Source organism: Lepidochelys kempii, chromosome 6 (assembly GCF_965140285.1).
Source record: "Lepidochelys kempii isolate rLepKem1 chromosome 6, rLepKem1.hap1, whole genome shotgun sequence".
Taxonomy (NCBI): Eukaryota; Metazoa; Chordata; order Testudines; family Cheloniidae; genus Lepidochelys; species Lepidochelys kempii.
This window is the reverse complement of record NC_136385.1, coordinates 41,127,096-42,280,528: the sequence shown is the minus strand read 5'-3', so window position 1 is coordinate 42,280,528 and position 1,153,433 is coordinate 41,127,096. Positions and strand designations below refer to the sequence as shown.

Here is a 1,153,433-nt window from a genome sequence, read left to right as displayed (position 1 = left end):
TGCAACTTCCTGACAACCCCCAGCGGCCGGCTCTGCCCTCGCCTGTCACTCACTCGTCAACACCCGCAGCGACCTCCGGCTCCCCCGCCCCAGCGCAGCCCCGCCCCGCCCCGCCCCGCGGCAGCCGAGGCTCCCCCCCCGCCGGCCGGGCGTCCCTTCTCCCGGGCTCTGGCGCCAGGGCGCAGGCTGCCCGCGGTGCCCCCTGTGGCTGGCGGGCCGCCCGCCCGCCCGCCTCTGCTCCCCCGGCCCCCTCGCCAGCCGGGCTCCTGCCGCGCCCCCGCTGCCCCTCGCGGCGGCTCCGACCCGGCCGAAGGGGCCGCTCCGCTGGGTCCCGTCCGGCCAAAGGCGCCGCGGGGCCCGCGCCCGCCGCGGGGCGGAGCCTTGGGGCCGGCCCGGAAGTCGCGGAGCCGCCGCCCAGGGCCCCTGGAGAGTGAACGGGCCGAACCCGCACCCGGCCTAGGCACTCCGCGGCCCAGCGACCCCCCAGTCATCCCACCCCGCTGTCTCCTTGCACCTCCCTCCTTCCCTGTCAGCGCCGCCTGGCCGCCTCCCCCGCAGCGGCTCCCGCTCACTCCCTCGCTGCCCCCCACTTTACTCCTCTCCCCTCTACCTTTGGGAGTTAGAAGAGAGGGGGAGGAAAAAATCCCCCCTCCCCCCGTCTCTTCTGGGGAGGCAGGTGGCCTGAGATGGGGGAAGAGGGAGATACTTACCTCTACACTAGGCAAGGTTTGAAAGTACAGCCATACAGGTATAGCTTTTATCAGCAAACTCCCCTAGTGCAGATGCAGCCTCTACCAGCAAGAAAGAGCTTTTGCCATGAGGGTTGAACTGGTTTGGTGAGCAAAAAAAGGTACAACTGCAAAACCACTTTTATGCTAGAATAATTGCGCCCACACTGAAAGTTTTTTTGCCCCCTCAAAAAATCACACTTCTACCTGGCATTACTATACTGGCAAAAGTTTCTAAAGTAAACCTGGCCTTAGGCTGTAAGCTCTTTGAGACAAGGAGAATCTTTTTTGTTCTATGTTTGCATAATGCCTAATACAATGGGGTCCAGGTCCCTGACTAAGGCTACTAGGCACTACTATGATACAAATAACTGTCACTTCCAACACCCAAGAAGTGAAAATCTTCAGTGAAAGGGCCACTATGTCCGATAGCCTTGCCTTTCATAGGCAATGTTATAGAAGCTCCACTCTGGTATGGTGTAGGGTTCTCTGCTAGGGCATCCCTCCCCGCCCCCCCCCCCCCTTTCCATACAAGGGCAGCTGCCAAATATCTCTGCCATATACCCAGCCTTTTTTTTTTTTTGCCTGCTTGCCACTTTCCCTCCCTGCCCTCTGTCTGCCCTCTCTGAACACCTTCAACGCACATCACATCCTCCAACATGAGAGTATCCCTAGTTTTATTTTATGAAAATCTAGCCACCTCAAACATACCTTTGTATCTAGTCCAGATTTTATTAAAATGTTTCTAGTTTCATACCATTGTGTTAAAAACACTTCATTTTTACTTATGTACAAACAGAAACAAAATAAAAGTGATACTTCCAGTTCAATCCAAGACAAGGTTTCAGGAGTGGGTGTTCTGCTAACAGAAGAGAAGATCACTGCTTAGTAGATTCTTTACTGATCCCCTTTAGAAACATCACCAAATATCATTCTCAGGAGGATGCACCAACATGTCAGTTTTCAACAGGTGATACCAGATTTCAGCACAATACCAGCATCTCATAGCTTTCAACAGCTCTTGCTTCTGTTCTGTCACTTTCCTCTTTCCACTACAACTTTCCCACAAAATTCTTTCAATGTTGGCAACAAGACCAAAAAAAGTACTGAAATTTTGTTCATATGGTCACTTCCTCTAGTAATGGTGAATTTCTTTCAAAAATTGGATATCATAGGATGAAAGTGTAGCATGCCTAATTACTGAGACAAAAAACATTGAAGAACAGACATTATGCAAAAATAGAAATCTCCCAAAGACAATTAATGATAGAAATTGGTCATTGTTTTTTATAAATATGTGAATGTAGAAATCTTAAAATATATGGATTTGAAGAAACACTGGCAACCTGTGTAGGCCCCAGATTTGACCTAGCAGTATTTGAAAAATGTTATAGATCTAGGGAAGTATCCTTTCATTTCTACATATCATTTATTCTAAAATATATTCACTCTGTTGATACCAAGAATTATATATCTTTTTTCATGTAGTACCTAGCTTCACACTGTGTTTTGAGTTATGTTGTGGCATAGTTAGCAGGAATATGTTAGGGCATGTCTAAACGGCAAGTTAGTGCATGGCAAGGTCAGGTGTAAATCTACATGCACCAGTGCCACACTCTAACTGTCCATGTGGACCTTGCCACTGTGCACTGAGTGCCATACTGCACAGCTGGAAACTTTTAGTGTTCAGCAGTGTCCGTGCAGCTAGTGCACAGCATACATGAGCTCTGTAGATTTACACCGCAGCGTGCCGTGCACTAAATGTACACTCTAGACAAGCCCTTAGTAAATTCTATACACAGAATTGTCCTGACATCACTGATGATGCTATGAACTGGGACAACGTTGCGACAATTTGTAATATCTGGGAAGAAACCAACAATATCAGCTGACTGCAGACCAATTTAGCTAAAAGAGTGAACACAGCTTTTAATTCTGTGATTTTGTCTTACCACAAGGCCAACCATAAGAGCTGGCATACATTCTCAGATTTTTTCTTTACTATAGTCTGTAAACTAAGTTGTATCAGAGTGAAAGATTTATATGATATGAAGAGAAACCAGAGTATGTATCAGAGCATACATGGTTTGTGTGACAGGATTAAATCTGGGCAGGTTATTAAAGGGGTCTCTGGAGTGTAGTCATGAAAAGAGAGAGAATTCCAAAGGTAACCAAGTGCAGCCAATAGCTGAGTTGGAACAACTTAGTATAATTGCCAAGAGGAATATGGCTAACGCTCAAAAATGTTTAAAAAGCAGAAACATTATGATAAGAATAGAAAGGATGTTCATTTTCAAGCAGAAGATAAGATATGGATTAAAGTTCATTCTCAGAATAGTTTTTATGGCTAAACTAACCCCAAAATGGAAGATTCCACATTGAGTTCTTTGAATTATAGAATAAACTAATTGGATCATGGTGCTTATTGTGTACAAAGCATAACGTTACTGGGATGTAAATCCTGGATGTACTCATGTTTCTCTGGCCACTGCCAATCTTTGCAGGCCACAAAAATTAGAGATCTGGAAAAATTAGATTTCCCATTCTTTAAATGCTTTCATGTCATTTATTTTCTCCTAAAAAACACTGAATTCAGTCATTCCCCGGTATCGTTGTTCCTTACATGGATCCTACAGACTTTGGCTAACAAAAAGAAAATAGACTATTATAACTGACTTCAATTCAAATTTGAATTATTATTCCTACACCTAACACCTCCTTGTGTCTACATCTGGGGATCAGCTCTCACCTGGTAAGGCACCCCCTTCCATCGGTTACTCGGGCTGTGACCCCTCTCTCTCTTCATGACTCAGCCCTCCAGCCAGGTCATTATATAGACCTCCTCTTTCAGGGTAACAAAGTCCCTTTGGACGAGCTGTCCAGTTGGTATCTCAATCAGTCCAGTGCTACTTCCCAGTGGCTGGTAGGGGAACCTGGGCCCACTCTCTACACTGGTTTCCAGCCCAAGGACCCTGTAACAAGTGGTTAAGGTCTGCACAATCCTACTCTTTGTTACTGTTTCCCTTGTCTTCCTACCCAGCCATCTCAGGCTTTCTTTCCCATCCCCCACTGGTTCCTCTGGGGTTGATCCTTCTTCCACAGCTAGAATCCCAGAGCTTATTCTCCTGGTGGGTTTTTTTCCTCCCTTTCTCTCTACTCCCAGAGAGTGACTACAGCCTCCTTGTGCTCTCATCTTCCTGGCTGTATACTAAGCAGCCTGGTCCTGCCCAACTGGGTTTCATGTTCAGTTAAGCCTGGCTGTCCCTTCAAGTGCAGCCAGAGACCATAATTGGCTTCTCGGGCCCACATTAACCTCTTCAGGGCCTGTGTGAGGTGCACTCCCATAAGAGGGATGTGTACATATGCCTGGTCAGTTATCCCTGAAAAGGACTAGAAACCCTTCTTCTCCTTCTCCCACCTCCAGCTTCATGCCTTCTTCCATATTTCCTCTTACACTAGGAATAACTTCCCATCTGCAATGTGCCAAGTCTACTTCAGATCCTTCCTTAAAACCCACTTCCTTCATGTAGCTTACTTGCACCAATATCTTCATCAATGATGTCTCCATTCCTTCCCCATCTGAACTATGGTCCCATAAATCATATTTGTCTTAGATTGTCAGCTCTAAACATAAAGCATGTCCAGTACATTATAGCAATAATTCCTACTCTGTTACCACATGAATGATAAAGGGGGCTTGTATCAATTTCTGTTACATTTCGCAACAGGATGGAGAAGAACAAAATAATTCAAAGAGCACCACAGCAGCAGTCAGGGCTTGTCTATCTTACGCCACTGGAAACAAACATTTGTTCCTTCTCTGCACTACAGCTTACAATTGTGTTAGTTAACCCTAGGTTAAATACAACTAAGAACAAATGTTTGGTCATTATCTATAGTACAATTTACAATCATGTTAGTTAAAACATGATTTGAAACATTGGTAGAGAAAAGCTGCGACTTTCTTCTTGGTTCATACATGTGTGTTTAAAAAATAGGGATTAATTCTTGCTACATACAAAATTATAAGCCTCTAATAGTCAGTACTAAGAGATATGAATTGCTGAAAACTTGATGAGAAAGATCTCTGAACGGTTTTGAAAATTAATTTTATAAGGTCATTTTCAGTCAACAACTCTCTATTTCAGTTGTGAAGTTAAATGTTTTTTCCATGAAACTAATGCCAGAAGTTTGACTCACTGGAAATAAAACATTACTTTAAAGAGCCACTCATTATCATTTGTTTTACAGTAAAAAATAAATTTCATGAATTAAGATATAAACCATTTTGTCACATAACAACATGCTGGGAAAGACACTGAAGGTGACCTATATACAAATAGTTCTTCCATCATTGCCAAGTTCCCAACTACTGTTACACTTGCACAATTCGCATGAAAAGCCCTTAGCTTTTCACATGCTCAGACTTTGGATTTCTATAAAATTTCCCCATCTCCATAGTGGCAATAGTGACACTGTACTTAGTTACCTTACAGGAGTGTGGTGAGGATTCATTATAATTTGTCATTATATATATTATGTGCCTATGCATGTTGCAGAACAGAATTGCATCCCTGCCAAAAGACTCAGAGCACTCTTGCCTGGAATTAGCAAATTCAAATGATTATTTGTTATTATTATTTTATTAAGACAGACAATTTTCATAGCATTCTGAATTGAAATACTCTGTTAGCTATTCTAAACATCAAATGGTGAATTTTAAAAAAATCTTTAAAACCTAGATGAGACCCAAAAAAAGTAAAGAAAATTAATCTGATTGTAAACCACTATAGAATATAATGTAGGCAAAATATTGCAGATACGGTACAATACTCAAAATAAGCAAAAACAAGGGAAGCACTAGGCATTCTTATAGGTCATTGACCGGTGGGAGGAGATGTTGGCCTGAGCTGCAGTCAAGGATCATTAACCCCAAATGGATGCTCATTTCCCACAAAATGCCCACTATCAAGGTTGTCATTGCAGCATACATTCAGTAGGATATATTTAATAATATATTTTTGTTGCACATTTTATTTTTATTTTCCATTTTGGGATATAGCACAAGGTTTAGCTTGATTCTGCTCCCAGTTCCAGATTTACCTCTCTCGGAACTTTTTAAAACCCACAGGAGATGCTGTGGACCATAGAAAAGTCCCCTTTGGGCCTGTGGTTCCTGCTAACCTACTAAGATCTGTAACCGGTCCTTTGGATTTCAGAATACCTACTGAAAAGCAAAGGTGGGAGGCAGAGCATGAATCGAGGTCTGAAGCCTTTGTGAGTAGAGGGAGCTGTTCTGTGAAAGCTGGAAAGTCAAAGACTATACTGAGTTCCTAAATTCCTGAGGGTTCACAGCTCCTAGCCTCCCTGTAGTTATCAATGCCCTGAAAAGCGTTCTGTTCCCTGGCTTCTCCAGTCCCAGTATCCTGTGAAATTTAGGAGGTCCACAAAGTATTCAGCTTCCTCATACATGTCAAACATCTTGGGGCAGGGGGTTTAAGTCTCTGAAGAAATCCCTAATAAAAAACTTTGTTATGCTAAAGTTAAGACTAAGAGTACATATATGAACCTAAAATGTGTTTCTGCTGTGAAAACTGACTTCAGCCCAAAGTTTCAAAAGCAGCTAATGATTTTGGGAACCTGTGTTTGAACCACTTTGAAAGGGATCTGATTTTAAGAGGGCAGGCACAGCACTGTCTGAAAATCAGCCCCCTTTTGTAAGTGTCTCAAGTTGAATACCCAAAAACAGAAGCAATCATCACTTTGGAAAATTTGGGTCAAGAAAAATGCCATTGTGGGTTTTCATGTTTATTGCCTCTCAATGATTTCCATAGTAAAAGTGCTCAATTTACAAGTAGCAACCTGTTTTCTCTAACTCCCAGTACATGAGAGTCATATGTGGGCTCTTGCTCATCATCACAAGCAATTATGGTAGTATTAGTCCGTCACAGTTAGAACTCTGAAACTGCACTGTCTTCATTCTATGTTCTCAAGCTCCAATTCAGGACAGCACTTAAGCACATCCTTAGCTATAAGCAGTGCACAAATTAAACATATGTTTAAGTGCTTTCCTGATTAGGTATGCTTTCCTGAATTAAGGCATCTGGCTGAAACATTTCTGCTGATAATGCACAAGGAGGATTTGAATCCAGTTCATGCAATGCTAGCTGTGTTGGCTTTGCCAGGAATAAAAATGCAGAAAAAAATATTGTTCTAAATGGAGTTAGCCAATATGACTCTGAATACACAGAAACAGGCCTGTTGAGCAAGATGGTATCATTTTTACATCATCACTTTTCACAGTAGAACCACACTTTAAAGGTAAAAAATAATTGAGGAACCTAACAAGAATATTGTAATGATCAAACTCCAAACATTACTGAATCAGGAAATTTAATTCTAAGGATGAAATTTAGAAGAAGCCCACCTGGGGCTGATAGGGATTATAATGTTTTGTTATGTTACTTCTGATGTCATAATACCATGCACAACAATCAGCTAAGCAGATCATTGGCACAGAGGTACCAAGTATGGAGGACAGTTTAATTGATGAGGATGTAAGCAAGAGAGAGAGAGAGATCACTGCCTAGTGATCAGTCTACAGAGAGGACAGGAAATCTACTATTCTTGTCAGTAGGAAAGATCTCATTTAAGTTTTACAAGCTTTTGTTTTTTAATTGAAGAATGAGCTATCTAATCCAGATCCACAGTTTGGTGGATTATCTAATAATTGTGTCTGCAATCTACAGCACTTGGATTCATTACGGATTGGTTGGATTTGAACTCTGGGAAACTAGAGATACGTGAGAGTGTGATCATTTGCATTTTATTATAGTGGCTTTTCCACAGAGGAGATAAGGGTTCTGACTAGTAGTGTGAGCTGTGTTATGTCCTCTAATGGTAGAGACTTTGGCTAGTTTGAGTGCCATCGCTGTCACATTGCACCTGTATAGAGCCCAAATGCTCTGGCTTTACCAGGGTCGAGTGTATTTTGCTCACAAGGAATATTGTATTGACTGCATTATTCACTTCCATATTTAATTCAGTAAAAACTTCTGTTGTTAAATTTACATGAAGATGCTGCAGGATTGAGTCTGCTACAGAATCCAGGGGGTCTTTGTTCAGGGTTGCCACAGAGTATAGAGGGCCTTCTTGGAACCTAGTTTGCAATAGACTGATTTTATAAATATGTGTTTCAGAGAAGCAACTGTGTTAGTCTGTACCCACAAAAAGAAAAGGGCCTTTTCTTTTTATAAATGTGTGTTTATGTTTGTGTAGTTATATGTGTGAATTAAATATATAGTACATCAGAGAACCTAATTTAATTGCTGCAGACCCAGTTATCCTTTGTATTCATGAAAGCTTGAAAGCTTGTTATTATTTTTACATTCTATAATAAACACCAACTGATTCTAACAAACAACAGTATAATGATTAATAACTAAAAGAATCTGGCTTTTATTTTAGCAATAGCTTTTATTTGGGAAGTTTAACAAACCCACTCATCAGACAACTGAAATCTTAACTTCTCACTTTGTCAGGTCACCTACAAAGCACCGAAGATTTATGTGAGCAAGAAATGTTGTTGCTATTTTAGGTAGTGACTTTTTTCTATCTCTATTAGAAATTTAGTCTCATGGTGCGTACAAAGGGCTTTTGCTTTGAGAGTATTTGGTATGAACTGGGTCACAAGAGCAAGTAAAAGTTGTAAACCAGATGTATCATGTCTGTCCAATCCCTTTTATTTGTGTCAGAGGGTGAATCGTCACCTGGTGTGCACTGGTGCATTTTGTCATTCTAAACTGGAAGTGATGTAAACCAAAAAAAGCAACTCCCTCTGATTTTGTAATACTGGAATGGAAAAGATATTTATTAATATACATTCATCTTCTTGAATTGGATTTTCATATGTATCCATCAATATAATCAGTGAGTATCAATTCATTTATTTAAAGATATTATTTTACTTTAATTTGAGCAGGACTGGGCTGTAAATAGTTATTTTCTGCTTCCATGGATGATCAGTTTTAACAAGTAGGAATAAATGAACCATTTATGTGGATTACACACTAATAAACAACTCAACTCAATTATAATTCAGTTGCTTTTGGCAAATACCTAGTGCTGCAATATTTACTCTATTGTAATAATTTGGTGGGAGCTCTAACCCTCTTTTGAATCACACTTTCTATGCATAGTTCAAAAACTATAAACATATTGGAGTGAGGTTTTTGGATTCCATAGAAAGTTTGTTAGCTACTTTACCAACCTAGCCCACCTGCAACAGAGGAGAGTGAAGGTTCCCAAAATCCCACGTTTGCCCCAAATTTCTGCAATAGAAGTACTTAATTGTTACATAGCTAGCTACATAGAAGGGTCAGGATGTGGAACTATAAGCAGAGTTTTCTACAAGTAACCAGAGAGGGCTTCTTAGTAAAATAGCCCGCCTCTTTACAACCCAGGATTGGTGGCAGGGACTCTTGTTGCTCCTTGAATCTGCAAGGGGACTGGCAGCTGCAAGTGAAGGAGTGACTCTGTAGGGCCATATCTTCACTCCCATGTTCACATGTGGGGCTTCTTCCACATGTGAGTGATACAGTTATGGTTGTTTTATGCTGAAAAATGGCATATGTAATCTCTATGCAGGTTGCTTTCTTTGTACATCAACACACGTGCAGTGATATGGCTATGCTTTTACTTCACCCTGCTAGCATTTTTATCAGAGGAAACTTAGGTCATTGAAAGTTATTTATTTTCTCCTCTACTTTATTGGGTTATTTCCTGTTTTTCTTCCTATTCTCTCGCTGTGTCTGATTTGGCAGATTGATTGATTTTCTTCTTGCACTTTCCTCCCTTTCAGACTTATTCTCCCTGATCTACTCATATCTCTCTCTCACTCACTCACACACACTTTGAAATTTTCATGTTTTAGGTTAAAACTTTAAAAGCTGAGCTGGTCAAAATGTTCAAATATCATTTTGAGGTTTTTCAGCTCACTTCAATCTGTAAAAGTTTTGCAAAAATTAGGTGTAGTTTTTCAACCTGATCTATTAAAAAGTAATTTCGCCTATTTTTGCATATTTATTATTTAATATTTTCTTTAGATTGTGTTTCTCCAGCACCTGCACTACCCACTTCCTTATCTTTTTCCTGCTCCCACTGAACTCAATAAGAATAAGACTGGGCCCAGTCCAATGCCCATTTTATCTACCTGAGGAACCTATATGGACTTCATTATCATAGTATCTGAGTGCTTCACAATATTTATCCTCACAACACTGTGAGGCAAGGAAGTGCTATTTTCCCCATTTTATAGATGGGGAACACAGAGCCTAAGTAATTTGCCCAAGATCACAGTAAATCTGGGGTAGAGCAGGGAACTGAACCTTCATCTCCTGTATCCTTGGCTAGCAGCCTAACTGCTGGCTGGATCATCTTTTCTTTCTCCATCAATTTCAGTAAGCATGCCCTATGTGAATAACATTCATTTTCAGCTCAGCTGACACAAACTTCAGCTTTGATCTGTAGCTGGCTCCTCTTTGCTAGATGTTGCAGATTTTATAATGACGGTCAGAAGTGAAAACTGCTCATTATACTGAGGAAATGAGCCAGTTTTCTCCAATCAAAAGATGAGTTTCCCAACCTGCTCTCAATAAACCTTATTTCACCAGTTTCTAATAAAATGCAACATGTTTCAGGGAAATAGTCACTCAGAGCAGTAGTATCCCTTTGGATTGAGATACATTGAACAATGTCAGCTGTATCTACTCCATCACCTCAGGGGGAGAGACCATTAAGCTCAGCTCATAAAGGAAAAGCCCCAAAGTGCTTGATCCTAAAGTACTTATTCAGGCTAAGCACAGACTCTAAATCAGCACAGCAAAAAATCCTAAATTTGGCATACTCAGACTATTGTTTTGAATTCCCAAATGGCCCTCAGACGTACTGTTTTGGAACCCAGAAGCTATATATTCTGTGGTTAATCTCACTCATCAGCTATATTAATAAGTCTTCCAGGAAAGGGGGTGCATTACTTTACTGGGGTGTAGTGAAAAATAATCCAAGGACTTTTTATTTTAAAAAAATCAGGTACTGATTGTTCTAATTCTCACAATCAAAACAAAACAAAGTGATTTGGTTCTAATAATACAGAAACCAACAAGTACATGAAAGAGGCTTACCAAAACATTATCGCTCCAAACCCCAAACTGAGGAAAATCGATTTATTTTAAAAAAATATTTAGTACTAATTGTACTCAGTTCACCAAAACTGGAGAGGAAAACTCCTAACATACTGCGTTTTTAATCCATTTACAAACTTTATCTAAATTTCAACATTTATTCTAAGTAACTAAGCAAAAATTTAATACAGTTTGATAGGAAGAAATAGATTACAGAGACAAAAATATGCTGATACTAAAAGCAATGAAAAAAATATATTTTTCATGCCAAAAAAGAAAAAAAATCCTTGGAGTATGACCTGGAAGTTAGAACACTTGAAGAACAAGGGTTCAGCATATATTTATTTTTTTGGCACACTCTCTGCTCACTCCAATTTACTGCTCATGTGTTTGGACACAGACTTCAACTGTCTCTTGTATCCAAGGATAATGACCTAGCACTCCAGTGATTTAGTAAACCTCAACTCTGTGTAGCCACTCAATCAATGATGGGCTAATCCCTTAATGGCCATTCATGTCTCTCCAGTGCCTCTCAAAGAATTCTGCAACACTCCAAATTGTGCTACGTGGAATTACGTGCATGTCTTCCACCCTCGTTATCTTATCTGGTAGCTAATTCCCACAAATTATCATGCAGTTTCAAGTAAAAAATTAAATTGATGTTGAATCATAAATTTGTCACTCTTCAGACAGCTGCTAAATCAGTAAAATCTTGATCAAGTGGGGATTAGTCACTGGATTGAACAATTAAGACCTGTAAGTGTATTTGGCCTTCTGTCAAAGAAATGTTTATTAATGAAAAAAATAGTTTATGTAGAGGTTTAAAGTGTTATTAATTCTTAAGTGGGGCATAATCTTTTATCTGGTATATTGTGACACATAGCACGCTATCCCACTAAAGTCTAGTACAGCTCAGTGCCTGTTTAATCAGAATCTTTTGAAATAGCAATGTTTGAGTCTTTATAAATTACCAGAGTAAATGCAGAGATGTCATTTATTGAAATTGTTTGGTTCAGCTTTTAGTCTGTAAAGGAAAACCTGATTCCACATCATCATTTAGCTATGTTTCTTAATGCAGTTCTTGTACATATTGGGTGAAAGACTTCCTGCACAAAGAAAATGAGTTTTATACAGTAAACTCTCTCTCTCTCTCTTCCCCCCACCACCTCCCTCAGACCTATTTTAAAAATATGTTAGGGTACAAGGTGCTATTGAAACATCACTTTATAGTGATTTTTATATAATAGAAACAGCTAAAGGAGGTAACCCATTTCTTCAAATTAGCAATCCCTGCTCAAAGCTTTGCCTACCTAGAGATTTTTTGCCATTTTTATCATGTATCCATATTTAAACACAAAGTCCATTTTTCTTAATATATGTGTAGAAACTAGAGATTAGACCTTTAGATCCCAAAGCATGGGGTATTACTGTATCCGCTGCTGTAAGATGACTCTGGAAACCTTTCATAGCTGGATCATTAAGACTATAGTGCCTTAACTGAAGGTATATCTGAATGAGGGTATTAGTAAAAAGAAAAGGAGTACTTGTGGCACCTTAGAAACTAACAAATTTGTTAGTCTCTAAGGTGCCACAAGTACTCCTTTTCTTTTTGCGAATACAGACTAACACGTCTGCTACTCTGAAACCTGTTATATATTAGTGTAATTATTGAGGTTTTTGTGATGTGGATATTTGTATACTGAGAACAAACCTTAGACCACCAAGCGCATTTCACACCCACACACACCTCATGGCAACAACTTTTGATTACTATTGTCCTCGGCTGAATTTGAGCCAACAACCTAAAACTAAAATGATCTAGAGTACAGCCCAGTACCAAACCACAGCGCCATTCAAAGCTGTGTTTAAATAGCGCCTTAGTAGATTCATGCATGCCCATGTTCTTGAGAATGCTTTTTCCCCCCCTATTGTGGTTGGCATCAGCTGAATAATCAAACTCTTCCAGTACAACTGATACCTTTTTCTGGTTTGCATGGTGTAAGGAAAATAGCATGGTGTGATTATCTCTTTTGGGTTAATGTCTGGTTTAATCAATTTCTTGAAATGTCTGTGTAGTATTCAGTGGTTTTGAAAATGATTCTCTAGAACTACCTTAGAAATGTTATTTATATTATAGCCAAGTGTGTGGTCTTAATAAAAATAGTGTTGAAACAGCTCAAAAGCCACACTAATTTAACACCTAGCCCCCACATCAGATAAATGGCTTAGTATGTGCTAGAGAGGGAATTCACATCTGTTATATTAAGACATTAACAAAGTTTTCCCTCTTGGTTCTGTACAGCACCAAACACTCTGTCACATGCAATAAATAATAAAAATGTTTAGCCAATAAATCATCCACAGCACTTAGATGGAATTAAAGGCATGTATAATTTAGGCTGTTGGTAATTATGTAATGTATCTTTAAAATACTATCTGCCTGGGCATTTAGTATAGACCTTGTTTATGGCCGATGTAAGCTTGAAATTAAGGAAGAAGAGAAAAAGAGGAATGAAAATTTTTTAAAGGATTTATAATTCTGGAGAAATATTTTTAGTCTGACAAACACTTAAATATAATACAAATAAATAGTCCAGCAGCACTGTGAATGTGACAGAAAAATGCAGGCCCCAGCTCAAACATAATAACCCTCTTATATAAAGTACCTCTCAGTCCAAAAGATCCCAAGGCATGTGACAAACATAAGCCCTTCTTCTGAAACCTCTGCCTATGCAAGTAATCCTTGCACTTTAATTTCAGTGCGCCCACTCACATGAGTAAGGGTTGCAGAATTATGCCCTTAACAAATTAAGCTGTAGAATTTACAAAGGGCTCCGAAACTGAGATGGCAGCAGCGAGCCATTATTTTACATCCAGCAATGAGATACGGTCACCTCTCGGGTGAAATTCAGCAATTGTTTCGGATAGGTGGAAAGAAAGAATGCCATGCCCAACCAACTGAACCTACAAAGGTAGGCAGGTTCATCAGAATGAATTATTATTACTCTAGCAAAAAGATAGATTCTTCTGTTACCATTTCTGCACCAAGCAGGAATCCGCAGACCTTGTATATTTTTAATGCGCCAGATTGCAACTTAATCTCCTGCAAAACCTCCTCCTGTGTTCTTGTTCTCGTAACCCTAAATTTTGGGATCGATCCTCAGCTGGTGTAAGTCGGCTCGTATGGACCTATGCCAGTTTATACCAGCTAAATGGAGCTATACCAATTGACAGGAGCTGAGGATACAACCCTTTGTTTTGAGGTGCTCTGCTGGTAGCTCCATTTAGTCTAGCAACCTCTCCCTTCACCCACTGCTGGCTGTGACAGGTCCAAGAAATTGGATGATGTCTCTTTGCATGAGGCCATATTTAGGATATTTCTTAGAGCATGTCTGCAGGCAGAGTTCTCATAGTGTACGGCCACAGGCTCTATTCTTTTTTTTAGAATAATGCATGCTAAATGGCGTTCACTGAGGACAGTCTCCCCATATTATATTTCTTGATCTGAGTTTTTTATGATCACTGTTAAGAGCTGTATATAAAGAGTGATGCACAAGCAGCCGTCTGCAGTGTACAATAAGTTTTATTGGTCCAACAATATCAAGGAACAATGCTGTATGTTTTTGAGTGCCATCTACAGAAATGGTATCTATTAGCTAACTATTTACATCTCTTACAGAGCTCTGCTGTAACAGTTGTCAGCAGCTTTCTATTAAACTCAGGTCAGTCCCAGTCTTTTTTTACCTTTCTCCCTTTAATTTATATATCTTATATGGCCCCGATCACTGTAGTAGCCAACTAGTTGCCAACATGGGTGATTTTATTGCAAATCTCATGCTAGCTGGTATTTTTCTTCAAGCCATCAGCTCTTGGAATCTTCCGTTTTCAAGAGAATCATAGATTTGTTTTAAAAGTGAATTTCTAGTCCTTGTGCTTGTGGTGAAAAGCTTAAAAATGGAATCCACATGAACCAAAAAGCCTCAAAATCAACAGACAATAAAAAGAACCTAATATTTATTATTTCAAATTATCCTGATTCTTAAGCCAATATCATGATTTTGGGGGGCCTGACTGATGATTACTGACTTCTTGGGGCTGGTGATACTGAGGGTGTATGAGCGGATTTTAACATAATTTCTTTGGGCTAAAAATATTTCCTTGCAGGTCTCCAGTAGGACAAACACAAGTAGGTTTTACTGGGTTTTATCCATATCATATATACCCACTACAAATAGCAGTGGTTTTGTTGGTTTGTCTTAATAATAATAATTATATTTTAACTTTCTTTTGTAATTGTTTTGGTCTTTTGGACCCTCCGCATCAGATAACTACTGTTTCTTCTTCTGGCTACCTATGTTTCTTTTATACAAAAGGGGAAGACAATATAGCACAGCACAGTTGTTGCCACCCTCTGTCCAAATGGAAGAATTGTGTGGGTGTGGATGTGGGAGATAACTAGTCACACACACAGGTAGTTCACTATGGATTTCTTCACAAATCAGAATGAAAATGCCCTAGTCCAGCCATTGCTTCTCAGTGCTATTCAGATAACATCCAGAAGCATAATTTAGTAACTACTTAAAATGCTACATTAATGGGTCATGATAAAATTCCTGCTTGCCTTATCTACAACTGATTAATGCGAATTAAATTTCATGCTAATCAGCCCAAGCAGTTTGCATGCTGTACAGATAACCACTATTTTCACTAGAGTGAACAAATATTTTCACTGTTATTAATGGTGTCAAAAAGGTCAGAATATTAAGGGCACTGGTTTCAAAAAAAGAGGATGTGAAAAAAATGAAATCATGCTAACCCTATATCTGAAAATATGATTTAAAAAAATCTGCTGGGTTACTAATTAATTTTCCTAAGTTTAGTGTGTGTCTGAGCAACGATATTTAACAAGCATAAAAATAATTGAGCCTCATGAAGATGGGTTTTCTAGGAAAAAAAAGCCAGGAATGCAGTTAGCTATTTCCAGCAAATGGCCAAGTTAAAATGCCATGACAAAAGTTCCAGTCAATTAAAAAAAAAAGTGGTACATTTCATACTCATTCGAAGTGGAAAAAAAAGAGTCTTAGTTTTTTCTGTTGCCTGAATTTTTAGTAGCAACCAAAGTACTTAATGAAATATACTCAAGCATATATCAAAGGGAGTAGTATCCTTCTAAACTGAATGACTCATAGTCTATAGACACAATGTGAAACCACTTCCCTATTCCCAGTAACTCATCCACAAACTATTTTATGGTTCATCCTCTAAAGCTGGTACTAATCCACACCCTATGGGTCAAATCCTGCAAGTTCTTAGGCAAAATTCACATTGATTTTGGCTGCAGGGAAGTGGGGCGCTTTGCCCACTTCTCAGCAAAGGACTAATAGCACACAGATGTAGCTAGCAAGGCCTCTTACTAAAATTGTACTGTGTTTAAACTGTAATACAGTACATTTATTAACACATGATACCTCATCATAAATGGCTAAAATGACAATTCTCAAAATAAATTTACGTGGTTCATTCTGTAATGCGTAGTCTTTGCTTTTAATGTTTGTAACTCACAAAATTCACTGATTTGCAGTGATTCTCCCAATTACCATTAATACAAAGTTCCAGCAAATAATGTGCCCAAAGGTGTGTAGTTTTCTAACTCCCATTGATTTCAATGGGAGATAGGTACCTAAATACCTTTGAGGATCTGGGCTTATGTAGTCATTATGAAGGTCTATTGTATAGGTTGTAGGCCCTTATTAAATATAAATGATGCATTTCATGTTAATCATGTTTAAATTTTCAACCCAGTCAACTTTGAATTGGAGTATGGCACATTTCAGTTAAAATAATCATCACCGAGATACTAAATGTTTCAAGCTTTACATTATGACTATGAAGTATTTCACTATTAGGATCACGGAGTTTGAGTTAGCCTAGGCTAATAGTAAAAGAACTTTGGTACCATGTGATGGATCATCAGTGGTTTATGTGCAGTAAGTATTGTGGTTTCAATCCAACTCCTAGTGGACACATGCTCAACATACACCGCCACTACATCTGCAGATTGCACCTTGTTGGCAGCCTAAGCACAGAGGCCAAAGACTGGCCTACTATCTCACCCCCTAAAAATTAACTTTCCAGAACAGAGTTGAGGCATGAAACTTACACTGCTACTACCTGTTTCCTACTTGTGCTACGGATAAATAAAGGGTGCCACTCCTGAAGGCTGGCATCTTTCAAGAGTACTAATTTAACTCAAAACTTTTTCCATGTGTTTAGATTGCATAGAAAAAGTCCTCCTGTAGTTTATTCGGCTTTAGAAAACTGGAAATTTCAGAAAACATAACTATTAGAGAGCTCTGGCTCAAGTGAGAACCAAGAGGTTAACAAAACTCTAATCACGTGTTACCATCAAGCAGCAGAGAGTAGCAAATGTACTGGACATAAATAGGTGATAAAAGCTGATAAGAAAGATGACAACATTAAGAAAATAAAGAACACTGTTCTAAAGATTTATAGGTCAGCTAAAGCAGAGCAAAATAAATGATAAACACTGATAAAAAGAAACGGGGCATCAGCCATATAAACACACAGGAAACTTCAATGCTTCTGTATAGTACTATGACACTGGTTTGTTTACATCAGCATTGACCTTTTGCTCCCAGAGAAGTTTATTAACCATCTTGGCCTTCTTTTGTGTTGCTTTACTCATCAAGAGAAAGTTGTACAGGGTTGATTCTGATGAATGGCTTTTTCAGAAAGTCAAGTTATCCTTGACTAGATGCAGATGGCCCAGTAAAAAATGAATACTGCCAGCAGACATTGTCTTTATCAGTTGTAAAAGTTCAGCAGGGACTAGACTTCCTCATCTCTGGCCAGAGAAACATAGCCTTCTGTTTCAGCACCATATCACATATTGTCCTAATGAATTCTTGTAACACACTGCAGCCCAGATAAATATGCTTTTATTAATGTTTTTGGCAGTCTGGGGCATGGTACAGAATTGACACAAGTGTTTGGATTCTGCCTAAAGCAGACATCAGGAATTTATACAGCTTAGGAATATTAGACTGTTAGGTTGTTTGTCCTGTGTGATGACCCTCAGTATCATAAAATGTGGTTCATGCTCCCTGAACTGTCTTCATATAGGGGAACTCTGCATCACGCTTGTGCTGAACTCCCACAGCTCAATCACAAGAGGGTGAGAAATCAAATCCGTCACTAGGAGGTTCCATTCATTCCAAAGACAGCACAAAAGAATAGAGATGTTTTCAAAGAGGTACACAGGGATTTAATGGGTTGAATTCCATTTCAGTCAGTGCAAATCACAATGCCAAGCCACTCTGAGTGCTTTGAAATGGTCACATGACCCAATACCCCATATTGTTGCTTCTAACAGAAGCAACACTAATCTTCATCTCTTTCCATCTCAGAATAACTGAAGGATGGCAAGACATACTTAGAATGCAAACTCCTTGGGGAAGGGATCATTTTTTTGTTATATATGCATGCGGCATCTAGCACAATGGGGCCAACCAGATCCTTGCTTTGGGCCTCTCGACAACACCAGATATCAATAAACAACCAACATATTTAAAATTTGGTCAGTATAACTACCAAGTAAATTCCAATTTTTATAATATTTCATTATTAATGAATAATAATAAGCATTGAAGCTCAGGTTGCTGAATCACAGTTCAAAATGTGTTATACAATATAATGCAGCTCTGATTCTTCCATTGTAAGCGCTGGAACTTTCTGTTTCAAGTTAGTAAATTCCTCCATGTGTTAAGAGTTGGTTGTTTCTCCTGTATATACATTGTATTCCCAGTAATGTGTAATGGTTCATAAAGAGAATAAGTCATCTGGGGTGAGCCCTCTAGTAGCTAAAAGTTTTTATACATAAGTAAGAACATTTTAACCTTTTGCTAATCTAAAATTAGTTCTTTGCTGGGTCACTTACCTTTTGATGGAGTAAAATCCTCCATTTTTGCCTAATATGATATACAGCATATTTATATTTACAGCATATATTTAGCATGCAGCCAGGCCTATCATTTAATTTACAGACTTCAGTGATTTAAGAGAGACTTTCACAGGCAGAAATCCAATGAAACTTATACAATTATTATAGTACTAGTATTTGCCCAAGGGTATATGCAGTTTTTCCAAGGAGACTTGAGGCAGAGATTTTTGAGGAAGAGAAGTGCCATGCTTTTTAAAATGTTATATCTCAACATTGCATTCATATTGTGCACACTGAAAATAAAAGTCAATGAGAAATAGCCTGAACATTTTTTTAAAAGTTCTATCTATCCCATTTTAATCTTGGGTACTTCTTTGCCTCCATTATAACTGTATCTGATCACCTCACCATATTTAATGTATTTACCCTCACAATGGCTCCTGGAAGGTAGGGAAGTTCTTCTTTTCAATCCTCTAGTACCACATCAAGTGCTATTATGACCCAGGGGAATGACAGGCAGATTTGTATTAGATTTATCTGGAAACGGTTACTCTCTTAACACATTCTGTTTAGCCAGTGAAGTTAGTGAGTATTGTCTGTCTAGCACTCCTTCAGCGTGTAGCGTAGTGGGTACTGCTGTGCAAAACTTCAGTTAATCAAATGTCAACAACACGTTTCAGATGAAAAACAATGATGTTACAGCATTAAAATATTTGGCATTCTGTTACCAGGAATGAGAAACTTCTCTCTTTGAAGCTATATTTTTATTCAAGTATTTCAGTTCCTTAAAAAAAAACAAAACTTTGCATACCACAGTTAAAAAGGAATATTAGCTTACCTTTCCTTGAGAGTCAGTGAAGTCCAGCAGACTGAGTACAGAACTGGGGAGAGGGAGGGTCAGCTCTGCCACTGATTTGCTGTGTGACCTTTGTCTAGTCATTTAATCTCTCTGTGCTTCACTTTCATCACTGGTATAACAGGGAGAATACCTACCTTTATAAAGTCCTTTGAAAAATACAGAGAAGTAGTATATTTTTGTATATTCACCTTTGTTATTAAATTGCAACATTATTACACTTTTAGAAGATTTTCTCTATCTGTTTAAACAAATTGGCTGTGATAAACTCAGAATAGCTATGTTGCTGATATTTTGTAGCAACAGATTGATATCTATGATGTGAAAATTGGAACTGCAAATGATGAGAGAAAAGATGGGCTTTGAGATGATGGCACGGGACTGGAAATCAAGAGATATGGGTCCAATTCTGGATGCAGTAGCATTTCAGCAAGTCATTAAAGGCCAGATTTTCCAGTGGGATATTGAGCATTTTTAAAAGTTTGGCCATTAAACACTGTGAAAAATAAAAATAATCTTTTCATTCTCGAATGCTTTGTCTGTCTTGTTTATTTAGATTGTAAACCCTTAGGGACAAGGACTGTCTCTTACCAGATTTTTTTTGTACAGTGCTTACCTTGTGAAGCTTGTGAATGGGACCCTGATAGTAATTCTAGGTGAAACTGTAATACAAATAATAAATAAGTTCAAAATGAAATAGATGTCATGTTAAAACAGGTCCTGAGTACTCATGGTCATTTGAGATCGCTAGGCCTATTTTTTTCCCCCCTCTCTTTTTCTTTTTTGAATGAGTAAGTTACCATTTCTGTTTTGATCAAATTCCAATTCCAAATTCCACTACTGCATTCTACCTAACCGAATGTACTTACCCATATCAGCTGGATGTGCTATTCCCAATTTCCTGACCTAAACCATTTTAGAGTGCTGCTGTGTCTGTGAGACTGCTGCTGCCCTTAATGATCAGTCCATTAACACCAGGCTTAACCATGCCCCCACTTAAATCAATGGGAATTTTGCCACTGTTTCTAGTGGGAGCAGGTTCAGGCTCTGTTTACAATGTGGTTTGGGACCCTTTGGGTTGAATGATGTTATGAAGATGATAATCTAATATAAAGATGTATTTCCTTGTACTTTGAAACATGTAATGGGCATCTTCTAGTTTATAGTGCTTTTTCCTGTCCTACAGACATTCTTAGTCTTTTAAGAAAAGTTGATAGAAATACCCTTTTTTATTTTAGCATATCAGCTCCCCACATCATGGACTAAGAAGCTAACAGAGACCCAGTTGCATGGGTACAAATTCTTCACCACGTTTGTGCTTTCATGCTAATTTCTTGTAGTCATAAGCATCGTCATAAGCATCGCATTAATGAGGCTGCAGGCAGCAATAACAAGCAGGGCTGCTGATAGCTTACAAATTCCTGTCTGTCAGACTCATCTTCCCTTCAAACCATTCTGGCATTTTACCGTCAGTCTTCACATTTGTTGACATGTATGTGAGGCTCCTCCAGAGGTCTGATAGCCTTCTCAGCTACTTTACAGAACTCCTGCAACTCACAGGCGCACTCTGAATTATAGAGCCACTTGGCCCACCAAGCCTGTCCTCCGAGTTTATCTCAACTCTTCCCCCTCTCTTCCCCCTTTTGTCACCGTATCCTTCAATCCCCTCTCTCTCCATAAAAGTGTCTTGCTGTCTCTTAAACTCACTTTCCCATTTGCTTCTTTGACCTCACTTGGCAACTTATCCTTGTATTTATTATTTGGGGTGGAACAGTTCTGGCTGCATTTCTGGTTTTCCTATTAATTGTCTTGGTTGGGATTTTTCTTAATTTTATTATTTACTCATCACTATTGTGACCAGTTCCATATTATCAAACTTCTTCCCAGTTCTAACTTCTTTCACGTCTTCTATCTTGAAAAGTTCTTTTTTATAAAACTATATATATATTCATAGGGCCCGATTCTCTGACCCACTAATGCCATTTTGCATTGCATAAGCAGTGCAAAGTTGCCTTAACCCAGCAAGAGATGACCAGTGGAGAATTCCCACTGTGCAGGAGGTCTCCCGACAAGTAGAAAGCTGGTGGAGTCAGCTCCACCATGTCCTGAGCCAGCTGCTTCCCCCCTCTGCCCGATGACCCGTGACATAATGGGAAGAAGGCAGCATGCTGGGGCAGGCATGGGCAGGATAGGGAGGAGTGAACTACTCCCAGTCCTCCACTGGCAATTTCCCTGAGGGTTGTCCTTGTGCAGCCCTAATTTGTACCAGACTCAGGCAGCCCTGAATCTGGGAGCTGCAACCAGCTCCTGAGTGCCCCCTCTCTACCCTGGCCATGTGCAGCTTGACTAGCCTGTTGAACAAGGGTCTAATACGTTTGACCCAGCCTAGCAGCTCTCTTTGACATACTCACATGGTTCCTGTTTGAAAGGCAATATGCTGAATATAGTTGACAAATGAGGTTTAACCAGTGCCTATTCAGGAGGAAAAAACCTTTGTTCAAAGTACAAACCTATATCTCCAGGCCCCAGTTGTCTTTTTAAGGCTGGTTGGTAGAGGAATGAAGTCAGTTCTACTGACATCCTGAAATAGCTAGAGATGATTGTAGGGCCATCTAAAAACACACACACTTTGCCTGGCCTAAAGGGAGACATGCAAATAGTTATAAACTCATTCCTCACTACTGTCTCTTCTCAGATGGATGTAACTATGACTATAGGCTAGATTATTCAGAATAGTACTATAGTCCCAGCAAAATGAAAACTTCTTTTTACCTCATCTTGATTTACCATCGTCCATAGCCTGAAAGAATAAGATGCTACCCAAAAATATGATAGTGTGATTAAATACAGGACATTTTAAGTTACTTCTTGTCAAAAAAGAAAGGCACATTTAGCTGTACTCAGCTATCTTCAAAAAAGATTTTAGTGATCCCCCTGGATCTCAGCAAGTGAGAGAAGAAATAGGAGAGATTAGGCTGCTTACCACTACTACCTGTATAGATTTTTGCATCATAATGCAACCAAATAAATGGAATGGCAGTGAATTGCGAATCCATTTTACGTAAGGGAGATATTACCTCACCCACCTTGTCTCTCTCCAATATCCTGGGACCAACATGGCTACAACACTGCATACCTTATGTAAGTAACACGCTACTATATGGTGGATGGCTACTTTTTCTTCCAGGAGTTACTGAAGCTACAGAGCAGGAATGCTAAACTAAGCGCAGTAAAATATATAGAAAATGGTCAAAATAATACAACTCACTGTTTTCAGTTTAAGAACACAAGGCAGAGGGTTACAAGATTTGCTCAATTAATTGTTGCACTGATAACTTTCCCAGAGACCTCAGGCCACATATAACATGCCTAAAATATAGATTACAGCCTCCCTGCTGCCCATCTTCCCTATAGAGGGCTGAGCAACAGAAACTGAGCCCACTGAACAGTTTGTGTGTGGCTCAAAGCAAGCAGCGCTTCCTCTTAAGTAGTAGTGTTTGTGGACTACATTTGTATAATTCAATTAGTAAAGCACCTCAATAAAAGATTCCATGTCCGATATAATCTTTAGAACAAGAATGAGATAACAAGAGGAAAGGACATAAAAGTCCTCTTTTGACAAAGACTGTAAGAAGACTAGAAATAAAAAAAAACAGTAAAAAAATGTAAACACTGTTCTCATAGCAGTCTGAATGTTGCAGGTATGGTGAACATCATAGGTTACTGTACCAGGGGGCACTGTTGTAGAAAAAGTGGCTGGAGTCAAAACACAAAGGAACAGATGTTCAGCCCCCACCCCCACCCCCACCCCCAGCAACCCAGCCTTCATTTTTGGCTTGTGCAGTTGTGTATCCTTCTATTATTATTTGCCCTGCAATTCACTACAGGAGGAAAGCTGTGGACACCCCTATTTGCTGGACACTGAAAGTCTGGGCCATGTTGTCCTGTAGTTTTGGTTACATTTCAGGTACATAGTTTTATTTATGTTTGACTAATGCAGGCATAACTTGAGGTTGGATTTTTTTGTTTATAGTGTAAACACATCTGGCAGATCTCTCTTTTGGGTGCAGATTTTTGTAGTCAGAGAACGCTACTGGTAAATCAGAGAACATTCTTTCTAAAGCTAAATGTTGCCAGAGGACAAGGTGGGGCTGTTTTATTTGTTTAATACTGCATAGTTTCACACCCACCATTCGCTCCAAATATTTGATGTTTGCCACACGTTATGGGTTTCTCCAGAGAGATGCTGTCTTTTTGCAGCAAAAGATAAAAACTGACTGATATAAATGAGTCACAGTATCCCAACAGTAATTAACAATGATGCAATATCCATGTGAAAAAGAGAACTTAAAGAATTAACTGTTAAGTTTTCTTGAGGATGCAGCTGCCAAAAGCTTAACCTATCATAGCTGGAGTGCCTTTGTGTTGCATTACAGAGAAAGAAAAAATCTTGGAACGATTTAAAAATAGTTAATGAAAAGGGAATTAGGATACAATAATTTTGCAAGGTCAAAATCTGAGCCTGAGGGCACCAAATCAGGTTGTATTTATTTACAAAATAAAAATCACTCAGGATGACAAAGGAACCGTTATTTTTATCCTCATTTTCACACTTCACCTTCTAGAAAAGAATGAGTGTTTTTTAAACCTGCTCAACTGATTTAATGCACCACAGTTGTAATTTAAGTCTTACTTGGTATCCAGCCTATGACCTCCGAAGCTAAAAAGGTATTCATGCGAACTACAACATGTGATTCTATAGGTCAATATTTTCTGTTTCAAACATTTTTTACTAAGCTGTAGTGTTTTCACTCAAATTGTCTTTTAGTGGGTTAGACCAACACAAACTATTGTAAGAAAAAAAAGATTGAAGCAACTGTTTTATAACATAATATGAAACCTGATACTGTTTTCTGTTGCCAGTACAATTCCCCAGTGAGATGGATAAATTGTGGTCAAGACCTGGACAGGTTAACCAGTGGTCATCAATGCTGGTGGTACCTTTATATACAAAAAATGGGAACTATTGGACATGGCATGTGAAATCTAATACCAGCCATGAAACAAGACAGCTGTTGGACTCTCGTTTTTTTCTCTTTGAAGGGGCTTTAATTGAAAGCTTGGTGAAAAATGCAGGTTACATTCTTAGTGTTATCAATAATTTGTAACAGCAACAACATCAGAACAGTGATGCATCTAATATTTATACACTTTCTAATTTTAGTTGTCTAAGAGCAATACATTATCAGATATATTTATATATACACACACACAATTTCAAGCAATTAATAGGAAATAATAAACCCCTCCTTCCAAAACCCTGAAACAATATATTTCCTCACACTAATGTCTCTTTTCACATATACTTGACGAAGAGTCTTTTTAAGTTACTTATCTTAAGAGTAATCTGTCAATGGAGATCCTGGACCAGCCCCATTTAAGTTCAGTTTTAAGTTTATACAGCTTGCTAACCACATAACCAGTGTGGTTTACATTGTAAACAAATCCCAAATGTCTACAATGACTGGAATCCGTTTGGGGTAAGAAGGAGATCTGTGCATCTCATGATGGAATAAATTTAAACCAGTACAAAAAAAATGATTTAAACAGAGAAAATACAATTTTGTGGGATCAATGCTATAATGTTAAAAGCAAGTTAACTTAATTGTAAGATTCTCATTTTCTGCACAAAGTGGTATTGCTTCATCTAGCTTTAACTGCTCTAGAAACTGGGGGTTTTTTTAAGTTGATTTTTGAAATTCAAATCAGACCTTACATTTTAAAAAATTGCCCTCAGGCAGTAGAAGTACAAAGCTTACCAAAAATGTCTCAGGTGTTTTTTTTGAGTGTGTGGTTGTATTAGAATTTGGAAACCTAACAATATGCACATTTGCAGTAAGCACAAAGCTTACCTTAGCAGACATGCACACATGCCCTACACACAGTTTAACTGAATAAGGTGCAATGAATTTGCACCTGGAAAAGTTCAAGAAGAAATAAAAATTGAAAGCTTTTTAGAAAAAAAATCAAAAGTAACTATAGTTCATAGTGATATTTTAACTGTAACAGTATTTGTAATTCCATAACAATGTAACAAAATAAAACTACTTAACATTGAATGGGAAATTTTTTTTAAAGGCCAAATGGATGACAAAACTGACCAGAATCCTACGGTTTAGTTAACTTGTCTCAGCTGGGTAGTGAAGACAGCCGTAGCTTTCCTAAAGAGGTGGTCAAGGATGTTGGAAAAGTTTGCAGTAGTTCATAATGTCCCATCTGGTTTATTCATTTGTTTGAATTGTCTAAAGGGCCAACTGAAGTTTAGTCATGTTCCTCTGGTGCATGTTGTGATGACGGACTAATTCATCGGATCTGGCAAATTTTTTTTGACAGCTGGGCCATCTACAGCTGAATGGTTTTTCACCTGTTAACAAAAACACCCCATTGTTTAACTGGCATAGAGATGGACTGAAACATTTACCATTTATTTTGTTTCTTTATAACTCCTTTCAATAGGAAACTAATTATGGGCTCAGCTCTTTAAGGCACTGAATGCCCTCAACTCCCATTCACTTCAATGCTCAGTGCTTTGCAAGACCAGGCCCTAAATGAGAGCATTTCTCACTCAACCTATGTTTTAAAGATGCCCTTTTAAGATTAAGCTGAACATTTGCAAGAGCACATTCCTGAAGGAAGCACATGGGCCTGGCACACCAGTGGTTATTCTTTAAAGCCTGATCCAATGCCCAAGGAAGTCAGTCATTTCCAATGACTTCAATAGGCTCTATCAAGCCATCAATGCACAGTGAAGACTTATGGAGCTGGGTAAGAAGAGGTCTATGGAGCTTAGCCTCAGGCTTGGCGAGCTGATTCAGAAAGTTCCTCACTGCTCTCCAAGTGAAGCAGACCTCACATGTTCCACTGAGAAGAAAGAATGGGAAATTATTGGAGGCCCAGAATGCTCCATATTTTCCTAGCACTCCCCTAAGTAGATCAATAATCAAAAAATCAAACAGACCCCAAATAGAAAAATATCCTTTCTGCACTTTTAGCAATTCTTCAATTTACCACAGCATGCAAATGCAGTAGCAAGTCACATTTCTGACAGCGCAGGAATGCTGGAGGAATGTCCTCAACAGCTCAGAGCAGGGCATAGGTCAGAACGGAATCAGAAATTTTATTCTTCTAGATTTGTATCATTAGTGATATAAACTTGGATTTTCTATTTGTTTGTTTGTCTTTCTAAGTACGAACAGGTCTGTTTCTGGAGCCTGAAGTCATCTGTGCTGGCTAGAGGTCCAGCATTCCCCAATGCAATACACTCTGGGGTTGGAATGAGCTTTCCTAACTAACACTACCCCACCTGCCTCCTTGGCTCACTTTCTGTGCAGATCATTTCAAAAATTCCAGATTCACACTCGGGAAGTTTGAATTGTGGTGAAGTTTTTTTTGCAAAAAGCAGTGAAACAGATGCATAAAGTTTTGAAGTCTGATTCATTAGCTTAACAAATACTTTGACAAGCTCTGATTATTACAGAAAGGTATCAAATGGTTTAGAACAGAGATGAACTTGTCAGAATTACTAATAAAATCATAACACTTATATAAGTGAACATCACCCCATCAGTTCTCAGCAGCACTGACCAAATCATCCTCATTGATGTGAATTACTCATTACGGGCTAGACTGTAGCTTTGCCAGAACCCCTGAGTAAAAGTAGCATGTAATTATGCTGCCCCAGAGAAAAATCTGCTTCTCGCCTTGCTACAAGTCTATACTGGGTGCAGATTACTTTTCCTTCCATGCTGGATCAGCTACGCTATCCTGCACACTGGGGAGACAGTCAAAGCTCTGCCCACTCCTGCCTGCCTGCTCAGGAGGAGGACTAGCAGCCATGTGGGGAAATACAGGAAGAAAGGGGACACTTCCTTACTCCCCTATGGAAGTATTACAGGCTGTCTTCCCTGCCAAAACAGTTGTGCCTTTTAGAGTCAGATGACTAACTCACTCTAAAATCCCTGGGGAGACAAGGCACTGTAATTTCTGCCTTGATGTAGCTAGTCAATTTCAACTCCAAGTGGGGTGCTATAGTACTGACCTCAGCTAGCTACATGAAGGAATAAACTATCTGTGCACCTTAGCTCCGTTGATCCCCGTGGAGACATCTTGAGTTATCTATCTTGTTGTAAAAACACACCTTTTTTTGGCAGTGAAGACACAGGTCCAGCTCACATTGTGGCTATAAGATGGTAAAGCCCCAGGCTCTAGTCTTTGCTTGAGTCGTGTTAGTCCTCTCACTCAGGCACAGAACAGAGCTTGTGCCTTGTCTTCACTAGGGGGTAAAATGTGTTTTCATAACTAGAGTTAGCTAACATGAGGTAAAATCCTAGTGAAAATAGGCAGTTTGTAGTTGTCACATGTTAACAGGTTGAGGTAAAACCTATACTCCCCCATGACCTTTAACGCAATTTACTAATTTATGTGAAAACTACACACTGGCTTGCCTTCACTAGGAATTTACCTCATATTAAGTCATGTTAACTATGACCACACCTTTTTTCCTAGAGAAGATGCACCCTATTTCAGGCCAAGGTCACACTGTAACTGTGGGCATACACCAGAGGTTAAAACTGTACCCTTTACCATTTGCAGACCATAAAAGTGTAGACAATGAAATACACAGCACATTGTCTTATGCTTTCTTTTGGATGCAGCCTGGAAAGTGCCAGTATTCCACAGGCAAATAGTTCTGATTTATGTAAATTATGTTTTACATCTTAAATATGAAAATTTTGTGGGAGGGAAGGGAAGAGAAAAATTCCTTATCTTAGCTGGGAGAGTAGGACTTTTTACAAGTCCTTGTCTCGCAGTATGGAGGCATGTCTCAAAGCTTGAGACCATTATGAATAGCACTGAGGTATCTAATAATATTGAACTCTAGAAAGGCAGCTGTTTATTGGCAAGATATTCTGATTTTATAAGTAAATTAGTAGATCAAATTGTTCAGCTAAGAATGGTGCAAAAATAATTCTAAATTAGTCCCAGAACATGAGGTTTCAGTTAAAATGCTATGGAAAGGATCTATTGTAATTCCATCATTATGTTTCCTCAAATGTTCCTTGGACATTTTGGTGTGTTTTTACTTTAGATTTTGTGTGTGTGGCTGTTTACAGTTGGCAAAAGGTGCTGTCTTTATCCTCAGGAGAGATTACAGTGATGCCAGCTTCCCCAAGATACCTTACATTAGGCCTCAACCCTGACCTAGAGGGGCCATGAGTAGAGATGAGAAGATCCTTTACACAGCCCCTCTGCTGAGGCTGGCATTAAATGGCCTCTTTGTGAGCTGTTGTGGGGATGATAGTTTATGCACAGTGGATCTTTGTGGGCTGAGATCACTAAAGCCATTTCACAAAAGCTGACAAAATACATGATGCCAAACTGACATGTCCTAAAAGCATGAAGTAACCAGGAGTAACATTTTCAGAAGCATCTAAGTAACACAGGAGCCTAAGTCCTATTTTGATAAGTGATTTGAGCATCTAGGAGCCAAGTCTCACTGAAAGTCAATGGGACTCAGGCTCCTAAGTCACTTGGGCACTTTTGAAAATGTTAACCCAGGTTCGAAGACTCTCGCTAAACATTTAAATCACAATAAAATTTATTTAGTTTAAATAAATAATGAAATATAAATGTGAAGAAAAGTTTACGCACTTGTTTTACCTGTATGAGTCCTGGTATGAGTCTTCAGATGATCAGATCTGGAGAACTTTCTCTGACAGGTTTTACACTGGAAGGGTTTCACACCTAAATAGATAAAACAAATCTATTCCCGTACTCCAACAACTTTTGGGAAGGGTCAGGGAGATCAATTATTTCTGAATTATCAAAATACTGGCATTTTTTTTTAATAATTCCTGTAACTACTCCTCCCCAGCTGCCCGCCTACGTGTCTCAAAGATCATTAATCAGGCTGCTGTACAACTTAACCTTTCATAACCCTATCTTTCTCCTACAGACCAGTTAACACTTTCAGGTATAAAACATCCCAGCTGCAGCCAGTGTAAGCAAGCACTAATCATAGGATTCAAAAAGTCATGATCAAGAAAAGCTCCGCAAAGTTATTTTTTTGGTTCCTGTGGTTTGGTACCCCTGGCATTCCACCTCAAGCTTGGTGTATTTGGATTCAATTTGGTAAAACCAGATTGAAAAAAAATCCACCTGACAAGTTTTATTAAACAATATATATTGTACATGGGTTCTTAAGGATTTGTTCAACCCAGAAGACCTACCATGGGATCGTCAAAAATGTATATATTAGGGGGGAAAATTAAGTGATGCCACGTAACAGTCTCAAAAATGTCCCTCCTCACCCCAAAAGAGCCACCACTGGGGATTCTGATTTAAGGTTTGCAAAACCCAAAGAAAGTTTACATGAACTGCTAGTTTTCATGTTTAAACCGAAAGATTCCCATCGTTTCAGGTTTCATTATGGAAAGTTTCACACAGCTGAAGTCCATCATAATTCTCCTATTACCTCTTAAGGGCCAAACTGTCTTCCTTAGGATAAAAACTGAGCAAACAGACTTTGCATAAGGAACCTTGTAATATTCCACAATCCAGAATCAGGCCACAGAGCCATTCATAATTGCTACAACATTCTCCACCCTGTAGCCAAGGAGTGCTACATGTTTCCAGTGCAGAGTTTGTGGCCAGTGTAGCTACATGCTTAAAGTCAATAGGATTTAAGCCCATGCACATGCCTAAGTGCAGGATTGGGGTCTGGATGCAGAGCCGTGCTCTGTAGAATGCAGTGGGTGTGGTGTACACTTCATCATCTGCTTCTCCTTTCTGCACAGCAAACTCATGGTAGTTCCATTGCCTTTTGAGCCTCACTCATGGGTGAGTGCAGGTTTTCCCTTACATATTTAAATCATAAGCATTACTGCAGTATTAACTGCATTAATTGTTTTTAAATTATTACTTTTATCAGATTACTAGTAGATGGTTTTATTTTGTTTAATCATTCCTTGTTCAAAAGAGAGAATATTTCCCACCCCATGCACATCACCCCAGAGAGCAGAATGTTTCATTTGGAGAGTTTTGATACAAGTTTGCAGAATCCAAAAGCTCAATTACTGAGGCATAAATTTGTGATTCTGAAATGCTAGTAAAAAATCATCATCCCTGGAGTCTAACTAAGGATGAATCTTCCTGCTAAGAAGAACGTTAGAGAGGAGAGTTATAGCCAACAAACCTGTGTGTCGTCTTTGGTGTCGTTTGAGTTGGTCTGAACGAGAGAACCTTCGCTCACAGTCCTTAAAGTCGCATTGGTACGGTTTCTCACCTTAAGAGGGCAAAGGTTTCATTAGCAAGGTATTGCTGAATTCGGAAGCATGTCAGCTTCATGTTTAATGAGTCTCTTCGTTTATAAAATGTGTTATACTAAAAGGCTAGGGCTTCTTTTCACATTTTTTAAGAGTTAATGGGCCAGATTCTCAGCTGATTCAAATTGATATAGCTTGAAGTCAATGGAGCTATGCAGATTTATACCAGCTGGGGATTTAGCACAATTCATGTACCTTAGTTCAATTTAATCTTGAATCAGTTTGTTCTAAAAAGCGGTAAAAAATAAGATTACACAATCTGAACCCAAGTTGCATGAACATTTATTCTAACATTTGACATTATTCTAATATTTGACAATAAAAACAGCAATGTGTCTTTTCCCCTGAAGACCATATTCCAACCCCTTCTATAATTTTCACAAGGAAGTAATTTACACAGGTGAAAGATTTACAAACTGCTGAAAACTGGATTTGAAGGGAAAAAAATCAAACCCAAAACGTTCAGACTGGTAAATTTTTATCTGGGGTAAGTGTGTTAAAGAATTGGCAACATTTGATCCTGGAATAAAGCACATTTCTCCCCCAAAATGCCTATTCCTTCACTTCCCTTAAGCACCATGAAAAGCAGTATTTCACATGCAAACATCTCCCTCACCCAAGTCTATGAAATCTTTTAGAGCCTCATATACAAAAATTATGTAAACATTTCCTATGTGTTTTGTACATCTCTACTCAAAACCCTAGAACTCAGCCTGCCTGGGATCAAAGTGATATGCTGGCCTTAAATATAAAATAATAATAATATCTCATCACAAAGAGCTTGACAAAGCATCTAAGCATGCAAACGTAATAGAAATGCAGCCATTTCAGGAGAGGAGAGTGGAAACAAATTGGAATATAGCACACTGCGTAATAGTGGGGTGAATTAAAATTTTGACCAGCACAGAAGGGCTAACAATCTTACTGACACTGGATTTTTAAGGCCTGATTCTCATTTACACTAAGGCCTTTTTATACCACTCTGGCATGCTAGAAGGCATAAAATACATACATTATACTTACACCCACTATAAGGCCCTTTTACACTGCCAGAATGGAGCCCTTTAATGTGTATACAGAGCAGAAGGACACTGTTTTTTAAATACTTCATATGAAAGTTTTATACACAGTAAACTGCATGGAACTTTTTTTTTTCTGCTTTGGAAGGGTGAGGTGTACAACAAAGACCCAAAATGAAGGCATTAAAGAAAAAGGAGCTTGAAATGAAGTGGGGTGGATTTTTAAAAAATGTATTAAGTTCCCAAACACCTGAATTTCAAGATTCAGTGTCTGTGATTTATAATAATAGCAGAGAAATAGGTTTCTATTAGCCACATTTGAATCTAGAATGAGGGCTGTACATTATGAGGCACAGAGGAGGCATATGCTCAGATACTGTGTTTATGTTGCATGTGATCTACGAAAGTGAACTGACCCCTTTACAGAGTATATTTCATTGCAATTACAGTATTAGGAAAGTTAGAAATGGTCCATGATTTAAGGGGACATAGGAATTTCTACTTGAAAATATTTATCTTTATAGCTTATCCTTACTCATTTTAAAAATTACAAAATTAATACATCTCTATCATTTTTGTATTATGAAAATTATGATTTGGGCTTCTTGGATGAGTCACATTCTGATCTCAGCAAAACTTTTGCAAATGTTGAGTAACTTTGCTTATATTAACAACGAGGAGTCCAGTGGCACCTGAAAGACTAACAGATTTATTTGGATGTAAGCTTTCGTGGGTAAAAACCCATTTCTTCAGATGCACAAAAGCTTTTGCCCAAATAAATCTCTTAGTCTTTAAGTTACCACCGGACTCCTCATTGTTTTTGTGGATATAGACTAACACGGCTACCCCTCTGATATTTGTTTATATTAATGAAGATTTACACTGGTGTAGCAAAGATCAGAATTTTCACTGTACTTAACATCTGTATAAAAATCTTTATAACTTCCTGTGGCAGGTACCCAAAGGAGTTTATTGACTCTTAAACGTAGGCATAAACTATTCCATATCTGTTCAGTTTAATATATTTATGTAAATTATTACATTTGCCACAAGTGTTTAAAATGGTTCCTTATACTTTGACCACAAGAACTTCCGCAGAAATGCCTACTTCTAGGAAACCACTTATTTTCAAGAGATTCAGCCATTTGACAGATTTAAGAGACTGGATGTCAATGGAACAGAATGCAGTGTCAGGATGATTGTCTCCTAATTGCAATATAAACGCAGAAGATATTTAATTAGACATTTGAATAGAACATTGTAACAGGCTTGAAGGCCTCCACTTTGAAAACAAAAGGACCTTTATTTTTGTTTTACAAAATGATCTACTCGCCTGAGAACTCTGATGCCTTTTTCAGACTACCTTATCAGCAACCTTCTTCTGCTGGAGCCAGAGTTGCTCACTTGCATTCAGATTTGTTTGGTCAGAATTATTATGCAATTTAACCATTAGAAGCCAGTTTGTAGATTAAAGCCATTTTTTAAAAACCATTAATTAAAACATATTTTTGATTAGAATAAGGAAAAACGTCAACCAATGCACATATGGGGGTCAGCCAATCCAGCAAACTGACACAAAACAGTGTGTTGAAATTGAGTGTAGAAGGAAGGGGAGTGAGATATGGAGAGGATCCAGAATGTCTCTCTCTTCCATTTTTCTTGGGCTTCAGCAGGGCCTAATTAAACACCCACTGAAGTCAATGGAGATACATATTGACTTCAATAAGCATCAGAACAAGTATCCGATTAGGAAAACACTAAACACTCAGTGGATTCTCTCAACCAGCGGTTCTCAAGCTTTAGCAACCCAAGGACCCCCATTTTGATTTTAAAATTTTCACAGACCCTCTAAGCCCCCCACTCAGCCTCAGACCCCACCCCCATTTCCACCTCTGCCCCACCTCTTCCCGCCTCCTCTCTCCCCCTCCCTCCCAGCAGCTCCTGCACATCGCTGAACAGCTGTTCTCTGGTGTGCAGGAGGTGCTGGGAGGGAGGAGGAGGAGTTAAGGGAGGGAGGGGAAGGAATTAATCAACATGGCCCGCAGACCCCGTGGAGTGCCCTCATGGACCCCCAGGGGTCCGCAGACTCCAGTTTGAGAAACACTGCTCTAAACTGCGTCGCAAAAAGTTTGTTTGTGATTTATTCTTTCCCAGGGCTCATTAGGGCATCCTCAGTTAGAGCTAAAGCCTCCAGGTTTGAGGGACACTCAAACAATATTTCCAATATGACAAAAACAAAACAAAGGAGTTGAAGATCAAACTGCACCTGCCTTTGCCCTTTCCTTGCTCAGTTTTTCGCCATTACTTACATTTCGGTACTAACAAGAAGAACTGAAAGGCTGACCATAATGCAAGATAAAGCTTTGGACATGGAGGAACGGAAAGACAGCTCGGTATGAAACCATTTTTTCTTTAAAATTAAAAACTCAAATTGCACTTTAACTTTAGATTTAAAGCACAGCAAACATAAAACAAGTCTGAGCTGGCTTGGTTCTGGTTTGCTTTGTTTTTTTTCATTGGAGTCTTAAATATATGTCAGTGTATTTATTCAAAATGGGCCAAATTACACTAGTGTAAATGGAAGGCAACTTCTTTGAAACCAGTGCAGTTACTCCAGATTTACCCAAATATAAGCGAGAGCAGAATTTGGACCTACTTTCCTATAAGTGCACAATATTGGCTATAATATTTTCATTCAAGTATACTTTTGGTGGAGGAGTTCTGGAATGGGGAGGTGGGCAAGTGCTAAGACTAAAACATTAAGTGAGTAGTTGAAATTTTGCCTTTCGCTCAGAGGCAGCAAGTTTTACAGAGAAAGAATCTGAGGCAGATCTAATTAAATGGGTTTTTATACTGATTCCATTCAATTGGTGCAACCCCCTTCTGTGGGTGCAGTTCAATATCAATGCAAAAGTGTTTATACCATTATAACATGTTTCAGTAAATTTTTTGTACATATTTTTCTTTTGTCAGTAAGCTTTAAAGATAAAGTTTATGCATTTTCTTTGCACAAGAAACCAGATTGGGGTGGGGGGATAGATTTGTAACTGTTGGTGATAAAAGAAAAACCTTCTACACTGCACATTATCCTGTGAGAATGAATCTTACAAGGTCTGCCTTCAAGGAATATTAATAGAGGAAAGACAGTCTAGGGCACTGGCCTGGGACTCAGACATGGGTTTGATTCCCCGCTCAACCACAGACTTCACTTGTGACTTTAAACAAGTCACTTAATCTACCCTCAGTTCCCCATCTGTAGAATAGGGATAATATTTCTCTACCTCTCAATGATCTTGGAGGATAAAATCCATTAATATATTAATGGTTGCAAGGTGCCTAGATACTGTGGTGAGGAAGGTCATATAAGTAACTAGATAAAAGAAGGAGACACAGAAGGGATGTCAAGAAGACACACTCCATTCTGAATGGGTTTTGGTGGCAGTGTATAATTAATCAATAAGATAGAGTCATCTAGTACTGTAAAATTTAAGGTGTAGCAAACCCATGTGTGATACCCTGGCACCCCAGTATTCACCCCTGTCATGTAATTAGGATATGTTTTGTACAAAGCATGCCTTGTCAGGTATCATTCTAAAAGTCTTGATCTGGTAGACAGCAATATCTCGTTGGATTGTATGTGCTATTGCAGAGGTGGGCAAACTACGGCCAGCGGGACCGTCCTGCCTGGTCCCTGAGCTCCTGGCCAGGGAGGCTAGTCCCTAGCCCCTTCCCTGTTGTCCCCCCTCGCCAGGCTTTCCAATAAGCCTGTCCTGCCACCGGAACGGTGAGGGGGCCGGGGGAGAGAGGGGTTGGATAAGGGGCAGGAGGTCCCAGGAGGCAGTCAGGGGAGAAGGGGCGGTTGGATGGGGCAGAGGTTCGGGGAGGGCAGTCAGGAGACAGGGTGCAGGGGGGCTAGATAGGGAGTGGGGTGTCCTGGGGGGCAGTTAGGGGACAAGAAGTGTGGGGGGGATGGATGGGTCGGGGGTCCTGTCATGGGGTGGGGGTGTGGATAGGGGTCAGGGCAGTCAGGGGACAGGGAGCGGGGGGGGTTGGATAGGGGATGGGATCCCGGGGCTGTGGTTGGGGCAGGGGGTCCCGGGAGGGGGTGGTCAGGGGACAAGGAGCAGGGCGGGTTGGATGGGTCAGCGGTTCTGAGGGGGGCAGTCAGGAGGCGGGAAATGGGAGGGGAAGGGAGTAGGGGGTGGAGGCCAGGCTGTTTGTGAAGGCACAGCCTTCCCTACCTGGCCCTCCATACTGTTTCGTAATCCCAATGTGGCCCTGGGGCCAAAAAGTTTGCCCACCCCTTTGCTATCGTCATATGTGAAGTGATGAAGTTTGGCTATGTATGTGTTACTGAAACACGTTGTGAGGTTGAAAACACACACAAGCAGCCTTTCAGGTCAACAGTAAAAAGGCTAAACAACGTTAATGGCTTATTGAGGAAATGCACACAAGCACAAGGATTACCCCAGGAACTGTGTATAATAGAAACCTCTCAGAGATAGCACTACACAATGGGAACTGTTTGACCCAGGTCACAGCAAAAGAGCTTTCCAGAAAGTGGGAAGAAACTATAAAAAGGGGACAGTGACATCATGATGGGTCCTTGCTCTCCCTACAACACACCTGGAAATGCCTGAGGGGCAAGGACTGAACTGTGGGATGTAATGGTCCCAGGATAAAGGGATTTTTAGCCTATGTATGAAAACCTGGGAGAGCCAAGGCAACTTGTGCCTTAAGAATCTGCCAGCCTGTTTATCACTCATGGTGAGAATTTTTTAATTTATATCCTACCTATCTAGTGTGTTACGCTCAGTTTGAGGTTTTGTTTATTTATTAAGGTAATCTGCTTTGATCTGTTTGCTATCACTTACAATCACTTAAAATCTATCTTTTGTAGTTAATAAACTTGTTTTTGTTTTGTCTAAAAACAGGGAGTGGAAATTATAACTTGGGACAAAAAGCTGTTGCATATCTCTCCACATCGAGGGAGGGGGCGAATTTTATGAGCTTACGCTGTACAGTTCCCTGTGCAGCACAAGATAGTGTAATTTTGGGTTTACACTCCAGAGAGGGGTGCATGCTTTAGCAACTGGGAGGTGCCTTAGCTGAGCCTTCCCAGGCAGAGCTGATCTCAGCATCTGTGTGAAGCTACAGCTGGGTGTGTCCCTATACTGTGTGTATGCTGGCGAAAAAGCAAGCTTAGAGAGCTTGGTAACTTATCACAGCACCACAGTGTGAAAGGGAGCCAATGCTGGTGGGTCAGGCGGGCTCAGTGGTACCCCAGTTACAAGTGGCACCCCGGTGGGAACCCGTCACACCATGGCTATATACTTTCAAACATAACCTTGGACTTTCAACCCCACAAGCTGAAACCCCTAACATTTAAACCAAAAGGATCAACTCCACTAATTGCAGGCTCTCAGCCTTCACTGAGGCCAGCTACTAGACAGAATCACCACCACACACACTTACCCTGTATATTACAAAATCCTTAAAAAACAAATTTCTTGACAATTACTGCTCTCCCTCTGTCTTTTCTTCTTTTTTTTTTTAAATGACAGGTAGTTTTTAGGAGACAGAAGGTCCAAAAAGTTATTTTCTGTATAAATTGACCAGTTTCTACTCAAAGTGAATTCATAGCTTTATCAGGAATTGGAATAGCACCAGACAAAATCTGGAAAGAATTATGATGTTTCTGCCATAGATCCCATTCATGAAGGGGTAGGGGTGTGTGTGTGTGTGTGTAAGTAAAATATTATTTTATAGATACACACACGTATTTATGTATAACCAGTTTTCACAAAGCAATCTCTGAAGTCTACTCACCACATTATTTGCATTATTGTTTACAGTTTATATTTATTTATGCATTTCTTTAGGAGCCCAATCTACTACAGTGGAATATTCCGTGATAACAAGTACGCTTTTATGGTTATATGTGTTTCAATAATGGCATTGTTAACAGTGGATAAGCAATCTTCGAGGGTACAAAATGTAAATGTATTTTCTACAAGAACTTTGTTGAAACATTAGTAAAAACTGATTAGAGATTCCAATTTTGTGTTTCAGAGCTCTGCTTGATTTTGCAATATAGCAGTTGGTAACATTATCTGAAAGAAAAGGACATAAGTAGAGGAACTAATGAGTCAGTCATATATAAATATCTAGTAGGTGATGGGAAGCAAAACATCAAGGGCCAAAATTATTTTGTAACAGCACTAACAGCTAGTTTAAGTTTACATATTAATATTTCATCCTGTTTCAAGTCAAGTGTCCATTATTGCAAAACCTGATCTATTACTATATTAAGAAAGGTGGAAGGGCTTCTAACTGCATGTGTGTATTCTGATATCACATTACACCAGGAACAGTACAATTGTGTATTGGTTACAGAAAGAAAGGCCTGATACAGCCAAAAGTAACCTCTATAGTAGCTGGCCCCTGGAAGCTCTCCAGCACTTGTAACACCGACAGACCCTGGTCATCAGCAGGCAGGATCGAACCTGGGGCCTCTGGAGCTTAGTGCATCAGCCTCTACTGCAGTGGTTCTCAAACTTTTGTACTGGTGACTCCTTTCAGATAGCAAGCCTCTGAGTGCAACCCCCCTTTTAAATTAAAAACACTTCTTTACATATTTAACACCATTATAAATGCTGGAGGCAAAGTGGGGTTTGGGGTGGAGGCTGACAGCTCGCAACCCCCCATGTAATAACCTTGTGACCCCCTGAGGGGTCCCAACCCCCAGTTTGAGAACCCCTCCTCTACTGCATGAGCTAAAAGCCACGTGGCCTTTAGCTAAGGCTGTAGAGCAGACTCAGTCTTTCTCTAAGTGGTCTCGGTGCCACTAGATGGGACAGAGCACCACACCCAGTAGGTGTGCAGGTTACACAGTCAAAAGTAACTTCTAAAGTAGCTGGCCCCTGGAAGCTCTCCAGCTTTCCTGCAGCTATCCAGACTATGGTCTACACAAAGGTGTATGTGTTAGTGGAAGAAGAGGAGGAATACCCCTCTTTTTGTGAGTGCAGACCACCATGCTAGACATTCTACTGCCATTCCCTTTCTAGTTGTCTGATTCCACTCAGTCTAACTGGCATATTTAGCACGGAACCCTATGTTTACAATGCTCAGGTGTTGCTCAGCTGCTGGTTTAGTCTCAGATTAAGAAACAGTTTTAAAGGGCTGTGGCTTTACTTTATCAGGTGGTCCCTAGCTGGCAGCTCCATTATATTCAGACTGGCCTGATGATGGTCTTTTATAGATTTCTCTAAGACAATGCCTTGCACCTAAAAAAAGCAAGTGGGGTATGGAAGGAAAGGAGTAGTAAAGAAGCTATCACTCAGTAAGCACTGCTACCAGGAGGAGAGACACACCACAGCAGTGATTCTGAAAGGACAACTCCTCCATAAAAGAGAGATTGGTTTCCAAAACTTTCCACAAAATGGCTGCACAACCCCCATGCTAGGAAACAGGGGAAAGACAAAGATACAAAGAGACTAGAAATGGGACCCTCCATGAAGTTCACATCTGAATATTAGATACCACTAAAGTATGGATGTGTTCACATCTCGGGGGATGGACCTGCCCTTTTATAAAGCTAAGAGAAATTTGCAAAATTAAAAACTATTTCTAGATTTGAATTTAAAATATCTCAAAGTTCAGAGATGTACAGATCTAGGGCCACATCTGAAAGAGAGATCATTCTGGGGGAAAAGCCCATCCGGGTTTGTGAAGCATGGAAGGCAATGAACTCACTCGTGAGCATTTTTTATCTCCTCTCCCTGGCACCTCTACAACTCACTCTAGAGGAATAATGGCATTTATGCCCTTCAAAGGCAGTCAGATAACTCCCTCTGGAGAGGATAGCAAGCTACAGTCCCAGCATCTTCAGCTTCCTGGAACTTGTGTCTCCAAATGTTATAGAGCAGGCGCTAAATAGTGTGTGGTATAAAGCAGTACATAGAATCATAGAATATCAGGGTTGGAAGGGACCTCAGAGGTCATCTAGTCCAACCCCCTGCTCAAAGCAGGACCGATCCCCAATTAAATCATACCAGCCAGGGCTTTGTCAAGCCTGACCTTAAAAACTTCTAAGGAAGGAGATTCCACCACCTCCCTAGGTAACGCATTCCAGTGTTTCACCCCCCTCCTAGTGAAAAAGTTTTTTCCTAATATCCAACCTAAATCTCCCCCACTGCAACTTGAGACCATTACTCCTTGTTCTGTCATCTGCTACCACTGAGAACAGTCTAGAGCCATCCTCTTTGGAACCCCCTTTCAGGTAGTTGAAAGCAGCTATCAAATCCCCCCCATTCTTCTCTTCTGAAGACTAAACATCCCCAGTTCCCTCAGTCTCTCCTCATAACTCATGCGTTCCAGACCCCTAATCATTTTTGTTGCCCTCCGCTGGATGCTTTCCAATTTTTCCACATCCTTCTTGTAGTGTGGGGCCCAAAACTGGACACAGTACTCCAGATGAGGCCTCACCAGTGTCGAATAGAGGGGAACAATCACGTCCCTCAATCTGCTGGCAATGCCCCTACTTATACATCCCAAAATGCCATTGGCCTTCTTGGCAACAAGGGCACACTGTTGACTCAATGTTGACATCTTTATCTTGCAGTTAAAGAAAAAAAAAAAAGATTCAAGAGTAACCTTGTGAGGCATCCAGAAATAATATGGTGTAAATCAAGCATCTACATGTAATAAAATAAGAGCTGATAATTAATAATTTTCAGATTATGGAAAATCAAGATTTGGAGCAAATAAGTTTAGCGATTAAGGAAATCGGAGTGATTGTGAGGACAACTCAAAACTGTTTAGACATTTTCAAGCAAAATACCGGCATAGGCAGCTATTAGAGGCTCCCAGGTGCCTACAAAATTGTATTTTAAAACTGTTTATGGAGACCAGAGTAATGTTTGTGTACAGTTTGAGCTATGAAGCCTACATTTCAGTTGCAATCTAAAGTATCTTGAATTTGTAATCTGAGCAACACTGAAGATGTCCAGCTAAATATTCCATGTGTTGTGCAGTCCTGTGCATTATTAAATTAAAAATGCATTGCACTGGTTATCCTTAACATCTTTACAATTGCTGTGTGCAATTAACATTACCATAGTATTCAAAGTATTCCACAGGCCTCGGGTTTGCAAACTCTCTTTTATAGTGTGGGCCAATTTTAACAGAGATAGTGTATGATAGACCATGTGACTATTTACAATGTACCACCTCTCAACAGTCTATTTCATCCCTATGATGATGACAGCAATTGCTGATGTGGTAGAGCAATAGCAGGAAAATGTGTATCTTTAGCACAGTTGTGATCCTAAGAGCATCCCAACGCAAGAGGACAAGGGGCTCAGTGATAGCTCTTAATACATTTCAGATGGCTTGACCAATCCAGTGTACTCCAACTCACTAAGGTCATAAACCTGTAACTAAAAGGTGTCATGTAAGGTGTCAGTGGGAAGTTAACAACATACTGATCATTAATATGACTGTGTAATGTACATACAGAGCACAAATTCAAAGTTAAAATCTTATCAGAAATTATGTTATCAAAGCGTGTCTGCCAGGCAGTGCTGAAGTTACTATACCCTAGACAAAGGAATATGGTTCTGCCACCTTGAAGGTATTTCCAAAGTACATTAAAAGACAATGGGAATGCAATCTACATAGAAAGTAAAAAGACCGATCAAGCCAACAAGGGGAAGTATTAACGGAGCATCACAGCAGGGGGAGGAGATTGCAGGAAACAGATTAATTTGTATTTTAGCAAATACCAGTGGGGGAAGAAACCAGCATGGAATTTCCTTCACCACTAGACTCTATGTCTCCTTCCTCATAACTTGAATGAGCTTCACTTGGGGGGGGGACCTTCAGAAGAATCCATTTCAAAGGTTCACTGGAGTATATAAGAGAGGGGCAAAGAACCCCAAGTTATCTTTCACCTAGGAAGTGAGGACTTTGGACTCTGTGGGAAATCCTGACAAGAGGAGTGGTCAGCCATCTTGCTGGAAAGTAGATGGGTAAGGAAACTACCTTGGACAAGGGCTGTAGCTTGTTGTGTTAAGTCTTAGCCTCTAGAAAACATATTTCACTTTTATTTGCTTTTAGCCATTTCTAACTCTCTCCTTTATACTGGAACTCACTTAATATCCTATCTCCTTTTGTGAATAAACTTCTTTTACTTCTAATCTAAATCAGTCCAGTGCTGTGTTGGATTTAAAGTGAATGTTAACTCCAGTTAATGTGACAAGTTACTGAGTATGGTATCTTTAAAGGAACAAACAAACCTTAATATCTCTTTGGATGGTCCAGGAGAGGACACAGACACACAATCATCATCATATAGGTCTCCTCTGTACACGGAGCTATGGGTTGCCTCTTCTGCCCGATCTTGATTTTAAAACCACCCCCCTTTGTATGGCATCTTGTTTAGACAATGCAGGTACTTACCGGTGTGCTTTCTGCTGTGCATCTGTAAATGGGACAACTTAAAGTATCGTTTGTTACAGCCAGGATATGCACACATGAAGGGACGTTTTTCATTCGTCTCACTAGCTGATCGGACAATAGTTGGAGCTACTCCTGGCACTCGCCGAACATCCTACAATGGCAGAAACAGCAGTGTGCATAGCTCATGTGAGCACGTATAAACACAAGCCTGCTCCCATGTAATCAGTAGAAACACTCAAATAAACTTCAGCATGAGTATGATCCTCTGATATACCTACCATACTACAAATGACCATTTTTTATTCTATTAATAATGTAAAAGTGTTCCTTTACCTTTTCTATGTACAGCATTACAAATATGTGAAGGTAAATGCTACATGCTAAATTCCCTCTAATATTTATATCTTACAATAAATGGGCCAAGTTCCATACTAATTACCAACAGCATAAATGTGGAATAACCCCCTTTAGCATCAATGGATTAGCTTCATAATTACAACAGTGTAACAGATCAGAACCTGACCCAGAGTAATGTTTTTATACTTAATTTTACAAGCTAGAAATTAAGCTAGAGTCCAAGGAAGTCAGTGTAAGAAAAAATGTTACTGTTAGATACTGCTGTAGATTGTAACCTTGACTATACAATGGTACTGCCACGGTGTTCCAACCAAGATGGACTTTTTTCTGGGATAACTGAGTGTTAACTGCTCAGTTCTGTTCACTGCATGTAAAGTTTAATCATTTAACTTTTTTCTAAGAGCTGGTTCACTAAGTGATGAATTGTTAAACTATAAAAAAAGGACCAGGTACTATTAATATAATCTAAAGATCGTCCTATTGAGATACATTAACAACACTGAAGCAGTGCAGAAAAGACAGAATACATTTCAAATTTCTTAAAAAGCTTTGTGGCCGGTCCATTCAGTTTATAGAATGTATGCATTTATTGTGCTTTATGTCCAGGAACCTCAAGCATAATATACAGCATGGGATCCATTAGTATTAATTCTATAACCAGTTAGAAATGGATGGGAATCAACCATCCTGGATTTTATGGCCCTTTCAAGTGTTTAACTGGTGTGTTAGCCATTAGGATGTGATCACTTATTGTACTTGTGTCTTCAGGGAATGATGTTCAAATTGTTACAATTTCACAAATCCACACATTCAAAACTTCATCTGACACCTCATTTTTGCTCAACCTTATCTACAATCCCAGGTCTAATCTACTATAACTACATAAAAACTTATGCGGCCAAACTTACTGAATACCTAACTTTCAAGTTCGATGAGAGGCCTCCAATTTTTGGCAATCCTAAAGTTAGTGAATAATGCAGCTCCAAAGATATGTTTTAGAAGGAAAAATACTTTATTTTTTATACTACAACTGTGTCTAAAAGGTGATCTTATTTTGTTCTTCAGTGAAATAGCAGGTCAACTTATCTCAGCGATTTCTTAATGACACAGGGAGACCTAAAGTTAGCAAGAGAATTATGAATACCAATCAAATAATCAATAAGTAACTGGAACCCTATAAAAACAGTAATTCTTCTTCCCTATGTAGAATGTCCTAATATACTTACTTGTATTCCTCTAAAGACTCCATGGGTGTGTATTCTATATTGGGCCCCACAGCTGTATAACATAGGACCAGCGTGGTTGTCACTCTCATATCCTGTTGCATGGCTGCAGATAAAGAGGGGAACAATGCATAGAGTTAAATATTTTTTTAGTGCACAGCTCCAAGCAAGAGGATTTGTTTCTTAATATGGTGATAAATTGTTTAGGCTTTGATTTGGTAGTCAGGAGATCCATCCCCAAGTGCAAATTACTGGAGAAAGATTCTTCTTTCACTGCATGGGTCAGATCATGATTATCACTCCAGCACAATGCATTGACTCAATAATATAGTTGTATTTATTATTGCCCAATAAATACCGTCCAGAAAAAAGGAGTATTGTCAAGGTTTAAAGTGTGGTACATTACCACAAAGATGTTAAGAAAAAAAGACACATAGGAACATAAACTTATGTGCAAGTTATTTATCAGCTAAATGCCGAGCTGGCTATTGCTAATATCTTTGGAATGAGCAAAATGCCTCAAGTTTCACATTAAGTACAGTGGATTTTGTCAGCACCTCATGACTCAGATATTACCAGATAGTACTGAGAAAGTGATGACATTTATAAGAATAGCAGTCGTGTACTCATAAGTACAGATTACAAATCAGTGTCCTAACCATTTAACCCACATATCAGCTTGCAAGATGCACTGTAGTTTAATTCTTTGTAAAAATCAACTTAAGCTAAACACAAAGGGGATGATCCTCAGTTGGTGTAAATTATCAACATTCCCCAGGCAGCAGCATGGCAACATTTAAAATAAATGGTTTGTTCACAATTTTGTTTACCTAGTTAAGATGTATCCTGAAAAATGTTATGTTTTTATGTGTAGAAGGTAGGAACACTGATGGATTTTTCCACTTTAGTAACTGTGAGATGTTCAAGTGATACATGTACATTGCAATTTTTAGTTCTGAATTAATAGTCATATGTGTTAATAAATTAAGAGCCATAGGTGTCTATATTTCAGTATCATGAACATTCAAAAACTCCAGGAGTGGAGACCAGGGAGACACAATGGGGGAACAATGTAGATGGATGAAAAGTAGGATTCTGAAGCAACGCCTAGAATAACCAGGTTTATTGCCATCACAATTAGAGGCCACTGAGGCTCCAGACCTCTGACTGAAAAGGAAAGCAGGGCCCACTGAAAGAAAGCAGTCTATGTAAAGGTCCAGTCTTTCAAATGATTTACAAGAACAATGGAATTGTGGGCTGGAAAGAGTCTGAAAGTTTCATGAATTTGACCAAAAGGGAGAGAGCTTTTGTGACTATGTAATATTTGTAAAATATCTGTGTTTCTTCTTTAGCGAGCCCACATAGAGACTAGCAGTCTGCTTCTGACGCCTAACAGAGGTGTTCCTTTGGTTCATGTGGTACAGTTCTGTGGGGTCAAACACTGATAATGGCACCCTCTTCTACTAATTACACTAAACCCAAAGAAAGGCTTCCGGCACACATGCAAAACCTCTGCTGGGGTGACTGCCATCATCTACATGTTTATCTTCATATTCTGGAGGCTTCTCTCCCCAAAATTCATCCTGGGGTATCCCAATAACAGCTTTTTTTTATCCAACTCTTCAGGATGGTGCTGCACGACAGTGACCTGCCTAGAAGCCACAACTGGCTTTCTTGAAAGCCAGATTTTTAGTTCAATTTGTTTTTTTCAGAGCCAAATCTGAAAAGCTATGGCATCACATCCTTGGCTGGGCAAGTCAGTGGATCAAAAGTGACACAGCAAGCATGTGTTCCACTTCTTCACAAATTCTACGACAGCTGTGATTTTCCTGGTTTGGAAGGGTTCGTTTTTTTCAAGAACACCTAACCCTGGCAGAAGCAAAGAGTCAAAGACTAGACCTCACAGGAAAGTAGAGGCTTTTTTAAGTTCAGAATGAAACAGGCTAAAAGAGGATTGCAAGGTGAATAAAATATTTTAATAGTGGCATTACCATTAGTAATAGGGAGAGAACAATGCTGGCACCTGTTCAGGGCAGGAATCCTCTTTTACCTATGTATCAATGCCTACCAAAACGGGACTCCAATCCTGATTAAGGCCTCAGGTCCTACCAGAACACAAACAATAAGAAATCATTTTCTCAGCTACAGCATGCACCAATATCAGAGAGCCACAAATGACCCCATCAATGTTGAATTTTCCTCTTGATTCAAAGGACAGCAGCAATGAAATCTGGTACTTGTGTAAAAGCCTATCAAAGGGAAGAAGCATCTACCACATGGCAACATCTGTTTTAATCACAGAGGGGAAGGGTGTTAGCATGTTATAATAAGAGAGGCATCTGTTCAGTTCACAGCAGAAGAAGTTGCTGATCTGAAGTGCCATAGGAAAGCAAGGGTAAATGTAAACTATCATTATTAGTCACTGGTTTGAGTAGCCTAGTTTAGCTTTATAATCCTTCACCTATCAGATCCACATCCCCGATGGCAGCCTAGGCAGTTCAAGAGACAAGATAGTTTGTAGGAAGATACCCTAAAAATATGGTAAACTTTACCCTGGAAGAAACCTCTGAAGGTACAACAAGTTACAGTAGAAATCATGCTACAAAACACAGACTAACTTGCACTCTACACTGTCTGAAATACAGGAGACTTGCAAGGTTTTCATTTGTAGGTGCCAAGGATTTTCTGAAGGACTATTCAGTTCTGTAATGGAAAGTAGCCAGCAGAACCCACTTCTCCTAGGAATTAGAAATGGAAGAAAGCTGTATGAGATCCCTTGGAATGCTCCTCATAGTATTTTCTCCAGTCTACTTTTAAAATATCTCCATGGATGGGGCTTCTACCAAATCGCTCTGTATTCCCCAAGCTTAAATTTCACTGACAGGAAGTTTTCCCTAACATTCCTCATACATTTTTTTATTTCATCCCATTACTCCTGGTCATATGCCCTCTTTGCTTTGGTGAGCAGAACTGTAGTGAAAGGCTTGATCACATTAGAAATTGTTTTCAAAGCCACCTGACCACTCATATATTAACTAGTGAGCAAACTACCCATTTAACAGTTCCCCTGAAAAGGCACCTTAGTAAGAAGAAACCATAGTTCCAATTTCTTAAAACCCACCAGCATTGTCAGGGACTTATCATATTCGGCCCTGTTATACTAACTTTGGTCATGCCGAGTAAGACTTCTTGGGTAAGAAGGCACAACTCAATAATGAGTAAGGGTAGAGTAATCTGACCCTAAACAATTGTAATATTCTAACATTGGGAACAGTTACTGGAAGTCAAAGGGACTATTGGTACAGCAATGTAAGACTTTCACAAATTGGGCCTGTGGCTGCTGCTTTGAATTGAAATCTCACTCTACATTGATAGTGACTGCCACACAGCTTGTGAAATAAACTGGATTTCTCATGTCTCTCCCTCTCACTATCTCCCTTTTGGTAAGAGCAAACGTGATGCATGCCAAGCTATGTGAATTTTTTGATACACCCATAATTTATTTAGCATACGCACTAGAATGTGGAAGACTCAGTGGAAGAACTAGTGTAAGTCTGGCAGCTCCTCTACAGCTTTTCAGACTTTCCAAAAATTACAGAATCACAACCACTGGTTTCATTTTACACAGGAGATAGCAACCAGAGGAAAGTCCAACCTCTATGAGCAATACAAGTCATCAGTGAGTTCACGCATGCAGTACACTAAAATAATTACAAATACACATCTTTCAGCTGGAGATCTTAAACAAAGAAACAAACAAAAAAAAAAGAGTGGGAAATTCTTTGACTTTAAGCTCTTTGGAGTAGGGACTATATTTACCTGGGTGAGCAGGCAATGCCTAGTACATTGTGACCACTAATGGAAAGTAAAAATATGAATACATAATAAATAAATCAATGTATCCTGCTTGTTTACCAAGGGATCAACTGTCCTACATCTCTACAAATACATTGTAATCTATATAATTTTGCATCTGAGCTAAATAAGAAAAAACAAAGATTATGGTTTAAAATAAAGAAGTTGCAATTGAAGCCAGGGTTTTAATTGTCGAGTGGGAATTTGGAATCATCAAGAGGTCCAAGAAGAAAAAAAATGGGAGAAAAAACTGTTTCCTCTGTTTAATGTTTAAAGTCATATTTATGACTGATGGGGGAAAAAATGCTGAAAAGAGTCAAGGCTAAGCAAAGCCAGATGCAGTTAAACCTGGTGTCAGGACAGTACTATTTTAGTGATGCAGGCAAAACCCTACAGGAGTTCTTGATTGAATAAAAACTGCAGGATTGGCCCTTAAGGTCCCAATTCTGCCTTCATTGGTGAATACAGAATTCCCTTGGATTTCAATGGAAGTTGCACAGATCTATCCAAAGGCAGAACTGGACTTTAAATATTTAGAGTTCATCCAGTTGATTGCTGAGATGGCCCCATATATATATTGTTCTTTGGTTCTAGGCAGCCAGCTGCAGACCTGGAAAAAATGCATAAAATATAGCTCCACATTTCTGCAAAACAAAGATTGATACTTATGCAACATAAAATGCTAAGCAAGCGTTATATACTGTAGAGCATTTAGAAACATTTGCCTTTAGGCCAGAAAATCCTTAACACTTGGAGAGTAGCTCTTTTAAAACGATTAATCTCGACGCTGTACAGATTGTACAGAGATTAATAAAAATGAAGGTTTTACAGATGAGAATGTGTGATGAAAAACAGAGCAGCTTTAGAGAGTTGTACCAATCTAAGACTTCATAAAAAAAAATCTCATAAAAGATTACTTTCTAATCTGAATATATAAAAAAAACCTCACAACCTGCAATTTCTCTCTCACACCAACTTTACTTTGTTACACTAGAACTGTCTGATTAGTTTACAACTAGCCTCAACTTAAATCTGGAGGGCAAAGCTTGGTTTTTTTAATTATTATTTCATACGAATAAAAAAAAGGGAAGCTATAGGGCATATTGAGAAGAGTGAGCAAGTAGCAGCATGAAACAGGAATGCCCATTGACTCAAAATGGAAGAATTAAAAAATTCAGAAGGAAAGATTACACAAAACAGGCACCACATTAAGATGCAATTTACTAGTGTTTCAGTGCAGGAACTGGAATATCTGGTGTAGAAACAGAGCCAAAAATGAGACAGAACAAGGGTGCGGGCAGGCTGTGTGATAACAGTACAGAAGAGAAATAAAGCTAAATTTTCTTTGCTAAAATGTTTACCACCCAATATTACGGGAAATATATGCCACCATGGAGACAATAAAGAAGTCTGATTAATGATATAGATGATGTTTCCTCCTGTTATTGGTGGTAATGCAGTTAAGCAGAAGGGAAGCATAAAGTTGCTGCTTTATCTGCATTCTCCAAGGCAACTGCACATCAGAGAAATGATTTCACTGATTCGGGCTCAGTGTGCAATCATTATGGAAAAAGAAAAGGTGGGTGAGATTAAGGCACTGGACTAGTATTCAGAGACCTGGGCTCAGTTCACAGCTCTGCTTGGGTACTTCTTTGGGCAGCTCACAATCTCTCCGAGTGAAATCCTTGTCCCATTGAAGTCAATGGGAATTTTGCCATTGACTTCAATGGAACTAGGATATCACCCTCCGTGCCTCAATTCCCTATCTGTAAAACGGGGAGAGTACTTCCCTTCCTCACAGAGGAGAGGATAAATTCATGATTAGGCATTCTGATGTGAGAGAAAAGGGGGAAATATTTAACACCATGAAAAACATATAATTGCGTGCTCCCATTCACACTGGCTGCAGGTCTGAGCCAGCTAGGGACAATTTACATTCTCAGAACTTACTGATGGTGTTTTATAAGGCTATGATGAAGGTTTTCTTGTTAATCTATTACAGAAAGCCTAAACCTTAAGGGTCTTGTATTAGAATGCAATTGTAGTAGTGCTTTGCAAATGATCTCTCTATTGTTCTGTCCAGTGAGACCAAGCAAATGGCAATACACACTGGTGTGCCTGGGAGCCCAGCCGATTGATTACATAGCTCAAGAATAAAGAAAAAAGGCACTGAGCCAAACTCTGCCAGTTTACATATATGACCTCAGTGGAGGTCTACACGTTAACTTCAATTTCCAGATAGCATGGCCCTTATTTCTGCAATTTTCTATCTGTTTTGTGACAGAACTCCTTGTTTAGTGGCCTATTTAGCTAGTCACAGGTTCAGATACCACAACAGGGTTTAGGCTCCTGTCCAATATTGACAGGTCTGTGCAATACCAGTGGGATGCTGCAGTATCGTCTTTTTTCAGATCATGGCCGCAATTCTTGGGCCCACCCGAGACTGCCAGGGACTAGATCAGACAGCTGAATAGGTAGCTAGTCAATATTTCTCTTTATTCTCATTATTCAGTATGTGGCCATATTACTTATTTATCATATGCTATCCAAAACCTGTACTGAATAAAGAAATATTAATTTCCTCATGGGCCTTCCAAGATTCTCATCACCATAGTATGGAGGATTTAATAGTCCTTAATGAAAGTATCTTCACATCACCTCCTAAGAGGCCATATTATTTTCCCTATTTTACAGCTGTGAAACAAAGGCTCAGAGATTAAGGCCAAATTTATCAAAAGTGTCCACTAATTTTGAGTGTCCACCTTCAGATGTATAAAAGGCCTGATTTTTCAGAGTAATTAGCATCTTTATAGCACTTTATATTTTCAAAGCACAGTGCCCATTGTCTTCAGTTGCAGTTGTGAGCTCTCAGCACTAATACAAATCAGGCCCCAGCTGTCTCAACATGCACACCAGAAAATGAGGAACACAGTTAGTGAACACTTGTGAAAAGTTTGAAACGATAGAATCCTGTTCTTCTGAGTGACATTTGACTGCCTTAGCCATGGAACCACCTTTTCTCCTCCTGCAATCCTTTGCTTCATTCATTCCACACCTTCCACCGTTTGCAACAAATCAGGGAGGGGTGGGCAGAACAGTTCTACAGACAACAGTCTCATTCACTATGCAATCCAGATCCATTTCCTGACTCCTGTCTATCCTGTGCACTAAACAAGACAGGGGTCCTGTAGATAAAATAGCATGTATCACATAATCAAAGACTATATCATAATGCCTATGCGGGGGCAGGGGGGGGAGGGGAGGGCTGAGTAAGTTTACATAACGGAAAGTGCCAGGCAACCTTAACTTTAGGTGTCACTACCAACCCTGCCTAGAATATGTGGTAATGGTTTCATTTTAGTACATTAAACTTAAATTGAATATAAACCCAGGAATAGGGCTACTGAATGAAGCTCATGTAAAATGATAGGGTTTAGAGAGTGATATGTTGCATCACTAACATATAATTTTAAATTTCCCAATTTCTTGCAAACTTGCAATACTATTTCTTTATTCTTTATAATACAATACATAAAACAAAGTTCAGCTGAGTCATGTGGAAGTGGTGGGGGGAGGGGAATTTCTATATAAGGATTGTCATCTTTGGAGAGAAATTAAGCTCTCCGTTTCAACATAAAGATACCAATATTCATAAAATACAACTTCAAGATTGAGAAAAGTATCTGAAACAGTAAACGCCTGGGAATCACTTATGAACAGTTCATATATTTTAAAGATGTAAATCTTAGGAAGAGTACCTTATGTTCATGGCAACTGAGTTTGGAGGTACTGTGTTTTATAACTCCCAGCCAGAGAAGACAGATAACTATTTTGGCTCATATTACCAGTGATGAGGCCATGTCTAGCACTGATTTTCCACAGATTCTACAATCTTGGCCTATACCAAAACTTTCAGCTTTGTTTTACCATCAAGATCATTCATCTTGATTTCTTCTTTTTTCCTTTCAAGAATTCTAGGTCACAAACTTTATACTGCTCACAGTCTGCACTTTGAGACAAGTAAAACCATTTATTTTGTTCAGTACTCCTTTAATATTTCTATTGTGTCCCTTTTTTTTTCCCACTCAGTTCCCCAAAGAATAACCTCTTCCTTGTTTTAATAACTTGGACCTCGGTCAAGGTTGATGTGTTTCTCCTTTTTGCAGGATATTTTCTTCAGAAGAGACAAAACAGTGTCTAATATTGCAAAGAAGAGGTTTGGTTGTTTTGTTGTTTTTTTTTAATAAAGGGTGCAGTTTAAAGAGGAAATTACAAACAGTTATGAAAAAAGTAGGAAATAGCCTCAGCAGCAGAGCTGGTCAGCTTGATTTGTATACAATAGTTGGGTTTCAGGGGGAAGAGAAGGGGCTCCCCTTTCTTTCCAGTAAGGGAGCTGCCTGACAGATTCTAGGTGTACCACAGAAGACCACCACTTCAGACTCACGCTCATTTCACTAGTTTGCTCTGACACACGTGGTTTACTACACTACTATCTAGTGCCTCTAGACTTCAAGTACCATTCACTAATGAAGGTTAGAAGCAGATCAGCAGTACTTCATGCTATTGTGCAATACTGAAGCCAGCCTGCACAAATACCGTACCTGATAGATCTGGATAGAGTCAGTTTTCTACATATTAGTTTGGGAATCTCCCTTTTTAAAAATATATACATATATATTTACTCAGAAAAGGGTAAAGAGCTTATCTTACAAAGTCAGGCAAATGTTGGCTTTGTCTGGACAAGGATCAGAAGGAGGTTCTTGAGAACATGTTAACTAGCATGTTATTAAACTCTACTCTGTACCAAGCAAGTTATATGTTAGCAGAAGCTAGCTTCTTGAGTTGAAGTCTAGCCTTACACTGGACCAGGTAGCACTTGCTAAAGTACAACTTGCGTTGTCCACACTAGAGCTTTAGAATGGGTTAGTTACACTGTGCTACCAAAACATATTTTTAAAAATAAACCACCCTAGTCCAGACAAACCCTCTGATGTGCTCTATTCATTTCCTCCTAGCACATCCTCTTCCACAGTCCCAGAGTGCTATCCCATTTTGGAAGGGCAAGAGTGGTTAAATTTTACTGACAACCCCACAGGGGGATTGGGGAGACATCTCTGGAATCTCTCAATACAGTTACTATCCTGCCTACAGGAAGGGAGGAACAGAAGCCCTGGCCCTGTAAGCACCACACCCTATGTCTTTGCTACCCTACCAATGTCTCTGATCTGCAGCACCTCTGAGGCGGGCTTCCTGCTTGCCGAGTAACAGGAAACCCATATTGGACTAGCGGCAAATAGACTAGAGTCCATTCCCTGCAGGTGGGAGGGTGACAATGGTATGGAGGAAGGAAGCCAGAGAAGATGGAAAGGGCCAGGAAAGGCAGGGACAGAGGATGTGGAGCCTGGAGAAGGGAAAGATAATAAAAAGGAGGGAGAGAAGAGCTGGCATGAGGAGCAGAGTGAGGTTAGAACTAGAGAAAAAGGAGAAAGGAATGGAGGGAAGGAGACACAGAAGGTAGCAGCAATATTCTAAGCCTGGAGCGCTTTCATTTGTTCTTGTTCTCACTGTGTGGTAGGAGTGTGGAGAACACTTTACACCCTGCAGTCTGGGGTGGGCAAGTTTGAGGCTGATTATGGCAAGGGTGGGGAGAGCAGACCAGGGCCTGATCATCCCAGCATTGATACCCAGGTGGATGATCAGCCCCCACACACTCTGCACACCCAGAATGCTGTTCTCCCAGCTTTTTGTGGCCCTTTCCCCTTCTGCTTTCTTGCTCAGGCCACCCCTGCACTGTGTCTCACTCCCCAGGCCCTCTCTAACAGCCACCATTGTTATTTCAGTCACTGCACTGGTTACGCACTGCCTTTGCCTATGAGCTAGGCCCAGCAGCCCACTGGCAGGCCTTCCAGATGCCAAGCACGTACAAGTCCAGGGCTGAATTCAGCACAAGATCTATTGGGCAGCCACTGTTTACAGGTTACAGAAAACACATTTCTGAATTGCACTCTGACCCAACAGTAGTTACGATGGGTCAAGAAGACAATACCTTGCTGCAAGCAGGTCTGAACTAATCAGAAGACAGAATCTCCCCCCGCCCCCCCTCAAAAAAATTATATATATATACACACACACACATACTTTAAAAAAAAACAAAAACTTATATTAATGGAAGTGAACAGAACTGACAAGCTTCAAACTCAGCTTCACCATTCAATTGCAGAGGTTTTTCCACTGTTTCCCATCCTTCCTTCACGAGCTTATTTTGTTAGTGCTTTGGGGTAGAGATCTACCTTGTCTTCATACCCATTCATGCAGTCCCTCCTATCACATATTGGTGCTGTATATATGGAATAATATGGCTGCTTAGAACCATCTATAATATAATTATACAGGTTTTCACATTCATATTATCCCAACTTAAATTCAAATATTACTAGTCTATTACTGGAAAACACCTTGCTCACACAAATGGAAAGCTATTGCATTTACTTGGCATCTGAATTGTGTAACCTACAATGAAGACAGTTCGTTTAGACAATAAAATGGTTAAAAATCTACAACCAACATACTGTTCTCCAAGACATATTGGTTTAAGTCAAAAGACCAAAAAACAAAAACAGTTAAAGAAAATATTGCTAGTTTTTTCCCTGTTGACTAACCTTAGACTAAAAAGTCTAAGAGAAAACTGGACCATAAAATTCTTATTAACTGTGAACTGACTAGTAGAATAAAACTTAATAGTTCAATAGGGTTATTTTTTTAAACTCAACGTCTTAAATTACAGACAAATAAAGACCCATTTTTGGACAGGTTAGCATTTTTCGTGCCAGTAACCTTATTCCATTCATAAAATAAAAAATAAAACGAAGTTAACTACACTAATGCAAAAGATTACAAAATAATAAAACACCTTACCCCTTTAATGTAGATCCCAAGTTCATTTGATTCCATGTCATGCATTCAAGCTGTGAGGTCATTTGGTATAAATTGTCACTGTTATGAAAATATCTAGAATTAGAACTAAAATTACTTGACCAAATTCAAGTAATACTTAAAAAAGAAGCAATAATTTTCATTTTTCTTTTTTTAAAAGTGTTTTCAAAATACATATAGCAGTACCAAATAAATTTATTTTATTTCAACCCTTTTATCTGTTTGTGATTTTAAATTTTAAAAGAGAAGAAAGAATGATTATGTGGTACAAGACAAGATGTTCATTATGATCTAACTTGTAAATTTTAAATGGCTGAAAATTATACACAATAAAGCCCTTAAAGAAAAAAAATATACTGCAATTAAATTAATAGAACCAGTATATATACAGACTTGTGGGTTAGCAATAAAGCAGATCTCTTATTTTTATATATATATATAAGAGCAAGTGAATTAACTTTTAATAAAGAGTGTAGAGGATCACGTGGTTAATGGACTGAAACAGCTATCAGAACTGGTGACCAATGTTACTACATATAGTGACTTGCCAAGGAAAAATGGAGTGGCTGAACCATAAATTAAACTCACAACTGGAATACTAGTCTTTTTTGGTTGTATGTTTTGTTTTGTCTTTTTGTAAAAGCTTATAATCTTAGAACTCAGCAGCCAGCAATATTCTCAGAAACTGGTTGTCAGTTGCTTACTTTCTATTTTTAAAGAAAACACTTCAGTGTTTTTTTTATTTGAGATCAACTGTAACCAAAAGAAATGGAGCTCATAGGTCCACTGATATAATAATGCTCAACACTTATCACAAATAATTTAAACATACAAGTGAACAGGTATGTGCTTCGAGGAGAGGAAAAACTGCTGCGGAATTGCAACACCAAAGGCAGTCCGTTTCCCTAGGGCCGTAGGGGGAGAGTCACAAAACAGACAGGGCTGAGCAAGCTGCTTTCCATTTACACAGCATGGAAAACCGCCGTGTGTTCTTTCTGAATCTTGGTTCTCCTGGAAATCCAGGTTCCCATTGCTACACAAGATTGCTCCGATCTGCTGCAGAGAATCTTACTGAAACCACGCTTTGAGTCTCTAGACCTTTCGAATCGATTTTCTGATTGATGTGGGTGCCAGAGAAATAGCGATTCACAATCAACATACGACCCCTGGCTGATTAATAATAGCTAAACTCACTAGACTTATGTAGTGATTGTATATAATTGTGTTGCGAGAGTTTTTTCATGGCAGGTAGAAGTGAGCTTGAAAAGTCCGATTCCAGTGGGAAGCTTTTGCATATAAAAACAAGTTAAATGACTTCAATCTTAAAGTATGTGTAATATCATTTGTCAGTACCGCGGGACACTATTATTCATTCGAATGTCTGAACTGCTATTATGCTACTACAATGTCCTGCATATCAGCTCAGAAATTGTTAGACTCTCCTGCAGTTTCCCCATTTGCAGCAGCAGTTCGTGCTGGTCTGTGCCACTACGTTTTGCAATTCCACGAATTCTTCCTGTAATGCGGCTGTAATTAATTCCTCCAGGACCCGGATTTTTATTAGAAGTGCCCGCCCGATGCATTTACAGCAGGAGATTTCCCTTTAACTTTCTTTCCCTTGACAGTTCATTTATAAGAGCCTCCTCCACAATATTTCCCCCCTCCCTCCTTTGCTTTTTCATCAAGCAGTACACATTCATCTTGTCACTAACCAGCAGCCACTGTATTCCAGACTGGGTTTGGTGACAGTGCACAAAACAAATCGCTTAGGAACCAGGACAATGTTCAGAGACAGGCTGGAGGTAGTCCTGGGCTCCATTTCAGTACAGCTGGAAGCTGGAACTGTCATGCACTCCATTCAGTAGGAGGTTTACAACGGTGTGTCCCGGCTACAAAAGACAGCCTTGCTCGTGCAATCAAAGGGGAATTCTCCGCTTTAGGGATCGTGAGTTTACACTTGTCATCAAATAAACTCAAAGATGGTTTGTCCCTTGCAACACGGACAGGGGCAATTTCTGCTCGCCTAAAAACTCCCACAGACTTCGGCTCAAGCCCCTGGCCCTGGTCATTCCAATGAAGTTCCCGCGGTGTAATTTGGCCCAGAGAAGTGGCTTGAGGGAAGACAGACCCACTAACCACTTGTTAGATATTTGCTGAGAAAGAGGAGGAGACGATAGTAACACGGTGCCATCTGAGAGGCCACCCACTGGCAACCAAGGTACCCTGGGAGACCGTGGCTGGAGCTGCGGGGCGGGGAGCGATTTGTGCAGGTTAAAGCATGAAGCTCCAAACAGAAGGTGCAGCCCGACCCTGCTCCCACCGAAACGGGCAAAGTAACTGCTGCTTACTGCCAAGGGGGTACGGGGGGAGCGCTCACCTGGTCTGCGGAGCACATAGGGACAGGCCCATAGGGACAGGCCACCCACCCAGGAAACCCAAGCTTGACTAACCCAGAGACGCGCAGCCCAGCAGCCTGAGAGCAAAGCCCATCCGAGCGCCCCCCGGCCCCCCGCTCCAGGGCCCCTCTCCCTGCCTTTGACGGGACCCGGGATCACACGGTCCCGGCCGGGCCTTCTCTAGTTGATGATACTCGCCTCCTTCTCAGGGCGGCAGGTGGGCTCGTTGAAGCTCAGCGCCCAGGGGAAGGAAGAAAGGCCTTGGCTCTTCCTCGGGAGAGCCCTGCGGGGGGGGGGGGGCTCCCTGCGCTCTGGCCCTTGGCGGAAGGCACCTCGGCAGTTATTTCGGAGTCTCACTGTGAACGCCTCCAGAGCTGGAACTGGGTTTCCATTTCTACCGCAGCAGGGACTTCGGCCCAGTTCTCCCGACGGCACAGCTCCGCGGAAAGGCCCCTGCCCACCCTCAAGACGGATCAGCGCCCAGGTTAAGTCGGCTGAAAACCCGTCCCCAGGGTCCAGCCCTGCAGTGGGGGCTTAATACGCATCCAAAAGAGAAGCCAGATATACAGATGGCTCCCGATCTAAAAACAGACCTATGTTTAAGTCACCAGTATTTAATCACACCGGAAAAATAAGTGTTTAGATCCATCGGTTCCTAAAAACTTTGCGGACCACCATTGCCACTCAGGGCTGCTTACTGACCTCAGGTTTCAGAGTAGCAGCCGTGTTAGTCTGTATTCGCAAAAAGAAAAGGAGTACTTGTGGCACCTTAGAGACTAACCGATTTATGTGAGCATGAGCTTTGGTGAGCTACAGCTCACGGGATGCATCCGATGAAGTGAGCTGTAGCTCACGAAAGCTCATGCTCAAATAAATTGGTTAGTCTCTAAGGTGCCACAAGGCCTCCTTTTCTTTTTACTGACCTCAGCCATTCATAGAGATAACCCGCAGAGAGTGGTAAGAGTCGGGTTTGTGTATCTGTTTAAATTCAGGCTTGTGCGTGTTCTGGCTGGGGAAATCCCCCGTAGGCCTTACCAGCTACATACTGTACCTTTGACATAGCTCCTGTTAAATCAAACGATAAACATAAAGTGCCTGAGGCACGAGGCAATACTGTGCTTGAATACACAGTTTTGGGCTGGGAGGTTTTAAAGAGGGACTAGGTATCTAGGTGAGTGTGTGTGGCGGCTTGTATTGAATTTTCTCCTTATGTTATTCCGAGCCTCCTCGGTTGCTCTCAAGTAAGCGAGGCTCAATTGCCCTGACAAGCAAACACCATTTTGCTCCAGGTGTGTGCGGGGGGCCGAGGGGGAGAGTATTCATCATCCCCATCTAAGATCAGTTAGGACTGTAGACTCAGCGAATGATTCATAGGTGGTGGACATCAAGAGCCCAGTCCCGCTCCCATTGCAGTCAGCGGAGTTCTCTCAGTTACTTCAGTGGGATAATAGTAATGATGATGCAGCCGCCCCTATAGCTACCGATCACATCACAGCCTGGCTGGACGGGTTTGTGAGTCTCGGCTCCAGTGGAAACACTCTCCCCTTCCATGCTGCAAATAGGACCCAGAGCTGAAAGTTGCTGCTGCTGGGGAGAGACTCCAAACGCCAAAACACAGCGAGCTGGAAGGTAAGTACTGCCAACTCTGGGCTCCACGGCGGATCACCCCAGGCTGGAAGCAAGCGGGAGGCAGAAAACGGCAAGCTTGACCGAGTCTGCCAAGTGCACCATCGGACTTCCACAAAAAGAAGTAAGTATGGTGTCTCTAACAGAGGAAGTACAACAAGGTACCATGCATCCCTTTAAATCTAAAATGGGTTATTACTGCCAGTGCTACAGGATGGTCTCGGAGTCAATAGTTATGTTCAAATCCTAGCTTTAAATACGATTTGAATGATGAGAAGGAAAACTGGAGTCTCCGGGGATTTGCCTGCATTGATTCCGATTTGAATCACTAGTTCCCCCAAAGAAGACACTAAAAATAACTTATTTTCATTACAGAGATGTTTTTAAAATGAAGTGGGGGGGGGGGGACTTTTCTACAAGGAGGATTAATGTAAGTTGGAGTGAAATAAAAGGAAGTCAACCCTGAGCGAAAGAGGAACTTTAAAGGAAACCAGTAGTAGATCATATAGAGTTTGTTTTGGCCTGCACAGCAGTATTACTGAGTTCTTGACCTCTGCACAGAAAGAACTATAATCTGAACTGAAACTCCTCCACTCTTAAAGTCTTTGCAAGTGTGACTCACAGTAAATTTTCAACATTAAACATGTTTACTACATTAAACAGCATGAGGTAGAAAAGTTCACATCACCATTTTAATGGACTCACAAATACTGGCCTTTCAATGCACGCTTGCAGACTGCATAGCTTTGCCATCAATAACTAGCCATCAACAAGGGACACAGTATCTCTTGGCAGATGCGGTGCCTGTGTTATGAGAGAGAACAAGTAGTTGCCAGAAATGGAGATTTCAGAGATACTGTTGCTTCCATTATAAGAATTATGGGCTCTTGAATATTTATTTCAAGTTATCGCCTTTCTTACTGTCTCTTTTACCAGGGCAAAACAATGGAAAGGTCTTCAGTCTTAGACTTGCTTGCATATTTTCTCCTTACTGCCTTTCTTTCTTATGGACAAATTGGTTGCTACTAGCTAGCTAGACTTGGAAATCTTCTTAAGAGCAGTATTTGGTGAATTACTGCAGTGTATGTAGAACTCCGGAGTTCTGTAAATGTATTGTTAACCTGTTAAAGGCATCGTTATGAATTTTACACCAAATTTGTTATAGGATTCAGACACTGATCAGAGCAATAAGAAGCCTGAGTGACTGCTGGTGGCTGTGAAATGATGGTTGATGCCTCTCTGCTTTCAGAGATCAAAACAGTTTAAAGCCCTGCTTTCTTTTTACAAACACAACATTTACACTTGTCCCGTGGAACTCATTGCCACAAGGATACCTTTGTAGGGTTCTGAAAGGATTTGACATTTGTATGATAGTGAGAACAATAAAAAGTTACATTAAACAAGATACAAAAACAGCTAGAAGGGATATAAGCCCCTTTTCTGAAAGCATAGAGCCACCTTTAAGCTTATGGAGACCAGGAGGAAGCTTTTCCTTACGGGCAATTTATTGCATAAACGTCCTCTACAAGGTTTCTTACACCTTCCTATGAAGCATTTAGGACGGGCTACTGACGGAGACAGGATTCTGAGCTAGATGCACCCAGTATAACAGACCGACCGCTCCTATGCCTCTAGTGCCACCCATTGGCTGTTGCGCTCGATTCCCCCTCCTTCCTCCACTTTTAAACAAACAAAAGGAAACACTAATATGTATGCACACTGTGTGTTAAGCAACCTCTAAACGGACTGAGGAAAAGAAGAGGATTAATAGGGTTAGCCTGCTAATAAAGGGGGAGCATTACTGTACTGCTCGCCTTCCGGAATACTCTGTGGATCATCTCCTAAGGCAAAACAATGCCTTGTCTACACTGCAAAATTACGCGTGTTAACGAATGTCAACACCTCTATGAAACAGCAACACAAATACTGCCTGGCATCAACCGGCTGGGATTAATCCTAGTCCAGCATAGGGCTACCCAAGACCAGATGTTAAACACAGCAATCCTGGTCTAAATCAAGCACCACGTGGTGCTTAACACTGTGTTAATACTTGTTTTAACACAATGTAATTTTCCAGTGTAGACATCCTTTATGGAGATTTCATAAACACTCAGAGAGAGACTTTGTAGGAAATTCTCTCCTTTATCTCAGGATTTTGGTACCTTTTTGCCACTCTAGCTTGCCTGTTGTGCATAAGGAGGCTTTTCCTCCACGAACTACAGCTGTGTAGGAAGATGCACATGAACATCTGAAAACATCCAGAGACCGATCAAGTTAGGCATTTTCACCAAAATGAGTGGACCTAAAGTTAGGCACCTAAATACACACGGTCAAACCTAAATCCCTGGCCTGATTTTCTGCGGGGATGAAGTTGAAGTCTATGGAAGCTGGTTCCTCCAGTGGGACTCAGTGGTCAAATTCAGAGGTGATGTGTGTAAGGAAGGGACCATATTACTGACTGCAGGCTAAGTCCGTCTAAGCAGTCCAAGTTGGTGCAACATACAAATGGAGAAGGCCAGAAGAAGGTGTAAATTACACCAATTTGGACGCCCTTAGATTTTGTCCGTCTTGTTTTAGTTATGCATGGGGTGGAGTGAGAAGAAAAGGGATCGGCTCTCCGAACAGGAATGAAGACAATGGCTATCAAACTGTGGTCCATGGGTCACCAAGCGTCCCATAAGCCCTTCCTGGAGACGTGAAGGATTGAATATTTTGCAGAGCAGGTCCTAGTGGCCCACGAGAGGATCTCTCAAAGAGCGATCCACAGAATGCCAAGTTGGAGAACCCCTGGGCCAAGACTTAGTTAAATATGTTCCTTGCATCTGTACTAATCTCTACCATCTGTGTTCTCCCTAGCCGCTCCTCTACCATCTTCCGTGGAGGAACTAAGGAACTAACATGAAAAATACTCTTGTTTCTGAGATATGTTCTTCATAAATTCCAGTCCATGTTTCCTACCCTCTGTACTGCCTACAGGCCAACCGGCCTTCAAACAGGACACCAGTTTTCCTGTTTCTAGCACTCAGAGAAAAAGAGATTAGATGATCTGACACACTCACTGGGATGAACCTGGTGATCCAAGAGGATACTACCACCACATCAGCAAGTGAACTTTGGGTTTATTCTGATCACCACTGTATTGTAATTTTTCAGACAAGGGGTGTTCTGGAATGCGCATTAAAGCCAAAATTGAAGCTCAACTTTCTATCTCGGCTTCAAACAAACAACTTGTTTCCAAGTGTCGTTTATAATTGGTGCCTAAGTGGTGAGAGAATAGTCTCTACATATGCCTATTTACAGCAGATGGCTGCTAAGGACAAGAACTGTATCCAGGTGGATTATGTCAAACTGTGGTCTCATTAGGAGGTTTTATCGTTCCAAGTGCTGAAGGTACCGAAAGACGACTAGTATAGCATCCCATCCTCTATTTTAGGAGAGGCTCCCTATTATAATCAAATGTTGGAGAGCCGACGCTTTAAAGATCTGTCAGTATACCCACTACAAAGTGTTGAGAAACCGAAGTATTAACGTTTTTGTTCTGACGTGTGTAAACGTTCTGGTAGAGTTATACATACATATGATGCTAGCTCCAAAAGAGTTTAAGGGATTAATCCTTAGCCCACTGCAGTCAGTCAGTGTTACAACTTTCATTGGCTTCAATGGGAGCCGGATCAAGCCGCTAGTCAGGGAGAAATTGACTGCATGCTAGAATGCCGAGCGGTAATAGGGGGAGTTAAAGATTGAGTTTCAGCTACCCATGAATGTAAGGGTCTAATTCCAAAACTCACAGCAAGAGATTTTAAGTTACTGGCGATGCAGTGTTTGTGCCCTATTCTATTCATTAAGGAAAATGTCACCGAAGCTTATGAAAAATGCCTATTATACAGCCATCGTTGGGAAGGTGGAAGGTAGAGATTTAGAACAAGCAACAGTTCTTTACTTTCCTACTGGAATGCATATATCAAAGTGCTGGGCTTGCTTCATTAAGCATAATTAGTGCACTTGTAAAACTGAGTGCATCCGCCGTGGAATAAGTTAGTATCATTTAGATTGTGCTTGCTCACATCCCATCGCTAGAAGTAATGCTGAAGCTATACTCTGCAGCCAAGGGCGAGAGGGGCTTAAAACAGAAGCTTTGTATCTGTTGTTGCAAGGGTGAAGAAGGTTTCTTATTCAGTGAAGTAGCTTTATGGGTTAGGGTTTGTGTCAACATCTAGAATAATTTAGAGTGAGTCTCCAAAGAACAGACCTGCCAGGGTCACCATGGATTGGCTGGGGAGACCGACACACCATCTGTAAAGGAACCGATCGTTTCTAAAGAACTAGTCTAGCTATTGGGGTTCTGACGAGATAAAGTTTTATGGAGTTCTCCCGATTCATCAACAAAATTAAGTTTCTGTTAAAGTCTGGCCATTTGTTCATTTACCGTTATAGATACGAGTTCAAAATGGAACAGAGAACGAGAGGATTTCACCGAGCTGTCTGAAATCCAACTGCAAAATGCAAGGCGATCTTATAAGGCACCGAAACATGAATAAAACTGCTCAGAAAGAAAACACTTTATCTGTGCCTTGAGTTGCACGCGAATTATGCAGAGCCACACATTTTCCCCTTTTGAGGCCTCTCTACAAATCATATTTATAGATTTTCCTGAGAGATGACCCATCTTTGTCAGTTTCAGTGAAGGCATTCTCCCCGCCAATTATTCTACAACTAATCTATGTGGATAGGCTTCTTTCCTTCCTTCATTACCTCATTCCCTCTTTCCCTTGACGTCAACTCACGTTAATTGGAGAAGTGGCTTCTGGAAGTGACAGAATTTTGTTGTCCCATGTCCAGTGTTGATTAATCAAAGGCGATTAACCAGCCTATGAGAAGAGTCAGTTGCAACTTCCTTTGCAAAGGCACATTGTTTTGTGTGCTCGGGTTACTTAGCAACTCAGAGATATGGGACTGGCTCCAAGTTCACAAAAAGTTGAAGAATAAATTTTAGGTAACTTATTTTCTCACTCCTAAACACACTGTAAAATTGAAGGAGACACACTGACCCCCCCCATGCCAAACGAAGAAAATGGGAAATAGCTATTGAAAAGGGTCCATTGTAGATGTACGCCACTTAACACGATCAGAAAACGAGATCCATATTTTGGCGGCAAGCAACGCGGGTATTAATTTTCTGATTCTGCTTTTTAAGTGTATATTTAACTCATAACATTGGGAGTCACAAGAAGGGGGTTTAATTTGCGATACAAAGCCACTTCGTGGGGAAATTTTTAAATGAACTGGTTTCAGAGTTATGGATATTTACTTTCGTATGCATTGTACATTTCTGTCATTCCTAAATGACCTGCTAGTCTCCCCTCACACCCATACACATACCCCTTTTAAGAACAGGCCGAAACACAGCACCAGAGCCCACTGAAATGAAGTCGCTGAAAGCCTCCCGTTAATTTGCATGGGGGTTTTGGATCATAGTTTGGAGCGTCCCACCTGCAGTAGATAGTGGGCAGGCGGACTACTCCAGGGGTCAAAGAGACTATCGATTGCGGGATCAGGACCTGTAATGGTAAACTCACGTGAAAGGGGAAATGGAATTGATAGTGGTGTATTAAAGATAATCAACCCCCAGGAAATGCAGTTTTAGGGAAAGCAGCATCAACATTAATCTGGCCTGTTTTCGTTCTTACCAGCTTCGCACAGCTGGTAAGAAAAACTACCACAGAAGCACATTTATATAAATCCGTTTTGCAGCCTTCTTACAATGTTTGTGTCAGAAAATTCCAGGACAACATATGTTATACACCACACTCTCCACCCCCCCCTCAGTTTTCAAGCATTCATATTGTGTCCTGTGACTCTGGTCCCTCATAATCACTTCAATCTGATCAATCCTTTCTCCGGGCCTAACCCTACTCCCACTTAATTCAATGGCAAAAACTATCTCACTGAATTTCACTGGGAACAGAATCTGGCCCTCAGTTAAAACTGCCATCGAGTCACTGGTGGGTAGAGGGGGGCCCTTCATTTAAAAGAAGAAAGCCCTTAGCATGGCTCCTATGGTACGTACACCGGACAAGTAAATTCATTGTCAGGATCCACCTTGAGATTGCTAAACCGTTGCTTTCAAAGTGTCTCTTTGTAAGGCGATATGGTCCACAATATATAGTAGTATAGATCAGGAAGGAGAGCCAGGCTCAACACACTATGAGGGCTTCATTGTTGTTCCCGCTCTAGTGAGAAGCAATCCAAATAAAGCAAGTAGCTGGGACAGGCATGTTATCTACATCACAGAACCTTCAGAACCGAGGGAAACGTGTGCGCCAGACAACAGAAAATATCTCGTTAAAAAAAAAATTTAAAAAAAAATCAGTGATCAGGACAAAACCAGAAAAATGCATAAAAACATGAGGGAAGACCAAAAAGAAAAGAAAATTTATTTCCCCTATACAAGGAGTGGTCTGCCAGGGAGTAAAAACATCACACACACCAGCCAAAAATCTTGTCAGTGCAACAAGCAAGGTTAAATGCAATGGAAGAGGAAGCGAACAGTAAAGGCTTCCGCGTGGAGGTACCTGTTATAGGGGGTCCTCAGGAGCAGGGCCTGGCTGCCCGTGCAGCTGTCTGTGGGGGTGTGACAGCCGTACACTGGTGGAGGTACCGAGTACTGTTGATCGCCTGTAGACAAACCACAGAGAGTTAACCACGGCCATGCTCAGCCCTTTTACTGGAAATCTGGATGGGGAAGGGGAGCGCTACTTTGAAAGTTAAGAAAAGTTCCAATACAAGATACGTTGGCTGGTTGAATTCAGGATTAAGCAGCTATAGTCAGAATTCAAACACACGGGTGTTGGGCCTGCATAAAGCAAGTTTACTTGTGTGCACCGGCCAGATTCTGCTCTCCTTTGGCACCAGCGTAAATCCGGAGTAACTCCGCTACGAGTCACTGTGGATTTACAGCGAGATCCCCGCCAGCCATGTAACACCTTTAGCACCACTAACCAAGCGGCACTGGAGTTCATTACATCTCAAGTATCTCCCATCGATGTGGAGCCCGCAGGTTCAGGTAACCCGTGTAATCAGCTCGGTAGGCTGTGCAGCAGCCAAGAGTAAAACAATGCATTAATAATGGGACCCCTGGCCTCGGAGACGGAGAACCCGGGTAACGTGTAACTGCTGGGGCCATTCCCTAGAGAGGCTATTTTTTGCGCGGGAGGTGTTGGCTGTTTCTCCCTCCTTTTCGGCTACAGAAAGGTCTCTACCGTTACCTAGCGAGGTCTGTTGACTGATGGGATCCTCATGTTTGAAGGAGTGGTTTGTAAACTGCGCTGCGTGGTGAGAGGGAGTGTGGCCGTAACTTGGAGTCCCATCAAACGCCACTGCGCTGTAACCTTCCAAAAGAACAACAGAAGAATCAGGAGTTAGTTGCCTAGCCTTGAACTTTCTCGTGAGGCAGCTTCCTGCGAACTGTCTCCAAGCAGGCGTCGAAAACTGAAGCCTACGCTCTCCCAAGGGCTTGAGCTCCCAATGGCTCCCTTCTGCCAAGATAGCCATCAAAGTGAACTCCGATAACCCGAAGAGCGGGTTACCAAAATAGTTCGCTCTCTATTTATGGCCGTGGGTCTAGTTAAAGCCTCCCCCTTGGTGCTGTTTGCGTCTATTCTCCGATTGCTGCTCTACTCTGGTGCAGCCCCCTCTGCATTGAGCATCGGAAATGGTGGGGTTTTGCCCCATAACTCGCTCTCCCCATTGCAGCCTCACTCGTGCCATTTCACAGCAGCCTAGAAGAGAGAGGCATTGAGGCCAGGACAATACATTATCTGACCGGGAGAGTTCAGTTAAAAAAAAAATATCAAAGTCTTTGCTGAGAAGGTCACCTCTGGAGAGGTCCTGAAAGGGGGGAATGGGCCAAAGAGGGTGCTGTGCCCGGGCGGGAGGAATGCCCATTGGCACAGTGCAGCTCCGGGTCAGGAGCCAAGCCAGTCAGAGCACTATGAAGAATGGAAAATCGGAAGTCTCGTTCCTGTTTAAAGAGGACAGATCGGTTTCAGTCATAAAAAGGATGTTTTCATTAATTGTTGCTCATCTTAAAGAGGAAGATTCCCATCTGCTGTGTGTTCTCATCTGCCATTTCCAGTTTTAAAGTTACCCTTTAATCTTTTTTTTTTTTTTAAAGAACAGCTTTCCGAAGAGTCTGCAATAAAAAGGTGGAATGTTAAATGAAAAATAAACTCCTACTTTAAAGCGAAAATTGCTGGCCAAAATAATAAGCCTTATAGTTTTCACCGAGGAGATTCAGATGGAAAGGGATCACCTCTGCTGACCCGAGGCCGACACCCAATCGTAAATCAGGCGTTTGGACACCAACTTTCATTAATTACTTGGAGCCAGCTAAACAACTTCAGCTAAAAAAGTAATTACAAAGTAATATTATCTTTGAGGCTTCTCAGCTCATCAGCATTTACCTCAAAACCCAAAGATGTCAGCGCAGCTCTTTTGAGAGCAAATACAAACCTTAAATCTTCCTTGGACCGCGAGCTCAGCTTCTTTATAAAGATCACATTTTCTTCTAACCCTTATTAGTCTAGCTCGGACCTCCTTTGGGGAACCGTTTTGACGAAACACACAGTTGGACATTGGCCTCTACGAATCTCTTTATCACCATTCTTACATGTATATTCCATAACCCCCCCCCAGCAGCCCAAAACCTCACTCTGGCTTGGAACCCCCTTGTGCTAGGCGCTGTACAGGTACATCAGAAAACAATCCTTGCCCCGACAGTGCTGTGGTCACTTGTTACGACAGAGATTTTCCAATGAGGTTACACTGGCTTTATTTAAAGGAGCTCGGGAAGACATATCAGTGGGAGGCAGAAGATGGAGATTACAGAAAACACTGTGGCGCTGGAGTAACACTAGTCCCATGCCTCCATTTTATAATAAATTATCGGACTATGGAGTTCCGTCACGGAGATGAAAGGAGGAAGCTACAAAATAGCAAAGATCTGGATTATTCTGCCCTGGAAGTCGTTCTGAATCAGCCCTTTGGCCCGGGCTTCCATTAAACACCGAGCCGCATTTCTCCAGAACAACCCAGTCTTTGTATCCCACCCCCATGGCTCCCCATGGCTCCTTTCTCTTCCAGAGCATGCTGGACCCCTTTGGCAGCGATGACAGCACGGGTACCCCATGGACTTCCATGGTACAGCTGTTTCTCGCCCTCTTATCTCCTTCACAGACTCAAGGATTTTTTTCCTTCCCCCCTCCTTGTTTCTTTTCAGCGTTCTAAAACACTAACACTTTCTTAGTTACTTTTGGCCTGATGCAGACATTTGGTGGCCTTCGAAACTCTGCTCCGAGCAGAATGATGTTTTGGCCGCATTTTCCGGTGTTGCCTGACCCAAAGCTTCAGGAATGTGATAAGAGAGTTGAGTTCTGAACAAGCCTCCTGATAGCAAGGTCTCTTTAATTAGGACCTTATCAGAGGCAGGGCTGATTAAAATGTGCTGAAAATAATTGAAAGTTGCGCATCTGTTGGAGCATGCGATCTTCTGAAGGAATCCAATTGTTGGAGGAATCCAGCTGGATAAAAGGACAGGGGAAGCCAGAAGAGAAAATGGGCAGAAGTTTCAAAGCCTTATTTCCCCCCCAACACTTGGCAAAAAAGTGATTGCTGAGCCAAGGTAGCGTCTTTCCCACGGTCTGAAAAGGCAAAGTGCAACCTTGACTGATTCAAAGCAAGAACATTTTATCCAGCCCTAAAATACTGTTTGCGATCTTACCAAATTCCTTGAGGCCCAAAGGAAGCGTTGTGTGCTGTAAATATTTTTGCTTAGTGGAGAAGATGCTCGTACCCGTTACTATTTTGGGACTGTCACTGTACTGGGCGCTATATCGGGAGGTGTATCAAAATATGGCACAAGCATGTGTGTCTTGAAACCAAATATTTACGGCCTGGGCGCCCCACCGGGGAAATCTCTCCAACGGTTTAGAGATCAGAGTCGATCTTCAGAAAGCCTAAATTTAGCGAAAGTTGGCAGGTAGGCATTTTAATACGGAGAAAGAACAGGTAGGAGACATACAGAGGATTAGTAGACCATGGTAGTAGATACCACCCATTTCCCCCCAGCCCCTAAGACCTAGGTTAATAGGGCCATTCTGGAAGCTCTTTCAATTCAGTTTTTGATCAGTCCGAGTCTGGTCTTCTCCATTCTGAACAAAAGCAAGTGAGGGGGAGTGCGATGCGTTTGTAAATGTCAAAATATGTAGACAACCGATTGCGTGAAGCTCGATCGAAATGCTGGAGGTATCGCATACCTGCATGTGTCATAAAGTGATGGTTTTAGCTGATCCACTTACAGTGTGATTGGATCTGGTTCACCTCTAGTTTTGGACAATTTTGCTGTCTATTTATTAAAAGACAATTTGCTCCCAGAGCGAACTATATTTTCCCCTAGAGATAAGCTACCAGGTTTGCCTGCAGTAATACCCAGGTCCAGCCAAAGGAACAGGGAAGACTGTTCTTTGGGAAAGTTAAACCAATCTCTCTCATTTAAAGAATTCCTTATGCTAGTTTAAATCAAAATGGTGAGGAAAATAAGTTTATTTTGGCTAATATTCTCTAAGAATCGATTAGGGGGAATCGATCTGACCAATTGCATTCCTTTCACCACCGCCAGACACACATTAACATTTAAAATTATCTTAATGTCGGTGGAACCAAAATTTCCTTCCCATCTGACACTGTAGATCATCGTGGGGAGAACAGATACTTTTAAGTATACAGATAGAAAATCTAACCGAGAATGACTGAATGTGTAGTCGCAGAAAAATATAAAGGTAGCAGTATCTGGTGTTGAATTATTAAAAACGGAATTACTCTTATTCTGAGCAAAATGTAGACTGCAGCTCAGTTCTGATGGTCACTGCAAACTGATATTTAAAACATTTACTATATATGCTGCCCTTGTCTGTGTCTTGAAGCGGTCTGCTTCTCCTAATCCTCGCTGTTGTTTCTGATTGTTTAATTCTTGCTGGAAGGCCCCAGGAATACTGCACATATACATTTTAAGCGTTTAAGCAAACATAGAAGAACTTCTCCTGAGACATTAGGTTATTGAAAAACGGCTAACCATTAGAAATCCAACATCAGCCTAGGTGCACACAAACTGAAAAAAAAAAAAAAACCACAAAAAAACACAGAGCAGGTATTTGGAAAGGCGAATGCTCTTTAGTTTGCAATCGTGGAAGGCGTACGTTTTACCTAACATGTTGGAGAATGCAAGATATCCTGATACCCCCCAGCTACTCCACTGCCCAGAAATCTGTGTATTAAAATAATAAAAATAAATTTTAAAATATCAGTAAGACATCCTCCCGCGCTCACACACGCCCAAGTGTCAAATAAATCTGAAACATCTCCCCCTCCATACACAATTCTAATAGTTCTCCAAAAGTAATCGTTTTTCAATAATAAGGCGTTTGAACGACGTTTGGAACCAAGTAAATGAACGCTGCTTAGAGACACTTTACATCTACTACTGCCTTCGAATCAACGAGCATTTTGGTTTCAAGGACTGCATTGCTGAAGTAAATGCTACAGTAATTGAGTATTAAATCATGAAGCTCAAATACTTTATTTTTCCTACATATTCTTAGCTTTTTCTCCTCAATGCCTAGTCTACAACCCACGACGCAATTCAAATACTAATAAAAGCCCAGTTTCTTTATCGGGATGGCGAGTTATCAATATGCACTGCAATGAGGCACTTTAGAAGGTAACAGGAATAGCAGCCGTGTTAGTCTGTATTCGCAAAAAGAAAAGGAGGACTTGTGGCACCTTAGACTAACAAATTTATTTGAGCATGAGCTTTCATCCAGGGAAGTGAGCAGTAGCTCACGAAAGCTTATGCTCAAATAAATTTGTTAGTCTCTCAGATGCCACAAGTCCTCCTTTTCTTTTTTGGAAGGTAAGCAATTCAACTATGTGAATATTGCACTTATTCCACAGAAGAAACCATGCTCTTGAGGTTGTCATGTGTGTGTGTATATAGATATATATATACACATATATATATATATGCCCGAATTGCAACCGATCTGGTGTAAGGCACCCAGAACACCTTTGCGTAGAAAGGATTTGTTGCCCTCCTCTTAAAAAGAATAGAACATATCTTTGATAAAAGATAATGCAACCTGCCTGAAGGTCTCTTCCCGTCTGATTAAAAAAACCCCCGATCACCCTAATTTAATTTATTTTAAAATCTCATATTCAAGCAAGGGTTGGTCTCAATAGATCTATAATTATATTTTTCCAGTTTTAGGTTTAAGATAATTAAACCTTATATCTTAATGCATTTAAGATAATTAATTAGTAGCTGATTACATGAGGCATTTCTAAACAGCAAACCCTTAATCAAGGAGTCATTGCAAGCTTTCAGATGACCCAGGAAAGTGTTGCACATGGAATAAAAACGACGCACTTATTTCTTTCAAACGGGGTACAAACTGAACCTTAAACGCAGTGCTTCATTATATGCTGCTTGGTATTTTCCCCCTTCCCCGGTTACATCTGCAGATGTTTAAATTACAGCAAATGGAAGGAAAATGGTTAGATTATAACTACGTGTCCACATTTAGGGATTGCTTGGATTTATGCTAATGGATTTTCCTGGTAATTTAATGGGTGTAAATTTAATGGCTACTGAAATAGTAGTTTCTCTGTTATTCCCTTCCTGGGAAAATACATTCTAACACCAGATTCAGAGATTATCTAAATGTCATCCCATTGTTTGGTTAGCTCGGGTTTTGTTTTTTTAAATATCTTCCAATGGGAGATGCCACAATTACCTGTTTAGTGGAGAGGGAAAAGTGGGCGTGTTATTTCACTGCTTCAAAACGTTAGTTTAACAAACAGAGGGTTTCAGATTAAAAATATATTCTAACGGGAGTGATTTATTTACGATGATCCATTAACTATTAAAGATAATTCCCCACCTTATACTAGATATGTTGGAAGTAAACGCTCTAGATCACCTTGAGAGTAACCCCACCGACATTTGACTGTCTTGAAGCCAGTCCCACTTTGAAACAAAACTCTGCAAGGAGAAAGTTTCCTGGTCTCGCCAAACAACAGGAGTGAACCACCCACCTTCACTACAGAAGCTGAGTGAGAACTCAGTTTAAGAGCGAATAGAATAGCAATGCCAATTCGTACACTATTTTAAAGAAAGCCTGAGTGAGTGGCCATCCCAGTTTAACAGCGGCGTGCAATGGAAATCCCTGCAGAGATGTGGCTGCCAGAGCTGGGTCTAGAGACGTTGGTCCCAAAAGTCATTGGTCCAGTTTAAGAAGGGGGGGGGGCTGATCTTGGTTGTCTAGTGAGTTGCACGGGGAAGAGGACACGCTTGGGAAAGGGCTCGGGTGTTAGATTACCCAGCTGCTGTCTGGCGGGGAAGAAGCCAAGATACAGTTCTGTTTACAAGCCTGTCGGGATTGTTGCAAGAAGAGGGAGAGCCCCATAAACCATTCCCCGGGCGCAAGCTGGCCTTACCCTGGTTGCGGATGGCTTGCTGGCTCTCCAAGCAGTTGGGCAGATAGGCGCCGTTGGGGAACATCCGAGCCTGGCCGGAGGGCGCCTGGCTGGGCGGGGGGGCTCCGAAGGGTCCGTAGCGGCAGGCGCCGGCGGTGCCGGTGAACTGGCCGGAGAAGTGGACGGTGAAGGCGCTCAGGCACTGCTCCTCGTGGGGGTCCGAGGCGTTCCAGCTGGGCTCCTGCTTGATGAAGGAGTGCGGGGCCAGCGAGCCGTAGGACGCCCCCGGGGGGAAGTCCAGGACCGGCGCCCACTGTGCGGCGCTGCTCACCGGCATGGCGCAGTTGCTGTTGCCCGGCAGGGAGGACACGGGGGGGAGCAGGGCGTTGAGATCTCGCACGTCGGAGCCCATCTGGTCGCAAACTTTCCTCCTGCCGGGGAGCCAGTCCCCCCCCGGGCCGCACTTATTCCAGGCGACCTGCCCCCTGCCTGCCAAGCCAGAGCCCGGCTCCGGCTGCAGGCACCAGGCTGCCGAGCTCAGCCCCTTGGGGGAAGCTTGCTCCGGAACACAAGTCCCCGGGTCCAGCCCTGCGGGAGCCGGCAACAGCGCCAGGGCAAGGTTATTCTCCAGGTTCACCCCTTACTCCGACAGCACCGGGAGAGCGGCCCGCGGCGGGCTGGGGAGAGCAGCGGGGCGCGCGAGCCGCCTGGAACTCCCTACCTCGGATGCTGCCTGGCCGCCCTCAAGTTCCCAAAGCTCAAATAGCTGGGCTTGCACGGGAGGAGGAGCCAGGGGCTCTGATGCTCCATTCATCCAAGCTCAGCCTGCTCTGCTGAGCCAAGCCAGACCCAAAGCACTGGAGGGAGGGGGCTGGCGGGGCGCGAGGAGAATCTTTCTCTCCCTCCACGTTACTCCCACCCCTTGGTGCAAACGCCACTGACCCTAACAGCCCTCGGGCTTGCCTTTGCCTTGAGCGAGAGTCCGCAGCAGGCAGGTTATTAGATGGCTCCAGGTGGTCAGTAAGTACAAGCTAAACGATTTCAGATACGAGCGGCTTGCATGCGGAACAGTTATTGGCACAATTGGGATCGGGGAGGGGGATCTATTACAGGCAATCCGGGGAAGGGGGGAAAGAGCTTTTCCTGGCCAGAAGCATGAATGAAAGGCACCGTTTTAAAGAGGCGGAAAATGCGTCTTTTCATTGCAAATCTCTCGTTGCTAAAGGTCCCAAGAGGAATTAAATACTCCTTTTACGGGCACCTGTGGGCAAGTGGAAACGCTAAGGACGGGCAGGGGGAATTCACTCTAGTAAGTGAGATGAAGACATAAGAGTAATAAGATCATTCATTACCTGGCAGGGTAATGCCTAATTGGCCTGATCTTTTGTGGCCGTTTTGCGGAGCTGGGGGAGGAATTAATTGCCCGGACATTGGGGAGACATCAAGAGCTTCCCTCCTGCGGCAGCCAGTGTGACAGGGCTCCTTAGGGTACCAGAGTACCGAGATCTCTGTACGAATCTCTTCAAAGGCTCAAACTGGAGAGGACCAGAGGTATGGAAGAGAATCACAAGGAAGGCAAAGGGCAGAGTCACACAGGAAGGGACTTTAGTTGGCTGGCCAGTGATACGTTAGTGTGCTGAGATATAGGGGATTCAGTCTCTTTAAAAAGATGTCCCCAATTCTACGCAGCGAACTGGTATTTAAATGAAACACACAATCCCACCGAAAGGACTCAGCCAGGCAGGCTGCTGTAGAACCCTACACAATAAACAACAGGGGCTGATGGAATCTTTGCTTCCAAAGGCATCGCCGGGAACTTCCCCCCGCCTCACCAGCCCTTCTTCCACGCGCGGCTAGACCCTGTTTGCCCGGGAGACCAGCATCCTCTGCAAAGCAGGGCCTGGGGGCAGCTTCTATTGGCGCTGCCAAAGTGGCACCCGGGAAACCCCCATTAAAACTCAGCGCACCCGCCCTTCCCCTTGACATTGTCCCAGGGCTCGCAGAGAGGCGAGCCACGTTAGTGCACACTCTGGGCTAGCGCAAAGGCCCTGGCTGGGCGTCCGGCGCGCGGCTGAGGTTAGCACCTGCACTAGCCAGGTGTCCCCAGCCGCCTGCTCTGCTACCCTACGCTTTAGCTCCTGGTTAGATGCTCATCATGGCAATGAATCGTGCTGAATGGAATCCAAACAAACTGCAGGGCGATGAGCAATTAGGGCCTGATCCACAGCCCACTCCAATCAATGGGGAGCATCACCATTGTCTTCAAGGGGCTTTAGATCAGGTCCTTACAGTGGAGGGGGCTCATTAGAAAGCCTTGGCTGGAAACACCCACTGACTCTGGTCCGTGTGAAATTTCCTTCCAACCCTCTCCCTCTAGAGATCGAGCTCCCGGGACAAGCGACAGTTTCTCCCACGGGATGGGATTTTGCCTGCAGACAACGGACACTTACAGCAGGGAAAGACACCGATACAAACCCATCTTCAGCTCTCACAGCAGTTTGTCTCCTTGGCGTTCTCTGTCCTGCTCAGCCAATAAAGTTGGTTCGGTTTTTTAAAGCAATGACACTCTTTCCAAACACGAAATAGGGGCTCCTGTTCGGCTACCTCCTTTTTTCAAAGTTACTAATAAATCATCTGCTTCTGAAAGACGCTTCCAACGCCTCACATAAACAGGGTTCTGATAGTTCCTCGATGGTATATTTTGATATTACACGCCCTTTACATGTCTTTACATTTTGATATTGCATGCATATTCCACGAGAAGCGAAACATTCCAAATCACTCGGTCGGTGTACTTTGTATTTTTTCCCCACCAGGCATGATTCAACCTGCATAACATAAAATTATCTACGGGACATGTAGAATATTAAACAAAATGCAGCAGTCACACTCGAACCTCACCCTGAAACCTTCCGCTTTGGGTACGTAAAAATAAAAGATCTTTAAATCTCAACGAACTGTAACTAGCATTTTTCTGTAAAACCGAATTTGTCATAGTCTACATAGCAATTTTCACTGTAATCCTTTCCCCACACAGCATCAGAAGTTGTCACAAAGCATTATCAACTCCGATTTTATGTTTTAAAATAAGAAAAGAATCAATGCTAATCACCGTATTTAAGTATCAGGGTCTGAATTTGTTTTCTCCCTTAAATAATTAACACAGCTAAAAGTTGTGTAGTTAAGTGATTAAACTACATGATTTTGAGAAATAACGTTGAAGCAAATCACTGGTTGAATATGTAAATTGGTCTTACTACTCTAAAAGGAAACAGATTTTAACCCAAAGGCAATCAGAGAAATGTTGCTGTTGCAATAATCAAAGATCGCCCAGGTTTGCGGATTTATTGTTAAGTGAGGATGAAACTAAGGAGAACTCTGTTTGGTATTGCTTCCAGAAAATTGCTTATGAAATTAGAACCCATTCTTTCAAGGGAATCGAGGTGATTCAACCTTCGATTACATTGATTGGTTTGTATTTTTATTTCTGTTCCCTCTCCCACTTCCTAATGTGGTACAAATTAACCTAGTACTGACAAAGCTATAGTCATCTGTTTTTATTCCTATAGCTCGAGTCGCGTTTTTGAGCCACTGAAAGATAAATATTCTGCTGGCTACAGTTGTTATTGAATTTGTTTGTTTCAGCAGTTGATAAGTGCTTTATAATATAATTAACCTCTAGTACTGAACACTACAATATATACGTGGAAATGAACATCTTTGAACTGTTATACCAAGTATTTTAGGGATCTCTTAACACAAAGGCAAAGTCTTCTAAAAGTGGACTATCTTATTCTTTAGTAAATTGTTTGCTTTGTTTAAGTAACCAGAAGTATTACTGAACAGAAAAGGTAATTTCCTCATTAGGGAGGACTGTATTATTCAGACTGTCAGGAAGACTTAAGAAAGCACTTCCAAAGCTTCCCCTCTCTCAGCTGAACACAAAGTGGATAGAATCAAACAAACAGCAAACTTTAAACCAAAACAAGGAGCAAATAAATTCCAGCAGGTTCTGTCTTTATACCCAATACACCAGCTCCAGCTGAGAATAAGGACTGACGGGGTGAGGGAAGGGAAACAAGTCAATTTGTACCCCCAAAACCGAGTTTAATTTGTTAAAACTGTGTCTTATTACAGATAAATGTGGAGGTAGGTGAGATAGGTGTTGAAATGTTCCTTGCCCGTGTGTGATACGTGCTGTAACTGACACAGGTTACATACCGTCTTTACGAGAGTTTCACCTGACCCTAGCAGAAATGCTAAGCATACATAGACTGGCTATAGGCTAGGAGGACACATACATTCCTGAATCGATCAATCCATCGCTTTTAACAGGTTTCTTTAAAGAGCCAGATTCAGGGGCGTGCACTTCCCAACAGCGATGCCCAGCGACTGCCACCTGAGAAGATCCTACGGGGCAAAGCCACAAATAAATATAAAATTGGAGACTTCTATATTTGTCTATACTACTGGGTCGAGCAAAGAAATCAATAAAAGATTTGGTGGAACTCTATTTGCCGGTCAACTAGTCCGCCCTTGTCAATTATGAAGGGAAAAAGTCAGCAGGAAGATCACAGAGAGCCCTGGTAATTGGCCATCCCCACTTTTTGCATCCATTTCCTCACATTCAACAGGGCACCAGGTTAAAAATACCCCTGCAATAGAAGCACTTTATTGTTGGAGTTGTTTTCAAATAAGAGCTAAATGTCAAGGTCAGAAGCGTGGCCGATAACTCAGGAAGGGGTTAGTACATGCATCCAAATCCATTGAGCTCAGAGCCCTCTTCTTCCAGAGTTAAAGCGATTCCAGTGCGTATGTATGTGTGTTGAAGGAAACGAGCCCTTCCCAAGTTCATTTTCAGATCTAAGGAGCAAAGCCAGGGACCTACCCTATTTCAAAAAGAACCTTTAAATATAGCTGTATCTCCATCTGTCCCATTTTTAAAATATTGGACGGAGGCCCGATTCTAATCTCACACCAGTGTAAATCAGGAGGAACCCCACTTAAGTCACAGAGTTACCCAACATTTAACAGGTCAGAATTCTGGTCCCTGGGCCTCAAAACAAAAGACAGGAACATAGGAATTGCCAGACCAGATCAGATCTGCGGTCATCCAGTGTCAGGTCTCTCTGACGGTGGCCATGAGCAGATGCCTCAGAGGAAGGTGTGAGAGCCCCAACAGACAGATGTGGGATAATCTAAGTGCCCCCCCTCCCACTTTGGGTCTCATCCAGCCCTCCCATACTGAGAAATAGGTTTAACCCCCGAAGCAGGTTTAATATCTCTTCCAACTTTTTAATAATTAATTGCAAAAGTTCTTTAATAATATTCAGAAGCGTTTATTATCCCAGCACTCTGATGCAGAGATTCCCTCTAGATCCCTGGCAAAATGGGCTTTGGGAACCACCTTTACACACTGCTGCAGTGTTGACCCTTTCTACGTTTTTCCCTCTTATTTTTCTGCCTTCCATCCCACCAATTAATGGGCTGAGAATTCTTATTACGCTTTACTAAGCACCATAAATGATCCGCTCATGGCTTGGGGGTGGGGGAGAATGACTTAAACAGAGATAAATTCCCAACAATCCCGATCTTTGTTCACGCGGTTCAGTGCAAACAGAGGGATCTGTCTCCTTTCACTCAGGGAGCTGATCAGGGTTTGATTATTTAAGTGCCAAGAGCAGCAGAAACAAAGCTGTGAACCATCTCCAGGAGTCCAGGGTGCAGGGAGCAAAGAGGCTGAGAGAGGCAGAGAATTAATCACAGCGGGCCCGATCCTGCATTCCTCGTGAGCCTCAGTGTCGCGCTGAAGCCACGTTTATTTATTTGGAGTTTAAAATGCGCCTGCAGCGGAAGTTACAACAAAACAGTCACGCTTGCTATTTACAAATACACCAGCTACAAGGCTGGGATGCACTAGGAATGCAGGATCGGGCCCTCAGCCTCGAGGGAGAGGATCCGACAGTTACTGGGCGAAGAAGAGGATTCTCAGACAAATGTGGAGCGGGAAGGCAGATTTCAAATGTGAGCTTCTGCGTTTGGAGAGGAGCCTTCTCTGTAACATGTTCCTTCCTTGCAAACAAATAATCGGATTCGCTCTCGGCTGCGCAGTGGGAAACTCAGAGCTCCCAGCCCCCGCCAGCAGATTACTATTTTCTTCGTAGTTCATGGATCAATTTCACTGAAACCGGCGGGGAAACAGAGCCGGTTCCCTACCCTTGCCCCTTCCCTGTCAGCCTCTAGTCTCAGCTACATAGAACTATTAGGTCTAAAGGGAGCAGCAGGACGCATAGAGCTCCTGCCAGCCGGTCCCTCCGGGTAGGGCTCCTTATTCCATCCCCACCCGAGCACACGTTCCGCAAGCCGGACCCCTGGCCCAAGCGTACCATTCCTCTCAATGGAGAGCGCTGCTTACAACGAATGGCGCGCTCCGGCCCAAGAGCGGCTGGACCCAGCTCTTGTTCTGTCCACACGGGCAGTGCCTTCCCCGTGTGCTCCCCTTTGGATCCACGGGCAGCCGATTGATCTCAGAACGCGGACACCAGCCCTGCCCTGGCATGAGGGTTAGAGACCAGTGCTGGGAGCAGTTCTAATCGCCACAAAAGGTGCAGACCTAGGACACAGCCTGAAGCCTAACGGGAGGGTGTGTTAGTGTCGTTAGCTTGGGATCAGGAGAGCAGGGTTTTCAGTGCCGTGCAGAGGAGAGAACAGCTTCCTCAGCTGGAGATTCTGGAGAGGCGAAATCAGGGGCCGTTGCCACCCTGGGGTGGTGGACGAGAGCTCCCTGACCATCCAACTGAAAGGAAGCCTTAGGTTCACGCTGCGACCAGCGGCTAAGCAGGGAAGCTGGGGGGGAGGAAGAGCGACTTTGCGAGGGCAGGAAACAACCGTGTAAAGGAATGTTTGATAAAACGAATCTCCAGTACATATGATATGTATATATTATTGTGAGATCAAACGGAGTGTGCTCTGCGGGAAAGGGATTCCCTCTCCCCCCAAACTCCTTCTTTAAACTTTGGCATGCTGTCATCAACATCGAAGGAAAGTATGGCTGGATTCTGTTAGCTCATCGGCACCAGGGAATTAGAAGCACTTTCAGCCGGTCTCTACCCTGCTTCCTCTGTAACCTTACAAGCAATGTACAACTGTAAAAACAGACAAGGAACCAGCTATCTGTCAAGATTCGTGTACTCCTTAGTGAAGGAACTTAACCAAGTAATAAATAGTGCCCGTGACCTCCCTGTGGCCTCAAAGCAGGACCAAAGCATGCGTTATTAGATCCCAGAGCAGGCAGGCAATTGGACTGCGGAGCCTTTGGAATCCCAAGACGCTGGCCAATGAAAAATGAAACGGAACCAATAACGCTTAATTCATGCATGTGCCGCGCCCCAGGGGCAGAACCGGTGCAGCGCTCTGGTCTGTAAGAGCTGCATGTCTCGGGGTACAACGATAATCACTCTGCAGTCCCGGCGGGAGGAGAGGGAGCAACGCTACTCAGCCATACACTCTGGAACCTTCGGAGGCGTGTGATGGAGATTTTCAGCAGCGTGCACGGGATTTCCTTAAATCTTCTCTGCACGTTGCTTTGAAAATCTCAAACCGGTGCGCTTCCCGCGTTGGCCTCCTGCAAAGGCGGGTGCGGGAATTTACGGATTAACTAGTGTTTAAAATGCGTACCGCAAGCACACAATTCTTTTTACACACACACACACACACTCCAATCCTGAACAGTGTAAGGGAACCACACATCACCCCTGGTTTGTCAGATCTAGTGTCCCCGCGCTTGGGGGTGCCCGAGAGAGTCAGTTCTCTGGCTATTTATTCCATTAGAAGGAATGCCTGTCCTCATGACAGACCCGTCTGCATCGGCCCGATCCCAGTGCTACAGCCCGTTCCGCACCTTCCTTTCGACCGCAGAAATCCATTGCCTACTATTGCATTCGAATTTCCCTCTTGTTCGGTGGCGGGATTCTTCTGCCTTCTTGTTTTCTGTGCTGCTTGGTCTTGCTCGGGAGCCGATTCACAGCAAGGCGCTGACCTAGCCCCTCGTGAACTGCTAGGAGACCGGGTTGGACTTTATGGAAGGTTGCGTTCACCAGTATCAGCAACCGACAAGAAGTTTGCGGCAGCTCCATTTCTTCCCTCACTTGGTCCCGTGTCAGTGCTGTACAGCACTACAGTAAATATGCCACAGGAAAGTGTTCCCATGTTCTGTGGACGGCAAAATAAGACAGATTTGGGGAGTTTACGCTATTATTTTACCGTAAATCTTTGAAATTCTGGAACTAATTATATAGAGGATATGTCTCAATTTGTTCTGCATTAATGCCACATTGGGAATGGAGTCAGGGCCACAGCCAGAGCACATACTCCAGCACATGAAATTGATGAACTGAGACTTGCTGCTAGTCCCGAACACACCATCTGGAATTCCAGTCTGAGGTTACAATTAGAACTTCTGACCCCAAATTCAACTTTGTGGAGAAGGGAAAAAAAGTTACTTACTCTGCACCTGTAGGAAACACAGTGTTCAAGTCTCCCTCTTTTGAAAAAAAGTATTCTCAGTGTTTGATAAGACTTCTAGTTCATATAAATGCTTTTCAACCAGCCTGGGTTTATTTCATTGTCTTACATTTTCCCCTCCTAAATTTCTTGATTACTAACTTTAATTGTATCATCACTGAGAGAGTTCTTTCACTTTGTTGAGGCATCTGATAAAGGCTACAATAATGATCTAGCTCTATGCTTGAATTCTTGGTAGGAAAAACAACAACTAGTGTCTGTGCCTTTTAATAGTGTCATAAATAACTGGGCAGCTATCATTCCACTTTCTATAGTAACTCTTCTCCTACTATTTAGTCTCACCTTGCACCCCTCCTGGATGGAAATGGACTAAAATGAAGTACTAGGTAGTACACGGGTTCTGTTAAAATTTATTACCAGGCTGCTAAGACAAAACTGAATGTAAATCATCAAGCTGTATAAGGTCATAAAATATCCCTGTGCAGCTAGCCTTAGCCAAGATTCTGGTGAATAAAAGTTCATATAGAACTGGATATCAGTAACATCTTTCAGATCTGGTATATACGACATTTTAAAAGTCTCAGATGTACAGGGAGATATACTTAGAGTAGCTAAAAGAATTATATAGAAATTTTATTGGTATTTGGCACTTTAGTATATGCTTTTTGTTTTTACTTTAGGTAACATGTTGCAGTTTGATTTCATCCTTTTCACTCTGACATTTTAAATTAGTAAATTTATTTCATAGAGAAAGGATCTAAAAGTCACTGAATGAATCAGAAATGACTACTTTTAAATATGCTAACTGGGAGCCAAGGAATTAGTCTGATATATAGGTTCGTAGAATACATCTTAAAGCAGATCCATCTTTAAATATAAAATTGTAGATGAAAAAGTAGCAAGTCACCCCTGTCCCCTATAAAATTTATGAGAACTCTGAGCCATCTGGCATTTTGTCTGTGAATCCAGATACACATCTGGAATGCAGTGGAAGGATTTACACATTTAAAAGAGGTGGGAAAGGTCCAGCTAAAATAAGCACATTATGCCAAGTCACTAAAACAGAGCTCAGAATACTTATGACAACTTTGATGAGTAAGTGAAGCCTGTTTGTGACTGGCACCGACAGAGAAGATAACCCAAGGTCTCCCTAACCTTAGCAAAATAACAGGGCAGTATTGCCTTAAGGGTGAGTTGTTTTATAACAATTTCTCCAATGGATTAGGCATAAGCATGTTTTCCTACCATGTATGGCTTCATTTTTTATTTTTATTTCTCAAAAAGCATTTAAGAATGCAAGGGAAGTCCTAATTCCAGTTTATTCTTGAGCACCCCTTTGTAGTAACATAGGGCAAAGGTACACGATAGGCCAGATTCTCAACTGGTATAAATCAGTGTAACTCCATTGGAGTTCTGCCAATTTATTCCAGTTGAGAATCTGGTCCACTTCTCTAAAATCTTGTTCTGAACCCTTGGGTACAGAGGAAGTACTGTCAAGTGAGTGGCTGCATCCTTAGGCCTCAACAGTGTACTTTGGCACCTACCTAACTTAAGCACATGCTTAAAGTTAGGCACATGCTTAATACCTTAACTGGGACCTGGGTTCCATTTTGGGGGGAAATTCAGAGTCTCTTTTTTGTCCCACTGCATAACAATGACACCAGAACCCAAGAATATGAAGGCTGTAGCAGTGTGTTCAGTGATTAAAGCAGGGACTATTAATAGGACCCAGGAGTTTTAGTTCCATGTGCCTCTATTTATTTACATGTACAATGGAAATAATGATATACTTACCTATTTCACTTGGGATAAAGTGTGCTATATACATGCATATTGTTGTATTTTGTGCAGCATCAGTGCATCAGTTCTCTCCCAAAACTCTTTTCTATGGTATTTCTTGTCAGGCATTTCTGTATCTGACAAGCAGGAATACAAATACATTTTGAAATATGTAAAATATACCAACATTAAGGGTTGCACCATTCCATAATTCAAATTGAAAATGAAGGATGGAAGGAGCTTGTCCATACCTTAACTACAGAGTTACCAACCTTTGTGGGGACAGCAATGGTTGGTGGCATGTTTTGATATTCTTGCTGACAGCAGATCCACAGCAAAAATGATGGCCCAGTGCTGTGGAAGACTTGGCAGAACCACTGGAATCCCACTTCACGATGGGATCTCATGCTGCTAACCCATGCAGGTTGTCAAAGGTTTGTTTGTTCCTTTTTGTGCAGGAGGAGTGAGTGGATTTGCTTTTAGTGACCAACACATGCAATCTGCCAAGGGGAGAGTGCAGAAAATGCCAGGGCTACTGCAACCCTCACACTACTGTACCAGCCACAGAGTGTCCCCACTACTTCTTCACAGCGTCGGTAGAGGATTCCATGCCCTCAGGTCCTAAGGGCACAATCGGTTTACTTGATAGAAGTCAAGGGAATAGACCCTTTCAGTCAATCAAGGCTGATCATACTTAGAATTCAGATGCTCTCTGTGCTTATCAGACTACTTCATGCAGTGTTCCTATAGAAGCAAATGTTTATAATGCTCATAGACACATACTCTCTCTGCCCTATATAAATGGATCCACCTAGAACACGCATTCAAGTGTGTGGAAATGAAGTACCTATACTGAGGGCCAATACCTTAATTTATATATGGTTCTTGAAAAATAAATTGCTGGAAGCAATTAGCAATAAAAAGCAACTTCAAAAACTGACTTCTCCCAGCCCTTTAGTCTGCATCATTCCCCCCACCCCAAAAAAACCTACATAAGATTTGCTTCCTTCCTTCCCCTCCCCCATTAAATCCAACTCTTTCTTCATGTATACACTGTTGCATAGAACATCCAACCAATTTGCTGAGATGGTAGACAGTCAACCGTAACTTCCCTCAACTTCAACTCCTTCCTCAAACCCCTTCAAAGGTTTTTACTGTCAGTGTTCTGAGCAGGTTTTAACAATGGGTTCTCAAACAGTGCTGAATGCAGTCTGTCCTTCTACCTGTTTATTCTGGTATTTATATGCCCCCCACCACAGTAGTACTACAGCACCGATGTTTTCCTTGTTTACACTTGCAGATAAACTGAGCTCAGCAGCACACACTGGGTTTTTTTCTTTTCTTTTCTTTTCTTTTTTTTTTTTGGTAGTTTAGATAAACTTTGAGGCTGGGAAGAATTAGAACTGAAGTTAAAGGGGAGAGGAGGAAAAATCACTCGTTAAAGCAGAGTCTTAGGGCCATATTTATCTTTGGTGTAAGCATACTGGAGTTACATGAAGGATGAATTTGGCCCTAAAAACAAACAAACACAACCAATGCTTACATTCTGCTATTCAGTTGCAAAACGTTAGAACAGGAATTAAAGAGACACTGGAAGTCTGCTGTATCTAAACCAATCAGAACCGTTGTCTTTTTTTTCTCGTTGGTTTATTGTAGAGTTAAATGACGCGCAGATCAGAACTAAGACTACCTTGGTGATGCCTTACCTAATCTCTGTTCAAAATATTAAACGTATTGGTGGAAAAGAAACAGAAAAAGCAAGGGACAAAGAGACCCTGTCAGTTGTAATTTATGCTTTCTAAGAGAAACAATGAAAGGAACAACCAAATAAGTGCAACTCCTTTCTTTAGATTACAACACAAATGATTAATAGCTCTATGAATAGATTTGCAAGTAGCACCACCATGCTAATCAAGATATAAAAAAAGTTTATGAGCAGTTGCTTAGAAAAAACAAGATAAAGCCAATGGAAATTTAATACTGGTCAATAGTGCATTTATTCAAAATGTATTACTGACTTCAAGTCTCCATAAATTCTTTGTAAAAGAAACTTCCATTGTGATCACTGTTCCAGATCTAAGTGATTTATTTTTTCCCCTTTAGTAGTAATTAGATATATCTCACAAAGTCCAAGTTATATATCTATTGATATAGATTTAATCATGCCCTCATAAGATAATAAATATTAAATTCAAATAAGAAGATAATGCAAGGAAAGTATCTATAATAAATGGATATTTTGATTTATTCATAGATTAACTCACATGAAGAAACTCAAATTTCCATGTAACTTGTTTCCAAATTCAGAAGATTCACATTTCCAAACTGTTAGCTCTTGGGAACAGAGCAGATGGTTGGATTCTGTACAGTTTCAAAAAGGTTTCTTAGCAGTTATTTATTTCATTGCCTCACTCTAAGCAGCACATTTCTTTGCCCTCTCTATCCACGCTTGGCCATTAATTCTACTTGTTTTGATGATCTTCTTGCACAGATGTATATTTGTTGTATGTGCCTGCATTACACACAAGCAGTATACTTTGAATAGTTTATAAAAAAGTACACTCAGAAAAGACATATTGAAATACCTGGCTGTCAGTCCATTTTCTATCTCCAGGAATTTTGTTCCCCAGACCAAACATAGTATTTTGCAAAAAAACATCTCTTTTTGACCTTTATACAATTATTGCCTTCAGTGATTCGTAATGTCTTGTTTGGGATCATTCAAATCAAAATCATTTTTCAGTCTTACCAATTATTTACAGAAAATCCTGGACAGCAGTCCAAGTAAATGCAGCAAATGGTAAGTAGGTTTACTGTCAGCGAAAACTTGTGCAGAATTTTTAATCCAGTACTATTCTTTCAGATTAGCTGTTGGAACCGGTTTCAACCAAACACGGAATTAGCAGTGAAACAATGCAATTTATGAGTAGCAAAATGTCCAAATGTTGTTTTGATGAACAATGGGGAAACAGCAAGATCACCAATTCTCTGGTACCTAACATTTGCTTTGTTAGGGAATGAAAGTTCTTGAATCATTGTGGTAATTTACCATGTTTTATCAGTTTCTGTTTAAGACATCTACACACACTTCAATATTCTTGACACTTACTGCAACATTCCCTATAAGCAGTTTCCATACAGATGTGGTAAAGACTAGAGCCCAAAGTTTCAAAGCTGCACATACAAATGCATGTGGAATTGTGCACCTACTTTACACATTCAAATGTGCATGCAAATCAAGTAATTGTCTATGCATCTACATTTGAGTCTAACTGACCAGGTGCACATGCAAGTACCTGATTTATATGCATGGTCTGATCCTAAGTCCATTAAAGTCAATGGTAAAGCTCCCATTGATTTCAACAGCACAGGATCAGGCCCATATAGTCTGCACATGCACATTTGAAAATGTAAGCCTAACAGAGCAAGTTTATATCTGTCAGTGGCAACACAACATTAATGGAGAAGTATCATCCATTCAGAGGTTCTAAGAGTCAAGAATTACATTTCCCAAATCACAGGGCTTCTCTTGGAAGACTATTTCATAATCTAACAGATCTCATTGTCAGGAAGCTTTTCCTCATTCAGCCTCTTTTTCTTTGTTGGTCATTTAATCTATTACTCATTATACCCACTTGTAAGATCCTAGATAGTTCTTCTCCATTTTTCATGTTTACATGCATCACATATCTATAGGCTGATTTGATCCTCCACCACAATCATTCCTTTCCCAAGCTATATGCATTTAGTTCTTTTAATCTTTTCTCATAAGCCCTCTCTTTCTCCTATGAGCTCCACCCACCAACGTTTTCTGGTATGGAAGAGCTCAGAACCAAAGTAAAGTAAATACTCTGGGTATAGTGACATTTGGATATCCCAAAATGCAAGATTTTTGCCATCTGGATTTCAGAATCATCTTGAGCAACTGAGTGGCAGTCCAAATGAACACAAGATTGTCATATCAGCATAGGAAGCTTTGGGTGGCATTGCTAAATCATTTTTTTAGTGGACCCTTAGACAATATTTTCTCCAGACAATGCCCTAACTATATTAGTTCCATTGTACTTGTCACAAATTAATGTAATTAAATACATAATATTTATAGTGATTGTTATGTTCATAGTATTTTACAAACATTATCTAGCCTCAGCATTATGATATATTATTCCAATTTTTATATAGAGAAACTGAGGCAAATACAAGTTACTTGCCCAATGCCCACAAAAGGAGAAACGTTTGAGCTGGGACTAGAGTCCATGAATTCCTGTCAACCAGTCTCATGCTTAAACACTATAACACACTTGTCCCTTTGTGACATATGATGATAGGAGCAAAACAAAGTGTCACTATCTCTAGTGAAAGCCAGTGGAAACTGTTTTTAATGTTGGAATTGTGCGGTGCATTTCCATGAGTGAAATAAGATCATTCCACAAACTAGACCTTATTACACACTTAAATCTCACCTACAAAACTTACAATTTTATAAGCTCAGAGACTGACAGACTTCAAATATACATAACTAGGTTAGTTAAACTGCAGATACTGAAAACCCTGTTTTGGTCCTTCAGAACTTAGCAGTACCATGCATCTGAAGTTGGGTCCAAATCCAACTGGGAAATGTGCTTGCACAGAAAACACACCATATTTTTTAGGAAGCTCAACCATTTTTCTTCAAGGCATGCATCCCTCTTGTGAAATATGTCACTGCAGACAGACTCTGAAGATGGCATTTTTGGAAGATGACAGAACTGAAAGAGATCTAGGTCATCATAAATATACCATGTCACTGAGGAATACAACTCAAGAGTCTGGATCTTTCATTTGTAAGAAAAGGGCTAGGAAATGTCACTGGAATCCAAAATAACACAACCATCCGAGGAAAAGAAAACACAACAAATGTTCATGAAAGTTATTTCAATGTAGAATACATGGTGTTCAAAGGTGCAGTTGGCACACATAAAAGCAGCAGTAACTTCAAGTTTAAAACAAATCAACCAATCTCACATAAACTTCCATGATCTCTAGATTTAGGGCTAGCCCTGGCAGTTGTGCCCCCTGTATTATAGGTCTGAGCCTGACAGCTACAAAAACATAGTACATTTGGGGTTGGTCAAACACTTACCACCCTTTGGAAAGATGTTTTGTCAGAAGAATTTGGACATCTGGTAAGGGACTTGGTGCACTTTTCACTGTGTGAGCCAGAGTGGGCAGGGTCCCCAAGTTCACCTTTCAAAGTGGAATGGGAATCATAGTTGGCTTTCAAGTTTAGGAGAGGGCATACCCTCTACCTCCTCCACTTCAAACCCCATAATATGGGTCTCCACACAGCAGCAGCACACACATGGTATATGTTCTGAATCAGCCCTGACCATCCACTTAGGAATTATATTAAACTTGAATCTTACAGAATTGTTTGTCTTTTTTAAAAAAGACACACTCTCTCTCTCTGCTCTGATTTATGTGCCATTTTTTCTGTTTACTTTCTTTATAGAAGAGAAAAATATGCTTTGTCACTTTAAATTACTTTGATTCTTTTTGGCCCATCCTCCCCTTTTGGAGGAAACTGGAAGGATCTCCAAAACACATTTTCAAACCAGGTACATGAGCTTGCTTCATTTTAATACTCTTATTTTCAAGTAGTCCTAAAGCATGCAAGTGTCTTAGAGCCTTATGACCAGTAACAAAACTGCATGTACCATGTGGGCTATACTGGAAGCATGTTCCTAAAGACGCTGCTTGTGTTTATAAGGTCTTTTGAGGTGAGGGTTGCACAGTGGAAAAACATAACAGAAATTTAACAAAGGCCACACTAAAAAATGTGAAAACAAAACAAAAAAAGTAATTCTCCCACAGGAACCAAAAGGCATTTCATACATGTCCAGTGAGACATTAAAAATAATTATGTGGAAAAGTAATAGCTCCCTTGGTTGTTTTAATGTATTTTTGTCTACAACCAAGAAAACTGCTGTCTTGGCTTTGCTTGAAAGGTCTCTCAAACAAAAGCCCTTCAAGTGACCCTTGGATTATTAAACAGCAGTAACAATGAACATGGATCTCAGTTTAAAAAGTGTGCCAAACCAAAAAGACTGACAGTTTGGATCTCGGCAATAGATAGCTTTCAGTGAAACCGAGGAAAAATAATCCTGTACGTTTTCAATCTTCAGAGTCCCTTCTCTGAAAACAAAAATGCATAAGCAAAATCTATATCGTTCTCTTGTCTGAAGGGAATTCAGATAAAGTTACATTTTTATTTTTTCTCTCTCACTATATCTTTGTTTCTGGTTGCAACATATTTATTAGACATGGGTTCAATTCCAAAGGTTGGATTTGGTTCCTAATTTAAACTTCTCCAATGTTCACACAGAGGACAGTTTGGATCAGGAAGATTGTTTTCGGCTTTATCTCCCATATGATTTCCTCAGAAACGAGCTAGAGGTCATTAAATAGTATGGAAGAGATTTCAGGTGGACCAAAAAAAAAAAAAAAGAGACAAATAAAACCAAAACCAACCAAACACAAACTGCCAATAGTACCAAAACATGAAGCCAAAATCCCAGATACACAGGTGTTGAGATGTTCAGTAACATACACTCATGTAAATGGCATAGCAGGAGAAGCAAACACTGGAGCAGGGGAGTAGAGGGAGAGGGAATAGTTATGCTCAGTAGAATACTTTTGTTTAAAGCAATTTATCATTGAAATTGTCCTTATAATCAGATACTAATTCCAAAAACTGATTTCAAAAACCCTGTGTTTTCATTTTATGAGATGTCACAGACAGAATGTGCACTTCCATTGGCTGCTGGAGTCATTGGTGCTAAAAGGGACAAATGTGTTTGAGATCTGTGGGCAAAGTTTCCTAATAGCTGCCTGTGGACACATCCTCTGCTGCCAGTCAAGCATGCTTCTCTGACTACCAAAGGCTGTGTGGTGCCAGCCAATGTGGCCTTGTCTACAGTAGGAATAATGGAAACTATAGTTCCACATCAGTGGTAGCAATGGTGGAGGCTGCAGTGTAGACAGAACACAGGTGTTTTTAAACTACCTCTGAACAGGGTTAGATGATACATTAGTAAAATTATGTTCTCGTTACTAGGACTCCCACCACTGGCAGTCCAGGTTGAGCTGAGTCAGTGAAGAAAAATGCCTAAAATTTTTCCCAGTGTAGAGGTATCCTGTATGTGCCCACAAAGCTCTCAGACATATGAGCTGCTTGGAAATTATTTCTCCTAGACATGTTTTCCATGGTCACTTAGCACAGTCTCTCCTTTGTAACATTTCTGAGAATTAAACTAAAATGATGTCAGGTATTTGTAACAGTGAAAATATAGTGACAAATTTGTATCTTTACTAACAGGCCTCTTCAGTTTTGAAGCCAAAAATATCACTTTGCCATACATAAACAAAGGTAGGCCTTTTGAAAGACACTGAGTTAGCATCTTTGCAGGCCAAACTTTTCCATTTGCCCTCTGAACTAACTGTTGCAGTGTTGGTTGCAGCAATATAAGCTGCCTTGCCATTGTGCCCAACCCCGGGCTTGGAGGCATTGGCTCTAGGGGCAAAAGAGGGGTTCATTCTCTATAACCATGCCAACAAGGCTGACCATTACTGTCAAGTTTAGGGATTTATGTGACCTGGGATTATACTACCAACTCAGTTTACAATGACCACATAATAGCCATCAGACGATACTACCACCTGGGCTGGATTTGAATCAGCAATATAGTAATAGAGAAAGACACTATATCCCCATCCCACCAATGAACTCCCCTCCCTCACTCTGCCATATTTCAAGACATTCAAAATTCCCTCAGAATTAATGAACATCCATTTCTGGCCTTTTTAAAAACTAGAAAATACAACTGTAAGTCCTGATCTTGCAAAGCATATAGTTTACTGTATAAACTGATTTTTTCTACATGAAAGGGATATAAAAAGCAGGCAATAATATAGATAACATTCTGTAAACATTATTATTGATTATTATTCTTAGTAATGTTGATTTGTTCTCAGGTTTTTTTTAAAAAGAAAAAAATGTGAATTTTTGCTTGTAGAAAATCTTAGTCTTGGTGTTTCTAAAAACATTCTAAAATCTGGCACCAGAGACCATGGAACTATGGAGTTCTATACAAAACCTTTTTTAGGAGTTACTGTCACTTCATGCTAGCTGCATTGATTTCACAAACTGCATCACTCTTCTTGCTATAAACCTCGGCAGGTGAGGCTGGTGTTCATCAACTGCAGTACTTATATTTTTACTCCTGTGTTTTCAGTAGTAGAATAGTAATGAGCCCACTGGTCACAAAAGCCCTTTTGTTGTGTCTGCAAATACCGACATCATAAAATCATATTTAGAAGCTGCAGTACATTTCAATTGTTTCGTTGTAACGGTACAATGGGTCAGAAAAGGAATAAGACCTTCACTGTGAAGCAAAAACTGGACACTATCACTTAAACATGTACAGATTTAAGGATCTAGTTTTTTCTTGTTATGTATGCAACGCCTATTAATTGCAATGGGTGTTATGTATGCACACAGAGAGGGCAATTAGAGACTTATTATTAAATATTTGTATTGTAAAATCACCCAGAAGCCCCAGTCAGGATCAGACTCCCATTGTATTAGATATTTTACAAACAAGTTCATTGACCAAATGGGAACAATACATTTTATATATTAAATGTTGTTTCTTTGTGGTTTCACTGGTTCTGTTTTAGACATTCCTATATTTTGCAGCAAGAAAGAAGAGACTCAGTCATTCTGGAGACCTTATCTCCCATTAACAAACAACAACAAAAAAGACTGATATTTCTTGATATCAGCAACATAAGGGCATATTTTGGCAATTTTTTTATAAGTTTTGATTTTGTAATTACTTAAAGCTGCTTAAAATTTGAATATCTAGCACTACGCTAAGATAAGAAGACATATGTCTTGACTACCACCAAGACCTTCTAAAAATACCTTTTATCAAGGCAACAAGAGACTGCACTGAATTTGCCTGGGACAACTGTCATGAAATTGCCATGGTGAAATGACATGTCAACAATGTTTTGACTCAAGATGACAAATTTTGGGAAGCCCTACCTTGGAAATATGTAAAGCAGCTCCATGGGAGGCTGCTGTTAACATTATTGGCTTACCAAGTGAAAGACGTTCATTTATGGTAAGACAGATGGCCACACCTAACTAGGTTATAGTAAATGTCTATACATCAGGAGATAAGCATGAAGAGTGGAGTGTTTCTGACCTCAGATATGAAATAGCTAGAGATTTTCTTACAAAAGAAGACACAAATCAGGAAGATCTCGTTCCACTACTTTCCTTAAACCCACTTCTTTTCAAGTCTTTAGCAGTTTATTGATGAAAAGCTTCCTCAGAGAAAGGAGTATGCAGGATTAACACACTAGAATCCTGCATTGCTTTGATATTTTGATCTTCTTCTGGTTATTTTGCCTCCACCTCCATGAGACTGCCTTAGCAGGACCAGTGCAGTTCTCCTGCAGAAAAAACTAAATATGGGATGTCTGGAATATGGAAGGTAATGCAGCTCAAGCGGCAGGAAGCCCAATAGGACAGCACAAAAGGGGGTTGATAGGATTGCTACAATATGCTTTGGTTGTTAAATCTGCACAAGAAATAAAACCCGTTATTTTTTTGAAGTATGCACAGGTGCTTCAAACTTTTGCAAAAGTACCAAGATCTTTGGGTGTATAAGCAGGGGAATGCTGAGTAGACGTAGGGAGGTGATATTACTTTTCTATACAGAGTTAGTGAGGGCATTACTGTGTCCAGTTCTGGATTCCATACATCAGAAAGAATATTAACAAAATGAAAAAAAAAGGTAAAAATAATATTACAAGAATGATTCAAAGTCTGGAAAACCTGCATTACAGCAAAAGATTAAAGAAGCTCAATCTATTTAGTTTATCCAAGAAAAGGTTAAGAGATGACTAGATCACAATCTATATGTGAAGATTTCTGATTGTAGAGGATTTTTTAATTTAGTAGACAAGGCATTCATTACACGATTCAATGACTAGAAGCTGAATGTGGACAAATTCAGTCAGGAATAAAATATCCATTTTTAACAGTGAGGGTAGTTAGAGAATTCTTCTAAGTAAGTTGTTCCAATTGCTATCACTTGCAGTCTTTATCATCAAGTCTGGATGTCTTTCTAATGTAAGCAGGGTCTAAATGAGCTCTCCCACTCCCCAGCTAGCTGTTAGGGAGAGCTTACATCCTCCCCCTAGCCGAGATGTTGTTGTCCCGGCAAATCACACTCCATATTGTACCAACTACATGAGTTCTCCTCAAAGGGTCTGAGGAAACCCACCATATGGGTTACACTAAAATTACAGAAGTTATGAGCTTGACGCAAGAGTCACTTGATGAAATTTTATGACCTGTGTTATGTAGGAGAGCATGTTAGATGATCAGCATGGTACCTTTTGGCCTTAAAAATCATCAGTCACGTACAAAATTCCCATATTAGCATGAGTTTCCCCCATTTTGACCTACTATAGTATGTGTAAATTCTTAAGTGAGGTAATGGGGTGGTGAGGCACATGGAAGATCAAGCTGTTTCCACTGCCGTCAGCATGTGTGTCTAGGAAGGTGGGCAGTGTCATCAGGTATGCTCAGACTTTGGATACACTTAAACTTTTTAGTCCTTAGAGCTGATCTAAGAAGTCTGGATTTAGAGTGGGTTTTGCAAATCCTTTTTTGTGTCTCAGATCTGGCTTTCAAACTCCTGAAGCTTGTACAAGGCAGAGATTTGGATAAAATTTAAGCTTTGACCTATCCTCAGAAACTATCTGAGCTGAATCTCTGAATTGCAAGAAAAAAGTGTGTGTGTTCTCCACACTAATCCAGGAAGCGAGTGCAATAAATATCACTCTGCAGTAAATTCTTATATCTCCAGAGCTGCACTTGCATCCTTCCAAAGGGTTTTATTTTCTGTTTCTTTTCATCTGCACCATTGTCCCCTATAAACCAATTCTTTATTCTGCCTGGGAATAGTAGAATGTGTGAGTAAGGACAGAGTTTACTAAATGCTGAATTAGCTGGGATTGATTTAACCATGTAGGCATTTACTTGTTCTCAGAAAATCTTTTGTGAACTTTGAAGAAGTTGTTTGATGCCATTTTTTCTGGGCATGATGTAAAATGATTCTCTCTCATTTCCTATAAAGAGCCCTAATAAAAAGCTGTCCTGTGACACACACATGAAAAGGGCAGAATAAAGGCCCAGTTGACAGAAACCACTCCAGACTGACATATTTGTGAGCTATGTATTGTTTCCCTGCCCTGCCTAAAATTAATTAGATAATAAGGAAACAACTACTGGGTCTTGTACACAATGTACTCTAGATTACCAATGGCCTGCCATACTTCATAGTACTAGGAGATTAAAAAATTCAGTACCATCACTCACGTGGAATTCTTTCCATGTAGCAATACTTGTGAAATTCACTCCATCTCACTGCAGCTGTGTACCATTGCAAGCTTCATTTCTGAGAGCTATACGTGTTGAGTGTCATTAAAAAGGTATTGGTATCAATAAACAACCTCAGTTATGGTCCCAGAAGAGTAGGGAGCCAATATAGCAACACTTTCCATGGAGGACAAAAGCAATAGATAAGGACAACATTATTTGGTTTCAGTGTTAAAATATCAATGTTTGCGGTTTTACTTAGAATTGTTAGTACCTAATCCTAATAACTCCTTTAGAAAATGGTAAAGACCTTCCTAAAGCCTTTTTCTATTCCATATATTTTTGTTTAAATTAAGCAGTTCAACTCCTCCCAACAACATCCTTTACTTGCTAGATTGGCAGAGGTTGAGATTACTGAGGAGACAGCAAGCTCATCATTTGAGGGAAGGAGCACTTACAATTTCACTTCAGAGACTGGCCAACTAAAGGAATGGAATTGATGGACTCTGGGTCCAGTCTTCCCTGTCTGAAAGAACTTTGTATCGCTATGGTGCCTTTGTGGGAGAGGAAAAGCAGCAGGGTTTGAGCATGCAGCCATATTAGTTGAGAGGCCGATTAAGTGCATGGTGCAGTGACGTTGGCTGCCGTATCTGGGAGAGGCAGCAAAATACAAGGGTGGGAGAGCAGCAGCTTGAGGAGCTGGGTGAGCAGCTGTGAGGAGTAGCTAGCTCACTGGTATGCTTTTAGCAGAGACATCTACATGTGGTGGCCTTGGGAGAAGTTGTAGCTGCGTGCCAGCAAAGGAGTGATACAATGGCTAGCAGTAAAGGTGACAAGTGAAGAAACGGGGGAGGAAAGAGATAAAAGGTGGGGACCTAAAGAGAACTGGCTCTGTGACAAGAAAGGGCTGCAGTATCTCTGAGATACTCCCATTAGTGCTGCAGCAAGCAAAAAGGGTTAAAAATACAGGACTGGGGGTCTGTAGAAATAAACTAAATTTGAGGATCTATGGGTGCTTACTGGGTTGAGGTTCCCTGAATGAGAGAGTTTTGCTCTTCCTCAGCATGCTGATTCTTCCCCCGGAAAGATTAGCCCTTAAGAGCTAGCACCAGTGTTTTTCTAGGGTTTGCACAGCTGAGAAGGCCACCATTATTTTCTCCTGGCTCAGGCCTATACAGCATCTTTTTTCTTCCTTTGACTTTCTACTCTATAGCCGAGAGCTTTAAAATTGTTAATCAAATTCCATGGCCAGTGAATAATTAGTGCTCATATCATGGTCTTGGAAAAATGCCTTTGACTTCCCCCACTTTCAGAACAGAACAGTGACAGAATACAAGAACATCTGTGTAATCCAAACCATCTTCTGTCTTGGAAGCAAAGATTATAACTATACAGATGTCCACTTCACTAACAATTATTTTCTAATTCATCAAGATCTAGTATTGCATGCAATTAAAAAGAAAGGAAGGAATGCAGTTAAAAAGAGTTAGTCCAGGTGAATTTGGAAGCTTACCTTATTAGCTATATCAAGGTTTCTCCATTAAAAAGGCCTGTGTTTACTTTAACTGTGTGATCATGTAGGACATACAGAATTTGTGCTGTGTTTTAATTCTGAAAATTCTACAGCCAGAAAGTTTCCTTTCTTCCCTAGAGAGATGTAATCTAAGCACAGCATTTGGAGCCAGAAACTCCGAAATCTAATTCTGGCTCTTTCAGTGGGGCCCAGATCCTCAGAGGTATTTAGGTACCTAATTTCCCTTGATTTTAGTTTAAGGAGCTGGGCTCAAGTCCCTGTGTAGGCTCAGACAAGTCACTTACCCGCTCTGCCTCAGTTTCCCCATCTGTAAAATGGAAAATTGTGAGACTTAAGTGCTTTGAAGATGAAAATTGCTGTATAAGCACTCAGTGTTATGAGGACCCAATGTAGTCCACAGCAAGCCGGACCTAATTTCTACACCCAGGCTTACTTGAAATTCTGTGGTAATTTTTTTTTTTTTTTTTTAGGATTTATGCTTTTTATTGAATTTGAAGATGAAGAGAAGCTCTCATGGGTTTTTAGTATTAAACACTTACTTTTATTCTGCCCTCCCCCCAATTTTCATTGTGCTACAGAATGCACTGAACACAAATAAGTGCACTGGAGAGGTTGCCAGTGGAGGGAAGCCTTGGGTTTTATCAGCTGGACAGAGGACAGCTGAGGCTTTGGACTCCTGAGAAGGTGCGGGAGACAACTGGGGTTTGGAGCACTCATGGGTCAGCCAAAACTTTTGGCAATGAGACAGGAATGCATTTAATCTTTCACCCCTCTTTGTGGGCAGGGCAGAAATGACTGGATGGGATTTAGGAACCCTGGGTTCTGGTCTTAGCTATACCACTCACTAGTTATGTGACCCTGGGCAAGTCACTTCGCCTCTCTGGGCCTCAGTTCCCTCCCCCACCCCCATCTTTAAAATGGGGATGAGATGACCTGCGTAAGGTGATCAGATTTAAAAGTCAAAATCTGGGGATACTTTTAGGACAATATTTTTACAGCTATGAAAGTCAGACTAAAGAAAAAAACATGTTTAAAAGTGTTGCTACTGCCAGCTTCTGACTCCATAGTGACGCATACATGTTTCTCAGAACGGGGTGTTTTTTCCCCCAGTAACTTTGTGTCTAAATGTATTTATCACAAAACATTGAACGAGTGTCTTTAATTTTCACTTTGAGCAAAAGAACAGCTTTTACATACCAGTTTTTCTCTACACTCCAAACACTGAATGCTCCTTCCACCAGATTGTTTCTAAGCTCTTGGGGGCAGGACCATCTTTTTGTTCAGTGTTTGTATGGTGCCTAGCACAATTGGGTCTTGGGCTGTGACTTGGGATCCCAAGAGCTATTGCATTACAAATAATAATTAGAGCATATCTTGCCCACTACAGCAATAGATCTTGAATATTTTTTGTAGTCAATAAAAATGTTTTGATAGAAGGAATTAAAATACAGGACATATCCTGTGTCTTGAAAGAAGTTCCTGGGACAATAGAAAGCCATATGAAAAAACAAGACTGTCCCAATAAAACTAGGACATTTGGCCACTTTACACCTTCCTTTGTAAAGTTCTTGAAAAATCTATAAATGTAAAACACGGTATAAGAGCTAACTATTATTGTTGTTTCAGGTTACTTATACTAGTTTACACTTGCTTCAGGTTTCAGAAGTTTTCTTCACAATTATCTGCCATAGAGACATACTTTTTAAACAATGAACGCTTAGATTCTGAAGCATAATTCTGCAGCAAAGAGCAGGCGGGAGGGATGGAATTTTGCAGCAAACTCCATGCTGTGGCATCATCATGGAGTACGTGAGACCCCGAGTATTATCACTGACTCTATACATTAGTTTCACTCCATATAATTATTGTATTCCCTCTTTATGAACTGTGACTTGCTCCTTACCATAAGTCATGTTATTTATAGAGTTCCACAAATCCACCCACCAGCATCACTACTAAGGAGTCCAGGTTGCTGTACAGTTAACATTATAATAAACAATACTGTAAACATCATAAAACATTGTATAAGCCAAATGAAATCCTAAAACAAAATAAAGAGGAGGGGATGGGACACCTTTAATGGACACATTTAAAACAGAAAACATCCCCAGAGAAGTATTTTCTGTAAGATTAGCAACTGGACAGAGATGATCTGAGCTGAATGTCCAGGGGAGGGAGTTCCTTACTTAACAAAGCAGCACAGCAAACACTCTTGTCACTCACTGACCAAGGGGCTGCTGGGAATACCTTACCTTTCAAAAAAGCAGGTTCAGATTAGTAAATACATTTTATTTAAGGGTTTCCCTCCTTTTCAGGTTCAACAACATTTGAAAGCTTATTAAACCCATTTCCAAAAACCCTACTTACCTGTAAAGCGCAGGTGTAGATGAACTGATGATATCAATCTAGGTGCAAATTGGTCACAACAGCTCTAAGCAAAATAAAAGCAAAGCAATGTTTGTGCTGCCACTGACGCTAGGAAATACCTTCTTCCCCTGCTCCAAAGACCTGGCCTCCCAGCTCTCCTTGATGTGGTTATGTAATAGCAGAGTGAAAGTAAATGTGCAGCTTTTCAGCAGAACATCAACCAACAAGTGGAACCAAAATAGGCTTATCAAAGAAAATGGGACTGATTATCCCTAGAGCCAAACCAAAGAGTCTCTGATGGCAGCACCAGGTCTCCAAGAGGAAAACAAACCTAAAATACTTTTAAATAGCTAGGAAAAGGAATAATGGATTTTGCTGATGGTCATTAGCAAGTTAATAATTAGTTACAAATGTTAAGAGCCCTTGACTTGGCCTGAGTCCTTCATTCCTCAAAATGGTCATCATTATCTGCCAAGTAATGGCTTCGGTCAAAAGCCATAAATTATTGCTCATTTAAAGATCCAGCCCTGCAAGTTCCCTAAAGTGCTGTTTCTTTCAATGATCATGAATGAGAAAGTAAAATGAGGAAGCAGACTATTGTAGACTCAGGCCCATCCAATCTGCAGGGAAGACAAAAAGACTCTCATGGCAGAGTACCAATCTATGTGTTAACAGACACTTAAAAGGAGTACAAAGCTGATTAATAACATTCCTGATAACATGTGTGTGCTCTGTACATTCAGATGGATCAGAATTGGAGGATCTGCTTCCAAGCAGAATGCTTCCAGTCAAATCTTTAGACCAAGATTTTCAGACGGGACTAGTGATTATGGGGGCCCAGCCTGACGCACTTTAAAAGGGCCTGATTTTCAGAGGGTGCTGATCATCCACTCTGTGAAAATCAGCTGCTTTTCAGTTATTGAAAACTGAGCAGCCCCAAAAGAGGCACACAAAGCCACTAACTTTCATTTGTATGGAATCTGTTTAATTTGGAGGACAAACAACCTCCGCCCCCAAAATGCCAGTAAAACCCAACTCTAACATGACAATATGTGGCTGACACAGAGATTTATACTGAAGTGCGAACTGAAAGCCTGACTCCTAGGTTTAGAAATTAATGGAGGAAAATAAAACAATTTTGAAAATATCTTGTTAAAAGGAAGAGCTATCAGCTAACCCCACTTGTAGTGATCAGAGCAATCCCACACCCCCACAGTAGTGGTGTGGTTATATTTGGATGCCAGCTCTCCTTCTGTAGTGGTACTCCAACCACTAAGAAACCACTATGGCTGGTTGAAAATTCTCTGTCAGAACTGTTTTTCTACAGAAAATTGGGGTTTTGACTAAATGAAATCTTTTACAAAAAGTATCTCTTTCACATGAAAAATGTTAGATTTTTCATCAAAAAACTGAATGGGGCTAAGCTTCCCAGCCAGGCTTCATCTCCCATGATGCATCACCTCCTCTCACCAAAAAGGGAGGCTGTGGTGCATCTTTGGGGATGTAGTCCATCCTCAGAGGCCAATTTATAGAGGGGATTGGGACCATGAGGAGCTGTAGAGTCATTTCAGAATTGAAATATTTCAGGCTTTGGCCAAAATATTTTTATTTTCAATTATCTGTGCCAAACACTTGAAATTTTCCATGTGGGAAAAAAGATTCTGACATTCTCTAGAAACCACTGCTTTCTCTCCCAGCACAGTCACATCCTTCAAAAGGTGACTGGGCAAATATATAGCTAAAATTTAGGTTAGATATATGAACTGGGAGTTGGTATAAGCCTCCCAATTCAGCTTTTTTAAACCATAAAATTTAAAAGAAGAAAGAGGAGGCGAAAAATGAGAAAGGAAACAGGTAAAGTGGGCAGAATGAGAAAAAAACTGTATTTTTAAACAGCCCTCTCTTCTTATTGTGCAAAAAGTTGGTTTCCCTTTCAGCAGCAGTTTTTGATCCAGCAAACACATTTAACTCACTTTCTTCTGAAAAAGCTAAACTGGACTCCTATTATTCCCAGATAAAAATATATTAAGAGGAAGATAAGGTTGAGGATACATATCAGTAAATTAGCATAAAACACATTACATGAATGTCGCAGTTCTCCTAAAAACTCCTGCAAACCTACGAAATTCAGAATTAAGGTTAAACTTAAAAACAATCCAAATGTTAAGGTGTGGAAATGCCCAATTAATGCATCCTTAACAACCTTAATTCTGCCTTGGAGTGATGCCATGAAATAACCATTCAATTATGGTTAGTGCATAACAGCCCTTATAGTTCCAGATAAGATTAAATTTATTTTTAAAGACAAAGAAATATTTTTTCATTTTTCACTCATGATATAATTACAAGGAAGATAGTAGCCCTCAACAGCACAAGGAACCACTATTTTCCCAGAGGGCAATTTGCCTTTAATACCATTGGAAACAACAGGAGGCAGTGGCCATTTTGAAAGAGGGACCCACCATCTTTCCTGGGGGCAGCCTCTGGCCTCTGTCTCATTGAGAACAATTGGAAATTGTCAGTGCAGAAGCATTCCCTCCAGCATATTTTCTAGAGCTTTGTGGGGTCTTACCGTACTCTTGCTAAGGACCTGAATTCCAGATGTTGTCAGTACCAAGGAGTTACAACTGACATTAAGCCCCTTTGCTTCTGGTCCTCCCTGCAGTCAGTGTACTTGTGGCACAATGGGGCAAAACATTCCTGTGCAAGTTAGCACTTCAAAGAGACATCTCTGGTACAAAGGGCAGATTTTTGTCCAACATCTCTGATGCTAGTGGTCGATCTGTCTTTTAGCCAGTTGTCCTGGTACATGGAGCATCAGCAAAGTAGTTACATTTTGGTGCAAGTCTTTCTTTTTCCCAATAATCGTGAATTAAAGGTAGAGTTTGCACCTTTGAATTTCCTGGCTTTTCTTTTAATGCTGCTTTTCTTCTAAGGTCCCAATGTTAAGTGTAAGAACATGCAATGGCTTAAGTCAATTAAAGCAATGATGCCAGTTTTTATTTCTTTTTGTTTGGTTTATAAGGCCCGCTGAGCGACAAATCCTAGCCAGACCCTAAGGTGAAGTAGCCTGGAACAGGCATGGGTGAGAGACGTCTTCCCTCTGGATCACAGAATAGCAGAACTACTCCTATAATTTGTTATCTAAATAAAATAGATTCATTCTAAATAGATTAACAATTGTTCACAAACTTTTCCTAGGCTGTTAGGAGTTGAAGGTCAAGCCTGAGGGTGAAATCTTACTTCCATTGAAGTCAAAAGGAATTTACCATTGGCCTCAATGGGGTCAAGATTTCATTCTAAGGCAGCTGAAGGCCCTGCAACTGAGGGTAATAACCTGTGGATCTACATAGCCATGGCTTCACAAGCTCCACCTTTTCAGCCCTGTTTCAACCTCTTCTGCGTGCTAGTGCGTGAGAAACCCTGAATGCTGCTGCAATGTTAGAGGAGAACCATTTGTATGACATCTCCAAATCCTGTCCTCCTGTGCAGTGGACCCATACTGGTTCAGCTGTACCTTAGACTCCCTGTGGCTAGTATAGAAAAAACAGGATTTGGCTGGAAGTGTATAATATGAAAGATGATTAGAAATATACAACTGCCAATACAATATGGTGTGTCTTTTTGAAGAAATGATAAAAATAGCAAAGAAACAACACTTCTGTTCTTTCTATGACAGACTGGCATTCTTCCAGCAGACTTAAGTACTTTTTGTACTGGGGCGGGGGGAAATGATGGGATGTGATCCAAGATTAGTCATACAAACCTGAGAAATATGGAATAAGAGGCTGGGTTGAAGCAGCCAAAGTGGTACCACCAGCTGCAGGCCCATTAATTAATGTTCTGCGGTATGTAGCAGAAAGAATGACCCTGATACTTGCTGAATACAAGGAGATAACTTTTACAGAGCAGCTATGCTTTTCTTGCAGAGGTATATTTATCCAAGAAGAACCTTGCACATTTTCCCCCCATCTCACAAGGCAGTAAATTAGTTCTAATTGCAGAGATATGTAATAAAAGCTGCACCCAACCTTCTGCAGCATTTAAAGGTTTATTTTATAGTTTTCTTGGAGTGTCTAACTAAAAGAATGGAAGAAAAAAAGAACATGAGAGAAAATGTAGATTTTATGGATCTATAAAATCACCCTGCTTTAGATAAATGTATGTTCCAGTGCAACTTACACAGTATAACTTAACACTGAAGTTCCGTGGCTGGCAGTACGATGCACTGTATACACTATATTACATATCTTTCTCCATTTGCAGTTCTCCTCTTAACTTAGACATAATTAACACTGTTATCTCCTCAAAAGGGAAAATGTGTATTTACCCAGAGCTGAAGAGAATGTACTCTACTCCTAGCTTTATGAATCAATGTGAAAAAATAACAATAACCAATAGCAGACATAGGGCCAAATTCTGTATACAAATTCCATTGAGTTCAATGTGTATTTTTCTTGATTAAAGACAATACAAGTTAGATCAGAATGTGCTCTTCATCTACTCACACAACTCTATCTTACATTCTGGGTGCTTACAGAAGATCCATCCCTATCAATAGCCCAGATACATTTTTGCCCAACCTTTCCTCTGCAAAGGTTTTCATGCTCAACAGCTGTGAATTGGGTTTCTTGAATATATGTGATCTAAAAAGTTCTTTTAATAGGATTAATAATATTTGCAACCACTAAATTATCCAGCTACTACTGTACTTACATACTGCAGTGATGAGTGCTACAGAAGAAAACAAAAGATAGACTAAATTCTAAGGCAATGCAGTTTGTCTGTTGTCCTGTCCTTTCGAGCCATGTAAACAAAAACAAAACAAAGAGGGCCAAAAATAGGAAAAGGACATCCCATCCAATCCAGCAAAGCACTTAAGCATGTGTTTAACTTTAAGAATGTGAGTAGTTCTATTGACTTCAATGAGACTTGTCACATGCTTAAGTTAAGCACATGATCAAGTGCTTTGCTGGATCGGGTCCCAGTGTGATTGAGATAGACATATCTATACAAATACTCTGTGATGTAGAATGAGCATTGGGCAAAATGAGTAAAACCAAAAGGGGAGAGCACGTCCAGACTGCTTCCCCCATATAACCACTCTCTCATACTAGGAAAGTGGGAAAAATCCAGAATGCAAATATGGATTTAGCCTAGTTCAGTAACTTAACTATGGTTAAAGAAAGAACAATAAATACGTGGGCACCTTTCCAGCCTAGCAGTCCAAAAGAAGACAATACAAAAGTTAGGTCAGTTCTTCAAATATAATGAAAAAAATCCAGTCAACAAATTCAAGGCCAGACAAAAGAAAAAAAATTATTGTAGAAGATTTTGGACAGGCAAGTTTTGCTACAAATGCAGCTGTGCATTCTAACAAGCTGCAAGAAAGTAGATTTTTCCATTTAGGGCAATCATAAACTTTGTTGGATACTGCTATGAGTATTGCACCCTGTGGTCAGCTAGGTGCTGTCTCACCAGCTTAAAAGCTGGCTAATTGAAGTTCTGTGAAAAAATATTGAAATTAAAAACATGTTGTTTTCAAAGTTTACCTTCTGAGTTCCCTGGCCACATTCAGCACCATTGGGCTAGAAAATGACAGACAGAGCAGTACTGGGATGAGCATTCTCAGTCTTTTGGGGGAAAACCTCAGTACAGTAAAAGTTTTGTTATCTGGCATGTTGAGGGAATGGGGGGTGCCAGTAAGTAAAATATTCTGGTTAACTAAGAGGGAGGGAATTTGAGTGTGGGAGGGGGCTTGGGGCAGGGGTTGGGGCGTAGGAAGGGGTGCCGGATGCTAGATCCGGTCAGCACCCATCTTGGGCAGGTCCCCACAAGCAGTGACATATCCCTCCCGCTCCTAGGAGGAGGCACGGCTAGGTGGCTCTGCATGCTGCCCTGCCCCACCCTGAGCACTGGCTCTGCAGCTCCCATTGGCTGGGAACAGCAAACCACAGCCACTGGGAGCTGAGGGGCTTCATGCCTGCGGACTCTCCAGGTAAACAAAACATCCTGGCCCACCAGTGGCTTACCCTGACAGGCTGTGAGCCAAAGTTTGCCAACTCCTACTATATTTTAAAAGTTGGCATCACAAGAAACACTCAAAGGTTTTGCTAGAAGTATTATAATGTAATCAAATGAAAAACCTGTTGCTGTTATAATAACTGAACAAATATGTATTCACCTTCAGAATTATAGTCAATGTTTTAAATATCCATTTACTGATTTTAAAGTCTCATATTATTCTAAGGTTTCAGAGTAGCAGCCGTGTTAGTCTGTATTCGCAAAAAGGAGTACTTACGGCACCTTAGAGACTAACAAATTTATTTGAGCATAAGCTTTCGTGAGCTACAGCTCACTTCATCGGATGCATTCAGTTACTTATTTAAAAAATCTTAAAATCCTTCAAAGTCCGAATCTGTCTCCGATTCACCAAACAGTTCATTAAACTCGACTTCAGTCACAGCTGCACCTGCATTGTCATTGTAGATGTCAGTAGTGTTGTCTTCAGACTCAGATTCTTTCTCATCATCCACCTCTGTTGTGTCATCATCAAATATGGCATTGTCTTCTGACCCATTGAGCGCATTGTTGATACAGCATTTCCGAAATGATTTTTCTATAATTTCCAAGGGAATGGACTTCCACACATCCTTGACCTACTGGGTGTCCAGACTGATTTCAGACTTCATAAGATTCCCACTTTTTGTCAACTTCGCCATGCCTAAGCACATCCGTTCAGACCACATTTTGCATAGCCCGTCTTTAAAGGGTTTGTTGAGGCAGACATCAAGTGGTTGTAGAACAGAAGTTATGCCTCTAGGTATTACAGCCAAAGGAGTTTTAATTTTTTTGGCCACATTTTTCACCTCATCCATCTTGTGTGCCCTGAACATGTCCCAAACGATCATAGCAGGTTTCTTGAAAAGTGCTCCAGGTCTCTTCTTCCACACTTTTTCCAGCCATTCAATAGTCCCACTTTCATCTATTCTTCCCTTTTCGTGTGCGCATACGATGACACCAGCAGGAAATTTCATGTATTTAGGCAAGATTTTTCTTTTAAAAATAACAACAGGAGGGAGCTTTGATCCATTGGCCAAACATAATAAAACCACCGTAAAATGGATTTTTTCATGGCCAGTGGTTTTAATTAAAACTCTTTTTTCACCAACATCGGTTACCGTTCTGTTGCTCTGGAGATCGAATGTCATTGGTGTTTCGTCCATATTTCCTATTTGTGACAGCTCAAATGCATATTCCTTTCGATGTTTTATAATAAACCTTTGGAAAGGTTTGATTTTTAATTCCAGATCTCTTGGCAGCTTTTGCGCTATCTTTGTTCGCTGACAAAGACAGAGAACATGACGGTTCATGAAGTGAGTACACCAACCTGCTGATGCGACAAATATTGATGGCTTTACTGACTTGTATTTGTCGTCTTTTGACATTTGCAGAGCACGCAGACGAATTCCAGTTCTAGTGATGATGTACCCATTTTGTCAACATTCAGCAACCCAATCACTGAGATCCTTCTCCAGCTCAGGAAATGAAGCGCACCTCATTGGACGTTTTTTCTTGCTTCTTGGCATGTCTTTTAGTGTTATTTTATGTTTTCCCCATTCTCTTACTTGCTTCTCATTGATACAGAATTCACAAGCAGCGGCGCAATTATTGTTTGCTTCTGCATATTCAACAACTTTAAGTTTGAACGCTGCGTGATAAGCAGACGGTTTTCTTTTGATTTCACCGTTGTTCATTTTAAATACTAGTATGAAAATCTTAGAAAATAATAATTTAGTTATAGATTTTGTAGGTCTTTATATAAGAATGTCACCTGCTTTATCACTATCAAATTATTATTGTTCTTTGTTTATTTCAAACCAGTCCTGTAGATTGGCATATCTGTGGCGATAACAGGCTATTTACATTTTATTACAGATTCCATCAATTCTGCACATTATATTTTCAGATTGGCTCAAGACTTACGAGGGCCACTGGTAGAAATGCATGAAGAGATCAAATTACAAAGTAGCGGACTGACACTAGTACCATAGTACTATTGTTCATTATATTTTTCTGATTGGCTGGTAAGGTGTAGTATTTTGTGAAATGCATGGGTCAGATGTCATGCAGATCTGCAGCCCTGCTCTTTTAGCATTCATCTCAAGCCAATTTAGTTCACTAAACAAAGCCTTTGCAACTTTAAACGGCTGCAATATTGACATCAATAAATTATTTTATGATCAATATAAGTACATGCTATAAAAATAATTATAATATAGTCCTGTAGTAGAACAATACTAGGAAAAGCAAACAGCTAGTACTAGGAAAATTGAACTTTAGGGAAGCACATGTTTTTAAGTGCTTTGTTTACATGGACATGAACTGAGAAAAATTATATAATCGATAACCATACATTTTGTTTATATTAATACTTCTTTTATCTCAATTATAAAATAACAAATGTACAATTTTAAGTAAAAATAAAATTTTAGCTAATTTTTAAAGAAGTGAATCCAGAATTTCCATTATCAGCGATCTACAACAGGGGTCGGCAAACTTTTGCTTCCGGCTCATCAGGGTAAGCTTCTGGCTGGCTGGGACATTTTGTTAGGTAAACGTCCCAGCCCGCCAGTGGCTTACCCTGATGGGCTGCGGAGCCAAAGTTTGCCAACCCCTGAAATATAGGGTCGGCTCATGAAAGGGCCGTACAATTTTTGCCATTTTTACCTATCCATCTTGGGAGGTAGGCTTATAAATGAATGGGCTAATGAACGAGTATATTTGGTATTCGAGTCTTGCTTTTCTTTATACTGATTCACTAGACCAGCTAACTTTTCTTTCACTGCTTCTATAAGGCCATTGGTCATTACTATGCAGATCACAGCTTCTTGAATCCTTATATTATTTTATGTCTTTTCTAGAATTCAAAGAGCTGTTATGGTTGGGATTTTCAAAAATATTTATGGCTGAACTCTGTTTCCGCTGAAGTCAATGGCAGCAGAGTTAAACCAGTACAGTGCTTTGAAAAATCCACCCTAAGTTTCTTCCCAATTTTGACTAATGTGGATCTAATTACCATTAGCAGGTCTCCTAGTGCAGAAGATTCTTTGCTTTCCTGCTTATAGCCAGAGAGCATGTTGCTAAACCATATCTTGATGTTTCCCAAACCTATTGCATCCAAGATAGATCCTTCCAATAATTTTTGGACTGGCAGTGAAAAAAAAAAGAAAAGAAAAAGAGCCCTACTAATAAACAGCTTATAACAACAGATATGTGACAAAGTTCACTGGGACGAGGGAGCTGCATGCCAGTAATTTCTGTCCATCAGATGCAATATGTGTAAGACATTTATGTCACGGAGGTCATGGAAAGTCACAGAATCCGTGATGTCCAGAGACCTCCCTGACATTCTCTGCTTCAGTCCCAGGGGCTGCAGGCCTCTGGAGCTGACAGCCAGTGGGACCCTGGCAGGGTTCCAGTGACAGGTGACAGCAGCGACAAGCGACAGGGGGCCCCCTGCAAAATTCCAACGACAGGTGCCAGATTCCTGAGGGTGCCCTCTTCAGGGTTCCAGCGACAGGCAACAGCGTCACCCAAGGGGAGGAGGATGCCTCGGGCAAACTGGTGGTGTCCCATTTTCTCTTTGGGAAATATGGTCACCCTGTAGCTCCCAGCTGCCATGGGTGGAGGGGGAACCCCTCAGCTCCCAGGCACCACAGTGGTAGGGGAAACCATGGAACTGCAGCAGCAAAAGTCACAGACAGGTCACAGCTTCCATGGATTTTTGTTTATTGCCCGTGACCTGTCCATGACTTTTACTAAAAATAACCATGACAAAATCTTAGCCTTAATTATGTGATCTCCCATTCAATTTTTACATACTTCTTTTAAGAAAATGGTTATTATGAAAATCCCAAACCCATTAGGTTGTCCACTGCTACTCCCATCCTTCCTGCATGTATGATCAGCTTCAGGAAGTAGCCAAATTTTCCAACACCATTTAGATGTATCAGCAGATGGGTCCAATGACTTATGTTGCATCACTTGCTATAAGTTCCATTTACAAGCATTTGGACCAATTGCCTCTTTGCGGCAAAAGTGGATGATGGCTCCTCGCGCCCTTTAAACAGGAGTGTTTAGTTTAAAACAGAGCCCTACAACTGACTGAACTTTTTGGAGAAAAGACTGTCTTTCATCTTTCTTAAAGCCTGCAAAGTTCTAGGGGTTGGATCCAACTCCCAATGAAGTCAATGGAAGGGCTCCTGTTCACTTCAAGGGGAGTTGGATCAGGCCTTTGGAGAGTTTCAAAAATAACAAGCAACGTGAAAGAGAATAGGATATAAAAATAAAATTTATTGCCTATTCTGCCCTATTCTTTTTTTTTTTACCACTCAGTAGTAGTTATTTGTGTCTTCTGCATGTTTTAGCACCAGAAAAACATATAAACCATTTTTATTGCATAGAACAGGAATTTATCTGTGCATTTCAGCTTAGATCTGCAAGAATCCACTTATATTTTAGAACTGAAGTGAGAAAACAACATTAAATTCAGTTTTATCCTGTGTGCAGCAATTACTCCAGCTGTCAGCACAAGTCATTTTTACTGCCAGAGTTAAAGTGTGAAGAGTCAGATGGAGTTCCACAAGAAATAGTGTAAGTTCATATAAATTAGACCACACCTTCTACAAGGTCTGTTGTCTCTCATTTGACAACGCAAATACTTTAGGCCTAATAAGTACCATTCGCCACAAGCAACAGCAAACTACTAAGCAGAACTAAGAGGGGCACAAATACTATTTATTCAGGCAATAAAAACTAATTATCTCCTTTGCAAATGATTATCCAAATTCAATAACACTGATAGGTTTTCTTAAATTCTCCCAATCTTTGAAGATACAGAGTAAAATCCTGTACGTATTAAAGTCAAAGGGAGTTTAGTCATAGATGCCAATGGGCAGGATTTTATCTTTAGTATCTAACTTTAACTGCCATTTGCAGTGAAGTGAATGGGACCAGGATTTGGCTCTTGGTGATTTGTTTTCAATAATAAACAGAATTCAGATGTGTATTTTATATGGTTAGTTTCAGCACTGGAACCTGGTCCTGTGAGGGGCTTAGTACTCGCTACAAGACACCAAGTTTCCTTTGCTGCCACGGTCAATGCTAAATACTAGTGAATACTTGTCAAGTTCTAATCTTTTTTGGTTATAAATATAAGCATATTTCAGAGAATGCTGCACTTTAGATAACAAATTGTGACACATTTGTTTAATCCTGACAGATCTATGTGTCTGATTTTCTTTAAAACAAAATGCAAAGATAAGATCTGAAACCAAACTCTAAGGTACAACTGTCAAAGGTTTTACTAAATACTGTGTGCCAGATGCTGCTCTAAGTTACATTGGTGTAAATCCTGAGGAACTCTACTGAGTTCAGTGGGGTTACTCTGAATTTACACTAAGAAGAAAATTAGGCCTATATTTGCTATATGAAACTAGTATAGTTTGATTAGCACTGCTAGTTGCAAAAAAATGGTGTGTATACATACATATGAGAAATAGTTAATTTAATAAAAATATTATACTATATGACGAAAAATCAAATGTCTAACATGTGTGAGCCACAAAACCAGGATTTATAGTTAAAGCTCTTCAATTATAGAATCCATTTTATATGGAAAAGGATAATATATAAACAAACTGCTTTATCTGGGGTATGACCGACTAGAAGCTCTGAGATTGTAGTGTGCTTTAAGAGAACATTCCAAACCTATCCTTTTAAGTTTTCAGCCAAGAATTTGTTTTTATAATTTCTTTGCTGTTGGCAAAAACGAAACTTTTGTCCAGCCTGTGAAGCTCTCACTCACTGTTGCTACCACTCCCACATTTTTTTTTTTTTTTTGCCAAAAATGATACAAACATTTTGAAAGCCAAAACCTGGAAGGAATTGGCTTTAACTACTCTTTGTCACCATTGCTTTCTTTGTGTCCCCTTTATTATACTGAGCATGAGATGTTAGAAGATGGCCTATTAAAAATAACAACATTGTTTAATCTAAAAATATGCCTGGATCCTGCAAATTCTCTCACACACATCCCAGAGAATGCTGGCCTTTAGATGACAAACTGATCTAAAGAGCAGTGACACATTTAAATAGTCCTATGTATGTCAATGGGGCTACTCACATAACTAATGCCTCCTCCTGTCAGGGTTTGCAGGCTCAGGCATCACAACACTAAGAGTATATTTACACTTGGAAGCTACTTTGGATACAGGTAGGGTGTGAATTTAAACAATAGCTATTCTTGAATAACACTGTATGTGGACACTCTTGCTCCAGAATAACTCCATGTGCAGACAAACTCTAAAGGTGAGATTTTTCCAAAGTGCTCAGTGTTGGCCTAACTCTGCTCCTGTTGAAGTCAGTAGTAAAACACCTAGGGTGACATTCTGCGCTTTGACTGGTGGAAGGGAAACTAGGATAGTTTCAACCCACCTTTATGCTACTGGAGTCTGGTCTGCTTTGGGGTACAGTGCAGTCTCTGGAGTAATCTAGACAGCTCTAAGGCTGTCCTTCCACTCCCAGAATGCCCCCTATGCTGCAGCTTGCGCATGGTCATTAGAATTATCCAGGGTAGCTTTACACAGTTCCTGCTGTCCCACTACCAGGTACAGGGATTTCTTGTCACTTAACACAGCTAGAGCAGGACACTGGGCCTCAGCTGGGGCTTGGGGGACAGAGCTCCCTACTCCAGTGACTTCAATGGGATCAAAGTTAAGCCAATGTTGAGCACTTATAAAAATCTCATCCTAAAATAACTACAAATTATATCATGCCTATTTATGAATTGTAAAGGGGAAAAAAGCTGCCCTTGATTCATTCTCCCTTATCTTCACTGATAACTGCACTGGGCCAAATCCAATAGCTCTTACTTTGGCAACTCTCCCATTGACTTCAATAAATAACTGTAGAAAAAATTGCACAATGTGGCCCAATCCTAGGGCTAGGCAACATTTTTGTAGAGAAGTCTTTTGTTGTTGATATTTGCTTGGTTTTGAGCATGTATAAGATTTACAAAATTGAAACTATTTTACAAAAGCTCTAAACTCTGCATGGAAATTTCATGTAAAAATGTGACATAAATGATAAGAGGATGACTTGAAAAATTTGCAGCAAATTTTCAATTTCTTTTCTTTAGTTTTGAACTTTTTGAGAATGTGATTGAGATTGGTTGTATAATGCACATGGTATTTGTTCTGCTCTAGTGCCCTGATTGATCATACTTCATGTGCTGTTGACAATTAGCAGACACTGTTTTAATTCATTTTCTCAGAAGGAATCAGTGTATTTTGTGTGCCGTCTCTGGGCCAGTCAGAAAAATAAAACAAACAGCGCAGCTGGTACAGTTCTTTGTTAATCATCACCCAAGAGGACCATCCAAGATTTGAGGTGGGGAAGAGTAGCCTTGAATAACTATCCCCTGAAGACAGTGAAAGGGAGAACAGTCCATAGTCCAAAATTGCCCTAGAAGGCTCCCCACAACTTCTTCCCCACAAGAAGACAACACCAGGGATAGGGGCTGTAGGGCAGAGGGGAGTAAATTTGTTTGGGGACAGAAAGTTGCATGGCTTGATGGAGTCCTTTGTAGGTCCAGTTATTTCAGAGAAGCATTCAAAAATCTGAACCTTTGGAGATTTTCCCATTGCAAGTTTTATATCTGTGAAGAAGCTGGTGCTGAGCGTGTGTTTATATATAGTTTGGCTATCTGAGTGCTGGGACATGCATGTTTTATATTTTATTTCCTTTCTGTCACACTGTTTAAAGCAGTGCAACTAAGATCAGAATCTGGACAACAGTGTACAGATAACAGGAACTGCATTATTAGATTATTATTTTTATTATGTATACATTTCTGTGGTGTGCATGGTGCTTGACTGGTAAATATAATGACAGGTCCCTAAAGGCTCTTACAATCTCATTTAGAATTTGCACAGCAAAGGAAGTGACAATAACAAAGGGGTTTGGTAAGGTAGTATAGGAGGAAGAGTGTTACAACAGTGACCACTCACGAGATGTGGTTAATATTATGTACACATCTTGTTAGGTCCTTTAGATTAAAAAAAAAATATCCAAAAGTTTAACATATTAGGGTTTATGGAAGGTGTTCAGCATGAAAGCTGAGGTGTGTGTGTGTGTGGGGGGGTGAACAATGTAAAATGCTGCTGACAAAAAGGAGTCTGGAGGAGGGATCTGAAGGACAACAGTGTGGTGTTGTGGTGCACATGATCACAGGAGATATTTCAAGCACAGGGGGAGTCATGGGAGGGGGCACACAGCTGCTTACAGGAGAAGGAAATGAGCATAGTGTCAAGGAAAGATGCGCTGATAACATAGGTTGGGAGAAGGGAAAAGTATTAGAAGAGACGTAAGATAAAGCTAGGGGTGGATCTGAAAAGAGCCTTGAAAATGTGGATGAAGTGTTTGAATATGATATGGAAGTAAATCAGGAGCTAGGCCCCAATCCAGCAAAGCACTAAGCAGATGCTTAAAGTTAAGAGTGTGGGCAACCTCACTGGCTTCAATGGAATGACTTACATGCTTAAAGATATGCACATGATTAAGTGCATTCCGGCACAGGATCCTAATGCAGGGGACTCAAGCAAGGGGTTGCCATAGTGAGAGTGATAGGTACACAGCAGTGCTCTGAGCATACTGTAGGATCCTGATGGGAAGCAGAGATGACTTATAGGTTAATGCAAAATTTTCACACACACAGTTGCATGACCATTACAAAACCCTGAACATGTATACCACATTCTCTGCCTCAGAGCATGTTTTGATTTCCCCACACATTTCCAGTTTAGAAAATTAATTTACTTTTTCTTTTCTGTTTTGTTCGTGTGTGTGTATGTGTGTATGATTTGCATGATGACCTCACTGAGAGGATAAATGAATTTCTTTGCTTCCGACAGATGGTTTGTTTTAGGTCTTTATGCATTTAAGTTTAACTCTTTTAACTGGGGCTGTCATGCAACAGATTTTGCCACATAAAGTAATTAAAAAATCCAGATAACTTACAGTTCAGGTAGCATTTCCAAAGCAACCTAGTTAGGGAAAGTGTACTGATTAAATATTCCTTTAGCAGTTAGTGAAGATGTGATACATAGCACCTGTACTGGACCCTTAAATCAATATCAAGGTCTCAACGTCTTGCTTTATAGATTGAGCTGCACAAAGATGTAGCCCATAGATGACAGACCAATTGTTCAGCTAGACAAGGAGCTATCATCCTGATCCCAATATGTATGATGGGAACCTTGGGCCAAGGGAACAACTCAAAAATTAGACTTCAAAAGAGTTAACAAACTAAGTATTATGTAAATCTGGGTGCCACATTCCAGGAAAGATGTGGACAAATTGGTTAAAGTCCAGAGAAGAGTGACAAAAATGATTAAAGGTCTAGAAAAAATGACCTGTGACGGAAGACTGAAAAAACTGGGTTTGTTTAGTCTAAAGAAGAGAAGTCTGAGAGGGGACATGATAACAGTTATCAAGTACATAAATGGTGTTACAAGGAGGAGGGAGAAAAATTTTTCTCCTTAACCTCTGACGATAGGACAAGAAGCAATGGGCTTAAATTGCAGCAAGGATGTTTTTGGTTGGACATTAGGAAAAAATTCCTAACTGTCAGGGTGGTTAAGCACTGGACTAAATTGCCTAGGGAGGTTGTGAAATCTCCAATCACTGGAGATTTTTAAGAGCAGGTCAGACAAACACCTTTCAGGGATGGTCTAGATAATACTTAGTCCTGCCATGAGTGCAGGGGACTGGACTAGATGATTTCTCGAGGTCTCTTCCAGTCCTACAATTCTATGCTTATATGAAAAGGGAACTCATTAGCCCTAATGACTATAATCTCCAAGGTGACGGATGAGAGTCTGAGAATGAAATATTTTGCTTCTGGAACTAATAGCTGGCAAAATCAAGGTCAGACAAACAACTTGCTGGGAAAATATATAGCTTTTCACAGTGAATTTTTTTCTGTTTTTTGACCAGCACCTGCTGAAAACTTATTGTGCTGGTGCTCAGAACAGAAGTGTTTGGTCTACAGATCAGAACTTGAGAGGCAAAGACACAGCATTGTGTAAGACCAATACAAATATTTCTAGGGTATGAATTCTTCATATTTTTACAATTATTTAGAAAAGGATTTTAAAAGCAAATTAGCACACCTCTCTATTCAGAAAGCTGATCTAATGGCATTGTTTTGGAATCTCTATTACTCATTTATAATCCATAAAAGGCATCTTTTAATAGTATTGGCTTATTGGCAGGTACAAATTGTCAAATTAATCAAAGGAAATTTCTACGGCACTTCAGTTTTTAGACACATGAAAACTTAATTTAACCCTATCAACATCTCCATCTTCCCAACTTTCTACATTGTTGCTGCTGCTGCTGCTGGTTAAAGGCCAGGGTTACTGCCCTATGAGATCGATTCCTGTGATGTTTATTATTATCTTGACCATGCTTGATGAACCTGGTCCAGGGATGGAGCAGCAGAATGAGGATGCTGATTTTTTGGTACCTGCTAGTGGCCTGATTTTCAAAGACCTGAAAAGACAGCCATACCGTCATAGTTTTAATTTAAAAATCTGCTGTTTCAAGCCTGTTTGCTGTGAAGATAACCTTGACAATGTATAAATGGATAATACACTGTTGTCTTGTTGAGTCTACAATCTGAAAGAATGAAACATCATCATCAAACCAGGTATGATCCGTGCTTACTCAGGTGGGAACTATGAAGACAAATTAACAGTGGTTACCATAATAAATAGTAATAAAAACAATGTCCTATCACAGTGCCTTTCCCTGTAAGATTTCAAAGGTCCCTGTAATAACTAATTAATTAAGCTACACATGTGAAGTAGTGGAGTATTGGTATCTCCACACTCCTGCCTACTACAGTGGACTCTTGGGCCTCTCTGCCCTAGTGTGTGTTGAAGGGCCAGATGCAGCTCAGCTGGATCCAGAGGAATGCATAGGGTCACAGAGAAGAAGAAAAGAGTGGGCAGACTTGCCTGCCCCACTGATGATGCTGAGAGAAAGAATTTGGAGGGCGAGTGGGCTGCAGGCCACCCACAAGTAGAGGGCGGGAGAGAATGGGGTGGAAGAGAATACCACCATTCCCTTCCACCCTCCACCATATGACAATTCGAGCCCAAGACTGTTGGGGTGTCTTATAGGGATGGGTGAGAGTCATTGGGTCTGTATGAGGAAGGAAGGGTCGTGTGGCTTGAGAGATGTGAGGCTCTAAAAGGGACACTTAAGCATTCAAACTTTTCCATATATGAACTTTTAGGTGCCGAGGCTAACCAAGCCCATGTCTAAAACCTCCAAGCTGGACAGTTCCTGGACTAGCAGCAGCCGTGTGGGAAGGGGCTCAGGGCTAGGAGAAAGGGGTTGGAGGGTGCGGGGGGGGGTGCTTACCTCAGGGTGGGGAGCTCCCCGGCTCCTACTGGCATGGCCCTGCAGCTCCTAGACAGCGGAGGGGCTGGGGCTCCATGAATTTTTGTTTACTGCTGGTGACCTGTCCATGACTTTTACTAAAAATGCCCGTGACTAAAATGTAGCCTTAATTATTAGTAGTAAACGTAATAGTATTAGAACAGCACCTTTTGGTTAAACAAGTGGCATAGTGCTGCAGCAAATCAGATTTTTACAAACTAAAATAGATTGGGCTGGGTCAGCACTTGGACAGGAAGCCTATAAGGAAAATATAAAGTGCTTCAAGAAACTGTATTGGTGATTGGAGGATAGCTAGTGTGATACCAATTTTTAAAAAGGGCTCCAGAGGTGACCCCAGCAATTACATGCTGGTAAGCTTGACTTCAGTACCAGGCAAATGTGTTGAAACTATAGTAAAGAACAAAACTGTCAGACACATAGATGAACATAATTTGTTGGGGAGTAGTCAACATGGTTTTTGTAAAGGGAAATCATGCCTCACTAATCTACTAGAATTCTTTGAGGGGGGTCAACAAGCACGTGGACAAGGGGGATCCAGTGAATATAGTGTACTTAGATATTCAGAAAGCCTTTGAGAAGGTCCCTCAGCAAAGGGTCTTAAGCAAAGTAAGCAGTCATGGGATAAAAGGGAAGGTTCTCTCATGGATTGGTAACTGGTTAAAAGGTAGGAAACAAAGGGTAGGACTAAATGGTCAGTGTTCAGAATGGAGAGAGGTAAATAGTGGTGTCCCCCAGGGGCCTGTACTAGGACCAGTCCTATTTAACATATTCATAAATGATCTAGAAAAAGGGGTAAACAGTGAGGTGGCCAAATTTTCAGATGATACAAAACTACTCAAGATAGTTAAGTCCCAGGCAGACTGCGAAGAGCTACAAAAGGATCTCTCAAAACTGGGTGACTGGGCAACAAATTGGCAGACGAAATTCAATGTCGATAAATGCAAAGTAATGCACATTGCCAAACATAATCCCAACTATACATATAAAATGATGGGGTCTAAATTAGCTGTTACCACTCAAGAAAGAGATCTTGGCGTCATTGTTGATAGTTCTCTGAAAACATCCACTCAATGTGTAGCGGCAGTGTAGCAGGGTGAGCATCTGCTCCAGCCCTGAAGGGGTTAGAAAAGCCCTGCAGAGGGGTAGGGCTGGGGCTGGGGAAGGGAGCAAAACCCCAGCTGATTGGGGGAAGTGGCGGCAGCTGAGGGCCATGCCCAAAAAGGGCCCAGCTGGCTCTATAAATGCTTTGAGCCAGAAGTTCCCCTAGAAACTCTCTCTAGCTTGGAGAGAGAGGGACCTGCCTGCCTGGCTGAGAAAGTACCTAAATTGGGAGAAGGGCTGGGGAAGGCCAAGGGAGCTGGAAAGCTCAGGCCAAGGAAAGCGGAAGGCCCATTAGATACAGGGGTTGCAGGGGCAGCCATGGGTAGGCAGAGGCAGCAGGTCCAAACCCCCTCACCTGTGATGAGTGGCTTATACTGCAGTCTGCCCCAGGGAGCGGGGGCTAGTTGGTGACTGGCAGTAGCCTAAGACTGAGGTGAGATAGGGATAGTGGGTGGGTGTTCCCCTGGGAGGGGGAGACCCAGAACTGTGGGGGTTCTGCCAGGGGGCAGCACCCAAGACAAGGGTACTGGGGTCTGGGAGAGACATGGGGGGGTAGGGGTGGTGAGACACTGGCCTGAAGGAGGTGCTCTGAAGGCTGGATGCTAATTCCCCAAGATGACCAGCAGGAGTTGCTGCTGGGTGAGTCTGTGTCCTGTGACAAGCAGTCATAAAAGTGAACAGAAAGAAAGGGATAGATAATAAGACAGAAAATATCATATTGCCTCTATATAAATCCATGGTACACCCACATCTTGAATACTGTGTGCAGGTGTGGTCATACCATCTCAGAAGAGATATATTGGAAAAGTTCAGAAAAGGACAACAAAAATGATTAGGGGTATGGAATGGCTGCTGTATGAGGAGAGATTAATAAGGCTGGGACTTTTCAGCTTAGAAAAGAGATGATTAAGGGGGGATATGAGATAGAGGTCTATAAAATCATGACAGGTGTGGAGAAAGTAAATAAGGAAGTGTTGTTTACCCCTTCTCATAACACAAGAACTAGGGAACACCAAATGAAATTAACAGGCAGCAGGCTTAAAACAAACAAAAGGAAGTATTTTTTTCATGCAAAGCACAGTTAAACTGTGGAACTCCCTGCCAAAGGATGTTGTGAAGGCCAAGACTACAGTAGGGTTCAAAAAAGAACTAGATAAATTCATGGAGAATAGGTCTATCAATGGCTATCAGCCAGGATGGACAGGGATGGTGTCCTAGGTGTTGACTTCTGCTTGCGCCAGTGGGTGCTGGACCCCCTCTACCCCAGCTCTGCCTTGACTCCACCCCTGTCCTGCCACCTCCCCAAAGTCCTGCCCCAGCTCTGCCCCTATTACAACTCCTTCCCCAAATCCCTGCTGTGGCCCCCGCCTCCTCCCCTGAGTGTGCCACGTTCTGGCTCCTCCCCCTCCCTCCAACAGCTGTTTGGCAGTGGCAAGCGCTGGGAGGTAGGCAGAGTGGGGACACGGCGCACTCAGGGGAGTCGGTGCCTATGGATGGTGTCTCTAGCCTCTGTTTGCCAGAAGCTGGGAATGGGCGACAGAGAAGGGATCGCTTGATGATTACCTGTTCTGTTCATTCCCTCTGGGGCACCTGGCATTGACCACTGTCGGAAGTCAGGATACTGGGCCAGATGGATCTTGGTCTGACCCAGTATGGCCGTTCTTATTTAGTAAGTTACACTCTTCGGATTGAATTAGTGCTGAACCAGTGTTCTAGCCTGACACCAGAGCACACTGTGGTGCTAACTGTGCCATCTTTCGGATGAGAGATAAAACAGTCGACCTGTGATCAGTAAAGATCTCATGATGTCTAGAATATAGTGACTTCAATGGAAGTACGCTGATTTACACCAGCTGAGGCTCTGGCCCATAATGACTTAATACATGAACATACACCGATCAGAGAACACTCCAAAGGGGGTCAATAGGCATCATAGGAAAACCAATATTTCAACATCTGGGACTACTTCATTCTGTAATCTGTTTCTCTAAACCAGTTCCAACATGATAAATATGTTTAAAATATGGCTAGTTGATGTTAAGGGGGATAGCATGTACCTATTTTTCAGAAGCCAAGTATAATCATTGGCTAAAAATTTGAAATAGCTTTTTAAAAATTAAATTTAAACTTGTTACAAGACACTTCCTGGGTGCTATAACTGTTTCTTATTGACTTTAGCTATATCTTCTACAATCTATCATTCAACAAACATTTGTTAGGGCAGCTCTGCTTCCAGCTCCTCAACTTCTATAGGAGAAAACTAAACGTTTTAAGCCAAGGGTGTAAGAAGAGGTTACAGGGTCAACTTAATCTTGCAAATAATCTTTGCAATGTATAAGGAGATTGTCGAGCACCCTTATCTCTTGAGCTTAGAACAGTTATTTTAGTTAAAAGGCAGGATTACAGTTATCAGACCAGTATTTTTAGTTTTAGGAGATGGACTATTGATCATTACAGGCAGAAAGCTGACCTGGGTAAGCAGCACATAAAAGAAGATTTCCAGCCCAACCCATAATAAATTAAAGTGTCTTATTTTAGTTCAGAGGTTTTCTTGATTTCAAATGCACATTATCTGTTAGAAAGGAATAATATAAAAGTTATATGTAACCTACCAAAATGTCTATGGTTTAAATGGGATATATATCATTTACTCTACAGGTCCTATCAATGACCATGTTCATTGTGGTTTGCATGTTACAATATTAGAAAACATGTTGTTTGAAATAAATTATTTTAATCTGGGAAAGATAAGTTTAAAAAAAGAACACAGAATCAATATTACAGTAATAAAGAGCTAATAGTGTTTGCACATTAGGGCAATCTGAAATAATTTTATAGGGATAAGTCCCACAGATTCATTAAATATGCATAATTCTGTTTGTATAGAAATCACTGTTCATTTTGAATGTACATAGGGTTTTGTTGTTGTTTGGTTTGTTTTATAGTTATCTATCTGGGAATTTTGGAGAGGTTTTTGTCAATTCAAGTTACTAAACTATTTTACCTTTAGCTTTTTCCTAGCATGTTAACTTATGTGTAATTAAAAATTATATAATAAAACATTCAAATAGTCATTTGGTTCCCAATCCAGTGGCAGTTTTCCCTAAGTGGTCAAACTTTTTAATAGATTTTTTTTTTATTATTTTCAAAATCAAGAAAAGGGGCCTGATTCTCCACTGCATCACTGGAGTTACACTGGCATAAAACTGCAGTAATACAGTGGTGAATCAGGCCCAAGAATTATTTGGAAGCAAACTGTGTTCTTAACCAAAATGACATGTGTTTAACTAACCACCTCTCACCTATCCAGTCTTTATAAAGATCACCTTTCATATTTCCATTCTCTTATCACTGTACCTGGTGTACAGAAACAAAGGTGCTGGAAGATTTCACAAAGGAGAATTACAGATTCATAAAAGCAATAGAAAACAGAGTAACAATCTTACCAACCATTATTGATTTTTGACTCAATTAGTAGTTCTGCTCTTTTGCAATTCAGAATTGAGGGCCAAAATGGACTAAGGTTAGCAGGTCTGGCCTGAAAGACTAAAAGGTATCATTGACCAGATCTACTACTGAATCCTCCAAGTGAGGATACCTTTACGTAACTCCAATAGCATCTTTTTGCAGCTGTTCTGTACTGGGTAACACTACCATTAGTACTGAATTGAGCAAATCTGGTACCTTCATACAGTGAATAATTTGTATTATTTGACTATTGTATTTGGCTGTTATTCCTTTGTTTCCTGTACTGCACCTTAAAATTGCTAAGAACTCTGCTGTTTCCAGGTAGCCCTTATGCATTCAGTTCAGTGTAGACTGCCACAGAAGCAAGATACACACACTGTGCTCTTTCATGGAAACCTTACTTGCTTTGTTGTTCTAAACTAAAATAAAGGTAATTTTAACTGAAAATATCTGTTTGCTCATAATAGGAATAACAATAGTGGAAACAATTGGAGAAGGTGCAAATTAAGAAAAAATGTAATAGGAGAAAAAGTTAAATACTGAATTTTTCAACCCAATCTGTTTAACTCAGTTCACAGCTCATACGAATACAGTAGTTCTTTGTTGGTTGGTTTTATCACAAGAGCATTGCATAGATGGGATTTCAAGTGAAAAACAGAATGATTTGACTGCATTTGCGTATTTACACCGATTTCAAAATCTCTCCATTGACTAGACAATGTAGCTTTTTTTTAAGTGCTCAGTGGTACTGGTCCAACATTTCTTAAATACTTTTTAAAGTTTTTGTCCTTTTTCTTTCATCTGGAATTTTCTTTTAAGGAACATTTCATTCCTGGTTATACTGTAATATCTGTAGAAGGCAATATGCTTATAATATACCAGGATTTGTTGGGGTGGCTGAAAGGAGCTCTTATCTGCTATGCTCTGTGTTCCTCTGCTGGAAATACTGTACATAGCTCACATATCTTTGTCTTAGCTTGTAGTATTTAATGAATGTTTAGATGAGTAATTCTGTTTCACTGATAACTTATTGTTCCCTTTTTATTTTATTCACCGTTATTTGCAAATAGCCTCTCATGCAATGTATCAAAAAGCTATCTAAGCCATTTACAATTTGGAAATGCATGACAGCTAAGGAATAAGCGCTCACATGGTGTCTATAGAGAAATTAAGTTCTTATTCCTAAATGGGTATGCTGGGGACATGTGAAATGAGAACATGTTAAACTGCATTCTCAAATACCTGTACCTAACTTAGGGCCCAATCATGCAATCCTTATTCATGTGAATGACCCTTATGTGAGCAGTGCCTTTGAAGTCGACACAATTAGTCCATGGAGCTTTTTGCAAGGATAAAGATTACTCGCATGAGTATAGATTGCAGTATGAGACCCACTGAGTTCTTCTATATCAATGAAGTGCTAGTTTTTAATGAGGTGTTACCTACTCAGAATGCATGATGACTTTTATCCAGCATATTATATTCTAATGAAGGGCCTGAACCTGAAAACCTTGCCCACAATGTCACAACTGTTACCCTAACTCATCTGACAAAATCACAATCATTTAATTAAGAACAGAGTTGTGGTTCCCCAGGGGAAAAAAATTTATACAAAGAAATCTTATTCTGTATTGAGTGACTTCATGATCCAGGGAATTCAAACACTTTTCCTATAAATGTATATGGACTTATGTGAAATGTCATTGTCTTGAGCATAATTTACAAAGTTAAAGCCCAAACCTGCATCTCCTCCTCATTTAACTTATCCTTACTCTTGTGTGCAATTCCATTGTCTTCAAGACAACTACTCAACTGAGAGGGTTGTAGGAGAAGGTCCTTAGCTGATAAACTACTACTATCAGTTGGCTATTCCCTTACCCACATTACCCTAACTCGTTGGCCCACTATAAAGTATTTTCACTAAAGACAGCAGTAGCAACTTGTAAACCAGCCAGTACAGCAAATCAAAGGCCAACTACTACAAATTAAAATAATCTTTTGGCAATAATTTATCAAAACTCTGGCTTATTTCAGCTGACCATCTTTCCTTTATATCAGAGCATGCTCCTGTTTGCTTTAATCAATTTTGTAGAGAGGGCTTTAAAATTCACTCATTCTACTATTTTTTCCTGTCTAGTGAAAAGTAAACACAGATGCCTTCAAAAAGATGAGTGCTGATAAATTGCAGTTTCGATTTTTGGAGAATCTGAACATAAGCAGAGGCATCCTTTTCCGAAAATGCTCACAGATTTACAGCTTTAAAATAATGTATTTCAACTTGGGTTTCCCCCCATTACCCCACACCCTGACAAATTATCCCTCTGTTCCTTGATTGATAATCTCAGTTGCCTGCAATGACACCTACTGGATGTCAGAACTGATGAAGTGCAGACCCTGTTGCTGCTGAATTTAGCCAGCATCACTGCCAATTTAAGGCTCAATACTACAGTCAGTCAAAACTCCAGTTGACTATAACCTTTTTCTGGTTATTTAGATTTCAGTTACCCCATGAAGCAATTTTCTGTCTCTTTCAAACTCATTTCTCAACTCTCAGGTAACAAATTTTAAACATGATTACAGGCATGCTAGGATTAGTCCAGGCTCTCAGAAGCACTCTCATAATCTGAACTGCTCAGCTGCCAGCTGTTGTTTTACAGCTGTTATTTATAAACTGGAGACAAAATTCTTAGATATTTACCAAGCTACTATGCAAAATACAGAGATACAGTGTAACATGATATTTTCACTGGGACATTTCTGTTTGCTCATTCCTAACTGTGAGAAATTTGCACCTGTAGTTTGGATTTGATTTAGAAAGAATCTGAAACTTTGAAGTTCAACTCACAAAGTCATATTCAATCACAAAGTGAAGTCCACATATTTTATATTCTCCTGAAATGGAGACTGACCGAGGGAATTAATGCTCGTAGTGCTGCCTTTTGCAGTCTAAGGGACATCCTCTGCCCTAAATCTACATGCATGACTCCCATTTATGTCCCTAGCATAGACTCAGAGCAGAATATCAACTCAAAATCTAAGCCCGAACAACCAAGCAGCCTGAGCTTTTCCTGCCATTGATTAAAACAAGTCTGAATAACTTTGGACATTTTGCAAAGTTGATGGGGTCTGATTCTCTGCTCCTTTGCACCGCATGTAGCCACTTACAGAAGAACAAAGTAGGCACAAAATGCTACCAAATCAGCCCGTGGTCTTTTCCACTCACTTTGCAGTTGTATAAATAACTATAGTATGCAAGGATTGGTTTTTGGGGTTGGGGAGGTTCAATGAGATGGTGAGCCACTTTTGCACACCCATTTTGGATCCAGTGCTGAGAAAAAGTAGGAAATGAGTGGTTTCCAGAGTATCACAAGCAGAAGAACAGCCCCAGTGGGTGGAGATGTGCAGCAAACTAATCGAAGCCCCTCCTCCTATGTTGGTTCAATTAGGCTTCACCCCGTGAAAACAGACACTAAGAACCAGACCCCTTTCCGTCTCCTTCTGTGTAGCTGCAAGGGCGAATGTAACTCTTGACAGAGCCATGTTGCAGGGGAGACGGGAATCCAGCTTGATACTACAGAGGGCCAGGGCAGAATTTCTCCTCACTGAAGAGACTCCAGGGTCCAGAGCAGAATTTACTTTGTGGCTTCCTATGCTCCCTAGGTTTGGAAGGCCTCTTGCCCAATCTATGACTTTCCTCTCTTACTGAAACTACAGAAAAACCCGAGAGCCTCTGGATTAAGTTTAGAAGTGTGAGCAACAAGGGTGATGTCATGGTGGGAGTCTACTATAGACCACCAGACCAGAGGGATGAGGTGGACGAGGCTTTCTTCCGGCAACTCGCAGAAGTTACTAGATCGCAGGCCCTGGTTCTCATGGGAGACTTCAATCACCCTGATAATTGCTGGGAGAGCAATACAGCGGTGCACAGGCAATCCAGGAAGTTTTTGGAAAATGTAGGGGACAAGTGCAAGTGCTGGAGGAACCAACTAGGGGCAGAGCTCTTCTTGACCTGCTGCTCACAAACCGGGATAGTAGGGGAAGCAAAAGTGGATGGGAACCTGGGAGGCAGTGACCATGAAATGGTCGAGTTCAGGATCCTAACACAAGGAAGAAAGGAGAGCAGCAGAATACAGACCCTGGACTTCAGAAAAGCAGACTTTGACTCCCTCAGGGAACTGATGGGAAGATCCTCTGGGAGAATAACATGAGGGGGAAAGGAGTCCAGGAGAGCTGGCTGTATTTTAAAGAATCCTTATTGAGGTTACAGGGACAAACCATCCCTATGGTTAGAAAGAATAGTAAATATGGCAGGCGACCAGCTTGGCTTAACAGTGAAATCCTTGCTGCTCTTAAATACAAAAAAGAAGCTTACAAGAAGTGGAAGATTGGACAAATGACCAGGGATGAGTATAAAAATATTGCTCGGGCTTGCAGGAATGAAATCAGGAAGGCCAAATCACACCTGGAGTTGCAGCTAGCAAGAGATGTTAAGAGTAACAAGAAGGTATGTTATGTATGTTCTTCAGGTATGTTAGCAACAAGAAGAAAGTCAAGGAAAGTGTGGGCCCCTTACTGAATGAGGGAGGCAACCTCGTGACAGAGGATGTGGAAAAAGCTAATGTACTCAATGCTTTTTTTGCCTCTGTCTTCACGAACAAGGTCAGCTCCCAGACTACTGCACTGGGCAGCACAGCATGGGGAAGAGGTGACCAGCCCTCTTGGAGAAAGAAGTGGTTTGGGACTATTTAGAAAAGCTGGACGAGCACAAGTCCATGGGGCCAGATGCGTTGCATCCGAGAGTGCTAAAGGAGTTGGTGGATGTGATTGCAGAGCCATTGGCCATTATCTTTGAAAACTCATGGCGATCGGGGGAGTCCCAGATGACTGGAAAAAGGCTAATGTAGTGCCCATCTTTAAAAAAGGGAAGAAGGAGGATCCTGGGAACTACAGGCCAGTCAGCCTCACCTCAGTCCCTGGAAAAAATCATGGAGCAGGTCCTCAAGGAATCAATTCTGAAGCACTTAGAGGAGAGGAAAGTGATCAGGAACAGTCAGCATGGATTCACCAAGGGAAAGTCACGCCTGACTAATCTAATTGCCTTCTATGATGAGATAACTGGCTCTGTGGATGAAGGGAAAGCAGTGGACGTGTTGTTCCTTGACTTTAGCAAAGCTTTTGACACTGTCTCCCACAGTATTCTTGCCAGCAAGTTAAAGTAGTATGGGCTGGATGAATGGACTATAAGGTGGATAGAAAGCTGGCTAGATTGTCGGGCTCAACGGGTAGTGATCAATGGCTCCATGTCTAGTTGGCAGCCGGTATCAAGTGGAGTGCCCCAGGGGTCGTCCTGGGGCCGGTTTTGTTCAATATCTTCATAAATGATCTGGAGGATGGTGTGGATTGCACCCTCAACAAGTTTGCAGATTACACTAAACTGGGAGGAGTGGTACTAACGCTGGAGGGTAGGGATAGGATACAGAGGGACCTAGACAAATTGGAGGATTGGGCCAGAAGAAATCTGAGGTTCAACAAGGACAAGTGCAGAGTCCTGCACTTAGGATGGAAAAATCCAATGCATCGCTACAGACTAGGGACCGAATGGCTCGGCAGCAGTTCTGCAGAAAAGGACCTAGGGGTTACAGGGGACAAGAAGCTGGATATGAGTCAGTGTGCCCTTGTTGCCAAGAAGGCCAATGGCATTTTGGGATGTATAAGTAGGGGCATAGCCAGCAGATCGAGGGATGTGATCGTTCCCCTCTATTTGACATTGGTGAGGCCTCATCTGGAGTACTGTGTCCAGTTTTGGGCCCCACACTACAAGAAGGATGCGGAAAAATTGGAAAGAGTCCAGCGAAGGGCAACAAAAATGATTGGGGGACTGGAACACATGAGTTATGAGGAGAGGCTGAGAAAACTGGGGATGTTTAGTCTTCAGAGAAGAATGAGGGGGGATTTGATAGCTGCTTTCAACTACCTGAAAGGGGTTCCAAAGAGGATGGCTCTAGACTGTTCTCAGTGATAGCAGATAGAATCATAGAATCATAGAATATCAGGGTTGGAAGGGACCTCAGGAGGTCATCTAGTCCAACCCCCTGCTCAAAGCAGGACCGATCCCCAATTAAATCATTCCAGCCAGGGCTTTGTCAAGCCTGACCTTAAAAACCTCAAAGGAAGGAAATTCCACCATCTCCCTAGGTAACCCATTCCAGTGCTTCACCACCCTCCTAGTGAAAAAGTTTTTCCTAATATCCAACCTAAACCTCCCCCACTGCAACTTGAGACCATTACTCCTTGTTCTGTCATCTACTACCACTGAGAACAGTCTAGATCCATCCTCTTTGGAGCCCCCATTCAGGTAGGTGAAAGCAGTTACCAAATCCCCCCTCATTCTTCTCTTCTGCAGACTAAACAATTCCAGTTCCCTCAGCCTCTCCTCATAAATCATGTGTTCCAGTCCCCTAATCATTTTTGTTGCCCTCCACTGGATGCTTTCCAATTTTTCCACATCCTTCTTGTAGTGTGGGGCCCAAAACTGGACACAGTACTCCAGATGGGGCCTTACCAATGTCGAATAGAGGGGAAAGATCACGTCCCTCAATCTGCTGGCAATGCCCCTACATATACATCTCAAAATGCCGTTAGCCTTCTTGGCAACAAGGGCACACTGTTGACTCATATCCAGCTTCTCGTCCACTGTAACCCCTAGGTCCTTTTCTGCAGAACTGCTGCCTAGCTGCTCGGTCCCTAGTCTGTAGCGGTGCATTGGATTCTTCCGTCCTAAGTGCAGGACTCTGCACTTGTCCTTGTTGAACCTCATCAGATTTCTTTTGGCCCAGTCCTCCAATTTGTCTAGGTCACTCTGTATCCTATCCTACCCTCCAGCATATCTACCACTCCTCCCAGTTTAGTGTCAGATGACAGAACAAGGAGTAATGGTCTCAAGTTGCAGTGGGGGAGATTTAGGTTGGATATTAGGAAAAACTTTTTCACTACGAGGGTGGTGAAACACTGGAATGCGTTACCTAGGGAGGTGGTGGAATCTCCTTCCTTAGAAGTTTTTAAAGTCAGGCTTCACAAAGCCCTGACTCGGATGATTTAGTCGGGGATCGGCCCTGCTTTGAGCAGGGGGTTGGACTAGATGACCTCCTGAGGTCCCTTCCAACCCTGATATTTTATGAAAGCACTAGAAGGAAACTGTAAGATATAGCCTGTGCAGTTTCCTAGGCTCTCTGTGCCCCTCTGATTATTTTTTCTGTCAGAAGGTAAAATGTCTGAGTCAAGATGCAAAATCAAAGAAAATCCCCTGAATTTACTGGAAACTTAACTGACCTGCCTGATATGGAGTACATGACATACCAATGAAATACTAAGTCAGACACACATCATCTCAACATACAATAAAATGATATAGTTCCCAATCAGATTTTCCCTATTAACTATTTCATGGGTGTCACACATAACCCACACAGGCTAATCTTAAAAAGCCCAATCTCCATACCTTGGCAATTATGCAGGCTTGTCATCCAGATTGCAGAACCTGAGCCATACTACCAAACCAGTCAAAGGACCAGCATTTGTTTTTACAAATAGAACCAGCTTCCAGTAACTGAAGGGTGTGTGTGTGTGTGTGTGTATAATGCACACATTCAGGATAGAATCTGAATCTTTGTCATAAATCCATAGATTCCAAAGCCAGAAGGGACCACTGTGATCATCTACTCTGACCTTCTGCAATACGCAGGGCATAGAACTTCCCCAAAATAATTCCTTGAGCATATCTTTGAGAAAAACATCCAATCTTGATATAAAATAGTCAGTAATGGAGAATCCACCAATCCGATGATTAATTACCCTCACTGTCAAAAATGTACACCTTATTTCCAATGCCTTTGGATGTATTCTTTTCTACCATTTAGTAGAAAATTTATGGAAGCATGTGAACATTTGAATATTTCTTACAGATGCTTAGATCAACCCCTCTCCCTACCTTTTGGCTACGCTCTTGATGCTGGTTGGTGGAAAGGCTGAAGATTTGGAACAAATCTTATTTCACCACTTACTTTTTAAATGGAAATTGGTTTTGTACATGATTAATCACCCATCTCAGACACGGTCATAAGAACATAAGAATGGCCATACTGGGTCAGACCAAAGGTCCATCCAGCACAGTATCCTGTCTACTGACAGTGGGCAATGCCAGGTGCCCCAGAGGGAGTGAACCTAACAGGTAATGATCTAGTGATCTCTCTCCTGCCATCCATTTCCACCCTCTGACAAACAGAGGCTAGGGACACCATTCCTCACCCATCCTGGCTAATAGCCATTAATGGACTTAGCCTCCATGAATTTATCCAGTTCTCTTTTAAACCCTGTTATAGTCCTAGCCTTCACAACCTCCTCTGGCAAAGAGTTCCACAGGTTGAATGTGCGCTGAGTGAAGAACTTCCTTTTATTTGTTTTAAACCTGCTACCCATTAATTTCATTTGGTGGCCCCAGTTCATATATTATGGGAATAAGAAAGAAAGAGCATCCAAAATTTATGGATATCCTGCAATACTTTCTATGGAAGGCAAACTATTGATGTAATATAATAATCAAACCCTAGTGAAAGAAAGGCATAAATAAAGGGATGTATTTGTCAGGATAATGCCAGAGGAAAGTAATGTAACCGAGATGGGAAAAGGATGCTCTGACAAGGAACATAAACTTGTGAATCCTGCCTAGCACCAACAAGGACAACAAAAATATTCACATCTGGAAGACTGAGAATTCAATAGTCAAAAACAGTTTATTTATTAGAGCTCAGCTCTGCAAAGTACTCATGGGAAGCCAAAGAAAATAGCAAGGTTTTGTACAAGTTATGTTTAAAAAAAAGAGAGCACATACATTTGTAATCTCTGAAGGAAACCCCTGCACCCTCCACTTCCTTTGTCCTTCAGATGCCTCTGCATACACCTGCTGAAGATTTCTGTTCCATCCTGCACCCCACATTCCCCAGCATACATACACATCATTTCCCCTTCTCTCTTGTCCATTCCCATCCCTATTCTCAGTTCCTCTTCTTATCCTCTCTGTTGAGTAGATCTGAAGCAATGAACTGCTTTTGAAAATAAATGTTTAGGAGTAATGGTAATATTTTGACATTTTTCATAACTGGAAGTTTATTTGACAGCAGAGGCTAGTGTATAAAAATCTTCTTTTGAGAAACTCCTGAAGAATTGCATCTTTCAAAATAGCTGCCTTTTTCCATTATTCTCATTGGATCTGAAGTCACAGAGGTGTTCAACTAAGGTGCTCTCTTTCAAAATGGTCACCATCATCCATTGTTTGCCATGAGAGTGAAATCAACATCCATAAGAGCAGCTTATGGCTTCAATCTAATTGAGAACAATGGGAGATAGATGTCCTTCTCAAAGTGGCTACCTAGCCATGGGCAAATTCTGACCTCAGTCCCATTAAGAACAATGAGCGATGACAGCCATTTTGGAAGGGAACAGTTCTGTGTGGAATTCTTTGAAGTAGCATATTGTTTGTCGGCTCACAGATAAACCTTCTGTTATAAAGAATGGTGGCAAACAATGACCATTAATCCTAAAACTTGTCTTCAGATGTAGCACAGGCACACAATTTTAGTAAATTTTAACTATCTGAGAACTTTACTCCAAGAGTAAGTGTGATTATTTTGGGAAAGAAACGGTATTCTTGGACATGTAATAGTGACTGAATCTCTGCTTTAACTGCAGAATGCAGTGCAACCTTGCCTATGGAACGATGAGCAGCACTTCTATAATACAGTAAATATAAAATAATAAATTTAAACACATCCCAGTGACCGGACCATGAGAGAGCAAACTAGGCATAGTGCAGTCATTTGCAATTACAACATGATTAATTTCCTAAAGAGATTCAATGTACAAAAGTACAAGATAATGGGCCTAAACATAACAAATTTTAGTGAAAACTTGTGTTGTGTAAGGTTTTGTGTGTTTATAGCTGTTTTCACAAAGCATGTGTACCACGTAAGTTTCAGTTAAGCCCTGAAACTAGGGGACTTCAGTGGTGCACAGATCTTGCACTGGTTCTCTGCACAGAAGTGAATTTCTCCCTCTCTGGACATTTTACCACTTCTAACTTCCAGAGGTTAAGTGTAGTGTTGTTGTAGTTGTGTCAGACGATCTATTGGTAGGAAGTAGCTCAGGGAAGGGAACTCAAACTTACTATAAGGAATCAGTGTTGCTTCCTGCTGGGACTAGGGTTGCCACCTTTAGGATATTAGAGAAACATGGTAGGTGAGGTAATATCTTTTATTGGATCAACTTCAGCTGGTGAGAGAAAGGAGCTTTTGAGCTACACAGAGCTCTTCTTCAGGTTAAATAGGCATCTGCTTGCAGCATGAAGTATACACTTTGCCTGGAGAGAACACATCTAAAACTCAAAACCATTTTCTTTAATAGACCCTTTCCAGAGCTCTTAACAATGCCAGAAAACTTGAAAATATTTGGAAAGTTATTCTCTCATAATTTATCAAGATCTTTTCAACATCTAAACTCCAGAATGGTAGTTCTAACCGGTGGCTTGACCTGAAAACTCACAAGAACAGTGAAAAGTAGACAAAACCATGACCAGGCAGATGGAAGTTATATATCCGAGCAAGCATTGCACCAGCTTAGTTACCAAAATAAATTCCTTTGCATTTTAATCCAATACTCTATACTTTTTGCATGCTTTCTCTACAGTAAATCAGCAGCGATTAGCTGACATCTTTGTAAAACAACTCTCCAAAAATTATTAAAAATACATAATGAGGTAAAGAGGAATTAACTGCCATTTTGTTCTCTCTATCCAAAGTCAGCATAAAACATCTAAGAAACTTCAATCTGTGAAACAATAGAACTAGAACACTCCAGCCTGGATCACATGTAGCACCTAGGTCCCTGTCTGAAAGCTGAAATGGAGACCTTTTCTACAAAACTGTCATTTGGAATGGTCAGTCTGGCACAGCTATCCAAGTGGATTGTTGTTATTTAGTAGCAGTATATGGCAGCACCCAGTCAAAATCAAGGTCTCAAAGGGCCAGTCTCTTACCCCAGGTCCGTTGCACCTTACATCTCACACTAAAGGCTACACTTGTAGCCAATTCTATAATAAACTATATAAAGATTTATTAAGTAGAAGAAAGAAACCAGAGAGTTATTGACAAGGGTAAAGCGGGTTAACACATAAATAAGTTACAATCTTAAGTTTCAAAAAATAATAGAAGCTTCTGTAATAAACAAGCCATACACATCCTTTAGGGCTAACCCACCCTAAGCACAGAGGATCTCTTGGTTATGTCCAGTAAACCTTGACCCCAGAATCCAAGCAGCATAGAGAAACAGTTCCTTCTTGTTAGGGGGCTTTATCTCCCACAGATCTGCAAACCCAGCTGCTGAGAGGAATCCACTTGCATGACTTTTCTTCATGGGGGAAGGGCAAACAACAAACACCTTTTGTCCTCTTTATCATCCTACAATAGTCCATCTGCTGATGATAGACCTTTCCTGTTAGGCAGCACGTAATACCTTCAGTTGCAGATCAGCACTTCACACTAGTTAATGACTCACTCCTGTCTGATGATTTACAGTCAGACTTACAGTACAATCGCTCAAATATTACCTTACCGTATGGGATACAGGTACTATAAGTGAGATTAATGCATGCAACAACTCACAAGCATTAAATGTCTAAACATGAAACACATTCTTATCATTCTAATACCTGTTTTAACAATATTTACACACACATGAGCTAGACGGATTCCAACTATGCATTTGTCAGGGTTCCCTGAAGCAGGGGGACTTTGGCAAGAGCTGACACAAAGTCCTCCAGTGTCACAAATGCGATAAGAAAAACCAGAAAATTATGTACCACCCAAGTAGGATGTTTATTTTCCTGTACACCACTCCACCCTCAGAATAAACTAGGAGAGCCTGCTCAGGAAAACACTGAGACCATGGTGGTGTGTCCAGCCAAACTGAGGGTTATGTACAATAAATCAGTGACCCTGATTCAGCCACAGTGGAGAGTAGTGGCTACAGGGAGACAGTTGCCGTTCCTTGATTCTGAGTTGACCATCCCTAGCGTAAGTTGGGGCTGGGTTTTTACTTTACTAGGGGTATGTCTTCACTAGCAATGTTAAAGTGTGGCTGTGTAGTCGCAGCACAAGTAAAAAAAACACTCCCATGAGGGGAGTAGCTCCCAGCACTGGTGCACTGTCTACACTGCCACTTTAAAGTGCTGAAACTTGCAGCGTTCCCGGAGGTGTTTTTCATACCCCTGAGTGAGAAAGTTGCAGCACTGTAAAGTGCCAGTGTAGACAAGGCCTAAATCATAGATCCATTGGTTTCAAGCTCAGAAGAGGCCATTGTGGCCATCTAGTCTGACTGCCTGCATAACATAACCCAAAGAATTTCATCAAGTGATTCCTGCAGCAAGCCAAGAATTTCCGGAAACCAAGCCCATAAAAAGTGACATTGATCTTTACAATCTCTTTAACATTAGCACCACTGTTAATATTAAATCATTATCCATAATGGCTTCTCATTTTTGGTGAACTATAAAGACTCTTAGTGACACTTTGTGTCGTGCCTTTCAATTAGGGAGAATCAAGCTAATTTACAAACATCTAATTAATTAAACCTCACAATACCCCTGTCATTTTCAAGATGTGGAATCTGAGAAACACAGGGAGAAGGTCATGTCTAGTGAAACTCACCTCTGCACTGAAGTCCAGCAAAAGGCCTATGTATTACTTAAGTCCTCAATGTAGGGTTTAAGTGGGATTCAAGAGATGCATATGCCCACTGCACAGGGATGAATTTCACCCAAATCACAGCAGAGCCAGGAACAGAACCTAGAATTTCTGAGTCCCAAGAAAACTTACACAGGAAAACTATTGCTTATTATTATTATTATTATGAATGGCTACATTAATTTGATTTGTTACTCCTATAAAATAATACTATCATGAGAGGAGAGAGCCCAACATTTTCCTTCACTGAAAAGTTAACATAAAGTTAGAGTCTGAAAAATGTATGCTTCCAGAGAAAGCATTATATGTCTGTCTAATTCAGCCATATTTTTGAGGTTAAATGATGCAAAGATAAAAAGCTGACCTTGTAAAACAAAGGTAAATAGCAACTAAAGAGCTCTCATTCATATTCACAAGTTAAAACCATCAGCTTTGAGACCAACACATTTCACAGCTTATGAACTTGTAACAGTGATAAATTAACAGGTTAAGAGAGGACTAAGCATATCCCAGGGCACCCATAACCTTTGAAAATGTTTGCTTTATTTATGTCACAGCTAGGAAAAACCTTAACTGTTTTCTAAAGTTTTTAAAGGATATGAATCCATCCTCAAATCAATACTTTTATATTGCCTATGACATGAATTATTCTTTTTTGTAATGCATTTTATGACATGAAGAATTATTATTTGTATTGCCTCCAATCAAGATCCCAGCCACCTGGTGCTAGGTGCTGTGCAAACTCTAAAGCAAACATAGTCCCTGCTCCAGGGAACTGAACATTGAGCAAACTGTCTTTTCTGTGAGTTTACTTAACCCTTTGTTGGCAGCCTCAGCAGAAAGAATAAGAATTTAATAGGTAAAGGGACTCCCTTCTAAGGGGGGTAGTCCCTTTACCTTTAGGTTAGGTTTTAGGAATACTGGTGGGGAAGTTTGTACTGCTGCTGTACCTATTCTGTGGATATGTAAAACTCTTCAGTTTCCAGGGCTGTCAGTCCAGCATCTTTCACCAGCCCTAGCTTCACTTCAAAAAAGTTTTTTAAAAAGAAAAGAAAAACAAGTTGTATTTAGGAATGTTAAATTGCATTAGAAATATTTGTGACATCTGTTGGATTCATTCTAGTAAACTCAGAGTCAGTACAACTACAATAAATACAAAATTAATTTTTTAAGGTTAAGTTAAAATAATATTTGAGATCTGTCTTAATCTGGCAAGAGGCAGGAAACTAAGAGTTAAGATCACAAATTGTCCTTAATTCATTAGTGGCTGGAGTTTATAGGCAATGATAGGACAGGTGTTGGACTGTCCATAACTTTGTACATAGTACCATGTATATTAGAGGAGAGGAAGCATGGTTTCAGAGTTAAGCATGGAATTAGAAGTCAGGAGGTTGAGTTTTATTCCTGGCTTGGACCCAGATGTTCTGCGTGACTTCTGGCAAGTTACTAACCATCTCTGTCATCTGTTTCCCCATTTTACAAATGGGGACAATGTTACCTACCTCACAGAGATGTCAGGAGGCTTAATTCATGGATGTCTGTAAAATGCTTTGAGATTTTGGATGGACGTTCAATAGAAGGGCAAAAAATTGTGTAAACTAAGGTTTCAGAGTAACAGCCGTGTTAGTCTGTATTCACAAAAAGAAAAGGAGTACTTGTGGCACCTTAGAGATTAACCAATTTATTTGAGCATAAGCTTTCGTGAGCTACTGCTCACTTCATCGGATGCATACTGTGGAAAGTGTAGAAGATCTTTTTATATACACACAAAGCATGAAAAAATACCTCCTCCCACCCCACTCTCCTGCTGGTAATAGCTTATCTAAAGTGATCACTCTCCTTACAATGTGTATGATAATCAAGGTGGGCCATTTCCAGCACAAATCCAGGGTTTAACAAGAACGTCTGGGGGGGGGGGTAGGAAAAAACAAGGGGAAGTAGGTTACCTTGCATAATGACTTAGCCACTCCCAGTCTCTATTCAAGCCTAAGTTAATTGTATCCAATTTGCAAATGAATTCCAATTCAACAGTTTCTCGCTGGAGTCTGGATTTGAAGTTTTTTTGTTGTAATATAGCAACTTTCCTATAATGTAATGTAAGGTGTAATCGCGTGACCAGAGAGATTGAAGTGTTCTCCGACTGGTTTATGAATGTTATAATTCTTGACATCTGATTTGTGTCCATTTATTCTTTTACGTAGAGACTGTCCAGTTTGACCAATGTACATGGCAGAGGGGCATTGCTGGCCCATGATGGCATATATCACATTGGTGGATGTGCAGGTGAACGAGCCTCTGATAGTGTGGCTGATGTTATCAGGCCCTGTGATGGTGTCCCCTGAATAGATATGTGGGCTCAGTTGGCAACGGGCTTTGTTGCAAGGATAGGTTCCTGGGTTAGTGGTTCTGTTGTGTGGTATGTGGTTGCTGGTGAGTATTTGCTTCAGGCTGGGGGACTGTCTGTAGGCAAGGACTGGCCTGTCTCCCAGGATTTGTGAGAGTGTTGGGTCATCCTTCAGGATAGGTTGTAGATCCTTAATAATGCGTTGGAGGGGTTTTAGTTGGGGGCTGAAGGTGACGGCTAGTGGCATTCTGTTATTTTCTTTGTTAGGCCTGTCCTGTAGTAGGTGACTTCTGGGAACTTTTCTGGCTCTATCAATCTGTTTCTTTACTTCCGCAGGTGAGTATTGTAGTTGTAAGAATGCTTGATAGAGATCTTGTAGGTGTTTGTCTCTGTCTGAGGGGTTGGAGCAAATGCGGTTGTATCGCAGAGCTTGGCTGTAGATGATAGATCGTGTGGTGTGGTCAGGGTAAAAGCTGGAGGCATGTAGGTAGGAATAGCGGTCAGTAGGTTTCCGGTATAGGGTGGTGTTTATGTGACCATTGTTTATTAGCACTGTAGTGTCCAGGAAGTGGATCTCTTGTGTGGACTGGACCAGGCTGAGGTTGATGGTGGGTTGGAAATTGTTGAAATCATGGTGGAATTCCTCAAGGGCTTCTTTTCCAGGGGTCCAGATGATGAAGATGTCATCAATATAGAGTAGGGACGTTAGGGGACGAGAGCTGAGGAAGCGTTGTTCTAAGTCAGCCATAAAAATGTTGGCATACTGTGGGGCCATGCGGGTACCCATAGCAGTGCTGCTGATTTGAAGGTATACATTGTCCCCAAATGTAAAATAGTTATGGGTAAGGACAAAGTAACAAAGTTCAGCCACCAGGTTAGCCGTGACATTATCGGGGATAGTGTTCTTGATGGCTTGTAGTCCATCTTTGTGTGGAATGTTGGTGTAGAGGGCTTCTACATCCATAGTGGCCAGGATGGAGTTATCAGGAAGATCACCGATGGATTGTAGTTTCCTCAGGATGTCAGTGGTGTCTCGAAGGTAGCTGGGAGTGCTGGTAGCGTAGGGCCTGAGGCGGGAGTCTACATAGCCAGACAATCCTGCTGTCAGGGTGCCAATGCCTGAGATGAAGGGGCGCCCAGGATTTCCAGGTTTATGATTCTTGGGTAGTACATAGAATATCCCAGGTCGGGACACCATCACAGGGCCTAATAACATCAGCCACATTATCAGAGGCTTGTTCACCTGCACATCCACCAATGTGATATATGCCATCATGGGCCAGCAATGCCCCTCTGCCATGTACATTGGTCAAACTGGACAGTCTCTACGTAAAAGAATAAATGGACACAAATCAGATGTCAAGAATTATAACATTCATAAACCAGTCGGAGAACACTTCAATCTCTCTGGTCACGCGATTACAGACAGGAAAGTTGCTATATTACAACAAAAAAAACTTCAAATACAGACTCCAGCGAGAAACTGTTGAATTGGAATTCATTTGCAAATTGGATACAATTAACTTAGGCTTGAATAGAGACTGGGAGTGGCTAAGTCATTATGCAAGGTAACCTACTTCCCCTTGTTTTTTCCTACCCCCCCCCCCAGACGTTCTTGTTAAACCCTGGATTTGTGCTGGAAATGGCCCACCTTGATTATCATACACATTGTAAGGAGAGTGATCACTTTAGATAAGCTATTACCAGCAGGAGAGTGGGGTGGGAGGAGGTATTTTTTCATGCTTTGTGTGTATATAAAAAGATCTTCTACACTTTCCACAGTATGCATCCGATGAAGTGAGCAGTAGCTCACGAAAGCTTATGCTCAAATAAATTGGTTAATCTCTAAGGTGCCACAAGTACTCCTTTTCTTTTTGTGTAAACTAAACTACCTGTGCCTAATCAAAGAAATACAGCAGAGACTACTTTTGCCTGCTGATACTGGGGGGACACAATGTAAGGGGCGGGGACACGTGACCACCCCACATGTTGCCTCTGGGAGGAACTTCTGGCCCACCCCACTCCAGCTTGCTACGCACTAAATCTCCAAATAGACAAGCCTGTAGATTTAACTCTGAATTTCCTGGCTTCCCTCTATTCTCCCTTCTTTACAATTTTAATCAAGGCTCTTAATATTATTGTAATTCATTTCCTAGGAAGTTCTCCCCAACTGATCCTGTATACCTGTCTTTCCCATGTTTCCATTCATGATACCCCACTCAGAAGTCCCAAAGGACAGATCCCAATCTTTTGGTTCAGCGGAATGGACAAGATACCATTTGGAGCCAGTCAGAGCTGATCTATAACCAGCCAGAAGAATTGCTGTTGGATGACACTTTTCAAAAGCTTTTGCTCTTGACTGGTTTGCATTTTGTTTTTTCAAAATATCTTTACATCAAAATCATCACAAAGTCATTACATCAAAAGTCATTACACCAATGTCTTAGCCAAATTATATTGCTTTAATTTGTTTTGAATTTTACAAGATCAACTAATTTACAAATTCCTCAGATGAATTATTTTTAATTTGGAATGTACATCCAAGTACTGCATATAGCTTGATATACTGAAGCCAAAATACCATTGAGTCAATGGAACAGAACTGATCCACCACTGACTTCGGTGGAACCGAACTGAGTCCTACGTCTCTTAGCCAGATTTAAAGCGGCTAGACAGGTGAAATGCTTTCTTCTAAATTCAGATCTGAATCTTTTACTGATGAACACAGAATATGCTGTTATCTCAGTGCTAAATCCTGATGACAAGAAAGATGAATCAAGTTTGGGAATTTATTCAGCATTGCTAATTGAACTCATTCCTGGAGGCCTGGGAAGCACTAAACCACTGGAGTGTAACAGTGAAAATTAGTGATTTGAATAGAAGAATCATGAACTTTGGAAAAGAAAACATTACCCATCGGCGGCACTCACAGAATGACTCCTTACAGAAACTAAATAAGATTAATGAAGGTGAAGTCAAGACAAACAACAGCTTTTAAAGGCCTCTGTCTTATTTTCTAGAGTGTAGAAAGAAAAAAATGGAAAAGAAAAGAGTACCCATGGAAAAATAAATACATCATTATCTATGCATTAAATAAATAATACAATCTATCCAAAACACTCAGACTCCTCAAGTGCTTAAAAAGCACTGAAAATTTTGCACTTGAATCCACTCTAGGGACAACTGGCAGAAGGCATAAATATATACATAAATACATAATTAATAAATACATGACTGCACTCATAAATTAGGTAATTAGACAGGCAAGTGCAGCCATTTTGGACTCACAATTTTGTGTCTGCAATCAATTGTGTGTGCAAAATTGCAGATGCAAAATCAGAGGCCAGGCTGTGGCCATTTTAAAAATATGGGCCACACACAATGTAATTGTAAAATGGAGTTTGGTATATACTTTCATGTAAGGGATTTATAGAAGGAAACAAAGGTGGATCACAGCAGAGTTCCACCCATAATAACCCTGGTCACTGATGAGAAACATTATAAGGAATATCCTTTCCTTAACAGGTAATTATGCAACAGCTTCACTTTATAGAGCCCAATGTTATAATAAGCAAACACAACAACCAGAGAGGCACAACACTCTGCCCCAAAAAATTGATGCAATGACTCAATAGGAAATTTAAAAAAATAGTCGTATCAACAAGGTTTCTTCCTCAGCAGCAAATGTTTATTGTAACAAGAAAGTACAGAGAGAAAGTCCTATATTCCAGTTTGTGACAACACGGATCAGTCACACTGTACCATCATCTAAATTATTCCTTCTAAGCTCTCCAGGGCAGCCATTGTATTTATTTTTGCATTTTGTCAGCACTAAGTATGTTGCTAGTGCAGAATATTACTATTATCTTTGGTACTTCTATGACTTCCCATTACCACAGTATCTGAATGCCTCACGATCTTTAATTGTTTATCCTCACAACTATTTATCCTCACAGCTATTATGCCATTTTACAAATGGGGAACTGAGGTCCAGAGGGTATGTCTACACTGCAGCTGGGAGCATAGGCGGCAAGTTATATAGCCCCTTGGTGCCCGTGCTCCACCAATATTTAGGAAAGTTTGGGCTTACTGCACTTTGGGGGTCCCGTGCTTCAGGGGGACGTGGGGTCCAGGGGGGCCTGGAGGGTTAGTGGGGAGCCTGGTGCTGGCAGCAGCAAGCAACCTGGCCCGAGCTCACCCCACCCTGCCGGCCCCCGGCATTGCTTGGAGGAGGGGGTGGAAGCTGGAAAGAGGTGGGGTGGGGGAAGGGGTGTAATGGGGGCGGGGAGGGCGCGGAGCAAGGGCAGGCTGGGGCTGGGTTGCTCGCTGAAGTGCGGGGCCCCTGAAGACCCAGGGCGGTTACCCCAGTCTGTCCTCTGGACAGGACAACTCTGGGTCCAGGGCAGCCTGGGGGGCTAGCAGGGGGCCTGGGGCCAGCAGCAGCAAGCAACCTGGCCCCAGCTTGCCCCTGCTTTCCCCCGCCCCCCCCATTCCACCCTTCTCCCAAGCCCCTGCCCCTACCTCTTTCTGGCTTCTGCCCCCTCCCCTGAGTGATGCTGGGAGCCAGCAGAACGGGGCAGGCTGGGGCTAGGTCGCTCGCTGCTGCTGGCACCAGGCCCCCGCTAACACCCCAGGCCCTCACGTCCCCCTGAAGTGCGTTGCCTCGGCCCATCCTATGGACAGGACAGCTTTGCTTGGACTTATTCTGGGCACCACCAAAAATTATTCAAACCTGGTGCCCGTGGCTGGGAGTGAGCGTTCCAGCCTGAGCAGACAGGTGTGTGCTTGCAGGGTTTGAGCTAGTATGCTAAAAAGAGCAGAGTGGCGGCTGCAGTTCAGGCAGGAGCTTGTGTTCTCAAGCCTACGGGCTCAGGTGTGCTTGAGAACCCGAGCTCCAGCCGAAGCTGCAATGTCCACACTGCTATTTTCAGCATGCTAGCTCGAGCCCCACTGGCACGAGTCTGTCCCTCTGGGCTAGGAGACTTGCACCAAACTACAGTGAAGACATACCCAGAGAGACTAAATAACTTGCCCAAAGTCCTATCAGTCATGTCACACGCACATCAGTCACCACACGCACATGTCTAAAACAATTAGTCTGCACTTTGGTGGAACAAATTAATATACAAACCTAGAAATTCAGTATTTGGATACACCTCATCTCTAAGGTCAAAACTACTATTCTAAACTTTCAGGCTTATAAACCAGTGGGGCTCTCATTAACTGCAATGGATATCTCCCGCAACAAAGTTTTTTTTTTAGAAGGGTAACCACTTTATTTATCAATAGGACTTGGCTTTTAGGCTTAAGAAATGCACAATTTATCAACCCACAATATAAAACCCATCATCTTCATGACACGAATATTGTGGCAATAAAAGTTTGTCAGCTTTTGAAATCCTGTACTACTCCATTATCTGCTCCAGTGAGGTACTGCAGAGATCCATTACCTCTGGAGGCCAAGGTCTGAATTCAGCAGCAAACTCAGAAATGTGATCTCTGTCAGCCTTCACCTGACGCTTACAAAACTAACTCACACTGCCGCATAATTGACTGCTTTTGTTCAAAACCCATCAGATGACTGAACAAGCACAGCCATTTAATTACTCTTTAATCAGATGGCTTTCTCTGTGATTTGGAAATGTGGGAGAACTGAAAATAAAAACACCAACTATACCATTGGGGTTGCCAGTGCAAAATCCAGCTAAAAGCCCAGAGGACTGAAGACAATAAAAAATGGCTACTTCCATTACAACTCTCTTTAAAGTCTAAGATATTTTAACTAGTGATTCTCCCTCTCTAGCTCTGTAAATTTAGTTCTTTTGTTTTTCTATTCAAAGCTGCTTTTTAACTTATATTACTTCCTCCCACCACTTGATTTCCAATCAGAAATGTTTACTTTCCAGAATACTAGCTGAATACTGTGAGCATTGGATTCAAAGAGAGACCATGAAGTTGGAAGGAAGGATTTGAACTGACACAGAAGGATGCTCTGATATTCATCCAAAACAATGGTGAGGATTCTTCCTGCCAGAGGTAAGGCACATTGGCACACTAATGCAGAGATTGTTATTTGTATTACAGAAGCACCTAGAGGCTCCTGCTGAGACTGGGCCCTATTGAACAAACACAAAGTGAGAGAGTGCGCTGCCTTAAGAGCATACTGTCTAAACTGACAAAATATACAAAGGTTGTTGGGAATCAAATTAACAAAGAGTTGAAGTAACTTTCTTAAAAACAGTGACAGAAAAGAGAAGAGAACCCAGGTCTCCTAACCTCAATCTAGTGCTCTAACCACTGGACAGAGATGTTTTCACAGAACAGTTCTTATTGTTACTGTGCCTAGCCTATGACTACTGGATTTGAGTAAAATAGAGTCTTTTTTTCCACTGCTTCATTGGAAAGATGACCAAAATCTGAAAATATCCAGAGACATTCCCAAGTACCCAGTCTTACTACAATTAACTGCAAATGAATTAAAAGAGAAGGGTACATATATCTTTGCTAAAGAGATTCGTAGCTAAAACTGAATACAATTATTTCAGTCACTCAGTAAGGTGGAGAGTTGTGTTTGTTCTGTTAGTGTGTTAGTACACACATATCCAGGCACATTCTTATAAATCAAAAATATAAAGGATGTTCATACTCCACATCTGAACATTTAGATACCCATTTCAGCACTTAACTACTCATTACAGATGCCAAAATGTTAATATAAGGGCCCATTTCTGTGCTCAGATTTCAAATGTGAGATTTGACATCATACTAAGATGTCCACATTTAAAAACTGGGGCCCTATAAGCAAAAGATTCAATGGATCTTTCCCAGTAATATTGTACTGTTTCCAGTCCTAGTAGCATTGACTATGTTTCACACAGTCTTTATCACATGTAGTCTTAAAAACTGGATGCAGTGATGTCTTTCTGGACTCAAAAGAAAATAAAACTCATCAATAATAATATGAAAAGTGATTTTAGGGAAGTTTGCTGTGGCTGTATTAGAACCATACCATCCAGCAACAATAACTGTAATTATGAGGACTCTACTTCTCTCACTAAAGCACTTGGTATGCCATATACCACAGACTGCCAGCTATCCATCATCCCAGAAAAGTTACCCTCCTCCCACATGCTGCCTACTCCTGTTAATTTGATTAAGCTGGTGATACCTGCATTAAGTGTTTTGGCACAGAGCATTTTGCTTTGTAGCAGTCTAGTTTATACTTCGTTTCGCTGAGATTCTGTTGTAAAATTTGACCATGATGGTTTTAGAAAGGGTTTATTAAATTGGTGGTTACTGTAAATAGGGTCTCTAAGGTTATATTTAGTTTTTGTGCATGTGCTCTTTAGGAGGATTTTAGAAAGGAGGATTTTTTAATTTACTTTGAGAAGCATGGGGATCTCTCACTAGCTATCTTGGAATTCTTAATTTAGGATTTAAAGACTTAAAATACTATGTAATATTACTATGAAGTAATATAAGGCAATAAAGTACTATATTACTCTAAAGCTTATAGTATAAATACTGTCCAGATTCAACTTATTACACTGCTGTAAACATGCAGTATCTACATTGATATTAATGAAATTACTCCTGATTATACTTATGTACAGTAACTGAAAGCAAGATTTGGTCCATTACATGTAATGATTTACTGGATTCAAGTTAGACAGGCATAGGACAGGTAACAAAGGTGATTGCCACTATGTGTGGAGAGGGCATATTTAAAAGAATTTATGTAATGTTATTTACTAAAGGATGGTAGAGGGGAGTAAGAAGCTATTTGTTTTATTAAAATATAATGATGCATTGGCTGGTTTACTGAATCACAATGTGAGATTTTTTGGGGGTGAAGAATTATGTGTAATCTTTGCTCTTCCAGTGGAGTTTAGATCTTGCTAGAGATACCATGACAGTAGATAGGAACCTGGATTCAGTAGTAAACTTTGTGACAAAGTTCCTCCTCTGCCTTGGTGGGTCCAGTGCTTATTGGTGGATTTGCTCACCTCAGAGATTCACGGCAGCCCTCAGTTTGGCCACTTTTGCTAGTGGCTCAAACCTGCCGTTCACTCAGCTAACCTCATAGCTGGTCAGCATGGGGAAAAGGAAGGAGAACAATCCCCGCAGTCTCTGCTGATCCACCTAGTGGGTCAGGGGATAGGCCAGGGACCTTCCCCTTTGGTAGGACCCACAGTTCAGGTCAACTCCTCTTATATCCAATAGGGCGGAACCCAGGCCCGCCCTCTACTCCAGATTCCAGCCCAGGGCCCTGTGGATCACAGCTGTCTACTGTGTTTCTTGTAACAGCTGTGGGACAGCTACAACTCCCTGGACTACTTCCCCATGGCATCTTCCCAACACCTCCTTTATCCTCACCACAGGACCTTCCTGATGCCAGATAGCGTTTGTACTCCTCAGTCCTCCAGCAGTACGCCCTCTCACTCTCAGCTCCTTGCGTGCCCCTCACTGACTGAAGTGAGGTCCTTTTTAAACCAGGTGCCTTGATTAGCCTGCCTGTCTTAATTGATTCTAGCAGCTTCTTAATTGGCTCCACGTGTCCTAATTAGCCTGCCTGCCTTAACTGGTTCCAGCAAGTTCCTGATTGTTCTGGAACCTCCCCTTTTACCTTACCCAGGGAAAAGGGACCTGCTTAATCTGGGGCTAATATATCTGCCTTCTATCACTCTCCAGCAGCCATCTGACCAGACCCTGTCACAACTTTAACATACCAAGATTCCTGCTTGTTTCTATTCTGATGAAAAACAGCAGATAACTCTACATTGGGTCAGTGTTTTGATTATTTTATGGTAACAAATTTCTTTTCTAACCTTCCCTAGTTTTTCACTGACCTTTCACTGCTTTTGAAAAACAGAAAATACATAAGTGTTTCTTTTTGATCTTTTTGTTTTTGTTACAAAGCTAAGAGTATTTTAGCATGGGCATGAATTTAGCAGATGTACACTGAAGGATTCCTTCCAGCATCTTAGCTCTTCAAATGAAATGGATGTTGCAGCTTTTCTGAACTGTTGCATGCATGTGGCTTCATGAAGACATTTGTTAAGCAATATCACCAGGATCCATGATATTCAATAATAAGATGAGAAGAAATAACAGCAGTGGCAAACACCTGAGCTTTTGGATTATGGAAGCAATACACTGCTTAAAAAGAACTGGGATTTGCCACAAGAGGCTACTCCAAAGTAACAGAAGAAAAAAAGAGCTTAATCGTTAAAATATACAAAATAATAATACAGTTGGACTGTTAAGCAGTTTCTTAACCATTCTCTGAACAGCTCTACTATACTCCAGCTCAGAGAAGCTCTCAGGTTGAAGACATACTGGATTTTTTTTTTCAATGTTTGAGTACTTTTAAATAAAATATTTCTTACCTAGCAGCACATTTTTATGTCCTTGAGAACAGCAGCAAGACAAATGTATCAATTTTAGAGGTGCCACAAGTACTCCTGTTCTTTTTGCGGATACAGACTAACACAGCTGCTACTCTGAAAACTGTCTTGGCAGGATTCAAAAGAGCATTAGTCAGCTACACAGACAATCAGAACACTCATGGTTTCATTAGATAGGATACTATTTTTAAAAAGAAAGATAAACTCTTATGCTTCATGGCATAAGCCAAACAGTGATTGGTATGGAATTCGGAGGAAACTTCCCCCATGGGCCAATTATTCCATTACCGTTTGCTATGAAGTTCCTTGAATCTTCCTCCTAATCATCTGGTAAAGGCCACTGTTGGAGACAGCACACCAGACTAGATGAGTTTCTGGTTTGATTTGGTATGGCATCTCCTATATTTCTACGGTATCACACTGAGAGCTCTTCCAAATCAGTACCCACCTGTAGAACACTATTAATAGTTTTCTCTAATAGTTTCATTTTCAAATTTAGTAATTGTTTACTAAACTGTTTTTAATTGGGAAGGCAATGACTGTGGAACACGAAGGTCTAATCTGTGTGAAAAACATCACTGTAGATCAAGCATTTAACAAAGTTTCGGTAGGCTTTACGATGACCTGCAGGGGGGGGGAATGCTTCTAAAATATGTGCAGCCGTTTAGAATGGAAACTGCCATTTGTCACCTGAAACTTTGGGACTCTCTTCATATGGAAAATACATTAAATGATGAACAATTTATCAATCAAACAATGCTGTGGGATCAATATACTTTACCAACAAGAGGCCTCACATTCTTTTGGCTAATTTGGATTTATTTGATTTGAAGATCAGCCATTTATTTGACCCATCAACAAGAACTGCCATACAGTACAGTGCTGACAGCTACAGACAAAAAATGCTGAAATCCCATTAAAGGTTTTTGTGGGATTATTTGGAAGATCTGGTGGTGTACCTAAAGAATTCCCTAAACGTTTTGCAGAGTGCTTTGAGGGGAACATGAAGCAAACTCCTTCAAATTGCAGATGTTTGCAATACTTCTCAAATGCATTGGAAAAATTAAAAAGCACAACTTCTTAGTTCCCTGTTCCATACCATCAGCAATATTTTCTTTCAGGTCATCCCCAACAGAATAGTAAGTTTATTCTCCTTTCAGTCTACTCAGACAAGACAGATTTTGTTTTAGGGAGATGTTTAGTTTGTAATGTATAGTGCCCATTGAAAGTTGTTTATATCTCCTCTCCTATGTAAGGTTTTCCAGAGGCTTTAGTGGTGTCATGAGATATATTTCATAGCATGTAAGAATGAGCTGCTTAAATTACTATGCAAGTCCTTGTAACTGGAAGTTACAATGCAGCAAGGCTTGCATTCTTATAGTGGTTTCAGAGTAGCAGCCATGTTAGTCTGTATCCACAAAAAGAAAAGCAGTCTCTAAGGTGCCACAAGTACTAACACATTTATTTGGGCATAAGCTTTCGTGAGCTACAGCTCACTTCATCCGATGAAGTGAGCTGTAGCTCACGAAAGCTTATGCCCAAATAAATGTGTTAGTCTTTAAGATTCTTATAGTGCTCCATACCAAATACTGCTGTTCCATGCGTGACTTGGCTCTCCTTCCCCAAAAGTCACAACTTCTTTCTTTTAAACCTTTTTCCCTTGGGAGAGAAAACTGAGAGGTATAAAGAAACATTTAGATAGTATATGCTTTGATTGTAAGTCAACCTAACTTTTCAGTTCCTAAGGAAGTATGATGTGTATTTTTATGTGCAGTATCATAAAATAAATTGAAGACTTTACGCAAAAGTGGTTTCTAAGGGCATTCAAAAAACATATCAATTTCCTGAAAAACATTTACCAACTTTCAAACAATTCAGGAATTATAAGTATTTTATGTTTTATTCTGATGGGTGATTATATCAAATGTAACATAAGTCTTGTTAGATGCAAAGGTTGCTTTAGTAATTATTATTTTTATTAAGCTCTGTAATAAATACTAAAGTAAAATCCTCCTCAGGGATCAGATAAGAAATTCAAGAGACGACCACATAAACTGGTGGAATAATGCAGCAGGAATAAAGCACAGGTGGAGTCAGATTACTCAAAAATCAAATAAGTCAAACAAATAAAAAAAAAATCACAGAAAACTCTTCCAACTGAGGGTTCATCCCACACCAATGACCCAGATGGTTGGGACTGTACTGAGTTTGCCAGAGTAGTGGCTTAAGATCCAAGCATCAGGTCTCTCTTTGAAAACAAAAGTTCAATTTTCAACACACTCTCACCTTTTCCTTCTTTGGAGGTAGATACCACTAAAAATTATGTGAATTGTGTCCACCTTCAGACAAGACCTGAAAAAACAAACAAATTGTTTTTGCTCTGCAGTGACATTAGAGAACCTATGACACTTTTCAAAACAGTAGCAGATTACTCCCATGTCTTTGGCTTAAATTTCCATCCCTCGTTATTGTACAGTGTTTTGTGTGCCAGTTGTTCAGATGGCTGCCACTCTCCACCCTAGAAATGGATATATACTACTAGTGCTCTGAAAACACTACACCCCAGCATTACAATTCTTGCAATGTGGGTATACTTATGGCAGTAAAATTGAATTGACATAGAAATTGTCCTGCTGATGTAAGAGGTGCAAGGCTACTAAAGAGATAGAGAGAGAGAGAATGTAAGACAAAGCCAAAAGCAGGCTAAAACAAAAGGATTAAGAAGAAAGTTTGCAGAATAGCTGCAAATTACACAAAATTAATTCTAAAAAACTATTAACAAATGCAGATGTAATTATTTTCCTAGATTAGATACATATTTTAATTTACATATAAACGTCTATATTTGTTATAGAGAAAATATAAAATTAAAATTCTTGATAAATTACAAAAGTAAACGGATTACCACTTACTAAACACTAGCATGGTTTTTAGCACAGCAGTTTTTTAAAAAAAAAAAAGGTTGACTTAATCCTGATCTGCCCAAGAAAAGGGTACACAATTCTGACAGATCCCTTAGTACAGGCTGTGGGAGTAAAACATATCCATACTATAATCACATCCTTACAGAAATTGAAAACGTATGTGAAAGTCATGGTGGTCCTGCAAAAATATAAACTCATAAACGATTTTTTGATTCAGTGTCATCATTCATTTCTTTCATTTGAGAAATCAGAGTTTTAGCAGGACATACAAAGATTGATGGCTTTTTCATAAAAGGATATTTTATGAAACAGTGAAATGTAGCATATTTCTACCTGATAAATGTGGAGACCTGTAAACTTTGAACCCATATTGGCCTTTGTTGCTTGTGACCCTGCTTAAGTGATTTATTTTCTTATAACAACTGCAGTCTGCAGGAGGTTGAATATACTTTGTAGATGTTCAATTCTGTTGCAAATGAAACAGTTTAAACTCAGGATGGCTAACATCAGAAGCTCTAGTACTTAGAAGTCATATTATTCTCATTTCAGTATCCTCTTTAGGAGCAGTATTTACGATTTGAGAAAATATGTATTTTATAAAAAAACAGCCGGGCAGGCTGCTCCAAAGCTGTAGACCCTGGCAGTCCTGGCTCCTGAGGAGCTGGGCAGGCAAGCTGGCAGGAAACCAGGAAATCTGATGGAAACCTATCTGGTTTCCAGAGGAACTTTGTTGAAATTGAACCATCTCTGCAAAATGTTTCCATTTCAATCAATTGGCAAATTCTGATGAAAAAATGTTTTGTTGGAATTTTTCCAAACAGCTCTATCCACAAGGCCATCTTTACACTAAACCTCCTTACGGCGTCCCTTTTACTTATACTCTACCAGCGTGCAATGGAATCTAAAGTGGTAATTTACACACCGAGAAGAAGGAAAAACATGTAAACTGGTGTAAATTAGAGCAGTTCAACACCCTTTGACTTATATATTGTTCTGCCTCACAGATGCAGAGCTCGGAGCAAATCCAAGTATTTTCTCCACATAAAAACTAGAGATTTTCTCACAATGGAAGGGATTTGATTCAGCCACTGAGAAGAGACAACCAGACGAAGCAACTGTTTACCATCAGAAACAGTCTTCTTTGAGATTTTGCAGAGGCAATGATGGAGACCAAGAACCTTTGCCTTTTACAGTCACAAGTGATTTTTTTTTTAAATCCTATTAATGCAGTTAGTTTCAACATGAGACTTCCCACACTAGTGCTCTAGCCATCCTCCCTCTCACTTCATCTGTCCCAGGTCATCTGTAAGCCATGGTGACATGTAAGGACAAGAGAAGAGGCATTTTAGGGGATTACCATTTCTTTCAGATCTGATTCTCACTAGTGTGACTCTTGTCTTTGATGTCTCAAATTTAGACTACTGAAAGGTGCTCTTTAATAGGGCTATCCCTTAAAGCTATCTAGAAGCTTAAACTAGTGCAGAATGCATCTACCTGCCTATTAAGGGGAGTTTTCCCAAATAACATATTATACCACTGCTCTACTGTATCTGCACTGGCTGCCTGTTAGTTTTCACATGGAGTTTAACCTATAAATCCCTAACTGGAATAAAACTTGCTTACCCAAGAGTTTCTCTCTCTCCTCTTGCGATACTGCTGCAGTTGCAATCAGTGAAGGTATTCAAGCTGGAAACCCTTTGGTTTAAAAGGGAAGGGGTCTGGTGGCAGGGTGTTTAATGTGAAGGGCCCCTGACTTTGGAATTCTCTTTCCCGCCATTGGTCCTAAAGACCTTGAGTTTGCTGACCTTCAGGGTGCACTGGAAGGTCCATCTGTTCTCCTGGACATATGAGAAGGTTTGAGGTGTCTGGTGGGTGTGTTTTTGGGGACTGTTTTTTTTCGCATCTAATTGCTTGGTAGATATTTTGTGAGTAGGGAGTTGGATTAGGATGGATGCTATCTTAATTATATTGTATGTTTAATTTTTAGACTATGCTAAAGTGCCTAGAGTTCTAGGATATAAAGTAAAATGGATACACACAATAAAATAAAGAATACATCTGTTTTGCAAACATTTAAATTGTTCATATTTCTCAAAGACTGTAAGCTTCTTAGAGCAGGGGTATTGTCTATGTGTGTTTTGTAAAGCATCATCTGAGTGTATGGTGTGTATATATATATATATATATATATATATATATATATATATATATATATATATATATAAAATAAATGTTTAAAATTCCTGGCATTTTTATTCATGTATCTTTATGGATTGTCATTAGAAAATAAATCTTATGAAGCAGAGGAGTCCTACTATTGTAGAGTTAGTTTGTTCTTATTGAACCTCCTGATTTTGAAGCAAGACAAACAGCACTCACCATTGTTCTCAGTTTATAAGAAACTGTCTTTGATCAGCGTGGCCAACAACTGGCAAAATGATTTAGTAATTTTGATTTATTGAATATTATGAAATAGACATTTTAAATAAGAGAACTCCTTTTAAGTATTTATTAACGTTGAGTTCATGAAAGTAGGGCTAGATTGTGATACCCTTTCTTTTGTTGAGTAGCATCTCACTCCACAAAAGGTCCCATTGACATCAATGGGATTACTTATGGAGTAATATACTACTCAATGTGAGTAAGGATATTAGAATCTGGCCCTCAGAAATTTGGCAAAGCCCGCAAACGGTGACAATGGGGCTACTCCTCTGAGTAAAGTTACTTGTATATGTGATTCTTTGCTCCAAATTAATGGAACTTTTGGCTTCAGTAACTACTGCAGGATCAGGATCATGTTACTAAAGGCGTATAGTGTTCTTCCCTGACCTCCAGAAAAAATCATTTCCAAAGATGAATTTCCCATATTTAGACCCTAAACTAAAGATATTTAGTATGTTAATAATAATACTTAGTTCTTATGTTTGTGCAATAGTTTGAAACATTCAGTGCCCAACATATGTTGCTGTACAAAAGAGCTACAGATCTTCATTCTGATTGATAAGAAAATCACTGTTGAGGAAAAAGTTACAGGGCTCCATAAGGGCCTGTACAAATGGATCTGATTACAGGACCAAGGCCTTGTATTGTATTTGTCCAAATTACATTGAAAACTCCTCAGGGAATGGGAGTTTTTTGCGCTGCACATCACTGGTGCTATCTATCTATTAAGAGATAATAAGATTCCAGTCAACTCTTTTATTAGCCACACAGTAAAGAAATTGGCCTACTTAAGAATAGTGTTGACACTTAAAAATAAATAATAATAGAAGCAAACTAATTTCTGTGCTAATAACCCAAAATATCTCTTGCACTCTTTTTTCTAGGATCTATAATATTTCTTCTTAATATAGTTATAAATTATTCATCAGTATCTGTTTACAACAAATAATTTTATACAGTTAATTTGACCTTTTTTCTACAAATTGTCCAGGAGCAAATTGTGATTTTCTTTCTTTCATAAAACATTACTTGCCATATAATTTATGTAAATATTTTTAGGCTGTAGGCTGTGCACAAAATACAAGTGTGTTATTAAGTTTTGACTAGCTATGTAGGTCACATGGTATATTTCTGTTCCCTGATTGGGTGAGTATAATGCTTAGAATTATGTCCTCAGTATAAAAGCTTGGGTTTACTAAATCAATATTTGCTTTATGCAAACATATTCCATTATATCCTATAGATTTGCTGCTTCTGCAAAAATTCCCAACAGAAAACTCATATTTTGTAGATTAATGGAAAAACAAACATAGTCAAAGCAAATCTGTAAAAAGCCTCTGAAAAATTTTGCAGTATTTGCCCAGCTCTATTTGTAAATATATTAGTAAACAGACTGCTTCTTATCATTTAAAAATTTGGTTGGTTTTAAAAATTTGGTTTGGTTGGTTTAAAACTTGCCAGTGCTAAAGGTTTCTGTTATATTGTTTCCGAAGGTCAGAGTTGAAAATTTCAACTTGAGGTTCTATTGAGATATAGTCATTGTGCTTTAGTAAGTCATTCCATTATCCATGGTTATAATCTTCACTGACTTCAGAAGTAATTGCTTTACTAAACTAAAAGGAAGTCTGATTCTAATTTGCTATCTAGATCTACATTCTTATATTCTTTTTATAGATTTTTAAACAAGTTATCACTAGAATCTTCCTTCACTCAAACGTAAGTGAAAGTTTTATCTTTCTTCAGATATCACAAAAATAATTTATTACTAAGGAAACAAAACCTTTTGTCTCACAGTATATTTCTTCGCGACAGCTGTGGTATTTCAACGAAAGCACAAAAGCTGTGATGGTCTGGACTGCAATCAACCATTTTTAATAGGAAATTTTTACAGACTTTTAATAAGATCTTCTAACATAATTTATGAGGAGAGGTTTTGAAGTGAAGAGGCATTGTTTGGCAAAGTGTTCTTCCTCTAATCTCAGGAAATTTAAATAATAGACTGCTCATTTCCTCTAAACTTGGGATTTCTCCTAAAAATGGTTAAGAAAAACACCTGCTACACAAGCTCCAAAATAAGTGTGTCCATAGTCCAAATAAAATATATTTGTAAGGGCTTTTTGGAGACAAAAAGTTCCATGTCAGAGCCAACTATTATTAATAATGTAATACTGAATTTTACTTATTAAATTCAGAGCATATTTTATTTTTTACCTTTTTAATGTGGGTGACAGGTTAGTCTGAGCAAGGGCTGGTAGAAAAAAAATCTATGTTATTAGGATGGATTTGAAAGAAGCAGGGAGATGTTGATTATTTATGAACAATTTAAGATAAAAAACAATTGCAGATAAGCATGCAAAAATTCCCATATTTGCTGAAATGATTCAGACTTCCTAAGATTAGAAAAGCTGGTAGTATCACAAAATGGGCTTCCTAGTGAGATATTTAATATATCTTGCAAGAACAGGGTCTCAAAAGGTATTTTAGCACTTACCCTTCCTGTCCCAGCCAGAACCAGGAAATGCAGATGCACAGGAAAGGTAAAATTAATTTTTTATAATAAAGTCAAACTTTATAATAAAGTCCATACTTTTCTGGACAACAAATATATTTTGATTTGGGATTCGTTTGAGTTTTGGGTGAAGGTTTGGGTCAGTTCTTACTTTATCTGGACAAGTTACCATCCATAGTTCACATTTAAAGTAAAGGCTTTCCTACCTATGCTGTCTTAACTATAGCCAGATCTTCTCCTGCTGAGGAAAAAGAAGTGAGAGGAGTCTTAAAATGAAGAAATCTTTGCCAGGATTCCCCCTGCTCCAGAGCAGCATGGCTCCAAGCCACACTACCACAGTCTCCTTCTGGTCACCAGTGTGTCAAGGATCTCAGCTCTTAGCAGAAAAGACACAATAGTTGCAGAGCTGGAGGGGATGCCAGTTTCTCTCACCAGATTCCACAAGGTTGGGTCTATTTGCAATAATCCCTCCCACCCAAACCATCCCCAGCCAACTCAATTTTCATCTCTTCATCCAGATATCAGATTGCTTAGAAAGTCCTCCCAAGCTGGAAAAGGAAAAAGTGTCACCACAGCAGCTGTGCTTGTGCTCCTCTTTTGTATGGAAAGGTGGGTTGTGTGTGTGTGAAGGATCCCCTTCAAGGGAGGAGGATCTGGGCCTCAATAGCCCAACCCTAAAACCCACTGACTTAAAAGGCTACTTGGTTCCATAAAGCATTCTCATGTGAGTACGAGTTTGCAGGATATGGCCCTTAAAAGCTTAAGGAATTGTTTTCTTCATCACAGTGCCCAGAAAATGCAGGATAGGACACCCATTCTGCTCTATACTCCATCTCTTTTTTTCTGGCCCTGTCTACTGCAGCAAAATAATCTCTGGTTTACAACGGTGTCAATCACTCAACCCCTCTTCTCTCTGTTCTTCATACCATCCCTAAAGAGGCTGAAAATAAATTGGCCACTGATCTAGATATAGCTATATGCTAGGTCCTTCTGAAATCATGCTGGACTTTTCTGTGCTCTCTCTCTCTCTTCTGGTTCATACACTTTCTTGCAGTGGGTGGGGCCTGCACGCATTCCACCATGAAGATCTTCCTAATCCACTCACTCTTGTTAGTATTAGTAGACTGCTAACAGCCAGTTTGTCAGGTGGCTGCATTCCACTGCAATCCTCACTGTTTTTGCAGGGATGTCTGGCTGCTTGAAACCAGGTTTTAACCCCATCCATGCCAGAGCCAGCATGGGGTTCATGCACTAAATATTTAAATATTATAAATTGCAGACAGTGATCAACATCCCCCACAGTACATGTTTCGAGATCCATTGGTCCTACACATGCCTATCACAATATGTGGTGTACCTCATCCAGTGCACTAAATGCCCAATATCAATTATGTGGCTCAAACCAGACAATCCCTATGCTTTTGAATGAACTCACACAGGAAAAGGATAAAAGAGCGCCCATGGTAAACGCTTTTCACAATATGATCACTCTATATCTGAGCTATCAGTCTTCATCCTCAAAGGAAACCTGCACAACACTTCCAAAAGACGAGCCTGGAAGCTTAAATTCATAACTTTGCTAGACCCTAAAAATCACAGTCTTAATACAGACATTGGATGTATGGCTTATTACAACAATCTGTAACCCACTAACCCCCTCATTTTCTCCTACGACAACAGAAGTGTTAATTGGCCACTTCACCTTGACTGGTCCCTTAGTGAGCTGTAGCTCACGAAAGCTTATGCTCTAATAAATTTGTTAGTCTCTAGGGTGCCACAAGTACTCCTTTTCTTTTTAGAATATGTGCTAACTACTTATGCTAAACTATCTCTTTGATCTTGTATTTAGCTGTGACACTTAGGCCCTCTCTACACTGGCAAGTTTCTGCACAGTAAAGCAGCTTTTTGCATTGTAACTCCCGAGGTGTACAAACTACCAAGCCACTTAGTGCGCAGAAACTGCACAGTTTGAAGCCCTGTAAAAAACACACACCAACGAGAGGTGTACAGCTTTCTGCACCGGGGTACAGCACCCCGGTGCAAGTGTAGACAACCTGGTTCCAGCACTGCAAATGGCCTCTGGGAGGTGTCCCACAATGCCTGTTCTTGCCTCTCGGGTCATCGGTTTAAACTCTACTGCCCTGCCCTCAGGAGACCAACAGTTATCCCCACCCCGAAAATTCCTTTGGAATTTTGAAAGTCCCCTGTTTGCTCGGTGATGCGTGCAGTGGTCTTCAGTGCCTCTTTCCAGGTGGCCATGCCTGCTCCACCCACCAGGCGATGTCCTGCTTGGAGCAATGCCAAGCTGCTGGACCTCATCACATTTGGGGAGAGGAGGATGTTCAGTCCCAGCTGCACTCCAGCCATAGGAATTATGACACCTACGGACAGATTTCACGATGCATGACAGAAAGGGGCCATAACCGGGACACACTACAGTGCAGGGTCAAAGTGAAGGAGCTGCAGAATACTTACCATAAGGCGTGGGAGGCAAACTGCTACTCCAGTGCTGCGCCCACGCTTCTACAAAAGAGCTAGACATGATACTAGGTGGCGACTCCACCTCCACTGCGAAGTCCATTGTGGATATTTTGGTGCCTCGCGTGCCAGTTGAGAGTGGACTGAGCCAGGAGGAGGCAATCATGGATGAGAATATGGAGGGGGCAGGGGACCCAGAGGCAGAGGATGACTCAGAGGTCAGAGATGAATGCAGCCAGGAGCTCTTTTCTACCCCAGAGGAGGCTAACCAGTCACAGCTATCAGATCTTGGCAAAATGCAAACACTAGAGGAGGCCCCTGGTAAGTGAATTTGATTTGGGGAATCGCTGAAGTGAGTTATTGGAGGCAGGAGGGTTGCAGAAAGCAGGCTTGTGGCTGTATGATGCATGTACCACCACATACCTAGTCTGAGCAGTGGAAAAGACTATTGATTGACTCTCTCACTTCACGGGAATCTGCCTCAGAGATCTCCAGGAAACTCTCATGGAGATACTGGGCAATCTGCTGCAGCAGGTTCTTTGGCAGAGCTGCTTTGTTTCTTGCCCTATTAATGGTAACTTTCCCGCGTCACTCTGCAGTCATGGGGGGGGAGGGGAGGGACATTGCTGCACACAGGCGAGCTGCATAAGGGCCAGGGCGGAAGCCACAGTCTGGAGAAGACCCTCCCTTGATTCCCTGCTCACCCTCATCAGCGAGATATTTTCCATAATGAACACAGCCTGTGGAAAATGTGGGGACAGGAATGATTATCAGACTCCCCCTACAGTGCTGGCTCTCCCCAAGAGCCATGTTCCTAGTGTACAGTGGAGTCCAGGAACACTGATTTCCCCTGCCCCTGCAGCTATTCACCATTTTGGGCATCTTGTGGCTCATGGGTGCGTGCCTGGGATCAGCCAGTTAGTGACAGGTATGTGAATACTGGCTGTGTTTTAAATCACTGAATCAGTGTTCTGTGTGTTGTGTTTTGGCTTCACAGAGATGACCTTGGGAGCCCAGCCTCCCTCTTTGTTATCGCCAGCTGTATGGCTGCACAGAATTAGAAAGTGGCCACAAAGAACTAAGGAGGACTTTCTGAGTGATGTTATGTTGCACTCCACAGCCAAAAAGCAGGAATTGAAGGAGTGGCGGGACAGCAAGAAGCGGGACAGAAAGGTGAACGTGGCACGCCAGAATGAAGCCACAGAGCATCTCTTAAACATTGTGGAGTGCCAAGTGGACACGCTCCAGACAAAACTAGTATTGCAAACCGAGCTGCTCCGTGCCCGCCCTCCGCTACAGCCGCTGTCGTAAAACCTTTTTTTATGCGTCCCACACACACCACCAACACACTTTTATCAACCTCCTGGCTCCAGTCTGTACCCGCTGCATTCCACTCCTGTCCCATCACAGTCCAACCCTGCAGACTCCCAGTACCCATTGCACTCAACACCCGTCCCTCTGTAGTTTGGCCCTGCTGAAGTACAGTACCCACTGCACTGTACTCCAAAGGAGAAGGTTGGATATGATCCCTGGACATACACAAACCTTTAACTGTCCCGGGATCCCACCTCCTCCTGGGACTTTCCCTTCCCCCATTCCCCTCAGTGCTGATGTGTTTTTTTGTTTGACTCTCTCCTCTGGTTGTTGTTTTTTAATAAAAGAATTGTGTTGGTTTGAAAACAAAGCCCTGCAAAGCAACAGGCAATTTATCTTAAACCTTCATAGTGCATCGTCTACACCAATCACAATCACCTCCTAGCATTAAGCACTGCACTCCCAAGCATAACAACAAATATTAGTGGCTTTCAGCATCAAATTGCTTCCTCAAGGCATCCCTGATTCTTATGGCCCCGCACTGTGCCCCTCTAATAGCCCTGGTCTCTGGCTGTTCAAACTCAGTCTCCAGGTGCTCAGCCTCAGCGGTCCAGCCCTGAGTAAAGCTTTCACCCTTCCCTTCCCAAAAATTATGGAGTGTACAGCACGTGGCTATAAGCACAGGAATATTGTCATCGTCCCGGTCCAGCTTCCCATATAGGCAGCAAAAGCATGACTTTAAATGGCCAAAAACACACTCAACAGTCATTCTACACTTGCTCAGACTGTTGTTGAACCGCTCCTTGCTACTGTCAAGGTATCCCATATATGGCTTCATAAGCTACGGCATTAAAGGGTAGGCGGGGTCTCCCAGGATTGCAATGGGCATTTCGACTTCCCCTACACTGATCTTCTGGTCTGGGAAGAAAGTCCCTGCTTGCAGCTTCTTGAACAGGCCAGTGTTCCGAAAGATGTGTGCGTCATGCACATTTCTGGACCAGCCTGTGTCAATGTCTGTGAAATGCCCATGGTGGTCAACAAGTGCCTGGAGAACCATTGAGAAATACCCCTTTTGATTAATGTACTCGGTGGCTAGGTGGGCTGGTGCCAGAATTGGAATATGCATGCCATCTATTGCTGCTCAGCAGTTAGGGAAGCAGATTTGTGCAAAGCCATCCACAATGGCACGCACGTTGCCCAGAGTCATGGTCTTTTGGAGCAGGATGCAATTAATGGCCTTCCACACTTCCATTAACACGAATCCAACAGTTGACTTTCCCACTCCAAACTGGTTAGCGACCAATAGGTACCAGTCTGGAGTAGCCAGCTTCCACAATGCGATCGCCACGTGCTTCTCCAATGGTAGGGCAGCTCGTGTCCTTACGCCACAGGGCTGGGGCGAGCTCATCACACAATCCCATGAATGTGGCTTTCCTCATCTGAAAGTTCTGCAGTCACTGCTCGTCATCCCAAACGTGCATGACAATGCGATTCCACCACTCAGTGCTTGTTTCCCGAGCCCAAAAGTGGCGTTCCACTGTGGTCAGCACCTCCATTAATGCCACAAGCAATCTCATGTCGTAGCTAGCATGTGTGGCAAGATCAATGGCACTCTTCTTGCCTTTGTAATTTAAGGAATAACTCCACTACCACTTGTGACATGTTAATCAGAGTGAGCAGCATATTAGTCAACAGTGCGGGATCCATTCCTGCAGCCTGAAGAGGCAGAGTACGCACTACACAAACCGTTGAAAGATGGCATCAAGTGCGGACAGAAGCACAGGGATTGCTGGGATGCGAAGCAATGCATCACGGGGCATTGGGACAGGACCCAGGATGCCCCGCGACCCCCTCCACCTTCCCACAAGTCTTGGCGGCAGAAGAGGAAGAGATGCTCTGTGGGATGGCTGCCCAGAGTGCACCGCTCTGAATACCGCTGCAAGTGCCACAAACATGAACACGCTATTGTGCAGGCAGCTGACAGTGTGAACACACAACAGCGATTTCCCTTCAGCGCTCTCTGAGCGGCGCTGTAACTGCCGGCGCTGTAACTCTGCCGGTGTAGACATACCCTTAGTACTTTTCCCAAACCTGAAGAAGAGCTCTGTGCAAGATCGAAAGCTTGTCTCTCTCACGAACAGAAGTTGGTCCAATAATCACCTCACCCACCTTGTCTCTCTAATAAGTTGCAGATTCAGTTATATAAAACACAGTCTCATATATAGAGATGTTACATTTTCAGTGGTAACTAAAGCACATTCTTTTACTTAACTTCCCTAAGATCAGTAGCTTAAAAAAACCACATAAATTTTATATTAAAAAAACATTTCCTGGGATCTCAAATTCAAATGCCAACAGAGTCCTCTAACACCTTAATCCTTCTGGGAAAAATAAAGTAAGTACCGCGCAATATAATGTGTCGGAGTATTTCAGAGAAGACCTTAAAACTGCATGGTCAATAGTTATTTTAGTGTTTTATTTATTTAATAACGTACAATGAGCCTGCATCCGGGTTTACCACCACAGCAAAGAGCAGAAATTAAAGATCCCATGACAAATGAGGTTTGCATTAGTATTTTTAGCCAATATGTCCCTTCTCCCACCCATACCTGGGCAGCATGCTGTACACTGGTTGTCCAGTGCCTGTCTCTCCAGAGGTGGCTGGTCTTTTCAGTGGTGCTGGATAAAAGACATTTTTGAAGTGCTTTGGGATGAAAACAGTAGTGCCAAGATTTTCAAAGTACTAACCATCCATCCTCTAAAAAACTTCAAAATCCTTTTTAAAAATAAATATAGTTTTAGTTTCTCAAGTTGGACACCCAAAAGATGGAGGCATCCAAAATCATTAAAACATTTCTAAAATCTCCTCACCAGCAGGAGAGTGAATTTGTGTGGGGGGGTGGAGGGTGAGAAAACCTGGATTTGTGCTGGAAATGTCCCACCTGTTGATCACTTTAGATAAGCTATTACCAGCAGGACAGTGGGGTGGGAGGAGGTATTGTTTCATGATTTCTGTGTGTATATAAAGTCTGCTGCAGTTTCCACGGTAAACATCTGATGAAGTGAGCTGTAGCTCACGAAAGCTCATGCTCAAATAAATTGGTTAGTCTCTAAGGTGCCACAAGTACTCCTTTTCTTTTTGCGAATACAGACTAACACGGCTGTTCCTCTGAAACCTGTCATTTCTAAAATAGTTTATCTGTAAAGTATGTGGAATATACAACAATAAATGATAGTATGGCAAGACACAATATAAAGGTTTTAATGGTATGAGCTTGAAAATGATATATTTTCTTGTATGTGCACACATTTTACAAAGTACTTTAGAAATATTTCACAGTTTCTAAAAATTGTTATAGGTTGGGACATAGTGATCTGTTGAGAACATGTTCAGGGCAAGACCACGGTATCTGTGGTTACTGTGATCCAATCATCCAAAACTCCTGATAGGGGCATGATGGAGTTGCAGCCAGTATTCCAGCACACGGACTAGAGCAATGATTGCAGACCTCTGCTCTGCAGGCCCACAGTATTCCTACAGACTGGAGTTGTAGACTGCATTCCCCTCAGCTCGCACAGACTTCCCCATGCAAAGATAAATTAATCAGGTTTCCTGCAGGGGAGGTGGAACTTCAGCCCCGATTTATAAAGTGAAGTTGAAGCCAAGAAGTTGTATTTTAATGGGAATTGGGACATTTTCATAACAGGAAATTTCCAGAACTACAAGAATAACATCTGCCCTTGTTAAAGCACAATAATTACAGTGGCTTCCTTTAGTCAATGTATCTCTACCATTCATTGTAAATGACTACTTTTTCCTAACTACTGCATAGCATATCAACACAGGGATTAAGATTTTTTTCTCTCCTAAAGTCAAACACATTCTATTAATATTCAAGGAGCCATTGTTTTTAAAAGCTCTTTAAAATTAATTGTTAAAATTAATCCATCATGCACATGAATCCATTAACCTTTAATGATATTTTAATTAGTGCTCTTCTCGACTTTAAGGCTGAAGTTTTGTTTGTAACATAGAGGCTAGATATTCGTAAACACCATATGCTCTTTTTGCTCAACAAACAGCATTATCACTTCAAGAAGGCCCTCCTGGTGCTATGATGAGTAAAACAATATATATTTTTTTCATACTGCAGATTGTTTAAACTTTTGAAGCATGAAGCAAATCCAGTCATTATGGACTATACTGCACTTAAAAACCATAAGTTATTGACATCAGAATTAAGAGTCTACCAAGCATTAAATCAGCAAGATGATTCACACTTTCAAGTGTAAACAATACAAAACATAGGGTTGCAGTACCAACCTCAAAATGCCCATTAAAAAGTAATCACTTCAGCTCCCTTTTCCTGGTACTGCAAATTTTATTACTGTTTTTTTTTCCCCTCACAGAAATGTCTGTTTTGAATTAGTCTACGACTTAGAGTATGAAAAAGTTCTTTACTAACAGCTACTATTCCCAAGCAATAATAAGCCAGGACATCCTTCCTACAAAAGGTATTTGCTATTAAGCATAAGACACTGGAAAGATTTTAACCTAGTTATCAATCTTGGGGCCTTATAGTTGCCTATGCAGGCTACTCATCCTAGCACCAAAAGTACTTTCATACTGGGTACTTTGTTCCCTTCTGTCCCCTTGGCAGGATAGCTCCTGCCCAGGTCTCTCCTGTGGATGCTTCCCCCAGATCCTTTCCTCTTATGTTTTGGAGGGTTCCACAGCATGTAGATGTGATGGGGAAAATGAGGAGGAGAGCAGTTGTCCCACAGCCATACCCTCTCACACCTGTCAGAGCTTCTGGGGGACAGGGGGAGGGGTGTCAATGGAGGGGAAAATATGCCCCAGAAGCAGCATCCCTTCCTTTCATGGCCAATCCTGCCTAACTCTGCTGGATTTTTGCCCACTATGTAGGCAGAGAACATACTGGAATTTTAGGCATACTGTAACTTTTCTAATGTTGGTTATAATTCCCAGTGCAGCGAAGGCAAGGAAGTGGCTTACAGTACAGTGCTACTAATCTAGTGGAGGATTTTCAAAAGAAACGAAGTAATTTAGGAGTGCAAGACTTTCAGATGGACTTTGGCCTTAAATCGTGCAGGCATTTTTGATACTCCGACCCCTAGTGAATATGAATTATAAAAATGATTAGTAATAGGAGAAGGAAAGGAAAACTAGGTTTGGATGTTTCGTCCCTCCACCCATTTGGGGGCTTTTTTTTTTAACCTTGCAAATATGAGGACTATCAAGCCTTGTCTCCCTGGTATACTGGAGGTCTCCCCTGAACAATGGAGAGATACGGACTGGGAATTTTCTCAGCCCTTCGCTAAAGGGACACATGTTGAATACTTAACAAGAGAGCTTTACCTGCACTTAATAGGAATTTGAGTGATAAAGATACAAACTAAAAACAAACTAAAACTAAAAACTTCAATATTCCAAATAAAAATCCCCTCCCCTCACAGTTAATCAAGTTCTTTCCAAAGTACCTGTGATGTCATAAATCTACGAGTTCTCTAGCTGTTCATAGAGTTTTCCAAGAAAAACAGAGGAGGTACACCTTTAATTTGTAATGTAAAACATAGAAGGAAAAAAAACTTTTCTGGAAAAAAATGTAAAATGAATAATCTTTCAGACTGTTTTTATACATCATAAAAATGGGCAAAATATTAATAGTTATAAAATGCAAATATATATATGCATATCTATATGTATAATATATATAATCTTAAAATCTCAAAGTACTTTACAGAGTTAGTTAAATAATATCTTCATTTTACAGATGGGAAACTGAGGCACAAACAGATCAAGTGACTTGCAAAAGGTCACACAGGAAAGTCAGTAGCAAGGCTAGGATTAGAATTCAAGACACCTGACTTTCAGTTCAGAGTTCTAATCACCTTGCCTCACTATTTATTCTTCTGGGGTATTGAGTTTAATCATGCCTGTCATTTTCTTACCATATGAGAATCATCTCACAGGGGAAAAATATAGCAACTAACTTCTGTCAAGAAAAAATTAATTTTTGAACCAGCTTTCAATATAATGAATAAAGAGAATCAAAACCTTTATAGTGATCACCCCAATATTTAAAAAGTGTTCAAAGTCTGAGCTCAGATCCGGATCAGAATCTGAATTTTGCTAATCTTCCCCATCTTTATAATGGGGTGAACCAAAATCCCTGTAAGCCTCAGAATTCTGAGTGTTTTCAATCCATTTCTGGATCTGACTTTTGCATCTTCAGCTCAACTTTAAACGAATGATTAAAATATACAAATTTTTCTGAGAGTTAGCAAGTATTTTATATAAGATATTCTAAATAGGTTCTTATTTGACACTCATCAGTGTGGTATCAGGGCACCTTCCAGAAGTGCAGCTAGCAATGTGACTAACATCGGTCACATACCATTTGTTTTCTCATCCTTTCCCAAGTAGGAGAATTGTGTGTTCAGTGAAGTGTTTTGTTTTGGTAGAGTTTTTTGTTGTTGTTTTTGTTTTTAATGTAATGTTGCTTAGTTGTGTAGCTATTCAGTAGTGCCTACCAACAACAAATGAAATAAAAAAAACTAAACTGATAACAAGAACAAAGAAGGGAAGCATAAGAGGCTTATCAAGAGCTAAGATGAAATCCTGGCCCCACTGAAGACAATGGGAGTTTTGTCATTGACTTACTAGCCAGGATTTTAGCCCCAGGAAGGATTAAATTTCAGCAACTTACTGTACAGTTGGATTTCTTGTTTGTCATGACAAGTATCATGAAATCATCCTTCAGCTCTGTAGATAGTATCCCTCCTGGACTAGTTTTGCACCTATAAGCAGAAGAGTATTGTTTTATTAGTTATAAAAGATTACTAAACATTAAAACGAATTCTAAAACTAAAGGAGTCAAAAGATACATATACTTGAATATGATCAGTACAAAAGTGGTAACTATAATGGTGGCAAAAAGACAAGCAAGAAAAGAACAAAGGTTCAAAAGAGCAGAGGGCCAAGAACAGAACTGAAGATTGTGGCCCCTACAGAACAGTAGTCTTGTGAAAGATAGATAAAGAGCACTTAGGTAGGATTAGAATGATGGCAGAAGGAAATCAGAGACACTGGAATAGGTATGCACTTTGGCACAGATCCTCAAAGGTATTTACGTGCCCAACACCTACTGATTTCCTACATAACTTTGAGGATCTGGGTCTCTTGTCTTTCCAGTAAAGCAGGGATTTCAAACTCCTGGCCCGCAGGCCATTTGTGGCCTGAGAACCTCCCCAATGTGGCCCACGGGGCTCCAGCAATTTTGGGGCCGGGTCTCTCCCTTGGCCCCGACTGTTGCCCCCGGGCGATTTAAAATGGCCGGGGCCCCGCCCACCACCAGCAGCGCAGTGGAGCTGAGGGGCTTCCTGCGCGCTCGCTTCACGTGGCTGCCGCCCCAGGGAGGAGAGGGGCTGTGTCTCCGCATGCTGCCCCTGACCCAAGCGCCCCTGTGGCCAATGGGAAGCTGCAGGGGTGGTGCCTGGGGGCAGCAGCATGCGGAGGCCCTCGGCCCACCCCGCCTTGGAACCCCAGGTAAATGCCGCACCCCCTCCCCACACACCCCCTCCCACCTCCAAACTCCCTCCCAGAGCCTGCACCCCTTCCTCCTCCTCCTACACCCCCACCACCTGCTCCAGCACCCAAACTCCATCCCAGAGTCTCCACCCCACAGCTCCTCCCCCACGCAAACTCCGTCCCAGAGTCCAACCTTTCACCCCTTCTGCACCCAAACTCCCTCCCAGAGCCTGCACCCCACACCTCAATCCCCTACGCCAGACCTCCTCCTCCTCCACCCAAACTCCCTACCAGAGTAGGGTGACCAGATAGCAACTGTGAAAAACAGGTCGGGGGTGGGGGTAATAGACGCCTATATAAGAAAAAGTCCCAAAAAACGGGACTGTCCCTATAAAAATGGGAGAGCTGGTCACCCTATCCCAGAGCCTTAGGCAGGTGGGGTTGGAGTTTGGGGAGGCGGGTTCTGGGCAGTATGAGTAAAATTATTGGCCCGCTGGGAGGATTTGAGGATTGGCACTGGCCCTAAGGTAAATTGAGTTTGAGACCCCTGCAGTACAAGAATACTGTTTAACCAAGATTGGTTAATAGGAATAGTTTACACAGGCAGCAGTGAACTCTTTAACCTCCCCACCTAGAAATGGTCAGAGGGAAGAAGTTGGAAAAAAGAAGAAAAATTGAAAATGTCTGTAAAAAGAAAAGGAGTACTTGTGGCACCTTAGAGACTAACCAATTTATTTGAGCATGAGCTTTCGTGAGCTACAGCTCACTTCATCGGATGCATACCGTGGAAACTGCAGCAGACTTTATATATACACAGAGAATATGAAACAATACCTCCTCCCACCCCACTGTCCTGCTGGTAATAGCTTATCTAAAGTGATCATCAGGTTGGGCCATTTCCAGCACAAATCCAGGTTTTCTCACCCTCCACCTCCCCACACACAAATTCACTCTCCTGCTGGTGATAGCCCATCCAAAGTGACAACTCTTTACACAATGTGCATGATAATCAAGTTGGGCTATTTCCTGCACAAATCCAGGTTTTCTCACATCCCCCCCACCCCCATACACACACAAACTCACTCTCCTGCTGGTAATAGCTCATCCAAACTGACCACTCTCCAAGTTTAAATCCAAGTTAAACCAGAACATCTGGGGGGGGGGTATACTGGTTTAACTTGGATTTAAACTTGGAGAGTGGTCAGTTTGGATGAGCTATTACCAGCAGGAGAGTGAGTTTGTGTGTGTATGGGGGTGGGGGGGATGTGAGAAAACCTGGATTTGTGCAGGAAATAGCCCAACTTGATTATCATGCACATTGTGTAAAGACAGGTTTCAGAGGAACAGCCGTGTTAGTCTGTATTCGCAAAAAGAAAAGGAGGACTTGTGGCACCTTAGAGACTAACCAATTTATTTGAGCATGAGCTTTCGTGAGCTACAGCTCACTTCATCAGATGTTTACCGTGGAAACTGCAGCAGTTGTAAAGAGTTGTCACTTTGGATGGGCTATCACCAGCAGGAGAGTGAATTTGTGTGTGGGGAGGTGGAGGGTGAGAAAACCTGGATTTGTGCTGGAAATGGCCCAACCTGATGATCACTTTAGATAAGCTATTACCAGCAGGACAGTGGGGTGGGAGGAGGTATTGTTTCATATTCTCTGTGTATATATAAAGTCTGCTGCAGTTTCCACGGTATGCATCCGATGAAGTGAGCTGTAGCTCACGAAAGCTCATGCTCAAATAAATTGGTTAGTCTCTAAGGTGCCACAAGTACTCCTTCTCTTTTTGCGAATACAGACTAACACGGCTGTTACTCTGAAACCTGAAAATGTCTGTATTACTACAATTGAATGCATACAGAGCATGGATATTAGTGAAATGTTCATACAGCAAATACACCAAGCTCATTTACTGAGAGAGCTGTGATAGTTGTCAGTGCAACAGGAACAGCAAAAGTGGATTTTGTAAAGCAGTGACATTCCATCTCAGCAGTCTGTAATTTTATAGTGACTGGTTATGACCATCTGTACCACATTATCAGGCATCTTGAACCCTTAAATGATGTTGCAGGTGATCCTAAACTTTGTCATGCTATTGATTGTGAATTCTTTAAATACATTTTCATTTAAATAAACTAATTTGAAAACTGAATATCTCCTAAATTTGGGGTCTGTAATTTGGCAAGACTGAAGGAATGCTCTCTCTCCCACTTCATACTTTACCAAAAGACCACCTCTTTGGTCCTATTTGAAGTCTCAGAAGGATGGGCATAAGTCCACCAAAATGAAAGGCCCACCACCTCATAAGGGAGAGGAGCCACTGAACCCAGAAATCAACTAATTACGTGGGATTACAAATCTGAGAACGGAGACAGGGTGTCATGACTCATAAATACAAAATGAGGGAACTGGATGCCCACTGTGGACAATTCCCATTGTTCTGCAAAGGAGTCAGTGGATGCCCTGCAGAGGAACCAGGCCCAGATGCATGAATGATCCAAGGAAGGGAAGAAGTCGCCACAATCACTGAGAATCTCCTCATTGATCTGCTCCACGGATTATTGCCAGCTTGGCTAATGGCAGGAGGAGGCAGTCTGGTGACTTTGTGGGGCAACAGATGGGAAGTGCGGAGAGAAGAGGAACAAGGGTGCTTAGAAGTAGAGAGAGAACCGCCACAGGTGTTACCCTTTGAGGAGGGTTATACTGTCTTGCGGGGGGTAAGAGGATGCTTTGGCTTCTGGGAAGGTTAGTCTGGTGGTGGGCTCTGAGTGAGATGCACACATGCCTGCTGCCACCTCCCCGTGCCCAAAGAGCATCAGGCCCCAAAGGCTGTGCAATGCACACAAAGCCCCTTGGGCTGTCTACATTCTCCTTCTGCCTTTGGAGCCGCTAAGGGTCAAGTCTTCCCGCTTATCTCCGCTGCCCCGCGCGCAAGAACGGTTGAGGGAAGCGGGGGCTCTCACGGGACTCCCGCAGCTGGCGCTTTACACAACAACCGCAGAGCCGGGGCGAGTCTCCGCGGGTACCTGGCCCGACACAGGGGGTCGGCGGCTGCCTGGCAGGCTGGCGTCCGCCAGGCCCCACGGGGGAGGGGCAGAGCGGCCAGTACCCCGGAAGCAGACTGTGCGCGGTCCCGGAAGTGACGCACCACCACCTTTCCGGTGAGGGTGGCGTGCTCTCTCCGGGCCAGGCAGGGGAGCCGTCGCGGCCATGAGCGTCCCGGCCTTCATCGATATTACCGAGGAGGACCAGGTTAGGGGACTGGGGAAGCCGCGCTGGGTGTCCGCGGTTTGGGCGGTGCAGCCGCCTCTCCTCCGCCTGGACCCGGCTCCCTCCTGGGGCCTCCCAGTGCCGGCTCCGGCCCGCACCGCGTGTCCGGCTGCTTCCCAGCGTCCCGGGGCGCCGCTTCCCTGACTCAGACCCACCGAGTGTCAAGCCGAGGGGCCCGGGGAGGGGGAGCCAGTAGCCGCCCGGCTGTCGGGTGGGGGCAGCGAGCCCGCGGCGCGCCCGGGCTGAGTGACCCGGCTCCCTGACGGTTAACGGCCGGGGGAGGGACGCTCGGGAAGCCACCAGAACCGGCCGCCCCTGTCGCTTGTGCTGCGCGCCCACGCCCGATCCCGTGCGTGCCTTGGGGGCTGGGCTGCCTCAGGCCTGTCCCGGGACGGGGGCGGGGTTGGAAAGCGTCAACTGATCTTCCTGCCGGTGTCCCCGTAATCGGCTGGTCAGTTCCAGAGAGAGAGAAGGTGGGTGAGGTGATATCCCTTATCCAACCAGCTTCTGTGGGTGAGAAAGACAAGCCCCGAAGAAGAGCTCTGTGTCGCTCTGAGAAAGCTTGTCCCTCTCGCCAACTGTAGTTGGTCCAATGAAAGATATTTCCGCACCCACCTTGTCCTTAATATCCTGGGACGAACGGGGCTACAATAACACTGCCCATGTGGTCAGTTTCAGTCCATCCTAGAATGGCCCTGATAGCTAGAAGCTGTAACTGATCCTCAGTGCGCTGAGCGTGGGGTCTGGTGGATTTTTCGTACAAAGCCTTTCTAAAGTCAGAATTAATACCAGAGCTATATAACTCTTTATCCCAGATGATCCTACAGCACTTTGTACATGTCATTTCACCTGTTACTGAAATCTCTCTTAAGAGGAAACAAGGCGGTGTTTTAACAGTGCTCAGCAATATGAAACTCTTGAGGACACAAAGCATATATATAGTATTGAATGGAAGGTTCAGTTTTATATCATTTTGCTGATATTTAATCTACAAATATTATAGGGTGTTACATTCTTTGTTAAGGACTAAACAATATTTGCAAGACAAACCTAAAACATTTCCTGAGACTAGAAAACAAATAAGTGAAGCACTGATGAACATGTTGTATACCATTTTCTTTAAATGAATACTGGACTATATTACCCTTGTGCCTGCTGGAGCTCTGTAGACTGTGGGAATAGGAAATTGCAAAAGTTCCATCAAAATGCTTGGGAGCTCCATGAGGCCCTTTAAAATAAACTTCGCTGAAAGTTAGAACACTAAATTTAATGCATTTCTTGTGTCTTTGATTAGTTTAAATATTAATTATTTCATGTAATATTGTCTCTTAATCCCCTGCTCCCAAATCCCATGCCTCTAACATCTTTTATTTCTCCCTTCCTCCTTCATTCCTCCCCTCGAGTCCCACTTTGAGGAGAGAAAAAAAGAAAGTTAACTCAGATATCCGACATTACTTATTCTTTCAACCTTCTTGGTATTAAAATTGCCATTATGGTGTGCGCTGGCTCGTGTTTCTGAGCTTTTGCTCACTTTCTGAAGGCTTTTGAAAAAATATTTAAGTTCTGCAAAATAAACAAACATTGAAAATACTCTTAAACCACAGAGACTAGAAATTTGTGGCATGAACGTCTAGTAACAGGTCTTCAAACATTGAATCCAAAATCTCTTGTGGGGTTCTGAAATGTACTTTTCAGTTATTTCTTAAGTAATACCATGTTTATTTAATTTTGATCCTTGACATAAATTCTTTTGAAAACATTTTTATCTTTGTATTGCACTAGCACCTAAAAGTCACAATCAGATCAGGACCCTGTGGTGCTAGTCGCTGTACAAACGTATGACTTCAAAGAGCTTATACTCTTGTCATTTAGTAAAGTGTTGGATTGTAAAGTTAAGGTATAGGCCTTGTCACCAGGGAGGAGGTATGTTCTCAGATTGTTAGCTACTTTGAGGTAAAATCCTAGAGAAGGCAAGACATTTGTAGTTTTCACACAAGACTATGAGGGAACCAGCTAACTGTCTTGCTTTTTACTAGGATTTTACCTCAAGTTAGCTAATCTGAGTTAAAAGCACACCTTTTCATTCAAGTGAAGACCGCCAATAAGATGTTGCTAGTAGTATGTACATTTGTATTAGTTTCTTTATTTCTTTAAAAGGCTGCAGAACTTCGAGCTTATCTGAAATCTAAAGGAGCTGAGATCTCCGAAGAGAACTCTGAAGGTGGACTTCACAGTGACTTGGCTCAGATTATTGAAGTCTGTGATGTATGTCTAAAGGAGGATGATAAAGGTTTGTGTCTTTGAAAGTCTTGGTATGGATAGTCTTGATTAGCATATTCAGGAACTTTATGATGACTGAGCTTGTGAGTCACCTTAAGTTACATAGAGCACTTGCACGGCAGAGAGACCAATAGAGAGAGTACTCATAGGAAGGTCATTATGCATTAAGTAGGATTTTCAGAAGTGTTCAGTGTCGCGCCCATCTGAAATCAGTGGTAAAACGCCTGTTGAATTAAATGGGAACAGAACTAGGCCAGTGCTGGGAGTTTTTGAAAATCCCACCCTAAATTTTTAAAGGGACCAGCCTATACAAGAACATTAATTTTTGTCAGTAATAGAAGAATCCCAGCTGGGAACTTTGAAACTGCTATGTACTGAGGTTATTCACCTACAGTGAAAGTGATATGATACCATACTCACCCTGTCCTTGGCTGGTGTAAATTCACAAATAGACTTAGAGGCCATGTAAGGCAGTGTTTAGTCTCTGCGGCACATGGTGTAGTGGTCTGTGGGAGTTAAGCCATTCTTTGCCTCCTCTCTTTGAATCTGCATAATGCAGACACAAAAGAAGACAAAATAAATCATTTGCACAGACACCCTCTCAGATAACTGTTGGCAAGGTTTGGAAACCTGTTCCATGGCCTTCACTACATAAAGACTCATACATGAACAGACTGTATTCAGTAGAAGTGTCAACATTATTACAGTACAACAGGCTCTTGTTAACCCACAAAAGGGCAGAATTTCCCACAGTGGTGAAGAAATGTGTTTCCTTCAGTGTGGTAGTTCAAACAAGGCAAAATGTGTCTGTATTCAGTCCTGTCTCTTGATGACATGCAGTTCCTTTTGAAGAAATGGGAAATATAGTTTGGACCCGTATATAAATCCATGGTAAGCCCACATCTTGAATACTGCGTACAGATGTGGTCACCTCATCTCAAAAAGGATATACTGGCATTAGAAAAGGTTCAGAAAAGGGCAGCTAAAATGATTAGTTTCAGAGTAGCAGCCGGGTTAGTTTGTATTCGCAAAAAGAAAAAGAGTACTTGTGGCACTTTAGAGACTAACAGATTTATTTGATGCATCCGATGAAGTGAGCTGTAGCTCACGAAAGCTTATGCTCAAATAAATTTGTTAGTCTCTAAGGTGCCACAAATACTCCTTTTCTTAAAATGATTAGGGGTTTGGAATGGGTCCCATAAGAGGAGAGACTAAAGAGGCTAGAACTTTTCAGCTTGGAAAAGAGGAGACTAAGGGGGGATATGATAGAGGTATATAAAATCATGAGTGGTGTGGAGAAAGTGAATAAGGAAAAGTTATTGTTCCCATAATATAAGAACGAGAGGCCACCAAATGAAATTAATGGGTAGCAGGTTTAAAACAAATGAACGGAAGTTCCTCTTCACTCAGCACAAGTCAGCCTGCAGAACTCCTTGCCTGAGGAGGTTGTGAAGGCTAGGACTATACCAGGGTTTAAAAGAGAACTGGATAAATTCATGGAGGTTAAGTCCATTAATGGCTATTAGCCAGGATGGGTAAGGAATGGTGTCCCTAGCTTCTGTTTGTCCGAGGGTGGAGATGGATGGCAGGAAAGAGATCACTGGATCATTACCTGTTAGGTTCACTCCCTCTGGGACACCTGGCGTTGGCCACTGTCAGTAGACAGGATACTGTGCTGGATAGACCATTCTTATGTTCTTATGACTGTGTCTGAGATGGGTGATTAATCATGTACAAAACCAATTTCCATTTAAAAAATAAGTGGTGAAATAAGATTTGTTGCTGGTTAAGAGCAGGGAGAGCCATTCAAGTAAGTAGCAGCATAACTTTAAGAAGAATGAGGAAATTTGATGCAAGTAACTGTTAACGTTGAGGGTAAACTAAATCAGTTAACCCTGCCCTAGAAATGTAACGTTGTCTTCTGAGACCTTTCGACAGGATGCAGTACTAATTGCAATAAATGTTAAGTGTACTATGACTCTTACCTGAGTTTCTGTGCATCCTATATTCTAAATTATTCTTTGTATATGGCTATATCTTTTAGGTGTGACAAAATCGATAGCTGATATGCCTGTCTTATTTGAAAGGGTGAGGATTCATTTAGGGATGAATATTTATGAATATTGATCATTTAGCATCTTGCAGCAGACAAATGCACGTAAAATATATGGATAGACCCCATAATTCTATAGCCAGAATGACCATACTTTTTTAAACTGAAGTAGCCTTATTTGGAGAAGATTGTATTCATAATAGTCTGCCATGCTTGTCATGGGGAAGCTAATATTTTTTTTTACATTGCTTTTTGGGGTGTACAGTTAATCCCAGAAGATAAATATTGGGAACGCTCATCTCCATTTTGGCAGTCTAGTAAGTCTGGTGAATTGGAATATTATAGTGATCTTTTTATTGGACATCAGGGTATTTGAGATTAAAAATAGTTTGCGCAAGGACTGGGCGAACCAGGGGATTTACTACTCCGGTGTAGATAGTGATGGAAAGTTGTTGCAAACTCTTGGCTGCTCAGAAACCAAGGTGCTCTTGGGTCTGTGTTGTCATGAGCAGGTGTCCATAGCACAAACTGCAGCTATGGCTGCCGTTAATTGGCACCCTTGTTGGCAGTCTCAATGAGAATCATATTCTTTGTAGGTTCTTGTACAGCTCTTATCACTATTATTTGAGTGCCTTCCAGTTGTGCATTAAGCAATGTAATAAACATTTGTCACATGTAGTTAATTTTCCTCTTATCTTCTCCCGGGGGAGAGGGGGAGTGAAGGGGGGATTGTGTTTGCAGTGTAGTGTTTTGGTACGTTTTTAAAATATATATGGACATGTCACTGTATGTTTGTTAGAGCAGACAAGTCAAAGTGCACCTTGCACTTGCAGAGGAAATGAGCTTTATTGATGGTCCTTAGTTTCTGTGGGAGTTCGTTCTACGGTCTGGGACTGACTCCTGAAAAAGCTTTGTCTTTGGCAGATCAGCTTTACTCTTGTGATAAAGCACCATTGTGCCTGAGGTACAGAGTTGTTGATCATAGTCCTCATTCTTAAATTTTAGGCAATCTTTTAGATGTGCTGAACCCAAGCCATTGAGTGTTTTGAAGATAGGGATGGAGATCTTTTAATTTACATTGGCTTCCCATAAAATATCGAGATTGATGTCATGGAGACCAAATTCTCTTTCCACCCTAGAAGTGGAAAATAAATAGGGTTGAGATACGCTGGCAGGGGATTGCAGGTTAAACTGAGCTGCTGTCACACACATTATATTTGTCCAGTTTAATAACTGATTTTGTAAAAAGCCTATGAGGCTGGAATTGCCCTTTTCCAGTATGTCATGGGGAGACAAAATAAGCATTAGTGGCAGGAGCATTTCTAGCACTGATGAAGTAATTGTTGCCTGTAGCGTTAAGTTGATGCATGTTTTGTTTATGTATAGATGTTGAAAGTGTAATGAACAGTGTAGTATCTCTGCTTCTTATCCTGGAACCTGACAAACAAGAAGCTTTAATTGAAAGCCTGTGTGAGAAGTTGGTAAAATTTCGGGAAGGCGAGCGTCCATCTCTGAGGCTGCAGCTGTAAGTATCCCTTAGGGATCAGGGGAACTAAAATATTTTATAAAATATCCTTCCTTTCAGGAGGAGGGATAGTTGTGTGTGTGTGTTTTGGTTTGTTTTTTGTTTTTAAGTACAGGCCTAGGAATTGAAAACTGGCTTCTATTGAATCTTTGTACATGTGTGACCCTTGCATTTTTGTCACCTTTTTGCCTCTTTTCCCCCATTTGTGGGGATACCTACCTACCTCACTGGGATGTTCTGAGGCTAAATTTATTAATGTTTTTAGAGTGCGTTGAGATCTTCTGATGGAAGGTGCTATAAAACAGTAAGCCATTGTCATCTCTGTCCTAGCACTGAGATGATGGTGGTTAAAGCCCTGTGCTGATACAAAATTTATATCCGTGGCTATCCGCGGAGCTGCAGGGCTATAGCAACAACTAGCAAGAATAGCAGGCTCACTGGCAGCTGTCCCTGGTTACATCAGTATGCGCAAGCAACTCGCATATTCCTGGACTGCTGTGTGGAAGGGACTCTTGTCTGGTAGCATGCAAGCCGCTTGCACACACTAGTGCGACCAGGGACAGCTGCCAGTGAGCCTGGTGTCTGGCTCAATGGATGGGGCTGGGGACGGCCCAGCTGCCCGGGCTGGGTGCTGGCTCCTACAAGTGGTGGCCCAACCTGCTGCTGCTTTTGCTGCTGCAGTTCTTGACCCAGTTGCTGGCCATGGCCGCGCTGGTCTCGCTCGTTGTTGCTAGAGCCCATCAGCTCCGCGGATATCTGCTTTATATCCGTGGATATAAATTTTGTATCCACACAGGGCTCTAATGGTGGTTAGACAGATTTACATTTTATATACTAGTACACATGTCAGTGGACACATTGGTGTCTGCACATATTCACCTCATTAATTGCCAAACCTGCTAGGGTTAATTGATTTGTTCTTTGTGGTTTAGGCTGAGCAATCTCTTCCACGGTATGGATAAGAATACTCCTGTGAGATATACAGTCTACTGCAGCCTTATTAAAGTGGCCTCAGCATGTGGTGCCATTCAGTACATTCCAACTGAACTAGATCAGGTAATTGATGTGGTGTCACTAGTTATTTTCTATATTAACTGTATGCAGGTAGTCAGAGGTAATACATAGTGGCTATCACAATTAAAAATTATCAAGCTCAATTGGAATAAAAACCAAATTTTTCACTGTGGTTTTTGACCTTTTAAAAGAAGTTTTTGTCCCTATAATCAAAGTCAAACTGCTCTTCATAGCAAACTAGAAAGTAAACATCTCTCCCTGATGTTAAACACATCAGATCTGTCTGAGCTTTGTTTGAATATGCAGGGTGTGGGAAAAGTGCTGTAACCAGCTTTGGGACACTAGTTTGATGTCCCTCACTATGGAGGCAGAGATCTGTAAGCCCACTCTCCTCCTTTAGGAAGAGGGTGTGAGGTACTGATTTCTGGCCCTCCAGTGGTGCACTTTCCTGATTTTTGGACTGCGGAGTGAATACCCAGAAGAGCCAGACAGGGATCTCTGGGAAAGATCCTTTCCGTCATTCTTTTTCCTCTTCAGGAGAGCCTGGGTCATGTTTAAGTGGGCAGTGTTTGTAGTTCTAACGTTAACAGTCAGATTACTCTTCAGAAAACGTTTGCAACACTTTTTTAATTGTTTTCTATGAAGGTTCGAAAGTGGATTTCTGACTGGAATCTCAGCACAGAGAAAAAACATACTCTTCTGAGACTGCTGTATGATGCATTGGTGGACTGCAAGAAGAGGTATGTTGAGTTAAATAAGAGACTAGAGAATTTCAGTAGTTTTAAATTAGTATATAGTGTAAGATTTGGGGGGGAAATTGTTTTTCATTACACTATTCTTTACTGTAAATCTTTTAAATCTCATCGAATACATCTGGACGTACTTTTATTACGTCTTAAACTAGTATTTAAGAGCTCTTTTAAGTTAAACCATTTTTTCTTAGAAGATACTAAAGTTAATGGGTTGATTGAAAGCTATAAACTTACAAAAGTAAAACTTTTGCTTTCCTTCTCGAAATGATAGCATTATGCCAAGTTTATTGTTTAATTGAGCTTTGATGTTTTAAAATGTGTGTAGTGCCATCTCTATTGTTCAGTTGGTTGGGGGAGTGTCTATTAATCAAAGTTATCACAATCAGTCTGCTGTTATAAACATTACCTTCGAGACAAAGCTTTGCACTAGACATGGGAATTAATGTTAATATAATACCTACTGAATTGTTTTAAAAAATCATTGGGGATCATTATAGGAGTCTGATCTAATGAAGTAGGCTGACCAAAATAATTTGACATTTTATGTAATTCTGTACAGTCTACCTGCAAATTAATTTGTGTTAATAAATTGACAGCAGCTCTTGTTTGTACACGTCAGCATAACTCTTTACATTTACTGATAAGAAAGGATAAACAAGAGACACAAACCTTGCCTTCACAAAAGTAAACTTTTTTTCATTCAGATTTAAATAAAGAATTGTTACACAACAGTTTCAGGATTTTTGGTATGTTTTTAACACTCATTTCCTTTATGTAGATGGACAGCCCCCTCTTTATCTTTGTGGACAAGCAGGCATCTTATTTTACTAGGCTTATTATCACAGCACCTGAGAGTATTATGCACACACTTTCGGTATCCCTCTCCTTCGCTTACTTAAAAAGGACTTGAGGTTATTAAAATATTTGTAATTAAAGGTTTGAGGTTTTGGTCAGTTTTTTGGGAGGACAGCGTGATTGTGATGGTTTTTGCTACATGCCCTGCTGCAAGAAGAGGGCAAAAAATATTGTATTTAAATGAATCTTCGAGAGGAATGATTTTCAGTTTGTATAAACTGCTAGATTTCACATATGACAACCAGGGATCAACTACTCATGGGTTCCACTGGTCATGGATGTTGGGAAACTGCTATGTTGGCTGTCATTCAGGGGATCCTGCCCTAAATTGGGGTAAGGCTCCCAAGAGTGGCTAATCTGGTATCAGGGATGATTTACAGTGATATTGTGGTGTAAAATTGCCTTCAATGTAGCCAAGGATCTGAGCCGTAATCTTCATTCAACTTCTTATTCATTCAGCCATTTTCACTAGAATACTTTTTCAAGGATGAGACTATATAACAGTTCTCAGGTGGCCAAAATAATACTTACACATTCTTTGAGAGGTTAACCAAAGACCTTGTATGTAATGAAGAGTCTGGGCTTTATGTTTGGAAAGTACTGAGTTAATATACATTTCTACTCTGTAAAAACTGCTTATGCCAATGGAATTATAGAGCCCTATGTTTTTCTAAAGCAAAACGATAATTAGCTGACTGCAAACATTACAAATGTTATTAAAAATTAGCCAAGATATAAAGGATCATCCATTTAAGTCATCTAATTAAAAGAAAAGCTATTTGCAATCGAACTAGCTTGCTTTTCCATTATCATTTTCAAATTCCACCTGTAGATCTTTGAATTGAAGAGGAAGTTAACAAATTGGCTCCAATTGTCTTTTAAACAGTTAACTGTTTTCTAACTTGGCTAGTTATCAAATCTGTATATGAATTAATTTTCTTTAAATTGTCTTGGTTTTGGTAATGTATTCCACTTTACCACCAAAATCGTAAAAAATATCTGCACTATAGAGTTAAGCATTAAAATATCTTTCACAAACTCCTGCATGCATGGCACTACCATCTGGGTCAGTGCAGAGTTTGCAATCAATAGGGCAATTTTTCAGAGCACCTTATTCTTCTTAGGGGAAAGAAAATAAAGAGTGACCTTTGACCTAGATCATTCTCCTGGATCAATGGGCAGGCACTATCTGCAATACTCTGAGAAACTCAAAGCAGCATTCCAGCCTTAGCATTCAGGAATGTTGCTAGACCCAGCAGTATGAGAAGATAAATGGGAATGGAAAAATTAAGTGATAAAGTCATACTTCAATTACTTTGTCTGTTTTTAATCAAAGGAAATGGAGAAATAATTATTTAGAAGAATTGAAGTTTTTAACTTTCTGATGTCTCACCAGCTGTTGTAAGATGGATTGATATGTATAGCTAATGGATCTTCCATAGTGTATGACCATAGAGTGTACAGTTCCAGTAACTTCTGAAGGCTACTTTAAATATAGATGTTAAACATGCACACTTCTATCCCACAGTAATAAGTGAGACTCCTGCTACTTTCTGGTGGAAGTTTCCTATTTCTAGTGTTCAAGAATCATCGGGCGTCCTTGGAGTAAGAAAATAATATTAATTTTTCCACGGTGAACTGAGGAAAATTGGAAGATGGCAGGGGTTGCCTTATTGCTGAGATCTTTATTGGTAGCTGAATTTTGTTGGGGAGATGGTTTTTTCCCCCCTGCTCTTTGTGCCTCTTCCTGCAGAGATTCTCCAGTGGAGCTCTGTGCCTTAGCTGCTGCTGCACCTAGCGCTTACCCAGCTGTAGCAGAGTGAAACTGCTTGGCATAGCAGACTCTCCTCTCTTCCAGTCTTCTGGTGCTCCCAAGGAAGCACTCAGCAAAGATCTTGCAAGATCATTAGTTGTATCCTCCCACGGAATTTTTAAAATGTAGAGTGACTTGTGATTACCAAATCTTGTTTAAACCCCCCCTATATACTCTGTTCCCCTTCTCACCTCTGTTATTCCTGGTTTCAGCCACCTCCTTCCCATTGACTTTTTGTCTAATTATGCATCTAGATTGGCCAGTGCAGCTGAAAGTATTTGCCTGGGTCATCTTTCCAGAAGAATATCAAAAATACAAGTGTGCACAACACAGGAGATGTACAGCATTGTAGAGAGCTTTTGTAAAATGTTGACATGTATGTTGCCACGTTCAGCACCCAAATTTATATCCACGGTCCAAAATTGAACTGAATTAAATAGGGCAGAAATGTCTGCTGTACTTGTTCTATGGGAACGTAAAAGATTGGAGGGGAGGGAGTTTAATTTCTTGAAATTCTTAATTTTACATTTTCTGGAAGTACAAGTGAAAAATCTTTTGTTTTCTAAAAAGTGAGCGGCAAATATTTTCTCTAAAATGAGCTAAATGCCCTATAGCAAGGATAAGAGCAAGGCTCTATTGTTCCACAGCAAGCTGGTCCTAAATTCTGCAGCAGATCAGATCAATTCAAAATAGAGCTCTATGTTAAATATGAAAATATTACAACCAGAACAGTATTCTTCGTGAGTTTTAATTTTAGTTTAGTTTCTAATTTTTTCACTTTCAAAGTGCTGCAGAATTGAAAATAATTTATCGGTGGAAATCTTGGCAGGTGGGTGGAAAATGGCGCTTTTGGCAGCTGGGAAGTTGTAGGAGGCAGTTTGAGATAAGCACACTAGCTGGATGTATCTACTAAAATGATCAGCAATTAAATAGTTAACATTGTTGCCATTTGAGGCCTTGTTTTTGTTGCTAAAATAGATGCATGTATAGGGCTGACCTCAGCAAGTTTGCCTGATGTTAAAACTAAAGTATCTAGTCTTCATTGTGTAACTTGGGCTCTCTCAGGTGCTTTAGTAAAAACGTATGTTTTTTAGCAGTGAAGGCAAGGCCTAAATTTTCATAACTAGGTTTTATAGCTAGCAGCTTTCTGAGATGCGTGGGGCAGTTCATGCCTCTCGGCCATTATTTCAGGTTGTCTACATACAGTAAACCTCATCTTAAATTGATTCATTGTGTCTTCACTAGGTGTTTGTTTATGCTGGTTCACTGCGTTGATGTACCTTTGCCAGTGCAAAAATCTCTAATGTAGGCACTGCCTTAGGGCTAGTCTACATGCAAACAGGTAGTATGTTGGCCATAACAACTTAAACCACTTGTCTTCCAAAGTGACAATTTTCAATGCATGAAAATGCCTAGATAAGCTTTTAATTTATACCTTTTGTTAATTTGGTGCAAGTTTGTATGTAGACTAGCCCTTATGCAGACAGCACTTCATCAGTTGATTTTCCAAAGGTGAGCCACCTGTATTCACAACCAAAAAGGGCTAGAATCTTAATTTAAAAAAAAAAAAAAAAAGTAAGCTTTGATCATGGAATAAAATTCTGCAGCAATAGCAGTTCTGTGGCAAATTCCGCTGGGTATACAACACCTTGGGCAAAAGAGGTGTTCTCCCATTTCATCCATCGCCAGATTGAATCAGCTATCTCTTGCTTCTCATCATGCCAGAATTCTGTGAGAGCTTGAAGCCTCTTCTTATAGAGGATCCTAATAAGTGGCAGCTTTGCAAGGTGTCTTCTTGAATATTATTTTCCTTAATAATAACATAACGCAAAAAAGAGGAGTGCTATAAAAATACAAAAACACTTCTCACCTGAGCCCCCTGTGGGCTAGGCATATGTGGATGGTATCACAACACTGCCCGGGGTGATTACAATTCATCACTCAGTTTCTGCCCTTTCTGACTTGTTCAGAGTTCATGGTTAAAGGTAACTAGTTATATGCTGACTATACTGCTAAACCTTGCAATCTGAGGCTTTCCATTAATAAAAATCTGCAGATATTCTAATGTGTTCTTAAATGAAACAAGTAGATTTATCACAGAAGGAAATCCACAGTGCCTGGAATTGCTCTAAAGGAAATGTTCAGATTTTCATGTTACAAAAATACTCTGAGACTCTGAAGGTTAGAATAATCAGTTTGAGCTTCTTACTAACAGGCAAAATAGAGCAGATTGATAAGGGATCCCCAGTGTTATGTGTAGAGGGAAGGAAGGGAGAAGGAATCTTTTTCATGAATGTATTAGACACTTTTCAGAAAAGTGCATGAATTAGTATCCTCCTTACTGAGATTTGGTTCCAAATGTAGATTAGCCCCTTCAAAGCAAGTAGTAAGATAGTTTCAGGAGAGAGTTGTTAGTGATTTCATGGGTAGAAATCACAAAATTGGTTAAATTCTGTTATTGGTAATGTCCTCCAGGTCTCAGTGACTCATTCAGAAGGTTTGCGTCATTAAAGAAAAGGTCAAACCTTCTGTCCATGTGGAAAACCGCTTCTCTTATTTTATAGTGTAGTTATACCTTCTGAAAGGTGACTATAGAAATGGTATTATATCTGTCTATGCTGAAGCTTTCGTGAAACCTCCAGCAGTTGGTGGCTTCGCTACAGCTAGCAGTGGTGAAATCACCAGCATATACATCAGTCACTGGTGTGTTTACTACTCCATCATCTAATTAGGAACTGGTCTGCACTAGCATTTCCATTTTTTGATAGTGCTGGTAGGATGTTGTTTAAAAAAAAACAACAAAAAAAACCCCACCAAAACCTTCAGTGTAGACAAGACCACAGCTTTTCATCTCAAGTTTTATTCAGTTTACTAGTAAAGATTTTTTCTAAAGGTAAGCCTGGCAAACCAAAGCTGAGTTCTATCTGACTTCCACATCATGACCAATAATAAAAATTCTGCAATTGGAACTTAATTGTGTGAATGTGAGTGAGAGAACAATCTGGCTCACCCTCAGCTTTATTTGCTTTGCTAGATTTACAGGAGCAAAAAGTAGTAAAAACTTAATTTTGACACTAAAGTCAGTAGATGTCATTCTGAATGCTCACAGAACAGATCTGTTAAGTAAGAAGGTGCTGCTTTTACATAGTCACTTTTCTGACCATAAATGCTCTTTAAATATGCCATCTTGCATTTTGAAGTAAACTGTGCAGTACTACTTATTCTGCAGTGATTAGATCCAGATGTGTGTAAAAAGAGTGTTCTAGTGAATCACGTGAAGCGGTTCCCAGCTAGGAAAGCTTTCCATAACTAGCAGGTAATTTATCAGTTTAAGAGAATGAAATGAAGGGTGAAGATAAACATTTTGTAAAACCACAATTGAATGAATACATTTGGCTAATTTGTCCTCTTCACTGCAATTAATATTGATCACATCCTTTTAAATACAATTTCAGGTGAACTATAACTTCATAATGGCGTTATTTAAATATTTGAGTAGCTTGTAATTATTTTTCAGCATTCCAGAGGTAACACTTTTTTCTCTCCCCTCCCCCCATAGTGACACTGCAGCCAAAATAATGGTGGAACTGTTGGGAAGTTACACAGAGGATAATGCTTCCCAGGCTAGAGTTGATGCTCACAGGTAATATGAAACTCTTGGATTTCCTTGAAGGTCACTTGTAATGCAGTATTTGTATGGTTATGTGCTTAGTGCCCCAAATAATGAGAGCATTGAAAAGTCAGTTGCACAACTGACTTTTAAATGCCAAAGCTTTGTTAAACCCCACAGAGCATGTTCAGCTGATTCCTTTGCGAGTCTTCCTACCTTTCAATATTCTATTGGTCTCAAACCGCACGGGATTGCGCTAGCTTGTTGCTGGAGGGTTAGAGGTCAGGAAGTACTTGTCGGCAGCAGAGGGAACAGCATGTTTTTGTGAAGGATGAAATACTCTTTTAAAATTATCTACTTCTTATAAAAGGCCATTTTTCTGAGCTTTCACCACTCCCCAGAGGGTATGCTGGGAGGTCTCATGGAGTGCAAGACACCATTCCATGGCTTTGGATAACACAGAAAGAAGGTTATAAAGGTTATATTCAAAATATTGTGAAAAGTGTCATCCTTGCTATTGAGTTCATTCAGTGTAGTGTCTTATTGTTATGGGATACTCTTAAGAAGTACCTGCTGGTCACCTTCATTGCTCTCGCTGAGTAAATTACCATACATTGATTCTTATGCAATAAATTGAGGAAGTTAATTTTTTGTAGCGGATGCTGTAGTTCAATTTTGTTCATAAATCGATTTAATCCTAACATCTTCTGGAGATTGTGAGCAAATAGGGTCATACCATGCCCATTTTTCTGTGAGTACCCATAGATTTAAACATTTTGGTCACACATACATCAAAGCTAACAAAAACTTTTGATATATGTGATAACCTTATTACATTTGGGGAATGTAGCATTCCCTCAGATCTACTTAGTAAAGTTATTTAAATTCAGAATATTAACAGGAGCAGCTACATGGATCACCACACTATGGATCACTAGAAAATCCTTCACCTAGAATGTGATTAAAGGAGATGTGTAGCTAATCACAGCTCACAATCCTGAAACCAATTTGAGATGCAGAGGACATAGATCTCCAGGATCTCAGTCCAGTGCCTTAAACATAAGCAATCCTCTTTTCTCTTGCAGCTATCTGTTTCATTCTGTGCACAGGATGCTGTAGAACAAACAGCATGTGATCGTGTAATTAAAGACTTATTGTAGCACATGTGAGAGGGCTGAATTCTTGCAACAATTCTAACTCTTGAGTGCTTGACTTTTCAACTTTAATGTTTTTCAAAAGTAGCATTTTTATGTAATTTCCCCCTCTCTTAAAAAGCAAACTTTTAAAAAAGAAGTACGTCATCTGTTATCTTATTTGTAAAATGGGTGAATGTTGTCTGACTGCCTCCTAAATTAGAGATGAGAGGCCTTGCTCAGCAATAATGGTTGCAAAGTGCATAGAATTAATAACTACCAGTGGGAGAACCAGAACTAACTCATGGTCTCCTCCTGGTTTCCAGCCCAACCCATCTTGGTCTCTTCCTTCCAAAATGCTCAATGCGGGGGTTAGGAGCATGCTCAGTTTAGTTAGCATGTTTGGAGATTTTAGCACTAACAAGCTCTACTGAGCATGTGCAAATTGTGATTTTTTTTTCAGAGTCTTAAGTCTGCCAGATCTGTGTTAGTTTTCACAGGAAGAGTAGAAATGCACCTCTCTGACCATAAGATTCTCCCCTGCCATGTTTCAAGTTCTTGTTCCGAAGAATGGAAATATAGAGTTTTTCAGCAAAACAGCTGGGTTGGGGGGATAACGTTGTCAAAACTATCTGTTTTTCTTAATCTTGTTCTCTAAAATGGCTGAACTGTTTTCACTGAAATAGCGGGGCAGGGGAGGGATTCAGTCTGAGGAAGAGACCTGGCATGGGAATTTTCAGCCAATATGATTAAAGTTTGGCAAAATTAGAGCATCTGAAAATAAGTTTTCATAATAGAGAGTGTTAGGCAATCTTAACTATAGTCATTGATACCGGATCTGCTTATATTACTGAATTAACATTTGTATACTTACTAGCACCAAATACCCATATCTATGTACAAAAAACATACCCTAAAGACCAAACTATCATATCAAATACTTGTTTCTGCTTGTGTATTATAGTCTCGTGGCCAAGTACTTTTGTTCTTACCTGTTAGCAGTGTTGAGAAGAGAGGGGTGGCCTTGAGGTTAAGGCATTCAGATCTAGGATCAGTCCTGCCCTATCACAGACTTCCTGGGTGACCTTGGGCAAGTCACTTAATTTTTTCATGCCTCCCTTCTCTATCTGTAAAGTGAGATAATCCTAATACTTCTATGCTTCCACTTGTTTTATTTGTCTTGTTTTTTCAAACTCTGAGCTTTTCCAGGCGTGGTCTGTCTTTTACAGTAAATGAAAAGTGCCTGATGCAATGGGATCACAATCTCGGTTGGGACTTCTAAGCCCTAGTGTAATGCTAATATTATCCTAAAACTTGGTTGGTTACTTGTAAATATAATTACTAAACATGCAGTTCAACAAAAAGTGTTTTTTCAGGAGTTATAGAAACTTTATAGGACTGTTTAAAGTTTTTAGCTGCAACTAATAAATTATGGATCTTAATATGTTTAAGCTTCTTGGTGTTTGTTCTGCTTTGTGTCACATGTCTGAGTCTAATCCATCTTCACAAAGTGACTTGGTTCTATGAAGCTTATAGGTGATATTAAAGATAATTTACCCATATATAATAATTTAAGTTACGTAAGGGAATAAAAACCAAGTCCATAGCTAAAGCACAGGATAGGAAGATTTGATCTGGTTCCTTTTTTATGCTCTGACATAGATTTTCTTTATGATGTTGGACAAATCACTGTGACTTTGTTTTCCCCTTCTTTAAAATGGGGTTAAAAATACTTCCATATTCACAATGGTGATGCGAGCCTATTGTTTTTGAATAATTTGGTAAGCATTTTGAGATTCACTAGAAAGCACTGTGGAAGCGCACAATAAATATTCTAATTTAATTGGCAGTGCATTTATTTATTGTAGCCCATGTGTACTTTCCTTCCCTAATTAGATGTATTGTCCGAGCACTGAAGGACCCAAATACCTTTCTCTTTGACCATCTTCTTGCCTTAAAACCAGTGAAATTTTTGGAAGGAGAACTTATCCATGATGTAAGTAACTTTGTTTTTCAGAAAAGTTGTTTTGACATCTCCTGAGTGGGTTTTTTTTTCTTTGTTGATTTAATCTGTTTTGAAGTTGACTTACTTCAGCTGCATCCTATGCAGGAACAACAACCATTGGACTGCAAGAGATGCTTGAGCAAGGGGTTAATTAAAAAATGTGTTTGCGATTTGTTTTCTTAGACTAATTGTAAGAAAAGGGTACAAATCTAATTTAAGATGATGAATATGATCTTCACAGATAATCACTAAAGCAAGTGCACTTTGGGTAAGGAAATCTTGTCACTAAGATCCAGATTTTGCCATCAGATACATAGGTAGGCTTTGGGAAAACAAGCTCAAGACAAATTGTCCATTTTGAAGTTAGTGGGAGTGGTCATTATCTAGAGGCAGATGTTGGCCCTAAATGGTTAACTTCATTCTTTTTTTTTTCTGATGCCATTTGCATTTTGTAAGTACATTCAGAGAGATTCATTAAACTGCACCTGACCTTTTCATGTGCCTTCAGGGCAAATGCTCGTGAGGTACCTGTTCCGTTTGATTGTAATGACATTTAGTTAAACTGTTTTTATATTTGAGGTTTTCCTTCTTTTCTTTAGCTTTTGACCATTTTTGTAAGTGCTAAATTAGCATCCTATGTCAAGTTTTATCAGAACAACAAAGACTTCATTGACTCACTTGGTAAGTTTTAAATTATTACATTTCTGACTTTCTAGTACTCTTCCCATGGCTTTGGATGTGGACCTGTCAACGGCCTTCCCTGCTCAGTTGGTTCAAAGCTTAATCTTTTTTTAATTTTATTTTAAAAGTTGCCTGGCATCCCCTATTATGCTCAGTGCCTGTGCATTGACAACTGATGTGGAATTATAAATTGTGGCACGCTTCCATGTCCTGCCTATGCCCTACATTACAGCTTACTGGTTTATGTGTATAGAGAGTATAGTGATGTCCGCAAAGAGGCAGATGACTACTGAACCTAACAGGTACTAGGTTTTAATTATAGATATTTAGAAACTTTTTCTCAGTCACTTGGAGGTACATTTAATTGTGGCTTTTTCTTAGCTAGAATGAGTTAATATTACCTGTCTCCTTTCCTTATCCAGGTTTAAAGTTTGGGGCCTTTGCCACAAGTTCTTTATTCATTGAGGTTAAGACCTCTTAGCTAGCCATCCATCTTTGGACAAGACTACAGTTTGTCTTGAGCTCGTACATTCCTTTCTCTAACAGCAAATACTGTGTTTGTCAACTTCATGTATGAGCAATCCCATGTCAGACATCTTAATATGTTTTCCTGGTACTTGCTTTAATACATTTTTGTATATAGAAAGACAAGTGCCTGTAGATTTCTTTTATCTCTTATTCAGGTACTGTGTTTCATAGGTAGTGGTAATTGTAAGGGAGTCGTTAAAAAACCTGTTGGTAACACTTCAGTGTTGTACAAGAATTTGAAATTTGTGACATTCTAAACCAGGAGTAATCAATAGGCAGGCTGTGCCCCAAATCCAGACCACCAGATGCTTTTGAATGGACCCCGAAATCTTTTTATTTACTTATTATCATCATTTTTGATTTTTTATTTTCTTTGGAGTCTGGACCTTGACTATACCTTGACCAAGAAATTTGGACCTTGACAAAAAATAATTGACTACCTCTGCTCTAAACATTTGTTTACATACGATAGTGCTAAGCTGAATCAAAGCAAACTAAAATTTATGAAGTATCACTGTAATAATTAAATACCTGAATAGGGGGTCAGAAATTTGACTTGTTGCTGAGCATAAATAACGAATTGCCTGGTGTCTTTCAGAGGAGGAAAACTTATATTAGTTTTTTGATGGTCAAGTAGAGTCTTAGTATGATTTAAATGGATAGTTATCTCAATAATGACTATGAAGCTTCAAAGCAGTGTCATTTTTTCATATTCAGCTCAGGAACAGATGTTTTCAAGCAAACCAGTCGGTCTTGAGAATATAAATGGTTATGGAGAGAGCCAGATACATAAAAGGTTGTTTAAATTTGACATTTAAATCCACTTAATTTTTTTTATCGGTTTCAGAGTAACAGCCGTGTTAGTCTGTATCCGCAAAAAGAACAGGAGTACTAGTGGCACCTTAGAGACTAACCAATTTATTTGAGCATAAGCTTTCGTGAGCTACAGCTCACTTCATCCGATCCACGCATCAAAGCATACACTGTGTTCCACTCCCTTATAGTAGAAGATACATTGGGCTGAAATATTAGGATTCCAGTTTCTTACATGAGAATACTCATATTATATAAATGAGTACAAATGTAGGCAGGCACCCAAACAAATTAAAATGAAACAAATTTTAAAATCATAAACCAAATAGATTTTTTCACCACACAACTAATCTGTGGTACTCACTGCCACAAGAATGTGTCAAGTATTAGACATTTATCCACAAGAACATCTACAGTTTTAATAATAAATTCAAAGGGAAATGTAATCCCCATGTTGCGGGACATAAAACAGCTACCTGGGGTTAGGAATAAGCTACTTCATGGGCATGTTGCTGCGTAATTGTTGATTTTTTTTGGAGGGTTTACACCTTCTTCTGAAGCAGTTCATGCTGGTCATTGATGGAGATATGGTGCCAGATGAGATGCATCAATAACCTAATTGAGTATAGTAATTCCTGTATTCCATTTTTTAATGCATTGTGGCTTGTGGTTGGGTAATAAAGGGCTGACAGCTTCTGTTAAGAACGCATTTTAAAAATGGGTTAAAGAGCACAAAGAATTATTGCAGAAAGAAAAGGAGGACTTGTGGCACCTTAGAGACTAACCAATTTATTTGAGCATGAGCTTTCGTGAGCTAAGGTGCCACAAGTCCTTCTTTTCTTTTTGCGAATACAGACTAACACGGTTGTTACTCTGAAAAGAATTATTGAGTAGAGCTAACTCTTCTCTCGCTGCACTCTTCTGAATAGTTATACATTTACAAAATAATCCCACAGTTTTTACTGCATTACATTAGTGCACATGTAACTTCTCCCAATAACCTGGCAATGTCAGTTACACAATAATTACAATGAATAACAGCGGGGGGGCAGGGGAGAAGGTTACTGTGACACGTTACACATTTTATATTGTGGTAGTTGGACAATTAACTTGTCATAAGTTGTATGTCATAAGACTGAATGAGAGAGAGTTCTCTTACAGGCATCAGAAATTGAGCTTTAAAAGGATACATTTGTCCAGAAATCCAAAACAGTTAGGATAACAAACTATAAATTCACATTTGAGGTGCTGGAGTGAAGCCCTCATCTTGGCAAGACACCCCTGGAATGTGGTGCTTTTTGGGAACATGGGATACCGTAAGAAAATTCACCAGCTTATGCTGAACAGTGCTTTAGATGCATAATTTCAAAAAATGCATTAACTTTTAAATAATTTGATACAAAAGCATTTTTTCATATGCAGAACCAAAATTGTTTAGATTTAAATTTTAAATCACTGAGCACATCTTTTGTGTTTTCTCCAGTAAAACAATGCAAAACTTTTTATAAGACTTGATCTACTGTGACATTTAGGGTATCATCCAGACCAGTAGGGGATCCTCTGACCTCCTGCCTTATAACTATGGTTGCCTTAGTACAATGCTGTTATGGCTCAGAGCCTTGGTACCAGGGCTCAGTCTATAAGCATAAAGGTTTCATCCTGGCTTCTGAAGAGTGCTCTGTGTACAGAATTTTTAAAAATGCATTAATTTTTAAATAATTTGATACCAAAGCATTTTTTCATATACACATCTGAAATTGTTTAGATTTTTCAATCACTGAGCAGATCTTGTGTGTTCTGTATTTATGAACCCTGCAACACTTTTGATTCAGATAATAGTACAGCTTTGGTCTGTCCTAAAGTTTGGCCTGTATAACTGTTTTGATTAGGGAAGGTGATCTTTTTTTAACCAAAATAGTTATATCAGTAAAAGTCCTAATGCGGACACAATGTTACCTGAAAGGTGCATTATATACCGCTTCAGTTATAGCTATATCAGCTGGTATAAAGTACCTTTATAGTGGTAGAGCTGCAGCCACTTTAGGGAAGTGTACTGCTTTAACTATACTGGTATAGCAACTTTCTAGAGTAAACAAGCCTTAAGAGCGCATGTAGGGTTCGAAGTGACAGTGAGTTAGGGCTCAATGTTTCAGTCAGAGTTGGCCTCTCATCTTGTTTAAATCCAAGATGGCAAATAATTTAGTAGGCGTATTCCAGAATAAGGGTGCCTTTTCTGATTCAGTTTAATAGGAACAAGGCATTCTTATTCCAAAATAAGTGTCACACAAGGAGTTATATTCAGAAATAGCCATAAGAGTTTGAATTCACACAACACCTTACTCCAAATTAACTTTCAAGAGTAGACAGTCTCTTAGTCCCCATTTTCTAGATTCAGAGCTCACCAAGCTTTGGTGTGATTGACCCTTGTTCAGCTGACAAGATTCTGGTTTGTTGTGCAGGTCAGAATTAGGGAGTATTAACAAAACTGTGCGAGGAACCTTATATCGTATCTACCCACACCATACCTGGAAGAATCTATTGGTCCTGTACTTCCATGAGCACTTCATTATTCATAGCTCAAAAAAGAGGATTCCTCTGCCTTTACTTCTAAACTTCTATTGCTTAAATGATTTAACTCTACCACCTAGCAGTATAACAAGGGTGAAGTACAATAATATATAGAGATGCAAATGTTTGTGCATTGCTGATGCATTCGGCTTTGGCAAACCACATTCTGTCCCAGTTAATTTGTTTCATCACATGAAGCCATGCAATGGAATGTTAATGTCAGCACCCTCTTTATTTACACACTGTGGAAAAAAAGGAGTAGTAATTAACACTTTGACACTCCCCCATTGATGTGTAATTGACTGTTTCAAAGGAGCACTGGTTCATAAGCTATTGCATGCAGTAAAATTACGTTTTCTATATTGCAGCTTTTTAGGACAGGGGTCAGTGACAATGCAGAAATTGCTCAATGATGCAGATTTTTTTATTACTACATTAAGGTTTTGACATATTGGTAATGAATAAATGTTTCCATAAAAAATATTTTTTTTATAACTTTGATTTTGAAATGACACTTAAATGAAGACAGTACTGGTATTCAAGAAAAATGTTATAGTTTTGTAAAACAAAACATAGTTTAGTGCAACGTAACATGGGCATCGTTTGGTTTAATGGATTGTAGTATGTCTGAGAATAATTTTACTGAAAACTGTAAGGCACTGGTACTTTGTATTAAAATATAAAAGTATGACTAGAACCATCAATATGCACTTCCATTTTATGGACAAGAGAGAGCCTGCTGTTTGATGGCGCCACTTTGTGTATTGTAGATAGAGTAAAGCACAGCTACTGTTTGCATGAGTGTATTTGAAACATCAGAAAAGCATACAAATGACTATAGAGCTGTCTTAGTGCAAAAGAGACCGTTTGTAATACATTAAACTATTTTCATATATTTGAACCTCCATAAATAAGTTGCTTGTCTGTTCCTAGAAATAATTGCTGAAAATGCACTTTTGCTGATTTTTGAAATATACAATAAATGCTTTGCATCTGTTGTGTGTTATGGTCACCCACCAATATGGTCAGTACTATTCTTGCTTCCTTTCCTATATACAGGTTTAATCAGTAAATACCTTAAATCTGAAAATGTAGATATTTTCAGTATATTTAACATATGCTAATTCTTGTAAAACTTACAGTTTTCTAACTGAACATTATTTTTAAATGGTAAAAAGGTAATCTGTGTCCAATTTTAAGAGCTTTCTCACTTCCTGGTGTTTGTTTGAACTGTCAGAAAATTATGTAAGGAATCTCTTCATGTCTTGGCCAGGACTCGACACACACATAAAAGTAGTTTTGAATTACAATGCTAGCTACATTTTCTGGTCACATTTAATCTAAACCTTTTAAAAATCGTTCCGGGGATAGAAAAGATACAGAAATCTCTCAGGAAGATTTGGCTATAGTTTTATAAATAGCTTCATTTTAAACTTATTTTCCTGAATTTTTTTTAATTAGCTGTTTCCTCTTGATAGGCATGATGCTTTGAAACTATAAATATTAGTGTGAATAACAGAGTAAAATGAATTATAAGTAGTAAGTTTTGGCATCTAATAGAGTACTTGCTTCCGTTTTACTCTTGTTTTGGATTCAGTACGAATTAAAAATGAAATTAGTCTGTAAAAGCTGTTCAATAAAGGCTCCTACAGGTGGCATCAGTTTGTTACAATTTGTTGTTTTATTAATGCTGACAACTTAGGCCAATAGTAGCATTATCTTGTGTCAACTGAATCGCCCTAACATGTCCACGTCTAATCTGGTGTTATCAACAACCTTTCTTGCACCAAAAAGTTAATCAGCATCTCATTTGCATTTGTTAATTAGGGTTAATGTGCACTAATTGATTTTTTTGATGGTTGTAGATTTCCATTACACCCAGTTAGCTATAGTTGCTGGTGGCTCTCATTCATTCATTTGAGTTATGATGATCACATTTTTGTTGAATCTGTGCCAGATAGGGAGCCTGCATCATAATTATTGCTAATTAACACAACATGATGTCCTGTAATAATGTGCTTCCCTGATCTTTTATTGGCATACAGATGTTATAAATTTCAAACTTAAATATTTACTGAGCAGTGTGAATATCTATATTACACTGGATTAAAGTGACTAAAGTTAATTTTAATTAAACTTTATGCAGATTCTAGAATTTAGCTCCAAAAACTTGATTGGCTGAATCAGAATATCCAGATAAGGTGTGACAGTTGGGGAAGGGCCATATATAAGCCTTGCTTGAGGAAGGAAGGCTGGTTTAGTTCTTAAGGCTTGGTCTGGGATTCATGAGATCCTGGTTCAGTTCCCTGCTCTGCCAGACTTTGTGTGAAGGACCTTAGAAAGTCATGTAATCTCTGTGCCTGTGTCCCCATCCATAAGATGAGCACAGTAGCATTTTCCTACATCACAGGAGTGTTGTAAAAATAATACACTGACGACTGACGCCTCCTGTGCTATGGTGGTGAGGGCTATATAAGTACCAATATAGGTATGTTTCCATTTCCTTTACTATTTTTTCATTTCTGCATGTCTGGGAATATATTGCCACTAGGTGTCCTGTGTTGTTGTTGTTTGAAGTTTGAGAGGAGTCCCCTGTTAAGGCTAATATACTTTCTCAACAGGATATATTTCTCTTTAAAAAAATAAATAAAAATCTGAAGTTGCCTTCAAGGAGCCACCTTCCGTTTTAGTCTTAGCCACAGGGTATGTGAATCCTGGAAGAGGACCAAGGGGGATGAGAGTTCAGGATATTGTAGCAGTGGGAGGGGGCTTGGGCACCATTAGGGTCATTTGGGCATCCCTGTTCCACTGCGTTTCTCTTCTGTCTGGTGATGCACTTTGAACTAATTTTGTCTACCCCCCATCCTCTGACATTCTGCCCCCGTATTGGGAAACACTGCTGTAACTGATTTGGAATATCTAAATTCTGTTACATTTCAAGGAGATGTGAGCTGACTGTACACTAGTTGATCAAGACCCAAGATTTTGCTGTTTTTCTGCATTTTTCTGCACTTTCAGTGCCAATAACTGGGTCCAGAAGAACCTAAGAGCAAATTGGGTGTCTTTGTAAAGCACAAGGTAGATGCAGGAATGTTGATAAAGCCAGATAGGGAACATTTACTCAAATGATGTAAAGTGAATTTGAAATTATTCTGAGGCATATGTAGTAGAAAGAACGTGGAAAATAGTTAAACTTGTTTATCAAATTATAATTCATACCCATAAACTATTAACGCTCTGTTGTGCAGGCTTGTTGCATGAGCAGAATATGGCAAAAATGAGATTACTTACTTTTATGGGAATGGCAGTGGAAAACAAAGAAATCTCATTTGACACAATGCAGCAGGAACTTCAGATTGGAGCAGATGATGTAGAAGCATTTGTCATTGATGGTAAGAAGAGTTAGCGTGCTTATATTTTACACATTTTTTTCATGGGGACTATTTGTTTTTATTCTTAAACTAATTCCTTGTTTTGAGGATTTTTAGAACAGATGTGATTTGGGTCTTACATGAGTGGCAGTTGTTTAACACACAGAAGCTGGATAAATACACCATTCTTATAATACAGATACTTAGTTATCTTTAAGAGAACATTACATGCAGTTTGCCAAATTCCGTACACCGCTCTATGGAATATTATAACTTAAGCAATGAAAAGGTACTGCTTGTTTACATGTAGACTTGTCTGTCAAGCCACATGTGGTTTAAGCGCTCCCCCACCCTCCCATTTGTATTTCTAAATTTATGTAAAAATTCATGTATGAAACATCATATTTAAAGACTTAGCCAACTGTTGACTTTTGAGAAGTGTTTTCTTTTCAGTGACAGGAATTGTATTTCAAATAATCCTTTATAGAACTAATAAATTGTTTGCAGGTTTAATTTGTCATCTGTTTTTGCTTGCTGTCATTAAAACAGGATGTGTTTGTAGGGGAGAACAGTTCATAAAAACTGTACAGGATATTGCTTTAATAGATTGGCACCAAACCATAGGAATTCATGGATGACCTTGCTACGTCACTTTGCTTTTCTGCCTACCAGGTTGTTGTTTCGCTGTTGGCTGTAACATCCAGCAAGTTATTACTTGTATATATTTACATGAATTTGAGTTTAAAGATGCTTATACTATTTTATGTCCTTGCTATCTCTTGAAAGTATCACTCAAATCGTTTTACTGTTTTCAGCTGTAAAGACAAAGATGGTGAACTGCAAAATTGATCAGACACAGAGAAAAGTAGTTGTCAGGTAAGACTTAATTCTTTGCCGCATTTTGTAGAACAATTTAGTGTGTTCTAATTATTTCATTTAATATAGCTGTTTAATATTTTAACTAGAAGCAAGGTATTGTTCCTATCAGTTGCCTGTAGTTAAATAGTTGCTATTTATCATAATTTTATTAAAGCTCAGTTTGAATGTGATTAGCTTATTTAATAGGAGAGTCCTATTTTCCAGCACATTTCATTTAATGACCTAACAGTGGCAAGAATACTAATGACTTTTGCAGCTTTAAATACTTGGGGAAGGCTACGGCGTGGGTGTGGTGAAGCCTTTTATACAGAGACTAAAAATAGATGTTTCCATATTCAATTTGGAATTGGAGGATTAGATTTACCTTATTTCTAGCTAGAAATGTACACAAGTAAAACAGATGTATTCTAGAAGAGCATTGCATAGCAAAAATGCTGTGTCTTAATCCCTTTTTTCAATTTTGTTTTACTTCTACAGTAACAGCACACATCGGACTTTTGGAAAGCAGCAGTGGCAACAATTGTATGACACACTTAACTCCTGGAAACAAAATTTGAATCAAGTGAAAAACAGTCTCCTCAGTCTTTCTGATACCTGAATGTTGCGTTGTTTTTGTTTGCCTCAGAGCAGATTCCAAAACCATAGTAAAAACATTCAAAACTTCATTTTGACAACTTCAAAGTTTTTTTGTCTCCAAAATATGTGTAATTGGTTTTAAGAAATTAAAGACTCAACCATGAGCTACAAAAGCAATAAAAGTAAAATGGGAAAACACCTTGAGTTTATTAATGCATTTTTAACAATAATGAACAATGACCATATTGGCTATGCATTAATTCTTTTTGGTTCTCTCAATTTTAATCCTTTCTTTCTTTGAGGGGGAGGGAGGGTGGAAAGAAGCAGTAGGATGATGATTCAAGTAATTCTAAAGTGAGTGGAAATGGAAAAGAAGAGAAATGATTATCAGCTGGATAAAGAAAAATTAAATCTTTATGAAATTGCCACCTTATCTCTGTAAATGATACATTTGATGACTTACCTTTTAAGAGGCAATATTTATTTTAAAATTCAGATTGTATCTATTTCTACTTAGTACAATATTAAAAAAAAAATTAACTCCTCTTTAAGATCTGATACATGTAAACAGCAGACGTTCTTATTCCTGTGCCAGTTAGTGAGTCATAACGGTTTGAAGGAACCATTCCATTCTGAGACATCATTTGTCCCTTTTGTTAGATAGTTGTGCTAGTGCTCATTCTGGCAGAGAAACGAGAAAGTCCTGCAGCTACGATTTTTCAACATCTGAAGGAGGTACAGTTTTTAAATACATCACAAATTACACTTAACAGACATATACTTATAACACTTGTTTTAAATTTTTAACTTCTAGCAAAAATTTTGTAACAACTTGCAAGGACTTGAATTGCAGAAATGTAGGGAATCTATTTTCTTTTAATACAGTTACATCAAAATACTGGGGTGGGGGGAATCATTGTCGAGTTTGCAGTCTAGAGTTACCCACAGAATAAAATATGCACCTCTTTACTTCCAGTGGAAGAGTTCTACAAAGTTTTCTATGATATGCATATTCAGAGATTGAATTATTTTTCTGTTTTGTCCCCTGTCGCAGCTTTTTCTAGACTTTCTTCATATTTCCTTTTTCTAGACTGGTGGAACCTTTCTAAATTCAAAAACTTTTCAGTGTCATTGATTTGACTTTTTATAAAGAAGTTATGAGAATCACAATTCTGATCTTCCTTGCTGAGTAAACTTTCACTTGAGACTGGTGTGTCTGCATTGGAAGCCAGATGGAAAAGCTTCTGCTGGTGGCAAGATACAGAAACTCCTGCTTTGACCTAAGAGAATAAAATGTAGTATTATAAATGCATTAGACTCAGAATAACTTGATGTATCTAGAGATCCAGTGCAAATTACTGAATTTTGAAGATTAGCAAGTAAGGAGGAAACAGACATGATTAACAGTGAGGATAATGCATTGCAAAACTAATTTCATTTAATTTGACAAGCATAGTTTGGTTTTAATTTATTCTGCTTCATAATGTCTTAGTAAATGTACTGTATTCTATAAAAATAATGAAGTCTTAATTTGAGACTTAAATACAGAATATTCTCTGAGAATTGGGGAGAGACTGCCAATTTTGGATTAAGTATGCAGTTTAGCAAAGTATTTGCTAATGTACATTATGCCAGTTGGAGATATTTTTATGTAGTGGTCCCTGTCACAATTTAAAAATACTCTTCATTCTTCAGCTGACAGTCAGTGAGAAAAAATGGGCCTCATGTTGTTAAGAGCTCTTTTTGCTCTTCCTTTAGTTTTTTGGATGGTTGTGTTTACCATTTGGTAGAGACACAATCACATCTGATCGACTCAAGAATGTACAGTGTTTTCTGCATTCAGCACTGACAGATGATAAAGTAAGTGATCAAAGTTATATCTTCAGACAATGTAGGTATCTTTAATAAACCTTTTCACTTTCCCCTAAGAAAAAAAACCTGCAAGAATTTTTAAAATAAGTTATTTGCTCCCTTGAATTATGCACTCCATTCTGCCTTCTACCAAAACAAAACAATGGTAAACCCTAAGGGTACATTTAATAGAAGTAAAGCTGCACTATACATTTTTCTTTTAGATTTTAGCGTTTGTTTTCTCCCTTCCGAGGACTGCCACTCCTAATGGAGTAGGAAAGTGGAATCAGCCATTAGAAACTTGGCATTTTTCCCAATATACTACTTGTGTTCAAACTGCTTACTTTGTTTTAAAATAACATAGAATGGAAATAGTGTCCTAGTTACTGTGGTTGTGGATAATTACTAGAGTAAACCAACTCTTTGCACAGCACACATTAAGTGTTACAAACCTGTAGCTGGTTTGGTGTAGGGACATTTTATTGGTCCACAGCTCACCTTTCAGACAAAATATAATGAATTAACAAATCATTTAACTGCTTGCCAGATTATTACTGCGCCACACTGAGTGGTAGTTTGAAACTCCATTTCCAAGAACTGCAGTTCTGCTATGTGAGTCCTTGACATATGGGGTCTCAAGGAGTTGGCTTCATGCACATGTTGTCCATCTGACTGAAGGTGTATCTAGCACTTTTTGACTATATATTAGGGTGACTTTTCAGTTACAGGCAGAGGGAGTATCTCTTGAAGCTGTAAGGGCACTGACTCCACACCACTTGTTAAAATAATTATGAAAAATAAAAATACATATCTAAGGCCTAACCTCCTATAAGACCCATTATCTCTCATTCTTGTGTTTTTATAACCATTTTTGCATTTAAAAAGGAATATTGTGAGTATGTTTCAACTGTACACTAAAATAAGAGTAATTTATGTCAGAGTATGGAAAAATATAATAGTTATTTCTTTTATGGCCAAATGCTGCTCCACACTTCTATCTCTAGTAAGATCCAAAATGTAACAAAACTGTTGCAGTTTCACTATGTGGGCTGCCATGCAGAGAGACTGCGTTATATGTAAGACAATGAATGGTGGATCTGGCTCTTCTCCACAGGCCTGAAGGACTGTAGGCAAACTGTCCATTGCCAATGCTTCCACCAGCCAGAATTCCCATTTAGGTTGTGCATGGAACTATACCTGCACCTTCATGTTAGACTGGCAGGAGGAGAATTGTTTTTGCACTTGGCATTGCTAGTAAGGTTCCCATGTGCAAGGCCATTTACTAGGGTTTTAGTCCAAGAGGGACCAGCATTTGAGCCCTGGAAAATAAATTGCAGTAGGTAGTATGTGTAGAAGCTCATACATTTAATACAGATATGTTACAGTGTGTTTGAAATATTGGATGGCTGTGTGAATCCCATCCACTGGATTTAAAATTTGTATCATTTAGGTTTTTAAATGTTAAAGGATCAGAAATGCTTTAAAACTGCAGATTTCTGTACCTGGGTTGATTGATTCTAATGAGTGTCATGCATTGCTGTGTCAGTCTTAGTGACAAATAGAACAAATGCTATTAAGCTCAACAGGAACTTGTTATTGATAGAAGCTGTCATTAAGAGAATGTTAATGTTACGCATTTAAGCACTCAGGTCAGGAAATGAGTTAAGGATGCACATATGCACTCTGATTGCAAGCACAGTGTATGGATGCTTAATACATTGTTCTATACAATTCCTCGATTTTTCCCCCTTCCCCCCATAATCTTAGGTGCACTTGTGTAGTATCTTGTACTATTTTTGTCATTTGTATATATTTATTCTATTTTCCATGTTATGGTGGTCCAGGTCATCCTTGACTTAGACTTTTATATGGTACATTCTTGCTTGTCTTATCCAAATACATGGCTTATTTAGTCAGCAGCCATATCTTATACAGTTTTTTTCAACCACTACACATACATCCTTGCATATAATTCGTGAGGGTCAGGTAGTTATGAAATATATGTTAGCTATGAAATATCTCAAGTATCCCAGCAAATTTTCTCTATTGCTGTTGCACCTAATTTGCAGTATGCTTTGTGAAAATGGCACTATGATGTATCTACTTCTGATAGAAATGACTACTGTACTATGTCTGGTACACACAGTACTACAAGATACCACACGTATATCTAAGGCCTAGTCTACACTTGAAGCGCTATAGCGCATCTGAAGAATACGCTCTATGCCAATTGGAGAGATCTCTCCCATCAGCATAATAAAACCACCTCCGTGAGAGGCAGTAACTGTGTCGGCAGGAAAAGCTCTCCACTGACATAGCGCTGTGCACACCAGTGCTTCGGTTGGTGTAATTTATGTCATTTGCGGGGCGGCTTATTTACATGAGTGACATAAGTTATACCGACGTAAGTGGTAGCGTGTGTAAGCCCTAAAGTTGTAGAAAAGCTGTATGTATTGTATCTGAGAAAGTCTAATTAAATGATCATATATTATTATGATGCATAGGTACAAGGGCCAGAATTAAGGTTTTTACCTTGTAATTTCCTGGTTTATGACTGTTTATCCAACTTTAACAGCCTCTATTTTTTCTAGGTTTGCTTTATTTAAAAAAAAAAAATCTATATTGCAGAAATGACTTCACATCACCAGAGTGTCTGATCCCATGCACCTTAGGAGGTCTTCAGGAGAGAGCTCTTCTCCCTGTAAACCTTAGTTGTGCAGCTTTTTACCTGTCAAGATGCAGCGAATGAGACATGTCGCATAATTTATGAATTGGAGCAGGAAATGTTTCAGAATTAAAGGGCTCAACTAACAACAACAACAACAAAAAAAAAAAACCCTAGCTTTCCTTTTTTTTCCAGACTAATGTATTTAGTTTGTGCTAGAATACAATTTATTCAGCGTGCTGTAGCACATAATTAGTACAGTATGATATGATAACAGTATAAGTTGTTAGTGATCAAGACAACTCTTAACTATTTTTAATCCTCCAGCTCCCCTTCTTTATGCCCATAAAACTTTATGCCCATAAAAGTTAGTCTTGAGGAAATAACTTATTACAACTGTAATACCAAAACGAATGGGAAGAGGCAGAAGCAAAATCCCAGACTGGGGCTTTATAGATTCAACACTTTGAAATGCACCTGAAGTCATAAGTCAGCAAGATACACTAGTTATGTCTCACATATGTCTAATCCACAAAGGCAAGCGGCTACGTTCTCCCCCAGGTGAAGTCTTTGCTTGGCTTTCATGAATAGCCCTAGGTAGAGCACAGTTCAGTAGTGTAGACTGGAAGTGACAAAAGTGGGTATACATGCAGTCAGAAGTGTGTATATTAAAATAAAAACTGCAACCTCTTGTCTTGCTGTAGCTAAGACATGTTGGTCTACTATTTTAACTAAGGGCAGATATAGCATGTCCACTGTTTAAAAGGAGTGGATATAATCCCTGCCAATTTATCCAGGTACTTCTCCCTACCACGCAGCATTAACTTCAGCTCATCCTTATCCTTATTCCTATCTCTGTCACATGTGGAAAGAGCAAACACAGTGGAATCTGAGTTAGGCAAAAGAGTATCATGAGCATACTGATGGGCATGCAGCCCAAAACAACTCAACTTTCGCAGGTGGCCTCATCTTTGTTGAAAAAGAATACTGATAACATGGAAGTAGTGTTTTGGGCAGCTGAGTTGTTCAATACAACCCTTTGAGATTTATCCAAAAGGAAGTAATAGTGCTACCAGAGAACAAGTGAGCCAATGGTACTGAAATGGTGCTGAAATAGTATTGAATGTGATTCAATAAAATCAGTAGACCTCTAACCTTGGTGGTCTATCACATGAAGATGTCAGTATAATTATCTCTACATACCCAGGCCTGAAACCAGACCAATAGGATCCAGTTGACTGCCCACCATCTTCTCAGTAATCATTTCCAAAATGGAAGGTCCAAGATGGTTAATTCACAAGTTGTCACCAAAAAAAATCACCCTTTGAAGGTATGTTTAATATTGTGCCTTAGAACTTGTCTCTTTGAGACAGAAACCAGACTTAGCCCTTTTCTTCAGGGTTTTGCATAAAGTGTTACGTACCACAGAGATCTCCAAAATGCAACGTGAAGCATGGCTAGTTTCCTCTTATATGACAAATTGACCCTAGAGAATGACAGGTTTCCTCTTTTAATTCTCTGCTTATGCATACATTGATGTATACCAATGTGAATATTCTGCCTTATCAAACAAAGATGATAATGAACAAATTCAAAAGCAATGAGCAATATATATTTTATTGCAGCATAGAACAAACTAGCTAACAGCTATTGCAATTCATATATATTCTGAATTATTTTATTAGATAAGTAAACAAATAAAAGGAACATAATATGCTTGTCTTCCTATATTGTAGGTGATCATTTTTATTGAGGTACATAATGAACTACCTCACCCTCTCCTCCCAAAACAGACTGGCTAGCATCTGCTTGATTTATATGCTGTGACTTTTTCCTGCTGTTTTCTATCAACATTAATTGTGAAAAATGGTGCCATGTTGCCCTCTTGATATTATTTTGGAGATCGACTAGGTCTTAAAACATCCAGATGCATACAGTTCTACACATATCTGTGGAATTAGCTCACCGAGGTCTGCTCTGCAATATTTTTAATTGACTTACATGTTCTGTGGGAAAAGAAGAATCATAAAAAGTCTTTGCTATTGCATTCCATTCTTCACTGGGATCTCTCTTGGGACCTCGATGGATACTTGAGGTATTCAAAGTGTCAGCAACTCTGTTAATACTGGTAGAATCTGATTGACAAAAAGGAAATGGTAACAACTGCAATTCATTTTCTAGGTACTAATTTTAGAGTGACCAAACTTCTGGTTTATCTCTGATCTTAAGAACCACAAGTGTTTGTTTTAAATCACAGAATTTTTGTTTTGATTTTACCTCATTTATACTTTGTTGTTTTTCTACACTTTGATCTTACTGCCAGAAATTCTGTTTCAATAGCAGAGCAGCAAGAATTATTTTTTAAATAAAGTTTCCATTTTAATAAAAAGTACTGTTTACCATCATTTCTTTTATATAATGCATTACAAAGAGTCCCAGTATTAAAATTAAAAGGTATTTTTTGGTAAATAATTCCAAAGAGGAGGAAGTTATTCACCTTGTGGGGTAATGATATTTCATTGAGATGTGACCCCCTATAGGTGCTCCATGGCAGGTGCACTTGCATCCCTGCACTGCTGATAGGAGAACATTGGTGGCAGTGTTCATTCAGCCTGCATATGCGCTGTCACCTCCTCATGCTCTACCAGGAGGCCAACCAGCATGCCCAGGTGAATCCCGCTCGGTTCCTTCTCTACTGCAGAGTCCTTAACAAGAACTGCGAAGAGGGGAGGAGGGTGGGTCTTGGAGATCCCTGGGGACACAGATCTCAAAGAACCATCATTGCTCACAAGGTGAGTAACTTCCTCTTCTTTGAGTTGTGTCCCTATGGGTGCTTCACTGTAGATGACTCCTGAGAAGTATCCCTAATGGGAAGCTGGGACTTTGGCGCTGTTATGGATGACAATACTGCAGAGCCTAATATAGCATTGGAAGCGGACTCCTCAGTAATCACACAGTGTTCTGAGAAGGTATGCACAGACTCTCAGGTTGCTGCCCTGCAGATTTCTGATATGGGGACATTCTTGAGGAAGGTGACAGAGGAGGAAACAAACCTCGTGGAGTGTGCATGGATTCCGGACACTATGTTGTGAACCTGATAACAGTGTTTGATACAGTTCGAGACCCATTTGGAGAGTCTCTGGGTTGATATCGTTGTACCATTAGATCTTTCCGTAATGGAAAGGAAAAGATTAGATTTCCTAAAGGCCTTTGTCCTGGCCAGGTAAAAGGCCAGGGCTCTCCTAACATCTAGGGTGTGCAGTAAAGCCTCCCTGTTATCACAGTGAGGATTAGGGTAAAATTTTGGGAGGTGAATCAGTTGGTTTATGTGAAAAGATGAGGTCATCTTGGGGATGAACTTCAGGTGCAGTCTGAGAGTAACCTTGTGCCGAAATAATATAAGTGGGTGGGGGTGCCACTAGTGCTGCTATTTCCCCTATTCTCCTTGCTGAGGTGATCTCCACCAGGAACACTGTCTTAATAGGCAGGTATGTGAGCTAACAAGTGGCCATGGGTTCACAGGGTGGTCTAGTCGGGCTCTTTAGTACTAAGTTTAGGTCCCATATTGAGGTGGGGCATCTAGATTGGGGAAAAAGATTTGCTATATCCTTAAGGAATTGTTTTGTAGTTGGGTGAGAGCACTGAGAATCCCTCTATTTGTTCATAGAAGGCTGCTATGACTGCTAGGTGAACTTTGAACGAACTAAGAGACAGTCCTGATTTCTTGAGAGTCAGTATATGCTCCTGTACCATTGGGAGAGTAGCAGATGGGGAAATTTGCTTGGAATTACACCAAACCAGATATCTAGTCTGCTTTTGCAGGTAAGTAAACAGGGTAGCCCATTTCACACTATGTAGTAACACTCCCTGTACCTCTTGAGAGCTGGATCTTTATATGTGCTGGAACCATGAAGGAGCCACCCCTGAGTTGGAGTATCCGCAAGTTGGGGTTGAGAGTGTTTCCTTCGTTCTGCGAGAGAAGGTATGGAGAGAGACTAGCAGACATGTTGCCAGCTGTGACAGGTAAGGGTATCACGTCTGTCTCAGCTAGATGGGAGCAGTCAGTAAAACATTTGCTTTCTCTTTTTATTAGGACTTTCAGCGATAGAGGAAATGGGGGAAAGGCGTATAGAAGGCCCTTGTCCCATGAGAGAAAGAGAGCATCCCCTAAAGAGTGCTGACTGAGGCCTGCCCTGGAGAAGTAGCATGGGCATTACTTGTTCAGGTAAGGTAAACAAGTCTATTGTCGGTGTCCTTCAATGTCTGAATATGCCATAGAGTACTACTGAGTTATCTCCCATTCGTGGTTGTGTAGGAACTTGCGCCTGAGACGCTAAACTGTCGTGTTCTGCACTCCTGGTAGGTAGGCCGTTGATATCATAATGCACCAGTTCCATAGCATTAGTGCTTCCTCACAAAGGGAAAGCAATCTGGCGCCCATTGATGATTTATGTAGTACATACATGCTATGTTGTTTATCATGACCCTTGTGTGCGTACCTCTAATCAGCAGAAGGAAATAAGCACATGCATTCCTGACCGCTCTGAGTTCGAGGAGACTGATATGAAGAAATGCCTCCCTGGGTGACCACTTTCCCTGTGTTATGAGGTTGTTGAGATGTGCTCCCAATCCTATGAGGGATGTGTCAATGGTGAGGAGTAGTGCTGGAGGGGGACTGGGCTGTGTGAACGAGATCCCTGTGCAGATGTTTGCTGGGTCCTTCCACCACTTCAAGGACTGCTTGACCTCGGTGGGTAATGATAGGGGCTTGTCTAGGGTATCTCTGATTGGCCTGTAAACTGAGGTGAACCATGACTGGAGACACCTCATGCAAAGCCTGGCATAAGCTATCACAAATGTGCCTGCAGCCATGGGCCCCAACAGTTGAAGGCCGTGTCTGGCTGATATTTGAGGGCTGGTTTGCACTGTCTCCTCAATCTATTCCACTCTTATAAAATCTGTATTGTGGGAGGAGAGTGCTCACTCAGAGACAGTCGAGATTGGCTCCTATAAATTCTAATCTCTGTACTGAGGTTAACATCGATTTTTGGACATTGATTTGTAGGCCCAGGCTTCTGAATAAGTCCATAGTCATATGGGTAACCTGCAGAACTTGGTCGAAGGAACGAGCCCTGAGGAGGCAGTTGTCTAAATGGGGATAGATCATGATTCCCTAGAAATGAAGATGAGCTGCCACTACAATGAGGACCTTGGAGAATACTCTGGGAGCCGATGATAGCCCAAAGGGGAGTACCCTGTACTGGTAGTGGTCCTGTCCTGGGGTAAACATGAGGAACCATCTGTGGGATGGTAAGATTGAAATAAGCATTCTGAAAGTTGAGGGCCAAAAAAGTCTCACTGTTCCAAAGCTGGAATACTCGCTGTTAGAATGACCATCTTGAATTTTTGAGCCTTAATGAACTTGTTGAGTGCTCTGAGGTCCAGTATGGCTCTCCAACCCCACTTTTTCTTGATTATTAAGAAGTAACGAGAGTAAAAACCTTTGCCTCCTACTTGTTGAGGTACTGGTTCTCTGGCTCCTACACAGAGGAGTTGATCTATCTCTTGTCACAGTAGACTCTCATGAGGAGGGTCCCTGAAGAGGGATGGGGAAAGGTGTTGTGGGGGCAGGGGAAGGGAGGTGAAATGAATGGAATACCCATTAAGGATGATTTGTAGCACCAATTTGTGAGATGTTATCCGATCCCAGGTGCTATGGAACAGCCAGGTGGCATCCAAAGGGATGTGAAGAGTTGTTTAGCATCAGATGGTGTTGGAGGGAGTGGTCTGCCGGTGCCCCAACTAATCTATTAAAATTGATGTTCTGAAGTGGATGGTTGGGAAGAGGGAAGGCTGTGTGCCCAATAGTTTGCGCTTTGAGAATCTGGCCTTTTTCCTTTGTGGCTCATAAAAGCATTGAGTTTGATAGGGTGCTGTGCATGATTTAAGTGAGGGCTGAAGACTCTATTTTCTCTTCTGTGAGGTGTATAATCCCCAACGACCAAAGAGTAGCCCTGGAGTCTTTGAGTGTGTGGAGGGATGCGTCCGTCTTTTCTGCGAACAGTTTGGTGCCTTTGAAGGAAAGGTCCTCCATGGTTGTCTGTACTTTCTTCGGGAAGCCAGATAAATGTAGCCAAGAGGCTCGTTGCATCACAATTGCTGTGAAGATGGATCATGCTGCAGTATTGCCTACGTCAAGTGGTGATTGAAGTGCCATCTTGGCTACGAGTTATCCTTCGATAATGGCCCTAAACTTATCTCTGTGTGATTGATCAATAAACAAATTGAGTTTGGAGTAATTGAAGTAGTTATATTTTGCTATTAGCACTTGGTAATTTGCGATGTGGAATTGTAGTGTGGCAGAAGAATAAGCCTTTCTTCCAAAATGGTTGAGGCGTTTCTAATACCTATCATTAGAGGTGGACTTCACCTGGTGCTGACAACCTCTGGAGTTCACCACATCCACAACGATCAAATTAGGGGGTGGATGGGAGAAAAGAAACTGTGCCCTTGGTTGGGATGTAGTATTTCTTATCAGATCACTTACAAATTGGTGTGACCGATGTATGGGTCTGCCATATCAATTTGGCTGGATCCAAGAAAGCCTCATTGATGGGGAAGGCTTCTCTGGATAAAGAAGAGGAGTGTAAAATGTCTATCAGCTTATGATTCTTTTACCTCTAGAAGCAATTGTGGTGTGATTCTTTTACCTCTAGAGGCGATTGCAAAGTGTCTGCCACCCTCTTAGGTCTTGAAAGAATTTAAAGTCATTCGTAAGAGATGGCGGAGGGGGCATCTCTGCCTCATCTGGCAATGAGGACGAGATGTTGGTCAGTGGTGTGACCTATTTGTCAAGGTCGGCAGAGGCTGATGGAGGGCCCCTTGTTGATTCACGGTGACCCACACTAAATGTTCAGGAGGTGTCATATCTATATTCCTCCCATGGGTCCCAGTAAGGCCATTGGGATGGCAGGAAGTACATTGTCATCCATACCAGGGTGGTTGAGGGTCCAGAAGGCAGTACGGCTCCGGAGGCCCAGATTGGTAATGGGCACTATAAGGTGCATGGAAAGAGCAAAGACAACCTCTTCCTGCTCACTCTCGACTGGAGAATGGAGGGGCATGGCATGGTGCCAGTGGAAACTCTCGAGCTTGAGGTAAAGTCAGTACCGGAGCCCTGGTACCAAGTAGGGAAAACCCAGGTACATCAGATACCGTGAAGTCTTTCGAGTATCTGAACTCCTGTGGTGCCATGGAGATTGGTACTGGTGGTGGCTGCCGGTGCTGAGACGACAGTGCTGACGGGATTGGTGATGTAGACCAGGCTAAATGCTCTGAAGTTGTTTGGCATACCATTGCTGGTACCAGAGCCATTGCCCATACTGAGGGAGCCTTCCCCAAAGCATGGTCTCTGTCCTTATCTCTCACAGTTGGTACCTTTGCTTTGGTGCCTGTGCCCATCGGGTCTTCAGGCATATCAACGTGCTCCATTGGGATGGTACTGTGCAAGTTCTGGGTACTGCATTTGGATGGTTTCAGTACCATTCAGTACAATGATATATAACATGCTGGGGATCTTTTCTGGCTTGTTTGGGGTTCACTCTGGGGACTCGCAGCTCTCTTTTGAAGCTATATGTGAGTGTCTCATGGCTTTAGATTAATTGTCTGTGGATGTAGAGGGCTGTGGTGAAGATTCCCATCCTCTGGGTAAATTTTGACATGGGTCTGAAGGAGGCTGGAGAGCTGCCTCCATTAGAAGGAGTTTTAGTCTGAGCTGTCTGTCCTTTCGAGATCATGGCTTCAGCTGCTGACAAAAAAAATACTTCTGGGGCATGTGGTTTTCCCCAAGGCAAGGGACACAATAGGAATGTCCCTCCCTTACAAAGATGCTTCTTAACAGGAGAGGCACCTCTTTAAACCCAGGTGAACCGGAAAAAGGGGAAGAAGTAGATAAAGTGGGGGGGGTTGTTTGTTTTTTAAGAAAAAAAACAAAGGAAACTAAAATAACAAAGAAAGATTAGTAGATTGTTAACTGTACTGTTCGAACTTAACTATCTGATGAATGGACAGCTAATATCTCTGTCTCTAGCCAGGTGCTGTTGACAGCACGTGGAGGGGGACAGCGCATGTGTGGGCCAAACAGACACTGCTATCAAAGTTCTCCAATCAGCAGCACAGGGCTGCAAGCACACCTACAGTGAAGCATGCATAGGGACACTACTCAAAGAAGTATTTTTCCAATATTCATATAGTAGACAAGTTTTTATATCGTAAATCATAGCTTCTAGTTAAAACACTGATTCCTGAAATGAGTGTCTATGAATACCAGCTTCTGAGTAAGATGATAAAATATAATCAGTGCCATTCTGTCAAATTGTTGAATGGCTTATCATTAGGAACTGAATGCCATTTTAAATAACTAGCTAATCAGGAACTAGCTTTCTTATTACAGTTAGATATGTTTAAAACAATATTAGCCTGATTTTCAGAGGTGTTGAGCACCCACAGCAACCACTGATGTAACTGGAGTTGTGGTGCCCAGCATTTCTGAAAATTGGACCATAAGCATTTAATCAGGTGCTATATTTAAGCTGTACTATAGATTAGCTGCAGCACACAGTAAGGCCCAATGCTGCAAAGACTTTCCATGCCATGAATAGTGACATTAAGCACATACCTAAATCTTTGCAGGATCAGGGCTGAAGTCTATTTTCTAAACCAGTCAGCGTAGTCAGTTACTGTTATGAGTCAATGTTGATGCAGCAAAGTAACATAATCATTTGGTACAGTAGCAAAAGTTATCTTACTATGAATATACATATGTGCTTTGCCTTGGCATTAATTTTTGTAAATGCCTTCACATGTATGTAGCAGCAGGAGACCTTAGTCTAATTATAATGTTCTATTTCATTAGTTTTTTGTTGTTTGGTTTTGTTATTATTCTTCAGGAAGGTCTACTATTTCCCAGTTCATCCCAGTTCACCCTGGAGATCATGTGTTGTGGCTGCTCTCTGGAACCTATCAATGTCACTCCCTAATTCACTGGCAGAATTGTGATTGAGTGGGATAAGGAATTCCCTCACATAGGCTGTTAACTATTTCTGCAATGCACCAGTCTGAGAGCAATGCATTTGTATTGAGAATTGAAGTCAGGTATCCCACATGGCAACATAATCTTCTAATCTAACCAGATGTATAAATGTGTAAAAGTTTTGTAGTTACTTACCCTACTGTGCCTGTATTTCTTTGAGATCCATTGTCCACATGGATTACACCCTTGGTGTGACTGTCAAGCATTTGGTGAATACCCAGTGCTGCAGAAGGACCAAATGGCTGAAAAGAAGTTACTCAACTTGTGCAGTAACTATGGGTTTTCGAGATGTGTCCCCCTATGGGTACTCCACTGTGGGTGTGTTTGCGTCCCTGTGCTGCTGATTGGAGACTTCAGTAGCAGTGTCCATTAGGCCTGCACATGTGCTCTCTCTGCTCTGGCTGTACCATGAGGCTAGCCAGCACATAAAAGCTACCCCCACTCAGTTCCTTCTCTACAGAAGACTCATTGACAAGAACTCTGAAGTACAGGGGAGGAGCGTGGGTTGCAGAGCACCCACAGGGATACATATCTCAAAGAACCATCATTACTGCACAAGGTAACTTCTTTGAGTAGTGTCCCTATGGGTGCTCCACTGTAGGTGACTCCTGAGCAGTACCCCTTCTGGACGGCTGGGACTTCAGAGTCAGGTCAGTTACAGATGACAGCACTGTGGAGCTGAAGATGGCATTGGAGGCGGAGTCCCCAGTGATCACATAGTGTTCTGCAAAAGTGTGGACTGATGCCCATGTCGCTGCTCTACAGCTCTCTGAGATAAGGCTATTCTGGAAGAAGATGAGGAGATTGACCTTGTGGCGTGTGTATGAATAGAGTCTGGAAGGGTCATGTTGCGAGCTTGGTAATACTGTCTGATGCAATTTGAGACCTACTTGGAGAGCCTTTGGGCTGATGTTGCTGAACCCTGGGATCTTTCCACAATGGAGCGGAAAACCCTAGGGGACTTCCTGAAGACCTTTTACCTGTCCAGGAAGAAGACCAGGGCTCTCCTGACATCTAGTGTATGCAATACAGCCTCCCTGTTGGTGAGGCTTGGGGTAAAAAATTGGAAGGTGACTCAGTTGATTCATGTGAAACAGGGAGGTTGGATGTGTTCTGAGCAGAACCTGGCAAAAGAGGAATTCAGATTAATTGGTGGGGACATATTATTTTTTTGTCTGCCCACTGGCAGGTAGGCACTACCAACACTGGGGTTTGCTGTATGGTTCTTGCTGAGTCTAAGGTGGTTTAATAGGGAGGAGTGATCTTTGAGGAGGAGGTAGAATGGAATATGTCAAGTTAAGGAGTCAATGGTGAGTGTACTTCCAGTGGTATTTGGAGAGCGTCTGCAACTCTTTGCTAACTCCTGGAAGAGACTAGTCATCTTCCAGAGATGGTGGGGAAGGCATTACTGCTTCACCTGTGGAGAAGGAGAATATGGTCCTCAGTGTCAGTTCTTCCTCGGCACCACCCTCCTGTTCCTCTATAATGTCTTGTGGAGGCTCTGAAGCTCTGGATGCTGCGGCCGAGGGGGTGTGTCTTGAGGGTTGTCAGGTGAGGCTTGAAGCCTGAGAGGCATGCCAGTGATATGCTGCCCAAGGGTCCCAATAGGGCCAGTCGGGAGACATGGATCCTGGCGGTGGTGCCCATGAGTGGCTGAACCAGGATGGTGGTGGTGGGGCCCCCTGAAGGCATATTTTAGGGCTTTGTTGATTCTGAGCACCATATGGGGCCTGAGTGGAGTATTGTGATGCCACCTCCTCTGGTTCACTGTCTGAACCCTCACTAGAGAGTGGAGGAGCATGGCATGGCATATTCCCGTGCTAAGCACAGGCTCAGTACATAGGTCCCGGTACTGAGAAGCAGGGACTCCGGTACGTCCGATATGCGGAGGTCCCTGGAGAGGCAGGATTCCACTAGTATTGATTATCCTGGTGTCAGTGCTGGAGGGACAGGGATCTTGTCCATATTGGTTGCGCTGGTGCCGGATGAGGCATCTTGTAGCGCTTTCTGAACTCTTTCCAGTTTTTCAGCATCTTTATTGAAGTGTGAGCCCCAGAACTGGACACAGTATTGTCTCATGCCATATACAGAGGTAATACTAGCTCACTGCCTCAATATTTCCCCGATTATACCTAACTGGAGGCTCGTGTTCTGTTGCTTATCCAACATTACCCCTAAGTTCTTTTCAGTTTCATTGCATTCCAGGATACGAACTACCATCTTTAATTTGTGACCTACATTCCTTGTTCCTAGATATTTGACCTTGCATTTGGCTGTATTAAAACATTTTATTCAAATGAGCCCACTTTTTCAGGTGTTCTAACTTGGTCTTTATAACAGGCCTGTCATCATTATTTACTGCTCCATCAATGTATGTGTCATCTGTAATTTTTACAGTAGTTACGTTCTTCCACATAATTGATAAAGATATTGAATTGCATTGGGCCAAGAATAATGCTTGTGGGATCCCACTAGAAACACAATCATAGGATTTCAACAATTTCCACCCCACCATCAACCTCAGCCTGGACCAGTCCACACAAGGGGTCCACCTCCTAGACACTACAGTGCTAATAAGTGATGGTCACATAAACACCACCCTATACCGGAAACCTACTGACCATTATACTTACCTACATGCCTCCAGCTTTCATCCAGACCACATCACACGATCCATTGTCTACAGTCAAGCTCTAAGATACAACCGCATTTGCTCCGATCCCTCAGACAGAGACAAACACCTTCAGGATCTCTATCAAGCGTGCTTAAAACTACAATACCCACCTGGTGAATTGAAGAAACATATTGACAGAGCCAGAAGGCTACCCAGAAGTTACCTACCACAAGACAGGCCCAACAAAGAAAGTAACAGAAAACCCATAGCCGTCACCTTCAGCCCCCACCTACAGCCCCCAACTAAAACCTCTCCAGCGCATCATCTAGGATCTACAACCTATCCTGAAGGACGATCCTTCACTCTCGCAGACCTTGGGAGACAGGCCAGTCCTTGCTTACAGACAGCCCCCCAACCTAAAGCAAATACTCACTAGCAACTACACACCACACAACAAAAACACCAACTCAGGAATCAAACCCTGCAACAAACCTCGGTGCCAACTCTGTTCACATATCTATTGAAGGGACAACATCATAGGACCTAACCACATCAGCCACACCATCAGGGGCTCATTCACCTGCACATCTACCAATGTGATATATGCCATCATGTGCCAGCAATGCCCCTCTGCCATGTACATTGGCCAAACTGAGCAGTCTCTACGCAAAGGAATAAATGGACACAAATCTGACATCAGGAATTATAACATTCAAAAACCAGTAGGAGAACACGTCAGTCTCCCTGTTCACTCAATAACAGACCTAAAAGTGGCAATTCTTCAACAAAAAAACCTCAAAAACAGACTTCAACGTGAAACTGCAGAATTGGAATTAATTTGCAAACTGGACATCACCACATTAGGCCTGAATAACGACTGGGACTGGTTGGGTCATTACAAAACCTAAACCTAATTTCCCCCATACTAATTTCCCTCTACTGTTACTCACACCTTCTTGTCAATTGTTTGAAATAGGCCACTCTCATTATCACTACAAAAGTTATTTTTCCTCCCTTGGTATCCTACTGTTAATTGAATTGTCTCGTTAGACTGACCTCACATTTGGTAAGGCAACTCCCATCTTTTCATGTATTTATATCTGCTCATGTATTTTCCACTCCATGCATCTGCTGAAGTGGGTTCTAGCCCACAAAAGCTTATGCCCAAATAAATTTTAGTCTCTAAGGTGCCACAACGACTCCTCGTTGTTTTAACCATAGGATAATACCCCATTTCTAATTATTTTTTGAAGCCTACCAGTTAACCAGTTTTTAACCCTTTGAATATAGTACAATGATTTTGTATAGTTTTTGTTTAGTGTTAATTTTATCATCATGTGGGACTAAGTCAGATACCTGACAGACATGTAAGTATATTATGCCAACACAATGACCTTTATCAAACAAACATGATCACATTAAAAACAATATCACATTTGTCTGACAAGACCTATTTTCCATGCTTATTAGCATTAATCACACTGCCATACTTAATCCTTTACTGATTTTGTCCCATTTCTGCCTTTCCATGGTTTTGTCTGGGATCAGTGTCAGGATAACCAGCCTAAAGTTATCCAGTCATCCCATTTACCCTTTAAAATAGATACTCAACATCAACTTTTTTCCAGTCCTTGAACTTTAACAAATCTTGGAATAATGAGAATCATCATTAATTGTTGAGAGCAATCCTTAGACAATTCTTTTAATATTCATGGATGCAAGTTATCCAATCCTGTCCATTTAAAACAATTTAATGGTTGCTGTTTAACATACTTCCTTGTTACTGATGGCACAGAAAATATTTCCTTATCGTTTTAAGATATGAATACATCACCCTGCTTCTGTCCAAATACAGAACAGAAATATAAATTGAATAGTTACCCCTTTTCTGCTTCATGATTGACAATTTTATCATCCTTATCTACTCTGAGACCTGTATCAGTGTTTGGATTTCCTTTGTTCCTGCTATATTTCATGAATTTCTTCTGATTTTTCTTAACCCTACTGGCCATAAAATTTTCATTGATATTATTACCCTTTTTTGACTTTAGCAGTTGGCCAATATCCAGGGCGTTCTTCCTTAAGGAGGAAAAATTGATGAGTCAGGTGCTTTTTTATTGCAATACTAGTCACAGAGAACATACAAAAAGAAAAGGAGTGCTTGTGGCACTTTAGAGACTAACCAATTTATAATGCTCAAATAAATTGGTTAGTCTCTAAGGTGCCACAAGTACTCCTTTTCTTTTTGCAAATACAGACTAACACGGCTGTTACTCTAAAAAGAACATACATAAAACCCTGTTTCCCTAAACATAGTAGGCTGTTTCCTTGCTCAGAAATTGAAGTCTGCCTTTTCAGTGAGTATTGTGCCCAAAATAACCTCTGTCTTTGTGTTCCTCCCAGGGCCATGCTCACCAGCACTTCTCTCACATTGGGCTGACTTTCTGTGGCTTTCTACCCCCACACACAGGGACAAGCTGCAACCAGTCAATCCTCTATCTTCTGATTTTTTTTTTTTCCTTCAAACAGTCCCAAGAAAACCCCTCACTTAGCCTATGTGCCTTGGCTGTTGATTGGCCTTGCCATGCACCCATTGTCTTGGGCAGTGGCTTCCTACTGTTGAAAGGTACTTAGCACACACATCAACTTTAATGAGATCTGTGATGCTCTCTCACATATGGTATTTGCAGAGCAACATCCTATAGATGCAGTTGTAGGTCCATAAGCTATTTCTAGGTCTCCTCTGTGACACTGTGGATATCATCCAATTCACCTCTCAATCTATACCTGGGGCACTGCGTTATGATGTGTTTCATGGTTTAGATGTTCTCACCACAGTAGCGCAAAGGAAAGTCTTTCATTTTACACTTGTACATCAAGTAGCTGCATCTCCCATGGTTTGTTGGATGCAGTTCAGTGTGGTCCAAAGTCTGCGTGGCTGGTCAAAACTGGGAGGGTGGCTTGTCGGATCAGTAATAACCTGCTTGTTTGGAACGGTAGATGAGGTCCAGACATTTGCCGTTCCCTGACCAGATCTAGAAACATGAAGTGGTCCTTTGTTGTCTATAGTGGTTTTCGTGATTTCAGGCATTGTTGGGATATGTTAGCCATTATCTGCTGGATGAGAAGTTCAGGGTAGCCTTCGGTGAATTTAAATTCTCATGCTATGGCTATATCTTGATGGAAAGCAGGAGGTTTAATGTTGGCTAATACAGAAAGCCAGGGCAGAGGTGTTGATTTCTGTGACTGACTATAGATCAAAGACCCCTTTGATGGCAGCTATTAACACCTTCCATCACAATACATTTAGATTTCCATGTGAACTGTCTGCATTTAGAAAAAACACATCCCTGACTGACAAATTACACCGACAGAAGTACCAGTATGGACAGCGCTATGTGGGGGTGGATTAATTATGCTGGTGGGGGAGTTCTCTCCAATTGGCATAGAATGGCTACATGGGAGATCTTACAGTAGCACAACTGCATCAATGCTACTGTAAGGTCTCTAGTGTAGACATAGCCTTAGACGTCTGCAGCTGGCCTGTGACAGCTCACTCAGGCTTGCAAGGCTCAGGTAAGGGTCTGTTTAATTGTGGTGTAGACATTCGGACTTGGGCTGCAACCTCGGCTCTAGGACCCTCCCAGCTCGCAGCATCCAAAAGGCTAGGCTCCAGTCCAAGCCTGAATGTCTTCACTGCAATTAAACAGCCCCTTAGTCTGAGCCCTGTGAGCCTGAGTCAGCTGTCACAGGCAAGCCATGGGTTTTTAATTGCAGTGTAGATATATTCTAAGGCAGTGGCTCTCAACCTTTTCAGACTACTGTACCCCTTTCAGGAGTCTGATTTGTCTTGCATACCCCCAAGTTTCACCTCACTTAAACTACTTGCTTACAAAATCAGACATAAAAATACAAGTGTCACAGCACACTAGTACTGAAAAATTGCTTACTTTCTCATTTTTACCATATAATTATAAAATCAATTGCAATATAAATATTGTACTGACATTGCAGTGTATAGTATATAAAGCAGTATAAACAAGTCACTATGTGTATGAAATTTTAGTTTGGACTGACTTTGCTCATGGTTTTTAGGTAGCCTGTTATAAAACTAGGCAAATATCTAGATGAGTTGATGTATTCCCTGGAAGACCTCTGCATACCCCCAGCAGAGGCGCCGACTTTCTGAGTTCCCGAACGGTGCTCAAGCCACTCCCCCACTCCACTTCTTCCCCCTTCTGTCCCAGCCCTGGTGCACCCACAGAGTTGGCGCCTATGTCCTGAAGGGTTTGTGTACCCCTGGTTAAGAACCACTGTTCTAAGGCACATTTGTGTACCAATAAGTTCTGTACCAATATAAAGACAACCAATGAAATCTTGATCTTGCTCAGGGCCTCTGGAGGCTACCATAATATAAATATTACTTAGAATTTAGTTTTTAAGGGATCAGGCTGTGGCTTTGCAATGAGACAGAGGTCAAACCTTATGCCCATGAAGAGCTACTCACTTAAAGAACCTTCATTGCCCAGAGTCTCAGTAAAGTCAATGGGACTCTGCAATGGTCCATCCCTGTGGATTCATGGCTGTGGCCTACATTACGATGATCAGTTTTAATTTATGAGCTATCTTTTATTTAAAATTAAAGCTTCCTATTCTGTTTATTAATACAGTAATTTCTGTAATTGGGTTATTTGGTTGAAAATTTGTATTAACTCAGGCTCAGATAATTTCAGGGAGATTTGTTCAAACAAAAACATTGTACTCCTTTCTTGGGACCTTACTGAGGGCTGTTAGCAGAGCTGGAATCTATGCACAAGGAGCAGACAGGCTGAGGGATGGAGAGACTGGGTTTTATCATTCCCCACCCACCCACACTTCTGTAGATTATATCTGACGAAGTTGATACAGCATGAGGCTATATTAACTCTTCTACAGTCCCATCTGTGTAGGGGGAAATTCCCTTTAACAGGGACTTTAGGATAGTTTTGGCTTGACGGAGCCCTTCTAGCATAGCTTTATTGGTGCTCTGCTGCCAGGGTGCAGAGGAAGGGAGTTTTCCTGGGTCTCTAGAGCCCCAATGCAGATACATAATAGCCCCTAAGCAGAGGGCAATGGGATTTGAAGGTGGAATTGTGGCTCATTCCATAAAGAGGTGGTGGGTGTGTGTGTGTCAAAGAAAGATGGAAACCTGCCAGGGAATGACCATCTAGTTCTCCTCCTACTATAGCTCATGGATTCTTCTGTCGAAGGGCCATTCAGGCCTAATGATGTATTTACTGGAACCACTAATCTGTTACTCAATAATTAGAGGTATAGCTTATCAATACAAAAATATTACATGCACAAATCCAGACATACAGAGATATATCAGAAATCGCCAAGACATGTGCATAACAAACATATGTACCCACGTGACCTTATTTTTACAAATTTAGCTTTTCTTTTCCCCTATTTCCTTCATTGTTTGTTTGTTTTTTCTTGTTGTGTCTTGTTTGCTTTTTTAAAAACATAAATACTTTGGGGCAGTGACTAAGGATAACGTTTTCAAAAGTGCTGAGGTAAGTTTGCGAGGAAGTCACTGGGACTTAAGCACCTAAATCATTTAAGTGCATTTGAAAATTTTACCCTATAGGTCTTATTTTTTTTCTAAAACACCTAGCACAATTTTGGATGCTGTAAAAATAATATTTTTTTTTAACATAGAGAAACAAAAATTACCTCTAACTGCTATCTTGATAAAAGGTTATTTGGAGTTTAAAAGCAGCACTTCTCATTAAAGTAATCAAATCTAATTGGTAGATTTATTGCAAAATAAATTATATCTACAATATATGCTTTATTTCTTCACATTTTACTAGAGTAAGTTTACAAATGTTTATAACAAAGTTCATATTGTTATTCACCCAGCTTTTGTGTATGCATAATATTGTTCAGCAAATAATCACCAAATTGTCACAATAGAAGTTAAAGAAAAAAGCCGTGAAAACCTTCTAATGGGCACATCTGTTTTTCTCTGCCAAAAGCATCAAAGGATAGAATCTTCTCCTTTCTCATTTTTTGCCATGTTCTGTTTATTTTGTGTGCGTGAGTTTTATCTGGATTAATAACATACACTAATATAATCAAACAAGCTATTTATGGGCCCAATTCGAAGAGGCACAGAGCACCCTACAACTAACATTAATTTTTGTGAGAGCTGAGGGCAGTGAAAAATTTCCAAGAGGTACTCAGCACCTCCCATGATCACACTCTTATCCCCAAACTAGTACTGTGTTTAGCCTTTATAATTGGGCCCCTCTTGCATCAGAGTCCATTAGCATGGATGCAGCTATCCACATTAGGGGATCATGATGCAGGATTGAGGTCTAGGTCTCTGAGCAGTAATGATAATGATTGCTATAGAAATTCCTATGAGAATTACATTTAGTTATCCTGGCACTGATTTTGTTTTACAAAGGGAGGGAAGGGATAAAGTTTATTTAGTCAGATAATAGAATAAACACAGAATAGGTCACTTAGTTGCATCTATAATGTGGGTTAGTTGAGAAATCTCAACATCTTAGTAGGGCAAATCTAAGTTTCAAAGATAATAGCTAAAATTATCAAAAGGTTTACATTTTTCCTCTCTGATACTACTTTACATTGAACAGAGAACTTCCATATTTAATTTTTTCCTACATACATATTCACTATTATGACAGGTTTCAGAGTAGCAGCCGTGTTAGTCTGTATCCGCAAAAAGAAAAGGAGGACTTGTGGCACCTTAGAGACTAACAAATTTATTTGAGCATAAGCTTTTGTGAGCTACAGCTCACTTCAAATGCATCTAATGAAGTGAGCTGTAGCTCACGAAAGCTTATGCTCAAATAAATTTGTTAGTCTCTAAGGTGCCACAAGTCCTCATTTTCTAATCACTATTATGCTCCTCTTATACTTTAAAATGTAAATAATTATTTCTCTTACCTAGTCCTGTTTCTTTCATGACAGCATTTATGCTCAGATTTTGACACTGTGCTTTTGAAAGAATCTTTTTGTTTTCTGATATATGTAGTAGTTTCTCTTTCAAATGGAAAGGCTCTTCGGAAGTTGAAGCCCACGCTGTTTGACTTTCAACTTGATTTACTCTCAGCCAAGGACTGAGATCTGAAAAACTTAAGTATACTGGCGTTTTCTCAGTTTTTTTATCTGAAGTTGAAAGATCAAAGGATGACCTTCCACTTCGGTTTACTAAATCTCCAGATGTCCTTATGAGTAAAGAACATGATTCTTCCAGGCGACCTTCAGCAATTTTCTCTCCTGGAACTGTATTATTTAATGACTCTCTTTTCGCTCTTAACAATGTATTCTCTAGTGCATTATCATTAATCACAAGGGATTGTCCATCCTTCATTTTGGGTATCTGAAAATCATTTGTATGAACTTTTTCACAGGGTATTTGTTTATCGGTGGTAATTTTGTTTATAACCATTTTTTTATGAATAATAGTCTGAGAAGTACATATATTTTCTGTGTTCAGAGGCAAAACAACATCTGTGCATGCATATGTATTTGTATCAGTTTCTGTCTGTCTAGAAATGTCCAGGTTATTTTGGTTGCTGTGCAGATCATTCAGATTTGTCCATTTATCTGCTTTTTCAGTACTTAATTTGAAATTCTCTAACAGAGACATATTAGTGTTATTTTCTTTTGTATTGTCCGTGTTCACACTTGCATTATCACAGAAAGTAGTAGGCAGAACTGGAGCATCACAAGTACTGTTCAGTGCACAGTTTCCATTAGTTGTGCTTGCAGTGTCACTGTTGTGTTTTTCTTGAATATCTGTAAGAATCTGTTTAAATTGAAATATATCTGAGGATATGCCACTGGTGCTTCTATTTAACAGATGAAGTGGTTGTGTTTTGTCTTGTTTATTATCTAAGTAAATGTCATTAGACTCCTGTAAGTGGCATTTCTGAAACTTTGTATGACTACTTTCTGTAACCTGAGACGGGATGGCAAAATTAAATTCAGCCATGGTTTGGTGGTTGGCTGCAGTTCTTTCAGTTACAGGACTGTCTTCTATGCCAATAACCTGTCTGGATTCTTTGCTTGGTGCTTCATTTATAAAGACACCTTTGTCATCCTGTGTGGCATCTGCCTTATCATTTGTATTATAAACTAATTCATTTGAAGCATTGCCAAATGTATGCTTGCTGGAGTCTGTCTGTTGACCTGCATCCATACTGCAGACACCAAATTCCTCAGTATTGTCAAAGAGCATCTTTCTTGTGTTCTCTGGGAGTTTTGCCAATGAACAAGATCTGTCCTGTGGCTTTAGTTCTGAACTTGCATTGTTTTTCTCCAAGAACATTTTGTCTGTTTTTCCTATATTTGCTGTCTTTTTGCACTCAGCAATACGTTCTGCCGCGGTCTGTCCTTGAATAATTAAATCAATATCTGTGCAGAGGGTTTTGCCTGGAGAAGCCTCCCTTTGCTTTTCTTCACAGTGGCTAGCAACGTTAAAATCATCCTTATAGTTTTCAAGAAGTCGTAAATCTATTAGGATGAAAATATTAGTGACAAAAACATCTGAATGTTAAATGTTTTGGTTTTTGCATAATGCAATTCACCAAGATGTATTGATATTTTCATTAATGTTCATTTTCCTCATACGTGAAATAGTTACAATTTTTTCTAAATATCAGAAAGTTCTAAATATCAGAGACAAATATTGTATTCATGTACTTTACAAAATATAATATTCAAACAGAACAATATACTTACATTTTTGCCTGTTTTAAAAAAAATGAAACTTAAGTATTCTATGACTTGGTTGTAATACTATCCTATTTGGTATTTGCCAGACTAGCTGATAATAGTCTCTGCAATTAAATTGCTTATAGCCACATATTTAGATATTTAACTTAAACAATTTCTTCAGATTTTTTTCATTCTACATTTAGCTTAAATAAAGTCACTAGTTTACTAGTGTAATTTTTCTCTTAATCCTGCTGATCTATAACTCATCAACCCTATTTAAGGGACAGTGTTCATACCATAGGAACATGCCATCATTTTCGGGTGGCTAAACAATGAAGAAAAGCAAAGGCATCTGATACTTACAGAAGCTGTTCACTGTAAGTATACTCCAATGCTATGAACATTTCTATTAGATAGCAAGAAAAAAGAAGATTCAATAAACCACCATATAGTTATGAAGCTCTTAAAGTTTTGACTTTCCATTGTTGTCATTTTGGAGGTTGGGCTTAGGTAAGTACCATTTCATGGGCAGGTTTAAAAAACTAAAAAAAAAAAAAAAAAGTTTTAGAGAACTCTATGAAGCATAAGTGTTTGTGGATGTGGCCTGCATGGAATAGTAATTATACCATTACATATTGAGCTATTGCAACCCTATCTCCTGCAAGCGTGTACAGATAGAAGGGAAGAGTGTCTCCCTCCTAATGCTCCTATACTAGAGCTGGGGATAAGCAAGTTTATCCAAACCTATCCTCACATCGGCACAGAAAAAACACTGCACCACAAGGGATGATGGAGCATGCAAATCATACTTGAGTGAGGAAAGCAGCTCTAGGAAGGATTGTGCCTATACTCAGAGCTTTGTGTACTTTACACAAAGTGGCACCTACTGACACCAAGAATTTCATTAATTTATATGAGAATATTTGATTTTGGGCGCTGAATCTCTCTCATTATATCGTGTATTTGAGTATTTATACCTTTGGCAACAATGTGATATGTCGCTTCAGTGCATCCAGTTCCATTACTTTGTTCAGTCTGTACTTTATCAATGTCTGAAGAGCAGCCTACAATATTTTTTACTTCAATGTCATCGTCTTGTCCAGGACCAGAAATACTATCATTTTGGATTGTAGATTGTGTACACTCATTTTCTTTCAGACTAGTCTGTCATAAAATGGAAGATATAGTTTATTAATTAGAGATAAAATATATTCAGGTTACTTATTAAAGTTTCAGATTAGATTTAACAGGAAGGACCTGATTCACTTTTTTACTACACCGCTGTAAATCAGGAGTCATTCTTTTGAAATTAAATTAAATTTCTTTTCTTACATATAGCAGTGTATTGGGCCCACAAGCTATATTCAGCAGGCAAGTTATTTGACTACTGGACTTTTCAGATAGATAACTCTGCATGATGTAAATATTAGAAGAATTTTCAAAGGAAGAAGTGTGAATAAAATTTGCGGACTTGGTCACTAAAGAGGACAGAGCTTCATCAGACGATCCCAAATGACCTGTCCAATAATAAACAAAGGCAGAAAAAGACGACTGAAGAGAGCAGGCAATTGCTAATTACACAAACACTTTTTCTTCACAAACCATTTGCTTTCTTTGTAAGTCTCCTTTTGTCCCTGAAAAAGTGATAGACATTTCTATTTACTTTTTTCTATAGGCTAGAGCCACAACTCCATTGACTTTTTCCATCTCGGGGTCTGATATCTTGTGTTTGCTCCATTACTATGGATTTGTTTGACGTCTCCTCTCCTTCTTCGCACATTGCCTGTCTCTCCCTCTATTACTCCAGTTTGTTGCATCTTTTCCTCCCATTCCCAGTATAGCCAAACTCAAACATTCAGAAATCATGAGTCAGGCTCCAAAAGTCATGAAAAAGGCTTTAAAATCACAAGTTGGGGGAGGGGAGAACGGCATTGTATTCTTTTTATTTGCCTCTTGGTTTTGGAGACATTAGGGTGCACTTCTGTCACATTTTTAAACTTTTCTCATCAACCATGAGAGTGAGAAATACTTTCTTTTTAATGAAAGGGAAGGTTACTTCCACTGTGCAGTAACTAGAGTTCTTGGAGATGTGTGTCCGGGTGGGTGTTCCACTTCAGGTGTGCTCAGACCACATGTGCCTTTAATCAGAGATTTTTGGTAGTAATGCCGTTCAGCCTGCACCTGTGCCCCAGTCCAAGGCTATATAAGGCTGCATAGGTGAACAGCCCTTAATTCCTTTTCTACTTCATAGTCGCCAGAGACAACTCCAAAGCAAAGGAAAAGGAGGGCAGGCAGTGGGGCACCCTAAGAGGGACACATCTCAAAGAACTCCAGTTACTGCACAAGGTGAGTAACCGCCTCCTCTTCAAGTATATCTATGGGAGCTCCACTTCAGGTGACCTACTGAGCAGAACCCTCAGCTGGAGGGGAGGCTGCAGAGCCCAGTCCAAGACTGTGTTTCCAACAGCTGCCTCTGATCTAGAAGACTTGATCACTGCCTAATGTTTGGAAAAGATGTGTGTGGAGCATGGACGATGGGTATCATAGGCTGGAGAGGCTGTGCGTCCCCAAACAGCCAGGCGTAGCTCCGCCCACACGCTGTCCCTAGACCCCCACCCCTCCTGCTTCCGGCTCCGTGCAGCTGGAGTCCAGTTTCCCTGTGGGGTAATCCCAGCTTGGACCGTGCCACCCGGCTTCCCGTCACTCTGGGGCTGCGCCACCCGTCCTCCCCGTGCTGCAGGGAGGTAGCCTGGGGCAGGGGCCTGGCGGCTCTGGTGGTGGGGGCTCTGGTGTGGGGCATGGAAAGGAAGGGGCCTTGGGTGGAAGGTGCAGGGCTGGGAGCTAGCCTCCCTCACCCAGTGGTTCACATGCTACCTGTGGTGTGGAGGTCCAAGTGGTGCCTTAGAAATGTCCAGAATATGAACACTCTTGAGTAAAGCCATAGATATAGACAGAGATATCATAGAATGAGCCAACATCCCAGGAAGAATCTGTATGTCTGCAGATTTATAGCACAATATAATGCAATCAGAAATCTACCTGTAGAGTCTCTGGGTGGAAATCTATGAACGTTTAGACCTATCTGCAATGGACACAGTCTGGATAATTTTCTACATCATTTAGTTCTGTCCAAATAAAAATTTAAAGCTCTCCTAACATCTCTTCTGTAGACTGGTGTGGCTCTAGGAAAATAAATGGATAACTTGGTTGATGTAAAACTTGGACAACACCTTGGATGAAAATTTAGGGTGTGGACATAATGAAACTTTGTTCGTGAAAAATATTGTAAATGGATGCTCCACAATCAGAGCCTCTCTTTTCCCAACCCTTCAAGCAGAGGTGCTACCCGCCAGAAAGGCCATCTTCTAAGATCAATTAATGAGAAAAGAAGTAGCCATTGGCTCAAAAAGAGGGACACACAAAACATCTAAGTACTAAATTCAAATCTCAAATCAGAATACGCCCCTTAACTTGGGGGAAAAGGTTCCTCCAGTCCTCTGAGAAACCTCACAGTTGTGGGATGAGCAAAAACTGAGACTCTCAACCGGGAATGAAAAGCTGTTTTAGCTGCCAGGTGGACCCTGATAGAGCTCCATAGATAATGCTGTCTTTTTCAGCTCTAGGAGGTAATCTAGAACAACTGAGAGTGAAGAGTGAGCAGATGAAATACATGTCTGGATATGCCAAAGGCTGAACCTTTTCCACCTGCGGAGGTAAGTATATCTCATGGAATCTTTTCTACTGTTCAGTAACACCTGTTGTACCTTGTCAGAACAAGTACACTCTATTCCCATGAGCCATCAAGGGGTCAAGTTTTAAGACACAGAATCTTCAGGTTGGGGTGAAGAATCCAGTTGGATCTTGAGAAAGAAGATAAGGAATGGATGGAAGGCTAATTGCCTGACAAATGGCTAAGTGAATCATGTAAGGATACCATATATGTCTGGGCCACACTGGAACTATTAATAGGATCCTGGGTTTGTCCTGCTTGATTTTATTTATCATTTTCAGAAATGGGGGTTGGAGGAAGTACATATAGCAAGCCTCTTGTCCGTGGAACAAGGAATGTCTCGTAAAGAGAGAGGGCCTAAGACCCTCCTTAAGCAAAAGTGTTCGCATTTCAAGTTGTTGGTAACAGTATCAGAGGTCTATTTCTGGTACTCCTTAACTCAGAAAGATTTCACTGAGAATCTAAGAATCCAAATCCGAAACGTAGTCCTGGGAGAAGTGCCTGCTGAGATTGTTGGCTATTCTGTTTTGTATCCTTGGGAGGTAAACTGCTGAGATAAGGTTGAAATTGGCTGTGCACCAGTTCCAGAGCTTTTTTGCTTTGGCGCACATGGAAGAAGAGCTGACTCTTCCTTGTCAGCTGATACAGAACATGCATGTTCTGTTGTCCATCAGGACCTTTATGGACCTATTTCTGATTAAAGGCAAAAGGATACAGACATTCCTGACTGCCCACAACCCAAGTAGGTTGGTGTGTAGTCATGTCTCTTGGGCAGACCACTTGCTCTGAGTTGTGTGAGTCCCCAAATGCACCCCCCACTCATCAGAGATGCATGTGTCTTGGTGACAGAAGGGAGGAGGTAGAACAAATGGAATCCCCTCACAGACATTGTCATGGTCTTTCCACCGGTTGAGAGAATCTTGTACTTGAGGAGAGACTGACATGACACCAACTTGGTCAGGATGTGGTTTGTTTGTTGTTGTTTTTGTTTTGTTTTGTTTTTTGGAGTATAAACAGTCCCTGAGCTAGCTCTGGAAACATCGAAGGCAGAGCCTGTCATGTTGCATCACAAAGGTGCAAGTTGCCATGTGTCCGAGCAGTTGAAGACAATTTCTTATAGATGTCTGTGGACTGATTTGAATCTTTGAGGTGAGATTTGTTATCAAGAATTTGTTGGAGGGAAGATAAGCCCTGGCTGATATCACATCTAAGGAGGCTCCTATGAACTCTATTGTTTGTACCAGGCTTAAAGTTGATTTCTCGATATTGAGCTGCAAACCTAGCTTGTGGAACAGGAACCTTGACATCTTTGTGGTGGTGAAAACCTCATCGATCCTTGAGTAGCCAGTCATCAAGGTACAAGAAAATAATTGCCAAACATTAAAAGGTAAGCTGCAACCACTACCAATATTTTTGAGAACACTCTTGGGTCAGACAAAAGGCCAAAGGGAAGTGATCCTGACTTATGAAAAACCACAGGAATCGTTTGTGAGACAGGTGAATTGCAGTTTGAAAGTAGGCATCCTGAAGGTCAAGAGCCAAAATCCAACCCCCTAGTTCCAACGATGGAATATAGCTGCAAGAGTCAACATTCTGAATGTTTGTGATTTCACAAAATTGTTTAGGAGTCTTAAATCTAAGATCAGCCTCCATCCCATGTTCATCTTTGGGGCCAGAAAGCAACTGGAGTAAAAGCCCCTCCCTCTGTGCTGAACTGGAACTGATTCTATGCACAGAAGGTTGTCAATTTCCTGCCTTAAGCGGTCGGTACTCATGAGAGAGGTCCCTGAAGAAAGGGGGATGGGTAGCAGGCAGTGAAGTAAAATGGATGTAGTACCCCAATCTGATAACCTATAGCACCCATTTGTCTGAAGTAATTCTCTCCCATGTGGATTCAAAGTGAGAGAGATGGTTGCCATAGTGTGGGAGGTGGGTGGAATGGTGTAGATGCAACTCCATTTTGTGGGGTTCTTTTGGGCCCTCGACCAGCTCATCAAACCCAATGCTTAAAGGATGGTAGGAGCTCAGTAGTGGATACAGAAGGTGTAGATGCTTTCTTCCTCTGAATTCTTTATTTCTTCCTGGGCAATTCATAAAGTCTCTGGAATCCTGAGAATGGAATGGGGCAAGATCTTTATGCCATTTGGGATCTGCTGAACTTTCATTTGCTTGTAGGCATGCAAATCCCAAGGAATCTCAATGTATCCTTAAAGGTGTGCAACCATTCATCAGTGGCTTCAGCGAACGGTTTGAGACCATCGAAGAGAAGGTGCTCAGATGTCCCCTGGGAATTCAGCCAGCTGGAGCTGGACTGAGCAGCAGTGTAGGCCATGTCAAATGAGGCCTGCAAAGATGTTCTAGCTAATAGTTGGCTCTCATAGATAATAGCCTGAAACAGCTCTCACTGTTTAGCCAACTCAATAAAGGTGATAAATTTGGCATAATTTGAGCGATTGTGCTTTGTCTTGACAGCTTGATAATTTGTGATCCTAAATTGAAGAGTCAAGTAGGCCTTTCTGCCAAATAGATGGACATTTATGATAGGGCATGGCTTTCATGTGGTATTGTCTGTCATATTCATTGTCTCCACAACCAGGAAGTTTGGTGTTGGATGGGTGAACAAAAATCTGTAGTCCTTAACTGGGATGTAATATCACAGGGGTATGCCAGATGGATTTGGTGGGACTCAACAGGGCCTCACTGATAGGCAGGGCAACTCGGGTAGAGGGAATCCAGTGAAGGATATCCAGGAGCTTATGCTGCAACTCTGACCTCTTCCAAGGGAATCTTTAGGGAATTTGCAATGCATTTCATTACTTCAAACACTTCCAGTAGTTAATCAGCTGTAGAAGATGAAGAAATATTTATTTGCAGAGTAGCACCTTTATCTGCCCTGGCTCACTGGACTCTGGTGCCTGAGGTAGTGGAGGAGGGATAGGTGGAGTAGGAGAAAGTGGGGACTACAGAGGGAGACACAAGAGAGTAGGGGCATGGGAAATTTATCAATATGCAGCCCAAGGATCCCGGTATGGTTCCAAATATGGTTACTAGAGGCAATGTGAAAGGCACTGGTGCTCAAACCAGGCTGGGGGGGGGGGGGGCAGGCTTGTCTTTGATGGAACTTCCCCTTTTCTCTAAAGTGTCAGGAGGGAATTCCCCTATCTGATGAGTAGGGGAATCTTGGACTGATATGGATCCCATATGGACTAACCTGCTAGTTACCCAAACACACACACTTACTTAACTACTGGTCTGGACTGCCCCCTAGCTTGCTTTGGCCATCGGGAATTAAAGCACCGTATGAAGCCTGGAGAGGTTGGCATACTCCTTGAAGGGGGAAGGTCCACCCCCTAAAAATGGGAAGGGATGAAACCCATCTGAAACTAGTACCATTTCTGGACTGATCGGAAAGGCTGTGTAATGGGAAGCGAAAGTGTGGAGTGATCAAGTCACTGCTTTACAAATGTCTAGAATCGGCACTTGTGTCAGGAAAGCTGCAGAAGATGCCTGCGCTCTAGTAGAATGTTCCAACCCTCTACCTGGTAGGATGGTATTAGCTAGCTAGTGAATAAGTGAATGACCAAAGAGATCCAGGAAGAGATTCTCTGAGTGGAAACTGATTGGCCCTTAGCTCTCTAACCACTACAGACAGTTGCATAGAGGATCTGAAAGATTTAGTATGCTTCAGGTAGAACACTAAAGCCCTTCTGACAACTGACGAGTGAAGCTTTCCCTCATCCCTATGTGTATGGGGTTTCAGAAAAAAATGAATAGATTGCTTGGTTAACATAAAAATTGGAGACTACTTTTGTAAGAAATTTCAGTGAAGAGTGACTATAAACTTTATCTTTCTGGAAAACTGTATAGACAGGTTCTGACACCAGAGTTCTCAACTCACCTGCCCTTCTGGCTGAGGTAGCTGCCATTATAAAAATGCCACCTTCATAGAGAGGTGAAGAAGGGAGCAAGTTGGAAGGAGTCTGAAAGGATGTCCCATCAATTTTGCTAGGACTCAGTTCCAATCCCAAGGAGGGATTGGGTCTTATACTTGAGGCTACTATCTGGCCAAACCCTTTAGGAATTGGGCGATGACGGAGTTGGGGGAAAAAAAGGATCTATTATCCACCCATATGTGGAAGGCTGAAATAGCTGCCAGATGCACCCTTAGAGAGCTAATAGCCAAATGCTGTTTTAGATTTAGAGGAGTCTAGTATGAGGTCCAGGGTGCTCGTTCTGGAGATACACATTTCCTCCGAGATCAAATAGAGAAGTGCTTCCACTTAACTAGGTATTTCTAGTTGAGGGTTTTCTGCTATTCAGAAGCATGTTTTGAATGTCTTTGGAGCAGGACTTTTCTGTGGGCATCAACCATGAAGCATCCATACTGTTGGATGGAGAGTTTGGAGGTTGGGATGAAGCAGGCACCCTTGGTCCCAGGACATTGTCTGGGTCCAACAGGAGGGACAGAAGTAGCTTGACCAACAGGAAAAACCTACTATATGCTCAGTAAATTTCAGACTGTTCTTGGATCATTATGTTGGAGAAATGATTGAATAGAGCAAAACAAGTTTAAATTGTTTAGATTAAGTGGAATGCACAGCAGGACTGCAAACGTTGCCAAAGCATCTTTTCTTCACTGATATATTTACAAGAAATAAAAGGTTTTGCAACCATTAAATGCTCCTTATTTTTATCAGCAGATTTTCCTCTTGCTCAGTATGTTGATCTTTCTGAGGAAGGTGGCAGTCTTGGAGATGACCATAAGCTTCTTTAAGTGATACCAGCACATTTTTAATAGTATCCATTTCTCTTCTCAAGTCTTCCTCCTGTAATCATTGAAGGGTCACAGAACAAGTGAACATACCAATATTTTTGCATATGGAAACCCAAAAGATAATTTTTACAATCTATCAACAGTTTCTCAAATTAAGATAAACTATAATAAAAAAGTAAAACATCTGAAACCTCACAATAGAAGTAAATGACAAGACAGTGTCTCTGAATGCTATAACCCAAACCAGCCAATTTTCTTATCCCCTTCACTCAGGGTATGTCTACACTGGAATAAAAGACTCACAGCATGGTCATGGCTGGCCTAGGGCAGCTGATGCAGACTCATGGAGCTAGAAATTGCTTTTAGACATTTGGGATCGGGCTGGAGCCTGAGCACTGGGAGCCTCCCTCCCCCCCCACACACCCCCCGCCGATCACAAGGTCCCACAGCTCAGGGTCCAGCCCAAGCCCAGACATCCACACAGCCATTTTACTGCCTGAGTGCCCCACATGCCTGAGTCAGCTGACCCAGGTCAGCCCAGGTATTTAATTGCTGAGCAGACATACACTCAACACACAGATTTTAGACACATTTCCATCATCTCTTACCCTCTTCTTGCTCTAGCTTGGGTTTTGGTCACCATTTATTCCATTTTGTAAGACTCAAATGCATGGACAGTGGTAACTGTGTTTGTTAGGTTTCAGAGTGGTAGCCATGTTAGTCTGTATCAGCAAAAACAATGGAGTCATTGTGGCACCTTAGAGACTAACAAATTTATTTGGGCATAAGCTTTTGTGGGCTAAAACCCACTTCATCAGATGCATAGAGTGAAAAATACAGTAAGCAGAATATATATTCTAGCACATGAAAAGATGGGAGTTGCCTTACCAAGTGGGGGGTGCTAATGAGCCAATTCAATTAAGGTGGAAGTGGCCTATTCTGAACAGTTGGGGTGAATACCAAGGGAGGGAAAATTACTTGGTTAGAGTCTGTCTTTTATTCCACCCTAAAGTGGAATGGAGGTTACCTACATGTAAGAGTTCTTCAAGAAGGGCCATATGTATTGATCAAGGGAAAGCCAGGATAGAACTATAAAAAAGACTGTTGATGGTTTGCCATGTTTTCATAAATACCTTGAAAACATGAAAAGTTTATTATCTTACCCCAAATTATTTCTCTTCCTCATTTGTATGTATAATATCTCATATTATAATTGATTTGTTATTGCAAATTTACTGCAAAGTTGCTGTTACTGAGTTTTTTTAGAAGCCATTGAATATTTGATTAAAAATACATAAAGAAGTACCACTAAAAACAAATATGGAAGGTAGGTCAGTATTTAAACTGATTGATCTGGATAAAGTTTCATAATTTCAATTTATAGGGGGTTACACTAGACTTTTATAATTTCATGTATAATTTATAAATGATTTTTTTGATGCACAGGAATACAATCTAGAAAATGTAAATGGTATATTTTGTAATAGTTTAGGTACTAGGACAAGGTTTTGTAATAGAAATATAATTCAGCCAATGTAAATGCAAAATACATTAGTGCAGTGGTCCTCAACCAAGAGTCTGGTTGGGACCAGGGCCCCATGTCCTGCTACCCAGTGCTGAGGCCTAAGCAACTTAGCTTCGCGGGGTCCCCTGTGGCATAGGGCTCGGGCAATTGCCCTGCTTGCTACCCCCTAATGCTGGCCCTGGCTTTTATATACAGAAAAATAATTGTTGTGGCATAGGTGGGCCATGGAATTTTTATCGCATGTTGGGGAGGCCTCAAAAAGAAAAAGGTTGAGAACCCCTGGTATTCGTGCATGCTAAGCAGGAGTGGTTCTACCAATTTTGCCACCCCAAGCAGTCGCTGCCGAATTGCTGCTGCCATGGTGGGAAGAGTGGTGGAGCTGCTGCCAAATTGCTGCTGCATTCTGAATGCTGCCCCAAGCACCTGCTTGGAAAGCTGGTGCGTGGAGCTGGCCCTGATGCTAAGGAAACATCTGGATACCTCAGATGTAAGCAGTGATTGACAAAAGCATAAGTCTGGAACTACATCTAAGTGCTAAGGTTAAATTAAAAAACAAACAAAACAAAAGCCTCCATTTGGCCTGTGTGGTGTAGGCCCAAAAGAGATGGATGCCCAGCCTTCTAAAATGCAGAAGTCAAATGGAGTTTCTACTAAATCTACCTTTTAAAATATTTTTGACACAGATTTGCAGTGTCCAGGAAAGAAAATATTTTCTTTTTCATACATTATTTTTGCAAAATTTTCATGGGTTTTAGGAATTATTTGAAATGTCTGACTATTTCAAAACCCTTTTAATATACTGACAATTAATTTATTAAACTTACATCTTTTTTCCAAGTTCTTAGTGCTTTCTCATGCTCATTCTGAAGATTAAGGAACTTTTCTTCATTTTCTTTTGCCTTCTCCCTTTGCAGCTCATTATCTCTTTCAAGGGTCTGCAATAAAATTAATTATCCAAAAAATAATCAATATCACATTAATGAATTTTGATGTGTTTTATGTTGCTTGGACCTTTGCTTCTAACATGCTGAAAGTGCCATACAGATCAGTGATAATGTGCTCACTCAACAATAATTTTCATAAATTAACAGAAAGGTGCTTATAGTTTAGCTAACAGGAAACAGGGGGAGGTTATGAAAAAGAAATGGCTATAAAAGGGTATAAAAACACTTGCCATTATTCAGTTTCACTGCATAAGTTTTAATGTGCTGAAAAAGTAATATGAAGTGTAGAGCTGAGAAATATGAAATGTAGCACAATCAAATCCCAGTGTACTTAAAGAAAAAGCTACAATATAACCAAAGAAAATTTTTGTCTTTTGTTATCACAGCATATACTCAAACTTGCTTAATAACCTTTTCTATAATTTGCATGGTTTAATTTAAAATTGTAAAACACATCTGTTGGTATGTCAAATATTTAGTGTATGTCCGATTGCCCTTTAATTTATTTTTATTGGTTTACTGAAATTGAATAAAAGTGCTTTAAAAATAATAGGAATATGCTATTAAGTTTTTTTTATGCTGTCATAATTGTGCTTCTAATGTTTCTGGGCTTACTCAGTGTCAACTTTACTGTCATATTGATAAATTAAAAGCAAGCTCATGTAAATCAACAGTAACAGTTCACACATCTCTCTAGTACTGCTGGTATTTTATCCTATCATTTTTATAACAAAGTGCAGAAGATAAAAGACTTACAGTATCTATTACCTTCTATAAAGATGATACAAACACATTTTCAAATGTAAATACAGTTTTAATGCATGTAACTACATGATCAACTGTATTTATAAGATTTTGCTGTGATTCTTTGAAACCACTTCTGTAAAAGTCAGATATAAAACAGTCTTCAAAGGAATTCTTTTCTACTTCACTTATAACTACAAAAACATTACCTTTTGATTTACTTAATAATCTTAACATGCCTATACTCACTGTCTAGTTAATGTAGCCACACTATAAAATATTTGAAGAATGAATATAATATACAACATTTAAAAACCTACAGTAGCTCATTCCTACATGTATGGAGAAGCTTACTTCATGATCTGTGGGGGGGGAAATATACTAACTCCCACCTAATTAAATAAGAGAAAATAAGCAGTACATTGTGCTGAATAATGATGATATAATACAATCTTATATTTATAGAACACCTTTCATTCCATAGCACTATACAAAACTATAAGCCTGATCCAACATCCACTGAATTTGGTAGAAGGTTTTCCATTGACTTCAATAGGCGGTGGGTCAGACCCTATATACCTTGGGATCATATCATCAACAGCTGACATACAACCTCCTTTGGGGTGGATCACAAAATATCTTAGGACAAAGTGAAAAAAATATATAAATTTGAAACAGAGAGGATTTTTTTGGTGGGCAGTGTAGCGAAGCCTCATTGGCATGGCACCTCCTGCTGGTTGTCCTGGGAATTAACTCTTTTTCAGCCTTGGAGTGCCCTCTGATGGCTAGTGGCACACCTGCCTCAAGCCCCGTGTCCCTCCCAGTGCCCCTTTACCTCGGGGTTCTGCCCCCAGCAGTACCCCCTTACTCTGGGTTTCCCATCCCAGGGGAACATCCAACCCTCTAGGCCCACCTTGCCTCAGTGGCTACTGCCAGTCATCATCTAGCCCCCTTTCCCTGGGGCAGACTGCCGTCTCATCATTGGCAAGGGGTTAGGACCAGCTGCCTCTGCCTATTCCCAGGCTGCGCCGCTGTAGCCCTACTACCTTTGTAGGCCTTCTCCAAGGCCTGCAGCCTAGGGGTTTACCAGGCTGGAGCTCCCCTTGCGCTTCCCCAACACTGCTCTGTTTCAGGTACCTTCCTCTCAGGCAGCTAGCCCTTCCCACTCCAGGGCTAGAGTGTGACTCCCCAGCTCCTGGCCCCCAGCCTTCTTATCAGGGCCAGCTTGGCCCAGATTGAGCTGGCCACACCTGAGGTCAGCTACTCTCTGAGGTGCTCTCACTCCTTTTCCCAGCTGCAGCCCTCTCCAGGACTGCTTTTAACCCCTGTTCTGTTGGAGTGGGGCAGCTGCCCCACGACAGGCAGGATGTATGGTAATTATTCATATTGGAATTTGGCTAGGACACTGGCATTTTGAAGCATTTAGGTTTTCCTTGGAAGCTTCCATTCCTCCTGCAAACAAGGCCTTATCCTGCTTAACATATGAGATCATTTCTGAGGTGCTGCCAAATACTGGCATCCTTCAGTTCTGTAATGGACTTATCTTGCTAACACAGCAGTACTAATGTACTGCAAAACACACTACCTGAAGTAGCTTATTGCAATTAAATATAAAGTCTGCAGGACAGCAAAAAAATTACATCAACCGCTGAACAAGAATGTAACACACATTGTTAAACCCTGAAGTCCCATGGTTCAATAGGAAGCCTAAATATCATAACTATAAGTATATTTTTTCTTCTTTATCTGAGAAACACACAGCACCAACATCTTGATTTAATTATTATCTTGTTAAAAGAAGTGTTCTAGCATAGTGGCTCTCAATCTTTCCAAACTATTGTACCCCTTTCAGGAATCTGATTTCTCTTGCACACCCCCAAGTTTCACCTCACTTAAAAACTATTTGCTTACAAAATCAGACATAAGAATACGGAAGTGTCACAGCACACTTACTGAAAAATTGCTTACTTTCTTCTTTATCATATAATTATAAAATAAATCAATTGGAATATAAATATTGTACTGACATTTCAGTGTACAGTATATAGAGCAGTATAAACAAGTCATTGTCTGTATGAAATTTTAATTTGTACCAATTTTGAATTTGACTTTGCTAGTACTTTTTTTGTAGCCTGTTGTAAAATTAGCCAAATATCTAGATGAGTTGAGAGTGTACCTTTGGAAGACCTCTGCATACCCTGATTGAGAACCACTATTCTAGGATGCAGTCTTAAAAAAAGTCCTGTGGATGTAAAGAGTGTGGGGTGGAAAACTAAAGTCACCTCAGTCAGTTATTGAAGACTTAAATAAATTGAAATTTAATATTTCTTATTTTGAATATTTTAAATATTCCACTGTGGTTTATGAGCAATGTTGTCCATATATATTCCATTATTTGCCCTTTTCCCCTGCTACTATGGAGTCTTATAACGCCTAGATTCAGTATTGGCAAAAGGACTGAGGTTGGGTCGCCCCATCCTTTATGCCCTCAGATGGGAGGCACAAGGACATTTGGGGTGCGGATGCAGCCGCAATAGACACCACTGGCCTAAAGAATCTAAACTAAAGTGCATGTTCACCAAGAATAAAATATATGTGAACAACACATCTCAAAGAATCACAATTACTGTAAGGTAAATAATATTATATAAAAATAAATAATATTATATAAAAATAAATATTTTAAATATCCTAAACACTGGATATTGACATATCTACTATAACGAAGTGCTGGGTAAATATATGTACTGAACCCATGTTGCTGCCATACAAATTTTCCAAGATTTGAACACTTCTCAAAGAAGCTGCAGAAGCTGCTTGAACTACTGTGGAAAGAGGCATTTAATCCTCAATGGTGGCTCTAAACTAGCTATCTCATAGCATAACTTAATACAAGTAAAAATCCAGTTAGGTAGTCTCTTCACTGATATAGCCTGCCCTTTACCTTATACTTGGTTAAGATAGAAGTCAGAAACTTGGCAAAAACTTTTGGTGAGGCTTCAAAGTCACCCTGTCCTTGAAATACAGTGTATGGAGATCCCACCATGAGTGCTTGTATCTCTCCCACCCCTCTAGCAGATGGTATCACTAAGAGGATGGCTATTTTGATAGGTGGAAAATGGAATGTGTTGTGAGGAGCTCAAAATGTGGACCCATTAACCCAGTCAGCACTAGGTTGAGGTCTCAGGAAGGGGGAGGCTCCCTCATTGGAAGATGCACCCACATAACGCCTTTCAGGATTCTAGCTACTGTCAGGTGTCAGAATATTGAATGATTTGGAATAGAAGGCTGGTGAATTGAAATGGCTGTCAGTGTACCCTGAAAGAGATCACAGACAGTCTTGAATTCTTCCAGGACAAGAGGTAGTCTAGTATAGCAGGTATCTGAGTATCAGTTGGAGATAATTGATGTTGCTGGGCCCAGATAATAAATCTCTTCCATTTGCCTTTCTACTGTAGTTAAGTATAGTCTGGACCCATAAAGAGATGCTCCCTTCCACTGCTGTTGACCAGCCAGCATCCAAGCAGTGAGGTTCAGAAAGGTTGGCTCAAGATGGAGGATTTGCCCCTCTGTCTGGGAGATTACATCTGGCTGGAGAGGTAGTTGGACTGGAGGTTAATTGGAGAGATTCATCAAGTCTGAGACTCCGACCTGCCTTAGCAAAACCAGTGCCAGTATGATCATCGGGCTGATTCCTGTCTGAATTTCCTGATGATTCTTCCAACTAATGGGATTGGAGGGTACGCATATATTAGTCTAGAGCCCTGGGGATCAGCAAAACATCTGACAGAGAACCCTGGCCCTGACTCCTCCGGAGCAGAATCTCAGACATTTCTTGTTCTCTTTCATTGCAAACAGATCCCCCTATCTGGTGAAGATATCCTGTATGATGGTATCTTTTACTGATCACATGCAGTTACTTCCAGACTGCTTCCTCAGGTGGTTTTCCAGAACATTCTGCAAGCCTTGTAAGTGAAGGGCTTTTAGGGTAATTTAATGTCAAATGCAGAAATTCTATAGACGCACAGCTTCTTGACAAAGGGGGTGGATCTTGCTTCCCCTTGCCTGTTGATATAAAATATCTCCATGGTGGTGTCTGTCATAATCTGAATGGTTAACCTTTTCAGAAGTGGAAGGAATGCTGCGCAAGTCCAGCAAATGGCCCTGAGCGCTAAGCGTTGTTCTTTGAGATGTGTTGCACGTATCCATTCCACTTTAGGTCTGTGCACACCAGTTCACTAGCATCAGATTTTTCCCTTGGGGTACTCATAGGGGTGGCACATGCCTCCTCTGCTGTTGCATAATAGTATAAAGGGCTGATATACCCTCGACCCCTCTCAGTTCCCCCTTACTAGACAGACTCCAATATACAGAGGAGGGAGGGTGAGACATGGATTAGACGTGCAATGCAAATCGAAGAATAATAATTACAGGTTAGTAGCAGTTTTTCTTCTGCAAGTGATTGCCCATGTCCATTCCACTTCAGATGACTCTCAAGCACTTCAATCTGGAGGTAGGATCAGAGTCTACCTGAATGATTAAAGGACTACATTCCAAATCTGGCATCATGTCTAGACTGTTGAAAGATGGCATAATGAGAAACAACAGTATGCAAAATGAAGACCAAGTTGCAGGTCTACAAATGTCCAAAATAAGTACTTGAGCTAGAAAAGCTGCAGAAGTTGCATTTGCTCTGGTTAGAGTTGCTAACATCCTGTTCAATGGAGTTATATTGGCCATGTCATAGCACAATCGTATACAAGAGGAGATCCATGATGGAATTCTTTGAGAAGAGATTGGAGGGTCCTTCATCCTATCTGCAACTTCCATGAACAATTGTGAGGATGAGCTAAATGATTTACTCCTGTCAAGTAAAATGCTCTGCTAACATCCAACATATAGAGTCTCTCCTCATGCATATGAGCATGAAGCCTAGGAAGAAAATTCGTAAACATATTGCCTGACTGATGTGGAAGTGAGAAACCATTTTGGTGAAAAACTTTGGATGAGGGCATAGGCATACCTTGTCCTTGTAGAAGACTACATATGGTGTTTCAGATATCAGAGCACTCAATCCACCTACTTTTCTTGTTGAGGTAATTGCCACCAAAAAGGCTACCTTCATTGAAAGATGGAACAATGAACAAGTAGTCAGCAGTACAAAGGGAGAACCCATTAGTTTTGCTAGTACTAAGTTTAAATCACAAGGGGAATAGGATCCTCTACTTGGGGATATAACCGGTCCAGACCCTTCAAAATCCTGATAGATAATCGCTCTGTTTTCTCCAGTCCTATGTAAATCCAGGAGGTTGAAAGCCAAGTTAGCTGTTAGGTGAACCCTGGCAGAACTAATGTCAAGACTTTGCTGTTTCAGGTATAATAAATAGTCCAGCACTAGTCCATGTTGTATTGGAAAGCCCTTATTGTGGACCAGACAGAGACTCTCTTCCAATTCAACAGATCAAACTACCTACTCTAAGGCTTCCTACTATTCAAGATGATGTTTTGTAACTCCTTTGAACAGATTTCCTCCTGAGGTGTTAATCATGGAGCATCCAGGCTGTATAAAGGACCTCCTGGATGGAATGGAGATGACTGTGGTCTTGTGATATCAGCTCTGGGTCGTCTTGTAGTGTCAATGGAGCCCTAGTTGAGAGGCTCATCAGTGGAAAAGCAATACTATGTGTATCACTCAAGCATGGTTCTGCTTGATTTTAACAACACTCTGTGAAGGAGCGGAACCAGAGGATATGTGTACATGGTTTTGTATTTTCAGAGAAATAGGAAAGTGTCCATCAGAGACCGTGCTAAAGAACAAAATGGATTATGCGTCCTGTTGATGCAGGTTGCACACAGTTGGAAAAGGAATCTGACCATATCTGGGCAGAGACCACTCGCAGTGACTAGTGAAAAACCTGTTCAGTAGGTCTGCCAGATTGTTCTGGGCACCGAGAAGGTGGGAGGCTTTGAGATGGATTGAGTTGGTTTCACAGAAGTCCCAAAGCAGCATTGCCTCTTGGGAAAGAAGTGTTGATCTGGCCCCTCTCTGTTCAAACAGAACATATCTGCATGTTGACCATAAGTACTAGTAAATTCCTTCCCTTGATATAGGGAAGGAAAGTGTGGCAAGCTAGATGAATGACTTTCAACTCTTGCATTATATGGAGAGCTAAATCCTGGCTAGACCTGAGCCTTTGAATCTATTGAGATCTCAGGTGGGCCCCCCAAGCTAGTGCAGAAGCATCCATAACCAAACTCAAAGTCAGTTGATAGGGAGCAAACTGAACTCCCGTACACATACTGGATTGGTCTATCCACCAGTCCAAACAGTCTAAGAATGATGTTAGCCCTCAAACCACCATATCCAATGAATGACAAATCAAGGAGTACACCAAGCTCAGCCAGCCCTGCAGCTTTCTGAGTTGAAGCATAGGACTTGAGGAGAGTACAGGCAGGAAATGCTTGGCAGTGACCTGATAAGGTGTAAATGGATGAACTTGAGGATGGACTTAAGAACTTTACTTTGAATGTTTGTTAAATTTTAATATATTACAATCCAAGAGAGAGTGTGTGTCATAAATATAAAGGGAAGGGTAACAACCTTTATGTATGCAGTAATATAAAATTCCTTGTGGCCAGAGGTACAGAATCCCCTTACCTGTAAGGGGTTAATCAGCTCAATTAACCTAGTTGGCACCTGACCAGAAGGACCAATGGGGAAAGAAGATGCTTTCAAATGGCGGGGGGAAGGCTTTGCTTTTTGTGCTGTGTGTGTGTTCTCTCTGGAGACAAAGAGAGAGACCAAGCATGTAATCCAGCTCCTACTGAATGATACATCTAAATTTACAGAAATAGTAAGTAATAGCAAGGAAATGCGTAAGATTATCTATTGTTTTAGCTTGTGAATTTTCCCTATGCTTAGAGGGAGGTTTATCCCTGTTTTTTGTAACTTTAAAGTTTTGCCTAGAGGGGAATCTTCTGTGTTTTGAATCTGATTATCCTGTAAAATTACCTTCCATCCTGATTTTACAGAGGTGCTTCTTTTACTTTTTTTTCTTTATAATAAAGTTCTGGGTTTGTTTTTTTTTAAGAATCTGATTGGTTTTAGTTTCCTAAAAAAACAGGGATTTGGTCTGTGCTCATCTGTACCAATTGGTAAGGATATTATTCTCAAGCCTCCCTAGGAAAGGGGGTGAAGGGGCTTGGGGGGAATATTTTGGGGAATAGGAACTCAAAGTGGTTCTTTTCCTTGAATCTTTGTCTAACTCACTTGGTGGTGGCAGCGAATACCGTCCAAGGACAAGAAGGGATTTGTGCCTTGGGGAAGTTTTAACCTAAGCTGGTAGAAATAAACTTAGGGGGTCTTTCATTCGGGTCCCCACATCTGTACGTCAGAGTTCAGAGTAGGGAGGAAACCCTGACAGTGTGAATGGAGAAAAGGGTTGGTGAGTTACTGAAGAAGCCTGTGGAAGGAGGAAACTGAGGCAGGAGTCATTTGCAAGGCCATACTAAGGTCATAAGGGAGCGCTCAGTTAGAATCATAGAATATCAGGGTTGGAAGGGACCTTAGGAGGTCATCTAGTCCAACCCCCTGCTCACAGCAGGACCGATCCCGACTAAATCATCCCAGCCAGGGCTTTGTCAAGCCTGACCTTAAAAACTTCTAGGGAACTTCTCTGTATCCTATCCCTACCCTCCAGTGTATCTACCACTCCTCCCAGTTTAGTGTCATCTGCAAACTTGCTGAGGGTGCAATCCACACCATCCTCCAGATCATTTATGAAGATATTGAACAAAACCGGCCGCAGGACTGACCCCTGGGGCACTCCACTTGATACCGGCTGCCAACTAGACGTGGAGCCATTGATCACTACCCGTTGAGCCCAACAATCTAGCCAGCTTTCTATCCACCTTATAGTCCATTCATCCAGCCCATCCTTCTTTAATGCTGGCAAGAATACTGTGGGAGACCGTGTCAAAAGCTTTGCTAAAGTCAAGGAACAACACGTCCACTGCTTTCCCTTCATCCACAGAGCCAGTTATCTTGTCATAGAAGGCAATTAGATTAGTCAGGCATGACTTGCCCTTGGTGAATCCATGCTGACTGTTCCTGATCACTTTCCTCTCCTCTAAGTGCTTCAGAATTGATTCCTTGGGGACCTGCTCCATGATTTTTCCAGGGACTGAGGCTGACTGGCCTGTAGTTCCCAGGATCCTCCTCCTTCCCTTTTTTAAAGATGGGCACTACATTAGCCTTTTTCCAGTCATCTGGGACCTCCCCCGATCGCCATGAGTTTTCAAAGATAATGGCCAATGGCTCTGCAATCACATCCACCAACTCCTTTAGCACTCTCGGATGCAACGCATCTGGCCCCATGGACTTGTGCTCGTCCAGCTTTTCTAAATAGTCCCAAACCACTTCTTTCTCCAAGAGGGCTGGTCACCTCTTCCCCATGCTGTGCTGCCCAGTGCAGTAGTCTGGGAGCTGACCTTGTTCGTGAAGACAGAGGCAAAAAAAGCATTGAGTACGTTCGCTTTTTCCACATCCTCTGTCACGAGGTTGCCTCCCTCATTCAGTAAGGGGCCCACACTTTCCTTGACTTTCTTCTTGTTGCTAACATACCTGAAGAAACCCTTCTTGTTACTCTTAACATCACTTGATAGCTGCAACTCCAGGTGTGATTTGGCCTTCCTGATTTCACTCCTGCATGCCTGAGCAATATTTTTATACTCTTCCCTGGTCATTTGTCCAATCTTCCACTTCTTGTAAGCTTCTTTTTTGTATTTAAGAGCAGCAAGGATTTCACTGTTAAGCCAAGCTGGTCGCCTGCCATATTTACTATTCTTTCTACACATAGGGATGGTTTGTCCCTGTAACCTCAATAAGGATTCTTTAAAATACAGCCAGCTCTCCTGGACTCCTTTCCCCCTCATGTTATTCTCCCAGGGGATCTTGCCCATCAGTTCCCTGAGGGAGTCAAAGTCTGCTTTTCTGAAGTCCAGGGTCTGTATTCTGCTGCTCTCCTTTCTTCCTTGTGTTAGGATCCTGAACTTGACCATTTCATGGTCACTGCCTCCCAGGTTCCCATCCACTTTTGCTTCCCCTACTAATTCTTTCCGGTTTGTGAGCAGCAGGTCAAGAAGAGCTCTGCCCCTACTTGGTTCCTCCAGCACTTGCACCAGGAAATTGTCCCCTACATTTTCCAAAAACTTCCTGGATTGCCTGTGCTCCGCTCTATTGCTCTCCCAGCAGATATCAGGGTGATTGAAGTCTCCCATGAGAACCAGGGCCTGCGATCTAGTAATTTCTGCGAGTTGCCGGAAGAAAGCCTCGTCCACCTCATCCCCCTGGTCTGGTGGTCTATAGTAGACTCCCACCATGACATCACCCTTGTTGCTCACACTTCTAAACTTAATCCAGAGACACTCAGGTTTTTCTGCAGTTTCATACTTGAGCTCTGAGCAGTCATACTGCTCTCTTACATACAGTGCAATTCCCCCACCTTTTCTGCCCTTCCTGAACAGCTTATATCCATCCATGACAGTACTCCAGTCATGTGAGTTATCCCACCAAGTCTCTGTTATTCCAATCACATCATAATTCCTTGACTGTGCCAGGACTTCCAGTTCTCCCTGCTTGTTTCCCAGGCTTCCGTGCATTTGTATATAGGCACTTGTGGTAACCTGCTGATCGCGCCTCTTTCTCAGTATGAGGCAGGAGCCCTCCCCTCTCACGCTCTCCTGCTTGTGCCTCCTCCCGGTATCTCACTTCCCCACTTACCTCAGGGCTTTGGTCTCCTTCCCCCAGTGAACCTAGTTTAAAGCCCTCCTCACTAGGTTAGCCAGCCTGCTTGCGAAGATGCTCTTCCCTCTCTTCGTTAGGTGGAGCCCGTCTCTGCCTAGCACTCCTTCTTGGAACACCATCCCATGGTCAAAGAATCCAAAGCCTTCTCTCCGACACCACCTGTGTAGGAATTCGTTGACTTCCACGATTCGACGGTCTCTACTCAGGCCTTTTCCTTCCACGGGGAGGATGGACGAGAACACCACTTGCACCTCAAACTCCTTTATCCTTCTTCCCAGAGCCACGTAGTCCACAGTGATCCGCTCAAGGTCATTGTTAGCAGTATCATTGGTGCCCATGTGAAGAAGCAGAAAGGGGTAGCGATCTGAGGGCTTGATGAGTCTCGGCAGTCTCTCCGTCACATCGCGAATCTTAGCTCCTGGCAAGCAGCAGACTTCTTGGTTTTCCCGGTCGGGGCGGCAGATAGATGACTCAGTCCCCCTGAGGAGAGAGTCCCTGACCACCACCACCCGCCTCCTTCTCTTGGGAGCGGTGGTCGTGGAACCCCCAACCCTAGGACAGTGCATCTCATGTTTTCCAATCGGTGAAGTCTCCTTCTGCTCCCTTCCCTCAGACGTATCATCTGGTCCACTCTCTGCATTATTACCGGTGGCGAGAACATGAAAACGGTTACTTACCTGTATCTGCCCTGCTGGTACATGGATGTTCCCCTTTTTTCTTCTGGAGGTCACATGATGCCAAATTTCTTCACCATCCTTCTGTCCCCGATGTGCAGCCTGCTCTGAATCTTCAGAACCCTGTGCCCGTAGAAGCCTATCCTGACCTCCGTCCAGGACATCTTCAGTTTCTCTTATGCAACGCAGGGTTGATACCTGTTGCTCCAGACCTTGAACCTTCTCTTCCAGTATGGAGACCACCTTGCACTTTGTACAGACAAAGTCGCATCTGTCCTGTTGGTAGCCACACAATGACATTCTGCAACAGCTGTAACTGGCATAAAATAACCAGTGCTGCATCAGTGACAAATGGACCCTACCTATGCCCTGAGCTACCCTATTCTGTGGCAGAGCAAGAGGAATTCTGCCTCTTTGAGCTAGGACATGTTGATGGTGACCTGGATTTATGCCCCTTAGAGGATTGGTGCTCCTTTCTTTCCCTGACCTCAGAAGTTTTACCAGTTGAAGAAGAGACTTTCTTAGAGATGTGACCCTCAGAGCAATGAGCTACAGAGCTGACAGCAGTACATTTTGAAGAGGACTGCTAAGAGTTTTCATTCCCAGCCACTCCAGGACATGAAGAGGGATGTACAAATCTCTCCAGCAAAAATAAATTCAAGCAAGTCTCTCTTATGTTCTGTGTTCTGCCTGAGAAGGACTTGCACATTCCTGAGAGAGATGCCATTTGCCTCTCACCAAAGCACAATGAGCATCACTGCCTTACAAGATGGACAGTTATTAAACCCTGGAGACTTTTGTTCTACTCTAAGGGATTGACTTAGTAGCAGGAAATCTCACACAGAAAATAAGGATTTTGTGTGTTTTTTTTTTTTTAAAAAGGAAACATTATGGAAAACTGATGACTAAGGCCATGTCTACACTATCACTTATTTTGGCAAAACTTATGTTGCTGAGGGGTGTGAAAAAACACACCTCTGACCAACATAAATTCCGCTGGCATCAGTGGTAGTGTGCACAGGGTGAGGGGATATTTTAAGCTCCAGTCACTCCTTAGCCTCTTTGCTGAGACTTTCAAGTAGGATATCAATTAGTTCCAGTTTTGAAAGTTGTGGGGTTTTGTGTTTTTAGGAGATACATATACTGATTGGGAGCTAGATTCACTTTCACAGTTCAAACAGAAATGTATTATTATTTCTTCTTCTTCTTTCAGTGGTGTCCCTATGAGTGCTTCAATTCAGGTGTGTCTTTGATTTGAGATCTTCTTCTGCTACAAGTTGGAAATTAGGAAGTTAGGAATATCTGAGCTTTTTGTTCACTGTGCAATCCCCTTTATGTGTGTAAATGGTTCTAAATACCTTTAGATAGATAGATAGGCTATGTCAACACTAGAGACCTTACAACGGCACAGCTCCGCTGCTATAAGATCACTTGTGTAGCCGCTCTACGCTGATGGGAGAGAGCTCTCCTGTTGACACAGCTACCGCCACTCATTGAAGGTGGTTTAATTCTGTCAAATTCAGCATACCCTGATCTGCCCCTTCACCACTTTTAACATGCAGCCTATTGCCAAGGACAGTGAGGGAAGGTGGCACTATGCTTCGGATGTTGTTATGCCAGCTCTTTTGCCCTGCTGAAATTGAGGACAGGATCTTGAATTGAGGACAGGATCTTGCCCCTTTGATTTTCAGAGTTTCAACTTTCTAAGAAAAACCAGCACATCTTTAAAAAAAAAAAAAATCACTTAACTAAAACAACAGTCTTGAGGGTAACTAAGATTTGCTTTTTCCTCCAGAAACAAATTGGTGAAAATTGGCAGCCATCTTTTTTGTTGAGGAATTTAGGGAATAGGAACTATATGGTGTGTTTCAAGGTTCATACTGACAGTTAAGGAGCTGAGGGACCAGAGGATAGGAGGTCAAAAGCTCTGAAAAGCAATCTGATGTCTTTAACAGCCCTACACTCTTCAAAAGTATACAGCAGGTAGTAGTAGATTGTATAATCAAGAAAAATCTGACCTGATATTCTTCTTTCAGTGTATTCAATTCACTTTCCATCCTGACATTTGTTTGGGTCAGTCGCTGAAGCAGCTGCTGCATATGTTGTAGAGAACTGATAATCTCCTTATGAAAATAAACAAATCATGGTATATTAAATCTGTTTAGTTTGTGAAGTTTGAACATAAAGATAATAATGGATCTTTTACAAATACTTTATTTTTGATTAACAAATGTTCTTTCCTCAATTAATAAATTACATAATTTACATTAATATCACTATTTCTCTTTTTAAATTATTAGTATAATCAGTTTTGGGAGGGGGTTGATGAAAGACGGAAGAGCAACTTCACTCCTCTGTGCCCTTTTTCTGTGGAACAATATAATAATAATGTTCTTCTCGAGGTATTTTCTTATATGATACCACCTGATGAACAGTTCAGTAACAGTTTTGGGCCCATCTGAACAAGACATGTTTAAATGAGCCAAATTCATTGTGCCTCTTCAGTTTTGAGTTCAGCACATTTGGCAGAGTAATGTTACAGCAATATATCACACTGCCAGTTTGGAAGACCCCAGGGGAAACAGACAACCACTTTCACAAATGGATGACCCTGAAAACTGTTCTCCATCTTCTGAATGTAGAGTCTACTGGGCTGGAATTTACATACAGTAATGGTGTATTATGACATGAACATCAAAATGTTGTGATACAGTTCAGATTTATCAGACTTTGCAGCTAGAATCTGATCTTTCTAGGGTATATCCCCCCAGGATGGATATCTACACATCTACACCATAGTTAATGATGGGCCCATTGGAACTAAAAATAACACACACATTTCAAATTTTGAGATGAATTTAGGGCCAGATTTGAATCCCTTACTGACAGTGGTATGCAGTTACTCACACAAATATTCCATTGACTTCAGAGGAATTCCCAAGAATAACTACTCACCACTGTATAGGGTTCAAAGTGTGGCTCTTAAGGATTTAATATTCATGATGGTGAGGGACTAGCAGCTCTCACTTAAGTGCCATGTAATAGTGTGTAAATTTCTTCCCCAGCTTACTAATGCAAACTACAGTTCTGACTTGCAATATCCCTGCTGCTCTTCCAGTTTTGGGATTCTCCTAAGAATCTTATGCCCAATTTGTGGTGTTTTTGTGTCATGGTGAACAGAAGTTACAGCTACACTGCAATTAGACACCTGCGGCTGATCTCTGCCAGCTGCCTCAGGCTCACAGGGCTGTTTAATTACGGTGTAGACATCTGGGCTCATGAGCTCTGGGACCCTCCCACCTTGCAGGCTCCTAGAACCCATGCTACAGCCTGAACATCTACACCATAGTTAAACAAGATGAAACCACCAAATTAATTTCTTTTTGTGACAAAATTTTGAGCCCAGATCTCCATAGGTGAAAAGCCAGTACACTAACCCAGTACACTACCTTACTCCTGAAGGGCTCCTATTATACTACAATCCTAGAGTCTTAACATTTCTCCTGTCCTGCAGAGAGAGATTGTCTTATTAAGAAGAACTCAGTGTTATTGAATGGAATACACTCTAAACAGCAGGAAATGCTCTCCAGGACGATGGAATTTAAAGACCGCAGAACTGTATCTTTTGAAGGATGTCTGCATCTCAAGAAAAATAAGATCTGAAAAAGAGAACCACCCGAATAACGGGTTGATTAAGGTGTAAATCTGGGATCTGGAAGGATGTGGAAAAATTGGAAAGAGTCCAGCGGAGGACAAAAAAAATGATTAGGGGACTGGAACACATGACTTATGAGGAGAGGCTGAGGGAACTGGGGATGTTTCGTATATGGAAGAGAAGAATGAGGGGGGATTTGATAGCTGCTTTCAACTACCTGAAAGGGGGTTCCAAAGAGGATGGCTCTAGACTGTTTTCAGTGGTAGCAGATGACAGGACAAGGAGTAATGGTCTCAAGTTGCGGGGGGGAGATTTAGGTTGGATATTAGGAAAAACTTTTTCAGTAGGAGTGTGGTAAAACACTGGAATGCGTTACCTAGGGAGGTGGTGGAATCTCCTTCCTTAGAAGTTTTCAAGGTCAGGCTTGACAAAGCCCTGGCTGGGATGATTTAATTGGGGATCGGCCCTGCTTTGAGCAGGGGGTTGGACTAGATGACCTCCTGAGGTCCCTTCCAACCCTGATATTCTATGATTCTATGATCACCCTGAAGAATGTAGACTGATTTTAAAAAGACCACGGTATCTTCATAAAACACATAAAATGGTGACTCTGTTGACAAAGCCTGCTAACTAACTGAGAAATCTGATGTGATGGAGAAAATAAAAGCCACTTTACATGAAACAATATGTAAGACACATTTCTGAAGGTCCCAGGATAGAGAGAATGACCTAAACAAGCAATATATATACACACAAATCCCTACAGAACATGCTCCTAAACACTAGTAAATGATTTGCACAGATGCAATATGTGACATAACTGATTTTGGGATAGAAAATATTCTTAAATGTTGAATGGAATTGAAAAAGACCAAACTCCTACATTATTTTACCTCCAAATGGAAAGTTTTCTGACTTTCATATGCTGTAGGTAGTCTCTTTTTCCAGGCAAAATCAGGTAACTAAATGTTTAAGTACTAGCATCTGTACACATAAAATTAGAGACCAGGTGGAGGTCTGAAAGAAAATCAGATCCTACGCTACTTTAAAAAAAAAAGTTCTATTTGTAAATATAACACCTAGCTCTTACACAGAATTTTTCATCAATGGTTCTCAAAGTTCTTTAAAAGGAAGGTCAATATCATCTCCATTTTATAGATGGGGAAAATGAGGCACAGAGAGGTGACGTGAGTTACCCAAAGTCACCCAGCAGGCCAGTGGAAGAGTCAGGAGAAGCATCCAGGGCTCCTTAGTCCATTGCAGTGCTCTGTCAATTAGGCAACACTGCCTTTCCACTTATACAAAGTATAGTTTGTCATACAATCTAGATAATGCTTAATGTCTCATCCAGTGCTGACTGAAGTCAGCTCTGTATATATGAATACAATGAACAGGATTTCTAACACAAGTTCCTGGAGAAAGTGTGAAGTAAAACTATATACCTCATCCTGTGATCAAGAAAGATTTCTCCTACTTTTGAGATCTGTTCCAAAATAAGCAAAAACTAAACAAACAAAATAGCAATTCAAAACATAAGTAGCAAAAAGCAAAAACTGAAAATATTTTAACATTCCATAACAAGTGGGCACTGTCAAACATAAGAATGGCCATATGGGGTCAGACCAATGGTCCACCTTGCCAAGTATCCAGTCTTCCAACACTGGCGGGGTGCCACATGCTTCAGAGGGAGTGACTAGAACAGGACAATTTATTGAGTGATTCACCCTCTGTCAGCTAGGCCCAGCTTCTAGTGGTCAGAGGTTTAGAGACACCCAGAGCATCCCTGACCATCTTGGCTACCAGCCATCAATGGACCTAGTCATGAACTGATCTAACTCTTTTTTATAAAACCAGTTATACTTTCAGCCTTCACAACATCTCCTGGCAGAAGAAGTACTTCCTTATTTGTTTAAAACCTGCTGCCTAGTGATTTAATTGTGTGACGCCTGGTTCATGTGTTATGTGAAAAAGTAAATAACACTTTATTTACTTGCTCTACAGCATTCATGATTTCAAGACATCTATCATATTCTCCTTGGTTTTCTCTTCTCCAAGCTGAACAGACCCAGTCTTTTTTAATCTCTCCTCATATGGAAGTTGTTCCTTACCCATAATCATTTTTGTTGCCCTTCTTTGTCCCCTTTGCACATCTAATATATCTTTTTTGAGATGGGGCAACCAGAACTGCATGCAATATTCCAGGTGTGGACATACCATTATTTATATAGTGTCATTATGATATTTTCTGTCTTCTTATCCCTCCCTTTCCTAATGGTTCCTAACATTCTCTTAGCTTTTCTGTCTGCTGCTGCACATTGAACACGTTTTCAGAGAACTATTCACAATGAATCCAAGATCTCATTCTTGAGTGGTAACAGCTAATTTAGATTACATCATTTTGTATGTATATTTGGGATTATGTTTTTCAAGGTGTATTACCAACATTGAATTTCATCTGTCATTTTGTTGCCCGGTCATCCAGTTTTGTGAGATCTCTTTGGATCTAGTTTGAGTAGGTTAGTAACATGAGCAAACTTTGCCACCTCACTGTTTACACCTTTTTCCAGATCATTTATGAAAATGTTGAACAGCAATGGTCTCAGTACATATCCTTGAGGGTCCCTGCTATTTATCTCTCCACTGTGAAAACTGACCATTTATTCTTACTGTTTCCTGTCTTTTAACCAGTTACTGATCCATAAGAGGACCTTCCCTCTTATCCCATGACTGCTTAATTTGCTTAAGAGCCTTTGGTGAGGGACTTAGTCAAAGGCTTACTGAAAGTCCAATACACTATATGCACTAGATCATGTTTGTTGTCCACATGTTTGTTGACCCCCCTCACAGAGTTCTAACAGGTTGATGAGGCATGATTTCCTTTCACAACACGTTGACTCTTCCCCAGCATATCATGTCCATCTAAGTGTCTGATAATTCTGTTCTTTACTATAGTTTCAAGCAATTTGCCTGGTACTGAAGTTGGGTTTACCAGTTTGTAATTGCCAAGTTCACCTCTAGAACCTTTAAAAAAAAATCTGTGTCAAATTAGCTATTTTCCAATCTACTGGTACAGAGGCTGACTTAAGTGACTGGTTATATGCCATGGTTAGTAGTTCTGCAATTTCATATGAGAGTTCCTTCAGAACTCCTAGGTTAATACCATCTGGTCCTGGTTACTTATTACTGATTAATTCCTCAATTTGTTCCAAAACCTCCTCTAATGACACCTCAGTCTGGGAGAGTTCCTCAGATCTGTTACCTAAAAAGAATTGCTCAGATGTGGGAATCTCCCTCACATCCTCTGCAGTATAGACTGATGCACAGAATTCATTTAACTTCTCTGCAATGGCCTCGTCTTCTTTGAGTGCTCATTTAGCATGTTGATCATCCAGTGGTGCCACTGAGTTTGACAGGCTTCCTGCTTTTCATGTACTTGCAAAAAAATTTGTTGTTAGTTTGTCTTTTGCTAGGTGCTCTTCAAATCTTTTTTGCCCTGCCTAATTACAGTTTTGCTCTTGGCTCGCCAGAGTTGATTTTTATTTATCAGAGTAGGATTTGACTTCAAATTTTTAAAAAGATGTCTTTTTGTCTCTACCTGCTTCTTTTATGAGTTTTTAGCCATAGTGGCTTTTTTTGGATTGGAGGCAGGAGGCTGTTAGTGGATTTATTTTTTTAAATGGGAATACGTGACCATACTCTCAAATGATACAAACATACGCATACACCAGATTGAAAGCATCACTCTATGGCGTATTTTTAGCACAACTTAGGGCTGTGAGAATCATTAAGTTAAACTCTAATAAGCATCCATTACCTATGTTTTCTAGTTCTACTGTCAAGCATTCTTCAAAAACAAAGTCAAAATACAGTCTTCTGAAACTGTGATGGTACTGCTAGATCATCCTTTAATGGGTAAAGTGGTCAGTATTCTGTTCTTTCCCCTCCCTGAGAACAAGTACGTCACTTCTTTGACATGCCTGGTATTAATGACCTATGGGGAGGAAGTCTTTTATGACCTAAGAAAAGATCACTTTTACATGAGATATCCTGCAAAGCAGTGAAGTACACTGCTATTACAGTCAGTGTGTGTTTGAGTAGTTTATTTGGATGCTTGACACATGATCCCAATTTTCACTGGATGGACTACTAGTGAAATGCAAGTAATTTGTTGGGTACCAGTGTGCGGAAAGAGGGAACAAGTATTCTACAACCCTCACTGCATATCTTTATTGAATACATATGTAGAAGATTATTTTCATTGGCATGCTAGGTTTCTCTTGACTGAAAGTTAAATAAATAAATGAAGACTTGGAAATATAATGTGGAAAACAAAATTAATAAAAGAATTTTTGTCCTATTAATTGATCTGATATAAAAACAGTAAGATCCTGTTTTTATTATTAAAATCAACATTAAATTACTTCTGAAAAGTAAAATTCTGAACACTGTTAATTTTAAGAGTTTAGCACGTATTTCTTAAATAGCCAAATATTTTAGATCACAAGTATTATTAATCAACTTTAAACAGCAAATTTGCATTAACCACTCACCTGTTTCTCTTCTTTAATGTGTGCATTTTCTTCACTGAGCTTTTTATTAATCTCTGTTTCCTTAACAAAATATAAAATGAACACTAAGTAATGTATGAAAATATTATGCAACAATCTTTAATATTAATAATATTTTCTTTAATAAAATTACATTAAACTGATTTTTCATCCTTATCTAGAGCTATTTAATTAAATTTAGTGCTTGAAAGAAATTTGATCTTATAAATACTAAAATATCTTACATTTATAATTTAGTTAGTTTCCTAGAAAATGTAGTATTTAAAATCAAATAATTGTCACTAAATATATTCAGTTCACAAAACTGTATAGCAACATGTATGCATCACTTGGAAATCATTACAGATGTGTTCTTTAAATGAGCAATAGGAAACATTAGCCAACAAATGTTAAGAGCTTCTTGAATACCATTCTGATTTTTTGTTGTAGTTCTTGTAACTGCTGTTCCTTTGCTGTAAGATCGATGTTTTCTTCTCCCACCCTGTACTGACATGTGACCTTGGATCTTATCAAGTCTGTAGTTACTTTCTTCAGTTCCTTAACACAGGAAACATGCATAAATAGTTCATCCAGTATCAGCATTGCAACTCAAAACAGACAAATCTTTAGACTATCCTGACTTGTGCCCTTTCTTTTAAAAAGTACAGAAACACCAAAATAAATGAAATTAAGTAATATACATTAAATGAATAGTAATGACTGTTTATGTTTTTAACTATCAGTGAAAAAAAAAAAGAAAGCATCAAGTCATCTACCATGAGGGGTTGTATAAATATTGCTACTGCCTCTCCCTATTACAAAAGTACTAGAGTTACATTATAGTTGATATGGGTAGGGAACGCCTATGCTGAGCCATACAACAGGAGTAAAGTACCCATTAGTACACCAATGACAACGTCTGGGTACTTCTGGGAAATAGCAGAAAAAAAGGAAGAGCAGTGGATATCTGGCAAAAACAGGAACAGACCATAAATTTTTGGGATCTTTGCTTTCTCTGTAACATTAATTACTTAATCTCAAGAGAACACTAAATTAATTTAATATTAGAAACCTTTACAACATGATTTTCCATTTAAAATATGCCTTTGATTTTACAGCCTTTATAATCTTTTAAATATCCTGCACTTTTTAAAAAAAACATTATCTGTTTTCTAACTAGTTTATCCAAAGCGGCTAGTGCAGCAAATAAACAGCAAATGCTTTGATCTCATTAAATTACAACTTATAGTTCCTGGACTCATAAATATTATGCCCTTTTCTCCCCCACCCTCCCTTTCTGGTGCAAGGTAGTCTGTTTAATATCGCTCTCTCCTTGAGCACTCTGACGTTTACTCAGACAAACTGCAGAGGTTATGAATGCTGTTCACAGATAGTATCAAGAATTCTTCATGATGCCATAGTTGTGAACCAAGCATTCAGAATGGTAATAGTTTTATCTAGCAACTATGTTTGGTCTGTTTAACTTTTCTCTACAAAACTGGAATTCCATCTTATCACAGAAACAATGGTTTAACTGTTCTGGACAAAATCATATACCAGTGCAAAAGAAAAAAATGAAGATTATCTTGCATGTGAAATTCATGAAAATAGAGTTATATGAAAGAATATGTCTATAGCTATTACTTTCAATTAATTCATTTTTTATTATCTTTAATACTCTGTAGTCATAAGTGAATTTACAGTGCTCTTACATAGACAAAGTATAATTGTTTGTTTAATTTGAAGACAGGAAAGAGAATAGTATTACTTTAGAAATGTGATATTTTATAATCTGAAAATTATAGGATTAGGAAATTTTCAGTTTTTTCATACAAAAATTAGACAATACTCATTATGTTAGTTTTTACTGAAAGGGTCTATACAACAAGTAACAAAACATATTTTCAAAATTAAATGTGAGAGGTTTGACTTTGAGGAAGTGAGTACTATGTCAATTTTTTGGATGCACTATCTGTATAGGAGACAGTTGTTAGATTCTGTGTACTATAAAGCCCAATGGATAAGCAAGTGCAAATACTGTCTATGGCTCTGATACTGCATGCTTTCTAAAACTCAGGATTTACTGCCATGCACAAAAAGAATCCTACAAAGTAGTCAGTTTGGTCCTTACTTCATATCTTGCACTGTAAAAACAAAAAAGAAATCTATTATGCACATTTATATTGTGGCCATGGAGGTTAGGTAGAGGAGTGGGAGGTCTAACTGAGGAATATATATATTTATTTTCTTTTATACCAATACCGCAAATCTGGTATATCTGACCATGTAGATAGAGAAAATACTAATAGTCAGATCTAGAGACAAACCCACTCACCAATGGCAAGTAGAGAACTTTCTGTGGTGAGTGCAGGGGCCTAGGCCATCACTTTATGAAGAATTTTAAGTTTTGAAATAAAAATAATTACGTTTCTAGCCTTTATGGCTTCAAAGGTAATGTTCCAAATATGAACCAAATGTAAACAGATGCAGTGTTTTCATCCAAACAATCAGTTGTAAGCACCAGAGAATTACAGGTTGTAAGAAATAGCCAGCATGGGTTTATCAAGAATAAATCAGACCAAACCAACCCAATTTTCTTTTTGGATAGGCTTCCTGGCCTAGTAGATGAGGAGAAGCAGTAGATGTGATATATCTTGATTTTATTAAGGCTTTTCACACAGTACACAACTGGTTGAAAGACCATACTTAAAGAGTAGTTATCAAAGGTTTATTGTCAAATTGGGATGGTGTATCTAGTGGGATCCTGCAGGAGTCCATCCTGGGTCCAGGTCTATTCAATATTTTCATTAATGACTTGGATAATGGAGTGCAGAGTATGCTTATAAAATGTGCAGATGACACCAAGCTGGGAGAGGTTACAAGCACTTTGGGGAACAGGATTAGCATTCAAAACAACCTTGACAAATGGGAGAATTGGTCTGAAATCAACAAGATGAAATTCAATAAAGACTAGTGCAAAGTACTACCACTTAGGAAGGAAAAATCAAACACCCAACTACAAAATGGGAAATAACTGGCTAGGTGGTAGTAGATCTGGGTGTTATAATGGATCACAATTGAATGTGAATCAGCAGTGTGAAGCAGTTGTGAAAAAGGCTAATATTCTGGGGTGTATTACTAGGAATGGCGTATGTTAGACATGGGTGGCAAGTGTCCTTCTCTACTCAGTACTGCTGAGCCATCAGCTGGAGAACTATGTCCAAATCTGGGTGCTGCACTTTAAGGAAAAGATGTAAATAAATTGAAGACAGTCCAGAAAAGAGCAAACAAAAATGATAAGTTTAAATAAAACCCTCAGTATGAAGAAAGGTTAAAAAAAACTTGGTATGTTTAGCCTTGAGAAAAGAAGACTGAGGGAGAACCTGAGGACAGTCTTCGAATATATTAACGACTATTATAAAGAGGACAATGATCAATTGTTTTCCATGTCTACTAAAGTAGGACAAGAAGTAATTGGCTTAATCTGCAGCAAGGAAGATTTAGGTTAAATATTAGGAAAAATTTTCTAACTATAAGGGTACTTAAGTAAGGCTTCCAAAGGAGGTTGTGGAATCCTCATGAATGGAGATTTTTAAGCACAGGCTAAACAAACACCTGTCAGGAATGGTCTCAGTTTATTTGGTCCTGCTTCAGTGCAGGAGGCTGGACTGACATCTCAAAGTCTCTTCCAGCCCTACATTTCTATGATTCCTAAGTCTACTGTATCTGAGCTCTAGTGTTTCAGCTTTTTCTTCTAACTTTCTTAGAGGTTTCTACCATAACAAGACACTGGTTGGTTTCAGAACTGCTATTCAGAACCCTGTAACCAAAGTGAACCTGACAATGAATTATGTCAGTTTCATTCTATTGCTGCATGGGAAAGCTAAGAGATGCAGCTGAGATACTGGACCCTTTGAACTGGCTGGTGGCCCTGTCCCCAATCTTTTGTGTTGTCCTCTCTCCACTATCTTCTGTGGTGAATTCCTCAAGCTTTGTTCAGTATAATTTTTAAGGGTTTGTTTCTTTCAACTGTTATCTTTGCCAAGTTTCAATTTAAGCATTTCATAAATAATCATTACCAAATACTTGAAATGAAACCTGCCAAATGTAATAGCTAAAACCAAATATCCTAAAATACAAAATATTGAGAATGAAACCTATGCCACAGTCCTGTTAAGACAAGGCTGCAATTGAAAGGAGTTCAGGTCAGGAGAAGGCTATATCCTCCCACAAGTAGTAGAATGAGTCATTTTAAGAGAATCACAATGTCCCAAGGCCAGTTCTAAAAATTTTGGTAATCAAACAAACATACATAGTCTGTCTAAAAACCAATTAGATACACTTTGCTTGGGGCACATACACTTGCGCCAATCTAACTTAGGAGCCACCACAGTTGCATATTGGACAGCTCCAATCTAATGTCCTGGATCTGTATGTGCCATTCTCTTAATCTTGGAGGTGTAACTTACTTTTACGGCTACGAGTACAAGTTAAATTATATTCTCCAGCTTCAGACTCCTATCAGTAGCAACTCTATGAGAGCAATTACTCCTGATCTGGGGCTAAACTTCCTAATGGCTTTGAAAATGGCTGACAGCCCACTGAGAGTAGAGCACACAGAGTAGTAAATTTATTCCTGCTCCAGCACTGAGGCTGGTTCAGGGACTAAGGGGGATGGACAACTTGTATGCCTCAGATCCTGGAGCCGTCACAGGCAAGATCAGCCCAATGCTAGTTAGGTCAGCCATGTGAGTTGTACCCTGGATGTAAGAACCCTTTTGGGCCTTGTAGCTATTGGTAATAGCCAGGGTGCAGGATACACCCCTTCTTGATCCCAGCTTGTTCCAAATATGCTTTACTGTGATGGGGGTTCCCGTCTGCTTTGTGTTTTCTGCAGATGCACCCTACACTACAGTGGAGCTATTCTACAAAGGGGTTCACTTTGTGGTCACTTTGCACTGGCTAGGCTGGCACGAACTGACCATGAGCAAAATGAATCAGGCCCAGAACATTTATGATTTAGTCCTGACACCTCTCCCTTTTCACAAGACCCATATTTCCAGTCTGTAGTCAGAACTGAGAAGCCTCCCACACAGTTGTAAAGCAGCAATGCAGTGTAAACCACTGTATAACTTGCTTGCTCACCAGAAATGGTGGACAAGCAATCAAGCTGCTAAATGGCAGAGCCGATCAAATTTTGGATATAATTTTTGCAACATTTTTTATTGAAAATTCTTTTTTTTACTGAATTTCAACATTTTGATGAAATGTCAAAATTAGAAATTGTGATGAATTCTCCAAAATTGTCTAGAAACATAACAAATTATCAAGAAAACAGCCTCTTAAAGGTTTGGATAAAAAGCAGCAAACACCGAATAACTTACTGAGTTTTTTGGGATCAGGGAGGTTTTTTAAAAAGTAACAAAATAACTCAGGCATGAATTTCAGTATATTTTTCTCAGAACAGCAATTTCTTATATACACAGCTTTGACACACCACATTCTATGACTACTGTGAATTTTCCAAATCCTTTTTGTTTAGGAACTCAGCTTACTCTCAATTATTTTATATGATGTTTTCTACTTGTAAAACTGTTTAAAAAATGGGTAAACATCCTGCCTGTATTGTGGCATATGGCACTTCCATCACTATATGCAAGAAGGTGATGAGGCTCCTGCTTGAACAACAACAGGCAGAGGGTTAACTCGCAGTGTAGTTCTCTCACCAGTGCTAAATGTGGAGGAAGCATTTGAAGAGTGAAGGTCCAATTAGACGTTTACAAGAAAACCAAGACACTTTATAAAAGCATGTCATGGTAGTCAAAGGAGGAAAGGAGACTTTTTTTTTTGCTTATATAAAAATATTTTCTTTTCATTTATACCCCTAAAGCTCAAGAATAAATCCTGGAGGAAAAAAATCTTAGTGAAAGATTGTGTTGCTGGATACAGTGTACAATTTTCTTGCCCTCACCTATTAAAAAGTCCTAATAATTATTTCATAAAATTGTTCTGGGTTTTTCCTTTAACCAAAATAACTAATCCAATTTACTATTACGTTCACACATTTCTGGAATTTTGAGGTTTATCATGAAGCCTTAATCTGGACGTAGTGCAGGATCAGACCCCAGTTCCAGTGTATGCCTCTCAGTTATGCAAAAGCCAGTTTTCGTGGACTCCACACAATTTTTGATCCTGCCTGAGAATGTGAACCATTCTACATAGACTAAAATTCATTTCTCAAAGATTAAGACTTCTGTGGTCAAAATGCACCACATAGTTATATTTGTTCTGAAGAGGAACACACTGTTGAGATTAACCATTTTAAAACAAATCCCCCATTTTAGTTTTGTTTTTCAAAACCATTTACTTTTGGGGAGTGGATTTTTGGTATAATGCTATTATCATTTGAATAACGGATTTGGACTGAAGCCTTTTCTAAAAGCTATAAAACCGCTTCATAATTTGCACACCCTTTTGAGTAATTTCACAACGTTGTGCTTTATCATTAAGTTTCTAAGTATGATTTTAACAATAGACATAGCTCTGACCTTTTGGATCAAACAGTCATTTTGGAACTTGGTATTTTTGAATACTCAAGGTGTGCCTTATACTCTAGTATGCAACTAAAAATAAATTAGATTTAATTAGTGATTTATCTTTGCTGTTATTAAAACTGTGAGCACAAAATAAATGTCTGCAATAGGCAACAAGCTTGAGATTGAAAGAAACAGATGAAAAAGGGTCTTAATTAATTAAACTGTCTATCTCAGGGTATAATTGATTTCTGGACCAGATTTTGAAAGGCATCATACCCCAATGAACCTCAACAATGAGAAGCTGTGTATTCTATTAAAAACTGAAAAACAATACTAGGTGCAGGTAGAATTTTAAAGCATTGCTGTACTCATCAACCTCACTTTTCAGAAATGCAAGAGTCACAGTGAGTAAATGTCCAATTTTGATCAGCTTAAAACAAACTTAAATGGTAACTGAATCCCTCTCCTAAACAACTAATTTTCCCTCTTGCAAGTAGTAGTCTCAAGACTCCTGAACAGGTAGTTTCATGTAGCAACAGCGGGAGCAGGACCACAAAGTCATCTGTCTGAAGATATCAGTGCAACAGAAACCCAAAGGAGATTGGGAGTGGAGCAGTGAACTGGTTCTCTTCCAAGCTTTCTGGGAGCCTGATGATCAAGGGGAAAACATTGTTGGATCTCCCTTCAAATAAAAGGAAGTGGGGAGGAGGAGGCAAGAATAAGGTGGCATTATGGACAGAGATGAAATTAGATGAGCATTGCAGGGGTTGCCTTTGCTTTTCTCCTGTCTCCCTTTAATTGGCTGCTAGAAGCGAAGAGAGAACTGCCCCTCCTGACACACACATTGATCCTTTTAGCTTGCCTCACTCACCTGCTTAGGAGAAAGGGAAAATCCAAAGAGATGTCCGGCAACTACTATAGTTCTGCATGTGTGAGGGACAGGAGGGAGCTCAGTGGCGGGGTAGCCTCACTGTCCACATGTCTTGTGCCCCCCATTCACCATGGTTACACGTGTCCCAAAGCTCTCCATTTATTTTAGTGATGCTGCAATGTTTTTTTTTTCTCCCAGGCTACCAGACTTCTTTTATAGGCATAGGTGCTCTTTTGCCCATTCCCCATATGCCAGGGGTTCTCAACCTTTTTCTTTCTGAGGCCCCACCAACATGCTATAAAAACTCCATGGCCCACTTGTGCCCAAGAACTGGTTTTCTGCATATAAAAGCCAGGGCCAGCATAAGCAGGGCAATTGCCTGGGGCCCCAGTGACGCTATATTGCTCAGGCTTCAGCTGCAGCCCTAGGGGTTTCAGCCCCTTGCGGTGGGGCTTCAGCTCTCTACCCTAGGTCCAGCAAGTCTAATGCTGGCCCTGCTTGGTGGACCCCCTGAAATCTGCTCACGGCCCCCCCAGGGAGTCCCAGACTCCAGAGCAAGAACCACTGCCATACTCTATCTCAATGGTTTTCAACTGGGAAGGGAGGCCACAGAGTATGTCTAAGGGGTCTGCAAAAGGCTGTGGCTTTCAAAGTGGGATTTGCAGACTATGTAAGATTTCCATTTGAAACTTTTAGGGGTCCAAGAATGAAAAAAGGTTAAAAATCACTGTTTTATCTCCTTGTGGCTACTCTGAAAAGTACCATCTATTGCTTCTCTCTATGGGGTGGGAGAGGCAATGGCAACAGAGCAAAGGAGAAAGCCATCCTACCAGTTATTGGCAAGGAAGAAATTGGGATGAGTGAAGATCAATGACAGTTCCTATATGCCAGGAACTCCTCAGAGCTGCCCAACATTTGATGAGCTTTCCTCCCACATATTTTTTACACAGGAAGGGGAGCATATAACATAATACCTACCTTTTATATAGTGCTTTTCATCCACAGATTTCAAAGCACTTTATAAAGGAGGTCAGTAGCATTATCCCCATTTTACAGATGGGGAACTGAGACACAGAGAGGGATGTGACTACACAAGGTGACCCAGCAAAGTAGTGACAGAGCCAGGAACTGAACCCAGGTATCCTGAGAGCCAATCCTAGCCACTTAGCCATTATGAAGAATAGCGCTACAATTTGTATGTTATTATTCTTACTACTTCTACTGAAGGTCCTCAAAGAAACCCAACTAAACATATGGAAAATACATACTGAACTTACCTCCTTTAGATTATCTATTTCAGACTCTTGTCTTTTATTCACTGATGCCAGTTTCTTATTAAGTTGTAGTGCTTCCAGCACTTTAATGAAAAAGAAATCAAAAACATCCTCAAAACATGCCTTTAAATTAAAATTTCATGTGGTTATATACACTGTAATATATACATAACTTCATTAACAAACTCTGTGAAAAAAAGAGAAGGTTGCAAGTGTCTCAATTATTTAGTTTTACTGTAGTAATGCCTAAAATACTCAGTTAGGATTAGGCTGATTTATATTATCCTGGTACAGCTCAAACCTTTAGGTTTTTACAGAGGGGTAGAATTTTTGTAAGAAAAGTGTAATATAATTGTGGGTATTAGCTGGATTTTAATTAATTTTCAACCTTAACATTTTAACCAATGATGATGTTTGTGCTTTTCTGTTACTTTTTATTATCATCAAAAGTTTAAATCAGATTATCTATAAGGTGAGGAAGCAGGCTCTACATAATTTATGAGACCCATCAAAATGCGGCTTCCCTTCCACAGAGTTTAGCAAATCCATAGGATCTGTAGGGGCAATTATACCTAGATGGAATACGGAGGTAATGGACAGTAGTAAGGCAATAGAGGAGACATAAAATCTACTTTTATCTACATTGAAAACTTTGAGTGAAATCCTGGCCCTATTGAGGTCAATGAAAGTTTTGCCATTGATTTCAATGGAGCCAGAATTTCACTCTAAAAGTGTTTAAAATACTACATCTAGAAAACTGTACATGTTCCCCAGTCTCTGTATTTCTCAGTCTCCTCTATCCCTATCCATTCACCTTGATCTCCTGTACTTTCTCTTCATCCCTTATTCCATGCTCTTCCTGTCGTGCGCCCTCTTTTTACCTCTTCAAAACCTCCCATTCCAAAATTGGGTAGCACAGGTCTACGCCATCCAGTGCCTACTCCTTTTTAATCCCCCCACCTCCCTGCTCAGGCATTTACAGCTTGTCAATTTCAGGTGGAATATTTGAAAGTTGGGTTTATAATGTGATCAGGCTTATAATAGCCTCAGTAATAGTATTATGAGAGAGATTTTCAAATTAAATATGTGCATTACAAAATGTAACACGCTTCTTAAAATGTCCCAAGACAACTTTCCAATACATAAAATATCATAGGTGAAATTCTGTCCAACTGAAGTCTATGACAAAACTCCCACTGACTTCAGTGGAGCCAGGATTTCACCTTCATGGTTTTAAAGCCTGGTAGATTGAAACAAATAATAACAATAAATAAAGCCAGAGTTAAAAGTGCTGGATCCCATTAGAAAGAGGGGCATCTCTACTATACAACTACATGAAGCACCAATTTTTAACTTCAACATTTTCAAAGTCTACAAATTGTTTTCATAAACACAATTTTTAATCCCAGGAAAACAGTAGGTTAGAAATTAGAGGTTTATTTTATATATTGATTCCTGTGACTTTTCCATTCACTGTAGATTCATATTCAGAATTTACAAGTGATCTACATGCTTAATATGGCTGTTACATACCACAGTATAAAATTAATTTGTCTTCAGTAAGAGATACACTGTAGTTACTATGGTGAATAGCTCATGTTCTTGTTGAACAGAAGCACTTATATTGCTGTTATATTTAATCTTTTCCAGCGGTTTACTTTGCAAATACTTTGCATAATAAAATATATTTATACATATTCCAAATTATGTAAATACAGAAAGCTTATCTTATTTTTCCATAAAAATCACAAAAAAACATTTTCTGCATAGGACAAAGAGTAAACAGGACTTTTCCATGATAAATAAAAAGAAAGAACAGCAAATATTTCTTTTGTTTTATATATTAAGCACAACTGTATTTCAGAAGATATGAGCATGAGGAATAACTCCAGCCACTAAAATGCCAAGAATATTCACAGAACAGGCCACCAATTTATTCTTATCTAAATATAAAAAGCTAGTTAGTTTAAGGTTTTGAAAAATTAACCTCACTTAGACAAGCCTTTTTTGACATATAATGCTTGGATTTTTTCCTTTCTTTTTTACAACTAATATTTATTTAATATTTAATATTTATTTTTACAACTAATATTTATTTATATTCCATATGTGTATTTACATATACATATACAGACTGAATGTTCAAAGATCTGTGCACATGTTTGCATGCAGCCAAAAAGGATGTACAAAACACTAAATATATACATGCAAGTCAAGGTTGTGTCCATGAAATGGTGTGGTCACATATAAATTCATGACTTATATGCATATAACAGGGTTTTTTTTTTCTACAGAAGATCTGTGGGTGCAAAATTGCATGAACTTTTAAATATTTGAGCTATAGGTTTTAATTTTGGTATTATTTTATGGAAGAAAAACATATTTGGTGCAAAACTTATGCATCAGTAAGCACACATAAATACTTGGTGCAATTTTGTCATATACCAACAGATTCACAAATAGTTTTGTAGAATTTAAGCACAGATATGGGAATGAGTGTTTGGTACAGACTTGTTACACTTGAGTATCTATTTATGCAGTATTTAAAAAAAGAGAGTGCTAGATGATGTTGTTCATCTAGTTCTATTTATTTTTCCTGTTTTATTATTTTCTATTTCTGTACAATTGACAATGTATTTAATTTAAAACATGAATCAGAGTTGGAGACTGTCAATTGAGATTGTCGATGGCTGGAAGGTGGCAGCAAACCCCTCATCTCCTCAAGGAGGGAAAAAGTAGTCTGGCTTCCCAATTATTCTAAGGGCTAGATTCTGCGAGGTCCTGATGAGGTTTCCTGAAAGGTGCTGAATGGCTTCAACTCTCAGGGTGAAATCTTGACCCCACTGAAGTCAAAGGCAAAACCCTCACTGATTCCAGTGGAGCCCGGATTTCACCCTCAGTGATGTCAATCACAGGTAAGGGCACTCAGCACTCTGCAAGATACCTTTAAGCTCTTTGTAGGACTGACGTCTATGATCTTTGCTCACTGGGATACAGGAAGCACCCATGAAACAGATAACTAGAGGCACTGGACCTAGGTACAGGGTTCAGAAATTCTTCTCCCTCCTGTCCATCACAGAAACTCATCAGTTCCACCTAGGCATGGTCCTATAATGCCATGGAGAAGACAGGATTAACCTCTAAAATGTTAAAACACTCATTGAAGAAGGAAAAAACACTACAAAAATAACTACTGTAGGACTACATTTAAGAAAGATTTACCATTCTGCTCTAATTTCTCATGAGCCCCTTTTATCTTTCCAAATTGACATGTGATAGTAGCATAGCATTTCTCAACTTCATTCAGTTTCTTATGATGTTCCTCCTTTGCCATTATGTGCAATTGTAGTTTTTGATCCTGTTGGAAACAGGAATCAAGTATCAGTTTAATGAGCAATTCTAGCAATTATAAATGTGCTGGCCAAACTTTCAACTATTATCAGACAGATAAATCAAAGCATCATACTCAAACAACAATATTCTGAATCAAATGGAACTGCAAAGAGATTTAAAGAAGAATAGTATATTTTAATTATCTAAATAAAATAATTTCAATGTATTATTTGCTAAAAACAAAAGCTCACCATTTACTACTAAACAGTAGCTAGGGATTTTAAAAGTTTCTGTATTCTAAAGGAAGCATCTAAAATGTAAGTCACCTCTCAAAAACAAAAGTTAGGCTCAAACAGGTTAAAAATATTGGAACACAAATGCAAATCAGTATCAGATTCATGGACAATTATGGAATAAGTCATTCATAGGGGAAGTTTCTTCCTAACCACTGCCAATCAATGGTTGTTTTATGCCCAGAAAGATGAGGGATTATATCCCTTTTATTGAACCAACTTCTGTTTGTGAACAAGACAAGCTTTCGAGCTATACAGAGCTCTTCTTCACGTCTGGGAAAAGTACTCAGCATTTCACAGATAAATACAAGGTGGAAAAGACTGTTTGCATCAATAGTTAACACACTGAATGTAAGCTTCACAACTTTGCTAGCTGCTAAAAATCATGGTGTAAAGAAACTGTATTTATGGCTTTTTACAACATCTGTAACCCACTGGCCCCCTCTTTTTTAGACCTATGACTGCAGAGGTGTTAACAGCCCACTTCACCTTGAATGGACTCTTATAACACGTGTTAACTACTTAAGCTAAACAATCTGTTCCACCTTGTAGTTAGCTGTGACACTGAGTACCTTTGCTAGACCTGAAGAGCTCTGAGTAGCTCAAAAGCTTTACTCTTTTACCAACAGAAATTGGTCCAATAAAAGATATTACCCCACCCACCTTGCCTTTCTACTATCCTGGAACCAACACACCTACAACAATACTGAAAACATAATTTTTTCTGTGATATGGTGGCCAGAAATGAACAGTATTCTAGGTGACACATCACTCATTTATTGTAATGCAGATGTAAAACTACTTATTATCCCTTTCTTTACTTCAGATTTTAGTCTTTCTTCTGGTTTGTTCTGGTTTGTTTTGTTGTGGGTTTTATTTTTGTTTGTTTTGTTGTTGTTTTTTGTTAGTTTTTTTTTAAACTATTAAATGTGCTCAATTTTCCTCTTAATTTCCTTTAAAAATACAGAGGAAAATTCATCCCTGTGTAACTCCATTAATTTACTTGGACATACATTGCATTTGTTAAACTACTAGGGAATAACACAGAAATCAAACAGGTTGGGCCAAATTCATTCCTGTATGTAACTTCAGTGGAGCTACATAGGGATGAATTTTGCCCAACATGCTTGACTTCTGTGGTGTTCCCTTCCTGCAGGCTAACAAATTCAATATATGTCCAAGCATCAGAAGATGATGAAATTTGATGGTAATCAAAAGAAATGGCCAGCATAAGACTAGCAAAATAACATATATATAATACAAATTTTTCATGTTGTATAAGACAATAAAATTAAACTCAATACAGCAAATTGAAAGTTGTAATGGAAGCACAGATAAAGAAACAGCAACCACTTATAAAATCACTTCCAGCTATTCAACCTATGAATTTTCATATAATTCTTCTCTCTTTTCCAATCCTTTACTTATATCAGCACAGAAAAACCATCCAAATAACTGCATTTAGGTAATGCTAGGGATGTGAATGAAACCAACAAAAATAAGAAAAGAAAGTTAATGACGACACTTGATTATTACTTTTTCTTCTGACAGTGGTTCAGACATGTTTATTCTATTACTCTCACATGAAGTGCAAATTTTTCTTCTGCTCCAGGCAGATGATGGTAGAAGGAGCCTAGAAGCCTCTAAGGTAGGCAATCGTTGCTGATAATCCAACTATTTCCCTCTATCATGCTTTAGGTGATATGCCACCTCAGCTACACCAAGGTGGCTTGAAAGAAGTATACCACAGAGTAACGCTTCAATGCCAGACACACTATATTGGGCCATAACTGGAACATGGCAAATCAGTCCCAGGGATGGAACCACTTGTGGCCAGTTCAGGAACACCCATAGTGTCTTTCCATGGCATCAGACAGCTCAGAAATTTCAGTTAACGGTGGAGTTACCCACACCCATGAGGGATTTCCTGTCAAGGTTTAGGTTTGGTTCATTTGATTCAGTTACTTATTCAATAAACCCATGACCTGTATAACCACCAGATAATTTCCTGGTCTTTGTTTCTTTATTTGTGGCCTGGCATTAAGTAACCCATGCTTATCTTTTCGTCTTGCCTCTAGGTCTTGTGCTCTGAAGTAGCCAGGCACAGCGTGATAAGCTAAGAGCCATGTCAATTTAAATTGAATTTCTTTTCTGTAATCTCTGTGTGTGTCAAAACCTTAAATAGACCTATATATAAATGTATACATTGGTATGTTCTCCTCCCGATGCAGGTAATTTCCATTACTCTTAAAGATTTGATTAATTTTCATATTAAATGAGATACAATGTAGGGCAAATTGACCCTATAGTGCAGGAACTATTTTTAACCCCCGGCTTACTTTAGTAAAAATGCATTACAATAAATGCATCATATTTAAAATGTTACAAAACCGTGTGTGTATTAAGAATCCCAAGCTTTGACAATATCATACTTTGAAGAATTATGGCAAAATCTGAAGGAAATTTCTCCCAATCTTCTGGTTTTTTCCCCCCAAGATCTGCAAATTTTTTGAATTTTGTTTTTTAACTTGGCAATATTTTATCTTACTGTTTTGTCACCTTCTTTCCTCATGATAGGTCAACATGCCATCCCCCTATATCTTTCTCAGTGGGGAAATGGAATGTCATTGCCTTCACATATTCTGAACAGATGTTCGGCTAGGAAGAACGTGCTATTTTGCTATTTCCCCATGTTCTTGCCAAGGGAGAAAGAGACTGGCCTGCTGTCCCTCAAAGTCTGGCCCAAACATGAGTTCTGGTGGAAAAGCCACACTCCTGGCTTCATTCCCAGTAAAGGTAAGCAGACTGGTTTGCCACTTCCTTAACATCCTTCCCAGCAGGGATGTAAAACAGTCTTCCACTCAGGCCCTAACATCCCTCCCCTAAAATAATTGTTGGGAACAAAATAGAGGAAATCTGGAAGGAGTCTATAGGAGAGAGAGGGTCTGATCCTGGAGCTTTCACAGAAGTCTGTTCCTATTAGAGTGGGAAGCCATGGAATCTTACTTCTTCAGTCTGACACTCCATGTGGAAAGATGACTACAGTGCCCTTCACCTGAAATAAAGACAATCTGGGATGGGGAGTGGAATTGGTTGTGGCCATGTTGTTTGCTGAAACAGAGTGATTTTCTTGGTGGAATTAGTCCAGAGAAATGGCTCAGGGCCAGATAGCTTGCTGCAGGGAAGACACAAGATGAAGTGTTCACATCTGAGGGATATGCTGGGACTGGAGACACTAGTAGTCAGATATATGCAGTGAGGCTGTCAAGATTCCTCCCCCACTCTGAACTCTAGGGTACAGATGTGGGGACCTGCATGAAAAACCTCCTAAGCTTATCTTTACCAGCTTAGGTCAAAACTTCCCCAAGGTACAAAATATTCCACCCGTTGTCCTTGGACTGGCCGCTACCACCACCAAACTAATACTGGTTGTGGGGAAGAGCTGTTTGGACGCGTCCTTCCCCCCAAAATACTTCCCAAAACCTTGCACCCCACTTCCTGGACAAGGTTTGGTAAAAAGCCTCACCAATTTGCCTAGGTGACTACAGACCCAGACCCTTGGATCTTAAGAACAATGAAAAAGCATTCAGTTTCTTACAAGAAGACTTTTAATAAAAATAGAAGTAAATAGAAATGAAGAAATCCCCCCTGTAAAATCAGGATGGTAGATATCTTACAGGGTAATTAGATTCAAAAACATAGAGAACCCCTCTAGGCAAAACCTTAAGTTACAAAAAAGATACACAGACAGAAATAGTTATTCTATTCAGCACAATTCTTTTCTCAGCCATTTAAAGAAATCATAATCTAACACATACCTAGCTAGATTACTTACTAAAAGTTCTAAGACTCCATTCCTGGTCTATCCCCGACAAAGACAAACTATAGACAGACACTCAGACCCTTTGTTTCTCTCCCTCCTCCCAGCTTTTGAAAGTATCTTGTCTCCTCATTGGTCATTTTGGTCAGATGCCAGCGAGGTTACCTTTAGCTTCTTAACCCTTTACAGGTGAGAGGAGCTTTCCCCTGGCCAGGAGGAATTTCAAAGGGGTTTACCCTTCCCTTTATATTTATGACAGAGGCTGAAGGTGGTAATTGGGAATTGAGAGTACCAGGGAGACAGAGAAGTTATTACTGCAGGAGACTTGAGGCTCGATGATGTGGAAATTATGCACAGAGAGCTATCAAAATCTGTAAATCAAAGCAGGAAAATTTGGCACATCAAATATTTCTTACAAATTTTTTCCCCCTAAAGTCAATCTTTAAAAAAAAAATTAATGCAGTCCAGAACAAGTTTTATTGTTTTTCAGCCACGAACAGTTGTGGATGAATTACTAAAAATGTTGAGACTGCCAAGATAAAAATCATGTTCATATAAAAATTCCTTATGTGTCCCTAATATTTTAGATTATTAAGAATAAAACAGTTTATGAAATATAATTTATTTTTCGCAAATTAGAGTGTTTACTGTTTTCATAATGCTCAACTTAGAGAGAGTGAAACTAGACTGATTACTTTTCATATAATATCGCTCCTTGGTTCTCATGCATAGCATAACGTTTCAGATACTATTGGGAAAAGTTTGAGAGGGGGAAAAACCTAAAAACTTTAGCCCGATCCTCAGCTATATTTGAGGATAACACAGTGCAGGCTGGGGAGGAGTCAAAAAAATGATAAAAAGCTCACCCTGAGTCTATTCTGTGCCAATCCAGCATCAGAACACTCTAAGTTACATTAACTGCCAAGGGACTGATAATGGCTGCTAAGGATCAGCAGGGTTAAGGGGAAGATGTGGCCATGACCTCTTTCCTCAATCATGCCCTCTTGGATCTATGTCAGCTACAGGGAGAAGGCATGGCACAGAAGCCACTTTCACCAAGCCTACACTATCATCCCTTATACTGTCTTGATCCTCCCACGGACTAGAATCCACAGGTATAAAAACTAGGATACTACACTGGGAAATCGGGGCCTTTGTTTTCATTGAAACAGGAGGGAATGAAAAAGGATGACATTAAAATTTTCTATTAATATTTGTTTTTCTAAAATCTTTTTCAAATACAAAACCAAAAATTTTGCCCGGTTGGTTAAAAATTCTAATGTAATTTAGATGACAGTCTCATAAATGGATAACAACCCACAGCAACCTTGATTCCCACAGAAAACTTGATTGCACAACGTGATTATGTATGGTGTGGACAGAATGTGTGAAGATTGCTGTTTTACAGGTTAAAAGAGTGCACAAGCCCAAGACGGCACATCCAGTCCCCAGCAGAAGCAAATGTTGCTATCCTGGCTGGCAGGTTTTCTAAGGGTATGTCTACACTACGAAATTAGGTCGAATTTATAGAAGTCGGTTTTTTTGAAATCGGTTTTATATATTCGAGTGTGTGTGTCCCCACAGAAAATGCTCTAAGTGCATTAAGTGCATTAACTCGGCGGAGCGCTTCCACAGTACCGAGGCAAGCGTCGACTTCCGGAGCGTTGCACTGTGGGTAGCTATCCCACAGTTCCCGCAGTCTCCGCTGCCCATTGGAATTCTGGGTTGATATCCCAATGCCTGATGGGGCTAAAACATTGTCGCGGGTGGTTCTGGGTACATATCGTCAGGACCCCGTTCCCACCCTCCCTCCCCCCGTGAAAGCAAGGGCAGACAATCATTTCGCGCCTTTTTTCCTGAGTTACCTGTGCAGACGCCATACCACGGCAAGCATGGAGCCCACTCAGGTAACCGTCACCCTATGTCTCCTGGGTGCTGGCAGACGCGGTACGGCTTTGCTGCACAGTAGCAGCAACCCATTGCCTTCTGGCAGCAGACGGTGCAATACGACTGGTAGTCGTCCTCGTCGTGTCCGAGGTGCTCCTGGCCACGTCGGCTGGGAGCGCCTGGGCAGACATGGGCGCAGGGACTAAATTTGGAGTGACTTGACCAGGTCATTCTCTTTAGTCCTGCAGTCCTATTGAACCGTCTTATGGTGAGCGGGCAGGCGATACGGACTGCTAGCAGTCGTACTGTACCATCTTCTGCCAGGCAGGCAAGAGATGAGGATTGCTAGCAGTCGTATTGTACCATCTTATGCCAGGCAGGCAAGAGATGAAGATGGCTAGCAGTCGTACTGTACCATCTTCTGCCAAGCAGCCATGAGATGTGGATGGCATGCAGTCCTTCTGCACCGTCTGCTGCCAGCCAAAGATGTAAAGGATAGATGGAGTGGGTCAGAACAAGAAATAGACCAGATTTGTTTTGTACTCATTTTCCTCCTCCCCTGTCTAGATCACACTGCAGTCAGTCACAGAGAAGGCGCAGCGAGGTTAATCTAGCCATGTATCAATCAGAGGCCAGGCTAACCTCCTTGTTCCAATAACAACGATAACTTTGGTGCACCATTTCTTATTGGAACCCTCCGTGCAGTCCTGCCTGAAATACTCCTTGATGTACAGGCACACCCTTTGTTGATTTTAGCTCCCTAAAGCCAACCCTGTAAGCCGTGTCGTCAGTCGCCCCTCCCTCCGTCAGAGCAACGGCAGACAATCGTTCCGCGCCTTTTTTCTGTGCGGACGCCATACCAAGGCAAGCATGGAGGCCGCTGAGCTCATTTTGGCAATTAGGAGCACATCAACCACCACACGCATTATCCAGCAGTATATGCAGCACCAGAACATGGCAACGCGATACCGGGCGAGGAGGCGACGTCAGCGCGGTCCCGTGAGTGATCAGGACATGGACACAGATTTCTCTGAAAGCATGGGCCCTGCCAATGCATGCATCATGGTGCTAATGGGGCAGGTTCATGCTGTGGAACGCCGATTCTGGGCTCGGGAAACAAGCACAGACTGGTGGGACCGCATAGTGTTGCAGGTCTGGGACGATTCCCAGTGGCTGCGAAACTTTCGCATGCGTAAGGGCACTTTCATGGAACTTTGTGACTTGCTTTCCCCTGCCCTGAAGCGCATGAATACCAGGATGAGAGCAGCCCTCACAGTTGAGAAGCGAGTGGCGATAGCCCTGTGGAAGCTTGCAACGCCAGACAGCTACCGGTCAGTTGGGAATCAATTTGGAGTGGGCAAATCTACTGTGGGGGCTGCTGTGATGCAAGTAGCTCACGCAATCAAAGATCTGCTGATATCAAGGGTAGTGACCCTGGGAAATGTGCAGGTCATAGTGGATGGCTTTGCTGCAATGGGATTCCCTAACTGTGGTGGGGCTATAGACGGAACCCATATCCCTATCTTGGCACCGGAGCACCAAGCCGCCGAGTACATAAACCGCAAGGGGTACTTTTCGATAGTGCTGCAAGCTCTGGTGGATCACAAGGGACGTTTCACCAACATCAACGTGGGATGGCCGGGAAAGGTGCATGACGCTCGCATCTTCAGGAACTCTGGTCTGTTTCAAAAGCTGCAGGAAGGGACTTTATTCCCAGACCAGAAAATAACTGTTGGGGATGTTGAAATGCCTATATGTATCCTTGGGGACCCAGCCTACCCCTTAATGCCATGGCTCATGAAGCCGTACACAGGCAGCCTGGACAGTGGTCAGGAGCTGTTCAACTACAGGCTGAGCAAGTGCAGAATGGTGGTAGAATGTGCATTTGGACGTTTAAAGGCGCACTGGCGCAGTTTACTGACTCGCTTAGACCTCAGCGAAACCAATATTCCCACTGTTATTACTGCTTGCTGTGTGCTCCACAATATCTGTGAGAGTAAGGGGGAGACGTTTATGGCGGGGTGGGAGGCTGAGGCAAATCGCCTAGCTGCTGGTTACGCGCAGCCAGACACCAGGGCGGTTAGAAGAGCACAGGAGGGCGCGGTACGCATCAGAGAAGCTTTGAAAACCAGTTTCATGACTGGCCAGGCTACGCTGTGAAAGTTCTGTTTGTTTCTCCTTGATGAAACCCCCCGCCCCTTGGTTCACTCTACTTCCCTGTAAGCTAACCACCCTCCCCTCCTCCCTTTAATCACCGCTTGCAGAGGCAATAAAGTCATTGCTGCTTCACAGTCATGCATTCGTTATTCATTCATCACACAAATAGGGAGATGACTACCAAGGTATCCCAGGAGGGGTGGTGGAGGAGGGAAGGAAAATGCCACACAGCACTTTAAGCACAGCACTTTAAAAGTTTACAACTTTAAAATTTATTGAATGACAGCCTTCTTTTTTTTGGGCAATCCTCTGTGGTGGAATGGCTGGTTGGCCGGAGGCCCCCCCACCGCGTTCTTGGGCGTCTGGGTGTGGAGGCTATGGAACTTGGGGAGGAGGGCGGTTGGTTACAGAGGGGCAGCAGTGGCAGTCTGTGCTCCAGCTGCCTTTGCTGCAGCTCAACCATACACTGGAGCATTCTGGTTTGGTCCTCCAGCAGCCTCAGCATTGAATCCTGCCTCCTCTCATCACGCTGCCGCCACATTTGAGCTTCAGCCCTGTCTTCAGCCCGCCACTTACTCTCTTCAGCCCGCCACTTACTCTCTTCAGCCCTCCACCTCTCCTCCTGGTCATTTTGTGCTTTCCTGCACTCTGACATTATTTGCCTCCACGCATTCGTCTGTGCTCTGTCAGTGTGGGAGGACAGCATGAGCTCGGAGAACATTTCATCGCGAGTGTGTTTTTTTTTCTTTCTAAGCTTCACTAGGCTCTGGGAAGGAGAAGATCCTGTGATCATTGAAACACATGCAGCTGGTGGAGAAAAAAAAAGGGACAGCGGTATTTAAAAAGACACATTTTATAAAACAGTCGCTACACTCTTTCAGGGTAAACCTTGCTGTTAACATTACATACATAGCACATGTGCTTTCGTTACAAGGTCGCATTTTGCCTCCTCCCACCGCGTGACTACCCCCTCAACCTTCCCCCCTCCCTGTGGCTAACAGCGGCGAACATTTCTGTTCAGCCACAGGCAAACAGCCCAGCAGGAATGGGCTATACTGAGTGTCCCTGAAGAAAAGCACTCTATTTCAACCAGGTGACCATGAATTATATCTCACTCTCCTGAGGATAACACAGAGAGATAAAGAACGGATTTTGGTTGAATGCCAGCAAACATACACTGCAATGCTTTGTTCTACAGTGATTCCCGAGTATGTGTTACTGGCCTGGAGTGATAAAGTGTCCTACCATGAAGGACGAAATAAGGCTGCCCTCCCCAGAAACCTTTTGCAAAGGCTTTAGGACTACATCTAGGAGAACCGCAAATGCCAGGGCAAAGTAATCCTTTCACATGCTTGCTTTTAAACCATGTATAGCATTTTAAAAGGTACACTCACCAGAGGTCCCTTCTCCGCCTGCTGGGTCCAGGAGGCAGCCTTGGGTGGGTTCGGGGGGTACTGGCTCCAGGTCTAGGGTGAGAAACAGTTCCTGGCTGTCGGGAAAACCGGTTTCTCCGCTTGCTTGCTGTGAGCTATCTACAACCTCCTCCTCATCATCATCTTCTTCGTCCCCAAAACCTGCTTCCGTATTGCCTCCATCTCCATTGAAGGAGTCAAACAACACGGCTGGGGTAGTGGTGGCTGAACCCCCTAAAATGGCATGCAGCTCATCATAGAAGCGGCATGTTTGGGGCTCTGACCCAGAGCGGCTGTTCGCCTCTCTGGTTTTCTGGTAGGCTTGCCTCAGCTCCTTCAGTTTCACGCGGCACTGCTTCGGGTCCCTGTTATGGCCTCTGTCCTTCATGCCCTGGGAGATTTTCACAAAGGTTTTGGCATTTCGAAAACTGGAACGGAGTTCTGATAGCACGGATTCCTCTCCCCAAACAGCGATCAGATCCCGTACCTCCCGTTCGGTCCATGCTGGAGCTCTTTTGCGATTCTGGGACTCCATCATGGTCACCTCTGCTGATGAGCTCTGCATGGTCACCTGCAGCTTGCCACGCTGGCCAAACAGGAAATGAGATTCAAAAGTTCACAGTTCTTTTCCTGTCTACCTGGCCAGTGCATCTGAGTTGAGAGTGCTGTCCAGAGCGGTCAGAATGGAGCACTCTGGGATAGCTCCCGGAGGCCAATACCATCGAATTGTGTCCACAGTACCCCAAATTCGAGCTGGGAACGTCGATTTAAGCGCTAATCCACTTGTCAGGGGTGGAGTAAGGAAATCGATTTTAAGAGCCCTTTAAGTCGAAATAAAGGGCTTCACTGTGTGGACGGGTGCAGGTTTAAATCGATTTAACGTTGCTAAATTCGACCTAAAGTCCTAGTGTAGACCAGGGCTAAGGTACAGAATATGAATTAGGCATTGTTTCTGCTAATTTTCAATGCACTAGCCAGGGCAGAATTTGACCCTTCTTTAACAGAAATATAGAGAACAAAATAACCTGGCATATAAATTAGCATCAAATAACTAATGCCTTGGAATTTTTTTGTTTATCTATTTTCTACGTCACAATCTCAAAGTCCCTAGACTGGCCACTATCACTCACAATGGCTACAAATCTATCATCTTTATTCTCTCAGAATCTCTTTGATTTCAACAGGACTACTCAGGGAGTAAAGCTGTCAGAACTTGACCCAATCTAAAATGCATTATTGCATTGCTACACAGCTAGATAAGATAATGGAACTTCTATCTCCCTCCTTATCTGACCCCTATCAACATAGATTCTGAGCACCTATTATGAATAGAGCTAAGAGAATATGAATTACAGAAAGTAGGAACATGTCCAAAAAAGGGGTTTCTAACATGTTTTCCCACATATTTCTAGGAAATTATTAAGAGTACCTATTTATTCATCTAGGTTCTTACAGTGTATCAGCACTGTAGTGTTTGAGTGTTTCCAAGGCATCTGAAGACAATTATTTAATGATTATGAGTTTTAAATATATATATACACACACACACACACAAAATAAAATACAGGGATATATAAATAAGCAACATTTCATTAACAGGCGTATATACACCTCTAGTTTGCATACAAAAAGTGTTGTAATTTAAATATTATTCCCTTTCATGTGGAAGATGGAACATGGGAGCTCAGTAAAAGACAGTACTTGAAGGGATATAAATATAAATTCAGTAATGTTGTATATTTTAACATTTTTCAGATAACAAATACTTGTTTAACAACAAATGCAAGTTAAAAGTGAAATAAGACAAAACACACTTTATGTTGCCTTTGATCTTTAACTTGTAGCCTTATCTCCCAGGTCAAAGGACACATTATTCAATTTCATCACATTTTGTGTAAAACCACTGTAGCGTTGAAGATGACTTTCAGTACAAATGTCATGGTACTTAAAGCTAAACTGGACTCTAGTTTTTGAGCTTCTTAATTAAAATCACAGTTTATAATGGTCTGACAATATTATCTTTATTCTTTCCAGTTGAGCAGCAACAGAATTTTCACAGCTTCTATTCAATCAAGCTTAGCAATGTTTCTGCAGCTCGCTCTTTCACTTCCTAAAACACACAACAGGAGTCAGAGTGACTAAACTGTCACTCTATATGAATTTATATTCAATGTCAAAGGGAGTAAGTTGCCTCTCCTCTAATTTTTGTCTCCTTGGATCAAATCTAATTAATATTAAAAAATAACTCTAAAACCCCCGCAAATGTCATATCCTTTTTGCTAACATATTAACTTTTAGACATATCATTGTCCCTGACTATCCCATCCTAATGCAACCAACTCCAGGCCATGCCTTATAATTTTAAGGATAATGTAATATCGTTATTCTTTTTATGTTCTGTAAAAGGAATCTTCCCTGGCTCTAATAAGCAAAAGTTAACAAATCACATATCCTCTACAAACTAAGGAATATTTCAATTTTAGAAAAAATTTTCCCAATATTAAATTAAAGGTTTTTATAAACAATTCTGCAATTGTCAGAATATAGTAAGAAGAAGAGGAAAAAATTTGAAGTATTTTACGTATAACAAGATGATGTGACCTCTTTCTTTTAGTTAGGTCCTAACAAATAGTTACTTTTCATAGCTTATTTCTAAAATTCTGTCAGTATTTTCATTACAACCCTCCCTATCTGTCATCAATTTGTCACTGTAAAAATTCTTGGCCTCTTTCTTCTATAGTCACCTACAGCTTTTTCAGTTTCTTACCATTTCATTCAATTTCTTCTGTAAAGTGTATTTTGAAATCTGTAAAAATACAAAAAAGCTATACAGTTAATGTTACAGTATCATTTTTTTTTACCAATCTTTACTGAAGAATGCATACATATTAAATATTTTGTTTATATTTTCAATGTGTATTGAAGATTTTGTTCACCCCAATGAAGTAATACCTTTTTTTGGTTCCATTTTTGGTTCTTTTATTGTAAGACTAAGATTATAACATACACTTATTTAAATATCTAAAGAATGCAAAATAAATCAGTGAAATTCTGATGCAAACAAATTAATGTAAAAGAGCATAAATGTGTATTATGACATACATTTTATTTTAATAATGTTTAACATAATATAAATCAACACAATATTTTATTAGTAAATTTTTTTATATATTTATGAGAATTAAAGACCAGGTTTGGTGACCAAATGTGAAAATGTCAACTACTGGTGCCTGTGAAACTTTCTTTGGTTTGTAATTACTTTAATATAGTTGTTTTACACCACATTTTATTATAAATAAATTAGATCTCAGTCCAATTTTCAGCTAAGGCAATGGCAAAATTCCTATTGACTTCAAAAGAAGTAGGAGAAAATCTTTATGTATTACATTAAAATGAGGGGATCCAAGTTTAGGTGCTGCCCACCATACTTTATTCATAAGTCAACAGGTGGTAGGAGTGCTAAAAAGTGATATACATTTCTCCTCCACCATCCGCATAAACTTTGGAGGGAGCTATAACCAACTTTCACTAGAGGGAAGATCGCCTTCATGTAGGGCCTTTGCAAGAAACAGGGGAGAAAGAAGAAGTAGAAATTGGAGTAATCTCAGAGTCCTAGAGGAATTTAGAACCTGTTCTCTACTGAGAACAAATAGATAAATAGCTATTATCAATGCCTGAAAAATAAAGACATTTTAGTACAACTCTTGCATTTCTTATTAATGAAAAATTCCCATTTGAAGTCATTAATGTAATACTTTCCACTCCAGTAATATCCACTGCAGAGTACCAGTGTCAATGAGACTCTTGAGTCAAGTAATCCCTGAGTAAGATTAGAAACATTTGATCTCTTATCTTTTATCTCATAGAACATACAAATGTTAGTGATATTTTAATACCTTTAACTATAGCATTATTATACTGCCAGCACATATTATTATCATTTGCAGAAGTGATAAAATGTTTAGGTATATAGCCACTATCCTGGACCTTTGAATATATGAATGTACAATCCTAAAAATTAAATACTGTTTTTGGATATACAAAAACTTTGCAATAGTTGTGATTTACCAACTAACTTTAGACCCTGAAGATCTTGGAGACTTTAGATCTCAAAGATTACCATCCATAAAATCAATAACTGGAACTTTAGTTGCAATTCTTGAATCTTGTACACTTGTACATGTAATCCTTCAACATTGGTAAGCACAAACAGAGGCATTCATTAGTGTTTCTGTTGTTAAGAGACTGACATTGTTTCAATTTTTAATTCATATTATGAGAGATTTATCACTTGAATATAAAAACTTGCTTTGCACTAAAATTTTGCATTCAAGTTTCAGTTCAGCTGGTAGTGTTCTATAGTGCCTTGTCTATCTAGCTAACGTATTAATAAGACACCTATCACCTTGGTATTGATGAACCCAGACCAGCATGTGAAAGATCAGTGTTAAATTTCCAATATCTCCATCTGGTAATGTTGCAAAGGAAATGAGTTCAGCCCGTTGGGAAAGAAGTACCTAATTTCATTCAACAACAATCCTCAGAGCCAATTAAGTTTGCCATCATGGGCACAATTATGGTGGCTGGCCACAACATGCAGTCTCAAGTGATGGCTGCAAATAAGAGGTGACCCTCAAATACAATCAGGGATACAGAGAAGACTAAAGAAAAAATATAATAACGAAGAGTCTTGTTTATGTAGACCTTCTGGAAAAAACACATTTTTGCACAAGGAAGCCTAGAGAACAATTAATCAATTTAAGGTGCAATTCTGACAATTTAAGAAAGTGATTTAAAAACTAAGAGTGAAAAATTATAATCCTGAGCAGAAATTTTACTTTAAAGAAAAGAATGCAGACCTATAGTATTTAAGAATTCATACTGAGGATCCCACAGCTGACTTTGGAAATTCCTTCTCCATTCTTTCCCTTTTTCCTCTTGCTTTGTCTCTTTACTCTATCTTTCCCTAATTCTCTGGTTTATCCACTCTGTTCCTTCCCCCCCACACACACACACACCAGCTGTCTCCTTTGTTCTCCATCATCCTCCCACACTGCATTGTATCTTCCTGTCTTTCCCCTCTCTTTCTTTAATTCCTGAATCTGCCTGGGGGCAGCTGAGGCTGCTCTAACTCATGCCAGGAGCTGAAATGGGTCCCGGGTCAGGGCAACAAAAAGGTGGCTTACAGACACAGTTGTGACTTCCTGTTTCCTTAAGCCCTGCGCACTGCAGAACATGCCAAATACAGAGATTGAGCCCTATGCACTGTTATATCTAGGTATAATAGGCTGGGTTAAGGAGGTTCAACCTCAACTCTGAATATACTTGCGTTGATAAATTTAAATCAAATTCTTAACATCCTATGAAATATTTTTTATTTCAGTTTATCTTACTTAAGGAAAGCCACGAGAACCATTATTACACTTGCTGTCCATGTATCATGGTCAGCAGACCATGAGCTACACTATACACCACCGGTTGTACATGTATAATTACATGTAATTATTCTTCATGTTAAAAATGTATGCCTTATTTCCAGCCTGAATTTGCCTAGCTTCAACTTCCAACCATTACATCATGTTATACCTTTCTTTGCTAGATTGAAGAGTCCATTATTAAATATTTGTTCCTTATGTAGGTACTTATAAACTCTCATCAAGTCACCCCTTAACCTTCTCTTTGTTAAGATAAATAGATTGAGTTCTCTGAGTCTATCACTGTAAGGAATGTTTTCTAATCCTTTAGTTATTTTCATGGCTCTTCTCTGAACCCTCTCCAATTAATAAAAATGTTAAATAGCATAGGGCCAAGGACTGATCCCTCAAGACCCCACTAGAAAGACACCCTTTTGATGATGATTCACCATTTACAATTACATTTTGAGAGCTATCAGTTAGCCAGCTTTTAATCCATTTAATGTGTGCCATGTTAATTTTATATCATTCTAACTTTTTAATCAAAATGCCGTGCAGTACCAGGTAAAATGCCCTACAGAAGTCTAAGTATCAATACTATTACTTTTATCAGCCAAATTTGTAATCTCATCAAAAAAAGATATCAAATTAATTTGACAGGCTCTATTTTCCATAAACCCATGTTGATTGACATTAATTATATTATCCTCCTTTAATTCTTTATTAATCGAGTCCCAGAAAAAGTGAGAGCAAGAGCCTGATGCTAGCAGTACTGGAGTTCAAGTCATATTGCAGCTGACTTGTAACAATCACTTTCAGAAATGTCAAAATCCCAGGCTTCGCAGAAGGTATTCTAGCACAATTAGCAAGACAAATATCACCAGTCTTATTGAAAATTTTTCTTCCAGTTAATCTGAAATTGCAAAGTGAGCATCTGAAGTATAACTACCTTCTTGCCCAGAGCAGAATAAATGACTAGCCTACTCAGCCAAAAGTAGGAAAATAATTAGGAGCTGACAAAACTTGAAATTTGGCAACACATTCCACTGTCAGAAATTCTCTCCTTCCTTAAACTAAACATTCCCTACTCCTACTCTCTAAGTCAACCAATCTCAGAACGTATGTCATTTTCTTTGTCTTTAAGAACAAGGCTATCATGGGCTACCTTCCAATATAAATATTTTTTAAAAGCCTTGTCTACACTGGAGATTGCCCTCATGCCAGCCACCACCGTAGCTGCACCCATGCAATGCCCCATAAAGACAAAATAAAACGCTATAACTCACAGCTTGAAACGTGTAGCTTGATCTGATTTCAAACAGTGCAAATCAGTGACTTTGTCAGGCAGGGGTCAGAGTTTGAGTGAGACATGTTTGTTAGTTGTGGACTATGTGGAGAAGATGGTAAACTTGTGGCAAACCCAGGTGAAGGGCAAAAGTAGCAGTATGATCTTGAGGACCATTGTGGGCAGCTGTTTAGGGGTCCCTTGCCAAGGCTTCCAGAGAGTGGGGGAAAAAAACCCTTCACTTCTCTGTAGCCAGAGGAGAAGACTTCAAAGAAAGAGGATGGCTGTGTCCCAGAGAGAGCAAAGGACAGTGTTTTATACTTCATTAGGACTTTTTATTTCCCCAGAAGTCCTCCTAGAAGGGAAGCACTAAATTAAAAAGCCCTGAGAAATAAAGAAAGACTGTGGACAGGCGAGGGAAACTCAGGCAGCAGCTGACCTGGCTGCTCGGAGGTCAGGTGCACCTGTACAGTAAAAAAAGAAAGTAAGAGCTCCTAGAAGACCCCCTTTAAAAACAAAGAATAAAGAAAAGCTTTCCACTTAACAAAGAGCTATATGAGTACTGCATTTAACAATAAAGTTAATTTACCTGTGATGTTTTTAATGTTTTCTTCAGCCCATCAATTTCTTTTTCTTTTGTTTCTATAGCAAGCTGATATTTGCCCTTTAAATCAGAAGTCATACTTTAGCATTTAGAAAAATCAAACACATTATGACAAAAACTTGTCAACCACAATTGTAAAGAATATAAAGCACTACTCTACTGTGATAGATTCTTGACCATGTAGAACAATCTGCATGCAAAACAATCATGTAGCATTTAGCTAAGTCAATATCTGGAGTATTTAGAAATCTGTTAAAAAGAGATTAAAACAGAGAGCACAATGGTGATTTTTCCCTGCTTACAAGTAGTCCGGGAACTTTGGACTCCAAGTGGATTATTTCCTTTATGGCAGAGAAATGTGAGGCATAAACGCAGGATTAACGAATTATCTCAGTTTTAAACCAAGATATTAAATACCAAAACAGCACAATGTAGAGCCATTTACCTATGCATTGGACCAAGGTCTTCTCAGAAACAACTTTTTCTGTTTTCTCAATCAGCAAATATATTGTGTCAGATTCTGATCTCAATTACCCTGTGAAACTCTAAAACACTTCAGTGGAGTTGCTCCAGATTTGAGTGCAGAATCAAGCCAAAAGACGTTGGCCCAGATCAAAGGTATTTGGACTCCCAGCTTCCATTGAAATCAATTGTAATTAAGGGGCCAAACACCTTTGAGGATCTGGGCCTTTGTCCCTGGAACAACATGTTCAACTCTAGTCTGTTCTTTCTTTCAGTTTCCAGAATGCTATTGGTTAAATTATGTGCTGAATTATATCTCATGCAATCTCCCAAAATCAGCTGTATGAGTAAAATTACTTCAATTGAATGCATACAATATTAGTGCAGAATTTGTCCTTTGTGTTAAGAGAGGATGGGTCAATTTATCCATGCAATTACATTAGTACAAATCAAAGTGATTACTGATTTTGGTGGTGTTGAAAATGGTATAAATCAGTGCAAAATTTGACTCTTCACCAACAGCTGTCAAAGAAAATTGGAAAACACCAACCAAGATGATGCCTAGAAGTGTGTAGAGATGCTGCACAACCTAAAAAGAGCTCTCCTCTCCCTCAAGTGAATGCTGTTAACCATTAGGTTTGAAGGCACTCATTGCTTTACTCTCAACATATTTTTTAACTGATTTAGGTAAACTGGTGCAAGTTTATGTACAGACACTCTTGTTTCAGTTAAAGAATTTGTTACGATTTTGCTTAATCCTGTAAAAAAGGATGAAGCTAAACTGAAATAAAAATGCCTACACACAAATTTGTACTGGTTTAACTATCTTGGTTTTAAAACATACTATTAGTTAAACCAGTACAAATTTGTGTATAGATAAGTTCTCTGTTTACATGAGAAAGTTACTCCAGTTTAACTTAAATTGGTGTAAAAACCAATTTAAACAGACACTTATTTCAGTTTAAGAGTGTCAACTATATATTGTAAACTATACACTGTATAGGGGTCAACTATAAACAGTGTAAACTATATACTGTATAGGGATCAGTATTGATCATTAAAATTCAGCCACCTCTGGGGTCAAATTCAGCAACCATTTAAAAGAGTGCACATTAACAGTTATTTAAGATCAGAGATGAAAAATACTTTATCCAGTTGAAACAAGAGGATTTTAGGCAATTACAATTAAATCAAAATTTAACCAGGTCAACCTTATGAAAACCGTCAACATTTTTCATTCTATGCTTAATTTAATACTTATTTTGTGCAGTTAAACTAGTATACTTATATGCATTATGCAATATTAATATTTTCTTACTATATGTTAGTACAGCACCTAGCACATTGGGACCCTAATCTCAGATGGGCCCTCTAGGCACTACTGCTATAAAAATAATAATAGTTTATTATTATTACTACATGATCTTTTATAGTTTATACTCAAAACACATGTAATGTACATTTTAAATTTTTATAACACACCTGTCACATATTTTTCCATTGAACGATAAATTATAGTAATAATGCAATTACACACAGTACCTTTTCTTCTTCCATGGTAAATGTCCTTGCTTGTAACTTCATTGCCAATAGTGGATAAAATTAAAAATGGTATGTTAAAACAACATATACTATATTTTAGCCTCTGTAGGATTAATTTTATTCCTACACTTTGACAATAGAACATAGTAAGATTGATTTTATTATTAGAGCAGTAGGATTAATTTTATTCATATCCTCTGACAACAGAATATAGTTAATAGTACACAAAACAATGTAAATGCTTTACTTTTATCACAGTTCTACAACAGCAGCAAATGTATGAACTAAACCCAACTTTTCCACGTCAAGCTGGAAAGGAAAATTTTCTTCACTTGCTAATTTATTTTTTCTGAGCTAGCATGTTGGTTAACCCGATACTAGTGGATCGAATCCTTCAGAACCATGTGGAGGGGCAATCTCGAGCCCCATAATACTTATTCCAGACATTTTTTCAGTCCTTGTAGATGATCCACAATAGATAATCAACAAAAAATAACACAACTTTGATGAAAAAGCAAATTGCAGGTACAAAAAGAAACTCTTATTTCCTGTAACTGTGGTTCTTTGAGATGTGATGCAGATATACACACACCTAGTGCACTGGAGCCAGAGAATTTTGTGTAGGAGTATCTGTAGGTGGAGCGGCACTCATGCCTCGTAGCTGTAGCCCCTCCCTGGCTAGATGAGGTAGTGCCGCCATGACCCCCCTCAGTTCCTACACACCACATGTCAAAAGTATCGACTCCGATGCAGAGGGGATGGAGAGTGGGTTGTGGAATACATGTTTGTATCACAGCTCAAAGAGGAGGTTACTTACTGTAACTGGAGGCAGCATGTGTCCCTGTGGAGAGAACTGTAAGACCCCCAGCAGGGGGAAGTTTGATATCTTATAGCATTCAAGTATTTGAACAGTACGCAGCCAAGATCCACTTAGAGATCCTTTGTGAGGATATGGCGTGGCCCCTTGATCTCTCCACCATGGCAACAAAAAGAGTCTCAGGCCTGGTCTACACTATGGGCTTAAGTCAAATTTAGCTGCGTTAGGTCGATTTAAAAATTACTGCATCCATACAACCAACCCCATTCCATCGACCTAAAGGGCTCTTAAAATCGACTTCTGTACTCCTCCCTGACAAGGGGAGTAGCGCTAAAATTGACCTTGCTGGGTCGATTTGGGATAGTGTGGACGCAAATTGGCCTCCAGGAGCTATCCCAGAGTGCTCCATTGGGACCGCTCTGGACAGCACTTTGAACTCCAATGCACTAGCCAGGTACACAGGAAAAACCCCAGAAAATTTTGGATTTCATTTCCTGTTTGGTCAGTGTGGCGAACTCAGCAGCACTCAGCAGCACAGATGACCATGCAGTCCCCCCAGAATCATAGAGCATAGAATGTTTCTATGCTCCCCCTATCATCTCTGTCCCTGAGGTTATCGTAGATTAGAAGATGAAAAAAATGCACTCGCGATGACATATTTTCTGAGCTCATGCAGTCCTCCCGTACTGATAGGGCACAGCTTAATGCATGGAGGCATTCAGTGGCAGAGGCCAGGAAAGAATTAAGTGAGCACAAAGAGTGGAGGCAGGACGCAATGCTGAGGCTAATGGGGGAGTAAACGGACATGATGAAGCGTCTGTTGGAGCTACAGGAAAGCCAACAAGAGCACAGACCTCCACTGCATCCACTGTATAACCGCCTACCCTCCTCCCCATGTTCCCTAGCCTCCTCACCCAGAAGCCCAAGAACGCGGAGAGGAGGCTCTGGACACCCAGCCACTCCACTCCAGAGGATGGCCCAAGCAACAGAAGGCTGTCATTCAAACAGTGATTTTTAGTGTGGCTACAATAAGCAATATGGCCTTGTCCTTCCCTCCTCCCCCACCCCACCCGGGCTACCTTGTCCGTTATCTCATTTTTTTTTTAATTAATAAAGAAAGAATGCATGGTTTCAAAACAATAGTTACTTTATTTCAAAGGGAGGAGGGTGGTTGGCTTACAGGGAATTAAAATCAACAAAGTGGGTGGGTTTGCATCAAGGAGAAACACACACAACTGCCACACCGAAGCCTGGCCAGTCATGAAACTGGTTTTCAAAGCCTCTCTGATGTGCAGTGCGCCTTACTGGGCTCTTCTAATCACCCTGGTGTCTGGCTGCTCAAAATCGGATGCCAGGCGATTTGCCTCAACCTCCCACCCCACCATAAACATCTCTCCCTTACTCTCACAGATATTATAGAGCACACAGCAAGCAGCAATAACAATGGAAATGTTGGTTGTGCTGAGGTCTGACTAGTCAGCAAACAGCGCCAGCGAGCTTTTAAAGGTCCAAAGGCACATTCTACCATCATTCTGCACTTGCTCAGCCTGTAGTTAAACTGCTCCTTACTACTCTCCAGGCTTCATGAGCCATGGGAGCAAGAGGTAGTCTGGGGTAGGTGCGACTGTGCAGTGGTGCCAGCTGGGAGAGCAGCCTGAGGCAGAAGCCTCCAGCTTGCATGATATTCCAGGCAGGATTGAATCTTCATGAGACGAAACTTAAAGAAGAGAATGACCTGGCTCCCATTCGGTGCTCTAAGAGGAGGATAGCCATGTCTGTCCAGGCGCCCCGATCGACCTCACCAAGGTCTGCCAGGAGCACCCAGGAGAGGTACGACAGTTAAGAGTCCTACTGTACCATCTGCCGCGAAGACAAGGAGCTGCTGCTGTGTAGCAATGCAGTACTGTGTCTGCCAGCAGCACCCAGGAGACGTACGGTGACGGTGAGCTGAGCGGGCTCCGTGATATGGCGTCTGCATGGGTAACCCAGGAAAAAAGCCGTGAAACGATTGTCTGCCGTTGCTTTCATGGAGGGAGGAAGGAGGGAGGGACAGGGGCCTGACGACATGTACCCAAAACCACCCGCGACAATATTTTTGCCCCATCAAGCACTGGGAGCTTAACCAGAATTTCAATGGACAGCAGAGACTGCAGGAACTGTGGGATAGCTACCCACAGTGCACCACTCTGTAAGATGATGCTAGCCACGGTCGTGAGGATGCACTCCACTGGCTTAATGAGCTTAGTGTGGACATATGTAATCGACTATAAAATCAGTTTCTAAAAATCAACTTCTATACAATCAACCTAATTTTGTAGTGTTGACATACCCTCAGAAAGTTTCTAAAGGGCCTAGCTCTTTGTAGGTAGAATGCTAGGGCATGTCTGACATCCAGGAGAGGCATGTGGTTTTGGAAAGAATACAGGTAAGTGGATTGATTGACTGAGATGGAATTCAAACACAACCCTGGGGAGGAATTTGCAGTGCAACCTCTGTGAAATCTTCTCCTTGTGGAAAACCACTGCTGTCATAGTCATTAGCTGACTAGCCCACCTGGCCAAAGTGATGGCTAATAGGAATGCAACTTTTATGAAAGGTGGGTCATGGTACTGGTTGCCATAGGTTCGAAGGGTGGTTCTGTGAGAGCTGAGAGGACGAGGTTAAGATCCCACTGGAGCCTGTGTTTGACAACAGATGGGAAGGTTCTGACCAAGCCTTTCATAAAATATACTGCCTTTGGGTGCATGAAGATAGAGCATCCCTCCACTATGGGAAGGAAGGTACTAAATGTCACTAGGTGCACAAAGAGGGAGCTGAGGGCTAAGCCCAATGTTTTCAGGGTGAAGAAATACTCAAGGACAACCAGGATGGTCACCATGTCAAGAGAATGATGATGACAGTGCACCCACTTCAAGAAGAGGTGCCACTTTGTCTGGTAGCACATTCTGTTGGACTCTTTCCTACTCTGGTTAAGGATCCATTGGACTGAGGCTGAACATGCACGTTCTATGTTAGACACTGTCACGGGGTTCACTCCCCACTAGCAGCGTCTCCTGCTGTCTGTCCTGGAAATTTATCTCTGCCAGGTGTTGCACTCCCCCTCCGGTGGTGTCTTCACCCGTGCTGTCATGCCCTGCTGGCTCTCTCACTCCACGAACTGCAGTCTCCTCTTTGTGGCTTGGCCCTCCAGCCCGGTCATTAAGGTTCTCCCCTTCTGGGGAATTCAAAAGTCCTTCCAGACCCGCTGTCTGGCTGGCAACTCCAACGCCCTTGCCACTTCTCAGTGGCTAGTAGGGGAACCCAGGCCTGCCCACTGCACTTGGTTCCAGCCAAGGACCCTATAACAAGCAGCCAAGGTCTCTGCATGGTCCCACCCCTTGCTGCTGTTTCCCTGGCCTTCTTCCTACTTATCTAGCTTCCCCTCTCTCTAGGTTTGCCAGCCTCCCAACTCCCTCCACTCAAGGAGTGGCTGCAGCCTACTAACCTGAAACCCGGCATCTGTAGCCAGCTTCCGGCTTTATAGGCTCCATCTGTTCCTGCAAAAGTGAGCCTGTGTGCAATCAGTTAGTTTCCTGCTGCCTGGCTCCTTCTCCAGGTGCAGCCTGGGGAATTAATTGGCCAGCCAGGCCAACTTAACCCCTTCCAATCCTGTGTTAGGTGGACACCCCATCACAGATGCCCATCCAAACCCCAGGCCATGAGGTGAAGAGAGACTGAATTGGGATGCAAGCCTCCCTTGGTCCTGTTTGAGAAGATCCAGGAATGACTGGAGCCTGACCAGTGGAGTGCTTCAGGTGGTCTGTGAACCAGAACTCCCAGGGCCAGTAGAGTACTATGAGAATGATGATGGTCTGTCCTGGAAAACTTTCCGGAGAACTTGAGGCAGAAAGGGAATTGGAAGAAAGGTATATTGAAGGTCACCCATTCAGGGGAGCAGGAGAACATCACCCTGGGAGTATCTGCCTACAGCCTTCCTCAAGCAGCAGATGGGAAGCTTTTGATTAATTTGTGATGCAAAGAGGTCTCATCAGGGAGTACCACACCATGCAAAGAGATCAGTCAGGACTGTGTTGTGTAGTTTCCATTTGTGGTCTATGCAGAGAGTCCTGCTCAGTACGTCGGCCAGGGAATTCTAAGAACTTGGGAGGTACACACCCTGTATGGTCACCTGGTTTCTGACACACCAATTCCTCTGCCTCGGAGTAGAGAGGATAAGATCTCATCCTCCCCTGCTTGTTGACATAGACCACTATGGTAATGTTGTCAAATAGGATCTTCACATGGAGACAACTTCTTGCCACGACTGTCCCACTAAGAAGCCAGTTGTCCAGGTACAGGAATACCTTACAAGTCCCTGGCATCTCATTTGGGCTGCTATGACTACAAACACCTTAGTAAAGATCATTGGTGCTGTTGCTAGGCTGAAGGGAAGGATGTGAAACCGGTAATGTTGCTGCCCCACCTTGAATCTCAGGAACTTCCTGTGAGATGAGTGGATGTCCACATGGAAGTATGCATCTTTCTTCGCAAGAGCAATGAACCATGATTCCTCCTAGAGGGATGGAATTATCGATATCAGTGTGACTATCCAGAATTTCAGCTTTCTGATTAATATATTTAGCTGACAAAAATTCAGGATGAGCCTCTACCCTCCGCCTTTTTTGCGGATGAGGAAATATGGTGAGTAGAACCCTCTCCCCTGGTATTGAGGCAGGATGACCTCTATCGCACCCTTGAGAAGCAGGGAGTCTGAAGAATCAATTGGTGAGAGGGATCCCCAAAGGGAGTCAGGTGGGAGAGTGATGAGGCAGGAACAAAAGAAATTCTGTGGAGTATCTGTGGATAATGTCCAGTACCCAACTGTTCACGGGGATCTTGCCTCAACTATGGGCAAGATGGCCACCAAAGATAATGGGGAGTGAGGTAGGTGGCATCAAAGGTAGTTCACAGGTCTCAACCCATATCAAAAATGACTCTTGGACTGCAGCTGGGAAAGAATTGAGGAGGTGCCAAAGGCCGGGGCTGGGAAGTGGGCTATCTGGGACCTCTGTCATCTGGGGAAGATGGCTGTTGACAGTAGGATGGGTAGGCATTAGGTGACTGTGGTCTGAAGGGCTGCCTCTGGTGCTTTTTTCTGTGGGGCAGCGTGTAGATTCCCAGGAACCGCAGAGTGGAGCATGAGTGCTTCAAGGAATGCTGAGACTCATCCATCTTGTCATTAAAAAGATTGGCTTCATCGAAAGGGAGGTCCTCAATGATGTTCTGAACCTCTCTCAGGAAACCCAAAGACTGGAGCCAAGAGTCTCTGCGCATAACCTGTCTGGTGCCCAGGAACAGGATGCAGTGTCAGCTGCACCACTGCAGCCTGGAGGGCCACCTTTGCTATCAGTTTCCTCCCATCTACCAAGGCCTGGAACTGGGCCTGGTCATCTTCAGGGAGCTTGTCCTTAAGCTCTTCCATCCTGCTGTAGATACTGAAATCATACTTAGCAAACAGCACCTGGTAGTTGGCTATGCAAAACTGCAGCCCGCTGAGGAAAAGATCTTCCTGCCTAGGAGGTCCAACCTTTTTGACCCCTTGTCTGGTGGGCTGGACTTCTGTGGAGGTTTTGAGCCTGCTCCACAGCTGTTGTTGAACCCACTCCACAGTGAATTAGAGGCCAGGTGAATAAAAAGGAAATTGGTCCCTTTGCATGGCATGAAATAGCATCTCTTGGCTTTTTCGTGGGAGGAGGAGACATGATACAGGCATGTGCCAAACCATCCTGGCCGGTGCCAGTATGGTCGTCTTTATGGGTAGGGGCACCCTGGTTGGTCCCTGTGGTTGAAGAACATTCAGGAGACAATGTTGGGGATCCTGGACTTCCCCAGCAGAATTTGTAGATCACTAGCCACACTCTGTAGCAGTTCTTGGTATGGACGGGAGTCATCCATTAGAGAGTGTGGCAAAAGGATGTCTGCCTCATCCAGCGATGAGAAGGCTCCAATCAGAACTGGCAGTACCGATTCCATGTCTTCCTCCTCGTATACCAATGAAACCAGCTGGTAAGTGTGGGGGGGAACAATAAGACCCCCTGAGATGTTGCCAGACGTCTGTAATACGGGTCCCAGGGACTCCAGTAGGGCCAGAAGGAGGGGGTCCACTGGTCTCAGCAGACTCCATTGAAAGTGATACTAAGCTTCCTAGTGGCGGAGGGGCAGGCAGAGAAAGAGTCATAGCCAGGTGGATATGGTTGTCTTGACTGTCCATCCGGGTTCGTGCACTGTGGCAGAGACATTGGCAGGGCTATGTCCTGGGATTCCTCTAAGTCAGACAACAATTCCATTGGAAACAGCAAGACCATTGGTACCGGGGGGTCCCGATCTGATGGATGGGGGAGGGGCATCTCCTGCAACAGTTCATCCTCAGGCACAGGAATGTCCCAGAGAATGGACAGGCCAGACAGGAGTGGAGACAGTCTGCGTATTGATGAGGTGGCACCGATGGAACATCCAGGGCCACACTCGGAGTTGGGTGCTCCATGTGTCCCACCACCATGGTCACCGATGGTACCAAAGGATACTGCTTCTTCTTTACTTTACCCTTGGGAGCCAGTTCTGCAGGATCAGCCCATGATGTCTCACCCGACCTGGCACAGCTTGGAGAGGAAATGTGCCTCTTATGCACAATCTGCTGCAGGGATCTGTTCTTATGACCAAAAGAGCGTTTCTTATTCTTGTGGGGGGGCTTGTCCTGGGACTTTTGCTGCTGACGACTACGCATCATGGCTTGTGGTCAGAGGGGCACTACTGGTTGGTGGAGGCCACTGTATGAGGGTGTCTCCCTGGCCAGGATCAGAGTGAGTCTGGGGCCTCAAATCTTCTTTGATCAGGAACTTATGGAGTTGGAGCTCACAGGCCTCTCTAGTTCTTGGTGGAAAGGACTTACATATGTCGCACTTCATCCAGACACTAGAGGCACCATTGATGCTCATCACTAATGGAAAAGGAATGAGGGCAGGAGATGCAGTTCTTGAAGCCTGGGACCTGGGTGTAGCCCTTAGGTAGCAAAGGGTTCTTCTCCACAGTTGGGGTTCTATACGACACTGTACTATGCTAAACTATCTCAAACTAAGCTATAAAACTATTAAAAAAATATTTACACAGGTATATACAACAACTCTCTTAATGAAATAAAAGTAAAGGTGGAATAGGAGTTCCAATTTAGGCCATGTGGAGGTAAGAAGGAACTGTAGTGGTGTCAACCCCACCGTCCCTGATTCCTCATGTTTCCAACCAAGGGTAAGACACTGTGCTTGTGCAGGTCTATGGACTCTGATTGCAGAAAACTTCTGGACGCGGAAACATGGCATGCATGCACACCCACGTGTGGAATACACATAGGGACTATCACTCAAAGAAGTAGTAACTGTTTCTTCTTCTTTGAGTAGATGCAGCCGTGTAGGTGATTCACAAGCAGTACACACAAGAGGTGGGGGAGCCTACTTAAAGAAGGACTGCAGGACTGCTCTACCAAAGTACACATCTGTTCTTCATGCAACAGTAATGGCATAATAGTTGGTAAACATATGCACAGGTGATCAAATGGCAGCCCTGCAAATGTCCAATACTGAAACGTCACCTAAAAAGGCCATTGACATAGCCAGTGCCCTCAGAGTGAGCTTGCAGTTTTTGAGGAAGCATAGTTCACACTATTTTGTATGCAGTCTAGATGCAGGAAGTTATCCACCTGGAGACTGTCTGCAAAAAGAGGGCTTGTCCCTTCTTCCAGTCTGCATATGACAGACAAGGCAAAGCACAAAACTGTTTAGTCCTGTCCAAGTAAAAGGTGAGGCAGTGCCTGACCTTCAGTGAATGAATATGCTGCTTCTCCAGGGTTTGTCGGTCTGTGGCTTGGGACAGAACACTGGTAGATATGCTGCTTGAATTCAGGTGAAATTGAGTCATTACTTTACATAAAACTCTGTGTGGCTGCAAGGTCACTTTGTCCGTGGACAGCTGAGTATAAGGAGGCTCTACCATCACAGCCTGCAACTCATGGAGGTCATAGCCACCAGGAATGCAGTCTTTTGACACAGTAGTGGAAAAAATATGCCAAAGACTCAAACAGAGGTCCCATCAGAGCTGCTAAAACTATATTGAGGTCCCACAAACAAAATGGTTCTCTCACAGGTGGGTGCAGACGAAGGACTCCTTTCAAGAACCTTGCTACCATGGCATTCAAAAATAACAACCTCCCCTGGATGGAAGGGTGAAATGCCGAAATTGAAGCCACGTGGATCTTCAAACAGACTGAGTGCAAGATGTAACAAGTATACCAAGATGTCCTGAATTCCAGTCAACATTGGTTGAACCCTGAGGGCCGATGACCACATTGAAAAACGTTCCCATTTGGCCAAATAGGCCAATCTGGTGAAGGGCTTCCTACTATTAAGTAAAACCTGCCACACAGCCTCCAAACATTGTTCCTATTCTTCATTTAGCCATGGAGGAGCAACACAGTGAAATAGAGAGACACCTGAGTGCAACACGCAAGTTCTGACCATATTGCTGGTCCTGGGCAGTGGGAACCAAGAGAAGAGGACTGTTAGGATATAGATATTCAGGCCTGTCTGCAAAGGCCTGTACTTTAAGAATTTAGGTGTATTCTTATCACTTGGCTAGTTCCAGAGGTATAAAAGAAAGAATCAAAACCACTGTCTGCCAGTGTAAGGGCCTTCTCTTACTGTGACAGTTTGTGGCCCTGTGCTTAGGCTCAGGCCTTTGGCTAAGCAGCAGAGGCAGCCATAAGCTGGGAAGCGAACGGTCACATCCTCACATTCCAAACTAGTCACATTGAAATAAGGTGCTATTGGGCTGTTAGGCACTATCAGGACAGGATTGTATTCCTATCACCTCCAGAGAAAGGGAAGTGCCTAGAAAATGTAAAAGGAAACTTAGTTTGATAGCATCCTGTCTGGCAAGAATTCACTTATCAATACCTGGGATGTGAAATCCTCACTTCTGTGTTGTCTTGTCATTGTAGTTCCCACTTTGCTATTGTTTGTCTGTATAATCTCTGTCTGGTTCTGTGATTGTTCCTGTCTGCTGTATAATTAATTTTGCTGGGTGTAAACTAATTAAGGTGGTGGGATATAATTGGTTACATAATCATGTTACAATATGTTAGGATTGGTTAGTTAAATTTCAGGAAAATGATTGGTTAAGGTATAGCTAAGCAGAACTCAAGTTTTACTATATAATCTGTAGTCAATGAGGAAGTGACGGGGTGGGGGTGTGGGTGGGGGTGGGCATGTGGGTGTGTGAGATGGGAACAGGGAATGGGGGTAAGAAAATTGGAATCATGTTTTGCTAAAGGGGGAGATGGGAACAGGGAATGGGAGTAAGGAAGTTGGAATCATGTTTGGCTAAGGGCAGGAATGGGAACAGGGACACAGGTGTAAGGCTCTGTGGTGTCAGAGCTGGGAAGGAGGATACTAAGGAAGGAAACTGGAATCATGCTTGCTGGAAGTTCACCCCAATAAACATCGAATTGTTTGCACCTTTGGACTTCGGGTATTGTTGCTCTCTGTTCATGCGAGAAGGACCAGGGAAGTAAGTGGGTGAAGGAATAAGCCCCCTAACAAGGACACCCTGTCATACATTGTTCTGTCCTGTACACAACCATATATCCAATTGTCCTCAGCCACATTTGGAGAGGGCCAAGATGCAGCCTGACAAACTGGACTAACTGCGTGCATGCAGCCATGTGACCCAACAGTCTTAGGCACATTCAAACTGTAGTTGAAGGCTGAGAGTGCAGTTCCAGACACAGATGACCAATCACCTGAAAACAGATCTGCGCCAAGGCAACACCAGTGACAAGGAATGTATCATTCCTCAGTTCCAGACCTGGCACCAGTCTCAACTCTGCAGTCTGTGGCAGGGGAGATTAGGCTATGTTACCAACAGCCACTGAGGTTCTGCGACATATCCAGATGGTGCCAATGAGGTTGTGGATGTCATGAGTGGGGAATCTGGAACTGATAGGCAGAGTAGATCCACTGCCACCTGGTATGCCACTGGTGTGGAGAAAGCTGGTGTCAGCATAGATGTCATTGGTACAGACTCAACGGACGTTCCAGGATCGGAACCAGAGTACATGGTATGGGACCCTGCGTGTCTACACGGTACCAGGGAGTGATTTGAAGGAACTGTTCCATCCCACTTGCCAGCAGTAGCACGGCACCCATCTGTACTCTTCTTAGACCAAGAGGAGTCATCACGAGACTTATAGTGATCTCGATTGGTCTTATGAGACTTTTTCCTTGGCACCTTCAAGGAGGGGAACAGCTTCTCCATCTCTAGGGGGAATTGCCAGCCCCAGAACATGGAGCAGCATCCTACACCAAGTCTGAAGGTGCCCAATGATCCAACGTGGACCTCAGTACTGAAACAGGTCTCATGGCTTGCTCAAGGAGGTGCTGCTTTCAGGAAAAGGTCTCTAGCCACCTGAGTCTATTTAGTGAAGGATTTACAAATCAAACACTGCTCCTGGGCATGATCCTGGTCCAAATGGAGCAAGTACTTCATGTGAGGATCATTGCTGGGGATCACACACCCCCTCAGGGCAGACAGTGTTTGAACCATGGTGAAAGCATCACTCAGGGCAAATAACAATACTAACTTACTTTCTAACACTAAAGTAGTGTACTAATTAAACAACTACACAGAGAAAAACTCTCAGCACTGAGAAGGGATTGAGAGGTGAAACCACGAGAGGTCAGATTCCAGCCACAGGTGGTGAGAAGAAACTGAGGGTGGTCAGGGTGGTGCCATGTCATAGAGCCAGGAGAGGGGCTATGGCCACAAGGCATGAGAACTGCCCCCCATGAGTACTGCTAGGTGAAATTCTCCAGCTTCAATGCACCACACACGTGCACACCCAAGTGCAATACACGGCTGCATCTACTTGAAGAAGAATCTCATTTTCTTCAAAGAATTGTGTACCTGCCATTTGCTTTTTTTCTAAAAATGTATGTCTTGCATTGGCCCAGACCTTCACCTGTAGTGTTCTGTTAACTATTTTTCACTTATAGAAGTCCCCACAAACCAGGATCCACCAACCCAAACCAGCATCAGACCCTGTCAGAACAACAAATCCAAAATATGCAGATGTATCTCCACTGTTATAATGATCAATACCCCCTACAACACACCTTTCATCATCAATAGATCCTACATTTGCCTATCACAGCATGTGGTGTACCTCATTCAGTGCATTAAATACCCTAACAATTATTATGTGGGGGAACCCAGACAATCACTAGAGTCTCAAATGAACTCTCACAGAAAAATTATAAAAGACAAAAACATCCTATCACCCATGGATGAACACATTTCACAAAACAATGTCTCCATATCAGACCTCTCAGTCCTCATCCTGAAAAGAAACCTGCACAACACTGTCAAAAGATGAGCCTGGGTACTTAAATTCATAACTCTGCTGGACACTAAAAAACATGGACTCAGAGATGCTGGTTTTATGGCTCATTACAATAATTTGTAATTGTAACATACCTTGCTGCCTACTACTCTCCTTTGTCCCACTATTGCAGAGGTGTTGATTGTCCACGTCATTTTAAGTGGTATCCTACATGTGTGAACCCCATATGCTTAACAATCTGTCCAACTTTGTACTTAGGTTGGCCAGTCTGGTCTACCTTCCCCAGACCTCAGGAAGAGCTCTGTGAAGTTTGAAAGCTTGTCTCTTCCACCAACAGAAGTTGGTCCAATAAAAGAAATTAGCTCAGCCTCCTTGTCTCACTTATTTTGAGATACTTTATTCATTGAAATGGTGGCAATGAGGAAATAAACTTTAAAAGAAAATATAAGGATTGTATTTCATGGTTCAAAGGGAAGAAGAAAAAAATATTGGTGCATTATATTAAAATGCCACTTAGGTCAGGTCAATTCAATAAAGTACCTAAGCACGTACGAAATTTTAAGTGTCAGTAATCCCACTGTTCAAGTAACATAACTGTGCTTAAAGCTACCTTAAGGCAGCACCTGAAAATTTTCCTACTTTAGGGGACTCCTTAACAGCTGCTGTTCCTCTTGGTTGGGAGGTTGTCAGGGGCAGGGCTAGAACACAATGCACTTCAGCAATCCTAGCCAATGAAGCATCATTTATAGAGCAGTTATTCATTAGCACAAGTTAGAGAAGCTCTAACTTGTACCAGGAAGCAATTCAGCCACCAGCAGCCTCCAAAGGCAGATCAGGTGGGGACTCCCAGGTGTGTCAAGCAGTGCTCTGGAAAAGCTGAGGATCTGGCCCAAAGTATATTATACTTACACTTAATTAGATCCAAATAAATCCTATTTTTGCTTCTCTGGTTGCATTAATGTTTAAGGCTGGATGATATTTTGGAACATATTTTTGAAGGGGATATCTTTCTTCAGGTAGGAACTTGACCAGGTTGACTATTTCTTCCTGATCATCATAATTTTACCTTTGCCAAATTCTTAGCTTTGTGAGATTTCTGTGAAAAAAAAGATTCTCTCTCTCTCTCTCTCTGATATAGCTGTAGGAAGTATTAATTAAAACGTGTGTTTTGTGTGTCTGAAAGCAAAAAAGGACTTAATGTTTTCTAGTGGGGATGTATCATAATATTTTATACACAGCATTACAAGTTTTTAATACTACTGGATAATTTGGTTTTCTGACCACCATATGTAAAAGTATTATTATCAGAGTTAAAGAGTCTCAGTTTCCTACCTGTTTTTTAAAAGCTGCCATGGCTTCTTTGTGTTGTTTGTTTAAAGTTTCTGTCTCATGCTGCAGAGTTTCCTGTTCAATGAAAATACTTTAAATTAGGTCAAATTATAATGTGCTTTAAACATGACTCTTACTATACCCTTTCAGTAATAGAGAACTAATATTTTAAGAAAAAATATTGCCATTTTGATTCTTTCTTAAGTAGGTTCTAGAAAAAAATGAATAAAATAAATTACTTATGTAAAATTGAAGATCTTGAATGAGAAGTGTCTTTCCTGGTAATTTTCTTTCTGCTAACAGCTTCTCTCCTAATTCATAACAAATAGATAATGCCTCTCACCTGTGGAATTTTGAGACAGTCCAGAGTTGCTGCTGGAGCCTTACTCCTTACCGCAGGCCACCAGAAAAGTTCTTCCAAAGCTGTAAAAATACTCCAGCAACAAATTATTAGTATTAAGACAACAATTTGAAACTGTATTAGCTCATTTGAAGGGAATTTTATGTTTATGTCTCCCATTTAGAGAAAATTTTCAGTTTGTTACAAATTGTATTCTGATAATTTACCAGACTACCAGAGTGGATTAAACAAAGAGAGTAGTTATTAGCAGAGAGTACTATCAGGTAAAAAATTTCTCATTGTGCTGCACAGCTTGGGAAGTAAAGGGGAAAACATAATATTAACTTAAAATGTTGCCTATTACAATAGAATAATAGGCAGAAATGTAAGTTCTTCTACATAAAGTAAAAGCTTTGTAATTTAAGGGATTATCTGGGAGCCTACCCACTATTACCTTCCTACCAAAGGATTACATCAATGAATGACATTTCTATGTTGAGTTCTGTCTGAACACAAAATGAATAAAAAATAAAGTTGTAAAACAAATTAGTTGGGAGGAACAGAAGTGCCAACTTGCTCTCCCACCAGAGGAAGAATTTCTGGTAGCGCACGGTGAAGAGTGAGGCTTAGTCCTGAAGTCCCCAGCATCAACGACTCTAGGTCACCTCTGAATTCCACTGGTGAAAGGTATTACCCATTTGTTATGAATATGGAGAAAAACTATGTAGGAGAAAGGTAATATATTTTATTAGTCCACATATTTATTTGTTCATAATATGATAGATGAAAATTTGTAAATTCTAGGGCTATCTAAACTCTGATGCACAATACATACCACATAAAAGGATATTGAAAAAAATATACAGCCATTCATAAAACAAAAATCAGGAAAAGGAATTTGAACTCAACAAAAAGAATGATTCCTTAGCCTATGGTTATTTGAGATTTTGTAGTCAGAACCACACGCTTGTCAAAAGTTCATTTTGATATTGGAGTTTAAGGATTAAAATCAGTGAATGAGCAAGGATCGTATGAAGATCTTGACAGAAAAACCCTTGAAGAATTATGCTTACAGAGGGGGCTGACTTTTAGGAAAAAAGCCCCAGAGCAAGAACTGAAAAAATCTGTTATTGGTCAGTTTTCAGGAAGCAGACCCAGTGAAAATGCTTGCAGTGAAAAACCAGCAGCAACTTGAACATGAACAAAAGCTGATAGATCTTCGATTGCAGTAAAAGCAAAAGAAAGCTGATATGGAAAAAGAAGCCCATTTAAGGCATATGGAACAGCTGGCTACTGAGGAGAAGGCTCACCAGATGCAACAGGAATCTGCCAGACTCCAGCTCCAAGTCTTGGAAGAGCTACAACCTGGAAATCCACCCCCTTGTGACAACAAAAACTGAGAAAGAATTTGTCCCATTTACAAAAATACTGAAGACATAGAGGAATTTCTATCTACCTGTGAACAATTATGTGAAATTCACCATATCCCAAGGTATAGCATATGCCTGTCCTGCTGACCAGATTCACTAGGAAAGCTAGGGAGGTGTTCAATGAAATGAGTATGGATGAAGCTTTGAATTATGTAGTTATGAATTATGGAGTTCAAAGAAATTATAAATTCTGCTAACTAAAAAACTTCTAAGGAAGAAACAGTTTAAGCAAACAGGGCTTGAATAACTCCAAACACACTGTTGATATCTTTACACAGTTAAAACTAAAGATAGTGAAAAAGTTAAGTGAAAAAAAAGGATTAAGTTAAGGATTAGGTTTTCATAATTGTTTGTGCACAATTGCACAATGTACTGCATGTACGGTTACTACAACTGAACATTAAATCATTAAATTGTGTGTGCAAACTACCACTTTAATGTCTAACTATACATTTTTATGCATAATCAACAACTGCAGAAGTAAATTATGCATTTTTGCATACAGTTATGAAAAACTGGCTCTATGGTTCCAACAGAAACTTGACTGCATTGCTCTTTGTACTATCTTCTATTCCTTGTTTTTTATTGAATTCATACCCCACTGTTCTTATCACTAAATGCATACCATACACACAAAAATACTTTTTATTTCTGCCTCTACAATAAATTTATGATGGATTTTCAATATATCACATATTTCTTCTCTTGGTTGTTTCTAACAAATTATGTATTCTTTTTATGCAATGCAAGATTTAAACTATATTTTAATAGATTGTTACTGACTTAATTTAAATTATTTCATGTGCTAGAATAATATGATTTTCCACATCAGAGAAAAGTGTGTGCTTATGTAAACAGTAAAGGTGATGGTGTTTCTGTTACACAACAATAGCACAACTAACCAGGATGGATAGAAACTATCTCTGCAGTATTCTTAGCCCTCGACAGGTGAGAGAGGGACTGAGCTCAGGACCCAAACTAATAATCTTCACATCACAGTGCACAAGACCACACTGACTACCACCTTCTTATGCAATTTCTGTGACAAAGTTTTGTAAAGATGGTCCTTTTGGAAGCTAGGCTTCAGTGTGGGATTATTAACAGGAATTGTTAGATACTATAAGAACAATTGTGCCATAAATATCAAATAAAATTGTACATAAGTTGCTAACAACACATTTATCTTTCTTCCATTCCTATATCCAACTATGACCTTGATCATTCAATTGTGGAGGTAAAGAAATGTGGTAACTTAGAATATGAACAGTTGATTTTCTTTGTGAGGTGAAAAGAAGCTCATAAAACATAAGAACGGCCATAGTGGGTCAGACCAAAGGTCCATCTATCCCAGCATACTGTCTTCCAACAGTGACCAATGCCAGGTGCCTGAGAGGGGATGAACAGAACAGGTAATCATCAAGTGATCCAGCCCGTCACATCATTCCCAACTTCTGGCAAACAGAGGCTAGGGACACCATCCCTGAACAACATGATTTACTTGTAACCCTTGAAAAAGACTCACTCTTTTAAAATGATTCCAAAACGCATTCTTTGAATTTTATACATGGTCCTTAAGACAAGATGATGGAAAGGATAGAAAACCGCATACAGCTCAGCCATTTTGTCTAAATTCTGTGAGAGGCTCTCATACTCAGACTTTAAGGTCAGAAGGTACCATCGTGCTCATATAGTCTGACCTCCTGCATGCTGCAGGCCACAGAACCTCACCCACCCACTCCTAAAATAGACCCCCTAATCTCTGTCTGAGTTACAGAAGTCCTCAAATCATGGTTTAAAGACTTCAAGTTACAGAGAATTCACAATTTACACTAGTTTAAACCTGAAAGCGACCCATGCTACAGAGGAAGGTGAACCCTCTCCCCAGTCCCGCAATGTCTCTACCAATCTGACCCCAGGGAAAATTCCTTCCTGACCCCAAATTTGGAGATAAATATGACATATCTGAAGATATGAGACAGAAGAGGCCTCATTAAGGTGCTCACGGATTAAAGACTGTAAGTAACCTGTCAATACCTCCTTAATATAAAAAGGAGAAATATCTCTAAGTAGTAAAAGGACTGATCTACTACATGGGTGACTGATTAGTGATAGAGTTCTCAGCCCCAATTCTGTGTGGTAGAACTTATGGGACCCAGATCCTTGATATAACCTCATGAGTCCTAACCCTAAAAAGAATGTTAAACCCATTTTATTCAGGCTTCATCCTGGAAGTGTAAATGCTACCAAATCACTTCTGTACATGTATAAACATGTAACTTATTGCTGAAAATAAATTTCATTTGGATTTTCCCCCCAAAAAATATTGAGTGAATTTGTTGTTCCTGAAACCATGATAGTATTAGCACTTGCTAAAGCCAGGCATAGTGCAGACAGCTATTGTATTACCTCCCCTATATAGTTCTGTCAAGACACCTGATCTGTGAGATACAAAACCATTATTTCAAGTTCTACATCTCTCTTAGCAAAAACTTCCAAGCATACCAAATTTTGTGATATTTTAAACGAAATTTCACATTTTTAGAAACCTGAGGACAGCTACCATATTGCCAAAAATAGTATGAGCAGTATGGAAGATCGTTGTCAGATCCAGTTGCCCTCATGCTTTAATACTGATATGACTATAAGCTAAAAAAAATTAACATTCAATTGTATCTAATTCCGAACACCATTAACACCCCATTAAATGAAATGCTAACAACTAAATACTAAAACTACCAGGCTTATAGAAAAATTACTAACCTTCTGCCACTCAAGTTCCTGTTTCTCCATAATAATTTTATTAATTTGATCTTCATAATTAATTTCAGCATCCTAGTTTTAAAAAATAAAAAGGTAATTATCCATAATTTTAAACACATAAGAACCATAAGTAAAGACAAGTTACATACCAATACAATTAGTGTTGTTTTGCTCTTCTATTTTTCAGCTACAGTTCAATATGTAGAATAGTATGTTTCTATCCACCAAAAAGCAAGGAGGTCAAAATACCATTAAACCAAGACTATATACATACACATGGTACAAACAGTAAACATGTTCATTCTCTTCAGTCAGAAAAATCACAGCATGAATGAAATAAGTAAGGGTTGACAGGAAAAGATGCAAGATTGGGAATTAGGAAAACAATTAATTTAATTATCAGTAAGTAACATTTCCCTTATCATACCTATCCTCTTCATCATCCTACCACAAACCGAGAGAGAGAGTCAGAGTGAAATAGAGCAAGATAGGCTTGTCTTGAACTCATGCTTGAAAAACCTTTATGACTAAATACTCTGATGAGACCAACCCACAACACTGAGATGAGACTAAAACAACATCATGTAATGAATGTCTGACGAATCGATTTAGTAATGGTTAGCTACAGATAAACATGGTTAATGTCTCTGCCCATAAAGTGTTAAACTTCAGCTCCTTCAAGACGTCTTCCAAAATAAAATTGAAAGCTTCCTTCCAACAGTTATTTCTGTTATTGTGGCCATACTTGAACAATACTTTCTGAAAGTATCTTAGCTACAGGAAGAGATAATCAAAACAGAATCTTTGTTAGGATGCTGAGCAAAACCTTCGAAAGAAGGGTGGAATATTTATCAACATCTTGGACCAAGAAGCTTTTGTGCCAATCAAGTGAGAACAAAAAAGATAAAGAGAAGGCAATTAAGTGTACAAAGTAAATTTAGACATGCAGTCAGGAAGATTATCCTAAAGCAAGGCCTGGTAGCCACAGATATCTAGCCCAAAATGGAATTAACACATGATCTTTGCCTTTTCCTGCTTCATAGACTGGAAAAAATTCACAATAGATAGGCAGAGGTGGGAAGATATATGTCAATTCCCCAATTTTTACAAAAGCATCTGCCTAAGGATCAAACAACTACTGTGGTAGCAAAAGATACCTTTGCTGACAGTTTATTATGGTTGCCACCAAGTTATAGGAGATCTCCTGAAATATTTAATATTAAAGTGTATTTTTCCTAACTGAAATCAGCTCCCTTTTGCTAAGTCAATATGCACATGCGCTTCCCCTGCAAATATAAAGCTCAGAGAGAAGAAAAAAACCACAATTTTGTCTACTGGCAGAGGGTCATGATTTCCAGCAAGAACTGATCATTTACTGGTGACCTTGTATGTTGTGGTAGACTACTCATTACTGTCCTGGTATTGCACGTGACCAAGACATGAAGATGTTTAGAGATGCTTAAGGAGCTATGTTGAAATGTAGTTCTAAGCACCAAAAGGTTAATGGTAAGCCTTCTCTCTGCCATTGATCATTGTCTTAATGAGGAGAATACCATAAGATAAGATCCCCCTCTTAAAAGGATAGCTACACTTGTTATATTTGAGCCTCTGTGTGGGATACATTCTAGCAGTAGTCAAACTGAAAAAAGATAGAGGTGTTTTTCCAAGCTCTGCACACAAAATAAGCTCTCGCCACTGAGCCACTGCTCTTAGTAGATCGTGTAGATGTTCAGTATATAACTACATGCACTCTCTGAGCTTCTTGAGCTTGGCTGTTCCTTGGTTGGTTTTAGATGGCCTGCTAGGTTTCTTAGGCTTGGCTCCTTCCTGATTGGGGACAAAAACGTAAGCCATAATATTCTCCCAAGACCACGAATGAGGGATACCAAAATGAACTGTCATTTAGACTAAATTGTATAGATCTTCTTTTCTTTCTAGGAAGTGAAATAGTTAATAATGTTGGCAGTTAAACTATTATAATCAGGCATCTAAATTAACACCCACTGAGATGAATGGGGCAGTTCACACTTCAGAACTATTTCAGGATCTCTACAAACTTAGACATCAATGCATGTTTGCTCTTGGGCTTGTTTTCAAGGTTTTCTTCACAACTATAAAGGCTAGAGATTTACTTATTTTTATTAAATAAAGAGAATAAGAAGGCAGTTTGAGAGAGGTGAAAATACACCCTATCACTGAATACCAGAAAAATTTGAGATCTGCATTCTAACAAAATAAAGGTAGTCCTGTGATGGCCACAACCTAAATCAGCCCTAACAGTTGGGATAATAATGGGCATATCCTCCAGGGACAGCAGACTATGATAACTTCCAAGAGAAACATCTGTGGAGGCCTCTGGTGAAATCCTAAATTAAAGCAGGTCTAAAAATACATTACTTTCCTGAGATCAGTCTAGGTGAGGGTTTCTATTGACTTGCAATACCCTAGTAAAACCAGTAGTATTTTCCATGCAAATTGCCTTTGAATTAAACAATATATTTACAATAGTATATTAACATATCGAGGGTAGTATATATTGAATCCCTGCTGTTTTGGAAACAATGATATTTGATTAATGGCTGTTATCCCCCCCCCAAAAGAGTCTTTGAACTATTATTCTACTATTATTTCTCATAGATATACATACTCTTTGAGATCTTTTGATAGAAAATATATATGAGTTTAGCAGCAGTAGTATTTGTTGTTGTCTTGATAGATTCATAGATCTGAAATATCCTGTGAAGATTCATATGCTAGAGCAGTGGTTATCAACCAGGGGTATGTGTACTCCTGGAGATACGCAGAGGTCCTCCAGGGGTATATCAACTCATTAGATATTTGCCTAGTTTTACAACAGGCTACATAAAAAGTACTAGCAAAGTCTGTACAAACTAAAATTTCATACAGACAGAATGAAAATGTAAGCAATTTTTCAGTAATAGTGTACTGTGACACTTTTGTATTTTTATGCCTGATATTGTAATCTAGTAGTTTTTAAGTGAGGTGAAACTTGGAGTACACAAGACAAATCAGGTTCCTGAAAGGGGTACCGTAGTCTGGAAAGGTTGAGAACCACTGTGCTAGAGAAAACCTCCCATGCATGGTGTGACCCGGAGAGCTTGGGGTAGCCCTCACTGGAAATGCCAAGGTCAGGGCAGACTGCAAAAAGGAGAGAGATATTCCCAAGATTGGTAGGTAACACTGAAGTTAAACTCCCCAAACAATCACAAACTGTGCTTCTGATCCCCACACTGGTTATCAAGAAGCAAAAAAAGAAAATTGCACAGACACCCTTATTGCATTCCAGTTCTAGCTTTTTGCATTCCTGGGCAGCTTTTCTTCTCTCTTCAGCTTCTTTCTCCAGCCAGGCCAAGAACTGCTTCTCTTGCATTTGAAGTTCCACCATTTCTCTCTTATATTGTAGGTGCTGGCTCTCTCTCAGGGCTTCAGTTTTGATTATGGATCGCTCACTGTGACTAACTTTAACCTTTAACACACTCAGTATCAAAATTTCAAAGTTTGGAATAGCATGGGGTTCTGATCCAAACCCAAATGATCTGGTTCTGTGGATCCTGCCAACTATGCAATGTGACCCTGCGTAGCCCTCACTGGAAATGCCAAGGTCAGGCAGGCTGCAAAAAGGAGAGAGAGACTCCCAAGACTGGTACGTAATACTGGAGTTAAATTCTCCAGCCAGTCACAAACTGTTCTTCTGATCCCCACACTGGTTATCTAGAAGCAAAAAAAAAGTTCTCTGGCTTCCAATCAGCACCTAGGTCCAGTATAGTGAGAAGTTATTTTGAAACTCTGCTCACATATACAAAATGTTCTTCTGAGGGCCAGCCATGTTACCAGGTCAGTATAGACATGGATCTTACCCAAAATACCATGCTGCCAGCCAATCCTTTAGTGCCTAAAACTAAAGGTTTATTATAAAGAAAAAAGAAAGAACAAGAAGAAAGTTGTTAAATGATAAAGCAGCTACATACATACAAAGATTTCAAAGTCCATATATCAGGTTCTTAGCCATACTGGTGAGTTTGATGGCTTGAAAGTCCCTCTGGAACATATCCACAGATGGGTCATTCAGTCCTTTGTTCAGAGCTTCATTGTAGAAAAGTTACTCCAGAGGTAAGAAGCAGCAATAAAAAAAAAAAAATGGAGAAGATGCAGCTGCCTTTTATAGTCTTTTGCCATGCAGCTTGTATTTCCTTTGTTCCAAACACAATTTGCCCAGCCAGTGGTAGGTTTAGAGTTAGTGGGGCCCTGTGCTCAGCTTCATCTTTGGGGGCCCTCCTTGGGACTCAGCCAAGAAAAAGAACATTCTCTCCCCTGCCCCCGTTTTTCATTCTTTTTTTCTTCATCCTCCTCCTATAAGTAATAGCAAGTAAATGAAAATAAAGTGAGGTACCTTGATTGTTTTTGTAGTCTAACTCAGTGGTTCTCAAAGCCGGTCCGCTGCTTGATCAGGGAAAGCCCCTGGCAGGCCGGACTGGTATGTTTACCTGCCGTGTCCGCAGGTTCAGCTGATCGCAGCTCCCGGCCAATGGGGGCTGCAGGAAGTGGCGCGAGCCAAGGAACGTGCTGGCCACCCTTCCCGCAGCCCCCATTGGCCTGGAGCGGCGAACCGCAGCCAGTGGGAGCCGTGATCAGCCGAACCTGCAGACGCGGCAGGTAAACAAACCGGTCCGGCCCGCCAGGGGCTTTCCCTGAATGGGCGGCGGACCGGCTTTCAGAACCACTGGTCTAACTTATTTTTCCACAGACCACCTGAAAATCGCTGTGGGTCTTGGTGGATCACTTAATGATCTTTCCAAATATTGTTTGTACCGTTAGCTAACTATTGTAAAGCACTTTGGATAAGAATACTTTATAAAAAAAAATTTAAAAAAACATTGGGTCCAGGGTCTGGCCAGGACTTAGGGTGTGGGAGGGGGCTCAGGGCTGGGGGTGTAGGGTCTGGGAGGGAGTTAGGGTGCAGGCGCAGGCTGGGGGGTTGGGGTGCAGGATCTGGTCAGGAGTTTGGGTGAGGGAGGGGGGCTCAGGGCTGGGGCAGGAGGTTGGAATGTGGAGCGCTTACCTCTGGCAGCTCCTGTTTGGTGCGATGGGTGCAGGTGGGGATGTGGGGGTGGGGGTGCAGGAGTCAGGGAGGGCAAGGGGGCAGGGGGTTACAGGAGTTAGAGAGGGCAGGGGGCTTGGAGTGTGTGAGGGGGTGCAGGAGTCATGGCTAGGAGTGTGTGAGAGGGGTGCAGGAGTCAGGGCTGGGGCTGTGGGGGCGGGGATGCAGGAATCATGGAAGGCAGAGGATGTGTAAGGGTGTGCAGGAGTCATGGCTGGGGGCACAGGGTCTGGGAGGAAGTTAGGGTGCAGGAGTGGGCTGGGGGTTGGGGTGCAAATTCTGGCCAGGAGTTAGAGTGCAGGAGGGGGCTCAGGGCTGGGGTGTGGGAATGTGTGTGGGGGGTTGCAGGAACTCCCATTTGGTGCTCAGGGTGGGGCTGGGGATGTGGGGGGGTGCAGGAGTCAGGGCGGTGGTCGTGGGAGTGTGAGAGGTGGGTGCAGGAGTCAGGGCAGGGGGATGGGGGACTGGCCTGGGGTCATAGGAATTCTCCCAGCCCCCTGGCCCACACGAGCCCCCTGCCCTGAGTGGCTCACAGCAGGGGGCTGGGTGGGGTATGTGTAGGGGGAATGCGGGGCCCGCCTTTGCTCCGCCCTGCCCTGATTCCACCCCCTTCCCCAAGACCCCATTCCCACCTCTTCTCTGCCTCCTTCCCCGAGCTTGCTGCAGCCCCACTCCTCCCCCTCCCTCCAGGAGCGCTGGCAAACAGCCGTTTGGCAGCGGGTGAAGCACTGGGAGGGAGAGGGGCGGGAAGGCTGCACGCTCAGGGGAGGAGGCAGGGAAGAGGCAGGGGAGGGGGGAGCTTGACTGCTGGTGGGTGTGGGCGGAGCCTGCCCTGCAGCAGGAACCCCTGGAGCCGGCAGGACCAAGCTTCTGCCCCTGCAGCTGCCCGGCCTTGGGTCCTGTCATTGGGGGACCCCATGCCAGGGCACCCTGTGTTTCACTGTAAATCCGCCTCTGTGCCCAGCACACCTTGCTGAGTCATAAGGTGTAGCCCCTGATCCTTTCAATGGGTTCATTGTACAGTTGATGTCCCTTGATGGGCCATCAAGCAGGGTAGGCAGTGCTGATGCCAATCTGTCTCGGAGTGTCACCCAGATGCACAGCACAAGTTTGGAAAAACTTGACATACCATACATATCTATAACTTGCAATACAAAGGAAATATAAACATATAAACAAGATTATTATACTTGGCCAATTATAGCATTTTTGCAGATACCTTACACGGCATATCTGGCATAACTCATTGCAATTTTACAATATTGGTATTCATAATATACTAAAGTGTCCCACGGATTCCATACAGTATCACACATGGATGCTCCCTTCCTTTGCAGAGTGAGAGGATCAGACATTGCCATAACACTCTCTTCCTCATGTTTCCAGTCTCCAAAGAAGTATGCTGTAGTATATGAACTATATGAACCCTGTAGGAAATCTGCGGTAAATTTGATACATCCTAATAACCTTTTCTGGGAACCCCCTTCTAAAGAGGTTTTCAAGGGCAATAGCCACATAGTCAGGAAGCTATGGGATGGGATAGAAAACCCTGGAACTACTCCAGAAGCACAGATCCTCTGTGCACATGGCCATAACTTCCAACAGATCTCAGTGGCAAGCACAAAATTTAAAAAGATAATAAAATGGTTTCTCTGTACTCCCTGAGAGAGTGACACTTTCTAACTTCAACAAATTAGTTTTCTTATATTAATCTATACACAGTGAATTAGAAAGCATCCCATATCCTCCCCCATTGGTGGCAAAAGCCAATTATTTTGAATACCTGATAACTTCTTATAGAAGTCTCAAACAATTTATTTACAAATGCCCATTAGCATGTGCTACTACCAAACTATACATTAATGAAAAGAAAAAACCAGGATACATCATTAACAAAACTCTTGTAGAAAATACTAAGTAAAGATTTTGCAAGTAAAATGTCCTCTTGATCATTATGAATTTATTTATCATAATCCCTCAAATTTTAAGGATGCAATGGTAGCAACTGCTTCTTTAACATAGCATAATGATTGTTTTTAAATGAGCGTGAGATACAGAGAACAACAGTAGAAGACAGAAATCTGCAATTTATGAGCTCAGTCCTGCAAACACTCCCATAAGTAAGGTTTCAGAGTAGCAGCCGCATTAGTCTGTATCCATAAAAAAGAACAGGAGTACTTGTGGCACCTTAGAGACTAACAAATTTATCTGAGCATAAGCTTTCGTGGGCTAAAATCTTTTTTTTTAGATTTTATCGGATGCATGCAGTGGAAAATACAGTCGGAAGATATATATATATACACACACAGAGAACATGAAACAATGCGTGTTATCATACACACTATAATGAGAGTGATCAATTAAGGTGAGCTATTACCAGCAGGAGAGAGAAAAAACTATTACAACAAAAAAACTTCCAAAAACAGACTCCAGCGAGAGACTGCTGAATTGGAATTAATTTGCAAACCGGACATCATTAAATTAGGCTTGAATAAAGACTGGGAGTGGATGTGTGATTACACAAAGTAAAACTATTTCCCCATGTTTATTTCCCCCCCCTACTGTTCCTCACACGTTCTTGTAAACTGCTGGAAATGGCCCATCTTGATTATCACTACAAATTTTTTTTTTTCTTTCCTGCTGGTAATAGCTCACCTTAACTGATCACTCTTGTTATAGTGTGTATGATAACACCCATTGTTTCATGTTCTCTGTGTATATATATCTTCCTACTGTATTTTCCACAGTATGCATCCGATGAAGTGGGTTTTAGCCCATGAAAGCTTATGCTCAAATAAATTTGTTAGTCTCTAAGGTGCCACAAGTACTCCTGTTCTTTTTCACATAAGTAAGTAACTGTACTCACATAAGTGGTCACTCAAGTAGCAGTTTCTTGCCCCCATTTGGATTCTGACTACAGTGGGACTAAAGTGATTAAATTTTGCAAAGTCACTAAAGAGTTTACATGTTTGCAGGATTGAGCCCTAAAAATGCTTTTGTCTAGCCTTCACTACACTCCAGCTAATTTTTAAAAGTATATATTTAAAATATCCATTTTGATTGTTATACACTTTTTGTCTTTCCTTGGATGTTACTAGGCTTGGAAAGGATTAGATTTTTGTTGATAAATGTAAGTAAACATTGATCTCACTGTACACAGACAAACCGCCAAAAAAATAGTGTTTCCATCAACAGTAATCAAAATTTACAGATAGGCAAAGGAAGAAAAATGCTGTATGATAAGTTATTAGTTTGATTTAAGTATATTTACTTAGTATATTTTGACATGTGACATTGACAATTTGTGTTTTAATGGTTACAAAGCTTTACCTTTTTGTCTGACCTCTACCCCATACTTTCCCGCAACTGTGAAAATTTAAAATTGATAAAAATTGGAAAAAATGCTTCAAAATAAACATCAGTATTATCCATCCAAATTATATATATATAAAAAAGTTAAATTTCTCAAGTCTAGCTATTACAAAAACACAGTTGTGTCTAAACAAAAGCTTTTTTCTTTACGTCTTCTTCTTTTGATGCATTCAGTAAAGCCAAAATTCATAGTTCGTCATTATAAAACCATAGACAGTTGACTAACAAATAATTAAGACATGAGAAGGAGACTGATAAAAAGGGGGAAAACAGCTATTAATTCACACTGATTCTGGACCCACTGAAATCAATGATAAAACTAGCACTGATTTAAATGGCAATAAGGTTGGGCACCTATACAGTAGTTTCATAATTAGCTATGATGAAAAAGAAAATATAGGAAAAAGTACATAACATTTAAAAAGGGTTTGCATAAAGTACTATAAACCAGTCTCTCAAGTTCTCTGCCCATGAAAGTCCATTCCAGTTAACTGGATTTATGCTTCTAGAGCTCACTTGTTAACAATTGTCTGAATGTAGTCAATGAGCTTTAGTTTAAATTACAAGATAATTATTTTATAAAAAATATATTTTGCAGACTATTCTTAATCCAACACACACTCCATTTCAATTTGTTTAATTTCAAAATGTATATGTAACTAAAGAACTTTAAATGTGAATGAGGGCATGAGCAAACAATGGGAGCTACATTTCAGTATATATTTTGGTTTAAAATGTTAGAACTCAGAAAAATTTACTGTTACTAATGCTAGTTAAAAACCTTAATATTTAGCTATTATGTTAATATTAAGCATTTTAATTTTAACTAAACAAACACAGACCATTCAATACAGGTTTGAAAATTAGATTTCAAAACAAAACAAAACAGGCTTTAATAAATTCATGGCCTAAAAAAAAACACTGAACCAATAGGGCTTTTTAATTTCTTCCCAAACCTACACAAACTTTGTCTGGATTTCTGTCCTAGATATTACAAAAAATAATTTGGAAACAATCAGATATACCAGTGTATACAATGACAATGGTGTAAAGCTACCACCATATTAAATTGCCTGGGAGAGTAACAATTATCTGATAAAGACGTTCATATGTGAAATTGCCAACAATTAAAAACCTTAGCCAACATTAACTCTTTGACTTCCTCTGTCTTTTACTCATTGTGGATTGAAAGTTTTTAGAAGTTGCTCTCCCATTTAAAGAAGTTCCCGAAGCTGTTTAAAAAAACAACTTTGTTATATTAAGGAAGAAAATATTGTATATAACTTTAATAAGCTATCAAAGAACAAAAAACCTTTAAAGTGTTTATTTTTTATTAGATGCCTTAGGACTACAAGGATTTAAGTGTTTTTACAAAAACACTATCATAACAATAAAAGAGGAGTAATTTGATGGTTTATTTACTCGTTATAACCTTTAGAAAGTGTCAAGCCTATTTTAAAGTGTTTGCTTCAGGCTCTAGTTTTACAAGATGGACTCTGGATTGGTCAGGCCCCCTCAATTCTTGACCCTGAACAGATTTAGGAACAGAGGACAGCTGGCTGATGTCCAAGCAGCCAAAACTGCTGTTAGATACTTTTACTATCTTTTTCAAACTTATAATCCACCTCCTACGAAACTGCACATCCAATTTCTCAGGCTGCTCAGACAAATAGTTCTCACACTTTTCTTATTGTTTTCCGGTCTGATCAGGATTCCTTACATAAAAGTTTTACTTGGGTATTTAGTTCAACAGATTTCCTGTATATTTTTTTCAATTCATGTTCTCTGCCTTTAACATTTATTCGGAGGACTACAAGAGTTATAATAGTTTTACATTAATTTTACTGACAATTTCCAATATTTCTGAATAGGACCTTGTTGGAAATTTGATGATATGGATTTCTTAAAGCCCAGTAATAATCGGACATTGGGCTTTATTCCCTGTTCAGAAGCACACTGCAAATTAAATGTCTATATATACTTGGGATAAGTAACTCACTGACTGAAACAACAAGGAGTCCGGTGGCACCTTAAAGACTGGTTTCAGAGTAACAGCCGTGTTAGTCTGTATTCGCAAAAAGAAAAGGAGTACTTGTGGCACCTTAGAGACTAACCAATTTATTAGAGCATAAGCTTTCGTGAGCTACAGCTCACTTCATCAGATGCATATCGTGGAAACTGCAGCAGACTTTATATATACACAGAGAATATGAACCAATACCTCCTCCCACCCCACTGTCCTGCTGGTAATAGCTTATCTAAAGTGATCATCAGGTGGGCCATTTCCAGCACAAATCCAGGTTTTCTCACCCTCCACCCCCCCACACAAATTCACTCTCCTGCTGGTGATAGCCCATCCAAAGTGACAACTCTTTACACAATGTGCATGACAATCAAGTTGGGCTATTTCCTGCACAAATGCAGGTTTTCTCACATCCCCCCCACCCCCATACACACACAAACTCACTCTCCTGCTGGTAATAGCTCATCCAAACTGACCACTCTTCAAGTTTAAATCCAAGTTAAACCAGAACATCTGGGGGGGGGGGTAGGAAAAAACAAGAGGAAACAGGCTACCTTGCATAATGACTTAGCCACTCCAAGTCTCTATTTAAGCCTAAATTAGTAGTATCCAATTTGCAAATGAATTCCAATTCAGCAGTTTCTCGCTGGAGTCTGGATTTGAAGTTTTTTTGTTTTAAGATAGCGACCTTCATGTCTGTGATTGCGTGACCAGAGAGATTTGAAGTGATTGCAACGGGCTTTGTTGCAATTGTGCCCACATATCTATTCAGGGGACACCATCACAGGGCCTAATAACATCAGCCACACTATCAGAGGCTCGTTCACCTGCACATCCACCAATGTGATATATGCCATCATGTGCCAGCAATGCCCCTCTGCCATGTACATTGGTCAAACTGGACAGTCTCTACGTAAAAGAATAAATGGACACAAATCAGATGTCAAGAATTATAACATTCATAAACCAGTCGGAGAACACTTCAATCTCTCTGTGTATATATAAAGTCTGCTGCAGTTTCCACGATATGCATCTGATGAAGTGAGCTGTAGCTCACGAAAGCTTATGCTCTAATAAATTGGTTAGTCTCTAAGGTGCCACAAGTACTCCTTTTCTTTTTACCTTAAAGACTGTTATTTTTGTGGATACAGACTAACACAGCTACCCCCTGATACTTGACATCATCACTGACTGAACTACCTTTTCAACCACTTTCCCCTTTGAAAGCTTTTTTTTTTTTCATTCTCCTCGCCTTAATCCCAACATAGTCTTTGACTAGATTTGTTCTCTTAAAGCCTCTCTACCTGACCCTTCTCTGCCAATTACTTGTGCTGCTCTCTGCCTTTAACCAACCTATTCCCTGTCAAAACTCCCACTATTTTTCACACCAGCAGTTGTGGGCTCCCTAACACAGTGGCTAGTTTCTTAAAAGCATTATTGTATGTTATCTCAATATCTGTTAAGAGATCTGGAAACCTTATCAGATGCTCTACAGTTCCTTATATTCCACCTTCCTAACAGAGTCAGCAAGACTGGCTCATGGTTTGACTTCCACAAAGCAGTGGTCTCAACAACCCACATAAACCACTAAAATACCAACCCCCATCTTTATTGTGCCTTTATTGGCTACAAAATCTAATTTCTACTCTTCTTTTATTTCCCTGGTAATCTTTGTTCTTTCTTCTATACCAGGAACCTTCTTCTTCACCCACCCTTCAGATCTTTTTCTATCAGCCTTTCCCATACCAAATCTATGGAGCCTGCAGGCATCATTTTGTCAGTGTTTTCTATTTCCCACCATTTAGATAATAAGCATTTTATGGTAAGGACCATCTTTTTATTCTCTGTTTGTATAACACTTTGTACATAGTCCTGATACATGACTAGGGCTCCTAGGTGCTATGGTAATACTACTACTACTGCTACTATTAATATCTCCGACTCGAGACACTTCCCCATTGCTGCCTTCTCCTTTCTTGCTAATCCATCCCCTTATTCAACCCTGGATATTTCAGGCAAACTGCCTCCTGTAACTTCCTTTACACTCTTCCTTTACACTTTTACACACATGGCTCCTACTCTTTCTCACTACATTAAAACATTGTGAACAATTCTCATTCCCCTAGCATCTGCTCCAATTCTATAAAATCTGCCTCTCTACAATTTCTTAAAAAATCCTTGACTGTCTCACTAATACGGCCCATTCTTTAACTTTGCCTTTCTCAAAGTTCTTGGAAATATAGGCTTCTCATTTTTCCAATTCCATCTCAGATAATACCCATGACCTGTCTTCATATGTGTTTTACTCTGGATATAGCATGAAAACTGCTCTCCTCCTTATGGTTAACAACCTCCTTGTTTTTACTTCTCATTACACTTTCTCTGTCATATGGTTTGACATCACTGGTCACTGAATTGGCCACTGTGGACTATTCCTTCCTCCTGGATTACCTACATAGCTCAGCAGCAGGAAACCAGAGACACCTGCAAAGATTCTGCTCTCAATAATCTAACTGTACCACGTCAGAGGATGACTCTTTTTCTGCGTCAAGACCCTCCTGTACAGAGTCCAAAAAAGTTAATTTCTTGGACCACTACTTTTTTCTACCATCTTAGTCTTGTCTTTAACTATAATCACCACTTTTACGATAACAGTCATCTTCGTAGATATTTCAACATTGTTAATAATTCATGTCAGTTCTCCCTGTCTCTCTTGACAGAGTAAATTTGTGGCCCAGAATATATTTCCCCCCTGCATCTCCATATGTGTGTATATTAACCTACAACCATTGTCACAATATTGCCCAATTATATCACTGCATCTTCTCTACCTCTGCTGAAATCCACATCCATGCTTTATTTTCCTCTGGCCTTCACTGTTGATGCTCTAAAACCTCCCCAAGTCTTAACTCTCTAGACTACACTATGTTCAGAATACTTCTACCCATATTTTCACTGTAATAATGTGTGCAGGCCTTTAAAAAGAGGCTATCAGCCAGGCACAGCCTTCATTAACTTCAGCCCAGAACCAAGGAATCCTAGGAAGTGTAGTTCCCAAGAGGACCATAGGAATTGTAGTCTGGCCAGAAATACATTCTGATAAAGGGGGCTTGGAAATAAAAAAAGAACCTTGACGGTCAGTGAAGAAGCTATTAGTGAGGTAGCAAAATATGTAGTGGTTCTCCTTTTGAGAGAACCAACCAGTTCAGTCCCCAAAAAAGAGGTTATTCTCCATGTGCAGTAACTGAAGTTCTTTGAGATGTGGGCCCCTGTCAGTGCTCCACTTCAGGTGTGCATGCACTCCATACACCTTTGATCGGAGATTTTCAGTAGCAGTGCCCGTTCAACCCACGCATACACCCTACAACTCCTCATGCCCCGTATTGAGGATATATAGGGCTGTATGGGCGGATTACCAGGAGTTCTTTCTCTACTGCAAAGTCTCTTTAAGGAAACTCTGAAGCACAGGGGATGGAGGGCAGGTAGCATAGCACCCATAAGGACACACAATTTGAAGAACTCCAATTACTGCACATGGTGAATAACTTCTCCTTCAAGTAGGGTCCCTGTGAGTGCTCCACTTCAGGTGATTTCTAAGCAGTAGCCTCTGAAAGAAGAGGGGGCTTTGGAGCTGGACCCAACAACGAAAGACTGCTATGCCAACAGCATCATCTGATCTAGAAGCATATATCAGAGCATAGTGTTTGGGGAAAATGTTAACCGATGCCCATGTTTCTACTTTTAAAATTTCAGTAATGGGAACATTTATATTAAGTGTCATGAAAGCAGCTTGTGATCTTGTTGAATGGGCTATTATTCTTGAAGGGAGCTGAATATTAGAAGTCTGGTAACAAACAGGAATACAACTGGAAACTCACTTTGAAAGTCTTTGGATAAAAACTGATCTTTTGGATCTGTCTGCAACTGAAATGAATAGTCTGGAAAACTTTCTGAATGGTTTAGTTCTGTCCAAATAGAAAATAATGACTTGGATATTTTAGATATGAACTAGGGATATGGCATAACAATGTCTTATCTTAAAGGCAGGATCAGGCATTTAGTGCACCTAGTTCCCCAATCCTACAGGCAGAGGTGATAACCTAAACAGGTTGTTTTCATAGATCAATACATCAGAGAACACTTAGCTAATGGCTCAAAAGGAAGTTTCATAAGACCATTAAGGACCAAGTTAACTTCCCATACAAGAGTAGGCTGTCTAATTTGCAGAAAAAGTTTATCCAACCCCTTGATGAATCTTTCAGTTGTGGGATGAGCAAAGATTGACTATCCTTGCACAGGGGAATGAAATAGCTGCCTAATGAACTCTGACAGAACCCACAGAATGACTTGACTTCTTTAAAACCACCAGGTAATTAAGAACAGCAGAGAGGGAAGAATGAACTCGGACCTCCTTCAATGGGATCTGTAGTAAGTCAGCAATCCATTTATTTCATCAGGTCTTGACGCTGTTTAAAATCATCAGCATAAGAAGGTGGAGGAGACATCACAGCCTTATCTGGAGAAGATGAGGAGATGTTTGTTTTTGGTGTCACCTCCTTATCCACCCTAGCCTTTTTCTCTTCAAAAGACTACTCATGAAGTTGAGGCTGTTGAGGAGGGAGAGATGGGTCAGGAGAGTGCCTTTTGCAATGATTCCCAAGAGAGTAGCTACGAGCTCTTGAAAACTGTTGATGGTAGGCTGTCCATGAGTCCCAATATGGCAATTGAGGAAGGCTATAAGGTGAGGGGGAAGCATGAGTGTTGCTCATCTCAGCGGGAATGAGAATGTCTTGCTCTTGAAGTTTCTTTCTCAGTATAGGTATCTGGAAAGATGTCTCTATGGTGGTATGTAGGAGATACCTGTTCATAGATCTGAGAGTCTGAAGAAGAGACTTCGGCATAATTAAGAGAGGAAGCAGACATTGGAGGTAAGGATGGTTGTTCACCTGGTGCCAACGGTACCAGGGAACCATGAGAGCTAGAGAGGGATAAGGGTCTAGGCAATCTTGCAGACCTCAGTACTGACAGTCATGTGGTATCCATTAGTACTGGAGATGCTGGCTCATCAGATACAGACAAGTCTTTAAAGTATCTAAACTACTGTGGTACCAACTGAATCTATGACTATACCAGGTGGGGCTGCCTGGTAAGCAATGTCAGTGCTGAGGATGTTTAAGGAGGTACAAGTCTATACGATGATGCTGGTACTAAAGATGCTGGCTTGGGAGGTACCAATGTTGCAGTCTGGTTCACCAGTTTAGGTACTGGGGTTGGTAATGGAAAGTCTGGGGATGATTCAGCCTTTTTCAAGGCAGTGTGTTTTGGATCTTTGCTGGAACAGTCATAGAACTGGAAGAGACCTCACGAGGTCATCTAGTCCAGTCCCCTGCACTCATGGCAGGACTAAGTATGATCTATACCATCCCTGACAGATGTTTGTCTAAACTGCTCTTAAAAATATCCAACGATGGAGATTCTACAACCTCCCGAGGCAATTTATTTCAGTGCTTAACCACCCTGATAGTTAGGAAGTTTTTCCTAATGTCCAACCTAACCCTCCCTTGCTGTAATTTAAGCCCATTGCTTCTTGTCCTATCCTCAGAGGTTAAGAACAACAATTTTTCCCCTCCTCCTTGTCAACAACCTTTTATGAACTTGAAAACTGTTATGTCCCCTCTCAGTATTCTTTTCCAGACTAAACAAACCCATTTTTTTCAATCTTCCCTCATAGGTCATGTTTTCTAGACCTTTAATCGTTTTTGTTGCTCTTCTTTGGACTTTCTCCAATTTGTCCACATCTTTCCTGAAATGTGGCATCCAGAACTGGACACAATACTCCAGCTGAGACCTAATCAGCGCAGAGTAGATTGGAAGAATTACTTCTCGTGTCTTGCTTACCATACTCCTGCTAATACATCCCAGAATGATGTTCACTTTTTTTGTAACAGTGTTACTTTGTTGACTCATATTTAGCTTGTAGTCCACTATGACCCCCAGATCCCTTTTCGCAGTATTCCTTCCTAAGCACTCATTTCCCATTTTGTATGTGTGCAACTGAATGTTCCTTCCTAAATGGAGTACTTTGCATTTGTCCTTATTGAATTTCATCCTGTTTACTTCAGACCATTCCTCCAGTTTGTCCAGATCATTTTGAATTATAATCCTATCCTACAAAGCACTTGCAACCCCTCCCAGCTCGGTATTGGCCTCAAACTTTGTGCTCTCTATGCCATTATCTAAATCACTGATGAAGATATAGAATAGAACCAGACCCAGAACTGATCCCTGAAGGACCCCACTCGTTATGCCCTTCCAGCATGACTGTGAACAACTGATAACTACTCTCTGGGAATGGTTTTCCAACCAGTGATGCACCCACCTTACAGTAGCTTCCTCTAGGTTGCATTTCCCTAGTTTGTTTATGAGAAGGTCATGCAGGACAGTATCAAAAGCTTTACTAAAAGTCAAGATATACCATGTCTACTGCTTCTCCCCTATCCACAAGGCTTGTTACCCTAACAAAGAAAGCTATCAAGTTGGTCTGACACGATTTGTTCTTGAAAAATACATGCTGACTGTTATTTATCACCTTATTAGCTTCTAGGTGTTTCCAAATTGATTGCTTAATTATTTGCTCCATTATCTTTCCAGGCACAGAAGTTAAGCTGACTGGTCTGTAATTCTCTAGGTTGTCCTTATTTCCCTTTTTATAGATGGGCACTATTTTTTCCCCTTTTCAGTCCTCTGTAATCTCTCCCGTCTTCCATGACTTTTCAGAGATAATCGCTAATGGCTCAGATATCTCCTCAGTCAGCAACTTGAGTATTCTAGGATGCATTTCATTAGACCCTGGTGACTGAAGACATCTAATTTGTCTAAGTAATTTTTAGCTTGTCCTTTCCTTATTTTAGCCTCTGATCCTACCTCATTTTCACTGGCATTCACTATGTTAGGCGTCCAATTGCCACCAACCTTCTTGGTGAAAAGCGAAACAAAGAAATCATTAAGCACTTCTGCCATTTCCACATTTTCTGTTATTGTTTTCCCCCCTCATTGAGTAACCAGCTGTCAAAGTTCCTCCCCCACTCTGAACTCTAGGGTACAGATGTGGGGACCTGCACGAAAACCTCCTAAGCTTACTTTCACCAGCTTAGGTTAAAACTTCCCCAAGGTACAAATTAATTTTATCCTTTGTCCCTGGATCTCCACTGCCACCACCAAACTCTAACTGGGTTTACTGGGAAATGTAGTTTGGACACGTCTTTCCCCCCAAAATCCTCCCAACCCTTGCACCCCACTTCCTGGGGAAGGTTTGGTAAAAATCCTCACCAATTTGCATAGGTGACCACAGACCCAAACCCCTGGATCTGAGAACAATGAAAAAGCATTCAGTTTCTTACAAGAAGACTTTTAATAGAAGTAAAGAAATCACCTCTGTAAAATCAGGACGGTAGATACCTTACAGGGTAATTAGATCAAAACACAGAGAATCCCAGTAGGCAAAACCTTAAGTTACAAAAAAGACACACAGACAGGAATAGTCATTCTATTCAGCACAGTTCTTTTCTCAGCCATTTAAAGAAATCATAATCTAACACATACCTAGCTAGATTACTTACTAAAGTTCTAAGACTCCATTCCTGGTCTATCCCCAGCAAAAGCAGCATACAGACAGACACAGACCCTTTGTTTCTCTCCCTCCTCCCAGCTTTTGAAAGTATCTTGTCTCCTCATGGTCATTTTGGTCAGGTGCCAGCGAGGTTACCTTTAGCTTCTTAACCCTTTACAGGTGAGAGGAGTTTTCCTCTGTCCCGGAGGGATTTTAAAGGGGTTTACCCTTCCCTTTATATTTATGACACCAGCCTACCCTGTCCTTGGTCTTCCTCTTGCTTCTAATGTATTTGTAGAATGTTTTCTTGTTACCCTTTATGTCTCTGGCTAGTTTGATCTCATTTTGTGCCTTGGCCTTTCTAATTTTGTCCCTACATACTTGTGTTATTTGTTTATATTCATCCTTTCTAATTTGACCTAGTTTCCACTTTTTGTGGGACTCTTTTTTTTTTATTTTTAGATCATTGAAGATCTCCTGGTTAAGCCAGGGTGGTCTCTTGCCATACTTCCTATCTTTCCTACGCAGTGGGATAGTTTGCTCTTGTGCCCTTAATAATGTCTCTTTGAAAAACTGCCAACAGTCTTCAACTGTTTTTCCCCTTAGACTTATTTCCCATGGGATTGTACCTACCAACTCCCTGAGTTTGTGAAAATCTACTTTCTTGAAATCCATTGTGTTTATTTTGCTGTTCTCCCTCCTACCATTCCTTAGAATCATGAACTTTACCATTTCATGATCACTTTCACCCAAGCTGCCTTCCATTTGGAAATTCTCAACCAGTTCTCTCAATCAGTTGAGAGGTATCTTGTCCCTCAACCACAAGCCTTGTGTCCTCAGGTCCCCTAAGTGTGCGCCCCAGCCCAGATCTGACTCAATGTCAGAGAAGGTTGGGGCTTGGCAAAGGGGACCCCTGCACAGACCACTGGTTGGTCCAGCCACCAGCCCAGGATTGTCACAGCAAGGTCCAGGGGGTCTCTGTATGGACAGTAAGACAGTGCGAGCCACATTTGTAAGGGTCAGAGTCTCAGTTGGGCATGCTTGACCATGATATGAAAGTATGCGTCCTTCCTGTCGAGGGCAGCGTACCAATCCCCCGAATCCAAAAGGAAATAATAGTGCTCAGGGAGACCATGCAGAACCAGAGCTTGACCATAAATTTGTTGAGTCCACGAAGGTCTAAAATGGGTCCAAGGCCCCCGCCCTTTGCCTTGGAGATTAGAAAGTAACAGCAGTAAATCCCCTTTCCCCTTAGGTGCGGTGGAGGCAGTTCCGCAGGAGCTATCTCGAGGAGCGAACGAACCTCCTGCAGAAGGAGTTGCTCATGAGAGGGGTCCCTGAAAAGGGACGGGGAAGGTGGGTGGGAGGGAGGGGAGGAGGAAAACTAGAGAGAGCATCCCACCTGTACTGTGCATAGGACCCGTCGGTCCGATGTTATATGGGACCACGCATGGTAGAAGTGGGATAATCAGTTTAAAAACCATGGATATGGATCTGGGAACTGGGTTGGTACTCTGTCCTCGGGCACGCCTTCAAAACCCTTGCTTGTTTCTGGCTTGGGGCTTATTCTGGCCCTGGTTAGGCACGTTGTTCTGTCTGCGCCTGATATTTCTGCCCCACCTGCGATATGACTCCTTCCTGGGTCAGGGTTGACACCGCCTCTGCTGCGGAGGCTGAGGCCTGAAGGGCTTTCTCTGGGTTGCCGGCGTATGCATCCCTAGCGACTTCAGGGTGGTCCTAGAATCCTTAAGGCCGTGCAGCCTGGAGTCTGTTTGCACTGAGAAAAGGCCTGAACCCTCAAAAGGAAGGTCTTGGAGGGTATTCTGGACCTCTGGAGGGAGGCCGATGCCTGGAGCCATGCTGAGCGTCGCATGACTACCCCCAAGGCAATGGTTCTGGCCGCAGAGTCCGCTAAATCAATGGAGGCTTGTAAGGAAGTCTTAGCCACTGCCTTCCCGTCATCGATTAAAGCCGCAAATTCAGAATGTGAGTCCTGGGGCAGGTTTCAGAGTAGCAGCCGTGTTAGTCTGTATTCGCAAAAAGAAAAGGAGTACTTGTGGCACCTTAGAGACTAACCAATTTATTTGAGCATAAGTCCTGGGGCAGGTGATCCTTAAACTTGGACACTACTGTCCAAGAGTTGAAGTTGTATCTATTGAGGATCGCCTGCTGGTTGGCTATACGTAGCTGGAGGCCCCCGGAGTAGACCTTTCTACTGAAGAGGTCCAAACGCTTAGCTTCCTTGGCCTTTGGGGCTCAGGCTTGTTGGCCGTGTCATTCCCTTTCATTGACAGCTGAAACAACTAGGGAACAGAGAGTCGGATGGCAGAACAGGAACTCGTAGCCCTTGGAAGGGGTGAAGTATTTCCTCTCTACCCCCTGGCCGTCGGTGTGATGGAGACCGGGGTCTGCCATATAGTGTTGTAATTCGACTGTATGGTCTTTATGAGAGGGAGAGCGGCTCTGGAGGGACCCTCGGGAGCCAGGATGTCCACCATCGGATCCTTCTGCTCGACTGTTTCTTCTGCCTGAAGGTCCATACTGAGAGCTATTCTGCAGAGCAGCTCCTGGTGAACCCTGTGGTCTATTGGTGGCGGTTCTGAGACTGACATACCCACCACAGTCTCATCTGGGGAAGAGGAGGAAGTGAGGTGCTGCTGGTTGTCCTCATCTAGACCCTCCTGCGTGTCCCCATAGACCTGGGTCACTTCAGGACCCTGAGGGGCTGACACCTCTTGAGGTGTCACAGAGCTTGGCACCGCCTCAGGTACTGGGCTGGGGGTGTCAGTTGCTGTTGTGGATCTGGGGGTGGCCTAGAGAGAGTGGCCTCCCTTGTCCTTGATGGGTGCCTGTGTGGTGACCTGGAATGGCGTTGCATAGACTGTCCAGACCTAGAGGCTCTGGAGAAGATGCCCTGTTGCTGGTGGTAGGCCCATGGGGTCTAGAAGGGCCACTGACCCGGAGGGGGCCATTGTGGCTGCCAGGCTGTTTGGGATTCTCTGCTAGCTATTGTTCTATGTCTACTATAGCTAGAGTGACCGAAGTCGGCCTCGGATCCGGAGAATGCTGACTGAGAGGACCAGGGCGATGCCGAACGTTGAGCAGTCGCAGGGTGCCTGGCTGACCGGGACCGTGAACGGTACCAGGAGTCTCGGGACCAGGATCGGTGTCTCGCACTCGGTGCTAGTGACATCGGTGCCGTACTCTGGTGCCAGGCGACCGATGGAGTCGGGGACTGGCGTGGATTTGCCGTGGGCACCGCTGGCTGGTTCGCCTCTGGTGCCATAACCTCACGCTGGGTCGTGGGCTCCGGGGAATAAAAGGAAGCCAAACTTGACTGTGAGCGGTGCCAAGACTGCGACCTCGAGCGGCGCACCATTGCCAGCTTCCCTCTGGACGGCATCATTCTAGGTGGTGCCAGAGGCTTCTCCCTGCACTTCCTGCACTGCCTCCCTCCCTTCTTCCTTTTCCCTTCTCCCTCCCTGACAACTCAATGAGGTCTTTTGCTGCCTCAAAAGCGTCGGGTGTGGAGGGGTGTTCGAGGACTTCCTCCAGCCCTTCATTGGCACTGAATCCGCTGGGTACTGGAATCAACGGGACCTGTAGTGCCGTAGTCGACAGAGCCAATTCTTGGCTTGGGCCCACAATGTGTCTTTGCGTGTCAGGAGTGTTTTTGAGTGGCTTAGTAGCTCTATGGGGAGAGCGCCCTCTTTCCCCTTGCTTGTGCCGCTTAGTTGGTGCCGGAGAAGCGGACCAGTGCTGAAGTTGGTTGTCCCATCTTGGTGCCGATGATTTACAATACCTGGGTGGTGCTGGGTCACACACAGACGCCAGGGCACTTCGCACTGAGGAAGCCAGGGCCGGTGCCAGTTGGTCAGAGGCTGGTGGTTGTAACGCGGCCTCCATGAGCAACTGCTTATGGCGAAAGTCTCTTTCTTTCTTGGTGCACAGCTTAAAGGCATTGCAGATCTTGCAGCGCTCTGCCTGATGAGACTCTCCCAGTCACCAGAGACAGGAGTCGTGGGGATTGCTGTTGGGCATAGACTTGCGGCATGTGGCGCAAGCTTTGAAACCCTGGGCTTCCGGCATGCCCTGCAGCCCAAGGCTGGTGCTGGAACTAGCTTCCAGACACCTGAAACAATGGATTTCTAACTAACTGATAACTATCTATGAAAAGCTAAGGGATCAGTCGCAAGCAAGAGAGAGAGAGAAACGTTCCAACGTCACCACAGATGGTAAGAAAGAATTGAAGGGGGGTTGGACTGGCAGGGTAATATATACATCGCCATGAGGGTGTCACTCTAGGGGCTCCCCTGCCATCCTGACGTGAGCTGCTAAGGGGAAAAGTTTCCGATGTCCATGCATGGGGTGCGCGCACACCTAATTGGAATGGACATGAACAATCACTCGAAGAAGAATAGCTGACTGAAGGGCTTGTTTGAACTTTTCCATTTGACTTTTATTTACCTTGAAAGGAATAGCATTTCCTAATTTAGCCAGGAGCCTAAATTAAACTACTGCATCAGCTGAGAGGAAAATTGAGGCACAGGCAGGTGAGGAAACTGAGGCAGCATCTCTCTCTCTCCTCAGGATAAGAGATATGTGACACTCTCGTATTACAAAGTACAATAGATCACCTTAATTCTCTAGTAATGCCACTTTCTCCAAAATCATTTCAGAATCTAATTCAAAACTGGTCTTGTTTTAAAACCTTATCTAATTTTAAATTCGTTCCAAGGACTTGTTCCAGCCAGTCTCACATATCTTGTCTCCCTCACTCGGTCCCTCCAGTCAGCTAGTATTGGCCTTTTCTCTGTTCTTCCCACCAATCTCATTACTATGATACAGAAAAAAGATTACACTTCAAGATGTTTGTCCCTAGGGGTGCTCCACTTCAGGTGCGCATGTGACCTTTGATCAGTGATTTTCTGTTACAGTCCATTTAGCCTGCACATGCGCCCTGTAGAACTTTGCGCCATGCTCAGAGGGTATATAGGGCTGCACAGGAGAACCACCCACAGCTCCTTCTCTACACGAACATTTAATAAGAACAGTCCAAAGCAAGAGGGTAAGGATGACGGGTAGTGGAGCACCCAAAGGGACACACATATTGAAGAACCACAGTAACCAAACAAGGTAAGTTTAACCTTTTCTTCTTCTTTGAGTAGTGTCCCTATGGTTGCTCCAGTTTAGCTGACTCCCAGGCAGTATCCTCACTGGAATGAGGGAGCTTGGGAATCAAGTCCAGGAGGTAAGACTGTGCAGCAGAACCAATTGCCACATCTTATCTGATGAAATGGACCATGGCATAGTGTTTAGAAAAGGTATGCACTGGTGCCCAGTGTAGCAGCTCTCAGACACTGGAATGTTTTTGAGAAATGCTGTGGAAGTTGCTTCGGATCTGGTAGAGTGTACTATAATCCTGTGGGGAGGAAAAGCACCAGCTGCATCATAGCAAGCAGTAATACACCCAGAAATCCATTTCAACATTCTCAGAGAAGAGGTTGTGAACTCCTTTGATCTTTCTGCAATGGAAACAAAGAGTTTAGGTGATTTCTGACATTGCTTAGTCCTATCCAGATAAAAGGCCAATGCCCATCATACATCTAATTTATGAAGGAAAGTCTCCCACTGAGATTTGTGTGGTTCAGGAAAAAAACAACAGTAGGTAAATAGACTGGTTAAGATGGAAATCCAACAGCATTTCAGATAAGAATTTTGGGTGGAGTCAGATGGAGACCTTGTCCTTGAAAAATATTGTAAATGGGGGTGGGGACAGTCTGCCATCAAGTCTCCAATTTCTCCAACCCTGCAGCCTGACATGGTAGCTACTAGAAAGGCCATCTTCGTAGATGAGTGAAGCAAGGACCAGGTCACCATAGGTTCAAATGGAGGTCCCATAAAGGTATCTAAGTTACAGGCTGAGATCCCAAGTCAGAGTAGGATCCTTAACCTAGGGGCAAAGATTCCCCAGACACTTTATAAATCTCAGGGATGTAGGGTGCACAAAAACAGAAATCCCCTAGAGTGGGGAATGAAAGGCGGATATTGCAGTGAGATGAACTTTAATAGAGCTAATTGAACCACCTTATTTTTTTAAATCCAGCAGATAATTCATGATGGCTGACGGTGAAGAAGATTCGGGCACAAGGCAGTGATGGTAATACCAGTGGTTGAACCTCTTCCATTTCTGAAGGTAAGTGATTCAAATTGACTACCTTCTACTATTTAGCAATACTTGCTGTACGCCTGTCAAGCAGGTAAATTCTAATCCTGAGAACCATCCAGGAGCCATGCTTGTAGATAGAGGACTCCTAGGTTAGGATGAAGCACACAACCTACGTCCTGGGAGAGGAGATGAGGGACAGTCAGATGCTTGAGCCAGTTGGACACACAGATGAAGCAGGTAAGAGCACCAAGCTTGCCTCGGCCAAGTTGGTACTATGCAGAGAAATTCTGGCAACTGACCCTCCTTAATCATGGCCTCAAAGTGTTCTCTGTGCTTCTGTGGAAGATGTTCAATAAAGAATGCAAACTTGTTGTAATTCATGTAATCATACTTGGCCATGACCACCTGATAGTTTGTGATCTAAAACTGGAGAGTTGCAGATGAGTAGGTTTTCCGTCCAAAAAGTTCTAACCGTTCCCGATTCTTGTCATAAGAGGTAGAACTTGAGCAATGCTGTCTACCCTGCTTGTTTATGGCATCCACAAACAGGAAATTAGGTGGGGGATGGGAAAACAAAAATTTTGAGTCCCTGGGCGGGGGTGGGAAATAGTATTTCTTATCTGCCTGTTTACAAGTTGGCAGTAGTTTCCACACACAGTCTTTGCTGGATCCAGGAGCCCATTATTAATGGGTCTTGTATTTGGTAACAGCAATCCAGGTTGCACTATATCCAGAAGCTTGTGATGCAAGTCCTCAGAGAGTGGACTTGCCCCCCCACCCTCCCCCAAGATTACAAGCCTCGGGGGCAGGCAGCCTGAGTGTGCAATGCAATGAGTTCTGCAGAGAAGACAGGAGATGTGCTGCTCCCAATTTGCGCCCCTGAGGCGGGGAGTCAGAATTTTGTTTATAAAACAGAGTGATTACCAGGTGATTTTAAAAGGGCTATTAGAATGTTTCCTAAAATTAAATGATCTGTTCCAAGCTTGGTCAACTGCAAAAAGTATGCAGCCTAAATGACAGAAAGTAATTGTAGATTTTTCTACAATTGTTTCAATTTTTGTATTCAAGAGGGGGTAAAATTACTAATATCTTTCTTTGAAAACATAACTGATTTTTTAGACAAAGGAAATGCTGTAGATCTAATCTACCTGGATGTCAGTAAGGCATTTGATACAGTTCCATGTGAGAAATTATTAGTTAAATTGGAGAAGATGGGGATTAATGTGAGAACTGAAAGGTAGATAAGGAACTGGTTAAAGAGAAGACTACAACAGGTCATACTGAAAGGTGAACTCTCAGACTAGAGGAAGGTTATTAGTGGAATTCCTCAGGGATCGGTCTTGGGACCAATCTTATTTAACATTTTTATTACTGACCATGGCACAAAAGGTGGGAGTGTGCTAATAAAATGTGCAAATGACACAAAGTTGGAAGGTATTGCCAATACGGAGGACTGGAATACCATACAAGAAAATCTGGATGACCTTGTAAACTGGAGTAATAGAAATGGGATGATATTTAATAGTGCAAAGTGCAAGGTCATGCATTCAGGGACTAGCAACAAGAATTTTTGCTGTACGCTGGGGATTTATCAGTTGGAAGTGACAGTAGAGGAGAAAGAGCTGGGGATATTGGTTGATCACATGATGACTGAGCACCGTCAATGTGATGTGGCAGTTTGCCAGAGGCTGGGGATGGGCAATACCTTTTACAGGAGTGAGTGGGTGAGGTTCTGTGGCCTGCAATGTACAGGTCAGACTAGATGATCATGATGGTCCCTTCTGACTTTATTAAGAGTATCTGAGTAAGAATACACATTACCATTTTAAACCTAACCAGTGTCCCATAAGTGACTTGCCACAAGATGTCAGAACTTGATAGTATTAGAGCTGAGTGGGTCTAATATTGATTTAATTTTCTTTTTTGATATAGCAATTAGAAATATCTGACAAAAGTATTGTATCTAAGTTATTATCTGCAAAAACACTAGTTTTCAGTTGCCTAAGTAGCCCCTTGAACCACGGTTAAAGTCCCTCCCCGAATCTGAAATAGCGTCCCTGTGGGCAGGCACAGAATTTGTCATCATCCCCTGCTCCCATGTGCAGCCCTGTTGGCCTGACTGGAGCCACCCCCCCAAATACAGAAGTCATCTATGGGGTCCCTGACTCGTCTAACACTGACAAGTCCCTGGAGTCATGGAATTCTGCGGTACTGAGTGGGTCGGTACCAACACAGCAGTTGATTTGGGCGGTACCATTGCTTTGAAGAGTGTAGGCGCCAGGGTCAAAGACACATGTTTGATTTTGTCGGTACTGACAGAGCTGAGTGGGAAGGCACTATTGGTAAGTCTGAAATAGATGGTGTTGATCTGGAGGCAGACGGTACTGGGGCCTTACTGGTGTCAGGTTTCTCTGAAATGCTTCAGGATCTCCCTGTTCTGCTAGGACTGAAGGAAGAGTCTTTCACCTCCAAGGTACTGAGTGGAGAGATCATGCCTTTCGACACCACAGACCTACCAGGAGATCAGAGCTTCTTGGGAGACCGAGCTCCTTTTCTTCTGAGCCTTCCCTGAGTTGTCCAAGATCTTCCCCTTCTTAAGTGAGACCTTAGCCAAAATCAAAGAGGTACTGGATCTATCTAATGAAAGGTGTATGGGAGGCAATTTCTTGACCTGACTCAGAAGCTGGGCAAAGGGAGAGTTCTATTAGCAACAGCTTCAGTTTGGTCTTCCAATTCTTCTGAGCTCTAGATTTTAGAGCCAGGAAAAAGTTACACTTTTGGGAAATATGGGATCTCCCAAGCAATGGACACAGTTAGAGTGGCCATCGGTGATTGTGATAGCCTCCCAACAAGAGAGCAGCACATGAAACCTGGTGAGCCAGGCATGACCAGCCAGGCCAAATAAGCTCCCCAGAAAAAAATGGGAAAGAAAAAAAGGGAAAGAGGAAAAACAAACTTCTCACATCTAACTAATTCTATAACAACTAACACTGAACAAATTAAAGAGTAACTACAAAACATGCTGAGGCATCCATGAGGTGGACATGCTAGAGCTCTGTCTCAGGCTGAGGCAACAGAGAAGGAACTGAAGACGGTTCACCCACACAGCCCTATATATTCTCAAAGAACAGCATGAAGTTGTATAGAGTGCGTGTGTGGGCAGAATGGACACTGCTAATGGAAAATCTCTGATCCAGGGCTCAAAAGGCACATGAGCACCTGAAGTGGAGCACCCATTGGGACACTACTTAAAGAACAGTATTTTCTGCAGCTATTACCATCTGGAATAGCTTTCTTGTATTTATCTGCCTCACTGAGGCTCCATCTCATTTTAAATCTCATTAATAACATTTTTCCTCTGCCTATACTTCTTAACTTCTTTCCTTCTGTTATTACAGTATGTAGCACTTTACAGTAGTTACAATCTGATGTAGAAGTTGTATACAATGTTAAAATAAGCTGTACTGATATTTAGGGCTTGTCTACATTACCTGCTGGATCGATGGGCAGCGATCGAGCCAGTGGGGGTCAATTTATCGCGTCTAGTCTAGACGCAATAAATCGACCACTGAGCACTCTCCCGTTGACTCCAGTACTCCACTGGAGCAAGAGGTGCAGGCGGAGTGGACTGGGGAGCGTCAGCAGTCGACTTACCACAGTGAAGACACCGCGGTGAGTAGACCAAAGTACATCTACTTCAGCTATATTATTCACGTAGCTGAAGTTGCATAACTTAGATCGATCCCCTCCCTAGTGTAGACCAAACCTTAGAGACTTAAGTGTATGAACATAGGACATTTTAGACATTTAGTTTGCCTGTCCCCTTCCCTTAAAATTTGAACTCACAGCATATTATCCTTTTAAATATTTGTTCAACTGTTTTTCAAAACTATTTACCAGAGCTCTTCTTCAGCTTGGTACAGCTCAAAATCTAGTCTCATTCACCAATAGAAGTTGATCCAATGAAAAGATGATACTTCACTTACCTGGTCTCTTGGATATTATAATTATTATTTGGGTCACATTTTCTGAGGGTCACATTTTCAAAGTGCTCCCATAAAATTTTCAAGAGTATCTGTTTTTCCAGGCACAAAACCCTGTATTTTTAATGCAGAACATTAATTACACATGCAAATGATAAACTGAATATGAAATTTATTATTCTGGCTGTGCATAATGGAAATGTTTCCTAATTTTTTGAGTACACTTAAGAAGGCACACAGAAGATTTCACCCTTGCTATCCATGAATTAACTAGCAACAGAGATCAGCTATAAACTTAAAGACTTACTAACAAGAAAGCTATATCCAGTTGCCTCTCCCTATCACTGATTCTAAAGAAATGATTAGGGTTCTTAAGATTCAGGAACCACATATTTATGCCAGTGTTCAATAAATCAAGTGCAAAGGTTAGGGATGATAGGAAGGGGAATCCAGCCTTTCTGACTTACTAATAAGGGTGAAAGTAAGTTAACAGAAGAAGTAAGGTATTTTTTTAAAATGGCAGCACAAAGGTGGAAGGAAGAAGTGGAGACTGAAACCATTATGCTATTCAGAAAATAATCACCAAAGCAACGTGAAAAGGGAATGATAGCAAAACATATACAGTGCAAATTATTATAGGCAAAGCTGGTAGCATCATCTGCAGTTAAGGTTGCCTAACACTCTCCATTGTAAGACCCTGATTTCATTTGTTTATAACTTTGCCAAAAACTTTAATTTTTCAAACTAAAACTTTACACATTTAATGTTGGCCTCGGTCTGATTTGATTTTTTTTTTAAAGTTTCAGCTAATTTTCACCATTTCAGCTAAGTTTCACAATTTCTGAGACCAATTTAAGGAAAAATACAGTTTGCACCTCCATGCCTTGGAGCGAGGGCTTGAAATTTGCACAGGGGACGACATACTGGTGACAGGGATGTGCCTTTTGCTGTTCATGTAAAAATTAACTGAAATTTGGCCAAGTTATAAGCCTCTTAAAAAAATCTCAATTTGCACACATTCAACACAGATATGTTAAAGCTTGGCAGCTAACTCTACTAAGATTTTGTCTGCTCCAAGCATGCTCCATATCAGAGCTCCACGGGCTGAGCAAGATTTTCCCTACAATTACTCTTCCCAGCAGCTGGGGGCTGCCACAGTATGGGCACAGGAAATGAAAGCAGGGAGATGGTTTCTCAATGCTCCTGCTGCTGGCAGTGCGTGCACTATACCAAACCTGGAGTAATAGTAAGAGGAAGCAGCCTGAGGCAGGGGTGGCTTTAGTGTGGGTTCATTTGCACTTACAGAAATCATGAAACCAAAGTGCCAAACTTGAGTGGGACTTTGACCACATGTTCCAAATCACAATGCTCAGAGTGGGGAGCCAGCCCCAACCCCATGGGACAGGAGTTGCTGCTCGGTCTCCAGACCCTCACCTCCTGGGCCTTTCTTCCGCACTGGATCTGGGTTAGGGTTGCAGTGCCATGGTGGAAGGTGCTGCTGTGGGTGGTTGGTGATCCCTTGACTACTACTCAAAATCATGTCCAAGAAGAGTTTAGTGTAGTGCACCCATTGAACTGGAAAGCTACGTCCACCACTGAGTGGAGGAGAAGGTAGAATGCTGCAGGAGCCAGAGGGTAGGAAGTAGCAAAAGAGAAGAGCCAAAGGATGGAGGGAAGCAGAAGGGGACAGAAGTAGGGGAGGAGAACAGGAGCCACTGGAGGAGTGGATAACAGCAAGAGGAGGAAGAGGGGCTAGGGGTCTATAGGTACAGGAGGAGGAGGAGGAGGAAAGGAGCTAGATCATTTGGGGGGGATGAATAGGAACAGAACAGAAGTGGGCAGGAGCTGGAAGTTGATCGGAGCAGCAGGGGGCAGAGACAGACTGGAGCAGTGGAGTCTATAACCGTTAGAACACACTCCCCTCCAGAATTTATAATTGATCCCAGGAGCCCTGTCTCTCTACATGCCTCGGATATCAGCACACAAGCTGTGAAATCCACCGGCAAAGTGTATAGCTCATCCCCCTCTAGTGTTTGCTACCAGTTATTCCATTACTTCAAGTGGTAGAGTTCTATTTTGTGGATATAAAGGTCAAAACCCTGTTGACCAAACCTGCAGGTTGATATGGTTCCACATGACAGAATTTGGTGGGGGGAGGGGGATTCTTTCAGTTTTGTTTTTATCCTTGGTATCAGGGAGAGGACCAGACTGAAAGGTGGCTTATGTTTTCCCCAAGAAACTAACATTCCTTCCCCCCTCTCCAATAAGATTTTTCTTTATTTTACACCCTGTTATTTTACTCCAAAATCTAGTTGCTAGTTTCAAAGAAAGAAAACATCCCTGACACAGGTTCCAACTACCATCCTTTTGGTTAATAGACAAAATGAGTTTGTCTTTTGCACCACAGAGACAAATTAGTATAGTGAACAAAATCAGCACTAAAATTCATCTTTTTGGTACTCAGCGAGACACCACTTCCATTGCTCCCACTGCTGACAAACAAAACTATCCTATATTCTCTACATCAAAGTACATCCCTATTCCAGTAAGCACTGAAGCACATGCTTAAGTGCTTTCCTGCATAAAGATGTTTTCCTAAATCAGGGCCATAGTTCTCACTGATTCAGTACACAATATACTAAAGTTCAAATGCTTCCTAGCCCTTCTAAATGTTATCTTAAACTTAACTTCAATTGTCAAATGGTGGTGGTAGTTATGGTTGCATTAGACTTCCATTGTGACAAACTGTATATGACTGTTTATCATTATACCTAAAGTTACACTTAAAACTATTACAGGTAAGACAATATTTTAGCCCCTGTGGAAGAAATTCCTCACATTACCCAACATAATGTCTCCAGCTGATTGCAGAACAGGACTGACAGACTTCAGAGGACATGGTAGAGTGGTAGGCAAAACTGGCAAAAAATAAGCGGACCCTCAATACTCTACCAAAATATAAAGAATCCCCTGGAAGAAAAACAAAACAGTAATTTCTACTGATTGCTTTTGCGGTTTCTGATTACATCATTAGGCATTATAGTCAATTCCCATTAAAAAGACAGATTCTCCTGACATCTTAAGAAATAAGGTAGTGGCATATGCATTTTGAAAATTTAGCCTGTCTATTCTAAGATAAGCATGCGCAGCTCCTATTGACCTCAATGGGAGTTTTGCATACATACGTGAGGGCTGATTTTGTCTCTTCTGTAGCTGGAAAGTTGCAGGGGCGGGCATTGCTTGTAATTATAAACTACTTTTAATTTGATGATTTAATAACTCCTACCTTATCAAAGAAAAAACATTAAAAACAAACTCTTACAATGTAATTAGAATGTATTTACTTAAATATAAATTGACTTAGAATGTTTCAATTTTTCTTTTAAAATAATTTTTATGGTCAATAGCTTTGTTTATATTTTTCTTTTTTATTGCCTTCAGCTTTTGCATTAACAATTTTTTTAAAAGCCTCTCAGACATTAATTGTTATTTCAGTATTTAATTATTTTGGGCTAGATTTTCATCACTGATCAGCTCTGCTCAAATTATGACTCCAGCTGCAAGAGGGGCAAGATTCATTTCTACAATTTAATATTTGTATTACAATACAGCCTGGATCACTCAAACCAACAGGGGCCACACTATGCTAGGTACGTACAAAAGCATAACATTCCCTGCCCCATAGGGCTTCCACTCTAAACAGGCAAAGCATGGGAGGGGAAACAGAAGCACAGTGAGGTAAAATGACTCATCTGAGATATCACAGCAGGTTATATGTAGAAGTGAGAGTAGAACTCAGGTCTCCTGAAACCCAGTTTAATGTCTTATCCACTTGACCACACTAACCCCCCTTGAGCTACCTGCCCAATCCTGTTCCTAGGGAACAACTCAGCAAGATGGGGGCAGAGATGGGTGGGAAATGGGACTCCCTCTTGGTCAATGGTCCTCAAACTTATTTGAATGTGTCCCCCTTCTTTGTGTGTGTAGTGGTTTATGCTCCTCCCTTGGGCATCCAACCAGCAGCCGCTGCTCTCTGGCCGCCCAGCTCTGAAGGTAGCACTGCCACCAGGTATGGTATTGCTGCCCTTACTTCTCCACTGTTGCTGGTGGCGGCGCTGCCATAAGAGCTGGGCACCTGGCCAGCAGCCGCCACTCTCTAGCCACCCAGCTCTAAATGTGCACAATATTTTTTCCCCCCTAAAGCTTCTCTCCCCACCCTGAATATATTCTGCACACCTCCCAGTTTGAGGACCTCTGCTCTGGCTCAGCCCCATCTCTCCTACTCACTGGTCAGGTGCACAGTGGGGAGTAAATTACTCCATGAAAAAGGTGAAGCAACTCACTCTTCTCTCAGAGCAAGGAAGGAACTGTGATTCTGAGCCATTATTCATTCTATAGCCTTTTTCTGATGTGGTACAACTGCATACTATCTTGTTCAGGGCAGATTGTAAATTTACAGTCTAGTATTATGTAAGTTATGACTTGTAATAAATGCATAACTAAAATCATGGGAGCATTTTGTGCCATTGATTTTGTAACAATTGATTTATATGCAGAGTTCTGCTTAAAAATCAACAGTAGTACATTGTGGCCCAAAATATTTTATAATCCTATTTCAAAATAGTTTCATTTTTCATCCTCGTTAAGCAGGTAATCTTGATTCATTGACAGATCAAGTAATACATACCTGCTCTTGTTACTAGCCTTCAAAAGTTTTTAACTTTTTCCCACTGCTGCGAATTTGATTAAGAACAAGATAGAAACATCTTCAGCATGAAGATGAAAATCTGTGTTTGGACATTTCAAGCCAAATCTTACTCACAGGATTTGGCTCTTGGCTGCAGGCATTTTGCAACTAAAAGTACATGTAGTGAAAAAAGATAAAAACTTACCTTCCAGAGACAATCAAATACAGTAGCTGTAGTCCTTGCTTTATTCTTTTTCTCTTGTACACGGGGGGAGGGGAAGGAGAAGAGAAGAGAAGAGAAGAGAAGAGAAGAGAATTTACAGCATTCTTTTGAAATTACAATATTTCCATTTTAGTGTTATATGACTCTAACCAAATGAAATAAAGAGGTTAAAACTTTGATAGTGTAAAGGGCAGCAAGCTACCACAAAATATATTATCTCTATGGGGAAAAATGGTGGTTTGCTATTCTGATCTATTATCTAAGTAAAAATTCTCCAGAGTCCCTTCATTACTGCAAACATGGCTGTACTGGGCTAAACTCCTTCTGTCCTAGACTAAACCCACAGTTCGTAGTGATTAGGGTGTGGTGAATTTATAACTACTGCAATTGCACCAAGGGCCTAGAGGCTTTTAGTTAAGATACTGTGCAGCAGTCATTACAGATGTAGTGTTATTTTTAAAAAGCGTTGTGCCATTTAACTTTTAAAATAGATCAAAACAAAGGTAAACATTTATCAATGCAAACATTTTTTGTAGAATGTCTACAATACACTTTTGTCAAACAGGTCAAAGGTATCAAATAACTAAAGTATAGTTCTTCTGTGAAAGGCAGAAAGAAAATCGTTCAGAAAATCTAAAAAGAAAAGCATTAGCAAATGTATACTAGAATCTTTTGCAATATAACTGAAAAACAAAATAGGTGTTACTATTGGCCTTTAATTATAAGGACATCATTGCAATACTTAAAAATGAATCTCCCATCTATTTCTTTATTTTAAATCAAGAAATACTCATATCTTAGAATGGCAGTGCTCATAATGTCTCTAAAGTACTGTAATAGTTTGACTTTGACCTTTATTGACTATGTTTACAACCAAGGAGATAGTTGAAAAAAAAATCTACTTGCGTATGTCAAAGATACTAACCATCTATTTGCTTTCTTTTTTAATTTAGTGAAAGCACCGGTATACTGACTGAAAAGCAGGTCAAAGCTACACCCCTCCTGGTAAATGGTAAATCAATCTGTTAAACAAAGACTGAGATAGATTCAGTTATGGATGTCTGCTTGCTTTCCACATCACGAGTCACTCTTGAAAAGGTTTTTGATACGGAAGGATATAATAAAATAAACACAATAGAAAATAAAAGTTGACTATAGAGAATTTCTGCCTTATTAATTTGGTAAACAATTGTATTTTTGATAGATAAATATGTGTCAGTTGCATTCATTGTCCCAATGTACCCATAAGAACTAAGTTGTCCAAGTCTAATATATGCCCCAAATACACACACTACAAACTTCCATGATATTTATGATACAAAATCCTGGCGGATAGATGTTCTTTTATATGAAAGTGGGTTATTTGCTTTTATAGATGAGTAGGAATTCTTACAATTAATAATGAACAGTTGTAAATAACACAAAGAATTGGGAGCTTAAAACAATGATAGCACACATACCCTTCTTACACGCAGTTCTTCTACTGCCTCTAGTAAACTTGTTTTAAAATCTAACAGATGAATAGAAAGCAATGTGTCTGAAGAACTTTGGAAAGTATAAGCAGGTGTCGTTGTCTTAAAGTCTCTATCCATATTTAAATTCTGTATCTGCAATATAAAAATTTATATCATCTTTTCAGATTTAGCCTTTAAAGTCTTTCACTTTCTGAAAACTTGCAAGTGTTGAAAACAATAGATATCATAATTTAGCTATTTAAACAACCATTTCTAAACTGTGAAATTAGGCAGTAATATTTAATTTGACAAAAAAATAAATCCATTGCTTATTGCTTACTTTAGAGTTTAAATATATTTAAATTGTGATTTCTTATTTATTCTTGTAGCAGGTACATGATATAACTTGAGATCTTGCTAGCTTCTGGTTTCTTTTATATTTTTTTCTAAAGATTTACCAAAAAAGTTAGAGATATACTGAATACTTTTTTCCAGAAAATATAAAACCATTAAATGATTACACATTAGTTATTATTACCATCTTTATTTTTAAAAGGATGTACAATGACGGTAGAGGACAAAAGATATTTTTATCACTATCTCGCCATATCCCATAATTTCTCTTATCTTTTGCTTTGAGTCTCAATAATAATATAAAATAAAATAAATAAAGACACTGGGTGTGAAATAGGGAAGGGACGTAGGATCCAGGTTTATGCAGATCTGGTAGCTCAAATAGCCTACAGCACTGACATGGGGAGGCTGCAGCTGCTATTTCAACCTATGAAACGGCAATTAAATTGCCAACCCCAAGAGTTCAAAAAATCATGACTCAAGCCTAAAAAATAATAATAATAATCTTTACATTGGCTTAAAAATCATAATTTTTTTTAAAAAAGATGTACATTGGAGCTTTTTTCCCCACAACCATGACTGCAATAAAAACTTACTTTTTAAAAATGAAAACTGAGATTTTCTAATGGTCACTTGACTACAGGAACTAGGGCTTTAAGTAAAACACTAAATATAAAATTCTCACTATAAAATTGCAAGATTTGGCAACATAGTCGCTGCAGGGGCTGACATGTAGCACTGCTCCTTATGCTGATTTGGCAGTGGATTTCATCTACTCTACTATTCCCCTCCCTTACCCTTGTTTGTAGTGCTGGTCTCACACACCAATACAGATTCATATTACTGCCACTATTGGGGCAGCCTGTTTGGAGTGGGGATGATAATGGTGAGTTATAGTACTTTTTTCAGATTACCCAGTATTTTGCCTTATTTATGGAACAGAAGTAATTGTAGATATAGTGGATGCACTTCTAAAAATTTCCTTCTTTTTCAAAAGGTATTTTTTATATCAGCAGCCCAAAATAGCCAGAATGCAGAGTGCTCTAGCAACACCTCCTCCATACTATACCAGTTAATCCCAGGACCACACTTAACACCTCCCTATGCTGGGGCTCCAAAGGTCATGGGGGGATGGAGGGGGAGAGAGTACAGCAACATGGAATCCTCCTTGGGGAATTCCCAATTTGTGTCATGAGGCCAAAACATGAGCCAGAATCAGTGCCACTGTTCCCTCTAAGCTGGGCGCGTGTGCACATGCACACAGATGCTAAACCCTGCGCACAGGGCGAAACACTGTGCGCACAAAAAATGAAATAGTACATCGGAGCCAGGCCAAAATACCATTTACGGGCGACTTTTGACATTGTTCTCCCGCCATCTATCAACGCAGCCAGATTCTACTAGCCGGCAAGGGAGGGGGGAAGGGAAAGGAGAGCAAAGAATCGTACGCCTCCCCGCCAGCATTTCGAACGTGGAAAGTTGATCACGTCGGGACGGTTGGGACCCACGCATCTCCTTGTAGTCTGTTCATTTGGCTGTGTTCAAACTCAAGTACATGCGAATAAGTCAAAATGCCTGGCCATAGTTGCTAAGGAACGTCAAAGATTTCCCAGAAATGAACAAAGGTAAGTGTTGTTTTCATGACTGAGATCTTTCAAAGGCATTGGACTTCATACATTTACTCGTGATGTTTTACGATTTTCCCACATTTTTTTGCCGCAGACGCATGGACGTGATTGGAGCTATGCACAAACTTCCAGTATCCTGATCTGAATGATCTCCCGTTTGCCCTTTTGTCGAGTCACGCTGTTAAGTGCATTGAAATAGTAGCCATATAATAAAAGTATTAATTTTAAAGAAACCAATCTGGTAAAAAAATCAATCCCAAAATGTCACTGTCTAGAGGTCTAAAGCGTAAAAGAACAGTGATTTCATTTAAATCTGGATGGCTGGATGAGACTATAGAGACTGTTACACCGAAGTCACATAGTGTAATGCTTGTTAAACTTCATGAAATATTCACATATGATGAGGACAACGGAGTGGTTTGTATATATTGTCAAGATGCCAGAGCTTCGGGAGAATTTTTAACAGGAATAATGTGGAACGATGTATGGAAGTTGGATTTCTTTAAGCGTCATCTGTCAAATAAGTCTCATATAAATGGTGTAACAAGACTTAGAAACAAAAACCCTTCCTTACAGAGTGGATTGCTTGGCAGGATTCTTGAAAGTCCAGCTGAAAAACAGAGGAGGCAAATTAATCTTGAACGCAAGCACTCAAACCCAGAAGAAATCAAGGTACTTATTGACAGTGTGTTGTTGGCTATTAAAATGAACAGCTCAATGTTTTCTGTTCAGGATATTAATGACCATTTGGAAAAATATGTGCACGTACCAGCAAGCTGGAGAAGTAAAAATTATGCTTTTGAATTTCTTGAAATTATCAACTGCATTGTCCAAAATGACCTCATGCATGAAATAGCATCGGCAATGTTTCATACTCTAGCTGTTGATGAAAACAATGATATATCCATTAACAGATACTTGATACTCTACTTTAAATATAGATCCATAAATTGTGCAGACTATAAAACTTCGTTTGGTGGACTATTACTATTGCAAGAATGTGATGCTGTTTCAATAGTGTCTGCAATCAAAGAGTTTTATAAAAAACACCAACTTGATCTAATGAAAATGGTGATGTTCACATCTGATGTTGCCTCCGTCATGTTGGGCAAACTCAACGGCGTGGCGGCTCAGCTGAAATGTGATATTCCACACTTAGTCCAGCAACATTGCATTGCACACCAGGAAGACTTGGGGATTTCCGATGCATGGAAAGAGGTCAAGCTGATAAGAGACATCGAAACCTTAATGAGAACTGTCTAAACGGTGTTCTGTCAGTCAACCAGGAGAAAATGCAAATTTTAGGAAATAGTGGATGCTTCTGAATGTGAGTCAGCGGCTTTCAGGCCACTCAATGAAGTGCGCTGGTTATCTAGGCACTTTGCACTTTGAGCAATTATTCGCAACTATAATCCTCTTCTGGAATATTTTGAGCAAGACAAAAGATACTGATCCAGTTTCTAAATACTGCCACAAAATGCTGAATACCATGGAATACTGAATAACATGAGAAGTTTTGAATGATGTTTTGTCGGAGCTGGCTTCACTATCCATGCTGCTCCAGAAACGGGGCCTTACACCTCCTAAAGCATTTCACCTTGCCAGAGGTAAACTAAACAAGATCAGAAGACAGTACCTTGGAGGTTCAGTCTTATGGAGTGACAAAGTTAAGGATCTTTTAGATATGAGCTCTCAAGAAAATAATGAAATTGATACCAGTTCCATAATAACTTTCATAAACATCTGGTGTGCACATTTGGCAGACAGGTTTCCAGAGGATGAAGTCCAGGAGTGGCCTGCTTTTGATTGTGCAGCAGAAGTTAAGTATGACTTCAATTTTGGAATTCATCAGGTCAAATCCCTAGGTTCAAAATACAAAGACTTTTTTGCTGAAGAGATTGTTATAGTCAGTCAGTACAATGACTTCAAATTTGCAGTAGCCGAAAGAATCAAAAGCCAATTGGTTTTAAGTTTCCCAGATGTGATGACATTTGCTCACCAGAATGAAGAGTTTCAGGATCTTGCAAAGTTGATGAATATTGGAGGAACATTCCTAGCACCAAGTGCAGACTGTGAGTGTGGCTTTAGCTTAATGAACACTCTAAAAAACAAACTACAGAATCATTTACAAGTAGATCATTTGAACATGCTGATGTGTATTAAGAGTTACCAGCTGGATGGAGGACTGATAGATCTGGACAGAGTTTATATTGAATGGGCAAATGAAAAAGATAGCAGGGAAAAACAGTAAGGTTAGTTTAGCAGTCTTTGACATTTTGACCAATAAGGAAATTAAAATGCATTTGTAATTACATATCTTATTCTTGGCTGATAATCATTTATTGATATTTTTTAGGAAAATTTTAAATTTAAAACACAAACTCTTGTTTTTCTTTTTTTACTTATGATGTCTCTATCTGAAAACCCATATACATTGACATAATAGCATACTTATTAAATTGCCTTTATTACATGTTTATCAAAATCTTTTCGGACAGGTGTATAGAATGAAAGGTGAAAGTGGATACCAACGGGCAGAAGCCTATGGACTGATAATGATCTTGGATTAATATGTGCTTGATATATGCTCATGATTGTCTATAAAAAAAAGATCATACAGCGTAATGCTTAAAACTAACTTCTGCTTCATGAAGAAAAGTTAAATTTCCTTTTTCTAAGTATTTAAAAATGACATTTATAAAATAACAAGGTGTAAACTATTATCATCACAAATTGCAAATTAAAACTTTTTAAATGTATAAGCATTTTACTCGCTTGGGTGCATTTGCCTCATGGTGCACAAATTTGAACTCTGCTTCAAAAATTTGCACAGAAGAAATTTTTTTGCACACACGGCCTGTCAAAAATTAGAGGGAACATTGATCAGTGCCTAAGGCCTTGTTAACTGATGGCTAAAACCATAATATAAACACACCCTGAGTTGCTTGGGGAAGGGATTGTAGGTGTGATTATTTTCTCAATTATACCACTGCAAATCAGGAGTAATTCTAATGAACTCACTGAAGTTACACAAGGGGGGGGGAGGGGAAAAGAGGAGAATCAGGCCCAGTATTGTCTTCTGTCTTATACAGCACCAATAATACTGTCAGCACTGGATAATAAATTATTAATAATAATTTTAAAAAGTACTTAAGTTTCCACACCTGTCATAAATATAAAGGGAAGGGTAAACCCCTTTGAAATCCCTCCTGGCTAGGGGAAAACTCCTCTCACCTGTAAAGGGTTAAGAAGCTAAAGGTAACCTCGCTGGCACCTGACCAAAATGACCAATGAGGAGACAAGATACTTTCAAAAGCTGGGAGGAGGGAGAGAAACAAAGGGTCTGTGTGTCTGTCTATATTCTGTCTTTGCTGGGGATAGACCAGGAATGGAGTCTTAGAACTTTTAGTAAGTAATCTAGCTAGGTACGTGTTAGATTATGATTTCTTTAAATGGCTGAGAAAAGAATAACTATTTCTGTCTGTATCTTTTTTTGTAACTTAAGGTTTTGCCTAGAGGGGTTCTCTATGTTTTGAATCTAATTACCCTGTAAGGTATCTACCATCCTGATTTTACAGGGGGGATTTCTTTATTTCTATTTACTTCTATTTTTATTAAAAGTCTTCTTGTAAGAAAACTGAATGCTTTTTCATTGTTCTCAGATCTAAGGGTTTGGGTCTGTGGTCACCTATGCAAATTGGTGAAGCTTTTTATCCAACATTTCCCAGGAAAGGGGGGGTGCAAGTGTTGGGAGGATTGTTCATTGTTCTTAAGATCCAAGGGTCTGGGTCTGTAGTCACCTAGGCAAATTGGTGAGGCTTTTTACCAAACCTTGTCCAGGAAGTGGGGTGCAAGGTTTTGGGAAGTATTTTTGGGAGAAAGACGTGTCCAAACAGCTCTTCCCCAGTAACCAGTATTAGTTTGGTGGTAGTAGCGGCCAATCCAAGGACAAAGGGTGGAATATTTTGTACCTTGGGGAAATTTTGACCTAAGCTGGTAAAGATAAGCTTAGGAGGTTTTTCATGCAGGTCCCCACATCTGTACCCTAGAGTTCAGAGTGGGGGAGGAACCTTGACAACTCCATTAACAAAATATATGTAGAATTAAAGGACCAAATTTTCAAGAGTAGAAGCTGAAATCTGCTGGCAAAATCCATGTGTAAAAAAATGTATCCATATTAAGCACCATCAAATGGCTGTTTGAATGTGCAAACAAATATTGTGCAAGTAACCAAACTCTGTACTTTAATTTACACAGTTACACATTCATTTTCGCACAGAGAATACAGGCTTAATTATTTTTAATTTACAAAACTGGCACTAGAATTCAGGACAGACAAATCCTTATTTAGCCAAAACTCCTACTGAATCCAAAACTGCACAATCAGCCCCCACCCCTCAATAATAAATGCAAATAATTTTTCTTTTCTTCATTACTTGAAATGACCCCAGATTTCAGAGGTACACTACAAATATATAAAGCAGTACAAGGAATACAACTTTCTAGACTATTTTACTGTTAGAGAGGTCATCAACAGTTACATAACTAAAAGACCCTACTCTCATGTCATAGTAGATATAAAACTATTGAGTCCATCTTTAATCATGTTATGTCCTGATTTAAGACAAAGATTTTGTGACTATAAAGTAAAATGAGGAGACCTGATACATGCTCCAGTTCCAATACCACAGTCACATAAGGCTCACTCTTTGGGCTAGATCCACAAAAGTACTTAGTTGCCTAACTACCTCTGTAGGCACCTAATGTCTAATGACTTTCCCAAAAACACTGCTTAGCTGCCACCTAACCCAGTAGATGCCTAAATATTCCCCATGAACATGTGCAAAGCCACTTAAATCCTGGCGCTACCCCCAGCTTAACAAGTTGCTTGGAAGTTGGAGCCCAAGCTCACATTTAAGTCCCTGCAGGATTTTTAAACTAGGCATTCCACCCATTGCCTACTGAATCAAGCCCTACTCAGGCATTCTCAAAGCATGCCTACTAAACCAGTTCTCCAAAGAGGGGAATTTTACATGTGTGTATCCCAGATTCAAACTCCTACTTTGCCTGATTTGACACAGGGACTTGATCCCAGGTTTCCCTATCTCCTAGAAGAGTACCCTAACCTCTTGGGAGGTGAAGACCTGTGTTCAGGTCTACTGGCTATTCTAGGGTGGGTCTCTCTCGATCTCTCCTGTTGAAGCTGTTCTACTTTGTATAAATAATTAAATATGCATTGGGCCAGATGGACAGACTGACTCTTACGGCCTGGTGGTTCAGACATTTCCTATTCCAATGAAGATTTAATCATTTATACAAAGTGGAACAACTCCACCAAAAATAAAGAGAGAGACTCACCCACAAAATACCCAACAGCCTGGTGGTTAGGGCATTCTCCTGGGAGGTGGGAGACCCATATTCCAATCGCTGCTCTGCCTGATTTTGAGCAGGGACTGGAACCCAGTCTCCCACCTCACAACAAAGTGCCTTAACTATTGGGCATAATGGAGGGGAAGGGGTCTCTCTCTCTGGTTTTCCCCAAAAAAGAGGTGAGGGAGAGGGTTCATGGCTCAGAGTCCCTAGGAGAGACAGGAGCATAAAAGCCCATATCAATGGAAGTTAGCCACCTAAGTATCTTTATGAATCTAAGCCCTAAGTCCCATTGCTTTCCTCTGCATTTTGCTCCTCGCTAGCTTAGATTGCTCCCCAAACAACTTGCTCCCCTCTGAGGGCACCTATCTTAGGCCCCTAACTGTCCTCCCAGGCATTATATTGGGAACCTGGGTACCTATCTCAGGCCTGAGGATTCCACTAGGCAGCAGGATGCCTAGGCACTGAAACGCTGAGTGTTACAACATCTAAGTCCCTTTGTAGACCTAGCCCTCTGAGCTTTGGAATTCCACCAGCTTCAGACATGAGGATGCTAATCCAAATAGGAGAATCTTGTGTGTGGTATGTTTAGAGAAAAATTAATTCCTGTGAAAAATTCTGTACACAAAGAAAGTGATGGACTAATTTAGGGCCCAATCCTGCAAAGGCTGATGCATGTAAATAACTTGAATCACGAAAGTAGCCTCACTTAAGTCAATGAGCAAAGTTATATGTTTCAGAGTAACAGCCGTGTTAGTCTGTATTCGCAAAAAGAAAAGGAGTACTTGTGGCACCCTAGAGACTAACCAATTTATTAGAGCATAAGCTTTCGTGAGCTACAGCTCACTTCATCTGATGCATCTGATGAAGTGAGCTGTAGCTCACGAAAGCTTATGCTCTAATAAATTGGTTAGTCTCTAAAGTTATATGTGTTAGTCTATGCAGGATAGAGTCCAATTCCTTGTTAATCAAAAAAGCAATTTTGGGAATAATTTTGTCAGTGATTTTTTTTTTAAAAATCAACTTTATCATTTTTAAGGGATGGAAGAAAATGGACCTGAGGCATCCACTGGCTTTCCCTCACCCAACTGATCCCAGCAAAGGCACTTGACAAGGAAAACTTCACATCCCGAAGGCAGCGAGTCAAGATAAAAGCTTTTCCAAGTGGAAGCTCAGAAATTTCACTCATCCCTCCATTGTGAGGTATCAATTTCTTATGTATAATCTGCACTCATTCTGCAACAGGGAGGTCAGGCAAGCCTCCTTTGAGACTGCCACAAAATGCTCTGTAAGAAACCACTGGAAACTGCAAAGGTATGATGCATATTATACCCTACTCCCTCTCCTCATTCTCCAGGCTGAGTGTGATACTTGTGTGACCCTCCCCACCAGTCAGAGGAATATGAGAACTTGACCATTTGCTCTATAATTTGTTGAATAGATGATGCACAGCAAAAAGAAAAGCAAGCAAATTACTGACAGAAAACATCTGATGAAGTTTAAAGTTAATAAATTCATATTATATTAAATTATTAAAACATGTTTTTAAAGATTGAAAATCATCAGATGTATACTGGAATGACAAATTAAATGTCTACTATAAACATCTCAAATTAATACAACTGTTTAAAGCCATAAAAACCACAAGATAAACAATACTGCGTGTCATTTGGTATGATAATACAGAAATTGTTTCTTGTGCAATAAAAAATGTCCCTAAAGAAATGTATTCTCCTTCTATTCTTGGCCACAAACATGCTTGTCACAGAGTTGGAGTAAAAAAAAAGCTTAAAAAGTTTACAATGTGCATCTTTAAGACAACATTATAAATATGAAAAAAATAAAAATGATAAAGAATGATTAAAATCCCCACTTTGAAGCATTCACTGCACTTGCTTTTCTATTATGTTTTTATGTTTAACAAATATAACATGATAAAATGACGTTTTTTAAAACACACATTATTAAATCTGTTTATTAAAACACACTTATAAAAACCTTTATGGCACTTAAATCTGAACATTTATTAAAAATTACATCTTAAATACCCTACACTAGAAAGTAAGTTATCCTATGAGCCTGGTAGGGGTCAGGGTAATAACACAGAATGGACAAATTACACTGTCATTCCACTTAAATTATTTAAGTTATTTAATTTGACCTGTAGATAGTCTCTTGTCTTCTCATCATGCCTGACTTTTAAGTGGGAGGTCTTCATTCATGATGATCCTTTAATGGAAGCAAAGCTTTCTCCATTTAACCCATAGTGTTATCAATCATGTACAGGGATAAATGAGCCTGTAAGATTTTGCCAGTATCACAAATGACACTGTGACCGGAGGCCAACATCTTTATTTGCTTCTCCAGTGATTCACTTCAGCAGATATTAAGCAATTTTATAATCCATGAAAGGCAAAATTAAAGGACACCATCCATAAAACAGAATAATTCCTATCAGCAACAAAGTGATGTCTGTATTATCTTATAAATTATATGGCCATACAGTGTGGTAATGTAATGAAGTAAAGATGGTAATAACCAAATGCCTAGGGCAAACGCTAATATGCATTTAATCACACAGCATGAAGCCATTTGTCACTACACTTGAATGCATGTGTACATAAAATACGAGTCACATCTTTATTGTTATAGTATAACAGCATTAATTTCACACTATCATTTTACCACAACTGGTAGGTTTTGATATTAGATAAAACTTCTGATCATTACAATTGATAAAAATATCTTTTAAAAGAAATAATGATTTAAAAGTATAAATTTTCTTTTTTTAAACTTAACAGATTTGTCTGAAAAACTTCTGCTTTTTTAAAATATTACAGTAACATTTTTATACAAGAAACTCAGATACCTTTAGTTATGCCCTGTATGGCTTTTCATGACACTTCTGTGCAAGCTGAATCAATTAAATAAGTAGTACCCCTTCATACATAATTATGCTTATTTATTTGGTTGCTGGTGAGTATAAGCTCACTGAGAAAAGCCATGTAAGGCATTTGCCCTAAGGAAACTGAATCTTTGTATGAAAAATGCTTGTAAATGTTATATCCCAGTGAAGTGTGCACAGGTTTAGCAACCAATCCTGCTTTAATTGAAATAAAGAAATACAGCTGTTAAGGGGGAAAGTTTTCCCAGATTTACCTGTTCCAAACTAATAGCTTCCAACCCCAGGGTTGCCCACAGGAACAAGGCTACCCCAATCCTGTGTTATAGCTACAACTGTGGAAAATATTGAGTCCATCACCAACGGGGGCACTTGGGGAATTAGCCCCCTGGGCAGGGTGAAACAGCAAGCAGGCTGCAGACCCTGGACAAGGCAAGGTAAGCAAAGAGTCTATAGGTCTTACTTCCCTCTGGGCTGGGACGTACAGCAGGCAGTAGCCTCCTCAGTGGGTGGTGGCTGGGCTTCCCCCATGGTCTCTGCAGTCAGTGAGTCGCCTGGAGCATAGTCAGGGACTTTGGGCTTTACTGCCAGGAGCATCACGGGTACCTCCGCAGGAACCGACGGTGTACATCCTTCCTCCTCTGTCACCCACCCTGATTGAGCTGACTGCCTCCTTTTATCTGGACCAGTGCAGGGTTGGTACACCCCATCATATTTTCTTATATTCTATTTTTAATTAAAATAGACACGGTGAGGTAGAGTGGCTATTTGCTTTCCAGTGGCCGGACCAGCAAGGGAGAGGGTGCCCCAAGTAAAAGACTGTATGTACACAGGGATAGTCCGAGAAACCTCCATAGAGATTGTAGAACTGATCAGTGTTTTTAATTGTTCACTTTATTAATATAACTTCATAAGCAAAGTTTTATAAATGAAACAACATTCATTCATAAAACCGGTTACCCCAATAACTGGCTAATCGAGTTTCACTTTCAATCCAATTGCTGCTTAAATCGCTGAAACTTACACTGTTTCAACATTGTAACTTCTGCTCACTGTCATTCCTTACACTTTTCCATATTGTAACTCAAACTCCATTTTAACTTGTCCCAAACTCCATTTTAAAACGCTCACTTCATTTTGTAAAAGCTTGCTGCAACCTTCATTTTTGCAAAACCCTGCTGTAATCTTATTAGTTTAGATGTGTGAATGAGGTATGTATGGATGATGGAATCTACCTCCAGCCCCAGCCTGTCCTGATGAAATAAAGTGTAAACACCCAACACAACAGCCCTGACAAAGTAAGGGGAGTCCACCCTCAAAAGAAAAGAACAAAAGTACAATTGAAGAAACGTCAAAGCCAGGTCCTAGGCTGAAAGTCATGTCTGCAATTGATGAGTGATCAATCACACCGGACCCAGAGGCAGCGTGACACAGCAAGACCTATAGACTCTGGATTCAAACTAAAGCCGATAAAAAGGATGGATGAGATGGAAGACTTTGAAGGGTAACATTCTGCTGCCAACATGGAAAGGCATCGGTGCATGCCCAACAGAGACCCAGCTCTTCCTTGTGCCCGGCTTTCTTGGCCAGTTAGCCGCCACAAGCTACGAACCCAAGCCACGAACTCAAGCTAGATTCAGGACTGGTAACTATACAGCAGCTGCAGAACCTGTGTGTGTGTATGCACGAACGTATGAATGAATGTGAAACTGGATGAAATGTTATAGCTATAACTGACTGCCTAATATGATTCTTTTTGTATTTACAATAAATGTGACATTTTGTCTTATCCCCTTTAGTAAGATCCTGCTGGTTTTTATTTTATTGGTATAACAAGATCTCTAGGAAACTTTCGTGGAGGTACTCTGCAATCTGTTGCAGAAGGTTTCTCGAGAGGGCTGCTTTATTTCTTCCACCGTGATAGGACACTTTCCCATGCTATTCCAGTATTAATTCGGCTGGCATCATCGCAGTACACAACATAGCAGAATAAGGACCCAGTCTGCACCCAGATGCTTGTGGCATCTGTTCCTTGCCGCCTCGGTTACCCTCAGGAGAGTGATATCAGCTAGGGTCACCTAGGGGAGGCAGTGGTAGTTTTCATTTCAACTGCTTGGACTGCAAACAATACTGCATGTACTCTCTCCCTTTGCGATTTTACGCCCCTTCACCCAGGGTTTCCAAAACATGGCCGTAGTTTGGATGGCAGGGGTTGGCATTGACCGTAGTAGTTTCAAGCCTCCGGCAACGGCTAGCAACAGCAGCACCAGGGAAAATATGGGAAAGGTGGGAAGAGAAATTTTATGGTGCTCACTCGCCATTGCAAGCACGCGCGCGCACACACACCTGACGGTCCAGCACTCATGCATCAGGGCCATACTCACCATGGCTGGGACAGCAAACTGGTTCAATAAATACCTTGTGTAAATCTGCCTTAAATGTCCACGAAATAAGGGGAGTTATTTTTATACAGCAACTCTGCACTAGACCCTAGGTCTGCACGGACAGTGGTTGCTTTGTGCTTTCCATGGCTTACAGCTGAAAGCGTAGCCTTTGGCTCTTCTTCCACACCAGTAGAGAGGCTCTCCCAGACAAGACAAAGGAGAAAGAGAATGCATGATGTTGTTTCATTCTGGCAACCAGGTCTTGCATTTCTTTGTTGCACTGTTTGCATGCATGCCTGTCTTACCCACAAGTAGAGGAACTTCATTAAAATATTCCCAAACTGGGTCTCTTTTACAGCCTGCTGCCATTATAGGTTTTCCCTTCTAGTGAGAGAATGGTATGGTAGATCTCAAACCAATGAAGCCTATACTCAGAAAGACCTAAAGACTTCTGGAATATGCTTCTCAAACAGTTTCACTTTTGTTTCTACTGCCTGTCCCTCTCTTCTCACATTTATCTCCAGACTTCTTCTGCTTGTCCAGATCTATTCCGCCTCCAACAATCTTCTATTTATTGAACTTTTTGAAACTTTGCCCTCTTAGAGAGAGGTAAGGGATTGACTCTGTGTACACAAATTTGCAGAGGGACAATTGGGTTGAGGTCTGTTATTTCTCAACTCTATATATTAATTTATTTAAAAACATTTTTGCTGTTAACAAGCATGTTATCTCTAGAGAGACAAATCCACAATTTGAGAACTGCAAAACTAAGCATCTCTGATGGTATCTTCTAGACTGAGCCCCATGGGGTAGATAGAAAGATTAACCTAAATAATCTATACAGAAGCCCCTGGAACCCCATAAAATTGGGTCCCTAATCCATGAACTATTAGAACTCATTTACAAAATGTTTCTTAAACATTACATGAATATATTGTCTCATACTATAGAAAGAGAATTGATAATCCCTATTCCATGATGAGATATCTTTGAGCTATAATGTATCTTTAGATAGGCTTTTTCCTCAAAAAGCATTTTATCAAAAAAAATCCAATTTAAATTTAAAAAATCTGATTTTTTTTTAAATCATTGATTTTTATCCACCCTGGACTTGAGGAGAAATAAACTAGGCTACCTATAGGTGACACTGTGCTTTTCTCTCTTGGAGATCCTGGAGAATAATTTGGAGTAAGGAGAGGTTATATATATGTACAGGAACAGGAGTTCTTCAGACGTTTTTTCTCTATGGGTGCTCCACATAAGGATACATGCACTTCTATGTGTTTTTGATTAGAGATTTTTGTCAGCAGAGCCTGCAGGTACATACCTGCACCATACAAATCCTCATGCTCTGGTACAAGAATATATAATGGCTTTCAACTGCCTACCTGAGAGACCACCTCTCTTCCTCTTCAAGAAGTTCCCTTTAATAGTTTGAGTTCTTATGAAATCTTTTGAAAACTAGTTAACCTAGAAATCCAGATCTTAATTAAAACTTTCTCATAATTTTTTCTATCACATAAGCAAATTTCATAGATCTACTGAACACTAAAATGTATTTACAATACCCTCAAAATAACTCCAGAAACACTAATTTTCCTTTAATATAGTGTAGTGTATCTAAAGGTCAAGAATATGGTAGGAACACAATTACAACTTGGGAAGGGCTTTTCAAGCATACATAAACAGGATTGTGAAAAATTTAATGAAATTATTTTAACCCATTCCAAAACAAAAAATAGAAATATAAAACTCTGTTTTATCAAATTTTTTAAATTGTATATGGGACCTATAACATATTGATGTGAGATGATTTAATCCTTTCCCCACCTATCAACCTCAATATTTTTTTAATTTATTTCAGTCTTTTGAGCTATTGAGAATAAGCGGAGCACTTCTACTCACATTTTATAGAACTAGAAATATCTACTAAGATCTTTTTACAGAAACCTGATCAAAATACATCTACTTGATTTTTATCAATAGAATGATACCAAAGCTTTCAGTGTTTGTTTTATACACTATACTGCCACCTAGCTGACACCATACTAAACAATGCTGCCTTCCTGTAGTTCTAATTAGGAACTCTGAGCCATATTATAAACCCTATCTGGAAATACTTTTTGGGAGACAACTATGGGGTCAGAAGCAATGCGAGGGTGACCTCACAGAACCTGTTTTCCCATCAGGGGAAGGAGATTTAGTGACACAAAAGTAGCACCAGGTGCAGACTTAGGGATATGAAGGGAATGACTGGAACCTCTGTTATTAGGGCAGGCTTGGGGCCTGATTTGCATCTTGTGCTGTCACTTACACCTGTGCTAAATGAGTGCATTTTGGATGTAAAATGATACTATTCTGATTTGATATTGTTTTACATCCACTTGGCACTCGTTTGCAGGCAAAGCTATAGATCATTGGTTCCCAAACTGTGGGGTGCACCCTCTGGGGGGCATGAAGAAATTCCAAGGGGGGTGCGAGGCTGCCTGGCCCTTAAGCTCCCGGCCAAGGAGGCTAGCCCCCGGCCCCTCCCCACCTGTCCACTCTCCCCTGCAGCTACACCGCCGCGTGTGCAGCATAGCTTGAGCCCACTCACCTCCCAGGCTTTCCATTAAGCCAGTCCTGCCGCTCTGAGCGGCCTGGTAAGGGGGCGGGGAGCAGAGCGTTGGATAAGAGGCAGGAGGTCCCAGGGGGGCAGTCAGGGGACAGGGAGCAGGGGGGTTGGGAGGAGGTTCGGGGGGGAGCAGTCAGAAGACAGGGAGCGGGGGGGTTGGATAGGAGTGGGAGTCCCAGGGGGCCTGTCAGGGGCTGGGGGTGTGGATGGGGTCAGGGCAGTCAGGCGACAGGGAGCAGGGGAGGTTGGATAGGGGGTGGGGTCCTTGAAGGGGGCGGTCAGGGGACAAGGATCGGGGAGGTTGGATGATGGTAAAGGAGAGGTGGGGGGTGTGAGGATTTATCGAAAATTAAAAAGAAGGCGTGATGCCGAAAAGTTTGGGAACCACTGCGATAGATGATGAGAGTAAAGCAGTGGCGAATCAGAGCTCCAGTTTCTATTTTCACTCAGAATCCAAAATTGTTAAATCCCCAAAACCCAATTTATACAAAATTTCCCCTCATGGCCAGCAGACTTCTTACCGCAACCTGTTTGCTGATGATTTTGCATCACTGGCCAATCCATATGCCTATGGCTCAGGCTTTCAGTGCTGTCTATCAAATATAATTTGGCCATTATGTTCCTATCAGTGGATGTTTTAGCCTCTACCACTACCTCCAGTTAGAAGCCAGCAAAGTTCTTCCACCCATGTTGTATGCAACCTTAAAAGATTGCTCCTTGGTGCAGCACAAAAAGCTAGAGGCTACTTCTGACTTAACCCTATGTAATACATGGGACTTTGAACAATGAATCACTATGATTCAGCCAGTAAACATCAGTGATCACAATCACCATATAATTAAGTTTAATATTCTCAACAAACGGCATCATACTGCAATCTAACACTGACATTAAACTTTGAAAAAAGGAACAACTCAAGAAGACCATAAAGTAAAAAATTAGATAATTAAAATCTTTAGATTCATCATGGAAGCCACTTATGTATACCGTAATATACCGGTTATAAAAAAAGCAGTATGGTTAAATGACAAAGTTCAAGAGGTTTTTCTAGCCAAACAGGTATTGTTCAAAAATGCAGATCCAGCCCAATTTAGGCAAAAAGGAATATAAACTATGGCAAGAAATCAACAAATTAAAATTAGGAAGACTTTTTTGAATTTTGAAAAGCAATTAGCCCAAAACATAGAAACAAATAAAGGAGCCAAGATTTTCAGATATGGGTACCTAATGTTAGGCTCCTATATGCATATTTAGGCACACGAATAAGTGGCTAATTTTCAAAAGTGCTGGTAACTTATCAGCTTCCATTGACTTGAGATCAATTGATACCTGCTCATAGCACTGAGGGAAGGAGAGAGGTGAACTGTAATGAACAGGTCACAGCTCCCAGATTCTAAGATTGCATCTATGCCACTCTGAGTCCTGACTCAAGTTAACAGTGTAAAAGAGCTGCTCTAAGTGACACAAACTGGCAGGAACGCAATTAGATTCTCAAGCCTAAAATAATAGAATCTGAACACTATGGAATCGTTCACACTGTTAGTAAATGTTCAAATCAGTGCACAGGTAGTTACACACACAGCTGAAGTTATTAAAAACTTATTTTGTGTATATAACCTTTTTGATACATCACTTAACATGTATCCTTAGTCTTATTAATCAGAGGAAGCATCATTTGTTACCAAAGCACCATTCTTTCTTAGCCTCTAATACAAATTATGATGTGCTCCAGAAAGAACTTCTTATATGCAAATCTCACTAAGGAATCAATACAGCCTAAATTTGCTCCTGCTACTAGCTACTACAGACTCAGTGAAATATTTTCTAAGAAATATCATGCTAAAGGTACAATATAATGCAAAACCCATTAACTAAGGCTTAAGAGAAAACACAAAAGAGGTGTAAGAAATTCAATAAGCAAGCATCTTAAAACTAATTCTCAATATAAATATATGTAAAGACTTTTAAAATTAGAACTATATTTTTACATTTTTGTTCTCAACACAAATAAGAGACAATATAAGAGGGACAAATAAGAAAAAAACCAAGATATTTCACTTTACAATAAATTGTTATTCTCTTACTAAACACGTCAGACATGTGCAATGCAATAATACAATTATTTGTGTGTCAATAATAGCTTTATTTTGTTGGAATCCACTGTTGTGTTAAAAGGCAACAATGTACATCATCCATTGATTGATGCAGTAGAGGGTAGATTTCCTATCTCACATCACCATAAACTTTACTACTGGCTACAGTCACTAGTTATTCTCCCAGCTGAAGCAATTATTAGTGTGGTCATTGTAATATATAATCAGTTTCAGGGATCACTATGGAAATGAAAAGCTAACACAAAAAAAGTCACTCAATTTGTTTGCCACGGTCCTTGAATCATAAAATGCTATAGTAGCGTGTTTCTAATATACAACAAACTAATATATGGCAAGGAAATTATTACAGTAGTACTCAGAGGATTAAGTGAAGGGATAGATAGAAGAATGAAATACAGGATCAAGAAAAGAAAGGGGCGGTAGAAAATGTCTCATTCTGCCAAGATCTATGTATGGGAGACTGATCTTGACCATAGAGCACAGACAGGAAGCAAAGGCATAAATGGACTTCTACATATTTATTGTTTGGGGCTCAATTATTGCTTTGTGCAGATGCTAAGAGGCTATTAGCACATTTTAGCAATGTAAATATTCTAAACTTTATGAATCCATTCAAAGTTAAAGACTATACCTTACAGGATGGATGGAAAAAACAACAAAAGGACACAGGAAACTGGAAACGTTGGATTGAATTGGGCGAAGTTGCTCTCTGAAGCTCTTTGAGAACAGTAATCTTGTCAAGTTCAGTTCCCTATTGCTTTACCCGGGTGGGAAGACTGAGGAGGCAATAACATATGCCTGTGTCATAAACAGGTTCTCAATCCCTGGCGACGGCGGGTTGGTTTGTTAAAGGCTGGAGGAATTTTAACAAAGCTGCAGCCCCCATTTGGCGAGCTGGAGTCTTTTCGTTGCTGGGGTGGCGTGGTGGGGAAGTTAAGTTTTACAACCTTCACAGGGGGGAGGTATTTAAACCCCTCGCTCTTGTCAGTGCCTGTTTAAAGAGCAGCCAGACCAATAAAGTATCGGGCTTCTATCTCCGCTTTGCCCAGCCACGGCCTGCAATCAGGGCACTCAAAACACCCGCGCGCCGGGCTGAGGCCGCCGGCCCGCCCGCCCGCCGGCCGATGAAGAGACCAGGCCGCAGCAACGCCAGTCAGTGAGAGCTGGCGGGTCGGGGCGGTCGGATGTCCCTGCTCATCCTACAGGCAACGAGCTCCACGAGCGGAGCCCCATAGCCCCCGCCTCCCCCGTCGTGTTTTTAAAAAAAATCAATCAATCAACGCGCTCGCATTGAAACCCTGAAGAAAAATAACCTCGCCCCGCCCCAGCGCGGCGTAACACGGGGGAGGCGGGGGGAGTAGCGGACAGAGGGGAGAGCCAAAGGAGAAGGGCGCCGGGTCATCGCCGCCCATTTACCCGCACGCTGAGCCGCCTCCTTCCCGCCAGTTCCAAGCGTCGGTTCCTCCTCGCGGGGAGCCGGGTGCGAGTCTAGGCGGAGGGTCTGCAGAGCCGTAACCCAGCCTCCTTCGAAGGCTGGTTCCTGGGGTTCTGGTTGCTGTTACACGCCCTCCATTCCCCGCGTGCCGCCTCGTGCGTATGTCTAAAATCATCAGAAATAAAAGAAAAAGAAAAGCTGCAGCAAGGCGGGTGCTCGCACCACCCGCAAATTGCATCAACTTTGCCCTTTGGTGGTGGCCTGAGTCCCAAACAGCTGCGCTGGTTGCACTAGTGCTGTCATTGGCTTCGCACTAAAACCAGGGCAGGTGAGTGAGAGAAATGTGAGGAGCTTGTTAGGCCAGACTCATAGCAACAATAGGGAAGGGAGATCAGACAAGAATTTGTTAGCTGAGGCCTGGTCCAGGCTTAATGTTTAGAGCAGAATAGCTACTGGGGGGGACGAAAAATCCGCACAGCCTGAGCGCTGCAGTTCAGCTGATCTAACCCCTGCTGTATTCAGCCTGTTGGGATCCTGGAAGAATGCTAGCTAGGCTGGTCTGGAAAGTTGCATGACTCATGCCTCTTTCGGAACACCGGCCTGTTCAGGAAGCTGCAAGCAGGGACTTCCCTCCCAGACCAGAAAATCACCGTAGGGGCAGACGAAATGCCCATTGTGATCCTGGGAGACCCTGACTTCCCCTTAATGCCGTGGCTTACGAAGCCATACATGGAGCAAGGAGCAATTCAGCAAAGGCTGAGCAAGTGCAGAATGGCTGTTGAGTGTGCTTTTGGCTGTTTAAAGGCTCGCTGGTGCTGCCTATATGGGAGGCTGGACCTGGCTGATGACAATATTCCTATGCTTATAGCCGCGTGCTGTACGCTCCCTAATATTTGTGAAGGGAAGGGTGAAAGCCTCACTCAGGGCTGGACCGCTGAGGCTCAGTGGCTGGAGGCTGAATTTCAACAGCCAGAGACCAGGGCTACTAGAGGGCGCAGCATGGGGGCATAAGGATCAGGGATGCCTTGAGGCAGCAATTTGAAGCTGAAAACCATTAATATTTGTTGCTATGCTCAGAAGTGCAGTGTTTGTAGTGCTAAGAGGTGATTGTGATTGGTGCAGATGATGCACTATGAAGGTGTAAGAAAATTGCCTGCTGCTTTGCAGGGCTCTGTTTGTTGTCAATTAATGGAATAAAGATTGCTTTCAAACCAAAACAATTCTTTTAACAAAAAAAAAAAAAAACATCAGCACTGTAGGTGATGGGGGAAGGGAGGGTCTCAGGAGGAGGTGCGGTCTGGGACCGTTAAAGTTTGTGTATGTCCAGGGATCATGTCCAACCTTCTCCTTTGGAGTACAGTGCAGCAGGTGCTGTACTTCAGCAGGGCTAAACTACAGAGGGACAGGTGTTGAGTGCAATGGGTACTGAGAGTCCGCATTGCTGGACTGTGATGGGGCAGGAGTGGTATGTAGTGGGTACAGACTGGAGCCAGGAGGTTAAGTGTGGGCTGTGTCTGGGGGGTGCATGGGAAAGAGTTTTGTGACAGCGGCTGCAGGGGAGGGTGGGCGTGGAGCTGCTCAGTTTGCAGTGCTAGTGGTGCCTGGAGCATGTCCGCTTGGTGCTCCATAACATTTAAGAGCCGCTCCATTGCTTCATTCTGGCACACCACATTCTCCTTTTGGTCTTTCTTCTTGCTGTCCCACCACTCCTTAAATTCTTGGTTTTTTGGCCACGGAGTGCATCGTGACCTCACACAGAAAGTCCTCTTTAGTTCTTCATGGCCACTTTCTAATTCTGCGCAGCCATTCAGCTGGCAATAACAAAGAGGGAGGCGGGGCTCCCAAGGTCATATCTCTGAACCCAAAATGCAACATTTTTCAGAAGCAGTATTGTTTGCAACACAGAGACCACTTATTTAAAACACAGCCACTATTTACATACTTGTCACTAACTGGCTGAACCCAGGCAAGCACACATGAGCCATGAGACCCCCAAAATGGTGAGAAACCACAGGAGAAATCAGTGTTCCAGGACCATCATGTACACTGGGCACGGGACTCTTGGGGAGAGCTAGCGCTGTAGGGGGGGCCTTACAATCATTCCTGTCCCCACATTTTCTACAGGCTGTGTTCATTATGGAAGATATCTCGTTGCTGAGGGAGGGTCTTCTCCAAGACTGCGGCTTCCACCCTGGCCCACTTGTGTGCAGCAATGGTGTCCCCCCAACCTCTCCGTGACAGCAGAGTGATGCGGGAAAGTTACCATTAATGGGGCAAGAAACAAAGCAGCTCTGACAAAGAACCTGCGGCAGCAGATTTCCCAGTATCTCCGTGAGAGTTTCCTGGAGATCTCTGAGGTAAATTCCCATGAAGTGAGGGAGACAATCAACAGCCTATTCTGCCACTCAGACTACGTATGTGGTGGTACGTGCATCATACAGATACAAGCCTGCTTTCTGCAACCTCCTGCCCCCAACAACTCGCTTCAGCGATTCTCAGAATCAAAGCCACTTGCTAGGGGCCTCTTCTCTTGCTTGTGTTTCACCAAGATCTGATAGCTGTGACTGGCTAGCCTCCTCCGGGGTAGAGAAGAGCTCTGGGCTGCATGCATCTCTGCCCTCCGAGTCATCCTCTGCCTCTGGGTCCCTTCCCCCCCACATCCTCATCCAAGATTTCCTCCTCCTGGCTCGTTCCACTCTCGACTGGCATGCGAGCCACCAAAGTATCCACAGTGGCCTTCACAGTGGAGGTGAAGTCATCGAGTATCGCGTCCAGCTCTTTGTAGAACTGGCAGCTTGTGGGTGCAGCACTGGAGCGGCGGTTTGCCTCCTGCGCCTTGTGGTAGGCGTTCCACAGCTCCTTCACTTTGACCCTGTACTGCAGTGTGTCCCGGTCATGGCCCCTTTTTGTCATGTATCGTGAAATCTGTCCGTAGGTATCATAATTCCTAGGGCTGGAGCGCAGCTGGGACTGGTCAGCCTCTTCTCCCCAAATACTGATGAGGTCCAGCAGTTTGGCATTGCTCCAAGCGGGGGATCGCCTGGTGCGTGGAGCAGGCATGCTCACCTAGAAAGATGCACTGAGACCACTGCACACATCACCAAGCAAACAGGAAGGGAACTTTCAAAATTCCAAAGGAATTTATGGGGTGGGGATGACGGTTGGTCACCTAAGGGCAGGGCAGGGCAGTAGAGTTCAAACTGATGACCAGAGAGGCGAGAACAGGCATTGTGGGACACCTCTTAGAGGCCAATCGCAGTGTTGTAATCGACCATGGTGTCTACACTGGCACTGTGGCCCTGCCAAGCCACTTAGTGCGTACACCTCAGGAGTTACAACGCAGAAAGCTGCTTTACTGTGCAGAAACTTGCCAGTGTAGATAAGTCCTGAGTGTAGACATGGCCTGAGGTTAGCACTTTAAATCTACACATATTAACAACTAGCTTTCAACATTTTCTGAAGAACATAGAAAGCAATCTCTGTCCAACATTTTTGGAAGTGGAAAATGAGGGTTTTCACACCATTCACTCTTGGGCATTGCAAACATGGAACAGAAAAAAAATCACAATAATATCATTTTAGCTTTCCTAAACAGTTTGCAAAATAGCCAAATCCTGGTCCAGAGTGTTTTTCTTTGTGTTGTTCCTTTTCTTTATCTGCTGTAACAAAGCTTCATTTTGTTCAAGGAAAATTCAAGATAATCCAGAAAGAAAATGTAGGTATTTAGCAATAAATAATAGCAGCAATGTTTTGGAGTGGATTTTAATTTCACTTGAAATAATTACTAAGTATCAGAACACATTATGCATGCATCATCAGACAGTGAATAGGTGCATGTAGGTAGTTGTTGAACTTCAGAAAAGGTAGGCTTTGCCTGCTATTATTTGGAAAAATTATGGTGTGTAATCCTATCTCTATGGAAGTCAGCCAAAATTCCCATTGAGTTCATTGGGACCAGGATTTCACTCCTAGACTCTCAAACATTTTATTCTAATAACTTGTTTAAAAATCTATGTTTTCAATTATGTTGTTTTTGAACTTTACATGAAATCCCTACTATTCGAGAGTAATTATGAAAAGACAATTTGTTAATTCTGTTTTTTTTAAAACATAGGTTCTGTTTGGATTCAGATGTTCTCAAAATTACCCTGCCAACATTAACCTACACTCCAGTTCCCTTTCCTTTGTGAAAAATTTGGATTCTTCAAACCTTAAAAAAAATTCCCAATCTAAAGATGGAGATATCAGTAATTTATGGTAAAATATGGGATTGTCCTAATAATCCCCAAATGAAGTGTTATAAACCCAGGAAATTCAGAGTTATGTTTAAAATGAAACGGAATCCAAGCATATTAAAGGTATGGAATTTCACTCTTTCAAAATGGCTGCTATCTTCTGTTCTCAGTAAGAACAGTGAGACTGAGAGCATACCCACATTTAGCAAAGATGGCTGCTGTCCCCATTCTCCTTCTCCTCACAGTGCTCCTCTCAGTGGCAGATTAGCCACTGGGCCAATGCGGCTTGGCCCCAACCTGCTCTGCCTGCCCAGAGCTTCTGCTGGGGCGTGGGGTCGGGGTGCAGGGGCTTGCCCTGCTCTGCTCACCTGGCGCTCCTACCAGGGAGCAGGGCATAGGGGCTTCCCTCGCTCCCTGACAGGAGTGTCAGGGGGAACTGCAGGCAGGAGGGGTGGGGTGGGGCCCCAACTTGCTCTGACCCAGGGCTCCACAAACCCCTAATCCACCTCTCTCTCCTTTTCACCTCCCGATAATAGAGAGACTACGGTCATCTTCCTAAAGCTTGACATCACTCCTTTTGGGAACAATGGGATATGCTGACCATTTTGGAAGAGGGCATATTTTTGTTTCTCTTAAGTTCTTTGTGGAATTCTCTGTAGGAGAACATTATTCTTTAACCTGTGCTAAAAGAGAAAATTTCCATTATGAAGAATAACTGGAAAAAATTACCAGTTAAACGTTAATCCCTTTAAAAAAATCGTGTACTTTATACACAAGATTTCATTGAGTTTTAATTATAAGGGAAGTTTGCATTATTCTGTTATTAATTTTCATTAGAGTCAAATAAAAATCTGACGAGTTCTAAATTTTTAAAGGACCCATTTTTAATTAATTTTAACATCTAAACTAATTAATGAATTTACTTTCAAATTCTCAAAATTCATTCTATATGCAAAGAATTAATGCTATTTTGGGGGGAGAATAAGCTGTATTTTTCATTTATAACAAAGAAATTGAACCCCTGCTTTGATTGCAGAATTAAAAACTTAACTATGGAGCCACAACTGATGCCTTAATTGGGGGATACTAAAAGCACAAATCATGGTTATACAAAAAATAAAATGTTTGCATAACAGAAATATATCATTTTTATATTAATTTTCATAGTTCTCAAACCCACCTTCCTTCTTCCATAATGTTCTGCATATAAAATATAGAGTTTGAGCCTTCAACTGTTATAGAAGGTGTACTTGAGGAAGTATGGGCTGCAGGATCAGGGTCTTAAACTGGGAATCTCTTTGCTCATTTTTAATTTTTCTGTAACAGCTGTGCACACAAATGGCACTATAGAAATAATTATACATAAAAATAATAAAAGTTTGGTTGCTGAATGCAGTCTTAATTTATAATTCCAGGTATTCCACATTTAACAGATCTTGTTAACTCAAACTACAATATAAACAGAAGAAGACTTCCCGGTAGACAAAAGTTAAGAAGGTTGGGCTCCAGATTTCCAACTTTTCCTATATTTTTTAAAGTAAAGAATCTGTGACTAAAATTTTCCAGTCATTCAGATTTCAGTTTAACTCTAAGGGCTTGTCTCCACTTACCAGTGAATCGATGCTGCATAAGGTAAGTCGATGGGAGAGTTTCTCCCATCGACCCAGTGCAGTGTAGACACCACAATAAGTCGACCTAAGGTACATCGACTCCAGCTATGTTATTCACGTAGCTGGAGTTGCACAATTTAGATCAACTTAACTCCGTAGTGTGGACCTGCCTCAATATTTGAACTGTTGGAAATTTATCTCATATAACGTACTAAATTATTTGGATAGGTCCGACATATAGCTCCCTAACGCGATATTATAGCCTTTTTTCCAACTATTTCTATTACATAGTTTAAATAGGCACTATATTTTTTCATTTTTTTCAAACCTGCTCCACTATGTTATTTCAGCTAAAGGTCATATCTCCAAATAAATTTATCTCAGACTTCTAAGTTTCTTGCACAAAAATAACAGGAGTTGTGAACAATTTGACCTCTGGGAAATATACAACCCAATTTCAGCCAGGCATGCAGAACAAAGCAATAGCCAATAATGGATGAGTATAATGTCAAGTCACATACCTGAACCACTCAGATCCACAGTGTTGACTTCTTTAGAAATATGATGCATGAAATACCATGTCTTTGACATGAAAAAAAGTGAGCAGAATTAGATCAATTAAAACCAAAAACAAAATTTTAATATTTCAAATACTTTTGTATTTCTTCAGATGGATTATTTGTTAACATTATAGTACATTAAAAAAGAATATTTTTTAAAAATCTGAATGTAACAGTAATTGCAATATACAGTTACATGGAGACAATCCTTAATGTTTTCCAGTCCTTACTATACTGCAGCCAGTACTGACTTCAGCATTGCCAGTTTCTATCAATATAAGTAACAGTGGCCATGTCACTCTGTGTCGGTTTTTAATGCATTATCAAGTTAGTCCTCATTGACCTTACCAGTTACTACAGCTGCATGCCCGGAGACATAGTGCTATCTACGCTAACTATCACAAATGGACCATGGTAAAAATATTACTGAAAAATTCCTACTGTCAGTCCATATAAAGCTTTAAGCTATTTAGGAATCATGCATGATTGTTCAGAATTTTTTCTTCCCGCTGGGGATTACTGATTGAAAACATGCAACTGGGGCCATATATGTTCTGTTCATAAAGGTCTGTCATCACAGGTTTTCACTTTTCATTGTAATTGGCTTCTTACTTACATGAATATTAGTGTAGATGTTCAAATCCCCAATCTTATGCATTTAGAGCCTGATCGTGCTCTAACTCACATTGACTTCAACATGAACAGGGCCAGATATTATAAGTGGATAAAGCTAAATATTGTTTGAACATTTAATGAACAGATAAAACAAAATGGCTTTTCAACATTAGTTTTGCAAGTTTCACTAAGGAGACAGTTTAGAGGAATTGAAATGGGACAGACCAAAGTTTCAGTATAAAACGTGTAAATGCAAATAATACAATATTCAGAGAACAATTGTGGCTGCAAGAGAATAACTCCAAGGTCAGTATATTATTTATGGCACACTGTTAGTGCTACAGTTACTTTACACAGATGTAGGAAGACAAATTCCATGTACCGAAGAGCTTACAAGTCTTGGCCCTGATTCAGGGCATATGATTAAATCCATCCCTATTCAGAAAAACAATTAAACACATGCTAAATTTTTGTTATAAATATAAGTGTTCTCCTGTAATTCCTACATCAAACCCAGAACTTCTGGTGGAGCTAGGCCATGTCTTTTAGAAAGATATCCTGTGTTGACTGAAAGACTTCAAGTGATGGAGAATTCATCACATTTTTATGTAAGTTGTTCCAAAGGCTAATTACCCTCCCTATAAAACATTTGTGCCTCATTTCTAGCCTGACTTTGTCTAGTTTCACCTTCCAGTCATATCTTGTTATGCCTTTGTCTGCTAAATTAAAGAGCTCTGTATTATCAGAAAGCTTTGTCCCCACGTAGGTACTTATAGACTGTGAGCAAGTTACCTCCTAAACTCCTCTTGGATAAACTAAATAGATTGAGCTTCTTTAGTCTCTCAGTGTAATCGGCAATAAGCAAAGGGAGGAAGGGGGTGGGTTGTGATGAATAGTGTGTCTGAACAATAGGAGGTACTACACATCATGTTAGTGATGTGCTGGTGAGGTTAAGATTCTGACCTCACCAAATTAAAAGGAAAGTTTGAGAAATCTCTTCTCTGATAGAATTGCCCCTCTCTGCATACTCTCAACATATGGCATTTCTTCCAGACCTCAGTCATGCTTGTAGCTCTTTCTGAACCTTTTCCAGTCTTTCCAATGTCTTTTTTAAAGTATGGACAGTGGAACTGGACACAGTAGTGAGCTCACTAATGCAATATACATAGTTGAATACTACCTCCCTACTCCTACATGTTACTCCTAAAGGATTGTGATTGCTCTCTTATCTACAGCATTGCACTCAAATCCCATGTTCAGTTGGTTATTTATCATGACCCTGACATTGCTTTCAGAATCACTGCTTTCTAAAATACAACCCCCCAACCCTGTAAATGTGACTTACATTATTTGTTCTTAGATGTATGACCTAGCACTTTGCTATATTCAAACAGATGTTGTTAAAGGGAAACCAGCTTACCAAGCGATCCAGGTCATCAGTAGTACAGACCTTTTTTAATCATTGTTTACCACTCCACCAATTTGTGCGTCATCTATAAACTTTACTAGCAGTTATTTTGTATTTTCTTCCAGATCATTCATAAAAATATTAAATACTATTGGGCCAAGAGCAGATACCATAGACCCTACTAGAAACACCCTATTGAAGGATGATTTCACATTTACAATTATTGTTTAGATATGGCAATTAGCCAGTTTTTAATCCATTTAATATGAGTTACATTGATTTTATATAGTGCTAATTTTTAATCAGTGTTGTGCAGCACTAAGTCACATGTCTTACCAAAGTCTATGATGTCATTAGTTACCTTTGTCAACCAAACTAGAAATCTCATTAAAAATATCACCTTTTTTAACAAAACCAATTTTCTTTAAAAACCATGTTGATTAGTATTAACCATGCTACCACCCTTTAATTGTTTACAGGTTGCATTCTATACCCAGCTCATCCCATTAACTCTTTTCAAATTGGCAAAGCATTACCTTTTTTTCAGTCCTCTGGAACTTCCTCAGTATGCCATAGCTTTTGTTTAGATATTTTTATTCTATTATTTTTTTATTTGTTTTCTACCCACAGGGAGAACTCAGGTTCATAGCTGTCTTAGAAGTGCATTTTAGGGAAGGACTTGGAGGAAGAAAATACGGAAGCATGGTGGATCTGATCAGACCTCCATCAAGAAGGTTGCATAGAAGATGACATGGAAATAAGTGTGAGAAGAGGGGACAGTTAGTCATGCAACTTGGGCCAAGCACTGTGGGTGACTCTATGTGAAAATGAAGAATAGCATGAAGGTAGTCAGGAGCCCTTCTAGTTTAGCCTTTTGCAAACTCTCTTTCAAACTTCTGTTAAAGTTCATCCTGAACTCTAAAATAAGGCAGCAAAACTGGGTCAAGGTTTTTAGGGTGAGTGGGCCATCTCTTTGTCAGAAATTCCCGTAGCTTTTGTTGAATTGGACACGCTGAACAAGCAGCTTGAAATTGTTCTCTTGTAACTGCAGTTAGAGTGCTTGTAATAAGCACAACCACTACGTCCTCATCCTTGGGTGGACCATATGGTGAAGGCAAAGGTAGGCGAGAAAGGCAATCAGCAACCACATTTTGGTTTCCAGGCTTATATTCCAGTTCATAATTGAAAAAGAGTAGTCTTGCAGACCATCGAGCAATATGGTATGCTGCTCTTTCCAGTCCTTTCGTGGTGAGCAACGTTGTCAAAGGGCTGTGGTCTGTGCGCAACTTGAACGTGCGGCCCCACAGGTAAGTTCTCCATTTTTCAGTAGCCCAGACACAAGCAAGTGCTTCTTTTTCGACTGTAGAATATTTTGTCTCAGCATTACGTAGTGTCCTTGAAGCAAATGCAACAGTCCTCTCTGTGTTGTCCTCATGCAGTTGTGTAAGAGCAGCCCCAAGTCCACAATCAGAAGCATCAGTAGTTACAATAGTGGGCAATGCAGGACTGAATAGTGCAAGTACTAGACTATGTACAATCAAGTCTTTCACGTTTTGAAACTAGCTTGTGCATCCGTTGTCCACACTAAGGTTGAACTTCTCCGTAGTAATTCCCGTCACGGTTCAATGACAGAAGCATAATTGGAAATTAATTTTGCATACCAGGAGGTAAGACCCAAGAAGGAATGTAAGGCTTGCAAATCTGTTGGAGGAGGAGCATTTGAAATTGCCAGGATATGATCTGGATCAGGTTTTAGTCCAGCCTGTGAAATTGTATGCCCCAGAAAAGAGAGTTCAGTTTGTCTAAATTTGCATTTGGACCTATTGAGCTGGAGGCCTGCTGTGCTGATGCAGTTTAGTACAGACTGCAGGTTATTGTCATGCTTCTCAGAAGTATTTCCAAACACAATAATATCATCCAGACAGCACTGAACTCCATGTTGATTCTTCAGAATCAATGACATCATTTTTTGAAAGGCACTTGGGGCAGATGTGAGACCATATGGAACACATTTAAAACGAAATAGTCCCTTGTGTAATAAATGCTGTGAGGTCTCTGCTATCTTCATGCCCTGGTGGTATGCACTCTGCAAATCAAGAGTAGAAAACATCTTTGCTCCATGGAGTTCTGCAACTACTTCTTCTATGTGAGGAAGAGGATGGCTGTCAATCACAATAGCTTTATTTGTCTCCCTTAAGTCAACACAAAGGCGAATGCCTCCACCCTTCTTCTGCATCACTACTATAGGTGAAACCCATTCTGAGGAGTCGATCTCTTCAATAATGTCCTTTTGAACAAGTTTTCTAAGTTCCTCTGAAACAGCTTCTCTGACTGAAAATGGTAAGCACCGTAACCTCTGTTGTACAGGCATCACATTGTTCCGCATTTTAACTTTATGCAGAAACCCAAAAGCACAGCCAAGTTCCTCCTCAACTTGGTGTTGGGTCCCAGCTGAAAGTGGTGTATGTACCGCAAGAGTGCTTTGCTGAGGAAGATCAATTCATCCATTAACTACCCTGAGATTTAAAGCAGCCAATAAATCTCTGCCAAGGATAGGAGTGCCTTTGTGGACAATGTAGAACTCTGCAGTTACATAGCAATCACCAAAAGTAACTATTACTGGCAGGCAGTCATGTACTGGAATATGGTTTTTCAAATAGCACACCAAGTGAAGCTTGGGTTCAGTAAGAGGCACATCTTTAAAGTAATGCAAATAGATGGAATCAGGTAGTATAGATACTGTTGAGCCAGTGTCCAACATTAGCTGAATAGAGTGTGGTTTGCCTGAGGATATGGCAGAAACGTCTACAGTGCACTTTATCTGTTCTGGAATATGTGCAGTAGTGATTTTGTCCACGCTCAGCACAGTAACATCTGGTATTGTAACTACATGCACCTGTTGATTGAACTGGCTACTGTGACATACTTTGGCAAAATGTCCAATCTTTTTGCAATGATTGCACTGTGCTACTTTTGCTGGACATCCTGTGTAGCTAGCAAGGTATTGTGGGGATCCACAGCAAAAACATGCTTTTACTGTATTTTGAATTTGCTGATTCAGTGGTTTTTCATTAGTTTTCCTTTTGCAATTGTAAAAAGAAAAGGAGTACTTGTGGCACAAATTTATTTGAGCATAAGCTTTCGTGAGCTACAGCTCACTTCATCGGATGCATTCAGTGGCTCATGAAAGCTTATGCTTAAATAAATTTGTTAGTCTCTAAGGTGCCACAAGTACTCCTTTTCTTTTTGTGAATACAGATTAACACAGCTGCTACTCTGAAACCTGTCATCTTGCAATTGTGTGTCTGCAGTGGTAGTGAACTTTTCTGCAAAGGAGTCACAGCCTGGACTGTGCCTCCTGTATCCATGCTCATTATTTTGGCTTCAGCTGTAGCTGACTCAATCTGAGTAGCAATGGTTATTGCTTTTTCTACTGTAAGTTGTGGTTCTAGAAGTAAGCGTTCTCCTTCATGAAGCATGGTTGTTTTCTCAATGAGCTGGTCTCTAATCATCTCACATGCCATATTCCCAAAGTCACAAAAATCAGGGAAGCAATATACTGCATTATCATTTCCCCTGGTTTCTGCTCACACTGGCGAAATCTGGAGCGATTAGCTACTACATTCACTTTTGGCACAAAAAAATTCTTTAATGCAGTGAGTGCAGTCTCATATTTATCATCTGCAAGGGGAAAAGTGTAAAATATATGCTGCCCTTCTGCTCCAAGGCAGTGGATTATCAGAGCACGTTTTCTTACTTCAGAAATCTCTGTACCACTGATTGCAAGCAGATAAGTCTCAAACAAATGGATCCAGGTAGTAAAAGCAATTGGAGGCTCACCTGGGCTTTGTAGAAAGGGTGCAGGTGGGTTCAGAGGTAGAAGATCCATCCTCATCGCCAAAATGTCGTATCAACCAGAAAAGGTACTAACAAGCTTCAATAGGACTTTATTTTCAAAGTGGAAACCTCTTTACCAAACTGCTGCTGCACCCTCTATAGCTTTCTCCCAGACTCAACTCCTCCCCCTTCCTTCCTCTCCTTTCAGACTCCCAACAGCCAGTGCTCCCAATTCTAATAATTATAAGCAACATCTAAACACCACAACTGGACAGTAGGAATGGAAAGAAATGAGTGAATTGTGGAGATGTGTTTAGCAACATAAAGAAAAATAGTAGCCTGAAAGGATTGTGGAGACTTACTTCATTTAATGTTCTGTTGCATCTGTCACAATTTGAGTGCCGATTCATTCTCTGTGAAGAAGCCTCACCACTAAAATTTTCCAAAATATTGTTATTCTAAATCATTTTGCATCTCATTGTTTTGCATGTAGTTTATAATGTCAATACAGGAAGGATGTTCATTAAACCATTTTGTTTGTATAAATGGATAATTCATGCCTCCCAATGATATTCATAGCAATATCTACTGAGCTTAAATCACAATTTAATTGAAAAGTAGTCATAGAAAAAGCAATCCCAGGAATTACTCAGATGGTTAAAACTATGACATGTATTTGAAATTTACTGATTGTGAAACCTACATCTTTTGAGTGAGTTTCCTCATACAGCAGATTTCAAATCTCTAATTTAGTACTAGCGAGTTGGGACAGAATTTGGACTGATACTGTTAATATAGCAGATATTCTTGTCAAAGCCACAGTGGAAGCTGAAAACTGAATGAAGCAGAGAACTGACCTTTTTACTGAAGTTTAAAGACAATGTTCAATATAAGCATGAGATTAATACATACTGGTGGCTATGACAGCTGTTGGAAACCATGATGTTATGATATAAACATTACAATCTTCAAAATAATATTTATGATGCTAGTCTAAACCAGATGACATATTAGAGAAGCTTGCAGCATTGCTCTAATGGTTTTCACTGTGAATTATTATAGTCTGTTCAAAGATGCAACTTCTGCAAATAAGGGTTTATTGAGAACAACACTGCAATTCTTTTTAAAATGTAGTACATTTTTTTCTGCAATCTTCTATGTTGGATCAAGTTAAGCTTTTGTGCAACTAACTCTCAGCTATTATCTCATTTCTGCATCCATTTTATTATGGTAATGTATTCTATATCATGTATACAATTTTGTGAAATAAGTTAATATTTGTATTTTACAGTGAAACAGGATAACCGTAACCCTCTACATCTTCTAGAATCAGATCCAGTATCTGATTTTAATGTCAGCCTTAACCCAAATACAATTACCAATTTATACACAGATCTGATATCAGTTCATTTTCACACTTGCTATAATTATTCACTCCAGAATATTTAGTCTCAACCACAAATATTGTATCAAATATGTATTTCTACTAATATGAAAGAACCACCTTTCATATATATTCTAAATATAGACACCATAATTCCAGGCACTAAATATTTGCAATTACACCAACATGTTTTTTAAATTCCTTTCACAACCCACCTTTGAGAAAGTGTGTACACAGTGCACTGGAATGGAAGCGTTCATGGCATATTTTCACTCCATGATATTTTTTTAGGTTACATGAATTTGATGATCTATACCACTGAGTAAAATTCCAGAACTAGTGCTTTGTATGTTAACTAGGGTGACCAGATATCCCATTTTGGGGGACTTTTTCTTATATAGGCGCCTTTTATCCCCCACCCACTGTCCTGTTTTTTCACAGTTGCTATCTGGTAACCCTAATGTTAACTACTGTAATTACTACCTGAGAATATTTGTAGCAAAGGTATCAATAAAATATAGTAAAATCCTATATAAAACAATTTAAGCCTCTATGTTTTGTACTTTTTAAATACACAGATTTAAAAAGACCAGAGATGGCAAGACAGGCAACATGCCATGGAGAAAAGAAAAACACTATTTCTGGCCATTTATTCCTGTGGTACTATAAATATTGTAAGTATTAATGTTGTTTGTTTATAACTGTTTTCAGTTGTTGTCCTGATTGTGGGATTCTGTTAATACTACAGTCTTGATCTGTTTATTCTAATTACTTCTCCTGTTCTCTTGCTAATCCTACAAATTAAAATGAATTTAAATAAAAAGAAGTATTTCCCAGAAATGTTAAGAAAAATGTGGGGCAAAATGAAATAGACGTCACTCTTGACAATGTCAAATATTTTGATGATCATTTCAAATTCTTTAAGCCTTTTGTGTTGTGAATAGGGATTTCCCAAAACATCAATGTAGTAATACCCTGAGATTGTATTTATTGCTAGAATTCGAGACCGCTATTCCCAAAAACAAACAGCACATGATAATCTAGAGCGTTGCATGCTTTTTTCTATATCATACAGGTGTTTTAGATATAGTGTAAATACTTGACAGGAAACCGGGGAACTGTCGTCCCACAGATCCTTATGTTCAGAAAATTATATGTTGTTGGGTTCTTTTGAATTCATACATAATCTTTCTCTGCATAGTTTTGTGGTATCATTAGAACAATACATCTACAAAGAATACCTTAGATGGAACATATCAAGTGAGGTCTCTTTAGCCTTTCATCAAGCATCATAAGATAACATCAGTCCATAAAGAGCTCTGACATGTTCCTCCAAGTTTTCAAAATTTTGCAGTTTAGACTTTTTTTTAAAGCCCCAGTCAAGATTTTTTTAAAGTAATGAATCAGGCAAATTCACAAAATATTTAATTGTGAAAAAGTTAATATTTAATAGAGAACATACTAAGACGACAGAGGAATAATACAAATAGTATTTACAGGGATTAAAGACATGGCAGAAAATAATACCGAGATTCACCTTTGAAAAATACAACATAATACACCTCAATAAAAATATTTCAAAGTACAGATATTTGATGAGGAAGAAACCTGGAATGCAGTCTTTCTGAAAGAAAGCTGGGGTCAAATCCTGCTTGTCTTTCTCTCACAAATTTCCCATTGGAATTAGTGGTTTTATAGATGATAGTGTATAGCAAATTAGACATTAGTTTGTATATGTTACAGAAGAAAAAAAAAAGGCCAACAATATTGGGAGGCCTCTGGAAAAGTCACATATCACACCTATGCAATGCCATTTGGACCGTGTTGGCTGTCTGAGACCTCTGGATGTTAATAATGGGATGGTCATTGTAGGTGTCTCAGTTAACTTGATGGCATAACCCTGGCAGATGACTTCAAGCACTTAGTTGTCTTTCTACTGATTAAAAAGAAAGCAGCAAGCATTCCCCCACTTAGCATTGATTGAATGGAAGAGGTTGCTTTCTCACAGAAGTTCTTCTAAGTAGCATGACTGCACCTCCCACCACAAACCTCAAAGGCTTGGGTTCTTTTTCTGGACAGTCTGAAGAAAGTCTGAAGAAAGTCCTTTATGGACTCCCCTGTTCCTTTGGGTTGGGACACGAAGGTGGCAGGGGGAGCATGACCAGACAGCCTCTGTGCACCCAGGGGAGGATACATAGGTCCTGCCCCTCCAGCTGGGCCCTTCTCTCACACCAACAGCCGTGTTAGTCTGAATTCACAAAAAGAAAAGGAGTATTTGTGGCACCTTAGAGACTAACCAATTTATTTGAGCATAAGCTTTCGTGAACTACAGCTCACTTCATCGGATGCATCCGATGAAGTGAGCTGTAGTTCACGAAAGCTTATGCTCAAATAAATTGGTTAGTCTCTAAGGTGCCACAAGTACTCCTTTTCTCTCACACCCACATCAGTTAGCTCCCAGATGGCTTAAGTTGTTAAAGTTGCAGCCTGATTCAAACACATCTCTTGCATCTCGTCTTTCTTCCTGCATGTCCAGGACATTAGCGGTAGATCTGCCTATTCCTCCTCTACTAATTCTGTTCCATAGTCTGTGCCTTTTGTAATCAAAGTCCTGCATCTTCCTGGACTTTCTTTATTAAAACTGGTGAAAGAAAATCTTTTGGCATTGAAATTTTCTATTGTCCCTAGGTGCTGGAAGAACATGTTTTGTTTTGTTCCACAATATTGTCAAGAGCCTCTCCAAAGAGTTTTCCACATGAGAATTTTGCAGAGGTTAAGAACAGTTTTATGTAGTTATCTCCTTGCCCTAGACATAGTCACAAATATCTTCTTGCTGCTGTCTTGGATGAGATCTAGCTTAGTATTTCACTGGAAATATGGCTCACTCCTACAAGTTGCTGTGATCCAACAAATAATTTAAAAGTGCATGCTTAAATTTAAGCATACAAGTTGTCATTTTAAAACCAGTGGTACTACTCTCATGTTTAAAGTTAAGCATATGCTTATGTACTTTGCTGGATCAGGGCCAGCGTGTTCTGCATCCTGTAGGAGCCCATAAAAGAATCCTCCAGTAGGACACTGAAACTTGCTATTTGTGGCAAGTTTCAATGTCCTACCAAGTTATTCCAGGATTCTTGAGGCCACATAACATAATGGACCTGGCAGACATTTGGAAGAGAATGAAAATTGCATTGATATTGCTGAGACTTTGAGAGTCCAACACAATGATACTTCTATTTGCCTGTTCCCTGATTTTCACCTGAATTGTACCCTCTCAAAACCAAAAAACACTAAAATTTTCAAAATATTTTCTTTAAGGAAAATGAATATTGCAGATCCTATCCCCTATCTGGGCCAAAACTTGCTCAAGTCATAATGTGAGTAGTCCCATTTAAGTCAATTTGGCTATTTGTGTAAGTAGTAAGATGAGAAGGATTTGGCTCCCTTAAGAAAAAAATAAATTTCCAATATTACCAGTGTCAGCACCTTTCATTCAATTCAGATGTACATTTTGAAAAAGGAAAAAATGTTGAGTACATATCAAGAGCAATATAAAACTTATTTTAAATACCTTAAGGAAATTTGTGAGTTTTGTTTTACAGTTACAAAACCCTGTGAGTTTAGCATTTTTTGTATACAAAAAAATACCAAAAAACAAAAAAACCTGTCCCAGCAGAATTTCAAATTATTTTGTTGTAGCACAAACTCATGGTTCTACAAGGCAAAACTTGGTCTCTGGTGATTGTTTAATAACATTCTCAAGTTCTCAAACTTTTGTGATCAAATCTAGATTTTTCAGAACACAGAGCATTAAAGACAATTCCATGTTTGGGAGCTTTCCCCCCCTCTCTTTAACATTTGAGTCAAGTAAAAAAGGGGATCATTTGACAAAATTAAAAAAATGAAATACTAGTGAGGAAAATAAGTCAAGGAGATATTTTTAAAAATATATTTTTTAAATAAATGCAAGGAAAATATTCTTGTTAATGGTGACCCAGAATTAGCAAATACCCTCAAATCAAATCCATAGGAAGAGTTCATTACAAACAGAATTGGGCCCCCAATGCATAAATATTAGGATCTAAAAACACTAAGAGGCTGAAGTTAAGATACCTTTTGTAGACTCTTTCAAATTTATTTTTCATAATTTTATGTGAAAGAAGGACCTGGTGTTAGGGATAGGGGGCAGGGGAAATCAGAGACTCTGTTCAGCTGACTGGATCTGTTACATTAATTTCTTAATATGCGAAGGAGTGGATAAACCCCTAACAGCAATGGGAAATTAGTTTCTTTATTCCTTCATTAAGATTGTGGGAGGGAAATTAATTTTCTACTCTTGTTTTCACAATTAATAGAATATATCTTTAATAAAGTGATGTGTAGTATATATATTATACACACTCTTATGGATTGAAAGAATTCTCTAAATTAATCCTAAACAGGTATCTTAGAGTTACTTTTTGCTTTTCATTTAGTGTTAAACTGATTTTGTGTGTTTGTTCTTTTTTCTGGTTCAGCCAAATACAATTTTTTAATAGAAGAAAATGCATCCAAAAGAAGGGTTTTCCAAACCTATATTGGCACAATTTGGTAAATGTTAATTTGGTAGTCTATTTGATCTACGAATATTCAGATGCCGACACTGCATGATCATTATATCCATAGCTATATTTTTTCAGTTTCTATTAGTGTACAACACTAAACAAAAACAAAGAGCAAAGTCAAACACTCAGAAGATGTCAGTGAAGTTCCGCCGCCCCCTGCCACCCTTTTGGCATATGAATTGTGATAGTTGTGTCTTCCATTATATAGGAAGCTGATAAGAGAGCCAGGTATAGAACCTAGATCTCCTGGGTCCCAGTCTGGTGCATTAAACACCAGAGAAAATCCTCTCTCTTCTCTTTATTATTCAATGTCTGTCAGTGAGGCAGAGGTCCTGTAGTACAAAACATATGATCATGTATTTAAAAAGTATATCATAATGCATACTCAGGGGAGCCAAATTAAGGTTGTACATGCAACCTTAATTCCAGCATTTATTAACATTTGAGTGCTTGATTTTGCAGCCTTGACATTCTTTTAACTTAAGATTTTTAAATGTAATTTATATTTTTAGGAAGCAAATTTAAAAAACAAATTCCATCATATGGAACTGTATTGATCCTGCATAGGTAATTAGCAGGATTGTGAGCCAGGAACTTTAGATCCACATCACTGATCTCTACCACTTGAGGGAAAGAACTACCTTTAGTAGACTATTATATTCCATGTGGACCAGCCACTAGAGAGGGATGGAACACACACACACACTTACAGAACTATTTCCTGGACAACAGAGGAATATTGTAAATCAGTAATCCTGGGTTCTCTTCCTGACTCTGTAGGGGCATGAAACTAGTGGCTGACAAATAGGGGTCTACTTAAATCGCGCACAAATCACACATTTTTCATGGGTTGGTCGCAACATAAACAGCAAATTTTGTGCATGTGTTCATACTATGCCACCCTTCTGCGCTGTTGCTGGTAGCGGCAGTGCCCTCAGCTCTGAAGGCAGAGTGGAAAGTGGCAGCCGCTAGCCAGTCACCCAGCTCTGAAGGCAGCGCCGCCACCAGCAGCAGCCCAGAAAGGAGGCATTGCATGACATTGGCACCCTTACTTCTGTGTAGGTAAAAGTACACAAAAGACCAGATTTCACGGTCTGTGATGCATTTTTCATGGCTGCAAATTAGGGTTGCCAAGTGTACAGTTTTCAACCGGAACACCAGGTCAAAAAGGCACTCTCCCCAGCCCAGTGAAAATGAGCCAGTGATTGAGAGTGGGGTAAAGCAAGCGAAGGAGGGAGGGAGGATCGAGTGAGTGGGGCGGGGCCTCAGAGAAGGGGCGGGACAAGGGTGTTCAATTTTGTTCGGTCAGAAAGTTGGCACAAATTTGGTACGGTCCTACTTATAAACAGCATTGCTAAACCTATAGATACATTACATTCATTCTGAAAGGGAGTTAGGCTTATCATTGCAATTCTTAACTGACCTAGGAGCCCAAGTCTGATTATATTTCAAAGACTTAGGTACATGACTACATCAATTTTGAAAAAATAGACCTAGGCTCCTAAATCAGTTAGGCATTGCAACATTGAGAAGAGCAAAGCCTAAATAGTTAAAAATCTGAACGTTTGGCTACATAGATGAGACTTATAGACCTGGGTTCTAATCTTACCTCTGCGAGATGTTACCTGTTAAAACCTCTCAGTCACCTTATTTATAAAATTGGAAGAAATTACTTGCCTGAGTCCTAAGGTACTAGTACAATGCTTTGCTCAATAAGAAGAGCTTTGAAGTGCACAGAACTAATATTAGTCAATGGAAGAGCTGAAATTAGATCTCAGGTCTCCATCTGGCTCCAAATGGGCCAAACCAGAGTTCATGGAGTGGATGCCAGCTGCAGCTGCTGCAGTTGTCCCCCATCTCATGTCTTGCTTACAGTACTCTTGCTAATATATATCTGTAGTGAGGCGGTGTGGTGCCCCACCAACCTGCAGAGGGAAGAACCTCCCCGGACACCAAAGTGGGCAGAACCAGTGGATCCTGCACCCACCCCCCAGAGGTCAAGGCGCAGGACGGTAGTATAAAAGCCCAACCCCCGAGCTCACTTGGGCCGCAGCTGCCAGAGAGGCCAGACACCTGTGGCCTGGCTCCGGCTTGGGAGACCCCGGCAATCCGTGGCCGACCCGAGGACTGGCCGAACTAGCCAATGCCCAGTGCTGACCGGTGCACGGAGGAGCTGCCAAGCCTACCTGTCGCCACCTACCCAGAGGAGCCCATGGTGCTGGAACCCTCCGAGGACACCACCCTGACCCAGGTACCCTACGAGGGGGAGTCTGGAAGTAGCCCGGGGGCAGCTGACCCTAGTCTGGCTGCAGCACTGCCAGAGCCAATGTCAGTGTGTTGCAGCCAGGATCCCCATTGACACAGCAGCAGGTCTTCTGCCGCTGCTTGGGCCCCGGGCTGGGAGGCAGTGGAGGGGGTGGGCCTGCGTCCCCCCTGCCACCCACCTTGCGGGTGGCAGTCTCCCCCCTCCCTGGTCGCTCAAAGCCAGGAGCCTGGGGTTTGCTGTTAAACTATTTGCTCAGTCCCTGCCAGAGGGCCTGAGCTTCTGAGTGTTTGTTTGCGGGCCCTGCCCTGATCCAGGGCCTGCGCTTATATTGTACTGCTTGCGGGGCCCTGCCTGAAGGTCTGGGCCATCCACAAGGCTTGTTACCCTGTCAAAGAAAGCTATCAGGTTAGTTTAACACAATTTGTTCTTGACAAATCCATGCTGACTGTTATTTATCACCTTATTAGCTTCTAGGTGTTTGCAAATTGATTGCTTAATTATTTGCTCCATTATCTTTCTGGGTACAGAAGTTAAGGTGACTGGTCTGTAATTCCCCGGGTTGTCCTTATTTCCCTTTTTATAGATGGGCACTATATTTGCCCTTTTCCAGTCTTCTGTAATCTCTCCCATCTTCCATGACTTCTCAAAGATCATTGCTAATCGCTCAGATATCTCCTCAGTCAGCTCCTGGAGTATTCTAGGATGCATTTCATCAGGCCCTAGTGATTTGAAGACATATAACTTGTCTAAGTAATTTTTAACTTGTTCTTTTCCTATTTTAGCCTCTTCTGATCCTACCTCATTTGCACTGGCATTCACTATGTTAGACGTCCAATCGCACCAGCCTTCATGGTGAAAACCAAAACAAAGAAATCATTAAGCAACTCTGCCATTTCCACATTTTCTGTTATTGTCTTTCCCCCCTCATTGAGTAACAGGCCTACTCTGTCCTTGGTCTTCCTCTTGCTTCTAGTATATTTGTAGAAGGTTTTCTTGTTTCCTTTTATGTCCCTAGCTAGTTTGATCTCGTTTTGTGCCTTGGTTTTTCTAATTTGTCCCTACATACTTCTGTTATTTGCTTATATTCATCCTTTGTCATTTGACCAAGTTTTCACTTTTGTAGGACTCTTTTTTTGACTTTTAGATCATTGAAGATCTCCTGGTTAAGCCAGGGTGGTCTCTTGCTATACTTCCTATCTTTCCTACGTAGTGGGATAGTTTGCTCTTGTGCCTTTAATAATGTCTCTTTGAAAAACTACCAACTGTCTTCAGTTGTTTTTCCCCTTAGACTTCCTTCCCATGGGATATTACCTACCAATTCCCTGAGTTTGCTAAAGTCTCACTTCTTGAAATCCATTGTCTTTATTGTGCTGTTCTCCCTCCTACCATTCCTTAGAATTCTGAACTCTGCCATTTCATGATCGCTTTCACCCAAGTTGCCTTCCACTTTCAAATTCTCAACCAGTTCTTCCCTATTTGTCAAAATCATAATGATAATATTATGACTCCCTCTTACAAACTCCTTCTCTCAAACTCCCCTGTTTGCTCCCCTTGATTGCTTAGCCCCTGGCTTTTAAGGCCTTCCCTCCTAAGTCAGCCCTACCTCCTCATTAATCATGTGGGGGGAGGGTGAGAAGAGTGATCACAAGGCTGATTGAGGATGAGCAAGGGAACAATGGCTCAAACTGTCCCCAAACACACAATCCCAATTGACCCTGTAACTGAAACAACCTGAAAGAAATAAAAAAACACACAAACAAAATCACTCACCCCAAGGTTAGTACTCATACCTTGTTCATTCAGCAGGGGGATCTCCTTCGACCTCTCTCAAACTCCGCTGTTTGCAGTCCCCTGTTTGCTAGCTCTTTTAGCCTCTGGCTTTTAAGGCCTTTCCTCATAGGTCAGCCCTATCCCCTTGTAAATCACACAGGGGAGGGTGATCGCAAGGCTGATTGAGGCTGAACAAGGATGATCAAGGGAACAACAGCTCAAACTCTCCCCAAACACTGTTTATTATTAGTTGGTTTCTTTTTAGAAGCTGTGCTCATCCATAAAAGCCACATCTCTGCCTCCCCTCCCTCCCATTTTCAGCTGCTTTACAGTGTTAAGGCAGCACACAGAGGACTCCCAAGGTGGTATAAAGCTGGCATAGCTCTATTCCATGGGGCCAAAGTGCCATGCCAACCCAGTCCTTGCACAGAGCAGTCTCTAAGGGGACTAGTCCATTAAACTTGCAGGAGCTTTGGCAATTGCTAGGAACCATGATTTTTAATCTGACAGTGTTAGTGATATATGAGAAATCACAAAATATTTAGACAAAATTGTATTTAATTGTTCGTTGCCAAAAAAACACCCACAAATCTTCTCCCTGGATTATACAACGGGGGAGACTAAAGGAAACATGATTGATATATGGTTTTAGAAAGTGAGCCAGCCATCTCCTTCTTATAGTCTCCACCTCCAGAGCATGTCTGTTCTCATAATGAAATTGTTCAAATTTTTTGCAAAGCAATTGACTGCAGTTACATCACTTTAAGGAAGACTTGGTATGAAATTAGATGTGAACCCATCATTGATTTAATTACTTGAAATAAAAAGACAGGGCTCTGCATCATCCAGGGAAAACATGTCAGAGTCCATTGCACAGCTGAGAATGATTTTTATTTATTTATTTAACATTTATATCACTGCAATATATGGATGGCAGAAAGGACTCTAACTGTTGAACTGACATTGGTTCATCTATTCATGAATTCAGAATTGAACCACTGGGATATACTTTTCTCCTGATACTCAAACTGAGTTCCTGTAACATATTAGCACAGTGTATCCAGAGATTTAATAAAGTTTTAAAATTAGTGTAATTAAAGAAATGGCAGACATTTACTCTTGAAAGGACTATAAACTTTTAAGGTAATGTTATAAAAGAAATTCCTTCAAATTTACATTATGAACTGTCACATCCTAAACTAAATTACATGACTATGTCCAAAGTAACACCATTGACTTAATTTGCAGTTAGTTTGCATTGCATGAATTTAACAGAGTTCAGATTTTGACAGTCTCATCCTATCCTTCCTCCTAAAAATAACTTTAGATCAGGGGTGGCCAACCTGAGCCTGAGAAGGAGCCAGAATTTACAAATGTACCTTGCCAAAGAGCCACAGTAATACATCAGCAGCACCCCCCTGCTCCTCCACCCCCCTGCTCCCAGCACCTCCCACCCACCCGCAGCCGTGCCAATCAGCGCCTCCCCCTCCCTCCCCGCACCTCCCCATCAGCTGTTTCATGGCCTGCAGGAGGCTCTGGGGAGAGGAGTGAGGGCACTTCAGGCTCAGGGGAGGGGGTGGGAAGGGGTGAAGTAGGGGCAGAGCCAGGGGTTGAGCAGTGAGCACCCCCCGGCACACTGGAAAGTTGGCTCCTGTAGCTCCAGCCCCAGAGTCAGCACCTATGCAAGGAGCCACATATTAACTTCTGAAGAGCCGCATGTGGCTCCAGAGCCACAGGTCGGCCACCCCTGCTTTAGATGTTAAGTCATACTTCCAAAGGAAAAACTAAGATGCTGTTTGCAAACAGAACTGATAAGCTTTTCTCTGTATTTGCTATTGATGGCCTTCTAAAAAGTTAGTAGAAAATCTGATTTCTTGAGTCCATGTCATTAACCAAAGAGTACTATCCTTCAAGGCCTCCATACATGGATCACCTATCTGTAATCTGAAATCGGTATCAAAACTGTACAGTTTAACACCAACATGAGCCTTGATTCATGCTGACTCAAAGAAAAGTGTGCCACCTGCTGAATCTACTCACCACTTTCTGCTGCTGGGTTTCCCTGCTAAGTACTAACCAAGCTTGAAATTCAGTTTGAGATCAGAAGATACCACGGCTACTCTGGTTAGGGAGCAGAACGTTTTTTAAATTACATTATTTTTGCATCTAACATACTGTAGACCTGCAAAGTCAACAAATGTGCAAAGCCTGTTGGCAAACTTGGCTGAGATTTCCTCCTAAATAATCTTGGATCAAAAGCTAGAAGAAGATAACCAATGAAAAAGGATCTATGAAGTTTGATTGGGTGGAGTGCTGATCTGGTCACACTTTGATATTACCAAACAGATACACAACAGCAGCATGAAGAGTCTATTTGCCCATCTTTCTGGTGGATGTAAGATACTACAGGAGATGGCAGATTAAAAAACGCACAGGGAAAAATGTCAAAAAAACAAGAAGCAAAATTACCTCTGACCATTTACAGAACCACAGTCTATACTCAATATATTAAGTATGTCTCAGAAATACATACTTACATTATGGTTCAATATAGCTGGTAAACCCTACCATCAATTCATTGGAATGACTGTTCTCTTTGCAAACTGCTGCCAAGAAATCTGCAAAATGAAACAGTATAAAGGAGTATAAAAAGGTTATTTTTCTCATGTTCAAGGTTTGTTGCTTGCTTAATAATTGTTTAATAATTTAAATGAGCCCACAAGGGCTATGAAGTTAATACCACATTAAATGTGATCTGCAAAGAGGAAAATAAGATGTCTCCTTTTTTGTTTGTTACTGGCATATAAAGAAAGCGTGAAAGTCTATTTGTTTATTTTTAATGTGGATTTTTCTACTTCAGCATTAGAAATATCAGGTTCTTTCTAGCCCATTTTTTCTGGCACACTATATGGAAATTGGAGAACTAGTGAGACTATGACACCACAAGAAATAATAGACTGGAGACTGAGAGGAAGTGTTTTTATTCAGACTTTAAGGCACTGTCAACCTAAAAGTTATTTTAAAATAAATTTAGTTAAACTGATACAAAACCTGTATGGACACACTTAAATCCATTTACAACTGACTTACATCAAAACATTTTGAATTAAGCTAAATCAGTACAAGTCCATTGTAAACTGATTTAACCGTGTCAACACAGAAGTTTCCATCAGTTTAACTAACTTGATTTAAAAACTGATTTTAGTTAAACCGATATAAGATTTGTGAGGACTATATCACAATATACACCACAGCAATTGGTACTTTTATTTGCCGTCTTTACAAAGAGAACAAGGATTGAATAGGTGTGGAGAATGAATTAACCTATTGCCTCTCAAAGTAGTCCCTTTAAAATTAGACTTGAGACACATCTGCAGTGCAGTGTGGGAAGCTTGTGTTGCTCCTGCTTTGGCTGTACCCATTCTGTGGATAAATAAAAGACTTCATGTATAAGGACTGACAATCCATGGGACACAAGCGTTACATTCACACACACTCAAATAATTTGTGAATGGTAATTTGTTCAAAACACTAAATTTTCCAAGTACGGTGTACAAACTAGATAAAATGCATTCTATGATTATATGAATATGTAAAAAGAACAATAAGCAAATACATCTCTGTGAACATAGAAAATACAAGAGCAGCAAAAAGAAAGCACAGTAAAATGCTCCCTCTAGTGTAAAAAAGAAAAGTAAGCAGTTTAAACGGGGGAATAAATTGTTCAAAGATACTACGGGACATTTACATGAAAAAGGAATGTAATCAAAGTACAAGGAGACAGAAGCACTAACTCCAAAGCATAGAGGGAGAAAAAGTTATAAGAAACAGAATCAGTCTCTTATTTTCAAAAAGATAAACCTATTCAAAGGACACCCCAAGTACAGGAGAAGAAAACACAAGCCTCAATTTTCAGTTCCAGTCAAACTGACATTAATAAAGAGAAAATGTAGGCTGAATATCAGGTTAAAATTTCCCACAGATCTACCAGATTGTGAAAATCTCCCAAAGAAGACTATTTAAACTGGAAAAAAAGTGATAGAAAATATGCTCTAGAGAAGTGGTTCTCAAACACTTTTTTTTCGCGGACCACTTGAAAATTGCTGAGGGTCTTGCCGGACCACTTAATGATCTTTCCAAATGTTGTTTGTACCATTAGCTAACTATTGTAAAGCACTTTGGATAAAAGTGCTATATTAAAAAAAACCTTAAAGTTTTTCTTTTTTTTTTTTTTTTTTTACAAATAAAAGCACACAACTCATATTTTAATATCAGTAGTCTTACATTTCTAATGCAATGGATGTGCCCTTTCTTCCCTGCCGCAGCAGCACCCGAGCTGGGGCTGAGAAGGAGAGGGGTCTCTCCCCTGCCACAGAGCTGAGACTGGGAAGGAGGGCCATCTCTCCCTGGCAGCCGCAGTCACCTTTCTCTGGTGGCCGCAGCCCTGCACGTCCCAAATTCCCCCCACCCTCTCCTCACCCCACTTCCCCCTCTCACCTACCCCCTATTCCCCTCAAGGCCACCACCTCACCTTACATGTCCAGGCACCTAATTAGTGGAGCCATGCCTGTGCAGCTCCACTAATTAGGTGGGTGGCCCTTCATTCTCTCGTGTGCAGCTGCCCAAGCACGCACCTTAGAGGGAACTATCTGCAGACCACCTGAATGGAACTTGTGCACCACTGGTGGTCCATGGACCACAGTTTGAGAACCTCTGCTCTGGGGAACATTGCTGTACATGCATGGGGATGGACTAGAAACAAAATGACCTATATGGTCTTTTACGTCTCCTGTTTCTATGATTCTGTGGCTCCACGGAGTATGCTGTGACAAATCCAAATGATTAGTGTATGGTCACCCTCCTACACACCTAGGATCTTTCCAGGGTTGCATGTCTGAGGTCCATGGATTTTTTTTTTTTTGCTGGCTAGGGCTCTTAGATACTAGAAACCATAAGAACATTTTGTTTTCAAATGACATTCAAGAGATATCTCATGCAAACAAGATAACGTTTTTATGAGAAAAATCTAGAAACTGACTTTCATCACACTATTCAGGGGATTCTGATAATGTTATAATTTCAATGTATATTGCACATTGTTCTAAACAATTATTTTGGCTATTTCAATTTAATTTTTTAAAAAATATTCCTATCAAGAAGTTTATATAATAGTCTAAAATCATGTTAGCCTTTCGAATAATCATACAAAACAGGAAGGTATTTACATCTTAAGTAAATTATGTCTGAATATAACGTGATCAACTGGTAGAGAGCAGAGATGCAGTCTTGCTAGATTCTGAGTACCCCAATTTATATTGACATTAGAGGGAGCTGAGGGACCTTTTTTGGTGAAACTGGGGATACTGATTTACTTTTCCATGAAGCAATCAATATGTTAAATATTACTACTACTTCTTCTTCTTCCAAATATAAAATTTAAAAGCAATTGGTCTGCATAGGAAAGCGTGAATTCATAAATTACAGGCTAAATTCAGCCCTGGAATACCTCCATTTACTTGATTTTTCACAACGGCTGAACTGCTAAATTAAATCACCTACTGGGATTTGAGACTATAAACACAGGGAGCCTCAAGCCTGAGGTTTACAACACTAGGTCATGTCTTCTGGGATGAAACATCTAGTACTAGGTTTTTTTTAAAAAAGCCCTCATGATATGAAAGTAATATAATAGGAATTGGCAAAATTTAAACAAAATTAAAATACAATGAAAATAATATAGTGAATTATATGAGCGCATTATAGAATCATAGAAATGTAGGGCTGGAAGGGACCTCAAGAGGTCACCTAGTCCACCCCATCCCCCATGCTGAGGCAAGATTAAATATATCTAGACCATCCCTGACAGTTGTTTGTCTAACCTGTTCTTAGAAACTTCCAAAGACTTAGAAATCTCCACAACCTCCCAAGGTAACCTGTTCCAGTACTTAACTACCCTGATGATTAGTTTTTCCTTGATATCTAACCTAAATCTCCCTTGCTGCAAACTAAGCCAATTAATTTTTGCCCTACCTTCAATGGTCATGAAGAACAATTGATCACCATCCTCTCTGTAACAGACCTTAATATATTTGAAGAGTATTATCTTTCCCCCCGCCTTCTCATCTCTAAACTAAACATACCCAATTCTTTCAACCTTTACTCATCTGTTATAGACCTCTTATAGTTTTGTTGCTCTCCTCTGTGCTCTCTCCAGTTTGTTCACATCTTTCTTATGGCAGGTTCTGAAATGGTACACTCATTAATTAAAGCTCTTATTAAATGCTGTATTTTGAAAAGCCGTTTGACATGAGTTGAATGAAAAAAAAAGTTAAATTGAACTTTCTTCAGATTACTATTTTTAAGATGAATGAGCTTATTGCACACTGACAGAAGTTTATTGCATTTGGAACCTTAAATTATAATTCTGCATAAAGGACAAAAGAAACACTCTATGATTCAGGAAGTCAATTACAGAGTTCAAGAGTACCATTCAGATGCAGATATTTTCAAAACCCACTACAGGGTGTCATTCTCTAACCGTACGTTCAGGATTTGTGGCACTTCATTAAATTCAGAATATTATAATATTCCAACAAATCCAGCTTTCAAAGAACTATATGCCTTTTAAAAACTGGCACTGCCAATGTTCTGTCATTTTATACTTATTAGACTGAGAAAGACTGAACTGGAAAATTACACAAACCCTAGTATTTCAGATAGAGCATATATTTTGTTGCTATGGTGGTTGTTCTTTTTGTAAAGCCTGTGGCCATAGAGTCATAATAGGATTCTTTTGCACATTACAACAGTAGCATTGTCAAGAAAAAAGTAATTTGCCTGTTCTGTCTGAATTACTAGTTAGTCAGACCACCGGGGTCTATACCCAGCTAACTTGTTGGTGCACATATTACATGATCTTAGACTATTTCAATTTAATTTTTTTTAAATATTCCTATCAAGAAGTTTATATATAATAGTCGTAGAAGTATTGGCTAACAGTGCATTATTTCCAGTTACTAATACAACATAATACCAACTAGAGGGAATCCTATTAATTGTGAATTACATTTATTTCTGTGCTGGAATGCTCCTGATGACAAATAAATAAATTTTATTAACCTGTGTTTTAATGTAGGGACTAGTCTGGAACCAGTCTACTACTTTCCCTTGTGGCTAAATAAATGTTAATTCAGGGGGCAGAAATGAAAAATTAGTGCACACTAACAGATAGTGCCCAACCCTTGCAGAAAGATAGTTTTACTTTTCAGACAAATAAAATATGGAATTCTGATTCAGGTCTTCAGTAAGATAATATAGTTCTCAGATACCACTGTGATGAGTGAGGTATAAAAATATAGATACACAAGTTTAATGGATAAAATGAACAATGAATTGGGGATATTTTTAGGAAATAGGAATTTCCACATAATTATTTGTATTAATCGACAGTTTCTAAAATAAATATTTTCATTTAATTTCTCATTTTAGGGATCTTGTTTTGAAGTCTCAGTCTCTCTCTCCAGTTACATATCTGTGATCATACAGTATTTACTCTAACATTTATCCCACAAGGTTTGAGGAAAATTACTACTTTAGTTAGCTTTCATAACAGTCTAAAGGACCACTTCCTGTTGCTTTCTTTACACCTCTTCTCCAGCTCCACTATCACATGATTTGTTAAATCATCAGAGTTGCTGTAACTGAATGACTCACTGAATATCAGGAAACTGAAATGTACAAAAGCCACTGATAATTCTGCAGCACTGTAAATGGAGCTATAGAAGGATTCCTTCCATATCTCTGTTCTGAGTACCTTAAGCATTTGTTGTACTTGTATTAGGATTGATTTTATTGAGATCTATTGTTTTCATATATCTATATGGGAAAAAGTTAAGATGAGGCTACCAAGTGGCTGTATAATGATATTGTGATCTGCTTACCACTAGTTAAGGTTTGTGGTATATTTTATGTGGTAGGTAGCCAACTAATATAAATGTGAAAGGTAGCTATTATTTGTGCACAATACCCTCTCATATTTTTTTACAGTTACTTGCTGCTTGTTATACAGATTAATAAGGCACCGTAACTGTGGGATCTAGATGTACATTACAGTACAGATGGTTCAAAGTTGGGTCTATTCACATTTCCCATTAACAGAAGCAATACATCAGGCCCAATGACATACTAAAAATATAGGGTCATGTTAAATGGGATTGGATACGGAGTTAATTTTTATTAATGGGGTTGTACCTTTGTCAAGGTTCCTTCCCCACTCTGAACTCTAGGGTACAGATGTGAGGACCTGCATGAAAACACCCTAAGCTTATTTTTTACCAGCTTAGGTTAAAACTTCCACAAGGTACAAACTATTTTACCTTTTGTCCTTGGACTTTATTGCTGCCACCACCAAACGTCTAACAGGGAAAGAGCCCGCTTAGAAACATCTTTCCCCCCAAAATCCTCCCCAAACCCTACACCCCCTTTCCTGGGGAAGGCTTGATAAAAATCCTCACCAATTTGCATATGTGAACACAGACCCAAACCCTTGGATCTTAAAAACAATGAAAAAAGCCATCAGGTTCTTAAAAGAAGAATTTTAATAGAAGAAAAAGTAAAAGAATCACCTCTGTAAAATCAGGATGGTAAATACCTTACAGGGTAATCAGATTCAAAACATAGAGAATCCCTCTAGTCAAAACCTTAAGTTACAAAAAGACACAAAAACAGGAATATCCATTCCATTCAGCACAGGTTATTTTCTCAGCCATTTAAAGAAAACAGAATCTAACGCATATCTAGCTAGATTACTTTCTTTTCCCAGCAAAAGCATCACACAGCCAGAGAGAACCTTTGTCGTCCCCCCCCGCGAGCTTTGAAAGTAACTTGTCTCCTCATTGGTCATTTTGGTCAGGTGCCAGCGAGGTTATCCTAGCTTCTTAACCCTTTACAGGTGAAAGGATTTTTCCTCTGGCCAGGGGGGATTTAAAGGTGTTAACCCTTCCCTTTATATTTATGACAACCTTCTTTACCACATCTGAATTTATCCTATAGAATGGAGAGACACCTGACTAGCTAGCTAAATGCCCAACAAAATTTCCTTTGACTGTGAATTTAATGTGTATCTCACTTCTTACATCTATTTCTGAAGATGGTCAGCTTTGATCTTGGGGCCTGTCTACACAAGAAAGTTGCACTGATTTCATGTAAATCAGTTTTAAAACCAGTTATTTTTATATATATATATGTGCACGCACACACACACACACACACACACAAACCTAGTACAAAATCTTGGATAGACAGTTTATTCCATTTAAATTTGTCAGTAAGGAATCAATTTTGCTAAAATTGACATCACCTACTTTTTAATCAAAATAAGTGTCTATACAGGGTTTTTCACCAGTTTAAACACAATTGATTTAAAAACATCTTTAGCTAAATTGATGTAAGTTTGTGTGGACAAGGCCATAAGCCACCCTTTATCATGTTAATAAGCTTTTAGATTGTGAAAGAGATCCATACAAAGATGCTAAAATGGGACAAAATAGGTCTCATCAACACTGACACTTTTGTTAAAATCTTCTACAGTTGCATCTCCTGTGGTGGGAGCTCTAGTGTAGGCAAGGTTCTGGTGGACACTGGCATCTTAATAACCCTGTTGTCTAAGTATCTGATCTCCCTTAACATTTCTAACATTGCTAGGAAAATGGTGGAATGTTTTAACAAATTCCCTGTGAAAACAAGGCCTTAAAGTGAAGATAAACAAACATAAAAGGAGGAAAGACAGGCATAGGACAGGGTCTCTGGAGACTTCTGCCACATATTCCCAATGTCATCCAAGGCATATCACTTAATCTGTTTCAATATCCTAGTCTACAAAATGGATATAATACTGTACTTAACTCACTGTTATACAATAGAGTAGGTATTAACTGAGGTTCTGTAGATCTGCAGCTTCATAGCAAGCTTGATCTCACAATATCCCAAAACAGGCTGCTGAAAGGGCCTAAAACCGGTGCTCAAATTACAGGAAGGCTTAGGCAGATCTGGGCCTTGTGACAGTGGGCTCAGAGGGCCAAGCAGCCTAGTGTTTAGTACACCTTACTTCCAACCCCTTGCCTCCCTGGCAAGACAATAGCCATAGCTGTTCCTGACCTAAAGCTGGGAATCTTCAGCTTTCCACCTGCATCTGGGCCTTAGCCCTTAAGGGGCTGTGGTAAGGGAACCCAGCCCCTCCTGTTCCACTGGCTTCCAGCTGGAGTTGTCATCTATCCATGTTTTATCAAGACAGTCCAGTTTTGGGCTTCTGTGTCTGGGTGCCATTTAGGATTGCCAGGTGCTAATTTTCAATTGGAAAGTCCAGTCAAAAAGGGGACCTGGGAGTGTCCGGTCAGATGTATTGACAGTACACCAAAAGTCTGGTTACCATGGGGTAGGGAGAGGCACCAGGTCATTACCCCATGCCAGCCCCTGCTCAGCCAGGGCCACCTCCTACCTGCAGGCAGGCTCCTTATCAGGCTCCAGTAGCTCCCGTCCCAGCCACAGCTATGGAACACAGGGAGCCTGGGGATCAAGGGGGAGATAATCCAGCAAGTGATGGCGGGGGAGGAAGGGAGAGGAGTGAGGATGGGGCAGAGGGAAGAGACAGAACAGGGGGAAGGGCCTCAGGGGTCCAGTTACCAGCAATTAGAAAGGTGGCAACCCCAGTTCCAATGGGAAGCAACACTGACTCCCTATAATAAGTTTGAGTTCCCTTCTGTGGGCTACTTCCTACCAATAGATCCCTTCAGTTTGGGGCATAGCCTCTATAGTCCAATCAATCAATTACCCTACAACCAATGAAGTCCAAAGGAGCAAGGCCCTGCCAGACCTACAAGTTTTCAAAGAGGATGATAACTAGAAAAAGCACTGCCTATGGGATCTTATGTACTCTTTGAGTCTCCTCTCAATTTCAACCATCTGTCTAGCTTCCTGGAGAAGGATTCCTCTCTCCTGCTGCTTTAAGGTGACCAGATGTCCCAATTTTATAGAGACAGTCCCGATTTTTGGGTCTTTTTCTTATATAGGCTCCTATTATTCCCCCTACCCCCGTCCCGATTTTTCACATTTGCTGTCTGGTCACCCTATGCTGCTTGTCCATCCCCTTTGCCTGAGTTTCTGAGCTCCCTTTTAAACTGCTCCCTCCAGTCAGAGCATACCAGCAGGCCTGGAGGTGCAGGGCTACTTGGACCCAGTGTGATTTTGTATATTCCATCACAGGCCCCCTTTACTACTTTTAGGGACTTACTTCTCTCTTATTCAAAGGCACCAGGAGGACCATGTGTAGGCTCCCTCTACTTTTCCCTGAGGAACATACCTTGCCCAGCTTGGCCCCCTTGGGGCAAAAGCTCCCAGCACCAAATCCTCCAACCCAGGATGAGTGAGAGCTAGAGAGACAGGGGAACTGGTTGACTGAGAACAAGGAGCTGCTTCATCAGAGCTCCTCAGAGCCCCTAGCACTAGTATCAGTGTCAGAGTTCTGCCCGTCAGAGTTGGCAGCAACAAGGGCCGGGTTCAATATCTAGGGGATCCATTCCAATAACACAATGCAAACCGGCTCGACCCACTGACCTGGGACAAATATATACCACCCCCGCTGGGCGCCTCCAAGAGGCAATACTTCCCCTCTCGCAAGCACTTAGTCTGAGTGTAGCAAAAGCCTTTTAATAACAGAGAGAAACAATGTGGCATTATGTTGGAGAAACACCACCAACAGGATTCATAACACAACCCATGAGCAAAAAAACCCCACCCCAAGCAAATTGGGGCATGCCCTTTTCCCTTTGGTTCTTGAATCCAGCAACCCCAAATCACCCAAAGTCCCAAAAGTCCAGTGACCCAAAAGTCTCTGTCCCTGGTCAGGGCAGCCCCAGAGTTCAAAAGTTTATCTGCGGAGCTTTACCTCCCAACCTGGGTGGAGATGGGATGGGGGTAAGAGGCACCTTACATGATCTGAAGCTGACCGCCCCACAGCTCCATAGCTGTGCTCCGCTCCGCCAGCCGCCCCACGAACTCCTGCGCTCAGCTGCGCTCCGCTCCGCCAGCCGCCCCACAAACTCCTGCGCTCAGCTCCGCTCTGCTCCACAGCCCACAAGCAGCTCCTGCCATCCACGAACTGCTCCGCGTCGAACTGCTTCACCAGCCTGTCCACAAGGCACTCCAGCCGTCCCACAAACTGCTCCACAATATATCTTCAGGCTCCCCTACTACTTAACACAACACTCAGTGATTTCAGCTCTTAGGTGAATTCAGCTTGTAGTAGGGGAGCCCCAGTGCTGGTGCACTGTTAGCCCAAAGTGAGCTTAGCAGTCTATAACTAGACTTCTAATGAAATCAAAATTAGCTCTGATATTCTACAGTGAAGAGAGGAGAAAGTGCAATTAGCATGTAAGGCCCTCACCAAGGAGCCCATGCTATCAAGTATTAATACTTGTCCCCAGCCTCTCTCTATTCACAGAGTTTTGGAACCCATGACCCTTGCCTAGCGAGTGCTACTTAGTTGATGGTGAATCCCTCCATCATAACAAAAGGCCACATACAGTTCCAAGCACAGTTCCCATAAGCAGGGTAATAACAATTTATTCTTCCTGCCCCAATAACAGAGACACTGGGGATCCCACAGCAGCCAAAGTGACCATTTGGGCAGCTATGGTCTCATTCTAGATGGGGCGGGTGTGCCTATGCAAATGAGATCAGCCCCTGAAGTTCTTTTCCACAACTTGCCACACGTCACCACCAGATGTCAGGGTGGAGCTCATCCTGACACTGCTTACATCAGCATTGCACCACCATTGCTTTCAGCTACCACTTTCCCCTCCCACTAGCGGAGATCAGTGCCTGCAGCTCTCTAGATAAGCCATCCTGCATGGGAGGAAAGTGGTGTTAAAGCCACTGGAGGTGCAATGCAGGTATCAGAAATAAGGATTTTCAGCTGTACCTGCCCTATCTCTGGGCAGCCTATGAGCACAGCTGAGCCACAGCAAGGCTGTCTGATTGACCACTCCACTTGATTGGCCCAGGAAGTCAGCAAGCTTGATCTTAAGTCCAACAGCATCAACTGATCTCTGGTTGCTTAATATTTACATTCGTACTTGTGATTATTTTTGTGCTTGTCTTGTTCCCAGCCCTGCTTCTGTCCTGTTTCCTTTCTGGCTCTGGTTCCTGACTCTAGCTGTAATCCCTTGGCTCTGGCTTCTGCTCCTATCACCAGGTACGACCACTCATGCCCTAGTATGTGATAGGGGGACCCTAATGCTAGGGAGTCTGCAGGGATGCAGTGAGGCAATTCCTTGTTCTCTGAGAGCCTCAGCGGATGATAACACACTGACTTTAAAATATCCAGGGGTGTGTGTTTGTGTGTGAGAGAGAGAGATACGTAATATGACATCCACATAATCACGAGTTTATTCTTTTTATGGCTGTATGAGATGTTAATATCCCTGGAATTACTGAACTATAAGCATCATGGATATGTTCCTTCCACAAACTGTATTAATTCTTGTTTTTCTATAGTGGATGCTGGTTTTAGCATAGGGCAGACCTAGCACAATTTACATGACTTCCATTAATGCGTTTCCAAAAGTCCTAGTTAGTGTGAATTCTGTACAGACTGAAGCATTCCATGTTAGTCTGAGGGTAAAGTCTGGGTTTGTGAATCTGGATCCTTGGCTTGCAAAAGGAAAGAGGCTATTCGGAGCAGAGCAAAAAAGGGAAACTGCAGTGGCAGAAAATAAATTTACTTTGTGATTTAAATGTTAATGAAACTTTGAAACTGTTCTCTCCCTCTTACCTAGGAACAGAAAGTCAGTTTAGAAAGAAAAATAAAATTAAAAATGTGTACTATTCTTTTGTTCTTCTCCATTGAGCAAATTCGTATCTGGATTGAAACTGTGTGACATGGATCATCTATATTCTAGTGGCTAGATTTTTCAAGTGCTCAGCTCCCATTGTTTTCAACGGATACTGAGCACTTCTGAAAATCTGATCATTGAGGTCTCCCTGTACACCTTCCTTCATAAAATCTGAATGGACAGCATGCTACCATACTCTACCCAAAAACCCATCATTGGTGACTGTTTCCTTTCCAAACAAATATATGCCTTGAACATGCCACATGCACTACTCCCATATCTTGTGAATCTTGGTATTTTTTAAAAAAATCCAGGTCCTGGACTCACTTGATTACATCAGACTCTCAGCTTTCATTTCAAATATGTTCCCTGTCCTAATGGGGAAGAAAAGCTTAAAAACACAAACCCCCAAAACCAGAAGACACATAAGACCCCAAATTTATGACTTTGGCTTAAAAATCATGTTTCTTTTTAATGTCATTACTCTTCAGGGCCACACTCGGGATTTTTGAATTTGAGGGGCTGGCAATACTGCTCAGATCACAAGAAAGTTAACTGGAGTTCAGCCTGCTCTTTCTGCATTGTTGTTGTGGCTACACCTTTAAACACTCTTTCTTTCTTATGAATCCTCCATCCCACCAATGTGACATCTATCTAATACTCCATCTGTCAGAAATTGCTATTTCACAGGTAGACTCCATTCCCAACAAAACTGCAGCTGTCCCCCAGGATTCCACTTATTAACAACCTGCTGGGATAACTGGGACTGCCCAGCTCATCAGATATTTTATTTTATTGGGGTTGATCTAATTATCTTGCCCTGAGGGGAACAGGCAGTGTAAGAAGGGAAGGTGTGACACAGTACACAGACTGCTACACACATGTTCACTGTACCACAGAGGGGGAAGACAGGAAATCTTACTGCAGTTAAAATAGTGGAGAGAGAGGTCAGGTGGGGAAGTGGATTCATTTCAAAGCTGATTAAAAACTGAGTTGATTTTATTTTATTCTGGGTTCATTTTCCACAGGAGAGTCTCGCATTTTAAAAAAGAAATTAAAATGTGTACAAAAGTGAACACCGTATTGTTAAATGGTTGCTAGAATGATGGTCCCAGGGAGAGAAGTTTTCTGTCTAGTCACAGGATGGGTATAGCATGGGCAGTAGCATGGCAACTTTCCCCTACAGTGTGCTCTATTGATGTTCCTCAATCAGGACCTGAAGGAACCAGCTCTGGGATAAGAAGTGACTCTGTCTCTGTAGATAATTCAGCACGGTCCTTTCTGATGAACAGCTATCAAGAATACCAATTGGAGTCAAATGTGTTTTGTGATTGGGACTCCAATCGAGCTGGACTGAGACCTTCCAAACTCATCTCACATAGGCCACCAAACATGCCATTAGATCAGGGGTCGGCAACCTTGCAGAAGTGGCGTGCCGAGTCTTCATTTATTCACTCTAATTTAAGGTTTTGTGTGCTTGTAATACATTTTAATGTTTTCAGAGGATCTCTTTCTATAAGTCTATAATATAGAACTAAACTATTGTATGTAAAGTAAATAAGGTTTTCAAAATGTTTAAGAAGTTTCATTTAAAATTAAATTAAAATGCAGATCTTATTAGTTTAGTGTGATCCTTGCCCTTGCTTTTCCTTGCTGAGTTTCCCAATGTCTGGCACCTATTTGGATACTTTAAGCTGCACACAGGTTTCTGAGTGATCAGTTGTTAACTGGTTCCGAGAAGGACAGAGGACAGATTTCATGTGTGAAAATACCTGTTCACACAGGTATGTGGATCCAACTGCTGAAAGCATTGCAAACACAATTTTCTTAAATTAAATTTCACTGGCAGGGACATCCAGCAAGTCAGAATAGAGGCCCCGTGATCTCTCTTGGTAGCTTCAAGTGCACTCCGCAGATCTCCAAACTCTGATGCCCATAATTCTGAGCTTTTTTTACTGAATGAGCTGCATTTCAAAATCTTCAACACCCATCCACTGATATACAGACAAATCCAAGTCGCTTTCGATTAACTTTTCAGGTTTAATTACAAAAGAAAGCATTGGGCCAAATTGCTAAAAATCTTGAAATCTGTCAGAAAATTCTGATTCCAGTTCTTGCATGTACATTCCAATCTCATTGACACTGACAGTGCAATGTGTTGATAGCTCTTTTATGTGTTGGAAGTAGCGGAAAGTCGAAGTTTGAATATCCCAAGAAAAAACTACTAGTTTTACAACAAATGCCTTCCAGGCTTCATAAAGATGCAAAACTGTTTGCCCTGCACCCTGGAGACAGAGGTTGAGTTCGTTTAGGTGAGCGGTGATGTCAGTTAGAAACATGAGCTTACACAGACATTTGTCATCATCCAGTTCAGGGTAGTTTTGTCCTTTTTCCAACAAAAAGGCCTTGATTGCATCAAAACAGTTTACAAAGCACACCAAAACCTTGCCACGACTTAACCACGAATGTTGCTGTGAAGTGGAATGTCATTATAAGCACTGTCCATCTCTTCTAGCAGTGCTTGAAACTGTGAGTCAAAGCAGATTGAGCAACAAGGAAATTCACAATTCGCACCACTATATTCATCACGTTATTAAGCTCTGAATTAGAAATTTTAGCACACAGGTTTTCTTGATGGTTGATACAGTGAAATTTGACTGTCGAGCGGCCAATTTGATCTTCAAGTAACTTTACAAATCCGTTCTGTTTTCCGACCATGGCAGGAACACCATCTCTTGTTACACAAAATATTTTTCTGATGTCAACTCCTCGTTCTTCAAAATGGCTTACAAAACTTTCCACTGTATCTTCGCCCTTTGTTGTGCTGTGCAGGGGTTTTAGGTAACAAAGTTCCTCTTGGATTTCATTGGAAGCACAATATCTTGCAACAACTGCCAAACATGGAACGTTGTTTATATCCATGCTGTCATCAACTGCAACGCTCAACACTACTATGTCTTTTAATGCAGGTGTCTGCTTTTCGTTAATGTTTTCTGCCATTTCTCTTACTCGTCTTTCAACTGTTCTGTCAGAGATAGGCTGTTATTTTATTCTATATAAAGATATGATCCTATTTGGCAAATCACTGAACAACACCTCTGAACTGCTGAAAAAAACTTTATATATTCCCCATCCGTAAACAGCTTTCCATTTTTTGCAATGCACTGTGCAATCTTGTAACTTCCTTCTGTGGCTTTATTTTTACTTACACCTAAACATTTAAAAACACTGCTTTGCTTCTCATATCCTGCTACTACCTTTTTGATCGATTCAGTCTTGTCTGCTTCATCAAAGGTTTTCTTGTGCTTCGTTTGACCAATGTCATTGAACATTTGATGTGCAACAAACAACACTTTCACAACAGAAAGCACAGACAGCACGGTCCTTCTTTTGAATAAATCCAGATGTCTCTGTCCAAAAAGGCTGAAATGAATGTGCATCTAACTTTGCTTTCTTAGGAGCTGACATTTTGTCAAATGTACCCCTCAACTTACAGTGGGGGGGAAAAAAATCATGACAGATGACATGCACAATGTCAAATGCAGTGCGCTGTTCCACGTGGCGTGATCATGATGTAAGCAGCAAATTAGGACTTAAAAATATCCCAGTACAGTGGTGCTGGAACAATTTTTAAGGTGGGAGCACTGAGCTGCACCCCCTCTTGACCCTGTCTGCACCCCTCACTGCCCCAGGCTGGGGCCAGTGCGCCACAGCTGGAGGAGGCTGCAGAGTCCCGGGCCGGTGACTGGGACCCCAGGCTCACAGCGGAGCTCCCCGGACTGGCGGCCAGGACCTGAGCACCTGTGAGTGCCACTGAAAATCAGCTTGCATGCCACAGGTTACCTACCCCTGCATTAGATGGTAACGATATCTAGCTAGTACTGACCCACCTATGAGATAGAAGTGAGAAGCTCTGTATCCTGTTGCTAATCCCATAAATTATCTGGTCTCTCTTTGTCCAGTTGTGATTGTAATGGATTTCAATAAAACAGGATTGCCATTGGGACCAGACTGTGGACTTGTACTCTCTTTGGAGAGGCTGGGAATGAACATTAAGGAGGGACAATAGAAAGGATGCTATGCAAAACCCATTCTTCTGGGTGTCTAAATGAGTTGTGGAGAACACACATGTAAGAAGACATAGGGTAAATTTTTCATAACAAACCTAGGTCACTTAAGAGCCTATGTCCCATTTTAAGAAGTAATTTAGACACTAAATTTCAATGAAAATAAATTTTTATGGGCATATCTGGATGTGGGGGATGGAATTGCTGTATTGTGGGGTTTGGGGTTTTTTTTGTTTGTTTGTTTGTTTGTTTGTTTGTTTAATGTTTCACTGTTTGGATTCCTTTGCCTCCCATCCCCTTTCAGCCCGTTGACTTCCTTTGTCTCCCATCCCCTTTCAGCACCCATTCCTCTGCCTAATGTTGTTTATATGTGCAGTTGTGTTTTTGTGTCAGGGGTTTCCAGATCCATATAAGCAAAAGTGGCCTATGCCCATCCCAAAGAGAAACAGGTGTAGGCATGCTACCTTAGGACATCTACTAGCACTTGTGTGTAGAGAAGGGGGTGTTGGGAGTGTTGGTTCAATATATTTAACTCAGTCCATCTGTCCAGCATATTTTATAGTGCATTCAGTCTATTATCAGAACCTATTTTTCACCATTGCTGTTGGCCAGCTTCACAGATACAGACTTTCAGAACATATTTTTGGATATAACTCCTTACACAACACCTGTACATAAATTTTGCAATGATCTCGATGGCCAGTGTGACACTGGCTTTTATGTGAGACCTTGCATGACATTCTTTGGTGAACTAGAATTTACACACCAGACTCCTGAGATTCCTGTAACCCCTCTGCACCCCTTTACCAGTTGACATTAAGAGGTTCTTAGGTCACAATCAGGACAGCAGCACTTCAGGTATAAGTAACGTTCCTCCCCACAAAAATAAATGACATATTCACTAAGTATCTCTTCACTGCAGGGTGTGGATGTCATAATGTAAATATGTATCTAGTATTATCTTGCCTTCAAACGGTACTTTATCTCACAGGAGTTTTACTTTTCTCCTTTTATATACACACAAACCACCATCACACTATTTGGTAAGTAAATCAGAGGTGAAAGTAAGCCGCTATGGCATACCGGTAAGAGCCGGTACACAGCTGACCGTACTGGCAGGGCCACTGAAGGGGGGGCGCAAAAGGGGCAGCTTCCCTGGGGCCTGCCAGAGCCCCCGGGCTCGCCACCTCTACTGTGGGGCTCCAGCGGTGATTTAAAGGGCCTGGGGCTCTGGGTCGCTGCTACCGCGCCAGCATCTGGGGCCCTAGGCCCTTTAAATTGCTGCTGGAGCCCCTGGGCTCCTGGCCACTGCTGCTATCCTGGGGATCCGGTGGCAATTTAAAGGGCCCGGAGCTCCAGTCACTGCCCCTGGAGTGGCAGCGGTGGCAGGGGGCTCTGGCATCAATTTAAAGGGCCCAGGGCTTCCAGCTGTCACTATCACGCCAGCAGCCAGAGCCCCAGGCTCTTTAAATCGATGCTGGAGCCCTGGGGTAGCAGCGGTGGCTGGGAGCCCCGGGGCTCCGGCAGCGATTTAAAGGGCTGGAGCTCCAGGGTAGTGCTAGCGGCGGCAGCCACTGGCTGTTTAAATCGCCATCAGAGCCCCAGGTGGCACGGGCCAGGCAGCCCTCAAGGGCTGGCTGGGGGAGTCTGGCCCCCGCCCCACCCCTTCCACGAGAGGCCCTGCCCCTTCCAGGGGCCCAGAGCCACCCTTCCACCTTGCTCAGGACCCCAGCCGCCCTGTGTACCAGTACGTCCCTTAAGTTATTCACCCCTGAAGTAAATAAATAATATCCACCCATTACAGACAAAACTATTAAGTATAATCATGAAACATGAATCACTTGTGATTCCTGACCAGCACAGACAGGGATTTGTTTCTGAGAATTCTGCTAGCCAGCTCATTATATATTCTACCCCAATGATCCTCAAACTTTTTTGGTTTACAACCTTCAAAACGGCCCAAATCCTAAAATGATCTTTTTTTCCAGCATGCTGGGAAGGAGAGGTGAGCTGGTTGGGCTAAGTGAGGGAACTTGTGGAACGGAGGTGCTTCATCCCCTTTGCTTCAAAAGGGTCTGAATTCAGCTCCACAGCTGTTTTAAACACGCCTTCTCCTGCCTGGAAGATGAGTACTGTGTGGGAAGGCAGTCTGAGGAAACATTCTGAGTTTGTGTGGTAGGCAGAAGGAGTCCTTAAGGACCTAATTTATGCTTTGTTTCCCACGGTCCCTGGGAAGCAATAGCCCTAGTAAGGTGAGTTTCAGCCAGACACTCTGCCCTCTGCAGCGGGAAGGGGAGGTTAAGAGTAGGCAGAGGGAAAGTCTCAGTGCGCTTGTACAGGCTCCCCAACCACCAGAGAGCGGGGGGAACACAAGACCCTCACAAAAAACCCCAACTCATGGCCAGGAAAGGTACATTGCAGGGGGAGGATCCCATCTGCATGCTGTGGCAAAAGCCAAGGGGCTGAAGCGGGGCCAACATCATGGTACAGGAGCCACAGCGGGGAGAGTGTAGGGTGGGCTCACAGTCCAACCCCTCCCTGGGCCTCCTACCCCCGGGGTCTAGGATCTAACCTCCCCTTATGACAGCTCTGTGCTAGTCAAGAAGGTCCACTGTGCAGGAGGTATTCTCAGGCACAGGTAGTGGAACTAGGGGTGCTGGCTTGAAATAGTTTCCATTACATACAGGGTTTACAGTTTGGTTCAATGGCTCTCAGCACCTCCCCTATACAAAGTGTTCCCGCACCTTTGTTCTCAGGGAGCTGTTTCTGCCATCTTTAAGGGCCTTTTACAGCCCAACTGAAGATGTTTTTGTTAGTGAAAGTGTCAATCTTCATTGCAAAAAAGACTAAATAGGTGAGCTCAGCTATAGGTTGGGGTATAGTATTGACCTTGTCTAGCTACTTCACAGTAAAAACTACAGTACCTTGTCTCCACTAAGATTTTACAGCAGGATAGCTAATGTGTGTTAGTTATCCTGCAGTAAAAACACATCTTTAATGGCAGTAAAGACAATGCCAAGGTGTATTTTAATCTGTTAACTAACCCATGTTACAGTCCTAGTGAAGACAATGTAGTTGTAATCTCTATTAACTATTCTGTTCTGTTGGGTTTATCTTGACCAGCTAATATGAGTTAAAGTACAACTGCCTTGTCTTTACTAGGCTTGCTACATGGATTAGTTGATCAGGGATTAAAAATATACCCTTTTTCCTAGGCCTGAGAATTGTGCCCATTATGTTTGGGGGTGGAGGAGGCTAGGCTGCTTGACATCCACTAAAACACAACAATTTCTGAAAAGGACATCTACTCAGAAAGTCTAACAAATTAAATTGGGATCTCCTACTGGTTTCTCTGGAATTAACTATTCTTTTTTCCTTTCTTCTCTCCCTTTCTTATTTCTCTTTACTTTTTAGCAGTGGTTTATTGGGAAGGAGCTGGGGGATCCTAAACATTGACTCTAACCATTCCAGCCAGGGAACAGTTTCCTTTTTTCTCCTCCCCCTATGTTTCAATCGTTTCTATTATCAGTTGGTGGATGGATTAAGACATGGGACTGTTTAATGAGGCCAGTAAGCCCTTTGTGTGGCTGGAGCTTCCCCCTGAATTTCACAAATAAATCACTGCTCTCTTGCTTCATGCTTTCAATCAGCATCCCCCACCCCCAAGTGAAGGGGAAAGAAAAGGTCAAAACACAAATCCGAAGTGCTGGCTCGGAGCTGCTGGGAGGGGTTGGGGCGATGAGGAGACTCAACTCCTCCTTCCAGGAAGAAGGGACCGAAGGCGGACGACAGGCTTGGATGGGTCCTGCTCAGCGGGGGCCACGATGGGGCTGAGCGGCCTCCGCCAGGCGCACATATAGGGGCTCAACTGCTATGCCGGGTGTGGAGAGCTCAGCTCATAAGCGGGACACGGAGCAGGAGCTCAGCTACGCGGGGGACGCCAGGGCCCATGCTGAGGCTCGTCTGGGGCCGGGGGGGCGGCAGGCACCTAGAGCGGGGCTCAGCTCCGCTTGCGGGGGCTGGGTGCTCCGGACAGAGCCCGTGTGGCCAGGCCAGGTGCCGGCTGGGGCGGCTCTCGGTGAAACGGCGGCTGGGCCACGTGAGCGTGGCTGCTCCCTCTCCGGGAAGCGCCGCGGCGGAGGGGGAGCGCGGGTGGTGTTTGTCCCCTGCCCCTCAGCCCGGAGTCCGGGCGCTGCAGCTCGAGCAGGTAGGTCAGTCCCCGGGCTGGGTGGGTGCCTGCCTTCGGGCTACGGGGGAGGGAGAGAGACGGGGGGCCGGCCCGGGCGAGGGACTCCGCCCAGCTACGTCTCCCCTGCGGGGAGGGTCACAGAAGATTAAGCCTTTCCCTCTCCTGTCGGGCCATTCAGGACAAGACACAATAAATTCATTCCCGAAATCAAACCTAGGGCCACCCCGGATCCCATCAGCCACCCAGCCTGGGCCAACCCTCTGGTCCCAAAGGGATCCCTGGCTGCTGGGATAAAGTGACTCTGTTCCCATTTGCAGATACCCCCGACTCCTCCATTGAACGTGACTGTGGCGAGTGGAATCAGATGACAGCGTGTTGAACGCCTGTTCTAGGCTAGGTTGTGGTCAAGATCCTGTTAGTTAATTTCACACTCCAGTTAGTCATGTTCTAACACAATAAAAAATGAATGAACGAAAACAAGGCCTGGCGGGGAAGGGAGCTTCAGGCGAGATCCCTGCACCAGAGCCTGATTCAGACGCAATCACAGATGGAGAACAAAGAGGACGCTGCCCGTTTCAGTTGTTTCGGAGGGACAAATGATTGTAGCTCAAATTCTGCGGACCCACCTTGTGCAGGGCTCTGCCTGCTATCGGCAAACTAGAATGGGAGTAGGCAACGGAGAGAGCAAACTGGCTCCGTATTCGTGCCTCAAAAAAGGAAACAATGCTTTCCAGCAGGCTCCACTGGAAGGGAAATTATTTTTTAAATTAATTTTGATTATCCGATATCTTAAAGTCATCCTGACATCTTGGACTGTCATGTAATTAGAAAAGTGTTTTGTGGGTGCATCTTGAAAGGGTTTAAACAGAGAACCAAAACTGTTTTATATTCTAGAATCACTTAAACCGTAATTTCAATAGGATAGGGTATTACAAACTCTGCTGTAAACTGTCAAGTAACTTGCTGTGTTTTGCTAAGTAGCTGCTGCCCAAGTGGTGGCTGTACTTCATCAGTGGGCAAAGTGATGCTTTTATCTACAGTTCAGTACAGTCAGTCACACTTGCACTTTAGTTTGTTTGGCTGCAGGATCATCATTATTAAAATCTTCCAAGTAGGATTGCCACAATCGCAAAATATGTAGTATCAACCTTTAGTAAGCACTTATACTACTGTCAGCTAATGGACTTACTTCTCTAGCTCAGGTGGTAGAATACTGTTCTTTGTTAATTCAAATGGTGATGACTACATTATGCAATTGTTATTAAATATATGTGGGACCAGTTTGGGTAGGTGTACTGCCTATAGGGAAAAAATAATCCAAGTTGCTTGTGGGGACTTGTGTCTGACAACTGCATACAGTAGATTCATTTAAGATACACAAACAACATCTGGGAGTTTTTAACTAATACTTTATTTTGACAGATACTAGACTATGTGGTTTTGGTACTGTTGTGTCAGCTGACAATAATGTTTGCATTTCCTCATTGCACAAGAAGATTAAAGGATTCAAAGCATATAGGGAAAGAAGGTAATACTCTTCTAAAATGAAGCTATACTTTCTTGAGCTAAACTGCATCTTACAGTGTTCTGTTGTGGAAACAATCTTGCTTAAAAACTAAAAGTGTGTAACACAGGGTGTGTGATCGTTAACTAACATTAGAAGCAACAGGCTTTAGGTTGGTTTAAAAATCATATTCTTGCTTCTCCCACCATTTTAGAATAGTTGGAGGTTTTTGCTAAAATGATCATCAGTCAAACAGATAGTCAATGGGGTTTCAGAAAAAAACACTGGAATGAGATAAACAGGACAATACAGGCTCCTCTTAGGCCTCTGGGCACCTGTCAGTGACAGTTACCGTTGTCATCAGATTTTCTTAGCAATGAGTATGAAACAATAATTCAGTCTCTATTAAGACTGCACTGCATTTGTTCGTATTTGGAAGGGGTTGTTTTGTTTCATACTTGGCATTCAGAAAAGATCAAAGTTTTCATTTAAAAAATAGTTGATCAGAAACTGTTTGAATCACTAGATTGTCTTATGACATAACAGAAAGTTTGTTTGATTACTTTTCCACTCAATGTGTAATTAAACTGTGGAACTCATTGCCACGGTATGACATTGAAACCAAGAATTTAGCCAGACTCAGAGGGGTTGGACATTTTTATAGGGACAGCAAGGAATATCTAGAGTTGTTATACTTGAAACTAGCACATTTTGGGAGGGATCTAAACCCCATGCTTCAAGGGTTAAGGTAATCTCTAACTGTAAAGAGTTGGATGAGACCTTCATGGGGATTGATTATCTCACATCTGCCTAGTGAGAGGCTGCGAGACAGTGATGGATCAGTGGTCTGTCCAGTTTGGCAATTGCTATATTCCTAACAGCCAGGATTGAATACAACACATGGAAGCACTAAACTGATCTCTCATTTGGTTCATTTCTTCAAAGTATTTGTGTATAGTCCATTATCATATGAAGAATTTCCAAAGTATTTCCAAATAACAAGAGTGAATGTGGGTGTACAGACCAAGGTCTGCCCCACCACTCCTGATCAGTGCACCCCATCCTGCCAGGCAGGACTATATTTAAAGGCAAGAGAAATAAGTACCAACAGTGGTGCCAGGTCTGCTGGGTGTTGTCTTTTTTTTAAGGTGTGCCCAACTGCCCACTAACAACTGGACTAAAATCTCTAGCTCATTTCACATAGGTTACTTACTGAGTAACCTAAACACAGGAGATGGGTTTGGACTACTGATCTAGAAAGTCTCCAGATATACTAATGCGAGAAGTATGGGGAATAAGCAGGAAGAACTCAAAATGCTAGTAAATAAACACAACTATGACATAGCTGGCATCACAGAGACCTGGTTGGGTAATACACATGACTGGAATATTGGTATAGAAAGGTACAGCTTGCTCAGGAAGGACTGGCAGGGAAAAAAGGGAGGATGTGTTGCCTTATATGTTAAAAATGAATACACTTGGACTGAGATTGAGATGGAAATAGGAGACAGACTTGTTGAAAATCTCTGGGTAAGGATAAAAGGGGTAAAAAACAAGGGTGATGTCATGGTAGGGCTCTACTACAGACCACCTAACCAGGAAGAAGAGGTGGATGAGGCTTTTTTTAAACAGCTAACAAAATCATCCAAAGCACAGGACTTGGTGGTGATGGGGGACTTCAACTATTCAGACATCTGTTGGGAAAATAACACAGCAGACCACAGATTAGCCAATAAATTCTTGGAATGTATCAGAGACAATTTTTTATTTCAGAAGGTGTAGAAAGCTACTGGGGAGAGGCTGTTCTAGATTTGATTTTGGCAAATAGGGAGGAACTGGTTGAGAATTTCCAAGTGGAAGGCAGCTTGGGTGAAAGTGATCATAAAATGATCGAATTCATGATTATAAGGTAGGGAGAACAACAAAATAAAGACAATGGATTTCAAGAAGGCAGACTTTAGCAAACTCAGGAAGTTGACAGGTAAGATCCCATGGGAAGCAAGTCTAAGGGGAAAAAAAAATAGAAGACAGTTGGCAGTTTCTCAAAGAGACATTATCACGGGCACAAGAGGAAACTATCCCACTGCGTAGGAAAGATAGGAAGTATGGCAAGAGACCACTCTGGCTTAACCAGGAGATCTTCAATGATCTAAAACTCAAAAAAAGAGTCCTACACAAAGTGGAAACTAGGTCAAATTACAAAGATGAATATAAATAAATGACACAAGTATGTAGGGACAAAATTAGAAAGGCCAAGGCACAAAATGAGATCAAACTAGTCAGAGACATAAAGCGTAACAAGAACACATTCTACAAATACATTAGCAGCAAGAAGAAGAGAAAAAATAGTAAAGAATAAAATTGTCAGACGCATAGAAGAACATAAATTGTTGCGCAAAAGTCAACATGGTTTCTGTAAAGGGAGATCATGTCTTACTAATTTATTAGAGTTCTTTGAGGGGGTCAGCAAACGTGGACAAGGGGGATCCAGTGGACATAGTGTACTTAGATTTTCAGAAAGCTTTTGACAAGGTCCTTCACCAAAGGCACTTAGGTTAATTAAGTTATCATGGGATAAGAGGGAAGATTTCATAGATTGAGAACTGGTTAAAAGACAGGGAACAAAGGTTAGGAATAAATGGTAAATTTTCAGAATGGAGAGGGGTAACTAGTGGTGTTCCCCAAGGGTCAGTCCTAGGACCAATCCTATTCATCTTATTCACAAATGATCTGGAGAAAGGGGTAAACAGGGAGGTGGCAAAGTTTGCAGATGATACTAAACTGCTCAAGATAGTTAAAACCAAAGCAGACTGTGAAGAACTTAAAAAAGATCTCACAAAACTAAGTGATTGGGCAACAAAATGGCAAATGAAATTTAATGTGGATAAATGTAAAGTAATGCACATTGGAAAAAATAACCCCAACTATACATACAATGGGGGCAAATTTAGCTACAACTAATCAGGAGAAAGATCTTGGAGTCATCATTCTCTGAAGACGTCCATGCAGTGTGCAGCGGCAGTCAAAAAAGCAAACGGGATGTTAGGAATCAGTAAAAAAGGGATAGAGAATAAGATGGAAAATATCTTATTACCCTTATATAAATCCATGGTACGTCCACATCTTGAATACTGCATACAGATGTGGTCCCCTCATCTCAAAAAAGATATACTAGCATTAGAAAAGGTTCAGAAAGGGGCAACTAAAATGATTAGGGGTTTGGAATGGGTCCCATATGAGGAGAGATTAAAGAGGCTCGGACTTTTTAGCTTGGAAAAGAGGAGATTCGGGGGATATGATAGAGGTATATAAAATCATGAGTGGTGTGGAGAAAGTGAATAAGGAAAAGTTATTTACTTGTTCCCATAATATAAGAACTAGGGGCCACTAAATGAAATTAATGGGTAGCAGGTGTAAAACACATAAAAGGAAGTTCTGCTTCACTCAGCACACAGTCAACCTGTGGAACTCCTTGCCTGAGGAGGTTGTGAAGGCTAGGACTATAACAGGGTTTAAAAGAGAACTGAATAAATTCATGGAGGTTAATGGCTATTAGCCAGGATGGATAAGGAATGGTGTCCCTAGCCTCTGTTTGTCAGAAGGAGGAGATGGATGGCAGGAGAGAGATCACTTGATCATTACCTGTTAAGTTCACTCCCTCTGGGGCACCTGGCATTGGCCACTGTCGGTAGACAGGATACTGAGCTGGATGGACCTTTGGTCTGACCCAGTATGGTCATTCTTATGTTCAAGGACAGGGTAGGCCTGTTACTCAGTGAGGGGGGAAAAATAACAACAGAAAATGTGGCAAATGCAGAGGTGCTTAATGACTTCTTTGTTTTGGTTTTCACCATGAAGGCTGGTGGCGATTGGACATCTAACATAGTGAATGCCAGTGAAAATGAGGTAGAATCAGAAGAGGCTAAAATAGGAAAGAACAAGTTAAAAATTACTTAGACAAGTTAGATGTCTTCAGATCACCAGGGCCTGATGAAATGCATCCTAGAATACTCCAGGAGCTGACTGAGGAGATATCTGAGCCATTAGTGATTATCTTTGAGAAGTCATGGAAGATGGGAGAGATTACAGAAGACTGGAAAAGGGGAATATAGTGGCCCATCTATAACATAGTGCCCATCTATATCTTGACTTAAGTAAAGCTTTTGATACTGTCCCACATGCCCTTCTCATAAACAAACTAGGGAAATGCAACCTAGACAGAGATACTATAAGGTGGTGCAAAACTGGTTGGAAAACCGTTCCCAGAGAGTAGTTATCAGTGGTTCACAGTCATACTGGAAGGGCATAACAAGTGGAGTCCTGCAGGGATCAGTTCTGGGTCTGGTTCTATCTGATATCTTCATCAATGATTTACATTATGGCATACTGAGTACATTTATGAAGTTTGCGGATGATACCAAGCTGGGAGGGGTTGCAAGTGCTTGGGAGGATAGGATTATAATTCAAAATGATCTGGACAAACTGGAGAAATGGTCCGAAGTAAACAGGATGAAATTCAATAAGGACAAATGCAAAGTACTCCATTTAGGAAGGAACAATCAGTTGCACACATACAAAATGGGAAATGACTGCCTAGGAAGGAGAAAGGGATCGGGGGTCATAGTAGACAAGCTAAATATGAGTCAACAGTGTAACGCTGTTGCAAAAAAAGCGAACATCATTCTGGGATGCATTAGCAGGAGAGTTGTAAGCAAGGTATGCGAAGTAATTCTTCCACTCTACTCTGATTAGGCCTCAACTGGAGTATTGTATCCAGTTCTGGGTGCCACATTTCAGGAAAGATGTAGACAACCTGGAGAGAGTCCAGAGAAGAGCAACAAAAATGAGTAAAGGTCTAGAAAACATAACCTATGAGGGAAGAGTGAAAAAAATGGTTTTGTTTAGTCTGGAAAAGAGAAGACTGAGATGGGACATGATAACAGTTTTCAAGTACATAAAAGGTTGTTACAAGGAGGAGGGAGAAGAATTGTTCTTCTTAATCTCTGAGGATAGGACAAGAAGCAATGATTTTAAATTGCAGCATAGAAGGTTTAGGTTGGACATTAAGAAAAACTTCCTAACTGTCAGGGTGGTTAAGCAATTGAATAAATTGCATAGGGAGGTTGTGGAATCGCCATCACTGGAGATTTTTAAGAGCAGGTTAGACAAACACCTGTCAGGAATGGTCTAGATAATTAGTTCTGCCACTAGTGCAGGGGACTGGACTAGATGACCTCTCAAGATCCCTTCCAGTTCTATTCAGATCCTGATTCTGCAAGTCCTCTGCATGCATAACTGCCACAATTTTAAATTAAAATTACAAGTTATTAATTTAATGTTCTGTTCCAGATATGAGAGACAGAAAAGTCAGGAAATAGCCACAAAGCAGAGAATCATAGAATATCAGGGTTGGAAGGGACCTTGGGAGGTCATCTCGTCCAACCCCCTGCTCAAAGCAGGACCAATCCCAAATTTTTGCCCCAGATCCCTAAATGGCCCCCTCAAGGATTGAACTTACATCCCAGGTTTCGCAGGCCAATGCTCAAACCACTGAGCTCTTCCTCCCCCCAACCATAACTCTGTTCATTACACATGTTTCAGGTATTTAAGTTAATGCAAATATGTGCAAGTTTCTTAGGTTGCTAACTAGTGTTAACAGGATGGAACCTGATTTGACACTATTTCCCCCATTCTGCTGGATTTGTATGTAGCCATCAAGTTGTTGAAAAATCTACAAGTTGAAGGATCAGGTTTTGATTTCAGTTAAACATTTCTATTCTGAAGCCCAATTTTTTTTCCAGTTTTATCTGATAAGTGAATGAAACACTGCTGAACAAAACAGGCAAAGCTTTTCTTTTCAGTTTGATTAGTAGTATTCAGTTTCAAAGTCCTTGTTTCGATACAGGTTGCACTAAAGTGAACTCCTAGGGAAAACTATTTCAGCACTGCCCAAATGTACTTTGGGGATTCAATTCTTCTTAAGTCTAGTCCCTTTCTCTGTGCTGTAAAAATGTGATAATCTTAAATGCTATAACTCCTTCTGAGTTGATAACATAATGACAAGATAATTCATCTTAAGATAAGTGATTCCTCACATTGTTCAGTGATAGTATTAAAGGAAGCAGAAATTAATGAGTGATACTGTAAGTCTCTTGAAATTGTCACTAAGCAAAACCCTTTGAGATACCATTGCAATGCCCAACAGTAACTATTAAGGCAAAAATTCCTGCGTTATGAGGTAATCTATACCAGTGGTGGGCAACCTGCGGCCCGTCAAGGTAATCTGCTGGTGGGCTGCCAGACAGTTTGTTTACATTTGCACAGTCGCCCGCAGCTCCCAGTGGCTGTGGTTCGCCGTTCCCGGCCAATGGGAGCCGCAGGACGTAGCAGCCAGCACGTCCTTGTGGCCTGTGCTGTTTACATTTGCACGGGAGCTGCGGGTGGCCGTGCAAATGTAAACAAACTGTCTGGCAGCCCACCAGCAGATCACCCTGATGGGCCACGTGCAGTCCGTGGGCCGCAGGTTGCCCACCACTGATCTATATAAATGAATTGTCTAACAAGCACATATCTTCTTTGTGACTGAATAACTTTATCCTGCATCTTGTCTCTTTCTCCCTTTTTAAGCAAGTGGGCTTAGTTTGTAAGAATGTTCTTTCAGCTTTCATTAACACCCTTACACATTGGAGAGTTCTTTTTAATTAACCCTCTAGTCATTGCACTTAGCAAAACAGTCTACTTACTTATACTAGAAGTTAATTTAAAATATTTCAGTTGCACAGAAAACCAGGTCAGAATATTTCTGTTGTTCAAAGATGAGTTCTCTATTACAAGTTATAGCAAAGACAGGCTAAAACTTGAGCCCAGAAGAAACCTGATGAGAAAATGCATTCCAGTATCTTTAAGTCTGCTATAACTTCACTAACTCTTCTGGAATCCTACTTCACAACTAGGGTGAGTGAGTTTATTTTTTAGGCTCCTAACCAGCTTCTAAAAATGGCAAAAATAAACTTAATCAAAAATGATGTCAGCAAGAATCCCATCATGAACCTAATGACCATAAAACAGCATTTATTTGAAAGCTATAAAAATAATTATTGCCGTTTTTGTTTAAAGCTTCAATTTACCCTTAAATGCTGTTCCTAAATAGTGTGATATTAAGAATAAATTAATGGGATTTGTCCACTGTGCTGATGGAAACCCAATTTCTAAAACAAATACTAGAATTCAGATACCAGAATGTGTGAAAAGGAATGTAGGATTCTTACTGGAATATATCAAAGGAGGTAACCCTTAGGCTTTTTCAAGATGTGAATACTGGATCTTGCTCAGTCTGGGTCTGCTTAGAAGTACATCTTAAAGTAATTGAATATTACAAGGAAACTTAAGATTCCCAGAGACTCCCGCACCCCATCAGGGTCATTACCACAGCTGTGGTCACTTGCATTTCAGACAGCTGGCATAAGGACCAAATTCTAAAAAGTTGCTATGAGAAAATCTGAAACTATTTACAAGAGACAGAAAATATTTCAATTTGAATGTGGAACAGGCAGAAAGAGAACTGTTGTGTTGGCAGCAAAGAAAATGATTCAGGAAGAGGGCTTGAAGTCTCCTTTTATATCAGGTGAAATGGGAAAAAAACAGAGAGAGGTTTTTCTTTTGGGATTTTAAAGAACTCCAGAGTTTTCTGTAAGAATACCAGAACTATCCCCCTAATTTAGCTCTTTTAAATTAATTTATTTTTTTGTTAGTGTTTACATCAGAAAAAGAAGCCAATTTGTTCATCGGACGACATCTTCTGTATAACAGATTTGATTTTGAAGTATTTACCCCTGGTAATCTAGAAAGAGAATGCTATGAGGAACTGTGCAATTATGAAGAAGCAAGAGAAATTTTTGAAGACCCTGATAAAATGGTAATTGCTTTGATTTAGTTTAAAATACTGAGTGGCCATCAGTAGATGGTTCTTATAAATTACTGCAGCCCTCCAGAAGAGATCACTTAAAGCAGGAGTTCTGCCACTATTATTTATATTTATTTATATTTATATAGGCACATGCGTGAGTGTCTTCAGAACTGGGAACTTTTTTGGGGAAAAAAGTGATCTGGGAAGGGGATAAAATCACACAAATAATTTTGTGTATTTTATACTTTTAAAAAATTATATATAAAGTGCCAACTATTTCCATCTGCCCTCGCTCGTTAATTGGCTGATTTCACATACAAGTTACAGCAAAGGGGAATCTTGAGAAGAGGGCAGTAGATCAGTTAAGTGTGAGTGTTCTATGGATAAGGAGCAACTTGAAAGATGCTACTGTATAGTGAAAGAAACCTTTGGCAGGAGAGGGAAAAGGGATGCAAGCCTTTCACCCCCGTCCCCAGGAAGAAGCCAGGCACAGATGAGGGCAGTACTTGCAATCCTCCAAACAACTAGTCCTGCTTGTAGTGCAAACCTCTCCAGGGCCTCTGCCATCCTCTGCACTCAGCTGCAGAAGGAGCAAGCAGTGCATCCTCTCCCAGGAGGATGGAGCGGCCACTGGAGTTTGCATTCTCTGGGAGTCTCCCATGAGGAATTTTACATGACTACACCATAATTTCCCTGGAGGCTTCTGCTGCACAGTGGCTTCTTCCTCCTGCCCTCCCCGCCGCTTTTTCCAATGTGGGTTGTGGCTTAGTCTCGGTCTAAACTATAGGATTAAATTTTACACAGTGCATTACTGTCTTTAGTCATAAAATATTCTCTTATATGCATCATATTATTAACCTATGGAACTCACTGTTGCAGGATATTATTGAGGCAAGTAGCTTTGTAAGATCAGATTTGCATGAATAGCATTGGAACATACACTAACCAGGATAAATTATAAGCACCACCAATCTCCATTGTCAGTGTAAGCTAATTACTAAGTGGCATCAAGAAGAAATGTGTCTGTATGATATAGTATTGCAATTTAGAGGTGTTCTTGGTTTGTCTCTTTCCTTTTCTTTTAAACAGCTGGCATTTCTTTCTATCGGTTTAGGTGGACCATTGGTTTGTTCTAGTATGGCAGTTTTTATGATGTTATACCTGAATACACAAGTTTCAGGGAATTTCAGCCCTGGGGTAAACAGGTGCAACTTTTGACTTCAGTGGGAGTTGTGCCATTTATGCCATGTCTGAATAAATGTCCACAATCTCTTATTTAAGTTATACATTACACACAGGCTTGAACTTTTTAAAAAAACATTTTTATTTTCATAGATGACTTTTTGGAAAGAATATTCCATTAAGGGACCCAGCACAAAATTTGGTAAGTCAAGATCAGAGCTTATCTCGTTTTCTTTCCCTGTTACATTGAAAATATTGCTCCCCTCACACATACTCTAGACTCCCTCCCCCCCAAGCATGTTGCAATGTATGTTGTTATCTGGTCAAAACTAATTATTCAACTGGCACAATTATAACCCTTGATTACTGTCTTTTTATATTTTTTGTGCATTTTCTTTTTATATTTGATATACTGAAATGTATATTATATAGTAATTAATATATTTGTGAAGTTCAGGGAGTTTGAAGACTTTGGCCCTTTACTACTGCATATTGAAATATGCATTCTACTATCCATTTCCTTGTATGTATTAGACAATATAGAAACTTTGCAACTATAATTCTGCTGCTGCCTACTTCTGTTTTTATTTTGTACTGCAGTAGTTTTATAGAGGCCCCAGTTAGGATTGGACCTCACTGTAGTAGGTGCTATACAAACATAGTGAAAGTCAGCATCTGCTCTGAAGGACTTAATCTGATGAAAGATGCAATAAGTGTGTGAAATAACATTGATGGGGATGGAGTGGTGGAGAATCTCAATAACATGCATATATAAATGATCGAGGAGAGGAATATTTGCTAACCTTTGCTTTTTTGTTGGGGTGTCTTTAGGTAGTGCTGGATTGATGTGATGGCTTGTCATGTGAGAAGACTAATAGAAAGGAACTACTACTGTTAATCTTATTGTAACATCTCTCTCAAATCTTCAAAAAGAGAGAAGGCCACCATTGATGAAGCATTGTGAATAGTACTATAGTGTTAGTCAACTAGAAATAATTACAGATTTCTGTTTAGGTGGTGAAGCTACACAGAACATTGATGTTACAGGACTTCTGACTGGCCTAGTTGCTACTGGAGTTCTGTTAGTTACAACTGGATTACTTATTTACTATTTCTACAAAAACAGATGCAAAGCAAGACAACCACCAGGGTAAGGAATTGAGAATAATATTTCACTTTACTTTCATAGAAAAAACTTTGGTAATTTAGGTGGAATTTTCAAAATCATTCTGCTCTCATTGAAGTGAATGGAAATTTTTCTATTGACTTCAGTGGAGACAGAGTTAGGTCACTACTAAATGCTTCTGAAAATATCATTCTCAGAGTTAAGGTAATACAAGGTTGTAACTATAAATCACAAGAAAATATATAAAACAAATAACCTTTGCATGGATGACAGATCCTTGTTAAACAATATTTTACTGCTGGGCCCCAAAATCTTTTTCAAGAAAAATGGTTTCAGCATGAGGGAACCCTGAGCCAGATCTGTTTTTTGAAACCTGCAATGGAGGAGGGTGAACTGGTTTTAAGAATAGTTTTAGATATTAGGATTTGTAACTGCTGGAGAGATTGAATTGTGCTAGAGGAAATATGAGTAGCCTTAACTTCTTCCAAAGAATAAGCTTGCTGAGGATCCATAGACTCCTAAAGACAGCCTTCCTGTGAACTTCACAATGGAAACTACTATTGTAATACAGTTGAATCTCCTTAATTGGCACAGTTAGTAACTAGTATGTTTATCTGAGATTCATGAGAATATTTTGTGTTGTGATAAATACAATATGCTGTAAAGCAGGAGATACATAGCAATAAATGTATGCTTGCAAGCATAAATTCACACCAGTAAACTATGTGAAAGGCTTACAGATGGCACTAAGTATGCCATTTGTCCATCACTGAATTGAAATACTTGTGTTAGGCAATTGTATTCAAAGAGTTAAGTGGACTCTGAATAGCTAAAGCACGGGAAAAAGGTAAACCAGATTTTAGTTTACACATAATCTCACTTTTGGACTAAATGATATGCAATAGATCTTTCAGTCTTCAAAAACTTGTTTGGCCAGCTTGTTGGTGTAATCTCCTCTCCAATTTTCTTTCTGTGTATAAAATCTACGGAAGTTCTGGTTACTTTCCTTTCAACTGCATTAATTTTTTTAAAAAACCACACAATTATTTACAAAGAAGTAAATTGAATGCATTTTTAATTGAAAATACATCTTTAAACCTAAAATTATCCAGTATAGTGCTAGTGGATATCTGCTCCTCCAGGGTTGTTCTAGGTACAAGACTTCACCATGAACCAAATGTGTATCCATTTTCAGTATAAGCATATGTTCTTGTTTCTATACAGGGTGACGAAAGGATGGAACCATAAAGTCCGATAAATTTTTTCCAAGGGTTATGTACACCATAGAATATCAGGGTTGGAAGGGACCTCAGGAGGTCATCTAGTCCAACCCCCTGCTCAAAGCAGGACCAATCCCCAACTAAATCATCCCAGCCAGGGCTTTGTCAAGCCTGACCTTAAAAACTTCAAAGGAAGGAGATTCCACCACCTCCCTAGGTAACGCATTCCAGTGCTTCACCACCCTCCTAGTGAAAAAGCTTTTCCTAATATCCAACCTAAACTTCCCCCATTGCAACTTGAGACCATTACTCCTTGTTCTGTCATCTGCTACCACTTAGAACAGTCTAGATCCATCCTCTTTGGAACCCCCTTTCAGGTAGTTGAAAGCAGCTATCAAATCCCCCCTCCTTCTTCTCTTCTGCAGACTAAACAATCCTAGTTCCCTCAGCCTCTCTTCATAAGTCACGTGTTCCAGTCCCCTAATCATTTTTGTTGCCCTCCGCTGGACGTTTTCCAATTTTTCCACATCCTTCTGGTAGTGTGGGGCCCAAAACTGGACACAGTACTCCAGATGAGGCCTCACTAATGTCGAATAGAGGGGAATGATCACGTCCCTTGATCTGCTGGCAATGCCCCTACTTATACATCCCAAAATGCCATTGGCCTTCTTGGCAACAAGGGCACACCATCAAAGTAAAATCTGTGATACTACCCATCCTAAGACTTCCCTTATGACAAAAAACTTTGCCCTATCATTTGAAGCACCCATAAACTCCACAGAACATTGAGTATTTAAGAAACAAATATACTATTTTATTAATATTTTATTATTATTTAAGATATTTATTTTACATATGCTTCTGGAATATGATTTAAAATTTAGACTGTACGAGTACTTGAAACACTAAATTTGAGATCAACTATAGAAGTAATCAGCACTTAATCATCTTAAAGGAGAGCGCTTGTCAGTTCTTGTAAACAGCACTTTTTTTTTTTACATGCACACTGTGGGATACACGGAAATATCCCCGTGATCTAAAGAACAGAAAACTGCACTAAATTTTGATTATATATTAAATAAAAGGAAGAGTGTACATAAAACAACAATAAATTGAGTTACACGATTTACAACAGTAAATATCTTTGCAACTTAAATATCTATTGAGATAGAAAAAGCTGATTTGTAATTACTTGTGTTGGAATCCTTTAAGGGCCTCTTCTCTACCTGTTAAAAGCAAATCCTTTCTGACTTCCATAAGCATAGAAGCTCCTCTTCTACGGAAGGAGGCACAATTCTGCAACTCAAAGGAGGGGTGGACCTTTGCATAGTTCTGCTGGGACAGGGAGCTGAAGTAATCTGGAGGATCCACTGCTACATGGATCCTCTAGCCCTCCTCCTCTCTCTGCTCCCCTCAACCTAGGGTTACTATACCTCCGTATTTTTCCAGATATGTCTGGCTTTTTGGTTCTTAAATCACTGTCCGGGAGGAATTTTTAAATATCTAAAAACATCTGGGATTTTGCCATTATTATTGGTCCCCAAAGACGAGTTGATCATTCAAGAAAGAAAGTGAATGTTGATCACTCGAGAGAGTGCCCGCTTTTCCCCCCTAGTTCCCAGCGCTTGCGCCGCAAAACAGCTGTTTCGCGCGGCTGGGAGAGAGGGAAGAGGAGGGAGAACGCAGCACACTCGGAGGAGGCAGGGCTGGGATGGGGATGTGGGAAGGGGTTGGAATGGGGGCAGGTAAGGGGTGGAGTTGGGGCGGGGCCATGGGGGCGCGAGCTAATTCCCTCCCCCCCCGGAGTGTCCTCTTTTTTGAATGTTCAAATATGGTAATCCTACCTCAACCTCACAAGTATGAATGGGCAACAGAGTTACAGAAGCTACTCCAGCCACTGCCATGAAGTAACGGTCATAGTGGGTCCTAGAGGAGGATTCTGCCCCATCCTTGTCTCTGTGAATTTCTGCAGCACTTAACTGTGTTCCTCAGCCTAGGTTCTGGGATACCCATTTGGCCCATGCTGTTTATGATTATTAAAAATGTACTTGCTTTGGCAAAAGGCTATGTAATCCTCTCCTTCATATATAAAAATGAAGATGTCATTCATAATACTTTTAACTCTGTTTAGGTACTCAGACAGCGTAAGAAGTAGAAGACATGAAGAGGTTTCTTTAAATCCACTCCCTCTGAGAACAGATGAGTCAGGACTGCCAACTTATGAAGAAGCAGTGACATTAGGTGGAAAATACGATGTCCCACCACCACCATATCTGGGGCCTGCAAAAGGGTTTAAGATGTTTAAAAAGTCTCTGTACCTTCCTGCCCCATAGTCCCAAACTTGACTCTGGAGGAGTGGGGAATTAATCTTCATCGGAAGATGTACATTTGAAAAGGGGCAGTACCTTGCAGGACATTTTTCACAAATGTGAAAGACCTACAGTTCTTCAGCACAGCTAGGAGAAGGTGAATTCTTTCATACTGGAAAGGAAGTTATTGTTTTGCAAAAATTTGATGTATTTTTCCAGCATGAAACTTGTTTATACAGGTTTTTGGTGCTAGAACTGAACTGTGTATAACAGTACTAACCTTTGAGCTCCCTTGCATTTTGAGCCAAGTATCAAACTATTGATATTCCATTACTAGTTTTATTTACTGTTTATTCAGAAGGAAAAATATTAATAAAATTGGACTTGATACGAACCATTTTTTTAATTAAAACTTTAAACCACTGTGAATATATTAAGCATTGAATAACTAACAAAATAGATACCTCATTTGGTTGCTAGGTGGGTTTTGTACTGGTTCTAGAAGTAGTGATGGGCTGTATTGATGAAAGCTAGTTAATCTGTCAAGCTTGTATAGCATTATGGTTTCTGAATTAATTTGTCTAATTTTAAACATTACAGTATTGTCTCATACTGTCCAGTTAATGTAGATTTTAAATGGCAGGAAGCCATTATTAGGAGGACACAAGATATTCTCTTTGTGAAAATCATGGTAGGGGTTATCTAAAATAATGACTACATGTATTCTCCTCAACTTCATCACCTACTTACTGTTCTGTTGCAGAACAGTAGTTTATTGCTAGGCAAGTAAGACAGGTGCCTTTCCCTAGATCCCATTAACAAACAACCCATAGCAATGGCTAGTTGGTAGCTAGTAGGATTATTTCTCTCCTTCCACATCCGCACCTTAATATATACAGTGTAAATTTTCAAAGCATTGTCTGGAGAAGCAACTTCCCCTTGAACACAACTTCCATTGATGACCTTAGTCTTGGAGGCTTAAAGTCAAGACTTCTGGCTGATAAAATAGGAGTCCAAAAGTTGCTTCTGCATGCTCATGCAGGTCACTTACATTGCTCTGCTGGAATGACATTCATTAGTCTGAGATTTTAGAAATCTCTCATGAGCAGAATGTCTAGTAATCAGAAGACAATGGACAAGCTTTTCAAAAGTGACTGATGACTTTGGGTACCTTCATTTCTGGAGCTCCAATGGGAGACACCTTTAAAATTGGGACCCTTTAAGGTCTCACCAGTTGGACATTCAGAAGCTGAGTCACTTTAGAAAATCTTGGCCAATGGTTCAATAGCAGCAAATTGAATTCAAACTTGTATTTAAAATGGTTCATTTGTATTCAGTCACTGTTTACATTTAAAGGTTGAATGTTTACTTGTAACATGATTTTTTTGACAGAGAAGTTCAGTGAGAAACTATGTAATGACTCCATATCACTGTCTTAAATCTAAAAATCTCTCATCTAAAGAGAAATTGCTGGAATACTTGGAAGATATGGGGTGCACTGAGAATACTACATAAAGCCAATCTTGCCTGTAAGTAACTCATGTTGACTTAAGTGGATGGAGAATTATTTTCTTGTTACTGACTGACAGGATTGGGAGTCAAATTGGTTTCTCTTCTGTCTCTGTCAGACTTACTTACAGCCAACGGCAAGTCACTTAACCTCTCTGTGCCTTACTTTTCAATCTGTAAAATGGGCAGAATACCTACCTCAGGGTGCTGTGATGTTTAATTCATTGCCATTCATACTTCAAGTGCTCCGAGATTCTTGGTTGAAGAGTGCCATAGATCATTTTTAACTGCTGAAGCCTTAAAGACTGTGTCCAATCTACTTCAAAGACTGCATCTCAACTGATCAGCTGATAAATGAAGTGCTGGGCTAAGAGTCTCATGGCTTAATCACAAGGAGAGTGGAAACCAGACATTATCAGTGAAAGGTGCTTGACCATTGCATTATCTTGTCATCTGTATACTCCAGATCCCAAATCTGTTAACCTTCTACTCACTTTGCAAGGCTCATTTGCTCTCCCAGGCTTTTGCTGGGTGAAAAGAGATTCAGAATTGGATGGAAGAGATTTGAAGGAGAAAAGTCTAGAGCGGTTTGGGGGTTTTGGACATTGGTCTGAATTGTTGTATCTTGTACATGTGCCAAAAAACATTGCATCACTTTTTAAAATATAAATACAACACTATACGAAATAAGACCAGAATATTCACTTGAATGTAGAATCTGACTCTTAATTCATAAAAGGAGGAAGTAACTACAAATGGGTGACTGCCAACAATGAAGAAAAAAATGTTGATATAACAAGCAAATTACAATTTTGAAATATTGTGGGTATTGGTCTACCCACTTTCCTTACACCATTTTTGTCCATCAGTTTCTGCCAGAGTCAATGCACCTGGCTTCACTATAGGTGCTTTTTTCAATCCATGCTTTTTTCAATTATTATACTAAAGCTGGATGGAGCATAAATTCTGATTTGGAAAAGGAAAGTTAATAAAAGGAAAATGACTCTTGGAATGATAAATTCATCCTGAATTCGAAGCACACCAATCAGTGCAACAGAGATTATAGTTTTGTAAAATACCACCCTACACTCTAAAAGGTGCACCACTCTTTTGTCAAACTTCATATGATGGGATTATTAATGAAGTCACTTCAACAACGGGAAGTGAGTGAGAAGCTAATTGCCTCTCTAAATCACCTGTTCAACTATTACTGGAAAACAGGCTTAAAAAAAACCCGAATGGACAAACAGGAAAAAAAAAACACCCACAGAATCTAGTTAAAAGGAGGGCTGTCAAGCAATTAAAAAAATTGTGATTAATCACACAATTAAAAAAATTATTCATGATTAATCACACAATTAACCGCATTGTTAAATAATGGAATACCATTTATCTGGTTTACTACATTTTGGAGGTTTATTACATTTTCAAATACTGATTTAAACTACAACACAGAATACAAAGTGTACAGTACTCACTTTATATTTATTTTTGATTAAATGTTTGCACTATAAAACTCAAAAGAAATAGCATTTTTCAATTCACCTAATACAAGTACTGTAGTGAAATCTCTATAATGAAATCTCTACAAATATAGAATTATGTCCAAAAAAACCTGCATTCAAAAATAAAATGTAAAACTTTAGTGCCTACAAATCCACTCAGTCCTGCTTCAGCCAATCACTCAGACAAACAAGTTTGGTTACAATTTGCAGGAAGATAATGCTACCCAATTCTTGTTTACAATGTCACCTGAAAGTGAGAAAAGGTATTCACATGGCACTGTTGTAGCCGGCATTGCAAGATATTTACATTCCAGATGCCCTCAAGATTCATATGTCCCTTCATGCTTCAACCACCATTACAAAGGACATGCGTCCATGCTGATGATGCATTCTGTTCGATAACGATCCAAAGCAAAGCAGACCGACGCATGTACATTTTCATCATCTGAGTCAGATGCGACAAGCAGAAGGTTCATTTTCTTTTTTTGGGGTTCGGGTTCTATAGCTTCCGCATCTAAGTGTTGCTTTTTTAAAGACTTTTGAAAGCATGCTCCACACCTCGTCCCTCTCAGATTTTGGATGGCATCTCAGATTCTTAAACCTTGGGTGGAGTGCTGTAGCTATGTTTAGAAATCTCACATTGATACCTTCTTTGCGTTTTATCAAATCTGCTGTGAAAGTGTTTTTAAAATGAACATGTGCTGGGTCATCATCTGAGACTGCTATAACGTGAAATGAAAAGGACCTTGTGGCACCTTAGAGACTAACCAATTTATTTGAGCATAAGCTTTCGTGAGCTACAGCTCACTTCATCAGATGCATACTCACGAAAGCTTATGCTCAAATAAATTGGTTAGTCTCTAAGGTGCCACAAGTACTCCTTTTCTTTTTGCGAATACAGACTAACACGGCTGTTACTCTGAAACATAACATGAAATATATCTCAGAAAGTGGGTAAACGGAACAGGAGACATACAAATCTCCCCCAAGGAGTTCAGTCACAAATTTAATTGACGCATTATTTTTTTTTTAAACAAGCGTCGTCAGCATGGAAGCAAGTCCTCTGGAATGGTGGCCAAAGCATGAAGGGGCATACGAATGTTTAGCATAGCTGGCCACGTAAATACGTTGCAACGCCGGCTACAGAAGTGCCATGTGAACGCCTGTTCTCACTTTCAGGTGACATTGTAATTAAGAAGCAGGCAGCAGTATCTCCCGTATACTATAAGCAAACTTGTTTCTCTTAGCAATCAGCTGAACAAGTAGGACTGAGTGGACTTGTAGGCTCTAAAGTTTTACATTGTTTTGTTTTTGAGTGCAGTTATGTAACAAACAAATCTACATTTGTAAGTTACACTTTCACAATAAAAAGATTGCACTACAGTATGTGTATGAGGTGAATTGAAAATTATTTCTTTTGTCACTTTTACAGTGAAAGTATTCGTAATAAATATAAAGTGAGCACTGTGCACTTTGTATTCTGGGTTTAATAGAAATCAATATATTTGAAAATGTAGAAACATCCAAAATATTTAATACATTTCAATTGGTATTCTATTGTTTAACAGTGAGATTAATCATGATTCTTTTTTTTTAGTTAATCGCATGAGATAACTGCGATTAATTGACAGGCCTAGTTAAAAGTTTAAGCTCTGCACTGCCTGGTTAAACACAATGTCTCTAAACTTTGTAAAGCCAAATTTTAAAATTGATTAAAAATTTTTACAGATTACTCCTTTAAAATAAAACACTTTAGTATAACCTTGCTTAAAATACTTTACAGGTTATTTTGGACTAAGTAGCAGCTTGTGTAATTTTACAGTTTGTTTAGAGGATCAACACTTATTTGGACTACAAAATATGAAGACACTAGTTACTAGTGCTAATTTTTGAATTAGTCACTAGATATTTCAATTGATAGCTGTTCATCTTTCATTTATAATTTGTCAGTTTACAAAACACTAAGCTATTCTATCATTTAAATGTTTGCATAAAGTTGTAGACAATGTAATCAAACTACTTCAAAATTAAACTTTTTACAGGAAGAAGTGGGTGGGAAAAATTTCTCTAAAAAGGAAGAATTTTTCAAAGTTAATTCTTTCATGCCCCAAGCCTTCCGTACCTTCATTCCTATCCCCCTCTAATCTTCTGTTTAGGGATACTCATTTAAACATAGATATATGGGAAACCTTTTTAAAAATAACTGATACACTAAGGCGGGGGTGGGGAGGCCCTCATTTATTCAGAACTATCATCACATTTTCAATTTTACCTGCTCTGCTCTTTAGAAGTACAATTATTATTGGAGGGTGAGAGACAACATTTTTATTGGAGAGCATTTCTGAAATGGGGTTTGGAGGAGTAGGGGAAATAAAATGCATTGTTGATATTCAATATTATAAGTGCATCTGATTTTGTCTTTTGGAACAGACATGTGTGGGGTGGGGGTGATATTTTAAAAGTGAACAGAGTGAGGTTTTGTTATTAAGAGCTATCAACTCAAGTCCTTGTTTCTTATATTAAATTGTATTTGTTGATACTGTGCTTTTACTTCTGTTTTCACAGAACAGATCTAAGATGACAATGATACATCACTTCTGTACTCTTTGGGTATGTCTACACTACGGAATAAGGTCGAATTTATAGAAGTCGGTTTTTTAGAAATCGGTTTTATATATTCGAGTGTGTGCGTCCCCACAGAAGATACTCTAAGTGCATTAAGTGCATTAACTCGGCGGAGTGCTTCCACAGTACCGAGGCTAGAGTCGACTTCCGGAGCGTTGCACTGTGGATAGCTATCCCACAGTTCCCGCAGTCTCTGCTGCCCATTGGAATTCTGGGTTGAGATCCTAATGTCTGATGGGGCTAAAACATTGTCGCGGGTGGTTCTAGGTACATATCGTCAGGCCCCCCTTCCCTCCCTCCCTCCCTCCGTGAAAGCAAGGGCAGACAATCGTTTCGCACCTTTTTTCCTGAGTTACCTGTGCAGACGCCATACCACGGCAAGCATGGAGCCCGCTCAGGTAACCGTCACCGTATGTCTCCTGGGTGCTGGCAGACGCGGTACGGCATTGCTACACAGTAGCAGCAACCCATTGCCTTCTGGCAGCAGACGGTGCAGTACGACTGATAGCCGTTCTCGTCGTGTCCGAGGTGGTCCTGGCCACGTCAGCTGGGAGCGCCTGGGCAGACATGGGCGCAGGGACTAAATTTGGAGTGACTTGACAAGGTCATTCTCTTTAGTCCTGCAGTCAGTCCTATTGAACCGTCTTATGGTGAGCAGGCAGGCGATACGGATTGCTAGCAGTCATACTGTACCATCTTCTGCCGGGCAGGCAAGAGATGAGGATGGCTAGCAGTCGTACTGTACCATCTTCTGCCGAGCAGCTATGAGACGTGGATGGCATGCAGTCCTTCTGCACCGTCTGCTGCCAGCCAAAGATGTAAAAGATAGATGGAGTGGATCAAAACAAGAAATAGACCAGATTTGTTTTGTATTCATTTTCTTTCCCCCCTCCCCCGTCTAGGGGACTCATTCCTCTAGGTCACACTGCAGTCACTCACAGAGAAGGTGAAGCGAGGTAAATCTAGCCATGTATCAATCAGAGGCCAGGCTAACCTCCTTGTTCCAATAAGAACAATAACTTAGGTGCACCATTTCTTATTGGAACCCTCTGTGAAGTCATGCCTGAAATACTCCTTGATGTAAAGACACCCCCTTTGTTGATTTTAGCTCCCTGAAGCCAACCCTGTAAGCCCAGTCGTCAGTCGCCCCTCCCTCCGTAAGAGCAACGGCAGACAATCGTTCCGCGCCTTTTTTCTGTGCGGATGCCATACCAAGGCAAGCATGGAGGCCGCTCAGCTCACTTTGGCAATTAGGAGCACATTAAACACCACACACATTATCCAGCAGTATATGCAGCACCAGAACCTGGCAAAGTGATACCAGGCGAGGAGGCGACGTCAGCGCGGTCATGTGAGTGATCAGGACATGGACACAGATTTCTCTGAAAGCATGGGCCCTGCCAATGCATGCATCATGGTGCTAATGGGGCAGGTTCATGCTGTGGAATGCCGATTCTGGGTTCGGGAAACAAGCACAGACTGGTGGGACCGCATAGTGTTGCAGGTCTGGGACGATTCCCAGTGGCTGCGAAACTTTCGCATGCGTAAGGGCACTTTCATGGAACTTTGTGACTTGCTTTCCCCTGCCCTGAGGCGCATGAATACCAAGATGAGAGCAGCCCTCACAGTTGAGAAGCGAGTGGCGATAGCCCTGTGGAAGCTTGCAACGCCAGACAGCTACCGGTCAGCTGGGAATCAATTTGGAGTGGGCAAATCTACTGTTGGGGCTGCTGTGATGCAAGTAGCCCACGCAATCAAAGATCTGCTGATATCAAGGGTAGCGACCCTGGGAAATGTGCAGGTCATAGTGGATGGCTTTGCTGCAATGGGATTCCCTAACTGTGGTGAGGCCATAGACGGAACCCATATCCCTATCTTGGCACCGGAGCACCAAGCAGCCGAGTACATAAACCACAAGGGGTACTTTTCGATAGTGCTGCAAGCTCTGGTGGATCACAAGGGACGTTTCACCAACATCAACGTGGGATGGCCGGGAAAGGTACATGACGCTCGCATCTTCAGGAACTCTGGTCTGTTTCAAAAGCTGCAGGAAGGGACTTTATTCCCAGACCAGAAAATAACTGTTGGGGATGTTGAAATGCCTATATGTATCCTTGGGGACGCAGCCTACCCCTTAATGCCATGGCTCATGAAGCCGTACACAGGCAGCCTGGACAGTAGTCAGGAGCTGTTCAACTACAGGCTGAGCAAGTGCAGAATGGTGGTAGAATGTGCATTTGGACGGTTAAAGGTGTGCTGGCGCAGTTTACTGACTCGCTTAGACCTCAGCGAAACCAATATTCCCACTGTTATTACTGCTTGCTGTGTGCTCCACAATATCTGTGAGAGTAAAGGGGAGACGTTTATGGTGGGGTGGGAGGTTGAGGCAAATCGCCTGGCTGCTGGTTATGCGCAGCCAGACACCAGGGCAGTTAGAAGAGCACAGGAGGGCGCGGTATGCATCAGAGAAGCTTTGAAAACCAGTTTCATGACTGGCCAGGCTACGGTGTGACAGTTCTGTTTGTTTCTCCTTGATGAAACCCCCCGCCCCTTGGTTCACTCTACTTCCCTGTAAGCTAACCACCCTCCCCTCCTCCCTTCAATCACCGCTTGCAGAGGCTTATTGCTTTGGGAATACATCAGGGCATCTCGAGTGTGTTTCTTTTTTCTTTCTAAGCTTCGCTAGCCTCTGGGAAGGAGAAGATCCTGTGATCATTGAAACACATGCAGCTGGTGGAGAAAAAAAAAGGGACAGCGGTATTTAAAAAGACACATTTTATAAAACAGTGGCTACACTCTTTCAGGGTAAACCTTGCTGTTAACATTACATACATAGCACATGTGCTTTTGTTACAAGGTCACATTTTGCCTCCCCCCACTGCGTGGCTACCCTCTCAACCTTCCCCCCTCCCTGTGGCTAACAGCAGGGAACATTTCTGTTAAGCCACAGGCAAAAAGCCCAGCAGGAATGGGCTCCTCTGAGCGTCCCCTGAAGAAAAGCACTCTATTTCAACCAGGTGACCATGAATTATATCTCACTCTCCTGAGGATAACACAGAGAGATAAAGAATGGATGTTATTTGAACGCCAGCAAACATACACTGCAATGCTTTGTTGTACAATGATTCCCGAGTACGTGTTACTGGCCTGGAGTGGTAAAGTGTCCTACCATGAAGGACGCAATAAGGCTGCCCTCCCCAGAAACCTTTTGCAAAGGCTTTGGGAGTACATCCAGGAGAGCCGCGAATGCCAGGGCAAAGTAATCCTTTCACATGCTTGCTTTTAAACCATGTACAGTATTTTAAAAGGTACACTCACCGGAGGTCCCTTCTCCACCTGCTGTGTCCAGGAGGCAGCCTTGGGTGGGTTCGGGGGGTACTGGCTCCAGGTCCAGGGTGAGACACAGTTCCTGGCTGTCGGGAAAACCGGTTTCTCTGCTTGCTTGCTGTGAGCTATTTACAACCTCCTCCTCCTCCTCATCTTCTTCTTCTTCTTCTTCGTCCCCAAAACCTGCTTCCGTATTGCCTCCATCTCCATTGAAGGAGTCAAACAACACGGCTGGGGTAGTGGTGGCTGAACCCCCTAAAATGGCATGCAGCTCATCATAGAAGCGGCATGTTTGGGGCTCTGACCCGGAGCGGCCATTCACCTCTCTGGTTTTCTGATAGGCTTGCCTCAGCTCCTTCAGTTTCACGCGGCACTGCTTCGGGTCCCTGTTATGGCCTCTGTCCTTCATGCCCTGGGAGATTTTAACAAAGGTTTTGGCATTTCGAAAACTGGAACGGAGTTCTGATAGCACGGATTCCTCTCCCCATACAGCGATAAGATCCCGTACCTCCTGTTCGGTCCATGCTGGAGCTCTTTTGCGATTCTGGGACTCCATCATGGTCACCTCTGCTGATGAGCTCTGCATGGTCACCTGCAGCTTGCCACGCTGGCCAAACAGGAAATGAGATTCAAAAGTTTGCGGTTCTTTTCCTGTCTACCTGGCCAGTGCATCTGAGTTGAGAGTGCTGTCCAGAGCGGTCACAATGGAGCACTCTGGGATAGCTCCCGGAGGCCAATACTGTCGAATTGTGTCCACAGTACCCCAAATTCGAGCCGGCAAGGCCGATTTAAGCGCTAATCCACTTGTCAGGGGTGGAGTAAGGAAATAGATTTTAAGAGCCCTTTAAGTCGAAATAAAGGGCTTCATCGTGTGGACGGGTGCAGGTTTACATCAATTTAATGCTGCTAAATTCGACCTAAAGTCCTAGTGTAGACCAGGGCTTTGCCTTTCATTTCTCTTTGTTTCCTTTCAGTTGTAAGGCTTTAAACCCAACTTCAAAACCCTTCACCCATCCCTGGAGAGTGATTTATAAAATTGTATTGCTACGCTGTATGGAATACTGGTTGGAGCAAGTTTTCTCTGTTCAGGGCAAGTACACCTGTATTCCCTTTCTGTGATCCCTCAAGGGCACCTGCTCTAGGCTCCTCAGCCATCACTTCTCTTCTGAGACAAACACGTCTTTACCCTTCTCACTGGCGTTTTTTCAAGCTGCATAGTTCCCTGCTTACACTCTAATATTCCCAGCAAGCCAGACTGCCTAAATAGGCCACCATCTGAGTTTTGCTTTCTCTTTGAAAGCTAGGAACACGTGTAATTGACAGCAGTCACAAATTACCACTCAGCTCTTTATATAAGCACACAGAAATTACAGAGAAAACATTAAGAATAAAAACCTACACACATACTAATAAGCTTATCAGAAGTCAGCCATTAATCGTATAGGTGCCTTAGTAGGTCAAGTTCTTCCAAACTTTCCCTAAGGATTGGGGTCCCCCTCTGTTCGATAGAAAGGTTCTGTATGTTTGCTGGATCAGAAAGAAGGCCTTGAGTCAGTTTAATATCAGACTATCCAAAAGTCCTTTCTTTGTCTGTTGGTCTTGAGAGAAACTGGTTGATTTAATATATGTGAGCCTCCCCAGAAGGAGATACTGCTCTGAGGTGGTTACAAACTGGCTGATTTGCCTTAATCACCACCCACCGTTTTTAGTTCCTGGATGAGCTTCCCTCCCACCTGGAATAACACAATCATACATAAACCATTCATTTTAAACAATGGATCCCAAAAATACTGCAGGATGTTACAAGCTCTGTCACACCTCCCCCATAAAGAAGTTACATACAATCCCAGCACACAATAATACATAAACTTCATACTATAAGGTATTTTAAGGACATTGCAGGATATTGCCATACCCGTCACACAAATGGCTGGATATCAGCATTTCTAAGTTCTGTTTCCAGTTCTGTCAAATGAATAATGTTGGACAAATCCCTTGATTGCTCTTTAGTTGGATAAAATGAGGATATCTACCTTTTTATTAATGTATTTTGAAATCTAATGAAAGATACTAAAAAATGAATAATTTTACACTTAATGGGCATAGTGAAGGAGCAAAACAGTAAGTACTGTGTGAAAAGTGAGTCAGAGAAATACCCACTGACTCATGAGGGGCTTGAGGAGTTAGATCCTGCTCCCATTAGTCAATGAGAAATTGACTTCAATCAAAATTTAGTGGGTACTTTGAATATCCCTACAACCATGCTGCTGTCAAAATTGCTTAGGAAAGATTGCATGTTTTAATAACTAACTGTGCATGTAAAATTAACTAGAGTTTGTTTTAATGGAATAGCTCTTTCCTGAAACAAAGCCCAGCCCTAGCTAGTGCATCATAGAAGAATTTTACCTGTGGTTAGATTAGTACCACCAGTCTTGGGGGGGAAAAGAAGGAACACTTGTAAGCAAATAATGAAACCACTAGATTACTGTGATCAGTAGTTCTTTTAAAACTATGATTATCAACCTTTTTTCATATTGTGACCCCATATTACAAAAGAAAAGTTTTGGGGCCTCTCCATCTAGCCATAAAAAAGGGATGGGTGAGTTGTGAGCCTGATGTTGAGAACCTATGCTTTAAAACATATTCTGCCTCATTTGTATTTGTGTCTGTAACAGATTTATCAGCTATAAATTTTCATAGCAAGAAAGGTTAATAAATGGATTTTCTTCAGAACCTGCACACATTCCCCAAATGTACTGGCTGTTCTATCTGTAATTTTAACAATAACTCCTGACTGCTTTGTAATACATATAATAAATCTGTTTCCAAAACAGTATTATTCTAGTAAGATTAGGCAATAAAAACATACTAGAGCACTTCACTCTGCCCTCAAACCCTCTGCCATAATAGGAAACTGTACAGTATATTTGACACTGAGTGCTTGCTTTGCCCCCCTCCCCCCCATAATGCTGAAGATGCACCAGTCTCCATATTAACATGAAAAGCAATCTCTCAAAATAAATGCTTTCAAAACCCAACCACAGCAGAAGGGAGAAATACTTAATCACCCTGCAACAGAAACTTTAAGCACAAGTGAAAATATACATAAAAGATCTGAGGACCAAAAACTGCTGTTAAATTATAAAGTTCTAGTGTGTTAACTACCTAATCTCTTCACTCAAGGGATTATCCAGTGACTGCCTAACACAACAGCTCTCACTCGGGGTGATCTGCAGAAAGCTGGTAGGTCACAGGTTGCAAGTTCCATTTTCTTAGTCAAGAAGTTTATACAGATATCCAGGTTTTTCATCACAAACGATCCTTGTTGCCTCCAGTATGGGTCAGTTATTGCACCAACATAGGGAACAGCAAGATGGGCTGCAAGCCAACACCAGGAGCTATCAGAGATGGGAGCCAAAAGGAGCAGAGAAATGTCTACAGATGAGAACTAGGTAGCACGCTGCACGTTTGAGAAAAACGAACAAAGCAGTTGAGGTAAGACGTAGAGGAAAAAGAAAAGGATGTCCAGGAGCAAAAGGAAGTAGAAGAAAAGCCAGGACACTGCTAGCATTTGGGGAGTAGGGGGTGTAGACAGGCTGAGGGCTTGGCTACACTTGCGAGTTACAGAGCATTAAAAGAGCCCCGAGCGCATTAGCTCACTACCCGTCCACAATTGGCAAGGCACGTAGAACACTCTGACTCCATGGCTAGAGCGCTCCTGGTACTCCACCTCAGCAAGTGGAATAACGTTTTGTACACCCCCGCTGGAGTGCCGCGGCACTAGTGTGGATGCCCTGGTCTGTTAGTGCGCTCTGATCGGCCTCCAGAAGTGTCCCACAATGCCTGTTCTAGCCACTCTGGTCATCACTTTGAACTCTGCTGCCCTGCCCTCAGTTGACCAACTGTCAGACCCGCCCTTTAAATTCTCTGGGAATTTTGAAAATCCCCTTCCTGTTTGCTCAGCCAGGCATGGAGTGCTCTCAGTGAATCCTTCCAGGTGACCATGCCTCTACGTGCCAGGCGATCCCCAGTATGGAGCAATGGCAAGGTGCTGGACCTCATCAGTGTTTGGGGGGAGGAAGCTGTCCAGTTCCAGCTGCGCTCCAGCCATAGGAATTCTGATACCTACGGACAGATATCAAGGGACATGATGGAAAGGGGACATGACCGAGACGCACTGCACAGCAGGATTAAAGTGAAGGAGCTGCGGAATGCTTACCACCAAGTCCGTGAGGCAAACAGCCACTCTGGTGCTGCCCCGTGACCTGCCGTTTCTACAAAGAGCTGGATGTGATACTTGGGGGTGACCCCACCTCCACTCCGAGTACCACCATGGACACTTCAGAGCCCAGTTCAACAAGGCAGGAGGAGGAGGAGGAGCAGCAGCAAAGCGGGAGCAAGGGTGCTGAGGCAAAAGAAGACACCCCGGAATCCACTAGAATCATGCAAAATCCACTTTGCATGTAATTTGTCAATTCTTTGCATTTTGGTCCCCACACAACCTTTAATAATCAGTGTTTCAAGTTCAAACAAACCAGAAAACTCAAAGTGAAACCCTGCAGAATCTGACACACTTTCTTTGGTTTTGGGTTACAACTATAAGAAACCTGAGTGTTCTGCATGGTTTTGAATAAAACCATAAATTCCTTCCTGGAAAAAACCCACTCCCTGCTCTTGTTTTCTGAAGGATTGTGAAGATGTGGGCATCAATTTGGCTTTATAACTAGAAAAGTTTAATCTGCTTTATTCGAAAGGTTTTGCCCAGCTGTTGTTTTTAAAGTCCTAGATCTGTTGGAGACATTACACAGTAATATACTGATCTGTCCTCTGCACATGATGAACAAAGGAATTAAAACAATAATATACTCTGTTTATGATACTCAAATTTGCTACTGGCATAAACAGGTTCATCTTCATTTATTTGAAATTAATTTATCAATATATGATAAAGAATCTACAGACGAATTCTAGAACTAGAAAACCAAGTGCAGAGCTAGAAACCCAAGTGCAGAATTTGTGGGAAATGAGATTGCATTAATGTAACTAGTAGCAGAATTCCACTTGCAGAAAGAACCCAGTTCAATTTTGAAATCCCAGGCACTGTGTTCAGGGCCAGTGTGGAAAAAAATATTAATAGTAAAGGGAGTGGGTATGATTTGGAATCACAGAGACAATAAACACGGAACATTACAGTGCCCTTTTTGCAGTCTATTTGACACAGAAAGTAACGTAAGTACCGAAGCCTTCACTATTGTCTACATTTAACAACAAAATCCTATCCTAGCTTGGACACTACTACAATTTAGAATGCCCCCTAATCGTCATGGAGTAAAAGCCTAAAAAGAAAAGTTAGCCAGAACTCAGTTTAACATCTTCCCTGCAATTCATAACTTCTGTGCCAGTTCATTACAAATCCAATTTTAGTTCAAACTATAAATACAGTTTTGTAGCCTTCACTATCTTCAATAGAATTGGCCTGAACAATTTGACAAAAACTGAAAAGTCAACATAAGACTAACTTCCATCCTGGGAATGGCAGTTCTTATAATGTATCAACAGTGGACCCAATCCTGTTCCCACTGAAGTGAACTGGAGTTTGACTATTAATCTCAGTTAAAGTAGGCCCAAGAAATTTAGATGAAAACATAGCATAGGCATTCTGAAACATTTTCATTGTGTGGACACTTTTATAAAGAGGATGTCTTTATGTACCACCCACCCTCTCCCTCTTTTCCCAACAGTTGTGCACATGCTCTGTTACTTTGCTCCCTTTTCTTCCTCTCTCTTTCCTTACTGCTTGGTCAGAACCACCTACTGCACAATAGTGGATTCAGTTGCACCACTGGACACATCTTTTCCCATAGCGGATTCAGTTCTACTGCTGACTTTGGTCCCTGAAAGCAGCTTGACCTAGAAGAGGCAGCTAAAGTAGTTTTTTCCTTATTTTCAGCTACTTTTATAGGCTTCCAGGCTTTTCTTTGTGGGGCCACTTGATTACCGTAGAAGCAGCTGAAACAAGGAGGAGGAGTCAGCACCATAGACCAGCCTGCTGTCTGCAGTCTACAACTTGGAAACTCTAGAAAACAAATCCTAATTTTATAGATAACAAAGATGTTTAAAAAGATCAGGAAAAATATTTTCTTCTGGATATCAGTCTGTTTCAATTACAGTTTAAAAATGGCATCATAGAAGCATAAGGTCCCAAATTCTTGGAACAATATCTCCCAACTTCATTTGGGAACTAACAACTGAGACTACTAAACATAACTTGGTAATAGAAAGCCTTACTAGCAGATCTAGTTTAAAAGCCCTAAAGGTCTAGAAATCTTACTTTTAAATGGAGATTTATTGTTACATTTCTAGTATTTGGCTATTATACAAACCATAACAGCTGATAAGTTTTACAAAATATTTTCCTTGTTAAACAATGAGCTACCTGCTTTTGGAGAAATGACATATTTCAGCAACTGTACATAACCCTTTGCTGTGAGGGCCACAACTGCCCTCCTGGGAGGATTCGCAAGGCCCTAACTAATTTGTTTAATCAGCTAAATATGTGTAAGTGCACATGTTTTACAAAATACTCAGAAAGACAAAAATCTGCTCCTTGGAAGAAAGACTCCAGGTGTCAGGTTCTTATTCATGGATCGCTAAGCAAAGGTAGACGCCTCCGTGCAGCCCAGATAAGGCGCTTAAATCCAAGAGAGGAGCAGGGCTTAGCTCATACCCCCTCATCTGCATCTCCCATTGGCTATTTTAGGTGGCACCACACCTAGAGTGCAGGCTTTTGAGGATCACCTTCTTAGGCACTTCTTTCTCCCTATTCATTGTGCCTGGAGCCTAGATGTTTTGGATTGCAGTTTTGTTCCTGTGATTTTTCTAGGCGCCCAAAAATTAGGTGCTGCGATGCTCAGCATTACAATACCTACGTCCCTTCATTAATCTCAATCTAAGCCTCTACTCTGCGAGGATATCATACTCTGGCATTTACACACTTAAAGGAAGCCTGCACAAATAGCAGCCCTCATAGAAGTGGATATCTGCCAATCAGTGGGCATTAGTAAAGCTGCAAAAAGTTTCTTTCACTATACTTGGATCAGAACATTATAAGACAATCAGTCCTAGCTCAGTTTAGGCCTCAGCTTTTTGGAGGTTCAACTGAACATAGGTCTGTAAATAATTTGAATATTTTTGTCACCTTGAAAGTCTCTGAATTATTCCAAGGGGAGCAGTGGGGGCACAAAACCTAATTGGCTTCAAAACTGAGTTTGATAAGTTTATGGAGGGGATGGTATGATGAGACTGCCTACAATGGCATGTAGCCAATCTCCAACAGCTGATGACGGGACACCAGATGCGGAGGGCTTGGAGTTACTACAAAGAATTATTTTCCAGGTGTCTGGTGGGTCTTGCCCATATGATCAAGGTCTAACTGATCACCACATTTAGGCTTGGGAAGGAATTTCCCCAGGCTCAGATTGGCAGAAACTCTGTGTGGGTTTCACCTTCCTCTGAAGCATGGGTCACTTGGAAATTAAAACTAGTGTAAATGGTTTCAGAGTAACAGCCGTGTTAGTCTGTATTCGCAAAAAGAAAAGGAGTACTTGTGGCACCTTAGAGACTAACCAATTTATTAGAGCATAAGCTTTCGTGAGCTACAGCTCACTTCCTCAGATCTGTAGCTCACGAAAGCTTATGCTCTAATAAATTGGTTAGTCTCTAAGGTGCCACAAGTACTCCTTTTCTTTTGAGTGTAAATGGTGGCTTTTCTGTAACTTTAAGTCATGTTTTGAGGACTTCAGTGACTCAGCCAGAGGTTATGGGTCTATTATGGACTGGGGGGGGGAGAGGTTCTGTAGCCTGCAATGTGCAGTGGGTCAGACTAGATAATTATGATGGTCCCTTCTGACCTTAAAGTCTATGAGTCTCGATATTTTTGATCCATTCAGCATAAGGCCAAGAGTCTACAGTTCTGGAGTTTTTGTTCACAAGTGGAAAAGGTTATTCCAGTGGAGCTAACCATTAAAATTCTTGCATTTGTTTGTAAAGCTCTTCTGATCCCCTAGCAGCTGCAAAGTTACGTATTACTAATTCCAGAATATAATCAGAATATAATATTTTCTCTGTTGTTGAAAGTTAAGCTGTGGCTTCATGCTCAGATATAGTGATAAATATTGCAGTTAGTATGTGCCTTCCACCTACTTCCTTGACCAACTGCAGCTGAAGACTCTGGATCAGCTTGCCCTAACCAGCACATGCATCCATCTCTCCCCTCCTAATCCCACAGTCCACTCTTGTCAATACTCATGCGATAAATTTACTGAAGAGGAGGACCATGGATGGTGCTCCACAGACCCAGTCTGTCCTTTCCATATGTAACTTCTATGATTTTTAACCCTATTGAATAAATACAATAACCTGATAATTTTGTGAAAATGGTAAGTAGTAATACAGTTCAGCAATAAAAGGATGAATAATTGGTGTTCTTACCTGGGAAAGAATTCTGGACATTCACTGTATTCAAGGTATGAAGTATAGTTCTATAAGAATCAGAATATTGTTGTTTTCAGTATATCCAAAACATTTTCCAAGTGTTTGGTTTTATTTGTTTCTCTACCGTCATTCAGAGCTATAGTTTCAAGCTCCCTCTCTGCAGACTCAGAAAGGCAGCACTGCACAGGTTCATATTTGAAAGGGCTAGAAACTTTGGGCGGGATAGGTACCTCCACTTTCAAAAGCAGGGGGACCCATTTCCAGGGTATCTTCCTTATGGGGCCATGGAAGGGGAGAGAGCTTTCTTCATATATTCCATACATGCAAGTATCTGTGGCACAATCTCTTCAAACCTGATGGGGCATCCCTGAGAAAGACAATGCTGAGCCAATAATAAGACGTCAGGTAGTGTGGACCCCTACACAGTGACCCACAACCATCAGTGTCTAGGGGCAGCATTCCTGGGCAGCCCCAACAGAGTGCAGAGGGACAAAAGGCCTCCATAATGATGTAGTTGCCTCCAATAGTGCTCCCACAATCTGCAGGTTTAGAGAACTGAACCCAACCAATTCCGTGGGAGAGTAAATTCTGTCTTTTCCCCCAATAGGACAATTCTTAGGAAAATCAGAGTCAGCAGTCCCTGTTTCCTTTCCCCATACAGGGTTTTCCCCCTGGAAAAGACATTCTGAACAGTATTTTTTTTTTTAAATAAGATCTTAAATTCTACAGAAACAAAGTGGCAACCAATAAGCTACTAAAAAGGATCTCAGCAGGCCAAGCTTCGTGAGTTAAGCCTGCTAAACCACAAGTATTGTATTACAGTATTTAAATTTCAGCTGTTAAATCTCTTAATTCCATCTAGTTTTCTGATGTATAAAAGAAAGATTTTCTAATTTATCTCCACAGATTCAAAAATTGCATTGGCACATATCTCAGAAAAGGATCTTTTGTAACATTAAATACTTGGAGTCTGATTTCAGAGACAATAGCATCTGCAGCTCCTACTGTCTTCAGTTTGAGCTGCAAGTGTTCGACATCTCTGAAAATCAGGTCCCTGTTATATAAAGCCAACTGAAGCTCAGCTCTTGAAAGGAAGATAATTGCTGTATTTGAAACCAAAATTTTACTTGTTTACACAACAAGAACCAAAATAATCTAAATACTTTCACACTAGTGTTGAGGGTTTTAAATTTATATACATTAGTTTAAAATCCAAACACATACTTGTCTTTATATATATATTTCACTATATACATTTAAATAAACTTAAGTACTGAACATAAAACAGAGATTAGGACAATCAAAGAATCATTAGAGAGATCACTGAAAGACCTTTCAGTAAAGCCCTGAGAGATAAAATATCAAGATCAGGCACTATAAAGAGCTGATTCTTTTTAAGTGGGATCCTTTCTGAGCACATTTGTGTTAAAAGACTGAAAAAATGATATCCTTCATATCAAACAATAATCAAGCACAAAAATGTAAAACACTGAGATAAGCACAATTCAGTATGGATTTCCCAGGTATAGAACAGAGGCAAGTAACCCAAGCCAGTGTGCCAAAAAGCTACAAAGGTCTTAGGGCTTGCCATTAGAGCAAGTGGATTTATACTGTGTGCATAAAATGCAAACCATTAGATAAACTGACTTTATTCCGCACTTGTGGACCTCAGCGATGCAAGTTACACCCTGTTCATTCATCAGTCTCAGCTGCAATGACTTCAAAGAAATGAAACAAATCAGCAGATGTCACTCACCTTCCCTTATAAAAGATACCTGACCTATCTCAGCAATATTTGGGAAATGTGTTTGTAGCAGCCTGATATTTAATTAATACACAGTATGTATGTTGGACTGTTTTTCCTCACTGTAAAGTCACATGGTCTTATTTACCTCTTATTTAGCATGACTTTACACGGAGAGTCACACACCATAATACTAATATGTACATTTTCTCTTTAATACCTGTTTTCTAATCAATATAGTATAAACAAAATATACAGTGTGGTAGGTTTCAGAGTAACAGCCGTGTTAGTCTGTATTTGCAAAAAGAAAAGGAGTACTTGTGGCACCTTAGAGACTAACCAATTTATTTGAGCATGAGCTTTCCGATGAAGTGAGCTGTAGCTCACAAAAGCTCATGCTCAAATAAATTGGTTAGTCTCTAAGGTGCCACAAGTCCTCCTTTTCTTTTTACAGTGTGGTAGGATACTATAGTTTCTATTGTCATTTATTTGAGATGACCTCCATAATTCACTGGTAGTGCTGTCATTTATTAGTATGTTGGGCTGATCTATACTTCTGGCAATAAAACTTGTGTGGGAGCCCTGCATTAGCATAGGTTCTTAACATCAAACACTGAAGGTTGGCAAGGCATTGTGTGTGGTATAGGCGTCTGCAATTCACCTCGCCCCCACACAGTTTTGAAGGAAACAATGTATTGTAATTGTAATATTGTAATGGAGATTACTTGAGATCCTGCAGGGAAATCAAGACAATATGTAAATCCTTTCCTGCTGGAAATGCTACTTTCAATAGCCTCAACTGTATATTTATTTAGGCATTAGCATAAAACTGACAGTTACTTTTTGTCATCACATTTAATTCATATGTAAATAGAAACCCATATCTTCTCCAGGGGGTAACCCTATCTGACACACTCTCTTTCAGGGCAGCTCCAGTAGTACAGGTGCTGTCATATGGAAGGACAAGAAAAACTCACTGTCTTTGGTCCCCTCTCTTTTCCTCTCTACCCTTGCCCCTGCCTGACGTTATGCACTCTCATGGTTTCTTATGACCTCTGTATTGATAACTCTCACATCTACCTCTACCCTTACATCCAGGGCCTCATTTCTTCCTGTCTCTTCATGGGTGACTTGCTGCTTCCTTAAACGAAACATGGCAAAAACTGAACTCCTAGCCTATGATCCTAACTCTCTAGCCTTTTCCCGTTCTTCATTAATACTCACCACTCTACTGTTTTTGTTTTCGAATTGGTCACTCACACTCACAGACTTGGTTAATCTTTCACTCCTCCCTTCCTTTATCTGCTCATATACAGACTTGCCCAATCTTGTTGCTTCTGCCTTTAATACATTTATAAAATCTGCACTTTATGTTTCTCTCCACTGTCAAAACTGGTTCAAGCCATAGTTCTACCCTGTCTGGACTATTATAAACAAAGCCTTGACTCTCTCTTAACCCCCGCCCAATAAAAAGATTAAATAATCTATTGCTGCTGTTTTGACCATTCAACTCCCTCAAATTCATTTCCTCTAAAGTTTAAATTCCTCATCTTCACTTTTAAGGCTCTGCACCACCAACTTGTCAAGTCTCTACTCCTCATTTCACGGCCTGCACTCTTCTCACCTTGTTTTTTGTCCTCTCCTTCTCTTGCTTTTTACATGCTATTCCCTACATGTGAAACACCACTCTATCAGTTCACCATCCATCCTCAAATTGCACCTTCAAATCTCTCCTGAGAACCCCTCTTCTTTTGCCTTAATATACACAGTTGATTCCCTCATCTCTCCTTTCACTAGCCACCTTTCTCTGTCTATATTCCTGTTCTAGGCTTGTAGGCCCCAGTCCTACAATGACATCCACGGGTGGATCTCTGCAGCCGCACGGAACTCCCAGTGAGGTTCTCCACTAGTTCAGGTATCCTAGATTTTACAATCTTTGTAGCAGGAACCATGTTTTTATTTAATCTCCATAAAACTCCATGCAAAGTAATGGCATTTTATGTTTATTAAGAGATAATAACATGATGTGGTGACAAAAAATACTTGTGGGTGAGAGAACAGGATAGGGGCCTCTGGGGCAAAAATATATTAATTTTATCATGAGAGGAAAGGGATGATATTTTAATGGAATAAATATTATGATAAAAGAACAGAAGAGAAAATGTGAAAATCAAGAATAACTATTATCTCACTGTACTTAAGTTAACGTATTTTGATTATTATGGCAAAAGGTTTAGAAGTTGTCTACACCTTTAAAGCCAATGTAGTACAAAATAGGTCAAGGTGTTTGATTTTGTTTCAATGGCTCCCCTGCTTCTCTGAATATTTTATATCTATGCTACCTACTGGTATGTGAGGAACTGGTTCTTTTTATTATTCCTGCTGTTGAAGGAACAACACAAACAACTCCCAGGAAACAGAACAGTCGGCAACAGAGCTGTTCTCAAACTGGGATAGTAGGGACTGAGGGAAATTTCACAAAGCCTAAGTGAGATTGTAAATATATCAGCAGCAATACACTCACAATAAAGCTTTTGCTCACCAATGGGAGAAAACTGTGTATAACTGCTTTTAAATTAATCCCAAAAAGGTAATCTCCCTACCTAGGGATGAAAATTAGGGGAAGTCTTCGGTGGTGGTGATAGCTGGGTGGAGGAAAGGAATTTCGGAGTCCTCTCATTGCAACAAATCCTTGCTGCTTGGCACCTGCTTTTGAATGTAAACTTCGGAGCGAGACATCTCTCATCGGGTTGGAAGAGGATAAACTACAAATCACCACATTTCCCCGTAGGGAGAATTTGTCAAGGTGGGGGGCCACCACATATGGAGGCTTCACGAAGGAATGCAAGTAGGGAGTTGGGGGAATCATCCCTCCTCCTCCAGGACAGCAATCACTGCCCGCATATGGGGCAGAATAACAACTACCTCACTCCCCGATTTGACAAGCTGTAGGCAAACGATCCGCTGGGACTGGAGAAGGCGCAGGCGCCACTCTCCCCGCAGCCGCCGCCCCCCCCCCCCCCCCCCCCAGTGCGAACAGCAAAGGAGAACATGCCTCCTCCTGTGTAACACGGGTGTCCACAGCAAGCTTGCCAGAGGGCACGGGGTGGGCGTGGCAAGACGCAGGCACTTTACCTGCCACAGCTCCGGACCGAGAAGGAAAATTACATTTCAGCCCTTAAGTCTTCCCCCGACTGGGACACCCACCCCCGCACACGAGTCTCCCTGAGACTCGGGAATCCCCGGGATTAAGCACTCCTCTCCCTCCCAAAGGGACTCCGGATTAAATACTCGCCCTCGCATTCAGGGTCCGGATTAAAGATCCTCTCTGGGGCTGTTTACAAACACCCCCCCCGCCGCCCCCATCCGGATTACATCTCCCCACCGTATTTTCGACTCACCCCAATAGATAGGCCGCGGCCCCCTTTCAACCGGGATTAAAGCCACCCCCTTTCTCCGAGGCTAGATTACAGACACCCCTTGCCCCGAGCCATCCCCCCCCCCGCTAGGCAATCTCCACCCCCCGGTCTCCCTTGCATTCAGGGTCCGGATTAGAGATCCTCTCTGGGGCTGTTTACAAACCCCTTCCCGCCCCCCCCATCCGGATTACATCTCCCCACCATATTTTCGACTCACCCCAATAGATAGGCCGCAGCCCCCTTTCAACCGGGATTAAAGCCACCCCCTTTCTCCGAGGCTAGATTACAGACACCCCTTGCCCCGAGCCATCCCCCCCGCTAGGCAATCTCCACCCCCCGGCCTCCCTTGCCCCCTGCCCGCGGGAGCCGAAGCCCATCAGCCCCAGTGAGCTGCGGAGGGGGAGGTGCATCCTGGGAAGGAGCAGCCCGACATGGGTCTCCGCCTGGGTGGCTTGCAGCCCCTGCCACCGCCTCCTCCGCGTGCAGCTCCCCTGAGCCGCCCGCCGGCCGCCGCCCGGAGCTGAGCGGGGCGGGGAAGAGGCACTCGGCGGCCTGGCCCGGAGCGGCGGGGGGGACGGAGGGGGAGACGCGGCGCTGCCCGGCCCGCATGAGGGAAGGGGGGCCGTTCCCACCCGCCCTGCTCGGTCCCCGTTGCCGCCGCCCCGCACGCAGGGCCCGAGCGCAGCCCCCGCGCCCCGCTCGCTGCCCCGATGATGGACAGGAACTACCCGCCGACTCCCAGCTTCGCCGACCCGCTGGCTCCAGCCACCGCCGCCGCCGCGCAGCCAGCCACCGCCTGGGCCTACGAGCGAGGCGCGGGCAGCCTCAAGCCCAGGTAAGGAGAGTCCGCCGGGGGGCTGCGCCAGGAAAAGCCGGGGACTCAGACGGGGCCTTCCCCGCATGGGGGTCACCGGCGCCCTCTCTGGGGGCCCCCTTCTCCGCGCGGTGTGAGCCAAGCGGGGCGGAGAAGAACTTCTGGCGGGTGGGGAGGGCCTGAGGGGCGTCCCCTGGGGCTGGGCCCTCCAGGGAGCCGGGGCTGCGGGAGGGAGCCGCGGGGCGCGGAGCCGGACTCTGGGGCGCAGCTGGGGCCCGGCGGTAAGGAGCAAGGCCGCGGGGCAGTAACTGGGCCACGGCGCGCTGCTGGCGGGGGCGGACAGCGGCGTCCGGGCGCGGCGCGGGCCGGGGAGAGCTGGAATCCGGGCTGGCGTCCCAGCGGCCCGGCACACGCACGTTCGCAATGGCCAGGGCAGCTTTTCTTTCTCTCCCTCAGCAGCAGTGGGCCCCGGGGGGTGGATGCAGGCTGGCAGGAGGCGCCTTTCCTCTAATCTGCGGTCCCAGGGCTGGAGTCTGTACCAGGTTCTGAACAGTCAGTGGGGGAGGCAAACCTGTGCAGGGAAAGTTGCTGGCTTCCCCTTTCTTCAAAGGTCTGTGTTAAATCTGCAGCTAGGGTTCAAGAGTTCATGTTTTCCTTTGGCGATTCCTAGGGAAGCCCAGTATAGCGAACGTGTTTCGCAATCTGTACAAAGGAGTAACATTCTCCCCATGCATTAAACTGCGAAACGGCAACATTAAAAGCGGCCCAGTGGAAGGCGTGGCCCCATTTGTTAACGGCATGGACTAATGAGGGATGCGGTGTCAAGAACAATACTGTGTCTTGTAGGTGTAGCCCCTGAATTGCGAGGTTACAAATGCTGGGATATTGAGAGCTTCTGGTGACCTCATCCTAAACCATCATGGGGAAGCTCCCGTGTTTATGATCGCACCAAACCTCTTCGCTATACTTGCAGCTTTGTTTCATCATTTATTTTTGATTATAGCATCTTATTATTCCTCTCCTGTTGTTCAGGGTCGCCTTTTCCTTGTAAATCACTATTTTCAGAAGTACAGTGCTCCTTCTGTGCAGAAACTTGTCCAAGAGAATTCAGCCCCTTTTTTAAAAAAAGCTGGGAGAAAAAAGTTAGAAGTAGAAAAATTATTTACAAAAGATTTTATAGGGTAAGGTTTGCTCATATATTGTATAACTCAGGTTAACTTTGTCAACTTAAAGAAATACAAATCATAAAGTTTTCCAAGTGGTCAATCTCTGTTTTGGATTATTATTATTATTAATTATATTATCTGTCTATCTTAGGTATGTGTGTAGCTCCACATTACTGTTGTATATAAAGGCAAAATACAGTGTTAGAGTAAGCATAACATCAACATGGAATCTCTTATTGCTATGCTAATATTTGCCACTTAAACTTGAAATCCCCCTTTTCCTCTCCTCTTCCCCCTGCTGTAATAGGATGGATTTTCCCTAGATTCTGAAAGTGGGTTTTCCTGTACTGAAGAGTTTAGGGTTCACCGCACCCTTGTTAAATGGTTTAAAATACAGCTTGCTCTGTCTACGTCCCTTCTCCCTGCAAGAGTCTCATATTTAATGCATTCCATGTTTATATAGCAACTGTTCAATTATTCAGATTACATACAGTGACAATGAACATTGGAACCCACCAAAATGGAGGTTTAGCACTTCGCTGTTGGCATATGCAGTAGGTTTGAAAACAACAAATAATCTATAAAGATTTTTAATCTATACATTTTTTTCTCATATAAAGACTGACACCATATTGTAGCAACTCAATGTAGCTGTAGGTCACAGTCTAGACTCATCGGTTTGCAAATACAGTTTTGTATTATAGATTGTACAAATGCTAGATAAATAATACATATGTTAAAATAAGCATAAATATAAAAATATATATTCAACCAAGTTAAATTATTGTGAAAGGTATAAACAAATTAGGTATCTGTGAGTTATTATTTTTGTTTTAAGTGTTGTCTATAGTGTAATTATATTTTAGAAGCCTGAAACTAAAGCCTTTTTCTTTACTGAATATTTTAAACACTTACCATTAAGAGAAAAACACACACAAATGATTAAATAAACTTCGTAAGCACATTAAAAAAATAGATCATATTGGCCAAACTTATTGACAGTGCTTAAAACTAAAGTCTAACACTTATTCATTTTGCAAGTTCAACATAGGTAGAGGCAATGTAAGAATCCCCACAGTGCCCTGCTGGTGTGTGTCCATTATTTTTGAAGGCCTGCTTCTAGGGCATGAGCAAGAAGGTCAAAGATTGAAGTAGCAAGGAGACTGAACTGCTTTCTCACCACATAGCCCTCAATTATCCACAGATCCCGATGTGTGATGGGCTTGCTAGAAACTCAAAATGAGCTATGCAACAAAAAAGGAGTCTTGATATTACATTAGATTAATCTAGCCAAAGCTTTCAATACCAATTCTCTTATCAACATTTAATGTCAATTTTCAGTGGTAAACACTGAAATAAAACTATTTTGAAGGGCAGGTAAAAAATAAGCCTCAGGCTACGTCTACATTGCACACCAGTTTCAGCAGCGTGTATGGTATGTATAGCTACACGTGTCAGTGAAAAGCTCTGGCAGTGGGGAGGCAGCAGGGAAAGGTTTCAGCAACTCACGGCTGCCAGATACTTTCATTGCCATGAGGAAAGGCTCTGATGGAAGGGGGCTGGTGGGAAAGGCTGATCCTCACTGCTGGAGCCTTTCCCTGCAGCAGAGCGGTCAGAACCTCCCCCACTGCCAGTCTTTACCTGCCGCGTGGAAGGGATCTAGCAGCTGGGAGCTGCCAGAGCCTTTGCTCACTGCTGAAGTCTTTTCCTGTGATGTGGAAAAGCTCCAGCAGCTGGGAGGTAGCAGGATACTACACAGTTAAAAACAGCAGTGTAGACAAGAAGGCATGGCTTGGGCACGCAAAGAGCTGTGTAGGATATGTACTTGGGTACATACCCACAGCCTTCAGGAGTGTCTGTACTCCACTTGCCTAAGCTGTTCTACACTGCTACTTAAACCCATGCTAGGATGGCTAACAAATGCCTACTCTACATGCTGCTGAAAGAAGAATACAGTGTAGATGTAAAAGGGGAGTGATATACCTCGTTGTGCCCCACCAAGTCCTGAATTACAGGGAGAACTTCTAAATGTGAGAAGGTAATTCAGGTTATACTGTGCACCTTCCAATGGCACAGCTGTGCTGCTATAGCAGTGCTGTTGTAAGGTACGCAGTGTAGCTGCTCTTTCTGAGCTCTCTCCTGCCAACAAAAGAAAACCACCCCCAATGAGAGCGTCTCCCACTGACAAAGCACTGTCCACACAGCTGCTTTTTGTGGGTAAAACTTTTGTTGGTTGGGGATGTTTTTTTCACAGCCTTGACCGACAAAAGTTTTACTGATGAAAGCGCAGTGTAGACATAGCCTCAGTCTCCATGCTAGTTTGGTCCTTGACCTCTCTTTAGAGTACCTACAAAGATGTCAATTTTGATAGTTTTTATTTCTAATGTGGGCCTTTGTCCGTAAGAACATGAAAGCTTCGCATGGGCCACTGAACAGGTTCCTGAAAAAATGCTTCTCCTAGAGGAGACGGGCTATATATCCCTTTACCAATGCAAAAAGACATTCAGTTCCTAAATGTGTTTGGGTCTTTTTTTCTTCTTCCTTCCTGCTTCTTTGAAAAATTATTCCCTTTCTGTATTACAGGCCAGAGCAGCAGCCCTTTCACTTTCTTTGTTTGTTTCTTCTGCCTTTTTTGCCTAGCCTTTGTTTGTATTGGAGCATTCTGATGAAACTGGCAGGATGGGCTGTTAGGAAGGAGGGTGGATTTAGAAAGATCACTGCTCTCATTAGGTAAAAACACTGTACAACGATTGAATTTTAAACGATGTGAAAGCCTGTACAAAGAATGTATATTTTGTCATCTGCGTTCCTGGGTTTTTTTATTGTTTTTTGCTTATATGCTAACTTGCAAAATGTAGTCATTTGGGTCTATGTAGTCAATGGGTCTCTTAGCTGATATCAATGTATCTCTCTTTTTTTAAAAATTCAGAATATTTAAATACGTCTGTAGGCGTCCGTCCAGTGTTCTGTGTGCCTATTCTATAAATTAAAAAATATAACGTAAACTTGGAAAAAGGACAGCACATAAATATATCCACCTCAACCCACAGCTTCCCTCAACAGCCTTAACGAAGGGGGGTAGGGGAGGAATGGGCTTTACAGAGTGCCCAGAAAGTTACCAAATCCTTCACAAAAATACTGGTGTTATTTTACTGCTTCAGAGACAAATGCAGAAGGAAAATATTTTTATATTTAAGTAAAAGACAGGTCAGGTCACAATTCAAACTCTTCATGCTCCCAGAGCAAGGACTAAGGGTATGGCTACACTGCAATTAAAAACTCTTGGCTGGCCTGTGCCAGCTGACTCGGGCTCATGGGACTCAGGCTGTCGGACTGTTTAATTGCAGTGTAGATTTCTGGGCTCACCCGAGTTCTGGGACCCTCCCACCTTGCAGCTTGGGCTCCTAGAGCATGAGCTGGAGCCCAAGCCTGGAAGTCGACACTGCAGTTAGACAGCCCTGCAGCCCAAGACCTGTGAGCCCAAGTCAGCCGGCACAGGCCAGTGGCAGGTGTCTAATTGCAGTGTAGACATACCATTAGAACACACTTAGCCCTGGTCTACACTATGAGTTTAGGTTGAATTTAGCAGCGTTAGATCGATTTAACCCTGCACCCGTCCACACGACGAAGCCATTTTTGTCGACTTAAAGGGCTCTTAAAATAGATTTCTGTACTTCTTCCCGACGAGGGGATTAGCACTGAAATCAACATTGCTGGGTCGAATTTGGGGTGGTGTGGACGCAATTCGACGGTATTGGCCTCTGGGAGCTATCCCAGAGTGCTCCACTGTGACCACTCTGGACAGCACTTTCAACTCAGATGCACTAGCCAGGTACACAGGAAAAGCACCAGGAACTTTTGAATTTCATTTCCTGTTTGGCCAGTGTGGCGAGCTCATCAGCAGAGGTGACCATGCAGTCCCAGAATCGCAAAAGAGCTCCAGCATGGACCGAACGGGAGGTACTGGATCTGATCTCTGTATGGGGAGAGGAATCCGTGCCATCAGAACTCCGTTCCAAAAGACGAAATGGCAATATATTTGAAAAAATCTCCAAGGGCATGATGGACAGAGACTATAACAGGGATGCACAGCAGTGCTGTGTGAAAATTAAGGAGCTCAGGCAAGCCTATCAAAAAACCAAAGAGGCGAACAGCCGCTCCGGGTCAGAGCCCCAGACGTGCCGCTTCTCTGATGAGCTGCATGCAATTCTAGGGGGTGTCCATACCCCACCCCTGTCCGTGGACACCTGCAAGGGGGGAGTCTCACGCAACAGGGATGAGGATTTTGGGGACGAGGAGGAGGAGGATAGCGCACAACAGGCAAGCAGAGAAACCATTCTCCCTGACAGCCAGGAACTGTTTATCATCCTGGAGCCAATACCCTCCCAATGCAGGCTCCTCCGGACCATGAAGCTGGAGAAGGCACCTCTGGTGAGTGTACTTTTGTAAATATGATACATGGTTTAAAAGCAAGCGTGTTTAATGATTAATTTGCCCTGAAGATTTGGGATGCATTCGCGGCCAGTACAGCTACTGGAAAGGTCTGTTAACGTGTCTGGGGATGGAGTGGAAATCCCCCAGGAACATTATTAAGGGGACATTCAGAGGTGGCTGTTCCTGCTGAGCTGTTTGCCTGTGGCTGAAAAGAAATCATCCCCGCTTTTAACCACGCGGTGGAGGGGGGGACCCGTTCATGCTGAGCTGTTCACATTTGGCTGGCAGGGATCTACCCTGATACCAGCCATGTGGTGGGAGGAGGGGTGAAGCGACCATCCCAGAGATTTGGATGGGGGGCAGGGGTTAGTTGTGCTTTGTGCTGCATGTTAACCTGAAAACCACAGCCCCTCTTTTTAAATGGCCAACCCAGTGGGTGCTTAGTATGGGAAAGGAGGCCGCTGCTGTTTGAAACCATTCCCACACGTTATGAAGGTTGAAGAAGCCGAAAGACTGTGGCTTACCATGGCTGCCTACAAGCCGAATTCTGTTGCCCAGCCCTGTGTATGTGATCTCTCACACCAGGCCCTCAAAATAAGAGGCAAAATGCGACCTTGTACTGAAAGCACATGTGCTGTGTAATGTTTCAGAGTAGCAGCATATTAGTCTGTATTCGCAAAAAGAAAAGGAGTACTTGTGGCACCTTAGAGACTAACCAATTTATTAGAGCATAAGCTTTCATGAGCTACAGTTCACTTCATCGGACTTGAAAGCTTATGCTCAAATAAATTTGTTAATCTCTAAGGTGCCACAAGTACTCCTTTTCTTTGTGTTATATAATGTTAACAGCTTGGTTCACCGTGAAAGAGTCTACCCATTGTTCTGTAAAAAGTCTTTTTAAATACTATTGTCCCTTTTTTTCCTCCCGCAGCTGCAAATGTTTCAAAGCTCCCTCTATCATCTCTGTTCCAGAGACTAGCGCAGATAAGAAGGCGAAAAAAACGCACTCACGATGAAATGTTCTCTGAGCTCATGCAGTCCTCCCACACTGAAAGAGCTCAGCAGAATGCATGGAGGCAAACAATGGCAGAGTCCAGGAAAGCAGAAAATGAATGCCAGGACAGGAGGGATGAGCAAGATGAGAGGTTGCGGGACCAAGAGAAGAGATGGTGGCAGCGTGATAAGAGGAGGCAGGATGCAATGCTGAGGCTACTGGGGGGTCAAACTGACATGGTCCGGCATCTGGTGGAGCTGCAGGAAACGCAGCAGGAGCACAGACCGCCGCTGCAATCCCTGTGTAACCGGCCACCCTCCTCCCCAAGTTCCATAGCCTCCTCACCCAGATGCCCAAGAACGCGGTGGGGGGGCTCCGGGCACCCAACCACTTCACCCCAGAGGACTGCCCAAGCAACAGAAGGCTGGCATTCAATAAGTTTTGAAGTGCAGTGTGGCCTTGTCCTTTCCTCCTCCCCATATCCACCACCCCACCCAGTGCTTCCCTCCTCCCCCATCCCTCCCAGGCTACCTTGGCAGTTATCCCCCTATTTGTGTGATGAATTAATAAAGAATGCATGATTTTGAAACAACAATGACTTTAGTGCCTCTGCAAGCGGTGATTGAAGGGGGGAGGGCGGTTGGCTTACAGGGAAGTAGAGTCAACCAAGGGGGCAGGTTTTCATCAAGGAGAAACACACACAACTGTCACACCATAGCCTGGCCAGTCATGAAACTGGTTTTCAAAGCTTCTCTGATGCACAGGGCACCCTGCTGTGCTCTTCTAATCACTCTGGTGTCTGGCTGCGTGTAATCAGCAGCCAGGCGATTTGCCTCAACCTCTCACCCCGCCATAAATGTCTCCCCCTTGCTCTCTCAAATATTGTGGAGAACACAGCAAGCAGCAATAACAATGGGAATATTGGTTTCGCTGAGGTCTAACCGAGTCAGTAAACTGCACCAGCAAACTTTTAAACATCCAAATGCACATTCTACCACCATTCTGTACTTGCTCAGCCTATAGTTGAACAGCTCCTTACTACTGTCCAGGGTGCCTGTGTATGGCTTCATGAGCCATGGTATTAAGGATTAGGCTGGGTCCCCAAGGATAACTATAGGCATTTCAACATCCCCAACAGTTATTTTCTGGTCTGGGAATAAAGTCCCTTCCTGCAGCTGTTGAAACAGACCAGAGTTCCTGAAGACGCGAGCGTCATGTACTTTTCCTGGCCATCCCACGTTGATGTCAGTGAAACGTCCCTTGTGATCCACCAGGGCTTGCAGCGTTACGTACTGGCTACCAAGGTGGTCTGGTCCCAAGATAGGGATATGCATTCTATCGCCCCACCACAGTTCAGGAATCCCATTGCAGTGAAGCCATCCACTATGACCCACACGTTTCCCAGAGTCACTACCCTTGATAGCAGCAGCTCAATGATTGCGTTGGCTGCTTGCATCACAGCAGCCCCCACAGTAGATTTGCCCACTCCAAATTGATTCCTGACTGACCAGTTGCTGTCTGGCGTTGCAAGCTTCCAGAGTACTATCGCCACTCGCTTGTGAACTGCGAGGGCTGCTCTCAGCTCGGTATTCTTGTGCTTCAGGGCAGGGGAAAGCAAATCAAAGTTCCATGAAAGTGCCCTTACGCATGCGAAAGTTTTGCAGCCCCTGGGAATCATCCCAGAGCTGCAAAACTATATGGTCCCATTAGTCTGTGCTTGTTTCCTGGGCCCAGAATCAGCATTCCACGGCATGAGCCTGCCCCATTGCCACCTGGATGCCCAAATTGCCGGGGCCCGTACTTTGAGAGAATCTGTGTCCATGTCCTCCTCGCTCTCGTCACCGCGCTGCCGTCATCTCCTCGCCTGCTTTTGCAGGTTCTGCACATACTGCAGGATAATGCGTAAGGTGTTTACAATGCTCATAACTGCTGCAGTGATCTGAGTGGTCTCCATGCTTGCCATGGTATGGCATCTGCAGGAGAGCAAAGTTGCAGCAGAAGTGGTGGCTGACGGACGCCACGAGAATAGATATTTATAGAGAACAACGAGAGGACCTGCAAGGTGGATTTAGGAGAGCAGAGTTGCAGCCGATGCAGTGGAGGACGACGGTTAGCACCATGCACATTTTCCGAAGAAGAACACATGTACTTGGGAGCTCATGACAGACAACATAGAGAAATTTGCTATTGAGACAATAGCAGCAGAGCAGAGTTGCAGCGGAAGCGTTGGATGACGACGGTTAGCAGTCCTTCTTTACCGTCTGCTGACAGCAGTATGGCGTCTGCACAGAAAAAAGGTGTGAAACGATTGTCTGTCATTGCTTTCATGGAGGGAGGGGTGACTGACAACATGTCCCCAAAACCACCCGAGACAATGTTTTTGCCACATAAGGCATTGGGAGCTTAACCCAGAATTCCAGTGGGCAGCGGAGACTGCGGGAACTGTGGTATAGCTACCCACAGTGCACCGCTCCGTAAGTCGATGCTAGCCATGGTAGTAAGGACGCACTCCGACTTAATGCGCTTAGCATGGACATACGCAATCAACTGTATAAAATCGATTTCTAAAAATCGACTTCTATTAATATCGACCTAATTTCGTAGTGTAGACATAGCCTTATTTTTCAGGTGAATTTCACAGTCTGTGTCTCTATCTCTGTCTGTTCTCATTTTTCCCTAGTTCAGTTGTTCTCTTATGTGGTTTGTTGGCCTTTGTCATTCTTTATCTCCCATTTACATCCTCAGTGCTATTCTTTTCTTAGGGTTCAGGAATAACTCCATGTGTGGGCACTCTTATTCCACAGTGTTCCTCTGTAGCTTAACTGGATAAGATCAACGGAAACAAGGCACCCTTATTTTGGAATAAGAGTGTCCACAAGTGGAGTTATTCCTGTTCTTCAATAACTCCGTGTGTAGATAAGCCCTTACACTTTACCCTTTATCCTGGTGGTTTTTTCTCGTCCTCATGAGGTTCCTGTTGCAGTCACTATGCTAACTTACTTTAGACTTCTCCTCTCCACATCTTCTATGGAATCTTCTGACTCCACATTTATTTGCTGTTTCAGTAATCAGTGAGTGGAAAAGAATATAATTTCTTGTGTAATTTGTTACAGATACAGTGCTGAGAAATTCAAAATAGCTATGGGGTTTCCTTAGCTATCCTGAAAGGTTTCAAAGATGTGGGACAGGCCATGAAAATCAGGTGTGTCCTCTGAACTTCAGGATCATGGGTCACCCTTGGCTCCTTCTCAGGCATTTGAGATTGTAGTACTTAAAGTTTAATACTAGTTGTGGTTGAGAGTGTTCTTCCGTTATAAACCATGTCCATGTCTTCATGAACTTACTAGTGGGGGGAAGATTAACTTTTATAGCTGAATTTGTGTCTGTGTGAATGTAGTGCTGACTTGACAACTCTGGAGATTGTGGGGTTCTGTTTATCCAGAGAACAGATACAGCAATGCAAGCTTCTCCATGCAGACTCACCAGTGTGGCTCATTCATGATCTGAAAAGACCACTGCTAGGAATTGGAAGATCATTTGTTTTCTATATCCATCCAGTTATTGGACTCTGTTGGGACTGCCAAGGGTACCATTTGGAAGTGGGGTCTTTAGGTTTGTGGTCACTTGTCTACTGGCAACAGGAATAATGATACTACCAAATTGACTCCTCATCAGGGGCAGTAGAACCGTGAGATTTTGGGGACAAGCACCCCTGCAATGGAAATATTGTGGAGGCTGATCTATATTTCTGACTCAATGCTTGTTGTTCATTGTAAGCTGTGTGCATGGGACGGGGGTAGTGAGAGCAGGACTCAGAAGTGCTGGAATGGCCACCTCACTGCTTGAGATTGGTCTGGGGAGCAGGTAGGAACCACTCCCCATCCTATCCCTGACATCTGGACCTTGCCCCACTGCCCCTGACTCCCTGCTCTGTTTGCAATGCACCCCTCTCCCTCCCCCCAGTCAAAGTGAGCTTCTGAGACTTCATACTTCTCATAGGCTTTCAAATAGCCATTATTTGTCAACCACCTTTAGTCCTTACTGAAATTGGTAACCTGGAGGTTACCAATCATCTGAGCCAGCCAGTTCCCACAGGGTGCAAGGGTTTTTCTCTGATCTTTTTTCATAAAACTCCCACTGTGATATTTTTTGAAGAGATTCAAAATTAGGGAGCATTTTATACCAGTTAAGGCAATTTTTTAAATTTTATATTTGTATTCTTAAAACGCTAATTGTTTTTGTTTTAGACATCAGGTTTAAGACATATTAAATCCTAAATGAAAACCAGTGCTTCTGGCATATTTAAGGAATTTGTTTTAAATAGTAAAGTTATTTCTTTCTTAAAATGGGGTACTGTCATTTTTCTGTAACTTTTGAGCAATGCACAGCTTCCTGATAGAACTATAGTGAAACAAACACAACTGATTTTATTTAAATGATTATATACTCAACTAAATGCTACATAGTCTTATATGAATGTTCTGGGATGTTTTTTCTTTTAAGGACCAGGAATTGCAAAAATCAAACAAACCCATCCTGTTAATGCCAGATTAAGTTTGAGATGTAGATTAAAGGAAAATGAAATTAAGGGAGAGATCCTCCAACTGGGTATGTGGGAGCAGACCCTTCTGCCGGTATGGGGCTTCCCATTGACTTCCACACCAGTTATTACTCAGCCCTGTCACATGTACGTTTGTAGGCATTAGCAGTTTTATTATATACATTTAATATAGGGAACAAGAATTGCCTTGTGGTCAGAAGTGAGGAATTTAAGTACTGGTTCTGCTCCTGGCTTTGCTATTGATGTGTAGTAGGGTTTTGGCTGAGTCACTAAGGGCCAGGTTTTCCAAAAAGCTCAGCACGTTAAATTCTGAGCTCTTCTGAAAATCTAGCCACGAGTATCACAATGGGAGCTGCTGTATAAAATCTTGAAAATCTGACCCTTATTTTGGTGCCTATATAGGAGCTAAGCCCTTGAAAATCTGATCCCAATTGTGGATGCTGACCTCTTTTGAAAATCTGGCTTTTTGTGACTGTCTTGGTTTCACCATGTAATATGAGATAATACTTCACAGGGTGTTATGAGGGTTAAGTAACTGTTTGTAAAATGCTTTGAGATTCTGCTTTATGATGAAAGGAATTATTAAATGCAAAGTGCTGTTTATGCTCAAAATGACTTAGTTACAGTTGATCCAGGAAACATAAATGTGAACATCCCGATTCTTCTGTGGTTAACGTCTCTACTTCCAAGTTGCATTAACACAGTATTTCCATATAATTAGAATATAAAGTGTACATTAAGAAATAAAATGCAAAACTTTCCTATGGATTGGTATTTTGACACTAGTGTTCAGTTGTCAGTTCAAGACAAGTTATGGCACTATGATGGTATTTTTTTTGAAGTATCTCATGCTGTCTGGAGTGGCTCATGACTGAGTGCCTACCTTGGGGCAGACTGTCCGAAAACAAGGGCAGATATCCCGCACTGCTGGTATGTTCTATAATTAGCTTTCACCAAGCCAGTAACAAATGTGAACTTCTGGATCACTATACTAGTCTTCTCATGGAGTCAGAGACAGTCCTCTTAGACCAGGGGTGGACAAACTACGGTTTTGGATCTGGCCTGAGGGATTGCCACCCCTGTGATGCCGTGGGCCCTGCACCGCTGCTGGAAGTAGCCAGCACCACATCCCTGTGGCCCCTGGGGTTGTGGGGACAGAGGGCTCTGTGCACTGCCCTCACCTCCAGGCACCGCCCCCCGCAGCTCCCATTGGCCAGGAATGGGGAACCGTGGCCAATGGGAGCTTCAGGGGAGGTACCCACAGGGGAGGGCAGTGCACGGAGCCCTCTGCCCCACCCCACCCCCAGGGGCTCCAGGGATGTGGTGCCAGCCATTTCCGGGAGTAGCGCGGCATGGGGCCAGGGCAGGCAGGGAGCCCTCCTTAACCCCGCTGCACGCTGCTGCCACCCTGGAGCCACTCCAGGTAAGCAGTGCCGGGCCGGAGCCTGCATCCCACACCCCAGCCCCATGCCGCACCCCAACCCCCTGCCCTGAGCCCCCTTGTACACCCCGCACCACTCCTGTGCCTCAACCCTCTGCCCTGAGCCCCCTGCTGCACCACTCCTGCACCCCAACCCCTTGCCCTGAGCCCTCTGTCACACTCTGCACCCCCTCCTGCACCCCAGCCCCCTGCCGTGAGCCCCCTCGTACACACCACACCCCTCCTGCGTCCCAACCCCCTGTCCTGAGCCCCTTCCTGCACACTGCACCCCCTCCCTCACACCGCACTCTCTCCTGCACCCCAACCCCCTGCCCCAACCCTACATTCATGGCCCTGCATGCAATTTCCCCACCCAGATGTGGCCCTCGGGCCAAAAAGTTTGCCCACCCCTGCCTTAGACTCTCCAGTCTATCTTGCCACCCAGGCAAACTGAACTTTATGATAAAAAGATCACTTAAACACTTAAAAATCATACCACATCCGATTTTTCCGAGTCCCAAAAGATTAATCATTTACCAGATCAATTAGTAGTTCAGATCTTTCACCAAAGATAACACTGACAGCCAATTATATAGTCAACTAACTATAGGCTTATTAGTTAAGAAAAAAAAAGTGTTATTAAAAGACTATGGCAGGTAAAATACATGTACAGATGAACCACAGTTTGTAACTCCATGGTACCCAGACTGTCTCTGGGGAATCTCCACTTTGCATCTGATACATGTCTCTGTAAGAGTCCAGACACTTCAGAGAGAGAGGATCTTTTCTTGAATCCATATTTATAGTATCTTACTCAATAAGCAAGCTGACAGTGTCTCTACCCATGTGGGCTTTTCCTTTGGTGGTAGTGTGTGTGGAATGCACTTAGTATTTTGACCTCCGACCATTATACATAATGGTCACTTGCTTTGAAATTAGAATTTTCTGTTACAAGTCTTTAGTCCTTTATAAGCATTCTACAATTTTAGAAGAATGTCTAAAATATGTATGTCTCTATAATTGCACTTATAACAACAGAATGTCTCTATAATTGCACTTATAACAACAGAATACCAATTGAAATTTATTAAATATGTTTGGATGTTTTTCTACATTTTCAATATTGATTTCAATTACAACACAGACTACAAAGTGCACAGTGCTCTTTTTGATTATTTTTGATTACAGATATATGCACTGAAAAAATGATAAAATAAATAGTATTTTTCAATTCACCTCATACAAGTACTGAAGTACAGTCTCTTTATCATGAAAGTGTAACTTACAAATGCAGATTTTTATTTTTATTTTTGGTTACATAACTGCACTCAAAAACCAAATAGTGTAAAACTTTAGAGCCTACAAGTCCATTCAGTCCTATGTCTTATTCTGCCAATTGTTAAGACAAACAAGCTTGTTTACATTGAAGGGAGATACTGCTGCCTGCTTCTTATTTACAGTGTCACCTGAAAGTGAGAACAGGCGTTCACATGGCACTTTTGTAGCTGGCATTGCAACTAAACATTCATATGCCCCTTCTGTGCTTCGGTCACCACTCCAGAGGACATGCTTCCATGCTGATAATGCTCGTTAAAAAAATGTGTCAATTAAATTTGTGACTGTACTCCTTGGGGGGAGAATTGTATGTCTCCTGCTCTGTTTTACCCACATTCTCATATATTTCATGTTATAGTAGTCTCAGATGATGACCCAGCACATGTTCGTTTTAAGAACACTTTCACAGAAGATTTGACAGAACGCAAAGAAAGTACCGATGTGAGATTTCTAAAAATAGCTACAGCACTTGACCCAAGGTTTAAGAATCTGAAGTGCCGTCAAAAATCTGAGAGGGACAAGGTGTGGGGCATGCTTTTAGAAGTCTTAAAAGAGCAACACTCTGATGTGGAAACTGCAGAATCCAAACCACCAAAAAAGAAATGAACCTTCTGCTGGTGGCATCTGACTCAGATGATGAAAATGAACATGTGTCGGTCCGCGCTGCTTTGGATCATTATCAGGCAGAACCCATTATCAGCATGGAAGCATGTCCTCTGGAATGGTGGTTGAAGCATGAAGGGATATATGAATCTTTAGTGCATCTGGCACATAAATATGTGCAACACCAGCTACAACAGTGCCATGTGAATGCCTGTTCTCACTTTCAGGTGACATTGTAAACAAGACGTGGGCAGCATTATCTCCTGCAAATTGTAACCAACCTTGTTTGTCTGAGTGATTGGCTGACCAAGAAGTAGGACTGAGTGGACTTGTAGGCTCTAAAATTTTACATTGTTTTATTTTTGAATGCAGGTTTTTTTGTACCTAATTCTACATTTGTAAGTTCAACTTTCATGATAAAGAGATTGTACTATAGTACTTGTATGAGGTGAACTGAAAAATAATGTTTTTTTGTTTTTTACAGTGCAAATATTTGTAATCAAAAATAAATATGAAGTGAGCACTGTACACTTTGTATTTTGTTGTAACTGAAATTAATATATTTTAAAATGTAGTAAACATCCAAACATATTTAAAATAAATGGTATTGTTGTTTAACAGTGTGAACAAGCACAATATTTTCTTTTAATCACTTGACAGACCTATAATAAAATTAAAAAGTTGACCCCTCATGAGGAAAGAGCCACAGAAAATCAAAACAATACAAGAAAAGTAGGAATTCTTTATGTGGAGTAAACCATGCAAATATAATTTATCCATGGCTTTCTCCAAGATTTTAGGGAAGGTCAGCAGGCCAGTCAGCAGGAGAACTGTGTGAGCCCCAAACATGAAATTTGAAAATCAAATTGCTTAAATTGTTGTTTTGTAGTATTTTAATCTAAATTGAAGTTTATATGAGCATGTATTTGGAGAAGGGATCTGTGATTCTGAAGTTCTCATGATGGCAGTGGCTTCAAACTCTTTGTCATGCTTATAAGAAAAGTGCCACCACGCAAGATGAAAGTCACAGCATCTTGTGATTTATGTATAGTAACTTTTTGTAATAACTACAAATAAAGTAAAGTTCCTATGCATGAATCAGCAGAGCAGTGGCACTCAAAGCCCATCTCAAAACTTTATTCCCAAAATATTTTTAAAAAGCAAACAATGTCAAAATTATGATTATTATATTATTTTATTGCAACACACCTATATCAGAATCCAGACCCTCTTGTTAGGTGCTGCACGAACACAGAAATGATCCCTGCCACAAGAAACTTAGAGTCTAATAAAATGGTAAACTATGTACTTATTAAGTATCTTCCTCTGGTGGTGTACCTAATACCAATGACAATCAACTGGTTTGTTTTTTCCTTATATGAGGACTGGTACAAATAGTGGCATCTGTGCCACTGCAGAATCGAGTGGTAGTATTCTTGATGGTTATTAATTGTTTAGAAGTATTGCTAAAATCCCTTACTTTAAGAATAATTTGGGGGAAACAGGTCAGAGGCAGTATTTTTCCTTCTGACAGATTGTGCTGTCCTTGTGAATGCAGACAGTTCAGTCTGAATCTGCCTGATTTTATTTGGAAAATAACACAGAATTTCCTTACTATTGAAGACACTTGAATCAGCCACTGAGTAAATGCAGTGTAGATAAACCAAATTATTTACCACTCAAAACAGATCCACTGATTGAAACTTTGCAGATATTATCATGGAGGCAAAAAGTCTATTTTGACTTCTTTATACTCACACCATTGTACTTCAAAAATCTTTGCAGTTGGTCAGTCAGATTCAAATTACAGCTTCTGCTACTGTTGCTCAAGCTTTCTTTCCTCCTGCCTCAGTTTGCATAGTTCATTCATAAACCAGAGTGATCTGGAAAGACAGACTTTGGGAAGAAGGTGCCTTGGGGATATTCTATGGATATTTGAGGACAAAAAATCATTATAAACTCTTACCAGACAATTGAATGTTATGTCACATGGACAACATTCTTCCTCAAACGTCCCTAGAAATGCTCTGGTACCATCAAGCTTAGAGGGCCTGGTCAGATGATCAAAACAAGTCCCTCACCCTGACAAGGGAGGTGTGCCACAACCTTAAATTGCATGAGTGAATAGTCTGATGATGACTTAGGGAAAACTTCCAAATATTAAACCTCCAATCCTATCCCAAACATCAGATCCCAAGCATGGCCAGCTGTATGACCTGAACCAACATATTGGGCTCTGATTTCATAAGCTTGAGAAATCTCCCAAGAAAATTTAGATGCTGCAGGAAGTGATGTCCGTGATTCATTATGTGACATTTTTCCCCTTTGAGAACTAATGCCCCAATGTGGATCAGATGCAAAACTAGGACTTGAAATTTCCCAACCGCTCCCCCCCACAATGTTGAATATGCAACTTCCTAAACTAAATTAGCAGTAAACAGGAATTGCCATGATCTCATCAATTTCACAGCTGTCCAATGGTGTTTTGAACAGCAGCAATGAAACTGGCTGGAGTCTTGTTTCACTGTGTTGCAATACTAGAATACTAGTTTTTTGGGGGGAAGGAAGAGAGCAGTCATTCTCCACCAATAGCAGTTGTCAGTGGGGCTCTCATGGTTTCAGATGGCCACAGAGTAAGATATATGTTACTCTGGTCAGTGTCACAACTAATATTCAGAATGGCTATTGGTAGCAGTGAAACTAGTCAGATCTTGCCATCAGCTGCCAGCTAGGAAAGCTGTGAACAGCAACACCAATATGATCTGCGGGAGCAGTTGCAAAAATGGGAAGAGGTGAAAGGAAGTTACTTTGAAGCTTTCTGTTCTTTTCCAGCAGTGAGGATGGGAAGGGAAAGAGACTGGAAATTCTCCCCTTGCAGTGGTTGGTGATTCATAGATTTATAGATACTAAAGTCAGAAGGGACCATTATGATCATCTAGTCTGACCTTCTGCACAAGACAGGCCACAGAATCTCACCCACCCACTCCTGCGAAAAATCTCTCACCCATGTCTGAGCTATTGAAGTTCTCAAATTGTGGTTTAAAGACTTCAAGGAGCAGAGAATCCTCCAGCAAGTGACCCGTGCCCCATGCTACAGAGGAAGGCGAAAAACCTCCAGGGCCTCTTCCAATTTGCCCTGGAGGAAAATTCCTTTCCGACCCCGAATATGGCGATCAGCTGAACCCTGAGCATGTGGGCAAGATTCACCAGCCAGATACCCAGGAAAGAATTTTCTGTAGTAACTGAGATCCCACCCCATCTAACATCCCATCATAGGCCATTAGGCGTATTTACCATGAATATTTAAAGATCTGGAGTACTGTGTCCAGTTTTGGGCCCCACACTACAAGAAGGATGTGGATAAATTGGAGAGAGTCCAGCGAAGGGCAACAAAAATGATTAGGGGTCTGGAACACATGACTTATGAGGAGAGGCTGAGGGAACTGGGATTGTTTAGTCTGCAGAAGAGAAGAATGAGGGGGGATTTGATAGCTGCTTTCAACTACCTGAGAGGTGGTTCCAGAGAGGATGGTTCTAGACTATTCTCAGTGGTAGAAGAGGACAGGACAAGGAGTAATGGTCTCAAGTTGCAGTGGGGGAGGTTTAGGTTGGATATTAGGAAAAACTTTTTCACTAGGAGGGTGGTGAAACACTGGAATGCGTTGCCTAGGGAGGTGGTGGAATCTCCTTCCTTAGAAGTTTTTAAGGTCAGGCTTGACAAAGCCCTGGCTGGGATGATTTAATTGGGGATTGGTCCTGCTTTTGAGCAGGGGATTGGATTAGATGACCTCCTGAGGTCCCTTCCAACCCTGATATTTTATGATTCTATGATCAATTAATTACTATGGTTTGGAAGAGGGAGGTACACTGTAACTTAACTATTTTTTTAAATAAACTGTGACCTTTATTTACAAAATAAAAGCAAACTAGATTTGTGCCCTTGTTTGTTAATTAATTATGTATAAAAAGAGCCTGACAACCACCTTCTTCCCAACATCCCAGCCAAATAAAATAATGCTTATTTTTTAACCTGAAAATATCAGGAGTGTGAAGTCTTCTTTTGCCTGTTTTTGTTTGTTTACCTTGAAGATTGATAACTTTAGAAGATTTCTCAGCCCCAACTGAAGAGGTCTGGATGTTCGTTAAATAGGATTTAATGAAACTAGAATTTTAATCTTGAATAAAAGTGACTTCTTCTCTTTCAGTTAATAAATTTTCAGTATTTCTCTGATGTTATAATCGCACCACTTTTCCAGTTGCACCCTGTGTAGATAGTCCTGAATTTTAGAGCTGATTGAAAAACAGCTACAAAAATTGTGGAAAATGTGTTCCTTTTTTTCTATTGAATTTTGGAAAATTTTGACCAGCTTTACTGAATTTTGAATGTGTGTGTTTAACAACAACAAAAAAACATTCAGACTGTTTTTATACATCAAAAAGAAGCCAAGAAGGTCAAAAGTTCAAACTCACCTTTTGAGATCACTAATATTGATGTTTAAAATCAGTCATCTAGATATAAATTATTTTCAGATATATAGTTCAAACTGTATTTGAACTAATTTCACGAAAATGGTGTTGTAATTCTTTGCTATTAAGAACTCTGTAGGTGGTTTTTTATCTTAAGCAGACAAGCCAGCACTTGCATTCAAGTATTAAAATACTTAGTAGCTGTAAGAAAACCTTATGCCTTCAGTTAGCATGCACTTTTTTTTAAAGTCAAAGAATTCAGGCATAAGAAAAAGAAAATTAAAGGAAGACTGTTTCCTTTTAGCTTTGAAAGTGTTGTTTTGCTTTTTAAAATATAGAATATATTCACTATAAAACAAAACAAACCCTCATAAATTATGGAATTTGGCTCTGTATTCAGCCAATCCATGCATATGTAGATCAGCTGTACCACAAAACCTCTTTTTATTGGAGGTTCACATCTGAGTGATTGAAAGCTAGGAAATGGTGAAGATTTCACAATAATGTCTTGAGCGGTGTTCCATCCAACTCACAGGCATCTCAAACATACTCTCCATAGGTGTGCAGGATAATTGAAAGTGGGAACTATTTGAGGTTATAACAGGAGATGGTGAGATACACAAAGACATCTTTTAAAAATCGGAAGTCAGATCCTACTGAGGAAAATAAATGTAATGCCGATTTTTCAAAAAGGTTCTTGAGGCAATCCTGGCAATTACAAACTGGTAAGCCTAAGTTCAGGACCAGGCAAATTGGTTGAAACTATAGTAAAGAACAACATTATCAGACATATTGATGGACAAGATATGTCAGGGAAGAGTCAACACAGCTTTTATGAAGGAAAATTATGCCTCATCAATCTATTAGAATTCTTTGAGGGTGTCAGCAAGCACACAGATAATGGTGATCCAGTGGATATAATGTACTTGGACTTTTGACAGGGTCCCTCACCAAAGGCTCTTAAGCAAAGTAAGCAGTTATGGGATAAGAGGGAAGGTCCTCTCATGGATCTGTAGCTGGCTAAAAGATAGGAAACAAAGGCTAGGAATAAATGGTCAGTTTTCACAGTGGAGAGAGGTAACTAGTGGGTTCCCCAAGGATCTGTACTGGGACCAGTGCTGTTCAACATATTCATAAATGCTCTGAAAAAAGTTTGTAGAGAATACAAAATGAAACAAGATAGTTGAAGTCCAAAGCTGACTGTAAAGAGTTACAAAGGGAACTCAATAAAGGCAGTGACTGGCAACAAAATGGCAGATGAAATTCAGGGTTGAAAAGTTAAAAGAAATACACCTTGGAAAACATAATCCCAACTATACATACAAAATGATGGGGTCTAAATTAGCTGTTACCATTCAAGAAAAAGGTCTTGGAATCTTTGTGGATAGTTCTCTGAAAACATCTGCTCAATGTGCAGTAGCAGTCCAAAAAAAAAAAAATTGAAAAAGATAAAGCGAAGGGCAACAGAAATGATTAGGGGTATGGAACAGCTTCCATATGAGGTGAGATTAAGACGACTGGGACTGTTCAATTTAGAAGAGAGACAACTAAGTGCGGGATTTGATACAGGTCTATAGAATCTTGAATGGAGTGGAGAAAGTGAATAAGGAAGTGTTATTTATAGTTCACATAACACAAGAACCAGGAGTCACCCAATTAAATTAATAGGCAAAATATTTAAATTTTTTAAAGCAATAAGCAATAAGTAGTTCTTCACTCAACACGTAGTCAACGTGTGGAACTTGTTATCAGGGGATGGTGTGAATTCCAAAAATATAACTGGGTTTAAAAAAATAATTGGGTTCATGGAGGATGGGTCCATTGATGCCTATTAGCCAAGATGGTCAGGGATGCAACCCCATAGTTTGAGGGTCCCTAAACCTGTGACTGCCAGAATCTGGGACTGAACTGCAGAGGATGAATCACTCACTAATCGCCCTGTTTTGTTCATGCCCTCTGGAGCATCTGGCTACTGTTAGCAGGCAGGATACTGAGCTAGATGGACCATTGCCTGACCCAGATAAATTAAAATTCAGTAACACTAAAATCAGTACCCAGAGTATAGCAGATGATGCTGAATTGCGTTACTGTTGCAGTAAACCTTTCAAGTTCATACTAGTTAAATAGCCATGTGATCTTCCTTCTGTCCTAAGCTCCATCTATGTTATGTTTGAGTAATATGCTCAGGGACACTGAATAAACACAGGTTATAGATAAGGATAGATGATATTATTAATATATTTTCATTCTGGGCATTAAATATCAATAGTTAATACAAATGAGCTGAATTTATATGCATAGAGATTAATATAAAGGCAGATATATTGGCTAAAGAAAAATGAGTTGTAAAGTACACCTCAATTTACAAATAACTTACTTACATATCTGCTATAATTTAGAGAGAACAGTATTTCTAATTAGATTAGTCAGAATCAAATTTCTCAATATTTTTCCTAGAGATTGAGAGGCTTTAGTGACTTTTGTTAGCAGTCTTGCACCTAATTGTTGTCCAGAAGAGATCCTATTCTAGAATGCCTTCCTTTTTCAGGGAAGAGGAGAGAGGTATCTGTAATCCAGGGACCCCCTGGTGCCAACTGGAAAAGGACCTGAGGGTACATAAAGTTTTATAGGGATCCCCGGATCAGATATATGCATAATATGTCACTGAAGGATGACTTGAGATCTCAACTGAGAGCCAGTAGCCCACTAGTCGTCATAATCATTGCAAAATGTAGCTATTCTAAAAATTATGTTCTTAAGGCTTTGAAGTTTAGGCAGGTTACCAGGTGGTGATACATCTCAAAAATGTTCCTTTACGACAGGAGGTAACAAGCACCTATCTCCCTGTCTGGCCATTTGTGCATTGTTTATTGTATGCCTAGCTGCATACTAAGCCAGGTGCAAACTAAGAGATCATGAAATCTGCAGAATGAAATAAACAACAGGTGGTGTCCTGTTTATGAATAAAAACTAAGGATTCTTATGATATATCTTGGAGTGCAAAGGAACACACTGAGTCCTTCACGTAGGAGGCAAGCTGACAGTGAGCTTGTCTCATGAAAGGAGGATCACAGCCAAGGCTGACTGTAAAGAGCTGCAAGGATTTGTGGTGAGCAATACTCTAAAACAGTGGTTTGCAAACTGCAGGTCACGACCCAGTAGTGGGTTGCGGAATGGAAGGCACTGGGTCGCGGCGGCCCTGGTCAGCACCACTGGCCAGGTCTTTAAAAGTCCCATTGGTGTTGCTGCCCAGCTAAGGCAGGCTAGTTCCTACCTGTTCTGACACCGTGCTGTGACCCGGAAGCGACTAGCAGCAGGTCCAACTCCTGGGGGGGCGGCGGGGGGGCACTAGGCTCTGCGCACTGCCCCACCCTGAGCACCAGCTCCACACTCCTATTGACTGGGAACTAGCCAATGGGAGCTGGGGGGAAGGGAGGGTGTCTGTGCCTGCGGACGAGAGCCATGCGGAGCCGGATCTGCTGTTGGTTGTTTCTGGAGCGCAGCACGGTCCGCAGTGCCAGGGCAGGCAGGAAGCCTGCCCTAGCACCCCTGCTGCGCTGCTGACCAGGGGCTCCCCGAGGTAAGCCCATGCCTCAACCCTGCTCCTCAATCCCCTGCCTGAGCCCTGAGCCCCTCCCAAACCTAGAGTCCTTTCCTGCACCCCAAACCCCTCATCCCCGGCCCCACCCCAGGGCCTGCATCCCAGCCCAGAGCCCTGACCCACCTCCCACACCCCTGCACCAGCCTAGGCCCCCTTGCATGCCCTCAACCACTCATACCCAGCCCCACCCTGCAATCCTCACCCCTGCACCCTAATCCTTTGCCCCAGCCCTGAGCCCCTCCCACACCCCAAACTCCTCATCCCCAGCTCCGTTGCGTCATGGACATTAACAATTTTCTTCAACTGGGTCACCAGAAAAAAAGTTTGAAAACCACTGCTCTAAAAGATATGAGAGTATCTTGTTAATTAGGTGTCAGCTCTAGAATGCCTACTTTGATTTTATTTTATATGTACCCATTTGTCCCCGATACTTCTGTTTGCTATAACTTGAATCTCTGTGCTTTGTTAAATAAACTTATATTTGATTTCACAATAAACATATCTGCATGCTGTGTGTTACCTGGAGCAGTGATCTGAGGTGGAACTGGTAAGCTGGGTGTACTGTTCCATTGGAAGCAGTGAATCTATTAATACTGCAAGCGTCGAGTGGACCAGAGACTGGACGCTTAGAGGACTTGGAGGTTGGAGTGTGCCAATTGTTATTCTGTAGAGTCACAGCAGGGCCTGGGAGGCCCAAAGGGGAGTGCTTGTTTTGCCTGGAGTGGATGCAGTTGGGGAGCTGTCCCCTGGAGGCCCAGACAGAGCTTCCTCAAGTAAAGGGCAAGTGGTAGCGAGGTGCCTCACAGCCCTGGGGAAGAATCACCGCCCTCCTTCTCTGCCCATTGAAATCCTTTTTTAGAGTAATGATAATTTTTGCTTTCCTGCCTGTCTAGCTGCTGATATGATTATGTTTCTCTGTTTCAGTGACTTTAAATTAATGGCTTTTGTGTGCATTTATTCATGGTACTTGAATAGCGATCTTGCAATGCATCAGGCCTCTTCAATGAACTATTCCTGCTTTCAGTAAGTCAGGAATCAGCTGCTCAAGAAATGAGGTCAAATCACCTCCTTCATCTCTCCCTGGGGGTCAAACCATTTTTTTTCCTTTGATTTGATTCTTCTGGAGTTCAAGCCTATTAGTCAGAGACCTTTGTCACTTTTTGTAGACATGCATGGAGCCTGGGAAAAAAATAAAATCAATTTTCTGCTTGTGTGTCTGAATAGAGGCATCAGCATTAGAAGTTTTAGTCTTAGTGGGGTCTACAAGAGTTTCCAGTGTTGTTACCTAGGCTGATAGTATACAATTTCCCATCTCGAGCAGCTTGTGCAATATTAGGACTTAGAAAATTTCCATTGATCTAAAGGATCTAATTTTTCCATCAACAGGAGTTGGAACTGTTGCTGCTTCAGAGCAAGGTGGCAGGTTCATTGGACCCACAAAAGGCTCTTTTGCTTTCTAAAAGTTCTGAAAGCTGCTTTTTAAATCTTAGCTTGCCTAAAGTTCAATCTGTAGTTCAATCACTTAACAACTTTTTGATGAGGTTTGCTCAAGAATTGCTAAATTCCCTGGATGTTGAAAGAACAGTAGGTAGCTAATCAAAACTATCCTCTCTCCATTTGCTAGCACCCTTTAACACCCTTTAAAGGTAATCTCTAAACGCTTGTCAAAAATAAAATATTAAAATATTTTTTGCTTGTGAATTCTTTGCTGCATGAACTGTAAGAAAGTAGCATTTCTTGGGGGAAAATGCTATAGTCTGAAAAGCAGTACTGAGAAAAGCTCCATGTCTAGACAATGTTTATTGCAACAAAATCATGTTGTCTTGTAAGCATAAAGTCCCCTGCACTTTCTCCTGAATTTAGGAGACATACAAAATCTGCCACAAAAACGAAGAGACTGCGGGAAACTCTGGAGTGGCAGCTAGTGTGATTAATTTGCTGGCTTTTACCTCTGCAGACTAAATTCATTCAAGACATAGATATAATAGATTGATGAGTGCTATGAGTACTTGATGAGTGCTATAGAAATCCCTTTAAATAAATCAAAAACACTAGTATTTAAATTGCATCTAAAAATTTTCTTGTAAATTAGGCTAATCCTTTCAATTTGGGATAGTTAGCATTCTTGATGCAAAAGAAGCTCAGTAACACAACAGCATGATGGGTTGTTGTACATCAGGATTGAGGTGTGTTAGTAGAGATAAAAGTAAATACATGAATTTCACTTACAGTAGTGCTGAAGAGTTTATTGTAAAAAGTTAATAATAGTACTTGATATGAAGTCTCTGGAAAGGGACTAATTTAAAATAGTTTCTTTTCTTTTTGTTTGGTTTCTCCTTTTTTCTTTTGATTCTGTATAGATATTTAAAAAAATATCAGAATTGTTACCCTACACAGAGATGTTGCTGTCCTCTTTTTAAAAAAAACAAAACAAAAACCCTCCCGCAGCCCCTTCAACCACTTCACTGTGTGGTATTAAATTCCTTACAATAGAAATGAGAAAGTCACCATGGCTTACTTAAATTGAGTGTTAAATATTTTTGGAACATTAAATAGCAATTGAGGCTAAGAAATACAAGTCATGAGATATTATTAGAGGTGTTTATAACCACTAATATCAATTAAAATTAGCTAATATAGAAGCTGGCGTATGAAGGACTGTTCAACAAAAGTGAGAACTTTTCTGAAATTGTTTAAAATAAGCGATCAAACTGACTATACAATGGACTAGATGTCCATGGCATTCTCATTCAAACATGATGTTTATAATTTTGCTTTGTATATTAAATACATTAAGCATTCATGTGCTTAAAATGTATTTCATAAAGATACCTCAGGCCATAATCTTATTTCAGATTGTTCATGCTTGCATTCAGGCACAGCACATGAATTATATGATCTGCAGGGATATGTGTGGTTTTCTGAGATAAGAATCTACACTGTTAACAATTTAGTGCACAATAATTGCTAGCTAATTGTTTTTATTAAATACGATATTTGTGTTGAAAGACAAATTCATTTTTAAGATTGAGGCTGCATTAACTCCTGACATGGGTGATTAAGAAAGCATAACAGAAATACTAGATTCTTCAAATATTTTCCATGACATAAATATGAAACTTTAATTATTCATTATTGTTAGAATTTTGACATTCTGATGATAAACAAAGCATTTTAGATAGTGGATATACTTGAGATAATGGTATAAGTTCTGCTGTGTTCTTTGTTATGAAGTGTGCCATTTTGGGATAGCTTGTCATTATACCTCCTGTTCAAGTAGTTTTTGTCATTCAGAGACTTCCACCTCACCAAACTAACTTAAGACTAACTTGTCTTGCTGTGTATGGATGTAATGTTACATTTCCATTACAAAAAAGGAAGGGTGGATAAGAGAAGCAATTACTTTTTCTAAAAACAGTCTGCACCAAAGGACCAGAATAACCAAATATTGTTTAACTCTTCAAAATATTCCAACAGACCACTTTGAACAGAAAGTCACCCATTATGCAAATGTGGATTTTTCACAGTGTGGGAGGAATTGTCTGTTGTGTAGGGAAAATATTTGAGGCAGTATGCCCCACAACCTTTCCAGTGCTTGCAATGCTTCTAGTGCACTAGGTCAAAACACATTGCAGATTCAGGACATAAAATTTCTAAAAAGCAAACCTTGTGGGAAACCGCCTATGATTGGCTCTTACCCGCATTTTGGGGAAAGGCAGCCAATCATGGATACAGCAAGAAGGAGGCAGAGCTCTCCTCCCTCTCCACTCAGCAATGTGACATTATTCTTCCAAGAGGCAAGGGGAAAAGAGGGAACAGAAAGAGCACAGCAGTTCAAGGCAGCTCCTCTACCTCCTTCCCTTTCTCTTCTGTGAGCAACAGGTCAGTCTGCTCTCTGCTCCTCCTCCTTCCCTTCTCCCTGGCCTGAGACAAGGAAGAGGGGACCCCACTGCAGCCTCCCCCAAGCCTGGGATAGGGGCTGAAGAATCGTAGGAGGAGCAGAGGTGATGTTTGGGGGGGCAGAATTGATGGGGTTAGGTGGAGTGCAACAGTGGTTGGGTCAGAATTCATGGGGGGCTTGAGGGAGCAGGATTGATTTGGGGATGGAATTAATGCCTGTCAGGGAGATGGGCAAATGTGGGGGTTGATCTTAGAAACCCCCACTTTTGTCAGACCATATTAAACATTGTGCCTGAGGCCTCCCTTAGAAGGTTGTCTGCCATGCAGTGAGGGTCCGTTTGTCCCAGAGAATTTCTGCAAAACCAAGCATACTCCTGCTTCTTGTAAATGCTTATAGAAGGAAAAACAAGATATTCTGCCTTAGAAGTAATTTATTTAGTGAGAATTTATAGCTAAACTTTCAAAAACAAGGAACAGAATCAATTATATGTTTCTGTGGATGTTACGGAAAATTGTACTCACTGTAACCAAAGTTGAAAATTTCTTCTAGATCAGATCTCCCAAGGTTAGAATTTGTATCACTGAATATAATTCTTGCTAATAATACTTGTATAACTTGAATTGATGATCTGTTTAGAATTGTACTTTCCATTACAATCCAGTCTTGATATATAAATTTAAAAGTTAAACATATGTGACTGACTGTGTGTGTATTATCAAATTCTCTGTTGGGCTGGAAATATAACAGTTTTTACAATGAGAGAACAGAAAATAACTTCACCCATAATGAAATACAGTTATGTCTGCCAACTAATCTTAACAAGGATACAAATCAGTAAAAATGTCTTGTGTCACAGAGCACAAGAGCCAAACTCAAGTGATTTGTTAATATTGTCACAACTAAAGATGCAGCTATAAAGAGGTAGTCTCAAATAGTTTTTTCGACTTTAATACTTTTTCCTTCATAATTTATAATAAGCTGCCAGAGTGGAATCCTATATATCACTGAAAGAAATATTGCCAAACTGGTAGGACAGAGCATTTGATGTATGCTTACCACTGAACAATATGAAGAAATTTGCACAGTGCTCAACAGTCTGAAGTGGTGCCAAACTGAGCATTGGTGATTAGGGGAAAATAATTATCATCTGCACATAGGTGATGATGTGCTATGTAGTGAGACCAAATGATGTGCACAGTAGCCATTTTTAGGATTTTCATTTACTCTTTTTGTATGCATTGTTTTTGTAGCTGTGTTGGTCCCAGGATATTAATAAAACAATTTGGGCGAGGTAATATCTGTTATTGGACCAGCTTCTGTTGGTGAGAGAGACAGAGTTTTGAGCTTACACAGCACAGAGCTCTTCTTCAGGTCTGGGAAATGTATTTAGAGTGTCCCAGCTAAATACAAGGTGGAACAGATTGTTTAGGGTAAGTAATTAACACGCATTTCACCTTGATAGTTCCTTGAAATATGCATTAACTACTTATGCTAAACAATCTGTTCCACCTTGTATTTAGCTGTGACTCTCTGAATACATTTCCCAGACCTGAAGAGCTCTGTGTTGTGTTAGCTCAAAAGTTGGTCTCTCTCACAAACAGAAGCTGGTCCAATAAAAGATATTACTTCACCCACCCTGACTCCGTAGTTACTCTTTTTGGCAGCCTGGAATGGTGGCTACATGAGAGTGCTTAAGCACTGCATTTGGAAGAAAAACTGAGGACTGACACAATCACAAGGGCCAGCTATGACAGAAATGTGCCTGGAGATTCTAATAAAGCAATGTCCCGCACAGAAAGGTGCTCAGTGCCTCATGTTGTGTAGTGGGCGCAGTGTTCTTGCTGGTCCACCAAATCTACACTGTTTGCTCTTGTCAGCTCTGCAAGCTTTGTTCCTTTGTTTTCACTAGAGATGACAATTCTTGCAATATTTGGTGACTTTTTGAAAGTTTCCCATGATGTCATGATTGCTGGCATCAAACGCTCAGTTTTTCCCTTATACAGAGTGACTGCTTTCACATCGCAGGGGATAGCAGAGGGTTAGTGGAGTCCCCTTCTCAGCAGCCTCCAGGGAGGCCTGCTTTTTTTTTTTTTTTTTTTTTTTGATGGGAGGGGGCATGAGTTTAAGATTGAATTTAATGCTTGAAATAATCAGACACACATAGGTTCAGGCAGTTGTACCCTAAAGGCTCAAAATCTAGAAGGCAAATGAAAAAGCTATAATTTATTAGCTGAAAAATAGTGATCTATTTGAAAATAATCTCATGGGTTTTTTGGTTCTGACTCATGACTTTTGAATGCTTGGACCTGATCATATTGCACCATAGTCAGAAGTCCATTGATGACTCAGTGTTCCTGTTGCTCCTGCAGAACTGAGCCTCTAGAAGCTTGAAAGTAATTTCTGCCCCCTACCAATTATCTGCTTTTCTAATTGGCAAACATTAGCTTTTTTGTCCTGTGTTTCTAATGGAGCTTGATATTAATGTTGCTTTTCTTAGTTTACTGTATGCATTGGCATTATTGACATTAGCAAAGATCTAGACATAGTGTATTTTAACTGTTTGTATCACTTACGCACTTTTGCTGGCAATAAAATTGATAAAACTCCTTGATAATTCAAACGGCTTACTATAAAATGTAAACATGATCTACAATTTTTATTTAATTATATTTACTAGTGGAGGTCCAAATGGATGGGGTATTTTTGGCCATATTGCCACTCACTATTGTTGTTAGTTTCGCCTTTTTCTGTTTTATTCTAGTAAGGAACAAAACCTTTTAAATGTTCTTTCATTCTTGCTATTGTTTAGCCATTTTAACATATTTGTTAAAATAATATTCAGCTTAAACAAATGAATTTAAATTGAACAAGAAATTGATGTATTAGGGTGTAATGACTCACGTATAGATAGTGGCCCACTAATGCAGATAGTGAAGCAGTAAATTGCAAAAAGTGTATATTCACTCTTTCCCATCACTAAGCAAATATCACTTTTTTCTGAAGTTAATGCAATATAGAATTTTTGTTGTTGTTGTGAACCCAAGTTTTCATCTGGCCAGCTGGTTCATGTAGTACCAATTTTTAATTACCCTTTAATTTTTAATTACTTTTTGTCAAGTCCTTGCTCAACCACACATATCATGTCTTGGTGTTTTTCCTTTATACAACTTTTTGGCTTCTTGTCAGAGTTTCATCTACTTGTTTCTTTGGTTGTGTGTTTTGTTTCCCACATATAATTTCTTCCTTTAGCATAAGCTATGGAGGAGGACATCCATCACACTCGGAAACGGATCTTCTTCACAGACAGACATATGCAGCTTCTCATCAGCTTCCAGGATATGCTACCACCCACCATCCTACTGGTAAATGTCTGTTGTATGAACACTCAATTTAAATAGCTGCTCTGTTAAATACTATATGTTTAAGCTGATTAATTATATAGTCGTAGGGAGCCTGTAATGCAAGGTGTGGCAAAGGCTATTTCAAGAGTGAATTTACTATTTCAGCAATTTACTGAGCCTTCAACCATGAGTTTGTCATGAGTGTACAATGGGGAAGGTAACTAGAAAGTGCAATGCTTCATCGTCTGGCTTACTAGCTCTATGAGCTTTAAAAACAAAAAAGTCCTCTGAGTTTTTTCTTTCAGATATTGAGCATCAAATTTTCAATGACAGTCAATAAGTATCTAACTGTTAACCTATTCTACCCATAAGAGTCAAATATTCTGTTGGTCTCCAAAGCCAGCTGCTGAAATTGTGCCAACAATTTTTGTGCAAATCAGATACTTAGAAGCCTAATCCATGCAAGTCTGGACACACAATTGTTCTTACTAATTTGTGCAACCTTATGGTGTAGTATTAAAGGCTAACTAAAAATATAGCTTTAAAATGTGGTAATAGTGAATGCCTTAGAAGTAAATGATGTAACCTAACTGGTCATCACTTCATAAAAATGTGAGCCTGTGTTCTGCAATCTAGATATTAACTTGTGTTGCATATGAAAGAAGAAGACTTCACAAAAAGAACAGTGGGACAAAACCTGGGGGAGTGGGAAATGCATATCAAACTTAAAACTAATAACTTTGCTTCCTACGAACAGGAAGGGTTTGTAGTCTTTGGGTAGCAATGATATCTCTGACTGTGGCTTGCTCTTAAATTTGCAATAGGAGTTCATTGGGATTTGTATATTTGTTTTTTTCCAAGGTCTTTCTGGAATATTTGATACCAGTATGCACAGTGCTGGAAGTAACACTAAAGAAACTTCAGTTATGAACTTTCTCTCTGCAATTGAGTCTCGCACTGCTCAGGCTGCTTCTTCAGGAGCTACCCTTTTACCACAATTCAGGGCTCCGTCATGGCAGACAGGTGATATTTTCTTAATTTTTAGCACGCTTGTAAATTTTTATATATGTGTGTATGTATTTAAAAGTTGAGTTTTGTTGATGTAATAAATAAGACTGAGATGAGAATTCTTTCTTAAACTCCTCTTTTCGTTATTCTTAATTTTGTGAAAACATTTCCTCTTGAAACAAATTTTTTCATATTGGTGTTAGCCTAGTGAATATTTCTTGAGAGTTGAAAAAAAAAAAAAAGAAAGCTTCTCAGCCACTTCTGAATTTAGCAATTATGAAAAATTTGCACATCTCCCACATCCATTTTGTTTTGCACTATTATAACCCAAGCCAAGCTTCTCATTCAAATTTTTGAAATTGGCAAAACAAATACGGTCAGATCAGTGGTCCACCTAGTCTAGTATCCTATCATCTGCCCATGGCCAACCCCAGATGCATCAGAAAAAATTAACAGAACAGGGCAGATTTGAGTGATGCATTCTCTGTTGCCCATTCCCAGATTCTGGTAGTTGGAGATTGAGGGATACCCAAAGCATGGGATTACATCTGTGACCATCCTGGCTAATAGCCATTGATGGCCCTATTCTCCATGAATTTATCTAATTCTTTTTTAAACCCAGTTTATACTATTGGCCTTCACAACATCCCCTGGTAACAAGTTCCACAGGTTGACTGTGCGTTGTGTGAAGCAGTTGTTCTTTTAGTTTGTTTGATACTTGCTGACTATTAATTTCAGTGGGTGACCCACTAGTTCTTGTGTTGTGTTATGTGAAGGGACAAATAACAGTTCCCAGTTCCTTATTTACTTTCTCCATATCCCCTTTTAGTTGTCTCTTTTCAAAGCTGAACAGTCCCAGTCTTTTTAATTTCTTCTCATATGGAAGCTGTTCCATACCCCTACTCATTTGTGTTGCTTTTCTCTGTACCTTTTCCAGTTCTAATATATCTCTTTTGAGATGGGGTGCCCCAAAATTTCATGCAGTATTAAAGACATTGGCATACCATGAATTTATATAGTGACACAAAGATGATATTTTCTGTCTTATTATCTATCCCTTTCCTAATGGTTGCTGACATTTTGTTAGCTCATTTGACTGCCGCTGAACACTGAGCGGTTGTTTTCAGAGAATTCTCCATGATGACCCCCACGTCTCTTTCTTGAGTGGTAACAACTAATTTTGACCCCATCATTAGACATAGTTGGGATTATGTTTTCCAGGGTGCATTACTTTGCACTTTTCAACCCTGAATTTCATCTGCCATTTTGTTGCCAGTCACCGCCTTTAGTGAATTTCCCTTGTAACTCTTTGCAGTCAGATTTGGACTTTAACTATCTTGTGTAATTTTGTATCCTCTATCAGAGGGGTAACCATGTTAGTCTGTATCCATAAAAACAATGAGGAGTCCAGTGGCACCTTACAGACTAACAGATTTAAGGTGCCACTGGACTCCTCATTGTTTTTGTATCCTCTGCAAACTTTGCCTCCTCACCGTTTACCCCTTTTCCCAGATCATTTATGAATATGTTGATCAGCAGTGGTCTAGTACAGATCCTTGGGGGACCCACTATTTATCTCTCTCCACTGTGAAAACTGACCATTTATTCCTATCCCTTGTTTCCTATATTTTAACAGCTGCTGATCCATGAGAGGATCTTCCCTCTTATCCCATGACTGCTTATTTGGCCAAAGAATCTTTGGTGAGGGACCTTGTCCAACTATATCCACTGAATCACCCTTGACCATGTGCTTGTTGACCCCCTCAAACAATTCTAATAGGTTGGTGAGGCATGATTTCCCTTTACAAAAGCCATGTAGATGCTTCCCCACCATACTGTGTCCACCTGTGTGTCTGATAATTGTGTTCTCTACTATAGTTTCAACCAGTTTTCCTGGTAATGAAGTTAGGCTTACTGGCTTGTAATTGCTAGGATCACCTCCAGAACCTTTTTAAAAAAATGGCATTACGTTAGCTACTCTCCAGTCATCTGTTAAAGAGGCTGATTTAAGCAATAGGTTACATACCACAGTTAGTAGTTCTGCAATTTCATATTTGAGTTCCTTCAGAACTCTTGGGTGAATACCATCTGGTCCTGGTGACTTACTGTTGTTTAATTTATCACTTTGTTCCAAAACCTCGCCTACTGACACCTTAATCTGGGACAGTTCCTCAGATTTGTCACCTTAAAAAATATGGTTTCACTGTTCCTCACTAGCTCCTTCTTGTACTTAACCAACTTCTTTCCTATCCTCTTCTCTATGGTATAAGTTCCTCCTTTAATAGATTCATCCCTTAGGGATGTCTCTGCCTGAACTGTATGCTCCTCCGTAGCTTTCGGCTTTTCCCCAGCCCTTAGTTTAAAAAAATCCTCTCCAACATTTTTAGTTGTACATGGAAATCCTCATTAGGGACTATGAACAGAATAAATGTGAAAGTACTTGGTTTTGCAAAAATTTATGAACATTTGAAAATGGTTTAGTGGGAATGCAAGGATGTTATTTTCTCTAGTGAATTAAATTTAAACTTCCAGTATCTATTTGGACTTACTCACATTAACAAAAAATGTAAATCAATTAGGTTTAATCAGACTTCCTCAACTAGACCATCCACACACCCTGGCAAGTCATGTATTCTCAACCCTCTCTCCCCATACCAATTATTTTCCATAAATGTTTCTACTTAAAATTCATGGATAACCTTGACTGCTTCTTCAAGTGATGGTTCCTATGTGTATTCCACATATGTGTATGAGTGCACGCCATGTGCCTGAGTCAGGAAATTCTTCAGAGCAGTGTCTGTTGGCCTGCCCATGCTCAGTAGCTCTCCTTGTGCTCCTGAGTGAGGGTATAAGAGGCAGTCCGCGTCAGTGCCTTGCTAGTTACTTGTTACTGTTCCATGGTCACTACTTCCCACCCAGAACTCAAGAAGCCTGGGAGTTTTGCCTACTGAATCATCTGATGGAGAAGGCTATGAGGCCCCTTTCCAATCTGGGACAGGGAGACTGCCCTGTACATGAGCCTTAACTGCCTGGCAGAGCCCCTGCAAGCATGTGCCTTTGAGCTGAGCCATCAATATCTAATCCCAAGGACTCTTCTTCCAGGTCTCCACATGAGTGTTGAGGGCACTCTCATGGGTGCAAGAACAGATCCCCATTGAGGACTGTCCATAAGAAACACACTTCCTCCCTGAGCCGGTCCATTGTGATTGGAACCTAAGGAACAAGCTCTGATGCAACCCCCCCAAGGTGCATACAAAGAAAGATCCACCAGTTTTGTCCGTCACCTTGGTACCAAAACATAAGGATAGACTCTCGCTAGTTCTGTCTATGAGTGCTGGTCTGGACCCATTGTTGGTACTGCTTCATCCACCTAAAGACCATCCAGTCACTGTAGATTCACCAGATCCATCAGACTTAACTGTGGGAACCTCTTGGATACTAGGATGTATTGAGATTTATGTAACACCAGAGATTATATTCCTCCCTTTTCCAGTCTTGACTTCTTTCCATCCTGGTCCTCTGGAGGAGGAGCCTGCATTACTGTCCCAGGAGCCGTCTCACCTCCAGCCATACGGCAGGAGTGCCCTGGTACCAACAGCGCCGTTGCTACTGATGGAGCAGTTCTTGGACTTGGATGAATCTGAGGATATGACCGCACTGGTATCTCCGCAGAGGCAGTTGAACCCTGATAGACAGTTCAGTGGTTACGCTCACCATTCCCCGGTTATGACCCCGTCCCCTTCCAGGGACTGCTGGTACCAATTTCTTTGGGGTCCCCCGCAATCCATTGATTCTGCTTTCTGGCTTTATTGGGGTCCATAGGATCCTTGTGGCAAGCATCCAGGCCCCTCTCAAGAATTGTGCTTTTCCTTTCCCTCTCACCAGCCAGTTCTGTTGGTGTACAAGCAGGAAGAGGTGTAACCAGATCCGCAGGTACCAACGGGTCTGACGGGTGTCTCTTCATCATCCCCAGACAAAGTGATCACTCCTTCTTCACCTTCTCTGTTGGATGATCTTTGCCGGGACCACTCTTATAGACCAGGATGTAGGCAGTCTGGTCTAGGAGTCAGCTCTAGAGGGCAGAGCAGATGCCCAGGTTGGGAAATGAAGCCAAGGGTCAGCACTAGAATCATTTGCCAATTACCAGAGCCAGGAGTCAAGCCAGAGTCAGAACCAGGAATTGAAACTGAGGGTCAGAGCCGAGGTCTGATACAAAATGCGAGAGCCAAGGATAAAGCCAGAATTGGGGTCAGAAGTCTGAGGCTGGGGTTGGAGCCAGGACTGGTAACTTATGATTGGAGGTGAGGTCTAGGGGCAAGAACTGGAGGAGAGGCAAGGATCAAGCACGGAGCAGCAGCATGGTGGGAACAGGGGCGAAGGCAGGGGTGAGGCAGGAGCCAGGAACAGAGCAGGAATCAGGGACAGGTTTGGGTACAGTCCTGGCTCCAACCCTGGACTCTGACCCCGATTCTGGTTTGATCCTTAGCTCTGGCGTTTTGTATTAGACCTCAACTCTGACCCTCAGTTTCAATTCCTGGTACTGGCTTAAAGAGTGTGATTGGACTGATCAGTGGACCCAGAGAAATCTCCAGTCAGGGCTCCCATGGGTGGTGCCTTGGCTGAGGCTATAGTCCTACTAGCTTCTCAGCCTACTAAGTTTCAGCAGGCACTGGATGGAGGCCAGGGTGAAGCAGCAATCTGGGGACACCCAGGTCTGGGTTCAAGACCTGGGACATCACATCCAGGAGCTGTTGCAAAGAGTGACCAGTGATCTACAGATCCTGTTAGAGGAGATCCAGGACCCTCAACACCAATTCCTGGACATCTTGCAGCCTCAGGGACCGAGAAAGTTGCCTCTATCCATCAGTGAGGCCGTGCTAGAACTGGCTAGAGGAGTATGGCACACTCTAGCATCCTGTGTCCCTACATCGAAAAGGGCCAAGAGGTGGGTTTTTGTTCCTGCTAAATTCTTATTCTACCATCCTGCCCCCAACTTGCTGGTAGTACAGGCAGTTGCTGAAAGGGCTAGGTCCCACTATCAAAGGGCTATTTCAGCAGATAAAGGGTGTAAGAGACTGGACCTCTTGGGGAGGAAAGTCTTCTCCTCTGCAGGCCTGCAATTTCATGTCACTAACTACCAAGCATTGTTTGTGAAACAAGATTTTAACTTCTGTTCCAGGCTTGTGGACTTCGCAGACAAGATTTCCACAGAGGTTAGGGCCCAATTCCATCATCCTTTAGATGAAGGGAAGTTAGTGGCAAAGATAGACCTCCAGCTGCAGTGGATACGGTGGACATGGCTTCCAGAAGTTTGGCCACTGGTTTAGTCGTAAGGAGGGGATTCCTGGCTACAATTGTCAGGGTTTCCTAGGGAGGTCCAAAATACTATCCAGGACCTTTGCATCCCAAACAACAGAAAGCTACCCCTATATTGCTCCAGAGGAGACATGGGTTGCATCTCCCAAAATCATGCTCTGCTTACGTCTTGGACAAATGGCCTCATAAACTCCTTTCCTCCCATTCCCCTGCTTCCACAGGTCATAGGGAAGATAGGTCACCACAGAGCCACCATCATTCTCTTAGCACCCCACTGGCCCAGACAGTTCTGGTTTACGGAACTTCTAAGAGTGTCTTCCCATCAACTTATCAGGATTCGGCCTTTAGACCCATAGACTTTAAGGACAGAAGGGACCATCATGATCATCTAGTCTGACCTCCTGCACATTGCAGGCCACAAAACCTCACCCACCCACTCCTGTAATAGATCCATAACCTCTGGCCAAGTTACTGAAGTCCTCAAATTCATGATTTAAAGACTTCAAGTTACAGAGAATCCACCATTTACACTAGTTTAAAGCTGCAAGTGACCCATGATCTCCTAACCCTATATTGGGGAAAGACCAAATATCCCAATCCAGGCTCATTCCACCACGGCCTGGTTTTTGGAGGGAGTTGGAAATAGAACACTCATGTACAGTCCCTGTTCAGGTGATCCTTAATCAGAATAGAAAAGAGTCTACTAGAATCTGTTGTCAGGCCAAATTGAGATGCTTTTCATCCTGGGCACAGCTGCGCCAACATTACCCAGAAACTGTAAGCATTCCAGTTGTTCTTAGACTATTTCCTATTCTTGAAGACTTCAGTTTTCTCTATTAGTTCACTACGAGTACACCTTGCAGCAATTAGTACCTTACTTCTCTGGTGGGAGGATGCTCCACCTTTACTCACCCAGCTACAGTATGATTCATGAAAGACCTGATCAGGACCTTCCAACCAGTGCTTAAACCTACCCCTCAATAGGACCTGTCCAAGTTCACTATGGTGACTTGTACCATGGCCCACTTGTCCATGAAGTTGGCATTCTTAGAAGCTATCACCTCAGCTAGGAGCGTCAGTGAGTTCGGAGCCATCATGGCAGACCCTCCTTATACAGTGCTTCTCAAAGAAAAGGTTTCTCTTCGACTATACCCCAAGTTTCTCCCCAAGATTGTTTGAGTTCCATATCAATCAAATGATACTTGCCTGTATTTTTCCTAAAATCCCATGCTTTCCCCTGAAGACAAGAGACTTTGCTCCCTTGATGTCTGCCATGCCCTGGCATTCTACCTGCAAAGAACCAAACCCAATAGGAAATCTCCGAGGATCTTTATTGCTATAGCAGAGAGGTCACATGGGCAGGCCATATCCCCCCAGAGGATTTCTAAATGGGTCTCTGGATGCATCTTAAAGTGCTACAAGTTAGCAAACATTCCTCCCCCTGAGGGTATCACAGCTCACTCCACACAAGGCCAGGCTTCTTCCACAGCGTCTGTCAGATGTTCTGCTGCAGCACATCTGTGGAGTGGCCCCCTGGAATTCAGTTCACGCGTTAGCGATGCATTGTGCCCTAGTTTATGCCTTGGCTGCGGATGCAGCACAGGTATTGGCAGTAGTGTAAGCATCTTTGCTACCAGCTTCCTCACCTGCCTCCAGTCTGGTCTCCCTGCTTTCCCATCGTCCACATGTGGAATTCACATAGGGAGCATCACTTAAAGAGGAAGTGGAGGTCACTTGCTGTAACTGGAGGTTCTTCAAGATGTGTGAACCTTACACGCATTCCCCGACTCGCCCTCCATCTTCTCTGCTTCGGATCCGGTTGAATTTGTGGTAAGAAGAGGAACTGGAGAAGGATTGACTCGAACTCCTTCTTGTACCCTTGGTCGGGACCGTGAGGAACGCGACTGAGCTTGTGCGGGCAAACAGACGCTGCTTTGAAGAATTTCCAGACTCAGGAGCATGGCATGTATGCGTATCCAAGTATGGAATATGCATAGGGGCCACACATCTCGAAGAACCTCCAGTTACAGTAAGTAGCCTCCACTTTCACAATACACTAAGTTGTGGGTTTGTTTGTTTTTTTAAGAGTATCTCCTAAATTTGAGTCCTACATCCATGTTTAGGCAACTAAGTGGTTTGATTTTCAAAAGTGCTGAGCATGTGACAGCTTTGTCTGAAGCCAGTCTGACCTTTTTCTTGCTTTCACAGGTCAAAACTGAATAGCTATTCAGGCAGGTTCACATATCATGAGTAGGGTATAGAGCCAGCCACATCAGCAAAGGCAACCTGAACTAATAAGGTTGCTGCTACTGCCTTCTGCTTTTAAGAAACAGCAGCTTTGCTGAGGTGGTGCTGGTGTGGCTGGCTTGGCATGTCTCCAATGATGTAAGAGCTGTAGGAATGGCTTGAATCTGTCAAAAGGAAGAACTAAAAACAGATCCATGAGGGACCTTTATACATCTACAATTGAAACAGAAATAAATGAGTTCCTTTCTTAAATTATTGTTATTGGCTATTATTGTGCCCTTATCCTCATTTTATAGAAGGTGAGGACCAGTTTAAAAAAAAAAAAAAAAAGTCCAGCTGCATTTAATGTTGTTTTAAATGCTAGTGTTTATGCATCAAAATAATATTTATTTATACTACTTCAGACAGGAAGAACTCATAGTTACCGCCCTGTCTGACAGATGAAAAAAAGTTGGCATATTCTAGTAATTCAGCTTCTTTGAGTGCTTGCTCATGTTGATTCCAGGTAGATGTGTGCGTACTGCGTGCACAGTCGTCAGAAGGCTTTTCCCCAGCGGTACCCGTCAGGTTGGCTGTGGAGCCCCCTGGAGTCACGCCTTCATGGCGGTGTATATAGGTCCCTACTGACCCGACACTTCCTCAGTTCCTTCTTATCGCCAGTGATGGTCGTTGGAGCTGCGTGTCTCTCTTGCCTCGGCGAGTGTTTCCCCTAGTGATCAGGCTTTTGAATATCCTGTAAATAGTTTTAGTTAGTGCTTGTCTTTAGTAGTTAATTAGTTAGATAGAAGTGGGGGGTTCCCCCTCAACCAAATTCCCTCACCTCTTGGGGTTTGGGGCATGCTGAACTTGCTGTGCCCAACTTGCCACAAGCCCATGCTAACGGGTGACCCCCATGATCCCTGCCTAAAGTGTCTGGGGGAGGCACATGAAACAGAACACTGCAAGATCTGCAAAGGGTTCCACCTGAGAACAAAGAAAGAAAGGGACTTCAGGCTCAAACAACTCCTTATGGAGGCAGCCCTCTATCCCCAGCCAGCTCCAGGCTAGCTGGACCTGGCACTGAGCATTTCCGTGCAGAGTGCTCCAGGCTCCGTTAGAGTCCTTCCTTGGTGCAGTTTCTCTAAGTATAGAGAGCGTTGGGACTGTCACTCCCCAGTGCCAAAGCCCACGGTGGCAACACAGCACCTCCCACTCACTGGTGCCGCATAAATGGCCCAAGAAGATGGATAGAGGGTGCTCGCTCACAGTCAGAGCAGCCAGGTCTGCCAGCGATGTGTGTCCAGCGCAGGGGCACCCGGCTCTGGTCGTGGAGGAACCGGCACCGTTGACTTCGGGCACACAAAGGGATCCGTTGGGTCCGGTGCCGTTAGATTCTCCTGCTAGAGAGTGCCAGGTGGAGAAGAAGGAGCTCCCTTCCACCCTGGACACATTTGAGGCTGCCAGGGACTTAATTGACATGACAGCACCGCAGTCCCCTGGCAGGCAAGATAGACCTCCAGCACCGCAAGGCACTGCGCCGTCTAGTGGCAAGCCTGCAATGATGAGGCACCGCTCGCCTTCCCCATGGCACTGTTCTCTGGCACTGTCCTGCTTGGCCCTTCTGTGGTGTCCTCACTCAGGGTCCCTGGCGCAGACCTCTTTACAGGCCTCACTGGATGCAGCAGACTCTGCCACACGAACCATGTCCTCCACCATAGCTATGAGGAGGAGCTTATGGCTCTAGGTGTCGGGCCTTCCCACAGAGGTCCAACAAACAATTCAAGACTTGCCCTTTGACAGTATGGGGCTGTTTTCTGAGCAGACAGATTCCAAGCTCCATAGCCTAAAGGATTCACGGGAAACGTTGAAATTGCTGGGTCTGCATACCCCTGGCACCCAGCGGAAACACTTTAAGCCCCAACCACTTCCCCAGCCTAGGCAGGACTTTTCCAGGAAGTGGGGCAGGAATGGTAGGCGTAAGCCTCCCCATCTACTGCGCGGCCAAGGCTCAGTGAGGCAGTCATCAGGCTCTAAGCAAGCCTTTTGATGGCGCGCCTCGGGGCGATGCACCATTCCACTCACTGGATCCTTCACCCTGTTTTCTGAATCGTCTGTCCCACTTCTGTCATGCTTGGACCCAGATAACCTGAAATCGCTGGGTCCTTTGCACCATAGAAGTGGGATATTTTCTCCAATTCTGCTCCTCCCCTCCCTCCCATGTCCCTTCCCCGTCCCTCTTCAGGGACTCTTCTCACAAGCAACTCCTCATGCAGGAGGTTCAGACACTCCTCACCACGGGAGCAGTGGAGGAGGTTCCTGAGGAGCTAAAGGGCAAGGGATTTTACTCCCAAAATTTCCTAATCCCCAAAGCCAAAGGGGGTCTCAGACCCATCATTGACCTGCAAGGCCTCAACAGGTTCATGAAGAAGTTGAGGTTCTGCCTGGTCTCTTTGACTGCCATCATCCTGTCCCTGGATCCAAGAGACTGATACGCCATCCTCGACCTAAAGGACTCGTACTTCCATGTATCAATAGTTCCAGCCCACAAATGCTTTCTCAGGTTTGTAGTGAACCATAACCATTACCAGTTTACAGTCCTCCCCTTTGGCCTGTCAGCAGCCTCTCGAGTTTTTACCAAGTGCACGGCAGTCATAGCTGCCTTCCTGAGAAGAAGGCAGGTGCAGGTCTTCCTGTACCTTGATGACTGGCTGGTCAGGGGCTGTTCCAGGGCGCAAGTGCAGCAACACGTCGACAAGCTGGGTCTCCTCCTGAACGTACACAAATCAACTCTATCCCCTACTCATAGTGTAGAGTTCATTGGGGCAGTGTTGGATTTGGGTCAGGCCGGAGGCTCCCTGCCAGAGATTCGTTTTCAGACAGTGCAAGACGTCATAGAAGGCTTCAAGCAATACCCCACCACCACAGCGAGGAATTGTTTAAAGCTCCTTGGACATACGGCAGCTTGTACATACGTGGTACAATAAGCAAGGCTGAGGCTCAGACCTCTCCAGGCCTGGCTGGCATCAACTTATCGGCCAGGGCGCAACAGCCTGGACAAGGTGGTCGACACTCCCACTGCCAGTTCTTTGGTCTCTCCAGTGGTGGCTTAACCCACAGGCGGTATGCGCAGGGGTCTCCTTTGCCAAACCACAGCCCTTTCTGTCCCTGGTCACAGCTGTGTCAGCGTTGGGGTGGGGAGCTCATCTGGGAGAGCTCAGGACCCAGGGACTTTGGTCACAAGTCAAGCTCTCTCACTTCTCGTCAATGTCAAGGAGTTGAGAGCAGTCCGCCTGGCATGCCAGACCTTCCAGGCCCACTTGCGAGGGAAATGTGTGGCGGTGATGATGGATAACACAACCACAATGTTTTATATAAACAAGCAGGGCGGAGCTCGCTCCTCTCCCCTATGTTAGGAAGCCCTCACACTGTGGGACTTCTGCATAGCCTACTCAATTCACCTGGAAACATCCTATCTCCTGGGTTCTCAGAATGAGCTGGCGGACTATCTCAGAAGAGCCTTCCACAACCACAAGTGGTCCATTCACCCAGACATGGTGAATAGCATTTTCGAAAGGTGGTGAGTTCCCCAGATCGACCTGTTCACTACAAAAAGCAATAGTCGGTGCCTGCAGTTCTGTTCCTTCCAGAATCACAACCTGAGCTCATGGACGTGTTCCTCCTCGCTTAGACAGACCACCTGCAGTACACATTCCTGCCTTTCCCGCTCGTCCACAAGATTCTGCTGAAGACCTAGGGAGGAAGAGGGTCATATACTGATAGCACCAGCCTAGCCTCACCAGCACTGGTATACCATGCTTCTGGAGCTATCGGTGGATACCCCAATCTCATTGCCCTTGCTTCCAGACCTGATCACTCAAGACCACGACCGTCTCCAGAATTCCAGCCTCGAGTCTCTCTACTTTACAGCTTGGACACTTCCTGGTTAAACCAAGTAGAACTAATGTGCTCTGATCCCATTAGGGAGGTTCTCCTTGGCAGTAGGAAACCCTCCACCAGGCAGTAGGAAACCCTACTTGGCCAAGTGGAAGAGATTCTTGATCTGGTGTTTTGCAGGGCCGTACCCTTCCATTGCAGACACCGATACCTCTCATCTTAGACTATCTGTTGCACTTAAAGAAGCAGGGCCCGTCAGTATCATCAATAAGGGTTGATCTAGCAGCCATTTCGGCATTCTACCCAGGAGTGGCTGGCCAATCAGTCTTCTCCAACCTGATGGTCGGTCGGTTTCTTAAAGGTCTTGACAGATGATACCTGCAAGTTAGGCAGCCAGTCCCGGTTTGGGACTTTAATCTGGTTCTTTCAAGACTAATGGGCTCCCCTTCAAGCCCCTACTGACTTGTTCATTATTCTATCTGTCATGGAAGGTGGCATTCCTGGTCACAATAACATTAACTAGGAGAGTGTCCGAGCTTAAAGCCTTAACTTCCGACCCTCCTTACACCATATTTTATAAGGACAAGGTGCAGCTTAGGCCTCACCCAGCCTTTCTTCCAAAGGTTGTCTCTCCATTTCATGCCAGTCAGGACATTTTTCTCCCAGTCTTTTACCCTAAGCCACACACTAGCAGTTGGGAGCAAAGACTCCACTCCTTGGACATTCGGTGAGCATTGGCCTTTTATATTGAGCACCCAAAGCCGTTTCATAAGTTGATTCAGTTGTTCGTTGCAGTAGCTGACAGGATGAAGGGCCTCCCAGTGTCTTCTCAAAGAATTTCGTCATGGATCTCGTCTTGTATCCGGGAATGTTATGATTTGGCAAAGATACCTGCCCCAGCACTACTGGCACATTCTACAAGGGCTCAGGCCTCTTTGGCGGCATTCCTGGCCCAGGTCCTGATCCAGGAGATCTGCAGGGCAGCAACATGGTCGTCGATCCACATTTTCACCTCTTATTGTGCCATTACCTAGCATGCCAGGGACGATGCAGCATTCAGCAGAGCAGTGCATCAATCAGCAATTCCATGAACTCCGACCCTTCCTCCTAGGAAATGCTTGGGAGTCACCTACTTGGAATCGACATGAGCAAGCACTTGAAGAAGAAAAACAGTTACTTACCTTCTCGTAACTATTGTTTTTCGAGATGTGCTGCTATTGTCTATTCCAAGACCCACCTGCCTCCCCTCTGTCAGAGTATCCAGCAAGAAGGAACTGAAAGGCAGTGGGTCGGCAGAGACCTATATACACCGCCAGGAAGGCTTGACTCCAGGGGGCTCCACAGCCGACCCGACGGGTACCACTAGGGAATAAACCTTCTGATGACTGTGCACGCGGCACATGTACTTGGAATGGACATGAGCAACACATCCCAAAGAAGAAGGTAGGTAACCATGTTTTTTTTAGACAGTAGTCCTTCTGTCTCTGTGGCAATAAGTATTTCCATTTGGGAGAATCTGATTGGTGTTTAAATGCTACTTAACATTTCTATTTACTGCATCCATATAGATATATGTACAAATAGTATATAGCATATTTATTTGTACAGCTTGCAAATTTTAAACTGATGCTAAAATGCTTCTGTTTTTATTATAAGGGTTTAATTTCTGTTGAACTGAAAGGCCATCCAAATGCCCTCCTGAGCTGCCTCAGCTGGTGCTGTCTAAACAGTTTTGAGATTAAGCTGTAATGGTGCCCTGCTGCAACTAAAAAACTTGAAACAACTGAAATATTTTAAATTATTTTAAATGGAATTTATTTGCTGAGGTAATTATTGTGTCAAAACTGAAATCCTTCTTAGTGAGGATTTTACTTATTCTCAGATAGTAGTTCAAAGCTAAAAGGCTGGTTTTTTCCCTTAGCCACTGAACTGAAAGTTGAACTATATGAATCACTGCCCTATGCCCAGTCTGGTTCCCATGAAAGTCAGTAGGAGCACTACATTTAACTTTCAATAGGAGCAGGGTAGGGCTCCAGGGATTAATTGACCAATTGCCTGTATTTTTAAATGTAAGATTATATAAATCTATTTAAGGACTTTCATTATTAGGATAGTCTTGTGGATATGGATTGGAAGTGAGGAATAGAACCAAGGTTCTCTAGCTTTTTCATAGATTCCTGTAAGACTTTGGGCAAATCACTTAACTACTCAATGCTTCTGTTCACCATCTCTAAAATAGGGATCATAATAATTTCTTACTCCAGGACACTGTGAATCTTAATATCCACTATTGGTAAAGCTCTTTGAGCTCCTGTGATGGGAAGTGCTATAGAAATGCAAAAAATCATTAAATAATATGATTATATCTAGACTTACATCTAATAAGATAATATAAATAATTCTGATATTATAATTCAAGTAATACAGACATTATATTCCATTGATAAATATTTTTTTTAATCAGCTAAGGATGGTGCAGCAAAGCAAGGCTGCAAATAGTGAATGTCAGACCTTTTGACCTGATACTCATATTGTGGATGTCATGGATGCTTTTATTCTATTTTATACATACAGATGTAATCTAAATGCATTTCTTTCCCACCCCCTCAGAGCAAAGCCTCCTTTTAAAAGTACACATGCAGCAAAATAAATGCAGTTTCTCAGAAAATAAGTTGTAAAAACTGTTGACAAAACTCCCATTCAATGAATGTTTTGATATAGATTTATAAAATTTCATCTTTTAGGAGTGCAATGTAAATTTTATTCACAGTAACAGGCATTTTGTTCCTTGTAGCCCAGGTATTCGTGAGTGACCACCACTTAATGAGATCTGTACATTACTGTACTTAAAGAAGTGTTCTATAGCTTTCTTAAGCAGTTGTGTTCAGTTGTCTAATGATTATACGAGGTGTGTTAGGGTGGGAGTGAAGGAGTAAGAAAAGTGCTACTGCTTTGATTTATGTTTTTTAACTCCTATGATGATTTTAAATGTATATTAAGAGTTGTGGATGTGTGGAGTTTCATATAGATTAAAATCAAAACAACTAAATAGATAAAAATAAATATAAAGATGTCTGAGGTTTCAAACAGGGCTCTTTTTTTGTGGCACATTTTGCACCAATAGTACATAATTTCAGTTTGTGCTTTTTCTTCGCAATTAACTGCAGTGTGGAGTTCATTATACCTGCAAAAATGGAGGCCCAGTTTGAAAAATAGACACAGAAAATGTGTCCTTATATATTCATAGGTGTGCAAGTAAACATTTTGTGATGTATTTTTGCTTAAATCTAAGAGTAACACTACTTCTTTCCGTCACAGCAGTGTTGAGTCTGAAGTTACGCTTGTAAAGGGCTTTGAGATTGTAGAATAAAATGGAAGTACAAAATATTATTACTTATAAAGTTTTCTTACACTTTTTTTTCCCCCCCCCTCCCCAGGTATGCATTCCTCAGCAGCAACAGAACTATTTGTTACTGGAGCATTGCCAACCTCTGGAACGTTTCCACCAACATCTGCTTTATCAGCTTATCAGCATCCCAACTCTTTCAGCAGTAGAAACTTTGCTACTACTCCATCTCTCACACTTCAAGATGCAACATTCAGTGCTACATCAAATGGTCTTTTAACTGCTCATGACCCTTTATTGCAAATCAAGACATCACAAGGCACAGTTCCAACTGCTTTGACATTTGAACGCCTAGGCAGCTCTGTTTTAAGTACCAGCATACCACCTCAGTCATCAACGTACCGTTCTGCTCAAGAGTCTGCACCCCATCTCTTGCAACCTCAGTTTAGTTTGTTGCCTTCAACACTTGGAGGAGCTCAGCAGGCTTCTCAGGCATATAGCACATCTCTCTTTTCTGGTTCCACTGCCTCCATTGATAGAGCACTTCAGCGAGAATGTAGTGTTATTAAACACCATCAGCGGCCTTCAAGTACACAGTCTGTTCAGGCACAACTGACTGGTTCACAGCATTCCCTACACAGTTATTTATCAAGTACCAGTGGAGTTAATTTTCAGGATACATCCAGGCAGTCAGCACTGTCCTGCAGTCCAGTTGGAGATGCTACTCAGGTGAGCAATGGAGGATCACAACAGAAGACCTCTCAAGTCTCAGTGGAACTTGCTCAGTCTTATACATCTTCAATTCCGTCACCTGGTTTCCCATCTACTTCTACAGTAAAAGCAAAAAACTGTTCTACAAAGCAGCTATCAAGGTCAACAAAGACCCCCAAACCTCAAAATGTAGCCTCTCCTGTGCAGACACAAAGCTATTCCAAAACTGCACAAAACCAGAGTTCTGTAATAGCAGGTCAAGCACAAATCTATTCTACAGCACAGCTACCAAGTCTGTTGTCAGTCAGCCAATCCCAAAACTATGTTTCCACACAGTCACAGAATATGCCATCTGTCAGTCATTCACAAGTTTTCTCATCTAGCAAGGTTGAGAAGCTGCCCTCATTATATAAAACGCTGACTTTTTCTGGGCAATCGCAAACTATAACTTCTGATAGTCAGACAACACTAAGTTACTCTGCAGATCAACAGGTATTAACTTCAGTTCCAAATGAGAACTACTCTGGTCAAACAAGGGATCTTTCTTCAGTTAGCCAATCTCAGAGTTATTCTTCTAATCACTCTCAGGGTTTATCTCCCGTTAACCAATCACAGGTTAATTATTCATCTCAATCACAAGTTTTGTCAGCTGTTAGTCCTTCAGAAAGTTATACTTCAGGGCAATCTTTAACATTAACTTCACCTTCTCTTCCATTTTCTTCCTCATCTCGTGTTCAAAATTTGTCAGCCTCAAGCCCAAACCAGAACTATATTTCTCTACATTCTTCTCAGAATTCTCAGACCCAAGAATCATCTTCTCCACAGTCTCAAAAGTTTTTGACAGCTGTTCAGTCTCCTACTTTTGCATCCCCAGCTCATTCACAAACACTGCAGAACAATAGACCTTCCTCAGATACAAAAATATATGTTAAAAGGAAATCTGACTCTAACTTGTATGCTTCATCAAAACAGGAAGATGAATTGTCAGTGCAAGATTTACAGGCATTGCAACAGCAAGCTTCTCTTGAATCCTCTACCCAAAGGCTAACTGATAGTGAAATTAATGCTCAGGATGCTGCCTATAGGGTCTCAAAGGCAGATGACAGATATTCTCAAAGTGTAATCAGAAGTAATTCTCGTCTTGAAGATCAAGTTGTTGGGCTTACTCTCCAAGGGTCAAAAAAAGATGAGAGGATGGTTGGTTCTGTGGCACAGCTTACTCAACAGATTGGCCATATCACTAATGTAATAAGCCATGATATTAAAAAGGCAGCTAATTTAATGCAGACAACACAAATAAGTGTAAATGCTAAAGAACTAAACCAGCAGCATTCTCTTATGCATAAGGTACATGAAACTAAGGCCCAAGAACAGCAGGGCCAAGTCATTAGCACATCATCACAGATTCAAGCTCATGCTTTGAGGCATGGCAATCAACTATGTTTGCCTAATGCACAGGTACTTCTGGAATCTGCCTGTGACTTACAAATTCTTCAGCAGTCAATACTGCAGTCAGGCTTAGGACAAGCAAAGGCATCTCCACATGTGCGACGAATACAGAGTCCTCAGCAGGTAGCACATCAGTTCCTTCAAATGGATAATCACATTATTCAAAGTAATGGGCGTCATTCTCAGCAACAGCTTCATCCTCAAAATGCAGAAGTTATTAAAATGGAAATTTCTGAGTCCTCAAAACCACTACAGCAACATATGACATCAAAAGACCATTTTACTCAACCAAATCAACATGAATCAAAGAATCAGTTTGTTTCTCTTGGTTCGATATGTTTTCCAGAGTCTATGCTTCTCAGTGATGATAGGAATATATTGTCTAATGTGGATGACATCTTAGCAGCAACAGCAGCAGCATGTGGGGTCACACCATCAGAATTTGCCAAATCCACATCTAATGAAGAAGAAATCCAATCTGTTGAAAATGGTGATGATTCCAAATCTCAGTTCCAGTCAATAGATGTACGACACATATCTCCTAGTTTCAGCTCCTCACCCACTGTAGTTGGAAAACCACATAGCATAAATAATATTTCTCTAAATGGAAGCCAAGTTACTATAAACCTTACAACAGTGTCTACAATACAATCAAAACATATGATCCTTGATCAACATATGGAGACTTCTGATCAAAACGTATCAGCTAGAATGACTTCTCCAGCCCTTGGACCTAGTCAGGAGGAGCAAGAACAAGGTTCTGGCAAAGTTAAGAAACAGTCTAGCATTAGTCATGAATCTGAAGAAGACAATGATGTTCCCATTGATGGTACACTGAATGCTAGAGACTCAGAATTTGTTTCAAGTGGTCGGAGTCTAAGTGAAGAGAGCATTACATCAGATAATGATTTTAATATGGGTTGTGATGATGGCATTGTAGTAGTTAACAAGATTAAAAGTCCATTGCAAGCAATATCTGTGCTACAACCAGGAGATGTAAGTGGTAGCAAAACTGAAGAAGAGAACCAAGATTTAAGTCAAGGGAACCTTCAAAAGAAAAAAAGTAAAGCAAAAAGCCAAATAAAAAATGCTACAGAAGATGACAGTGCAAGCCAGAAACAATTGAAACGAAGTGGACAGTGCAAACGTCAGAATATTAGAGGAACTGACATATGTTTACCTTATTCTTCTCCTGTTTCTGAAAGTTATGATATTTATCAGCATCAAGAAAGAATGAGGCAAAAAATTAAAGAAGTGGAAGAAAAGCAACCAGAAGTCAAAACAGGGTTCCTTGCGTCTTTTTTAGACTTTCTAAAATCTGGGCCCAGACAACAGTTCTCAGCACCTGCTGTACGAATGCCTAACAGGACGAGGCGGCCAGTTACCCAGATAGTCCGTGCCCCGGGTCCCCAGCCACCTTCAAAGCCACAGCCAGCAGCAGCTCCTTTGCCTGTTGAGGGTGGCTGTGAAAGTCCAACCAAAAAAGTTGATGATGAACTTAAGAAAAATTTGGAAACATTGCCTTCGTTTTCTTCTGATGAAGATGATTCTGTAGGGGGTAACCATGATCTTCAGAAGAGCATCTCTACAGCATTATCAGCTTTGGATGATACTGCCGACAAAAAGAACAAATCAGGTAAAATAGTTGTTTACTTTCAAAGACATAATTCTGTAGATTTTGCATATACTTTAATTTTTAATGTTAGATATCTTTAGTTTTAGATAAACCATATCTTTCAAAAGACCTTTGTTAGGTCACACTAAAATTTAGGAGTAATATTCAAATTATTGAACTGAGATTTAACTAAATTAGTGTTTTCCACAATAGTGGAAGTTATGTGGCTAAATCCTTGCACTTTGTTTTGAAAATATATCCTTAAATATTTCTTTTTCAGTTTAAAAGATGATTTTGTCATGGAATGGAGAAACTTTTATTTTAGTAAACAGATGTCAACTCTATTATTTTCTAACTCAAAATGGTAGATAAGGTTTTGTCTGTAAAATCAACAGTCTAGTACCAAATGTTCCATCACATGGACAGTAAAGATTGTAAAAATGCAACAGTGTCTTTAAAGAAATTTCATCATGATGATATAATTGAGTTACTTCCAGAAAAGATTGTTTTTTCCTTGGTGGAACTGTGTATGTTCTTTCAGCGATGATTGAATTACATAAAACAAAAAGTAATCTTAAAAACATTTCTTTTTACACTGGCAAGCGGAGGATGTGTTTTATTGGTACTTTCTCAATAGGGGGAGTCCAGACTTTGTACTATTAAGCACAAAGTAGATAACTTTAGAGAAATGGAACTTATGAAGGTAAATGTCCTACCTAGTGCAACTTGGGTGGTACTGATGGCACTATTTATATTTTATATATGGTTCCTCTGCTAAATATTGATGTGTCTATTCTATACATTAGAGAGTTCTTGTCAACAATCATATATTTTAATTACTGGTGCTTCCTCTGGAAGTATTTTCAGCAAACTATGGGTTTTTTCGTATCTACATTTTAAAATAGTTTTATGTTTTTGTGACAAAGTTGATAAGTAGGAGGCGAAAACCATGGTAACTTGGATTTGACAAGTGCTGGACCAGCCCTGCAGACTGTGATGCTGCTAATGTTTTGGCAAAGACTGCAGCCACTATATGCCGGTCTTTGAGACTAAATTTCTCCGACTTTCCAAGGGAAGTCTAGATCTGCCCTTTTTAGGGGCCTAATTAGTTCAGTGGCAAGACATTGCACATCTTAGACTTCATGGTCACTTTCAGATCTCAGGGTCTCTATGCAGCATCTGGAGAGAAACACACTTTCACCTTCAAATGTCAGTCACAGGGTTTCCAAGCAACATTTGGGCAGAAGTTCACAATGAAGAACTCATCAGATTCCAAGAAGCAAAAAGGGCAGATTCTACCAACAGAGGTCAGAGTCTGCCTCAGCAGGCACAGCTTCATCAGCATTTGCCCAAATGCTTTAAGGGCTAACAACATAGAGTACCCGGTTACTTTAGCGGTTCCAGCTCCTTTTGATTTCCTGAAAGCAATCTTTTTGAATGCTTGTCCAGTTTGTTTCTTCTGCCCTTTAATATTTCATGCATATTAAACGAGATTTAATGCTGCCACATACTTTACATTCAACTACAATTGTGGCTCTCCAGAGACAAATTTGTGGAACTTTCAGGCCGGTCCATGGGTGTGGTGGCAACTATAGCTGGCTCACAGACCTTAGGGAAAAGAATGCCTCAAGTAATCTTACAGCAGTATCTCTAGCCAAGTCAAGAGAAGAGACATTTATTATTCAGAGGAACCTTATCCAGACCTCCTTTCCCAAAAGAATGTCCAGTCCATGAATCTTTGGGGACTAGGGGAAATGGTGGATCCATGAAGTTTGTAAATTACTGGATACTGCTTAAGAGACCTAGTTATCACTAAAAATGTATGCATCTCAGAAACAATTTTGACACGTAGAGTTCAGTGCCACTTTGTCTCTTATCACAACTTTTTATACATAGAACATGCTTAGAGCATGTTTGATCATTGCTTTGTATAGGAAGGTATTGATACTTTTAAGTGCACAGAATTAGAATAGGTGTTGTCCTTGAGCTCCATGCTAAACATGTATCCATAAAGATCCCTGTGTTAACAGGAGTGCTTCCTAGAAGCATATGGGCCAGGATTTCCATATATATGTTAAGTTCAATAAATTTTTTGTTGCTGTTCACACAAGCTACCTTCATATCTCAAATATAGTGTATTTGGAAGGTACCTCTGCCTGCATGTGGCATCTCTGAGGAATCTCATATAGCTAGTCTTGGGAGTCATAGAATCATAGGTCAGAAGGGACTGCAAGGGCCATCTAATCTCACCCACTGCCAAAATGCAGGATTTTTTGTGTCTAGACCATCCAAGACAGGTGGCTAGACAACCTCCTTTTGAAAATCTCCAGTGAAGGAGCTTCCACAACCTCCCTAGGCAGTCTGTTCCATTGTCCTACTGTTCTTATAGCTAGGTAGTTTTTCCTGAGAGTTAATCTAAATCTGGTATCCTGTAGTTTAAACCCATTGCTTCTTTTCCTGCCCTCTGTGGCAAGAGAGAAAAACTTTTCTCCATCTTTTTTATGGCAGCCTTTCAAGTATTTGAAGACAACTCTCATGTTTCCCTGCCTTAATCTTCTCTTTTCCAAAGTAAACATACCCAGTTTCTTCAGCATTGCTTATATGGCTTGCATTCTATTCTTTTGATCATCTTTGTTGCTTGCCTCTGGATCCTTTCCAATTTCTCTACATCCTTCCTATACATTGGTGACCAAAATTAGACACAGTACTCCAGCTGAGGCCTAATCAGCACCGAGTAAAGCGATACTTTCAACTCCCATGACTTACAGGCTATGCCTCTGTTAATGCAACCTAAAATTACATTTGGGTTTTTTTTGCGACAGCATTTCATTGCTGAGGCATCCATGTTGAGGTTGTCACCCACCACAACTCTCAGATCCTTTTCAGCAGTGCTGCTGCCAAGCCAGTTATCCCCCATTCTGTATTTGTGCATTTGGTTTTTTCCCCTAAGTGTAGCACCTTATGTTTGTCTTTGTTGAATTTCATTTTGTTGTTTATCGCCCCGTTCTCCAGTCAGATCCCTCTGAATTTCAGCTCTATCCTCCAAAGTGCCAAAGAAACTTTGAGCTGTACTTCTTTCCTTCTCCCCAGCTGTGAAATATTTGTCTCTTTTGCTGTGTAATACTATGGTAGGGTGTATAAATCCCGCACTGACAGCAAAGGGACTAGGGAGGCAGTGTGTACAAAGGTAGCCCCTCCCCTTCAGCCCTGCCAATCATGCATGGTAGGGAGGAGGGCTTTAAAAGGAGGAAACTGCTGTCAGCCAGGGGGAAGCACTGAGAAGGAAACGGCTGGAGTGGTCCTGAAGCAGCAGAAAGAACCCCCCATGCGAGAGATCCTGCCAGCTCTGCGAGGAGTCCAGCAAACTCCAGGGGCAAGCGTACTACGAGGAGACTGACTCAGCTATCTGGCCGTAAGAACTCCAGTAAAGCTGCTACCCAGGCACTCCTGAAGTAAGGTGGGGTTGCTGACCTTTTCACCTTCTGTTGACCCCAGGAGGGGCTTGTTCTTTTCTGAGTTTGAACTTTTGCTTTGCCCCACCCATCACAAAGTAAGCAGTACTACAAGGGTGCGGCCCACTGCAAGGACTAAGGGTATGTCTACACAACAAAGAAAAACCTGCTACTGGCTTGTGTCAACCTACTCGGTCTTGCAGGGCTCAGGCTGAGGGGCTGTTTCGTTGCTGGGTAGGCTTCTGGGCTCGGGAGCTCTGGGACCCTAATACCCTGCAGGGTCCTAGCCCAGAAGTCAACACAGCAATGAAACAGCCCTGTAGTCCAAGCCTCTTGACCCCAAATCGACTGGCATGGGCCAGCCATGGATTTTTCTTTGCTGTGTAGACATACTCTAAGGGGCTAGAACCTGGACTGGCCTGACCTTGTGGTGGTAACTCTGTGTGGCAAGGGGCCCCCAGCCAGCAAAGTTGACACTCCAGAGAGACTCTGTTACAAATATCATCCATCTTCCTCTTCCAGCCATTGGAAAAATTACTTTACGATTTTAAAGCTGTCTGCTCCACTGTTCGTATTTATCAAAAGTAATCTTGTTGAAGATGTATATATGTACTTAGTAAAAACATTTCCATGTGCAAATTTACATGTGAATGAACAAACTCTGACGAGGGCCAATATAAATAAGATTTGATTTTAATTCTTTCACTGTGGATAATTTCTGGATGTTTTTACTGAAATGAAATAAGTGTAAACTGATTTGCTGTAGCTAATGTGACCCAAAAGTATATTTTTAAATTAAAAAATAATAATTTGGCATAATAAGCTGATACAAAAGGATTTATTTTACAGTGTATTTAGTACAAAGGAAACAATTTTGATTGAATAACTGACATGTTTGCTTTTGTGAGTATATTTAATTAAAATGATTCGTTTATAACTTCTATTTTTGAGCAGAAGAAGGAAACGTCTTAAAATAAAGTTTCGTCCATTTCTCTCAGTGGAAAATTCTGAATTTTTAAGATATTTAAATAACTGGTATTTTTTCTGAATGTTAAAGCAGTGTGGACAGTCTCCCAGTTAATACTTCTAACCAGAGACAATGTGAACATCTTTTTAAATCAAATAATTGCATTTAAGAACTTTTTACAGAGCATATGTACAAAAGGAATTTCCCTTTTGTTGAGCATTGAGAACATTATTCTGAGAAAAGTAGGTGAACATGCTGGTCATGCAGAATCAGTACTGATTTCCTTATACATGTGCAATTATACATCTGTTTATTTTTTAGACTCAACAATATAAAATGTAAAAATATTCAAACTAATATATAGACCTTTCTACCATGGTAACACTAGGGTACCTCATACATACTTTACTGCTCTTGGGAAACTTCTAGATGTACTTGGAAAATAACTGTATACCAACTTTTATGTTAAATAAAAATGTTGCAGCTTTCACTGGACCAATGCATTTACCATACTTGCAGTCATGTGACATGAAATATTTTATTCTGCATGCACTGTAACTTCTTTTCATATACATTATTCAAATTTGGCAATAGTGATTTTTTAATGACTCTTCCTGTTTCCAGATAATGCATTTTTGTAATAGAGATGCAATAATTTAAATATCCAGTTAACTTGTTTTTGGATTATTTTATAATGATGATTTATATAGAATATTCTTTTTCCCGTATCTCATTGTTTGAAATTTATCACGTGAAATGATACTTTTATTGTTTGTGTTTTTAAAGGATATGTCCCAACCTTTGATGCTAGTTCACTAAGTGTGATATTAGCAATTAAATTGTGGCTTGCATTGTTTAGTTAGATTAGCAAGCCAGCGCTGAAGCAAGTATGTCTTGAAGGCAGATGGTAATACAATACCTAAAAGAGGTCTTCTTTGTGGATGGGGAAAGGGAATAATAATCATTTGGGGAATTGGGAATTTCCACGACTAAGTGTGGCATACAGAAGTGGAGTGCTTTTCATTTTTTCACTTTGTACCATTAATTCTCATTGCAAAGCACTACTTTGTGTTAAATTGTATTATAAAATTGTTAGGAGTGTTAAAATATAACCTGAAACCACTAGTTAATTTATTAGAAGATGCAAAATGAGAGTGCCCCAGAAGCGCCACTGAGAAAATACTTTTTCATATTTGATTTAGGTTTTGTGTTATACATGACAGCCACTTTCCTTTTTCTTTATTTGATGAAAATGATGAAGATGTAGTTTGCATATCAGCAGAGGGGAGGCCAACAAGATCCAAAATAGTAATCTGTTAGAGTCTGCCATTTGCTTTGTTCCACAGAGCAAAACAGTGTTTTCCTGTTGGTCCTCTCTGTAATAATGTGTTCTAAGGCACGTTATCACCATAATGCCTATGTGCTATAGCTATAACAAAATCAGTTTCATGCAAACATACAGACTTAATACTAATTATTTTAAGTTTTTTAGATATAGGTTTAACTTAGGGCTAGTTAATTTTGCTATTTTAATTTGTGAATGGGTGCTTTTTGTATGTATTGTCTGGGAAAGTAAATAAAATAAACTTAATTTCCTTCTTATGTTGCTGATCCTTGATGATTCATATAACTGATGCTTGCTTGTTTTTTGCTTTAGAAACTGAAAAAATGGCAGTTGCTACTACTGCCAACACCGCTGCTCTTGTAAAGCAGGAATCTCCAAACACTACTGCTCCTGTGGTAAATGTTCAGGAGAAAACAAGTTCAGCAGAACTCCTAAAGATAGCTGACCAGGATGGTCTGACTTCAGACCAGTTAGCAAAAATACAGACAGCTGTTGCAATAGAAGGATGTACTGATGAGGAGAATACGGACAGTGGAGGAGAGGGCATGTACAGAGAACGTGATGAATTTGTAGTGAAGATTGAAGATATAGATATGCTAAAGGTAATCCAAATGTTTGTTTTGAGTAATTACCAACACACACCATGAAGCAGACATCAACAGTCAAACTACCAAAGGGCAGAGGCTTAATATTCTACTGCATTGCTCAACAGATTTGTGATGCTGCCAAGATGGCATACAGTTGGTGGTTCTAGTTTTTGGGAGGGAATATGCATCACTTTAATTATGTGTCAAGCATTCATACTAGTTAAATGAAAAAGGTAAATAACTGCAGCAGATAATCTCAATTAGATCTCAACATTGTCTGTAGACATACATACAGGAGGAGTCTTCCAGATTTGGTGTATGTCTTTTAACCTTTTACAAAAGAGCTAAAGTTTTCAAGGATTCTTGACCCCACCAGAATACATCCTTATTGAAGACTTTGATTAGCTTTCAGGAGTATGGTGTTGAAGTATGTGTCTAAGGCTGTGTCTACACTACAGCCTATGTCAGCATAATTTATGTCGCTCAGGGGTGTGAATAAACCATCCCCCTGAGCGACATAAGTTACAATGGCATAAGCACTCATGTGCACAGCGCTATGTTGGTGGGAGAGCTTCTCCCACCAACATAGCTTCTGCCGCTCACAGAGGTGGTTTTATTTATGCTAACAGGAGAGCTCTCTTCCATCAGCACAGAGTGTCTTCACCAGATGTGCTGCAGCAGCGCAGCTGCACGGTACTGCTGCAGCACTGTTGGTGTAGACGTGCCCTTAGTTTTTTGTTTTCGGATTTTTGTTTTTTTTTATTTTTGTGGCGGCTTTGTTCGCTCCTCTAACAAGGAGTGGCTTCTATGTGGATCCACTACAACTCTTCATAATGTTTGCCGAGTTTAAGGAAACCTTATTTGTTTTCTCCATTTCTAATTCTTCTTCTGTTTTGTCTTCCTCATGTCCACTCCTCTGCTACTGTTCTAGCTCACAGATTTTATGATTACTTTTGCATGTCACTTTAAAAATCGTTCCTAGATATGTTTATTCTTTGCCTTCCTATGGACCCTTTTGAATTCAAATTTTAAAATAAAAGTTCTGTTAATAATTTGCTAGGTGTGTCAGGTAAGTTAAGGAATAAATAGTTTTAAAACTTTGCAATGTTGGATCCTAATCTTGTAGGGTTTTTCTCATAACCATTTGAAAATACACTTTTAAGTTTTTTCTACACTTGCCTTAAAATATGAGAATCTTTATCGATTAATATTTTAAAGAAGGATTTCTAGGGGTTGGGCGGTTAATTTTTACAGATATGTTTACAATATTTAAGACAGAAAGAAATGTTTTTAAGAGGATAATCTGTTTGAGCTAATTGTTGAACTAAAAGTTGAACTGCAAATGTAATCTTCGTCCAGTTCACTTGTTACTATTGAACTTTTTGTTTTCACGTAACTGCAAGTATCATGCCATAATGTCAGGTACTTTGGGAACTCTACAGTCACAGAGAGCTAGCACTAGGGACTATGGGGAGTCATTTTTCTGCTATTTGGTGGTTTTGTTTTTAAAAATTATTTTCATACTACCAAAGGCATGATGATAAAAGAAACTTTGAAAAAAATGACAAATTGCTGAAATGAAATTTGTCAGGTTTTTGTGGCTTGATTGCCATAGATGGAGTTGGCTGGGTCAGCTTCAAAGATCTTGAAGAAATAAATTTTGAGGTTTAGTCTATAGATGGTACTGTACTGAATATACCTCGTAGCTAATATCCTGGTGCCATCAGCACGTAATAGTGGTGTATTTGTAATCTGGAGAATTTATATCCAGTCTATCTCTAAAGAAAAAAATTAATAAATTTTGGAAGGAAAATAAGCACAATTTTTAGCTAATACATTTTTGGTTCTTATAGATGGCTTTACAAACTGGAAAAGAGCCTCCAGCAATCTGGAAAGTACAAAAGGCTTTGTTACAAAAGTTTGTTCCTGAAATTCGAGATGGACAGAGAGAGTTTGCTGCTACTAATAGTGTAAGTATGAAGATTCCTTGTAAAACTACAGTGACTTCTGGTTGAGCCCCTGCTTGCACAAAAGAAAATGTCTCACCCTGGAGCATTAAAGGAACATGACATTTCTGTTTACTTTCTGTACTAGCATTTCTGCAAAGATCTCCCTAACTCTAGGGCTAGAAATGAATAGTTAGTGGGTCCCTCTGCTACATTTAGCAGAACGACAATAAGAATTGCTGTCGTATATTCAAGGCCAGTTCTCATTTTCATTCTGGTTTCTTTGTGCCATGCAGGTCATGCAAAGGAACCAGATTCTGGTCTCAACTACCCAGTTTAGCATTCCCCCAGCGAGGAGGAGTTCTCAGCTGGGATAAAGCTGGTGGAGCTGGGTCATGTGCTCTTTTCCCATACTTGCATCCTGGCAGTGTTCATGGCACAAAGAGATAGAGAGGAGGTAGGGTGGAGTGGAGCTCCACTCTGAAGATCAGCTAGAGTATGACCCCTTATGGACCATATATTGACAGCATAAAGTAGGCTATCCCCCCAGTTGCTCTTCCATGCAAGTGTAAGCGCAGACCAGCCCACTCCCTGATGGTGCCCCTCACCCTGTGCCTTGCAGAGCTCAGATGCAAGAGAAAACCAAGCCCAGTGACTATATTGTCTTATTTATATTTTAAGGATATTTAAAGTCCAGCGGCAATTCCCTCCTAAATTACAACAGTTTTAGAGTAGATCGCTTTTGTACCCAAATAGATGGTCTTAGTATTTTCATGTGTAAATGATCAATAGAATAACTTCGCTTAGCAAAATAACTTTAATAGGAAAATCTGTGTAATTATATGTTTTTGTTTTGCTTTTCACAGTATCTTGGGTATTTTGGGGATGCAAAAATGAAATACAAGCGGGTGTATGTGAAGTTCATTGAAAATGCAAACAAAAAGGAGTATGTCAGAGTCTGTTCAAAAAAACCACGAAGTAAACCTGTACAGTCTGCAAGGTATTTATTTTCAGATCACTTTTTATTTTACTGTATTGGTTTGGCATGAGCATTAAGTGGAAACTTTGAATTACTTGCTTTGAGCAATTAGTTAAAGTTTCTACAGCAACTATGAACTCTTCCCCTTGGCTTCTATGGATTACAATAGTTTTCCATTACAGCTATGAAGGATTTGGAATGCCACATGACTCAAATGTCTATCTTGCCTTACTCAACATAAATGGAGGCCCCCAGGTGAGATAATTTCTAAACACTTAGTAATATATATGTATGATGCTGGTACACAATTACATATCTCTTCCCTTGTGGACTTTGCAAGTTAAGTCTGTGTTTCCAGGTTGCTTGGATGACAATGCTGTCTGGATGCCTGAGAAGTAGAATACTTTATTCTCAACTCTGGGAAGACAAAAGTTTTGCTCTTGGGTAATAGAGATGGTTGTCAGAAAGATGCTTTTCCTTCTATGATATCACTGCTCATAGAGGGGGCTTGTTTGGCAGCAAAAAGCAAACTAAAGAATTTTGTCAACACTTTAAATCATGTTCTTACCATGGAAAGCCATGTATCAGACTTAGTCTGAAAGTATTTCATTTGTACATTTTCACAGACTGCTCCCTTATATATCACATGCCAACATTGCAACAGCAATACATCTAATGCCAAGAAGTTCAATTATTGTATTTCTCTCTTAGCAGAGCTACACAGTGTTTTTGTTGCTCATTGGCTCATACTTGTTGTGAATATGACAATATGTTTACTTACTGATTTGAGTAATCATGGTCATATTATTCCTCCCCTTTACATTATTCTTTACAATGGCTGCCTAGTGAGTTACACATAACAAGCGACATAAAAGGAAAGAAGAGGTTCCATAAATACATTAGGAGCAAGAGAAAGATGAAGGAAGGTATAGGTCCGCTCCTTAGCAGGGAAGGAGTGCTGATAATGGATGACAACAAGAATGTTGAGTTAGTTAATGCCTGTTTTGCTTCACTATTCTCTAAAAAGTATAATTGTGGTTAGATACTTAACACACTTCATATTAACAACAAAGGGGAAGGAACACAAGCCAAAATAAGGAAAGAATAGGTTAAAGAATATTTATATAAGTTAGTTGTACTCAAGTTGGCAGGGCCTGACAAAATTCCCCTGAGGGTACCTAAGGAAACAGCAGTGGCAATCCCAGAATCATTAGTGATTATCTTCAAGAACTCAGAGAGGACAGCTGAGGTCGCGGAGGACTGGAAAAAGGCAAATGTAATGCTTTTTTAAAAAGAGGAACAAAGAAGATGTGGGGAATTGTAGACCAGTCAGCCTAACTTTGATACTTGGGAAGATACTGGAACAAATTAATAATCAGTTTGTGAGCATCTAGGGGATAATAGGGTTATAAGTAATAACCAACATGGATTTGCCAAGAACAAATCATGCCAAACCAAACCAAGTTCCTTCTTTGATAGGGTTACTAGCCACTGGATAGGGAGGAAGTGACGGACATGACATATCTTGATTTTAGTAAGGCTTTTGACATGAGTCCCACGTGACATTCTGATAAGAAAACTAGAGAAATGTGATTTAGATGAAATTACTATAAGGTGGGTGCAAAACTGGTTGAAAGACTGTACTCAAATAGTTATTGAAGGTTTGCTGTCTAACCGGGGGATTTATCTAGTGGAGTCCTACAGAAGTCTGTCCTGCGTCTGATACTATTCAATATTTTCATTAATGACTTAGATAATGGAGTGGAGTATGCTTATACAATTTATGGATGATACCAATCTTAGAGGGATTGCAAGTGCTTTGGAAGACAGAATTTGATTTCAAAGAGGCTTTGACAAATTGGAGAATTAATCTGAAATCAACAAGATGAAATTCAATAAAGACAAGTGCAAAGTACTACACTGAGGAAGGAAAAATCAAATGCACAACTATATAATGGGGAATAACTCACTCGGCGGTAGGGTGACCAGATGCCCCCATTTTATAGGGCTTTGTCTTATAGAGGCTCCAGTACTCCCCACCCCCTGTCATGGTTTTTCATACTTGCTATCTGGTCACCCTACTCAGCGGTAGTACCGCTGAAAAGGATCTGGGGGTTATAGTGGATCACAAATTGAATAGGAGTCAACAGTGCAATGCAGTTGTGAAAAAGGGAAATATCATTCTGGAATGTATTAACAGGAGTGTCATATGTAAGACACAGGAGGTAATTGTCCCTCTACTCAACACTGGTGAGGCCTCAGCTGGAACACTGTGTCCAAGTCTGCGCACCACACTTTAAAATGTGGACAAATTGGAGCGAGTCCAGAGGACAGCAACAAAAATGGTAAAAGGTTTAGAAAACCAGACCTATGAGGAAAAAATTAAACTGGGCTTGTTTAGTCTTGAGAAAAGAAGACCTGATAGCTGCCTTCAAATATATTAAGGGCTGGTACAAAGAGGAGGGTGATCAATTGTCGAGGTGCACTGAAGGTAGGAAAAGAAGTAATGGGCTTTATCTTCAGCAAGAGAAATTTAGGTTAGATATTAGGAAAACCTTTCTAACTATAAGGTTAGTTAAGCTCTGGAACAGGCTTCCAAGGGATGTTGTGGAATAATCATCACTATGGGTTTTTAAATATAGTTTGGACAGACATCGGTTGGGGATGGTCTTAGCTATACTTGGTCCTGCCTTACCACAGAGGGCTGGATTAGTTGACGTCCTGAGGTCCCTTTCATCCTTACATTTCTGTGAATCTATATCTGAGATCTCCTTCTTGAACTTCCTTCTGATGGAGTTTTTAACTGTGATTCATGTGCCCCTGAGGGATTACACTATTGCTTTTTAGGTCATCAGGTGACTGTGTCTTTGTGAAGGGTTCTAGATCTGAAACTTTCCCTCTACAACGTTGGAGTGTGATGACAATATTTATATATTTTCTTCTTTGTATTCAGTTTAATTCCTCTAATTTTTGTTATATAGTGTTTAGAAATGTGGTTTTATTTTATTTTATTTTTTATATTTAAATAGTTTTAAATATTGCAATGTGGTGTTCTACAGAGCCACTGGGGTAGCGATGATAGGATAAAAAATAAAATGCTCATTCATTACATTAAATCCCACACAGTATTTATGCAGAAATATAAAATGTCACACATTCATATATGGTTGTGAAAATTAAAGTACAGTTCATCTGTATTATATTTCAACCACAAAATCTTGATTCGTAGCCCACCAAAAGGGGTTACAAAATTTCCATCAGATATTCAAGGTTCGTAAGGCCACCAATACCTTAGTAAAATAGTGATTGGAATACACCTGTAGTTCCCAAATACTTCCATGACTCACCGTAGCCATGACTCGCCAGCTGTTGAGGATTAATTAATATGTAACAGCACTTCAAAAATGTAAAACTAAGTGCTAAGTATTAATGAAAATGATCATACTAGAGTGCAATGGAATAAACTTACATGACTCACAAAAAGTACCATGATTCTTTTTATTAAAATTAGATCTTGTGTGAATTTATGTAGATGACTTATAAAACTGTTCATTATAATATTGCAGGCCCATTCATTGCAAACCAAGTAATAGCACCAGCAAAGCTCCTGATCCTCCAACACCAAAAACTACAACAACAAAAGTCTCTTCTGTGAAACCCAAAGCTAAACAGCCAAAGATAAAGGCTGAACCACCACCAAAGAAACGGAAAAAATGGAAAGAAGAGTTTTCATCTTCCCAGTCTGATTCTTCTCCTGAAGCCCAGAGTGATGAGGATGGTGAGTGATTTTCTGTTGTCAGTCTTTTATATTTGTTTTTAACTGAATTTAAACTGAAATCATACGTATATTATAACATGTAGTCTATAAATGTTGTGTGATCTGCAAAATTCCCATGAAAATTTAACACCCTCCACATAAAGTTTATTCTTCCAGCCCTTTACCAGGTCGATTAACATTATTAAAAATCTAATATTTTACACTCCCTTTGGGAGTGAGCAGATTTTGCAAGGTTGCTTCAGAATGCAGTTCTGCTTTAAAGAGTGGTAATGTAAGAATGACGCACCTTAATCCTACCAGATCTATTCTTTGTGTGTATTCAGAGTCATATTTGCTTAGTTGAGTGAGAGAAATACATTTTTAATACTTAGCTCCTTTTAGTCCCACAGAGCCAGGACATCTGTTTCAGAAGAAGTTGATTCTATTCTGGATCATGCCTCCTTAACAGAATTGATTACCATTTCCAATTAGGGTGCCTTAACCACATCTGTGACACCCACTGTCTGCACTGATGTTGCATGGATGTAAAAGTGGGCAGAATTTGGATGCACAGAATCTGTATTACTGGTGGTGAATCATAAGCCAGAACAAAAATGAGCTTGATTTTCAGGTGCATGTTAAGTTTGAACAACTGGCAGTTAGAAAAAAAATCTTTCGATAGAAAAATCAACTAGATTTGATCTGGAGTCATTTACACAATAATCATAGAACCTTCAGATTCCATTTTTGCAGCCATTTTTCTGGGTAGAACAACCCTTTCAGAGGTTCTTTTTACCATATTTAGATTACTTTGAGAGAGTTTCCATAGCTTTGTTTTTCTCAGTTTGTTGTTTAAACTTCACATGCATTTGAAGATAAACTTGGCAGCACCCTGACCTCTTCACTATTGGATTTTCAAGGCACATTGGCCACTGGAATTTAGACCAGTGGCTCTCAACCTTTCCAGACTACTGTACCTCTTTCAGCAGTCTGATTTGTCTTGCATACCCCCAAGTTACTTAAACGTAAACTCACTTAAACACTACTTGCTTACAAAATCAGACATAAAAATATAAAAGTTTCACAGCATGCTATTATTGAAAAACTGCTTATGTTCTCATTTTTACCATATAGTTATAAAATAAATCAATTGGAATATAAATATTGTACTAACATGTCAGTGTATAGTATACAGAGCAGTATAAACAACTCATTGTATGAAATTCTAGCTTGTACTGACTTTGCTAGTGCTTTTTATGTAGCCTGTTGTAAAACTAGGCAAATATCTAGATGAGTTGATGTACCTCATGGAAGACCTCTGCATACCCCAGGAGTATGCGTACCCCTGCTTGAGAACCACTTAGACTACAGATGAGTTACTGCAGATAGTCTTGAGCCCCTCTGCTGGTCGCAACTAAAAATAATTTTAATTTTTGATCTAACTTATCATGATACAGATATAGGTGTGAGGTTTTTTTTGTAGGAGAGGTGGGTGAAATTCTGTGGCCTGCGTTGTGCAGGAGGTCAGACTAGATGATCATAATGGTCCCTTCTGACCTAAATATCTATGAATCTATGATACCAATCTCTCTAACACATACATACCACTGTCAGCTTATTAGAGTAAGGACTACTCTGGTGGTGACAGTCACCCATGGCAACTTGGAAACTTGACAGAATGGAGCAGTCTCACTACCTAGTTGGTTGCAAATTCTAACATTTCGCGCTGGAATCAGTAAAGTGCCTCAAGAAGCTGAGCAAACACTAAGTTTAGAAGTGTTTAATGACTTCTGTATAACACATGTGTGATTGAAATGGCTGACTACAAAACTTTTGAAACATCTTGGAAAGTGACAGTAGCTATACATATATCTGTTTGCTAATGTAAGTGGTTGTATGTATTTTGATGAGCTCATGAAATCATGACATTGACTTTTAGTGGTACTTATGATGCTGAGTGACTTCAATGTTTTTGAACATTTTACCCCTTGACTCAGCTGAATCAGTTGGTCTCAGAGAATGTCTAAGTTGCCACTGGAAATTGGTGTTTAGTCTAGTTTGCTTGATGGGAGTATTTCATCCTCCCTTTTCTCCAGATATTTGTCTGCCTCAGAGTCTTAGAAGGCTCCTATAACCAGAGTATCTAAATGCTGATAATGCAGATAATTCTGCATCTTTCTGAGAAATATTGCCCTGCTTCTCTGATACACTATAAACCTCCCTTGTTTTAATAAATGCAAAGTTGACATTATTTCTGTTGAGAAATAACATGTGTTGTAGTCTCTTGGGATACCACTAGAGGTTGCTTGTGTTTAACAATGAAAGCCTTTCATTTCAAAATAGGAACGTATGCTAATATACAAATATTTTCAGAATATCAGAGGAAGAAAACATTAATTGTATTCCAATTACTTTTCAGAACTTGTACCTCCATCTCCCTTTTTCACCCGCTTTTTGAACACAAGAGCTATGAAGGAGACCTTTAAGAGTTATATGGAGCTGCTTGTTAGCATTGCCTTAGATCCAGATACAATGCAAGCCTTGGAGAAGAGCAATGGTACAGTGTGTTTTACATGAATTTCTTTGTGCTTGGCTTTGTTTTGTCCCATGTTTTTTTTATTTTAAGGTGTACTACGTACATTTTTTTAATTAATCAAGCAAATGTGAAAAATCTTCTTGTTTCACAGCAGTACTTCAACCTACACTTTTTGATGAAAGTAATGTAGTATGTGTAATTTGTATTGGTTTCGGGTTGCCCCAAATTCCTGTTTTCCAAGATTCAGCATACTTTGGTACCACATCAGGCAGCGTTTTGAGTTTGTACTTGCTCTGTATCTAAAAGTTCTAAACAGGAAGATGTTCAGAGCAAATAGTATTTTTTCCACAGTAGAGTGGCCAGAGTAGTAGTTTTGCTGCGATAGTGTCTTTGACCACTTTGCTCCAAATTCCAGTTTCATCACATCATGACTTTCATGAGAAGTGAACACCAATATAAATGACTGAGTGAAATACTAATGTATCTGAATGAGTTTACCATACTGCCCTAATATGGCTGTGTTGTTAAAATCTAATGGAGACATTTTTTAACTTTACATTTTGTTTAAAATATTACTGTATTACTTGAATTGCTTTAAACTACTCCAGAGGGACTTGTCATCTGGTTATATTGGGCCCCTCTCCTGTTAGCATCACTAATGAACCTAACTTTTTTTTTAATTAAGATCACCATCACCAATAATAGACTTACAAATGCTAATTTTATTTAAAAACCATTTCAAATGTGTGCCTAGTTTTTCATGCAGAGACATACTCATTACTTTATGAAGTTCTGATTTCTGAGCTGTGCAGTAATTGGAATTTGGGTTTAAGATTAGTGTTTGAACACACATATGTCCAGGTTGTCTTCAAGAGAACTGCTGTTTGATGGGCATGTCATTTGAATTTCAACATGTTAGAACTATGCACTATAGTGGACTGTAGCATACAAACGTCAGGTCAGTTCTGTCTCTTGGAAATTTAACACAGAAAGCATTCGACTTGAGACACTGATATAAAGCATGGGTTTCACATAGTATACAGCTGCTGCGACATGGGGCTCTGTGCTGCTAATTTCAGTTTATCCATGTTTCAAAAGCTATTTCCTGTTTGAGACTCTACCCTCTCTCTGTACGCCAAGGGCGCAGTCCTGCAGCTATTCTGTCAGTAGTCCCAATGAAGGCAATAGGACTGCTGATGCAGTAAAAACTGCAGGATTGAGCCACAAATTCATAGCTAATAAACAATCTTCTCAAGCACCAGTGACCACCTATCTTGCTACCTAGGTTCTAACATCTCTTGTGCAATTTTATAACTATATATAATGGTAAGTGTCGGGAAATCTTACTAGTAGGCAGTGCAACTACCCCTACCTAAAATAAATCCAAGCTAAGCTGTGTGTGTGTGTATATATATATATGTATATATAATGTATGACAGCCAGTTTGAAACACGCACACACTCTTCAGCTGAGAAGAACCTGTCTCTGAACTGAAAATTGTATTGCATGACAGGGAGAGATTTAGAGAACAATTTAAAGTTGTCTGTAAGGTTCATTCTCTGCACTGCCCGGTCTGTCTCCTTTCTGAACTTTCAATCACAAATGAAAGAACAGAATAACAGTTAGATTTACATTTAGCTGTTGGCCTGGATATTATAATGTATGTGGCCTTTGCATATTTGTCAAGTTTTAGAGTCAAGTATTGAGTTCTGTATCTTAGCATGTAGATCTTAATAAGTAATTTTCCTTTCCTATTTAAAGCTAGGGTATATGAGCAAAATGTATTATTTTGGACTTTGATTGTTTTATGCTAATAAATAGGGTAAAGTGGCCCATCTGGCATAAAGGTTTTATGTAAATAATTGTCTTACATCTGTACTTAACTATTATGTATTTTTTCATGTCTTTCAGATGAGCTACTTTTGCCTCATATGAGAAAAATTGATGGCATGCTGAATGACAACAGAAAAAGACTGCTTTCCAAATTACATTTGGAGCATACGTTCAAGGTATTTCCTTTTAAAATTTCAGATTATTTAAAACAAAGTCCTAAGCAAGTCACTAATTACATACAAGTGTACAGTGAGATGGCAAAATTTGCACCGGGAATGGAATATGAGGTTTGAGAGATACTTTGAATTAAGTGTTAATATATTCCACTTAGCAAACATTTTGTGGTAGAGATGTTTCTACTGTAGATCTTAAAAGTTCAGTTTTACTTCCCAAGCTTTAATATTCATTTTAAAGCATTTTCTCTTCTAAGCTTCTCAAGTTCCTCATCAGAAAATCAAACTACTGTCCCTGTGGAGCATTTTTTTTTTTTAAGGATACCTGTATTTCTGCCCCATGATGCTGTCCCATGGTGCATTCCAGCTCTTCAGCTGTGGTGAGGTGCAGAGAGCAGCGCCAGGGCTCCCTAGAGCCAAAGGTGAGGGATCAGGGAAGATGAAACAGACAAGCATCCTTTCTTACCCACAGTCCCAAGTTAAGCATGGGTCAGACAATCGCAGTGTGTCTCACCCTTTGAAACTGTGGACAGTAAATTGTTGTGGGCTGGTCAGGGACAAGAAACACCAGTAGTACCACCCCACAACTTCTGTCTCAATGGGCAAGACAGGCTATAGTGCCACCTACTCTTCTCCCTGCCCCAAACAGCTAGGCATAACCCATCCAAAATAGGCAGGAGGGATGGGGTAAGTGTTAAAGGAGTGGCAAAGAGAAAAGAGGCTAATTTTACTGCTGCTGGAAACGGGCTACCCAGGATCTGACCTCTTTGCTATTTATAAGCAGGACTGTCCCAATGCTGCTTCTCTTTTCTGCTAAAAGAGCTCCTTGAAACACTGTGGGTAAAGCATAGGAAGTAGGTTTGTCTCTTCCCCTGTCTCTCTCCCTTCCCAACCCAATCACAACAGGTGTTTAAGATGGAACTGGTAAGACAGAGTCCCACTTCCTGTCTTACACTTGGTGCTTCAGCAGAACAGATGAAATCCAGTGACCTGCGTTATGGATGGGCTAAGACTAGATGAAGCATATTTTTGGCCTCAAAATCTATGAAGAAAGAAGCACTGTAGCAGCCCTCTCAGTAGACAGCAGAGAAAGTCAAGGAGATAAAATCCTGAGCAGACAGTTTCCAGCATCAGTGAAACAGTGGCTGTCCTGCCGTACCTTCTTGAATCTGCTCCTGCCCACAGGACTGGAGCACTTTTTTCGAGATTATTTATTCCATCCCTACAACCTGCCTGTCTTTGGGGATGAGTGCATACATGTCTGTCTGAAGAGAGCAAGGGTAAACATGAGTGTCATGTCTGTCCCCTTATGCTAATAAGGGGTAGAGCTTTTGATTAATCTCAGTTTTAATCACACTGTTAAACAGTAGAATACCAATTGAAATTTACGAAATATTTTTGGATGTTTTTCTACATTTTCAAATATATTGATTTCAGTTACAACACAGACTACAAAGTGTACAGTGCTCACTGTATATTATTTTTATTACAAATATTTCCACTGTAATAATGATAAACAAAAGAAATAGTATTTTTCAATTCACCTCATACAAGTACCATAATGCAATCTCTTTATCCTGAAAGCGCAACTTACAAATGTAAATGTTTGTTGTTGTTACATAACTGCACTCAAAAATAAAACAATGTAAAACTTCAGAGCCTGTAAGTCCACTCAGTACTAATTCTTGTTCAGCCAGTTACTAAGACAAACAAATACATTTACAAGAGATAATGCTGCCCGCTTTTTATTTACAATGTCACCAGAAAGTGAGAACAGATATTCACATGGCACTTTTGTAGCCTGCATTGCAAGGTATTTACGTGCCAGATATGATAAACATTTGTATGTCCCTCCATGCTTTGGCCACCATTCCAGAGGACATGCTTCCATGCTGATGACGCTCATTAAAAAAAATAATGCGTTAATTAAACTTGTTACAGTTCTCCCTCAAGGAGTTCAGTATGTCTCCTGCTCTCTGTTTTATCTGCATTCTGCCATATATTTCATGTTATAGCAGTCTCGGATGATGACCCAGCACATGTTAGTTTTAAGAACACTTTCACAGCAGATTTGACAAAACACAAAGAAGGTACCAGTGTGAGATTTCTAAGGATAGCTATAGCTCTAGACCCAAGATTTTAAATATCTGAAGTGCCTTCCAAAATCTGATCGGGACGGTGTGGAGCTTACTTTCAGAAGTGTTAAAAGAGCAACAGTCCCATGCGGAAACTACAGAACCTGAACCACCAAAAAAGAAAATCAGCGTTCTGCTGGTGGCATCTGACTCAGATGATGAAAATGAACATGTGTTGGTCTGTACTGCTTTGGATCGTTATCGAGCAGAACCCACACCAGCATGGATGCATGTCCTCTGGAATGGTGGTTGAAGCATGAAGGGACATATGAATCTTTAGCACATCTGGCATGTAAATATCTTGCAATGCCAGCTACAAGAGTGCCATGCGAATGCCTGTTCTCATTTTCAGGTGACGTAAACAAGAAGCAGGCAGCATTATCTCCTGCAAATGTAAACAAACTTGTTTGTCTGAGCGATTGTACAAGAAGTAGGACTGAGCGGACTTGTAGACTCTAAACTTTTACATTGTTTTATTTTTGAATGCAGTTATTTTTTGTACATAATTCTACATTTGTAAGATCAACTTTCATGATAAAGAGATTGCACTACAGTACTTGTATTAAGTAAATTGAAAAATATTATTTATTTTATTTTTACAGTGCAAATATTTCTAATAAAAATAAATATAAAGTGATCACTGTACACTTTGTATTCTGTGTTGTAATTGAAATCAATATATTTGAAAATGTGGAAAACATCCAAAAATATTTATAAAAATAGTATTCTATTATTGTTTAACAGCATGATTAATTGAGATTAATTTTTTATTCGCTTGATAGCCATAATAAGGGATGTTTATTTCCTAACTGATTTTGTGGGTGTCATCATGGCTTTCTGTTCTAGGGATGAAGGCATTATTGACGAGGGTGGATTGATTTAAATAATCACTTTTAATCTTGTTTTGAATCAGTCCATTTCCTAAAGAAAGGTTGATTTGCATTGGTAGGAAACCATTAAAATATGTTGATATCTTTTGATAATTCTTTTTTGCTAACCAAGAGGATCCGCTATATCTATACATCTTTATTTAAGCTGTTATATAGATAGTTTTAGTTTTCACTTTTTTATTATGTTAGAATGGTGCATGTCTTATTTACTAGATGATTGGGTTTTGGGGTTTTTTTTTTTTTTTTTACTCTTGATTTTGTCAAGGTTTATTTGGAGAAATTGGAATTTTTACAAATGCACAAACAACATTTAAAATTTGTTTTTTATTAGTTAAATAAAATACTTTAACATAAAAGTGCTGGCTGCATAAGGAAAAATGGTTTTGTCAAACTATCCCTACAACAATTAGAAAATTAAAATGGATTTATCAAAAATAAAATACTAATCTGTAATTAGTGAATTGAACTAATTGTTTCTGGTCACCATGTCCGTCAAGACTTTAGAACTAAGATATCTCATTCTCCCGTACCCAGTCTTATTCATCAATTGGAAGAGGAAAACAAGCTTTTCAACCTTTTCATCTCCCAATCTATTTCTTAACCTTGAAATAACAATCACTGAACTGAACTAGTTAAATAAACTGAAAATAAGTAAATATACACTCTGCATGTGCAGAAGAGGCTATTGCTGACAAACATCGATTTATCACTTCATCAAACTCTGGTTCCAGGTACTTTTGCGGTGACTTGCACCTGTTCAGTGGTTTGACTTTCTTTAAAACTTTCGCATCAAACATATGCTGCTTAATACAGTTTTTAGTTTAATTTAAATTATTTTAATAGAGTCTACTAAGTTTAAACCTTAATATGGGCTATCATAATTTCAGATTTAATTTAAATAGGTTTATATTTAAAAAGAGAAATGTATTTAATTTACATTTTTTTTAAAAACAGATATTTTTAATTGATTTTTATCCGCCTTGTTGTAGGTACCAGTCCTGTTTTCCTCTCTTTAATCTAGGACTTTGGGGCAGGAGAGTTAATTACTCCCCCTGTCTCATCACTGCTGAAAAGCTGTTCCCTGTAGAAGTGGTAGTACCTGCTCCTATCTTCCCAGTATCCCTTTGTGGCTCCCTTATAGCAACAGCAAAGCTCCTGGAGGGTGTCTAAATCTCTCTGATACTTTTCATAATAGATACAAACGGTCTGTTTAACTGACCCTGAGCCACCATTTTTATTGTTGTTGTTTTTACAGTCAGAGTTAGGGACATAATGACAATTTGATTCCCACTGTGCTCATACTTCTGTAGCTGATCATTACACCCAATTAGAAGAAAAGCATCTTTAGCATACAGAAGATTGTCACAGTTATATATAATTATATCCACTTACTCACTATACCATGTTACAAATTCCAACTGTATAAAGAAGCGTTTGCTTGCTTCTCACACAATAAAAGAAAATAAATTATGTCTCTTAAATCAGATAATGTAGGCCTAATCCTACAGTCTGATCTGTATGGAAGTAAATGGAGCTCCAGGCAAGCCCAGGGATCTGCCCACGTGGATCTGATTGCAGGATCAGGGCATATGTTTGTAAAATGGCTGGTTATGTTAGTATGTCTATATTTCTAGTGCAGAAGCACAAACCCATATCATGTTTGTGTTAGCAATTTTGTAGTAATGACAGGCTAATTTCCTACCATGAACATCTCTACTGGTTTGATACCAAATAGGTTACATACTTTTAAAATCCAGTTTAATCCATTATTTAGAACAAGAAAGCCTGTTTCTATAATAATGTTGATAAAAATAAGGAGTTCAGATGTAAGAGATTCAGACTAGGCAACCAACAAGAAAAAGATGGTAAAGTTGGTTACTCATGAGCACCATTCATTTCTGCATACTTTTTAATACTCTGTACTGGTAACTGTGTATAGTAATTATATATTCTATTAATTAAAACTGAAAGGGATAGTATGGGATATTTCAGTGTAGAATTGCAAACAAATCATCCAGTAAAATCACCAATCAATGGTCAAATCAGCAGCTTTGTCTATACACTTTTCTGCACAGTTCTAACAGCTATAAAATCCCACACTATCTGGTTATAATCTTATTTCTGTAAACAAAATTAAACTATTGTTTCTATGTTAGTTTCATATCTGTAAATTAACTCTCAATCTTTTAGATGCAACTCACTAGTGTACATATTTGGAAATAGATTAGACTTATTACAAATGTTGTTCAGAATAGCATTGTTAGTTAACATCAGTTGTGCTTCATTTCTTGGAAGTTTCATTTTCTGTAAAGTACTCACTATTCAGAGTCGTCTGGCTCTCTCCACTGAGCAAGTCTGATTTATAGCTTGTCCCCTTGACCCATCAGAACATGGAAATGACTAGTATTTTCCTCCTCCTCCTTCCAATTCAAAACTAGTCCTGTTTTGGGTCAGTGTTCCTGTTTGAAGTCTGTTCTACTCCATAGGAATAGACAATAACATTGAGCCAGTAACGGATGAGGCAGGACTTCCTGGCATAAGACAGAAATTCTCAGAATGCACTGAAACTCTACAGAGAATTCTATAACAGGTAGAAAATTAAACTCACGGAGGAAAAAACAATCAGCTGGGGTCATTTTTCTTAACTTGAAGGCTGCTGCTATGACTAGTCTACATTTTGTTCCCTTGAGCTGACTAGTACCAAAATGCAACTGTCTCTTTTGCACATGGATTTTTAGTTTCCTCCTGAGATTGTTACTAAGGGAAAAGTAACTGATCTGTGTAAAACACTAATTAAGCACATTTTGTTTTCAGGGATACAGAACCAGGTGCCTGGAAACTGTAGGAGTCTGGATAGGAGAGTCCTTAAATTCTGTAACTGTTTATTAAATAGTTCATCTTATCATCTGTAGACTATATAAGGCACCATTAGTTTTAATTTGAACATTTTAACCCCTTAATTTCTTGCAGCAGTAAGTCCAACGGTATGCTGAATTCTTCCCTGTAATTTGTTATAGTCACATTTCCCTGAACAATGTAGTAATTTATGCCAGTAAAGAAATATAATCAATTAAAAGAATATATTCTCTCTGGATGACAGTAAGATATTACATAATACAATGGAACTTTTAAAAATGATTTGTTAAAATAATTCTACATTTTTGCAACAAGGTGTTATTCATTTAACACATAATGCAAAACTGAAGTTAAATAAAAATAAAATACACCACCATTTAGTTAGTGTGTGTCTCAGATAAGATCTCATGCTTTGCTGGAGATCTATAGCTGTATCTGTAGCAGAATGATGACATCCAGTGCCATTTGTTGCAAATATATTGACATCACATCTTTCATGTGAAATTCTATACATCCAAACACTTCTCTGAAGATGAACTGTAGGTATTTTTTCCCCATGAAATTAACTAAGGCTCAGCCTACTCTACAAAGCTTTGCCAGCATAGCTATGTCAGCTAAGGGTGTGAAAAAATCACATACCCTTGCTGACAAAGGTATACTGACAAAACTCCTGGTGTAGATGTGCCAGCAGAAAAGTGCTTCTTTTGGCATAGCAGTGTCATTCGGGGAGGTAATGTAGCTGTACGCCAGCTGAATTCCTTTTGTTGGTTTATGCTGTGTCCCCACTAAGGGGGTCTGCCAGCATATAGCTATACCAGCAAGTGATCTAGAGGAACGAGTACTGGGCTGGGAGCCGGGACCTCTAAATTCTAATCCTGGCTCTTCACTTACTGCATGTCCTTGGTCAAGTTACTTAACCTCTTTTAACTTAGTTTCTCTAATCCCCTCTCCTTATTGGCCTTAAGGCTCTCTTAAACCAAAATAAGAGTGTTTGCACTAGGGGTTGCACCAATTTAATTATAAGCCAGTTTACTATTAAAATCAGTATAATTTTCTGGTATAGATAAGGCTTAAATGTTAATTTTAACACTGCAGTGATTCCAACTTCTAGATGAAGATTCCGTGTTAAGGTAGATGTTTCAGGAATCCAAAGCATGCTGTACTCCTTCCTGTCACATGCTCCCACTGAAGCAGCAGCAACATTTCGGGGAGGGAGCTTGCATTTTTTGGAGCCAGCTGCAGTGTTGCCAGCTGTCATGATTTCATCGCAAGTCTTGCAATATTTGATACTTTTCATAAAACTCCAGCTCCTGGATTCATGTGATTGCATGAGACCGTTTCTAGTCCTTGTGTTTCTAGAGAAAAGTTTGAAAACATGAATCCTAAAATACATCAGAAGGCAACTAAAAATAAATTAAAAAGATATTATTTTTAAAAATTGTGTGGAATTTTATGCCAATTGCATGTATTTTTTTGGGCCTCACTCATGGTTTTTGAACATGTGGTATTGGCAATACTACAACAACAGGGGCCTGAGGGATACTTTCAAAAACATTCTTAATTAACGAGAACACATGCAGCTAAGGAGAGTTACTATGAGGTTTTGTTCTAGAGCTACCACTGTCTGAACTTAAAGGACAGTTGAGTATCTCTATTCATGCAATCCTTTGCATTCCGCTATCAAGGGAATTAATTAATTGTAGGAGTTTTGTTCTGTTTGTTCTGGGAATTGGATGACAGAGACCTTCTAAAGCATGTTATAAAAAGGGGAACTGAAAGGCCGATGAGAAAACTGCTACATATAATTGCCATTCACCTCTGAGTCAGTAGTTTAACTAACTCCGATTAAGAGTGCCCAAAAGTCACTACTGTTCTACAGCTTTTTGGTGCCCCTGTATAAAATGGAATGGACAGATCCTCATTTAAAAAAAGAAATCAAAACAAAACAGTATGCCACAGCAATACATTATTTCTATACCTTGAAGAGAGTTCAGGGTTTTTTTATGGTGGATGTAGCTCACTACTTCACCTGGAAATCAAATTTTATGATTAATAAAATCTGTCTGAAGAAAATATGGGAACATACGAATTTAGTTGGGTGTCAGCAATTAGGGCTGCTTCAGATGCTCCTTTGGGAAGGAGGGGAAAGAAGAAGGCACCTCTAAATCTTAATTAGGATTTTCAGGGTCTTTTTTATTTTCATTTAAAGAAGTTTAGGTCAAGGAATAGACCTATGAGAAGGGCTAGAGGGGGGTTCGATACTTTAGAGGATATCTTAGACCCCTTTGGCTATCTAGGTACTATCATTTCCTTCTTTAATCTTAAAATTTTTAAGGGCTTGCTCTTTACTGACCTCCCCCGATCCCCATTCCAATTTTCTAGTAACAGACAGTGCTTTGTGTTTGTCTTCCTCTGTGACTTATTTTTCATTCATGTGCACCCTCTGACTAAGCAACGTATTCATTTAAAACTTTCTTAATTGTAAGTGCTCAAAATTGTATTAAATTTTTGAACTGATGTCAAAGTTCAAATTTTTGCATGCAGATGTGGAGGGGAGTTAAACAAAGACAGTCTTTGTTGAGGTTTTCAATTTAAAATAAATAGGGTTCCCACATCTTAAAACATTTGCAGTATTCAAACTGTGAGACTGTCTCATATCTTGGGGGCAAATGGAGAATTTAACTCTGTTAATTCAAAGTACCTATATTATAATGCACTAATTATAATTACAATGCAAATTTATCCTCCTGTAATGGTATAAAAACAGAAAAGTTTATTTTTGAAATATTCCCGACTATTGTTGGATAACAAATTTGTTAATGAGATTGGGTGTGTTTTCCTTTCTGAGCAGTGTAGAGAAAATAGTCAGTAGTCTGATAGCTAAAGTACAGGACTAACCATCAGAAGTCTGGGTTTTATTCTTGGCTCTTATAGACTGAGGTGGGTTTCTGTAAAACTTCTCTGTGACCCATCTGTAAAATTAAGATGATAATGCTTCCCTACTTCATAGGTGTATGGAGGCCTAATTTATTGATATTTTTAAAGCACTTACAGATTCTTGGATGGAAGGAGCAATAGAATGCAAAGTAAAATAAAGAATTGTAAACAATCAAAACTGCCTGCTGGATTCCTGACTAGTTTGTTTTTTTAATGGAGGAACCAAAGATGACAGCTGTGATATATGAAAAGGCCTGAGTCCCTTGAGATGTTACTTTTAAAGCCAGTCAAAAAAAGTCACTTTTCTGTGTGTTCGTATATTGCTGTCTCATAGCTGATTGACTGAGTGAGGCTTTTAGATTTGTATGTAAAATATTTTATGATTGGTTGCTTTCTATATTTTAACTTCTTTGAAAATAATGGTCAGTTTTCCAGCAATCTGATTGATTGAGAAGTTCTCTTTTGGTGGAATTTTTGCATAATTCAAAATCCTTTTTGCTTTTATGCTCTGTTTAAGAGTGCTTTGGAAAACTTTCCTGAACTGACAGTAATCACTCGCGATTCTAAAACAAAAAGTGGAGGAGCTGCTCTTTCTAAAATCAGAATGAATGGTAAAGCTTACAACAAGAAAACACTGAGGACTTCCAAATCAACCACTAAGTTAGCACACGTAAGTGTTTAGAAGATTCATCACTGCTTCCATCTTATTTCTAACATGATAGATTAAAAAAAAATACTTTAAAGGATTGCATTTTGTTGGTAGTTTTTTTTTTGGCAAATATATAAAAAAGATAAAATTTTAAACATTTTAATTAAGTAATTTTAAAAATAATAATTTGTTTGAAATCTACAGCATATTAAATCACTTGTCTTGGTGGCCTGTTTCCTTTTATCATTAAACCATTATAGATATAGGGTTGCCAGGTGTCCAGTTTTTGATCAGAACAGCTGATCAAAAATGGACCCTGGGAGCTGTGGTCAGCACTGCTGACTGGGTCATTAAAAGTCCAGTTGGTGCAGGGCTGGCAAGCTCCTTACCCGGCTCTGGGTGGCTCACAGCATGTCCCTCCAGCTCCTAGGGGTAGGGTGGCCACAGGGGTTCCGCATGCTGCCCCCACCCTGAGCACTGGCTCCACAGCTTCCATTGGCTGTGGTTCCCAGCCAGTGGGAGTTGCGGGGGCTGTTCCTGCAGGTTGGGAGCAGCACGGAGCCCCCTGGCCGCTCCTCCACCTAAGAGTCGGAGAGACATGTCGCCGCTTCCCGGTAGCCACCGGAGGTAAGCACCACCCGGAGCTTGCACCCTAAAGCCTCTCCTGCACCCTAATCCCCTGCCCCAGCCCTGAGCCCCCTCCTGCATTCTGAATTCCTTGGCCCTAGCCCCACCCCAAAGCCCACATCCCCAGCAGAGCCCTCACCCACTCCCGCACCCAAACCCCCTGCTCCAGCCTCGAGCCTTCTCCCACACCCTGAACCCCTCATTTCTTCCACCCTGGAGCCCACACCCTCAGTCCACAGCCTGTACTCCCTCCCACAGCCCAGCCCCTTACCTTAGCCTGGAGCCCACCCCACCCAAAACCCCTCATCCCCAGCCCCACCCCAGAGCCAGCACTCCCAGCTGGACCCATCACCTCCTCCTGCTCCCCAAACCCTTGCCCCAGCTCAGTGAAAATGAGTGAGCAAGTGAGTGAGGGTGGGGGAGAGCGAGCAACCCCGGGGGGGAGGGGAATGGAGTGAATGGGGTGGGGCCTTGGAGAAGGGGTCGGGGTTCAGGGCAGGGGGCAGGGCAAGGGTGTTCAGTTTTCTGCAGTTAGAAAGTTGGCAACTCTACGTAGTTTATTCCAAATAGGTAAGCAAAATGTGGTGCACATATTAAAATAATATTCCACACAACAATTCTTGAATGGAATCATGTGCGTATGTAAATAATGTATTTAGGGCCACATTGGGTACGTCAACATAGAGATCAAAAACCCGCAGTTGGCCCAGATCAGCTGACACAGGGCTCGGCTTTGGGACTGAAAAATTGCTATGTAGATGTTCTGGGCTTGGGCTGGAGCCCGAGCTCAGGGAGTCTGCAATTTTTAGTCCCTCAGCTTGAGTCCCGCAAGCCCAAGTCAACTGACCTGGGCCAGCTGCAGCTGTGCCACTGATCTTTTATTCCTGTGTAGACATACCCAACATGGCCTGTCCTGTATGCCTAAGCAAGGAATTAAGGAAGTATAAGGCAACCTCTTACTCCCCTGTGCAATCTGCTCACATCACAGGTAGCAGGAGGAAACAGTCTCCTTGGTGCTGCTGCTACCCCTCTTGCACAGGCAGGAGGAGGGAATCGGCTCAGCCTTAGATGGTGGCCCTCCCATCTCCATAGTGTAACAGGCAGCACATATGTGCTAGCAGGCACATGTTAGACCACGTTTAGGTCTGGTTCAGGGTACATTCCCCCACCCCCGCCCCTCATCTCTCCCCACCATAGCCAAGGAGGAATACAGGACAGCTTCTAGCAGAGCATAATATGTTGCCCGTACATGCTGCTTGTGGCAGTTTAGCCTCTAATATTAACATTTACTTAAAAGTTAATGTAGTTTTCTACTGTAAACTGTACAATAGCTGTTACTACATGGACAAATAAATATTTCCACTGGAGAAACTTTAATTTGATGATAAGGCACCTCATAGGGCAGGCATATAAACAAATTAATTCTTTGTTGTAGCTTCTCATTTATCTCCAGTGACAGAAGTTGTTTTATACCTTATTGTTAAAAAGAATATTGAAAAGAAATATTAGAGAAATACATACAACTCATATTTGTGGCTAAGAACAGTCTTAACTAGATTTTACAGGATGCTGGCAGACATACCTAAAGCAAGTTTAGCTAACATCAGTAAATGCAGGAGGTGCCACCAACCAGTGAATATATTCCACATATTTTTGTACTTTTTGGAAAGAAAAAACTATCGCAGCAATATATGCAAGCTCTTTCCCCAGTTCCTTAGATCTGCCTTTCTCCAAAAATCTATACAGAATTTGATAGATTAAGTGAACACCAAGAAAGAGCTATATCTTTTGCTATTTTTAGAGATGTCAGTAATACTTGAAAAATGGCAAGCTAACACACCTTCCATATATTCAGAGTGGTGGAAAGAACTATTAAACCCAGCTTTGAAGAAGACATTAAATTTACATGAGAAACAAAGTGGGTAAGGGTATACTAATTTTGGTGTCACACATGTCTTGATGCCATTTCAGACATGATGATAGTTACCTTTTATTTCTGAATTGCTAAAATTGACATATCCATTTGGTAATAAGAAGTCTATCTTGGAACAAATATCATTAATTTGCCTAAAAATAACTATTTTCTCTGCAGGAGTTTACTGTAGATCCAGAAAAAATACAGTTGTACTCTTTGTATCACTCACTCCATCATTACAAATACCACATATATCTGACGTGTAAAGAGGAGGTGAGTATTGTTCTGCTTCTTATATGTGGCATTATTATTAGATTAATTAAGTAGTAGTGCAGAAAGTTAAATTATCTGTATATAACAGCATTTTAAAAACATCAGTATAAGGCAGCTAAATGTGTTTCTGATTTTAACCCAACCAAAGTAATGATTCTATTGGAACTGTTAGAAACTTTTTCCAGCCAATACAAAGTAATCATCAGCTGACATTAGTGGGTGATCATTTTCTATTCTGCACGAGGCGATGTGTTAAAATAGGGAATACTATGGAAGTGACTCCGCAGGTAAGCCTGTGTTGGCATTAGTATATAACTTGATTAAAATTTTCTCTTTTGAATTTTAGTAAATTGAAATTAATTTGTATATTTGGGACACTAACTCTTCCTCGGACAACTGGATTTTCTATGTAACTTCTTTAGTAGAATATTAACCTTAATAGAAGAAACATTTAAAAACACCAATTTTTAAAAATATTCTATTTTTCTCCCAGTTCTTCAATCCCTCTAACTAAACAGTCACAGTCCCCACAGACTCCAGATTCCTCTCTCACTCTGTCTCGCCAACATACACGCTTTGCATCCTCACATACACACAACTCTGATAACATTTTGGACATAAGGCTTTTTTTTTTTTTTAATTAAACACATATGCTTATTGACCTGGTTGAGTTTCATCAAGATAAAGTGAAAAAACTGCTCAGACCAGCAGCTGTTTCTCTTTTATGACATGACTCGCCACCTGTGCTGTTCACAAACCCTTGGTGAGGTAGGCTAGGTAGCCAGAGGCATGAGGATTGTGCTCTGTGGATGAGAGGCACCTTGAGAGGCTCACGAGGTTTGAATAGGGATGCTGGAAGATAGACTGTATGGGACTTTGGGAGACGCAGGGTGTTTTAGCAGACGTGGGGGATCTGGAGGCAAAAGTCTTTGAGGCGGGGAAAGGAGAGCCTGAGATTGGGGTGTCTGTGGTTGTGCTGAGAGTCGGGGATAAGAGGTATCCTATTGCCTCTGCATAAGGCATTGGCATATCAAGATTTCCCTATGATATTTCTTCCTCAGTGAACAGAGGCCACAACTACCAATAGAGCCCTTAGGTGCCAGTGCCTGGATGCAAATGCACTGAGTTCCTTACACACATGCACACACTCTCATACGCGCCCAGGCCATGTACAGCCTTGGTTCCACCTCCAAACACACTAATAACTCACCACTCAGTTCTGCAAGCCCACTATTCAGCAGCACTGTGGGGACCTCTGAGAGTAGCTGCCTAATGCTCATAGTATTTCTATCTTGTAACAAGGTAAAAGGGAGAGAGGGAGGGAAAAAAGCATAGTACGAAGGGAGCATGGAAGGAAGTCAGGCTTGCACTAGATTGGGTCTGCAGCAAGAGAAGTGGAACTCAATTCTGATGGTTCATGAAACCCTGGACAATAAGGATGCAAGGGTTGGTGAGGACTTAACTATTGATATCCTGCCTCTTTTATAGATGTGTTTATGTTATGTACACTGGAGTATTTTTAACTGGTTTTTAACACATTTTTGGGGGGAATATATAATAGTTTAGACTTAATAGACGGCCCTGGACAAATAAAGCTTGGCTAAGAATTCCTGCCACTTTGCATACATTAGCATAGGGATCAAGGGAGGGTTTAAGAGCTGCATGCTACATTTTAAATGAGTAACAGAGGCAGGCTAATATTTTTTTCTCTCTCTCTTAAATAGATTTCTTCTGTTCAGAAAAAGAGCGCAGATCTAGGACAGGAGGAGATTGTTCAGCTGTGCATGAAAAATATAAAATGGGTGGAGGATCTTTTTGAAAAGTTTGGTGAACTTTTGAATCATGTACAGCAGAAGTGTTCATAACAAACTATCTTCAGAATCTCACATTTTTTCTACAGCACTAACCTGATGGAAAAGAAAGCTCAGAGAAAGGCTCTGATTCTCTTACAATACCAGACTACGTTCTTATTCATAGGCATTTTATTTCTCTTATGGAACTTTGTACTTTGGCTCCTACTAAGGAAAAGTGATGCTGCCAAGAAAATGAGTCTTTTAGAGATGGATGTAAACATAAACATCACCACATTTTAACCTGAATAATGATTTTTCTATTTTGTAAACTATTGGGTAACTTAGTTTTATTTTCAGAAATGTTTTTGACAAAAAATAAAGCATGCACTAAGTATAATTTTTTCTTTACTGCTATAGAGATAATAACACTTAAAATACTATGGCTATTTCCGACTCTGGTGAACACCAAAAAGAGTCAGGGCTGGGGTAAACTAATATTTGCATTTCTGTCTGGCCATGAAATTTAGAGTATTATGCATTTTGTAAACAGAGCTGGTGTGACATCAAATTCTGTATACAAATATTGCCATCATAAAATTCAGAAATGTCATTATGCTTTATGGACTCCTTTTACTATTATCATGTTCAGGAGACTGAACATGGAGTTGGTGCAATCCTATGACTGCTTTTTGTGTCAAATTATATTGTAATGAAAGACAATGACCTTAACTATTTTCCCTGTTTTGAAGAAAAATATTTTCCTTTATACTGTATTTTTTGTTTTTTCTTTTGGAAAAAAAATTCAATTGTACATTTTATCTCACTGATAGTTGTATTTTTCACAGAGAAAATATTGTGGTTAAAGTTGTTTCATGTATCTTTGTAATACACTTTACATTGTTTTCAGTAAATCTTATTCATTTATATGTTGATTTCATATTGTAAACTATATATCTTGAGGTAACCCTTTTTGTTTATACAGGTTTTCTTCAGTGTTAACCAGAATAATGCATAATAGACTAGTTTTGCTTTAAGTGTAGTTGTGTTAGACACTGCAGTTATTTTCTCATACGTGAAAATAAATTTCTTACTAAACTAGCCCCTGATTAACTGAGAGTTTAAATGAAAAGCTACTACACTTTATTTTCTGGTCAACAAAGATTTATGATTGTGAATAGACTATATGCAGTGTTAAACACAGCTTACATAGTTGTTTTTAGAACTGGCAGTGGCAGAGTTATTCTCTTTTTGGTGCCTTTTAGATCTTCAGACATACTTTTGTAGCATCCCTCCCATCCAGTTTCTTAACAGTTAGTAGTGCCACTAGTCCCACTCAGACAACGAATGTAATAGGCTCAAAACAGGAGAACATTTTCTTTAAGTTTGCCAACAGAATGCCTTACTTTCAGTCATTCAAACCGTATACGTGCCGGGGCCCAAAAGAAATAGACATGTCATTCTTTCCTCAGATAATGTTTTTTTGTTTTGTTTTTTTTAATTCTTTTATCCTTTTAACTGCCACTTAGTGCCTTAATTTCAACCAGGAAACAGGGTGCACCATTCATTGGCCAAATAGGACATGCTTGTATACAATGTGGTTTGTTTTCCAGTTTTCTGTTTTGGTCCTATTTAGCTGCTAATATATTCAGTAGACCTTAGAATTGTAAAGAATATAATGAAGAGATATGAAAATGAAATGATATCCTCTTGATTAATCAAATTAGGGTTTCAAAAATCAAAATGTTTGTCATTTTAACTGATAGAGTTAGATCCTTGTTAAGTTGGATGTTTGCCATGTTTCCAAAGGTTTCATCTTGTTAAAAGCAATAATTCTCCTTAAGGTTTGTACCCACATTAGTATGAACAGACTGACTGAACAATGGAAGTCAGTAAATGCCCCTTGTGTACGTTAAAGCTTCTTCATACTGTACCTGCTTTAAAAAGGCAGTTTGTTTACCATGGCATGAGGTGCGTTGTGTTACTGCTATGCATACTATAATCACAGGGAGCAGTATGGATTTTGACTTAGGAGGTGTAGAATGTTAAGAAGCATCATGCAGGTAATTTGCTCTTTCAGTGAAAAGGAGGGAGTTGAGGTGTGATAGGGTAGGAGAGCTGCTATATTTCTCTCATGCAGTACTGAATCTGGAATGAACTGCTTCATCTCCCCCCCGATTTTGTAATTAAACTAATGAGGTGGTACCAATCAGCAATGTTACAAACATGAATAGTATTCATTTAAAATCTGTTAATTTAAATATGAACACTAAACTATATAGACATTTACCTAGAATATTCATTAATCTATCATTTAAAAATAAAAGCATGATAACATAGATTGAGCGAACAATATGGTTGGCTCTGGTTATACAGCAAAGTACTAGTCAGAACTTGTTAGCCACAGGTGCCTTCCTAATACACCCATGAAAAAAACAAATGGAAGACATTTCTACATTTTTAATTTTATATGTTTCTACTTTATGCTTCCTGTAGGAGCCTGAATGGAAGTTTTAAGAAACCAGTCATTTCAGCCCAAGCCCCAGACTAAGCCCTCAGACTATTGGAAGCTAAGCAGTGGTTTATGGAGAAGCTGGTCTTTTCATAAAAGCAGGTACATTGAAAAGAAAAAGGGATGGCCAGTCATTCGCAGTGCTCTGCATTGCCATGGAGGGAGACCTGGCTTCAGTTCCAGCTCTGTTTCATTCCCAAGGCCAGTTGACAAAGCAATCTGCCTATAGAAGATAGGAAGCACCCTGCATTGCTCAAAAGCGACCACTCCAGACTATTAAAGAGCAATATAAAGGAGCTCCATGTCATCCTGTCCTTGGCTAGAAAGATGGTGGTTGAGTTACTAGGCCATCAAGCTAGGATGAATTAAAAATGTGGGACTCTTAGGAATGTGAAGGACCATTCAGGCGAAATAAAACTTAGTCAATGGGAATTGAAGAGGGATTTTCATACTGAAGCAAATTTAGAAGAAATGTCCATGTACAAATTACTTTTTTTGCACAAATATCTTGCTTTGTTTTGTTGTGTGGCAATTTCAGATAACTGGTGGGTAAGAGTTAATTCTGCACCCACACCCCAATGTCCTTTCCTCCTTGATCCTGCAGTAGGGTCCAAGTCCTTTAACTTCTGTTGCCAATGAAAATTCAAGCATTTACTTGACTGCAGGAACAAATTGGAAGAGAAGATGCACTAGGAAGAAACAAACCCCTATATAGACATTTTGTTAGTTAGCAAGTAGAGAAACTAATTAAATCAAATCCATGGTAAATTATTTAGGTTTTAATTTGTTCCCATTCCTCCCCCAACCAGTATGGCATCCCCTCTCTATTGTTTTTGTTTTAATTAAAGCATAGTATTTCTGTAAAGGCAGGGTGCTCTCCAAGCTGCTACTTCCAAAGTTTTGCTAGTGAAAATCAGTGAAACCGTTGGGTTGAAAAATTGTCTCTGAAAACCTCTACGGGCTTTAGGGCCTCTAGATTCTTATCACCTCTGTCATATTTAATATATTGTTTAAATGATATACTTTTAGAAAAGGAAAATCTTCCAGTCTGTCTTCCAGTAAATGCTTTCTGTAGGGAAAATATATTTTAAATATTAAATATTTAAAGCAAATGTAAAACAAAACAAGCTAAAAATATCATCACAAGATGTCAGTGTGCAATCACTTCTGATTTTTGTTGGTAGCACTTGACATTTGGTTTCACCCCGTATCACACACCTGTGCATTATTATACAATGCACACCTTAACATATCTTACTGTTGAAGTTAATGTTAACATGTCATTGTTAACAAATGCATGTTTCTGTATATCTCCTCTACATATAGCAAAAATTAGGTTAGGACTAAGACACCTTATGCATTTTTAGTCCAGATTTTCAGGTGGTCCATAATACAATGTATGGAAATGTGAATAAGGACACAATTTTGTACCATTCATTTGATGTTATTAACTAAATCCATTAAAATGAAAACACTTTTTAAACAAAAAGTCATAATGTTCAGTGATTTATTATTAAAACATCAAAACTTGAAAAGCTAGACTGCCGAGAATATTGGCATGTTTGAGGCATAATGCTTTCTGATCTCTCACTTAATATGAAGAAGTCTCTGTAACTGATCTAGTGTGTTTCATCATACTCTTTTGTTCAGACACATGCTATCATGTTTAACTCTTTTTAATTTTGTTTAATTTGTGTCTGGTTTCCAAATGTTTTAAATCTACTTCCACTGTAGAACTACCAGCAAGGCAGTCCCTGAACAGATGTAAAATAAGGAGATAAAAGGTTTTGGACATTGGTAAAATGGGGAGAATATATCCTTTTTGTACAGAGTGGATAACTGTACAAAGTTTTACAAATATGTCATGCCTACAGAAAGATATTGCTAGGGATTTGGTTGTCTAGTTATGGTAAAACATCATGTTTTAAACCCAAATCATCTCCCATGCATATTATTTCCATACAGGGGACTGGAAGGCCCACAAGTTTTGAATCTTTGGTCAGGAACCATGGTCTGTCCTTCTCCCAACTCCCTGTGAGCAGAAATGGGTGGTTGTTGAGAGATCTACTGGAGGCCTGGGACATCTTTGTGAAGGCCATATGCATCTGCACTGCTTCCCAACCCTGTGCAGCACAAGTCCTGCAAGACCCACACTTCCATGGAGGCCTCAACAGCTGTTGTCCTCCAAACCCCCTTGGGGAGTGGGTGAGGAGGGCTTCATATTGCAAAGGAGGGATGCTAATATTTTAATTCTGCATTCAAATGTAATGAAGCTATATTTTACAAAGGAACTTTTAAGAATGAAGGCGTAATGAGCCAGATGTGTACAACTCTCTTAAGAGAAAAGAACAATAGGGATGCAGCTCTCACTGTCAATAGTTGTGCACAATAGGTGAATAATTCAAGCTTTCAGAGAACATATTTTCCACTGGGAATTCTCCCTCACTTGGGTATCATAACAGATCTTTTATTCCTTTCCGGAGAACAGAAGAGCAGAACAAAATTTCTTAAGGCTTCTTACACAGTTTGATTTCTTATAACAGCAAAATGATGAATACAGAGAGCAAGCAACTGAGAGAGAAGAAAAATAAAAGGTGAGTCAGGAAGAACAACAAACACAGACTCCTCAGAGCCATCAAAAAAATCTTAAGGAAAAATCTAAACCATAAATTTTTTTAAAAAAACAACCACCTACTATGAGAAGCAGGGTTGGTTTGTTTTTAATGTGGACATTAAGGTGTGTTGGATCATTACTTTGAACGATGAGGGTGCTTTTCATACTTGTCAACTGAGGATTTGTTGGTTTTGAAGTGTGAGTTGCAAGAGTTTTAGGAGAATGCCGTATAAATGGATCGGTCTAAGAAAATATGGAATTTAAAAAACAACTTTGTAATAAATGTCAACACATATGAAAAATACAAAAATTAACGCTTGCATATCAGTCTCATTTTAGAGATTACTGTGAAATGGAGATTGTATCAATATTCACCAATCTTCACCTAGGGATTATTCACGGTAAGTGTTTGTACAAATTTAATTAGGTATATCAGCAATTTATGACCATAAGGTAGCGTTGACTTACCTGCATGATCTGGTAGTTGGTGGACATTCACAATTAAGGACCTTCTCTTTCCCTCCACCCCCAATTTTATTCCCTTAGTGTTCGCGAGAGTGTAATGAGCTTCAGGATAAAATGGAAGAATATTTATTAGATTTACCTTTCTTTGATGTGTGTTGATTTTTTTGGATTTGTCTCTTTTCAATCCTGAAAATAACTTGGTTGCCAACATTTCTTCAGAGAGAAGCAAAGGTTTTTCAGTGCTACCCATTCTAGGTAGTTTAAATATGTATATATCATGTTATGTGCTAGAGATTCTGGTCCCTGCTCTGGCTGACTTGTGATGTTCAAGGGAGTGCACAGCCATCAGAAAGCCTGCTTATCTATTTACCTGGGAATTCCCCTTGCATAGATTGAATCCCTCTGTGCATTTTCTACATGGGTGGGGCACTCTGGTTTATCATCTATACTACTGAAAGCACTAGAGTAAGATCATTAAAGATCTTCTGGCTAAGTCTAAAGGCCTTCTTTCCAATCTCTTCCTCAACCTTTCTCTTACTTGAAATATACTTGATCATGTACTGAATGATCTCTCCTCCTTTTGGCTTCCAGGCATCCATATTCTCCTGTTTTTGCTCTTCATTCACTGATCGCTTCTTTACTGCCTATCTCTCATCCTTAAAGTCCAACTGCATGCCCAAGCTCAGCTTGCCAAAAACTGGATTTATCCTTTTCCCACTAAACTCTTCCCTGTTCCTGTCCTTTCCAGGCCTTAAACTCACAATGACTGTGTCATTCAACTGCTCTACCCTTAATCTCTTACATCTAAGTCTGTCACTAAATCCCATCAATTCTTATTGTATGTATCCAAAATCTATCCCTTTCTGTCTCCCCACCTCTTCCCATTCTTTTGTCCATGCCTTCTTCATCTCTTGCCTTATGATTGATAATCGTAGTAAATATGATTCATAGATTCATAGATATTTAGGTCAGAAGGGACCATTATGATCATCTAGTCTGACCTCCTGCACAATGCAGGCCACAGAATTTCACCCACCACTCCTAAAAAAGACCTCACACCTATATCTGTGCTATTGAAGTCCTCAAATTGTAGTTTGAAGACCTCAAGGAGCAGAGAATCCTCCAGCAAGTGACCCATGCCCCATGCTACAGAGGAAGGCGAAAAACCTCCAGGGCCTTCCAATCTGCCCTGGAGGAAAATTCCTTCCCGACCCCAAATATGGCGATCAGCTAAACCCTGAGCATATGGGCAAGATTCATCAGCCAGATACTACAGAAAATTCTTTCCCGGGTAACTTGGATCTTACCCCATCTAAAAACCCATCACAGGCCATTGGGCCTATTTACCATGAATATTTAATTACCAAAACCATGTTATCCCATCATACCATCTCCTCCATAAACTTATCGAGTTTAATCTTAAAGCAAGATAGATCTTTTGCCCCCACTACTTCCCTCGGAAGGCTATTCCAAAACTTCACTCCTCTGATGGTTAGGGGTTCCATATTGCTGGGCTTTGTACAGTCATAGATAAGAGGAAATTCCTGTTCCAGAGGCTTATAGTCTAAAAACCTTGATTCCAGACTCCCTATCTTTCACCTCACTTCCCACCCCCCAGTCTAGTTAATGTGTTGCTATGAATCTTCTCTTCCTCTCTTGCTTGTATAACCATATCATTACTTTCTAGAGTCTCTCCCCTTTCCGTCTTCCCATCTCCTTGTGCATGCAAGACAAACTTGACCTCACCTTTTCCGGGAAGTTTCTGTAAAACAAGCTCACCTTTTGCACATTTGGACTTTCACCAGCCCAAAAGTCAGTGGGGCTCTACATGGATGTCTTAAAATTTCTGTAAACTCATACTGGTATCTCCTTAGTTAATTAAAAAAAAAAGGTCTGTCCTTTCTAAGAATTTCTGTGAACATTTCTATTTTTATCAGTTCAGCAGTTACATTTCACCCCAGATTTCCATTTAAAGGGCCAGTAAAAACTCATTACATCAGGGGAATGTGTTATAACATGGTTTGATTTTTATCTCTGTAGCAAGGACCAAATAGTGTTGTTGTTATCCCATGTTACAGAACCATGCTACTGCCTTGGGAAAACTAGGACCATGATACAATTAAGACAATTTAATTCACACATGACCAAGTCATTTTATAAATAACGTTTTAACAATGAACCTAGGTCCATTATGGATGTGAGTATATCTGGCAAACCATGCATTGAAATTTCTATTTAAAAATTACATGTTCAGTTAAATGCACATTTCTTAGAATTAGCAGTCCTATAGGAATGTGTGGATACTGTTGGTAATGTTAGATTTCAAATTCATAGACTTTGCAAATTTCCAGCCATTCATGCAATTAAAATCTCCACCATAACACAGTGAAATTAACTGCAAAAAATAAAAACTGGTTTTGTTTTTTAAATAAAAATTCTTGGGGCAGATTCTCAGCTGCTGTTAGTTGTCATAACTCCACTGAAGTCAATGAACTAAATTGTACTTTCCAAAGCAGAGTGCTTGTTGGGGTTGCATGAGTATAAATGAAGGCAGAATTTGGCCATTTCTCTTTCTTTAGTGCTCTCAGTGTACAAGTATTATGTTTATTAATATTATCTGCTTTTACTCTCATCCAGGCAACAATGAACCCCTTTAATATTCAATTTAATGCCTTACTAGAAAAGAGCTCTTTGTTTTCTGCACCACAAGTTGCCATTGTTCTATACTAAGCATTCCCACTGAAGTCAATGAGTGTTCCACATATGTAACATTGGCAGGCTAAATGAAGAATCTGGTTTGTTAGTTCATAGCTTAATGGTCTAAGCATCAGGTTTGAAATATCCGGACTCCCTGAAACCATGTGATCATATCCCAGCAGACTAGACTCGGCTCTTCAGCTTTGGAAGCTGAATATGTGTACTAGACCCAGTCCAGTGCCCGTTGTAGTCAGTGGGGATCTTTCAGTTGATTTCAGTGGGTGCAAGGTTAGTCTCATTGTATGCAGGTTTTTGGGTGAGACTTTACAAATGGAGACCCAGATTGCTCTGCATGAACATTAAAGATCCCATGGCACTTTTTCATGAGACAAAATATGCCTGTTTGTACTCGACCAACATTTCTCCTCCTTTGCATTCTGTATACCATTTGGTTGCAACACTCCGCCCCAGGAATAGCTGCATGTCAGAGATACTGCAGTTATTTAGGCCCCAGTCCTGAAAACTGATCTGCCCGTTTAGACCTTAACACCCAGTCCAAAAGTCAGTGGGGCTCTGCAGGGACGCAAAGGTCCGTCTGTATGGATCCAATTGCAGGACTGGGGCCATGCTTTGTAAAGTATTTTGAGAGTTCCCATGATGAACGGTGGTGTATAAGTGTAAATTTAGTTTTCATTAAGTTTTATTTTGACTTATAATTTGAGTGGCTCTCTGCAGCAGAGAGTACACCAAATCAAAACTGAAATAAATACACCAAATTCTGGGGCAGGATTTCCCCTTCCCCTACATTTCCCCTTTCCCCTTCCCCTACATTATAAGGTAACAAACATATTCATGTGATAGAAATAAAAAATACTGACCCTGTCCTCCATGTAATATATTATTACAGAATGAAAATTTACCTGATATGTTTTATGTATTTAATCCATTGTTCTTGTTTTCTGAACCTGGAAACTGATCAGTGCTTAGTTAATATTTTTCTGTTCTATTTGCTGATTTAATGACACTTTTGCCCAAGCTGGGCAAAGCTTGTGGAGAGAATACAAAGCTACTTTCAGAGAAGTGTACCATATGGATTGTTCTAGAAGGCTTTTCCTGTGTAATCAGTGAGGGGATGGGGAGGTTGCATATGGTGACAGTGCAGTGCCCACCAAGGGCTTTACAGTTGTCATTATCCTGCTCATAGGACACTTGAAATTTCACTGTAACAGCAGGCATAAAACCCCAGTCCTCTTGCTCCAAAAACATAGGTTCCTGTTACTTGAGCTTAAGGAATATCTCTGTTAGCAGCATAGCGCCTGAGAGACACAGGTCTGATTCTACCCAATTCAGGGCAGTAGTCCACATACATACTCCCTAGTTCTCTGCAATACCATGTAGAGAGGCCTGGCTCTGAACTGGGAGACTTGCAAAATCCCTGCAGGATATACAGTAATTGAGAGCATGCTTTTAGACAACTCACATGTTACTATTTTACATCCTACCTGCCACAATGGATGTGTCTTCACAAAACAGTTAGCTTGAACTTAGGTGTTACCCCCTAACTTGACTCCAGTCCACACACAAAAATCTCTAGATTGAGTTAAATGGTGCTTTAAACTCAAGATGGCTGGCCCATAGTTGCTGGGGGCTGAAGCTGGAGAACTGTTGATGCTCAAGCATCAGTAGAGATACAAAAAGAAAAGGAGTACTTGTGGCACCTTAGAGACTAACCAATTTATGTGAGCATAAGCTTTCGTGAGCTACAGCTCACTTCATCGGATACAGCAACTCTAGTTACAAAAAATTTATCAACAACTAATCCAGTCCCTCTATGCTGCTAAGCCAATCATTCTGTTACTGCAATGTTATTTTGAAGTGTGGTTGCTCTCCTTCAAGCTAGCTCTAGTGCAGTAAGAGGAAGTTATTTACCGTATAGTAACTAGAGGTTGTCTGGCTATGCCGAAAGAATGACAGGAAACATTAGATATGGGTTTAATCAGGCTGCAACTTTATTATTAGACAGATGTCTGGGACTAACCCAGTGAATAAAATGTGTGCAGTGCAGGTGCAAAATGTACGTCCCTCCAGCAGATTCCCTGCTGGGACCTTACCAATTCCAGCCAATTGGGGGGCGGGGGGGGTCTTCCATAGCTCTCTCTCTCTCTCCTCTCCCCCCCCTCCCCCATTTATCCAGGTCTCTCCAGCAATTCCCTTGCCGGGATCTTACCACTTTCAGCCAATTCTGGGGGAGGGGGCTTTTACCAGCTCCCTCCCCCACTTTTCATCCAGATCCCTCCAGCAATTTCCTTGCCAGGACCTTACCGACCATGCCCCTTCGTAGGAGGGGGTTATGGTGAACTATGATGATGGGGGGTTGGCTCCCTTCTGTACCAGTCATAGGAGTCCCCAGCTGCCCCTGGCTTGCTCAATTACCAAGCACCTCTCCTTAATTCCTTTTCCAAGCCATTTTTTTCGTTCTTTTTGTGTCTTAATTTATGGAGTACCTGCACTGAACATCCGCTATGCACTTAAATAAAGAGTTGCGACATATGGCCTACTGCCCGTCATTCTATGCATGAACAGAGCCTACCTGAACCTGCTGCAAGGAAGGCAAAAAAAAACCCATTTTACCTGGCCAATATGGTGGTATGGGAAAAATTCCTTCCCAGCCCCCATTAGTGGGGCAGCTAGTGTAATGCCCACAGCAGATATAGCTAAATACCCAGCATATTTGTGACCTAATTAGGGAGGGAGAGCGGAGAGCCTCTTCTGAGTGAAGAGGGGAGGGGCCAGGCCCAGCTGACCTTTTTAAACCCTTCATTCCAGGTGGTGAGTCATCCACCACACTGACAGCTTTTTCAGCAGCTTTACGTTTCCCCTCTTCCCCCAAGCCAGAAAGCATTGCCTTCTTTTCCCAGCCAGCCAGCCAAACTCCTCCCTGCTTAAGTGCAGGGTGGCGATACTTTGAGATGTGTGGTTCCTATCTGTATTCCACTGTGGCTGTGCACACGCACTCCTGTGTGCCCAGAGTAAGAGAATTCTTGCAATTCTGTTAGTCCACACGCGAGACTTGCCTTCCTTGTGCTGTCAAATGAAGGCAGAAAGGGCGGAGCGCACCAATCGCCTCTTCAGTTTCTTCTCTACTGTGAATCCAGTAGTGGAATACAGATTGGGACCACACATCTCGAAGAACCTCCAGTTACTCTAAACTAAGTAACTATCTCTTTCTTCTTTGAGTGCTGGTCCTAATAAGAATTCCACTGTGGGTGTTTGGCAAGCAGTACGCAAGTAGGAGGAGGGTACAAGGATGCAGATTGTGCCCTCGATAAATACCAGGGAGGGAGAGGAGTTATTTAAGTTAAGCCACCAACATTAGTACAAGAACAAATGGATATCAACTGGTCATTAACAGGTTTAGGCTTGAAATTAGATGAAGGTTTCTAACCATCAGAGGAATGATTTTCAGGAACAGAAACTGGTTTCAAGACTGAGCTTGAGGGGTTTATGGAGGGTATGGTTTGATGAGATCGCCTACAATGGCATGTGATCCATCTGTGATTGCTAATAGCAAATATTCCCAGAGATGAGACACTAGATGGGGAGGGCTCTAAGGGTACGTCTACACCGGCAGAGTTACAGCGCCGGCAGTTACAGCGCCGCTCAGAGAGCGCTGAAGGGAAACGGCTGTTGTGTGTTCACACTGTCAGCTGCCTGCGCAATAGCGTGCTCACACTTGCGGCACTTGCAGCGGTATTCGGAGCGATGCATTCTGGGCAGCTATCCCACAGAGCACCTCTTCCTCTTCTGCCGCTAAGCATTGTGGGAAGGCGGAGGGGTCATGGGGCATCCTGGGTCCTGTCCCAATGCCTCATAATGCATTGCTTCGCATCCCAGCAATCCCTGTGCTTACGTCCGCATTTGGCGCCATCTTTCAACAGTTTATGTTCCATGCACTCTGCATCTTCGGTCTGCAGGAATGGATCCCGAACTGTTGACCAGTATGCTGCTCGCTCTGACTAACACATCATGAGTGGCAGTGGAGTTATTCCTTAAACTACAAAGGCAAGAGGAGTGCGACATTGATCTCGCCACACGTACTAGCTATGACAAGAGCTTGTGGCATTCATGAATGTGCTGATTACAGTGGAACACTGCTTTTGGGCTCAGAAAACAAGCACTGAGTGGTGGGATCACATCGTGATGCATGTCTAGGATGACGAGCAGTGGCTGCAGAACTTTTGGATGAGGAGAGCCACATTCATGGGTCTGTGTGATGAGCTCGCCCCAGCCCTGCGGGGCAAGGACATGAGAATGAGAGCTGCCCTGCCATTGGAAAAGCACGTGGCAATTGCACTGTGGAAGCTGGCTACTCCAGACTGTTACTGATCAGTCATTAACCAGTTCGGAGTGGGAAACTCAACTGTTGGACTCATGTTGATGGAAGTGTGCAGGGCCGTTAATCACATCCTGCTCTGAAAGATCGGGACTCTGGGCAACGTGCATGACATTGTGGATGGCTTTGCACAAATGGGCTTCCCTAAGTGTGGAGGGGCAATAGATGGCACGCACATTCCAATTCTGGCACCAGACCACCTAGCCACCGAGTACATTAATTGGAAGGGGTATTTCTCAGTGGTTCTCCAGGCCCTTGTGGATCACTGTGGGCATTTCACAGACATTAGCGCAGGCTGGTCCAGAAAGGTGCATGACACTGGCCTGTTCAGGAAGCTGCAAGCAGGGACTTTCTTCCCGGACCAAAAGATCACTGTAAGGGGAAGTGGAAATGCACATTGTGATCCTGGGAGACCCTGCTTATCCCTTAATGCCATGGCTTATGAAGCCATACACAGGGCACCTTGACAGCAGCAAGGAGCGGTTCAACAACAGTGAGCAAGTGCAGAATGGCTATTGAGTTTGCTTTTGGCCATTTAAAGGCCCGCTGGTGCTGCCTATATGAGAAGCTGGACCTGGCTGATGACAATATTCCTATGCTTATAGCGGTGTGCTGTACACTCCATAATATTTGTGAAGGGAAGGGTGAAAGCTTTACGCAGGGCTGGACCACTAAGGCTCAGTGCCTGGAGGCTGAATTTCAACAGCCAGAGACCAGGGCTATTAGAGGGCGCAGCATGGGGCCATAAGGATCAGGGATGCCTTGAGGCAGCAATTTGAAGCTGAAAGCCACTAATATTTGTTGCTATGCTCGGGACTGCAGCGCTTATAATGCTAGGAGGTGATTGTGATTGGTGCAGACGATGCAATATGAAGGTTTAAGATAATTGTTGCTTTGCAGGACTCTGTTTGCTTTCAATTAATAGAATAAAGATTGCTTTCAAACCAACACAATTCTTTTATTAAAAAACAACAACCAGAGGAGAGAGTCAAACAAAAAAACATATCAGCACTGAGGAGGATGAGGGAAGGGAAGGTCCCAGGCGGAGGTGGGGTCCCAAGACAGTTAAAGATTTGTGTATGTCCAGGGATCATATCCAACCTTCTCCTTTGGAGTACAGTGCAGTGGGTGCTGAACTTCAGCAGGGCTAAACTGCAGAGCGATGAGTGTTGAGTGCAATGGGTAGTGGGAGTCCGCAGTGCTGGACTGTGATGGGGGAGGAGTGGAATGCAGCGGGTACAGACTGGAGCCAGGAGGTTGATAAGAGTGTGTTGGTGGTATGTGTGGGACGCATGGGAAAGAGTTTTGCGACAGCAGCTGCAGGGAAGGGTGGGCACGGAGCTGCTCAGTTTGCAGTGCTAGTAGCACCTTGAGCGTGTCCGCTTGGCGCTCCATAATGTTTAAGAGCCGCTCTGCAGCTTCATTCTGGTGGGCTGCGTTCTCCTTTCTGTCCCTCTTCTTGCTGTCCCACCACTCCTTCAATTCCTGTTTTTCAGCCACGGAGTGCATCCGAATGTTACGCAGAAAGTCCTCCTCAGTTCTTCATGGCTGCTTTCTAATTCTGTACAGCCGGCGATAACAAAGAGGGAGGCTGGGCTGCCAAGGTCATCTCTGTGAAGCCAAAACACAACATCTTTCAGAAACAATATTGTTTGCAACACACAGAACACTGATTCAGTGATTTTAAAACACAGCCACTATTCACATACCTGTCACTAACTGGCTGACCCCAGGCCCCTAGTTCTTGTATTACGAGAAAGAGTAAATAACACTTACTTATTTACTTTCTCCACACCAGTCATGATTTCATAGACCTCTATCATATCCCCCTTAGTCATCTCTTTTCCAAGCTGAAAAGTCCCAGTTTTATTAATATCTCCTCATACGGAAGCTGTTCCATACCCCTAATAATTTTTGTTGTCTTCTCTGTGCCTTTTCCAATTCCAATATATCTTTTTTGAGATGGGGTAATTAGATCTGTACGCCATATTCAAGATGTGGGAGTACCATGGATTTATATAGAGGCAACACGATATTTTCTGTCTTATTATCTGTCCCTTTCCTAATGAGTCCCAACATTCTGTTTGCTTTTTTGACTGCTGCTGGACAGTGAGTGGATGTTTTCATAGAACTATCTACAATGACTCCAATATCTCTCCTTCTTGAGTGGTAACAGCTAATTTAGACCCCATCATTTTGTATGTATGAGGAATAACCAACGGTCCCTAAGGTAAATGTTGAGGTGGAGATTGGTATCAGAATGCTCTGGATCTCCAGTTTGGACTAATAGATTTTGGAGGAGGAAGTGATGGCTCCTCTGGACGTTCAGATTGTCCAGAGGAAGAGAAGTAAGGGTCCGGATCCAACAGTGGTACTGACGGTTCTGATGAAAGAAAGGCGTAGATGAAATAGGAGACAGGTTTCTGTCAAAGGTAACACCATTTCCTGATGGAGTCACAATCTGCCTAGTGAGAGAAGGTCCCAATGAGAGGATAAACTGAGACTCAGGAAGAGCAAAGATGTCCTTCGGTGTATAAGTGTATAAGCCTGGAATGTAAGGTGTCCAATTCATTTGTGTTGATGGGGTCGGAGGAAGGAGGCTCCATGTGGCCGGAGCGTGGGACAGTGATGGTACCGTCAGTTGTAGAAGCTCTGACCATGCCAGAACTGATGGATCCTGACTTTGTGACTTGGATGGTACTAGTGAAGTGGGTGTCGCTGATACAGGGTCCGGTACAGGTAGAGCCCTGGGTTTATGAGCTTTATAATCATGGCCGTGGGACTTAAGACTTACTAAGTCTTGAGGGGTTGAACGTGCAGATTTGCTTGATTTATGCAGAGTTGTGGTGGACATCTTCGAAGCAGTCTTAGAGGAAGACCTGCTCATGCTTGTGTGAGCATTCTCTGCCTTCCTGACAAAACGCTGATGGGGGGTCATCTATAGTTATGGATTTCCCTGAAACAGAGTTGGACTTTGTGTCAATTCAGGCCGATGCATGGGGAAGACCATCAGCCTGGATCCAGCTACAGCCTCATGTCTTCTCCATCAGATGTTTTCTAAACTGGAGTTCCCTTGCCTCATGGGAACAGCTACGGAAAGAACAGCAGATATTACACCTTGCTGCAATGGGTGCCTCTCTCAGACAGTACAAACAGTGCCGGAGGTTGTCACTGACCAAGAGGGAATGGAGGCAGGATGCACAGTTTTTGAAGCCCAGAGTTCTGGGCATAGTCCAATACCCGTAACTGAGTACAGGGGGCAGGGAGTCTCCGAGGTGGGGAATCCATCGAACTAGAAAATTCCACTAAAAGCTATACAACTACTAACAACTTAGTAACTACAAAGAACTGTATACAAAGGGCACTATGCAAACTTTGAAATATTTACAGATGGAATTAGTGGAAGAAAAGCTCCAGACCCTGGAGGTTCCAACCCAGGCTATGCAGCAGTAAGAAGGAACTGGAGAGGTGGTCGGTCTGCTCCCTCCTTTATGCCTTTGGTTGAAAGTACGATGAAGGCAATGGCTCATGTGCAGATCAACAGACACTGCTTGCAAGAAGAAAAGGAGTACTTGTGGCACCTTAGAGACTAACCAATTTATTTGAGCATAAGCTTTCGTGAGCTACAGCTCACTTCATCGGATGCATACTGTGGAAACTGCAAGAATTCTCCAACTCTGGGCATGTGGACCACTTACACACACTCTCACAGTGGAATATGCCTAGGGACCAGCACTTGAGGAAGAACTTCGGTCGGTATACTAACTTGAGCTAGTTGTTGCTATAAAGACAAGCCCAGAATGATTCGCATTTGTGTTTGAGCCAGAACGTAAATCATATATGAATCTGATTTTTCTCTAGCACTCTTATTATGTGTACATATTTGATGTTCCTGTATTCAATTCTTATCCTTCCTGCTTATGAGCTCAGTTCTGAAGTTTCAGACCAGAAAACTATTAGGTTCAAGGATTTTGCCAAGTGAGAGGTAAATCCTTCTATAGTGTAGAATTAGAAGGTACTAAGTGCCATTTTCAACACTAGTCCCTCAATGTGTTTAAAATACAGTTCAGTCTCATATACGCTGCAAGACTGAAGTATGTTTTAGTTGCGTCAGGGGACATACATATTGTCATTGATACAGTATTTTGTACAGTGTAGATGAGCTCTTAACACTTTTCTACAGTATGCTGTACTTTTGTGACTGCTATGCAGACATTTTGCTAGTGTAGAGCTATGAGCCTGCGTGAGAGTTTTAAGCAAATTGGCAGCTAGACGGGAACAAATCCCTATTCAGCTGAGCAAAAATGTGTTGTTTCGGGGTATATCTGTGCTGCAGTAAAAGACCCATGGCACTGAGTCTCAGAGCCCAAGTTCCAGCCTAAGGTGACTATATTTCACTCATGGTATCTAAATCCCAGAATGTAAGTGTGTCACTATCTGACTCTGTGAGTTGGATGAGTGATTTGAATTATCTATCAAAGAGACTAGGTAGTTGAGGTGTAATATCTCTGGGGACAAGGACTCAGGTCAAATACAGATTGACTGTTTTGTGAAAAGTGTGCACTCACGGGTAATATGGTGGTTTTGTCTTTTATCGTTTTTCTCTGAGTGTTAATTTGAGAGCATAGTGATTGTCTGATTTCTCCCACATAGTTGTTGTTGGGGCATTTGATGCACTTGATGATGTTGCCTAACAACAACTATGTGGGAGAAACCAGACAATCACTACACTCTCGAAACCTGCATAACAGCTTCAAAAGATAAGCCTGTGAGTTTAATTCATAACTTTCCTAGATGCTAAAAATCATGGTCTTAAGAAAGATGTTGGATTTATGACTTATTACAACAATCTGTAACTCACTAATCCCACCCCTGTTTGTCCTATGATCGTAGAGGTATTAACAAGCCACTTCACCTTGCATAGTCTGTTACAATATGTGTTAACTACTTAAGCTGAGCAATCTGTTCCCCCTAGTATTTAGCTGGGACACTGAGTACCTTTCCCAGACCTGCAGAAGAACTCTGTGTAGCTTGAAAACTTCTCTCTTCCATCAACAGAAGTTGGGTCAATTAAAGATATTACCCTACCCATCTTCCCTTTTTCTACAGTTGATTTTAAACAGGCTTTTAAAGTCAGGCTCTATCTATGCTAATATCTTACAACATAAGGAAATAGTAATTAGTATTAATGCTTAGCACTTGCACCAAGCTTTGTCTCTGCCTCCGAAGTGGCATTCGAATGTTAATTAACTAATCTCTTCATGGTTTCAAGACAAAAATTATTGCTGTTCCTGTAGTCTCATGTGCGTACACGCACCCGCGTAAGAATGTTAGTTGTGTATATCTCCGTCATCCTATGTGATATCCTGAAGATTATTTGATGGTAGAAACCACCCTTGGCACATCTGCCTCGGACTAATCCCCTTCACTTGAAAAATATAAAGAAAAGTTCTAAAGCATTACTTTTTCATGGTGTTTCCTGTTCAAATCATTTTCTGCCCTTGATAGGAACCGCCTTTCTAGTGATGCTTTTAACATTCCATTTAATTTGTTTGCCTTGATGATGTTTTAAACACCTTTGTATGAGGTATGCATGTAGTACTCTAAACACCTCAGAAGATTGTGAGGGGAGGCTTTATAAATTAGAATTCTGGAATTCTGGAATTCTGGAATGACTTACCCCTGCACTGTTGCTATAGTATGTCTTTACAACGGCAAAAAAAGGTAAATGGTAGAATGAATGAAATCATTTTTTTAAATGGCAGTGTCTGTATTGTAGACAGGGCCAAAAAGTGACTTGCCCAAAGCAGTTTGTTGGCAGAGCCAGGATAAGGAATTATGTATTCCCGGTTCCTTTTCACATGATTTTTCATGCTATCCTCTTTCCACTGGGCCCTAACAATTGCATTTGAATATACTGTTAATGATGAATAAACCCCCTTGGAGTCTAAGGTAAGCAAGGAATCTCAGGTATTGCAATTCTGTAGTTTGATCGACTTTAAACACACATTCTCCATTGCACATGCTCACTGAGGGTTGCCACTTGCCACCCATCCTCATCTTAGCAGTTTTACTGGGGTGATCCCACTTTCTATAAGCAGGGCCTCTAGGGTCATTTTACCATTCTGAAATATTAGTCAGGCCAAACATCATGTGATTATTTGTTTTAATGACACCATCTCATTACATTGCACAGTGATGTACAAAGGGATAACCCTCATACACATTTAGCAAACAAGAAGACCCTTTATATACAGCAGGACTGATTCTCTGCCCTGTAACAGTAGCTTTACACCAATGTAACTCCTGCAATAACAAATTACATTAGTGTGTCAAAGAGAAGAATCTGGCCAAGTGGGTCAAATTCAGCCTTTCAGTTACACCAGGAAAATCCAGGCATATTTTGTGAGCTTTTTACTCTTTTATCAGCAGTAAATGTTAAAGTTTTAATCTTAAGAACTGTTTTGAACCTTTTAAATAAGCCTCCATAGAAATGTAAACGCTGTGGAGTTTACTCTCTTCCAGCTCCCTTGAGCCCCACTCCTTTTCTGTGTTCTTGAGTATGTTTTTGTAACAATCACTAGAATTAAAGTTAAAAGAAAAGGAGGACTTGTGGCACCTTAGAGACTAACCAATTTATTAGAGCATAAGCTTTCGTGAGCTACAGCTCACTTCCTCAGATGCATATCGTGGAAACTGCAGCAGGCTTTATATATAGATATAAATATATTTATATATTAAATATATATATATATAAATATATTATATATTATATTAAATATATTTATATTTATATATAAAGCCTGCTGCAGTTTCCACGATATGCATCTGAGGAAGTGAGCTGTAGCTCACGAAAGCTTATGCTCTAATAAATTGGTTAGTCTCTAAGGTGCCACAAGTCCTCCTTTTCTTTTTGCGAATACAGACTAACACGGCTGTTACTCTGAAACCTAGAATTAAAGTTGTCTGTCTCCACATGTGAATGCCAGTTGCATCCACTAGGTGGCAGCAGCTGCTGCATTCCTTCTATCATATAACAGTATTGTTTGTTGCTGTGTTTCCAAAACTTGTGGGTCAACTTGTGGCTATGTGAAAAAAAATCACATGTAAAATGGGTCTCAGTGGAAGTTACTTGCATCAAGTAAATTTTAGGATGGAATAGTTAATAAAGAATAATAGAGAGCTTGCAATTTGGAGCAGGAAGATCTTATTCAACCAATGTGGGCAGTACTTGCACTGAATGTTTGTCAAGCACTTTGTAATGTATCTTGGGTGGTAAGAAAGATAATAAGGTTTAATATCCAATCGACCCAGAGATGATTTTGCCCTGATTTGGTGTGGCATTCTTGCCTACTTGGCGGCCAGGGTGAAATTGCTAAAGCTCTCGCTTATGTTGTGGAAAGTTTGAACTGGAGTTCTCACTGGTGGCATGCTGAAAGTAAGTGTAGCCTCAATGAGTAATATGCCTTTTTAGAACTGTTATGTGACCATACTGAGCACCTACATAGAGTCAGGGATTAGGAGTCTGTAGAGATTAGATATTAAAGGAAAAACTCATCTAAATAATCTTGAGCTACCCTCAAAAGAGTTTGTATTTTATATAGTAATGCTCCCTCTACTCATTGACCAGCATCTGCCTTTGGAATAACACAGACTTTCTTATCATCAAATGGGGGCCGTAATTCTGAAACCAAAAACATGAGCAAGAAATTGAGTACATGCATGATGAAAACAGTGACCTTTCTCAAATTAAAATGTCTCTTAAGACAACGTACCCCAAAAAAGAGAACAAGGCAAAATGAGGATCACATTGCATGTTCCACCTTATGAAACATATTAACCAGCATTGATTATTAACAACAGTGAACAGAGAAGTAACTTTTAACCACATAGACTGGCAAATAACATAGTTTGCAGAACTCAGCATATTCAACAATATACAGAAAATATGCTTAAAGAACATAAATACCTGGGCTTCACCCAAGCTTAGGAGAAATATCAGGTCTTAGATTTACATCTCCCTTTTCACCAAATACCACAACTATTTATAGAAGGTATCCTCAATCGAAACACAGGAATCAGCTTCCCTTTGGAGATATGATGGTCAATTTATGGATCAAATCTCATTTTGCAGTCAACTGCTCTAGTTGCTCCAAAGGTCCTTCTACACTAATTTCCTTACAAACAAATGATGATGAACTTAATCTTACCATGGTGGGAGAAAATTAGGCTAAGATCCAAGATATGAAAGGTGCATCTTCATCACCTACTTTCTGCTTATTTCTAAAACAAAAGCTCAAATTCTGTTGAACTCCAGCAAGACTCTGCTTCACTAAACTAAAAGAATCTGCAAATGCTGAAGGGATCAACACTCCAGTGTCTCTATTGCACAGACTATGGTACTGTGGCAAAATTACTCCCATGACACTAAGTTTGCAAGCTTGCTTCTACATTCTATCCTCCCTCTTTACATCATTAGGTTGGCTCAGTGTGACCTTTTATATGTCTGGCTTTTATAGTGCCAGTCACCATATAATATCTATGGGCGTGATCCACAGAGGGACTGAGGTGCCTAAACACCAGACTTAGGCACCTAAGTCCCAGTTTTGGCTCTACGTTGCCTAAACTTATTCAGCACCTAAGTTTTTCAGAGTAAAAGTTCGTTAGGTGCCTATGTTCCTGCCTCTGGGCATGCACACTGCTGCCTTCTTCTAGGTGTCCACACTCCTATATCCTGTTTATCTTTGCTCAATCCCAAGACTTTCAATGGAAAAACCATCAGAGACAACTGCAAACAATGAAATTCTCTTGAAGGTAAAAAAGGAACTTTACAATTAAACAGGGGTTTTCCTGTTCTTGAATAGAAACAAAAGTGTTTCTGCGTGACACCGAGGAGGAAGAGGACCTCAGAATCCTTTCTCTGAAGACACGAGGAGTGAGGTGTTGTCATGAAAAATTGCATCCTGGTTCCCGTGAAGCCAGAACAGACTGAACATTGTATGTGGGGTGGGCACCTACTTTATTAGATAGGAAAGGCAACTATTAATGTGTAGATCCAGCTTCACATTTTATGGTTTTGTTTTCTATTGTAACCATTTGCACTTTCTCTTGTCTAGTTAAATCTTTATTCTTTCTTAAATTAACCAACTTTTGTTTGATTATAAGTGCCTCACAAGCATTGTGTGGTTTACAGAAGCAGTGGTTTAAGGTAAAACTCGTAAACTGGGGCACACTGCTTCTTTGGGGGCAGAGGATGTGGGAGTAGCCAGTGTTGGGCTGGGTATCATAGGGGAATAATTCAAAGGGCTGGGGGACAGGGCTGCACCTATTGTTAACCTGCAAGGCAAAGAGACTGGTGGCATTGCCCAGAGGAAAGTGCTTGAGTGGCTGAATGGCTGGTGGTGGCAGGGAACTGATTCCCAGCCAGGAATAGGCAAGACCTCACTCTGGAGACAGGAGGTAACAAGGAGACTCTCAGGCCTGGGTACCCTGAGAAGCACCACACCCACCACAAATGAAAATTAGACAGTCAAGAGTGTGGTTTGCATTATCATGTTGTCTGCTGTGATAATATCAGTGCCTTTGGCTTGGTGCATCACATTCTTTTCCTTCCAGCACGTTAAGTGAGATTTTGCACCTGTAGTCAATTTCTTAAAGTGAAGGAGGGGGGGAAGTGAGAGAAATTAAGATGAGGAGAGGAGGTTTTCAGGATGTAATGGGGGATTTTCAGTATACAGGGAGACCATATGGATTGGATTTCATAATGCCATGCAATGAAATAGTGGGGATTTGATAGTTTTATTATCTTTGCAATTTAAGGAGAATATAATAGTAAATTCCTCCAGCTGAAGTTGCTATTTTCCACAATACCTTTATGTGAACGTATGAACTATATGTTGAAATGTCATTTGTCTCATATCTGAATGTGAATGATACAAAATCATACAAGAAACTGTTTAAAATGTATTCCTTTCATCTGCTTCAGTAATGCAATGAATGGACACATTGTTGATATTGTTAATTAGGTTAAAGAGAAAAGAATGGCTGTTCTAAATAACTGGAATATTTCTGCATTTTTATGGTAAATATGATTTTCTATAGTTCTTCAACAGCAACAGAGCCATGGAAATTGGGTCCAATATGTCCTTACGCTCATATCAGTGAAACTTACACCAGTATTCAGTGAAATTAAAGCTTTATTTGTATCCACTTTATTTTTAAACTTTCCCTTTGTTATAGTGTAAATACACTTTATAGAAATCTAAAGAAATAAGTCTAGTGTAACTAAGTTCTAAGTCATGGAAATGAGCTATTACAGTTGAATGTTTAGATTTCCTGTGCTTTAGCAACGTCTAAAGCGTGCGATCTAAGCACTGAAGTTAACTCATCTCTGAGGTGAAGTCTTGGGTACATTTGGTGGAGTTTTTTTTTTTTAAACGTGCGTGGGGGGGTTTTTTTGTTTTTTTTTTATAAAAATAGCTTTTGTGTCAAAATGGAAATCTCTGTGGGAAATGTCTGTTTCTGACTGTTTTTCAGGTTTTCACCATAGCCCAATTTTTTTTTTCACTCTTTGGTAATCAAAGCCTGAAAATATTGTGGATTTTGGCCAAAATTTTCTGATTTTAGGCCAAGAAAATTTCAGTTTCTGAATCTTCCATTTTATAAGAAAACCCCCAAAACGGTGAAAAAAAACTTATTTGATACTGTCAAAAAATTTTGCAGGAACAAAATACATTTCCTTACAATTTCATTACCTGTTTTGGGTAAGGACAGGCATCTTCGTTGTTTCTAATAATACACTTCCATCTGGTTAGGCAGCACTTAAGGGAACAAAGTCCTAGCATTGGCTACTCTAAAGCTTATCACCTCCTGTAGCTACAGGCCTTTCAACGTTGCCATCTGTCTGCCAACGTAGTTTTGAAATATGGTGTCAATCCACATTATCCTGTACTATCCATCTCCTTCAGTCAATGGCTTTTTTCACCTGACAGTTAATTCCCACGTTGAGCAACAGAAACATGTCTGTAACTCAAAGAATTTAAATAGTCTGCTCTTTCTACTCAAACTAAAACTGTACTCTTGTGACTGAGTTCTGAGGTCCTTACTCAGTCTTCACACAATCCAAATTCTCAAGAACTTCAATGGGCATTTGAATGAGTAAGTTTCTCAGAATTTAGGGTCTGCTGTTGGCCCCATTGCAGGCAATGGCAGTGGCAGTCATTGATTTCAATGGGAGCAGGATCTTGGTCCTTAAACCCTTGGTTTGATTTATCTTTTAGGTTTTCTTCACAGAACTTACTTCAGAGTCACACATGGAATTTATCAAAGATGAGCTATATACAAAACCTTTAACAGCTTCAAAACAAACAAAAAATTCAGCTGTAACAACATTCATACAAATTAGGATTCACTTACATAACTTGTTAAAAACTATATTTTACTCATGAGATCTAAATCCCAGAATTTAAGTAAGTATGTCACTCTTTGACCCTATATGATTTGGATGAGCGATTCGAAATATCTAGAAAAGAGACTAGGTAGCTGAGATAATATCTTTTATTGGACCAACTTCTGTTGGTGGAAGAGAAAAACTTTCAAGTTTCGTAGAGCTCTTCCTCAGGTCTGGAGAAAGTAAGCAAAGTGTCCAAGCTAAATATAAAGTGGGACAGATTGTTAAGCATAAGGGATCACACATGCTGTAGATCATTTAATTTTACGTGAGCAATTAAGGGTTAGAAGGCAGTAGGATGTGTTACAAATTGTTATAATAAGCCATAAAACCAGTGTCTCTTTTAAGTCCATGGTTTTTAGTGTCCAGTAGAGTTATGAATTTAAATTTCCACAAAATTTTTTTTTATTTTTGAAGGTGTTGTGCAGGTTTCCTTTGGATAGAAGGACTGAGAAGTGTCGGACATGGAGTGATGGCTTTGTGAAAAGTGTTCGCTGAGGGGTGGTAAGTATTTTTTGTCCTTTATCCCTTTTCTGCATGAGTTCATCCGAGAGCAGAGTAGTTGTTTGCTTTCAACCACAAAGTTGTTGGGGCATTTGACGCACTGGCTGACGTACCCCACATGTTGCTATAGGCATCTGTAGGACCCATGGATCTTGAAAGGTGCGTTGTGGGGAGTATTAATCATCATATCAGTGGAGCTATGTCTACAGGTTTTGCATCTGTTGTTCTGGAAGGGTTTGGTGCCTCTTTGAGTTGTTGTCTTGGTCTGTGGGGGCTTGCTTCTGATACGGAGGCTGGGGTTGTTTGAAGGTCAGAAGAGGGGCCTCTTCTTATGAGTCTAGATAGGAAGTGATAATATAGCCTCCAAACTGAATCTTATATTGACACGTTCAAGTTTATGAAGGTGCAATTGAAAAAAAAAACTGGAAAATGGAAGAAATCATGATTTCCACATTCCTCTTGGTGCAACTCCACTGGGATCAGTGGAATTACACAAGCAATTAAATCCCAGAGTAATATCAATGGATAGTACTACCCTTTAAAATAGGTCTATAAAAATATTCAGTGTAATTTTGGCTCCTTTCCCAAATACATACACACCTTTTTAATCTGCATTTTTAATTACATTGTTTTCAGTGTAGAAATGACTATATGCCTCATAACCTTTTTTTCAGAGGCGGATTAAGATTTATTGAGACCCTGGGAATAAAGAAACTTTCTCCCCTCTTTCCCCCGCTCACCACCTCCCCTTCCCCACAAGGCCCCGGCCAGGCCAGAAGCTGGAGCCAGGCTGCTGTGGGGAGACCTGGACCCTCCACCTGCCCTGAGCAGCACACCCGACGGGGCGGAGACACAGGCCAGGGGCTGCTCTTGGACACCCTGGCCCCCTGCCCAGGGCAGGTGGAGGGTCCAGAGCTCCCCCACTGCAGCCCAAGCTCCCTGGGCAGCTCTTAGTGCAGCCTATGGTACCCATATGTCCCGTTTTGGCCGAGACAGGCCCCTTTTTAAGCCCCGCCCTGGACATCCTAACTTTTTTGGTAAATCTGGGCATTTGTCTTGTTTGTTCTTTCCAACTGATCGATTAACAAGAGCAAACGGGACAAATGCCCAGTTTTGCCAAAACAGGGCTCGGGGGTGGGGGGTGGTGAGTGGCAGGTCTCAGGCCAGCTCTGTGCAGGGGAGGACGGGGGCTCAGGTGAGTGGCTTGGGCCAGCTCCACACCGGGGGGAGTGGGAGAATATGGTTACCCTACCACAGCCCGGCTCCAGCTTCCAGCCAGGCCAGAGGATGGGGCTTCTGGGGAAGATGAGGCGCAGGGGGCGGGACCCTATGAGGGAGAGGAGGAGCAAGGGGTGGATTCAATATGGATTCTGGTGCTTCTGTAGGAGTCCCCAAATTGGCCAGGGCCCCTGGGAACAGTTAATCCGTCACTGCTTTTTGATGTCCTTTGGCCAGTGGAAAAGGAAGGAAAATGTCCAGCTTTTCTGTTACTGTTGCTATAGTGAGATAGAGATACAGTATCTGTAGTGAGATAAGAAGTGGCTAACCTATAAATTTGGATGACTTTTTGTCAGATGGTCCTCTGGTGAACAGGAAATGTTATGCATTCATATAAAGCAAAGCAAAATAAATTATTTATAGCAATCTGAGTGAAATACTACCTTGAAATGAACTTAGCCTCTTCTGCTTTCTTCTTTTATTTAGGGAAAAAAAAATAAAAAGCTCACAACCTTCTCAGAGATACTATGCGCTAGCACTAGTTGATTATCTTCTGACAGAGGTTTTACAACTTGTTCTCTGATAAAAGCTGTACTGTACTTTTACTGCAGTGCGATATCTAGTTCCTAAAAATATTTTTGTAGGTCTTAACTCTCTTTAGGCTTAAAACGGAGGGTCCTGAAGATACCAGGCCATTGCAGTATCACCCTATTTCAGCAATCTACTGAAAATAAAGTTACAAAAAGTTCAGTAGGAATTTGAACTATGGCTGCTTTGCAGTTAATTTGGGGACTAAACTTCTTGATGATTTTTAGGTTCAATTCCAGACCTTTAAGGGACAGCAGTAGCCAAATCTGCTATTATGTTAGTAATAACGCACACTCATTTAAATGGAGTCTCCTGATCCAAACCATTCATTGCTATGTTATTGTAACCTTAACTCAGAGTGGGCAAACTATGGCCCACAGGCCACATCCAGCCTGCAGGACCATCCTGCCCGGCCCTTGAGCTCCCAGCGGGGGAGGCTCACCCCCGGCCCCTTCCCTGCTGTCTCCCCTCCCCGGCAGCCACACTGCCGCATGGGCAGCACAGCTTGCATCCACCCACCTCCCAGGCTCTCCAGTAAGCCAGTCCGGCTGCTCTGAGCAGCCTGGTAAGGGAGCGGGGGGGGGGGGGAGGGGTTGGATAAGGGGCAGGAGGTCTCGGGGGGGGAGGGAGGGCAGTCAGGGGACAGGGGGCGGTTGGATGGGGCAGAGGTTCTGGGCGGGCAGTCAGGGGATGGGGAATGGGGGGTTGGGTAGGCATAGGAGTCCTGGGGGGCCTGTCAGGGGGCGGGGGTGTGGATGGGGGGCGGGGCAGTTGGGGGGACAGGCAGTAGGGCGCAGCTGGATAAGGAACAGAGGATCCCGGGGGGCAGTCAGGGAGCAGGGAGGATTGGATAAGCATGGGAGTCCCAGGGATCCTGTCAGAGGGTGGGGGTGTGGATAGGAGGCAGGGCAGTCAGGGAGCGAAGGGGGTTGGATAGGGAATGGGGTCCTGGGGGAGGGGGAGGCGGGCGAGGCGGTTAGGGGCAGGGGGTCCTGGGAGGGGATGGTCAGGGGACAAAGAGCAGGAGGGTTGGATGCGTCAGGAGTTCTGAGGGGGGCAGTCAGGGGGCGGGATGTGGGAGGGGGCGGATAGGGGGCGGGGGCCAGGCTGTTTGGGGGGGGCACAGCCTTCCCTACCCGGCCCTCCATACAGTTTTGCAACCCCAATGTGGCCCTCGGCAGTGGCGGATTAATGATTTTGCCGCCCCTAGGCCCTGAAATAATTGCCGCGCCCCCCGCCCCCGAACTTGTTTTAGTTTTTTTACAAATTCGTTTGAACTAAAATGAATCTAAATATCATTAAAATAATTGAACATTTGCAAGTTTTATTATAAATAAAATTACACATACAGCGGACCCTTGCTTAAACAGGCATCAGTATAGCACGATTTTGCTTATAGGGCGGAACCGCACATTCAAGCGGGGGTCTGGTGTATATCAAATATTTATTTTTTATTTTATGTAGATACAATAAAAGAAGTAAAAGTATGTGAGTAATAAGTAATTACATTTGTTTATGCCTACACCTTTGAGAGGAAAACTTATTAATTAATTCTGTATAATCCAGAGAAGTTGTTAAATCCTTTTCAATTGTCAGGAGAGAAAGGGAGTTTAATTTTTCTTCACTGAGATTAGCCCTCAAATAGTTTTTCACCCTTTTTAATGCCAAAAATGATCGTTCCGCTAAACAGTTTGTAGCAGGTGTGCAAACAAACATTCAGAAGGCAATATCAATATTTGGATATAGTGAATAATTATTTCAATTTCGAAGAAGGCTGCAATATCTTAAAATTGACTTCTTTTCATTTTTAGGAATTTTGACACCTTCCAAATACGATCGAAAATGTAGACACTCATTCATGAATGATTCTTCTAAATCTCCTTGGTAGCATAGCTGTAATTTTTTAGCATGAGCTGTTATATCTGTTATTGAAGTATTGGTAATGTTAGAGAGAAACTGAAATCTGCCATAAATTTCTTGATAAGCATTACTTCTGTGTTTTAATTCAGAGCATACAAGGTCTAGTATTGTTAAAAAGGTATCTACTTTAAATTTATCTCTACCACGCATTTCCACTTCAACTTTGCGTGTCTCATCAGATTGAACTTTACGCTTTCTTTTTCGCCTGGTGTGAAATTTATAGTCTTCAATTTCAGATTTTTCTTTGGCTGTCTCTTCGTACATATCAAACAAGTCCCGTATAGAGTTAATGTATCCTATTAGTGAGTTGTAGAGTTCTACAACTGCCTGTATATCAATATAAACATTTTGCAGTTTTTGGCTAGTTATATGAAATCTTTCCAAGAGTGAGCTCAAAATACAGCCGTAAAAGCTGCCTCAAGTTGATCGAGTTTTCGCTGCAGGCCTGCAGCTTCATTACGATGAAGTGAGCTGTAGCTCACGAAAGCTCATGCTCAAATAAATTGGTTAGTCTCTAAGGTGCCACAAGTCCTCCTTTTCTTTTTACATGTAACAGGTTTCTCAGTAGCATGTTACTTTATTGTATTTAAGGCTTTTAATTACAGCATTCCAGTTTTCACTCAAATTATGACAAGTTTCCACTCGAGATGACCATCGAGTCTCAGAAAGTTTTTTTATTACTTTACTGGTTTCAAATTAGTAATATCTCCCACCGGTGAGTAGAGGCAGAAAAAAATGAATAAAGATGTTGGACAGTTGAGAAAAATGAACACGCTTCTTGACAACTTTCTGCTGCACATACTCCAACCAGATTTAAAGAATGCGCAGAGCAAGGCACATACACAGAATAAGGATTTATATTCTTGATTCTTGCTTGCACCCCACTATATACACCAGACATGTTAGTGGCATTGTCGTACGACTGGCCATGGCAGTTTGTGATATCTAATCCATAACAATTCAAAGTTGAAAGTACAGCATCAGCTAACTGTTCTGATTTGTGGCCAGTATTTGGTAAAAAACAAAGAAACCTCTCTAGTGGTATGCCATCATCGTTTACATATCTCAGTATAAAAGCCAATTGATCAACATGAGATATGTTGGGAGTTGAATCAACGCTTATTGAGAAATATTTGGCTTCTTTTACTTCTTTAATAATATTTGAGATTACATTTGAAACCATCAATTTTATAAATTCATTACATATATAGGATGAAAGATAAGATACGTTACCTCGACCTTCATTTCCGTAACGTGCAATGTGATTTGCTAAAAATGGATTGAATTCTGCAACAAGCTGAAGGGCCATCATGTAATTGTTGTTATAAGGTGATCCAAATTTTTCCACCTTGCCTCTAAATGCAAGTCCTCTGCTCGAAAGTTTCTTTACCACTGCTACAATCCTCTTCAACACATTTCTCCAATAAATAATGTCTTCTTCCGTTTGAAATTTTACATTCGTATCAATTCTTCCGGATATCTCGCCTCTCTTCACCATTGTCAATACACACGTTTTATGTTCAGTCGAATTTTCATGTTCACTTAGTCGAGCTGATATGTTTTTCCAGTCATGGTATCCACTTGTCGCCAGACTAGAGATCCCACTGAATAATCATTGGGATCATTGGGGCACAAAACACGGCTCCTTTGCTCTCCGGATATACAAGATACTGCTCTGGCTTTACTTCACCATTTAAAAGATGTCGTTCAAACACATTTTTTGTTAGAACACACATTTTATCAGTACATTGTCTTTTTGAGTTAGTAAAATCACTCTCGATATTTTGTTTAATACTATGCATTGATAAATATTCAATTGTAGCATCATTCAATATCCATTGGGCCGGGTCGTCACTTATGATAGATATTTCTATGTCAGATTGAATATCTGATTGACATGATTCGCAAATCTCTGCAATATTGTCAAAGATATCCAGATCAACATGATTCCCGGTCATCTCTGATATGCTAGTATTTGGAGCATTTTCTTCAACACTAACAGCAGCCGGAATTTCTTCATTAGTTTCAATATGTACTTTAACCACATCAATATTTTCAATATCAACACCAGTATTTTCACTTTTTACTTCACTACTACTTTCACTATTTGTTCTGTCTCACTGTCGGCACTAACTGATACAAGAAAGGAATCAATTTTGCGCATTTTTGCTATCATTTCATTTTCCCTTTCTTTTGTATAGCATTTTTTTTAACTGAGAACCGCTTAATGTCTTCCTTCCGGTCATATTGTTAACACTTAGGATTGTCGCGAGCATGTTCTTTACTTAATGGCGTTGCGCCGTCATGGGTGGTTCCAATACGCGCTATGATTGGTAGAATTGCGGTGCACATCACTGATGCAGCGATTACAAAAATGCTGCTATTATAAATTTGCCGCCCCTGCAAATTAGCCGCCCTAGCCCTAGGCCTTGTCGGCCTAGGCAATAATATGCCGCTGGCCTTCGGGCCAAAAAGTTTGCCCACCCCTGCCTTAACTGCTAATGACACCATCAACTCTGATGCAGAACTATTTTTAGTCTAGATACCAAGATCATTTTATAGGCCTGTCAAGAGTGAGAGGCCTAACCTTTTATCTAATTTTTAAAATATACTTATTTTCACCCTTCAGAATTAGAACTGTCACAAAGGAGAATAATTAACAAATTTCCACCTACATTTTATTTTGAAGATAAATGTGGGGCTTTGGTTTGGGTGAGTCCCTCTGTTTTTTATGTGTGTGTTTGAAAGGACATTATCAAGTAACTTAGGCCTCAAAAGTCACTTACATTATTAAATAGCTTCAAAATGCAATGTTTTTTAAAAAAATCTATCACTGTCAATGAGAAATTAATACTTAGGGTATGTCTACACTACGGAATAAGGTCGAATTTATAGAAGTTGGTTTTTTAGAAATCGGTTTTATATATTCGAGTGTGTGTGTCCCCACAGAAAATGCTCTAAGTGCATTAACTCGGCGGAGTGCTTCCACAGTACTGAGGCTAGAGTCGACTTCCGGAGCGTTGCACTGTGGGTAGCTATCCCACAGTTCCCGCAGTCTCCGCTGCCCATTGGAATTCTGGGTTGAGATCCCAATGCCTGATGGGGCTAAAACATTGTCGCAGGTGGTTCTGGGTACATATCGTCAGGCCCCCCTTCCCTCCCTCCCTCCGTGAAAGCAAGGGCAGACAATCGTTTCGCGCCTTTTTTCCTGAGTTACCTGTGCAGACGCCATACCACGGCAAGCATGGAGCCCGCTCAGGTAACCGTCACCCTATGTCTCCTGGGTGCTGGCAGACGCGGTACGGCTTTGCTACACAGTAGCAGCAACCCATTGCCTTCTGGCAGCAGACGGTGCAGTATGACTGGTAGCCGTCCTCGTCGTGTCCGAGGTGCTCCTGGCCACGTCGGCTGGGAGCGCCTGGGCAGACATGGGCGCAGGGACTAAATTTGGAGTGACTTGACCAGGTCATTCTCTTTAGTCCTGCAGTCAGTCCTATTGAGCCATCTTATGGTGAGCAGGCAGGTGATACGGATTGCTAGCAGTCGTACTGTACCATCTTCTGCTGGGCAGGCAAGAGATGAGGATTGCTAGCAGTCGTATTGTACCATCTTCTGCCAGGCAGGCAAGAGATGAGGATGGCTAGCAGTCGTACTGTACCAGCTTCTGCCGAGCAGCCATGAGATGTGGATGGCATGCAGTCCTTCTGCACCGTCTGCTGCCAGCCAGAGATGTAAAAGATAGATGGAGTGCATCAAAACAAGAAATAGATCAGATTTGTTTTGTACTCATTTGCCTCCTCCCCTGTCTAGGGGACTCATTCCTCTAGGTCACACTGCAGTCACTCACAGAGAAGGTGCAGCGAGGTAAATCTAGCCATGTATCAATCAGAGGCCAGGCTAACCTCCTTGTTCCAATAAGAACAATAACTTAGGTGCACCATTTCTTATTGGAACCCTCCATGAAGTCCTGCCTGAAATACTCCTTGATGTAAAGACACCCCCTTTGTTGATTTTAGCTCCCTGACGCCAACCCTGTAAGCCGTGTCGTCAGTCGCCCCTCCCTCCGTCAGAGCAACGGCAGACAATCATTCCGCGCCTTTTTTCTGTGCGGACGCCATACCAAGGCAAGCATGGAGGCCGCTCAGCTCACTTTAGGAGCACATTAAACACCGCACGCATTATCCAGCAGTATATGCAGCACCAGAACCTGGCAAAGCGATACCGGGCGAGGACGCGACGTCAGCGCGGTCACGTGAGTGATCAGGACATGGACACAGATTTCTCTGAAAGCATGGGCCCTGCCAATGCATGCATCATGGTGCTAATGGGGCAGGTTCATGCTGTGGAACGCCGATTCTGGGCTCGGGAAACAAGCACAGACTGGTGGGACCGCATAGTGTTGCAGGTCTGGGACGATTCCCAGTGGCTGCGAAACTTTCGCATGCGTAAGGGCACTTTCATGGAACTTTGTGACTTGCTTTCCCCTGCCCTGAGGCGCATGAATACCAAGATGAGAGCAGCCCTCACAGTTGAGAAGCGAGTGGCGATAGCCCTGTGGAAGCTTGCAATGCCAGACAGCTACCGGTCAGTTGGGAATCAATTTGGAGTGGGCAAATCTACTGTGGGGGCTGCTGTGATGCAAGTAGCCCACGCAATCAAAGATCTGCTGATATCAAGGGTAGTGACCCTGGGAAATGTGCAGGTCATAGTGGATGGCTTTGCTGCAATGGGATTCCCTAACTGTGGTGGGGCCATAGACGGAACCCATATCCCTATCTTGGCACCGGAGCACCAAGCCGCCGAGTACATAAACCGCAAGGGGTACTTTTCGATAGTGCTGCAAGCTCTGGTGGATCACAAGGGACGTTTCACCAACATCAACGTGGGATGGCCGGGAAAGGTACATGACGCTCGCATCTTCAGGAACTCTGGTCTGTTTCAAAAGCTGCAGGAAGGGACTTTATTCCCAGACCAGAAAATAACTGTTGGGGATGTTGAAATGCCTATATGTGTCCTTAGGGACCCAGCCTACCCCTTAATGCCATGGCTCATGAAGCCGTACACAGGCAGCCTGGACAGTAGTCAGGAGCTGTTCAACTACAGGCTGAGCAAGTGCAGAATGGTGGTAGAATGTGCATTTGGACGGTTAAAGGTGTGCTGGCGCAGTTTACTGACTCGCTTAGACCTCAGCGAAACCAATATTCCCACTGTTATTACTGCTTGCTGTGTGCTCCACAATATCTGTGAGAGTAAGGGGGAGATGTTTATGGTGGGATGGGAGGTTGAGGCAAATCGCCTGGCTGCTGGTTACGTGCAGCCAGACACCAGGGTGGTTAGAAGAGCACAGGAGGGCGCGGTACGCATCAGAGAAGCTTTGAAAACCAGCTTCATGACTGGCCAGGCTACGGTATGAAAGTTCTGTTTGTTTCTCCTTGATGAAACCCCCCGCCCCTTGGTTCACTCTACTTCCCTGTAAGCTAACCACCCGCCCCTCCTCCCTTCAATCACCGCTTGCAGAGGCAATAAAGTCATTGTTGCTTCATATTCATGCATTCTTTATTCATTCATCACACAAATAGGGGGATGACTACCAAGGTAGCCCAGGAGGGGTGGTGGAGGAGGGAAGGAAAATGCTGCACAGCACTTTAAAAGTTTACAACTTTAAAATTTATTGAATGACAGCCTTCTTTTTTTTGAGCAATCCTCTGTGGTGGAGTGGCTGGTTGGCCGGAGGCCCCCCCACCGCGTTCTTGGGCGTCTGGGTGTGGAGGCTATGGAACTTGGGGAGGAGGGCGGTTGGTTACACAGGGGCTGTAGTGGCAGTCTGTGCTCCAGCTGCCTTTGCTGCAGCTCAACCATACACTGGAGCATACTGGTTTGGTCCTCCAGCAGCCTCAGCATTGAATCCTGCATCCTGTCATCACGCTGCCGCCACATTTGAGCTTCAGCCCTGTCTTCAGCCCGCCACTTCCTCTCTTCAGCCCGCCACTTCCTCTCTTCAGCCCGCCACCTCTCCTCCCGGTCATTTTGTGCTTTCCTGCACTCTGACATTTGCCTCCACGTATTCGTCTGTGCTCTGTCAGTGTGGGAGGACAGCATGAGCTCGGAGAACATGTCATCGCGAGTGCATTTTTTTTTCTTTCTAAGCTTCACTAGCCTCTGGGAAGGAGAAGATCCTGTGATCATTGAAACAAATGCAGCTGGTGGAGAAAAAAAAAGGGACAGCGGTATTTAAAAAGACACATTTTATAAAACAGTGGCTACACTCTTTCAGGGTAAACCTTGCTGTTAACATTACATACATAGCACATGTGCTTTTGTTACAAGGTCGCATTTTGCCTCCCCCTACCGCGTGGCTACCCCCTCAACCTTCCCCCTTCCCTGTGGCTAACAGCGGGGAACATTTCTGTTTAGCCACAGGCAAAAAGCCCAGCAGGAATGGGCTCCTCTGAGTGTCCCCTGAAGAAAAGCACTCTATTTCAACCAGGTGACCATGAATTATATCTCACTCTCCTGAGGATAACACAGAGAGATAAAGAACGGATGTTGTTTGAATGCCAGCAAACATACACTGCAATGCTTTGTTCTACAATGGTTCCCGAGTATGTGTTACTGGCCTGGAGTGGTAAAGTGTCCTACCATGAAGGATGCAATAAGGCTGCCCTCCCCAGAAACCTTTTGCAAAGGCTTTGAGAGTACATCTAGGAGAACCGCGAATGCCAGGGCAAAGTAATCCTTTCACATGCTTGCTTTTAAACCATGTATAGTATTTTAAAAGGTACACTCACCAGAGGTCCCTTCTCCGCCTGCTGGGTCCAGGAGGCAGCCTTGGGTGGGTTCGGGGGGTACTGGCTCCAGGTCCAGGGTGAGAAACAGTTCCTGGCTATCGGAAAAACCGGTTTCTCCGCTTGCTTGCTGTGAGCTATCTACAACCTCATCATCATCATCTTCTTCTTCGTCCCCAAAACCTGCTTCCGTATTGCCTCCATCTCCATTGAAGGAGTCAAACAACACGGCTGGGGTAGTGGTGGCTGAACACCCTAAAATGGCATGCAGCTCATCATAGAAGTGGCATGTTTGGGGCTCTGACCCAGAGCGGCCGTTCGCCTCTCTGGTTTTCTGGTAGGCTTGCCTCAGCTCCTTCAGTTTCACGCGGCACTGCTTCAGGTCCCTGTTATGGCCTCTGTCCTTCATGCCCTGGGAGATTTTGACGGAGATTTTGGCATTTCGAAAACTGGAACGGAGTTCTGATAGCACGGATTCCTCTCCCCAAACAGCGATCAGATCCCGTACCTCCCGTTCGGTCCATGCTGGAGCTCTTTTGCGATTCTGGGACTCCATCATGGTCACCTGTGCTGATGAGCTCTGCATGGTCACCTGCAGCTTGCCACGCTGGCCAAACAGGAAATGAGATTCAAAAGTTCACAGTTCTTTTCCTGTCTACCTGGCCAGTGCATCTGAGTTGAGAGTGCTGTCCAGAGCGGTCACAATGGAGCACTCTGGGATAGCTCCCGGAGGCCAATACCGTCGAATTGTGTCCACAGTACCCCAAATTCGAGCCGGCAAGGCTGATTTAAGCGCTAATCCACTTGTCAGGGGTGGAGTAAGGAAATAGATTTTAAGAGCCCTTTAAGTCAAAATAAAGGGCTTCATCGTGTGGACGGGTGCAGGTTTACATCGATTTAATGCTGCTACATTTGACCTAAAGTCCTAGTGTAGACCAGGGCTTAGGCTGCAGTTTTCAAAAGAGCCTAAGGCACCCAACTGCAATTGAAATTTAAAGGGAGCTGGATGTCTAATTTCCTTAGGCCCCTTTGAAATTTCCAGCTTTAAACTAGAGCCATTGTTCATACAGGACCTAAATAAATCCATTCTGCTGTAATACATCTGCATTTCATTGACACCTAAGTGTAAATTAAAGGTATCTGGAGCCTGTATCTGCCAGCATCTTGAGGTTTGCCCAAAATCTTCAAGGCTCTACTGGGCAGATGAAAATCTCCACTCAAGAGCTGCCAGCCTTGAGCAAATTGCGATCTGCGTTAAGTAAAGTTTTGCACATGTGTAAACTTAGGCAGGATTGGGCCCAATATTTTTAATAATCTAGAATCAGAAGTTTAATAGCTTTATTTTTCACTTTTAAAATCTCTATAACTTAGTCTCTTTATTTCTAAAATAAACTTACATCGTCTTAGTGTATGTATGTAATTAAAATGCAATTTAAGGCTCTGCGGCTGCTTCTACTTCAATGGTGGAAGTTCTGTTGAAGGCCATAATGCAAGAGGGAAGCTAATACAACATACTGAAAAAGTGTCAGACAAAAGATTCAACAACTTCGCTATCCCTACCAAAAGCAAAGTTCACCTCTTCCCACCCAAGGCAAAAGCCTGTGGAAGTAGGCAGACCTTTCCTTGCAGCCCTGGTCAACAAACTATGGTTCTTTCACACCAAATAAAAAGACTTTGTAAGATGCACTGAAAAATCAGTAAAATGCGAGTGACATACAGTTTTGGATAGATGAGTAAATACTTGATGTCTCTTAAACAATAAAAAATGCTCTTCTATCTGTTTATCACGTGTTCATCTAAAATCACTTGCAAGATTTACTAGGAGTTGGCTTTCATGTTGTGGTTGGCCAGTTTGGAATTATGCGAGACCTTGATCTTTGTTTGTTGAGTCTGTCCCCTTTTATTATTTTGTTAATCTAAAACATTCTTACAGAGTAAATGGGCTAACCTGATTATGCTTGTGTTGTGACAGGGTTCTATATTCTCCTGTTAGGAGTATAAGATGAAGACTTTATTGCGGTTGAGAGGCATTTGAAATATTACAGCTCTCTACTGCTGTTTTTTAACAGGTTGTAATTTTATCCAGCTAAAACTATAATTAAATAAACAGCATTTAGCATTTAGCTAAAATCACAAAAACGTATAATTAAATAAAGAGCATTTTTTATCACAAAAAATAGTGTAAGAAGTAGAAATACTAACCTTTTCATGAACAAAAAATAATTTTTGCTGATGATCCCCCTGCTACTTCCAGAAACTGAACCACATACACGAGCCAACAGTTAAACATTATATATTTTTAAAATACTGACAGAGGCGGGCCCAGGACTTTGGAGAAATTTTGAATGTATGCGAACTGCCTCGCAGTAACATGTCAGCTCTCTTTCCCCCCCCACCCCCCCAAATCCACCACTGCAACCTGAAGACAAGCCCGCGCGCCTGCCTGCGGTGCTAAAAGTCCTTACATGGGCAGGGAGCCGTTTCCCTGAGCGCCTGGTTTTGATTGTATTATAACGGGCTGTCCCGTTTTAAATTATGTTTCCCCTTCTCCTTCAGCTGGGGCGGTGGAAAGAAGGGAGACTGGAAAACCGGCACTGGGGGCGGAGCAGGTGGACGCGGGAAGCGGGGGCTCATTCCCCCCGGCACTGGGGTGCGGACACGGGCCCTGCCCCGCCCACGCTGCCTGTACCTCGCGGGGCCTGGCATGCGGGGCGGATACACTGGGGGCGGAGCGGGGCCTAGCTAAGCCAATGGGGAGGGGGGCGCTGCTCAGGAAGGCTCCGCCCACGTCCTCGGCTAGATCCCAGCCGGGCCGGCGGCCGCGGGCGCAGTCGGCTCGCGGCGCTGGGAGCGGCCGGACATGGCCGGCGTGCGGGAGAAGGCGGCAGCTTTGAATCTCTGCGCTGTGTACAGCCCGGCGAACAAGCCCCCGGGTACGGGCCGGGGCCGGGGTGAGTGGGAAACACCGCGGGGGGAGCCGAGCCGAGGCGTGACCCGCACGCTGCCCTCGCTCAGCCCCGCGGTCCCGTCTCCGCACGCACCCGCGTGAAAAGCTGCTGGGAGCGGGGATGTGTCTGCGCAGAGGGAGCAGCGGGGGGGGGACATGTCCTTGAACCTGTGGAGGCGGTGCCTGCCTGAGGCTCTTCCCGCCCCCCTCGCCCCCCAGCAGTCTCCCTGCAGTTAGGTCTGAGGGCGCTTTCCCCAGGCCTGCAAGGGTGGGGCTCACGCAGGTGTGTCTTCGGTGCCCCAAACCCATTCTCTGTGGAGGTGTCTCTGCCCGGGGGGAAATCTCCCTGTCCCCAACGACCCTAGAAGTTACCCTCTTCCCTTTGCCCAGAGCCTGGCATTGTGAGGGAGGGGCGATGAGGGGATCTAGTGTGGGTATGAGCAAGTAACAGTCAACTCCATCCTGCGGGGGCGAAGGGGAGTTGTGTACTCTGACCCTGGCACAGCATACTGTGGTGTCACTGTTTTTTATCCTGGTATCTGAGATGTACCTGACCCTAGCAGCACTGCTCCCTCGCTGGGTAGGATATGCAACTGGCTGACTCCTTGTCCTATTGACAGTATTTCAGAACTTGCCTGGAGTTTCCTGAGTCCCAAACTCCTGGAGAAAAGTGTTTCTGCACAAGAGGCTAAGCATCTCTGGGTTATATTCCACAGCTGCACAAGCTGCAAATTGAGACTCTAGTTTTGTCTCTAGTAACTTGTATAGATTCATAGGTACTTACAGACTGCAATCAAGTCATCCCTTAACCTGCTCTTTGTTAAGCTAAATTGATTCAGCTGCTCAAGTCTGTCACTGTAAGACTAGTTTGCTAATCCTTTAATTATTCTTGCAGCTCTTCTCTGAACCCTCTCACTCCTATTCTGGATTCCTCGGTTTACATGTCCAAGAATTGCATTAGCCCTTTTGGCCAGAGCATCACCTTGGGAGCTCCTGTTGAGCTGATTATCCACCACAGCTCCTAAATCTTTTTCAGAGTCACGGCTTCTCAGTATAGTCCTCCACCCCCTGTAAAGGTGGCCTGCGTTATTTGTTCCTAGATGCTTATGGTTTTCATTTAGCCATATTAAAACACACACTGTTTGCTTGTGCCCAGTTTACCAAGCAATTCGTATCCCTTCGTGTCAGTGACCTGTTTTTATTATTTACCACTCCCCCAATTTTTGTGTCATCCACAAACATTATCAGTGCTGATTTGTAACTTGTAATCTCATTTAAAAAAAAATCAAGTTAGATGGGATCTGTTTTCCATAAGCCCATATCATTGGCATTAATAATAATACCCTCTTTTAATTCTTAACTGAGTCCTGTATCAGCTGCTTTGTTATCTTTCCCAGGATCAGACTGACAGGCCTATAATCACCGAGGACATCTGGTTTATCCTTTTTTAAATGTTGGCACAGCATTAGATTCTTTTCCCCACTTCCCTCCCCCCCATCCCCCAGTCTTCTGGAACTTCCCCAGCATTCCAAGACTTCTTGAAATTAACATTAACCTGATTTGTTGACCAGGATTATGAATGTGATGCCTCTCTGCTCCCATCTCCTTCGTACCAGAGGGTACTGAAACATAAATTGACATCAGCAGCTTTCTACTGAGCAGTTATTTTTTCAAATGTCCGCTTTATTAGATTCAGAGTAGCAGCCATGTTAGTCTGTATCCACAAAAAGAACAGGAGTACTTGTGGCATTTTAGAGACTAACAAATTTATTAGAGCATAAGCTTTCGTGAGCTACAGCTCACTTCATCGGATGCATAAAGTGGAAATATAGTAAAAATAGATATATCTATATACACATACAGATAAATTGGAAGTTACCATACAAACTGTGAGAGGCTAATTAGTTGAGCTATTATCAGCAGGAGACAAAAACTTTTGTAGTGATAATCAAGATGGCCCATTTATTATTGTTAACTTTGAGCTGAATTTTGAGTTTATCAGTCAATGAATATTGCTGCTACCAGGGTATGTACTGCTGGATAGCCATGACTGACCCAGTGGATGTTGACAGTACTTTCTTAACTCCTGAATTTTGCTTCCACAAGTGAAACAGGGCCATATATTTAATAAAAGGGGAGATGCTATATGATCCGTTTGGCTGCTTGTGGAAATTAGTATGTGTAAACGCTACATAGGTTTGGGGTGCATGTGTATACTTGCGAGGATGTGTTCCCTTCCTGTATTGGTGGGCTTTCTATCAGAAATCTGTATGAAAATTAACATGGTTAACATATCCTGTTGGCAACCATAGCAGAGAAGCCAGGGAGTTCCAAACATGCAACTGCTGGGATTATAGGGTCCATAGTTTTTTAACTTGCTGGTGGTTTTAAATTCTGTAGAAGATAAATGTCTGTGTAAGTGGTCCCCTATATATATCTCATGTTGGTTGTCAGTGGTGTCTTGAACAAGGTACTTTGAGTGGAAAATCACAGGACGCTACCAGTTAAGGGGCAGGAGAACTTTAGCTGTGAATAAGTAGCAGGCTGAGGTGCTGGGGGAAAGAGCATGCATGAAACCAGTATACTACATTTGCCTTTTTTTTTTTCTTGGCTGAGTGATAGTCTGCTCTGAAGAGAGTATATAATTCTGAAAAACTGCAGAGCAAGCTATTGGCAAATCACAGTAAATGCCGTTACTAATGCTTTCCCTGTCCTTCCGCCATTAGGTTTCAGCTTAGCACAAAAGCCATTTGGAGCAACATATGTATGGAGCAGCATCATCAATGCTCTTCAGACTCAAGTGGAAGTGAAAAAGCGGCGACAGAACCTGAAATACTTTAATAACTGTTTTATTGGCTCTGATGCAGTGGATGTCATCTTTGCTCATCTCCTCCAGAACAAATATTTTGGGGATGTCGATATTTCCCGTGCTAAAGTAGTGCGAGTGTGTCAAGCACTGATGGATTACAAAGTGTTTGAGGCAGTTTCAACTAGAGTCTTTGGAAAAGACAAACGGTCCATGTTCGAAGATAGTAGCTGCAGTCTCTATAGATTGACAAATGTACCTAGCCCAGAAGACAGTCCATTTGAGAGAGAATATGTGCATTGTACCCATCAAAGGTTAGTACTTAATGATATGCAAAGATAAGATGCTTTGCAGTGGGGAAATAATGCTATTTTTTGTGGTTTGTGTATTTAGTTTTTCTTGAAAGGCATCCAGCTAATCTCTTCCATCCACAAAATGAGTACAGCATGGGTGGTTGTTACCTGTTGGAACCATATCTTCAAATGAGAAAGTTCAGTCTCTATGTCGGTTCAGCCCTTGCCATCTCTGTCCAAGAAGTCACAAGGACTGAAATCAAGGAGCTAGTTGTGGGGAGGAGGAGATGGGATGTTTATCCACTAAGTGGATTGAGACCATCAGTCTCATCTAATGGAGGTATCTGATCACTAATCACATGGAATAATGTTCAGTCACTGCAATTCTGGTATGGATTTATGCTAGTAATCCAGAGGTTGTCTCATTACCAATTGACTGAGCCATGTACTCCCCAAGAAAAACTGCAAAATTATTACTGTCTTGCCACTTTTGGAAGTCCCTAGCTGTTAAAAAGATTTGTGTAAATTAGGCCCCAAATTTACTGTTTTAAACCCCGAAAACAACTACTTTTATGTATACAGAGGTCTGTCTTCTGAGTAGCTGCACTTATGGCCCACAGTTCTGCAAAGTTTGCACATGCAATCAGAAAGCGAGACTAATGCGGTTAGTCTTGCTGTCCAGAGTTAGATAAATGGAAAAAAATTATTACCATTTTAAAACATTATACATATTCCTGTGTTGATGAATGTTTGAAGAAATTTGCTTTATAAAAGTTGTTGGGCCAAATTCATCCCTGGCATAATTGCACTGCCTTTATTTTTGGGATGAATTTGGCCCATTATCTTCTATAAAGCAGTCCTTTACTTCCTATTTCTAGCTGCTTAAAGCAGAAATGAGTGGCCAGCTGGAGTTGCTATGGTATTTCTCCCATCATGTGGTGGATAGCTGAAAAGAGGGAAAGACACTTAAATCCAGTAGGCCATGACTGGAATCGAGTAAAATATGGAGGTGGGTGGAGAGGGAGCAGGGACAGAATGGCTAACAGCCTACAAACATTTGTGTTCATGTTAAGTTTGTCTCACAGGCTGTTTCCGTACTGCCTTAGCAATGATGTGTTCCCACCTCTTATTGCTTCACAAACTATATCCTAATCCCAACAAATCCTTCACCGGGGGTGTGTGCTGTGTCTGGAACATCCCGTTCTCCTGTTTTTTCTCCCATTTTTCAGGGGTCATTTTGGAAGAGAACTCCCTGCTGCTTCAGAGGGACCTGCCAATTCCAGGCCTGAAAGGGGAGGCAATAGTGAACCAGTACACGCGCTCATGGCTCTTAGCTGGGTCCTGATAAGTGGCTGCGTCTATATGTGCTGCCTGTGGCTACAGTGAAGGCAGAAAAGCTTTCCAAACAGTGCACTGCTTTTGTGCTCCGTGATATCTGTGCAGCCTAGGATGGAGGGTCGTGGCAGTGAGCTAGGGATATTGGTGACTTGCTTTCTTCCCTCCTCTATAGCACTCTGTGCAGCTTTGTCACTTGGTGCTGCTCTGTTTTACTCCATGAACAAGTAGTGAGGAAGTGAAATGAATGTCAGTTTCCCTTGCATAGTTCAAACTGGAGCAGAGCAATGAGAGCAAAGGGAATTTTAACAAGAAGCTCAGAGGCACTTTTACTCTACTTTCGTCAGTCTTTAGGAGTTTTGTGCTCTCTTCTGCCTGCCCCTCCCCTGCCGTTATTCTGCAGAAGCATTCAATGAGATTTTTAAAAATAAAGCTCTTTATTAATTGGCACCAAGCGTAGTCACGGTTTCATGTGTATAGATTTGATTTTTAATAAGTAAATGGGCCCTTATTTCTGAAGTCCTGATATTGGATCACCCTTTCTCTTTGTCTCAGACTTGAGAAAATGGCATTTAATCCTCTTCCAGTCAAATCTGAAAGCTTAGAAGATCTCTGGGAAAACTTGAGTCTAAAACCTGCTAATGCTCCTGAAGTAAACCTCTCTGCACATTTGTCTCGTCAAGGTAAGCCAAATAAGATGTCCCAACTACTTGTGGGGCAAAGAGGAAGGACTAATACTAACACGACAGGCATACACCTTTCCGTCTTAAATTGGAGGAAAGATGTTAAGCTAGACTCTCTTCAGTGTTTGTTATGAAACTCAAAGTTCAAAACACAAGGAGAACATTGTGCGCTGAAGTTTTGTTTTAGCTTAGATTTTAACAGAGATCCGTTATCTCCAGTTTAAACAATACATCAGTGTAGAAATTTCTGAGGGAGAACACGCTACTGTCACTGGCTGGCACAGATTCAAACTGGAGTCAGAAATCTTCCCTGTTTGTCCGTTAACATCTTAAGATACAGTCATACTTCATCATAGACCTAACTCATTGTTGTTCGAACCCTTTTCTTATCCCGCAAAATGTGCATATGCTCTACCCAGTCTCCAAACTTCCCCCTTAATTGCTTTATATGAGAGTGCTTAAAATGGTGGCTGACAGTTCGTGTTTTCTCACTCAGTTTAAACTGTTGGTAAAATTTAGATTTTTGGATTATTGCTAGATGTTTCCTTCTCTTGGCTTGATTCAAATATACTTCCTGGAAACTACAGTAGACAGGTCTTTTAGTTTTCAGTTATGGAAGCCCTAAAAGTGGTAGGGATCTTCAGCTAAGAGTCATTGTTTGAGCTTTAAAATCTTCAACAAACCTTTCTTTCTTCAGAAGGCCCTGTGAGTATGAATTACCTGACTTGATTCCTTATCTATGACAAAGATTGCTTGCAAGTTAGAGTACAAAAAATGTAAAGCATTTCAGACTTATCCAAAGGTAATTCTCCTACTCTAACAGCTAACTAAACAAATTCTTTTCTCTTGCTGTGATAAAATGCCCTTAAAGTTGATAAGAAACCCACTCCTTGTTACTGGAACCGGGATAAGAAACCCACTCCTTGTTACTGGAACCGGGTGCTAAGAGAACACTGAAGTCTGTTAGAGGAAAGAAAAATATTGTAACTTTCTTGACTCTTCACTTCACTAGCAGGATCTCACTGTCTTTATATGCTCCAACCCCTCCCAGTTATTAATGAAGTATGGCAAGAACAAACAATTGCTCGTCTGCTGCAGCTTGTGGACCTTCCACTTCTTGACTCTTTACTTGAACATCAAGGGGTTAGGTCCAAGCTTCCCCAACCCAAGAAGGAGGCGGGATGCATCATCACAAGCAACTACATAGACAGAGAAATTCTCAAGGCTTTCAGTGACTCTCAGTAAGTAGAAACTTATTTAACTGTGAGAGCAGGAAGCATTTCTGGACTGTTCTCTTCCTAAGTCACATAGAAACCTAGCACAAATGGGCCTGTTGTTGATTCATCCATAGGCATGACTGTAATAAGCATAATAAAATCAGCCTCCTTTATTGCATGAAAGACAACAGGCATGGATGGTATCTATTGACTGGGTTGAATAGTGATATAGTTTGATCACTATAGTTCGATATAGATCAGACCATTACTGCTGATCCCTGGAAGGTCTCTGAAAGCACTGATAGTTAAGTAAGGAACAAAAGTGCCCAAATGTCTTAAAATAAACTTTTAAAATGGCAGCAAAATACCACTGTTTTTTCATTTGACTTAGCAAAGTTGGTGAATTCTCCAGTAAGGGCTACCTTATTACATGGAGATGTAAACACTCAAAATAGGGTTTAATTTTCCAACACTTGTAGATTGTGAGCAACATGCAACACAAGTCAAGAAGCTGTTGGACAGAAATGGAGACTAGACCTGGGACTGTGTTTAATGATTTCTCCAGGACAGAGAGATAAGCTTGTCCATCGGCCACCTTCAATTATGGTCTCTTTTATTCTAAGTAAAGGGGTTTCTACACATGGTGAATTGACTTTTTTAGCCAATCATCCTTTTAGTGTGAGGTGTTAGGAACTCTGGTTTGATAGGAAACTTTTAAGTTGAGTCTATAGCAGTGGTCCCCAAACTGTGGGGCATGCCCCACAAGGAGGGCATGGAAGAATGTTCAGGGAGTGCATAGCTGGGCTTGGGCCAGCCCCCGCAGGAGATGGGGAGGGCCCTCTGGCTGGCTAGACCCCAACCCAAGATTCCCTGCTGAACCAACTGTGCAGTAATGGAGGGGGATGTGTGTGGACAGATTCCATTACTGGTAAAGGGGGGTGCAATAGGAAAAGTTTGGACACCACTTGTCTATGGGGAATTAGAGTTATAACTTATCCTCTTCTGCTGAGTATTCCAGATAGATATGTCGTTGGAATTACAGCAAATAGTGGAAAATCAGCTGGAAAATAATTAAGCGCACTCTCCTTTTTAATATTAAAGTATTAACAGTGTAATCTTGTAATGTAGTTTATTTTTAATGAAGGGCTTGGTCGTAATTGTGTATTACTGCTGTGTCAACTCCCTGAGGTTTCAAAAGGTTAGCATTGTTCAGCATGGAATTAAACTTCTCACACCTGAAGTATGCAAATACAAAAAGCATGCTGAGGTATGCAGTAAGCCAACATCATCTGCCTTGAAATTTATTAAATGTAGTTTTTAAGGGTTAGCACTTCTGATCAGAATAGGTGCTGGTAAGTTATTTCTGAGTGGGGAGAAATTAATTAGACAAAAAAAGAAGAGCACCTGCTTAGAGATGACAGTGAGGATAGGTAACATAAAATGTTTTCTTTAACCATACTGCACAACAAAAAAAGAACCTAAAACTAAGTATGGCTGTATAATTCCTTCTTTTGGATTCTGGAAACTCTTAATCAACCGTGAGTGAGCAGACTAAAAATCTCTTCAGTGTACTTAAGAGATTTCAAATCCTTAATCATTAGTTTAAAAATGTCTTAGCAGACTATACAATTTCAGGCTATTAAAAATATGTATTGAAACCTGTCCTTATCTGTTAAGATCAGATCAAAGTTGAGGAATCTCTGATCAGGTCTGGTAATTACACCTCATACATAGAATGCCACTTTGACCTTGTCCAGCTAAATGAGATTACAAGTACTTCAAGCAGAAGGAATCCTAAACTCCGATCTTGAAAAGCAAATAATGGAGGAACAGACGTTTAAACCCTTAACTTTGATCCTAACTCTCAGTCTAGGTTCTTAGGCTTTGCCCGTTACTATATCATCTGAGCACCAAACATATTTTCATTTACTTGTTTGAACATTTACATGAATGTATTTGCAGAGTCTTTTGTCCTCTGGAGACAAAATTCAGCTGGCTGACTGTTTCATGTCTGTATCTTCATAGAATTATTTCTTGATCTTTGGATAATGGTCTTTCTTTCTAGGACTGATGAGTGGCTCTCTGCAGCAATAGATTGCTTGGAGTATCTTCCAGATCAAATGGTGGTGGATATAAGCAGAAATTTGCCTAGTCAACCTGATAAAGCAGACGCATGGAAACTACTGCTGTTTGATACCATTGGTAGATACTACAGCCAAAAGAAGGAGCCACTGTTAAGCCATGCGTCTGACATCCACACAGGAATTACAGAGCTGTTGGGTAAGTGAAATGAAATGAAGCTGAGATCCCAGGCTCATCTGGTGAGTGGACAGCAGGACTGGGTACATAGCTGTCAGGTTTCAGGTTTGACTGCTGTGCTACAAAGGTATAAACTCTAGTCCTAAAAACTAAGCCTATGTCGGCAAAACTTAGTTGCTCAGGGGTGTGAATATTCCACCCCCAGAGCGACATAAGTTAGACACTGACATAAGTATTCATGTGCACAGTGCTATGTCAGCAGGAGAGCTTCTCCTGCTGACATAGCTTATGCTGCTTGCGTGGGTGGATGGATAAATATAAAAAAATAAATATTTTTATGCCAACGGGAGAGCTCTCTCCTGTCAGAGTATCTTCTCCACATGTGATGCAGCCATGCAGCTGTACTTAAGCAGCGGTGCATCTGTGGCCTAAATTTTGAGTAAGAGAACTCTAACTTAGGAGCCTCAAGGCCAGATTGTCTACACCTGTGCAAAGTGGGCATGAAACTCTAACTTTTTGATGTGACTGTATTTTATACAGGTGTAAATGACTACGCAAGATGTAAAGCAGTAGAGAATCAGGCCTAAGTTACCATCTCTACTTCCATACAACTTCATTTTGTCATATCTGTATTCGTTCATTAGAATTTACCAAGTGTTCTTTTAAGCCTAGTTTGGTTTTCGTTAGGTAGATATGTGTATAGCTCACTAGTGGCTCCCCCCACCCCACACTGTGGATAATATATTTCATTTAAAAATACTTCAGAGGTGAATAACCTAATACGATTCACTTTAAATATGGCTATTAGCCAGGATGGGCAGGGATGGTGTCCCTAGCCTCTGTTTACCAGAAGCTGGGAATGAGCAACAGGGAATGAGTCACTTGATGATTACCTGTTCTGTTCATTCTCTCTGGAGCACCTGGCATTGGCCACTGTTGGCAGACAGGATACTGGGCTAGATGGACCTTTTGGTCTAACCCAGTATGGCCATTCTTATGATTATCTCTGCCATCTCCTCCAGCTGCTTCCACCATCACTGCCTTTAGTCTTTTCTAGGTTTAGCTTGATTCTCATTCTCATCCATGCCCCTAACTTGACTAGACTTTACCTGAAGTGCATCATCTGAATCAGACAAGATCGAGGCATACAGCGGGGAGTCATCAGCATACTGAAAACAAAGAGCCCCATCTCTCTTTACCAATCCTCTTCTGAAGTGTGCCACTTGCTATTCAGAGAGTTACTGGAGGAGATTATCTTAGTCTTGTGTAAATTAACTTTTAAATATTAAGTTCAATTGGTGCCAGCAAGAACTTCAGAAGTAATTCCCTTTGAAGACTCTACACAATGCAATGTCTGGCACAACTGGAGGTCATGCTGATATATTAGCTATTTTTTGTAAAGTTGCCAAAGTTGGTTGTAATGTTGACTTTACAATTCAATCTTATTTTGTGGAATGTAAATTGCTAATTGAAGTTGACAAAGTGAGATCTCTTAAATATGAGTGTAGAGAGTTCAGGTGTGGAATGTTCTACAATGGCAAGCCAAACAGACCTGTCACCAGACTTGTCAATGCTGATTATCATGGTACAGGTGGAAAACACCTGTAATCCAAGTGTCCAGGTCCGGGGGCGGAATTGCTAAAGATTGTTTGAGCATAAATGCAGCCTGATCGGGGGCAATGATCATGTGTCATTTAAGAATACTGAAGAAATTAAGGCAAAGTGGCCTGTGAAATCATTCAGTGCATAGAATTCTATAGAAACTGCCAGAAGTAACACAAATGCAAAAATGAAATTATTTCAGTTGGGTGGTTTGTTTAGTTTTGTGTTTATCTCTTTGTCTCTGTTAGTATGCATCCTGTTGCCTTACAGGTTCAAAGCTGGTATATAATTTAAATATTTTTAAATCAATTGATAGAGAAATATTTTCCATTATAAACCTCAAATCTGTATAAATCTATTTACGGCTGCATAATCTAATGGAAAAAATTTGTTTGCTTGCATAGAGACAGATTACTCCTAAATTTTAATACAAGAATCAATTACCTTTCTAAAACAGGAGCAGAGTGAAAGAGAAACTTGCTGTTCGCACTGTGGATACGCTTAGGCCTGGTCTATGCTACAGAGTTAGGTTGACGTAAGGCAGCCTACATAGACCTAATTCTGTAAGCATCTACACTGAAACATAGCTCCCGCTGATGTAACTCGTGCACTATGCTGACTTAACTCCACCTCTGTGAGAGGCGTAGCGCTATGGTCAACGCAGTGTCAGTGCAGACACTTGTGTTGCTTATGGCAACTGTTGTTGCTTTTCAGAAGCCATTGCACAATGCCCCACACTGACGGTTAAATCGGTGCAAGCGCTTCTGGCAAGGATGCACACCGCTGACGCAAGGAGTGTAGTGTGGACATACAAAAGTCATTTGATTACTGTGGTGGCTCTGTGTCAGTGTAACTTTGGTCAACTCAATTTGGTAATGTAGACTTGCCCTTAGTCTCTGCTTAGATATGTCTAGTTTAATGGATAACTTTATCTGTTTTTGTTGGTTAATTTACTAAAAATTAATGTTTCTGGACTTTGATCTTTCAAAAAAGATATATAATAGGAGCATGAACCTATTCAACTTTGTGTTTTGTCCCAGTGAATGGAAAGACAGAACCAGCTTTAGAAGCAATTCAACTCTACTTGAAGCTTTTGGATAGTCAAACTAGAGAGGAGTTTAGGAGGCTGTTGTACTTCATGGCTATTGCAGCACATCATTCTGAGTTCAAGTTGCAGAAAGAGGTAAATTTAATGTCCAAGATTTCTAGCACTTTTATAACTTCCAGCAGACTTGTAATATCTGTGGGGGGGTTACCTCTGTCTCTTCATATAATTTAATGTTGAAAGACCGTACACTAAAAAAGTACGGTAAAATGAACAAGGTAATGCTTTCTTGTTAACCATACTTAGTAAATAAGAAAACTATAGCACTACCCTCTGACTATTGTCACTCTATTTTGTAGAGTGACAACAGGATGGTTGTAAAAAGAACATTCTCTAAAGCTATTGTCAACAATAAAACTTTATCCAAAGGAAAAACTGACCTCCTCATTTTGTTCTTGGTGGACCAGCAAAAAGACGTTTTAAAGGTAAGGCTGAGAAAGCAGCCACCTTAGACAATTGAACTAAACTACATCTCAAATCTACCTAAAACATTAACCATAGAAAATGTTTATATTTTCTACTCTCTCGTTCAAGATCCCAGCAACATTACATAAAATGGTTAGTGATAAGCTGATGGCTGTACAACAAGGACAAGATCCTAATAAGGATACAGGTAAGTGTCTTAAAATTGCCTTTTAGACTATACATAATGTGTTTTAAAAGTCACTCTCTTTGTAATCTGGACAAATACGTAATCTCACTAAAACTGCAGCCTAAGACTGCATCAAAGGATCCTTTTTAAAACTGGGTGTGTCATGAAAGGTACAGAACCATCTTAAAGGCAAACATGCCTGTAAAATCTACAGGATGGCTAATTCTGTCCTATTGCTTGTAAATTATCTGACTGTCTTTCACATGTCTTTAGGCTACACCTTCTGCCAGAAACTTGATCAAAGTGAATATCACTACAGTGTTCAGAAGACCACAAAAGCTGAGCTGTTATCTTTGCTAAAAACTATTGATGAAGATACAAAAATCTCTGCCAAGGAGAGAAAGAAGCTGCTAGGTCAATTTCATAGTAGCAATCCAACTATTTTCATGCAATACTTTGGTGACAGAGTTACTAATATGTGTGTGTAATTTAAAATTAAAGAAATTGTAATCTGTACAGTAGTTTTCAAAACACTAATGTCTTTTTTAAAGATTTTGTATTCATCCACATAATAAAATTATTTTGAAGATGAATGGAATTTACAAGTAATTAATCAAATTATAAACTATAAACTTGGTCTTCAGTTGCTTTTATAAAGCAGCTGATATTTATGAAACAGTCTGAGTGCTCATTTTAAATTTTTGTTGCTGAATTGCCAAAACAATGGCAGTGAAATCTGAAACGAAGAATCCCAACCCCTGTATTATTTTTAATATTACTTTCTTCAAACATGGAAGTAAAGTTCTGTGACAATGGAAAGTGAGTCACTTAGCAAAAGTATTTACTTCTGGCTGCCTGGGACTGGTTTTTTTGGGGGGGAGGGGTATTTCCCCTCCTCCAGCAATTTTTTTGGTCTTGAATCTTAGTCTAATCTAACTGCCCTTGTAAGACATAGTTCAAGGTAACCTGTCTTTCCTTTTTTTTTTAACCAATGCAGTACCACAGTAGTCTAGAAAATTGTGTAAACACTTGTTTAGTATTCCACAACCTGTATCAAACTAATTGAACTCTCATCATGTTAAGATGACTAATTGTGCCAATTTAAGCTTAATGGGGGAATGACTTGATCATTAAGGGCCTGATCCTGCTGTGTACCCTCAACTCCCATTGACTTTAATGGCTTTAGAGTTGCTGTAGAAAAGATAATATTCAGTTGTAGCTGGATATCAACTGGTTTAGCAGAAAAGCTTATTTTTTTAAGTGAATTGATTGAGTGCTGAAACCACCTTTATTGCATTCTGGGGAAAAACAAACTAGGTGTGAGGTAGTAGGATTCAAGACTCCCTACCCTTCCCTCCCCCTTCCTAGTCCCTCTTCAAATTTTCTAGTCCCTCTTCTTCACACCTATTTGAGGCAAAGAATAATTGTTTCCTCTCCTTTCTAGAAGGTGACATAAAAAGCAAGAGTTACAAAGAGGTAGTTATCCATTTTGAAAAAGCTTTGGTAGCAAGTGACAAGGCTTATTTTTGTCAAGCAATATTAATATTGCTACACTTTTAACACGCCGGTTTTAACCTGCTATTACTATCCTAGCTCTGTGGGAACTGTTTGTGCCCATTTGTACCAAATTTGTTCTAAGAGCTTCCTCTCTTCAAACTGCCTTAATAGTTGATGTAATAGGGCAAGAAATACCATGTGTAGACAACTGTCAGTCTGAGTGTCTCAACTAATTTTACACATACTTTAGAGTATTTTCACATAAAGAACAGCTGATATTGAGTAATCTGGGGTTGCGTGTAAGGAAAAACCCAATAATACTTTAGTTCTTGAGAGGGAAGATATTGTCTAGAACATAATGACTTTCAAAGACTATCCAGGCTTAAGTACATTCCTTTTCTTTATTTGGCTATAGATTTTTGGAGAATATGTAACTGTATATACTGCACTGATACCTCCCCCTCCCCCCCTTTTTTTAAATTCAGGAACTTAATTTAAAGCAATGCTCCCTAAATCGCACCCTTCCTTACTCCTATCCAGGGGAGATACGGACAGGGGTTAGAGGCTGGCAGCTGGGGTCATAGGTGGGGGCGGAACTGGGTGGTGCTCCCGCCCTGCCCCCCATGGGGGCTGGCCTGGGCTCCCCACCTCCTGAACATTCCTGTACAACCCACCCCACAGTTTGGAGACCTCTGATTTAGAGCCCTTATTCAAATATCTGATTATTGGAAAAGGCAGAAATAGTAGTAAATAAAGTGGGGAAATCCATAACAATGGTCCAGAATTCCATTAGAAAAAATAATTATTTACCTTTTCTTTCCAAAAACCAGACTACATTGTGATGGAGTGTAAACCCCCCTACTGGCACTGAAACAGTTAAAGGGAGCTCATTTAGTGCACTGTTTGCAGGTGCAGGCTGGGCCAGGACAAATGTGGGATGAAACCCAGCTGGGGAGGAGCTGGCTGGCTACTATGGTGGGGCTGCAGGCCAAAAGGTTTCTTGGGGCAGAGGAGGCCTGGTTCCTCTCCTGCACTGACACTCTGGCAAAGGGTCAAGAGAGACCTGGAGTAAGCTCTGGTGTTGAGCCCTGATTTAAAAGGGCAGGACCTAGACTTCTGGGAAGCATTCTCATTGGAGTAGGAGAAAACTTAAAGAAGGATGAAAAGCCAAGCCCTAGGAGGACAGAAGTTATTGTCAGTTTATATTTTTCAGTTGGGATTTGTTGGAGGATGCTAAAGAGGAGCCTGGTTAAGCCCTGCCAGGAAAGAAGGGTGAATCTTGAGAGGCTGTGGTACCTGAGAAGAATACAGGTACATGGTGGGCCTAGGAAGGGACGGTAGGTACCCTGCTACTAGCCTGAGATAGCAAAGTCCAGGGAGGTAGCTGGAAGTAGGTCTGAATTGACTGCTCTTGCCTACTCACTACAGAGTCCCTGGGCTAGAATCCAGAGGAGGAGGGCTGCCTGGGTTCCCCTACCAGCCATAAGGGAATGTGGTTTGAAGCCCCCTGATATAAGGGGATAGGGACTCTTGAAAGCTGTAAGAGGGGACTCTAAGGACCACGGAGCCCAGAGTCAGGGGATGAAGATCCGATTTAAAGATGTCTGATTCTTGTTTGGACTCTGTTACCCCAGACGGAGGGGAACATGCTACGATGACCTGACTGCAGGGCCTTTTCAGGAGAAGAGGCAGACGGCACCAGGGCCGGAGCTGGTGGTGGTGCTGCTAGATGAGGAAAGCCGGCCGTGCCACGCAGCCACACGGAGATAGACCGTGGTAAGTACTCCGCACTCGCCCGTCGACAGCTTTATAATTTGAATGCCGTAATAACCCTAACTTTTGTCACTGTTAAAATTTCTTTTCTATCCTGATCGTGTGTGTGTAAAAAGATAACCTACCCTATCCCAATCAGTTTTACAAGCCATCTACCCTAAGGGCTTTTAGTCTTCCATTATATAAGACCTTAACTGAATCAAAATAACCATAGCTTAGTTGCAAGGAAAATTATGCACTTTAAAGAATTAAGGGATCAATTTTTTAAACAGACGAAATACATTTCCTGGTCTCTATATATAGTCTTTATTCATAGCATGTCAGACATCTGGCTTGTTTTCTTTTGTAAAGAAAACTTCCCTACTCTCTCACCCTCCTCTTCTGTGTCTTTGGCATGCTCCCTTTCCAAGACACTCTCCCCTCCTTAGCTGGCTCGCTCGCTCCTGCCCGCAGCCCCCTCCAGCGGCTGGTGCAGCCAGCGCCGCCCCCGGGCCTTGGCTGGCTGCAGCTCCGCAGCATCCTCCCGGCCCTGCCGCTGCTGCTGCGGCGGCGACTCCTGTTTCCCGGCTCAGAGCCATGACGCCGCCCTGCGCAAGGCTGGCCGCTCCCGGCCTTTTGCGAAGCCCCCGCACACCGTAGCCCGGCACCGGAGCGAGCAGCGGGGCCCGGCGTGCGCGGGGAGAGTGGCGGGCGCTCGCCCACTCCCTCTGCCTGCGCCTCGCTGCCGCTGCTTGGAGTCACTGGGGCTGCCGGCGCCAAGGGATTCCCCAGCCCGCCGCCCAGGTAAGCGAGGGGCGCGGAGCCTGGCCCATGCTCTGGTCCTGCGCCAGCACCCGCGCCCCTGTCCCCGCCCCGGCCGCTCCCTGTCCCCACGGGGGCTGGAGAGACACCTCACCCCCCCGCTAGGGGCTGGGGCTGCCCGCCCGCTCGCTGCCAGTGTGTGCAAGGCGGTGCCTGGGGGGAACAGGAGGCCAGCTCCGTCCCGCGTCCCTGCTGGGGGAGCAGCCCCCAGGGAAGCCCGCGCGTTGGCTTGTGGCTGGCGGGCTCGGCTCCCTGTCTGCGGAAAGGCCCCCGTGTCCCTGCTGCAGTGCTGAGTCAGGGTGCGGAGGGTAGGCCTCGCTTTCTGTCTGGTTCCTGTTGTTTTGCTTGGGGTTGAAGTTCTGGCCCTACATGTGGAGTGGGAAGCATGGTGTGTGGGGGTTGATAACTGAGGTATGCAGTGGGGGTGTGGGTAAAGCCTATTATTCCTGCCATCCTACTGTGCGTGTTTGGCTTGACTCCTTCATTCCTAATATTCTGTAGCCCAAAAGGAGTGATAATATTTCACTAGGAGGGTGGTGAAGCAATGGAATGGGTTATCTAGGGAAGTTGTGGAACCTCCATCCTTAGAGGTTTTTAATGCCTGGCTGGGATGATTTAGTTGGTGTTGGTCCTGCTTTGAGCAGGGAATTGGACTAGATGACCTCCTGAGGTCCTTTCCAACCCTAATCTTCTATGATTCTGTAAGGAACCATTAGCAAAATCATACAGTACTATAGACAAAACAAATAATTCTAGAACTTGCCTTAATTCAGTAGGTCAGCTCCAGCAGCATAGTGTGTCCCAGGGCATCATATTACAGCACTTCGTGGAAGGATTAATAAAGCAAGGTAAATGTTAACAATTTCTGCATGCTTATTTTGCCTTGGTAGTCTAGAGCCCATGATTCCCTGGCTTGTTTACTAAAGAGGAGAGCAATAGTGCTCACTACTGCTGTTACTTTATGAAGTTGTAAATCGGGTTGTCACGAGGTGGATAGGGCCTGATGCAAAGGCCATGGAAATCAAAAGACTCCCATTGAAGTCAGTGGGTTTTGGATGAGACACTTATTAAAGGGTGAGTATCATCTGTCTAGCTGGGAAGTCAAGGTGCTCAGCCTGGATGGTGACTTGATTTGTGATTTTGATACTGTTGTCGCAATGAGCTACACACGAACAAATCCCAGAGCTCACATGGAGCTCATTGCAGCATTGGGACCTAAACATCTTTGCGGTTTAGAATCCCCATCTGTAAAACTGGAAATAATACTTCACAGGGGCTTTGCGACATTTATTTAACATTGTCAATATTTGCAGGACAGTTTGAGGTCCTTGAATGAAATGAGCCATGTCCATGCAAATTATTATTTTTAAGTTTAAAAGAAATTTAATATTTTAAATTTGTTATATTTCTCTCTCTAGTCAAAAGAAGGTGAAGAGAAGTCCAGTGAAACGGACTCCTTTCATTTTAATTGAATGGACTCCAATCTCTTTACAAAAGATGCAGCTAGCTGATTCAGAAGAAACATTGTTAAGCTTATTTGACCAGTGCAAACGGGAGTTGTTCTAGATACGTTCTAATAGACAATAGTAACAATCTAGTGAAAATAGACTATTGAAAATTAGACACTAACCTAACAAATACTGCCTCAAATGCATAAAAGGTCTTTGATCAGATGGCATAGAAGTTCTTCAAAGCGACACTGCACAGATGAAATGTGGAGAATAATTTTTATTTTACATGTGAAACTGTGTAGCCTGGAGAGTATAACTGTTGGTCTTTTATTTTGTGGAGACTGACCGATTAGAGTACAGCCTGTAGCATAAGAAGGATGTTCTAGTAGGTTGGGAGGTAGCCCATGTCTGCCAAATCCTAGTCTGTGTTTTTGGCTCTGCCAGCGATCTGCTGTATGAACTTGAGTAAATCGCTTATTCCACTCCATGCCTCAATTTCTTCATCTGCAACATAAAGATAATACTTCCCTATATCTCAGGGTTGTTGTGTGGTTTAAATCATTAATGTTTGTGACGCACTCAGATATTGTGGTGGTGCATAAAGAGAGAGAGATTGTAATACAGCCATGCTTGCACTTCAGATTCAGAATTTCTGGAAGCCATTTTTCAAAGGAAGCGGCAGATTGGGGCTGTAGGGGAAACCACATTATGTGAATGGATAGATAGTAACAATCTAATCTGTTTGATATATTTGGGGAAATTTTGTGTCAGCACTATTTTCCAAGAAAAAGTAAATACAAATTGTTTTAAATTTTTGTCTTCCATTTGTTTAACAAGATCTACCTTATCCATCTTAGTTTTTTCTACAGCATCCATCATTGTACTCATCTTCTAGATGCCTTTTTGTCATCAGACCTCCTCCTCCTAATTGCTGCATTGTTCACTGTAGCTGTGACCCATCATTCTCCAGGCCTGAGACCCTTTGCTCTACCCTTTCTGCTCATGGAACATCCTGGTACCTTGCCATCCTTACCTTTCTCGTATACTGGGGACGTGGTGGCTCTGGAACTTGGTTGGGGCTGCTGTTGTACTATCAGAAAGAGCTCAGGTTATCCCTTGCATGCCATGGGGCAAGGAGGTTGGCGGCAGATCCATGTGGGTTACAGAACCATGTTTCAAGGATGGGACCTATTTCTTGTCTCAGTGCTCTCTGCTCATTGGTCTGTTTGCACTGGATGGAGTCCTGTACGTGGAGGTTGGATGGCTCAAGTGATTAGAAATGTGATGTAGAGATGGTCAGTGATTCCGGTGCTGGTTCAGTCACGCAGCGAGGAATGCATGCTGTAGCTTTTCCTCTCTAGGGCGCAATTTACAGATTGGGGCATGGCTGGTCTTGTGGCTAAAATGCTGGACTGGAACACAAGTGATCTGGGTTCAGTTACTGGTTCTGCCATAGGCTTCCTGTGTGACCTTACACAAGTTAAACTCTTTGTCTCACTTTTCCATTTGTAAAATGGGAATAATAATACTTCCTGCCTCGTACCCTTTATCTGTCTTGGCAATTTAGATTGTAAGTTGTTTGGGACAGAGGACCGTCTCTTACTACGTGAATGTATGTAGCACCTCGCACAATTGGGCCCTTTAGTCACTACGTAATACAAAATAATTCAAGAACTCATTGAGTTTTCCTGTTACCTCCTCTAAGATGGGGGAGGTAGGATGCACCAGGTTCAGTCTTTTAATTATTGTATAAAAAACTCAGAGCAGCTTCTTGTCTTTTTTCTGTATTACTTCCTGCTACTTTCTCATCCGTATAGGCCTATGCTCCAGTTTTCCTTTAGTAGCCTTGAGGTGATCCTGGGATGGTTTATCTTGCTGACAGCCTGACTCTTTCATCTTTTGCAGCCTGTGGTCCACAGATATTAAGTGAAAAAGTAAGTGGTGGGTTTTTTGTTTTTTATTCTCCCCCCCATGCAGAGGATATTCTGTAAATGGGAGATGCTGGATATTTGATTTCAGAGCAATGATATATTTTTTTTAATATTTTTAGCTTTCCATTTAAGAGCTAGGTATTCTAATTATTATTACCTGAAGCCATGACCAGTGAATGGAAACTTAATATGTAGTAGCATTTTAAAGAGTAGGTACTCTTTAAAATGAAGACATGCAAATTACATACTTCAGGGGAAAAAGTGAACGTGAAATAGTTGAAGTAAAGTTATTGAATTGAGTAAAATATTTTACAAATGCTACTTTTGCAGTGTACCAAGGAAGTATTCTAAAGTGTATGTGATGTGATATTATGCTAGAAAATCCAACATTGTAATCTCCACAACTACTGTTTGTTTAAATCAGAGTTTTTTATGGTTTTTAATAAATCCTCCTAACTTCCCGGTGTGGATAAATCATGCCTCTTGTATGGAATTAAAATTTAGGAGCTAGATTCTGCATTGATTTACCTCACTATCTGCAGGTGGATCCCATTGTCTTCAGGTGGATTACACTGAGTTCTGATAATAAGTCAGTGCAGAATTTGGCTACAGTTCTGGAACATATGAGCAAAACATTTTATTACACTCCTTAGTAGGGATAATTTCTAAAATGGTAGGTTAAAAATGTAATCTACTTTTCCTCTATCTAATTCCTTTATCCTTTATCTAACTTCAAAATCCAAGTAACGTATGTGCATAAAATGCTTCGGGGTCTCTTGTCCTTTAATATATATTTTAAAAAGTCAAGCACTCATTAGCAATCTTAAAAAAACAAACCAGATATTTTGTCTCTATCATGTACATTATGGGAAGGAAACCGTTTCAGATTTTTGAGGGCTTGTGAACAAAAATATTGAGTAAATGATAATCGCATTGAAAGGATCTCCTTATTTTAAACCTTTTAAAAAAAATTAAGAGGGGGGATCTCTGATATATCTATACCTATACAGGGAATTTTTCTGATTTTGTGTTTGTTTTGCAAGGGCAGGAAGAGTATATATCCATTCAGTTCCATTCTGTTCGTGGTTTTTTTTTTCTCTTCCCTAAAAAAAGAAACGTTGAAAATGTCTCAGGAACCTGATATTCCACATACAAGTGAAGAAAAATTAGGCGATTCAGAGGGTATCAAAGAGGACAGCTTGAACAACCCAGATCAGTCTATGAGAGCGAGGATACGACAAAGTTCCTCAAGTCCACACAGGTGCAACACAGCTCAATGTAAGCAAATCTGTTAAAATAAAGTACAAAAATACATTTTTTTCTTGTTGCGAAGATAAAAGTTTAGATTCCTTTAAAAGGCTCATTAGTTACTATGCAATTAACTATTGTGTAATTAATTAAATATTGTATCAATCATTAACAATTAAAAAGGAGAAGCAAACATTTTTTTTCTTTAATGTGGTTGGCTTTTCTGTCCTTTGAAACAGCCTATAGGCATGCTGGGTAAGACTGCCATAAGTTAATGCACCCCTCAAGCACTCCTGATCAGGCCACAGTACCAGAATAAAAACCAACAAATGTGTTTCTTCCCCAAAGTAGGTTAGGAATTCATTCCAGTTAGTTATAGGAAGTAAATTCGAGAAGTGAAAGCTGTCACTGGAAGAAGTCCAGGAATTCCGTTGTCATCAACTCATAATTTTACTGGCCTTGGTTGGTTAGGGCTTGATTCTAAAGGTGCAAATGCCCTCCATCCTTATTAAAGTCAACGTGGGTGGAAGGCGCTCATCAGCATTGTGGGATTGCCACCCTGCCTGGCTGTCCTTCCATCATAAAATCACCACCCACATCCTCCTAGAGAAGAGTTGTTCCTTCAGTTCACTTTTTGCAATTATTGGCCAAATCCTTACGTTAGCAAAACTCTTATTTAAATAAATAGGAATTTTGCATGAATAAGAGCTTCAGAATTTGGCCATTTGTCATTTTCTAAATAATTGTTTTGTGCTTTTGTATCAGGTCGATTTTGCAAAGTACAGGGATCCAAATTTAGGTCCCAAACTAGCAGGGTGTCAGAGGCACACTACACGTCCTAGGCAGCCTCTCTGTGGTCTCCTCTAGCAATTTCTAGCAAGGAGCAGCAATCAGGTTTCTTGTAGTCATTCTCCAGGTGCTGTGTTTTGTTGGGGGAGAATATGAGTGCTATTGTAGAGCACCCTGTGGAAATGGAGGCTCCCATGAACATTTGAAATAGTGTCTCTTACACCCTCCACTACTATGTGAAATCTACATCTACTTTAAACCCTATTGGTGCTGAAAGCCCACAGGCAAATAATAGAGGTCCTGTTTGTGTCTAGAGATTCCCATAAGGGAGGGGGGGAAGGAAAGCACAGGTATTAATAAACTTCAGCCCTTTGCACCTAACATTACTGTGAGCCAGAATCAGTAGAGTGGTGTATTCTACATATGTCATGTACATGCCTGTGTCTGTGATCCTAACCAAGGGCCTGCACCTGCAAATACCTATGCATCTGAGTAACTCAGTGCTTCTCAGACTTTTGTATTGATGATCCCTTTCACACCGCAAGCCTTTGAGTGCTCCCCCTTTATGAACTAAAACCACATTTAAAAAAAACATTTAACACTATTATAAAAACTGGAGGCGAAGCAGGGTTTGGGGGTGGCGGCTGACTGCTTGCGACCCCCACATAAGGGGTCACAACCCCCAATTTAAGAACTCTTGTGAGTCATCTGACTTCAGTGGGAATATTTGAGTGTCTAAAAGTATTTACAGGATCTGGCCCCAATATAGTATACTCCTTTTCTTGTTACATCATCCAATCCATCTGCTTAGTTTTCTGGAGGGTTGTAGCCTTTGGTTTATAGTTTTAATAGTTGTTTCCTTAAGTGGGAGGAACCTTCAAATGGCCCTTACCCCCCAAAAGAGGTCAAATCTAAGGGTGTGTCATCTTTTGGTTCTGCCAGTCAGTGAAGTGTACCTTAAGTCTGAAAATTAATGAAGCTTTAATGGGGCTGGAAACATTTTCAGTCCCAATGCTACAGGGCAGTGACAAACATTCTTGCCAGATCATCACGTTGTGTTAAAATTTATTGCCAGAGTATGGTCTTTCTGGTTTGGTGTTTTTGTTTTTAATGTAGGAGCTGGTTATGATATTACTATTGACTCTGACAAGTCTGGTATGACTAGCAAGTCCCTATAGGTAAAACAAATGAAAAAGCAAATGGGAATTTCCCTGGGTATGATTTCTGCTTATGGCTAAAGAAGCAGAATTACCCCAGATGATATTTGCAAAAGCCTGGCAACAATTATGTCTTGAGCCGTTGAATACAATGCATTTTATTATTTGTGGTTTTGTTTTTGAAAACGGTGCTAATTATTTGTTGAGCATGATGGTGTTTGGAGCTGTATCAAACACAGGAGCCATTCCCTATGGGATTTATGCTCTAAGCCCTGATATTTCAAGATGCCCTTCAGAGAGTCCAGCGTGCTGCGGTGCATGTGTGAACAAACGCAAAAGTCAAGTGTTAGGCATAGTCCTCTGCAGTGAGAGGTATCAAGTCATGAGTGCTGGGTAAAGAAGGGGCTAAGGTCAAGAGATGTGCTTAAGTGCATTTTTCAGCATACAAATGAGGTGCTTAACTATAGGTTCCCTTTTTAGTCTTTACTTCTGCTGTTTGCCAAATTATTCCTGCCTATCAGGCAAGAGCACTTTGATTTAAATGCAGAGTGAGTGCACTGCCTGTCTGCTCATGACTTCAGACTTTGCAATACTCCCCACAGGCATTGTGCAGGATCAAACCCTAGGCAGTAACATACAAGTGTCTAGAGTGCTGGGTGAAGAACTGTTTATGACAAAGTAGCACAGGTAATTCTTTATTAAATAAATGACACTTTGTATAGCAGACAGTTGGGGAAAGGCTTCTTAATGAAGGGCCTGTTCCATGTAGAAGGTTTTTACCCGCATAAACCCAATCATATAAACCTGTTCGTCGATCTAAAAAAAAAAATCTATTCCAAATTAACCCAGTGTGTGATTAGTATGGCTCAAGGAGTTTTATTTCAGTGTGGGGTGTGTGTAATCTATATATGTAATGTTTTTGCCAAAATTGGAATTGAAGCGACAGAATTATCACAATCACAGGGTGACACAGCAACCAGTCCTTGCTTTCTGTTGTTCTTTATCTTCATCTTTCTCACTTTTCCTTCTGTCCAGCTGGGGAGAAGTCTGGCCAGCCCTCTCTTCATCTGATGGCGCTAATGATATAGTCTCTTCTCACAGATGATTGGACCGGAGAAGAGCTCTCTTCCCTTTTCTTCTCAGTTTTTGGAAGGCACATGCTTTATTACTCGGAATAGCTCGTTGAGGCCTGCTCTGTCTCTGTGCTGCTTAGCACTGACATAGGCACTGCTACTAGCACAACTTGGGCGGGGGGGATGACGTCTCCTAAGAAGGTCAACGGCAAAGCTCCAGTTGATTTCAGGGGGTGCAGCGTTACTCCCTTAATCAGCATCTGTTATATCAGCATCGTTATCATCTTTGCCACACTTATTGCTACATGCTGCTAATGCAGTGGCACATTCTGTATCACAGCAATATCCGCTCTGGCCCACTGGTGTGTATATAAGTCAGGACAAATTTGAGCACGGACAGCTGGTGCTGTTTTCAAGGCTTGGCTTTACTACCCAGTGACCTTCCACCTCCCAATTTTCTATAGCTAGTGACCTCTTTCCTTTACTACCTAATGAAAGCTGGACCTGCTCTGTGTGGTGTCCTGCTGCACTGCTGCCTCCCATTCCTGTGTGCACTTTCTAATGCTCATGCCACTCCAAACCCCAGTCTCAGGCTACTTGCTGTGCTCTAGGACGTGGCGCAACCCATGTCCCGTTGAGTATACAGAGATGAATGGAAGGAGAAGAGCTGTGGCATCAGCACACAGGCTAGGCCTTGAAATCATTAGCAAGTTAGGAATAGCAAGACCCTGGTTTCAGGAAACGGGGCAAAGAGGTTGCTGGTTCCACTGAAAGTAGAGAAGGGAAAACTAGCTGTTTTCTTGCGTGGTGGTGGTGGTGTAAGTGCTTTACAGATACTTTGGAAGATGAGATTCCCTCCCTGCCTTGAAAAACGTATAATCCAAATGGCAGTGGGCACATGATAAATGCAGCGGAAATCTCCAGGACTGAATGGTGAGGTTGCATATGAAGCTTGTTGGCCCCACAATGTTGTTTGCATATTTTGTAGAAATGGTTTGCCCCCTTCACTGTGGGAAGGACTTCATTCTATAGCCCTAAAAGATGTGTGTTTTAAGGAGGGACTTGATGCAGCAGAGGTCACAGGCATGTTGGGGCCTAGTTGATGGCTGATTGGAGCACAACAATGCTGTTGACGAGTCCCTTTGGGGTGGGAGAGAAAACAGCCTCATCAGATCTATGACGTCGAGGGCATCCTCAGCTGGGTTTGTCTACTGGCTCTCATCCCCTTTGTACTGGCCGACTGGCGGAACGATGGAGGAGGATCTTACCTCCAGCTTTTGAAAGAATAATGAAATGTCATATATTTGTTAATGTTACAGCTAGTTCCCCTCGGCTTGTGTCGATGGAAGAGCTGATGGAAACAGCGAAAGGAGTTTCTAATATGGCATTAGCACATGAAATTGTAGTCAATGGAGGCTTCCAGATTAAACCAGCTGAATTACCAGAAGGCAGGTAAGATGGTTACTGATAGAAATAAATAGCAGTTTATATCAATCCTTTGGATGTAAGAGTGGAATATGAAGATACGTTTGGGGAAAAATTCCATGGAAAGAATTGTAATGTGTTTTCTTAGCTTTGTAATGTTTCTTAGCTTTTCACCACTTCTTCATTCTAGCACCACTATTTTACTCTTCTGTATTCTTTAACATCCTCTTCCTTTGTAGTAACTCTCTAAGGTTGACTCTTGGGCCTGATCTACACTAGAAAATTTGGTCAAATTAACTATGTGGGTTGGGTGTGTGAAAAATCCTGAGCCAACAAAAGTCCCCATTTAGATAGCGCTAGGTTGACAGAATAATTCTTCTGTCAACCCAGCTACTGACTCTCAGGGAGGTGAATTGCCATTACACCAATGGGAGAACCCCTCCTGTCGGCACAGGTAGTGTCTGGACTGAAGCTCTGTAGCGTTTGAAGTGTAGACATACCCTTAGGTTGCTCTCGGAACAAATGGTTACTGCTTTCAGGATCTGCCTGAACTTCAGTGGTTAATGGAGTAAGAATTCCAAGGTAGCCCCAGGCATCTTCAAAAAAGGATCAAGGCCACATTCAGATCTGGTATGAACATATACGGCTTTAGTAAAGTTGCACAATTAAATCAGAACATTTGAACTTGTAACTTGTTGTTGAAGTAATGGGATTATCTACACTAAGTCTGAATTTGGCCATCCAATTTAGTAAAAAATATCTTAATGCCCATGTATTTTGACAAACGGTGAGTTGTGCTCAGTGATGAAGGAAGTACCTCACTGCTATCACATTCTGGTTTCACTTTTGAAAATTTTACCCAGAGGACTTGCACTGCTTCTAGGAAGTTAAATGGGTTACGTATTGCTAAGAAACACAGATGTTGTTCGTGTGTAGACAAAATAAATTATGATTTTGTGATTTGTCTTCTCTTTATAGATTACTTTTAGAAGTGTCATTTTCTGGATACTTTTAAGGGTCTTGTTTTTGTTTTTTGTTTTTCGCCTACTCTGCATGTATCTTTTCAGCTGTGAAGTCAGCCATTCCAAATCATTCCAGTTTTTATACTCTTGTGCCTGATTAAAATGGCAGTTTTCTCCTCTAAACTCTCTAATTCATTACATGTAAGATACTAACTGTCATCTTTTGATATTGTTGTGTTTACCAACAGCCTGGAGAAAACCGTAAAAGAGATTGTACACAAAGCTTTTTGGGATTGTCTGGAAGCCCAGTTAAGCGAAGATCCACCAACATACGATCATTCAATTAAACTTGTGGGGGAGATTAAAGAGGTAAGAATGTGTGATATCAGAAGTAATTTACAGAGATTACATGGCACAAATATACAAACTGTATGCCATCGCTGTATAACAACTGTGTGTAAAGTGCTCTGTAGAAGTCTAGACAATAACTTTATCTATAAGCTGCATGCATATATGGGGGGAAAAGTAATCCAATGTGAAAGCAAGAAATGCCGAGTCATGTTAGATGAAGGGAAGGTTGCAGGTTATGTTACTTTAATAATTCTGAGATTGCAGTAGCAAAATGTGACAGGTGCTAATGAAGCACAAATAATCAGAGGCTAGGTTTTGCGCTGCATACATGTGTGCCCTTCCTCCCACCACTGAAAAAACCCTCCCTGTTCCAAAGAGTTTACAATCTGAATAACACTAATACTGTACAGAATGCAGGAAAACTATGATTTAAAAAATATATCGTGTAATTTTTGTGACCCTATGTTTTGAACAACTATTAAGATGTCATCTGCCATAGAAATCCAGTATGAATTTGGTTGTTAATTCAGACCATTATTCAGTTCCTTTGTAAGATGGTGAAACAATAATGTTTGTTGTGAAAAACTAACAAAATGAAAATTTGTTTTCTTTCAGACTCTTCTATCTTTCTTATTGCCTGGTCATACTAGATTAAGAAATCAGATTACTGAAGTTCTGGATCTAGATCTGATAAAGCAGGAGGCAGTGAATGGGGCCCTGGATATTTCTAAGCTGGCACAATTCATCATTGGAATGATGGGGACCCTTTGTGCTCCAGTTAGAGATGAGGAAATTAAGAAACTGAAAGACATTCATGAAATAGTCCCACTATTCAGGTACTGGAATGATGTTAAGGAATTGCAAGGAATCAGACTGTGGGTCACTTATTTCAAATTTGCTTGTAGATCCTTGTTAAAGATCCAAATTTTATCTGTGCATGCTGGTAGCATATAAAGTCTGCTAGCAAAAATTTCTTTCTGGAAAAATATAAAGCAAGCAGAGGGGGGAAATTATAAAGAAGAAAATTCCAGCAGCTATTAGCAAGGACCCTTTTGGTTCTGGTGGACTGAAGGTATTTGTTTGTACCTTTGTGTAATTGGAAACAATCATTTTCTGAAATGCCATATTTAGGTGAGAGGATCTTTCCCTGGATACTGGGAGACCGTCTTAAGAAAAAGCATGAATTCCTTGTTCACTTTCCTTTCTGCTGATACATTAAATAAATTAGAAAATAACGTTCACTCAGCTTTACGGTCTTCTTCAGACAATTCCTCCCTCATCTCTCCCCCTCCACCTCCTTTCTCATATGTAATAAAAGAATGTATTACAGGTGTTTAAAAGTGGAAAGCATATAGGGCCTGGATATGTCAGATGCCATTTTCTGTTTTGTTACTATCTCATTTAAATAAATTGTGCAAGTTATCAACAGTTTTAGGGAATTTTGTTAACTGTCATCAGTAGCGTATTGAGCCATTTGTGTGTCTTGCCTGACTAAGGCATTTCCTAACTTTGTAGTCTCCAATAGTAAGGATTTCCTTAGAGGAGAACATCTTTTTTTTCTTTTTTTAAATGGAAATGTTTACACCTAAGTAGACATTGGAGTTAATTTCTTCCATGACCTTTTCACTTTTATTTAGCTCCCTCGCAGAGTATACATGCACAGGTTGACAGAGGTCCGAGTATACACATGTATAGCGATAAGCCTTGTGTTAGGCTGAGAACTAAGTCTTTCCTAAATTCAGCATGTGGTGACACATGTCCCAAGAGAACTGATCTGTGAAAAGGACTCTAGTACATTCTTAGAAGTTTCTTTACAGGCGAGCAAGCTTCGTTACCCTGGCAATCTCTCCCAACACTTCAAGCTCCATGTCAATACTTATCATGCTTTTTTAGTGTTCTTAATAGCTCATTTCCTTGGACAATCTATGCTAAGTAAATCTTGCAAGCTGTACATTTTAAACATGTGCAATCCTGCTTGAAAAAATGACATCTTTCTTTTCTTTTTCTTTTTCTTCTTTTTTTTTTTTCAGAGCAATTTTCTCTGTATTAAACTTAATGAAAATGGACATGGCTAACTTTGCTGTCAGTAGCATTAGGCCGCATTTAATGCAACAATCTGTTGAATACGAAAGAGAGAAGTTTCAGAGGATTTTTGAGAAACAGCCAAGTATGACTTTTTTTTCCCCTCTTCTGAATTATGTGCCTTTGCATGTTGGTGTCACAAACGCAAAACAATCCACCAAAATAAGTATTTTGTTACATTGCTCCATGATGCAAATAGAGATACCTCTGGTCCGTAGGCTTCAATTCAAGAAATTTACTGGTACAACAATTCTGCATTTAAAACAAACCCAGACCCGGGATATCCATGTAATATATGGCACTATAAATCAGCATCAACATGCTAGTCTGTAGTACTGCCAGATTAATTTGTGGTTTCCATCCACAAGGTTCTCTGTGTTCAATCTGCGTTGGTGTCCTCCAGAAGTTCTGAATCATAAAGTAAATAAAATGCATCTCAGTAACTAGCACCATGGGTATTAGGAGAGCCTAGTAGTGGTGGTATTTGAAAACTATTCATGGGGGGAAAAAAGATAACTCCTGAAAGTAAGATTTTTACCAAACTGCTTTCTTTCAGATTCTCTAGACTTTGTCACCAACTGGCTGCAAGAAGCATCAGATGATCTTGCCAATTTGAGGTGTAAAAATCCACCTTCCCCGGGTGTTGGTGCTGCAGCTAGTGGAGTTCCTGTATTGTGTCCTGCTGCTGTACAGAATTGGGCCTATCTAAAGCTGCTTAAGTGGGATCATGTGCACAGGCCTTTCCCAGAAGTAGGTATTTAAGAGAAGATGTAGCTTCTTTTATTTAATTTTCTACACAGTGTTTGGTGAAAAAGCAGAAATAATTTGGATCTATAACCTTGTTCTTGACATAAAATACTAAAAGATTTAGGATTTAACTGGAACTCTTGCAACTCTTTTAATAGGATAACAACATTCTGAATTTTATTTTTCTTCAAAACTGAAGTTTAACTGAAGGTGAGGGAGTGTAATCTACTGTATAGAGGAGGGGTGGCCAACCTGAGCCTGAGAAGAAACCAGAATTTACCAATGTACATTGCCAAAGAGCCACAGTAATACGTCAGCAGTCCCGCTCTCAGCGCCTCCTGCCCACAGGCAGCCCTGTCGATCAGCTCCTCCCTGCACCTCCCGATTAGCTGTTTCATGGCGTGCAGGAGGCTTGGGAGGTGGGCAGGGGGAGGAGTTAGGGCATGGCAGGCTCGGGGCGGAAAGGGCTGGAGTGGGGGCAGGGCCTGTGGCAGAGCCACGGGTTGAGCAGTGAGCACCCCCCGGCACACTGGAAAGTTGGCGCCTGTAGCTCCAGCCCCAGGGTCAGTGCCTATACAAGGAGCTGCATATTAATGTCTGAAGAGCCGCATGTGGCTCCGGAGCCACGGGTTGGCCATCTCTGGTATAGAGCACTGGACTGGGAATCTGGCGATTTGGTTCTGTTCCTGGCTCTGTGTCACTGCACGAGTCATTTCCTTTTCTGGGCCTTTCATTTCCCTCCCACCATTTTTCTGTCTTATCTATTTAGACTGTAAACTCTTCAGGACCGGGATAGTCTAATACTTTGCACAGTGCCCAGCACAGGAGTGTTCCAATCTCAGTGGGACCCCTTGATGCTACTGTAATACAAATCATAATGTATTCTTTTTCTCAGGTTACTTCTTTAATAGGTGATCCTTTAGGGAGTTCCATTATGAATTTTCTGTGTATGATTTTGTAATTTTCTGTGGGTTATGTATGTATATATCACTCTCAAACACTGTCACATGGTCTCTCACTACAGTGGTTCATAAACTGCATTATGTTATGTGAGTTGCAGCAACTGTAAAGAAAAAAGATGCTAAGAGTTCTTCCTGCATGACTGAGCAGATGTTTTGATTACTAATGTCTGGTTTTATGCATGCAATATGTCTCCGTTTAACTATCTCTTTGTGTAGGAGGCTCATAGCATAAATCTCAGGGTTTAGGATTTCGCAGTAGAAGAATTGTCTTTCTGTCTTGATATCTTTAATCAATTGTCTCTTACCTTCTTATATTTAAGACCTGGACAGCTAGTTCATTGCTGGGAAGATTCTGAACCCAAACCTCTGAATTTAAACTAGATTGACAACCTTCAGGTTATTGTAGAAGCAGTGCAGCTAGATTCTGTTGTACCACTGTAAACCTAGAGAGAGAGATTCCATTAACTTTGACCATTGTATTCAGTTTGGAGGAGGAGAAGCATAAGGGATATGACATGTCAAGAACTGACATCGAGTTAAGTAATCAAACAGCTGTTTGCCCACCCAGGATGAACTCTCTACAAAATCTTTCCCCTTTATGGTGGTTATTACTTGTATCTTATGAACCATCTAATGTATTTCCCTATAACTCTGTTTTGAGAGGGAGGGACGTGTGAGAGACTTCAGAAAACTAACATTCACAACTGATCTACAAAAGTTTACATTGTTCACTATAAATTATGATTGGTGTAATGTGATCCATTAATTGATAACTCTCATGCTTTATTTTGAATGTAGTAACCCAATAAGTTTTTTAACTTTTTATCTCAAAAGGAGAATATTTTTATTCGTTTGTCTTGAAACAAATCCATCTGTAATAGAAGCGGAGTAATTCAAAGTTGAAACGTCAGCATTTTTAAAAAACACTCTTCTTTTTGTGAATTGAATTAGTGCTCATGAAAGTGCGGGACTGAAAACATTAGATAGTGAAGCCCCAGGCATTGTGCAAGTTTACCAACACAGCTCTGTTAAATCACCTTGGTTCTCACCTACTAATCCCTGATACTCCACTTCTGGAGCGCAAACTGCCTATCATGCTGAGTTTTAATAAACGTAAATGGTGGTATTTGGGATGGAAACAAATGTCCTCTGAGCACTAAGATGAGACCTTTACTGAGACTTAACCTTGGGTCTGCCTTAGGGTAAAAAGCATATAATGGATCCAAACATCTTCAGTCCATAAACCAGCCACTAACTAACCAGTGTAGAAAGATTTCTCCCATAGGAAGGTTATTCTATAATTGTTCATTGTGGATTTGTTGCACTGTCCACCATTAGAGGGAAAATATCAGATTAAATGGACCATATTTGACTAGACTGATTGTGTAATTAGGTGTTGGAAATAAAAGACTGGTGCACTATCCCACTGCAACACCAATCCCTTGAAGGGTCCTAGAGAGAGGAATCTCTAGTAATTATCTAACTTTAACCATAGTAAAAGCTTTTAATTTGAAGAGGACTGTTTTCTGAGTATTGCATCTTTTTGCTATATATTAACAGTGCCATTGAATTATACTGCTATCTGGGAATCTGGTTTGAGGAGCAAATTGGGAAATCTTGTAGGAGAAGCAAATGGAGAATGTTTCCTCTCTGGGCTTCCAAAGTTGCTGCTTACAGATTTTACTCAGTGTGGCGTTGGTGCCATTGGCCCACCCTTCAGATGAATGGAATACTGATACAATTTTGAAGTCAGTGTACTAACGGAATTCAGTTTTCAGAATAATCTTCATTATGTTACCTGGCCTCATAATTTCATCTTCACTATACTTTGTTATCCCAGTATTTTGATTTTACTCTGTCTTTGCAGACATTGTTAATGGACCACACCCGCTTTCAGGAAATGCAGCTGGAGCTGGAACAGCTCACCTTGACGGGTGCTATCCTCCTGGTCATGTTCAATGTAGCAGGTGCAGTGCTTTCCAATCTGCCAGGGTTTGCTGACAAAATCAAAACCATTATAAAGGTGTTGTTGACGGGAATGCACCTTCCGTGAGTATCTGAATGACTCCTACCTAGCATCTCTCACCTATGCTATGTTCAATAGTGGAAGTGGTGTTCAGTGGCTTAATTTTGTTGTGATCCTAGTGAGTATTGATTGCATGGGCTTCTCTTACTCTCTTGACTTCAAGAAACTTAGGAGAGGATAGAAGGGACAAGCAATTAGAATGGAGGGCTTTCGCTCACACAAGTATACAAAGCTAGCAGTTTTTCCTAAGGAAATTAACCACCTTATTCCTTTCCTCCCCATCTGACATTCCTGTGGCAAACAATTCATTTGTTGTCATTACTGTCTTTCATGTGAAGTCTTCTGCCAAGTCCACAGCTTCATGTTGGCAATTAACCAAGCTTCATAGCTTGGACCAGTCTCCCTCCATCCTTCACAAAATTGTTTGTTCTGTACATACGTGCAGACACCTGTAGGTTTAGGATGACTGCCATAGACAGTGGTGGTGAGAGGAACAAGTGTTTTGTTTATATATAGGCAGATCAAATCAATATAATTGGACTGATCGTAAAGAGTCAAAATAAATGACTAAGCAACAATCCTTAAGGAATGGTTTACTCCTTTGTGTTCTCTCTAGCTCCTTTAATCTGAGTGAATCTTTGGCTACTGTTGGTGAGAAGCTCTGTGCTGAAGTTAGTAGCTGTCTTTCCCAACATGGATTCATGCCATTGACAACTGAGAAAGAGATTGTGCTTAAAGGACAGATCCAGACATTGGGAAATTCTGACAACACTATATGCAAATTGATAGGTAATCTTGGAGTGTATATGCAGTGTTCTCAAGCATGCTTTTTACTTTTGCTACTAGTAAACCCATTGAATAACCTGTTTTGTATGATTTATTTATTTATTTAATAACACTTGCTTCTGATGTATGGTGAGCCACTAGACAAAGTTGAGTGCCTTACCTTGACCTCTTGGGCAGCTCAACAACTCCGAAAATCAGGTCAGAATTTTCAAATGTAGTTGCCCAAGTTCCAGCTGTAGAAGTGATCTATTCCTAAACTTGGATCTTCACTGAACTGCCCCACTGCCTGCATCACCAAGTGTACTGCCTGAAGTGATGATTATTTAAACGATCTTTTTGGACAGTAAAACATAATGTTGGGAGTCTATGCTCAGAGGAGTCTCTGGATTGAAGTACATAACACAGGGTGTTCTCACCAATTCTTTTTAATGTGGGTTTGGGTTTTTTTTGGTAGTGCACCATGGAGGAAGATCACATGCATTGTTGTTTTGTATTTAAAAGTACATTGGTCGTTTTTTTTTCCCCAGATTCACGAATTCAGGAATTTTTGGAGAGCTATCTGGCTTCTGGTCATCAGAAATCATTTCCTGCTATTCCTGGGGGATTAGGGCCTATTCAAAGAGAGATGGAAGAAATTGCTGTCAAGTACGTTCGCCTTGTCAACTATAACAAGATGGTGTTTAGCCCTTACTATGATGTGATCCTCAGCAAACTACTGAATAAGGAAGAATCCCAATTGTTAGGGTAGTCAGAAGAATCATACCAGTTTGTATGTTATCTAGATAGTGTTAATTTTGTCTGCTAACAAAATTGCAATTAACTTGGCTTTGGAAAATGGCATTCCATTAAAACATAGTTTTATTACTGTAACTCAATAGCACTGATTCTGAAGGGGAAAATTATGTACAAGTTGGAATAGGTGCTTTGAATTAAATGGTAAATAGATTAATTTTTAGCACAAGTATTCATGCTGAGGATATGTTTGTTAATTTTATGGCTGTAGTTTTTGCTACTTGAGCAGATGTTAGATAAGACTAAACAATTGTACAAACAGACTGCATTTTTAAATTGCTGATTTTGTGGGGGGCTTTTTGTAGCATTCTAACTCTCCAATTTACCATGAAGTTAGTGTGTGCGTTCATCTAGAGAAGATTAGCCAAGGTCTGTTCCATACTGAGTGATTTGGCCTTCTGAAATCCTATTTTAACAACTGAAGAAATAGTTTAAAATTTGAGATGTAAGAAACTTGAATAATGGTAGTTAAGAGCAGGTCCAAACATTGCATTTTATTGTAATAATATAAGGCTACTAGTCTTTCTGCTAATCACATTTTTTCTATGGCAATTTTTGGTCTCTCTCTGCAAATAAGTTACCAAAAACATGATATAATTATATTTTGTAGTGAATTTTCTGGTTATCAAATAATGCTCTTCTTCTATGTACAGTGTTACAAGGGTGACAGTCTATAAGATTGCAGCTGAATTTCTCTGTAAAACTTTCAGATGGGCCAAGAAATGTTTTGAAAAGAGTGGCATTTCTTGCCTTTCGTTTGCTGGTAGTTTACTCCTTTTTATGTGAAATACTAAAGTAAACATTTTCAGAAGATGGATAAAGACTTGTGCATTGAATTTCAGGCTTGAGGAAATTTCCTCATTTTTTTCCCCTAAGACTGTGTGGCTTAGGAGACAATTGTACATGCTCATAGTTTCAGAAATATCACTGAAATTGAAACATACCAAGAATTCCTTAATATTTTAAGCAGTGACTTTAAAAGGTATAGTAGGAAATGAACTATTTAAAGTCATGGGAAAATATTTAGTGTTTTAGATGCTTTTTCACTTTTTACAGATGTTCTTGAACTCTTGAAATATTTTAGATTGAGAAGATAACTAGCAAGATGTCCTCTAAATGCACTCTGAAGGATTTCTGATCTTAGTAATTCATAAAATATTGAAATTTAAACTTTTCTTGGAAGTAAATATAAGGTTTAGGACAGTTAAAAGCAAAATTGAAACTTTCTTCAGCTGATAGAGCCCATCCAGTTTTGGGTAAGAAATGGTTGCCAAAGTTCTTAGCATCTCAGGTAATATAAGATGAAAGGAGCTCATGTTAATAAATGATAGGCTGGTACCTTGTCCTAAGAGTTTTGGGGCAGTGGGGTGGGGGTGTGCTATGACAAAAATAGAATATTTACTGTATTCTAAAATGAAGAATTTAAAAGGTGGCCTCTTTTGAAACTATTGATTAATAAAATAATGAATGTGACAGACTAGTCAACCAGTCTAACATGATGGTGATAGGAAGGGAGGTACCCTGGAGTACTTATTCTAATGCTTACACTTCCCTTTGCATTTTGAAATTTCAGTAGTTCCTAGGGCTTGAATTGAGATCAGATGTACAGCTCTAACAGTTTCCTGCTCTATGGGGAAGATGGAATAAAATAACAGTAGCTTTACTTGCTTGATGTGTCCCCACATTGGCGTATTAAATCAATCTCAAACTTCGGTTGAAACAAAGCTTACCTCATTTTTATGATTACAAAACTAATGACAATATTAGAAAACCATTTTTCTTTGTTGGATGGTTCTTTTGGCTGAACTCCTGAAAATATATATTTTGAACATTCTTTAGTAAATTGAAAATAAGTAGCTTAAGCTCAAAAGTTTGTCTAGCACTATTGTTTGGATTGTCTATGTTCTATTCTACTCTCTGTCTCACTGATGTGCCTCAGTCCCTTTGTTCTCTGTCTGTGGCACATAATAGTCTAGTCTTCTCTGTGTTGTAATACTTTGGCCTAATTTCGGTCTTTGGGTTTAGTGTGCAGGTATTGGTGGCCTGCGATATGCAAGAATACGGACTAGATGACTCTGGCCTTCAAACTCTATACTTTCTATATATAGAAGTTACTGAGGGCTATTAGAGAGAAGCATTTCTTGCTCTTGTCCTCAAGCCTTGGTACTACATTTCTCTATACCTTTGCTTAGTGTCAGTGTGATCTTAACTCTTTTGTGTATTAGCAGTGGATGCTTTAAACCTATTACAGCAGCTGGTGCTCTTGAATTATAATAGCCCAAATGCTGTTGCAGCTCCCAATATTACCTTTTTGTGTAACCTATGTTTTGGTTTTCACCTGAACAATTCCTGTGGGAGATGGTTAGAAAACAAACTACTCTGCTTGTGATATTCTTGTTAATGGGATCTAAGTGTACAGGTCCTAAATTGCTGCTCTTTGTTTATATTTCAGCAGTGCCCATATTGTCCATAAATGCAGTGATTTACAATCTTAAAAATAACAGTGCTGGGGAAAAGGATACAACCTACAAAGTGATCAGTACCTTTTGCTAGTACCACTACATCCATTTTTGTTTGATATGGGTGCAGTGGTATGGGATAGGGAGGAGGGACATAGCTGAACTGTTCAAGATTTGTTTTTTTAAATTGAATTTTTGTTTTCATTTTCACACTCCTCTGTACATCCTAGTTCTCAGGTCATCAGCACAATTTCTAGCCCAGTTTCAAGTAGATTCAAGTTCAGTGAAAGCTCCCAAACTTCAGGCTACTTAATCACTCAAAAGGTTTGAGGGTAATTTCAAGGTAGGAACAAGCCAGAGACTGATGCCAAAATGAGAAGTAAGGGTCATGAGCTGATATGATGTGAAATTGAGGATTAAGGCTAACATTTTCAAACCTGGTTCTTGTGTGCTCAGCACTCCTGAAAATAAAACTACTTAGACACCTACACCAAAGATTTTCAGATCTGGGTGGTTAAGTGAGGAATAAACATAGCAGATGAGTGGTGACTGGCACCATTCCCTCTCAGCCCCATATGGCTTTTGTGGGTGAGCTTTATTTATGTTGTGCTATAGAAGGCCTGGTCTACACTGTGTGTGGGGGGGGAGGAGGGGAGAGGAGGAATTGACCTAAGATACGTTGACTTCAGCTATGCTATTCTCTTAGCTGAAGTTGTGTATCTTAGGTTGACTTACCTCGTGTCCTCACGGCACGGGGTCAACTGCTGCCGCTTCCCTGTTGACTCTGCCTCTCGCAGCGGTGGAGTACAGGAGTTGATGGCAGAGCAATTGGGGAATTTATCATGTCTACACTAGATGTGATAAATCTATCCCTGATAGATCAATCACTACCCACTGATCTGATGGGTAGTGTAGACGTACCCTAAGTGTTTGGGAAATCCTGCACAAAGTTCCAGACTTCAACTTTAGTAGCTCCCAGAAAAACTACTTGATTGCAGTGGAAGAGTGCTTTCCCCTACCAGCTTTGTTTAAAAATACATTGAATCTGTTCTGGCTTTCTTACTACATTTATCACTGTGATAACTGCTTACTTAGAAACCCACCCACAAGCTTAATGCTAAAACAAGCCTATAGAAACAATCGCTCATGAGCAGAGACTGCATGTGCTTAGCATCCATTGAGTAAATGCTGCAATAAGTACAATGTCAGGATGGGTGATTCACTGTATGGATAAGCAATAGTCAAATACCAAATTGTCTGGATAAATGTGTACGTGCTTAATGTAGGAGATCATCACCCCCAAAGCTGCAAAGTCCAGATGGCCACAAGTGCCAGCTCCTGCTTACTGTTCCCAACACACACCAGGGCATGCTGCTCATTGGTCAGTACAGTAAGTCCTGTTTTTCTCAATATTGTGTTTTGTTCCTAAAGCTTTATTGACATTTTCTGTAAAAGCTAGCTGGGCAGCAGGCACATTTGGTTGAGTGTGGGGTACTGCATTAACCAAGAACCAGTGACTCCATGTTTGGGCTTTGTCAGTCTTGCAGATAGTGTAAGTTGCTGCTGTGTTATGTTTATTTTGGGCATTTGTTACTTACTACTAAACTTTTTTTTTAAATGTTACTGTGTCACATTTTGGTTACTTTCCCCAGGTGTTCTGATTGATCGATGACAAGCTAAACTGAAAAATCTTCTGATAAAAAATAAGTTCAGATAAGTGTGGCAATGTAAGCACTCAAGCCAGCAACTAGAACCTGATTCAACTTCTTTGTGCTGCTTCACACAACCACATTTGCTCCCCATTCTAGGATTCTGTGCCAAACAGATCAGGGGCTACCTCTGTAAATATCCCCCTCTACACTTTACCTTCTCTCCTGTCAAATGAAATTATGCTTTTGCAGGTTACTAAGCAATTCCTACTGCAAATTCAACTTGCACAATGTGAAGAATACACTTTACTGGCTGAGTACGTCCACCTCTTCAAATCTCACTGGCACCCCTAAACTACAGTTCTCCACATCAATGGTTGGAATTTAAGTTTGTCTTATGTAGTAAGAGCCTGTATAATCTGGAGAAAAAATAATGCTCTAAGTGCAATGTTTAATATTAAGGTGCAAGTTTTTAAATGCAATCTAAGATGTACAATTACCCAGAATTTGCTTCTAAAAGAACCATGCACCATTAACTTATTTGAAAAAGACTGCAGTGATTTAAAAAAACAAAACAAACACTTAATGTTTAATAGCTTGTTTTTGCCTGTAAAGTAAAGACTGTAACTGTGGATAAAATTAATGCAGGACTAACAGTGCTTCTGGAAATTTCATCAGATGCACACTCTGTATACTGAACTGACAACACAGCACGATCAGTTTTTTCATTTTAACTTACTTTGGAATGAGGAAATGTACTATCTTCCAACATTTTGGGGAGGGAGCAGGGAGTAGAACTCTGAAAACATAAGGAATTTACCTCCCAACCAATATGTTTAGCTGAACATCTCTTGGGAGGCTGCTTTGTTTGATTGATGTAAGAATGTATACATAAAATCCAAATGAGGCATGAAGTTATTGATATCTTTATTTTAATGGAATGTGTTTTCCATTTTAAAACTACAAAACAGATTCCATACATTCTGCCATAAATAAAAACAAACAATAAGGCAGGACACTACATGAGCAAACTGAGAACAACTGTTTTCCAGGAACTGTGAATTAAAAATGCTTCACAATTATAAGCCATCCAGTTTTTAAAATAAAACTGTTGAAAGCCCCCCCCAAAACTTCAAGTGGTAGATGTTAACACACTTGAAGAGGAACAAAATGCAGTTCAGACATTTTGTGCTATTCTTGAAAAACCTAATTTTGTTTAGAGCACTTTCTAAGACTCTGCTCATCAAGAACCATACAGTATAAAGAGGCACCACAGTAACAAAACCTCATGGTGGAGATGTTTGTTAAAAACGGTTGTCCCTTTTTAAACATTTGACATAAGAGGCAAAAAAATCTCTTCATACAAGTCTTTTACAGTCCGATTTGGAACCTGTTTCATCGGATTCGCTTTTGCTGTCGTGCTCTGTATATGTCATGTACAGGAGGAACCACAGATCCCTTCTCCTCTTCATCATCAGAATCTTCATTTGGTCTCTTGACAGCTTTATTGAACATGGTATTATTTTCCACAGGTCCATTGCCTTCCACAGTTAATTCAGGCAGGCCTCCAGTAATTATTCTTACAGCTTCATCAACAGCTTTGGAACAAGAAAGATTAATTGGCTTCAGAAACAAACTGGGTTTTCCTTGATAAGCAAAACAAGTCAGCAAGTTATTAAGCTGCCCTGGACACTATGCAGGTGTACTGAGACGCACTGCTAAAAACAGAACAGAAATGTGTCACCCTTTGACATCACATGAGAGTCAGGATTTCCTACTACTGCCTCTGACAAAGGATATGCTGCTGTTAAAGTGTGTTGCCAAAGGGGGAATAGAACTCACAGTGAGTGGTGTAGCTTAGTTTGCGAAAGCAGGACGTTTTAGCTTTGAAATGTTACATTTCAGAAACTTCCTAACACGGCATTCCTTCCACGTTTCTCAGTGTCTCAATGTTTCTGTAAGATGGTGCTTGACTCGAATTTAACAAGGACATGAAAAAAGAGTTCATTTAAGCCACTGATTAGATCCACTGCACTTTGGACAATGAAGAATTCTGCCATTTTACTCCTTACAAACATTTGAGAGTCCAGGATACTGTCATTTAAAAAATTACTTTACTTTAAAACAACAAGGCACCTTCTCCATTTAGGGAATTCTCAAAATCTAAGTCATCTCACTGGACGTCAATCTTGCAACAAAAATAATGAGTGGGCTAGAAACTATACTGCATGGGAAAACATCTTCAGGGAAAAGTCAAGTGAAATGTACTGCTTTGACTTTTGAGTCACTTTGGCTGCATGCTACTTTCAGAAAACATCTCAGGTGGAAACTGATGTCCAAAATGGAAAACAACATCTTTAGTATCCTTGCCTAAGGTGACTTTCTCCTGTAACAAGCAAGACTTAAGTTTTAGTTTCAGGTCTGGTCACTTGCTCCAATATAGGGTGAAGATACTGAGAAAGTTGCACATTAGATCTCACAGCAGCCCTATTGTGTCATGTTCTACTATAAGCATTAGGGGACCAGACCCCTAAAGAGACTCTTGACCCATTCAGATCTCTTGTTGATTAGACAGCCCCATTCTGAATGGCTAATGCATACTCTAAAATGGCCAATGCCTCTTAAGTTTGTGAAATGTGTACTTGGGGAATGAAAAGGTGTATGCCTAGGTTCAGGCCTGAGGGGCTTTTATTAGCTGAGTTATGAACCATTCACCTCAGGAAATGATAATGGGAAAGTTGTAGAATTTTACAGCAGCCCTAATAGAAACAATAATGAATCAGAGAAATATACTGACCCAATAATTCTCATTTCTTTATTACAGGGAAATCTCAAATAATCAAAGGGCAGCAGCGTAATCTCAGTACAGACTGCTAGGCATATTTCTTGTGTAAGAGGATATACAGCTATCCCCACACTCACCATGCACTGCCATGTTGCTACTTCAAGGACACAGAATAAAAATGGAGAAAAACTTACTTTCTGGCATTTTGCATCTTCGAAAAATCTCCATGAGTTCATCCACTTGCACAAAAGGGCCCTGTTATTGGAGAAGAATTTAGATGACTGACTGGGAAATACTTACACATTACTGGAAGCATTAAGTAGCACAGTATATATAATTCATTCGTTAAAGCACTCTACTGGAGTGTATGTACCAGTTGTGAAGCCTGTGGAATATTTAATTATTGAAACAAACCTGAAAACACACAGGTGGTGGGAGGAGTTTCATTAAAACTACAGCAGCTGGTGGGACTGGAAATACACCACCTGGCACAGGATGCAAACCTGGAGCTATTGAGGAAAAGAACAGTATAAATCAAATGGGAACGGCAGAGTAATTCAAGCTTTAGAGCTCTTCTATCTGACACAAATGAATAATTGGCAGAAGTACATTTTGTCATTGTCTTCAGCTATCTGAATCCTATAAAACAACCTACAGCATGGTAGCCCTGAGGCTTCTGCTACCCTTTCTCATGCTTACCTTAGTCTGTTCAGCAAAGACTTATGCCTATCCCAATCCAGCAAAGCACTTAAGAACCAACTTAACTTTAGATGTGCGTAAATTCTTTTGAAGTCCCAATGGGATTTAAGCAGATGCCTAAAATTAAGTCGGTGCTTTTCTGAACAGGGGCCTTCATGAGTATCCCCATTAAATTCAATGGGATGGCTTGATGTGAGTTAGGGGGACAGTAACAGGCCCCTGAACGAAGTCTCCAACCTTAACATGACTAAACTCTCGACTTACGTGCTAAATGTCTTGGCTGAAATGGAATCATCTGCTGTGTGTCTGGTTTTGGGTATTCAGGTTTTCTGTCCACTTCATCTTTTAGAACAGGCACAATAGAAGGAGCCACCACAGGGTCTGGAATTATGGTTGCTAACTTGGCACGTGAGACATCCTGAAAACAGAAATTAGAGAGCACTGAACCAGGGAATTTAGTAATTTCATGTTTTAATTTACACAAAACAATATCATAGTAGGAATTAATGATAGAATGACAATCTCAGCTACACTTTTTCTAATGCTTTCTGAAGACATTTGTTCAATCTATTCAAACTTGGGTGCCTTAGGAGGTTCCTGGATCCTATATTTAGACTATGACTTATATGTATTATAGTTGTGCCTTGAGGCCCCAGCTGAGATCAGGCTCCATTGTTCTAGGCACTGTACAATGACTTAGGGCTTGTCTAAATATAAGTTGTACCAGCTTAACTTAAATGGGTTTAAAAACAGTTAAACTGATAATCACTGTGTGGACACACTTTTATATATGTTTAAACCTGACTTATAATGGTTCATCTTGCATCTGCAAAACATTTTCTCTCTCAGATTCATAGATACTAAGGTCAGAAGGGACCATTATGATCTAGTCTGACCTTCTGCACAACGCAGGCCGCAGAATCTCACCCACCCACTCCTGCGAAAAACCTCTCACCTTTGTCTGAGCTACTGAAGTCCTCAAATCATGGTTTAAAGACTTCAAGGAGCAGAGAATCCTCCAGCAAGTGACCCGTGCCCCATGCTACAGAGGAAGGCGAAAAACCTCCAGAGCCTCTTCCAATCTGAGCTGGAGGAAAATTCCTTCCCGACCCCAGATATGGCGATCAGCTGAACCCTGAGCATATGGGCAAGATTCACCAGCCAGATACTACAGAAAATTCTTTCCTGGGTAACTTGGATCCCATCCCAGCACAGGCCATTAGGCCTATTTACCTTGAATATTTAAAGATCAATTAATTACCAAAATCATGTTATCCCCTCATACCATGTCCTCCATAAACTTATCGAGTTTAATCTTAAAGCCAGATAGATCTTTTGCCCCCACTGCTTCCCTTGGAAGGCTATTCCAAAACTTTAGACTTGAAATTAGACGAAGATTTCTAACCATCAGAGGAGTAAACTTCCTGATGGCCAGTTTATATCCATTTGTTCTTGTGTCTACATTGGTACTGAGCTTAAATAATTCCTCTCCCTCTCCGGTATTTATCCTTCTGATATATTTAGAGAGAGCAATCATATCTCCCCTCAACCTTCTTTTAGTTAGGCTAAACAAGCCAGGCTCCTTGAGTCTGCTTTCATAAGACAAGTTTTCCATTCCTCGGATCATCCTAGTAGCCCCCCTCTGTACCCGTTCCGGTTTGAATTCATTCTTCTTAAACATGGGAGACCAGAACTGCGCACAGTATTCCAAGTGAGATCTCACTAGTGCCTTGTATAACGGTACTAACACCTCCTTATCTCTACTGGAAATACCTCTCCTGATGCATCCCAAGACCACATTAGCTTTTTTCACGGCCATATCACATTGGCAGCTTATAGTCATCCTATGATCAACCAATACTCCAAGGTTCTTCTCCTCCTCCGTTACTTCTAATTGATGCGGCCCCAGCTTACAACTAAAATTCTTGTTATTAATCCCTAAATGCCTAACCTTACACTTCTCACTATTAAATTTCATCCTATTACTATTACTCCAGTTTACAAAGTCATCCAGATCCTCCTGTATGATATCCCAGTCCTTCTCTAAATTGGCAATACCTCCCAGCTTTGTATCATCCGCAAACTTTATTAGCACACTCCCACTTTTTGTGCTGAGGTCAGTAATAAAAAGATTAAATAAGATTGGTCCCAAAACCGATCCTTGAGGAACTCCACTGGTAACCTCCCTCCAGCCTGACAGTTCACCTTTCAGTAGGACCCGTTGTAGTCTCCCCTTTTAACCAATTCCTTATCCACCTTTCAATTTTCATATTGATCCCCATCTTTTCCAATTTAACTAATAATTCCCCATGTGGCACGGTATCAAATGCCTTACTGAAATCTAGGTAAATTAGATCCACTGCGTTTCCTTTGTCTAAAAAATCTGTTACTTTCTCAAAGAAGGAGATCAGGTTGGTTTGGCACGATCTACCTTTTGTAAAACCATGTTCTATTTTGTCCCATTTACCATTGACTTCAATGTCCTTAACTACTTTCTCCTTCAAAATTTTTTCCAAGACCTTGCATACTATATAGATGTCAAACTAACAGGTCTGTAGTTACCCAGATCACTTTTTTTTACCTTTCTTAAAAATAGGAACTGTGTTAGGGGTTGTACCGTATGATTGGAGAATTGCTGAGTTTAGAGATTCATTAAAAATTCTTGCTAATGGGCTTGCAATTTCGGGTGCCAATTCCCTTAATATTCTTGGATGAAGATTATCTGGGCCCCCCCATTTTGTCCCATTAAGCTGTTTGAGTTTCGCATCTACCTCCATTCCCATTTGTCATGCTACCATTATCCCCAAGATCCTCTTTAGCCTTATTAAAACTCGAGGCAAAGTATTTGTTTAGATATTGGGCCATGCCTAGATTATCCTTAACCTCACTCCATCCTGTGTTTAGCAGTCCCACTTCTTCTTTCTTTGTTTTCTTCTTATTTATATGGCTATAGAACCTTTTACTGTTGGTTTTAATTCCCTTTGCAAGGTCCAACTCTACTTGACTTTTAGCCTGTCTCACTTTATCCCTACATGTTCTGACCTCAATAAGGTAGCTTTCCTTGCTGATCTCTCCCATCTTCCACTCCCTGTATGCTTTCTACTTTTTCTTAATCACCTCTCTGAGATGCTTGCTCATCCAGCTTGGTCTACAACTCCTGCCTATGAATTTTTTCCTCTTTCTTGGGATGCAGGCTTCCGATAGCTTCTGCAGCTTTGATTAAAAGTAATCCCAGGCCTCCTCTACCTTTAGATCCATAAGTTCTTCAGTCCAATCCACTTCCTTAACTAATTTTCTTAATTTTTGAAAGTCAGCCCTTTTGAAATCAAAAACCCTAGTTGCAGATTTATTTTTGTTAATCCTTCCGTTCAGTTTGAACTGAATTAGCTCATGATCACTTGAACCAAGATTATCCCCTACAACCATTTCTTCTATGAGGTCCTCACTACTCACCAAAACCAAATCTAAAATAGCATCCCCTCTAGTCAGTTCAGCAACTACTTGATGAAGGAATCCATCAGCTATCGCATCTAGGAAAATCTGAGCCCTATTATTATTACTAGCACTCGTCCTCCAGTCTATATCTGGGACGTTAAAGTCTCCCATGATCATGCAGTTTCCATTAGTATTTACTTTATTAAAAACATTAAAAAGGACTCTATCCATATCCAAATTAGATCCTGGCGGTCTATAGCACACCCCAAGCACTATCACAGGGGAGGCTCTAATAGTTTTCTTCCTCAATGTGATTTTTGCCCAGACGGACTCTGTCTTATCCATTCCATTGCTTCTTATTTCTTTACATTCTACCTCATCATTGATATACAATGCTACTCCATCACCGTTACCTTTATTTCGGTCTTTCCTAAACATCTCATTTGTGGAAAGAGCTGAACCATTTTAGCTGAAACTTCACCAAAAAAACAAAAACCAAAGTCAGCATGAGGCCTGCACCCAGCATTGGAAATTTCAGCGCAGCAGAAATTTAGCAAAATTATAGAATACTGAAAACAGTATCCTAAAATGGAAAATTTTAAGCAACCTTAATTAAAGGCATTGATACTTGCACCATTTAAAACATGTGGTTGTGTCATATATTGTGTGTATTTATAAACATTTTATGTTTTAATAATGTGTGGGGTTTTTTTAATTTTGTTTTTAAAGTATGAGTCCACAAACTCAAAGCCTGAACACCAGCCCTGCTTCCACCAACCATGATTATTTGTAATCAATGTTTGGTTAGGCCCAGTCCTCCATATGTGAGCAGTTTGATTGAAGCCAATAAGCTAGTTCTCATAAGGAGTACTCACATGAAGCAGGCTCGCATGATCAGGTTCTTTATAAACAATTTTGGAAAACAACAAGTGACTCTGAAGCACCCTTTCTGAGAGATGTGATTCCAGTGTCCTTCCTCTTAGCAGAAGTGGGAAACAAAACAACCTTTCCAGCAGACAAGCTCTTATTGCTCTCACACTTGTTTACCTATTTCACATTGAACACAAAAACCTTCTAGTCTTATCCCTCAATTATTGTTTTCCCAAAACTTTACATATCGCAAAAAATTAAAACATCAGAAAAAAAATACACCCAGAAAAAACTAAACTAGTGGTTAAAACATTCCTAGAGCTTAACAGACGTGAGAACTGCCAGTATCACAGATCAGATATAAGCACTTAACACATTCTATTAAATCGTGACTGACATGCCTGAGGCTCTCAGCACTAACAGAAGTATGGTTGTTATTAAATAAAGGAAGTGTCAAATCCACCTAGGACAGGCAGATTTTCTCAGCCCTCCTGCTTAATATCATGTTCAGTCCATCAAAGTCAATGGGAGTTTTGCTACTGACTGAACAGCAATTGGGCTCATTGCTCCGATAGTTGTCGTTTTTAAGTTTTTTTAGCAGAGGAATGCCTGCTTTTAAATGCCCATTGACTTCAGCAGGAATTTTGCTTGAGTAAGGAGCTCAGAATTAAGCCTGCATTGAGGATTTGGGTACTACAAAGGCATTACTGCAAAGGGCAAAGGCATTACTGCACCAACTTTTCATTGATGGGAGGCAAAAACTGAAATATTAATTTAGGCAGAGTTGTATCTGTTGTTTCATTGATGGGAGGCAAAAACTGAAATATTAATTTAGGCAGAGTTGTATCTGTTAGTCGTGTTCTCTCCCCCCAATAGTTAATGCCTGGTTCTCAAAGAGCCAGCAGCCTGGGACCTCTTGAAGTTTTCACTTTGCCACCCAATAACTTTGCAGGTGAAGGACTTAACAAAAAGGCTGTGAACTACATTAATTCCTGGTTTAACTTGGAGTTAAATCAGGGATAAATTAGACCCCGATGCTTTTAACTCCATTCTAGATCAGATCTGGGCCCAGCTAAAACAACTAAAAATTAAAAGGAGTCTATGGAAATAACAGCCCAATCTTGCTTTATTTGAAACTCAGTGACAAAACTTCCACTGGGGGCAGGATCAGGCTAAAAAATTAGAAGAGTAAAACCCTAATAAAAAATGTTCCCGTTTTTATTTTTTCTTGTCTGTCAAGGAAAACTTTAAGATGAGGTGAGACAGTGTTACAGGATTGCACCAGATCTCAAAAGAACTAATCACAAAATTAAATTTTCTTAGCTACCTACCTTGTAACCAAGAGCTTTAAGTTCACTTGCAGAGCAAGGGTACAAATCCATGAACTTGTACCTATCTACCAGCAGAGCTGTTTCTTTACCCTCGTATTCTTCTTTGAAGGCTGTAAACCTCCGTTTTTCCACTTTAAGTATACTAGCTAGATCACCAATGTTACTTTCAAAAGCTAAAAACCGGGCCCAGATTTCTCTGCGAAAGGAAAAAGATAAAGGGAATGAATGATTGTTTGGGGGGAAAGCTATGCTGAATCCCTCCTACTTGTAAAGATACACAAGATGACAAATGTCAATAAAAGGGATTTGGAAGCATGGACATTACCATTTGAAGACATTATTTCTTCAAGTATCTATTTTATGTGCATGCATAATAGGTAACACTAATACTATGCTCCTAATAATCTCTCTCATTTTTATGACACCTTTCTCTCCAATAGACCTTATAGCATTTTACAAACTATATACAATCAACACCACGGCAGTAGTGTGGAGGGCAGCGAGAGAAAGAGAGAGAGCGAGCAACCAATGGCCCGTGTTCTGCACAATGGTAAATCCCAATTTCTTTGCAGAAAATCCCACACAGCTTGGTAAGAAGGGATCTGAGCACGTATATCTGGGCTTAATTCAACTTTCATTTGAGCTTCACAACCCACCTTTGAGGAGAATTTGGCTTCTAAACTCTATACCTTCTTTGAAATGTGGATAAAAATTCTTCTTTCTCAGAGGATTGGAAGCAACAAACTGGGGCATGAATGAGCAGAGCAGTGGAACATTTGACTATGATGCATAGGTCTTGTAATGTAACGCTTGTGGACATTTCCCTGTGGGGAGCACCAGGGTTTGTAGTCTTGTTGGAAGAACTGTGTTTAATAGAGGAGATGGTGGGAGCATGGCTGACAGGGTTAGGGACCAGATGGGAAAGGGCTGCAAGCTCATCTACGATCCTTTTGCACTGTAGTTATTTCTCTGCTTTTTGTACTCCTTGGAAAGTCCACCTCCCATCAGTTCCCATCTCACCTTCTCTCATGGGCTTGCATTATTCCCCACAGTTTTTCCCTTCCTTTCCCAAAATGGCAGGGAACAATATTGTGATCAGCAGTACCACTGGCTAAAGAAAGTGTTGTATATTTACAGTGCAGGAGGTTTTTGTCCTATGTCGTCACCAATGCTGTGCTGAGCAGCTTCTGTAGTCCAAGGGGTGAATTCTATGCCCTTTCCTTTAGGTGGGATTATGAGGGAGAGTACACCTGCAGCAATTCTTCTAGTTAGTTTGTGACGTCTAAGCTTTAAAGGAGGGTTTTCAAGGATAGAAAAACAAAATAATTTGACAAACTTACCCAGATTTCTCAGGTGGGAGGCTTCCTGATGTTAAAACACGTTCAAACAAAACTCTTGTATTATTGTCCTCTAAAAAAATAAAAATATATAACAATTAAAAAGTATAAACATTAAATCCAGTTCCAAATCTGCTTCTACTCAGAGAAATTTGTCTTTAAAGTGAAAAATAAAAGCTCGTTCCAATGATATGATACTCTGACTTTATTTTATTTTCAATAAATAGGATTCAATAAACCTAAATACACAGTTACAGCTGTATCAATATGCAAGTCAATCCTATTGCGGTGGTATCAGGAAATGCAAAAGTCTCCTGCATGGACCTCTCAATATTTTATAGGTACTTACTGTGGTGGAAATGGAGTTGTTCTGTAACATATGAATAGTGTATTGTGACCTGGTTATTGGGTTTTTCACGGTCTGAATATGTTGGCTTAGTTTAATACCAGGCTGTTGGAAAAACAAGCAGGAAACAGGACAATGGCTTGAGATAACCATCCATCTGCCCAGCAAGGTACAATGCAGGAGCCCTTTGCTTTGATGGTCTCTCTCTGACTGCCTACAGAGTTACCCAAACTGGTTGTGGGCAGCAAGGTCCAAGTCTGAACTCAGGAGAACAAAAAACTAAACTAGTTTTAAAAGGACACCCCATCAAACGGGGAAAACGACTGACACCCAGACCAAGAGGTTCAGGCCTGGCTAGAGTCTCTGTAGAGATGGCATGCCTCTAGGTAAGAAAAAGATGCATATAGACCTACTGTTTTAGAATCCTTTTTCTCTTATGCTATGCTTTATTTCTACTGTTAAAATCAAACAATGCTTTGGTTTAAAAAAGGTTGTCTGATTACTGTTTGCACCACTGGCCACAGACTCCTGAAGGGAAGAAACTTCAGGTACTGAACCCACGTGGTCTTGCTGGAATAAGCATGATTGATTGCAGAGCACTGTAGCCCAGACCCTGGGCCAAGAGTGGGATTCCACCCCGAAAGAGGTAAAGACTCAAGGCCTGACAGCTGACGGGGTGCACTTTGAGACCAGCAAGGGGTCGGGGTGCAGATAGTCCAGTAACTGTGACACCCACCACCACCTATTGCTGTGATGCTATCCTGTCCGGCTGGTGAAGTTCCAGCTGATACTGTGTGTAATGGTGCAGAGTAAATTCTTATCTATTCATCTGATTTCCCTAAAATCCCCCTGTGCCAGCCAGATAGTCACAACAACAAAAAAGGGGGAGCTATTTTCAAAAATATTTAGTGTGAAGCTCTTTAGCACTAATATTACCTTTGTTCAGAAAAATCTCTAAGTGAGCAGGCTCAGCCAGCCAACTCTGTTCACTGGTATGTGATGTCACAAAGCCTTTGTTTTTTCCCCTCTCTACATCTGCTCTTATGAGAATTTACACAAATACCCATTTTCTCAGAGGGATGTTAGGGAACTGGATTTTTGTACAAACGTCCCCTTGTTTCAAGTATGCCCCCTCTTCAAAATCTCTCTTAAAGAGATAAAATAAATGAAGCGTGCTAATTGAGCTATTAGATAATAACTAAGGGTTACATTGTATCATTTAAATGCCAGTGTAGGGAAAGGAAAGTGGTGCAAGCATAGGCCCAAATGGGCCAGTATGTGTGGATGGATAAGTAACACCACCCACCGCTGTGGAAGCCCCTCCATGTGAGCTCAGCGGTTTGGGGATCTGATGAATCTTTAGAAAGCATGGCTGGGCAGGGAAGGAGACTAGGGAGTTAGGACAAGCCACTCTCCCTACTCTTTTCTGAATCTGTGAAACACCACAGCAGCTACACACACAGCCTCCCCTGCAACCCCACACCTTTGCTTCAGACAGCTCCAGTTTCTTGTCTATTCCATTAACTCCCACACTAATGAGTCCTGCAGTGGCATTGCCCTGCTGCTAGCCCCACAACAGGTACACTGACACTGCATACACGCCCTCTCCCCTTGCACGTGTATGGCTTTGTATCCTTGGAGCACTGTATGCCCCTCCTATCAATAGCCTTTGACAGCCATAGCCCCCTGCTAAGGAAACACCAATTCTAAGTTGTCAGTTAATTCACAATACTAATTTGAATTTTGCTTTTCCCATCAACTGTTGGGGAATGAATTTTATTTGTACTTGTGAAAGGTCAGAATTCCGCAGTCACTACAGGAAAGGATCAATCCATCACTGTTGTTGAGTCTGCAGACAGACTTTTTAACCCCCTATGAATCTTTGTGCCCAAGGAGTTAGATTTTCCTAATATGTTTTCCATTGTCAACTACAGATGCAGTGAAACTGCCACAGTGCAAAGTACTTAAGGACTTGGAAAGCCCACTCTGTATAGTGATGAGACAAAATGGGATCTCAGTGTCACTTCATTTCTGGATCTTCACTGTGCAGAAAATGGCACAAAATCACAGAGCTTTTGTGAAGAAGATTAGTGCCCCGTAGGAAAGAATTCAAACCAGTATGCAAACAACTTGGACTGAAGCCAAACTCGGATAGTGAAGGTTAATGTTTCATTAGTAGCCCTCCCAGTTCCCAAAGCTTACCATTAAGGTGAGACAAATAGTCAATGTATGCCAGTACATATTCTGGAATGTCTCCATATTTCTTCAGTCCCAACTCAAAAATCTTGAAGGCCACTGACTTGTCCTGCAAATGTTAAAATAGCGCTATTAGATTCAAAAAGCAGCACAACTATTAACACTCCATTAATCCCAAAGAATATGTCTGAGTTTACCTTACTACAGTAATACTCCATCAAAGCTGCCGTAACATAGACATGATGGCGAGTCCGGGCATCCTCTCTCGCTTTCTTAAATATCATTCTTCCAGATTTGATGCCTTCTGCCCGCCTTGCAAATTTCATATACTGTATATATACCTGAAATATACATGATGATTTGTTCAACACACAAGATGGTATGCAAAATATAAAAGTATTAAGATATGAAAAAGATCCTTTGGGCATATCTAGAATCCGCTCCAGTCACAAAATATAATAATTCATAATAGAAACAACACGTTCAGACAAGGTAGCAACTATGAGACAGCATCATGGAATATATACTGCACCATAGCTTTAATCGACCTATTTATTTTTGACACGAGGCCTGTATAAAATTACAAGGATAATCAATATTAAAATTCTTGAGGCAGGAGAGGTGGGTAGGTGGGTATGAATTTACATAGGCTATTGCCTTCAGAGAATTACAATTATACATAAGTCATTTGCTGTTTCTAAAAATGGCAAGTATCTTACAGGGATAACAGAGCACATACAGGAGGCCATAAGACCCATAACTGAAGATGTATGCTAAAAGTCTGTTCAAAAATTCACTAGTGGGTAACGGGATCTGAAATACTATTCATTCTGTCCTATTAGACTTGTAATTTTGATGTATGGTCATGCAAATAGCAAGCATATGGTAATTAATTAACTGATCTGTGGTGTGTATTCTCTATGGACTTGAGTCTCCTTTCACTTATTCTGGGTTAAATTAGGAGTAACAGCATTGATTTAACTGAAAAACTGGTGAGTGAGAGAGAGAGAATCAGGCTCTGGGAGTTTCACAGAGATGCACTTGTACTTGAAGCTGCATTGCGATCTAGTAAACAGAGACCTGGACTGGAGTTAGGAGACCAGATTTCTGACTCTGCCACTGCCCTGCTGTATGACCTTGGACTTATCACATTACCTCTCTGCGCCTCTGTTCCCTTCCCACCTTGTCTTGTCTATTCATAATATAAGCTCTTCAGGACAGGAACTCTACCTCACTATGTGTTCGTACAATGCTAGTACAATAGGCACTATTGTAATACAAATAGTAATAATACAACTTTCTTTTTTTCCTCCTTAAAGTGTCAGCGTAGTACTAATCTTGGGTATTTATGCAGTGTACTTCATCCCAAAGTGCTTCATAAACTTAAACATAAAGCACCACTGCGTTGCATCATCCACTGGGATAGAGAGTGGCAATCAATGGGTGCAAAGCACGCAGTTATGGCAAGAGGAAATGAAATTTTGGTCAAGTCAACAAAGCAAATGCCTATTCTTATGAAGCATGTCAAGGGATCTTCAAAGTCCATTCGAATGGATATGGCTTGCTGTAGGTTTTTAAGGACACAGAGAGTAAAGTGCATGGTACCTAATTTATCTACCTTGGAAGACTAAAGGGCAGAGTTGTTAACCCTGCTGGAATTTGAAACTGTGGTTTCCAAGAGTCTACGTATTCTCAACCTAATACTTAGTCCACTAGTCATCCACTCGAGCTATTAACTGATGAGAACGCTACCCATTCTTTGGGTGTACTGAGATCAATATGACTGGAAATGTGTAAAAACTAAAACTGAATAGTATAGAATCATCTTACCAAAGTAGGATCAATATCTTCAATAGCCAAGAGCCGGTTATATATGCTGTGCACCTTCTCATACTTCATTCGACTCTGAGGAAATAAAATAAAATAAAAAAATTGCTAACATGCTTCATAATACTAGAGAAGCTGAAGTTCCTGGAAGTCTCTCTCTGCCACTGTCTGCCTCTACCTACTTGTTTGAAAAATAATAATAATTAAATAATTAAGTAGAAAGCTGAATATTTCTCACATATTTTTGGAATTAATAATATAGAAATATTTTCCCATTATATTACTTTAGCCTACAAAGTATCAATGTAGGCTGAGAAGTTTGGCAGAATTAATATTCTGTTTATACAGTACTTTTCAAGCAGATGAGATTTTGGAGAAAAGACATCTTGTCCCACTGGAGTTTGAGTCAATACTGAAATCTTTACGCTTACCTCTTCATAGTCTGCATATGCAAAGTACAGAAGCATGTTCTTCTTTAGTAAAGTGCTGATCGCTCTTTCATAAATATTAGCAGCCTCATCACTGAACAGTTTAGCATTGTTCATGTCCTATGATAAACAAACATTGTACCAACATTATTTAATACTCATGACACTGAAGACAAAATCAAGATCTGATCTGGCAGGCACTTGTGCACATGGATTTTATTTATGCGAGTAGTCCTACTGAATTCAAATGGAGTATTGACTCCATTCGCTCATGTACATAAGCGTTTGAAGGGTCAGCATTAGAATGCTAATATATGTATCAACCATAAAAATCTAACATTTAAACTACTTAAAATATTTAATGCCAACATTATAATTGCATTTCATAACTCAAAGTCTCTTAAGTGCAATTATTTTTAATTTTTGATATCATGGAATACTATTCAGAATTCTAAAATCTACACACAGTTTGAAATGCTAAAAATGTGTTTTCCCCTTTGGCCGTATCCATTCCCTTACCCCTTTCTCAGCTAGCAGCTTACTGGATTGCTCAAGATACTGTGCAGCCTCGTACCAGATATCTGGATGATGCCCGAGGACCAACAGGCACTGCTCATAAGCAAACATAACTAGGGGGAAAAAGTCAAAGTGATAAATATTCCTAGCAAAAGAATTTGTATGACTCTATATTAGTAACTTACACTGGTTAACTAAATTACAAATGTACCAAACACAGAAGTATCAGATAATACAGTAGATCCTACTAATACACAACGTGGCTTGAGGACAGCCTGCCTCTCTTCGGGACACTACCCAGTTGTAGTCAGTGGACATACTGATGCAAGATCCCCTCAGTATAACAGAGAGGGGGTGACTGGAAAAGTCTTCTGCATATGGGCCTGTGTCCTCCCATCATGGTCTGAAATAGCCTATATTTGCAGATTTTCCAGGCCTGCTATAGGGCATTTGCAGCCTGGCCTTTGAAGGGAGTTAAGGCAGCTTGAAGTGCTGACAGAAGTGTTGCAGTGTTATTTGTATGTAGAGCCGGAATTGGGATTAATGAAGAAAAAACATGATTTGACCAACTTTAGACATAGCACCTTAACATTGACAATGTTAAGAACACTTTACTTCTGCAGCTGAAGGTCACTCCCAATTCTCAACGATTCAAATCATGTTGCAGAGTATCTATGTCTGATTCTGATATTTAATCATGTTACCTCTTTTTGTTATGAGAGTTTGGTCTTCTGTGCGCAGTGGATTACTCTTTTCCCACTGGATATATTTCTTCCACATGTCAACCTGCTGAGCCTCTTGGGGAGTATTCTGTGGGGGGACGGAGGGAGCATTGCGATCCAGACCTTTCATAACAGTCTCATATTCCTGAAGAGGTAGATAATGTTTTAAGTTGTAGAGAGAAATAGACATCATGAAAGTGACTGCTTACAGGTATGCTTAGCATTTTTGTCCTGTGAAAATATCAAGTCTATCAGCCTACCAAACAAGTAGCTTAAAATCTTAACTAGGCTTAATGTTTTCTGGCTTTTATGGAATTAAACAATGTAAAAATGAAGTGAACAGGAGTCTGTACCTTGGCCACACGTCTAGCATTCATATAATCTCTACTCCGATCTTCAATCATTTTTTTAGCTAGGTGAATATTGATTCCCTGGGGAGAAAAATAAACAGCAATTGAAAATACACTATTTTACAAAAACATACAAACTACTGGATTTTATTTCAGAGAGAGGAAGGGCCCTGTAAAACAATTTAAGAATGTTCAACAGAAGTCTTTTAAAAGGTATGGACATCAGAAAACAACAAATATCTCCAAATAAATGTATGATAAGCGGCCAAGTTAGGGAACAAATGCGATGACGTGAACAATCTGTGTTTGGCTATTTCTTTTTGCTCCCAAAACTTTTTAGTCATTTATATCACAAAATATTTTTGATTTTTTTACTTCTAACACTATGCCCTAAGTGATGTTTGACTGTGCAGGACGGATTCAGAGACTTAAGACTTCTAAAACATAAGAATAAACTTTACATACAAATTATGGGACATAAGACTGAAATTTTGTCTTGCCCGAAGCAATGATCAGTCCACAGTCAGTCACAATTCCTTCCCTCATTACCCCTTGTCCTTTATCAAGTGAAGCTCAGCTCTGTTGTCCAGCACATTGCAGAGGTCAGAGCCAAGGCACTGGCCACTCCCATCCCTCCTTGCTCATCTATGAGGGGTTAAGAGTAATAACAGCTCCACAAAATCTGCTCTGTCCCATTAATACAGATTGGCAATCAGGGTACTCAAGTAGGTGAGTAGGCTTTGTACACACTTATTCCCCAAGGTGGGCACATAGGACAAGTTATAATCATGCCCCTTAAAAAATTTATTAATTTTAAATTTCTGAGAAAGATAATCATATTCTTTAAACTCATCGTGCTGTTCATTTAAATGGAATGAAACTCCCTTGGTATTTGCTACTTCAAATGCCTTACACATCGGACTAAGGGCATGAACTGGACTAGATCCTGCAAATTTTACTCTCTCCTGCAATTTGTTGAATGCCATAAACTCCTACTGAATTCAGGCCTTAAGGGAACTCTGTGGGGATATGGCACCTACTGAGTACAGATCAAATAAGACCCTAAAAACCAGCACACTTAGATATTCAAAAGGCTCACGTTTTTCTTGACTCTTCACAATGGACATCAATATTAAAAATAAAAAATTGCTACTAAAACTCTCCAATACAGCAGACGGAAAACGCATGACACTATGTAACTTAAAACATCACAACAAACTATATGAAAAGGGAAAAATTCTCAAAGTTTATCTGAACAAATAGTCTGTAAGTGAAGAAATACAAAGAAACAAATTATCACCCTGTAAAATTCTCGCATGGATGCACAAAGAGCTCACCATTGTACATACAAAACATGCATTGGACTACCTTTTATCTGTTTACACACATATATAGGGTGGACACAATTCTGCGACCAACTTTTAGTCGTTTTTAAGACAGGATTTTCTAAACAAACCTAAAATCACAAACAATTTTATTTTCTCAGTTACCTCTTCATATTTGTTATAATCTCTCCAGAGTTGTTCAATGTTGATCATTGGGTTCACACAACCTCGCTGGTAAACCCTACGAACAGCAGTTATCCTCTGGTTTTCTGCATAAGATCCAACTGCCTCTCTAATAGTGAAGTGAGACACTAACATGTCAGTAATTAAAACACTGTAACTTATATAAAACATTATAATTACATGAATTAACTTTTAAAATATACTTAAAAGTACTTACACGCCTTTCAAAAAATTGATGTAATCCACCCAGATCTACGTAAAAAAAAAAAAAAAAAAAACAGAAAAAATTAAATCAAGAAGCACTTAGTACAGTAATCAGAAATAACTAGTTAGATAACAAAACATACCTGGTATGACATGATTTCCATGCCGATTTTATCCAGAGCAAAGTCATATGCCTGAGCCATTTTTTCTCTGAAAAAAATGCCACAATATTGAAAACATTCAGAGCTGGGACTAGGTTTTATCAATTTTAATGAATAGTATTTATTTTAAAAACTCTTTTAGCAACCAATTCTAAATATATATTTAAGTAAAAAAAGACTAGTGCTGTAAAATAGGTGTTTGGTTTCCCTAAATTCCTGGCATTCTGTATTCAGACAATTACCACAAGCAAGGAAGTTAAAAGGAAAACTGTAGCTGGCCTAGTGCACTGATGGCAGTACTTAATGCTCTCGTGTGCCTGGGGCTCTCTCTTCTTAGATGAGTGGAGCTCACATATGCCATGTGCACCAGGAACAGAGGAGATAAGGCCAGTTGCTCTATACATATTCCTTGCTGACTGATTTACTTAGTGGCAATACCGGAAAGAGATTAGGAATCCCTGAGAAAAACAACAAAAAGCAGTTAAGAATTAAAAGGAGTGGTTTACAATTAAACAATTACAAAAAAATTGAATGGACCTGGTTTTTACTTTGAAATGCTCTTCTTCCCCTCCCTCCATAAAAATTTACTTCTTTTTAATAATCAAAAGATTTCATGGAAATTTTTTTAAAAATCTTTCCACCATCAACCTCTTGCTGCCCCTGGTCTCTGCCAAAAACTGTAATTTTGTTTTCACTCTCCCTTTTTCCATCTTCCCACCTGCCTTTTCACCCCCTTCTCCACACATTTTGCCACTGAAAAAAGGGTTAGGGAATATAAGACAAAGGAAAGGGGAGAAGAAATACCCCCCAAAATGTGGTTTTTCATATTTTTAATTGATAATTTTAAATTAAAAATTCTGATTTTCTTCATCAAATTTATTTACCATTTTTAACAGCAGTAGTAATGAGTATGTATATCTTCGCTAAGTGATGACTGTGGAGAGAACATGACAACAACCTACAGCTTCTTAAAGTGTAAACGTTAAGGCCATGTCTACAAGGGCTACAGCAGCACGGCTATGCCACTGCAGCTATGCTGCTGTAGCACCATAGCGTAGACGTTTCTTGCGGCTTCAGAAGGAGTTTTCCCATTGCTATCACTAATCCACCTCTCCAAGCAGCCGTAGCAGAGTCGACAGAAGTATTCCGCAGTAATCTAGCCACATCTACATCAGGGGTTAAATCAGCTTAATTTCGGTGCTTGGGGGTGTGAATTTTTCATGCCTCTAAGTGCTACCACTATGTCGATCTAACTTGTAAGTGTAGGCCAGGCCTTCGGATGGAGAGGAATTTAGTGCAGTACGCAGGAGTATAAGCAGGAGAAATGGGATGAAATTAAGGAAAGAAAAGTTTAAAATGAACATCCAAAAATTCTTCCCAACACCATGATGTATTAAGTTCTAGAATAGTCTTCCCAGGCCTTGTCTAAACTAGAGTTCTTCAACTGTTCCCACCTCGAATATTGTATCTTGATTAAAGCTAACACTTGAGCTGTATTACTTGACCATCAATCCTGGTCTACAGAAGGCTTTTATTATTTGCCCCCATTGACCAGAAAGTTTAAAATTAGATTAGACTAGGCAAAAGATAATGTATGATAGGGAACAATCCCTCATTAACAGGCAAATGGACAGGACAATTTACTTCTCTAACTTCTCTGGTTGTCTCAAGGAAGCAACTTTATCTGCTATTTTATATGGAGCATGAGTATGGCAACTGCCTTCCAGAAAGAATCAAGAGAAAATGTTTCTGGAACAGAGAGCAGGCGATATCTTATAGACCCATTATGATCAGAGCCAGGTTTGTCAAGACAAAACCCCTGTTCAATGCCTCATAAAGGAAAAGAGAACCACCATCAAAACTAAAGAATTTGGAACAAACCATTTTTACTTACTTGTAACTGGGTAGCTTTCCCTTGGTTTCACGTACATACGAAAGGTAACACTTCCATAAATCTATGTGTAGCACTTTCATAAGGCATCTTTGAAACAACTGTTAATATATGGAGAAAACGTGATCAGGAATCCAAGAACAGAAATTACATTTTTATATTATTTCTTTGAGCGCCTCAATTAAAACCTTCTCTGTTATTCTGAGCTGAAATGTATTGGAAAGAATACCTAAAATACCCACTGATTTGATAAGATTATCTTCATGTTAGGTAGTGAGAACTGGCGAGGTATAAAATGCAGGACAATTGTTCTGCTGACCCCACTGTTTACAGTGTGTTGACAGCAATAAAACCCACTTTAGTGATCATACTTCTAAGGTATCCTTGGATAAACTGGATAAAAAAAGAATAACTCAGATAAAATATTCAATGCAAGCTGCAGTTCTTTCCAATCTACTACCCCAGCCTTATGAGATGATACCTGGTCTCCTTATAAATATATATATTTCATATGTAAGGTCCTAAGAATTTTTTGTTTTAAAAACCAAAATCTTAAAAATTACATAAAGTATAGAATTTATTATTGGACTCACCTTTTCTACTTTGTCGTAATTTTTTGCTTTAATCTGTAGGGAAGCAGAAAAGAATAAATAAATTGGAAAAATCCTATTTTTAAAAGTAAATTTTGTATACGCAATGGTGAAATGGTTTGTCTGTGTTTAGAGTAATAATGAGTTCTAGTCCACTGCTCTAGCCACTAGGCCCACATTGCCTTATATTTCAACACAACATAACTCTGCAAAATTATTATTCATTGTACAAGAAGCCTCTATTTTTCTTGGCTATTTCTGTTTTTAGGGCCAAGTCTTAGTTCTATTGCAGTCAAATGGAGGTTTACTTCATTGACTTCCAACAGGACCAGAATTTTGGCCTTAATGAGCAGTCTTACTTATATTCTGTATTGGAAGTCAAATTTTCTAAGTTGGACACTTACTTTAAGGTGCTAAATTGTGGACTTAACTGCACAAAAACAGATACTAGTTACTTCTGTGCCCATCTGATCATCCAGATTCTGGGCACCCCATCTGAACCACCCTAGTTTGAATATTGAGCTAAATGGGTCATTTCATTTATCAATCCACTATAACATTTGAATTATGTTCTTTAACGTATTGCTGGCAAACATCATTACATCATGCTGAAAAGTGTGTGTGTTAAAATAAACCTCCTGAAATGTTCAAACAAGAGTTGGCTGAATAACAAAGTATTCTTGAGTAAACCCAGTAAATTCAGCTCTCATATTTGTGGAGTCATATTATTTATCATTTGGAAGTATGTTAGCAACTTCTACAAATTTCAGCAAGAGCGATTATTCATCCCAACTCATACCAGAAGAATGTTATTTTCCTGTTAAAAGTTTCAGTCATCCAATTAGAAAGCAGAAATATTCAGGGATTTATGTGACCAATCGTTCATTAACTGAACCTGATTTCTGAGTAATCTTAGTTAAGGCAACTTTTTAGTCACGGGCAGTAAACAAAAATTCATGGCCTGTGACCCAACCATGAGTTTTACTTTATACCCCTAACTAAAACTTGGGCCAGCGTTTCTCTATGGGGGTGGTCTGGGGGCACCATGGGTGCTGGAGGAGGTGGTCCAGCTGGGGCGGGGTGGGGGGGCAGGTGTGGTGCGTGATCTGGGACCCCCGCTGATGCTGGGGGGGAGGGGGAGATGGAGTGTGGCCCAGGACCCCTCCGCTAGTGGGGGGGGCGGGGAGGGGTTGGTGGGGCAGGCAGGCTCCCTACCCAGCTCCAACCAGCATGTCCCTGCAGCTCCTAGGTGGAGGGCCTGGGGGCTCTGTGCGCTGCTCCCACCACAAGCAGCGGCTCTGCAGCTCCCATTGGCTGGCAACCACAGCCAATGGGAGCTGGGGCTGCCGCCTGCAGGCACAGACAGTGCGCAGAGCCACCTGGCTCCTCTGTCTAGGAGCTGCAGGAACATGCCGGTGGAAGCCAGGAAGCCCCCCCCCCCACCAAGATCAGTGCCGCCCCGCAGTTCAACCGTCTGCCCAGAGCCCCCTCCCACACACCCAAACTTCTGCAGGCAACCCCTGAGCCAGCTGCACCATCCGCTGCAGAAGTCACGGTATCTTAGTCATAGTAAACAGTTTGCAAACAACCAAAAGGCTCAAACTTGTTTGGTTGGTTGCATTATTCAAATATTTACAAACAATAAATATATTAGAAAAATTAAGGATCAGTTTGTGAATGTTCACAAACAGGAAAACAGCTAAATTTGCCAACTAGTTTTATGTGAAATAAGGAATTTGCTTTATAGTTTAGAACAAAATTCTGCTTTCCTATCAGTTACGGAACCAGTCTTACAATACGAGGAAATGACTGTAAACTCCCAAAACTGTAAGCCCAAACCAACAGAGTTCAGCTTTCAACCCATAAATATTTATATTTTCACAGAGCACAGCAATAATAGTGAACTCTACGTGAGGCTGCTAATGATCAGATGGGTTAACAGCCTTTGGTGTCACCTTGGACCATCTACTCCACTGGCCAGGAAACAAATGTTCCTGGTCAATGTTTATGAAGTAAACCACAACAGAGGAGGAAAAAATATATTACTTCTGCAGTTCCTAAAGGCCCCAATCAGGATCAGGGCCCTATTTTCCTAGGTACTGGCCAAACATATGAAGACCATGTTCCCTGACCCAAAGAAAGAGAGAGAGAGAGAAAAGAATTTTACCAAGAAGTCAGAGAAACACCAGTTGCTTTTCACTAGTAACATGGAGACCATCTGTAACCTCTAGTGGGATTTTGAAAAAGTTGATGTATGTATTATAAATAACTGACGGCTCTGGAATAAATACATAGTTGAAGTCTCATAGACCTGCTTATAACTTAACTGTACTGCAGCCTTACAGTCTGTGACAAACAGATCCTCTCAAGTTTATTACAGCCCTATATTTATGCTGTACACAATTAGCCCATAATTACTACAAATATAAAATCAAAAGACAAAGATCTCATCTAATTTTTAGCCCATTTGTTCCCACATAGTTCTGTGACTGGAAGTTCATAAGGCTAATGAACAAACTAAGTTGTGCGTGTAAGTCATCCCAACATCTTCATATAAAAGTTCAGCTTGATGCTAAGATTCCCTCCCATTACAGAAGCCATCCCAAGAACTGCAGCCTCTGGTTAGCTTTATAGTCTTATCAAACTAACTGGGATAATGTATGAATATGTGACTTTGCTTTTGTTTAAATGGTTAAATATCTAGTTGTCATTTCTGTCTTCCAGCTTTATTTGCAGGAACACACTGCATGCATTTCTGAATGTTCAGTTTATGTCCTTAAGTATCTAGCTGGAATGCGTACTTTGTCTTCTTAGGAGATTGAGGGCCTCTAGTCCATATTTTTACCACTTTCAGGACTGATTATTATATTTCCCTTTCCCCTGGCTTACCAGACAATTAATACAAAAGACAGCGTCTAGCTTTTTTCTGAATCATGGATGATTTTCCAAGCCAATCAGCCAAGTTTGTACCATTTCTCTGACATTCAAAGACAAATCTCACAAATCCCAGGAGGAACATAGAACTAGGAGAGGGATGAGAGAGCCCTTTCCCTTTAATTTATACAAACATCTCCACATGCAGGATGGAGCACTAAATACATTAACCAGCATCTTTGACTTATTTGTGGTGAAAAAGGGCAACTGTACCATAAAATCCAAGGGACAGAATCACAAATTCCACAAAGCTGACTGCTAATGAACAGTAACTGACAAACAGTATTATAATCCCTTACAAAAGGAAATGAAAGCCTGCCCTTAGCCCTGGACCTAAGTCTGATTAGATATGCAGATAAACTCTATAATTAAACTGAGGGAAACATGACTAATAAATAATAGTGTCATCTTTCTAGGATTAATGCTATGAAGGAACCTTCCCCGTAAAAGAAAGGAGGAGAAGGGACATTAGCCATTTCCAGAATTCATCCGGTGGGCCCCAATATATTTCCATGTGTATTTAAACATTTACAGAAACACGTGGAACTGATCCACTAATACCCAAGTAAACATTTTATTCAAGCCAACTCCAAAAGCTTGCCCATATCCCATGAACAAAACAAACTATTTTAACAGGAGTTACCAACTCCAGCAAACTTCCTGTGAATCATGTGCACCTTGTCAAAGACACAAAAAACAAATCGGTTGCTTCAATATTAACAAACACATTTCAACAGTAATATTTCTTTACCAATTTTACCTTAAACTGTGAACTGCTTTCTTAATTTTTAAAGGCTATAAACAAACAAGAGATATTAAGGAGATCAATAAACCCTATATCCTACTCCTGATTTTGCCACAGGTCAATGACAGCACATCACCTTTGCAGTCTCAACATGGCACCTGCTCCCTGCTTAATACTGGATCCAACTTAAGGTCTTGATTTTTCAGGATTTCAGTGTGCAGAAACCCATCTATCGTAGTACTGCCTCTCCTTCCTTGACCTGATCGTACCAGCAGCAGGGATGCTGGAGCTGACTCTACTGAAACTGAGATTTGCAAGGAGACCTGCCTTTCTCAGTATCTGCCCCACAGCTCTGGAACTTCCTTTCTACAAGATACCCATTGATCATGGATCTCATGACCTTACATTTCACTCTTAATACTCGTCTCATAACACTTTATTTCATCCAATAACTGCCCAAAAGACAGTGAAACACACACCCAAGTAGAAGGCTCACAAACAAAGGATAGCAAATATAGTTTTACTGACAGCTTTAAGTATATGTGTTGCCTCTCATGACACTGATGAGCATGTGGTAGGATAATTAAAATAGATTTTAAGGCTGCATTTACAGGGTAGGCTGAGCTATGTTCAGGCCCACAGACTAGAAGACCTAACCACACAGGTACAAATGGGCTAAATTTGCATAAATATGCTAAGGTATTAGCAGTCACTCCTTAAAGTAGAAGGGAGAAAGTCTGCAAATGTAAGTTCCATCTGTGCTAGAAAAAATATGCTTGCAGTAAAAAAAGGATCCTTAAACCAAAAGGAATGGAAATTATTTAGCTTGAAAAGCTATAAGAGTAAAGTACTCTGCTCCTGAATTTCAGGCTTAGCCATTGCCAGCATCTTGATTCTCTTTGACGTTTTAAGGCCACTGCCTATCTAGGTTTATGAAATGTATATATCATTATATCCTCATTTAATTAACGCTTTCTCATATAGCAGTGCATATTTCAGACCTTTCTCTCTCATTTGATTTGTAATATATTCTTCACGGCTCTTGTTTATTTATAGCCATTAAACATTATGGAATAAGTTCATACTTTAATGGAAAATTTTCAAAGATCCTATTTGCATTCTTTTATTTTGTAACAGGAGAGAAAAGTGCTGGAATATTTAAAAACTAACGAAAAAAGAAACAGTTTGCACGGTAAATCCTATTGCTCTTGTTTTTTCAGTGCTTTCAAAATTTTTACCCTTTAGCTATGGAGCCACAGGATAAAAGCTCTTGGCCTTTTCTCATTCTCCATGAGGAGGTAGGAATCCATGAGGACACAGTGAGCAAGGTCTGTTTTAGCCCATGTAGATGTACTTTGTAGATGTACAATGTAGATGGTACTGTTTTAGCCCATGTAGATGTACAGTGTAGATGTACTTTCATTATTATTTTAAAACACAAGGAAGATAGGTTTTAAAAGAGCTTGTAGAAGGAGCGCCTTCTAGCTTTGCAGAAGGCCTCAAATAAACATTCCTATTTATACATTCTGCTACCGCCCATTCCTTTAGCTTCCAGAAACAGGGAAACACGGATTTTGGATCAAGTATTGAAGGAAATATTATTTTGGGTTCTAAACTTTTAACAGCTGCATCAGAGGTTCTATTTACCCTTGCAGCCTCTTGCAATTCATCTGAATCACTCCCTCTTGCTGAATCCTCCTCTAAGCAGAGCCCTAGTTTCCATTTATTCTCCCTAGCCTTGGAAAAGTTCCATTCATATTTTTATACATATTTAGTGACCAGTAGTACTTCAGGGACAGCCTTTACCCAGAAGGTAACTTTGCCTTTGTTTTCCCACTCATTTGCAGGGAATAATTTCTTTTGCAAGTGGGACAAGGGGCAGAAGTTGGACTAAAATACTTCCTCCTCCACGCTGGTATAGGGACCCTAACACAGATACTGTCTCGCAATATTCCTGTTCCTTTGATGGCTTCCAACATTCCCCAGTAACCTGATTTCCAGCCCCTTCATTCCTGAATATTTGGAAATAAATTCAGGAACAAAGAGAGTCATTTAAACTCTGAGAATTCAAAACATGAAAGAAATATTACAGAGGAAATCTAAGAAAGAAAAGCCTGTGAGCCTGATTCTACACTGCCTTGAACCCTATGCAGCCATTTATACCTATGTAGTGAATGTAAACATTAGAACAGGAGTATGTACAATCACTTTGCAGTCATAAATAACTCCACAAAATCCCCATTAGTGGAAAATTAAACCCTACCATTCCACAAGAGTATGTTTTTTACACACAAAGAGCACAGCATATACAGTACATCTCCCTTTCTACACCTCTATAAAGGATTGTGCATTATGATGCATGCAATAACTCTGTAATAAAAAAGCAGCTGGCCTCAGAAGGCATTTCCTGCTCTGACAGGCAATTTAATATTTAACAAACGAAAATTTTAAAGTAGAGCATCCCTGCTGTCCCGGGACACTGTGATAAGAGGTATCAGCTTTGCATACCTCCAGGTATGGAGTACCTATCTACTTCCACTTCTCACTGCTTCTTAATATAATTGGAACATTATGATGTTTGCATAACTTCTCTTAAAAATGTTTATCATGACACCTTACAATTATTTTAACAAAAGTCTCTCATGGGATGCAAACTTTCATGAAGTGTTTGATTCCCTCCTATTTTTTTAATTGAGGATGAAGGGGCATAACTGTCAATAGCTTTAAAATTCTCCATTGTTTGTAAGGTCTTGGAAGCTTGAAAAGGACATCTTTATGATTTGGGTCTAATCTTACAAAGTGCTGCTCATCTCTAGGAAGTGAAGAGTGCCCTCAACTCTCATTAAAGACAATTGGCAGTGCGAGCTCTCCGCATCTCCAAGGAGGTCTTACAGGTTCATGTCCCTTGTCCTCTTCCATTGGGCTAACAGTGATTTTTGACTCTTGTTTCTAATGCAGGAGAAGCCCAGGGGCCTTGGTTCTATTTACTTCTACTTATTAATGTAGAATCTTCATCAAGATCAGCAGAAATAAGGCAATTCTTAGAGCTGAGCGTATGAATAAAGTTTTGGCCCTGTTCCCCACATGAAAGGGGGCCCAAAGCATTTTTTTTCTAAATCCCATAAGGGATCTAAAAATTGAAATGTATATTAAAAAAATAAACTATTCCTAACATAGTTCACCCTTTGGTCACTGACTAATCATAAATAGACACCAGTGCAGGACTAGCCTGATTTTCTGCATGCGCAAAACAATACAGGCAGCAAGGGGAGTTCAAGACAGATGCTGGTCAGCTGGATTCTGCCACCTGTGGCGAACCATGGAAAGACTGTTTTGCAGGGCATCTGTGACTTATATTGTTAACCAGAATAACCAGGCATAGTTGAAGGAACAGTGCGGGCAGTCTGCATACGTATCTGCCATGATCAAGGCAAGGGCCTCAACCTGCAACCCCCTATTCACATGACTCCTACATTCAGTATGAAGAGGGTGGGCCTAGGGCTGATCTCAGCAACTGTACTTTGCTAGCTTATTAATGCAGGTTATGGGGCATTATGCCTGTTGCTTGGTAACAGCCAAAAGCAGACCAATAAAATCCAAAGGCCCAATTTTTGATCCAAAGTATCTGAACACCCCTTTAAAAATATTTTTGAAAAGATAAAGGCAATACAAAGTTAGATAGTGCAAATTTATTCTGTTATGCATGTGTTACTGCTGTATGAAGGACCAAGGGAGCTCTCCACTACATGAGTTACAGCTGGTCACAGGAAGGCTGCCCCTATGACTTGACTAACATTCAGAGTTCAGTGCAATGCGAAGACAGCGGCAGAGCTGACAATTTTAGAAAAAAGCTACTCCTGCATATTTCAGACACATGCAGATTATATGGTGAAAAAAAAAAATAAATCAGTCCTTGGATGAATCCTACCCCCCACTGAAGCCAATGTGAGTTTTGGCATTGATTTCAGTGGGATCAGGCTTTCAACTCCCCTTTTTAAAAAAACCTCAACTCTGTTTTTAATAAGTAATTGAGATGCTGCAACTGAATTCTTTCCTTAGGAAAAAAAATACCAGCCCCCATTACACTGGTCATCAGTTTATTAGACCATTAATACTGGATTGCTGTATCTGACTATAAAAAGCATAACAGGCACGAGATACTGCCCCCTTCTGCCTCAAGTCAGCTTGCTTTGTGCCACTGGAAAGGTATAGAGGGGGAATGGCCACAACATCTGTGCTGGAGCTTCCCTAATATGGTGCAATCGCCACAGGTACTATAGCTGCCATAGCCTGTTCCACACCCCACTTACAGTTCTTGGCTTCAGGGCTATGTCAAGATTGTAGAACAGGATATAGCCTGAGCACACCTCACTCTAGCTTTCCCAAGCAGGCACAGTCTAGAGCATGATGTAGGCTGTTCCAAACGTTGTCAAGCTAGGGATGACATAAAACCAACCTCAAGGTCAGGGAGTCAAAACCAACTCTCTGATTGCTTCCCGCAGGCTATACTTAGAGGAGACTGGGTGCAGGAGAGAATCCAGATCTAACTTACTGTGTGAAAAAATTTACATGCTCATGAAGTCTAAAAACAATCAACATAAAGATAAGACAAGTTTGTCACATTTTGGACCAGACAATACAAATCTAAAACCCTTTCTTTAAAATGCTTTCTACTTCTATAAGTATTTTTAAGATAGAGACAGCTCATTTTGCTTCAAGCAGCAGTGGTTTACAAGTTTACAGCATGAGAATCCAACTGCTCCAATATTTATTTGTATTGCAAGATTTTTTTTTTTTTTAAAATCTGGGTGCTACTGAGAATGACAAACACGAGTAAAACTGTGATAAAATCCATTCAGAAAAAAAAGTATTTTTAGAGTATACCAAAAACTTATGATTTTTCCTCAGTAGGAATAGTAAATTAAAAAAAAATAAATCAACTAGACTTTTAGTACCTGATTCTAACCTCACATCTACATTACACCAGTGTAACTACACTGAATTTCATCGGAGTTACTTCTGATTTACAAAGCAGAGAGATAAAAAGCAGGCCCTTTGGATGTATTAACTATTAGTGGGTTCTGAGTCTATTTTCATGTCCAGGCTAACGTAAGAAATCTTTTAAAAATACATAAAATTAAGCTACTGCCAAACTATTTGAGACATTTGCATCCAGGCACCATCTTGCTGAACAAGGATTGATGTGCAAGGACACCTAATATTTATAATTCTCAGAGACAGATTTAGGAGGTGATGTGTAGGCAAACTCTGAAATCCACTTATACCCACAGCTACCATATAAAGGACTGAATTGGTGTGTAAGTTACATGCTGAAGAGCCTAAAGAATTAAAGTAAGAAGAGTCTACTTTCACTTGCACGTGCTTACATCCTTTTTCATGCTTTTCTTAATAGCAGTCTGTTTTCTTACTCCTCAGGACAAGTCAGACTATTTTGAATTCTCAGATTCTTCAGTAGACCAAAATACAAAGGATGGGTAAGAAGGGGTCTGATTCTAATAGGAGACTAATTTGATGCAACAGTTGTTGGGAAGGAGGCAGGGCAGAAGATTTTAAATTGCAGTTTCTCTCACCTCTAACTTTGACCCTTAACATTTAAACAGTAAGCGTTGTTGGATGCAGCTGACACTGCAGACTATCTTATTTTATCAAGATAATACTCAGGTTAGTTTGAAATTAAATTTAAAAATCTGAGATCTGTTCCTCTACTGCAGCTGTGATGCCGTGGGTTATATGAAACTATTAAAGTAAGATTATATTTGGATATTAATATTTAACACTTTTCAAATATTCACAAAATTAATTCTCACATCACTTTTATGAACTACATATTACCTCTATTTTACTGATAGGGAAATAGAGGTAAAGAACTTAGGTGATTTGACCGTGGACACAGGAATCGACAATGATAAAGTTAGGGTTGGAATTTTAGGAACTACTGATATAATATTTCCTTTATTTTTATCCTTAAAAAAAACAAACCCTGCAAATTAAGCTAATCCCAGCTTTGTTACCATGCGTGTTCATAATTTTTATCCTTGTCCTCCCTTCGTTACCTTCAATTGTTGTGTCTTGTCTTAATCCAGATCATAAACTCTTCAGGACAGGGAATGTCACTTTGTATTTCTACAGTTTTCAGAACTACAGAACCCCAATCTGACTGGTGCACCGGAGTGCTTCTGTAATAATAAATAATAGAAAGAGGAGTTCCTGGCTCTTACTTCTGTGATCAGATCATCCATTATAATAGAAGATTCATTTCAGCTCTGTATTTCATACATCCAATCATAAGTAATTCTTACTGTCCAGTTGAATTGTTACAAAATAAACGTATTATACTATAAGAACAAGAAGCTCATAGTAATCATTTTACGACAGGGACAAATTTTGCCCTCATATGTGTTTGCGCAACTCCTACTACAAAATCAATGGCAAAATTTAGCCCATATATTATGATGCTGTAGTGTATGGATTTTAATTGGCTTCTAAAAGAGGTTATTTATAGTATGCACAGGATAAGTTCTTACATTATGTTACCTCTAGAATTAAATCTCAAGACTTAGCAACAGTCAACAATTCTGAACAGAAGCATGAAGGATTTTGATTGTTTTTAAAACAGGTTTTCAGTGTTCCATTTTCCACACAATAGGACAGTAAGGTTTGTCTACACTTGAAACTGAACGACAAAACTTTTGTCGTTCAGGGGTGTGAAAAAAAAACATCCCCAAACAAGGGTTTGGCCAATGAAAAGCGCCGGTGCAAACAGCGGTTTGTCAGCAGGAGCGCTCTCCTGCTGACAAAGCTACCCCTGCTCGTTGGGGTTGGAAGTTTTTTCTCGGTGGAAGAGCTCTCTCCTGCCGACAAACAGTGGCTACACTGCACGCCTTTTAGCGGCACGGCTGTAGCAGCACAGCTGTGGCGCTAAAAGGTGTGTAGTGTAGACAAAGCCTAAGAGTACAGCATCTGACCCTTAAGGAAGAAACTTCCTCAACCCCGTCACCTCTTCCCTACTCATGACAACTCCTCCTTACTGCCTCTCCACTATGAGACCTCTCCTATTTCTCTAGCCCCCTGTTCCTTCCATGATTGCTGTATAAGGTAGCCCCAAATTTTCCCAAGCAGAAAGTCTTATTCTCCCAACTCCACTTTCTTTAGCTCACGTCCCTGCATGTGGTTGTTCTGACATCCATGTCAAAAAAATTTGGTCCCCACACCACCATCCGCCCCACTCAGCTTGCGCCGCTGCTGGGTGTCTCCTGGGCCATGATGCTTTATGGGATGAAATGGCAGAGTGGATATGGAAAAGGGGGGGTGGGGTGGTAGTCCCAAACAGACCTTGTCTTCCAGTGGCCACAAACCATCCCATCACTCTAAAAGAGTACCCCAATTAACATAAGGGTGAGGGGAGAATCTTGAAAGATATAGGGACTAGCTCGTTTCCTAATGGCTAATTTAAATATTGTATAGTGCCACAGCAGCAATACTATCCTGAAGTAAAATTTGCTATCGACTAAGTTCACAGTGACAGATGTCTAATATGTCTGAAGAAATGTTGTTCCTGCACAATGAAGTTACTGCAAAACATACTGCATACAAAATGCCTTCCACTTTTTTTTTTTTTTTTTTTTTTTTTTTAACTATACCACATACCAACACGTTTCAGTATGTGATTCTATATGTGGTACACACAAGAATATTTCAACTAAGTATTTATTTGAATGAGCAGTAATTGCAGGTCACAATTTTTCTTTATTCAAGAACAATTAGAGTTCCATGTTAAAACTCAACATTCATGCAATTTATAGGTGAGAATTTAAATACACAAAAATCAGAAGATTTAAAGTTACCATTCCCAAAAGAAAATAACCTGGCGACACTGAATTCATCCACATATTCAATACATTTTTCGGTCTCATCTAACTCATGCATTTTTCATTGAGAAAAGCTAAGCTCTTTGGGGCAGGAATTGTCTTTTTACTGCCTAACTGTATATTGCCCAGCATAGCATTTCTCAAACTGGGGTCCATGGACCCCTGGAGATCCACGAGGGTACTTCAGGGGGTCTGCTAGCCCCACTGATCAACTCAACTCCTCCCCCTTCCTCCCAGCACCTCCTGCATGCCATTGAACAGCTGTTCCCCAGCCTGCAGGAAGCACTGGGTGGGTGGGGGAGGAGTGAGGATGGGGCATGCTCAGGGGAGGAAAGAGGAGGGGCAGGATTGGAGGGGGGGGCTGGAAGAGGTGGGATGGTGTGGGGCTTTGGGGGAAGAGGTGAAGGGCGGGCAGGGCCTGGGGCTGAGCAGGGGCTTGGGAGTTCATGAAAAAATTTAAGTCAAAATAGGGGTCCTCGGGTTCCTAACGTTTGAGAACCGCTGGCCTAGCACAACAGGGTCCCATTTCCTAACTGGGATATCTAGGTCCTACAACAGTACAAATTATAGTAGTAATAGCATATTTACTAATATTTGGCTTTGTTGAATGTTATGTTTGTGAAAATGCTGGACTGGCTCTGGAGAACTGATGTTCTCATTTTACCCACAAACAGGTACAGCCATTTCTTATGCTGTACCTGTCTGGTGGGTAAAATAAGATAATCAGTTCTCCAGAGCCAATCCAGCATTTCTGAACGGATAAGCTTCCCTACACTGACCACCAGTAAGCTTCATCCCTGACCTGGGGGATCATTTGTAAAGTAACATGTTAGTTTGTTCTTTATGCACATTCAGTCTTTTTCCTGTCTGCTCAGACTGCCAACATGCCACCTAGTGCCAATTCTAGTATCTCACTGAGCACCTGAGATGACCTAACCCATTTCATGTGGGCCAGACACCCACCAGCCATTAACAACTTTGTCGTTACCAACCTAGGGTCTGTTCAAATAAGTGATGTAGAGATGAAAGGCTCTATAGTGGCAACAGAACATAAATGTCTAATACAGTATCAAAAATATCTATATAAAAGAGGGCTGGATTATGATGGCTCTAATCACTTTCTTGATTTTTGAATGTTTACCTTCTCAACTAATTTGTTGCATTAAGAAGGACTTTTATAGATTCCAAATGTGCCAGATTTTTCAGGGACTAAGTGATTTTAAATGCAGGTTCCTTAATTTCTGTATAATACCAGGACACTAACTACAGCCTTAGAAGCCAAAGGCAGGCAGTGCTCTTTTACCAGGACTTGTGTAATGCACTCATGGAAGACTGAAATGACAGATTCAAATTCTGCAGCAGTTCTACATGCAAATCAAACCGTAAATCACTACAAAATATTAGTTGGAGTTTTGTCCCCCCGCATTACCCGAAATTTCACAGTCAGACATACTGAAGGATAATTAAGAGCTAATATTTAAGAAATGAGAGGTGGAAAAAAAACAGATAAAGGAAAGAGTAAAGATTGACAAAGAAAAACCCCTTTTAAGTGGATCAAAGAAATATTTTCTTTAAAATTACAATAAAAATTATATTTACAAGTCTCATCGTGTTAGTGTAAATTTTCCCTTCTTTATTTCCATTGTTTTGTTTTGAAGTGAAGTCCTGCTCTGAAAGGGACTCTAAAATGGCTTTGTTGGGTTTTAAAGTTCTTGTCCCTTTCTGATTCCAGATCAAATTAGTTCATCTTACATGTAAAAAGGAGTTTCTTCTGTTAGTGCTGGAAGTTCAATTCTACTTATTATTTCTACTATTACATGTACTTAGTTCTAAAGCATCCAGCTGTAAAAAGGAGTTTCTTCTGTTAGTGCTGGAAGTTCAATTCTACTTATTATTTCTACTATTACATGTACTTAGTTCTAAAGCATCCAGCACTGTAGTATCACATCAGCACCTGAAAGCCAAGCTGTGTTCTTTTTAGCTATTACCAGAACAAAACACAATCAGTCCCCTTGCTCTTTAGCTGTATTGGCTCTGCAGTGGTAAAAGAACAATTTGGTTTTTGTCATGCAAGACAGCAGCAGCTGTGACTCTGCATCTACATTGAAAGCTGGGCTGCTGAGTAAGAAAATGCCATTCTATAGTCACTCTTCTCATAATTATCCTTTAAGTTTTATAGTTTATTTTCCTGAAGGAAAGTGTAAGATGGAGGTTTTGAAATGAATGAAAGACCTTGCTTTGCCACATTTAGAAGATTTTTCTCAATCTAATGTGAATGGTCACTTTGTACATGTTCACAATAAAAACTATTTATAAGAGAAATTAAATATGAACACATTCTCTCTGAACATTCTCCAAAGAATTGAGAAAGTTGTTTCAAATGAACTATAAAAGGATTATATTTCTGTATAGTCAATTTACCCAATTACTATACACATAAATATAGCAATAAAGAAATTGAAGAGTATTTAGTGAAATTAGCAACTTTTTACTTCCAAACTATGCGCCTCATGTTATCTTCTGTTGTATGTTATGAAAAGGAGAAAAATGGCACTTAGTACCCCCACCCCAGCCTTCCTGGTGACAAAAGGAAATCTACTGGTCTTCAGAGAACTCAAAGAACTCAGTGGAAATTTGCTCATTAGTTACTGCTTCTTGGAGTAGCAGAAAGCATTCCTCTAGGAGGAAGGAGAGATTGACATAAAAGGAAGCATTTCTCTTTAGGGAGCCAACCTGCCAAGGGAAGGTGGGAAAAGAAGAGCAGTACAGAGGGGCAGGGCCTTTCCAGGAATGGCCTGGTATATGCAAGGATGTCTTCTGCTTTTCTCATGGATTCTTGGAAACCTGCAGCCCTCTACAGCCTCAGCACTCCCCTCCCCCTGAGGGGACAATCAAACCGGATGGCAGCATGTAGTAGCCCTTTCTGTCTGAGATCTTTGTTTCCACAATCTAGATTAATGAACTTCATGCATCTTTTTCCGTAAAGCCAAAGCAGCAGACTAATAAGAGAGAGGCTTTCATATTGGTGTCTCCACCATCCAACACTAATCATCAGAACCCTTAGTTGGAAACTGAATATATTATGCTCCACTGGAAGCTAAGTTAAATCCTTCTAAGAAAGGCCTATGTAGGGCAACATAGATTTGAATGGCAAGAAGATCTGAATAAACGAAAACCAATTTGCAGACAAGTTTGTCTTTCTGCTCAGACAATCTACTGATTTGATCTAATATGCTGCTTTAACTAAATCTCCAGTGTAAGATGGGAGGAATTAATTCAAGGTCACATATTAAAATGCAAACTCCTGAACTATATAAATCAAGTCTGCATTCAAATATGACAGAGAAACACTAACACACAGAATCTGGGTATACCCTAATCATCAAACTTTAGCTGAAACCTGGGCTGCTAACCTTCCTAATTACATCCCCTAAAGGAGGGCGGGGGGAGAGAGAAGGGCATAACAACCTTCACTGAAACAAATTTCCTTCCCCTAGCAGCTAAGAATATGCTTTTGAATACTAAGGGCTTTTCTGCACATTGGGTTATTCCCGAATAGCTCTTCAGAAGCAAGAGTCCATTGTTCCCATTTATCTTAATCCACTTTGAATGTGGATTATTTAAACAGAAATCAACACATTCCAGAACAAGGATGTCCACAACTGCTATTCACGATTATTATTCAGGAGTTATTCAGGAACAGTTACTGCTCTTCAAATTCACAACCTACCTTAATCCAAATTAATTTTAAAGTGCAGGAAAGCCTTAAGGACTGATTCATTGTTGAGCTTTCTTGGAAGAATTTAACCACCCACACTATGGTGTATATCTTGGTCACCACCTTAGCAGTCCACATTCTACTATAGACTTCAGACAACACAGTTGTAGTTTGAAGGCATTCAGCAGCTTGCAGTTTTAAGCCCCAATTCCTGTGGAAGTTGAATGAAAATTAAGGGTGCTCAGCACTTCACAGAAAGAGGCCCACTCTTTAGAGTGATAGTCTTAGAAGCTAGCATACAGTTCAGTGACCTCAGTCTACAAGACACAAGCTAAGTCTTTATGGAGAAAAGCTAATTTAAAAACAGAAAGATTTTCTATTCTGGACTTTAGAAAACAAAATAACCAACAGGAAATGGCAGTGGGTTGCTATTACTAATTAACTTACCCTTAAAAAATTTCTCTGAAAACTCTCTCCTCCTACCCACTATTTATGTTGGCTTTTTATTTTTTTCTTTCAACTTTTGTCTTTTCATTATCCGTCAGTTTCTCAGGTTCATTCTTCTCCCTTTCTAGTTTATATTTGATTCCTCACTCCTTTTTTGAAGAATTCTATATATCTACTTCCTCCTCCAATCATCAACATCAGTTGTTGCTTGTTCTTTTTATTTCACCAGCATGGCCAGCTCCTTTCTTCCTCCTCCCATCCCTGAGTGCATATTTTGAAGAGAAATGTATTTCTGATCTCAGGTAAGTATCACATACCAATTTAAAGGCAGCCCACACTTGTAGGCCAGTGCACATCTCTACTTCCCTCACCAGTACCTAAATACAAAATAGTCCCAGTATAGCCAAATGATATTTCTTGCGAAGTTAGATACTGATTGATATGAGTAAGAATGGCAGATGCAGGCTCACATACAAGAGTTTGTTTGAAAAAGATGACAGCTAAACACCTTTCAGTTTTCTCACCCTTTTCAAGTTACTCTTTTTCAAACAGAACACTAGTTGACCTCTTACCCCAAAATAAAATAGTCAAATATAAAGTGGAGTTGGGGTCTCTGTCCTCCTCTTTCACTTCTCTTAATAGTTCCTCAGTTTATTGCAAGTAAGTTTCTTTTACTACATGGGTAAAATTGGTATTTAGAAATCCACAAGTTGTTAGCCCTTTCTCGAAAAAAAACCCAAACCCATTAGTTCAGTCTTACGTACTGGTAGCCCCAATATAATTAAGTCACATCTTTCTTTGCATTGACCATGATTAGAGGCAATAGGACCCATCAGAATTCTTTTCTTATCAACTTCCTTGTTCCATCTACTCTACATGTTTCTTTATTCTCACCCCTGTTTGTCAGCAGAACCAAATCTTTTTTTAACAACTAATATTTGTAGGTGATTATCTGTCTATCATGCTTCTTGCATTAGTCCAGTTACTTTTCTTTCCTTTGAAGATTATTTTCTCTGTTGTCTTTTGTCCATTTATTTACATTTAGTCTGTTCATATAGTCTTTTTAGGAAAATTTGTCTTCTCCGCTTTTTTTTTTTTTGCTACGTTCTTCATGACATGAGCTGTACCTACTACTTCACTTGTCACATTTTAAAAGAAGTCTTCAAAAGCCTGTCCAGTCTTGAGCCCAGGAGGCTGATTCCCCATGCACACAAGTGAAAATTTTCTATTTGTAACAGCTCTTTCTCTCAATACATGGAATTTCTATTTCATTAAACCAAACTTCTTTCCAAGCAACAGCCTTTAATCCAACAATCTGTTTCTCGTTTTCTAGGCCTTGCCCACTCTTCAGCATAGTTAACCTAATCATCTCTGTTTTGCTCCCCAAGTTATTGAACTTTTGTAGGACACTTCTGCCCTGCTTACTGCTTGGATCAATATTAATGTGGATGACACTTTGCAACCATTCTTCCAAACTCTTGAAGCAATGTACTGCTCTGTTCTCCTTATCCCTATTTTATGTGATCAAATCCCTCTTTTTTCCATACAAATACCCTGATCATGGTGATCTTCCACTCATTGATCCACAACGTTCAAGACTTTTTCAGATCAGTGCAGTTACCACACATTTCAACTTGGACCACTAGTTTGCTCTATTTGTCCATTGTCAAATATAATGCAAGATAATACACTCTCCCTGGATGTATTCACATGGAATAACCCATTTTATGAACACAATCTTTTCTTCTACCTTCCACTTCTCTCTACTCAGATTCAGTCCTCTTGTGTTTGAAATCTTCTTTAATTTCAGCTGTAAGCATCTCTTGCATAAAATGGTAGAAAAGTCTTCAACATCCCAGATGACTTATGTTACACATCCAGCCTCAACTTTTCTTTCAGCTTTCTGAACAGCTTATATTGCTTACCCATATGACACCTCCAGGTCAACAGCAAAGAATATAAACATTACACACTCACTACAACAGACTGGCTTGCTTCCCTTTGCAACAGTTCCCCCCCCCCCCCCCCATTTCTCTGCTCACTTTTCAGGTCTTCGTTCTATTTACTGTAGTTCCCATTTCACACTCCCTATTTCTCAGTCTTTTTCACTGTCATTGTAATAGTTTATAAAGTATTAAACACACATGGGAGTTGTTACAGGTCTATGAAAGTATTCATAGATATTAAGTATAATTCAATTAAACAGACTTACTGGTATTCTTTGCAGCTGTAAGGAGGCATCTCTCTCACACACACATTCACAATGCCTTTACGACCATAACTAACACTGTAGTGGCTCACTTGTCAATAGAAGGATGTGATTCAAGTTACACTACCATTGAAATAAAAAAATCAATATAGCACATATGGAATGCAAAATCATTCCCTCAACATGCCCAGGTACAATGGGATGAATTAAAGATCGAAGATTTTACACGTTGGTCAGACCACTAAATATTATTTTAAGTTAATTTTAAGGTTGTGGCATAAAAGGAAATTAAAAAATAAGATGATACACTGTACTGATTTCATTGGGCCTAACTAATGCAGGGGCCAGATTAGTGCAACAGGTAACATACTATCAAGTGTACACACCTTATGCAGCAATATCTGGAAGAAAGGTGAAGAACCAAGTGCCAATTACTCTAATTCAGTGTCATTATATAGATTAGTTTCACACCATAGTATTTTATGTTGGTTTTGCATATATATTCCTTGATTTGACTGAACACTGAAAAATCCTCTAGTTTGCTTTTGAATTAAAGAACACAAAGGGGTATAATGGTTTATAATACCAATTCTTCGCAGATCTAGTTAAGATTAAGCTGATCGCTTTTTTAAAAATTAATAATGTCACTAGAGTGCATCTTTTCAGATCCAATTACTTGTACCCATACAGTATATCAAGAATACAAATTAGAGAAGTATAGCCTATACAAACCTAATACAAGGTGGGTGTACAACTGGTTGAAATAGGATACTTAGAGTTGGTTACAATCAAGCTGGAAAGGCATATGGAGTGGGGTCCCACAGGGATCTGTCCTTGGTCTGGTCCTAGTCAATATCTTCTTAAGTTATTTGGATGACAGATTTCAGAGTAACAGCCCTGTTAGTCTGTATTCACAAAAAGAAAAGGAGTACTTGTGGTTAGTACTTGGTTAGTCTCTAAGGTGCCATAAGTACTCCTTTTCTTTTTGGATGACAGAGTACACGTACAAAGTTTGTGAATGATAGCAAGCGGGGAGGGATTGTAACTGCTTTGGAGGACAAAAATAGTATTTGGATACTATGTTCTTATAATATGTAATATGTAATATGTTCTTGACAAACTGGAGAAACAGTCAGAAATAAGCAGGATAAAATTCAATGAGGAGAAATGCAAAGTATTACACTTAGGAAGGAATAATGCATGGCACAGATACAATATGGGAAATGCCTGCCTAGGAAGGAGTACAGCAGAAAAGGATTTGGGAGTTATACAGGATCAAAAAATGAGTAAGAGTCAATAATGTAATACCATAGCGCAAAAAAAAGGGGGGGGGGGAAGAGAACCTCATTCTGGGCTGTATTAAGCAGAAATGTTGTAAGGAAGACACGAAAAGTAATTCTTCCATTCTACTCAGCACTGATAAGGCCTCAGCTGGAGTACTGTATCCAGTTCTGGGCATTATACTTCGAGAAAGATGTGGACAAACTGGAGAAGTCCAAATTTTAATAAAGGTCTAGGAAATATGACCTATGAAGAAAATTTGAAAAAAAATTGTGTTTAGTGTGGGGAAGAGAAGACTGAGGGGACAAATGATAACAGTTGTCATGTATTTAAATAGTTGTTAAAGAGGAGGGTGATAAACCATTCTCCTTAAACATTAAGGACAGGACAAGAAGTAATGGGCTTAAACTGCAGTAAGGGAGATTTATGTTCGACATTAGGAAAAACTTCCTGTTAGGGTAGTTAAGCACTGGAACAAAATTACCTAGGGAGATATAGAATTATTGGAGATTTTTAAGAACAGGTAACAGCCACCTGTCAGGGATGGTCTAGATGGTATTCAGTCTTGCCTCAGAGCAGGGGACAGGACAAGATGACCTACTGAAGTCCTTTCCAGTACATTTCCATTATATTACATGTAAGTAAATCATACTCTAGTTTTCTTAGTCTTATGGATTTTTCCACTCTACTTTCCTTCTGTGGCTACAGTCCCATATAGTATCCCTTTCAAATATCATCATCAATAGAAAAGCCCAAATAAGCAGACTATGTGCCTTGAGAAATAAGGATTGCATGGTATTTTACAGATCTAATCAAGTACTAGACAAATATTTGTTGAATGAGGTTACCAAATGTTACAAAAGTTTGAAGATACAGTTGAATGATTAAATGAACACAGAACAAAGAATCACCAGGAAGATTATAGGAAAAGGCATGGTTAGAGACCAACTGGCATCTGACCAAATTAAGATCTTACTTCTTTTAAAGTGACATTTGAATCTAAACTAATTTAAGAGCAGGAAATAACCCAGAAAAGCACTAAATTACTTCCATCAACAATGGGCTTAACATCTCCCAGCTGACCGTAGCTAATCAGGAAGGAGAATGGTCCACACACATGAATGGTAGGACAGAGCTATGAAGTACTGTCATATCTCAAAGAGACAGCGTGTCAAATTTATCTGAAGACTATGCATTCACCCCCTCACATGCTGACACATACTTCAACAGGGCTGTCTTCTCACTAAGAAAAGAAAGGCCACCACAGTGAGCAATGGCTTAACTGGTAAAGGGCCACAAGCAGACCAGACTGAGGAAACCACCAAGATGTAGTTGTGCCAGACAATTCTTCACCCTCACTATAGTGGAAACGAGGAAGCCTCCTTGACTTCACACAGTATGCAAGTGCTTGATTGGACCAACAGTCTTTTACTAATATGCCACGGTTTGTTCCTTAAAGATTCATTTACTGCATATAAGCCAATGTGAAACAAGAATGGTGCAAAAAGAAAGGAAGGCTTAGGAGACATTTGGAGGATGGCATTGTACAGCAAATAACTACCACCTCTCTAGTTTACTGCAGGAATACTCCAAAGACAAGACAAACAGCTCCTAACACTGGGATGGAACGCAACTAAAAAGATCAATCTCCTAAAATTGACCATCAAAATTGGTCTGCTACACTAATACTTGAAGCAAAAAGCGAGACGTCAGATAAAAGGAAAAGAGGAATCACAATCTGGAATTCCAAGACTAACTCAAAGAGTTATTATTTTCTCTTATTAGAGAATGGGGCTTACATACAGATAGTGCCTTAACTCATTACACACTGTATAATGTTGCACTCGTAAGTTCATGGATGACAAAAGTAGTACTGCACTACATGGAAAGTACAGTAACTAAAGCAGAACTCAAGAATACTGAGCTGCATTATAGAAAGGATGGCCTTGTGGTTAAAGCAGTGGGATGCAGATCTGGCTTTGGTTCCCAGCTCGGCCATGGGCTTCCTGTGGAACCCTGAGCATGTCACTTAATCTCTTTGTCTCAGTTAGCCATTTATGAAATAGGGACAGTAATCCACCTCACAGAGTGCTGTGAGAACAAGTTGATGATTGTGACGTGTTCAGATACTACAGTGACGGGGCAACGTAAATACAGAGAAAGCCTCAGCTGATATGAAGTGATTTTTTTCTGCACATGTATCCTCTGGAATCCTAAAGCCAACTCCATCAAGGGCCAATCAGAAAACCAGGAACTTCTCCAGTGATGTCCACCACACTAACCAGAAAGTTTTCCCAATATTAGTGATTGGACAGTCATGTTTAATCTCAAGAAGTTGAAAATTACATAAGAAAACCTCATTTTCTACACCTGCAGTCTTTCAGAAACACAGAAAAACAGGTAGAGTTAATTATGGAATACAAAACTAGCATCCAACAAAGAATTAATGGTTTCAGACGAATTTTCATCATTTTTGAATTTTGCTGCTGAGTGTCTTCTCAATAATCAGTCGCCTCACATACTGCAGGTTGGATACTCAGGGTCTAATCCAAAGCCATGAAAGACAACAGAAGTCTTTCCATTGACTTCACTGGACTTTGGATAAGCCTCTCATAAGGCTGAATTCATGACTTTCGGAAGTTCTGTCCTGGAATTTACTGGAATAGTATTTACACTGCAATTGTAAATAGTGCAGCTACTCAGGGTGGATTTAAAATATGAAAAAACCTTCACAATTCAATTACAGGATATTCAAGTCCAGAACTGCTTCCTCCACTGAAAGCAGGAAGAAAAAAAAAAGGAAGACAAAGATCATTACAACTGTTTATACACAACCACCTGATGTGTAGGGAGGTTAAACTGAACCGTAAAGGGCAGCCCATGTTGAGAATTAGAACAAGTCATACTAGTATCAATTAAGCAGAAGAAAAAGTAGAAAGACATGGTCAGAAGCAATAAGGCTATTATGGTAAATGTAATCTATTTTTTTTTTTTTAAATAAGCTTGTTCTCTTCTTTTCAAGCTAGAAAAGAAGTTTGCATGGTTTGACAACACAGATAGTAGCACAGTACCATACCACTAATGCTTACATTACATGTCACAATGTATAGCTGGAGAATAGACTCCACGAGTTACTTTCAAACTAATAACTTGAGCACAACAGTACTTATCATTAGGAAGAGGGAGTAACAGTTTATTAGGCTCAAATTGACGGACATGAAAAGGGAAAATGAAGGGGCACTGTAAAGTAGTTTAGTCCAAAATTTAGGTTGAGGGATTATTTTTATTTTTGTAAACAAAACCTAAAAAGCCACAGATGTTTCACAAAACTAAAAAATAATTCAATCACTGATGCATGTACTTATTTGTATAAGTATCAGAAAATTAAAGTAAGGAAATGCACCTTTTATCTTTAGAAACATCCACACACAGTCCATTTAATATATGGAAAAGCTACATAATCAGTATTTTAAAAAGTTGTCAACACCATTTATATTTTGACAAACCTTCCTGTACTTTTAAATGCCCATTTTTTAAAAATATTTTTCTGTAAAGTTTCAATCCTGGAAACGTGTAAAAGTTTACTCAGGTAAAGAGTATCATTGGCTTTAATAAGGTTACTTATGTCAGTAAAATAACTCATGCATAAAAGGTTGGAGAACCAGATCACAAGACAGTTGGTTCTTATTTCCCAAGATTTTATTTACATTAGATTAATTTTTAAAACAAATTATCCAAAAGAGCTATTGTAAAAAAGCAGTTTTTTTAAATAAAAAAAGTAGAAATGTTGAATTTAAATTCATAATTTTAATAGTTGTTGCAGAACCATCCATTCTCAGTGCCCAAGAGCCTAAATTTTGGGCCTAAACTAGCTAAACCACTTAGAGATTCAATTAATGATGACATAAGTGTCCCAAAGTATCTACAATAAGGATACTGTTTACCATAAAAAGTCTTCAAAATCATCAATTCAATTACACTTGTATTAAAACTAGTATTTAACCAGACTTTAATGTGTGGGAATACATAATCAATATTAGGATTAATGCACTTAAAGTGAATACAAGCTGGTAGAACAAAAGCTGATCTGGATCCAGGAAGCAGTATCCTGCATTTGTTTTTTAATGCACTATCAGTCCCATGGTAAGACTTTTAGCTCTCAAACAGGTTACTTGTCCCAAGGTACAGGCCAAAGGCACCATTCTTATTCTATATTGTATATGAATGAGAAGGGGTGGATAGAAGTTACAGGAGAAACTGGCATCCCACAATAATAGTTTACAAACCTTGCTGGGTTATACACCCTTGTTTCAGAACTAACATTAACCTAATGTTTTAATGGAGAAACACCTGGAAACTATAAGTCTACTGGCATAAAGCCTATATTCAGTGGATTACGTATCTATGATGTGTTCCATTTATCCAATATATATTGAAACTTAAGAGTTTAAGAGGAGGAAGGAGAGAGAAACTGCCTAAGTTTTCAACAAGTTTGGGTTGGAATTATTTTCTAGGATGCATGACAAGGTTTATTTTGCATTTACACTTTGGCCTATTCATTGGAAGTGGTGGGACAAGTTAAGTGCAACTCTAGTGCATCCAGTTTTCTATCCGTTTTTACTACACGTCACAACTGTAATTAGTCATACCTACATGACATGAAGTCACTTCTCAAAATAGGACTGGATGTACTGGTAAGCATTCTTCATGAAAGTTATGATCTTTTACAATTTTTTGTAGAGAAAATATACTAAAGACAATATTTCCCCTAAAATTGCTTCTTAAAAAGTTTTTTCCTCCCATCAAACATCTATTTTATAAAGAGGTAAGGGAAAAAAGAATGAAAAGAATAAGCTGAAGTACTTGGGTTAATTATCTTTTACACTACATATTTTATTGCTGTTTCTGGAGTATAAAACTATTAAACTAAAAACCCAAGCTTCGTGAGGATCATATAACTTATTTTATGAAGTTTTTGAAGTTGTTTTCACATCCAAATCTATTTTCTTAGTTGCCGATTTAGGTCTGTATTTATTTGTTTAGCTATTATATGTAACAAACAAGAGAAATAATATATTTTATATATATACACACACATATATATAGGCTGTGTTCTTATAAGTCATGCCTTAGAGCTTTATTAATGAAAGCTACTTAAGTGACATTTCCACTGAGACTGTTTTCCAGTTTGACGTTGCAGTCTACTATCCCTTAAAAGATTTCAAAATTACTCTCTATTCTAAACAATACAGGTCTACAGAATACAGAACTGAAGACCAAAAACACAGCAAGTCTACACTTAATTAAGGTGGCAAAAGTTTTATTATAGCAACAATGAAGAAAATCCATATTTGTTATATTTAAAAAAAATCAAGATAACTGAACAGTAATAAGTTTAAACAGTGATGAGAAAGCACAGACTCCAAATAAATTCTACTGAACCAGTCTCTACAGAAACAGATCCTACCCCTACAAAGCTCTACAGTTCAGACTATGAGGGTATAAACTATAGAGTTAATGCAAACTAGATATCTTTTTGTACACATTCGCAGGCTCCACACAGGGCAGTTACAGCATAGCATGCTTGTGTGCACTGCAATTCACATCACTGTCCTGAATTGCAGGGCCACGTACACAATACTAAAGAATTAGACTGAGTTTTAGTCTTCTCAAGGTAAGATCCCAAACACCCTCTGAAGTCTTATCTATGTGAGAAAGTTGTACCTGTTTAAGTTAAGGTGTGAATTTAAACTGGCACAAATGCTTGAGTGGACACTTTACTTCAGTTTAAATGTCGTATATCTGTTTAGCTCAAGTCTAAACCAGATATTTCAGTTTAACTGACAAGTGTTCACTCAGGGGTTTGTACCAGTTTAAATTGGTTTTAATTCACACCTTAAACAGGTACAACTTTCTCACATAGACAAGCCCTAACACTAAGCTATTAAAAATATATTCCTGGAATGGGCATAGGCTGAGAGAAATATTTTGGCAGGATGTTTGACTGTGTAGATATAATTCTGTCACCTTCGGTAGGCATGTGTATCATTTATTTTGTACTTTTGTGCTTGATGTATACTTTTATTCTTACACAATGATAAAGGAGCATATGTTCATTGATAACCAGAACCACCTTTTATTAAGTTGTAATACCACATCACCTAAATAACCTAGGTCTCTGAAAGTTTGAAGTGTACACATTCTTCATTTCCAGTAAACTTAGGTGGAGATATGGGGGTCTGCAGAAACTAAGTGTCTTGACTGTGAAACATCCCTCCTTTTCCAGTGGATCAATATATGGTTACAAGAATTTAAATGGCATAGGTTTGGAAGGACTCGTCATATTGCAGATTGCTCCTAGAGGTCTACCAAATGTTTCATGAAGAGGGAACTGAATACATGCGTGGCCTGTGACCCACATAAACCTCAGTCTACTGAGATTGCCTCATGGAGATAAGCTATGGGTTCAATGACTAGCTGTGGCTATTAGTCCCAATATCTATAGTTTGTTCTTTATTGAAACTTGTTTAATTTGGCAAATTCTTCTTACAAGGTTCACAATTTCATTGACTTGTGGGGAATAGAGAGAAGGCACTGAGGTAAGACATGTTCATAAGGTCTCATTCCAATTGTCTCAGTAGGAGACAGTCAGTTAATTCTATTAAAGAGCTCCAGTGATTCCAGCACTCATTGGTGACATGGGCAAATCCTCAGATTCCTTCAAGAAATACTATTCTTAAGCTATTATCTTGCAGTGGAAAACACAAATTCCCATTTTCAGTCAGTATCCTGCTCTAACTGCTAATCACACAACCAGTCCAAAAGGCAAAACTGAATTGGTAGTTCTGTTCAGTTATCAGAGACATACAGTAATAGGAGTTTGATGTTGGGTTTTATTTTAAACTTATGTTTACTAGAATGCCCATTTGCTGCATTCATGCAGGAGTGAGGCTGTGGACTCAATTTGTTGGGATTTGTGGTTTGGTTGTTTTTGTTTTTTTTTTTTAAAAAAACAAAGTATTGTGACTCTGCTTGACGATCCTGAGGACCCATGTGTATGAAATTAGGGGACTCAGAAGGAAGAAAGCCCATATCTTCCTCTGACAGGGAGATCATACAGGGCAGACAGAAGCAGGTTAATTATTTGATCCAGAAATTTGAGAAAAAAAATTAATTTTTTGCTGCTTTGAAGTTAAGGCATATTGCTGAGATCACATAGCACCCGAAGGGTGGGAGATGTTTTACAAGTACAAAGACTCAGTCTTTGCCAAAATCAGTACGCTGTTGGGGGATACTTCTTGTATTGGTTATAGCCTAAAGCCACTTGTTGTCCCCTGTTTTCTCAGAAGAGGAAAAGTAAGATTGACCGAAGGAAACAAAAACTGTACCATGTTCTTGAGACTGGCCTCCACGTTATCTCCAAAGGGAGTAATGGTGTCACAGAAGGTCCTCCAGCTACTATTGCTATACCTCTTGGTTGAAAGGACAAATTTAATGCCATGTGTGCCTACTGGATATTTTTCCACTGTCACATCGTGTAATACTCATACCTACTGCTAGACATTTCTAAAACTAAATCTATGAATATTTTGGAAGTCCACATATTTATTCTTTGAGGCACAAATGGGTGAACCACCTTCTGAAACTTAAACTATTTGCCCATGTGGGATTTATTGCACTCATGAACATCTAGATTCAAAGACGCATATCTTCCCAGCTATAACACTGCAATGCTTGTAATTGTGCTCCACGACCACTTAACTGTGCAAACTGTTACAAAAGCCATAGGCAAACTGTGAGGAGGATGGAAGAAGCCATAAGCATCTCTTGATCTGCAAAGCACTTGTATACCACCTATTTTGGAGACTGCAATAGTATTATACAGATTTTTAGCAGGCAGCTGAAGATGAGGTGGTCTGACATTACTATCCACGTAAAGGAACGTCACAAGGTTTAAATAATCTCAATGCTGAAATTCTGCTGGCATCTAATGCACAGTATCTAAAAAAAATATTTAAGCTCCTCAATCTGAGGTGTCAAGGGTGCCATTTCCCTACAGAGGTAGGGTGTGTCAGAGGCCAGGCTCCTCTAGGTAACACTGTGGTGTAATCATCCCTTATTGTCCCATTTAATAGGTTCTGGTTCCTAAGGTAAGACAGATGGTAGGTTTATCACAGCAGGTGTTAGATCAATGCACTGATCACGGGACATCCAAGCCGCTTAATCTCCAAAGAGGTTCTTGCATTAGCTCAATAGCTCACTTTGCCAGAAGATGTGGTACATCCATCAGCGCACAACTGAAACATTTTGATGAAACAAAAAGGATCAAACTGCAGCTAGAACATGAGTCTGAGCTATCAGTGTCCAAAGTGTTCAAACTCATAACATCCAAGTCAACAGTAACGGCAGACTAGCTGAAAGGATACAGCAAATAGATCAGAACTTAGCCTGCCCTTTGAGAGAAATGGTGCCTCCAAGCCTAAAACAGCATTAAGCACCATCACAGTCACTCACAAAATGTTCTCAACACACCCAGATTCCAGGTCTGGCCATTATAATGGTGAAGCATCACTATGAAGGACTCTGATAGGACCTGCACTGAAGTGGATAGCACTGACGCAGAGGCTTAACCATCACAGAAAATTGTGTCTTGATAAGCTTGTATTTCTAGCATCTCCAGCCATATGGGCGAAGATGGAAGTATAGATGACCTAATTATGAAGCCAAGTAATCAGATTATTTTTTTTATGGCTCAAGCAAGATTCTTACCCAGTGAATCAATACAAACAGGCTTTTCCAAGAGCAATGAGAAAGTGTTACAGCAAAGCACTACAGCAGTCACAGACCGACCAGTGAACCACAGCAGGTAGATTGACCTTCCACTCAACCATTAACTGTATAAGAGAACAGTAATTGGTAGATTCATGACCACTGTTTAATTGATCAGAGCAATAGCCATCAACAGGAAGAGACGACAACTCATCTACATAAGAGCAAAGGCAGACAAATTAATTTCTAAGTGGGAAAAGTAGGAAAGTCTAAAATTTCTCCAAACACACATGAAACACTACCGTTTAAGTGTAGAAGTCAAAGAACATCAGTAAAAAACACTGAATTAGTATGTAGTACATGACCGGATGTTAATCAAAAAGCTATTTTCAAACAAACAATGAGATCTCTCTTATATGCACTGTAGTCTTCTGTGCTTTCCTCAGCACAGGAAAGAAAGAGGAGAGGGACTGGGTTGTTATTGAAGATTCACTTACCTGGATCTACCAACACTACAGAAAAAATATTTGTGCAGAATAAAAATTTTAGGCACTATATTTAGAATTGTAAAGATGTCTCATCTTTAATCAGCGAGTGTGCTATATCAGACTTGAAAAAAAAAGTGGCATATTGACATAACATTAATTCTAATTTATGGCCTTCTAGGGTCAAATCCTGTGTTCAGACACATTTTATGGCAGAAAACATAAATGAAGTTTTACATTTTAATGTAAGTAGCACATTCTATGTAGTTGTATCCCTATATTAACTTAATGATTGTTTTCCATTGATAACAACTGCTCTTCTTGTAGACATTCAGGAATATTTTCAGTTCTTTTCAGTCTACCCACTCCATCCATCCATATACTCCAGACTTAATATTATCAGGCTGAATTCTGAAGCTGACTCAAAGAAATAGGGTAGTGCCCCTTTCAGCATATGATTAATTTTTTTCCTTCTTAAAAGTCTTCTGACATTGTCCAATGTTCAGCAAAACTATTATTTTCAAGGTATTTGGACATTTAAAGATCTAGGTACTTAGTGAGATTTTTCAAAAACCCCTAATCTGCTTAGGTGCTTAACATGGCAGCTGAGGATCTAACCTGCTTAAGCACTTTTCAAAATCCCACTAGGCACTATTTGTACCTATAGATTCCTAAATAACTGAACACTTGACTCTAGATTCCCATCAGTTAAAGGCCAGCTCACACAAACTTTTCTGTTTTGGACTATAATATTAATGTATGTTCTTTAAAACTGTCTCCCAATAATTCTCATAATAAGGCTAAAATATTTATCAGGGAAGACAGAGGCTAAGTGATGTTCTGGAATTCCCACTCCTGGCCTAAAACTACACCTCAATGTAAAATCTGTCAATCTAATCTGTTAGGAACACTTTTCCCTTTTGGAATATGTAAAGCTGTCAATATTCTCAAAGTATACAGACTTGTAAAAAGTATTTTGCCCATTTTTAAAACAATTATGTTACTGAATCACCTATGTAAAATTCAGGAAAAGCAATCAACATACATCCAGGAGCAGGGAAGTTGTATGTGGAACTCCCACTTAGAAAACGCATCAGTACAGTAATTGTCTCTATACATATTCATTCATGGTAGTGCTCAGTTTTAAACCATATTAAGAAGCTACTAGGAGTGCACAACACTTTCAATTGGATAGAAATCCATTTATTTTAATTATCCTACCACCTAGGAGCTCTAGTCATGGACCAGAACCCCATTGTGCTCGGCACTGTGCAAACAGAACAAAAAGACGTTAGTTACCTGGTTTCTTCAGAAGAGTCAATGAAACCGTTGGACTTTTTATATCCCAAGATCCCCATGCCATATTAAAGAGAACTGCCAATTTATCATTTAAGAATTACAGATGCTTCTTTCAGACAGTATGAAAGGTTACTGGTGACTGTATAGTAGAACTAACTTACGATTGTAAAGGCAAATTTAATTCCAAAATGTGCTATGAAACAGTTAATGGGCCATATTGCACGTATTTTAGACTGCTGTTTATACTGCTAAATATGTATCTTCCTATATATGTAATAGGCCTGCTTCTGCCCTCACTAATACCACTCTCACCAGCATCTATGAAGTTGCATAGATATAAATGAGCAGTACGTTAAACAGAACCATGTTAACGTTGGTGGAAGAACTGTAACATTTGAATCTTGGGATTGGGGCAGAGAGTTATTGCATTTTAATTTCAAGCCTTGGCACTACATTATTAACTAAAAACATACAGGGAAATTCAGAGAAAAAAAATGAAGTTAAAAAATGTAGCCTCTACTGATAGATGCCTTTTTCGTTGGTGCTCAGAGAAGGATACTCTTTGCCCAAAAGCAGAACTGGTAAGAAAAGTTGCCTTCCAACACGATTTAACTGCAAAATCTCCACTTATCAAATCAATTTGGGAGAAACATGAACTCCAGAGTTAGAGCAGTTGCATTCATGCTTTCCGAAGACACTTATTACAGATTTCTCCAATTCTGCTTTTTCACAAAACATCTGCCAAGAATCAGTGATCTTGTAATAGGTGTTTGCACAAGACTTTAAACCTGCAGGCATCACCTTTTTACAAATGCAGTTACAGAAATGGGAAAACAGTTTTTCCTTACCTACTCAATTCCAAGAAGCACATTTATGTGACTAGAACACGTTGAAAGTTGTATACTATGCCCATACAAAAATGCAACTTTAAACGTGTAATTTTAAAATTACTACCATCTTCCTTCTACAATCTGGCTAGTTTCTATGTTATTTTAGTGAAAAAATTAGTAGGAACAAGTTTTTGTATGTTTGCCTAAATCAAACAAACAGCCATCTGTATTTTGGTGTGGGCCACCAAAATAATCTTCTCTGAAGAAGTGGATCCCAGGTGCCTATGCTGGTGACTATGCATAGCTGCAAATGTTTACAAGACTTTTACAAGGAACAGGACAAGTCATCCCTCACTAAACGTTGTTTGCCCATTCTAGTTAATTTTAGTATCTTATACTAATTTACTAGCATTAACTATTCTGTCACATCTCTATAATGCAGTCCCATTTTACAGACAGAAGCGAAGATGGAAAGGTTAAATAACTTGATAGAAGGCACAAAGGAAACCAAACTCAGAACCAGGATCACAACACAGGAGTTCTGTGGTCTTAGTCCCATATTTGGTCTTCTATCCCAGGTTGCTTTATGCTATTTACTTACACCTTCTTGTGATCAAAGATCACACTGTCTGGTCAGCAGAGAAGGCAGATATAATAGAGGCACCCAGCAAGGAGGTAACTTGCAATAGTTGTAGCAACTGTAGTAGCCACTAGACAGTACCCCTTCTGCTCCTTAGAAAAACCCTGAATTGACCTGTGGGTCTGACAAACCCATAACGGAAGGCCAGGCTAGAACAACTGTAAGGTGGTGAAAGGGAAACACTGAATAACCCATGATCTTTACAGGGGTGGAAGACAGAAAAAAAATCAGCAAATAAACTTTCAGTGCTGGCTATACATTTAGATTTGAAGATCTGTTGCTAAAGGAAAAGGGCAAGGAACTATTTTTTAAAATGAAAATGAAGTTAGTCCTGATATTTCTCAGCCCCCCAAAATCCTAATATATGGCATGCGTCTCAGGTGCCAACACTGGCTCTAAACTCACAATCCTGTGGTACAGTCCAGGGACTACACCTTGGCTAGGAATCCTGGCACCTTCCCCTTTCTCAGCAGCTAATGGTAGGGGCTAGGCAACATGAGGGTGTTGCTCTTCAAGTACACTAGGACCCATCCCTCCAAATCAACAAAAGCTGTTCATAGGTTGCTTATGTTTTTCAAACTCTGCCTGTGACCATGTAAAATATGAAAATTCACATTTTACAAGAATGCAGTCTGGATGACAGAGTAAGAATCTAGTTCAGTCATTCCTTGCTTTGTATTCAGTCCTTTCCCTTGAGTTGTATATCATGTTAGTAGACTATTAATTTTAGCCACTGGGGTGTATAAAAGAAAAATGAATGTAAAATGTGTCTCAAATTTTTTATAAGCTTATTACATGTAAAACCACCTGGATGGTGTAGTGCATATACAAGTTTTATCCCAGAGAGGCCATGATTAGATGTATTTGGTCCAGCCCCCACTCCAGAAACACACACAAATGGAACTAATCTAAGGTTTAAGGTTACAGGTTCGGTTGAAAGTTCTCAAAAACCTTTTCCAAATGTTGGGACTAAAAAACCTATCATGGTATATTTTCACATTTTTTTTTGTTTCAAATCATTTGTAAGATCCAACTAAGAGTAACAAAAAAAAATATCTAGATGAGTTATCAGAATAATCAGGATTAAACTTTTATTTTGTCCATTTAAATCCATATATGTCTCCATATCCAGTAAATGGATTTACCAACACAGAAATCCAAAAAGATTCCTTAAGACTCCACAAAGGTAGCAGTTCTTTTTGCAGGGTAGGGGCCAATGGAAGGTTTTAATTTTTTAACCATACATACCCACAGCATATGCACGCACACACACACACCACTTAACCAGAAACTGAACTAAACTTTGGGTATTATGTACAAAAAATGGGAAAAAAAGTTCAACTCCTATTGGCTTCTTTAGGTATAAAGACAACCTTAATCCCCACCCCCACCCCCCTCTACTCAGGAAATATAGGGAGGACCCTGTTTACCTTAGAAGTATTAGAAATGTCACTTCTTCACTGTGTTTTTGCTCAACTATGTCTTAAATAGCTATCACAGCCCTTAATTGAAAGGACAGGGATGCTGAATCTTTAACAGCAAATAACTATTCTAAAAGTAGTTTGAGTTAAATAGGTATTTACAAAATAGAAGTTAAGATGCCTGAATAAAAGCCACTTCCTCTTGTAGATTTCACTTGCACAATTTATCTGACAAACATATGCTTTCCAGGCACCCACTGTGCATTCCAAAATGGACACTGTGGGCAAGATCTAATTTTTCTATTCAAAAATTAAGCAAAATTGTTTTTGAAAAATAAAAATTTAAGTAAGGCATAACCCTACTTTTTCCAAATCATCTTTAAATTTAGTTTGCTCAAAAACTTCCATGTTCCTTGTGTAGAAGAAAGTAAATCACGTTTTTCACTGCTGCTCTAGAGTCTGTCGACAACTGTATAGGAGAAACCTAACTCTCTCAGATGAGGATAATTCATTCCCTGCACTCCACTGACTCTGGCAGATACTACCCATGTAATGCTTATTCACAAGTCTGTTGGTTTTGGAGGAAAGTAAGGGGAAGATGTGCAAGGAGATGGGAGAAACAGAAAGGAAGCTGTGTTTGTGCCTTGCCTTTGGTAAAACAGGGAAAAGTTATTTTCCTCCAAACCAAAGAGTAGTAAAGAAAAATCTAAATTTTATTTTGAGAGTCACTGAAAGCATCCCTTTCAAGCAAGTAAGGGCCCAATCCTACAAATACTTAAGCATATGCTTAACTTTATGCATGTAAGTAGTCCTATTGAGCTCAATGAGATTACTCATCTGCATAAAGATAAGTACACATTTATGTACTGGCAGGATTACATCCTTATACACATCCTCCAACAATTTTTAGGAACCATTAGTGACCCAGTCTCATTCTACAGAACTGTTGATTTTGTACAGTAATGAGAGTGACAGAACTTCATGAGTTTGAAATCTTGTACTTCTAGAAGAGAGACCTGAGTAAAGTTGTCCAAAACATAAAAGTGTGAGTAAACAGACGAACTACAAAACCAGTTAGCAACATGAAGCCTCTCACTTAAACCTAACAAACTAACCCTTCACACTAATGTATCTTAATATATATAAAAATATTACTACAACAGATGAACTGGTGTCAAAGTCTCAGACTGTCTTTTACTATGAATTTTGTACAAGGGTTTAGGTGAGAACCTTATTTACCAGCATTTTGTAACTGAAGTTACTCCCCACACCAATGAATGGAATTTTCTTTAAGTGAAGCAAAATGTGTTCCTCTAATAAACTAGATTTCCACATTAAAATTCTCCTGTTTTCCATCTCATGGACTAATAGGAGATATGAGGGAACTGATGAGAGACTGAATTGCACCAAATTAGGAAGCTCATTGTGTGAAGAGATACTGCTTATTTAAGCTACTTAGAATCTACATCAAATGGGAAGCAAAAAAATGCAGATGTTCAACAAGTCACGACACTTAACACTTAAGATGTGTAATTTATTCAGAGGATCAGTTTGGGATTATTCACAATAAAACTGTCAGCCTAATGCAGATGGCTTGCAGGTGCTCAAATATAAGTTTGTTGACAATACACTTGACCAAATTTCTGATGGCACAAGCAGCCATATTGCACTCAAAGTGTGTCCATACTTACAAAAAGTTAGCTAATTTGATCAGAGAAACAAAAGCACTATAAGCCCCAATCCAATTACCATAATGTAAATATTTACAAATAGATTGAGATAAGATCACTGAATTTTGCAAGAAATTTACAAAATATAATCAGCTTTCATAAACACAAACTATGTTGATACATATAAAGATGTTTGCTTGCTTTTTGTATATAAATGTGTACACAATCACTGCACACATACGTTGCCATTTCTTCTCATGTAGGAGTTGCCTATATTTATATATATTTTTAAAGGAAGTCTGACAAACATTATGTTTTTAATCTCATAATAGTATAACAAATGTTTTATCATCAACTACCTGATACATCACCGCAAACTTTTTACAAGCTGGCGGTCACTGGACACGGGACATCATGTGGCACAAAGATTGGCAAAGCTTACTGGAGCTAGGAAAAAGATTCTGATGTTCAATTTTAAACAAGCATAGTCATATCCTACAATGAATGCCATAACTGAATACAGTAAATCACATGACTGGTCATAAGTTACTGGCAGAGAGAGGCCACTGTGTTCCCTTCAACAGGTAATTCACAGTCCGCAAGGATTTGAGATATAAGAAAACTTGCACTATTCTAGTATGTAATGGGGCTATTACCTACATATTTTTAGCACGACAGGTGTGCAAAGAAATAGTAATGATATACAGTAAGTTTCTGGAAGTAGTCCAAGGAGTAGAGAGAGATTTGACTAGCTGATAACTGGAGTGAGGTACAAAAATGAGGGCAAAGACAAAATAAGAAGAAAGCTGGCTATAGTGGTCCCTTTGGTCCAGGTTCAAGTCAACAGACCCACCCATAAACACTGCAGGGCAGAGAAAGTTCTATACTATACTGAAAGTCTGTTGCAAATGGGAGCAGAAAGAGGCTTAACTTGTCCTAACTACAGAAAAGTCAGAAGTAGTATTAGCACATTGATGTATCAAAAAAGTAGTATAATGGCTAAACTTTTCACTGTCTACACAATGACAGGTTTCAGAGTAGCAGCCGTGTTAGTCTGTATCTGCAAAAAGAAAAGGAGTACTTGTGGCACCTTAGAGACCAACAAAATTTATTTGAGCATAAGCTTTTGTGAGCTACAGCTCGATGCATCCAATGAAGTGAGCTGTAGCTCACGAAAGCTTATGCTCAAATAAATTTGTTAGTCTCTAAGGTGCCACAAGTCCTCCTTTTCTTTTTACTGTCTACATAAATTCTGTAAGGGGGTCTTAGAAGCTTTTGGAAATTGTACCCAGTGAGGAAAGCTAAATGCTATGTTTTTCCTATTAAAATCAGAATAGAAAGATGAAGCTAATGGAGGTGTAACATTTCTACTGTAGTATGTTCGGTTCTAATTGATCTAGAATGTAGATATCTTTAGGAACAGTGTTCAGCTAGCCAACCCTTATGAAGGGAACATTTCCACTGCCACACCAAGTGGAAAGAATACGGTTAAGAGAAGAGCGAATAACCCATTTCTTCATGTGAAAATGACAACATACTACAAAAGAAAGCCATAGTGATTCTTTGATCATATCTTGTCCTTTCACCATTAATATTAGAAATATTGTCTATCCCCTTTTTCATTATTAAAATTTGTTCAATGAACAGTTATGTAGTAATTGGTATTTATGGAAGGCAGATAAATACATAGTCTTCCACTTCAATATTGTGTATCTATTTTAAGTCAGAAACATTTTATCAGTTATGGTTGTGTGGAAAAGTATTTCTGATACTTCACAACTAAAAACATGTTCTGTTCACTTTGTAAATTGCACACCCTTATATTTACATATTGGGCAGAAGGGACAGGAGAGGGACAAATTGCATTTGATTTCTAGTACAAGTCTACAATAATCACACAGACATAGAACAACATTTATTAACAAGAAAGGAACAAGTCCGTAAGAATAAGAAAAGATCACAAGTAGTACAGTTGTAAAGATTAAAAGCTTAGGACAGAAGTTTCCAACGTTTAGGATGGGCAGAAACTCTGTACAACATACTCTCTCAGCAACAAAAGTTGACCAAGAAAAATGCTTAGGTAACTGGAGCAGCAAGTTTTATATGGGTATATTTTTCAATTACTATAAGAGTGTTTACATAAATTTATCAAACAGTAGTTATGTCTAATTCAGGTAAGGTGTTGCCAATAAAGGAATATCAGTAGTGGAGAAGTCTACTTTGACTTTAGGTCACATCAGCTTCATCCTGACAGAAATTAGTTCAATTTTCCAAACAGGACACTGATTTTGAAAGTTTGTATTCACAATTTCCCTCTCCAGCCCCAAATCAAAGTATTAGGAATAAGAAAATACTGTCAAGCAGAAAAAACATTTTAAACAAAACCAATCATTTTTCTAAATGATTTTATTAAAGTTACATTTTTTAAATGTACAAATATATTGAAATGATACATTCTGGCTAGTGTTCACACCAAACTAAATTACACGAGTTAAAGATACTCATGTATATGTTTATGTGGAAATGCAAAAGGCGTCAATCCTAGCCTTTTGTTATATAGTTCAAGCCCTCTTCCTTCTCCCATCTTCCCATAAAAAGAGTTCTTGTACCACATCTCTTGCTATTAAACTACATATAAAATAAACTATGTTCATATTAAAATTACAAATATTTCTATTCTATTTATAAAAAGTTTTTTTTCTTTAGTGCAAGCAATTACACGCAATTCAAACTTGAGAAATTTATAACAGTGAAAATACATGAACAGCTGAAATACCTTACAAGCACATGGACTAGCTTTGCATTTATTAGTTTCTGGGTTTTTTTTACGTGTTTGTCGGAACTGTATTGTGGTTGTGATTTTTAAATATCTTGTTATAGCAAACTTTTTGACCTCTCCCAACAGCAGAAAGAATGAACAAGGAGATACTGAAATAAACCCATGAAAGAATGAAGTTAGCATGGTGTAAACTTGCCCAGAGCATCCAAGGACTATAGCACAGGATCCTAAAATCTTTCAAAGATATCATTTCAAGTGTCAGAATTAGAATGAGAGTAATACTACTTCTCTAAAATATTGTAAGTATAGATATTTCTAACGAATTGATTAAAAGGATTTTCTGCAGATCCATTTTTCCATGGGAAACTAGGAATGCAGGGAAATTTCTGAAAATTAAAAGGTAACTACACGTTTCATACAAGTGTTCACTGCTCTACTGTTCAAACATTTATGATACTGCCAACCATGTAAATTTTTCAAGTGTCTCAAAAAGATAATTAAACTAATTCTAAAAATAACGATCTACAAATAAGTGGGTCATCTAGCCGTCTGGATCAAAATCAGAGATCATGGATATATATTATGCATTAGGTTTCATGGGCCCACATGGTGTACTTCATCAGAACATACATATTTTGCACATCTATAGCACCTCATTGTTCTATAAACAAGCCTCACAACAACCCTGTGAGGTAGGTATCCCCACTTTACTGGCAGGAAAGAGTTTAAATAACTTACCCAAGATGGCACATCAAGTCAGCTGGGCAGAAATAGAATCCAGATCACTGAACTATTAATTTAGGATGTATAGCATATGTGGATGTTTGAGACTTGTAACGTGCTCCCTTAAAACTGTAAACAGAGGCATTTTTGTGGATTTATGCAAGCAGGTTGGTGGGAGTGGCCTTTTTGCCAAAAAAGGCATCAAGGGGGATAACCAACTATTTTAATGTTAAGCAACTGGAAAAAGATAAATTTCTCATCACTACAGTGGCTATTACTGTGCCATATAAATAATTTTCAAAAAAGATACAGTATATATTAGCAAGTGCCTTTTTCTCAACTTGCTACAAAACAGGTTGTAGAGGATAGCCTACATAAAACCCCTAAACAAAACCGTATGGTCACAGACCGTAAGTGGTTCAACACCACCGCCTGATAAACTGTTTTTGCAGATGGAGTTATTTCTTCTATTGCTAATAACTGCCCCTCCCCTTCAGTCCCACACCCAACCGTTTCTTGAAGTCACTGCAGAAATAGGAACCAAGGTGAAAAGCAGGCTGTTTTCACTGCTAAAGGTTTATATTTTTGTGTAGTAGTAGTTTTGTCTCCCATCAGTGAAGGGAATCAGAGAGGAAGTGTACTCAACTCAGATTAAGTCCAAACCTATGTTCAGATTCATTCACACACTACAAAGTCAGTAGTTTTCATAAAAGCCCACAGCAGCGTTCAACATACCAAAAAATGGTATTGTGAAGTATCCAATTTACTGCAGCACATTTATTTTCCAATTTTCTGGCAATAAATGTTACCATAGGTAAGTGATGAAAACTGCTTCATATAATATGCTACTATAGTCCACCAGAGAACACACTTGAACACAAAATGACAGGACAGCACTGCAAAAACATGTAATACTGAAGTTAATAAAGGTAAATATTTTAGTAGGTTTTATAGCTCTCTCCAAAAATTACAAGACAGAGAAAAATGAAGTAGGGGAGAAAAGGATTTGTCAATCACACAGTCTCACATTTGTCTATCACACTAAAATATCAATGCTGAAGACTAATTTGAATTGCTTTCTACTCAAAGGTATAAAAAGTGACATAAAAGAGGTCAATTCCTGAAATCAGCTAACGGGAGCTTTAAAAATTCTTAATATTTAAGACAGCTGAATTTTCATAAAGAAAATAGCTGAATATAGCTATTCCACACTAACGCTAACAGGTCCCAGAGGGTATAATCTTCACACTAACTTATTTCCCTATGCAATACACAACACTTAAATATTTGGTTCCTAAGTTTTTTCCTATATCATTCTGTCAAACTCTTAAGAGAAAGACTCTCTCTACTGCTAAAAGTGAGAAAGCAAGAGAAAATTATTTGTCACCCTCTTTGCTTCTCTGTGATGTATAAAAGATAACAATGAAAACTGTGTTTTAATTTGAGATGAAAAAAAATCTGTTTGTGTTTTCACATTAGAAATTCAGGTCTGGTCTTCCAGAAAAAATGCAGGTTATGGATGACTGAACAATTAGTAGGTTTAGGATTTAAAATACCATGGGAATGCAGCTCATTAAGAACTCCTCTTGATGAAGTTTCAACATGCCCACCCGCTTCTGGTCAGGGCTGTGGAATTCCCTATTCACATTTCTGGATCATTCAAGAAAAGCCTCCACCAAGGTAAGAAGACTAAATTTGATGTGTCTGATATGTCTAAAGCAATAAACAAAGCAGAAAGGGTTTCAGATAAACCCTTTCAGGGTTTTCTTTGTACAATATAAAGCAATAAGAAAAGAATCCACAAATCAATTCTTCTAGCCCCTATCTCAGGTCACCTTTAAAATGAGTTTGTGTCAGTGTTAATTTAGGTTCAACTACATTGTTAGAAACATGTATAATTTTGCAGTTACTTTTTGAAGCTGTCTGTTCATAGCATACATGATGCAGTTTAAAGCAACATTTTGGCAGTATTGCCAAGTAATCCAATTTGTATGTTGATTCTTGTCAATGAAGTCAGAAGGGAAAAGAAAAAGAAGCAAATTAACTTATTACACTGAAGTCTACACATTAGCAGATAGAATTGTTCAGGTAGAAATGAACAATGCAGGTTTTTCACTTATATCATTAACTATATAGGTTAGTGCAGAGAAAGTTACGAGAAGAGAATAGGTTCAAATTTAAAATCAAAATTTTGTTTTAAAAAACTTAACTTTGATTTAAGAGAAATCAAGCTTAAAATGTAACATGCTCAAGACACCTCTGTCAAAATACTAAACCACATTTGTTTTTCTTCATCTTTTTGAAAGACTTAATTCTATCCTCCATTTATCCTACAGGTCAAGAGTAATTAAACCCTCTGTATTCATAGCTATAGTTAACTCAATGCAGACTCATTCCCTCCCAAGTTATTATATAGTATGTTACTGAAATATCACCAGAGAGGTAGCTGTATCCTAAATTGTTTACGCTACAATAGTATTTGTGCTTATATATACACTACTAACGTGTTCACTAGTTAAAAGGTACGGCATTAAATAAATGGCAAGAGTATTTCTGTCAGGCCACTTCTGCAGAAGATCCAATACAGAAGTGGCTTGAGGCTTCTTGCTTTAATACAAAAATGGCTCCTGGTGACCCAAAAAGCAGCACAGATCAGGTCTCATTCATCTCTTAAGTCAGGGGCATCTCCAGTGAATGATAACAGTGCTAAATAGGCACTAATGATCCCAGAGAGCGAGTTCTGATGATGAAGTCCTGAGGCTATGGTCTTGATCCTGCAACTTAGATCTGCATGGTTGCAGAGGATGGACTTAGTTGCAAGATCTAACCTTAAGACTGGATAGGAGATACCCACACATGAATGTATTAGAGTACACACACCCACACATGTCCTATCAGCTGATACCTCACTAACTTCTACATATGATTGAAACAGTGCCAATTATAGGATATGTAAACAGAGTGAATATTGGAATTTATGTTACATATTTTACACGTAAGTATAAGCAGTAATTCAAGTACAGTATGCAAGATTTTCAGTTACAACGGACTCATTAGTTTTATTGCATTACCTTTAAAACGTTTATCTAGTGTCGCAGCTAATCTGGACACAACTTATATGAAATAGTAAGGATTAAGCGATGTGGTTTGCCACTCAGATTCCTACTCACCAATCTGCAGACATTTATTTGTTCTGAGGTTAAACTAGCTCATTTATCACCTGAGGAACAGCAATTCCCTGCATTAGAGGAGTTTAATAAAAGACTTGTCTATATTTATCAAAATTTATAGCTTAAGAATGCCAGTGAAAATCATGTGTATCAGGATAAACTATCAATTACCTACAGAAAGTTAAAAAAAATATAATCAAAATACCCATACAAATAATTTCATGGCATGGCATGAAATAAAGACTGTTTGGATTGATCTTTGGGCTTAGCCAACTGGAACAAAAAACAGCTACTATTTATACATATAAAAATAGTTATGTAAGTTAGTTGGACTTTTGATAGTTTAGTCAATATTTATGGATTAACTATGCATTTTCAAGACATTTCACATCAGAAATAATCTTCCTTCCCACACCCTCCCTGGAAAAGACTATTTCAGAGACACTCAAAATATCCTAGGAAGCAAAAATATTAAAGATTCAAACATTCACAGAAAGTAATTCAAATCAGTTTGTACATATGAGCAAAAAAATGAGCTCTAAATAAATGACACAGGAGGCAATAAATTGACACGACAAGTAAATAAAAGGCTAAAGCACTCCAACACCATTGAAACGGTTTTAATGTTGTTGCAATTCCATAATGCAACAATCATCAGCTCATAAAAAGACCCAAATACTCGAGAATTCATTTTAATTGCTCTTTTGCACCTATTTTACAAAATAAAGGCAAGATATCTTTAAAATCCTCCTTTACCTGGATTTATGTGCCTAACTTCAGTTATGTTTATCATAGAATGTAAACGTAAATTCCTATTAAGTGTTATATAAGAAAGAATGTTAAAATATTAACCTCTGCTTCAATGTACAGTTTCCAGAATCTGCCAGAACTGGGGAACTGGGCAACAAGGCGTTCATAGGTCTTCCGTGCTTTGTCTATAGGTTGATTCTAAAAAATTGAAAACCAACAAACAGCATTTACAATATTATGATTTATGTAAATGTTTATATTGACTTCCAGAACCACATAGCGTGAGTGGACCCATAGATAAGGAAATGTAATCCTATGTCACTAAACCTGTGCCTCTCGAATGAGAATGCTCCAAGCGTCAAGGTCATATGGATTCTCTTCTAATTTCTTTTCAGCCTTCTTCACTTTTTCTGGAACATATTCAGCAGCCTAGAAAAAAAAAAAAAAAAAACAAAGTAGGAGCATAAGTGCCTGTAAGAGTCTGAAGAGTCCAATACTACCTACAGCATAAGTTTAATGTCTTTTGAAAATACAGCATTTCACATCTTGGAATTTCTGATCTCCGCTGCTACACTGAAACAACTGAAGTAAAATGATTATTTTAATGAAAAGCAAGTTTTCCTACAGAAACATTAAAATGTATTTCCCAACTTCCCAATGGCAAACTTCAAAATTTGATGGCTCACTGCCCAAACAAGAAGTTAAATAAATAATATGATAGTGTAAGGCTATGTCTACACTGCGCACCTTACAACAGCACAGCTGTGCTGCTGCACCCGTGTCATTGTAAGGTGTGCTGTGTAGCCACTCTATCCCTAAGAGTACCACCTTCAAAGAGGGGTGGTAGCTTCATCGCCAGGAGCACAGCTCCTGTCAACAATGCACTGTCCACACCTGCGCTTTTCGTTGTTAAAAACTTTTGTCCTTCAGAAGGGTGTTTTTTCACACTCCTGAGTGACAAAAGTGGCAAAGTCCATAAGCTTGCTAAAATATGTTCTGTATTTGTAATTCTATTTAACTGATTTATTATGGTTCTTAAAATGCAAAAGAACATGAATTTGAAGTTTAATTATTTTTACGATACAACTTAAGTGCCAAAAAATAGTTAATTAAATTAACCTTGCAAAAAATACATGGTCATACTGCACATCCTGCAATTTTCCTCTTAGCAAGTTCAGTACCAAACTTTCAAATTGTCATACCTATGTTAAGTCAAAGCCATTAAACAAACCAACTTCTGTGAGGACCACTGTTATGTTAAACTACAAATTCAGCTGATTTTGAGGCTGCTTTGTTCAAACAAGTGTGTTTAGAAGTTATTTCTTTTAACAGTAGGTAAGGTTCTCACCAGCACCACTTTTCAGTAACACGAAACAGGTGAAGTGATTTGCTCACATTTTCCAAAAACAGTTCAATTTCAGTCAGAAACAAAATAAGGAAACTTTCAGCCTAAGCACTGGATGTTTCAGTAAGTTATGTCTGTGGGAAAAAAGGGGTTATGATAAACTATTTTTCAACCATAACTATTACTAAAAACTTGGTATTCTGTTTTTTTTTTTCAAAATTTAAGTGTAACGACATGTTTTACAGCCTCAAGTACACAATACTAGTATATTTAAATACTTGACAACCATTAGCTTGCTAAGAGCTGTAGCACTAGACAACAGCGCTAGAAAAACTTGAAAGAACAAATGGGGATTTCCATTCTGAAGTTTACTTGGCATTAGATGGTTTAAAAAAATACAGACCTGCACAACCTAGGATTACAATGAAAAGAAAATAGGTAGCACACAACACTTGGTTACGGAAGAGCAGCAGCTATCAGCACTTCATACCATCATTCAAACTTACAAAAGCAGATGATGACAAAGCAGCTAAGAAGCACAAATACTGACAATACATTGAACACTAAATGTTGTTTTAGTGTAAGTCAGCCAATTTCCATCCCCGTCACAGAGCTTGTCTACATCATGGGAAATGTGTTCTATGGAAGTGTGGTTTCTAAGGCACACGACACTCTACCACACTGATTGGTCTGTGTGGACCCTGCTGGTGTGCACCAAAGATTTTTTAGTGCATTTTAATGTTAGAATTGTTTCAACAACACTACCATAAAGCACACCAGCAGGGTCTGCATGAACCAATTAATGCACAACATGTTAGTGTGCTTTAGAAAGCACACCCCCTTAAAAGTGCATTACCCCACTGAAGTCTCATTATTCCAAGAATATAAATCCAGTGAAATAATGACCCCCTTGGAAGACCATATTCTGAGGCCTGGAAAGGAACAAGAACTACTGCTAGGATAATTTGCATGAGATTTTAAAAGCCTCAAGGAAATACAAAATTCTCAAAAAAATTGTTTTAATTAGAAATCCAAAAAAACAACACACTTTATATGTGCAACAAGGCTGAGTTAATGCCAGTGCAGGAACCGTAGCTTTTTAGTTTCATTGTTTTTTTTGTTTGTTTGTTTTTTTTTACTGTGCATTTCAAACATATATTAAGGTTCCTACGACCACATGATAGCTTCAAAAAGATGCATTTTAAAGTGTTTTTATTCATTCAGTGCTACCAAGTTTCATAATGCCACTTACATATTAACGATATATAACGTCTGAAATTCTTTTACTATATGAGCAAAATTTGATTTTCATTAAAACTCTATGGAGTACCAAAAACAAAGAAAATGTCAGGGAAGACATACTGACACCAGGAAGAAGGGACAGTAGAGAAGAGAGAAGTCAGTGGTAGATAGTGCTGCCATCTCTACATACAGATCTTTAATGTGAGTCTTCCCCAACATTAACCTGCTCCAAATTCACAGCAATTCATTCTGGGACACAATCACCATAAGAGCCCAAAACAGAACTAAAACATACCTAAAATGGTTAGTATCATGAAGCAAAACCATTTTAGTAGATAGTTTTTAAAAATTATTTGACTACAGGTGATGGAAAACAGGAGGTGTTCATAAATCTAATTTGTCACATCCCTACTCTTTCAGAGTTCTGACTTACAGTGCAGCGTATTTACTGGGAATCATAAAGTTTCTATTTAAGTCACCACTTAATTAGCTTGCTTTGTGCTTTTAAATTTAAAGTTCAGTTTTACAGCACTTCCAAATGGACTCCTTCTGAGAAAATATACACAAAGTTTGTTTCTTGTATTTGGAATTTACAATGAAGTCACAAACTTCACCAAAGCTTAGGCCACAGACACCTGTTTTTTGCCTTAGTGAAGTTATGAAACAACATGATAGGAATACAATTTGCTCCTGGCAAGTACTGTTTGCTTAGATCACACTATTGTTAATTTAAACCAAGTAAAATTTGTTAGTCTGACTGTGCTATACAAGCACAAAAATGTGCTATTTTATGAGGATTTAGTCTCTATAAACCTGTCTGTAGAGAAACAGGGTCCTTTTTAGGTTGGAGGATAGGCTGTGCCACAGTAGCAAATCCTAACAATGACCCAGTAGACTTATGTAACTCAAATAGCATGGTGCAGGATCACTGAAATTTGGGGGTAAGAAAAATGACACGCTTCATTGTGCTCCTGACGTTTTAACCCTTTAAAAAAATTAAGTCAATTTGACCTCAAAATGGCAAACATTCACTCAGAGCAGTAGCTACTGTACTGTAGTTCCCTATTTTGCTATAGAAGGCAACAAAGGGGGCAAATTGGTCTCTACTAACTGCAAATATGTAAGTCCCTGCCCATTCTACAATTTTTAAATTAAGTTATATTTTAAAGGTAAAAATTCTTCTATTATTTCCTATGCAGACCTGAAACTAATTCTCAGCTTTGTCAGTAACATTTCTAAATATATTTTGACTGAAGGAGCACTCTTAATTTGAAATCTATTTCCTATTTGATACTGTAACAGAGTGGAAACTGGAAGTACAAGCGGTACCAAAAAAAAAAAAAAATCAATCCTTCCCTCAAGCAGAGAAGCTTTCCCCATTATCAGTGCATGGATTCTGCTGGAGCTCAGTTTGATGCTGTTTGACCTAAAAGTTGGAAGTCAGACACCACCACCTACCCTGAAAGGCAAGCTGAATAACCAGTTCCCAGGAAAGGCATTCTTGGGTAAGAGCAGCCCACTTCAGTGTAATTGTGTACAGTCATTTTCTCCTGTATAGTCAATGACGCCCCTACGCCACAATCAGTTACACATTTAACTTTACGCACAAGTAATTCCAGTTAAAAAATTGAATTACTGAAGTGTGAAAAGTTAACCATAAACATAACTGCTTGCAGTAAGAGCTTCAGTTAATCAGTTTCTCCTTTTATTTGTGTGAAGGTGAATTTTTTTTAAAAATAGGAAAATCCTGCAAAGCCAAACACAGAAAGAAACAGTTGTACCTACAACTAATTTTAGTTTTCAGGTTACTCAATTTGAAGTTCATAAGGACCTTTTCAAAAGATGATCTAACATGTTAATTCAAAATTGAGTTCACCTCGAAATGGGTCAAATGCTCCACTGAGTCTGGTTAATGTGGGGAAAAAACAAGCCATATTTCAGGGCTAAACTTTATTTTGAATTTTCTTTGGCAAGTCATTTCAAGGAAAAATTCATTCATATCCATTACTAGATTGCCATCAAGAGCACTCAACAGTTTGACCCTCAATTTCCTGATCCCACAGCATAGTAGACTCAAAAGTGCATAACAGAATCAAAACCCAAACAACTCATTCATATTTGAGCTCAAATTGCATTTATTGAAAGGTGTCTGGCAGTTTAAAACCTCCTCCTGTTCATGTGGTTTAAATATGGTTAAACTGGTTCACATGGGCAGGACATCAGTTTAAACAATCATTCACAACAGCAGATTTGAGCTTTTTAAAAACCACTTAACTTTTTTGAGTGCCTTATTCGCAGTAGTTACTTAAGTCAGCCCAGCTATGTCGCTCAGGGATGTGAAAAATCCACACACATGAACGATGCAGTTAAGCTGACCATCTAGTCCAACCTCTAACTGTACAAGTTTATTTGGACTCTACTTTTTTGAAAGCTTGAAGAAACTTAATTGTGAAAAAGCAAATGAAGCTTACACCTCATCCCCCCCCTTGTGCGGCTATTCCACAGATCTCAGCATTTGGACCACTTTTTCTCCTTAATTTCTTCCCAGTACATCTAGGGCTTATTGATAAATATAAGCCAAGCAGAAAATTGATTACGGGGATTGGAAATAACTGTCTGCATAAGCAGGCCAAAAACTTCAATAATCCATGGTTTTGCCATACTGTAACCAAGACCCCCACTTTATATGTAAGTGTTAACAAGCCCTTTGTGCCATCCTAAGTATCTTCCCCTTTGGGGTTTACCCTCTAAATACCTCTACACTTCTACCTGCTCTTCCTTCTGATCACTCTTAACACTGCAAAGTTAAATTTCACTTCCCATGCTACATCACTCAAGACTAGACAGCTCTCTGTCATTTAATTGCTGCCACACATTTTTAAAGTTGCACTTAAACTAAATAAGATTTTATTTAACACTGCATATAGAATCTGGAAACAGAAGAGACAATATAAATGAAGTAGATTAATCCCTGCTGTAGTACATTTACTTGGGCTCTGTCCACTGACTTTTGTATCCAAAATAACTCAGCTAAGGTATAACCCTGACTGTATATGTGAAAGGGATCTAATTCTTAAAAAAAAAAGTAGCGGAAAAATCTCTGCATTTCAGTGGAGCTGAAAGGTCACAATCATGATTTCTTAATAAGCTTTTTTATGGTTCTCAATGCCATTGTATCTGAGCATCTCACATTCATTCTCAAAATGGGGAAGTAACCATGAAGCAAACAAATGACTTGCCCAGGCTCACAGAGTTTGTGGCAGAGCTGGGAACAGAACCCAGATCCTCAAGTCAATCAGGGTCTTAACCCTAAGGCCATTCTTCCTCTTTGGGCTCCAATGGGCTAGGCTGTACAAATACACAAGGAGAAACTCCGTCCCCAAAGAGTTCACAAAAGCAATAGAAGTGTGAAACAAAAGGAGGAAGGGGGCAGCAGTAGGAGTGTAACAGTACTAAAAATCACACAATAGGAATCACTTATGTAGGCTAACTACTGTACAACTTGGTAATATTTAAATTGAAAAAACCCTTCCTTAATATCAGATATACCCAACCGCCGATGAACTTAGCCATCATAAGTAAGCTAATTGCTCCCAGGTGTCACAACAGAAGAGGGTCGCAAGGAGGCAAATGAATGAAGTGAAGGCAGACCAGGATGGATAAAAATCATTTTTTTATTTAAGTTAAATGAATTTAACTTTTTAAAAATAAACCTTTAAAATTTTAAAAATAAAAATTTGAAATTATGACACCAAAAATGAGGACGTTAGTTAAAGGAAATTAAAAGGTACAGTGCCAAAAGTGAAATCCCTGCAAGATGCATGGAAAATTTTAAAAGACACCATAATAGTGGCTCAACTTAAATGCATACCCCAAATTAAAAAAAAAATAGTAAGAGAACCAAAAGAGTGCCACCATGACTAAACAAAGTAAAAGAAGCAGTGAGACATAAAAAGGCATCCTCTAAAAAGTGGAAGTTAAATCCTAATGAGAAAAATAGAAAGGAGCATAAACTCTGGCAAGAGAAGTGTAAAAACATAATTAGGAAGGCCAAAAATGAATTTGAAGAACAACCTAGACAAAGACTCAGAAAGTAATAGCAAAAAAAATTTGTAAGTACATCAGAAGCAGGAAGCCTGCTAAACAACCAGTGGGGCCACTGGATGATCAAGATGCTAAAGGAGCACTCAAGGACGACAAGGTCATAGCGGAAAAACAAAATGAATTATCTGCACCAGTCATCATGGCTGAGGATCTGAGTGAGATTCCCAAACCTGAGCCATGCTTTGTAGGTGACAAATCTGAGAACTGTCCCAGATTGAGAAGTTGTTAGAGGAGGTTTTGGAACACACTGATGAACTAAACAGTAATAAGTCACTCGGACCAGATGGTATTCACCCAAGAGTTCTGAAGGAACTCAAATGTGAAATTGCAGAAGTACTAACTGTAGTTTGTAACCTATCATTTAAATCAGCTTCTGTGCAAAATGACTGGAAAATAGCTAATGTGATGCCAATTTTTAAAAGGGGCCCCAGAAGTGATCACCACAATTATAAGCTGTTAAGTACCAGCCAAACTGGTTGAAACTATAGTAAAGAACAAAATTGTCAGACACATAGATGAACAATTTGTTGGGGGAAAAATCAACATGGTTTTTGTAAAGGGAAATCATGCCTCACCAGTCTACTAGAATTCTTTGAGGGGGGTCAGCAAGCACGTGGACAAGGGAGATCCAGTGAATACAGTGTATTTAGATTTTCAGAAAGCCATTGACAAGGTCCCTCACCAAAGGCTCTTAAGCAAAGTAAGCTGTCATGGGATAAGAGGGAAGGTCCTCTCATGGATCTGTAACTGCTTAAAAGATAGGAAACAAGAGGTAGAAATAAATGGTCAGTTTTCAGAAAGGAGAGAGGTAAATAGTGGTGTCCCGCAGGGGTCTGTACTAGGACCAGTCCTATTCAACATATTCATAAATGATCTGGAAAAGGGGTAAAACAGTGAGGTGGCAAAATTTGAAGATGGTACAAAACTTCTCAAGTCCCAAGGAGATTGCAAAGAGCTACAAACAGATCTCACGAAAATAGGTGACTGGGTAACAAAATGGCAAATGAAATTCAATGTTGATAAATGCAAAGTAATGCACACTGAAAACCATAACCTCAATTATACATATAAAATGATGGGATCTAAATTAGCTATTACCACTCAAGGTACGCCCACATCTTGAATACTGCACGCAGATGTGGTCGCCCCATGCACATGCAGGCTCTTCAGAAGTTAATATGCGGCTCCTTGTATAGGCACCAACTGCAGGGCTGGAGCTTTTGGCGCCAAGTTTCCAATGTGCTGGGGGATGCTCACTGCTCAACCCCTGGCTCTGCCACAGGCCCTGCCCCCACTCCAGCCCTTCCCACCCCCTCCCTTGAGCCTGCCATGCCCTCACTCCTCCCAAGAGCCTTCTGCACACCATGAAACAGCTGATCAGGAGGTGTGGGGAGGGGGAGGCGCTGATCAGTGGGGCTGCTGGTGGGTGGGAGGCGCTGGGAGCAGGCAGAGGGAGGGGGAGGAGCTGATGCAGGGCTGCTGACATATTTCTGTGGCTCTTTGACAATGTACATTGGTAAATTCTGGCTCCTTCTCAGGCTCAGGTTGGCCACCCCTGTGACAGAGGACTATAAAATCAAGACTGGTGTGGAGAAAGTAAATAAGGAAGTGTTATTTACTCCTTTTCATAACACACAAACTAGGAGTCACCAAATGAAATGAACAGGCAGCACATTTAAAACAAAGGAAGTATTTTTTTCACACAACACAGAGTCAACCCGTGGAACTCCTTGCCAGAGGATGTTGTGAAGGCCAAGACTATAAAAGCATTAAAAAACAAAAAAAAAGAACTAGATAAGTTTATGGAGGATAGTCCATCAATGGCTATTAGCCGGGATGGGCAGAGATGATGTCCCTAGCCTTTGTTTGCCAGAAGCTGGGAATGAGCAACAGGGGATGGATCACTTGATGATTACCTGTTCTGTTCATTCCCTCTGGGGCACCTGGCATTGGCCACTGTCAGAAGACAGGATACTGGGCTAGATGGATCTTTGGTCTGACCCAGTATGGCTGTTCTTATGTTCTATCCTAAGGCCTAAAATTATTATAATCTGTTAAAATAATTTAAATTCAATTAATATTCAAGCCATACATATTTGCTGCCAAAGTTTTAAGTAAAGTCAAACAACTGAACCAGTGGAAGTGAGTGGCTAAGCATCTGGAACCAGGGTTTGTTGAAGTGCTAAACAGTTTTTGACAGTAGTTGCCTCTTATTCAGATGAAGGCATATTTTCAATTTATTCATCTAGTTTAGTTAAAAATTAAGAAACAGACTGGGAGTTGAAAAACAGAAAAACTTGTTTTCCTCTTCATATCTATGACTAAAGAGGATGCGATCTACTACTTCTAAAATGTTGGTAACCAGAAAATCAATTCACTTCACTAACTACTAATGATAGTTCCTGTTTAAGTAATCAATTAGTTTTAAATGCAACACATTTTGATACACTTTCTTCTTATGCATCTCTAGCACTTCTAAGGTTGTTTTATTTAACTAAAAAAATTTAAAATGCCGTTTTTTGTTCAATTTTTTAATTGAATTCCAATTTCCATCCAAATACAGTTTGACACATCACTGGCAAAATAAAATAAAAATCAATGTGTTAGTCACCATTTTCTAACAATAAAAAAAATAAAAAAATAAGCATCAAAATAAATATATGTTATGCTACATAACTGCTTAATGTGTGCAGACATAGTATTTGCTAAACGGAGGGGATAAAGCACCAAGTGTATTTAAAGGCCATAGTTAGTTGAAAAACATTTTTTAATGGTTACCAACCAATGAGAATCAACCTCTCTTTAGGAAAAGAACTAAAAAATACAAATACAAAACAAGACTAAAATCAAATATATAAATCAGTGTTTCTGGCTTCGGGATTTAAATCATTATCAAAATAATCCACTCTTGGGTTGTGGCTTTACAGATTAGATTAGCAATTAAATTAGTGTTGCTTATGTAAAGGCAGTGTGGACAAAATAGATATTTGTGGGAAAAGTGGACAAATGGATTTTCCAAGGCTAGCACTATTGACAAAGCAGATAAGAGGCACAGCTAGAAGGCAAAAGATGACAAGCACAGAAGAACAGATATGCAGTGGTTTGAAGGTCACAAAAAGTGAGGGGAAAATGGGGAGTTAATGTAAAGATCAAGGAGAGAACAATATGGGTGACATTATCAGGTTTTCAGGCAAATATGACCTTGGGGATACAATGCATTTTGTATGAAATGGAGGAAAATTATGTGTCAGGCAGATTAGAGTTGCAGTAATCAAAAGAGGAGACATTGAGTACCTGGATGAGAGTTTCTGATGTCCGGATAAAGAGGAAGGGTCATATCAGAGGGATGTGGAGAAAAAAAGCAACAGAATTTAGACAGAGGCTGGATGTGTGGGGCAAGGTGCAGGAAGAATTCAGAGATGACCTACAGCTGAGTAGCCTGAGTGACACAGAGGCTGACAAAAGAATGCACAGATTAAGGTGAGCTTTGTGGGGAAAAAAAAACCAAGGAACTCTCTGGTAGACAATGCTGTATTCAGTCCTTGGACCCACTGCAGACCCTCTCAGCTGTATATGGACCTGGACGGATAGTTGGGGATTCCAGTACTGTAGCCAGCTGTACCATCTCCTGCCCAGCCATCAGTACAGGGGAACAAGTAGAAGCAGACCTGCATGCACTTCAGCAATCCCTAGCTGGTAGTTGGCCTTCAGAGGCATCTAAAGCTAGGGCATAGCTTAAAATAGTACTTAAACAGCTCTAAGCTATCTTGAGGTGGCAACCTGGAGGGAGGCAACCTGGCATCTAGATATCCCCCTAATCAAAGAGTTGTCACACCTCCTTTGTTGCACTCAGTGGAAACTAGGTGCAGCAGAGGATATTGAGCTCACTAAGTTTAAGTTGGCAGTGAGACATCCAGGACTGAGAAAGGAGGGAGCACCCTGACAACAGTCACTGAAGAAATAAAAGAGGTAAGGCAAGGACAGTAGAAAACAAGGCAAGGACAGTATCGCTGAAGCCAAGGGAGTTCAAAAAGGACATGTAACTGTATCAGCAGAACCAAAGAGGTCAAGGAGAATGAGAATGTAATACAGAGGCCTAGAGATTTGGCCAGAAAGAGGTTGTGAAATACCTTGGTAAAAGCAGTTCCAGTGTAGTGGAGGAGGGGAGTGAGTTGCAGGATTTATTTAATCATGTTATTCTCTGTGGTTTCATTTTTACCTTGAAAACCTTTTAATATTAAAATGTATTCTGTTATCATTGAAATAGAAATCAAAGACATTTTACTTTGATCCAGGAAACAAAACAGAATCCAATTACACTTGCATCCTAGTAAAATTCTGTTACAGATACTTAATTTGTGGTTAAAATTTTCAAAAGCACTAAAGAGATTTGGATGTCTAAGTCTCTTAGATTACTGGAAATTGTACCCAGTACATTGAAGAAGCTGTGCCCTGATCCTCAGATTAGATCCACACAGTCAAAACCCTGTGTCTGCACAGAGCCCCATTGAAATAAATGGGTTCACCAGCATGGATACAGTTTAAGGATCATGGGATCAGTAAGAAGCTGAGTTAGAGCAGTGAGGAAAATATTAGCAACCTTTAATATAAACCATGCAAGCTCCAAAACCTTGTGAAATTACATGCTTTAGACAGGCTATACAGAACTCTCAAACTGCATAGGCTTAAAGGCCTGATCTCTGAGGTGCTCAGCACCCTTAACTCTCATCGGAAATAGCAAAGCCTTGTCTACACTAGGTAATTTAAAAAGTAATTAAATGATAATACCAGTGATAGAACTGGTGGGAGATCTAATGCTGACAACAGTCCAGTGGGATCGAGCATTTTTACCATCACACAAATTAATCTTGCTAACAGCAGCTTTACCAGTGGTAGGTAGCTCATGGACATCTTCCCCTACATTTCTATACTACTAAACTGAAGTATTTTCCCCTTTATACAAGATTTACTCACATGTAAACATTACTAAAATTGATAACCTCACCACTACCTTCCACTCTCATGCTGCACATCCAACGAGTCTTGACAGTTCTTTGACTGTGGAAATCCTCAAACGGATGGCTACACAAGAATAATTATACCAGGAAGCTTACTTTTAGAATGGTTTTACCCTTATTGTGGACAGAACATTATTTTTAATTTTTCATAAATGGCTTTCTAATAGTCTTTGCAGCGATGAAAGAGGTATACAATTAAGTCACTGCCCAGTAATTTTGCCTTGTTGAAATTTCCATGAAACCATACTAAAAGTTATTTCCAAGAGGTAACGCTTCATTAAACAACTTTAAAATGCCCAAATCAGTACAATTCCATTAAATGTTTAAAGAGAAACACTAAGATTTTCCTATGTAATGTTGCATATTATAAAATATTTAGAACATAAGAACAGCCATACTGGGTCAATCAAAGATCCATCTAGCCCAGTATCCTGTCTTCCGACAGTGGCCAATGTCAGGTACTTCAGAGGGAATGAACAGAACAGGTAATCATCCAGTGATGCATCCCCCATCACCCATTCCCAGCTTCTGGCAAACAGAGGCTATCCTTGCCCATCCTGGCTAATAGCTATTGATGGAGTTCTTTTTTGAACCCTGTTATAGTGTTGGCCTTCACAACATCCTCCGGCAAAAAGTTCCACAGGTTGGCTACGCATTGTGTGAAGAAATACTTCATTTTGTTTGTTTAAAACCTGCTGCCTATTAATTTCATTTGGTGACCCACAATTATTGAGTTATGAGTAAATAATGCTTCCTTATTTACTTTCTCCATACCAGTTATGATTTTATAGCCCTCTATTATATCCCCCCTTAGTTGTCTCTTTTCCAAGCTGAAAAGTTCCAATCTTCTTAATCTTGCCTCATACAGAAGCTGTTCCATACCTCAAACCATTCCCCCCCCCTTTTCTGAACCTTGTCCAATTCCAATATATCTTTTTTGAGATGGGGTGACCACATCTTCACAGTATTCAAGATGTGGGCGTACCATGGATTTAGACAGAAGCAATATGATATTTTCTGTCTTATTATCGACTCCTTTCTTAATGATTGCCAACACTGGCAGCTTTTTTGACTGCTGCAATTTTACATCAAAAGTAGACAAGTATGGGAACATCAGAATTCCTGTTGCAGTGAACTTTACAAGGAAAATGGCTGCCAAGAAGTAAATAGCGTAACTGTGAGTAAGTAACTTTCCGTATTGGTTTCAATGGGAAAAGCACTGAATTTTGAATATGTATTAGATCAATTTTGCTATATACTTTTGTGAAGTCTATTTTAATTTAGCTTGTTTTAAATTTATTTTACTTTACAGGCAGACAAGATTTGAGAGCTTTAAAATAGATAATGAGGTCCCCATCCCCCCCCCCCCAGAACCGGTGTTCCTTTGAAGTGTCTCCCTATAACCTAGGCACTCACTTCCCCCACTACTAAAGCCTGGGTGAGAAGTGGGGGTGATAGTGCTGATTTGCAGGTAAACTTCTCTTAACTCACACCTCCATTAAAAAATAAAGTTCACTAAGAAGGGAAGAGCAGAATCATCAACTTGTTTAAGTACTCTATATATGTGGTCTCCATCTCCTCTGAGCTTGTTTCCATCACTCCTCCCTGCTTCAGAAACTTTGGGTTTTCCCGCAAAGTGAGTATGGATTTAAAATATAGCTCTGACTGGCAGAGCAGGCTCTTCAATACCGGAAGGACGGAAGGAAAGAAAGCTGGAAAGTGAAGAAAGCATTTCATAGTAACACCAGTTCTAAGGGGGATGATGTACAATACCAGATTGTATCTGCCTATAAAATAAACAAAAACAAGTTAATGAAAAGTTATTTCCCACAACAGCATATTAAACACACAGTGAAGTTGATGTAAACGTAATTAAAATGAGGTATTTGCTGTACAAAAAGCAACGGGGAAGAGATTCCCTCCATTACAAATCTGTTCAGGGGAAAGACAACCTCTGTCGAACAAGTACGTTTTAATATTTTCATTGTTAAATGTAAAAATAAAAGGAGTACTTGTGGCACCTTAGAGACTAACAAATTTATTTGAGCACAAGCTTTCGTGAGCTATAGCTCACTTCATCGGATGCATTCAAATGAGTTGTTTAAAAAGATTTTATAGTACATTACTCTTCTGAAATTTAGAAAAGTCACTAGAGTTTGTTTAAAAGGGCACAATCTCTTAGTATAAGCCCAAAGTTTAAATTTATTTAACAAAGGCAAATAAAATATTCGTTTCTAAACAGCTTAATTGGGTTTCAACTATCCTCTGGAGACTGAAACCGAGATATTACTAGTAGTTCATGGCATCCAGAAACTGAAACAAATTACACTTCCTATTGTCCAAGTTGACTCGAAAGAAAACGTGCTTGCCAACATGGATGGCAAAAGCGAATTTTAAAAAGTGTCTTCGGTTTAACTAGTCTAAAAGGCCAGCACCCACCGTGAGTCGCATGCAAGGCGTTTCCCGACTGTATTTGATTAAATATGGAAATCTAAGATTTCGTACAATATGTGTTGGGGTAAGGCGAGAACGGGCCCATTTTTTGATTGTGCCACCATCCTACAGTAAGGACCTGCAGTTGGTCGGGGGAGCCCTAACTCTAAAGAGCGAAAAAACCGCCTGTGCTCCCCGCTTCCCAGAGCCACTCCTCCCACCTGCTCCCGTGCACACGCCCAGCGGACCCCTGCAACTCGGCCGCCCCCTCCCCCAGCCACAGGGAAGGCCCGGCCAAGCTACTCACCCAAGGCCTACACGGGGGCGGGTACCCCCTTCGCCACCGCCACCCCCGTACCGCGCTGCCCACCCCAGGCCGCTGCCCCTAGGCGACCGGCCTCGTAGCTCCCGCTCACCTGGTCGCCAGCGGCTCCCTCTCCGGACATGGCGGGTTAAAACAGGGCCGAGCAGCGGCCCCCAAAACAGATTAAAACCCTTTAAAAAGCGACCAGCGCTGCTGCGGCGGCTCCCCGGGTCCCGCCAGCCACACGGCCGCCGCCGCCGCCGCCGAGTCCAGCAACCCAGGGTCCAGGAACAAAATGGCCGCCCAGCCGCCCCCGATCGGCTTTCACGGGGGGAGGAACGGCACCGCGCGGGGGCTGCTGGGAGGCCGAAGGAGCAGAGCGTATGCGCGAGGATTGTAGAGAGGGGCGCCGCGCTGCGCGGAGACGCGCGGAAAAGGAGGAGACGCAGGGAATAGCGTGTCACGCACACCCTCTGACCTCAGCACGCCGCAGCGAGGCGGAAGTGATTGGTGCGTGTACAGAAGCAAAAGGAGGCTCCCGTGGGTGGGCCGAAGGAAGCAGCTGGTACTCTCCCGAGCTGGTCGTGGTGCGCTCGTGCACGGTGGCGTCAGCCTCCGCTTCCCCGCGCTAACTGTTGGTGAAGAGCAGCCCCCTCAGAGCTCGTTGCGCCAGACTAATGGCGTGGCTGTGCTGCGAGTCAGAGGAACCGGGATCACCCCTACAAGAAGTAGCTGCAGCCCCGTAGCCCGAGGGAGATGGGAGAAAGCCTCCTTGGGGCCCCGCTTCCCTCTGATTGTTTCATACTAACGGGAGAGCCAACAGCACCCCTGGCTGAGGACCCCGCCAAGTGGTAGAAACACCATCCATCATCTCCCACCATCATCTGGCTGAGTTCCCCAATGCACCAACATCACCTACATTTTATATAGAGTGAGCTTCAGCCACTGGCATCTCATCTAGGCCTGGATCACTGGGCCAAGCATCTAACTGCAGTGGCAGGGTCTGGTGAGATACAGAGCACCAGCACAGCAGCCTACATCTCCTCTTTAATCCTCTCAACATACCTGTATACATATTCAGCAAGAGGGGAGACAAGATGGAAGCCTCTGGAGCTCGCACAAGACAACACTCTTAAGAATGAAAGCAATTGCCCAACATCACTTTCTGTAAATGCTCAGCAAAAAAAGGAATAGGGCCACCAAGAGCAGCCCTGTCAATTTCTGCCACAGTTTTCAGGTGAATCAGTAACTCCTCAAAGTCAATAATATCAAAAACAACTGATAGCATTAAATCTATCAGTATGGAAACCCAATCATCCTCACTAAGAGGAGATCTACCAGAAGTGCTGTTTGTTTGAAGATCTCAGACATATAGGTGTTCTAGTCTTATCCAGAACTAGAAGATTAGATATTGTGCAATAATTAACTAGCTTGTTAGAATCATGTGGGTTCATCTTCTGCACAACAGCTTACTTAAGATAAGCTGGCATGCTACCCTCCATAAGGAAAGTGTCAACAATGTTCACCAGCAGTGGATCAATTTTTATCTCTAGGAGGCCCACATCAGCCAAAAGGGACTCCTGTTAAAAGGACAGGTTATAGGATGAAGAGCTCCCAGCACCTCTAGTACCTCAGTGAGTATTACCCCAAACTCATCCAAAGAAGAAAGCATTTATACTGCTTTGCAGCCACAGAACCAGACAGCTCACTCTAAATCTGCAAAATAATTAGAAACTTCTCCACAACAGGAAGAAATTTAGAATAACCAACCTGTCTGCTTTGTGAAACAAATACACTATTTATTATTATTATTTTTAATTATTTGCATTATCACAGTGCCACTGCCTAGGAACCCCAGCTGAGGTGAAAGCCAAAACTTTCTTTGCCTCCTGCACAGCAATGACGTAAGAATTCTGAATCTCTCTGTATGATACAGTCACTCAGCTTTAGTTAAAGACTTCTGATACTGGCATTCTAGTCAGTTTCTCTCCTGCCACATCTTTCACATATCATCTGTTAAACCATGGAAGTCTGAGGGCAAAGAAAGAAGAAGTGCCCACTGGGTACTTGACTGAGGATAAAAGATTAATATAGCATCCTAATCAACTCACAGTAGAGCAGCCTGTGGGAAGAACAGTATCTTCCTTCTGGGTCTTCGTAAAGAGTTCTGATTCAATTTGCCTTCGAAGACAAACTATCAAAATACTCCGACGGGTAAAGTGCCACAACCTCAGAATTCTGGAGATGATGGTGGGTTTTATGACACTGGTCTAATTTCCAACTGCTCACTCTAATTGCTAAATCAAGAATGTAATTAGTTACATGACTTTAATACTTCACTGGGGTCTGCACCACTTCATCCTGCCTGATGTACCTAACATATACACCTCTACCCCGATATAACGTGGTATGCGGGAGCCAAAAAATCCTACCACGTTAAAGGTGAAACAGCATTATATCGAACTTGCTTTGGCTGCAAGCATTTCCATTATTAATAGTCACTCCCCACCCCCGACTGACCCCTCAGAACCCCCAACCCATCCAACCCCCCCGCTCCTTGTCTCCTGACTACCCCCTCCAGAGATTCCCCACCCCAACCACCCCTCCCAAGACCCCACCCCCTATCTAACTCCCCCTTCTCCTTGTCCCAGACCACCCCCTCCAGAGACCCCCCCCCGTCCCTAATCACCCCCAGGACCTCACCCCTACCCAACCCCCCGGTTTCCTGTTCCCTGACTGCCCCACCCCCATCCACACTCCCACCCCCTGACAGGCCCCCCGGAACTCCCATACCCTATCCAACACCCCTGTTTCCCATCCCCTGACCGCCCTGCCCCCAGAACCTCTGAACCACCCAACCCCCCCCCCCTGCTCCCTGTCCCCTGACTGCCCCCCGAGACCTTCTGCCCCTTATCCAACCCCTCGGCCCCAGCCCAGCACCCTTAACAGGCCGCCGGAGCGCGCAGCCCCGCCCCCCAGAGCGCTGCTTTAACATGTTATATCCGAATTCGTGTTATATCGGGTTGCATTATATCAGGGTAGAGGTGTAGGTTATTAATTTCCTCCTCTCCACAATGACTTTCAGTGCAATAGATTTTTGGTTATAAATACAATCTTGTTTTAAAGTAGCTCGATTTCTGATTCGGTAGTGTAATGCCCTTCCCAGTTTCTCATCCTACTCAATTACTGGTATAAAAGGAACTATTCAGAGCATGGCCCATAGAGACTCTCAACCATTTACATCTTAAAACCACACATACTGTATTCTGGGCCTTCAAAATTATCGCCATTTGAGCCTTGTTGGTGGCTTTGAAAACAAATTTTTCTTCTCCATATCCATATATTAGCTAAATAGCATTTTAAAGATCACTTTCAAATAATTATGAAAATAACAAGACTGAGATTGTGAATATTTTAAGTCTCACACTGGTCTCTCAGTATTCTGATAATTTTCTAGCATAGAGAATGCAAAACAAAATAAAAATAACCTCTACCAATATACAAGTTAATGGAAGAAAAATAAGCTTAGTATTTTTTATATCACTCACACAATAGCTGTTAGAGGAATATAACTATTAGGGCTGTCAATTAATCGCAGTGAACTCACTCAATTAACGCCAAAAAATTAATTGTGATTAATATCAGTTTTATTAAAACTGAAACAATAGAATACCAATTGAAATTTGCAAGGTATTTCATGCCAGATATGCTAAATATTCGTATGCTCCTTCAAAAGTGTCATGCAAATGCCTGTTCTCACTTTCAGGTGACATTGTAAACAAGAAGCAGCAGCATTATCTCCTGCAAATGTAAACAAACTTGTTTGTCTGAGCGATTGGCTGAACAAGAAGTAGGACTGAATGGACTTGCAGGCTCTAAAATTTTACATTGTTTTATTTTTGAATGCAGTTTTTTGTACATAATTCTATATTTGTAAATTAAATTTTCATGCTAAAGAGATTGCATTACAGTATTTGTATTAGGTGAATTGAAAAATACTATTTCTTTCGGTTCTTTACAGTGCAAAGACTTGTAATCAAAAATAAATAAAGAGTAAGCCCTGTACCCTTTGTATTTTGTGTTGTAATTGAAATCAATATATTTTAAAATGTAGAAAACATCCAAAAATATTTAAATAAATGACATTCTATTATTAACAGGGCGATTAATCACACGGTTAATCACTCGACAGCCCTAATAGCTCTATATTTTTTGTTCTTCTTTTCTCTATCTGCTGTCTGTTTATTTTCCTGTCTTTGGACTGTAAACTCTTCAGGGCCCTTCTTCTTTATTCACTGACTGGTATGTTTATTTATTTAATTTATTGGTAATAAATAATACTCCATCCTTTAAAAACAGAATTACTTTCTTACTACAATCCAGGCACAAAGTAAGCCAGTATGAAATATGGGAGCAGATTCTCTGGCGGTGTAAACTGTTGCTCCATTAAAATTAGTGAAGGTCAATGGAACCAGGACAATTTACACCAACTGTGGGCATGCCCCATCATCTTATTTCTTTTACAGCCCAACATGAGAGAATTAAAAGAGGCGCCTAAGTTACAGAAATAAAATTCCTTTAGAAAAATCCCTGTAGATGTTTTGGTCGTTGCAAATTCTGGTTGAAGCTTTGAATGTTTTTTTCAATTACGTTTATTGGCTTTCACAGTAGTGTGATTAGAAAGGCATTTTATTTTTTTATTTTATTTGTGGGAGGTGAAGTCTGTCACCTAACAAGAGTCAGCCCAAATGCATTTGCAAGGGCTGTGTTGTTTAAATTATAGATTGTGTTTGGAAATAACATGAAAAACAGTTTATAGATCTGAGCTTGCTTGTTAAACAGAGCTTCTCTGAATTTTTTTTGAAAGGCTCACATAGTTAAAGCAACAAGACAATTTCTAATTTGAGCTACACTGTAGTGATTCATGCTTTGTTCAGTAATAGGCATGAAGCTGAAGGGCAAATACACAACTAAGTGTGAATTATTTGAGTAATTCTCTGTGGACTCCACTGCTCAATAACTGAGTATGGTAGGAGTTATGCATCAGTGGACGAACACAAAGGAGTTTATGTATGGTACCAATATTTATAGCAGCTGTTACTGTGGCACCTTAGGTGCTTCAATTACAAAAATTAAAGATACAAATTACATGCTGCTTGAAGAAACAATTAAAGTAGAATCAGTCAATCAAATGCTAAACAAGATAAATGGACTTTACATTACACCCTGAAGGTTGTGAAATTCAAACCCTGGCAGACCACAGAGTGGAGCAGATTTCAAAGGCAACTGCTCTCAGAGATAGCCAAATCATTGGTTGCCCAGATGCTATTTAACTGCTACCGCAGAGTATAGGGTAAGAGGTAGTTTTTCAAATAACTGAATCTCAAGCTATTCAGAAGTTTCTTGCTGTCAAACATTCAGCCCACTTCATGTGTTTGGCCCTCATGACATATTCCAATTGTCAGAATTCTTCTACATTTTGAAGAAAACCTACTAAATGTGAACTGAGTGTAGTGGATAACTATGTCTTCCTGAGTCTAGAGACATCCTGAGGCTAGGTCCTCACTAGAAATGGTGATACAGTAGCATAGTTGCTGCTGTGCTGCTGTAGCACTGTAGTGTAGACCCTATAGCAATGGAAGAGGTTCTTTCATCAGCAGCAAATCCACCGCCCTGAGAGGTGGAAAATAGATTAATGGAAGAATTCTTCTATCAACCTAATGCTGTCTACAGTTAGGGCTTGTCTACATTACCGCTGGATCGATGGGCAGTGATCAACAGGCAGTGATCGATCCAGCGGGGGTTGATTTATCATGCCTAGTCTAGACACGATAAATCGACCACCAAGTGCTCTCCCTTCGACTTCGGTACTCCACCGTAGTGAGAGGCGGAGTTGACGGGGGAATGTCAGCAGTTGACTCACCGCAGTAAAGACACCGCTACGTTATTCATGTAACTGAAGTTGCGTAACTTAGATCGATCCTCCCGCCCGTAGTATAGAACAGACCTAAGGCTTAGGCTGGCTTAACTATGTAGCTCAGAAGTGTGAATTTTTCACATCCTTGAGTGATGTAGCTAGGTCAACTTAAATTTTAAACATAGACCAGGCCTGAAACAATGTCTCTAAGAGGTGTGAACTGTCCTGTTCAATTATTAGGGGTTACCTCTGAAACCCAGAGCTCTTCACTCCATCAGAGGGCTTTGTGGGAAGCCTTCACTGTTCCCACTCCATCATAGTTCTTCTGAGGTAGTGCTGGCAGGGAATACCACACAGAGTCCTTTGCTGAGTAGGATGGACTGTTGCTTGCCTGAAGACGAGGAAGCATTGGTTGGGAGTTGTGGGGGATGAAATCTACCTAGGGAAGAGTGGTGGCGGCTCAGCAGATGGCTCTTGTGTGGGTGGCCCCATTACTACATAAAGGCCATATTCTACCCTTGAAGTTTGTACGATCTTCCCATTGATTTCCAATGGGTGTTCTTTGGTTTGAAGGAAGAATGTAATCCAAAATGTATATCTCATCTCCACAGACCCTAATTAAAAAATGGAATTCATCTGACACTCCAGTTTACATTGTAAATGCAGAGAACACAATGCCATCCACAGCCTCAGAAACAACTCTGACATAATAATCAAAAAGGCTGACAAAGGAGGTGCTGTCGTCATCATGAATAGGTTCAGAATATGAACAAGAGGCTGCTAGGCAGCTCTTCAACACCACTTTCTACAAGCCATTACTCTCTGATCCAACTGAGGATTACCAAAAGAAACTACAGCATTTGCTCAAGAAACTCCCTGTAAAAGCACAAGATCAAATCCGCACAGACACACCCCTGGAACCCCGACCTGGGGTATTCTGTCTGCTACCCAAGACCCATAAACCTGGAAATCCTGGATGCCCCATCATCTCAGGCATTGGCACCCTGACAGCAGGATTGTCTGGCTATGTAGACTCCCTCCTCAGTCCCTACGCTACCAGCACTCCCAGCTATCTTTGAGACACCACTGACTTCCTGAGGAAACTACAATCCATCAGTGATCTTCCTGAAAACAGCATCCTGGCCACTATGGATGTAGAAGCCCACTACACCAACATTCCACACAAAGATGGACTACAAGCTGTCAGGAACAGTATCCCCGATAATGTCACAGCAAACCTGGTGGCTGAACTTTGTGACTTTGTCCTTGCCCATAACTATTTCACATTTGGGGACAATGTATACCTTCAAAGCAGCGGCACTGCAATGGGTACCCGCATGGCCCCACAGTATGCCAACATTTGTATGGCTGACTTAGAACAACGCTTCCTTAGCTCTCATCCCCTAATGCCCCTACTCTACTTGCGCTATATTGATGACATCTTCATCATCCGGACCCATGGAAAAGAAGCCCTTGAGGAATTCCACCATGATTTCAACAATTTCCATTCCACCATCAACCTCAGCCTGGACCAGTCCACACAAGAGATCCACTTCCTGGACACTACGGTGCTAATAAGCGATGGTCACTTAAACACCGCCCTATACCAGAAACCTACTGACTGCTATTCCTACCTTCATGCCTCCAGCTTTCATCCAGACCACACCACACGATCCATTGTCTATAGCCAAGCTCTACGATACAACCGCATTTGCTCCAACCCCTCAGATAGAGACAAACACCTACAAGATCTCTATCAAGCATTCTTACCACTACAATACCCACCTGTGGAAGTGAAGAAACAGATTGACAGAGCCAGAAGAGTACCCAGAAGTCACCTACTACAGGACAGGCCCAACAAAGAAAGTAACAGAATGCCACTAGCCATCACCTTCAGCCCCCAACTAAAACCTCTCCAACGCATCATCAAGGATCTACAAACAATCCTGAAGGATGACCCATCACACTCACAGATCTTGGGAAACAAGCCAGTCCTTGTTGACAGACAGCCCCCCAACCTGAAGCAAATACTCACCAGCAACCACACACTGCACAACAGAACCACTAACCCAGGAACCTATCCTTGCAACAAAGCCTGTTACCAACTGTGTCCACATATCTATTCAGGGGACACCATCATAGGGCCTAATCACATCAGCCACAATATCAGAGGCTCATTCACCTGTACATCTACCAATGTGATACATGCCATCATGTGCCAGCAGTGCCCCTCTGCAATGTACATTGGTCAAACTGGACAGTCTCTACGTAAAAGAATAAATGGACACAAATCAGACTTCAAGAATTATAACATTCCAAAACCAGTTGGAGAACACTTCAATCTCTCTAGTCACTCGATTACAGATCTAAAAGTGGCAATACTTCAACAAAAAAACTTAAAAAACAGATTCCAATGAGAGACTGCTGAATTGGAATTAATTTGCAAACTGGATACAATTAACTTAGGCTTGAATAGAGACTGGGAGTGGATGGCTCATTACACAAAGTAAAACTATTTCCCCATGTTTAATCCCCCCTCACCCTCACCCCCCGCCACTGTTCCTCAGACGTTCTTGTCAACTGCTGGAAATGGCCCACCTTGATTATCACTACAAAAGGTTCCCCCACCTCTCCGCCCCCGCTCTCCTGCTGGTAATAGCTCACCTTAAGTGATCACTCTCGTTACAGTGTGTATGGTAACACCCATTGTTTCATGTTCTCTGTGTATATAAATCTCCCCTCTGTATTTTCCACAGTATGCATCCGATGAAGTGAGCTGTAGCTCGCGAAAACTTATACTCAAATAAATTTGTTAGTCTCTAAGGTGCCATAAGTACTCCTTTTCTTATTGAGAACCTAAGTGTATTTCAAGAATCATGGACATCTTTGATATAGCCACCTTTTGCCAAAATAATTCAGCTGAGTTGTGCTATTGGCTCTGTTGCTGCTCCCAGACTCTCAGATACAATGAGGGTCCCTTTTATCATCAAAAATGGCCAGAAGACTACATTTATTTCTGATTTAAATTGCAGCAAGGGAGATTTAAGTTGGACATTAGGAAAAACTTCCTAGCTGTAAGGGTAGTTAAGCACTGGAACAAATGACCTAGAACAGATGTTCTCAAAGTGGGGAGTGCAGAATGTATTCTGGGGGGCCTGAGAAGCTTTAGGGGAAAAAAGCTTACTGTGCACATTCAGAACTGGGCAGCGGGAGAGCAGTGGCTGCTGGATGGCTGCCCTGCTGCGAAGGCAGCACCACCGCCAGCAGTAGCACAGAAGTAAGGGTGGCAATACCATGCCATGCAGGGATAGCTTAAAAGATCAACCAGCAGCTTCATCTGATGCAGGATGCCTTCTGAGCAGAATGGGCCATTGCAGGCATCTAACATGTGCTCTCAAGTCTTTGTGCTCACACCTTATTCGCTACCAGGTGCAATTCAAGGTGTTGGTGATTATCATTGGTCTTGTCAGCATTACAAATGAGTGAAGTTCTATGGCCTATGTTATGGAGGAAATTAGACTAGATGCTCATAATGGTACCTTGTGGCTTTAAAACCTATGAACCGATGAAATACTTCTGTCAGAGGACCCAGATACAATGCGAATAAAGGATGGTTTCATTTTACTGAGTAGACAGGAGCTACTCATGTTTTAACATTAGTACACAAAAGGAGGTGGAAGATGCTTAGAGATTTGGAATATTAGAAGTAGTCAGAGATGGTTTAGTGGACAGAGTGCAGGAAAGGGTGAAATGTGTAAATTAAATGTAGTTTAGCACAATAATATAAACTAAGGAATTTATTGATATTACCATAAATGTGGCATAAACAAATATTAAGGATGAAATCCCATCCTTATTGAAGCCCGTGGGAGTTTTGTCATTGACTTCAGTGGGTCTAGGATTTCACCCTGGTTGTGTGTTTTAGCACAATACTGAAATAAAAATGAACATCCTTAGAAATATTTGGGTGAGCTTTCCAGGAAGTATATATAATTCACGTGTATTTAGATTTATTTCTCTCTTCCTAATTCCTGTTCCTTTTTTACTTGAATACTTTTCTCCACTCAATCAATTCTCTTTCTTTCTTATACAAATATTAGTCAACTTTTATTATTTAATAATTTTTTATTTACATTTTTCGTGTAAACCCTTTTGGAAACTTAACAAGCTGGAATCTAGGGCTGCATGTCTTTCTATTAGCACTTTATTTTCAGGGTTCATGTCAGGAACAGCATGACATCCACATTAAGCCAACAATTAGGGGTATTCTGGCTCTCAACTGCTGGAAATCTTCAGGAGTGAAATGGTGTCTATACAGAAGAGAATTATATAATGGTTTTCAGCTAATTTGAGGGCAGAGAGCAATCCTCTTTTGCAGTAGTAATTTAAGACGCAATCCTGTGAATGCTTATGCTTGTCCCTACCTTTAAGCCAGTGAGTTGTCTCATTTGCCTCAGTGGAAATGGTCACATGCTTGAAGTTAAGCATAGACATATATGTTTGGAAGATTGGGGCCTAATTGTGTGCCCCAAATTTTCTAGGTTCAACCTGAGACACCTAGGGCCTCCTTTTCAGAGGAGCTGAGCACTCCCCACTGAAGCCAGAGATGCAGCTCAGCATCTCTGAAAAACCAAGCTCTGCATGTCTCAAACTGGGCACCCAAAATGTGAGGATACTTTTGACAATGTTGGCTTTAATCTCGCTGTGATTCAGTTACCCACTTATAAAATGGGGATAAAATATCTTCCTAGCTCTTAGTGGGGTTGTAAAGATAAATTAATTAACATTTGTGAGGCATGAACATACTAGAAAAGACCATGAGGAAATTAATGTCTGTAAAGTATGTCTGTATTCAGTGAAAGCTTTGGATGGTGTGCAGTAAATGAGATGAACGTAAAACGAAATATTGATCAACACTGTCTTACTTGTGAACCGAATGAAGGGAATAGTATGTGAACATGTAATAAGAACTACATATACTCACAAAGGTACATAATTAAGGTTCCACAGACAACCTTAGTTCTGGCATTTGCAAACTTTTGAGTGCTAGACTTTGCAACCTAAATAACATTATTTTAACAAAGTCTTTTTTGTGTGTAATTAAAACATATCTTTACCACCACCAAGTGATAACCAAATTTTTCTTTCTCACATCCCTACAAATTCTGGCAAGTGTTTGTTTCAGTGTTATCACTAATTCGCTAGATGGCAGACTAATACAACTCCAGCAAAAACTCTTTAGTTCAGTTCTGGAAAGCATGTGGTCATGAGGCTCAGCTCATTCCTGGCAACAGTCCAATAGGGAAAATGGAATCTCTGTAATTTCTGGTGGTTTTATATCTAGATTCCAGAACTCTACCCTCTCACATTCCTATGTCACAGCGAATGTGGCTTTCTATGACTCCCCTCCAGGACACTCATCCTGCAATGATGGGTCACTTTTTAAATATTCAAACTATGCCTTATTTCAGAAGGATAGTTCTAAAGCTGTTTGCACTCAAGGTAGAGATAAAAGTAGCAAGCAAGGGGATGTGAGAGGGAGGAAGCAGATGTTAAAAGCTGAATGTCATTCAGAGAGGGAACAGCTCCTAATATTGAGGCTGTCTACACTACACAGCTTTTAGGGACATGGATGTGTCACTACAGCCGTTCCGCAAAATGTTGTGCAGTGTAGCCGCTGTTTGTCAGAGTTCCTGCCAACAAAACACTTCCCCCCAATGAGTAGCATTTGCGTTGTCGGCAGAAGAGCGCTCCTGCCGACAATGCACTGTTCACACTGGCGCTTGTTGTGGCAAAACTTTTGTCTTTCAGGATTTTTTTTTAACACCTCTGAAAGACAAAAGTTTTGTCGTTCTGTTGCTAGTGTAAACATAGCCTTAGAATAGTTTAAGCAGTGATTAATATCCAATAATTAAAAAAGAAAATAAAGCTCAAGGTGGGGCAGAGCATATTTGTATTTTGTGTGTCACATGTTTGGGTATTAAGTATCTGCCTTGAATGGTCCCTTAGAATATGTGCTAAAGACTTATGCTATACAATCTGTTCTACCTTACATTGAGCTCTGAGGCTTGTAGTATCTTTCCTCGACCTGAAGAAGAGCTCTGTGTGGCTTGAAAGCTTGTCTCTTTCACCAACAGAAATTGGTCCAATAAAAGATATTACCTCACCCACCTTGTCTCTCGTGCAGGCTTTGGCTATAAACATACATGCAAAACTTTTTAAATGTAAAATTTTTTTAATTTATAATATTTATAATTTAATTTATAACTGTACACAAGTTAATGGTCATCAGGATGATGATGAATAATTTTTAGATCTGTTTGTTTCTAAAAAAAATGCCAGTGCTTATTGAAAAGGAAAAGTAGACACTGCAGACAAAACACTTAGTCAGTCTTGCCTGCACTGTTCTACATGTTTTCTAGTACAGTCGAATAACATTTAAGCACCACATGGCACGAGTGGAAGAGTGAGTTTAACGACCATTGACTGCTATGTGTTTTCATAATATATTACTACACCAACACCTGTGTGACATAGGTTCAATTCTGTACCTGCTTTGTGTAGAACACTTATTTTCTTAGATGGAAATTCTACGCTCAGAAGATGAAATTCACACCCCGGACATAAAATCTGATGATTCTGGCTCCCTGTGTGTGGACTCCAGAGAGCTGGGGGAAGTGAAATTGAACAATCACCCAACCTGGTAATGGGGGAGTGGGGCTGCTTTGGAACTGGGATGTTTAATATTTTACTTAAAGCCCCAGCTCCTGGACACTAGTGCTTTCATTTAAACAAAAAAATCTTAAGAAAGTTTCTAGACCTCATGATTTTTGGGGGCTCATGATTTTTGAACACTGGAGGTTGGCAATAACCTTCTTAAATAACCTTCACTTCTTAAATCTTTAGTCTAAATTTAGGCCCCCATCCTGCACTTGCAGCTTGGAGTAACAATTCGTATGAGTAGTCCCACTGAGTTCACTCACTTGTGTAAAGTTACTCATGTATGTAAGAACTTGCAGGTTTGGGGCATTAGTTTGTAAACTCTTTAAATCAGGGATTGTGTCTTTATATTTGCCTATGAAGCATTCAGATTCCATCATGATGAGCATAGTATAGATGCAGTAGTTAGATCAGACAGAAAGACAAGTGCACACCCAATGTCATCTAAAAGTGTGTTATAGCCTTTTTTTCATAGGAACTCAGGCTTTGTCTTGACTAGGGCCTTGTGTTCACTCAAAAAGGTGTGTTAGATGTACACCTTTTTGCCTAGTATACAAATAGTCACAGATTTAAAGGTGTGATGCTAGATCATGTTAGCTAGCTCAATTGAACACCTTCTAAAACTTAAGTCATGACAGGGTTTAACTCAGCCAGTACAGCACAAAGTACAATTTATTTTGTCTTGAGCTGCTTTTAACAAAATAGTTAAACAGGAAAGTATTTGCACTGAAAAAGGCATATTATTTTAATAGCACAACAAGGGTAATGATGACAAAGAAGTTATGATGTGGATTGGGCCTCTTTCAAGCAACAACCGCAAAAAACTTTAATGCAAAACATCTGAAGTACATGAAAAAAGATCCTAAACTTTTATAGAGAGAGCAGTGAATAATTGATAATGGTACAAGTTGTATGTGATGGGCAGAAGAACAGAGCCTATAATGGTGTCAAGGTTAATTACTTGATCAACAAACAAAGGAGGCAGTTGTGTTTAAATAAGTGAAAGATACTGGGTTTGTAGAGGGAGGGGTTGTGTGATACATCACAGTTAAAAGATTCTGGTATCTAATCTGACTCAAAATCTTTTTCCCAGGTGGTTCTGTGATCTGCCCTCTTGCGCCTCCAGAAATGAGCCTTTTATCCTGTATTCCTGTCTGATTCATGCAGCATTTCACAGAACCTTTATAGTGTTTCTATACAATACTGTCTTTTACTACTACACATAAGGTATTGCCCCCTATTTTCTACAGTGGGTCCTATTGCCTTCTTTTGGCTACTGTCATTCACAAGTTCACTGAGGGCTTGTCTACACTGGCACTTTACAGCGCTACAACTTTCTCGCTCAGGGTGTGGAAAAAATAGCTGGGAGCTATTCTCTTTGCGGAGGTGGTTTTTTTAATAGAGCTGGGAGAGCTCTCTCCCATCACTATGCTGCAACTACACAAGCCATGTTAAAGCGCTGCTGCTTTAACGTTGCTAGTGAAGATGTGCCCTGAGAATTTCTGGGCTGGATTATGCATATATTTACAAGCTTTGGGACTTCTTACGTTTTCCAGCCCTACCTGGTTCTGCATTTTTGTATGCAAGTTACTAATGCAAAATACAATATCATCAAGAGAAAAGATGTACTGAGGACATATACAACATTACTTTATGTATCTCCATTTCCAAACACTTCTGAGTCTGGTGGGAAAACATTGCTCTACCATGTCAGTGAAGTGAGAACTCTGAATAAGAAAGTAATTTAATACCAAAAAAAAAGGGGGGGGGGAATGGACATAGGCATTAAATATGGCGAGCAATGATTATTACTAATCATAACAAAACATTTCCTTAATCTTCTAGTCAAACTCAAAAGCCAGGACTTCTGATTCAAGGGCTGCTACGGCTGGTTTCAGCTTTGCACTGACAATTAAAAGTTTTATCATACATCACTAATACTAAAATCAAAACACTGAGTGAGACAACCAATTGGATGCATTATAACTAATTTTTTAAAATCCATGCATTCATCCATATAGCTATCTCAAGTGTGCATCTGCACACTTTTCTAGCTGTATTGCTTTCATTCTGTTTTTATATTTAATATATTTTTTAAGAGGCCACATAGCACATGACAGCAGCAGTGAAAATGGGATGTGTGTGTAAGCCTTTTTAAAAAAGCATATATAGGGTGTTTGTGTAAGATACAAGTCCAGCCCTGAACTGGAGAGAATATTTTTTGAGATCTGCCTGTTTTTAAAAATTATAGGGAGTTCTCTGACTTATGACACAATTCGTTCCTTAGAATTCCGTTGTAAGTCGAAATGTTGTAAGTCGAAACTGCTTTTCCCATAGGAATCAAGGGTATAAAGGGGGGGGATTGGTTCCTGAACCAAGGCTTGATACACTATTTTCACCACAATAACCCAGATTTTTGTACTAAACGAATTATAGATGACTATACTAAACAGAGGTGGGGGCAGAGGGGTGTTGTCATAAATATAAAGGGAAGGGTAAACACCTTTAAATCCCTCCTGGCCAGAGGAAAAACCCTTTCACCTGTAAAGAGTTAAGAAGCTACGATAACCTTGCTGGCACCTGACCAAAATGACCAATGAGGAGACAAGATACTTTCAAAGCTGGAGGGGGGTGGGAGAAACAAAGGTTCTCCCTGTCTGTGTGATGCTTTTGCCAGGAACAGAAAAGGAATAGATTCTTAGAACTTAGTAAGCAATCTAGTTAGATATGGGTTAGATTCTGTTTTGTTTAAATGGCTGATAAAATAAATTGTGCTGAATGGAATTTATATTCCTGTTTTTTGTGTCTTTTTGTAACTTAAGGTTTAGCCTAGAGGGATTCTCTATGTTTTGAATCTGATTACCCTGTAAGGTATTTACCATCCTGATTTTACAGAGGTGATTCTTTTACTTTTTCTTCAATTAAAATTCTTCTTTTAAGAACCTGATTGCTTTTTCCTTGTTCTTAAGATCCAAGGGTTTGGGTCTGTGTTCACCTATGCAAATTGGTGAGGATTTTTATCAAGCCTTCCCCAGGAAAGGGGATGTAGGGCTTGGGAGGATTTTGGGGAGAAAGACGTTTCCAAGCGGGCTCTTTCCCTGTTATATATTTGTTAGATGCTTGGTGGTGGCAGCAATAAAGTCCAAGGGCAAATGGTAAAATAGTTTGTACCTTGTGGAAGTTTTAACCTAAGCTGGTAAAAATAAGCTTAGGGGGTTTTCATGCAGGTCCCCACATCTGTACCCTAGAGTTCAGAGTGGGGAAGGAACCTTGACAGGTGTTAACCATAGTTTGGCAGAGGGAGGTGTCTGCTTTGGGGGACGCAAAAGTTCTTGATCTGCAGAGGCCCTGTTGAGCCTCCAAACTCCTTGCAGGAATCTAATCCTCTCCTCTAGACATATATGTAACTGCATGTTTAAAATAATTAAATAAGAGGTCAGTGCATCAAGAAAAGAAAACACCTCACTGTGTGCTATGATGTGTACATATGATCCCAAAAGCTCAGAACATAACCCTCACGTTTTTCCCCTTTCTGTAGGTTGTGTATAAAGAGGGCCAGATTTTACATGGGGTATCAAAATGACCTCCTTCTCTATCCAGTATTTTTTGCACAAAAAGTTGTGAGACCCAATTACCTGTATATGCAGGTTTTAGTGTATCAACACGCATGAAGAGGTGGAGACTATGGCCTGAAAAATAAGTACCAAGTTCCTGTTTGTGACAGAAAAGCCAATATCCTGGGCAAACCTTTCTGAATTAAGCATAGGTATTTTAGGAGTTCATTGTATTAAAAATATACCGTATATACTCGTTCATTAGCCCGTTCGTTTATAAGCCAACCCCCCAAGATGGATAGGTAAAAATAATAAAAACTGTATGACCCTTTCACAAGCCGACCCTATATTTCAGGGGTTGGGAAACTTTGGCTCCAGGCCTGTCAGGGTAAGCTGCTGGCGGGTCGGGATGTTTTGTTTACCTGGAGCGTTCACAGGTATGGAGCCCCTCAGCTCCCATTGGCTGGGAATGGCGAACCGCGGCCACAGGGAATCGAGGGGCTCCATGTCTGCAGACACTCCAGGTAAACAAAATGACAATCTATTAGATATTCAATTCAATGATTTCATAGAGTTTAAAATCATCAAATTGTGGTGTAGACCCGTATATAAGCCGACCCCTGCTCTTTGATGCGTCACTTTTTTGCCAGAAATATTTGACTTATGAATGAGTATATATGGTAAATGCAATGTTTATGTACTATTGTGGGATTGTATGTAATTCCATGGGGAAGGAGGACCACAGGAACTATACTTCAGGATAGTTCTATAGTTCAGGATATAACTATACTTCAGGACAGTTCTATACTTCAGGATAGGTTGTAGATCCTTAATAAACTATACTTCAGGACAGTTCTATACTTCAGGATAGGTTGTAGATCCTTAATAATGCGTTGGAGGGGTTTTAGTTGGGGGCTGAAGGTGACGGCTAGTGGTGTTCTCATCCCACTGAGAGTTACCAAAAGAAACTACAGCATTTGCTCAAGAAACTCCCTGTAAAAGCACAAGATCAAATCCGCACAGACACACCCCTGGAACTCCGACCTGGGATATTCTATCTACTACCCAAGACCCATAAACCTGAAAATCTGGGCGCCCCATCATCTCAGGCATTGGCACCCTGACAGCAGGAATGTCTGGCTATGTAGACTCCCTCCTCAGGCCCTACGCTACCAGCACTCCCAGCTACCTTCGAGACACCACTGACCTCCTGAGGAAACTACAATCCATCGGTGATCTTCCTGAAAACACCATCCTGGCCACTATGGATGTAGAAGCCCTCTACACCAACATTCCACACAAAGATGGACTACAAGCCGTCAAGAACACTATCCCCGATAATGTCATGGCTAACCTGGCGGCTGAACTTTGTGACTTTGTCCTTACCCATAACTATTTTACATTTGGGGACAATGTATACCTTCAAATCAGCGGCACTGCTATGGGTACCCGCATGGCCCCACAGTATGCCAACATTTGTATGGCTGACTTAGAACAACGCCTCCTCAGCTCTCGTCCCCTAACGCCTCTACTCTACTTGCGCTATATTGATGACATCTTCATCATCTGGACCCATGGAAAAGAAGCCCTTGAGGAATTCCACCATGATTTCAACAATTTCCATCCCACCATCAACCTCAGCCTGGACCAGTCCACACAAGAGATCCACTTCCTGGACACTACAGTGCTAATAAACGATGGTCACATAAACACCACCCTATACCGGAAACCTACTGACCTCTATTCCTACCTACATGCCTCCAGCTTTCACCCTGACCACACCACACGATCCATTGTCTATAGCCAAGCTTTGCGATACAACCGCATTTGCTCCAACCCCTCAGACAGAGACAAACACCTACAAGATCTCTATCAAGCATTCTTACAACTACAATACCCACCTGCGGAAGTGAAGAAACAGATTGATAGAGCCAGAAGAGTTCCCAGAAGTCACCTACTACAGGACAGGCCTAACAAAGAAAATAACAGAACACCACTAGACGTCACTTTCAGTCCCCAACTTAAACCCCTCCAATGCATTATTAAGGATCTACAACCTATCCTGAAGGATGACCCAACACTCTCACAAATCTTGGGAGCCAGGCCAAGCCTTGCCTACAGACAGGCCCCCAACCTGAAGCAAATACTCACCAGCAACCACATACCACACAACAGAACCACTAACCCAGGAACCTATCCTTGCAACAAAGCCCGTTGCCAACTGTGCCCACATATCTATTCAGGAAACACCATCACAGGGCCTAATAACATCAGCCACACTATCAGAGGCTCGTTCACCTGCACGTCCACCAATGTGATATTTGCCATCATGTGCCAGCAATGCCCCTCTGCCATGTACATTGGTCAAACTGGACAGTCTCTACGTAAAAGAATAAATGGACACAAATCAGATGTCAAGAATTATAACATTCATAAACCAGTCGGAGAACACTTCAATCTCTCTGGTCACGCGATTACAGACATGAAAGTTGCGATATTACAACAAAAAAACTTCAAAACCAGACTCCAGTGAGAGACTGTTGAATTGGAATTCATTTGCAAATTGGATACAATTAACTTAGGCTTGAATAGAGACTGGGAGTGGCTAAGTCATTATGCAAGGTAACCTATTGCCCCTTATTTTTTCCTACTGCCCCCCACCCCCATCCTCATACGTTCTTGTTAAACCCTGGATTTGTGCTGGAAATGGCCCACCTTGATTATCATACACATTGTAAGGAAAGTGATCACTTTAGATAAGCTATTACCAACAGGAGAGTGGGTTTGTGTGTGGGGCGGGGGGGGGGAGGGAGAAAACCTGGATTTGTGCTGGAAATGGCCCAACTTGATTATCATACGCATTGTAAGGAGAGTGATCACTTTAGATAAGCTATTACCAGCAGGAGAGTGGGGTGGGGGGAGAGAAAACCTTTTGTAGTGGTAAACACCCATTTTTTCATACTTTGTGTGTATAAAAAGATCTCCTATACTTTCCACAGTATGCATCCGATGAAGTGAGCTGTAGCTCACGAAAGCTTATGCTCAAATAAATTGGTTAGTCTCTAAGGTGCCACAAGTACTCCTTTTCTTTTTGTGAATACTGTTACTGTTACTGCCCCATCCCTATTCCCCCCAAGGCTGCCACCTCACCTTACATGTGCATCTTCTCCAGGCTCCAGGCACCTAATTAGTGGAGCCATGCCTGCTTTATGTGGGTGGCCCTTCATTCTCTCATGTGCGGCTGCCCAGGCATGCAACTTAGAAGGAACTATCTGCAGACCACCTGAATGGAGCTCACAGACAACTGGTAGTCCACGTACCAGAGTTTGAGAACCTCTGGTCTAGACCATCTCTGACAGGTGTTTATCTAATCTGCTGTTAAAAATCTCAAATGATGGAGACTCCACCACTCCCTGGGCAATTTATTCCAGTGCTTAACTACCCTGACAGTAAGGAGTTTTTCCTAATGCCCTTGCTGCAGTTTAAGCCCATTGCTTCTTGTCCTATCCTCTAAAGCAGGGGTGGGCAAACATTTTGGCCTGAGGGCCACATCTGGGAATAGAAATTGTATGGTGGTCCATGAATGCTCACAAAATTGGTGGTGGGGTGTGGGAGGGGGTGAGGGCTCTGGCTGGGAGTGCAGACTCCAGGGTGGGGCCAGAAATGAGGAGTTCAGAGTGCGGGAGGGGACTCCAGGCTGGGGCACAGGGTTGGGGTGCTGGAAGGGGTGTAGGCTCCAGCTGGGGGTGCAGGCTCTGGGGTGGGGCTGGGGATGAGTGGTTTGGGGTGCTGAAGGGTGCTTCAGGCTGGGATCGAGGAGTTCAGAGGGAGGGGGATCAGGGATGGGGCAGGGGGTTGGGGCATGGGGAGAGGCTCTGGGGTGCAGGCTCCAAGTGGCACTTACCTCAAGCAGCTCCCGGAAGCAGCAGCATGTCCCTTCTCCAGGTCCTACGCGGAGGCATGGACAGGCGGCTCTGCACGCTGCACCATGCGCAGGCACCGCCCCTGCAGTTCCCATTGGAGCACCGGAGGGGGCCACTGGAGCATATAGGAGCCAGAGCGGGGCCATGCCACAGCTTCCGGGAGCCACGTGGTGTGGCCCCTGACCCTGTGCCCTGGCTGGACTGCTGGAGTGGGTAAAGCCCCAGACCCTGCTCCCCAGCGGGAGCTCGTGGGCCAGTTTAAAGCAGCTTGTGGGCCGGATTCAGCTTGCGGGCCGTAGTTTGCCCACTCCTGCTCTAAAGGCTTGAAACCCAGAAGCCAAGTAAAAGGAGCCCACAACTGATTATTTTAATTTAGTGAGGTTTAAGTGATTGTTATGATTTTTTTGGTATGGGCACTATTGATAGTGCAACTTTCACACACCCAGGGACTCAGGAAAGGACCCACTGCTGCAGTGTAAAGGGACCTCTGTGTAAATGATAATCAGGTTGGATAAAAATCAATGATTTTTTTTAAAAAAATCAGATATTTTTAATTTAAATCGGATTTTTTTGATAAAATGCTTTTTGAGGAAAATGCCTATCTAAAGATAGTTTTAATTAAGATACATCATAGCTCAAAGATATTTCGTCATGGAATAGGGATTATAAATTCTAATTTTATAGTATGAGATGTAATGTAATGTTTAAGAAAAGCTCTGTAAATGAGTTCCAACAGTTCATGGATTAGGGATTCAATCTTATGTGATTTCAGGGGCTTCTGTATAGATTATTTAGGTTAATCTTTCTATCTACCCAATGGGACTCAGTGCTCAGTCTAGAAGACACCATCAGAGGTGCTTAGTTTTGCAATTCTCAAACTATGGATTTGTGTCTCCAGAGATAACATGCTTGTTAACAGCAAAAATGGTTTAAAATAAATAAATAATATATAGAGGTGAGAAATAACAGACCTCAACCCTATTGTCCCTCTCCAAATTTGTGTACACAGAGTCAATCCCCTACCTCTCTCTAAAAGTGCAAAGTTTCAAAAAGTTCAATGAATAGAAGATTGTTGGGGGTGGAATAGATCTGGACAAGGAGAAAAAGTCTAGAGAGAAATGTGAGAAGGGAGAGACAGGTAGTAGAAACAAAAGTGAAACTGTTTGAGAAGCATATTCCAGAAGTCTTGAGGTCTTTCTGAGTGTAGCTTTCATTGATTTGAGATCTACCATACCATTCTGTCACTAAAAGGGAAAACCTATAATGGCAGCAAGCCATAAAAGAGACCCAGTTTGGGAATATTTTAATGAAGTTCCTCTACCTGTGGGTAAGACAGGCATGTGTGCAAAATGCAAACAGTGTAACAAAGCAATAGAAGCCTGGTTGCCCGAATGAAACAACATCATGAAAAGTGTTCCTTCTCTGGAGGAAGCTGCGTTGAAGATGATGAAAGGAACATGTCTGAACATGCAGGATCTTCAGGTTGGTAAACTTTTTTATTTCATACTTCTTTCTTAAGGACTGCCTGTCTTCCTTCTGGACTATTCTTGAATTTTCATGTTTGAGCAAAAAATATAGTTCTTACTCTATGGTACTATCATTTTAGATGCAGTTGTGATAAAAAATAAATAGCTGAAATAGGCAGATCTTCCTTTTAGAATCTCACCATTAAAGTACTGAGTGTCAGTGAATGCAATGAGTAATACTAAATAAGCAGTGTGGTAATAATAATTAAATAACTGCATTGACTTATTTTGTTTAGGAGATCCTCAACGTACAGGATTCTGAAGACTATTCACCCTCAAGATCACCATCATTTTCTATAGTTTCAGAGTTATCTGCCAATGATAGTGTTTCAGTCACATCATGTATGTCACATGGCCACAGTATATCACCTGTAGCAAAAAGAAAAAAAACCCTCCATCATCCAGAAACAGCCATAGATAAGTTTGTGATAAGAACCAGGAGATTACAAAAAGAGGTAATTGATGAAAAAATTGCCCAGTTTGTTTATGCAAATAACTCTCCTTTCCGTATAATTGAGAACCCACATTCCATTAACATGGTTCAGTCATTAAGACCAGGATACAGTCCACCCAACAGAGCAGATGTCACAGGCAAATTGCTGGATAAAGTGTATGAAAGAGAAATTGAGCAGTGTGCAAGAGGTCTAGTGGGTGAAATTGTTAACCTGAGTCTTCCTGGGTGGAGCAATGTTCACAATGATCCTGTTGTATGTGTTTGTGTGACAACAGAAGAAGGGAATGTCTTCCTTACAGAAACAATTGATACAGGAAATGCACACTCAGCAGAATACTTACAAGAAGTAGCAGTAAAAGCTGTAACAAACTGAAAAAAATTTAAAATGTCTCATGCGCAGCTTGGTCACAGACAATGCTACAAATGTATCCAAGATGAGAAGAAATTTAGAAGAGAATGAAGAGAGTCCCAAGCTAATAACATACAGTTGCAGTGCTCATTTGATGCACCTCCTAGCAAAAGATTTCAGTGTTTCAGAAATAAAGGCTTATGTTGTTGAAATTGCAAAATACTTCCCTAACAACCACTTTGCAGCAGCTGCTCTGAAAAAAGTGGGAGGAATCAAGCTAACTCTCCCACAAGACGTGCGATGGAACTCAGTAGTAGACTGTTTTGAGCACTGTATCAAGAACTGGCCTACTCTGATGACAGTTTGTGAACTAAATTGTGAAAAAATAGATGGCACTGTCAAAGCCAAAGTTCTCAACATTGGGCTTAAGAGAAATGTTGAACACATATTGAGTACCCTGAAGCCTATTTCTGTAGCCTTGAACAAAATACAGGGAAATAGCTGTTTTATTGCTGACGCTGTTGAAATTTGGAAGGAACTGAGTGAGATCTTAAAAAGAGAAATATGCAATGACAGAGTTAAACTACAAGCATTAAAAAAGCGAATGGGACAAACACTGTCTCCAGCTCATTTTCTTCCAAATATTCTCAATACTTGGTAACAGGGTCAAACCTTAACTGCTGAAGAAGAGTTGGGTATGACATGGACATCCAGCAATCATCCCTCCATAATGCCAACTACAATAAACTTCAGAGCTAAGGGTGAATCATTCAAGAAATATATGTTTGCTGATGATGTTTCAAAAAAAGTCACACCAGTGAACTGGGCGGAAGTCACTTAAGCACTTGGAATCAGAGACTGTTGAAGTGATAATCTCACTTTTAACAGCAGTACCTTCTTCTGCCACTGTAGAAGGAATATCTTCTTCCTTTGGACTAATTCATTGCAAATTGAGAAATCATTTGGGACATGAAGGAGCAGGAAAGCTTGTTTTTCTTTTCCAGATTATGAACAAACAGGAAAATGAAGGTGAAGACGACTGAGTTAGCTGCAGAAGACAATATTTTAAGTTTCTCATGTTGACCTGTCTGACATAGTTGATTTAATTTTGTTTTTGTTTTTTAAATATTTCATTTAACTGTTTTAGTTAAAAACAATTTTAACAAAAACAAACCTGATTTTAAAAAACTTGAATGTTTAACTAAATTCAAAAATTCATATGCTTTGTTAAAATATTGTATGTCTGCTGTTGAAGAAAAAAATCCAGAATACATAACTTTGTTGTTTTAGTTAAATAAAACAATTTAAATGTCTGTCTGGCGATGTTCTCCTTCTAATAGAACATGGCAAGAAAATCCTCCAAATATTAATGATTAACCTGTTGAATTGGACATAGTTTACCTCCCAATGATTTCATAAATATCTGCTTCAATTACTTTTGGTAAATGAAATAACCAAACAATCATTCATTTTCTGATATAGCTGTAAAACTAATCTGAAAAGTTTTCAAAATAAATCACTTAAAATGTATAGTGTGTATCTTCTAAAAATGAAACCTACATCTATCTCTGAGTTGTGAAGAATATGTATTAAAGGTATAGCAACCAACAAGAATGCACTTTTATGTAGAAATCCATTTAAATCAAATCCACCCTGAATAATCAAGCCAAGAATGGCTATCACACAATATAGACCTGATGCCACAATCTCTTACTCACATCTCACTTAAACAGGAATACTCACGTAAGGATTATTCTTGTCAGTGTTTTTATGATTGGGCCCTAGATGATATGCCCACTTACTATACATTTTTTGAAAGCCATGGATTTCTGCAATAAAGCTTTCAAAGTTATCTTAATTGTTGATATAGTGTGTTTATCATTTACTGGCCTCTCCCAGAGCAGGCCTCCTATCTTCTCTGCTGTTTTCTTGTTGCATGACAGTTCTTATTTTCCTGCTTTCAAAATCCATGATCATGCAATAGGCATTTTTTAATCTGAATTTTAATTTCAGGTTCTTATTACCTGGTTGGTAAAGTTGTACCATCAACCTTGGATCGTCTCCAGGTTACAATCTGTGCTTCAATAATTCATTCATGTGGCACCTGTAAAATACTCTCCAAGTGAGATCAACAAACGCTTTGCAAAAGATAAAACTAGATTAAATGAGCATTAACATGAATCATGAAAAACAGTGACAAACATGAATGACTCAAGATGTTTAACTGTGAAGTGGGAAATGGACTGAGAGTTTTTTATCCCAAATTGCTCTAAAAATTCTAGAAAACTCAAGAAACTCAGACTCCAACTCAAAAAGTGCCCTGCAGTGGTAAGGAAACTGAGGCAGGGACAGTAGCTCAATTTTTAAAGAACAGCAGTAGCTCAATTTTTAAAGATTCTTTTCCTTTTTACACTGCTGTGTAAATAATCTTTTCCCACCAGGTTTCAGGGTATTTTAGTTTATGCTACCTGAAGAGCAGAGGTGGCTATTGCAGACTGTTCCTGGAGTCAAGACTATGCCAACTGATCAGGATTCTGTTTATTCTTCCTTTTGTAATCATGAGGTTTCCCTCACAGATCAGAGCCTTTGTATCTTTAGTCACTTTTAAATGTCTTCAGCCGTTTGGCTCTCCCCCTCCAGCTGACTTATTTAATCCACCCACAAGTGGTGGAGCTATGTTGGTAGGAGAAGCTCCCCTGATGACACAGCGTTGTCAACACTGGTGCTTAGATTGGTGTAATTTATGTCACTCAGGAAGGTGGCTTATTCACACCCCTGAAAACATAAGTGGTAGTGTAGACATAACCTTAGTCTATTACTGTTTCTTTGAAATGGAGCTTCTCAATCCACCTATATTACACCCTCCCAAGCCCAGCACAAACCTTCAAGATATCACAGTTACTTAGACACCCCTCTGAAAACTCCGCCCCAAAAAGAGGTGAAGCCTCTGGTTTATAGTTTAATTTCTTCAGGGACCCACAGCAGTTGTGAAGCATATAACACACTTTGCAGAGTCTAATACATTAATGTACTTTTATATGTCCCTGCCTCAGTTTCCTTACCACTGCAGGGCACTTTTTGAGTTGGAGTCTGAGTTTCTTGAGTTTTCTAGAATTTTTAGAGCAATTTGGGATAAAAAAAGGCAAGCAGGACCCCTCTTTCCCCCCTTAGGCTGCTATATGCTGGGAAACCTCTCTCTCTCTCCGGCTTGTCTCTGCTTGTCTGGGAATTGTGTTCCCGTATAGCTTTATAAAGGGTAGCTGACCCATTAAAGGAAATAGGACTCAGACTGCTCTCCTGTTCCAGTGGAGGTGTGCACTAGTTTAGTGTAATCAGGAAGGTGAGGTTGCCCCTGGAAGTTATAAGAGTTCAAAAGGCTGAAAGGGGAATTTACAGATATGCCAACTCTTGTGAATTCCTTCTGAGTGATGCGATTTCTAAGTAAAAGTAAGCCTGACTCATGATCTCACGATAGAGCTCTCAAAGGTCAGGATTTGTTTTGTTTTTATACTGATATTTGAGAGTTCTATCCCCAGAACATGATTCATTTTAATTTTACATGCAAATCACTAGGGGGCTCCTGCTGTCATCCAGCTCCGGTCCACTGGGCTCCCACTATCAGTCAGCCCTGGATGGCCAGGGCTCCCACTGTCAGTCAGCCCCGGTCCACGCTTCCACTGTCAGCCAGCAGGGGCTGAGAGCAGGATCCCCTCCTCACAGCGCAGGCTGACTGCGGGAGTTCCTGCTACTGTAAGGAGAGGCTCCGGCTGTTAGCCAGCCCTGGTCGGTGATCCAGCTCTCAGCTGCCAGGGCAACAGGGCCAGGCTCCCACTGTCAAGCCCCAGGTGCGGGGCAGCAAGGGCTCCCACTGTCAGCCCCAGGTGGCTGCTCCCATACTAGCCTGGGAAGTGGGAGAGGGGACCCCACTGCAGACACCCCAGCCCGGGGAGGATGAAGAATGCTAAGGAGCAGAGGTGAGGCTGGGAGAGCTGAACTATGGCCTAGGAACTGCAGGGGGACTGAAGTGAAGAGAGTGGAGACTGAGGGATGGGGGGCTGTACGATGGTGGGTTCTGAGCAGGCGGGATGAGTGCTGGGAGGGTGAATTGAGGGCGATGGGAGTTACTGAGGTAGGGGGGGCTGAACTGATGGGGTTGAGGGGGACTGAACTGAGGGGGGGGCTGAATTGATGGGGGTTGGATGGGGACAGAACTGATGGGAGACTGGGGGATAGGATTATTTGCTGGGCAGGAGATGGACAGATGTAGGTGTAAGCAGTGTCAGGATGAGCTCCACCCTGACATTTGGTGGTGAGGTGTGGCAAGTTGTGGAAAAGAACTTCAGGGGCCGATCTCATTTGCATAGGCACACCCACCCCGCCTAGAATGAGGCCATAGCTGCCCAAATGGTCACTTTGGCTGCTGCGGGATCCCCAGTGTCTCTGTTATTGGGGCAGGAAGAATAAATTGTTATTACCCTGCTTATGGGAACTGTGCTTGGAACCGTACTTGGTCTTTTGTTATGATGGAGGGACTCACCATCAACTAAGTAGCACTCGCTAGGCAAGGGTCATGGATTCCAAAACTCTGTGAATTGAGAGAGGCTGGGGACAAGTTTTAATACTTGGTGGCATGGGCCCCTTGGTGAGGGCTTTACATGCTAATTGCACTTTCTCCTCTCTCCACTGGGGAATATCAGAGCTAATTTTGATTCTATTAGGAGTCTAGTTACAGGCTGCTGAGCTCACTTTGGGCTAATGGTGTACCAGCACTGAGGCTCCCCTACTACAAGCTGAATTCACCAAAAAGCTGAACTGACTAAGAGCTGAAATCACTGAGTGTTGTGTTAAGTAGTGGGGGAGCCTGAAGATATACTGTGGAGCAGTTTGTGGGATGGCTGGAGTGCCTTGTGGACAGGCTGGTGGAGCAGTTTGTAGGACAGCAGGAGCTGCTGGTGGGCCGCGGAGCAGTTTGTGGGACGGTGGGAGCTGCTTGTGGGCTGCAGAGCTGAGCGAAGGAGTTCGTGGGGCGGCTGGCGGAGCGGAGCGGAGCAAAGGCCTATGGAGCTGTCGGGCGGTCAGCTTCAGATCATGTAAGGTGCCTCTTACCCCCGTCCCATCTCCACCCAGGTTGGGAGGTAAAGCTCCGCAGATAAACTTTCGAACTCTGGGGCTGCCCTGACCAGGGACAGAGACTTTTGGGTCATTGGACTTTTGGGACTTTGGGTGATTTGGGGTTGCTGGACTCAAGAACCAAAGGGAAAGGACACGCTCCAATTTGCTTGGGGTGGGTTTTTTGCTCATGGGTTGTCTTATGAATCCTGTTGGTGGTGTTTCCCCAACATAATGCCACATCGTTTCTCTCTGTTATTAAAAGGCTTTTTGCTATACTCAGACTATGTGCTTGCGAGAGGGGAAGTATTGCCTCTTGGAGGCGCCCAGCGGGGGTGGTATATATTTGTCCCAGGTCACTGGGTGGGGGCTCGAGCCAGTTTGCATTGTGTTATTGGAATGGATCCCCTAGATATTGAACCCAGCCCTTGTTGCTGCCAACTCTGATGGGCAGAAGGGTTACACAGGGGTGAGAGTTCCTGCAGCGGGGGCCAAAATGACCTTATCTAGTACATGGGAGAGTGGGCAACACAAATTGTCACATGCACACACCCTGGGTATGGGCATGGGGAGTTCAAAAATCAGGAGACTCACCTAAAATACACACTATGATCGTGTTTTAAACTGTCATGATTTTGGGGGGGTCTGACTCATGATTTTTGATCTCTTGAAGTTGGCAAGACTGAGTTTAGAACCCAGAGGCCCGAATCCTGAGACAGAGATTAGTGGGAGAGTTTAGAATTTAGAAAAGGAGAGAGTCCAGCTGAAAGTCAAAAAGAGAAAGTGAAAGTCAGTTTTAAGTTTGGTGTTCCTTGTGGGCTGAGGCAGCATTTTCAGAGCTGTTTATCAGAAAGTGGTGCCTTGAGTCAATCTTTGAGCCTGCTTGGAAAGAGACAGGCTGGAGTCTGCGAATTCCCCTCAAGGACAGAGGCCCACAAAGGCTTTGCCCAGCCCAAGGTTATGCTTCCTGTGAAGCTTGGGGGTTGGCTGCATGATCATCAGGGCAATGCAAGGCTAAGTTTGCAAAGTAACCCCCCTTTTTATTAAATAGAAAGAGGGCTTCCTCCGCAATGAATTCATTGTTTCATGGCCTGCAGAACACTAAGCAATTTGCAGGAAGCATTGAAAAGCCAGACATCTCCTGTGACAATCATAGCTCTCTTCTGTATTCCCCTATTAAATATCAGATGCTCCTGCACCAATCACATCAAATAAACTGCATTTCTCCAAATCAAAAACCAGATATCCCCCATGTTAGGGTGGAACCGTCCCGAAATGCAGATTTAAAGTCCCAGTCCCATGCTGACTGGGATTCCCGGATTCCCTGAGGTGCCACTCTGCGCCTGCTTGAGGCTCAGGGATGGCACCAGCTTCTTCCTGGTGGGGGAGGCTGAGGTGTGTCTTAGCCCTGCATCACCATGAGGCCCCACCCCCTGCTCCTTCTCTTCCTGCTGAGGCCTGGCCCCCTGGCCAGGCTGGAAGCCAACCAGAGCCAGGCAGTAGTAAGAGCTGCCCAGGTAGCTACTGTGGGCAGCCTTGGACCCTCCACCTGACGTTTGCTCCCCACAGTGGCCCAAGGGAGGGTCTGGGGCTCCCCACAGTGGCCCAAGCTCCCTGGGTGGTTTTTACCAGGGCCCGAGTCTGCCTTCCGGCCTGGCCAGGATGCAGGGCCTTGGAGGGGAGAGGAGGAGCGAGGCTTCGGGGGAAGAGGAGGAGCAGGGGGCAGGGCCAGGGGGCCCCTTTTGCCTTTTGAAAAGGTGGTCACCCTACCACATGTGGTTTCCCTGTTGTAGTCAACGACCTCCCAGTTCCCGGGCACTAGTGTTCAAAGTATGTACCTTGCCTTTAAGAGCAGAACACATTTTAATGAGAACTGGTTGGAAGCAGTCTAGCGGCAGCTTGATCAGATACACAGCGAGGAGTACATAGCTCTCCTATGTAACTATGTTTTGGCTATAAAAGAGCCTCACTTCTAAGAGTCCAGACTGTGCTTCCTTCTTACGACTCCACAAGACAACACAAGGACCAATACCACATGCCTCCTCACTGCTTGCCTCCTTGCACATAACACCTCACTGCTCTTCTATATTGCCAAAGCATGCAGCATACCACACTCCACCCTCTCCTGGGCATCAGTCAACATTTATGTGCTCTGTGCAGAGACTTGTGCTATGGACACTATTTAATGCAACAGCTGAAGCGTCTGTTGCACTAGGACACCAGGTTCCTGCTTCATTCCTATTTGCTACTTAGCACCTCAGGCTAGATTTTGCAGTTTAGTGCCAGTCCAGTATTCCTTGGTACACAGTGGATGCACACCTGCTACAGGGCCAGGATTTAACTTTCCCTTAAGTTGTATAGTTCATTGATCTGCTGGAGTTGTCTCAGTTTTTCTCAGGAACGTTCACAATACCTCTCTCTGCCGAAGGGATGGCTGAGCTCCATAGTTTTACCCTTTTTTGCATTTAGCGAGTATTCAGGTTTTATGGTTTATTTCTGTTAGAATAAAAATGTCAGGTATGTCTGTGCTGCAGACCTGTTCACTTACAAAGAATGTGCCCAAAAGCCTGGTTCACTGCATGCAGTAGGATGAAGCAGGAGACAGTTTTCTTGATCACAATTTCAAGCCTACCTTTCTGGCCATCATTCTTTCCAAACTGTGGCCAATGGGGCTGTGGGGGCGGTGCCCGTGGGGGCAAGCAGTTCATGGAGCCTCCCTGTCCCCTGTCCCCACCCCGTATGCCTAGGGGCCGCAGGGACCTGCCAGCTGCTTCCTGGGAGCTGCCCTAGGTAAGCGCTGCCTGGATCCCACACTCCTCACTCCTTCTTGTACCCCGAACCCCTCTGCCCCAGCCCGGAGGCCCTCCTGTACCCCAAATTCCTCATCCCTGGCCCCACACCAGTGTCCACACCCCATCTGGAGCCCTCACCTCCCCCTCATACACCCTAACCCCCTGCCCCACTCCTGAGCCCCCTCCCACATCTGCACCCCCTCCCGCACTCCAAACCCCTTGGTCCCAGCCTGGAGCTCCCTTCTGCACCCTAAACCCTTCATCCTCAGCCCCACCCCAGAGCCTCCACCCCAAGCAGGAGCCCTCATGCCCTCCTGCATTCCAACCCGCTGCCCCATCCCTGAGCCCCCTCCCATACCCCAAACTCCTCATCCCTGGCCCCATCCCATAGCCCTCACCTCCTCCCGCATCCCAATCCCCTGCCCCAGCCTGGTGAAAGTGAGTGAGGGGGGAGGGAAGATGGAGTGAGCAGAGGTGGGGCCTCAGAGAAGGGCTGGGGCTGGGGTAGGGCCTTGGGAAGGGCCAGGAGGCAGGACAGAGGTGTTCAGTTTTGTGCCATTAGAAAGTTGGCAACTCTAGGGCTTGTCTACACTTAAAACACTGTAATGGTGCAGCTGCACTGCTGTAGCATTTCAGTGAAGACACTCCCTATGCTGATGGGAGGGCTTTTGCACTGGGGGTGCACCCAATGCAGGCTTTTTAGGGGAAGTATACTGCATTAAGGTTATGAATGGTTTATGTATCACTGTGGGCCATGGGGAAGATTTCCACAGTTCCTCCATGACCTATAAATAGTGAGGAGGGCTGAGTAAGGTGAATCACTCAGTGTTGTAAGCACCTCCAGAGTGGCAGCCCCGGGTAGGCTTGCATATAGTGGATTTTCCAGAGGTCAACAGACAAGGGGTTTGATATCAAAAGGCTGTGTTTAAACTGACTCAGGCCTTCCTGAGGAACATGTGGTGAGGGAGACTTTTCTTTGAATTCACTTAGCTTGTTCAGTCAGGTGTTAGTTGCATTTTATGTTTTATTTCCTAGTAACCAATTCTGACTTTTATACCTCACTACTTGTAATCACTTAAAATCTATCATTCTGTACTTAATACATTTGTTTTGTTGTTTTATGAGCACCAATGTGCTTGGACTGAAGTGTTTGGGAAACTCCATTTGGGATAACAGGATTTGTCCATATAATTTTCTATTAATAAAATGATGGACTTTATATGAGCTTGTGTTGTGCAGCAGGGTGCTGGATAGTACAAGACTCATTTTTCTGGGGGCAAGGGTGGGACTGAGAATTTGCTGGTGTTACTCTGCTGTGTAACTCAACAGTGGCTGGCCATAGCACTCGTACAGTATATGTGGGAATGATTTACCTGCCGGAAGCTGTGTATGAGCAAACCAGGAGTGGTTGCTCTCACAGCAAAGCAGGGTAAAAGGCACCCAGGCTGGAGGATTGAGGGGATACAACCATTCAACAGTCCAGACTGTACCCTCGGTAAAGTCATAATCTCTTATTAAAATATTGGGGTCATAACACAGCAATAAGGTTATTGCTCTTATTTTATCCTAACTAGCTGACTAACCCCCAACAAAACATTCAGTTTATACAAGCAACTAGACACTTTTGGGATGTGCAAACAATACGTGATTACTGCTATTATTTATGTTGGTAATACTAACCGACTCGCACATTTGTGCCTTCCTTCATATCTCCTCATCTGTTTAGTGCATCATCTGGCAATCTCAGGTAATTTAAATTGTGGCAACACACTGCACGTTAACCAGAGAATAGTTAGTAGTGTCCCTTCGTTAGGTACACAGACAGCTGAACGAAAAGAAGTCTGATTCCTCCTTTTTAACTAAAATAAACTACAGTCACGCACTTGCTACTCAATCCATTAATAATGTTCTGACCTTAAATACAAGATACATTTCTCAGAAAAGCCAGGGCTGGTTCTTCTGGTGTTTCATTCCCTGTGCATATGATTAGATAATACACCTTTACATACTGGACAGTCCATTTAAATCACTTACACCAATACCAAATGACAACAGAATATTGGAGGACAGTAAGCATAAAAAAAAGCAGTGCTCATCCACAAAGTCTGTTTTGCATTGTTAGAACTTGGCTAACGGAGATTCTGGGGAGATGATATGGGAGCAGAGGGATGTAAGAAGAAGATCCTGAATAAAGATGCAGAGAAAAGCCTTCAACTATTTTGCCTTGAAAGCAATTTTTTTTTAGGCCAATCTTACCCAGTTGAGGTTACACCCACAGAAACCCTGATGGGAAGTTCTGGACTCTTCATAACAGAAGCCCCGTGGAAAGGGGTTTGAGAAAACTTGAAGAAGCCAGATATCTTTGCATCCTAGTTGCTAGGAACAAAACTTACCTTCTTCTTTAAGGTTGCCTATGGAGTGGTTTATCCTGAAAAATAGTTTTACTTTAAGCTGATAGAAGCCTATACTTTTGGCTTTTGGATTCTTGATAATCCTACAGTGTCGCTGCAGCTATTCTGTTTATATTATAACATGAATAGCTGGTGCACCAACTCGCTCTATTTTAGTACCTCACCCTGATTTGCAGGAATCTGTGGATTGGTGGTTCAGCCTTGTCACAGAGTCACTGGAGCGATGCTCTGGAACTACTCCGTATGAAGCCAGCCAGGACTCTGGGGGAGCATGTCTCGTCTCTGTGAGCATACTGTCACCATGGGAAGAAGCTTACACAGCTTCAACCTTCCTGGGTCTGACCTTGGAGCATTTAGCATCCCCTTCCACACCATGCACTTCCCGCAGTGAGTCCACCCAGGCGGGGCTCCTGGAGAATCCAGAGTGCCCTGCACCCCAGACGTGACTCTCAGCCAGTGTAAAATGGAAGATTTATTAGTTGACAGGAACACAGCATAGAACAGAACTTGTTAGCACAGAACTCAGTGACTTTCAGCCAAGTCTATCTTGGGGAGTCCTGGACCAGGTGACCTGGACTCCCCCTTTTCCAGTCCCCCCAAGCAGACTGCCAGCTTCCAGCAACTCGACCTCAGACACCCCTGTTGCTCCGCCTCCTTCTCTTTGTCTCGCTTCATGGGCAAAGAGTCACCTGGTTGTCACCTGGTTACATCCCCTTCCTGGGTCTCAGGTTACAAAGGGCACCAGTCATAGAATATGTGCGGGCAGCTGGAGCAGCTTCACCTGCCCCAGAGGTCTCAGCCAAAGTCACACACCCCTATTCCCACCATTGAGGTATTGGTGCAGCACACAGGGAAACTGAGGCTCACATTGTATTCATGCAAAACAGTAAAATTCACATAGGCTCAACAGTAAGACTCACAAACAACATAACAAGGGAAAATCCACACTTTGTCACAAGCCTCCATTTACTTTTTGGCCTTGCTGCTGAGACAGATATGAACCTATCCACTGGGAACTAGACTGAGACCACCAACTAATTTCATACAATAAATCTTGCAAGCATGATTTTTGGTAGCTACTAACCTGGGTCAGAGCTGACTTGGTGACCTGAAAGAGATAATTTTGTATCCCTTTATATATTCTCTGGGCCATGCAGCGCTCCATTAAGTTATTCTTAAGCACAGATTTTGCCTGGCTTTGTCTGCCACTTGACTCATGGAAATAATGAAATCCATGGGTGGTGGGTCCCACAGGCTGGAGGAGGCTGTGCCTCCCCAAACAGCCGGGTGTGGCCCCACCCATGCTCTGCCATGCCCAGGTCCCCCCGCTCCTGCTTACCACTGCTTTGCCTGCACGTGGCACCGACCTCCAGTTCCCCTATGCTCCAGCTGGGGCTGTGGGTGCTGCAACAGCACTGCCTGCCCGCCTTCCCGACGCTCCAGGGTGGGGGCTAGCCTGGGGTGGGGGCTTGAGGCTGGTAGCAGTGGTGAAGAGGGCTCTGGGCTGGAGGGTAGAAGGGGTGAGGCCTCAGACAGAAAGGGAGGGCTGGGGCTAGCCTCCCCCAGCCGGCGGTTCATGCGCTGCCCATGATGAAATCCTACCTTGTACTTCTCACCTTGACTTGATAGCAGGCTCCTTCAATGGCACAGAGCTCCTGCTGCTCAGCAGGGAGGGAACTCAGTGGGGAACTAGAGTTAAAACAGGTTCAGGTAAAATAAATTTTTCCCGAAGGTAGATGGGCCAATGACTCAGCAACAGGCACCTTGCAAAAGGATGGTGGTTCTCCCAGCTGGAAATTGATGTTAGACTCTTGCAGGGGGCACAACACACTTCGGTCATGCATCAGGCTATTTTCTTTCCAGCTAAACTGAATACTATTATGATAAAGAACACCTGTTAGTGGATCAGCTTCCCAGTCATATGGCAGGCCCATGACCAGTCTAGGCACCAGCAAAGCAAGCACATGCTTGGGGCGGCACAATTTCAGGGGCTGTATTCCGGCCATCCTTTCTTTTATTCTTTTTTTTGGCTTGGGCAGTTGCGCTCTCGGAGCTTGGGGTGGCAAAAAGCCTAGAGCCAAGCCTGGGCAGGCCCACTGTGGCCAGAAGATTTCCTCTCTCTCAGTAGGGGCAATTTCACTCTTTTGGCTGGTTTCGCCATTTTTTTTTTGTTGCCTGAGTTGTTGTTTGCCCTCCATGTTAGTCCCCTTTCTTTATCGCCCAGTTGGCGCTCTTTTTGAAGTTTGGTGGGAACTTGTAGCAGGAAATAGTCACATGACTTGTAATAATTCGCCCAGCAATGGGAGGTTACAAAAGGACTGTGTGCCCAGCACCAAGTGCTGTCCACCCAAGTGGCAGCCCATGCTAGAACATCACAGCTGGGCTGGAGAGGGCTGAAGGCTGAGAGCTGGAGAGGGAGATGCTTGCTGGCTATCTGAGCTAGAGACCTGAAGTTGGAGGACTAGAGAGGGTTGAAGGCTGGGAATGATGGAAGGCTGAGCTGGCAGATGTCTCCAGGCAAGAGCTGCCTGGAACCATAACTGGGAAGGAAACAGGCTGGTGAAAGATCCCAGATATAGGAGCCGTGGACAGAGATACTTCAGCTGAGCTGAGCCACGGTGAGAGAGATGCCAGAACTGTACCAGAACCCTTCCCCTCACCCCAGTACAATCCAAACAACATTCATCCCCACATCCAACATCTCTCACCAAACCCCAGAAGGGTTCTGGTTTATGGTAGTGGTAGTTTTGGTAAAAAAAGGCTTCTCACAAAAGGGCTGTTCATGTACTCTGAAGGCTGTTCTGAGTTCATGCAAGGAACTGAGGGAAATTGGACAAGAGCCCACTTGCAGGCTGCGCTGAGAGCATGCGTTTACTTACTATTTAACATCCTCCCCCAACTCCGCTGCCCCAGCTTCCTTTGTTCTGTCTTTTAGATAACTTTCCACCATTCCTGCCTTTTCCACCCCTTCAGAAGAGCTAAGCTAAAGCTGGTTTTCTAAGGATGGAGCTCACCCATTGTTTATGAGTCTTAAACACCACTCCAGTGTTTCTCTCTTTGTGTACTGTACAGGACCACAATAGCGGAGCCACATACATATAGGCATTCACGACACAGCAGTTTTTCACAGTATAACCAGAATTCATAAATTGTACAGATATAGCCCGAATTCATCATAATAGCATAGAATTATAAGATGATATTTACGTTAAAAAGCTTTTTAAAGCTATTTGTATTGCATCTGGCATGAAAACCAAAAATTTCTAGGAGGGAGGGGAAGAAAATAGAGTAACATTTGAGGTAAATTTGATAGTGGAAGATCGGACAAAACATGAGGCACTTAGACTAATTTAATTAATGCCCTAGTGAATTTAAGAATATAGTGTTCTCCATGAGCATAAACTCAGATCAGTAGCTGAATTAAGGAAGCACTATTAGACTGCACCTGTTGGGTTTCAAACTGAATTCAGGCCTTGTTTCAGTATTCCAGTTGGGACTGGCAGTTGCTGTAGGGATTAAATTATTTAAAGCCTTCAGCTGGCTCGTGTAGGCAAGATTATAAAATACTTAATCTATTTTTTAAAATCTCTTCATATGGTTGCTTTACTTAGACTAAATGTATACACGACACATATCTACCACATTCTGAAACCTCTTTGTAAGATATTTAAAATTTATCCAAAAATAATGTTCTTTAAACATTAACCATTTGCTTTTTTTTTCTTACAAAATACTTTTTGTGAGATTGTCTTCAGCAAATGATATAACTATGTAAAGGAAAAAAACAAAGCAAAACAAAAAAATGACCACAGTTTAAATTTCTTTTATAAGGGCTAGATTTTGCAACTGTATCTATCCCAGGCAATCTAGCCTTCTGATAGTTAACAATTGTTTTCCTTCACAATTTCTTTAAAGAAAACAGGAAATATTATAAAAAATATGACTTTCAAAATTATTATTTTTCTTGACTTTTCAGTTGGACTATGATTAATAATGATTGCAAAATGTTTGAAATTCTGGAAATATTTTCACTGTACAGTAGCAATATTGGGGACTACCTGTGCAGTAGAACAAAAAAGCAGTTCAAAAATAGGTAATGTAGTCTTCCTCATTACAAGATGTTTTACTTCTTTCTAGAAAGCTGACAGTAAGTAATAAATAGTTACATAGGGAGTAGACTGAGAAGCAATCTGGATAGCTCTGCAACACAGGATTAATTAGGTAAATCCTCTTAGGTTGATTAGCCATTACTTAGATCTCCAGTTTATTTTACTTGCTCCTATTAATGTATTTTCCTGTCAGAGTTGATTACTCTGGTTTCAGTTCTGCATCATTGCTTTTTCTGCATCAAAATGAAGCACAATAGATTAAATGTACATCCTCTCAAAGCAAAGAACAATAATACATCCAACTAATATTACTTGCACTCACTATTAGCTCTTTTTCATCTAAGAAGGGGATTTTTGAATGTATAAGTTTTAAGATAAAAGAAGTATTGCATTTTCTGGATTTTGAGCATGAATACAAAGTAACAGTACAAGGATATATAGTCTTCTCATGGTGTGGGGATTTGGATACCTATCTGCTAACAAAGATGGGTAAATCACCGTCCATGGAAATAAGATCACTTCTACAGTACACTGTTTATAAAGTATGTATTGTATTTTTGGTAACCTTTGTTCATTTCCCCCTAGTTTACATTCAACTGAGCAGGGTTGGATTATCCAATAGGTAGACTAAGCATGTGCTTAGGGCACCAGCAAGGCAGGGGGCACCAAAAAAAAAGAGATTTTTTTTTGGAAAAAATTTGATATTTGATATTTCAAAAAAAGCATTGAAGTAGTCATCATGGGAAAAGTCAGAACTTTGTTAGACTTCCTTACACTCCACTACACACTCTTCTCCCGTTTTTCTGTTCTCTTTTTATTACTTATCCCCACCTAAGCCACGGGGGTGTCCTACTAATGTAGATCGAAATAATGCGAGGAAATCAGATCCTTTCATGTATTGCAATAAATTTATGTTTTATTATTGATATATTCTTCTGAGTTATACGTACTTGATTTGTTTTTTTCTTTCTTATATATATACATAAAATAGTGTACTTGTGTAATTTGTTTTTTTTTTAAGTTCAGATAACTGAGATAAGGGGCAGGATGAAATGTAACCAACTGAGTGGAGCACAGAACAGTAAACTGGCGGAAGAAAAGAAACAAAAAACTAGTGAAATTTTCCAAAATCTTCCAAAGCTGACATAATTTTTCAAAGCAAATCCATCAGAAGCAACATCTTCTCTCAGTCGCACAGACATCGTTCCAAAACCTGTAGGTGTTTCAGAGACTGACCCTTCTTCTATTGGTGAAACAAACACCATTCCAGAACATGTGGATGTGTCCGAGACTGTAACTGATCATCCTACTCCCGGTGGTAAAACAGACATTGTTCTAGAAGGTGTGGATGTGTCAGAGACTCAGCCTGCTCATGCTGTAAATAATAGGAGAAAAGATCCTGGTATGTGGGTTGATTTCAGTACCAATGATGTAGCTTATTGGATAGATCGTGGACCAAATGACTGTCAACACCACACTGGGCCATTTGAGAAATCACGTCGGGCTTTTACCAATGGAAAACAAACAAGATATTGTCCACAAAAAATATTTTTCGGCATGAAAGAGAATGGTGAGAAATACACTCGAGAATGGCTACTGTATTCACCATCAACAGGGTCTGTGTACTGTTTTGTTTGCAAATTTTTTGCATATAAACCTTCAACATCCTGGTTTGCTGCAGATGGATTTAGTGACTGGCAGAATACTGTTTTAATTGAACAACATGAAAATAGCAATACTCAAAGAGATTCAATGTTGACATATTTAAATTGAAGACAGGGCTTTGGATTGACACAAAAATTGAAAGAACAAATTAAAGGGGAACGAGAATACAGGCAACATGTCTTGCAGTGTGTTATAGCTGTTATTCAAATATTAGCTGAAAGTGGTCTGCCTTTCTGGGGATCAAATGACACATTTGGATCATTGCAGAATGGAAATTTCTTGGGATTGTTGGAGCTTGTGGCTCAGTTTGACCCATTTTTAGCAGGCCATATCTCAAAATATGGGAATGCTGGCAAAGGTAACCCATCATACTTATCCAAGACAATATGTGATGAACTCATTGGTCTAATGAGTGACAAAGTTTGTTCAGCCATTGTGGATGAAATAAGTACTGCTGGGTACTTCAGTTTATCTGTCGACTCTACACCTGATCTTTCACATATTGATCAACTGAGTATTGTACGAAGATATGTGTCTCCCACAGATGGAAAACCAGTTGAACGATTTATAACATTCCTTAATTTGAAAAGCCACACTGCTGAAGAAATGGCAAATCAAGTACTGCATTATCTGTGCCGAGTTTGCAAAACAGATTTCTCAAAGTGCAGAGGTCGATCTTATGACAACGCTGCCAACATGTCAGGGAGTTATCAAGGAATACAGAAGAAGCTTTTAGAACAGAACAAATATGCCATATTCATATCATATGCTGCACATTCTCTCAATCTTGTTGGCTGCAGTGCTGTTGATTGTTGTCTGGTGGCAGTAAGCTTTTCTCAACAGTCCAGTTACTTTATACATTTTTCTCTGCCTCAACACACTGATGGGCAGATCCTAAAACATATTTGGGCAATGATCGTGTGTTGAAATCTCTTTCTAATACTCGCTGGGAGGCACATGCAGTGGCAACAAGTGCAATTCTGGAGTCCAACTCAAAGATTGTGGATGCATTAGAAAGCATAGCTGAAGATCAATCACAAAAGGGAGAAACTATAAGAGAGGCAGAAAACATTGCAAACAAGATGCAAGAACTAGAGTTTGTATTCATGTTGACCATATGGAATGAAATTTTACAACACTTTTATCACACAGGTCAAGCTCTCCAAGAAAAAGAATCGGATTTGAAAACATATGCAGACCTCTGTACAATCATTAGCAGACCACTTAAACACTTTGAGGAATGATTTTGAAAGATCTGAAGACATATCAAAAGATATCTTGCCTGATACTAACTACAAAGAAGCCCAGTCCCGCAAGCGAAATCAGGAAAAAACAAGCAAATGACAGCAGTGCAACAGAAACAGACAAATTTTGCATATCTACTTACTACTCTATAATTGATACACTTGAAGCTCATATGAAGAAGAAAGGTGAAGTGTACAAAGAAGTATCAAGGAGATTTTCTTTTCTACACGATATGGACTTATCTGATGAACAATATTCACAAGGTTCCCAAAAGCTAGTTGACTCATACCCTGTTGACTTGAACATGAATCTCTGTGGAGAAGTATGGCAGTTCCACTGTTATATGTGCACAAAGTTTAAGGAAACAGGAAAAATGAAATTCAGTCACATTGATCTTCATGACACAATATTGAAAGACGGAATACAATACGTATTTCCAAATGTAGAGATAGCACTACATATTTTTCTAACATTGATGATTACTAACTGCTCCACAGAATGCTCTTTTTCTCAGCTGAAAAGAATAAAAGACCCTCAGAGAACAACAATGTGTCAGGACAGACTTGATTCACTTTCCCTATTGTGTATGGAAGTGGACATGCTTCACTGAGTCAGCTTCGATGAACTTATCCAGAATTTTGCGATCAGATTTTGCAATCAGAAAATCTAGAAAGAAGCTATTTTAATTTCAGCATACATCTAAGTTTTGTGTCATTTTGAAAAATGAAATTTTATTTTACGGAATAGTATTGTTTTTATTTTGAATTACATATGGGGGGGCACCATAATCTTTTCAGTGCTCAGGGCCTCTAAAGGTCTTAATCCGGCCCTGGTTCAACTGAGACAATATAGACGGCATCAGGCAGGGAAGTAGAAAGTTGTATTCTATTCTCAGTAACCCTCTGACCTGCTGTGTGACTTCTGGCAAATCATTTTATTACTCTGGTCCTCAGATTCCCCATGTGAAAACAGGAATCAGAATTTTACCTTCCTTTGCAACTGCTTTGAGATATATGGATGAAAAGCAGTATGTCAGAGATGAATATTACTACTGAATTTTAGTAAAATTAGTTTGTGATGTATCCACTGCAAAGTGATGAATTCAATTAATCTATTCTGGATTTTGTTTAGCTAATATACAGCATATACTTTTAAAATTTAAAGTATATGTTTTTAAGTCTGATTCAATAAAGCCCTCTTCTGTCTTAAATTCCTCTTCCTTACTTGAGGATATGATCACTTCAGGTGTACATGGGAATAAACTCAGAAGTTATCATGGAAGGAATGGTAGGATTATCACAGAAGGGAATGATCAGCAAGAAGATGGATACCTGGTTTGTGACAGATCACTGGGAGGTCAGCTGCTGAGTGTGGGAAGTTAGCAATGGATTGAGAAGGCTTCTGAAAATTCTGCTATGATGTCACAGTATTCAGACATGAATAAATGGATTTTACTTACATTGTACTCGAGAAGACGGGGGAAAACATAACTCAAGGTGAAAATACATATGAGCAGAAATAGCGAGAGGTTAAGCAACCTTTTGCAAAATAACCACATTAAGATTGCAGCTGCTTGGCTCTGCAAAATTTAAAGGGTCAGGCCCACAAAGGAATGCAGGGAAGAGAGGCCTAGAGACTCAATGGTATTTAGGCTTCCTACTTCCATTGATTTAAATGGAAGTTAGGAGCCAAAGGATCTGGGCCAGAGTTCCTAAAAGAGGGCAATCCACATCTAGCTGTCATTGTAGTAATAATACCAATGACTGGTCAACAAACTGCCTCCCACCTTTTTCCAGTATGTGTCTCAGCCTTGGTAGTTCCCTGAGCTGGAGTTGAACACTCGCTAGGTTGCTGTGGTTGGGTCCAACCATACTGGGCCTGTGTGCCCTTCAGCTTACCTTGTTTTGAAAGGGGTTCAAGCACTGTCTCATTCATTGGCCTCTCTGGCACACTTTCTTTTTTTAAATGAAAGCATAGATTAGGTAAAACAAAGTTTGTAACAGTTTGCAACTTTCTCAGAGAAGTTATAAGTAGAGCTGGTTGGAAATGTTCCAAATTTCCAAAACAAAAATTTTCAAACTTTTTTTGTGGGGAAATTCAAAATTTTTACTTTCCATTCCAATTCTGGATAAGAGGAAGTTTTGAATACTAGAATTTCCCACAGAATGTTAGGATATAGATATTCAGGCCTGTCGGTAAAGGCCTGTACTCGAAGAATTTAGGTGTATTCTTATCACTTGGCTAGTTATAGAGGTATAAAAGAAAGAATCAAAATCACTGTCTGCTGGTGTAAGGTCCTTCTCTTACTGTTACAGTCTGAGGCCCTGTTCTTAGGCTAAGGCCTTTGGCTAAGCAGCAGAGGCAGCCATAAGCTGGGAAGCCAACGGTCATGTCCTCACATTCCAAACTAGTCACATTGAAATAAGGTGCTATTGGGCTGTTAGGAATACAATCCTGTCCTGATAGTGCCTATTACCTCCAGAGAAAGGGAAGTGCCTATAAAATGTAAAAGGAAACTTAGTTTGATAGCCTCCTGTCTGGCAAGAACTTACTTATCAATAGCTGGGATGTGAAATCCTCACTTCTGTATTGTTAGTTAAATTTCAGGAAAATGATTGGTTAAGGTATAGCTAAGCAGAACTCAAGTTTTACTATATAGTCTACAGTCAATCAGGAAGTGAGGGGGTGGGTGTGTGGGTGGGGGAAATGGGAACAGGGAATGGGAGTGGGGAAATTGAAATCATGTTTTGCTAAAGGGGGAAATGGGAACAAGGAATGGGATTGGGGAAATTGGAATCATGTTTTGCTAAGGGCAGGAATGGGAACAGGGACACAGGTGTAAGGCTCTGTGGTGTCAGAGCTGGGAAGGAGGATACTAAGGAAGGAAACTGGAATCATGCTTGCTGGAAGTTCACCCCAATAAACATCGAATTGTTTGCACCTTTGGACTTCGGGTATTGTTGCTCTCTCTTCATGCGAGAAGGACCAGGGAAGTAAGTGGGTGAAGGAATAAGCCCCCTAACACAGAACAGAAAGTCCAAGTTTTGATTAGCTCAAGTTATAATCTCCACACAGATTGCTTCTAATAACCATAAGCTTTTGCACTCCGATTTATCCCCGGTGCACCATTGAGGATTAGTGTGAAAAACAAGGTTAACTTTGTTAAGCTAAATCAATTTTGTGTTGACTTAAACGAAAAAGGTAGAAAAATGTTCAAAAAGTGAAAACAAATCCCTTTTGAAACCTCATAACCCCAAAATGGTTTATCCAATTAACCCAAAATTAAAAAAAAAAAAATGCTACCAGGGAAGAAACTACATAAGAAATATTATGGAAAGTTAGCTTTTTCAGAAAGTCAGAGGGGAGAGAGTGTCAAAAATAGCCCCATAATGGAAGCTAATAATTTCAATTCTGGAATCGTTCAATGAGTGTCAATACTAGAGTTATATTATTATAACTACACACAGAAAATCTACAGTAACATTACTAAGATTGCAAAATGAAGCACACAAAAGTTCGGAAATGCCACTCTGTGAATCTCTTTGCTAGATCAGGACCTTATGCTGAAAACATTTTTAAAACAAGGAGACAAGTACTTATATCTAGGTAGCAGCTTAAATTTATGAGGCAACAGGGGAGCAGTAATATTCATTAACAATCATAGAATCATAGAATATCAGGGTTGAAAGGGACCTCAGAAGGTCATCTAGTCCAACCCCCTGCTCAAAGCAGGACCAATCTCCAACTAAATCATCCCAGCCAGGGCTTTGTCAAGCCTGATCTTGAAAACCTCTAAGGAAGGAGATTCCACCACCTCCCTAGGTAACCCATTCCAGTGCTTCACCACCCTCCTAGTGAAAAAGTTTTTCCTAATATCCAACCTAAACCTCCCCACTGCAACTTGAGACCATTACTCCTCGTTCTGTCATCTGCCACCACTGAGAACAGTCTAGATTCATCCTCTTTGGAACCCCCTTTCAGATAGTTGAAAGCAGCTATCAAATCCCCCCTCACTCTTTTCTTCCGCAGACTAAACAATCCCAGTTCCCTCAGCCTCTCCTCATAAGTCATGTGCTCCAGCCCCCTAATCATTTTTGTTGCCCTCTGCTGGACTCTTTCCAATTTTTCCACATGCTTCTTGTAGTGTGGGGCCTAGAACTGGACACAGTACTCCAGATGAGGCTCACCAACGTCAAATAAAGGGGAATGATCACGTCCCTCGAACAATAAGAATGTATGTGCAAACAACTACCCTGACACTAATAAAATTATTTTTAAAGTACCAGGAACATAACTAAAAAGTACACATTTGTAAGCATTAAGTATGCATTTCCCCACTATATTTTAATTAAAACATAGTATTTTGAGGTTGCAATTGAAGTAGAAAGGTGTTAAAGTAGCTACTGCTAAACATTAGCTTGAACTCTTCAACGTCATCCCCTCAGCAATATGCTATTCTAATTTAAAAACCTGTTAATTAGCAGATAAATCAACCTTTCACACAGTATGTAATAGATACAACTATTTCATAAAAGATGGATGAAGAGACACATGCCCTGCTGTGAAGTAGTTATTAGTTTCCTAATACAGTAGATGAATTTTCTCTGTGAGTATTGAAGAAATGCAATTAAATACTCAGAATAACATTTGATTAGATTGGTAAGTGTGAGTAATTATTGACAAAGATTTTTGTATTGTAAAAGAAAAATCTTTTATACTCTTTCTAAACTCACAAGTCAGTAGTTGTCATAATGCCAATTTGGAGAGAGCTTCATATTTTTTGTGACTGCTAAAGGTGAATGAAAACGTTGAGTCTACCTATTAAATGCAGATGCGATCCCAAACAGGTATTTGTAGTTGCAATTTCAGGAAACGTGTATGTTTAAATTATTTTTTCTTATTTCTTTTGTAGGTCTGCAGAATTGCTGCCTAGTGGCTGCCAACTTAGTGCTTCTGCCAACCATCTGAACGTGTATGAAACTGTTGGCGTTAATAATAGTCATGATCAGGGCTTGAAAAATCCACCCGCCCACTTGTAGGTGGAGGGTGGCTGTTAGGGACCATCATTTTATACTTTGGTTAGTAGGTTTAGTTCTCAGGGTTGTGGGTATCTGGTACATTTTTCAAGCATTTACCTATGATCAGTGTCAGAATGGAAAGTCTGTTTATGGAGAAAAAAGGAGGCAACAGGTGAAATCCTGACCCCATTGAAGTCAATGGCAAAACTCCCATTGATGTCAGTGCAAGATTTTACCCAGTGTTTTATACTGTGTTGCACATTTCTCTAAGGTTCTCAGTGTTTTTATTTCATCGTTCAGGGAAGGAAAAAACTGAGGGATCCATAAAATACTAAATAACCCTGGAGCAGGCAAACACTCTACCTTCTGGTCTTAAGGACTTGTGAGACAGTTAGGGCTCTGGTGTGCTGATACCACAACTACCTATTATGCTGACCAGTATTGTCTCATCGATTCATTCCTTGTACTCCCCCATCTGTCTTCCTATATCCATCTCTTGTCTTTTACTTAAATTGTAAGCTTTTGGGGGGTAGGGACCATATTTTTGTACAGCACCTAGCACCATAGAGTCCTTGTCCATGACTGGGATTCCTAAGTGCTATGCTTATACAAATAAATAATAATAATAATAATAAACATATAATTAATATTGCCAGGTTGTTTATATGGTGAACAGCTATCTACTAATCCCCTTTTGTAGACAGATAATGTTAGTCTCATCTCAGAAAGTAAGAGACTTGAGATTTTATAAGCATGGTCTCCACTCCATTATCCCAGTCATTAATGAAAATATTGAATAGTACCAGACCCAGAAGAGACCTTAGTGAGGTTCCCCCAGTTTAACTGAAAATCATTGATAACTACTCTGAGTAGGTCTCTGAACCAGTTTTTCACCCACCTTATAGTTATTTCATATAGCCCACATTTCCCTGGTTTGCTTATGGGAATGTTATGTGGGACTGTGTGAAAAGCCTTACTAAAATCAAGATATAAGTTATACCTGAACTTAGCTCAAACCACATTACTGTTAATCCACTGGCTCATTCCCAAATCTTCTACAGTTCATGGCTAATAATGTAGTTAAATATAACAGTAATCCTTGTTGCATCATTAAAAACCTATCAGGAAGCAGGATGTTTAGAGTGATTGTATGAGAAGTGTAAAGAGAAGAGGAGAAATGGCAAATAAGAAAAAGGATTCCCTGTGTTACATATTGGGCACATTCACAACTTTCTACTGTATGTAAAATTATGTGTGCATTTCTCATAGTTGTTGCCATGGAAACTGCTGAAAACTGACCCATTGTATCAACGTAGAACATCTGTAGTATAAGGAAACCTTCAGTACTTTCAGATGCAAATCTCCCATTGAGGCCACTATCCAAGTGATGTTTCCACTTACTAACTAAATTCAGTAAAGCCTCCTCGCAAGACCCTGCCTTTTAAAAAAAATGTGTTGTATCAATTTTTAATATATTAATGGAACATATAAAACAAACTAATAAACTCAATACTAAAACCTTATGTACATGTGTTTGTAATGCTCCAAAACAAATTAATAATAGTTTAAAATCTTCAAGCAGATGATTCAATGTTACTTTAAATGTATAAGAAGCAATAGATTGGAAAGTCCACAACTATTGAGTTAATAATGTTTTTTTCTCTCTTGTCCAAATGCGTGTGCAGGGAAGACCAAAGGATTTGAAGCTGTTCTCTGAAACTATTCCTTTGAGAAAAGGAGTACTTGTGGCACCTTAGAGACTAACCAATTTATTTGAGCATAAGCTTTCGTGAGCTACAGCTCACTTCATCGGATGCATACTGTGGAAACTGCAGAAGACATTATATACACAGAGACCATGAAACAATACCTCCTCCCACCCCACTCTCCTGCTGGTAATAGCTTATTTAAAGTGATCACTCTCCTTAAAATGTGTATGATAATCAAGTTGGGCCATTTCCAGCACAAATCCAGGTTTTCTCACCCTCTGCCCCCCCATTCCTTTGAGTTACTTAAGACGTTCCAGTGTATTTTACATACATGGCTGTTAATATATCATGTCTTCTTTTGACCTCTTCTCTCTTGATATCATACATAACCTTTTCCATCGGACAACAGGGGCATTTTGAAGAAATATCCAGACATGTAAAATGCTATTTTATGAGAAATGGTATACATGCTGTGTGAAGGACCTAGTATACTATATACAGTGTTTAACATTTGTGAAATTGTACTGAATGCCAAAGCAACTTCATGTTCCAGGCCTTTGACTCTTGGATGTGTATTTTTGTTACTGATTTAGAATCTGGGTTAGAGAGAAATCTGTAAATCTGAAAGTGCATGTTTGTTATTTAAGTTGGTAGAGGAAAAAATTAGTTTTCAATTATTGAGTAGCAGTCCATGTTTCCCCTCTTAGTCCAGGAGAGCTACATTATTTTTGTAATAGCTTACATTGTTGTATTATTATGGAAGCAATCTTTTTTGACGAGAGAGCTGTATCTGGTCTGATGTCGAAGCATAAATATTTGAAGGTCAATTTGGCAACATTTGTGGCTTTAAATAGTATCTTTGCAAGAATCCCAATTTCTTCTGTTTTTTTTCAAACCAGAACTCTGTATCACATAGAAACTGAAGGTGATTTTAGAGGGCTGCTCTTGTGCTTGTCTTCTGACATTAATTTCCCAGTTGTTTCCCCTCCCCTCTCAAAAGAAACAGCAAGAGGATGATTTGATTGTTATTGTGGAGTGTTGAGAGAGATCATCAAAGTTGGTTGCATGGACAATTTAAGTAAAATCCCACTATAACCTCTTACATAGCCTTCACTGTTGTATCCAGTGTACCCATGTTAGATAATACACAGTCCTGATTCGTTCATTTCCTCACCTATTGTAACCTATTCTCATTTATTTTAGCATTGAGCATCAAGTAACATATAACTAAATAGTTACTTATGAATACAAATTTGCCATTTTCCTTTCTGCTGCTGCTTCGCTATCTTGCTTTAGAGTCAAACACCACATAGGGTACATATGATGTGGCATAGACTCTATAAATGCCAGAGAGCACTAATTAAATCAAAATATAAAAAAGAAAGGCACCTAACCATATTTCCTGACTCTGCCATAAAAATTTAGGTCACGTTACATAGATACAACATTGCTTTCACAGATACCACTAAATGATGTTATGATCTTCTAATATATTTTAAAAATTAGTTGTTTAGTCCAGAAAGTGTTTCTGTACATCTAAATCTATGTAAAAATATCAGCTATGCATTTAAGTGTTACTATTAGCAGGATGTAAAAAAAGATCACCAACTTCAAAAATACGACTTAAATTAATTCTTCCCCAAAAGTTGTAAAATCCCTCAAAACTCTATAAACCTGAAATGTTTGGGAAAAAATCAGTTAGCCAAGGAAGAAATATAATTCTAGCTTCCCCTCCATTGTTTAAAGGGATATTGCATAGAGGTTAAAGAATTTTGTGGACCGTAATGACAATCTGCTGCTATTGTTCTTCTGATGTGATACTTTTTGCCAAATGTCTCATTACTAAGAGAGGACATGGTTTATTTCATTCTGTCAAACCAATTCTGTAAACTGCAGTTGAACATCACGTTTCCCCTTGGAATGGAATCAGACTCTTGTTGGTTTGGAACATGAAAATTATTAACAAAACATAAAGACAAGCCCATTCTGTGAATCTTGTCTGGTATCTTGTAACATATCGGAAAAATTTATTTTAAAAATATTTGTAACTCAGAATAAACAAGAATTTAGAGCACAATATGCTCTTTACTATAAATAGAAATGTTTTTCTTTTAAGCATTTGCAAGTCAGTCTCCTGGCTTCATAACTTGTGTGATTAAATCTTTCCTGTTTTTGCTTCTGCCAAAAGGAGAGTCTATAGAATTATAATGTAACTAATATTTCATGAATGTCATCTCATTGGAAAAAAGGTGGGTGACTTTGAGGTAGCTTTTACATAGCTTTTCAAAATTATAAAAACAAGTCCATAAATACAATAGTAATATATTTTACCAATAGTAAGGAGTTCAGCATCTCGGAAACATCAAGTACATTAGAAAACTTGGTGTAAGTAGTCTCAGACAGAACTGCTGCATAAGAAGGGCCTGTGTCAACACAGCAAAATTTACTGTCAGGGCCCTAACATATTATAGCAGTGTTTTTTTGTGTGTGGGAATGGTATGGAATTATTGTAACCATGTTATAGCACCAGATCCTCAGTTACTCTCAAGGCATACATTAGGAGGGAAAGGAAAATGGGGGTTTTCTCAATCCAGTGGAAGGCTTGGGTTTGATTCAACCCCGTCCCCTGGCAGAAGTTAAACAACCTCAGAAGTAATCTAACTTGTCCCAAGAGCAAAGGCCTTGTATCAGTGGAACACAGAATGCTCCGGCTGTTTGGTGGGGTGGGAGCAGATTGTTTAGAGCTGGCTCTCTTTATACCACCCAGAGATTCACCTCCACAGGGAGAATCCTTCAACTGCCCCTTTTGGATTTGATTCCTACTCTATACATGTAAAGGCAATAAGAGTTTGGCATGCCCCAAATATGTCGTAAAATGGATAAGACCCTATCATATTAAAAGCACGGGGCCTCAACATGGAAAACTTTGCTGTGCAGGCAGATCCAAATGCTAAGAAACACATGAGAATGAGGGGACTGATGATAAAATAAAAAGGTCAGAATAAAAGAAAAAGGAACAGAGAATGTTAGACCAGATGCCATTTCCTGTTCCTAAAATGTTCTGAGGTAAAAAAGTATATATTTCCCCATTCTCAAATGTATCCTTAGAGATAGGTTCACAGAAATGTTACAAATTTCAGTTTGCAATGTATCTATTTAGCCACATTTCCCCGCAAAAATAAATTTACATGACCTATGTGCCTGGAATCCTCACTATTCTATTATCTATTCTAATGCTGTAATGTGCTTATATTGTAAAACCAGTTACAAAGGGGCACTGAAGAGTGACTCATACCCCTTGAAGATTAAGTGCCTTACACCAGTGTTTCGCTACCAGACCAACAGGTTACAAGATCTGCCCAAACTAGGACTCCCACATGGAAAAGGACAGTGCTCCTTAAGGACCTGATTCCCTTTTACTTCAGTGGGCTTTGGATCAGGCCTAAGAGCCCACTCTTGCAAACTGTTACTCACATGAGTAGTGCCATTGAAGTCAGTGAAACTACTCACTAGTAAAAAGAAAAGGAGTACTAACAGCACCTTAGAGACTAACCAATTTATTTGAGCATAAGCTTTCGTGAGCTACAGCTCACTTCATCGGATGCTGTAGCTCACGAAAGCTTATGCTCAAATAAATTGGTTAGTCTCTAAGGTGCCACTACTACTCCTTTTCTTTTTGCGAATACAGACTGCTGCTCTGAAACCTGCTCACTAGTAGTCAGGACTACTCACTAAAAACTACTCATGTGAATAACATTTTATATGATCAGGCTCTAATTGAAAAATATGACTGGCCTATGCCAGCTACTTTAATGACAGTCACATTCAGGAACAATACATTTAGGAAAGTGAGGTCAGTTGGAACAGTTGTGGTGTTCACCTGTCTCCTGGTCTGGATCTTGCTGTGGATCAGTAACTAAAAAAAGAATGTGATCAGTCAACAAGTAAAAAAAGAGGTTCAGTATTATTACTGGACAGCACTCCTATTTATAGTCATGCTTTGTGTGACATGCAGAAGACACTTCCAGATAGCATTAATTACAATTATTTCTACACAAAAGAATTGTAAAAGCAACAATGATGTTATATTGAAATTTATTTACTTTTGATTTAATCATTCAGTTTTCTCTCCTGCTTAGAAAAAAGTCTCATATACTTTTCTAGTTTGCTTTTTGAGGTAGGAATATTTTCATCCAACTTTGTAATATTTCTGAGTTGATTTTCTTCGTGATTATTTTTAACAACAAACTCCATACTTGTTTGTTTTACACACCAAGTCCCATATTTCATACCAGTAGGTAAATAGCTGTATTTTTTGTTTTTTAAAGTGACAGTATGGTCTACAGAACCTGAGTTCTAATCCTGGCTCTCTCATTGCACAGCCTTGGGTTACTTCTCCTTTCTGTCTCAGTTTCCCTATATACAAAATAGGCATAATTCATGTTTACCTACATCACAGCTGTGTTGTAAGTTTTTGTGTTGTACAGTACTCTGAAGTTGCAAAATACTATACAAGTGCTGAGTAGTAGTATTTAAACTTGTTCATATCTGAGGTGCTTTCTAATTTTTTTCTTGCATTAATATTTGAATTGTTCTGAGTTAGCTGAATGCTCATGAGCTTATCTTTTCTGTACTTCTTTCTACTAAAGAAATAACAGTGTAGGCATTCCCACATTGTCCCACCAATGAGCCTCAATTCTGTTCTGGAGGCACCACTGTCAGGGTGATAGTGTAGTTCAAGCTCCATTACTTTGTCCTTATTCTCTTTGCTTTAACTACCAGAAAAGTACACTTTAGTGCCAACTCTTTGGCTTTATTGTAACATGAACATAGTAGGTGTGATGTCTAATTAAAATATGACCATGCAAATTATTGTTGCTACCGTTGTATAATTGCAACAAATCTTATACAAAATGTGACATGTGCCCTGAAAGGGCTAAGTATTCTGCAGGATAAATGACCCAGATTCAATCTTTAGAGATATGTTAGAAAAGTATGCGAATGGTAATTAGGGCCATTCCATGGTAGATAGGTTTGCATTTCAAAGTTCTAGCCTACGTTGTTAGAAATTAAAGATGATACTAATAGTGTGTGTGTACTCATATCTTGTTAAATGTTAGCCATGTAAACAAACTGTTCCTGTCTGTCACTATAGCTATTGATTCAAAGATCAAAAGGGAATATTAACATTTAAATGAATCTTAGGTGAAATAATGTCATTGTCTATATGTCTCTTTAAAGTTTGTGATAGACTGCCTAATGGATAAATTGCCTTATGTTAATCTGTGTAGCTAATTACTAGTGATGCTTAGGAAATAGGTCTACTTCAAAATCCCCATAATTGCCTATTGTTCCCCAAAGGACTCCGACCTGTCAAAGAAGGCCTGGAGCTCTATAAAAGACCATTGAGTCCTGATCCTTTTTATCTCAGACCTGTTTGATGCTTCATGCAGGAGAAGCTTAAGCTATAAGGCTGAGATCTCCAGTCTTGACTGGATCTCCCTGAATATGAACATTGAACTATAACCTATGGAGTATTTCTAAAAGAACTCTTTGCAACTACAAAGTGCGCCATCTCTAGTATGAATCTAATCTCAAGAACTGTACTTATGTCTTTTAACCAATACTCTCTCTCTCTTTTCTTTTTTAATAAATTTAGTTTAGTCAATAAGAATTGGCATAAGCATGTATTTGGGTAAGATCTGGAATATTCATTAACTTGGGAGGTAATGTGTCCGATCCCTTGGGATTGGTAGAATGTTCTTATATAATGAATAAGATTTTTAGTAATCCTCATCATATTTGACTTGGGTGTCTGGGTAGAGGCCTAAGGCTGGGTTACTTTAAGGGAACTGTGTTGTTGGCTTCTGGGTAACCAGTGAGGTATTATAGAAGCTGCTTTGTGCTGGCTTGGTAAATCTAAGTATTGGAATATCCACCAGTTTTGGGGATTGTCTGCCCCATTCTTTGCAGTTCACCCTAATTGAGTGACCTCAGTTCGCTCCCCGGGACTCCGGTCACAGTAGGAAATGGACTATTTTTGTTCAAAATGTTATTTGAGTGTTTTATGCTGTGGTGCTGTAGCTATGTCGGTCCCAGGATATTAGAGAGATAAGATAGGTAAGGTAATATTTTTTATTGTACCAACTTCTGTTGGTGAGAGAGACAATGTTTGGTCATCCCCATTTATTTTTGTACTAAAACATTTTTGTCTGTGTTGTTTAGCAAAGTAAAAATAATAAAAAGGAATGGTAATACTTAGGAAGTCTTTCTATCTTCTCCTTATGGCCCCCATTACCATAGTATCTGAATGCCTCACAAATATTTATGGTTTAGCTTCACAATACCAGTGTAAGGTAGGTAAGTGTTATCTCCACGTACAGCTGGTCAACAGACATAGATTAAGGGCCTGATGCAGGGTTCACTGACCTCAATGGGCTCTGGATCTTAAATATCTAGATACATAGATACCACAAAAAGGCTTTAAACAAAAAAGTTTACAGTAGCAAGTTACAAAATTAGAAAATCAGTTTATACTTGGTGGAGTCAAAGCATTTAAGCGGCTCTAAATAATTTTATGTCACTCTGAGTGGCTTGTACTTATCAACAGCCCCAATGTATGTGTTCTCAAATCACATAAAAATCAATTTTAAAACACAGTAAAAAACAAAACATGCAAAGTCAGTACTCACTGTTGTGATATTAACACAAGATACAAATGCATAGAAATAACATTTCTACAATATTCCAGTGTGAAATATTCTGTATCATTTGGCAAGGTGCCAATTATTTGTTTGAAATTTAGATGTCCCACTGGGCATTTTCAACAACTGTGATCCTCAATAATTAAAGGAATAGGGATTTGAAAAGGCAAATGTCTAAGAAATACATGTCTGAGGAAGTTATTTTAGTAGTGATTGTTTTTGTAATACAAAAGAAATCTTTGACATCAATGCTGAATACTTCATTCAAGTTCCTCTCATTTTCTGCATGCTTTCTGTTGCTTGATAGACAACTATGACAAAAACATTATAGACTACAATTGTGTTGTCTTTCCATAATGCTGTTTTTGAAAACAAGGAAACATCAGTAATTCCCAGTATGTTTTCCTTTCCAATAGATAAACACCACCGTGTGAGATCTTCAAGGTTATTTTCTGATGTACTGTTTATTTACCAACCTTCCTAGCAAGTATCTCCAGTGTAGACACTACAGTAATGGGAAATACTAATGTATGCAGCCTTGTATTTTCCAAATAACTTTAATGCTAAGATACCTTAAGAAAATAAATTATGTCATTTCTTAATTAAGAATGCAGTGCTCTGAGTTTGAACTTTTAACTCTTGAAAGAGATGAAAAGCACATTTGCTTTGAATTTGAAAGTAGTTTTCCCTATGTGTATAGCAACAGAATGTATACACCTAGAATACTGGATGTGTATGGAAAATGAATCTGCAGTGCAGTGCACTTTGAAGTAAGTTTAGTAGGGCCCAATTCATAATGCAACCTTATGCCCACTTTACTTGCACTCACTGGTGACTGTTCAATGTAATGGAATGCTATTTCTGTAAGTTTTGAGGATGACTGATTTTAGTTGTCTCCGTGGTGCAGACTTAAGGTTGCAGTTATCTGAGAATGACTGTGGTTTACTTTGGAAGTGCAACCTTACTTTAAAATGTCCTGCTTTTCTATTTATTTGTTTTACCATTCCTGAATGGTACAGTAATATATAGTCAATACACTGATGTGTCTGCAACCTCAATTTCATCATAATGAAGGGAGGGATTTCAAAAGTTATTACTGTTGGTCCAACTCAGCTCCCTTTGAAGTTAGATTTCAGTAGGAGTTAGGCCCTTATAAAATTTAATTCAAAGTGCATCTCATTGCAGATTAACTTTCCATACTTTAAGTCAGACTTTCCATACTTTAAGGCAGAGTTAGGCCAGTGCTAAGCACTTCTGAAAATCTCACAAAGTCTTGTTCATTGGAATTTCTTTATTTAAATATATTAAGGCATCTCGCATAACTCTAAATACCTGTAACAATTCTGAAAGCACTAGAGGATACATATCCTAGCCACAAAATACTTTAGTCCATGTAACCACACAGTAAGCCACTATAACAATTAATTAAAATCCCACCATAAATAATCCCCTGTAACAATCACTCCAAGTCTCTACCTACCTCTTTTAGGGAAGCCCAGAACAGATAAGCCTTTCCAATAACGCTCAAGAGAACTCTCAGGAGGACTGTAGTCTTGAATTTATGTTCAGCTGTCCCACGTCTGATGAAATTTGCACTGTACACAAGGAGGCCTTTAGTCATAACACAGCACATACTTTACACAATAAAGGACTCTACAGAGAGGCATTATGTTTAAAAAAACCATTGAAGGAGGTTTCAGAGGGACTTGACAGATTACTTACTCATGATTATACTGTTGCAGTTTGAGTGGAAATCTGGTGTGATCTAATTAATAAAAATCTGGAACAACATAAGGACAACATTGAAAAACAATGCTTTGGAAACTTTCCATTACTTAGCTAAAATGACTGATCCAAAATTCAAAGGTAAGCCGAGAGGTTTATAATCCTGAGTTCCTTCCTTCTCTTCGAGTATTTAAATTTAAAATCCAGATTTTGACTCCAAATCTGACTACTACCAGAGTCAAGAATCCAATTTTCAGCAGTTGGCTAGTCCTGCAGCCAGCCACTGATATTTTCAAGGTAACTGTGGTATGAGGGGTAAAATGTCCTCCTGCGTGCATTCCTGTGATTGTGTCAGGAACTCTGAGAGCAAGGGAAAATTCTGCCATTGTCGTGTGGGACAAATATTACCTTTGCTCTCCCCTGTGAATGTTTTGGTGATGTTACTTTAACAGTGGGATCAGTAGGTTCTTTGAGTGCTGGTCCCTATGTGTATTTCACTGTGTGTTACACATGCATTCCATGTGCCTGACATTCAACTAGCACGAGTAGTGTGGGGATGGTAGCATGGGTAGCGGAAACATGGCTTAGCTGACTATGTACCTGCCTGAACCTGAAACCTGTAGCTAGTAGTGTGGACACAGCATAAAAGACTCATCAACAACCCTCCTGTTCCTTGGGTATGTATATCAGCATTGAGGTGGAAATATCACAAGCAGTCCCGAATGTTTACAAAGGTATTCTCAGTAGAAGCAGCACGTGTCCATTGCAAGAGCTCGACAGTCTTTCCTAACCTAGAAAATTGATTCTTGATATGCAAGTTCTGGTCGAAAGTTCTGACATCAACTTAATTTCTGCTGAATCTTCTGGCATCACTGGGGATCTGTGTGAATTTAGAAAAGTCTATCCTGTCTGCAACACAGACTATAGAATTCATCGGAGCAACTCTGGACTCTATCAGGGCAAAAGCTTATCTTCCCTTAGACAGCTTCCCATCAATGAACAATTTAATCAACCAAGAAGAGTCCACAGACATCGGTTTGTTTCTGCCTTATCCTCTTGGGTCACATAGTGTCATGCACCCATGTGACATCTTTTGCAAGGTTTCATCTCTCTTGTCTATAAACTTAGCTTCAAACAGATTGTGTGCCAAGAAAACACAGCATGGACACAGTAATAATGTTCCATTCCAGACTGAAGGATTCTCTAAAGTGGTAGATGAACAAGGAATATGTGTGGGGGAAGTCCTCTTCCTCCCTCCCACACTCGAGAGAATGCTGAACACAGATGAATTCCTACTTTTTAGGGTGCGCACCTGGATATAGGACAAGGCATATGGACTTCTCAGGAGCCTAGAATGTATATAAACCTACTAGAAGTGAGAGCTGTCCAGGAAGCCTGCAAAGCTTTTTTACCAGTTATATGATCCCATCATATTCTAGTGATGCTGGATAACAGGACTACAGTTTTCTACATCAAGCAGCAGGGAGGGGCAAGATCCACTCCCCTCTACATAGAAGCAGTCAGTCTGTGAACCTGGGGCATTCAACATGAGATTATCCTATCAGCAGTTCACTTCTTGGAAAACACAGTTCTCAGCAGACAGGCTCATTGCTTCACCTACCATGAGTGGATGTTACACAATTTAGTGGAAAGCCCTCTTTGCATCCCAAGTGATCAAGAAATGCAAAATGTACTGCTCCAGAGGGACTCTGGGTCAGGGCTTTAGAGGCATTGCCCTGCTAACCTTATGGATGCCTTTCCACTCATTCCACTCTTATCTCAAGTCCTATAGAAGATCCAACAGGATACAGCAATAATCATTCTTGTGACTCCCATTTTCCAGCCTTGTTCACCTGTCAATCTGTCCATCCGTCAGCCTCCAATTCTTTCCAAAGTCCTTGACCCCGGACATGGTAAGGTCCAACATCCCAATCTACACTCTCCATTTCACAGCTGGTATTCAGATGGACATCAAACCTAGACCAGAGAAGTTCAGAAGTCAAGCCATCCTCACCATAGAAGGAAAGAATCCACCAGAAAATGCTATATAGCAAAGTGGAAGAGATTCTCCATTTGAGCTCAGCATCATCACATGTCCCCAGAGAAAGTGCGGATTTCTGCTATCTTTCATTATCTCCTCACCCTCAAGTCTGCTGGCCTTTCTCTTAGCTTGTTGTAAGTTCAGATGGCAACAATCAGTGTCTGACACCCTTCAATTAACAACCACACTATCTTCACCCGCATGGTGATGGTATGTTTTCTCAAAGGTGTAGTTAGAACTTTTTCACCAATAACCAAAACAACTCCAACCTGGCATCTTATCTTGGTATTCTTAACATTAACTAGAACACTGTTTGAACCATTATGGATGTGTTTGTCTCATTTACTGATGACAATGGCCAATTCTAGTAGCCATCACTTCTGCCAGAAGCATAGAGAAACTTAGATCTCTGATGGGTGACCCATTGTATACTGTATTGCATAAGGAGAAGATCTCATAGCAATTGGACCCTGTAACAGGGTATACTGTTAAGAGTGGAAGGGTCACACTGTTCCAGGGTGTTTGAATGAACAAGGTCCCAGGAAATGCCCTGGTAGTGGAAGAGAGGAAGTGGTCAGATGGGGAAAAACACCAGGGCATTGTCCCTTTAAAGGCTCAGGATCAGGAGCCGTGTCCCATAGGATGGGACAGGGCCTCCCCTGTGTTCCAGCCAATTAGGAGGAGCTCTCTGGAGGAAGGCAGTATATAGACTGCCTTTTCGCTCAGAACAGGGGATACACTGGTAAGAGAAGGAAGTTAGAGGCTAAACCAGGGAGGCATGGCTATGAAACATGACCCTGCGAAGACAAGGCTGGTAGAAGAGCTCAGTATGGTTGGCAGAACCTCCAGAAATCAGTATGAACCTTTGGATGGCAGTAATGGACTTAATTGGTGGGACTGTTTGGAACAGTTTGCGGGCCCTAAACCAGCCCTGAGTGAAGGGCGATAGGACTTCTAAAAGAGACTGTGGAGAATCTCCAAAGGTATATCTACAGTGCAATTAAACACCGGCAGCTGGGGCATACAAGCTGATTTGGGCTTGTGAGGCTGTTTAATTGCAGGGTAGTCATGTGGATTTGGGTTGGATCCCAAGCTCTGGGACCCTCACAGGGTCCCAGAGTCTAGGCTCCAGCCTGAGCCTGAATGTCTATGCTGCAGTTAAACAGCCCCATAGCCTGAGTCTGAGTCAGCTGGCATGGGCCAGCTGTGGATTTTTAATTACAGTATAGACATACCCTAAGGGGCCCTGAAGAGAGAACAGAAGGAGGTAGCTGCAAAGAAAACTCTGGCCATGGGAAACTGCTCAGGAAGCAGGGGCCCTGTTATTCATCAGAAACTAACTCCTAAAATAATTTCTTGAAAATCAGACAATACAAGTACCTCCTCCCCACAAGGCCTCATACCAATGTTGAGAATAAGAGACTCTATTCCTTGCTGTGCATCAGCCTTTTACCAGCAAAGAACAAAATCTATCTGGAAGTCACATGGACTATTTGTTTCCCTAGTGGAATGAATGAGAGGTCAAGCAATCTCCTGTCACAGACTTTCTAAGTGGATTTCAGGTTATATCCTGCTCTGATATCAGTTGACGCATCTTCCTCCTGCACAAGGGGTGAGAACCCATTCTACCAGAGAACTAGCACCTTCAGTAGCAATGCTTCAAGAAGCATCACTCCCTGATATAAGTCAAGTGGCTACATAGAGTTCCATTCAGACCTTCACGAGACACTCTGCTATAGTACAAGCCTCCACAGTGGACATCCTTTGTGCTTGTTAGTCACCCATAGTGGAATGAACATAGGCACCTGCACTAAAAGAAGAAAAAGAAGTTCCTTACCTTACAGTAACTGAAGTAGTTTGAGGTGTGTAGTCCCTATCTGTATTCTGCTACCTGTCCTCCTTCCCCTCTGCCTTGATCCGTGGTGGTGAAGGAATTGGAGAAGCGATCTGTCCATGCTGCCCCTTATACTCTTGGTGTGCAACATGAGAAGGGTGTAGGTGCAGGCTAATAGACACTGCTAGTAAGAATCTTCCAGTCTCAGGTGCCTAAAGCACATGCACATCCACCAGCGGAACACAGACAGCGACCGCACATCTTAGAGAACTCTAGATGCTACAACGTAAGTCACTTCTCTTTCTCTAGCCATCAGGGATCTATTTAACCAGGAAGGGATGGAATAGTGCAGCCAGAAGGTTCCAAGGCAGTTGGTGATTGGCAGTGGACCCTCCTGGCTGCTGAGAGCTGCTTGCTAGGGGCAGTACCTGACAGAACATGAACGCTTGCAGCTTATAAATCAGCAGTGCTGGTTTACACAAATCAGGAACTCCCTTCTGTTAATTGTGTCTTCTTCCTGTCTGAGCTCGTAAGTTGCGAGAATCCGTCCCTTGTCCTTACCACCACCTGTACGGCCATGCCTGTTAGGTGTCCTGCCACCGTCTGTGTGTATGGACCAGCCATTAAGTAATTCTACTGATGCTTCCTGCTTTGACCGAATGTATCATTTTGATGTAAACAAAGTTATAACAAAAAACTTTCCCCCCAGCCAAAAATCAGTGGGTTCCTCCCGCCAGCTCTATTTCCGTGAGCCAGAGGAGTGGGAATGGGAAAGGTGCCACAGTTAGGATGGGTTTCAGAGGATGGTGGTAAAGGGGAAGGTATCCAGATTTGTCAGGGGCTCCCTAAAGAGTTCACAGGCAGCACAAAGCTGTCCTCCTCCACCCCACAGCAGTCTGGGCATGAACAGTAGATATCACACTGGCACTTCAGCCTGTTCCCTGTGACCTACTTCAAAGAGCACTGGACTAGTACCAGGAGACTCCTGTGCTAATCCTGGCTCCACCACTGACCGGACACACAAGTTCAGGAAAGTCATTTCACTTTTTCGTGCCTCAGTTTCCTCAGCTGTAAAATGGGGCCAATGATGCTTACTCCCCTTTGTGAAGGGGTATAACAGCTCCTGGGCTAGAAAGTGCTCTAGAAGACTTAGGCGTTACTGCGCCAGGGGGAGGGCCCTGGCTGAACCAGGGAGTTTGACTTTGCACTTCCCGGGCAGGCCAGGGGCTCACCCGCGGCTGCAGAGGGAGCAAGGGGCTTTCGGGGCTCCCGAAGCGGGGAAAGAACAGGTTGGGGTGGGGGAAAGGGAGAGATCCAACCATCTCCTAGGGGCGGGAGCCAGGGCCTCTTCTCTGGGCTCCAGCGAGGAGCCTGGCAGAGGGGTTGGCGCGGAAGAAGGGAACCGGGGCAGCAGGCGGGGAGGCTGATCCCTCGGCGGGGCTGAGCCGCAGTTCCGATTGCGGCGGCAGCGCGGCAGGCAGGGCCCGGGCGGTGGCGCTGCCGCCGCGGCGGAGGCCTCGAGCTCGCCCAGTCTCCGCTAGGGAGGGCCCCATAGCTAGGAACCGAGCCGAGCCATGTCCAAGCGGGGCTGAAGTGCAGCGAGTCCCGCGGGCCCCTCCGCGTGCACCATGGGCACCAGCGCCTAGGCCGCCGGCGGAGAGAGGAGCGGCAGTGGGAGGAGGAGGCCGGGGGAGGGCTGGGTCCCTCCCCGGGAAGATGAGGCGGAGGCCTGGGGAACAGAGCAGGCTGAGCTGGGGCGCCTTCCTCTCAGCCGCCAGGACAAGATGGCAGCGTCCGAGGCGCCGGCGGCAGGCGCAGGAGCAGCAGCCGCAAAGAGCTAAGCCCGGCCTGGGAGGCGCCTCCCCGTGACTCTCCCGGACATGCCCAGGACGGCGGCGGCGGCTCGGACACTCGCGCTGCCCGACCTGTGAAGGTGAGGGGGTGGCCCTGCCTGCCGAAGGGGGGGACCCGGCTCCTGTTCTCTGTCTGGGGCTGAGGCCGAGGCCGCCCGCAAAATGCCCCGCTGGGGGTGGGGGCTGTGGCCGCTGAGAGTCCGGGCGGGAGTAGACTCGGGCGCTTCTTGCCCTGTCTTTGGAGAGTGGTAGGAGCTCGGAGCCCACTGCTCCCGAAGGCGCCTCCTGCCGGGGACCGGGCAAGTCAGGGTGCGGGGTGGCGGAGAGGGGGGTGACGACGTTGGCGCTAACAAACTTTGAGTCCTGGGTTGGGCCGCCCCTGCCCCTTCTAGCTTCTTTGCTAGCCCTTGGGGGGGGGGGGGGCAGGCGCTGCCCCACCTCGCACACGCACTGCGCAGTTCCCCTTCCAGCTCCCCTGGCACTGAAGTTTGCACAGGGAGGTGACGCTCCCACGAAAAATCTAGTGGTAAACAAGCAGGCTGGTCCCACACCGAGTGTCCCTTCTGTTTTCCCGTTCCACTGTTATCATCCCTTCCCTTTCTCTGGCGCCCCTAAGCTTCCCCTTCTTTTATTCTTTTCCCTGTCTTTGCCCCATTCTCCCGTGCATTCTGCAATTTCTCTTTGGCGGGGTTTGTTCGATGTGTAAAACTAACCTGAGGATCTATGTGTGATTGTTGTTGTGATCGAAGAAATGTGATACCCTCCGTTTGCAACTTGTCAGGCCAGCAGGAAGGCGTGGCTGCCGAGCGTCTCTTGTTACAGCCGTTATTGCTTCCCTTTGGGACACAGAGGTAATTTGCAAATGTAGTTTGGGAAGGAGTATGTCTATTTCCATTTCAGAGGGGGAAACGAATAGCTTAAAATGGTACGTGGGACTGATGACAATTCAGTGGAGCTCCTTTGGAACTTACGTTGCTGCGGTTTCTTCCTCCCCCTCTTCTCTTCCCCCCCCCCACCATGATTTAGTAATAAGTGTTAGTTTAGTCCTTGTATGGTGTTCTCAAACTCTGTGAAATGCTGCTGTTGTTCCCAGGTGACGGTATATTTAGTCTGTTTATTACGAAGAGCTCGTTTAGAAAATGCTTATTTGTTGTTGTTTTGGCAGTTTTGTTTTCAAATATCTATAACTTGGCTGTTCTAAATCAGTCGAAATTGGAGCTTAACAAAAATTAGATAGAATAAGCTGCTGCTTTGTACTTGAAACACTTGATTAGAGAGTGGCCAAAACTAACTCTTCTCACGGTTTAAGATGCTTTTTTTTTTATATTGACCTATCACAAAGGCACTTATTTTTAAAGGGGAATATTTGCCAGTCATTAGCTTTAAAGTAGGTAATGTCTTCTGGTATTTATAATTTGACTATTTAAAAAAACAACAGTTTCTTGTTTGCATAAAAGTTTGAGCAGACTCCACAGTTACTTTTTATAACTTTTCCCCCCCATGGAGTCATTTCTGTATCCCAGCACCATTTTGGTTTTAGGCGCTGAGTGTCTTATCACTCTTGTACCATAAAAAATCAGCTACTGCATACGCATTAGTTAACTTTGTAAGATAAATATTGATAACTCTTTTTATATCAAGCCATAAATGAGTTAGAAATGATATAGGTAGTATTTTAAAATGATTTTTGTAGAGGTTCTGTTGATATTAGATGCTAAATGTCTAATTTTTAAAATGAAAAAGCCAGAAACTAATGTATATCACTTCCATCCTATGGTCAGCAAGTTATTCCTAGCTATTATATTAAATCATAATGTTCTAAGACTTCTGAATTTACTTAACAGATCTTAAATGTTTTTTAAATGCCATTTTTAAAATGTGTTTTTGCTTTGATCACTATCTTTAAATGCAGGTCAAGTACCTTGTTAGTGTGGAAGTAACAGATGTTAAAGCTGCAGTTCACTAATAACAAGACTTAGAGTTAAATATAGTGTTGTATTCTCTCAATATTACTTTCAAATACCATTATAGCAGTTGCACAAAGTATCTGTTCAAACAGAGCAGCTGATTTAAGAGCAAAATAAAAATATTGGCTAGTCTCCAGAGGTTTGGTTTATAGAGACCTTTGACAAATTAATATTGTTACAGGAGGAACTATGTTTGAAATACACACTGTAACTAAAAACTGTCTTAACTTTAACAAGCGTGTCAGCCAGCAAGGAGAGTAATTAAGCAGCTGAAAAATAGGTCAGGACTGTATTCTGAAGTGGCACGATGAGGTTGCAAATAAAGAGTACAGCAATGTGTAAATTTTTTGTAGGTGACTTAATTGGAGAAAATTGATATGATATTGATGACTACATTATCTCAGTATATTTTAAACATGACAATGAGTATATGGTAAACTAGATTTATCTAATCATGTAGAAGAATTTGCTAGACTAGTTATGCTTGTTTACTGCGCTAAATGTTGGAGACTTCAGTTGTAATGCTATTTTGCTTCCTATCCATGGTGTGGTATTATGTTTGTAAATTATTTCTTCATAGATTTATTTGCGTAGAAGTTATGACTGGTGCTTTTGTGGTATTAATATGATTCTGTATTTGCAAACATTTTAGAATTAGACAGACTCCATCACCTTGAAATCTGGTTAGTTTGAAAAAAAATTAAAGTGGTTTAAGGAGCTACGTCTGCCTTGAGCCCCTCTGCCAACTTCTGTGGTTTCTTATACAGTAACTCCTCACTTAATGTTGTAGTTATGTTCCTGAAAAATGAGACTTTAAACGAAACGATGTTAAGCAAATCCAATTTCCCCATAAGAATTAATGTAAATGGGGGGGTTAGGTTCCAGGGGATTTTTTTTTTTTGCCAGACAAAAGGTATTATATACATTTAAAACAATTTTTTAAACAAGCAATTAAAACTTATATGTGTATTAAAACAATTTTAAACAAGCAATTTAATATAGGTATTAAACAGGCTGGCAGCCTCCCTATCAGCTCTCCTACCCCCGCGCCTGCCTCCTGCCCGCGGCCATCAGCTGTCTTGCGGCATTCAGGAGGCTGGGGGGAGGAGCGAGGACATGGCGCACAGTCTCCCCCCTCCCTCTCCTGCCTCCTGAATGCCGCAAACTAGCTGATTGCCGCATTCAGGGACAGGGGAGAGAGGGGGAGCCTGCGCGCCGCGTCCTCCCCTCCTGAATGCTGCAAACCAGCTGATTGCCACGGGCAGGAGGTGGAGGGAGCAGGAGGAAGGCATGATCCGCGGGGTCTGCCGGTGGGTGGGAGGTGCTCGGGTGGGGGGCATAGGGAGCTGATAGGGGGGCTGCCAATCATGGACCTAGCAGGCGGCCAAATGACGTTATATCAGAGCATTGCACAACTTTTAACAAGCATGTTCTGAAATGGAGCAGGGATGTAAGATCGGAACAATGTTAAGCAAGAGGATGTTAAGTGGGGAGTTACTCTATTTGGATGTCTTCTTCTGTCATCTTTCTTTTGTGGGAGACCCCTAGACACAAACAGGGAAAACAAAGTGATATCAAATATACAAAGTAAAGAAATTGAGGGGGAGAAATCATAGTTATAACAGTATTAGAGAGTTTTTTCGACAAGTGTGTTTGTTTTGCTAGACTGCTTTAAAGGAACAACGTGTGATGATTTAGAGGTGTGATGAGATACAGATATAGATATATATTTAAAGTGCTTAGTGTGTGGACTTGATACTGCTCTCATTAAAGTCTATAGGAGTTTTACCAGTTAGGCCAACACTGAGGGGTTCTGAAAATCCCACCCAGATGTATTGTGAATTTAGGACCTGATTCTGCAGGCTCATGTTCATGGAGTCCACCTGCATGTATGAGCTTGTGGGTTTGAGGCCTTAATATGTTAGTGTAGAGAATAAAAATCAAAATACAATTTTCTTTTTTCACGCTACCACTATACTGATAAATTATAAGATGTTCTCGTTTATTGTGACAAACTTTTGACATTTAAAAAAAAATTACAAGTTTGCCCTCACTTGCAAAGTTCTCAGTTGATGAGTCTTTTTGCATGGACAATGATGTGATTACACATGGCTGGGCTTATTTTTTCTGAATTTAAGAAGTAATGTCAAATGCAGAGGAAAAACTTCAATTTTAGAATTCTGATACTATTTAACTTTCAGCTAATATATTGATTAATAACTGTAACTATTGGTAGGCTGTATGTGTGTGTGCACGCTCCATAAGGCATTGGGGGGGGGGCGCATAATGCGGTTTGGATGAAAAATACCACCAAACACAAAATAAAGTTAAATTGTATAAACTTAGAATGGGTGTGTGTGTGAGAGAGAATTAGCACTAAATTGCTTGTAGTTTATCAACCCTACTTTTCCTGATGTGTGTTTATACTCCTACAGTAAATGTAATAAAGATAGGTAGAATAGTCTCATGAGCAAAAATGAAACATGGTAATGACTATTAATCTTCTTCAGCCATTAATGAAATTACACCCATATCTCAGTGTAAGAAAGAGCTTCTAGTCATCTGTATCTTTGCAAACCCCCCTCAGATGAATTAATTGAGGAGCTCTTGTTGTGACTGCTGCACAGTTACAAGAGAATTTAAGATTATTGCCCTAATGTTAATTTATTGAAGAATGTGTTCTGACATGTACTATTTCTTCAACTTGGATTATGATGGCCATTTAAATGGGTAATGTGGTCTGCAGCAGGTCAGGCTACTCATTTCTGACTGTTCTAAATATTAACTCTACTGCTATTTTAAAAATGTGGAAACAGCTGTAGATTGCACTTGGCGCTCCAGTATTTTTAAAACTTAACTATTTTTATGTGGAAGCAAATGCACTAGTTTCCAAAACAAATTTAAGTATAATTTTTACTTCTAAAAAAACTTTTGTATTGAAAACTAGGAAGATGCAATTAATTAAGGGAGCCTTCACTAACACCTAAAGGATTTATGTTACTTGGGGGCTGAGTGGGGGGAATACCATTTCTACATTGATGAAGCATGAAAGATATTCTAAAGTAGAAAGGATTAGAGACCACGTTTTATTCCAGTATGTGCACTTTTGGGCAAGAAGTAGTAGAAGGTGAACTGGAAAGAAAAGAAAATAGGAAGTGTGTGTTCAGTGGCTGAAATTAGCCGGTTGCACATGAGACCAAAGTTCAAGAAAACAAGTGGTGCAATGTTGTAGGAACGAATTTTGGGCAGTTTTAGAGAGAAGATGAGTAGGCCATATATACTTGGTAACAATAGTTAAAGCAGTTTTTAACAGTTTAGTATTCCATTATATGTTACTGGACTTCAGTTTGCATATCTATATTTTCAAGCTTTTTCTTGCTATTTCTGCAGCTAGCACAACAGGTTAGAGATACTCTCCGTTTTTTTCCCCACAGGAAGATAATGAAATTTGAATTTTTTTTTTGTTGGTAATTTATCAGCTTTAACATGTCTTGAATTGCTTTCTCTGTAGCATAAGAGGAGGCAGACAAGCAGACCTGAACTGGAGCATGTGGTTTGAAAAATCCTACTGCTCATTTGTCTATAGACAAATCTTAATTTAAAACCTTTTTTTTATCTTAGTCTTTGTGACATTGATGCTGTACTTTCCTTTTTGGGGCATTAACTTTTCAGAAGCAAATAAGAAAAATATAAAGATGGAGCTCAAAGTGCATGTTCTCATATTCCTGGCTAATCTGCTCATTATCTTTTATGTCATCTTGTATGGTTGCAGTTTGTTTTTTAAAAGCTTAGTCCTATCTTCCGGGTGTTCATTTGAAAAAGCTTTTATTTCTACATATATTTTAATCTTGTTCTTTTAAAAGTGTTTCTCTAACAAGGCTATTGTACAATCTATTGAGAAAATACAGTCAAATTGAATGGGGATTTACTTTTTGTCATCTTGCAGAAATTTCTCAAGATGTGATCTCTCAGCTTGAGGTTGAGGGCAGGTAGGGAACATTTATAGTTATGTTTTATACTACTCTTCTGAAGGGTCATAGTAATCTGAAGTAATTCATGTTTCTGTATAAAGCCAAATCATGTTAAACCCTACTCTGGGAATAGGAGGGCCTGTTCTACATTAGGAAATTAGGTCAGTATAACTCTCTTGCTCAAGAGTGTGAAAAATCCACACCCCTGAGTGATGCAGTTAAACCATCCAACCCTGGTGTAGACAGCACTTAGATCTGTGGGAGAATTCTCCTGTAGAACTGGCTATCACATCTTGGGAAGGTGGAATACCTATGGTGATTGAGAAACCCCTCCAGTCAATGTAGGTAGTGTCTTCACTGAAGCGCTACAGTGGCGCAGCTGCACTGCTGCAGTGTTTTAAGTGTAGACAAGCCCAGCAAATTACATTTTGTGACTTGTCATGTCTTGTGTGCTGCACTCTCTAGCTCTAACAGTTAATTTTTAATTTACTGTTTTGCTTTAAAACTGGAAGAGAAAACAATTATTTTTTAAAAACAAAACCTTAAATCAGTCAGCAATTTCATGATGAAATATTTCTGGCTATTTAAGGCTTTTAGATTTAAATATTTGACCTGACTTCTACATTGTTGAAAACTTATGTGGAACATTCTCTAATTTCTTAATTAGAACTACATATTTCTAGTACAACCATAATCGTGTGTGTATGTGTATATACATATATAAAACCTCTCTATTTCAGAGATTATTTAAAATGACTTACTGTTATGTGATCTACTAAAATATAGTTGTGACAGGGTTTCCAGGTGCAACCTGAACTGTGGGACCACGGAACTCTCTGTCCCATCCCATCAACCTGGAGTATCCCTTCTTCGGTGCTGTTGGCAAGCTATAAAGCTCTGGCAGGTACTGTACTTACACAGACATCCACAGGCAGGAACACACCCAATTGAGTTACACGAGTGCTTCTCCCAGCCAATCATAAACCAGCAATAGAGAGGCTCCAGCCATTTCGCCCCAGCTTCCCAGCTTTGCACCCCAGAACTGTACCATCTTGCCCTGGTCAGAAACCTGACCAGTGTAAGTTCATTACCCAGTCTGTCCCTCCCTCGATGTGGAGAGGACACGCGCTAGCCGGACCATCCCTAGCTATTCTGAGGCCGTATGCAGTCGTCCCGCGGGGGGTGTGTGTGTGGGACCCCAGGCTTCCAGAGGGATGGGGCGGCGGGACCCCAGGCCTCTGTGGGCTGGCTTGGGGGTCGGGGGGAACCGCTCCCCAGCACTCACCAGTCTGGCCCTGCAGCAGTCCTCAGCGGTGTGGGGTCGGGGGTGGGGTGAAGCAGGGGCAGGGGAGGAGCAGGGCAGGGGCCTTGGGGAAGCGGTGGAGTGGTGGCGGGGCTGGGGCGGAGGGAGTGGAGTGGGGGCGGGGCTGGGGTGCAGCAGGGGCTGGAGCAGCATGCAGCTGTGCAGGGCACCAGGAAATTTGGTGCCCCAAATTTCCTGGTGCCTTACGCAGCTGCGTATTTTGCATATGGATAGGGACGGCCCTGCACACTAGCCTTTGTAAACTGAGCTGAGATTTCCCAATCAATTCAACCAAAACACACTGAGGTGAAATATAAAACAGATTTATTAACTACAGAAAGATAGATTTTAAGTGATTGTAAGTAGCAAGTGTAGAGATCAAAGTTGGTTACCTAAGAAATAAAATAAAATGTCAGTCTTAAGTTCTATAAACTAAACAGGATTTGAATCAAGCAGTGTCTTACTCTGGCAGATGGTATAGTCCTTCAGTATATAGGCAGAGACTTTCCTCGAGCCTGGGACCACCTTCTCATAGTTTAGTCTTTGTCCTCCAGATATGCTTCTACGTGTTGAGTTGTGGGGGGAGTGAGGCCAAGTCATGATGTCACTTCCTCTCTTTATAGTTTCTTCCAGCTTTCTGGGAAGATCTAAGCTTGTGATGTGGGGGGTCCACCCCCATTGGTCAAGCATTCTCCATTGTCTACATGCTCTCTCTGAGAAGTCTTCTGGGATGGCTGTTGGGAAAGTGGATTCCCTTTACTGGGCCATCAGCCTGCCTGACTACTCCATTGTTGTACCTGAAAGGCTGGTTGTGGGTTTTCCCAGCCTTACAACATATTTCAGTAGCACACACATAGAAAAACTTCATAACTTTGCATACAATGGTAGCACATACAATCCAACGGAATATTAATGTTCAACAGATCAAGACTTAAAAATGGTACGTCACAAGGCATACTTAATACATAACTTATCATAATTATATGACCGTGGTGAATATGAAGGTTCCAGGGTGCTGCTTTGAGGCACGGCGTGCCACAATAGTATATTGTGCTCCCTTTCTGCCTTGACTGAATGTGTGTGTGTGTGTGTATATATTTTTTGGGGTGGCATAGAAATGATTCTTTAAGGCTCCCCAAAACTGGGCAATGTATAGCTGCAGAATCCACGGGCATCAAAAATAAACTCTGTGTTTGTATGTCTGGTGAGACTGATTAACCAGGGATTGTTAGGAAAAATTACCATGACATACTTCCAAACTTAGTGAACATTTTCCATATTTAAGGCTATTTTAGGAAATAAAAGGATTAGAAAAATAGCCTTTTAAAATATGGCTATGATTAGTATTGCTATTAAAATTTGCTCCACAATTGGGGGACTCACTTTGGCTCCCAACCCCCACAATTCCATGGTGTCCAAAAATAAGATGTTGTGTAAGTTGTAGTTGGGGCTAAACAAAACAGTTACGTTAATTTTGGCTTCGTTCAAAACACAGAGATAAAATGGGTGCTGGTAAAATGGATTAGAACAAAATTAGTAGGGGAAAATATTACTTTTTAGTTTCTAAGGAGATAGTATCAGATCTGTAAAAGTATGAATGCCCTTTTTAAAAGTAAAAGAATGAGGTAGAATGGTTTCTAAATGGTAAATTTCTCTGCAATGGGTAACCTATAGACTACTCATTGAAAATTGGATATATTGCTAAACCCCTCCCCATGAAACAATTCTTAATTTAAAATGTAATCTTTTAAAACTGATCACATCTCAGTCTCTCGTCCAATTAGTGATAAAATAAATCAGTAGTTTTGGAAAAGAAGATATTCATTGTGTGGTGTCACAGCTTTCAAACAATTAATGTGCCACTGTGGAATGATTTCCCATTTAATACCTCTTAAATTACTTTTAATTTAATGCGTGGTTTAACTTAATTTTCTATTTTGATTTATGTCTTTTCCATAGAATGTAGACTACTTGTTAGAGAATAGACAAGATACATGTTTCCATGAATATAACTTACTGGGTACACACATGAAAGCAGTGAAGTTATCCAAAATATATAGTAGAAATGTTACTGTCATGGAACTGAAGAGTCTCTGAAGTGTTCGTGGTTTTGAGGCAAACGAAGTATGGAACTTGGTGTTTTACAGACTTGTCTTGTGTTGTCACAAGGGTTTTTATCTTGGTTGCAATACTGAAAAGAACATGAACTGTAAAATAAGTGCTGATTTCATTTGTACAGTGCTCGTTATGAGGGATGATAAATAAACTCTTGCAATTAATGTCTAGGTTCCAGTATTGAAAAAACTTGACATAGAACAAAGAATAGATAAACTAAAGTTTTAAAATGTTTATTGTGACAAATAGCCATGCTTCACACTTAGTGGAATCTTTTTATTGCAGAGATGTATTATATTAGAATCAGAGAAATCACTAAGGCCTTGATCCTACAAACTCATGCACATAGACAGAATGTGCCAGAATTCCTACACAGAGCTCTATCGAAGCCAGTGATGCTCTGCAGGGGAACAGGTATCTGTACATACATAGGAGCTAACAGAATCTGGGCCTAAAATGAGTATGTTATGTAAAATGCAACAGTTGTAGTGAAGAATTTAACTTTGAAATTTGACTCAACAAATGCAAATAGAAATGTAAAATAAGTTGTAGTTATAGGAAAAGTAATACATATCAACATTTTAAATCCACAATGAAATAAAAAACATTCCCCATTGTAGGACCACAATAACCATTAGCTACAGGAAATCAATGAAAATAGACTGGATACAGTTTATTATAAAGTTATACCCTAAAATCTCAAAACAATTAAACCATCATTAAATCTAAGCAGAAATTTACGAACACCTTTCAGTGTCTTACGTAGTCTGTATTATATAGATTTTAATCTTAGTTCTTGATTAGAATTTAAATTTACCCAACACCTATTATTTTAAGGATTGAGCCTGCTAGCCTAAAAATGTGTGCCATTTCCCTCTCCCTTCATGGTATGCATATTTAACTTCTATTCAAACTTCTCCACCTTTACTCTTGGGGGAATTCTGCACCAAAAAAATAAAAATTCTGTGCACAATATTTTAAAATTCTGCAAATTTTGTTTGTCAAAATAACACTACATAATCATGCCAGTTTCAATTATTTTGGTAATTTATTTCAAAATACCTGTCAGCCAGTATGTCTGTAACAATACAGGTTTCAGAGTAACAGCCGTGTTAGTCTGTATTCGCAAAAAGAAAAGGAGTACTTGTGGCACCTTAGAGACTAACCAATTTATTTGAGCATGAGCTTTCGTGAGCTACAGCTCACTTCATCAGATGCATGCCGTGGAAACTGCAGCAGACTTTATATATACACAGAGAATATGAAAAAATACCTCCTCCCACCCCATTGTCCAGCTGGTAATAGCTTATCTAAAGTGATCACCAGGTGGGCCATCTCCAGCACAAATCCAGGCTCTCTCACCCTCCACCCCCCCACACAAACCCACTCCCCTGCCGGCGACAGCCCACCCAAAGCGACAACTCTTTACACAATGTGCATGATAATAAAGTTGGGCCATTTCCTGCACAAATCCAGGTTCTCTCACCCCCCCCCCCAAAACCGTGTGGTTTTTGGGGTGGGGGGGTGAGAGAACCTGGATTTGTGCAGGAAATGGCCCAATTTTATTATCATGCACATTGTGTAAAGAGTTGTCGCTTTGGGTGGGCTGTCGCCGGCAGGGGAGTGGGTTTGTGTGGGGGGGTGGAGGGTGAGAGAGCCTGGATTTGTGCTGGAGATGGCCCACCTGGTGATCACTTTAGATAAGCTATTACCAGCTGGACAATGGGGTGGGAGGAGGTATTTTTTCATATTCTCTGTGTATATATAAAGTCTGCTGCAGTTTCCACGGCATGCATCTGATGAAGTGAGCTGTAGCTCACGAAAGCTCATGCTCAAATAAATTGGTTAGTCTCTAAGGTGCCACAAGTACTCCTTTTCTTTTTGTAACAATACAGACACACACAAAAATTCCCCCAGGAGTAGAGAGTTAAAGAAACCCTTATGACAATCCAGTTTCTGTTTCTCTGCTCCCACTCCCCGTAGAACCCAGCTGAGGGCCAGACATCACAACCTCTCCCTGCCCCCCACCCGCCCCCCGAGCCCAGCTATGGGGCCCAGCTGCAGAGCCCCTCCCCCCCCACCAGCCCAAACACCTGTCCCCCTACCTCTCAGAGCCCAGGGATCCAGAGGAAGAAACAGCCTGATGCTTGGTCCCAGGCTTGCGTGGAGTTTCGTGCATGCTGCTGTCTCCTTCCCTCAGGGGGTGCAGGGAACTACAGATGCTGGGAGCCCTCCAGCTCCTCCTCCCCCACCCCCGGCAGTGTCCACCAGGTGTGAGCTGGGCTCTGCCAGGCCCAGCAGCCTCTAGTGGTGACCAGCAGCACTACAGCCCATTTCTGTGGGGGAAAGGAAATTCTGCGTGCACAACATTAATTTCTGGAAGATTCTGCATTGTGCAGTGGTGCAGAATTCCCCCAGGAGTACACCCTCCATACACACCCTTCAGAAACCTCTTTGCAGGTCTTACTTTTTCCCTGACTGAAAAGTTCCTACTGCTTCTCTCCATGGCTTGGACAGGTTTTTCTGCTTGTCAGCTTCTTTACTGCTCCTGGATCCTCTGCAACTTTCTGCCCTTCTCTCTCCTATCACTCTGCTCCCTGTCTCCCTTTTCTCCTGTGAAAGAGTCAGTAGTTCTCCAGACCACTTGCTTGTCCACATTTCTGTTAGTTTTGGTTGAGGTTTTTCAAGCCTCGTTCTTGACCATATGAGCTATTTTCTTAAGATGAAATTCACCCATATAGGAGAGGGGCCCGCACAAAGTTCTATCCAGTCATTTGAGAATTTTTTATTTCAGTAGATCTGCTGTTTTAGGTGAATGAAGGATCAATTAATTTTTTAAAAAAGAGATCAGACTGATAAGTCTGCATGTAGATGCTCAAGCTAGTTCAGATCTACTGTTTGTGTTGAGGATAGCCTATGCTGATTCAGAGCCGGTGGCAGATATTTCATTTTTCTCCCTGTGCATCCTAGTTTACTGCTTGCAAGCAAAGGAAGAAAAAATAAGTTTGTTCATCCCATTTGTATTTGTGACTAAAGTCATATTGGGATCACAAGGTTTAGCTTTTGACGTGTGTACAGTATGAATATAATGATTATGCCTTTGTGCTTTCTTTATTACTGTTGGTATAATTGACTTTCAGAAATAATTTAGGACACCACTAAGTCGTGAATTTCCTTTTTACATTTTATTAGTTCAACACTTCTTATGTTTAAAAAAAATAATTTTTATGTATTGAGACAATGGAGTTCTGACCAATTTCATTTGAACTTACATTGTCAGTAATTGAAATACTTTAAATATTTATATTGAATGTATATCAATCTTTTCCTATGAACTGAAATTGCATGATAGGAATGGCTCAAATCATTCTCCTCACCTAATTGTTTTGAATTCTAATTCTGTTAATAAAGAAGTCTGTCTAAGCCTTCTATCTAAGGACCTTAAAGGGCTGTACAGATACAAAGTCCTGTAACACTCCTTTGAGGTGGGAAAGTATTACTATACTTACTTACTAAGTGCGGAAACTGAGGTTGCATCTTGTCCATTTCCCCACAACAAGTCTGTTGCAAAGTTGGGAACAGAGCCCAAATTTCCTTATTCTCATTCTGTGCCTTCTCCTGATTGTTTATCAGTTTTTGCCTTCCAATTATTAGAATTTTATATTGAGATAAGTGCAGTATATCATCTGTGTAGTACTACTCTTGAGCTTGAAATGATGTTGGTCCCTTCCAATACCCCTCTCCTCCCCACCCCAACTTGTGGTTGCATGCCACCTCCTCTCATTCTTAGCTTGCCCTCCTTATTATCTTCCAGTCAGTTCTTTCAATGAATGAGCTTTATGTAGGAGCGTCATCTCTTCACCTGCTGTTCTGGCTCTTTTACCTGCTCAGTGCTTATCCTGCATTGAGTATCCTTTTATGTCTCTCCCTGCATTCCAGTCAGGTAGGAGTGTATGTGTTCAAGTATTTCCTGACCCTGGAGCTTTTTCAGGCTCTTCTGGTTCAGCACCACTAAGTTACAGGCCTCCATGGATTTGGGAGGAAACTAGACTCTATAGCCTTTGATTTTACTCTAGATATTTATTTGCTCTTGTCTCAGAAGCTCAAAGTGCCTTTATGGAGTTAGAGGAATGATAGGGTTGGATAAATGACAGCACAAAGGCAGATCTCCGTGGGATGGGATCTGTTGTGTCCCTTTACCCTTCCACCAATGGAAATGGAGGGTATAATGTGGTCCATTTGTTTTACAGTGTCTCAGGATTCTTCCATCCATCCCTTTCTTTCATGAGTGTGGGAATTCACCTTCATGTACCTGTTCTTTCAATTTGGGGCAGAAGCTGCATAATTTTCTTAGAGTAAAAACTTAAGAAAATTTAAAGTACAGTAGAAGTATAAATGAATATAATCCCCTCTATTCATTTGGATAACTACTGTTATCTTGAATAGCCAGCAGGCTTGCATGCAGAGGAGGATGTGTCCAGAAGCCTGGTATTTCTTCAGTTTAAAAATATACTTTTATATCAGTGGTTCTCAACCTGAGGACCCACATTTTGATTTAAAATTTTTTGCGGTCCCCCAAGCCTCCCACTCAGCCCCAGGCTCTGCCCTCACTCCACCCCCGCCTCTCCTCTTCCCTGCTTCTTTCCACCCCTCCCTCAAGCGCACCTCCTCCCTGCTCCTCCCCTCCCTCCCAGTGCCTCCCACATGCTGCTGAACAGCTGTTCCATGGCTTGCAGGAGGCACTGGGAGGGGGAGGAGTTGATCAGCGGGGCTGGCGGCCCAGGACATGACTTGCGAACCCCCAGAGAAGTCCGTAGACCCCAGTTTGAGAAACTCTGCTTTATATAACATTGTGACCAATACCACCCCAACTCAATGTCTTGCTTGGTCTTTCTTGCTTCCCCCCTTGTGTTACCATCTGGCTGTAGCAACTGAACACATCTGTGAGATGATACATCTGTTTATGCCCCTTGACCAAAAATGAGAGGATGGTGTAGTTTCCGGAAAGTGTTTACTCTTCAGTACTTCTCCTTACAGGTTACAAGGTTCTCTTCTTTTTGGGGACCTCTGAATGAAATTACCCATACAACAGTAATCTTAAAAATAAGATTGATTTCAAACAGGAAATAGCTATTTACCTACTATCTGGGTTTACATCTTCCAGAAGCTAAACTTAAATAAGGCATTTTTAAGATAGTTACAGAGAGAAAAGAAAAGTGAACAACGTACATCTCTTGAAAGCAATCTGCTCTCTGACCTTTTGGTCAGGTTGTCATGATTGCTTGATGTCCAGAGACAAATTTTTCTTGCTGTATCCAGAGATCTTTTAGGATTTGTCACATTTTGTTTTTGTATCAATTTAATTCTGTCAGTTTAGAAACAGCATCAAGTTAAATCAGTACAATCCTTTAGTGTAGACAGTTATACCACTATGTAGGAGCTCATGTCAGTATGTCTTATTTTCATAAAATTGTGAAATAGGCAATACTTCTATCAGCACCTTTCTACCAGTATAACTGTGTCTATGCTAGGGATCACACTGATTTAACTATCTGTTTTATAATTAAATTGATACAAAAACTATTTGGAAACCACTCATAATAAAAGATAGAACTGAATTATGCCTTTTGAAAATTTGCAGTGAGTTTAAGATAGGGGATAACATACTAAGCTGGTGTCTTGTACAGTGTTTTAAAATATAGTGTAACAGTAAGCTGTCTGTAATGGATGGTAATTGGAACCTTGTATTTGTTAGCAAATATAGTATCTGGGAAAAATCTGTTTAGGTATTTAGTAATATTGCACAACAAAATGGTTTTAACAATTATGATTTAGAATTAGATGCTCACTAATAAAAGAAATTGTCTGAAAGACGTTAGAAAACAAGTTTTTGTTAAAGTATAACTACTGTTTTAGCTTTGTAGCATGTGGTTAAGCTTTGCATATTATCATGGTTTCTGCCACAGCAACAGTAACTTGTACCTGATTATTACTGTAACTGTATATTAAGTAACTGTTTATACTTTAGTCAATGCAGTTCTAAAATAGTGTGAAGAGTTTCTTGAACATTCATGCATAATATTCAGCAATATAAGTTTTCTTTTTTTCTGGGATGGGGAAATCAAATGTCATTAAGAAGTTAATAATTAGTGTTGTAAAACTTGGAACAGTCCATGCTTTTCAAGGTTGTCACAAAGACTGCCAAGTTTACCATTCTTACAAACTTTCTAAGCCTTTTGGAAGACTGCAAAAATAATTGTAATAGACTTTGGGATCCTCTGAGCTTCCCTACAACAACTAGTACAGAAGCTGACAATATAATGTATTCCATTTCATAGAGTAAAAAGTTTGAGAGTTGCATGTGAAGTTTCTGTAGAATTTTAAACTTGGTGTGAAGTTGTGAGAACTGTGTACTATTCTATCTCCTGTTTCTCTCTTTTTGTTAATTTGTAAACCTGGAGAGAATTCCTCTTGTGCTCCTGAACAGAACATATGTGAACATGTGACTCTCCCAGTTCATTTGTTATGAACATGTAGACTGTGTTTTGTATGGTCAAAACTCTCTGCCTTCCTGTAATTTGACTATTTGTTTAGTAGAATGGCCAGTCCGGTCCTTTCCTCTCAGTTTGGCTCTCAGCCGGCACCTCTCTGCTTCATACCCCAAATCCTTCTGTCAGGGAGACCCAGTTCTGAAGCCTGCTTTCTTTTGTTTTATTTCCTTCAGTTAGAGGCCCTCCCTCCAGACTTATTGTTTCTGGCAGGTGTTGTGGGACAGGGTAAATGTTAGCTCCTGTTTCCAATAGAGATCATTAACTCTTTTCTGCCTTGCTCCAGTGTGGACTTGTCCTACCTTATTACATTTGAACCTGAGGATGAACTGTGGAGATTAATTCAATTTGTGCATGCCAGTGCCACAAGAGATGATCTGTGTGCTGGAATATAGGTATGATTCTCTAGCAGGGGAAGAAGACTATACAAATGTGAAAGCAGAGGTGAATGGGGGATACAGACAGAAGGAAGAGTAATAAAAACAGGAGGGAAGGGGCAAACAGACTGAGAACAGAAGCAGTTCTGTTGGCTTAGTGACAGTTAATGAGAAATGTTGGGTTTGAGAGTGATGTGGACAGCTTCTCTAGTAACCTGAAACACTGGGTGGCTGATGAGGGTATCTGAGCAAGGGAAGGGGTTCTAAAAAAGGGTGGATGCTAGTTTAAGTAACTGTGAGAGAAGAGATGTGTCAAGGTTCAGTGAAACTCGTCTAAAAAGAGGATAAAAAATGGACACTGACTGCATGTAGGAGGAAGTACATTCTAGTGTTTAGAGAAGAAACAAACAAGTCTTTGCTCCTGTTAGTAGTCTCAGCAAGAGGGTCCACGTGAACGTGAGTCTGACTCCTGCAAGGTTTCTGCGTGGAGTTCTGCAACAGGCTGATGTGGGCATTGTACACAATTCTACTAACAACAGTATATAGACATTTCCTTTCTTCCCCTTACCCTGTCTTGTCCACAGGTGCATAGGTATGGCCTTTTTGGTCAGAATCTGAACCAAGTTTGTTTTTTTGCCATACTCTACTGACTGTCTAGGTTATGGTTCAAGATTTCAAGTAGTGCTACTGTTTTCAAAGCAGTTTGCTCCCAGCCTTGTGTTTTGGTTGACATTACTTTTCCTTGATAAAATAGATTTGAACAACAAAGGCTGTGGTTGAGTTACTGCTGAGTGCTTAATGGCTCCCACATTAGCCTAGAGTTTCTCAGTGTGGGTTGATTTAAATTGCCAAGTGGAAAGCCTCAATTTAAATAATCAATTTTAATCAACTTTTCCATTTGTACTTGTTTTCTAAGGAAAGGTGCATTCTCAATGGTTGAGATAACCATTAAAACATAAGGATTTACAACTAAACAGAGCCTTTACTCTAGAGATGGTACATCTTTGTTACCTAGGAGGGTACCCTATCACTATGTACATTTATTTAAGCAATTATATAGTTTACTATTTTCAGATACATATTAATTGTACATTTTTAATATGTTGGAAAATGGTGAATGATATAACTCTTATTTATACTATTGTGCCATATTTATAAAGGTTGACCTTCAAATTTAGATGGCTTTTCCCCAGATTTTTTTCTATCTATAGAAAAGCAGCCTTTGACTTTAAAGTTTTTGATAGAGGCTAATGAATTCGGCATATTTATTTTTTACTTAAATGTTCTAAGAGATTATAATTTTTAGGCCATACATAAATAATATTAAATTCAGATTCCATTTTAAAGAAGTTTATTTTTAAAAAGAAAAACGTATAATTTAACAATAAAAATCCAATTTTTACTCACCCTGCTGATGCTGCAATATCACTCTTTAATCTGCTGCTTTGTGAAGCAGTTTGGGGATCCTTGGATATGATTAGTTAGTTAGTGTTTTGAAAATGGAAGACATTATGTAAGTACTAAATTTTATAATTAAATAATTACTTGATATGTTTGTAAGGAAGGTGCTGAATAAATGTTATGATGGAAGCTAGTAATGAAAACTAAATTCTGTTCTATACTGACATCATAAAGATGACTTGCAAGAAGAAACACGGGTTTATGCTGCATGCATGTAAAATATATATATATATTTTGCTTTTTGATGTATAAAGAAGGCCTAACATGTTTAAAAACTTTTTTTTTTCTTGCTCGACTTTTATCCTAGAGACAGAACTTGACATTCTTGAGGATTTTCAGGTTAAAAAAAACTTAAAACTTTCAGACTTTCTTTATACGTAACAAAGAAAGGTGTGTATGGGGAGTGGGGAAGAATAGAACAAATAATTTTTCTCTTTCCTTCACAGGGCACCTTTCAATTTCTAATTTATTAGTATGCTTGAATAGTTGCATTTATGAAAAATCTCAATTATTTCTAGAATGCTCTTTTTAAAAGATCATGGTGTTTAACATTTTTTTAAATTTTGAAGTTAAATTTTCTCCACTTTATACTTAATTAACCTCATGGTCATGCTACCTATTTAAGTCAGCCTTTATTGTGTAAAATATTTGTGGAAAAATAAGTTGAATTTATAACACTGTTTTCTGACTGATATTTTGTACTGATTGCATTACACATTCCAGCAACTACAACAAAAAAATCAGTATCTTATTTACTGTTCAAACTTTGAAATAGTTTTCTAAGTTACATGAATCTATTTAACAGTGAGCCATGCTGATATGTTTAGTCAGTATATTCTCTAGATTCTTTGTTACAGTACAGCTGGAAAGTTGAACAGACCTTGGAATTCAAAACAAAATACTCTTTCCTGCATATAAGAGGGTGACAGCTAAACCTAATGAAAGAAGTCAAGTTAGTAAATTTTATACAGTAACTCCTCACTTAACGTTGTGGTTATGTTCCTGAAAAATGCGACTAAGTGAAACTATGTTAAGCGAATCCAATTTCCCCATAAGAATGAATGTAAATGGGAGGGTTAGGTTCCAGGAATTTTTTTTTTTTGCCATACAGTACAGTACTATAGTTGGGAGGTGCCCCCACCTTACCCCACACAGGCACAGCCCACTGGCACTGGAGACAATGAGGCCAGCAAGGAGGCTGAAGGTTAGGAGAAGCATGTTGTGCAGCAGCGGCGGCAGCTTCCCCTACTCTGCAAGCACCAGGAGAGGGGGCTCAACCCTCAGCCCACCCACTCCACTCCTTCCCCCAAGCCCCCACCCTTAACCCACCTCTTCTTTTCCCCCTCCTCCTTTACTCCGCATGCGGCGTCCTCACTCCTCCCCCCTCCCTCCCCTGCCTCCTGCCCGCGGCAATCATCTGGCTTGCAGTTTTCTGGAGGGAGTGTGGAGGAGCGAGGACACAGCATGCAGGCTCCCCCTCCCTCCAGAATGCTGCAAGCCAGCTGATTGCTGTGCGGGGAAGTGGGGGAAGGCGCTCATCTGTGGGGTCTGCTGGCAGGTGGGAGGCACTGTGGGGGGGCCATAGGGGAGCTGATAGGGGGGCTGCCAGCTGTGGACAAAGCAGGCAGCCAAACGATGATATAGCGAAGCATTGCACAACTTTATATGGAGCATGTTCTGTACTTGAGCAGGGACGTAAGATCGAAACAACTTTAAGCGAGAGGACGTTAAGTGGGGAGTTACTGTACTGAGTTTTTTAAAATATGCACACTTGCATACAGGGAATACTGAGAATTTTAGTAACTATTAATGGATTGATGAAAAGAGTCTACAAAGGCCACCACTGAAGCCCCACTCATAAGAAGGGCCATACTGGGTCAGACCAAAGGTCCATCTAGCCCAGTATCCTGTCTTCCAAGAGTGGCCAATGCCAGGTGCCCCAGAGGGAATGAACAGGTAATCATCAAGTGATCCATTCCCTGTCGCTCATTCCCAGCTTCTGGCAAACAGACTAGGACACCATCACTCCTGCAAACATTTATGCCTGTGTTTGGACTGGGGCCAAAGATATATTTAAAATCTTATGGTTTAGCATAATTTCACCAGTAAATCTACTTTCTGGAACAATTCCTCTACTTTTATTATTTAAACAATTTTGGAACATGTTGTAGCATCTGCAAAACCCTACAGCAACCCTGAATTGCTACTAAAATCCAATAAACTGTTAGGTGGACTGCTGAAAAAGACACTTATCTCAACAGCTTTGGAGTTGATATAGGCTGAAAAGAACAGGTTTCAGAGTAACAGCCGTGTTAGTCTGTATTCGCAAAAAGAAAAGGAGTACTTGTGGCACTTTAGAGACTAATAAATTGGTTAGTCTCTAAGGTGCCACAAGTACTCCTTTTCTTTTTGCTGAAAAGAACAGAACTTCACATGAGAAATTACATAGAGTACATATAGCCAACATTTGCTGAAATACTGGATGCAGATTTGAGACACGGGTTTCTTCTGACTGATTTTGACCTATATATGTGAATTGTCTGGCAAAAAAAAAAAAAATTTCCCTGGAACCTAATCCCCCCCTTTACCTTAATTCTTATAGGGAAATTGGATTCGCTTAACATCGTTTCGCTTGAAGTCACATTTTTCAGGAACATAACTGCAACGTTAAGCAAGGAGTTACTGTACTTTGGTAACAAAAATCAAACTCAAACTCAAGTCAAAAAGTTGATGATAATAGCCTCAAATGGCTGGAGCATGGCTGCTCGTTAGCAATCTGGGAGTCTGGCCACAGATGATCACTCAGACCTAGGGCATTGCCGTCGGGAATCCCTCTTCCTACTGGCATGTCTTTTTGGTAGATAGAACGTTAGAGGCATAGAGTTTGAGGAGATATATGAAATCATTTTAGTGTCTCAAAAGAAGACTGTCAGACTTAGTTTGGGTGGGAGAAGCTTGTGTTTTGGTGCAAAAAGGTTTGTGTGGATTTTTTTAAATACCACATGCACAGAAACTGCTTAACTACCACCTTCACTCTTCTAAGATAAACATGACATTTTCTTAATAGACAGTTAGTAGCTATTTCAGTCTCTCATGAATGCATCAAAAGTATATCAGATTATCTGCAGTCCCTTGTAACATGCTTTGTGTAGGGCTTGACGCATTAAACATTTTTTAAAAAATCCCCACAGATATTGTACGACACAATACTTTTTGAGCCAGTTTGAGAGATTAAGTTTTGTACATCTCGATTTTTTTCTAGAGGCACTGTTTTGAGTCCCCAGAGTGGTGAACTTCAGGCTGTAATGACTGGTCCACCTTGCACTATTGTCCACAAGGTTAAGATGATGCTGCAGACTTGTTTTGAAGGGCTGGCTTCTCCAGCTGAGCTGTTTGACACTAGACTGAAGGGGAAGTGGAAAGAGTGAGTTTGTGTCCCCTTGATACTCCTGGGCTGGTTTCCAGTTGCAATTTATAGCAGCTCATGTTGCTCAGAATTGTGCTGAGTGCCAGTGGATCCTAGAAACCAGCATGACTATAGAGATTTGACAAGCATTTGGGGTTCCCTAGAAACATTCTCTGTGTTGGGATGCAGTATGTGTGTAGCTATATCAGCTCTAGACTAATCAAAGATTCCCCTGTGTTAGGGGAGTTCTCCACTGGCTGGATCTTTGCCCTAATATGCCAGAAAATGTTGCCCTTCATTTCTTCCAAAGTTGGCAATAAACTTGCATCGTAGTAAGCTAATTACCATGCCATTGTTTTTTTTTCCCCCACCAGCATGCCTATGTTGGCAAATTGCTTTTCCACAAGCTTGATGTGACAAGGTTTATGGTTTTTATCTGGAGTGTATTAGAGCCCTTAGATTGTCGTCCTCCCTGCTCTCTTTCACTTCAAGCCAATGCAGTAGTTTCCGCTATTAATGAGCGAACCTTGTCTAAGTGACTACCTGTCTCTGTCTCTCACTGTTACAGTTTGACAGGTCTGTAGCTTGAATGTCACGTCAAGGCTCATCCCATTTGGGGCAGAGCAGCTTGAGTGGCTAATCAGGACTGTTTCTATCCAGGAGATTAGCAAAGCAGCTTCATGATTGTTTCTGTACATGTTTATAAAGCATTATTGCTTAGATTAGTAATCCAAGCAAGAATCCAGGTTTGATATCAGTATTACAGAACCTATTCTACCTTGAGGGATGCTCAAATTCTTCCAACACCAAACACCTTTTAGATGTATCTAAAGGCAGAGCAGGGATGTGGGTGGTGGGTTCATGTTGAGAAGTGGTATAGTAGGGAAATAGAGCTGAGTTATATGAGAGAGCATGTGGAAATGAAGTTTGAAGTGAGGGTGCACTGAGGACCTACACTGAGAGAAGCAGAAAGGAGCTCTGTTCTTATGAACCTGAGGTGGTTCACTAAAGATCTCTGCTGGTGTGATGAACTGGAATGGAGTTCTGCTTCAACTGGAGGCTTCCCCTAGCCCGTACGTGTATACCTTCAACATTCTCTCCCATCCACTCATCAGGTCCCCAGGTTTACTGTACATGGCTTCTCATCCTATCTGCTTTTACTCCCTATGGTGTTTCTGGGGATTGGGCAGCTGTGGTCTTGGTGGGTGGGGTTACTGTGGGTGTGGAAGATAGGGACAGAAAGTGGGGATGTATGGAGGCAGGGATCCATCCATGCTCCTCCCCCTTACAGCTCTGGAAGAGGTATTCATCCTCTTCACATGTAGTCCACAGGTTGTCCACAAGTGGTAAAAAGTGTCTGGTGACAAGAGGAGAGGAGATACATTAGGGGAGTCTAAAGTCTTCATAGCCATCTGTGGCTCCTAGCTTCTCATGTGGAGAAGTCTTTCACGCACCAGTGCTTTATGCTGAGGCACTTTGTTCCCAGGTGCTACTGCCTGAGTTTGCTAAGGAGCCAAGGCAGCAGTACTGATTTGTCAGTGCATAAGAGACAGAGATCCCGTTCTACACCAGCTTTGTCTCATTCCCAGCCTAGGGCCCCCACATCCTTCAGACTTCCCCTCCTATCCCAGTATGGCTCAACAAGTTATGTGCAGAGCACAGCTGGTGAACTAGCAAGACACAGAGTGTTGAATCTGAGCAGGTCTGTGAGCACATCTTAGTGAAACCCAGGTTATCCTGAATGAGGAGGACAACTTTTGTGCTTAATTTCAAAACTTCAAAGTGGCTGGTGTGACAGACTGTCGATGTCCTGCGATACCTTGAATAAACTTTATTGAATTGTTGAACCCTACTGAAGTAAGGTTAGTACCTTTGTGGTATATTGTATCAAATGCAACCGTGTATATGTTATTGTGGCATTGTTTGTAGAAAAGTGGAATGCTAATGTACTACTTCTGTTATCATCCCCTTGAAGCCACCCCACTGGAGAGGCAAGCATATAGTATTTCAGACTGGTTTCAGAGTAGCAGCCGTGTTGGTCTGTATTCACAAAAAGAAAAGGAGTAGTTCCGGCACCTTAGGGACTAACCAATTTATTTGAGCATAAGTTTTCGTGAGCTACAGCTCACTTCATCGGATGCATTCAGTGGAAAATACAGTGGGGAGATTTATATACACAGAGAACATGAAACAATGGGTGTTACCATACACACTGTAACGAGAGTGATCACTTCAGGTGAGCTATTACCAGTAGGAGAGCGGGGTGGGGGTACCTTTTGTAGTGATAATCAAGGTAGGCCATTTCCAGCAGTTAACAAGAATGTCTGAGGAACAGTGGGGGATGAGGGGCAGAATAAACAAGGGGAAATGACCCATCCACTCCCAGTCTCTATTCAAGACTAAGTTAATTGTATCCAGTTTGCAAATTAAATTCCAATTCAGCAGTTTCTCGTTGGAGTCTGGTTTTGAAGTTATTTTGTTGAAGAATTGCCACTTTTAGGTCTCTGATCAAGTGACCAAAGAGATTGAAGTGTTCTCCAACTGGTTTTTGAATGTTATAATTCTTGACGTCTGATTTGTGTCCATTTATTCTTTTACGTAGAGACTGTCCAGTTTGACCAATGTACACAGCAGAGGGGCATTGCTGGCACATATCACATTGGTAGATGTGCAGGTGAATGAGCCTCTGATAGTGTGGCTGATGTGATGAGGGTGTCCCCTGAATAGATATGTGGACTCAGTTGGCAACGGGCTTTGTTGCAAGGATAGGTTCCTGGGTTAGAGGTTCTGGTGTGTGGTTGCTGGTGAGTATTTCTTCAGGTTGGAGCGCTGTCTGTAAGCAAGGACTGGCCTGTCTCCCAAGATCTGTGAGAGCAATGGGTCATCCTTCAGGATAGGTTGTAGATTCTTGATGATGCGTTGGAGAGGTTTTAGTTGGGGGCTGAAGGTGACGGCTAGTGGCATTCTATTACTTTCTTTGTTGGGCCTGTCCTGTAGTAGGTGACTTCTGGGTACTCTTCTGGCTCTGTCAATCTGTTTCTTCACTTCCGCAGGTGGGTATTGTAGTTGTAAGAATGCTTGATAGAGATCTTGTAGGTGTTTGTCTCTGTCTGAGGGGTTGGAGCAAATGCGGTTGTATCGTAGAGCTTGGCTATAGACAATGGATCGTGTGGTGTGGTCTGGATGAAAGCTGGAGGCATGAAGGTAGGAATAGCGGTCAGTAGGTTTCCGGTATAGGGTGGTGTTTATGTGACCATCGCTTATTAGCACCGTAGTGTCCAGGAAGTGGATCTCTTGTGTGGACTGGTCCAGGCTGAGGTTGATGGTGGGATGGAAATTGTTGAAATCATGGTGGAATTCCTCAAGGGCTTCTTTTCCATGGGTCCAGATGATGAAGATGACATCACTGTAGCGTAAGTAGAGTAGGGGCATTAGGGGACGAGAGCTGAGGAAGCGTTCTAAGTCAGCCATACAAATGTTGGCATACTGTGGGGCCATGCGGGTACCCATAGCAGTGCCGCTGCTTTGAAGGTATACATTGTCCCCAAATGTGAAATAGTTATGGGTGAGGACAAAGTTCAGCCACCAGGTTAGCCGTGACATTATTGGGGATACTGTTCCTGATGGCGTGTAGTCCATCTTTGTGTGGAATGTTGGTGTAGAGGGCTTCTGCATCCATAGTGGCCTGGATGGTGTTATCAGGAAGATCACCGATGGATTATAGTTTCCTCAGGAAGTCAGTGGTGTCTCGAAGATAGCTGGGAGTGCCAGTAGCGTAGGGCCTGAGGAGGGAGTCTACATAGCCAGACAATCCTGCTGTTAGGGTGGCAATGCCTGAGATGATGGGGCGCCCAGGATTTCAGCTCCCCACTGAAACCTCTCCAACGCATCATCAAGGATCTACAACCTATCCTGAAGGACGACCCATTGCTCTCACAGATCTTGGGAGACAGGACAGCCCTCCAACCTGAAGTAAATACTCACCAGCAACCACACACCACACAACAGAACCACTAACCCAGGAACCTATCCTTGCAACAAAGCCCGTTGCCAACGGAGTCCACATATCTATTCAGGGGACACCCTCATAGGGCTTAAACACATCAGCCACACTATCAGAGGCTCATTCACCTGCACATCTACCAATGTGATATGTGCCAGCAATGCCCCTCTGCTGTGTACATTGGTCAAACTGGACAGTCTCTACGTAAAAGAATAAATGGACACAAATCAGACGTCAAGAATTATAACATTCAAAAACCAGTTGGAGAACACTTCAATCTCTTTGGTCACTTGATCAGAGACCTAAAAGTGGCAATTCTTCAACAAAAAAACTTCAAAACCAGACTCCAACGAGAGACTGCTGAATTGGAATTTAATTTGCAAACTGGGTACAATTAACTTAGTCTTGAATAGAGACTGGGAGTGGATGGGTCATTTCCCCTTGTTTATTCTGCCCCTCATCCCCCACTGTTCCTCAGACGTTCTTGTCAACTGCTGGAAATGGCCTACCTTGATTATCACTAAAAGGGTTCCCCCACCCGCCCCGCTCTCCTACTGGTAACAGCTCACCTTAAGTGATCACTCTCGTTACAGTGTGTATGGTAACAACCATTGTTTCATGTTCTCTGTGTATATAAATCTCCCCACTGTATTTTCCACTGAATGCATCCGATGAAGTGAGCTGTAGCTCACGAAAACTTATGCTCAAATAAATTGGTTAGTCCCTAAGGTGCCGGAACTACTCCTTTTCTTTTTGTGAATACAGACCAACACGGCTGCTACTCTGAAACCAGTCTGAAATACTATATGCTTGCCTCTCCAGTGGGGTGGCTTCAAGGGGATGATAACAGAAGTAGTACATTAGCATTCCACTTTTCTACAAACAATGCCACAATAACATATACACGGTTGCATTTGATACAATATACCACAAAGGTACTAACCTTACTTCAGTAGGGTTCAACAATTCAATAAAGTTTATTCAAGGTATCGCAGGACATCGACAGTCTGTCACACCAGCCACTTTGAAGTTTTGAAATTAAGCACAAAAGTTGTCCTCCTCATTCAGGATAACCTGGGTTTCACTAAGATGTGCTCACAGACCTGCTCAGATTCAACACTCTGTGTCTTGCTAGCTCACCAGCTGTGCTCTGCACATAACTTGTTGAGCCATACTGGGATAGGAGGGGAAGTCTGAAGGATGTGGGGGCCCTAGGCTGGGAATGAGACAAAGCTGGTGTAGAACGGGATCTCTGTCTCTTATGCACTGACAAATCAGTTTCTTTACACAGACAAATCAGTACTGCTGCCTTGGCTCCTTAGCAAACTCAGGCAGTAGCACCTGGGAACAAAGTGCCTCAGCATAAAGCACTGGTGCGTGAAAGACTTCTCCACATGAGAAGCTAGGAGCCACAGATGGCTATGAAGACTTTAGACTCCCCTAATGTATCTCCTCTCCTCTTGTCACCTCTTGCCCCTTAGTCTCCAAGGTGCCCCAAGTACTCCTTTTATTTCAAACTGGATTTTCCAGAGACCAAAAGACAAAGAAAAGATTTTTAGATAAATAATCTGGTTTTTCACTGGCTGGTGGCTTTTTTCCTGATCCAGCAAATGGACAGGACCTCTGGTATCTGGAGGACCCCAATCCTTGTTCTGAGCTGGAGCTGTAATGAACTTGTGACTTCAAAGGAATCCACTTCAGTGGGTCATTGAAGGACTGTTCCTGCCAGAATCCATGTTAGAGTGGGGGTTAATTCTGGTAAGTTTATTAGCATGCATGTAGGTTTTTATTGTTTTTAATATGTTTTCTCTCTCTTTTTTTTCCCCTTAAGAATAAAGTAGGCTTGCATAGGGCATGCTGTGTGGTTTTACTTTTATAACTAGCAATTACACCTGTTAACTGCCTCTGAAGAGAAAGAAAGCAGGTGTCCTAAGGCAACCTGTCTATGCTGGGAAATACACAGTGAAAGCAGGGAACTGTGCAGCACAGAAATAACCTTGTCAGATAGGGGAGAGATGCATGTCTACACCCAAGAGAGGCAAGAGCTGAGGATCTGGAAGCCTGAGAGTGGATTCCCTTGCTTGGCCACCGACGTGAAATACAAGTGCAGTTGCCCTGAACTATGATGACTGGTTTGTGATATTACCGGTCTGGGTGAGAGAGAGAGAAGTTTCGAGTTTGTGGGGACTCCAGTTGTTTAGCTAGAGGAACCAAAGAAATATAAGGGAAACATTAAAAAGGGGAACTCCTTTAAAATATATAATTTGCAAAACTTAATAAATATTGTAGTAAAACTACCCAGAAAATTCTGTTGTTGTGGGAATTAGTGTGCTGAATTTGCAGACTAAATTAAATCTTTAAATTGTGATATTGGGATTTTAGATTTGCTCTATGGCAGTTGTCACTACTGAAACCTCCATAATTAGCTGAATACATAGAAATATATGTACATTCTCAGATGCTTAATGGGAGCCAGTTTTGGAGCTCTAGCTACTCCAGAAGGGATAAAATGAGAACTTAATGAAAAAATAAAGCTGTAGTATCACAAAGACATAGGCCCTGATTCAGCAAAACACTAAGTATGTGCTTAAATTGTAATGGGTAGTACACACGGCTCTCACTTTTTACTGGAATTCACACTAATACTCATGGGAGAATAGATTCTCTCCTAACATTTTAAAGAAATAAATTAACAAAGCAGCATCACCACCTAATTGGTGGATGATCAAAGCCAAAATATCCTGTCCATTTATGGTGGATTGCTGTTACATAGAACACTTTTCTTGATTACCTCTAAGTGCTTATGGATCTAGGCTGGGGTGGGCAAACTTTTTGACCGAAGGGCCACATCTGGGTATGGAAATTGTATGGTGGCCCACGAATGCTCACAAAATTGGGGGTTGGGGTGCGGGAGGGGGTGAGGGCTCAGGAGTGGGGCAGGGGATGAGAGGGTTGGGGTACAGGAGGGTGCTCCGGGCTGGGACTGAGGGATTGGAGGGTGGGAGAGAGATCAGGGATGCAGGCTCTGAGTGGCACTTACCTTAAGCAGCTCCCAGAAGCAGAGGCATGTCCCCTCTCCCCACCAGAGGGGCAGCCAGGTGGCTCTGCATGCTGCCCTGTCCGTAGGTGTTGCCCCTGCAGCTCCCATTAGCTGCAGTTCCAGGCCAATGGGAGCTGCAGGGGTGGCACTTGGGGTGGGGGCAGTGTGTGGAGACCCCGGCTGCCCCTATGCTTAGGAGCTGGAGGGGGGACATGCCTCTGCTTCAGGGAGCCACGCAGAGCCATGGCTCGCGCAAAGCAGGGCAAGACCCTGACCCCGCTCCCTGGCTGGAGCTGGGCAAGCCCTGGACCCTGCTCCCTGGTGGGAGTTCAAAGGCCAGATGTGGCCCCCGGGGCCATAGTTTGCTCACCCCTGATCTAGGCCTTGAATCAGCAAAGTATTTTAAGCATGTGCATATTCCTGTGTTCTCAAGAAGCTTGATGAATCAGTTTTATGGTGGTGACGGTGTTCTGTCTTCTGAGTATTTTCACAGTATGCTGTTGTTGTGTTCGTTCCCTTGCTCAACACCACAAGGTTGGGCAAGGAAGGTTTCCTACAAGCGAAGAAAGTTTCATAGCCATGGTACACTTAAAACCTGTTGTGAAAGGACTGAGTGGCTTATATAAAATAAAGAATTTGTGTATTTTTATTAATATTTTACACTTCCTAAGTAATATACTGAAACACAAAGAGAATTTGATCAGTTTCACAATTTTGAATTTGTGTATTGTGATAGGATTACAGTATTGTATCAAACTGTAGCTTTCCAACATTAAGGTAGTTTAATTTTTACATGAATATATGGTTATTTTAATAGAATCCAACAATCAAATTGTAACTTTCTTATGTTCAGTTATAGTTGAAAAGAAGCAAATCTCTGCTTTTCACTTTTTTTTCTTTTTGACACTTTCAGTAGAACTTCTGTGTGATTAGTATAACAACTGTAAACATTTTTTAATGGAATTTAAAGGCTAAAAAAAAGATAGTAAACATAAAAATTCAGAAGGTACCATGGTCATATTAAAAGTATAAATTTCTGATCTCTATCTAATGCAGTGTTACATTGTAGGAGAGCCTCCTTTCAAATAAATGAAGTGAGGTGGTAGGCTAACTTTTTTGAAGGAGAGCAGTTGGATTTTTTTGGTTAACTGTTGGTACAAAGTAGGGAAATGTGTAGGGGTTTAAAAGGATGGTTTACTTTTCTGTTCCATGTATTTGTATCTTTACTCACATCATTGTGTATTAGAAACAGTTGCTTGGTGATCCTTTAAAACAAATACACTGGACTAAAGGCTGTTACTACCTTGCTTCTGATAGTGTTGTATTACGTTCTTTTGTCCTGTATGAACTTTCATTTGTGTGACTGTGCTTTCTACTGGTAAAGGCACAGGTTTTGAGTGGACCGATTTTATTTAAGGTACCTGTTGAAATAAATTATAGAAAAGGGATGTTTTCCCATTTGTCAGTGGTACTGTAAAGGTCAGCAATTACAAATTGGCCTCCAATATGGATCTGTAGATTTAATAGGGGCAGCAATTTGCATACTCAGAACCTGCAAAAGCTGCATGGTCATGTGTGGCATTTTGTGGAGCACTTTAGAAAAATTGTCTCAAAATACCAACTTCAGCTTCGTCAAATATGTCTGGGGTGCTAAAAACCCTTATAAATTAAAGACTTGGAGATGATTTCTTGTTGCAGCTGTGTACTAGATAACAAGTAAGATACTACTGTCCCTTTTTAAGAACTAAGTATATTGTCAAGAGTGAAACTTCCTGATACATTGAAAATTCTGTATACAATTTTTAATATCTGAACAGTTGTATTCCACTGTAATAATTATTAAAATAAGCATTTTCTTACAGTAAACACATGATGCTTTTCATAAATCAAAGCATAACTTTAGAGTTGCTGTCAATTTTACAATTCATAAAATAAAACATTGCTATTTCTCATTTCTGCTGGCTTCAGAAACGGAGTATGTATACAGTCAAAATGAATGATGCAAATAAGAATATGCCTGAACAAAAATGAGGAAGTTAGTTAAACAGAAATTAAAAGGTACAGTGCCAAAAGTGAAATCCCTGCAAGCTGCATGGAAACTTTTTAAAGACATCATAATAGAAGCTCAATTTAAATGTATAACCCAAATTAAAAAACATAGAACACCAAAAAAGTTCCAACAATAAAGTAAAGTAAGGAGTTGGAGGCAAAAAGACATCCTTTAAAAAGTGGAAGTTAAATCCTAGTGAGGAAAATAGAAAGGAGCATAAACTCTGGCAAGTTAAGTGTAAAAATATAATTAGGAAGGCCAAAAAAAGAATTTGAAGAACAGCTAGCCAAAGACTCAAAGTAACAACAACAATTTTTTTTAACAGGTTTCAGAGTAACAGCCGTGTTAGTCTGTATTCGCAAAAAGAAAAGGAGTACTTGTGGCACCTTAGAGACTAACCAATTTATTAGAGCATAAGCTTTCGTGAGCAGAAGTGAGCTGTAGCTCACGAAAGCTTATGCTCTAATAAATTGGTTAGTCTCTAAGGTGCCACAAGTACTCCTTTTAATTTTTTTTAAGTATATCAGAAGCAGGAAGCCTGCCAAACAAACCAGTGGGACCATTGGATGATTGAAATGCTAAAGGAGCACTCAAAGAGGACAAGGCTATTGCAGAGAAACTAAATAAATTATTTGCATTGGTCTTCACAGCTGAGGATGTGAGGGAGATTTCCAAACTCGACCCGTTCTTTTTGGGTGACAAATTTGAGGAACTGTCCCAGAATGAGGTGTCATTAGAGGATATTTTGGAACACGGATACATTAAACAGTAATAAGTGACAAGGACCAGATGGTATTCACCCAAGAGTTCTGAAGGAACTCAAATGTGAAATTACAGAACTACTAAGTGTGGCATGTAACCTATCATTTAAATCCACTTCTGTTCCAGATGACTGGAGGATAGCTAATGTGATGCCAATTTTAAAAAAAGGTTCCAGTGCCTATCCCAGCAATTACAGGCCAAAAAGCCGAACTTCATTTGAAACATTCAAAGAACAGAATTATCAGACACCTAGATGAACATGATTTATTGGGGAAGAGTCAACTTGTTTTTTGTAAAGGGAAATCATGTCTCACCAATCCACTAGAATTCTTTGGGGGGGTCAACAAGCACATGAACAAGGGTGATCCAGGGGCTACAGTGTACTTACGTTTTCAGAAAGTCTTTGACACGGTCCATCACCAAACGCTTTTAAGCAAAGAAAGCTGTTGATGGATAAAAGGGTAGGTCCGCTCATGGATCAGTATCTGGTTAAAAGATAGGACACAAAGGGTAGGAATAAATGGTCAGTTTTCAGAATGGAGAGTGGTATCTGCCAACGGTCTGTACCAGGACGAGTATTGTTCAACATATCCATAAATTGGAAACAAAATGGCAGATGAAATGCAAAGTAATGCATATTGGAAAAACATAATCCCAACTCTACATATAAAATAATGGAATCTAAATTAGCTGTTACCACTCAAAAAGAGATCTTAGAGTCATTGTGGATAGTTCTCTGAAATCATCTGTTCAATGTGCAGCAGCAGTCAAAAAAGCTAACAGAATGTTGGGACTCATTAGGAAAGGGATAGATAATAGGACAGAAAATATAATATTGCCTTTATATAAATGTATGGTATGCCACATCCTGAATACTGAGTGCAGATCTGGTCTCAAAAAATATATATTGGAATTAGAAAAGGGCAACAAAAATTATTAGGACTATGGAACAGCTTCTGTATGAGGCAAGATTAATAAGACTGGGACTTTTCAGCTTGGAAAAGAGATGACCAATGGGTGGTATGATAGAGGTCTATACAATCTTGACTGGTGTGGAGAAAGTAGATAAGGAAGCGTTGTTTACTTCTTCTCATAACACAAGAACTAGGGGTTACCAAATGAAATGAATAGGCAGCAGGTTTAAAACAAAAGGAAGTATTTCTTCACACAACGCACAATCAATCTGTAGAACTCTTTGCCAGAGGATGTTGTGAAGGCCAAGATTATAACAGGGTTCAAAAAAGAATTAACGTTCATTGAGGATAGGTCCATCAATGGCTATTAGCCTGGATGGGCAGGGATGCAAAACCATGTTCTGAAGTGTCCCTAGCCTCTCTTTTTCAGATGCTGGCAATGGGCACCAGGATGGATCACTTGATCATTACCTGTTCTGTTCATTGCCTCTGAAGCATCTGAAGTATACTGTTGGAAGACAGTATACAGGGCTAGATGGACCATTGGTCTGACCCAGTATGGCCATTCTTATGAACTTTCAGTGTACCACTTCAGAAGAATGAGTTACTCTTGTTTCACCTTGATAGATATGTATCACAGTCCATTGTATCCAATGATGGTATGACAACAGTTTGTGTCTTCTCTTGTGGCTGTCTAAACCAATCTGTGAGGAGCAAGGTTGTGAACGGATCTTATGTAGGAATGTGTAGGCTCTCGCTGAAGACTTGGCATTATGCTCTGCCCTTTTATCAATCAGTTTTTCATGCCTGTCTTTCAATAAAGGTTGTAAACTTTTTGAGGCAGTAGCTGTCCACTCAGGTCTGTCTTTTTGCTCTGTTTTAGAAATGATCAATATTTATGCCTCATGAGTTAAGATTTGGCTTATGAGTGTCTTTGAAGCGTTTACATTGCCTGCCCTTACTGCGCTTTCTGAGTTTCAGTGCACCATAGAGGACTTTTTTCAGGAGTCTGTAATCATCCATTCTGATAAAGTGACCTGTCCATCGAAGCTGAGCTTTGGTAATCATTGCCTTGATGCTGGTTGTAATTTCTCTTTTAAGGATATTAACATTTATCACTTTATCTTGCTAGTGGACCTTCAGAATAGAGCAAAGACAGTACAAGTAGTTGATATGTCTAACGGTAAACTGCCCATGTTTCACACTCATGTGAAAGGGATGATTTCACTACTACATTGTATATCACTTCTGTTGACAGTTTGATAGCATGCTGGTTGAGTATCCTTTGGCAAAGTCTTCCCAAAGCCTGGCTTGCCTTTCATATTTATTTCTTCATCCAGGTAACCATCACTTCAGATGGTACTGCCAAGGTGTGTAAAGTTACTGATGTTCTTTAGTTTCGTTGATGGGGCTGTATGGATGAGGGCTTCAGTTTTTTTCAGGCTACTGGTGAGTCCAAACTGTTTAGTTGCCTCTCGGAATCTGTGAAGGATAATCTGAAGGTCACTTGACTAAGTAGAGCACAATCATTTACAAAAAGGGCTTCACATAGGAGTTCCTCAAGGGCTTTTACCTTTACAGTAAGATAGATGTGATCTCTGCCAACAGATTGTTGTGCCTGCTAGAATTATTGTGTCTCCTGTAAGGCTTTTTGCCTTACACTTCTTTTTTCTGCACACTGCAGTCAGTTTTGAATCCTGCTATTAATATTTACCTTCTTTCTAATCCAATTTTAATTCTTCACAAGCAGGACTGAGCATAAGGGACAAAAATTGTTAATGCGAACTGCCCTTGCAATTGATCATATCCAGCTCACTTTGTGGTGTTAATTAGGAAGCTGTTGTTTATCCTGGAGGTGAAAAAATGGAGACATTGGGGTCCTTGTCTGATGTAGGAAATAGTGGTATGTTGCCAGAGCAATGAAGGAGTGGAAGAAAGCAATTTTTGCGCTCTCATGAGTTCTCGTCACTATAGTCATGAGTTTAGGAATAGGAACACTAATAATCCAGAATTTTTAGTTTTAAAATCAGAACCTAAATTAGAATCTTCTTTCTCCCTTGATTAGTAGCCATATAGTGTGATCATATATCACACTATAGCCATATATATCCCAGGGGGGAGGGATAGCTCAGTGGTTTGAGCATTGGCCTGCTAAACCCAGGGTTGTGAGTTCAATCCTTGAGGGGGCCATTTAGGGATTTGGGGCAAAAATTGGGGATAGCTCCTGCTTTGAGCAGGGGGTTGGACTAGATGACCTCCTGAGGTCCCTTCCAACCCTGATATTCAATGATTCAATGATATAGTGTGTACAACTCCTGATTTAAAAAAGAAACAATCACTTCAGCAATCCCAGACTGTGGGGATTTATTTGACTATAAAATGAGCTTTTCGGAGTAGAGCAGGCACATATACGGTACTTCTACAATTATATACTGAGCACAGTCTTCTCAGAGGGGGAAGATATTTTGTCAGCTTCTTGGAGGCCATCTCCCATCAAGTGAAGTAAAGTGAGAGATGTGACTAAATATTAGGGCTGTTGCATGATTAAACAATAATAGAATACCATTTAATTATTTTTTATATTTTCAAATATATTGATTTCAATTATAACACACAATACAAAGTGTACAGTGCTCACTTAATATTCATTTTTGGTTACAAATATTTGCACTTTAAAAAACAGAAGAAATAGTATTTTTCAATTCACCTAATGCAAGTACTGTAGTGCAATCTCTTTATCATGAAATTTGAACTTACAAATGTAGAATTATGTACAAAAAAAACTGCATTCAAAAATAAAAAAATGTAAAACTTTAAAGCCTACAAGTCTACTCAATCCTATTTCTTGTTCAGCCAGTCGATAAGACCGATAACTTTGTTTACATCAGCAGGAGATAATGCTGCCTGCTTCTTGTTCACAATGTCACCTGAAAGTGAGAACAGTTGTTCTCATGGCACTGTTGTAGCCGGCGTTGCAAGATATTTGCATGCCGGATGCGCTGAAGATTCATATGTCCCTTCATGCTTCAACCTCCATTCCAGAGGACATGCATCCATGCTGATGACAGGTTCTGCTCGATAACAGTCCAAAAGCAGTGCAGACTGACGAATGTTCATTTTCATCATCCGAGTCAGATGCCACCAACAGAAGGTTGTTTTTCTTTTTGGATGATTCAAGTTCTGTAATTTCTGCATTGGAGTGTTGCTCTTTTAAGACTTCACAGGTGTTCCACACCTCGTCCCTCTCACATTTTGGAAGGCAGTTCAGATTTTTAAACCTTGGGTGGAGTGCTGTAGCTATGTTTAGAAATCTCAGATTGGTTCTTTCTTTGCGTTTTGTCAAATCTGCAGTGAAAGTGTACTTTAAATGAACAACATGTGCTGAGTCATCATCTGAGACTACTGTAACATGAAATACATGGCAGAATGCGGGTAAAACACTGAGCAGGAGACATACAGTTCTCTCCCAAGGAGTTCAGTCACAAATTTAATTAACACATTATTTTTTAATGAGTGTCATCAGCATGGAAGCATATCCTCTGGAATGGTGGCTGAAGCATGAAGGGGCATAAGAATGTTTATCGTATCTGGCACATAAATATCTTGCAATGCCGGCTACAAAGGTCGCATGCGAAAGCCTGTTCTCACTTTCAGGTGACATTGTAAATAAGAAGTAGGCAGCATTATCTCCTGTAAATGTAAACAAACTTGTTTGTCTTAGTGATTGGCTGAACGAGAAGTAGGACTGAGTGGACTTGTAGGCTCTAAAGTTTCGTATTTTGTTTAGTTTTTGAGTGCAGTTATGTACCCCTTTCAGGAGGCTGATTTGTCTTGCATACGATAAGTTTCACCTCACTTACCCGCTAGCTTACAAAATCAGACATAAAAATACAAAAGAGTCACAGCACACTGTTACTGAAAAATTACTTACTTTTCTCAATTTTCCTATATAATTATAAAATAAATCACAACACCGAGGTTGAGAAAACTGATACAGTATATAGAGCATTATAAACAAGTCATTGTCTATATGAAATTGTAGTTTGTACTGACTTTGCTAGTGCTTTTCATGTAGCCTATTGTAAACCTAGGCAAATATCTAGATGAATTGATGTACCCCCTGGAAGACCTCAGACTCCTGAAAGGGATATAGTGTTCTGGAACAGTTGAGAACGACTGTTGTACAGCACCAAACACACTACTGACATACACAGTAATAAATTAATTTGTAAGCTATCTGGGGAAGAGGTTGTCTCTTAATACATGTTTCAGTACATTGCTTAGGCAAAATGGAGTCCTGATCTTGAATGGGGCCTCTCTGCAGGACTGTAATACAAAAACAATGATGGTTTTGATCTGATATGCTGAAACTGGTAGAAATTCATGTTTTATTTGACCATAGGATTCTGGCATATCAATACACAAATTCTGAAGTTATGGTCTAGTTGAGAACCTGGTTGAGAACCACTGCTGTACAAGATAAAATATATACAGTCTGTGCCCTGATGAGTTTGTACAGTGCAAACCTGGAGTGGATGAGATGCTGGAAAACCCTAAAGAGGGAGTGGCTAGGAGTTCTGGTTGACTCACTATTTGCAAGTATCATTGAAGTGAGTCTTTAGAAGGGAATTGAATGGAGAGGCTGGTGGCTTGATGGACTTTGGGACAGAATGGATTGATTTAAATTATCGGTTTTAATCATGATTTAAATCAGCAAGCAAGAAGCATTGATTCAAATAATCAATTTTAATTTTGTTTTGCATTTGTACTTTTTAGGTAGTTTCCTAAAGAGATGTTGATTTCGCATTGGTTGGTAACCATTAAAACATGTTAATCTGAAATTAAATACAATTGTTACACTAAATCTGTTGCTTTCCTTCGCTATCTAGGAGGATACACTATATCTGTTCACATTTGTTTAAGCAGTTCTATCACTTACTTTACATTGATTCAGATTCTTAATTTTTACATTTTTTTTATTGTTAGCAAACAGTGAATGATGCATTTTATTTACTAGATTTATTTTTACTTGTGATTTGTATCCAGCTCTATTTTCATGGAAATTAGAATTCAGTTAAAAATGTACAAAACCAGCATTTCAGTTTTTTTTATTAGTTACATAAAACTACCTTAACTATGCCAGAGATGCAAGGAAAAAAGTGTAGCGAAACAAGTTTTGCATTTAAAACAGATTTATTATACAAAGGTAGTACTCTCTGTAGTTAGCGAATTAAACTGATTGCTTCAGGTCATCATGTTCAAGATATTAGAATAGTAGATCTCATTGTCTCACACTTAGTTTTTGTTCACATATTGGAAAACTAAAATAAGATTTCCTGGTTTTTTTCAACTTCTAATCAGTTTCTCAACTTTGAATGAACTAATCATTGAATTGAATTAGTTGAATAAACTCAAATGAAGGAAATAGTTCCTCTGCACCTGCACAGTGTAAAGCTGGTGTAGCACTTCAGCAGATTCTGCTTCTGTGTGCTTAGACCTTGACTTCCATCAGTTGACTTTCTTTATAACTTTTGCAGCAAATGTGTACTGCTTAATATTTAAATTTAATAATTTATAGTAAGTTTAAACCTGAACACATAGGTTGTCATACTTTAAAATTTAATTTTAAATAGGTTTATTTTTGAAAGAAAAGACACAGAATTTAAATTTTAAAAATGTTATTTAAAACCCCACATTTATTTGTATCCACCCTGTTGTGGAAGAAACAGACGAATGAGGCATTGAGGCTGGTATTCTTTACAGAGGAGAGGGTATGGAGTTCCGGAATGTAATAAGAGATGAAACTAGAGATAGGGACTAGGATGGTATTATTTAGGGCCTTGAAAACAGAACAGATTTAACTTGATGCAGCGTATATGTAAAATCAGATCTTTTTCTCGTTATACAGTACCTTTGTGCCTGTGTAAAGCTACCTCCCATAGAATTTCTCAGGAATGTTGGCTTATAAAGTACATTTAAATGTTTTACATGCCTCTCTATTTTTAGGGTACATGTAAATAGATAGTACTGTAAGATAAAATATACAATTTATCTACACAACAAATATCTGGGATTTTCTGTTTGCTATACAATAACATTTTTGTGTACCGTTCAGAAGTACAGTAAGCATCTAACATTTTGTAATAGGGTTAGATGGTAAATTTATGAATGATATGTTGGTTTGGGAATATTTAATTTGCGTGTGTATGTGTGTGTATATATATTTTATATATCTCAGCCCTTGGCGCACAACCCATGTTTCTTACTAGACACATCAAAATAAGATACCATTTACAGCAAATTGCGCAGCTCTTCATAATAGCATTCTCCTCTTGTGTGCTCTGATAGCAGTGATGTTAGCTGATGCTCATCCCTCTTTCATATATGCTTTTATCATAGTGAAATGGTAGCAATGTTGGCATTTTAAATTAACCTGTTTCTGAGTTAATACTTCAGGATATTAGGATATGCTCACACCCAGGGCTATTGTTGCAGGGTATCCGTAGACACAGGCGGACATCACTGCATCAGGTTGTTCTCTGCTCATAACTTGAAGGTTATCTTCACAGCCATGAGAGCTAGAAGGTTCTTTTAATTAAAGCTTAGGTTCTGGAGCGAAAGAAAGTTAGCTACTCCTTCCCAAAAAAGGATGGCGTTACTGAGCTGCTGCAAACCATCCCAGCACCACCCTATACAACCAGTCCAAAATGTACAATAGCCACAACTCTAAACTCCTGAAATTTTAATGGTCCAATTTCATACATTGGAGGAGAATGGAGGCAGTGTGACTTGGCAAGGCTAAACCTTAATGGCGCTGCCATCCCATACACTGGTGAACAGGGCCAAGCTTCATGGGACAGGAGCTGTTGCTGCTGGGTATATGCGAGGCGGGCTCACTCTCCAACCTTGTTCCAGACTGGATTGGGATTAGGGTTGCAGTGCCAGGGCAGAGCATGCCGCTACACGTGGTCAGTGTCCCTGCAGAGGGGTGAAGAGGAGCAGCAGAGGAGGAGAGGATGCTGGCCTATGATGAATTTGGACTCTGGGTGGGTTGCCAAAAAAGACAAAATGGAGTTGGTGGGTCACCTTGGTTTAAAAAAAATTGGGAATCACTGACTTGGGTAATTTAAATATCAAACCATTTAACAGCAAACTGAAGTGGGTAATTTGAGTGTTCTAATTTCTCAGGGGAAGAAATTGCTACAAATTTTAAATTGTGGTTTGTTCTCCCCTCCCCCTCCCCCCCCCAACTTCCTTCTTCAGGTATGGCCTCACAAGTCTTGGTCTATCCACCATATGTTTATCAAACCCAGTCAAGTGCCTTTTGTAGTGTGAAGAAACTCAAAGTAGAGCCAAGCAGTTGTGTGTACCACGAAAGAATCTACCCACGGATCTATGTGAATGGTAAAAACTTTGGAATTGCTCGTTCTCCCAACAGGGTTAGTACTTACTTTCAGACTAAGAACCCATTTGACAGACCTCGAGGACAGAACTTTTTGTTGCAGACAAGTGCTGTTGCTTTAAAAAATACTGTAGGTGCTACAAATGTGTTAGCAGTGCAGGCGCAACAACTTCAAGTTGAGGCACCTCAGACTGGTACCCAGGGAACCAGGTTAGATTTACTGGATGGATCCCAGCGATGTGGATTGAAGCGTAAGAGTGAAGAGTTGAATAATCAAAGTAGCGCAATGCAGATAGTTGATGAACTGTCTATATTACCTGCAATGTTGCAAGCAAATATGGGAAACCCGGTGACGGTTGTGACAACTACTGCAACTTCAAAACAGAGTGGTACCAGTGGAGATGGAGATTATCAGTTAGTACAGCATGAGGTGTTGTGCTCTGTGAAAAATACTTATGAGGTCCTGGATTTCCTTGGGCGAGGGACCTTTGGACAAGTAGTAAAATGTTGGACAAGAGGGACAAATGAGATTGTCGCAATCAAAATTTTGAAGAATCATCCTTCTTATGCACGTCAAGGACAAATAGAAGTGAGCATATTAGCAAGACTAAGTACTGAAAATGCGGATGAGTTTAATTTTGTGAGAGCTTATGAATGCTTTCAGCATCGTAACCATACTTGCTTGGTGTTTGAGATGTTGGAACAGAATTTATATGACTTTCTGAAGCAAAACAAATTCAGCCCTCTACAGCTAAAAGTAATACGGCCAATTCTGCAACAAGTGGCCACTGCACTGAAAAAACTAAAAAGTCTTGGTTTAATCCATGCTGACCTCAAACCGGAGAACATTATGTTGGTGGATCCTGTCCGGCAGCCATACCGGGTTAAAGTAATAGACTTTGGGTCTGCCAGCCACGTCTCAAAGACTGTTTGTTCAACTTATTTACAGTCTCGGTATTACAGGTAGGTGCTCATTCTATTTTTTTGCTTTGTTTTTTCTTTTTAATGAATATTAAAATTCTCCTCCATGAAAAATAACGCCAAAGGGTTTTGAAACTACAGTTTTTCAGACAGTAAATAGTAATTTGATTCAAATTGACCATGTATTCATTTCCTTAATTCTAAAATAAAATAGTTGATCATGATTTTAGATACAATTTGCTGACTTGAAGAGTATTTACTGCACTGGCAGTAGGTTTACTCTTTACATTACTACCTACAATGAGTTCCCTCCAGAATTATGTTTTGAATGTTGCATTCTCTCCTAATGCACCTTGAAAATACCTCTGATTTGTCAAGCAGACTTTCTAAAAGAGAGCTTTTTTTTTTAAACTTCATGGTATATATTTTTTGTTAGATTGAAAGCTATTAAAACAGAAGTCCTATGTATCAATTACATGCAACTTCCTATGCAGAGTTCCTTTTTCCTTGTCTCACCTAATATACAAATTTCTCTCTTTAAGCAGTTGGAAATAATGTGGCATTTGTAGTGGTATCTTCTATAGAAGAGATCATATATATATATACTTTCTTTATAGTTTTTCTACCATGTATGTACACTTATGCTAGATGCTATGTGCCCTCAACTCCAATCGGTTTCAGTGAACTTCAGGGACTGGTGAAGTGAATCCTGTACTTATGGCTCGTAGAGGTCCCAGCGCCTGGCCTCCAGCCTGAACCTGAACATCTACACTGCTGTTGTACAGCCCTACAATCTGTGCCCTGTGAACCCAAGTCAGTTGACATCGGCCAGCCGCAGGTGTTTTATTGAAGCACAGACATACCCAAAATCTTCTCAATGAGGATCCTACAAGAAAGAGAGGCTCATGCACAGCTGCTCTTCTGCTTTAGCAGTTCCACTTCTGCCTCCCAGTTCCCCCATTGCTTAATCTCTGACCCAAGTTAAGCACTAAAAAAACCCACAAATGTATACACACACAGCTTTATTGGGAAGCAGTTAAGAGTTGCTACACACACAATGTGCCTGACACAAACTCATAAAAGAGAGGAAATGAAAAATTAAGTGACGTAAGCATGCACATTATTGTTCCCCAGTTGGAACAGGATTGGAAGAGGGTAAAGGTGCCAGTCACCTGTAATTTCCTGCCAGGAGTGCCAGTCACCTGGTGGCATGACTGGGGCTCAAGCTGTTAACGTTTAGATTTCTAGCATAGCTAAGACCACAATTCAATAGATATTGAATAGCTCCCTACGTAGAGATTTTACAACCTCTGATGTTGGCTAGAAAATTATCGTTTTGGTTATTGATGTATTATTTTTTGTGCTCTGAAAAGTGATGGACCCAGACTGGATGACCCTACTGAAACTTGCATAGGTATACTACTACTATGTCATTTTTCTGCTTCTGATTCAGATTGTACACCAGGCACTGATAGTTGTATCGTATTATTGTATTGACGCAATTATTCTGCTCCCTATTAAACATTTTAGTCTTGTATTTATTCTTTGTGGTTACATCAGCCAATTGACAGTCAGTGTTTTTATAATTTTTGTGGACCCATTGAAATTTACTTTTCTACTGTGTTCTCACCATAGGGAGAATGTGGACTATGGAAAGTTCTTATCAGAATAGCATTTTTTTCTAGCTTTCTTTGAATATGAAAAAATTACAGAATGTAAAACAAGGAAAGGTAAGACTGTCATAAATATTTATTTTCATGGCATAGAATTTGGACACATTCATCAAGTGGAGCAGGTCTGTATGCTGGAAGACCAACATGTAATCTATTATCCAAGGTATAATTTAGATATTAGTTCCGTTGTATCGCACTGTACCTTGCATGTATAGTGCTTGTTGAATACATACATTTAAAAAGTATTTCTGTGTGTGAAAAAGATAATATCTCTAAATTAAGAGTGCTCAAATTTTGTAGGCGCATGATTTTTGTGTGCCTACAGTGTCATGTTGCTTTAAGAACTTCTCGCAGAGAGAAGGCGTTAGCCTCATATCAAAGGATTGATGGACAGATGCACGTAGGTGCACATGCTAAGAAAGTATAAAATTTCAATTGTTGTAATTTAATTATAAGGTGCCTTGTAAATAGTCTGGTAGAAGATTACAAGATTACAAATCTCTGGGAAGTAAATAATATAAAGTTATGTTTAAAAACATTTTTAAAAATAATTTTTTATTCAGAGATAATAAGTGTGAATTAGGTTACTGATCTTGCAGCCTTCACGCTGCTGATACAGGTCCACCCACATGGAGCAGCTTGCAGGATTGAGGTCAAAATGATTTATATGATATCTATACTGTATTGTATCTCATAACTATATCTATATTTGAAATATATTGAGAATTGGACTTAATTTATTTTTTGCGTGGGAGGGGGGGACCCCCAAACCTGTTAATGCGGATACTATTCTAAAACTCTTGTGTTAATCCTCCAACCGGAAACCTAACCTTTGGAAAGAGACTTGAAATTTATTACTTTGAATTTTCTGTCTGTTTCTAGTAACTGCAGTTTCATTTCAGCAAGTTGGGTTGCATTGCGGGTGCATAGCACCGTAGACATTGAGCAATTCAAATTCCTTTTGGGTAGCTTGGCATGCTGTCTGACTAAGGGCATTGCTGTCTAAAGCTAATAGCACTGCTATAACCCTTAATGCTATACAAGCACTTAGATAATGTTACTAATGTTAGATGATAATGGCTTGATCTTGTAAGTTGCTGAGCACTCTCAACTGCCACTGACCTGAATGGCAACCAAGTGTGCTCATCACCTCACAGAACTGAGCTCGAATAAAGAATTTGGAGCGGAAAACAGCAAGGAAGTAGAGGGGAGAGGCATGCTGTTCAGAGATAGCATAAGAGAGCACATAAACAGGGAGGGGGTGGGGGGGATAGAGACACAATTTATTTCACAATAAACAGTGCCTCTTGCCATCCAGGCCAAGATCTGCATCTTTAAAAAATAAATAAATGAATACTGTGGCCTTCTCTAAAAGTTAGACCTTTATTTTCTTCATCAAATTTATAGCACTGTTGAATTTACATAGAAAAACATAATATATTCAATTTTAATAGAGATGTAATTGGTTTAGATAGAGATCAGCTCTCTTTTTATAAGAGGTTCTATTTAATGAAATGTCCATCAAGAGTAATTTGAAAATAGAGATTTTGTTTAATAGGTTAATCCCTCTTCTCTCCTCACATTCTCATTCTCATTCGCTGTTTACTGTGATCATGCTGATTATACATTGGTGCAAAGCCTTCGTCACTTGCTCACTGGCTAATCCTTTCATTTGCTGTTGTGAGTTGTATGTTTAATTCTCACTGGGGAGAATTTTATCATACAGCTGCCCAACAGGGCAAGCAGGGTAAGAGAGATTCTGGATTCAACCCAGATATTTTTCTCTCAAACATATTTTACCAAGAAAATACCTGTACAAATATTAGTGTAGTGAGAGTGGTTTTTTTAAGTATATTTTGAACTATAGATGCAGTCTGTACTGTAAGAGCGTTAGGATATAAATGTAGGAACAGACTTGCCCCACTTTCTCAGCAAAGCACACACAATCTTGATTCATAGTTATTTTTGAAAATAGGACTTAAGATCCCAAGTCACTTAGACATTTGTGAAAACTTTGCCCATATACTATTTTTAAAGTTGTATGGTTTTGGAATTAGTATTATTAATAATGATGATAAGAATACAGGTTATTACCACGACACCAATTCATCTACACCCCTTTATTAAATCTCAAGTCTGAATATTTGTATAATTGTGCTTAACATATCTAAAAGCTTAAGCAATAAGCAGTTTTTACACCCATACAGTAAGAAACATTTATAAACCTTAGATTAGAATACTCACAAAAGGATCATTCCCAGGGATAATCCCCTCACCCTGGCTAGCTCCAGTATAGTCAGGTAGGATCTGCTAAATACCCCCCTCCTTGCCCGAGAGCTTGGTTCTTTTATACAATGCAACAAATAAATGATGTCTCATTGACTGTTATCCTAGCTAACAGTTTGGAGTTGACCCCCTCCTTAAGCCTGGAGAAGACAAGATTTTTACAACTGTGCCTCTTTCTCCAAGCAAACATTAGTATGTTGGGGGTCACTACTGATTCCACACACCACATTCCAAGCTTAGCATCCTTCCCAAAACTTTGGTTGTTAGATGCCACATTTCTCCTAGTTCTTGAGCATATTATTTTCAAGGCCTTGTTACATTTTGCTAACCACCTACATATTATATAAGCTACAAAGCACGTATATTTTCTTAGCCAAGCTAAACTAATTAATCCTTTATATACCTTTTTAATCCTACATGTGTGCTTTACTGATGAAAGTGGGGCTAATCTGTTTCTCCATTTTGCCCATGTACTAGCAACTGTGCCTGCTTGAATTCTTTAGTTTGCTTGCTCAGCTTTTTAGAAGCAACAGTGCAACCAATGTAGGGATTTATGCCGCTGCTTTGAGTAGGTGCAGGCACACATTATGTATGTTCCCAGCACACCAAAGCCATAAAACTTTGCCTAGTGGTACTGATAGGAGTGGTGCCCTTAGCTCCTCCCATAGCTATTTAAGGGTGGTGCCATCCCAGTCACCTTCAGTTTCTTCTCCCCCACCCCAGTGCTTGAGTTGGAGCATTTTTGTGGTATTTTACTTCACAGTTCTCTGTCATTATTTTCTATGCTTTTGTGTATAAAGTTAAATTAGTAGTAGTAGAATTAGCTTAGTAAAATTTAGCCTCTTCTGATGCCTTGACCAGGTTTAATACATTGCCGTTTGTGTGGCATGGCTGTTCCTGTTAGTGACCTCCATACTTGATGTATGTTTGTGCCCTGGGGAAGGGCACGTTAAAGAAAGGTGTTCCATCAATAATTCGCTCAAGAAGAGGATACAGGTGGCCAGAGACTTGAGCTTGATTCAGCACTTTCTCGAGTAGGCCATGAGGCCTGTATTCTCACCAGACACATCCACTGATTGTCAGGCCCCCCAGAGTGTGTCTGAACCAGCATGGGCTGTTGTTTAACCAGATTTGGATTCCTCTCCCAGGAGGGAGAGAGATCATTCTCCTTCCTCTGGTTCTCCTAGGAAAAGGACTCATAAAACAGACTGGAGCCATTCCGGAGCTAGGAGAGATTCCTTCCCTTCTAAGGGGAGTGCGGTTCCTCCAGTACACGAGATAAAGCAGGACTGTCTACCTGTTCTCCTGTCCTGAAGCGAGAGCAATTGGACTCCCATACCATTGACTTCTGCACCATTCATGGGGCATTGGTTGAATCTGGTACCAGTGAAGTCAGTGTCATCACCGATCGTTTCCACCCAGTGGACTTGCTTTGCCTGTCTTTCATGACTCTTCATTAATTCAGGATCATTTAGCTGTGGTGACCTCTTCATCAATGTCCTTGGCCCTGTTGGGCCTGATTGCGCACCTGCTGCTGTTCTTGGCAGTCTTCTGCACTACTTCCAATTCAGGGTGAAGAGTTGAGGTCGCCATCCTTTTCCATATTGAGTGGTTTATTGCTTGGAGGTATTAGCTTCGGTGCTGACAACAATTCTTGTGCACACTACGTCTATGGGACCAGTGCCAGTTTGGACTTGGGTACTGACGTCTGCTCTCGTACAGTGTGTGATTGCAAGACCCCTATCAGTACTGAAATTGCTGATTTCTTTATCTTTGTTAGTACTGATGCTGCCTGCTTATCTGGGCTTCAGATAAGGCAGGATGTTTACTGGTCCCTCTGGGGGTGGCTTCTCCATTGCCTGAGGACTGTTTGGAAGGTTCTTCAGGGTCAGGCTCAGAGGCATCTTTGTCCTCTTCCCTCTTTGTCCCCTTCCCTTTGCAATACTGCTCTTGAAAGTCATCGAGATTTTCTGGGGATCACCATCAGTATCGAGTTTGGCACCACTTGCATTATAGGGTCTTGGCCCAGCTCCTACTGGCCACCAGTGCTGTACCTCTACCCACAGTGGCCTCCTTGGAACCCCAGGGATATTGTGTAGTCTGTAATATCCTGATGCTTGGTTCAATCCAGGACAAGGTCACCTATTCTGATAGCATCCCCTCCTCAATCTCTGGTACTGCAGCCACAGACTGGGGTTGCTCCTGCTGATTGTTGTTACAGACGCCACAGGAGATTCCATTGGCTCCAATTCCTTCCTCTTCATCACCAGACAATTCTGGGGAGCCAAATTCCTCCTCTCCTGTACATGAGGATTTTAAATTGTAACACGGCCTCTGGAGGCACATGGCTTCAAACTTGGGAATTCAGGTTGAATTTGTTCAGAACACCCATAAGTTGCTGGGTATTCTTCAGTCCTCTGCTCCAGGAAGAGTGGCTTTCCTCATAAATGAAACTGTTGTGGAACCTGCAAAAAGTTTATGGCACACCCTGGCATCCTTACCACCCACAGAGAAGTATATGGATGACAGATATATACCTATGCAGTGTTTTGAGTACTTCTTCTTGCATCTGGTGCCTAACTCTCTTGTTGTTGTAATGTCAGGTAATGAGAGGTTAAAATGGGAAATACAAGTCCACTCCAAAAGACAAAGATTCTAAAAGACTGGACGTGTTGGAAAGCAAACTTTATTCTACCTCATCCTTACAAATGTGCGTTGCCAATCAGCAAGTGCTTTTGCCAAAGCACTTTATAAATTGTGAGGCTATGGCAACGTTTACAGATAAGTTCAGGCTCTTTGGGCTTCTGGGGCCATAGAGAAAGGTCCCGTGTGGCATCAGGGAAACGGATTTTACTCATGGTACTTCGTCATCTCCATATTCCCAGGAGAGATGAGATCTATTCTTGATGTACCACAGTCTGAACAAATACATGAGTCCACATAGTTACTACAGCTACTATTCTTCCCACTTCGAATCACAACTGGTTTGCCTACACTCAATCTTAAGGATGCTTGCTTCCATGTGATGATTTTCCTGAGCCGTAGGAGGCGTCTGAGATTTGTAGTGGCAGGTCAGCATTATCGGAACACTGTGCTTCCCTTTGCTTCCCTTTGTTCTTGGCTCAGCAGGTATTTACCAAATGTGTGACTGTAGCAGCATATTTCAGAAAAAGAGGAATTCATGTGTTTCCACCCCTGGACAATTGGTTAGTGAGGGGCAAGTCAAAAACTAAGTAAACTCCAATTCACACTTGATCTCTTCAATCATCTGGGTCCGATTTTGAACAGAGAAAATTCAACGGTAATGGCAACACAAAAAATTGAGTTCGTTTCGGCCCTACTAGAGTCTCTCCAAGTTTGAGGGCATTTCTACAGAATGAACGATTTCAAACAATTTGTTGCCTGTGCCTGCCTGTCTGCTCTCACCCTTCAGCTAGAATTTGTGCCTGAAGTTACTAAGTGATATGGCGGCATGTACTTACGTGGTCCAGCACACAATAGGTTGCGGAGTGCACCTGGGGACAATGAAGGTCCAAGGTTTGTGGATAGAGCAGGAATCTTTCCTTCATGTCAATGGCCTGGAGCTTCAGGCCATTTACAATGAATGCAGAACTATTTGGATGTAGATTGAAGACACAGCAGTTCATATGATCACCAGCTACATCACTGCAATGTATTAAGTGAACAAGTAGGGAGGAGTTGCTCCAAGCAGCTTTGTCAGGAGGCAAAGTTTTGGCAGTTTTCTATCAAGGAGAATGTAATTCCCACAGCTGCTCCAGAATTATTTGGTCAATCACCTCAGCAGGAATTTTTTCCAGAATCATGAGTGGTCTCTGAAGAACAGTATGCTAAGCTCCACCTTTGTAGATGGGAGCATTCTGACCATCAATCTTTTTGTCAGAAAAGACTGCAAGAAGTGACCTCAGTTTTGCTCTCAAGTGGGTCTCAGTACTAGCTCCTAAACCTTCCGTCTCATTTTGATGTATGCTTTTTCCCCAGTCCCACTCATTCCTTGGGTTACTCTCAAATTGAAGCTGAATCATGCCAAAATTCATGCTCAGACTGAAGTTGATTTCTGATTGCACCAGCTTGACCAGTACAGTTTTGATTTTCTAATCTTATCAAAATGGAATTTGAGGAAGTTTTAGAACTCGGCTTCTGACTAATATTATCTGTTTTTCAAATTGCCTAGCAAATTGGCAAAGAAACAACAGTTGTAGTTCAATTTCTTAATTATACAAAGTAATTTTACCCAAGAAAGATTTTACCCCTGTCTATTCCCAACACAGTGATTCAACACCGTGGTCAGATTTGGCATCCAGTGCTGAGCAGTTTGGATCTCACAGCATGGATGCTGCATGAATAGATGAAGAAGAGGAATGCTGTTTGGAAGCTGCTAGACAGGTACTACCGAACAGTAGAAAACTCTGCCAGAGTTACCTGCTGGGTCAAGTGGAAGTGGTTTTTGATTTGTGCTTTAGCCCATAGGATTCTACCAATGCTAGCCTGTGTTCAGAACTTTTTGGAGCATCTGTTACCTCTTCAGTCTTCTGGTCTCTCTCTCAGTCCTTGAAGGTCCACTTAGTGGCAATCTTGGGTTTCTGTCCTTTGATCCCAGGAAAGTCAATTTTCTCGAACTCCATGGTGGTGAGATATCTAAGAGGAATCATCTGTCTCTTTCTACTGGTGAAAAAAGTGGGACCTTAATGCTGGCTGCCCTTATGGGTCCTCCATTTGAACCCCTGGTAACGTGTTCTCTGTCTTTCCAGTGCCAAAAATAAGCCCTTCTTGTTGCTATGACATGTGCATGGAAATAAGTGAACTACTGTCTTTAATGTTAGAGACCCTGTGTATGCAATTTTTCAAGGACAAAGTGACCCTAAGGCTGTATCCAAAATTTTTGACTGCAGTATTTTCATAGTTTTCATAAACCAAATGTACTTATTGGTAGTCTTTCCTAAGCCACAGTCGAACATAGATGAACAGTGCTTTCATACGTTGGGTGCGACATGAAGCCTGGCATTTTATTTGGAGAGGACTAAACCTTTTGTTTATCACCTTACCTTTTGTCTCCCATGCAGATTTGATGAAAGGTCAGGTGGTCTCTGCTCAGGCAATTTCTAGGTGGATAAATATGATGGCATATGGAGCAGCTCAGATCACAACCTCCACAAGGGTTATGGGCTCATTCAACTATGGTCCAAGAGACATCGATTGCATTTCTCAGTGATGTTTCGATATTTGGCACTTGCACCCTGGTGTTCTGTACATACTCTGACCAAGCATTATGCTATTACAGCTGTGTCTAGATCGAATGCAAACTTTGGGAAGACAGACTCTGAGCCCCATCTCCTACTAGTACAGCTTCCGCAGAATGTAGTATTCATCTGCAACCACAAAGGAAAAGCTTATTTTCCTGTGTGGAAACTGTTCAAGATGGGGGTGCTAATGTGTATTCCATGACCAGCCCTCCATCCCTCTGCATCGGAGTCTCAACTCCTGATGTTTCGTTTGAAGGAACTTGGGGGACGGAGGAAGGAGGGCAGCAGCAGCACTGCCCTTACATAGCCATAAATAACTGGGGGAGGGGTCAGAGGGCAGGGGTCTTGCCCCCACAGATGCTGCTAGGGAAAGTTCTCTGACGTCAGTGAGCTGGGTGATCACACACCTGAGTGGAATACACATCTGTGCCCACATCTTGAAGAACAGTTACTGTACAAGTAGGTAAGCATCTTTTCTCACCCATTCTATTTCTTAAATTTCTCACCAGCTTTCTACCACTGCAGGGAACTCATTGCTTTTTTGTTGTCATTCTGCTAACTAGGAAAATGGTCAATTTCTTAAAGCAAATTACCACTTTTTTGTTGTGTCCAAGCTATTCCTACTACAGTGAAAAAAAGTTGCTTTGAAAAATATATAATCCCGAGGAAAAAACAATGAGGAGTCCTTGTGGCACTTTGGAGACTAACTAATTTATTTGGGCATAAGATGAAAGTTTATGTCCAAATAAATTTGTTAGTCTCTAAAGTGCCACAATTACTCCTCATTGTTTTTGCTGATACAGGCTACCACAGCTACTACTCTGAAACCTGTAATCCTGAGAAAATTCTATCCTAGCCAAATGCTTCAGTGATGTGAACAAATTTCTAACTAAAAGTAACACATTCTGTCAGTAATACTGTCTGTATTGTATAAAATAATGGGTAGAACTACAAAATAGACAGTCTTCAATGTCAAATTTATCTGAAATTTCGGTATAAGATAATAAAAACTATTTGGTTTGATACTTGTCAGTAAAATACATATTAAGTTAATGCCTAATCAAAAACCATGAAACAAATGTAAATTAACAAGATGTGACTGTATCGACATATGCTGTTCTTGAAGTTTTCAATAAAAAAAAATTTCAATTTACATTAATAAACAATTAGTTAAAATATTGAGGTATAACCACTTCATGTCCAAGGGATGGGGGTTCCACGACCACTGCTCCCAAAAGAAGGAGGCAGGTGGTGGTGGTCGGGCACTCTCTCCTCAGGGGGACTGAGTCATCCATCTGCCGCCCCGACCGGGAAAACTGAGAAGTCTGCTGCTTGCCAGGAGCTAGGATTCACGAAGTGACGAAGAGACTGCCAAGACTCATCAAGCCCTCGGATCGCTACCCCTTCCTGCTTCTCCACGTGGGCACCAATGATACTGCCAAGAATGACCTTAAGCGGATCACTGCAGACTACACGGCTCTGTGAGGAAGGATAAAGGAGTTTGAGGCACAAGTGGTGGTCTCGTCCATCCTCCCTGTAGAAGGAAAAGGCCTTCACAAATGCAAGAAGCCTGGGAAACAAGCAGAGAGAACTGGAAGTCCTGGCACAGTCAAGGAATTATGATGTGATTGGAATAACAGAGACTTGGTGAGATAACTCACATGACTGGAGTACTGTCATGGGTGGATATAAACTGTTCAGGAAGGACAGGCAGGGCAGAAAAGGTGGGGGAGTTGCATTTTATGTAAGAGAGGAGTATGACTGCTCAGAGCTCTGGTATGAAACTGCAGAAAAACCTGAGTCTCTGGATTAAGTTTAGAAGTGTGAGCAACAAGGGTGATGTCGTGGTGGGAGTCTGCTATAGACCACCGGACCAGGGGGATGAGGTGGACAGGGCTTTCTTCTGGCAACTAACGGAAGTTACTAGATCACAGGCCCTGGTTCTCATGGGAGACTTCAATCACCCTGATATCTGCTGGGAGAGCAATACAGTGGTGCACAGTCAATCCAGGAAAGTGTAGGGGACAATTTCCTGGTGCAAGTGCTGGAGGAACCAACTAGGGGCAGAGCTCTTCTTGACCTGCTGCTCACAAACCGTGAAGAATTAGTAGGGGAAGCAAAAGTGCATGGGAACCTGGGAGGCAGTGACCATGAGATGGTCAAGTTCAGGATCCTGACACAAGGAAGAAAGGAGAGCAGCAGAATACGGACCCTGCAGGAGTGAAATCAGGAAGGCCAAATCACACCTGGAATTGCAGCTAGCAAGAGCTGTTAAGAGTAACAAGGAGGGTTTCTTCAGGTATGTTAGCAACAATAAGAAAGTCAAGGAAAGTGTGGGCCCCTTACTGAATGAGGGAGGCAACCTTGTGACAGAGGATGCGGAAAAAGCTAATGTACTCAATGCTTTTTTTGCCTTTGTCTTCACGAACAAGGTCAGCTCCCAGACTAATACACTGGGCAGCACAGCATGGGGAGGAGGTGACCAGCCCTCTGTGGAGAAAGAAGTGGTTCGGGACTATTTAGAAAAGCTGGACGAGCACAAGTCCATGGGGCCAGATGTGCTGCATCCGAGAGTGCTAAAGGAGTTGGCAGATGTGATTGCAGAGCCATTGGCCATTATCTTTAAAAACTCATGGCGATTGGAGGAGGTCCCAGATGACTGGAAAAAGGCTAATGTAGTGCCCATCTTTAAAAAAGGGAAGGAGGAGGATCCTGGGAACTACAGGCCAGTCAGCTTCACCTCAGTCCCTGGAAAAATTATGGAGCAAGTCCTCAAGGAATCAATTCTGAAGCACTTAGAGGAGAGGAAAGTGATCAGGAACAGTCAGCATGGATTCACCAAGGGCAAGTCATGCCTGACAAATCTAATTGCCTTCTATGACGAGATAACTGGCTCTGTGGATGAGGGGAAAGCAGTGGACGTGTTGTTCCTTGACTTTAGCAAAGCTTTTGACACGGTCTCCCACAGTATTCTTGCCAGCAAGTTAAAGAAGTATGGGCTGGATGAATGGACTATTAGGTGGATAGAAAGTTGGCTAGATTGTCGAGCTCAACGGCTAGTGATCAATGGCTCCATGTCTAGTTGGCAGCCGGTATCAAGCGGAGTGCCCCAAGGGTCAGTCCTGGGGCCGGTTTTGTTCAATATCTTCATAAATGATCTGGAGGATGGTGTGGATTGCACCCTCAGCAAGTTTGCAGATGACACTAAACTGGGAGGAGAGGTAGATACGCTGAGGGTAGGGATACGATACAGAGTGCCCTAGACAAATTAGAGGATTGGGCCAAAAGAAACTGATGAGGTTCAACAAGGATAAGTGCAGGGTCCTGCTCTTAGGACGGAAGAATCTCATGCACCTCTACAGACTAGGGACCGAGTGGCTAGGCAGCAGTTCTGCAGGAAAGGATCTAGGGGTTACAGTGGATGAGAAGCTGGATATGAGTCAACAGTGTGCCCTTGTTGCCAAGAAGGCCAATGGCATTTTGGGATATATATGTAGGGGCACTGCCAGCAGATCGAGGGACGTGATCATTCCCCTCTATTCGACATTGGTGAGGCCTCATCTGGAGTACTGTGTCCAGTTTTGGGCCCCACACTACAAGAAGGATGTGGAAAAATTGGAAAGAGTCCAGCGGAGGGCAACAAAAATGATTAGGGGACTAAAATACATGACTTATGAGGAGAGGCTGAGGGAACTGGGATTGTTTAGTCTGTGGAAGAGAAGAATGAGGGGGGATTTGATTGCTGCTTTCAACTACCTGAAAGGGGGTTCCAAAGAGGATGGCTCTAGACTGTTCTCAGTGGTAGCAGATGACAGAACAAGGAGTAATGGTCTCAAGTTGCAGTGGGGAAGGTGTAGGTTGGATATTAGGAAAAACTTTTTCACTAGGAGGGTGGTGAAACACTGGAATGCGTTACCTAGGGAGGTAGAAGTTTTTAAGGTCAGACTTGACAAAGCACTGGATGGGATGATTTAGTTGGGGATTGCTCCTGCTTTGAGCAGGAGGTTGGACTAGATGACCTCTTGAGGTCCCTTCCTTCCAACCCTGATATTCTATGATATGTTATGAATATAGGCCCTGATTTTTCAGACATTACACATGCTAAATTTGAAGTATTGAAGTAAATGGTACTTGTCACTTAGTTAATATTTAAGCATGTGCATATGTATTTCAGGATTATAGAATCATAGATTGTATGATCGTGTAATAGTACGCACATGCTTTAATATTTAAGCATGTGTGTATGTATTTCAAAATCAAAGTGTTTTTAGACCACGAGAGTTGTTACATTTTCTTAAAATGGAATTTTTCTTCTTGTCTGTGAAATTTCCAGAAACTAGTAAGAGAGGAAAAAAAACAGGAGTTAAATGGACTGTTTTCAATATAGCAAGAAGTTGAAGGTGTTGCAGTGTTTTGTACTAGGACTTCCTCAGATAGGGATGGGCAAACGTTGGGTGCAACTGGAAGAAAGATATACTCTTCCACTGCCCTGGATTTGCATGTGGCAAATTACAAGGTTTTTTTCCTCTTGACAGACCACCCACCTCCTTATAGAACTCTAACTTCATCCTGGGCTCATTACTTGAGCAAAGTTCAGAACTTGGTTGCTGATGGGAGAACATCAGCCAGGCATGCTCTGAGGGCCACTTATAACACCTCAGATTCAACAACCAGGCCTGTTGCCACTGATATAGTTTGGAGACTATACTCGTGGTTTGAACATCAGACTGGCCCCAGACCGAGAAGTTGATTGAAGATTTGCCCTTTGAGCGTTCCTACTTTTTTAGTAATAAGGTGGATGACAGTCTAGAAAAGTTGAAAACTGGGAGCGATAGCCTAGCCTCTGGGGCTCCTTCAGTCTGCATCTACTGCTAAAAAAGAGCTATATTATATACACTTTCAATTTCAAAGACAGTCTCCTCTTGTTCAACATCAACAGAGTACCCAATCTCAGAGGCATTAGCAGTCTCTAGCCTCTTCTACAATGACTCCTGTAAAAAGAATGCAACACAGAAGAAGGATCTTCATCCTGCTTGTCTTCACTACCAGCTCCCATCCCAGCCATTACTTTTGACAGGAGCTAGAGAGCCACACACTTGTCCTTCTGTAGTTTTGACCTCTTCCCCCATTCTCTTTAGCCTGGTGTGAGTACTTCATATCATTGGGTTTTAGATACCTTCAGACTATTGTACAATCCAATTTCAAACCAGATCTCGCTCTCTTCCCCCTCCCCTTTGGAGCCCTTCTCACAAGAAACTTGTACTGGACTAGCTACGTTCCTTTCAAAAGGATAAAATAGAGGAGGTTCCTGTGCAACACAATGGAAATAGGTTTTACTCCATATTTTTCCAAATACCCAAGGAGGGAGACCATCTGAGACCCACCCTGGACCTTGGAAACCTCAACAGAATATAAAAGAGGGGTTCTCAAATGGGTGGTCGTGACCCGTCAGGGGGTCATGAGCTGTTAGCCTCCACCTCAAACCTTGCTTCGCCTCCAGCATTTATCATAGTGTTCTATATAAAAATAGTTTTAATTTATAAGAGGTGTCACACTCAGAGACTTGTGTGAAAGGGGTCACTAATACAAAAGTTTTGAGAACCATTGATATAAAAACTTTGAAGTTCAGGGTCCTAACAGAGGGGAGATGATATACCATCTCTGTGCACTCTTGACTTAAGAGACATATACTTCTGTGTAGTAATAAAACGTGTCCACATCAGGTACCTTTTGTTTCTGTGTGGGAGCAAATCACCTCAAATTCCATGTCCTTTCCCTCCTCCCCCCATTCGATTGTCCACAGTGCCAAGAGTATTTACAAAATACTTCTTATCTGTAGTACACCTCAGACAAGGAAATATTCATTTACCCTTAATTGGACTATTGGCTACTAAAGGCCAACTTGCCACCAAATATTTCTGTGGTCTCTTAGGCTCCTCATTAATTGGCAGAAATCCTCACTTCAACCCTCTCAGCAAATCTCCTTTATTGGGGCAGTCCTGGATTTCACTCAAGCCAGAGTCTTCCTCCCAGAAGACAGATTTCTGAAAATAAGAGATTCCCCAAACTCTTAAGGATCAGTCTGTTTGTAAACACCGTAGTTTTTCCTGAGGCTTCTGCATATCATGGCCTCATCAACTTACGTAAAATGTTTTTCCTGCTTAACAGTGAGGCCCCTTCAGTAGTGAGTAGCATCACATTACATACTTAGCCTGAAAAGGAAGGTAATCATCTTCTTCCTTTATTTCAAACTCCGCTCCTCCTATTTCCCCCCCATGCTTCAGTAGCTTCACTGGTGAGAGATCAGAGACTGTGTGCTCTGGGGAGTGTCATTCAATTATCCATCCCCTACTATTATGACGACACCAGACTCCTCCAATCTAGGTTAGAGTGCTCATTGCTCGGACTTCTGTGTACATTGCCGGTGAAATACCTGGGAGTTCAAACTCCACATTACTGTCCTGGAACTCAGAGTGTTGAGATGGGCCCTAAAGGTCTTCTGCTCCTCCATACAAAATCACATGGTATAGATGCCCACAGACAATACTATGTCTATGTATTATATATATAATTTGAGGAGCACATTCAAATCCTGTCTGCAGAGGCAAAGTATCTGCCATCATATTTACGTGATAATAGGAAGAGAATGTGCAGGCACATGCACTAAACGGGAAGTTGTCTGATCAACATGAATGGTGCTAAACCAGTCTGTGACATCCTTATTCTTCCTCAGGTGGGAGAAATCACTAATTGAACAGAGCTCACAGGGACAGAAAATCACAATCAGCATTTCCGTTGGACTGGAGCAGTTATCTCCCCTACGCCTCTCTGCCCCTCACACCCTCTGATCATCAGTCATAGGGAAAATCAGACAGCACAGAAGCATTGTGGCCCAAACAGAACAGGTCCACAGATTTTCTACTGGGCAGAGAATTGCTGTTTGCCTTCTGAGATTGTTTCAGGTAGGGTATGTTCTGACAAAGGGTCCAGTCAGAACTATTGCAATTCAGCAAGAACTCTGCCCTGAAGTACTACACACTGAAATGGACACAGTTTGTGTTGGATGAAGACTAAAAGATTAACTGTGTCATGGGTGGGTATCCCTGCAATTTAGAATGTCTGTTGTATTAGAAATCACAGGGGCTAGTGGTAACTTTCCTTACGGTTCATTTGGCAGCTGTCTTGGCTTTCCACAGCTTGGTCAGGATAAACCTATATTCTCTCACCCCACAGTTCCACATTTCCTTAAGGGATCGAGTAACGTGTAAACACTTTAGTAGAACCTCACCTACCTGAGACTTAATCTAGTCCTGACAATGCTTATGGGTCCACCCTATTAGCACCTGGCTCAGACAGTCTTTATATATGTCTATCAAAACAGTGTTCTTAACAGCCATCACCTCTGCAAAGAGGGTTAGTGAGCTTTAGTGTCTTAATGGCCACTCCACCCTATGTGGTTGTACACAGAGAAAAAATTGTCATGATGCCTCACTTTAGCTTTTGCATAAGGTTGTTTCCAGTTTTCTCATTGCAATGTATCTCCCTCCCCATTTTCTTCCCCAGACCCCATGCTCACCCACAGGAGTCCCATTTGTACTCACTGAATGTTAAAAGAGCTCTGTGTTCTTGCTTACAAAGGTTCAAACCCTGTGGGAAATCAGACTGTGGATTACAGGGAGAGATGTAGAGGGGAATTTAGTGGTAAGTAATTGCTTGCCCACTGGATTAAGAGATGTATTGAACACTGCTCCTCTTTAGCCAAGAGGCCAGGACACAGGTGGTTCAAGACATACTCTAGAGAAACTCCACAAGCTACATTCCCAGCTTGTCTAAGACAAGTTCCCCTGGTAAAGATTTGGAAAGCATCAACATCAGTATCCATAGTTTCACTAAGCACTATCTTTAGACTGGGCATTCTGTTCTGATACTCGAATTGATAAAGTGGTGCTACGGTCCATTTTTACCTAGAATGCCTTGCCTTGCCTTCTGTTCTGTGATGGTGGCACTGCTTGCTAATCTCCCATTACTGGGAATGCACAGAGGTCCTCAAAGAAGAAAGAGGGGTCTTGTATGGCTAACTGTTCTTTGAGAGTTGCCTCTCTGCAGTCTCACAACAACCTGCCTTCCCCTCTGCTTTGGAGTTCTTTCTATTTCAGAACTCTTCAGTCTAAGGAGAGGGAATTGAGGTGGGCAGGGGGTACACAGATGGAGCTGATCTTATTAACCAAACGCAAGTGTTCCTGCGCATCCCAGCAGATACGTTTTTTTTCATAGAGTTCTGCAGCTTGACACGAGAGGCTCCATGACCAATTAGTGTGAATGCAGAGAGGCAATCATTGCAGAACAGTTCCCAGTGAGTAGCCCCTCTTTTCTGCATGGAGTCCCAGGCACTTCTAATTAAGAGTTTTCTCCTCAGGATTTTCATTCCGTTGCCCTGATTTGCCTATGCCACCAAAGCTATCTCAACTTAGCAACAATACTAGACTTGTTACTAATTCCTGGTGTTGCCCACTGGCCTTTCTTCTGCTCCTCTGGTTTTCATGAAGCTGATGGTAGTTCTGATTCCCAGTCTAAGACAGAAATCCATTTATATAGTCTCACTGTTTGTATAGGAATTATATCTTTCTGTAATGACTTGGCCTTTTTAATTGGTCAAGTCCCAGGCTGCTTCATCCATTTTCAGAGAAGCCCTCCCAGAATACTTGGTGGTACACCAGATCTTATCAAACAAACATGGTTGTAACCTAATTGCTGAAGGAAAGATTTCACAAAATCTGGCATTTCATTAGGGAACTCTTCAGGTATCTGACCTCCAGTGTCTTCATTTAATTGGGCTGATGATGACCTATGTGGAAACAGGTTCATGGTAATTCTGCACCCCATACTCTAAATTTTCCTGATTTATCAGTTAAATTTACTAAATCAAATTTTACTGAATCCAGAACCATGTTCTTTTCTGCATTTCTGAGAGAGCTGAGATGGGCCCCCATTCATCTCAGGGAAATTAGTCATCCCAGGGATCTCATCACAACTGCTTTCTGGAGCTGCAGTTCACGGGAGGATTTTCTCATTCTACTCCTAAAACTCCCGCTGGATTTAACAGCCGTTCATATGAAAAGTGACAGTTGCATGTAAATGGAATTACCAGGATGGAGCAAAAGTGTAAACAAACAAACAAAACCCCACCACAATCCTGAGTGAAACAAGAAATTGTCATGGTCTTGTACCATGTTGATCAAAGCCACTTACAAGGAGCAGTCTACAGGTTGACTGGGCAGGCAGATGACAGGTAGTTGCAGGAGAATGAGTAGTCAACTGTGTTTCTCCAGACTCTTACAGATTTCTGGTCTACATCCTTGGACCCTTCCAATTCAGTGGGACCTTTTAGTCCAGGGACATGAGGGATTGCTTCCAATAGGATGGATATTCAGGAGAGCTCATGGACTTTTTGCTCAAAATTCTAGAAATAGTTTGCTTATCTGGGAGTTTCAAGAGATTTTGAGAACTTGAAAGTGCAAGAATCTTATTTTTCATGACCAAGGTGATGTATTGAATTTCCTTCTAGGTGGGCTGTATTTGGATCTGAGAGCTAGTTTCATGATGGTCCAAATCTTAGCGTAAGGAGAACTATGGCTTTCCCTTCCACTTTTGGTCCCTTCATTTTTGCTGCATCCTTATGTTTCCTAGTTCCTTAAAGCTCCGTCCCTGGAGAAACTCCTGGTCATAAGAGTAGAAGAACATTTAGGTGCTACAGCAGAGGTGGGCAAACTACAGCCTGTGGGCCACATCTGGCCAATGGGACCCTCCTGCCTGGCCCCTGGGGTTGGATGGCGGGGGCAGTCAGGGGCAGGGGTTCCAGTGGCAGTCAGGGAGAAGGGATGGTTGGATGGGGCAGGGGTCCCGGGGGGCAGTCAGGAATGAGGGGGGGGGTTGGATGGGGTGGCAGCGGGCAGTTGGGGTGGGGGTTCCGGGGGCAGTTAGGGGAAAGGGAGCAGGGGGTGGTGAATGGGGCAGGAGCCCTGGGGGAGGGGGCTGTCAGGCGTTGAGAATCAGGGGAGGGGGGCATTGCGGGAGGGAACCGGGCTACACCTGGCTGTTTGGGGAGGCACAGCCCCCCCAACCGGCCCTCCATACAATTTCTGAAACCCGGTGCAGCCCTCAGGCCAAAAAGTTGGCAACACCCTGTAGCACAGGGTCGGACAAAACTTCCTTCTGAATATACAAAGACTATCCAATGGTGGCATTCCATTAAATTGATATACAGTTAGCAGTCACGCTGGCAAAGAGGCTTAATAAACTTGGGAGATTTAGCTGTCCAGACTGCTTATATGCAGCTTATATGCAGGTGAGATGATTCTCAGGCCCACACCAGAATTACTGCCCTACAAAACTTACATAGCTTTTTATTTTAATCGGTCAGTTTATTTGGTGTTCTAAGCCCTTCCACATCCAGGAGAAAGTTTCACGCTTAGAATTTGACTTAGCAGAAAAGATTCTGTTTATACAAAAAGCAACCTTGTAGAAAATCTGATATTTTAGGACTGGAAAGAAGACCTAAGAAGGGTGCAAAGCTTCCACGCCTGCTATTTCCACACAGATAAAGTAGGGATAAATAATTGGCGAGAAGTTCAAATAAGTCTCCCTTATTCATTGAGGACTGATTCAGCAAGGCACATGACCATTCTTTGAGCAGTGTTGTACAGGGCTTAATTTAAGGAAGTTTACAGCATAAACTGGTTTTCAGTGCATTCTTTCACCAAGCACTATAAAATAGATCACTGTCTCATCATATGAAAGGTCTGTCAGTCTTTTAATACGTTTTTCCTGCATAAAAACCTTCAAAGATGTCTGTCTGTTTCTCTCTCTCTCGCTCTGTTTCTTTCAAGTTTGTTTCCTTGCCCAGGAGGAGAAAGGTAAAATTAATTTTTTTCTTACTATGGTTTTATCCTTTTTCAAATGGACGCCTCTTGTTCTGTGAGATTCTATTCAGTTTTGCCTAATTTGTTTTTATTTCAGGTCAGGGGTTCAGAATTACAGGAATTACAATTGCCCCGCTCCACCTGTCTGGTGCTCCTGCTGGGGAGTGGGGTCAGGGCGCGGGGGCTTTCCCTGCTCTGCCCGCCTAGCGCTCCTGCTAGGGACTGCAGGCAGGCGGGGCACGGAGGTGCCAATTTTTCCAGGGCCCCCCAATTGACTGGGGCCCCTGGGCACGGGCCCTTTTGGCCCAGTGGCTAATCTGCCACTGCTTGGCAGTAATATACTTCCAACCTTGTACATGATGGCCATAAGCTTTCAATGTGAACATCAGGAAGTTACTACCTTTTAAAATCCAGACATCGTGCTATACAATGTTATATACCAAATATGCCTTCTGTGAAAGCTTTCTGTGCTTGATTATTCACGTTTCATGGTCTCCTGTATTCTGTGAACAAATTTTACAAATGTAAACAGGAAGTGGAGTTCTGTTCATAAATCAGGTTTTGCTTTTTATAAATAAGGGAAGCACAGTATGAGAACAAACCCAAAATTCCACTGTAAACAACTTGTATTTGAACATGGTAGCAGATGTTATTCTATCACTTTGAACTGTGCATCACTGAAATGTAGTGGGGATATCTTAAAATAGTCAGGAGTGGTGGCCAGAGACTGTTGACTACTATAGATGGTGAGGCTGTTTCGCTGTTGCAGTGAAATAAGCCAGAAGTACATACTGCTAAGGGCGTTCATTTGCTCAAGGTCAGCATGCTCAAAGTCAGCTGTTATACTTGTGAGCATGGTTACTGTCAGGAATATATAGGGCTTCTGTATGAATACGGGGTACTGATAACATGAGTTTGAAAAGAAAGGTTCACAGTTTTAAGAATTTTTTCTCTACAGTTGCAAACGTTGGGGCTGGAAGTATAGATGTAAACAAATTGCTTTATCATAAGAAACTGCTGTAGCCTTTAACTGCTGAACACATTTCTGTCATTGCCTGGCAGTCTTCTTTCTTTGCTTCTTGAGCTTTGTTCAGCAATCTGTTTTAACTGGCTCTATAATTTAAATTTTTATTTCACAGTTGGCAGGTCATAAGCAAAGTCTTTAGCTGTCCCCAGCTTGAGGAATCTTAATTCATGACAGCTAAAGCAATTCAGTTCATTTATCAGTTTGCAGCCCAGTGTCATACAGTCTCTGCCAAATCTAAGGGCGGGCTCCATCCTCTCTGTTTTTGTATGTATAGAGGAATAAATGCAATAGATCTTTCTTGTGTGATGTGGAAGGGGGAGGAAGTTACAAGTATGTAGTGTTTCTTCCCCTGTCTGAGATGGCACAGTAATCTTCCCTGTCACGGATGAGTGGATGACACAGGGCCCAAGCTTTCGTTCTGTGGCATTGTCTCTTTCTGATCCAGTGGATTTCCAAATGGAATTTGGATGCTTCCAGGAGCATTAACTTATGCTGTTTCCTTCATGGCTGCTACTGCCCATCTGCTGGGGGGTTTCAATGAATGGCACCATAGATTCTGAATTACCAGTGTTATTGGGATTAGATACGTGAATCAGAATTCATGGGAGGATTTTCTTGGTTTTTAGAGCGATACAGTTTAAAAATGTAGCGGAATGCATTTCCTTTGACTTTGCAGGAGGGTAGGAGCTCTTTGTTCTGCATATACATCGTTGCTAGGCTGGCCATGATTTATGTACTCATCTGGTCACCGGAAAAGTGATGGGAAGTAGGTTTTGGGTATTGTTCAGAAAAACAAGAGAATAAGAACAGTTTAAATGGAATGTAATTTGAGCTATATACCAATGTAAATGTTCTGTTACTATGTCATGAAATCTTGTTTTAGAATTCATTTTAGAAAAATTTTAAATACACCTCTACCCCGATATAACGCGACCCGATATAACATGAATTCGGATATAACGAGGTAAAGCAGCGCTCTGGAGGGCAGGGTGTCAGCATGTCTGGTTAAGGGTGCTGGGCTGGGGCCGAGGGGTTGGATAAGGGGCAGAGGGTCTCGAGCGGGCAGTCAGGAGACAGGGAGCAGGTGGGGGTTGGATGATTGGGAGGTTCTGAGGGCAGGGCGGTCAGGGGATGGGGAACAGCGGTGTTGGATAGGGCGTGGGAGTTCCGGGGGGGAGGCGGGGGGGCTGTTGGGGCAGGGGTGTGGATAGGTGTCAGAGCAGTCAGGGGACACGGAGAGGGGGGGTTGGATGAGTCGGGGGTTCTGAGGGGTCAGTCAGGGAGTGGGAAGTGACTGTTAATAATGGAAATGTTTGAGGCCAAAGCAAGTTCGATGTAACACGGTTTCACCTATAACGCGCTAAGATTTTTTGGCTCCCGAGGACCGCATTATATTGGGGTAAAGGTGTAGTAAATACTAAGGGTCAGATTTTCAAAAATGCACAGGGCCCAGCTGCTTCCAATGCTGAGTTCTTTTGGAAATCTAGCTCTGTATTTTTGTCTTATAGCCTTATCTATGTTAGAAAAGTGTATCAATTTAAATAGATCTAAAAACTGATGAACCAGTGTAAACTACGCATGTATACACACTTAGACTGGATTAACGCTTACTTTTATTGATCTAAACCAATAACCTAAAATATGAATAAAAATGTGATAAAGATGTGAAAACTTCATAATATATATTCTTTATTAGAATTAAAACACACAAAACTGTCAAAAGTGATGATCATTCTGCCTGGCATAAAAGTAAACTGGTAAGTAATTATGCAGGTATAGAATTTTATATGAAAATAAATTGTCCTAAATATGCACACTTCTAATATAGCAGTTCCTTGACTTCATCACACTAACGTATTTTAATTTTTTGAGGGTTTGTTCTTAAGTACCTTCTGACAAATGAAGTGAGAGAAACATTTTTTATAGTTAAAATTGATTTCAGATAAGTTAACTTTCTTCCCCCTCTCATTATGGATTATTAAAATATTCAAATTATGTTTGTAGATTATCAGATTAGTGTAGCATGTGTACAAATGAAGTACATGGTTACAAATGGAATTAGAGTATGCAGGGTAGAAGTGAAATAAGGGTTCATCTTCAAATGCAAGCTGAAAATACCACGAGACCTTCTTCTGCAGCTGCATTGAGGGAAAATAGGTATAGAGCCATATTATATTTGACTCCGAAATTGGTGAGTACGATCCCTGCCCTCAGGGGAAAATTGAGGGACTAACCCTGCTTCCGTGCGGGACACAATGTCCCGAAAGTGGCAAGGAAGAGGAAAAGGCCATAGTAATATCTACCGTATCCTGATCGGTAAAGCTTTTGCCAGCAGCACAGAGGAATAGTGAGCTGCATTCCACAAAGGATGAGCTGTGGAAGACATTTTGTGTCTGATGTAGAATGCCTTCTAACATTCCTATGCAAAAACTATATCTCCACATTTCCCCTGAATAGCACAATCTAGCCCATATATAATAAAGCAATAGAGAAATAGCTTAGTTTTATATAACATTTTTCAGTCAAACTGCACCAGCTCTTCTACCTTTCACCAGGCTTCATTACATTTTTCTGTGTTTCCCAAAAGTCTGAGTTCTTTTACTAACAATAAATAGGAGAACTATTCAATTACTGCAGAATTACTTGTTTGGTTGGGTTTTTTTTTCCCCCCCAAAGGACCCAGTATTTAAAGAAAAAAGGGGGAAAAAAAGCTTGTTTCTTCAAAAACTTCTCTCTGTTAAAGATAATTTCAAAATCAGGTAATTTTGGAGGTATATATTCTGGAGAGCAGTGTACTGTACCTTCTGGACTACAGCAATACTGTATATTTGGGCGTGAAGCTCTCAGGAAACTTCAATCACTACAAAATCCTGTAGTGCATCTCCTTAGCACAGTGTAAGCTACTGTGAGCACATCAGGTCTGTCCTCCGCTCTCTGCACTGGCTTCCCATAGAATATGTATTGAATCAGGTTCAAAGTTTTGGCCCTTATCTTCAAGGAGTTAGATGGCCTGAGCCCACCATATCTAAAATATTAATAAAACTCTGAGATGAAGATCATGGTAGACAATTATCTTCCTCCAGCACAGTGGAGCTTTACCCCATAGTTAAAGCTTATCTGTCCAAGGGACAGCTTTCCCAGAGACATGTCCAAGACTATGGGATGAATTCCCACAGGAATGAGGGGCCATAACAAATCTCATCACCTTCCACTCCAAGTGCGGAGCATGCTGCTTTTTTTTTTTAACCTTGTCTTATCTAAGAGACATTTAGCAGCATGTACATTTAAAAAACAACTCCCACATCCCTACCAACACATAACATGACACTGCATGCACCTTTTGCAGGTGCGAGAGGAGGGCAGTGAACAAACCACACATGACACTTCAGTCACGTTACTTAATGAACTTTGATACTATGGCAATGAGTGCAGTATAAGAGCTTCTGTGAAACAGAAAAAACACCTAACTTGTATTTAATGCAAATGAGGGAGTATGCAACTCTGGGTAAGAACAGCACATTATTAATAAAACAATAGCCATTACAATTGTGAATTTGACAGTCAAAACATCATGGTGAGCCTATTCAGAACTGCACTTTGATTGATTGACTTGTTTGAAAACAGCAAAAAATATTGTTTTCAAAGAGCATTGTACGTTGCTCTACCTGATGGTTGGTGGTTATGAATAGATTAAATATTTTTAACATTTAAGTACTTGTATATGAGTACTTAAGAAATCATACAAGTTTTATGGAATAAACTTACGAACTTACCTAACAACTGAGGATGTCTTTTGAAATGATCTTACAAGATGAGGTATGGAATTTAAATTGATTCCACTTTCTAAGTACATAAACTAGTTGGTCCTAACATTGAAATAGGAATAAAGTTTTCAGTATTGACCTTATCACGCTTTTAAATGTTGTTTGAAAAGTAAATGTCGTATTTTGACATCTTAAATTGTATTCCATAGTTTAATTGAAAGAATGCATGCACTGTTGCATGCATTTGGGGCAAAAATTGGGGATTGGTCCTGCTTTGAGCAGGGGGTTGGACTAGATGACCTCCTGAGGTCCCTTCCAACTCTGATATTCTATGATTCTATGATTTACAACCCTTATGTACAAGTGGTTCTAAAGCTACATACTTTTTTAACCTCTCCATGTATTTTTTCAATGTAGGTAACAATTTTCAGATGAATGTCACTATAGTTTTTTATCAGCAAATTGGACACATTTGACTTTTTTAATCTACTTGTATATGAAACATTGGGGATTTGAACAAGTTATAGATAATCAAGCATTAAGTTTCAGAGTAACAGCCATGTTAGTCTGTATCCGCAAAAAGAAAAGGAGGACTTGTGGCACCTTTGTGACTAACAATTTTATTTGAGCATAAGCTTTTGTGAGCTAGAGCTCACTTGACTACACTTGTCAATGGATTTCTTTTATGACTAATGGGCTCAAATACTTGTATTGCTCTTACTAGTAGAGCACTGTGTACTACAACCAGTACTTCTGTTGGATCATTGATAATATTGCCATTACTGTATTTTGAAATGAATTTCTAACCTATGTTTTCATACTTAAGCAATTCCTTTCTGTTCGACATCCCACTCCCCTCTCTGTCTAATGTCTAGCTTTGTTATTTTCACATATTAGCTCAGTGGTTCTCAACCTTCTTGGGCTCAGGACCCGTTTGTAAACCCTGATGTCCTGTTGTAACCCAGAGACATCTCCTAACCCCATGCTTCCCCCATTCCTGCTGGGGTCTATTGCGGGGGCTTCAGTACTAAGATTCCAGATGCTTTGGCCGGATGTGAACTGCCCCCACTGCCAACAAAGGGGAGAGGCAGTCAGTAGACAGCTCCCCTACCCCCCATGGCCCAGGAGAGGCAGAGAGTAAAAAGGGGGTGGGGTTGGGAATTGGTTCCTTTGAGTAAAGTGGAGGGGATTTGGGGGCAGAAGGGTCTGGGTGTGCATTCGGGGAAGATCTGGGTGCCAGGATGGGTAGTATGACAGAGGGAGAGGTGCCTGGCTGTGGGGGAGGGAGTATACTAGGGGGCCTGTTTTAGATGGGGTTGGGGGGCAGGATGGGAATGGAAGAAGGGGTATTGCTTGGCTGCAGGGCAAGTGCTACATCAGGGATCTGGTTGGAGAACACGTTATCTATGAAGCAAAGCAGATATCTGCTCTTTCCCCCCTTCCGGAAAGAAGGGGCAGGGTATGGGAGCAGCTCCATCCCCCCCACAAAAATCCCTGGCTTCCCCCACCCCCCCAATATCCCAGGGTGACCTGCTGCATCTAATGCAAAGAGACACCAAATGCTCCCTCCCGGTTCCTGTCCCACAAGCTGATTGGATTCGGCTCCCTGCTCTGGGTGTTGTGATCTCTTAGGCAGAAGCACTGTTCAGGTTTCCCATGGCTCCCTTGAAGGGGGACTGGCCATGCCAAATTAGTGTGAGTGGCATTGTGACCCGCCACATGGAAACGCAATGCCACTCAAGTTTGGCCTGTCAATCTCCCCGTCATTATGATGGAGGGGTAGTTGGGCCAAACTTGAGAGACGCTGTGACCCCATGAACCAGCTTTTAACTCCCAGAACGGGCAGCTGAACCCAGCTAGTCCTGTGACACATTCTGGTGACCCAGTTTTGGGTTGTGACCCACTGGTTGAGAAATGTTGCATCAGATAAAGCAACTTATTGGCCATGCAAGGATTTTGGGACCCCTCCCCCTTCTCCACAATAACTTTTTTGGAAATGTCAGCCCTGGTGGAGATTAGAGCAGTCCTGCTCTAAACTGTCAGGTGATGACTGCTCTCAACGAGGCCTTTTCCAGCTGAGGGTAGCTGAAGTGCAGCATGCTCTATCCATACCCCTTACCTGCCCCTACACTATGGGGCAATCAATTGTCTCCTCCTTCACTTTGCTGGAGCAGGGGCCAAGATCTACCCTTTTGTTAATAGAATCATAGATGTTAGAAATAGGTAGGGAAAAACCTCTTTGATTATTTTTTTCTTCTCTACTTACTAACCCATTCTATATTGTACATTTAATGGTCTCTTGTTAAGTTTAGTTTTAAATTATTCCAAGCTATGCGGTTTCAGCAACTTTTGTTGGGGCACTATTCCTCAGTCTAAGGGCTTGTCTACTTGGTAAAATTTACTGGTATAATTATATTGCTGTGGTTAAACTGGTGTAACTCCCTGTATGGACACTCTTATTTCAGAATAATTGTGTCCACATGAGGAGTTATAGCAGTATAAATATGGTGATGAACTTCTCTGTGGTGACAAGCCCTAATAGATGTCACTGTTAGAAAACATCTATTGATATCCATGACTAATTCTTTCTACCTTCTATCCTCCACTTTAGCCAGTGTTAAGCTGTACTACTTTTGTATTCAGTCCAGTTTTTACCTTATCTTACCCTTTACACTGTTTGTGAATGTAACTTACACCACTATTTACATTACCATTGAGCTTGGCCTCTTATTCTTTACTTAGTAGTTTCATACCAATCTTTTTAAACAGCTGTGGGCCAAAGTGCTATGGAAGGATGTTAGACAATTGAAAGATAATTAACTATAGAACAAAATTATAACACTTCTGTATTTTAAGACAGAGAGGAATAAACACCAGCTAAAAGAGTCAAAGGGGCTGGGAAAAATAGTCACTTCAATTGTTTCACTGAAGTAACAATTACTGAAGGTGGTGTAACACATACTTGAAAGATTATTTTGCTGCCAAGTTAGTTTATAGTTATCAAATTGTCTGTTCTCTTGCTGTAAATGCATAACAAATGCAGAACTGTTTAAGCCATGCAAATGCTAATTTTATTTCATTAGTATGCTTGACCTGAGAAATTTTTTGATTGCTTATACCGGTAAAGTAGCTACAAACAAATGACAAACTCCGTTTTGTTGAAGTTATATTTATATCCATGGAGACGCTTTTAGTATGTTCTCTAAACCATATCAAATGACTTGTTCCCCTCTGTTCTAGAAAAGTGGTCCATCCACTATAATATAAAATAAAAACTAGTCTGGCATTTTAGCAAAACAGATTTGAGTTGACACCAGAGTTTGGATTGAGTTCATGCCCTTACGCAATTGTGTATTTGTGTGTGTGTTTCCTGACACTTCAGCATTTTCATTTGATACTGGCACAGATTCTAGCTCCCATGATGCCATTGGCAGGGCAAGTTCTGCAGGTCTGTGTGGAATGATGCCAGTGCAGTGGCCAGTAAATAATTCAGGAATCAACTGGTGTCTAGATTGTATTACCCGGAACAGATAGTGTATATTGGCTGTACGTGACCTTGTCACAAAAAGAGAATGAAGACTTGATAAATTGGGATCTTCAATTTTTCACCTTACTGACCAAATTAGTGTGAAGCATCTATTAGACTTTACCCATGAAATCTGAGTTTTCTACTTAGTGCTCTGTGTGAAAAAAAGAAATAAAAAACTTCCTTTAAAACACTCCCATTTTTGGATGAAATTGCCACAATTTTCCATTTTGTATTTGTATCTGAGTCTTGTTTTGAACTTCAACCATTCTCTACAAGTGGGTATGTTAATGACTACTCAGAAGAATAGGAAAGAATATCCGTCCGTAAAGAAGCAATGTTCTACATAACAAAAATGTTACTTTGCGGAGTACTGCATTTTTAGGAATATATTGTCCCCTTAATATTTAGCCAGTTAGATGATGATGGTGTTTTTGTGTTCAATCGTTCTTATATTCTGATTCATGTGGAGCTGGCTAGGGAGTAATTGTTAATTTGCTAAAATCTTTAAACTTTTGCTCAACTCTTTCTTTTTATCCCTGTGCTTGAGATTTGTGAATTGCATGGGTAGCGGGATCTGTACGCAGATTTTTTTAAAAATATTTTGTCTGCTGAAGCAACGTCATCTTGTTGACTTCACCTTACTTTAGAGTTATCCAAACACATTTGTGCATTGTCCCTGGTTGTTTGTTTTTTTTGAGGGTTATGCAATAAGAACATTTTTCTGCACTTCTAAAAAATACATTATATATCAACCCAAAACAGTGAAGTGGTAAATCTTGAGTAGATCTGGTAAACAGATAGTTCTTGACAATACATTTTCAGGATTAAATGTACATTTTTTGCTGTTATTTTCCATAACTAAAAGTTTATCCTTGAGCAGAGACTGGCACACAAAATCTCCAGAGAAACTTGCCAGGAATTTCCCTCTTTCAAAATGGCGGTCATCTCCCATTGTTATCACTGGGGCTGAGAGCTCAGGCTGCACTCAGCTAAGTTATTCACCTTTTCTCTACAGATTGTGCTGAAGGACATTTAGACTGCGCTAAGCAAGTACGGCTAATTGACTTCACTCCCGTTGGGAAGGTATCTTCTTTCAGGGAAGATGGTGACTCCTTATTCTGTTTGGATTCAGAAGGGGCACTGGAAGAAACAGATGAACATGTGGGAGGTAGAAAGGGCAGGAGATGGAAATGGGGGAGAGGTGCATGTACAAAATAATGTGTAGAGCAGGATGGGAAACTCATTTGCTCAGAAATGTAAGGGATGGAGGAGAGTGTCATGTTCTGAAGTGCAACCCAGACCAGTGAGAGTTTGTCACCACTTGTCTTGTAATCTTGAGTGCTGTGCTGCGTTAGCTCCCTGTCTGGGTGATCCCAACCAGCCTACAAGCATGCACTGAATGTCTATGTGTTAAGCAGCATAGTTCAGAAACTCTGACTCCAGCAGCCTGCTTACAACACCTCAGCCACACTCTGGTCTCCACTAGCCTTAGTTACTACTAAGCAAGTGGCCCCAGCACACCTCCAGTCCCAAATTTCCCCAAAATTGTCTGCCCTGAAATGTCCAGCCCTCTCCTGGAACATTCAGAGGAGTAATAAGGTCCATTGCTCCTTTAAAGAGACAAAAGCATGCAGTTTATTAATTTAACTGGGGTAAATAAACCTTTCCCTTCAGCCATAGCACTGAGTTGGTTTATTGTAAAAATAGAAAGTTTATTTACAAAAGGACATAGATTAAATGATACGAAGTAGCAGGAATAAAGTTAAAAGGGTTACAAACATACAAAAGTAAAAAATACGTATTTTGGTGGCTAAGACATAACTGAGCAACCTACAGCCTTGGTTCAGGGCAGATGTCTTACCAATCTTTTTCTTTCCAGACTTTCTCTCAGGACCTTGCACAGAAATACACATGGTACTGGTTTCCCTTGTCTTCCTAGGCGAAAGATCTTTACCTAAGCAGGTTTTTCACTTATGTTCAGTTCAGTTTCCAAAGACTTCACCTCCCTTGTTGAAGAACCCATCTTTTTCAGCTTGTGAGTGCTCTCGCACCTTGTGATGAATACCAAGATGGCTTTTCTTTCTGTATATCTTTCCAAACTCACTGTTTCAGACTCAGCATGACCTCATACTGTTCTTCCCTGCCTGTGGACTTTCTGTCCCCTTGCTCATTCATATGTAAATAGGACTTCCATTGTTTTTGATCACATCTTACTTAACTTCATTGGAGACAGGTAGATAGCTTCCTTCCCTCCTGTCTGGGAGAAAACCTGTTTCTCCCTGTATTTGGCAACAGACTTTAAAGCATACTATCATTAAGTACACATATTTCCTCATATAATGCTAATATATACATTTCACAATAATATTAATCAACAATGTGTCGTAGCCTTCAGAAAAGACCTTACTTTGATACTTGTATAATATGGTAATATTGTATACAATCAGTTGATTATTTATCATTTGCTATTCAGATCTCTGTGGGAGACTTTTTCCTGCTCTATAGATTGGTAGTTTAGTTTACCTATTATGTAAATGTTACCTTCTTTGTCTCTGCCAGATGACCAGTCTGGTCAGAAAAATAAATACACATCTTTTTGTCTAGGGCAAACTGTGCTTATGTTTTTGCTTGCCAAACACATTTTAATAACATAATAATGTTACTGAGACAGAATAGTAAACCACCATAAGAACATAAGAATGGCCCTACTGGCCCAAAGGTCCATCTATCCCAGTATCCTGTCTTCCGACAGTGGCCAGTGTCAGGTGCCCCAGAGGGAATGAACAGAACAGGTAATCATCAAGTGATCCATCCCCTGTCGCTCATTCCCAGCTTCTGGCAAACAGAGGCTAGGGACCAGTGGGCCTGTGTCACAGAGGGAAATAGGAGGGAGAATGTGAGGGGAATGAGTCCGAGGGAAGTATTAAAACAAGAGACACTGGAGGGGTGTGGATGGAGAAAATGAATGAGATAAAACACTAGTTGGGTCAAGGAGGCAGTTTAGTGATAGGGGAAGGATTGAGAGGAAGAATGCTAGAATAGCAGTTAGGCAACTTCCTCCAAGCAGTGAACAGAGTTGGCAGCTTTGCCCTAAATACTCAAACCAGAAGAACTGGAAATAAGTGACATTTTAAATCTCGTGATTTTTTAAAAATTGTATTTGGCAGTACTACTTTCACCCTCCCTTATTCTCCTCCATTACAATCCCCACTTCTCTTCTCACCCTGATTTGTCCCACCCCGTAAAAGATGAAGGGCTAGGGGAGACTGGTAGGCAAACTCCTCTAAAAGCAGAGCTCGGGGCTTGACTAGCCAGTCTTCTGACAAGCTTCCCATAGTTTGCTGCAGGAGGACTTCCCCTATGGCAAAATGCAGGAAATGTAATTTTTTGAGACTGCTACTAGCTTCCCTTCTGAGGCTGGGAGAAACGAGAAGCAGAGATTGTGTGAATTTGCATGTGAATGTAACATTATTGCGTTTATACTTTAAACTGGAAAGGACTAGGCAAAACAACTTTGTTGTGACAGTTAAGTTGCTCTACGCACAACATTTCATAACCGAATGCGATGTGTCTGGGTCAAATTATGAACTCCATTGTATATTGCAACCTCCACTTACTGCTGTGTGTTGAACACATATCTCACCTTGCCCAAGGCCAGGGTAGCTATGATGTATACTTGGCAGCTTCCCAGCCCAGGAAAGATACTTGACATCCAGTTGAAGTACTGTGACTGAGAAGCCATCACAGAGCAATCTGGAATCCTCAGTTTGGATTGTTTCTCAGATGCTGGCTCAATCCCTTGCAACAGTAGATTTTCTACACAGGGACACCAGCATGGCTGGTGGATCTGCAGGTTCTCAGCCTGGGCACATGGTCAAAGTGAGCAAGACTATTTAGAAGGGGCCACCCATCACGATATGCAAGATCATCAGGCTGTGGGGAGAGAGGGAAGGGGCAAGAGGGGCTTTGCCTAGCACGAAACACTGACAAAACTTTGAATTCTCAAAGGGGTAAGTTCAAATCTGGAAAGGGGAGACAGGGCTTTTGCAAAGATCAGTAATTATCTAGTGCTTTTTAAAGTGATTGTGGATAAGTAATTCCTTTGCTAAGCCTGAGTTCCTTGCTCTATTGTCCCCTGAGATGTTAAACGAGAAGTCAGAGTTCCCACAGCTAGGTGGAACTCACGCATACTGTGTGTAAGCAACTGGGAGGTTTGGGACACTGGTTTCAGGGACTAGGGCAGCTGGACTTGCCAGGTCCCTTCTTGGAGCCCTTCCTTGGGACAAGAGGCTTGAGCCTGGGAAAGCACCCTAGAATCCCAGAGCTACAAAGAGTAACTGAACCCTACCAAAGGAGTACTTGTGGCACCTTAGAGACTAACCAATTTATTTGAGCATGAGCTTTTGTGAGCTACAGCTCACTTCATCGGATACTCCTTTTCTTTTTGCGAATACAGACTAACACGAAACCTGTCATTATGCAAGGCACTGCATTTAGCCGTATGGAGTGGAAATCTATCAAACCTGAACCCTACCAAGAACCCTGTTGGCTTAGAAGCATATAGAAGCCAGCGCTTGGATCCACTTGCAATAGATCGGTGTCTGCACAGAGTGGCACTGGGTCAGATTGTAACACTGCTCACACAAGTAGAGAAATGAAAAATTGTTACTTAACAACACATACTGTCTACTTCTGCACTAACAAGTATACTCCTTACAACTGTGGTACAGCACGACTTTATTTCTGTTCCCTTAGGAATGCCATCTTTCTAGCTCTTTCTTTACCAGTCTCACTCCAAATGCACCAAACTACTACACCAACCATCCACCATGGGATGTCATTTGTGGCTCCAGAGTTATGACTGAATAGAGTTTTGTGCTTTTTGAAGAAGGAATTCAAGCGTGTTGTGTTATAAGAATGCTGTATCTTCCTCAAAATTACAGCACTTACTATTTGAGTAGTGAATGAATTTTCAAGTATGCCTCATAATTAGCTTGCATTAGAATATAGATTACTTTAAGAAATTTAGCATTCTTTGTTCTGTTTCGTGTTGTCTTGTATTTTTGCAGCTTGTAAAGTTGGCATTTACCTGGCTGTTTTACCTGGCAGAGGTAAATCTTGAGATCTAGTGCAGTGGTTAGGGTTGTTGTTTTTTTCTTTTGTTTGTTTTTTAAGGGGAACTTTTAGGACTAATAGGTGCCTTTTCTGTATTTCTCTATATTTTTCCACAGCCATCTTAAATCATTGGCTTGACTTGCTTGATATGAATCCAAACTGATTTTCACTGACCTTTACTTCTCTTCATAGTCTTTTATCCATAACTTTCACGCTGATCTTCATTGTGTGGCTCATAAATTTAATGCAGTTGTAGTAATTGCAATCATGTACGTCTCCTTTTCTCTTAATATTTGGTACTAATGTGCTCTTTCTCCAAGCATCAGGTATCTTCTGAGTCCTCATAATGAAATTTAAGGAGTTGTCAATGTGTTCATGCATACTTGCTCCAGGTACTTCCATATTTCTGCTGGTATGCCATCAGGGCTAAGAGCTTTCTTATTTTTCATGTTGCTTAATGCTTCTGCAACTACTACATCTATGACTGATGCCACCAGACCTTGCTTTGGTTTCATATTATGGCACAGTTCTCTTGGATTCTTTTCATTCATAAACCTTTCAGATTAGTTTCTCCACCATTCCTTAATCTTGTTCCAATTGATTAATATATTTCCACATTCATCTTTAATGACTTTGCTCTCACCAGTGTTTTTAATTCTCTTATTGCAAGTCACTGCCAGTCTGTATATTTTTTCTCACCCTCCTTCATTTCAAGATGGGCATATAAACCTTCCATAGCTTTAGATTTAGCAGCTGCCATCTTCTTTCTTCACTATTTTTTTGGCTCTTTTATCCTATAATCAGTTACCCATATTTAGTTTCCATAATCTCATCAGTTTCACTTGAAGACCGATGGATTCTACTAAGAGCAGTGTGTTGCTGAACATTGTTTTCTACTTTTGGCAATTGTTTTGAGAACTATACTCGTCTTTTCTTTTCCGGAGCAAGCATTTCCTGAAGGCTGACCCATTTATGACAGCCAGGACTTGGCTGGCTTGTTCCTTAGTTCCTGTAGTCTGGGTGTGTGAGAAGGTGTATAGAAACATGGCTAGCTCATACTGTTCTAAAATATTGTTTCCCCTACGTTCGTATTTCATTACCGCATACAAATGAGGTTAAAATGCTGTTGAAAAGTTTCAGCTTCCTTTAAACTTAGACAGACTACTTCATTGTTTAGTTTCAAGATCCAGTGTTTCATGAAGTAAATGTTTCATCTTACTTCAGCATCCAAGAATAGATTTAATACAGGGAAAACAGTATGATTTGTAGTAGTGACTTGCATTGCTGGTGTTTGACGAATATTGATAAATTGTATACATTTTACTTGCAGATGCCACACATGTATTCTCTATCTCTATATACCAGTAGATAAGTATAGCAGAAAGAGTTCGGTTTGCTAAAAATGGGTTCAGTCGCGTCTAGATGTTCCTAGGTTTGTGTGTGACACTGTATCTCCAGAATAGCACCCTTGAACCCCCATATTCACCACTGTCATATAATTATGATAAGTTTTGTTCAAAGTATGCCTTATGAGGTATCATTTTAAAAGTCTTGGTCTGTTGAACATTAATACCCTGTTGGATTGTATGTGCTATCATTGTATGTGAAGTTATGAAGTTTTGCTATATGTGTGTTACTGAAATATGTTGCGAGGTTGGGAACACCCACGACCAGCCTTTCAGGTACAACAATGGAATAGCCAGATGTGCTGATGGCCCAGTAGTTGGAATCCACTCTCCCAAAGGCCGTCCCAGAAGACTTCTCAGAGAGAGCATGTAGACAATGGAGAATGCTTAACCATTGGGGGCGGACCCCCATGTCACAGCATAAATCATAAATTGTAAAAGCGGGGAATTGACATCTTGACTTGGCCTCACTTCCCCCACAACTCAACACCTGACAACATGTCTGGAGGACAAAGACTTTGAACTGGGGAATGGTAGTCTCAGCCTGTGTATGGAAGATCTGCAACCTGCTTGTACCATCTGCCAGGGTGATACACTGCTTGATTCAAATCCTGTTTAGTTTATAGAACTTAAATTATTTTATTTTATTTCTTAGGTAACCAACTTTGATCTCTATGCTTTCTACTTATAATCACTTAAAATCTATCTTTCTGTAGTTAATAATTCTGTTTTATGTTTTACCTAAAACAGTGTGTTTTGGTTGAAGGGCTTGGGAAATTTCAGCTCAGTTTACGAAGACTAGTGTGTCTCCTCTCCACATCGAGGGAGGGGCGAACTTACTGAACGTACATTGATCAGGCTTCTGACTGGTGCAAGACGGTATAGTTCTAGGGGTCTGAGCTGGGGGGAATTGGCTGGAGCCTCCCTATTGATGGTTCATGAGTGGCTGAGAGATCATTAATGTAACTCAATTGGGTGTGTCCCTTGCCTGTGGTTGTCTGTGCAAATGTAGTATCTGCCAGAGGTTTGTGGATTGATACAGCATCATAATATGAGAGTAGGGTGAACAGATGTCCCGATTTTATAGGGACAGTCCTGATATTTGTGGCTTTTTCTTACATAAGCATCTATTACCCTCCATGCCCAGATTTTTCACACTTGCTATCTGGTCGTCCTATGTGAGAGGGATGCCCCAGGTTGGAGGGACAGAGGGCTCAGCGGTGCCACAGTTCAAGTTGCACCCCAGGGATCCCATCGTACTGTGTTTATACTTAAAATGGTACTTCTGTGCTATTCAGTGTAAAGGATTTATTTTGCATTATTGGGCTTATTCCCAGCCATACTCAAAAGATTACACAGCCTTGCACTGAGTGTATTTTTAATTGTTATATTTTTAGCTTTTAGCATAGACTGAATTTAATGGATGTGTATTCTGGCCAGTGTTGTCCAGCTAGTAGATAAGTTCCAAGTTCCAAGATTATTTAGAAAAGACTGTTTAAAGCTTTTTGAGTGGCAATATTTGTACCTGTTTTGTTACCTGAGCAAAATATTTTAAAGTTAATATTACATTTTATATAACTGCTGTTATAGCAGCTTTTATGAATTTAATATTTTGTAGAGGAAATGTTCTTTGTGATGCAGCATATTTTATGTAAATCTCATTAGAGAAACTGCTTTAAAAATTAAAAAAAACTATTAATTTGCAGTGCTGCTTCATCATTTTACTTTCTAATTAATGGGTGTTTTCTCTATGCTGCCAAGAAACTGCTTGCATTTGCTAACTATTTTTTAAATTTGCAGTGTATTCAGCTGCTTTTAGAAACCAGCTAAATTTCATGAAAGGGAAGAGTTTTGGTAATTGTTCACTCATCTATATAATTATTTTGGGAGGATTTAAATACCTTTCATAATTACGTAACTGAAGGATAATTTGTTGACTTCAAAAAAAACTCTGCAGCAAAACCTACATTATCCAGTAGGGGGCGTACACTATAGTCCCACATTCATTGTACACCCAAAACTACCTTTTGAAGTAGAACTTCGGGTATGCAAGGAAAACAGGTTTGTTCTGTCACTAAAATTGGAAATGTACATACCTTGGCTTTCTTTCTATGAAAGCCAAAATGCCTTTGCACTGGAAACACATCTGATATGATTGTAATGGAATTTACAAAAAAGTCTGTAAGCCTGGACTGATCTTTAATCTCCAAGAGTGTGAATGCTTCTGAACTTCAGAACAAAAAGTTACTTTTTCATGTATTAAAACCAAATATTTTTAAAAATAGTAAAAATAAAAGAATCCTTCAAAGGCTCCACGTTGTGTTGATTCTGTAGTTCCTTCTGTGAGCATTTAAAAACTTCTGGGTGCAGATGATATGACTCACTGATACACAAAATTCTCTTCCCCCCACTCAAGTTCCTTCTGTCTTTGGCCCCACTCCGACACAGGGATCTGGAATGAGGTCTTAGACCTAGGAGGAATATTTTTCCTTAATGACCCAAATCCATAATCACTTGTGTATTTTCTTGAAGAAAAACAAACTACATACATTTTAATGTATCAAAATCCTCAATGCATTGAGGTGTTAAATTATCTTCAGTTTTATGTATAAGTGGGTTGCAATGAGTTATACCAAACTCTAAATCTGATGACTATTCGATAGTTTCAGCTAGCGTATAATACTGCAGAAAGCAAAGGGACATTTGACACATGAAGTGTAATATAATTGTCTGCCAGACACAGGCTTTCAAATTCAGTTCTGAGAGTATTTCTAAACCTTGGTTTTGACTTATAAAGTCTCTGGGGGTTTAAGTCCTAGCTACTTTAGAAATTGCCTCTTTCCTCATATTCTTCTCCAAGAGTTGAGATCAGCAGAGGAGTTCAAGATGTCTGCCCAGATTTGAATGTTTGCAGTGTTGTTGTAGCTGTATTGGTCTCACGATGTCACAGAGACAAGGTGGGTTGATAATCTATTGTATTGGTTCCTTTATGGGTCTAATAAAAGAGATTACCTCACCCACCTTGTGTGTGTCAGTTTTCAATGGCATGATGGAATGCTTGACTGACAAGGTGTTTCCAGTGAAGGGCACTCAACTCTGAAATTAGCTTCCCTCTGACAAAAGCAAAACTTGTTGATCTTCTGGTCATGATACTGTGCTGATTTCAAGGTTTTTCTGAAGAAGTGGGTTATGTGAGAAGGATTCTTTCTTTTTGGTGGTGGTGCGGAAAGAATTGATATATTTTAGGGAGATGAATTTTTGTGTTAAATTGACTAAGATGGTACCTAAAGGTTTGTGTTTTAAAATGGGGAGTAGAAATAGTACAAGTAGATTCCTTCAATTTTTGTCAGTCTTATCTTTGAGTGTTGTATTGTCACAAGAAAGGGTATCTTTCATATACAGGCTCACCATTCTTTAGGAGACAGGATCAGGCCTGTCAGTCACCAGAGGGGGGCTTTCTGGAAAATTCCCCAGTGTACTCTGCCTCCTGGCACAAGCAACAGATGGTCTCCAGGCTTCCTGCTTTCCCTGAGCTTCTTGACATAAGAAATATCTAATTCTAATTTGACTCAAGATTTCGTCTTCTGTTTGGTCCAGCTGAGACCCATTCTGTACTCTCCAGCAGCCTCTCTCCTCAGGGCAAAGGATGTTTGATTTGTAGTATACAGCAGCAGAGACAAAGACAGAAGTGCCTCATGTCTGCCTCTATGTCCAGTGGAAGAAATTTTAAAACCAAGAAAAACCCTTCCCCAGTGAGAGTAAAGAGCTCTGTGAAGTGAGGAAAAAGTGGTGTTCCAACTAGCATCCCCAGATGCAGCAACAACTTCTAGTAGCTTGTCTCCAAACTGAAGGGAAACTGGCAGCCTGGGGAGTAACATTTCATCAGGAGCTCCTTGCAGCAGCACAGACAGCAGTCCAGCGCTATTGCAGCCAGCAGTCTCCAGATGTTCATTAGTGACCAGCAGCTGTCCAAAAGTGGCATTTCTATGCAATGTTCTATCAGCAACAAGAATGCTTGGTTCTTTGTCTTTGTGTGTGTTCTGAGGAGAATGGGATCCCTGGAGGTTGGGGAGTAGACTTCTTAGCCCAGTGCGCTGTCCTGGATTGATGGGCAATGGAAGTGGTCTAGTCAGTAAGAGCTGCACAATAGAATTCCAGAGATTCCTCTGCAGCTGATGGTCTGTCGTGTCCCCCCTTCCCCCTGCTGTACCTCAGAACCTGTTGAGGTAGAGGCAGATAGAGACTATTTTCTTACTTGCTGGCTATTGAAACAGTACCAAGGCTAGAGAGGCTCTTGGAGGACCAATAATATATTCATTTTTCTCTCAAATTGGTTGGAGGTACCTGAGCTATTTGGATTGAACAACCTCCCCAGGTCAGTAAAAACATCAACTTTCAAAGTTCACCTTGGCAATCATTTTGTGTAGCAATTTCTTCTTCTGACCTTAGGGAACTTTCCTGTACATCCTGTTCAGACTATTACAACAACTAATTCTCAAGTTTTATATGACCTAGATGTGTCTCAAAGGGTCCTACTCTTGGGCCTCATCAAGTGTAGGTAATTAAGGTGTTGATTTATTGATGAAACTCAGGGATTCAAAGCTATCCCTTCTTGACTGACATCAGTTTAAGAGTGCACTTGTGGTAGGAGGCAGAATAGGACACAATTTTTACTGTTCATTTCCTTTAGGCCCATGCACTTATGATTAATTCTTGCATCCCTCTCTGGTGACTGAGTTCAAGCCTGCTTCTGGAAGTTGCAGAGCAAAGGAAACCCCCAGTGTAGGAATGGTGAGCCCGAATAGTTGGAGAACAAAAAGCAATCAATTTTATCAGCTAGTGCCACATGCACTGTACTGATATTCGCAAAAAGAAAAGGAGTACTTGTGGCACCTTAGAGACTAACCAATTTATTTGAGCATGAGCTTTCGTGAGCTACAGCTCACTTCATCGGATGCATACCGTGGAAACTGCAGCAGACTTTATATACAGATCTCTGTGTGTATATAAAGTCTGCTGCAGTTTCCACGGTATGCATCCGATGAAGTGAGCTGTGCTCACGAAAGCTCATGCTCAAATAAATTGGTTAGTCTCTAAGGTGCCACAAGTACTCCTTTTCTTTTTGCGAATACAGACCAACACGGCTGTTACTCTGCACTGATATTGTTTTCATTTTTGATGATCTAAAAGGGTACAAATGAAGAGTCCAGGTTTCATTAAAGCTGGCTGTGTAACTTCTTCAGAGGAGGTCTCAGAGAGAAACTAACTTTTTTCTGTTTTAAACTGTAACCCTGTGAAAAAATTCAGCTTTTGCCAACCATGTCGCTCATGGTTTGGAAAACTGAGACAAATGAATGCTTCATTGCATATGCAAGAAAACCGATTGCACCATGTATGTCAGTGGGGATGGAGGAGGTGGCCTTTCCAGTCCAGCTCAAGCTTAACCATTTTAATGCATGTGAATATATATCATAAACAATCAAAGGCCATTTTTTTTTTAAACTGAAGGGTAGAGCTGGGCAGGTTTTGTTGGTTCACTGGCAGTTTTGAAAAATTGAAAAAAGTCTAGTGTCAGGTCAAACAGAAAACAAAATTTTTGGTGACTTGAAGTAAAAAGATTTTGAGTTAGATGGAATGAAATGTTTCATTCAACCTGACTCAAATTTTTCATTTCAATTTTGGACATTTTAAGAGAAGTAAAGGAAGACAGATTTCACAGAACGAGGAGGATGAATAGTTACTGGGCCAGGGAAAGAGACTGACAGCAGGTAGCTAGGGCGTTCACTAAGGAAATGGGAAACCCAATTGCAAGTCCCTGCTGCGGTGACTGACTGCCCGTTATATAAAGTGGAATAGCTTCAACTGGAGAGATTGGGAAAGACCCAAACCAGAATATTCCATAGCCCAGTGGCTAGGGCACAATCCTGCAATGGAGGAGACCCAAGTTCAGTGCCCTTCTTTGCATGAGCAGGTAAGTTCCCTAAACATCAGGCTAAAGGTTGTAAGGAGAGCATCTCCTCATTCTCCATTACCATCACTACCTCCTCTGGCCATTTTATGACTTCAGCTTGAAAAATGTCAATTTTTTTTTTGACATTACCAAAACATTTTGGTTTCTTGGTTTGGTTAAAACTATTCAGTGAACGCAACATGAATTTATGAATAGTTTCAAGTTGATCAAAACTGAATATTTTGGCAAACAGACTATTTTTTTTTGTCCAGCTCTCCTGAAGTGTGTAAACGTTTTTTTAAAAAGGGATGGAAACCGTATAATATGAGGTACCTCTCCATTACATGTCCCATGATATTATAAAGGACTAAATGATCACATTGCATCATTCTCTAAGAAACTCTAAGCATGTAGATTGTAACTGGAGGAAACCGCTTTCTTGTTCGGTCACCATCTGATCTTCAGTAATATGATAACCTTTTAACAGGATTTAGAGAACTATCCATAATTGCTCAGCACAATGAGTTAACAGTCTGCTGTCTGGAGTCATGAAAGTAACTATAAACAGCAAACCAATGTAATTACTAGTCTTTATGCCTTGAAACTAACATCTGTACTAGATGATTCTACAAATAATTTTGCTTAAATTAAAGATAAAATACATTCCTAACATAGTTGAAGAGGAAGTTTGTGCTGTAAAGAAATAAATGATTTTCACATACTAATGATTTTCATTTAGTTTCTTTGTATTGTTCCATTTTATTGACCAACATAGTGCAAAAGTTATATGAAAGATTAAACTTCATTTCCCAAGAATTCATATAGAATGTTTCTTAGAAAATGTTCATTGTAAGTTTCAATTTGTGATTAAAAGGATTTGGTTATTGCCTACAAATTAAAAAGGGAGTGCAGAGACTTCTTCTTGGTACAAACAGACCTCTAGATAGAGAATGTTAATACACTGTTTTCCCTTATCATGTGTTTGTAGAGGCCTGTATCTGGAGATGAGAATTGTTACTTTAATAATGACAGGTTTCTGAGTAGCAGCCGTGTTAGTCTGTATTCGCAAAACGAAAAGGAGTACTTGTGGCACCTTAGAGACTAACAAATTTATTTGAGCATATAAATGTGTTAGCCTCTATTTGAGCTCAAATAAATGTGTTAACCTCTAAGGTGCCACAAGTACTCCTTTTCTTTTTACTTTAATAATGTTATAAGCAGTAGCGTAGCCTTATTGGTCCCAGGATATTAGACAGACAAGGTGGGTGAGGTAATATCTTTTATTGGACCAATTTCTATTGGTGGGAGAGATAAACTTTTGAGCTTAAACAGCGCTTTTCAGGTTTGCAGATGTACAGTGCAGTTGGAGGCTGGGGGAGAGGGAGAGTAGTCCTCCAAAATCCTCATTTAGCTGGAACAAGTTTCTTTACTGTGATAAAAAAAAATTTACAATGAATTATTTCATTGGTTCATTTATAAATGAGTATGATAAGTTTCTAATATATATATATTTGTCAAGGATAATAGTGATTAAACCATATGAAGCCATCTATCTCTGCTTCTATCTGGAAAATAAATCAACAAGAAATTGAAAGAGCTCCGGAGAGACTGAGAGAGCTAGAATAAATTTTGGATGAATTTCACTCTTAGCAATTACACATAACTGAGGAGATCTAACTAAAGGTCTTTTGTATCATTTAAGCTCCACATTACTATTCTGCAGGAGTGGATGGGTGCAGACAGAGTGGCCATGCATGGATGCTGCTGCTGGGGCTGAGCTACTGTAACAGTGCTTATGCTATACGCCTAAAGGTCCATATGCAGTATACAGAGGGAGTACCATTCTGAGACCTTCCTGTGAGTTAGGGTGTGTGGATTCTATACTTTCAACCTTTCTGACTTCCCGGTATAAAAACAGATTACTTGAGTGCTCTGCGTGTGGGGTAGTGGACAGAGGGATTGTAGGGTTGTGAGTAAATTTCACCCATAATGAACTTGAGGTTTCAGAATAAAAACATAAAAGAGCTAAAAATTGAGAAATTGTAATGATGCTCATGAAATTTGTAAAATACAGTTTTTAAATTTTTGGTCTAAAACATCTAGGATTTGTTGTCTTTTGGCCTACAGTTTGTTTCTGCAGTGTGAAAACAGGACAGTCTTTTCTGTAACATGAAGAATAAGTACTGGAAAATGAGGTGTTAATCTCTTGCTTTCTGCAAATTATATTTAAACCCTTTAAATTGTACTGTCTGATTTCATTGAAATGTCTAATCCCATGTCATGCATCTCTTGAATATTCTGTACAACTGTTTTAAAATGCATTTTTGGAGCAAATTCATGGTGAGCTAGTTCTAATAGACATCCTGAATAAAGAAATAGCTTTATAGGTTTGTTCCAGAAACGATGACTTGACAGTAGCCTGTATCAGCAGAATTTAGCTATCAATAGCACGATAATCCACCTAAGTAGAAAACCTTTCATAGGGAAATAGGCAAATTGATAGTCACATGCTCCAGTAAAATTGCCTTTAAAAGTAACCATAGAACTTGTAAACATTGTATCAGAGTGTGTCTTTTTTCTTTGACATGGTTATCAGATAAAAATGTATTGACAATGTCAGTAATACAGAAATCTAAAATGTAGACGTGGTAATAGAATTATCTGGCAAAATTTTGTCAGTTTCTGGGTTAAAACTGTACACTGGTTTAATCTGAGGCCATGTGGAGAGAACAAAGGCCGTATCAAAATTTAATTTAAAATTTCCTAGTTTTTGTCATGTTTAAGTGGTTTTTTTGTTTGTTTTTTAAGTTTAATTGCGTTCACATATATTTGTAATTAACAGGATAAATCAGATAGACTCTTTGCCCTTTAGATTTCCCTAAAGCCTAGAATCACAGAATATCAGGGTTGGAAGAGACCTCAGGAGGTTATCTAGTCCAACCCCCTGCTCAAAGCAGGACCAATCCCCCACTAAATCCGCTAATATTGGGGCACGTTGACTGAGTCGGTTGAAGAAGTTTAGAAGGTGGTTTCCCATGTTCCATAGATTATAAAATTCTTTAAGTATCAGTGTCTTCGACATTCTAGCAGAGCACCACGTCGACTACTGTACTTCAGGCTAAGGTCTGCTTTTGTTTAAAGCTTGACTTTTCTAAGTGCTCTAAAAGCTGAATGGTTACTCAGCTTGCCTTTATATTTGGTGTGTCTCATGGGGTTTAGTTGTTCCAAATTTGGGGCCATTTGACCATGGGATTCCCAAGATACAGCCGCTCCCTTCCCCCAAACAAAACAAACAAATGCTCAGCTTTTCTAAAGACTGACACACATTTTGGCACCTTTTATTTTTTGCTCAGATAGGGATTAAACAAGTAGAGCCCTGCAGCCAAGTGGGACCTTACTACACGTCCGCTCCAGTTTGGGTGGGAAAAGAACTGGACCCTATCTAGTTTGTGTCAGGTCAGTTCTCCGTGTCCTGCCTGGGGGGTCAGTGTGGGGGCAGCTGCATGCCTTGCCCCTGCTCTCCACTGTCCCCTACTGCACCGTGTGAGCTGTAGATTGAGTGTGCCAAGGAGTTGCACACTCTTCAGCATACACCCAGAGCAGGCGGGGGTGGTGGACAACAGGAGCCGGACACGCAGTAGCTACCGCTCTGACCCCATAGACAGGAGGCAGCAGGAGCAGTGGCAGTGTCCATTCAGGTTCAGAGTAAGAAGAAGTGTTGGGTTGCAAAAAGATTAGACCCACTTGAGTTAGGTCTGGGGAAGGCCTAAAAATGAGTCCTGAGCAGACCTCTACAGTCCGGGGCAGAGGTCCTCACACCAGGTTCTCAAACAATCAAGAGTTACTTCAACAGAGTGCATGCCATCCACTTGCCCTTTGAGGGGAAATCAAATCACAACATTATTAGCAAAGTTCGGTTCTCCAGATAGGTGTGTGCCAAGCGGTTCTAAGGCTCATGTGCCAAATGTGGGGGTTGAGTCCCTGCCCCTACCTTCATGTGTGTACCAGGATCTGGGGGATGCCAGATCTTGTGGGGGGGCATGTGTCTGACCTGCTGCTATTCCCCTCATGTGAGCTGAGATATGGGGCTGTGTCCCTCTGGGAGAGAGTCAGAACCCTTCTTCCTTCACCTTTGCCCCATGTGAGCCAGGATGTGGGGGAGCCCTGCCCCTCTGGGTGTGAAACTGAGAACAGTTTTCTAGGAGCACACCGCAAGATCACACTGCTGACACTGATGTGAGGAGTTGAACAGGTTTGTTTGCTTGCATATCACAGGCTCTGTCCAAATGTTGGGGAGTGGGGATGGGAAATACCCATTGACATAAATGGAGCAGTTCAGACATCTCCAGAGCTATTGTTACAGACTGTGTTAATCTCCATGGGGTGGTGTTCTTCAGTTGAGAACATCTCCTTGATACAAATGGTTGTGGTTGCCAAGGTATCCCCCCAAAAGTGACTTCTGTCTTTAATTTATGTTTTAAACAAGTTGATGCCCATGGGTTTTTCTGCTTAACTCTTACGGGTCCCATTTTTCTGGGCCTCCTTTATTTTTTATTTTTTTTTGGTGCTTCTGGCATGTCCTATCTGGAGTGACTGACGAACTACACCTTCCCATCCCCACATCACACTGTAACGCCACCCTCACTCCTGCCTGACACAGCAAATAGGCTGCAATTATTTTTTTTTAAAAGATGAGTGGAGACACAAGTGGCTTTATTTACTTATTTTATTAATTATACACTTTATTTATTTATTTTAAATCCTGTCAATTTCACGGATTGGTTCAGTGTGGCTATTTAAAGTTGGAGTAAAATTTCGTTTCTTTCCCTTTTGGATTCAGCAAGATGATTTTGGATCTTCAGAGGCTAGTGGACTTCAGTATGGTTCAAGTTTTGAGTAGAGTTTATTTGTTTTGTTTTCCTTTCTGCAGCAAGCTATTTCTTCTTGTGTTGTGTTTGTATTATATACTCTTGAAAATCCTTCTGCTTAGCCATCCCCTCAGGTAAGGGGCAGGTCTACTATAGTTAATGTCTGGACCAGCTTTCTGATTAAATCTTGACTCTTCTTAGTGCTCTAAAATCTGCACAATTACTCTGAATGCTTTTTGGGGTAATTTGGTCAAAGGGTTCCCAAGTTACAGTCTCCTTGGGGGAAAATATCATTTTATAAAGTTCACAGTTTCTACCACCTTTTTTTTGTACATACATTCTAAAATGCTAATGGCTTAATGGGATAGAAAGGGGAGGGTGAGCTAGAAGGTGAGGGTGGTGGGGATGGGGGCTATATCTTGTAGGGAATTTGCAGGCAGCGAAGAAAGACACACAATCTTCTTTCACAAGCTTAAAATTCCTGTAACCAACCTGTTATAAAATTGTCAAGTTCTTGGGACATATAGACTGTCTGAGATTTTTCTCATTGATCCATGATAACAACTACACATACAAACATTTAAAAGCACAACCATTATGCACATTCCATTATGACAAAGTGTATGCCATGGAGAACACAGATGACACTTAGCAATCACATAGCATCTGTCTGGTCCACTGGAGATAGCAGTGGACTGGGATTCAGAAAACCAGGGGTCTATTCTTGGCTGTGTCACTGTCCTGTGAGATGACTTTGGCCAACTCATTTAAATCTTTGTGCCTCAGTTTCCTCATCTGTCCTATAGGGTTAATGTTGTTTCCCTCCATGAGATCTACTGATGAAAAGTGCTATGTAAAAGCTAGGTATTAGTATCTTTACCTGGCCACAGTACCATCTGAACTGCACAGCTACATAATTATGACTGTCTAAATGACCACTAACTCCTACCAACACCTTTTTCTGTTCTGTTCAAAAATTGAGGAAATTAAATGGCAAAAAAACTTCACTAATGCAGTGTTAAGGTAGCAAGATGGTGTTTCTCATGTCTGCCCTCTTCGAGTGATGCCCCAGTTTGCCCATAAACCAGACTGAGAGCCTTTGCTCTGTACTGCACTGGAGCTACCGACACCCACCCTACACTCAAACACTTAGCTGACTGCCCAGGAAAACCACATCTGCTACATTTTACATCCTCTTCAGCCCCTTTTACAAAGCCTACACCCTTAGATGCATAAGTTTTATCTAACGCTATTCTTTCACTTACCTTTTATTAAACCATACTCATCTGCCACCAATCTGATGACAATCCTGTGGCAAGAAGACCTCTGTGCCCTGCTAGTGACACAACTCACTGCTGAAATGAGACATACTGGATCTCTCAAGGCTGAGATGAACCTCTTTCAGTTGATCACACAAAAGGGTCAGGGACAGGGATTCACATATATGCCTCAGAGGGCCACAACGCTCTGCCCCCCTGATTTTTTCTTACACAATCACAATCACAGCTTTTCCAAGCTACTCCAACTAATTCCTTCACCATTCAACACAGGGCATGCAGCTGGAGTACATGCAGATAATTCCCAATAATTATTGCCAGTTCCAGAGGGGTACAATTAAGGTTGCATGGGCATTCACCTTAACTTTGTATTTCCTGGTTTTCACAAGTTTTAGTTTTGCTGAAGGACATTCTGGAAGAACACAAGATATACCACCAGGAGTTAACTCTGCGCTAATTATTTTTTTTGCCATTTAATAGCAGCCTTCCCGAGGTGCTTTTCTCCCCACAAAGGCTAAACATAGGAATTCAGTTATTAATCTTTCTCTCCTCAAGTTGTTTTGAAACTGTTTAATAGGAAAAGAGAGTTTCCAGACTCAGAGCCTGTGTGATGATTTCAATTGAGTTAATTTTTTGTAGTATAAACCTCTGAATATAGAGATTTATAACAAGTGTGGATAAAATCTTCCTTTTAATATCTGAGATACACCCTTTCAGTTTAATATCTATCTGTTTTGAATTAGTGTAATAATGTCAGTCAAAGATGAAGATGTGTATTGCAAAAGGAATCTGTCCTTATTCTGTAAAACAAAACCTGTTTTTGAGATGGCTTTTTCTGGGTTTTTACAGGTGGAGTTGGTAGTACTACCTATAGTTAAAGTTGCCTAACACTTTTCATTATAAGACACTCATAATTTACATATAACTTTATTAAACTTCAACCAATTGGATTGAAATTTTCCATACTGGATATATCCGCCTCATATTCAATTATTTTTGAACGTTTCATCTGAAATAGTTTAGCCATATCTGAGAGGGGGAGAGAGAGGAGGGAAAATTCTTTCCCACATTAAAACAAAATCCTTACAACTGTTTCGGGAAGTTCTAGAACCCTTATGATTTGGAAGATAGACTTGAAATTGGGCAATGGGGGTGGTCAGTCTGGTGTGAGGCATGTGACTTTTGGCTTCCCCATGAAAGTTTGCCAAAACTTGGTTAGGTTATGAACCTCTGAAAAATTACAGTTGACCTCTGCACCCTAGAAACTTGTTAGAGTTTGGCAGCTAAATTCTCTGAAAATTCCATCTGCACCAGGCATGCTTCAGCCCAGAGGTGCCAGGGACTCAGTAGGACTTTTCCTACAGTTGCTCTTTTTGACTGCCAGAGGCCATTGTAGTGCTGCGCATGGGAATTGAGAGCAGACACACTCACCCTACTATGCTCTTAATGTTTTCATTGTTGTCATCCAGGCAGCAAGGAGGAGGAAGTAGCCTGAATAGAATGCAGAGGGCTGATGAATAGGAGGAGTGAGTTGAGAGGAAAGGAGCAGAGGAGAAAGGAAGGAGGGCAGGAATTCATGGGGCCAATAGAGGGTGACAGGAGCTGGTGGGGAGGAGATCTGAGTGCAGGGGGGAGGAGGGCAGGAGCCTGGGGATGGATGTGTGTGGATAGGGTGAGAGAAGGAAGTGGATAGGAGCAGAGAGGGTCAGAAACAGGCTGAGGTCACAGTGGCACCAAGGTCTATAACCATTAGAGTATAGTCTTTTCAGAAGTATTGTGAATATAAATTCATTGATGTTTATGAAATACTCAATATTATGATGAGAATTGCATAGAAATGTTCATGAGGAAATTAATATTTGCATTTAGTGTAAGGCTTGGTTTGTGTGTGTTTAAATAAGCTCTGGGAGCACACAGTGAAAGAAGAGGATAAATAGAAATATTTCTAAGTATCCTTTTACTGAACTGAGGCACGGACACTGTGGGTAAAAAATAGTATGTGATCATGTAATTAAAGACTTTCATAATGCATATGCACAAGGAGGCTGAATTAAGATTGAATTGGCAACTTTAATTTGGGAGTTTCCTAACTTGAGTGCTGGATTTTGCTTTGCAATCTTAAACTTCTTTTAATGTATTTTTTATGTAATATATGAAATATGGTACAATATCAAAATAAAAGCAGATTAGTTGTAGTTCTGTGACCACTAGCTGATCTCAGAATTGATATCTGAAAATACATTTAAAGCACTAATTTTCTTATTTTTGTAGCTATAATTGTAAATATCTGTTGTGAACACATCCAGGAACTCAGATAAGATATGCAGATCTTTGGTCATACTAAAATCTTTTCATTACACTTAAAAGAATAAAAGGACTTTAGAAACATAGCCCCTGATCCTGCAAAGATCTACACATGTACATAATTTTACGTAGCTGGAATAATCCCAGTGATTTTAAGTTTAAATCAATTTTTGCAAGACCATGTCCATAACAAAGATGCTTGTTATATACAAGTCACTTTGAACCCCACAGAAATCTAGTCATCTTGAGGGTAGGGGAATTTAGTAACTGTTTAACAGTGTAGTGTCACCGCATAATGTTTTTAATCTAAAAGGTGAACCTGTACCATATTAAATTGAAACCTGAAGTCTTTAAATCATGATTTGAGGACTTCAGCAACCACACCAGAGGTTATGGGTCTATTATAAGAAGGGATGGGTGAGGTTCTGTGGCCTTCAATGTGCAGGAGATCTCAGTAGATGATCACAATGGTCCCTTTTGGCCTTAAAGTCTGAGTCTATGAAACTGCTGGGAGAATGTGGCATGGTAGGTAGAATGTAATAATCTGAGTTGGAATGTGGCCAGACACAGAGGTTTACTTTTATTATTTATTTTTAAAAAGTTGTTTGTGATCTTTAATTACCAAATTGGTAAACACCTCTTTGCTTTATTTTTGACCCAAAAGATGGCATTTTCTGCAGCACAGTGCCCGCTAGCAACAATATGAGGGCATCCCCGAGTAAATCAAGTGACAGAAGGGAAACAAAAAGAAAAGGAGTACTTGTGGCACTTTAGAGACTAACAAATTTATTTGAGCATAAGCTTTCGTGAGCTACAGCAGACTCACTGAAAATTGTAGGGGTGTTAGACTTCTCTAACAAAGATCACCAGAATCTTTTATAACAAAGTGTCAGGCAACTTAAATATTGAGGTTGCCATCTGCTGCCTCTATAATCAAAGAACAGTAGTTTTAAAATTCCACTACTTAGGTTTCCAGAAGGATTTAGCATTTAGAACAGAGTTTAGGCTTTGGCCATAGGGATACAGACTGTGTACAAAATTGGCTGAGGACTTAACATTGTTGTCATTTCTGTAATTCTTCTGCAGTTGGTATTTTTAGTAAATCAAGATGAAGTCCAGAGTTCAGCTGATAAATTTTGTAGGGTGTACGTTGCTATAAACAGTTTAAAATTGAACATATCCTTGGAAGTATAGAATATGTGATTTGGATTTTTTGGTCCTTAATGTGTATGTATGAGTTCCTTAAGTTATCAAAATTATATCAGTGTCAGTTTTAAAAACAACAAAAATCTGCCTAATGGGTCTCATATTTTATAAAGTGTATTTATTTCAGTAACTGGTTTTCTGTTTTTGCAAGTGTCTACTCTTTTAAACCCAGTAGATTTTTGAAATTTCTATGTATACTTTAGGGTGCCAACAATGTTTTTTTGTTTTATTTTTTGTTTCACAAGACATTGTGAAAGTATTTTTTTATAATGGTTTCCCTATATTTTAAAATAAAGTTATGCACTGGTGCTGAAGTTCCATTCCTGTTCTTTTGGATGAATGAATCATAATAAAACACCTCCATAAGCTGCTGTTCTGTCAATGTATCGGAGCCTTATTTTGAAAGTGGATAGAGGATAGCTCAGTCTTCATGACCATTTGATCCTTGGTGCTTCTGTTAAGACTATCAACAAGGGTGTCATAGGGGGTGGTTTTTGTGATGTGACTATCTAACTATATTAGGAACTGGATGGAGATCATAGCTATCAAATAGTAACCACCTCCAATTATTACTGGCTTTGGCTTGACTCAGAGGATTTACCCAGAGTTAAAAACCCCTCAGACCCATTATCAGTCTTTCATTACACCAGTCTGTCAACTTCTAATGTTTATTTTTTATAATAGCAATCAAAAATTTATAAATTTTTTTAGCAAAATTTTCCCACGGCAATGCAATTATATTCATTCGTTGCTGAACTGCTCTTGAGTTGTGGATGTCTGGCAAATACTTTTTTAAAAAATTAAGCATTTAAAAAAAGATCCACACAAAACACATGCATTATATAAACCTTGCAAACAGATACAAAGGAAGAATTAAGCTACATTTTATTTGCATGAAGTACTAATTTTAAAAATATTTGCAAAACAGAACTTGCAGAAATATTCAGTTTCTTTACTGTAGTCACATTCCTGTTGCAGCATGTTGTGGTCAGATTCTGATATTACATCAATCCAGTTGTAATAGATACATAGTTAAGCAGTTTATTTTGGGATCTAAAACTGCTCTAAGAATAGAGTAGCTCTTCTTTCAACGGGAAAGGAAAGATAAATTAAAACATGAAACCAAAAAAGGAAAAATGGAGAAAAGCAGATAGGAAAAAACATATAAGTAAGAAACATGAGGGGAGAAAAATTTAAAATAAATTTAAAGTGGTAGGGGGGTGGAGGTAGTGGGGAAATGCATGAAGGGATGGCTGTTAGTTATGGATTCTGTAAGCAAACTACACAGTATGTTGACAAACATGATATCACAGACTGGAAAGTTGAAGCCTTAAATTTTAGGCTGCCAAAACAGACTTGAATTTTATGGTAAATGATTTTCCTTACAAACAGTCTGTAGGTTTAACTTCAAAGGATGTTCATCTGTCTCATGAAGTTTCTTCATTTTGACAAAAAATATCAGGGGACGTAAAAGCAGTGTTTTCTTTAATTCTCAAATGTAAAAAATGTAAAAATCTGTTTTCAAAAGTGCTTAAATGTTTAGTCTTAGAAGGGCAATTTTAAGTGATGATCTTAGTGGAAAGACAGTACTAGTAACAAGTTGGGTGTTCGGGTTTTTTTATTTTTTTACCTAATGATGATAATTTTGCAGAGACACACTTTTAATAATTAAAATTAGAGATGGAAAAGTTTTCCTGGATCATCCATCCATTCCATTCACTTGCTGGTGCAGGGTCCAGGCCCCATTTCAGCAGAGCACTTAAGCCCACACCTAATCTTTAAGCATGTGCTTGAGTCCTGTTTGAATTCATTGGAACTAAGCAAGTACTCAAAGTTAAGCATATGTTTTTGTTTTGATTTTGTTTTGTTTTTTCTGAATTGGGACCATAGCCCCAACTAGAAGGTGTGCCAGATATGCTTGTAATTGTTAAAAAGCAGCAGATTTAAATCTAGCTCAAAAGGTTTTTAAATGTTTTACTGCACAAATGAACAGAAGCATCATAAGTACCTGATGAGGGAGTATCCACAATAACTGTGGAACACTAGTCATCGTATCACATGGATATTAAATAAGCAGATGCTTTTTGTTTGTAGTTAGCCCATCAAGTTATGGTGGATACTCCCTCATCAGGTACTTATGTCTGTTCATTTTCTTCCTGTGTAACAGCTGACATACCTATTAAATGACTAGTTAAAACTTGTATGCAGTGTAGCTGTAGCCGTGTTGGTCCCAGGATATTAGAGAGACAAGATGGGTGAGGTACTATCTTTTATTGGACCAACTGGTCGCTTACAATATGCACTGACCTGCTTATGTTAAACAATCTGATCCACCTTGCATTTTCCTGCTGGGAATTCCTTTCCCAGACCTGAAGAAGAGCTCTGTATGGATTGAAAAATTCTCTCTGTCACCAACAGAAGTTGATCCAATAAAAGATAGTACTTCACTCTCCTGGTTTCTCTAGTTAAGTGGTCCCCAAACTGTTGGGTGTGCCCCCTAGGGGGCACAGAGGAACATGGGGAGGGGGCGCGGCAGGGCCCAGGTCAGCCCCAGTGGGGGGAAGGGAGGGAGAGCCGCCCAGCCCCCGGCTCCACTCTCGGGCCTCCGGCTCTGCTCTTGGACCCCGGCCTCTAGTTCTTCCTTTGGGCACCAGCTGTGGCCCCCTGCTCCGCAGTCACAGTCACCAGCTCTGCTTTCTGCTCCACACCCAGGTCAGCCCTGCCCTCATTCCCTTTCTGCCCCCATCCCCAGTTCTGTTTCCAGCTCTGCCTTCAGTCCAAGCTCCTCTGCTGAGCCAACTGCAGTAATGGAGGGAGGTGCAGACAGATTCCATTACTGGTAATGGGGGGAGCAACTGGAAAAGTTTGTGCACCACTTCTCTAGTTAAAACTTTACATTGGTGGACATGCAAGTGAGCTATCTTGAAATGGATCCCTTTTTTCATTAGTTCAGTGAACAGAGCATTAACTTTATATGGAGAACTATGGTAACAGTATTTCACTATTTTTAAAAAATATTTTAATTAATTTTGAATACTTACAATACAAATGCCATCTCCACCCCGATATTTTTTAAAAAATTTCTAAGTTAGCTCCCTCTTATGGGTCCCTTGTTTTATATCTTTTTGGACTGCAAGCTTATTAGGAGTGGTTCTATCTCTAATTTTTGTGTCTTGTATGCCACTGAATACAACAAATAGCACAAGAATGAATACAACACTACTGTGTAAAATTGTGAGTGCTGTGTAATAAAAGCATTTAATCCTTTGCTTTCTAAAATTAGTGCTTTTTCTTTTAAGGTATCATGAAAACTTCTGACAAATCTTTCTTTGAGAGAAAGACTAACTTGTGGTCAACAAACTTCAGTTTACTGAAGGGATTATTATTCAGCATGATGTCATTCTTACTCTTAATACAATTAACACAGAATACTAATACCGGAAAAATAGATAATGTAAACTCCACCCCAGTTTGTGTAATACAGACTAGTCGAACAGAGTAAGGTAAATGATGTTATTCTGGAAACTAATCTCTGATTTAGCATCGCTGGAACTAGCTCAATCAAAAGCAGCAACAAAGACCAAACTAGCACTGCCTGTTAAGGCCTCGGTAGCCTTGGTGATGACATTGAAAGCACCCACCTCTAAGCTTGCTCTTCCTCATTTAGCACCTTTACTCTTGGCACCAATTCTGGACCTATCCTCTGGTGCTGACACATCTGTCTTGTCACCAAAGGTCCATGCAGATACTTATCAGGGTTAAAGAGAGAAGAAGAAGCAAATCTCACAAGATGAACATAAGAAAAAGAAGCACCATGCTTCTCCTCCTTTGTACACTTTGACCCATGGGGGCTTCTAACTCTCAAATAGCTCTGCTGTCACCTCTTTTCCAAGCTCTTCCACAGCTGTATGTCAGCACTGACTAACCTGGACTTCTCACCAGTTTGGATCTCTCTAATACCTTCTCTCTCTCCATGCCTGAGTGAGTTCACCGTCAGTGCTATTAGCCACCCCTACCACATCCTTTTCCACTGCTTGACTCCATGCCTGTTTTGATTTCTTTGGATGTGACCTGGAACTTCCCTGGGTTACCTTTTAACTCCTTTAGAGACGAGCCTGGAGGGTTCCTGACTCGACCTCAAGATCCAGTGCACTCCCTTTGCCTCAAAGCCAGACACTCTGGATGGACCATATACAGGGCCCTCTTCATCTCCTAATGTGGCTCTACATGTGGGACTCTGTGAAACCTGCACTGGAGGTCAGCTCCAGCATTGACCTTAGCATGAGCAATGTTCCCTCTAATTTTTTCCATCCATGTGCGGAATGAATTTTGTTATGTGACCAAATTATCGAGGTAATGTGCGAATGTGCACCACCATTAGAAACAAAAATCCTAGATATAATATATATTTTTAAAAGTTACCATAGGGGTAATTACTTCAACCAGGACAGGTTAGGCATTTTAGAACTCACTACTCAAAGAATTAAATTTAAACGCAAGAGAGAAATAAAAATAATGAAATGCACGGACCAGTCAAAAAAACTCAAACAGCACTTCGAAGGAATAAAATTACAGAGAATATATGTCTATTGCAGGAAGTACCAAGAAGTAACAACAACAGTACAAGTATGTGTTGGGAGGTGAGTGTGAAAGAGTGTGTGTGTTAGAGAGAGAGAGACACTGTGTGTGTGTGTGTGTGTGAGAGAGAGAGAGAGAGAGAGAGATGCATTGTCCCTTTAAGTACATTCACAGCCTGGTCCTAGTGGACTGTAGTGGCCCTGGGGCATCCTTCAGGTAATCAATATTGCTACCTCTCATGCTATTTTGTGCTTTTCCTTAAAGCCCCAGTGTCTATACATGGGCACACCAGGATGATCTTGAGGAAGAAGTATGTATATACATCATCTCCTTGAGTTCTGGGAGAAGTGCAGTGGCTTCTTCCCATTCTGAGTTATAGTCAGGGGACTAAAACTTAAAGTATTCCTATGCCCAAAGTGTGGAGTCCTGCCTGACAGCTCTGACATGGAGCTATGTGCCGATAGAGAAGTCAGGCCATTGCCCCAGTCCCAGGCAACATGAATCCAGGGTGGGAGAACATATCTCGCAGACTGTATTCCTCACTGAAAGGGGCACTTTTTTGTTCTTATTCTATGGAGGACCTAGCCCCCTCTCTCCACCACAGGTAGCTCTGTGGAGGTTACTGTCATTCTAGTCTTTACACATCAATTTACAGTGTTATGACTCTATATTCACAATGGAAAAATATAGAAACTCAGGGATTGTTTTTAATTAAAGTGCAGAATTTCAGATGATGGCAAAATGCAGCCCAAATGGTGGAGCCTCACTAAAATCCTGAGTCCTACTGTTTCTTTTCAGCCCTATGATTTGCTGCTGTACTTTGCCCTTTTAAGTAGATTGGCACTCAAAGCAGACACAGCAACAGCAGCAGCCACCAGGAAGCTCCCTTGTCCCACTCCTGAGCCCTGTTGTGCCCCCACAAGCTCTGCAAAGATGTGGTACAGGGGTGGGGGCAGGAGGACACACTGACATCAGTGATCCCCCTTTTCCCCTGCTCTGCATAACAAGCAGGAGGCTCCCGGGAGCAGCTCCAAGGCAGAGGGCAGGAACAGCATGGCAGTGGGCAAAGGGACACCTGAAGTGTGCGTCACTTGATAGCTTGCTGGGCGACTGCCGGGCTGCACAGTTTAGAGGGAACTTGGAGCATGAGCGCTCCTTCTGCAATGGAACTTCTACTGTGACTGTGAACAAAAACAAAGCCACCATGAGGCTCTATCCCAGCATTATGCCTAAAGAAGTCTCCCCATTTCCATGTCTCAATGTACTTCCCTGCCTTTATTCTTCCCCAGCCCTTATTCCTATCCAGAAGAAACTCTTCTTCATAACTTAGAGGGCGCTCTTTTTACGTGTAAAAGACCAGTAGGTAATTTGATGCCACATTACCAAATAGATACTTTCTCACTGGATGGGGGATGTATAGAACATTGTTAGATTTTATCTAGGAAACAATACTACAAGAACCACAACAGCATAAATGGTGTGTCTTTGTAAAATTCTGCTGGTAGAGATATGCAAAGAAGTAACTTGGAATTCAGTACACACATTCACCAGATGGTCCTTTGATTTAACATCGTGCACTAATGCCCAGCATAGGAGAGTGGTGCTACTTACCAGTAATTGCTATTCATCGAGAGTCACCTCTGTTCATTCCTGTTGTTTGCCCACCTTCTCCTTTACCTCAGAGTTCTGTGTAGCCTTGGAACTCTGCAGTTAGGGAGAGGAACTGAGGCTGTATGGGGAAAGGAGATGCACTCTCTTTAATAGAGTAGGCAATGATGTTGCCCATGCACAAGATCTCTCATGTACCCCCAAAAGAGACATGGCTTTTCAAGATAGTTTTGCAGCTTGCCATATCCCATGATTGTGAGTCTATAAGAACAGTTACTTGTAAGTAACCTCTCTTTACATTTTGAATATTCAGAACCAAAATTTAGAATATGGTAACAGTATTCAAATATAAGAACTCATCTTTTTTTATCTGTAACAAGTTAGAAAAGTTCCCTGGGGAATAGACTATTTGACTAGTCTTGTTTGTGCATGCTATTCCTTCATTAATTTGCCACATCAGCATTTACTGGTTAAGTTTCCATGTCGTTGCCTGCTGTGATGCCTTCCAAAACTGCGTCCTCAGGGTAGCAGCATATAAATAAATCACCTGATAAGTTACACCTTTGCTGAGACCAGTAAAAGCAGAATCAAAACCCAAAGCGTAGACACTTTGTGCTATCAATAAAATGTTTCTTTTCACCAGGTATGGTGAGTAATTAGGAATGAATCTCACAGAAGTCATTTTAAATTATTTCTCCAACATGTCTTTTCATTCTCAAATCATTTTCTGTTGCAAACTGAGGTGCTGGCAAGCAAAATTGTAAATAGAGATTTCTGGTCCTCAGTAATGCTCTTAACAGTAGCAGGATAATTATAGATTTGGCTTCCAGTAGCCATTTCCACATGAATTCCTCCCTGCCAGTACTATAAGTGAGTTGTGGTAGCCTTGGGATGGGGATGATCTTCCTTCTTTACTTTGTTTTCCTTAGCTAAACCAGCCATTGCAGTACTCGAATAATCTATTTTGATTTCCAAATCAGAATTTTCCACTTTGTTTAGTTGTAAAATTGAGCCCAACTTTTAAAATGTATTTATTGCAGATACTGCTTCTCTTAATGATCCAGATTTTGGATGATTTCCTCATTATGTTTTGTTATATCAGAAACATTTTATTTCTTTTTAGGTCAGATCTGGGTCAGGATTCAAAGTTGGCAAAGTGGCAGATACTGACATAGTCTTGTCAGAGTGTATATGAAAATTGAGAATTGTGATGATTAACAGTTTGTTCTAATCCTTTAGCATCATCAGGTTTAATGAAAAAGTCATTGTGTACAAGATTTAAGAAAATATCACAGTATTAACTTACCCACACATATCCTGTGGATTTCCTGGCGATATGATGCCTCCTCTGCCCGTCTTCCCTTCCTCACCGTTCTTCTCCACCTAAATCTTGCACCCTTCTGTGCACCTGCAAAGTAAGGGGCTTTTCATGCCCCCTCAAGCGGAGATCCCCTAGATTTCAGTGCCTTCTAAGGATTGGGCTTTAGGGTGTGTATAGCCCTAAATTGTAGAGCGGTGACTCAGGTTGCTTCCTGAAACCTTACACACAAATACAGTCCTTGCCCACTGTATTGATTTTCCTTGAGGTTAGGACCTTGAAACCAATTTGCTTTTAGACCAAAATCTCACTTTGTATTAGTAGTTTTTGGTTTAGAAATGACAAACAACATACAAGACAATGTTTCATCATTTTTAATGTGAAATCATTACTAAATTGATCTGTTATTGTTCACGTTATAAGAAACTCAGGATGTGCAAGTAGTTAGCTGTAATGACTCTGTAGGATCAAGATAATAGTCCTCCCCACATGACCAGGGAAAAACTGGTTTAGCTGTCTGGCTTTTCATAGTGTTGTTACATTTCAAAGAGCAAACGTGCAGGGAATATGTGACATTAGTCTGGATTCTAATGCCCAAATACACTTAAGCAAGAGACAACTAACCGGCCAGACTTTCTGAAGAAGAAACATTTACTCAGTTGCAGAAATACCGTGATTTTTCATGTTCACTGAAATGTGCTGTTTAAGACCCAATATTTTGGGGATTACTTATCTTGATCAAATAAAATGGCAGAAGGAAGCTAAATGACTATCTCAGACAGGAAAGAAAAATTAAAATAATGTATTTTTAGCTTGGAGCAAAGAGGATGTGGGCTTGCATAACCTGTCTTCATGTGTAACTTTGTAAATTTTAATATGATAAAGGAAAAAAGGAGATGCATACTGTGTCAGACCAATGGTTCACGTATTTTGGTATCTTTTCTCCAGCAAGAGCCAAAACCAAATTCTTCAAAGGATCTATAAATCCCCCATAATGTAAAATTATTTTGTAATATTCCTATTATGGAAGTTTCTTCTTAACCCCAGGTAGTGAAGGGTTACTTACCTGAATTGTTCATGGTTATGAACTATATTATTTTTATTTTTTATCCTACCTAGAAGAACTGTGTATATTTTTATCCATATACATCTCTAATATTTTTTTAATCCTACTAACCTATTTACTTCAAATAGTGTCAATGGATTCCAGAGGATAATAATGTTTTGAGTTAGAAAACCATGTGCTTTTATCAATTTTAAGTTTGCCTTAATTTCAGAGGATATTCTCTTGGTCTTGTATCATCAAGGGAGGTCAGTAGAAGCCCCTGATTGACTTTCTTGCTATCTTTCATTATTTTATATCATTCTAATATTTTATTTCTGTCATTCCTGTTCTCTTTAAACTAAATAGTCCTAATCACATTTCTTCTCATGTTGAAATCTTTCTAAGCCTTTTAATATATTTTATTATCCTTCTCTGGGCCTTTTCTATTTGCTGTATCCTTTTTCAGATGGGGTCACCAAAACTGAACACAGAATTCAAAAGTGAGCACTCTATTCAAGGTGAGGGAATACCACCAGTTTTTATGTAAAGCATAAGAATTTCAGTTTTATTCTTATCTTTTTCTTAATACATGCTAATATCTTGTTTGCATTTTAAATTCTTACTGCTCTTTTGAGCAGATGCTTTTATTGAAGTGTCCACAAAGAAGTCTAGGTCTTCTCCTTTAGGAAGTTAGTTTATTTAGAACCCATCAGTGTGTATGAGTAATCCAAATTATTTCTCACAATATGCATTATTGTGTACTTACCTACAGTGTGTAACCTGCTATCATGTTGCTTAATAGCCTAGCTTTGTTAAGTCATTCTTAAGTTCCTCATAGTCCTCTTTAGACTTCAAAGATTTTGCATCATCTACAAATTTTGCCACCATGCAGTTCACCCCCTTTCAAATAATTTGAAGTGTGTTCTATGTTAAATACTGATCATTTTATTGCTGCTGTTTTTCACCTGTTAGCGATTTTTGAGCCATAATTTTACCTTTTACCCTGTAAACTCTTAGTGTGATCAGATGCTTTTGGAAATTCCAAGTAAATCTATATCTTCCAAAGTTAAATCTAATGTCATAAATTTAAATATCTAAAATGTATCAAAAGTGTAGCAAGAATTTATAGAAGCAGACATAAAAAATATTTTAAAAAGTGGAAATCCCTCAAGCAATGTCTGTTGAAAAGAACAAACTATGGCAGCTAGAACATAATGCAGTGCCTCTCACAGACTTCACATTTGCTTGTTTCTGGGAAGGGTACCACCTTCTGGGCAGCAGTCCTCCAGCTTTAAGCTGGAAACAGTGGTTAGACTCTTGTGAGGGTTCTTCATGCAGATAAACACAATCCCATATGGACTAACACACAGTACGTTCATGTGGGAAGACAATTTTCACATTGTGATTGCAGGTTTTATTTCCCCAAGAAACTTTATCATGGAAACCTATGATAACCTACTTATGCTATGAGAACAGTGTTTGCAATCTAGGGACTCACTAAAACAATCCATCCATGGACAGTCCATCCTGAACAGCTTTATTTAAAAAGTAACAGAAAGAAACTGAAAATATAAAACTGTAACAAAGGCTGGATAAACAAAGACGTTGCAAATGGGCTAATGATATAAAACCCTACAGTTCAATTTTTCCCTAACGCTCCAAGTGAATGGACCCACTTTACACAAAAGCCAATATATTGACTAAAACTAATGAGTACTCAGTAACAAAAAACCTCATTCTTGAGTACATAAATGTTGGTTTGTAGACAGTGGCACCTATTGCCACACGTAAGGGACTTCAGTGGTAGGGGTATATGAGAGGATGCATGATGTAGTTGGAGGTGAAGTGCTTTCCAGAAGCAGTTAAGTCTCTCTCTTCCTGTCAGATTGGATCTTGCCCTAATTAAACCATTGTTTGTCACTATCCAAGTCCCCTCGCTTTGCCCAGGTGGGGCAAAGATTCAAGTGCTTCTGAGGAGGACAGGATCAAGTAATCTATATCCCTTGATAAAGGGGGTCACTTCTTTTGCTTTGGGATCTGGTCTCTGGCCTGGAATATTTGCCAAAGTCCTCCCAATGTAATTTAGAGGGTCTGAGATCCCTTGTGTCAAAAATACTGACTGGTGCTTGCAGAGGATGAAATTCATTCTGCTGAAGCTCCCATGACCAACTCTTACTAATTTTTTTGCTGCCTCTAATTTGCCTTTTATTCTTCACCCTCCCATCTGCTCAGGGAAAGAGCCTGGTCTTTGGAGTCATTTGATTGTCTCTGGTGACCATTACCCAGCTTCTAGTGGCTGCTCTTTGACAAGCTGTATGTTCTTGTTGCAATTGTAATAACAGCCCAAAACAGTCTGAAATCTTTGCGGATGATTTTGGTTCTGAAGTCAAATCGGATGTATTTACACAAGTTCCATTGATTCATCAGGGGAAGATGTGCACAGCTCACAAAAAAAGTATAATCCCCGACAACAATGGGAATTTGCAGAGTTAAGAGGGGACTGCAAGAGTCCATTGGTCTGCAAGACAATTAAGGAATAAAAGGAGCTGTAATGGGCTAGTGGCCCTTCAGTAAGGATCAGGACCCGTGATGACCTTGTGGGGAGTACCTGGGAGCAATAAGGTGCTCCAAGTGGCTACCCTGTAGCCAATTAGAAATGGAGCAGCTGAGCTAGGAGGAGATTGGGAGAACAGTATAAAGAGGAACTTGCCTTTGGGAGGGGAAAGGTCTCTCTAGAGAAGCTCTGCAGCTCTTGCAGGCTGGAGGAACCCACAGGAGGTAGAATAGGTTTCTGTGGGGACAAGCCCTGAATAATGGCTTAGATGTGACAGTAAGATCCCTAAGAGAACTGTCTGAGTCTCTAGGAAAGGGAGACCATGGGGAACTCCTGAGGCTTACAGTTTGAGCCTGACTCTTGGAAAGAGAGTAGGAAGATGAAGAGTGTGCTGGCAAAGAGGGAGAGACACTGGAGAGGGAGCAAGTAACTAAGAAAGATGCTCTCCAAGAAGGAATAGCGGAACAAGAGACTGAACCCTATCATGGATGGGGACTGAGTATGGAAAGCAAGTGATGCTCCTGGCAATTTATTGACAGTGGTGAGAAGAAGACTCTAGTGAGGAGGAAACTGAATTCTGGGACTCTTTCTTTGTTAGTTTATTGGTTATTAATAAATAAAGGCACCCCAAACAAGGGATTAATGAAGGTAAAGTCTGACTTGGGACTGATTTATATAATCAAGAAACTGAGGTGTGGCTCAGGGCCTGGGCTTATGATAGGAGCAATCAAAGAGGATAAGGACAATGTAAATGAGTTAAAAAAACTTTTTGCATGTCTTAACTAGAGTACAGTAGGAGGTACGGAGCTAGACTTTGCAAAGATGAGGCATTATCACAGGTCAAAATGTTCAAAGAGTACGTATTGGAACACATTGCAAGAAGATCATCAGTACTGGATGGTATTCATAGAAGAATTTGGAAGGAGCTTAAGAATGAAGTGGGAATAGAATAGCTGAGTTACCAACAAAATATATGCTATCATGAAAATTCACTACTAAATTGGAAGGTAGTTGGTGTTGTATTTGATGAACTTTTTTCATAAGTGTCATACCTCTAGGTCTTGCTTATAGGTGTCAACGTCCTTTCACTTTAGGCAAAAAATGCCCTTCTCCCCTCTCCCACCTCCACATCATACCTGGCTGCCCTCTATCAGAATGGACCTTTATAGTGAAGGTGGGAGATGTACTGTTTCTTCTTTACAACATTTGGGGAGAGAAAAGGAAAGAGTGAATAGGAGGCTCACAATTTTCTGTACATCTAGCAATGGCCAATATCAAGAATGGGTGCCAGGACATAGCACTCTAGTAAGAAGCCTAATATTCGCCTGTGTCCAAGAGCCTATATTGAAGAACAGAGTGCAAAGAAGTAACTAACTAACTATGCTTTGCACAGGGGTATGTATATTTGTTACTGAATTTACCTTCTGTAGGTGGATGGTAATTTCTTGGGCCTAAGGTATAGATGCGTTAGGGAGTATTTGCTTAGCAGGTTTTCACCCATCTGAAAGGTAGTGACTATATTCAATTGATTAAAACACTTGGAATTCTAACTTGAAGGCATGGAGAAACAATAACATAGAGTGGACAAAAGAGACTTTGTCTCTGGCAGTGAAAGGCGCCTTAAGTGTGAATCAGAATCTGTCCCTTAATCTGTACTTAATTATTTATTGAGATGGGAAGAAAAACCACTATGACCCAACTGTTGGTGACTCAGGCAGAATTTTTCATAACATTAGTAATTCCTTTAGAGTTGTTATTATTTGTGTATACAGTTCAGTTTTAGTATGTGCATTGACTTGTGTTTGTGTATATGTAGATATATACACACGTATTTATATACATATAAATATAAAATTTTGAAGTCCAAATTCAGATTATAGTCTTCAAGGCCTCTAGTTAATGATCATTTGTCTTATTTGTCTCACAAGTACTAAAGGTATGGTCCCCTATTATGTGTCTCCTCTCCCTTCTTCTGCATAAGTCATTCTGCTTTCAACCTGATGGTGCTAGGAGAGCTTGCACCTTTATCTCCTAACCAAATTTCCACAGGTAATTGGTAAGTGCAGGATTTTGCTCTTAGTAGGAATTTTTTTATATCACATGTAGTTTACAGTTTCATTTTTCAAACTATGGAACTCTTTAAACCATTTTAGAGCACTTTATTTTTCTCATTTTAAAGAGGGAAGCGAGTTTTAGACCAAATTGATTTTTTTAAATGGCTAATAATGAAAATTATTGTGTGCCTCAGAGTATAATTGTATAAACAGACATTTGTTCCTTTCAAAAGTACTGGAGCTATTTAAAATGAACACATAAAAAATAGCTCAATTAAAAATAAATTTTCTACCTCCATTTTTGTCTTCCTAGCAACATACTGACCATGTGACAGTCAAGTCATTTTAGCAGACAATTTAGTGAGACAGCAGACTTTAAAGTATTGTGGAATAACAGCTGACTATGTTCATCTTCCTGGCCTTCAGCTGTTTGGAGATTAGTTTTTGCTTTGGTACCCTACTAGCCTGTCAGGCAGCCCATTTTGGGAACACGTTTATTTTCTATTCTTCTAGTAACAAATGCTGGCAAGCGAAGGATTTTAGATTCCCCTTTTCTGTTTGATTATGCCCCCACTATGATTTATTAGCATTTTTATATATAGTATAAAAGTAGTTGGCACCTGTGGAAAAACTCACAGATTGGTACATTTGGGACCTTAGAGTGAGCTCCCTTTCTCTGCTGTACCTCAGCACCTCTCCTCTCTTCCTGTACTTGTCCTCAGAGGAAGGGCCTACAGACTGACTGACTGGTGGCTATTTTAGTGAAGATACTATGAAAGATTAAATAAAACATATTTTAATATAGTTTCAACAGATGCATTTGTTAAATTCACTATATTCATAAGCTCTGTAGTCATTATGACAGTTCAGATTTGTAACCTGATATAATACAAAATTATTTTAATAAAGATAAACAGCAATACATGGGGTGTTGTCCATCCACCATTTGGGGATGTAGACATTTCTATCACTATTTCTAGTCTTGTGGCATGTAGGTATTTTTAATTTATTCAGCTGCCAAAACCACCAATGTTTATTACAATGTCATAACCTAACGTATTACAGAAACACATTCCATAGGTTGCACCTCGAGACATTCAGCGTGGTCAAATCTTTGAATGCAGTAGAAGACAGCCTTCGAGAAATAATCCAGTAGGCCACTACCCAGAAGCTTATCCTACGGGCTGCCAGTGCTGAAAGTGTGCTAGGGTTTGTGGTGAAAATGCACAAAACTAAACCCATTGAAATAAGTGGAGGTAGTTAACTATTCTTTTGTAGCAAGTACCCTCAACCGGGAGGATAAACAGTAAGGGGCCAGGCAAAGGAACACATCCTGGATATGAATGCATTGCTCTGCATATTGTGTCAACAGGAGGGCTTTGGTTTCCTTGACCACAGGATGCTATTCTGGGAAGAGAGGGGGTTCATTTGACCAAGAAGGGGAAGAGCATCTCTGGACACTGACTTGCCAATTTAGTGAGGAGGGCTTTAAACTAGGTTCCAAGGAGACAAGTGACAAAACCCACAGGAAGGTATAACAAAAAGGCAACCTTGAAAGAGTGGTGTGGGAGGGGTGGAGCAGGAAAATTACAGTAGGGTCATCGGAGCAACAAGAAGGAAATCAATGGGGAAATCTGCTCAGCATCTGAGATGTCTATTCACAAATGCAAGAAGTACGGGGATAAAAAGGAAAAAACTGGAAGCACTGGAACATAAGCTAAATTGTCTTAATTGGCATCATTGACACTTGATGGATAAATCTAATGTTGTAGACGGGGTCATAGTTTGTTCAGGAGGGACAGGCAGGGAAAAAGGGGAGAGGTGTTGCATTGTATATAAAGAATATACACAGTTGTTCTGAGGTCCAGAAGGAGGTGGGAGGCAGAGCAGTTGAAATGCTGTGGGTGACAATAAAAGAAAAGACAGGGGAAAAGACAGGTTTGGCATCATGGGAGGGGTCTATTATACCACTAAATCATCAGGAGTGGAGAGACATTTTTAGAACAAATAATATCCAAAACACAAGACTTGGTAGTATGGGGGAATTTTAACTACCCCAACATTTGTTGGAAAAGTATAATGGCAAAACAACATTTGCAATAAATTCTTGCAATGTACTGGGGACAACTTTTTGTTTTAGAATGTGGAGGAATTACCCAGGGAGACAACCATTTTAGACTTGATTCTGACTAGGAAAGAATTGGCTGTGAATCTGAAGGTTTAAGGCAATTTGGGTGGAAGTGATCTTGAAATGATAGATTTCATGTTTTAAGGAAAGAATAAGAACAGCAGAATAAGTTGATTTACTTGATTTCAGTAAAGCTTTTGACACACTCCCACGTGATATTCTTTTAAGCAAACTAGGGAAATGTGGTCTAAATGAAATTATTATAAGATGAGTGCATAATTGGTTCAAAGACTATACTCAAAAAGTAGTTATCAATAGTTCGCTGTCAAACCGGGAGAATGTATCTAGTGGAATCAGATGGGTGTGTCCTGGGTCTGGTAGTAGTCAGTATTTTCATTAAAAACTTGGTGGAAATTTGCAGATGACACCCAGCTGGGAGTGGTTGCAAGCACTTTGGAGGATGGGAGTAGAATTCAAAAAGACATTGACAAATTGAAGAATTAATCTGAAATCAACAAGGTGAAATTCAATAAAGAAAAATACAAAGTACTACATTTAAGAAGGAAAAATCAAATGCACAGCTACAAAATAGGGAGTAACTGGTTAGGTTAATATCATCCTGGGGTGTATTATTAGGAGTGACGTATATAAGCACAGGCAGTAATTGTCCTGTTCTGCTCCACTCTGGTGAGACATCCCTGGAGTAGTGTCCAGTTCTAGGTGCCAGACTTTAAGAAAGAAGTCAACAACTTGGAAAGAGTCCAAAGGAGAATAACAAAAATGATAAAAGATTTAGAAAACCTAACCTGACCTATGTGGAAAGGTTAAAATAACTGGGCATATTGTGTCTTGAAAAAAAAAAACTGAGGGGGAACCCCTGATAACTATTAAAATATGTTAAGGGGTGGGAATGGTGATCATTGTTCTCCATAGTAGATAGGACAAGAAGTAATGGGCTTAATCTGCAGCAAGAGAGATTAAGGTTAGATATTAGGAAAATCTTTCTAACTCTAAATCTTTCTAACTCAGTTAAGCACTGGGAGAGGCTTCCGAGTGGAGTTGTGGAATCCCCATAATTGGAGGTGTTTAAGAATAGGTTAGACAAACACCTGTCAGGGAGGGTCTAGGTTTACTTGATTCTGCCCCAACTCAGGAGGTCCTTTCCAGCACTGTATTTCTATGATTCTGTAGCCACAGAGGCCCTCTTAGGAGTGTAGTTCCATTGTTCAAGGGTGGGGTAGAATTTGGGGAATCTTTCCAGGGAATGTGTACCCCATATTATTGGAAGGCTTTAAGCAAATTCACAGCAGGGATTTAGTGCCTGAGTGGTGGATTCAGCTCTATGCCGAATCTGCTATTCATTTCCACTCGCCCCTCATGGAATGAATGGGTACACAAAAAGGGCAGAGGCTACCCATGCCCTGACTCTTGAATGTAACGACAAACTAGTGACTGTGTTACTACAGAATAACCTGAGGGGGAGGATTCTTTCCCTTCCTGTTTTCAGAGGCAATCCTCAGCACACAGGATGCCACTCAAGGTGTGCAATTGTAATCCACACACCTTCTGGGTGTGGTGTTTTGTCCCATCTAGTGGCACCAAGACCACTTAGAGTTAAATGAGTCTGCCCTACAGTCTTAGCTGACAGCCAGTGGGCTTTTAGCTCCTGCGGTAGAGGCTCATGCACTAAGTTCAAGAGGTCCCCGGTTCAATCCTGCCTGCCGACAGCCAGGGTCTGTTGGCATTAGACAATGAAATCAGGATTTGGGCTTCAGACAGTCCATATCTCTGTTGTGAAAGGCTGGCTCTCTGCGGATTCAGCAAGGTAACACCGTGTCAGTTTGCATCTAATAGGTTTTCTTTGTAACAGTAAGTGCTAGATTTTTTTTGAATGAATGAAAACTTAACTTCTTCAGAAAGTAATCAGTACAACTCTCCTTGACATGAAAGTTTCCTGTGAGCTGATTTGTCAAGCTCTTATAGAATGACTTTTGCTGAGTTCACCTTTCTTTCGCCTCCGAATAGACCAGGGTTTAAAGAAACAGAGCCACTTTGTCTGTTGTGCAAATGTGACAACTTTTATAATTGTTTACTTGATGGATGCTAATGGCATATTTAAATTGACTATAGAAATGGCTGTTAAATGTATTTAACATATTTAAAGTGTTTTTACTTACTTGATATGTATTTATTTCAGACAATACATACGTTATTACACATGAAGAACTACTAAATCAGTGTTGGTTATGGTGCAAAGTTGAATGCTCAAAAGTTAGGAAATTCTGAATTTAAGGTTGCTTGTATAATTTTAATTCCTCCCTCCCACTCACCTGGTGTGTATGCAGTTTTTAGCTGTGTAATCCTACTATTGAGTGATGCAGTGATACATAATCACATGCTGTTTTTCTCACAGGATATCTGCCTCTTTCAATGCACAGCATAGCAAAATCAATGAGTTTATCTTCACAGTTCCCATGTTAGATAGCAGACTATTATCCCTATTTGAGAGTAGGGAAACTGAGGCACTTTTTTTTTTTTTTTTAAGGACAACATTTGCAAAAGTCTCCTAGTTTTGTTTCCTGACAGCACCCCATGCTCTTATGGCCTGTTCTTTCAGAGTAAATATTTTTATAGTACTTACATGTACAAAATGCTATATCAGCATTAACTAATTGATCCTCACAACACCCCATGGAAGTAGGTTGACTTCCAGCATCCCAGAGGAGTCTGTGACAAAGACACAGATAAAGTGTAGTTCTGCTGTAAAGCATTCAACTGCCTGAACTACAAGGACATCCTTGCTCTACCTGCCTCAAGAGAAGATTGTTTTCCTCTGTGGACTACAAACTTTATGACAAAATGTAACAGACAGAAACAGAGTTACATATGTAGGAGTAGTCCTGTTGTATAGGAAGCATAGTCGGGATAAATGTTTGGCAGACTTTCTGAAAGATGTTGTTGCTAAGTGGGTCTCCCAAATAAGAGATGTGGATTGTATTTCCAATGTGCTCAATAAGAATTGTGAAAATTACAGAATTATTACTACCATTTAGTAAAAGAAGTGAATCTAGAACACATGATCTCCTGGTTGCCCCTACTGTTCAGAGCTTCCACTCCATATGCTGATTGCTGAAGTGATGCAACAGGGTCAGTTTTACAGGATAGGAAATAGTGACCTCCCTCCACCATCCCCCCCCAAAAGTCTTAACTCAGCCATATCGGGATGGATTTTCATGAGGCTAGCAAGAGACTGCTCCCTGACCTTAGGACTACCCCCTTGTTACATTTGAAAGTCCTACTGCAGACCATGAATATGGAACCACCTCTTCTTTTTTTTTTTTTTTTTTTTTTTAAATAAGGGAAAGTGTTAGGTTATCTAAATAGAGGTTATTGTTCTCCTTATAATAAACAGGAAAAAAAAATCTTTGATGGTTGTGGGGTGGGGGAGAAATTCTAGCATATGCACTTTGGGCAGGTTTGTGTGCAGCTTCTGTGTTTTTATTTTTTTTAATGTTAAAGCAACCTGCAAATTAAAAAGGAAAAGCAAAATAAGTTAGCATTATTTAGTAGATAAAAAGGTATCTGGGTATTTAGCATATTACTAATAGTTAACTTTATTTCCAAAAACATTGTTACTAATTTGCTGAAAATCATTTTTTACTTTTGAATGCTTTTATTACATATTTTGTGGATCTTAATTTTAAATTTGCAGATCACCTTTTTAATATCCTTGGCTCTTTTTAATTTAGACCATGTTGGGGTGAAATAGTTTAATGTATTTACTGTCTCTGGGTTCTATTGTGCATTTTTGTGTAAATATATTTTCACTTCCTCTTATAACTTGCATGAACTGACTTTTTAAAAAATGAAACAGGTTAAAATACATGCTTCAGGATAAATGTAGAATACTAAGTCGTGTTTCCTGAAAATAGAAATGTTGACAGCCCCATAACTTTTGCAGCTTTATTACAACAACTTTTTCTACATTCTGTGTAGAGTTGCCAGTTTTGGTTGGACATGTTCCTGGAGGTTTCATCACATGACCATCTTTATTTAAAGATTACTCTTTAATTCCTGGAGACTCCAGGACAATCCTGGAGGCTTGGCAACCCTGATTCTGTGATTACAGTAGTTGTCCACATACATACTTTTGTATTAGGTAACAAAGGAGGCCTGGTCTACACTAGAAAAGTGTACTGGTTTAGCTAAATTGATATAAAAATCAAGTTAAGTGGGTGCAAGCAAGGTTAAGGTGATCAAGATAAAGTGTGTCTGCATTAGAAGTTTGCAGCTATGTAACTAAATTGATTTTAATGCATTTTGGTAGCATGCAAGGGCTAAATGTGTATTGCCAGAGGGAATATTTTATATAGAAAATATTTATATCAAGCGTCTGTCCCAGAATACAGTACTTACAGCGGTAGGAAGTTTGGATTGGGGGTGGGGAGATGTTGGAGGAAAAATAGAAATGTTAAAGTAGTAAATAATTGAGGAATAATAATTTCTAAGAAAATTCTGTGATTGCTTTCACATTTAATGAAGATTTTAGACTGTGAAAAGAATCTCAGCAAGTTAAGACACTGTAATACAGAGTAGAAAATGCAGGAATATAATAACCTAAGCATAATATATAGGTCTGGCATGGAAAAATTGTCTCTTCAATGCTACTGTAATATTCTAATGTGGATTATCTTGAAAAGAAAAAAAAACCCTAAGGTTTTACTTTTAAGACATAAATAGCACATTTTCAAATGATAAACTTTTTAATTTTTTTAAAGGCAAAAATGTAATAACTGTATTTATTTAATTTGCAGAGCACCAGAGATTATACTGGGGTTGCCGTTTTGTGAAGCCATAGACATGTGGTCGCTGGGGTGTGTGATTGCAGAGCTGTTCCTTGGGTGGCCGCTGTATCCAGGAGCCCTGGAATACGACCAGGTAGTAGAATAGCTTTATGAATGACTTTGTATTTTAAAAGAATGCATCATTTCTTTATTCTAGGCTAAATTCGTGTGCTGTGATTTTTCTCATGTGAAAGATAAACCTGTACTACATTGTTTAATGGAATTAGATTACGTGAAAGAGTCCACTTAAATAATTTACTTCTGATTTTATTAAAATTTTCTGAAGGAAAATACTAAATGCTCAAAGTATTGAGGTACTATGCTAGGCATTGTGTGTCAGATTCTCAGCTTCTGTAAATTGGCGTAGCCCCATTGACCCATTAACGGAGTTATGCCTATTTAAAGCAGCTGATAATTTGACCCTATTTGTACTCTGCAACATTCTAGATAAATATTGTTGATATGGAGACAAATAGGTGTACATCCCTCATCAAATACTGTAAGTTTTTCTCATTTTTGTAACCCACAATCTGTTACTTGGAATTAAATTCTAGTCTTCATACAGATCCTTTCTTTAAAGATACATGTTGAAATCTCTGTTCCACTGTGGGGATCTGTGTTCTTACTGCAAAACTCTAGACTTCCGGGTTATGCCCTGTTTTTGAGTGCCATCTCTGCAGTGGAGACACAGCACATGCTATAACCTCCATATTTCCTTCTGACTGTTAAAGGACTTATGGCTCAACCTGTACTGCAGTTTTCTGTCTCAAATCTGAAGGGTTTTTGTACGTTCTTGGTACTTCATTTTATAGTTTTTTTGGGGGTGGGGGAAGGGGGAATAAAATGTTTGTCATTGGGATTTGTGGCAATGTCAGCATGTTAAGGCTCAGGGCCTCTTAGTTCCCTATTCCCTTCGACTTCAGTCAGAACTTGCCTTTCCTCCTTAGCCACATGTCCTTATGTGCACACGTGCTGCCCTTTGTTAGGCTTCATCTCTATTGCCTCCAAACCTGGCTTCATTCCATATGTTCGCTAAAAAAAAAGTCAACATAATTGCTAAAATAACAACTCTGACCAAGGTTCTAGCCTCTCTTGTCTGGTGGACAAAGCCACAGAAAGTTTGAGTGGGGACTCCTTTCCTCATACCTACACCCGAGGCAACTATCATTACTGATGCTTCACTCTTAAGCTGGGGAACTCATATTGACCATTAAACTGCAGCCCTCTTAGAGGGGACATGCAGGTTTACTTCTCACTTTCCCTACCACTAACTGGGGAGAGAAATATCTACAAAACAACATCCAGTTATTGATTTAAGCTTCAAGGTGTTGCTACTTATTGCTTCTTGCTACTAGTACAAGAAACAATCATTGTAATAATGCTTATGTGTCATAAAGTTAAATGCATGCTTGGAGATCTGCTAAACACACAATGAAAAAATAAACAAATGTCGGATTATATAACCTTACAACACAGCCCTAAGTAAAGTGAGGCACTTGCCCAAGGGTCAGATGCCTGAAGGCAGGGAAATGTTAGAAAACCATGTTATTAATTTTAGTCAAATATATATATTAAATAATGTTAGAGAAACGAATATTCACATATAGTATTATAAAAAATAAAGGAATTTTTGCTTTTTGTATTTCTCTTTGCTGATGCAGCTGTTCAAAACTTAGCTGAAAAGGCTTCATGGTTGTGTAAACCAGGAAACCTGGTTTGTCTCTCTTATCGGTAAAATCCTCTATCTATGCAAATATCAGAATGAAGCAAAGTAGTATGAGAGAATTGTGAGCTCCAGGTACACCCACCCTCTCCCCCCAGCAAGACCGCTAATAAATAAAAACCCAAGGCCACAAAAATAGGCCAGTAAGATGAAAGCAATTGGATGGAACCAGAGGGACTGAGAGCAGAGAATAGATGATAGAAATTGACAGATAAAAGGAAGTTAAGTAAAAATATTAGTTTAGGTTAGTTGTAATTTATGCATGAGAATGTTTTAATTAGGAGTTTAGAATAGATAGGTACACAATTGAGGTAACCTGGTAAAGTTATGGAACAAGGGGTAAAAGATTGGTGATTGACAAAAAAGAGTGGAGGAGACACAGGGAAAGACTAATCAAACATAGAAACCAGGGATTTAAAGAGAGTCGTCCTGTCCCTGAGGATGGTAGTTTGATTATCTTTCTTGCCTTATCTGTTTTTGCATGTATAAGTAATTCATAGGGGATAATACATTTATCTTAAAATGTACAAAATAAAGGCTAAAAGAAACTGTTTAAGCCTAAATTGAAGTGGATCTTATTTTTCACCCAATATTTAGCTGACGAGAGGTACTATTTAGGGCATTCTAGAACTGAATAGTGAAAATCCCCTAAAGAGCTCTTCTAGATACTACTGTCATTGTTTTATATATACCCACTCCCCCAAACCATTTGTAAATATTTTTTGCAAAATAAAATTGGCCCAGAATAAGTAGAAATCCGACAAAGGTAACAGGGAAGATTTAGCTTTGGTTACTCTGTCATGTTTTTAAGGATTTAAGTCAAATCCTTGACACTTTTTAATATTTCTGATGATCCAACATTTTAAAATTGCAGTACTTAAAAGAAACAAATGGTTGTGAAGTGATATGATTATCGTATGATGGTGTGGCTTGTTAATAATATTCACTGTTTTATAACACCTATCATACCTTCTACACCAGTGGTTCTCAAACTTGTTCCGCCGCTTGTGCAGGCAAAGCCCCTGGCGGGCCAGGCCAGTTTGTTTACCTGCTGCGTCCGCAGGTTCGGCCGATCGCAGCTCCCAGTGGCAGTGGTTCACTGCTCCAGGCCAATGGAAGCTGCTGGAAGTGGTGGCCAGTACATCCCTTGGCCCATGCCGCTTCCACCAACTCCCATTGGCCTGGAGCAGTAAACCGCAGCCACTGGGAGCCGCGATCGGCCGAACCTGCAGATGCAGCAGGTAACAAACCGGCCTGGCCTGGCCTGCCAGGGGCTTTCCCTGCACAAGCGACGGAACAAGTTTGGGAACCACTGTTCTACACTAATGGTAATTTATAGATAGGTTTCAGAGTAACAGCCGTGTTAGTCTGTATTCGCAAAAAGAAAAGGAGTACTTGTGGCACCTTAGAGACTAACCAATTTATTTGAGCATAAGCTTTCGTGAGCTACAGCTCACTTCATCGGATGCATACTGTGGAAAATACAGAAGATGTTCTTATACATACAAACCATGAAAAAATGGGTGTTTACCACTACAAAAGGTTTTCTCTCCCCCTACCCCACTCTCCTGCTGGTAATAGCTTATCTAAAGTGATCACTCTCCTTACAATGTGTATGATAATCAAGGTGGGCCATTTCCAGCACAAATCCAGGGTTTAACAAGAACGTCTGAGGAAGGGTGGAGGGGGGTTAGGAAAAAACAAGGGGAAATAGGTTACCTTGCATAATGACTTAGCCACTCCCAGTCTCTATTCAAGCCTAAGTTAGTTGTATCCAATTTGCAAATGAATTCCAATTCAACAGTCTCTCGCTGGAGTCTGGTTTTGAAGTTTTTCTGTTGTAATATCGCAACTTTCATGTCTGTAATCACGTGACCAGAGAGATTGAAGTGTTCTCCGACTGGTTTATGAATGTTATAATTCTTGACATCTGATTTGTGTCCATTTATTCTTTTACATAGAGACTGTCCAGTTTGACCAATGTACACGGCAGAGGGGCATTGCTGGCACATGATGGCATATATCACATTGGTAGATGTGCAGGTGAACGAGCCTGTAGCTTACGAAAGCTTATGCTCAAATAAATTGGTTAGTCTCTAAGGTGCCACAAGTACTCCTTTTCTTTTTGCGAATACAGACTAACACGGCTGTTACTCTGGAGCCTCTGATAGTGTGGCTGATGTTATTAGGCCCTGTGATGGTGTCCCCTGAACAGATATGTGGGCACAGTTGGCAACGGGCTTTGTTGCAAGGATAGGTTCGTGGGTTAGTGGTTCTGTTGTGTGGTATGTGGTTGCTGGTGCGTATTCGCTTCAGGTTGGGGGGCTGTCTGTAGGCAAGGACTGGCCTGTCTCCCAAGATTTGTGAGAGTGTTGGTTGTAGATCCTTAATAATGCATTAGAGGGGTTTTAGTTGGGGGCTGAAGGTGACGGCTAGTGGCGTTCTGTTATTTTCTTTGTTAGGCCTGTCCTGTAGTAGGTGACTTCTGGGAACTCTTCTGGCTGTATCAATCTGTTTCTTCACCTGCGCAGGTGGGTATTGTAGTTGTAAGAATGCTTGATAGAGATCTTGTAGATGTTTGTCTCTGTCTGAGGGGTTGGAGCAAATGCGGTTGTATCGCAGAGGTTGGCTGTAGACAATGGATCGTGTGGTGTGGTCAGGGTGAAAGCTGGAGGCATGTAGGTAGGAATAGCGGTCAGTAGGTTTCCGGTATAGGGTGGTGTTTATGTGACCATCATTTATTAGCACTGTAGTGTCCAGGAAGTGGATCTCTTGTGTGGACTGGACCAGGCTGAGGTTGATGGTGGGATGGAAATTGTTGAAATCATGGTGGAATTCCTCAAGGGCTTCTTTTCCATGGGTCCAGATGATGAAGATGTCATTAGAGGATGAGAGCAGAGGAAGCATTGTTCTAAGTCCGCCATAAAAATGTTGGCATACTGTGGGGCCATGCGGGTACCCATAGCAGTGCCGCTGATTTGAAGGTATACATTGTCCCCAAATGTAAAATAGTTATGGGTAAGGACAAAGTCACAAAGTTCAGCCACCAGGTTAGCCATGACATTATCGGGGATAGTGTTCTTGACGGCTTGTAGTCCATCTTTGTGTGGAATGTTGGTGTAGAGGGCTTCTACATCCATAGTGGCCAGGATGGTGTTTTCAGGAAGATCACCGATGGATTGTAGTTTCCTCAGGAAGTCAGTGGTGTCTCGAAGGTAGCTGGGAGTGCGTAGGGCCTGAGGAGGGAGTCTACATAGCCAGACAATCCTGCTGTTAGGGTGCCAATGCCTGAGATGATGGGGTGCCCAGGATTTCCAGGTTTATGGATCTTGGGTAGTAGATAGAATATCCCAGGTCGGGGTTCCAGGGGTGTGTCTGTGCGGATTTGATCTTGTGCTTTTTCAGGGAGTTTCTTGAGCAAATGCTGTAGTTTCTTTTGGTAACTCTCAGTGGGATCAGAGGGTAATGGCTTGTAGAAAGTGGTGTTAGAGAGCTGCCGAGCAGCCTCTTGTTCATATTCCGACGTATTCATGTTGACAACAGCATCTCCTTTGTCAGCCTTTCTGATTATGATGCCAGAGTTGTTTCTGAGGCTGTGGATGGCATTGTGTTCTGCACGGCTGAGGTTGTGGGGCAAGTGATGCTGCTTTTCCACAATTTCAGCCCATGCACGTCGGCGGAAGCACTCTATGTAGAAGTCCAGTCTGCTGCCTCGACCTTCAGGAGGAGTCCACCTAGAATCCTTCTTTATGTAGTGTTGGTAGGGAGGTCTCTGTGGATTAGTATGTTGTTCAGAGGTGTGTTGGAAATATTCCTTGAGTCGGAGACATCTAAAATAGGATTCTAGGTCACCACAGAACTGTATCATGTTCGTGGGGGTGGAGGGGCAGAAGGAGAGGCCCCGAGATAGGACAGCTGCTTCTGCTGGGCTAAGAATATAGTTGGATAGGTTAACAATATTGCTGGGTGGGTTGAGGGAACCATTGCTGTGGCCTCTTGTGGCAAGTAGTAGTTAGAAAGTTTAGTGTCCTTTTTCTTTTGTAGAGAAGCAAAGTGTGTGTTGTAAATGGCTTGTTACAGTAAAACATCTTGGTGTAGACAGTTATAGACCTGATACAATGTCCACTGAAGTCAACAGAGATACTCCCATTGTTCTAAATGGATGTTGGATCAGGCCCTATATAGTGAAGATTCCAAAGTACTTGACAAACAATATCCTGAAATTTCACTCACTGCTGAAATGCAGCCTTCTTTGGAGTGAAACACATATTCACTATGTAACAGAGCACAACAACGTATAAAGGAAGTGAAAAACTTCCAAAGAATACTGTATCTAACTGAAAACACAGGGACAATTTTAGGTGGGTAGAATGTGAGTAGCCAAATGAAATTTGGCTGGAATGTGGGGAGTTAATACCTGTATCAAAAGGGGTCTAACATTTTTATATAGCACATTTGCAAAATGGCAATCATCAGAATGTTCGGAGAAAATGGAACAAAAAATTAACTCCTCTTTTCACTGTGGATATATATGGTCTTGTCATTAAACTGTGTGGAAATTCTTTTAATACCTTTTGAAAGAACTGTGGCATACACCTAACCCATCCCACTGTAAAATGTTACTTGTGCTGGGCCCCCATGCATCACTTGGTTTCAAATATGATTTTTGAATTATTAGAAGAATAGTGCCTTGTATGTTCATTCTAAGGGGAAAACTGAGTATTCATGTCATTCTCTCCTCTTCTGAATGGAACAAACATCTTTCCTGAGCTTATCTGTAAGGCCTCAGTTCAGCTCTTAATAAGGATTTGAATGAGGGGAGGATGGTGACTTTGTGAAACTGCTCCCGGAGAGCATTCCATACATATGGAGTCATGATTATTGCAGAGTTTGCAGTAGTTTTGAACCAGTAAGTAATGTAAATAAAAGACTCATTGCTGACCAAAATTATGTCTTTGTTTAACTATACTAGTTTAGATGCTTGGGTATTTAGCAAAAAGAACAGGAGTACTTGTGGCACCTTAGAGACTAACAAATTTATTTGAGCATAAGCTTTCTTGGGCTACAGCCCACTTCATTGGCTGCACAGAATGGAACAGTTGACAAATGGGCCATCTTGATTATCACTACAAAAGTGTTTTTTGTTTTTTTTTCTCCTGCTGATAATAGCTCGTCTTAATTAATTAGCCTCTTACAGTTTGTATAGCAACTTCCACCTTCTCTGTATGTATATATATATCTTCTTACTATATGTTCCACAAGTACTCCCGTTCTTTTTGTGGAAACAGACTAGCATGGCTGCTACTCTGAAACCTTGGATATTTAGGGGTTTCTCCTGCTAATACCTGGAGAGAGCAATACACAACTTTTTAAAGTACCGACTCTCTCCTGCGTAAGAGTTGTTTGCCCACTCTTAGTCCTCTTTGCATTTTTTAGTGTGGGAAATGACAAAGTGCAAGTTTCTATCTTTGTAGATCATGATTTGAAAACAAAAAGTTAAGTTCCTTCTACTTTTTCCTCCTCCAGATTCGCTACATTTCACAGACTCAAGGTTTGCCAGGAGAGCAGTTGTTGAACATGGGAACGAAAACTGCAAGATTTTTCTGTAGAGAAACAGATGCACCATATTCTGGTTGGAGGTTAAAGGTAAAAAGTATTAAATACTTGAAAAAATAGTATAATGCATACATACGCCACATAGGCCAAATTAAGGTTTCTTATTTATAACATGGAGATCTTATTCACAAATTTGCAAAACTAAGATAGAATTATGTCTTCTATCTAAGTAATGTTAGGCCAGCCCTACTCTACAAACCTATATTGGTATATCTGCGTTGCTCTGGGGTGTGAAAAATCCACATCTACAGGTGATGTAGTTATAATGACCTAATCCCTCTCATAAGCAGGGTTATGTCAACGAGAGATCTTCTCCCTTCAACATAGCTACTACCGGTCGGCATAGCTAATCCTCTTCCCCAATGGGAGAAGCTCTCCCTTTAGCGTAGTAGCGTCTTTACTAAAGTACTATATCAGTGTAGCTGCACTGTAGCGCTGTATGTGAAGACAACCGCCCAGACCTATGTGGTTTAATTTCTCTGCTGTATAAAGAATTAAGTAGCTCCCATGTTATCTCTGGAGTGGGACCCACAAAGGCTTAGGCAGTATTGAGTAAAGAGCCAAGTACAGATAACAAATGGAGTTAAATCTTGGTGAATGGTCATGAAATTCTGAAGCAATAGTAGCAAAATAAAATATCATTCCATAGTAAGTTGTTTGGTTTATTTTGCTTAGTATGTTTAAAATGAAAAGTGAGGATTGCTAACTGGGTGTACTGTTGGTGCAATTGTCCACAAATTAATGCCTTTTGGACCCAGGTTATGTTAGAGCTTTCTAAGTGCTTTAGTGTGGTTATTCCTGGTCTCCAACTTTGATATTTCTGTTGGATCTCACTTTAACTTCCATCTGATCTCTTTCAGTATGAATGGAGGTGAATGGGGCTTTTATTGGCTAGAGAATGTATCTTTTTATGTTGGATACAAGACAAGTCACCCTTCTGTCTCTGGATATTAAGATTGTTAAATCTCCCATACCAGACTAAACAATCTACTCTTTGGAGGGAGAGGAAAGAGAAATTGTTTTGATGTATGGAGAGCACAGCTGAACTATTTTCCAGATTGTTAGAAAAACATTGCTGAATCTAGTCTAGATAATATGCTGAGGAAGCTTCTCTTTAATGTACTTTTAAATAGTGGTGTTTTTTTCTTTTGGGATCATGCAAGAGTCCCTACTGCAGGATGAGAGTGGGACGCAGGTGTTGCTTTGTTTTATTTACTTATTTTGGGGAAATTATAACAGAAAGTGAGGAGTAAGGTATTTAGTTTCATTATGCTACTGTCTTGGTGTATATACTTGTCCTTTAGGCCTTATTTGTTTATGATGTTTTAATATTTCAGATACTTTCTCTGTCACTGTAGCTCTGAACAAATAAAATGTACTTGAAAACAAAACAGAAACAACAACCCTGTAAGAAGAGAGAAATTGAAAGGGGCATGATTCTATTTAAAGTGATACTGTCACCTAGTTTAGTTCCAAAAGTTAGTGGTAGGTGAATGTGTAAAATAAACCAACAACAAACAAACAAAAACCTTTTATGTAAGAAACCAAATACCAATAAAAAAGTTTTCATAAAGCATGTTTTTGTTAGATGTTCGCTATTTCCTGAGTTGTTTGCAAACCAGATACTGTAGTATAGCATTGTGATTATTCAGAAGAGCCAGGAAGTGAAATTGGCTATTTTTGTTGTCTAAACTGACTGAAATACAAAAAGTCAGCAAAAAGCATAACAGTGAAATAAATGTCAAATTAAAGTCTCTCAATTGTCTAAAGTGTGATTACTAACACTAAATATTTTATACTAACAGTGTCCTTTTAATTGACGGAGTGTTTGTTTTTTTCCCTTTTAAGACACTGGAAGAGCATGAGACAGAGACAGGGATGAAGTCTAAAGAGGCCAGAAAGTATATTTTCAACAGTTTGGATGATATAGTGCATGTGAGTTCTCAAGTATTTTTCCTTTGCAAGCAATACTGCTGAGAGATGCACAATGATTTATTTTTAAACTTTTATCAGTTAGATTTTGTGAATTAGAGTTCATTCTGGGAATATTTTCCATTCATCCATACCTGCCTAGTGTGCTTCTGTGGAAACAGTCCATCTATGCCTGTCTAACTTCCTTGGTGCATAGATCTCGTCTTCTTTTGTTGTTCTGTGATTGTTGTGCAGTTACATTTGTCCTGGTGAAAAAGATCTTAAATAGTGTGCAGTATATTCCATATTCTACTGTAACATCTACCAATCTAGGTAAAATGATTCTTATATCTAGGTTTTTGTTTATAGTAAAAGTATCATTTGTCTTCATCCTTTTTCTAGAGACACTGACAGCTTCCCAAACCCTTTTGTTTTTAAATAAACTGCATCCTTATACTTCTACTGCTTTATATGCCTTAATCACTAATAAAAGGAAATCTCCTCCCCCTCTTTCTTCTTTGACATCCTGAGAAAATACTCAATTCCATTTTAGGACTGGTGTTACTATACACATTTGAAATTGTCTTCTTCATGTACTAGCTCTGTTCTCACAGCTCAACCTTAAAAAAAAGAGTAATACTTAACATTTATTTAGTATTTTCCACTTTCAAGGCAAAAATAAGTAAGAGGATCTGGTGGTTTTTGTTACTTTGAATCTTTTATTCCTCCATTTTCAGAGGTTGGCAAAATCTTCCACTTAGTTCTGAGAGACTTCCAGTGGCATGGAAGCAGACAGAGAATCTCATCTGTCTCGTATGTCAGGCACATGGGTTCCCTAATCTGAGTGAGCATCACTGATTAAAAATGTATCAGTTGAAAGAAAACACTTCCAGGGATGATGATTTGAGGCAGGTGCGGGCACCAGTACTACTGATAACTGGGTTTCTTTTTCAAGGATTCTAATCTCCACCTCCTAAACAGACTGTTAAATTTCAAATCCCAAATTTGGAATGATAGGTGGTATAAGGCTTTCAATAGATGTTAGTGCGCAGGTACTGTCAGAAGAGCAGTTATTTATACAGTAAAATCTTGAAAGGTGTTTCTTGGGTCAGATTCATTAGCCCCAAGATAAACATGTTTGGACAAGCTAATAAATTCCAAATATTTCACTTGGCCCTACTTTTTAAAAGCAATACATGTTAGTTTTTTGAAGTGGAAAAATTTAATGAAAGGAACCAAAGGAAGTATTATCAGTATGCATGTTTGTTTTATCTGACTTTTTAAAAAATTGTTCCATGCCAGGTGAACATGGTGATGGATCTGGAAGGAAGTGACCTATTGGCAGAGAAGGCAGATAGAAGAGAATTTGTCAGTCTGTTGAAGAAAATGTTGCTGATTGATGCTGATTTAAGAATTACTCCAGCTGAGACACTGAACCATCCCTTTGTTACCATGAAGCATCTCCTAGATTTTCCACATAGCAACCAGTATGTTATATACAGTAATAATAAAACAGTGTAGTGTTAGACCTACAACAGTGCTTTACAGTCAAATTGATGTGTGTGGGGTGGTGTGTGTGTGTGTGTGTATATATATATATATTCTGTTGCTTAAAACTTATAGAATGCTAAGTATGTATAGTGTTGAGATGCCTAGAATACAAAATTTCCCATGCTGAGGCACCAATAATCTTAGGGCCTGATTCTAAAAAGAACTGAGTACCCTCCATTCTCATAGAATTGGTGTTCAGAATTTAATAGAATCAGGCCCTAATTCCCAAGCCCAATTAAAGTTTTTAAAATGCTAGAAATAGATACTTGAACAATAAATAAATAGATAAATAAAATAGATACACAGAAGTCTAACAAAGGAGAGAACTTTTCATATGTCTAATCCAGCGGTTCTCAAACTGTGGGCGGGACCCCAAAGTAGGTCACGGGTCACCAGGGCTGTCGTTAAACTTGCTGGGGCCTGAGGCTGAAGCCAAAGCCCAAACCCCACTGCCCAGGGCTGAAGCCCTCAAACTTTGGCACCCTCCCCAGGGCAGGCGGGCTCAGGCTTTGACCTTCCTGTGGTCTTGTAGTAATTTTTGCTGTCAGAAGGGGGTCGCGGTGCAATGAAGTTTGAGGAAACCCTGGTCTAATCCATAACCTTCTTTTGGCACATACCCCAATTATTAGCAGATACTCAGCAATACTGTTAGACACTAGAAGCAGAAAATAGTTACAGTTTATCTTTCTTGATATTAAACCATAGATTCAATAGGTTTACCATTAATTGTAAGAATTTTGGGTTTTTAGAGAAGAGATGCTCATAAGCATAATTCTAGCTGTATCTTGCCTTACAGAATCGTAAAATCATAGGGTTAGAAGGGATCGTAAGGGTCATCTAGTCTAACTTCCTTCAAAGATGCAGGATTATGTTAATCATGAAATTGCGTTTTCCGAACCATTTCTCCTTCCTCCAGTGGAATTAATTAATTTATACTTTTTAAAATGGAAATTTTAAATAAAAAAATTCTCTTCTTTTAACAGAGTGAAATCTTGTTTCCATATCATGGATGTCTGCAAATACAGATCAAACTCATATGACATAAGTAATTGCAATAAAACGCCACTTATAAGACCAGTTGCCTCAGGCAGAGCTACTAATCTGACTGCAAACTTCACCAAAATTGGCACAGTGAGGAGTCAGGTAAGAATTTTTGGCTATTAGCTCTATTAATTTAGTTTCTCATTTTGATTTCAGAATATGATCCAGGAATCATCATATTTGACAATAGCTGCAAAATCTTATGTACATTTTATTCCCCCTTTCTAGAGTTGTTCACTTTTTGTTCAGTTTGAAAAAGTTAGTTTTCTAAGCCTGATTTCAAAAACGTTTAGGTTTTGACTTGTCATCCTGAAAGTGGTTTGCTTTATTACAGTGCCCTCGAGTGGTCAAATGGTATTTCTTCATCTGAAATGTTTTGAAACTTCAATTTCAGTTTTCAGAGTAGCAGCTGTGTTAGTCTGTATTTGCAAAAAGAAAAGGAGTACTTGTGGCACCTTAGAGACTAACCAATTTATTTGAGCATAAGCTTTCCGATGAAGTGAGCTGTAGCTCACGAAAGCTTATCCTCAAATAAATTGGTTAGTCTCTAAGGGGCCACAAGTACTCCTTTTCTTTTTTCTATTTCAATGGAATTAATTAATAATTATTTGCTCTGTATTTGTGTGTGTGTGTGTGAGAGAGAGAGAGAGAGAGAGATGATAATAAAATATACATTCATTTAATGTGGTCATCCATGCTAAATTTATTGTTTCAGGCATTAACTGCATCTGCCCATTCAGTTTTACATCATGGAATACCACTGCAGGCAGGAACTGCTCAGTTTGGTTGCAATGATGCTTTTCAGCAGGCACTGATTATATGCCCCCCAACTATCCAAGGTAGGATTAACTGAAATTGTTTCATTTTCTGAATTTTGAAAAGCAGCAGCTATTACTGGAGTCGTTAATTGTCTGTATTTCACTATAAACTTTGTCTGAGAAATTTACAGTTCTGCTATAAAAAAAACTCCCCAGACTGAAACGGGAAATATTTTTGATTAAATAAATCTATCTGGATAATGGGAGTCCTGCCATTGCATTTCTAGGTGAATTTTCCTCATATTTTAATCCACAGCCCTCTGAATGAAATTGAATGCTAAAACAAGAATTTATTAGCCTCTCCAAAATGTTTTGCTAGCTTTCTGCCACTGCCCTGTTGTACTTTTGAAGTGTAATATGTAGAATAGATCAAGCTGAGATATTTTAACTTATGATGTGAGAGAGACTAGCAGAGCATGGTCTCTGTTCAGACTAGATTTGACTGAGACCGTTATAGTGCAAAGCACATACATCTTATTTGAGAGAGACCTGCTAAATTTTCTGACCTTTTACATTTATGCCTTCATGTTTGGTGGGATAGCAGATGTTAAGACATAAAATATAGTGTAGTTCATAAAGTTCATTTTTGTGAAGGTAAATGTTGTTGCATATACTCAACTTTGGTTATATGTGACTCTAAGCATACATGATTTAGAGTTCTCTCAAAGCTTTCAAAAGTTGCAGAAACCACTTATTAAGGCAGCCCAAAGGAAGGTCTGTATACCATGTCCTAACATCCAATTGTCAGTTTTTTCTCCTTACAGCAGTTTAGGAGCTCATTCACTCATTTTACCTGTGGGATTCCAGGGCAGATGTTGTCTTCTTAAAACTAGAGATCCTAGCACCAGGCCAAAAGGTATTGCTATGAACTGGAACTGCTATGCTTCTAGCACAAATCTGAAATACTTTCTTGTTTTTAGATATGTCTGCATAGATGTAAATAATAATGTGATACTGTGCTCTATAATGTCAGAGAACAAGATTTGATTTCTGTCCCCAGTCTAACATGAACAGTGTACTTTTGGTGTGGGTAGAGTGTTGTTTATGTCAAACAGCAACCTGCTTACCAGTTGAAAAGAATGACAGGGTCTAGATCCAAAGCAGTCCTGTGCATTCCCCATCTTAAATGAGGATGATCACAGCATGGGATCTTAAGGCTGTGCATGTGTGAAATAGGTTTAAAGTTTGGGCAAAATAGGGAGAAATCTCTTGGGGTTTCAGTTAGGAATGTTGGAGATCCATGGAGACAGCATGTATAATTATCCTGAGTAATTACCGCTCTGCTGGATCCTACAATTACTGTGTGTCATTATGATGAATTAGGACAGTTGCATCTGACCATTGCAGCCTGAACATACTGTTTCAAAAAGGTCAGGTGGCCACAACTATGCTTTGTAGCAGGTTCTCTGCCCTGTTGTGTTCCCATTATGCTACTCGGGCAGCACAGACACAGCAGAAGCCCACCCCCAAGTCTCCTTGCAAGGAATTCCCACTGTGGGAGAATCTCCAGTATGCATAGAGCTCCTATGCCTCCCCCATCACTCCTGGCACATAGGATGGGTCAGGTGGAGAAGAAGAGTACCTTGAGCATGCTACTCTCTGGCTCATGATCTCGTGGGGATAGTAGCCAGCTCGCACAAGTTGAGCAACCTCTAGCTCTAACCTGGGCTGGATAATAGGATCAGGGAGTTAAAACTGGTGGTTGGTTCTCCTCTTTTAGGCTATCATTGGGTAATTGTGGAGGAGAAGGGGGCCGTCCTTTGCTGGTGCTTCCTTAGACTCTGGCAAAGCCAGTTGAGCACCTATCCTGCTGTCTTAGGGGCTTCCACAGCTTGGTAGGGAACCCATCTAGATCTTCCAAATATTTCAGATTAAAAATTACAATTCACAGAATATATTTTTAATTCATAATTAAATACAAATCTTAACAGAGTTGCCCTCAGGGCAACTTGGAATCTTGAGTCAAATGTTGGACACCACTGTACTTGGTAGCCGCCCAAACAAGTATGAAACCTAAATATTCAGTGCAGAATGCTTTACTTTTGGCAAAATAGTCTGAAAAATGGTAGGAACAGTCACTCTAAGCCTGATCTGAGCCAGTGACTTAGATGTAAGGATCTGTGTCCAGTTCCCCCCAGAATGAATTTTTCTTTTACTATGAGAACCTTAAATTCAGGTCTAGAGCACATAACTGATTCCTTGATTTCTTCTGTATTAGCTTTATGATGGTTCTAAATTTCAGCTTTAGGTCAGAATTTTATCATAATTCTGATACTCATCTTTAGCCAAATACTCCAACAATGTTTTAAAAGCTGAATTATGACTGTAGCCCACAGGAGTCTGAGAGTCCAAGTCCCAAATGATTCATGCATCTGCATGATATTTTGGCATGTGCAATTCCAGACTCTTAAGGCTTATGGTTTTTCAGGCCAGAAAATCCTGCAGCCCATGCAGGGCCTGGTGAAGGAAACTGGCTATCCCAGAAGATTCGTTATGCTCTTCAGGAATCTATCTTTGGGAGCATGGAGTAGCAGTGGAATTGGGGTAGTGGACCTTGTGGAAACTTCATGCTCTGAGGCATATCTCTGTAAGGGTGAGCAATGGATAGGGGTCTTAGAACAGTGTGGTAAGATGGGTCCTGGAAGGAAAGCAATAGGAGAAGTGCTGAAGGGGACGGGCAAGAGAGATACAGAAGAAGAGGACAGAAAACAACAAAAAGGAAGGGGGAGGGGAAATCAAACAGGACATAAAAAGGAAAATGGATTTTTATAGAGAAAAAATATAGAAGTGGGAGATGAAGAGGAACCAATCAGTTTTAAGTTTAGTAATTTATTCTTATCTTTAGCTAAAACACCATTTACAGTTATCACATGAACACCAAAATTAAGCATTTGATATGCACCTACAGGCAGCACCATCAATAAAATTTATTCCACCTTACCTTTGGGGATATTGGTTAAATTGCACTGTCCTTAAGGGAAGGAGATAACAAGTTGGCAGAACCTTTCCTTACAATAATTCTGTAACATCCATTTGAGATAGATGTTTTGGAATTCCTGAAAAGAAATCTTCAGATAATGCCTAATACCCAGTTATTGGAAATGATTGATAGCCGATGAGGTGACAATGTTAGCATACAAGTACTTCCTCTGAGGCAGACTAGAAAACAGCTGGAATACCACAGGGATGTGTACCTTTCTACATGTATATAAGAACATAGATTAGGCTTTATTCCCCTAAACAAGCACATGCACCTCATGTAAACAGAGGTTTTATTGTTTGAAGGACTTGTATCAGACAGTATCTGGAATCTGACAGTAGATATTTATGGGAAGAGACTCTAGTTTTTGCTGTTTGTATTTTTTAACATCAACCCATCAGATATAAACTGTTTTGACAAGAACTGTCTTTCTCATCTCAAGTCACTGTCAACTATGGAGAAGAGAAGACAGTTTAGGTGACACTTGGGTGTTGGTTTTCAGTTTGGTTGTATTCTTTCATCTTTGTTTTTTCTCTGAAGAGGTTACCCATTGCTGCAATGCACCTATATTGAGAGGGCATGTGTTCTTGTTGGAAAATGGCCAGTCTTTGAAAGGGAAAATGAAATCATTATGACAGCTGCAGGTGTTAAGGAGTTCTTTGTAAATTATGCTAAATCCCGCTTAATTCTCTCTCACCAACTGGAAGTCATAGAGACCCCAATAGACATAGGCTGAGGAAAAGCCTTTTTACTTAAATTCAGAACCCAAGAAAACTTACCCTTTCTTAAGATAAAGATAGAGCCAGCAGGTGTTACCAACTATGTTATTCATAGCTGTTGCCTCTATCCTGGGTTTCAGAACTTTCTGAAAGCTTTGAGTACACCAGCCCAAAATGTTATAGACTATTTGAGCTAAACATATAACTTTATGCACAGATTATTTCCTTCTGAGTATACTAATTATAGGTAATTTATTTTCTGCTAATGGTACCTTTTTTTTTTAAGATGCATGTTACTATTTTAGTAATACCTAATAAATAGGATATTGAAAAGGAGACAGTACAGGAAAAAATAGTTGTCTTTGGATTCCATTGCCTGCTCTTAGTAGTGTGCTGAACTGCTGAATTAGAGTCCTAATTTAGTCATAGCTTGAATGGGGGAGAACAAACATACTGGTTTCAGCACCTCTGTGACAAGCTGAGTTTTTGGTGGTGAGGTGATGGGAGAGAAATGCTAACAATATTTGGTGCTGTTCATCATTCCCTGTTTGGCTTCTGTGTAGAATATCCTAAGTGCTGAGTCTTGCTGCTCTTGGCAGAATTAAGGTGCTGCTGGTCTATATGGTTGGATGGAAGAAATTACTCAACAAAGTTTTTTAAATTCCAAGCCTTTCATCAAACAGTTACAACTTAGTATAGCAATGTGGCATGTTCAAAGATGTTCAGTCCATTGAAATAAAAGATAAAAACAACCTCCTAATGCATAAATGAATGTATAATCTTAGGCAGTAGTTTCCTGTCACCCATATGTGTATGGCTTAGTAATTGACTGCAGTGTGTGTCATGTAAAAGGCAAGACCAGAAGTCAAAATTAGTATATTCTCATTGACAGTAGAACCTGCGGTGAAAGAAAGCTGTTCTATTAGAAAATGCTGTTGAAAAAATAAAAAACTACTGCCCCCTTCCCTATTTATATTGTTAGATCATCTGAAAATTATTGTGTGGCTTAAACATTGCACCATTTTTTATCTGTGACTGTCTGAATCTGGTAAAGCCCAGTAGGGATGACAAGCCATTAAAACACTCATAGAACATTAGAGAGGGTGTCTTTCCTGGACTGTTCTTGCTGTAATATTTCAGGTGTGTGTCAGTTCACAGTGCCAGAACACACACAAGAGAAGCAGGTTGTGGCTGTCATGGGCTCTGCTGGAAAGATTTTATGGATTGTAGGGAGAATCAAATACTGGTTCCCCACAGAAGATCCTAAAACCAGACAGATGCATGGGTGGCATGTATAAGAGGCTTGAGGAGACTTACCCTCCCCCAAATAAAAAAGGCTGGCCATGCAGGGGGCAAATGTGGGTCACCTCCACTTTTTTTCCTGCCTTCAAGGCAAGTGATGTGGGAGGAGGTGAGGGGAGTGAGCGGTGGGCGGGACCTTGGGGGAAGAGGTAGATTAGGGGCTGGAAGAGGGCAGGGCCTCGGGGGGAAGAAGTGAAGTGGGGTGGGAAGAGGTGGGGTGGAGCCTCAGGGCGGAGGGCAGTCTGCATACCGGTGGCCCCCCACTTTTAGGGTACTTCCAGTGATCCTGGAGTAGCCTTCCCAAACGAAAGACTCATGCGCCATCTGTGGACAGAAGGGGTCCATGTATGTGGCTTCCTTACAGGCATCACTGTTAAGAGCTAGAGGAATTGATAAGGACACCTTGTGGAAAGAAAATGTTAGTAGGTAGGAAGTGATTGAGTTCCATAGGCCTCCGTGGGGAGCAGTGAAGTTAGCCATTGACCCTCCCCCAATGTTGTTTTTCCTTGGCTGCCCTGCAACTGAAGAAATTTGTAATAGATAGTAAAACTCTCAGCATTGTAGAAAGCTTTTAGCATGAGTCATTCTGCTGAGGATAAAATATAATTGGTTCTTTCTATAGAATGTGTTCTCATAGTGATTACACAAATTACAGTAACACACACTTGAACAGATAGGTACTGAAACAAAATCTCCTAAGGCCTTGTCTACACTACGAAATTAGGTCGAATTTGTAGAAGTCGGTTTTGTAGAAAGCATTTGTGTACAGTCGATCGTATGAGTCCCCACACAAATGCTCTAAGTGCATGTAGTCGGCGGAGTGTGTCCACAGTACCGAGGCAACCGTCGACTTCCGGAGTGTTGCACTGTGGGTGGCTATCCCACAGTTCCCGCAGTCTCCGCTGCCCATTTGAATTCTGGGTAGAAATCTCAGTGCCTGATGGGGCTAAATCATTGTCGCAGGTGGTTCTGGGTACATATCGTCAGGCCCCCCTTCCCTCCCTCCCTCCATGAAAGCAAGGGCAGACAATCGTTTTGTGCCTTTTTTCTTGAGTTACCTGTGCAGACGCCATACCACGGCAAGCATGGAGCCCGCTCAGCTAACCGTCAGCGTATGTCTCCTGGGTGCTGGCAGATGTGGTACTGCGTTGCTACACAGCAACAGACAGTGCGGTATGACTTTTGGCAGCAGACAGTGCAGTATGACTGGTAGCCATCGTCGACGTAGTCCAGGGTGCTCCTTTAACCAACCTCGATGAGGTCAGGGGTGCCTGGGCAAACATGGGAGTGACTCAGCCAGGTCACTTCCCTTTTAAGTTTCGTCTCGTGGCGATTGAGTCGTACCAGCAGTGCACTGTCTTTTAACCTGCAGCTAGCAGAAGATGATGGCTAGTCGTCATACTGCACCGTCTTCTGCCGAGCACCCAGGAGATGACGATGGCTAGCGGTCGTACTACACAGTCTGCTGCCAGCAAGATGTATAAAGATAGATGAAGTGGATCAAAACAAGAAATAGACCAGATTTGTTTTGTATTCATTTTCTCCTCCCTCCCTCCGTGAAAGCAATGGCCTGCTAAACCCGGTTTTGAGTTCTATCCTTGAGGGGGGGCCATTCTGTTTCTTGCAAAGCTACCCCCTTTGTTGATTTTAATTCCCTGTAAGCCAACCCGGTAAACCATGTTTTCAGTTGCCCCGCCCTCCACCAGACCAATGGCAAACAATCGTTTCACGCCCTTTTCCCTGGATTGCCCGAGCAGGAGCAGACGCCATAGCACAGCAAGCATAGAGCCCGTTCAGCTCACCACAGCAGTTATGAAGTGAGCTGTAGCTCACGAAAGCTTATGCTCATATAAATTGGTTAGTCTCTAAGGTGCCACAAGTACTCCTTTTCTTTTTGAGAATACAGACTAACACGGCTGCTACTCTGAAACCTGTAAACACCTTGCACATTATCGTGCAGTGTATGCAGAACCAGCACCTGAAAAACCAGGCGAGGAGGCGACGGCAGCGCAGTGTTGAGGACATGAACACGCTTTTCTCTAAAACCATGTTTCCCCGCAATTTGGAGATCATGGTGTTCCACAGCATAAGCTTGTCCCACTAACACCGATTCTGAGCCCAGGAAACAAGCAGAGAGTGGTAGGACCACATAGTGTTGCAGGTCTGGGATGATTCCCAGTGGCTGCGAAACTTTCGCATGCTTAAGGGCACTTTCATGGAACTTTGTGACTTGCTTTCCCCTGCACTGAAGCACAAGAATACCAAGATGAGAGCAGCCCTCACAGTTCCCAAGCGAGTGGCAATAGCCCTGTGGAAGCTTGCAACGCCAGACAGCTACCAGTCAGTTAGTAATCAATTTGGAGTGAGCAAATCTACTGTGGGGGTTGCTGTGATGCAAGTAGCCAACGCAATCACTGAGCTGCTGCTATCAAAGGTAGTGACTCTGAGAAATGTGCAGGTCATACTAGATGGCTTTGCTGCAATGAGATTCCCTAACTGTGGTGGGGCTATTGACGGAACCCATATCCCTATCTTGGGACTGGACCACAAGGGCAGCCAATACATAAACCGCAAGGGGTACTTTTCAATGGTGCTGCAAGCACTGGGGGGTCACAAGGGAAATTTCACCAACATCAACGTGGGTTGGCCGGGAAAGGTTCATGACGCTCGTGTCTTCAGGAACTCTGGTCTGTTTAAATGGCTGCAGGAAGGGATTTACTTCCCAGTCCAGAAAATAACTTGGGGTGTTGAAATGCATATAGTTATCCTTGGGGACCCAGCCTACCCCTTAATGCCCTGGCTCATGAAGCCGTACACAGGCAGCCTGGACAGTAGTCAGGAGCTGTTCAACTATAGGCTGAGCAAGTGCAGAATGGTGGTAGAATGTGCATTTGGACGTTTAAAGGGTCACTGTTGCAGTTTACTGACTCACTCAGACCTTGGCAAAACCAATATTCCCATTGTTATTGCTGCTTGTTCTGTGCTCCACAATCTCTGTGAGAGTAAGGGGGAGACTTTATGGCGGGGTGGGAGGTTGATGCAAATCGCCTGGCCACTGAATAAACGCAGCCAGACACCAAGGCAGTTAGAAGAGCACAGCAGGAAGCGGTGCACATCAGAGAAGCTTTGAAAACCAGTTTCATGACTGGCCAGGGTACTGTATGACACTTCTGTTTGTTTCTCCTTGATGAAAACCCGCCCCCTTGGTTGACTCTAATTCCCTGTAAGCCACCCGCTCTCCCGCCTTCGATCACCGCTTGCTTGCAAAGGAAATAACTTCACTATCGTTTAAAAAACATGTATTCTTTATTAATTGATTATAAAAATAGGGAGATAACTCACAAGGTAGCCCGGGTGGGGTGTGGGAGGAGGGTAGGAGGGAAGGAAAAGGCCACTTTAAAACTTGTTGAATGCCAGCCTTCTGTTGCTTGGGCTGTCCACTGGGGTGGAGTGGTTGGGTGCCCGGAGCCTCCCCCCCCCGCCGCATTCTTGGGCATCTGGGTGAGGCGGCTATGGAACTTGGGGAGGAGGGAGGGCAGTTAAGCAGGGGCTGCAGCGGCAGTCTGTGATCCTGCTGCCGTTCATGAACCTCCACCAGACGCCAGAGCATGTCCGTTTGATCCCGCAGTAGCCCCAGCATTTCCTCATGCCGCCTCTGATCTTTCTGCCGTCACCTCTCCTCATGTTCATTGGCCACTGTCCTGTACTCTGCTATTGTGTCCCTCCACCCAGCTCTGTCAGTGCCGGACAACTGCATGAGCTCAGAGAACATTTCATCGCGCGTGTGTTTTTTTCGCCGCCTTATCTGAGAGAGCCTCTGGGACGGAGGAGGGAGGCTTGAAACATTTGCAGCTGCTGGAGGAAAAAAAGGGAGTGAAGTATTTAAGAAGATACATTTTACAGAACAATGGCTTTCTCTTTCACGGTGAACAATACTATTCACGTTACATAGCACATGTGATTTTGGTACAAGGTCGCATTTTGCATCTTATATTGAGTGCCTGTGGCTTTGGTGTTAGAGATCACACACGCAGGGCCAGGCAACAGAATTCGGCTTGCAGGCGGCCATGGTAAGCCATAGTCTTTCGGCTTCTGCAACCTTCATAACAGCAGCCCCCTCCTTTCCCATACCAAGCAAAGCCCGTTGAGTTGGCCATTTACTGCTGCAGCTTTCCTGTTAATGTGCAGCAGCAGAAACCAAACTAACCCCCTCCCCCCCATCCAGTTTTCTGGGATGATCGCTTTTCCCCTCCCCCCACCGCCTGGCTGGTATCAGGGAACATACCTGCTAGCCAAACGCGAACAGCTCAGCGCCAATATCCCCCCCACCATGTGGCTAACTGCAGGGAGGATTTCTTTTCAGCCACAGGCAAACAGCCCAGTAGGAATGGGCACCTCTGAATGTCCCCTTAATCAAATTCCCCTATTTCAACCAGGTTACCATGAACGATATCCCTCTCCTGAGGATAACACAGAGAGATAAAGAACGGATGTTGCTTGAATGCCAGCAAACACCGGGACCATACACTGCCAGGCTTTGTCATGCAATGATACCAGATTACTTGCTACTAGCATGGCGTGGTAAAGTGTCCTACCATGGAGGACGGAATAAGGCTGCTCTCCCCAGAAACCTTCTGCAGAGGCTTTTAGAGTACCTCCAGGAGAGCTTCATGGAGATGTCCCTGGAGGATTTCAGCTCCATCCCCAGACACGTTAACAGACTTTTCCAGTAGCTGTACTGGCAATGAATGCATCCCAAGTCCTCAGGGCTACTTAATCATTAAAAAATGCTTGCTTTTATAACATGTATTATATTTAAAAAGATACACTCACCAGAGGTCCCTTCTCTGGCTTCGTTGGGTTGGGAGGGTATTTCAGTCAGGATGATAAAAAGATTCTGGCTGTCAGGGAGAACAGTGTGCTGTGTGCTCTCCCAAAGCTCGTCGTCCTCCTCATCTTCCCCATCTGCAAAATCCTCAGCCATGGCGGAGAGTACCCCATCATCGGAGTCCATGGACAGGGGTGGGGTAGTGGTGGCCGGCCCCCCCTAGAATTGCATGCAGCTCAGCGTAGAAGCGGCATGTCTGGGGCTCTGTCCCAGAGCGTCTGTTTGATTCTTTGGTTTTCTGGTACGCTTGTCTGAGCGCTTTAAGTTTCATGTGGCACTGTGTTGCGTCCCTGATATAGACTCTGTCCCTCGAGGCCTCTGAGATTTTTTGAAATGTTTTGACATTTCGTCTTTTGGAACGTGGTTCTGATAGCACGGATTCCTCTCCCCATACAGCGATCAGATCCAGTACCTCCCGTTCGGTCCATGCGGGAGCTCTTTTTCGATTCTGGGACTGCATGGTCACCTGTGCTGATGAGCTCACCTGGCCAAACAGGAAATGAGATTCAAAAGTTCCCAGGGCTTTTCCTGAACACTTGGCCAGTGCATTTGAGTTCAGAGTGCTGTCCAGAGCGGTCACAATGGTGCACTGTGGGATAGCTCTCGGAGGCCAATATCTTCGAATTGCGTTCACACTAACCCTAATTCGAAATGGCGATGTCGATTTCAGCATTAATCCCTTCGTTGGGGAGGAGTACAGAAATCGGTTTTAAGAGCCCTTTATGTCAAAAAAATGGCTTCGTTGTGTGGACGGCTTCGTTGGGTGCAGGGTTAATTCGGATTTAATGCTGCTAAATCCGACATAAACTCGTAGTGTAGACCAGACCTAAGATAATTCACATTGATTAATCCAGTCTAAATCAGTGGTACGACTAAATTATAAGCATAGCAAGAAAAATGAGTTGTCTGATTAAAATTCTCCTCATCAGTGTTTTTATTTTGCTCTAGTTATATCATAATAATATTTTGTTTAAAGCTTGTATGATTCATTTGTTTTTCCTTTTCCCATTAGGAATTCCTACAAACCATGGTAAGCCTACTGGTTACTCATTAAGGGTAGATAATACCATTCCATTGGTGACACAGGCCCCTACTATACAGCCACTACAGATACGAGCAGGAGTCCTTTCTCAGGTTGGTTCATTTGGAATTCTGTATTTTAAAAATGGCTATTAAAAATTTTATATTACTACGCACTTAAGAAATCTTATATTTGTAAAGATTGTGTTCGATATGTCCTTAAAGTGTCCCGTTTCAATCACTTTTTTGGATTTATGCTGAGTTTTAAGAAGCTAATATAAATACTAGTCATTTACCACTTAACGAAATCTGCTTTACTTCACAACAGCCATGGTCTAATCAAACTCAGCAAATATTGATTCCTGCTTGGCAACAAATAACACCTGTGGCTCCTTCTACTGCAACTCTAGCCTCTGATCCTGTGGCTGGTCCACAAAGATTTGGAGACTGGGGGTAGGTCCAAACCATTTTGTACACCTTTTTTTAGGACTTTTGCGTAACAAAGAATATGGATTTGAGTTGAAAAGTTTACAGCTAATAACTCCACTCTTCTCTCCTTAGGAAAGTGATTCCTCATGGCAGCCATTACAATTCAGTGATGCCACAGCCTCTCTTAAATCAAATAACTTTGTCTGCCACTCAGCCAATTAGTGTGGGCATTGCACATGTTGTCTGGCCACAACCTGCAGCTACCAAAAGAAATAAACTGTGCCAGAACAGGTTGGTGAAATAGTTTTTTTTTTTTTTTTTTTTTTTAATTTGGTGTAGATTGTGAGGTCATAGTTTCACAACCTTTGTACAGTGGATGAGAGAGAGATGAATAATGCATGCTCACTAAGGTCAGTGACTGTGCTCAAACTGTTCTGTTGCCCCTTTTGAAAATAAACACCTAGCTAGCTGCTTCATCAATTTCTCTGAAGCATTTTGGTAAACAGGATGGGAGACATGAAATGGAAATAAACTTTTTTTTTTTACCTTTGATCTACTCTCTGCCTGGGATAGTAGCAGCTTTGTCTACATATGTGCTTAAATGGCCTTTGGTAAGGGTTTAAAAATATATTGAGCTAGTCCTAATTAGATGCTTCTAATTCTGTGTGAATGAGGATTCATCAAAGAATTAAAAATAAATAGAAGTTATATAATAGTGGTCATAATATGGCTAGACTAGTATTAAGAATAGTCTGTCTTTTGCTGGCAGCGAGAAACTCTTTTGCTGCTCACTGGAGAAAATGTGCCCCATCACTACAGAAGTGGTTTGCAAAGGTATGGGATGTTTTAGTAATGGAGAAACCAAGGCTATAAAGAACAATTATGGTAGTGGTTATACTACTGGACTCCTTTTCTAGTGTTTGCTAAGGCAAGGTGTCATTCAAAGCCCATTGATGTCAGTGAGAATCTTTCCAATGAATAAGGACTGAAATGTCTGTAGTGTCCAAGCTAGCATTTCTTCATTCCTTCTTTCCTTTATAAGAGAATGGTGCTTTCAGCATATTGTATTACATTTCACCGGTAAATCCAGCCTTAGACCTTATGTTGCAACATCCAGAACACCTGCTTGCTATTTGCAATACTTACGTGGAAAATTTGCCATCATTGTTATGAATTACCATATATGCAATATATTTACCTATATCTTCACTGCTTTATGTTTTACTGTTTATTTTTATTCATGGATGTATAACAATGATGTTTTAATCTACTTGGCTTTTTTAAGTTGTGGGGAGGAGAATAGAATTAAGTTTCCAAGTATGTTACAAAGATTCTACTAACTGTCTAACGAGGTGTCTTCTTCACAGGAGTAATGTGTTACAAAATACCAATATCCAAAATTCAGCATTTATATCTCCAAAGATAATTAATGTGAAGTCTGTCAAGAGAGTAAGTTGTATAGAAGCACAGGACAATCATAACTCAGAAGGACAGGAGAGGAACTGTTGCAAAACATCTGTCAGGCAGGACCCTGATTCATCTATTTCAAACAAACAGCGCCAGGCTATCATCATTGCAGATTCTCCAAGTCCAGCAGTCAGTGTGATCACCATCAGTAGTGACACGGATGAAGAGGATACAGGACAAAGGCATTCACTAAGAGAGTAAGAGGTTAAATAAGTCTAGTTTTATTAAACTGTTACCTATATTAAGAAACGTGCAGTGATTCCAGCAATATTCTCTAGTTCAGCTATTGTGTGTAGTCAATATTTGATTTTAGACACAATGGCAGTCAATGTGCTTCCGACTTTTTGGTACAAAAGGCAACTCCATGGCAGTATCTTATTTGGAAACTGAAGGCTACTTGTAAAATTCTGCTTTGCATAGCTATGCAAGCAGTGCATTCATAACAGGGACTTAATGTTTAGAATTCTTGTTATAACAGTAGATAAGTTGTTAAAGTTTGAAAATTGACTACTCTTAGGTATAGCATGTTTATTGATTTTATTTCTTAATATTGGCTTGCACTTTTCATACGTACCCACCTCTGTAGCATTACATGTATCTGTGTATGAAATTGGAAGTTGAGTATAGGCATTAGAAATTTCATCCTAAAATGATTTTTCTATAAGTTATGAAATAAATTATTCCATATTAAATTACTGTGAATCAAAGAAAAGAGGTCAGTTTTGTTTGAATGCACTTACATTCCGTATGGCTGTGAATTATGGCTTTTCCTTAAACATAAGTTTGAGGAAGCCTAATGTCATCTGATTGTTCAGGCTGTGAATCTGAAACTGGTAAACAGGCAAGTAGAAGATAAAAATTTAGGGCCATATCTTCAAAATATGATTGTCGTATGTGTACAGTTTATGTAAAATTAATTCATATAATTTTTGCACATTGCTTGTGCATGCAAACCATAGATTCAACATATAAAATACTTCCATGTATAAATTGAGTGCAAATAAGGTTTGTATGTATATCAGCATTTATGTTCAGTAGCGGTAGTTAGGCTTGGCAATATTTGGGTTTTGGGGGTTTTTTTTTGCAAGTTTTGTCAAAAATTGGGGTAGGGGAAACGATAAAAATCAATATTAACTATTTTTATATTTACAGTTGCGGGGAGTTAAGGGGGGGTAGGATTGGGGTTAGTGCAGAACTGACAGTGGGACTGCAAGGAGCTCTCTGCGTGGCCAAGGGGCCAGAGACACCCAGGTGCAAGGTGCATGGAGGCTGCAGTCTTGGACCGGCAGAGTAGAGACTGCTCCCATCCAGTGCTGCAAGTTGAACAATGAGCCTCTGGCTTTGGGGGAGGCCACCCTGTTCCTGACCATTCCTGCCCAGGGAGGGCCCCTGCACTCCTGGCTGGTGAGCGAGTAGGGCTGTGACAGTGGAGCTGCAGAGGATTCCTGCACAGTCGCAGGGCTGGCAACACCAGATTCACGCAGGCACAAGGTCAGGGGAAGTCTGTGGCCCTGGTGGGTCAAAGCAGAGACCTCCAGCAAGGGATGCGAGAAGGACGAGCCCGCGGCCGTGGGGAAGGCCACCCCATTACTGAATGGCTCCTATCCAGGGACAGAGAGATGCAGCAGCAGGGTGACCTCCCCCATGGCTGAGGGCTTGTCCTCCTGTTCGCAACCCTGGCTGGGGGAGAGGGTCTTTGCTCTGACCCATCAGGTCCACAGCCTTCCTTACACATTGTGCCTGCCAGGATCTGATGTTGCCAGACCCTTGGCTGTCCAAGAAGCCCTCTCCAATTCTGCTGTCATGGGCCCACTTGCTCACTCCTGCAACAGCAGGGTTGCAGATGGCTCTGTGTGCTACCGCAGGGCCAGTGACACCCAGTCCTTACCAATGGATTTTTTTTTGTTATTGATTTCAGTGTTAGCTGAAATAGATGTTTACTAACATCTGTTTAAATCAAATCCTGCCAAACCTAGTGGTGGTGTACAACAAATTGAATATGTAGGCACTCGTGTGTGTGTGTGTTGGTTTACATACACACACATTTGGTTGATGTTTTTCAAGGCAGTCCAGGGTGCCACACAGCTTAAATTAATTCTAATAGAAGATGTGTGTCTAAATACCCAGGACTGCTTTAAAAATCTTTTTCATGCTTGCACCCACACTTTCCCCACTTATGTCACATTTCATTTTCATTGCATGTTGTGGGGAGTGTGAGAAGAATCAGCTACTTCTATGGCAGAGATGGTACAGAGGTTTTTTTTTTTTTTTTAAATATATATATATATAAATTATTTAGGGCCATAGCCTACAGTTGTTCGTAAATCAAATCAGTGGATCCAGCCGAAGACTTACTTGAGTAAAGACTGCAAGATTTGGTCTGGACTATGGCCAATTTTTTTTTACTTTGAGTGCCTAAGGTTCCTAATTCACATTTAGGCACCAAAATAAAAATGACCTAATTTTTCAAAGGTGTTGTATATCTGCAGGAATACCTGAATGGGTATTCATAGATTCCAAACTTTTAATTTTTTGAACTTAAATGCCTAACTGTGGATTCAGGAGCCTTACTTTAGGCTTCAGAATTTAAAAATTTTGGTCAAAATTTCCAAAGGGACCCCAAAAAACTTTAGATTGTGTACGAATGGAACACTAAACAGGAATAAGAATCACTGCTTTTTATCTTTTGGGTGATAGGCCCCATTCTCTTTCCAATGTAGTACTAAATGACATATTAAAGATCTGTCTGTATTACTTTAAGGTTTGCTGTGTGTAGAAGGAATGAATGACCTGCCAAATGACAGGCAGTATTTATTTTTTGTCTTAATTATTTTTCTTTGCTTCAGATGTAAAGGTAGCCTAGATTGTGAAGCCTGCCAGAGCACTATGAATATTGATCGTGTATGTTCGTTAAGCAGCCCTGACAGCACTTTGAGCACCAGCTCCTCTGGCCAGTCTAGTCCATCGCCTTGCAAGAGACGCAACAGGTACAAAGCTATGTTATTTCCAGGATACAGTGGAAGTCTGCTTTTAGTGAAACTCCTGACATTTTTAGTTCATTGTATTTTTACATTGCCAGATTTCTCTCTTTCACAGGCTAACTTATGTTTTGAAAAAATTATGTCATTCTAAGAGATTTATATGTATGTTAATGATATATATTATTTATATATCATAGCTAGTTTATTAATTGTTCCTGATAAATTGTGTTCATCTCATTGAATGGTTTCATAGTGTTAAACTGAATGGCAATAATTCATACAGTGTGTAAAAAAAAAAAAAAAAAAAAATACACACAAAAAACTCCATTAGAAGAACATTGATTGCAAGGTCACACACTAAAACGTTGGGAAATGCCAAAATTAAACAACCTTAATTCAGCCCTTTGTGCACATCCGTTATAGTACAGTCTTTTAATTACATGATCACATACTGTTTTTTCCATAGTACCTGCTTCATGCAATGCACAGAATGGATGGTGCTCAATTTGTGAGCAGCTATTGAATATTTTGTTTTCTCCTTCAGTGTTTGGCCACATGCCTTCCTTACTTCACTATTTAAACCCTGCTCTGAAGACAAAATTATTAATTTTTTCATGGCCCCTTCTGTGACACACTCATCACTATAGTATCTGAATGTTTCACAAACATTAGTTTATCTTCATAACACCCCTATGAGGTAAGGAGATGATATACAAGGTCAAAAGTTTCCACTGATTTTGGGTGCCTGGATTGACACGTAGGTCCTGACTTTTTCAAAGTACTTAGCATTGTAGAGCACGTTATATGTTCAAAGCACAGTTCTCACTGATTTAGCTGCAGCTGTGAGTGGTGCTCAGCAGTTCTGCAAATCAGACCCCAGGGTCTTCCAGTCAGGTACCCAGAAAACGAGAAACATGCAATTAGTGACCACCTGTTAAAAGTTTGGTTTAAGTGACTTGCCTATCCTTGTGTAGGAACTTATGTAGTAGAGGCAGGGATAGAATTCAGTTTTCTAGGGCAGCATTCAACAGCCTTAACCATGAGACCATTCTTTTTTTTCTGCAATCCCCTGCCTCATCCCACACCTCTTTTCACTTATATACACCTTCTGACTTCCATAACAAATGATACAGGGGGCCTGCAGAGCCTCACTGTGCAACTCTGATGCACTCCTGGAGTGTGCTCCATCCTGTGTGCTGAGTGAGCCGGGTGCTCTGGGGGAAGACATGGCAGGGAGCAGGGGTAGGGGTGATCATGTAATTAAAAAATATATCATAATGGACACACACAAGGGAACAGACTTAAGGTTAGGAATTGCTCAGGTGTTTAAAGTTAAGCATGTATTTAAGTGCTTTGCCGGATCAGTGCCTTATTCTGTAGATCAGCATTCTCATGTTTTCCTAGACGGCTTCTTAAAAAGAAATGATCTTCGGCACATCTCCTCTCAGTGATGAACACATCCAGCTACCATGCTGATGGGTGCTATATGAGCACCTAGATTATTTTACTCTCAAACCCTTATGACTTATTTAGATCGTAAAGCTCTTTGAGGCAGGGAATGTCTCCTACCATGTGTTGGCACAGTGCCTTGCACAGTGGGTCCCAAATGCATTTGGGGACTCCAGGCACCATTGTAGTACAAATATTTGTGTGAATTTTTACATTTACAGTTAACTTTTAAAACAAAGTTAGTTTCCTTTCCCCAGTGCCTCACTGCTTGATCTCCCCTACTCTCCATGAAGTACCTGGCTTTGATTCCACTGTTGGTTGTGGTCTTGCTTAGCCATTCCTGGGTCTTGTCCTACTGACACTTCTTCTCTGATTGGTATCTATAAGCTTCTCTAACCCCTTTTCACCCACCATTATAGAGGTTGGCATTTCCACCTCCTCTCCTTACCAGCTGCTTCAAGAGGAACATTTTTTAAAGACGAGGGGTATGCATCAGTTGATCAGCATATACTCCATGGCCCACCAGCAAATGTTCTATGGCAGTGGTTCTCAAACTTTTTTTTTCACAGACCATTGAAAATTGCTGAGGGTCTCAGCGGACCACTTAATGATCTTTCCAAATGTTGTTTGAACCATTAGCTAACTATTGTAAAGTGCTTTGGATAAAAGCACTACATAAAAAAAAATTATAAACTTTTTTTGTTCTACAAATAAAAGCACACAACTCATATTTTCATATCAGTAATCTTACCTTTCTAATACGATGGATTTGCCCTCTCTCCCCTGCCGCGGCAGCCCCCGAGCTGGGGCTGGGAAGGAGGTGGGGGTTTCTCCCTCACCACAGCAGCCACAGAGATGAGGCTGGGAAGCAGGGTCGTCTCTCCCCAGCAGCCGCAACCCAAAAGCTGGGGAAAGTCACCTCTTTCTCTGGTGGCCACAGCCCTGCACATCCCAAATTCCCCCCACCCCCTCTTCTCACCCCACTGCCTCCTCGTCCCCCCAAGGCCACCATTCACCTTACATGTGCGTCTTCTCCAGGGTCCAGGTACCTAATTTAGTGGAGATGCGCAGGCGTGGCCCTTCATTCTCTCATGTGCGGCCACCCAGGTGTGCACCTTAGAGGGAACTATCTGCGGACCACCTGAATGGAGCTCGCAGACCACTGGTGGTCCATGGACCACAGTTTGAGAACCTCTGTTCTATAGACTGTCGTTTGAGAATGGGGCTTTGCTTTTCCTCTTACCCTAAATACTGTCAGAAATAATCTGTCAAACCTATGTGCTTGGCTACACCTGTATATGTAACCACCTATATCTAGAGGCTAATCCAACAATAACTAGCTACTGTGCCAGCAGTGTTCTCCTCATTCCTCACATGTAATTATGCATCTCTTTGTGCTAGGTAGACACTTATACAATCTCCCTAGGCCTGTGTCTTGTTTTTAGAAGCATAAAGTATGTCCTCCTCTTCTTATGGCATGATAACCATGGCGAGGCTTTTATTCTTTGAATTAGGAAGAAAATGAGGTAATTAGTGTGCATATGTGTGGTGGGAATACAATTTAAAACTTAATATGGATTAGGGTGATTTATTAGAGCAAGGTTAATGTGCAACTCACCATAACTCTCGCTAATTTCTTTTAGCAAAGTAACTGTGACCATATCCTTTCCACAACTTGTCATTTAAGGCTGGAAGATGAGTTTAGACTTTTAGCTTCCATCTGAATTCCCAGCTTGTGTGGTTTTAACTTTAGACACTTAAAATTTACATTTTAGTTATGTTTTTCTCTGCGTTTTTTTATTTTTAAACATTTTGTGTAAATATCTTTTTGTCATACATTACAAGAACGCTAATGGAAGAACACTCTGCTTATTATGCAATATTTATTTTTTTAATAGTATGTCAGATGACGAACAAGAGAGTGGCTGTGATACTGTGGATGGTTCCCCAGCCTCAGACTCTTCAGGACATGACAGTCCATTTGTAGAAAGCAGTTTTGTAGACAACACCAATCAAAATACAGAAACCAGAAACTCGGTTAACGCAGAAACCAAACCCGCTGTCTGCGCTGTTGTGGTGCCACCAATAAGAATAGAAAACAGATTAAATTTAGATGAGCAGATGGTGAATACAGGTAAACTAATTTAGTTGGTCTTCTCTTTTATAATAATGGGTAAGTCAGAAATTTGAGCAGCCTATTCAATAGGTATATGCACCAAACATAAGATTTAAGCTACCTCTCTCTTATTTAATCATGTATTTTACCTAAATTATTAAATCTTAATCATAAATTAATTTTTAAAATGTTTTCAAAGTTTCTTAGTTTATTGGTTTACAACTATTGCCTATTTGAATAGTTGAAAGAATTGAAGTTTTGCCTTGGTACTAGTATTTGATTTTATTTGTCCAAAGGCAAAACTATGTCTTGTTTATATCTTGCCAGATAACACATGCCAGCCGCTGATAAAAGGCCGATCTATCCCTGGAAGAGTAAACCAGCCTCCTGCTGTGGGTAACCGTCAGCAAAAATTTACATCAGCATTCCATCAGCAACCTATAAATTTCAGTCAGGTATGTGCATTCATTCACAGCTCAAAACTGTTTCACTGTCTTAAGGTTTGAGGGCCTGATTTTAAAAAATGCTGGATACCCGCAACACTGAACTAAATGGGAGCTGTGGCTCCTCCACATGTTTGAAAAATCAGGTCTCAAGTCAGTAAAAAATATGCCCAACGTCTGCAGTCAAGCTGCTGAAGTCCTGAAAAATGGGCTTCTCTAGCCTATTGTGCAAGTCAGAAATATCTTCTACTTTGTCCCTAAATTAGCAGCCTTGGTAGTGACTGAACAGATGAGTTTGTAAAGATGACGGAAAAACAGCACTGGGAAAATTATTACAATCTACATTAAGTTTAGTAGAAAGCCCGAGACATGATCATATATATTTGACCACTTTTCCTCCTTCCAAATGGTAAAATATTTGTACCATGGAGTTAAGTGTAGGGCCATATTTTCAGCCTTGTTGAACTGGAACTGGAAATCCAGCGTATCTGTCCAGCTGAGAATTCTGTTAGTTTGGGGGGAATCCCAGAATGTAGTAGAGATGATGCATCCAGTTGTTATTCACTATTTCCCTGGTATGTTGTGAGCATAGCTGAGAAAAAAGGCACATGTTCTTCAAGTGATGGTCCCTATGTGTATTCCACACGTGAACATGGTTATTAAAGATGTGAGGTCTTTATCTGTATTCCACACATGGTATACATTGGCACCATGCACATGAGTTCAGAGATTTTTAGTAAGCAGTGTCCATTGGTCTGCACATGCACAGTTGATCTCCTCATGCTCTGAACGGAGGGTAAATAGTGGGGTTTCTCCAGTTCCTTCTTACTGCGGCATCACCTGAGTAAGAATCTTCTGTGTGTCTGGCTTCTTCCCCAACTGCGTCATTCTGTAAATAAATTATAAATAGTTTTTGGTATTTTAATCTTTTAATATGACCTGTAGTTAGTTGTTTTTTATCTCACTCTGGGGAAATTCTCCCAGAAGGCTAGGATTATGCCCATAGTCCCAGGGTTCAAGAATTGTTTTTCCTGCCCCTGCTCATTTTCTGTGAGTGACGAACACCAGCGTTGCCTCTACTGGCTAGGCAAGGTTCACATCTGAGCCAAATGCAGCGTTTGCCACTCGTTCTTCCCTCCCAGAACTCACGAGGGTTAGGAGCTAAGACTTAAAAATCGGATGGAGCAGGCCATGAGACCCCAATCAGATGTGGACCGGGGAGATCACCCAGTATGTTGGCCTCCAGCAGGTGCACCCCTCTGAGCATGAGCTCCAGAGTTGAGGCTAAGACTTTCAAGCCTAAGGAGAAGGATTCTTGTGAGAGTAATGACAGGTTTCAGAGTAGCAGCCATGTTAGTCTGTATCCGCAAAAAGAAAAGGAGGACTTGTGGCACCTTAAAGACTAACAAATTTATTTGAGCATAAGCTTTCATGAGCTACATCCGATGAAGTGAGCTGTAGCTCACAAAAGCTTATGCTCAAATAAATTTGTTAGTCTCTAAGGTGCCACAAGTCCTCCTTTTCTTTTTGTGAGAGTAAGGGGCACTCTCTTAAGTATTGAGACAAACCTCCTTTATCCAAGCCTACTGTCAAGAGCAAAGATCCTTCCCTGACCCCTTCAAAGGTAAGAGATCCCTTGCCATGGATACTAAGGCTATAGACCCGAGTAAAACTCTGGCAAGAGAAAGTGGCACGAAGAGGCACAGATCTGTTGATTCTGGTACTGATTCGTACATCTAAAATGTACAGCAAACTTCCATTGCCACTCCCTTCAATATTCAGATCAGACTCAGTGACAAAACTATCACAGCCCTGGAGGGACCCGACTTCCACTGTGACCAGAGAAGCACTAGAGCTGACCGCTCCACCAATGAGCTCACCTTGCACCCATGGGCAGTCAGCGACCTATGTCTCCCCGGAGGGCACTTTCACTCTCCACTACCCTCACTCATCCCTCCTCTCTGGTCTGCCTTTACTCAGAGACATAGTTACCCCAGAGGACAAAGCTAGTCTGAAGTTGCAGGGCTGCCCTCCTCTCCCACTAGTGAGCCTGACCATTGGTACCCTTGGTTCCACTGGTAATCCAATGGATCAGAAGCTCCACAGGGGTCTCTACTTTACCAGACAGAGGATGGCCTGGGACAGAAGCACTAGGAGATTGGGGTTCCATCCTCCAGCCAGACATGACTTGCTAAGAGACAGAGCAATGCCATGGGGTCCTCCCCTACTGGTTGATCCCTTGTCCCGGCACATCTGGGGCCCTTGGGATCCTTACCCTTGGCACCCAGGATCAGTACATGAGCCTTATTTACCATCTCCTGGCCAACCCCAACTAGTCTCCATCAGAGTATTGGCAGGAGGAAGGTGAATGAGATCTGATGATTCTGGGAGCAATTTCATTGTCTTCCCCAGATCAAGCAGTTATCCCATCTTTGCTCTCTCTGTCTGGCTATGTCATGCAATATCAGAAACTCCTGCAGAGAGTGGTGTATGAGCTGCAGATACATCTTGAAGAAGTTCAGGAGCCCCACTGTAGATTACTGGAGATTTTGCACCCTTCGGCCCCAGGTGTGTGGGCCTCCTGATCAAGAAGACCATCATGGATGCAGCAAAAAGGGTGTGGTCTGTTCCTGCTTCTTGTGCTACCACCCCAAAGAGGGCTGAGAATCACTACTTTGTTCCATCCTAGGCAGGAGAGTTTCTATTCTCACTCCCACTGCCTAACTCCTTGGTGGTACAAGTGGCTACCAAGAGATCCAGGCTGCAATTCCTAAAAACTACTTCCTCAGACAAGGATGGCAAATGGCTCGATCTCCTGGGAAGAAAGATCTTCATCTCCACCTCTCTTTAATTCAGGATTTCAAATTATCGGGTTGTTCTGGCTAAACACAATTTCACCAATTATACAAAGCTTTTAGATTTTAAAGACAAGCTTCCTCAGGAAAACGGAGCCCATTCCAGTCCTTAATTGATCATGGCAAATTGGTGACCAAGACTTCCCTCTAAGCTGCACTAGATGCTGCAGATACTGTGCCCAGGGGGATGGCTACGGCCCTTGTTGAAAGATTCTTGGTTACAATGCTCAGATTTTCATAGGGAGGTGCAGTGTACACCATTCAGATCTGCCCTTCGATACAGTTAATCTGTTCCATGAGACAGATGAGTCTCTCCACTCCCTCAAAAACCCAAGGACAACTCTTTGTTCACTGGGCATCTATACCTGTTTGTAAGAGAAAGCATCTTAGGCAGAGTTACAGAGCAAGACCATCTTCTCAGCCTTTTTGCTATCAGTGTCCCTGGGATTCACCAGATATATCATACAAGATCCACAGTTTCCTGCAACGTCCACTGCCACACCTCACTCTAACCCTCAACTAAGGAATTTCTTGAGACAGATCTGGTGAGACCCACGTCCCTTTATTGATGCCACATCATCCCGCCCCCACTCAGTTTTTTGGAGGCCACTTTACCCAATTTGCCTGCAGCTGGAGGGCTCTAATAGCAAAAAAAAATGGGTACTGGAAAGTACTCATTGCAACTATGTGATTGAGTACGTCAACTCCTACCCACAAACCTCCTTCCAAGTTCCTTTTGAGGGATCAGTCTCATGAGGAAATTCTTTGTAAGAAGGGGATTCCCTTCTCCATTGGAGAGCTATAGAAAAAGTTCCACCTCAGCATTAGGGGAAAGGATTGTACTCTCCATACTTTTTAGTTCCAAAAAGAACAGGAGATGGAGACCCATTCTCAAACTACACCAACTAACTATATTTACCCCCAAAATTAAAATTCTGCATGGTCACGTTGGTGTCAATAATTTCATGTCTGGAAGAGATTGCACAGATCTCGACGTGAAAAACTCGTACATTCACATAGATATTCACGCATCCCACAGGAGGTTCCTCTTCAGTCAAGATCACTACCAGTTCAGGATCATTCCATTTGGGCTAGCCACAGCACCCAGGGTCTTTACAAAAAAATTTTCAGTGGTGACCGCTTGAATGAGAAGAAATGGGTTCATTGTCTTTCCATACCTCAATATCTGGCTCCAACAGGCAAGTCATATGAGGAAGTCTCATTGGCAGTCCATTTCCTGTTTCATCTACTTCCTTTTCTAGGCGTTTGTGTCAATCATGAGAAGTCCACATTAACCCCCACAAGGTCCATAAACTTCATAGGAGCGACCTTGGACTTGACCACAGCAAGAGCCTATCTATCTATTGAGAGATTGCATGCCTTGGGCACTCTCATAAACCAGGTCACCTTCAGGCCACAGACTGCAGTCAAAACTTGCCTGTTCTCTCCTCAGCCACATGACCTTATGCACACATGATGCCATCTATCTTCATTGTCTGCAAAGCTGGCTTCTGTCCATTTACTCACCAGAGAGGGGCAATATCTGTGCCATAGTGACTATTGTGTCCAAGTTCCCGGACTCTCATCTGGTGGAGAAAGTATGGATGGGGATCTCTTTCCTCACACTGACACTCAATGCAAGTATCATTATTGATACCACCCTTTTAGGTTGGGGAACTCATATGGATGATCATACTGCACAAGGACCTGGAATCTTCAGGAGTCCAGGATTCATATCAATTTACTAGAATTGAGAGCAGTCCGTCAGAACTGCAGTGCCTTCCTCCCACTCATCCAATCCGGGCATATCCAAATAATGGGTCTGTCCTCTGAATAAACAAGCAGGCGGGAATGATATTAGTCCTTGTGTGTGTACATCCAGTGAACCTCTGGAACTGATGCAGCAGCCATCACATAACCCTTTTAGGAGCACGTTCACTAGGTGAGCAGAACTCCCTAGCAGACATTCTCAGCAGGCGTTCTGCTGCAGACCGTGAATGGGAGATTCACAATTTGGTCCTGAACGAGGTCTTCATCCAGTGGGGAATGCCGTCTTGCGACCTCTTTGCTTTACATGTTAACAGGAAATTTCCCCTGTATTGCTTTATGGGAGCACTAAGAACGGGCTCAAAGGCAGATGCCCATCTGTTACTTTGGAGGGTTCACCTCAGATTTGCCTTCCCTCCCATCCCATTAAAATCACAGGTGCTATGGAAAATCCATCATGACAGTGCTTGAGTCATCCTTATTGTTCCCAACTAAGACCATTCTGATTCATGGATCTTCTGAAACTCTCAGCTCATCTGCCCATAATCATCTCCCCATTTCCAGACCTGCTAATGCAACACAAAGGCACCTGCAGGCACCACAACCCGAAACTGCTGTAACTCAAGGCCTGGTATTTGGATGGGCATCGGATGTAGAGCATTCATGTTCTGAAAGGGTGCAATCCATTCTCAATCAAAGCAGGAAAGATTTTAGCAGAAGATGTTTAGCTAAATAGAAGCATTTCTCTTCTTGGGCTTAACAATGCCAATCTCCAGAATCTGCTGGAATCCCTGCTATTCTTGAGTATCTACTTACCCATAAGACACTGGGTATCTGTTTTAGTTCCCTTTGGTTTCATTTGGCAGCAATCAATGCTTTTCATTCTGCTGTTGACAGCCATACTATCTTCACTCATCCTACAGCCACTAAATTTTTGCAGGGGCTTCTTCGATCCTTCCCATCAATGGTGAAGCTCACACTCTAGTGGGACCTCAACTTCATTCTTTCATCTCTCACCAGACCTAACTTTGAACCTTTAGCCTCAGGTTTTATGTCCTGTCTCTCAATGAAAGTTCCCTTCCTAGTCTCCCTAATATCAGCCAGAAGAGTCAGTAAAGCTGGGAGCACACATAGCAGACCCGCCATATACTACCCTCCATAAAGAAAAGGTCTCACTGTGCCACCACCCGAAATTCATCCCTAAAGTAAATTCAGAGTTTCCCATGAGTCAAACCATCCATTTACCATTGCTGGGTTGTATTTTTTTCAAACCGCAAGCTTCTGATGAAGAGAGGAATATACGTTCTTTGGGTGTCTGAAGGGCACTGGCCTTTTATCTACAAAGAACAAAAGCTATGAGAGAGACACCTAAACTATTTGTTTTCACAGCAGAGAGATCAAGGGGTCAAGCTATACCTCTGCAGAAACTTTCTAAATGGATCTCTGGCTGCGTTATTCTTGGCTACCAACTAGCCCACATTCCTTCCCCGGAGCGGATGAGGTTTCACTCCACCAGCGTGGAGGCAACTTCTGCTGCATCTGCTAGAGATATGAAGAGCAGCTGGAGCTCCTTGCACACCTTCACAAAAGTTCATGCTTTGGTTCATCTTCTACTGAAGATACAGCTGTTGGGACAGCAATGTTACAATCAGCCATCACTTCTGTGTCCTCGTACCCATCTCCATTTTGACTACTGCTTGCTGATCTCCCACCTGTGGACTACACATAGGAACCATCACTCCAAGAAGAAATGGAGGTTAGTTCTTTGAGACGTGTGATCCCTAGCTGTATTCCATTGTCTGCCCTCCATCCCCTCTGCTGCAGATTATATCTGGATTTGTGATGAGAAGGAACTGGAGAGGCATCAGTCTGCATGACCCCTTATGCACTCAGTTCAGAGGAGAACAAACTGTACATGTGCGGGCCAACGGACACTCCTTACTGAAAATCTCTGGACTTTTGCGCATGGTGCACATGCACCACATGCGGAATAAAGCTCGGGATCACACATCTCAGAGAACCTCCAGTTACAGGTAACTAATCTCCATTTCTCCAGAAGTTCTTCAGCAGCCAGAAACACTTTGTGTGGTCCTGGGTAGTGGGTGTAATTTACAACAGCCTTGAGGTTGGTCCAAGGATCAAGAGCTACAAAGCCAATTTACTACCTCCTTAGTGCTACACCAAGTATCTCTCTGCTGCACCCCAGGATCTAGCCCATACATAATATAGAAAACTACATTTACTAAATTTAAGTTATTTTAATTATTTTACTTTGGGCATAAGAACAGCCATACTGGGTCAGACCAATTGTCCATCTAGCTGAGTATCCTGTTTTCTGACTGTGGCCAATGCCAGGTGGTTCAGAGGGAATGAACAGAACAGGTAATCATCAAGTGATCCATCCCCTGTCGCTCATCCCCAGATTCTGGGCAGTAGCTACATTAACAAAACTCTTTTAAAATAACATCTAGCTATTTGGAGGGGCAGTGCATTTAAAAACAAAACCCTGCTCATCTGATTATAGTAAATATTAAAACAAAATGTTAAAGTCTGCCATATACAGATAGGAGGCTTATTGATTATTACTTAGAATAATTCAGATTGGAAAGGATCTCTGGGTCATCTAGTACATCCTCCTGCATCATCATGGAAGGATTGATTTAATTAATCCTAAACTAACCCTAATATGATCAGCTTATTCTAACTTTGACCACTGCCAAAGATTGCAAATTCCTCCACCTTTTTGACAGACACAGTTCCACTGCAGGGCTTTACTATGATGACTAAACTTTTTCTGAATTTTCCCTGCTGTAGTTGAAGCCCACTACTACTTGTTCTATCCTTCTTATTTAATGAGACTAATAGTCTCTCTAATAGTTGTAAACAATTAGTTTAAACATCTTCTATGGGTCACTAGTCTAGACCTAGTTGTGTGTGTCACATACTTTTCAAACCATTCCTCATTTTTTTCCTGCTCTCCTCTAAATTTTCTCTCCTGTTTCCACTAGTTGTGCCTTTATTGTGGTGCCCATAATGAGTGCAGTTCGCCAGGTGTACAAGCCACAACTGAGCAGAGTGGAATAATCACCTTGCTTGTGTGATATATGGTTCTTGTGTTAAAACAGCATACCATTTTGTTCTTTTCTTGCAAGAGGACTGCATTGACTTGTGTTCAGTTTATACATCTACTATTCCCTTCAAATTTCCTGTTCGTGGTACTATTTCAATAGCTAGTATTTTCCACTTTCTGTATTTGTTCATTTGATTATTCCTTTATATTTCTTTACAGAATTTAAGTTTATTAATTTTAAACATTTCTCCAGTTTGAGTTCATACTCTAGCTGTACTGCAAAATTAACACATAGCAATTTCTCTTTGTGGACAGGTTCAGCACTTTGGATCTGGGCCTCAGGAGTGGAATGGAAACTACAGTCATCGAAGACAGCAGACATACATTCCAGCTGGTGTTGCCAGTCATCCGTTCTCCCTTCCACATGGAAGTCCAAATCACAGTACGGTGCATGCACATTTAGCTGGAAGTACACACCTTGGAGGACAGCCTGCTATTCTTCCGTATCCATCATCTGCACCCCTTAATACTGCGGCACCTGTAGCCCACCTCCTAGCCTCATCATGTACCTCAAGACCTATATTGCAGCATCCAACCTACAATATATCTCATCCCAGTGGCATTGTTCACCAAGTCCCAGTGGGCATAAATCCCCGTCTTTTACCTTCCCCAACCATTCATCAGACTCAGTACAAACCTATTTTTCCACCACATTCTTACATTGCAGCATCTCCTGCTTACACAGGATTTCCACTAAGTCCAACAAAACTCAGCCAGTATCCATTTATGTGAGAACTCGAGTACAGTATGTATAGGAAGCTCAATGATAAATGTTTGATTTAAGAAGAAACATGGTATTTAATAAATATTAGCCATGGCACAACAAGAGAATTATTTTTTGAATCATGTAGATTTGGGTGCAATTTAAACAACCTTGAGCTTTAAATAACAAAACAAAACTCACTTTTAATGTGTTTTGCACATTTGGTATAACTTGTATCTTTGGTCATATTATCTTCTTATATAGTAACTCCAGACAGGTGACTTACCGGAGCAGAATTCCAGTTTTGCTCCTTCTATTTTTTATAAAATTGCCTTCTAACTAGTGCAAGACACGTCTACATTTGGGAAGCCATTCAGTGTACAGATTTAGAGCAACAGATGCACATATGTCAGCAGTACAGTGTACAAGTAAAATGTTTGTATTGTGTATCTTGGTGTTTAAATGTTGAGTCACTTATCTAAAAAGTTGAGCTGTTCTTCACATTGCATGTGTCTTTTGCATGGGCAAAGAAGAGTTGCCTAGACATTGCTCTTAAATGTTGTTGTCCTAATACTCTCATCTGCATTGTAAACTGTTCCCACACATAGTGCCTTAAATATTTGAGGTTGTTAATGTTATTACTTATATATACATGTTGAAGACTGCAGCACTTAAAATTCAGATATTCTGATTTTTTGATAGAGTAATGCTCATTTGGGGTTTTGTGTGGTATGATTTTAGTATTGGGTGTTTTTCGTTGTCAAGGAGGCAGCATGTTTTGCTGTAGCTGAATTCTGCTGTCTGATTTTTTCAGAATGATCTAGCTTCAAGAGAAGAATTTAGTAGTGCTTAAGAAAAGTCAATTCAGTAGCTTGTAGTGATAAACACAAAACAGTATTTTATACTGTTAAATGGAACTGCAATACAATCTAAGTAGTATATTTTCAAAGTGTTTGTCTAATTGGATTTAATATGTTTAGAGGTGCAGTAGGCATGATTCTTTGACTAGATTATGAAAGAAAAAGCAAAATGCTCATTGATTCATGATGTGATTTCATCTTAGCTTGAGCAAACCATGCAGTATTTAATAAGTAGTAGCAGAATATTTACTATTGAAGCTTGAAAAGATGTGAGTTCTTTGTGTGCAATTTTCATTTATGCATGGGAGAGATTTTAGCCTTTTTCATTATAGTATTTGTTTTAGCTTGTTGGGGTGTTTGCTTATTTAATACATTCCGTCAGGGACGTAAATTACATGCTTTTTGCAGTTTCTTTCCTAGAAAGTTTTGTCTTTTTGTTTTTGTTCAAATGAAGTTGCTTTTGCAGCACCAAAGACTTAATCATCCATTTTCTATAAAAGGTAGCTACTTTTTTCATAGACCTCAAGTATACTGTAGTGTAGAGATGGGATTTAAAGAAGGTATTAAACAGGCTGTGTGTTAGCTTATGGGTAAGTAATAAATTGTATCATTATCTTGAATGTATCATAGATAAGCTGCTATATCATGATTGCCACTTCAGATAGCTGTGAAATTAGTTGATTAACTAGTTCTTTCTTAGCCTTCTAATTTCTGTATAAGTCTAATTACATGAAATAGAAGTGGGGGTTTTGATTTTTATTTTGCTTTTACGTTTGGAGTGTCGTAACTACTATATTGTAAATGATGGAAGTTTAATTGAATATGTTATTTTGGGGTGTTATTTGCATCAGTATTTTATCTCCATTAACTTTGGGCTCATCACTGCATATAAGTGGATGGATGGATGTAACTTAATTTTTTATGTTTTCATATTGCATTATGTAGACACTTAAGAAGCTGTAACTTGCAGGCTTGACTTAACTTTTTTTTAAACAAAAAATATTCTGGAATACAATATTTGCAGCATTGACTGGAATAAGAGTGCAAAGTATTTGTTTAACTCTGTCAATAAGCTAATAACTGGTAGATTTTTTCTTTACTCCATTAATACAAGCAGTGTTTTATTTAATGAATGTCCAAATGAAATAACTGTGCCTATATTTGATGTTGTTTTTTAAAAAATAACAAAAACACAACAGTGTTATATCATAAACCAATACCAGCAGTACATTTTTAATCACACTGCAAAAGAAACCTAACTTTTCCCACAAGATTCAGTGTTTTTAGTAACCAACTCTATGCCTTTTTTACAAATATAAATGTATATGTAAAGTATACATTAGAAACTAAGTGTAGCCTAATTAATTTGAAATCTTATCAGCACATATATAAAGCCTAAATATATGGAGTCAAGAAAATATTCAAGTAAATTCGTCATACACCTTAACACTTCAAACTTGTACTATCTGTTCTAGCAGATTCCTGTCCTCAGTTAACACCTTGGTGTTGGGAATTGAGTTCTCTTGGTGTTACCTCCATTGCAGGCAGTGGACACACCAAGAACCACCAGCACAAAAGGATTCATTTACTTTTGTATTATGATAACAAAAATTACAGTGTTCTTTATTTGGGGCCATAGGAATCTCCATTGCTTTAATATATTTACTGTACTTTTTACTGTACTTAGGATGTAAAGCTAATATGCTTGTTAAATTGACACGTTTACCTGTATGGCACAATATTATCCTATAAATTCACAAGAAAAATGTACTGTAAATGTGCCCCAAATTAAGCCTGCTGCTCTTTATATATTGTAAGAATAGAAATGTGTTTGAATTTCAAAGAACTAAATATTTGGGATTCTGCCACAACCTAAATTCTGAATAATGAAATGTTTGTGTGGTACCGATCCTGCAATAAGCTTCTGCACCCATGTGGAGTCCAGTTGACTTTGTGCAGGGATTTTGTGCAGGTGTCCAAGGTCCATCTGTATAGAACTGCTTTCAGGATTGGTGCCTAAATCTGTGGAAACAGTCATCCCTCATCAGTGAAGCATATACACATCAGATTGTTTTAATGCCTTTTTTAAATAAAACACTGCATGACTACAGAATTGCATATTTGCATACTATTTTAATTTGTGAATTATTTTATATGAATTTCTTGTATTCAGTTTTTAACTTTACTTCAGAGTGTTTTTATTAATCAGATATGCTACTGTATTAACTAATTCTTTTGGTTTAAATTTTTAAATTTTCTGCATTTCTAATTTTAACTTGGTTTGTGTTAAGTAAAAGTTAAATCACACTGCAAGCTGTAGGAAGATTGTTTTAGAAATACCCAAGGATATAGACTTGATTATTAAGTTTGAATTGTTACTGTTTAACAATTTGTAGACTTGTGGCTTTTTGTTTTGTTTTGTTTGTTTGTTTGTTTTTTTGCTTTTGGTTTCTATGCTACACTAGTTCGCCATGTAGCAATTGCACTGTGCAATATTACAATACGAGGACTGGGAAAAAATTTTATGGATGTAATGTCTCTTACAGTTTGCGATAGTATTTCTCTCTAGTTCTCAGTGATTTAAATGTGACCAAGCCTTCTGTACTTTGTCACAAAAAGCGGGTTTTCCAGGTGACTATTTTGGTGAGTGTCAAAATAAGAATTTATGGTGTATTACTGTTGAGATTCACTTTGGATTAAAATATATATTGCAGCAAATAAATTGTTGGCAGCTTTTATTTTTCACGACATCATTTCAAGGCCAGATTAAGACACGATAAAACCAGTGTGTAGGGCTCTAGCTCTTAGATTCTGATATATTCAAATGTCAAAGCTTTGCTTTATTTAAAAAACAGTATGTTTCTGACTCTTGTGGTTGTGAGGGGAAAGTCTGAAAATGTGAACCAAATACGACCAATGCCTGCATGTGCAGACAGCCAGAGACATTAACTATGAAAGATGTGGGCACTTCCAAGCATCTCGAGAGAGTATTAACTCCAAGATCCGTTGTTTTGGGGGTGGCCCACCACTACCACCCCAACAAAGATATCTGCATGTGGCAGCAGAAGAGTGCATTGAGCCCGGCCCTCATATCCACTCAAGCAGATATACTCCACCTACTGGGGTAAGTGCTAAATTTCTTTTCTGCCCCCCTCCCCCCCATTCCTCCTGCTGCATGAGAGGCAAAATGGGGCTTCATGCCACTACCCCTGCCTCTCTGGGAGAAGAGTAGGTCCCCAGCCATCACTAAAGGGGAGGAGTCGAGCCACAGGATCCCCACCCCCATGTTGTGGTGTGCTAGGGCTCCAGATAGGATCTAATGCAAGACTGTATTAAGACTATGTGCTGATTTCCATGAAAAACATTTATTTTACTATAACAATCTTCAGCCAAATGGAACTAATTGTAGTTCGAGCTTGACAATATGTACAAAGGCTGTCAGCCTAAGAGTCCCCATGTATCAGCCCCATGGACTTATTTGGTTATTTTGCCTGTTAAGACAACTAAGACTCCAAACCCTCTCCGCCCTCAGGGTGGACTTGCAAAGCCCTTTCCAGGATGAAACAAGAAGTATGGATATCCCTCCTCTTTGAAATCAGAATTCAAATACAGTCTGCCAGTCAAAGCAGCTCTTTGTGTGTGTGCCTAAGTTATAACACTCCCTCCCATCTCCTTCCAAGGACCAGAAGAGATAAGCTATCACCCCCAACACAAGGGCTTTTTCAGTCCTACAGCAGCCAGAGATGGCAAAGAGAGGCCATGGAACCAAAGAATAGACAAATATGCCTGCAGCAACGGAGATGTCTAGGAGGCTGAATCTCTTTTTCCCCAACAATGAAGTCAAATAGACCCAGGACAAGTGGGTTCAGGAAACAGTTCTTTACAGTTACTCACTGCTCCTCCCTAAGGGTGAGGGATCTTATCATGAAGTCATAGAATCATAGAATATCAGGGTTGGAAGGGACCTCAGGAGGTCATCTAGTCCAACCCCCTGCTCAGAGAAGGACCAATCCCCAATTTTTGCCCCAGATCCCTAAATGGCCCCCTCAAGGATTGAACTCACAATCCTGGGTTTAGCAGGCCAATGCTCAAACCACTGAGCTATCCCTCCTCCCTAAGTCATCATGCTGGCAAATGTATATCTTTTATCCTTCCAGATAACAGAACTCAATCCCCAAGAAGAAATATTTTCAGAATCTGTATTTTATATTATTCATCATACAGAAAGGAACTGCAGGACTAAAGTACTAAAGTTCAAATGATTAAACAGCTGGATGAGGAGAACAAAATTCAGGATGAAAGCTATAGTACAAATTTGTAGCAGTAATATCTCCAGAGATACTTGCTGACATTTTGGACCTACCAGATGCTTATTGTCATATTTCCATATGCCCATATCACCACTGTCTGCTGAGGTCTGTATATGGGAACTCCCATTTCCAGTACAAGATCTCAGGGTTTTCATAAACGTAGTAATATAAGGTTCATATTCCTGGCAGCACACCTATAGCCCTTTCCTGATGAAACTCTCATAGGGACATCATCCTGAGAAACGACGAGGTCAACATCTGGACATGCTGCAGTCCCACAGCTTTGTAATCAACGTGAAGAGCAGCTCTCTGCCACCACCCATTCGTTTTAGGTAGTCCTTCTCACCTCCCTAAAGAGAAGCTATGGCACAATCTAGATAGATGCAGCACACTGAAAATATACCTCAAATGAATGCAATCAATGAAATGTTTAACTTCCAAGTTTGTATCCTTTCACCTGAAGCGTTCAGTTCCTAGGGTATCCACATTGTCCATAGCTAGATGAAGTGCAGTGTGACTGAAGCATAAAAGGAATCTGAAGGCTTGTCTACACTTAAAATGCTGCAGTGGTACTGCTGTAGTGGTTCAGTGAAGACACTACCTCTGACAACGGATGGACTTCTCCCATCAGTGTAGGTAATCCATCTCCCCCAGAGGCGGTAGGTAGGATGATGGGAGAATTCTCCTATCTCCCTATTGTTGTCTACACCGGAAGTGAATCATTCAAGGGGGGTGGATTTTTCACATACCTGAGCAACAGTTATACCTACCTAATTTCCTAGTGTAAACCAGGCCTAACAAATGAATCCCAGAAGGAAAAAGCAATCAATGGCAAGGCATGGAAAATGCAGCAGCTACAACATAAAAAATTTGTAGAGCAGCCAAAGACTACAAATTAGAATTCCTGTCCTCTGCAAATATGTCCTTTGGTAAGAAGGTGTTGCATATAGTAGTCTCCAAATAGCTGGGTTTTTATTTTTATTTTTTGAGGAAGGAGGGTATCTGTTTTTGCTTTTTAGTGATCATTTTCCCCTTCAATAATCCTGATCCTCACTACTTCCTATAAATCACAGTTTGGGTGGGATATGATCCAGAATGAAAAATCTGTAACTTCCATAACAGAAATGATCAGGTAACATTTTACCCCAATCTGACCCACTCTAGTTATTCTAAATTAGGATGTTAGGACTTTGGCCTTGTTTCTGAGTCCACAATGGGAGAGAGATGTACACAGCTAAAATTGCAAAATTCTTACCTGTTACTGGTTTACAGTGGAACCTCAGAGGTACAAACACCAGAGTTACGAACTGACTGGTCAACCACACACCTCATTTGAAACCAGAAGTATGCAATCAGGCAGCACTAGAGACCGGAAAAAAAAGCAAATACAGTACTGTGTTAAATGCACACTACTAAAAACTAAAGGAAAAGTTTAAAAAAATGTGCTTGTTTCATTTAAATTAAGATGATCAAAAACAGCATTTTTCTTCTGCATACTAAAATTTCAAAGCTGTATTAAGTCAGTGTTCAGTAAACTTTTGAAAGACCAACCATAACATTTTGTTCAGAGTTACGAACATGTCAGAGTTATGAACAACCTCCATTCCCGAGGTGTTGGTAACTGTGAGGTTCTATTGTATGGTACTAACTCTTCTTCTTGAGGTTTTTTATGGGTGCTCCACTTCAGGTGCACGTGTGCCTCATATACATTTTATTGCAGATTTTCATTACCAAAAGTTAGAAATAATCAAATTAATATAAAGAGCAAACTAGGCAAGTTATCTAGTAGAAGGCACTATACACAGGGTACCACTAGAGGGCACTGCACTAAATACATCTGCTAGAGCTAACCCCTGCAGTAATGAGTGAACTAGCCATTACAACATACATACCTGTAAGAACCATTCAACTTTCATCTTTTCTGTGTGGATAATTACTAATAGTCACCAGATGGAAGCTAATTCTGGATAAGATGAATTAGTGATTTGAGGAAAAATTGAGTAAAATAGCACAAATGGGACACATTAGCTATTGCATAATACAACTACAACTGTCGACACAGCCTTGTCACTAAAAGTCAGCATGTGTAAATGCTCTTTGTCGGCATTTTTGTCGACAAAATACTTCCAACCCCCCCAAGCGGCATTAGCTTTGTCGGCAGGAAAGCGTTGCCACTTGCGTCGGCAAAACTGTCTTTCCCGGAGGGGCTTTTTTAAGTACCCATAAAAGACAAAAGTTTTGTCGACAACTTCTCAGTGTAGACATACCTTACCACTTCAACGGTACCAAATTAGTAAAACAAATATGTAATTTCACTTATCAGTTTTGCAAGGATCTGGGGATTTGCAGCTGCAGGTTCCCATAGCTGGGAACTATTTTCCCTCCCTTGTGAACGTTTAACAAAGAGAACTCCTCTTTCCTTCTGTTTTTTAAACATATTATTGTAACAAGGAGAAAATAGTACTTTCCTTTACTTCAAGTACTGTTTTTCCCATTTAGGAAGCAATTCTACTTCCAGGACCTTGGAATAAGAATGGTCATGATTTTCCCCCAAAGTATCTTTCATCTTGTTCCACGCTCACCATAGATACCACTGTATTAGGGCAGGCCTCTTAGCCTGTAGCCCAGTGGCTCTCAACTTTTCTAAACTATTGTACCCCTTTCAAGAAGCTTCTTTGTCTTATGTACCCCAAGTTTCACCTCACTTAAAAATGACTTGCTTACAACAAACAAAAAATATAAAAATTTCACAGCATGTCATTACTGAAAAATTGCTTACTCATTTTTTACCATATAATTATAAAAAAAATCAATTGGAATATAAACATTGTACTTACATTTCAGTGTATAGCGTATAGGGCAGTATAAACAAATCGTATGAAATTTTAGTTTTTTGTACTGACTGCACTAGTGCTTTTTATGTAGCCTGTTGTAAAACTAGGCAAATAAAGATGTGTTGCCATACCCTACGGAAGACCTCTGCGTACCCCTATTGAGAATCACTGTTCTAGCCTCTTTACCATTCACTCACACTACCTGCTGACAGCACGGCTTGTTCCCCTCTGTGTCAGGGACAGATTTAATTATAAGGCTCAGTGGGCCAATAAGCTGAGGAGAGAGCTGGTCTACAGCAGCCAAAGAAGCAGGCTGGTACCCAGGAAACTGCATTCCCCTCCACACAGCCTGAAGGAGAGGGCTAGCCATTGCTGCTTTGGCTGCTACTGGTTGAGCTACCCCTACTGCTGTTACTGTTGCTGGGGAAAAGGGGAGTGGTGTGGAGCCCTCCCCCCATGGAATGAGGCCCATTCTACCTACTACCCCTAAAGACCATCTGCTTGCTGACCTGTTAGCCAGCTGGCTTGCCTCCACCTGCCTACCCTGGAACTCTTGCAATGGAGACGTTATTGCAAGCATACATGGGTGAATGTACTCAACCTTGGGCTTTCCCTCCCCTTCCCTTCCTCCCAGTTTGCAGTAAACTGGTGTCCAACCTGCTTCTGATTGCCCACCTGCCCCACCCCTTGGTGTTTGCAATCATAGAATCATAGAATATCAGGGTTGGAAGGGACCCCAGAAGGTCATCTAGTCCAACCCCCTGCTCGAAGCAGGACCAATTCCCAGTTAAATCATCCCAGCCAGGGCTTTGTCAAGCCTGACCTTAAAAACCTCTAAGGAAGGAGATTCTACCACCTCCCTAGGTAACGCATTCCAGTGTTTCACCACCCTCTTAGTGAAAAAGTTTTTCCTAATATCCAATCTAAACCTCCCCCACTGCAACTTGAGACCATTACTCCTCGTTCTGTCATCTGCTACCATTGAGAACAATCTAGAGCCATCCTCTTTGGAACCCCCTTTCAGGTAGTTGAAAGCAGCTATCAAATCCCCCCTCATTCTTCTCTTCTGCAGGCTAAACAATCCCAGCTCCCTCAGCCTCTCCTCATAACTCATGTGTTCCAGTCCCCTAATCATTTTTGTTGCCCTTCGCTGGACTCTCTCCAATTTATCCACATCCTTCTTGAAGTGTGGGGCCCAAAACTGGACACAGTACTCCAGATGAGGCCTCACCAATGTCGAATAGAGGGGAACGATCACGTCCCTCGATCTGCTCGCTATGCCCCTACTTATACATCCCAAAATGCCATTGGCCTTCTTGGCAACAAGGGCACATTGCTGACTCATATCCAGCTTCTCGTCCACTGTCACCCCTAGGTCCTTTTCTGCAGAACTGCTGCCTAGCCATTCGGTCCCTAGTCTGTAGCTGTGCATTGGGTTCTTCCGTCCTAAGTGCAGGACCCTGCACTTATCCTTATTGAACCTCATCAGATTTCTTTTGACCCAATCCTCCAATTTGTCTAGGTCCTTCTGTATCCTATCCCTCCCCTCCAGCGTATCTACCACTCCTCCCAGTTTAGTATCATCCGCAAATTTGCTGAGAGTGCAATCCACACCATCCTCCAGATCATTTATGAAGATATTGAACAAAACTGGCCCCAGGACCGACCCTTGGGGCACTCCACTTGATACCGGCTGCCAACTAGACATGGAGCCATTGATCACTACCCGTTGAGCCCGACAATCTAGCCAGCTTTCTACCCACTTTCATCTGGCTATCCTCCCCCACTTTCATCTGGCTTCTCCCCAACTGGCTACCTGTCTCCGCTGCCCTCTCTTTGTTGTTAGCTGCTGCCCTTGCCCCACCCAGGGTTTCCTCCTTATTGTTTCCTGTTGCCACATTGTTACCTACCCCGCCTGGGCCACCTTCTCCATATGCTGCTTGGTACTGGCCCTGCCTGAGTCCCGTTCCCCCATAATATTTGGTTACCTGCTCTTCCTGGGGCCCCCTCCTCTTGCTGTCTAGTACCTGCCCCTCCCAGACTCTCCCCTCATTGTTTTGTACTCTCTTTCCCAGTCCCTGCACTTTTTGCTGTTTGTTCACTGCCCCCTTCCCTGGCTGTTTGTTCTCTGGTGTGCCCAGTCCTGTCCCGTTTCCTCCATACACCTGAGCTTCCCAGCACTTGTGATTTCCCCTCACCAAATTGTGTCATTCTCTATTCCCTGCATCCCTCTCACACTTACAGCTGCCTCTCACCAAGTGCAGCCAGAGTAGTCAGTGCCCCCCTGAACACTGACTATTATGCCCCACACCCTCCTTGCTTTATTTTGTTTGCCTCTTTCTCCCCCATATATAGCCTATTAGGGATGAGGGATCAGCCTCCATTTTCCCTACCTTCACCCTTCCCTTTAACATTTCTACCCTCCCCTCCAGGGTCTAGTCCTGTCACCTGCACTCGGTGGCAGACCCTGACTTGGCCATACCAGGTGAGCCTTCCACTCCCACAGCTTTGTCTGGAAGACAGGGGGAGACTGAAGGAGGGGGAATCCCTGCCATTGCTGCCACGTCCGCTTTCTCCCCCATCTGTCCCTGCAGCTACCACCTCTATCACCACTTCTGGTACTACCAGCACCCCCAGTGGACTGGCACAGAAGGCACAGGATGGGTCTTTGCTGCAAAAACTCCTGCCATCACCAAGGGACCCCTCGGCTGGCAGAAAGGGGGGCAGAAAAAAGGTCTAGTGCTCTGCCTAGAAGGCTCCTTTTGTGGTGACAGCTGCTACCACTGCAGCTCCCCCTCCCCTTGATGTCTCTTCTACCAGCGAGCGTCCTTCCCTTCTAGGGGTGCTCACTCTTCAGCCACTAGAGTTTATGCCCAGGTGGTCAAGGCCCCACCTACTGCCTCATCGCTATCTGCCACAACCGCTCCTCCTACTGCTGCTGCCTCCTCTTCCAATATCAATAGTGGCCAGGGTCCCTTCACCAACCTGACAAGGAAGCATTGTGTCTGTTGCCTCCTGGTGGTAGGGAGACCAGATAGAAAGTGTGAAAAATCAGGACAGGGGGTGTGTGGGGTAATAGGTGCCTATATATAAAAAAATCCCAAATATTGGAACTGTTGCTATGAAATCGGGACATCTGGGTCACCCTACCTGGTGGTCACCTTGCCCCACGTCAAAACTGATGTGCGGGCATTGGCACAGGTGGTAGGGCCCCCGGCCAGAATGGTGGCCTCCAAGAGGTATGTGAAAGTCATCTTCTTCCTGGCATTGGAGGCCACCGCCCAGGAGACAGTGTTCCTGAGTCTCAGTCTGAGTAACACTGCTCTAGTGTTTGTGGGATGCTCCAGGCTCAGTTGTGGGGTGAAGTGGAACTGAGGAGAGAAGGAATAATGAGTGGTTCTGTTTAGTTATGCTGTAAGAAGATGGTTCTGGAATTTCTGCACCCCACTGTTGTCTGAAGTCCCTTCTGTCCAGGAATATATTATTTTACTGATTTCAAGAAAAACATTTCTTCTTAGTTTTTTTTTTTCCCTTTTTTTTTTGGTCGTGCTAAAGAGAAAGTTTGAACCCTAAGCAGCCCAGATGAAATATTTAGGCTTTTCAATTTCCAACTTTAGCCAGGTGTGCCACTGAATGGGGAGAAAATGTTCTGGGGGAGGAGGCTTAGCAGGTGGCTGAGGGAAAGGGGCTACTGATTGCGGAAGGGGAGAGGGGCGGAAGAGAGGGGAAAGGAATTCCCTAGCCTCACAGAGCAAAGAGCTGTAGAACCAGGAGTCATCCTCCCTTTGTTTACAGCGGTGCGGGGGGGGGGGGGAGGGAATGTTTCTGCCATGCTACGCTGTAAGTCAGCCCTGCTATATGTGTTTGCTTCCTTACACTTTTCTGATTTTTATGCTGCTACTTCTTCTTGCTTCAGATAAGTTGGTGTCTGTCATAGTGATTTGAGGTGCTCTCTCACCTTCAGGTTTTGAGTCCTGACTTCTCAGCACACCCAGTTCTTCCTGGCCTGGATAGAGAATAGCAGATTTTGCAGTCTGAAGTACAAGGCGCCTTAAGTGAGTACAGCCCTGGCTGATGTCTAGTCCCTCATAGATATTTTGCACTTGTGTGTGAATTTTGTTCTGATGAAAGATTGGCAGCACAGGAGACTGAGCGTGAAATCCTGGCCCTATTGAAGTCAATGGCAAAACTCACATTGCCTTCAATAAGAACCATCATTTCTGAAGCCCTCTGTCTCCAGAACAGCAGTAGAACCCCACTATTCCATTTAATGACATCAGTGACTTGGAGAGACCCTTTAAGGGGTGAGTTTACAGTTCAGTGTCTATCCCCTTTCATTACTTGTTCCAAGACTGATATTGGTGGTGGTTGTATTTGTGCTTTTGACACATGACCATTAGATTGAAGCCCTCAATTAGTTCCACAGAGGCCAATGAACTCCCATCCATTGTAGTAACTTTTAGATTCCTGCCAACTTTATATCACTGCCAGAGGAATGGTATTTGAATTAATATAGCTTAATTCATATGTTAAAAAATAAAAGACCCCTGCATCCTGGTGCCTTCACATAATAAAAAAGGTTATGAGAAAGACCAGGCATATGTACTGAAACTGCCATGAGTGGGATGTCAATAGGATAAAAAAAAAGTTGGGGTAGGTGCCCCTTTCATTCCTCTGGCCCTGTGCTTGTACCCACATCATTTTCAGGTTCTTGTGTATTTTTTGTTGTATTAAAGGCTACTCTCTCACATTTGGGCTTTAACAGGCTGTGGGCTTTGCTGAGACGGTCAGCTGTAACCTCTTCCTTATGCCCCCCTTAAGTTATAGGGCAGGGCATGGTTGCAAGTAGACTAACAATCTCTGACTCATTTCTTTGTGCTGTTTTAATTTAAAATGGTCACTCATTGAAGAGAGAGGTGGAAGTAGCATTGCTGCCTGTAGGACAATACCCCAAAACTCATGAGGCAGGAGGGGGATAGTCACAGCTCAACAGTTCCAGCAGGGTGGAGGAGAAGCTATGTCTTTTATGATTTTATTAAGATCCTCTCATGGGCCACAGTCCACCTTCTCCTTCCAAGTATTGAAAAATCCCATTATGCAGTGGGAACTGGCTGAGACATGGCTGGCTGTTTTGGTTTGCCACCTTTCTGCTCGGAGATGGGTGTGGTGGGTAATATCTCTTCCTTGGGCTCCACAATGCTGACATGGTCTGGCAGGGGTTTCTTGGGTCCAGGCTTCCCACCTGGGTCTCAAGGCACCATAATCTTTACTTTAATACCCCGCATACTCTGCCTGAGGAGGAGGTGGCGTACAGCTGTGTCGACAGAGTCGTTTACAGGGTCTCCACTGTGGATCATCAGGCCATCCACAAACTTCATAGACTTGGCTCGCTGGCCTCTGAGTTTACCGGCCACCACCACCTCACAACCCTGAGCACCACTCTCCATGATGAAGCGGAGGACACCACAGCAGGCTCCCCGCATTGCTAACCCTCCCCGAAGTTTGTAACGCCAGGGCCTCTGCGTGGGCAGTAGCACACAGACCTCTTCTCAGCATAGAGCTATGGGAGGCCCTTGGCTGATTCACCCCAGCGTGCTGTGCCCCCCGCCCCCCTTGGGCAAGGGCTCTGAGGCCGCACAGAGAAAGGGGGACCCGCTCCGAGGGAACTGGTCCTGGGCGTCAGGGGAAACACGCTGGCGGGCCAGAGCGCGCTGTGCCAGGCCGGGACCCCGGTGCTCCACGCTGCACAGCGGGGCGGGGCAGGAGACACCCCCGGGGCCGGGTTCCCGGTGGCTGAGGCGCCCAGAAGGGGTCCCCCTCGCCCCGGCAGCGCCGCCTCCGCTGCTCAGCTCCCCGCGCTCGGGAGCGGGGCTGGAGTGGAGGGAGGGGGGAGGCGGCTGCCTGCTACGTGATTCCTTTGTCGCGGCGGCGCCCTTGCCTGGCTCAGCTGCACGCGCGCCCCAGCCGCGGAGCGCGAGCCGGAGCGGAGCGGAGCAGCCGGCGAGGGGGCACCGGCGCCGCGCCCCCCGGAGCCCAGCGTGGGCGGCCAGCGGCAGCGCGTCCCCCGGCCGGGGAGAGGCGCGGGCGCCATGGGGTCCCCCAGCCTCAGCCGCTCCTCGCAGTCCCTGCGCCGGCTGTAAGGTGGCGGCGGCGGCGCGGCGCCCTCTCCTGCACCCTCCCCCGGGGCCGGGGGACCATGGCCAGCGGAGCTCCGTGAGCCGTGGGGCGGGGGACTCCCGGGCGCTTCTGGAAGCAGGGAGCGGCATTGATGTGTGAGCCCCACAAATGGCTCTCGGCGCGGAGGGGGCCGATCAGAGGTGTGAGCATGCCGGGCAGCTGGGGGACCTGTTTGCCGCCTCTCTGCCTTGGGCAGCTGGCAGAGCCCTAGGATGCCCTGATCGGCGGAGCTCCCAGCCACCTACCGGCCACGGGGCCATCTCCAGGGCTGTCATGCTGATTGGGGTGATCCTAGCCCTTTTCCAGAGTGTCCAGGCTGAGCAGGGTAAGGAACACGCAGTGATCTTTGAGTCCTCTCCGGAGTGGTGAATGCACTGAGCAGGGACCACTCTCTTTCCGGGGGGCCGGGGGGCTGGTTTCTTACACGGAGATGGCTGCAGGGTGCATATCCATATTTTTGTTACAAGCTACTGCAGTGTCAGAAACCTGCCTTCGGAAGACAGTACCATTCATTGGGAGGGGATGGGTTTGCAGGGCGGTTCGGGTTTGATTAAATAAAAGTTACAGCTACCTGCATATTCGCCGTACTTCACTGCAATGGCAAAGGGGTGTGTTATATTTGGTATATGTCTATAATACATTGTTTGGTAATGGTGAGATAAACTGATAACTGAAGTCCAACATATGCTTTGTAATAGGTTAGCGTGTAAAATCCAGACTTCCTCCCCCTTCCAGCAGAGGTTAAATATAATGGAAGAGAGGCATTCTAGCTGTTTTTCTTCTTTTTTGTAGAAGTCCTACAACATAAAGGAGCTATCTGGTCCTTTTTGGCCAACACAAGACTAATATCATCCTCTTTTCCTGCGGGATAGTCTGCTTCTATTAGCTCTTGTACCTGGCAGGGAAAGAGAGACTGCAAGAGGCTTTTGTTAAACTACAGGATCATTTCCTTTGTGGGCATTTTTTTTGCTGGGGAGGGCAGGTTCTTATGAGATCTCAGTGTAAAATCTCAAATGCAATTTAGAATTCTAAGTATGTCTAGGTTATATTTTTCTTATTTCCTTGACTGTTTTGGAAGTCCATTCTATATTGTCTTTAGTTTTGATAGTAATAATTTTACTAGTTGACCTCAATGCAAGAATAGTTACTGTTTGGAAAGAGCAGTGGGCATGTGTATTGAGTGATAATTAGATGTATCATACTAACATTTTAGATGCCAAGAAGTGTAAATCTAAGGCTATGCTAATACAATAGAAATAAACTAGTACCAATATAAGGCTAAATTAGTGCCCTAGCTTTAAAAAAGAACACAAATGTGTACACTGCCCTATTTTTGACAAATCTCTTGTTGCTTATTGTATTTCTATTGCTGTTTCATGTTTGCAGATAAATGGAGGTAATTCAGTTTCTTTGATATAGAGCTCTCATATCTAGATGCTTTTAGAATGAATGTACGGTAATTGTGTGCAATTGATGTAGGGTATGGCTATAATGTAATACAGATTCTAATTTACAAATTGTGAGTTTTAAAAAACCAATGCTTCGTACTTTTCTTGCTCTGAATTTACAAATACTGTAGTTTGATTTATTTATATAAGATAAATTATTCTTTAAAAAAAGAAAGGGAGTACTTGTGGCACCTTAGAGACTAACCAATTTATTTGAGCATAAGCTTTCATGAGCTACAGCTCACTTCATCGGATGCATACTGTGGAAAATACAGAAGATGTTTTTATACACACAAACCATGAAAAAATGGGTGTTTATCACTACAAAAGGTTTTCTCTCCCCCCACCCTACTCTCCTGCTGGTAATAGCTTATCTAAAGTGATCACTTACAATGTGTATGATAATCAAGGTGGGCCATTTCTAGCACAAATCCAGGTTTTCTCTCCCCCTTCCCCCGCAACAAACCCACTCTCCTGTTGGTAATAGTGGGCACAGGATCAGGGGACTAGACATTTTTCTTTTAATCTATAAGCATCGTACTTGACAACTCAGTCTACATTTCATATTAACTCTCATATTAAGTCAAAATTATAAAATGAAATAGATCCACTTTCATAACTGAATTTTTAATTTGGGGAAGGCAATGGGATATAATGCTTTTTTCTTCTTAAGGTCTCTACATCATTTATTCTGGTTAGTAGTGAACAAAAGTATTTACAATATGATTGCTCCTTGATCACCTTTGTGAAATGATAATGAGCTTACCTTTATGTGTAGTATTTCATTAAGAAGACTACCAAAACATTTGCAAAACTATATATGAATCACATTGCCAATAGTGGAATAAAAAGCTGATAATTTGCTAAATAGCATATAGCAAAACTACGTAACAGCAGCATAATACAGGAAGTGAAAAATACTGACCAATTTTTTATCTAGTGTAAATAGGAATGATACATAATTTTGAAATGAAGCAGTTGGAACATAATTAAACCTATTGTAGTTAGTAACATTCATGTAGAGCTTTGACTGAAGTTACAAATACAGCATCCTTATATTTATATGGACTTCTGATTAATTTCTTTTATTGTCATGGTGTTGAATTTGAATTTTCATCAGCATAAAAGCTTCTGCTTTCCATTTAGATATAGGTTGTGAAACAGATTGAATCTACTGTAAATATGTGCAGCCAAATTATCTGCTGGTGTAACTGGCTCAACCACTAACCATTGACTTCAGTGGTTGTATCGGTTCTTATACTAGGCCCATCACTGTGTTATCTGAGTGACTTCCAATGGTGCAGTAAGCAATGTAACTATTATTTGTTATGTGTTATTCCTTCTCCAGGCTTCACCGCGGGGGGGGGGGGGGGGAGGAATTTGCACAATATGTTGTTGTTGTTGTTTTAATGTATGGTTTGTGTATGGCCTATTGTGTGTGAAGGCAAAGAAGTGTGCTTTGTTCATGGAGGGGAAAGAGAATATGGTCTATGGTTGCCCTGAGGTCCTGAGCAATTCATAAAGAAGAACTTTTGTGAAAGTGGAGTTGATTTTTAAATAGTGGTTATGTCCTGAAGGTTGGTGATGGGGGATTATAGCTACCAAAAATACATGTGTCCACTGACCTTGGTAGAAAATGTGACATGAACTAATTCCCCTGCAAGGAGCTCCTTACAGGATCAGTCTTTCTACCTCTGTGCTTGTACAGATCCAAACACAACCGGGCCCCAGTGTTTTTTTTTGTTTTTTTTTCCATAGATATTTAGGTCAGTATGATCATCTAGTCTGACCTCCTGCACAACGCAGGCCACAGAATTTCACCCACCACTCCTGCAATAAACCTCTCACCTATGTCTGTGCTATTGAAGTCCTCAAATCGTGGTTTAAAGACTTCAAGGAGCAGAGAATCCTCCAGCAAGTGACCCTTGCCCCATGCTACAGAGGAAGGCGAAAAACTCCCAGGGCCTCTTCCAATCTGCCCTGGAGGAAAATTCCTTCCTGACCCCAAATATGGCGATCAGCTAAACCCTGAGCATATGGGAAAGATTCATCAGCCAGATACAAAGCCTTAGAGAAAGCAACAGATCCACAGCTCTCTTGTGTGTAGGTAAGCTCAGGTGGGAGAGCATCTGGAGCTGTTTGCAAGGACTGCAGAGGGACAGGAGAGACCACAGGCCAGCTTCCAACCCAGGGCACCCACTGCAGGGAAGGGGCTTCACCACCTACTCTGCAGTGTGAGGTGGCAAGGAAGAACAGCTGGAGCTATCTAGGCTGGAAGAAGGACCTATTGGTCTGCAGTGGTGGAGCACATTGGCTGGAGCATTTGGATAGAGGGGTTGCAGCTGGTGGGCTTGGGGGACATGAAAAAAAATGGAAACTAAAAAGTGTTGCCTTTTACATTTTGCTGATAGTTAGTCTGTTCAGTTTAGATGGTGAGCTTGTCATGGGAAAGGCCATATCTTCTCTTGTGTTTGCAGAGCATTAGCCCAATGGGGCCCTACTATAAGTAACAATAATTGCATAAATAATAACGGCACATTCAGTGTAGTGCCCCTTAATACTAGCTGGAGCTTTTGTTCAATGACTCGGAGAGCACAGTGTCACCTGGTGAATTGCCAGCACTATTCTCCATAGATCTGGGGTTTTCTATGCATCTCTTCTGTCTGAGTACTGAGTAACTTATGAGATCACTGCCCAAAGTGGCATATCGTAAGTATATCTCAGTCAAAGTTCTGGTAGACGGGTGTTCACAGCACAAAAACTGCCATCAAAAATGGCACCTTTGCTGCTAGCCTCAGTGAGCATGCCAAGGATTTCATGTGCATGGTGAATGAGCTACTTTCTAAATGCTAAGGTGGTTTTTCCAGTGCAGAGCTGACACACATTAATGAGGTACTATGAGAAGCTTGCAGTGTCACTGGCCATACTATCCTTTTTCTCTTCATTCTGTAGATGTATCAATCCAGCATTTTTCATGAGCATTAAACTACTAATTTCTTTTCCTGATGGATGACGTTTAGAAAGGTGTCCAGTCTTGATGTGAAGACAGAAAGAAATATAGAATTCACCTCTTTCACTGGTAGTTTATTTCAGCAGTTAATCACCCTCACAGTTAAAAAGTTGTGCCTGATTTCTAATTTGAATTTATTTGGCTTCAGCTTCCAGCCACTTGTTCTTGTTATGCCTTTCACCACTACATTAAAGAGCCCTTTAGTACCTGTTGTTTTCTCCTTGTGGAGGTACTTCTATATTGTAATCAAGTTACCTCTCAATCTTCTTTTTGATAAACTAAACAGATTGAGCTCTTTAAGTCTGTCACTGTAAAATATTTTCTCCAGCCAACGAATTAGTTGTATGGTTCTTTTTTGCCCCTTCTCCAGTTTTCAACATCCTTTGTAAAATATGGGCACCAAAACTGTATGCACTGTTCCAATATTGGTCTCACCAGTGCCATATACAGAGGTAAAAATCACCTCCCTACTCCTACTCGCCACTCTCCTGTTTATGCAGTGTCGATGTAGCCGTGTTGGTCCCAGGATATTAGAGAGACCAGGTGCGTGAAGTAATATCTTTTACTGGACCACTTTCTGTTGGTGAGAGAGACAAGCTTTCTTACACAGAGCTGCTCTTTAGATCCGAAAAACCTGAAGTTTAGGTCACCCGAAGAAGAGCTCTGTGTAAGCTCAGAAGGTTCTCTCTTTTACCAACAGAATGTGGTCTAGTAAAAGATATTACCTCACCCACCTGGTCTCTCTAACTCACTTGTTTATACATTCGGTGTAATAGAATGAGCATTTGTATCTGTTAATGCTTCAGTGACAGGGTTGCCAACTTTCTAATAACACAAAAGAGAACACCCTTGCCCTTCCCCCTGCTCACTCCATCCCCCCCTCCCTCTGTCGCTTGCTGTCCCCCCACCCTCACTCACTTTCACCGGGCTGGGGGTGCAGGAAGGGGTGAGGGCTCTGGGGTGGGGCCAGGGATGAGAGGTGTGGGCTGGAGGAGGGGGCTCAGGGCTGGGAGAGGAGGTTGGGGATGTGGGCTCCAGGAGGGAGTTTGGGTGTAGGAGGGGGTTCCAACCCTGGGCAGGGGTTTGGTGTGTGGAAGGGGGTTCTGACCTGGGGCAGGGGGTTGGGGTGCAGGAGGGGGTTCAGGGTGTGGGCTCCGGGAGGGCATTCAGGTGTGGGAGGGGGTTCCAACCTGGGCAGGGGTTTGGGGTGCAGGAAAGGTTTTGGGGCGTGAGCTGTGGCTGGGTGGTGCTTACCTCAGGCAGTTCCCGGTCTGCGGCGCAGCGGGGCTAAGGCAGGCTCCCTGGCTCTACATGGCTCCCCGAAGTGGAGGCATGTCCCCCCCTCTGGCTCCTAGATGGAGGGGCCAGGGGGCTCTGCATGCTGCCCGCACCCACAGGTGCTACCCCCGCCGCTCCCATTGGCCACAGTTTCTGGCCAATGGGAGTTGCAGAGCTGGTGCGCGGGTTGGGACAGCGCACAGAGTGCTTGTGGCCGCCCCTGTGCCTAGGAGTCGGACATGCTGCCACTTCTGGGAACCATATAGAGCCAGGACAGGCAGGGAGCCTGCCAGCCCCGCCATACCACCGACTGGACTTTTAGCGGATCGGTCAGCAATGCTGACTGGAGCCGCCAGGGTCCCTTTTCGACCAGGCATTCCGGTCGAAAATGACGCCTGGCAACCCTATTCAGTGAATGTTTTTACAGAGGTGTGACATTTCCCCACTACTTTTTAATCAGTGTGTCCTATTTCTGTATCTGAGAATATGGTGGAAAAAGTGTATTCGTTGTCACAGTATAAATTTTCAGAGATCCAGTGTCTGGCCTGTTCGTGTGTGCTGTTGTTCGTAGTTTGGTGACTGGGTTATGATTCATTGATTAGTCCTGCTGCTGAAAATCTTCACTGCCTTCCTTATACACATGTGCATTTTCTTTCAGGATGACTGAACGTAAGATTGCCTGCCACTTTATTTACAGGCCGCACATCTGGAAACAATGTACCTGTACAATGAAATGTAAAATTTCTAAAGCAAACCAAAAAAATCCATCTGAAGGTCAGTTAGCAAAATCTAGCAGGATTATTTGGTGGTGTTCCACCTTATAGAGAACCTAGACTGTCATTACAATGCTTGTTTGTATGGAAATAAATGAAAAATCTTTAGCTAGCTAATTTAAATGGCTTCAAAGGACCTGTATTCATGAAAGGAAACCCTTTGATGGTCATTTGCTAAGAGTAGCACAGGGAAGTTGTTTTGTTATGAAGTGCAAATTGTGAATGGTGTAGAACAAATTTTTAAAAGGCAGTGTCTCATTACAAATTAATTTATATATTTATATGAAATTAAAATGAAAAATTTTTACGTTTCTAGCAAAGTAATGGAAAAATAAGATGTATTACTTTTTCACGTTTCTTTAAACAATGAAATAAGTACTTTTTTGAACAGGGTTTTCTAAAATAAATGTAAATGTTGCTAAAGCAAAAATGGTAAGAAAAGAGCTGGAAAAACTAGTTTATCCTTGAACAGTTAATTATCAAATAGTGGTTCTTTGTTTTGAAAAGAACAAAAGGAGCTAGCTTGTTATTTTATATGTCACTGAAGTGCTGAGAAGCTGATTTAAAAGAAACCATTATAAATTTAACTGGTCCTTTCTTTGTATAGTTTCCTTTTAATCTAATGAACTGCTGGGGCAGATGGATGTATCGCTAGTATAGGACTGAATTTTTATAAGAGTCATGGCTAGTTAGAAAATGGAATGATGCACAGCTTTATCACTTTCCATGATTGCAGGATGTTCTAAGAACTGTGGTCTTTAAACTGGAGATTCCAGAGGCAGTATGAGGGAATCCTCAAAACTCTCCTTTTCATTTGGTTTTTAGCAAACAGTGGTCTGTTTAAATTTAATTTAATTTTAGCATATTGCAGTCTGATTATGCTTCTGTGCTACTGTAGGTTTCAGTGTATTTCTTTGATCCAATATCAGAAACATTTTGGATGAGAGGTTTTTCTGCTTGTAGTAAATGGTTAAAGGCTGATTTTCAGAGCTGTTGAGAGTCCACGGCAGATTTCAGCTGGAGTTGTAGATGCCCAGCACCTCTGAAAATCAAACCGTCTTTTCCCCAATGATATCTGAAGTGTATAATGACAGTAACATAAGTAATAGACTTAAAAAACACTAATGAATGACAATCAATATACAGGCTTCCATAACTCAGGATATGTACAAAATACGTACCAGCAGAGGTGTTTTCAAAGCTGGAGCCAGCTCAGCTAATAATACCATTACACACAGGGAATCTATTCAGGGTTCAACTGTCCAAAATAATGTAAATGTAACTAAATCTGAATGACCCAGAATCTCTTATTCTGGCTGTCATGGTTGTATCATTGAATCGCCACACTGCATAAATACCTCAGTACAAATATTGTTCATGAACCCATTAACTACTGAGGAGAACTAAACTCATTGCTGTTTTACAAACAAAAGTATACTCAATGGAGAAAATAGTTTAAAATTTTGTATCACCCTTCCTATTCAGCACAGAGAGTGGGAACCAGGTAGACACCTGGGGTTTTACAAAGAGTGTGGGGTAGGGTTATCTCTGACACACCAGTTGGAGAAAGAAGAGATTTGGCATTAGTCAGTGGAGTGTAGACGTAGTATGGGATGCTATACTGGAAAACAGAAGGCAAGTTTTTTGGGGGGCAGGGATTGTATCCTTGTACATATTTGTACAGTGCTTACCTCCATATCCGTACAATGATTCTTATTGGGGCATTTGGGTGCTGCTGCAATATTAATAATAATAATTGCCCTCAGTTATTTTTATTTGAAAAATAAAAAATGCACCTATACAAAGCCTTAGGTGCCTGAATACAATCCCCCAGCAGCATTAAATAATTTTTCTGATATTATTCTGCTAGCATGCCACCTACTTTAAAAAAAAAAAAAGAAAGAAAAGAAAAGCAAAGCTCTGTTCCACGCTCTCATAATTTTGGGAAGTCCTCTTCAAAAACTTTGTCAAACGATGTATATAACAAGATTGAGAAAGGTATTAGACATTTATATGGATAACAAGCATATCCAGTGTTCCCATAATTAATGATAAAATTTTGGGGCATATTAAATCTCATGTTTCAGGGCTTAAACCAGTCTCTAGCTATTACAGATCAGGATGAGATTTATTGGAGGAGGTGGGGGGGTTTAGATCTGGTTACTGCGGAGTTCTTACACCCTCCTTTGCAGTGTCTGATACCGGCCATCATCAGAGACAGGAAAGTGGGCTTGAACAGGGGTTCTCAACCTTTTTCTTTCGGAGGCCCCCTGAATATGCTATAAAAATTCCATGGCCCAGCTGTGTCATAACAACTGTTTTCTGCATATAAAAGCCAGGGCTGGTGTTAGGGGGTATCAAGGAGGGCAACTGTCCGGGGCCCCACACCATAGGGGGCAACACGAAGCTAAGTTACTCAGGCTTTGGCTCCAGCCCCAGGTGGCAGGGCTCGGGGCCCCAGGCTGCAATCCCGCATGGTGGGACTTCGGCTTTCTGCACTGGGCCCTAGCGAATCTAATGCCAGCCATGCTTGGTGGACCCCCTGAAACTTGTTTGCAGCCCCCCAGGTGGCCCTGGACTCCTGGTTGAGAACCACTGGGCTAGACAGCCCTCAGGTAGGGTTGCCAGGTGTCCAATATTTGGTTGGAATGCCTGGTCGAAAATGGACCCTGGCAGCTCCAGTCAGCATTGCTGACTGGGCCGCTAAAAGTCCGGTCGGTGGCAGAGCAGGGCTAAGGCAGGCTCCCTGCTTGCCGTGGCTCCGTGTGGCTCCCAGAAGGAGCGGCATGTCCCCATTCTGGTTACTATGCTTAGGAGCAGCCAGGGGTCTCCGCACACTGCCCCTGCCCCAAGCACTGGCTTTGCAGCTCCCATTGGCCTGGAACTGCAGCCAATGGAAGCTGCGGGGGTGGCACCTGTGGACGGGGCAGTGTGCAGAGTTGCCTGGCTGTGCCTCCACGAAGGAACCAGAGAGGGGACATGCTGCTGCTTCTGGGAGCTTTTTGAGGTAAGCACTGCCTGGAGCCTGCAATCCCGACCCCGCTCCTGCACCCCAACCCCCTGACCCAGCCCTGATCCCCCTCCTGCACGCCGAACCCCTTGATCCCAGCCCGGAGCACTCTTCTGGATCCCAAACTTCTCATCCCCAGCCCTACCCCGGAGCCTCCACCCCCTCCCCCAGCCCTGACCCCCTCCTGCCCTCTGAACCCCTGGCCCTGGCCCAGAGCTCCACCCTGAACCCCAAATCCCTCATCCCGAGCACCACCCTGGAGCCCTCCCCCTGCACCCCAACCCATTGCCCAAGCCCTGATCCCCTCCCATTCTCCGAACCCCCTGTTCCCAGCCCGGAGCACCCTCCTGCAACCCAAAGCTCTCATCCCCAGCCGGAGCCCTCACACATCCCCACATCCCAACCCCCAGCCTGGAGCCGCCTCCTGCACTCCCAACCCCTCAGCCCCAGTTCAGAGCCCCCTCCTGTACCCCAAATCCCTCATCCCTGGCCCCACACCACAGCCCTCACCCCCCTGTACCCCAACCCCTTGCCTCAGCCCAGAGTCCCCATCCACATCCTGAACCCCCCATTTCTGGCCCCACCCCAGAACCCGCAGCCTCAGCCCTGCGCCCCCTCCCAAACTCCAAACCCCTCAGCTTCACCCCCCCAGCCTGGAATCCCCTCCTCCACCCGAAACCCCTCATCCCTGGCCCCACTCTAGAGTCTGCACCCCCAGCCAGAGCCCTGACCCCCTCCCACACCTCAACCCCCTGAGCGAGTGAGTGAGGGTGGGGTCTTGGAGGAGGGGCGGGGCAAGGGTGTTCTCTTTTGTGCATGTAGAAGGTTGGCAACCCTACCCTCAGGTCTGATCCAGTCTGGCAATTTCTACATTCCTATATGGATAACCAGAATAAATACTAAATGGGATATAAGATATATGAGGGATATAAACCCCCTTAGTCAGGGCATCAGCCAATCTTTTCCTGGGGGCAGATTATCTCATAACTGCCTAAAGCAGGGTTTCTTCCATCGTACTCTGAAACATCTGGTGCTGGCCATGGTCACTGGCAGGCTACTGGCCTGGATGGGCCACTGGTCTGATCCAGTATGGCAATTCCTAATCAGGTAGATGTAAAAAGTATCCTGCTCCTTTCAGGGCCAAACACAAATACTGCAGAACTTCTTTAACCCAAGGTAAAGGGATGGCTCACATCAGCCAGACTCCAGAAGGGAAGAGAGAATCCCATCATGTTCTGCCTTCAGCCCCAGTCCTCTTTCTGGAGACTATTTTTTTGACACGTTCTGCCAGATTTGATTCCTGTCTCCCCACAACACATCACTCTTTATGGTGTGCTGTGGAAATTAACTAATTTCCTACAATGACCGTCCTAGCCCTTCTATGCTGCAAATCCTTGCATTCAGAGCAGGTAGCTCTCATCCTCCGTGTAGTAAGAGTGGGAAAGTTAATACCTTTTCTGTGAACACGTGGGTTTGTTCTGTAGGTGCCATTGAGGCTGTATCTATACAACAAACTTTGGTTAATCCAAGTTATGTTGACATAAAGCTGTCACAGTTAGTATATCACTACAAGCAGGGATATTCTTTACCAACTGGCAGACTACAATTGGTGAAGTTGTGAAATGCCAGTAATGATCCTGGGCGACCCAACCTAGCTGTTGTTTTCTCGGCTCATGAAGCCGTACACCGGCGACCTCCATGTCACCAAGGAAAGATTCACCCACCAGCTCAGGAGATGCTGAATGACAGTTGAATGTGTTTTTGGCACACCAACGGAATGCTGGCATTGTTTACTCATGAGACTGGATCTCAGTGAGAAAAATATTCCAGTGGTTATAGCTGCTTGTTGTGTACTGCATAATATCTGTGAGGCAAAGGGGCACAACTTGCACCATGGCAGAGGTGGAGCAACTGTCTGCTGAGCTTGAATAGCCAGACACAAGGACTATTAGAAGAGCTCATCACACAACTAGACAGCTCAGGGAAGCCTTGAAAGGTCACTTAACCAGTCACCCAGTTTGGTGAACTATACTGAGCCTGCTCTTAAGTTTTGGGGACTGTTAGGAATTGTATGATACTTGCTACACATGTATTAGTATCACACTGTTTGTTAATGCACCTATCAGTTATGTGGTGCTTGCTGTACTTTTATAATTATTACAGTGTCACTGATCCCATGAGCTCTGTTGCCTGCACAATAACAAGTTGTGTGTGCTTTCAGTAGTGCTAGGCATTCTGTATCATGCTGTGAAATAATAAAGGTAAACTATGTTCCCAAAAATAGATTTTTATTGCATACCAAAACCAGTGCATAGAAATTATGTGTAGTTAAAAAAACAAATACAATAAGAACTTCTGAAATAGTTAATGGAACAAAACTAAACAAGGGAAAACAACATTCCTGTCCATTTCAGTCCATTTTGGCTGCACATACAGCAACTGTGGGTCTCACAGGTCAGTGTATGTGAAGCTGTGGTTGTCCATACTACCCCGGCCCGGGGGTGGATTGATAGGTGAAGGGATGCAGCCCCTGATGCCACGTGGGATGTTGTGGGGCTGTAGGAAGGTGCCAGAATGGAGTTCTCGATTGACTGAAAAGGGAGATGAGTCCATGCTTGTTCAACCTGTAAGTCCACAAGAGTCTGCAGCATTTGTGTTTACTGCCAGAGAAGCCCCATTATGTCCTGGTGCATCTCCCTCTCTTTTGCCTGTTGGAATTCCTGGGCCTTTCATCTGTCCGCTCTTTCTTTCTCCATTCTTTCTGAAATATTTACCCTCCAGGCCCTCTGTTCGTGGTCTATTGCGGCGCTGGCTTTCCAGATCTCGCTGAACATGTCATCTTGAGTCCTCATCTTTTTCCTCCTTATCTGGTCAGGTGTTCTGCAAGTGTGGAGGGGGGGAACTCGTCCAGGCCACAGCAGCAGCTACAGAAAAAACACAGAGAGGCATCATTGTCAGTATAGTCACAATGGAAAGCGAAAGTTAAGATTCAAAACTCCCTTTCTTTGCTTCCCTATAGTTTTAAAAACGACACGCTTATTGACACTGCAGCCTTGGAGCACTTTTGCACAGCACCACTCTCCAGTCCCAGCCATGGTGAGTACTACCCAAAAGGGGCTTAGGTGGAAGGGAAATGAGGCAGAAATTGCATGAAACAATACAATTTTGGCCTCTGTTTCCATGGTCTGAGTGCTGGATAGTGGCACTGAGCACTGATACTATTTTCCACAGGCGGTGGTGTTTTTAGCTGATATTTTGCTGCTGAAGGTAACAAAGGCACAGGAGAGCACAGCTGCTGTGGTGTCCCAAAGCCACCCAGGCCCGTATGCTGCTAGCCTGTGTACTGCAATGGTGCCTGCCGCTGAGTGGTATAGGAAAGTGCCCTACTGTGGAAGAAGAAATAAGGCAGCCATCCCTAGAAACCTTCAGGAGAGGATTGCCGAGTGTTTCCATGAAAATTTCATTGAGATCTCTCAGGAGGATTCAGGGGACCTCCCTGTGTTCATCACAAACTGCTCTGCATGCCCGCCCCCGCCCCTCCCCCAACGCTACATGGGAATGAAAAGCAAACAACAGCTCTGCCTCTCCTTGTTGTGCCGCTACCTCTTCCACTATGAGTAAATTAATGAAAAGTTGATAGCTGTGTCCTGCTATGCTGGGGTTGGGCGCCGTCCCTAAATTTAAACACTGTAATGGGAAATGTGTTCACACACTTGCCCAGGGTTCCTTCCCCTGTATTGGGCTCCCCCGAGCTTAACTGCTGGGACTGATAGGACTGTGGTGGAGTCTCAGACAGGTCATGGCTTGCAGTATAGCTGAACCCCCATTACCTGTCCCCTATCCTACTCCTTTTCCTCTTCCTCCTTGCTGTTCATGGCAGGGGTCTGTGTCTTGGGCCCCTCGGAGGGATCCACTGTGGGCAGCAGGGCGTTGGTGGTGTCTCCACCGAGTGTGACATGCAGCTGGTTGTAAAAGTGGCAGGTCTGTGGTTCGGCACCAGATTGACTGTTGGTCTCCCTCACCCTGTGCCTGGAGTAGTTCCTTTGCTTTCAGGTGGTACTGCTGCTGATTCCTGTTGTGTCCTTTTCCCGCATCCCCCGGTGCAATCTGCTCACACATGTCAGTGTTCTGCAGCTGGTCCATAGCTGTGCCTACACAGCCTCTTCTCCCCACAGGCCAGGACATCCAATATCTCCTGACTACTCCAGGCCAGAGCACCTCTGGAGCGTATTGCCAGCATGGTCGGTTGGGCAGTTGCACACAACAGGGGAGTGTTGCTGGGTATACTCGCCACACTGGCCACTCAGGGAAAAGGCATTTCACAAATTTGCAGGGTTTTTAAAAGGGTGTGTGGCTTCCTGTCTATGTGACCCACAGTCCATGGAATTCACAATTGTGACCAGAGCTGTCAGTGTTGAGCATTGTGGGACCGCTGCTGGCGGACTGTTAGGCTTGATATAGGTCACGCAGTGTCTATACTTGCATTGTGTCAATCTCCATGTGTTGACCATGGCTCAGTGCCACTTGGGAGATGGTGTTGCTGTAACAGGGTGCTTAAACTGATGGGAGACGATTTTAAGTATAGGTGCATGCACAACTTTACCTAACTTTGTAGTGTAGACCAGGCCTCATCACTCTCCCACTTCTTCCTCCACACTCACTTCACTTTCCTTTTCAAAATTCTTTCCCAAGACCGTCCTTCAGGGATGCTCACACTTGTGCATCCGTTTCTAACCACAATGCCCCTGCCAGCAAGAGCAGCACCAGCGTGAAATTGATGCAGTTGTTGCATGGGGATTAATTTTACTCTAAATACAAAGAATTTATCGTTTTCGATGACGATAGGGTTTAGAGTGCTGCATTAGGGACCCATTCAGTTGAAAACGTACTGGGTGGAATTATTTAGATATAATGGAAGACAGTCCCTATCCCAAAGGGCGGGCATACATGCATATATAAATATAATATAGATATATGTATTTCTAAGGTGCTTACAAGTGTTGTATACAATCATTATTCAAATAATGAGTCTTCAAGGTCTCGGTATTAAGAGAACTGGGTAAGTAGCATACAGTAAGTATTAGTCATAATGTTGAGTAACTGTTATACACGAGTCATTCAGATCTCTTTACAGCCAGGTATGCATTTTCTAAGAAATGGTCAATTATTTCAATAGACTAGATAGACTGTCATCCAGAAAGCAGTATACAAAAGTCAGCTTTATTACTTATTATTTATATTACATAACACTTACTGATGCACTGTTCAGATGTCCATGTCTCCACTCTGGTTGGAGCTGTCAGCTTGAAGAGTAGCTGGAACTTTTTCAGTCAAAGTGCTATGTAATTACAATTTTAATGTCATGGACTTTTCTTATTAGAAGAAGGAAAAATACCATGAATAAGTGCCCGTGTTTGATGGGTCTTCAAGGGGTCGCTTTTTTAGACTCATATCTCTTAGATCTTCCATCCAGATGCTCTTTGACTTAAAGTGAAGAGAATCAAATAAAATGATTCATGCTTCTTCTTTAATGAAAATTCTGACTGATGGTCTGTTTGTAACCACTTTTCCTGTGGTCTTCACAGGAAAATAATTGCTGTAAAAAGCATGCTGCTTATCTCATTTTCCTTCATCCAGTAGCAAACCACAACTTTGGCTGATAGTTTTGGCCACATTAAGCCACTTTCTTTTCAATACATCTCTCTTTTTTCAAGTCTGTCTACCTTTTACTATTGGTCCTTTGGTGTGGCTTGTGGTTAAATGATCGGATTGCTTTAATTTCACCTGGTGTCTGAACCTTACCCTGAACAGCAAAATTTGACCTGCTGAAGAAGTTAAACTTAACTTCTGCTCCTAGTAGTGTATATGCCTGAGCATTCCCATGTGTGTTAAGTATTAATGCCACTATATTGTCTTTTAAACACAAGGTTAATGCTTTAAAAATAATGATTTATCCATCATTTGCCAACTTCCTCATTTGATGTCTACTTAGCGTCCAGGAAACTTCCATCTTTCACGCTGTGCGTTGGTTCTCTGCAATGCTATTCTGTGATTTTTTTTTTAAAAAAAGAAGAAAATACAACCTAGAAATCATATAAAGAAAAATAAATGCACTTTCATTATCCTATTCCCATATTAAATAACATCTTAATAGGATGTCATTGTTCCTGTGGGCATAATGTACTGATACTCTGATTTATAATAATTTGTGCATTTTCAGGGGCCTGTTCTCATGCCCAGTAGCAGGTTTGCCATTTTTTTGCTGGTGTCATACTAGCACAATCCTCAGCTAAGGTGATTATTTGAAATGAAGAAAGGCAGTGATGTGCTGTCAATATTATAGCATGGGCTCCCACAAAAATGGTCCCACTTCACCTGTGATAAATTCTGTCTCTCAGGGGAGCACATGCACTCAGAGGAGTGGGTGAGTGACAGGAGAATGTATTCATTTGCTTCTCCATTTAAACAAAACTGGATTGTTATAACCAAGGTAGGAGAAATATCATGCAGAACATATATTGAGTGCACTTCACTAGAATTGTTTATACTTGATTCTAGAAATACATACTGAGAATATTGCTAGTGTAGCACAGGGTTGAATGTGTGTCACTTGAAATGGTGTGTGTGTGTGTATGTGTACTAGGGTCACAAGGTGTCCGGTTTTTGACCGGAACACCTGGTAGAAAAGGGATCCTGGTAGCTCCAGTCAACAACGGAGCCCGTTGACTGTCCCATTGGCAGCTCCACGCAGCTTGGTTGGCAAGCTCCCTGCTAGCCTCCACGCTTTGCAGCTCCCGGAAAAAAGCTGGCATGTCCCACTTCCTGCTCCTACATGTAGGGGCAGCCGGGGGCTCTGCATGCTGCTTCCGCCCCAAGTGCCACCCCTGCAGCTCCCATTGGCCGGGAACTGTGGGCAGTGGGAGCTGCTGAGGCGGCACCTGTGGACGGGGCAGCGTGCAGAGCCACCTGGCCACGCCTCCGCATAGGAGCTGGAGGGGAGACACGCCACTGGTTCTGGGAGGTGCTTGACGTAAGCGCCATCTGGAGCCTGCACCCCTGACCCGCACCCCAACCTCTGCCTCAGCCTGGAGCCCCCTCCCGCACTCCAGACCCCTCAGCCCCAGCCTGGAGCCCCATCCTGCACCCCAATCCTCTCATCCCTGGTCCCACCCTAGAGCCCATACCCCCAGCCAGAGCCCTCACCCCTTCCTGCACCTCAGCCCCCTGAGCCAGCCTGGTAAAAATGAGAAAATGAGTGAGGGTGGGGGAGATGGAGTGAGCAGGGGGTGGGGCCTCAGAGAAGGGGCTGTGCATGGGCAGGGCCTCTGAGAAGGGACGGAGCAGGGGCGGGGTAAGGATGTTTAGTTTTGTGCAAGTAGAAAGTTGGCAACCCTAAGTAGGACATGGTGTCGGGGGAGGAGAACATCCCTTGGAGATTTTTTTTTAAAAATATGTGCAATGTGGTCCATTATAAAGGCAAAAAATTGCTCTTAGCAGTACTTTTATGAGCTCCAGGGATAAGCCATCTCCAGCAGGAAAAATGTAGCAATATCCAAGAAGGGAGTTGAATTCCATCAGATGTAGAGAAATCACGTATCCCTTCACTTTGGTGGTGGGATTTTAGCAATGGTCCTCCAGGAATCCTCATCAACGCTCTGCTGAAGAATTACATATTCTCTTAGCAATAAGACCATGCATTGTCTTTAGCTTCCCTGAGATTTGGTTGCTATTAATATTTTACAATAAACGAAGTTAGTACATGAAAAACTGTCAGGGTGACATCTCATTTTGATGTTGGGAGTCACATTTAAAGCTGGTTTCAGAGTAACAGCCGTGTTAGTCTGTATTCGCAAAAAGAAAAGGAGGACTTGTGGCACCTTAGAGACTAGCCAATTTATTTGAGCATGAGCTTTCGTGAGCTACAGCTCACTTCATCGGATGCATACCGTGGAAACTGCAGCAGACTTTATATACACACAGAGAATAGGAAACAATACCTCCTCCCACCCCACTGTCCTGCTGGTAATAGCTTATCTAAAGTGATCATCAGGTTGGGCCATTTCCAGCACAAATCCAGGTTTTCTCACCCTCCACCCCCCCACACAAATTCACTCTCCTGCTGGTGATAGCCCATCCAAAGTGACAACTCTTTACACAATGTGCATGATAATCAAGTTGGGCTATTTCCTGCACAAATCCAGGTTCTCTCACCCCCTCACCCCCCTCCCAAAAACCACACACACAAACTCACTATCCTGCTGGTAATAGCTCATCCAAAGTGACCGCTCTCCCTACAATGTGCATGATAATCAAGGTGGACCATTTCCAGCACAAATCCAGGTTTTCTCACACACCCCCGACCCCCATACACACACAAACTCACTCTCCTGCTGGTTATAGCTCATCCAAACTGACCACTCTCCAAGTTTAAATCCAAGTTAAACCAGAACATCTGGGAGGGGGGGTAGGAAAAAACAAGGGGAAATAGGCTACCTTGCATAATGACTTAGCCACTCCTAGTCTCTATTTAAGCCTGAATTAATAGTATCCAATTTGCAAATGAATTCCAATTCAGCAGTTTCTCGCTGGAGTCTGGATTTGAAGTTTTTTTGTTTTAAGATAGCGACCTTCATGTCTGTGATTGCGTGACCAGAGAGATTGAAGTGTTCTCCGACTGGTTTATGAATGTTATAATTCTTGACATCTGATTTGTGTCCATTTATTCTTTTACGTAGAGACTGTCCAGTTTGACCAATGTAAATGGCAGAGGGGCATTGCTGACACATGATGGCATATATCACATTGGTGGATGTGCAGGTGAACAAGCCTCTGATAGTGTGGCTGATGTTATTAGGCCCTGTGATGGTGTCCCCTGAATAGATATGTGGGCACAATTGGCAAAGGGCTTTGTTGCAAGGATAAGTTCCTGGGTTAGTGGTTCTGTTGTGTGGTATGTGGTTGTTGGTGAGTATTTGCTTCAGGTTGCGGGGCTGTCTCCCAGATTTTCTTTTTGCACGGCACTAACTGTATAGATATGTAACCAAGCAAGCATGGTTGCTATGAGAGCTGGAGTAAGTCAATAAGCCACAGTTAAACATTTATAGTGGCTTATGCAAATTAGCAGAAGAGAATTTATGTCCTTGTCTCTCTGAGTGTACCCCTGTAAAGTGAGTGTAAACTGACTAAATAAGGAAGCTATGGCAGCATTCATGTTGAGTGCTTGTAGAAATAATCATCTGGTTCAACGGTAATAATGGTAATTTGCACTTTTGTAATACTTTCCATCTGAGGATCTCAAAGTACTTTGCAAACACTAATGAAGCCTACATAAACATTCTTACCATTTTAAGAGATGGGTAAACTGAGTCATACAGAAGTTTAGTGTCCTGATTTTTCCAGGGTCCTCCGCTCCCATTGAAGGAAATGTGAGCTGTGACTGTTCACTAGTGAACAGTGCAATTGAGGAGGAAATGTGCATCTAGTGGAAATGTATTACTCATATCTAGCAAATTGTTGATATATTCAAGGCCTTTTAGCTGGCTGGTAATATTTCTGTGTCTAAAAGTATGCCACATACGCTATGGGTATATATATTTGTGGGCTGTTACTGCTTAGAGTTTGGTTGCTATTGACTGACTACCTATTTTTCTAATACCATATCAGCGTGTAATCAAATGCATTGTTATTCTTACTGGGCCACGTAAGTATGTGAGAAGCGTTGTTCCTGTTTTCTCTTATCTGACAGTAAACATGGCTTCTGTTTATGAGATAAGAATAGATTTGCTTATCCGTAGCTTTAATGATAAAGAATTAATTTATTTTAATAAACATTTATCCCCACTGCGTTGAAAGCAATATTTACACTCAGTAAACTAGAGCTTTAAAAACCACATTATTGCACGCTTTGCCTCTAAAATTTCATAATGATTTATGGTGCACAGAATTGGTCCACCAATGATAACTTAGTAATACACCTTTACAATCTGTTTGTTCAAAGACCCACAACACTACAGTTCTCAATTGTTTTCACTAGCACAAAGGAGGCGGTTATTTTTTTGCAGTGAGGTAAGTTACACAAGATAGTTAGTTTGCTGTAAAATCTGAAGTGGAGGCCAGGCACTTGTACAGTTTATCATGAGGCAGCGAGGCGAATTTGGCACTGTACACCTTGCCTGGTGTGGTTTGTGCTATTAGGATTTTACATCCAGTTAGGTATTTGAATGTGAACACACACCTTTTCTTGTTTGGAAGAAATGCCCAATAGTTCTGAAATCCATTTAGTAAACAGTGATCTGGTCTGAAACAGTTATGTTCTATCAAGGCACCGTTTCATTGAGAAGTCTCTATAAGGATATTAATATTGTAATGAACTGGGTTAAAACTTATTATGCATTGAGTTAAAACCTTGTTGAAACTGATGCGTGAATGTGCTCTTCATTTAAAATTGCTGTAAGGGACAGTTAAGGGGCCACACCTAAAACAAGGCACAATGGAGTCTGACCGGAAACTATGTCCAGGTAGTGGAGGGTTCCTCTGGGTATTGTTCTGACCAGGTGGGTGGGTGTCTCTCTGTGGGTGTGAAAGAATCTGATGGGGAGTGGGGGCAGACAAGAAACTGGCATAGAAAGAGAGAAGCAGAGAAAGAATGCCAAGCAGAAGACTGTTAGCCCAGTGTGACCCTGTGAGAAGTCAAGAGAGCACTTTTGGCTCTTGTGCTGGCTAAAATTCTTGAAGGTGTAAGAAGAGAAGCTAGCCTCTGTTCTTGGTTCCCTCCTGCATTTGGAGAAGCAGAACTTTGTACATTCCTTGTAAATAAACAAGATTGCATCAGAGTCTGGTGTTTTCTTTATCATCAATTTCTACTCTGAGTTGGATCATTCCCGAGGTCCCAAACTTTGATCATCCACTTGGGTCGAAAAGGTACAACACTATGCTAGACTACTATGGCCCTAAGAAGCTCCTGTTTTCTACAGTGTCAACAATTCACATTTTGATGGCTTCCTGTTTATACATTTACCTAATTTGTTGTATATTACATGTTTGAAAGGCTTTATAAATTGACAGGTTTATCTAATAGTATTTAATAGTTGTCTTTTAGGCTGGTTGAGTCACAGTTTTCAGAACATTAATTTGAGTTTTACATTAGTTCTGTATCAGGAAATAATTAGAATAGCCATGGTAAATAGTAAGTAGGGCTCAAGTTATGAAACAAAATTGCCATGTGAATTCAGTGCCTGAGGCCTATCAGAGTATAGTCATCTGTTACAAGTTATTTTAATAGCTCATTCTGAATTTAATACAATCAACATAAATGTAGCATTTTATTGAATTATTATTTATTAGCACTTAGGAGCCCAAGTCATGGATCAGGACCTACATTGTGCTAGATACTGTTCAAACAGATAACAAATAGATCATCTTTGCCCCAAGAAGCTTACAATCTAAGGCTTTGTCTACACTGGCACTTTCGTCATTAAAACTTTTGTTGCTCAGATGTGTGAAAAATACCCCCCTGAACGACAAAAGTTTTAGTGCTCTCCCGGCGACAAAGAGCAGCCACACTGTGCACCTTACAGTGGCACAGCTGCGCCGTGGTAAGGTGTACAGTGTAGACATAGCCTAAGTAGAAGACAGGAGACATCAGATGGACACCAACTGATGGGTGTGTACAGAGATACAATGAGACAATATTGGTCGGCATGATAGGCAGTGGCCACAGCACATCTGCAGTCTAACCATTGTCAAGATTTTGTAGGCAGGATGGAAAAGGAGGGATTTGAAGGTGGATAATGAGGTAGCTTTTCAGCTATTTATGGGGATTGCCTTCCAAGTGTGAAGGGCAGCATGGCAGACAGCATGAAGGTGCTTGTTTGAAACTTAACAACTGGCCGATTGAAGGCTGGCATCATAGGCCAACCAGTACTGTGTATTGACAGCTCAATAGGAAATGAGAGATGATAGGTTGAATGCGAAAGGTCTTGAAAGTGAAAATAAGTAGTTTGTGTTTGATGCGACAGAGAAGGGGGAGCCAGTGGAGAGATTCAAAGAGAGGAATGACATGGTCAAAGCAATGGACAAGGGCAGTGGCTCTCAACCTTTCCAGACTACTGTACCCCTTTCAGAGTCTGAGTTGTCATGCGTACTCCCAAGTTTCACCTCCCTTAAAAACCACTTGCTTACCAAATCAGACATAAAAAGTCACAGCACGCTATTACTGAAAAATTGCTTATTTTCTCATTTTTAACCATCTAATTATAAAATAAATCAATTGGATTATAAATATCATACTTACATTTCAGCGTATAGTATATAGAGCAGTATAAACAAGCCATTGTTTGTATTAAATTTTAGTTTGCACTCACTTCGCTAGTTCTTTTTATGTAGCCTGTTGTAAAACTAGGCAAATATCTAGATGAGTTGATGAACTCCTTGAAAGACTTCTGCATATCCCTAGGGGGACACGTACCCCTGGTTGAGAACCACTGGGCTCGGGAAATTATTTTTGCAGTATCGTTCTGAATGTATCTGAGCGGGGCAAGATTGTATTTGTCAAAGCCGCAGAGAAGGATGTTGCAGTAATCAAGATGGAAGATGATGAGAGCCTGGACAAGAGTTTTAGCTGTGTGAATGGATAGGAAAGGCCATATCTTAGAGATGTTATGCAGAAAGAATTGGCAAGATTTAAACATAAGTTGGGTGTGAGGAGCTAGAGAGAGGTCCAAGTCAAAGACAATGGTTACCGGCCTGCAAGCCAGGCAGGATAGTGGTTTGTCCACATTGATCAAGAAAGGAGGTAGCGGAGAGGGTGGGAATGGAGAGAGAGAGGATTAAGAGTTCTGTTTTAGCCTTACTGAGATTGTGCTGATCGTTGCCTAAACATCCAAGGGGAGATGTCGGAGATACAAGCTTTGGTTTTAGTTTCAACAGGAGATGGACCTGGAGTAGAGAACTGTGGGTCATCAGCATAAAGATGGTAGTGTAATTTGTGTTTGCAGATGAGATTACCCAGAGATAAGGAATACAGTTGGGGCTAGCCCCCTCTGGTCCTTATGAACCCAAAATTCCATTTGAAGTCAGTGGGAGTTTTGAGCATGAGTTTAGAGCCTGTGGGAGGGATATTCAGAACAATCCAAACCATCCTGGATGTACTATCCAAAAGCTTCTATCTCCTGTAGCAGTGGTGAATCCCAAAAGCCCTTTAAAGTGATCTTATACAGGTTATGTGTATCTTCCCTTAATCAGTCTCTTTATGAAATGATCATAACAATAATCTTTATAGAAATCTGGCTCTTTATAAGTACCGAATCTTAATATTACTGGCCTTAAGTAATTTATCAATGCACAACAAAAGTTTCAAATGACTGTCGTAAAAACATTAGTTAATATCTTTTTGATATGTTAGTTATAATGAAATTGTGATTATGAATATAATTCTGATAATCTCTACAAACATAGCATATCTGCAGGCACTGGTTGCCTCTTCAAAGTAGGGCTGTCAAGCGATTAAAAAAATTAATCGCACGATTAATTGCACTGTTAAACAATAATAGAATACCATTTATTTAAATATTTTTGGATGTTTTCTACATTTTCAAATATATTGATTTCAGTCACAACACAGAATACAAAGTGTATAGTGCTCACTTTACATTATTTTTATTTCAAATATTTGAACTGTAAAAAACAAAAGAAATAGTATTTTTCAAGTCACCTAATACAAGTACTGTAGTGCAATCTCTTTATCTTGACAGTTGAACTTACAAATGTAGAAATATGTACAAAAAAACCCCTGCATTCAAAAATAAAACAGTGTAAAACTTTAGAGCCTACAAGTCATAAAGACTCTGCATTTCTTACATCGACTGTTACTGGCTTTCAGGAGACATTCCACAATGCCCCACACTGACAATACAAGCGCTCCTGGTGAGGACACACATTGCCGACACTAGGAGCCAAGTGGGAGCGCACACTAGTGATTTAATAACTGGTGGCTGTATGCCGACATAAGTTAGGTCGACATAATTTTGTAGTGTAGACATGGCCTAATACAGTGTAACTTTAAGGTAAATAATTTCTATTATGGTGAAGGGTGTGACTAGGACGATATTTAAATATTTATATTAAAGCAATTTGAAATTAACCAAATATACTTAACCATGTTTAGCAGAAGACTAACTGTGAAAGTCTCCTGACTTTCTCATACCTTCTCGTGCTGAGCAGCACTTCCTTGTTTATTAGGGTTGCCAACTTGTGTTGGACGAGTTCCTGGACATTTCATCACATGACATTATTTTTAATTAAAGATTAATCTTTAATTTCCGGAGACCCCCAGGACAATCTTGGAGGGTTGGAAACCCTATAATGTTCATAAATCATGGGCCTAATCTGCAACTGAATCCACCCAGGTGGACCCCTGTGCCCACTGGAGCCTCACTAATTGGATAGAAGGGTCTGTTGCTGGATCCATTTTCAGGACCAGGTTCTGTGAACACAGTCCTGCAATCCACACTCAGGCAAAATTTCCACTAATTTATTTGGCATTTTGCTTGCAAAAGAACTTCAGGAGCAGGCTCTGTGTCAGCAGATTGGCAGGATAGCAGCTTCTCTGTTGTTTTGGTACTTCTGGACTTTTATAAGGTTATACAATGGGTTTTAATTTGATAGCTGTAAGGCAATAGCAACTAGGAAAATATAGGCATGGCTGAGACAGAAAAATCTGCTCGAAAAATTTGAGAGTTGTGAAGAAATAGATGATGGTGCAACTTGTCTATGCCATTTATTAAAATCAGATTTTAAAAGCTGTAGGTCTAGAGTTGAGCTCATAAATCCACATTTAGGCACCTAAACAAGTGACTTGATTTTCAGAAGTGCTAAGCACCCGGCAGCTGTCATAGAAATCCATGAGATGACATCAGTGGGAGTTGTATCAGACTCATAGAACAGTCGGGCAAGTACTTTACAAACTTCTTCATCCCTCTCTGCCCATGTCCCCTTTTTATTTTCCTCATAGGCTTCTACTCAACAGAGACTGGCAGTCACTCAGTCTGTGTGCTGGTTTTCTTATGGTACAAGTGAGGAGTAAGAAGATGCCTGTAAGCTCTCATTCCCTTCTGAGCTAAACTAGGATTTAACTCTAGTTATCTGGAGGTGATTGACTATTACATTATGCCACTGTGGTACTGTTGTGCCAGACATTACAGGGATTTAATCAACGGGGGTACCCTGCCACTGGGCACTGTGTGTGTGCATGTGTTGCATGCTATTACAGCTGAGGCCTGAATCAGCTTTTATGGTCCATTGGATGAAGTTTTACACCTTCCTATTCCTATCCCCTTTTCTTCTTCTTAGCTTTTTGGCTAAAGATCAAGAATAAAATTGTCAAAAGTGCCCAAGTCCCATTTTCAAAAGTAATTTAGGCACTTAGGGCCAGATTCACAAAGGGACAAAACCCCATAGTTTTAGGCACCACTGCAATCCACAAAACCCCTCCTCAGTTGCTGCTCAACCCTGCAGGGACCTAAGATCACTCTGTGCCTAAATTTTTGCTGTAAAAATTCCCTTGGGGCCAATGTTTCTGCTTTTTAGCATGTGCATTGCTGCCTCAGGTAGGTGCAAGGACAGCTGTCTCCTGCCTATGGCCCAGTGTGACCCTCAAACCAGGGCAAGATGGGCCTCTCCTTGCCTATCTCACCTGTAAGGTCCAATCTGGTAGGCGTGCTCAGAGTCTCCCTTCCTCGACCATTTTGTGCAGAGTTGCGAGAGCTGCTTAGCTACTTGACTCCAGGAGAGGGTTCCTGCTCTGATTTGCAAGCTGAAATAGGTGCTGAACTCCATGAGAGGTGTGGGGCATAGGACATGCCCCTCTCATCAGCTTCTCCCATTGGTTAGCTTAGCTGGCTCCTTTCCTAGTGTGCTGGCTTTTGTGGATCCCATTCTCAGGCACCTTTGCATGCACAGGGAGGCTAGGTGCCTAACTCAGGCTTTATGGATTCCAGTGATTTTCTGGGTACCTAAAAGTTAGATGTTTCAACGCTCACCCCAAGTGTTGTATGTGTTTAATATTATGTATGTGATGTATTCAGGCACTAACCTCTGTGGTCCTGTTTGAATGATAGCATAGTTTAGGTTATCCTATTAGTTTTTGCTCACATCAAATCATCAATATTTGTCTTCTATAACTAAACACCAAATTCACTAACACATTATGATGCTAATACAAAACAGTGAAAAATAGCTGACATGACACCACTTTCATTTTGCATTAGTTTAACAATGCTGACCTAATCTATTTGGCTCATTCAGCACTGCCCGTGGGCAAAAAGACTGTTGCTTATTTCTGTATCTTGGACCTAAGCCTTGCATGAATTCCAAGTGGCAGCCTAAATGATCTTTTATGGTTCAGAAGAATCCTTTCACATGCATGTTGTCTGCTTGTACATATAGAATTGAATGCTATTATAATTGCTGTAGGCCCAAGTGTATTAAATAAATATATATTTTTAAAGAGGTAATTTCTCCCCCTTCCCTTTCCTGTGGTTCTGCAAGGCTGGCAGATGTTTATCTGAAAGTGGTAGCTTTCAATCTGCTGCTTTTATGAATTTTTTATCATATACAAGATTCCTTGTTCCATCATTTATGTGTTTATTGATTAACTATTACTGTAGCTTCAGAATATATGGGAGAAACTAATACCAAATCTCCCTCCTCCTCCCCTTCCTCCTTCCTGTCCCCAAAACTATATTCACTCCTGATATGAATGCAACTTGAAAGTCACCCATGCCACTACAGGCAGGTTAGTTTTACCGCTGATTGCCTTTGTAAATCAGGATCAATGTGTAGAAACCCTACAGTAGAATATAATTTTCCTTATTTTTTTCCTGCATGTAAGCATTTTATCTCTCACTAAGGGGCTTCCAGGGAAGATTATCCTCCCACCCTCAGTTGGAAATGTATGGCCACGAGGTACATCATGTCAAGGTGGTGATTCAGGATATTAGATTGAACTGATGGAGCTGTAGGGTTTCCATCTACTTCAAGTGCATTTCCACCATATTGTGCCTTCATTTTTCCCATCATTGTCTCACAGCTACATTGCCACTGATTTACTTCACATGTACACCTCCATGAAGTACCTCTTCAGCATCTGCTCCTTAAAGATTTCCAGTGCACTGTGGAACCTTTATGAAGGAGATTGGGAGGTCCCAGAGGATTCCACCCCCTCATTCTGCCCCTGCAAAAAATGTTTTAGTAAAATTTGAAACAGTTGGAAAAATATGCACCAGTAACATCAACTTCATTTCATGAATCTCATGGCTCAGTGATCTGACATATCACTGAGGAGGTAATGGTGCTGTACACTAAAGCCTTACGGTGTCGTCATCGTGTCTTGCCAGTTTGAAAACGTGGGTGTCTTGCTGCTGAACTCAAACCTGGCTACTGGAAGTGTCAGCGCATTTTGAGCAATGAGCGTGGCAGAGGGCCTGTGGAGCTTTTTAAACACTTCACTATCAAGGCAATTGTGTCACTTTTGGTAGGGTATAGTGCAGCGTTCATTTCTGTGTTTTGATTGTTTTTGTGGAATGGATGGGTGAGCCAACGGTCAACTTCTTCTTGTCAAGGTATTAGTTGAATCTTCCTTACAAAATTCTTCAGGGCATGTCAGCGTTGTGGCTCATGGTTCCCTGCTTGGTGAGTGCCTTTCACACAAGGGGGAAATGTCCCAAAAATTCATAGTCAAGGTTTCTTATGTGTGGTGTTGTGGGTTTCTTTTAAAACAGATTCCTTGGTTGATTGTGTTGATAATGGTTGAAGGCGTTTGTGTTTGTACCCAGCAGCCTCTATTTATCCTCCTATTTGCTCTTACATTATCCAGAGCCACTGGGACATTACAAACACGAAACCAAGAACAAGAAGCCTTGGATTTGCTGCAGCCTCCCTGTCTCTCTTTACCTCTGTATACAGTAACCTAGCACATGATGGTGATTATATATTTCCTGGCAGTGTCTAGGAGCCCTAGTTGTGGACCAGGACCCATTGTGCTACATGCTGTACAAGCAGAGAACAAAAAGACAGTGCCTGCCCAAAGAGCTTACAATTATTATCTCTGTCCTTTCATTCTATCTGCCGCTGTTATGCTTCTCTATTGCATTGCCTACCATTTGGAATAATAGCTTCCCTAGGTCTCTCCACTTCAGCTCTCCAAATGACTGTACTGGAACAATGTGCTACAGGGTTAATATATTCACTTATATATATATTTTAAAATTACATTGTATCCAGTGAGTGCACTTACCATAACACCAGTTTGTTTTCTAAGCAGTGTTGCCTCCGTCCTTTGTTATCAGAGCAATTTTCTTTAAGTAAGGAAATAAATATATTTCTCAGTTCTTCGCCCCTTCCTTTCTGCAAGTGGAGACACTCCTGGTTTTAAGCAGGAACATTGTTAAACAGGACCATTGAACTTCTAGTTAAAATTTTTGCATCACATTATTGGGGCCATTGGATCCAAACTGGTGACTTTGGGCCCTTCTCTAATTATCATGCAAACATAATAGGAACATCCTAAAGAGAGGTTCTTTAGGAACACACCTGACACATAGTAGGCAGATCCAATGTACCTTAAGGGGCTGTGTTCTATCTACCAAGCTAATAACTTTTATCAGGCCTATTAGAATTGTATTCAATGGATTTTTTTTTCTGTGTACCCAGTTCTTGGGATCCTTCTGAATTCTGAATAGAGATTACAAACACAGTAAAGGTCAGATGGTTGCAGATTTATCATGAAGAAGCATAGTCACTTCTGCTGGGTTGTTTCTTTCAGTGCTTTGAAGCTATAGAATGCATACTTTTAAGTTGATGGTGTCAGACAACTACATTTAAAAATAATTCAGTTTCTGTCAGAAGTAGGGGTTCCAAAACACATTTGAATAGAGTATCATCAATAATATGGTGATTCGGAAAATGCTTTAGCCCTATATTTCTATTTATGTTTCAAGACTGTACAATTTAATTAAACTAACAGAGGGGAGAAAAATCTATACTCAACAGTACATCAAACTGCTGTTGAAGATTTGGACTTAAAGATTGGTGTGTGAATAGTTTAAGCCTGGTGTAATAAGCTGATAAAGATTTAACATTCCAAATCAAAATGGAAGATTATACACAGCATCACGCAAGTCATGTCTGTTGTAAAGTGGTTGCATTCCCTTTGAGCTTGATGATGTAACTATCAAAAGTGTCAGTGTGATCTCTTTTTCTAATCTTCACTGTGTTCAGTGTAGTATTAATGTAAATTGCAATACGTATTGGTTACACTCATGACTCGAATATAGTGGTAGCCTTTATTTCATTAATCTTTAAAACCCTTTATTAATGTTTACAGGATGGAATACATGATGTGTTAGGGCACTGGATCTGTTTAACCATGGGCCCAGGGACTCCTGCCTGCCTTATCCTCAATGACAACAACTTTTGCACTAGCCTGCAACAGAGCTGACCCTTAGTAAACCATTCACAGCTTTCTCCCCTGTAGAGGATGAATATAGGGCTTAAGTTTAATGAAGAGCCTTGCCTAGAACCTCCCCACCAGGTAAAATACATGCATGCATAATGTAGAGTTTCTGTGTGACAACCAGGATGGAATGATTTTATATTAAGGCTTAACATGTTTGGATTCAGAGTAACAGCCGTGTTAGTCTGTATTCGCAAAAAGAAAAGGAGGACTTGTGGCACCTTAGAGACTAACCAATTTATTAGAGCATAAGCTTTCGTGAGCTACAGCTCACTTCCTCCGATGCATATCGTGGAAACTGCAGCAGGCTTTATATATACACAGAGAATATGAAACAATACCTATTCCCACCCCACTGTCCTGCTGGTAATAGCTTATCTAAAGTGATTTCCAGCACAAATCCAGGTTTTCTCACCCTCCACCCCCCCACACAAATTCACTCTCCTGCTGGTGATAGCCCATCCAAAGTGACAACTCTTTACACAATGTGCATGACAATCAAGCTGGGCTATTTCCTGCATAAATCCAGGTTCTCACATCCCCCCCACCCCCATACACACACAAACTCACTCTCCTGCTGGTAATAGCTCATCCAAACTGACCACTCTTCAAGTTAAAATCCAAGTTAAACCAGAGGCCCAAGGCTGGGTGCTACAAACACCATTAGGCATGAATTAATAGAATACAATTCTTGTGCTGGTCTCATTGCAATTATTAAACCTTCTATTAATACAGTTAATTAAAATAAAGTAATCCAATACATGTATTGTATTTTATTATTTTATGTCTAGAATGCTGGTTGTGTCCACCTTGGACTTACATACCTAACATTACATCAAAAGAGCACTATTTACACCCTGTTATGTTGTTTAAATAAAACTCTCCATTATAGAAGTGAAAATAAAATATTTTAAAATTATTTATGTTGGTAATTAAGTGATGAGGTTATTGAATTTTGAGCCATAAATATACGCAGTGCAATTTACTGCTGGTGGTAAATTGCACTGATTGCACTCATGGTTTGGAAGTCTTATTAGTCAATCAGATCAATCATTTTCTCTCACCTGTTTCATAATTGTGGTATCAGAAACCATTTCAAGTGAATACCTTTGTTGCATAGAAATATTATTTTAACAGAACTGTTTTCTAGTTTTTCATTTCAATTAGTATTTTATAAGAATTTAGGGTATGCAAGGAATAAGATTGGGGCTGAAATTCAATACAAAAGCTGGGACTAGAATTTAGCTCTCCAATATGGCAAACCTAACTCTCCACCACTTTGTTGCACTTCCTCTTAGAAAGAGTATGCCAGATTTAAGAACTTAGCTATGCTGCTTTTAAAATGACTACTTTAGACTGTGTATTATGTATTATGGCTGTCAACTAATAGCAGCTATTGTAATTAATCCTTTAGCTCAATTTGTAGAGTTCTGAGCCACAGTGCTGAAAGTTCAGGACTCAAACCTTGCAGACAATGGAGAGAAAGAAGGGTGGTATTATAGTTGCACATCATAGAAATGTTTTGTCTTTTTAAAGAAACCTAGGAAATTACATTTAGAAATATACATGAAAATATATTACTGAGCTTTCGAAGTCAACTATTCAAAAGATAGGTAATGCCATAATAAAGATTGCCTGTGCAGTCTTAATTCAGCCACCTTGTGTGCCTTCATTATGAATATACAGTCTTTAGTGACATGATCACATACTGGTTTTCCCACGGGAACCCTGCCTCATTTAGTGCAGAGGATGGACTTGCTCTGGGAATAAATCAGTGTTGCATAGGGAAGGAGTCTGTTGTCTGTGTGGCCCCCTACTTCCTTTATTGCAGACGTTGAAAGGTGTGTAGAGGTGGAATGAGGTGTGGGATGAGGCCGGGGATTGCAGGCAAAGAAAGAATGGTCTCATGGTTAAGGCAGTTGAATGCTGCCCTGGAAAATTAGATTCTATCTCTGCCTCTGCCAAATATTTCCTATGCAAGGTATAGGCAAATCATTTAAACCAACTTTCACAGGTGGTCACTAATTGCATGTTCCTTGTTTTTTGGATGCCTTACTGGAGGCTCCTGGGACCAGATTTACAGAAAGATCAGCATTTTTAGAGGAGACAGAATCTTAGGAGAATAATGCTGCCAAACTCTAACCTGCCTTTACTGAACATTTGCGAATTGTCATATTTCAGAGGCTTATATATTCCCAGAAGATCTAGGAATTCAACCCAGATCTTCTGAGTCCCAGTCCAGTAGCTTAACCGCAAAACTATCCTTCCTCTTTCATTAATTTTAAAGTTTGGATTATAGGCAAAAATATGGATTTACAAAAACAGCTTTACACGATGAGTAGCCCTTTTAGAGGGGAATAAAAATTGCTGAGCAGGAAAACTATGTCAAGGGAGAATATGGCAAAAAACAGTTAAACCTGAAATGATATTTACAGCTGAGTCTCTCGTTAGAGATCTCTGGCTTTGTTAATATAAATGACTTATAACTAAAGAATATGTGATGAGGAGATATTGATTGATCCACTGGTATAATGAACATTGCAATAAAACCACTCTCCTTCCTTGTTAGGGAAATGCTTCTCCTGAGGTTTTGTGTCTTTACTGAGTTAGCACTGCAATTGCAGCTGTGATCTTAATTGTTCCTGACTGATCAAGCTTGTCAGTGTGTCAAAAGCAAAGCACAAGCTCTGATCAGCAATTAAGAAGAATTTTTTTGCTGGATATTAATAATCCAATAGATATTTAGTTTTAGGTTGAAAATGTCTAGTATGTAACTAATAATACGGTAACAATCAAGATTTGTTATGTGTATGCTCAGATTGTTTAGGCTAATAATTTAAACAAAACATAATGTTATGTTGATCTGAATGGCATCTACATTTTCTTATAGCTTGTACTAATGCGAATGCAGACCAGAACTTGTGCCCAACAGCAGGGCAGTTAGTGTAGAAGACTGAAATTAGTTAACACTAAACATAGATAAAATAATGCACTTAATTTTGATGTTTAATGTCAGTAGTAGGAAACTGCTGCTTTTGAGCTACAATTTTGGGGAAAAATTCAGCCCTTATGGAGCAGTCCTATAGAATTTTATAAGAATAGAATCACTGGGGTTCTATAAAAAGAAAAGGAGTACTTGTGGCACCTTAGAGACTAACAAATTTATTTATATCTATAGCAATTCAAAGGTGTTATATGGAAATTGATCTTAAAACCTCATAGAATTTAATAGAGAATTACACCCCAACTATAGAATTCTATAGATTAGTTTAGGAATTCTATAGAAAAGAGATCATAAGAGCATTGACTTGCAATCTAGTTTTCTGGAACAAGTTCATCCCTGGTGTCACTCCTCTACAGTCAATGGAGTGAGGATGTGCATGGATTTGGCTCATTATTATCTAGTGCTCTTCCCAAATAGGCAAAACAATTCTTGAATTTAAACATAATTGTTGTGTAGTTTTGGTGAGTAAATCAATACACTTTCCACTAGCCTCTGAACATGGACTGCTATCAAAGATGTCATTCTCGGATCATTTTTTCCCTGCTTGTTGTAACACGTGTTTCTACTGTCAGTGGTGACTACTCATGAGATATTATGCTTCATCTCTGCAAACCATATGAGATCTAAATAGAGTGTATCACACTCAAATAATTGTATAACTGATATTGTGCAAGTGATTTAAATGTACAGTTATAAATTGTTTCAATATGAAATGTCTATCCAAGTCCATCATATTACAAGAATTGTCTCATCTTATGCAGTCCTGTTAAACTTCTAAATTAAAATCCTTTCAAGTTAAGAATAGTCATTGCAATTCTGCTGCACCAGGGAACCATATAGATCCCTAGAGAGCTCTTTTCCTTAAAAACTAAATGAAACAAAAATATCCTCTGTCATCAACTTTTTGCAAGTAGGCTGTTGCTTAACTTTTTTTTTTAAGTGCCAAACCTTTTTATTAAAACCAAATGGACATAAGGTAATGTGTTCATTATTTTAGTTGAAAGGACAGATTTATGTGCAATCTATGACTGACTTTTAAGAGATGAAGGGACAACAGAACGTTATGGTAAATCACTGTATCCATTTTATTTCTCAGGAATGTGAGAATGAGAAGTTCCATTAGTCTCACCTGCAGGAGCAAATGCTTTGAGAACTGTAGAATTTTACGTTAATGAATTTTGCATACTTTATAAGATTTTACAGTCAGTAGCAGGAATGTATGGTACTTTTTATTTATAGCTGTTATTGTTTTATGCTTCTTGTGACGGGTTGGATCAGAGAAACCCTCTTGAGACTCTCAACTGATGTGCTGAAACTACTTCTGACCCTGTTTTCCCTGGCAGCTTGGGACTTCAGAACCCTGCCTGGTTTGTGCCAGACATGCTAGCCTGTACAAACCCAGACCCAGATCTGAACAATATCCCACAAACTGCAGGCTTAACTGAAAACAGCTTAAGAAGTGTTCCTGTCTCCCACACTCAGATGCCCAGCTCCCTGTGGGGTCCAAACGCTAAATAAATTCATTTTACCCTGTATAAAGCTTATACAGGATAAACTCATAAATTGATCGCCCTCTATAACACTGATAGAGAAGTATGCACAGCTGTTTGCCCCCCCTCAAGTATTAATAATACTCTGGGTTAATTAATAAGTAAAAAGTGAATTTATTAAATACAAAAAGTAGGATTTAAGTGGTTCCAAGTAATAACAGACAGAACAAAGTGAATTACCAAGCAAAATAAAATAAAACATGCAAGTCTAAACCTAATATGGTAAGAAAGTGATTACAGATGAAATCTCACCCTCAGAGATGTGGGTTTTTTTTGTTTTTTGTTTTTTTTACAGACTAGCCTCCTTCTAGTCTGGGTCCAGCAATTACTCACACCCCTGTGGTTACTGTCTTTTGTTCCAGTTTCTTTCAGGTATCCTTTGGGGATGGAGAGGCTATCTCTTGAGCCAGCTAATGACAAAATGGAGGGGTCTCCCAGGGGCTTACATAGACTTTCTCTTGTGGGTGGAGACCCCCTCCTCTTTCCTATCCAGAATTCAGCTCCAAGATGGAGTTTTGGAGTCACATGGGCAAGTCACATGCCCATGCATGACTGAGTTCCTTACCAGCCAGGCCACATTCCTGGGATAGCTCAGATGTGGATTGGCTTCTCCAAGTTCATTGTTGACTTAAGTGTTTCTTGATTGAGCACTTACTGAGAATAGTCTTTTCTCAGAAAACTGACCAACTGCTTCACTGAGGCTACTTAAAATTAAACAAGTACATAGCCAATATTCATAACCTCAAATACAAATATGATACATGCATACAAATAGGATGAATATATTCAGCAGATCGTAACCTTAACAGAGATATGTTACATGGCATATGTAGCATAAAACATATTCCAGTTATGACATATATACATTCTATAAGCATATTCCCATAAAGCATTATGGGGTGCAACATCACATATTATCTAATTTTAAAATGTACATGGTGTTTCCTTGGCTTCTTCAGTAAGAAACAGAACTGAAGCTGGTTGGCTAACTCAGTACGCTAATGTTCTGGCTGTTAGTGCACTAACCTTTTGTATTTCAATAGTAGGAGTTCAAGACCTGATTTGGATGCTGGTGAGGAGGATAGCTGGCCTCAGGGAGTGATGAAAATGCATGCTGTTAATTTGGATGAAGGCAGATATTCCTGTCAGTGACTCTTAGCAGAACTCTCCAAAGGAAAGAAATGTGGGATAATTTGATTGTTACTGATAGTTGTTTTACAGGTGAAGAAATGCAGTTGTACTTGTTGTTTTGTGGATATTCATAGGCTAAATTTTGCATCTTGATCTCATGTGTCTTTTCCGTCAGAGATTAATGATGATTCTTGGCCTATGGACAGATTACTGAAATATCCAAGCATGGCTTATAATGCCTAAATAGCCATCTCACAAAGTCTGACTGCTCATAATTATGCCTCAGAACATTCCTTGCCTTGTTCCACTGAATGCACAGCTGTAACATCCACAGACGGGGCTCAGCAATCAGAAACACCCTTCTGAGTTGTGTGGAGAGATGAAGCCTGCTCAGGTGTACGTTGTTTGATATGGGATCAATTTCTTTAACATAAACAATTTTTCTATTGCCTCTGGTTAATGACAATTTACAGAGATATGCAGTGAGGGAATGGCAGGTCTGAGGAAAAGAGGGTATTAGAATCATAGAATATTAGGGTTGGAAGAGATCTCAGGAAATCATCTAGTCCAACCCCCTGCTCAAAGTAGTACCAACACCAACTAAATCACCCCAGCCAGGGCTTTGTGAAGCTGGGCCTTAAAAGGATGGAGATACCACCACCTCCCTAGGTAACCCATTCCATTGCTTCACCACCCTCCTCGTGAAATAGTGTTTCCTAATATCCATCCTAGACCTCCCCCACTGCAACTTGAGACCATTGCTCCTTGTTCTGTCATCTGCCACCATGGAGAACAACTGATCTCCATCCTCTTTGGAACCCCCCTTCAGGTAGTTGAAGGCTGCTATCAAATCCCCCCCTCACTCTTCTCTTCTGCAGAATAAACAAGCCCAGTTCCCTCAGCCTCTCTTTGTAAGTCATGTGCCCCCACCCCCTGATCATTTTCGTTGCCCTCCACTGGACTCTCTCCAATTTGTCCACATCCTTTCTGTTGTGGGGAAAGTGCAACAATCTCCCATGGGACTCTCCAGGTTGTTACCACTTATTTGTAGTCTCTCCCTCCTAGGGATTTTAAAACAACCAGATAAGCATTTGACACTGTAAAATCAGCTACAGGCATTCTTTGCATTGATGCAAGGACTAAAGACTACTTTCTTGTAATAAGGCAATGCTTAAGCAGCCATTTTAGGATAATGTTAGTAGTTAGCGGGGACTACTTGCTCTCACTGTAGAAATTTTGTGGCGGCAGTTCTCACGTGTTACGTGGGACTTTGTGGGTGACCAGCAAGTCTGCCATGCTTTTAAAGTGACATAATTGTAAATCCAGATCTGAAATGAACCAATGCTCTTAATTAGCGTGTCTTTAAAATTTAATTAAATCATTTAATGCTTCACCTTTTTCCCATCCCAAGGGTGATGGCTGTCCATGCTATAAACAGGCATTCAATCCTGAACCTCATTTGATATTACTCTAAAACAAAGAATCGGCACATTTTGGCTGTGTCATACCAAATAACTGGTGCCAAACCTGGCTCTCCCACAGTTCCCTTCTGTCAATGGTGAACTCTTCCTTTTTATTATCCCCATTTCTCCGTGGATTTTCTTGAGCCTCCTCTGGAAAGGTTAGAGTCTGGAACTTAGAAAAAGAGTACTTTAGAAATTTCAGGTCTCCAGCTAGGGATGGATTTGCTTCTGTTCAACAACATACATGGCAGCTGGTGCCTGACTTCCAAAAAGTACAGAGCTTACTTGTATAAGGCAGAGACCAGATCCTGGGAGAAAAGGAGATAAATATGAAATCAGAAACATGGTCCATATATTCCTGAAATATTGCTAGCTACATTGTTCCTTGCTGGCAGATGCAGCCTTCTGTAGACAAAACTCTCGATTAAAAACTAGTATTATTAATATGTCATAGTTGAAAGTTCCTATTTTTTCTCCCCTTCCTTCCTCTTTCTCTCTATTTTTAAGCATTGTCTCTTCTTTCTTAAATCCAGATGGAAGTGTAATGGTTGATTTGGCTAGAAATAGATAAAAAACAAACAGAAAAACATTTGTGTGAAAATTATTTGAAGGAGTTTTGTGCGTTTCTACTTCAGATTCTCTGCAGGGTGACGGCACAGAATTACAGTGAAGTGGAAAATCTGAGGTAGTTGGAAGAAAACTTATAACAGTGTAGCTCCACTTGAGTTTCTGTTCCATACTAAAACTGTGTTCAGAGAACATTACATTAGCATGGCTAAGCACTCTGGAGTCACACACTGCTACAATTTGGGTTGAATAACAGCCTTAATGCTGCCCCCTTATGAGTAAGAATTACAATACAATTATAGTACCTCTCTCATTTTTAAAGCATGTCACCCACTAATCATAAAATGTGTATTGGACCAGATTGCACCCCAAGATCTACCTGCAGATGGAATCCTCCACACGTGGATCTTTCCCATCAGACCATGGCATCATTATCCCTTCCTAGGACCCCACTCTGCAGGAGGGAGATCTGCATGGAGGTTATCACGGGAGCAGACTGGGGTGGGGAATGGGCAGCCCTATGCTTTGTGGGGCAAAGCCTGAGGTTCCACACCAACCCACCCCGAGAACTGCATGAGGACTCCTTGGAAAAAACCATACAATGTCAGGCCTGGGCCTGTATTGCCTATCCTGAACGCGTATTAGAGGGGATCCCTGGTGCACCTCTGGACAGTAGGAGTCCTTGGTAGTGGAGCTCCGCTGGAGGCACACTGCAAGGGAGCAAGTGGGAAGTGGGGGGTGGGCACATCAGGCACAGAGTTGGCATGGATGGCTCGCTGAAGGTCCCACATGTGTCCCTGTGGATACACTAGGTTTTGGGGAAGCCCTGTGATTTGTTGTGTATGGATGGTCCAAGCCTGCCCCCAATGGAATAACAGGTGAGGGATTGTATAAGGGGGGACCCTTAAAGAGATTCCACTTTAACCCTTCTCCCATATGGCTTACTGTGGGAGGGGTGAGCTTGTCCATTGTTACCAGTGGTACCCCAACAGTTTCTCATCTCCCCACCTACTCCCAACCTAGCATGACTGGCAGTGCTGAAACATTCAGCTGCTGAACTATGAGCACAAACTTCCCTTGATGGTATATTTTGTGCACGGAGGTGAAGAGGGGAGTTGGAGAAGGAGAGACAGGAGATGGCAACACTGGCTCACATATACTAATGTGCCATGTTACTCTAGTGGACACAGCTGTTATCGATGATTAGCCCCGAGAAGGATAGCTTTTTCTAGACTGCCAGCCAAATTAATGAATAGGGGAAGCACACAAATTCAGCGCTTAATTGCATGTGCACAGCTCCCATTAATTTAATTAGAATGTTCATAATCCCTCAGCAGGTGCACTAGGATAGAATTTGGCCCTGTATCTGCAGAGTCCTAGTCCCTTGTGCATTTAAGTATCAATGCACAGCATCAACCATTAAACTTTTATTGTATTGGAGGAAGGCAGCACTTCCTGATTTGGCTAAGGTTACTAAAGGGAAAGGCAATTTAACTCTAGAAGGTTATGTTTATAAGCTACTGTAGTGGAGCAATAAAATAAGACCTTGTTTCTCACGTCCGTCATTAATGTAGCACAACTGAATTGTTCCCTAATGATTTTCAGCATTGGTCGTTACATAAAATGAACCAAGAGCACATAGAAAACCACTATCAGCAAAATCAAGAGTGAGGAAAAAAAACCAAGTTATTGCTATCTTTCAACACGTTTCTCAGCAGTAGATCCTTTCTGCCTGAGAGATGGCTGTAGCACTTTGTTACACTGGTCACAGAAAATTCTTTCCACCTCTGCTTGAAGCCTTCATCCTACAGACTGTAACAGTTTAGATTTAAATATAGCGAAGAGCTCACTGAGAAAAGCGTTGATATATATTCTAAAAATGAAGGGGCTTCTGGGACATTCTTGAAGGCTACAGGCCAAACTCTGAGAGCTTCTGAGCAGTTGCCAATAGAAGTTGCAGGTGGTTAGCAGGAATGGATAAGGCAATCTGGAGCCCCAGGTATGCCACAACCCACAGCCCCTGGTGGCTCTGCCCCTGCGGCCCCATGCTTAAATACAGCCCCTCCACCCCCAGTCCAGAAGAGGTGGTGGCAGCTGGCAACAGGGAGCAACAGGAACTCCTTTCCTCTTTGTCCAGTCACACTCTTCTCCTGTCACTCAGAGCGTTCTCTGCTTGGGATTCCAGACCAATGGGTCTTGGAGTCAGTACCCCATAGAGATGAATAAGGCAGTTCACCAATCTGTAAGCTAGTGTTTCAGACAATCTGCTGACTCAGGCATATGATTGCTGCAGTGATTACTCTCACTTCATGTTTTCAAGATTTTCCTTTCCAGCATGAGGGCTAGAATTATTTTTATGATTAATTGTTTTTAATTGAAAGCTGAGACTGATGTAATCGCAGGACTCCAGGAACCAGAGCTCTAGGCATGGATCTGGTATCTACGCCTTATCTAGCCCTGCTGAGCAGTACCAATGAGGATTTAATCTTCGATTTGGATAATAAATGAAGGAGACAGTTTTAATCTTGTAATTACAATACAAAACCAAGACTAGGACCTAGAGGACTCAGTTTGTGGGTAGGTCTACACTGCCACTTAAATCAATGTAACTTATGTCATTCAGGGGTGTGAAAAAGACCCCCCCCCGAGTGACGCAAGTTACATTGACTTAAGCGCTGTCCACAGCGTTGCTAAGTCAGTGGAAGACGCTCTCCTGCCGAAATAGGTTCCCCCTCTCGTGGAGGTGAAGTAATTATGTCAACAGGTGAACGCTCTCCTGTTGGCATAGCGAGTCTTCACCAGACGCATTACCGCAGCACAGCTGTATTGGTGCAGCGGCGCCAAGGTAGGCACTGTAGTGTAAACTTGCCCTGTGTTTCAATAATCTTTGGTCGCTGGAGTTAGCAGAGTTGCTCTTTTAGCTTAGCTGTCTGTCTGGTCCCTCATCTGGAGCAGCCAGGTTTTGCTTCAACCCCTGACTTCACTCTTCAGATAGTTGCAGTCGGTTCGTGTGATGAGTTAAAGTGTGCATGGCTGCCTCTGCAATGTGTATGTGAGCACTATATGGGCCTTGGCTGGTGTCATCATAACCATCTGTGTATAAAGTCAAACTCTGGTTTATCTGAGGGGTGAAGTAAAGAATTATGAATAATACACCAACTAGTGCTGCCAGCAGAGTTGTTTCTCTAACCTTTCTGTCAAAGCACCTGCTGATTTCTCCCTGTAGTGCAATTTAATCATTAGGACGTGAGTTACTGTGAGGTTAAAATATATTCAAGACCACTGCAATCACTAGCATAAACTTTCTCCATAATATCACTCATGTACTTGTTCCTTGATGATTTAATCATGCTTTCTTACTATAGTGTTAACATGGATAATCTTCCCTGTGGGCATGGCATATGATTTTGTTGGCATGCTATAGTAACCTGAAGCCATTATTTCCATTGGCAGCAGGAAGTGACATTTTATGTTGTCTCTCAGTACCACTGAATATTAACCCTGTTATAACTACAGCATCTGCTTTGGTGTTAAATATTTGTTAGTTTAGCCAAATATTGTTCTTTATTGATACTGTACATTCAGGCTAATTTAAGATCTGCTCTTTCATTAGGATTACTTCTCCCGGCTTCTGCATTCTTCTCTCTTTCTCTTTTCTATTAGTGCAGAAATGCTAGTGTCCATAAAGACACCCACTTGTAGCAATGGATTTGTACCCTGCAGACTTCCTTGCCAGATATTGATCCGAACACTTTGAAATAGTCTCCTCTAGTCTCCTGCTTCCAGTTTTTTTCTTTCCTCAGGAGACAGCAGCTCTTTACAAATGATGCCAACACAACACTTAATGCCAACAGAAGTGCTGGCTGAGTTTGTTCGCTGCATCAAAATTACATGTACTATGTGTCAGAACAACTCTAGGCATTAATAGAGAAAATTACAGCTGATGCTGACCATGCACATAAAATCCTGGAATCCGATCCAGATGCCTTTTTATTTGCACCCAGAGTCTCTCAAACTATATTTATTTTGACATGAGGACAGAATACTCTAGACTCTCATGTGGCTTAAAATTCATCTTTCTCCTCTTTCAGTTCCAATTGAGGCTTCTCCTTAAATAGGGCTCTGAAGGGTTTCTAATTTTACTGTAGGTTTAAAAAAAAAAAAAGCTCTTGAAAATGAGAGTTGATGGAATTATCACTGGCCAGAACTGAGTATAATACAGCCATGCACAGTAGTTTCCACATACTGTAATCATTTCCACTGAGTCCCCGACAAACAATAGCCCTTGCTGCTCTAGGTCCAATGCTGAATTAGACATAACTGTGCCAAACAGTCTAATTAGGCATAACTGAGCCAAATAGTGGCTCTTTGATTGGGATAGACATTCCTTAGGAACTATTCTGAGACCATTACACTAACTTTAATTTCTTAAAATCTCCCTTGAATCTGTAACTGCTGCTTTGGTTCGTGTCAATATTGGAGATGGTTTGAGGAACTCGAGGGCCAAGCCACACCCTTCTCTTTCATCCCCCAAAGAAGTTCTTCCAAAAGTGTACAATTCTTAGATGAAAAATCCCAAGTTGTATGTATTTGCTGTTTCAGTGCTTCACCTCTCTCCCATCGGGGCAGATAATGAGAAATAAAATCATGCCCTACTTCCAAATTGAGAAACTACTGGGATGGGTCAGATTGGGGAGACGATAATCCCAGAAATAAAGTAATCAATTACACAACTTCAGCCCCAATCTGTGACTGATGGAAGTAGTGAGGGGTACAGTGCAGAGCAGGGAAAGGGAAGAGAAGTAATTCAGATCAGAAGATAATTTTGGCCCTTCCCCGTAGAAGTAAGTTGACTAGAGTTAATTTAGTTGGGGAGCACTTTTCTGCCGGAAGATGCTGTCATGAAGGAGAGGTAGTCAATTCACTTGTGGTGTCCAATAAATGTAGTGCTACAGAACTACAGGGCTTCCTTGACATCTTTTGTGTAATGTCTGAATCCCATTCTGTCCAGGATGCTGTTATGGATCAAGTGACATAAGTTCTTGTTCACTCAAGACTTTGATGTCCTTTGATTTACTGGTTTTAGGGCCTACTCTTGCTACCTGTGAAATCAATGGCAAAATTCCGATGGACCCCTTATTTGGAAGTTCTGTTGTGTAATAGATATTATCAACAATTAAATAAGAGCTGTTTGTCAGCATTTACAAAATGCATCGTTGTAAAAATGGAAACATGCAATGACATCTATCTGCACAGCATTTGACACACTGGAGTCAGAGCTGCCCCTCTTTCATATCAGCAGAACAGGCATTTGCTTAGGTCAGCAAAGTACTTGGGGAATGTTTACTATGAGAGTAGTTATGAGGGGTCTACATTTTCCAGCTTTCCTAAAGCATTAGAAACCCTGGATTTGGCACCACCCTCAACTCTGGTGCAAAATCTTTCCTAATTGGAATTGTGAATATTCAGATTAATTGAATGTGGATCAGTAAAGAGGGTCAAACTCTCCTTTGCAGCAATTTATGAGGAGATTTAGGAAACACAAATGCTGCAACCCACCACATTCCAGTTCATCCTATATAAACTCTGAAAGGATTTACCCACCCTTAGCTGAAGACTGGAGGTAATCCCACTCAGTAGCTTAATGTTTCTGTCCTCTGTTGCCTACCTCCCATTTGTCAGAAAACCTCCCAAAAATACAACAAACCCCACCCCTGGCCTGCTATATTTATCTGTATATGTATGAATCTGGATGCTTATTTCACTGATATCATTTGTTTAACATATGGTTGTTTCTTCTTTTATCATTTATATTTTTAATACAACTGAAGTGATTTTGTTCTGGCAAGAGGGAATACAAAAACAAAATTCTGCTCACACTCCCTTCTGAATTAATTGATTTCCTTTGTATAGAATTAGGAATCCTTTAATTTTTCCTCCCCCATCTAACAAAAAAGGAGAAACAGAAATAATTGATTCTCTCTTTGCTTTAATGAAATTTACTGTGCCCAGGAGGCTTTTTCAAGGTCTGTTCTGTCAGGGCACGTTAGGATAAGTTGCAGATAACACTGAAGATGTCTATCAGCAAAGTGAATCTTAAACATTAACAATACAATACCACTTTAAAGCCTTTAGGGAAACCTTTCCAGTCATCTTAGGTACATTTGTGTTCCAGTATGCAAAATGCTTTTATTTTTGTTATGAATTTGAATAATAATTACCTAAGGAAGTCTGATGCATTCAAACGATCAATGGAACAGCACAGCACAAAATTGCAATGCATTTCTAGAAGAGCTTGGGAAACCTAAAAGATTCTCCTTTGCACGTATACTGCATAAAATCCAATGTTGGAAAGATTGGGGGTGGGGAAGAGGGGAAGTACAAAGCTGGAAATTCACAGATGAAGCTGAACCATAATTCCTTTTGACTCCTCCTGTTAATTCAGACTATAAGGGTCTCAGCACGGGCTTTTTCTTTTATATAACATACGCACTACCTACAGTATGGAGTAATGTTAGTGATTTTTTTTGCCTTTGTCGGTCTGTCAGGCTCTCAGTATTACTTTACACAGATGTTTGTACCTATTTCCTCTATTGTCTTATTGACATTAAGGATGCCAGAACCAGGATGTAAAAATTGAGACCTTCCCCCAAATCCCTCCCTGAACGTTATGTTTAGGGTACAAAAATATTATTACTTCACCACATCCATGGTCTCTGTTGGAATCAACTTTGCTAAAATCCATCGTGGGATCTGAAGAAATATCTGCTGGGTTGGCTGCTATCATAGCTTATGACTTGCATGGTTTTCCAGGTGTCAGAGGGGAGGCAATGCATTCTGTGGTGTGTCTGACTCAGAAGAACCTCCAGAAAGCACAATGTTTAAATAAAGCAGTCACCAGAGTTCAGTACACAACCTCAGACCTGAGGACACCCTACCATCATCACCTCTGATTGAGGATGTGGAATAGTGGGATGAGGGAAGTAGGAAAAGGAAGGATATGTTTGCTTGTGAAGGAAGTAGAGTAGAGAGAGTGGGGAGAGGGAAGTGGAGTACAAAAGGAGAAGGGAGACATTTAAATTGTGGATACAAAATTTGATATCCACATTTTTGGCTGCTTCTTTGAGCTGAACTTTTGAGGTTCTCTCCTCACTAGTTCATATAGAGAAAAACAGCACCATCTTAACTTGGTTATGTTACGTATACAGGTATCTTATATTTCTTTGTATTAGTTCCGTGCAATTGTCTCTTGAAGCAGGGTGATTTAGAGGTGTTAGCAAGGGTTAGGAAGAACTGAGTTCTAATCTTGGCTCTGCCATTAACTTGCTGTGTGGCTTTGAGCAGTCACTTAACCTTTCCTCCATCTGTAAAGTGGGTAATAATGCTTACCCACCTCCCTCACAGAGGTGTTGTGAGAATTATTTACTTATGGTATGATTTTCAGTTGCCCCAACTCCTAATGGTTTTCAATCGGAGTTGGGCTCCTAACTCATTTAGGCATTTTTAAAAATCACTTCATTAACATCTACAAAATGCTTTGAACATATTAGGTAGTAAATATTAGGTACTGTTCTTATCTTGTTGTTAGCCAGTGTGGTATACTACCTAATACAGTGGCATAATGTAATCACCAACTGACCTTTAACCATAAAGTTACTGCTGGGTACCAGTGTGACTTACTATGACCAGTCCCTACTCTTGGCAAAAAAAATACTTCATCAGTACTGGTCACCTGTGATACTCCACTATCGGTGCTAGGGTGACCAGATGTCCCGATTTTGTAGGGACAGTCCCAATATTCGGGGCTTTGTCTTATATAGGTGCCAATTACTCCCCACCCCGTCCTGATTTTTCACACTTGGGATCTGGTCACCCTAACCAGTGCTGAGTTTTTTGTTTGAAACAATGGGTTTTCCTCCATATGGCAGACGATACAAATGGCCCTGGAAACCCCTCCATTTGGCCTCTGTCCTGCTCAAATCTCTGGACTATGAACTTATACCAATGGGAGCATTCTAACCAAGGAATTGAGGACCTTCTAATGATTTGGAAGCAACCAGAGACTTATTAAGCCAGCAGTTTATTCCATCACCACTACAACCCTGAATCAAGAACTTTGCAAATTACTGTATACATTTGATTCCTTTAACCAATTTTAACTCTACACTTTTCTCTTTCTTTTTATGAATAAACCTTTAGATTTTAGATACTAAAGGATTGGCATCAGTGTGATTTTGGAGTAAATCTAAGTTATATATTGACCTGGGTGTGTGGCTGGTCCTTTGGGATCAGAAGAACTGTTTATTGATGAGTCTGGTTGTAAAGAACCACTCAGCTTTAAATCCAGTGTTTTCGGTAGTACTGCAAGGACTGGGATGTCCAAGGAAACTGTTTTTATAACTTCTTGTTAGCCCGTGGTGGTGGAACAGAAGTTTACTTTTGTTGCTGGTTTGCTATATCCTCTGGGGGATGTATCTGCCCTATTTTTCAGCAGTTCATCCTGAATTTGGTATCCTCAGTTGTGACCCTCTGAGGCACAGTTGCACACCTATTTAACAGACGAGGCATGGCTATCAATATTATCAAAAAATTGGCTAGATGTGCTTTTCTGTTTTTCTTTTTTTTGCAGGTAAATGTATTTTTTCTGAGTATTGAATAAAAGGTAACCACATATCTAAATATCTATCTGTCCTCTGTCTATTAAGCTGAGTACATAATTGGTGTGTTAATTTTTCCACAACCCCTCAATCTCCCATATATTTTTGAACCATTCCTTTATGGTATTTTTCTTTTTCCAGTGGGAGGCTAGCAGTGACTAGCAAATCAGAGATTAATTCTTCATTTCCTTTTGTGTGACCATTCCCACTAGGAAGCCCCAGGAGGATTACCGAAGGATCATTATTTCCAATAATTTGTGATATTTGGGTATGGATTCGTCCCACTGCTTTAATGATTGGACATGTCTACCATATATGCATAAAATCTCTTTCACCACAGTTTCTCCAACATTACAAAGTATAACCTGACTGGTGTGAGGTTCACTGAAATAGTAAATTTTCTTCTGTCAATGTACAGACTGAGGTTGCTGGTTCTCTTTTCTAGATCAAACCCCAATCCACTGGGGTAATTTGTCAATTCACATCCTTTCCCCAGTATGTCATATATGGATGCTTTTTTATTAGGAAAGCTGTCTGCAAAGATTGATATAAATTATTTATAATTGTATTGTTTCCTAATTGACCAGATGTTGATTAACCTAATTGACCATTGCGTCTATTAATGGTAGCTTTCTTCATAAAACAATTTTTCTGGAAAGTTGAGAAACATAATGTCTGACTTGGAAGTCTTGATACTAGGGAAGAGTGGGCCAGTTAAGGTTAGTTTAGGTCTCTAAATAATTTAGAAAATGTCTCTACTGAATTGCTGACCAACCATGTTTATTCCATGGCTTTAACAATCTTTGAAGATCTCTGGTTTGTGATTTGAGTTAATATCTGGATTATTTAACGGGTCTGTACAAAGTATCTGTTCTCACTCTCAGTCTGTTCCTATTTCATATAAATTTTAACAACATCCTCTGTACGTCTGCTAGGGTTTTGGGATAATCACAGAATGATTTTGAAGGAAGAAATATATCCTTGGCAGCATATTCATTTTGACTGTGGCTATTCTTCCCAACCAAGAAATTGCATACTTTCCCCATATAAAGAGCATTTTATTAAAACTGTACTGCTCATTAACATTTACTGACATTGTAATAACTTTGCTATCACTGGCCTTGGCAAACCTCGATAACAGAGCAGTACAAAATAGAAAGACATAACATAAACTATTAGAAATAGATGGGAATTTCAATTCTGCACAATTCCAAAAGAAGTTTTTATGTAAACAGTTGCTTTTTTAGTTCTGCTTCATATGTTACTATCATAGAAATTAAAGTTGAATTATTTCCATTTGACCATTCTGAGGACATTTAAAAAAGACTATTGAAAGAAGTATATTATTTCATTCTGAGCTTTAAATATAAACTAGGATTTTAGCTAAAACACCATTGTTTCAACTAAAGACGTGACCTTTTCATATTTTAATATACAGCAATGAACTAGTACCCAGTTCTTAAATTATTTACTTTTATTTTAGGGGAAAACTTTTGGGATTTGTCTTTCAGTAAATGTTTACAAGTATATTTCATACCTGTTTGTTTTCCTGTTCCTTTTGGCATCATGTTGGTACTTGAAGGTTTGTTTTTTTTTAAAGGGGAGGGGTTTCTTTAAGCTGTATTTTGAAATAGCGTCTTTCTGCCATTCTAGTCTTATTCGGAGTCAGTATAATTATGTTATTGTGCCACTATTGGTATTTGTTCTGTTTGATCTTGTTTAAAAGAATATGGTTAAAGGTCAGAGGGATTCAGGAAATTATTATGAGAGTGATTCAAGTAAACAGGTTGCATTGCTGAGAAGGCAGCTCAGTGATTTCAGCACCTCTCCATACTGATGTCCAGCATTGCCCAGGAGTTTAACAATCTTTGGATGAGTCCTCACACAAATTCAAACATGCTTTTGCCACCCACCCAAAATGACCACCCTAGCCCACATCCATTTTTTCTTTACCCCTACGTACTCCCAAGTAGAGCTGGTTGGGAATTTTTCCATTGGAATTATTTTGACAAAAAATACAGTTTCTGCAAAATTGAAATTTTTCAGGAGAATGTCAATTTTCCCTAAAATTTTCAGTTTTCCATTGGGAAAATCAAATTGAAATATTTTGTTTCACATGGGTTTGACCTGAATTGGACTATCTCAGATTGTTGAACTGACCCAACACATTTTGAGTCAGTTCAACATTAAATGGCATTTCCCTATTGTGATGCATTGCCTCATGGGAGTTGTGGTTCAGAGCCCCATTCCCCTGGGCTGGATCCCCTGGAAGACTACATTTGTGATGCAATATGGCCTCTGGAGGACTACATCTCCTATGACGCAGCATGGACTCTCTGACCATTTTTTGTGGTGCATCATGGGAGTCATATGACTGGAGATGTAGTCGGGCTAGGGTGTCTGGCCCATAAGAGAGAATGGGAGCATCAGACTCGCAACCTACAACTCCTATGCTACAATATGCCACGATAGAAAAATGCAGTTTAATGTTGAACTGATTCAAAACATTTCATTTTGACATTTCCAAATTGACATTTTTTGATTATTTCATTCTGCAGAAGAGTTTGGTATTTCAACTTTTCGTCCCAAGTTGGGACAAATGCAAATGTTGAAATATCTGACTTTCCCATGGGATGGAAATTCTGAATTTCACACACCTCTACTCCCAAGTCTCTGGTGTCCCTGTCCGTCTCCTCATGCCTCCCAAATCACCGGTGTTGCATCCTGTTTCCCCATCAATCCCCTGGTGTCTCTTACCCTCCCCCTACCTCCTTTTCCAGTGCCTGTGTCCATTTATTACCTGTGCTGATGACTGGCAAAAGATACCACTTCTGCCTGCTCACCTCCGGCTGGGCAGGTGGGTGTCTCTTCCTCCACTCCATGCTCCTAAAGTCAGCAGCCCCTAGTGCAGCCACAGCTGAGGATAGAGAGCAGGCAGCAGCTTTCAGCAGATCCCTGGAAGCATAGGGAGCTTTCTGCAGTGAGGGTGGAGATTTCCCAGCTCTCCTGATACATGGAAACAGAACATTGCCTTTCCGTTACTTACTTTAATGGGAGTCATATTCCCCGCTGCTTAATCTGTGCCGTGAGCCTGCTCCTTCTGAGCAGACCCATCCGTCGCGTAGCAGCTCTCACCAAGAAAATCCCATTACGGGGGAAGGGAAATATTTCCCTTTCAAAACTGCTTTGAAAATTCAATTTCAACCTATGCTTTTATTTAGTAATGATTTCAGTTCTTAAAACAAATGACTGCAGCTTGGCTAAGATCTGTCCCAAATGCTGTGAAGTGAATTATTCTGGGCCTTTCATGGTAACATTTTTGCCTTTTTTTTTTTGCCACCCAAAGCAATAAACGCCACCGCTTCATTCGCAGCATCAAGGGCAGAACTGAAAACGGATGTTTGAAAAGCTTCACTTGGTTGATGGTTTCTACAGCCTTTGGTTAAAGACCAGTGAGGTTGGTTGTAATAAGGCACTTCAAAGAGCTGATTTACACATGGGCTTGTTTTTTGGGTATACAGATGATCATGTGTAAAAATCCCAAAGGAAAGATCCTGCTTGTTAACCCCAGGTGGCCAGCAGCACTAGAGATCTCTCAGAGCCCTCCTGCACAGTCTAGATTTTTTTGTTTTGTTTTTTTTGGTCTCATAGGCTGACAGGAGTTTTGATTGTTTGGATCAGACCTTTAGTAGCGGCTGTAAAACTGTATCTCATGCAGCTGAATTTTCTAAGGGATGTGTTTGTTTATTGGCTTACTCATTGCCTTAAATTGTTTATCAGGAAACTGTATTGAAGCATTTACTGATTAATTGGTCACCTGGGCCAGGGAGACATACAAAAACCCCTCTAGGAAAATTAAATCATGATTGAACTGAATTTTGTGCTGGTAAAATTTTTTCAGCTTTCTTTGTGATCAAATCCCAAGCTGAATATCCTTCAGATGTAGGTTTTTCTTTTTTCTCTGCCACTATGTGTATTTTATTATTAACAAACCCAGGGAAGGTGTTCAAATTCATAGGGCAGCCGACCTATTTGACAAACCGTCTTTAATACCCAATGGATACATTATTTTTTATATGTGAAATATTTAACTCTTCTATCTATTCTAGCAGAGCTTTCTCAGGGACACATGCAGGTCATGTGTATCTAAGGAACTCAATGAATCTTTACAGATATTACATTAATTCTAACAAGACCCCTGCATGGTAAATGACCATTATTATACCCATTTTACAAATCTGACAACAGAGGCAGAGATTAAAGCACCAGTATACAAAGACCTTCTTTATTAATTTTAGCTCAGTTGTTAGTAGGGGTGAAAATAACTCCAGTCACTTACTGGTACGGGGCTGGGGCTGGCTCTGGAAGGGGCGGGGCCTCGGGCAGAAGGGGCTGGACTGGGGCGTCAGCATCCCCTAGCCAACCCTTCCAGGCCACCTGGCCCGCACTGCCCGGGGCTCCAGTGGCGATTTAAAGGGCCTGGGACTCCAGACCACGGCAGCGGTGTCCGGAGCTCTGGGCTCCTTTAAATCGCCAGCCCCAGGGCATTTTCAGTTCACATGGTGTGAATATGTGAAGGCAGTTTGCTGAGTCTCCAGAGGTATCCCATGGTCCTTTTCCTGCTGAGCAGCATGCATCCTGCAATTGTTTTTACTGTGAATCGTGGGAAACCAGGTGGGTTCAATTTTCTTAAAAAACCCCCATGTTTCCTCACCCTTTTTGGGGCTGGCTCATGCCATTTTCCAAAGGCTGTTGGCCAGCATGGACCCAACAATGCTCCGCATTGCTATGGTGACAAGTGAGACTATGCATGGGCTGCTTGTATTATGGCACTCATAGCTGGATGAATTTGGCACTGGATTTTGCCCATCTCACCACCAAACAGATGACATGGAAACAGGAGACTAGTCTATGGCAGCAGCAGCTGCTCCTCTGGTAGCAGGAGCATACTCTGCAGCCACGGCAGCAGGATGAGGTGAAGGACGCCGAGCTGTTGTAACAAGACAAACAGTTCCTGGGTCAGAGCAGCATTCAGCACTGTTTCTGGGCCCAGGAAACCAGCATGGATTGATAGGAGAGGATCGTGCTGCAGAGCTGGGACAGCCAGCGATGGTGAGAGTGCTTCAGGATGGGAAAGGCTACCTTTTTTTTATCATCTGTGCAGAACTGATCCTGGAGCTTCAGCAACAGTATGCCAACAAATACTATCCCATACCCATGGAGAAATGAGTTACCATTGCCATCTGGAAGCTGGCCACCCCAGAAAGTTACTGGTCTGTAGCCAACCAATTTGGTGTGGGGAGATCAACTGTTGAGGCCATTTCTGTGCAAGTCTGCTCTGCCATTGATAAAGTGCTGTTGAAGTGGGTCATGCTCAGGAGATTATTGATGGGTTTGCATGCATGGGGTGCTCAAACTTATTGGGGCTGTTGGTGGAACCCAGGTGCCTATGATTTCCCATTTTTCTTCCCCAACCTGGCCAGGGTGCAGAATTTATACACCGGAAGGAAGATTTCTCCATGGCGCTCCAAGGACTGGCTGGCCCCTGTGGCAGGTTTACAGACATACATGCAGGGTGGTCTGGAAGGGTCCCTGACGCTAGGATCTTTCCAAACTCAGTATTGTTTAAATCAGTGGAGAAATAATGTGGACATTATTGGTGTGAAGGTTGGTCTGGTTACTTTGGGAGATCTGGCTTATCACCTGATGCCCTGGCTAATGAAGGCATGGACAGAAGGAAGGAACATTTGACCTATCGCCTGAGTAATTGCAGAATGATAGTCAAGTGTGCATCTGGGCTGTTTGAAAGGCAGATGCTGCTGCTTATGGAATAGGTTGGAAGTACCAGGAAAAAATGTTCCAACCGTTATAACTGCATGTTGTATTTGTGCAATATTTGTGAGAGCAAGGGGGAAAGCCTTACCGATGGGTGGGAGGCTGGAGTGCGGAGACTTGTTTGGTGGTTCAAGCAACCCTCAAGGCACTCCATAGAGAAAGCAAATACCGGGGGACTGCTGTCAGGGATGCCTGTTGTTTGTATTTTGAGCCTCATGCCTGAACACGTTAGCCCATGAGCATTGGGATGGAGACATTGGGACCATGGGGGTATTGTATGGGGGTGGTTGAAGTTGAACTTTCCCTATATGCTTTTGTAAAATCCAATGAATTATTTCAGCTTTTATTTTATCTAAAAGGGATTTGCTGTGTTAAATGCAGTGATGACTCATAATAGATTTATTGTAAATTATTATATTGTAAGTTTATTATGAAAGAACAATAAAAACAATAATATTTTAATGAAATGAATAGAAAAATAATATTTTTGTATTTGGTTAGTGAAATAAATTTCCAGTCTTCTTAAGTAACCATCTATTCACAAACCTTTAGTTACTGCAACAGTGCAAAGAAAACTCAAAGTGCAACAATAAGAACATTGCAAATACAATAATTTGTGGAGGGGAAGTGGAGCATAAAGTTAAAGGTGAGTATATGCCTGGTCTCTTCTTGTCCACATGAGTTTTGGGGTTGAGCTCAAAATTCTTACAGGCATTGGAGGGCTCAAAAGAGCTTGATTCCAAGGTGCAAGTGTTCTCTGTGCCCAGAGGTCAGAGTTGAGAGGTGAATGGGAGCCGCTGAGAGTACTTCTATGGGAAAGGAATGGTTGCCAGTCTCAGCAGCCAGCATTGTCAAGGAGCTGAAGGACATGGCTGGGTCCCAAATTACAAGACTGCAGGGCCTGCTGACCTATCAGGAACATGTTTTGCAGGGGGGCATTCAGACTCATGATAGTGTCCATGAGTTGCCTCTGCATCTCTCTTTTTTTCCATGCTCTCCTTTGCCATAGCAATGCTGTCCTTGGCCACAGCCAAAATCTCCTGGGAGAGCTGCATTTCTTTCTCCCTCTGGGTCCTCATGTACAGCCTCCATTTTTCAGCCAGCCTGGTTTTCCTTTCTGACTTTGCCATGAGTTCTGCAAACATCTTGTCCTGAGTCTTATTTTTCTCCCTATATGGTTGACCAGCCTGTCTTCAGTAGATACAGGCCCTGTCCTTGATGGTTTGGCTGTTGCAAGTGCTGTGGCTATGGGAGTAAGGGAGAAAAGTAGTTGTTTGTTGTTCATATCCCAGAGATAGTCCTGGCTGCATTTGGATTTCAGTCCACTGTGTCTGCTTTCATGCTGTTAGCTCCAACTACACCACCCCTAGGTTTTGTTTTTGCAGTTTTGTTTGTGTGCTGGAGGCATTTCTATAGTATTGGAGGTTATGAGGGGCATGGACAGTAATCCCCGCTACATCCCATCGACACTGTCCTCACTCTCAGTGACGTTATGTTGAGGCAGCTGACTAGGAGGAAGAGACTGGCGTTATTCAAAAAGGCAAAAGGCAGATCAGCAGATAGGCTGTGAAGTTATTCACCAGGTTGTTCCTCCACAAGAAGTGCTTCAGGAGCAAAAGGGGCTGCAATACCGGGCATGCAGCTATTCCTATAAGGTGCAAAACAAAATCAAGCTATTTCTGAGGCTTATGTTCTGCTATATCTCCTCTGCAGGCATGGAGAAAATGCAGAGAAGAACAGATAGCATCCGACAATGATTGTCAGCTACAATGCGTGTTACAGGGCATTTGTACCTCAGCAGGGAGCAGTAATGTCCTTATACCTTGTAAACTACAAAAACTAACGTTTATTATCCTGTAAGCACTGTCTCAAACTGTTGAGTTTAGCACAAATGAATGTTTTCATTATTTGAATCTGGAGCAGAAGTGGGCAGGGTTAAGACTGTGACTGTGCCATGCTCATGGGTGCCATTTTGAAGCTGCATGAAGCGGTGTGGGGAGCGAGGTGGCAACTCCTAGCTCACATCTGCCAACAATAATAATAATTTGTAAAGATAGGTCCTTACATGCCTGAGTTCTCTCCAGATGATTTGACTCTTCAGTCTGAGATTGGGTTTCTGGCTGGGACTCAAGCTTAGCCAGTTCAGGGTAAGAATTGGGGTCCATTATAGCAAGGCAGGACTGGGGCTAGCTTTCCAGTTGGCCGAAGCCACGTTCCCGAGTCCCAGTAAGATTCTGGCCGTTAGAGGACAGCTCCTCTCAGGCATCCTCCTGCTCATCCTCCAGAGGTCTCGCCAGTCATTGTTGGTGGTTTGGAGAGGAGCAGCAGGCTCTGAACGGTGTCTGGGACGGGTCATACTATAGTTCTGGAGAATCCTTTCCAGTTCATTGACAATTTTAAAAACAAGATTTGACAGTCTTTCTAAAAGATGTGCTCTACGATTTATTTTGGGGAAGTTCTGTGGTCTACTGTGTTACATAGGAGGTCAGACTAGATGATCACAATGGTCCCTCTGGTCTTATGATCTGTATACCCATGAATGTCCCCTATTGGATTGTCTCCTTTTGTCCCTCATTTCAATGTACTTTCCCCTGAGTCGCTTGTGCTTTCTCTGGCACTGCTTTGCAATGTCCACAGAAAGGTCCTTACTCCTGTGGCTAGCCACAAGAGTTTCCTGAACTGGTACTTTTCCTCAGATGGCAAGAGATCCAGGGTTTCAGTGAATTTCCAAGCAACTGTGTGAGGCATGTTGTGGGGCTTCTGAAGTGTTATCACAGCTATATTGCCAGAATAATGACACACTGGGAGCTAGGAGCACAGGGGAAAAATCTGGCTCTGTGCCATCTTTTAAAGGGGAAAGGGTCATCCTGCAAAATTGATAATGAGGCTGGGAGGATACACGAATAAATGGACAGGTCAGTAAAGGTCAGCCTGCAAAGCACTGGGATAGCTTTTGGTAGCATGCAAAAATTAGTGCACAGCAATTGTGTGCACACAAACAGAAGACCAAACTAACTGAATTAGAAGCAAACCTGGTCCACTTTGGAAGACTCTAGAGCTCCCAAGCATCATGTATATGCAAGCCTTTTCAAAACTGATTAAATCAATTTGATCCAGTTTCATAGGTTCAGAGATTCAAAGGCCAGAAGGGACCATTGTGATCATCTACTCTGATTGCTTCTATAACACAGGCCCTAGAACTTCCCCGAAATAATTCCTAGAGCAGATCTTTTAGAAAAACATCCAATCTTGATTTAAAATGGTCAGTGATAGAAAATCCACCACAGCCCTTGGTAAATTGTTCCAATGGTTAGTTACTCTCACTGCTAACTATTTATACCTTATTTCCAGTCTGAATTTGTCTAACTTCAACTTCTAGCCATTGGATCATGTTATACATTTCTCAGCTCCAATGAAGAGCCCCATTATTAAATATTTGTTCCCCATGTAAATAGTTATAGACTGTAATCAGGTCACCCCTTAACTGTCTCTTTGTTAAGCTAAATAGATTGAGCTCCTTGAGTCTATTACCATAGGGCATGTTTTCTAATGATTCTCATTGCTCTTCTCAGAACCCTCTCAAATTCATCAACATCCTTCTTGAATTATGGGCACCAGAAATGGATACAATATTCCAGCAGCGGTCACACCAGTGCCAAATATAGAGGTAAAATAACCCCGATAGTTCTATTTGAGATTCCCCTGTTAATGCATTCCAGGAAAACAGTAGCTCTTTGGCCACAGAGTCACATTGGGGGCTCACGTTCAGCAAATTATCCACCACGATTTCCAGAGCTCTTTCAGAGTCACTGCTTCCCAGGTTAAAGGCCCCCATCTTGTAAGTATGGCCTACATTCTTTTTTCCCAAATGTATAAATTTACATTTAGTGGTATTAAAACACATATTATTTGCTGGTGCCCAGTTTACTAAGCAATCTAAATTGTTCTATATCAACAACCCGTCCTCTTCATTATTCACCCCTCCCTCAATTTTTGTGTCATCTTCAAACTGTATTAGTGATTATTTTATGTTTTCTTCCAGATCATTAAAATGTTAAATAGCGTAGGGCCAAAAAACCAACACCCCATGTAGACAAACCCTCAGACAACCATTACATAATTAAATTGATATTATTTGGAATCAAGCAATGATGATTGTGACATTGTCCTTGCCTCTATAGTCAAGGAATTGACAGCATTTTTATTATTGAATCTCAGGTTTATACAATCCTAATATGAAAATGTTAGTGGGTTATACATTACTGCATCTGAGCACAAGGCATGCTATGAAAAACCTGAGGTAAGAATGTCTTGACATTTGTGGGTTTAAATGAGATTTTTGAAGTTTATTTTTAAAAATGGCCTCTAACATTGGAGTACAATTTGGGCATACTTCAATTTATCAGGCAAAAAATCAGGTAAATATCTACTCACTCTGCTTACACAAATGCAACCCAATTTGTAGCCCTAAAAAACTGTACATGTAAAATTGGAACCTTGATTTTAGAGGCCAGGCTCCTTCAAAATTTGATTTTGCTCGTTACATTTACAATTTTATGGTAAATATTTTAATAGTTTTATAAGCAATATTTTCACATATGTTTAGAGGTTTCACGGAATATCTCTGAGATACTCTTAAAAATATATTCCTGGTATCTCTGGTCTTTTTCAACCATCATGTGTCAACTTCTTTTCAAGTGACATTCATTTTGAGTCTTTCAGCTATTAGATCTGTCGTCAGATGTCAGCTAACAATATGGCCCTTTTGTCAGTTTATTAATCTAAGTCCAGAATTTTCCCCATATTTTACTGTCATCCATCTAATAAGATTTGTTTTAGGGATCTATCTGTCATGTTGGTAATACTTCAACTGTTACTTTAAAAAATGAGAAACAACTTACATGAAATGTGTGGATACGTAGTTCTGACTCCTAGTAATCGCAACGAATCACTTAAAAAAAAATCCTGCTGGTACAAACCACCTACGTTCCATCCAGCTCCATCTGTTCTGCCTCCTCTCCCTCTGTTCCAGCCCATAACTGCTTCCTTCTCCTGTGAAAATGAGCAGCTTCCTTTTTAGTGGAAATTACACTTTTCCATGCTTCTTAGCTGTAAGTGACCATGACTGCATTGGACACCAAGCTGTATCACTTAAATACTACCATTAGTACTTAAAAAGAAAAGGAGTACTTGTGGCACCTTAGAGACTAACCAATTTATTTGAGCATAAGCTTTCGTGAGCTACAGCTCACTTCATCCAAGGAAGCGAGCTGTAGCTCACGAAAGCTTATGCTCAAATAAATTGGTTAGTCTCTAAGGTGCCACAAGTCCTCCTTTTCTTTTTGCGAATACAGACTAACACGGATGTTACTGTGAAACCTGTCATTAGTACTTAATCCTAGTGATTTACTTTCCTTGATTTAAGCATTTGATTCTATTCCAAGGAGAATTTGCAAATTAGCCATTAATACTCAAATTATAGAATAGAATATCAGGGTTGGAAGGGACCTCAGGAGGTCATCTAGTCTAACCCCCTGCTCAAAGCAGGACCAATCCCCAATTTTTGCCCCAGATCCCTAAATGGCCCCCTCAAGGATTGAACTCACAACCCTGGGTTTAGCAGGCCAATGCTCAAACCACTGAGCTATCCCTCCCCCCCACTTTGTAATGTAGTAGCTGTCCTCAGTGCATGAAGCACCATAACAGAACCAAAATGCTTAATGGTCACCTGCTATTTAGCACTTTAATGATTTTGTTACTTGTGCCCAGTTTGTTGGGAAAGAGACATCATTTTACAACTAATTTTCTAATTCTCCTTGGAATAGAATCAAATGCATAAATCAAGATCCTTCACATGGTGTAAATTGGCATTGACTTCAATGGAGCCACACTGATTTACTCCATCTGAGAATTTGACTCATTTGAATACAATGAGAACCATGCTCAGATATGTGAAAGCAGAATTTCTTCTCCCATAAACTCTGGTCTTGTTTTCACCATGAAAACCAGAGTAACTCTACTGAAATCGAAGGTGTTAGTTATAGCAGTGTAAAACCAGTGTGAGATCTAAATTAGAATGTAGCTGTACCAGTTACATAATGGTCTTGCAGGATAGGATCCATAATAGCTTTTCAGGTCCCAGTGGCGCTTTATAAACAAGTTGTCTAATATTTACTTTGTACGCTAGTATTGCATTGGAAACTCTGCACTTGTATCCAAGGACAGAATATGGTCTTGGAAGTGAAGAATTACAACCACACCTCCTAATTTGATATTAAAAAGTCTAAAGTCTGCATATCAAACCAAGCTTCTTTGGAAAGTTCTGATTTTTCTGTAACTGGGACCAGACTAGAAACAGATTATCTGAGGCGCATTAAAGCTCGTTTGTGTGTGTTAAAGCCTACCAATCTGTTAAAAACCCCAAAATATTATTTGTCTGATTTTCCTCTGGACTAAAATCATCTCTTAGCGGTTTAGATCTTTGCTCAACAACAAATTTATGTTACTGAACAAGAAAAAAGGAAAACACAAATTCTGATTTTTTTAAATGGATTTGTTTCAGCTATTCAAGGCCAGTCAGTAACTGCTGTTACAGAAAATAAAGGATTGCCTCTACTCATTCTAACAGTAAGATGGGGGAAAAATACTATTAACAATTTTAACTAGAGGGGAGTGGCAGCAACCCCCATATTTAGGCTGCCTGACACTTTCCATGATAGTAATTCTTAAGACTTTTTTTGGGAGAACTCTAGCACCTCAATGATTTACAGTAGGCATTTAAAATTTGGCAGGGAGGTTGTCTGAGGGTCACAGCTCCATGTAAGTCCATTTAGATTTGACTAAATTATGAGCTATTGAAAATTATTATTTCTTAATGTGGTCTTGGTCATTAAAGTTATTGGCTTGTTGCCAAAACCCTTGACATTCTGTTAGTGCCCCCCACTCCCCCAGTACCTCTGGAAGGGAAGAGACCAAATGTATCCCGTTTGGGAACCAGGAGGCCATGTATGTGAGATTCACTTCTTCTGCTGTGCTGACTGTTGTTAATAATTGTGCCTTTCCATCATCCTTTATGGCTGAGCAGGCCCTCTTGCGTCACTGAAAAGTTACAAAAGCTGAATAGAACCCTGCTCTCTAATATGGCAGACTCCGCTCTCTACCACTTTGTTACACTGCTTCTTAGGAAGAACAGGCCTAATCTAAATACTCAGCTATACTCCCTTCCTTTAGACAGTGTTAGAGATCTTCTGCTAATGGCTGTCAAGAGCTTGTTCCTAGACTCGGCTATTCTAATTAATTGTTTCGCTCAAGTGGTAGAGGTCTGAGCTACCATGCTGAAAGTCCAGGATTCAAACCCTGGAGACAATGGGGCAGAAGGTGGTTTTACAGTTGCCCACATAGAATTTGCTGGGTTTTAAAAAGAAAACAACTTAGGAAATTGCATATAGAAATATGCATTAAAATATATTACTTAGCTTGAAAAATCAAGCACTGAAAAGTTAGGAAATGGCATAATTAAGATTGCTTGTGCAGCCTTAAATTGACCCCTTCTGCATATGTATTGTGATAGTCTTTAATTAAATGATTATACTATTTTTTTCCCCCACAGGACCCCTGCCTCATTTGTTGCAGAATTTGGAAGGCATGTAGTAAATAAGGCAGGGATTGCAGGAAGAGAAACTATGGTCTCATGGTTTCATGCAATAGAATGCTTTCCTGGAGAAGTGGATTTCATTCCTGGTTCCACCATAAGAGTTCTTATGTGATGCTGAGCAAGTCATTTAAACCAAAATGTTTATAGGTGGCCACTAACTGTCTTCCTAATTTTCTCAGTGCCTGACTTCAGACACTGGGGGTTTGATATGCAGGAGTTCACAGCTGCAGCTAATTCAGTAGGCTCTTTGGATGTTCAATACCTCTGCAACTAAGGAAGCATGGTCAGGAGGAATGAGTACAGTGTTGGTCCTATATTTGCAAAAAGAACAGGAGTACTTGTGGCACCTGAGAGACTAATACATTTATTTGAGCATAACAAATAACATAAGTACATAATAACATAACAAAGTACTCCTGTTCTTTTTGCGGATACAGACTAACGTGGCTGCTACTCTGGTCCTATATTTGAATCCTGTCACTTTGGGCAAGACATTTTCCCTTTCCGTTTCAGTTTTTCCATCTATAAAATGGGATCTTAACACTTACCCACCTGTTTCACAGGGGTGTTGTAAAAATTAGCTAATCTCCATGTATACCGATCTTAGAACATATAAAGTGCTATATAATGTTATGTACTCTGAAAAATCAGGCCAGCGGAGGCTCACGTTCAGTATCCAAAATTAGTGGAGACTTTTGCAAATTTTAGTCTTAATTTTGTTGTGCCTGAGCTCCCTGTCTTTGAAAACTTTCCTTTTCTGACACAGGTGTGTGAAGACAAATTCATGAACATATGTTAATCTCAGATACTAGTGATGAGCACAATACAAAACCTCATTAATAAATACTAATAGGGGTCACACATTGAATGAGGATGATAAAAAAGAAATTGAACAGCTATCTCATTCCCTGATTACTGTCCATCCTGTGCACTGAATGCGGCACGGGATCTGGGGAAAAATAGTACGTGATCATGTAATTAAAGATTGTATTATAATGCATATGCCAAGGGCCCATTTCCTAACTTCAGAGGGTTTAACTTTGCAAGAGCATGTTAATATAGTTTCTTAAAAATGTGATATATTAATAATGAGCAAAACACTTGTATATGTAAGTGTCTGAAAACATGAAAGGGAGAAAGCACTGTGTAGTTGCTCAAGCACAGGGCTGTGAATCAAGAGTTTTGACTTCCGTTCTCAACTCTGCTACTGTCTTGCTGTGTGTCCTTGGGCAAGTCATTTATCTTCTGTGTCTCAGTTTCCTTCCTCATCTTTAAAAAAGGGTTAATAATAGTACATTACCTTCTGGGGTTTTTGTTAGGATAACTAATATTTGAAAAACTTCCAGATCATCAGATGACAGGTACAATAGATATATAATATACTTTAGGTCTGTGCGTAGAAAAAGCATCTTTCCCTGAAGGGAATTAATGACCAGGGGCAAGATGGGTGTAGGAAGGGGGAGTATTTAAAACAATTGGCAGGATATCAAGAGTGGATACAAATCAGATTTCCTGTGCAGTGTATATTTTTAACATTTACTCCTGTATGCCACGACCTTTCCCTTTGTCAGAATGTTTTAAAGCCGAGTGAAACCTCGGCAATGCTGGCTCAAGTTTGCTCACATTGGCTTCTGTTTTGATTAAGCTTTGCACAGTCATTACAAACCTTTTAATGCCTGTGGCCTGTTCCTCGGGTTCATAATCTTTTTCACATTGTGGAACACTTCTTAGGATTCAGATTCTTTCATGGGCTGCCTTCCTTCTCATACATGGTTCTCAACCAGGCATACGTATACCCCTGGGGATACTTAGAGGTGTTCAAGGGGGTACATCAACTCAACTAGACATTTGCCTAGTTTTACACAGGCTACATAAAAAGCACTAGCGAATTCAGTACAAACTAAAATTTCATACAATGACTTGTTTATACTGCTGTATACTATACACTGAAATGTGAGTACAATATTTATATTCCAATTGGTTTATAATTATATGGTAAAAATGAGAATGTAAGCAATTTTTCAATAATAGTGTGCTGTGACACTTTTGTATTTTTATGTCTGATTTTGTAAGTAGTTTTTAAGTGAGGTGAAACTTGGGGGTATGCAAGATAAATCAGACTCCTACAAGGGGTACAGTAGTTTGGGAAGGTTGAGCACCACTGTCATAGACAACAGTAGATTCTGGACTAAATACAATGGGCCAAATCCCTAAATCATTAACTGGGTCACACTCAAGTAAAATCTTTCTTAACATCTGTGGGACTATGGCCTGAATAAGGATTAAGTAGGGACTCCAGGACTTGGCCACTGGAGAAAATAGCTTGCTGAAATTAGTGTCTAGATATCTATCATATCATGGCCCAGAGTGTGTTCCCAAAATCCATATGGAATAAGGTCTCAATTGCCTCCATGACATTGTCCCTACACTCCTTCACCCATCCCACACAGTTAGTGTGCAGATAGGGCAGGCTTGGACATGGGGAGTGATTGGCCTCATATTGGGTGGAGATGCTCATTGTCCCCTCATCAGTCCCACCGAGATGCTCCTTTATATGCTTTCCCATGAAACTCCATCTGTGATAGGGACTCCTCCCCCCTTTAAAGGGAGATGTAGCTGCAATGCCATCTCTCCAGAAAGGTTGCTGTATGATGCAATGATGAAGGGGAGCTTTGGTCGTCTCATTAATGAAATGTGGACCATTTCAGGACTGTTTGGACTAGTGAAGCTTGTGAGTCACTGCATGCCTACCCCTGCCTAAGTAAAGAACATAAATGTCCACATTCCCCTTTGTTCTGATATCTAGCATTACGAGTGTCATATCTAGACTCATTGTAAAAAAATGCATCTCTACTCCTTAGCTATCCTAATGGATTTTCTACTTGGTAATTGCTACTGTTTTTTTAGTTCAGTGTGCAATAGACAAATGCAATGACATCATGATAGGAACAGTTAAGTCTGTGTTATCTAGGTTAGTTTGTCCTTGAGTTTCTCAGAATTTTAAGGAGAGAAAATGCAAAACATTGTCAACACGTCTTTGTGGCTTCACAGAGAAATGTGAAGATGCACAATAATCAATCACATGCCCAAACAGTGTTTTTTCCCCCCTAGAAAAGCACAGCTTCCATCAACAAAATATTTAATATTTCCTGGCATTCCTGAGAGGTATTGTAGGTAGTTTTTAATCCATTTTATTTTGCCATGTCATCTTGCACACACCAGAACAATACCAGGCAGTTTAGTGTGGTATAGAGCAGGGGTTCTCAAACTTCATTGCACCATGACCCCCTTTTGACAACAAAAATTACTACACAACCCCAGGAGTGGGGACCAAAGCCTGAGCCCATCGGAGCCCACCGCCCTGGGCTGGGGGGGCCAAAATCTGAGTCCCACCACCCTCGTGGGGAGGACCAAAGCCAAAGTCTGAGCTGCATCGCCCCAGATGGGGGGCGGGTCCCAAAGCCCCACGGCTTCAGCCCTAGGAGAGGGGCCTCTAATCTGAGTCCTGCCACCCATAGCTGAAGCTATTGGGCTTTGGCCCCGGGCAGTGGGGCTCAGGCTTTGGTCCTGGACCCAGCATGTCTAACACCAGCCCTGGCAACCCCATTAAAATGGAGTCACAACCCACTTTGGGGTCCCAACCCACAGTTTGAGAACCCCTGGCATAGAGAATAGCCCATCACCATTTATTTTGCTTGATTGGTTTAGGGGAAGGATCCATGGATTTTGACTCATTGTAGTTTTTCACTTGTAACAAGTTCTTTTTTTTCCCTGTCTGTTGTATTTCCTCGTTCATCTAAGGGGTTTGCTTAGAGGTGTTTGTCCCAAGGTCTAACAATCTGTAAAATGTCTGTGAATGCATTTGTACTGGTATATGCATGAAATATCATATATTGTTAAAAGTTGAATTAAAAAAATGACAGTTTTTATTTGAGGGAAAATATGGTCAATGTGCATTTTATCATTTTGCACTGTGACCTTTCATGTCTACATCACATCCACCTTTAGAGACATCTGTGAGAATGACTGGTAAACTGTGTGCAGACAGTTTTGTGCTAGATTGGGGCCCAGTTTTGCTGGGAGCTGTACAGACCTAGACAATCACTGCTCTGAGGAACGTACAATTTAAAAGACATAAAAACAGATAAAGTGTCTGTGTGGGGGCTATAATACACAAGCAAGTGATTAAGGTGTTGATTGGCACAGATTTGTTAATTATATGTTTGTAACTATGGGCCATTTCTCACTGAAGTCAATGGAGAGCTACCCATGGACTTAAATGGTCTTTGGATCAGACCCTATATGAATAACTGTACTCATGAGAGTGCCCCATTTACTTTGATGGGACTATTCATGTGGGTAAAGAAACTCACCTGTGTAAATGCTTACAGGTTCAGTCCATAAGCTTGTATTGACTTCAGTGAGAGCAGGATTGGGCCTCCATGATCTTTCCTAATTCCGTGAAATCATCAATTATGTTATTTTAGCATCTTAATTCTGTATGGCCTCTCAGACCGCAACCTGGAAAGCAGTGACTCTGGTGAGACTGCTGTTGGAATACTGTGTCCAGTTCAAGAAGGATGTTGATAAACAGGAGAGAGTCCAACAAAGAGCCATAAGAATGATTAAAGGATGGGAAAACATACCTCATAGTGAAAGACCGATACTTTTGGTCAGCTTTCTGCCTGCAGGAGCCTATGCCCTGGGATATGCTGGCTGATTGGGGTCCACTACACCAGTTCTCTCTCCCTCCCTTCATCCAATTTTGTCTTATTAGAGTTTCCTTTCACAGGTAAGTTGGCACCTCATAGATAATTCCTTCCCCTGCCCCCCCCCCCACCTGCTACTTCCATGCTTACTACTAATACAAAGATAACATTTGTTGTGTTGGTTTTCTTGGCATTATTTTATTCATCTATTCTCTGCTGAAAATTTTCTGTTGGTGTTAAAATCAATAGTATGTCATCAATGAAATCAAGGTCAGGCAATTTGCCCGGCTCTAGAGACAAAGGATTTCAGTATTCTTTTCATCTACACCTGCTCTCATTAATCAATCAGTTTCCACACACAGCAAGCAGCATACTCCCTCACAACTTTCATTTCATATACATTTCTTTGTCTCTCTTAACAGCTCACACTGCACAACAAATTTCTACTGTGAACCGAGTATTTCTCTAGTCTGAAATGCCATGCCAGTAACTCCAAGTGCAGGCTATCAAATGTCCTTTAAAAGTCTGGGGGCCAGATCCCCAATTGGTGTAAAACAACACAGCTCCACTCAAGTTGATGGTGCTACAACTATTTTCACAGGCTAAAGATCTAGCTCTGTGGTGCCAAGATCAGCTACCCCTACCTGCTATCCTCCCACACTTACTCAAATGCCTACAGTGGCTTCAAATTTCCTTGGCACCAAGTTCGAGACACTTACATTCATTTTCAAGACTCTACGCACCATAACCCTGTCTAAATCTCTTTTCTTATCACTAGGCTCTCTCCTGCTCTCTAGGCAGCACAGTTTCATTCCCTTTTCATGTCATTCCCACATCTTTGGGGCAGCTTACCAATTATTGTCTGCTAAGGGTCTGATCTAATTTCCATTGACTCTGATGGACTTTGGGTTGGGCCCTAAGTGCCCTCCTTCAAATACTTCTCAAAATAGTTGTTCCTGGAAATAGTCCACCTCTAAAGGTTGCACTCTACATTATGTGCGCTGTATTACTTCATACTATACTGGACTCCTGTTCGTGCCTGTAGATGGACAAGTCAAGGATAAGGCACAGTATTTATTTCTACACATCACATAGGGCCGGGCACATCACTATAAGCAATACAGAGGACTAAAAATCAAGATTATCTTGAATGTGTTCATGTTGTATTACATAGTAAACCAAAAATGCATCCTTATGTAACCTTTTGGATATCATGTTAAATGTCCGTGAGGTGGTGGTGGGGTTTTGGTGTGTTCCATTCTAAAGAGCATAAAGATAAGGAATCCCTTTGTGAAACAGCATCACACCTTGCTGGGATTTACAGTACATGCACTCCACTGTCCCGCTTAGCAGTTCTACCCACATACTAATGTTTGCGAAGGGAAGGTAAAACAGTGAATGCATGGCTAAAACTGCTATCCTGAGCTTTACTTGCCATTCAGTAGGTAGCATCCACCATTCAGGCTCTTACTGCCCTTACTTAGCAATTCAGTCACTTCAGAAAGTCAAGCAAGCCTTTCACTCTCCTGATTTCTCTATAACTAGTGGATGGAAATAACATGTGCGTGTACCAGAAAGCTTGATCAACCAGACTGTTGCACAAAGCTGGATCTGGTATAATCAAAATGCTGAGTTTCCATATGCTTCACTTGCACTTTTATTAAGTTGCCCTCCTCATCTTTTATAAGAATGTTTGAGTTGAAACAATACTGACAATCTCAAAAAGTACAAAACTCATCAGACCCATCCTACCCCCAAATCATGAACATTCCAAAACGTAAGATTTAAAACATAAAAGATTAAAACTTTTTTTTGTCTTTCTTTTGAGTTTTAACTCCTCACGCTTGCTTGAATGTACAGTATTTGTGATAAGCAAGTGTGAGGAGAACCAGGGAGCTTCTAGCAGCTAGAGTACTAGACTGTGACTCAAAAGACCTGGGATCTATTTGTGACTATGCCACTGGTCATCTGTGTGATCCTGAGCAAATGACTTCACTTTTGAATGCCTCTGTGTCCCTGTTTGTCAAATGGATATAATGATACCGCCCTCCTTTATAAAGTGCATTGTATCTGAAATGACCATACAAATTGAAGATGTTTTACATTGAAATATGATGATAAATTACCTTATTTAATTCTGTTCTGCTGAGGAAAATGGAAGAATTTGTTGAACAGAGCAACCACAATATTGAAAAGAGAGGTGTCTACCACCTCTCTAGAAATTGCAATTACAAAAAATAGGACATTGGTGTATTGTTTGCTAGAAGTTGCCACTCTGACAGGGAACAAAGACATAGGTTTGTTTGTGGAGGTTGCATTTAACAGTTATGATACTGTGTGGTATGTGCTTTCAGTGGGGGAACAATGGAAGCTCCCTAAAAAGCTTGTTCATGTCAATGCTTTAGTTAGAAATCACAGGCAGAAGTTTTACAGTTATAATGAATCATGCATCCATGGGTATGGTGTGATCTTCACGTGTGGAGTTTTGAAGTGATTCGGTTGGGAACAAGAAGAAAGGAATTCAAAAGTAATGTTCTCCTGTCTCCCATTGATACAGCTGTGTAACAGTAAGAAGAAGAAATACTGACGTTCTGCAGTAGTGTCTGTGGGACAGTCAGGGCCGTGGTTGGAACTGTATGAAGACACTCACAAATAATATACACACAGCCAGGGGAGTGAGGAGGAACATTTTCAATAACGGGCTTGGTGGGAATTGAGGAGCTTTCCATTTTCTTAACACTCTTCTCAGCTCAGTGGTTGCCTTGTTTGATCTGAATCATGGCTTGGCTAGTGCAGTGGTGCAGCAATATTAGGGGTGCATTAGTAGCACAAGAGGGGAAGTAGACTCTGCAGAGCTGCTACTTCTTCTCCCCCCCACCCCCAGCACAGGTGTGTGCAGGAATGCAGCCTTGTCATCACTCCCCTTCCCCCCAGTGCACCCAGCACCATAGCTTTGCCAAAGTATTGGGGGGGCCTATGTGCTGGTGGATACAGTTTATTCCCTCCACAGAGAAGGTTGAGTCACAAACTCCCTCCTGGACTGCATTAGGCATATTGTAATGTCACAATCTAGCCTATTGTGAGTTTATTGTAAGACTCCATTGTAGAGAAGAAGTACTAGAAACAACTCTTAACACTATGTATGTTGAAAACCAGCTACATCTTTCAATGTGTGTGCTTTTATTAATGCTTCAGCTGGCAGTAAATCAATTTAGAGCATTACTGTAAAGACTGATGCGTTCTCTAGCTTCATGCAAAGACGGGTATAGACGAAACTATGCACTACTCAAAATCTTGACATTCTAATAGGGATCTAGTTCACAAATTTTTTTTAACCAGTTCTCCTGCCCCACGAGTTATATTTAGTCTATATTTATCAAGAAGTATTTGTTTCTTAATCCCTTTCCATGAGGCAGAATTTGGCCCTTTAGTTAGAATTTCATTAAGAATTTGGTTGAGACTGCACCTGCAAAAATGGACTCCATCTCCCTCTTCCACAGCTGTGTTGAATCTGTAGGGCCAAACCAGAGTAAAAATAAAGGTAGTAAAACCTTTTTATTACTATGGAAGACAGATATGATTTTCAGTACACATGGAAAGCAGATCTCTTAAGATGGTTCTATCTTTATTCAGTAGGGTCGTGTGGGTTTTCACTTCTGTATTTCCTCCAAATATCAATGATACTTCTATGCTTAATTTTACTTTGCTCAAGATAAATAGCAAAATGTTCAGGGCTATGTTTTATGAAAAACATACAGGTCAATCTTTGACAAAAGCTGCATAATATTACCAGTTCCAGAGCTGTCTTTTTTTTTTTCTTCTGGGTTGGCTCACAAAGGACAAATAATCCATACTCTTACGGAAAAGACTCCTGGTTGCATGTCTAACAGCTTGTAAATGCCAAGGACCTATTAGATGTTTATAAAATTATCTTCCAAGTAGCTTACAGAACTAAACTTTTCCTTTGAGAATGTGTGTGTTTCAGAAGTCAAAGAGCAAGGTACTTGATAAATCTTTAATACCGCATACATACAAAAAAGTTGAAATCACAGTCTGCTGACCTAAATATTTTCTAGGGGTATGCACAGGGATGCAACATACTAAGTTCTGGGCTTCTGCTGTTGAAGTTTTCAATTATTTAGATGTATAAACATTTAAAGCAACCAGTATACTTTTGCGCAATATGACCAAAATTTACAAACGTGGCACTTAAACTTTATACTGCAAATTTCGTCGTTAGCCACCTACATTGAAGTTGCTTTCCTTTCAGAAGCACTGAGCAGCCACAGCTCACAGTGAAATCAGTGGCAGCTGCAAGAGCTCACCACCAATGTTCCCTCTAATTTTTTCATCCATGTGCAGAATAAACTTTGTGATGGGGGGGAGGGATGGCTCAGTGGTTTGAGCATTGGCCTGCTAAACCCAGGATTGTGAGTTCAATCCTTGAGGGGGCCATTTAGGGATCTGGGCCAAAAATTGGGGATTGGTCCTGCTTTGAGCAGGGGGTTGGACTAGATGACTTCCTGAGGTCCCTTCCAATCCTGATATTCTATGATTCTATGTACACCAATATGGAGGTGATGTGCGGCAGGGGTGGGCCCGAGGGATTCGGAGTGTGGGAGTGGGCTCAGGGCTGGGGCAGAGGATTGGGTGTGTGGGGGTGAGGACTCCATCTGGGGGTGTGGGATCTGGAGTGGGGCCAGAAATAAGGGGCTTGGGGTGCAGGCTGCCCCGGGATTGCAGTGGGGAGAGAGGACTCTCTCCAGCCCTCTCCCCACCGCAGCAGGGCCAGGACAAGGGGAGAGGGGCCTCTTCCCCTTGCCGCAGCCCTTTGCCCCAAGCATGCCCTGCACGCCGACCCCCTATTCCCAACCTCACCTTACACCTCTCAGAATATTATTGCAACTCTCACTATGTTGGTTATTTTTACTTAAAAACCCAGCCCCTGAGTGATCATGGGAAAAATTGCAATTTTATTTAATTTAAAAAAAAGTTTCTAGCCCTCATGGTTGTGAAGGAAAGCTTTAAAACATGAACTCTAAAAGTTCTACAAAACAGAAGGCAAATAAAACACTTATGTTTTAAATCTCATTTTTAAGCCAATCTCTGGATTGTTGGGGACTGGACGCATGCTTTTTGAATAGTTGAGGTAGGCCATACTGCAAACTTATCTGAGATGCTTCCAAAAAAAGCAGGTTTTTCATATATTGCAAAGGCAGGCGTGAGGGACTATTGGGGAAAGAGTGAATAACCTGAGATCATTTTGAAAAATGAGTGGCAATCCTTTAACCTATAGCAATCGGTTTATATTGGTTTATGCTTTTAAAGATACAATATATTCAGAGGGGAATAAAGAAAAGCAGAAAACTAAGATTCTTATTTACAGTTCCAGTTACCTGCTAATCAGGGGACCTATGTCGTTGAGCTTCATAGCAACCATAAGGCTGGTTCTGGTTCTAGCTCTGGTTCTAGCTCATCATAACTAATGTCTTTGTTTGTGCCTATGCTGTGCCGTACTGAACATAGTTTGCCTGAATAATGGTGTGCACGTACAACTAATTAACATTTCTGAAGGAGTTCCTTGGCACTTTGTGTAATTGCACTGAGGTATCTCAGACATTCTGATGTTGACAGTCACAATCATTGTACTGCATACATTACAGTGTTAGTTCTGTCTTCTCACTGAGATTGGATTTATTGTGTTGTGCTAGGCATTGGTACAATGTTTCCGATCAGAAAACTGTTCTGCGTAATCTATTCATTACTTTGTCCATCTGCAGTACTTTCATCTGATGAATACAAAATCTTCATCATGGATTTTTCCAGCCTCGGCAATGTGTGAATATGTGCTTGTAATATTTTTCGTTATTAGCTTTTGCGTATCCCTTTCCATTTGACAGTCACAAACGGAGGGTTGAGGTGACCCTCCCACTAGCTAAGAGGGGTAAGAAAAAGCTTGCAGTCAAGATGACCTTCCAAATTAGATTTTTTAAAATTACTTTACCCTCCCTGAATCCAGAAATCTAAGTTGTCTCTTTGCTGGTACTCAAGAGACTTCCTTCCATAGCTCTTGTAGATGGTACCACTGGGTTTCTTTGAACCTCCATAGAATTCTCATTTAGATTTATTCCACTGTGGAAAGCTGACGGCCAAAATTTTCAAAAGTGGTTAGTGATTTTGGATGCCCAACTTGAGATACCTTAAAGGGGTCTGATTTCCAGAGGGTAAGTGCTCAGAACTTGCTGAAAATCATTCTCTTTTAAGGCACCTGGAGTTGTGCCCTCAAATATTGAGGCTCTCAACATCAGTAGTCACTTTTGAAAATCTAGGTCAGTGACTGGGGAAATTCATGAGAATGTTAGTTTCTGTTATGATAAAGGGGGTATGTTGCCCACTTGTCTACTTCAACTATGGGGTTGAGGGGGTTTGCCTGCTTTCATTAGATGGTTGGCAGGCAGAACAAGTGAGTTTTGTGTCTGCCGGTGGTAGTTTCTGAGATTTTTAAATATAATGTCAAATCCCTCTAATATTAGCTAGGTTGCAGTGAAATTGCAGAGAAATGTGAGGCTACAGAGCTCCACTCTGATCACTCATAGTGAGCTTGAGTCTCCACTCTTGCTCCTTATGTAATCATTTACACCTGTGCAAAGTCAGTTTAAAAGGCCACCAGATCAGAATGGCACAGCCCAATTCTCATTTGCACAAGGGCCACTTTAAGTGGCTCTGGCATTGTAAAAGGGCTCTGAAGTGGGAGTCATACACTTTAAAGCCCCTTCACATGACTAGACTGATGTAAAACGGCCTGAGTGTAAAGGAGACCCAGACAAGTAGTATGTTACAGTCACTTCATATAGGTGTAAATGATACCATGTGGTGCAAGGCAGCAAGGAATTATGTTCGCAGTGTTTACAGCAGGTTGGCAGGTGCTTATGTATTTATTTATTTTTTTTAAAAAGGTTGAGCAAGAAGAAAGCAGGTCATCTGTTAAGTGAAGCCGCTTTCACTAACCTAATTGAATTATCTGCTTAGGTCAACTAGTGTCTTTGCACCCATGATGTGCAAAACCATACATAGATGACAAGAAAATTATACTGCCAGGAAAGAACACAACTCCTCCCCCCCCCACACACAATTGAAAAGAATTTCAATAAAGCCTGGATTGTTCTGCCAGTACTAATGCCTTTCTTTTTAATTCCTGTAACATTCTCTTTCTTACACATATGCATACGTGATATTAAAAGTAATTTGGCTTCTAGCTAAGTGTTATACCTGTAAATTACCCTTTATAGCAACACAGTCTCGTTATATCACTTTAAAATGCTTAGATCCCATGGCTGCTGTTATTAAATGACTTTGTTAGTGCATTGTGTTCAGTCACCAAAATAGATTTTTGCCATTGTCAACATTTTTATGTGTTTATATATTGTTTGAAATATTTATTGTAGTAAAAGAAGCTCACTGTTGGGAATTGTAAAGCTGGATGGTTCATAAGAAATGAAAAATGACTGAAGAACAATTTTCACTTTAAAGTTTTAATTTTTGAGACTAAAAGATGCTTTATATCCTTTAATTCCCAATGAAAATTTTGGTCATTTAGATTTTCATCACATTTCTGAATACATCCTATGGATGGTATTAAGTATCACATGTCAGTGAATACAGCATTGTTCAATGAGGAATGAAGAAAGTAATTAATCTTTATTTAGATTCATATAGTTTTAATTTTGATCAAATGTGAAAATGAAATAAATGTTAGTCAGTGAGGCAAAATACTTATCCAGTATTAAATAGACATTTCCACTCTGCATTCTTACAAGTAAAAAGCTTCAAATATTTATATAATTTGTCTTAATTTCAAGTTAAGTGAAAATGGAACCTGTCTTTCAGCTGGTATAGCCTTCCTCCAGGGAATGAGAAATGTAATCCTCAGTATTACTGGATCAGTGGTGTGCAATACTTGCAGTGTCAGGGCCAGATGTATTATTTCCAAAAGCCACAGATCCCTTGCAGAGAAATCCCTAGGGGGTATAGAACAGGAATCACCAGCCCCTATATCTCTCCCTTTCTTTATCCACAGCCTGCAGGGAAGGGGTATGGTTGGAGTAGACTGTACTCTGGCTATCCCCAGCTGCTTCATGGTCCCTTGGAGACCATAGCCTATTGGTGCACTTTAGAGCGCTCTAATCTGCAGACAATCATGGAGCCACAACTTCTGGCTCGTTCTCAGCTCTCCTCTTTTTCCCTCCTCTTCTGAGTTGTGCTGGTTGGCTGTGTGGAGGAGGGTGCCCACATAAGCCTCCAAGAGGCTCCCTCAGCCCAGCAGGGAAGCAGGCAATGGAGCAGTCAGAGCTACTCTCCAGGCTTCCCTGCAATGCAGCAGCTGGATAGTAGGGGAAGCTGCTGAACAGCTGCAGCAGGGAAGGGACTTGGAGGACTCCCAGCTCACACCATAGCTGCTCCTGGGGCTGCAAGGGAATCAGTGGGTGTCATTTGGGGAGGCAGTGCCCTCCGCATCCTCCCCTTAAGTGTGGTGCTGATTCAAACACTAGTGTAAAACTTACCGGCCCTGGGACAAAGTTTCAATTCACAGACAAACAGACCATTTTCATTGTCACCCAGTCATGCTCAGTTTAGAGGGCTACAGTTTAGAGCCTTGAGGGTCATGGTTTAGATACCACCGAGCCATGTGAATAATAGGAGCAATACATTATTTGACAATATGCAGCCTCTTCCTGCTTGTGGAAGATCTATGAGCAGATTGAGTTTTCCTCATATGTATTGGTTCAGAATTATTCAATGCAGTTTTTGCACCATTTTTTTTTACTTTATGGCTTGACCAGGAATAGTTTTCTATGAGTATTGCTTGCTATCTCAGCTATGTTGGTTAATAGTGATTGGTCAGAGAAGTCACAATGGTCTTGTTTCTTCACCCTGGTTGATGGAGGAACACAGGAGCACACCTAGAGCAAATATTTGTGCTTGCAAATGTGAACTTTGATGTCTCTGATTGTTTGTCCCTATGACTCTGAGGTACACTTTCTGTAAACATTCATGCTAGTAAACTTAACAGTGTGGATGTTGGTAAAAAACAACAACACACAACAAACAAAAAAACAAATCCAGAAAGGGCAAGTATCTGACTTAAACACATTCATTTAAAAACTCAACTGAATGGTCCTTTTTGTGCACTATATCCCCAGCTCTAGTCCACAGAGAAAATGCCTTCTGCTTATGATATTGCTTGCGTCAGGAAAGAACCTCTGACCTCCTTAGGGTTCTGTTTAACAATATGATATAATCACAGGAGATCTTTCTCTTCAACTTCAAATCATTTGTGCTTTGAGACAACTGTCATTTAATTGTATGAGTAGTGAATTTTCAGGTGATTTGGCAGTCCTAATACACTTTACTTTTATGTCTTTGCTTCTCTTAAGGCTTTAATTTTTTAAAACTATTGCCTTTAATTTTCTCCCAAGTAATTCCTACCTCAGTTCTAAATTTCCTAGGAGGTCTTATCTCAGTAGAAATACCTTATGTGAGGTAAAGGTGCTCCTTGGGTTCTGTTCAACCTGATAATTGGGACAGATATGAAACAATCAAGTCCTTGGTTATATCCATAAAAACACAAACACATTCACAGAGTCTAGAGACAAGGAAAAGGCCTATTTAGACAAGGCGTAATTTCTCTCTATCTCTGTTCTCTTTCTTTCATATGTGAATATATAGCCCATAGGTGTCTCTCGAGATGGAATCAGAAGGCAGTGATTGGAACAGGATTTGACTCATGTTTGGACTTTAGGCTTGAGGCTCAGCCCGTGCTAGGCTTCAGGATTGTTCAGAGAGTACTAAAAGCTCATGACATTTTAGCAAAATGGCAGAATCATGTGAAATTGGTTGACATGGCTGCATCCAAACAGGATCAAAAAGCCAGGCTCTTTCTGGCTTTTTAGGTCTGACCTGCACTCAAAATTACAAGGCTAGATTCAGCTGGGGATTTGGGATGGGAGGAGTTTTGGATTAGATCCATTTCTATCTTTCTGTTATATGTATGAGAGAGAGCATGTTAGCAGTCAGAAATATATCGTCTACATTGAATTACTGTACTGGAAAAAAGATAGTTCCTGTAAAGGAAAAATGTGTCCCCTTTGGCCTGTTGCATGTTTTTAAAGCCTTCTTAGGGAGTATTTGATTTGGTTTTCTGTCAAGGATCCTAGTAATTTCTTTTGGAATCGGAAGCTTTAATTTGGAAAGTCACTAAGTTGAGTAGCACTGTTCACAACACCATCTGGAAGAAGCACCATCTTTTTGTTGTAATGCTGCCCCTTGCTCTTGGCAGTGAATCTTATTTTTGTGGGATTTTTGTGCAACCAGCTGCTTGCTCTCTTTAGTAACCATTAACAATTTACTGAGCTTACGTTCAAGAATGACTTCAGCTTGCTCTCATAAGCAATTGTTCCGTGTAGGCAGACTGTTGTCATTATTAACTGTATTCTGTGACTGAAGACTCCTCTTCATTTGCTCATGTCACATGCCTACTGTTGCCTCTCTCAGAACAGGGAATGTCTATACCGTCACAATGAGGTGAGGAAATCAACTGATTCATTCATACTCAAGTATGTCACTAGAACTGTCTCTTCCGACTCAAAGCTGATGTTTTGCAGATTTTTTTTTCTTTTTTGGAGCAATATCAAGCTGGTGGTTGTGACAGCACCGCAATCTAAAATTACATCTCTGTGTCTTATCTCTGAGTGTAGGTCTTTGTGAGTTTCGAGGTTGCTAAATTTAAAGTCAGTAATTTATATTCCTGCTTTGATTTTTATGTACATTTTTACTGGATAGCAATGAAGTCTTCATAAGCCTTGCGTTAAGTTGTCTGGTAGTCCAACCAGTTTAATATTTCTCTCCTGGTTCATTTTCTGGAGCAATTTATATCCCCAGGTATCAGAGTAAATTATGAAATCTAAAAAAATGTAAAATATACAACTCTGTGTTACAGGTAGTTTTGAGTTTGCCCATAATATGAATATTCAATATGCTGTATCTCTGACTTTTGGGGACTGATTTTATGGATTGCCTTACCTGATACAAGCCAAATCTCAGAATGGTCAGTTATTTTTATTACTGATAGTAGTCCTGTTATTGAGACTAGCTACATTGTTTTATGGTTTCTCCTTCGTGTAGTGATACAGCTGGGATGAGATCAGTGAACTGCAAGGATAACCTCTATGTGGATCTAAATCTTTATTTCCACCTGACTCTATTATTGTAACTTTTTAATTCAGGGGTGGCTGACCTGTGGCTCAGACGTTAATATGCGGCTCCTTGTATAGGCACCGACTCTGGGGCTGGAGCTACAGGCGCCGACTTTCCAGTGTGCCGGAGGGTGCTCGCTGCTCAACCCCTGGCTCTGCCCCAAGCCCTGTCCCCACTCCACCCCTTCCCACCCCCTCCCCTGAGCCTATTGTGCCCCCGCTCCTCCCCCTCCTCCCCTTTCCTCCCAGAGCCTCCTACACGCCATGAAACAGCTGATCGGGAGGTGCAGGGAGGGAGGGGGAAGGTGCTGATTGGCGTGGCTGCTGGTGGTGAGAGGCACTGGGGGCGGGGAGCTGATTGGGGGCTGCTGACTTATTACTGTGGCTCTTTGGCAATGTACATTGGTAAATTCTGGCTCCTTCTCAGGTTCAGGCTGACCACCCCTGATTTAATTATTTATTTACACTTATTTATTTTTGGTTCGGGTATATTAGTCTGCATGGTTAATACCCATTGTATGTTTAAAATAAAATTCTGCTCTCAATGCATGTGAAATTCACTATAATAAAATTGCTCTTTTAAGGTCCCATTATAAATATCAGATTTTACTCCCATCCATGTCCTAGCATATACCATTATTTCAGGTAAAACTACTTGTGGCACTAAGGACAACATCCGACCACAAACAAGAGCATAACTTTCACCCAGCGCATAGGAAAATGTCCCTGTTGTCACCAGCAAAATTCTATTTCTCTAGTTTACTAATGTGTTATGAGGGACTCTTTATGTGGGTGCCAACCCTGAACTGATTAATAGTCAAAAGAGGCAGTGCTCTCCCAAATAGAATGCTGCTTTTCTCAGATACACCAGCTAAATAGATACTTGGAAACACGACTGGTCTACACTTATTATCTCTCCTTCATGTTAAAGTGTCACACCAAAATAGTTAAACTTGGTTATCTATAGTTAGGCACCCTGTTTAGACATCAAAATCAAAGTAGCCTGATTTTTCATGTGTTGAGGACCCACAGCCTTCATTGAAGTCAGTCAGAGTTGCAGATGCTCAGCACTCAGGCTACATTTATGACATGGAGATCAAGAACTCAGGGAAGCCCCAGGGACTGTGGGGCTGGAGCTGGCAGCCAGCAGGGCCCCATCAGGGTTTCAGCGAAGGTCGACAGCCTCCGCAGGGGGCCCTCCTCAGGGTTCCAGTGGTGGGCGACAGCCTCACACAGGGGCAGGGCGGGAGGGGGCTCTGACAAGTGGCTGGGGATGTCCCATTTTCTCTTTAGGAAATATGGTCACCCTGCAGCTTCCAGCTGCCACGGGAGGAGGGTGGACCTTGCTCCCAGCCACCACCGTGGTGGGGGAAACCATGGAGCTGCAGCAGCAAAAGTCACAGACAGGTCATGGCTTCCATTCATTTTTGTTCATTGCTCATGACCTGTCTGTGACTTTTACTAAAAATAACCATGACAAAATCTTAGCCTTACTCAGCAGGTGAAAATAGGGCCACTTTTATTTAGGCGCCTACATATGGATTTAGGTACCAAACTTTAGGCTACCTAATTTAAAAATGCTGCCTTAATTTCCTTGATTGGGCAGGGATCTTAGAAATACATGGGTGCAAACTTTCTCAGTTTAGGTCTTGATCCAAAGCCCCCTTAGTTAGTGTCTCTCAGATCACTCACCACAATAAGAATAAGTAATTTGGAGGTGAAAGCAGAGCCAAACCCGCAAAATAGGAAAAAGAACAAAAAAGCAGAAACAATTATCTGAGCTCTATCCCTTCATTCCCAGTCCCTTTCCTTTCACTGAGATTTGGCCTATGCAGCAGTTTTCACAAGTGTTGACAATTCCAGTTGCATTTCAGTTCCACTCATTTATATTCTTTCTTTTGAAGTCACAAATGATTGTAAAGTTCTTTAGTCTATAACAGTTTTGGGAATATTGGCTTAAATTTGGCCTCTCGCTTTATATCCTTTGTGCACCTCAGTGTATACACAACACTTAAAGTTCTTGACTGCAGGATTATGTTGTATGGCTCTTCAGCTTCAATCCCAAATTCTTTGTCAAGGTGGTATTCCCAAAGCATGAGAAATGCAACCAAAGAAGGGAAATGCCTGGTTTATAAATACATGGGAAAGTGTTTATATTCGGAATTGTTCAGTTGCTTACATACATACATATTTTACAAACTATATTTTTGTATAATGAGATGCTAAACAATACCAATTGGTCCCATAGAAAATGCTTGTACACTTGTTTGCATTCTAGTTATCTTGTCCTAGTACTGTAGTAATATTTCCCCAAATAGGCCTTTCCTCTAAAATCTCTCCTTAACACAGCATTAACTTGCCTGCCATGTGTCCTTTCATCATAAAATGCCCCAAAAATGAAATGGAAGACCTCTAGTGATGTGAAGTTAGGTTAATCCCCACGTCCATTCAGTCTTGACCTATTTCTTGAAACTGCCAATGGGGGTGTCATGTAGTGATTTATGTAGTGATTTTTGCAATCTAGATGCTTGCTTGCTAGGCATGGACTGAGTCCATCCTCCATATAGGCCTCTAAATACTCATCAGATAATTAATTTTAGTCACTATTAACCCAGGCTGGATTCAGACTATTAATGATAATGTCACAAGCTTCATAACTCATTACCAACCTTCTGAGCTACCTAGTTCACCAATGCTTACCATATCTTTCACACATATAGAAACAAATGTCATATATTTGCATATGTTCATCTTTTCCACGCAGGTTTTAATTGGAGACTGCTAATATGTTAATTTCCGTTTGATTGGGCAGTTATTTAACTTACATTGACCAGATTTCCCCTGTTTGCTTTTAGCCTCTCCTGCTCTGTTAATAGGGATTGCTGATTTTATTACTGATGGTAACGGTGTCATGTCAGATAGCATTTACAGTGAGTTTTCAAGAAGTGAGAAGGTGAAAGAGCTGACACACTACTATAAAGGCAAGCTATTACCTCTTTTGGGCTGCCGAGAGAAGACCTAAAAGTGAAGGTTAATAATCTATTTCACTGCCATACAAAGCACAGTGAAAGTCAAAGGAAATGAAAAACATTTCCAAACATTTACACACCACTTTCTAGCTTGATCTATAGTTATTACTGTAATGATGCAGACAATGAGCTTTACGATTAGCCTAGTTAATATGCATAGTTCATTAAGATGTCATTTTTAATTGTAGAATATATTCCACTTAATCTTAAATGGCTACTTCAGGTTATAACAAAACTGCAGTTTGATTTGTGCTCAGGAGGAATTTAGTCATTGCTTTGTCACACTGGTTTGACCTCAGTAATATCTTTTGTTGTCCTCTGAAATTGGAGTTGCCCCTCATAGCAGTGGTTTCTTTTTTCTGGAGGATTCACTTCTTTGCTTCAGTATGTGTAAGAAGCAGAATTCAAAGGGTAGTATTAAATAAACAAAAAGATTTTTGGAAAAGATGTGATTTAAAATGGCAGCTTGTCACAAGTTGGTATATGTGAATTAGAGAAGAAGCTAAAACAGCATATCAGCCGGTCTTCCATTCAGTTTATGATTTCTGCCCTAAAATAATAATAATAGTTTAAAAAATTAGGAAATGAAAAAGCAGCTCCTTGAACTGTACCCATTACTTACCCACTTGTCCGATCAAGCAAGTTCAGGAAAGAATCTTTGTAACCTAAGAATCCCCCAGGTTTCAAGGATTCTTTCTTTAAAGAGAGCTCATGTACTTAGACCCATTCATTCATGTGGAAAGAGTTCCACATTTCTGTTTATTTTATGTTTGTTACCTCTTTGATGCTGGCAGACCTATGAATCTGCTACTTTAACCTTAATGTATTTTGGAGTTAAGCAGCAAATTTCTTTAGATTTAGTAAATTCCGACTCCTGAGTCCAAGATGGTTAAAGACAGGTACAATAGCACAAAACTGAACCCCAGAATAGGATTTCAGACTGAATTAGGTTCAATTCAGATTGTAACTTAGTTGTCTTTATTTGAAATGCACCCTTACAGAAGCAGTTCAAATAGGAAATAAAATGAATTATGTAGAGTATGCTGACATTTTCTCCAGAAGAACAAGTTTTCTATTAATGAGATAATCTGAGATGCCTTTGATTTTTAGAAGTGTGGCTTTTATGCTTACAAAGCATTAACAGTAGGGCACTACTAGAACACATGGCAGGGGGCACTGTACAGAATAAACAATGCATTCCTTCAGTCTTCACTGTTTTGTCCTTGATTGCAGATAGAATCTACAAAATGTGGACATTCTCAGTAAAGAACACAGGACAGCATAAGGCACGGGGAAATCCCTTTTCCATGTATACTGTACATGTGACAGATGGACTTTATTACAGAGTCAAATATTCACTCTGTGCATTCAGAAGTGGAGTCAGATTTTGCAACTAGTGGGGAGATGAGTTTATTGGTGATGGGCTGGAGAGTGAGCCCACTTCTCACTGACTCAGCTCCCCTCTCCAGGTGTTATGACCTTGTGCACACGGTTACAGCATCACTCAGGTTTGGCCTGGCCTACCCTCTGTCATGAAGGAGGCCTGGACAGGCCAAATTTGAGTGAGTGGTGCTGCAACCATCGTGCATGGAGCTGCAGCGCCACACAACACCTGGGCCCAGCCCTGTGGGACAGTAGCCACCACTGCTGAGTGTGGGACAGGCTCATCCTCCAGCCCCATGTGAAAATTTGTGTTTGTACACCTCATTTTGTCATTTGCATAATATGCTGGAAAAGGTGCCACATATACACCTAAAGGCCATACGGGAGGTGTCACTCCCCATACACGTACCACCTCCATGTATATTACATGATAGCTCTGCAATCATGCCCTTTCCAAAGGGAGAATTAACTGCTCTCTTGGTTATCTCAAAACCTCATTTAAAACAGCCATTTTAATGTAGCTGTGTAAAAGAAATCTAACCATGCATTTGGGTTACAAGTCTTAAAAATATTAAACAGAACTTTGATGGGCTAGTCAATTCTAAACCTTTTTGCTTCTTTTTTGGAATTTTAATTAAAACGCATTTAGTTTAAATAGTCAGAAGTGTCTTTTTTAAGTCAGATTTTTATTTTGGAGTTTGTTGGAAAACATGATTGAAATTAAGACTGATTTTACAGCTGGTTCATCCTTTTGAAAGCTGTTTTAGCAAGCTCAAAAGAGAGCACAATTTTATTTTGGTTCAGTACAAGGATAATGTGTGTGATTTTAGGAGGGATTATTTCAGTGGCTTCTGCTGGGTCTTGTACTTGATTGCTGTGTGTTAACTGTGCCTGCTTTATGCAAACAGTACGATGCTTCAGGAGCCTTTGTTCAAGAAAACCCATTTCTTCTCTGCATATAAATTAAAGGCTGCACCATCTGGGATTTGAAACTACTTGTGAAAAATCAAGGAGATGCCACATTTTCAGTTCCTAAGGTGTCTAAGTACTTATTATAGGTAGCAACAAAAAATCCTTTAATGTACATTCACACTTTGGGGCTACTTCTAGTCTTACCAACACCAAACGTTAAAAAAAAAACATGAAAAACACCAAAGACAAGACTTGGGATAAAATAATGAGAATTAGCAACACTCAAAATCATACAAATGAAGCCTCTTTATGTATCCTTTTGATTTCTGAACTGATGTTTATTTAGCAAAGGTTAGTACAACATGTTTTTTAAAAGCCCATGTAAATGTTTGGTTACAAATGTTAATGGATAAGTAAAATGATAAGGCAAAATATCTGGGTCAGAGGAGCATTGCCCCTAAAAAAAATGCTGCACTTTAGAGAAGCAAAAAAAATCACACTTTTGAAGTTAGCCATTTCCCTTATCTTCTCAGAATAATTTGACACCCAAGTAAAAATCGGGTGGTGGAAACACACATATATATTTAGAGGGCGCAAAGATAATAGCCATTATTGAAGATTCTGCATTCAATATGATTAGCTGCTATTACCCTAAAATATTATGTTAAATGAAGCTCTGCTTTCAACCCACATTTACTTCCTATATTTACTAATGATCCCACTGAACATCTGCTCTCTGAACATAACAAGCATTTATGCAGATGATGCAGCTGTAATTGCTAGTGGCAAAACTATTTCCTCAACTTCAAGGGTATGGAGTTTCACTCTGGCTCTGTGTATTGTCTTTTATCCTCTAGTTTATTCTCTATCTTTCTCTCCACACCCAGTTTCTGGATACTATTGTAGTATCCTACTGGAACTCAGTGTGTCACAAAAGAAACATATTTAACCCCTAGGGAAGGATGGCATTTTGTATAACCCACATGAGCCTGTCAGTTCCTGAAGTGTCATTGATGACAGCCCTGAAGGATTTGCATGCATGTTGTGCTCTCCTGAATATCATCCACCTTGTGTCTGGGCTAAATAGGAGATGATGACAGGGTGAAGGAAAACCTGAAGAGAACTGTTTGCTGGTTTCAACTGACGCTTCTGTCAACCACAGCTAATAGGTGGCCGGTGGTACAGGTGAAAATTTAAATGAAATACTGCTCATATTGCGTATTTGGCTGCAAATGTAGTCTCATTGGCAGTTCCTGGTTCTTATTGAAATGGAAAACTGTATGTATGAGAGAAAAAATGTAAAAAATACTCATAACACACTATAACACTGCACTGATCATTGCATGCAGAAAAATGTGACAATGCAACATAGCTTATAAGATAGGTTTTCCATCAAAACATATTTTCCATGGAAAATTGGGTTTTTCACTAAATGAAAATTTTTGCAGAAAGTGTCTGCTTTCCTCAGCAATTTGCGGGTTTTTTGGTCAGAAAACTGATTTTTTTTCAGCCAAAACCTTTTTCAGATTTGGTAGGTTTTGGTCAAAATGTATTTATTTATTTTTTGGTAATTTATGGCCAAAATTTTTAGATTTTTCATTAGTGAGAACAAAAGAATTGTTAGTTTTCAAGTTTTAATCTTTTCAATGAATAGTCAACATTTTCCATAGGGAGGGAAACCCTATTTTCCAACAGTTTCTGTAGCTAGTGACAGTTGTAATCAAAGAAAATCTCCAAGGTGAGTGCAGTTCCACTTGATCATAATGACCCATTTTAATATACCGTACTGCATCTGAATTCTGCTTTCAGGAGATCTCATCTCTTTTCTAAAATCTAATTATTTTGTTTTTTAACTCTCCCTAAAATACATAATTCAATACCTTGAATTAATGTAAACTTTTTTGTGAGTTCCAACAAATAAATTATATTAAGAAAACTACAAAATAGGGTATATTTTGATGGCTCCTTTAGATCTCTCTCTCTCTCACTCACGCTCGGCTAGATTTTGAGCTAGTGTAAATTGGTGTTGCTCTAATGAAGTCAGTTTTTCAAACCCTTCATCATCCGTTTATGCTCAAGTTAACAGAGAATTGAGGATTTCAGCTGAGGATGTGAGCATATGGTGTGTGGTGTGTGTGTGTGTGTGTGTATTTATTGGCATAAGTAGGCCCTGATCCTACAAAAAAAACAACAACAACGGTGCATTTGTTTAGCTGTATGCAGTGTGTAAAGGTAAGCTTATGTATAAGTCTCTGCCAGATGGGGGCCACAGACAGATGCATAATGGTCATCAACATGCATCTGGAATGGCAGCATTACTCACAAGTGGTGACGCCAGTAAATAAGTTATGCAGCTCACCAAAGCAAGTGCCACTAAAATCTTTGTATCACATTGTCATGTATTCTGGATATGCCACATATTTTTGCAGGAAACCTATTTTTAAAATGCCTTAGAGAATATTTATGATTTCTGTTGGTAGCATTTTTCATATCCCTCCATCCCTAAAGTCTGTGTTCCCTTAACACCATGAGTACAACTGTACTGGGATAAAAAAAATATAACTAATACATTTTAGCAACCTCTAAGATGACCTCAAATAGCTTGTACATTTATAATAATGTCATGATGTTAAGGTTCAATATCTCAGGACATTTCAAGGCTAGACGCAAGTTCTGTGCATTCCTTTGGAAAGCCGGGGATCTCTTCCTTCCACTGGTATGAACTTTCTTTTTCTAATTCTGACTGCTGATGATATATTAGACCTTATATTATCACTAGTCCAGGAGTGAATATTGATCAGCCTGCACCTCGTACTACTGGAAATCAGAGAGAAAATTTAATATTGGGGGTTGGGGCGGGGAGAGAGAGAGAAATAGCTTTATGGATGTTTTTATTTTTAACTAGTGGCTCTTTGGATCATTTCACAGGTTTGGAATGTTAGCAGTAGTCCGAAAGTAGTATGATTAGAAGGGCAGAATCAAGATGAGGTGGTCAAAGATGCATGATAATGCTATTTATCCTGTGGATGTCACCATTATATGGTCCGTCTGTGTGTAATTTAGAATGCTGTAAATTAAAGTACCTTTGGAAGTAAATTTGAGCCTTCACAGCAGTTAACATTAACATAATTAATATTTTTCATTCATGTGTTGGTGCTCCTTAGAAGTTATGTTAATAATTTAATCAACCAAACTTGAAAATAAAAACTTGGTTGAAGAACGTGGATTAAAATTCCTGAAGTCATATAGTACATCTCTGACAGCGGTATCTATTAGAAAACTTTTTCGATGGCCATTGATATAGCAGCTCCTAAATATTCTCTTTCTGGGCTTCACACTTGTGCCACTTGGATATCCAGATGACCTGTGACTAACGAAGTAAGTGGGAAAACAGCCCGAGTACTTGTGGCGCAAGTCTGAATTGGATTGGCTGGGTCTTAAACATTATCAGAATCTTATGCCATGGCTCTGCAGGAGGCCAAGAAGTATTCCTGTGCCTCCACCATAGTATCTGCAAAGTTCTGATCAGTGGAGCTGTTTCCTGTGATAGACAACTCGATTAACTGTGGCTGTCTGAACCTGGTATTCTGTTGTAATTCTCACGGTGATGAGTTTTCTAACTATTTTGTGGGTAAGATAACTTAGAACTGGACTGTGCTTACTGCCTCAGTAGAAGTGGAGTTCATTTCTAGAAGGACAAATTCAGTCTTCTCTGAGTTTTGCTGGGTATATATGAAGCAGCTGATAACAGCCAATGGGAAGTAATTTGGGTCATTAATGGAAGTGATTCTCAGTGCCTTCCTAAGCAAAGGCGAGGTTTCAGGTTCTCATAAAAAAGTAATTGTTAAAACCTTGTTCAAGGTATGCAATCTTTGCCTTGTAATAAATTTGGTGAGGATTATGAAAATGGTTTCACTCCAGCCAGTTAGGTTTTAGACCTGAATGTTCTACAGAAACTAGATTGCTGGTGTTGATGATTTCAGCCTGATGATGGATGAAGATCAGGTATCTGCTAATTCTTTTTAGACCTGTCAGCATCTTGCTACCATTACTATAGAAGTATTTTTGACACAACCACAGAAACTAGTTATGAATGGAGGATTCACTTTTGATTGTCTGTTCCTTTCCTCAGAAATCTGAAAAGGGTGGGAGTGAGCAAGTACTCATCAGTTCTGAAGGTATTCCTAACTAGGGGTTCCACAGGATTCCATCTTTCCTCGTCTTCTTCACTGTGTATTTGGTATTGCTAATGGGGGTTGGTGAGGAAGTAGGAGTTGCAGTGTCTGCAAAATGTCACCCAGCTGTATATTTCAGTCTTCTCTGATCTTTAAGGTGTTGCAGAATAATTTATCGAGTGTCTGATGGTGACTGGGACATGGTGAGAATTATCTGACAATTTGATGTGGACAATGTGCAGGAGAAATCTGCTCTCGTGTATATAGCTGTTAGGGTAAGATGCAATCCCCCTCCTAATTGTCTTCAGAATTTAGTAGCTGTCAGAAAAAGATATAAAGGTTTATTATATCACAAAAACCAAGACTATCTTAGATCCTTGTGGAAGGATTTTGAAGCAGCAGCTAACGCAAAAAATTCTTCTGTGTTTTGGAAGATGGTGGCCTTCTGCTCTGGTATATGTACTCCAGCTGAGGAACCCCATATTAATGAAGCCTGGATAGTACATTTTGGCCAGGTCATTACTGATTTCCCCCAAACAGTTTTTTAAAATCTAATTCTACCATAGTTGATGCAATCAGGAAGCCTCTCTTTGATTTACCACTCTGACCTTCAGTAACAGACAGTGACATATAATCCTTCATTTTAGCCCAATGAAGGAAAAATCTCCAGAGGAAGATTTTCTCCCCATTGAAGTTTTTCAGCAGTATCTTAATCTTGGCCTTAATTATTTACTGTCATTAATCATATTGGATGGATTCAATCTGTCTGGAAGTCCAGTATAATAGTTCCTATTTTTAAAAAGGGGGATAGAAAGAATCTTGCATCATATAGACCTATTAGTCTGTTAGATGTGACAGGGAATTTATTTCCGATTTCTAAACTTGAAATACTGGTTTCAGAAGCTAATTTGTTACATAAAGAACAATCCAACTTTAGGCTGGTAGAGTTACAACTGATACTTGTTTTATTTTATTCTATATGGTTTATAAATATACTCTGGTTAAGGGTACTAGATTGCTTTTTTCATAGATTTAAAAATAGCATTTGATTCTATTAACTGAGATAAACTTTGGGTGAAATCAAGAAGGATGGGTATTGATCTAAGACTTGTACATTTTGGAGACTCTACACCAGGGTAATATGGCTAGGGTAAGAAGTAAAGACAATGGAGAATGCACTAAGGTTTTCCTGTTTCCACGGGAGCATGCCAGGGATGCCTTCTTGTTAATCTGTTTATTAATAATGTGGTGGATGTTTTAAAGGAAGATAATTTTTCTCTGCTGCAAATTCGGGGTAGATTTATTGTGGTGGTGTTATACACCAATGATCTGGTTGTTTTATCGCAAACTCCAAGAGGCCACCGTCACTTCTCATTTTTTCCTCTTATTGTAACGTTCAAGACCAGGTCATGACCTTTGGAAAGAACTCTCCACAAATTGTGTGGCAGGTAGAAGGCCACTCTGTAGAACAAGTGTGTGCTTTTACTTAACTAGGGATAAAGTTTCATCATTCAGGCTGCTGGTCCCTGTATTAACATTTTAAATAAAAGGCCCTTGGCTCTGCTCCAGGGGTGTTCTATTTTACCCACTTCTATGGTGGGAACAGAGTTGCTCCAGTGCTAAGAGTTTTTAATGCTAAAATAATAGTGCAGACACTCTATGGGGCTGAAGTTTGGTTTAGTGGCCAAATTTCAGCCTAAGAGATTGTTCAAAATAATATTTGAGGGGACTTTTAATTCTTTCAAATTCCCCCCTGCCTTATTTTTACATGCAAAGGTGGGTGTTCTTTCTGTAAGTAGCAGAGCTTGTTGTAGTTCTTTTCTTAAATTTTGGTGTAAGATCTGTACTCTTCCAGATTATTCATTGCCCCCTCTTTACCTCCAGGAGACGGAGGAACAATCCATGTACTCCTTATTTCCATTGTATAAGACCCTTCTGTTTGTTATAGCTAGGATGTTTTTTTCTATTACTCATTATTGTTGATATCTTCTAATCAACATAACCAATTACTCAAACAGAGAGCGAGTGATACTATCCAGCAAGAACATCTAGCTATGATTCATGATTCTACGTTTGCCTTTTGGTTTTCTACTTTGAAGAGGGCTCATGTTTTTGAACCACATTTGAATGAGTAATCAAATCATTTTTTTTACGTCAGGCATATATTCAGTTAAGACTCCAAATCATGGAAACTGCTATCCTTAAAGGTAGATATGCAAAAGTTCCTTCACATCTTCATTTTTGCCCATGTAAATCTGGAGTATTGGAAGATCTACCTCATTATCATTTGCATTGTAGAATTTTCCAGCTTCTGAGAATGCTAGATTTTACCTCTTTTGTATACAAAATAATAAGGTTTTTAGTTTTTTCTCAATCCTTGGTAATAAGCAAATTGGTGGCAATTTTTGCCCTTTTCTACGTTGTGCCAAAGGAGGGAGATTTTATTAGGTTCTGAGTGACATTCTGAGTATTATATCGCTGTTGCTGCTGTTTTAGATTGTGTATGTTTTTCTTTTTGTATTAGCAAAAGACATATGTCATATGTGAGTCAATAAAATGTAATTGGATTGGCTGTGTGGCATAGGCTGTACCTAAACGTGACTGAGATAAACTTGTAGGATTTAAGCAAATGGAGAAAATAGCCGAAATTATATCGGCACTCATGGTTAACAGGATATTTCCATCCTCTGTGTCCATAATTCATTGCCTGGGCATCTTGCTGGACTCCCAAGTAAGGAGAAGCTGTCAGGAGCACTTCCTATAGGTGGAATGTGTCAAAAGAGGTTGTATCTCTTCCCTTCACATGCAGAGAGCTCCACACCATTATCTATGCCTTTGTCAGCTCAAAATTAGATCATTGCAATGTGCTCTGCATGGGGATTGTATCTTCAAACCATTCAGATATTACAGCTTGTGCAGAATGCAGTGCTTACCATGTAAAACAGGTTTAAAGAGACCACGTTACATTTGCTCCATCGTCTGCACTGGTTACCAACTGATTTCCAGTCAATCTGTGGTGTTGATTTAGACCTTTAGAGCACTCTATGGTTTGGGTCTTAGCTATCTGAGGGTATGTCTACACTATGAAATTAGGTTGATTTTATAGAAGTCAATTTTTAGAAATCGATTTTATACAGTCAATTGTGTATGTTCCCACTAAGCGCATTAAGTCGGTGGAGTGTGTCCTCAATACTGTGGCTAGCATCGACTTATGGAGCAGTGCACTGTGGGTAGCGATCCCACAGTTCCTGCAGTCTCCGCAGCCCATAGGAATTCTGGGTTAAGCACCCAATGCCTGATGGGGCAAAAACATTGTCGAGGGTGGTTTTGGGGACATGTTGTCAGTTGCCCCTTCCTCTCTCCCTTCCTCCCTCTCTCCCTCCATGAAAGCAACGGAAGACAATTGTTTTGCACCTTTTTTCTTGGGTTACCCGTGCAGATGCCATACCACGGCAAGCATGGAGCCCGCTCAGCTCACTGCTGCTGTTGTGAGCATTGTAAACACCTCATGCATTATCCTGGAGTCTGTGCAGAACTGGGCTAAGAGACACCAGCACGAGGACGATTGTGATGAGGACGTGGACACAGATGTTCCTGAAAACAATTGGGACATCATGGCAGCAGTGGGGCTGGTTGATACAGTGGAATGCTGATTCTGGGCCCAGCAAACAAGCACAGACTGGTGGGACTGCATAGTGTTGCAGGTATGAGATGATTCACAGTGGCTACAGAACTTTCGCATGCGTAAGGCCACTTTCCTTGAACTTTGTGAGTTGCTTCCCCCTGCCCTGAAGCGCAGGAATACCAAGATGAGAGCTGCCCTGACAGTTGAGAAGCATGTGACGATAGACCTGTGGAAGCTTGCAACGCCTGACCGCTACTGGTCAGTCGGGAATCAATTTGGAGTGGGCAAGTCTACTGTGGGGACTGCTGTGATCCAAGTAGCCAATGCAATCACTGATGTTCTGCTTTCAAGGGTAGTGACTCTGGGAAATGTGCAGGTCATACTGGTTGGCTTTGCTGCAGTGGGGTTCCCTAACTGTGGTGGGGCAATAGACGGAACACATATCCCTATCATGGCACCGGACCACCTTGCCAACCAGTACGTAAACCATAAGGGGTACTTCTCAATGTGCTGCAAGCACTGGTGGATCACAAGGGACGTTTCACCGACATCAATGTGGGATAGCCAGGAAAGGTGCATGACACTTGCATCTTTAGGAACTCTGGGCTGTTTGAGCAGTTGCAAGAAGGGACTTACTTCCCAGACCAGAAAATTACCGTTGGGAATGTTGAAATGCCAATAGTTAACCAGCTTACCCCTTGCTCCCATGGCTCATGAAGCCTTACACAGACAGCTTGGACAGTAGTAAGGAGCAGTTCAACTATAGGCTGAGCAAGTGCAGAATGGTGGTAGAATGTGCCTTTGGATGTTTAAAAGCTCGCTGGTGCTGTTTGCTGACTAGGTCAGACCTCAGTGCAACTAACATTCCCATTGTTATTGCTGCTTGCTGTGAGCTCCATAATATCTGTGAGAGTAAGGGGGAGACGTTTATGGTGGGGTGGGAGATTGAGGCAAATTGCCTGGCGGCCAATTTTGAGCAGCTAGACAGCAGGGCGATTAGAAGAGCACAGCTAGGCACGCTGCACATCTGAGAGGCTTTGAAAACCAGTTTTATGACTGGCCAGGCTACGGTGTGACAGCTGTGTGTGTTTCTTCTTGCTGCAAACCTTCCCCCTTTGTTGATTTTAATTTCCTGTAAGCCAACCATCCTCCCGCCCTTCAATCACAGCTGGCAAAGGAAATAAAGTAACTTTTGTTTTGAAGCCATGCATTCTTTCTTTATTAATTAAAAAAAAAAGTGAGAAAACTGACAAGGTAGCCCGGGTGGGGTGGGGTGCAGGAAGAGGGAAGGCCAAGGCCACATTGCTTATTGTAGTCACACTACAAATCAAAACTGTTTGAATGACAGCCTTCTGTTGCTTGGGCCATCCTCTGGAGTGGAGTGGCTAGGTACCCGGCACCTCTCCCCACCCCATGTTCTTGGGTGTCTGGGTGAGGAGAATATAGAACTTGGGGAGGTGGGCAGGCGGTTATGCAATGGATGCAGCGGGGGTCTGTGCTCTTGCTGGCTTTCCTGCAGCTCCAAGAGACGCTTCATCATGTCCATTTGCTCCCCCATTAGCCTCAGCATCGCCTCCTGCCTCTGCTCTTCATGCTCACTTAATGCTTTCCTGGCCTCTGCCACTGAATGCCTCCATGCATTAAGCTGTGCCCTATCAGTGCAGGAGGACTACAGGAGCTTGGAAAACATGTCATCGCAAGTGCGTTTTTTTCGCCTTCTAATCTGCGATAACCTCAGGGACGGAGATGATAGGGGGAGCATAGAAATATTTGCACCTGGGGGAAGATAAAAAGGGAGAGTAAAATTTAAGATGATACATTTCTGAGAACAAAAGGGACACTGTTTCACAGTGAATCAAGCAATTCACAGTGGACAGCACATATGCTTTAGGTACAAGGTCGCATTTTGCCTTTTATATTGAGCGCCTGCCAGTATGGTGACACATCACACATGGCTGGACAACAGAATTCGGTTTCCAGGCAGCCATGGTAAGCCTTTTGGTACACGGGGTTGGTTTCTTCCGCCTTCATAACATGTGGGAATGATTTCAAACTGCAGCACCATCGTTTCCCATCGCAAGTAATGCCAGTTGGGTTTCACATTTAAAAGGAGGGGCTGTGGTTTTCGGGTGGATGTGCAGCACACATTTCCCCCCACCCCTCCACATGGCTATTCTCTGGGATGATCCCTTCACCCCTGCCCCTGCCGCGTGGCTATTCTCTGGGATGATCCTTTCACCCCTCCCTCTGCCACGTGGCTATTCTCTGGAATGATCCCTTTTAGCCAAGCGCAAACAGCCCAGCATGAATGGGGTCCTTTTACTGTTCCCTTACAAAAATTCCCCTATTTCAACCAGGTGATTATGAATGATATCACTCTCCTGAGGCTAACACAGAAAGATAAAGACCGAATGTTGCTTGAATGCGACCAAAACCCAGGACCATTCGATGCTATGCTTTTTCCTGCAATGATTCCAGACGACTTGCTACTGGCTTGGCGTGGTAAAGTGTCCTAATGTGGAGGATGAAATAAGGCAGCCCTCCCTAGAAACCTTCTGCAAGGGCTTTCAGAGTACCTCTAGGAGAGCTTCACTAGGAGGGTGGTGAAACACTGGAATGTGTTACCTAGGGAGGTGGTGGAATCTCCTTCCTTAGAAGTTTTTAAGGTCAGGCTTGACAAAGCCCTGGCTGGGATGATTTAGTTGGGGATTGGTCCTGCTTTGAGCAGGGGGTTGGACTAGATGACTTCCTGAGGTCCCTTCCAACCCTGATATTCTATGATTCCATGATTTTATGTCCCTGGAGGATTCCCACTCCATCCGCAGACACGTTAACAGACTTTTCCAGTAGCTGTACTGGCTGCGAATGCATCCCAATTCTTCAGGGCAAATCAAACATTAAACACTATTGCTTTTAAACCCTGTACTGTAGTTACAAATATGCACTCACCAGAGGTGCCTTCTCCAGCTTCAGGGTCAGGGATCCCACCTTGGGAGGGTATTGGCTCCAGGGTGGTGAAAAGGTCCTGGCTGCTGGGGAGAATGGATTCACCGCGTGCCTGCTGTGCATTCTCCTCCTCCTCCTCTTCCTCATCTGCAGAATCATCTTCCCTGTTGAGTGAGACTTGCCTCTTGCAGGTGTCCATGGACAGTGGTACGGAAGTGGTAGGGTGTCCCCCCCCCCACAGAATGCCATGCTCCTGATCATAGAAGCGGCATGTATGGGGCTCTGACCTAGAGTGACCGTTTGCCTCCTTTATCTTTTGGTAGGCTCGCCTGAGCTCCTTAACTTTCACGCGGCACTGCTGTGTGTCCCTGTTGTAGCCTCTTTCTACCATGCCCTATACAATTTTGGCATTATATATTAGCATTTCTTCTTTTTGATCAGAGTTCTGCCTGCATAGATCCTTCTCCTCATACAGCAATCAGATCCTGTGTCTCCCTTTTGGTCCATGCTGAAGCTCGTTTGTGATTCTGGGGGGACTGCATGGTCACCTGTGCTGCTGAGCTCACCATGCTGACCAAACAGGAAATGAAATTCAGAATTTCCTGGTGGGGCTTTTCCTGTGAACTGGCTAGTGCATCAGAGTTCAAAGTGATGTCCAGAGCAGTCACATTGGAGCACTCTGGGATAGCTCCCGGAGGCCAATACCGTCAAATTGCGTTTACACTACCCCAAATTCGACCCAGCAAGGTCGATTTTAGCGCTACTCCCCTCGCCGGGGAGAAGTGCAGAAGTCAATTTTAAGAGCCCTTTAGGTCGCTGGAACGGGGTTGGTTGTGTAGACACATTCATTTTAAAATCAACCTAACGCGGCTAAATTTGACCTAACCCCATAGTGTAGACCCTGTAATGTAGACCAGAGCTGAGACGCTGATTGTTTTTGTGTGTTACCGTGACAGCTGAGATCATCTGAGGCATTCAAGCAAACAGGCCTCTCCTTGTATAAACAGGACAGAACTGGCATTCTCTGAGAGGAGTCCTTGGTTTGGAGTTCACTGCCTTCCGTAGTTAACCAGAGCTGGGATATGGTGACCTTCAGGACATGCTGGAATACCTACTTGATCTCCTAGGCTTTTCTTGGGAAAGGGAAGAGAAGGGCTGATTGGTGGATAGAAGATGCTTGCTTAGGGAAGTTGTCTTAGGTTGGGAAGATATTGTAGAAGAGCTGAGGTCTTTTTCTTTTATGATTTGTGGGCGAAAGTCCTTATTTTAGTGCCTTATTTTGATATGTATTATTGATATTTTATTAAAAGCTACTTTAAGTATATTTTGTATTGCATTTAGAGCTTCAAGTAGATATAGTTAGTAAAGATGAATAAATAAATCTTGATGACCTGAATATACGTTGGAAAGTAACTCTTTGCAATAAAAGTGGAAATCTGGTTTAAGTCATTTAAGTTTATTCCAGGATTATTACACCCCCTGAAGAAGTCCAGACTCCAAATGACTGAAACACTGAGCTGTTCCTTGTCTTATTAATAGATATGTCTACCCAATGAAGAATTGGTGTTTTGGGGTTTTTTAAATTTGAAAAATGGGGTGTCAGATATTGAACTTGCGTACTGTATTTGGTAGTTTTCTTACAGGGACTTGTAAAAGGCCATCCTGGGGCTGTGGTGTTGAGCCACAGAATAAAAGGAAAAAATGGCACAAAAGAAAAACTATAACACCATTTCATGCAGCAGTCTCCCGGCATGGAACCTCTCTGTTCCATTTGGTTTCCAGAGTGGTAAAACTATCCTCAGAAGGCTATCCTCAGAACTGGATCATTGTGTAGAATCTACTGCCAAGGAGCCTGGCAGGATCCTTTCAGTCATTGTAAATCAATAGAAAATGCAAACAGTCTTTTCTGAGGGGTGCAGTACTCTGGCAGGGATGAAGCAGTCTATTCCCCAGTTTCTCCCGACCTCTCAGTCTGGCTGGTTCTGAGAGTCTCCAGGCTCAGTTCTGTCCTAGACTGGAAGAAAAGAGAAAATGTTCTTTATGAGAGACCCCAAGCTATTTCCTCCTCTTGCTTAAAAGCCTGCTCTGTTGAGTTTATGGGAGACGGAGTCTCTCTCTAATTGACAGACTGAATAGGTAGGTTCTCTAGCGTGGAGCAGGGACTTAAGCCATTCCTTACCTGATCTAGTGTAGAACATGTGCTCTGCAACTAGTTTTTTTCATATTCCCTGGCTTCTAACATCATAAAGCAAATAGGGCCAAGTTTTCAAACCTCAGCTCTGTACGTGTGCAATTTGCATATGTGGTGGCTTGATCTAAACGCTGTATAGAAATACAAGGTTTTATGGACATGGCAGACACACATGCATTTTTGTTGGTTGTAACCTTTTTCCAATATAGTCACCTTTACTGTGGGTTGGACTGAAACCTCAGAATCCAGTCTGTATAAGGGGCAGGGCTTACATGCACTGCCTCAGGAGCGGGGCAGGAACCAGACTGTGGTCCTGGAGTTTCCCCCTTTTTCCAGGGAGACATAATCTCAACATCCTTTTTGATGACCCAGGTTACTGTCCTGTCTGCATCAGCTGTGGTATAGGAACTGGTGCAGTAGGGGGCAGAGTCAAAGCTTCACACACTTCCCAACCCTGCCAAACCAGCTGTGCAGAAGAGAGAGTGGCCACTCATGGTCTGGGTGGGGACCTAAGGTAAGGAGGCTCCTTATGAGCTCTTACTTCTCTATGCAGGTCACAGGAGGGCTCATGATTGAGCCCTGCGTTTGTTTGTATAGGTGAAAAGGCATAACTTCCTCTGAAATTGATTGCTTTCTCTCTTTCCTGCCTTGGCACATTTTGAAATATTTCCTGTTACCCGAAATGAAAAAGTTTATTAATCAATAATGGTTGTTTTAATGAGTTCACTGCTAAATGGGTTTTAGCCCTAAGAAGAAGGCAGTAAGTCAATAGCCTGAAGTATGGTAGAACAAAAGGTCATCCTAAATAGGATAAATAACTAATGAAATGTACAAACTATGGCTGGGTGTGTAATTTAAGTGAGTACAGAGTTCTCAAGACAGAGTTTTTAATTTCATATTCAGTTCAATTTGCTCTTTAGCTGCTTTTGCCAAGTGCTAGAGTTGCTGGTGGATTGTAAAGGTCACATTCTCTCCTGGGCAGACACTTTACCACTGTAATTAGTTGTGCTAATCTGCATTTTCAGAAGCTGTTAATCTGAAACAGAAGTTGTAAATGTGGAAGGAATTTTAGTTTCAGTGGATTTACTAAAGCTGTCTCCAGTTGCTACCACTGCAACTCATGCATGCATGTCCTGTCAGGCCATGTCTGTTCCTTCATGTGTCTTGGTTCTGTCTCCTTGCTTCCTGAGATAGCCTGTGAAAGATTTAATGTTCCAGTAGGCAGCACACCACAACTTGTGTGTTCATGCTACAACTCAATGCCTTTGCCTCGTTAGGATCTTGCTTAAACCTCACCATGTACTTATACTTTTCTGGCTGTTATTTATCTGCATTTTAATATCAAATGCATGTTGATAGTCATTATGCCTGCTCTCACCCTGCTACTAAATACATTCTGCCCTTAATTAATAATTTTTATATCTCTGCTTCTCCTTGATAGTGTTGAATATTCACTGCTATTCAAAATGTCTTCCCTGAGCTTCTGAGATGCTATTTTTTCTTGGTTCTCCTGTTTGCTTTTTCGCCAATCTTTGAATATTTGTTCCAATAGCTTCATCTCTTTTTCCCATCTCTTTGTCTGCTGTGGTGCTGCAGGGATTTATTCCTTAGCCCTCTCCACTCTTTCTCTAGTCTCTCCTTCTAGGAGAGAGCAAGACCACCTAAGGGTTCAGCTGCATTACACTCTCTATTTTACCTGTCCTCTTCCTGAGCTTTCACCCTCTATCTAGTCCCTCTTCTCCACCCACTTCTTATATCTCTGCCTGGATGTCTTCTCACCACATTGAATTCAACATGGCTACAACTGAGTTTATCAGCTCCACCTCCAAATCCTCTACTCTCCCACTTTCTCTGCCATTGCTGACACTCTTCCACTCCATTTCCCTCACATCTAGGCCCTTGCGAAATCCTGCCACGTTGTTTCTTCCTTTCCTATCTGTCCCCACTGCCAAAATCTTAACCATGCTCCAGTAATTTCCTGTCTGCTCTCCCGCAACCACATTTTTATTGGTCCCCTTTTCACCTATTTTTTCCAAATCTTCTCCATTAAAAAAGACTACAGCTAAGTTTATCTTTCTTTCGCAGTGCTCTGTCTCCAAATGTGTGCACTGATCTCCTGAGTATTAGGTTCAAGCTTTTCCTGCATGCTTTCTTAGCCTTCCATAACTCTGTCCCCTTACACACAAGTCTTCCAAACTTTTCACACAGCTTTGATATATGTGTCGTACTATACTTCAAGAAGTATAGTCATTTATGCTCCTTCTATATCTGCAGTGATAACAAGTATTCCAGGTTCCCCCAAGGCCAGTTATAGGTGTAGTTATGTTATAGACAAAGATGGGATTTGGTCCTCTCCTCTCCAATTGCTACTAAACATACGGCAGGGGCCTCCAAAGGAAGTGTTGCTGCAACCTGTATGCATTTTTATTTGTTGGTCTCCCCTCATTTTTGCTTCTTTGCTTCTCCTTCCTCATCTCTGCAGCTGTTTCTTTGTGTCCCATTTTGGTATGTTCTGCCCACCACTCACATACACATTTTATATCTTTCTTATTATTTGATCTCAGAACGGTAGGTGCTTATGTTAATCCATCCATTCTCAACTAGGAAAGGGATTGCCCAAATGTACATGAATTTGAGATTAAACTTCACATAATGGGAGGATTCTCTCACTTTCCAAGTACCCCAGCTGCTTGCTAATGGAAGATGGCAAGTTATGTGAGAGTGGGAGACGTTTCTAGAAATGCACTGGTAGCCAGATGGAATCATAAGAAATTTCACAGCAGTAATGTGACAGTCTTTTGAATCTGTCTAAAGAACACCTGGTAAGTAGTTCTGTAAACCTCACAGAATGAGTGTGGATGCCTGGGGGATTTTGTTCACCAAAGGATGTAAAAGAAAAATTATCAGCTGGCATAGAAAAATACTTTACTTTAAAGTGAGGAGAAAAGGACTGGAGCTGGGTAGCTGTGAGTTGTGGAAGAGAAACAGCAGATGACTCCATAGCAGATGACATTCTTATTTGTTTTTTGCTACTCTGCATGCTTTCCTCTATGTGTCAAACTGTGATAATGTCAGTTTGACACTATCTTGAGTCTACAGTATCTCTTGTATGCTGCTGATGAGAATGATGACCTTCAAGTGTGAAGGAACAGAGGACGAGAGAGAGAATGTTACAGATCATACGTGGATTGATGTTGATGTATTCTGATGTTCTAGAAAGCAAAGCCTGCAGAAAAAAAATAAACCTCTCTCTCCATGTTTCCCTCTAGGACTCACTTCAGAAAGCAGTAGGTGAGTCTTGTATAATGTAAACCATGCAGAAGGCTTTGGCTCTGGGTTCTGTTACAGTATGTGTACCAATAGTCAGTTAGTACAATTTGTTAGTGGTGTAACAGACTGGGCAATGATGAATTTTGAGGTCATTTAAAGCAATTTTAAACCACAGACTGGCTAAAGCCCTGATTCAGCAAAGCACTTAAACACGTGCTTAATTTTAAGCATGTGTTTGAGTCTATCCTTATTCAGCAAAGTGCATGCTAAAATTCCATTGAAGTCAATGGGACTAATTACATGCTTAAGTGGTTTGCTGAACTGGAGCTAAAGGTTTGGAAAGAAGGCACCCCATAGTTGCTTTTTAAGGTCTCCTAAATGTATTTCTAATGTCAGACAACAGTTTCTGTATTGTACAGGATACACCATTAAAGAACACACTCTGTACGTCACACAGCCACTGCAACTGTTTTGGTGGTGTGACAGGGTCGGGCCAGATGGGTACAGGAGAGTAATAGAAGGCAGATATATTAGCCCCAGGCTAAGTAGGTTCCTTTTCCCTGGGTAAGGTAACAGGGAAGGTTCCAGAACAATCAGGAACCTTCTGGAGACAATTAAGACAGGCTGATTAGAACACCTGCAGCCAATCAAGAACCTGCTAGAATCAATTAAGGCAGGCTAATCAGGGCACCTGGGTTTTAAAAAGGAGCTCACTTCAGTTTGTGGTGTGCATGTGAGGAGCTGGGAGCAAGAGGCACTAGGAGCTGAGAGTGAGAACGCGGACTGTTGGAAGACTGAGGTGTACAAGCATTATTAGACACCAGAAGGTCCTATGGTGAGGATAAAGAAGGTGTTGGGAGGAGGCCATGGGGAAGTAGCCCAGGGAGTTGTAGCTGTCACACAGCTGTTCCAGGAGGGACTCTAGACAGCTGCATTCCACAGGGCCCTGGGCTGGAACCCGGAGTAGAGGGCGGGCCCGGGTTCCCCCCAAATCCTCCCAACTCCTGGTCATACACAGGAGGAGTCGACCTGGACTGTGGGTTCAGAAGAACGGCCAAGCTGAGGGCTCCAAGGCGAGCAAATCCGCCAATAAGCGCAAGACCCACCAAGGTAGAGCAGGAACTTTGTCACAGTGGCTAGTAATGTTCAAGACATGTAACTCGTTGAGCCACAAACAACAGGAACAGCAGCATAGAGACCAAAGTGTTGCAGTGTACTTGTCATGAAACACGGGCCTTGAACCTCAGTCCACAGAAACAACCACACTTCAGTCCTCCAGTTGGCAGCCTGCTGACAACCGCTGACCCAGGATCCATGAACCCAGCCCCAGTTTGAGGCTCCATCCCTGATATCCTATTGGGGGAGTCCCAGGGCAGCCAATAGGCCTTCTGCCTGTACTTAAGCCAGCAAAGGGAACAGGAAGCTGTCCAAAGAACTGGGATCCACCCTGCTCTGGACAGTGTTGTACTTCCTGCTCCTACTCCTGCTCCCCCAGCTTGACTTCCCAGCATCCTGTCCCAGATTGGCTCCTGCACTCTGACTTGTGATTCTGAGCTCTAGTTTGTCTTTTGCCTCTGACCCCCTGGTATCCTGACTCCGCCTGACTCTGGTTATCAGCTTGTGGTTCTGATCTCCAGTTTCTCTCCTGCTTCAGATCTCTTGGTATCCTGACCCAGCTGACTCTCAACTCCTTAGTGTGGTCTGACCACTAGATCTGGTTTCCCACAACCTGGCCTTGACAGTACCTATTGTGCTGCAAGCCTTTTCATGCAGGCTGATACTCCTGAGCTGGCTCTGCAACGTCATTTCCAGCCTACCACTCCATTCTTTCCCCTATAAAATAGCATCTCATTCACTGGGTGTGGTTAGCATCCAGAGGTAGTTCCACCCCGAGGTTGGCTGGCATAGCCATATTCTAGCTGATCATGATTCCTCTGTTTGCCTAGCTCCTCTTGCTACTACTGCTGCCCCATCTACTTGCCTCTGTCTCAGAAATGACACCGCTAAAATCACTCCATCATAGGTGCAAGGCTCCTGGACCTTATTGGTTAATGCGGAAAGCCTGATTATGATTTTTGGCCCAGAGTTCAGTCCTGGATACCTTCTTGGTGCTGTGAATGGTGTTATTAACTGAATAATCCTGTTTATCATAGGAATTACTAGAAGCTAATCCTGAAAACTAGACAGCTCAGTCCTTCAAGTTTCTTCCTTCCTCTAATGATCTAGTCAAAGAATATTACCGAATGCTAATAAATGTGGCTGGGTAATCATGTGTAAGAGCAGAAGTGGTAGATTGCAAAAATTTGATGTAAATGTATGTTACTTATGTAGGACCTCAGTGGTTTGTGTAGCAATTCCCTTCAGTTCCTAGTTCTATGATTAACATTTGGCAATTAATTTTGTGTTTTCTTCATACAATAGCAATCCTATATAAATGAAACTTCACTTTGTTGGTGCTAAACTAATCCAGATGCTAATTTTGTAGGGATGTATTGTACAGAACCATGTACTTTGCTATTGACTTATAATTAGTGCTTCAGAACCAGGTGAAACCCCTGCCCTAACTATTGTAAATGTGCAAGTGTTTTTCCCCTGTTTCTTTTTGTTTGGGGGGTCTTAGAGCATTAGGCATTAGAGCCCTGAATTGATTTGATTTACTTGGTTGTATTGCATGGCTAAGGGTGGCATGAGTTCTACAGGTTGACTGTGCATTGTGTGAAGAAGTACTTCCTAATGTTTGTGTTAAACCTGCTGCCTATTAATTTCATTGGGCAACCCTAGTTCTTGTGTTGTGAAGGGGTAAATAACACTTCCTTATTCACTTTCTCCACACCATGATTTTATAGACCTCTATCATATATCTCCCCCCTTAGTTGCCTCTTTTCCAAGCTGAATAGAATCATAGAATATCAGGGTTGGAAGGGACCCCAGAAGGTCATCTAGTCCAACCCCCTGCTCAAAGCAGGACCAATTCCCAGTTAAATCATCCCAGCCAGGGCTTTGTCAAGCCTGACCTTAAAAACCTCTAAGGAAGGAGATTCTACCACCTCCCTAGGTAACGCATTCCAGTGTTTCACCACCCTCTTAGTGAAAAAGTTTTTCCTAATATCCAATCTAAACCTCCCCCACTGCAACTTGAGACCATTACTCCTCGTTCTGTCATCTGCTACCATTGAGAACAGTCTAGAGCCATCCTCTTTGGAACCCCCTTTCAGGTAGTTGAAAGCAGCTATCAAATCCCCCCTCATTTTTCTCTTCTGCAGGCTAAACAATCCCAGCTCCCTCAGCCTCTCCTCATAACTCATGTGTTCCAGTCCCCTAATCATTTTTGTTGCCCTTCGCTGGACTCTTTCCAATTTATCCACATCCTTCTTGAAGTGTGGGGCCCAAAACTGGACACAGTACTCCAGATGAGGCCTCACCAATGTCGAATAGAGGGGAACGATCACATCCCTCGATCTGCTCGCTATGCCCCTACTTATACATCCCAAAATGCCATTGGCCTTCTTGGCAACAAGGGCACACTGCTGACTCATATCCAGCTTCTCGTCCACTGTCACCCCTAGGTCCTTTTCCGCAGAACTGCTGCCTAGCCATTCGGTCCCTAGTCTGTAGCTGTGCATTGGGTTCTTCCGTCCTAAGTGCAGGACCCTGCACTTATCCTTATTGAACCTCATCAGATTCCTTTTGGCCCAATCTTCCAATTGGTCTAGGTCCTTCTGTATCCTATCCCTCCCCTCCAGTGTATCTACCACTCCTCCCAGTTTAGTATCATCCGCAAATTTGCTGAGAGTGCAATCCACACCATCCTCCAGATCATTTATGAAGATATTGAATAAAACCGGCCCCAGGACCGACCCTTGGGGCACTCCACTTGATACCGGCTGCCAACTAGACATGGAGCCATTGATCACTACCCGTTGAGCCCGACAATCTAGCCAGCTTTCTACCCACCTTATAGTGCATTCATCCAGCCCATACTTCCTTAACTTGCTGACAAGAATACTATGGGAGACCGTGTCAAAAGCTTTGCTAAAGTCAAGAAACAATACATCCACTGCTTTCCCTTCATCCACAGAACCAGTAATCTCATCATAAAAGGCGATTAGATTAGTCAGGCATGACCTTCCCTTGGTGAATCCATGCTGGCTGTTCCTGATCACTTTCCTCTCATGCAAGTGCTTCAGGATTGATTCTTTGAGGACCTGCTCCATGATTTTTCCAGGGACTGAGGTGAGGCTGACTGGCCTGTAGTTCCCAGGATCTTCCTTCTTCCCTTTTTTAAAGATTGGCACTACATTAGCCTTTTTCCAGTCATCCGGGACTTCCCCGGTTTGCCACGAGTTTTCAAAGATAATGGCCAGTGGCTCTGCAATCACAGCCGCCAATTCCTTCAGCACTCTCGGATGCAACTCGTCTGGCCCCATGGACTTGTGCACGTCCAGCTTTTCTAAATAGTCCCTAACCGCCTCTATCTCCACAGAGGGCTGGCCATCTCTTCCGCATTTTGTGATGCCCAGCGCAGCAGTCTGGGAGCTGACCTTGTTAGTGAAAACAGAGGCAAAAAAAGCATTGAGTACATTAGCTTTTTCCACATCCTCTGTCACTAGGTTGCCTCCCCCATTCAGTAAGGGGCCCACACATTCCTTGGCTTTCTTCTTGTTGCCAACATACCTGAAGAAACCCTTCTTGTTACTCTTGACATCTCTGGCTAGCTGCAGCTCCAGGTGCGATTTGGCCCTCCTGATAACATGCCCGAGCAATATTTTTACACTCTTCCCTGGTCATATGTCCAACCTTCCACTTCTTGTAAGCTTCTTTTTTATGTTTAAGATCCGCTAGGATTTCACCATTAAGCCAAGCTGGTCGCCTGCCATATTTACTATTCTTTCGACTCATCGGGATGGTTTGTACCTGTAACCTCAACAGGGATTCCTTGAAATACAGCCAGCTCTCCTGGACTCCTTTCCCCTTCAAGTTAGTCCCCCAGGGGATCCTGGCCATCTGTTCCCTGAGGGAGTCGAAGTCTGCTTTCCTGAAGTCGAGGGTCCGTATCCTGCTGCTTACCTTTCTTCCCTGCGTCAGGATCCTGAACTCAACCAACTCATGGTCACTGCCTCCCAGATTCCCATCCACTTTTGCTTCCCCCACTAATTCTACCCGGTTTGTGAGCAGCAGGTCAAGAAAAGCGCCCCCCCTAGTTGGCTCCTCTAGCACTTGCGCCAGGAAATTGTCCCCTACGCTTTCCAAAAACTTCCTGGATTGTCTATGCACCGCTGTATTGCTCTCCCAGCAGATATCAGGAAAATTAAAGTCACCCATGAGAATCAGGGCATGCGATCTAGTAGCTTCCGTGAGCTGCCGGAAGAAAGCCTCATCCACCTCATCCCCCTGGTCCGGTGGTCTATAGCAGACTCCCACCACTACATCACTCTTGTTGCACACACTTCTAAACTTAATCCAGAGACACTCAGGTTTTTCTGAAGTTTCGTACTGGAGCTCTGAGCAGTCATACTGCTCCCTTACATACAGTGCTACTCCCCCACCTTTTCTGCCCTGCCTGTCCTTCCTGAACAGTTTATAACCATCCATGACAGTACTCCAGTCATGTGAGTTATCCCACCAAGTCTCTGTTATTCCGATCACGTCATAGTTCCTTGACATCACCAGGACCTCCAGTTCTCCCTGCTTGTTTCCAAGGCTTTGTACATTTGTATATAAGCACTTGAGATAACCTGTTGATCGCCCCTCATTGCCAGTATGAGGCAGGAGCCCTCCCCTCACAGACATTCCTGCCTGTGCTTCCTCCCAGTATCCCGCTTTCCCACTTACCTCAGGGCTTTGGTCTCCTTCCCCCGGTGAACTGGGAATAGTCCCAGTCTTTTTAATTTCTCCTCATATGGATGTTGTTCCAAACCCTTAATCATGTTTGTTGCCCTTCTCTGTACTTTTTCCATTTCTAATATATATTTTTTTTGAGATGGGACAACCAGAACTGCACATAGTAGTAAAGGTATGGGTGTACCATGGATTTATATAAAGGCAGTATGATATATTTCTGTCTTATTATCTATTCCTTTCCTGATGATTCCTAACATTCTGTTCACTTTTTTGACTACTGTTGTGCATTGAGTGGATGTTTTCAGAGAACTGTCCACAGTGACTCCAAGACCTCTTTCTTGAGTGGTAACAGCTAATTTAGACCCCATCATTTTGCATGTACAGTTGGAATTATGTTTTCCAATATGCACTACTTTGCATTTATGAACATTGAATTTCAGCTGTCATTTTTTTGCCCAGTGACCTAGTCTTGTGAGATCCCCTTGAAACTCTTCGCAGTCTGCTTTGGCCCTAACTATCTTGTGTAATTTTGTATCCTCATTTGCCATCTCACTATTTACCTCTTTTTCCAGATCATTTATGAATATGTTGAGCAGCACTGGTCCCAGTACAAATCTCTGGGGACACCTCTACTTACCTCTCCCCACTACGAAAACTGACCATTTATTCCTACCCTTTGTTTCCTGACTTTTAACCAGTTACTGATCCAAGAAAGGACCTTCTCTCTTATCTCATGATTGCTTATTTTGCTTAAGAGCTTTTGATGAGGGAGTTCTCCCACTGCTCTACAAAAGCCACCTCCACAAGGGGCGTAGCTACCAGCCCTGGTGCACTGTCTATGCTGGCACTTTACAGCGCTGAAACTTGCAGCACTTGGGGTGCGGGGGGGGGTGTTCACACCCCTGAGCAAGAAAGTTGCATCGCTGTGAAGTGCCAGTATAGACAAGCCCTTAGCTTCTCTGAAACGGCCTTGTCTTCCTTGAGTGCTCCTTTAGCACCTCAATCATCCAGGAGCCACAGTGATTGTTTGGCAGGCTTCCTTCTTCTGATATACTTAAAATATTTTTTCTGTTAGTTTTTGAGTCTTTTGGTGTTTGCTCTTCAAATTTTTTTTTGGCCTGCCTAATTGTACTCCTACACTTGACTTGCCAGAGTTCATGCTTTTTTTTTTTTTTTTTAAAAGGATGTCTTTTTGCCTCTAACCACTTCTTTTACTCCGTTGTTTAGGCATGGTGCCAATTTCTTAGTCCTCTTATTAGTCTCTTTAATTTGGGATATACATTTAATTTGAGCCTCTATTATGGTGTTTTTTAAAAGTTTCCATGCAGCTTGCAGGCATTTCAGTCTTGTGACTTGTGATTGTTGCTTCTCCAATAGTTGGTGGAAGCCCTTTTGTGTGTGGATGCAAGGTATTTTTCAATCAATTGAGGGGAGAACAATGGGTGTAACATCTGTATTGTAGACATAGGGTTGTGTGAGTCACATTGCTTCTCAGGGCTCCCCCTGGGAGGTTGTGTGGTTTATGTAATACCTCCGATACAGGACTGTACTGAAGAGCACAATCTAGCCCATTGTAAGTACAATAATTTAAACTAATTTCCCCCATATAATATTTTTCTGCCTATATTTAGGAAATATCTGAGGATTTCATTTTGGTGCATAATATTCTCCTCTTTCTTTCATTCCAATTAAGTATGCTCCTTCCCTAAAATAATTTGTATCTGGATGCTTTATTCTCAGCATATGTTGCAACAAAGCCATTTCTCATCATGATCCAATACAGTTCTTAAACAATATAGTAAGAGGAAAGGTCTTTAATCCCTGTAATGTGAAAATGCTAGTTGGACTTGATATTAGCTTAACTACAGTGTGTTAATGCTAAATGAAAATACTGGTTTCAAAATAGTTTGGACTCTGCATTTAATTTTCACATTAAGATGTTTGCTATATGGCAAACAATAATATTGAGTTAGTAATAAACTAATCTGAACTACCTTTCACTCTGCAGTACTTTGTCAGCCACTCTGTAGTTAAAGTGTTTTGAATGGAAAATCTGTGTATATGGTGGGTTGGAGCCCAAATACAGGACTAGAGTAATAGAATCACAGATTTAAGACCAGTAGGAACCACTTCGATCATCTATTCTGACCTGTGTGTATGTGTACAGGACAATCTGCAGCACAGATGCTGCACAGAGAAGGAATTGAGCCTAAGGCCTTGTCTACACTACAGGGGAAAATCGACCTATGTTATGCTACTCCAGTTACGTGAATAACATAGTTGGAGTTGATGTAGCTTAGGTCAACTTACTGCAGTGTCTGCACCGTGCTGTGTTGACGGGAGATGCTCTCCTGTTGACTTACCTTACTCTTCTTCTGGTGGAGTATTGGAATTGACCAGAGAGCACTCTGAGGTCGATTTAGTGGGTCTTCGCTAGACCTGCTAAATTGACCCTCACTGCATCAATCGCAGCAGCATCAATCCCCAGTAAGTGGCCTCAGACTGGCATGATATCTTCCATGTTCCTTGCTTATTCCAGTGGAGTCATGATCTGCACTGGCCCCTACTGGTAGTAGGTTACCTCTTCCCGGGCTGGCTCAGCTGCACTGACAGGCTTATTGGGAGGCTGAGCCAATGCCCTGCCTACTTCCTACCCACTTGACTGAGTGGTGCAAAGTATTGAAAACTGTTAAAATTACAAGCTATCACTTCAAGTTTATAAGTGGTTTCAAGGGGGATTAGGAGGTCTGTAGCATCTACTCCAACATTGGTTGAAGTCGCATAGCAATGTGTATGTATGTGCAGGGAAAGCATCAGTTTTGTTACATCTGTAGTATAATTACCCACGCCCATTACAGGGGAGGGGTCTGCTTCCTCTTATGGACTGGGTACATAGGCTGGGCCACAATCTGGCTCACAGTGAAATGGAAGAGGACAATGATAAGCTTTAGTTGATTGATTATCTCATGAAAAACAACAACAAAATGTTAATTTTAATCTTGATTGAGTCATAATTAAAATAAAAAGAATGTAAGGTTTTCTGAATTGTGATTTTTAAGCGTACTGTGTAATCATTTTAAGAAAACAAAGCTTAGGAACAATAAGGTGTAGAATGCTAAATAAATTGGTGCTGGAGATGTTTTATACATCTGCACATATCAAATAAGGAGTTTAATTTCCTCATTTGTTTTTAATCCCCCCCTAATCAATTTCATTCCTGTTATATTTTCTTGCCTTTCTGCCTATAATTACACACGTTATTACAGCTGGCAAGATGACCACGTACAGATGCTTCATAGAGGAACCCAACCAATTTTGACTCTATTCCCATAGTGTACAGTATGCTAAGTCAGTGATGTTTGGTTGTCAGAATCCATTCCCTCTGTATAGCTGCTTCTAATCCCTAATATTTTGAGCGGCAAGGTGGTTGAGGTAATATCTTTTATTGGACCAGCTTTTGTTGGTGAGAGAGATGAGCATTTGAGCTTCTCTCTCACCAGCAGAAGCCAGTCCATTAAAAGATATTATCTCACCCACCTTGTGTATCTAATATTCTGGGACCAACACGGTTACAACTACATTGCATATAATATTTTGACACAGTATGAAGATGATAACACCAGAAGTTGTCTCGGGTGCAACAACTTATCTTCCTATTAAGTTAAGCCATCCTAATTTATGAGCAATATTAGTAATTATTTTGTATTATCACTGTGAGTAAAGCTGGGCGTTATCTTTAATTTTTCTGTATAATGAAACAATTAGAGAGTTATGTTTTACTCACATTGTACTTCTCATGTTCATATTTTTTAACTTTCTCTGATGGTTCATTCATTATGTCCTTCCAACACAGAGAAATAAGTCATTTACCTAGGATTAAACATTTTCTGTTCAGATTCACTGGTGTAGTGTATCAAGATAACACATTTGTTGCAAAATATTCATTTTAATTATTTTTTACAGGTACCAAACAACACCAAATAAATGTTGCCCCTTCTACAGAGTCTCCTGCTCACTGGAGATCTATATTTTCACCAACATGGCCTTCCACAGAAATTAAGTCTTCCTCAGTGGCTGACATGTCAATGAGACAGACATTGGAGAATGCAAACTTGCTTCAGAAAATAAAAACAACACTGACTGGCGCCAGAACTATGGATCAAACTAATTTTTCGCCCACTCTTTACCAAGGCAGCGGAAATAGTGCATCCCAGGAGCCTTCCGAGGTTTCAGCTGAATCACCAGTGAGGTCATCCTCTCAAGATGTAAATGAAACAGCTGTTGTATCAGGTTTGCCTCAAATCAGTATGTTTGCCACATTGTCCACAAAACCATCAATGACACATTCAAGTACTGCTGTACCATCTCAGCTAACATCATTAGAAACACCCTCCATTTCAAAAGAAACCACATCAGGATCAGACATTCTTGCAACTGTTCCATCACCATCATTTTCTTCATTGGTAATACAATCACCTCATACCATTATCTTTTCTAAGTTGACTGTACTACCCACCAAAGTGCCTTTATCCACAGATACTGAAAGTTCCTTCCACATAGATTCAACTGACTCTCATTTTAGTGCAAGCAGAGATAATCCACCAAGCACAGTCACTGCTGTAAATTCCAGTACATTGAATCACACATTATCCAGAAGGGGTCCCAAAGAGGTCACGGGTACCACATCACGTAATGGCTTTGGATCAACAATGATACATTCCACAAAGACAATGGGAAGAGTGTCACCCTCAGAAAGTACCTCCCTACTTTCTGCACACTCTCCAACTTCTCTGTCAGTAATTTCCTCTCAGTCTTTCCTACCAATAGCTTCTGAAACTGTGTCATGGCTTCCTACTGAAAGAACTTCATTGTCTCACTCAACAGATAACGTGTCTTCTTCTGGAGCAGTACCCACCAATCTGCCATTCCAGGCAGTGGTGACTGACAGAGAGAATGACGTCAGCCCAGATGCATCGTCACCAGCTTTTAATAGTAAATCAGAGATTCCAATGGTTAGTACTTCATTCTTTCATACCGTGGGCACTATAGCTGCATTACCAAAAGTGATGAGTCATCAGTCTTCAACATCAACTAATGCCATGTCGGGTTCTACCAAGGCAATATTTTTATCACCAGCTTCTAATAATCCAGTGGGACTCTCCCATTCAACAGAAAATAGGTCTTCCTTTACTGTGCCAAGAACATTTATTCCAGATGCAATAAGCACCAGCAATGCAGTAGTTCCACCGCCAGCACCTACAAGTATATCAGACTTTCTTTTCAGAAAAAACCCACCTCCTTATTCAACCGATAAAGAATCTTCCTTAATAACTGTGACAAATCATACCTTTAATACTATAGCACGTACTAACAATGCAACAAACTCAACGCCAGCCTATGAGAACACTTCTGTGTTCCCTCTAATAAATATTTCGTCCTTTCGCTCAGCAGTGTCAATCAGTCAAGCTGTTGGAAAAGAGGTGACTGATACAGTTTTTGAGGCCAATGCAGTGGTATTACCAGGTGATTTTGAACATACTTTGCAACCTTCTGATGGCTCTTTAGCTAGAGAGGCACCCCATCAGTCTTTCGAAACAGGTAGTACAGCCAAAGTATACACCAACATAGATTCTAACCATGTCCTTTTTTACGGATCTCAGCGTTCTCCAGAAACTCGACCCAGCAAGCGCACAACAGGAACAGTGCTGCCTGAAAGTATTTTGAAAACAGAAGTCATCAGTCCTGTTACTACATCTGCAGTATCATTACCCACTCCCAATACAGGCCTTTCAAAATCTGTGCTCACTATTAAAGATACACCTGCTATTCATAATTCTACAACTTCACAGCTTTCAGCTATTAATGGAGAAAGTCCAGCTGTAGACTTAACAGAAAATGAAGAAACAAATACAGAAACATTCACCATTGTCACTCCACATATAGAATATGCCGCTCTACAAGCTTTAAATAAACCTGATCTTACCACTGATGAAGTTTCAACCACAGATGATACAAAACCATGGACCACTATTGTGCCTTCAGAATTATATGCATTGCCATCATTTGTTCCAGCAACAGAAGCCCCACACAGCCCAGCGTCAGCTTTTTCTAATATTTCAAATGCTGCCTCTGAAAGCAGCTTAGATACCACAAAGATACCTATACCTATAATCAGTGCTTCAGCTTCTGAATGGACTACTACAGCCGTGCTTACTTCAGCTGGTGTTAGTGTTCTGTCAGTAAAAGAAACAACCAACATTCCAATAATGGAAGTTTCTCCAAGCACTTCTTCATTAGAAACTGGGTATCACGCCCCATATTCAACAATTTCAGGTCTGCAACAGCAAATAAATGATGTTACAAACAAACAAACTGCTTCTATCTCTGTAACTTTAGAAACGTCTACATCTGCAAAATCTAATCAAAATGTTTCAACTTCACCTTGGACTGAAATTAAGTCTCCTAATTTCACACAATTTAACATACGTTCATCTGCCCTGGAAAGGTCTAGTGTTCAGTATTCGCCCCAGGCTACCACTACAGCACTACCTGCAGCCCAGTCAAAAAAAGATACTGACACAACTCAAAATGTTACTGAATTCTTCACTCTCAGGGACACTAACTTCACTGCAAACTTTGAAGTATCCGCCCATCTGTATTTGCCTCCAGTGAAGGATTTTGCAACTGATGATACAAGTACTGCTTATAGCACTCTGAAATCTCAGACAATCCATGGTGACAATATCTCTTCATCAACAAAAGCCTTATACACAACACCATCTGAGCTACCACTGGCTTCTCAATTCACTGACAATTTGATTGTCTCAGCTAATAATGAAATTAGTTCTATCAGTGGTACACAACCAACAATTTCTTCCTTTCCAATAGCCAAACAATCTTCAAGCTCAACACTGATATCTATTCTAACTCCAGAAAAATACTTGTCTTCTGGAAATTTGACAGACTTCACAAACAGCTCTGTTTCAGAGCCACCGAGTCACTTGACTAGTGTTATTCAAAAACAAGCTACGTTTAGTACAGAAAGGTGGCATGCAAATGGTACAGGTGATATTCTAATTACAGTTGCTGTACCTAATGAAGCTACCAATGGCACCCCATCGCAAACACATACCACCAATGCTTTGCAGTCAGTCATCATAACTTCTGTCCATGCATCACCAACACATATAACCTCTGCTTTTTTGCCAACAACCAACTTTACCCATTCTGTCATTACAGTGCTACCTTCAGTGTCGGCAGGTGCAATACCTACAGTAGCAACTTCAGAAGCAAAATCAGTAACAGGAAAATCTGCGCCAACTTCATCCTTGTTTTCTCTAGGCAGTGAAAATGCATCCTTGCTGTCTGTGACAGCATTAAGCACATTGATATCAACACTAGCAAAAAATAACAGTGCCTCAAAAATGACATCAACAGTAGAAACACATACAAACTTTCCGTTTGCACCAAGACACACACCTACATCACGCCCCCACACCGTTATGTTTCTAACCAATAATGTTAGCACAGTCACAGCTTCCACACTGACATCCACAACACACACACAAAGACAGATAGAAACCACAGTACCTGACACCAAGAAATTTACAAGCTCAGAAATCACCAAAACATCAACTGCATATCCACTGACAATTACAGCAGCTTTGACATCTATTACAGCATCAGCGAAAACAACTAGGCTCCCCACTGCTCCAGTGGAAAACAATTCTGCTGCTCCTACAACTGCAATTGCAACTTTTGCTAATGTGACAACAGTTCCCCCTCCGGAATGCCAGCTGTCCAGTAACCTTATGGTTAAATCAGGTATGGATCTATATTCAGCTTGTTTGATTAGAAATACATCCGTTTTGTATGAAGTATAGTTCATCATAAATAGAAAAGTTGTTTAAATACTGGTTAGTTTACTAAATAACTTAAGGGCTATAATGATTAATGTGGGGATTAGATACAATGGGGATGACTACACTAACAAGCCAAATAGATAGGTTATGGTGGGGTTAGTAAATATAGATAATAGATTTATATATATACTTTTACATTCTACCGTATACATGCTCAAAGGAGGTAACCAAATCCCATGCTCCAGGGCATGAGCTGCACGGTGGTCAAGCACATTATGATAGTTTGTTCCTTCCTCTGCAGTGACAGGCAGAGGTAACAGATTGAAGCAGGTTAATATACTAGATAGACTTTTGTTCTGATATGGAATGGCATGTCATTCTGTAAACTCCTATGTACAGAAGAATTTCAAAGCAATGTTTATATCATAACAGTGTCTCAAAAAAGCATTTCATATCATACGTTTTCAAAATATTTTATTGTCACATGTTGACATACTAAATTTTGATAATAGCACCACTTGTCATTGCTCTAATCTTGGTTTCTTAAACTTAAGGTAAGGCCACTCCTAAGAACAGTCAATTGAATGGGTTTCTAGAAATAATTTTTTACCAGACTTATGCTGGTGGTGTAGTGCAGTAGTTCTCAACTTTTCCAGACTCCTGTACCCCTTTCAGGAGTCTGATTTGTCTTGTGTACCCCAAGTTTCACCTCACTTAAAAACTACTTGCTTACCAACTCAGACATAAAAATACAAAAGTTTCACCACACGCTATTACTGAAAAATTGCTTACATTCTAATTTTTTCCATAAAATTATAAAATAAATTGATTGGAATATAAATATTTACATTTCAGTGTATAGTATATAGAGCAGTATAAACAAGTCATTGTATGAAATTTTAGTTTGTCCTGACTTTGCTAGTGCTTTTTATGTAGCCTGTTGTAAAACTAGACAAATATATAGAGATGAGTTGATGTACCCCTGGAAGACCTCTGTGTACCCCTGATTGAGAACCACTGGCATAGTGTATCACCACATTAGATACTTGGCTTTGAGAGTTACAAAAGGAAGGGGGAGGTATAGATAAAAGGATATGTCAATTTATACAGGCATGAGAGGGGCTTGGGAGAGTGAAATCTGGAAATGATCCTCTCTTGGATATATTATATCCTTTTTCCTATGTCTGAGGCCCCTAAATATCTGCTGCACTAACACGACATGGGCAGCAGCTGTGACAGAATGACAATATCCTGTAATATCTTGAACAATCTTATGGAATTTAGATAAATTTTATTGAATTAAGCTAAACCTTATTGAAGTAGGTTTGATACTTTTGGGACACAATGTATTAAAATACAATTGTGTATGTGCTTTTGCGGCATTGTATGTACCTTCTCTAGGAGGGAGTGCGGATGCTAATGAACGTCCTCTGTTATCAGCCTTCGATGCCATCTCCCCTCTAAAGCTATGCATATACTCTCCCGTCAGCATACAGCATCTTCACCAGATGTGCTAAAGTGGCGCAGCTGCATTGGAGTAGCTGCATCGATGTAGTGCTTCTAGTGTAGACTAGCCCTTAGTCTGTCTGCAAATTATGCTACAAAGATGCCATGGGTAAATGACCCAGTCTTTGCCCCAGAGCAAAAAACAAAAGTTCGGACAATTTCTATAATGAAAGTAACAGTGGATATGAAATGCCATTTTTATTTGTTTGTTTCCACTTTTGAGAAGTAAAAATATTAATTTGTTCTCTTTATGAAAATGTGCAGTGCATATTCTTCCACACAGTCCTCTCTGAACCTTCCTGTACCATGAGCCCTGTGAGGCAATGCCACATCAGCTGTGTTAGAATGCTTCATCAGTCTGTCTTCAGATAGTCTGGTTATAGAGTACTCTCCTCAAAACAGCAGCATGCTGGTAACTCAGTGTTTTAAAATATTACTGCAACTGTTAGTCCGTGATCCCCCCCAGATAGGCCTTGTACACTGAGGACTTGAGAAATCAGGTTGTGTCTAGCCCCTGCAGTACTGAACTTCTGTGTACCTGATGCACAGCATAGCTTCTTATGGATAGTCTTTGAGTTTCGAATGACTGTGATCAAAATTAGAAGAAAAAATAAACCAACCCTCAAGCAAACAGCACATTGATGTTTCAAACTAATGTTTAACTTGGTGTTGTTCAACAGTTCTGTTCCTGAACACAAGAAGGCTGCTGATCAGCAGTTCCTTAAAAGAGAATGTGACAAAAGGACTGACCCAGGCACTGAGACAAGCTTTCAACCAAAATGTCAATGCTCAAGTAAGCAAGCTTAGTTAGCATATAGTAAAATAAGTCTCCCCCCCGCCCCCCCAAAAGAACTTTTGTACTGAATATTAGTAGTTTGTGAAAGATGTTGTTTTTGTGGGGGTTTTGTGTGTTTTTAATAATATGAATTAAGGGCATCCTAGTTTCTAACTCTTGTATCTCATCTCATTTCCATTAGACCCAATTCAAACAAAAAGGAATAAGGCCTCCAAGACCCACAAAACTGAGTAGTTTGCATTTGTGATACGCAGAGCCAGGTACCTTTTGATGGAATTGTGTACTGAATGGAATTCAGTCCATGAACTGGTTCTAGATAATCTAAGGATGGTATTAACTACTGGAAGATTGAGGGAGTAATCGCCTTCTCTTCCCAGCTGTTCCTTATCCACTTGGCTCTAGCAGAGGGAGCAGTGTGATGTGAAGTAGAGGCTGTCTGACTTGTTGCTCAGCAGGTGCTGCAATGGCCCTTGATGGCCAGCAGGCCCTTCCTGCAACCCTGCTGGATGTGAGAAATCTCAGGGCTTTTCTGCCAAATGTGGGAGAGACAAGATGCATGGCACATGGCAGGCTTGATTTTGGCTATGCAGTAGTGAGCATATTTAACCCCATAGTTTACCCAATTTTTTCCCCTTCTCTTTCACCTCATCAAGGCCTGTCCCCGCACAAAAACAAAAAACCAGAAAACTGGTGTTTGGAGCTTTAAAAAAAAAAAAAGGGAGGGCGGGGGATTAGAATTACACATTCTGAGGCTTTTAAATTTTATTGCCAGTGACAGATAGAGAAGGAAACATTTTTCTCCAAAAACTTTCATAACATCATTACTGTTTAATAACAACAGACTGTTTTGACTGTGCGTCCAGTTAATGGCAAACTGTTATGTTTTGGAGAATTTATTTTGGTCTTTAAATAATACAGTTCTCCAAGCATCTGAGAACTTCACCGGTATGATTAACTCCAAATGGCAATTCAGCATTTCAAGGGACAAAGTTATACTTTAGCACGTATTTCTCCTTTTTATGGTTAGAATTTATTTAACTTGTTTTCTATAAGTCTGATGTAACGGCTTGTTGTATAACTCTGTAGCTGCGTTTAGCAGGCTAACTTTAAATACGAGCGTATACAGTATTTCTTTGTCATTTTCAGACAGGTTTTTCTTGTTCTTAAGATACAACATTTCTATTAATCTTCTTTAAACCAGAAATAAAACTGTCTTTTCTATGAAAGCCCCTGACTTACCAGTATTTATTTTTTATAAATTGGCTGCAGCTTTATTGGACTGCTTTGTGGGCAAGTCAAGGTGGGGAATTTTATTTGCAGAAATTGGGTGCATTACAGAGGTGGCAATCTGTCTTGGAGGAAAGTGCAGGGCTTTTTGTAGCTTTCCCATGGAAGAAAGGCAGGGGTGGCCCAAACACTATGTGGGCTCTAACAATTTTAGGGTCACTTTTATGATGGCTGTCATTTTATTTTAAAAGGTAAAAAGGGGGAAGAGAGGCAGTTGTCTCTTTGGCACATTGTGGGAGATGGCTACTCACAGCAGCAGGTTCTTCCTCTTGAAAGCCAGGAATGAGTATAGCCATGTAGTGAGCCAAGTGCTTCCACAGCTTAATACGGATCAGCTGCAACAGCAAGACCAGTAAATGGGTGATCACTGCTGTCAATCCATCCAGTTTGGAAGCCTAGTACCTGATACATTCGCTTCTACAGTGACAAAAAAACCCTGCAGTTGGGAGTAAACAATTTCTACTAAAATAAATGAGTGGCATGTTCCTTACTTTCCATCTAAATGACATGAAATTCTGGGTTATCTGGAATGTAAGCCCAGAATGAAATAGATTGCTAGAGCCATATTCTGTATAAAGTGAGGGACGGAGCTCCCATTGCTGTAAACAGAGGTTCTTTGCACAGCTCTGCTTACGGCATATTGGCTGTGAGTAAAGACACAAAAAGGGAACATTGATAAAAATGATGGAGGAAGGACAAAAATCATCCTATTTGAATAAATTGTGGAAAGTCCAGTTTTGTTGTTGAGCTATAACTCTACAAATTTCTCCTTTCCCTTTCTCATGCTAAGTCAGCAGGGGAAGATGGCAGTAGTGAGCTTGTACCCCATGATGGCTATACAGGCTGCAGAGCAGCTGTACTGTTACTCCTCTCCTTTTGGGTTGTGTTCCTCTCCCCTTTAATGGAGGATCCCCACTTGATGTAGTGCTAAGGACAAGTTTTGAGCCTAACAACCCAAGAAATTGTATGTTCTTGGGGCAAAATTTTTCTCTCTATTCCTGTTCTTTGCTGTGGCTCACTGTTGTGCTCATTCTGTAGTTGATCTATGCCCAGAACTTCTAGTGATCACAATGATAGCTTTGCCTGTTGAGAGAGCTCTGAGTACACAGAACAGAGCCCCAAGTGAAATTAAGGGGGGGTCAGGCAGTAAAGAATTTTACCCTTATACTCTTTTGGTCCTGAGCCTGCAAACATTGACACACACATGAGAACTTAGTGGAACTGTTTGTGTGTGCAGTTACTTGTGTATCAGGGTTTTCAGGATGGGAACTTTAGATTTTAGATTCAAAATTAAAATTACTGTATATTGCACCACCTGCTTCCCTCCTGCCCTAAAGGAGATTGCATACAAAACCTCTAGGAAATCCCATTCAGAATGAAAAAATCCAATAGCATAGTAGTTAAAATGGAAATTAAAAAGACATTTTCCCTGTGTGTTTTAGGTTGAAATTCTGGAACAATCAAACAATGTGACAGTTGGTTACTACGTTACGAAGGGGAGGTTGGTTTTTATACCTGCTGTTGTTACTGAAATGCTCATTGCTTATGGTATTAGCAACACCACAGCGGACATAAAGCAGCATGTGCCAAATCTTCAGTCTGTTGCTGTACTGGCCTTGCCATGGAATCCATTACCTGCATACCACTTCCAGCTGAAAACAGGCAAGTAACAAAATCACATATCTGGTGTAACAGTTGCACAACTTATGGTTAGATATTTGGTGCATGTGTATGTTCTCCCTGTGTGCTGTCCCAGTTCTGCGCAGACCGTTGGCACAGCAGACCTCGAGTGTACCGCCCAATGATCACAAGATCTTTTAAAGTACGAAGGCACCCAGCGAGGATTATTGTTGATGAAGCACAGTAATAGCACCTGGCACTCTAAGAGGATACTAAGACATGTATGCCTATGACAGTGGATGCAGCTCAGTCCGTGGCGGGACTTTCCACTGCCTCCAAGGCTGGCCCAAGACACTCGCTCTGAGATACATCTTTATATACCAGTACAAACAAGTTACGTACTGTCATCCTGACCTTATCTTTTAGGAGGGGTCAGTGTGTTTCTGTTATCCTTGGGGAATGTTTTTGTACCATCCTTAATATCGGGATGTGTTTGCATGAGTACTCTGAACTTAACATTTCTTAGGAATGTGTATTTCTGCAATATCAGCCCCGTTCTTTCCATATGATGTGAGCAGGTCCTGCCTCATAGCAGGCCTCTGAGACAAGGGCTTATGTCTCAGGCTCTTTTCCTAGTACACAACTTACTGTCAGTTCAGCAATCAGTTCCCCTCAGAGAAAACAGTGCTCTAAATTTGGTACCCAGTTTGATGTGTGCAGTCCCATTTATTCCTGGGGGCATTCTGCAGAAAATATTTTAAAATTTTGCAAATTGTATTTGTCAAAATAACACTACATAATCACGTCAGTTTCAATTATTTTGGTAATTTATTTCAAAATACCTGTCAGCAAGTATGTCTGTAACGATACGGACACGCACACATTTTCCCCCAGGAGTAGAGAGTTAAAGAAACCCCTATGACAACCCAGTTCCTGTTTCTCTGCCCTCTTCCTGCCTCTTCCCCTCCCCAAGCCCAGTCAGAGGGCCAGACACCCACAATCCCTCTCCCTCAGAGACCACCTGTGCCACGCTCCCAGCCAATGCACCCGAACACTCTCTTCCCCAGAGCCCAGCTGCAGGGCCCCTTGCCCATTCACCCATCCCCCTCCCTCCCAGAGCCCAGGGATACAGAGGGAGAAACAGACTGATGCTCGGTCCCAGGCTTGCATAGAGTTTCCTGCAAGCCGCCCTTTCCTTCCCTCAGGGCATGCTGGGAACTGCAGCTGCCAGGAACCCTCTATCTCCCTCCCCCTCCCCCCAGCAGTGTCTTCTATGTGCAAGCTGGGCTGGGCTGGGTCCAGTGGCCCCTAGTGGCGGCTAGCAGCACTGCAGCCCATTTCCATGGGGGAAAGGAAATTCTGCATGCACACATTAATTTCTGCAAAATTCTGCATTGCGCAGTGGCACAGAATTCCTCCAGGAGTACCCATTGTCCATGCTGTCTCTTTAAACATGAGAACAGTGAAAACAGTGGAGTTACACCTGGGATGAATTGGGCCCAATACATTTACATTTTTGAAATCGTCAGACCCTGAACTAAATGAGTGAAATGTATTCTGAAGCATATTATGTATTTCCTATGATGCCAAGAGCCCCATATATGCATATAAGGTCTGGCTGGACCAACTGGGGTCTTGGATTCCAAACATCCTAAACCTGGTTTTATCATTTTACCCTCTCTGTAATACTACTGCAGTGCTCAGTGCAGAGTAACAGGAGAATGTGGGGGAATTGGTCCATACTTACCTTGTGTCTCCAGACTGATTCCCCATATACTAGGTGAAGTGTTGCACTAGCAGGTCAGCCTGTAAGGACACATTTTGAATTTCACTGACTGGGCTTGGGGAGGGGAAGAGATTTCATAAATATATAAAAATATTACAAATATCTTGTTGCATATGCTATTATCCAGAGAAAAAAGAATGAGAATCTGTATGATGATTTTTTCTTTCCTATGAGGAATCCATGACTTAAAGATTGTAAAGATATCATTCATGTTTTAAAATGCTTTTCGTTTGTCCCTTAGCCTTTGAACGAGAACATACAATCATATATATCACTTTTATTTATGCTTGTAATCACAGATTTTAATTCTTGTATTCTATCTTAATGATGAACTGTTTATAATGCTACTTAAAAACATATGCAACCCTCGCATGATATTACTATCACTTGTTTAATTTCTTAAATCGATCATTTTGGTGTGACTCATTATAAGAGTTATGCAGACTAGGAATATATTTTCACTAAAACACATACATACTGTTCCTGTTCTAGAGCTGCAGTTTGTTGGTCAAACAGACAACATACAGTCATGCAAGTTTGTTCAGACCATGGAGCAACGGTTACAAAAAGCATTCGAGGATGCTGAAAGAAAGGTCTTAAACACTAGCAACAACTTAACAGTTCAGGTAAAATTCAACCTCGTTAGCCAATCTTTAAATCACATATGATTATTCCCTGCTGTTAAGAGAGCTTATAGACATTATGTTAATGTCATCATAATAAACTTGATAGTTCCTTTGGAAATGTTTTTATATTTTCATATTAAGTTATGCTGTTTACATTTTGCTAAGATCTTATGGATGCAACATTTTTGAAAAAAGATAATGAAGCACAGTTGCACGAAAAGCTGTTTTATTATTTGAATAACCATTATTCATGTCACTTTTCTGAACTGAAAATTTACTGAGTTTCAGGTTTAAGTAGAGTCATCATTCTAATACTATTTATATTTATTACAAGTCAGCTCCAACAAAACTCCTTCTGATAATCAAGTGTAAGATACTTTTCTTTATATGTTTACTGAACTTTGAGGTGTAGAACATGTCATATCTAGCACTCTTACTAAGAACCCGTGGGTCTATTCATGTGTGTAAAGTTAAAGATGTGCAAGTGTTTGCAGGATCAGAACCAAGGGAATGAATCGCCTTTCTTTGTGTCCTATATGCTCCATGTTTGTAAATCTGTCCTGTGCACCATGGGCTTGATTCTGCAAAGATTGTACAAAGATTTATGGGAGAGGAGAGTCCTCACATGCCTAAAGTTACTCATGTAGTTACTCCTCTGTGATTAGTTCTATTAAAAGAGTCACTTCATGCTCTTGACTGGGAGCCTGGTACTGGGCTCCTATCAGTTCCCATGCTGATTTCAGGGGCCAGCAGGGCACCATCCCAGCTCACCAGGTCCTCATGAAACATGGATGGTTCCATGCTGGGCGCAGAGCCCCAGACCTAGTCAAAGTAATCATAAAATGAGCATGTAATTGGCAGGTTGCCCAAAGTGCAGTTCTTGTCCCTGGTCTTCTGGTATTCACTCTTCAGCCTCTTAATATGCTCCCTACAATGATAACCTGTCTGGAGAATCTGCAGAGCTGCCAGCTTTTTATCTGTCTGCTGGTACACGTGGTCATTCCTGGTGCTTTTGCTTTTCCACAGTTTTACTGGCCTTGCACCAGAGATTCACCAAAATCTGGCTGTGCTCCTGTGACCCGGAAGCAGTTCGCTTTACAAAAGGCTTGATAGGTTCACTTTCCATTGCAAACCCAGGAGGCTCTCTGATAGTGTGCTTGCAGATTGGTGATCAGAGAAGAATGGGTTAACTCTGCCATTCGCATGAGGCGGGTGGTAGGGGCTGGCTTCTGTTTTCAATAGAGTGGATTGCAGATTGTTGGGATAGAAAGGACTATGGAAATTGTCCCAAGGAACTGTGGGATACTTCTGACTGACTCCTGGGACCTGAGTCAAGCAGGGCTGCATCTATGCTGCCAAAAAATAGGGCTTGGACTCTGGGTCCTGGCTTAACTCGAGCTCAGACCCTCCAGCCTTCGGGTCTGAGCAATTGCAATGTAGATGCAAGGGGGAGTTAGCCTTAAGCTGAGCTCAAGCTCAGGCTTATGTTGCAGTGTACTCATATCCTTATAAAGCCTGTGTTAGTGACAAATACATTAAATGTTGGGTTTATTGATTACAGTCCTGTGTGTGTTTGATATCCTGTAGAATCACCAGTGATGATCAGAGCAGAGAATTCTATTGAGTGACTATACAGTGACATATATTGTGTGTTGACTATAACCCTAAAAAGAAAAGGAGTACTTGTGGCACCTTAGAGACTAACCAATTTATTTGAGCATAAGCTTTCGTGAGCTACAGCTCACTTCATCGGATGCATACTGTGGAAAGTATAGAAGGTCTTTTTATACACACAAAGCATGAAAAAATGGGTGTTTACCACTACAAAAGGTTTTCTCTCCCCCCACCCCACTCTCCTGCTGGTAATAGCTTATCTAAAGTGATCACTCTCCTTACAATGTGTATGATAATCAAGTTGGGCCATTTCCAGCACAAATCCAGGTTTTCTCCCCCCCGCCCCCAACACACACACACAGAAACCCACTCTCCTGTTGGTAAAAGCTTATCTAAAGTGATCACTCTCCTTACAATGTGTATGATAATCAAGGTGGGCCATGTGGGCCATTTCCAGCACAAATCCAGGGTTTAACAAGAATATCTGGGGGGGGTAAGGAAAAAACAAGGGGAAATAGGTTACCTTGCATAATGACTTAGCCATTCCCAGTCTCTATTCAAGCCTAAGTTAATTGTATCCAATTTGCAAATGAATTCCAATTCAACAGTCTCTCGCTGGCATCTGGTTTTGAAGTTTTTTTGTTGTAATATCGCAACTTTCATGTCTGTAATCGCGTGACCAGAGAGATTGAAGTGTTCTCCGACTGGTTTATGAATGTTATAATTCTTGACATCTCATTTGTGTCCATTTATTCTTTTACGTAGAGACTGTCCAGTTTGACCAATGTACATGGCAGAGGGGCATTGCTGGCACATGATGGCATATATCACATTGGTGGATGTGCAGGTGAACGAGCCTCTGATAGTGTGGCTGATGTTATTAGGCCCGTGATGGTGTCCTCTGAATAGATATGTGAGCACAGTTGGCAACGGGCTTTGTTGCAAGGATAGGTTCCTGGGTTAGTGGTTCTGTTGTGTGGTATGTGGTTGCTGGTGAGTATTTGCTTCAGGTTAGGGGGCTGTCTGTAGGCAAGGACTGGCCTGTCTCCCAAGATTTGTGAGAGTGTTGGGTCATCCTTCAGGATAGGTTGTAGATCCTTAATAATGCATTGGAGGGGTTTTAGTTGGGGGCTGAAGGTGACGGCTAGTGGCTTTCAGTTATTTTCTTTGTTAGGCCTGTCCTGTAGTAGGTGACTTCTGGGAACTCTTCTGGCTCTATCAATCTGTTTCTTCACTTCCGCAGGTGGGTATTGTAGTTGTAAGAATGCTTGATAGAGATCTTGTAGGTGTTTGTCTCTGTCTGAGGGGTTGGAGCAAATGCGGTTGTATCGCAGAGGTTGGCTGTAGACGATGGATCGTGTGGTGTGGTCAGGGTGAAAGCTGGAGGCATGTAGGTAGGAATAGCGGTCAGTGGGTTTCCGGTATAGGGTGGTGTTTATGTGACCATCGTTTATTAGCACTGTAGTGTCCAGGAAGTGGATCTCTTGTGTGGACTGGACCAGCCTGAGGTTGATGGTGGGATGGAAATTGTTGAAATCATGGTGGAATTCCTCAAGGGCTTCTTTTCCATGGGTCCAGATGATGAAGATGTCATCAATATAGCGCAAGTAGAGGAGGGGCGTTAGGGGACGAGAGCTGAGGAGGCGTTGTTCTAAGTCAGCCATACAAATGTTGGCATACTGTGGGGCCATGCGGGTACCCATAGCAGTGCCACTGATCTGAAGGTATACATTGTCCCCAAATGTAAAATAGTTATGGGTAAGGAGAAAGTCACAAAGTTCAGCCACCAGGTTAGCCGTGACATTATCGGGGATAGTGTTCTTGATGGCTTGTAGTCCATCTTTGTGTGGAATGTTGGTGTAGAGGGCTTCTACATCCATAGTGGCCAGGATGGTGATGATCAGCCTGGTCCAGTCCACACAAGAGATCTACATCCATAGTGGCCAGGATGGTGATGATCAGCCTGGTCCAGTCCACACAAGAGATCCACTTCCTGGACACTACAGTGCTAATAAACGATGGTCACATAAACACCACCCTATACCGGAAACCCACTGACCGCTATTCCTACCTACATGCCTCCAGCTTTCACCCTGACCACACCACACGATCCATCGTCTACAGCCAAGCTCTGCGATACAACCGCATTTGCTCCAACCCCTCAGACAGAGACAAACACCTACAAGATCTCTATCAAGCATTCTTACAACTACAATACCCACCTGCGGAAGTGAAGAAACAGATTGATAGAGCCAGAAGAGTTCCCAGAAGTCACCTACTACAGGACAGGCCTAACAAAGAAAATAACAGAAAGCCACTAGCCGTCACCTTCAGCCCCCAACTAAAACCCCTCCAATGCATTTGTCATAAATATAAAGGGAAGGGTAAACCCCTTTGAAATCCCTCCTGGCCAGGGGAAAGCTCCTCTCACCTGTAAAGGGTTAAGAAGCTAAAGGTAACCTCGCTGGCACCTGACCAAAATGACCAATGAGGAGACAAGATACTTTCAAAAGCTGGGAGGAGGGAGAGAAACAAAGGGTCTGTGTCTGTCTGTATGCTGGGTCTTTGCCGGGGATAGACCAGGAATGGAGTCTTAGAACTTTTAGTAAGTAATCTAGCTAGGTATGTGTTAGATTATGATTTCTTTAAATGGCTGTGAAAAGAATTGTGCTGAATAGAATAACTATTTCTGTCTGTGTATCTTTTTTGTAACTTAAGGTTTTGCCTGGAGGGGTTCTCTATGTTTTTGAATCTAATTACCCTGTAAGATATCTACCATCCTGATTTTACAGGGGGGATTTCTTTATTTCTATTTACTTCTATTTTTTATTAAAAGTCTTCTTGTAAAAAACTGAATGCTTTTTCATTGTCCTCAGATCCAAGGGTTTGGGTCTGTGGTCACCTATGCAAATTGGTGAGGCTTTTTATCCAACATTTCCCAGAAAAGGGGGGGTGCAAGTGTTGGGAGGATTGTTCATTGTTCTTAAGATCCAAGGGTCTGGGTCTGTAGTCACCTAGGCAAATTGGTGAGGCTTTTTACCAAACCTTGTCCAGGAAGTGGGGTGCAAGGTTGTGGGAAGTATTTGGGGGGAAGGACACATCCAAACAGCTCTTCCCCAGTAACCAGTATTAGTTTGGTGGTGGTAGCGGCCAGTCCAAGGACAACGGGTGGAATATTTTGTACCTTGGGGAAGTTTTGACCTAAGCTGGTAAAGATAAGCTTAGGAGGTTTTTCATGCAGGTCCCCACATCTGTACCCTAGAGTTCAGAGTGGGGGAGGAACCTTGACAGCATTATTAAGGATCTACAACCTATCCTGAAGGATGACCCAACACTCTCACAAATCTTGGGAGACAGGCCAGTCCTTGCCTACAGACAGCCCCCCAACCTGAAGCAAATACTCACCAGCAACCACATACCACACAACAGAACCACTAACCCAGGAACCTATCCTTGCAACAAAGCCCGTTGCCAACTGTGCCCACATATCTATTCAGGGGACACCATCACAGGGCCTAATAACATCAGCCACACTATCAGAGGCTCGTTCACCTGCACATCCACCAATGTGATATATGCCATCATGTGCCAGCAATGCCCCTCTGCCATGTACATTGGTCAAACTGGACAGTCTCTACGTAAAAGAATAAATGGACACAAATGAGATGTCAAGAATTATAACATTCATAAACCAGTCGGAGAATACTTCAATCTCTCTGGTCACGCGATTACAGACATGAAAGTTGCGATATTACAACAAAAAAACTTCAAAACCAGATGCCAGCGAGAGACTGTTGAATTGGAATTCATTTGCAAATTGGATACAATTAACTTAGGCTTGAATAGAGACTGGGAGTGGCTAAGTCATTATGCAAGGTAACCTATTTCCCCTTGTTTTTTCCTACCCCCGCCCCAGACATTCTTGTTAAACCCTGGATTTGTGCTGGAAATGGCCCACATGGCCCACCTTGATTATCATACACATTGTAAGGAGAGTGATCACTTTAGATAAGCTATTACCAACAGGAGAGTGGGTTTCTGTGTGTGTGTGTTGGGGGCGGGGGGGAGAAAACCTGGATTTGTGCTGGAAATGGCCCAACTTGATTATCATACACATTGTAAGGAGAGTGATCACTTTAGATAAGCTATTACCAGCAGGAGAGTGGGGTGGGGGGAGAGAAAACCTTTTGTAGTGGTAAACACCCATTTTTTCATGCTTTGTGTGTATGAAAAGACCTTCTACACTTTCCACGGAATGCATCCGATGAAGTGAGCTGTAGCTCACGAAAGCTTATGCTCAAATAAATTGGTTAGTCTCTAAGGTGCCACAAGTACTCCTTTTCTTTTTGCGAATACAGACTAACACGGCTGTTACTCTATAACCCTAAAAAGAGGCAGTTAAATTAAATGATGATTTATATGAATAAACATAAAGCAAAACCTACATAAAAACAGTAAAGTTAACATTTTTTTCTTTTATACCTCAATAAGCTCCTAGTTTGTGTCTGGTATGTGTGGCAATATAGGAGGAGATGGGAGTTACAACGGAGCTTCTCTCAGCACCCCTTTTCCCTTCCTGGACTCCTTAGTAGATGCCAGTCACGGTATGGATAGAGGCAGGCTCAGAGATGGGTGTGAGGAAGGGAGCAGACAGCCATTCAACAGAGCAGTAAGATCAGAAAGAAAGGGGAGGACCTTTTTCCCATGAAGGTGGACGAGAGAGGAGGAGATTTGTGCCACCTCAGTAGGATGATAGAGAAGGGACTGATGCCCCTTGAGGATCTCATGGAGGGGATGGGGACGTGACACCGCTTTCCCTGAGTAAAGCCTTTTTAATATTTTATCTATCAAATAATCAGTCTCACCCTCCTTGTATTTTTGCCATTTTTCCATTGAAAATCAGGAATAGAATTTCTGGTCCTCACTTAGGGCCACTCGTGTTCCACCTGTCTCTGTTTGGTAATGCAGCTACATGTGCTAAAGAGAGCACATCCTTCTTACAGAAAGTGATGATCACAGTCAACATTTCTCTGATTTGTTATTCGGACTGACTATATAAAATGTGTGAACTAACGAGTTGAAATGTAGCCTCCCACCATTTCCTTACTTTTGTTTTGTTTCAGATTTTGAACACGTCAAATGTCTCCCAAGCGGTCACTTTGTTTTATGTGGTGAGCAATCAAAGTACAGCCCTAAATGGCACCACCTCCAGCTACCTTCTTAATCAGCTTTCAGCTGAGCTGGTGGGATTCTACCTTACCTACCCGCCACTGACCATTGCAGAATGTAAGCTCTTACATTATAGTGTTCTGATTTGCTGATCCTGCTTGAGGTACTTTGAAGTGTAACAAATGGAAATTTAAAAGGCGTTTTATTTTATTTATTTATTTAGTTATTTATTTATTTATTTCAGTTTAACTTGTTAAATAGACACCTATCCCAGCCTCTAGGAACCCTGGTCAATATTTAAGAATGCATAAAACTTCTTCCTCCCCACACCCGTCTCCCAGTGACAAAACAGCAGCAGATCTCACACAAGTATAAAGCCAGCACTGAATCAAGAAAACATAACAAGACATCCCTCGCTCTCTCTCTACCCCACAAGCATCAGCCCTCAGCAATGGCCTGATTTTGCACCATTATATCAATGGGAGTTTTGACATTAACTTTAGCAGGAGCAGAATTAGAGTCCAAATGCCTGTTGAAATAGATGGACTTTGTAGTGCTCTGAATGTCAACAGATCCAGGTGCTTTTGAAACCAATAGAGTGGTGAACGGGTGAAGGCCTTGAAGTGAAGAGCAGAGGAACTGTGTTTGAAAACCTATTTGAAACAACTCTTGGTGCAATTTCTGAGTGTCTTATGCTAACTTTGCAAGACATTTCTTTAAATCACAAACAAGGTTTAAATATTTCAGGATGAAGTATTCATTTCATACTATGCAGCCTCTTATTTCCCTGTATTATGAGGAGGCAAGGATGCTGTGAATTGATGAAAATCATGCCTCAGGGCAGTACGCACAGAATGTATTTTCTTTGACCCATGTAATATTCTGATTTCCATAAAATGAGTGAAGACACAAGAATATTGGTGGCTATGGGGATTTTTGCTTGATCATTTAAATTCAGCCTATGAAATTAGGCTCAGTATAATTACGAGTTTGCTATTCACAGGAAAAGATCAGTGTAAATGGAGACAAAGACACAATGGGGGGACATTAATATGTAATAATGGTCTTGAGTTAAAAGAGGGCAGGTTCCAGTTGATCTTATTATGCATAAGTCTTCATGATACACTTCTCAAATATTAAAGACTGTGTTGGAAGAACAATAAAGATCTGGCGTAAGCCTACAGTAGCCAAGAAATTCAATGATAAGGCTCAAACACTGTCTTCGACCCAGCCTATCAGACCTATTTATTTCATGGGATTCTCAGTGTGTTATTTTCCATTCCATATGTGTTGCAATAACTAGCCCTAACAGAGTAGGGCAAAGTACAGCTTTTTGCTCCTACCTCTGAATTATTGGAGTTTGTATCTTAAAATAAAATCCTTAGAAACTGTAATACATTTTCTGGCCTAATGAAACAGTGTTGTCACACTTGAGAAGTCAGGGAAATGTTAAATCACCTTTTTGGTCCTTTCTTCCTTCTTGAGAAATAACCATATAGAGCCATATTTTGACCCCCTTTCTCACACTGATGATGAGTTACTCTTCCAAATAATCCCCCTGAAGTCATTTGCATGAGTAACTGCTCACTCACCAATGCGAGTAGGCCAGGAGAAGCAGCCTAACCCGACTAACACAGCTGCTACTCTGAAATCAGAGTACAGGGATTCACATAGTGGATTACCATTGAGAAATAACCGTATTGTGATTGTGCAAATTAGCCCAGCACAACCAATTGCCGTGCAGGGAACTGAATTACTGTGGTTGAAACTGTACAGTTTTGCATCACTAACTGTACTGCATCTCTGACTGCCTGAGACAGTTCTATCTTGGGACAATTTCACAGCATCGGCCTGCTCAACATGTTTATCAGTTCCAGATTATGAAATTTATGCAGGTGAAAGGGGAGTCATGCACAAGGAGCCTTTTTTCTTTGCATGGCTGACACAACTCCACATGCTTGCTGCAGATTCAGGGCTACTCCTGGTGCACAGAGAGCTCCCAGAGGGGTTGGGACGAAGGCCCTGGCCCTCTCTTCAAACCAGCCTCCGCAGCAGGATTGGTGTGCAAGAGAGAGGAGTATGCTGCCTTCCACAAAGGTGGTATAGCAGCAGGCATGCTCCTCATTGCAAGGGACTTCTGAAAGGCATTCTCTCACTGAGGCAGAATCCCTGCCAGAGCTCCCCATGGGGTAATGCAGTTCCTCACTGCCCCCAGCACAGGTCTGTGCCTAGTAGGCATGATAAAGTCCTTAGCTCGTGCTACTGTAGCACGCCATGTAGTGGCTTCAAAGAGTAGTTGCAGGTCTTGGTTAAATTCACCCCACAGCAGGTATGCAGCTGACTGATGAACCTGCTATGCGTGCAAAATATATAGCCTCAGCCTGATACTGACTGTTCTGTAAATATTTACTGAGGAAATTGTTTTGTGCTCATTAACTTGACACCCTAATGGTATCAGTCTACCAGGTAACTATTCCTATCTTTGTGAGAACTCATTATTTCCCAGAAGGCTGTAGTGGTTCCTTCAGGGCCTTCAGGAGTTATCATATACATGCACAGGTCAAGGAACCCTGAACAGCATCTGCACAAATCATGGCAGATGTGGATACTTGCTGCACAAATGACAAATTAAGAACTCTCCAGTGTGCGAATCTGATCACCCAGAACAGACCATGGAACATATAACGACTCAATGCCTGATTCATAAATAGGAAGGAGGCATTAGAGCGATACACTCCACTACTCCTGACGCGATTATCTGGCTCAACCATCTGAATGTAAAATTATAGTTGTTGCTCTACGTTTACATCAGCCGTACAAAGAAGAAGGCGACAGTTAAAGTAAGCAGTGATACAATTCCTTATAAAAAGTAATTACTGTGTATAGTCAGATGCTTTGCAAAGTTTAATATTTCAAATCACTTTATTTTGTTTTCTAAAATTCTACAGTAACTTCTACAGTAAATTACAGTAAATTCTAAAGCTGCTGTATGCCATAGATTAAATCCTTTCCACATTTTCCTTTTTAATGAAAAAGCTGCAGATCTAGATTGTGAATTAATTGCTCGTGAATTCCACATTATAAAGCACTTTTGAGATGTAAAAGTGCAAGTGGGTCAAAATGTAAAACATGAGTTTCTCACAGCCATCTAGTAAATTTCAGCATATATAATACTATGAATGGTGGCATATTAACCTCATACACTGAATGTTTGATGCCATATAGTTTGGCAATGTGAAATAGGGTCAGTTTTGTTTGTTTCATCTATAATTCACACACAAACAGATATATTTGATACATATATTAAATACATTATTTTTATATATTGTTTATTTAGGATAAGCTTCTGCTAGCCTTACATTAAATAGTACCTTACTCCATGAGCAGTCCTACTGAAATCATTGGTTTCAATAGGACTACGTGATGTGTGGGGCTCTATTCAATGTGTATTTGAGTAGGGCTAGTAGAATCAGACTCTGGTGTATTTTATTATTTATTTAGTACCAAATTATGCCCTGGCTTGTAAAGCTGCACAGGGGAATAAGGAGGCACTAAATGTCCCCTTACTCCCTTACACAGGCTCCCCATATAGGAAGAGCAGCCTATGTAGAGCCTCTGCATTTGTGAGCAGGAGGAAGTAGAGAATGGCAGAGGTGCCAGCCCACCCTAATTTTCCATAATCATATGGACCTGCTGGACTATGTTAACACACTGTAGGTATCTAGAGCATGACAGCAGGTCCACAAAGGGTAGTTAGAGCACAACATGCAGCCTGTGGCTTGGGCAGTGAATCCTGTGCCCCAACCCATTTAAACTTGCCACAGCTTGCCTTTTATCAGCGCCCCAACCCAGGGACAAAATCAGCCAAAAACTCCAAAAAACAAACAAACAAACAAAAAACCATGCAAAATGGTGTCAGAAGTGCTTGCAAAGGAGTGAGTATATGGCCAATATCATGGTCACTCCTGGTCACAGAAGTTGATGTTACTAAATGTTACTTCAGCTTACCGCTGTTATTACTCTACCATGCACAGAAGTGCATCTAAAATGCACCACAAGCGTTCAAGGCAGTACCCCAGGCCACCTTTGTATATTTGGCTTCACACCTTTGGCATTTGCTGCTGCTCCAAGCAGCCTCCCTAATTCGTCCCTAATTTTTTCATAAATGTCCCTAAAAGTCTGAGCAAGGATGGTATCTCTGGAATGGAAGGTGCCTTGTCTCCATCCCCTCCCAATATGCCAGCTGGCATAGCTGCACCAGGGCATGTATGTTGTGCTAGGAATGGACTTGGCCCAGTGTACTTTTGACCGCTGCCCCACTCCCACAAAGCAAGGGACAAATTGGGAAATAGATGGTGACCCTTGGAGTTCTGTTGTGTCTCCAGGTCTGCTCCTGGACAGCACACTAATGTTTTGCCCCATACGTGGGGCTTGTGGCAAAGCCACACTTTAGCCTTATTTCCTAGTGCTTGGTTAATTTTATATTTTTTGAGATGTATAATGTGTTGGATGTTGGAATATGATGAAATAATTTTTAATTTTTTTTTAAGCTTTGGAGTATCCAAACCTTGATGTCTCAGAAACTACTAGAGACTACTGGGTGATTACAGGTACTTTTTTCTATTGTTAGAACTCAGTCCTGCAAGCATACCAGTGAGTGACTTCACACGAAAATGAACAGTAGTCATACTGAACACGTCCCATTGCATATAGCAGGACTACTCACCTATTTATAGCTACTCCCGGGCAGGCACAGTTGTGATTTTTTCCAGCTTCAGTGGTGGCAGTCTCCTGTGTCTAGTACTTGTCTCAGGATTTCTGGTTTTTATGTAGGTCTTGGATTTAAATCTAAAATTCAAAGAGGTTTGACTCAAGCCCAGAAAAAAAATGAATATTGTAGAATGTAACAAAGTTTGTGATGACTCACTTGCTGTCTCTGGATCCAAGAGTTTCTGAATCTGAACTTTATATAACTTTAGTACATCAGCAGAGAATACTAATGATCTTCACAATACTGTATTTACAGTGTAATCATATTCACTATATCACACTCCTACTGAGAATCCTTTTTACGCTTAGAAGTCATAGGTGGGCCAGTAAAGTTTTTTTGGCATCTTTGATCCAATAGAAAACTAAATTTCACAATATCATTGTGTCAGTACTTGGAATCCTTACTATTAATTCAAAAGTGAAAATAAAATGAAACCTTACATGAAATGGATCAAATTCTATTGTATATCTCCTGTGATTTGGTATCCTTGTTCTGCTTATTTGTGTTATGTTGTGATGTTTTTGAGATGAAGACTTACCCTTATGTAAAAGATTATTGCAATTCATCACGGCCCTGATCCAAAGCCCATTGAAATCAGTGGAAAGACTCCCACTGACCTTAGAGGGCTTTGGATCAGATTCAATGAGCCTGATGCTCCAGTTCTTGCAGACACAAAACTCCTATTGGCTTCAGTGGGATACTACAGATATTCTAGTTTTTTAAAATATAACTCCAACTGCAAGGGTAAGCCCTTTAAAGTTTTGAAATGACTTCAAAAATACAGTGAACATGTATGAATTGTGTAAAGTATACTGTATATGCTTTACAATTTATTGGACTTTATTAAATCAAATGTGTATTCACAAATCATTCAATGCCCTAGAACACAGAATGTTTTGTCAAACTGAATCCTGTAGAATTTCAATTTCAGATTTACAGACCCTTGGATGAAAAACTGTCCCCTTACCTGACAAATGCATATAATTGTCCTTTGATAACCTTCTTGAGGCTTGTCTGTTCTTATGTTTTTCATTTAAGGGTTTGCTTTTATTTTGCACTGAAGCTTGGTGTAGATGTAGAGATACTCAAAGACCTATTGGTAAACCGAAAAGCTGAGAACAACTGTTGGAGGATTTTATTCTCTGTGTGTAGAAATGTAGCTGATAAATTATCTGAGAAAAACTGTATAGTGGCTGGAAACAGAAAGTCATGTTATACCCACAATGGAAATTATTTAGAGTGTGTAAATTTGTTATCTAGTTGTTTATCTTCTAAACTAGCTTGTACATCTTTATCACATACAGTTGCAGCCATGTATTATTTAATCCATCCATGCTGATATGAGATTTTCTCCATTGCCACAGTTATACAAGGGGTCGACATTACGTTACTGGGACTTAACAACCAAAGCTTTGCAAGACTAATGGAGCAGCGGCTGGCCCCACTGTTCGTGATGTCCCATCAACAAGGAAGGCGATTTAAACGTGCTACTACAGTGGGCAGCTACACTGTGCAGGTGATCAATAGGATACAAGTTGTATCCAGATACTATTTCTAAAAGGCTATGGGTGCATAGATACTGCATGGATTGCTGTGCAAAATAGTTAATTGGAATGAGTTTGGACATTCTTATTCATGAATACCAAACCAGCGTGAGAGTTGTGCAGGTCACTCAAAGGAGTTTCTGTTTCCAAAGTCAGGCACGTTTTCATGTTTCTTTTCTCTTTGGAAATAGACAGTGGTTGCTCTGCAGTAGGAAATATTTTGCTCTCTGCTTACTATATATGTTTATGTAGCATGCAAAATTTAGTAGAAAGAATCTAGTAGTGAAATTAACTTCAGTAAGAGCTTTGCTATATTCTCAAGAGTGAAGAGAATTTCTATAGGTCTTCTTTCATATGGCTGACACAATAAGTAAAAGTTGTATCTGATTTCTGCATTGTGATGAGATCCTGTGCAAAGCAATCAGGGATTTTTTTAAAATTAAATTTTATTTATTTTTTAATATGGCCTTGTTCTGTGCAGGGACACAGATCACATTCTGAAATGAGGGTCTGAAACCTGAACATTTTACGATTGATTCAGACAGAATACTGCATTGTGAAATGACCTTTGTCTTTTCTTTGGTGAGCTTTCAATTCCCAGTCAGTGTTTTCCACCAGAGCTTATTTTGTTTCTACACCAGAGTTAGCCGGCTGCCCTACTTTCATGTAATTCAAAATTTTCTGCTTGCAAAATTTCACAAGCTAAGTTGTCAGTTCTCTGCACCTTTCTCCAAACTTCATTTACTGTGAAATATTTTAAAAAAGGACTATTTTCTAGTATTTGCATTGCAAACATCTTCCCCACAATTCTCTGTGTTCTCAATATGAAACAATTAAAAGGGAGGGCATTTTTATTTGATATAATCATGAATCTTAGAAAAATGTTACATGAAAACATTGAGTCTATAACAAAATGCAAAAAAGAAAAATCCCTTTCTTTTTCATGTGATTATAAATAATTAGTACAACTCCACTTACCACAGGAAAAATAAAGAGGTGCACTTTCAAACCTCTACCAATATGACAGAACAAAACCAAAAGAGTCTTTTTGTTTGCTTGTGGGTAGTGGGTGCAAGGATTTGTTACCCACAGAATACCAGCGAAGTGTAATTTTAAATAAAAGCACATTTAAATTTCTCTCAGTTTAATTGCTTTTTCATGGTGCAGAAGCAAGCTGACACCAGGGCTACACTGTAGAGACCCCAAAAAGAGTTGACATTTTGTTTGCTATTTTACTTATATTTTTTCATTGCCTCTGTTTTCTCATCTAGGGATTTCAAATGATAAATATTTTTAAAAGATCCTTATAAAGGTTGTCAGGAAGGACTGCTGTATGCTGGGTAAACAAAGCAATACTATGAAACAATGTAAGGCCCTGAAATTCTGTGAGAAGTTTTGCATTGAGCTTTTACTTGTGTGGCATCCCATTAACTTCAGTGGAGTTCTTGACAGATGCAGAGGTCTGCCTGGAGGTGGCTCTGTGCAGGATCAGGATCTAAGTGATGGTACAATATAAACATCGCGTCTGTCTCTTTCTCTCTCCTTTTATAATAAGATGGTAAAAATGCAGCGTATTCCAGGACCCAAGGAGCCTGCTGAACTGACTTATTATACATTATACAACGGGAAACCTCTGCTGGGAACTGCAGCTGCCAAAATGTTGAGTACTGTTGATTCTCAAAGGATGGCCTTGACGTTAGGTTATGTCATCCAAGTACAAGCTGATCGTAAGAATTCTTTTCTTAAGTTTTCAATCCCCAGTTTTAATCACATTTATTGTCATTTCTCAGAACGAATATTCAAAATGCAACATTCATTACGGGACATGCTCATTAACCACACTCTATAATTTCAAATGAACTTGTTTTAGTAAAATCTTCAGTCAGGTGGCACTTCCTGCATATGAAAGTGTAGTAATTCCATCTGTTTGGATGAAGGACTGACATTAGAGAAGCTACAAAGAACATTGATAGAAAAAGGAGAAATGGTTTTGACAAATGATTAAACTATTGGCTATAAGCATGAGATGAAGTCAGAAAAATGGCTTAAAAGGTGCAATATCAATTCCAGTGAGTACAGTACATTCTGTGTTTGGTCCTAGATTTGATCACACTGTATTATTGATTTTCAGTCTTTGTTGTTCTTCAGACAACAGAGATTTTTGACCCCTGTTTGCATAAATTACGTTCCCTCAAATTCTAAATTACATTGTTTCTCATAAAAATGCTTCAAAGTGCCTTTCCTGCTAAAATGGATGTAAATTAGAAAAACATACTGTCCTCTTATCCTCTGTACATGCTTTTATGCTCTTGAAATGGATGTTTGAGTGACTATATTGCATTTGCAAGATTTGAGCTGACCTGACCTTGTACTTGCATGGTGTTATAAGGAGGCCTTGCTCATCTGTAGGTGTACGTATTCTGGTTCCGTACAAGGTGAAGTCAAGAGTTTACAGAGCATCATTAAATGAAATTATGAACTTGGATAGCTAAGACTCTCAGATTTGATTATTTGAATGGAGGAGACAAAGCATCCCAGTACCTTGCTAGTAAAATAAAATATTCCCATTGCCTCATTTTGGACATAGTACAAGTATTTCCTTGTAATTACAAGAAAGATATTTTACACATTTTTCGTTCTGATGCATTTTTATTTGTTTACAGTAGTGCCTGGATGAGTCCCAGTGTGATAGATGCTGCACTGATACATGGCGAAAGAGAATCCCTGCCCTAAAGAGTTTACAATCTGAGTAGACAGGACAGACCAAGGGACTGAGACAGAGAGATTAGGGAACTGAGCCAAAGCCCATTGAAGTCAGTGGAAAGACTCCTGTTGATTGGGCATTGAATCAGGTCACAAGTGACTTACCCAGATCTCTTGAGTCTCAGTCCTTTGTATGAAGCACAAGATCATCCCATTCTCGCTACACTCTTCTGGAAGAACAGCACATTTTCCAGTGCTCATAATATAAACCTCTTCTACAATTGCTTGCTGCTTACAGGGGTAGTTGGTTATTAAAGTGGATGTTAGGTAAAATTTGGACTGAAGCCTTTGTTTAAAACACCCCAAACCAAAAAATAGCCCATAGTGAGATATTAATTTAATGACCTAAGGTCATTAAGTGGTGAACATTGCTTATTAAGAGGGACACTGTTGATTAAAATTCAGAGTCTACACTGCCTCTTTTGAGATCTAGTGAAACATATTATTCCAGTTTAGATTCTGTGCAAAAATATGCCACTGAACACCCGATTGTGTTATTCCAGCACATCAAAATTACAACTGATTTCCAAGGAGGTCTGAGTGTCCAAGGATGACAGGATCAAGCCCCGGACAGGCTTTTAGCTAGTTGTACTATGGTAATTACTGGTAGCCAGATGCTATACATTTAGGGCTTTGTGCTACCAGGTGCAAAGTGCCTTTGACAGCTAGTGGAGTCAGTGGCAGTTGAGGGCATGCGTCACTTCGCAGAATCTGGTCTTTGGTATAGTCTGTTAAGTCAAATAGAAAGTGGAGTAAGACTGTTAGAAATGTCACATTAGTATTTTCATAATCGCCTTTTCCATGTTAGGAGCCAGTAAGATAGGAAAATAAATACAGAATACAGGTTAAGCCTAATCATTTAATAGTCAAACAAAATTAAGAAACAAAATGTGGTGATTAGCATAAGCATTTGCAAAAAGAAATGAAATGAGAAAACTCTGCATTTATTTCACAGCAGGATATTTAATATATACACTAATTAGATGTATATGCTGAGAGATGTAAGGGGCAATTTACTCAAATAAAATGGAATCTAAAATCTTAGCGTGCCCTCTAGGTAAAGATGTTCTAACAAGTAATACAAGGTGAGATATGCATTAGTGCTGTGATGTACAGCATCAAGCATAGTGGGGTTTGTCCTAGGCACTATGGTAATACATGGAAATAATTCGTATTCCAGTGCAATTATCAATATTTCTGAAAATGATTTTTCCCAGCCCCTATATTTACCCCCACCCCAAGTGCCACATTTTGTCCTCTTTGCGACACCCATCCCGTGACCGCCAAAAAAGCTATAGCACAACAGCAGCCCTACAAAGGGACCATTCTGCTGATGTCGATGGCAAAATGCTCAATGAACCAGATCCTTAGCTGGTGTGAGTTGTCTTAAGTTCATTGGCTTCAAAGGAGCTATGCAAATTTATAGCAGCTGTGAGTCTGCACCAATGTCTTCTGTAGGAGCAGGACTGGGTACAGTGTGCATATTTTTCACACAGAAACTATCTGAGTCCAAGCTCTGCTGGCGTTTTATTTTAGGAAAACACTGATGGCTTGTTTCATTCAACGTTATTTTACTTATATTGTGAAAGAGCCATTTGAGTGAGATCTCATCCAACTTGAAATAAATGAATAAGTAAATCTTTTGTACTAATTGTTATGTGAAGACCATTTAAGGAAGTGCCCAGCTAGTTCTTCTGTTGCTTTTACATAGCAACTGATGGTGGAGCACTGACTCTCTCTCGCTTGCGATTTTTTGCAGCTGTGGTGAAAAACCCACCAAACAACCTGTGGATCATTGCAGCAGTACTGGCTCCCATTGCTGTGGTTACGGTTATCATCATCATCATCACAGCAGTTCTGTGCAGGAAGAACAAGAATGATTTCAAACCAGACCCCATGATGAACCTGCCTCAGAGAGCTAAAGTAAGTGTCTGTTCAATCAGGAGATGTCTAGTCTCAGCACATTCGTTAATTTTTCCAGAGTGTTCATTCTTCAAATCCCTTCCTAAACATATTTAAAGGACATTTGAGAGTTTAACTGGTCAGTACACTCAGGCTAGGACTTTCTCAGCTGTTACAGAACCTGTTTGCTTTTTCCTGGAGTGAAATGAAAGATCTATGCCTCAGTTTCTCCTGGCTTTGTGCTTATGCCCCCCACTTGAGACCTTCTGCCAAAGCAATCACCCTTCCACCCTAGAAGGGCTGGAGTCCATAGGACTCTCCTTGGACCCCATAACGACTTCTGTCTAATCATACAGAAGATGGTTGTTCCCTCCCACAGGACTAAGCATGCTTCACCCATGGCATTTGTCTCTTCTGTCAATTGGGGAGCAAAAGATAAAAATGGAAAATCAAATCTTGATCTGTTTCTAAGGTAGGTTGTCACAGTGTAGCTGGTCCCTGCCAGTAGAACTGAGCCCACCTACCTGTGGAAGAAGGGGTGAGCCCAATCTAGCCAATAAAGGGGGCTGGGCTACCCTTGGACTGCCATAGGGCAGAAAATGGGAGATGGAAGATAGAGTGATTGGGAGAGGCTATGCCTAGGGAAGCCAAGCCAAGCCAAGCCATGGTGGAGTGGAGTGGAGCAGAGTGAACTCCTGTGCAGAGCCCTGGAACCCTCCCATGTTGTAGGGTTCTAGAGCCCAGGCCCTAACCTGAGCTGGGAAGTCTGTGTAACAATGACACAGACCAAGTCCCACAAGCCCGGGTTGGCTGGCATGGGCCAGACATGGGTGTCTATTTCCTGTGCAGAGAAAGGAGTGACATAAAGTGTTTTCACTTTGTTTACCTGCCTCTGTTAAGAGAATAAACCTTCTTAAAAGAGACTGGGCCTGGCAGTGAGTTTAGAAGTTGGGGAGAAGCCCTGCCCTGTGACAGAGATGTTCTCAATTCTATGCACAGAATTTCTGCTAAGCAGTTCCCTTTAGCACTAATCAGAGTTCAATAGTTAAAGTTCTTTGCTTTGACAGAAGCTGAGAATCTAGTACTAAATTAGAACTGTTCCAGCCAATTAGTAATGCAGAAATGCCAACCATTTCCCTCACCACCACTCTTTTCTTTTACTTGCAAATATAGATTACAGTGAATTAAGGAAATTATACTTCCCCTTTACTTAATGAGCCATGTAAATTATAGGGGCACTGACAGATAAGTCCCCCATTTGAATCTCCCTCTAGAAAATCACATATTCTGTTTTAAAGCACTATATCTCCCCATAGTGAAAAAAGCTGCCAACTTACCCAACATTACTAAAATCTCAGCTTCTAGGCTAGGCAACCCACCAAAGCCAGGACTGGGTGAGGTGTTTTTAGGCTAATGAGCATGTGTGCACATCACTATCCCTTCACTCTCCCTGTTGGCTTCCCTCTTTTCGCAGGTAGGGGACTGAAATCATAAAAACTCTGCTTGCTTTCTGAGCGTTTTGATAAGGTCAAAATAGAATGTTTCAACCTTATCAAAGTGCTTCATTTTGATTTTTTTCCAAAGGATATTTTATCTAAATGACACGTTCTTGAAAAAATTTTCTGATGGAAAACTCTTTTGTCACAAACATTTCCATCAGCTCCAGTTGGAAGGTGTAGATTGAACAGATGATAGAGGTAACAATTCTGCACTGGCAGGGAGATGGACTGGATGGTTAAATAGGTCTTTCCCATCTCTGATGTTGATGTTTCTGCTTAAAATGGTCTGAGAAATATATTTTTTGGAAGATAATGAAATAAGAATATCTCAAGAAGAACAATATATTTTCATCTTAACCTACTTAGAGTTTGAGTCTATTAGGCATAACAATAAGTACCAGTGCTATAATTACTACAGAATCATAAATGATTGATGTAACATGTATAGAATATTTTAAAGTAAACATGTACAATTTCATTACAAAAGTGCTTGAAACCACTTGATTATTGCAAATCTTCCAGGCCAAAATCTGTTAAAAAAATGGAGTTGCAGTAGATATTTCCAGTTTAAGAAGCAGTTTTGAAAACTCACTTCTGTATATTTTGTGTTTGAAATCTGTTTATCAGAGTCAGGGTTTCTGGTACTTTTTGGCTGTTCTGCGTTAAAATAAAAGAAATTAAAATTCTGTGAGGAGAACCCTCCTTCGTATTCATCTTATTTTGTTTTTTAGTGGTGCAGTTTTATGTGATCTGATTTCAGAAGCCTTATGTCAAAGAAAACTAGCAGAGTGGAGCTGCCTATTCATTGCTGCAGTCCTATTCCTACTGTTAACGGGGGCACTGCAGTTCTTCAGATAGAGCTGCCTATTACATCATTTCACAGAATCCTTCCTGTGTGAATGGAATTAAATTAGTGAACAAAGGGTGGAAGGGTAATAAAACCTTTACCATTTAAATATCATTCTATAGGCTAGGTGTCACTGGGTGGTTGGCACTTTAAGGGGAGATAGTAATCTGTCCACCTATGACAAGCTAAATTCACCTCTTCAGGAGGCAAGAATGAGTCATCTGACTCACTGGTCACATGATCTTTAGTCAGGCCTTATATAAAGGAGAGGGCTGAGGGAGCTCAAGTGAGAGCTGGTAACGCTCAGGTTAGGGTGCTGAGAGGCCCTGGTAGGACAGAAGTCTGGGAAGCTGTAGCTGGTTTGAGGAAGCAGCTGATGGAAGCAAGACTGGTTCTTGCAGGGAGTGAGGGAGACTGAACTGAACCCAGCTGTGGGAAGGAGGCCTGAGGACTCTTGGTTCACAGAGAGCAAGACCATTGGGATTATAACCGAGCTCCAGGAAGCAAGGGGAGAAAACAGTTTGTTTGAACTGTGGAACCAATGGCCAGCTGGCATGGAATATTCATGTGTGTATGGACTGAATACACTGGATCCCCTTTGTAAGGGGAATGCTTTAAAATAACATGACTGTGTGAGCTATTGAGGAATCCAATGAGAGGGAAAGTGTGGCAGTTTGCCTGCAGAGTGTTGTCTTCCCCCACCCCCCCGCCATGAGGAGACATTTGTCAGACAGACAGCCTGTTACACCGGTATTTGCTGTAAAAGCAGGATTCCTGCTTCAGCATGGTAATATAGGAACCACCCTTATTGTAACTTATTGAAGGATGAATAAATAAATGAAGTTAGAAAAGATTAGCTGCTCATAAACAGTGTAGTTTATAGCAGCCTTCTTTGGAGTTGTGTTAAATCCTGTTGCCAGTCTAGATTGATTTAATAGCTGGCAATGTGTGTGCTGAGCTTCAGGGAAAAGGCACCATTACCATTTGTTTCAGATAAAGTATTAGTTCCAAAATAAAGAGTATAAACTGAGGAATGTGAAACTTTTGGAGCAGTGAGTAAATGAATGGATGGGAATTTTTTAAATAGTCTTTAAATGCTACATTTGTATATGGGGGATTTTTTGGGCAGATATTAACTTCTTTTTCTGCGTCTCTTCAGTTCTAATTCATAGCATGCCTTTGAAAGCCATAATCTTATTGTATAGTCTGTCACCTTTTTTTCCCCCTCTTTATTTTTTTAAAGGATGAATAAGCTCTTAGATAAATATAGATAACATCCACAGTCTAAGTCCCTCAAGCAAAAATAAATACTGCAGGCCCTGAGAGAGAGCCACCGTTCATTTGTAGAGAGCATACAAGGGGGAAAAAAATCGCCTGACGCAGAGTATACATGGTCATTCTGGTATTTATCAGCTTTTACATCACCATTCCAAATAGAGCTGGCCAGGAATCTTCCAACAATGATTTTCTGACCAAAAGTGTCCTTTTTACAAAATCAAATTTTTCTATGAGAAGACTTCAGTTGTGCTATAAACACTGATTTTTTTTCACTGGGAAAATTGAAATGATGACTTATGTACATGCATCTGGGGAGCTGCAGCTGGGCTAGGGGGAAGGCATAGTCTAGACACTCAGCCTCCAGCAGGAGAAAGTGAAATTTACAAGAGCCTTCAGGTGGGTAGTGGGCAAGCTGAAAAATTTGGTTTCAGTTCTCCCCAAATGGAATCTTTCTGAAAATTCTTTCCTGTGGAAAAATTTTCAAATTTTAAATTATTTTTGTACTGATTCAGTATAAAAATATTCAAAAATGTGAAAATTTTTCACAGGAAGAGATTTCCATTTTCCAGACAGCTCTAATTCCAAAGAAACAAATGTCAGCAGCAACCCATACCATCTGTTCTAGTCTCATCCAGCCAATGTAAGAAATTACTTGAGCAGTTGTGTTCAAATATCATTTCAACAGCCTTACTCAAATCCCACTCATTAAATCTTTCTCAGAAATCTTGCCAGATGATATCTTTTTCCTTGCAGTGCAGAGTAAATCATGATAACAGATCTTAGTCTTGCCAATTTAGTTTGGGATGCTAAAGCCCCCTGCTCATGGGGGCTTTTACAGAGCAGAGTTCCAAGATCAAATGTTGTTGTTTAGTACAGTAGGTCAGCTAATGAGAATGTTTTCTCCAGCTCCTCCTTTAACAAAGTTTTGTCATTGGGGGAGAGGGGTAAGTAAAAACTGAAAATGATTAGATATAGCATTGTTGGAATCAGATCATGGTTACACCACTCTTGAGTTATGTCAAAATATTTGTTTGCTGATTCTTGCCTTTTTTTTTTTTTTAAGACTGAAGTATACTTTGTAACATATTGATCCATTTTTAGAGGGGGGATGGTAATGTCTGTTAACCAGTCTGGTAACAGGTTTTCTGTTTTAATACCCCTTTTACAGAAATAACTAGGATGCTCTCTGCTCACAATTAACATATATAATGAATACTTTAAACCATTAATTTTACTCATTTTATTAGCGTCTAGGATGGCTTATGGTATTTCTCCCTAGCTGTCCTTCATATGACTTTCTTGCCCTTTTTTTATTCCCTCTCCCCTTGAAGTTGATCTAATGGCATCTTTTTTGGTACTTTCCCTTCAGAGTATTGGGAAGATATAAAGCTCCCAACGGGGCAGATAGCATTGTCCTTTGCGAGTAATGGTTGTTAATGGGGCCAGCATTTCTGATATGGTGTAAGCTTCACTGCTATAATGTGCTAAGGCTTTGTTGGTCCAAATCAATGCTAGTCCATTTAGTATCTGCTTAGTGCACGTCTGCTGGAGCTGCTTATCAGATGAATATCACTGTCAATGCATCTTTAAAAATCAGCATTAGTGTTAAGTAGGAGACTGAAAATGTGACAAGCCACTTTCAACAGAATGAAAGTGATCTTTTCTTAGAGATGGCAAAATTTTCAGACTCAGATACCCACAAAATATGTCTCTGACTATTGTCATGAAGGGACAGAAGTGGAACAAATGTTTATACAAAGCAGAAGATACTGTGGATAACTCACTATTTTGGCCCAACTGTAAAGTTCAAATCTGGATGGCTATTTTTCCAGAGTAACTCAAATGTTCAGTAATGTCAGAAGAGCCTGAAGGAGCCTTTTCAAGCACTAGGCTTATAATTTTGACGTGTTATTTACTGGAATGTTACTGGGCATGTTTTAGGGGTACAGTGAGGGCAAAATTGAATTGCTCTGGGAACAAAAAAAGCACCACCATCATCTCCTCATTCAATGTGCTTTATATATGTTTATAGCATTGTGTCAACCACATGTATCCAAGAAAAAATGACATCTTTATTTTGGTAACTTAATTCAATCTATAATGGATATGAAACCTCTGTTATCTTTGTCCCTCTTTTCCTCTTTCTTTTTTTACATTCAGTTCTGACTTCTCAATTATCTTACTCAAAACAAGGACAATTTAATATCCATTAATGGTTTAAAACACATTGAATAAAAGTCTGATTAGCATGCTGCTTCACTGCCAATTATCTAAATTACGGTTATGGTTGCAACTTTTAACTGTAGCGCATATAATTAAGGGTATGTGCTACAGTTAAAAGTTGCAACCATAACCATAATATAGATAATTGGCAGTGATGCAGCATGCTAATAGGTAACAGCAAAAGATATTGTCTGAACATATAATGCATGTTGGAATCCCACAGTTTTGTTTTTTCCTTCTCTGCAGCCAGTACAAGGTTTTGACTATGCCAAACAGCATTTAGGTCAGCAGGGAGCTGAAGATGAGGTTTTACCTGTGACTCAGGAGACTGTAGTACTACCACTGCCAGCTAGAGATGCTCCTGCCTCCCAGGAGAGAGAAATTGCTCAGGATGGGAGCACCACTAAAACTGCCAAGTCCAATGAAACAAGAAAAAGGTATGCACTGAACAGACTTCAGCTGAAGGCAGGAATGGGCTGGATGCTGCTGGCTGTTAATGAAACAACAGTGAGGTTGGCACCCATGCAGTGCCCGCAGCATCTGGTTCCTCAGGAAAAGTGCCTGGCATATGATGATGTTTTTCACCATATGTGTGAGATTGCTAAAGAAAGTAGGATAATATGAAGTGAGGCTTTAGCAGACATTTTCATATGTGTAACTAGTTAAAGAGATGAGTGGAAAATGTTACAACATATTAGCTAGTGATGGGTCAGAACCAAAACCCTGGATCTGAAGTTTGGAAAGGCTCAATCTGAACCTGGATCTGAATTTTGCAAATGGACAATAGGACAGATGCTCGGTTCATGTAAATTGGCATAGCTACACTGACAATTTATACCACCTAAGGGTCTGCTCCCATACCTTTATTAAAGGCTGAACAGAACCCCAAACAACGCTTAAATAATATTAAATGTCAGAGTCCAGAGCACATGCAACAGCAACACAATGAGTATCCAGTGCTCCAATCCAATGGATTGGGGTGCTTGAAAAACTATGTAAAATTAGATATTTCTCGTATTCCTTCACAGTGAGTGAGTGGGGTCACTTAAATTCATTTTACAAGTGAAGAACATGAGAATTTTTGATGTTGAAATTTTCTACTGAAGGGAATAGAGTAAATATAGATCTGTTATTTTAGCGGCGAGAATGAAGGCTAGAGTTAATGTCAGTTTCACTGGAGTTATAAAATCCTTGCTTTTTAGACTGTTTGCTTAAAGGGAGGTTATTTGGTCTGTGCAGAGAAGCTTTGTAGGAAAGAAAATCTCAGTTTATTCATCTTATTTTATACTTGCCAATGCACTCTACCAGATTTGCTTTGTCAGAAACACCTAGAAAACTTAGCATGACTTAGAAAACTTAGAAGTTTCTGTCTTTTACATACAGAGAAAAAGGTATGTTAACATGTTCGCTTTGGTAATTGTCTCCTATATAATAGATTATCTAGGAGGAGGCTACTCAGAGATAGTATACATAGGAAACAGAAAAAACTAGTTTAAAAAGCCCTTCTTGGTTCCTAGGATTAGTTTGCTCTTCTCATCTAAAATCCTTCCGGCTTTTAAAGTCAGTGATGTATTAGGTACGCTATGTACAGATCATTATGTTTGTTGAAGAGCACAGGAGTCAAGTTATCCAGTTCAGATGAACTCAGTGGTACTTGTCCTTTTTAAAGTCTCCAATTCTCTGACACAATGCCACACAGGAAATTATCACTGTAACAGCTTTAGGTGCTGGTGCTATGCTCCTAAAAGATAAGTCTCATCAGGAGCTGTTCTTTAAAGATGTTTTTCAAGTCTCTTTGATTCCTGACTCTCACCCTTGTGTAAACACACACACAGAGTTTAACTCTCCCCATTAATAGAAAAAAAATCCATTAATTGCTTTGGGTATATGCAAAATCCTCTTGAAGCAGAGCTCTGTGTAAGCTCAAAGCTTGTCTCTATCAGCAACAGATGTTGGTCCAATCGAAGGTATTCACTCACCCACCCTGTCTCTCCAAAATCCTTTTGTAATAAATCTCTGCGTTCCTAAACCAATTCTGATCAGTAAGCTTTTACTGATTCAGGAATTCACTGGAAGACGGTTCCCACTGTCAGGTGGGTTGAACATATAGTACAGTACTGTTGTGATGCCTTTCTGGGCAAATGGAAAGTATCACATTGGTAGATGTGCAGGTGAATGAGTCCCTGATGGTGTGGCTGATGTGGTTAGGTCCTATGATGGTGTCCCTTGCCTATTGACTTGTGAAAATGAAAAATATTACATGACCATCTGAGATACTTGCAATTTCATTCCAGGCCAATTCACAACCTGGAAAGGTCATCTTGTATCAGATTTTCATGAAGTGGCTGTTATCTGATCAGAGCAGACACTTTTTTGTCATAATTGTACTTTGAAAGAAACTTTGAAATTTCAGCTTAATAAACATGAGTTTCTTTTTTAAAAGGGGAACACTTAGAAGCTCTGTGGTGGCAGTGATCCTGCAAGGACAGCTGCCCTTTATTTGTTTCTCTGGATCCTACCCCCTTCCCACTGACAGCAAGGTTCCTTCAGACCTTCTCCTGTCCTAACTTCCTGTGTGTTTCCTTCCTGTCTTCCCCCTATGAGTCCTCTTTAAAAGCTCCTACTTAGGCTATGTCTACACTAGCAGTTTTGTCGGTAAAACTTTTGTTGTTCAGGGGTGTGAAAAAAACACCCCTCTGACCGACAAAAGTTTCACTGGCAGAAGTGCCGGTGTGCACAGCACTATGTCAGTGGGAGACACTCTCCTGCCAACATACCTAGCGCCGCTCGTGGGGGGTGGTTTAATTATGCCAGCAGGAGAGCTCTCTTCCGCTGGCATATTGCGGCTACACAGGAGACCTTACAGCAGCCCAGCTGTGTCGCAGTGAGGTCTGTAGTGTAGACATGCTATGTGCTTCTTGGGGAATTTCCACTCTCTAAATCCACCAGCTCGCTGTTGAGGGAAGCTGAAAAGAACAGTTTTTCCTTAGGATGCAGTTACACTTTTGTTCTCCACAGGTAAGGCCTCTGTGGGTCTTGAACAATCAGCCGTTGTCAGTGCTGTATTACTACACTTCGAAATCGTGGTCCAGCCTGAAAGCAGAGACTATAGGGAAGGCAACAAGCCCCCACCTTCAAAATGAAGTTTGCAGCTTCGTAGAGATACAGAGAGTTCATAATTGCACAATTTATGAATTGTGTGTGAGGGCAGATACCCAAATTGTCAGAATGCCCCAGATTTATTCTGCATTCTTGTGCCCTCTGTAGGGAGAATGCTGTCTGAGAATACCCCTTCTCAACACTTCTGACCCCACCCCAGCATAGGTGCTGAAATTAGGGGTACTGGGGGTGCGGCAGCACCCCCTGGCTTGAAGTGGTCTCCATCATATGCAGGGTTTATAGTTTGGTTCAGTGGCTCTCAGCACCTCCCTGTGCAAATTGTTCCAGCACCCTTGCACCCATGTCCATGGTTGCTGCAGTAGCAGCTTCAGGGCATTAAGCAATCCGTACAGTGACAAAGAAGATGGTCATGTAAATGATGTTTCATTGGGAGTGTCAGGAAAAAGTGGCACTGGCTTGATAGGGTGGTGTTCAGAGGGAGAAAAGGAGTCTGTTTGTGTTTGTGAATTATGGCTGTCAAAAGCAAGGCTGAAGTGGGTTCCTTATTCCCGGTTCCTTATTCAAAGGCCAGAATTATTTAAAAATGCATTAATGTAAGATTGAACTTTATCAGATTAATGTGATTGAATGTGTTAACAAATTACTAATTACTTAGTTCTTTAATTAAATAATCAAATAAGGAGCTGGGTTTTGACTGCTGTACATGATAAAATAAGTTACCCCCAGTGACACATACCTGTGACTGTCCTACTGTTCTGAAGGAGCTGAAATAGCCCAAAGCTTTGTTCTTGCCCAATATGCTGCAACATCTCGCCCCCACCCCACTTCCATGTTGTACATGGAGGCTGAATGAAGAGTTGGGCTGTGATTGGCTGTTTGTGACAAAATATATATTGGGTCATCCCAAGTGACATATGCCTGTGACTGATAATTTATGAAGAGATGAGGATATGCCATTTATTTCTGGTCTTACAAATATATTAGCCAACTCTTATTTTGTGTTTTTTAAGTAAACATACAATATGCATGTAAAAATCATCAAAAATCAGTATTCATCCCCATTTGATTATTTAATAGATAAATTAGTAATTTAATTTTTTATCATATTCAGTCATTAATGTGATGACATTTCTAAAACTAACCTTGCATTGATGTATTTTTAAATGTCATGTGGTACTCAGTCTAAGTATATTATATCTATTCTATAGTGGTTCTTTTATCATGCTCATCACCACAGTATCTGAGCGCTTTCCAGAAGTGCATTAAACAGCGTGACTATACATGTCATATGTCGTTTGTTCTCTTATCCTCTCCCCAGGGATAGAAGCATATGCAGTTGAGTGTCTTGTTTTTGCAGGGTTTAACATTTATATTTAAATAATAAAAACCACAAGTTGCTATGTCAGGGGTAGGCAAACTATGGCCTGTGGGCCGGATCCAGCCCGCCAGCTGTTTTAAGCTGGCCCTCAAGCTCACGCTGGGGAGTGGGGTCAGGGGCTTCCAGTGCTCCAGCCAGGGAGCAGGGTCGGGGGCCGCTCCACACAGTTCCTGGAAGCAGTAGCATGGCCTCCTCCAGCTCCTAGGTGCTCCAATGGCCCCGTCCAGCGCTCCAATGGGAGCTGCAGGGGGGGGTGCCTGAGGATGGGGCAGCATGCAGAGCCGCTTGGCTGCACCTCCACGTAGGAGCCGGAGAAGGGATATGCCACTGCTTCCGCGAGCCGCTTGAGGTAAGCGCCGCCCGGAGCCTGCACCCCTGAGCCAACCCCCTGCCCCAGCCCTCATCCTCCTCCCTCCCTCCCTCCCTCCGAACCCCTCAATCCCAGCCCGGAGCACCCTCCTGTACCCCAGCCCCACCCCAAAGCCCGCACCCCCAGCTGGAGCCTGCACCCCTTCCCACACCCCAATCCCCTCCCCCTGATCCCAGCCTTGATCCGCCCTCTGAACCCCTCGGTCCCAGCCCAGAGCACCATCCTACACCCCAAATTCCTCATCCCCAGCCCCACCCCAAAGTCTGCACCCCCAGCCCGAGCCCTCAGTCCGGCCACACCCCACTCCCCAGCCTGGAATTCCTGGAATTCATCAGCAACGAATCAGGAAAGCCCAGTCCAGGCAGAAGCTCTTCACAGAAAGTAGTGGTCCAGCAGAAAGAGAAATGGTGAGAGGTATTTCCTGATGAAAGACCTACTGTATGCCTGCAGTTACTTCCATAGAGATACCAACACAGAGATATGCCATGTTGAAATTCCCACACCCTGAATTCCTAATTTCATTCCCCACCACAGAGCCTGCACCCCCAACCAGAGTCCTCACCCCCTCCAGGATCCCAACCCCAATTTTGTGAGCATTCATGGCCCACCATACAATTTCTATTCCTATATGTGGCCCGGGGCCAAAAAGTTTGCCCAGCCCTGTGCTATGTGTTAGAAGGCAAGGTGAAAGAAAAGAGCCTTGGAGCACAAGGTAGTGAGGTTTGTGATGGAGGAATTCATTCTATGGCCAGGGACTGGCCCCAAAGAAAGTTCTTTCTGCTGCACAGACAAGCTTTACCCTTATTGTAGATAATGCCATTGTGCCTGGGGAGCAGAGTTGTTAACTACACCCAGTCTTCATTCTGGAGCTTAGAAAATCTTTTAGCTATCCTGGGCCCAGGCCACTGAGCTCCTTCCAGGTAGGGACCGAAACCTTGAACTCAATTCAAAATTCTATGGGAAGCCAGGGTAGGGAGTGGAAGACAGGAGCGACGTGTCAGTGGAAGCCTGCATGGCTGAAGAGATGTCCTGCGGTATTCTATACTAGTTGGAGTTTCCTAATTGCTGAAGGCTTCATGCCTAGGTATATCGCATTGTTATGGTCCAAACAAGAGGTGACGAAGCACGTATAAATAAGACCATGTCATTTTCCACTAGGATGGGATGGAGTCTTCTAGCCAACCAAAGATGACAGAAAGCATTATTTGCACCTGCTGCTATATGAGAGCTTAGTGCCAGTGAGGACTCTGTAGAGCACTCCTAGGCTATGACTCTAATTGGCCAATTGCAGATATGTACCATCAACACAGGAGACTGCACGGTGGATGCGAATGCTTTATCTTTATCAGCCAAACTTGCAGTGTCAAAGAAAGAAATCAAGTTTGCTTGATAAGACCTGTTTTCCATAAAACCATTTTGACAGGAATTCATTATATTCCTGTCTTTAACTCATTAGTAACTGAATCCCATATCAGCTCTTCTATTATTTTGCCTGGGATTGATGTCAGGCTAACCGGACTTTGGATAGCTAGGTCATACCACTTCCACATTTTGAATATTGGCACAAGATCAGTACTCTTCCAATCTTCTGGAATTTCCTGAGTTTCAAAAATTTATTAAAAATTAACAGTGGTGGGCCACAGCTCTCCTTTGTCAGTGACTGGTGTGTGGGCAGTTGTGCCTAGTGGTTGGGGTAGGCATCAATCGGCCAGAGTCAGAGTCCAGGATCAGAAACGGAGTCAGAGGCCAGATGCCAGAGCCAAGAGTCAGAGGAGAAGTCAGGAATTGGAGCTGAGGGTCAAAACCAGGTTTCCAGGGGAGTGAGGCAAGGCTGGGTCCAATGCAGGTGCAAGGCTGGGATCAAGCAGGTACAGAAGCTATTGCAGCCATGGTCAAATGCTTTAAGCAGCCGCTGAACTGCTGCTTAAAACATTTGCCCATTGCTGACTATGCCAACCAAAAAGGTGGTACAGTCAATTAGGTTGACTACTACAGGTCAGCTGTGCTCGTTAGGTTGCCTGGAGACTACCTCTGCTGCAGGCCCTGATGCCTGACATCCTTAGCCAACTCTGAGTACACGTGGGAGCATGTTATTAGGGCTAGCTGATGGGCTCGAAAGTAGTTTGGCAGCCTCATGTGATACAAATAGAGAACAGAAATATTTATTGAACAATTTCTGCATCATCATTAACAAATTTACCATCTCCATCTAGTAAAATGCCTATAGCTTTGTGCCATTGCTAGGATTTCTTTCTTTAAAAATTTGTTATTGTCCTTAGCCCTGCCAGCCATGCTTTGTCTTTAGCTACCCATAGCGATTTCCTACACTTCATAACTTATGTGATTTGTGCCACCAGGTTTCAGTAGGTCAGTCATATAAGTATTTTTTCTTCATCGATGAAAATTTCTAATTCTTCTTACTTGCTATCCAGACTTCTCGCATTGGTATATAAGCAGCTGAAAAATTTATTCTTTGCTCATTCTTTGCCACATCAGTTCAATTTGTTGATGGCATCTTGAATTTGAGATTTATGCCACACTTGCCTCCTTATCACGCTCCTCTTGAGTTGGTAGTTCAATGTCCTCGTAGCTGCTTCAGCTGGTCTCCAGCCAAAAAGGTTAGCCCCTACTATGAGATGTAGGCCATCCCATTTGTACAGCTTCTTCGTCCATTGAAATGTGGCCCAATGTTCAACAAAGCAAAACCTTCCACCTCACACACGTCATGCAGCCAACAGTATCTTCTCTCTTGCCTGCTCACTGGAGCAGTAGGGTCTCTGAGAAGATTGCACTTCCCTTTTCTTCCTTTCCCATCCAAGATGCTTTAATCTTCTATAATCTGCATAGTTCCATGTGATGCCATATCATCATCGGTGGAGACTTGCCAAACAACTTCATAATTCTGTCTAATACCACAGTGAAAAATCATATCCTCATTCCAGGGAGACAGCACATCATCCTATTGTCTTTGTGTCCCTTGCTGAACTCTGTTGGCTCTTCTTAATATGGAGCCACCAGTGCTGATTGTTTGCATTCTTAGAACGTTTGAAAAACCTCTCCTGGTTGCTGCTTATTTCATACTGCAAGGATCCCCCTCAGGTATGTCCTATATAGCTTTCTGTTTCATTCCTATAGAGACAAGCTGTTCTGGAGTTGACTTACTCAGTATCTGAAAATGTTTTGATACTTGAAGTTGAGTTGAATGCATCTTGCCTCTCTTTCCCCTCTTGGTTACAAATTGCCTGTCCACTTTTTTTGGTTTCTACTCTCTCCAGTTTCCTTATTGATGATCTGTCCCCTTGTGGCATCTGTGAGAATGATTTCCAAATCTGGTAGTCCAAGAAGTCTCTCGGTTCTCAGATGCTGCACAATGTTACAACCTGTGCTTCCAGTCCATGTATCTTCTCCTCCACCAGCTTGCATTTCATACTCTAGAAATCTATTTGGTCTTCCTGCAGAAAGGAAAACATGGTACATCCAAGGCAGGTCACAGCAATTGTTCTTTCACCATCCATATCTGCTACCTGGTGTAGTGTTGAGCCGTACCTAAAACAGGAATCTCACTACCTCTCCAAAGTCTCACTGAAACTGATCCAGTTTGCTGCTCTTCTTGTTCACCCGGCAATTGACTAATATCACTGCTCAGCCTCTTCCCTAGCACACAGGGAGGGAATTACCACTCAGACTTCAAACACTGGTTTGATTCAAAGCCGCACGGGTCCAACTGACAAGGCCCTCACTGAGAGACAAACAGACCTTTCTCAGCTGGCCAGTTCAGGAGTCCAAAGCTCAGCCACACAACACTCATGCAGAACAACCAACCAACAGATGGTACAAATACAACACCTGCCGCCAAGTCCTTCTATCTGCAAGCATAGACTCATACCTTCACTCTCCAAAACACCCATTTACCACTCCTGTTGCTCTGCTAAAGGGTGTCGGGGGCAGGGATGGGGTCTATGGGGAGGGGAGAGGAGAAGGGCTGGTGACATGGGCCACAATTTTTCTCAAAGAATAAGTTTCAAGTCAGGAAGTTCCACGCCTCCGGTACATCACAGCTTCATGGTTGTTGGGACAGGTCACTTGCGGTGATCTGAGACTTACTTTATCACATGTAGCTTGCCAAACCCCAGCTCCTTATTCAAACTCTGTATTCAAAATGGAAGATGGGAGAGAGGGGTGGCATTTGGCAGCACAACATGCAGGAACAAAAGCTTTCATTAGAGGAGAGACTTATTTCACATCATTTAGAACAAGCTGACAGTCACAGGGCTGTATCACTTCGGGTGACCCAAGGTGCACTTTGGTACAAACAGCCAATCAAAACCCAACTTCTTAGTCAAGCCCTGTATACTATATGGAAGTGGAGATGTGACAGCAACCAGTCCAACCCCGGCTCCTTATCTGATAATTTCTTTAATAAAGAATTAAATAATTAATAATATTGAATATTATAAAAAAATTAATACGATGAATTTTCTAAACATATAATCTTACACTGATTTATTTTTAAATAATTTTGCCCTTTGAATAAGGAACGGAGAGCCACGATTAAAGTGCTAGTACCAGGATTAAGGAACTGGGAATAAGGAACCAATTTCAGCCTCATCTGACAAAACCTGTGAACCCAGATGCAGACTAAATCGTGGGAAAGTGCTTGCAATGAATCTGTTTAGCCATGTTCATGAAATAATTGGCATTAAAAACCATCTGCTTTATTTGAACTGCTTAATGGATACCAAACAAATGATGTCTTCTTTTACCTTTTGCATTATTTTCCCGTGTCTTTTTGGGTTCGTGCAGGAGAAATAATCAGTTCTGATTTCACTAAAATCCTCCTCAGGACTGAGCCTACATAAAAGTAATTTTTTAATATTGTAAGTGCATTTCTGCTTTCATTGTGTTTCTGTTGTGTGGCTTATTTCCTATCTCTTTTGTGTACAAAATCAAAGACTTGAAAAGCCAATGATGCAAACTGTGCAAATGAAATAACCTTGAAATTAGGTTTATACAGATGAAACTTACAGTCTTCCTTGTTGCTATGGTTACTTACAGCAGGTCGTCTAGTCAGAATGGTTCTGTCATCAGCAACGAATCAGGAAAGCCCAGTTCAGGCAGAAGCTCTTCACAGAAAGTAGTGGTCCAGCAGAAAATGACAAAAGATGAAGGAAGAAAGAGAAATGGTGAGAAGTATTTCCTGATGAAAGACCTACTGTATGCCTGCAGTTACTTCCATAGAGATACCAACACAGAGATATGCCATGTTGAAATTCTCCTCCACTTTTGTCCTACACTTACTAGTCCTTCATGCATCTATTCTTGTTTATATCTTCTCTTTTTCTTCTGAGCCATAATATGCTGTGCCTTCCCTAAATCTGACATGGAACTGGTTGATGTTTGCACAGTTTTCTGGGCCTTCTTAAGCCTTTACTGATTTTAGCAGCAAACCAGTGAAATGAAATGTAGTGCTTTTTGGTGGGATAGACTGGGTTTGGTGTGTCTCTGTGTATGCCCTAGGACACTCATTTCAATTGCTGCTACCTCTCAGCTGGCCCAGATCTGATAAAGTACATTCATCAGGTAACAGTTTTTTGTGAAAAGGTATGAGGGTTCGATGCTCTCTATTACCCTCCTCCTTTTTGCCATCTCTTTGCTAATGGCCTCAGTGACAGCTCTTCCTGGTACTAAGAGTCTGATACAGCACTAGACTTTGTTTACCAGTCCTTTGTGATGATGCCAATCTTGTGATTTAAAGTGTATAAGGTGTATCTAATAAGTGTTGGATTTTAATTTCCTTCTCTTTTTGCTTTTGTTTTTGCTTGTTTCCTTCTTCCTCTTCAGTTTTAGCCCTGTGTTCACAGCCTTGTGAGGCCAGACTCTGAGTGAGACATAACGATTGCTTCTAGAGGGGGAGAATTAAAATACACGTGACCTGCTAAGGTTCTGTCACAGGCACAAGAGGATAATTCCTGCTTTGTTCAAGATATTTGAGGGAGGGAATGGGAAGCTGAAGCAAACAGAAAATCTTAATACAAATCTTTAACCCCTTCCTACTTCAGTACATCAGTAGTATAATCTCTTTGGTGCTTATGATACAAATGGCATAAAATCATAACATCTCCCTGTGGTGATCCTTATATGTGATACAAAATGCGGTGTGGCTTAAATACCGCCTGTTTAACAAAAACATAATACCATATACACAGATACATAAAATAACAGACAAACTCGATGGTCTGTTTGGCAAAACTGCACTACATTTTCTTATTCCTTCTGCAGTTTCTGTATATTTAGTAGCAGTGCATTCTACAGGGAATATAGTATTGATACAATTGAAATGTTCTCTTTTAAAATGACTTTATTATGCATGTTAGAAATTAATGTATAGAACACATTCCTTTTCTTTGTGTTGCATGCTCATACTGTTTGTATTATTTTCTGCTGACAAAGCTGTGATTTTACTAATAAGATCCCCAATCCAGCAATGACACCTTGTCAACTGCTCTTGGGGAAGTCTCTCTAGGGGTCCTAGCTTTCTCCTAACTGGTCCCCCTTCAGTTCATCAAGATGAGACCATGCTATAACCTCTTAACTTAAACTGAGTCTATCAGCCCTTAAACTCCATGGCTTGCAGTCTCCTTTTGTCTCTCTGTTAGTTTCTCAGAGACAGCCTGGAATGGGTCTGTTGCCCCACTGCTATCCAAGGCCTTTCTGCCTCCCCTTCCCTCTCTGTTATCCCTCTTTTATAGCTGGACTTGTTTTCTTTATTGGTCACAGCTGTGGGTGCGTGTCTTCATGATTGGCAGTTCTGGCAGGTGCGTGGGGGTGTGGTCAGCCTGCAAGCAGAGAAGACTCTCCTCTCCCTTCTGCCCATGCTCAGTCTGGGATTTGTAAACCCAGTTACACACCCATTCTGGTGGACTGCTGCACCTGTATGTTGCTCCATTAAAGGCAATGAGGTCCTCTACTTGCATACTCCTGGGGAAATTCTGAGCCAAAAAATTAAAAATTCTGTGCACAATATTTTAAAATTCTGCATATTTTATTTGTCAAAAGAACACAATATAATCATGCCAGTTTCAGTAATTTGGGTAATTTATTTCAAAATACCTGTCAACAAGTATGTCTGTAACAATACAGACAAAACAAAAAGTTTCAGGAAATGACTTTTTTTGACAAATAGATTCCCTTCTGGGTGTATTAATACAGAACATTGAGTAATTCATTTAAACTACAATACAGAAATGTATTTCCTGCACACCTCAGAAGCAGTTAAAAGGTTTGGGGGAGTCAGGGATAATGGAGGAGCCTGAGGTAGAGGGAAGGAACCTGGAAGTGAACCTGGATAGTTGTTGGGTGGGAGAAGTGTGGAACAGGTTTTTTTGGTGGCAGGTGAAAGATTGTTTGAGAGTTGGGGAGCCTCTCCCATGCAGACCCTGGCTGACCCCTAGCCTCTCCCATTCAGTGAGGCACATCTGCCCTTGTCCCCATGTGTCCCTGCAGACCCCTACCCCTTGTCCCCATGTATCTCTGCACTCTCCTTCCTCTGTTCCCTTGTGGCCCTGCAGCCCCCCTCCCATTGAGACCCTGGCTCAATGCTGTTACCTCATTATCTCCTGTGCCCGTGCCACAGTCTGTACCCCCACGAGTCTTTCTGAACTCCAGTCTGTGACACCCTCCCCCCCCCCCAACAGCCCCGTGTGCTCCACTCTGTCTGTGCCATGGATCCTCATCTTCCCCCGCTGTGAGGAACGCAGTCTCTTCCCCCTCTCTCTCTGCCGGCTGGCTTCCCTCTCTTCTGGTGCCAAGGCAGCCTCTGGTGGGCAAATGGTGTAATTGCAGAACCTCTCCAGCAGAATCTATATTCTGAGGAGAAATAAAAAAAATCTACAGGGGACATGAATTCTGCATGTGCAGTGTTGCACGGATTTCCCCCAGGAGTAATGTGCAGGAGCAGAACCAAAATCTTTTACAGCCCATATAAAGCAAGCTGTGTTAGACAACAATCAATCAATTTTTCTTAATGTCCTAATCATTTTCCTAATGTTTCAAATATTGCTTGTTTTATAGTACAAAAATGTTAGTGGTTTCCAGAGGTAAATATTGTATTTCCAGGCTATGATTTTTTTCTACATGAGAGACCATTCAGTCAAACACAACTTCATTTATTGTTCATTTATCTGGTCAAAAATATTGTGGTGGGGGTATTATATTTTGGTTTTCTTTAGAATGTTAGGTTTTAAATCATCAAAGAAAATTGGTAAGTTCTTTCTTAAACATTTGACTAATACTTAACATAATCTCTACTGATCAGAATTCTAGTGCATCTGCAGAATAGGCATAATAGCTGTCTAAAAGAAACCTACGATACTGTATAAGACAATACATGCCTTTTATTTAAAATCTCCATTTAGGTGAATTTTAGTTTAACCATTATTAGCAAACAATGACTTTGTGCTTTTCAAACTGTACTGGAAAACTAATAGCTGCTGTATTCTCTTGTGTATTTGACACTCCTTTCTCCCGTCCTTCCAACACCAAGCTCAGCTAGCTAAGTTGATGCAAGGGAACTGTCTAGGGCTGAATCTTTTTCCATTAGGGTGCAGAGTAGCAATGGATTTATAGCCACTATTTATATTAGTATATATTATACTAATATATACTATTTATACTAGTGAAAATTATAGTATAAACTAGTATATACTAATTTATAGCCACTATTACTGCCATGCTAAAGTTGCAATAGCCATTGCTGCTTGTATGCCCCTGCCCCCTCCACTGAGAGGCATTGGCTAGTGGATCTATGTAGCAGAGGATCTACTGCCTGTAACTGCCCTAACAACTTTCTTGGCACAGGGAAACCACATTGCATGCAGGCCCTTGCATGCTGGTATTGAACTACTTCCACTGTGTCTTCGGCAGTCTGTATTTGGGGAGCAGGGGCATGATTTCTCCCTATGTAAAATAATTCTGTTGATCAGAAATTATAAATTATTAATGAAGAGCCAGATCGTATCCCCCACTCTGCCAGTGCTCACATCACACCCTTCCGGAATGGAAGAGGGCTTCAGCAATCTTCAGAGGATGATCTCCCCTACTTCCCTGGACATTGCAGAGAGTACTCCAGGGGTCTCCAGGATGCACACATTGCAGGAGGAGGCGGTGGGGAGTGGGCAGACAGAGGTACACACATCATTCTCCCACCAGCTCTGTAGGGGACATACCCTTTTAATAGGGCTCCCTGATGCCACCCCAACAGCACAGTTCCAAAGAGGAAAGATGTTGGGGGTCATAGGTCAGGCATGGGAGATAACAGGGCCTCCCACTCATCACTTGCAATCCTGAAGAGTTTGTGGGCCTGCCCTACAGTGCTTTCTTTTTTTAGGGGGGAAATCTTCCCCTTCTGATAGAACAGTTGAAGACAGAAAGATTTTCTTCATGGATATCTAAGATTCCTTCCTACTTAGCCCCTCAGGAGGGGAAGATCATGCTTTAAAATGCCAGGTTTGGGTTATTGATATTACAGGCATATTATTTTTTCAATTAAAAAACGCAAAGTAATAAGCCATCATATTCTTCATGTAATGTTTGTCGTATTTCCCTTTGCTATGATTTCAGACATTGCTGTCATCTGTAGTGGTGTTTTTATTGCAGGACTTTATCTTTATCCAAGGTAATTAGCATAGGGATAATGTGTCAGCTATTTGTCCTTCCAGATTAACAAAGAGCCTGTTTTTCTTTTAGATGTTTGCCTTCGACTGCTCAACTCGACTACATTATTCAGCACAATTGTAGCCTGACATCCCAAATGTCCATGTTAGGAAAAGGAGCAGCATATTTTCTCCCCTGAAAATCAGCATCTTAAAATTGGAATGAATCCCTTGCTAGTCACATGGTTGATTTGGGGACTCCAAGTTTGATTGGCTCATTAGTTGCCATAGTAACAAACCAATTTTAGATTCTGTTCCTCACTGAAACTCAGTTGTACAGGAAAATGACAGCACTGGTTGTTTATTTAATAGATAAACTCTATTTGTCTTCTTTCAAAACCTACTCGTAATTCATGCCTACAGTATTTCAGCACTCCAAGTGAATAAACAGCAAATACAAAATCAGGATATGTAAAAAGTCTTGATTGAAGGAACTGATATTACGGAGGCTTCAGCAAGGACTCTATAGCTGAGGTTGTGTTGCAGTTTCTATAGAAAACTGGGCTAAAATCCCTCTGTGTTGGACTTTAATGATCAAACTCAACTGTTTGTAGGAAAACTGAATTTTTTCAGTCACTCTTTGCTGAAGAATTATTTTTAAAATGACCCTTTTTGAAATTTTGAACTTTATTCTATTTACTTTGAGTTCTTCTCACTTAAAAAAAAGTTGCACAGGCTTCAGACTTCACCCAGCAAATCATCTTTACAATCTCTTGGACGTAGTCTAGCTATTGGGACTGGAAATAACGTTTAATAGCCTTTGCTCTAATTTGTCACAGCTGAATTAGTAAATATGACACTCCATACAGATCAGGAGACTTAAGAAAAAGTGCCTACATATTTTCATAGGAGGAATAAGAATTGAGAAGAGAATCCACATAGGTGAGCAAGCAAGGTTGGGAGGGGCGGGAGTGCAGGAGAAGACATGGGAATGGTAGTACTCCCCTGTCTTCTCTACCAGAGAGACCGGCTAGAGCTTGGGATGGTGGGGAGCAAATCCCTACACTCACATCCAGATCAGCTGAGCTGTTTGCTGGCTCATCATACACCAGCCAATTAAGGTGACATGGAGAACCTTAATTCTGGCATTTTCCTAACATATGAGTGCTTGATTTTTGCAGTCGTAGTGCTCATATAATATAGGTTTCCTTGTGTGTTTCCTTCCTAGTTTTTTACAAAACCAAATTGAAAAAATATAAATTCCATCATGTGGAATAATATTTACACCAACATAGAACACAACAGGGTTGGAACCTTTAGATCACCTGCCACTTGAGCTAATGGAGAAAAATAGAAGTAGTAGGTTATCATTCTATCAGTGCTAATCATGTGGACCAGCATTAGAGCAAAATGAGACACTAGGCACAGACCCTTCTGCCCCTGTTTCCACCCCCTCATCCTTCAAAACTGATCCTTTGTGCCTTGTCCCAGTCCTCTCTTCTCCTCCTCCCAATTTTTCATCCCAGTTACAGTCTCCTTCCCTAGCCAGTCCCAGTTTTCCTCTGCTGTTTACCAGCCTTCCTTCTCTTCCTCTCATGCCAGTCTTCTTTCTTCCCCCGCACAGGCTATTTGCCCAGCCACGACTGTGCCCCATCCCCAGGCTTCTCATCTGATCTGTGTCCCTTGTCCGTTTCCCCCTTTTCCCAGTGGCTCCTTGTCCCCAAACTCCATGTTCTGCCAATTCAGTTTTTTACTCCCTCCCCGCAAATTCCTCATCCAGTCTGTCTCCGTGACTCCCAGTTAGTCTCCTGCTGCACGCCTCCAGGCTTCTGACCCCAACCGACTCCCTCTGCTATCTCCCCCATCCATTTCAGCTCTGGTTACCTCTGTGTTTGAGTTATACTGCCTGGGTTTCAGCAGGGGGAGCATTGAGAGCTCTGGACACAGCCTGTCTGCTCTCTGACCAACGCCTAAGTGGGGACATCCTTCGTAGAACTTCGCCCACTTTCCTGAGTGTTGTATTGCTAGTGAAAGTCCACAAGTGGCAATATGCAGAGGCCATCTTGAACTAGCTAAAAAAAATGCTAAGAAAAACCTATAGCTTTGAGTTGACCTGAAGACAACAATGATTTTATTTTTCTTGGTGAAATGAAAATCTCATGTTTTTTCATTTTGTGGTGGCTTTTACCCTTTTATTCATGTTGGGTTTTTAAAAATATAACAATTTCATTTTGAAATGAAAAGTCAAAATGTTTCATTTTGAAAATATCAAAATCAAGTGTTTTGACTCTTTGGAATTTGTCTTCCTTCATTTTTATTCAGCTGAAACTATTTGCCAGTGTAAGCAGTGTCAGGATGAGCTCCACCCTGACATCTGGTGGTAAGGTGTGGCAAGTTGTGGAAAAGAACTACAGGGGCCTATCTCATTTGCATAGGCACACCCACCCCGCCTAGAATGAGGCCATAGCTGCCCAAATGGTCACTTTGGCTGCTGTGGGATCCCCAGTGTCTCTGTTATTGGGGCAGGAAGAATAAATTGTTGTTACCCTGATTATGGGAACTGTGCTTGGAACTGTACTTGGCCTTTTGTTATGATGGAGGGACTCACCCTCAACTAAGTAGCACTCGCTAGGCAAGGGTCATGGGTTTTAAAACTCTGTGACTGGAGAGAGGCTGGGGACAAGTATTAATACTTGGTGGCATGGGCCCCTTGGTGAGGGCCTTACATGCTAATTGCACTTCCTCCTCTCTCCACTGTGGAATATCAGAGCTAATTTTGATTCCATTAGGAGTCTAGTTACAGGCTGCTGAGCTCACTTTGGGCTAATGGTGCACCAGCCTGAGGCTCCCCTACTGCAAGCTGAATTCACCAAAGAGCTGAACTGAGAGCTGAAATCACTGAGAGTTGTGTTAAGTAGTGGTGGAGCCTGAAGATATATTGTGGAGCAGTTTGCGGGACGGCTGGAGTGCCTTGTGGACAGGCCGGTGGAGCAGTTCGTAGGACGGTGGGAGCTGCTTGTGGGACGTGGAGCAGTTTGTGGACCGGCTGGTGGAGCAGTTCGTGGGACGGTGGGAGCTGCTTGTGGGCCGCGGAGCGGAGCTGAGCGAAGGAGTTCGTGGGGTGGCTGGCAGAGCGGAGCAGAGCGAAGTGAAGGCCTATGGAGCTGTGGGGCGGTCAGCTTCAGATCATGTAAGGTGCCTCTTACCCCCGTCCCATCTCCACCCAGGTTGGGAGGTAAAGCTCCGCAGAGAAACTTTCGAACTCTGGGGCTGCCCTGACCAGGGACAGAGACTTTTGGGTTACTGGACTTTTGGGACTTCGGGTGATTTGGGATTGCTGGACTCAAGAACCAAAGGGAAAGGGGCATGCCCCAATTTGCTTGGGGTGGGTTTTTTGCTCATGGGTTGTATTATGAATCCTGTTGGTGGTGTTTCCCCAACATAATGCCACATTGTTTCTCTCTGTTATTAAAAGGCTTTTTGCTACACTCAGACTATGTGCTTGCGAGAGGGGAAGTATTGCCTCTTGGAGGCGCCCAGCGGGGGTGGTATATATTTGTCCCAGGTCACTGGGTGGGGGCTCGAGCCGGTTTGCGTTGTGTTATTGGAATGGATCCCCTAGATATTGAACGCGGCCCTTGTTGCTGCCAACTCTGACGGGCAGAAGGGTTGCACCAGATTTGACCAAGATTTGCGAACAGTTCAGTTTGACCAAAAATGCAGGAGGAATCAGCTGTTCATGGGGTGGGGCCAGACTCTCACAGTTCTTGTACAGAGATGATGGGTTAGCTCCATCTGCTGGTGCTGCACTTTGAAACTAGAGTGAAAGGGTTTTTTAAAAAAGAGAGCTTCCGTGCTTGGAAGATGAGAAGGAAGAACCCAGTTGTAATGGGTCATGAAGCACCAGGTGCCTACTTCTGAGAAGGAAAAATTACAGATAGGTAAGTATATGTAACCTTTCTTTCTGCCCCCACAAACTTGCACTGGTCAGTATTTGTTTTAATCCAGAAAGAGGGATGGAATTATCCATAACTTTCTTTTATTCATGTTCAACTGGTTAAAAACAACAAACTAAAAGTATTGTTTTAGGTGTGGGTTGTTGCAGGTTTCCTCCCTTTCAGGCACTAATTATAATTAAAGTCCCCCCTTTTGAGTGACTATTAAGATTAAAATATAATCCAAATGTTCTTTAAGTGTTCTGTAATCTCACATCCTCTCCCCTCAACCACATGTTCAGAGTCAAAATGAATGTGCTGAACCATGTTGTATAGATGCAGATGAAGTAGCCCTCAAGGACTTGTAGTTTTCCATATGATCTTCCATTGGTTGGTTTACTGATAGTGACTTGGTGAGTTGTGGTTAATCAGATTCTGAGCACTCTTCTTGAATTCACAGGGAAAGACAAAAGAGAGCAAATGTGAAAGTGCTGGCTGGCAGTTCACTGCCTATCTAAATTACACCAGCTTGCTCAAATCTATAGATCTCATCCCCATTTTATCACTCACCCGGCAGTGAAAAGAAGTGCAATAGAAAAAGCCACATTTATGATTCAAATGACACTTAATAGACAAATGTTAAGTTAGTGTGGAATAAACATTCAGTTTCTGGTCCCATTTGATTAGAGTTAATTAGGGCTGTCAATTTATTGCATTTAACTCACGTGATTAACTCAAAAAAATTAATCGCGATAACAAAAATAATCATGATTAATCGCAGTTTTAATCACATTGTTAAACAATAGAATACCAATGGAAATTTATTAAATATTTTGGACGTTTATCTATGTTTTCAAATATATTGATTTCAATTATAACACTGCTCACTGTGTATTATTTTTTATTACAAATATTTGCACTGTAAAAATTATAAAAGAAACAGTATTTTTCAGTTCACCCCATACAAGTACTGTAGTGCAATCTCTTTATTGTGAAAGTGCAACTTACAAATATAGATTTTTTTTTTTGGTTATATAACTGCACTCAAAAACAAAACAATGCAAAACTTTAGAGCCTACAATCCACTTAGTCCTACTTCTCGTTCAGCTAACTGCTAAGACAAACAAGTTTGTTTACATTTACGGGAGATAATGCTGCCCACTTATTTACAATGTCACCAGAAAGTAAGAACAGGCATTTGCATAGCACTTTTGTAGCTGGCATTGCAAGGTATTTACATGCCAGACACGCTAAATATTCATATGCCCCTTCATGCTTCTGCCACTATTCCAGACGACATGCTTCCATGCTGATGACGCTCATAAAAAAAACAATGTGTTAATTAAATTTGTGACTGAACTCCTTGGGGGAGAATTGTATGTCCCCTGCTCTGTTCTACCCGCATTCTGCCATGTATTTCATGTTATAATACTCTCGGATGATGACCCAGAACATGTTCATTTTAAGAACACTTTCACTGCAGATTTGACAAAACATAAAGAAGGCACCAATGTGAGATTTCTAAAGGAAGCTATAGCACTCGACCCAAGGTTTAAGAATCTGAAGCGCCTTCCAAAATTTGAGAGGGATGAGGTCTGGAGCATGCTTTCAGAAGTCTTAAAAGAGCAACACTCCGATGTGGAAACCGATGCAGAACCTGAACCACCAAAAAAGAAAATTAACCTTCTGCTGGTGGCATTGGACTCAGATGATGAAAATGAACATGCGTCGGACCACACTTCTTTGGATTGTTATTGAGCAGAACCTGTCATCAGCATGGACGCATGTCTTCTGGAATGGTGGTTGAAGCATGAGTCTTTAGCGCATCTGGCACGTAAATATCTCACGACACTTGTTACAACAGTGCCATAAGAACACCTGTTCTTCTTTGAGTGATTGCTCATGTGTATTCCACAATAGGTGTGCATGCTCCCCATGTGCACCGGTGCCGGAAGTTTTTCCCCTAGCAGTACCCATGGGGGAGCGCCTCCCATGACCCCTGGAGTGGTGCCTGCCTGGGGGGGTATAAGGGGAACTGCGCACTCCCCCCACCCTCAGTTCCTTCTTGCCACCAGTGAAGGTGTGTCAGAACTGCTCTGCTCCAGCTTTGCTGTAGCTCATCCCCAGAACTGTTTGTTTGTTCAGCGTTAGTACCTGTAGTTAGTTAGCTGTTTAGTTAGTCAGTGAGCCCAGGCCGGGGCATACCCCGCGCCCTGGGGTTTAAGTCGTGCAGCTCTTGTAGGCATTCTATGCCAGGAAGTGATCTGCATGTAGACTGTTTGCGCTGCTTGGGAGAAACCCATATCAGCAAAAGGTGCAAGATTTGCAAGTCGTTTAAGCCTTGGACCAAAAGAGAAAGGAACATTAGGCTCCAGGCCATCCTGATGGAGTCAGTGCTGACCCCAACCCCGGCATGCCGCTCCAAACCGGTACCTGGCACCGCAGCGTCGGTATGGGGTGACCCTCTGGTGCCATTGACCAGTCAGCACTGCTCTCTATCCATGGGGCATGCCAAGAGGGCCAGGAAGACTCCCTCTTTGCAGCGGCACTGAGGGAAGTCTGGGACAGAGGCTAGGCCCATGTCTGGCAGTCCTCGATCCCCACTGGGCCCCAGGCCTCCCACTCATGTTGAGCAGATTAGCCTGGCCCCTTCAGAACAGGCCTCTCTGGATGTCCAGAAGCCATCCACGCCTGAAGCTCTCCAGGCGGCCCAGGACATTATGTCCATGCTGGTGCCTGGAGCAGCGCCGATGTTGGCCCCGTGCTCCAGAGGCAAGCTGGGATCTCCACAGTCGCTTCTGGCCCGGTACCGGTCTCAGTCGAGGGAATGTTCCCGACACCAATCACTGCCCAGTGATCGCTCGGGGCAGAGTCCAGGTGGATCGCCCTTGACACGGACCAGACTGTCCGGCTGGGTTCCGGCCGGCCGGGACTCGCAGCACTGCTCATCCTCAAGGAGCGAATATCGGCAGGACTGCAGCGAGCATCACCATCGGTCCTGGTCTTGGAGAGGGTACCGCAGTCGATCACGGCACGGTTGTCGATGCCATTCCCTCTCAGACTCCCACTCCAAGTCTCCACCAAGACATCGCAGCCCGGGCGTCAATCGCCGACATTTTGCTGTCGCGGGTCTGCCCATCGGGGCCGTTCGCAGAGCAGCTGTTACCACTGGTACTGGTCCTCCACATAGAGATCGTGGTCCTGTGGCCATCGTAGATCCCGGCACTGCTGCTCCTCCTGGTCCAGAGACAGCAGCAGATCTTACGGCAGCCTGGTTTCCATTCATAGCCGTCCTTCCATGGGCCAGGCCAGCCAACCCCAACAGATGGTGCCAGAGCAGGTGCAGTGGCACCGAGCATCGTGGCCGGCCCAATGGTACCAGTGGGCACTGTGGCCTCCAGTGCAGCCCCTGGTGGGAGCTCGCTTGGTGGCCGGAGCTTCGGAGGCACCGTCGGCCTCCCTCTCCAGACTCCTGAGAAAGGCGGTGGGACACGCGTCCTTGGCACCATGCCCGGAGTCTGACCAGGTGGTGGACCCTCCAGTGCCGGCCGACACCCAGAGCACCACACTGGCTTCTTCACACCGCCTGGAGGAGGCGATTGCAGCCCCACCCCACTCCGTTTCGCAGGAGGACTTCAGGGCCCACCAAGAACTCTTAAAGAGGGTGGCAGCAAGACTCCTCCTCCAGGCAGAGGAGATGGAGGAGCCCTCAGACTCTCTGTTTAACGTGTTGTCCCCATCGGCACTGGGTAGGGTGGCCTTGCCTGTCCATGAAGGGGTGGCTAAGATTTCAAATGCTCATTGGCCCCCAGCTCTAAAAAGGTGGGACACAAGTACTTTGTACCCACTAAGGGGCATGAGTACTTGTATACCCACCCGGTGCCCAACTCCCTGGTGGTCGAGTTGGTCAACCACAGGGAACGTCAGGGTCAGCCAGCCCTGACCCCAAAGAACAGAGAAAGATTCTTGGAGACTGGACTCTTTCAGAAGGTGTCATAAATGTAAAGGGAAATCCCTTAAATCCCTCCTGGCCAGAGGAAAAACCCTTTCACCTGTAAAGGGTTAAGAAGCTAGGATAACCTCGCTGGCACCTGATCGAAACGACCAATGAGGAGACAAGATACCTGCAAAGCTGGAGGGGGGAAAAAACAAAGGGTCTTCTCTGTCTGTGGGATGCTTTTGCCAGGACCAGAGCAGGAATGCAGGTCAGAACTCCTGTAAAGACTTAGTAAGCAATCTAGTTAGATATGCGTTAGATTCTGTTTTGTTTAAATGGCTGATAAAATAAGTTGTGCTGAATGGAATGTATATTCCTGTTTTTGTGTCTTTTTGTAACTTAAGGTTTTGCCTAGAGGAATTCTCTATGTGTTGAATCTGATTACCCTGTAAGGTATTTACCATCCCGGTTTTACAGAATTGATTCTTTCACTTTTTCTTCAATTAAAATTCTTCTTTTAAGAACCTGATTGCTTTTTTCATTGTTCTTAAGATCCAAGGGTTTGGGTCTGTGTTCACCTGTGCAAATTGGTGAGGATTTTTATCAAGCCTTCCCCAGGAAAGGGGATGTAGTGCTTGGGGGGATATTTTGGGGGGGAGACGTTTCCAAGTGGGCACTTCCCCTGTTCTTTGTGTAACGCTTTGGTGGTGGCAGCTTTTAACTTAAGCTGGTAAGAATAAGCTTAGGGGGTCTTTCATGCAGGTCCCCACATCTGTACCCTAGAGTTCAGAGTGGGGAAGGAACCTTGACAGAAGGAAAGTTTATTCATCTTTGAGCTTCCGGTTACAAGTGGCAAATCATCAGGCTCTCCTGGGCCAGTACGAATTCAATCTGTGGGGCTCCCTGCCCAAGTTTGAAGAATCCCTTCAGGAGCGTGATAGGAAGGAGCTCAAGGCGCTAATGGAGGAAGGGCCAGCGGCCGCTAGGAGGAAGGGCTGCGGACACGACCACACGATCAATGGCCTCCGTGGTGTCCATGAGATGGGTGTCGTGGCTCCTGCTCTCTGGGCTGTCCAGCGAGGCGCAGTCTTCCATGCAGGATGTCCCATTTGATGGGCAAGCTCTGTTTGCAGAGGAAACAGATACAAGGCTGCATGGCATGAAAGACTCCCGCATGACCCTCCAGACTCTGGGCCTCTATGTCCCGGCTCCAGCAAAACCTAAGTTCAAGCTGCAGCAGACTCCCACCCAGGCTGCCCTCCCGAAGTACGAGGCCGCCCATAAGAAGCAGCAGGACTATAAGAGACGCCCTCAGAGGCAGCCTCGGCCTGCCCCCCAGCCTGGGTCCTCCAAGGGCAAGCAGGTGGGGAAAAGGCGTTTTTGACAGGACGCTCGGGGGCACTCCACCAGTCCTCATCAGGGATCCACCCTCAAAAGAGCTTCCCTTCTCCAACTGGTTGTGTGCTTTCCTCCCAGAATGGTCGCGGCTAACCTTGGACCGATGGGTCCTCAACACCATCACCCAGGGTTACACCCTCCAGTTTACCTACGGATACTGCTAGGGAAAAAACTTCCGGCACCCGTGCATGTGGCTAGCATGCACACCTATTGTGGAATAGACGTGAGCAACACATCTCGAAGAACACCAGTTACGGAAAAGGTAACCGTCTTTTCTCACTTTCAGGTGACATTATGAACAAGAATTGGGCAGCATTATCTCCTGCAAATGTAAACAAACTTGTTTGTGTGAGCGATTGGCTGAAAAAGAAGTAGGACTGATTGGACTTTGTAGGCTCTAAAGTTTTACATTGTTTTATTTTTGAAAGTGGTTTTTTTTTCTACATAATTCTACATTCGTAAGTTCAAGTTTCATGATGAAGAGATTGCACCACAGTACTTGTATTAGGTGAATTGATTAACACTATTTCTTTTGTTGTTTTACAGTGCAAATATTTGTAATAAAGAATAAATATAAAGTGAGCACTGTCCGCTTTGTGTTCTGTGTTGTAATTGAAATAAATATATTTGAAAATGTAGAAAACATAAAAAAAATTTAAATAAATTATATTCTTTTATTGTTTCACAGTGCAATTGATCACACAGTTAATTTTTTTTAATTGCACGATTAATCACGATTAATTTTTTTATTGCTTGACAGCCCTAGAGTTAATTTATCCATACAAATAGCACTATGTTAGATGCTGAAGATATACTTTTCTGCTCTTAGAGGTGATGATGGTATTTTTGCTTTGTGCTAATGCAAAACAACAAAAGTAGCTGACCATTGATTCTCTGCACTCATCCTTTCTCTTTTAATTGAATAAGTATGTGTCCAATACGCAAAGAAATAGTAGGTAAATAAGCACTCTTAAGTCCAGATCCTGCAATGCGTTCTGAGTAGGGTGACCAGATGTCCCGATTTTATAGGGACAGTCCCGATTTTGGGGGCTTTTTCTTATATATGTGCCTATTACCCCCCACCGCCTGTCCCAGTTTTTCACACTTGCTATCTGGTCACCCTAGTTCTGGGCAGCCAGATGAATGCCGATGCTGAGCCATTTTCAAGCCAGTAGTAGTCTGTGTGGGTGCGGGACTTTGTCTGCATGGACTTCATTACAGGATTGAGACCTTAATTAACAAGTACAATACTCTTGAAATATTTGATGACAGTAACACAGTTGTGCTCCCCTGCGCTCTCTGCAAGCAATGTGATGGGCAGGGATTGTTTGAAAACATTATTGTTCTGGAATTGAAGATTAGAGAAAAAAGACATTGCAGCCTGGGGTCATGTTTTTGCTCGGCTTTGAGCTAGGTGTGAAATTAGAATCTGAACTAAACTGAACACTTCCAGCTAAGTCATTTTCCTCTGTGATTGGCCTGAACAGTGTAGACTGGACCACATTGTTAAAAAGCAGCCATTACAAAAATCATATTTGAGCCTGGTTGGGACTAACTTTTGAAAGTGGTTTCAAAACAGTTTGGTCCAGTCAGTGCTGGCCATCAATCCATGTCTAAAACTTGTTTAGCAGGAATAGTGTTTAAATAAAGTTCAGTCTTGGTTTTCACACACTGTTCATGGCCCAGTGCAGACAAGGCCTATATGATGCGGGTGAGGGAGTTAGTACCAGATTTTGTATCTTTTTGCAGTTAGGTTACTGGTTAGATACTATCCAAGTTCAGGTCAGTCATGACCTTCTTGACAACCTTTCAATTGTGTATGTAAAATAAAACTCTGGTCTTGGTACAATATTTGGTACAGCTATCCATTTCACAAAAAACACCATCAAAAAGCTAATGAACTCATTTTTCTCCCTTAGAGGCAGTCCCTCCACAACTGAAGCACCTTGTTATGGCAGCATGTAGGAAGCTTGCAGTCCAACTGCTTGTATTTATAACTGTTCTTTGACTAAACAGGAGTTTATATAGCTATTTAGCTTAAAAGCCCATGGTCCAAAGCTGTTTAATTGCATGCCTTTCACAAGCATTAAGCAATTAAAAATACCTGGGGGGAAAAAGTGTCTGGACTTAATAATAATTTTTAAATGTTCTCCTATTAAGTAGTACAGTATAGTATGTAAGCTTTAGATTGTTCATCTAATACTCCTACTGTAAAATTATGTCCCTATTGAAACCAGTGGGAATTTTGCCATTGGCATCACTGAGCCAGGTTTTCACCCCATTTACTAATAAGAGTCTTCAGAATTCATGTGCTTTACTACCCTCTGTAAAAGTCTGACAGGAGTTCCCAGTAGACTAAAATAAAGACCATTTTATCTGAGCAATTTCACAAATCCTAAGGGACATTATTTAGTGACAGCATGATATAACCTGTATTTTTCAACAGTTCAAATGATCTCAACTCAGCCTACTGTGAATACACAGAGAAAGATGAATAAGCTTATACAGTGGGTTCATATTTTATGTAACTTCTATCAAACATTTTTACCAAACTATCTATCTTAGTTGTTTAACCAGGGCTAATCTATCTCTTGCAGAGCTGCCTTTAGTGTATTATAATTCTTGCAGTGATTAAAGATTAAAACAGAATATATTTTCAGAGGAAGTAATATAGAGCATACCACTCTGCTCTTTAATGGAAGCTGATTTCTACTTCTGTCTCAAACAGATAGAATACATTTTTTTCTTTCATAGCACAATTATTTAAGGAGGGATCTCTGCAGAATTTGCCCTTATGCCTTACAGTTAACTTTTTTCAAAACAAAGATAAAATAGGCTTCAACAACTGATAATGTGATGCCCTCTTTCCAACATAAATTTGGGGGAAATGGCTAATTTGGTTTTTTTGAAGGCTCCCCTTTTAATCAGAGATTTACAAATAGAGGATTGACTGTGCCTTTTAATTGTAAACATTCAGAGTTGTTTTACATTAGTAGTCTTTTCCTTTCTGGTCACAAATTCTGACAAACTTTATGAAATGACTGGAGGTGCTATTTTTCTAAAGCAAAAGATTACATCAGCTGGGGAACTAGCAGTTACTTGAGCATACTTGCACACTCAACACTGAGCTTCATTTTAACAGCTTCAGTAGTAATCATCTTTACAGTCCTTGCTAAAATCAGTGGCTTTATTTTCAGATTGACCTAAAGTGCTAATGTGGGATTCTGCTGGATACTTCTATACGTGTCGTGGCATCTGAAAACTCACAGGCAATCTTCTTTTGTATAAAGTATATGGAAGGATGTGCTTTTTGTCTTCCATTATCATTTTCCTACAATTTCTTCTACATCAATCTTTTTTCTAATTTTCCTTCCATGCCATAGGTGAAAATCAATCTTCCCTTTTTGGGAGAGCATGAAAAGAAACAATCCCCTAGAAGAAAGTTTCTCATCCATCTAAAATCTAACTGGAGTTCTTCCAATGTGGAAGTCTTCAGGGTCTAGTTTTATTGAGCACTTCAGTATTAGTCTATTGCGTGTGTTCACTTAGTTGTCACGTGAACCTGTATTAAACCTATTGAGAGCATATGCTCAATAAACGTAATATGCTTTAGTGCCCCTAAGTGATGAAGAGGAGGGAGGCATTCTCTTTGAGAACATCGCCAAGTCTGCCATTGATCCCTTCGACACATCTTCTGGATCTGTACAGCTGATTGCTATCAAACCTGTAGCATTGCCTCCCGCTCACCCTGCATCAGACAGGAGCCAGGAATCTGCTATCATTAATGGAGAGGTAAGAGTAATCTGACAGTGTTTCACCTGCTGGTTTCTTGATTATATCTGGAGGCACACATTGTGATAGGACCTTAGGTTGGTGCATTGAAGAGAGAGAGGAGAAATGTTAGAAGCCTTTCACCCTTTGTGTGGCCTATGTAAAATCCTGTCACAAATGCAGTCTCTGTGCTCAGGACCCACTCTTTCCTTACACACCTATAGATGTATGGTGCCCTGAAGGAGAAAGCCTATCTAGGTACTTTTACAGCCCTCATCCCTGTTGTATTTGAACATCTGACAATCATTAAGGGATTTTATCTTCCCAGCACCACATTTTAGAAAAAAGGGAACTGAGGCAAAGGGTAGATTAAGACATACTTTTTCAGGTTCACAGAGGAAGTCCGTGTCTGAACTGGGAATTGAACCTAGATCTCATAAGTCCTTAGACTATCCTTCCCGCTCACAGTGGGATGGGGAGAAAGCAGGGCCATGCCTTCGCTCTGTTTGTGTGCTGGCTTGCATATTAGGTACACTTGCTCCTGAGGTCCCCATAGAATCTTGTGGGTCTGCACTGGGATCTAATGGGGCCATTGACTAAATGCCGCAGCTTGGCTCTGAGACTTGTATTATTTTACAAATAATATTGTAAATATTTTTATTTAGATTTTGTTCTAGAACAAACTGCTTTTATGGGGAATGAGGGAATTTATATACCTAATGTGGAGGGAAGGCTTCTTATTTGCTCCTCCATGCTGCACACTTATGTAAAGGCTAACTCTTTATTGGACAAAATCAACACTTTAAACTGCTAGCCAGTTTGAAATACAATAAAAGACAGTGTAGTCAAGCTACCCGCGTGAGACCAGATTAGGGCATTATATCATGTTCTACTTTTGTGCTTGTATTTTAAGCTCTAACGCGTCACAATTGTCATTTTATATCCAGCGTCATGGCATGCACAATATTCAATGCCTATTTTTCTTCCAAGAATTGTGGGCTGTGTATCATCAGAGTAAGACCTAGGAACATACAAATGCTATTCTCTTACATACTCACAGATATGATGGAGTTCTTAAGGAGATCGTAGAATTTGACTTTTTAGTTACAAACCCTAAATAAAGCAGACATTTTTTTACACAGTCAACTTTGGGCAAAAGTGAAATTTGTTCAAATATACAGAATACTGCCCCCAGGCCTCCCTAAAAATAAACATTGTTTGGGTCAAGAAGATGGTTGGCTGACATCAGCTCTCTTCTTCTGTGGCTGTGGATTGAGTCACTGTTATGATGTACTTAGTTCCAGGAGATTAAAATTTATTTAACCATCTGCAAGTCGTACAAAATACGACTCTGTCCCTTGCATTTCCCTAGTGCTGACAGGTGGCCTGGTGTGATGCAAGAGGCACTCTGCAGAGCAAAGCGTTGCACATCAAATATACTTTTAAAATGTAGTTGAGAAATCATCAGCATGGCATAGTCATCTGAAATTCGTTCACCTTCCATTAGGTAAACAAAGCCTTGAAGCAGAAGTCCGATATAGAGCACTATCGCAACAAGCTGCGCTTGAAAGCCAAGAGGAAAGGATACTATGATTTCCCTCAGATTGACAACAAGGGGCTGACAGAAAGAAAAAAGATATATGAGAAAGCACAAAAGGAAATAGACCATGTTTTGGAACCAGAGGCAGATGTATCTTCTCCATTTGCAGAGCCTAAAAACAGGTGAGATGTTTTTGTTTTTTATATACATCTAGAAAGTAGGCACTGCCTCAGGGCTGTAGGGCAGAAGACTCATCTGAAGTGCAAACATCCATCACTGATGATGAAAAGGTGTATTACATACTAATGTTTAATCTGTTCCGTGCCTCCTATTTCATGAAGAAAATTGATATTGCCCAAGATTATTTCTGAATGTTTCACATTTAGTAAAACCATAACATGGTTACAGAAGAAGAAGTGGAAAGAGAACAAAATTACTTGAAGGTTGCATGGTTCCAGGTCTTTTGTGAGCCATTTTTAAAGTGATCTAAGCTGAAAATGTGCTCAGGTTATTATTCAAAAGACTGATTATTCTAGAAATGGATTTGAGCCAGGAATTTGCATTTGACTCCGATCTTCTGCAAAGTGCAACAGTGATCCAATCTATCATTTTGTTCTAGGCACACCTGTAATTATTTCCAGAGCTGGATCTAAGATATAGGTAACTTAGACCCAGCAAATTAGAACATGCCACCATTATGTCTGTTGATTTCAGTATCTCCTTCAGCAGTTAATGGTAACCACTTGCTACGGTGCTTTCTTCACTTCATTGCTCTGGGATCTTGGGTAGGTCATTTAATCTCTGACATAATTTACTCATCTCTAAAACGAGTAAGGGTATTGTGAGACATCATCAATGTTTGTGTGGCACTTTATAGCCCGTGGAGGCAATATACAAATGGAGAGCATTCATTTTCAGATACAGAGATGTACTAGGGGAGGAGAGGGTCAGGAGCCCCAACTATATGCGTTGCACCGGGGCTGGCCATCCTTGCAGGCTCTGGTCTGCACTAAGTTCCCCCAGTAGTGTACCTCGAGCACAAGTTGCCTTACAAAGCGAGGAGGTCACGCCAAGATCTCCCCTCAACAACTAGTAGAGCCGGCCTTGTTGGGAGTGGCAACACAGTCGGCATGCTCCCCCATTTCACAGGTGAGAGAGATTGTAGCCAGGATTCTAAAAGCGCTGGTCTTGGAGTATAAGCAATAGCTGCAGACAAACGAGCTTGTTTATGTGAGGGTCTGGAGAGAGTGGGAAGTGGAGTTTGAGAAGCCTTGTCCCAGGGTTTTACCGGTAGATTAATGAAGAAAAAAGATTCTGATTAAATTGTATCTAGTGTCCTTGCTGAAGGGTCTGGGGCATCAGTTCCTTGAACAGGAATTCAGTGAGGGAGGAATACATTGTTACATATGCATAGAAAAGGTAAGATATTGAACGTGAATATTAGTATTTTACAGTAATCCTATTTTTATTACCACAATCTGTCCTGAGAATATAAGTGAGGCCTGCAGAAACACGAATATTAATGTGTACAATACAACAATCCAGTACTGAAGCCATATTTTGGATATTTGTTATGTATCCTAAGTGGTGTGGGGAAACGTTTAGAACATTATACATGAAGCTTTAATATTAACCATCTGCTTTTTGTTAGATATACCAATATTTGTTTGTTTATGCACCAGTATGCTGACAGATCCTGGAATACTTTTGTTTTTCTAAGTGTGCTTTCTAATGTATTGTGTAAACCAATGGGTAAGCTATTTTAGACAAAGTTCATTGTTACGAAAAACTGCATCTAGGCAAGTACTCTGAACTGTCAAGGAATGATCTCTCTGCCTACTAGGGCCGAGCCATTAAATGTTAATTGTACAAACACTAGAAATGCTTGCTGAATAGAGCTGGGCTACAGGAACTAAAAACAAAGGTATCATTCCCTGATGCACTTTCTGTAAAGATGTCAGGCATTTTCAAAATTTGGGAATGTTTCTTGCCACAGAAAAATTGACCGTTTCTTGAAAACAACCACTTTTATGGTCCCCACACCAACATCTAGAATGACAGATTTGCTGTAGATACCTAATTTGATATGCTGCAGGACATTTCCCAGCTTCAAGCTTTTCTTTTCTTTTTTTTTTTTTTTTTTTTTTTTACAGAATATAAGTTTATTGGATGAATACAGTAACATGATATTGCAGCCTAGTGCAACTCTGAGAGATGAACTGATATAATCCAATTTCTATAATAAAAACCATCACTCTTACAGCAGTCTAGTTTAGCATAAGACTAATACAGCTTGCTTTGTATCATTGTCCAGATATTGATACGCAAATAAAAACCTATATTTTAAATAGTTCACATTTTTAAAGATAACGTACTGTAGAAGTAGGTAAAATAATAAAGATTTCAGAGTTCCTGGAAAAAATGGCATGTTACCCTCTTGTTTCACTGGTATAGCTACCATTAATATTAATTGTATGTATGTGACTTCCAAAACATTATGGGAGGAAAAAAATAAATTAAATGCATTATTCAGGCTGACCTTTATATATTCAGATTTGTGGAAAACAGCATTTTAAAAATTGTTTACAAAACACTATCACGAAATAATTTGGTTTGTACAAGAACCAACACCCTGTGCTTTCAATTGCTTTGAGCATTCCGTGCATCTAATTCATGCTTCAAAATGCTGCAGTTGTGTTCCCAGAAGACACATACCACGTGATTGCCAGTTGTTAATGTTGATACCTCCCTTCTCATTAGTGAGTCTTCCTTAAATCAGCTAATTGGCAATCTCAGGGCAATTTTTAAAAACCTTGCTGATGGCATGCACTGGTCTCAGTTTTTCCCTGCGTGGTATATAATCAGGTCAAGGGTGTGCATTTATTAGAGCACTAAATGTGTGAACCTTTTAGGAAATGTGTCCCTAACTATATAAGCAGGAGAAAATGTTTGTTGTCCTTTTGAAAGAAACACATGTAATTCTAAATGCCTTTAATTTCGGAGCATAAGATTTGCCATATTAGATCAGATCCATGGTCCATCTGATCCCATATCCTGTCTCAGGCCGTGGCCAGCACCAGAGCCTTCAGAAGAAGGTGGATAAATCCCCATAATAAACAACGGTCGAATAATATCTCTATCGGGAAAGTTTCTACCTAATCCACTCTTGAGGAAAAGTTTCTTCCTAATCCACTTTCAGTGGGACTTGTGTTCCTGAATCCCTTGGGCACTGTCAGGACTGAATCCCAGCTCTGTCACTCCGAGTGCAGAAGTGGGGCTGCAAGGATTTTAAAAATTAATACTTGTCACTCCAGGCTTCTATTAAACTCCCAAGGTTACAGCTTTTCTCTGACCTTGGCTTGGTAAACGCTGCCACCACCCAAATGCAAAAAAACCCCCTTTGAATCCAGGAAGGAGCACTTGGGAATTCCTCTCTCTGGGGTACCCTGAAGCCCTTTAACCCTCACCCCCCGGGGAATGGCTGCCAGCTAATCAAACAACATGCAGAAACCTCTGAGAACACCAAAAATCCACACCTGTTCTTAAAAAAGGTAAATTTTATTAAAAGCAAAAAGAAAGAAAGAAAGAAAATACATCTGAAACTTAGGCTTTTGTTAGATTTTAAAAGAGCAATTCCAAAAATCAAGCACCCAAAATAGTTTTCTTGTGGGTTCAGCTTAAAGGTTACAAGCAAACAAAAGCATCTGGGGTTAGCACAGAGGAATCCGCAAGCCAATAAGAAATAAAAGAAATAACCTTAATTGCATCTAGTTAAACATTCTGATCTACTTACACATTGGAGTTCAGATAAGTAGTTCTAGGCATGATCTGATGATTCATGATCATACCTGGCTTAAGTTGCTTTTAGCATGGCTGCTCTGTCCCTCCAGCCCAGAGAACAACAGACAAAGAGAAAGTTTCTTTCCCAATTTTAAAAAGTTCTACCTTCCCATTAGCTCTTTTGGTCAGGTGCCCACTTTTTTTCTTTACCTGGGGGACTTTTTAACCCTTTATAGGTAAAGCAAGTAAAGAACAGCTACCAAGAGGGATTTTACAGCTAACTGGCTGGCTGGGTGTCCGTCAAAGGGAGCTATCGGCCCCCTTTATATATCACAGGCACTTCTGAAAATTCCAAGAGCTTTGCGGAATCAGGACTCAACAGTGGGTTAGGAAGAAACTTCCCCTAAGTCATAGGTGTTTCAGCGCTTTGTTGATTCAGGGCCCTTAGGCTTGATGGTTACTATACTTTAAATATTTTATCCTAGCTAGTGTAACTGTGTGATATTCTTATTACTCATGCAAATGTCCAGTGCTTTTTGAATTCTCGTAATCTATTTGATTCAAGTATACTTTGTGGTGGTAAGTTCCATGGACTAATTCCTCATTGTGTAAATCAGTGTATCCTTTTATCAAGTATGTCTTTTAAATGTGTTGTCTCTTAGTTTCATTGACTGTCCCCTTGTTCTTGTATCATCTAAAAGGGTAAATAGCAGTACTTGATTGCACTCTGTGCACTCTGTGCCAAACTTTTAAGGTCATTCATGGTTTATCTTTACCATACTAAAATCTGTTGTCAGGCATAAAGCCCTCAGCTCCATCTATGAATCCAGCCTATTTTGCCCTTTAGTCAAATCTCACCACAAAAACCTTCACACTTTCTACCATGCCATCCCTTATTTATTGGGAGGAGATCCCCTTCATTCCAGTAACCTCCTTCAGATCTGTCAAAACTCAAATCTCCTCTGATGCCCTCAAAACACGTGACAATGGCTAGGCAGCTGAAAGTGCTTTGACTGCTGATTATTACATTTATAATTGTGTGTCTCTCTCTCTCACTGGATGGGGTGGGCCAGGGTTCTGAGGTTAGACTGAGCATTCTCTCTCTTTCTCAGGTGCATTGCTGGCTCGTTCTTGCTCATGTGCTCAGAGTCTAACCGATTGCCATACGGGTCAGAAAGAATTTCCCACGCTGGTCTTGATTGGCAGAGACCTTGCGGGTTTTTCCCCTTCCTCTACAGTGTGTGGGAGTGGGTCATTTGCTGGGATTATCTGAATATATCTCAATCAGTTCCCTACCATTGCAAGGGCCTCAGGCATTGTTACACCTTGGTCCCTCCTGTTCTCTCTCTGTGGTACGTAATAGTTTAGGCTCCTGTGGGCTGTAATACTTTGGTTTAGTGTCAGTTGTTGGGTTCAGTGTGTGGGGATAGGTGATGTTGGTGGCCTGTGATATACAGGAGATCAGACTAGATGTTCTGGGTTACTTCTGGCCTTAAACTCTCTGACTACAGAATAGTTTGTGTACTTAGTTATCCATTGTCTGAGGGCGGGGAGCTTTGCACTATACTGATCCTGGGGTTGGCTTGGTCCCCAGTGCAACTTGGAGCAGCCTCCTATCATAATGGCACCTAAGGGACTCACGCAGTCAGGGATCAGCTTGAGTGCGGAGCCCCCTGTTCTCTCCAGCCTGAGGGGTTGAAAATGGGGTGGTGTAAAGCAGACATAGCTACCCAGTTAGACCACAGAAGTGGCAGAAAAAGCTGCTTAAACTTCATCTCTTCCCTGGAACATAACTATGCCAGGTGGGCTGGGAGCAGATGGCACAGAAGTTGTGCCTGGGCTTTCCTCCACACGTAGATTCCTCTACTCCAGGAAATCCTCAAGATGTCCTGCTAGTGCAGCAAGCATTTGGAAAGGGAGGAAGGGCTGAGAATCAGGCCCAATGATAATTCGCTTCACTTCTCCTGAGTTCTAATCCTGGTTTTGCTGGTGATATTCGGTGTTCCTAAATTACTTGCCCCAAATCACAGTTTTCAAATGTAGGTGTTTAAAGCTAAGCACCTAAACCCACTCGGGCATCTAAATAAAATGACCTGAATTTCAAAGTTTCTCAGCACTTGCAGCACCCGTTGAACTGACAAACTAATGTTAGTTATAACTAATTATTTTAAATCCTATCAGCTATAAACCACAAAGGATCCTGGTATTCACTTGGAGCTCAGCTCCTCTGGGCAGCTCCAGTTTATGGTTCCTGTGCCCTTTAGCCCTTTACTCTTGTGTTTTAATAACGGAAAACAAAATGTATAATGATCTCTTCTGTAATTTTGCCTTCTTCCAGCACTTGTGTGTGTATAGAAAGGGTATCCTATTAAAGTGGCTCTTTTGTAATAACTAAGATAATGTTAGAATAAAGGTTATAATTGCAGAATACTGTCTGTCATTTATTTTTGTGCTTTGCCTTCATTTTAATATTTTCTCATTGGATTTTCTCCAGGCAGCAGACAAAGAACTCTGTGTACAGAAGCAGACAGTCTCTGAACAGCCCTAGCCCAGGAGAAACTGAGATGGATCTTCTAGTTACCCGGGAGAGACCAAGGCGTGGGATCCGCAACAGTGGATATGATGTAAGTTTATCAGATGCATTCAATGAAGTTTGCTCAGTAAATCCTTAATTCAGTCTTTAAAAAAAGAAAAGAGAAAAAGCATAGGATAAGCTAACCAGAGTGCATTTATGAGTTTAACCTTAAGGTACATTATATCTCCTCAATGCCCCAAATTACTGAAATCAAATGCAAAACATTTAATGTACTTTCTATTTGCAGCTTGTTTTGCAGTGTAAGAATAGTTAACAAAACTTCCTCCTTGAAAATCAGTACTAAATTAAACCATTGATTTCTAAATCTTATTTTATTTTAATAATTGCACTAAGTCTACAACCATTTATAACCGACTGGCAATTTTTATTTTTTACCCATTGTTTTGTTGCCTGAAATTAGGATCCAGATCCTCAACCCTGCTCCACACCCTGGGTGATGCAAAAGAGATGGAAAACTGGGTTACATAGCCATTGAGGGATTCCACTTGAGTAGAGGAATTCCCAGCTGGCACAAAGCCAGTGTAGTCAGATCTTGACTACACTCTTGTTTCAGGGGCAAGAGGCTGCATATTCAGAGCAAGTTGTGCTCCATTAATCCTGGACTGGTAAATGGCCCCAAAAGGCTATTTTAGCCATCATTAGTTGCATTAAGTATTGCCTCTGTGCTGTCCTCTGTGCTGTCCTGCCCCTGCAGGCCTCCTGAATCAAGGAAGCAAAAGAGTAAAACAGTGTCATAATGCAATATTTGCAACCTCATCTCAAATCCTGCAGTTCAGCCATACCACAGGATCTGGTCTTAGAGATGAAGTAAAAGATGGAGAGGAAGTTTTGGAAAAATAAGGGAGTGCTTCTGGGTAAGGGGTATCCTTTAACCTCTGGAGAGACTGACATTTTGCATGTGACTTAATAATTAACTCCAACTGTCAAGCACTGGTTTTTAGATAAGTGAAGGAATTTGGCAATGTGAGGGAATATGTTCAGCAAAATCTAAACCAGGGTGGATTGATTTAAATCAGTAATTTAAATTACCAATTTTAATAATAATTTAAATCAGCAAGCCAGAAACCTTGATTTAAATAATCATTTTAATCTTGTTTTGTATTTGTACTTTTAAGTTATTTTCTGAAACAAAAGTTAATGCTCATTGGTTGGTAGCCATTAAAACATCTTGATTTGCAACCCAATATAGCCTTTACGCTCAATTTGGTACTTGTTTTTTTTCCCAGGAAGATACATTATATGTGTATGTATTTATTTAAGCATTTATACAGTTTAGCAAATATTTATTCAGATTCTTAATTTTACTTTTTTTATTATGTTAGAAAATGGTGAGTGACATCTTGCTGAACTGGCAACATGTCTGTATTTTTTATAGATATTGTGTGACTCCGATTGCTGTTCAGTTTGGTGCTATTAGCTGAATGCCAAAAGTTAAATCAAAGGAGGCTGAAAAAGGCTTGTTATGGAACCTTGCAGGAAAGGCAAAAAAATGACAGAGGTCAGGTACGCAGCTTCAAAGGCGTTAAGGTAACAGTGGCTGGGCCAACAATTGGTGAGAGAATTCACCCAGCTGGCTCCATTCAGGCCTAGGATGTTTTTACTCTTCCCAAGTCTAAGACTGGGATTAAAAGGAGACCTAACTCCTCAATGACGTTATAAAAGAAAGAGGGGTTTGGCTTGGGTTGAGCTGAGAGGCTGGCCAGGATGTGACAGTGGAAAGGCTGACAGACTGAGTCACAGAGACAGGGAGGACACTTCAAGCAATGTAGGCTATTCCTCCTAGATCAGATGCTGAATGAGCCAGACCTGTCTGAGGTGCAGATAGAGAGATTAAGTTTAGGCAAGTGAATATGCATATAGGCCTCTTTGTCTATTTTAAAGCTGTTTCTCCAAGCAATGTGTATCTTTGGGGCAAAATAAGTCATTCTTTGTTCTGAAAAAGTGTTTCTGTGTATCACTACAAACATGCTATGAGAGGATCCAACTCCATTTGGACCTATTTAATTAGTCATGCATGATACCCAAGCGGCTGTAACCTAGGTCCTGGTGTGAGAGTAGATGAAGTGTTGAATTCCACCCCGGAAGATGTAAAGGTCCAAGTCCTGACACCTGTGTGAGGTGCACTCAGAGAGACCCAGAGAAGGTACAGTTAGCCCAGTAACTGACAGATGTATTTCTTTCTTACTATACAATTGTTTTATTCATTATTTGTGTCAAGCTGGATGGATATTGGAATTAATTAAGAATGCACAAAAACAGCATTTTAAAATTGTTTTCAGTTAGTTAAATAAACCTAATATAAATGCCAAAGTAAGTATATCAAAACATGTTTTGCATTTAAAACTAACAGATTTATTAAACAAAGAAAGCATTATCTATAGTTAGTGAACTGAATAAATTGTTTCTAGTCACCATGTTCTTCATGGTTTTAGAACTAGTAGACTTTATCTTCTCACAGTTAGTTTTTAGTTAGATTGGAAGAGAAAAATAAACTTTCCTGCTTTTAACTCTAATCTGTTTCTTAATTTTGAATGAACTATGCATTGAATTGAGGCAGATAAATAAACTGAAATGAAGAAAATACACTTTCTGCACCTGCAGCAGAGACTAATACAGCCAAAAGCTGGTTTAGCACATCAATAAACTCAGGCTCCAGGTGCTTAGCCAGTGAGTTCCACCAGTTTGGTGGCCTAACTTTCTTGAAAACTTTGGCAGCAAACATATTGCTTGAATATTTTTTATTTAAATTAAATTTATTTTAATAGATGATACTCAGTTTAGGTCTCCACATAGGTTGTCATTATTTCAAATTGAATTCTAAATATTTTTTGTAGATAAACATTTATTTAATTTAAATTTACAAAATCAAAAATATTTGATTTAAAAGTCATCAATTTTTATCCACCCTGATCTAAACATGTTATACACATCAGATTTCTTAAATGTTTCTTGCATGTTGACTCTTCCTATTGGATTGTATAAAGTATTTTCAGTATCTTTTACTTATGCAAGCTTCTCCAAAAAGAAACATTTAGGTAGCAAACATTTTCAAGTCCAGCCTCCCCAGGTAATCAAAAGATTGAATGACTGAAGAAAAGCAGATCTGTATTATGTGCTAATGAATAATAGATTTGGGTAGGGTTGTAGGTAACAGAGCTCTGGAATATCAATAGTTGAAAACTTTCTGTAGGCATACATGGATTCCTGTCATTAACTCAAAAATACAAGAGTAAGGATTTTATGGTGCTGAATTTAAGCTATTTTTGGGCGGCGGCAGCGGGGGGGGGAAGTAGCGCGAGTCTTTAAAAAAGCTATAAGTAATGTAACTAATTCATTCATATTCCAAAAGGCCCTAATCTCAAACTCCATGTTTTATGTACATCAAGCATGCCTTTGCTGTTCCTCTTCCTCTCACGTTATAGTTGGCTATGGCTATATAGTAGTAATTTGCATAAAAGTAGTTCTGCCTGAAGACCTCAAGTGCATCCTCTCTGATGTAACTGCCGATGTTTTCAGACCAATAAATGTCTAATCCTTCTTTTTTAGAATCCACTTCTTGTGGCAATTAATTACACAGATTAATTATTAGGTATATGCACATAGTCTTGCCAACCCCAACCATTCAAAAAAATGAATCAGGCTATCCCAAAATAATGAAATTGACTTAAAAATCATGAGATTGTTAATTAGGGTTTTTTCTAACTGCCTTCTGTTTTTTTGAGCAATTAGGATCATTCGGATCACACTTTCTTGCTATTCTCTCCACCATGAGGGCTAGAAACTTATTCTTTTTTTTTAAATGTAAGCTGAGAATTCTTACATAATCACTTACATAATCACTTGTCCCAAACTGGGGTTCATGAACCCCTGGGGGTTCGCAGAACGTTACCGGGGGTTCGCCAGAAAAATTTCATTAATGGCGGCCAGAGGACCCCAGGCATTGGAAGCAGCAGGAGGGACTCTGTTGCAGGGCAGACAGCCCAAGCCCCAGGGAGAGCGGGGCAGGGCAGTTGGGGCTGGTAGCCCGAGCCCTGCCCCCGTGAGTGGGGGAGCCAGCCGCCCAAACCCCAGCGCTCTGTGCAGGGCTGGCAGCCCAAGCCCCAGGGAGAACGGGGCACGGCAGTTGGGGCTGGCAGCCCGAGCCCTGCCCCAGTCAGTGGGACCTGCAGCCTGGGCTCAGTTGACCGGGGCGGTCAACGGGGTCCAGCAGCAGGAGCCCTGTGGAGTGCAGAGGAAATTTAAACTTAAATCTCTGGAAATATTCATTTTTAGGAGGGGGTTCACGAGATTTCACAATTTAGTGAAAGGGGTTTGCGGGCCATTAAAGTTTGGGAACAACTGCTCTATCACGTCCCCTCTTATCTTTTTGCTCTCTTAACTGAACAGTCCAAAATTTTTGACTTTGGCCTGTATGAAAGTCTTTCTTTCCTTATAACCATTTTCCATGGATTTCTCTGGACTGCTATGTTTGCTATCTCCTTCTTCTTAAAACTGTGTGACTGGAACTGAATACAGTTTTTCAGGTGAGGGCATACCATTGATTTATATAATGGCATTGTAATATCTTCAGTAGTTGTCCATGGTGTTGTAGCTATGCTATGGATCACTTGATGATTACCTGTTCTGTTCATTCATGACCTGGCCACTGTCAGAAGATGGGATACTGGGCTAGATGGACCTTTGGTCTGACCCAGTATGGCCATTCTTATGTTCTTATTCCCAGGATATTAAAAAGACAAGGTTGGAGAGGTAATATCTTTTATTGGACCAACTTCTGTTGGTGAAAAATAAGTTTTTGAGCTTAAACAGAGCTCTTCTTCAGGTTCTTCATAATTTAACATTCACACTTATTCTTGAATATTTATAATTCTAATGTTTTTCAGTGTGAAATGAAAATAAACAGTAAATAATACAAGCCCGGCGTATATGATGAATTAATGCAACTAGATTTTAAAACTTGAATAAATGTTCATTCTTCACAACAACCCCCTCCAAAATCTGCCTGGTCATCCTAATATTAGTGTTGAGTCAGGTTGTAGCATGAAGTTCTAGTAAGGAATCATTATTCTTATGGTATAGTTTAGCACTATTTTCTTCATTTTCAGGAACGGATCAAAGCCTCTAGAAGTGTAATGGCTTAACTACAGGGCTGTAGTTGGGCACCTGATTTATTTCAGCATTAGGTATTAATAGATCTCTTGTGGGTTTCTAGTCACTGACACTTTTACGGGCTTGAGGAAATAGGTCAGGATTATACCTATTAATCTTGAAAGAGGGAGCACTGTGACCTCTGAAGCTTTATTAGCTATGTGTATATACAAAAACCCTCCATATTTTATAGTTACTATACTGGAATTTGCCTGTTTGTTCATCCTCTACATAAATAGAACAATCAGGGAGGAAATATATTTGTACAAATGATTTCTGGTGCAGTGTCACATTAACTGCAGGCAGTTAAATAGAAATCAGACTTTTGATATTTAGTGTTTGTGAGAATTGATTCTATGTAGTGATTTGTTTAATTCCAAAGTGCATTGACTTTTTTTTTTTTCTGAAAAATAAGCTATGGCAAAGCAAGGCTGGAATTTGGAACCTCTTAGAAACAACTGTAGGTTCCTGTTTTTCACCATTGCATTCTGTGCCTGTCTCCTGCACCCAATCCTGTTTCCTGATTCCTGCATCACCCCTATACTGTGCTCCCCATGCTTGATCCTTGCCTCTCCTCCAGTTCCTGCCCTTACACCTCACCTCCAATCATCAGTTACCAGTCCTGGCTCCAACCCTGGCCTCAGACTTCTGACCCTGAGTCTGGCTTGGCCCTTGGCTCTGGCATTTGGTATCTGACCTCGGCTCTGACCCTCAGTTTTGACCCCTGGCTCTGGTAATTGGCAGTTGACTCTGGTGCTGACTCTTGGCGTTGTTCTCTAAACTGGATACCTGTTCCACCCACTAGACTTGACTCCTGCTCTAATAAGCCCAACCGATTACATTCTGGTCCATAACACCATGGATGGATTTAAAAAAACAACAACCCACCTCTATAAATGTATAACCATCCTTTTGCAAAGGCTACTCTATGGATTTGGAATAGAACTAGAGAAGATCATTTTTTTCCACTCACCACTGACACCCATTGCAAATAATCCAGATCTTATCACAAACCAGAGAGTTTTAAAGACTGAGAGAGCCAGGGAATGCACACAATTGGCCAGCTATTTCTCTCTCTCTCTCTCTCACACACACGCCCTTCGCAAGTGATCATGTATGGTTTTTGTAACATTTGTGGGGCTAGTCTCTCTTTTGGTACACACTGGACTCATTAATACTAAGAATTAAAGGAACATTGTCAACTTGAACTCTAATTTTTAAAAATTAGTTAAATAATTTCACCTACCTCTGAGTCTCCCTGGCAGTTTTCTTGGCTTTACAATTATATTTACCTATTTTTTAAAAAGATTTTCTCCTTCATGTGTGGCAGGTGGAAGACCCACACAAACAAAGGAAACTGACTAACCTAAAGGGAGGAAATGATGTCCCATGAATGCACAAAGTAAATGAAATGAGAAAGATGAAAATATCAGTATTTCTCTCTAATCTCTTAGGTGTTCCTTCTTACATTGGAAGGAAAAAACATTCTAATAGGTGTGTGATTTTTAAAGTTAACGATGTCCCTTTAAATGTGAAAGAGAGGAAGAATTAAAGCTTTCACAATAATTACCAATACACACATTTTAAAATAAAGTTTTTATGATTGCAAAGTCAAACACTCAAAAGTTAGGACGTGCCAGAAATAGGGCCTTTTCTCATGTGCATTATGATAGTCTTTAGTTATATGGTCATACTATTTTTTCCACAAGACTCCCCCTGCCTTATTTAGTGCACAGAATGGACATGCTCTAGGGATGAATCAGAACTATGTAGTGAAGAAGACTGTCTCTTGGACCCCGGCTTCATTTGTTGCAGAAGCTGGAAGGCTGTAGAGAATGAGGCAGAGAATTGCAGGAAGAGAAAGGATGGTCTCATGGTTAAGGCAGTTGAAAGCTGTCCTAGAGATCTGAATTCTATCCCTGCTTTTGTCAGAGTTCCTGTAACATGCTGGGCATATCACTTAAACCAAACTTTTTACAGGTGGTCACTAATTGTGTGCTCCTCATTTTTTTGGTTGCTTGACTTGAGACCCCAGATCTGAGATGCAGAAATTCTGGGCACTCACAGCTGCAACTGACATAAAAATTGTACTATATGGTTTATATGGTCTCATGACTTATACCATTTTGTGCCTGGGCATGAGATACTTCTGGTATACCTGTATTGAAGAAAATATGTAAAGAAGCAGCACAGACCATTGTTCTTATAAGTGTGTGTGTATATAAAATGCTTTTATTTTATCCAACAGACCGAACCTGAAGTGATAGAAGAAACAAATATTGACCGTGTCAATGAACCTCGAAGTTATACCAGATCCCGTCAGGCTAAAGGCCATTCTGAGACATCAACTTTAAGTTCTCAGCCTTCCATTGATGAAGTTAGACAACAGATGCATATGCTCTTGGAAGAGGCATTTAGTCTGGCATCTGCAGGCCATGGAGGGCAGAACAGACAAGATGCTCACAGTTCAGCACAACACTTACCATACTCTGAAGTTGTGACCAGTGCTCCTGGTACCATGACCCGACCCAGAGGGGGAGTACAGTGGGTGCCAACATATAGACCAGAAATGTATCAGTACAGCTTACCAAGACCAGTAAGTTCAAATATTTCTTACTACACTGTACTATCATGGGGATACTGGTGTTCTGGGCTATGTTTTTAAAAGCTAGAGCCCCATGTACATGTGCATGAAACACACATGCACTTTCACTTCTGGTAACTATGTGCACATTTGTAGGTGTGTGCGTGCACACACACTTAAAAGAAGACTCCTAATTTCCAGTTTTAATAATGGGCCCCTCACCTGGGCTGTTTATGTAATAGTGTGAAGTAGTACTTCCTTACATTTGTTTTAAACCTGCTGCCTAATGATTTCATTGAGTGACCCCTGGTTCTTGTGTTTATGTAAAGAGGTAAAATAACACTTCCCTAGTCACTTTGTCCACAGCATTCGTGATTTTATAGACCTTTATCGTACCCTCCTCCATCTCTTTTATAAACTGAACAGTCCAGTCTTTTTAATCTTTCCTTGTATGAAAGCCATTCCATACCCCTAATCATTTTTGTTGTTCTTCTCTGTACCTTTTCCAATTCTAATATTTATTTTGAGATGGGAGGTGACCAGAACTGCACACAGTATTCAAGGGGTGGGTGTACCATGAATATATACAGTGGCATTACGACATTTTTTGTCTTATCTATTCTTTCCTAATGGTTCCTAATGTTCTGTTGGCTTTATTTTGACTGCTGCTGCACACTGAGTGCATGTTTTCTGAGAACTATTCATGATGACTCCACATCTCTTTGTGTGGTAACAGCTAATTTAGACCCCCATCATTTTGTATGTATAGTTGGGATTATGTTTTCCAAAGCACATTACTTTGCATTTATCAACATTGAATTTCATCCCACACATTCAACACAAGTACAGTAAGTGGCTTCTTGTTTTTTAAAATGGTGGTTCTCAACATTATGGGGGCAACTGTAGCAGTTTATCAGACCAAGGCCTCATTTACCTGCTTTTTCTTATTCATTGTTCACACGCTAGCACATCAGTTAATGACTAGGAAAGTCAGATTTGGAGAAGCTCATGTTCATAGATGGCTGGAGAATACACAGCTGGACAGGGAGCTGACAGCAGCTATACTTAGGATACACGGAGGGTTATCTTGGCAGGAGGGCCTAGTGTACCAGTTGCAAGGACCACAAAGTGTGGTCTATAAAGGATAGTCTTGTGCTTGTGCCACTGGTCTGGGACTTGAGCTGGGTTTAGTTCCGGCCTCTGCCATTGATTTCCTGTGCAACCTTGGGCAAGTCAGTCTGTGCCTCATTTTTCTCATCTGTAATGTAGATATTTCCTGCCTCTCAAGTATTGAGAGGATAAATTGATGAATGACTGGAGTGCTCAGACACTTCAATGATGAAGTTTGAAAAGTATGTAGATAGCGGTATCAGAACGGCTGTCCATGATCCTGGTTGAAAATCACTGTTTTAAAGTTCCCGATACATTAGAACCTCTGAGTTATGAGCACCTCGGGAATGGAGGTTGGTTGTGACTCTGCAATGTTTGTAACTCCAAACAAAACATTATGGATGTTCTTTCAAGAGTTCACAATTGAATATTGACTTAGTACAGCTTTGAAACTTTACTATGCGGAAGAAAAATGCTGCTTTCTCCTTATTGTTTAGTAGTTTAGAACAGTACTGTACTATATTTGCTTTTTTTGTTTATCTCTGCTGCTGCCTGATTGTGTACTTCTGGTTCCAAATGAGGTGTGTGATTGTTCAGTCAGTTTCTAACTCTGGTGTTTGTAACTATGAGGTTCTACTGTACTGTATGTGAACATTACCAAACAAACATTTTCTTTCACAAGTATCATAAGCAAAGCTAAACCTGGGATTAGTTTTGTCTGGTGAAGTAAACAGAACAGCAGGCAGACTACTGGCAATGAAACTGAAAAATAGGCCCTGTAAGAATGTGAAATTACTGAAAACACCTGGAAATTTGCTTCAGAAAGAGAAAAATCAAAAGGCAAAGTTGTTGTTATGGCAGGATTTTTTTGCCAGGAATACATATTATTCTGAAAGAAGGCATTTCTAAAGTTATAATAGAAATAAAGATTCTTGACTCTGTCTATATTTGAGTAATCTATTACTCTTAGAGAGAAATTGTTACAACTGAGAATCATCATTGATATGTTTACCTTCAATGGTCAGAAGAATGTACAATAAGGGATGCTTTTTCTGAACAATCCTTCATGGATAACTTGAAGCCAGTGGTATTAAATGCTCACGTTCAGGGAAATACTATTTAAATCACAATAAAAGTACTCCTGGCACTTTGAAATTCCCAAACTGCAGTTCATACTGCATTTGATCATTTTTTATGGTTGGAATTAGATTAGCAGTTGTGTTGGTCATTAGATGTCCAGTCAAATTACTTTTATAGTAAAGTAGGTCTTTCTGAAGTGAAATAAAAGTTATATGGCTATGTCGTTTTGAAGAGAGACTAGTCATTCTGTTCTCTGCATCTTAGCGTTAATGCTTTATAAAGGGGATCTACAGGATTTTCACTAAGATTTGAAGTTGAAATTTCTCCAATGTATCTCTAAATAAAAACTGGGAAAATGACATTAAAATGCTATTTTTGTTTTTCTAAGTAGGTTGTAGTGTTTAGCTGCGTGACTCCAATAAGAATCATGGTAGGGGCTTTATAAGGTTTTTCAGGCACTTCATGCAGCTGCAAGGGTCAGCTGGAGCCTATCTTTAAGTGTTTAGCTAAGGGGCCCAACATCTGTAGTTTGGGTTGGTGGTTTTTTGTTTTTTTTAAGACCCTTTCAAGCATTCATTTAAGGATACTAACATTGTAGTTGCCACTTCAGAAATCCTGACAGCTGCCTGAACCACGCTGAGAACTGTAGTCTGAAAAATGGCAATTATTTTCCTGGAGACCAGAACTGAAAACCACAGAATAACAGAGCCTTGTTAGTTTGGACTCTGGGCAAGCTACCATCTCTCTCCTCTTTTTAGTGCTCTGCAAAGAGGGAAGATAATGATAAAGGGGGCCTGATTCTGATGTGAGAACTAAGACTAATGAGGGAGAACTGGTCCGGCTTTGACTAGCTGATATTCAGCCAGCGTCTCAAAGATTCTAGACCCATGCTGCTTATTGAAGCAAATGTGAATCAATATCAGTTTTGTAAACTTTTACAGCTATTAAAATTAAAATCAAGGAAACATATCCCCACAGCTAAGCTACCATTAATAATAATAATAAAATAATAATAAATTGAACTATTAAACCAAAATCAAATCACGGTCAAATCAACAAGTTAGTATCAATATTGGATTGGAATCAATTTAGTTAAAGTGTCAGATTAATACATAGTAAACCCTAAGAAGGGATATAAAGAGGTGGCTATTCATATATATAAGATTCTAGGATTGTAACTCTGAAGCCTAAGATATCCGAGTCAGTGTAAAGTGATGAAAGCAGCTACAAGCATGGTTGAGACCTTCTCTTTGTTCAGAATATCAGTAGGTTGAATCATCACTGGGTTTTGTGGTCTGTTACCATCCAATTTAAGTTTTCAGCTATTTTGACTTTATGAATTACACCCATGCTGTAATAAGGCATCTCTGTATGCCAGGCCAAGGATCCTAGATCATGATGATATCAGAGATAACTCAGCCAATCGCTATCCTTACTCTGCAGCTTATCTGCATGCAACAGTTTCATTGGTTGTGTGAGGGAGACTGCATTACTTGACCCAACGTCCACACCCATATACCTACTGCCACTCTCACAAATCAACACAAATGTCCCAGCACAAACCCCCTTAGACACAAATCAACACAATCACCAGCACACACGATAACCCCAAACTCATAAGTCCTCTCTGCAGCACATACCTCTCATTTGCCACTTTCACAAATCCACCCAGCTTTCACAGCCCAGCCCACCCGGGGAATAACTCCAAATATCACTCTGAAGCCTAGAATGTCAGAGTCAGTGTGAAGTGAAAGAAACAGCTACAAGCATGGTCAAGAGCTTGGAATATCACAGGTTCAATCATTACTGAGATGCGTAGTTTATTACTGGCCAATTTTTTAGTTCTCAGCCGTTTTTTGGCCTTCTTCTTTAAAGCACATGGGCTTATGAACTATAGCAATGCAACAACACAGGCTTTCAGCTACTAACTGGGTTATAACCCTCAACTCAAAAATGGCACCCAGCTCAATTGAATCGATAACCTGAAGCTGATTAAATATTAATACTGAAATCAAATTATCTAATGTCTGAACCACATTAGAGCCAATTACAAGCCTTCCTCTTTAGTGCCAGCTGTACTCAGCCTCCCCACTCATTCTTGCACACTCCCCAGAGTCCCACCACTGCTGGGGATCCTCTGAATGACTGGTTTCCCCTCTTTGGGGCTTCGTGAGGGTCAAAGCAGTAACACAGACTTCGCAAAGGAATTTCTGAACCAGCTTTATTCCTAGACACAGCACAAGAAATATACATAGCTATAGAAAAATAACAAAACCTGCATATAAGTCCCTGCCTCAGTTTCTTCACCTCACCTGAGGGCCCTTAGGGTTTTAATGTCCTTCCAGGGCAGTTAGGATTCCTCTTTTTCCACCTGCCCAGCTCTGTGTTCTTATTCTGGTCTCCCCACATTTGGTGGAGAGAGGAGAGTCCTTTTATAAGGTTTCAATACCCTCTGTCAAGTGACTCCTCTGAGTGGCTTTGAGTGGCTTCAAGTGCCTCATCAGGTGATTCATTGCTTGGTTAAGAGCCCACCTGGGAGAACTGGTTCCTTTGGCCTGCAGTCAGTTCATTGTTCTAGGGTGTTTCCATTTAACCTGAATGGTCTTCCAGTCAACAACACTTGATTGCCCTCTGTTAGCCTCTGCTGAGAGCACATAGTCTCTGGTAACACATCAAGGAATCCCAGTTCAATATGGAGGTTAAAGCAACAGTGAAGGCACCTTACTGTTTCCGATAAAAATTTTGTTTGTGAACACCATGAGCTTTATAGTTCAATATAGATATAGACAAATCTGTCACAAGGGCAAGAGTCTCTATTTTATCTTAAAAAAAAAAGGACTTGTGGCACCTTAGAGACTAGCAAATTTATTTGAACATAAGCTTTCGTGAGCTACAGCTCACTTCATCGGCATCCAATGAAGTGAACTTTAGCTCACGAAAGCTTATGCTCAAATAAATTGGTTAGTCTCTAAGGTGCCACAAGTCCTCCTTTTCTTTTTGCAGATACAGACTAACACAGCTGCTACTCTTAAACCTATTTTATCTTTGCAACTCATTTTTGGAATTGGTATGATAAAGGAAAATAGATGCAATCCGCTAAAACACAAAAGTAAGATTAAGAAACAAACACATAATCAGGACTTCCCTGAATAAATTCCTGCTTGAACTAGCGTATCTCTTAGACAAACATCCAATCCTAATATATGAATTGCCAGTGATGGAGAATCTCCCACAACCCTTTAAATTGTTCCAGTGGTTAACTACTCTCATTGTTAAAAAGTTCCACCTGATTTCCAGTCTGAATTAGTTTAGATTGAATACCAAAGTGAGTGCCATTGACATTTCTACTCAGGGACCTGAACAGTAGATTAGAGGGAGAATAGTTTTTAATGCTATTATATCTACAGTTGTCTGCATCAGAAGTCAGTTTTTCACAAGCTATCTGTGATACCACATTTTTGCAGATATTTAAAACAGAAAATAACTGTGTTGGACCAAAAAGATTAAGTTTTTATTGATTATCACTGTAGGATGCTGCTGGCTGAAGACATTTGGACTTCAGCCTCTGATTTCATAGGTTTGAGGAGATTAGACAGTCTCCTAATACCTTGTCATGTTGTATCGTCTTAGTTATGGTTCAGCTGCATTAACTGTAATCCCATGCATTGCTCTAAGATGTCTTCAGTACCTAGACTTGTCTGGGAAAGTAAATCAGGGAGTGTCTGAGAAGAGGTTCAATCTACTGCTAAGCAGAATTATACACGATCACTTGTATTTCCAAGCAGATTAGATGAAGTTCTGACAAATAATATTTGTAGCAACAGTATGGATAAAGGTGATACGTCATTCTTTGGACCATGAGCTGATGGCCATGAGGGTCAGGAAGATGTTTCTGTTGACATACAGTAAGCATTGCACAGTCTCTAGATGTACTAGAGATGAAATCCAGCCTTGCTGGAGGCTGGATGCTCGATTTCATGACTCAACAGTCTGATCCTGGGTTTCTCTGAATTACCTTGCTTTGTGGATTTATTTGGGACTTCCATTGCTTTAGAGTGTTGTGGTTTAAGAACCTTGGTTTTCTTGCCTAGGAGAAAATGGGGGAAAAATCCCCTGAAAGGCCAGAAAAAAGAAGTTCAAATATCAAGTAATTGCTTGCAGGCAGTTTCATTTCAGTATATGTTGCTTTGAGGATGCTTCCAGATATACTGACTTAAAAACACTTAACTTTCAGAGGGGCAAAAAGTACTGTGATCTCACTCTCTGGGGGTTTTCAGGAAGGGATGAGTCTTCCAAAATTGTGAAGGATTTACCTCTCAGGTTGGATTACAGTGACTGAGGCATTATTTTCTTATTTCTTCTTTTTTAATTGCTCAGCTGTAGCTCTGTGATACCATCTGTGTGTATGCTTTCTGCATTATTCTAAAATCACTTGGCCTGTTATAAAATCTGAAATAAAATACCTGCTACTATAGGCACCACCAAAAGTTAACTTCCTAGCAGCCAGCGATTATAGAACTGTTCACACAATTTTAAGGGCTGTTGGAATGAATTTAAACAAATACCTTCACTTTTTAGGTTCTCATGTTGTTGTTTTTTAAAATAAGGTCAATTGAAGTTTTAGAAAATATTCATTTTTCTCTTTCACAGGCGTACAGGTTTTCTCAGCTTCCTGAAATGGTAATGGGCTCTCCCCCACCCCCGGTTCCTCCCAGAACAGGTCCTGTGGCTGTGGCATCTCTCAGGAGGTAATTCATTATTATTTTGCTACAGCCAAGAACTGTAAATCTCTATTGCTCTAATGAGAATGACTCCATAACTATAACTTCTAGTAAAAAGAAAAGGAGGACTTGTGCCACCTTAGAGACTAACACATTTATTTGAGCATAAGCTTTCGTGAGCTATTTTGTTAGTCTCTAAGGCACCACAAGTACTCCTTTTCTTTTTGCGGATACAGACTAACACAGCTGCTACTCTGAAACCTATAACTTGTAGTGGCATGTAGTAGCCACCTTCCTCGTAATGAAGAGATGTTAATGAAGTTAGGAACTCTCTCTTTTCATTTCCGGTGCTTAAATTTCAACATGGTAGAAGAAAATAAACCCCAAAGGATCCCATATTCCACTATTAGCTAGTGAGTTGTCTAATAAATTTAGCAAATCTATGCTCTGAAATCTCTCAAGCCATAGTTTAACTCGACTTTAAAAAGACAGACAAAATGGCATATATTGTATAAAGTAGTGGATATTTCACACTCACATCCTCTCTGCTTTTTTTTTCTAAGTCGTCCAGCCCTATAGAATAGAAAATGATACGGATAAATAATAAAATGGCTTTTGGAACTCAGGACTCAGTCACGGATTGCTGACTGACTGCTGGATATTTCTTTCCCGTGTTCCTCAGGACTAATAAATGCATGTCTGTTTTCTTTACTTTTAATATATACATTTTGTTTCACCATAGCAATAAGGCATTTCTGAGCAATTATTGCCCTTTTCAGGTGGATGAAGTCACTTGGCCTTCAGCCATGTGCTGTATAACACCACCTGGGGCAAACTATGATCCTAAAGGACATGTATGCCTGCTGGCTGTTACTGTGAAATTCCGTCAGAATGCCAAACACTAATGGAGCTCTTCTAATTGGCTGCCAATGATATCATCACCTCAGGAAATGCATAGTTCTCATTGCTTGGCTTATTTTGGTCAGTTAGATTTCATGATAGGAGACAATTGACGCATGGCATTTCTTAGGGACAACAGTGCTCTACACAAAGCTAAAATCACTCAGTCTTCTGCTTTATAACGCCACACCGAGTGGTAATTATCCAGCATTGTCTGTTGTATCTTATTATTGGATCCATTTTGGAGTTTTGAGTGACTGGGCTGTAGAATTGTAAAAAAATACTGTAGAAGATAGAGGCCAAGGACAAAGGAAGTTGCTTTCTATTGATATTCCTGCAACCAGGGATGCCACAGAAAAAGCAAATAGTTCCCTACTGTTTTCTGCTTGGAACTCCTGCCACCCTTGTTGAGGATATTGCTTATCAGTCAGAATTATCAAAGTTTCTTGCTGTTTTTTGTGATGCGCAGGTCAACATCAGATATTGGCAGCAAGACAAGAATATCTGAATCCAGTGGGACAGAGCAGGGCCAACAGCATGAACCTGCATCCTTTGCCCCAGGTTCAAGAGCTCCGGTATCTGTGGGTCCATTGGATCAGTCAGCATTGAACTACTCAGGTGAAAACGAGCGTAGTACAAACAGAAATCACCTCCCCAATCTGTGTTGTGTACAGATGAGTGTATGGGATATTGCAAGCACACATTGTTATTTGTTGTTATGGAGAAGGATTTATTAAATGCTTTTCTTGGTGGCTTGGGGTACTCTGTCTTGCCCCTCTTGTCACATGCACGTCAAATAATTCATATTTACCAGGAAACCGGTGGAATTTATGGAGTGGAGATTGTGTGGCTTGGTTAAGGGCCTGGGGGGAGTTCATCAGAAGCAAGTATGGCCACACTACTTGTTGAGTCCTGGTTTGTAGGAGGCAGTTGCCATACAAAGCTTCTGAACCCTGCTAGAACTACAATCTGCCTGCCACTCTCCTAGCCTTGCATGATTGAACACTGTCTCTGAAAAAACAATAGCAGCAACCCAGGGTTAAAATAAGGGGAGAGCAGGGGAAAATGCAGCTTCTACCCATCTCCTAAACACAGAGCTCTCCTGCCTCCTTGTCCAGTGCTGCTAAAAGTATAGAAAGAGCTCCCCTTCCTCCCTGGCTTGTGCAGTGAGAGCTCACTGTCCTGTTTCAATATGTTTTAAATCCCCAGCAGCAGCAAATATCAACTGCCCCTTCCCCCTATTCACTGGAATGAATTATAACTTTCTGAAGTCAGATGAATTAACTTCTGACAGTAGAGGCTAGAGCAGCTGGAGTCCCATTCAAGGGAGGTAGTGTGGTCAGGCAGAGAGGGCACAGGACTAGGAGACCAGGGTTCTGTTCCTGGTTCCCCTACTAACCTGCTGGGTGACCTTGAATGAGTCATGTCACCTCTCTACCTCTGTTTCCTCTGCTATGCTTTATCTGGCTTTTTTATTTTGATTGTAAACTCCTTGGGGAAGTGACTGTTTCTTATGATGTGTTTGTACAGTGCCCACTGCAATGGGGCTCCAATCTCAGCTGGGGCTTATAGGTTCTACTGTGATAACGTTTCCCCACCTCCTCACAGACTTCTCGTGTCAGAGTCTGTACCACCTATTCCTGATTAACTTCACACCCAGCAGGACATGAAGAAAAAGTGACTTAAAATGTCTTTTTGATTGATTGTTTTTGTTTCCAAAGCTTTGCCATTGTGGAAATACCAAAACTGTTAGTATCCTCTACTACAGTGCAAGTCAGAGCCTGGATTAATTAGTGTTTCATTGTGTGATGCACTAAGAGAGAAGATTCTTGAATGACTCAGTAGTCAGTTAACCTTGCTGCATAATTTAGCCCTGTTCCATCATAAACTGGGGGGACTTTGCCACCTAATGTAGGTATAGAGTGCAGCAGAGTACAAGCATCCTTGTCTGTAGTGATCAAAACAAACAAGAGTTAATGGGAGCTGAGTCTTTTGCACTTTGACCCCAGAAAGGAGCTGCTTGCAAAACAAAACACTAAGTTTGTCATTGTTCTACTTGGAAACAGAGGAAAAGAAAACCATGAATAAAAGGGTGAAATATGTTTGAGGAAATCAGGCCCAAAAGAGAGACTTTCTCTCCCTCTCTCTTCTCCAGCACTCGTTGCATTTATTTTACTCCCTTGTTCTCGCTAGTTTAATGCAATTCCTGTGGTCCACTCACTAGCTCTGCTCACTCCCCTCACAGTGAGAGTTGCGGCTCTTTGCAGCCTCAGGCCCTTCAAGCAAAGTCTGAGATTCCCCCCCTCCCCACCCCCCATAATATTGTAACACCAGTCAGTCAGCCAGCCTAGCTGTCTGTTTAATAAAACAAATCTAAACACCTTCTCCACTTGTGTATTGACCTCACTAATCCCCCCCCATCTACACACACACTTACACTCCACACCATGAGTGAAGACCTCATCAGAAGATAGACTTTAGTTAGGGTGGGGATTTCTCTGAATTTGGTACTATAAAAACTTCCAATATATGAAATAAAATACCTTAGTAGTTAATTTTGTTTGTTGCTTGCACTAAGCCTGAGTCTAGCTATGAGGATCTGAAATAAAGAGGTTTTGAATCACCGATCTTCAGGGCGTTAGTTTGTTGGTCTGCTCTCTGATAAATCACGAACCACCCTTATTACATGCTGGTATGGGATAGTATGTTGATATTAACAAGACCACTCACAAAAAGAATAACTAACAAATAAATAGCTGTGCTGTGCCCAGCAGGAAGGGCTCCTTTACACTTCACTTAAATGCCTTTGGCCCTAGGCCTACCCTTAAAAGTTTTGCTGACATAGCTCTATTGCTCACGCGTGTGATTATTTTTCCACCTCATTTGACATGGCTGTGCTTGCAAAAGCCCGAGTGTAGATATAGTTATACCAATACAAAAGGCCTTTTGGCAGGATAGCTAACTACATTCAAGGAACTTGTCTAAGCTACACCAAAAAAAAAAAAAGAGATCATTTACAGGTATAATTTTGCATCTCCACTATGGGGTTTGCTGATCTGGCAAAACCAGCAAATCCAGTCAAGTGTAGGCCAGGCCCTGCCTCAGCAAGACATTTAAACTACACTTAACTTTAATCACATGGATACTCTCATTGTGACTTTAAGCATGTGGATAGTTCCATTGATGCTATCAAAGTACATAGAGATAAGCATGTGTTTAAGTGTTTTGCTGGATCAAGGCCATAGGTAGCACCACAGAAACATCTCCATTGTAGGCTTCACAGTGCTTGGCCCTGAACAGATGTGTAAGGTAGGGGAAGAGAAGGGTGCAAGGATCTGGGCACAATGACAGTCCTTGCATGCACCGGAGCACATGGTTGACATTTTCAAGGTTGACTGAGATTTAATCACACAAATCTAATTGAGAGAGCTAAATCCCCTAGTTGGCTTCCGAAATCTCAACCCATGAGCCAAGAGCCTCCCAGAAGGGATAGGAAGAAGTGATCCCACCCCCACTCCCAGCACACCAGATTGCATGCGGTCAGTGGGTAATGCAATGGCTTTGCTCCCCTCTGTGTGTTTTGGGGCATAGTGCCTGACTGAGGCACAATAGTGCAGAGACCAAGGGGCCATATTGTTTTGACACTATTTACCTGGCTAACATCTGCCTGAGAAGATGGCTTCCCATTGACAAAATATAACTATTAATGAAAAGCTACAAAAATTTGGCTTTCTAAATTCTAAAGACTAAGACTTTGGGTCTTGAAATTGACAGGCTTATTAGACATCACTTCTTTAATGTTTCTGAACAGTTTGTCTTGCAGCCTCCTAAGAAGTATTAGTTATCTGCATCATACTCACCATGTACTACTGAGTATAAAAATTTGGATACCCTAAACTGTAATCTGTTGCCTGTAACTTCTGTGGAACATAAGTATCTAAAAGGAAGCACTGAGGCTCAACCCTATCATTTTAAAACATTTTGAAGTATACAATATCCCACATTTTAGAATGCCCCTTCTATATACTGTGCCTTTGGTAGGATATGTGTCCTGCAATTTCAACTAGATAACATTCTTCACTTCTTCTCCTGTACTCTGGAGATTTATTGCTGTGCTGTATTAAAAGGAAAATCACATATTTTTCCTCAGAGATGCTGCACTTCAGTAGAGGATAAAATGATCTGTGTATATTTGGTTTAAGTTTGTATAAAATGGGCTCCTTGGATGAAAGTATCATAAGTACTTGGACAGCTGAGAATGCTTGAGTTGTCCTTCAGTGTGAGAGTAGTCAATGGAATGATTTAGGGTCAAAGAGATTCTACCTCTCTGATTAGATAAGCACCAGCTTTAAATATATCTATATTTTGCCCCAGATCCTGATTCTGCCTGGAGCAGCACAAAGATGCCCTAATTTAGGTGAAAATCCTGCTCGTTAATTTGAAACTAAGAAATTACAAGAAATTCTTAAGTAAGAATTACAATAAGGTATCACACAGGATTATCATTGTACACTTAGTATGTATGTCTGTTTGCCTTTTCTTAATTAGATGGTAAGCTTTTTGGGCAGAAGGCATGTTTTAGTGCAGGATGGCCACCCCCTTATCTGTGCATGGTTGAGCAGGAAGCTTCTCCCCCAGCCATGCACATCGTCTTACAATACCAGTCATCATGTGCTCTATGCTCTGGGATGCACAGAGGCACTTGTCCCTCTTCCTCCCTCTACCCTGGCAACTCCTGGAGCAGGTGCTCTGAAAAGGGAGCCGGGAAGAGGTGGGTTAATGGCCCAATACTTCACTATTTGCTCCTGGAAAGGGGCTGGCAAACTGCAGGTAGCATTCTGTGCCAGTCATAATGACTGGTATGAATTGTACACCTCCCTGTCCAGGGACCAGCACCAAGATGACTGTACTTGCCTAAGACAGTATCCCCAATGCTTTTCCTGCTGTGGTGCAGTTCCACACCACTCCTTGCTGGGGGCTTGTGCCTAACTGCCACAATCTAGCCCTGTGACTATAAAGAGCAGTGTAAAGGTACAGCTCCCTATAAAACTTTCCTAACAATAATGGTCCTAGAGAGGGAAGTTAGCAGTAAAATGTATCTTTCCCCTCTTTATAAGCCCTGAATTGCATTCACAATCCTTCCGGCCTAGGGCTGCATTAAGCTCCACTGGGAGCTTATCTACTGCTCTCCTTAACTGGATTGTAGAGTTGTGTTGAGTGTGCCCTAGGGCACTCCCCTAGAGGCTGAAGTGCACTGCCTGAGTCTTCCCATTTCTGAGCATACCACATCTACAGTACTCCAAGCATCTGTCAGCCCTGGCAGCTTAACATTCTTTACAAGTCTGTTTAAAAACAGAGGCTGAGGTGGGACGTCAGAAGAGATTGTATGCCATCGTTGTGATCGACACGCTGAAAGACTGTTTCTTTTTTTTATCCCAACAAAATAGGTGGAACTAGCTGCTGCCAGTTATTCTCAGACAAAACAATACACTAGGTGAAGTGTATTTTTCTCTGGGAGATGTGCTAAGCACCGTCTTGGCCTTGGCAAGTTTCTCTCCCACAGAAAGAACTCTACATCTGCTACTTTTGCCTGCTCGTCTCCAGCTTAGCAGGGTTCTTCTTCTTAAACCCCTCGCTGGGGTTATTTTGAGCTAATTTCCTGTCTTGTGTGGAGGCTTGTGTGCCCTGTTACGCTAGTCTTTTGTAATGACTTTCAGCTTGAATAGAAATCAGTTATTTGAGAATGGATCTGATCCGAGTGGGGTCTTCTTTGAGCCTACAAAGACAAAATATGCGTGTCAGTTGGGAGAAGGGGCAAAAGTAGTGAAAATCCAGCACAAAAAGACCTCTGCTCTCTCATGAATACTTAGTCCTGCCATGAGTGCAGGGGATTGGACTAGATGACCTTTCGAGGTCTACAATGCTATGATTCTATGAATGTTGTAGATAGATATTGGAGGCTGGTCATGAGATAATGAGTGTATGAGGGGCATGACCACTAACCCATGTAGGAAGGGAGAAGCCATCCATATCTGCTACATATCACTGAGCTCTCCTCCTTCTGACACAACTATTGTGCATACTTCTTGAGACAACTTTACAAATATACCTCACTTCTGATCTGCAACATACAGTCCTTAGCTTCTCTAATATGGTCTGCCTTTTTAGAAAGGGGCTCTGTGCAGCTGATGGGAGCAATCATATTCTAGTTTGTTATTATCAACATTCTCACAAACACTCAGAGTGTCTCCCTAGGCTGCTTGAGGTACACTTTGAAATGATCCTCTAGGTTTATAGCTAAGATTATCAACTATTAATCATCTCTACCCCATTGCTTCATAGGAAATACAGTACCAGCAGTGTTTGCTATACCAGCAGCAAACCGACCTGGATTCACAGGCTATTTCATCCCAACACCACCCACAGCATACAGGAACCAAGCCTGGATGCCCTATGCTGGAGATAATGAATTACCAGGGCAATGGGCAGACTCAGTAAGTGTTCTTGTTTTTCTCTATTATAATAATATGTCATATGGTTTACACATAGAGGGCATAAGTGGTGCAAAGTGAACTTAAAGAGGCAGGAAATTTGGACAGGAGAATTCTCCCAGTGTGCGGAGAATCTTCAGCAATGTAAAGATGTAGTAGAGATGCCATAGGAATGGGAAAGAGGGGACAGGCTGGGGAAATGCCCGAGACAGGGTGGGAAGGGGAGCCAAGCTCCACTGCACCTGATCCCTCACTGGCTGCTCTAACTTCTGCTTGAATAGGGCATCTGGGGGATTGGGAAGCCATAACTGGCTCTCTACAGCCACCATTCTCGACTATGTCTGATTGTAGCTCAGAGGCAGTGGAGAACTGCGACTGTTAACTTTAGAGACAACATGCAAATAGCTAACTGACTGTCTTACATCCAACTGTATTGGGATCAATTCAGCAAAAAGCCACCATTCCATTTATGTGGGGCAACCTGCCCCAAAGGGCTTTTTACACAAGATGTGTATTGCAAAGGTTCAAGGGAAGCCTTGGCCATGCCCATGCCCTTTGTTCCAGTCATAGGCACGGGATGTGGCATAGGAGCTGCTATGGTGGAGCCTTACATCCTTAGTATCCCCCCGGGCAAGAGGAATGGCACAAAACAGCCAGGGCATTGCCTGGGATCAAAGGCATTTATACTATCATGAGACAGATGTGGTATAAGAATCTCGCATTTTTTAAAAAGCTTCGTGGAAGAATTGTATTTTGGGGAGAGATTTGAAGAGGAGCGAGAGGTTGGCTCATGAAAAGATGGGAATGTTCCACAGCTAAGAAGTAGCATGGGAGAGAGTGTGAAGATGAGACTGGGAAGAGGATACAAAAATGGAGCATGAGAGAAGTTTTAATTTCCCTTAATGGTAAACAGTACGTTTTTATAAAACAGACTAAAAAAAGACTAGGCTTTCTGTTGCTCAGTTAAGCCCAGTTGAGCCTGAGAGTAAGTAGCTGAATGATACTTAAAATCGGAATAGATAGTGTTCAGTAAAAGTAAAATAAATTGTTTTATTATTAGCTGTTTGTACTGTAGGCTGTGGTCATTACAAGTTAACACACGCTCTAGATATGTGAGCACAAATTCATTATAATATTTAGCGTGACAGTCCATAATCTAAGTAGCTTTGTAGAAATACAAAGATTGTAAGGTGAACTTGAGTTGTTTTTCATATTTGAAACCATTTCTCACAATTAGACTTTGTTTTCCCACTTTCCTGTAAAATGACCTTTTAAAAAATGGTAACTTCTTACTCAACAAATCTGCTACCTTGGTGGATTCAGTTTACTCCTGTTATTGCAGAACCAACTCAGCTAAACAGAAAGGGAGATGTGTTCAATTTCTCCCTGTAGATCAATAGAACTGTTTAGTAAATTGCCATTACAGGGCCAATAAGTTACCCCATGCGACGCCACTGGAAACAATGAGGTATTGCTGAGGACCCCATTTGGCCTATCAGACCTTTATTACTGCCACATGAGAAGGAAAGAACCAAGCTGGACTCTGATTCCAGGTTGAATTTGTAGCACGGGCCATTGGAAAAAGTATCTTTTGAAGAGTCCTGGGGATATGGTGCCCTGTGGTGTCATTTTTAAAGTCCCTTTTCAGAGGAGAATTTCAGTTATTAAATTGTGGTAAGCCTGGTTTGTAACCCTACTGACTCTTTCAAATTTAGGAGGCCCCTTGGAACCATATCAATGAGTTTAGACTTCTACTTTGAAAAACATAGGTGAAGTATTTAATTTTTACCTCTTTCCTTCCTATGGTCCTACTTTCTGTCTATAGCCTAAGGAAGTGATGGCCAGATCTTATTTGCCACGTAGTGGGAACTGGCGGCTCTAAAGAAGGTGAATGGAGCTGGAGGGAAACTCCGGCCTGCTATTCCTTTCTTTGGAAGGGGATACACTCTGGTAAGGCCAGAGAGCCTGGGTGGTGGAGAGAGGGTCACAGGAGCAGTATTGGGGCAACTGCTACAGGCAGTAGTCCCCAACTTTGTATATGAGGAGGCAAAGAGGAAGCATTGGGGGAGGGAGGGCTCCCAAAAGATCATTGTGGCAGGAGGGGGTATGAATCCCTCTCCTAGAGGAGAAGGCAGCAGATTTCCTTCAGCTACATTTACCCTTCAGAGCTTTTAGCCCCTACCTCCTCGTAAACAGGGGGCTGGCATCTCCTTATGAGCCCACAGCCAGAAAATGGGGTTACTTAGTAGGCAAGAGAAAGAAAAGAAACAATGTGGAAAAAAATTCCCCCCCCCCTTTTTTTAACCAAGATTCTGCCCCCAAATGATTTATATCATGCCCAGGGATCTCCTGAATCTGAAAATTGTCACTATGGAATAGAATCACAATATTGCCAATTCAATATGTTCAAAAATATTGGTCCTCATGAATTGGTCCTCAAAATCATGAAATTAAAAATAAAACATTTTGAGTTTCTCTGTCTTCTGGTTTGTGAGTTTTTAGAATGCACTTGAGTCTTGGTTTCATGCTTTCTTTTTGAAATCACGAGGGCTAGAACCTTACTTTTTTAAAAAATGAAAACTGAGATTCTCCACTAATCGCATGCCTCCTGGAGCTGGGGCTTTAAAAAACACCAAATATGGGTGAAATTGTGAGAATTTACTTTAAGCTTCATTTACTTTAATGCACTTCTTTCTCAAAGAAAAGCAAAGATTTGAAACTTTATATTTGGTGGAGGAAGGGAAATGTATCTGGCGGGGCTATGATCGTCCAAGCAAATCTTCAGTTGTTGCTGAGTAAAAGCCATGAAGTGAGCTGTAGCTCAGGAAAGCTCATGCTCAAATAAATTGGTTAGTCTCTAAGGTGCCACAAGTACTCCTTTTCTTTTTGCGAATACAGACTAACACTGCTGTTACTCTGAAACCAGCCATAAAATAGTGACCTCTAGTGGTTTTTATATATTGTTCAATAGGAATGCTTCCTATGTGATCAGTCCAATTCTGTACTAAACAGGGATGCAGCCTCCTGGCTGTATTTAAATACAACTTTCATCTAGTACTCAGGCAAATACTATGCCTGGTGGATTTTATATTTTGTGCAACAAGTGAATGGAAATACCCTGAATCGTGCAGCACATATGTAATATGAGGGACCAGATTTTCAAAGATACGTGCCTGAAGATGCAAATAGGCATCTGATGGGATTTCCAAAAGGCCCTAAGCAGTTAGGCGCGTAACTCCTATTGGTTTCAATAGAAGTTTGTCCCCTCTCCAGCCCTAAGCAGTTAGGCGCGTAACTCCTATTAGTTTCAATAGAAGTTTGTCCCCCCTCCCCACCTGTTTAGGTGCTTTTCAAAATCGCACTGGGCACCTATTTGCAACGTTAGACACCTCATATCTTTGAAAATCCATCCCTTAGTGACCAGATTTTCAGAAGTTCAGTACCCAAGAGCTCCCATTTATCACCTAAATAAAATAGCCAAATTTCCAAAGGTGCTCAGCTATCAACAGTTTACCCAACAGCGATGATTGCTGTCAGTGGAAGCTGCTCAGTACCGAACACTTTGGAAAATCTGGCAACTTCGTTTAGATGCCTAAATGGGAACAAAATTCATTTGAAAATCTGGCCCTGTGTCCTTTTCTATTTAAAAGTAAAAGAATTATCTATTTAAAAGTAAAAGAATTTCTATGTTTATGCATTTTAATGGCTTTTCTATTGATTTATGATGACCATAGGATTCTGTGCCAATCACTTCTTCAAATCTGAAAATCAGTGAGATTCTTTTTCATTTTTTCTAATTGGATTTAAAATGGTTACTCTGTATCAGTAAACTCTTGGGTAAAGTTACTTTGTCTAATTAAGAAAATGAACCAGAACTTTAAACACAGTGGCTTAAAACATCCCTTAAAACTAAGCACTGTCGTTTCTTTACCAATTTGCTAGGCAGTTTGCAAAACAAATAAAATTAGTTAGAAGCTGAGTTCTAAAACGTCCTCAAATTCAGTTTTTGATAAGAATTTAGAGCTTGCCATTGTGGATCATTGTGTTGCACCAGCAACATTTAGTATCCTGTAGGGACGAAGGGCCTGATTCCTCACTGCTACTCTAGTTTAAGCCACTGAAACTCCACTGAAATCCACAGAGTTAGGGCAAAGTAAAACTGAAATGTAACTGTGGCATATCTGGTCCAATGTGGGAATAAAATCTTCCAATTACCATTATTTATGATTGACACGATGGGCCATATTCATCTCTGGTATAATTGCATTTGAGTTAAGAGTTCCACCGGCATTGAATTTGGCCATAAAACCTGATGTTTCAGAGAAGTCAAAGCTCCTTGTCCAATAAAGCACATAGCCAGCTGTGTAATGATGGGTTTCAGGGATATATAGAGAGAGGATTTTCATCCCAATTTTAGCAGACAGGTTGAACACTTCATTTTCCCCTTAGTAAATGGTGAGGCAGCTCCTTAGTGTTGAACTCATGAACTCATAGTCTTTAAGGTCAGAAGGGACCATCATGATCATCTAGTCTGACCTCCTGCACATTGCAGGCCACAGAACCTTACCCACCCACTCCTGTAATAGACCCATAACCTCTGGCTGAATGACTGAAGTCCTCAAATTATGATTTAAAAGACTTTAAGTTACAGAGAATCCACCATTTACACTAGTTTAAACCTGCAAGTGACCCATGCTTTATGCTGCAGGGGAAGGCGAAAAAAACCCAGATAGCCTGTCTCTAATGCTATGTCCATTGTCAGTTTTTATTGGAAGCATTAAGACTCAGAACCTGGCTGCTTGCTTCATGTGGATTAGACAGTGGTGCTTCAAGCCAGCAAACTCCTTTCTTCTTTTCTTGGCTTTTTAAGTATAATTTATGCCTTAGATTTATCACAGTATCCTGAAAAATATCTCTGTATTGAAATCAGCTATAGGAAAACAAAGCATCATACAAAATAATAAAGGGACACTCTTTCAACAAGGCATCCATCTGCCCTTGTAGTGGTGATCAGTTTAGCATGTACAGGTTTTTTTCCTCTGCAAAGAGAATTTGTTCACACAATTTGAATAGCTAGGAACTTAACAGTGATTGTTGCTTACAAACAGCACATACAAAAATGTACACAGTGAAGTGGCACTATGAGTATGAAGTCTGTTTTCTGTTAACTTGCACCCAAGAGGCATATGTTCATTTGGATCTGACTGCATGGAGTTCTCTGGAGTGTTAGATTAAGTAATAGGTGACCTGAAGGCCAGCTATTTTGTGTGATTGCTCTCTTCTATAGGTTCCGCTCCCTGGTTACATAGAGGCTTATCCACGATCACGCTACCAACATAACTCTCCTTCAAGACTTCCCCGCCAGTACAGTCAGCCAACAAACATGCATCCTAGTCTGGAACAGGCTCCGTTGCCTTCTACTGCAGCTTCTCAGCAGAGCCTCTCAGAAAACGACCCTTCTGACGCACCTCTTACCAACATTTCTACAGCTGCTCTAGTGAAGGCAATAAGAGAGGAGGTTGCTAAACTGGCCAAGAAACAGACAGATATGTTTGAGTTCCAGGTCTAATACCTTTGTGCACAGTGTTTGTATCACATACCTTGTTGTAGCCAAGGAAGTAAGTCTTAATTTTCAGTTAAAAACTTGCTGCAACTTGTGCCAAAGTGATGGAATTTTTCTCCTGAAAGATCAACACTAGGTTATTGTGAAATGGAATGAAATAGAACAAGAGGACTTGAAGATACGCACTCTGTTTGCTGGATAAGGGTATGCTGCCAGGCAACTCTTTAATACTGATAAGTTCTATTTATGATATGCAATTGTTTGTTACTTAGCTCTTGTCCTATGAGCCCTTTTTCACTAGGATGCTATTAAACATATGTCTGTGTAATACTACAGTCTATTAAGAATCACAAGAGGCACAAAAGTAGAACTGTCTAAAATAACTTCTGCATGTCAATTTTATTTCTGTGATTAAAGAAGAAAATACGGTAGTACTGAGTAAACTAAAGGCCATAAATCTTCTGAGATAATATTAATAGTTCATTACAGAATAAGCAGGGCTGAATGCAACGAAGCAACGTCAGTCTTTTCCTTCTAGAGACCACATTCAAACCACAAGAATTTGATGTGAATAAGTAATATAAACAATGTACCCTGTAAATAGTCCCAGCTCTCATGCTATTATGAGTACAAAGGCCAGAAACAAGAGAAGACTGTGAAGAGAGTTAATTGTATTGGGGTAATTGGTGGTTTCAGTGTTCATTAATGCCACTGTTGAGTTACAGAGAATGTGTTTGCAATATTAAGAGAGCTTATGCTGCATGATGGTAAGAAAGATTAACAAAGGAAGTGGGTGCTAAAAACTTTCAGAAACCCACAAATAAAAAATAGTTATTTGAGTTTTGCCCTACATTCAAGAGGTATTCATTCTGAATGCATTGTGAAGCTGGTAAATTTGAGAACCTTGAGCAAATCTATCCAGCCTGGAATAAAGAACACACCTGCTTTGACAAGAAAGCCTCTATTTAACATAGTGCTTTGTACTCTTTCTTGAACAATGACATCTAGTAAAGTGATTCCAGAGAATGCTACCTGAAGCTGTGACTGACTTTGATTACACTGGAGCAGTGAATACACGAACTCTAGAATTCTCAGTCTCTGTAGGAATTTCTGAATGTAGAGGACCTGTTGATTACATTAAAGTGTAAATAAGTAAACAAGTATGTGGATTTAACAAAATATTATTGTTCTGTGAAAAAGGGGGGTATTTGCTGAACCTATGATGACTGTAGACTGCTCAAGATAAAGATTATACTGCACTGTTATATGAGTCCAACCGCCACAAAAACCTAAACAGCTGAATTTGACAGTATTCATCTTTTGCAGTCTCACAAAATAGTTAGGAGATGATGCAAAATACTTCCAGTTCCTTCAGTAATAATTTAGATTTGGGAACTGAAGTTGCTTATGGGATGCTGTGTTCTGGGCATGTTTGGCTAGTGAAGTTAAAGGTAATGTTCATCCTGTTAATTTATTCAGCTTCAGATGCATATGCTATTTTATCTGGTCATTCCATTTTTGTAATGAGTTTCTTTGGTCTTTACTGAGGTGAGAAAGGGAGCTTGGTTTAGCTTTATGGCCATTTGAAAAAAACCTGACTGGACAGGAAAAAAAAAAGATTGGAATGAGACATTGAAATTGTTGAAGCACAAACTTTTAAAACAGAGCTATTTTTTCAAAAAATTAAAATTAAAAAAACTCATTCCAGATAGTGATGCATAGCTACCCTGGAAAAAACAGATGTCTCTTGCTCTAAAGACCTTAACTATTCAAAGATTTTGGAATGCTAGTTGATCTTTAAACAAATGTGAAATTTCATTTTTGTTACTTAATTAGATATAAATGAAATGTATTTTTGTAATCTCTATGTAAATATGCTGTATATTTATACACTTGACCAATCTATTATGGACAGAAAATTACCATAAACCAATTGCAAAAAAGGGAAAAATCTTGAGCAACTTATTGATGAAGATTCATACCTGATGCCTAGAGTACACAAATAGGCAGTTGGATAACTTGAGTGAACAAAGCACCAAAGAAACTCAGCCTTTCATATAAATATGAGTCTAATGAACACAGACTGGTGTCTCAGTTCCCTATCAACCAACTAATACTAATCTCATGAGCATAACACAATGCATCGAAATGTCTTTTTGTGTTAATTGTTGTCTCCCTGAAAATATTGCATTTGAAAGTGAAGGCTTATAGATATTGGGTTTGCCGTAAGCAGGACTATTTCCCATTGGCTTTAGCAGGAACTGCACACTCTCACACCAGGCTGAATTTGTCTGTTAGGCCTTATCTACACGCAAGTTTCACCAGTATAATTTTCATTTAAATTTTAGCTTTGCATCCTCCTAGAGAGAAAAAACTATGATGGCAAAGTTAAATCAACTCCTCCCCCTCCCCGCACCACCGCCCCGCCCCGCCCACCTGGGGAAGAACTGTTAGATATCCAAAGTTAATTCTGTTTGGAATTGTATTGAAGATGTGCTATCTGTTGAAAAATTCCATGATTTACTTCGAAAAACAATGTGGTGCACTTTATTCACAGTTACATTTTAATCTCTTCATTCATAATGGCTTTTTATCTTGTTTATAACATTTCGCAGTTTTTAAAAGAACTACAGGAAAAGGTTATATGAAAACAGTAAGGACATTTGTGGAAAGAGAAATCATGTTATAATTATGCTATCTGAGCACAATGCAATGACGCAGTTAAAATACAGTGTACAAATAATTTGTAATATAATAAACATTTTGTATGCCAGCAGTTGCAATATAGTTTTTCCAACAGTGATGTAAAAGAAGGAAATAGACTTTATCTACCAGTTAGAGCTGCAGTCTCATCAGAAGTATGTTGATGCAATTTTTACTGGAAAAGACCTAGCCTGAAAGTGACTTCTCAGATCTGCCCACAAATCTTTAACATTCTTTTAAATAGCATTTCCATGTTAACATTTTAGGATTTTGTTAATAAGAAATGGTGATATCCTGATCAATGTCTTGTCTTCAGATGTGTAAATCATTAATTAAAAAAAAAAACCTCTTCAAATTGAAAAATAATACTGAACTACATTACAGTATATGTGCTACAACACTCAATCTGTCTCTAATATGTGTTCTTTGTAATTAACTGTAGAACAGTAACTTGAGGTGGATAAGGGGGTGTGATTTGTTAAATAGTGGTTTTTTTTCTGAAGGAACTAATTTATCTGGGTTTTGCAAGAAGTCTGAACACAGCAGAAATGTGAACAGTATTTGTGTCTCATCATGTCTCTGTAGCATTGAATGGAAATCCTATCTACTCTGTAAAAATGGGGAATGGATCCTAAAGAACCAGAGTGTCCTTGTGCATATGACACAGCTTCAGAGTAGCCGTGGCCACAGAATGGTTAGGGAGAGAACATGTTCAATATAATATCAAAAATAAGAGTATCTATGCACTCCGGGATCTATAGCTCCCTTTGGGCATGGTGATTCCTGAAGATCAGAAAATTCTGGGGTTACAGCAGCTTCACTGCTTTTTGTTGCTGAGGATCACTGAACATCCAATTAACGTAGGGAAATGATATCCGTTATACCTCATACTATCCCAAAATAGCCTGTGAATTAAAACCTCCAATTACCACTATTCTCTATGGCCACAATAAGCCATATTTATTCTTGGAGCAACTCCATGTAAGGCAATGGAATTACATCAGGCTTCTGTTTGGCAGAATGGCTTCTAGTTATCAAGAGTGTGCATAACATGACATGACATGTATAATGTGTACCAGCATGTTACATGTCACTCTAATATATTTTGAATGTATCCTAATGTAAAATTTAAAAAGCAGTATCATACAATACACTTGTTATAATATGGTCGCAATCAAATGGATTTTAACCCACTTGTACACTGATATACTGTAGCCTTATTATAAGGATGGTGGCATTTCACACTCATTGTAGTCACACTGTACTGGTATAGATGCACAAGGCAATGGTGGGATAGGCTCATTGTGTTCAGTGTTGTGTTCGTCTAAGTGTTCACAGGGTAACAGCCTTTATTTACACCATGGAACCCTAAAGAATCCCTAGGGCTGCATGGACAAAACTGTAGGAGGAATCAGGCACATTGTCTGCACCAGGATTTTTGCCTTGATAGGGATTGCATTTCTGGGCCTGAAGAACTGTTGGAGTAGAGTGCAATGGGTCCAAAATACAATGGGGGAAAAAATCACTCACACAGAAATACCATGTATTCTGAGCATTCCAATATATTTGTACCCAGTATACTACCCTGGCTCCAACCTGTTAGATCAAAGACTATTCCCACTACCCCACATGCCTTTTCTTTTTTTTAACGTTTGTGCCAAAATACAGCTTTTGGAGTAAATGATACACACTGTTCAAAATGTGTGTGGAACCAGATTGTTTGTAACCAATCCTCTGCAATAGCTCCAAAGAAAATTATTGGTGTGTTGAGCAATTTTCTCAAATGGGTGAGAGTTCAAGGTGAAATGTATATCAGCATTTGTGTTATTTACAGGTAGTATTTTGTGTGTAAATGTCCTAGCAGTGCCAAACACTGCCAATATAGCTAACGGTCCATCACAATTTCTCTGCCAAACTCTCTCTCTTCCAGGAGTTTAACCCATGGTCAAAATAAACCTTTGCTCTCGCCTGAAGCTTGATTCTTGAACTGTGAGCCCAAGAGTGAGATATTTGTTTTACCAATTTATAGAAGTACGAAGTTGTTTTGCCATTTTTTTTTAAATTGTAGGAGTGCAAAAACAGAACAATAGATTTCCTTGATTTGAACGCTTTTTTGAACATTACATATCTAATCTGACCAAACAATACAAAGCCTTGCTTGTGAAATGAGATTTATAAGTTTTTAGCTTAACATATGTACTGGGTGCTCATTTGCTATTTTAAAAAATGAATTTTAACAAAGATGACCAAGTAATTGGTTTTTGAAAATCATCCCTAGCTACCACTGCTCTGCTGGGAAATGACACAAAACTAATTCTGGGCTTAATGCTGTTCTCACTTGCACCAGTAACTCCACAGAAATTAATAGGTCGGATCCTTCTCCCTCTCCTGAGTATAGTGGCTTTGTACTGGTGAGGCAGTGCCAAGTAGTTAGAAAACTACCCTAAAGACGCAGCTGGTGAGGTCCCTTGTATAGGGAATCCTCGTACAGTATAAAGCCAGTGTAGCATAGATGCCTTGGTGGTGGTGGGACAGGTGCTGACGGGGCCTAGACTGGGTGGACTGGAGTGTGCTCTGTTACAGCTGCTTATCATTAGCCATTATAAGCCGATGTGAATTAAAGCAACCCTTAGGCCACCAGCCAGCCAGCCTGCCTCATAATCATGGGGCAGAAATGTAGTTTAGCACCAGATTTTTAGAAGTATTTAGGCACCTAAATTTAGTATTTAGAAGGAGATAGGTGCCCAGTGGGATTTTCAAAAGTCACTAAGTGCCTAATCCCCACGGAAGCACCTAGGTGTTTCTGAAATCCCACTAGGTGCCTATCTGCAGCTTTAGGCAGATAAAATCTGATCCTTAAAGCCATCTTTGCTACATCAAGCTCTCCGTAGGCATGGCAAAGGATTTAGCCCCAAGCAGTTACACTTGAGTAAAGCTGCTGAAAGCATCAGGCCCTGAGCTGCTAGTTTATCAAGTATAATAATAATATGTGGTTTGACTATGGTTTAAATACAATACAGAGATATTGTAAGAAACCTTACATTAGGTCAAAATAATGTTTGTTTTTAAAAGTGCCTGAATATAGTTTTCAACACTCAACTATCAGTTCCCAAGAAACAGTTTCAATCTATTATAGTCTGTAAATAATTAATAAATATGCATTTACATAGTAGATAATAAAGGCTCCAAAGGAGTGTAAATGATACAGAAAATTGTCTCCACTGAGTGACACATTTACAAAGGAGATCAAATTCAAGGATATGCATTAGTTTGCTGTAGCTGAATGCATTTCTATGCCTGTAAACTGTTCTCAAAACACTATGGCATATAATGTCATCATTTAAAGTCACACACCTGTGGCATGGAGCACTGGATTTAGCAGACTCCAATGGGACAACGTGAAGAGTGCTGTGTACATGATTTCTTTTAAACAGCTCCTTCTGACATATGCTCTTAGGCTCAATTAAATGACTTAAATTTTCAAAAAATGGATATTTTAGCATAGATCACATGGACCAGCAAAATAATGCAGCCTATGCCAGCTGATTGACCAGGACCTAAGAAGCCTGTCACCACTGTAAAACAGCAAGTGGCAGGATCTCTTGATTCTTGTAGTGCATGGGCTCACAGGAAATGTGGGTTAACATACATTGGAAAGTGGCAGCACTATTGGTTTGAATAGAGCTGTTTAAAATTAGTTTTATGTACTTTTTTTTTAGCTGAGCATTTGTTCCCTTCTTCTTTTTGTTTAAACCCCCCCCCCTCAGACAGGAAAAATCTGAGCGTAGGTAAATTCTGGGTGTACAGACTATCTTTGGCCTTGTCTACATTCTGAACTGTGAAAAGTGCAAGAAACCACCCAAAGTTAGTTTCCATAGAACTCTGCATGCCACAGAGTCTGCAAATATTTAGTTTTTTTACCTCTGACTTGTTCATTCAGCCCTTAGCTAGTATAGTACCAGAAACACAGTAGCATCATTGAGAATAACAGTAGTGTCCAAAAACTCAAAACCAAGATGGAGCTAGCCTTTGAATGTGAATGATAGGTCAGAATTCAACAACTCAGCACTGTTAGCCCAACTTCAAGTAACATTTTCGCTATGGTTGTATTGTTCTCCTAAAAAAAGAAAATGGATACAGCATCAAAGGTTCTTCAACTTTTTGCTTGATATAACACTTTACCTGCTGTAGACATGTATTTTATAATTCTGCTTTCACACAAGTGTAAATCAAAAGTAACTTCATTTAAAACACTGGTATAAAACTGGTGTGACAGGAGAATCAGGCCCCAAAGGTAATGTATATATTAATTAACTGCTGTGATATTCCATAGATCAGTGTCTTGTTTGCTGAAGCTTGCTGATGTTGTGGTAGAAAATACATTAAAAGACAAATATAATTCTCTTCCTCCATTGAAGCCATTGTCAAAATTCCCCCAATTTTTCAAGGGAGCAGGCGTGAGCCCTTGTTTCCATCTGTTTAGGCTGGATGGTCCTGTGGTTAAAACACAGGTTTGGGAGCTGGGAGATCTGAGGTCTGTTCCTGTCTTTTCTACAGCCTTCCTGTGTGACAATGAATCATGTCTTGCTAACCATCAGCTTCTTAATCTGTAAAGGGAGGGGAGGGGTGTAATAATATTGCCTTTCCTCTCAGGTGAGGTATAATTCACTAATATTGGTTAGGTATTTTGAGATCCCTGGGTGGAAGCTGTTATAATAGTACAAAATGTTTATTGTTGTGGATTTTTTTCAACTGTACAGGAGTCTCCAAATTACCAGATGTTTTAAAAACATTGGAAAATGCAGTTATTTAAAGGGAAAAACTCCACCTGAGGCTGTACTCATATATGCTAGGAAGGCTTTCCAGTATTAGCTTCTAAATTTTAGAAGATTTTCCTAAGATAAATTATTAACTACATAAATTGCTTCCTGTTCCATGCAAATCAGCCCACTTTTCAATTAAAATGTATTTTTTGCATCTTTGAGTTATCAAAAGGACTAGTCCTGCATATGATGAAAATAGTCATTTTATCTTGTTCACAGCATGATTGCTCTTCACTGTAAAAGGTTGTGTAAATGAAAATTGTTCATAACTTCTCAAGCCAATTTGCCCATTTTAGATTTCTGAAATCAAGAAAAGTTGCATAATTAAGAGTTTGGGCAGCAATTTGTTAGACAAAGTCTAGAGACTAAATTGAAAGAGAATAATGAATATTAATACTATACTATGCAATTAAAATGAAATATCCAGGAATTGTATCCTTTTTGATTAAAAACATGACATGTACTAATGCTACAATATACATATCATTGACAAATAACCAGTTAACATGCTTGGGTCATTACAAATGGATTTGGTTTCATTCTGAATTGTAGCGTGATTACAGAATAGAAGCATATGGTTTCATAGAATTTGTTTTTAATGTTAGTTGATTTCGCTAAGCTGAAGTTGTACATGTTCTTTCTTGGCAATTTTGGCAAATTAAATAAAACATCTTAAAACATGCTTTGCTAACTGGTGGTTGTTCCTGATGTGTCCTTTTCAACAGATGAGATGCTGTGGCTGCCTGCTGGAGATTGTATATTATCATCATTATCATGGAGCATGCCTCATTTTTCTCCTTTTGATTACTATTTCCCTTTCTGTTTTACCCCCAAAGTAAAGCATGTAACTGAAACAGTTATTTGCAACATTTTATATGATCTTTTGAAATATGCTGCCCTAAAGTTTAATGGTGATTATGCAGCTTTCTTGGAATCGCTAGAGCTTCCAAGGGCATGGAGTGACCTCCTTAGGTCCTGATGCTCCCCTCACATGTAAAAACTTGAGTGAGGGAGAAAATAAGGCTAAAAGAGCCACATGTTGGAGTTTTGCTCTTCCCCCCCAAGGAGGAGGTGTGTGCAGCCTTGAAGTGGGGCAGGAGCACAACAGCCAAGCATCACAGAATATAGGGATGGCGTGTAGACCCCGAGTCTCCTTTCTGGAGTTTCCCTCTCAACTTGGGATCTTTGTTGCAATTGGCTACTTCCCTTATATCTGTGCACATTATCCCTTTCAGGCAGGGCCAGAAGCTGCAAAGGAAAGTAATTTACTCTTGCATGGATTTCTTTTCTTGAAGGGAGCATGCAATGAAGAGGGGCTGTTGCCTGATAATATTCCCTTCCCGCTCGTTTTCTGGGACTCTTGATGTTGTTCTATGCAGCTGTTATAGCCATGTTGTCCCAGCATATTAGAGAGACAAGGGGGGGACTGATAATTGCTTTTATTGGACCAACTTCTATCAGAGAGAGAGAGATGCACACAAGCTTTTGAGCTTACACAGAGCTCTTCTTCGAGTTTGGGAAACTAACTCAAAGTGTCACTGCTTAGTAGAAGCAGTTAACACACATTTCAAGGGACCATTCACCTTGGTGGCATATAGAGGCTGGAACTGTGCCAGAAAGACCCAGGAGGGAATTTCCCCCCAGGACAGACACAGAATAGGGCCATTAATGGAGTCCCAGTAGAGGACACCACTACAATGTTTCTGGACTGTAGGTCAGACTTTGGGAGGCTGCTGTAAAAAATTAAATGACCCCTGGAGTTGCTCTATTTTTATGCTGTGTTATTTTTTCAGCCCATGTAGTGGTGTAGCATATATCTCCTTATGTAAATCTGTGGTACTAAACAACTGACTAGTCTTATTCATGACTTGCTTCAAGATCTCAACCTGTCCTATCTACCAGCTCCTAGAAATCATGCTTGATCTATTGATTAGGGACTCCTATTTGCTATCAAGCCCAGTCTCCAGTTATCAACCACCTTCAAAATGGCCAGTTTTCCTAGAGTTAAGGGATAGCTCTTAATTTCCTTGCTTTTAAGTATGGATGCTAGGCCCTTCGCCCAAAATTTTCAAAAGTCAGGTGACTAAAACTCTGCACACCTCTTTGAAAATAGAAGCGGCACTGGTATTGTAACGTACTGGTTTTGGATTTCGTATATCAGCTGTTCCAGGGTAAATTAGAGTAGTTCTAGTTTAAAACTATTTTACTCTCTAATGATCCCTTATGGTGAGGTCAGGCCTACGTTTGGAACATTTTGTCATAGTGAGCTCAGAAGAGGAAGAGATTTGAAAGCTGGTGGACATGGTTGCTTGTTGCAAAGTACTTTAAAATACAGCTCAAATGTTTTCTTGTCTCTGAAGTCCTAGTATCTAACTGTTCCACAAAGCAGCCAAAGCCGCTTCAGATTTCTGAAGTGAAATAATTAACTGCATTCCATGGAGGAAACAATGGGTATCACTATGGACACACACTGCTTTCAGAGCAATGGGTATCATTGATCAACCCTGATGTTGGCTGTGGAGATGTCACAAGCTGCTCTTTGAGAAGCCTTCCTTGTTAAAAAGCTGGAAATGAAAGGGGACACCTTGCTGACATTTTGAAAACTTTGCCCGTAAATCAAATTGTTGCTTTCCTGAGTGCAGTGCAGATGGATTGGTTGATTCACCAGAGTGCTTTACAAAATTGGTCTGAGAGGCACAAACCTTTAGATGTCTAGTTACCTTTTCCTAACTAGTATCTGCATCAGGCAAAAACAATTTAAACACTGTGAATAGTAAGTTGGTATTCTCTTCCCAGTTCGTATATTTTTATGATATCTATAAAGGAAATCAATAAACATAAGGTTTGCAGATGCACTAACTAGTATAAAGAAAGAATGCACTATATGCCGCCATAGTTGAGAAATTATTTGTAACAAAATCCAAGGAAAACAGAAAAGAAAAATAGAAAAATTTTGCATGTACAAATAACCATTTTTATGTCATTAATGTTGGTTGTTTTGTTTCCATGGGTCATTAATGCAATTGTATTCAAACTGTAGGAATAGCATATGCAGTTTATGTGCACACACACATTGCAGGCAAGTGCATGCCTACAGTTCTGCAAACGTCCTTATATTTCCAAGTTCGATTAACAATTATGCTTCATTTCAGTGGCAGATTGTGGCAGAGGCCCATTTGTGGTTCACTACTCCATATCCAGCAACTCTTGTCAGTCCTTGCATGCTCTTTACACCTCACACATTGGTGTCATGATATTTATTTAAAAGGTGATATGTAATATCATTTAAAATCTAACACCACACTGGTCATTAATGACACTAAGAAATGTTTGTAACAGCTTGGTAGGTGAAATTATGGATACTCTGACATTATGTCCTGAAGATTGTAAACAGACAAAGGTGACAAACCAGGTTTCTTCCATATGAAGGGGAAAGAAAATATGGTGGCAGCTGCCCATACAGGAAAGGGGGGTCTGGTTGGCTGCCTTCGTGTCAGCCAGTGGCTAACCTTCCTGCAGCTGTATAGGGGAGAAAGGTGTGACCCTAAGAGCATCCCAGTGCCAGAGGCTCACTGTTATCAGGTAACAAGTTTCAGCTGGTCTGATGGGTTCAGTGTACCTCAATTCACTATGGTTATAATCTGTATCATTGGAAAACCAATAACTCGTTAACCATTCATATTCTTGCATGATGTATGCCCAGGGTGTACAAAAACTTATGACTATACTAGAATTATATTTTTAAAATGTATTTGACAAGCAAGGCAAAGGCACAGTCTGTCTTGGACAAGGTCTCATGTGTATTTGAGTCTTTGACCACCCAGTTTTCAGGCAACAACAATGAAAATCCATTTTTACATATTAGGTAAACAATTCAACCCAAGTGGGAGAGGAGACAAAAGCATGAGAGAGAAGCTTAGTCTGACTTACTTTTCAAAGAATACGTTGCAAAGGTTTACTATAAAGTTGGGGGGCAGCTGAGGGACCTGAACTTAAAGTGATAGGCAGTTGAATCAACTGATTGTATGCAATATTACTGCATTATAGAAGTGTATATAATGAGGTCTTTTTTTGAAAGCCAATAACACACCGGTGATTAACACTATAAGGAAATAACACAGTGCTGGTATGCTTTAAGGTCTGTGGCCAAACAGGGAGAAACAGGTTTCCTCCCTGTCACAGGGTCCACTCACCATGAGCAGTACCTCCTGCTGGCTGTTCTGGGGATTAGCTCTGCCAGCTTGCATTGTCTCCAGGGAGGTCTTCTCCCATTTTGTCTTACCCTGCTCACTCCTGGGTCTGCAGCTTCCTCTCTGTGGCTTGGCACTCCGGTCAGGTCACTAAAGTCCTTCCCTTCCAGGGAAATTCAGTCTTTCCAGACCTGCTGGCCGGCACCTACAACACCCTTGCCACTCTCCAGTGGCTGGTAGGTGAGCCCAGGCCCACCCTCTACTCTGGGTTCCAGTCCAGGGACCCTCAGCTCAGCAGTTGAGGGCTTTCCTCTTTGCTCACTGTTTCTTCCCTGGACTGCTTCTTAACACGCTTGGTTCCCCTTCCCTCCTTCCATCTCTCACACCACAACCCATCTCCCTTTTCCCAGGGAGTGACTGCTGCCTGTTTTTCTGAAGCCTTCCCCAGCTGCCCCTACTACAGCCAGCTACCTGGCTTTGCACAGGTGATCCTGTTTCTAATTAGTTGCCTCCAGCCTAAAGCTCCCCTGCTTGCAGTCTAATCTAGTGCTTGCTAGGATAGTGTGGGGAGTTCACTCCTGTACACTCCCAGACAGGAGATAAAGTAGCTCTTTACCTATCTCCTATGTAAATTAAGAATTGTGGAAACAAAACAATGGAAGTCTCATTTACATACAGGGTGATAGGACACCCTCATCCTGCCTCTTGAAACAAAAGTTATTGACCTTTGGAAGATACAAGCAAAGAAAAAAGCCATCTTTGACATCCCTTGCTACATAGACACAAGGGAACAGCTCTTGTAAGCTGAGAAAGATGGGCCCTTCAACCAAGGCAGGGGTTTTTGAAGTCCCTGAAAGCTGAATATAGGTAAGAAACCATCTTGAACAAAGTCTGTATTTTGCTAGATTAAATTCTTGTCTTCTAGATATGTTTTCACTTTTATTTGCATGTAACCCTTTCTAACTTTATTCCTTTTACTGGGCATAATCATTTACCTCATTATGTCTTCTTAATGCACTTGTATTATTTTAACTGTAAACCAACTCTCAATGCTGGAGTTTGAATGTAAGGGTGTATTCACACCAGCTGAGTTAATAAGCTATGATACGCTTTTGTGTCTTCAGAGGAATAAATGAACCCTATTATTTCCCTGAGCTGTCCTGGAGAATGCTAGACGCTATAGAGCACACCATTTTGGGGACGTTTGGAACGGGACATGTGTTGGGGTCACCTTGCTGGTTAGAAGCCAGAGTGGGGCTGTGAAGGTGTAGAGAGGCTGCTGGGGTCAGAGTGGCTGAACCTGAGGGGCTGTATCTAGCACACAAACATTTCAGCATGTGACTTGCTGGCTGGTTGTGAGCATCCCAGGCTGGGAGCTACAGTAGCAAAGCATTGTAAGGCACCCAGGGTTGCAGGACAAGTGTTGACACAACCCCTCACTGGGCTGGATTGCAACCTGAACCCGTTTCAGAGTAGCAGCCGCGTTAGCCTGTATTTGTAAAAAGAAAAGGAGGACTTGTGGCACCTTAGAGACTAACACATTTATTTGAGCATAAGCTTTTGTGAGCTACAGCTCACTTCATTGGATGCATTCAGTGGAAAATACAGTGGGGAGATTTATATACATAGAGAACATGAAACAATGGGTGTTACCATACACACTGTAACCCGGTGACAGATATTTAATAAAATATCCCCCATTTCCCTTATGTAGTTGCTTGACTTTGTAATTGATGATTTATACATACTGGGCCATGTTCACCTTTTAGTGAACAACATAGGCTCCATAGAAGTCATTGCACTACAGCAATGTGTCCTGCTATGTTTAATAAAGTTGTAACTTTCATAGTCTCATAGGAGTACTCATTTGAGGGAAGGAAGGTTGACAGAGTAACCTAATCCTTTGAAAAGTGAGTGCCTGTGCTCATAATATGTCTATGTCTTTATCCTCAGCACCCCTCTGAAAGGTACTTTTATACCTATTCTTCAAATAGTTTCTCTGGGCCTTAGTTCTCTAAGGTCCAGATTTGTAAAAGTGTTTAGGTATTGCTCTGCTCATCGTTGTAAGGCACTCAGTAGCTTAATGGGGGGGAAGGATCCGAATTTACATTGCACTCCCCACCGGTATTTGGCCCAAACCAGGGAAGCTAATGATCCCACTGGCAGACCAAATTTGGTGATGAATCCTGGTCACGTGTCACCTGCGGCCTGTTGCACGTATGCTAAGGAGAAGTGGCCTAATCCTCACTGAGTCCGTGGGACTCCTGAGGGCTTAAGTCACTTTTGAAAATGGGAGTTAGCCATGGGAATCACTTTGGCCTTGCAACACTGAGCAGAACAAAGGTCCACATTGTTAAAGATATTTAGGCAAACTGTATTGTCCAAGGTCACCCAGGAAGACTGTGGTGGAGCAGGAGTTGTCTTTCAAGTTGCAGGCTAGTGTCCCAGCCACTGGATCATATGTCCAGGGATATATTAAACCTGGAGGATTTGGTTGTTAAGACTTAGGTGCCTTGAATTCTGTAGTAATGGGTGTGACAGGACTGTAAAGCATAAACCTGAATTATGTTTAATCTTGATTCCATTGGTTTCACCTGTAATCGTTTCTTGGGGGATAAATATCCTAACCTTTGACTCATACTGATTAATACAAGGTCTTGGTTACTAAAGTTCAACTCCGTATTTGTATGAAGGATGAGACCCTTGCCATTGCATGTATCACTGAAACCTGACTAGACAATATTGCAGAATTTGTTTTGGCACAGTTGGTGCTAACCATATATATGGTGCAGCTTATATCTAAGGGAAGACAGGCAACAAGGTGGTGGTAATATGCTGTTTGCGTCCATCCCAGAGTTCAGATAGTCTCCTGTCCCAAAGCTGGGCTGAATAGTTTGTTCACTTTGTTAGTCCCAGGATGGAATGATGATGGGATTGGTTTTGATATATTAATAAGCCGTCAAGAACACTATCCCCGATAATGTCACGGCTAACCTGGTGGCTGAACTTTGTGACTTTGTCCTTACCCATAACTACTTCACATTTGGGGACAATGTATACCTTCAGATCAGCGGCACTGCTATGGGTACCCGCATGGCCCCACAGTATGCCAACATTTTTATGGCTGATTTAGAACAACGCTTCCTCAGCTCTCGTCCCCTAAAGCCCCTACTCTACTTGCGCTATATTGATGACATCTTCATCATCTGGACCCATGGAAAAGAAGCCCTTGAGGAATTCCACCATGATTTCAACAATTTCCATCCCACCACCAACCTCAGCCTGGTCCAGTCCACACAAGAGATCCACTTCCTGGACACTACAGTGCTAATAAACAATGGTCACATAAACACCACCCTATACCGGAAACCTACTGACCGCTATTCCTACCTGCATGCCTCCAGCTTTCACCCTGACCACACCACACGATCCATCGTCTACAGCCAAGCTCTGCGATACAACCGCATTTGCTCCAACCCCTCAGACAGAGACAAACACCTACAAGATCTCTGTCAAGCTTTCTTACAACTACAATACCCACCTGCAGAAGTAAAGAAACAGATTGATAGAGCCAGAAGAGTTCCCAGAAGTTACCTACTACAGGACAGGCCTAACAAAGAAAATAACAGAACGCCACTAGCCGTCACCTTCAGCCCCCAACTAAAACCCCTCCAACGCATTATTAAGGATCTACAACCTATCCTAAAGGATGACCCAACACTCTCACAAATCTTGGGAGACAGGCCAGTCCTTGCCTACAGACAGCCCCGCAACCTGAAGCAAATACTCACCAACAACCACATACCACACAACAGAACCACTAACCCAGGAACTTATCCTTGCAACAAAGCCCGTTGCCAACTGTGCCCACATATCTATTCAGGGGACACCATCACAGGGCCTAATAACATCAGCCACACTATCAGAGGCTCGTTCACCTGCACATCCACCAATGTGATATATGCCATCATGTGCCAGCAATGCCCCTCTGCCATGTACATTGGTCAAACTGGACAGTCTCTACGTAAAAGAATAAATGGACACAAATCAGATGTCAAGAATTATAACATTCATAAACCAGTCGGAGAACACTTCAATCTCTCTGGTCACGCGATCACAGACATGAAGGTCGCTATCTTAAAACAAAAAAACTTCAAATCCAGACTCCAGCGAGAAACTGCTGAATTGGAATTCATTTGCAAATTGGATACTATTAATTTAGGCTTAAATAGAGACTTGGAGTGGCTAAGTCATTATGCAAGGTAGCCTGTTTCCTCTTGTTTTTTCCTACCCCCCCCCCCAGATGTTCTGGTTTAACTTGGATTTTAACTTGAAGAGTGGTCAGTTTGGATGAGCTATTACCAGCAGGAGAGTGAGTTTGTGTGTGTATGGGGGTGGGGGGGATGTGAGAACCTGGATTTATGCAGGAAATAGCCCAGCTTAATTGTCATGCACATTGTGTAAAGAGTTGTCACTTTGGATGGGCTATCACCAGCAGGAGAGTGAATTTGTGTGGGGGGGTGGAGGGTGAGAAAACCTGGATTTGTGCTGGAAATCACTTTAGATAAGCTATTACCAGCAGGACAGTGGGGTGGGGATAGGTATTGTTTCATATTCTCTGTGTATATATAAAGCCTGCTGCAGTTTCCACGATATGCATCTGAAGAAGTGAGCTGTAGCTCACGAAAGCTTATGCTCTAATAAATTGGTTAGTCTCTAAGGTGCCACAAGTCCTCCTTTTCTTTTTGCGAATACAGACTAACACGGCTATTACTCTGAAACCTGTCATTAATTACCTTGTTGCACTCTAAAGTCCCGCCTTGAGCTGCTGTAAATATTGGTTAATACCGCCATCTAGTGGACATGCACCAAGATTAAAAAAATCTCTTATTTCCTACAAGAAGTCATATAATTCTAGATAATCATGTTTCCTTCTTGCTTCCTTCCTTGTGCTCTTCTTGGATTCACAGTAAGCAACTCTATGCACTTATTGTAGCTATTCTCTTGGCCTTCAATCTCCCTACCATTGTTGCTTCTGTTTTTGCTTGTGAAATGACATTCCTTTTGAACACCGTTTTCAATTAACAGTTAGTCCTCTCAGGTGCACCAGGACATCTATTGCTCTGAAAATGCTACATACCTCTAAACAACAATAAAATCTATTATGGCCCCGGCAATACAAAACCCAATCAAACACAAAAAGTCATAAAACATGAACTTAATCAAATAATTTATTAAGAAAAAAATTACCTTTGTAGTTATATGTGAGAAGCTCTGTTTTACTAACATTTAATTAACTGAGCCTTGCAGTTACCTGAGGTAGATTGGGACACAGGCAGAGATCATGGCCAAAATCTTCAGTTAATGGCCTCTAGTTTTGGGTGCCCAGCTTTAGACAAATATGGCCTGACTTTCAGATGCTGAGCAGTCACAACTCCCATTGACTTCTAATGCAACTGCAGGTGTGCAGATATTAGGAGACTGAAGCTGAAGGAAGGAAGAGGAAGGCACTCAACATTCGAGATCCACTTTTGAAAATAGAAAAGGAGTACTTGTGGCACCTTAGGGACTAACAAATTTATTTGAGCATAAGCTTTCGTGAGCTACAGCTCATTTCATCGGATGCATTTTTTTCCCACTGAATGCATTCAATGAAGTGAGCTGTAGCTCACGAAAGCTTATGCTCAAATAAATTTTAGTCTCTAAGGTGCCACAAGTACTCCTTTTTCTTTTTGCGAATACAGACTAACACGGCTGCTACTCTGAAACTTTTGAAAATGTGGCTGTGACTTGACCAAGAACAAATAGGAAGTCTGTGGCAGAGTTAGGAATAAAATTGAGGTCTCCTGACTCAGTTCTATGCTTTAATTACAAGACCATCCTTCCTCTGCTGCAATGTAACTCTCAAACTGGCCTGGTCTACAATAAGCTTTTTCTTAAGTCTCCCACCATTGTAGTCAGTCGTGTGTGGCATGATGAAAGTGTGAGAGAGAAGTGCATTCTTTAGTCAAGCAGTACAAGTCCTCCGTGTAAGTGCAGCTCTGAAAGTATATCTTTTGTTTTGCCAAAACAATCTCAGGTCCTAAGACCTGTGGTCTGCGGTACAGCTGCATGGTCAACAATGCCTATAGTAAATTCATTTCTTCCTTTTGATAAAACTCATTTATATTTTTCTGAGGCAATAGCAGCTTCTGTAGCCAGGGACCCATGAATCATTTTCATCTAAACTGCAGTCAGGGTAATATATTTAGTTCAATAATATCCTCTTTTTCCATTGTCCCATTCACTACATCATGTTGTTTTTTAAAATGATTTTTGGAAAATATGATCTATTGTTTATAGATTACATCTGTTCTGTGCTCTACCACTACAAATCTAATGATTCAAAACAGCTAGAACAAAGTAGTCATAGATTTATTTTCTTCTCCCTCCCCTTATGGATAACATTATGCTCCACACTATATGAAAGATGTATTTTGAGCGCAGATGGAACGCAATACTGAAATTAGTATAAAAGAACCTGTCCCATGTTAGATCCAAGAGGACTGGCTTTTCAGGAAAAGAAAAACCTGCTATTATAAGTCATCTAGGAATTGACCAAATTCCTAGGCTTTAGGACAGTGGTTCCCAAACCAGGGGTGCCGCTTGTTCAGGGAAAGCCCCTGGCGGGCCAGGCCAGTTTGTTTACCTGCCGCATCCGCAGGTTCAGCCAATCGTAGCTCCTGGTGGCTGTGGTTTGCCGCTCCAGGCCAATAGGGGCTGTGGGAAGTGGCGGCCAGCACGTCCCTCGGCCCACACCACTTCCTGCAGCTCTCATTGGCCGAGAACAGTGAACCTCAGCCACTGGGAGCTGCAATTGGCCGAACCTGCGGATGCAGCAGGTAAACAAACCAGCCTGGCCCACCAGGAGATTTCTCTGAACGAGTGGTGCCCCTAATTTGGGAACCACTGCTTTACGGTAATCACTGTGGAAAATGGGGTGCTGTCTTCCTTCTAATGCAAACCCACATCTACCTGCACCCTGAAATCCTTACATTGCTGTCTGTTGGTCCTAGGCCCATGAACCAGTTAGTGAGAAATGGGTCATGCTGGGGAACAAGACAGGCTAGGATGGAAGGAGGTGATGATGATATTTTTGTGGGGAGTTAGATAAGCTCAGCTATTGCATCATATTGTACATCAGAGAGACACTGGGGAAAAGTTTCTTGTTCTTAGTATGTATTTTAATATATTTTGGGGAACTGCATGGTATCTTAAAATTATTGTGCTTTCTCTGTCATAAGAACATACGATTTTACCATGCTGGGTCACTGGACTAGTATCCTGCCTCCAGCAGTGTTAAATTCCTGATATTTCTGAGGAAGGCAATATCCATCCCCTTTGTCTTCAATAATATACCTCGTCAATTTTGTAAAGCTGTAACCAGGTGATCAAGATCAGCTCTCATCCTGAAACATAAGCAAGATGTCACTTTTTCTTTTTTTCTCACTGCTATTAGGGTAAACCAAACATATATTAATATTCAAGTTATCTTATAAAGATTAATACCCCAAAAGAAGTATTGTGTATTTGACACGTTCAGTATTGGACAAATAAAGTACAAAAAGCCAAGTAGAGAATATATACTGTAAATTTCTAACTTGGCAATATAACTGAATAGCATATAATCAGTAAAATAATATATCACACAGAGTCCATTACAGAGCTGTAAGGTAACATAATGATAGAACAGCTAACTGAAATAATCCTTATGATGATGTAGGTGTCTGTTTTTTCAGATTCTGTCTTGTCTTTATGCCTTGAACTTTTTCATCTTTTAGTGCCTTCAAAAGCTTATCTAGAAAGGAATGGAACAGAACATTAATTTGTCTCTACTACTTAAAAATGTAAATACAAAATATTTTCATAAAAGAACTCTCACTTTCATGTGAAATTCAGTAAACCACTACAACTCACTGAAGATAATCATATACTAAAGTGGAAAAAGGTATCCACTATTTTGACACACACAATCCATTAATTTGCTCTTAGGTAAAGTAATTGAATTAAAGTTACATGTTACAGCTTCTTTTAGATATTTTAGAGGTTTTGTATCTTATAGATTTAAATTTTCTTTTTAATTTTTGTGTGACTTTAGATCTCCTGAAAGACTTCAGATTTTCCTGCTAATGTGATTCTGCTTGGGGGAAGAGATGAGAATCTTCATGTCCAATCAATGATTGGCTTCTCTGCTGAGACTGCCAAAAATGGTATCAGCCATGTTTCTGTGTTGTTCCTTTCCTGTGGACATTTTGCTCACTTGGAACTGAAATGAAAACGCCAAAGGCATTTCACCACTAGCCTTCAACATCAGGTCACTACTGACCTATGCTGGTTTCAGTAGTGATCTGCTGAGTGCTTCTATATCCCAGTACCAGTGCTAGGGCCTGTTCAGCTCTTCATGCCCAAATACATTTGTTAGTCTCTAAGGTGCCATAAGGACGACTTGTTGTTTTTTGCTGATCCAGACTAACACTACTACCCCTCTGAAACCTGTAAGAGCAAGGTAACTTTCCTTCCATCTGTCCCTCTACATTCAATAAAGGGAAATGCCATTTTTCACAGGAGGGAAAAAAGCCACCATTTTGTTTCTACCTCTACTCCGTTTTTCTGGCCAGCATGAGCATTTTCAGAGGTGGGAGCAATCCTGAGCACCTCTCAAACCATCTAAGGCTGTGAGGCTGGGAAGTTGCATGCAGTCTGTTCACAAGGTGCTGGCCTGATTAAGGACATAAGGGTAGCCCGTAGGGAGACAGCTCCTTTAAGGGCACGGATGCAGAGATGTGCCTGTCCAGGGATCGAGATACGAATACTCCTGCCCAAAGAATGGGGCGGAAGGTCCAGGCCCCTGCCCTGGGGGGTCCTCATGTGGGGACTAAGGGAGTGAGTGAGGGGTGCTTAGGGCTGGGGACGGTGCCCATGCCTCAGCTAGTGGGCAGGGACCGCTGCAGCCCAGGACCCGCCCTGATCCAGAGGATTTGGGCGGGGCACTGGGGGCCAGGCCCGGCGGGGGCCTGTGCTCGTGCTCTGGGCAGCAGGCGAGGGTAGCTTGTGGGTGGCTTAGCGGGCCCGGGCCGGGGGTAGCAGCCCCGCTCCGGGCCGGCCCTGCCCGCACACGCACACTGCTGCGGGTCGGAGCCGTCCCCGGTCAGCGCCAGCAGCTCCAGCTCCTTGAGGCGGATGCCCAGCTCGCAGATCTCCCCGTCCGGCGGCGGCGGCTGCTGCCCGGGGCCTCGCGGGGCGGCGCCGCTGTCGGCCGCGGGGCAGAAGAAGCGCAGCGGCTCGTAGCGGATGGGGGCCAGCCCGGCCGGCCAGGGGCGCGGGCAGCTGCGGGCGGCGGCAGGAGGGGGGCCCAGGCCGGGAGGGGGCCGCTGGGGCCCGGCCGCGCCCCCCCGCAGGGGCACGAAGAGCTTCCGCCAGAGGCCGCAGTCCGCCAGCGGGGCGGCGCTGGGCGCGGCGCGGTCGTAGAGGGACGGGAAGTACAGGGGCCGCGGCGCCCGCTGCTGCGGCTGCTGGCTCATGGCGCCGCCGACCCCGGCCAACCGCCGCTGCCCTGGCGACGGTGGAACGGCGGTGGAGCCTGGGGGGCGGGAGGGGGGGGAAGGGGAGAGTGGGGCGGATGGGGGCAAGGGGGAGGGGCAGAGTAGCTGAGGGCGATGGGGTGGGAGTCGGGTTGCCAACTCTCCTGGAGACTCCCGGCCACTCCTGGAATCACCTCGTGATGAAATCTCCAGGAATGCGTCCAACCAGAATTGGCCACGCTCGGTGGGAGGCCTAGGGGGAAGGGGCACCAGGTGGTGGGGCAGGGGGTGAGGGCACCAGCCGGGAAGAGGGATTCAGGGGTGGGGGCAACTGTGGGGAGAAAGGTTTCAGAGTAACAGCCGTGTTAGTCTGTATTCGCAAAAAGAAAAGGAGGACTTGTGGCACCTTAGAGACTAACCAATTTATTTGAGCATAAGCTTTCGTGAGCTACAGCTCACTTCTTCAGATGCATATCGTGGAAACTGCAGCAGGCTTTATATATACACAGAGAATATGAAACAATACCTATTCCCACCCCACTGTCCTGCTGGTAATAGCTTATCTAAAGTGATTTCCAGCACAAATCCAGGTTTTCTCACCCTCCACCCCCCCACACAAATTCACTCTCCTGCTGGTGATAGCCCATCCAAAGTGATAACTCTTTACACAATGTGCATGACAATTAAGCTGGGCTATTTCCTGCATAAATCCAGGTTCTCACATCCCCCCCACCCCCATACACACACAAACTCACTCTCCTGCTGGTAATAGCTCATCCAAACTGACCACTCTTCAAGTTAAAATCCAAGTTAAACCAGAACATCTAGGGGGGGGGGGGTAGGAAAAAACAAGAGGAAACAGGCTACCTTGCATAATGACTTAGCCACTCCAAGTCTCTATTTAAGCCTAAATTAATAGTATCCAATTTGCAAATGAATTCCAATTCAGCAGTTTCTCGCTGGAGTCTGGATTTGAAGTTTTTTTGTTTTAAGATAGCGACCTTCATGTCTGTGATCGCGTGACCAGAGAGATTGAAGTGTTCTCCGACTGGTTTATGAATGTTATAATTCTTGACATCTGATTTGTGTCCATTTATTCTTTTACGTAGAGACTGTCCAGTTTGACCAATGTACATGGCAGAGGGGCATTGCTGGCACATGATGGCATATATCACATTGGTGGATGTGCAGGTGAACGAGCCTCTGATAGTGTGGCTGATGTTATTAGGCCCTGTGATGGTGTCCCCTGAATAGATATGTGGGCACAGTTGGCAACGGGCTTTGTTGCAAGGATAAGTTCCTGGGTTAGTGGTTCTGTTGTGTGGTATGTGGTTGTTGGTGAGTATTTGCTTCAGGTTGCGGGGCTGTCTGTAGGCAAGGACTGGCCTGTCTCCCAAGATTTGTGAGAGTGTTGGGTCATCCTTTAGGATAGGTTGTAGATCCTTAATAATGCGTTGGAGGGGTTTTAGTTGGGGGCTGAAGGTGACGGCTAGTGGCGTTCTGTTATTTTCTTTGTTAGGCCTGTCCAACATTCATAAACCAGTCGGAGAACACTTCAATCTCTCTGGTCACGCGATCACAGACATGAAGGTCGCTATCTTAAAACAAAAAAACTTCAAATCCAGACTCCAGCGAGAAACTGCTGAATTGGAATTCATTTGCAAATTGGATACTATTAATTTAGGCTTAAATAGAGACTTGGAGTGGCTAAGTCATTATGCAAGGTAGCCTGTTTCCTCTTGTTTTTTCCTACCCCCCCCCCCCCCCAGATGTTCTGGTTTAACTTGGATTTTAACTTGAAGAGTGGTCAGTTTGGATGAGCTATTACCAGCAGGAGAGTGAGTTTGTGTGTGTATGGGGGTGGGGGGGATGTGAGAACCTGGATTTATGCAGGAAATAGCCCAGCTTAATTGTCATGCACATTGTGTAAAGAGTTGTCACTTTGGATGGGCTATCACCAGCAGGAGAGTGAATTTGTGTGGGGGGGTGGAGGGTGAGAAAACCTGGATTTGTGCTGGAAATCACTTTAGATAAGCTATTACCAGCAGGACAGTGGGGTGGGAATAGGTATTGTTTCATATTCTCTGTGTATATATAAAGCCTGCTGCAGTTTCCACGATATGCATCTGAAGAAGTGAGCTGTAGCTCACGAAAGCTTATGCTCTAATAAATTGGTTAGTCTCTAAGGTGCCACAAGTCCTCCTTTTCTTTTTGTGGGGAGAAAGGCACTGGACCCAGAGGTGCCAGCGGCACCTGCGTGGGGGTCGAGCCCCTTTGTGCCTGTGCTGTGAGAGGGGAGGCTTCATTTCAGGTTGGACATTGAAGCTGTTCCCGGCCCCTGCCCTGGCCGAAACCCCAAAGCTCAGCCTGGCACAGGGCTCCTCTGTTTAGCCAAGTCTAACTCTGGGTCAAGGAGCAGGTGCCAAGAGCGCCGCTTTCTCAGTGACCTGCTGGTAGGGTTGCCAGGTGTCCGTTTTTTGACCAGAACGCCCTTTTGAAAAGGGACCCTGGCGGCTCACTGGCCGGGCTGTTAAAAGTCTGATTGGCGGCGTAGTGGGGCTGGCAGGCTCCCTGCCCTGTGCAGCTCCTGGAAATGGGGCTGGCATGTCCCCCTGGCTCGGGGGCAGCCACAGGGCTCAAGCGTACTGCCCCCACCCTGAATGCCAGGTCCACAGCTCCCATTGGCTGGGAACCACGGTGCCCCTATATCCATGGAACTTAGTTACTGATAGCGATAAATGGCCTACAACAAATGAGTATCAACAATATTGACAGAAATTTGATGGGTATGAGATTCTGTGTTTCATCCAATATCACTTCCTCACAGAGACCTTGTGTGTGTCCCTCCAAGGCCACAGCCTGACGCTGAGGAGAGTAACTTGAAAGGGATAATGCTCACAGAAACAATTCTGGTGTATATTGATTAAATTCTGGAAGAGAATGGCCATAGATAGTCACTACTGTTACAGATCACTTTGTGTCAGAAATAAGTTAAAGAAATTTAGTCTGTAGAAGAGACCTATTTCTGTCTTTGAGCAGCTAACCAAGTGCCCCAAGAACATCTGGATGCCTAGTAAAAGTGTACTTTAAAGGGACACTTTTAACTTAAAAATTACTTTTGTATCCTTTATCGTTACCAGTAGCACCTAACTACTAAAATTCGCTCAAATGCATATGGAGCAAATCCTGCTACAACTTCCATGCCTCCTGAGAACTGTGCATGGAGTGAGACAAGGGATCTTCTGCACACTTCCTTTATTGAAAATGTGATGTTGCCTGTCAAGGATGCATGATAGACTCAGAAAGCAGCGTTTTTGCAATTACTTATTGAACAGTATAGTGCCTTAAAAGAATAGTCTTTTAGCTGTCTATCCCTAGGCCCACCCATGAATAGGGGGAAGTGGATTTTTGAGGGTGGGGGAGGACCAGGAGGGAGTTAGTAATGACATTATAGTGGCATTCGCTTTTAGATTGCTTGTTCAAATTGAACCCAGGTTGAACATGTCTGTGGGCCCAAGATTGCATTTCTTCTGCAAATAAATCTCCCATTGATGTCAGTGGGAATTTTGGGAGTTCAAGGACTCCAAGATCTGGAGTCATTATGTCATTAACATGAGATGGCAAGTTGGTGGTCTGTGTGAAATCAGTCTGGTGATCTCAGTCCTGAACTCAGTAAACAGGTGTTCCCATAACAATACTCCACAGATCATGTGGCAGTAATTGGCAGTCTTGGTGATAATCTATACTGAGAGACGAACCTTTTCCATGGGATAGGAAGCCTGAAAATTTTAGTGTTGTATCTGTTCTGTGGGTGAAAGGTCTTCAGGGCTTGTGGCCATATCACAATTAGTAAATTCACATAGGGTGAAGCTAACCACAGTGCACTGAGCTTGCACAAGCCCCATTGAACTGCTGATGTAAGCTTAAGTGTTGCATGGAGTCCATGCATTGAGGTGAATTCAACCCATCATATTTTTTCATTCTTTTCTTGAATAAAATGAATAGAGCCCTGTGCGGATTCACAAATGTATATCCGCATCCGATCCGCTATCCGCAGAAATTATCTGCAGATATCCTCATCCGTGGATGCAGATATCTGTGGATTTGAAGGGCTCTACACTGGGGGCCACACTGAGCCTCTGAGGCATCCTCCCCCCACCCACCAGAGCTGCAGGCAGCTGTGGGGAGCCTGAACGGAGTCGCGGACTCTCCACCTGCCCTCGGCCGGCCAGGGAGCCTTGGGGGCAGGGACATAGCTGGGGGGTTGCTCTCAGCCCCCCGTCTCCCCACGCACAGCGGGCCAGTGGGAGAGGGGAGACCTGTGGAGCTGCCCGGGCTCCTGCTCGGGCCCCCCGCCCAGGGCAGGTGGCGGGTCCACTGCGGCTCCCCACAGTTGCTCGTCCGGCTCTTATCATTGCTGGGCTGTGGCTCCACGCCGCCCCCTCCCCGGCCGGAGCAGGGTCAGGGAAAGCTGCACTGGCAGCTGTGGGGAGCTGTGACGGACCCTCCATCTGCCCTGGGCGGGGAGCCCAAGCAACCCCCGGGCAGTGTCCCAGCCCCCCGCCCAGGGCATGTGCAGAGACCCAGGCTCTCCACAGCTGCCAGCGCAGCTCTCCTGGACCCATCTGTGGCCAGGGAGGGGAGTGGCTCGGAGCCGCAGCCCAACCATGGTAAGAGCCAGGCGGGCAGCTGGGTAGAGTTGCAGCAGACCCTCCACCTGCCCTGGATGGGGAGCCCGAGCAGCCCCCGGCACGTGTCCCTGCCCCCCAGCCCCTCCGCCCAGGGCAGGTGGAGGGACCCAGGCTCCCCACAGCTGCCAGCGCAGCTCTCCCCAACCCGCCTCTGGCTGGGGAGGGGGGGTGGCTCGGAGCTGCAGATTAGTCATAGTAAAAGCTGGGCAGGCAGCTGTGGGGAGCCGCGGCGTACCCTCCACCTGCCCTGAGCGTGGGGCCCAAGCAGCGCCCCCCTCCAGGGCAGGTGGAGGATCCGTGCCGCGGTTCCTCACAGCTGCCCGCCCAGCTCTTCCCATCAGAGCCCTGAATAGATACAAAATTTGTATCCACTATCTGCAGATATAAAGCAGATATCTGAATTTGCAGGGCACTAAAAATGCGTATTTTGATATTATTTTGCTAAAAACAGGCAGCTTTCTTCTAGTTATAATATTCTGTGCTGCTGGCTAATATACGAGTGGGTGTTGCTTTTGAAATTTTGCAGATACAGCCAGTAAATATAAAAGCAACTGACGGTGCCTTTGAATACGATTAGAAGCTGAAAGATAAAAGGCTGGGTTCATGCCATAACTTTATTTCCCTTTGTATTATTTATGGAATATATTTAATTTAAATGGATAATAAGAACAGATGTATTATGGTGGTATGTGAAAGGTGCTTCAGCTAGTAAAACTCTTTATTCTTCCCCAAGTGTTACGCTAAAATATTAACACCACTCGTGTTCTTGAGAAACTGAACACATCTTTATAACTTGATTTTAGAAGGGTACTGGATGGTTCAGAAGTCTCGGTAATGAGAGAATCTTTACAGATTTCAGTCCAGTTCATATTAGTAGTGACCAAAAATAATTTCTGTGTGTTGGTTCTTGAGTGGCTTATGTGAAATGAGTCGTCAGTTTTAGCCCATTTCCTACTGGGCAGGTATCCACATTTTGGGAACCACCACATCACTTGTCACTGATCGGCAATGTCAGTAGAGATGCTGAGCATTGAATGGACGTAGAGTAAAAACTACCCTTTTCTCTAGAGATGGTCATTCCCAGTTAGATTGGAGGAACATTGGATTGGTGGCATGCAGAAGCTCAAATGGTTGCACCAAATTGTCATTCCTTGACAAATAGATCTTGCTGGCTCTTCCATGAAGTCCATGTTTCACTTATGGATGTAAAAACATCTTTGCTCTGAGACAAAGTTCAGAATCTATCAAATCTGTATACTACCTCTTTTGCTAAATGGGTCAGAAACATGAAACCTCTTACAGGCAGACTTGGAGTGGTTAGAGGCATTTCATATACACAGCGACAAATCCTGACCATAAAATGGTTTGATTTTAAACAAAATGTCAGTCTGTCAGACATCTGGCTTTCTTTCATTCACTCGTATTCAAAAGCGGCATTGTATGCATTTTATCCACATTGCTAGGTTGGACAAAAACACCCCAGCACACCGTGCTCTCAGTCTTTCCGTCAGTGCATGAAAAGGTGCACGTTGAGCCGACTTGATGCCATCCATGAGGCGGCCCCAGAGATATGTGGATTTGCAGGACTGTGCTGGATTTGGGAACTCCACAATGCCTGGGGTGAAGCCATCAACTGTGGCCACTCTGGCTGGTGCAGTGGTCCTCAATAAACTTACTGTGTTTCATGATGAAATTAAATAAGAGTCCCTTTTATTTTATCACTATTTGTGTGTTTGGCTCTGTACGTCATAAAAGTATTCTAAGGAATTTACTGTAAATCTGACACAGGATACATGTACATATGATACACAAAGAAAAGGAGGATTTGTGGCACCTTAGAGACTAACACATTTACAGTGAGCATAAGCTTTCGTGAGCTACTGCTCACTTCATCGGATGCTCACAAAAGCTTATGCTCAAATAAATTGGGTAGTCTCTAAGGTGCCACCAGTACTCCTTTTCTTTTTGCGAATACAGACTAACACGGCTGCTACTCTGAAACCTGTCAATATGATACAGATTTTTTTTTTAAAAATCCCTCTGTCTCTTACATATTATCGAAAGCCCACATGGAAGAAATATGTTTTAATATGATTTAAGAATGATTATATGGATATCAAGACTATCCAGAGCTATCATAATTACTGATAAAATTTTGTAAGGGATATTAACCTTGTGCTTCAGGGCTTAAGCCAGTCTCCAAGTATTAGGGATCAGGATGAGAAATAATGTGGGGGCAGATATCTGACATCTGCATAATGTGTGGTTCTTACACATTTCTCTAAAGCATCTGGTACTGGCCACTATCAGAGGGCAGGACACTGGATGAGATGGACGTTGGCACTGATGCAGTTTTTCAAATCCTGTGCTCCTGGGAGAGAGAATAGTGAAGAGGAAACTCTTGTAACAAGAGGAGGGAATTTCAACTGTAAAGGACAACATGGAAGAAGATGTGAAGGCAAGAGTAGGAGGAAGGTATGAGGAACCATTCAAGAAGGAAGTCTGAGAGAAGATAACGTAATACAGATAGTTATAGCACGCAGTTTTTCCTTTGCTAGTCTCCTTTCCCATTATTAGATACTACAAAGATAGACAATATAAAAGTGATTAGTTGCATTTCCCCAAAATAAATGGGTTTTACATAGTTAAAAAGAATCTTGTACCACAAGAATTTTCTTATCTTCACAAAAAGTAAATGGGGAGCATATGCTACTAGTGCTAATAAAATGGATTTTGCTGTCTTTAGTGCCATCTAGTGTTTGTTTCTGGCATTGTATTAAAGGGTGCTTAATTTCCATGTGACAGTCAATATGCTGGTAACGTCTTTAGCACAAAAAAAGTTTTGAAACCTATAAAAAGAATTAGGGATCAGATACAGGGCAGAAGAGTGACACTGAGCATGGGACAGCTGTAACAAGGAAAGGCTGTCAGATATAATTCACTATGGCATACCATGGATTTTAAAGCTCTTCTGATACTCGTAACTTGCGTGATTCTCTCCTTGATGTCATGTGTAATCGCTGACAGCAAGCTTGTTTGGATGGCAAGTAAAAGCTCCTAGTCCTGATATTCTGAAATGAGGATAACAGCTTTCAAATTGCTATCTAGTCATTTCTTGGGACTGTGGCTATTAGTCAAGATGCTTTCGGTGTAATTTGGTATTTCGGTAGTTAGTTACAGACATCCTGGTTAGTCTCTAAGGTGCCACAAGTACTCCGTTTCTTTTTGCGAATACAGACTAACACGGCTGTTACTCTGAAACCTGGGTTAATGTGTGACTATTAATGTAAATAGTCATGTCTAGGGGTCAAGCTAAATGGCAAAAATACTGAGATTACTTTTATAGGAGGTTATTAAGTTGGATACATTGTTGTTTTGATGTCTTTTAGAGCAGAGCATTCAGAAAACCAAATATACATGGAGGATAGGTCCATCAATGGCTGTTAGCCAGGATGGGCAGAGATGGTGTCTCTAGCCTCTGTTTGCCAGAAGCTGGGAATGGGCAACAAGGGATGGATCACTTGATGATGATTACCTGTTCTGTTCATTCCCTCTGGGGCACCTGGCATTGGCCACTGTTGGAAGACAGGATACTGGTCAGACCAAAGGTCCATCTCGCCCCAGTATGGCCATTCTTCTTCTACAAAATAAGATAAAGGACATTGGTATCGGAGAAAAAGCGCTGCTGTTTGGTATAACTAACAGAAACAAAAGTAAGCTTTCTAGAAGTTCACTAAGGTCTGTGTGATGTTCTTGTCCTACGCAGCTGCACAGGAGAGTAAGCCTTTCACATGTGGCACCGTATGTAGATTGAGGCTTGGTGTATGGGTTGAGCAGGGATGTGTTTTGGACCCTCCCTCCTGTGAGTAAGCGCAGTAGGTGGGGAATAGGCACCTCTCGTGCATGCCTTCCAGCCAAGCTGGCTGAACATGATGGGAGGATATGCAGTGTCTTGTAATGGGTAATGTAACACACTCAATCACTGCAGAACAGGTAAGTGCAATCTCATGAAGTATCTATGGAGGGACTATGATAGAGTATTTACCCCACACCACCCCTGAAGGGGCTAAGGTGGCTCAGAAGGGGTTAATTAACCTAGTAAGATGCACCTGGGGGGAGACTTAGGCTTGACTGACCAGCACTAATTGAAGATGGAACCCATCTGAAAAGGAGTAGAGGGCTGTAGTGTGGAGATTTGCCATCACGCTCTGGGCCTAGAAAGGAAAGGAGCAAGCCCATGGGGAGAGCAGAAGCCTTGAGTCTTTCCCTGAGGGAAATGGTTTACCCAAAATGGGGTGGGGAGTGTCAAAGTTTGACTCAGACTCACAATTTATCAGACCACTCTGTTTTGTTAGCAAAGCTGCTGTGCTAATACATTTAGAAGTGAGCCCCCCGAGTGGGGCTTGTGTCTCTTAATTTATACAGTTTTTTGGAGAACAAGTTACAGACAAAAGAAGAAAAAGATTTTAGTCACCACCCTTCGAGATCCCTGAGACCAGTCACGTATCTTCAATTACCTGCCACCCTTAACAATTTCCTTTAACAGCTTCCAGTTAACTTAACTAATTGCCCTCACACCTTCCATTCTGATGCCTGCTTCTTAGATGTGCTGTCTCTATCTTAATTGCTTCTCCATTCAAAAGCTAACTGTCCCTACGTGTGCTCCCTCAGATACTTTTGTAACATGTTTTGGCATGCCCTCTCATATACAATGTATCCAGCATGTCCCCTTATACAACGTTATACTTCCACAATCCCCCCTTTTGGTCAAGGCTACGCCCATGACCAATGACTTACTGGATTCCATACATCAATCGTTCTTTTTCATTACTTTCACTGGTGACATTTAACAACATTAGATTAGCACTCTGGTTAGGGGTAACCTGATGGATGGTGTGTCTTGTGCAGTTTTGGATACAACAAGAAATCAATTGAAAACACACAAAGATTATTAGAATTCCAAATAGGATAGTCAGGATTCCTTGAAACAACCAGTTTCCCAGACTAGAGAAATTGAATAAGTTACTTATCCATTTCCACAAGGAACTTGGTTCTTCGTGGGGAAGGTATGCAATTTGCTCCAGATGGCTAGCACGATTTATTACCTCATTAGTATAATCAGGTATGTATACACAGCATTCTGTTCCAATTAGAGCACAGGTCCCTCCTTTGGCTGCCAGTATTATATCTAATGCCCAACGGTTTTGGAGGGCCACTTGTCGGACTGCTCCTGCTTCTTTGGCTAGAGCTTTTAAGCTCTCTCCTGTTTCATTGGCCATGATCTCAACCACCGCTTGTAACCTTAAAAGCCTTTTTGCATGGTGGATTACCCCCCCTACTGGGACTAAAGAAATGCCAACAGCTTCTTCCCAAGTTAGGGGGCTTATGTTCTCCACATACCATTTAGTATCTGGCAAGTCCCTCCTTTTTCGCCTGAAATTATGGAGGCGATTTCGTGGGAGGGATTGAAGCACCCGGAATTGTGGGAAAAGCTGAGCAGGATAACAGATACCTGACCAATTTGCTGGTAACACAGTGTAAGCATTTTCCCCACGAACCCAATGATGTCCCATTAAAGCTGGGAAGGGTTGACTGCAACCCTTTGACATGTAAGAATTTACGAAGGAGGAATAGTATCCCCCAAAGGGCACAGGATGATTTTCACTGGGAGAAGAGGTAGCATTCACATGACATTTGTAGATGATGCTGTTTTTCTCAGGGAGGCTGTAGGGGGAGCAAGAGATTGAATCTTTGGTTTGATCCCAGGTTGAGGGGAAGTTTATCTTTCCATACCCGGTTCGCCATTCTCCAACCTTGTTTGAATAGTCCCATACACCATGGGACACGATGTATTGGAGACAGCTGCTCCTCCCTAGATTCAGCCCTGTCCCATTACACACCCAGCACCAGTGGCCCTTTCCTTTCACCACACTTATAAGTTTAGGAACATATGTTTTTCCCAGCCCCCCAGTGTCATTTTCCTTCCATGTCCTTTTAAGTGGATAGGGTTCTCCAGCAAGCTCTGAGGAATTCAAAGGGATTGCCATGGTGGGGATACTAGCTTGTGAGTGAGCTGGGATGTGGCTGCAGACCCAGCAATTAGAAATATTCAGGATCTGGGCTATCTGCACCTGTTGTTGGATGAAAGAATTGTCTGTCACTCTGGATTCCCCAGACCCTCAGGACACAGTAGCTGAGGATTAAGCTTCTCAAAGGACACATGTCGGAAGCAGGACCCTTTCTGGTTCCGACAACCCCTTTCGAGGGAACTGCAGTCACGGTTTTACGTCCAGCAGGCGCTAGGCTCACTACTGCTTCTTGTTTGTTGGGTCCTGCTGTCTGCTTACCCTCTGCTTCTGGCAACCCTTACGAGAGCGCAGATTGTAAGGTATTGCAGGCTGTTCCTCTTTGTCTTCTGGGGTTGAAGCTGGTTCTGCGTGGTCTTGCAGAGGTGCTTGGTCCCCTTGAGGTGGCGCTGGCTTACACTGTGAGGCGTGGATCCGTGCAGCGATGCCGGATAATTTCACTGCTCTCTGGGTGGTGAGCAGTACCTGGTATGGACCCTTCCACCGGGGTTCCAAGGCATGCTTCTGAAGGTGGTGCTGCAGGTAGACCCAATCACCAGGCTCAAGAGTGTGACAGGCAGCAGAGGTGGGTTCCGTCGGCCAAGCTGCTCGCACCTGCGAATGGAAGGAGCTCACAGCTTGCATTAACCCTTTGCAGTATTGGAGGAGCGTGCTGTGAGTTAGGTTTAGGTCTGGGGCTGGGGTAATAATAGCCATTGTACGCATAGGGTGTCCCATGATGATTTCAAATGGACTCAATTTGTGTCTCTGGGATGGGGATGACCGAATTTCCATAAGGGCCAGTGGTAAAGCAGCTGGCCAGTTTAACCCTGTGGAACTACAGATTTTTGCCAGCTTATTTTTAAGCACACCATTTCACCTTTCAACTGCCCCTGCACTCTGTGGATGGTAAGGGCAGTGCAACAGGTGGGTGACATGTAATACCTGGTTTAGATGTTGAACAATTTTTCCAGTAAAATGTGTTCCCCGGTCACTAGACCAAGTAGCAGGAATTCCCTTGGTAGGGATAATGTGGTTTAACAGACATTTTGCAACGGACAATGAATCAGCTTTGCGACAGGGAAAGGCTTCAATCCAACCCGAAAACAGACATATTATAACTAAAATGAATTCATGTTTCTGACACTTCGGCATTTGTACAAAATCAAGTTGCCAGTGTAGGAAAGGTGCTTGAGGCAAACCCTGGAACCCTTGTGTTACTTTTACAGATTTGCCTACATTGTGGCTTTGACAAGTAACACAAGCAGCACAGTGGCGGGTTGCAAAGGAGCTGAAATGGGGAGCCCACCACCCCGCCTTACTCATAGCAGAGACCATCCCATCCTTGCCGACATGCGAAACACCATGTAGCAAGGCGGCTAGAGACGGGTAGAGTGAGAGGGGGGCTACAAAGGTACCGGTGGGTGATCGCCAAAGGGAATCAGAATGCAAAGAGCAACCCAAAGCACTCCAGGAGTCTTTCTCTGTTTCTGGGGCAGAATCCTGGAGCTGAGCGAGATGAGACAGGGATGGTGGCGTTACAGAGACAGAGAGGGGACCAAGAAACGCTTCTGGTGAAGGTTTTATAGTGGCGGCATGTTTTGCATCAGCATCAGCAAGTGCATTACCTTTTGCCACCTCGGTGTCTGCCGCTGCGTGGCCAGTAAACTTAACAATTGCCAAGGCAGACGGTAGTAAAACTGCATACAGGAGGGCGGCAATGTAGGGGCCATTCTTGATAGGGGTACCAGTAGAGGTAAGAAAACCTCGAGCCTGCCAGAGGGTGCCAAAGTCATGCACAACCCCAAAGGCATACCAAGAATCAGTAAACATAGTGGCAGAGAGCCTCTTGGCTAGAAAGCAGGCACGGGTTAAAGCAATTAGTTCAGCCACCTGGGCAGAGGTCACAGAGGGTAAGGGCGCAGCTTCTATGGTCTCAGAGAGAGAGACCACAGGGTACCCTGCAAGAAGGTGGCCTTGGTCATTTCTATAACAGGACCCATCAGTGAATAATACCAGGTCAGAGTTAGGGAGAGGTACATCTGAAAGGTCGGGGCGTGGGACAGTGATAGCGGAGACAGTTGCAAGGCAGTCATGGGGTTCACCATCACTAGGTAAAGGAAGGAGGGTAGCAGGGTTTAACCAGGAGCAGCGCTTAATAGTGATATGTGAGGCTGAAAGCAGCAAAAGTTCATACCTAGTGAGGCGAGCAGAGGAGAGGTGAGCAGTGTTGCATTGCAGAAGGAGAGTTTCCACAGAATGGGGAACCATGAGAGTGAGAGGAAAGCGGAGGACAAGGGACTCAGACATCTCGACCAGGCGCGCTGCAGCAGCTACAGCGCGTAGGCAAGGGGGTAAACCCTGGGCTACAGGGTCCAAGGTTGCAGAAAAATAAGCCACCAGGTGATTTCTGTCACCGTGCTCCTGAGTAAGAACCCCGAGGGCACAAGCAGATTGTTCGTGACAGAAAAGGGTAAAAGGCTTGTCATAGTTAGGTAACCCTAAGGCAGGGGCAGAGGCTAAATTCTGCTTAAGGGAGATGAAAGCAGCATTTGCTTCAAGTGGCCATGGCATGGGGTTAGGTACAGAGGATCAAGTGAGTTCTTGGAGTGGTTTAGCCAGAGAAGCATATTGGGGAATCCATTGCCTACAGAACCCTGTCATGCCTAAGAATTTTCTGACCTGGCGTGGAGAGCAAGGCTGGGGAAAGCTAAGGATGGCTTGTACCCGGGCTGGATAGAGTGTACAGGAGCCCTGGGAGAGAAGAAAGCCTAGGTATGTGACAGAGGTTTGGCAGAGCTGCAATTTTGTGCGAGAAGCCTTATGACCCTTGTTTGCTAAAGCTGTGAGAAGTATTAGTGAATCAGTTTCTGAGGCAGACAGAGAGGGGGAGCACAGGAGTAAGTCGTCCACATATTGGATCAGTGTGGATCCTGATGGGAAAACCAGATCAGCGAGATCCCTGGCTAGGGCTTGAGAAAAATAGGATGGACTCTCTGTATACCCCTGGGGAAGGGAACACCAACAAGTTCAATGGTGTAGACTGTGCTGCTGCTGTGTACCTTTCTGTCTTGTGGAGGATTGCTTGGACTAAGCGTCCAGGCGCCGGCTGCCACAATCGTCCTGCAAGGCAGTCAAAGATCACACAGCCTCAGTGAAGCCGCTTGCCATCTCGGTGAAACCTCCAAATTGTCAAAGTTTGACTCAGACTCACAATTTATCAGACCACTCTGTTTTATTAGCAAAGCTACTCTGCTAATACATTTAGAAGTGAGCCTCCTGAGTGGGGCTTCTGTCTCTTAATTTATACAGTTTTTTGGAGAACAAGTTACAGAGAAGTTACAGACAAAAGAAGAAAAAGATTTTAGTCACCACCCTTCGAGATCCCTGAGACCAGTCACGTATCTTCAATTACCTGCCACCCTTAACGATCTCCTTTAACAGCTTCCAGTTAACTTAACTAATTGCCCTTCACACCTTCCATTCTGATGCCTGCTTCTTAGACGTGCTGGCTCTATCTTAATTGCTTCTCCATTCAAAAGCTAACTGTCCCTACGTGTGCTCCCTCAGATACTTTTGTAACATGTTTTGGCTGCCCTCTCATATACAATGTATCCAGCATGTCCCCTTATACAACGTTATACTTATACAATGTTATACTTCCACAGGAGAGTGGAGAAAAAAACCTGCACAGGATAGGTAGTAAGAAGACTAGGGAAATGGCACCAAGGATTGAGATGGTGCAGACTTTGGCTGCTGATTTTCAGGTCCCAGGCCTTTGGTCCCTCTGTCAGCCACTGGGGAAATGGCAGAGGCTTGGATCAGAAGACTGCCTGGAATGACACACAGATAGCCGGTCTGGTAAGACTTTGGTGCCCTGGAATGGGGAAAACTGTATTTGCCCAGGTCACTAGAGCTAAGCCATAAAGAAGAAGGACTGTGACGCTGAGAGACAAGAAAGGCTGTGGTCTGAGTGAGTGATGGAAGAGGGAATCTGAACCATTCCCCAGATACAGCCTCAAGGAGGTGTCCCAGTGGTGAGTGAAACCCTGTGACAATTTGGTGGAGAATGTGGGCATGACAGTCACCCCGATACAAAGGGAATGTGAAGGCCCATAGTAGGGAAAGTGGACTATAGATCTGCTGTGTATAGATTCCTTCTTTGCAGAAGGCAGATTTAGCCTCCTGAGCTGGGCCCAGAGTTGCCACTTCCACTGAAGGGTGCTGACAGATGACAAAGAGAGATCCAGGCCCTATTTATGCAGATCCTGGGAGACCAGCAGAGACAATGGGGGTATACCTACACGGTTATTTGGAAAAGTTAGCTGAACAGTAATATTTACTTACGCTCCTCTGGGAAGTGAGCAGGAGCCACAGAGGTGGGAAATGAAAAAATGGTTCTGGCACCAGGAGGCCAGAAGATGAGAATGCCATGCCTGTGAGCAGAAGGGACTCACAAAAAGAGAATCCCGCTAGTGGGATTGAGACAGGAAGCCCTACCCTGAAGGTGGGAAGGTGACATTTTACATGAGGAGAGAGCAGGAAGGGGAGGCATCTGTTTTTTTCTGTGGGGAATCCAGGCCTTCCCGCCGAGCCCCACTCCCCCTGCAACTGGACCACCCTGATGAGCCACCTGGATCCTGACCCCATCGAGCCCTACTCCTCCAGCATCTAGACCCCCACATACCCTGACCCCCCCGCCGAGCTCTATTTTCCGCCCCCCCCAACTCCCTCGTTGAGCCCCAACCACCTTCACCTCGACCCCCTTGTAGAGTCCCATTACCGTTACACCCAGAACCCCCAACAAGCACCTGTGTATCCAGATTCTCTCCCACACACACACATCTGAATCCCCCACTGAGCTGCCCACACCTAGACTATGTTAGTCTGGATCTGTAAAAGCAGCAGAGTCCTGTGGCACCTTATAGACTAACAGACATATTGGAGCATAAGCTTTCGTGGGTGAATACCCACTTTGTTGGATGCATGCATGGGGTGAGGCTTGTTGCGGGTGTCTGGGTATGGGAGGTTCAGATGCATGGGGTGGGTCGTACAGTGACCACTCCCCACACAGCTGAGGAGTGATGAGGGCAGGAAGCAGGAGAGTATGCTGAGCTTCCTGCAGCTGGGGAATGTTTCTGGAGGTGGGTCTGACACAGCCCCCCAGCCACTCCTTTCAGGGGAAGAGGAAGTCCCATCTTCTTCTGCCTCCAGCCCAGCCAAGACTAGCAGCTGATTACGGCTCAGGGTAGGAGCCGCTGGCTGGGATATTCCCAGCCCTGCGGTGATTTACTCTCTGCTGGCTGCTCTGGGTTCCTGAGACAATGTACCTGCACAGCTATGGAGTGGTGCGTGACTGTTCTTGCAGCTTCCCCTTGCTTCCCCGCAGAAAAATGACTTTCTGACAAGGAAGCAAAGAAATCTGTGGGGGACATTAATTCTGCATGTGTGCAGTGGCGCAGAATTCCCCCAGGTGTAGGGGGGCTGGGGCTTGTTGGGGTGGGGGTCTGGGTACGGGAGGGTCTGGATACATGGAGGCTGGGTGGATGAGGGAGCAGCTTCCTGTATGGTGTCCCCTCCCACTGTGGAGTGATGGGGGCAGGAAGTAGCAGGGGGTGCAGCGCTTCCTGCAGCCAGGGGAGCCTCTGGGGGTGGGTCTGACCCATTCCTGTCTGCTTCTTGCAGGGGAAGAGGAAGTTCTGTCCTCCCCAGGCCAGCTGGGACTAGCAGCTGAGCCCAGCACAGGGTAGGAGCCACCAGCTGGGGCATTCCTAGTCCCGTGCTCCCCCATGGTGATTTACCTCTCTGCTGGCTGTTCCAGGCACCTGAAGCAACGCACCCACGCTGCTGGGGAGGGGCACGTGACCGCTCTTGCGGCTTTCCTTTGCTTCCTCTCATTTTCTGCAGGGAAGCAAAGAAATCTGCGGGGGGACATAAATTCTGCATGTGCACAGTGGCTCAGAATCCCCCCAGGAGCAGCGGGTCAGGTGTCTAGTTGCAGTGTAGACATACCCTCAGAGTGCACCCACCTCTAGTCTTGGGCCTCTTACTCTTACCTGGCTTGGGTGGATTCTTGCAATTCTTCCACTCTTAGAGCAGGAGCCAGGTATGCTAACCTGTCAAAACCAACTGCTTATTGCCCTGCAGGCATGAGTAGGTTTCAGGCATCTGCCTTTCCTCCTTTCAGGACCAATGATCTTGATCAACAGTCTTCTTAAAATAGTCTTTATATTTAGCAGGTGGAAGAAACCACTAGAGAAAAAGGATTTTAAAACAATAAACAGTCTATATGCATATTTAGTCAGATCCAATCTTATGCTTCACTACAAGCTAAATTAGACAGGCTTTCCTCTTAAATTTCAGGAACAGAAGAGAACCATATATTCTCCTAGCCACCCCAGCTCCTTCTATGTCTGTGATTCTTAATCTGGTTCTCTCAGGCTGTGTCTTCACTGACAAAATGTGTTTTAACTGTGGGATAACTAATGTGTGTGGGGTATTCTTGTAAAAACACAATAGAGACAAGGCACTTCAGTTTTGCTACAAGGTAAACTAGAGAGACAAGGTGAATGAGGTGATATCTTTTATTGGACCAACTTCTGAGCACTTCTTCAGGTCTATATAGCTGGAAAGTTTGTCTTTCAGCAATAGAAGTTGGTCCAATAAAAAAATATTACCTCACTCACCTTGTGGCTCATACCATGGGACCAACACAGCGACAACAGTGCAAACTACAAGGTTAACTACTAGTGGGTGGTATAGTGCTGACCTCTGCTATCTACCTCCTGGTAGACGGTACAAGCGGCTTGGGATTTCACAGTGAGATAATTATTGCTTTTTGTTCCCTTGCTTTAAAAAACAAATAAACAAAACCCCAACCGTTGAAGACAGGCTCAGGCTATGTCTACCGGACACACCTTTTAGTGACAGGGCTGTGCCATTACAGCTGTGTCTCTAACAGGCACGCAGTGCAGCTGCTGTTTGCCAGCAGGAGAGAGCTTTCCTGCCGATAAAGTGCTGTTCTCCCTAAGGTTTTGTCAATGACAACCACTTGTCCTTTGGGGCGTGCTTTTTAACACCTCTGAAGGAGAAAAGTTTTGTCTTTCACTTGCCAGTGTAGACAAAGCCTCCGTCTGACCTGATGCCATTTAAAGTGGTTTTGGTGCTCCCCACAAGAGGACGCAACAGCAGTTAAGTCTATTTGCTCTTGCATTGTCTTAACGACCCTTAAGTGTAAACTGTTAAGCTACTGTTAGGCTATGTCTACACTGGTAATTGAATGACAAAACTTGTGTCTTTCAGAGATGTTAACTTCCCCCTTCTGCCGAAAGACAAAAGTTTTGCCACAACAAGCACCAGTGTGAACAGTGTGTTGTTGGCAGGAGCGCTCTCCTGCCAGCTCCTGTTTTCCTAAGGGCTTGTCTATACTGGGAAGTTGTCGACAAAACTTTTGTCTTTCACAGGTACTTAAAGCCCCCTTCAGGAAAGACACAAGTGGAAGTGTGAACGCAGCTTTGTCGGCAGAAGCACTCTCCTGCCAACAAAGCTCACGCTGCTCGCGGGGCTGGAAGTATTTTGTCGGCAAAAGTGCCAGCAAAGTACCGAAAAAAAGCTGCGTGGTATAGACAAACCCTAAGTGAAATATCCAGTCCTTTCTATGGTACAGAAAACACTATAGCCAGTGGCAGGCCAAGGTACAGTCTTAACTATTAAAGAGAACCCTCGTATTTTCTCAGACATGCCATATCCCAATATATGTCCTCAGGGTCCTCTATTTTTTCATATTTTGTATATATTTGTAGCCAGTTCCTCAGCAGGTATAAAATAGCATAAAGAGAGTTGTATTGATTTCACCAGCTGAGGATCTATCCTTAAATACATATCTTGTTCAGTGAACAAATATTATTATGACACTTGGACATTCATATGTATGCAATTTTTCTCCTTATAGAATGTGATTTATACATTTTTTTTTTTTACTTTAATCTCTTTAAAATGTTTTCCTTGACGAAGTTAAGTGTTTGTTGCTATTGGAGCATATATGATGATTTGTTGCCCACTTTTTTGTGGACCTATAAAATGTCCTGTTTCTTAATTTGGAGTTCCCCTGTTATTTTTTTTCCCTACATTGCTCCTTTTAAAAAGGCACTTGTCAAAGTGTTGGATACCAGCACTTTTCTCTTCCTATAAATCATTTATGGCTGCTTGCATTATTCTAGGACTATATCCAATATCAATGTCTATAAAATATCTTGTGATTTCTGCAAAGCTTTTCAGTTAATCAGAAATTAATGATGAAATATCTCCATTAAATGGACTTTACTTATGAACTCATAAATTTTACTTGGTATAAAGTGGTTAGGCATACTTTATTACATTTATCTTGACAGCATTAAAAATCATATATCAAGACTTTATGATGGCTTTTCTGGTCATCTGCCTTTGTTTTTAACAGACATTTAGCATGTTACTTTAATCACACTCCTTGGAGTGACAATTTCTGCCAACTGGAAGTGGAAAGGCCAAATCAATGCAGTTAGAAGGAAGGTGGTTAGATATATTGCCATTATGAAACAAAATAGTGCCTGCTTACACAATCTGTATGTTGTGTGATCATATGGAATATGTTTCCTCTATTTGGTATGTAGCTTCTCTAATTGTCCAAATAAATAGCAACACAGCAGTTGATGACCAAGAAATTCAACTATTTGACTATTGTCAGTTTCCTCATTAAATTGAATTTTCTATTGGTGAGGGTGATGCAGTGACTTAGTATAGTTGCCTTTCACTTTGGAGACTTGATTTCCAACATCCGACATTAGAAACCTGCCACAATCTGGATTCAGACTTATGTCTAAAGGTGACAAATATTTTTAAATAATACAAGGGAAATAATTCAACAAAGAAAGTATCTTAACATTATAAATTGTGGACATTTCTGGGGAAAGAATCTGGCTTGGTTTATTGATCAGTCAAATTGTTTGACTCAAACCAGTGGCTTCTTGGGAGCTAAAATGCTGACTGGACAAATCATTAGAAAATATGCTTCAAAGGACAATCTTATAGGCAGGGTGATGGGCAGCATGACCTAACAGACCTTTTCCTTCTGTTTCTTCTTTGATGCTCTGATTCTGTAGTCATCCCATTACCTAGTATCATTTTTAACACTTAGCTATGTTATTTTAAACCCATACAGAACTCTTCACTTCTTAGCATCCACCTGTATTTCAGTTTTTGTTGGCCTATCTCCTTAATCAGCGAGTGTTTCATATAGAGCTATGAGAGTAACTGACTTGTTTTGCTTCACTGGCAATTCCAAAAAACTGAAACACAAAAAATTTTATTGGCTTGAACCAAAACCACTTTTGTTGTTGTTTGAACTTTTTAGCGAATGAAAATTTTTTAAAATTGTCTCAGGTTGAACAACTTTCTTTGTTCATCTCTAAGTAAAATGTTTCACTTGAATTTTGAGTGTTAATTTTTAACTTTTTAAATTTTCAAACAAGTCATTTCAAACTGAAAATCAAAATGTTCTGACTTTCATATTTTTTTACATGAACAATTTGTTGAAATTGACACGAATTTGTGAAATGTTTTGTGTTGCCAAATTTACATGTTTTTCACTGAAAAGTTTCAGACAAATTTTTTTACTTAGTTCTACTATATTGACACAACAAATGGATTGGATTGGACCCAATACTGCTCCGTGGCAAAACTGTCATCAATTTCAAAGGGAACAAGTCCATTATCTGCAAGGTGTGAAGCTGACTCGTGTAGTTAAGACAGTCTGACGTTTTGGCCCTGGATGGTGGGGTTTGGGCTTTGGTTTCAGCCCCGGGCCCCAGCAAGTCTAACACCAGCCCTGGGAACCCCATTAAAATGGGATACTGACCCACAGTTTGAGAATCATTGCTATAGGATATATCCCCACAGAACAAAAAAAAATTACATTGTGACCAAGCATCACATTCGCTGGCAGAAAAAGTGCTTAGAACTCCAGTGTGAGAGCAGCTTTCTGAGAACTCTATTACCGCACAGAAGGACCAACTATATCAGTAGCAGATGAGAGTGTAGGTGAACTATAAGGCATCATTGCACATGCATGCATACATCCCTGCCTACTTCTCACTTGTGTGGTGTGCACTTTAGATGTAGCTAAGAATCTGGCCCACAGCCTCTGTAGGAATGCTGATATTTCAAATAAGCAATTGCTTGTGGGACTGGTAAACACAATTGTGCTGTCACTGTCGGCCTCAGGATCTAATCTATGAGGACTTTTTATTATGTCCGTTATATAAGGACCCACTTTATAAAGCTAATTGCAGATTACAAAAGAAGCATCTCCCAGAGAGTAGCACCAACACTGATGTTTTAACTGATAGATGCGGAGAAAATCTGATTTTATAGTTTGAAAATTACAGTCCCCAACAGTATACCCAATTAAAATAATCAGTAACCAAAAAAGCAACGTGTGTGTGTGCGCACGCGCACATAGATAGGTTTCAGAGTGGTAGCCATGTTAGTCTGTATCAGCAAAAACAAGAATAACAAATTTATTTGGGTATAAGCTTTCATGGGCTAGAACCCACGATAGATAGTCACAATCCTTTACACCTCCACACTAGATTTTAGTGTAACAGAAATTCCACACTTTTCTCTCAATTATATGTGAACCTGAAAACCCATGTGTAAATAAAATTCAGGCAATGGTTCTATGGAACATATCATTTAAAACATATACTGATGACTCAAAAAAATCTCTCTCTGCTCAAGACCTGTTTCCTTCTGTTCAACCCTACATCTCTGTCTGGTCTTTCATCAATCTCCTTATAGACATTCTGGCATCTCCTCCAGTTGTCTAGCCTTTTCTCCGTCTACACCACCAAAAATCTCACCCAAGGCTTAATTTTACCTCTTGATTACTGCACCCTCGCCCTTCCTCCGATCAATTCAAAACGCTCCTGCTAAGATCATCTTTCTGTCTCGCTGCGATTACCACGTCAACCCACTACCAGCTCCCTCTTCACTTCTGCATCCAATACAAACTTCTCTTTTCCCATTCAGGCCATTCACAACTTAACCTTGTCTTGCCTATCTCATTTAGTAACTTATCACGAACCCTTCCAGCTGATCTAGTAACTTACGCTTATGTCAACCTCTGCCTTCACTGTGCCAAAGTTCCTAGTGCTCGCTGCCCGTCAGTCCGCGTCTCCTTCAAGTGTTCCTGTGCTGCCTCCTATGCACCCCCTTATGCATAGGAAAAGCTCCTCAAAAAAATCTATACCGCCGCTGCCTTACTCTCTCTCAAATCCCACTGTAAGACTTACCTCTGCGCTGGTGCCTACAAAACATTGCCTGCTGACCAAGGGTAGGCAGGTAAAGAGCTGTGACTTTCCCTCCCTTCCTTTTCCTACTCCTCAATTTTACTAACTCCCATGTTCCTGCCATTCCCATCCTGTCTCTACTTCCAATTAAAAATAAAACCCAGCCATAAATGTAACTAACTAAACTGTGCCAGTCGTCACCTTTGTGTTTATATCCTCATCTCCAACCCTCCGTTTGTTTGTGTCTTGAAGATTGTAAGCCCTTGCAGGCAGGGATTCTCAGGTTCTGTGTATGTACAGCACCTAGCACAGTGGACTCAATCCTCACTGGGGCCTTTGGGCATTACCATAATATGAATGCTTAGTAGGAATAACAATGTATTGTTTCTGCCTCCTATACTACTGTCATAAATGTAAAGGGAAGGGTAAACCCCTTTAAAATCCCTCCTGGCCAGAGGAAAAATCCTCTCACCTGTAAAGGGTTAAGAAGCTAAAAGTAACCTCGCTGGCACCTGACCAAAATGACCAATGAGGAGACAAGATACTTTCAAAAGCTGGGAGGAGGGAGAGAAACAAAGGGTCTGTGTCTGTTGGTATGCTGCTTTGCCGGGGATAGAACAGGAATGGAGTCTTAGAACTTTTAGTAAGTAATCTAGCTAGGTATGCGTTAGATTATGATTTCTTTAAATGGCTGAGAAAAGAATTGTGCTGAATAGAATAGCTATTTCTGTCTGTGTGTCTTTTTTGTAACTTTAGGTTTTGCCTAGAGGGATTCTCTGTTTTGAATCTAATTACCCTGTAAGGTACCTACCATCCTGATTTTACAGGGGTGATTCCTTTACTCCTATTTACTTCTATTTCTATTAAAAGTCTTCTTGTAAGAAAACTGAATGCTTTTTCATTGTTCTCAGATCCAAGGGTTTGGATCTGTGGTCACCTATGCAAATTGGTGAGGATTTTTACCAAACCTTTCCCAGGAAGTGGGGTGCAAGGGTTGGGAGGATTTTGGGGGGAAAGACGTGTCCAAACTACGTTTCCCAGTAAACCCAGTTAGAGTTTGGTGGTGGCAGTGGTTATTCCAAGGACAAAAGATAAAATTAATTTGTACCTTGGGGAAGTTTTAACCTAAGCTGGTAAAAGTAAGCTTAGGAGGTTTTCATGCAGGTCCCCACATCTGTACCCTAGAGTTCAGAGTAGGGGAGGAACCTTGACAACTACCAATATACATATGACTGTGGCATAAATCATACTTTGCATCTCTTTTGAGTAAATACTGACTTGGGTTTATGGACACACGGATTTGTACCTGAAACTGATGTTTAAAAACGGGCCTAGTCCTTCCCCCACAAAGGGTGTGTGTGCATATACGCATGCTAACAATGCAAACCAGTGTGTATGCAGCTGTTTGGATTCTCAAAGCACAGTGCCAGTGAACTTAAAATCAGCAGCAAGGAACTAATTAAAAATTATACTAGTTAAAAGCAAAGCTAATTAAAAGCAGTTTAAAAAGATGAACCTTTAATTGAAGTGTAAAAGTAGCTAAAGAGTCTGAGATACAAATGGAAATTAGGACTAAATGAGTAAAATAAAAGCTCTAGCTATATAAGATCTGAGACTGTGGGTTTTTTCACTTTAAATAAGTCTCTATTTTGAGGATCAGGAAGAGATGTACAGTATTCTCTAACTGTGCACCAGCTCATGGAGAAACCTTGTATAAGCCAAGCCAGTATCTCAATATCAGTATGGAAATAGACAGATAAGTAGATGAAGTGAGCTGTAGCTCACGAAAGCTCATGCTCAAATAAATTGGTTAGTCTCTAAGGTGCCACAAGTACTCCTTTTCTTTTTAGATTAACTGGATACACGTAGGATGTAACTTGCTACTTCCAGACTGTTGTAGCAGGAGCCAGAAAGATGTGGGGGGGGTGGAGTGTGTGATAAAGAGAAGAGGAAGTTGCAAGAGATCTGTTCTGCTTTGCAGGGGAAGCAGCTGGGTTCCTGGTGGGAGGTTATTAGCACACTACTGGGGAGGGAGAGGGTCTTGCCCCAAGAGAAGACTGCTAGTGGCTTGCTACTTTCTCCAGAGGTAATGGGCATTCAGAGGGAAGGGCCTATAATGTATCTGGATTCAAAAGAGAAGTTCTACATCCCAGCTGTAACTTGATCTTTATGACTGAGTGGCCGACTTTGTGTCTTACTTCCATTGTGAGGCAGAAATAAAAATAAAGTAGTAGTGAAATAGGTAACACAGCCAGATTTTTAAATAAGGTTAAACTAAGGCTGATCCTGTAGTAGTGGGGAATCACATCAGTATTAGGGTGTGTACATGCTCATTTTACATGCCTAAGTGCTGATTGGTGCATTCAAACCTAGGATTTGGAGATCCTGTCAGATCACATTTGAAAACTGGACCCTCTGTGTCTCTGATTACTCTGTGCTGCAGAGTTGGACGCTCCTGCTCTGGTGGCAAGGATTGTGAAAGAGGCAGGAAACAATAGACTGAAATCTAGATCTCAACTTTCAAATTTGAGCCTACCTTTAACAAACCTAAAATCTTCTAGGCAATTTTAAACTCCACAGCTAAAGTTGTTTGATTTGGCTCTGGGGTTTGGTTCTAAAGCTTCTGTTGTTTCCTTGTGCTGTCATGTCATATAGTTCTGTAGAGTACTAAGACCATGGACCTGATGTCTTCAGAAGGATTTAGATATTCAGTGTTGGATGATATCAAAGGTTGTGCCAGGCACATAAATAAAGAGGATAGCAGCAGCACGGAAGCTGTTCTATTTTTTGTGTTTTCTGTAAGGCTCCTTTGAAACTGTCTGTGTTCTATCTACTGGAGCCTGCCTATAAGTTTTATTTCTAGGGTGGAAGAAGAGAGAGATTACTTTGCTATATCAAAATAATATCTACACAATAGTTCAATGGTTCAGTATATTGTTTACCTTGATCTGCCTTTGAATTATAGATGGCCGCTTGCGCTTCAAGAGAGGACATCTGGAAAACAGGACTTTCTGGCACTACGTACACCTTTAGGATGACTGCTTCTGTCTTAAAACTGTTAGGATTAATGGTCACTCTCCTTTCTGGAAATCTCATTAATTTTATAGTCTAGACCAGGCTTATGCCAACCTAAGCTACCTTGCGTTGACCTAGTTGTGCATGTATCTATGCTTAAATTTTGTCTCCCGCCAATGCAAGTGGTCAGTTATGCTGACATCGTAACACCACCTCCCCAAGTGGCACTGAGCCAAAGTCAATGTACAGAGGACAGCACAGCATATGTGTAGACACTGTTACTCATGTTGACAGTAACAGTCCTCCAGCAGCTGTCCCACAAGGCCCCACATTAACCACTGTGGTCATCTCTGTGAACACCACTGCCCAGGGTCAAGTAGACTGGAAGCCCACGCTCCCCTTTAAAGCCCTGTGAGTTTTTGAAATGCGTTTTCCTGATTGCCCAGCTTGGTGAGCACACCTAACAGCTCTCCATTGTTGAGTGCAGCTTCCCACATTGTCACACCGGCCAGATGCACTCCAGCCTGGAGTAGACAGGAGATATTGGATCTCTTGGGCCTGTGGGGAGAAGAGGCTGTGCAGGCACAGCTGTGAACTAGCCATAGAAATGTGGACATCTATGAGCAGGGTGCTCAGGGAATGCAGGAGAAGGGGTATGTCAGAAACCAGCAGCAGTGCTGTGTGACAGCCAAGAAGCTGCAGCAGGCATACCAGGAGGCCAACAATTATCTGGTGCCCAGCCATGAACCTGTGGCTTTTACAATGAGCTGCATGCCATATTTGGTGGAGACCCACCATCCCTATGCACAGCACTGTTGATACCTCCGAAGAACCAGAGTCATGGGCCCCTGCCATGGACGAGGAAGAGGATGGGGGACGGGTGACTGTGGGATCCAGTCAGACAATGAGCCAGGACTTGTTTGTGACTCCACCGCAGTCCAGCCAGTCCCACTAGTTGAGCATGGGTGAGTGTGTTGCAGGGGAAGGAACCTGAAGTAAGTGTGTACCTAAGTTTTTTCCATTATAGGGATGCCCCTCTATTCCCAAAATAGCATGGCACAGCTTTTGATTTTCCATTACTTTACTCATGCTAGAAGAGGTAGTTGCTATCTGCTATTCAGTCCCCTCTAGACTTATGTGGAGCTGTTTGTTTGGGGTACACAGGGATGTCCCTTCGAATCTTCCTGAGAGATCTTGATGAAATTTCCCCATAGGTACTCTGCAATCATCTGCCAAAGGTTTCTAGGGATGGCAGCATTATTTCTTCCTTCACGGTAGGACACTTTCCCATACCACTCGGTGATAATTTTGGCAGACACCATTGCAGTACACAGATTAGCAGCACAGAGCTCTGGTGGGCTTCGGGATGCCAGCAGCTGTGCTCTCTGTCTTTGTTACCCTCAGGAGTGAGAGATCAGATAAAATCACCACAGCTGGTGGCAAACGGTGGCAGTATACAAGGCCAAAATCCTGTACTACTAGTTTCATGCAACTGAGCAATTCCCTCCTTGTTTTCCTAAGCCCTACAGGGCCATATTCACCATGGCTGGTGCTGTGACTGGGGCCATGCACAAGAAATCCCAAGTAGAAGTGAGAATGAGCCTGTACTTAACATTTTAGGGGAGCAAAAGGAGCGAATTCTGCATCTTAAGTCTTGCTTTCTGTAGTGAGTATACCAATAATGTTACCTCTGTGTTTTATCTGCAACTGCTGCTGTTGTGGCCTTGAGGGTCTCCCTTCCACACCTGTGGAACATCTGATCCAGACAAGGAGGGGAAAAAAGGACTCTGGATGACCTGTTCAGTGAGATCCTGCAAGCCAGTGCTGCATGGGACTCTAAGCACAGGGGGTAAAGGATGAACATTGGGGACAGCCTGGAGAAGGAAAGAGTGCAGGAAAAGGAGAGGGAGAAGCACCAGGACCTAATGGGACTTCTCAGGCAGCAAACACAGATGCTGCAGACTCTGGTGGACCTGCAAGTTCAACAATACTGGGCTTGCCTCCCTTTGCAGCTTACGGATATTGAGTTCTCAGCATCTCCCTATTCCACCCACCAACATTCCACGTGCCATCAGGGGATGCTGCATTACCCCACCGCTCCACTGGACATTAAAGACTATCACAGCTGCACATACACTGATCTATGGAAGCCACAGTTGGTGTAGGTGTAGCTGAAATGTCCATGAATGTTCTTTCCCCTTCATAAGTTTTTGTTCTCTTAATTTATTAAGTTCTAGTAATTTTTAAATATATATTTTTTTACAATTTCTTGGTTTTTTTCACTTAATTCTGTTATGTTTTAAATATGACATTTAATTTGTAACTCCTCTAAATTAGTTTGCAACATATGCTACTGAGTGCTTAGTGAGTCTGAAAACAACCAATTACTTGTTACTGATAGCATGACACAACTCCTAGGATAAGCCACAAACAAAATTTAATAGATGTATTGACAATTTTATATTCCTACCTATACAGTAATCACCACACAATTCCTAGCAGGCCATAAAAGACAGAGGCAAGTAGAACACAGTACTGTAACTGTGGCTCACTGTTAAAATGGCCTTTCAAAGCCACACTGAGCTCTTCTAACAGCCCTTATGTACGGCTGTTAAAACTCAGCTGCTCCACCTCCACTCTGGCAGAAAGGTTCCCCGTTTTGCTTCACACATATTATGCAGGACACATCAGGCAGCTCTAACCACTGGGATATTTTTCTCACTGAGGTCAAATCTTGTGAGTAAACAATGGCAGTGTCCCTTCAGTCAACCAAAAGCACATTCAACTGTCCTTCTGCACCTGCTAAGCTAGTAAAATAGTTCCTCCGTGTTGTCAAGATGGCTGGTGTATGGCTTCATAGACTCATAGATCTTAAGGTCCGAAGGGACCATTATGATCATCTAGTCTGACCTCCTGCACAACGCAGGCCACAGAATCTCACCCACCCACTCCTGTGATAAACCTCTCACCTATGCCTGAGCTATTGAAGTCCTCAAATCATGGTTTAAAGACTTCAAGGAGCAGAGAATCCTCCAGCAAGTGACCCTTGCCCCATGCTACAGAGGAAGGCGAAAAACTCCCAGGGCCTCTTCCAATCTGCCCTGGAGGAAAATTCCTTCCTGACCCCAAATATGGCGATCAGCTGTACCCTGAGCATGTGGGCAAAATTCACCAGCCAGATACCCAGGAAAGAATTCTCTGTAGTAACTCAGATCCCACCCCATCTAACATTCCAACACAGGCCATTGGGCCTATTTACCATGAATAGTTAAAGATCAATTAATTGCCAATATCATGTTATCCCATCATACCATCTCCTCCACAAATTTATTGAGTTTAATCTTAGAGCCAGATAGATCTTTTGCCCCCACTGCTTCCCTTGGAAGGCTATTCCAGAACTTCACTCCTCTGATGGTTAGAAACCTTCATCTAATTTCAAGTCTAAACTTCCCGATGGCCAGTTTATATCCATTTGTTCTTGTGTCCACATTGGTACTGAGCTTAAATAATTCCTCTCCCTCTCCGGAATTTATCCCTCTGATATATTTAGAGAGAGAAATATCTCCCCTCAACCTTCTTTTGCTTAGGCTAAACAAGCCAAGCTCCTTAAGTCTCCTTTCATAAGACAGGTTTTCCATTCCTTGGCTCATTCTAGTAGCCCTTCTCTGTACCTGTTCAAGTTCCAATTCATCCTTCTTAAACATGGGAGACCAGAACTGCACGCAGTATTCCAGGTGAGGTCTCGCTAGTGCCTTGTATAACGGTACTAATACCTCCTTATCTCTACTGGAAATACCTCGCCTGATGCATCCCAAGACCGCATTAGCTTTTTTTCACATTGGCAGCTCATAGTCATCCTGTGGTCAACCAATACTCCAAGGTCCTTCTCCTCCTCCGTTACTTCTGATTGATGCGTTCCCGGCTTATAACTAAAATTCTTGTTGTTAATCCCTAAATGCATGACCTTACACTTCTCACTATTAAATTTAATCCTATTACTATTACTCCAGTTTACAAGGTCATCCAGATCCCCCTGTATGATATCCTGGTCCTTCTCTAAATTGGCCATACCTCCCAGCTTTGTATCATCCGCAAACTTTATTAGCACACTCTTACTTTTTGTGCCGAGGTCAGTAATAAAAATAGTAAATAAGATTGGTCCGAAAACCGATCCCTGAGGAACTCCACTGGTAACCTCCCTCCAGTCTGACAGTTCACCTTACAGTATGACCCGCTGTAGTCTCCCCTTTTAACCAATTCCTTATCCACCTTTCAATTTTCATATTGATCCCCATCTTCTCCAATTTAACTAATAATTCCCCATGTGGCACCGTATCAAATGTCTTACTGAAATCTAGGTAAATTAGATCCACTGCGTTTCCTTTGTCTAAAAAATCTGTTACCTTCTCAATGGAGGAGATCAGGTTGGTTTGGCACGATCTGCCTTTTGTAAAACCATGTTGTGTTTTGTCCCATTTACTATTGATCTCAATGTCCTTAACTACTTTCTCCTTCAAATTTTTTTCCAAGACCTTGCATACTACAGATGTCAAACTAACAGGCCTGTAGTTACCCAGATTGCTTTTTTTACCTTTCTTAAAAATAGGAACTGTGTTAGCAATTCTCCAGTCATACTGTACAACCTCTGAGTTTACAGATTGATTAAAAATTCTTGCTAATGGGCGTGCAATGTCATGTGCCAATTCCTTTAATATTCTTGGATGAAGATTATCTGGACCCCCTGATTTAGTCCCATTAAGCTGTTAGAGTTTTGCTTCTACCTCAGATATGGTAATATCTACCTCCATATCCTCATTCCCATTTGTCATGCTACCATTATCCCTAAGATCCTCATTAGCCTTATTGAAGACTGAGGCAAAGTATTTGTTTAGATATTGGGCCACGCCTAAATTATCCTTAACCTCCACTCCATGAGTGTTGAGCAGTCCCACTTCTTCTTTCTTTGTTTTCTTCTTATTTATATGGCTATAGAACCTTTTACTGTTGGTTTTAATTCCCTTTGCAAGGTCCAACTCTACTTGACTTTTAGCCTTTCTCACTTTATCCCTACATGTTCTGACCTCAATAAGGTAGCTTTCCTTGCTGATCCCTCCCTTCTTCCACTACCTGTATGCTTTCTGCTTTTTCTTAATCACCTCTCTGAGATGCTTGCTCATCCAGCTTGGTCTACAACTCCTGCCCATGATTTTTTTTCCCCTTTCTTCGGATGCAGGCTTCCGATAGCTTCTGCAGCTTTGACTTGAAGTAACCCAGGCCTCCTCTGCCTTTAGATCCATAAGTTCTTCAGTCAAATCCACTTCCCTAACTAATTTCCTTAATTTTTGAAAGTCAGCCCTTTTGAAATCAAAATCCCTAGTTGCAGATTTATTTTTGTTTATCCTTCCGTTCAGTTTGAACTGAATTAGCTCATGATCACTTGAACCAAGGTTGTTCCCTACAACCATTTCTTCTATGAGGTCCTCACTGCTCACCAAAACCAAATATAAAATGGCATCCCCTGTTGTCGGTTCAGCAACTACTTGGTGAAGGAATCCATCAGCTATCACATCTAGGAAAATCTGAGCCCTATTATTATTACTAGCACTTGTCCTCCAGTCTATATCTGGGAAGTTAAAGTCTCCCATGATCACGCAGTTCCCATTAGTATTTACTTCATTAAAAACATTAAAGAGGGCTCTATCCATATCCAGATTAGATCCCGGCGGTCTATAGCACACCCCAAGCACTATCACAGGGGAGGCTCTAGTAGTTTTCTTCCCCAGTGTGATTTTTGCCCAGATGGACTCTGTCTTATCCACTCCATCGCTTCTTATTTCTTTATATTCTACCTCATCATTGATATACAATGCTACTCCACCACCTTTGCCTTTATTTCTGTCTTTCCTAAACAGCACATACCCTTCAATAGCTCTAGTCCAGTCATGACTACTATTCCACCATGTTTCTCTTATCCCTATAATATCTGGTTTCACTTCCTGCACCAGGAGCTCTAGTTCATCCATTTTGTTACCTAGGCTCCTCGCATTAGTGTACAAACATCTTAATTTTTGTTGTTTGGCCTCACTCACATTCTTTACCTGATTAGGCATGGACATTCTACAGTCAGTATGATCTAGTAAACTGGTATCCACACTACCCTTCCTTCTTATGTCCATTCTTCTACCCACGGCTGTATACTTGCTTACTTTGTTTTCTTCCCTCTCAATGCTAAAATCTGGCGTGGAGATTACCTGGACATCTCCCAACCATCTCCCCCAAATTCCTAGTTTAAAGCTCTCTTGATCAGTTGTGCCAGCCTCCATCCTAGAAGTCTATTTCCTTCCTTACTCAGATGAAGTCCATCCTGAGAGAACTGTCCTCTGTCCATGAGTGCCTCCCAGTGGCCATACATCCCAAAGCCCTCCTTATAGCACCACTGCCTGAGCCATCTGTTGAGCATCATAATCTTGTCACCCCTTTGTTGCCCTTCTCTAGGAACAGGCAGAACCCCACTGAAGATCACCTGAGCTTCGATTTCCTTAAGCGTCTTCCCCAGCCTGGCATAGTCTCCCTTGATACGTTCCAGCGAGAATCTACAGGTATCATTTGTTCCCACATGAAGGAAAATTAGTGGATTCTTTCCCGCTCCCTTTAGGATCCTTTTCAACCTCAGGTCCGCATCCCGTATCTTAGCACCTGGAGGACAGCACGCCCTTCTATTTTCTGGATCAGCTCTGGTTACAGTCCTGTCTATCCTTCTCAGTAAGGAGTCCCCGATCACCTAGACCTGCCTTTTCCTGGTGACGGTGCGATTCTCCAGTCTATCCCCTGTTCCCTCTGGCTGCAAGTTCTTTCCATTCCTATTCTCCCTTGTAATCCTCTTCAACCCATCCTGTATCCTCCTGGGGCTCATATTTGGTGTAGTCTCCATTGACTCTTCCCCTTTTCCTATA

At 41.1% G+C, this 1,153,433-nt stretch overlaps 14 protein-coding genes and 1 pseudogene across 46 annotated transcripts; 8 read left to right on the top strand and 7 right to left on the bottom strand.

Moving 5' to 3' along the window:
- Positions 1-24,808: 24,808 nt before the first annotated feature.
- On the bottom strand, positions 24,809-73,293 carry WT1 (WT1 transcription factor). Of its 5 annotated transcripts, none has more exons than XM_073347733.2 (9): positions 72,528-73,293; positions 66,245-66,367; positions 65,552-65,654; positions 54,940-55,017; positions 44,173-44,275; positions 42,590-42,740; positions 30,980-31,069; positions 29,446-29,529; positions 24,809-26,149 (listed from the first exon to the last, which is right to left on the bottom strand). In XM_073347733.2, exons 1-9 carry the CDS (start codon positions 72,916-72,918, stop codon positions 26,028-26,030), a joined length of 1,245 nt encoding a protein of 414 aa, XP_073203834.1. In that variant the 5' UTR covers positions 72,919-73,293; the 3' UTR covers positions 24,809-26,027. The 5 variants fall into 5 exon arrangements, with proteins under 5 accessions (XP_073203834.1, XP_073203833.1, XP_073203836.1 ...); XM_073347732.2 differs by having other exon boundaries at positions 29,437-29,529; positions 72,528-73,292; XM_073347735.2 differs by lacking the exon at positions 72,528-73,293 and adding an exon at positions 66,854-67,128 and having other exon boundaries at positions 29,437-29,529.
- A 93,855-nt stretch (positions 73,294-167,148) lies between these two features.
- EIF3M (eukaryotic translation initiation factor 3 subunit M) lies at positions 167,149-193,930 on the top strand. 2 transcript variants are annotated; one of them, XM_073347737.1, is made up of 11 exons: positions 167,150-167,258; positions 169,434-169,566; positions 172,996-173,134; positions 174,067-174,190; positions 174,794-174,888; positions 181,128-181,211; positions 184,208-184,307; positions 184,916-184,997; positions 192,155-192,298; positions 193,093-193,153; positions 193,634-193,930. In XM_073347737.1, the coding sequence occupies exons 1-11, from the start codon at positions 167,217-167,219 to the stop codon at positions 193,752-193,754; spliced, it is 1,125 nt and encodes a 374-aa protein (XP_073203838.1). In that variant the 5' UTR covers positions 167,150-167,216; the 3' UTR covers positions 193,755-193,930. The 2 variants fall into 2 exon arrangements, with proteins under 2 accessions (XP_073203839.1, XP_073203838.1); XM_073347738.1 differs by lacking the exon at positions 192,155-192,298 and having other exon boundaries at positions 167,149-167,258.
- Positions 193,931-193,993: 63 nt separating this feature from the next.
- On the bottom strand, positions 193,994-334,452 carry CCDC73 (coiled-coil domain containing 73). Its single transcript, XM_078853444.1, has 17 exons — positions 334,423-334,452; positions 332,727-332,873; positions 298,082-298,153; positions 293,555-293,626; positions 279,981-280,016; positions 277,962-278,036; positions 273,441-273,479; positions 260,994-261,129; positions 257,775-257,854; positions 249,520-249,648; positions 249,094-249,153; positions 242,907-243,011; positions 229,546-229,656; positions 219,670-219,856; positions 216,917-218,488; positions 200,250-200,383; positions 193,994-195,012 (listed from the first exon to the last, which is right to left on the bottom strand). The coding sequence occupies exons 1-17, from the start codon at positions 334,450-334,452 to the stop codon at positions 194,758-194,760; spliced, it is 3,240 nt and encodes a 1,079-aa protein (XP_078709570.1). The 3' UTR covers positions 193,994-194,757.
- Positions 269,510-271,238, bottom strand: LOC144930588 (uncharacterized). Its single transcript, XM_078853019.1, has 2 exons — positions 270,656-271,238; positions 269,510-270,068 (listed from the first exon to the last, which is right to left on the bottom strand). Exons 1-2 carry the CDS (start codon positions 271,236-271,238, stop codon positions 269,527-269,529), a joined length of 1,125 nt encoding a protein of 374 aa, XP_078709145.1. The 3' UTR covers positions 269,510-269,526.
- Positions 334,453-395,537: 61,085 nt separating the features above from the next.
- On the top strand, positions 395,538-413,670 carry PRRG4 (proline rich and Gla domain 4). Of its 2 annotated transcripts, XM_073347724.2 has the most exons (6): positions 395,627-395,973; positions 397,378-397,483; positions 405,211-405,374; positions 406,701-406,749; positions 407,562-407,697; positions 411,025-413,670. In XM_073347724.2, exons 1-6 carry the CDS (start codon positions 395,716-395,718, stop codon positions 411,224-411,226), a joined length of 915 nt encoding a protein of 304 aa, XP_073203825.2. In that variant the 5' UTR covers positions 395,627-395,715; the 3' UTR covers positions 411,227-413,670. The 2 variants fall into 2 exon arrangements, with proteins under 2 accessions (XP_073203826.2, XP_073203825.2); XM_073347725.2 differs by lacking the exon at positions 397,378-397,483 and having other exon boundaries at positions 395,538-395,973; positions 411,025-413,669.
- A 5,912-nt stretch (positions 413,671-419,582) lies between these two features.
- Positions 419,583-434,083, bottom strand: LOC140912745 (myb/SANT-like DNA-binding domain-containing protein 7). 3 transcript variants are annotated; one of them, XM_073347739.2, is made up of 4 exons: positions 434,042-434,083; positions 433,009-433,170; positions 428,659-428,708; positions 419,583-420,775 (listed from the first exon to the last, which is right to left on the bottom strand). In XM_073347739.2, the coding sequence occupies exons 3-4, from the start codon at positions 428,677-428,679 to the stop codon at positions 420,143-420,145; spliced, it is 654 nt and encodes a 217-aa protein (XP_073203840.2). In that variant the 5' UTR covers positions 428,680-428,708; positions 433,009-433,170; positions 434,042-434,083; the 3' UTR covers positions 419,583-420,142. The 3 variants fall into 3 exon arrangements, 2 of the variants coding, with proteins under 2 accessions (XP_073203840.2, XP_078709361.1); XR_013635924.1 differs by lacking the exons at positions 419,583-420,775; positions 434,042-434,083 and adding an exon at positions 420,786-421,695 and having other exon boundaries at positions 433,009-433,342; XM_078853235.1 differs by lacking the exons at positions 433,009-433,170; positions 434,042-434,083 and having other exon boundaries at positions 428,659-429,328.
- Positions 434,084-434,209: 126 nt separating this feature from the next.
- On the top strand, positions 434,210-519,650 carry QSER1 (glutamine and serine rich 1). 2 transcript variants are annotated; one of them, XM_073347727.2, is made up of 13 exons: positions 434,210-434,659; positions 464,370-464,482; positions 465,323-465,484; positions 480,343-484,047; positions 490,103-490,392; positions 492,231-492,347; positions 493,190-493,323; positions 496,869-497,080; positions 499,479-499,616; positions 501,507-501,604; positions 510,937-511,089; positions 513,788-513,883; positions 515,608-519,650. In XM_073347727.2, exons 1-13 carry the CDS (start codon positions 434,535-434,537, stop codon positions 515,746-515,748), a joined length of 5,484 nt encoding a protein of 1,827 aa, XP_073203828.2. In that variant the 5' UTR covers positions 434,210-434,534; the 3' UTR covers positions 515,749-519,650. The 2 variants fall into 2 exon arrangements, with proteins under 2 accessions (XP_073203828.2, XP_073203830.2); XM_073347729.2 differs by lacking the exons at positions 434,210-434,659; positions 464,370-464,482; positions 465,323-465,484 and adding an exon at positions 467,145-467,249.
- Positions 434,679-442,712, top strand: LOC144930652 (myb/SANT-like DNA-binding domain-containing protein 7). Its single transcript, XM_078853236.1, has 2 exons — positions 434,679-440,235; positions 441,170-442,712. The coding sequence occupies exons 1-2, from the start codon at positions 439,717-439,719 to the stop codon at positions 441,215-441,217; spliced, it is 567 nt and encodes a 188-aa protein (XP_078709362.1). The 5' UTR covers positions 434,679-439,716; the 3' UTR covers positions 441,218-442,712.
- Positions 519,651-553,637: 33,987 nt separating the features above from the next.
- On the top strand, positions 553,638-566,169 carry DEPDC7 (DEP domain containing 7). Of its 2 annotated transcripts, XM_073350646.2 has the most exons (9): positions 553,638-553,751; positions 556,492-556,885; positions 558,755-558,882; positions 559,934-560,123; positions 562,165-562,379; positions 565,001-565,143; positions 565,365-565,490; positions 565,600-565,678; positions 565,931-566,169. In XM_073350646.2, the coding sequence occupies exons 1-9, from the start codon at positions 553,679-553,681 to the stop codon at positions 566,143-566,145; spliced, it is 1,563 nt and encodes a 520-aa protein (XP_073206747.2). In that variant the 5' UTR covers positions 553,638-553,678; the 3' UTR covers positions 566,146-566,169. The 2 variants fall into 2 exon arrangements, with proteins under 2 accessions (XP_073206747.2, XP_073206748.2); XM_073350647.2 differs by lacking the exon at positions 565,365-565,490.
- Positions 566,170-569,643: 3,474 nt separating this feature from the next.
- On the top strand, positions 569,644-602,167 carry TCP11L1 (t-complex 11 like 1). Of its 13 annotated transcripts, XR_012159363.2 has the most exons (14): positions 570,499-570,576; positions 572,997-573,113; positions 574,224-574,388; positions 578,697-578,829; positions 580,013-580,133; positions 580,731-580,951; positions 582,146-582,282; positions 582,754-582,947; positions 585,774-585,955; positions 586,549-586,721; positions 587,246-587,363; positions 591,256-591,359; positions 595,952-596,291; positions 601,179-602,167. XR_012159363.2 is itself a non-coding variant. In XM_078853233.1 (13 exons), exons 3-13 carry the CDS (start codon positions 574,235-574,237, stop codon positions 595,957-595,959), a joined length of 1,536 nt encoding a protein of 511 aa, XP_078709359.1. In that variant the 5' UTR covers positions 570,499-570,576; positions 572,997-573,113; positions 574,224-574,234; the 3' UTR covers positions 595,960-599,180. The 13 variants fall into 13 exon arrangements, 12 of the variants coding, with proteins under 12 accessions (XP_078709357.1, XP_078709355.1, XP_078709359.1 ...); XM_078853233.1 differs by lacking the exon at positions 601,179-602,167 and having other exon boundaries at positions 591,256-591,350; positions 595,952-599,180; XM_073347721.2 differs by lacking the exon at positions 601,179-602,167 and having other exon boundaries at positions 595,952-599,180.
- Positions 592,529-729,198, bottom strand: CSTF3 (cleavage stimulation factor subunit 3). 4 transcript variants are annotated; one of them, XM_073347707.2, is made up of 24 exons: positions 727,828-729,198; positions 725,803-725,926; positions 723,705-723,819; positions 654,901-655,002; positions 654,676-654,771; positions 652,564-652,653; positions 612,818-612,850; positions 612,228-612,325; positions 610,316-610,382; positions 610,186-610,220; positions 609,951-610,077; positions 608,464-608,541; positions 608,093-608,255; positions 607,392-607,501; positions 606,876-606,992; positions 606,448-606,522; positions 604,815-604,958; positions 604,624-604,726; positions 602,079-602,148; positions 600,739-600,934; positions 595,367-595,520; positions 594,818-594,912; positions 594,598-594,658; positions 592,529-593,216 (listed from the first exon to the last, which is right to left on the bottom strand). In XM_073347707.2, the coding sequence occupies exons 2-24, from the start codon at positions 725,874-725,876 to the stop codon at positions 593,014-593,016; spliced, it is 2,406 nt and encodes an 801-aa protein (XP_073203808.1). In that variant the 5' UTR covers positions 725,877-725,926; positions 727,828-729,198; the 3' UTR covers positions 592,529-593,013. The 4 variants fall into 4 exon arrangements, with proteins under 4 accessions (XP_073203808.1, XP_073203810.1, XP_073203811.1 ...); XM_073347709.2 differs by lacking the exon at positions 652,564-652,653 and having other exon boundaries at positions 727,828-729,195; XM_073347710.2 differs by lacking the exons at positions 723,705-723,819; positions 725,803-725,926; positions 727,828-729,198 and adding an exon at positions 669,132-669,413.
- HIPK3 (homeodomain interacting protein kinase 3) lies at positions 729,101-883,637 on the top strand. 7 transcript variants are annotated; one of them, XM_073347704.2, is made up of 18 exons: positions 729,101-729,757; positions 768,858-769,959; positions 840,602-840,725; positions 847,881-848,000; positions 849,819-849,905; positions 851,184-851,368; positions 852,416-852,575; positions 853,189-853,312; positions 854,040-854,147; positions 864,193-864,314; positions 864,529-864,653; positions 864,762-864,920; positions 865,997-866,293; positions 868,943-869,083; positions 872,425-872,660; positions 872,970-873,097; positions 879,532-879,740; positions 881,093-881,330. In XM_073347704.2, the coding sequence occupies exons 2-18, from the start codon at positions 768,860-768,862 to the stop codon at positions 881,238-881,240; spliced, it is 3,573 nt and encodes a 1,190-aa protein (XP_073203805.1). In that variant the 5' UTR covers positions 729,101-729,757; positions 768,858-768,859; the 3' UTR covers positions 881,241-881,330. The 7 variants fall into 7 exon arrangements, with proteins under 7 accessions (XP_073203805.1, XP_073203801.1, XP_073203807.1 ...); XM_073347700.2 differs by lacking the exon at positions 879,532-879,740 and having other exon boundaries at positions 729,106-729,757; positions 881,093-883,637; XM_073347701.2 differs by lacking the exons at positions 729,101-729,757; positions 879,532-879,740 and adding an exon at positions 730,070-730,528 and having other exon boundaries at positions 881,093-883,637.
- A 10,931-nt stretch (positions 883,638-894,568) lies between these two features.
- On the bottom strand, positions 894,569-895,004 carry LOC140913838 (small ribosomal subunit protein uS3 pseudogene; annotated as a pseudogene).
- A 550-nt stretch (positions 895,005-895,554) lies between these two features.
- Positions 895,555-1,103,217, top strand: KIAA1549L (KIAA1549 like). Of its 2 annotated transcripts, XM_073347699.2 has the most exons (21): positions 895,564-896,046; positions 1,001,908-1,002,234; positions 1,005,184-1,005,768; positions 1,007,993-1,008,105; positions 1,010,838-1,011,057; positions 1,013,294-1,013,427; positions 1,020,165-1,020,327; positions 1,024,761-1,024,820; positions 1,026,346-1,026,497; positions 1,028,081-1,028,252; positions 1,031,048-1,031,211; positions 1,037,284-1,037,474; positions 1,046,961-1,047,088; positions 1,064,439-1,064,617; positions 1,066,104-1,066,318; positions 1,072,411-1,072,540; positions 1,079,909-1,080,256; positions 1,087,085-1,087,182; positions 1,088,525-1,088,673; positions 1,094,398-1,094,549; positions 1,099,834-1,103,217. In XM_073347699.2, the coding sequence occupies exons 1-21, from the start codon at positions 895,830-895,832 to the stop codon at positions 1,100,113-1,100,115; spliced, it is 4,179 nt and encodes a 1,392-aa protein (XP_073203800.1). In that variant the 5' UTR covers positions 895,564-895,829; the 3' UTR covers positions 1,100,116-1,103,217. The 2 variants fall into 2 exon arrangements, with proteins under 2 accessions (XP_073203799.2, XP_073203800.1); XM_073347698.2 differs by having other exon boundaries at positions 895,555-896,046; positions 1,001,908-1,005,768.
- Positions 1,103,218-1,119,024: 15,807 nt separating this feature from the next.
- C6H11orf91 (chromosome 6 C11orf91 homolog) lies at positions 1,119,025-1,121,422 on the bottom strand. Its single transcript, XM_073350643.2, has 2 exons — positions 1,120,986-1,121,422; positions 1,119,025-1,119,662 (listed from the first exon to the last, which is right to left on the bottom strand). Exons 1-2 carry the CDS (start codon positions 1,121,383-1,121,385, stop codon positions 1,119,574-1,119,576), a joined length of 489 nt encoding a protein of 162 aa, XP_073206744.2. The 5' UTR covers positions 1,121,386-1,121,422; the 3' UTR covers positions 1,119,025-1,119,573.
- Positions 1,121,423-1,153,433: the final 32,011 nt, after the last annotated feature.

Excerpts from the sequence above, each read along its gene's own strand:
- EIF3M (XM_073347737.1), top strand. The coding sequence starts at position 167,217 with ATGAGCGTCCCGGCCTTCATCGATATTACCGAGGAGGACCAG. Across the intron at positions 167,259-169,433 it reads ATATTACCGAGGAGGACCAG|GCTGCAGAACTTCGAGCTTA; the intron begins GTTAGGGGACTG and ends TTTCTTTAAAAG. Across the intron at positions 192,299-193,092 it reads AGAAGCATTTGTCATTGATG|CTGTAAAGACAAAGATGGTG; the intron begins GTAAGAAGAGTT and ends TACTGTTTTCAG.
- CSTF3 (XM_073347707.2), bottom strand. The coding sequence starts at position 725,876 with ATGTTGGACCTTACCATGTCCGGGGTCAAGGACTTTGGAAAGAATTGG. Across the intron at positions 610,078-610,185 it reads ATCAATTTTTTGAAAGGCGT|AGAGGCAGTTGGATCTTATG; the intron begins GTAAGTACTTTT and ends CTTCACTATTAG. Across the intron at positions 594,659-594,817 it reads CACCACCTGTGTGTTTTCAG|GGCCCTTTTGTGCAAGTGGA; the intron begins GTTTGTTTCAAT and ends CTCCAATAACAG.
- TCP11L1 (XM_078853231.1), top strand. The coding sequence starts at position 574,235 with ATGTCTCAGGAACCTGATATTCCACATACAAGTGAAGAAAAATTAGGC. Across the intron at positions 578,830-580,012 it reads GCTGAATTACCAGAAGGCAG|CCTGGAGAAAACCGTAAAAG; the intron begins GTAAGATGGTTA and ends GTTTACCAACAG. Across the intron at positions 580,952-582,145 it reads GAAATAGTCCCACTATTCAG|AGCAATTTTCTCTGTATTAA; the intron begins GTACTGGAATGA and ends TTTTTTTTTCAG.
- C6H11orf91 (XM_073350643.2), bottom strand. The coding sequence starts at position 1,121,385 with ATGAGCCAGCAGCCGCAGCAGCGGGCGCCGCGGCCCCTGTACTTCCCG. Across the intron at positions 1,119,663-1,120,985 it reads CGGCTCCGACCCGCAGCAGT|ATAAGCTTTTGAAGGCACTA; the intron begins GTGCGTGTGCGG and ends ATTCCTTTCTAG.
- DEPDC7 (XM_073350646.2), top strand. The coding sequence starts at position 553,679 with ATGGCCGGCGTGCGGGAGAAGGCGGCAGCTTTGAATCTCTGCGCTGTG. Across the intron at positions 560,124-562,164 it reads AAGGCTTTCAGTGACTCTCA|GACTGATGAGTGGCTCTCTG; the intron begins GTAAGTAGAAAC and ends CTTTCTTTCTAG. Across the intron at positions 562,380-565,000 it reads AGGAATTACAGAGCTGTTGG|TGAATGGAAAGACAGAACCA; the intron begins GTAAGTGAAATG and ends GTTTTGTCCCAG.
- KIAA1549L (XM_073347698.2), top strand. The coding sequence starts at position 895,830 with ATGGCTCTCGGCGCGGAGGGGGCCGATCAGAGGTGTGAGCATGCCGGG. Across the intron at positions 1,037,475-1,046,960 it reads TCCAATGAAACAAGAAAAAG|CAGGTCGTCTAGTCAGAATG; the intron begins GTATGCACTGAA and ends GGTTACTTACAG. Across the intron at positions 1,088,674-1,094,397 it reads GTCAGCATTGAACTACTCAG|GAAATACAGTACCAGCAGTG; the intron begins GTGAAAACGAGC and ends ATTGCTTCATAG.
- CCDC73 (XM_078853444.1), bottom strand. The coding sequence starts at position 334,452 with ATGGCGGGAGAACAATGTCAAAAGTCGCCC. Across the intron at positions 257,855-260,993 it reads TGAGAAATTAGAGCAGAATG|TGCTGGAAGCACTACAACTT; the intron begins GTAAATCTTTCT and ends TTTTCATTAAAG. Across the intron at positions 243,012-249,093 it reads ACATTAAAGAAGAGAAACAG|GAGATTATCAGTTCTCTACA; the intron begins GTGAGTGGTTAA and ends TATTTTCATAAG.
- LOC144930588 (XM_078853019.1), bottom strand. The coding sequence starts at position 271,238 with ATGCAGAGCTCATCAGCAGAGGTGACCATGATGGAGTCCCAGAATCGC. Across the intron at positions 270,069-270,655 it reads AGGCGGAGAAGGGACCTCTG|CTGCATGTGTTTCAATGATC; the intron begins GTGAGTGTACCT and ends TTTCTCCACCAG.
- HIPK3 (XM_073347700.2), top strand. The coding sequence starts at position 768,860 with ATGGCCTCACAAGTCTTGGTCTATCCACCATATGTTTATCAAACCCAG. Across the intron at positions 864,654-864,761 it reads CAAAGATTTGGAGACTGGGG|GAAAGTGATTCCTCATGGCA; the intron begins GTAGGTCCAAAC and ends TTCTCTCCTTAG. Across the intron at positions 869,084-872,424 it reads CCTTGCAAGAGACGCAACAG|TATGTCAGATGACGAACAAG; the intron begins GTACAAAGCTAT and ends TTTTTTTAATAG.
- WT1 (XM_073347732.2), bottom strand. The coding sequence starts at position 72,918 with ATGGGCTCCGACGTGCGAGATCTCAACGCCCTGCTCCCCCCCGTGTCC. Across the intron at positions 44,276-54,939 it reads TTGGGATCTACATTAAAGGG|CCATGCAACAGGATATGAGA; the intron begins GTAAGGTGTTTT and ends CTTTATCTGCAG. Across the intron at positions 42,741-44,172 it reads GAGTCTTTAGAGGAATACAA|GATGTTCGGCGAGTGCCAGG; the intron begins GTAAGTATATTA and ends CTGCCATTGTAG.
- LOC144930652 (XM_078853236.1), top strand. The coding sequence starts at position 439,717 with ATGCAGTCCCAGAATCGCAAAAGAGCTCCAGCATGGACCGAACGGGAG. Across the intron at positions 440,236-441,169 it reads AGCTGGAGAAGGCACCTCTG|CTGCAAATGTTTCAAAGCTC; the intron begins GTGAGTGTACTT and ends TTCCTCCCGCAG.
- PRRG4 (XM_073347724.2), top strand. The coding sequence starts at position 395,716 with ATGCTGAGGCTCGTCTGGGGCCGGGGGGGCGGCAGGCACCTAGAGCGG. Across the intron at positions 405,375-406,700 it reads TTGAAGACCCTGATAAAATG|ATGACTTTTTGGAAAGAATA; the intron begins GTAATTGCTTTG and ends TTATTTTCATAG. Across the intron at positions 406,750-407,561 it reads GGGACCCAGCACAAAATTTG|GTGGTGAAGCTACACAGAAC; the intron begins GTAAGTCAAGAT and ends ATTTCTGTTTAG.
- LOC140912745 (XM_073347739.2), bottom strand. The coding sequence starts at position 428,679 with ATGTCCAGAATTCTTTCCCAG. Across the intron at positions 420,776-428,658 it reads TGTCCAGAATTCTTTCCCAG|CGTGGCAAGCTGCAGGTGAC; the intron begins GTAAGAACACCA and ends CTGTTTGGCCAG.
- QSER1 (XM_073347727.2), top strand. The coding sequence starts at position 434,535 with ATGATGGACAGGAACTACCCGCCGACTCCCAGCTTCGCCGACCCGCTG. Across the intron at positions 434,660-464,369 it reads GCGGGCAGCCTCAAGCCCAG|CATAAGCTATGGAGGAGGAC; the intron begins GTAAGGAGAGTC and ends TTCTTCCTTTAG. Across the intron at positions 465,485-480,342 it reads GGCTCCGTCATGGCAGACAG|GTATGCATTCCTCAGCAGCA; the intron begins GTGATATTTTCT and ends CCCCCTCCCCAG.